At 37.4% G+C, this 1,085,569-nt stretch overlaps 4 protein-coding genes and 1 long non-coding RNA gene across 21 annotated transcripts; 2 read left to right on the top strand and 3 right to left on the bottom strand.

Annotated features, from left to right (window-relative positions):
• Nucleotides 1-112,723: 112,723 nt before the first annotated feature.
• LOC134416383 (uncharacterized) lies at nucleotides 112,724-165,153 on the bottom strand. 3 transcript variants are annotated; one of them, XR_010027256.1, is made up of 6 exons: nucleotides 165,032-165,153; nucleotides 139,675-139,725; nucleotides 120,216-120,274; nucleotides 116,196-117,040; nucleotides 115,237-115,389; nucleotides 112,724-114,503 (listed from the first exon to the last, which is right to left on the bottom strand). It is a non-coding gene; the product is annotated as an uncharacterized LOC134416383 (long non-coding RNA). The 3 variants fall into 3 exon arrangements; XR_010027255.1 differs by having other exon boundaries at nucleotides 117,001-117,040; XR_010027254.1 differs by having other exon boundaries at nucleotides 115,237-117,040.
• A 155-nt stretch (nucleotides 165,154-165,308) lies between these two features.
• ADGRB3 (adhesion G protein-coupled receptor B3) lies at nucleotides 165,309-610,728 on the top strand. Of its 12 annotated transcripts, none has more exons than XM_063152979.1 (33): nucleotides 165,309-165,549; nucleotides 168,273-169,041; nucleotides 344,719-344,829; nucleotides 347,097-347,126; nucleotides 350,037-350,198; nucleotides 357,309-357,473; nucleotides 360,366-360,530; nucleotides 361,398-361,562; nucleotides 368,134-368,235; nucleotides 368,799-368,905; nucleotides 383,670-383,864; nucleotides 389,263-389,331; nucleotides 393,770-393,878; nucleotides 421,372-421,518; nucleotides 422,242-422,317; nucleotides 431,117-431,219; nucleotides 437,117-437,160; nucleotides 514,682-514,808; nucleotides 516,431-516,534; nucleotides 519,229-519,331; nucleotides 568,071-568,221; nucleotides 568,740-568,809; nucleotides 573,578-573,644; nucleotides 575,764-575,849; nucleotides 579,354-579,452; nucleotides 579,764-579,935; nucleotides 586,162-586,257; nucleotides 587,579-587,618; nucleotides 590,169-590,812; nucleotides 590,971-591,084; nucleotides 600,046-600,081; nucleotides 607,886-607,990; nucleotides 609,909-610,728. In XM_063152979.1, the coding sequence occupies exons 2-33, from the start codon at nucleotides 168,288-168,290 to the stop codon at nucleotides 610,095-610,097; spliced, it is 4,707 nt and encodes a 1,568-aa protein (XP_063009049.1). In that variant the 5' UTR covers nucleotides 165,309-165,549; nucleotides 168,273-168,287; the 3' UTR covers nucleotides 610,098-610,728. The 12 variants fall into 12 exon arrangements, with proteins under 12 accessions (XP_063009049.1, XP_063009052.1, XP_063009053.1 ...); XM_063152980.1 differs by lacking the exon at nucleotides 165,309-165,549 and adding an exon at nucleotides 165,674-165,800; XM_063152981.1 differs by lacking the exon at nucleotides 165,309-165,549 and adding an exon at nucleotides 166,786-167,057.
• Nucleotides 610,729-698,578: 87,850 nt separating this feature from the next.
• LMBRD1 (LMBR1 domain containing 1) lies at nucleotides 698,579-765,794 on the bottom strand. 2 transcript variants are annotated; one of them, XM_063152976.1, is made up of 16 exons: nucleotides 765,688-765,794; nucleotides 765,051-765,227; nucleotides 756,947-757,007; nucleotides 752,423-752,520; nucleotides 751,392-751,459; nucleotides 746,863-746,951; nucleotides 742,259-742,332; nucleotides 726,087-726,212; nucleotides 723,551-723,703; nucleotides 719,028-719,092; nucleotides 718,159-718,261; nucleotides 717,047-717,151; nucleotides 716,464-716,613; nucleotides 711,313-711,388; nucleotides 700,702-700,793; nucleotides 698,579-700,541 (listed from the first exon to the last, which is right to left on the bottom strand). In XM_063152976.1, the coding sequence occupies exons 1-16, from the start codon at nucleotides 765,745-765,747 to the stop codon at nucleotides 700,422-700,424; spliced, it is 1,617 nt and encodes a 538-aa protein (XP_063009046.1). In that variant the 5' UTR covers nucleotides 765,748-765,794; the 3' UTR covers nucleotides 698,579-700,421. The 2 variants fall into 2 exon arrangements, with proteins under 2 accessions (XP_063009046.1, XP_063009047.1); XM_063152977.1 differs by having other exon boundaries at nucleotides 751,392-751,456.
• A 22,544-nt stretch (nucleotides 765,795-788,338) lies between these two features.
• On the top strand, nucleotides 788,339-970,198 carry COL19A1 (collagen type XIX alpha 1 chain). 3 transcript variants are annotated; one of them, XR_010027253.1, is made up of 51 exons: nucleotides 788,339-788,486; nucleotides 790,468-790,594; nucleotides 798,996-799,070; nucleotides 799,581-799,680; nucleotides 819,573-819,696; nucleotides 820,079-820,354; nucleotides 822,100-822,180; nucleotides 824,422-824,547; nucleotides 825,025-825,087; nucleotides 832,615-832,668; nucleotides 855,578-855,622; nucleotides 874,699-874,752; nucleotides 881,904-881,957; nucleotides 882,645-882,680; nucleotides 894,678-894,725; nucleotides 908,627-908,680; nucleotides 915,805-915,858; nucleotides 920,319-920,381; nucleotides 921,154-921,198; nucleotides 922,136-922,171; nucleotides 923,069-923,104; nucleotides 923,213-923,266; nucleotides 925,214-925,267; nucleotides 926,843-926,896; nucleotides 928,137-928,226; nucleotides 928,864-928,908; nucleotides 929,034-929,111; nucleotides 930,008-930,043; nucleotides 930,145-930,198; nucleotides 930,286-930,339; nucleotides 932,577-932,618; nucleotides 933,661-933,714; nucleotides 934,548-934,601; nucleotides 937,467-937,520; nucleotides 938,432-938,485; nucleotides 940,605-940,649; nucleotides 941,256-941,306; nucleotides 941,392-941,436; nucleotides 942,274-942,300; nucleotides 942,702-942,755; nucleotides 945,394-945,438; nucleotides 947,524-947,568; nucleotides 947,678-947,740; nucleotides 949,197-949,232; nucleotides 949,380-949,424; nucleotides 951,816-951,986; nucleotides 952,919-952,985; nucleotides 954,813-954,968; nucleotides 961,344-961,421; nucleotides 961,646-964,302; nucleotides 965,429-970,198. XR_010027253.1 is itself a non-coding variant. In XM_063152974.1 (50 exons), the coding sequence occupies exons 2-50, from the start codon at nucleotides 790,504-790,506 to the stop codon at nucleotides 961,780-961,782; spliced, it is 3,357 nt and encodes a 1,118-aa protein (XP_063009044.1). In that variant the 5' UTR covers nucleotides 788,339-788,486; nucleotides 790,468-790,503; the 3' UTR covers nucleotides 961,783-970,198. The 3 variants fall into 3 exon arrangements, 2 of the variants coding, with proteins under 2 accessions (XP_063009044.1, XP_063009045.1); XM_063152974.1 differs by having other exon boundaries at nucleotides 961,646-970,198; XM_063152975.1 differs by lacking the exon at nucleotides 788,339-788,486 and adding an exon at nucleotides 789,467-789,625 and having other exon boundaries at nucleotides 961,646-970,198.
• Nucleotides 970,199-971,300: 1,102 nt separating this feature from the next.
• On the bottom strand, nucleotides 971,301-1,033,702 carry COL9A1 (collagen type IX alpha 1 chain). Its single transcript, XM_063152973.1, has 38 exons — nucleotides 1,033,575-1,033,702; nucleotides 1,033,175-1,033,248; nucleotides 1,031,699-1,031,776; nucleotides 1,031,431-1,031,563; nucleotides 1,023,544-1,023,940; nucleotides 1,018,503-1,018,580; nucleotides 1,017,694-1,017,714; nucleotides 1,016,644-1,016,718; nucleotides 1,016,045-1,016,080; nucleotides 1,015,873-1,015,935; nucleotides 1,013,930-1,013,983; nucleotides 1,013,293-1,013,328; nucleotides 1,008,417-1,008,440; nucleotides 1,008,048-1,008,101; nucleotides 1,006,449-1,006,502; nucleotides 1,004,850-1,004,882; nucleotides 1,004,699-1,004,755; nucleotides 1,003,929-1,003,982; nucleotides 1,002,655-1,002,708; nucleotides 1,000,423-1,000,476; nucleotides 999,198-999,251; nucleotides 998,475-998,528; nucleotides 998,239-998,292; nucleotides 998,077-998,130; nucleotides 997,811-997,864; nucleotides 996,671-996,715; nucleotides 995,802-995,855; nucleotides 995,651-995,704; nucleotides 987,041-987,094; nucleotides 986,215-986,286; nucleotides 982,302-982,337; nucleotides 982,154-982,198; nucleotides 980,360-980,392; nucleotides 977,583-977,729; nucleotides 976,332-976,386; nucleotides 975,195-975,383; nucleotides 973,087-973,164; nucleotides 971,301-971,874 (listed from the first exon to the last, which is right to left on the bottom strand). Exons 1-38 carry the CDS (start codon nucleotides 1,033,586-1,033,588, stop codon nucleotides 971,690-971,692), a joined length of 2,760 nt encoding a protein of 919 aa, XP_063009043.1. The 5' UTR covers nucleotides 1,033,589-1,033,702; the 3' UTR covers nucleotides 971,301-971,689.
• Between the last annotated feature and the right edge of the window lie 51,867 nt (nucleotides 1,033,703-1,085,569).

Raw genomic sequence — 1,085,569 nt, 5'->3', positions numbered from 1 at the left:
AAGGCTACAATTTGACTTTACCTGGAGGGAGGGGTGCAGCACACCTGGAACCGACTGCTCCAGGGAAGGAAATACAGCCCCACTGCTTGCCATGGACTAATCCAGACTGCACTGGGAAAAGGTGAGGCTCTGGAACACTTTCATTATGTAGATGACATTATTGTATGAGGGAACAGAGCAGAGGAAGGAAATGCTTTTTTTGACATAAAACAGAAGATAATCCAGATCCTCCTGAAAGCTGTTCTGTCATTAAAAAAAAAAAAAAAAAAAAAAAAAAAAGGTTAAGGGATCTACCCAGAAAATTTAGGTTTTGGCAGCAAAATGAGCAAAATGACAAGGTGGATGTCATCAGATTCCAGTGGATGTGGTTAACAAAATAACAGCTATGTTCCCACCAACCGCAAGAAGGAAACACAAGCTTTCCTAGGTACCACGGGGTTTTGGACAATGTATATCCCAGAGAACAGACAGATTGTAAGCCTTCTCTACCTTATGAAACAGAAGAGAAATTATTTCAAGTGGAGTCCCAAAAAACAGCAAGCTTTTGAACAAATTAGGCAGGAGATTGACCATGAAGTAGCCCTTGGGAGAGTAAGAACATGATGTGATGGAAGGAACTCCACACCAGAGAAGGGGAGAAGGAGTTCTTTCCAAGGAAGGACCTCTAGCAAAAAGTACCCAGGGAGACTTGAGGACAGCCACGGGGGTAGTGGAGTTTGGGATACAAAGAATATGAGCCCTTTTAAACCCTACCTGAAAAAGAGTTCTTATCACTTTATGAAGGAATTTGAGCTGCTTCAGAAGTGATTTGCATGAAAGCAAAGCTTCTCCTAGCACTTCGACTGTCAGGGAAAAGTCCTTTATACACATCATGCCATCATGCCCTGTGGAGAGAGTGGATCCTTTTGATCACACAGTGAGCACAAATAGGGATTCCCAGTCATGCAGGGCTCTTGGAGATCATCACAAATTGACCTGGAGGTGAAAATTTTATACTGTCATCAGAAGAGAATGACAAGTGCTGAGGAGACCCCACCATACAATCAGATGCTTGAAAATGAAAAGCAACACACTCTCTTCACTGATGGTTCCTGTTATACAATTAGGGACAAATTGAGAACTAAAAACTACTTTATGGAGTCCTGCATGGCGAGTCTCAGAAGCTGTTGGGGTACAAGGTGGATCCAGTCAGGTCACAGAGCTGAAAGCTGTCCAGCTGGCTTTAGATATCGCCGAATGAGAGAAATGGCCACCACTCTACCTCTACCCTGACTCATGGATAGTAACAAATGCTTTCTGGATTTGGCTAGGCTGATGGAAAAAGGCCAGTTGGCAGCACAGAGGAAAAAGCCATCTGGGCTGTTGAACTGTGGCAAGACATCCCTTCCTGGATAGAGAAGTTGTCTTTGAAAGTACATCATGTAGATGCACATGTAGAGTGGCCAAGAGTTGGGCTCCTGGAGAGCATGCAACAATGGACAGGTGGATCAATCTGCCAAGATAAAAGTGGCTCAGGTGGATCTGGACTGGCAACACAAGGGTGATATTTCTGGCTCAGTGGGCCCATAATGTCTCAGGTCATCAGGAAAGAGATACAATATACAGATGGGCTCACGATTGAGGGATGGATTTGACCATGAATGCTATCTCCCAGATTATTAATAATTGTGAAACTTATGAAGTGATGAAGCATGTGGGTGAAGCCCCTTTGATATTGGGGACAATGGTCAAAACATAAATATGGGGAGACCTGCCAAATTGATTACATCACACTCCTGCAGTCACACTCCTCCATCACACTTCTGCAAGCCTGCCAAGGTTTATGTTATGTGCTGACAATTGTGGAGACAACTAAGGGATAGCTGGAGGCGTACCCTGTGCCTTACACCATACCTCTAACACCATCCTGAAACTTGAAAACAAATCCAGCACCCAAAAAAACCCCAAAGTCAGACAAAGGACTAATTTCAAAAACAAACTCATAGATATCTGGTCCACAGAGCACAGTATTGAGTGGGTGTTTCATATTCCCAGTCATACTCCCCAGGCACTGGGAAAGTAGAATGGAACTGTTAGAAAGCATATTGAAAGCAATGGATGGTGGGATCAGACATTGGGATCTACATTTAGTGAAGGCCGTCTGGTTAGTTAACCCTAGAGGCTCTACCAATCAAGCTGGACCTGGCCAATCAAAACCCCTCCGTACCATAGAAGGAGATAAAGGCCCTATGGTGAACATTAGAAGAGTGTTGGGATGACAGTTAACATTAGTCTTGGCTCAAGCAAGGGCAAACCCATCTATGGCACTGTTTATACTCAAGGACGGGGGTGCACTTGGTGGGTAATACAGAGGGACAGGGAAGCAGGATGTATAACTCACAGGCATTTGATCTTTGGTTGAGAACAGCCTGCAATGTTTGATTGCATATGTGATATCAGTTCTTAAATAACACTGCCGTTGTATGTCATCAATACCATGGACAATGAGTATGGATTGCTCCATGACACCAGTCATGGACTAAATGAATTCAACAAACATCTTGGGTGGATTGCCAGTGACTATTGAAACAATACCTGTGCTTGTGTATAATTATATGTCTCTGCATATATGTATATATATGTGTGTGTGTATAAAGTTGAAAGGTATAAGATCTGGGCCTGACTTTGGTGGTATAGAGAAAGGGGTGGATAATATCATGTGGAGTGGAGTTTCTAGCACTGTTTGGTTTCATACTACCCACATCATGGCAGAGGCATGGTTTAAGCAGGAAGAAGATGGAGCTGGAAGCAGAAGGGCCATGGTCTTTCAGGGCTCAAGGGGTGGGGTGTTCAGGTTCCATGGTCAAAGCTAGCCCCTCTCTGCCGCTGACAGTCCCCTTCCCATTCCTCTGAGCTGCAGCTTTCCAGCTTTCGTGCTAAAAGACAGCGCCGGCAAGCCCAAGACGCTGCTCTGAGGAAAAGGAAAAGAGAGTGGGTGAGGAGCAGAGCCCAGCTGAACCATGGGGACCCCAAGCTGCGGCAGTGGTGACCACAGCAGAGCTGCAGATGGTGACCAAGCTGCAGTGGAACCGTCAAGTGCTCCAGTCCCACTCATGTAAAGTCAGGCCAAGGAAAGGTTCCTCTGACCTGCTTCAGAGCCCTGTCAGGTCCCACCAAGTTTTGTCTTGTCCTTGTATTTCCATTGTGTTTGGGCTGGGGACTGGGGGAGGGAATTTAAACCATGACCCTCCCTGGCTTACTGCCTCTGCTTTCCTATATACAACATGGCTCAGCCAGAAGCCAGTGGCTATTTCACCTCTGTCTGGGAAAACAACACCTGAAGCTGTCTTTGGGAAATCTTTTCCTTTCTTGAGTGGCAAATACTCTTTTTTTGGGTAAAACACTCTCTTTCATTAATATTGCTGTGGTTTTTGTGATTTTTCCATAAATTGTGATTCCATCTTACACTCTCTCCTAGTGTTTCCTCCAGTATCAGAAAGGGTGGGGGGACATCTTGAGTGGGTTTAATTTTCCCCTGGATTTTAAACACACCATGTGTAAAAATGTGCATGATAGAAGAGAAAAATTGAGCAATACAGAAATTAAATTTGTGACTCCTACATGTTTTAATTTGCCCGTTAACTACTATGTATTTTTCTGCTCTGCAACTGATACTAACTTTTAGGAAAATCTATAAATCACGGTTTAACAGAATAAAGGAAAGTGCTGTCATCCCTTTTGTTGTTCTTTCTTTCCCTTAGTTCCTTCTGTGCTTCCTCTGCCTTTTGTATCAAGCTAAATTTTTTCTTCCCTTTCATTCATATCGCCCCATCAGGCTATCTCAGGCTGTCTGTAAGATGTGCTTAATTGTGTTTTTCTCCTCCTTCTTTTCCCATGAAGCCAGGCTTGACTTCTACTCCATTTCTTTTACATTAATAAGTTCACTGTGGTTTTAGGTCACGGTTCTAGTTTTGTGGCTAGTAGTTCCTAAATATTTTCTTGATAAAAGTGCTCCAAAAGATGGCTTTCTAAATACTTCTTCAGATAAAAACCATAAATGATATAAATAATTTTAATTGTATGACCAGGATTTGTACATATTATATCTGTGAGATTGTGCTCTCATGGATGCTGCTTGTCTTTTCCCTGTGGCTCTGAAATCTCTGAACAATATTGGTTCTTCCACAGGACTGATTGTCATCTGACAATATCTGATGTGTATCACTGACACTACTAGCATCTTCTTCCTTTGAATCTATTTAAATTGCAGCAGTGCAGATATTCATATATTTTCTAAGGAAATAGAAAATTGAAATAGAAAATTGACCAAAAAATATTAATTTACTGCTTTATTACAGTGAGAATACCTCAGCACCAGAAACTATTCCCACCTTCATTTCAAAGTTTAGTACAACACATGAGAATAACTCAAAATGGACACCTCCCTCACCTCCTCAGCTAAACATGTATTTTCAGCTGGTTAAATTTCATTTTCCTTAGCTTGTGGGGATATGCTGTATCAAGTTGTGTGCTGAGAAACCAATCAGAAGAGCAGGTGATGTAGCGCAACGGGAGAGCCACATGGGGTTACATGATAAGAGAGGTTTTTAAAAGACACATGGCAACCAAGTAATATGCCTTCTACAGGGATATTGTCAGCATAGACCTTTCCCTGAGAAGCACTGCCCCAGCTGTTGTGCAAAGCCCTGGATCCTTGTCTACCCCTTGACCCGTGTGCAAGGAGCAGCTGGTTACCACATTAACACACCACCAACTAACTGTCTGGCATGTGAAATCCTGAAAAAGGAGAAAGGCCAAGGTACAACACTAGAAATACATGAGGCAATTATGAGAAGGGGCTCAACACTGTGCATCTTACAATCAGTGCATGCAGTTTGACAGGTTTTGCATTTTTGCCAGTATCACAGCTCAGTGCTCATTTCTCTGAGCAGCTGCAAAATTTGGGAAGCTTCCAGCTCACAGGAAATTCTAGATTTTTTTCTTATTTGTTCATTTGGGCTGATTCAGAACAAAAACCCTTAAAAAAATTCTGGAAAGTGTAATGCTGCTTTTTAGCCAGCTCTGCTTTATGAACTACTACATGGCAGTATGGTACACCAATTACTGACACTCCGTTTGGCTTGAAAATGGAATCTAAGTGCTGATGGCTATAAATGTCACTTTTAGGAAACACTGCCCAAATAAACTTATCCACACATGAACTACCTAAGCTGTCCATTCAGTATTCATAAATTTTAATATTCACTTCCTAATTTTAAAAAAATTGTCAAGTACCAAAAAGGAAAAAAGAAAAAAAAAGAAAAAAATTTTCATCTTTGAAATAATGCTCCTAATCTCTTTTATGAAAGAGAGTAATCTACACTTGCAAATTCAGCTTTTCTGTAAATTGATTATATATTTTTAAGTAAAATAAAATATTTTATTTAGCATAGATTCATTCTTTAGCAATTTCATTCCGGTCATTGAGAAATCCAAAGCAGAAATGGAAAACTGTCACCTTACAATTTTTTAGGATTTTCACATTTATCTGCAACGTCATGCTTGAAGAGCTATGGAAGAGTAGAAATGCTTAACATTTCTCATATACAGGATAAATTCAGTGTGCTTCATCATAATTTTAAACCAGCTTAGTTTACTATCCTTCTGAAGAATCAGTCATGTTTGTAGCATCTATGTCATATATTAACATGAAACATCTCAAAACTCCCACATGTTTTAGCCCCAAATAACCACAACTACCGTGGCGCTTCTGTAAAACATTGCGACTGTCAAAGAGATCTTGACATGTTCACAAGAACTGAAGCAGTCAGTCATTTTCAATACAGCACAGATGAAGACAACTGAAACAACATTTCTGAAGGCATGTGCTGCAATGGGAAGCAGACTCACTGAGTGGCTGAGGTTGGAAAGCCTCTCTGGAGAGCATCTAATCCAGGCCTTTTGCTTAAGTGCGGTCAGGTACGGCAGGTTTCCCAGGATCACGTCTGGTTGGGTTTTGAGAACATACACAGATGGTGACCCCTCAGCCTTTTGGGAGAACCTGTTCCAGTGTTCAGCCACAGTTATGGAAAACTTTTTTCCTTATGTTTATTCAGAATTTCTATATTTCAGCTTGTAGCCACTGGACACCAATGAGGAGAGTTTATCTCTGTCTTCTTTATTCCTCCCATCAGCTATTTTTACAAATTTATCATTTTCCCCTGAACCCTCTTTTCTCCAGGATGAGTAGTCCCATCTCTACATTCCTATGTCAGGTACTCCAGCACTTCAATATTTTAGCATCAGTTTGCTGGATTTGTTGTACTCTCTTGTATTCTCATTTCATACGGGTGGATTCAGCACTCCAGATGTGTTTCACAAGTGCTGAGCAGAAGTAAAGAATCACCTCCTTCAATCTGCAGGCAACACTCTTATAAATGGGTGTCACAGTGGCAGATGTGTTTGGAAGCTTCTACTGCTTCCTTTGTTATAAAGCTGTCTCTATAGCAGAAGTTTTCAGCATCAACTTACATAAATTATTTTCATTAACTGTAAAAATAAAAAATCAATGCAGATGAAAAACAGGACCAAATGCATTGCAAATAAACCAAATAAACATTAAGCTTTTGGTTTCTGGGCTGAGACCTAGAAAATTCAGATCTCTATGCAAACCTTCCTAATCTCTGTACTCTGCCTACTTTATTTAAGCTTAAAAGTACCTTTGAGCTTGTTTAAGACTAGAAAATTTAAATTGAATCATTAAGGTAAAATTTCATTATTTCTTCTCATCAGCTGAAGCTGTTTCTTTCACAGTCCTTGAGGCATCTGAAATCTGCCCAGCAGTTCCCCTGTTCTACTGGATAATGACCTCAGAGTGTTCACATCACTAGAAAATAAAGAACCAAGTACCTGTGAGTCCCACTACAGCCATAATACAATGGCCACTTCTCACTTCTCACTCCTCAGTCCTGGTCCCAGTCCCAAGTGTGCACATGATCTCAGTAATCTCCTGACTTGCTGTGGCTAAATCCAACTGTTACATCACCAAACACATCCCAGGTGCAAGGAAACAGGGAAGCAGAGGTGAGATGTGAGTTTTCTTTTAAACTGCCACTCAGCCATCCCATTTTTAATTTGCTTGTGCTAGAACTGCTTACAGTGCTCACAGTGCTAGACACAGATTTGCAAAGCATTAAATAGCAAACAAGGGGTGGGATGCTGACCCTGCCTCAGTTGTTATAAATGTAAAGACCATTTCACTCTGTTATCAAATCAAGCAGTTTTGTTTAAGGTGATGAAAGTTTTACCTAATCTGCCTTCAAAAATATATTTTTTCCTCATAGAATAAAATCATAGAAATGTTAGGGTTGGAAGGGAGCTTAAAAATAATCTACTTCCAACTTCCTATGCCACTTTTCACCAGACCAGTTTGCTGAGTCCCACCCAATCCAGTCTTAAAAATTTCCAAGGATGGGGCGGCCTGTTCCAGTGCTCACCAACCTCACAGTAAAGAACTTATTCCTAATATTTAATCTAAACCTTCTGTCCTTAAACATAAAACTTGAATTGTTGTCTGAAGTCAGCTTTTTGATCTATAGCAGTTAAGGCAACAAATAAAAAATACTAAGAGTTTTAGGAGAAAGAAAAAAACCCAAAACATTAAGTTATACTACAATGGTTTAGGTCTTTTAATAGCAATATCTTGCATGTAGTCCTCTTCTTTCTATCCTAAAAGTAAACTCAAGAAAGTACAAAAAACCATTACACAGATGATCAACATCTTGATTAAGTTTTGATTAAATAAATTAGGATGCATAATTCTGTAAAAAAATATTGAAAGGTATTTACGAAAGGTAACCATGACATCATGGACACAACTAAAAAAACTGAATAGGGAGCAACCATTTATTCTCAAAGGATATCCTAAGGAAGGGGGACATTTTAAAAGAAAAAAAGAGATGCTTTATTCACACCTGATTGACAAAAATATCACCATAAAGAATAAAGGACAAAAATACATATATAACAATTACTTTATTGGAATTCCATGTAACAAAAAAAAAAAAAAAAACAAACAAAAAAAAAAAAATTGCATCAAAACATTAGCTCAGAAACTCCCTGATCTGTAAGTTGATGGGCTGTGTGAAATTATCAATGTTCCATTAATCTTTTCACAGATTTCAGGTATGCAAGCCACTGTCAGATGCAGGAATATTAGAATGTATCTGGTAGCTTCTTGAAATGTCATCTATTAAAAGGAGGGGACAAATGTTGTGGCTGGAACAAAGGTAATGAGATGAAAATATGTGATTTGTGTCCCCTTTGCTTGCGCTTTGCCAAACAGGCCTTGGAGAATGACTGTAAGAAAACACTTCTTCCATTTTTCTGGCACGTGTTACTATCAAACTCTGATCAAAATTGCAGAGGAATTGCAGAGCTTTGTGGAATACTTGATCAATAAAATACTCAAAGCTGCTGTTACCCAAGGATTTGTCTTCTAGTCTCCTATATTTTATTTCAATATTAACAGTGAAATAAATAACCATTTCTAAAGCATGGGCAATGCATTGGAAATGTCAGGAAAAATTTAAATGCAACCAACACTTTTTACTTTACCAAAGCCCAGAGATTTTAGGTTGATTATAACAATAAAAGCAGAAGTTGCACTCAAAAAAATAGAAATTTGGAAAGCAAATAGTGAAAATTTATCTGAGATCGTGGTTATTTTTCAAACTGACATGCAAAGATCTCTGAGGCTTTTCTCAGCTATGGAAGCCAAGAAACCAGCTGAAGAGTATTTCACTGTCACACTGCTGCCCTCAGAGCAGGTTATAGTTGAGATTTCACAGGTAAGCCAAAGGAGTAGCACTGCAGACTTAGCATATAAAAATGTCTGTGAGCCTACCTAAGCTCACTACTCCAAAACCTGCTAGAATAGATTGCCATGACACTCAATAAATGAAGATTTTTATTTTATATTATGAGAAAAATTGTCTTTTACGCACATTGTGATATGGGGAGGGGCTGTAAAGCAATTTACAATCCCTTCTAAACCTATTTTTCCATGAACTAGTCTTATCTGTGATTTGCTGGCATCCATGAGTAGACTTTTGTGAGACCCAGGCAAAGAAAAGGGAACTCATGCCCCATGTTGACAGCTTTTATCACCAGAAATACATTAGATATTAGTAATTTCTTTGAATGTCTAAGAAATTTTTGTAACATAAAAAGTACTGTGGAAACCAATTTCTCGGCTGAAGTTTGAAAAATTCATGCCATGACTGTAATATATTTTTTGTGTATCAGTGTGACTTGTGAAAAATGAAAAAGCCAAATCGCACTAATTATGTCCAATAAACTTGGACTATGAAATATATTGCTGAACATTCTTTTGATTTTTTCTGATTAATTACAGTGTTTTTCTTTCAGAACAATTACAAAATCTACAAATTGAAACAAAGCACACCATTATAAATCTTGATGATCAAGTCTGGATTAAATTTTTTACAGCAAAATGCTGAAATGGGCCTGTTTTTTTTGTTGGTTATGTTTCCCTAATGATGATGGAGATTTTTCTTTTCCCAATGTGTTTTTCACACAAAATCATAGGGATTTATAAAGGTCAGTTTTATGTAGTGCAAGGAAATAAAAAAATTTGATTTTGTTTAATTATGTTCCCATTGAATTCAGATTATGCTAAAACAGTTTCAATAAACTTTTCTGTTGTTTTCTGAAAACTGAATGTTAAAAAGGGAAGGAAAATAAGATCTTTTTATAACACCATAAAAAAAACATACTAGAGAAGAAAAATAACCAATAGCCAATATCATTGTCTGTTTTATAAATGATATAAAAAACATTAAAAGAAAAAAAACCCAGAAATTTCTCATTATAATGCAAAATTACTACTTTTTCAATGTTTTAAGGCAACAAAAGTAGGTTCAAAAATTTATTTTATGTAAGATTTTTCAGCAGTGTTATAAACACTCATTAAAATAAGACTTAGGTTGATAGTGGTTTATTTGATCAAATGACTTCCAAAGTCTGATTAGACATTTTGTGTAAATCAAGAAACAAGCAAAAATCCTGTTTTATTTTATAAATTTTACATTAATTGCTTTTCATTTCCTTTGAGAGTACTCCTTTGTTCCTACTCTGCAAGAATAAATATCCAATTTGCCTCTCTGTATTTTTATTATTTTGTGCAGCAGTACTGTTATCTCCCATTGTATACATAAAATAAATAGTCCATTTTTTGTGAGTTGTGGAGTAATAACATTAAAACATTATTTGTTTCTATTTCAAAATGCCATATAAGTACTTTCATGTGCTGGCTTAGGACAGCTTAAATTTGCTTTAGCACTAGGTCAGAATTTTTAAAATTTTCTTTCCTCAAAGTAGCTTTCCATAACCATATGGTTCTACAACTCAAAAGGCAATAAATTCAGTAAAGAGACAGAGGAAAAAAATCAGCTCTGAAACTGTGTTTTCGACATAATGAACTTAACTGGTGGAAGTTAATTGAAGCAGTATTTTTAATGTTTGGTAGAAGTATTTTCTTCTTTAGAATTTTGGTATTATTCTTTAGAGTTATTATTTCATTTTCTAGTATTTCAAAATCAGGGTGAACAAGCATTTTCACTAGGCATGATTTTACTTAGTGGGGAAAGCAGCCCCATTTGCCTTTAAATAGACATCTTGGCTCTATTGCATGTTTCTCTTAAAAAAAATTAAAATCCTAGAAATATTGATAAACCCTCTCAGCATTCACATTTTCAGTTCACCATAATTAAGTGTCCAAGTTCTCATTTTTCATTTGCTAAATAAAAGCATATTATATTTTTTCTTATTGTGCTTGCAGTAAAAAAATAATTGAACACCAGAGGGGCTTGCAGGTGCATATTATACATTTGACAAAGTTTAACTACACAGAAGAAGAAACCAGAAATTTTATTGATTCTCTATGGAATGGCAAGACTGTTACTTCACTTGAAGGTTTTGCTTTTCCACAAAAGAAATGCAACAAAGGAAATCCAACACATAATAAAAATATATATCAAAACAGTATATAATAAAAAATTAATCATAAACCATATGCCATCCTACTGCTTATAATGGAAAGAAACATGTTAGGTACTTTAAAAAAGACAATTAAAGAGAAATAAATCCACATGTGTGAAATTATTAATCCATTTTTCCCTACTGTATATCCTTTCTCTGCTTGAATTCGGGTTCAAAACCAAGAAGAGGCTCCCAAAGTATTCAGAAGTGTTTCTTTTCCTTTAATGAAGCAAACAGCAGAATTCATCAGAGCAGTGAATTTAATACCAACTTTAACATCTCTAGTGTATTTCCCAGAGATGCACTTTCTCATGGTAAAGGTTTCTCTAAGCTAAGGCACAGCGTCAGTGGAAAAAGAGGAGTAGCATGACTCTTATGTTGGAAGCCTAAGATACAAACACATGGGAGGCTGAGGATCAAGTTCTTATCCTGCTCAATTCAAAACAATTCAAAACCCCTCACATTCAAGGGGACAAGAGCACTCACCTCACACTGAAGGTCCTGTATTTGCCCTGAATACCAATATAAAATGGTACTTCACAAAGGCTTCTGTTTTCCTTCCAGCAGAGAACAAAAGCAAATGTCAGAATCTCAGAAGTCACCATGTAACAGAATAGTCACCGTGCCATCAGCTGCATAGGGAACAGATTTTCAAAGTCAAGAAGTGGGACACCTTATGCCGTCTCCTTTTATAGTCATGAAACTCTTATGTGCTTGGTCTTCTGCCTCTTTGAGTTGGTGTAGGAAATCTCCTTCACAGCAGTAAAGGCATCAAAGAAAGTCTCAGTTCTACTACTTTTCTCTTATGGCAATAGTCATTTATAAAAGCATAAAAAGTATTTTCATACTATAGCACAAGTAGCATCATCAAACCCAAGAGTTTAGGAAACCAGTTTGTAAGCTAAACTTTGTCCTCTGCCTGTTGCTCTGTCATGATTCCTGTGGAACAGAATTTCTTGTATCATTTTGTCATAGCACATTTTTCATAAGCCCCAAACACGATTTTAAACTTCATTATAGTTGAATTTCTGCATTATTTAAATTTTAATAAATGTAAGAAAGTCAAAATATGTTTAAGTTCAAAGTTGTAAATTTATGTGAATTTTCTTTTTTAAAGCCAAGAAATAACAAAATATAAAAAGAAAAAAGGCATTGAAATGCCACACACTAACTTGTTTTTAGAATTGGAGAACATACTGCAGTTCATGCTGGTATGTTTACAGACTTTTCTGTAAAACTCAGTGGCATCTGCCAAGTTCTTGTAAGGATTTTGAAATCTAAACTCAACAATTTCTTTATCTTTAATAACACCTTTTTTGCACAGAATCTATATATACCTCTATCATGTATACGTACAATTTCAAATACAAAGATCAGGTCAATTGCTCAAAACATGTTCTTTTTTTGCAAGATATTTTGAGAAAGTCCATCAGATCAGTTGCAAATGCAGTTACAAAGCAATGAGATCTTTATTTTGAGAGATTTTATAATATTTATGAGGGATTATATAATTTGAGAGAAAAAAAAATGTTTGAAAACTATGAATATTTTCCTGCCTATTATAGGAAAGTAATAAAAGTTAACTACATTTTAAAATAGTGTTTTGCAATTCAGAGTTCTCTTGGACAGTTTTGAATATGAGTTGATTTTTGCCTAAACTTTAATGAGGTGCATATGTAAAAGGCAACTTTATGGCCTTTTGCTTCTGTAACACCTAGCTTTAGTACTTCATTCTCATAATTGTTTATTAATATCACACTCATTTAACCTAAGTGCATATCTCATTGCTCATGCCATATGCACAGAAGTGAGATTAGGTTCTTTGAGTCACCATCCCTAGAGGTATAGACTTAGGGACATGGTCCTTAGGGACATGGTTTAGAGGTAGAGTTGGCAGTGTTAGTAGAATGATTGAACTTGACAATCTTAAGGGTCTTTTACAGCCTTAATGATTCTATAGTTCTATGATCCTGTGAGCAAACTCACCTCATATTAAGAAAGAAAGGGAATTACATAAATGTGAAGCCTTCAAACTTCTACAGTTATTGCCCAACTTATTTTAAAAATATAATAAATTTAATGAGTTTTCACACTTTCTGCAGAAGACCCAGAAAAGTCTAATGCTATGGCAACTAAATTGCTGTGTAAAACTTATTTTGATGCTGTTGATACTGCACATATTTATTCGTTATATTGAATTACTACATGAAGAGTTATACCATGCTGTAACTGTGTACATTTATAGTGAAGAAATCAAAACACTGATTATGTCTCATCCTCAAAACACTTCTTATGTCTGATTTTACTCATGGAAGGTAAAAAGATAACATCACCTTTATCTACAGTAGTTGAAGAAATCTTCTGAAGAAGAGTATTCTGACAAGTAGAAAAATTCTCTTGATTGTTAGAATTCTAAAACCTAATTGAAACAGAAGTTCAGATCGGGAGTTATTCTATACCAGCATCTGGAAATGCACTGACTTTTGTTTACCTGACTCTAAAGTCATAAAATACAGCTAAGTATCTAAGAATGGCAAAAGAATAAGAAAGAGATGGGTTAAAAAGAAACTTAGTAAAAGCAGCAAAATATAAGCTTTTACAGAATTCTGTCATGGAAAAGAAATGCACCTGAAAATCTCTGTCTTCTGCAGAAATTACAAGAATTTCTTAGAGAAGTGTAGAAATGGATATTATTGTATTTTAAGTTAGGTAGAGTATCATAGAAGAAACTGAGATATTTGATTTCAGAACCTTCAAAATAATAAAAAAATCTGTGAGGACTCAAATCTCATGACCAGATAAAAGGTGCATAGAGTGAGTGAATATTCATATATATTAAAATACTTGTAAAGATTCACATGTCTATCAGCTAAACATGTGCAAAGTAGGGGCATTATTTTGAACTCACTGGATCTATGACAACTTGCATCAGATGTTGTCTTTCCTTTATTTGATTGTTATTGTTTAGATTGAGAATTCTATTTTTTTCCAATGCAGAATAATGATTAATTAGAGCAGAGAACACATACCCATTCTTTTTCCTTAGTTTAGTACAGAATTTCCATCACTTTTGATTGATTAATGTTTGATAAATTAATCTCTTTAATATATAGGCAGATGGATGTGTGGATGGATGGGTAGATGTATATTTCTGTGTGCAGATGTGTGTATTTTCATGAAGTAAAACATAATACAAGTCTTGTAATAGAAGGGTTAACTTAATATATGTTACATGTGAAAGTTACATACAAAAGAGGATCTTATGCAAGAATTATATGCAACTCAATTAATGGGGCTCTGACGAAAAAATATAAATAGGTCCTTCTAAAATTTACCAGTCTCATTGTGTTATTTTTAGTGAAAAATTTAAAAAGTGTGATCATATTTGAAAACACACACTTAGCTTAGATTTTAAGTAGCATATGGAATTTTTGTGGATCTTTCTTGTACTTAATAAAAAGTAGTAATATTTTTTAAGAATAAATGAATCATAATAGTGAAAATGTCTTTATTGAAAATGTACTGGAATTCTATTCTTAGGGAGAATGCCAGTATTGGCTATTATGTATTTTTTTATAAACACGATCAATTAATTTTTTTATCAAGTCATATCTGAATTCAAAAACTACTCATGTCTGAAGAAATTACGGTAAATGGATCTTACCTTTCCCTTTTTATGTATGATGGATATAAAGTTCAGCATCATAGGTTTAAGAAGTTCATTTTAAGTCATGTACTTCATTAAAACTGTTAACCCGTTCAGGAATGAGTAATAGTTTAACTTCAGATTTTAGTAAACAAACATCAGACTACTTATGAGTTGGAATAAATTTTATAACTCTCTCATTTCTCTCTGCATAACATGTCCACATACAAGGTCTAAAGCTTTAAGACATAGTAAAAGAAAATAAGTGTATTTCTAAAGGGTTATGGACTTTTACTATATGTACTTCAGCTCCATATGTTTAGTTCAGCTAATAACTACTTATATGTTCTTTCTTTTTATTTATTTAAAATAGAATTAGCACAACTGCTAGGATAGTGGTATTCACTCTTCCTTTCACACTTTCACACTTGGTTTTCAACCCAATAGTGACAATCATTTGCTCAGCTGGTAATTTTTTAATGCTTATTAATTAGGGTTCCGAAGCATTTATCAATTTCTTATCTCAATTACTTACCTCAATCTCTTACCCACTCAAAGTCCTCCAAGCAGACAAAAAAAAAAAAAATAAAATAAAATTCACTGTTAGGGTGATCAGGCCTTTGAAATATGTTGCCCAAGGACATGGTGGAGTCCCCAACCCTGGAGGTGCTCAGGAGGTGCCCAGATCTGGTACTGGGTGATGTGGTTTAGTGGTTACAGTGCTGGGTGGACAGTCAGACTGGAGGATTTCAAAGGTCTCATTCAGCTTTGATGATTCTATGATCCTACAATTCTTTTATATGTTGCGGTGTGTTGTAATATCCTGTTTTAAACTTCCGTGTCTCTTCCCCAGGTGTGCCAATACCTCTCTTCCTCTTCCCTCCTCACCCTCTGCTGGGCTGTCAATCAGTTTTAACATTCCAGCAAGGCGTTGTGTGGTTCGTCACTTTCAAAGGATGCCCCTATGCCCAGGGGTCATTGGCCTGTCTGGGTGTCATCGTCCCCTGAGACCCTGCCCCTCCCACCTGGTTGGTGGCTCACCTGTCCCTTCCCTCCCCCTCCCCCGGGAGCTTAAAAGGTAATCAAGCCATGCGGTCGGGATTCTGTTGGAGCTGTTACCTGTGATTCAGACCTCTGTGACCATGGAATAAACTCTGGATATAAACTCTCCAGCAGAATCCATCTCCTTCCTCCTCACCATAGCCTGAAGCCTTCCCACCTGAGGTAAATGGAGTTCCTACCAAGCCTGGACTTGTTTCAGTGCCCAGCTGCAACCTCCAGCAAGCTAAAGGTGTCTCTGGGGTGATACCCCACAGCTGCCGCCTTTGGCCCAGCAGCAAGGGTCAGACTGGCCCAGGCACAATCTAACTGATAATATTTGGACCATATTCCAATATTTATATTTATCAAGTATTTATATGAAGAACTTATGATTTCTGATGGTGATGATGCAATGTTTTGTCAACACTCATATGTCTGTGGAGTTTGTACAACGATAAGCATTTTCGGTATTTTAACATTTTATCCCCCTCCTAAATACATATGTACAGTTTACACTCTACAGGTTAAATATGCTCCAGATCCCCTTTGACAGGCAATAGAACTTGGACCTAAAATGTATTGTCTTTTTATTATAACTGTATGAAGGATTTGGAATATTAGACATTTAGAAACTTTAGGCATTCCAGGATTTTAGGTGCAACATCTACATTTTATCACATCAAATTCAGGCATTTAGTCTAGATTAGTCACCCTCTCACCTCTAGGTAATGGGATTTCCATCTGCAGGTTAAGTATGTTTCACAAAACTTGGCATCCTTTGAGGTTGTTACTATTCAGACAATGAACCCTTAATAGTAAATAATGATATCACACCTGCTTAGCTATTTTGGAAAATTCATAGACAAATGCCATTAAAACAAAGAAAAAGACAGACATCATAATGAAACAAAAGTAAATATACTGTTGTCCATTTACATGGAGTATGTTGGATTCCTAGGGACTTTCCACAGGATTGTTTTCCATAAGTTCTAAATACAAATATCCCTGATACTTATCACTGTCTATGTCTAATCTAGAATTGAACTGCTCTTTAAAAAAGTAGCATTTAATAAATCCACATTTTCAAACAATAAGCTAAAATACTTGGTAAAATAGATAATTAGAAGCTGCATTCATGTCTGTGGTTAAGCTGGGTATGAAAGCATATTTTCCTAAAGTCACTAGCAATACCTATTTGTGTTAGTTTTGGCTGGGATAGAGTTATTTTCTTCAGAATGGGGCTGTGTTTTGGATTTGTGCTGGAAACAGTGTTAATAACAGGGATGTTTTAGTCATTGCTGAGCAGTGCTTGGACAGAGTCAAGGCCGTTTCTGCTCCTCTCGCCACACACCCATCAAGGAGGCAGGGGGTGCGCAAAAACGTGGGAGGGGACACAGCCAGGACAGGTGACCCCAAATACCAAAAGGACAACCCATATTGTATGGGGTCATGCTCAGCATATGAAGCTGAGGGAAGAAGAAGGAGACAGAATTGGAAGGTGTTTGTCTTCCCAAACCTTTGTTATATGTGAGGGAGCCCTGCTTTCCTGGGGATAGCTGAACACCTGTCTGCTGATAGGAAGTGGTGAATTAATTCCTTGTTTTGTTTTGTTTCCATGCAAAGGTTTTGCATTTAAACTATCAACCCATCGATTTTTCTCACTTTTCTCACTTCTCACCTTCTGATTTTCTCCCCCGTCCCAGTGGGGGGGATGAGTGGACAGTTTTGTGGGGCTTAGTTGCAGGCTGGGGTTAAACCACAACAATATATTGATTTGCATATCTTCCATTCTTCTTCCCAAGACTTCAAAATAATCAAAGCAGACTAAAACATTTTCTTATTTTTAGTCATTCAAGTACTTCAGAAGACAGAGTAGGGAGCGCTATGAGGATGAGGCAGGAGATAGGTGCATTACCTGTGAGTAAAGGAGGAAATTTCTGTGGAGCAGCAGAGCATAGGATCATTTGCTTGTTTATTTTTAACGTGTTAGAAGGTATTGGTTTCAAATTGACTAAATCTTTCTTTGTTCATGGATCATTGACTGGGTAGATTGTAACAGCTCCTTTGGAACCATTGTGGTACATCATTTCACTACAACCATTGAGAGTGTGTGTGCAGCCTCTCTGTTCCAACTCCACCAAAAATGTCATTGAAATCATTGCCTGTGCGCTGAGCATATTGTTTTTAAACTTTCATCTAATAGTTACTTATATTTTTAAGTATCATAAGCAGTTAGAACATGCTGTAAATGAACTGTTAAAAATGTATGTTCTGAAAACTAAAACAATGGTATAATTAAAAAAAAATCCCTCTACAAGTAAAAAAAAATCATGTAGAAACATTTTTAAAATCTTATTAAATAAAAAATAATAATTGAAAGCAAAATGTTACCAAAGTAGAAACACTGCCTCAGACTACAGAGTTTGCCAGGATTGGTGGGTACAGAGCTGGTTGTCGTTAGCATGCTGAGCACGCTGTAGCTCTGTAGTGTTTCCTAAACCTGCAAATAAAGTCATGATCAGATTCAACAGAGGAAGCTTAAAGTACATGAGAGAGAGGCCTTAGAGTTAATAAGCATTTGGGAAATGTTAAGAAAGGAACCAAACAGTATTTCAGGTAGAAATAATGCCCCACCTGAAAGCAGTGAAGGTTGTCCTGCAAAAAAGATATTTCAGTCTAAAATAGGGAAAAAATATGTGTAAATAATACTGCATGTAATGATCATTTCCAATTTCAGATTTTAGGTTTCTCTTTTAAAACATCTATTTCAGCAAAACTTTCTAAGGGAAACTGGTCTGAGTTATATCACAGTCTAGCAAACTTTCTGTTTTGTGAATATCATGGTTTCCAAAATCAATGTATTTTGGATTTTCCATGGATTCCAAAAATCAATTACAGTCCAGAATTTTAATTAATATTCTCAAGTGTCAGCATATATTATTTTATGGTCCTTTCATTATTATCGGGTTCAAATTCTTTCTCCCCTCATAATAAAACGGAGGTGAAGGAAAGAGCATTAAACAGCAGAAAATATATGGTAATTGTCCTCTCCTGCATGTGTTGATTCTTCATCTTCAAGTGGATTCTAACTAACAAATACATGCAGCACAAAAAGAGACTGTGAAATTATGTTTTATATTGCAAATGAATATTTTCTCACAATATATGACAGCAAGTAATGGAATCATAAAATCAATGGCTTGGGTTGGAAGGGACCTTAAAAGTCATATACTTCCAAACCCCTGCCATGGACAGGGACACTTTCCACTAGACCAGGTTACTCAGAGCTCCATCCAATCTGGCCTTAAGCACTTCCACAGAGGTATAAGACAGCCACATCTGGGAAACCTGTTCCAGCATCTCACCACCTTCACAGTAAAGAATTTCCTAATGTTTAGTCTAATCCTACTTTCTTTCTCTTTCCCCTTTTCTTATTATTACATGCTTTTGTAAAAAGTCCCTGTCCAGCTTTCTTGTCATCTCTGTTTAAGTACTGAAAAGCCTCAATTAGGTCACCCCAAAGTCTTTTCTTCTCCGGGCTGAATAACCCCATCTCTATCAGCCTTTCCTCACTCCAGCCCTCTTATCTTTGTTTCCCTGCTAAGGAGTTGCTCTAAAATGTCCATGTTCTTATATTGTGTGCGCCAGAAGTGGATGCAGTACTGCAGGTGGGGTCTCACCAGAGTGGAGTAGAGGGACAAAATCACCTCCCTCACCCTGCTGGCCTGATGCTTTTGATGCAGCCCAAGATGGATTTGGCTTTCTGAGCAACAAGTGCACATTGCTGCCTCATGTTGAGCTTCTCATGAACAAACATACCCAAGTCCTTCTCCTCAGAGCTTCTGCAAATTCATTCTCTACCCAGCCTGCAGCTGGTTTTGGAATTTCTCTAATCTACATGCACTTGATTTTGTTGAACTTCATGAAGTTCACACAAGCCTGTCTCTCTCAAGGCTGCCAAGAACCCTCTGGATGATATTCCTTTCCTCTGGAGCGTCAACCACACCACGCGGCTGGGCACAGTTGGCAATTACTCTCCCACCGTCCATGCCACCAACAAAGACAATAGAATCGTGTATTTTATACTGATTAGAAAAATCACATAACAGAATAAAAGCTGAGGCAAAAAACAGCAAGTCGTTAAAGTGTTGTATGACCTCTCTGCTTGCTCTCTTCCTCTTGAACTTCCAAGCCCTGCAGTCTTTCACTGAACAAAGGCAGCTCCATTGGACTCATATTCAAAAGGGTTAACAGTGTACAAAATGTTATGCTCCAAAAAAAACCCCAAAAACTAAAACTGCCAGGCTTTTACTTGTCTAGAATTTAGAACATCATAAATGCGGCTGCGTTTCTGAAGCTGTTACAGATAAAACTTCCAATATTCCTTTGAGACTATTGTATTATTTCTGCTAGGTCTTAGAGCAGAAGCCCAGAGTCATTCATCATCTCTGAATATGACATCTCTCTGACCAACAAGTCGCTTAACAAAATCTTCCAGCTGGTTACTAGCAGTATATGTAAAGAGAGCAGTAAATCCCAGGGGGAAACAGATCCTTTTCTCCCCCTTGTCTCTTGTCTAAGGAGCATAGATTGCCTGGAAAACAGTTTTCAGGCATCTTAATTGAATGTCAGATGAACTTCCTCTTTAATGAGAAGTAATATTACTGCCCAGGCAGCAGAAGTTAGTGCTCTGCTCCACGTCCCAAAATATTTCATTAATATTAACCAAGGTTTCCTACTCTCCCCAGGCACCAATGCTGTAGCAGAGAAGAAAGATGCAAATAACTCTCATAGTCACCCAACTAATCACTGGAATAACGAGTGCAGGAATAACGAGTCCAGAGAAGTGATGTTTGTCAGGTGAAGGAAATAGGTCTTTTCCACCTGGAAAAAAGGTTTTGCTACTGTAGTTACAGGTAAAATCCTTTTGTACAGTATTTTAGCTTTAAAAGTGTACTTTTCTATTATTGGCTTTTGCAATTTTAAAAATAAAAATAATTCCTAATAGTAAGACATTATTATTACAAATTTTGCATTAGAGGGTATTAAAAAAAAGAAATCCTTTGTCATGGCCTGCCAAAGTATTCTGTTCAATGATAGGTTATAAAAATTTCAAAATTAAATTTGATTGTAAATACAAATGCATATAAAGAAGACAGAAGTGCCTTCAAGTGTTTTGAAGGGCAGCTAAGCTCTCAAGGTTGGAAGAAGACCATAATTTTTAATGTAGCTGTGCAATTTGTTCAATATGAGGCTAAGACATCCTTAAGCTTGTAGAACCTAAGTACCAAACGACCATATCTGATTCATGCCATCTTTTGAATAGTTGCATTCTAACATTTGTGTGGAACACAAAGGAACATGGATAAAAATGAAAAGACCCAGCATGAGACCTGCCATGCATCTATCCATAGCATATCACTATGTAAAGTACATATTGTTTGTGTAGTGAATGTGTGCATACATTACCAAAATCTGAGTATAATACGAATATTTACTTAATTCTAGTCATAGAGAGCTTATTTTCTTTGGTATTGTTACCTAATAACTTACACTACTCCAGAAGCCTTCAAAAAGTTGTCCCATATGTAAGGATTTTACAAATTACTTTATTTTACCCAGTTTGCTTGCCTTGGAGAAAGGAAATGGTGACCCTGAACAGCAGCTGGCCTGATATAGAATATTTCCAAACATGGGGGCTTCTTAAGTCATTGTGAAGTTTGACAATACTTTATAAAGACTGGTAACAAGTTATAGACTCCTATCCATCCTCAAGGAGAATGTACTGGGTTTGCAAATAAGGAGAAAGGAAAGAATTTATTACCAAAATATTCTTCAAAGTGGATTAGCAGATATGTTTCATTTGCTGCCAGTTACTGTGGGCTGAGAGTATAAAGCTAAGAGATTCTTGGGTAGAGAAGGAACAGCAGGAGGCTCTGTCTATTTTGCATCTCATTCAGGAATGATTGTGTGTCTCCCACTGCTGTAACTGTTCCCCAATTTCCCTTTGACTCTCTGATTCCTTCTTCCTTCTGAATACCCCTGCAATTCCTTCTCTTTGTCATGTCCTAGGCATATTTTCATAATTGCATCTCCAATGGATTTCTAGAAGCTACCTGGCAGCAAGTCATGCTTGCACTATTAATTTCTTACCTCCTATAATCTTTGAGGTGCATGTCTGAAAACTTTCCTACTGGAATGTATATGATAAAATAATTTGTTGAAAGATAGACACACACATTAAAAAGGATAAATATATAAGAGTTTAAAGACACAATTTTTAGCTTAAAGATATATACATTAGTGGCGTGGTCACTGCAATGCTACTGTAATTCCTAAGCACTAGTATCTTCCTCAGCATCTGAATCACCAGCCTTGAGTCACATGCAGAGGCATGAAGTCCATAACAACTAGGAAAAAAACAATGCTGTGCTGGGAGTCAACAGCGAGGAGAAGTGTAAAGAACAACTAGGCTCCACTCTTCCCCCTGTGGTACTTCTTCCTCCCTCACCTTACATTTTGAACACAGAACCAAACAAACACATTGTCTGACTCATTCTTTTAAAGAGCCTCTCACCTGGGGAAGGGGCTGGAGTGTTGGGACACTGATTCTCTTCTCCACATAAAGCTACATACAAGGTTCGTTATGATACACACTGCTCAGGCCATGCTCTCTTCCTGCAAGGCAAAACAGCTCAGTTTTCAGCAGGCCCGAAAATATTCCCAATTCCTGAGTAGGCTGTTATTTAGAGATTTAGAGATTTATTTGTATATAAGATTTCAGCCATGAAAAATTTTTATTTTTTCCCCTTGCCCATTCAGTCAAATTATAGTTTGAATATCTCTTCTTCTCTGATTAAACTAGCATCCTTGTCCTGTTTCAACCCACAAAATCTTTGCTCTATTCTACGCATAAGATGAAACTATTTCTCCAACACCCTTAACAGCTTTTAATCTATTATTTATTATTAAACCGCATAATTGTATTATTTATAGCTTTCTTGTAAAGTGTCTTGGGATGCATTTTTATGAAGTGCTATTCAAAATAAAATTGTATTGCACTAAAGAACAGATCTCATTTATTTTTTAATAATTATTTGATCTTGCCTTGATTTACTGAGTCACTAAGGCATCTTATTCCAGGTGATTTAAGGGATGCTATGAAGTTAAAAGTCATATAAACTCACATCCTCAGCTAATGTAATAGGCAAAGTTCCAATGCAATCAATGGAGGTCTGCCAATTCCCACCAGTTCTGTCCTACCACAGTTTGTAAAAATCTCTTCTCGTCTGTGTTTTAAATGACATTCTAGATGCCAAATAATTTCTTTTAATCTACATTGCCTGTCACTGTATAGAGTTTATTTTTTCCATTTCATCTTACTTAGACAGGTAAATCAGACTCGTTTATTTCTAAAAGCCTTTCAGTTCTGCCTCTGCTATAATACTATAATTTTGAAAGGTTTTTCACTGCTAACTCTGCGGGGAAATGCAATAAAATTGAAGCTATATGCTTTGCAAATTTTATGGAAATGCTTTTGTCAAATCATTGTCACCAAGAACTTCCTTATTAATATAACATTATAGTGCTCTTTCTCAAACACTGTAAAAAGAATATAAAATAATATATACACATGAACACCTGAATTTTTAAGCGAATCAATGATTTTAGGTGCTTCCATTGTCAGACACACAACTAAGAAATCACAGGGACACCTGCATCATTAAGATTCTGAAAAGTCACATAAATCATGCAATCAAAGAGAGACTCAAAATATGACAAAAAAATACAGTAAGAAAACCCTGCTTCTCTATATGAAAAACAAAGTATGTGCTATTTTACATTTTGCCACCTAATCTGTTTTTACATTTTCTTATAAATATTGACAGGAAGTTGTTACTAGTAGACATGGAAAAGCTGAAATCCTAAAACTATCTAGTGATGTGAAATATAGTTTTGCATCCTGATAGTCTACATAACTTCTCCAGCAATGCTCTTCATATCTCCCATTTCAGTATTAAGCCTTTACCTTCAGTAGCATCCCTAATTTTAACTCTCTGACTGCCTAGTTATAATTTAAAATTATATTATTTTAATATGCAATTTACTTCAGGTACAGAATATGTGGTGGTTTGGCTCTGGATGCATACCAGGTGCTCACCAAAGTTGCTCTATCACTCTTTTCCTTAGCTCAACAGAGAAGAGAAAATATAGTGAAAGTGTCTTGAATAAAGAGAAGGAAAAAAGAGAGCACTCACCAATTCCTATTAAAAGTAAAAGAAAGTTAATGGGGAAATTTGGGGGAAATAATTTATTATCAAATCAGAGTAAGGCATGAAAAAAAAAATCAAATCTTAAACCACTTTTTCCCCATCTTGTGATACCACCTGTCCTGATTTACTCTCCCCCACTGCATCAGCACTGCAAGGACACAGTGTAGAAGCCCAGAAGATAAGGGGTTAATGTGTTTGTCTCAATACAATAGCCAGATGGCCATGGAGCCAACCAAGGTCTGTTGGTAAGAACACATTGTAGGAAAAAAATGGATGAGAGAGCCATATGGAGGTAGGGAAGCATTTTCCTGGGACAAATATCCTTGTTCTGGCTCCTGGAGATAAGCTAAAGCACAGGAATGAAGTTGACAAGCAGGCATGAATTTTCAAGCAAAGATTGACGCAGTAGGGGGAAAAAATCAAGAGCATAAAAGATCCCCAAAGCCCTTCAACCCATTTCCAGAAAGGTCTAGAATGAACTGGACATGATAAATAATTTGCATAGAAAATGAGAAAGTAAGCTTCAGGGTGGAGGAACTTATCTTTAAAAAAGTATCCTCACAAATCCTGGGCAGCCCCCCCCCAGGACCATGGGACACCCCATCAATTGGATCAATGCTGGAGCCAGAACTGATCTTCTTCTTTTTCTTTCCCTTCCCTTTCACTGTCCCACTCTTCAGTCTCTCTCTTCTCTTGCACCCTACTCCTTATTCAAAACCTAGCACCGTGTGTTTATGCTACAAGATAAGAAACTGGTTTACCAAGTTAACATTCCCTGCCAAGTGTATCATTTACTAATAAAATTTTGCAAGTTTTTGCAGACCTTCTGACTTTTATTTTTCCACTTCCTCCCACTGCTCCAGCATGGGTCTCTTCCACAGAGTGCTCTCCTTCAGGAACAGACTGTTCAGCATGGTTCCTCCATGGGATCACAAGTCCTGACCAGTGTGCTCTGGGACAGACTTCCCACAGGATCACAACCTCCTTGGGGTGTCCACCTGCTCTCCAGTGTGTGCTCCTCCATGGGCTGCCTCACTATGGCCTTCACCACGGCCTGCAGAGGAATCTCTGCTCTGGTGCCTGGACCATCTCCTGCCCCTCCTTCTTCACTGACCTTGGTGTCTACAGAGCAGTTTTTCTCATGTATTCTCACTCCTCACTTCCACTGCAGTTGCACAGGTTTCTTTTCCTGCTTCCTAAATATGTTATCCCAGAGGCACTACCACTGTCACTGGTGAGCTCAGCCTTTACTGGCAGTGGGTCCATCTAAAAGCCAGCTGACATTTGCTTCATCAGACACAGAGAAAGCCTCTAGCAGATTCTCACAGAAAACAGCCCTTTAACTCCTCCACTACCAAAATCTTGGTATGTAAAGGCAAATAAAAATTCTTTATTAGTTAAGTTGCTTCCTGGTTATCATTATTATTTTCAGACTTTTTACTATACAGAATTACCACAGCCAAATATAATGGAAGTTCATGTTTCAATTTAATATAAGGCAGGAAAGAAATGAAATTGTACCATGTGTCTTCAGACTAGCATTAATACAAAGGTCTAAAAGCTGCTTACTAAACTGAAGGCATATTGTTGCCTTAAATTTTGTGATGGTTTAGCCCCACAGTGAAACTGAGCTCCACACAGCTGGTTCTTATGTCCCTCTGGTGGGATGAGGGAGAGATCAGAAAGATAAATTGAGAAAACTGATGGGTGGAGATAAAGACAGTTTAACAGGTAAAGCTGAAGCAATGCACGCAGGCAAAACAGAGCAGGGAATTCAATCACCACTTCCATGAGCAGGGAGGCATTCAGACATCTCCAGGAAAACAGAGCTCCCCCACTCTCCTGGTTACAGAGCAAAGGCAGTGGAGATTTCAATGCTCTTTATTCCACTCATGTCATTGCTGAGTGCCTGGTGTCAGCACAAAATACTGGGACCAGAAACAGGGAGCTTGTCATTCTTGCCTAGGTCACTGCAGTGCAGTGGACTGCCCTCTCCAATCCCAGTGCACTTGGGCCCTTCTGCTGTCTGCTGGCTTCATTCCCTCTTTCTATTTTTCCTCCAGAGCACTGCTATGGAGTTATGGAGTTAAAGCAGACAGCTCCAAGTTGGCAGAGAGTTGGAGGTGTTATTTCAAGCAATCACAGAGGACTGAGCTCAGCCAGCAGCTGTAGAGCCCCTTAATTTGGATGAACTAGCCTATAGATTTTGTTTTGTCACAGATTTTCATTTGTTTTGGGCTGGAGGGGGTGTGGGGTGGAAAATGTTAATCCAAGGAAGTTTTCCCCACCATATTGCCCCTGTTTGGAGACCACACTGGGCGCTGTCTTGCTCTGTTCCCAGTGGTGAATGCCCTTTTGTGCATAGGACACCTTCTTCTTCTGTACTTTTTCCTATAGTTTGTGTACTTACTGCTGTCGTTATTGTGATTGTAGTAATTTTTTATTTTCAATTTATAATCTCTCCTTAATGTCCCTCCATTATCAGAAGGGTTGGGGTGGGGTGCAGAGTAGCATATTTGGAGTTTATTTCCTAGCTGGTTGTTAAAACCAGCACAAACACACATAATGGTGACTTTTGAAGACAAATGCCATCACTCTGCATGTCCTCCCTTTCCTTCTCCCTCCAGCTTTATGTGCTGAGCATGACCCCATGTTGTATGGGATGTCCCTTTGGTATTTGTGTTCAGCTGTCCTGGCTGTATCCCCTCCCAAGTCCTTGTGCACCCTCAGACTCCTCATTGATGACATGAGGAGCCAAAAAGGCATTGACATTGTGCTTGCAATAATGAAAATACTCCAGTGTTATCAACATTCTTTCCAGCACAAATGCAAAATTTAACCCTATTCTAGCTACTATGAAGAAAATGAACTCTATCCTAGTCAAAACCAGCAAAAATGGTTGTTATTTTTCCATAAAATTGTAAAAAAAAAAATGTTTTGATAATTTTAACAAATTAAATCCACGGTTTGATTTTTTTTTTAAATAAGAGTAATCATCAGTTGAAAATGCTATCAATACTGAATTCTTTACTTTACTGCTTTTGTGGGAATTATTAGTTGCTACTATTTTGACAAGCACTTTTAATTGGCTAATATAAAATGTAAAAGTGTGGTAAAAATTTCAGTAGATCATTTTTCAAGTAAGAAAACCAGCAAGACAACAGAAACAGGAATGAAGTCAGAAGCTCCTTTTGCTCTTAAAAATTCAGCAAGAAAGAAGTATTTTAACTTCTTCTACTTGTCTTTGTTTCAGTTGGAAGAGTTAATTTACCTTCTAATGGCTGGTAGAGTGCTGTGTTTTGAATTCAGTATGAGAATAATGTTGATAACACACTGATGTTTTGCCTTTTGCAGACTACTGCTTGCTATAAAGGAAGAACTTCTCAGTGTCTCATGTTCTGCCAGTGAAGTGCAGATGAAGCCAGTGTGGAGCACAGCCAGGACCTGCACAGGCCAAAGGGCTATTCCTTACCTCAGAACATCATGTTCAGTATATAAACTGGGGGGAGCTGGCCAGGAAAGGCCAATCACTCTTCAGGACAGGCTGGGCATTCCTCAGAGGGTGGTAAGAAATTCTATTGTGAAAAAATCGCTTGTTTTCCTTCAGGGTTTTTTTGTTGTTGTTGTTGTTGTTTTGTGGGTTTTGGTGGGTTTTTTTTGTTTTGTTTGTTTGTTTTGTTTGTTTGGGTTTTTGTTGTCGTGGGTTTTTTAACAGTTCTTAGCTAAGCACTAAGGTTTTACTTTTTTCCCATTCTTCTCCCAGTCCCACTAGGGCAGGGGAGTAAGCAAGTGACTGGTTGGTACTTAGTTGACTGATGGAGTTGAGCCATGAACATATTTACTTTATAGTATACTAGTGCATTTGAGAATGATATTAAATTTAAGATTGTGAGCAGTCCTAGGCATAAAGAAACTGGGTGAACCACTAACAGAGTGTATTTCAGAAACTAGCAGATATTAATGGCTGAGCTAGTCACCCTTACAGTAAAGGAAAAGAAATAGGTACTGCTGGCACGCACTTCAACTAATCAAAAGCAGAAGTCTGAAATGAATCTAAAATTTCCAGTCACTACAAAAGACAAGCTCAGCTGTTAGCATGCAAGATTCAGTTCAAGATGAAACCACTTATATTTAGGTTTCTATGTTTAATTGTCTAATGGCATATGAGATATCAAGGCTTACATCATAGACAATGGAGATCTAGTAAATGCAATTGATGGATCCAATTAATAATATGATATGCTAATTAATAATATGATGTTTGCTTTAGGATCTTTTTCATAGTGAGCCAAACTGCTCTCCACAGTCTATTGACTAAGCTTTTACTGTCTGGTATGAAAGCTTAGTTAACTAAGATATTACTACCCACTGCCACACGGGTAGTTACAAACTCAGTTCTTTATCTCAGATTGAATCTTGCACCTTGGCATAAGGTTCAGTTACCTGAAGATGGATGTTTCATGTCATTAAAGCACCCTCAAGCATACACATTGCTGCTGTTGCAGGGTTACAAGGTGTAACACAGGACTGTGTCCTTTGAGAGCAGCAGCTGGAAGCCAGGAAGATACCCAGTGGGATCTCAAATGACACTAGACGTTTGGGTTTAGGCAAACTCTTAACTATTTGAAAAATCTCTGTTTTATTTATATCCCTATATTGTTGGACAAGGACTTCTAAAATCAAATAGTATGATGAGAAATCTAAGTCTCAGCAGGTCTAGCCCAGGCTATGGGGCTATGGGAAGGGTTGAGGTACATGTCTTATATATATATATATAATAAATGGGGGGCTAAGCTTCTGCTGTCTGAGTACAAGAGACTGAAGAAAATGAGTAACTGTAAATAAAAGCTGTGTCAGTCAGCCACACACACAAAATCCAGCATATTAGGGAGTTTTTTTCCTCATGTATATCACAGCATATCATTTCCATATTTGAAATGGGTTTATATCTCGTCAACCAAGTCAAACATATTTCAGTTTTTCTGCCTCTAGAGATGAGGCTAATTATCATTTCTGCAGGGGCTCAATAATGGAAAATCAAATAAAACTTGCACTGCTAGTATATTTCAGAGCTTCATATATAAAATTCATAGTGGACTGGCACTGAGTCAATTGTTGGGCTGCATAAGTAGTGTCCAGTTACATTGGTGCCAGGCAGAAACCTTCTCTCTAGGGTCTGTATATCTGCCTTTTCCTAAAGTGCTGAAAAAAGATTAACAGATTCACAAGGATTTTAAGGGGTTACTGTACAGTAGCATAACTTTGAAAGTAATCTTAAAGCACATCTACATGTGTGTATATATATATAGATATAACATTGAAAAAGTTACTTAGATACTTAGAGCTAAGCATATTCTATGATGGCATCTAAAACTGTGAAACATAAGAATGAATGTCCTGATTATAAAGTTGTGAATCTGCAGAAAATATGGATGAGAAAGTGTGTTTCTTATCAAGTTTTGCCTCTACCTGTTCTGATTTCCACAAATAAAATAATTCTGTTTCAATGTTCTCGGAAAAAAAAAAAAAAAAAGATGTAAGATAAAGCCCTAGTAGACATGATTGCTAACTTTCAATCACATAACCGAGGAATCAATTACTATAAATATAGCGAGGTAAATTGAATTTGACAGACTTGTAGTGAGACTCATTTTGGTTTTTAGGTAACTGTCTCATGATGAGTTCTTTGCTACTGGGGAAGACTATAACTTGTACATGGACCAATCAAAAAATTAATTCAAGATTCAGTCACAAATTTGACTGGATCATAGAATCATAGAATACTTTGGGTTGGAAGGTATCTTTAAAGGTCATCTAGTCCATCAATACACTTTTAATTTTTCCCACTGAATGTGTTCCACTTTGCATGAAGTAATTAAATAATTTTTCAGCCACAGAAGGAAAGCAAGGGTGAATTATTTCTTATTTCTTTAGAACAGCCAGCTGGCAGACAGAGGCATGGGTCCCAGTCCCTGCCACAGGGACAGGCTAAGCAGTGGGAAGGCTGCTTTGTGGACAGAAAAGAGGCAAACACCCTGGTGCTCAGAATTTAACACCTACCTATCCAGTTTGGCAGCGTTTAGATCTAGAGAACATCTCAGTGATAATTATAAAGTTTTCCATTTTGGATTTAAAAGTTTAATCTGTATCACATAGGTCCATCTACCTCTCTTGCCCCTTTCCCCCCTCTGTCTGCCTAAACTATTTAAAAAGTAAAATTTCTCATTTAGCCAATCTTCATCACTTTGATAGATATTACCACTGTAGCTAATAACTGTAAGACTTCCACTTATCTCTGATAGAAGTCTAAGCACAAAGACATAAATTTTGGCCTAAAGTGACCCCAAGGATGTCTGTGGCTTGAAATCCTAAAACAATTTTGTAAAAAAATTAGTTTCTACCAATTCCTAACTAATCCTTGATTAAAGCAGAAGATATAAAGAGGTACAGGTGGAAGCAGCATTAACACAAAATTAGTTCAGTCCAATCAATTCCTTTGCTGCGCACATAAAATAAATCCATGGTGACAAGACACTTGTTAGATATCTCTGAAACTGACTAAAAATGTCAAGTAAACAAACAAAGCTATCTGTAAGGAGTAATTTAAAGTTTATTACTTAAAGCGAACAATGGAAGGAGCAAATGGCCATGGTCTGTATTCAGTGATATCAGAATAAAGCCAGAGTAGTTATGTCAACTTTACATACAACTCTACAACTCTGCTAAAACTCTATTGAACTAATAACTACACTCTTCATTTCTTTATTCCAGAAATTCAAGCAGTCCTTTAATGTATGCCACTTGGAGCACTGAAACTCTGACAGCCCCTCAGATGTCATTTCAGGAATACCTCTTTTCATCCTTGAAGACTGAACTACTTCCATAGCTCTGAGTCTGCCCATCCATGATCCAGAGATGGCATGATCTACACAAACTTCCATTGCATCCTATCTCTCACAGCCCCCTTTCAAAAAAGTGAAGCACCCATAGTCATGGTGGAGATAGGATGGATGACATTAAAGTATAGCTCCCAGTCCTGTAAGCAGGACATGATATTTTTTGCCCCTCCCAAAAAAATCACCACTGATGCCTTGTGGAGGCTGACCTAGAACAGAGACTAGACAGCATTAAACAATAAAGTAGGTTTTTATTAAGAGGCCTCAAATAGATCCTCCTTGGGCAACACAATCCAAAATGGCCACAAAATGGACGGTCTCAGACTTTTATAAGTTTTGGTCCATTAGCATATTGGAGCTAATTGTCCAATTACAGCTTTAGCCCATGAAGTCCCATCCTTCTTGTTTCCTGTCTTTGGTCCACCCTTGTTTATGCTCTTGGGCCTGAGATCTGGATCAGCTGTCCTTGGGTCCCCAGCTAGAGAAGGAATTGTTTTGTCTACCCATTCTGTGAAGAGAGCTTACTATCCCCTAATATGAAGCCTAGACTTACATGCTAAAGCAGAATAGAATCTGAAAAATAGAAGGGCTAAAACCTGAGGCATAATACTACAACGATTATTCCAGCTATTTTCCAAAGTTTTAATGAGAAGGGGGCATTGCCTTTCTCACTTACTTTCTTCAAAAAGGTATGTTTCCAAAGTCATCTGTACATCAAACAGCTGAGTGTGTAAAATATTATTTTACTTTAGAAGAAAATTGTTTATGAATCAAAAGAAAACTTGTTCAAATATTTCCCAGTCTTCACTGTAGATTTATTATCATCTGATAACAAAGGAAACAAAGCTAACTTAGACAAAATTTTAATTATAACAACATTGCAAAACCCCCCACATATTTCACAAATGGTGGTAATTGAAACAATGTTTACTTTGCTCTCACTGTAATTGCACTTCTAAATCCCAAGGAGCCACAGTCGTTCGGTTTGTGAAGATGTACTTTAATAGCAAGAGAATGTAATGTCAGAAAATAGAATAATAAATATGACTTTAGATGAAAAAGCCTTGCTTAGAGAGCTGCCCAATTGTAGGTTTAGCCTGAGTACTACCAAAAAAACTCTGCTGAAACTAACTGATTCCATCAACAGCTTATTTTAAGGACAAGTTATCTACTGTGATATGACAGTAGAGCGTATTCTTTACAATTTTGCCATAAAATATTTTGTTAGTAATATGTTTTACACAATTTTGTGCTCCTAAGAAACTCCAATTCCAACACCACTATTATTTTCAAGATATTCTAGATAAAGGTAATGCCATTTTCCAATGTGAGCTCAAGGATTTTTCTATTAAGATGTTAATAAAAATATATGTAGACAGTATTCATGATTACAAAAATTCATGCCCTATTTACAGAGGTTTTGAGAAGGGAGTATATAAGTACATAAGGTTCAAAATTCTGCGGAGTTTTGGCTCCTCGGTCCATTGTACATTTGGTGCTTTGGAATCCAATTGCTGCTTCAGACTGTAATTCAGCAAGACATGATGGAAACAGCTTTATACACAAAAGTTCATTGCAACTTTCTATACACTTAAGTATGTCTTAAAGGCTGAGATTTGAAAAATGAAGGAGCTGGATGTGGAATGGTCACTTTCAAAAACTGATGACTGTAATACTCAATGGAAAGCAGCTTTTTTAAGACCTCTCAATCATAATTACCCCAGGACTGTAGGCCTAGCCCTACTCTCAAGTGTCAAAATTTTATTGACATGTAATGGGAATCCAATCAGGTCCTAAATCTGCTGCTGAGGAGATTGGCTGTCCAAGAAACAGTTTTATGGAAAACAGAAAAGGGATTTTCAGAAAAGAGAAAAGGGATTTTCAGAGACCTAAAATGTTGCCTTTCAGCATGGCACATTTTTTACTGGTTTCTGAAGGGGACTGAATCTCCAGCAAATAAAATACATAATTCTTAAACAAGAGTGACAAATTCATGCATGGATGAAACTTAAAAGGGAGAGAACTATATCTCTTTGCTCAGTAGCTTAGTGACTGTCTCCCATATGGTTCTCTTTATGATCATTCCCTTTTTCTTCCTTTTCAGTTCAGCTAGAATATGAAATCTCAAACAAAAATCCTTCTGTTCAGATTTTTTAGATAATAATTTTCACCCCTCATTTTTTTTTTCCTTTTAACAAAAAATATTATATTACAGGCATTCTGGCTTCTGAAGAAGGCAAAATATCAGTGAACATATGTTACACAGTACATTTAACTCAGTGCTCCTTAAAATAAGCTGAAGTTTTTTGCTTTTTCTTTTGTATAATGCTTTCAAATATTCAGTGCTTCCAGATTTTTTATTTTATAAAAAACAAATTATTTACTTACCACATTATTCTTCCAATAGTGGTTTAATCTTTATATTTATAAGGAACCTTTGAGCAAAAAGGAAGTAAACATTAAAAGATGAAGGAGCTGGAATATCTTGTGTTTTCTTTGTTTTTCCTCACGACAAATTATAAAAGAGACGAGTGTTAACTGAAAGAATGCACATTCATTTGCTGATGTTCTACCAAAATAAGTAATTTATATTATAAATATACTTTAATTTTGAAATATTTATTAATTCATAACAGCTTAAATTTTTTCCCATTGCTGCTTAAGAAATATTAAAGTAGATGCTAAGTTTAAAGAAGAAGAAAGACCAGCCCAGCGTGGCACTAAACTGATATTTTTAGATGTTATTTTCCAGTAAAGAAACATTATTTCTTTATGAGATGCTAGTTTTACTGTTTTCCCTCTGTGTCCATTCTGTCTGTTGGGCAGATATGTGCACATATGTGCTCAAAGAGTTGGTTCATCAGGTCAAAGGTTCCAAATTTCCTAAATATATCAACAGGAGTTAGGAGTTAGGAGTGTAACACTTTTGTGTCAAGAGGTGAGGAAAATTCTATCAAAAATGTGAGGGAAGGAGGAGGGAGGACCTTATGGGAAGACCTTTAAGTACCTTTCAATAGTTAAAGTGGACCTACAAGGAAAATGGGGACAAATTTGCAATCAATTTTATTAATTAATTTCTTCCCCAGATCGAGCCTGTTTTGCCTGTGATGGTAACTGGTGAGTGATCTTTCCCTGTCCTTATGTCAGGCCATGGGCCTTTTGTTATATTTTTTCTCCCCTATCCAGCTGAGATGGGGAGTGATAAAGTGGTCTTGGTGGGTACCTGGCATCCAGCCAGGAGTAACCCACCACTTGATTGACTAATTCTAAGCCTTCATTAGTAGTGGTTGAAATTTGCATAAATTTGATTCCTTACGCTCAATGACAATACAATATTTCCTGAATACAAATTTCAAAAGATAGTATTTTTCACCACTAATGTATTGCCATTAAATTAAATCCATAATGAAATGGAATATGAGCTATGCTACCAAATCAAAGTGAAAAGGGCCCAGAAAACAAAAAGGGGATGAAGATGGAATACTGACAGGTTTGATAGCCTGAGTGATATATTTTACTCTGAAGTTACTCTTGCAATACAACCTGGAAGTAATTTAAAATTATTCTCAAAGTAAGAAGTGCATATAGTATAAATCAGTGCAAATTTTGTGGTTTCATTACATTGTTCCATACTTCAGGAACTGTACTAGTGAAATGAATGGAATTATTTGCCTAATCAAAATGTAGCTGTAGCTTAACTCATAATACATATTCCTCTGACAGTCTGAATTATTAAGCAGATTTTAAAAGACAAAAGAAAAAATACAACTATATACTCTATATATCAAATACACTGTTATCCGAGAAAGCATCACAAAGTACTTGGCAAAAGTTGCTCCTTTACCAAAAAACAGTCCAAGGGTTTATCAAAATACTAAGTATTAGTTCAGCAGTATTAATCTCATTACATTTCCCTTGACCTTGAGAGAAGTGTTTGAATTCTTGTCTAATAGGGTCATAATTCTGCACATATGTGCAACATTAAAAATTTAGATTACAAATATATGGTTGTGTTACGGACAAGGAGATAGTAAAAAATCTCAGAAAGTTCTGAGGTTTAGTTAAAAATGTTGAGCTTTGCAAACATTTTCCATTTTCAAACTTCCATTTGACATGCAACTGACACTTTACTCTCTACAACTATGTATAGGAAGAGTATTAGACTACAAGAGGACTATCAATAACTGATTTTTAGCCTCAAGATTCATCTTTCAAAATAATTTTCAGAGTTTAAATTGTTCATATAGGTGCAATAAAGATTGAAAGGTGCAAATTGCAAAGTATATATGAAAGTAAACATCTACTTCATTACAGAGACTGCTTCAAGCCCATATCTCTGCCATGTCAATGAGAAATATTGTGCTTTCCAAACCTGTATTGAGAAGCTGGATCAGTTGTGTAAGATGTGCTCACCACCACTGCAATGCTCCTGATTCTACCACACCCAAAAAACCTATCTGAGAAAGGAGAACACAAAGAGTATAGAATAAAACAGATTTAAAAATGTCCATTATGATGGTCACTGAAATCTGCTGTTGTTTAGAATGGTGTTGAGAGATTGTGATACTAAATATAGAGGCTGTTTTCACTCCTTCCCTAGCAACTTCCCCTGCTCATCCCTCTTCAGTAAAGGACTTATGAAATCAAGCAATAACAATACAGGGAGGGCTCCATAGGAATGCAACTGACTGTTGGCTGATAGAAAAATAAAGAAAAGCTTTTGCTCTTTCTGAAGTGTGAAGATGTTTACTCTAGAGTTTTGTTTGCTTAACCTGCTAAGTGACTCATTGCAGCAGAGTTGAGCCCTTCACCTTAAATCATCTGCAGTGTAATAGAGTGTAAGGATTAATAGCTGGGTGCTGTGATCAAAAGTGCTACTTTTCTCTATAGTGCCTGTATACCAAAAGTGTTTTACGAGAATAGGGTTTAAAATAGCTGAAATTTTCACGTCATAAAGTCTCTAAGTTTACGAAGTACCCTAAGCACATCAGATAAAGCATATTCAATTATTGTCTGAATAACAACTCTTGGCAAAAAATGAGGAAAGAATATAGAGGAAGGAAAGGTAAAACCATCATATAATCCTAATTTATATGTTCTAAACAACCAATCAAGAAATTTTCTTTTTTAAAGACTGTGTCTATTTACAAAAACAATAAATGTGTCTAACTGAAAGCTTGGATTTAAGTTTAATTTTTAATTTCTCTGTTCTTCACAGGAATTAAATACTTCATATGTGTATAATACATATGAAATCACATATGAATGTGTTACTTGGTATACTCACATGCATATTGCAGGGAAAAACTAATCTTCATATAATTTTATGGGAAGTCAGCAAAAAGTAGAGTTATTCATAATTTATGGGCACCTATCTAAGGATGATGTACTTCCTCATATTTACTTGAATATATGTGGACAGTAGGAAAAATATAAACAATAATAATTCCATTGAAACTACTAAATCATGTATGATTCAGAAAATCATCTGCTTGTCATGATGACCTGGCACGGAATATCACTATCAGGAACTGAACTGTCCTGAAGAAATATCCAAAATTTGTTTCCCTAGATATCTGAGACATCTGAAATTTCTATATCTGTTCCACAGAAAATTACCTTTGTTTTCATTATCTATTGTTGCCTAAAATAGATTAACAATTTAAAATGTTTTTTTTTTTTTTTTCTGATTATCTGATTTTAACTGATTGATACAAGTCTTTCTGCTGGAGGACATAAATTTGCTGAAGAGCCCCTGAAGAACTGAACAGATGAGCAATGAGAACAGATGTAATTAATAGACTCACAAAAAGGAAGATTGTAGTGTTGTATTAAGTTTTTAGAGACACAGAAACTTACAGGGATATACCTGTACAGTTGTAATTTGGAGTTCCTCTCTCACACCCAAAATTGATCAACTCCTGTTTTTCTCCAGGAGGGACTGACAATGTAATCTTGCCTGTATTATTGCAGGTTGACACACATTACTGATGACCTGTAGCTGCCCTGCTCTTAGGATACTACAAAACTGGCAGTTCTAACAGTCCAGGACTGTCTTGTCTGATATTTCAGGCTTAGTTGTCAAAGCACTGGCAGTGGCAGGGGTGGAGAGCCCGTGCTGGAGCAGTGGAAAAGCAAGAAGAAGTGATGGATAGGAGCTATTATGAGATCACCACAACCCACAGTGCAAACCCTTCAGTGCTGTGTGGTGGAGGGACAAGCCAGAAATGAACCTGGGAAGCGGGGAACAAGGAGCAGGTTTCGAGATTTTAACCTGTTCATATCTTATATCATCATTGATATGTAATTGAACAGGCAACAAATTAAATTAATTTGCCCAAGTCAAGTATGCTTTTCTCATGAGAGTAACTGGTAAATAATCCCTCTACCCCTTAGGTTGACCAAAAAACTTTCTTCCATCTCATTTTCTCCTCCTGGCCTGTTTGAGGAGGGGGAGTGAACAAGCAGCTGGGTGGGCATCTGACAGTCACAGTTAACACACCAAAACTGCACAGATACCAGAAGCTGTGAATGGCTGATACAGATGCCAAGTCAGCTGGGCAGGGCTATGGGAATCACAGTAACTTCCTGGAATTATGCTGTGATGACAGAGAGACATGAAAGACCCACAGAATGCCTAATGGGTAGTCGTGCTCCAAGGAAAATGCTATCATTTTCTGTGATGTGTGATTTCTCCACTTCGTTTGAAGATCCACTATCTAATTTATTGTTCTTGTCTCTTAGCACTGAAACCCTACAAACTCCCTAGAGAGTCATCTAGATACTTGATAAATTCATGCTAATATTAAACAAAATAATAATTAATTTTTTTCAAAAGACATCTATTATTTCTTGTTCTATCATCAATAATCATAAAGTATACTTAATTACTCTGACTTTTCCTTTACATTTCATTTAGTATTTCAAACCAAATGTTACTGCTGCCTCAGTTTCTTCTTTCTCTTGATGTCTTCATTTCATATATCTAATAATTTATATTCTTGTCCTCTAAAGTGTCTCCTATTAGTCCTTTTGTTTTTTAAGTCCACTGCCCAATCCTAGAGGCAGTATGCCAGCTGTCTTCCATGCCAAACAAAGCATCATAATTACCTTCTGTGTCTTACACGCATTATTCCGCTTAATAAAGCAGAAGTTGTAGGGAAAGGTAAGATGTTTTATTAGCCCCGTGAATGTAATTTAGATTATCACAGCTGCAATAATGTCATTATACATTTTTGTAATGCACTGCAGCATTTTCCTCTATAAAGGAATTATTCCTCATTTATTTGTGCAAATAATAAATAATGCTGCTAATTTACAGTAAGTTTGCAGTCCATTGAAACACACAGTTCTTTTCTGCCTTAACACCATCTGCCTAGTTAGTCCTCCCTTTTTATTTTACCATTGTATTGTGCATTTTTCCCTTTCATTGCTTTTTATGTCTTTGGCTTTTGTAAGTCTGTTTAGTCTTCCCCTCTGGCCCCTAGTTGTATTACTCTTTCATACTAATCCTTGCTTTCTCCTTATTTACGGATCATTAAGAGGTCCTAATGTACCATTTAGTTTCTCATTACCCTTCTTCCATGTCAACACACTTTTGTGAGTTTTCAAGTTTCTGAAACATTTTTATTTTATTAATCTGTAGTATTTCCTGATGTATTTCTTCTAGATCACTTCCAGGTAAGCTATCTTCAAATTATAGTCTAATGTGGTCTGCCTTTCATTTCAGCTAACTATTCTACTTTTGGAAGCAAAGGGATCTCATGTATAGTGGAAGAACTCATTGGGTAATGTTTTATTATTCAAATTGTCAAATTTAAGGAAGCCAGCATACGTCCTTGTGTTGTCTTTTACAGCTGATAAAGGGAGTTCAGTTAGCAAACTGCTTTCTGATTCATGTGTGCAGTACATAACCATAGTGAACTAATATGTGCTCAATTCCATTCCTTTTGGGCTATATTTCTTTCCTTACAAAGATCCATAAGAAGCAGTGTGACTGACATATTTTGTGAAAATCCATTCACCAGGATTTTTCTCCTGAGAAGGGGAGAAGCCTCAGAAAAGAAATGTAAACAATAACTATCTGATGGCTGTGGAATGTGGTCTGGAGACGGTTTAGCAACAGGTGCATCTTTGATTGGTCTCATGTGGATTGTTTTTACTTGATGACCAATCGTGGTCCAGCTGTGTCAGACTCTCTGGTCATCACAAGATTTTCTTATTCATTCTTTTCTAGCTTTCTGATGAAATTTTTTCTTCTATTCTTTTAGTCTAGTTTTAGTATATAATTTTCTTTTAATATAATATGTAACATAAAATATTAAATCAGCTTACTGAAACGTGGAGTCAAGATTCTCATCTCTTCCCTCAGCCTGGGGACCCTCAAACACCACCACAGATTCTGTACTTCGGAGCCTAAAGTGAAAAAAAAAAATAAAAACTAAAATAAAAAAAGGACCAATTGTAAACATTTTAGAATATCAACTCCAGCAAAGTTTTGTACCCAGAAGCATTTTGAGAATTTAGGAGGGAATTCAAAAGAAAGAAGGTAAAGCAAGCTTTAAATGAAGATTCAGATGGAACCTTGTCTATGCAACCATCATGCCTTCTTCCATGAAAGAAACAATATTGAGTGTCTACTGTTTGTATTGTATCCTAATCAAGATATTAATATCCCCTTATAGCCCTTTTATTCTACAATTCTATTTCCAGTTATTGTAACATAAATTATGGAAAAGGATATATTTTCTCAGAAGTCTGAATGGAGGTAGATTCTGCTGTGATTTTACTGTGGCCCCAAGATCCCACTAAAGATTTTCGGTAGTTTTCAAATGATCAGTGAAATTTTACAGAACTATTTTCAGAGATTCCTTCTGTATACACAGTCAAAGGCTTTATTTGACTTTAGTTATTCAAAGGCTAAAGGAAACTATCTGACTTTTTCATTGAATCCAGTATTTACAAAAGAGTCCTTCTGTGATGTCTTGCATTCACTTTCACTCATCCAGTCCCTGTTGGAATCTCCTTTGATATTTCTGTATCAGTTCCAAGTTAAAAACTCAGTGGGTCTGGCAAGCTTTCCAGGAACAGACAAGACATTGCAGACTTCATCAAAATTACAATATCTCTTTATTATTTACCAGCTTAGAAATAGACTCCTTTGTCTCCTAGAGATAGTTATGATCAATTTATTGATTGTTATTGGGAAGTTAATTTCCTCAATGAAGCATGAGTGATCCTAAGCATAAATTTACTTCTATTTTCAACCCCAGTGGGGAAAAACACTCCACCACAAGTCCACACAGTTATATTTCTCCTTCAATGTGCAGCATGGTGTCTCCAGGTTAAAGAACACAACAGTTCTGACAGTTACTGTGGATGTTTTACCAGACTTTAAATCTATTCAAAGCTGGGTGCAATTCTTGGGTGCAGATATTGTTTTGCATTGCAGATACTTTAAACATCCAGGTCTGCAACTTTAAGCTTTAGTGTTTTTGCTCTGGCAGCACTCTTGTTGGGCTCAGCTGTAAATGCACTTGGAGAAAATATATTTCCAAATTCTTTTGAATGGCTCATAATTGAGATGTCTACTTTTTTTTTCCTGTTGGAATAATTTGGCTTTAATTTTGTGGCAACCAATCTATTTTGATATTTACTCTATTTTAATACATCTTAAGAGTTTCTTATATCTGAAAGATAATTAGTGTTGTGCATTTGCAATTTTTTTTTAGAATATTCAGTCTGTTATGGATTTTTCCTAGTCTGATAACCGTTTCTCCTACTTGAAAATTCAGTTAGTTTCTTGTTTTTAAAATTGAGATTTTTCTTTAATAAAATTATTTTTTCAGAGATGTTTTCAATTGATTACTACATTTTCTGAATTAAAATAAACTTTATATTAGATAACACATAGTCCAAGTAATATACCTATGATAATTTAAAATTGAAATGCTGCTAAATAATGTATCTATATATTACTTTATATAAATATTGCGCATCATTTTCCAGAGAATGGAAGTGCAGCTCACCATTTCGCTGAGCTGTGACTAATCTGCTGCTCCATTCAAAATAACAGCTACTTGGATGTGAATATACTAAGTTTAAAGATATTTTTATTACCTTATTTAATCTAAGCAAGTATATCTTGGAGCATATTTTGAAGAAATACACTCTTTTTGAAGATATCTTAAATTTTTTTTGGTGTCTCAGCAGATGAAAGGTTTTTGTATGCGTCACTTTCATTGTTTTAAAAGAAAATATCTAATTTGGTGTTAAAACTCCCTAGTTTCTGGTGACTTAATTTTCAAAATTTTTTAATGTTTTTTTTATTTCTCTTCTAATATATGTATTGTGGTGAGCATCCAGTTTTCATTTTTAATTGATAAACTAAACCAAAAAACATTGGAATTTTCAGTCCCCTTTTTTTATACAAGGATAATATACAAGGAATCAAGGACATGTAACATATCAGGGGAGTTTTATTACATATATTTATATATTATATGTATTTTATTATATATTTACCACAGAAATCTATTTTCCTTTTTCTTTCCTTTTTTTCTTTTTTAAAATTTCAGTATGCAGAAAGCATGACTGATGAAGCCATCCACTAGCTAGGGTCTTTTCAATTTCAATTTTTTAAGAAACTTTCCATACTACAAAATTATCAAAATTATCATTATGCTAATTCAACATACCTCAGTGTCCTGACACACAATTAAGAGTGAAGTCCATCTTTTATGATTGTTTTGCTATTAGCTGATATTATTTTACTGAGGCCAGCAGAAGCATCACTATTCACTAGATTAAGATCAAACACTCATTTCATGTTTGAAGAACTAATTCTATAAAATAATTCCATATGCAGGTAGAGCTTCAATCCATTTTTTCTTTATTGGCTATCTTGCCCTTCTGCTCTTATTAAAGAGTGTTTTATACTTCTCTTGTGTTTTTTTTTATTTGTTTGTTTATTTGGTTCCAGTTTCTGAAGGCAGCTTTTGAACCTCTGGAATATTTATCTCCGTCCATCACTTTACTGCTCTTGGCTATTTTCTTCAAAATCTGGGAAACAGCACGTTAGGAGCCCTTAATGAGACAAACATTCTCTGCTGAAAATGCTGAACTATCGCACTCTCTGAAAGACTTAAAATTAATAAATTGCCTTGATAAAGGGTTAGGGAATATCTGTTGTCTGAATTTTACCTGACAAGGGACTGAACTTCAGTTCAAGGAATAACAAGGTAAACCTTAATTTTACCTTTTTCCAGGTTAGAGAACAATGGGAGCTGGGCATTTACCTGGCAGAAATTGTTTCCCCTCCTACCTGTCTGAGCTGCCTGGGGCACTTAGAGCAGAGATGAAAATAAAGTCAAACTGCCCTCATCTCTTCCTCTGAAAAGGGAGAGGATCCCCACCATCAGAGGAGCTGTAACTCAAAGCAGAGTCAATAGCAGGGGCTGTGCTGGGAGCACCAAGACACTTCAGCATCTCCTGCACGCATCCTCCATTCAAGGAGTGCTTTTTACACAATCACCTGGTAACACCTACAATCCTTCTCCAGGGATGTGTAAACACCACTGTAACACGGCTGTAAATTCAGAATGATGCCAGTGCAATGAGAATAATGATTTAATTTTCAAAGAATTTTTAATACTAGCATGATCTATCAAAATTTTATTAACCTTCATAAAAGTGGGGTTATGCTCAACTCTGCACCTTCAAATTTGCATAAAGAAAAAATGTTATATGGAAAGTTTGACATAAAGAAAAATGGACTTTTTATAAACAAAATATCTTAATTTTGAGTCACCATTTCTGTCATTAAAAAAATCAAAGTGAAGAAAATTCAAAAGTTTTACTTTTTCATAACATATTGGATTCTATACAATTTGGGATATATGAGAATTAACATATAAATATATCTAGTACTGCTAAGAAACAGATTTACAAACATAGCCACAGTGAGAAATAACACAATAAGAGTTAAATAGTAACTCTGACCCACTAAACTTAAACTGATCCATGGAGCAGAGATTTTTCTATTGAGGCTTATTCTTTAAAAGAGAAAAGAAAATTAAGATATTGCTAAAGTCCACTACAAATATTCAGTCACAGCTTTCTGTCTTACTTTAGAGATCTCATATTGCCTAAACCCAGAGACCTAATCCTTTTTCCAGATAATGGATTTTTAAAGGACTCTTCTCTATTACCTTACTTAGTTACAGAAAACAAATTCCAGTCTCCTATTCAATTGCCACAAAATCATACTGCCATATTTCACAAAAAAAAAAAAAATAAAATACACCAAAACAAAACCCATACAATCCACCCTGAAAATTTAACACAAATCATCCATAAAACACCCCAACATGGTTTTCTTCCACTGAACCCCTCAGACAGTAATGCCTGTATTTTATCTAAACATCAGAGGCCAAAGAGAGCAGGACCACCTATCATGCGCAGCTGAGCTTTGGTAGACTTACACACTTCTACCTTTGCAAGAGCATTTTTCAGTGAGAGGATGACTCCATGCTTTCTGTTTCTCCATTGGGACATCTGTTGGAAGTCAGATGTTAGAAGTTAGATCACTTAATTGATGACATAAATCTCTAGTCCGAGAGGCATTTTCATCACACAGCAAAATTTGCCTTCAAGTAAGTGAGAGAACAAGACATAGGAACTCTCACTCAACTGAGGTCAGGTTCGACACCGCTATTTCTTTCTCAGGCCTAAAGTATTTGTTGGAGTACAGAACTGTCCAAAAATAAGAAATGACCTTCAAATATCCAGTAACATTGTCTTTCCTGTCCAAAACTGGTATGCCCTAACCAGTAGTCTACAGATTTTTCTCTTCTGTTCTTTCTGTTTGTTCTCTGAAAAGATGTATTTGCATTTCTTGTGGCATATTGATAGAGCTTCACATTCAGTGGAAATAAATGGAGTTTATTCCACATTATATGCTTAAGAAAGACAGTAGTTAAGAAAGGGTACTTTGGTCATGAAATATATTATATATTTGTTGCTCTTCAGTAAGAGAAATGTTTGTCTACCAACTGCTAAGTAAAGGTTTTAGCAAGCAGATCATAATATAAAAATACATATTCATGCAGAAATTTTCTATTAATAAAAAATATAATAACACTGTACTAGCAAACCAAATTTTGTTAATAAATATGGGACAGATGGTTTAAAAGATTTTCCCAGTTAAGAATACTTTGCCCATTGATAACAGTGCTATGTGATGAATATGTGGCACACCTATTATGAGGGTGTATTAAAGATTTTTCAATTTACCCATAATAGGATCTTTCATGAGGAAGAAAAATGTATCTCAGGTGTAAACTAAGCAGCAGTGATAATCTTGGTGGAATGAAAGTGTCAGAGGACACAGGCACTTGAAACACTTCTCAAGTAACACTGGATCTCTTCTTCAGTAGTTGTACTGGAGAAAATAAATATACTGCAATGTAGTTGCAAGACTAGAATATGAATTAATACCATGACTCTTTGGCCATGCAGAGATGATCTGGGAGTACTGGGATTTCTGTGACATAAAAAGAGCTCTGGTAAAAACTAGAAAGCTGTGGGTCCTTAAAGCACTGAGGACAAATCTCAAACACCTATTGGACCATCCTATCACCTGCCCCACTTATCCCATCTTCCCTCAGTCATTGAAATTAAACTCACAATCATTCCTATACAGACTCATGCTCTCTTTGAATAGTAAAGGAAATGCAGAAAGAGAAGAGGACAATGAAATAAAAAATCAAAAATCAAATAGTCAAGACCTAGTAAACACAAACATGCATGAGCCTGGATACTACAGCCTCTGTGCTGCACTTGACGGATCTTCTGGGCAAAGCAGATTTTAAAATAGTTCCTTTAAATTTACCATCTCTTATTTATTACACATCTCCATGTGTACCCTGGTTTAAGGGCTGAACTCATGCATGGACCTGTACTGGCTCACCAGGCTGTGACCCTGCCAGCCTCAGGCAGCCCACCTTCCCTAGCAGGGACCACCTGGTCCCCAGCTGCTGCTCCAGAAGATCCCAGATTTGACACAGGTGTCCTGCCTGCCAATGACACCTGACTGCTTAAGGTGCCCTTAGGTACCTCAGACAGCATTTACTCATTTTCACTCAGAAGTGAAAATGTAAGCAAATGAGCCTTAAGAGACCTTTGGTGGGGAGACATATATTTTTGATCCCATTCTGATGATTCCAAGGAGGACTAGCCCAGTAAAAGTTAGGCCTAACAACAAACAGCAGTTGGTTTTCTATATCTGTAGTAATAAACACAACATTAGTAATTTATAAACTTAAATAGGATTATCAGCTTCGCCCTGGTAGGTATAAACCTCAAACATGTTTTAAACTACAGCTTAAATTATGCAAAAACATTTCCAGTGGAAATATTTTCTTCCTCCAAATCCCTTTGACTGACAATGTTTACCTCCAGCTTTCATATTATTCATCTGGAACATTCTGTAAGGGAAACTGAAATCTTTAGAAAATTGCAAAGAAGGACACTAAGTGGAAAGAGTTTTTAAAATTAGGACTTTGGACAACCATAGAAATAAAATAAGCCAATAAATGATGCTAACAAGTTATAGAAGGCATTTAATTATATGAGTTTGGTCTTGGTAAGGATAAACAATAACCGAGTCTGTGCATTCCTGTATGTACAACAGAAACCAACAGCAAGAGAAAAATGGATATTGGAAAGTAAATACCATATGCTTAATTTATTTTAGATTTATTTTTATATTTGTATGTGATATAGCTACAAAAATACATGTGAAGTGTATGATCAATTAGCATTAGTGTTTACCAGCATGTTTCCAGTCTTATACAAAATATAGTTTTCAGAACAGTATCACTTAATTGTCTTTCCAGAAGTACTTCAGTATATTTAAAGAAATACTAAAGTGTGGTAGCAAATCCTGTATCATACCATTTATATCCTGGCAATGTGGAAAAATATCAGTATTTTTCTTTAGAACTCTTGGTTTATCAAGGGTATATTAATTGCTCTTTTCAGAAAAAGGGAGCATTTGCATATCTATGGCAAGTTGTCAGTTTAAGACATATCAAGGGAAGCTATGTGAGTCACACCATGTCAGAGTACAAAGCACAAAGTAACTTTAAGCAAATGCTGCAACCTGACATTCTATGTCAGAAGCAGATACATCATTACCAAGGTAATCCAATCTATGACAACTTCATTATCTAAAATTTTCAGTGCTGAAAAGCCATGTTAGCTATGGTTTGCAAAGGCCTTTTCTAATCTGAAAACCTCTGCTTCATGAGGGCAATATTGTTAGTGATTTACATGCCATGCCCAGGGCTACCCTTGTATGGAAGGAGTAGAATTTTCTTTTCACAAATAAACTAGCTACAACAAGATAGTAAGATATAACATTGAGATATCATAAATTTATCATACATGGAAAATTTACAAGATCAACAATGCAACGGTGTGAAAGATTGATTTTTTTTTAAAATCAGAACACTTGTGCATAGTCAAATGTGCACAGTCTAGCATTAATAAGCCAAGAAAAGATTCACCCAGCCTTGTTTGGAACATTTAATTTGCCTGCTGATTTAGGAACCTACAACCTGTTTAAAGAGTCTCTAAGGCATCCAAAATTTGTCTAGAAATCTAAAATCTTAGTAACTTACTGTCTTTCTTAGGTGTCTAATTCAGCCACCTAGGCAGATGTTTAAGCCCTTCCTAACCTCTTGTAGTCATTGGTTGTCGAGGAATTCTTTCTAATAGCAAATTTACTAGACTTTACAAAGGTGAATTACTGTAGAATATAGGAACAATCTTAATCAAATACATGACATTTGTCACAATTCCAACAAAAATGCCTTTCTGTATAGCTTTGAAGACCTTCTTTTGGGACAGTGGGTGCGGAGTACACTGCAAATTTAATATTTGCAGTTAATGCATCTTGGTCAAATTTGAAGACAATTGTCCTCATAGAAAAATCTTGACTTGAGAGAGACAACAGTCTTCCTAACTTTGATTGTTTGCTTGCATGTGTTTAAATTGGTTCAACACATTATGTGGATTATATACTTATATATGTTATTTTGAGCATTTGAGTATAAATCGCTAGAAAATTTGTTTTGTGAGAGCACTACTGGTTGTGGAAAGACCTGTGTGAATCTAACAATATAAATCAATCCAAAAGACAGTACATGCACTTAAAGTGCACTTCTTAGAGAATTTCGACTCTATGAGCACAAAAAGTTTAGAAATTGTAGCATGAACAAACCATTGAAAGTTAAATTGTTACAGTGCAATGTTTCCCAAGTCTGCAGAGTTTAGCATTAGACAGAGAAATACAGCAAACAAGGTACTGCTCAGGAGACCAGCAGTTTCTGGTTTAACAACACTGGAATTTCTGGGAAAATGGAAAGACTCAGAAGAGCCTAAAGCAATCTTTTTTTTCTTCTTTTCTTTTTTTTTTTATTTTTTTTTTTAATTTTTTTTATTACAGATACATGGAGGTGCCAATTACAATGAATTTCTCTTGTTCATTATTTAGGCTATTGTCAGGTTCTTGATCCCCTTATTAGGACTACCAGTGCACACGGCTCATATCCCAGGGCAGACTGCTCTGTTGTATTCATACTCCTTTTTAACAGTTTAAAAATTAACTGTCTCTTTTATCTGGGTACGTTTGGTACACGCGCCTATATCCTGTACAAACTGGTTGTCCTGTTGAGTGATGCTTACTCCCACTGACGTCTGCTGTGATAAGATGGAATGAGTCACACTAGGTGTTCGTAAAGGTTAACAAGTAATATATTCAGAGCTGTAGATAAATCACGATGCCCTTCTATGCGGCAGATGCTACAGAGCAAATTGCTGAGAAATGCCTAAAAGTAGGTAAATAAATAGGTAGAATCAGTGGCTTCAAAATAAATTTAAAGGTGCACATTCAGAAAGCTGAGCATTATCCCTGCACGAAATAGTGACACTGAACGACCTCTGAATATTATTTCATTGTTAAGAATCTGGATACACCATAGATAAAAACACCTTTTTAGCATCTTGTCACTGTGTGCTGCCAGTGTTAAATGTGGTTCACATCCCGATTTTGCAGCTTTTACACCTGTCTGATCTGCACCCTCCCTAGAGGATTTTCTAGCCAAGACAAATCAGCATACCGGTTCTGCTCTAGCTGCCTGCCCCTCTGCTATGAGAGTCAAAGAGACAGTCAAAATACACTGGTGGGGTTTCTTTCTTTTTTTCCCTCCTTCCTCTCTTTCCTTCTATAACAAAGAAGCCAAGGAAACCATTGATCATCCCATGAAGGATTTGGTAACTCAGCACATGGTATCTGTCTTCTGAAACATTACTGCAGAAAGGTTTTGTCACAATTTTACTTAGGCCAATTTTCAGGAGGCGTGGAAATATATTGGTCTTGCTGCAGTCACTACAGATGACTGCACAGAATCCAAATAAAGATATTATCAAGCCAAATGCTAGTTCTTACTACTTTATTCTGTCAAAAAAAAAGTTTTCCTCTGGTTTCTTCAAGTATGTTGCCCAATTTCCTTCCTAAAAAAGTCATGTAGTTCTGCTACTACAGTAAAAGTTGATTTGTTCTGTCCTTGTGCTATCTGTATTCATTAATTAACTAGTAGCACTAACTCTCCTCCATCCTTCCTTTACATGGGAGTAGAAGATATATAGTCAAGGCTCTGGATTTTCTATGCTGTTGTAATGGCCCATAGAAAATCATTGCAAACTACTAGGCATCTGTTCTGCAAAGCAAGGTCATCAGTAAATTCTGATGGAGGAATATTTTACTCCATACTGGTATATGCTAATGCTAATATCCTCAATATCTAGTGATTTGTTATTTGCTGGGTCTAGAAAAGTCCCTGTACAGTCTATGCAAGTATTATATCATTCTATGGATGTACCTATCACTGAGACTCTCTAAAATTGTTTTTCAGAGGCAGCCATTTTCTCTAGTGACTGGACAGGGAGTCTGTCTGTTTAGCGAAGGTGCTATGAATCAGGATGCCAAGACAGCAATCCATTCATTAGACATTGTAGTATTTGCTTCAGGTGAAAACTCTACATTTCAAAATGCATGCAACTTATATTGAATATAAAAGCTTTTACCTATACAGTTATAATGTTGCTTATTGCAATATTTTATTGTCTAGGACTTCCATTCAACTTCTAAGTCCCAGGGTTCAAACATACCTAAAACTATTTTAATCTAAACAAACTGAAATATAGCAAAATATATGATTTTGAGGAAAATTTAAAAAAAAAAAAAAACAAGGGAAATATATAGAGAGGGAAAAGTTTCAATGATCTAGCTCCATCATCACCAGCTCATCACCTTCTGTCTTATGGCTGGTCTTGGTCATGGATTTCTCTGTACTTGTATTTCAAGACTCGATTCCCAATAAAAATCACTACCATTATTGCTAATTTTGACATCATTGCTCCTCTCTCTGCTTTCTTTTTTCTTCAGTTCCAAGGAGGTGGAGCAAAAGAATGCCTCACTGCTTTGCCTCTTAGGGACAGGTTCTAGGCAGACAAAAGTTAATCAAATATCATTTTTAATTGGCAACAGCTTCCTCTAATGGATAGTATCTATTAATGCACCTGGTATCTGTTAAAAAATATTCCATTTTTATATGAGCTTTTGGTAACACTATCTTTCCCTTTACATAAGACTCACAAATATTTTTAAATTTATCATATTATTATGTACCCATAATAATAATACAAAGAATTGAAATAAAATCCTTCAGAACTCCATATTCTGATATACCTGATGTACCTTGTGGCAAGGGAGACATTCATGTTACAATGATTTCCACCAGTATTCATAAAAATAAATGCAATCATTTTAAAATATGGTCTGCAGGCTTGACCTTCCTTTTAGTAAGGCAGTGACCATACTTCAATATCATTTAATTACTCCATTTTAAAACCTTTCTAAAAAGTATATTGTCTGCTTTGAGTAATGGCGTACAGGAGCAATCCACCTCAGCAGTTAAACATTTTAAGTGAAACAATCAATTTGAATGACAATCTGTTATTCATCCATAAAATGTATTAACTAATGAAAAATAGACGTTTCTCCACAATATTACAGTCACACATTTCAGTGAGAGACTTAAAACAACTGGGACTTCACAACCTTTTGATACAATTAGATATGTCTATGGCTAAATCAGCAGTAAAGTGTTTGAAGTCTATCAGGGTTGAGTGAAATAGCTACATAACTAGAAGCTATGAATAAAATGAAAGAAGACAAAGACTTAATCACTAGTCAATTCCTTTGTGGGTAGAGGGAAAAGAGCCTAGTTATTTGACAGCTTTTATTTATCCAAAGGCCAGAATTAAGAAATATAAAATTTACAGAAGCATTCTTTCTATAGATCAGGGAACCTGTTCCTTCATGTATTTATATCGCTAAGCAGCATTCATAAAGCATGGGCCATGATATTGAAAATGGAAAAGAAAAATATTTTGTGTAAAGGCAGATTCAGAGTCAATTTCCTGTTCCAGGAAACAATTTTACCATATTTGATTTAGAACTGGATAAACAAATTCCATCCCCACTGCAACAGGGAGTGCTACATCGCTACTTTAAGAAGGTTCTGATCAAAATAAAAATATCTGGATTTCATATCATTTTATGTAATAAAAAGCTTTCAGCCTCATGATGTTTTAAAACTGCTTTTTTAAGTCACTTTATAATTTTGCTTGTTATTCTGACAAAGAAAGAAAGAAAGAAAGAAAGAAAGAAAGAAAGAAAGAAAGAAAGAAAGAAAGAAAGAAAGAAAGAAAGAAAGAAAGAAAGAAAGAGAAAGAAAGAAAGAAAGAAAGAAAGAAAGAAAGAAAGAAAGAAAGAAAGAAAGAAAGAAAGAAAGAAAGAAAGAAAGAAAGAAAGAAAGAAAGAAAGAAAGAAAGAAAGAAAGAAAGAAAGAAAGAAAGAAAAAGAAAGAAAGAAAGAAATAGCATGAACTTGTATGAAATAGCATGTCAACATGCCTGTAAAAGCTTTTATGCATCCAACAGCTTTAGTAGCAATGCACTGATGGGCCATTACTCATCATAGGAAAAAAGCACCTGTGAAGACTGCTTCTCCTTTAGGCAAGGGAGCAGCAGCCAAGCAACAGGATGAGGCATGTGCTGCAGACTGGAAAATAATTTTTTCCCAGGTTCAGGCAGTGTGTAGCTCAGTGTGGGAGCCAAGGACTGGGAATTGACTTGAAAATCAACCACCTTGTGAAAGAACAAGAACTTGGACTTCGAAACAGCTAAGAGTGAGGAGATGCTTACTTGACCGAGGACCTGAAGTATTGTTGCCATCCCTTCTAATTACACAGGTAAACTCTGTGCAGTTGAGTACTAACAGCTAATGTTGAGTGTGCTTCCTGGGTAGTGATGGCTTTGAGTATGTAATGATAATGGCTAATAAAAAGAACAAAAGAAATGTGTTGTTAATTACTACTGGTCTAGAAAAGCTTTATTTTACCATTACAGTCATTATTTATAATGTTTTTTAAACATGCTCATTACAGCGAAATCTGATTCCTACCTCTTAATTTCTTTTTAGTGTACAGGTATGCATGTGTACACACACTTGTACACACAACCATATGGAACAAATGGTTTCATCCCTAAAACTAAGATGCATTGATAGGGAAATGAAGGAAAGCTGGTCCATGGTAATGAGGGAAAGTTCCTACATGATAACAAGTAAGCGAGCTCTAAGAAAACACTCTAGTTTGATGTATATGAAAGAAAAATTACTGTTATTCTCATGGTAACCTTTCATTTCAATAACACTTGGATCAGTCATGAAATCAGTTGTGCAAATCTTCTCCAGAACAAGAGTGTCCTAATTTCAAAGTATTTTGAAATGAGTTTCTTCTAAGCCAGGAATTTGTTAACATTTGAAGGGTATTGTGCACATGAACCATATCTGTCCATGAATTGTTATTGACAGCCTTCAGCTACTGAAAACCTGTGCATGTTCACTGATTTCAGAGCAGCTATGCCTGTTTACCATGGTTATGGATAGTGCCTAATGATTATTGGACTACACCTGGGCCAAGAATTTGGTAAGGAGCAAAGATAGGCCTGTAACATAAACGGTTCAACAAAATTAAAATGCTTAACTTTTGCACTGCACTTTCTAATGCATTTTGTCTGTTTTATGATTATAATTTCTAACTGACCATACCTAAACAGTTCTTCCTGATTCTCCTAATACTATCCTGAAACAATTTATGCTGAAGACCTTCAGATCAGAAATGGGTTTATTTTTGCAAGCAAAGAATTTAGCAAGTCACAAAATATAAAAATAATATCTAAGGTATAAATGATAGCAGACTTAAGATGTTCCCTTATTTAGTTTTTAATCAACATCAATTTTTTTATTAATTCTATATCTTCAACACCTTATATTTTTCTATAGTTAAACACTTCCAGCACTTCATAAAAAGATAAGCTATATTTTCTACTTCTCTCATATCCAGGGAATCAATTATTCTATCAAATAAAGATACCAAGTTATCTTGGTATTATCTGTCTTCTAAAAGATGGTTTTGATTTTTCATTAATTTCTATTTCTAGAATTAACACTTCCTAATTTATTCCATAGGTTTCTACACTCTGGAGTTTAAAACACAGGTTCCTCTTTCTCAGGGAAATGTTTTTCTTTCTATTAATTAAAGTACAATGTTTATTATTTTACAGCTATAATCCAAATTTGATAAATCAGTTACTCAACAAAATTTATAAGTGTGCTAGGTTTTCATTATTCTGCAGTGGCAATCAATAAATGTCTTGGTCAGAGCACATTAAATTCTGAGTTCTCTTTCCTCCTCAGATGTGGTAATTTCCATTTTTATTCTGACACTGCCATTAGCCATCCTGTCTCTGGCCCTGGATACACTTTGGTGTTACTGAAAGTGATGCCAAGTTTTAATAACTTTGATTATTTGAAACTTGAACGATTTTAATCTCCTTCCAAAATTCTTTTGGTCTCAGGCTTGTGTCTTACCATTTTATATCCATGTCTTAAAGAAATTAAACTCTAAGCAAAGACCAATATCTCTAAAGAGTAACTCACTCCTGCTAAGATAACCAGTGATATGCCTCTTGGAGGAACCTTCCTTTTTCTGTAAATTATTGGGAAAGCCTAGCTGCTGCTTAATTTAACTGTTAGTTGACATAAATTTATCCATAAGGATTGACAGTTGAATAAACAAGTAAAAACATGGAGAATAAGTGTTTACTTATAAATTCCTAGTTCTTCTTACTATAGTTGTAATCCCAGGTATCACGGACCCCATCCAGTTACCACTGGATTCAGTGACAAAATTTTTTAGTGAACTTCACTAGGTACAAAATTGGGATGGAAAATAGGCATAAATTTCCCAGTGTTTCAAGTAGATTGCTACACATTCGAGGATCAAAATAGCAGAAAAAATCCATTCAGAGTGGGAAATTATTCATCACTTGAAGTAATAATTCCCTGCTGAATTTCACATGGCTCTACATAGGTACTTAGAAGATTGAATCATACATTTTGAACAAAGAATATTAATTTCTCTTTTGTCATTCATATTTTATAGAATAGTTTTGTTGCTGACAGAAAAAGTGTTTGGGGAGTAGTATAGGAACAGTAAAAGGATTCAAAATTCTTAGCCATATGAATTGCATTTCTAGTGTACCCATCACTAAAAGCTGGCATTGAGAGTGGCACTAGGAAAATTTTACTTTTCACAGAAAATAGCGATTGCAATGCACAATTATAGAAGTATTTGACCAGAGGTTGAGATTGCTCATGCTATGGTTTGATTTGGTATTTGAATCTGAATCAGAAGGGTTCATACTTGAGGAAAAGAATAAATAGTATGGAAATTGTTAAATCTTTCCATCTAATATTTTGACCCAACATTGCAGAAGGAGGGAAATGTGATATGTTGTTCTGGTCAGCATATTGTGATTCTGTGAAAGAAGACTAATTTCCTCAAAAAGCAACCACCACTGTAGACCAAAAATTTGTTATTATGGGATCACTGTTATCTACTGGATAGATACATTATGGGTTCATTTGTATACATTCCACTTGGAGCAGTACGTGAGGAAAACAGTGATCACAATTTAAGCAGCTTACCATACCATCTTTTCAGCTGCTAAATTAGCACTTGCATAAGCCTCAGTTTTCAGCACAACTCTTTTAGCACAATTACAGTAGAGAGGTTGGGAATGAGAAGATCGGTAGAAGATGGCACAAAACAGGTCAGCAGGACTAAACCAACTCATTGCTATATTCCTTCTCATCTGCCCAGCTCTAAAGTGTGAAGCTCAAACAGATTTCCAGCTGGTGGAGAAAGAAGCTTCCCTTTAAGTGTTACATCTGTTAGATCCATGCCATCCGACTGTCAGAGGAGCAATACATTCATCCCATCCTCCCTTAAGGAAAAATGAGTGACACTGGAATAAAGAAATGCAAACAGGGCATTTGTTTCTACTGCTGTTACTTTTCAGCACTTTTACATGTATAGATAGGATTTGCCTCATTAACTAATGGTCTTTGTTTTCTCCATATTATTTTCAACTGTTTCTTGAAAATTAAATTGCTAGATTTCCTCAAAGGTTTGCACAAAATATTTACTGGAACATCTGGATCTAAGGTAACTACTGTTTGAAAACAACAATTAAGAATATTAACAGGCAGTGGCAAAAGTATTAAATTAACTAGAGGTTAATGTGTACCTGCCACTTCACGCACCATAAATATTCTTCTGTGTATGCTTTAATTGAAAAATTTATGAGAATTTAGGCTATGAAAATTGAAAAGCACAGTTAGATAAAAACTGCAGTTGGATAAATAGCTCAGTAGGAGCTCATCCTACAGTTAATGCTAAAAAAGTGAACATGAGGCATCAAAATATTGACTATAGCAAATAGATATTAAATTCCATTTTATTTTATTCTTGGCACTTATCTAGCAGCCTCCAAAGAAGTTATCTTGTTTGTGCTGATGTAAAACTATTCTGTAACAGTCATGACTATACAAACTGTAAGTGTAATCAAACTAAATAAAGAATAGCAATCAAAAAGAAAACATGAACAAAACCCCATAAAATTATAGAATTGTGTGTCGTAAAAAACACATGGTATATATGCAAGCAGTCACTGCAACAAGCAGCCTGTATCTAAGTCTATACACCTTTAGTTTATAACTATCCAAAAGGCAGTACAAGTAAGAATATTCTTTAAAAATTCTTAAGTAAACATATCACCTGAACAAAAGACCAACAGGATGAAATCAATTTTCTTTGGCTTCAGGAGAGTCAGATCTTCATTTAAGAGCAAATAAATTCAATCTATTTTTATTAATAATAATTTTCACACATTTCACATGTACTGAAGCAGACAGACTCAATGTTTTTCTTGTCACATGCCTAGTGACAGAAAAAACCTAGAGGAAACAAAGGAAAAAATAATCCTAGCTCAGATTATGACTATGTTTAAAGACTAGAAAGCATTCATAGTTTTCTGACAAATCTGTGCTAAATATTAGAGCATCTTTTGTCCTATGGAGTGTATTTCAGTTATTTATTTATTGCAGAAAATTTTGGTCCTTATATGATTTATTCAGATACCATGGAGATAAATAAATTCCAATTTCTATATAGTGTTCATAGTAGTTCTGCTGGAATCAGGCACTTTCCATGTTGTAACACCAGCATTGCAAACACCAGTCTTCAATGATAAACAAAAGGAAATTTTTTCAAATATCTATATACATACACATATATACATATATATGTATTTTAAAGTATACTGGTAGGCATAATATAAAGGACACATGCATATAGACACACACACTCAACTACCTTGGCACATTCTGCTGGCCAAAAATGACTTTTGCAAGCAAATTCTGGTAAATCCATGTTATGCAACTAATTGAGATAATCAAGGTACTCAACATCATAAAATCGTGCCTATTGCTTCCAGAAATGATTTTCTGATTTCATTAGCTTTTAGAATTAGTACTTATCTTTGACTTTAAATAGACTACAAGCTCTGTACTGTGCATATAAATGTTCAGTCTGTCTGTTTAATCATTCAGTTTCAGTATTTTGCATGATGCCATATGTTCCTGTGACTAAACAATCTGCAGTTTCTATTCTGCTGGCTTTTATTTTTGAGATCTCTGGGATTTAAAATTTCTCTACCAGAAGTGCCATACCCTCCATACTCTGATCTGCCTCTTAGCTTTACAATCAACAACCCATTTTATATTCCCTAAAAGAGAACATGGATGGTGTCATTTCTTCACATGATGATGTTAATTACTGTCACCCCATCACACTCCTTTTTCATAACAGAAACTGTAGGGACACATCAAATTAGCTTCTTCCTCATCTGTATGCCTATTCCAAAGCCAAGAAGCTTTATTTCTAAATTACCTCATCTTTGTATAAATATATTTAGAGTATTTCAAAGAGAATGATTGAAATTTAGAATGCCCTTCTTGTCCCCATAAAATTTACATCTATTTATCTCCTTCCTGGGTTTCATTTTTATCAAAATTATATGATGTGTTGCATTGACCCTGGGTGGATGCCAGGTGTCCACCAAAGTGGACACTCCTCTCCTCAGCTGGATGGGGGAGAGAATAATACAAGAGAAGGCTGATGATTCAAGACAAGGACAGAAGAGTCCACTCACCATGGACAACACAGACTCAGCTTGGGGAAATCAGTTTAAGTTATTGGTAATCCACTGAGAGGAGGGTAATGAAAAATAAAAACCAAATCGTAAAAAAACCTTCCCCTTCTTCCCAGGCTAAACCTCACTCCTGAATCCCCTTCAGCCAGCGGCTCAGCAGTACAGGGAATGGGAGCTCTGGTCAATTCATCACACATTGTCTCTGTTGCTCTTTCCTCTGCAGGGGGAGACTCCTCACACTCTTCCCCTGTCACAGGAGACAGTCTTGCATAAAATTCCCCAATATGAGTCCTTCCACAAGCTACAGTTCTCCATTAGGTGCTGCATGGGTCCCTCCCATGGACTGCATTCCCTCAGGAACAGAGTGCTCCAGCATGTGACCCTCACTGGGTCCAAACATCTCACCAACATCTCAGCAGGAGCTGCTCTCTCCTCAGGACCACAGGTTCTGCCAAGAACTTGCTCCAGTATGGGCTTCACATGGGGACAAAGTGTCCTTCAGGGATCCACGCTCTGGTGTGGAATCCTCCAGAGGCTGTAGAGAGATTGCTCCACCATGGACCTCCAGGGGCTGCAGGGGCACACCTGCCCCACCGTGCTCTTTACCACAGCCTGCAAGAGAATCTCTTCTCTTGCACCTGAAACTCTTCCCACTCATCCTTCACTGACCTTGGGGTCAGAGCTTTCTCTTGTATTCTCACTTCTCTCTTTGCCTGCAGCTGCCCAACTGGGTTTTGTTCCTCCTTCTTGACGATCCTATTCCAGAAGTGCTACCATCACCACTGATGGACTTAATATTGGCCAGCAGTGGGTCTGTCTTGGAGACAGCTGGCATTGGCTCTGTGACACATAGGGGAAACTTCTAGCAGCTTCTTACAGCAGCCACACCTATAGCCCACTCACTACCTGAACCCTGCCACATAAACCCAATCCTGTGATCACCTTAAGGAATTATAGTCACTCAACTGTAAACAGATTACAATCAAGCATTATCTTAGAAATATATGTGCCTAAAAATCATAGAAAACGCTAACATGAAACATGTACTACAGCAACAGAGACGGCAATTTTTCTTCATACTATTCCTGAAATGGGAAATAAGTGAAAGAAATTGGACACCACTGTCTTACTGCTGTTAAAGGCATCATTACTAATTCAGGGCATCCATAGGTTAATGACAGATTATAGAAGCTTTCACCTACTGCAGTCTTGATTCAGGCAGGAAATCAACCTGGCTACCAGAAATAGAGAGGCAGGGGAAGAGAAGAGTAAATAAGCAGCCAGCCTTGCACCATTTTAGTTAGCATGCCAGGAGCAAAACAAACTGAACCATGTTTTGTGCTATAATGCACAAAAGTAATAATTAAGGCAGAGACTGCTGCCAGTTGTGACTCCCACAGCAACTAGTATCTACACTTCTTGAAAGAAAAGGCATCTTAGTGATGAATTTGCTTGTCAAGGTGATAAGCTTATCTTCAGGATCATTCCACAGTGAAGTGGGGTGACAGCACACCAGAGTGGGTCCTGAAATTGGAAAGCCCCAGGAGAGTGCAGAGACCTCCCAGGAGCTGGTAGCTCACACAACAGATGCTGGATGGTGGCAGAGGCAGCTCCCTCCTGAGAGGTGTGAGGGCACATGTCTGTGAGCCTGACACACTCTCTACAGGGGTGTGCTGCTTGCTGTGTGCTCCTATCAGGGATGTCACCGAGAGAACACCAAGCCTTGTGCAGCTCACTACTCCCTGCTACTCTAGCTCTTTGTGGGCACCAGTGATAGGAGCAGCATGAAGAGGACCAAGAAGGATTAGGGAGTTCTTGGACAGGCAGTAAGGATCTCTGGAGGACAGGTTTGTTTTGGTTTGTTTTGTTTTCATAAATTCTACTGGTCAAAGGGAAGGAGTTTGAAAGAAGTTAGTCAAAGGCAGCATGGCCAACAGGGTTAGGGAGGTGATTCTGCTCCTCTATCCTGCTCTTGCAGGTATGGACCTGGAGTGAGTCTGCAGGTGAGCCACAAAGCTGATTAGAGGGCTGGAGCACCTTTAGAGAGTGACAAGGTTGTTCAGTCTAGAAAAGACCTTATTGCAGCCTTCCAGTACCGAAAGGATGACTACAGGAAAGATGAAGAGGGGACTTTTCATGAGGGCACGTGGTGACAAGACAAGGGGGAATGGTTTAAAACTGAAAGAGCTGGTTTAGGTTAGGTATTAGGGAAAAACTATTTACTCAGGGCATGGTGAGACACTGGCACAGGTTGCCCAGAGAAGCTGTGACTGTCCTACCCCAGCAGTATTTAACATCAGTTTGGGTGGGTCTTTGAGTAACCTGGTCTTGTGGATGGTGTCCCTGTCCGTGGCAGAGAGTTTGGAACTTTCATGTCACTTCCAACTCAAGCTAATCTATGATTTTATAATTCTGTGATTATTGAAAAGACTTCCAAAAATATTTCTTCCCTCATAGCTGGTCTTTTTATGATTTATAGTTTTATGCAGATAAAATTAGAGGCAGGTTTATGGGCCCTAAAAGGAAACAATTTCTTCATGTTCAAAAGTAGTTTACTCACCAAGGGCAAAATTTACACATTTTCTTTTATGATGGAAATCAAGAACACATTATACTGGCAGTTTCTAAGGCTCATTAGACCAACTAATCTGATGCTTTTCTAAATTAACACTGATTATTTCTTAATATCTTTTTCTAACTTTTTTAACAAACTTTTTTGGGTTTCATTGTTCTATGAAATCAGCTCCTGCTTTCATGTCAGTGCTTAATTCAGCAACAATGTTTTCTGAAGTGTATCTTTAGTCCCTGTGTCAGATTTAACAGCTTCACTTAGTGTTTTAGTTAACTTCCATGCTCAGCTACTTTGCCATTTATAGTTTCATCTGCTTCCATCTGCTCTGAACAAAGTTGCAGTAAATCTGGCCTCTTGCCTTTTCTGTCAATTTTTAAGTGGTAAAAAGTCTAGAGGGCAGGAGCCCCAGATTTGGAAGGCTTAGTGGAAATCCTTATTCCCTCACAGACCCATGTTATGCTGAATAAAACACAAACAGCCCATTAAGGGCTTAGGATCCTTAAGCTTTATTATATCTGGGGAGGACCTGAGGAAAGGAAGAAAAAAGAACTTGTAAAAGAAATTCTGTGAGACCAGAAAATTATTTTTTACCCATGATTATAGAATTATTCACTAATTTTAGGTACCTTAACCTTTCTCCAGTTGGCTTCAGTTACAGTAACAGGTGTTCCTCTCTTTGATTCATCACATACTAAAAGTTTGAACTGACAGTGCAACTAGCTTTTGATAAATTCAATTGAATTTTTCTGCAAATTGAAAATTAAAAAAAAAAGAAGAAAATATTTATTATTGATTCCTCTAAGAACATTTACAAAACACTCTTGTTTTGAGCTGACTTAGGGAGTTATGAAAGAAGATGAGAGCTCATTTAATTTAAATATGTATTTAATCAAGAATGGGAATCACTAAGATGAAAGAGAGAAAGGATAGAGGGATGAAAGAGAGAAACAATAGAGGGAAATGTTTGCCTTCGAGTGCTGAACTATTTTTAATTGAATGTTTGTATTAGTTCTCCTTCCTCCTATACTGCACTGAAGGGGAGTGATGAAGCAGCTGTGTGGTGCTTTGCTGTCTAACCACAGCAACATTAGGAAAAACAAAAACCAGCCACAGACTGAACAGATCTATTCTACAGAGTAAATACCAGAAAAGAGGCGATTAAAAAGTCACCTATGATGTCTTCTTGATGCAATATAGTTTGGGAGCAGGACACATAGAACAATAAAGTATTTGTCTTACTGATCATCAAGTGGCACAAGGTTAGGCAGCATGAATACTAACTTTGAAATAGTACTTTCATTTATTTGCAAGCTTCTAAATTTCCCCTCATCCAGTGGAGATCTGTTGCAAGCCAGAATTGGTTTTATATTAGAAAACTGGATGAGTCATTACAGTGATAACATGAGAAGCTGAACTATGCCTGGAAAGCATTACACAGTCTCTTTAAGGAGGCTGTTGAAACAGTTAACAAACAACATAACAATTTACCAGTATAAAAATCATAAAACATTGTCTAATAGAGGAACAGCTTCCACTGGGGAAAGTTGGCAAGAGGAACTGGATATAAGATGCTGTGATTCAAGTGAGCACCAGAAAATACTATTCTCCTGTTTCCAAAATTCCTTTGTGCATTGCACATGGAAAACTTAAAAAAATAGTTCCACATCCAAACCTTCTATTTTTGTCTCAAAATCACATATATAAGCTAGCCATACTTCACGTTGGGCTATGTCAGTCCTAGTGATGCACCTTTTCTTTTCCTTTTAATAATTCTAAGGAGAGAGAGCTTCTGTTCACCCTGATAGATCCCCAAGGGTGGACAATAAAAGCATTACATTTGTGGAGTATAAACCACATTCACTTCACAGTATACACATAATTATTCACTGAGCAGCTTTATTTTTCCACTTTTTAATTAATACCTTCCTTACACAGAAAACAGAGATAATTATACATGAGCTTTCCTGAAATAAGATCCCACTTAATATTAAGAAAAAGTAACATGAAATTACTAAGGGTGCAAGAGAGAAGAGAATGAAAAATGATACAAAAACCTCAATGAACAAAAAGCACAAATAAAAAATGTCACATGGAAATTACTTTCTGAAAAAATTATGCATGGGCATTGATATATGGGAAAATAGGCTTATGTATTGGGTTTGCAAGGGTTTGGTAGCAGGGGGACCTAAGGGGTGACATCTGTAAAAAGCTGCCAGAAGCTTCCTCCATGTCCAGCAGAGCCAATGCCAGCCAACTCCAGGACAGATGTGCTGCTGGCTAAGGCTGGGCCGATTAGAAATGGTGTTAACACCTCTGTAATAGAAAGAAAAAAGGTATTGCACAGATTTACTTACAGCCAAAGAAGTGTGGGGTGAAAATATGTCAAAGGAACAGCTTTTCAGACACCAAGGTCAGTGCAGAGGGAGGGGCAGGAGATGCTCCAGGCGCCAGAGCTGAGATTCCCCTGCAGCCCCTGGTGCAGCCCCTGGTGAGGCAGCTGTGCCCCTGCAGCCCATGGAGGCCATGGGGGTGCAGAGATCCACCTGCAGCCCTTGGAGGAGCCCCACACTGGGGCCGGTGGAGGCCTGGGAGGAGGCTGTGACCCCATGGGAGGCCTGTGCTGGAGCAGGCTCCTGGCTGGGACCTGTGGACACATGGAGAGAGGAGCCCATGCAGCAGCAGGTTTGCTGGTAGGACCTGTTACCCTGTGGGGAACTCACACTGGAGCAGGCTGTGCTTTCAGGGCTGCACCCCATGGAAGAGTGACCCCGACTGGAGCAGTTTGTGGAGAACTGTTGCCCATGGGGTGGACTCATGTAGTTGAGTCTGTTTTGTCCCTGACTATTCAGGGAGCAATTTCTGCCAACACAGAAAACTTTTGTTGTGTCTCCTCTCCTCTGCCTACTTGTGGAGAGGAGTGATAGAGCAGCTTTGGTGGGTGCGTGGCATTCAACCTGAGTCAACCCACTACTACTACTTAAAACCTCAAATACTAAATTCCTTATACACAGTTCTGGAGAAACTTGAAACAAATAGGAGAAAGCACTACAGACCACTAGAAAAAAAAATGTATATATACCTGAATTCTGCAGGAAAAACGTTTGAACTATTAGGCTTGGAATAGGTGGAGAAAGAATATTTCTCCCCATCCCTTTGGCAAGTGGAATATGCTTTTCTCTCTTATGCATCTGAAAGATGGAATTTGGGAGAATAAAACTGTTCATAACTGTGATTAAAAACTCTTGTTATATGCTGTGCTATAATGAAATAAAGCAAAGTGTGCAACTAAAACAGCATGTAACTCGTAGCACATTTCTTACACAGAGGCAAAAGAATGAAGGTTATAAAGGATTCTTTTTAACAGATGAATGGAATAATTTAAATGCTACGAACATTATTAAATACTGTTGACTGCTCCAATTTTTGAGGAGTCTTTTATACTGCAAGCTACAGAACACACCAAACCATGTTTGTGTTCCTTGCTTGTCCCATCTGGATCCCAGAGAAATCATTCAAAGAAGAAAAAAGGAAAATACATCTGTCTGGCCAAGAAATTGAATGCTCTGAACAGGGGACATTGTGCTTCTCAAAACTTAGAATTTTAATATTTCTAAAACTAGTGTACAGAAAAAATTCTGTGAAGTTTCAGGCTCCAGATATGTCTTCAGCCACACTGAATCAATCTTTGCTAGCACCACTTTAATGAATCCTAACTAAGCAATGCTCTGCGGCTTTGTTTCTCAGCTGAAGACACTGGTGCTTTGCTCACCTCATCTGTGTGAGGTTTCAATTGAGTACAGCACCCTGCAAACAAAACATTTGGATAAATCTTTGAGGAGACTAATTTTTTATGATGATTTTCTTTATAGACCTGTCATTTAGGATTTTTTCACAATCTTTCTCACAGATTGCAAAAGATAAGTAGAAGAAATCGGCTAAATGTTTATTCATAGAACTAGAGTGGGATTATTTTTATCTCAGCAGGCACATCATAAGCTCAGAAGAAAAGTATCTACTTTTAAATTGGATAGCACTGAGGAAATAAATTTCAGGGAGCGTGAAGATACCAAAGAACAAAGATTTTTTTCAAGGTTGATTTTTTTCTTTTTAAAAAGGAGTAACCTGTGGGAGAGAAAAATAAAAATCACAAAAGTAAACTTTATAAATAGTAGTTATACTGAGTCAATTTTTATAAGAAAAGGCATATATTTTTAGTAAAAAAAAAATAAAATTGAGGAAAAGAGTGGTAGCAAGTAAGGGCTCATGTCTGCATACACTAAGAGGTAAATTGGTTTACCTGTGGTAAGTATAGCCCTAAGAAGGAAACAAACACATGCAATCTTCAATTAGGATAACATTTTACATGTTTGCACATGTAGTGATGGCTACAGAGAAAAGAAGGTGGCATTATACTACAACTGTTCTGCTTTGACATCTAGCTGTAGCACTGGCTCCAGGCAGCTATTAGCCTTTATATGACCCAAGATTGACAGGTGTTTTCAGTCAGTGTTTATTCATTATTTTAAATTTGATAAATTTATATGTATCATTTGTTTCTTGCTGTTGAATATCCAACAGATCAAATTTAAGTCATAATTCTTAGCTGTAGCCATCCACAGAAATTAAATTCAAAAGAAAAATTAACATGGTGAGAACTAATTATCGCTTACAGTGATTTGAACATGACTGGATATTTTTCTTATTTTATTTGTTTGATTTTTCTGCTGGCATCACTAAATAAACTTTAGCCACAGCAAAAGACAAAGCTCATGATCCAAAAATAAATTTCACAAGCTCTGACATGCTTTTCAAAGTGAAATGTACACACCTGATGAAAAATATTCATACTGACAAGTGAATAGTTGACACTGAGGAAAATACATCCAGGTATCTTGAAGGATCATCATGAAGAAATGCACAAATTTGTTGTGACAGAAAAGAATGTCTCAAAATTGAACACTGAACAAATGGAAGAAGATTTAGTCTCCATTTTAGATACATGCAGATATAGCTAGGAGAAAAACTTGCCCAATATTTGCTGCCATGGGAGATGGCACAGTTTTAGCCAGTTGTGTTAGATGCTTTCAGTCAAAATGAAAAAGAAAATAGGGGAAAAGCAAAAAAATAAGACAAATTCAATGAAACAGTTCTACAGATAAAGCACAACAAAATCTCAGAGGAGGCAAGGTGGAAGATAATGTTTAAAAAGTAGAAAATTATTCAATATCATGTGGCAGAAAAGGAAGAAGTTCAGAGAAATAAAACAGTGGAACTGAAAAGGTGATATCAATGAGTAAGATACCAGGAGTGCACAAACAAGGTAAGTGGTTATGGGACAAAATTTATTCTGTGAGATCAGAAAAAATTATATACTCTTTCTTGAGATGTTAGAAATTATAAGAAACCTTTAAAAATGGTCAGAAAACAGCACTGTTGTAGTTTCAGGCTTTAAGTGATCAATCACCTGGACTTGGTGGCCTGGATTTACTGAAATTTCTTAGAAAGTGTTTTTCAGAAAAAGTTACATTGATATATTCAGGAAGGAGCTCTATAGTGGGGGATGATATTGCACTGGAAGTAAAATGTCAGAGAAAAATTTACTCAAATACCTTAAAAATTAAAGCAGAGAAATGGGAAATATGTGCTAGATAATGACCTAAACTCCAAGGGTGCACTGAAGCTACTCACTATTGTCTACAAGCCAGAGTAGTCTGTGCTTTTACAGACAGAGACAAGGTTAGTGCTGCTGGAGGAAAAAAAAAAAAAAGTAATGACAGTGAGTGGTAATAATGAATGAAGGAGTAGAAGAGATAGAGTTTGACACCATAAATATTATTTTGCAGTAATATTGGCTGTTAGAAACACTATTAGAAGGGAGAAGTGAATGCAACATGTTTTTTTCACAGACATGTCACTACAGTTATGACCTTCAAACTGTGTTGTTTGCCATTTGGCACAATTTCTCTAAAAATAATTTGAAGGATTTGCCATTGTTTAATTCAATATTTCCTCAATTTAGCAGCTCTTGTCTACAAAGTAATATTATTTTCTCATTATATGCACACAAGCACACATATAAAAGCAAACACACATACAGATGGCATGTAATTTTGTGATGTTCTTTGTATCATAACAGCCATTGTCAAAACTCTTCTTAACACAGGGTATTATAATTGCTTGATTATCCTGTTAAATTTTTGAAGATTTTTGACACTGTTTCATGAGTGTTCCAAGCTATTAACAATTTTTGTTTTCAGCACAAAAGAATCTTAATTCTACTTTCATGCTATTCATTCATCTGTACTGCTTGTAATAATTGTTAATTCTTTTTTGTATGACTAAAAATCAGAATGTATGACTAAAAAAAGATGAACAAGAGATAAATATATTGAAACAAGTATTCTGAGATAAATGTATAACCTGAGTCAATCACAAACATTTCTTCAGAGATTATAGTATTGAAACACAGTTTGTTGATTTCAACAGAAATGGAATTAGGGAAAGTTACATTGTAGAGTTCCAAAAAGAATTTCTGAACAAAAACAGATTAGGAGGGTTAAAGTAGCAAGTATCCTACTGCTCAGGATTCAGCAGTAGTCTGATGAAGTACAGGGGAACAAAACAACTAAATCCATTTTTGGCTTAATGTAAACAAGGAACATGAATTTGAACCTTTTCTATCCAAAATTATTATTCCAGGAATTGGATACTTTTTGTTATGATTAGGTTAATCCCATAGAAATAAACGCATTAAAATTAATTCAAGAAGGAAAAAACATATTTCATGCTAGGGCATACAAAATGTTTTGCACCATCTGTCAGATCCCACAGCTTGTTTACTACATTTTTGTGGTTGTTGTCTGAAGTCTACCTACCTTATTGGCTTTTTTATCTTGTCTGAAATGAAAGGTTTGTGGTCCATCTCCTACTTGTATTTTCTTGTTTACATTTGCTGTTTCCTGTATAAAGGAAAACGATCTGAAAAACCTTTTTTATTAGAAATTCAAATAAAATTAAACTCTGCTACCACATACCAAGCAAGGATCTTGGTAAGGACTCTAGGCTGTCATCCTGAGGTTCAAATTTCATAAGCTGTAATTCTTAGGAAACTCCTATTGGTCTTGTAATTTTCTTTGTTTCTCAAATGCTTATTTGCATGGATAAACATACAACCAGATGCTTAGTCCCTATCAAAAGATGAAAAGCCATCCATGCCTCCAAAATAATGTAAATTTATTATTATTTAGGATGTCCATTTTGTTTTTTTAATTTCACCAGAAGAACTAGGCATTAGAATTAAAATAATCTCCAATATGTCTCGGACATACTTTCAGAGGTATTCATTGTGAGGCAGAAAATAGAATCAGGGGGTTTGGTTCACAGAGTCTACACCTACACCAGCAGGGTGTGCAGCCTGCCAAAAATGACTTTGAATGTATTCAGGTTTGCACAGGCTTTGAAATTATGAATGTCCAAAGGTGTAAAGCGCATCATAATTTTTATGACACTAAAATCACTGATATTTCTAGTCATGACAGTATGTTAATACTTCTAAAAATCTTGAATTATGTTTGCTTTTCTTCTTTTTTTAAGGCTTCTCTTTAAATATGTAGGTATATGTTGTAGCACAAACATATAATCAAAAAGCATCTATAAATATATAACAATGATGAGAAATGCCTCACATGCTCTTTCTATTTAGTCTGCAGAAGAAAAGCTTTAAGATATGAATCTTGCTTTATGGAGGGGAACAGCTGCAGTGAAAGTTTTCCCTACAGATTGTACCACTTAACTAAAGAAATCACAGTAAAAGAAAAAGATGGAGTTAGTTATGCTGCATAGAAATAACATAAGAATAAAAAATCACAACACATACACAGACATGCATATTAAGTGTGGGGGACTCTCCATCTCTTTCTTTCTGTGGAATAATAGAATGGAAAAAACAATATTGGAGGAAACTGGTGTGATCTTTATTCCTTTTTGAGAATTTTTTTATTCAGCATAGCTCCAAAAACATTGGAAAAATGGATAAATCTGGAAACAGATGATATTTAAGGTCTAGCCTACACCATTCTGTGATTGGGCAAACTTAAATATTCCAGTATGCCATACCAACATGTCAGCTACATTTTTTCCAGTGGCTAACTGAATACATGAGGTACATGTAACTTTTCAAAGTACTGTGAACACATCTGGGTGTGATATGCTTTTGTTTGAACTGGGAATCATCAAATTTTGGTTATATTCCTAAGCCACTAGCATCCTGCCAGACCTAGGATAACTCTATTAACCTTTAATTGACTCTGTCACACAGTCTGAGATATCAGGACAATATATTTGGCTCTCTTTATAATGCACTTTGACAACAGTAAGAGAAAAAAAGCTGGGCAGGTGCAAGACTGTTCTGTGTCACAGAACTGTCATCAATGCAAACAGCTCCAGGGACACACAATGGAAGATACGTGACTGCTCTGTTTACTTCAGCTAAGCATTTTTCAAAACATTTGCCAATTTCTAATTATGTACTCTTATGAAATATGACTGAGAAGAAACTCATAGGGTTCTTCAGTCAAACCATTCTGCCCCAAGTCAGGATCAGCTGACATTTTAGCTTACAGCTCTCTGTCTTTTTTTTTCCCCAGTAGACACAGAGAATTTATTACCTTTCAATATTTTGGCAGAATGATCAAAAAAGGAGCCAGCACCAAACAACTTTTTTGTTAATGATATTTTTTGTAATTATTAAATTTTTTTTATTAAAAAAAGACAGGTCATTTTTCCTCTGTTTCTTGCATCAACTCTTTCATGTCCTGTGAACTTTAGAAAGATACATAAATAATGAACTAGTCCTCATATAGGTAAAATGATTTTTCCCATTGCTTAGAATTATTTTCAAACTTAATATTTTTTCTGTTAATAATAGGTAATATTACCATGAACTCATACAGTAAATGTAAATTAATTTCTTTAATTCATTCTTAATTAATTTCTTTATCTCCTTGTCTCTTCCTTTTTTTCTTTTTTCAATTTTGTATGTATTAGTTGGTTATGGAAACAAAAGCATTATATCTTGGCATATATTTTCAAGTACTTAGGTACATTGTAGTCTGGTGTGATTCCTTTTGAGTACCTAGATTTTAGACTGTCCTTTGTACAAAAACACAGCAGTATTTTCATGCATAGAATAGCAATGGTGTTTATTTAAGATTATCTAAGTGTTTCTAAACTCAGTGATTAATCATGCATTATTTCTTAAAAAGATTAATTTGTCCTTAACTTTCGTAATCTGATTTACTATTTATTCCACATCCTCTTCATCATCCTGATGCTGAATAGTTTTTCTGGAGAAAGGGGTGAAAATAAGAGTGAACAGTCACTTTAATACATACTCTGAATTTTTAAATTATTTATAGTAATACAAGAAGTGATATAACAAAATATTAAATTATAATGTCTAGGAACTGAAACTGTGATTCATCTTCAGAATTCAGATATGAAATCAATGATCTCAGAGGATTCCCTCTCTAACTGTTAGGTCCTTCTCACACTATAAATATTTCTGTTTCACATGCAGAAAAATTATGCAACAATTAACATTCCAAACAAGTATTACATCTAACCAAGTAAAGACAAGTTACAGGAAAGATTATTCTGTTCTTATAACTATGTATAACGCTAATTATGTGAAAGTGCAATGCAAAAAAAAAAAAAAAAAAACCAAAAAAACCAAAACTAAACCAACAACAAAAAGAAAAACAAACCCAAAACTTATCTAGACTGTATTATTTTTTCCACTTTAATTAGGAAAAAAACTCCATAATTCCATGACTGGCTACCACAGATAATGGCTTTTTCCTAAGCATTTTCAGGGGTTATTCTGATGTCTTCTCTTAATGTTGACTACTTAATGCATACTTTGCATGTACTAGCAAAAGACTGAATGACCTAATCAGAATTATTTCACTAGATTTCTTTCCATGGAGTTGGAAAATGTAGAATTTGGGCAAATTGTTATTACTATGAGCAGACTGTTAACTGGGTAAGTATTGTTTACATAAACAGAAATTTTACAACTGCCTGTTCAACGAGCTGAAAAGAAGCACTAAGCTATTGAAGAAAAGTTATGTGCTGACGTTAGTAGCTGCAGGAACTTGTTTTTGAAAGTTTCCCTCATAATACGTAACCTGAAAGACCTGAAGATCTAGGGATTGATTCTGCTGAAATCTGTTACAGCTCTAGCTGTGCAAAATTACTGAACACATACAAGAGTGCCACTAGCAATTTTTTTCTTCTTTCATCTCATTGCTGGTCAATTGTTCATACTCAGGAAGTACTGCAAGCATTTCGCTCTGTAATTTAGTTAGTATCTCCATCAAATATTCTAGACTTTGCTTGCAATCTGAGATTTCCTGTGAACACCTGCTCTTTACCCTTCAGGCCAAGCATTCACCAATGGGAGACGTGTCCTAAGACTGTTATGAACGATACAACCATGTCTCAGTTTCAAAATAAAACTGAACAATCCAGGCTGGTCATTCAGAAACTTTTTGTTCCAAGAAGTCACTCTGCTCTCTCCAGTCCAGTTGCAGTACAGTCTCCCGTGCCTGTTGCTGGCATCCAGACCCCTTCCCACAGGCACTCTTTTTAGCACTTTTTTAGCATCCCATAATATGTCCTATGCTCCAGCATTGATTCTCTGTGATGGGTGTCACATGTGGACTCATCACAATGAATCAATGCTGGAGCACCTTTTGGGCTGAGTGAGGTGACTGCCTAGGTATATAGAACACTTTATGGGATGCAAGGGAAGAGCATTTGCAGATTGCTCAAGACTCATAAGGGGATGTTTAGGGAAGAACCAAACAAAAGTGTTAAAGGGAATCCAGACGATCTGTGTAGGAACAAGACTGGGAAAGCATAAGGATATGGAGATAAAAAGGCTAGTTGCATGTAAAAAGCTTGCTGCTCAAAATAATTTGTCTGGCCATACCATGCATTTACTAAGCACAATTTTTAGCTATTTTTTTTTTTCTGTGGGAAAGTCTTCCTCTTCTGTATATCTGTCTGTGGAATGGGGTCTGAATACCAGAAATAGGTGTGGGACCACAGGTCAGTGGGTGCATTGGCCTGGGTGCCAAAAACTGGGCTGGAGAGACCAAACTGAGTGAAACCCAAGCACCAGTCCTGGTGTGGGGCTTGAGTCAGGGGCCCATGTGTCCACAGTTACCCTGGAGTTACCCTTGGTGCAGCAATGTGTGTTATCATCAGCAAAATTTCAGTCAGACCAGCCAGCCAGCAGGTGACTTCAGGGATCTGGAGGGAAGAGGTGTCTCCACAAGGGAGACTCCAGGAGAAAATGGGACTTTCCCAGGCTTTGGAAAAGCAGAGGAGTGACAGCAGTTTCTAGAGAGACTATAGGATCTGGAGTCTCTAAGGGCAAGACCTGCTGGTGCGTGTGTCTGTAAGTGTGAGAATCTGGGGAACTTGGCTGCAGGGTACCAGGAGAGTCTCAGCCAGCTCTGGGTGTTTGGGTGTGATCATGTGTGCATTGAGAGAGATGGTCTGCACCAGCAGACAAAGAGGGGCTGTAGTGTCAGGGGCTTGTTTGCCCAGGTGCTAGAAACCAGGGAGACTGGGATCCAGGCACAGCTACTGGAAAAACTGAGTGTCAGAGCCCAGCTTCTGAGGCAGGTCCATGTTACACATATGTAGATACATATTTCTATTCATGTGCATAAATATATTTTCACTGGCAAACCTCCACCCTCCTCAGCTAGAGAAGGGGGCAGCTGCTTCTGCTCTCTGTGTTTGGGGGAGTGCTCTGTGTGTCTGTGCTCTGTGTGGAAAACTGTGTCTGCTTTGTGTGTGTATGTGCCTGCTGGGGCCACAAGGTCAGTTTGCTGCTGGTTGCACCTATGGCATGGAGCTGTCACAGCCTCAGAAGCTTCTTGGTCTGCTGGACCCAGCATGATGTATTTTTCTGTAACAATAACCTTTTTCAAAACGAAAAATTTTTTGCCTATTCTCCATGATATCCTATTCACTGTGCTTTACCCAATGCTTCCTTGTTTTCTAGATCTCCAATCTGCATCTGGGACTGCTATAATTTAAAATTCCTCTCTTTGGCTGACACACATTTTGAAGGTGACCTACCCCAAGAGTACTCTACCTGTTGCCCCACTAATGAGTAAATAGGTTTAACACATTTTGCGCATCTACATTCTTGATTATATTTTGAATATGATGTTTGTTTTCTTTCACGACAGGATGATTTTACAGATTAAAGTTCAGTTTATGATCCACAATAATCCCTGGAAAGGCAGGAAATTAATTTCTTCACAACCATTTGTTTTTCTTCCCATTTACACTGTTAATTATATCTGTCTAAATGTAATTCCTTGCACTCATCTCAGTTAAACTGCATCTGGTTTTTTTCCAGACCATTTCTTCAATTTGTCAAGATCATTTTTGATTCTCACCCTATCTCCCAGTATGGCTACAGTCCCTCCCAGATATGTGTTGTCTGAAAATTTAATCATATGCTCTTGATTCCATCATCCTTGTTGTTAATGAAAAAAACGAATGAAGCTCCACTCTGTACATCTTTTCGTTCTGGCAGTGAACCACAAATAATTGTCTGGGCACAGTTTTCCAAACATTGTTTAAGGCTTCTGTAGAGGAGACAACAAAAATCTTTCTTTCCAGGGAAGAAAGGAAAGAAAGGAAAGGAAGGAAAGGAAAGGAAAGGAAAGGAAAGGAAAGGAAAGGAAAGGAAGGAAGGAAGGAAGGAAGGAAGGAAGGAAGGAAGGAAGGAAGGAAGGAAGGAAGGAAGGAAGGAAGGAAGGAAGGAAGGAAGGAAGGAAGGAAGGAAGGAAGGAAGGAAGGAAGGAAGGAAGGAAGGAAGGAAGTGTCGGAAGGAAGGAAGGAAGGAAGGAAGGAAGGAAGGAAGGAAGGAAGGAAGGAAGGAAGGAAGGAAGGAAGGAAGGAAGGAAGGAAGGAAGGAAGTGTCGGAAGGAAGTGTCGGAAGGAAGTGTCGGAAGGAAGTGTCGGAAGGAAGGAAGGAAGGAAGGAAGGAAGGAAGGAAGGAAGGAAGGAAGGAAGGAAGGAAGGAAGGAAGGAAGGAAGGAAGGAAGGAAGGAAGGAAGGAAGGAAGGAAGGAAGGAAGGAAGGAAGGAAGGAAGGAAGGAAGGAAGGAAGGAAGGAAGGAAGGAAGGAAGGAAGGGAGGAAGGAAGGGAGGGAGGGAGGGAGGGAGGGAGGGAGGGAGGGAGGGAGGGAGGGAGGGAGGGAGGGAGGGAAAGAAAGAAAGAAAGAAAGAAAGAAAGAAAGAAAGAAAGAAAGAAAGAAAGAAAGAAAGAAAGAAAGAAAGAAAGAAAGAAAGAAAGAAAGAAAGAAAGAAAGAAAGAAAGAAAGAAAGAAAGAAAGAAAGAAAGAAAGAAAGAAAGAAAGAAAGAAAGAAAGAAAGAAAGAAAGAAAGAAAGAAAAAGAAGTTATAACAGACAAAAGCATACTAAATTCCTAATTTCCTTGGGCCTCTGATCTTGTGATGTAAAAACATTAAGTGAGTTAGACCACTTTTCTTTTTCAAGCTCTGATTAATTCATCTGTCCATTATCTTTCAGAAGCTTGATGTACTTTATGAATTCTGAATTTTTTCTGTGCCAATATAAATCTCTATCTCTTTCCAATACACCCTTCTTCCCCACAAGTTCTATGACCACTACTGCACTGCCTTTCCTTGTACTTCAGGGCAGAATATATGTCTAATAGATATATATTGCTAAGTTTATAAGGGTATAATAGCATAACTTTTTATCTACATAGAAGCTTCCACAAGTTTTGAAGGTGTCTAAGCTCTTAATACAGAGAATATAAACTCCCCCCACTCCCAGTTAGATTAAATGACACATACAAGTGTCAAGTACCATTTGAGGTCATGCAGTATCTCCAAGACAGCCACTGGAGATGTAATACCAGATCAGTGCGAGCCCCATGTCCTCATTAGCTAGCCTGAAGACCATAGGTGGTACTAGAGGCTTAAATCTGAGCAAGAAAAATGCATTGTTTATTCCTCTGACCACAGTGGGAATATAGGATTAGCAATATCTGTTGATATTTGAGATGTTGCAAGGTATTCTTACTCTGATTCAAGTTCTTCAAGTTCCCTGTTTGGTGTGGGTACATGAGGGTATTTTAATCCAGTATCTGGCATACCTTTAAGCACCTAAATAACAAACCTGAATTTAAGGGTTCTAATTTCAATTTGATATGCATTCATAGATCCTTCTTGAGATGACAATTAATTGCCAGGAGATGTTTTAAAAATTGGGAGTTATATAAATCATCACTAGTATAAAATTCCTACTGATGCCTAGATTCAGTTCAAACATGTAGTCTTTGCTCAGACTAATTATCTACTGCCTCTAAGATACTTCTAGGTGTGCTGACTGACCTCCAGTTGTTTCTCCAGGAGGATTTGTGTCATAACTGCTATTTCTGTGAAGATATCGCAGATATCCTAAAGTTCATCAAAAAACATTACATTCCATATTGCAGTAATGGAACAGGTTTTCTTATTCTTCCTTCGCTGGCATTGACTACTCTAGTCAGTAGCTCAAGCTAATATTTTGGGGAAGACAGAAGGAAAAAAGATGCATTAAATATTCCATCCTCCTCGGTGTCATCTGTTTTCAATCCACCCTCCCCAGTGAACAGTAGACCAACAATTTCACACTAATCCCCCTGCAAAGTTCACTACCATTTTCAATGACTCATACTATTTGCATCTTGTTTTCTGTCTTAGCCTTTCCCACCCAAATCTTTTCATGCTTGTGTTACTTTCTTATAAACCTAATGGACATTCGCATCATGTTTCTATTTTCTATAATATTTCTGCTTAGGTTTGAGTTTAATGAAGAACTCAAGACAGTCAGATTGCTCTCCCACCTGTGCTTCTTGCCTTCTTCCATTTTGGGATAGCTAGTATTTGTGCACACATATTGTTCCTTAACTCTTTTTTTGTCCTTAAGAACTGAGTTATCAAGACAATTTGATTTAATGGTTTCTTTTATAGACTTGTAAAATGTGTCTTTTTCATTTTTTTTCTTTAAATTAGGTCAAACTAATTAGTTACAACTACTTTGAAGCAGTGTTAACAGTTTAATATATTACTTTAAATACTTCTCATTTACTTCATTCATTCAGTGGTGCAGATCTTGTCTGTACTAGAGTGAAAATTGAAATAGTCATCCAGAATTGTCTCTCTGGAAGGCACTACTCCCATATTCTATTCATGAAGTCTGAGGAAGAAAAGGCCTTTTCACATGCACAGAATTATAGAATAACAGAATCTTAGAATAACAGAACTGGTAAGGTTGGAAAATATCTCGAAGATCATCAAGTCCAACCATCAACCTGGCACCACCACCATGTTCACCTCCAGACCATGTCCTCAAGTACTATATCCTATGCTTTTTTGAGCATTCCAGGGATGGTGACTCTGCCTCAGTCCTGGGCAAAGGGAAGCAATGTTCATTATGTAGACATCAGTTAAGATGTTAAATACAAACTCTTCTAACAAGTAATACCCTCCAATGACTGAAAGCCAGAACTACTTCAGTAAAAAGGAAATAAATTTTGTATTGTCTGATTGATTCCATAACAACTCCAAGAGGGCCTCATCTGTTTCAGTGAAAAGATAGATATGAGGGTTGTTAAATGAAGTCATGCTGACCAACAGTTATGTCATCAAAACATTTTTTAAGTGCCTAAGGGGACCAGGCAGATAACAAACCATAACTGGCTTCATTGTCTGCAGTCCAAGACGACTTTATTTACCTAAATTCCTCAACAAAATGAATTATCTCTACATGTTTCTTTCTAGTCATATCTTCCTCTTTTAGGAAGTTAATCTGTCGTTCAATATGAGGTTAATATACCTAAACACCCCAGTTATGTTAACATCTACATGCACACTGTCTCCCAGCGCTTACCACAGCCAGCTGAGATACAGGGCTTAAATTATTCCCTAAAGGCAGGCCTCTCCTGTGCTTGGAGATACAGTGGGCTATGCTGCCAGGCATTCATGTGCCATGACAGTAAGATCTTTTGTCAATAACCTTTTGTAGGCATGTTTTCTAAACTGCCAACACACACAGACACTGGGATCCTTTTGGTCATCTCAAGTGGTAATATTTAGCCAGCTGAACTGAGGCCCTACTGGCTGTAACTTGGATAAGAATAGCTCAAGCAAGTATATGAAATAAATGCAATTTTGATGTCAAAAAAGAGCGTAACAATTTTTCCACAAGAGGGCTTTTTCCTATTTTTCTGCAAAACATAAACTAGTTTCAAGTTCAAGAGAAAACTGTTAAGTTTATTCTTTCTACACCACTTTTAGAATACCTTAGACTTGATATAAATTTGACTTGGAAGCCACAAGTTTACTTTTTATTTTTAAACTCTACTGCTTTCCAACACCTCTCAGCTCTCTTGCAACATTGATTTGTTCAATGTAGCCCTTTTTCATATACAATATTTTCTATTATCTTCTCTTAAAATGAACTACTAAATAACACAGCACCCTATAGTTTCCCATCAAGAAAGTCTTTCAGTGGCAATTGGTCAAGCTGAATTAAATGCATTTCTACACTCAGTGAATTACAAGTCTTTTGGGATTACATTTAAGAGGTTCTGTAATTTGGCAGTTATAGAAATGCATCAAGTAACTTTATTTGAACACAAATAATTCCAGTACTGGACAATAGAATACATTTTACCAGAGCTGCAAATATGCCCCCATGTATAACAAAATATCTTCTCAATGCATTGGGAGGAATGCGCATTTATTTTTCTGACTGTGTGTACATGTTTATATTTAGTAATTAGCCAGGAAATGTAAGAAACCATTAGTTCTTTTGCAAGGTTTGTTGTTTGGTTGCTCATACAATCCAAACACTTTTATTTCTCATTCTTGACACTGAAAAATCTCTGTTGGCTTTTCAGCCAGTATGTCATTTTTGCCTTTTGGGTTTCATGCTCAGAATGGTTTGCATAATATGAGATTATACACATTTTAAGTACCCTTCATCAAGTCATGTGCTACATATCCTTCCTGATATTTGTTCTTCCAGTTTTATGCTTCAGTACCATGATAACCCTTCACAACTTGTGTTGGTTTTTTCTGAGTATCTTCTGACAGTTCTACACTTCGACATGAAGCACATTCACTGACTTTTTCCTTTATAATTTTTGTTGTTTCATCATCTATTGCAGGAATGTTCCATCAATCCATTTCTATAAGAGAAACATCCAATTTTAAACTATGTGACCACTAGAAAATACTGAAATTTTGATGAATAGGCCTGGAAATCTGTAAACTAGTGAGCCTTACTGAAATGACCCACTTTAATTTGCTAACTATTCCTATTATTAATAGGAATCCATATGAATGTAGTCTAATTTAGTCTCTGGCTAAATTTGCAACTCCCCCATTCTTAAATTAATTTGGAAGATTTAAAATGCATCTTCATAGCAAAAATGCCTCCCAAATATATCTCATGAATACTTATTTTGAGTTTCAGTGCCAGGCCTGCAATAATCAAGGACATTTGATAGTGATGATGGATACTTTAAAACAATACATACTTATAAATAATTTAAATCTTATAAATAGATCAATTTGACTGGTTGATGAAGCCAAGATTCAAAAATTATCATTTGGAGAAAACTATTGTTTTCCTGACAAAGAGAAAAATAGATTTGTAATCTTAAACCCACAAGATCATATCTTCCCATTGTTCTCTGTTAAGACAGGACTTCAGCAACCTCTCCTCATCTCTCCCTCACCTGAGAGCCTTTCTCCATCATCACCTGCTCTCTCACATGCCAAAATATATCACATGCTCTCTCACAATTGCAATTCTCCCTTTTATCTGCTGCCTACACTTCCACCAGTGATAAACCTCACTCTCTCTGCTTTGCAGAGTTTACCTACCAGATTCTCTCCAGAGACACTTCAGGGGAAACACTAATCCCCGCTCTCTGAATAGTCCTGATACCTCACTGCAGCACACAGGCAAGGTGAAAGAAACTGGAAGGAAATTAAAAGCAGCTGAGGTACAATTCAGGGCCCCAAATACAAGCTTCAGTCTCTAGGACATGTTCATAAACCCTTATGAAGTCTGGGATATCTGCAAGGGATTCCTGCATAGGAAGTGTGACCTGCTGGAGAAATCTTCTGAGAAATGGAAGGCTAGAGGGAATTTTACATTGAAAAAAGCGCTCCTAAAAGTCTATATCTAAGCAATGAAATCTGCTTTCCAACATGTTTCTACCTAGGCATCAACTAATCTTGGCCAAGCATACCTAAATTTTTATCTACTTCCCTCTGGATATCCTCTGTGACTGCAGTTCTCTTCCAATCCTACTTGGCAATTGCTCACATTTTCAGTGGTAAGTAAAGCTTAGAAGAGGTTTTAACTTATTATTTTTCATTTTGTGGCCAGACAGAGCATTATAAGTAGATGAAACAAGTTGTGTAGAAAAGATAAGTAGGTGGCAAAACAATTAGCAATGTTAAGCAAAGAAATGGACACTTAAATTTGCCATTTATAGAAGCAGTATCAGATAATTGTGATCTCTTGACATTCCAACTTGCTACATTTAAAATATATATAGCTATATTATCCAAAATGTTACAAAATGCCTGATTTTGCTTGAAAATACAGGGAAGTTTCCATTCTCACAATCATTCAGAGTCTACCTGGACCTAGAGCAACTCAGTACAACAAAACATAGGGTAATTCTGGATAACGTGATTCAGTATCAGAACAACAGTACTTATGCTGAAGTTTCAGGCTAAGTAACCTAGTTCCTACTGACAGATGGATAATCTTTTTTTTTTTTTTTTTGTGTTAACCAATGAGTAATATGTAATCCCAGGGTGGAAATGCATCTATAACAGATACTGTAGTGGTACACTAGAAGTGGCAGAATGTGTTCTGTTTATGCTACTGGCCTAGATGTCTGAAATGCTTGATTTAATTTTTTACTGTAATAGTTGTGTGATTTCCAATAAGTTATTCACTGATTTTTCTGTCACTGCTCTTTATATAGAAAATGATGGAGTAGTTATTCATAGCTATAATTATCTCTAATTATAGAAAGTGCTTTTCTTCCTTACACCCTATAACAGTACTTTCTGTATTTCCTACAAATGTATGAAATCTCTGGACCAATACTGCTTCAGTGTTACCTAAGTACCACTCAGGGAAGAATGAGTGCAGTCGGAGGGGAATTTTGGTCAATCCATTAATGCTGCTCTCCAATGCTGCTTTTGTTCATGCTTTTCCCATTCTGCAGTGTGAGGTTCCACAGGCCACAGTTCTTTCAGCAGATACACCCATGCTGCAGTGTATGGTCATCCAGAGGCTGCAGAGTGGATATCTGCTATCCATGGTCTCGCCATGGCCTGCAGGGGAGTCTCTTCTCCCTCACCTGGGGCACCTCCTCCCCTCCTGCTTCCCTCCCCTCAGTGTACCCTCTGCTGTTTCCTTTTGTTCCCTCCTCCTTCCTCAGTGATGTTTCCTCATCTTTCCTCAATCCATTTTCCCCAAGGCACCACCGCCTTTGTGGCCAGACTCAATAGTGCCCTGCAGTGGGTGGCCTGGAGATGGAAATTGTCTGTGTTGGCAACTGCTGAAATAAATGTGGCCCATGTAGAGACCATGTTGGAGAGAGGGAAAAGCATGAAGGGAAGCAGTATTGGAGATGACCTGTTGTGGACTGCCCACAATCCTCTGTTCCCCCTCCCTCTCCACTGCTTTCAGTGGAAGGAAGTGGAAGAGTCGTCAATGAAGTAGTGAAGTTGAGCCAGGGAAAAAGTGTGCTGAGGGGAGAGTGGTTTAGACTTCTTTTCTTACCATCCAACTCTATTTTAATTGACAATAAATTAAATCAGTTTTCTCAAACTGAGTCTGTTTTGGCCCATGTTGGTACTTGATAAGTGATGTTCTGTCTTTATCTGAAGTCACAACATACTGCATCCTATTTTTTCTTACGTCTTCTGTCCTGTTGAGAACAGAAAATAAGAGTTGCTAGGTGGTGATGTGACAATCAGCCAAAGTCATATCACCACAAGAAAAAAATAAAATTTAAAAAAAATCTTTTATAGAAAAGTTCTAAGTATTAACAGCAACACATTTAACTTTTTTACACACATTTCCTTGAGTTTATCACTCCTGTTGTTTGGGGTTTTTTAAATTACTCTTACTTCTCTCTGGAGTGGTAATATTGATGTTTTCCATCTGTTGGGGTAGGGAACAATGAGTCATCAGTCCCTTGCCCTTCACCAAGGATGGCTATGATGTTTGTGGGGTTTTTTCCCTTTCCAGGCTCTAGCTCATTTGAATATTTGCTAATATGCTTTTACACCTTGGTTTTCCTTGATTGGTCAGCAAGCTCACATTATACTCAAATATGCTAGATAGGGTGCAAACTATTTCCTATTTGTTCTCTTCACTACTCCTCAGACTGTCTTTGTCTAGTTCCAGGTCTGAGCTTCTCTAACTGACTGCTGGTCTGTTGTTTATAAGGATGGGGTTATGACCAGTACCAAGCCTATGAACCACGTATTAACATCCCATGCTGGTACTCTCTTATGCTGCACCCTTTTTTTCCACATCTCTGGGTCTCTGCTCTTATATATGCATATATTTCTCCACACTACATTATCAAGTGACAGTCACAAATTTTTAAATTTATAAAGAATAACTGCTTGTTACTGTTATTTGTATAAAACAATGGTATATCACACAGAGATAAGCAAAAGTAACGCTGTTAGACATAGACTCCTGATAACAAAAGAAGTTGCTGCTACTGCAAAACCAGGTAAAATAAAAACTCCAGACAGGTCAAGATAAGTTCAGAGTGAGCCTCTCAAGCCTCAGTTCTGAGGTCCTCAAAGTCAGGACTAATCCTGTGGCTTAACTTTACTCACAATCTCTACCTTCTGTCCCCCCGCAGCGCAGGGAGATGGGGAACAGGGCTTGGGGTGGGTTCATCACAAGCCTCTGCTGCTTCTTCCTTTGCTGGGGGACAACTTACCACACTTTTCTCCTGCTCCAGTGCAAGGTCCCTTCTACAGGAGACAGCGTTCCACAGCTCCTGCAACACAACTCCTTCCCACAGGCTGCAGCTCTTCGCAGATTGCTCCAGCATGGGATGCCCTACTTCAGGAGCAGAATGCTCCAGCATGAGTCCCCAGTGGGGTCACAAATCCTGCCAGCAAACCTTCTCTACCATGGCCTTCTCCTGGGGTCACAGCCTCCTTCTGACATCCACCTGCTCTGGCCCTCCAGGTTGGTCTCGGCTCCACCATGGACCTCCATGGGCTTAAGGGGCACAGCTGCCTCACCAGGGGCTGCACTACTGGCTAAAGGGGAATCTCAGCTCTGGCACCTGGAGCACCTTTCCCCCTCCTTCTGCACTGACCTTGGGGTTTGCAGAGTTGTTGCTCTTGCATATTGTCACTCGTCTCCTTCGACTTCTGCTGGCGTGGCAGCAGGGGTTTTTCCCCTTCTTGACCACCTTATCCTGGAAATGCTGTCACCATCTCTGATGGGCTTGGCCTTGGCCAGCAGCAGATCCATCTAGGAGCTGGGTGGCATTGGCTCTTTTGGATATGGGGAAAGCTTCTAGCAGCTTCTCATAGAGCCACCCCTGTTGCCTTCTCTCTACCAAATTCATGTGAAAAGGGGCACAACAAATATATCAGAGCTGCACAACTGAAGCTGGTTTTGTCCTTATATCATTAGAATGATCTTTGTCAGATAATGGACATTTGTCACTTTGATATACGAGATGACTGATTAGTCCAAAAAGCCCATGAAACTATAAAAAGGAACATAATTATTTCCCAAAAAATAAACCCTTATTTTTGTTCCAGTGAAGCTTTATATAGGGTTGTTGGCTTTTGATTGATTGTTCAGGTATTTGTACAAACCAATAAAATGACTATGCTTTTTATCTCATTAATGAGAGAGGACACAAGTGGAGAAAATAAAGTTTTTATTACCAAATGAATAGCACAGCAGGGTATGACTTGATAAATAGAACATTTCATTTTACCTCATGGGCCTTACTATCACAGTCCACATCTCCTGAGTAATTTAATGAACACTGATGGTTGAACCAGTGCCAGTTTTAATACTCAACATTTTAATCAGCTAGGAAAATAAGTTATAACTGAGCAACACTTGAATAGCACTTCAGTGTGTAAAGGAATATGTTGCAGAGAATGATGCTTGTTAGTCTGGATGAATTAGAGAAATTGCTACCTCTGCTGGATGTAGCTAGTTGGACACTGGGGGCTGTTATTATTTCCCCTGCACCAGGCATTCAAATTTTGCTCTTTATGATCTAATCAGGTTTATTCTTCTGTTGACCTGGTCATCCTCCATCTGTATTATTTTCCCATTATTTTCTTACTAAGTGTTGACTTTATTGCAGCCATACAGTGTAGGTCTGGAATTGCAAGCATCACATTCCTAGGTGTATATATGTCCATTGGTGTGCATGTCTATTACCTGCAATAATTCAGGCTTGTAAGTGCCACAATGGCAGAAGAAAAAGCACACTCCAAGAATGCCTTCACAATAGGAGACCTTCTTCTGAAGAAATGGAGGTAGGTTGTTATGTTTGCCTCATCCTCTTAGTTTCCTCACAGTGTCCTCTATCCTTGCAGGGATAGGTTGAGGAAAGGTGATTTCATTTTTATCTGTTGAACATTTCCAGTTCCTGCTGTGAACCCAGCTGCTGGATGGAGGCACTATAGAGAAGGTGGGGCAGGGTGTGTGTGGCTGAGGCTGATAGACCTATTCCTAATTACAAGAAGTGGAAATAGCAGCAGAACTAAGATACTGAAAGTCAGTGGACTTCCAGAAAATTAGACAGTAGATTTTGGCATTCTGTTCTCATCCATTCATTCAGCCCAATAATGGAAATTGTCATCAGAGTGGCCTAGAGCCTGTTTAATTTGGCATAAGCATTTTATAAAAGACTGTCCTACTTTTCCTCCTTCTTGTTTTAGAGAATGATATGAAAGCAAAAAAAAAAAAAAAAGAAAAAAAAGAAAAAAAAATAATGAACAGTGAAATGTTCTTTTTCTCTTTCCAAGCAGGAAATGAACAGAATCCATTTACACAGCTATTTTCTACTTTATTTCTTAGTCACTGCAAAAAGAGGAGGAATGAGTATGAAAAGTGGAAAAGAGAGTTTTCATTCAAATTAAGTTAAAGGGATTATGGTAATTCTATCTATATTTGTACCAGGAAATTCATAGGTCCACATTTGCTATTTAACCTATAGCAGTTGGGATGAAGTTTTTCCTGATGGAAAGAATAAATGCTTTTCAGGTATTCATGTATTTGCTGTTAATTTTGAGACATCTCACATTTTAATCCTAAATATTTGCATTGGCCAAATATTCACTCAATAATTGTTGTGCTTTATTTCACAGCTACTTTTAATAATTATTTCTTATACACCGCAAAATTGTTGGAATGGCATGTTCGGACACCTTTCTGACACCTGTAATGCCATGTAACATGTAATTCCTTTGTAAAACACTATGCAACCTCACTAACTAATTCTAGACATGTATTAAAAGTTTAAAATGCATGCCATATTCACAATTAGGTGTTCCACAAACGCCTTTTTTGTGTAACATTGAAACTTCCACACCCTTAGTAATTGCACTGTACTATTGTGCTGGCATAATCCATTGTATATCTGTTCTGAATTTTCTCCTCCACTGCTTCCTCCTACCCTATTATTTGTCACTTTATTTAATTTCTATGTTTGATACAGTGTCTATTGTTCTAATGGAAGGTTTCTAATAGGCTTCAGTAAGTGTTGCATTGCACTTTGGGCCTTTGTGTCTGAACAAAAATACATATGACAAGTTCATCTGTAAATCAGTTACTTCAGAAAAAAATATTTTAAAACCTAAAATTAAAATACTTGTATTAGATGCATAAATGATCATTTACCCCTTATTCAGTTCCTAATATATTACTCAAAGTAAACAGTCAACTGTTTTGAGTGTTTGCCTTGTAAATTTCAATAAGAATTTAAATATTTTAATTTATTTATTTGTTTGTCAGCACTTTTAAGGATGTATTTAGTAGAAATTCTACTGTTAATTTAACTGTACTGAAATGCTTAACTTAAAAATCTGTCAATTTCTTCAAGATACTTCAAGAATTAAAGAGATGTTCTGCTGTTTAATACCCCAGAAACTATTAGCTCGTGTATATGATGTTATCCAATTGTTCCAGCTTTTCTTTTGAAAATCTCATGTTTAGCTAAAGTATAGGTCTTGAAAAATTCCATTTTGATAGACAGCCCACCATTTTGAAAAGTTCTCCATACTTTCAGTCTTTGTTAAAAAAATGCCTACATTCTTTAGGGGTTTTTTTATTTGTTTTTTATAAGTGAGCATTCCTAGATTGTTTTATGGCTTTCTCAAGGAAAAAAATACCATCTTTTTGCACCTACATCTACTTGTATCCTTGCAAAGATACTGACCATTGCAATTAACTTTGTCTTGGGTGGGCAACAAGAATGCATATGAGGAATATATTAAATACTCCAAAATAAGCTTCCTAATGAGCAAACACAGAAACAAAACCACACATGTGTTTGTCTTGTTCATCATTAACAGAATTCCTAAACTTTTTGCTAGTATCTGGTCATTTTTAAAATTTCATCAAGTCTGCTTAACCAAATTTATTTCCTTCAAAGCCCTATTGACTCAAATTAGCACAACCCAAATCCCAGTATACTTGGGTTTGTTGTTTTAAACTATTATCTAAAATATTGGGCTGTATTTCAGCTGATCACCTGGTTTGTCCTTTCTTGGTACTTACTCAAAGATTAGAAGCTTTCCAGTGCTGCAGATGCATTTTCTTACGATGTATTAAAAACTGATCTTGACAGACAGACATTTGTGTAAATTACCAGGACTTGTCAATGTGTAACTGCAATGCTTTTTCCCAAGGTAATAGTTTCCTTGAAAGTGCATCATTATGTCTTAGAAATTATGAGCAAGCAAACCAATAATATATAATTGCTTTCTTGTGATCCCCATTCTGCTTTAATTATATCACTGTTGCTGTATTTTTATATTTTATTGTAAACAATTTTTTTACTGGAAATAAATTTTGTTCAGTGAGTGTCTAACTTAAAGCTTAACTGAAGAACAAAAATTTTACCACAATAGAAATAATAAATAATTACAGAGCAGGCAAAAAAATAGAACTCAGTTTCAAAGAGGAGGTTCTTGCAATGTGACTTGTAGGTATCTATGTCCCTGAACTTTTAAATGCTTTTTGTGATGCTGTTCACATAGTCACTCAGACAGATATCTGGATATATTTGTTTTATTTCTAACACAGCTAATAAATTATTAGTTTATTAATTATAAGTTAATTATATTTAACAAATATTAAATAAATATGAAGCACTATATAAAATAATTTTCCAAATATATTCCAAAGAGATTCTGGTGTATTTCAGGAAATTATAGTTTCAAGGTAGAAAGTTTGGCATTACAAGGGTAGTAAGGTATCTCTGCAGTAGGTGTCTCCTGATTGTCTATCTAGTGTGATCACAAAACAAAAGATTGTGTACAAGAAATGTAGTCAGACAATCTGTTATTTCTGACCTAACACATTAATTTAGTAGTAACAAGGGAAGAAGGAAGGAAGCATTAATTTAGTAGTAACAAGGGAAGAAGGAAGGAAGGAAGGAAGGAAGAAAAAGAAAAGAAAGAAAGAAAGAAAGAAAGAAAGAAAGAAAGAAAGAAAGAAAGAAAGAAAGAAAGAAAGAAAGAAAGAAAGAAAGAAAGAAAGAAAGAAAGAAAGAAAGAAAGAAAGAAAGAAAGAAAGAAAGAAAGAAAGAAAGAAAGAAAGAAAGAAAGAAAGAAAGAAAGAAAGAAAGAAAGAAAGAAAGAAAGAAAGAGTTGACAGGGTAATCTTATTCAAAAGAAATTGCATGTTTTGTTCTAAAATTTTAGAAACCTGGCAGAGCAAAATGCAGGTAAATATAATTTTCTGAAGTGAAAAACATTGTGATAAGCACTGTAAGTGATTTATCTTGAGAGGGAAAGCATGGAAGACAAATCAACAGAGTATTGCAAAATTCCTTGCTGATTCTTTGTCTGATATAATTTGTAAGCTGTTTACTAAAATATTAAACCTTTTTATCTTGGAAGATTAAAGACAGCCAAATTAGATTCTGGCACATAGACTTGTAGAAGAATTAGATAGCTTTGTTATTGTAATGAGGTCAGAAATAATATTTCTTGGGTTTTGTGAATTGCTAATTTAATTCTTAAGAGCAATTTGCATTCAAGGACACTCTGTAGTTCCATTTTTAGTGAAAACAATCAATATTTTATTCTCTTTATTTAAAATACTGTTTGCAAAATATACAACTAGTTGGCTTGCAAACAACAACCCTCACTGGGGTTACCTATCAGCTGTCAGGCACGGGTGAGGAAAGTTGATCAGCAACCTGGAAACAAAACACCATAATGTTCCTGTGAGAACTTATCATTAAGCCTAATTTTGAAAGCTTTTTTGGCTATAAAACTGCTGGACAAGGAAAACACAAGCCTGTCATTGAAACATGGTATCTGCATTATTTCTTCTATAATATAAGCAGTGTTCACTTGGCTGTCAAGATTTTTAAATGAACATGCAGCCACTTGTCCCACCATAACTATAAACAGACATGAAATTGGGAAGGTTTTTTTCAAATTAACATGGAGATAAGAGATCTTTTCTTCAGATGTATTAAACTGGAAAATATATTGGCTGTCTTCTCCCAAAAACCTCAGAGCTAGCAACCATCATGAAAATATGACTTAAGATATTAGAAATATTAATCCAGAATGACAAAATGAATGCTACCTTTTGAACTAAAGTCTAAGTAAGTTATTCCAAACTGTGTTTAGTGGCCCAAAACACTTGAGTTAGACAACTGAATGAGACTCTTCAGATGCTAAATCCTCAAAAATTACTGAGAATAATCAATAAACAACCATTATTCTCTCTCTCTCAAAATTAACTGAAGTCAGTAAAGCCTAAATTGGGGGAAGACAATAGAAAATATGACACCAAAGATACAAAAATACTTAAGCAAGTAAGATTTGCTATATGGTAAGGGATGGAGTTTTAACTTATATGGGTATAGACCAGCTGGTGATCACATTTTTAAAAAAATAAAAGGTTACATGAAACATCAAATCCATTAATCACAAGTTAGAAAGTCACTTAAAGCTGCTTATTTTACTGGCAATACAGTCTTGCTCTCTAAATTACGTCTCCCAGGCATAGACCAAGCTGTGTAAATACCTCGCAAAAAGTGCTTAGCAGGCACTGGGGCATCTGAAACATTTCAGGTGTTTAGTTCCCAAAGGGGCTAGGCAGTGTAAATCAAGTTCTGCAGGAAGATCAGTGCTCTGCAGGGGTGGCAGCTGGGGGTCAGGCAGGATAAAGTTAGTGCTTAGACACCTCTTAGAAAACCTCTGTAGTTTTCTCTAGTATTTTGCTTGTTCCTATTTAAACACTTCAGATGATGGTTTCTCAGCTGGATTAACAGCTAATACAGAACTTCTGCGACTCAGTCTAATTTTACAATCTCTGTGGTTTTTTCTTTTCCTATATTCTTACATTTTACCATTTCAGAATAAGTTTTATCGAGTATAGGTGATATTTTTGCCTGACATCTGGGAGTAATGACGAGGAGGACTCCGTCTTATTAGAAGGCTAATTAATTACTTTATTATATTGTATTATTCCATATTATATTACATTACATCTAAACTGAATCTGCCAAGCATTCAATTGCAGAGAATTGCACAGCATCTCATGACTCTCAGCCCAACACACACACACCTGGATTCAATTGGTCAGTGAATCAAAACACTCACACCAGAATCCAATTACCAATTCCCTTCAGGTAAACAATCTTCCACAAAGCATTCCACTTGTGAACAACACAGGAGCAGTAAATGACATAGGAATTGTTTTTTCTTTCTCTGAGGTACAGGGAACATGAATCCCAGAAATATTCTTGGGAAGTTGTGGCTTGCTTTTCTCTGTGAAGAGAAATGCCGCTACAATCCTGTTGTCGGTCCTAGACTGGAATGGATTGAAAAGACTATAAGCAACTGAAAATACCTTTCATAACAGCTGAAGGAGCCAAAAAAACTCTGGAAAATATAGATACTCCTTTGCCACATAAACTTCTGCACTTTTTAGGGAGAATTTTTGCTTCCTGGTTTAAGCATATTTTCACATTGTTATGTGTGTCTGTGTCACTGCCTCATTCTAGTGAAATCTACTTCAACCTTTGCCGTCAGGCACACAGGTTATGACATTCACTTTGACCTCAGATTTTAGTTAGAGAACAGTGTACATAACCGGGTCAACTGGGATGCTTTTGGTGATTTCATCTTTTTTTCCTCAAAAGACTTTTGGTATGCTATAGCACAGCTCTTCTTTCTCTTATTTTGTTTTCTTCTGCTCTCCATGAAGTGAATTTCATTTAATTCAAAATTTTATGACACCTTAAGTTTTAGCTATCATATTTTCTAGGTTCTGTACTGCATTATTATGTAACTCTGAACTTCATATAAAGTGTTTGCGAGTTCTCTTCACAGTTTAGTTGGACAAAACAATCCCTTTCCAGCCTGAGAACCAACGACACCATTGAAGCTTCAGGCCCAAAAATTACAACAACAGCGAATTGAGCAGAGCAATCTGGGAGCATGGAACTTCGTAATCTGAAGCTGTAATTGGACAATTGACCCAAATATGTAAATAGACCAAAATGTATAACCTATAACTGTGCTTAAGTGCACAGTTTTTGCTTTCCTTTGCTTGTGACCAGTCGTCCATCCTGGGTCTATCTTGGGTAGAGCCTCGGCCAGGCTCTACCAGGTTGTGCTGCCCAAGGTGTATCATTTGAAGGCTTTTCAATACCTACTTTATTCCTTTAACTCTGTCCAGCCTCTGTTCCAGGAAGCCTCTTTAGGCACTAAAACAAGTTCTCACATAGGTAACCTAAGCAGCATGTGACATTTATCTAAATTATACATAATAATGCCTCATTTTTCATGTATTCTAGCTACTTTTCCCCCCCTAATGCTACTCCAGTAACTCTACATGTATTGTCTAATAAAATGTCTTTACTGGCCACCTTTAACTTGTAGGCTGTCTTTCTACAGATATAATAATTATATGGAGTTTGTGGTTTTTTTCTGAACCACAAATTGTACATGAGGAATAGAAGATACAGCTGTAAAGGAAAAACACCCCAACAAACAAAACATGGTCTGTGCTGGTTTTCTGCTCATTTTCTCTATATCAGACTGTAAGGTGCTGCATTCTGGATATGTGCTGGAAACCATGTTGATAACACAGAGATGTTTTATCTGCTGCTGAGCACTGATCTCGAAGCATCAAGGCCTTTTCTGCTTCTCACTGCACCCCACCAGTGAGGGGCTGGGGATTATATTCAGCTTATAAATGTGGAGTAAGAAAAGGAAGAGGGACACATTCAGAGTGATGGCAAATAACTGCACATGTATAATAAAATCCTGCTTTCCCAAAAAACGGCTGAACTCCTGCCTGCCAATGAGAAGTCTCAATGTAATTTCTTTTTTTGTTATGCTTAAGTGCAGTTTTTGCTTTCCTTCATCTTGATTCATGAGTTTTCTCACTTTTACCCCTCTGATTCCCTCCCCCATCACACTCTGTGGGAGTGAGGGAGTGGCCATGTGGGGCTTAATTGCCTTCCAAAGTTAATCCACAACACAATTTTAAGAAGATGGAGTGGGGTTCAAGCCATGTCAGAATTTTTGATTTCTCTGTCAAAGGCTTTTTACCAGGGTTTTACAGAGAGTGAGAATAGCGGGAAACAAACATTTTCAGAACAACTCTGTGGTGGATTTCCTTTTTTATGTCCGAGTGCCAGTGGGTGGGGGAAAAACACCTTAAAGGAGGGGAGAGATGCAGAAAAGTCTGCTCTTTTCTAGAATGGAAAAATAAACCTCCTTTACTTAATGTCTGAGAAAGTCCCGAAAACTTCTGAAGGAAAAATTAAATTATAGTTAATCTTCATTGCCCCTTTCACAGAAATACACCATGACTTTCCTCTAAAACGTTTTGTAGAAGCAGTATGAATAGCCTCACAAAGTAATCACAGTAATTTCCAGACTGTTGAATACAAGGCTTCAAGGACCAGTTCCTGGAACATAGGAAAAATGGCTTATACTCTACACTAGACCATGACTAAAGCACCTCCCTGCTCCCTGGGCAGCGTCTTCCACTGTTTCACAATAGAAATCTGTGGAAACATCTTTTCTAAAATCAAATCTAAACCTCCCCTGGTGCAACTTGAGGCCATTTCTTCTTCTCCTATCACTTTTTAATTGGAAGAAGAGATCCCCAGCTGTCTACAACATCCCTTCAGGTACTTGTAGAGAGCAATAAGAGCCCCTCTGACCCTCCTTGTCTGCAGGATAAATCCCAGTTCCCTCAGCCACACCCCACAAGACTTGTGCTCTGAACCCTTTCTCAGCTTTGTTACTCTTCTCTGGACTTGTTCCACCACCTCAACATCTTTCTGGCAGTGAGGGGCCCAGAACTGGACACAGGAGGTGTGACCTCACCAGTGCCAAGCACAGGGGTACAATCACTGCCCTGGGCCTGCTGGCCACACTAATTGCTGATAGAGGCCAGGATGCCATTGGCCTTCTTGATCACTTGGGCACTCTGCTTATGGTAATTTTTGTTCCTATGCTTTTTCAGTTCAAATTTCTTGAAACAGCATGAAAATTGTGTTACAGGCCACCAGAGCTATGCTGTTATAGCATAATAAAATGCACATGCTGGGTGCTCCAGCAAGTATTACAGGGGTACTATAGTAGCACTACCAAAGGAAGGAACAATGAAGCTAGCTCAGGCTAGGCTTGCTTTTCCTTTTACTTTTTTTCCCCTTTTATCTCTTTATTTTCTTTTCTTTTTTTTTTCTTTTTTTTTTTTTTTTTTTAAGGCCAAATACAGAAACATCACTAGTTCTTGTCTGTCAGAAAGCTAATTGTGATGATCTGTAGAACAGCTGGGAACAAGCTGACAATTAAGCAGGATGGACAGACAAGTGTTCAGTGCCTGAGTTTGCTGCCTGGTGAATGTAATTGTCACTGTAGACATCTACCATTTATCTCTAGATGATCTCTATCCAGCTCCACCTCTATCAAAATCAGCCATGTGGCACCTGCCACCTCAATGGAACACAGCTGGGGGGGTGGGGGTGCAGGCATAATTTTAATAGTACATTTTATCTATAAACACCATTTTCATAAAGTCTGAAACTACAAGAATGCTGCAATTTAGTCTCTACACACTGTACCTGTCATTCTTCAATAGATTTGTACCTATTAATGTAAGATGTGTCCAACTAATCATCTGGAACTGCTGGTGCCAAGGTGAACTTTGTTGCCATGTTATTTCTGAAATACAGAAACCTTTCCATACAGCCATCACTTAGCAACTTGCTTTGAAGTCCTTCCCCTTAACCCCGGGGGACAACATGGCTAGGAAATATTTTAGGAGTTTAATCTATTTTTCAGGTGGCTATCAGTGACCGCTTTAGATAGAAGAATGTTCCCAGGAAAGCTTTTTCATTCAAGAGCTCAACATTTTTTTTGTTCTTCCCTTAACAAAAAATGCACTCTTGCAAGCCGTAGGCTATGTTTATTTATGCTATAGCACCCCTGGGCAGCACAGCCAGTGTCACAAATCTATGTCACATGTGTAAGTGAACATGAGGATCTTCACTAACATTGCAACAAGAATTTTTCACTCGGAATGGCAAGCTTGTTTAAAATGTGTACTATGACTGCTTTTCACTGTTAGCTACTCATCTGTCATCAACTTCCACGCAAAAGGCTGGAGAATTGGAGAAACAGACTTAAGCAGATTTGATCACACAGACTTTTAATGAAAGCACATTCATCCGTAGGAAGCTTTAGCAGTAAGGATACACCTCAATTTTATTAAAGCAAAATTCAAATGCCTCTTTGTGATGGTGAAGATGTAATAAGCAAGGTTATATGAATTTTCCACATGCCAGAAGGACAAAACATATTTTCAAAAGTCAGTTAATAATTATTCAACAGTGATTTTTAAAGTGTTAAATTAAATAACCCTACAAATGTAGAGTTTCCTCAGGGAAGGTTTTCTCTACTTACTACAGAAATTTTGCTGTATATTGTTTGCACATGTGGGTATGATCACATGACTGAATGTGGTTGTATTTCCATGGCTTAACAAACTACTGCCTGAGACAGTTGACCACATTCTTCATCTTAATCAGCAGCAATTATAAGTCACATTTATTCACCTCCATTGTATTTCATTACATAGTGTAAGAGTAAAAGAAGTCTTGAGATTTTAAATGCATAGGCAATAAAATGAAGAAAAAGGAAAGACTTATCTTATGAAAGAGGTACAGCCATTTACTGGGCTAAGATGAATAACCAGCTTAAAAATCCACATTTTAAATCTAACAATAGTGTTTGCTTATTAAAACTGTTAAAAATATTTAATCAGCATGTCTTTCGAAAGCTTGGCGAATTAGTGTCTTCTATTATTAAGTAAGACTCATATGTGAAACTGAGTCTAAACTTTGAAAAGAATTTATTTTACTTCCATGAGTAGTACAAAATATTTTTAATGGGGTTATATACCTTCAAGGATATAGAAGAATTAGAGAATGGAAAAAAATAGTATGTGATTGTACTATTATTTTCTCCAAGTGAACAGAACAATATAAAGTAGTGTGTGATAACAAAGGGAAAAAAAGGCCTCTCATGCTTAAGCTTCAAAAGTACTCTGTGGTAACATACACAGAAACTATGAAAAAGCATAGATATGAAAGCATACCTTGACTACATGTTTAGGTGAAATCAGGGAAAACCTCTCCCTACCAGCTTCAAACATCGACTCAAAGAGATATGATTTTCTCCAGTAAGTGGCGAATAACTACCAGAATTTCAAAAGGCAATATCTAAGGCAAATATGTAGTTGTATATATTATTTATGAAAATATTTTGTCTGACATTTAGGGATCCGTTAGTACAACCATTGTAGAACACGGAAAGGAAGTAATTGCTTCTCCTGGAGATTTTTTTATCAGGAACGCTAAAACTTGAAACACAATTTCAAAGACCTTCACTTTGCAGAAAATATTCTCAACTATTTTAATGAAAAGGGCCTTAGCCATAAAGATTTTACAGCACTTACTGGCTTATTATGTCTGTGACTTGCATGGAAATCTTATATTTTATTTTTACTTTAAAATTGCCATTGATCAACAGTATTTTCAACATACTATGGCACACTCAATGAAAATTCAGGGACAAGAGGAAGGAGAGGCAATAGAGCATATGTATTCTGATGGAAAAGTTATCTGTGTAAAAGGAAGTTCTTATTAAACCAGGAGGCTAAGGCCTCACTGGACTTGCACTAGCTCTTTTAGCTTCTGACACACATTTTCAAATCGCATTCATTTCTCATCAAATGGTCTGACATGTAGGTTTCATTTTTGCATCAGTTGCATCAGAATGTCACCCTTGTTTTATTCTTTCACCACAGCTTTTTAAATTATTCTTTTAACATGGACTTTTTATTATAATTTTTTACACAGCTCTGAATTATCTTCCTTCTGTACCACTGTCTTGCCCTTTTTAAGGACATTTTTCTATACAGGGGTATCATATATACCTCGCTTAGTATTCATTCTCTTGAGGCACTTCACAATTTGGCTGCCTGAAATTCTGAAAGTTCCCCTGTGTCAAAAGTAAGTTTCAAAATATGCTTTGAGAGCAATTTCTATGCTATGTGTAGGATCTCCACTTTCTGTGGTGGTCCCTCTGCTGCCAGGTGCTGACTGCTTTTCAGGACTTCAGGAGAATTTGAAAAGTCAGCCCACATGACTTCATTTCTGTCACTTTGTGCTATAGTAGGGAGCTGAAAGTGGCAAAATAAAAGCAGTAATTTGTACTACAACTGGCAGCATCTAGATCACTGGGGCTTTGGCAGGACTTTTACCTTCTTATGAAGCTTATGAAATTCCTGTGGCAAGATTCATCATCAAAAGAGGTGAAAGGGAGATAGAGAGCATCTTGTCTGAGAATAAACAGCTTGAAGAACACTCAATGTAGTGGTAAATGCAACCTCTGGAGAAGAAGGATGGAATCTGGTGGCTTCTAGTACCAAAAGGAAGGCTCCTGTCCCATGTATGTGATTACAGAGGTTAGGTTCACACTCCTCACAGCTGAAGAGATGTCAGACGTGCCTGCAAGAACCTGGTTCACCCAACTCTGCATCATGCAAGACTACCAGAAGGTAATTGTGAGTCATTGTTACAGGTGAACTCCTGTTGCAGGGGAAAGAGACATGAAACTGTCAACCAAACCAACAATCTAGAGAGGTTTTCTTCCCACCAGGGCCCAGGATCCTGGATGTTTTGGGAGGACTATCAAAACTATCCCTCTGACTATCCCAGAAGTAATTCCCTGTCCAAGAACACCATATACTGGTGTGCTTCTAGACTAATGTGTGCAATTGTGGGGAACACATGTGATGAGTTAAAGACCTTTGCACAAATGCAGGACTTTGATCTTCTTGGGATTGGGGAAACATAGTGAGATAGCATCCCTGACTAGTGTTGCAATGGAGGGATACAGTCTCTTTATGAATGCAATGTCTGCTTCTCAGAGGGAAACTTTTATCACCCAGTTATCTGCTGGAGGGACAACACAGCTGGACATAAGCAGCCCAGGAGGTTTCTGAAATGCATCAATGATAACTTCCTCCTCCAAGCTGAGCCAACAAGGAGAGGTGGTCTCCTGGTTCTCATATTGCCAACGAGGAACTTGTTGGGGTGTGAAGATCAAAGGCAACCTGGCTCCAATGACCAGGATAAGGTTCCTCCAGGCACAGAGGACATGAAAAGCACAATCATAACCATCAACTTCAGGAGGGCAGATTTTGGCTTCTTCAGAGAACCAGCCAATCATGACCTTCAGGAGGGCAGATTTTGGCTTCTTCAGAGATCTGCTTGGCAGAGTCCTGTGGGCTAAGCCCCTGGAGGGAAGCAGGACTCAGGAGAGCTATCTAGGTTACTATTCAAGGGACACCTCATCCAACTCCAGTATTCTATTCTAAAAATAGAATAGGTCAGGTAAAAATGTCAGCATGCCAGTGTGGATGAAAAAAGGGACCATAGGAAAAGGCTGGAATGAGAAAGATGTCAATGAATACTTAAGCAAACTGAATATACCTAAGCACACCAGTCTTGATGGGATGCACCCACAAGTACTGAGGGAACTGGCAGATGTCATTGCAAGGCCTCTCTTTATAGTTTTTTATCAATTGTGGCAACTGGGAGTTTTACCTGGAGGAAAACAAATGCCACTCCTAACTTTAAGAAGGGCAAGGAGGCACAGGCAGCCACAAGTCTGTTTCACCTCAATCCTTGTGAAGATGATGGAACAGGTAGTCTGAAAACCATTTCCAGGTTCATTAAAAAGAAGAAAATCATCAGGAGTGTCAGGAGTATGCTAAGGGAAAATCATCCTGTATCAACTTGTTGAAATTCCACAATGAAATTACTTTGCTGGGAGAGTAGTGAGTGTCTGCCTGGACTTCAGGAAGACCTTTGACAAAATCTTTCATAAGATCCTTATATACAAGGTGTTGCTGTATGGACTGGATAAGCACACAGAGAGGTGAGTTAACTGCTTGAATGGCCAAGTTAGAGCATGGTGATTAGTGACAGAAAGTGTCCTGGGAGTCCAGTTAATATCAGTGTACCTCTGGGGTCAATACTGGCTCAATTTTTTTTTCAAAATCTTAACTATCTGGATGAGGGAGCAGAGTTTACCCTCAGCAATTCTGAGGATGACACAAAAATGGGAGGACTGGATGATATGCCAGAGAGTTCTGCTGCCATCCAGAGGTATCTCAACAGGTTGGAGAAATGAGCTGGTGGGAACCTCGTAGATTTTGACAAGAAAAAGCTCAAAATCCTGCACCCAGGGTTGAACAATTTCCTGCCACCCAGTTGGAATTTCAAGAAAAAGACCCAGGAATCCTGGGAGACACCAACTTGAATGTGAGCCAGCATTGTGCCCTTGCAGCAAAGAAGGTTATCCTAGTGTGCATCAGGCAAAGTATTGGCAGCAGGTACAGGGAGGTGATTCTTACACTCTGTCAATTGGTGAGGCCTCTCTTGGAATGCTGTGACCAGCTCCAGGCTCTTCAGTATGAGACCAAAAAAGGGCCCACAAGGATGACAAAGGCACTGAAGGCTCTCACACATGACAAAAGACTGAGAGATCTGGCACTGTTCAGCCTAGGGAGAGAAGGATCAGAGAGATCTTATCAATGTATATGAATGGCTAAAGTGAAGGCACAAAGGGGATGGAGCCAGGCTGTTTTCAGTGGTGCCCAGTGATAGGACAAGAGGCAATAGATGCCAAGTGGAATACAGAAGATAATGGCTGGACATCAGAGAATACTTTACCTCCATGAGGGTAGCAGAGAAATAGCACAGATTTCCCAGGGAGGCTCTGGAGATACTCAAAAGACATCTGGGCATGGCTCCAGGCAACTAGCTCTGGCCCCACCAGATCAGTCCGGGCAGCTGGACCAGATGGCTTCCAGAGGTACTTCCAACCCCAACCAATTTGTAATTCTGTGATAATTCCTTTCTCACTCATTCTGCCTATTTAAATAAGACTACTGTCTCAAACCTCAGAGACCCAAGCCTGGACGCAAACTTGGATCATGACAGCTGGTAGAATATCTGGTGGCTTTTCAAATAACTCTTTGTAGATGCTTCTTCACAGAAAAAAAAATCTAATTCACTGGACATCTATCATTTGGTAAGTTAAAGCAGCACATACTCTTCTTTATCAAGTACCTCACCAGGTCCTAACAATGGATAACCCTTTTGTCCACAAAGATGCTCTTGGCAGGACATATCTGTACCTCCATGCCAAGTACACAGTGATCTAGTGGCTCACCTGACCTTCTCCAGCCAGTCCCTCTTTAACCTATCAATCAAAAAAGTCAGATTGCTCCTAATGGGGACCTAGCCATTTCCTCTTAGCAAAATAATCCATCTTCTCTCATTTACTCAACTTAAAGCTTCACCATAAATCAGCACAATGCAGGCACCTGTTTTTCCTTTTTGTTATTTAAAGCAGATGTGTTTTTGCTATAATGACTTGCAAAACAGATTTTGTTGGCTTTTGTTTTTAATTTCAGTTCCATTCCTTGGTATTCCTGCTGGGTCATCCTTCATCCTGCAGGAGTTCTGAAAACAGTACAGCAAAAAGCTAGTATGTGCAGTCCCACAGGGCACAAGAGGTTTAAGAATTCCTGCTTCAACATAGGCAGCCAGTTTTATACTGGTAAAAACCCTTGAGATGGGTTTCTACTTTTGGAAGCATGAAGACATACTCAACAGTCACAATTTGGCTCCATCATTAAGAGAAAGAAATGTTTACAGCTGGCCATGGCAATGTATTACTGTCATTACATCTAACATTTCTAGTACCTCTCAGACTGTACCTTTCCTTGCAAATATTCTGGGACTTGAGCCTCACAACATCCTCATAAATCATGCAAATATCTCATTTGAAAAATGAACAACCTTAGGCACAAAGCTCTCAAATGATTTGCCCAAAGTTACACAACAAGTTAGTGTCAGAGAATAAAACCTAGGAATATTGATTCTCAATTCTGTATTCTAGCCACTAAACTCACTCTTTCATTTTGATGCACCCAAACTCAAACACACTAAGACTGTTGACCTGATTAAATTTGAAAACACTCATGGTAGATTTATCTTCTTCTTTATGCATAACTTTGTTCTTTCTGTGTGCATACAAAGCATTTCCTACCTTTCTGTTTATTAGCAATGCATTTATGTCCTTATATGCCAATTTTGCAGAACACTAATTTTACATTACAGTTGTTGCCAGTAGAGTCCTGTTGTGAAACACGTTCTATTAAGCATGAGAACAATAGTGTGTTCAATATTTTAAAGCAAATAAATTAGCCACAGATATAGTTTAGTTTCTGAGGGCCATTTGCTCACCACAAAGTTACCCCCATATTTAATGCTTCTATTGTTTGCTGTGGGAAGAACCATGCCACATATGTCTCAGCAGTAATAGCATTTCACTGTGTATATTCAGATAATTATTGTTTTGGAGGCATTTATTTGCTTACTAGACATTGAAAATTATGTTCTTTGTCTTCCAACAATAAAATAGCAGGCTTATTCTTACCAGTCAATTTTGATGCTTGAGCCAAGAGTTTTTTAGGATCAAAGTCACCAGAGACAACCTATCAGAGAACATTAGCAAAATCCAAGTTTATTGACATACCTAAATAGATAGACAGTATCACCATTTTTCTACTGAGTTGAAGTTTAGGAATAGTTTCAACAAGATTTTCTGGCTACCTTTTTTCCCTTGCTAAGCAGCTAATATACAAACTGACTGGTTCACAAAGTGCATGTCTGAGTTAGCAGTGATCTATTTTCTACAGTGTCTCACCACTAGAAACAGCTTGGTTTCACATCAGCTACAGCAGGAGGAATTGGCTGCTTGGAAAAGCAGTAGAGATTATAAAAGTAACTAAATCACAACTTTTTGGGTGATTTTCAAATCAGAGCATGAGTGGCTCAGTCCTGTGTATTTTCTAACTTCTCACAACAGCTGTGGCATAGTAATAAATTGAATGTGTCACTTTTTTCACATTAAAAAATCTTAAGAATTTGCTGGCTATAAAACAATACACTGTGAAAAAGACTAATAAGTGTGGCAAGTTTTGGGGTTTTTTTAAATTTTTTCATTATATTGCTTTTCACTTAGTTTCCATTTACTCTATTCCCGCATGGATAAAAGGGAATAAGAAAGTAACTATCTGCAAAATGAAATGTTTTTTTAGGCAGAAATAATAGTTTCTTTACATTCTTTTTACTGAGAATTTCTTGTAAATGCTAACTAGTTTGCTTTTTTTTTTTTTTTTTACCATAAACCAGAAGCACACATTACCAAATAACCTCCACAGTAATTTTAATTGTTTCCCTCCTTCTATCATCTACTTCTTTGTTTCCAGGCATTTGTGACTTATCACTCATGACCTCAGGAGACTATTGTTCTTTCTTAATTCCAAGAATACTTTTATCACAGAAAACATGCCGGTGAGCATGGTTCCTGTGTTTAGGAAACTGTGGTCTTTAAACTTTTAATTTACCACCAATTTCACAGCTAGACTATCTTGCTGCAAAGATTTTGCATTCCTCATCAGTAGAACTCAAGAAGGAAAATTCTTTTTTTTCTTTTTTTTTTTAAATATAACCTAGGATTAACTCTGATTTGGCAGGAGAAACAAGTTACATTTTCATTATTCCTACAGCTATGTGGGTAAAATGTTATCTTTCTGCCTTTCAGACAAGTAGCATGGTCATTGAGGAATTAAGGGACAAATCCTGAGAAAGTAGGTGTTAACAATCATGTATGCCAGCAGATGCCTTCTCTGTTTCATTAATGTTGCCACCTGCAGAAGAATTTCACCAAAGGGAACGTGGGGAATTTACACTGAGTGGTGCATAATTTAAGTTTGCCACTGCTTATTCCTCATGTGTGTAAGGTCAGCATATGAAGTCTTTGGATAAGGGATTGTGAGATGTGGACCACAGAAACCAGGACTATCATCTCTTAAGCACTATAGAAAGAGATTCACAGAAATTTTGCAAGATTGGTAAACCTTCAATTTTCTTTGTATTCTTATCCTAACATAGTTAAGGGAGAATCTGTAGTTTTGTTTAAGGTTGTTATTTTGTCCTTTGTTACTGTAAAATCATAATGCATCAAGTCAGAAATAAAATATGAAATGTTTTAAGTAAGGTATCATAATGCAAACTTCTATTATTTCCCAGTGCAGCATAAGCATGTATGTCTGTGTAGATTAAATTGTCTTGCATTTTCTCCTTTCTTTACAGGTTGTGGAGAAAGTTGAAACTTAAACCTCCGAAATAAAGGGAATAAAACCTGAAGGAAATCACAGAATCAGTTGGGTTGGAAGGGACCTCAGTGGATGGACAAACCTCCTTGCTCAAGCAAGGTCATCCTAGAGCACATGGCACAGGATGGCACATGGCACATGAGGAAGGAAACCCCATAACCTCTCTGGGCCATCTCTTTCAGTGCTCCATCACTCCCACAGTAAAAAAGCTCTTCCTCATATTTAGGTTGAGCTCCCTGTGCATCAACTTCTGCCCATTGCCTTTGGTTCTTTTGTTTGGCACCACCAAGAAGAGCCTGGAAATGTTCATAAGACACCTTCCCTTTAGATATTTATGCACTTTAATGAATTAACATGAATGGAGATAGCTGGAATATAAACAGCATGTTTTCTGCAAAACAGCCAGAAGAGATCATCCTTAGCCATGCCTACATCCTCTTGCTAAACCTCACTAAGACATGTCAGATTCTCTTGACCCAGGGTTAGTTGCCACCAAGTACTGGTGTTTGTAGTGTCCTCCCATAAATGTTTTAAGTCAGATGACAAACAGGCTTAAAGCTTCCAGGCTTATTTTTTGGTGTGGTCAGAGTAATCAATCACACTAGGCTTTTTTGACCATAAAAATTATAAGGCTTTGAACTCTTCCTTAACATTTCCCAGAGCAGCTCACTTCTTCATTTTTCTGGCATATCTCCACAGCAGAGGGAATGCTGAAATGTTATGATCTCCCAGAGGAATATCGTACTCTAATGATCAAAGAAGGAAAAAATCAGAGGAAAATTTAAGAAACCATATGAAGAATATGAAAATGAGTTAAGAAATATAAAGTATTTAAACAATTCCACTGCACTAGCACTCCTGTCATTTCTATTTTTTACTTTGTTGAAAAGCTATATTTCTATAATCTGCCACAGGGAGTCATTAGGATATCACCGGAAGATCTCTGCCTTCTCACTTCCTCTATGATACATGTAATGGCTTTCTCTCATTGTTCTTCTCTAAAGTTATCTCTACATGTTTGCTGACATATTCCACAGGGCAAATAACATATTTCCAAATAATACTGGCAAAACCAGTATCACAGGAAGAATGATGCTAATCAACATATAATCAACACATACTAAAGAAATTTAAAAGTTCCAGCTCAATTTATTTTCTTACTGAAGAAATCTCAAACATTAACACCACAGAAAAAAATGGCAAAGATTTAATTGTAGAATTGCTCATATATCTTATATAATTGCTCCTTTTATCTATGAAACATTCAAATAAGGCTCAAAGTCTAAATTTATTATATTTCTGACATTCTGTGAGACTAAAATGGACTGACTAAAGATTTTAAACTCCTAGGTAACTAAATATTAAAGTCCCATCTCATGATAACCAGAACAGTTATTTCAAGACTTGACAGAGGTACATATTTTGGACATTTTACAGACCCGGACAGTAGAAGACAATATATGTCATACAATGAATGTAAAATTAAAATAAGTATCCTAATATAGCATTAATATAATTTTTGTCTGAGGAATAATAAAGCCAGATATTTTCCCTGATAGCTTTCCACCTATCTGTTCCACTTCCCCATTTTTCTATTGGCAGTGCTACTCCTGCACACTGATGCCCTGATTCTCTCCTTAGCTGGTCAGAGGGTTAGACCTAATTTCTGATTCTGTCATCTGCCAGTTAGGTGCCAGCATACCACCCACGTTGGAATGGTGTCTGAACTCAAGCATGAGGCACCCAGACCTGTCTGATGGATGTTCTGTTGGAAGCTGTGTCCTTGGGCAGAATGGAAGGTCTCTGGAGCAGAGGGCACAGTGGAGGCATTCTACTCTCCCTGAGGAGCGGCAAAAGTTTTTCACAGTTTTCAAAAGCAAAATCAATCCTTTTTATGAAGGCAAATGCAGAGAAAACACATATGCCATTAAAATAATTTCGGTAGAAAACTCTTCATCTGTTTGCTATGAGGGATTTCCTAAGAGAAAACCTTCCACTTTTCTTTGTTATGACATTATTATAAGAATGTAGACTTTAAAAAGAAAAAACAACAAAACTTAAAAAATTTAGGGTTTATGATATTTTATTGGTGACGACAGCCTTATCAAGAAGATTTTGCATTAAAAAATAAATTATGGAGCTAGAGATCCTGCATGGAGAATTAAGCCTATTTGAAGCATTCTGGACAGTAGCCCTTTGAAAAACTCATCTTAAAAGGAGGCTGTTGCTAGGATACTATGGCTGCTGTCATCAGCGCAATGTGGTGGCATATATAGAATGTGGTGTGTTTTTATATATATATCTACATATATATATATAATTATTATTTTTTTAAATGAGAGATCCTGACCGATGAGCAGCATAGACTATAAGCAATATTTTCAAACCTTCCTGCTATATTAAAGACTGAATAGAACATTCAATTTCATGCTGAAAAGACAAAGTGGAGTTAGTCTTCAAAGTGAAGCCCATGAAAAAATGTCAGAAGAAAGTCACAATGCTTGTTAGCTGCTTGAATACAAGAACACAGACACATGACTCAGAAGTGAGCTGAGAACAGAAGCCAGAGAGAGTAAAGAAAATGACTGAATAGATGTTGCTGCTGAGGTGAGGGAAGTGTGTAGACATTTCATTCTGCTGGAATTAAAGACAACTAAAAACATAAGGAGCAAAAATGACCATAAATGGGTGCTGAAATAGTCTTCTAATTGGGAATGGCTAGTTAGCTGAAATGATCAAAACAAGAGGATCAAGGGAGTATATGGAAACTATACAGATCTGAAGTCATATTAGGTTTGTGGGCAAAATTGTGACTCTGTTAAGACAGCACATCTCCTCAACTACAAGAGGCCATTAGATCCTCTGCAATAGATTTTCATGTCAAAGAAATTGTCCCAGGCTCTCCAGGCTGTTCAGGTATGCATGCTGTCTATTTCAGTGCAGCTTTGCCTCTGAGAGTCCAGGCCTGCAGTCAGAGCAGAACAGTTCACAAAGAAAATCAGCTCGCATGACAAATTTTGTACTCTGCCTCAGGAAGAGTGCAAAGGTATTCTCTCCTAATTAAAATATGAATGCTGTCATCTGATAATTTTCCTTGTGAGAAATAACAAGCTCACTAATTAAATGTGCAATTTCTTGACATTTAAACAGGTCAGTTCTCTTTTCCATGCGTCTGATCATTTATTTGAGGTGCTACTTTCAGGCATGTTTATTATACTAACCAAAATTAATAACCAGCATAACAGACCCTTCTAAAACAGAAGGGTAAGTATTGTGGTTTTGTCCTTTTGCTCAACTGTAGTTACTTTAATATAGAAAATTTTTATAATTAAATAGAGAATAGAGATTTCATTTTTATTAAGTCCTCATCATCTTTCTGTGCTTCCTATGTATGTCTTCTGATGTCTGTCTTTCATAAGGTTATGTTTTTATTCAATTTGGTTTTAATGAATAAAATGTTATTGCATAAAGCTCAAAGAACATGGCAAGACAGACGAACTTTAATTTAGTGATATAATTTTTGAAAAAGATGTTATTGTAGATAGATTGCTAGTTTTGGTATGGATAGACTGGAAGAACTGTGGGCACAGACTTTTATTTTTAAAAGCTATGTGACTTCCACAACTGTAATGACTGAAAACATCTTGATTTTTAGTGCAATGGTGAGAATATGATAAATCATATTTTTAGTGTAGGTTTCAACAAGTCAGTCTAAAATTAAATTTTCTCTTTCACAGAAAATTCAAATTTTCTTGAAATTTCATTTAGTCTGAATGGGATTGAAGAGTTCAAGTTTTCAAATATTCTGCAAATCAAAATTTTAAAAGCATTCTGTTTTGAAGAAAGCAAACCCAGTCCCTGTGAATTTACCAAGCTATTAATCACAGAATCACAGCATAAGCTGATCTGGAAGACACCCACAAGGATCAAGTCCAACACCTGGCTCTGGACAGCACCATCCCCGAGTCACACCATGGGCCTGAGTGCATTGCCCAAACACTTCTGGAACCCAGGCAGATTTGATGCCATGGCTATATCCCTGTGGAGCCTGTTCCAGTGCCCAGCCACCCGCTGGGTGAAGATCCTTTTCCTAATATCCAACCTAAAACTCCCTGACACAACTTCAGGCCATTCCCTTGGATCCTGTCACTTGTCACCACAGAGTGATCACCACAGATCAGTGCCTGCCCCCGGTCTTCCCTTCACAAGGAAGTCATAACTGCAATGAGGTCTCCCCTCTGTCTTAATGAAAAATAAACTCCTTATTTCATAAAGTTATTAAGATGTATGAAGAAGTTGTATGAGTTATAGATTTAAATGTTTTGAAATAGGGAATGGTCTTTCTCACCAGATATCTAAAGACAATCTGGCATTTATTACCATCTGCTTTGTTCTTCAGCAGTATGAACTCATTTTATGTGATCCTTCTGATGAAAAACAAATGCATGTCCTTCATTGCTTTGACTTTCATGGCTTGGATTTTTTTATTTGTTTTTTAATTTTTTTTTCTTTCCATAAATGAGAAGTCTGCCAGGGGGTTGACCTGTTACCTTTATGCTGCAATTTATGAAGAGGTTACAGTAGTCAACTGTTTGTTACCCTGCTGCAGGGACATGGAGTAGGCAGCATATCTATTACGTAGCATTGCAGTTCTCAGACCAGGACAGTAATTGCAATTAGCGACTCTTTGAGTTCATATACCCAGTTATCAACTGAAGCAGTAAGAAACAGATATACTGCCTGCTTAGGACAGAGAGCTAGGGCAATAACCTCATACGCTGCAGCAGTGGGAAATGGCAAAACATGTCAGAGCTCTCAGAAATTATAATTTTCTGTGTGCAGCTAAGGTCGACAGTTGACTTTTGTATAATGAGGAATGAATTACTCAGAATAAAAGTAGTGCTTTATCTTGATTTTTGATCTTTCTTATTTTAATGCGCTATAAGAGACTGAATACTTTAGCATATGTGATATTTTATCTTTTTATCTTTTCTCTCTTAAACTATCCAAACCCTAGGTATTCTTCTTTAAACTATTAAATTTATCTTAAACTTTTAAGGGATGGAGAGGTCTTAATTGTATTGGTCCTTCTCCATAAATTGGTGACTCTCAGAAAGATTTAATAACGGCCTAAAGCAGATACTCAAACAGGGCAGGAGAAACCCAGCAGGTAAATAAGCACTGAATTGCACTTAAGTCTCTTTTCAACTAGGCTTCAGTAAGAATACTAGCAACTGAATTGACAAATTCAATTGCCAAAACTACACTTAGTGCCATTTGAGTTTTCCCAAATTGTCTACCTGCACACAGATGATATATATGACACATGACAGGGTAAGGATCTAATTTAGGTATCAATATTGAATTGAATCCTTCCCCTGTACTTCTGATGGCTGAAGTTAAATGTTACAAAAATCTATCTAAAAAAAATTAATACAGTTGACTACACACAGCTTCTAAAGCCAGCTGCTATTGCCATATCCTAGGGTCTCCAAGATATCTGCATTAGACTGCCAGGTATGCACCGCCCCTACTAAAGACCAACTCAAATTTTGGGCCAGTAGCTGAAAAGCTCAAAAAAAATCTTTTGGAAAGAAGTCTTAAACATAATTCTGAACCACCATAAACCCCTTCAGATGATGCTGTCTCTAAACTACCACATAAAAAAAATATAAATATTGGTATGAAAATGGTGTCTTTATTATGTTGCAATCATTGAAATTTTAAATTTACTCTACTTTGTTTCAATAAGATGTAAGCCTGGAAGAACTGCAAATTTGGGAAAGAATTGTTTCTTCTTAGATACCATTTGTAGTTTCAAATTTCCCTTTTTGACCAATATAATTTAGAATAAGGATTTATTGAAATCTCAGCATTGATAGATTGTAAGTTATGTTATACACTGAAAATCATGACAAGGTTTTGTGTTTCCTTACATGAAAATTCATCTCTTTCAAAATCCATAAAAGGCAAAATATGTTGCTAATCTGTATGTATCAATCCACTTTCCTTTATATCTAGAAAATCTTATTTTGTATAGGGTAAAAATAATGATTTCTATCTATCTCAGAGTTTTATTATTAATTCTAAATACTCATTCTAGTATTTAATTTAATTTTTTAATGATAAAGATTGCTATCTGAAACTTCTCATTCCTGAAGAAAAAATACCAGAAAAGGAAGAGACCAAGGACATGGCTGAAATACGTGGGTTATTATTAGCTAAGAAGACATGGGCTTAAAGGTGTTAATATGCTATGGAGTGCACAGGAGTTCATCCTTCCTGGACTCTGTTGGCCAGGCTGCTGCTATGGAGCACAGTCTGTTGACAGGTAATGAAGAGAAATGTGGTCTTTAAGATAACTGTGATTCAGCACACTGACTATTTGAAAAATAAATTGGATGCAGAACTGACATGATTGTAATATACATTGGTCATTTGTTGGAATATGCAAAGGAACTGTATTAAAACCTAAGATAAAAATAAGAATAGTGTCAAAATTAGAGATAGATTCTATATGCATAGAATCAAGGAATAGTTTGAATTGGAAGGAACCTTTTAAAGGTAATCAAGTCTTTTTTTATCACTAAGTTCCATTTTTAAATCTTTATTTGTAATTGTCAACTGTTTAAGATTGGAAACAATTAATTTTTTAGGATTAATTTTGAGCCAGGCAGTGGTAAGAAATAATTAGCTTTTGTGAAAATTAAAAATACACAAACTGCATAAACATGCCTCTCTAAGTGCATTGTTTTTACTTATAAGTTATGGTCTTTTTTCACCCTGTGACACTTCTTAATTTCTCTGCAGATCAGCCAGAGCATAGTAATAATGAAAGCACATTTCAGCCACAACAGTAACGCAAAACATTGCTGGCACCTCTGGACCATGCTACATTGCATGGAAGAGCACATTCAGAGATGCATGAAACAGACACACTGCACACAAATCCTTCTAGGAAGATAGCTCTAACTCTTCAGTGATGACGTGACATTCATCTGTGGCACCTCAAAAAAAGGGATTAAAATACCTCACTCCCCCAAAAAAACCAGCTACTGTCCCTGTTTATTTCTCATTGAATAAAACAGTGGAAAATTAACTGAAAGTAATTTAACAATGTGAAAAAAAATCACACTCCATTGAGCTACCAGACATCAGGTAATGCCAGACAGTGATTACTGGCCAATATCCCAATTTAAATGTCACACTCAGCAGAATGCTGATATACAAAAAATATAAGTTATTTACTCGTTGGGCTGTTTATGCACTAGAAAGGAGGACAGGAATTGAGCAATGTAAATGAAAGTGTACACAGCTGCAGTGATTCCCATTTCCCAGATGAAAAGAAGTCAGGCAGCGCTGTGCCAGGACTAGGATTCCAGAAACAGATATCTATTTTTTATGAGACTAAACCCCTTCTCCATTTACTCATTATTGTCAGTATTCAAACATTGCTGATACTCACACGCTCTGCTATACATTAAACAAGATCCTAGAGCAGAGTTTAGAAGGAGCATCCAACATACAAAAACCCACTCTATAGGTGGATAATTCCTGAGCTTTCCAGCTAGGCAGGGGGTTTCCTTCCCTCAAAGGAATGCATGGGTGCACAGCAGTGCCTCCAGTGGGCTGCAGAGCTCCCCTTAAGGCTAGCCTTGCTAAGGCTGCTGCTGCTGCTGCGCTGAGAAAAGAGGGAAGCATAACTCAGAGAGATTTTGCCTAGTTACAAAATTCCGTGGGCAATAGATCTCCACACACCCCACAGTCAGAGGTGCCCCTCTATGCAGCAGCTCTCTAAGTGTGTGTGCATGAACACATGGGTTTGTACAGGCTGGGAAACTGTTCAAAACTGTAAAACACCTTTATGAGGTCTGATGCAATATGCAGATTTGCCAATGGATAAAAGATTTAGAAATAAAACATGTTTGGCAAGTTCCAGTTCCTGCTTGCCAACTTGGAAAGGAGAGGAGTGATCTGGGTAAAGTAATTAAACATTTTTAGCCTTCCTTTTCCATGTTATTGTCTCCATTTTATTGCTCAGTGTTAAGCTAGCCTAAATATTGCTTCAAAGCACGAGCTCCGAGGTCCTCCCCTCCTTGCACTCACACGCAGGGTTCTCAGCCACAGTCTCTAGTCACCGCTTGTGAGTAATCACAGACTGGCACAACTACCACTAAACAACAGAGCACAAATCTGGTTAGCAGAAAAGACTGCGCTTTATAGCCTTTAGCTCAGCAATAAGATGTTTTTGAGATTTCTTCTTGTACAGTGCATTGTAATGGGTTGTGTGATTAACAAGCACCACTGCCAATGGAGTCAGACACCAGAGCAAAACATTTCCCTGCTCTTGCCAAGCAACAAATTTAGGGCCCAATTCAGCTTGAGTACAGCCAGTTTCCTTGCTACAGGAGCTGGCCATGATTTTTTACTGAAATAAGCCCTTTGCTTTTAGAATGCAGATGAGCATTCAAGACAACCTAATTAAAAACATCAATGATTTTTTTCCTTTGCTGTTTGCTTCTGCTTGACATGATTTAATGTCAGATAGCTCTAAGCATCACAGCTTTTCTAGATGTATGGCTGCAGCAAAGGATTCTTCATCCATCCCAGCCACAGTGTACCTTCTGTTAGATGACCTTTTTTTTTTCTTAAATTCTAGAAATGTAAATCACTTCTTCCAAGATGATGTTCCTTTCCTATTAAGTTACTACTTTTTCAAATATTCATGTTGGCTTCCCAGCATAATAATAAAATCACCTCTTAGCCTCTACAAAATATTTTTATAGTGAGTTTGTTAGGGCATCATTAGCCTGGCATGAAAATACTTTGCAAGCAAAATATGGATAACTCACAGGTATAAAGCAATTCTTTATTGGCCAGTACGCATAAAGCACACCTGGTATTTAGTGAACTGTGGGGTTCGGCAGGGGTGTGCTGACAGTCCAGTACAGCAGCTGGAAAGCCTTCACCAGGCAGGCAGGGGCTGCTGAGGAGTGAGGGGTTGGTGGCCATGGCTCCCAAGAGCCCCCCTGGGGGCAGAGCTGCTCCTCCCTCTTACTCCATCAACACTGATGGATCAGCCCCAGCCTGGCAGCTCCTGACTGTCCCTGACTACACCACCCTTCAGCTACCTTCATTTCTTTTCTAAGGTGTTAGCATTTCATGTTGATATTTTCTCTGCTGAGTCCTTGTTCTCCTAGCTATCACAGGTGAGCAGTCCTGCCACTCTCTGTAATTTTTTACTTTTCTTATCCCGGTACAGATGGTCTCACAGCTCTGGCTCAGCAGTCTGAGTCAAGGTTACACCTCTGGAATGTATCAAAGCTGGACTCCCTACTTGAGCAGCTAAAACCCCAGCAGTGGGGGGCTACAGAGAGAGGGCAACAGTGTGCCATGGCATCATATGTGATTCTTCCTTGGACACTGTTTTATTCCCTCACACCTCATTCCTGACTGCTTCCCTGATCCTTCCGACTCCAGTGCCTGTTTTTCTCCCCCAATATGGAATTCTGGAAGAACAACTATCATTACTAGCTTCCTTCAATTACTCTTTAGTTTTGTAACATTTACTTTCCAGAGTTGCCACCAGCTATTGTCTGTTGGCTGTCCAGTACCAATTTGCAATCTACTATTCATAGAAACAATGCTGGGCACAAGTTTCTCACTGTAGGGTTACAATACTCTTTCAGTAGGGAAAGGATATAATTCTGGACCTTTCCCCTATGAGTGAGCAGAAATTTAGCCAAGGAAATATGTTTTCTTCTCCTTTAATCCGCTTCACAGCAAAATTTAAGAGGAACACCCAGAAAACGAAACTAATAAAGGGCTTGGAACACAAGCCATATGAAGAGCGACTGAGGGAGCTGGGGTTGTTCAGCCTGGAGAAAAGGAGACTAAGGGGTGACCTCATCACTCTCTACAACTTCCTGAAGGGTGGCTGTAGTGAGCTGGGGGTCGGCCTCTTTCTCCGGGCGACAACGGATAGAACAAGAGGACACAGTCTCAAGTTGCGTCAAGGTAGATGTAAGTTAGAAGTAAGAAGAAAATACTTCACAGAAAGAGTGGTCAGAAACTGGAATCATTTACCCAGTGAGGTGGTGGAGGCATCATCCCTTGAAGAATTTAAAAAAAGACTGGATGTGGCACTTGCTGCCATGATCTAGTTGAATAGTTAGAACATCGGCTGGACTAGATGATCTTATAGGTCTCTTCCAGTCTTGAAATTCTGTGATTCTGTGATTCTGTGAAAAGTCACCACATGCTTGAGAATATGCCATCATATACTTTGTGAGCCCTGTAGCTGCTGCTGCCCTTTAGCCATTAAAACTGCAAACTGCAATGTTTCTAGATAGCCAGATCATGGTTATCACAGTACATAAATCCTGTGTGTCCAAACTGATCATGAAGTGCAGCAGTCATTTCTCTGGAGCTTTCTGAAACCTTCAGCAAGTCATCAAATTCCCCTTTCCTGGGCAGGGAAAAGAAAAAAAATCATTTAAATATTTACTTACATGATAAATGGGGATCTGTGCTTGAATCTAGTTGTAGGATAACTTCCAAACTGTGTTGTGGAGTCAGCCAAGATATAACATATATTCAGACAGGGTAAAATTGATCTGAAGTGGTTCACCGTGAATCCAGAAAATTGTGGCTCACTTCAGCATTTCAAACATAGAACTACATAGCCATGCTCATGTAGTTCTATTTTCATAGGAAAAATACAACTTCTATTCAGATGCTTAATTCGAGTCTAAAATTCTTTTGGACAGAAACTATATCAAAATCAATCAACTGATTTACTATTCTTCCTCAATTTCACAATATTGTCTCTGTGCAGTCTTTCACAGAATGCAAAAAGAGCAGAAAAGACATATACAATGGGAACATTAAACTGAATTTATGCCACAAATGAATGCATAGTGCATAAACATCAATCCTGATCTGACTGTTTTGCTCATCTAAGCAGAACAAAGCAGACAGTAACACCTTTCAGGAACAATATCCATCGAGTAATATAGCACACTGCTATCCCTGGGGTCTAATCTGAAGGTCATCTCCACCTGACTCAAGACACAAAATCCACATTTTTACATCTATTACTTTGGACCCATCCTACAGTGATCCACAATCTGCTTTTCAAAGTCCTTTTAGGACTGAGCCTTCTTCCTCAGTCCCCACTTGCTCTAATCACAAGTGAGAAGAAAGAAATAAAAGTTTGTAGAAGACTAGAAACGATGGACCAAGAAATTGCAGAATCACCACCACTGGATTTTCTGCAGCTAAGACTTTCAGTATATGGATGAATTTCATATACAGCAGGAGGGGCCAGTAGACACCAGTAGACACAGTGTGTTGCATTTGGACATTCCACATACTGCTGAATTTGGGGTACAGCCAGCTGTTGGGGACTACACTAAGGTAGGTTTTTTTACCCAAGATCAACAGTTACAAGCTTAAACATAAATTTATGATTAAACCTAACATTCAATATAGATGTAACTAGACCCACATAGATAAGTATAGTCTTGTATTAGAGAAGAATTTCTTCTTCTGCAGCATATTCATTTAAACAATCTACTATTTTCTCCCCAAACTACTTCTCAATTTTATCCAAATTTCCTGCATCATTTTAGGTGGAAGAAATAAGAAGTTATAACATTCTGGAGGACTGAATGCTGAAGGCTCTAACATTATGTTCTTTGTTTATTCTGTGAGAAGTGCATACCTTGAATAGTAGCAAATAGTTTCAGTTTCTTTTTCCAACTGAGGGAATCCAAAACCACAGCTCAACTAGTTATATAAATTCTCCAAATATCAACTAATTGCTCAGTCATTGATCAGTGCAGAAAGATGAACCACAAGTTCCTACCTCCTCATTAAGTGCACTCATAAGAAAACTATTTACCATTATATGGCTTCCTCAGGCATTGATTTTTGAAAAATACCTAAACATTTTTGAGAAATACAGTAAATATTACCCTACAGCCCAGAACTTTGAAAATTCATTTTGAGCTCCAAGTTGCATTAAATCATTAATTATTTCAGATATGCAGAGGAAGCAAGTTCTTGTTTGGAACTGCTCACTAAAAATTAAGAGATTGAAGAAGTAGTTTTGCATAATTTGGTTCTGCACATTATTTGTATGTAATAATTTCAGGATTAGTGCCAAATCTAGTAATATTTTCAAATACTGATTTCATCATTCCAAAACAAAACATTAAAAATATTCATACTTAATTTTGTTCTTAAATAAGAGTTTGGCATTTTATTGTTAGAATTCCAAGGGAAATAAGAGAATTATTGAGGTTTTTTATTCCATACATGCATGTATTCTAGGCTAATATAGACAATGAAATAAATCAAAATTTGAGCAGTACTGGTTTATTATTTCATTGCCGTGTGAAGAGCTGATGAAATTGAACTGTTGTGTACCATGACATTTTGCCTGCATAATGCAATAACCGCTTTATGGAAAATAAGTTGAGAATCTCATTACTTGACCAAGATTTATGATGGAACTTGTAAATGTATTTGCTTTCAATAAATCTGACAGAGATTGACCACCATCCTTGTTAACGTTTTGATAGACATCCTCTTTTAATGGCACCTAATTACAAAACAGCCAGAGCAATATGGTACTAAGATCAAAATTCAGTCTAGAAATAGTAATAACTGCCAGATTTAACTCATGCATTTCTTTTATGGAGATCAGAAATAGCCCTTCTCTTTTCTGACATGCATATTAGAGAAGCTACTCAAAAAAGATCTGAACATTTTCTGAGGAATTATAGAATCCATCTCATTGGTTTTTCTGAAGTATTCAGAAAAAGCAGTAGAAAGCATCTACTTCCATTATGACAGTGTGAAGAGCTCCCCTGCCTGTCTCCAGAGGAAATCATATGCTTCCTGTTACTGGATGATGCAGATTAGTCTGGTCTGCAAGTGAGCAATTCCTGGCACAGGCAAAAATAAGATCAGTTGATATATTACCTGTAACATAAGATATTGCATTCATTGTATATTCTGGGGATCAACCTCTTTTACTTCATTTCCTCAAAATCCTTTTTCTCATTTTGTTCCTAAGTATGAAGTTGTTGTTGGAGCATACCCTCATTTCTCTTTGTGGTTATTCTCTCTGTTACTGGGATTGCTGCACAAAGATCAAAGCCATGAAATTGCCTTAAGAATTTAACCTTTTTCCTAGAAAATTCTCAGCTCTATCAATACTGACGATGCAGACACGGACAAAATTCCAAACTAGTAAACCAGATAAAACACGTTGCATTATAAATTTATTTTGGCAAGTGCCCAACAAAGCAGTGTTAAGAGAAAGTTAAATAGATTTCAGCATTGTACAAAAGGTTTTTTAAAAAACAGCCTTTAAAATGCACTTCAGTGGCACATGTTTAAAATCCCTTATGCATCAGTTCACAGGGGAAACAGATCACTTCAGTAACTGACAAGTGTTTCTGCAAGGGGAAGTTTAATTCAGATGTTTCAATTTCAATATTCAAATGCTACAGTCATGTCTACCACGGCTCACATAGACCGAGTGATTCAGGAGTCACGCAGGTGAATGCAGAAGTAATACGAGAAGCTTAAAAAGGAAAAAAAAAGTAGAAACAAACACAGTCATTTTTGATTAAACAATTTATTATGAAATTTATTTTAAAAAAAGAAGCCTTGCATATCTTCAACTGTTTAGGAGCTGTTTTTACATTAGTCTGAAATTCGTCTATGCCATCAAGTTCTACTGGACTCTCTTATCTTTTCATCCTAGTTTAACTATCCTATCGTATGAACAGACATTTTTCTGCAAGTTTAAATCTTGTTTCATCAGGACAGATTCAGACTGGTAACTAAGCCATGATTAATCACGTTTCTAATTACATTGCATAGCCTAGTGCATAGATGAAGCTCAGTGTTTTGGGGACTTTGTTCTCATCCCTCATGAGTTACTTTTCTGTATCCTTCCTATTTTCCACAGTCTCAGCTTCAGAAAAAATAATCTTTATTATTTTGTGGTGGTTGACCTTGGCCAGTTGTCAGGCACCCACCAAGCCACTCTATCACATTTGCTCCTTAACAGGACAGAGATACAATGAAGAACACATGGACAGAGATAACAGAGATCATTTACCAATTGTCACAGGGAAAACAGACTGGACTTGGGAAAATAAATTTGAGTTATTACCAGGCAGAATAAAATAATAAGAAATAAGAACAAAATTTTTTAAAAAGCCCCATATTTCCCCCACCTTTCCCTTCTTCCTAGGCTCAGCTTCACTCTCATCTCTTTTAACTCCTGCACCTCAAGTGGTGCAGTGGGATGGGGAAAAGGGTCAATTGCAGTTGGTTCATAACACTCCATCTTTGCTGTTCCTTCCTCCTCACACTCTTCCTTTGCTCCATCACAAGGAATTTCCCATTGGAGACAGTTCTTCATGAACTTCTCCAACATTAGTCCTTCCCCCAGGCTAACTGGTCCGGCCTGGGTCCTGCAGTGGAGTGCTGTCCTTGGGCACAGGGTCACAGTCTGACAGCAGACTTTCTCCTGTCTGGTGTCCGCTCCACAGTCTGCAGTTCCTGGCAGGAGGTCAAGCATAGGCCCTTCATGACTCACAGCTGCTTTCAAGGGCTATTCACCTGATGTGGGGTTGTCTACAGGCAGCAGGTGGCTGTTTGCTCCACAGAGGATATCCATCGGATGCAAGGAAAAACCGGTCACTACACTCTCTCTGCAGGCTGTAGGAGAGGAGAAGCTCCAGTTGTATGCCTGGATTAACTCCTCCCCCTCTTTCTTCACTGACCTTGGGGCCTACAGAGTTGTTTCTCTTTCATATTCTCAATCCTCTATTCCAGCTTCTGATGGATGCATTTTTCTCTTTCTTAAATATGCTACCACAGAGATGCTCCTGCTGTTTCTGATGGGTTCAGCTTTACTTAGTGGTGGGTCTGTCTTGGAGCCAGCTGGATCTCTCTCTGATGTAAGGGCAGTCCCTGATGTCTCCCCACAAAGGCTGCTCACACAGCCCCCAGCTACCAAAACTTTGCCACACAGATCAAATTTGTTTTTTCAGTTTGTTCCACCCTACATAGTAAGGCTGTAGAATGAAAAATAGAAAATATTTAAAAAAAAAAACACAAACAAAAAGCTTCAGAAATGTCTAAAATGCACATATTCATTGATGGCAATACCAGACAGTGCTATTTTTTTAATGCAGTCTGACTACTACTTTCATCCTTTGCTGTGAATACTCACACCTAGTTCATTGCTTAAAATTGATCTGTTTGCAACTCAAACTTACCAGCTTCTTCATTAGTCACTGTACTTAACCATAATGAACTATTGACTGTGGCTTCTGGCAGCAACCAAAGTTTCAGATTCCTCTGCAAGTATGAGAAATACTTCCCATCTTGAGGGAGCTAAAGCTCTGCTGTAGCTGCCCTCCATACTGTAGACAAGATTCATCTCACTTAACTTCAGCTGACTAGTCTAGTCCTGGACAGAGACAGGAGATTTCAGGCAGGGCTTTATCTGTCTTAAATGCCATGGGCTTTAGATACCTCTCCTTATCTTATGAAATAGTCTAGGAGAATAAAATTCCTGAGATTAAATCCATATTGCAGATGGGGTAAAGAATTCCTCAGTGGTAAGTGAACACTAGCAAATCAGTGGTTCTTAAAACACATTAATTTAAATCTTGCAAAAAATAGAATATTAAAAATGTGTAGACTTTCATACATTATCATAATAGACTTCATGCCAATGTCCTATGGTGAAGGCAAAAATACTTTTAGCAAATAGGTATAATTTCCAAGTATCAGCCTACTTACAGTGTAAGAGGGCCACACAGTATTGCAGTAGATTGCACAGTATTGCAGTAGTATTGCTTGCTGTATGTATGCTTGCTCACATACAGCAATCATGCAGTCCGTGAAATACACAGGGACAGGACCGCCCAGAAACACCACTGGAGTTACTGTTGACTATAAAAAAAAAAAAATGGGCTTTTTCAGTCAACATTTTTACACCATAAACATTTAAACATAAACCAGTAGGACTGCAGGTCTGTAGGATGCTGGATGTCTGTTATGTGTTTTTTAGACGTGCTAGACCTAATGTCAGCATGAATCTACTGTGTGTTTGATCACTAAAACCCCTTAAGAGTATTAGGCATAATTCCACAATTCATCTAATCTGTGCTGGAGTTTAATGTAAAGCCTGTTATGTTCAAAACATCCATCTTTTTGCAGTGCTTAGCACACTAGGATGACTAATTTTAAAGTTAGCACTTCCATCTAACATGCAGTATAAGTAAGAAAGTTGAAATATGAAAGTGTACAGGTCATTTACAAAGTCTTTATACTAGAATATACTCACTGTACAAAAGACAGAAACCTACTTTCTGACACTTTGCCCTTATTATGTCCACAGACACTACAAAGATTTCCTTGGTATTCTGCTTTTCCTGCATTTAGATTAAAGTTTAAAACTAAAATCAACAAAAGTATTTAAATAGCTAAATGAGCAGAAGTTATGTGCTAAAAGGGTACTCATATTTAAACATCTCACAGATGAGACTATGCCCACAAATACAACAGAGAACAATTTCCCTGGCTCCCTGAAGCTTAGAGTTGCTTTCAAAAAATGCAATTTTTGTTCCTCCTTTCAGATAATCTATCTGCCTACTGAGAGGGGTATTAACTATCTCAAGACAGTCCCATTCTCCTTAGCCCTCATTATCATTTCCCATCTTCTTCTCTGTAGAATTTAACCAGCTAAAACAACTCACAGAACAAAATACTCTGGAGGCAAACTGCTTGTAATGCTTTTAATGGTCGCTCCCCGTGCTTGCCACTTTGCTGTGAGAGCCAGCATGGTAGGTGCTCCTGAAGCTGCCTGATGGGGCGTCTCTGCAGGACTTGAACTCTTCCAGTACAGAATCACATAAGACTCTCACAAGTCATTTATGAAAACAGTAGACAGTTCAAACATAGAGCATTCTCTTCTTTTCAAGAAAACAACAGAAAACTGAGGACTTTTTAGCCAAGGTACCGTCAGCACCCCATGAGAGGCTGTAACATTGGATTAGTCATCCAGACTGCAAGTATGGAAAGGTGTTCTTAAAAGTTCTAGCAAAAATAAGGGAAAATGAGCAGTGCACAAATGCTCTTCTGTCCATTTTTAATAGTTTTCGCAGAATCTTTTATTTTTTTCATTTATGTAAAAGGAATTTAAATGAACTTATTTTCATGCAGCTAATCTTCAGTTTAAAAAAAAGGTGATCATGAAAATTTTGAAAATGTTTTGTTTCAGAGTAAGTTAACACTGGAATTCCTCGGTCTATTTAAACTTGTCATCTTCAATTGTTCATAGTGACAGATTTCCTAATGCTCACCAGGCACTCACGCATTTTATGTTTGTTGGAGTGTGCATCTTGTAATGTTCACAGCTTCACTGTTTCAATCATTCCTATTTTTGCTACTGATTTGGAAAGACTCACAGTATGAGGGAGAACAACAGGAGTGAATTGGTGATGCTGATTTCATCCAAGCATTTTTTCAGGATTCATAAATATACAGAAAGCCTAATCTCACCATTTTCTTGGAAGAGATTTAATTTTCGTCATTCTCTTGTCTTGCAGAAGATTTTTTCATTATTGTAGAGCATTGATTCAAAAAAAAAAAAAAAAAAAGAAAAGCAAAAGAAGTAAAAATAATAAAACAGCCTCTAAGCTCTAGATAAGCATTTGCTCAAGCTGTTCAACTTTGTCTAAATAGTTCCATACCTATATTTTTGCAAAGACTTCAAAGACACACTTTGCCTCACCCATTCAGTGAATACATAATCCCTCCTAGGAAGCGAAACATTTCACCCAACAAAACACATGAGATTCCAAACAGCATGAGAACTAAATAACCATTCAGAGTGACTAACCCAAATTTCTAGTCCAGAGTTTTTCAGTCCTTTTCAGTTTGTTTACCTGGATAAATTTCCCAAAGGAGATGTGGATCCTCTCAGAAATGTCACATGTGTGTAGATTTCAGCAGCATATGGGAAGTTGAATTTTTATTTGCTGGGTTTTTTTTGCTGAAATCCACAGGGGTCTGCAGAGCAAAGGCTGAAAATCCCTGTTCTGGTCTAAATCAGGCATTGCAGAGATGTGAGTATGCACTTCACCATTTACACTCCAGGGCCTTCCTCATCAATTGTTCACACAGGAGATGGCTTATGAGGCCAAGATTTAAATCAAACATTGAATGGGCAGGGAGGAAACTGTGGTTTATGCATCAAACAGGAGGCAAGCTTCTTACACTTTTATTTTCCTTAAAAAATTCTAAAGGCTGTAATTTCATATGATCCATGATAGGAAAATTTTAACATGTTGATAGAATGTAGATTATTAAGATCTAGTTATGACCTTGTCACACAACCTGATTTGTTGAGGACTTAGAAACTCTGAGATCTCCAGGGACAAGAAATAAATGGGCCAAATTGTGTTCACAATGTAATTTAAAATATTTCTGGAATTTCTTAAAACTCTCCTCCATTAAAAAAAATAATTATTTCTTCTACTTACAGAATTTGGGGGAAAGGGAAGAAATACAGATTAGGTTAAGCACATACAAAAGTGATGGTAACTTCTGAAACTAAATAAATAAAGATATCCAAGCCTCATCAGTACATCCTGACTTTAAATTAAAACAGTCTGAGACTTTTTCACTTAAGATTCTTATACCCATCATTCTTTCAGCTGAAAGCATGCAGCTTCTTTCTTTAATGCATGTTATACATAGACATATGGGCCATATTTTGGAATGGAGCTATGAAGAAAATATTTTGCTGCTATTAACACGAATCTCAAAGGAGATTATAGTGCCAGCTGTGGCTGTATTACCTATCTATGGGGCTCTCTGAAGTCTTTATTTTTCACCATTGCACATTTGGTCTTTTCAGAACTCAGGTGAAATATAAGATTATAGAGCTGTCTAAAATCATGGAAGGTATTTTTATCTAAGTGCCTAATACAAGGCTAAGTTTCTTTCATACACATGGAACAGCACTAACATGGCTGTTGTACTAATTGTACATAGCTCAACAGAAATAAATCTGACCAAGCCCTCACATAGCTCAAACCCCCAAATATGCTCACAGTACCAGAACAATAAACCAACAAAAGGTTAATAAATAATGCTACTAATGTACAATGGAAGGTCAAATGATCATAATGCAATACCTGCCACATTCACAATTCATTGTAAATACCCACACTAAATAATTTTTAAATGAAAACCAATAGACTATGTTACCTTATTAAAGAAAGTTTAGTGAAAGGGCAAAAATATATCTTAAATTTAACTAGGGAATTTAAAAAGTAAGCTTAGTATTTCCAGGAAGCTCAAACAATATATTTTTCCCCCATATTCTTTTAGAGCATAAATCATTAGGAGAGTTAAATGTAAAACAGCCTTTAAGGGAGTAGGACTCAGTCAATGAGATAAAGAGGCAAGTAGCTTGTGAACAGGAGAGCAGTTAAAAGTAAAGATTCATCAGGGATCTTACCTAATGAAGACAGAAAAGACCTTGGAGTACCTGGAGTAGCTGCTATTTGAGGTTTTCAAGGACAGGCTAGTTAGTGTCAGCATTTGTCAACAATGATTGAGGTACAAATTATTCTCCTTTTTTCTGAAGCTTGCATTATAGTTTGTCTTTCACAGCCCCTCCCAGACCTCTTTTAGTAGGGATGCATGGATTTGGACTGGAAAATGACCTGAGAGCCTTCATAAAAAAATGCTGAAAACTGTGTTTTGTCTTCATCTCTTCCTACATAGAAGAAAGTATGGGAGCACTTGAGAGCTTGATTTGTCACCCACATTTCAGCAGATCTCAAGAGAAGACGTCAGGAAACCAACTGCAGTTCTTTGGTCCCAGACCACCACAAATGTACAAGATAGGACTGAGTTTCTAGATTCAAGTTATGTGTTAAGTCTTGAGAGAGTATGCAAAGGTAGCATCACAGGGTAGAAAGTCCCTCCTCTGGGGTGGTCCTTGCACAAGATATTGCCCCTGGCATTCTCTGTCCTTGGCAGAAGGAGGCAAGAGGTAGGAGAAGTAAGCTACATTACCCACTACTTGGATCTTTCCTATGAATGAGTACAAACTCTTTCTATTTCTTAATGTTTATTTTAATTTATATTTACTTCAGAATGAAGCCTTCATTTCTAGCCTCATTTTCCCCAGGTATATGGATATTTCTGAAGCTATATAAACAAGAATATATGGCGATTGAATACTCCTTTATAAAAACGCAGTGGTAGGATTGACAGAATATTTGTACTTTTCATGACTGATGTCAAAAATTGAAAAAATATTTTTCCCAGAAGGCCTATGTGGCTCCTGAAAAACCTGCCAGTTTTATGCTTTACATTTGAGGGGGGAGAAAGAGCAAGAAAGAAAGGGAGAAAGAAAGAGAGAAAGAGAGAAAAACAAGATGCAGGGGGAAATGCACTAGGTACCTTGTGACGCTGCAGTTAGCAGTTGCCTTTTCCCGAGCACTTCTCCTGCTGCTGTTTGAGAGGCAGAGGCTGCACTGGGTAACAAGTTACAGTGCACACAGTTACAGCAATGGCCATCAGTGTCAGGCGTTTGACGGTGACAGCCTCACGCATCCTTTCATGCCATCCTTGTTAGGAATAATCCGGCGGCACAGCACTGCATGGAGCAGCTTTGGGCATGGCAACAACACCATCATTTCATTTCTTTTTTCCTGTGTGTCAGGCTATTAAATGTCTACAGCTTCCCTGCAACTTACCTTCCAGTCCTCTGTAGCACTAGGTAAAGAGTTCTGCTGCCATTTAATTCTCAGAGTTGCTGTGGGCAGAAATTAAAGGACACAAATCATTCTCATTCTTGAGCTGCTAATTCAGTGCTGATACAATCCTAACGACAGGGTAAGTTCCCCTGTAGTTAGGACTCAGGAATTTTTACACTGTGCAAAATTAGTCTTTTCCTAATAACAGTGCTGAAAATTTGGGATGGGATTTGTTCATGCAGATGCAGCCACAGAGACCTTGCTTTTGTGCTTCATTTTTGCTATTTTCCTTAATTCAAAAATAATTCAGTCTAAATTGAACATAAATGTTTTATTCTTTGACTATGGAAACAATGAGATGACAATCCACGACTAATCACATTTTCAGTAACAATAACTGAAATGGTTTACTCAGCATGCATACATTTTAAAAGACAGTTTCGTAACTGCATTTTACTAGAGGGCAGTAAAACCTTCTGCTTCGCTGAGCAAATCCTGTGTCCAAATCTTCATTTACATCCCTGTGTGGGCTGTTACACTGCAAACTTGGATCTGAGTGCATTTTCCTCCCACCTTCTTCTTCTTCCAGCCATTAAAGTTCATTTGAAGAATAACACTAGATCAACATTAGGCTAGAAGCACTATTGCTACTTGTGGGCATCTTCTGTTTTCTTGCAGTCTTAGTTAATCTATGTACAGGAAGGCAATCTCTTTTTTAATTTGGTGGATTGTTTCTGGATTTTTTTGGTTCTGAGCATCTTTGCATTGAAACACTATTTCAAAAAAAGCACATTTTATTTATGAAAGCAAAAACATCTGTGACCCTGTTCTAAATATCATATATTATGGACAGGCATCAGGGGTTTTTTTGTGCACCACATGATGTAGTTAAAGAAATGGGGAAGCCCCTTTTCACACAGACATCTTACTTCTGTTTGCATTTTGCTTTTAAACTGCTGGGCAGTTGTATTCAAATACAGATTTTCCGATTAAGTGACTTGTGGATGAATGAGACATCCTCAGTTATGCATGACAATCTTCTATTGTTAGGGTATTTTTCCCATTACGCAATACCAGTGTTGAAATTCCAGTGTAGCTATATTAATTAGCAGAAAAACAAACCAGTTTTATTATCAAAAAGTATGTATTTTGGAAGCAGTTGGTTACTTAGCAACAGCTTCAGGTATTAAAACTTCTTTTACTAACAAGCAGGAAAAAACACAAAAAGATACTGCTTACTACAGTACATTAGATCAGCATGCTTTGTGTAAAGGATTTTAACAGTCAAGAGATGCGACTGTGTTTAAGATTCCTTTTTCCAGTCACTAGTTCATTGTCAGCAGCATCTACAGAGCAGCTTTATGTGCATTCAGAGACAGCCAGGAAATTAGTTCTGCATGACTGACTCAGCACTGTAGCACTGAGAACCACTCTCACCCATTTCCTTAAACAATTGTTTATTTCTTGGGTGATAACAATGTTAATTATCACATTTCTAGATGTAAAAGCTCAGATGTTTTATTTTTATTAAAGGTAAAAAAGTATTAGCACTACTAAAGTGAAGTCCTAGTTTATTTTTGGCATTACAAGACTTTTTTTGCAATTATTATTGAAAGTTCAGAATGATTCCTGGTAGCTTGTTTAGTATTTTCTTTGATGCTAAATGGAACTGAGAGGAAAAATGCCAGCAAACTAAAATGAAATGCAAGTAATACTGCCTTATCAAAGTGAGAAATCTAAAATCAAATAAAATCTTTGAATCAAAAAGAAGATCTATTAGACTTTTCATGACAGAAAAACAAGTCAGATCTTATTAAGACCTGTATGCACTGAGAATTCAGATGATTCAAGATAAAGCAAGGAGTTAGGGTTCAGATGATAGATATTCAGTTGTTTCTTTTTGAGTTGCCTTTTGCCCAAGCTGCTTGAGATTCCCCAGCGATGGGCATTTAGACATCTGCCCAAAGAAAAGCACTGACAGTCCCAAGCAGGAGTTTGGCAAATTTGAACAGGCCTGGGGAAGGCATTTTGCTGCCCTCCAAATGCAATATGAAGCAGTCTGGTCTCTGAAAAGAGAAAAAAGACAGTCTAGTCTCTGAAAAGAAAACACTGAGAACAGAGTGCATGCAGCATATTGCCTCTCTACCCAGAGGAATTTATGAAGACACATGATGTACTCAGCATTCATAGTATTGAAGCCTTCCCTGAAATTATGAACTATAACCTTGATTCTTGAGCACTATCAGGGCTCACACATTTTTTTCAAAACACATCCAGGAGAAACCTCTCATTTCCCACTACCAGGAAGTAGAGGCTTGCAAACTTTATGCAATTCCAGAGCTAAGTAGCAGCTGAGTGGTTTCTCAGCAACACCATTTTGGATTTAGGCAATACATTCTCTCTAAGGCCTGCTGAAAGGCTGTGAACCCTCTTATTGTATCCTAATATTTTCTGATTTCTTTCTAGTTATGAAGTTAATCTGAAAATACTGTCTGTCAGTGTTTAGTGTTGCTCCTGTCTTAAATTGGAGAGCTCTCCAACCAGAGGTTTGCTTTCTATTTTAAGTTTCCACAATGTGTTAGTGGATAGGGCTAAAGGACCACTAGAAGCAGCGTGTTTTCCAGTAAATCTCCCAATTGCTAACACAGTTTGGCTTCAGCCATATGTGGAATATTTTTCAATTTGTTTCTTGGCTAAAGCAAAAAGTCAGCTCTTATTTATGGATTTATCTATTCAGTTGGGTACATTTGTTTCCTGTAGCAACATGCACTGTTTATTATTAAAGAATGAAGGAATATTGCTTTCTGTTGTGATAATTTTGCATTTTCTTTGATGTCTGATAAGAGATTTTTTTCTTATTAACCTCTGGGACAACAAGACAATTTCATGCTGTCAGTAAAATACTGACAAGACTGGGCTCAGAGTTTCCTTTTTTTGTATCCTGTTTAAAAAAAAAGGCAAAATAAAACTCTGATCCATAAATATAGATTTCATGAAACATAGAAAACATTTCATATTGGTTATATGCAGGAAAGAAAGATAATGGCACATTAGTTTGTCTTTTTAATACATTTTCCTACTATATGTAGTAAGGAATTCCCAAGTGATGGAATAAGAGTGATATGTGAAGGATAAATAAATGTTGCAATGTAAGAAAAATGTGTTATGTGACAGGAGCAAAGATACCAGTTTGAAATTTATATCATTCTGTCCAATCCAAAACATCTCCTCTGAAATGTGTCTGCAATGTGCCTTTGCTCAGCAAGGAAGACTTGGCATTACAACCAAAGTGACCACCCTCACAGTTACTGCAGGTAGATGCACCTATCCAGGAACATGTCAATACAAAGCCAGATGGAGTAATAAAAACTCTGTCAGATCATCATATTAAACATTAAAGCTCAAACCTGTGGTCTGTGCATGGTTCATTAAGATCATGCACGTTATATAATTCCCCTGATGCTGACATCATTTGAAAGCTTAAAAATACCCAAAAAACCTGACAAAAATTACATCCTATTGTAAACAGTACTGCATACATCTAAGACCTCTCATTTCAATTTGGAAGAAAAATAGAAATTGTTCATGAGTTTTATCACAAATCAGTAAGACACCATATCTAAATAAATTAAATTCTTAACTAAGCATCCCAGTGTAAAATCAAATTAACAAGCCAGTAATGTGCTCTGAAGGAAGAAAGGTCAACAGTATCCTCAGCTGCATTAGGAAGAACACTGCCAGCACTCCTTTACCTCTGCTCAGCACCTCACTCACATCTGGAGTAATGGGTCCAGCTCTGGAATTCCCAGTACAACAATATGTACACATTAAAGAAAATGTATTGAAGGATCATGGAGCTGATCAAGGATTGGAACACCTGATGTATGAGTGGATACTCAAGGAGCTGGAACTGTTCAGCCTTCAGAAGAGAAGTATTAAGGGGGATCTCATTAAATAAATACCTGATTAGAAAGAAGTGAAGATGAGAGAACCAGAATCTTTTCCATAGTACCCAGTAACAGAACAAGGGGCACTGGGCACAAACTGAAAGACAAGAAATTAATCTTAATTTTATTTTTTTAGAAGTTGATTGGATTCTAGAATAGGTTTCCCAGAGAGGTTTTGGTGTCTTCATCCTTCAAGATATTCAGAAAATACTAACAGAACAATCTTGCTCTAGCTGACCCTGCTGTAATGGGAGTGGTTGCACTAGGTGATTGCACCTGTTATTTGATGAGCATGGTCACCTCACAAACAGGGACACAGACAAGACAGAGGTGTTTAATGCTTTCTTCCCTTCACTCTTCATCACCAGTGCTGGGTTATGGGGGTCCCAGAGACCTGAGCTGGGCGCCATGTCTGTGAGAATGAAAAAATCCCTGTCAATCCTGATTTCAAGAACTACTACCTTAGGTGCATTTCTCTGAGTCTCTGGGAGTTCAATGGAATTCATCTCAGAAGTCTCAAATCTCTGGCTTATGTCATCACAAGGCCTCTCAACAATTTTGGAACAGTTTTTGCAATCTGAAGAGGTCCTAGTTGAGAGAATGGCCTGATGTTGATTCATGGAAGGTTTAGGTTTAATGTCAGGAAAACATTCCACACCCAGAGGTTGGGCACTGAACAGGCTCCCCAGAGAAACAGTCATGGCACCAAATCTGCCTGTGTTCAAGAAACATTTAGGCAATAATTAGTCACATGGCGTGATTCTTGGGGCTGTCCTGTGCAGGACCAGGAGTTGGACTGCATGACCCTTGTGCATCCCTTCCAACCCAGGATATTCTATGATTCTATGAACTCCAGAAATGCTGCAGGGCTCATTGGAGACAGGCTGTTTGTCAGGGAGTGTTGCAATAAGACAAAGGATAATGGTTCTAAACCAAAACAGGGTAGATTCAGACTAGACAGAAGGAAGAATCTTTCTGATGAGGGTGGTGCAACACTGGAACAGGTTGATCAGAAGTGGTAGGTGCCCCATCACCAGGATATCCAAAGTTAGGTTTAAATGAGGATCTGGGAAACTTGGTGTAGTTGAAGATGTCTCTCCTAATTGCAAGAACATTGGACTGGATGGCCTTTAAAAGTTCTTTCCAAACCAAACTATTTTACGATTCTATGATTCTGTGAAAAGAGAACCTCAGTTTAGGGTTGTACCTAGAATTTATCATCAATTTAAAAGTGACTAACTGATACAAACACCCACACAAATGATATATCATGTGACTGATGTCACTGAAGCACTAATTTTACTAACCCAAGCAGATATTCTCCCATACAGGAATTACAGTCTGGCTGATATTTAAACCTTAGTATTCCTGCTTTAATTTATATTAACAGAATAATTAATATAATATTTTATATTATTTTATATTCACATAAATACAGAGTAATTATAATTTCTAGTTCTATTTAGTTCTGAACTGATGTTGTAAAGTTCAAGGTGATCCGACGTTGCATTTGTATATACTGTTATATAAAAGTGTAGTAATTTATAGCATTATTCTTAATGCTTAAAAGCATTATTTAAATATCAGTACTTACTTTGAAGTGTGCAGGGGATGCAAGTTGCCTCTTCCTATTCAGAAATAGAAAGTTTTCTAAAGACATAGAGAATAAAACCTCAGGCAGAGGAAGGTATCCCCTAAGGATGCTTGGCCTAGACGTGGTGAGCAAGAGAAGCCTTTCAGAAAGCAAGAAGAAAAGCAAGGAGCTTGACAAGTTAGCAGAATTCCACATTTTTATCCAGTTCATCCAGTTGTGCAGTAAGGGGTGAGACAGTGCAGTAACCTGATTCGAAGCCTCAGTCCAGACCATGATTCAATCTGGAAGTACAGAAGCCGATACATAAGTATATAGATATTTGACAGGATGAAAATTTATGAGAAGACACAAGTTACTCAAAGGCTAACACTCAGACCACTTATTTCTGGGGGTGCAGGGGTATAATTGACATCTAAGGATCCAAAACTCAGGCTTACCAGGTATCACAAGAACCAGCTATCACAAAAGCTACTGTGGAAGTCATCAGTCAAGCACAATAGTGGATCAAGTTGGAGGAAATAGGATTTGTAGAATCTCAGAGTGTGGCCCAGACGGTAAGCTGAATGAATTTGAGCCCAGGAAAAAAACCCAAGCAGCTTGACTACACTGCAAATAATGGTAGACAATGATCCTGAAATGTTTTTGAAACATAAAATGCTTTGGGTTGCAAGGGATCTCTCTAAGTCATTTTGCCTACAGGCTTCTTAAAGCAGGATCATGAACAAAGTTAGGTCAGGCAGTTCAGGACCCTGTTGAGTCAAGCTTTGAATATGTCCAAGGATGGAGTTCTACAGCCTCCCTGTGAAAACTGCTCTAATGCTTAATCACTCTCACTATGATTTTTGACTTTTTTTCTTTATGTATCCTGCTGGATGGTCTTTTGCTAAAATTTGTGTCTGTTGCCTCTTATTCTTTCACTGTGAATGGTTGTCAGAAGTCTGATTATGTCTTTTCTAAACCCCTTTAACTTTTAGTAGACTGCAATAATTTCCTTGATCTTTTCTTCTCTAACCTGAAAAACTCCTATTCAGTTTTCTTCACCTCCTGCATCATACGCTCCATTTCCTAATCATCTTCTTAACCAAATATTGGACTTTCTGAAGTTTGTCAATCTCCCTTTTGTATAGGAAGAAACAATACTGCACAGAATATCATATATATGCCCTAAGGTGTCAAAGAGAAAGGAATAATTGACTCGCTGACTCCACAGCTACTAACACACTATGCAGTTAGCTTTCATTGATGCAGATGTTTTGTCCACCAGGGCTGCACAATCCTTCTGTGCAGTGCATCTTCCTGGCTGGCAGGCTGTAATGTTCCATGAGTTTATTCCATCTCAGATATCAGGACTTTTTGTCTTTCCTGAATTACTGAGTTTCTGTTGGACTCTGTCTCTAGCATGTCAAGGTTTCTGTGAAAGGAAACTCTGCCATCCAGTGTATCAAGTAGTTCTCCCATTCTGAGATCTCACATCAACCTTGTGATCAAATATTCTGTCCCCTAAGCAGACTGGATTAAGATCTTAAGTAGCATGGACTTTAGTATTACCCAAGAATCATCATTCACAATTAGTTGCCAGTTAGGTTTCAAACCATGAACCTTAATGGAACAGCAAAGTTTTCATATTTATAATTTGCCCATCTAGTAAATATCTCCCCAGCTTGGATGCAATGATGCCATGGGCAACACTGCCAAAGTCTAGACACTACTAAAGCAAATGTCATCCACTGATCTCCCTAGTGCCAGCCATTTTCTCAGAGAGGGCACAATCATTGGCACAGGAGTGTGCCCTTACCTGACCAATGCTAATTGTTTCAAACCACCTTCTTGATCTTTATGTGTCTTCAACTGGCTTTCAAGAGAATTTTCTTAATAATGTCCCAGGGACTGAAGGTAAAAGAAGGTAGTAAGGACTTCAGAAACTCTTTTGTGTCCTTCATTAGTGAAAAATCACCCCATCCAACATGCCAAAATTGTTCCTTGGTTCTCCTTTTGTTTCTGATGCAGCTTTAAGAGCCTTTCATATTCTCCTTCATAACTTATTTTCCTTCCTACTTCCATTTGTAATTCCATCTGAAATTTTATATTTCAGTTCCATTTCAGCATGTTCAGAGCATCATTGTACATCCCTCCCTGGTACTCCAACCATACTTCCATTTTCCATATCTACTTCCAGCTCTTGTTACAGAGGCAAGTATATCCTGCAGTTGATGATAATCTTTCAGACTAGCCTTAGGACAGCAAGATCTCCAATTATGGATCTTCTTCGTAGTAATCATGAGAAGTATGATGTCTTGCCTATCTCTCACTGCACTTGTGATTCTAGGTTGCTTTTGTAACAGTAAGTCTCTGAAGAACTTTCAAACAAATGGAACAGAACATATAATTCTCTCTCAAAACACATTTACAGCTAGGCTAAAGAATCTAACTTTACCTGAAGTCACTGTAAAATTAAAAGAACAATCAGATCTTTCTCCTGGCAATTCTGACATAATATCCTTTTTAACTTTGTAACAGATGTGCTTTAAACATATCACAGGAAAAGAGAAACAAAATTTCCCAGAAGAAGTTTCATTTTCCTTCACCCTCACTGAGAAACAGCTGGAATGCAGATAATGTACACTTCTCTAGTTTTCTAAACACACTCATTATGGTTAATGACCTAGTCAGTACAATTTTTAACTTCATCTATACTTTACACATATCTAGCCATGTCTTCATTTTCTCATCATTTTCTAAAATATCTTCTGTCTCTTTCACTTGCAAAAAAATTCTTATCTGGTCAAAGAAATACCACTTTGGAAAAACAGTCCTGTTTAGCTCCATTCTGATAAAAATTATTTAAAGAAATAAGGATATTTCAATACAAGGAAGTTGAAACTTATATATACAAGACAATTCAAATCACCTGTTTTCTTCACATCATTACGTCTCACCTCGACACTGTTGTCAGAGAGCAATGATTCAAGGGATAAGGAACAGAATCATGAGATGCATATTGAAAAAGTGATGCTGGTCTAGACAAGAGGCAGAGACACCTTCAGGTTCATGACGTTTCCAACTTACAGATTTTTGAACAAACATGACCATTAATTCTATGGAATAAAGTTTTTCTGATTCCCTTCCAGCTCCTTTGAGACAATTTATAGCTGCAGGGAGTACAGAAGGAAAAATTCAGTGAACTGTCCAAATGCATAATTGAAACTGCATAACCATAAGATTTTGTACAGCACCACAATGGTGGTGAGATGTTTTACCCCTTGGCTCTTAAGTGCTTCACTGGCTTAGATTTTATAGAATGCAAATGTTGAAAAATGGTAAATAGAGGGAGTTGCAATTACTGTTATAGGAAGTTCAATGTTTTGACAAGGATCCAGAAGTGGCAAAATGGATGTATATATTAGCAAAACGAAGAAAGTACAGATTTAAATATCAGAAAGCTGGAAGTAATATAGAGGTCAAGAAAAGTCATTTAATCTTATACCCAGAAAGACACTATCCTGAAAGACCAAATAGGAAAGTGAGATGCAGTCAAACAATGAAAATGAATGAGGTACATTCCTGTGAAAATGGAAGAACAGACTAATTAGAATTGAGTGTAATGATGTTTGACTTCCATAGACCGGTTGTTCTCTGTCATAAACCAGCCAAGACTGAAATGAGCAAATAAAGACATTTTTCTATAGGAAGCATTGTGGGGTAGTGTAGATTATAAAATCTGAAAATTTCCATAAATTTAAATATAATAATATTAATAATAATTATAACAACAACAATAATAGAAAAAATAAAGTTGAAAATGAGATCTTGTAATCTTTTAAAAATACAAAAGCAGGTAAGATTAGCTTCAAATTTCAGCATTCTAATAAAATCAAGCATTCTGAATATTTATTCAACAAAACCATATGACTTATGAAAATTCAATAGTCACATTCAAAATAGTCCACAAGATCACCCCAAAGCTCATATGAAGATAAGGAATGTCATTATCTCTAATGATTCAATAAACTTGCTTGAAAAGGCCAGTTTAGCAGTTGGCTAATCTCAGCCAAAAAATTATGAAGGTTAAAATTGTTTTTTTCAGAAGAAATTTGAAGGAAGCTAATAGATAACTAGATATCTGTGATTCTTGTGACAAGCCAAAGTAAAAAAGTAAAAGTAGGTAGAGACCAGAGGATTAAGTATTGGATCCTTGTCTGTTATTCAAAAAGGAGACAATGATTCACTAAATAAGATTCAGGGACCAGATACCCTGGTCCCTGATAAGTGTCTGAAGGATTACAGAAGCAAGGAATGGTTTAGCAAAAGGAAAGCTGAGTAACAGGGAATGTTCATTAAAAGAAAGAATATAGACTATGAGATACTGATGAATTTTTGCACAAATTTATTGTCAGCTAAGCATTTTAACCATACACACCCCACACACTTTTCAATTATTTTACTCACACACCAAAATTGCCTTTTTATGATAATACTGATGGATTCCACAGGAGTATTGAATAAACTTAAATTGAATGTTTTCCCTTGGAAAAATAATTAAACTTCTTATTCATTTTAGAGCATAACATGGTGCATTTTAATTTGGAAAGAAAAAAGGATGACACCAAATTACACTAATAACCAAAGTAGTGTTAATAATTTTGAAATGAAAAAGATAAGAGTTCATTGATTGTGAGCAATTAGTCTATAACAGCAGGTTGCATGAGATTTCATTTCACTGAAGAATTTCTATTTTTTTTACTTCAAAGGATTTAGTTTTTATGTTTAAATGAATTAAAAAAGAATTCCGAGGTGCCATAACATGAACACACATAATGTTACAGTAAACCTTTGCCCTTTCCCCCATCTAGACTCCACTTCCTCCATGACCTTGACTGCAGACAGCATTTAGCTTGTATGGTTTCCAGGGAAACCAATTTATTCTTCCTGAAACACTTCACGCTCACTCACACCCAGGTATATTTTTGGATATATCTGAACTCCCAGATACACAAACCAAGAGTTGCCAAGATCACATGTGGACACCGACAGTGGGTGGTGGGTTGTGGTCTGACCTTGGATGGCTGCAGAGCTCCACCATCTTCTCTGTCAATCAGTCCCCTCCTCAGCAGAGGAGTGGGGAAGAAGTCAGATGGAAACCTCATGGGTTGAAACAAGGACAGGGGGATCACTCAGCAATTGCCATCACAGGCAAAACAGACTCAGCTTGGGAAAAACTAATTTAATTTCTTACTCATTACAAAAGGGTAGGATAGCAAGAAACGAAGACAAAAATGAAACCATTTTTCCGTCACCTCCTCCTTCTTATTCTCTAACTTCGGCATTTGCTCTGCTGTTTCTCACTTTTTCTGTTCCTTCCTCTTCCCTCCGTGAAGTTTTCATCTCTCCTGAACACCTTTCCCCCAAGGTGCCCCCACCTCAGCAGTGGGAGCTGGCTGGAATGAGCTATGTCCAGCACAGGGAAGCCCTGGCATCTCTTCACAGACACCCCACTGTCAGCACCAGGACACCTGTACCCTCTACACCTCCAGAATCAAGCCCAGCTGAAATGTACCTAGATTTTGCTCCAGGATTTCTGAGGTCCTAATGGAGAACAGGGGCTTCTCAGCCCTTCTCTGTCTGACAACAGTATGCTTTGTTTTTACACTCAGCATTTACACACAGGTAGTGCTCACACACTCCTCACCAGATGTTTCTGCAGCACAAGACAGATGTTGGATGGCTCTGGCTGAGGAGGAGCTCATTTCCTCCACAGCAGCTCTCACCCTGCTGTGCCTCGCACTGGCAGCCAGAAGGGTGTTGATAACACACCAGTGTTTTGGCCACTGCTGAGAAGTGCTCCCTCAGCATCAGCACTGTCCAACATTCCTCCCCTTCATCAGTGAGCTGGGGACAGGAAAGAGGTTGGGAAGGGATACAACTAAGAGAGTTGACCCCAATTGACTAAAGGGATATTCCATACCATAGGACATTGGTTTAGAAAGCTAAAGACAAGGAGGAGCAAGGGGAGCCATTCATTATTTATGATGTTTGCCCTCTGGAGTAACTGCTGCACATGCTGAAGTCCTGCTTCTCAGGAAGTGGTTAAACTTGGCTTGCTGATGGGAAGTAGAGAATAAAAGTTTGGGATTTTTTTTCCTCTGCCTGTGTATGTTAAACCTTTCACTTTAGTAAATTGCCTTGTCTCAAGCTATGAGCTGTTTTTCATGTTATTTTCTCTCCCCTGTCGAGCTGAGAAGGCAGGGTAAGAGAGTGGTTTGCTGGGCAGCTGTGTAGTGGGTTGGTGCTGGCTGAATGCCAGGCACCCAGCAAAACCTCTCTATCATTTCCCTTTACAACTGGACAAGGGAGAGAAAATATAATGAAAGGTTCACAAGTTGAGATAAGGGCCAGGAGAGATCACACACCAAATACTGTCACAGGCAAAACACACTCAATTCAGGAATATTAATTGAATTTATTACCAACAAAATCAGAGCATGACTGTTGTCATCTTATTTTGGCAGTTCCATACTGTTGCCTCCCATTGGCAAAAGTTCCACAACTTCTTGGTGTTTTCTTGTGGGCTACTCCTCCGAGCACTGACTCTTTCATCTTCACAAAGCAGCCAACTGACTCCAATTCCCTTCTCAACCAATCAACCCACTCTTTTATAGCACTCTTCTTCTCATTGGTTACAGCTGTGGCCTGTTAAACCCAGGCCTGTTCCTAATCTTTGATAATTAACCCAGCTGCAACTCCTTAAGGGTAAGATTACTTTCTACACTATCTTTATTTTCTTATGTTCTATCCCCCTACACATGACAATAAGAAGTAAAAGCAAATCTTAAAAACACTTTCCCCCATCCTTCTCTCCTTCCCAGCTCTGCCTTCTCCTTCCCAATGGTGCATGTAGACAGGGAAAGGGAGTTACAGTCAGTTCATCACACATTGTTCCTCCTATGATTCTGGGAAAGGAACAGTTCCCCTGCTCCACTGTGGGGTCCCTCCCACAGCAGACAGTCCTGCACAGACTCCTCAATCATGAGTCTATCCCACAGGCAACCATTCTCTAAGAACTGCTGTGATGTGGGTCACTCTTCCATGGGGTGAAGTCCTTCAGGCACAGCCTGGCCAGATTGGGTCCATGACAGGGCCACAAGTTCTACCAAGAAATCTGCTCCAGCGTGGGCTTCCCTGTCCACAGGTGCGTAGTCCCTGCCAGGAGCCTGCTCCAGCATGGTTTCCCATTTGGTTTGCAGGTGGATCTCTGCATCCCCTGTGAAACTCCATGGGCTGCAGGGACAAAGCTGCCTCACCACCATCTGCACCATGGGATGCAGGGCAATCTCAACTCTGGTACCTGCAGCACCTCCTGCCCCTCCTGCTCTGACCTTGGAGTCTGCAGAGCTGCTCCTCTCACATATTCTCATCCTGCTTTTTTTCTGGCCACAATTAAATCTGTGCAATAACTTTCATTTCCTTCTTAAACATACCATCATAGAGACATTACTATCATCCTAATTGGCTCAGCCTTGGCCAGAGCAGGATCTGTCCTGGACTTGGCTGAACCTGGCTCTGCTAGGCATGAAGAGAACTGTTTGGCAGCTTCTCACACGAGACACCTCTGCGGTCCCCAAACTTTGAAAACTTGCCCACACAAACCCTGTGCAACCCATCAAGGTCAACCTACAACCAATGCACCAGCAATGACTGTAAAGCTGCTTCGGTATTCTATTATTTTAATTATCCAGTCACTTTGTGAGATATTTTGACAAAATGTATTTGTTTTTCCTAAGGTTTCCTGCAGCACTACTATTAGCCTGTTCCCCTGTGGCATTCTGAGCTCTGCATACTGCTTTCTTTGGGTCCAGGACACATCAAGCTGCAGGAGCAGCAGAACTGATGTGCTTTCTTGCTATGTATGGTTTAATAGCTATGTTAGGAGGATGTAAGAAAATTCTGACAAAGACACAGAATATTTTCTGCTTCTAGATAATTAAGAAGGATTCATTCATGTTTACAGCAAGAACATGTCATTACTTCCTATATGCAAACTGGAACACTTGAAACATGAAAGCTGGACCAAGGAGCAGGATCCCATTGTCACAACCACCATATGTGGTCACTTAGCCTAGAGAGGCATTTATTTGATACCCACCTCTATAAAATTCCTCAAGATATTTTAATGCTTGAACATTTCAAATGCCTCTTCCTAATCCTTGATCCTTGCAGAGCTTGCAAATGTAAGAGAAATTTTGCTGTATTCTTCTGTGTGGCAAGACAACATCTAATAGTTTTTTGGTTCATCTCAGCAACATAAACCATGCTGCATTTTCACTACAAGTTGGACAGAAAAAAAGTCTTCCTTAACAGAAAAACATGCCTCTTTCCATATCTTCACCAATTGTAATGCTCTGTAGATACCTCATGCAGTTGAGTCTGGAGTCAAAGCACACACACATTGGACATAAAGATTTTACATGGAGGCAGTTAGGAGGAAGAAAAGAATAAAACACAGGTTACAGGTGAATTATAAGGTTTTAAGAGCTATATGCCTGAGCATAACAACACTGTGTCAATAGTGAGGAGAATTACAGATGTACTGCAGTGGCAGGGAAAGAAAATTAGCTTCCTCGGGATCTAATTTGGGTACACTTGTTTGTTGTACCAGAGCTGTGTTATAAATACATTCTGAAGAGTGCCAATCACTTGTAAAGCAATCTCAGAATGATATGCATTCAATTACAAAGCAATGTCCTGGTGTGAAATCTGGAAGACTTTAAGTAATTTTAAACTGGACTATATAAATACCTAGACAGCACTTTGTAGAAAGAATCATACCCTGAGAAAAGCTTTACCTTAATGACCTCCTAGATGTTCTGATTTTCTAATTAGTGTGGCAGTCATCTGATAAGTGTACATAACTAGAGGGCTGTAACAAATACATGTACTTTTCTTATTATATTTAGTAACAGCCTCTCAGACCTGCAAATATTCATTTACTTATTATTTTGTGCTTTTGAAATGTATGTCACAGTATTTCAAGGGATGCATTTACAAATTAAGGATCTACATCTAATCTACATTATTCTAGTGAGAATTTTTTTTTTATACTAACAGCAGCATTCAAACACTTATACAGCTATCACACTTTAACCAGTGATCATGGTCCCTAAACTTTTATAGTAAAACTGAGAAACACAGACTCATGGTTCAGGTAGTCCAAGTAATGGGGCTACCAAAAATTTGCTTCCTCCTTTTGCACAGCAACATGGCTGGCAGCGCCTTCAGACTTGCACATTTCTCTGTTGTTACAATGGCCACTGTTGGATGACAGCCCTCTGCTTTTACAAATAGTAAGCAGTGGTGCACAGTAGGAGTAGGTTGGTAAAGCTAAACACCTGGGGCTGTGGACCTGATATTGATGAAATACATGTTTCAGAGATGATTACTCTAAAAGCTGCTTTGGAACCATGAATCAGATACTTCTAAGCAGCCAGGATGCCTGAGATAGGCACACCAGGAGCCTAACCCAACACAGTCAGCTTAATTTCATCACTTCTGCACAGGGCACCTGCTCTGTGACACCAACACCTGCCTCTATGACACCAATGATATCACAGAATGGGAGCTACCTGCAAGACTGATCTCAAAAATACTTCTCCAATCTTAACTAAAATCCTGATTTGAACGTTTCCTGTCAGAGACTCCTCACACAATGTTCCAGGCTTCTTTTTGTTTTCTGTCACAATATAAAACATATAGTCACCACTGGCTTCTGTATTTAGTTTCTTGGAAACTTAACAATAGTTAAGGAACAGCAAGTTTCTTTGTACAAAAGAACATCCAAAATTACAAGAGCTTGCTAGAATGTAAAAACTCCTGAAAAAAAAAAAAAAGCAATATTAGACAAGGTCAGGTCCATGCATATCTAAGTTTAGCACAAAAAAATGACTCATGGCCCCTATGATGGCCCCTATGTCAAAATAATCCTCATTCTAACCTGCACTACAAATGCTACTGAAACTCAAAGACTGCAATAGTGTTAGCAACTGCTTGAGGGAAGCATTAACAAGTGGATTCTGCACCTAATACTCCTTCAAAGACCAGTTGTGAAGGAATTTTCTGTGAAATTGTGAAGTTGATCTGGAAGGGGCAAGGAGATGGGCCACATAACCTTAATAACATTTGAACTACAATGGAAATGAAAGGCAAAATTTGCCTCTGAAGTAATAAAACCTATGGAAAGTTACTTCAGTACGTCAAAGGCTAGATAATGAAAGCAAAGAAGACATCAAAAGAGGGGAGGTGGGTTGGTTTCTTCATTTGTTTACATTCTATGTAAACAGAAAAAAAGGATTTTTCACATTCATTCCACAAAAATGATCAGCTCATTGTCTGCATGTTTTTCAGATTTAATGTAAAAGCAACAGGTTTTCCTTGCCCAAATAAACAAATATAAAGAAATATATGTAAATTAAAAAGTGTCTTAAAATTCAAAGTATTAAGATACCTCTGACCTACTGGTATCCTGTACTTCTATACATGTGGATATACATAGCTATTAAAATACACAATCAAGTAGTACAGAATTATATAATATTTTGTTCCTGTATTAAAACTTAATGACTGCAAGATATGCCCATTCAAAAATGTTTTGGAGTTCAGAAGTTTTAAACCCATTCCACTACTCTCCAGACTCTCTCTGTTTCCTATGTAGTTCTAAGTCCAGTTCAGTTCAATTCAATACAGTTCAGTTCAGATCCATTCAAGGTTCTAAGTCAATACAGGAATGACTTAGGGGAAAAAGACCTTTCCTTGTCTTTGGTAAAGACCCTAGTAGACCTGTAATAAACACCTAATCCTCACCAGAGATGGTGTGAGATTGTGCCTTGCTTGAGAGATGCTGCATAATTCTGCTCTCCCATTAATCACAATCCTTATGCTTCCAATGTCACACAATAAAACACTTTACTGTAAATGAAAATCTCTAGTAGTTTTCCAGCATAGAATTTTTGTTTTCCATTATTAATTGTCCACTTCAAAGATAATTTTATAATTCTAAATATACCATTTACTCAGTAAATTGTAGGGGTTGCAATGTGCACATAAGTTCACACGCTTTTGGCTATTTATCTGGCTTAGCCATTTAGCTTAAGGGATATGGTAAACTTTGAAAAAGAGCTAGTTAGCAGTAGTTAAGAAGCTGTTCATATTTTGCTTGTGTGTATTCTATACAGAAAAAAATTGCCAAAAATGAATTATAATGTACAAGCATCTTTCTTTTTACATGTAGATGCAAGATTTCATTCTGAGTGGCACAATATTTTTAAATTGTTAACTATAATTCCTTTCCATTCTTATAGGATAATGAAGAGTAATAAAAAAGAGAGTTCTATGAAATATTTTAATTTATGCACATTTTAGAAAACAATTTGGTAAATGAGAAACAGCAAGGCATCTTTTTCAACATGTTTTCCAACAACTCCAGGGCAAGTCTGATGCTGTTCATCCTTAGCATTACAATTTAACACTTACTCTCTCCAACTTTCTCCTCATTTTACTGTTTTGTATATGTACGTAATTGAAGTAGGTCTTGCATTTCTTTCCCACTGATGTTATTAGTCATGGCAATGAACTTATCCATGACAATAACTCCACAACATTTTCAACCCTGTTACTATAATTCCAACGGCATCTGGGTGGAAATGAGCTAAAAATTACCACAGTTTTGGTTTTTTTTCATTTACAACCCTTATTAATGTTTATATGCATTTTTTAATAGGCGGTTTCTATGGTACCAAAAATATGCAAAGTGTTTCTTAGTCAAGTAACAATTGCTAATTAATCTCTCTATGATATATCATTGTACACATTAAAATAAGTTGGCAAAATAATGAAAGAATAGATATGAACACCGATGTACAACTCTAGTGTTTATATGAAATGCTTTTAAAATACATTTTTATGCTGTTTGACTACCTTTTAAAATAATCAAGAATTATTAAGATTTTTTATTAAAAAGAAAACCTCAAAGGCTTGGTTTTTATTTGAGTAAATGTTTAACATTATGGTTTTTCTTAATCAAACCAAACTTCTAATTATAATTCTGTAGATTAATGATAAAAGAGGACAACACAAACATAATACCATAACAAAATGAGTTATACAAACCGCAGTTCCTACCAGGTCATTTGAAAAATAGAATAGTTCTACAATTGCATTTGCAGCTTGTTCAAAATAGCATTAAAGGAGTGTTAAATTTTATTCTTTACATATGCTCTCTTTCACTGCAGATTTACAATATGGGGGTTGGAACTGCTGTGACTATTCCCACATCTTAGATTCATTAAAGACTTTATTGAAGAAAAAAACAGACACCACTGTGTAGACAGTTATTTAGTTTTTTTGTTTGTTTTCATCTTCCAAAGAAGAGGTGATTTTCCAATTATTACTACTAATGCCATATTATCCTGCATACCATTATTAATAGTATTTGGTCAAAGGTGTATGTCACAAGACATCATATTACACGTATTCACACATTACACTGGTTCAACTCACTTCAGAAATTATTTTTCAGTTTCAGCTCTTTTTAGAATGCATCATATATTTTTCAACAACTTAGTAAAATCTTCTGGATGCTATGATAAATGGATATCTGTAACAAGAGGTTAACAAATGTGAGGTCCTTTTCATAAATCTCCTGATTTCCATGACATGTAAAAACATGAAAAAATCAATGGGTCAGAGAAAAGGGTCCTTTTTGTGTCCATTTAGCCGAGACTGCCAATCACCAAAATTCTTTTCAGAGAACCAATGAACCTGCAAATCCTGTTTCTTTTAGAAAATCAGCAATCATCCTGGATATTTTTCTGTGTATAGTTTTCCTGCTTGGTGTAATATTGGACTAAAACTGCTTAAATGGTCACCTTCTTCTGCTGGTCCTTATCCAATGAAAGGAACAAGACTTTGGCTTCAGACAGGGGTGGACTTTGTTGAGTGCAGTAGTTTTAAAACCTCAGCTGAAATATACAGCTGCCTCACCATGGGCCGCACCAGGGGCTGCAGGGGAATCTCAGCTCTGGCACCTGGAGCATCTCCTGCCCCCTCTTCTGCACTGACCCTGGAGTCTGCAGAGCAGTTCCTCTCATGTATTCTCACTCCGCTCTCTGGCTGCAATTGCTCCCATGCAGTAATTTTTTTCCCCTGTCTTAAATACATTACCCCAGAAGCAGAAGTGCTACCACCTTTGCTGATGGGCTTGGCCTTGAACAGGGATGGGCTCATCTTGGATCTGGCTGACATTGGCTCTATCTGACACGGAGGAAACCTCTGGCAACAGCTTCTCACAGGAGCCACTCCTCCATCTTCCCACTACCAGAGCCTTGCCAACCCACTACATTATTTAAAGAAATCCTGGACTTCTATAAGGAAAGAATAATATAAACATGTAAATTAGGAAACAGTTCTTTTCACAGCATCCAGAAGAATTTGTAAAATTTGTTGCATGACAGAATAATCAGACATGGTGAACCAAAAGTTTCATCAACTGACCTTATCTGCATGCTATTTTTAAACAGTTTATTTTTCAGTATTCAAAAGTTCTAGTATTTGGTTTTACTTCCTTATAAGTCTATATAAAATGTTTGGCACTTCAGAGCAACAAGGGCACAAATCTACTATGATTTCTTTCAGGTAACAAATGCTTCACTACTCTCTTAATGTTTTGATTTAGAACTTGGGTTTCCATGTTATTTATTTATTTATTTATTACAAGAAAAACAATAAACACCTGAATATAAATGCCTTTTTTGACCAGGAAAAAGTTAATTTCTAATTTTCACAAAGCATCTCAAAGGAAAATTAAATTAGTACCATGTAAATAGGCATTATTCTTATATTTAGGACTAACATGAAATGGAGAATGTCTTACATTTGAACTGTTAGTTCTGATACCAGGTATCTTCAGACAGCTATGGATAGCCTGTGTAAACACAAAGAACAGTAGGATCAGTTTTGTTTCGGGTGAAGGAGTCTTACACAGTGACCTATCTGATAGAACTTATGTGTTCCTGAGGAGCTCCATAAAGCAGAATGTCAACAACTAAAGGTCTAGCTGCAGCCCTCTAATATGAACAGAAAGACAAATACATGCAAATAAATATTTTTCAAGTGAAAAAAGGGGCAAGAATATTATATTCTAGCATCAAGACTTATCAAAATGTTGTGATAGAAAAAGATAAAAAGATTCTACAAACATATCTTTGCCAGTAACTAGGAAAAAACTGCAAAGCTCATTTATTTTTCCCTAGATTAAGGAAACAGAGTACGTAAATACTGAGATCCAGGAATATAGCGTAATCTTGCATATCCTCAAGGTTTTCTGAAATTAAAAAAAAAAAAAAAAGACAAGTAATAAAGGCCAAAAGTAGAGGTATTACAGTCAGTTAAAATTACACTGCAATAGGAAAACCAGAATTTCCTCAAGTGGCACCAAGCCGACAGAAATAATAAAAACACTACCTTTATCAGCCATCTGATGCTTTCCTTTATAGAAAGAGATAAGGACAGGAGAGATGTTTGCTGCTTCCAATACTTCATTGATTTCAAGTCACAAACTATGCCTGTACCAGAGGTACAAGATGTTGTTGACCTCATCCTGCAACTGCAGCTTAAACTGGAGTCAAGCAATGGGTGTCTATGGACCTCTTTAATGCATTTCCACTGAAAGTATTTTTCCTTTCAAATAATAGAATGTATAGAGATATGAGCAACTTCACAAGAGCATTTTTCTCCCAGACATGCAGGCAAACAAAAAAATACCACTATCATCTGAACCATGCACATTTTCCTTTCTTTCTCCTAAAATTACAACCATTCATAATCACAGAGCTGGTAAGTTCAAAATATAAAAGAAATATTACATTATTTAAGCTATCTTTTTCCCAGTGATTTTTTCCTTTTTTTTTTTGTTTCAATGTTTCAAATATTTTTGCTCTAAAGTTTCAAGTCTAAGTGATGCTACCATAAGAAAACTATGTGTCTTTCAGTCTAGATATTCATTTTCCTGATTTCCCCCTTTCATATTTATTTACAATTTCTGTTGTTATTTTTTAAACCACTTTTTTTCTACGAATTTACAACTTACAGACAGATAAGTGCTATTTCTTCACAGCTGCCTTCAAAACAATCCTAAACCAAATTAGTCGCTTTCGTAACAACCTATTATTTGGTAAAGCTGTTAAGTAGCAATGAATGTAAAACTATACAAAGGACTACTTCAGAATCAAGGCATGACTGCTAAAAGGCATAATTTTCACTTTTCTTTGGTTACAAATCAAAACTTATTGTACCTCTCTGTAAAGACTGTGTGCTTTGTAGAAAATGGAGCCTTTATCAGTGCATTATGAATGAGATATGTAATGATTTTTCCATGAATCCAGAACCTTATTTTTCAAAAATCTTTGGGAAAAAAATTATGATTTTATTTGATCAGAACATAGCTTGTACATGAACTATTGATCCATTGCATTATTTCACGCTCTGCAAGGCAAGGGAGTCTCTTTATCATCTGCATTTGCCATGGTAAATTTCTTAAAAAGAACACACTTTGACAAAAGGTAAGGGAATCTCACATAAAATCATGTCCTTATGATATCATCTGAAAGAGGCAGATCTGGAACCAATTTATTGAGTGTAAATTACTGCCAATTTTGCTTTGAATAACAAAATGCTCCAGAGATTTCTGAGATATGTAGCTATTGGGAGCTGTCTGAGGATTTTTATACATGAGGATTTTTCTACATTTCTTTAACACATCTTTCAACTTAATCAGATACAAAACATGCACAACCTAGCATTCAGGGAAATTATGTGGATTTGTCACACTTCCTGAAGGACTTTGGGCTCCATGAACCAATGAATGGATCACACTGAACCATGAATGCAGTTTGTTCATTTGTAACAGAAAAAACATGGATATTTGCCACATAAATGTTCCAAAATCCCAGAACAACAAATAATTCCAACGGAAATTATTTTAAGTTATTCACTAAAATTTGTTAATATTCACTTTATTTTCCAGAACAGAGTAAGATAGCATGAGTTGTGTGTATATGAATAGGACTGTAACAGGCAGAACTGGTAAACTGTACTGGTGAATTATTATGCATTTCCTAATTGTAATTCAAAATCTCAGATGAAATATAAAGGCAAAAGCCTTGTGTGCTAAAATGCCTGGTAAAAAATACACTGATAAACCTCTTTCATCCCTGTAGTCCACACTTGGCATTGTTTATCACTGATTATAATTATAATCACAGGCTGGTAAAAAACAACTTAATTCAGCAGTGCACATCTTTTGAAAAAAAATATTCTGAATGTTTTTAAAATAGACTTTAATTGTGAGGATTTGTATGCACTGGTTTGAACAAACATAAGAGGCAAGGCAAGGAAATGGAAGAAACGGAGACATTTAGAACGAAAATAACAACAAAAAAGTACGCAAGATCAGCCATCAGATGCTGCAAATAAGTAAACCTTGCTAAATAATTATGTGAATCACTAATTTGTTGAAAAACGATAGCTCTTTTCAACTTGCTGGTGAATCCAACATCACCTCCCTTGGGCAGCCATCAGGTCTTAGCAGGTCAAGAGTACATCATGCAATAAATGAGAAACCAGACATAATTTTGTAAAGCATACCAAATCCACTTGCTTATTTTGTCAAAGTTAACAGTCCATGTATCAGGTTTGCACTAAGATGTTTTCAAGGGCTTATGTTAAAAGTTAACATGCAATACACTGAATTGTATCCAATGTATCCTATTCTAAAAACACAAGAGACTGAAATGACCGCAAATACTTAAAATTGTTGTTCCTGGTAACTAAAACAGAAGACCTAGTTTATTTAAGGAATTCTCCAGCCTACTGAAAATAAAATTATCTTGTTTGTTTTAACTTCTTCATTTCTATGTAAAAGTCCAACTATTGACTGGCTGTGGGCAGTGAACACTGTGGGCAGTGAACACTGAGCAGTATCAGGTGAGCAGACCAAGCTCTGTGACCATGCCCAAGAAACTGGAGCAGACCATGAGTAACCTCCTCAGAGATGAGCTGCTAAGAGGAAGGATTGTCAGAGCCCAGCTAAAATCAGAGCCCTAACAAAACAGACACAGGGAAATCCCAGCCACTGTAGAAATGGGGATGGGGAGGTGATGGGGTGGGAAGGATTAAATGAACTTGATTTTTCCAGAAATCATACATTTCAAAAAGTAGGGTGTTTTGTGAATTTGGGGTCAAGTCATGAAACCTGAAATATAGAAATGTGTTATTTATAAATCCTTATATTAATATCACAGGCATTTTATCATACTGGTTTGTTTCCTCATCTGGAACAATATTGAGTTCAGGAATTTGCATCATGCTGTCGCCAGTAGGAAAGAATAATTAAAACTACAGAACTGAAACCACATTGCTTCTGTAAATTTGTGTGGAGTTCAGAACTCAACAGGTGCCTGGATCCAGAAGCTCTGCCTCTTACATGAGCATGCCGTTTCTGGAAGAGTAAGAAATTCATTGCCTCCAGCTACCAATTACTTCAGCACTTCTAAGCCTCATGCCTCCCTCTTAGACAGGATTTTACTGATGTGAAAGCAGATGTCTTGGCTCTCAGCTCCTTCTAACTGCAATGGTAGCCAATTCCTGCTGCATTTGGAGCCACACCTGCCTTTTTTTTTTTAACTTCAAGCCCAGAAGATGAATCACAATTTGACTGAACCAGGCCAAAATTCCTATAAAATTACCCCTAAACAAATTATGGATCAGAGCTTTTTTTTTTTCCTTTTTACAAAGCAAAAATACCATGACACTATTCCTTCCTGAACTTATGAGACTGAAGTACAGAGGATGGGCTATGCAGTCTTAGATAATCTGTGGTTCATCTTAACTGTGTAAACAACATCATCCAGGTGGTAAGTAGGGGGCCTCACCCCTGCTCTTAAACCTTTGTGCAATCATAATGACAATGCAGCCATCAGGACACCGTAAAAACAGAGCTCAACTCTTCAAAAGTGGTTAGGCAACCCTAGTCCTGTCTCCTCTTTAAAGCAATTAAAATAAGAGCAAAGGAAAAAGGAAAGAGTTATTTTTACCAGAGAGCTGCAAATATTTTCTCATTCATGTACTTTACCTGTATATTTAATTTAAAAGCTATATATTTTTATCTGTGAGCTGGGCTGTGGGGGAAAATCAGGACTTAAAAGAGTCCCAGCTACTTAGAGATTCAGCAAACTCTTTGTGTGTTGATCACAACACTTGTGACAGTTTGGGGAGAGACTACAGATTTTTATTACAGCAGCTGAAGAGCAGTTAACCATTGATCCAACAGAAAGAAGGCTGCTGATTAGGGAACTGTTAAAACATTTGCTGACAGAATTTCTAAATTTTGTGGGAAGGACAAGGATGATTCTTTACTTTTCAAATTCTCACATATGCAGACATGATATAGCACATATAAATGAGAGTTGTTTTTTAAAGGCTGAATCACATCCTTAAAAAATCTACAAATCTGCTTATATATGTCATAAACACACACACCTGTGAAGTCTATGTTTCAGATCCATAGAAATTATATATGGATGGATGGATGGATGGATGGATGGATGGATGGATGGATAGATAGATAGATAGATAGATAGATAGATAGATAGATAGATAGATAGATAGATAGATAGAAAGAAAAACAGAGTGGAGAGAAGACCATGGAAAGAGAATTGATGAACTTTACACATGGTTTATCTTACCTCATTTCAACCATCTAAAACAAAGTAGTTCACCATAGGCTGCTCTTATGGTGAATGGCCAAAAAAAAAGAGGAGCCCAAGGAAGGGAGATATCCCATTCTAGGACTTGATGTAAGGGAGACAAGGTGAAAAAAAGGAATGTGGGTAGGTGACACCAGACACCCAATTTTGCCTGGAATCTTCCAGAGTGGTTCTCACCCTCTATTTTGCTAGCATCATTTATTAACTAGGTTTCATAGTCATGTTTTCTGAACAGACCAAATATTTACTGGTTTAATAAAATTTGCCTTGAAAGCTATTATCAGCCATGTATCAGGCTTTTACCTATGCAGCATCACATTGATATTTTTGCATGACATTCCCAAATGCTAAACCACTGAACAAGGCCTGTGCTACAATAATGGGTTAAGCTGCCATGCAAGAAGAAAAAGTGGTATTAGTTTCATGAAGCCTGCCTCAGCAGCTGCCTGTCTCACTGCACATACCTTCAGCCTCCCTGCTGGAATGTGCTGCTCCCAGAATGGATGGAGGCCTCCATCTTTCGGCTCCCGGAGCGTTCTCCCTTTATCTTCCTGTCAGCTTGTCTCCCTAAGCAGTTTGTAACAACTGACCTTCAATTTCCTAGAAATCCAAACATATAAGGGTATTTGCTAACTGTTGTATCGCTTTGAAGACTATCTCTGTCAAACCAAAGTTTGCACCTTGTCAAAACCAGAACCGCTGACACTCAGAAATTGCAATACTGTCCTTCACTTAATGTCTTGGGAATGCTGACAGGGATGGATTGTGCACTTTGCTTACTTATTTATTTATTTTTGCTTATTTTGCAGATAGCTTCCTATTAAGTTAATCAGCCTAATACTACAGGGACTGTTCATAATTCAGCACAGATATAGAGCAATGGGATTTCAGTGGCCAAGGCAAGAATAATATGAAATGTCAACAAAAATGCAATGTCCAAAAAATTTTGATCAGTATTTTAGATTAAACATTAATGCCTAGTAACTTCATATCTGTCATAACTTTCAGTGTACTTCTAAGTCTCTCATAAAAAGTGAGCTTATAAAAATCCCACTTAACCTCCTCAAAAATCCAATTTTGCAATTCTTTCATTATTATAGATGTTTATTAATAGGGTAACCTGATAGAAAAAATGCTGAGTGACTTCTACTGGTTCTTATCCCCTCAAGTACTACTAATCCCCTCAAATATTGCTATATTTTGTGTCCTACAAAAATCTCTTCTACATCTCACCAGGGGTCATAACAGAGATTCAAAATTATGCAAACTTATGTAGAAAATTAATCATCATCAGCATTTTGAACTGGCTTGTTAATTTAGGTTTTTATGGTAATTTAGCTGTGTATTAATTTTGTCATGCAATATTTTCATGGGCTTTTTTTAATAACCATGTACCAGATGGTGTTCCCTTAAAACTACCCATTTTAAACCACTTACATTTAATCTTTTCAAAGGTAAATTTAGTTATATCAAATTTTACCTTGAAAAATGTTTTGCAAAATATATTAAAGTAGTACAAATAGACAAATTAGCAAAAACACATCAGTGCGAGCTTCGTAAAAAAGCTGAGTGTTTGTGTACTTAAACTAAAACTTATCCTTTACACACAAGGCAGCAAAGGCTTTGATTCTTATTTGCTTTAACTGTATGCTGTAACTTTTCCTTATTCATGGATTTTCATACTGCATTTTATTTTTCAACTCACTCGTAGTTTTCATCTGTTTCAGATCAAATTGCATTCACCTAGTACAGAAGACAAGGACTAGCTGTTCCCTTATAACAGTTCCTTATGAAGGGCAACAAAAACAAAACAAAACAAATTTAAAAAAAACCCCAAAAAACACCAAAGCAAAAAATTACAAGCAAAAGTCAAGAGTATGATCTCAGAAAAAAAAACAGAAAACAACTCTGATAATGTTAATGTTATTCACAATGCTTTCATCCTGAAGGCACTCATATCTATGCTTAACTTTATGTACCGAATGAATAACTTTATTGAGTTGTGAAAAATTACTCCCATGAATAAAATTTAATGTGCATAAAGGTATAAGAGGTCAGGGTATTCATTTCCTTTCTATTACAAATAATTTTAATTTTCTTGAATGTCATCTATGAACACATCCCAGCTTTCCTGCATCCATTGTCACAGTTCTGTACTAAAAGCACCACAGGTTGTCATTGAAGAATAGAGTAAGAAAAAGGTTCTCTGTTCTCATTTTTATTATTGTTCTCTCCTTAGTTAACTTGGCAAAGTAATTTAACATCTTTGTGTCTATGGAATATAGTTACTGGAACATCATTTGAAACACTTCAAACCTATTGTTGAAAAAGGTATGCTTATTCAATGTAGTATCATAAATACATTACATGAGAGTGGAGTAAAATGGAAAAAAGGAAAGACTATTTAAAAATAAACAGATCCAATGAAAAGGGGGTGGTGGGGATAAAATAATGAAAGTTTGCTTCATTTTGCTTCATACACAGTGTCTGGACATTTTCTCCCTCATGAAATTAAACTTCAGTGATTTACTTTCACTCCCCATCCCTCATTCCTATGAAAGAGATAATCATAACACAAAATAAAACAGAGAACAAAGTGACACATACATTGGCAGTGGTAGAAATGTGTCAAATACTGGAAAAATAAGGAAAAAGAACATTTAATTCAAACTGAATGGCAGCCCTCTCAGAGAAAGAGGATGCATATATTCATTACTCAAGCAACCTTGTCCATTGTGTTTCATCCCTATCCCTGTATAATCACTGCTTAGAGGGTTTTATAGAGAACAGTACATTATCTGGGTTGTCTGTGACTATGTGATGGTATGCTTTAACCACTTCCAAAAATCAACCCCCTAAGATGTGTTCTATTCAGGCCTCCATGATCATACCAGATATCCCAAGCACATCCAGAGCTCAGAAAACAAGGAGTCTTCAGACATTGTATCTCTCCCATAAGCTCTTACAGCACACCTCAAAAAACCTGCTCTGGGATATATCTGAGAGATCTGCCCTGTATCACTGCATGGGAGATGCTGTTTAATTTTGTACCAGCATCTTTGACAGAGAGGAAGAAACCAGGGCTGCTGAGTTTTGCCTCTCCCTTCCCATTGTCTTCTAAAGGCCGGTTGGTGGTGATGTCTGAAACTAAAGACTTTCTTTATCTACAAACACTAGAAAGCTGCTCCATTTGCAGACACCCAGAGCCACATCACAGGCCAGGCAGAGGAAACAGTGATGAGGCAGAAAGTCCTTTTCTGGACTGGTCATGTGGATGAAGTGTGTGTCTATAAATGGTCCTAGATATGTAGGAAGCAGAAGATTTAAAGGAAGGCATTCCTTCATAGTGTCAGTTTAGGAGACAGTATTGTGTAATTTTTTTTTTTTTTTTTAAGGGAATTGAAATATAGTACAGTAAAATACCTTCACTGTGACTCATGGAGCTCATGGCCAGAGAACTGACAAAAGGCTACTGGGATCTAGTGTTCAGCCTCTCAGTGCCCTGTGGTTCTTCAAAGCAGCTGCTCAAGGCATCATGCAGAGGGCTCCACCAACTCATCCAGCTTCAGGTCTGGAGTAAGCACTGACTGCTAAGTCAAAAGGGAAGATGAAGATTGGAAGAAAGTCAACATAATCAAGGGACAGGTTTCTCGCTAGAAATCCCTTGAATTAATTTGTAGAACTGGTGTATCACCCTAAGCTTACAGAAAATCAACCAAAGGATGTCATAATTAATCTGCTCCTCAAGGGAATGCTGCAAACCAAGACAGGATTTGTCCATTCAGGTTTTTTACACAAAAAGAAATATTCACAGGGCTGCCTTAAACTTCCTTTAAGGAAAAAAAACAAGAAAAGAATAAAAGTCCTTCACCTGTGCTTAAGGTTCTTTTCCTGCATTTGTGGTTTTTACCTCACAGTGTGTCCTGTAGCCTGGTTCTTCACCCATTATAGAGCCAGGCCTCTCAAAAGCTGACTTTGACATTGTTCCAAGACAAATCTGTAAAAGTGCATATCGGGGATGCTTACCTGAGGCAGAATGCAATCCACATCGGCCTACTGACTAATCAATACAGGGTGTTGAAGACTAACTGTGATACTGTTCAGTCCAAAGACAATTCTTGTTAACTCCCATTCCTTAGAGTCATCTTACATGGAAGACACACAAAACTGAAAGTCAAGAATATTTCATATTTTTTTTTCCTCCATGCTGTAGAAACACAAATAATGGAAGCATTCAGGGTGGAAAAGTCAGGAACAAGAACCGGGCCATTGTCCTGGAGGATGGCCCAGTTGATTTGCTGAGTGGAAAGGGAAAGAGGGGCCAATAAATAAAGATCTTCTGAAAGATCCTCTTTTTCCTGTACATAGACACTACACAGGTGTCTTTGGCACTGCATTAGAAAATGCTAAAGAGAGGAACACTGTAATAAGACAGGGCATCTGCAGCTGCAGGGAATGCTTAAGAAGTCAAACATTGCTGTGATCAGAGTAGGGTAAATATTTAGTAGTTGCCAAGACTGCTAATCCAGTGCTTTCCAGATAACTGAATTGTACATAAGTATACGAAATTCTTTAAAAATGTTTGTGTGTTCATCAGTGCATTATAAACTGTTACTATAAAATACACTACAACAATTTCCTTTTCTTTTATTTCTGACTAAAGACACCTGTGCTGTTTAGCCTTGTATGTCTTCACTCCACTAACTCCTGGTCAACAATTTGTTCATCCATTGTTATAGCTAGTCAAGTAGAAACTGTCAAGTCAAACAGTGAAGGACAATAATTAGAATTTTGTGTCATGGGCTGAATGTGGAATGCTCTCAATGGCAAAGTGCTGCGGTAAGAAAAGTAATTCTGACACAATTACTTAGGTGAAATATTTCTGAACTACTCATTTCCGTTCTCATTTCAGGCAATCAAGTCCATTTCCCTCTCTACTTATTTCTCCATCGGATTTGTCAGGAAACATAAAAACTGCGTATGTTTCATAGTCATCTTCTTACTCCAAATTCTCAGATTTTACATTTATGTTCACCTTATTACTAACCAGCTGGAATAAAAAGCAAGTGAGCAAATGTTCAAAGTTAAAACACAGTAAGTTAAGATAAAAATGGGGAAAATGCTTCCTTAAAACAAAAAAGAAAGTTGTTCACTTGTTGGAATGACTCCATAGGAGACACACTAAGTTTATGACAGGACTGGAACATCATTCGTGTAAGGAAAGGCTGAGAGAGTTGGGGTTCAGCATGGAGAAGAAAAGGCTTTGGGGAGACCTTATTACAGCTTTTCTGTACCTTGAGGGGGCTTGAAAAAGAGGGAGAGTGACTTTCTATACGGCAGATAGTGACAATGGTTCTAAACTGTAAGAGGCAGGCTTAGATTAGATGTTAGGAAGAAATTCTTTACTCAGAGGGTGGTGAGGCACTGGAACTGGTTTACTAGAGAAGTTGTGCCCTCACTGTGACCAGCCATGCCCTTGCACCCATGGCTGGTCACAGTGAGGGACCTCAGAAAGCAGAGAGGGTGGAAGGGACCAGCAGTGAAAAAACTGTGTGGGTTGAGCAAGAAGAGCCCCGAAATCCTGCAGCTTTGTGGTGAGGAACAATGTCTGAGTGAGTCCTGTGGCAGCCACGTCTCCATTTCACTCCCTGCATCTCCATCCAGCCCAATTCCCGTCCCTGGAAGTGTTCAAGGCCAGGCTAAACAGGGTTCTGGTCTGGTGGAAAGTTCCCCTAATAGTAGAAGAATTAGAAATTTTATTGTTAAAAATGCATGTGATTAATAACTGAGCTTTACATTTTTTTTTTTTCATTTTGAGCCTATAGAAACAGTTCAGATTTCTTATATATTAAGCTTGCCTCTCTTCATCTTTCTTTGCACCAACTACAATTTTAAAGTTTTCTAATTAATATCCTGTGTCCAAAAATACAACAGGGAGAAAAATTCACATGAGCATTTTAAAAATATGTTTTCATAAGAGACATGGTTTCTATGTTAAAACCACTGAGGTAGCAGGACTTCACTGCAAAAGTTCAGCCTCATAATTAATGCCAGTTGGTAACTCACAAGACATGCCACTGACATCCTTATTTCTAAGTGCTCAGTAGCAGTTACTATATTAAAGTTAACTACTCAATGGCGTTTTCCATAATGAAGATCAGATTGAAGAAAATGTGCATATTCAGATCCATAAAGTTAATTAATCAATAAGCAATTTAGACAAGTACTCATTAATGTATCACAAACCAAACCTTTTAAACAACATAAAAAACCCAACCAAAAAAAAAAAAAAACCAGCAAAAAATGTATGGTGAAGTTTTATCAGTTACATTTATAGTGTGAAGATTATTACTAATTATTGAATACGTAGTTAGCGAGCCCGACCTTTGCAGACTGTGCCCCTTGTTCTGCTCTCAAGTGTAAATTTCCAACTGTGGCCACGTATGTGAGTGCAGAGCTTTATTATATCTCATATCTATATTTAAATTTCATTCTACCATAGTAAAAATCACTTCTACACCACTTCCTAAGTTTTAACAAGACATGTCCCTGGCCCCAAAGGGTTCATAGCTTTAAAGAAACTTGTTAAGACATGTTGGAAGACAATAACTCAAGAAAGGAGACAAAGGCAGAAGAGCACTGCATTAATGAAGACAAGCAGAAAGAAAAGAAGAACCCAGAATATCATCTCTGTTTTTAACAGACCAGCAGTCAAAAAAAAAAAAAAAAAAGACATTGACTCATGCAAGTCCTTCTACAGCAACAGTTGGTAGGGTAGGTCTCAGGAACTGGTATGTGAATTCCTGACTTTAAGTATACCACAATACTCCTGAATTCAGTAATTGTTGTGTTGCACTAAAAATTTACAAGCAGCACTGTAGTGGCAGATTGTTTTCAGATACGGAGGACCCCCTGTGGCTGACAGCAGCTAGGTGCAGGAAGGGGTTGGTGGTTTTCAGCCATGTACCACTGCCATGCTGGAGGAGAGGGGCTGCAAGCACTGCAGAGATGCTGCCTCAGCCTCAGCCTCAGCCTCAGCACTGCCCTGGGTCTCTGCCAGGCACAAAGCTGGCAAGCAGCCCCTGCCTGCACCTCTCTGCTTCCTGGGGCCAGGGGGAGTCAGAACACAGCCTGCTCTCACACATGCAGACATGCATCTTGCAGTAAGACATGAGAGTGTGATCCCACTGCTGCAGTGACGCCCTCGTCCAACTTGGTGTGGTCCCACTGGAAACACCAAGAGATACAGGGGGGAAAGTGAAGATGGAAACAGGGTCAGAAAAACTACACTGCTAGAAGGAAAAGACATGGAGACAGATGTGGGCATTCTTATGATTGCTTACTAGGACTTGGGAGGAAATGTCTTCACCCCCAGACTGAAAGGACTAGATCTTGCATCAGAGCCCTTCCTTGATGGGTTCAAAGGCACAACTTAAGTATGTCTTGTTACAAATAGCAAGTGCCTAGCAGAGAAATTTTATAAAAGGTATGACTTCCATTCAAATTAGACACAAAAACAGATTTAGGGAAGGGGATACCAAACAAAACTGGGAAGTCAAACAGAGAATTAACTTTACCAGCACATTATGAGAAATACCAGAAATAAGGTTTATCTCGCACAGCCTCCGAAATTTACATCAGAACAGGGAAAAGAATAACTATCAGTATGTGAATCAGCTATCTTACCTCTAAGATCCAGAGCAAGACTCAATAGAAAACATTATTAGAATCACCTGTTTCTATTTGTTGACCATACCAGGGGAAGGAGCAGCCCAGATAGACACATCTGCATTTCAGATGGCATCCATCCATCTGCATTTTAGCAGTCAGTCCAAAATTGGGTAGATGGATTCCAATGCATATCCCATTAATGGGACAGTTTTCTGAGGAATGGTGGGGAGAAAGAGACTGGGAAATACTTCCAGCTTGTAGGAACAGCCAAGGAAGGAATCTTGATCTTCACTGATAGGTGCTCTTGGTAACTTAAGAAAGCTGCTGTTTAAGGAAGCAGTATCCTTGAACTTTTATCTGTATTTCCAGTAGTTGAAACAATACTTTGGGAAATGAATTCAAAGAGCAATAATAGATTGTAAAATTAGAATATGGAAAAGAGTCTAACAATATAGATGCTTACAGGAAGCCAGTAGCACAGGCATAAGAGAAGCTGAAAAGAAATACTGAATACATAGAAGAGAAAAAAGATAGAAATAAATGGCTGAGAGAGAAAATGAGTGCAAGAAGTATATAAGAAAAAAGATTATGGAAGGCTGTGTAAATGAGATGAAGGTATTGCATTAAAATATACAAAGAGAGAAGAAGCAAGAGGAAGCATATAAAAGAAAGGAAGAAAAGAGATTAGAACAGCTTCTTGTCAGTATATTTGAATATAATGTTTTAGTAGTTTTATCATTAAGTATTTCTCAGTATCTTTTTCTCTCATATTAAAGATGAGTATAAAATAGAAATATATTCATATCTAAGCATTTCACAGAAAACAGGCTACTGGTTTTTTAAACCCTGTGTCATTTTTGAATATACAGCACAGTGTAGTGTTTGAAACTACAGCTATTTGTTGGTTTCCCTTCTGCAAGGTAACCTACTTATTTTTAAAAGCCTGGTATTTAATACACAAAATAACAGACAAAAATCTAATACTAATAAACAAAAATAAAGTTTATGAATAATCACATTATATAAATACCTTTACCAAGACCAAATATCTTTTGAAGCTGAGTTGCTCTTTGTGAAGGTGACACCCTCTAAAATTAATTAAATGTACAGTTAAGCCAGTTTTAAGGAACCTATACTGAGGCATCCATTCACGACTTGTTTCAAGCACACAAACGACTTTATCAATTATGACTCTCAGGACCAGAATCCATACTGATTAATTCTGCATAGATCTGCTGACTTCAGTGACACTACTTACATTTACTGTGATAACAGTCAGCAATGTTCAGCAAGAACAGAACAATAAATCATTCACCAGAAATTTTTGGTTATATCACTTCAATAAAAGGTCTAGGATTTACTGCTTAACATCAGTGAAATAACAGATTCAAGTGTGCATACAGGAAGGAAGAGAGAAAGGCAAAAGAGAGAAAGAAAGGGAGAAATAGAGGGGGAAAATATTTCAGTGCAATCAGACACTGTTGGCAGGAGAGGACAGAGAACATTGCCAGAATTTATGAAAGACAAAAACCTATGGCTCTTAGCAGGAGGTCTAGTACATTTGGAGTAGGTGCTCCATGCTGTGTTTGGGTTAATTCCTTTTATTTATTGTCCTTTTAGGATACGGTGGTAGATAGCTATATAAATTAGTACATCTCTGTCATTTCCTTTCACTCACTCACCCATAGTCAAAAACAACAAGAAAAACCCACCCTCTAAATACTCCCTCCTTGTGCCTGACAATTTGGGAACTACTTTTCTTGCAATCTCTCATATTTTGTATAGTGTTGTCAAAATGTGTCTCGTCAGAATGATGACAGCCACCTGTAGCTCCTCACAGTAATACTCCACATTTTCACAGAATATTTTGCCCTTCAGTAATATAAATGTGTTTCTCTCCTCTCACTCTTCAGTTCGAGCCCAGAGCACATATCAGGATCATGATTCCATTCTCACATATGTTTTACACTGATACAAGGCCATTGATATGAGCTGAGCTACTGCCAACACACAACCCTCTAACTCAGTAAACTTAGCTATTCCTCTAAAATTCCATGCTGGAAGACTAATTTAATGACCTGAAATACATATTCCAAAAAGCTGCACTTCTTAAAATTGGAATGATACATTCACATCTGTTTTCCTCAAGCAGTTGAGCTTCACAGCACCACCTTGCAGAAGTGTGGACCATGAACCCCTTATTGACAGTCATGTGAGAAATCCTTGCCATGTCAGTAAGCAGCATTTGTCATTCATGACTTTGGCTGTTACTGTCTGATGCTTCCTCTTTTTCAGATATTTTAATCATTTTTACAATATGACATCAAAAAATAAATACCGAGTGTTTCAGTACAAAAAAAAAGTCTGTCTGACATATACATAAACTTTTAAACAGACTGCTTCAATGAAATAATTTACTCTGGACACCCACCATGCAGCCAAGGAAATGAGTTTTCATGGAAATTATGAGAGGGCATATTTTTTTTCTTCTCCCAAGTACTCTCTTCCAAAATTATAAAGTATATCTTTTATTCCCAATTCTAAAGCATTTGTTTAGCTTAAGATAAGCCTTGCCCATTCAATCAAATTTTAGATACTAGATAATTTTAGAATAGGACACAACTTCTTCCTCCTTTAAGACGTGAGGAATTGCAGATAATGTGTTTACAAAACCAATGGTGTTTAGATGGAGAAAAAAGACCTTGAGAATTTCATCCCTGGGTCTCAGCTTGATCTGAATCTGGACTGGATCTCAAATTTTTAAATGTGAGCACTCACTTAAGGCAATTATGGGCACTCAGCCAATGTTTTAAAACTGAAATAGATGTCCTGACATTCTGAACAACAATGTTCAGTGCTTGCTTCCAAATTTCAACCATTCCAGGATCTCTGGAAAAAAACCCTCAGATTTTCACCCCTGAAAATTTACCTCTCCAGTAGCTACTAAAATATCCAAAAAGAGTGAAGATCAAAATGTACTGCCCTAAAGTTTTATTCAGCTCCACATTCCATTTCAGAAGTCATTATAAATGCTGAAGGAGGCTTAAGATTCCCCCCTAATACATTCCCAGCTTCTAATTATTTTCAGCACAGGGGAATTGCTGAAGTGGATCAGAATTGGCACGCTTATTGACAACCCCCACCATCACTGGATTTCTCTTTCATATGCTTGTCCAGTTTGTCCGAGTCCACAAAAATTTGTATTTTATTTATTTTTTTATTATCTACAACATCCTTTGGCAAGGAGTTTCAAGATCAGTTACTTGCTTCATGAGCAACTCTTCTGTTTTGAGCATGACTCCTTTCAGCTTTTTATGGTGCCTGCTGTTCTTTGGCTGGACAGTAAATTATCGATCCCCAGCCTATATTTCCTTGCCAATCTTGACTCTGTAATACCATAGTCTCATAACATGTCCCTTTCTCTTTCTCAGGGATTGAAGACCAATCCTTGAATGGTCTTTACATGGAAATACTGGGTATTCAAGAAAATATAATCTGTACAAACTCACCATATTAATTTATTTTTTTTCTAAAAATGTATGCATTTGGGTCAAACAAGTATGCAGGGGAAGACTGTGCTGAGACTTCAATTCCTGTTCTTTAGCATGGAATTTGGAAGCCTGAGCCAGGAGGCAGCTTTTTGTTACACTAAGTTTCTTGGGAAGAGCTATGTGCCTCAGAAAGATGTAATTCTTAGTGAGGGGCAACTTAAAGCTCCAGATAACTGCAGATACTGTTACAAAGGATGCACTTGAAACCTCCCAAAATCCATTATCAAACTATCACTTCTGGATGCTCAGGGATACAGAGTTCTGAATCCTCCCCTCAAATCAAGCTCACAGAAACTTTATTTTAAAGAAGCAGGCAGGCCATGCTTTGCCAGTAGCAGTAAAGCAGTGATGGAGCCACCATACCCTGTGCACTTCCCCTTACCAGAACTAAAGACATAAGAGAATAAAGAGCCACTTGGATCCTGATCCTAGTTTAGAAAATTCTTTCTGTGTTTCATGCTGAATAGACATTGTGAACTGTGTGTCCCTGAATGAGGTCTAAGTGGAATAACAAAAGCTGTTGTAGCCTTAAACAAATGTTGCTGTCCTTTTCTCTGGCTTAGAAAGTTATAACAAGGAAAAACCTCAGGTTTCAAACCCTCAAAAAATGGACTGGAACCCAAGACTTTCACTAAGAACTTATTTAATCAAGATTCTGCACAGGTATCTTGAACAACATCTTAAAACAGATGGACTTGGTAGAGGACAAGCAGCATAATTTGTGCATTTCTAGGCTAGTTCTGATTGGGGTAGAGCTAATTTTATTTCACAATATTAGTAAAGTGTTCAGCTGTGTTTTGGATTTGTGCTTTAAGCAGGATTGATAGTCCAGGGATGCTTTCATTATTGATGGGCAGCACTTGTACCCAGCCAAAGCCTTTTCTGCTCCTCACCCCATTCCATCAGAGAGGAGGCTGGGGGTGCTCAAGGAGCTGAGGGGACACTGCTAGGACAGCTGAGCCCAATGACCAAAGGGACATTCCATACCATATGGGGTCATGCTCAGTAAATAAAGCTGGGGGAAGTAGAAGAAAGGGGGAAACATATGAAGTGATGGCATTTGTCTTTCCAAGCAAACATCACACCTGATGGAGCCCTGCTTTGCTGGAGGCAGCAGAACAACTGCAAGCCCATGGCAAGTAGTGAATGAATTCCTGGGCTTGCTTTCCTTGCCTGTGCAGACTTTGCTTTATCTAGTGTTATCTCAACCCATGAGCTTTCTCACTTTTACTCTTTCATTTCTTTCCCCAACATGACTGAGGCAGGAGTGGGTGAGTGGTTACGGGGGGTTTAGCTGCCAGGTGTTAAACCACCACCATTTTAAACACAAAACTCTTACAGCAGAAAGCTAAACTCTAGACAGGTTTATCAGTCCTTCATTTTCACTAACGCAAGGAAAAACTCAACACAAGACATCATCTTTTAACACTGCCCTTAGTGATTAGTGGTGTTAATGACACACAAAGTACATAAAATTACTCTTCTCTAGCCTACATAAGCAAAATGAAGAGCATCAAAGACAGATTCAATATTAACTCTGAATTTCGTTCCTTTTAGTAGAACAAGCCAAAAGGACACAAGGTTTGTGTGGTTTTCTGTATTTATCACAGTTCAATTTGATTAATGACTAGGCAATATTTTAGAGTACATTAATAACATCAGAGATGAAAGTGCATTTTTAAAATATTTGTACTCCTCCCAGTATAAAGAGGATTTCAGTGCATTTAGATAATTAACATGGAAACTGTGGCCTTATTTTTATTTTGATCTTTGCATAAATATTCTCCAATTATTTTTTAAAGTTTATTATCTAGCCCACATGTAGGGACTGCAATGAGTTTTTCATAACTTTACTGGTGCAGCCTTAGAATTTCACCACCAGACTATGTGCATACATGAAATAGCAGCAGGTTTGTTATCAAGTGACAGCAATTATATATGTAAGACATAAAGTATTTAAAATATTGATTTAATAGATTCAAAGGCTAGAAGTTTTTTTTTTCCACACACCTAATAAACAGAGGCAAAGAACACCAAGTAATCTACAAATGTTACTAGTAATAAAAATACTTCTGAGTATCCACTTAAAATGCAACCAAAGAAGCACAAATCCAGGAAATGTGCCATAGAATGACATCTGGTAAAAAATAAAGAACTTCAAATATTTATGCAAAATTAAAAATTAAAAGCAAAATAAGTGAAATAGAAGGCTTTCCAATAGAAGGCTTTATGCTATAATTTTTTTAAAACCTACAATGCCTTGTAAACTGCCCCAGAATAACAGAATGGACCAGTTCTGTGAGGAATTTTGCTTTGTACTTAAAAGATTCTATAAATTCCAGTGTGAAAAAATCCTCTAAGGGAAGAGGGCTTGAGAATGGAAGCCCAGGGCACAAAAAGACACATGTCGAAAAATGCAAGTCAAAACTAAGATACTAAGGGTGCAGCACAGAAAAAGAAAAGCATGAATATGTAACAAAACAGGATAATAATAAATTTTATACAATCCAATTAGAAAAAAATCAGATATGTAAATGGCAAAGATTAAAATTATAGTTTCTCAGAAATATAGGGAATTGGTTCTTGAAACAGCACATAATTGAAAGAAAACTATTTTGAGAAATGAGTGTCACCTTGCATGACCTAAGACAGCCTTAAATCAATGAACTCAGTTTAATAAACTGGACACCATTATTAAAACAGAGTTTAGACATATTTTTAGACTTCAATTGCAATCAGCAGAAAGAAGTCAAGGATTAAGGATATCCAAACTAATATGTAAAGTGGTCTTAAAATAATGAGGTTAAACACATCTAACAAGATGTAAGATATATAAAAAATGTCACAGCACTAACCTTTGGACAAAGGCCTTCAATAAAATGCATGTTAGTCAAAATGTGGCATTTGTGTTCCTTCTAAAACCAAGAATACTTCCATTGATAAATGAACACATGGGGAAGGGGAGGAGATAAACAAGGAAAGTAAGTTGCAAACCAGTGGAGTGAAATGAAAGGATTTGAGATGCTACTTGAGCTAAGCAGGGAATTGTCACAATCTGAAATGGCAGCTTTCAGGAAATGAGGGAAATTATCACGGACTGTAATAGCAAAGAGGTAAAAAAGGGAAAAAATGGATAGCAAAGGTAACTTATATATGTTTTTATAAAAAGCACAAAGTTAAAATTATAAAAACAAATTAAAAGAGCCACCTAAAATATACCAAAAGCAAGAAACTTTTAAGAGTAACTATGTCTTCTGGGAACTTGAGAGAGTAAAGACAGCAATTAAGGAGAAGGACATTGCTAGGAGCACAGAAGATTTATTTGCATCAGTCTTCACAATAGAGGATGTTAGGGAGATATCTACTCTTGGGTAATAAAAATTAGGTACTATCAGATGAAGAGGTGCTGGAACAAATCAATCATTTGAAAAGCAGGAAGCCAACAAGACTGAAAATCCTGAACAAGTAGTTGAGCTATGCAATCTCTAATTGAAAAACAACTCCTTTACTGGAAGGTTAGAGAGTAGCAAATGTTTCACATGCATCATAAAAGGAGTTTTGAACGAATCAGGTAATCAAAGATTCATAAATTTTACATTCTGTACCTAACAAATTAAAAATAACAAAATAAAAGACTCACAAGACCATGAGATGATAGATCTGTGCAAAGGAAAATGATACCTCACTCATCTGCTAGAATGTTTACAACACATCAGTAAACTACTGAAGTGGTCAAAGGAGAACCAATAGACATCATTTATTTAAACTTGCTTGACAAAGTTTCTCACAGGAGACAGATAAAAAGAACAGACATGGACAGCAAACTGAAGACCTCTGTTCAGTGCAGCAGCTCTCAGAAGAAGCAAGATATTAAATGAATCAAGAAGAGATGATAAAGAAAAACAATGTTATAAAAATCAGAGCTGCAGCCTGATCTGAACTGTTGTGTGCAGTGCTGATTTCTACATCTTAGAAAGATATCAGAAAACTAGGAAGTGTTTAAGAGAAAAGGGACAAGAATTATCGAAGCAGGTTTTTGTGGAAACAGAGTGGAATATTTTTAAAAGATATTAAATAGAGGCATGGTAAAAATATTATACAACTGCTAGAAGTTAGCCAGAATCTCACTTCTCCCTGCGTTAATACAAGAATATGGTGACATATGAATATGTTGAAATCAATAAAAAGCTAGCAAATCTAACAGAACATCAGTTTTCACTTAGTATTTATGCTGTGAGACTCATCATTTCATAATGTTGAGATAGAAAAAAAATTTAAGATTGAAAACAATTAGGTGCTTATGTAGAAAATAAGAATGCATGGAGTTAAACAAGCTAAATGAGTATTGCAGGAGAACTTAGACTTCTTTGGACACTTAGAAAGAGCTCTGCATACTGGAGACTACGTAAGATTTTTTGAAGTCAGATTGTCAAAAATACTCGCATTCTGGGTTTTCTGCACCTTCCTCAGGAGCCTTCAAGAGCCACCATCTGTGGCAGGATTCTGTACAGGCCTTACATGTGATTCAGGCCCCTTCTGCCCATGCTCTTAGTGTCACCTATTGCATGAATTCAATATTAATTATTTATTAATCCAATAAATTCAATAACTGGCCCAGTTATTGAATTTATTGGATTGAATGACAATATCAAAATATTTAAAGCTAGTAGCACAATTTAGAATTACTTGTGGAAACCTTTGCTGAAGAAGCCATACAAAGAATGAAAACAAACAAGCAAGTAAACCACTGACTTTTTCAACTTGAAAATTGTCAACCAACCAATGGTTTGATTGAATTTGGAAGGTGACATTATTGACAAAAAAATCAACTTCCCAAAAGCAAATTAGTATTTTTGTCAAAATTTTTCAGTTTCAAAATAGAACATTTTATTCACCCATGCCTCCAGTTATGCCATATATTCTTGAGCACCATCTACTGGTGCTGCATTATTAATTAGCTATTTATGAATATATGAATCACTTCTCTAATAAAATTAATTAGAATCACATAATCTTTCCAAGTATATTTAAAATTGAGAAGGCAGAACATAGCCTATTTTTTTATTAAATTAATGTTTCCTCTTAATAGCAGAGAGAAAACTAATACTGGGGAAATTCACTTAGAATCTGAAATTAATAGAGAAATGCATTAAAATCTTAATGGTTTGTAACATCCTGGACCAGAAAACAAGTGCAAGTCCATGATTTTTTTTCCAATTGGCATTTGTTCTCAATCTGTTGGAACAACAGAATATTTTATTCTCTTCTTATTTAGGTATTTAGTGAATTTTATAATGCCTGCAATATAGCCAGCATCTTCCATTTTATTTCTTTTCTTCACACCAAATTACATAACATTTCTCTTGAAGTGGTCACACCAGCTTTGGATTTAACATTTTCCTGACTCAGAGCTGGGAAATACAGCTTGGTGTTCTGCAGAATAATATGTAATGCAGAGTAGAAAGTCTATTCTTGCCAAAGGGGATTTTGAAGGGCCTTGCACATCTACGAAAAGTGGGATGTGGGAAACAGACCAGGGGCACTTCTACATAAGCCAAGAGGCTCAGTGTAACTATCCCTCAACTCTTACCTCTAAATTCAGTCTGTAACAACAGTTTCCTTTCTTGTGTACACAGAAGGACATATCTAAGCATAACTCTGGAGTCAGTTCAACACGATGATTATGATAACAATAATAATAATGAACAAAGTCCTTCTTGAAAACAATTTTAAGGGTTTTTTTAAAAAAATGTGTGCCTTCAGTACTGGGGAGAGACTGTCTTATTTGCTCAAAGGAGCGACACTGCAGGCTGCAACAGTGACCTTTACCTGAAACGAGTCCCCCTAAGAGTGACTGGTGATTGAGTAAGAGAGCAGTCCATTCTCCAAAGCCACTTGCTTTAAACTGTGGTCTTCCTTTTTAAATTTGCACCAGAACTGTCAGTGGTAGTTCCAATTCCGACTGTGCTGAATTTTGTGCTATGTTCACTAAAATCTGGATTGAAATCATCTAGCTGCTGTCACCAAGAGAGTGAAGTTCCCAAAGTACTTCTGCAGATCTGGAGGAAAAATCCCAACTAAACAAGCCCTTTAATTTATTCCATCCAACATATTAAATTGGGTAAGCCTCATTTTTCTCATTAATACGGACATTACTTAAAAACATTACTTTCCTCCCTCTCTCCTAGTTTGGATCAAGCCCAACCTTGCTGAAACAATTGCATTGAGTCTAGAAAGCAGCACTATAAATTTAGCATTCACTATGTTGTGCCTGTCCCTACAACACTACTACTGAGCTACATAACACTTCTTTCAGTGCCTTGATACTTTCTTTGTAGTACAGATGGCACCACGTGCACCATGCAGGGCTGACAGCCCTCCCATGAAACACTGTGGGATTGCATTAATGCATTATTCCTAGGTTTTAACAGAGGCACTCAAACAAGATTGATCTACTCAATATTTCCAAATTATGTGCATAGGTTCACTTTGCATCTGCCCTTCAGGCTGTAGCTTAGGAATAAATGTACACACAAAAAAGGACCATTCCAAACACAAGTGATCTGCATGCCCAAATTAAACAAATGTATTGTCACATTTCTACCTATTTATATTCTGCAGACTTAAACATATCCTGACTCTCACTTCTAGACTATCAAAATAACACACATACATACAAAATAACATTTTTTCTTTTATCTCAAATGCTGCATGACACCTGGCAAACAATTTTTTTTTCTCAAATTGGCCTCAATTGCAGAAGAAAAACACCTGCAAGTGAATTGTAGATATCTGTGTACTCAGAAAAATGGTATAGCTTATTTTAGTTCCAGTCATTAAAACCTGAATTGTTCAAGTCTGATTGTACAAATCTAAAGAAATTTTCAGAGTGCTCTGTGCTGCTGTCCCATCCCACCCTGTCCCATCATTTCCCACTCCTCTGCCCCTCAGCTGCCATAGTTAATCTAAACATGACTTGTGCAACCTCCACCCTTTCCTTCATTTTGTGGACAAGAGGTTAAGGACTCATCCATCCCAGACTCCTCTCCAGCATTGCTATGTCTTCACAAAATTGAAAAGTTCAAGTTAATCGCTGGGTTGGAATACTTAGGAGATGTCTAAAGACAATTACTTATCATACCTTGTAGATTCATTATTTTTTAATTTCCACTCACAGTTAATGGAGCTACAACTTGCCAATGCCATAGAAAACAGGTAAGAGTTCATTCAAGTTGGTTTTTTTTGTGACTTACCTTACAGTTCTTCATTTAATGTAAAGGAGATGAAAAAAAATATCCAAATATTGCGTTGTATATACACCTTTGATTTGTTCTGCTCCTATCACTCTGCCAATGAACAGAAGTTCCCCTTAAGTACCTTAAGCGACATGATGATCACCCACAGATAGTATGGAATGTCACCAAATGTGAGAGAATTTGATTATCTCTAAGTCAGTAACAGTTCAGTTTTCATTGCATTGCATTTGCTGGGCACAGACCCTGAATATCTCTCACATTTTCCTGGCTTTGGGTAGGTACTTTTTGTTTTATTTTGACAAGAGGGATATAACATATTTATGAGTGTAAAATCTAGCAGGGATGTGGTTTACAGCTTATACCTATGGAAAATACAGTAAAAAGCTATAACCATGTTTTGGTTTACTTTGGTCGAAAGCGGTTTGTGACCAGCAATCCTCTGATCAGAATTTGTGCAGCATGTAATTGTAATCATAAAAGCTGTGTTTTACTGGAATGCAAACCTTGTAGGGGCTAGAGCAGGACTGTAGGGGAGGAAACCGCTTGCTTTAAGGACTGATTTGTTTGGATGTTGTCCAAAAATTTAAACTTTCATTTCATCGGGGTGGGAGGTCGTGTCCAAAACCACTCAACAATGATTCATATGAACTTTGAAGGCGTGGATGGGCTGCATTGCCCCACGAACTCAGCAGGGCCTTGTGCTCTCTGCAGAATGGCAGCAGTGGGAGCACACGACAGCCAGGCTGAGAGCTGCTGACTGACAGCAGCATTTATTAAAATGTCATCTCCTAATTTTCACGCTGGATATCTGTTGTCGTGCAGGCTGCCCTGATATCTCACGCCAGCGGGAAGAACCAGAGGACAACCCAACCCGACCTGGGGAGCAGGAGGGACACAGCGGGAGGGGACGGCAAAAAAAACACACCCGGATGCAGCAAAATTTAAAACTAAAACAAAAGAAAAAGGGGAGCGCCGTGCTTGTGGCAAAGCTTTCTTCATGAACCTCCCCCGTGTGACCCCGCCCGCCGCCGTCGGTGCCACTTCAGCCGCTGCCGCCTCGCAAACTCCGCTCTCCGCCGGGGCAGCGCCGCTCCCGCGCTGGGCACGGCGCCGGAGCCCGGCCGGCTCTCCATCCTTCCCGCGCGGGAGGGCGGCGGGCGGCAGCGACCGAGGGGATGCGGCTGCGAGCGGGCACGGCCGCATCTCTGGCGGGGAGCAAACGCGGCGTTAATCGCAGCCGCGCTGAGAAAATTGCTATTGTTTCTAGTCGGAGGCGGGCGGCACTTTGAGAGGGTTTATCCCGGGAGCCCCGTATCAGTTAATCTGCATCGCGGGGCCGAGCCGACAGCTCCCGGGGCTGCGGCGAGGGGGAGGTTGTGCTTTGGAAGGAAAAACAAGAGGAAGGAGATCAAGTGCGAGCTTCCCGCCCCGGCGTCCCCGTTTCCCTCGCTCCCCGCCCGCGGGTTTTTCTGACGCCGGGGCGCAGCGCTGGGAACGGCGGCCGGGGAGCCCTGCCGGGCGCGGCGAGCGGCGTTCCCGGGACGCGCCGAGCGCCCGTGACGCGCGCACCGCTCCGCGGGCCCGGCTGTCGGGGCCGGGGGGCGCCGCGGGCACGCGGACTCTCCCCCCCCCGCATTCCCTCGGCGGGCGGCCGGGGGCGCGCGGGGGCGGGCGCGCACGGGGCGCGCACACGCGCGCGCGCTCCCGGCGCGGCTCCCACGGAGGCGGGCGGGCTCGGCAGGCGCGGGCGCGCGCGCACGCGCGCACGGGCAGAGCCACACGCAGCGGCAGAGACGCGCTCCCGCCGCCGCCGCCGCCGCCGCCGTGCTCCCTGCGCGCCCGGCGCTCACACCGCTCCCCGACATCGGCAGCCGAGGACCCCCCGCCGCTGTCCGGCCATTAGTGCCCGGGGGGAGGAGGAGGAGGAGGAGGGAAGGAGGAATAAGTCTATTAGTAATAACAACAACAACAACAACAACAAAACCCACCAACAAATCCGCACTAGCGCCTTAGTCCTTCTCTCAGACCGTCGACTGCCTGGCGTCGCCGTGCATCGGGCTGCTGTGCTGAGACTTTGTTTCAAGTAAAAAAAAAAAAAAAAAAAAAACAACAACAAAAACCAAACAAAAAAAACCTTCGCTTGCTCAGCCACTTCCATTTTTTTCCCCTGCAGTCTCGCTGGTTTGAGGTGGTTGTGTTTTTTTTGGTTTTTCTTTTTTTTTTTTTTTTTTTCCTGTTTTCTTTCCCTTCATGTGGTTGGATTTGGTGGATCCGAAGCCAAAGCTGATTTTTTCCCTCGGTGGGGTGTGCGTGTGGTGTGCGGGGATTTTCTCGCTGCGTTTTTTATCTTCTGCTGCTTTTTTAAATCTTGGTTTTGAACCTGAGCCGGGGAAAATGGGAAACGGTGCTTCCGTCAGAAGGGGAATCTCTCCATCACTGTTGTTGGGACGTGTGCCTATGGTGCTAGTGTTTTAGAGAAATAGCCTGACAGCTTTCGGAGTGGAAGGTAAGGGTGCCCCGGGCATTTCCATTTCCCATTTCCAGGGATTACGACTGGAGAGCTTTTAGCTTGGGATTCCGGGGAGGAGGCGGCGGAGGAGGGGGACAGGCTGTTGCTGAAGGATAGAGAGAGAGACAGCACATACGAAATGATCTCCGCATTTACTTCAGCGCTGCAGTTTAAAAGTTAGAGAAGTCCGTTTTGCGACAGGTCTGCTTCCCTGAGAGTAATTTCCAGCGAGACCGAGAAAACCTGAGGTTTGTGCACGATTGGGGTAATTTGTATGGGGGGTGGGGGGAATTGTTAGGTTAATAGGAAGTTAAAATAAGAGAAGTCAGTGGGTCTTCTGTTGGGGGAAAAAAAAAATAAATGGAGTGATGGCGCCGTCTATGTTCGGCTAAACTACAGTGTCACCTAGAAAATCAGTTCGGGGAATATCCAAACTAAATGCCCGTTTCTTTTCAGCAGAAGAGAATTCTCCCCCTTCCCAAATAGGCGACCGTAAGCCTCTGTGGCCATTGTTTAACTCCTTCCTCCGTGGAAAAGAAAGATCTTTTTAATCTGGGTGTCTTAATCCTTGCAGCGAGCAGGTTCACTCTGCATCTAGCAATGCTGCAAACTAACTGAAGGCTGCCGGCACCCTGAGTTCGTGTGTGTGTGCTTGTGTGCGTGTGTAATGCACACAGGGAGACAGGGATTAAGACAGTGCTCTGTTTCAGTAGCCGTGCATGAACAAATGCACAACTAAAATGAGGGCTTTACATTTCTTCATAGAAAACAGCCTAGCACTGCAGAGGTCTTTATTTTTTCTAGTGCAGATATTACACAGGATGGAAAAAGTCAGAGGCTTTTTTCCTTTTCAAACAGAAAAGCAAATAAGCTCCCTTTCTACTTTCCAGATTATAAAATTAATCCTTTTTCATGGGTGGAATTCTTAATTTAGACACTTATTGTCACATTGGCTTTCAACGCCTACACCATCCTGAATAACACTGCGCAGAACTGCATTGCCTGCAAAGTGCTTCAGCAAAGGAGAAATTGTTTCCAGAATTCCCAATAAGTTTCTCTTTTTTAAGACCTTAAATGCTGTACCAGCCCTGTTTGGAGAAGGAGAACCATGTTATTCACTGAGACGGATGCTCAGAAAGGAGAAAATCTGACCATGTGGATAGACCCAGCAGCAGCCCTGCTTCTTTTTCTTTTTCTTTTTTTTTTTTTTTAAACCTCTGCTATAAAGAGGGTTAGAGTTGGTACTGCTTTTTGCCCATTTCAGGATTCAGAGTTTGCAATATAATCTAGGAGATAGGAAAATCTCTTCAAGGGAGCTTAATCCGGTGACTTGCTGTGTGTTACGCAATGGGAAACAGAAGATGCCTTGCTGTTTGGTGAGGAGATGAAAAGCCAGGCAAAGACACACATCAAAACTCAGTAACCGTGCCTGTGTGTGTGTGTGTGTGCCTCTGCTCACAGAGCAACAGTGGAAGAGACTGCAATCTAGAGAGTTTTGAAATTAGGTTGGTATCACTTCTTTCTGCTTGCTTTTAAGAGCAGAGAGTAAAAAACTACTCATTTGTAAGAGATAAGCAACTTTTCAAAGGTTAATGCTGAAAACCTTCAACCTGAAATTTTTTGATATCATTATGGAGATAAATGTAACTCAGGTTCACTCTATGAACCTAGGACACTGTTAAAAGAAACAGAGCATGTGGAGACTCTGAGAGTTGGCAGGTGCAGTAAACCAGCTTTATTTGGAGATACTAGCAGAGAAAATGTAATATTTTTTTTCCTTGTTCAAGCGCAGGGCTGCAAAATACAGGAGCTAATCAGACAGTACAAGTAATTCGTAATCAGAGGGCAAGTGCAGTCCAATAGGTGCAGAGATCCTGCTGTAGCATGGCCAGTTACATAGAGCTACTGATTGTAATACTAATACTGTGATCCATTTTGTATATCCTTAGAGGCTGAAGCACATTGAAATTATTATCTTAAAAAGCTGGCATTTAGTGATCGTGTCAGACCAGCAGTAGTTATATCCATCTGTCTTTGTTTCTTTCTTCAATACTGTCAAAATTTTATTAATGCATTCATCTCAGTATTTGCTGCCTTTTTAGAGACCTGGCAGCCACGGTGAAGACATGTAGGCATATGGGAGATAATGTTCTATCTGTAGCAAATAGTAATTTGAGCATTTTTAAATTATAGTTGTAATAATTCAGTTACTTCTCAGACTTAGGAGAAAAATAATATATAACAAATTCTACTGGCTTTCTTGTCCTATTCTGGTGAAATTCTGCATGTGGGTATCGTATATGCACGTACATAACTACAGCCGATTAATTATTTACTTTTTGGATAAATAAATAAATAAATTTCTCTTCTCTTGGTCTGTCAGGTAAGGCATCTGGATTTTTGCTTAAGTTGAGCAGTTCTAGTCCACGCCATGATGACTAAATCCTAGAGAGGAGAGGACATTCCTATTAATAATCTAATAGACGTTGAGTTTTAATTTGTCCGTGGCAGCCGTGTCTGCGGCGATGGCCGCGTGGTGGCGCTGTGCACACAGCAGCAACCCCGGCCCTTGCGTTATAAAATAAAAATTACCTGCCCTTCTTTCTGAAAGGGGCTCTAACTGCAAGCTTGAAAACAGCTGGCTCGAATATTGGAAGGAGTTTGGTTTTCTATGCGTGAAGAATTCTACTTGCATTTTTATTTCGTTTCATCTCCTGCAGGCCAAATGACATAGGATGAAGGCTGTTCGTAATTTGCTGATTTATATATTTTCCACCTATCTACTGGTTATGTTTGGATTTAATGCTGCCCAAGACTTCTGGTGTTCCACGTTGGTGAAGGGGGTCATTTATGGATCGTATTCTGTAAGTGAAATGTTTCCTAAAAACTTCACAAACTGCACTTGGACGCTGGAAAATCCAGATCCAACCAAATATAGTATTTACCTGAAATTTTCCAAAAAGGACTTCAGCTGCTCCAACTTTTCCCTCTTGGCTTATCAGTTTGATCATTTTTCTCATGAAAAAATAAAGGATCTTTTAAAAAATAACCATTCTATAATGCAGCTCTGCAACTCCAAGAATGCTTTTGTATTTCTGCAGTATGATAAGAATTTTATTCAGATACGTCGTGTCTATCCTATCAACTTCCCAGGATTACACAAAAAAGAAGAAGACCACAAATCCTTCTTTGAATTTTTGGTGTTGAACAAGGTGAGCCCGAGCCAGTTTGGGTGCCATGTGTTATGCACTTGGTTGGAGAGCTGCTTGAAATCTGAAAATGGGAGAACCGAGTCCTGTGGGATCATGTATACAAAATGCACCTGCCCTCAGCATTTGGGAGAGTGGGGAATAGACGACCAGTCCCTGGTGTTGCTCAATAACGTGGTGCTGCCCCTCAACGAGCAGACAGAAGGCTGCCTGACCCAGGAGCTGCAAACCACCCAGGTCTGCAATCTCACCAGGGAAGCCAAGCGGCCGCCAAAGGAAGGTAGGTGCTCCTTGGAGGGGGGGCTGAATGCCATGCCAGTGTGTAAGTCCTGCTGCCAGCTCTCCTTAATACTCACATTCCTTTCAGTTGCTCTCCACTCTGGCTCTCCTCTAGATGAGGTGAAAGGGCTGGAGAAGATGCACACTCCCTTAAAGGCAGGGAAGGCTGAATTTTCATTTCTAAACTGGCCTAACCTACAGCTTATAGTTCTGCTGAGCACCGTTGAAACTCCTCACAAGTAGGACCCATCTGTTCTAAGGCCTCACTTACAGTAATGCCCACAGGTGGTGAGCCAGAAATCACTCTCCCCCTCACCATCTCCTTACAGCAACCACCCAACTGCAAAACCTTGGCCTTCTTGATATGATCCCTCGACTTTGCAAGGAAAACATTTCCAAAGGCATGCAGGCAACCTGACCAAAAGACCAAGAAATTTACAATGTTCAGGACACCTGGTCCCTGGGCCAGACCTCAGCAACCTACAAATAAACCAAGAGCAAATGCAATTCCTAAGGGTGAAGCCTCTGCCTGAGATGCCTGGAGAGGCGAGGCACTGTGCAGGCAGGACATGCTGGTTTAACCTCCTGGGAGCTCTGGGAAGGGGCCAGAGCTGCTCCTGCACCCATTCCCCAGGCAGTCCCTGCTCCCGGAGATGGAGGCTCAGAATCTCATTGCAGTATTAGCGAGGAGGGGACTGATGTGTCATTCCCAGCAGCTGCTCCAGTTCCAGCAGCTGCTTCATGTCCCTGCTGGAAAAAGGGGAGGGGGCTGCTGCGGAAGGGTGGGAAGTCAGGGATCCAGCAGTTAGCACGGCAGCCTTCCACCTAGTCCCTCTGCTAGTCCCTCCTGTTTTAGCCTGAATTCTGGAGCGGTTGGGGCAGGAGGGTGATTTTTAGAAGGACTTTGAAGGGTTGTGAGGCAGGGAAAGCGTGGGTTGAACATAGATGGGGGCACTGGATGCAGGCTCTTGGCGAGGGGGTCCTTCAGAGCTGCCGTGCGGGAATGGGGGGAGGGTGAGGATAAATCATCGAGCCCGGGGTATTGCATTTTAATGCAGGAAATGTTCCCTCTCTCCTTGTTTTTTGCATAGCCACAAAGCTCTCAGTCTGTGGCGAGGCAGTGCCAAGCTCCCAGCCCCCCTAATAGAAGTTGCTTTGTGGAGGAATGTAACATTGACACGTTGTTAGGAGAGAATTTTCTTTAAGGGCAGCCAAGCCCCAGTGCTGTGGGAGAAGAAAAGCTGAACTTGCTCCAGCTGCGGCGGTGCCAGCGGCCAAGGGCAGGGCCGGGGGAGGGGAAGGCTGGCGAGCGGGACGCTTGGATCGTCCTGCGGCTCCGCGCTCGGCCGCCGGCCCGGACCAGAACGGTTCTGAGGGACGGGGGCGGCCCGGCTGCCGCAGAAAGCCCCTAGCGAGGCCCGTTCGGTGGCAGGGAGGGTGGCTCGCACCGTTCGGAGCGGAGCAGCGCCCGGCGGGCGGGGCAGCGGAAGGGACGGTGCCTCAGACGCTGCGCGGGTGCGGGGCGCTCGCACCGCCCGTCCGCGGGGGGAGGCGCCGCTTCCGCCCCCGGGCTCGGCCGCGCGAGTCACGGGAAGCGCGGGGGAGCGCGGCCCCGGAACGCGGAGAGCAGGAACAGCGCGGAGCGGAACGCGCGCAGGGAGCGCGGGGCCCTGCGGAGGGCGGGCGCGCATCGCTCGCATCCTCCCGCATCCCCCCGCATCCCCCCGCATGCCCCGGCCCGTCCTTCCTCCCTGCCTCCGGTTCCGTCCTCCGGCACCGGCTCCCTCGTGGGGCGGGGGGCCAGGCAGCGCGGGCACGTTGGGCTCTCACATCTTTCCCCAAAATACACCAAATTCCAAAGGGATAAGTGTATCTAGGCTAAAGCATCTGTTTCAGAAACGTGCTTAGTTGAAAGGACAGAGGAAGCTTAGGGCAAGCTTTTCTTTGGTTTTTTTCTTCCCTTAAATTTTGAAACGTGTTTCCAGCATATTCTGCTTCCAATTTCAGACATATTTTGATTCTTGTTCCTACTCTTGGGTTCTCCTGCATATGAGCTTGAGAAATGGAGGGTGGAAATTTCATTTGGTCGGTGGAAGGTTTGATTTGCTTGTTTATCACTTTATTTAGTGGGGCCAGTTTTGTACTGAGGAAGATTTTTACAATTTTAGAATTACTTCAGTTAATGCACTTCGAAAATTTTCATCAGATTTTTACTCAAAGTTATAATCAATTTGCAAATTAAGCCTAAGAGTACTTCTCAGTTAGCAGTAAGCTTTTTGTTTTCCACTCAGTGTCTAAAACATTTTTCCCTTTCCCAAAAGGCTAAAAATCTGCAAGGGAGGTGTGTTTGTCTTCTGTAGATACAGTTGCACTCATTAAGCACATCAGTCAGGTGTATCTCTTTGGAAAAAGCTGGTTCGTGGTTCAGATCAAGGCCTTATTGAGGAATCAAAACATAGAATGTTCTTGCTACAAACGGGATGCAGTTCATCACTTCTGTCAGCGAACATTAAGGCAAGAAATACAAATTTTGTTTTCACAGACAATCTAGTTGAAGTTAGATTGGCACAGGTGGCATAAATAAGGTAGACCAATAACTAAGAAATAGTTGTTACGGTTCGTAGTGGCAACTGAAAGTACAGTTTTGCTAGTGTAAGTTGAGTTTTAAGGGAAATGGAGTTTACTATGGAGAAAGTGCTCTAGATTTGGTAAGACTGTGTTTTATGAATTGGTGCATTATTTTGAGGTTTGGTACTGACATTGCCTAGAAATGACTTTTGGAAAGGAATTGCAAAGACCTGACAGCTTTCTAAGTATTATGCAAACCTTCCCATCCATCAGAATTGCTTTCATCAATCTTGATGTATGAAGTGTAAAATCATTTCCCAAAACTATTTTCAGTCACATTTTAGAACCCTTATGTAAATAGAGAGCATTTAGATTAAAGCCAACTGTTTCTGTTTTGAATCTCTGAAGACTTTAACAATTTGGAATATGATAACAGGCTTAGGAAAATGCATGAAAGTCGGTATTTTTCCTTTTTAAGAAGTGTTGCATTTTACAAAAGATGTGACAAGTATACAATGGATGATTGTGTTTCTAAATGTTCTGAAGTGTTGAACAATGAAAGGATCTAGGTCAAAAAAAGTAGAAGCTGTAACTATTGCTTTTAATAAAATGGTTTGGAAATATGTGGTTTATTCAGCATTTCTTCTGTAGGAAGATCATCTTTGGTGTCATTGATTAAGGCAATATTGAAAATCGCTACCATTTTACTTAGACGCAGTTTCCTTGTATCTAGATCCTATTCTGTGGCCTTGCATTTGCGATGCTTACCCGGGATCAAAGCACTGGCAAATAGATCTCAGTGAATACTTTGGCAGGATCCTAAATTTGAGGGCTGTGGGGAATTTGTCCTCTTGATCTTCAGTGCTGTGACTGAAGTACATCATGAGGTTTCTGTCAATAAGACGGGACTCAGTTCCAAGACTAGTAAACATGCAGTCAATCCAAGAGGGAATCCAAAAATTTTTTTTCTTATTGTGGCCATAATATTATTGTGGAGTTTTGTAATTAGTTACTTTGACAGATCTGATGGGTTCCTCCTAAAAGAACTGACCTGTTACTTACATCCAAGAGGAAAAAATAAGGGATGTTCACATTTATTAAATTTCATCATTTGAGGCTCCAGGCTTAATCTTGTATTTTGTGTTCACATGGCCTAAAATAATTTTACTAGGGACATTTTATTATGCTAGAAATGCAGCTTTGGTCTACTTCGTCAGAAATTCTAAGAGCTCACTGTGTACCAGCATCTCAGTATTCAGCAACTGATTTTTTTTCCCCCTGATTTCAAATCTGACAACACAGAGATGTTAATAGAGGATTTAGTGTAATAGATAGGTCTTTAAAATAACAGTTTATGTCACACTGTTGAATAATAGTAAGATGTAGGATGCACACAGTTTTATAGAACCTTCATGACATGTCTGCATTTATTTATGTGCTATTCCATGAATGCCCACTTCCTGTTGCACACATTTGAGATGAATTCACAATATTCATCACATACCCAGAGGTTACTAGCTCAATGAGTAGGCTGGACATCCCCAGTCAGGAAGTCATAGTCAGTAATAACATGTCATATCATGGCTCCATCACAGGATTAAAACTGTTAAATCAGTGAAGGATTTGTCTAGTAAGATCAAAAATTACAAAATGGAGTCTAACAACCATGTACTTTGACAGGAATGTTTAATATTTAGTGTGCAACAACTATTTGAGACTAAAGTAAAATTTAGAAAATCAAAAATAAATAGAACAGTTGTCCAAAATATTGAATGAGTACAAGTAACATACTTGAAAGAAGCTTAATAATTTTTAAATTCTTCTGCCTGCAGTGGCTCTTTTATTCATGAGTTCAAGGGGACAAAGGAGGATGAGGAAAAACACACTTTTGAATTTTGTGTGAAGAGTATTTTTCATTATATTTTACAAAATATTTTTAAAAAACTTTAAACTGAAATACTGAAATAAGTGGTTACCATGCAGGTTATGAGCAGTTTTAAGCAGTTTTGTTATTACACTGTAATGAGTTGTTTAATCTCAGTGAAAATCTAGACTATAAAGAAAATAATTTTCACTTTAAGTAATTTTTTTTACATAAATATTGTTCCTGCTAAAATGCTCATGGCCAAAATATTACTCGACATTAACAGAATCAGTTAAAGAGATCGTGTTTGTGACTATGGTTCCCCATGGAAGGAAATATTTTTAAATCTCATGTGGATTCTTATGTGCTACATAATATGCCCTATTTTGACTTTCTTTGCTAGAAGAAAATGATCACCTAAAACTTTGTCCTTTTAGTACATATTTGAGCCATTCTGAACCACTCATAATAGGGTGCTTTATCACAGTCATGTGAGTTTTATTTCAAATTCTTTTCTTGATGCAGTGCACTGTAGAAAAAGCAGTTATGATCAGCGCCTCCTTTAATAAGCCTTAGCTTTGTTTTAAATTATCATATGTGATTATCACTAATGACTCTATTTTAGTTTGTGCTGTATTGATTATTGCCACCTGATTTACTTCAGTAAACTGTGAAGATTTGTGTTTTGGCATGAAGTTTCGAAGTTTGTGTGCAAGAGTAATCAGCACTTCATGTATGTGTATGGAATTCGGTTGGATTTGGATCAATCCATGAGTGAATAGTCTGATGCTTTGAAAAAGGAAAATACCCAGGCCATTTCCTTTATGATACAAAAAAGCCTATATAAATGGCTTTGCTTCCAGTAATTTAAATACTTTATTAGTAAATGTACTTCTCTCTCTAGGTGGTAATTTCTTTGGTATCACAGATTCTGTCAGTATTTTGTTCAGCACTTCTCACACACTAATGTGATGGCATGTTATTTTTTGGGGAAAATCAGCCAGCTTCAGTCTAATGTTTGCCTTAGGAGGGATTACAGGTGCCTTGTATAGGATTTGAATAGCAGTTTTTCATCAACTCACTGCTTGTTTAAAACGTTCATGGCTTCAGTTGAATAGGATGTTATGACCCAAACCGGGATTTTAGTTTCTCAACCTGTCATTTTTCCTTGAATGAAACCTCTGTTTGTGTACAGTATTGCACTCAAACATTGTTAGACTTGCTCTCAACTGGGTATAAATGCTGCTACAAACTTCCGCTCTAAGAAATGCAGGATATAAACAGAAACCAGTGATAAAGAATGGGTAAGGTATAGAAACAAATTAAATGCTAAAAATGAAGTCAAAGCAAATATCCAAATTAGGAACGGAATTCAGACTGTCTTGCTGCTGCCTCCACTGAACAAGTGCTTGATAGTTCTGAGTCCTGTACCCTGAGGTATTTCACACCAGTCCTGCCTTTTTTGTTGGCCTTTCTGGTACCAGTAAAGTGTGCCTTTTGTCTTCAAATGCTCCCAATTACCCTTTATCTGGGTGGGAAAGGTCCACAATATGTGTACTGTATTTTGGACCTCGCCCTCTGATTTTCGTGTGCTTTTGACAAATGTGGAAGTGTTCCAGTATAGAGCAGCCATTAGCAGAAGTTGATGTAGAAGTAAGCGGAAGTTCTGCTTACTTAGTGGGATTTCAGTTGTTAAGACTTAGTGACATTACATGGAATTATATTATGACATAACACAGGTACTGGATTTTTTTATTATTATGTGGTGGTCAACACCTGCGTATTTCTTTTTTATGTGTTTATATAATACAGTGATTATATGATGTTTTACATTCAATCTGTTCTCCTGTGCTCTTTTTAAAGCAATTTATCCTCTTCTGTTCAAATCTGTCCATATTGCTGTTTTGTTTAGTTTTCTGCTTGCAAAAGCATGGCAAAATCTGCTTTGTCTGTGGGTATACACAGAGGAATTTTCAGAGGAGACTTTCTTTTTCTCTTCTTAGGGAATTAAATTTATGAAGTTTATTCAGTTGTGTTTTATCAAAGGATTCCAACTCAAAGTTGTTGTAGCTCTCAAATTGGAGTTTAGTTGTTCATTTATAAATATGCAGTAATTATAATATAACAAAGGTCACTGCAGAATTCCATTGAGCATTATTTGCATTCACTGTTAACAAGAAATATAAAATGCTCTTTAGGACAGAGAAAGTTGTATATTATATAAAATACAAATTTACAAATTATGCATCACTGATTTATGAATATTTCAGAGTTTCAGCCTTTCTGATGTTAGTTTAATCTCAAGAGGAAGACAGTCAAATTTTTCAAAGTCTTTCTCGGTTTTGTTAATCTTTTAGAGAAGGTATAAATAAAGTTTCTGTCAAATTACTGACACAATTTTCTGATGGACTAGCCACCATCAGAATTAATAAGAACAATCAATAATAACAAAGTACGAGATCCATGTTGTTACTTTGCCTGCAAAGGCCAAGTTGTTGTCCTTACTCAAGACAAATTCACCATTCCATCAATATAATTTGGTCTAAACATAGATTAGATTAGACCTGACGAAAAAGGTGTGAAAAAGTAATAAGGTGTTTCTACTAGCAAAAGAAAATAATTTCATAATTTTAATTTATAAATTCTTTTTTATAATTCCCTGTAGTTTTACTTTTGAAACCATCCTTGACATTTGGTGGAGCAAAGCAGACGTACTTTCAAGAAAACTCACTTATGTAGCTTCTTGTTGCATTTCTTTCAGTTGTAGCTGGTTTGTCTGTCTCTGTCTGCTTTATTTCAGTTTCTTTTTCATTTTTTGGAGGGGAAAAAAGCATATGATGCACTCAAATTAGTATTTCTTAGATGATGTTGAAATTGTGTGCAGCTGAAATTTGGATGCAAGCTATTGTCAGTAATTAAGTCCAAATTTTATTTATATCTCCTAGAAATGGCAGAAACCACAACAAAAAAATATAAAATTTGAACAGCATCCATTTTCTGGTAGCTTAGTAAAAAATTGGTGACAATGGGGTGAACGTGTCACCCACTTCTGGGCAATTTTTGCTAAATTGCTCTCTTTAATTCTTTGGGAGATGTGAAACATTTTGGGAGCTGACTGGTACCTGTTGTTCTTCATGTACTGCTAGCTCATTCATCAGTTATGTAGGCATAGACCTACATAATTATTATTATAATTATTATGTAGGGATGCACCTACATTCCTTATGTTAAATAGGAATTTGTTACCCATTGTCACTCTCTGAGGTATGCTATAACATGTTGCTTGTGAGAATCTGAGGCCCCATTGTGGCTTTACTGCTTTCCCTTCGCTGAGTTATGTCAGTGTACCAGCCAAGTAGAAAATTATTCACCTTAGGTTTTTTAGATGTATGATCTTGATGTTGGGCAAGTGTGCTGTAATGGCCCAGCTAAGCTTCCACTGGAACCTAAAAGTGGCACAAAAAAGAGATGGGGAGAAGCAGCGATGCTGGTTCAGCACAGTTTCAATTTGCTTAGGTAAAAAAAGTCTATCAAAAAGTGGTTGATACATGTTACCCTTGCCTGTTCTTTTGTACAGGTTGGCAGCCAATTACATAATACTGTGTTTCTAGGCAGTTGCACCATGTTTGATTACAGTATTACTGGCAGATCCTTCAAAATAGAGTCCAAGATACATGTTTATCCAGGGCTTCCCACTGACGATTAAAGAATGGTGCAGATCGCTGTGAAAGTGTGCACGGAGTGCTTGGGGATAAGTCAGCAAAGCCTTTGCAGCTCATTCCAGTAGTGCAGTTAGAAAGGGTTTAAATTACAGATTAGAAAATCAGAGAATCTAATTCATGCTGTTCTCTGATTATGAAAAACAATATCGCTTCGTGCAAGACTACTTTTTCCAGAAAAGCTTTTGGAAAATCTGAAGTCTGAGCATTTCATGTGAAATATTTCTTTGAATCCTAAATGGTTCTTTTTTTTTTTTTTTTTTTTTTTTTTTTTTTTTTTTTTTTTTGTAATAGTGTTTGCTTCTCTATCCTATTCTTTTCATTCCCTTCTGTACTGTACACATGGAAGATTTTAATTGTCTGCAGAGCTGGGCACTTCAGCTTGAACCATAACAGGTTGTGTTTTTATCCTTGGAAGTGTTTTGTTTGTTCTGTGGCGTTGGCCAATATCTGCAGTAACTGGCAAACATGCAGATGCTTGTACTGGTGTGTTTGAAGGTTGATAGATGTGCTTCACACTGACAAAGGAGAAGAGGGAAAACGTTCAGCACTGCAGGTGTAATGTGAGTACACAACCTTGTCCAGCTGTTCTGTCTGCATCAATTGTCTAGGAATTCACTAATAATACAGAGCATATCATAAAGTTTCACTCTCCTTGGAAGGGAGGGATGTGCCAAGGTTGGGATATTAGCCAATCCCAGCAACTGATAAGATTGTGAGAGTTATGTTTGGGGCCACAGGGCTTCAGTGGATTATGCTGTTATATAGTTTTATAAATGCAATAGATACTGGTTATACTCTTTGGAGCAGAATTATACTCAGAAAAGTTTGCTGATTATTGTCCTGGGAGAGTTAAATGTACCTAAAAATAATTGGAATCTGCTCTGGAAACCAGTGTTTCCTGCCTTGTAAATGAATTTTCAATTATGTATTCACTGAATCTTTAATATTTTCATGAAAGTTGGAACAGCTTCATAATTGGGAAAAATCAACAATATTCCTGTTCCTTGACCAGACAGAACCTTCTGAGAAGCAGAGCCAGATTGCTCCAAGTGCTGCAATTGTTCACAAGACATTCAGGCCTGGGTTGACAGTTCATATACAGACAGTTATAAAAGGACAGTGCCACTATAAAAATAGGATGCCATCTCTGGTTGTGCCTTGTGAAAAGGTTGGTCAAGTTGGTGTGATCCAAGACCACCTTTTGGAATCACTCTGCTCAGGAGTTTGCTGCTTGTCACTGTGAGGCAGCACCCAGACCCTTGTGTGCACCTTGCTGAGGCTGCCTCGAGGCTCTTAAACACCAGCAGGTGTGGGCTGCCCTGGGATGGACATTTTGGAGGTCCTCATTCTCAGTGTGGGTCTTGATGAGGCATATAAACTTACCTGATTTCTTTAGGAAATGCTTTTTGATGTTCCTTTACCGTGGTGTTGTTGTAATAGTACTGCCTTGCCTTCTGGTAATATTATGAAGTACGTCAAAGTTTTGCTTGGCAATCAGTGTCACACTGTTACTTAGTTTGTATAGATTGTGCCATTACTGCTAAACCTGAAAGTCTTTTTTTTTTCCCTCATAGTTTGATGAAAATCAAATCCATGTATTCCCTGAGTATTTTCTGGTGGTTGAAATGAATGTGTGAGTTTATTGGTTGCTTGTCAGATGAAACAGATGACGAGAATGAAAGGCTTTGACATTTATCTACTATTTCATGTTTTTAAGCTTTTGGATAATGTATTTTTGTCCATGTGAAATCTGAATTCTTGCAAAAAATAGGTTTTAGTCTGGTAACATTATATGTACGGTAGCTTTAAAATAACTGAATTTCTGGAATAAATAAGACATGACAGGGTATCCAAGCATGCCAGGATGTAGGATCTAAATATTTTGCAGACATTACTAAATTCCTGCTTTTGTGTTCACTTGTATATAAATAAACTCATTGAATCAACATCATTACTCATGTAAATGGTATTTAATTAAAAGCAGGTTTGCTGGTAAATGCTCTCAATTGGAGATGTGGGTTCCTGAAATATGTCTAATCAATATTAGAACAGGAAGCCATTATTTTATTCTTAAAAATATTTTCTCTAAATATTATTAGAAATTAATCCCATCAACAACAATAAATTGCAATCAAATGAAATCAATATCAATAAATATCAATAATAGCAATTAATTTACTATATGTAGACTGCCTTACATGAGTTCAATAAATATTCTTTGCTTTTGTTACCCTGGGACTCAGTTTTGTGTTGCTCCCAGATTTGCACAGCTTTAGATGATCATTAGTATATTATTATTCATTAGCTCTAGGATGCCCAAAGCCATCTTTTGCCTTTCACTGACCCTTCCAGACCTGCAGTGCCCCCCGTGTCTCCTGCTTGGACACCTCTGCTCCCCATTGTGCTCTTTGCCCGCGCTGTGCTCCTCCGCACTGCGCTGCTGCGCTGGGGTAAAACACAGATCCACTGTTTGCTGCTACCCTCTGGGAAAAGAATATGGTTCTACTAAGATGAGCAAAAGTTAAACAAATCAGGCAATAGCTGTCTGGTCATTAAACAAGCTGAACAAAGCTCCAAGAAGAACAAAACAAGTTCAGACAATACTTGACATGTCCTGAGGCCTTTTAATGGCAATTGCAGTGCTGGATGTATTGCCGTACAGGGCTAAACTAAAATAGATTTAGAATAATGAAGAATGGCAGTGGTTATCATCATTGTATTTTTTCCCTTTTATGTTGAATGTGTCCAGAAACTGCCATGGAATTTGTTGCAAAATTTTAGCATTCTTAAACTTGCATCATTTTTTTGCTAGATGAAAAGAAGGAAATAGTGTCACATTATTGATTTGTATTTGACAAATGGTATCACACTAGACACATCTGGATAAAAACAAGAATTTCTTTAGGAGCAGTTGGCTGATGTTTGGCTATGACTTACAACTGCTGTAGAAATAGATGCTTTTTACATCTTGTTTTTGCGTAAATTTGGGGTTGTATTTATCTCTAGAATACATGTCTAAACACAAAGTTGACAGTCATTTGAGATGACAGTCACTGTCAGGCAGTTCATCCTGATAAGAAGGCATTAAATTATGAAGTATTGGAAGATGATATTTATTACAATATGAAGTGTGGAAGAATATATGCCGGTAAAGGATGTTAGGATACATAGGAGAATTTATCAAAAAATACAACAGAAAGATCATCTTAACAAGAGAATTTGTAATTTTCTCAGATGCCATGAGGTGAGAACTCCAAAACAAGCATGCAAGGTGTTTTGGCTATCTGCAGAAACACTATATAGCAATTATTAGGTTTCAGAGATTACTAACTGCCATTTTCAAAAATCCTAACTGTGTATCTTGCAGTAATGCTGTGGCATCATTTCAAATGATTTTTTTACATATCTGAGGTTTATTTTCTATTCCATGTATACTTCAACCCCAGTATTTCACTTCAAATAGATGGATATAGAAAACCATAGAAAATAACTTTACATTAAAATAAATGTGGATATTTTTTAAGATCTGGTTGCTATTATTCTGGCTAGGACTGATATCAATAAATGGAAGTTATTTTGCTAGCAGAACATAATGTTGTGAATTGCAAAGCTCTGCTAACATAGGTCTTTGTTACATGTCTGAGACCAACCAAGGATTTAGAAGTCTTGTCCGATCTTTCATCAAAGCTCAGTTATCATTACAAATCCTGAGCTTATGTGTCATGACTGCTTACAGTCTTTGTGCATTTTAAAGGCAAATAATGAAAGGTGATAATTTTTTGGCAAATTAGGGAGAATCAGTGTTCTATTCTGAAGTCTATGCAGATATTTACACTGAGAAAATCAGATTTCAAATTAACTTAAAAGATAAAAATTTAGAAGGTATTTTTTGTTTTATGTGGATTAATTTGAAATGCATAAATAAATTAAAAAATGGTGAATAGACCGAGGGTAGACTGGAGATTTCTTTACGAAAAAATACTGGAGATGCGAAGTCTCTTCTGTTGAAAGACACTATTGCGATATGACACCAAGATTGTGGCTGGTATTGTGATACAGTCGGGAATTCTGCCATTTCAGGACAGGGATCCTTTTGGCATGCAGTTAAAAAGACTCCCGGTATTCTTCTTTGTTCCTTTGGCAGACACACATTGCTCATGGTAGCAGTGATGTGCTGGCGAAGACACAAAGTGCTGTGTTGATCAGAGAATACATTATGTGCATGCTAACTTGAAGGATGATCACACACTGTTCCTCTCATAAGACAGACCCTCAGGCCACAAAGTCCGTTTCAGCGTATTTGGTATTTGTAACTTGTAGTTCTCTGTTAGAAATTGTCACAGTGCCCCGATGGAGCTAAATAGTGAGCAGGCTTCTTGGTTTGCAGCTCCTAACATGAGGTTTATACCTACTTAAGCTTCCCTTGAAATTATACTCGCTCTAAGCATGGGTTTTGATTTTTTTCCCCTTTGGTCACCCTGTGCTTTTCCTTGTGTCTGGGTTGTTAGCTCTTTACATTACTCTTTCGGCTAAACCCTCAGATTTCCCAGAAGCTTGCACTTTCACAGAGCACCAGTCTTATTAGTGCTCTAAGCTTACAGTTTATCACATCTGGGGCATAAAACAGGTGAAGTAAACAAACTCAGAAGCTTCATACGAATTACAAATGAATGAACTCTGAAAACAAAACAAAAACCTGTCTTATTTCAGCTAGCCCGAGAAGTGCACAGGCTTGAACAAGGTAATAGAATCCCTGTATTCAATCCCCTGCTGTTTCCTCATTACTCCAGTCACACAGCCGGTTGAAGTCACTGAAGAGTCCAGTATTCCCAGCTCTAGTTTGCCCATCATTCCTCTGTGTTCTTGGCAAATCTGTTTCTTTTCTCCCATTGCCCTGTGCCATCTGCTTCCACCGGTTTTCTCCATTGGTTTTATGCACAAAAAAGCTTTCAGTCAGAAAAGGCAGGATATGCCTTCCAGCCCATGCCTCATTCATTTCTGCAGGGCCTGGTACTGCTCTAATGGTAGAGTGTAGTCAGGCAACCAAATTGCAGTGGGCTAAGCAGGGATGGGAATTAAATGTGTATGTGTCCCACAGCCTAGTGTTCCCTCGGTCAGGAATCACTTTAACCTCCAGTACATAGTGTGTTTCCTTTGAGTTGCTCCTGCTGACCCCATAAATCTTGCTTTCTTATGTCTTGCAGTGCTGTAGTTTCATAGGAATTCCAGAAGCTACTGACACCTTACATGAGTCCTTTGCCTACTAGTGAGAGCAGTATCCCAAAAAACCAAGGGCTTAAGTTTCCTCAGGCTAAGTACAACTACAAACATGCAACTCTTCCTCCCCAAGTGTTACTTCCTTTAAATAGCATGTTTATATGTGAAGGGATATTCCATATTTTTCTATGGCTGTGTATTTTTCTAAGAAAGAAAAAGTCTTTTGGACCAGCTCAATATTCTCTCAGATATACAGCATTGCCCAAGAGCATGTGGAGGTTGGTCTACAGCAGGTCATGTACCTTTTTCTGTCACACTGCACACTCATGTGTTCACCTAGGTCCCCAGCCAAGCTCACAGAGGGAACAGAGTTCAGTGTGCAGTCCTGAAAGCCTTTATTTAGGCCACTGGGAACAGGAATGTTCCCACATAGGCTCTTCAGGAACTAATTTCAGATCATCTGCACCACTTGCTTGAAATACAGCTTTCAATTCTGCTCAGCTCTCTTTTGGCAGGTATCTAGACCATGTGAAAATATTGTTAGTTGATCCATTTGCAGTAGCCTTGGGGATTTTAATGATGTTGCTTGTCAGGCCTTGCTTGTGTTAGTATTTAATGTCTTCTGTTGTCAGTAGGATTGAAGGGAAGAAGGTTAGTCATAGAGTCTCATGTTCTTTGGTTTTGGGTGCTTATCAGCTTAAGCACAAGAACTGCTAGGACGAGCCACACACTCTCTTAAAACTGAAATTCACAATGAAATTTCTAGATTTCTTATAGCAATCATTAATTTCTGTGTTGATATAGAAGCACAGTTACAAGTGAGTTAGTCGTTAGCATAAGCCAAAGGTGCAGGTGTTATTTAATCAAGGTTTTATTTTTCTCACTGCAGTTGTTTCACTATCACAAGTAATCACTACATTTTTAATAAATCTGTCATGGGTAAATGCACTGTAGTCTACTCAAAACTGACAATACCTTAATCTAAAGGACATAAGTCTCTGGAATCACATGAATTATAAACAACATGGAAATACATTCATTTATGGGTAAAAATGGGCAACAAATTATATGATTAAAAAAAATAGTTCAATATATGTTGTTCATTTTCTGTTTTAAAATATTTATAATAAAACTCACTACAAGTTCAGAGAAATTGAAATAATTGTCTACATAGAGACATCATTTACAATTTCATTTGGAGGGCCAAGGTGATGAGAGACCATTAAAACCAGTGCTTTTTTTCCTATAGAATAATATCTGTCATCCTTCAGGCCTATTGGGGGCAATAACCACAATAGAAATTCTTTAGATTGTCCCCTGGATTTTTATGGGATTGACTCTGTTTGGTTTGAGGATTATGGAATGTTAAATGCTGTTAGGAGAGAGTAATCCATGTGGGCTGGTTGTCACCTCTGCCAAGGAAACAGATGGACCGATGACCTTTTCAGGGCAATGTTACATCTATGTGCTTTTGACTGGCAGTGGTGCTAGGAGCCCTCTTGTGCTTGGAGCTGTCTTTACTCAGTTAATCTTCATTTTTATTGCTGAATAGCTGCTTGTTTTTTATTCAAGAAAATGCTCTAAATTACCCCTCCCTTTTTTTAGTCGCTCTGTCTCCAGCACATTGCCACACATAAAGTAATCTTGGTTCTCCCAGGTGAAGATTTAGTAGCACGAATCTTGAACTCTGGCCAGATATCATACATAAATGTCTTTGTCCACACAGGTAGCCCCTACAGCCTTTGAGTGCACATATCTATTTCCCAAGAAATTTCATTTCTGTGCACACCACTGATCAGTCATATGCTAAGCACAGCCACACAGAAAGAACTCAGTTGTATAGTTCTAACAATTATGTGTTTCATTAATGTACAAATCTACGGTAACCTGTAAAAAAATCAATGCCAACTCACTGAGAAATATGCACTTAAAATGTTTAAACATATTTTCCAGAAATTTACTTTTCCCTGAATTTACTGTCAGTCTTACTCCTTTATATGTGCATTAGACTGTTTCCTATATTTTTGCCTAAATTGTTGATACACAGCAATCAAAAGGTAATTTATGCCTCCACTAGTAAGTCTGAGAAGTTTATGAGAACAAGAAGATCATGGTATCTGAGGCTACCCTCAACCATTTCAGTGCTTATAACATAAATTTTAGAAGTGCTGGTGTTCTTTGCAGCAGTTCTATCTCTCCATTTAGAAAAACAAAATGTGTGCATACAGCTTTTCTTTTGGGGAGGGTTTTGCCTTCTTTTTCTTTTTCTTTTTCTTTTTCTTTTTCTTTTTCTTTTTCTTTTTCTTTTTCTTTTTCTTTTTCTTTTTCTTTTTCTTTTTCTTTTTCTTTTTCTTTTTCTTTTTCTTTTTCTTCTTTTTTTCTTTTTCCTGTTTTTCTTTATTTGGTTGAGGGGTTGGTTTTTGGGGGTTTCTGGGGGGGATTTGGTTTGGGGTTTTGGGGGAACCTTTTGGATCTTTTTGTTTGTTTTGTTTGATTGGTTTGTTTAGATTCTGCTCTGAATGGATATAGAGTTAAAATTGGGTAACCTCTGGAAAACATTGATAAGTCAGGTTGGAAGCTTGAATCATTTACAACATCAGCTGGGTGAGAATAGTTAGTTGTACATTTTTTATTGCAAGTGAGCATGTAGAACTGATAGCAATCCCTGGAAAATCTCTTCAGAATCCATATTCACAATTTTGTTATATTTTAGCATTCCCCTGGTGTGATGTGGTGCACAGAATTCAGGTATTGAGCACTCAAAGAAGACAAGAGTTCAAGTTTTCCAGGTTATGGCTGAGATTTTTTAATATATGAATGCATGTCAATATTTTGGGGTTCTTTCATGTTTGAGAGTAGTTCACTGTATTGATATTAACAGAGGAGATAATAAACTGAAGGAATCTTAAGGCTGGTACCTTAGGGCTAAAATTTTACTTGTTGACCTATTTTTTGAATAGATTAAAAAAATGCTTTTGAAATTATCTGAAATAGACTCATAGGTAAATTTAGGTTTGAAGGGTTCTGATGGCCATGTAGTTGAATCCCTTGCTCAGGGTGAAACTAATTGAGTTGTATATTTTGTTTCAGTCTTCTCCTTAGTTCATGGTGAGGTTGTTTTGATCCCTAATAGTTTGTATGTATGTCAGGATTAAGCAAATAACCAGACCCATGGTCAAATCTAGTATGTATGTTGTCAGTGACTTTTGTTATTTCTGTCAGTCACTGTAGTGGACCATGGGTTTTTTCAATTATTCTTTATCATGCTTCAGGTTGTAGTATTCTAACTATTAGAAAAATGGCCTAAACCACAATGACAGAGGGCAGAATGGCCAAAATAGTTAATTTGAAGAACAGCGAATAAAAAATTCTAGAGACATTTTTCCAAAAATAATTATGGCTATCCTTAATGTATAGATTTTTGAAACCATTTGCTATTTAGCAAGGCAGGTTCAGTGATGCCAAGAGGTTGCATTAAAAAAAAATAAATTAATAGTTTCTCTACAGTTTTTTACATCATTCTCACAAAGAGAGGCATGTTTGTGTGCCTTCCCTTTTGCTTGTGATATGTCACAGCTGTACTGTGCTGTTGGTAGCTTCTGGCACTGAAAGACAAGATAAGCAATCACTATTGAATAGTGTTCTGGAAAGGGGAAAGAGAAGAGGCAGCCAGACAAAAATATTCGAAGTTAAAGCTTGTAGGGCAAAGATAAGGCAGTATAAAAAGAGAAATGGATTAATGCTAGCCAAAGGGGTTAAGATAATAAGGATTTTCTAACAACATCATAGGGAAAAAACAAATGCCGAAAAGACTGAAAGGGATGATAATAATCTTGTTTAAAATATCTAGTTAAAAAGCTTTTTTTTTAGGAATGAGAAATTAAGGATTAAGATTCTAGAACAATTTAAAAGTAAGGAGGAATCCAAATCTGAATTTGCAGGAATACAGTGTTCCAGGGAATGTGTTTTATAGACTATTGAAGTAATAAATAACAAAGGATAGTAATTTAGTTAACTTCAGTGTTCTAAGAATCCAGTTTCTAGATTAGTAAAACTATTAAAAAACCCTGAAAGGATACCACTTTGGAAAAGTAACAAAATTTTATTAATTATAATGGCATTCTGTTTTTATTTAATTCTAATACTATAAACATTACACAGCTTTTGGGGAGGGGAGTTGTAAAATGGGTAAACTAATGTATTAAGTGAGAAGTTATGGATATTACTCCTATTTCTATAAAACTTAATTCATGTTGGTTTAGGTTTTAACACATTTAAAAGTGGATCGGGGTCTATATGAAAACTATAATATCAATGGTGTACTGAAATACACAAAAAGTAATATTTGAACTTATATCTTCTGTAGTGATTTAACAAAAAAAATAATGTAACTGATGAAACTTGGAATTTAGCAATATATTAGGAGGAAGTGCAAATAGGGTTGGGGACTGTGAGAAAAGAAGGCTTTATATCTGTTAGAAACATGAGGAGGACATATGATAATATAATTCACAATACTGTAAAATACTGTAGCACTCTGTCTTAGAAATAAATTCAGATAAAATGTGAAGGGAAAATCCTGAAAGCACTAGTAGTGAATGATACTTGGAGGCAATTACAGAGAGGAAGAGAGGTTAAGAGTGATTTGGAACTCATAACAGAGGGTCCCTATGTAAGCAAAGAGTGAAAAGGTCTAGCTAAATTTATTGTTGTTTGTGAACTGGATATATGTTTAAAAGTCTTTAATTTTTGTAGAATCACAGTATAATATAATATAATATAATATAATATAATATAATATAATATAATATAATATAATATAATATAATATAATATAATATAATATAATATAATATAATATAGTAAAGTTTCATTCAAAACTTCTCTATTTTCCCTAATCCTAGGCATTATTGCTACACATTTTTACTCAATAAATAAGTTTACCAATTTATCTCACTAAAAATATAGATGTATATAAATAAGTCTGAATATATATCTGAGAGGCTATAATATATATTATCTATATTATATATTCCATTCAAACCTCTATGATCAGCTGGTAAAGAATTACATTATTTCATAAATAAATATATTAATGAAAGGAAATTTCTCTCCTCTGAACATGAAGTAATTAAAATGGTGTAGGCACAGTAGGCTAATTTAATTGCTAAATTTATCTGTTATTTTTCATTATAGAATCATAGAATGGCTTGGGCTGAAAGAAACCTTAATGATCATCTGGTTCCATCCCTCCCACCATGGGCAGGGACACCTTACACTAGACCAGCTTGTTTAGGACCCCTGGACACTTCCCAGGATGAGCATCCACATATTCTCTAGAGAGCCTGTTCCAGTGCCTGAGTACCCTCTGAGGAAATGATTTCCTCCTAACATAAAATCTAAATCTCTTTCCTTCTAGTTCAAAGCCATTCCCACTTGTCCTGTTACTATCTGCTGGTGTAAAAAGTTGCTCTTCCCTTAAAGTACTGGAAGGCCAGCACGATTTGTGGAGTCTTTGTGGAGCCTTCTCCTACTGAGGCTGCACAACTTCAGCCTTCTCAGCCTGTCTCAGTCAGAGAGGTTCTCCATTGTTCTGATCATCTTCGTGGCCCTCCTGTGCACTTGCTCCGTGTCCCTCCTGTGCTGAGGGCCCCAGAGCTGGACACAGCGCTGCCTGTGACCTCTCATGAGAATGGAGTAGAGGGGCAGATTCACCTCTCTCAACCTGCTGGTCCCTCCTCGTTTGATGCAGCCCAGGATGCAGATAATGGCATCTTAATGACAGATAAGGATGAGCCGTGAGTGATGGAAGGACCAGTGGGCACGAATGACACAAACCTCAGTGTGGGTGGGAAGGCTTAATTACTCGTGGGATGGCAAATTGGACCAACCATCACCATTGCCCCAGGGTGAGCCTTTCTGTTCATTGAGTTATGTGAGTATTAAATTGTCATTTATTTCAAAATAGAAAATCAGCTCAAGAACTGTATATTTCAGTGCTTGCAGCAAGACTGAAATGAAGCCTATCTTGTGCATAAATGTTTTTCAGAGTCTCTGTTGTAAGGTGAACTCTATCCTAAATACCTCCAGAAAACATTCTGCGCCTGCAAAACAAACCTAGCCTTTCCAGGGATCACTGTTTTCTCATTTAAAAAGCAGCTTACATCAACCTGGAGGGATTCTTAAGGGGTCACACGATACTCAGAAATCCAGGGTATTTTTGCAGGACTTTCTTCTCTGCTATTAAGGTATAGGCAGTCTTTCAGTCAGCCTCCAGCACTTTTTCTTGTTTTTCTTCTCAATTTCTCATTGCAGGATTGATTCCTTGAAGACTAGAGCAGAATATACTCTGGGGAAAGCCTGCAATGATTTCCTGTGTCACCCCTAGATTGTCTTAGGGCTAAATACACCAAGCATGTCACACTAAAGCAAAGAATTAATTCACTGAGACCGAGATATTGGTAAAAAGGATTAGACAGATATAGGAATAAAAGAGAACATCCCCAGTTATACAAGAGAGAAGTTTAATTCGTTTCTTACGGCACAGAATAAATTACTTGTTAGATGTTTGGAAAAGACTTGTCTGCTTTGGATTTCTTCAACCATCATAAGACTTGCCTTAGATTTAAAGTGTCTTTAGCAGGTATATTCTTATATATTCCAAAACTCAATGCTAAAGAAAACTTAGGATTCTGGCATATGTCAGCTGAGTTGTACTGAAATCTGGAAATCTTGCTTTCTTAGTATATAGAAATTTCAAATTTCTAACACATTTAATTCCTTGGCAAGACACTTCTTGTAAGAGAATACTAAATTAGGTATATCCTTTTCAGGGTATATCCACATACATCCAACATGGTATTTCCTAGGCCCCTATGAACAGAGTTATAGTGAGGCAGTTTTTGAAGAGAGAAGAAATCTTTATTAGAAAAAGCATTACAATAGATTACAAATACGGTCATGTATTTGTTCACAAGAATCTGCCTTAAAAAGTATTCTTATTTTTTCCCACCAGGGAATATGAAATGCCCTTTATAAGGACACAGCGGCCTCTGAAATGAAAGGGATATAAAAGATGGAAGTACAAGTCCTGGAAACACTTTGATATTTTAAGAGCACAGAGAGCTGCTTTCTGTGGGAAATCTTAACTTTTCTGTTATTCTTGAAGTCATTCAAAAGACCTGCATATTTTTCAGTTCTTTTACACAAGAAATAAACAAACTCTACAGTTTTCTTTTAAAAAAAAGAAAACTGAAATGAAACAGAAACAACAAAACAAAATTTGAGTCTTTTGCACAGTAGTTTGCTGGGGAGACATAAAAATAAACTTTATGCCTGAAGGAATGTGTTAGACTTTGAAAAATGTCAAGAAAATTACTTTTTTTTCCTTTTTTCCCCCAACATGCTGTTCTCTATAGAAAAAACATGTAGAAAGTTCTTAATTTAAGAGAAAATAAATCTTTCTGAAGTATTTGCAATGGAAAAATGCCAGGTCTCATCTTTTTAGCAGATGTCATTGAAAAACCCTTTCCAAAATATACTTTATATTGAGTACCTCATTTACATCTGTAACTCACTAGACCAGCAGAGAAATACTTTAATAGCATTTTGTGTATATTCTTGGTTCTCACAAGACAAGTTACATTGCATAGGTTGCTCTTTGTTTATTCTTCAAGAACGAGGAAAATTTGAAACAAAAATCCATGGACTTTAATACAGAATATATATGCATATGTATAGAAAGAAAAAGAAATCCAGCATTATATTTGAGAAAAAGGAATAAAATAGTTCTTTTCCAGACTTAGATATCACTAAATAAGAGTTCATTTTTTTTTCCTGTTTATCATAGTGGTTGTTCATAAGAGGAATTCCACTTTTGCATTGTTGATCTATTCTCGAATAAAATCCTGCCTCAGTTTCTTGAGGTAAAAGTATCAGTTACATTTCTTCAATGATTTATCTGCAGTAAAATCCTGCCTTTCACTTTAGATCCCATCAGATTCATAAAGCCAACAGAGTAACAGACTTTCATACTTTAACAGGCTCAAGGCTTAATGTTTTATATATATATATATATATATATATATATATATAAATCTGAAAACATCAGTAGAGTTATTAATTTTTAACAGTTATTTCAGCATCTAGAATATAAACCTCCTCTAAAAGGTCTGATTTTAGTCTATACTACTCTTCATGATACTCAGTTCAAGAGAAGCAGGCTTTGAAACAGAGTTGAAATCTGACAATAGGTTTTATACAAGAAAATATAGATGGGCTTCATTGCCTTTTTTTTGAAGAACATATATTAAAAACACAGTGAATAAAATTAATCATCGGATTACACAAAAAATCTAAGCTTACATAATACTAAGTCTGCTAACATATTTTATTTTTGACTATAGTTTTTATTAAATCTGTTGTTAAATAAATATCCTGTGCCATCATTGCATTGATTCATAACCAATTTTTGGTAAAATTCTCAGATAATTTTTTTTTCTGAAAGATTTTGCAACCTCCAGAAGTATTATATAACCCTTTTTTGAATAAATCCCAATCCTGCTGTAAACTGCTTTTTACTCTTTTTCTTCCCCATGAAGATAATGATAGTGGGATTTGATGCAGTAATGTAAAAGTGAAATAATTTAACATCTTACAGATAATATTTATTGGCACAAATCAGGGAAAGCTTCTTAATGAATAAGTTATACAGGTAAGTTTCACCCTCCCATCTAAAGGCAAGCATTTGACCCAATCAGGATTTTATTAAATGCATCATTTTCTAAATACTGAATTGTTATTTCTATTATCATTTAGTCTTTGATTTGATCCATTTGCCAATCGATGATTGCTTACATAACTAACATATAATTTCTTCTGTTCCTTACTTGAAAGAATTTAAAAACTGTTAAAAAAATCAAATCATTTCATCAAATCATTTAAAACCCATATGTGAGAATGTGTGAATTGCAGTCTATGTGTAGAAGCGTATTTTCATTTCACAATCCAAATCTTCATTTTTGTGTTTGTACAACTTGTCTTTGAAAATCCTGAGACATGAGTTTTCACAGCTGTCATTCCATCTCTCTGACTCTGTCTTTTAAATAACCAGTGGTAGAAGAAAGTCTTCAGGTTACCCTTGAGTCTGGTAGAAGTAAATTGCAATATGCCTTACTTTCTTTGGTATCTCCAGTCCTTAGAGTGCTGGTAAAAGCAACACTGCTGTCTCTAATCTTGCTCCTATGAAACTCCCCTAATCATTCTATACAGAGTAATACTTGTCTGTCCCTCAAAGGTTCTAGACTTCTGGTAAGTTTGTTTCAGTTTTTTGCTCTTAAAACTATTTCCTTTTATAAACAGAGTTTATGTGAAGGGGAAATACAGTAACTCTTTACTCCAATAATTGTGAAACTTACTTACAGTAAAAAACATTTAGGGATGTGATTATGATCTTCCATATTACCTGGGAATACTACAGTCAAACATAGCAAGTTCTGTATTGCCTTCTATTATGGAAAATCTGTGGATGTTTAAGTCTATCCTGGCCTCATGTACAAGCTGGGAAAAAAAATTAGTTTTACTTTTGAGTTGGTTCCTTGTCTACACAATGCTCTGAATTCAGATTGTTTGCATTAGATTAAGTGACATTTCTCAGAAAGTTGAACTAATCAGTTCAAACTGACACAGTCAATCTACATTCAGTATAAGAGACTTACTCTGAAGTCTACAAACAGCATCTGAGAGATCTTGATTGTCCAGGATCTCTTAGATGCTGTTTGTAGACCTCAGAGTAAGGGTAGAAAATAAGAAGTGTATTACGATGCTTATATTCTGAATTCCTGTTTTGTTTTTTTTTTTGTTTTTTTTTTTTTTTTTTTTGTTTTTTTTAATGTGTTGGTTGATTTCCAAACAGAATATCCAGGCATGGTATGAGGTGAAATATTTTATCCCTCTATCCTACTTAATATTATATTTCATAGGGGTTGGAGGAGAGAGATGTTTATGGCCTCTCAGAACAAACTGCACTTATTTCCTTTAAATGGTCATGTTTGCAGTTGAGATGTACCAGCTATTGTTGTACATGGGTGAGGTCTCACTGCACCATAGAGCAATACACTTCATACTTCAGGCTAACTTTGAAGTGTGTCTGAAGTGTTTATGTTTTTGATAAAGATAGTGTATCTTTTATGTCCAAAATTTAGTACTGTGTGTTGTATAACCTGATGTGCTTTCACTACCTCAGTGAGTTGGTCTAAACTGAATTGTGCAAAGGAAGTTTGGAGGACCTTGGGAAGTCACTGTATCTTTCCTCTTTTCCCCCAAAAAATTCTGAACCTAATCTAAAATGTTCCTGAGAGATGTCCATCTAACCCATATTTTAGACACTCCCAGGAACTAAGACTTGTCAGCTACCACATACCTGTTTTACAAGCTGTTCTTAATAAAAGCTTTGGCTTGGTTTTGTTTTTTTATAAGATTTTTCTTATTAATCAGCTCTTCTGTTAATCATTGTGAATATAAAGAAAAAAATGACTTTCTTTTTCTTGGTAGGTTTCTTTTATGTAACTGAAGACTGTAAACACCCTAGATAGAACCTTGAAAAAATGTGTTTAAATAAATCCTTCCAACCATAACTCTTCCATTTTCTAGGCTAATTATCTCCAATCTCTTTGGCATTTCCATGCAGATCACTCGCTACAGCTTTGTAATTCCTGTTTTTCTCTTCTGGACTGCCTCCAAATAAACCACTTTCTGCAAGAGCAATTCTCAAAGCAAGATGCAGATCTTAACCCACCTGCTAGTTCAAACAGATCTCCTCATGTCTTTCAGATGACACAGATGACAAGTATTACATTAAGTTGAGAACTACTGCATATTGCTGGGTCTGGTTTAGTAAAAATTCCCAAGACCTCCAGATTTCCTCCTAAGAACTGCTGCCTCATAAGTTGTTCCTCCAGTGTCTTTGTAGGTCTTAAATAAAGAACACTGTAGTTGCTCTTATTTGTCCCAAGAAATTTGGGAATTCTCCTTGTTTCCTACCATCTGAGAGTTATTGCCTGTAATATTTACATGCAGTCCTTGTTATGTTATCCATGCAATACATGTTATCCATCTTATTAAAATATTAATAGAACCAGAGGCCAGATAGAACACTGCAGCATTCTGCTTAATAAAGCTTTCTGTTCTGGAAGTCATAAGTGATACCACTACTTCTAAGTACCTTTTCCATTATGTTTGCCATTTGTTTTAGCATGTTAGTTTTATCTGGACTCTTTTCTTTCTTCTGCTAACTTACAGAATTGTAGAATGGATTTGTTTGGAAGAAACCAGTAACTATCATGTAGTTCCAACCCTTGGGCAGAGACACATTCGAACAGACCAGTTTGCTCAAAACCACAACCAGCCTGGCCTTGAACAGTTGCAGGGATGTGGCATCCACAGCCTTTCGGGAAAACCTGTTCCAGTGTCTCACCACCCTCATAATAAAAAATTCCTTCATTATGTACAATCTGAATCTATTATTTCAACTTAGAATGTTGCATCTTGTCTGGTTACTACAAGCCCTGGTGAAAAATCCCTCAGTCTTTCCTATAAGCCCCTGCCTCTAAGGACTGAAAGGCCACAGTAAGATCTCCCCAGAGCCTTATCTTCTTTAGGCTGAACAACCTCACCTCCCACAGCCTTCCTTCCCAGGAGAGGTGTCCCAGCCCTCTGATCATCTTTATAACCTTCCTCTAAATGTGCTTTAACAGATCCATGTCTTTGATGTACTGGGGGCTCCACAGCTGAACACAGTACTCTGGGTGGGGTATTGTGAGAGCAGAGTAGAGGGAGAAATAGCCTCCCTCAGCCTGCTGGCCATGCATGAGTTTGTGCACCCTAGGCTATAATTGGTTTCCAAGATTGCAGGTGCCTACTGCTGTTTCATGTTTGATTTTTCATCCAACAGTATCAGCAAGTCATCCTGGGCAGGGCTGCTCTCAGTCCAGTCATCCCCCAGTCTGTAATGACGTTGAGTATTGCCTCGACCCAGGTCCAGGACTTGCACTTGGCCCTGTTAAATTTCACAAGGTTCACATGGGCCCACTCCTCAAGCCTGTCCAGATCCTCCAAGATTCCCATTAGTGAATCAATTGCACCCCTGAGACATCCACAAACTTGCCGAGAGTTGCAATTAGAGCCACAGGAAGTGTCGTTAATGAAGATACCACGCCTGGCACCCTTATGGGATGACACCACTTGTTATTGATCTCCATTTGGACATTGAGCCATGACTGCAAATACCAAATAGTTTTGAATTCCAAGTTGTTTTTTCTTACCTGGATTGAAGGTCACTGTTTAGGTTTTATTTTTTAATTTCTTTGTTACTGCAGATGTTGAAGACAACTTTGTTAATATGTAGACTCATAGACTGGTTTGGGTTGGAAGGGACCTTAAAGATAATCTAGTTCCAAACCCCTTCCATGGGCAGGGACACCTCCCACTAGAACAGCTTGCTTAGGGCCTTGGGCAACCTGGCCTTGAGCACTTGCAGGGATGGGGCATCCACAAATTCTCTGGGTAACTTCTTCTTCCAGTGCCTCACCACCCTCACAGTAAAGAATTTCTTCATAATAGCAACTCTAAACCTACTCAGTTCACAGCCATTGCACCTTGTCCTGTCACCCCCTACATGTTTGCTTGGGGTTTTTTTTACCCATTCCTAATTGTAGTCAAACACTTCGAAAGATGTCTAAATTCCTCATTCTTATTGTTAATGTTATCAAAGAAACAGTATGCAGAGCAGCATTTTATTTTTTTATTTTTTCTGAGATTAACAGTATGCAACTTAATAATGTAAATAAACTTTAAAAGAGGAGCAATATCCTTATTAGTTGTCTGTTTTCATGTAATGGGTATCTATTTCATAGGTAATAATTAAGAGGTGATTTATTTATTAACAGTTTTACAGCCCTGAATGTACTGCAATTTATGTTTTGCTGAAGCTTTTGAAGTTAATTCCCATTTTCTGTTAAGTAAATTACACCATAATTTAGAAGCTTTTAGTGCATAGGATGTTTGTTCACCCTCTGCACTAGAGTTTTGTTGCACCCCAGTTGCTCTCCCATGGGAGAAAAATACCGTTGTACTGTCAGAGAGCAGAAGCAACCCAATATAATTCCAGGCACATCCACATGAATGGATGAGGGGGAACCTGAGCTTCTCTAGTTGTACTCTGAACTCTCTGGATATGAGCCAACTCTATGATCCAAAATCAGTGTTCCCATATGAGTGAATTTCTGTGCCCTTTTGTAAAGCTCTTTTGCTGGAATGTGCCATTTTTCTGATGCAGCTGAATTACTTCTGGCCCAAAATGGGCTCATGGCTGACAGTGTGGAGTATGAATGGAGTTCTGTCTGCATCCATCCGTACAAACAAGACCTTAGGTAATGAACCACATACATCAAGTACCTAATTGGGAGCAGAGCAAATAATTTCCTGGACTGTAATGAGCACAAAGAAGTTAATTGATTCCTATGAACAAAAGTGAAACTTGAGAACAATGTGATGTTTTTCCATTTTCACTCAAAAAATACAATTTTGCTTATGTTTGTCAGAAAAAATTTTTTAGCAGGCTACATAGATATTCAGAATATAATCAAACATGATTTTTTGCTCCACTGATATTCCTGGGCATAGTTATTTATGATGAGGGTTTGACTGTGCTTTTTTATTCAAGTAAGCTGTTCAGGATTGATTTTTTTATACATATGAGCTAGAGGAGTGGAAGAAGGGGAAAATATTGGTATTTTTAAGTGCTCCTACTTGTGATACCAAATACAAAGCAATTTCTCTAACTTAAAGTTTTGATCATCACTGTACCTTGTTCTAGTGAGGATAGTTAACAATGCTGACAACTGAAATACCTATTGATCTCCATTTGGACATTGAGTCATGACTGCAAATACCAAATAGTTTTGAACTACAGTTTTGAACAAATAGTTTTGAGCTACTGTATTTAGCAACTTGCAGCACTCAGTCGTTTGAAGGCACTTTGGTATTTGTTTTGCCCTTATCTCCTAGAGTAGAGTACTGTCTTCAACTCTGAGGCCCCCAACATAAGGGCATGAACCTGTTGGAACAATTCCAGATGAGGACCATGGCAATGATCGGAGGGCTGGAACAGCTCTCCTATGAGGAAGGGCTGGGAGAGCTGGGACTGTTCAGCCTGGAGAAGAGAAGCCTTCAGGGAGACCCTAGAGCAGCCTCCCAGTACCTAAAGGGAGCCTACAAGTCAGATGGAGAGGGACTTTTTGGAAGGACATGTGATGATAGGACAAGGGGTAAGGGCTTTAAACTGAAAGAAGGTAGGTGAGATGAGATCTTAGGAAGAAATTCTTTACTCTGAGGGTGGTGAGACACTGTCATGGGTTTCCTAGAAAAGTTGTGGATGCCTCATCCCTGGGAGTGTTCAAGGCCAGGTTGGATGAGCCCTGAGCAGCCTGGTCTAGGGAAGATGTCCCTGCCCATGGCAGTGAGTGAAAAACCAGGAAATTGTGTTGTCAGTCTGATTGGTGGGGGTATCATTGGTGGGGACTGGATGGGATGGATGATGCAGTGTAACAATATTGAAGATTTGTTTCTTGAGACCAGCTGAGACCAGCTTTTGTTCCTGGTGCCCACCATGCCAGCAAAAACTCTTGAGGTTTTTTATTGGATGTGGGGAGCATAATAATGCTTAGTTTGCTGGCATATTAAATCTGATCTGTCTTTGGTATCTATTAGGCAATAAATAACTACTTCATACTTTCAGTCGGTATACATCCTCCTTGCCATGGTTAAAGATGTCTGACCAAGACAATCCAAACAGGAATTATGACACAATCTCAGGGAAAAAAAGCCCTAAAAGATTTAGTCAACAAAATAAAGGGAATGTAATGGCTTTCATCTCCTACCATGTATAAATGAGGTAACAAGTGCTTTTTTCCTTAGGCTTTATCTATGATTTTTAAATAACATAACTAGTTATTAAGGTTGCTGATATATTCTCTTTTCTTTATTAATTTCTAATTCTAAAACATAATATTTGCAGCATTATTTGTGGTATTTGTGGACCATTTCATGAATTTATAAAAAAGGACTGAAAACATCCCTCTTTCAGTAACTGAAATCTTTTCAGCCAACTTGAAGAAAATAATGCAATAGTTAAATTGTTAATGCTTTTTAGTTTATACACGAGGTTGAAGGTTTGATGGAAAGTGAATTATCAATTTATTAAACAAGAAAAATTCAGAAATAAACTTCAGATTTTAAAAGATTCATAAATTCAGTTTAGTTTTTTATATTAAATAAAATAAAACCACCACCAACAACAAAAGAACTCTGACACTCATACAAGAACTCATACACAGAAAAAAAACCTATGTAAAAAAATACAAAATTAGTGGAAGAAGTCAAAACAAGCTTTAGTGGCTTGTGCTTCATCAGGAGAGTCTGGCTCATCAGATGATCTGACAAGTATGTCAGCAGCTCACCAAAAATATCCATGTCACAAGTGGGTGGGGATAAGGTCATGACAAGACAGCAACTGATGGGTAAAATGACATTTAAGTTTAGTGGTACTGCTTTACACGTTATAAAAATCCATTTTAACCCTAAAATATTGTTTTGGTGCAATTTACCTTACGTGAGTGTCTGTTCAGTAGTTAGGAAACAAGCATTAATATAACTGCCACCTTTTCCAACCTGGTCTGCAAAATAAAAGAAAGGAAATTACTCCATTTCATTGCTTCTTCCAGTCTGTTTTTTTTTTTTTTTTTTTTTTTGTCTCTTTACTGGCTAATAACAATCTTAAATATCTTCTTAGTACCTGAATCCACATTCTTTCTCTTGTTTATATATTAAAAGACATTTTCAGTAAATTCTTTATATTACTAGAAGTATCAATAGCCCTATCATGAAATACACTTAGCCGTGTGTGTAAAAGTGAAGCCTCTTAATGTATTCAGCAGAGCTACTCTTCAATAGCTTGGTGACCAGAGCTGTGTCTTGGTGGAGCTTTTGGCCTTGTGTCACTGTCACTTCTGTCACCATCATGGCCCCTGATCCTTCAGCAGATTATCCCTTCTCCCCACTCCTGAATTTAATTTCTGAGAAACTTGGAGCACTTTAGAGGAAGGGCTGCTTAAAAGTTCTTTCATGTTTTCCTGGGATAAATATTAAAATTGGCAAGTTTCTGCTGACTGTACTGTGCAGGATGATCCAGACAGCTGAGTGGTCGCTTAAGGATCTGAATGACAACTGGGAACAGCTTAATGGATGTTGACATTATTGCTGCCATCTCTTTTTGCCACCTGCACTGCACAGATACTGGACTGCCTGTCAGTGAGCTGATGAACTGTCACAGCTTCCATCATGGCATTTTGTGCTGTGCCACTCCTGCAAACCAGAGGTTCAGGATGTGGCTGCTGAGCAGCACAGGGACCCCATGAAAGTGCGAGGTGAAACCTCAGCCATCACTGTGAGCTCAGCTGTCCCTGACTGCCACACAGTCCTCAGTCCTGGTCAGCAGAGAAAACAGTCATTCTGGACTAGAGAAAGGTATTTTGGAGGACAGATGAGTATTTCTGCCTTGCTTGTTCATCAGAGCAATAGAGACTAATGGGGTGACTTTCACAAGAGCCATTTTACCTCTTAAGCTTTTAAGATGTGCAAAATGGAAATCAGAAGTTAAACTAATGCCAGACTTTAATGTGCATTTAGAAACCTCATTTATAAATCTATAAATTATGAGAAAATAACAAAATGTATGCAGATTTTTGAGAACTGTGAATTATTTTATCTACTACATCTAATAATTTCTATAAATTGCCCTGTACTCAGAGTAAAGCATCTGCAGTTGGGGGGTTTTGGTACAATTTAATTTTCTTTAAAAGCACAAGATTCAATAGAAAAACTGCCCTGTCGGTAAATTTTACTTGAAAATCCTTTCAGGAGATGAGATTGTAGAGAAACTAAGCAAAACTAATGGAAGATTTGGGGATGGGTAAGAATGTTAGTTATGTGACCCAATGTGGTAAGGTATAATCATACAAAGAAAATGTTCAGTGATCAAATGTATTGTTCTGACTATTCAATCTGTTCTAAGATTACTTTAGGTGGTGTCAGTAATTTCCATTAATTGAAAAGACAGGCCAGTCTCACACAGTCTGAGCTTTAAACTAAGTATGATTTCTCAGGTACTGTAAAAATTTGGCAGGTTTTTTTTCTGTATTACTAAAGAAATAAGGCATAGCAGATATATAAAATATATCAGATGCTGAATTGCAGTAATTGTTAGTAGACACTGGGTTTTTAATAGTGTCCTCTTTACACAATAAAATGCAATTGTGTGAAAGACTTTAACCTTTTTTTGTACCGTTGTTTTCTTCCCTTTATCAGCTTTAGCCTACCCATAGGCTTTTCCAGGATAATTTTTAATCCTCTTTTTTCTCTTGTGGAAAAGCAGTGTAGAAGTTTATAATACTCTGGACTTAATTAGAAATCTGTGTTTAATTGTGGAACTTTTATTCCTATTAACAGTGACATAGTAGCAGAAGGTGGTATTTTAATATTAGTATTTCTGTAAAGGTTGAGTTGTAGATAGTCTTCTGAATTTTTGCAGAAGTGTAAATGGATGTATGAAAAAGACTTGAATCCATGCCAGAAATTGAGTGGCTTTTGTGATATTCCTGGCAATTCTTCCTAGTGTGTGGCTGCTAGGTTTGAAAAAGCTAAAGAGGAACAGGCATTAGTTGGATGATTTATATACTTTTAGATTTTATCACAACACCAGAAGCTTCTATCAAAGAAGTAAATACACAGAAGAAGCATGAGAGCAGGGAAAAAAAAGCAAACCAGAAGTGGTAACTTAGCATCAAGAGCTTACTGGCAATGCCTCCATTAACTGATGTTACCATTTCCTTGTAAGAGACATTGTTTGTAATCAGATTTACATCTTTTCACTGAGAGAAATCCCAACTAAAATGCTTTCATAACTAACATCCAAAATCCTAAGGGGAGTGAAATGTTTCCCTTACCTTTGATGGCAGTTGCACATTCTCCTGTCTCTCCAAAAGCATTGCCTAATTTATCATTTATTTCCTTTCCCTCTGAATTCTGCTTCCTGATTAAGTACAGTGTTTTATTTAGGAATGAGATTGAGCACATTCTTAGAAAACTGAGAAAATCAATTTGTGTTTAGAGTGATCTACAAGGTAATTACTGTGCCTAGAGCGAATCAGGATATACAGTAAATTTAATCTGAAAGTACCTTGTGTACCTATGCCATTATTAAATAAAAAAAGATTCTTGGTATTATGATATTAGTAATTGCTATTGAAGTCTCTAGTCCTAATTATCTGCTATCTTTACCATAAGTAACCTTTTAAAATAGTTGAATTTTTAAGGCTTTTCCTAAGAGCTGAGAGGAGAGGTATCTCTATACACAGGAGCAAACAAAAGATGGTTCCATTAAGGTAGCCAATGGGTCCACTTAAACGTGATTGCCATCTTGGCATTGTGAGGTTGGCTGTGTTGATGTTGGCTGTGTTGCTGCCTGGACTGTAAAATAAAATCAAAGAAACATTAAAAATATCTTCACCTTTAACTGTTACTGAACTTACATTACTTGTCTATATGTGCTAGATAAGAACTGTAGGATTTCAACTTTCCTGTTGTGAGGTGAGTGGCAAAGACAATGTAAGGCCAATCTATGAAAAAATAGGTACATAGAAAAGGAAGGGTAAAGAAGAATGAGTGAGCAGTGGGCTGTGCAGTGCTTTGAGATCATCAGCCTATTTGCTGGAGATCAGGAATAGATAAGGGATGAACGGTATGTAACTTTATGTGATGGGCTATCTCCAGGAGACTCCCCACATGTATTCCTCGGTGAGCATGGGAAGCTTACAGATAATGTAAAACAGACTGAAGGTGCATTATCAAAACTGAAAGTTTCTTCTTGTCTCCAACTTACCTTGTAAATCTCAGCTCAGTTGTTGAACCACTAAATGAAAAATAAAGACAAGACTCATTTATTGTAGAACTTGTCAGTATAGAACAAGAAAGATGAATAAAGAGCTACCTCTAGGCAGGAGAGAGAAAGAATACCTATACCAATTATTGTCATTTAGTGGCAAGGGCTCCCTGTGTGTCCAGCATGAGAAAATCAGAGTATCCTAATAGACACCACTTAGGATATTTTAACTTCTGGAATGCTGTTACCGTAAACTTCCTTTGACTGCATATATGGCTACAGCAACTAATTGTTTATGAACTGCAAACCCTGTGAGTGTAGGAACTTTGTCCTTCTGCCAGAGCTCAGGGGAAGATAAAGCAACACTGGGAGGTGGGTTACAAAAAGGTTTAGTGAAAGGTCAGTGAGAAAGTTTTGAAATAATTGCTGTTGAGAGAGGAAAGATAATGCTGATGTAAGAGTGATGATGAATCTGTGCTATAGATTTTTTCTTAATTTACCAAGGAGAAAATGGGGAATTAATGGCTTTGGGAAGCAAACATTCAATAATTACTTGAAATTTAAGAGTGTGTCTTCTAGTTTAAAGTGTAGACATATCCTCTGTAATACTAGATTTGGTTACAAATCTCTGTCTACCAGCTTGATGAATGGTTTGTGATTGGAGGCTTGAACTCTACTAGTGCAGCTATTAGATATATAACACGTTTTTTTCAGCCATTCAAGTGAAGCCATTATGTCAAATGTGCGGTTCCATTTTGGGTAGAGGTCATTCAATAACTTGTCTTAGGAAGAGAGAACCAAACTAGTTGAATAAGTACTTGGACAGTTAGTAGACACATGAATATGCACTTTGGGAGGAGTAATCTGAAGACTTGGAAAGTGGGCTCAGGGGACACCTTATTGCTCTCTACAACTACCTGGAAGGAGGTTGTAGCAAGATGGAGGTCAGTCTCTTCTCTCATATTACAAGTGATAGGACGAGAGGAAATGGTTTCAAGTTGAACCAGGGAAGGTGTAAATTAGATACTAGAAAAAAAAATTATTAATGGAAATGCCTGTAAAGCACTGGAACAGGCTACACAGGGGAGTGGTTCAGTCACATCCATGAAGGCATTTAGAAGACACGTGGATGTCGCATTTAGGGACGTGGTTTCATGATGGACTTTGCAATGCTGGCTTAATGGTTAAACTCAATGATCTTAGAGGTCTTTTTTAACTCAAATGATGCTATCATTGCATGCTGCTATGATTCTGTGTAATTCTGGTTTAGTTTGCTGCATTCTAATTCTGATCTGTATTTGCTCAGAACAGAAAAAATGCCCACCAAACCTGTAGCTTATAGTAAGAGTTACCACCACCAAAAAAAAAAAAAAAAAAGATGTTTCAGAGTTATGAAAAAAGTGAGATATAAGGCTTTATGCTGTAGTACTTTGGCTAACTGCTGGGTGAAGGGGACCAGGAAGATGTGAATATTGCGAGCTTCTCACATTTTGATTCTGAACGTTGGACTAAAGGGATACTTACACGTCACAGAAACTTTCTCCTACTGTCTGATACTTTATTCCAAGGAAACACCAAGCTGTTAGACATGCAGTGACCTGGTTATGGTCAGATCATCTGGCATTACTTTCAAAGTCATGATTATGCTTTTGCTGCTTTTCCCTTGATCCCTCCAGATCCTGAGAACAGTTTTACTAAGGCAAGCATGCCACTGTCCCTTCACAAAGGTAAGCAGACACAAAGATCTCACCTGCCACATTATTATCATCCTCTCTTTGTCAGTGCTCCAGAGGTGAACAGTGTGATGTGTTTTAAGCAGCTGAATGTGTCAAGTGCATGCAAGCTCCCAACATGTACGGCCTCATGTTCCTCTTTTGGGTCCTTTGCAGAGTCTCACCCCTTCCTATGAAACGATGATTTCACACTCCTGATGTGACAGACTGTGATGGTGTGAGGCTGCAGAGAGGGCGTTTGTTCCTTCTGTATTTGTTCCTCTCAAATTCTTTAAGTAGCTGAGAGTTAAATAGAGTATCAAACATTAGGAGATGTCACAGTGCCATGATAGTCTCCAGACAGCAGGGAAGATGAGGGAATATAAGGCAACATGCTTGTAATTCACAATAGAAGGTTGTTTCCTCTTTTGGTTGCCATCTTCAGGGGGAAAAAAAAAAAGATATGGGCTCTCTCTGGTTGACAGTTGCTGCTTGCTGACAGGCAGGGACAGAAACCTTCTCCTTCTGGAACAGAAAATGCTTTTGTAGACTCAAACACAGTTTGCATTCATTGATGTACTCTAAAATTTACAATATTCCCATTAGATGTACTCTTGTCCTTATATGTAGTGTTTCAGTAACAAATACATGTGAAATGGTTACACCTGAATTTATTTCTTTAAGAAAATTAGGTAAGTTTTTTTTTAAACTGATCAGCTTCTAGGCAAGGGTGTGATTAGGTGGTACTTCAAACCCATTTCAGTTTTCACATCACATCTTATATTTAATCATCAAATTTATACTGTACTCTCATTTTTTTTCTTCATCCAAAAGCTCCCATTATCTTCACCAGTTTAGGAATTTACAAAACCTCTTCCCCTAAGGAACATATTGTTGTGTTGTACTTTTTAATAAACCCTGCTTACAACAGGTTGGGGTTTTTTTTTTAAGGATAATTTTTTACATTTGCAAACCAATGTAAAGGACCTCCTCAACTAATAATTAAAATGATTATTTTGTTATGAAGTCATTAAGAATGTGTGCTCTCTAGGGGTATTCTAATTTTGTATGTGACAGATTTTTATGTTTATGTTTAAATTTCTTTTGATGGCATTCATTTCTTCTTAGCATTCTGTGTCTGTTTACTTTCCTAGTTTTCTAATAATTTCCATCTATATTTTTTTCAGTGTGGCCTACATATGTTTCTTTTTCTTGCTTTAATCTTTGTACTGTTTGATGAGTTGCAACATCTAACATTACATAAAGTTATATTATTAACATATGATAAAAGCTTGTGTGATGAAAGAATATCAGAGATTAATCCTTGATCTTCATGATTAAAAATAACTGGACTTATATGGATGATGAGATCTTAAACACTTGCCAATTATATACTGAGATAAATAATATCCTGTAAAACCTTTTTTCTTCTATTCATCTTAATAAAAGTTTTTTGACCTCTGAATTCTAATACTGTATGTCTCATGAAAAGTAGCTGAGCATATTAAATCTACAATAATAAATAGAATTTTTTATACAGATCATATTAATGGTGTCTTAGGATATGAAATAGATCCTGTGAATATCAAAAGATACAGTTTTGCAGAAGGCAATATCAAAATAATACATTAATATCAGTTCCTTAACAAAGAACTGTGGACCTAAACTCTTGATAACTGGTAAATTATTTTAAAAAATTGAAGTTACTGATGAAGTTTATACTCACATAGTGCCCAGTGACACTGTTGATCCTGTGCAAGGATCACTAATGTCAAATTTGCCATTTCCTCATCTTTATTCAAGCTGCAAATATTTCTGTCTTACTTCATGCATTTGAATGTTTGTGCAATGCATTTGTATTTTAACCATAAAGGTAAATATGAGTGCATACTGGGTTTCTGTTCACTTAGTAATTTATAAACAGCATTTTAGTTATCTATGGAATTTTAACTAATTTTAAAAACCTTCTTAACATCAGTTTTTAATTTGAAGGAAAAATCCTACTGTTCTCTTTAATATGTGACTAGATGGAGATGGATTAAAGGTACCCATACTAACTACACCTCTAATTAGCTAGGTTCACATGTCCCTCAGTGGCGCTGAGGCACCTCAGTGAGAACTGTGCTTTTGAGGTTTGCACTTATGAGCTATTGAAAGTTCTTCCCAGCTGTAGAAACATTATTTTCTTTTGGAAGGACTCCCATAAATCATCATGAGCTAAATTTACAGTGCTGCTGTATTGTGACACAAGAAGACATTTTGCATGGTAGAGTGTAACTTCCCTTGAAAGGGGGGGCATGTACCAGTGATCTCTAGCACGGCAGGCCAGTGGCTATCAGTGCAAGGGCATGGCAGGCTATTGTTCCACATTGCTTTATCTTTCCTGGTTTGTATTTTGCTCTTGAGTAGAGAACTTGGCAGCAATCCATATACTCCCTTGTGTTCTGGCTAGGACTGCTGCAATTCTGCACTGCATTTGCAGAGGCCTTAGAAGAAGAGGAAACTCCTTTATTCCCTTCCCACTTGAGATTGTTTGAGTGTTGGCTAGGTTCCAGATATACAGAATTAGTCGTGATTATTGTTTAACTAATGAAGTTGACCAGACACCATGTAACACTTCCTATGTATTTGTGGTTTGGTATAATGCTGGAAGACATCTTTACTGCAGTACAACATAAATGCTATGTCATTTTACTCAGATTCAAAGTACATATTTTCTTTAGCTGAGTGATCCTTTAAGATGAGGGCAAAGTTGGATTGGGACTATTAGACCTGAAAGAAGTAGTATCTGACTCCCGCCCAAAAGCACTACCCCACTGCACCATAGAAAACGGGCAGGGTGGGACACCTGCCACCTCCACACCACTGGAAAGCCTGGTTTTAATGAACTACAACTTACTGCAGAGTTTTTAGAACTGCATTCTGTATGTTTTGGTTTATAAGGACATTGAATTTATCAATGGAGGAAATCTGGCCAGATTAGGAAATTTGTCCTAAAAGGAATTTCTTCAGTGGCTCCTGTGCTCAAATCCATGGGTTTCTCAGTACCTTTCTGCTTTGTTGAGTGTAGGTGCATTTGGGGTATTAAAAACAATTAAATGCAGTGAACTGTTCATGATAGAGTCTATTAACTTTCCAAATAAAGATATATCCACTGAACGTAGAACAAAACTAATTTTTTCTTAGTGTGTCTGATTAGTTCTGTCTCTGATTTGCTCTGCTTTTGACTTTTGCTTTATGCTCCATGAAGGAGACAATCTGGCTGCTTTAATAGCTTTACTTTCTTTTAAAATTGTTTAATTTCAAGTGTAGCAGAGAGTATCAAAATATTTTAATTGACTCTATTTCAGCACTGTCCAACTATATTGTTCAGTGATTGAAAATAAAAGAAGAATTATTTTTCTGACCTTTTGAGAAGTGAAAATTAATGTTGTTGATCCTGGAAAAATGTGATAGCATTATGGCATGTTGCCTCTTGCTCTAAATATGCTCAAGCCTTCTGCTGTGCTTCAGATTTGATGGGAGGTTGTATACAACTGTGTGCATTCTGTCAGATAAGCAGCTTTGATGGGTGTGTATAATTGCATGGAAGTGGCTGCAGAGCTAATGACCAAGGAAGCCAAATGTAACTCAGAGACTTCTGAAACTCTGGCACTTCTCACATTCTATATGTTCTGTGTATGATACTTACAAAAATAGGATTGTTTAAAAAAAAACCCCACAAAATATTGCTTGCTTCTGTTGTTACTCTGTAATGCTTCAGATGCCTTAGTTTTCAAACATGCAACTGCAGACATCTCAGACGGACACATAAAAACCATTGTGAAGTTGTGTAATGTTTATAATACTGTATTTCACAGACTAAAAGTTGAATTGATGACCATTTTTAATACTGTAAGTAACTATTGTATAATTAATGATGAAACTGGGATATTCCATGATCATAAAATTTCAAACCTTTCATTTTATAAGCAATCAGTGTTGTCCATTTTTTACATTTTAGTTAAAATGTGGTGGCATTTTTCAGTTTATTTTGGTTGTGCATTTTAGTGTTAGTACTTCAGGCTGGGGAAAAAAAAATAGTAAATCTGTGGTACTGTTTTTCCTAAAATAGTGTATTTGTAGGATCTGCCCAGATGATTAGAATATCAGGCATCACCCCTACAAACAGACTTCAGAAAAAACAGACGAGGATAAAAAAAAAAAAAAGTTCCACAGAAATACCATGTACAATATATGATGTGTGTATAGATTTTGTAATTTTCCTGTGGCAGAAATATGATTCCAGCTATAACATGTAACAGATACTTTGTCTATCCTATTATAGGACCCCACACCACAGTACGACATGGCAATCCCATAAGTACTTGGAATAAAGGGTGTTACAGCTCAGGGACAACAAATCACTCATTAAAAACTGTAGGTAGAACAGACAATTATATCTAACTCTAGGGGCTCTTCCCAAGTTTTTGGTTTTTTTTTTGATTCTTTGGATTTTTTCGTGAAAGACATATCCAAATTACATATTCATTATATCTTAGCTTTTCACTGTGGGCACCTGTAGAGTAAGTGGTAAAAGTCTCCCACAGCATGTTCATTTTTAATGAGAACAAAGCACTTACACTGTGTATCACAATCAGATCACTTGTCATTCTGTAACAGGACAACTACCAGCCGAGCTGTTCTCACACAGTGCCTCTTTCCTTTGGGCTGAGTTAAGCTGTACAAATCACTCGTCAGGTTTTGGTTATGGCCTGTATACAAATTGTGATCTAGAAAACAGCCATATCATCTAGTTGGTGTTCATCTTCCCCACTATTTAAGGTTGTCTGAATAGAAATTAGGGTTCTTGTATCAGTTTTCAGGCAACAATTACTTTGGTTTCTCTTTCATGTATGGATTGTGATTGAGTGCTTATTATGACTGCAACAAGCTCCTACTTTTAATGCATGATCAGGAGTAGCCTTTCTCTCATCTAAATTGATATAGTTCTCTTGCTATAGTAGAACCAGATTATATAAGATGAAAAATCAAAATCTGAGGAGTTTTGTAAGATTGTGGAGTCACAAAAGGATGAGACACAGCTGTGTAGCACTGCAGCTCCTAACTTGTAACCTGCTGATATCTAAATCTATGCTACTGCAATACAAAGAATTCCTGTAGAATGGATCAGAGTTTGGTGTCTCAGAAAAGGGTTTAGAAAAAGCATCATGCTGAGCAGGGAGACTGAGTTAGCCAGTAGGAAATGCTGAACACAGAAATACATCTCAAATTAGATATCTCTTTGAGATTTAAGCACCTTACTCAGCACTACTGGGAAGCATTACCGTGCTCTGGGGATTTCAGTCCTGAGTTGTTTCCTGACCTAAGTGTTTCTCCAATATATTAAATACACAAATACATAAATAAATGGTCTTAATACTTTCTTCCTGGGAGCTTACCTCATGACTTCCCATTTCTCTTCAATAGTGTAATGTTTAGCTTGTTCCAGTGTCAAATTAAAAAACATGCTCCTATATTTGAGTAGGATGGCCTAACGATCAGGTATAGATACATCTGGGGTGGGGCTGAATTTTTTGTTCAGTCTCCCTTCTGATGAAGCTGTTGCAATTTACATAAAGGAATTAAAGATCTGTTGGTTCAAGAAAAAACTTCAGTAGTGTTACAGAAGATTTGCAATCTGAGAAGACCTTTCAGTCACCTGAAGGAACCAGAATTTCATTACTTTAGTTTTAAATATCTATGATGAAATTACTGTATTGTATAAGTAGTAGTGTAAATGCCAGTATTTTTCAATATATGCTTTTAGTCTTTATATAATAAAATCTGTAAATTACCTAGAGAAGAAAAAGTATCCCATAATGTTTCTAAACTCATTTTTTATTCCATTTTCTCTATTTTAATCATTGCAATAAGAATCTTTTTACTATAGACTTTGGACAAAACCCCCTCATCTCTTGCATCCCAAGTGTGGAGAACATCCTATTTTTTAATGTATTGTGCATCAGCAGTAGGTAATTAAAACTTCTTCCCTTATTTTCTTAGCATCACTTTGATTTACTCACAGAAAGAAGTTTACAAAATGACCAGAGGAAAGCTGTTTTCTGCTGAAGGCAATAGAATGAGAGTTAATAGATCTGTCACAGAAATCCTACGTAAAGACATATTGAATACTCTTTTCCCTTTTTCCTACTGACCGCTAAATTGGATGCTTGCTGAAAATCTGCAACAATAAATGCTTAGACAATTAAGGAGCTGCTGTCTTCTCAGGAGGGCACAGTGTCTAGGCAACTCATGCAAACAGATGAAAGAAAGAAAGAAAGAAAGAAAGAAAGAAAGAAAGAAAGAAAGAAAGAAAGAAAGAAAGAAAGAAAGAAAGAAAGAAAGAGAGAGAGAGAGAGAGAGAGAGAGAGAGAGAGAGAGAGAGAGAGAGAGAGAGAGAGAAGAAAGAAAGAAAGAAAGAAAGAAAGAAAGAAAGAAAGAAAGAAAGAAAGAAAGAAAGAAAGAAAGAAAGAAAGAAAGAAAGAAAGAAAGAAAGAAAGAAAGAAAGAAAGAAAGAAAGAAAGAAAGAAACCTTCTTTGTATCAAGGACTCTTTCTTATATGCCTTCTAACACACATTCCATTATGGATGTCCTTCTTTCAGAGTTTAGAAATACAAAAATTTGGAACGTTACTATTATGGAGATTATTCTACAAGAATAGTTCAGCCTTGATTTGCCTCAGTAATAAACCTTGATAGCGAACAGCACAGTGTTTTTGACATGAGAGCTGTGCTGCATCATTCTGCCACCTGGCTGGTGGTCATGGCTGTGCCAAGGTCGTTGATGTTTCGTGGTTTGGTTGAGCTGGTGTTTTTCTACTGCTTCTTTGAAGGAGAACTTAGAGCTCTTACTTTGCTATGGCAATTTTATCTGGAGGACCCATGATTTTCTCATTATATCTGAAGACATCATATAAGCAAGCCTAAAACCAAAATGAAGTTGTCACCTTGTTTAGCTTTAATTTCCTTTTTAATACTGGTAAAAATATAGTTCTAAAGATACAGGTTTTATGACAAATATAATTTAAAAGGGAAGATATTTTCAACCATTTAGGAGTGAGTAGACTAAACAAAATTGTTGCCATTTTCTGTGTCATTACTTTCTCACTTATCAAACGGGGCATAATACACTAATGCAGGAATCTTAAGGATCCTTAACCAGGCAAAATTCCATTAAATTTAGTGGAAGTACTTCTGTGTAGGAAGTGAGTGAATCTTTTAGGATATGACCTTAAAGCCAAAACCATGTGATGGACCTTAGATCACTACTCATAGAACAAAATTACAAGTGTTTTGAAAACAAGTGTTTTCAAAAATATCATTTTGCAAAACCTTTTTTGTTCCTTTTTGAGGACATATGATTTTCAGCAATTACCTGTACTGTTTAATTTTAAGGCTTTTTTTCTTTTAAACATGGTATCTATTATAGCCACGTAGAATGTGATTTTTAAAGAGAAAATATTCTTACTGTTACTCAATGTGTTACTCATGAAATAGCATATTTTTGTTTGTGTGGTTTACTCCTCCCATGATATTTGAGCAATGTAATAGATACAATCTTATGATATTTGAAAGATGATCCTTGAACTAGGTAGACCTAATCTCAGTAAGGGAAATTAAAGAAATGCTGGAGGAAAATATAGCAATTGGTAACTTCGTACATATTTTCTCAATAAAATTTGGTTAAACATATTTTAAGCAGATTGTATCTAATAGTTTTTTGCATTAAATTATGCTCAATGATTTACTTCCATATACCAAAAATGCACTAATTTTTAATGTGTTTGTATAATTTAAGATCTAAGATATATGTATTAAAATTAAGTATCAGTTTTTCATCAGTTTTATAGTTTAAGAAGCAGCCATTGACTGCAACTAATTATAATTCTATTATTAAGAATTTAGCTACAAATTATAATGAATTTTGGAAAAGCATTATATCTTTGTAAAAATATAATGTTGCTTATAAAATGTGTTTTAGCCTGTATTAGAGTAACAGTCAAAATTCAGCCAGCAAACAAGGTAATGTTTATAGTCCTCTCAAAGTAAGAAATGGTTTTTGTTGTCTTTTTAGTATAGAGAGTGTTTTTCCTTTGAAGAGTTAATCCTATTTCTTTAGTTTCATGAAACATCCCTGGATCAGTGTTCTGACAAAACAGCCATCCTACAACAAGAAAATAATTTCTTTCAAATAGCTTCTTTCCTTTGTGTCCTTGTCGATGTGTAGTCTTGGGAAAAAAATGTCTGCTGGGGTCACTGTTTCAAAGTATGGAAGATTCCTTTCAAAAGAAGTAATACAACTCTTCAATTACATTTTTCTATGTGTAGAGAAACTTCATTATGAAAGTGGTAGTCAGGTCAAACCTCTGCTGTCATCCTGTCAGTCATTAGGATATATTGTGCTTCCAAAACCAGCTACACTAAACCAGCTACTGAATCTTTACATAAGAGCAGACTATGGCAAATCAATGAAAATAATAAAATTAATTTTATTCAACCAAATTAACAGAAAGAAGACAATATATCTTAGATTATATTAACTTGTTTGGTATACGACTGCCATTTATTTTTGTTTGTCTGATTCATAAACTAGCAGAGGATTGATTCCATGTCATTAACATCTCACGTTCATTTGTTTTGGTTTATAGCAACTTCATAAATAAGAGTGTTTGTAAAAGATGCGCTTAAAAATTACTTCTTTTAATTAGCTTCTGATGGCTTGCACCCTGTTCAGTTTTTCATGGTATTCCCAGCTCAGGATTTAATTTGTAGAACAGATGGAATTAGTGACAAAAGTAACATTTTGAACATATTTCAATTTAATTTTGCTCGTCCCAGAAGTAAATTTTATTCCTATATATTTGTAAATTGGATTGCTCCCCCATTGCTTACCAAGAAAAGTCAGATGTTACTTTTATTTGAGCTGCCCTTTCTTGAGAGAAATGCAATACTGATAATTCAGTTAGGTTGCTTTTTCAGAAACCACAGTATAGCTCCTATGGGCTGCATTGGGGCCGTAGCTTAGAGGAAACGAGTATCCAATGAGATCCCTGCTTACATCTGCCTTTACTGAAACTCCAGCAGCAATAAATCCTGGCCCTCGCATGAAGCCTTCTGTTTGATCCTTAGCTGTTCGCTGGATTTGAAAACCTCTCATGTCTGTCCTTCCTCTTCTGGTGCAGACGGGGACTCTGAGGTAGCACCAAGTTAAGAATGTTCCTGAGAAATGTTAACCAGGTTTCTGTGGCATCCTGCCTCCTGCCAGCACTATGGCAAGAGCAACCTTCATGCATGATTTGTGGAGCTATGGCTCACTGGCTACAGAATGACCATTCCTGCCGTGAGGACTGGGAGGAGAGAGCAGCTGTTGCAAATCAGGCCTCCTGCATAGCTTTAAAACCCCAGCTGGAAGTTGCACTTGAGTTAATTTTTTTGAAAAAAAAGAGGGCAAATGTTATTCTTGGTCTCAGTCACAATAAGCAGGTTGAAAATTGTGATGTATCTCTTTTTCCTTTTTAACAGAGTTTTTACTTCTAACTGCCTATTGAAATTATGGCATAACACACACATACACATACCCAAAAAAAAGGTAGAAATTCTCCTTACCTTTTTATAACTCTTAGTTCCTGTTTCCAGATATTCTCTAGATGAAGGCAAAGATTGAATTATTTATGTTAAACAGAGGAGCTGCAGTCAGATTATCGATATTAATTTCTGCTTATGTAGTTGGAGTGATCCACGTAGTGATGTTTTTTCTTATGTCGCTGTCACTTATAGGATGGAAGCAATAAACAGGCGTGGCCAGCTTGTGAGAGCTGGCTTTTCAGCCCTGGTGGGAACATGGTAGCAAAGTATTCCAAATTATTCCTGGGGATGCAGGGAGGGAGGAAGAGAGAAGCAACACTGAGTGCAAATACAATGAAAATTCATAAAATCCTAGAATCATAGAATGGTTAGGGCTGGAAGTGACCTTAAAGATTATCTAGTTCCAAGATCCCTGCTATGGGGAGGAAAATCTCTCACTAGATTGACTTGCTCAAAGACCCATCCAAGCTGGCCTTGAATACTTCCAAGGATGGAGCATCCACAAATTATCTGAAAAACCTGTTCCAAAATCTCACCAACCCCCAAGTAAGCAATTTCTTCCTATTATCTAATCTAAACCTGCCCTCTTCAGTTTAGAACCCTTGCCCCTTTTCCTGTCACTATCTGCCCATATAAAAAGTTGCTCTCTCCTTATAAGCCCTCTTAAGGCACAGGAAAGCCATAATGAGGTCTCCCCAAAGCTTTCTCCACTCCAGGTTGAACAACCTCAGCTTTCTCAGCCTGTCCTTGCTCTCCTCTTTGAATATTCTTTGCACCTGCTCCTTTGGACCTGCTCCAACAGATCCACATCTTTCTTGTGCTGAGGACTTGGATGCAGCAGTCCAGGTGGGGTCAGGACACTCTGAGATGTCCTAATAAAAAAAAAGGAGGTGCTGTGCTGAGTTTTGGTCTGTGCATGCCTCTGCTGTCCCCCGATTGATCTGCAGGCGGTTTTAGCAGTGGCCACGATAACAGCGTGCCAAGTCCCTGACAGCTGCTGGCTGGTGGCTGCCAGTCTGAAACATCTCAGAGCCATGTGGCAGATTTCTGCAAGAAAAACAAAACAGAACAAAATCCCTAGCAGCAGAATTCTGCTTGCATTTGCATTTCTCGGTCTGAAGCACCGTTTTGACCACTGCTGATGTCACTGCAGCAACAGTCGCAGTTTCCATGGCAGTTAATATTACAGCTAATATTGTTAAAAATCTCATACAAAGGGAGAGACTTGAAAAAGGCTGTAATACATCTGCAGAATTTCCACTCGGTACATTTGATGGTTTTGCTTGTTTTCCTCAGGAAAAAAGAAGTGATTTGGTGCTTTGGGTGCTGCATAGCTACGTCTTTCAGAACTAGTGTGTGCTGAGACAAAAAAAAAGAAAAAAAATTGGAAAATGTTCATCAAATAATTAATTCTTTATAAGCTCAATATCTTTTCTTGGGCATCACATGTATGTGGAGACAAGAAATTATTGTCAGCCTAACTGCAAAGAGAACATTCACATTGAAATACCCCAAACTGGGATTTTATTCCCACTATTACCAAGTGGGGTCAGTACCCAAGTAACACAGTACAGCTCTACTAGGAATAATACTCTCAAAACTATTAGTTAATACAAGTTAGACGTGTAAATATCTACCGTTTCTCTGAGCTGCTGTGATGGTCCTTCTGGGCAACAAGGTCAGGAACACCAGTGCTGCTGGAGGGAGAGGCTGGGTGCCTTAGGGAGCTGGATCTTTCCCAAGAGGAGCTCTGAAGACCCTCACATTCCAGCCCTGCATCCACCTGTGGCTCTTCTTATGTTTTCCTGTCAGAGCCTGCAGACACAAAGGTCTGTTGCTTGTCAGGCAGTCAGTATATCACTATAATTATATATGGTAGTGTGGTAGAATTGGCAGCTTTTTCTCAGGTGAGGGATACTGCTGGACAGCTGTAAATCAAAACCATGGGATATTGGCAGCAAAGTAGAGAAATGAGTGCAACAACCCTTTGCAGTTTTGACATTTGACATTTTTGCCAGATTTACCCCAGTCTGATTCTGTTACTCTGGACAATTTAAGCTTCTATCTGTAGGTTATGGATATATCTGATCAATGGATCAGATTTGCCTTTGCTTGCTAAGCAAATAAATGGTATTCACATCATATGCTCTTTAACTTTAGGTATTCTTAATTGCTGTACTACAGGCACTTCTTTCTTGCTATATGACAGTGCAGGGAATTCAAATCCCTAATTTCTCTTAGTTCAGTCTGCAGTGAGCCAGGCAAATGCCCCTTTCTGTCCTCTTATGAGTGATTCATGCAGTTTGATAGTTTTTTGAGGTAATATGGCTAAAACCTTATCAGTTTTTTTAAAAGAGTTCACGAGAATTCTTTTCTTACACAATAATCCTTTAGAATTTTAAATCCTGATATTGCAGTCCAAAACAGTGTTATGGGCCTATGTATAGTTGAGCAACTTTAGAATGAATTGGAAAGTGCACAGATGAATAAAAGTTCATCTCCATAGAAGTTAACAAATTGGAATGAAATTACTTAAATGCTGGTTGCTTTTATTTCTTTATGAACCTGTAACTCAGAAATGGAATTAGCAGCCTGGGACAGAATATGGGTGCTTAGAATGTTTCAGTAGTTTGGAGTCTACCACAATAAAAGTAACTTACTAGGGTGACACATGAACTATTAAGTTGCTGTAGCCTATTTTTGGGGAAACAGCATAAGGACCTTAAAAAATTTTTAAAAGATTAATTAGTTAAAATGTGGAGAATTGTTCCTATGATTTCAGAATAAGAAGATATATGAAATTTTCTATAAGTAGTAGAAGAGGCCAATAAATGTCCAAAATATTCTTAAAAGAAATACTTGGTGAAACAAAGAGGAAAAACAAAACGAAAGATAAGAGAGGAAGATTGCTAAAAATAAAAGCTGGCCACTGTTTCTGACAACATGAAAAAGATAACACCTCTTGTAATGATGTCACCTTGGGGAAACAACGCATCAGTATGCAATGTCTAACAAACTGTGGGGGAGACATTCATCCAAGAGAAATGTCATGCCCAGAGGTGCTGCAATTCTGACAGGCTGAGAAAAACCTTGTAAGTCAGGCAGGAATGCTCACTGTTGTGGAGCAAGAAACTTTGTTGTTTCTTTTCTTTACATCTAATATTAAAAGTATTTAAATATTTACAATTATGTGCACTTTTATTACTAATTTTTATTTCCAATTATGGTTGGAAGCAAAGCTATGTTAATTGCTGAGATGTAGTTGTAGTGTCCTGGTAGATTACTGCTACTGATGAAGGTAAATGAGGTTTCGCTTCAAGCAGGCAGAGGAAAGGTGAGTCAACATTTTTTAGTCAGACCATGTGTCTGTACTGAAAATCACGCTACAAAGTTTTTAACATAAGCAGTGGGTCTGTACTTGTTTTGTTGTAACAACTACTTTCAGTTTTTCACAAAACAAACTTTTTTGACAGCTTTTTTTCTTATAAGAGTTTTGAAAAGGTCAAAGCTTTTTGACCTTTTCATAATGAAAGGCCTCACTTTTTTTCACCAACAAGTGACATTTTGAAAAATAAACTAATCCTAGTGAAACAATTGTTTTAAAGGTCATAACCAAATGACCTAGACCAAATTTAAAAAAATGTTTTCTGAAAATTCAAAATGTTTTCTCTTTTACATTCTGTTAAAAGATAGGAAATATATTTGAGATATTTGAACCATTCACAGGATGACAAGAGAATTCATTTTCTAGTTGCACTGTAGTATGTGGAAGATTCAGGTTTTAGACATGTTAAATATTTATTGTTTTTCCACCCAGGGAGACAGATTATATCAAGTTGCTCAGGGACTTTTACATCTGAGTTTTTAGCATCTCCAGAGGTATACCCCTGCCACACATCTGGATACAGTGTTTGCCCACACTCATGGTGAATTTGTACATGAAGTTAGAATTTGTCTGTGTTTTCTATGAAGTAGACCTGAGAGAACTGAAAGTTGCACAGCTTGGAGACGAGGAGACTCAGGGGAGATCTTATTGCAGCCTTCCAACATATAAAATTTCTTGTAAGAAAGATAGAGAAAATCTTGTTACCAAAGCCTGTAGAGGCAGGGCAAAGAACAATGGTTTTAAATTGAAAGAGGATAGATTTAGATTGGATAAAATGAAAAATAAATTGATGGTGAGAGTGGTGAGATGCTGGTTGCCAATGGAAATTTCCCAGAGAAATTACAGATTTCTTTGGGATAGGTTTCCTAGGGAAGTTGTGGATGCCCCATCCATGGAAGTGTTCGAGGCCACATTGGATGGGACTTTTGAATAACCTGATCTAATGAAAGATGCCCTTGACCGTGGTAGGGGATCTGAAGTAGATGATCTTTGAAGCTCCCTGCCAACCCAAACCATTGTGGAAATCTATGATTCTGTGTTGCAAACAGTGTCTGTTGTCTCTCACACTGCTGTCCACCTCTAAGTCTGTGTTTGGTGCTTCCCATAAACATTTTAAGATGGGACTCTGACCCACCCAAATGGGTGCTTGCCCTACTGTCAGTCCCAGAGATGCATCCAGCTGAACTTGCTGCTTATAACTGCAACCCTAGGAAGCCAGCATTCCAGCCAGTTTGTTTTAACCCCCTTATCTAGTCCTCATTTGAGTATTTAGCTGTAGTGATATTATAGGAGACTGTGTCAAAGGGTGTCTTGTTAATATTAAGTCATACTGCCACCCATGGATCACATGATACAGTCTGTGTCCAATGGCATGGTAGAATATTGCATTTCTTGCAGTAGTTTTGAAGGCACAAGGCCACACTGAAATACTTTGGTGAAAGGCAATTAACATTTCTCTCTGTAAACCTTTACAGCTTATTTCAACTCTCTAAAACATATTTGTAAATTAAATTCTTTTTAAATGAAACCACAAAGAAATAACCTTTTTATATTTAATTCTGATGCTTGAGAACAAGTGAGCATTGGAATTATAATGAAAGTTTGTAAATTTGTGATATGTGCATCAATTTTATAACTGAATTTTTGAAGGAGAACAAGATATGTTTCTACTGCACTATCATATTACCAGAACCGTACCAAGAGTTTCAGTGTGTAGAGCAGTTTAACTCCACATCTGTATGGTTTTTGTGTTAGACCCCATTAGTGTCAGTGTTAATCATGATCCCAAAAGGAAAGGGACTCAGTCTCTATAAGGTATTTCTGAGAACCCTACTTCTTGGAGCTAACAAAGTAAGGAAAAAGACAACAGAGAGCCTCACGGTCCTTCCCATGAGAGAGCTCCAAGGTGCAGTGTGTCACAGGATGCATTGCTGCTCAGGGCACAACACACAGAAGCTCACCAGCATTGTAGTCTCTATTCGTCTTCTGGCCTTTTCTTAGAGGAAAACTTTTCTGCTCACAGCTTCTGCCATGAAAAAACAGACTTTTGCACAAGTTCTTGCAGGTTCACTTTAAGGCAAAGACAAGGTCACACAAGTGATGCAATCAGCAGTACCAAGTGTGAGCTGCCTGCGGCCTCCTCTCTTATAATCAGCCCTCTAAGTTTATCCTGCAGCCAAGTGTTGTCACTATACTGCAAAGGTTCCATAGTGCAAGAGTGTCATACCTCCTTGAGGTTCCTCATAGGCAACTCCTCTAAGCACTGACTCTTCCTTCTTCTCACAGCAGCCAACTGACTCCAGTTCCCCTCAACCACCCAATCCACTCTTTTATAGCACTCTTCTTCTTATTGGTTACACCTGTGGCCTGTTTAAGTCAGGTCTGCTCCTAATCTTTAGTAATTAGCCCAGCTGCAACTCTTTAGAGGTCAGATTACTTTCTATACCACCTTTATTTTCTTATGTTCTATCCCCCTACAGCCAAGGAAAAGTAACATGAGACAGGCCTGAGTTCCTGCTGTCCACGCAGCAAAGCACTGGAAAGCACAGCCTGTAACATGGATCTCTGACTCCTCAGTGTATGGTAGTCTTCTGGGTAGCCTCACTTTATCTCTCATACCCCATTTTGTGTTCTTTGGGCAGTTTCCACCTGCTGCTGTGAAATAGGTGTCCTTCTTCCAAAAGCAGGAGAAGCATTAATTGCAGCTGAGGTACAGACAATTTATACTCTTTGGCCTTCTCCTTAGATAATGCTCTCATGTCATCTTAGATTTGTTTTGTCTTTATGTAAAATGGTAAATAAATACCCATTATCCAGAACAGGGTGGGTTTTGCCTGTATGGAGAAGGAATGAGCACCAAATGAACTGCTTTTGTCACTTTACTACCTATAGAGAGGAGTGCCAGTGCACTGGATGGCTCCTCCAAAGAACAATGTTGAAATGAGAAAAAAATAATTGGAAAAGTTCTGTCAGTTTCTAATCTGCAACACTGGGGTGCTTACCAAGATTTCCAATAAACAGAAACAGGTGAAATTCAATAAAGGAGACAAAGTGTGGGCTACATTTTTATTCTTCTTGCAGTATTTGCAGTAATCTGCTCCTGTCAGAGTACCCACGTAATTTACAGTATATGTGGGGAATAGAAGAAGGAATAGTTGGAATCAAGTTTAGAAGGTAGCAGGTTTATTTGTCTGTCTTCTCTTTTGCTCCTTGCAATACACTTTTTTTGCCCCCCAGTAATTAACTTCCGTGTGTATTTAATTTAATTCTTTCGGCATCAGCCTTTCTGGATTATTGTTTTTCCAATATTTATTCTCTGTATGATGGCAGTCCTGGCTTGTGCAATTATCCTTAAGGGCATTCCAGTTTTTCTTACTTTTTTTCTTAGTGCTTTACAGCCAAGTGCTACAAGTTTGATTAAAGTGGCAGTTTGCTCTGACTCATTTATGGCCTTTATGTGCCTTTTACTCCAAGTGCTACAGCTGAAAGCTTTTAGTGATGGCCAGAAAGTGGGGTGGGACTTCTCTATTTGTTTTGAAGTGTAAGGACTAAATTTAATCCTAATAAAACAAACAAATTTTAAGTGAGATTGATCAGTAAATACTGCATTATTTGCATCCAAATTAATGGATTTTTCATGTTCATGCCATTAGTTCCTAGTAAGAACACTGGAATGAACTGTGCTGCAAATGCAAAATTGCATAAAATATTTCATCTTCCATCCTTATGGATTTGATATCTTATAATGCCATAAATTCCTGTCAGAGTTACTTAAAAGGGAGAAATCCAGGACAGGATTAGGCTGTAGCAGTAGAATGCAGCTGCAGAAAGAGCAGCATGACGAAGGCCAGTCTGAGATTCAGCAGATCACAGACTCTCCTTAGCTGTTTTTGTTGACAGATATCCTGCATTGCTCACACTAGAGTGAAAGCTGGCCCTTTCCATACTGTAGCTCTGTAGACAGCAATCCCCCTCTGGAAAAAAAAAAAAAAAAGGTAAATTGTTAGTCTATCTCTGCAGTAGATCTGAATCAAGAACATTGTGCTCAAATTAAACAAAGTCTCTAATTCTCTTCTCATTTAAACAGTAGCAAATGAGAAATAATTCTGAAGGAACTAGAAATTTCTGTGAGACCAGGGAAGAATTTTAGCTGTTCAGCTTAGTAATAGATCTACATTAAAATCTTACCCTCATTGCACTGTGTACTTATTCTTGCTTGTTCAGCTCTCATATTTTATCAGGGCAAGTTTTTTTAATATATTTGTGAATCTCTGATTTTATCTTCCTTCTAAAAAGCCTTTCTATTGTGTAATAAATGCTGAGAATAGTCTGAAAAAAATGCTGCTTAGTTTGTGAAGGAACAAAATCACATCTGCATATTAAGTCCAGAGGCTTAAAGTAATGACTTGGCCTTTGGTGGACAAATGTTGAATGACTGAATCATTGCCCCTTAAGTTAAATAGAGAAATACTGCAGATGTAGCTTTTGCCAGTTATGGCTCTCAGATACTCCTTGGGACTCCTGTGCCTCCAAATGCAATTGTCAACTGACCCAGAAATATCATAGCTGTTTATATAATGAGGTGGTTCACTCATGATGGTATAACTGCCACCAAATACAATAGCAAACAAAACTATTTCATTTAGTTTGCAGTTTTTGCAAGGGATCATTTGAGCAGCATATAACAGTAGGGAGATTTTTACTTATCCAGAGATTTTTTCCATGACAGATCCTCTTAGAAAAGATGTATGAGCCAAGCAATATTTTGGACAGACCTCAAAGTAAATCTTTTTGGAGTGTACAACTTAGATGCCATGAAGTTCAAGGCCATTTTGTATAAGGCCTTGAGCAACCTGGTGTAGTGGGAGCTGTCCCTGCCCATTGCAGGGGAAATTTGGACTAGATGATTTTTAGGGTTCCACTCCAACCCTTAACATTCTACAATTCTATTTTTCTCTTAACTTTAAAGTCTTTTTGAAATCAGAGAGAAAAAACACATCTTCCATGACAAAAATACTGAAAATATCTTCTGACAGTTTTAAGCATTCAGTGGTATTCTGACCTTGGTTAAAAATCTGGGCAGAAGGTAATTAAAATAAAATTGAAAAGTTTGCTTTAAAAAAATGCTTCCAAAAGAATATTTCAGAATTTTTAATTTGTCTCTCTCTTTCTGGAAAAAAATTTAGTGACATTGCATTATTATTGTGCAGAGAATTACTTATTAACTAGGGTAATCCTGATTGCCTTATGAAGCAAAAACAGATAAAAATATTATAAAGACATAGGGAAAAAAAAAGTTGCTTCTTTATCTACCCACAATGGCAAATATAATTAATATAGAGGAGGGCATGAGATGATAAAAAGTTCAAGAAGTAATCATTCTAGAGTATGGCAAAGTTCATTTATGCTGAAGTGCTTTGTAATAAAATATAGAATATCAGTCTTAAAGGTGTAGGTGAAAAGAGACTTCCAGTTTTTGCTGAACATGAAATATGAGCTAGATACAATCTGTAACTTAAATTCATAACAAATATTCCAGTTTCTCCTACATCACCCAGGGAATGGTCTGTCATCAGAATTTATACATGTAATTATAAAAAAATATTATTGATCAGCTGTGCTCTCAAAACAGACAATACTGAGGAGGTATCTGTGTAAAGTGGACTTGCAAGGTAAACTAAATATATCAGAAATACAGAAGACTTTCATGCTCATAACACATTGAATAACTGGAGCTTATGGGATCAAGGAGGACCAGCAGTGGTAGTTGCAAATATTGATGTTTGAAAACTTTACTAAAGCTGATGACACGCCTTTGCATAATGACTGTGTTTTCTATCACTTCTATTTTGTATATTGTTCAGGCTCTCATGTTGCTTTTCATACCTAAACTAGGATGGTTTCTTTTCAAAGAGAGTTATAAGACATTGATGGCTTTAAAAGAATACAAAACCTGAAGTTTTAAGGAGAAAAAAATTGTGTGAAATATGCTATAAAACTGAAAGACTTTGAGAAATAGCAGGATTAATGAAGAGCCTAATTCTGATTTATGATGGGAGGATCTATCAAAATTAATAGCACTTTTATATTTGTTAGGGGATTCTCTGAGCTAAAGAGAATATGCTACATAATTACTCATGTGGATTTTTCAAAATGAAGATCAACAGGATAGCATTGGACTCTGTCTCCAGGCTCCGCTGGCTGTACCAGCTTCCCAAGGGCTATAATCTGAGTTTAGATGCATTACTCAAAACTAGACACTTCCATTTACATATCCTAATTTGAAGCTGAGTCCTACACAAAGTGCTGAGAAATTCTAACTCTCTTTCTTTTTTAAATATTGCAACACATTTACTGTTCCAATGAGGGATGCAGCCTTGCTGTTCTCCTTTGTGGTAGACTTAGATCAGACATGTTTTACAGTCACTTCTAAAGGAAAAAAATGCCTTCTGATGGATATGACGAAGGGATTTTTTTTCCCATTCCAATTTTTAGAGATTTTTTAGCAATGGATATGGATCGAGGTTTTCCTGTTATATTTTATTAGTTTTTTTGTCAAGTCTACTTTTGCCATTTTCAGCTGTCTAAAATTACTCAAACAGAATGGCCCCTTACACAAAGGAATTATTTCCTAGGGCTATGAATAGCAGGACACAGACCCTGAACAGGACTCTGAATTCAGGAGGATCTAGCACAAAGAAACTGCAAAAGTGGCATGTCTGTGACAATCCATTTTGCCAAGCACAATGTGGTGCAGTTAAACTCTACTGTTTTGTACTAAATGGAATCTTTTGAAGAAGCTTGTCTCCATTTCTGAGTATGAGGTGCAGTAATCTACAAACCAAGAATGAGTGTATCAGCCTGTGAAATATTATTGCTGGGTCAGGAAAATGAGGCAAAATTCAGTATAACAAGGTCCTTTTGCTCTGCATCTTGTCATCTTGTCGTCTCATCTTTGCTATGCTCAGGTGTTTTAAGAAGATGAAATATGTCCTAACAGTGGCATAGCTCTACGTATGTTTTGCATTTCAGCTCGTGGTATTTCATCATCTTTATTGATTCCTGCACTTATCCAACCCATCCTCCTAAGCCATGAGATACACTGATCTAAATGCAGACTTGAACTTTCACCAAGAAAAGGGATAACTCCACATTGTTAACATAGGAATTCAAGTGTTTTCTTCATAGAAGCTTACTGAGTTTTTGTACAAATTTTAGGGACATGTATTGTCCCCTAAGTATTTTAAAATCTTTTTTTATTTTTTGTTATGAGGATATTTTCATGTATGGCTTGGTTTCCTTATCTATAGTAAAAGCATGGTGAGAACTATGTTCAGTTTAATGATATTCAGCCAAACTGCAACAGACTTAATCAGGGGGTAGTGAGCATCAACTGTTTGAATTAATTAGAAAATAGGTATCTAACTGTTGATGCTGCCACGTTTGCTGCCTGAAGCACACTACCTGCACATTTACATGCTGCTGTTATCTCAGAAGTGGGAAGAAAAAGAGCATGCTGGTTTTACAATAATTAATCAAAATCTAGTAAGAAACACAGCGAATGTTGACTAACATCATGATGAGTAGCAATGGCCTGCTAAGTACCCCAAAACACTGTTAAAATCTCAAGACACGTTTTCTTAATAGAATACAGTGAAATAACATACAGGGAGAGAAACATTTTAAATTTTTAAATAGGAAAAAATTATTTGAAAACACTACAGCTTTACTACATTTGTAATTATGTTTGTCAAAGAAAGGAAAAATCTGTTGGAAGAGAACACTATATAGTGTATATAGCCTATCAAAGAAACCCCTCTGAGCCTGACTGAAGAAACTGCATTTCAGTGCCCCTCAGAATGCTGCCAAGGTCACCCAGTCATCCAGCCCTTCGCTTCTGTGCTGCAGCCATTCATGCAAATTAAAGCTGCCTGCAGGCCTGCTGCAACTTGCAATATGCACATAGCTCTTTGAAGAGTTCTGAATACGTGCAAGTAGATTATTTGGGTTAACTTTCTTTTCCAGTCCTTCTTTTATTTGTCAGTTTAGGATTCTTGTTACCTCTAGCCTTCTTCATCTCATACCATACATCCAATTTGCACATTTTACAAGAAAGAATGACTTTTTTTTGATGTAAAGTGAGATGTAGTCAAAGGGAAAAATTACATCAAGGGAGGAAGAAAGCCTGGAGAAAGCACTAGGATGTGGCTGCCACAAAAACCTAACATGAATTCTACTTTTTTTGCTTGAGCAGTTTCAGTGTTTGTTGTTGCTCTCATAATTTTGTTATCACTTCAAGCAGCAATGTAAGCAGCATTCTAAATTTCACTTGTTATGAGCTATGTTATAATTGTGTTGTTGCTCATTTGTGGCTGCATAGTGACTGAAACAGATGTGGCTCTTTGGGGTGAGCAGTGCTCAGGGGCTTATCTCTTTGCAATTGCTCAGGGCACTGATGAATTCAAAGGAGATAGCTCAATGTTATGACAAAAAAAACTTAAACAAGAGTGAGGACAAAGAAAAAAGAGTATAGCTCTGAGTGCTGAGGCTCTCCACTTGGTATAGACTTTTTACTCTTTTATCTTGTTGTGTATTTGTTTCATCATGTCCCTGTATAGCTTCACATGTGGCAGAAAGCATAGTAAGAGTTGCATTTCACAACAGAGCTGTCAGGCAGCAGAGCTCAGCCTTCTGTGTCATTTCATGGAAGTTTGGGAGCTGCTTGTGAATGCATTAAACAATTTCTACCTTTCAGAGAGGGCGTGGTAAACCTAAGGGCACTCTGTGCTTTTTTAGAGGTGAATGTACTTTCATTTTTGGCTGAATCATACAGCTATAAGGACTTGCAAAGCAAAAATCACTCCTTGTCATCACTGTTTTTTCCCTTTCTTGAAAAGCTAGAAAACTAAACTGTATGAATAAACGTACCAAATAATGGCCAAAACCAGATACAAACAGTTAAGAAAACAAACTCTTGGGTGGAGTTGCAGTTTAGACAACCTTTTAACTCTCTTGTGAGAGAAGAGGATTAATTTGTTTTGGGACATCTGCTTAGAGCTTACTCTGTAGCTCATCCGTCCAGATTTAGTATCTCAGGGCATCATAAGATGGAGTTCCCTTCAGTTTCTTGTTTGAGACCATGATAAAATCATTACTTAAAGCCCTGTTTCCTTCAGAGTTCTTTTCCTGCAGTGAGCTTCTCGTAGCTGATGCAAAGACATTTCTGAAAATATTATAAGTTGTTCCTATGGTACTTTGCCCAAGTAATTTCCAGTGATTCTTGGCATATCTTTATGTAAAGTGATCACTACTTACAAACATAGTCAAGAAAATGCCAGCATAACTTCACAATCTGAGCATAGATTCTGGGGTTTTCTGTCAGTGTTTTGGAAACAAGCTCTTTTGCCTTTGCCAAGCAAGCAGGCAGCCCCTAAAGCCTGGAAACATGTGACTGGTTCTCTGCCTGCTTCCCCTCTTGAAACTCAAAGTTTCATGTAGCCTCCTCACTTCACATTTTTCCAAAAATTAACTTGATTTCTGTCTGCTTGTAATACAACCTGTGGCTAATAATGAGACTGGAAGAGTATTGGGGTTTTTTTGGCTGTATTCCTGTCTTCCTTTTTAACCTCAGGCATTGTCAAACTCTAAATGAGTTGAAAAATTAGTTATAAAAAGCACAAAGTATTGATTAGGCAAAACTAGGTTTCTCAGACGATAACATTTATTTCATTTTCTTAAATTTGAGAAAAGTAATTTAAAATTTTCTTCAAGTCACAAAGGAACACAAATCTGTTGACCTGATATACATGAAATGTTTTACTTGAGATCAGTTGGTCCATTATTTAATTGTGTTTGAACAAGTATCTCATGAAAACTAGAGCTGGGATGCCTTCCATCCTAGGATTTTATCTGTCAAAATCCACCATAGTTTCTGAGCTGCTTGAATCACATCTGTGCATTTGTGGCAGGCTATGTCTGTGATGCATCACAACGACTGCACTTCTTTTCCAAATGCGCTAAGATCAGAGGCATAAATGGTTCTCTGACTGCTTCTGCATCATTGTTAGTAACTTGATGGTTCTTACTGTTTGTTGGAGGAAGTCTGAAGGCCATTAATGGCATGAAAGAGATCTGAGGGGTTTGAGAGTTTTGAGACTACACTAGGTAAAATGCAATATTTTGAATTTGGAAAAAAAATAATTCAAAATATCAAAGTGGGATACTTTGTAATACTTATACTGTCATTAAAAAATAGAAAGAAGTTTTAGATTAAACAAAATATCAGATAGCCAGGATTTCTTACAGGATGGAAGCTTTTAATCTTTGTAAATTCTAATTTCAGCTTAACTTGCTGATACTAAATTAATCCAATCTTGGGAATAATATTGAGCTACTAAGAACTTAATTATTGTGATTGGTGTAGGCTTTCTTGGTCAAATGGTGTTGTACAGAACATTTTAAATTCTTTCAGACAATACCTAAATCTGCTGAAGCTTACATTTGCTGTTGTTGATTGATGCCAAAAATACTGCAAATTGAAAAAGGAAGTTTGTTTGTTTTGGAGTGTTTTTTTCTTTTTGTTTTATTGATCTCCCTGTCTTGTTGAGAATGTTTAGCTGACCAAATGGAGCCAGTGTTCATCCGGGTCTCTAGTCCTACAAATGCAACAAACTGAGTCTGAATAGCTGGTGTCAACTGCATTACTGCTAGGCTGTATAAATAATGCAGAAGACACTGTTTTCTTTTAAAAAAACTATTATTTGACTGTTTGAATTCATGGCTTCAGCTTAAGAGAGACGTATGCAGTGAGGTGTGCACAGCCTTCACTTTAATCTCATTGCTTTTCAGTTTTTAGAGAAGGATGACACTACATGCTTCACTAATGCAAGATGGAGGGACAATTAATTGCTCTGGTCTTCTAAGCCATGTTAGGCTAAAAAACGCCACCAAATAGTTGTTCTTCACTAATGTAGTTCTAAGAGCAAGCTAATATAGACAGTCTGTTTAGAATAAATTTAACATCACATTTTTGTTTAAATGACAATTTTGTACTTTTAGGCCATAAATTTTATCTTTCAAATTTTGAAGCTTTCTTATAGAGTGGGTAAGATGTACCTGCTTTGTAGACAAGTACATCATTTGTTCTGCTACTTCAGCACACCTTGTAATTTAGCAATGTCCCCAAACGTATGTGTGCATCATCACTGATTCACAAAATTTAATGGGTCTTTCCTATAAAGGTACAAAACCCTTTTAGTTGTTTTTATTCTACAGTCATACTGCCGGATCAAGCACAATACACCCACAGCCTTTCTACAGAGTATTTGGCTTATCATGAAAGGCATAAAACCAAAAAAAACCAAACCAAGCCACCAAGCCAGAGCAGTGCAGTGAGGGGGAGTGCTGGAGCCGTCCGGAAGAGAACTCTGTCAAATGTGTGCTTCCCACTCTCAGTCTGCTGCACCCATTCTGCTCCTTGCTTTGGGAGAGAGGGGACAGCTGTGGCCAGGAGGAGGAATGGTAATGCAAAGGAAAACTATCTTAGTACAGTATGGTAGAAGAAGCAAATATAACTGTAATGCTTTATGTTAAATATTAGGCAGTGTACAAAATCAAATGGAAACAATAGACAGTACCTTTTTCCCATTTGGTAAATATCCGTACGTTCCTGCTCTGAGGATACTCTACTCCTGCATTAGTACATTTGTGACAGAGTTACCTAGTAGTGCTTTTCAGCTGTTCCCATGTTGCCTGGGGTACTAAATGAGTCCTGCAGGAGTTTTCTTCGCTGTTTCATTGAGTTTCCTTTGTGAGGGAAAACTGCCCATACTCCACAAGCAAAATACAATCTTTATAGCCATTCAGAAAGAAAAATAAGGCAAAAAAAAGAAGCTTGATATGTAGGAATTAAATTATGTAATCCATTTCTGCCCTCTAATTTGAAGCTTTTAGGAACAAAAAAAAATTTAAAAATTGCTCATATAGTTAGTGACAATCAACAGTTTCTGCAACAAAATGGTCATGCACTTCCAAACCTATGGGCTGATTATTGTAAGAGTGCCAATTAATGCTTTCAGATAAGAACCTTTTTATTTTCTGGCCGTATTTTTCTTGGTAGGAACCAGTAAATTAGCTAGAGAAAGAGCAGTGTGTGCAGGTAGCTGGTTCCCATCTTCCTTGGCTGCATGGCTGGATAAACACACACACATTTAGCAAATTGCAGTGCTGGAGCCATGAGGATCTAGGTACAGAAATGTGGGATGGTTTGTAGAAACAGGCTACGTCTTACTGTTCAAGGTGAGGGAACAAAGAGTCGGGGAAAGATGGAGATGAGCTTTCAGGCATACAGAGCCTGGAAGTGACGATCAGTCCTGTCAACCCAATTAGATTGACCAGAGAGGCAAGTTAGCATGCACTTATATGATCATTTTAGTGTAGATTGGAAGGACAATTGGAATAGGATCCCTAAATCGTCTCCACTTACAGTACTTAAGCTGTGGCAAGGAATGAGCTCAGAACTGATACCATGTAGTCCTGCAGACTAAAAGAAAACCAAAAGATGAACTGTAGGAACTTAGGGCCTTACATTTTCTGGACCATACTAAACGAATCTAAAGTAATCTTCAAAATGCATAAAGTGTAGACACTGAGTCCATTGCACCAATTATTTTGTTCAATAGATCAGATTCTACTAAACTTCTTTGCAAGAAAGATAGAAATTTACATTTAAGTAGCTTGTTCCCATCACCTATTTTAGTTTTAGGCTTGCAGCTTCTGCTTCCAGACACAGCTTCCATGCATGCAAATCTCCTAAATTTATGGAGAAAATAGTTTGAATAATAATAGTAATCGTCATCATCTGCCTATAAACTTTGTCTTGCATTTTTGATTGCTTAAAAAGCATTCTTAGAAATGCTACTGGAAAGCAGTTGTGGAGGGGTTAAACTTACACTAAAACATTGGCATTCTTCACTCTGTTCTGAGACATGCCAAGGTAAAGAAATGTGTGAATTATCTTTCACTAGTGTGAAACTAGCAAGAAAAAAGAAGACAATATGTTCAAGAAATCAGTTTCACAAGATTTGGAATCACAAGCTCTGAAAATCTTAACAGAAACCAAATGGTTTCTTTGTGGTGCTATTACAGTACAAGAATTTAGATTGCATGGTTATTATAATGTGTGTTTCTTCCTTAATATACTTGAATTTCTTTACAGTTTAACCTTCACATTGACTTTTGGGGATATTGAAACAATTATAGTTTTTCTATCATGTGCTTTATCTTAAGTTTTTGATATGCATTTGCAGCTGTAACAGTTTTTTCTTTTTTTCTCAGGGAAAGATAACGAAGGTTATAGCAGAACTGAAAAAAGGAACAGTTTTCATGAAGGACATATATTAGTGTGGACTAAGGGCATAATTGAAGTTGTTTTTGATGTAGTTGGAAACAGCTGAGTCTGAGGCTGCTGTACGCACATGAAAGCTCTGGTTCTTACAGTTGTGCTTACTGCAGCATTTTTCATTGCAGCCCTGAAGTACTGGCATATCTGAAGTACTGAGATGTCTGAATTTTGCAGCAGAGACAGAAACAGAATAAAAATTCAGTGGACATGGGATTCTGAGGTCATAGATCTCACTGTGCAAAAAAAAGGTGGACTGTAAGAGAAAGCCTGCATTTCCCTAAAGCTTGCCTTTGCTTCAGTATTAGTAATTGGAAATATTAATGGGAAATATTAAGATATTTTTAATGATCCTTGAAGTGTCCAAAGCAAGTATGAGGGAGTAGATACTATTGTGAATTGTTCTTGTCATTATACTATTCACAACAGTATCTGCTACACCAGTTTCTTTGTCATTCTAAGGAAACTGGTGTAGGGAACACCATTTGAAAAACCAATCTGAAAGAGGAACCTAATCTTAAATCAGTTTTAGCATACAAATACATAGAAAGGCAATAATGAAAATCCTGGAAGGATGAGTAACCAAGACTAGTCAGGCATTAGCTTCCCTCCCACTATGTACAAATGACAGGAATCCATGCTGGGAGAAGTTGTGTTTACTGAGACAGATGGCGTGCAAGTATGGAAAGTGCCTTGTTGCAGAGAGCTATGGTAGCATCAGGTGCAATTGAAACAAGTCAAGGAAGGATTTTGCCAAAATTTTATGTGGAAAAGATGTGGGATCAGAGAATGTCCTCAGTCCTAGAACATAAAATAGATTAAATACTCTAGACAAGAAAACATCTAGATATGACATCAAAGTCAGAGCAGAAGCAATAAGACTCCATCAGATCAATAAGGCAATCCAGTGTGAATCTTCGAGGATGAATTAGAACCAAGCACAGTTTTTTAAGAAACTCAATTAAATTTAAAAAAGGGTGAAAAAACCCCAATCAAACAAAGAAACAATAAAAGCTTTCTTCAAGTGAGTAGCAGCCAAGAAGTAATTAACAAATTCTAGAGAAATCTAAAGGGGAATGAATCCTAAAGAGCAGACTGAAGACAACTCATGAACTTCCATATGTAAAGTACAAGAAATCAGCTCTATACAACCAGAAATAAGAAGCCATTTTCAGAGTAAATGGCTCTGTCCTAGCAAAGCTGTGATTTGACCTCCATGAAAGACCATTACTGTAGAATCAGAAAATAATGTTACCCCATATTGACTAATCATTATGGTGGTTGTAAAACAACTGCACAGCAAATTATAGATCTAGAAACAACTGAAGGTACTGAAACGGATGTGGCTGTCAGTGTCTGCTTTATGTATTGATGATAATCTTGTGTGACCTTTCCAGAGAGAGAATATTTATATCCTGTGGAGTCATAAATCTGGCACCTGACATTTAGTTTTTGCACATAGAGCTGGATGAAATGTTCAGTACACTGATGTCTTTGCAATGCTGTTTTGTCACTACAGATGGCTCTGCACAAGCACAGAGGGAAAGAAAAATTCTGGTATCTTTATGAGGATATCAACATCCATCCAGGAGAGGTTCAGTGGGATGAAAACATTTTAACTACCATCCTTCGTGTACATGTCATAAGCTGTGACAGTGAGGCAGAAAACAGCCAAGGATGGTAATGCTTATAAAGAGGGAAGAACAAAGAACTAAAATCAGAGAACCTTTCTTCTTAAGATAGTAGGATTTGGTATCCTGTTTATCAGAATTTAAAAAGTGAAGTCTGGTTCTAGGGGGTTAGGGCAGATAAAATAATGCCTGCCTCCGAAGTGGAAGTGCAGAGCAACAGTATAGAGATATTGTGTCACCTGTCTAAATTTTGGCCTCATTTGTGGGCAGGAGAATGTAAATCAGTATCCATGCAAGAATATAAAATAACAGACCCCCAGCATGGAGCATTTGAAACAGTGAGATACGTGGGTGATCCCTTCATATTCCTGCTCTGAGCTCCTGGACAGGTGAAAAGATGGCAGGAAAGTTAAAAGAAGAGCCAGATGTTTGTGGGAGTGTACTTTTTAGCAGGAATCAAATCTTCTGTGGCTGTACCCAAATATAGAAAGAGCTTTTGGCTTAATCATTCAGGATGAAGTGGTACTACCAGCTTAGCAGTGGTTATCCTGCTGTTAAAATTGAACTCTCAAATTACAAATGTTCATTAGTGAGAACTATGGGCAAAGCCTTCAAACTGTTGACATAGTATGTTGCTGTATCTCAGTGTTGGGAGGTTTAGAATCAAAGAACCACAGAATTTCATGATAGCCTGTAGTCTTTATGATAGTTCCACAGCTTGAACACCCCTGGACAATGGTAAACTGCTGAAACGGTTACTGTGCATCATCCTGATTTAAGCAATTTTTCAGTTTTAAAAAATAAGCAATAAGAGCTCAAAATAGCTATTAAGTGACATGAGTGATTAGCACAGCAGGCATAAGTCATGTAGAGTAGAATATACAAAAACGTATTATATTTTTGGAACACAGAACTGTACCTCTGGGACGTCTTAATCAGGAGCTACTGCAAAAGCATTTATGTCCCATTGGGATTTGCAGTTTCTGTTAATAGATTCAAGAAGGTTACGATGAATGTGTGCAACAGCTTTTCATAGATTTAAAAAAATAAGAAGAAGAAGAAGAAGAAGAAGAAGAAGAAGAAGAAGAAGAAGAAGAAGAAAGCTTTATGGTAGTCAAGTTGGAGAAGGGAAAATCAGGAAAGGGAAAATATATTAGAGATTCAAAGGGATCTGCTACAGCTAAATGTTTTAGGAAACTGCACACCAGATCTAGGCAATAACCAATAGAAACACAGAAGTGATTGCAAGCAATCTACAGAGATTTGGTTTTATTAGGGTCAGAGGTGGTATTGGCATGTGAGGTGTAGACAAAAATAATCACTGCAAGTCCATTACCATATTGCTTCTCTCTTTATAGATTAATTTTGATGTAAATTCTTCAAGTTTGGAAGAGAATGAAATGTTAACAAATAGCAATGTTGCATGCAGTCAGAAACAGTACAGCAGAAATTCACCTAAAAGTAAACTGAAGCATTAAAAAACTTAATAAACATTATTTGGCTTGTATTTTTCTTTATTGGGTTGAAAATAGAACATGGGGAATGGATGCTAGTAAGGAAGTCAGATGAAAAAACCCTCAGGTTTCTGAAGTGAAAGTATTTGGAGAAAGGTCAAAAGTCAAAGTGTAGAGTACAGCAAGAACAAAAAGAATATAACAATTTAGATTCTTAGATTTTGATAACTTTGCCATATTTGGGGGGGGGGGGGGTAAGGTGGGGGAGGAAGTCTTGGGATCTTTTACTTATGACTGTTTCCTGAAGCTCAAGGAACAAAGCACTTGTGCTGTAGTCCTGAGTCATCTTAAACTCTTGTGTTGAGTATGTGATCATCTTACATGTGGTTAAAAAAAAAAACAACAAAAAAAATTAAATTTTTAAAGTCTCTAATGATCACATACAAATTGTCAACTTGCAAACTAGCAAGCATTTCAGGCTTTTTCAGGCAGCAGAAAGGCTTTAGGAAATGGTAGCAATCAGTTTCAGCATCTTAAGGTAATCCATCGGGAAATAACCAGTGTGTGCTGAGGTGTTCGTCACAGGTTACTTAATAATGACAAAATGCTGTCAGTCACATCAAAGAAAGAATTTACTTTCTTAGGGAGCATCTTATCCTGGGTTATCAATGTGGGTGTTTCAGGGCTATAATATAGTTATGCAGAAACAACTCCTTGGGCTTTGGGGGATTTTTAGATCTCAAATCATCATCATCATCCTAATAATTTTTTTTAAGTTTCCGGAGAACACTTTATAATTCAAAATCTATTACAGAGAATTTAGGAAGTATTATTTTTAAAAAAATTGTTGAACTACATAATCCAATAGATATCAATTAAGACATAAAATGCTAATGTTTGTACACAGCATTACTGAAGAAATGTTTTTTGCCATCTAGATAAATTACAACTGTACCAGAATATTTTTATTAATGTTCAAGAGAACTGAAAGCTTGCTGTGACAGACTTTTCTTCTTTCTTTGTCCTCAAATTAAATGAGCATTTACATTTTAAATCATGGCCTTATACAGTCTAAATGGGCAAATGCAGCAGAAGCACTCTTAATTAATGCCTGCATTTATTAGCAATTTTTGACTAAAACCCACTACAATTTGTAAAAATTATTATAAATCACTTGAGTGTATACTCTGCATTTGGCAGAATGCAAATGCACTTAACTTTCAGTGACCAATTTTTAAAAGAGTTTGTTCTACTTTAAAGCCCAATGTTATGGACATTTTCAACCTATTGCCTCATTAACTACATTCATATTAAAATACCACTCCATTTCAAATGAGAAGATAATTATAATACCTTGAAGCAAATGAGATGTTATTGCAATAATTAAATCTGAAATGAGATGCAGATAGTTTGGACCTGCTGCTTTGCTGGCTCTTTAGTATTGAATACTGCTTCCATTGGTCACACTGAATTACAATATTGCATACCAATAGAAATGTAATACCTGATAGATTAAAAGTGCTCTTGCAGGCTGACAGTTTATTGATGACTGGATACTTTGTTCACCATTTACAATAAATTACTTATTTTCCTGTGTAGCTTTTTCAGTTGTATACTCCCTTTCTGCATGGAAGAGGGAAAAGAAGAAGGATGCTGTAAAGTTCAACCTCATTCTTTAATTTCTTCAATCATGGTGATGACCCTTTGCCTTGAGTAGCTGAGACTGTAGAAAAAGTCAAGGAGAAAGTCACTTACTATAGAATGTTCCCACTGTACTGTCTCAAGACTGAACATACTAATCATGTCTAGCTGAGGAAGAAGTTTTTACTGCCCTTTTTTTCCCCAGCTCTTAGAGACAGCAATGTGGGGTTCGGAGTCAGGGCTGTCTCTATGGAAGAGCAGTAATCTAAAAATTTTAAATTGATCTCATAAACCATACATTTTTCAGTTAACTTTTTCCATATTCTGTCTGTGTACAGCTCCTGGTTTCAGGAGAGGAAGCAACAGAAGATATTTTGCAGTTGAACTTGAGGAAGGGAATTTATCTTTAGGAAATACTGCAGCCACTCTTTTTTACCCTTTTTCTTATACAGCATTCAGTTAAATTAAAATTTATGGACAGGTATGGTATGTTCTGTACATTAGTTGTTGATTGTAATTTTAATGCTACTGATCAGCATTAATGAAGACACTATCTAATTTAGCCATCTTATTTCACATGTATCCTCATAAAAGTAGTATTTGTAAATGAAAATCCTACAAGTTCTAATGCTAAGCACTGCAGTGGTTTGCAAGAGATAATCCTAACTTTATTTTTAAGACTGGTTTTTTAACTTGTACCACATATAAAGCAGACATAGAATAGAAAAAAACCAACAGTATTTAATATTTCTTGTTTTGTATATACCCCATTGCTGGATGTCTTTCAGCATTATCTTTTGATGCTGAGAGCATTATTGTTTACATAAAAGGTTAAAAAACAAACAAAAACCCCTGCAAAGAAAACCCCTGCAAAAATGACAAGGAGAGATTAAATGGACAATGCAGAAGGGGATTTTCAGCAACATGATTTCCATTTGGCAGAAGGCTGTTGCCTTAACAAAAGATGTGATTTTCCCCAGAGGCAGTTTGCCATCAAATCAATGTTTGTAAAAGTTTTATTCCATTTTATGAATCTCAATTCAGGGCAGAACTGTGAATATGCAGGCGGTAAAGAAACCACATGTGTTACATTTGTACTGCTTTAACTAATAGGCAATCTGGTAACTATCAAAGGAGAATTCATATCAGGTAGGCAAGTGCAGCATGTCTGAGTTCCCTGGTGGCACAGCATAAAATGGCGCATTGAGACATCACAGAGAATTAGCTTTCACGTTAGAAGCCAGTTGCTCTGGGTTTAAGGCTGTATCCAGGCAATCCAAACACCCCCTGCTCAGCAGTGCCTAACCTGGGTAGTGCTTAGAAGTCATTTTGTGCCTTTCTGCCTGGTGATGGAAATGCTCTGTGGTTGGTCTGCAGCAGTGCTCTGCTCCTGGTAAAACAAACACCAGCACCAGGCACAGCCACACATTCTCTTGCCACCCCAGGTTCACCAGCTCCAGGGGATGGGCAGAGGACAGCTCTTCTTCTCCTTGGCCTCCCAACATGATGGGACCCCTCTTAAAATTCACCTGCAACAGGTTTCATGTTGTAAGTAGATTCAGAAAGGAGAGTTAACTATGCCTGTGCTAAAGCAAAGGATAAAATGTACAGTGATTGAAGGACTCCAGGGCTGAAGAAACATCCCAGAAGAAATCTGGTCATGGCAGCGAGGAGCTGCTTGTGCTGTGATTTCCTCCCACCCTGGAGAGCAAGACTGATTTCCAGAGTGACTCCAGCATTACTGAAAGGAGGAGGACAGGAGAAAGCACAGGACTGTGTGCCTGGTGATTTAGGACGTGTTTGGAAATATCCACAGACCATTCTGTCTTCTGCTGCTTTTGATGTCTGCAAGTATTTGTTTAGGAAACCCCACTTTTATTTCTGTTTACATGTGGGTAATTGTAATTGTTCTGATCAAAGCCAAGTGCAGGCAGTGACATGTGCCAGTTACATGGGAATATGTGCTTAGATGGAATTTGTTATATTTTTGCAGTAATTTTACGCAGCATCTTCTGATTTCTTCAGGACCAATGGGACATATATGACAGATTATCACAATACTGCACAAGGCTACAGACTTTGTTTCCTTGTCTCCCTTTTTACTGCCACAAATCTCATATTCCTTTCACCATGATTCTACAGGTTTAACAAAAAACTCCAACAAAACAAAACCCCTAGACAAACAAACAAAACTTAAAAAAAAAAAAAAAAAAAAAGGAGAAAGAACAAAAGAAGGATTTGCTATGCCTAAAACCCTAGAATCCCTGGGCAGAAAGTCAGTGCAATGGATTTACTCCTACGCAGACAGAGACACCTTTTGTCAGCACTAGGTCAGGCACACACACAAGGAGGGATACAAGCAGGAGATCAAACACCTGTAGTCAGCACTTTTACTGGCTGGTGCGGGAGTCTTCTCCACAGTGTTTTTTTTAACAATAAACCCTTGTGAAGCTGTTAGCCCTCCCTTACCACTTGTGGAGATGCTCAGCAGGTGGCTCTGGAAGCTCAAACACACTTCACAGTTTCAGTGTCTGAGTGATTTTGCAATTTCAAACATGCAGGAACCTTTCATTAGATTTAACTGTGTTTTTAGAGACAGGGTCAGCATAAAGATTTCTTTCACTAACTGGAGAGCTTAATTGGATAATCCTTAAATGATGAAATGCGTAACAGACTGAAAGAGCTCCCTGAAGTCAGGTGTCATTATTTTATCCTGTGATATGGTGTGAGTGTTGATATTTCAGATTTTAGGGTGCAGGTAAAATTACAGGACTCTCCCAGGGAGCCTGTACTCCTTTATTTGCAGTATACAAATAACTTGCATTGATTGGAAAAGGGTGGTAGAAAACCTCTGCAGGTTTTCTTTTGATTCAGATATCTTTGAAACTGCTTCTTCTTGGACCTTAAAAATCTCAAGACATTGAACTTGGAGGCCTGACATCTTTTTGAACACAGACTGAAGTAAATGCATTTGCAGTCAAAAATCAAACTTCAGTTGCTTTTAGTATTTTTTATCTACATTATTTATAATAAAAAATTAATGTTTAAATTGTTTTATAATTTTAATCCTGCCTAAAGGAGAACATTTGAAAAATTATGTCTTCTGAGGTTATTTCTTAGAGCTGCTTCTGTGGCCCAGATATGCAGTGTCAGGTAGGAAGCATAAATGAATAAAATCGCACTTTCCTAAACTACAAAACTGATAATGAAATATTAAAAGCTCAAAGCACACAAAACATTTTTTTTTATAGTATACATTTCCTAATTTCAGTCTAGCATGCAGTAGGAAAATGAAGATCAGAACTGAGTTCCTAAAGGAGTTCTGGGTGTGATAATTGGTCTTTTAGTGAGAAATGGTTATGAGAATAACACATCTTGCATTTATTCTGATGTGCCACACATCATGAAAGTTTTGATAATTCATGTATCTATTTATGTTATTTCTTTAACTCACAGTTGCCTCATCTGCGCCATTCCAAAATTTATGTCTTAAACAGCTCATAAATTAGAATCAGAGAGAGCTTCCTCAGTGAAGAATCAAGTGTAAATGATTATTACTTTATAAAATAGGGTTTACATCTGTTATCACATGCCTGATACTCTCAGAAAGTAACCAGAAGGACCTCTGAATTGTAAACCAGCCTTTCCAGTTCCTCCTTCCTCCTCCTCTTAGTTCTGCCATTCTTATCTTATTCAGCAGTCAGAGAGATGCTACAATAAAACGAAATTTCAAAGCAAGTTACATTAGGACTGAAATGTACTAGTTATCCATGACAGGGACGGTGCTTGGACTGAGTTTGACATCCTAGATTGTATCCACGAAGTGGCATGAATGCTGTCACCCAGACTTTTCTACAGAAAATAATTGTCCCAGATCAGAATGTGCAAACAAGGAAGGATCTCTGTAGTGTGAGTGACAGCAGCATTAAATCCCCACTGCAGAAGTGTGAAGACTAACTTCACAGTGTGGAGACACCTAACAGAGACTTACTGAGTCATTTCATAGAGCTTCTGAGGCTCTGTAAGCATTTTATAAGCCAGTTAAATATTCACAATGTCAACTTTCATTTTAAATATTTTTAAAACTTTTGGAAATTAGTAACCATTTGCGTGTTGTGATTTTTAAATGAACAGAATTGTTTTACTTTGGGTTCTAAATGAAGCTTCATGGCTGCAAAAAAAGGTGGCAAAAATGTTACTTAGAATTTATTGTCACAGGATATCCCAGGAGGCAAGAAATAACCAAATTTTTGCTTACAAGTTTGAAATATTTTATATATCTTGTTAAGCATCTTTAACTTTTGAAAGCTATCCAGTATAAAACAGCTGTCCATAGTGTTTTTCATGGAGTTCTTTTGTTTGTTTGTTTGCTTGTTTTGTAATAGTTTTTTTCTCCCCTAAAATGAAAACAGTAATTCATATAAGGAAGTAATTTCTGTATATAGGGGAAAAAAAAACCAACAGCTGAAAAAGAAAATCTCTCTTCTTTTCAAATATCAAATGCCCGTTGGCCATTGGTAATTGATTACTTTATTCCAGTCTCAGTCCTTTCTACTCAAGTCTTCTTTCACCAGCTAGTTCATCAACTGGTTTTTACTGTCACCTTTTGTTCTTGTTGCAGACTGGTTTTTGCCGCTGAACCTCTTACTGTTCAGGATATAGCTGCTTGTTTGTTTGTTTGTTTTTAGTTCTGAGACCGATAAAAGCATATTAAGGTTAATGAATGCAAAAATTTTCCAGCAGTTTCCAGAGATGAGAATGTCAGAGGTTCAAATTGGGTAAGTTCCCTAGTAACAGAGACATAATAAACAACATTCAGAATAAAATGATCTGAGGTTGAAGTCAGTAATGATAAATTCATTGCAGTGCTTTAAAGTGTAATCTTCTCCTTTCCACTAACCTAGATTTCTTTCCTTTCTTCATCCTATTTCCAGTTATTTGTACTTCACTCTTCATTAGTAAATTGTGACAGTACCAGTTCTTATTGCTACCTTTGTATTAATGTGATTTGGAGCCATTGTCATTTCTCAACAGATTGCTCTGGAAGCTCATAATGTGAAGATACTGAAATCTTGATGGCCATAGCTGATTGCATGATTTGAATGCATCAGATTATAACAGCTCCCTGGCTGGCCTGTGATTCTGTGGCCTCTATATGCAGAAATACAGTAGCATTTTAAGTAATATAAATTATTAGGTTTTTTTCTGGAAGGGTCCACTGAAGCAGTGCTGTAGCAATGTGGTTTTGTGGAATATGTATTGATGAGTTTAGAAGTATTAGCCTCAGTGAAAAGCTTCATTTGAAAACAAAGCTTTCTTAATTGTCCTAGAAAAGGTATTCCATCTCTGTCTAGATATGTATGATGCCACTATCCCTACTTTCTATGTCCTAATATTTAATAATTAATACTGCTTAATTCTCAGAAATTTAGTTTTCTAATTAAAATTAGAGAGCAGTAAAATAACAGTACAGGAAGGCAGGAATCAGAGAGGCTGAGTTATATGCCTTAATGTATTTTTGTGTCCTGCTGGAAAAACTGCAGTGGTGTAAAACCTGTTCAACAATCTCAGAAGGATTTACATGATAAAACTACTGAGGGCTGCCTACCTACCAGGTTATCAGTACCACCACAGGGTGACAGATTTACCACTGGGGTACTTTTTCTTTCCTTGCGTTGTGCACCCTTTACTCACAGTTTGCAGTGTGCCATTCAGAGGTTAGTGTTCAGTGGTGCACCATCAGAGTCATCTGTGGGCCAAAGTCCTGAAATTTGGAAAGCCTTTTTATATTGATCTAAGCCTTTAACCTTATATATGGCTGCTGGAACAGGAATGAAAAATGCTAATGCTTGTGTTAGTATAATCCATGAAAACAGCATTTTCCTAAATGCATAGTCCATTACACTCCTGGCCAAGTTGGAAAAAGCAAGAATTAAGTGGGGCTTCAACTCCTGTGACATTCTCAAAGACCCCTTTCAAGACTAAAATGAAATTAAGCTTAAGATGTGCACAGTGAAGTGGCCATACTTTGCTATTTGAAAAGGAAAAATTTTGGTTTTACTTTGAGCAAACATTTCAGCATGGAAAAATAAAGCCTTGCTTTTACTGGCCTTATTTTTCTTTTGCCTCGCTGTCAGCAGCTGCACTGTACCTTTTGTTGTTTGTTTGTTTGGGTATAAATACACTGTGAAGACATATGCCTCAGAGTAAAGATCTGTCATTAATTGTCTAATTTCACTCATGTTTCTATATTAATCTCAGTTAAACAAATGATGCATGGAAGGATTTTCTTTCATTTTACTTACAGGCTGCTCCTGTTATGGATGATAGGAGGCACATTCCATTTTGTCTTCCTCTTGTCCAGGCTGACAGCATTCTCAATCTGACTTTCTAGCAAACATCTTTTTCTAGATACCTAGTAATTAATTTCACTACATACAGTTTCAATTTATTAGTGATGGAATGGATGAACACAGGAAATATTTTTGAAGAAGGAATTAGAGTTTTAATAGCTTAAACTAGGAAAGAAAAATGTAGTTATTGACATTTTTATTTTCTTAAAATGAAGATTAGAAAAGTCAGCTGGTTACGACAAAATCTGTCCTTCATCATTTGAGGCATTTTCAAGGTAGACTAATTCAGCTACCCCTGATCTACTGCCACTCAAGTATGACACCCTAACCTTGAGCTAGAAGAAATTTTAAGCATGAAAAAATTGTTGTACCATCTCAGAGTAGGGTAAAGAAATTGAATGGAATTCTGTATGAAAGGCTGTACATTGGTCCAGAACCAGGTCAATGCCAGATAGCTTTCCAGCCCTTTGTGGCTTGGGGGCACAGAAAAAGTACATCTGATTTTGAAAGGCTCTTGAATCCTCTGGCCTTGTATGAGCCAGTCTGGGTCTTTTACCACAGCTCAAGTAATTGTGAAATACCACCATTTGAAGTAACAAGAAAAACAAAATGTCTTACTGTGTTTTATCAATACAATTTAATGGATAAGATTGCTTTTGTCTGGTTGAGAGGCACACCTGAATAGACAGAGTTAGGTTTATTTGATTTAGCTTTTTTGTGTCATTTGTAGCAGTTTGACAGCAGTGTCAGTCCACGCTGACAAGCACATGGGGCTTCAAGAATACAAGAGTTGCAATAAAGACATCAGGAGTGCCTCAAAAATAAGTGTGACATTGCTAGTTGAGGCTGTCAAAAGAAAAGATCTAACTTGATAGTGTTTAGAAGCAATGATGTTTGATTTAAATTCTGAAGAATCTGGATTATGAGAATAAACAACAATAATGGCAGTGCAAATATATAGTAAATAATATTGAGCTATGATGTATATGAATTTGTAACTACATTATTTATATTTCACCAAATAAGTCCCTGGGAAACATTCAGGGTTATCCTAGATGGTGCTCAGGAGCCTGATCTGGTTGAAGATGTCCTTTACTAGAGGGGAGGTTGGACTAGTTGCCCTTTGAAGATCTCTTCCATTCCAAACTATTCTATGGTTCTATAATTCTATGTTATCTTTTTTGTTTTGTAAGAATCTTTTCAGTGGAAATAAAACAACTTAGTGAATTATAAGGGGAAGAGGTTTCATCATACAGACACAGTTTAGTTGCTTTTCCATGGTCATGTTAAGTGGTTGGCTCTAGGACTCATTCCCAAAATAATCATTAAGATGTAACCCACCACTAAGAGCTCTGAGTATTTATGCAGCATCATTGGTTTCTATCTCTGTATAATCTTTCAGTTAAAGGTCAGCTAGGTATGAACTGTAAAGTCTTTAAACTGTCCCTTTCCTCAAAATATTTCTTTTTCTTTTCCCATACTTGCAAAGAAGAAAAATATTTCGTAATTGTGTTAGTTAGTATTTATTATAGCTATAACCACAGTATTCTTGATGTCTTTCTAATAAATGGAAGATTTTTTCTTTCAATCACAAAAGAACAAGGATTATTTATGAAAGGCATTTTTTTTTAATACATGCAATTTAATCTGAATACAAATATGAAATTTTCTCAGATACTGTCTTCTATTTTCTGCACAATACTATGACTCAGGATTAAAATGATTTTAGTTTTTGAGATGCATTTCTGTGTATTGATATGTTTAGATTTCTGTAAGGGTAATCATTATTCTACTTCATAATGGCTGGTATTGGGATTACAACATAATTCTTTTTTTCCTTCTAAATTACTGACTCTTATAAACTTAATTTCATGGAAATACAGTTCTTTTCTGGGAATAAATTACAGGCATGAGTAGGTAGGTGAGTATTCCTCTCATTGGTAATGATTATAACTTTGTAGATTTTACTGGGTCTGGCTAGGACAGAGTTAATTTTCCTCATAGCAGGCCCATATTGCTGTAATTTGGATTTATGACTGAAACAGCATTGGTAGCATACCAGTGTTTTGGCTATTGCTGAGTAGTGCTTACCCAGCACCAAGGATTTTTCTTTCCCACTCCGTATCCCCAGCGACTTGGTTGGGGCGCACAGAAAGTTTGGAGGGGACATAGCCAGGAGAAAGGACCTGAACTGGCCAGTGGGATATTCCATCTTACATTCATCAAAAAAACAAACCACAACAACAACAAAAAAACTGAAGGGAGGGTTTTTTAAGGAAAACAGCCTTGCTCAGAGAGCTTCTGGTAATCAGTCTATTTGTGAGTGATGGTGAGTAGTTACCTTCGCAACATATCCTTTGTTTCCTTTCAGTTTTTCTTCCTTTTTATTTCTTCATCTATTAAACTATCTTGACATTGAATCTTTCTTTTGATCTTCAGATTTCTCTCCTGTCCCTCTGCAGTGGGGGTTGAGGGGGAGTGAAAAAGCAGATGTGTGGTTAATTTTAGTCTGCGTGTTCTATCATCATGTAAACAGAAAATACAGAAATGTACCAAAGATGTGAAGAGATTTCTAAGAAGTTGTTTACAAAAAAAAAACCAAACCCAAACCACAAAATAAACAAAATGCTCCAAACAAAATCCCCCACCCTCCCTCCTCATAAAGCATGGAATGATAAAGGGACTAGATTTTTCATAAATAATAATTTTCATCAGAGCATGGAAACTACTTGTCATCACAATTTCCAGAAACTATGATGGATGTTTGGACATATTAATGTGGGCTTTCTACAGCATGGCTACTTTTAAGTATTGGAAAGAATGTAAGAAAGAAAGCAAGTGAAAGCATTTTTGTTTTATATGGAATTTAAGGATGGAGAATAAGATTCATCTCCTCAGTTCAAGGATCTGACTTGATCCTCTGAACTCTGTTTATTGTCAATGTCTTACAGAAGAAAAGTAAATTTATAGAACCATACAACAACTGAGGTTGGAAAGGACATCAAAAGATCATCTGGTCCAACCTTTAGTTCTAAAGTGCCATTATTTCTGTAGTAAAGATGAATTGCATTTTGGAACAGCCTGATTTTCTTCCTTGGTTGAAAAGAAGGTCCAGGTTGGAGAGTTGCGATGAAAACCACTTATTCATGTGGTTTGGGTGAATGAAATACTCAGATTTATTTTGTGCCTTTGTGGGGTCATTGTTCTATAAATATTCTTTTTCTTAGCTACAAATAGTTTCTTCTTCTACCTGTTCCCACATTCCTGTTTTCTGAAATAGGCCTTCCTTTTTTATATCCAATACTTCCTTTTGGATTCCTAAATTTGTTTCAGCTAGAATTTACCAAATTCTCTCAATGTATTATTTAGGGAGAATATTTTTAGCCTACTAAAATGCTCAATACATTGTTAGTATTGAAAAATATATATTAAAAAGAAGATATAACTTTTATTATTCAAGAGCACATAAATATAATGATTAAAGCATGACTAACAAGCCAAGTGACATCATAATAATTATAAAGCAGGTTGCTATCTCGTTCAGAGTTCTTCAGGTGTGACTTGGTTAATTGGATGTATCACAACTACATTACTGGTAGTTCCCGTCAGCTGGACCAACAGAGGTGTAAAGGATGGTGTTACGGATAATATTTTCTGCTAGGATGTTTAAAGAATGAAGTGAATTTAATGGAAATAAAAGTATCTTAAAATAAAGAAAAGTTTAAGACATTGATAATAATATTTGAACTATGACACAGAATCTTCTTTTGAAACCAATTAAAGAGAAAAATAAATGTCCAATATAAAAGATAAGGGAATAAGGAATGTTTTTCAAATTACTGTCAGTCCAAATCGAATCAAGAGGCTAGAAAAGATAATTAGTCCAGAGCATAAGTTCAGATGTTTACTCTTGAAAATGCTTATAAACAGTAAGGAAATCAATCCATCTTAGCCTCTGATGTTAAAAATCTGTTGCTTCATTGTATTTTTCCTCAGATTAAGTTATGAGATTGATTTATAGAAACAACTTCAGAGCAATAACTACTCAGAGTTTTAGCTTAACTGCAAATGCCTCAAATTAAAAATACTATGTGACTGTTTATACTTTGACAAGCTCACATAAATAGCAATATTTCTTATATATTGGATTATTCATAACAGTACTTTGGTAAATCCCCTCCAAATTTAAAAGAAGTTGAGAGCTAAAAATAGAAGGTAAATTGTAGGCACAGGTTAGTGGTGATTGGGAGTGGGGCTGTGGCTGAGCCTCACCCCCAGTGGGCACAGCTGTGAGCAGCACTGACAGCAGTGAGCCAGGGAGTGCCCAGGGGCACTGACCAACACCAAAGGAACAGAGGGCACTCAGGTGCAATGCAGCAACATGAGGGGTGTAAAAGGTTGGGCTAAAGAACAGGAAGGGCAGATACTTGCAGCTTTCTGATGTGGCATGATGTGTCTCTGTGTGGACAGATACTTGAAGCCTCCTGATGAGGTATGGTGTTCCTCTGTATGGGTTAATGTTTAAAGCTTTCTGAAATGGTATAACACTATTCTGTGTATCACGACTCTCTTGCCAGTGCAATATGCTGAGACAAGAAGTATGTAAAGTAAAATTATTTTTAAAAAATTGCTTTAACAATTTACAGTGTTTAAAGAAAATTACACTAAAGACATAAAAAGTTGGAAAAAGGGAAGATTGTTATTATGTCTTTTTTCTTGTTTTCATGTTATCTTCTGACTTAAATTTTTTTTCTTGATACTGATTTTAGTTTAAATGGATGCTTAGTGTCCAATGGAAGAAGTAAAGCTGCTCTTCCACCAGAGAGTGTTTGACTCAACTGTGATATGATCACAGATTATGAACAGATCGTGACTGTGCAAAATTATCCCACATAGGCTACAGGAGTTACAATTTTTCATTAGACTTCTGTAGCTATCAGAGGTTCCCGTGCTATTTTTGCAGTATGATGGAGGGAGGCAAGTGCCTTTTCTTTTATATTGCATATATATTAATTTGGCACTTTGTGCAACTTAAAGATAAATGCTGGAGTGTGAGATGGTGCATTTGGCTTTGCTGTATCTGAAGACAGAAGTTCCCAAGGTCGGTAGATGCAGAGGACACTCTGCTAACCATTCATCATGCTGACTCCTTGCTCACCTTTGTAACACTTGTTGGAGCTCTTGTTTCACAAACTTTGAGGGACAGTTCCTTCCTGGGGCTGTTTCTACACCATCACGGGTAGCAGGGGCCATTCTCTGACACCAAGGCTGACTGGAAGGGCACTGCCCATGTTCATGTAAATCTCTTCTTCTGCAAAACTTATTGCAACAAGAATGCTTGTTCACTCAAGACAGGCTGTTCTTTGGCTTGAACCAAAACAGTACCAGGCTTGGTGCTGTCAGTAGGACAGCGTGGATGATCATGACAATATGGATAATCATGGAGATGCAGTTTTCTGGGTGGTACCTTTTTCTGATGGTTCTGTTTATGTCATTATTTCAGATTCTCTCTAGGAGTTCAAAGTAGCCCCAGTTCTTTACATAGCAGTGGCCACTCCTCTGCTGACTTGTGGCACTTATTTTTTATTGTAATTATCCTCTTTCAAATTAAGAGAAATCATTGCTACTGAAAGCATTAAACCCAACAAGTATCAAGTTCAAAGCATAGATTTTCTTCCTCCAACTGAATTAGGCTCAAGACTTATTTTTGTTGCCACAGCCTTATCCCGAATAATGGAAGTTATGAATATGGATTCATGTCAGTGTAAGCTATATCATGTCAACTAGATGAGCTTCTTCTTAAATCACAGAGAAAAAGTCATGGTCTTACCATGCATCATTAACCAGATTTGTAATTGTGGGTTGATGGTATGCTATGTTTTTAATTAGTTCAAATAGAAAATTACTTGTTTACATAGTTGCCCTTAGTACTATTATTTTCTTATACCACAAAATTTAAATTTTTCTCTTAAAAGAAAGCTTATAAATAATGAAAATAAATTCTATTTGCAGTGATAGGCTGAGTTCTTTGTTATGCTTTTCTAAACTTTTTTCTGCTTGGGACAATGATCTAAAACTCAGCTATTTGCTACCATACAGGTGTTAAATTAAATACTCAGTAAATGGTCTTACTCAGTCTTTCATGCTTTATTGGTACATCCTGACCATCAGGTGCAGAAAATAACTGCATTACTGTCCTTTTATATGGTGATAAGTACTGATGCTTGTATGGAGTTTTCTTCCTCAAAAAAGTGAAATTACTTATGAATGAAGGTCAGCAATTACTCCCTTTACTAATCTCCTTCTCCATGACCTGAACTCTAAACACTTCCCCCCTGCTCCTTTGACTTCGTAATCAGCTAAAGATATGATATTGCTCTCTAATCCTTTCTATTACCTTTGTCTCAATTCTTCCATCAAGTTCTCTTTGCACAGCATGTATTTTTTTTCATTGTCTGTAACACAGTCTGTAACTAGAATATTTGTTTTGGTATTTAAAAAAAATCTCTGATATTAATGTAAATATATGATCTTGAATTACAGTATCATCCCGCAGCTTGTATTGACATTAGCTGACTTGCAATCTACCAAAAAACTGCTGACAACTCCAGTATCCAAGATATCAGCCTATCTGGCCCATTTTCAGGGCTATGAGTTGTATGGGTCCTGAGATTTGATTGATACAGCCATTCCATGAAAAAAAAAAGCTTCTCCCAGGCCTGTTTATGTTCTGTGTTTAATGTTGCAAAATGTGTAACCTTCCCAAGAACAGAAGATGTAAACATTGTGTGCTCCCTTGATGATTACTCCTATCACTAGATTAAGATGCAGCCAGCTTGTGTTTTACCATGGGTTTGTGTTGGGTACTTAAGAAAACTTGAAGATGTCTGCCTAATCTGCAATTATAGACAGACCCCAGGGCATCTAGATCCATAATTCAGGCTTGGATCGGACAGATTTGGCTTCAGGAGGGTGGAAAGCCTCCTGTTGATTATTTGTATGCTTGAGTAATCCTGCCCCTCACTTCAGTGGGATGGGCTTACCTGTGGAGATTGATGAATAGCATCTAAATAAAATCTACAGTTGTAGTGCTTTTGGATTTGTTCTGATTGCCTAGATTTAGACCATTGAATGAGGTAAACAGAATACCTCTTTTTGGAACTTCAAGTCAGATAATAAAAGATATAGCTGGAATGCAGGCTAAATTAGAGACCACATAATTTTTTCAGGACTGTTTCAAAAGAAGAATGTAAGATTTGGTCCATAAGGTTGACCTTGCTATATTAAGACAGGCAAATGTTTGGATTCAAAAAAATTTAAATTATTGTAGTTTCATGTGAAATTAATAAGTAATTCAGTTTCTTTTGAATTTAAAATGGTAAGAAAAACAGTTCTTGCCTGACCAAGCATTTCTTCAAGTAATAATTTTAAAGGGAGTGTCTAGGTTACAATTCTGTTCAGCCCATATTGGTTTACCTTTAAATTACCCTGCAATTCAGCAGTTAAGGAAACTTTTAATAGCTGCAGTGGTGTGTGCTACAGTACTGCCTGACACCCTTGGTAGAAAAAGCTGAGTTAATGAGATCTCATGGAATAGAAATCATTTGCTTTGAGCTATTCTTTCCTTTTCCTTTGAAAAAACATACTGACAGTTTGACTCAATAGGTCAACTGGAAGTGGAACTAGCTTTTCACCAAAGATGTGAAAATCCCATAAGTATGGGGATGGATTGGACCTCAAACTTTGCCCGTAGTACCTTTGTCATACAGCTGAACGGGAAGAAAATCAGTACAAGTTGTGGTATAATGGCAATGGTTTATAAAGAACTTAAACTTTTTTTTTTTTAAGGGGGAAAAAGCTTTTTAGGCTAATTTGAGTGTATCTCAGTAAGTTGAGACCACTAGCTGAAAAAAAATTAATCAAAGCAGTGAGTCATGTGGAGCATTCCTTTTCTCTGACTCAGAGTCCTGGTCTCTCTGAGAATAAACACTATAGGTAGCAACTATAACTAGGCAAGGGATACATATTAAAGAGAATTGTCTAAAATATAGAGAGCAACCCATGGAATTGAATAAGAATTTAATGTGCTGTGTTTTTTGTGTTATTACTGTCTAAAACAAAAATATTTGCATTTTACACATCTGTTACCCTTCTTGTTTGCAGAATAAAAAAGCAGTGTGAACATGCAGGCTTGTCCTATGATTTACTACATATGGATCAGATTCCCAGATATTACTGGCACTATCAGTTTATTCATAAATTGCTCTCCTCTACAAGTTGTCAGAGCCATTTCTCATATTACAAGATTTCAAGTAAATTAGAATATTAGACATCTCAGTAACCAAGTAACTGTTTGTAAGCTTCAGCAACAACTATATATTGTCCAGTATTTTTCCAGTATAAAGATGTTTCCATGGACAATGAATGTGCTAGTTTTTTTTATTTGGTCAGGATGGGGAGGAGGAAAACTGCCTCTCTATTTAGGGAATCTTTATAGTAATATAGGAATGTGCTTCTCTGTTTTCTGTATTTAAAATGCAGATTATTGTAAAAATCATTTTCCAGGACCTGGACATGCTAAGTAAAAAGGCAAGCCTTTTCCTGGTTGTTTGGGAGGTTTTGTTGTTTGTTTGTTTTCTTTTCAGTCTGCTCTGTTGCTGTTGTTTTGTGTTTTGGTTTTGTAGGGTTTTTTTTAAATGCACTTTTATTGATTAATTTTCAGTGTTTTCTGTACTTGTCTCTCCTTCTTCCTATCTTTCTCCTTTTTAATAATGTTGTTGGCCTCCACGTTAATTCTGAAATTAGTGGGAACTCTTATTTTAAGAAGATTTTTCAATAGCAAAGTGTCTTTATATGGTTTCAATCACTGAACTATTCAGCTTTAGTAACAGGTCTATATGCTGTTTTCTTTAGGCACATGTTCTGCTTTTGCATTTCTAGTATTTTATTATCAGTATGAAATAAACCAATCCAAACCAAAGTCCAGAAGTTCTGAACTTCTGCATGAGGACTTGTTTAGAGTCTATGATTTTAGACCATGCTATCCAAAACCATTTGAAAATGACACATGAATAAACATGAATTGAAATCTTCCTTAAACATTTTAGATGTGAAAGTTTAGGAGCCTACTGGCAAAATTGGCAAGAAACTGAGCAGTGTACACACTGGGATGTGTGCACAGATGCCTTTCCAACCATCCCATTCCGTTCATCACTTTTGGAAACAGATCACTGGAATATTCAGCAGTGTGAAGTCTGACTCCAATCTGTTAAATAATAATGTTGTGATAGTACTGTGAAGACTGCAAACAGGGAAGTAAATTAAGTACCATTGGAAGTACGCACCTATCTATTCCACCCCTGGGATCAACATCAGCATTTATGTATCCTGGATATGCCATGACCTTTCTCAAAATCAACAGCCTTTCTTGTGGTTCAGAAATTATATGTTTGTGATTGTGACAGAGCAAAACAAAAACGGGCATGGCACTTTTTGAGTAATTCAGATTTACCAAAGAACACAAGTCTGGCCATAATCACAAATATGTAGCTAAACTCAGTACAGGATTGTATGGATCAAGATGAGAAAAATACCAAATGGAGAAAGTCAAGGCATAACATGCTGCAGAGAAAAATTAAAAAAAACAAACAAACAAACTTTTCAAAAGGTAAAATCATATTTTCTGATAGTGTGGAGGATAGAATCAGTGTTGCTGATTTTAGCATTGAATCACTAGCCTTCACTTCAATAATCTCCTGAGGACTCAGTGTCATGTCAAGAACACATTTGAATAACATTCAAAAACATTATATAATTCATGTCATCCTAAAACTGTGGAGAGAAGAATCTGCAAACAACAGCAATCATCTCAATGGGAGAAAAATTCCCTGAAGACACTGAGAGCTTAAAGAAGAAAGAAATTTAGGGTGGGAAGCAAGGTTGAAGCTGAAGCTCCACTAACAGAAGCAGACACTGAAGGACTGGCTATAAAGACACACCTTGGAAGCCATTGATGTCAAGCTATTTTCTTTTTATGCTTTCCCCTTGAAAATGCTTATCACCTGCCAACTACCTATTCATTCTGATGGAGAAGCTTGTTATCCCAAACCAACATCTCATTAGATATTCCACATTTTCTTCTCTTCTTCTGTATTTCTTTCATCTTCCTCTTTGAAGTCTTTCACAAGCAAGGAATTATTTTGGTCAAAAAGCACCTGTGAAGGTTGTCCAATGCACACACACACACTTCTGCTCCAATACTCCAACTTTAATTAAGTCTGTCTTCAAAAATGATCTCTGATGGATAGTCTACACCTAGTGACTGTAGCAATACCCTGAACCTTCCGGACTCATAGGAAATTGTGTTATTATGTTTAAAAGGTGAGTATCCACATGGCCATGTGCGCCTATGTTTCTTTTGCTTCTTATTTCATATATCAGTTACTACAAAATTTTCTCAAGTTGTTCAGAAAGAAATGTATTCAATAGAAGAAAGTTTGATTAGTCTAAATGAGAGATTTTACCACATATTTCAAAGCTTATAAAAATCTTAAAATATCAATATTTGCTGAAAGACTTGCAAAAAGCTGCAATGTCAATTATAACATTTAAATGCAATTTTTAAAAAATGGTAGCAATAGTCTTTTCATTTTCACATTTTTAATGCTGCTGTTGTACCCACATTTATGAAGAGCTGTAGTGTTGGGTTAGCTTTTTAGAATGAGCATGTGATATAGCTTGGAAGATTGTGCCTTTTCAATCCTATTCAGTTGTGATAGTCAAGGAAAGAAGTAGAATGACAGAAGTATCAGAATTCACTGTAGTAATCATTGCAAGAAGGTAACATAGTCTTTTGTAGATGTTTCTGTGTGCTTTACAGAAATAGTGTGTTTATGACTTCTCAAAATTCCTGCCAAGAACTATTTGAAATGTAATAAAGCATACAGGAGAGTCATGAGTAGTAAACACAACAGTGCTACATTAAACTGAGTGCTGGATCAGCCTGGTTTCTCTCAGTAGAATGATGTGCTTGCAGATCAAAAGTTAGTATACATATACAATATTCTTAATGACTGAAAACCCAAGATGTTCATCCACTGGTCAAGCTAGTGGTCAGTTCCAGGAGGAATTCCCTGAAAGTGATCAGCAACAGGAATGAGGGATAGACATCTACTTGTGTGGCTGCAGAAAAAGATTTTTGCACTTCCCATTCTTCTATCAAAAAAATCTGTATGCCATTCAGTCTATTGTATTTGTAAGTATTTAAAGCTAGTCTTGGTGTATATATGTTTCTTTTACAGAAAATAAATAGTGTTTTTGAAGATTTTGCCCCACATATTGTTACTCTCATTGAAAATGTTCTCTGTCCCTACCAGCACAGACCTGAGATGAGCAAAAGCCTTTCCAAAGGAGAGTTTGAAAAAGTTCATTGGCTTCCACCTTCACCCTAGGCAGGTCTGCATCTTCTGTCTTTAACAGAAGACATGAGTATTCAAAGGCAGGAAACTGAGTATTTAAAATATACTGGAAGAAGTGTTACTGACAGGAGTGAAAATATTTTTTATGTCACCAATGGTTTCTGCAAGTGACAAGGAATATAGTCAGTGAGAGAAGAGAGAAGGAGAGCAGTAACAATCTTGTGCATAACAGAAGGAAGGGCATGAAAGCCCTTCTGATAATCCCCTTCTGATAGTCCAAGTTCTACATTAATCTTCAGAATTGTGTGAGGAAAAAGGGATGTTTCTCGAACTGGGAAGTAGATAGATGTGGCTGGTTTAACTCTCTGGAAAACTGCAGGGTTGATGAAGGCAGGTAAGTGAATGAATAGTTCTGCCCAACAGCAGCTGTCTAGTGCACTGGTTTGCTTCTTACACTGATCACCTGATGCTGGATTTAGGCAAAAGGAGCACTTTACAATAGCTGCTGTGTTTTTTGTGTGTAATGAAGAGAATACTCCCTTTTCCCTGAACCATCACACAAAGTGAGAGCAAGAAAGGCTTATGCTATTTGAAGCCAGTTTTGGATGGGTCGTGGACTGATGACAGTCTTTAATGGAGAGGATTGATGATTTGCTCTGCACAAGTTATTGCTTGCTAACCCCTAGAATTAAGTTAATAAGGTTGTGAACTCAGCTAAACCACATCTGGATATGGTGCCTGTACTTTGTGTGTCAGGCTCAGTGATTAAGTTGCCTCTAGCATTTCATAGATTTGTAGAGCCTTTCATTTTCAGCTGTTCTGTTTCCCATCAGCTGCTACACAGTGATGGGTCTCAACATGAAACTTGCAATGTGCTGTCTAATTAATGAATGCATAATAACCATGTATTTATTACCATTATTTTTAAGTAAAAGATTAATGAGTGAAATTCAGTAGTGATGCAGAACCACAGTGCCAGGCCTCAGTCCCAGTAAGATCTATGGCATATGCAGAGTTTCAAGCATCTGTGCTTTTGGTCTGCAAATTTAGCTGTTAAAACACTTGGTTTTGCCTAGCATGATGATTATCCCCCCTAGTGAATGATAAGCCTTACATATTTATAAACTTTCTCCAATTTAAGATATGGAAAAATACTATGGAAAGAATTCAAGGATTCAGAAAAATACTGATTTAATTTGAGTTATATTTCATACTGGATTTCTACATGTCATACTAGATTTCTGCATTTAAAATGTTTTAATAATGTGTATTTTTACATGTATGTTTTCACTGTCTCGGACACTGTCATAGCTTTTTTGCTTCTGACTGCTGACAAAAGGAAATTAATCAAATATAATTTGTGTTAAAGGAAATTTCTACTTGTCCAACATATGCAAATGCAGCTTGCTTTAACATAGATGTTCACTCAATTATAGCTCTTCAGCTGCCTTCCTGTTCTAAAACATCATACATACAAGAACTCCTGTGTACTTGATGGAGCAATGTCAGAGCAAACAGGTGTGTAAGAAACTGAACTCTCCCCTGCAGACCTCCTACCCCAGCTCCAGAGAGCCACACCTTCTGCCAGTCCCCCAGGTCATGCACGGGGGACTGACACAAAGCTCCTGCAGTATATTCTGAATGCAGAATTGTAGGGCTCTTGCAAATCACCAAGGAAATCAAACCCCCAGAGGGAGGAAGTGGGATGAAGAGCATCCTCCTTGTAGCTCTGTCCCAGCAGAGCCAAAGGACATTGAGGGTTTGTGCCTCTCTGAGTTGGTTCCAGCACTGAGCGCTGCTTCAGCATCATCCTGTGCACTGCCAGTGAAAACTTCTGTGGGTCATTCCTGACACACTGCTGCAGTTCAGAATGAGATGCTGTTCTTTTTGTTCTGCTAATCCCAATGTACTAGTTAATAAATCTTGCCCACAATTATATTTATTTAAAGCCCTGCACAAATGAAAAAAAGCTTTTTTAACTTTTACTCCAGTGGCTTTCTTGCAAAATAACTACTTAAAACATTTTTTGTATGACATACAAAAGGTAATTACAGTTTGTACATGCATTTAGTAAAATTCATCCACATTAAAAAAAACTATTCAGGGGAAAAATGTGATTATCATGTCAATAAAAATAAGCAAATTCCGTTTTCCAATACGTATCATATCATGACTGTTGCTATTGTTGAACTAAATAAAAAGAAAATACATTAATTCACCTTTTCTCCTACTCCAGCTATCAGGTGACCAGCAATTTGGCCTGTTAAATTTTTTTGTAGTGCCATAACATATTATAGAAATCTCTGAAAGTTGATGTAGTGTATTGTGTCACTAGTTATAAAGAGTCCAAGACTTGTTACACCATCAAAGCTGAGGAGTAAGCCAAGACACCCATATTAAGCTGCTTTGGCTCTTTTATAAAGCTTCTTGTTTAACGTGAAAATCTCAAGGACATGCATCCCCAGGGGTGGTTGTCTTATGCTCCAGTAATGGAGATTAAATTTGTGGTAGTTAGCTAGCTAGCTCTTTTTCTAACAAGAAAACTAAAATTCATTAAAAACTAATTAGGAATGTATAGGAGGTTAATACTCCATGATAAGCCTTATTAATGTGAGATAAGTAATTCATAAAGTATCAAAGGACTGCAATGGACAGAATTAAGAAGAATTATACCACCAAAAACTACATTAAAGCAACATTAAGGGTCTTGTTTGAGCTTGAAAAACCCAGGAAATTCAGAGTGAAAGCTAAATCTCTGATGCCAGCTCACTTTTTTATGCTGGGGTAATGCCCATGATGGTCCTCCATTAAGAAGACTCAGAGTACATCATTAGGCATTCCTTTTCTACCACTGAAGCTTCAGTATTAATTACAAGAGAAATAAATCTTAAAGAATATAGATTATTGACCAAATGGTTTCACATTCATAGGATGCTTTACATGCAAATTATTGGCTAGATCTGAGAGGTGTTTCTTCAGATCATGCTCTTACAGCTGGTTTCCAAGTCACAGTGACTTGCAGTTTTAGCAGTCAAAAGAGCTATTGGGCTGTAATACTTGTTTTCTAAAGTGCAGTGTTTTGAATGTCACAAATTTCTAAATTAAAAAATTAACTATTTTGTTTTGGCTTTTTTTTTTTAATAAGCTCCTTTCAGTCTGACTTCACTGAATAATTTCAAGTGAACAATATTTCAAAAAATCGTACAATATTGTGTATATTAAATAATCTTCATTGTGGTGCTCCAGCCTCTACCTATATCCAGCCCTATTCCAATTTCATCACTGCAGCTGCAGTGAAGGCACACATGCTCATGTGCCCCCACCCCAAGCACTTCTGCCCCCTTTTAAATCACATTAAGTGCTGATGTAAGTGTCAGCTACAGTCCCATCCACTACAGCACTTAACTAGGAAATCTTGCACAAGGTTTCTTCAGCAATGTACAAATTATTGAAATGACATTTGGGTGAAGGATTAGAAACTGGCAGTTGTGGGATCCTGTGCTTAGGGAAACCTTGTAGAATGGGAGGAGAGTAAAGAAGAACAGGGGAAAGAAACTATGTGTGTAGGAAACCCTTACCATTCTAGTAGCAAATCTCAAAAAAGGAAAGTAGAAAAATCCCAATGATTTTTTGACCCAGCAAAAGGATTTTTAGATTGTAGACAGTCAAAAGAACTGCTTCCTCCTGCATGAGGATGGAAGTGCCAGGGAAAGCTGGCCTTCTATAGCCTATATCATGAGTAACATTTGAGGGGGTATTTCTCCCAGGCACCTGCCTCCATTAAAAATGAAGTGCAGGCAATAGATTTTTAATTGAAGTGAATTAGCATTTGTACATTTTGCTGCAAAAGTGAATTTTAAAGCTGATTTGAGTGATAAGAAAGTAAGATTTGACAACTTAAACACATTAAGCAATACTAATACCTTACATTTTTAAGTGCTTTTTATCCCAAAGGAGCTCTAAGTGCTTTATAAGCTATGTAGATGAATTACTTCATGCATCACTGAAATAAATGCAGCCACCTCTTTTTGCAGAAAATGGGACTGGCTGTACAGCACACAGCTTTATGATGCAGTATTGCTAAACAGGCAGAGAGGATACTGAGGATTGGAATTGTTTCAGCTCTCCTCTGTCTATCCAGGTGAGAACATCTCTCACGTGTCTGCTTTTGATTCACCTCCTGAATAATAAAGTTCAAGGCAGTTGTTAGGACACCAAAAATGATGGCTGGGCCAATAGATGAGTGCATGCCTTAGGAGGGTAATTCAAACCTGAGTTTCATGATGTCCCTAAGTCACAGCTGTCTGTGGAAGTGTGCTCTTTGTACCAGATAACATGCATGAAATTCTCTGAACTTGCTGGACTAAAGCCTCAGGTATGGACAGTTCTAACCTCTCTCAAGATTCTTGCACATCTAAAGATCCTTGAGGAAGTTGGGTAGCTGTTTTGATAGCAGATGAGATGAGGTTTATTGGGGAGATTTCTACTATTCCAATTCCTTATCTTTGTACTATAAAGCATTTTAGGTTTTCTTTATGTACATTGCTTAACTTTACCTGTATATATTTCATTATATTGACAATGAGCTGTGTGAAAAATAGAAAAAGTAGTTGTCTCAGACTTAAAAGTATGCAAATCAAAATCCCACTATTATTGGTTAAAATTAGCATATTTATAGCAATTCTAACATGAAAAAGTTATAAAATACTAAAGAAATAGGAATTCTTTTGCCACTGAATAGAAAAAAAATTGATTCAGTGAATTGAAAGCAGACAAGTGGATTTCTTTTTCAAAAGTATGTTGACAAACTATTATAGAATTTTTCTCTCTGTTATTGCAAAAATAGCAACATACAATATTATTTATATTGGTAATAATATATTCACCCCACCCTGCTACTTGCCTGATGTGAGCTGAAGTTCTCTCAGTGTTTAATAGAAATTCAGAAGGGATCTACATGTTCATTTTCCATAACTTTAGCAGAGTAAGGGCTATAGTATTTACTTGTTGCTCCTCCACAGAATCTAATAATTAGCTGCATAACTAGAATATGCTTTGGAGGGGAAAAAATAAAGCATACAAAAACCTAAACAAATATATCTTATTCATTTACTAATTTATTAATCCCTCAGGATATAAAATCCCACTTCATCACATGGTGAGGTGATAAACTACAACCCCTATTCCAGGTATTCTCCTAATTTCTAGAAAAAGTTTATCTCTCATGACCTTCAAAGGCCACAGAGACCTCTACTTTATCCTTTTATAGGGCATGATTGAGCAATCTTTTAGGTGACATTCCTCAATATTTTCATCTGAAGTCATTTTGTGACATTTCTCTAAACCCTGACTGATCTTTCAATATTTTTCAGCAGATCTGACCTCAAGAGTAGTGTTCAGTATACCAGATATGAGCTTCCTAACTATGCATGCAGTAGTCTCTTCTCTCTGTTTATTGCCTTAGCTCTTTCAGCCCCAGTTTCACACAAAGTGATGCATTTTACACAAACAGATAAGCACATAAAACATATTCACAAACTTCTGTTGGCAATAGTTGTTTTGCTCCTCTTTTGGATACTGCAAACAAAGGCAAGGAGCAAATCTCAGTTTTACAAACAAGGGAGCTTCATTAACAACCTGCCTAAACCTTTAGGTTCTCCTGCAGAACTTGGCTGACAGTTTTTCGGTGTGTGACAGAGCTCTCATGACATAAAGAGAGTATGTGCCCCTTTTTTCCACTGCATGTGTAGAGACTTGTCTTGAGGAATGCCTGAAGAACACAGCACTTTAAGAAGCCTTTTGAAACCTGTTAGATTGGTGTTCCTGGGATATGGAAGGGTTGTCTGTGGGGTATGGAAAGTCAGACCTCATTACAGAAAGCATCTCTCCAAAGAAGACTTCCAAATATATTTTTTTTTCAAGAAGCAACAAATAGTTAAAATAGCTGATCATGCTGAACAGTTCATCATCTGTATCCACTTAATATCAGAAGATTTGTAGGAAGAGGTGATCCTAAACTTGTAGCTTTGAGCAAAAAAAGCATGCTTGAATTTTTATTCTATCCTAAAAGGAATAGTTTATCCACATAAATCTTATCCACAACTTGTTTAAATTCCAGCTGGGTTTTTTTGGGTCTTTTTTTTTTTTTTGGTGGAATAGCCAAGTACAAAACCACCAACTATAGTTTGATTTTATTATTTTCATTAATTTCTACTAAAAAAAAGTACAGAAACTGGACAAAAAGAGAACACAACTGTCTATAGGAGCTAGGGTCAGCATAAGCTCCTTTGTTTGTGTTTTTTGTGCCATTTACAAGCAGACTTGTAAAATGTACTGTGGTACATCCTCTGGGCACAGCACTGCCCAGGTACGTGACAAACATACAAAGCAAAATACATTTAAAATGTGCTTCAAGTCCAAAATAGAGGGCTAGTTTGCAGAAATATAAAGAAGTCACAAAATAAAAAATATAAAGAATGCAAAATAAGCTGTGTTGGTAGGGACCCATCAGGATCACTGAGTTCAAGTCCTTTCTCTGCATCAGATGCTTAAGGATTCAGATAAACATGTTTGTGAGACATTTCTTCAGTGCAGAAATTCAGAATGTTCAAGGACATTTTTTAATCCTGTTGTGGTTGATCTTCATTTTCAAACGCTTCAATAACTTTGAAAACCAATTCCAGAATAAGTAAAGCTATTGTGTTAATAAAATAGAAAATTAGGAAGATTTCTGATCCAGACTCTACTAAGTACCCACTAGGCACATTCCAGTCACTGAAATGAAAGATTTTTAGAGAATAATATGAGAAGAATATTTCAAACAAAATTTAATCTCTCCCTTGGCTCACAGAAAGCAGACAAATCAATACTTTTCTGAAACTTAAGTAAGATATATGCCTCAAATTAGGTAGAATGACACACTGAGTCTTTGAAATTCTTTGAAGACAAAATAAGATGGAATAAATACACTTTCAGGGGAAAAAAAGCACAACTTAAATTCTTCCGTTTTTATTGTAGAAGTCTTTTCCAAAGTCACATTCTCGGGAAAAACTAAGCTGCCAAAAGAGTTATTGGCTAGATGAAGACTTTGAAATTAATTTTCTGTCATGACATTCACACAAAGTATTGTGTGGGGGTGAGTGGTTCTTACTGCAAAGGGTGTTGGCAGAGCCTTGACTGTCTCATTTAAGTGCCTCTGCATCAAGGACTTTTGGTAACCCTGTCATCAAGTTGCTTTCTGTCTTGTATGAAATATATCACCATTCAGTGCAACAACTCAAGTTCCAAGTCTAATGTGATTTCTTTGACATCTCTATAACTAAAATTCATTTGCTCAAAATTTGAACGACACTGCAGAATTCCATGAGTGAATATCTCTAGAAATTTTTATTGAGGGCTTTCTGGTATTCATTCTAAGCTGTAGTAAAGGTTCTTTCGTGCAAGGAGTGATATGCTTAGAAGTTAGGCCTCTGTCTTTTGAATGGAAATCAGTACTTATTAAGGAGGACTTAAAGTAGAAGTTGGATAAACTCAGCTTGAGAAGTTGACCTGTTAGGCAAAATATTTCAAATAAAATTATCTGTCATGAAGTAAGGCAGTCAAAACCCTGCATTTCTGGCAAAAGAGAAACTTCTCTTTTTTCCTGGTCTTTTCTCTACTCCTGACATGCACTTTCCATCTGCTCTGTAGCTCTTCAGGCTCCTCTGGAGCTAATTTTGTTCACTATTCTGGAAGAAAACTAAACTAGCAACAAAAGAATGAGAGTTTGCCTTGAATTCGGTGAGTTGAAGCAGCAAATTATGGACTTCAGTGAAAACCAAGGCAAGTGTGAGGGAGGGGGTCTGGCAGCATGGCCAGGAGCAGAGCAGGAATAGGGAGACAAGCTGGTGTGTGTTGGGAGCAGCCAGAGTGAGTCAGAGGGACACAGTGCTGTCTTTCACAGCTGGAGTTTCCCTGTCAGGGCTGCATCCCCTCCTTTTTGTCAAAACCTGCCCAGGGCTTCGTTACTCCATCAGTTTTATTTTTCCCTTGAAATAAAGCTAAAGAAGAGGATAGAGCAGCTGTGGTCTTGATTTAGTTGGGCAAGTGAACTCTTCAGCCAGGCACAGGAATACCCATTTGCACAACCTTGACAAGTTTTAGGGAACACATAGATTTCCAGGTTACAGTACTTTTTTTGTTTTGTTTTGTTAAATAATTTTCTTAAGCATTCTGCCTAAATTTAAATTTGGCTGCACCCGCTATTTGGGTCTTGCCCTTTGCTCTATTATAGCTCCCCTGAATTATAGTATAACAAAATGTAAATCCTGCAGAGGCCATTGCAAGATGATAGAACAGTTCCCAATGTTTAGAAGGCATCCCCTAGCCGAGAACATGGAATTTTGTGATAGCAGCTGACTGAGCAGTTTCTGCACCCTATCTGTTGGACAGCTGCTGGGTGACCTAGTCACTGATCAGTGTGAGCAGGATTGCCTTTAATTCTGAAATACTCAGTTGGATCTCTGGGTACAGGAACATACAGTTTTAGATGTATAAAGCTCAGCCTAGCATCTCCCACACTTTTAAACCCTTTCCTTAGAACTGCAGTGAAGTTCAGAGCCTTTTTAGTAATGCTTTATCATTAATTTGAGTATGGTGTAGAGCTTCTGAAATCATGACTGCTTTTGCTTGAGAAAAAAGCAGAAGAGGACACAGAGTAGCAGAAAACTCAGTGTGTCTCAGAGTAGTGCCTAGAGCAGCCCAGGAGGCAGCCAGACAGCCCTTGGAGGATCAGCACAGCCCTCCAGAGTGCCCTAGCTCAGTCTTTTCCCTGCAAGGTGAGATAAAAAGATACATTCTCCCTCTACACTGAGGAAAAAAAAAAGTACTTGCCTCTTATCTCTGAAGACACTTGCTGCATCAGATCCCTCAACCTGAGGCATAAGGGCAAATTACTGTTCTCTCCTAATGATCCAGTCTCCTCCAGCAGGAATCCCCGATCACCAGGCACCCCCTGTGCTCATCAGCCCGCCCTCCTGCCTGGGGCTCCCTCATTCTCCGTCCCAGCTGGGGACACTGCAATGGCCCCACACCCAAGTCAGGGCCTTCCCTCTGTCGGCCCCCCTGGAGGCTGTGTATTCATTTTAGTGCAAACTGGGGAGCAGGTGACACGAGGAAGGAGTGATTTAGCAGTCCAGGCAGAAATGCTGTTTGCAACAGGGTGCTGTCTTCACCATGGCCAAGGTAACAGCAAGTGGAACTAATGTGATTGTACAATCTAGTTTTGGTGCCAGTTCTGTTTTAAAAGCAAGCCTCAGTTAATCTTATATGCAGTTAAAGATGTGAGCATATGTTTATGCAGCTGACCTCCACATTTGTCACCTTCGGTACCTGGAACTACTCCTTGCCTAAGGTACTTTTCTCAAAGACAATTATCATATTTGGAGGACTTCAGGGATACACAGTGTTATTTATATTAGATTAGGGAGTAATTTGAATTAAGAATAATTGATGAAAAAAAGCAACAGAAAACCTGATTAAAAAATCACTAATAATCCACATGACTCATGGATTTGTAGACATTGTGTTTTTTTTAGTGTGGTATTAGAAAAACTGTATGGCAGGCTGGAAGACCCTTTTTGGGTCACTAGCTGTCTGATTTTTATAAATGTATGAATTTTGCACAGGATTCTGTTGCCTCAGCCTGATCATCTCCATATCCATTCACCCTCTCAGCTGAAAGGAGCTAACAAGTACCACTTGCAAGGGATTTGCATGTGATTTGTGCAAACCTGCTTCCTAGGGCCTGAGACCACAGTCAGAGTTCACAACTGAACTGCCTTCTAATAAGCAATTACTTCTGATTATTACTCACAAAACCATCTGTCCAGTCAAATCTGGGAAATCTGAGTGAAGTGTTAGTTTTTATTTTTTTTCAGACACAGAATGAGGCAAACTAATATCATTAAAGTGAAAAAGCTCATAATTCAGAAAAGCACACATGGAGAATGAAAACAAAGTAATAAGGGATTTCTGATGTAAGCCAAGGGGGAGGAGAGAGCAAGTTTCAATTCTTCCTTTCAGCTCTGCCAGTTTAACAAAGACCACTTTATCCATGATTGTGGGGACGGGGCTGAGCTGTAGTTGCTGATTTTTTCAACTAAGTCTGAAACTTGTGCCAACAAATGCTTCTTTTTTACAAGAAAAGTGGTTCCCAGTATTATATATGCATATTTGGAAGACTGCCAAAGCATTAGATGTCTATGAAGAGATAATAAAGAAAATGTCTGTATACAGCACCAACTGTAGATCTCTGTCCTTTCTTTAACTTTTGCATTGTTCTTAGGGAAGGGCAGAAGAGTAAGCTGCACTGTTCCCACTGCCAGTTAGCCACTTTCTCAGCAAGTGATTTTCTTGTTAAGACAAACTTGTGCACTCTTGTTTGCAGACAGCTAAACTTCAGACATGTAGGATGGTGCAAAAATTGAGAGATGGGATGAGAGGGAGAAAGGGAAAGATGGTGAATTTGGATCCTCTTCCAAATGGTGTTCATTATATAAAACAAGGACAAAAAGGAAGCTGAAAAATGCAGATTCATTTTTAGCAGACTCACTTGTTTGTTCTTTAACAAGGGACAGAGCTTCAGGCTTTTTCTTCTCCCTTCTCAGTAATTTTTATGCACATATAAACAGTTCTTGAGAAAATGCCTAAGTGCACTGTATTCCCACAGGTATCACTGGATCTTCAGATTTATGAATAATGTGATTAATAAATCACTCCACAAAGATAAGACCGTTTTTTCTTAGCAACACAAAAAATATTAAACTGAAAAGTAAATAAGGAAAGCAACATATTGTAGAATCATAGACTAGTTTTGGATGGAAGGGGCCTTTAAAAGTCAACTAGTCCCATTGCCCTGGCACAAGCAGGGATGTCATCAATCCAGTCAGTTGCTCAGAGCCCTGCCCAGCCTGACCTTGAATATTTCTGGGGATGGGGCATAATCCACCTCTCTGGGCAATCTGTTCCCATGTTTCATCATCCTCATTGTGAAGCATTTCTTCATACATCTAATCTCAATCTACTTTCTTCTGCTTTAAAGCCATTGCCCCTTTTCCTACTGTAACAGGCCCTGCTAAAACATTTATCCCCATCTGTCTTATCAATCTCCTTTAAGTACTGAAGGGCTGCATGATAGAAATAATATTGGTATGTAATTTTTTATGTTTCTTATTTTGGTCAAAATAGAACTTTGATTTCTAGTATATGTCTGCTTTTTAGGAAAAATTTTTAAATGTATGGCATTACTATAGTCTTTTGCACTCTGTGTTGGAATATAAAAAGTCAAATAAGATATCCTGACAAAGTTATTGCTTATTTGTTATACCCTGTATTTGTATTCAATTTGTCATCATATTGATACAGCTACACACACAATGAAGCATAACAAAAATATGTGAAACAAAAACTGTTCTTGAATTCAGTGACTCAGTGCCATTAATTTTGACATTAACACTGCACTGTTTTGACTTGTTTCCACAATTGCTTACATGTTTCTAAAGCTATAATTCAAGTTTTTCTGAAGAATAGATTTAACGTGTGAAAAAAATTACCACATGTAGCTGTAAAGCCTCCCACAAGGATTTTATATGATTATACAACTTTAGATGAGGAAGGAAGGGATTGGAAGACATGATCATAATCCTGTGTTGTTGTTAGGCAATTATATTGTATTTTTCATTTCTTTCTGTTACTTCTCTCTTTTTTTTTTTTTAATTAACATGGTGGTTCTAAGAATGAGGTGGTACCTTTATTTACCTACCTATACATTTTCCTTATCATGAAAATTAGGTCACTATGCTATAGTGAAATGCTATAGAAAAACTCTAGAAGCTGACTAAATGAGTATTCAGGCTTACAAAAAAAAAAAAACCTTTGAAGAGATATATAGTTTAAGTATTAATTAGCAAAATTAAAGCAAAATAAGTCCTCCAGCTCTGTGATGTGGAATGATAGAAAATAGAATTGTTGAGCACATCCAGTTGCTGTCTCTCTCATCAGCCATCTAAGAGAACAAGCTGTAACTTCTGATTAAGTAAAAAACAGAAAATGACCATCCCTAGGTAGAATATTTGATAAAATTTTTTAAGAATACTTATTTTTTTATTGCACAACACACACAAAAAAAAAAGAGATCAAGTCTTGTGACAAATCTGCATGAATGATTACTGAGATAATTCCTCAGCAAGATAAAATTGAAAATTTAAAAAAAAAATTCAAATTGGCACCCACAGTTATCAAGCATCCATCTTAGAATGAGCGAGGTCACTTCAGAAACAGAGAGTGTTTTATCCCAAGCTTCAGTTCTGTGTTACAACTGGGAAGAAAAGCAGTAAAGCAGTAAATCATACCCCTGGGAAAAAAAAGGGAAAGCTAGAATGTCAGGAGTGCAGTGTCAAGGGGAAAACAGCTGTTACTTAAAAGTGTTTTGTCTGCTTGTCTATTGCCTGAAATATTTTGTATTTCTTCCTCCTTTCTCCACCACATGTAAGGTATCACAGAAGGAAAATAAAGAGACACTGTAGATCTTTTCCTTCAAAGTCATAGAAGGCAAAGGTAAAGTTTTTCTTCTGATGATATAAGGCAAATGTAGTGTGTACAGGTGGACATACAGAAAAAATATGCTGCCTTTTAGCATGAAAATGTTGCAGATAGGACATCTGTCAAATATAGTAAACATGACACATTTTAAGTGCCTTCACAAGCAGATTCAGAGATCTCTAAAATGTTGATTATGCCTGTTTGAAGGTGGCATCCTTAGGTTCTGTCCTCCTCTTTATCTATCCTGCCATCAATCCTTGATTCTTACCCATTATTTCCTTTAAAATACAACAAAATAGAAATGTGTGACGCTGTAAATTGCAGCTTTCCCCACAGTGTCCCAGTTTTGGCTGGGACAGTGTTAACATTCTGTCCGGTAGCTGGTGCAGGGCTGTGGTTTGGCTGCAGTGACACTGATGTTGATAACAAGCTGATGTTTCAGTTGTTGCTAAGTCGTGCTTGCTCCAAGTCAAGGAGTTTTCATCCCCCATGCTCTGCCAGAGAGGCAGTGCTTGAGAGGCTGGGAGGGAGGTTGGACACGGCAGCCAAAGGGATATGGCACAGCTTGGAATGCCATGCCCAGTGTCCCAACTGGGGGAGCTGGATGGGGGCACTGGGCACGGCCTGGGAACGGGCTGGGCATCAGCCAGAGGGCAATGAGCAGTTGCTTTGTGCATCACTTGTCCTTCTTGGGTTTTATTTCTTTCTTTTTGTTCCTCCCCTTTTCACTATTGTTATACATTATTATTATTATTATCATCATTATTATTATAATTATTATCACTTATTTCAATTACTAAGCTGTTCTCATGTCAAACCATGTGTCTAGAAGGTTTTTCCAATTTTTATCCCCATCCCACTGCTGGGGGCAGGGGGTGAGCAAGCAGCTGCATGAGATGTAGTTGCCAGCTGGAGTTAAACCATAACACTTGATTATAAAAGAATACAAGAGGAAAAATTATTAGCAGAAGATTGAAAGCATAAGATTCTAGTGCATATATGTACACACATTTTCACACGTATATGTACACATATTTTAACAGCCTATTTATGAGTTATCCTGAATATTCATTTTCCAGAAGTTAAAATTCCCTTTAGATCTAGACGAAAAGGGTGCTGCAAACTGCTACCTGACCGAGACTCAGGCAATATGACTTTCTGAACTGTTTTATTCATGTCAAATACATGGGGAATCATTGATTTTATAGTTTTCATTCATCCTTTTTCCTTCCAGAAATGCAGATGTTTTCTATCACTAAAATCTATACATAAAATTATTTTCAATTTGTTTCAAAACCACCAGCATATAAGAAATGAATAATATGTTATTCTTCAAGAGCAGCACAATAGCTCTTGCTTCATACAAGAATTTAAAAATGTGAAAATAGGAACACACAAATTGCTTAAATCTAGACAGAAGGCTGGAAGTCAAGCTCTTAAGTTCTTGTAAAATTGGAAGATTGTACTTATTAGGTTCTTGAATTTTGAACTGATTGAAATATTCAGTGGTATGAGAAACAAGTTGGTTTCTGATTGCAGGACTTTTGCCTACAACTGCAAAAATCCTAAATTAGAGATATATATCACATGCATGGAATAGCATCTGCATCAAGCTTCAATTATGCAACCTAACTGGCCTTTTTCAGGACTTCTAGAAGTATTTATTTTGAAACAGTTTCTTGGACAGATTGATTAGAATCAAGAAAACCTCCATAAACTGCCAATTTCTAATATACTTCCTAGGAGTGTGCTACATTTCTGTATCTGAGCAATTAGGGGCTCTATTCACAATGATTGGACTTTTCAATCAGTCAGAGGAACTTCATAATACTGCTGTATTTGAATCTTATGGAGATATTCTGAATTGTAAACCACTAGAGATATCTAAATTTAGCCTGATGAATTCCATCCCAAGAGAATCAGTGCTATTACATAAACCCACAGGTTTGTTTCAGAGTGAATAGAAGAGGTAGGAACCTTAGGCTTTCAGTCAGAAATTCTGTTCAGTTTTCATATAAATTTATTTCTTTTGCTGAGTGTTTAGTGCTAGAGATTTTGGAACTGATCTATGTTACTTTTAATGCAAGCCCTTGACACCTGCTTGGGGTTATATGTCATTTAATGCCAGTTCCACACTGAAGCACAGTGAAAAAAGATAACAGGTAACACGTACAAATTTGTTGAAGATGTAGCTGACACCTTTAAGTTTGCACATTATCATTTAGTTCCTGAAGGGTGAAAGAAGATAGAACTTGCATTTAACGTTCTGTCTGAAGTGTATTCCTACCATGTAATGTATTTGGACATTTTGCTCAATAATTCTTAGAAACGTTGCAATTCACAACTAAATCCCAGTATCAGGTTTTGAAGATTGAATGGAGACTATAACAAAGGCTTAGCTTGCTCTATTGGGCGATCTTGCAATTTAAAAATATCCAAGCACAACGTGAAATACCTACCTTCATGTAGTAATAATGTAGATCTTGATGTGATCATCTCTAATGTATTTCATTATTTCACTAAACACTGTATCTTTCTCTCATTTCTTTTTTTTTAAATTCAGTTCAAACAATATATGTTGCTATGCAAAAATTTGGTGCTTTTTCATTTTTCTCCCCGTCTGCTAATCCTCTTGTTTTGAATGGGATAGTTTTCAATATTTATTTATGAGTAGAAATACTTGAGTTCTGAAGCTTTACATTGCTTTATTTTGGTAACTAGTTCTTTTTTGGTCTTTGTTGTTTATCAGTACAGTTTCTGAGGATGATAAGTAAATGCTAAGAGCTTTCAGCGGTGGCATTTTAATGGAGAAAACTCAGTGTAAAAGAGTACATTTAGTAAATATTTGTTCTTAAAAAAAAACCCAAAAACTCCTCTTTCAGTTATTAAAAATATTATGATTGAAACCCCATAGTTGTGCTCTTCCTCTGCACTAGTTGAGAGAAGGATCTAGTTTAGTTCAGATGCATGGACAAATAGATTCTCAAACAACACTGCAGCTCAGATTCAGCCCCGCTCTTCTTTCTCCCTCATGCATATTGCTCTTTAATTCAGTAAATAACTGAGTCTGATGGCTTTCTGTTGCTGTCTTATTCTTCAAACACAATAATCTATGTGTGCATATTACCTAGGATTAGAAAACTCTCCTGTCAATGCTAATGTAAGAAAGTGCAGTCTGTTTGCAGGTACCTTACAGTTTCAGGAGAGGTTTGGTCTGCCCTTACAGTACTCATGTCTCACTTCATTTCTAAGAAAAAAATAATTTTAAAACACATCATATGTTTATGTCAGGTAATAGCTACAGTTTTTATTACATGTATACCACTTCTCTTTTCATTTAAACCAAAAATTCTTTAGTGTCATTTAAAACTAATTTCCATTGGATTAAGACTTCTCCTGACAAGAATTGCACTCTTCGTGCAGATCCCTGCTCCTAATTTTGAGCATGGGAGCATTTGTTGGTCACCTCACCAATTTGGAGAATTATATCCCGCATTTCTGCCTTTGCAATCTGCAGTAGAAAGACAAAAGCAAATTGTTCCTGGCAGCTGTAGTTTCAGGAAACAGAGGTTTTTGTAAAGTTACATATTTATAATGGTGTGTCAGCTGGCCAGAGGGGCTATTAGTCATGTTTGTTTTTGTGGTCTGATCCTGCTGTCACAAAGAAGTACAGAAAAGCTCATATTGATTGAGAAGGAGTTAACTTGCTGCTATAATGACTCTGCTGACTAAATGGCTGCAGTTAAATTATCAGAAGTAATTGGAAAGAATAAGGAGGAAAAAACAGTGGGCAAACATGATCCAATGAGAGCTCTCCTACAAAGTGCAACTCAGAGTTTGTAAGTTACCCTCACTCATTGCCAGAGCTCTCAGAGGTACATTGATTTCCTCGTGAATTTCAATAGTTTCTAATCACAAAGAAATTATTCAGCTTGCCTCTAACATAAATATGTGGGAATAAGATTAAAGCACCATATATACTGATAAAATGAAGTGAAATTTTTAAATTGCTCTTGGACCTGTAAACTAATAAGATATAGTGACCCACTGAAGCAGCTTGTAGGAGAAAAAATCCTGCACAAAGTCAGCAAAAACCCCTTTCTTTGCTGAGATCATAGCTGTAGTGTGCTAAACCTGCTTTTTTTCAGCAGCACTGTCTTCTTTAAATGTGTGGTTTGGCAGTGTATTGTACAGAAGCTATGGAGTTAAATCACCTAGTTTACCAGCTGTGAAAATGTTTTACTGAAAGATTTGATTGTATTTGGACAGTTTATATTTAAGTGCTGAAAAATTATACATTTTTTTAAAAAGTATGATTGTGCACGTGCCTCAATACACTTCAAAACACAAGAATTACTAGAAGCCTTATGTGTTCAGGATAAATTAAATATATGGTTAGTGCAAATACCAAAGACAAATTAATTTTCATGAAATATCCAATTTTTTTTCCAATGCTTGCTACTTTGTGGTACTAAGGAAACTATAGCCATGGAACTGTTATGCCTATCATTAATACATACTGAAAAATTTCCACAATGAGCTGAATTTATGGCCAGAATATGGGTATAGCTGTGAAAATAATCACAGTATGATAATTTGAGACAAAATGAAAAAAAAAAAAAAAAAGGTGTTGCATAGGTAAAAAAATCCCCAAAACATGACCCTCAGGTGAAAGAAACCCTACTTTTCCCCTTCTGTATCCAAACCTTATAGGAAGATTGGGATTAATTGCCAAGATAATTTTTTTCTGAATACCAATGCACGTAAATGCTGTAGCACAGGACTGCAAAGAGAAGTTAAATCCATTTAAGGGTATGCAGCAAATGTGATTGCTGAAGGCCTGAACTTTGCACAGAGATCTTAGGTAGAAGCCCAAGGAGCACATGGCAGCTCGTCAGGAGTTGCAGTAGCTTTTAGTAAGACCCCAGTCTTTACAGAGGAGAAATGGGGGACAGAGGAGTGACAGATGAGCACTGGGGGTTGTATCTGCAGGACAGATCAAATGGTCCTTCAGTGAATTTAAGAGGGTGACATTTATGTAGGATCTTGGCTTTGAGGAGCATTTGGAAAAGGAAGAGGGGAAAACTCCATAAGTGATTTAGGTGCCCAAAGTAAGCACTGTAGTATCTCAGCTTGCCAGTAAGAAAGAATCTGTCCTCTATTCATACAGTAAATATCATCTGGGAAAAAATGTCCACAAAGGCCTTCTAAACACAGCAGTGCTTTCCAGATGCTGAGTTACAAGCTGAGATAACCCAAGAACTGCACAAGGAGTTTAAAGACGTGTGAAATACGTGCAACTTCATTAATGTTCATTAAGGTAGTAACACATGAGATAAGCTGCTGATGTTTATATAACACACACATCCTCTCAAAAGTTGTATCTTGTTCTTGCAGTATATGGTCTGGCAGCACCTTCTTTAAACAGTGTTTTAAGGGTTATATCTTTTACTTGGCACATAGAGAATGAAACACAAAAATTCCATTAACAATAATAGAAGCGGTGTGTCTAATTTCTCATTAACAGTTCTGATTAGTGTACACTCTTTAATGCTAAGGCATGGGTTTGGTGCAGCCTCCTCTTCTTTAATTACAAAATGCTCTCCAAACCTATAAAACCTTTATACCTATTAAGTGCTGTACTTCTTAAAATAATTCCCACATAGATTATGTAATTTAGAATTTTTTTTCCCTTGACTGGCATTAAATTATAGCTTTAGGTACTGCAAATGGATAATGTAAAGACTGATTTTGTAGGTGGCTGTGTACCAAAGCTTTGGTTACCTTTCTTACACCTTATGCACAAATTAATTTGCTTTGATCTGTTTTCTTCTAATTTTTTTCTAAACTTTTTTAATCATTTAAAATTCTGTTTCACATGACACACAGATTAACATCTTTGAAGTGCAATTGTAAACCTCAGTGTGTACAGAGAAGTGTACATGTATGATATCCCCTTGCCTTCAGCTACGTGTTTGAAAAATACTGATTTCATTTGGAAGAGGAAGGAGTACTTAGAGATCTAATACAGTCTCTCTTAGTCACCTGTTATTTATGAGAATGCTTTAGGCAAGTGTTTTCAGACATGCCTACCTAGAGCTAGTCATATTTTCTGTACGTAGGCAATTTGACAGCAGCTTTGCTTAGATAAGTGACTGCAGTCTTCATTGCATGTATTGCTTTAGATGCAGGGGAAAGTAATAATTGTTTTGTCAAAAATCTTCTCACATGGGCCTTAGCTTTCTGTGTTCCTTAGGGCCATTTATATGTTTAAATATTCCTAAAAACTTCACTTTGCTTGTTAAGTGAATTCCACGGATTATTAACAAGCATTTGCAATTGTAACTCCTATTTCATAACATTGACCTACCTTTTTACAGCTTAAAATTTTAATATAGATATGTGAAATAGTGATGATTATGAAATGGAGAACATCCAACTGAAAGTTAACCAGTCAATAAAAATATAAATGGTGGTACTGAGCTTTCCTAAGAGAAGGAGTACATAACACTGAATGTCTTATTTTTATAACATCCACCAATGTCTTTTCAGATAAAAGGCTGAGAAAGGAATTAATGTGTCAAAAGACTATGTTTTGCAGCCAATACAGCAACAAAAGCATTTCTTCCTGGGTCAACCTTAGCCTATCTAGTAGATAAAATTGCACTGACCTTTTATCTGTATTGACAAAGATTTCATTCAACAGAACTGATTTCTGACTTTTATACTTGAAAAAGTTGTATGCTTCAACACCTTGGCAATCAGACCTTTTCAGCCCAGACAAAATACACAGGCAACTGGGGAAGATGTTAGAAAATCTCTTTGAAGATCAACAAAGAAAGGCGCTTCAGACAGGCTTCTAAGGTTTTTATACTGCTGTGGTTTTATTCCAGTTGTTCTTCTCAACACTTATTTTTTTTTTCTTTTTTCAAAACTGGGAATAAATATAATAGGTTTATCAAGATTTGTGTACAACTTTGAAATCTGAAGTTGATCTGATTTTCTTTTTAGGGTCTGTATGGAAATAACTAAACATTTGTGTTTCTTATTCCTTAGATTTCTTTCTCAGGTTTTCAGATATTCTAGATGTATCAAAAGCATAATTAAATTGTGAACCAGAGAACAGCCAGATACTATCATCCATCAACTTGTCAGTGGCTACCAAGCAGAAGCATAATCTATTTTATGTGCTGCTAGCTTCTCTCTTGTCAGTCCAGCGCCCACATACCCTATATATTAATGAACCAGATAAAGCCCTTGATTTTATGATAGCACATAATCCTTTCTATATACTTTAAGAATACTTTTTTATACTATGTGGATTGTTTGGCTTCCAAGCAATATTTAGTAGGTGTCATCATATGTACTGGATTAATATCTAGGAAGCTCTATTTCTATTTCTGCCTTCATCTCTTATTCACATGAGTGCTTTAGATATAGAACTGAACTACTGAATATTTCAGCTTCCCATCTTTAAAAAATGAGAATAATTTTGGAACACATTTGCTAAAATAATTTAATGTCTGTGGATTTGATCTGCCATAGAAGTGCTGGATATTAAGCATGGTTTCACGTCATGAAAATGAGACTGGGGCAAGCATGTTCTAAGAATATTGTTTTGAGTAAAGTGCTGCAATGTAGACTCCTGAAATGCAGAAGTGGTTTTGGTCACTTAAGCAGAGTTTTTTCCTTAGTCTTTCCTATCTCAGTGAAACAGTAATTGCTGCTGAGTTACTGAAAATCTGTCAGTAAAAAAAAATCCAAGCTGTTCTCCTGATTCCCTTGTTTGAAATGTTGACCAATTAATTTGGAAAAAAAAGGTTTTTTTTTTACTATGTTAGTTATAATTGTCTCAAATGACTGTCAAATTCTGAGATTTGTCTGGGCTTAGATGATTTAATACTTATGTCCATAGTTACTGGTTGATGAAGAATACTCTCGGTTGTAACTTAACTTGATATATGCAATGGCAAATTGTGTTAAAAAACATTTTATTAAGCTATGACTTTAAAAAAGTCAGATCCTCAGCATGAGAATATTATGTAAATCAGGTCAATTTTTTCCAAGCAGTGAAAACTAATGTCAGAAAATACATATTTTAGCATAAATTATTTAGTGAAAAGTTCACTTCTTTTATAGTAGTGTGCCTGAAGCATTTGAATATGGGCATTTTGTCTGGTCATCATTAACACATGCCATAAGAGATTTCACTTCCTTCCAGACATTATCTTCAAGACTTTTGCCATTCAATATGGGGTTTTTTAGTAACACAACTTTTCTTCCATTATTCTCTCTGTCAATATTCATGTATTTTCTTGCAACTTATATCAACTAAATGTATTGACAATTATATTTTAAAGTGTTTTTAAATTGTTTAGAAATTGTAAAATTGTAAAGGCACTGTAAGTCTTTTCAGAAGAAGAGGAAGAGACAAAGCAAAGGATCACTGAAAGATTGCAGAGAAAAATATCTATTCTTTCCATTGTTTCTAACAAGAAACAGTCTTGCATATTCCAACTTCTTTATTTCCTAAAAAATGTGAAATTTAAAGCTAAATTTTTATTTTCTCTACATAAATGGAGAAAACTTACAAAAGTAAATTTTGAAACTCTAAACTGCATGCATACTTGTATCTGGGAAGTTATTTTTTAGTAACAGCTGAAGAATTCAATTGACAATTTCAGCTTTTCCAGCAAACTTTAAAAATAAAGCCCGGGGGAAAAAAAATCCTTAAATTCTTTAAAGTTTTGTACATTAGCAAGAAGAAAAATCCTCCCAAACAAAAAAGAATTAACAAATTAACATCATATATGCATAATATGAGGGCTGGAACACACCATGCAAAGTCATCTAGTCTACTTCTGTGCTCCAGGCTAGAGTGTGATAGAACACTTATTCTTGACACGAGTTTCCTGAACTTTTGCTTTATGACAACACCATCACCACCACAATCCCTTCTTAAGTGTTCATGGGCAATATATTTCCATCTACACAACACTAGTTTTTTTTTACTAGTTTTTGTTTGAATCTTTACCGCTGCTCAATTTCTTACTATTGTAGCTGTTCCTTCTTCTATCACCTCTGGACATAGAAAAAACACTTCTTTATTTTTGGAAAGAATTTTTTACATCCTTGAGCATTACAATCCTATCTTCCTCTTTCTGCAACTAAGCAAATTCAGATTTTTCAGACTTGGTTAGCAGATAAGACATTTGGTCTGATCATTCTTATTATTGTCCTTTATCTGGTATCTCTCTTTTTATTGAATTGCAGTGCCTAAAACTGTCCTGCATTTCAGGTCGTACCCATCTTGAGACTATCAACAAGATGAATTCATGTGGTGTGCAAGATGCATTCCTGTCTAACCAAACCAGTATGGTGTATGCATTCTTCACAAAAATGTGGTAATTTTTACCCAGGAGAAGACCTACTTAGCAATTTCTTTTATTGTGTCTTGTGATGACATAGTTGATTTTTCCATATAGACCATCTTGCATTTCTCTCTTTGGAATGCATTTCTCCCTTTTAGAAAATTCCTCAAACTTTCCAATATACTTTTCAGGTCTAATCCTGTCTTCCAGTGTATCTGAAATATCTGCGCACCTGGTTTCCATCTGTTGTCTTAACAAGAACTTTCAATTTCCCATCATAATTGTTGTTAATGATAATATTTTTAAAGGTTGACCCAAACTGACACCAGAGCATGTCAACAAGCCTATGATATATCCTTCCATATCCATAAAAGACTACTTATACTTAATGAATATACTCATCTATTCAGCTTTGTATCTACCCATACAGCTACCTTATTTTTTGTCTCTTTCCTATTAAACTTTCATTTATTCCTATTCTATATACATTTTTTCTTTTTAGCATCTGTTATTTCATTAAATCATTACCTTAATTATTATTCATTTGCATGCCAGCATCTAAAGCATCAGATTAATCACTGCTGTCTTCTTGATAAAGTCTCTGATTATGTTCCACTCTTTCTTGTTTCTGGGTCCATTTCCTAGCTCATGTACCTTTACTTTAAAGGCTGAGGGGGCAATACAGCACGTTGTAAGGGCAGTATGGAACTGCAGAATCACTGCCATAGAAGAGCTGTTTGGAAAGGACCCCCAAAGATCTCCCCGTGTAGCTGCTCCGAGCAGGAGCGTCCCTGCGCTGGGGCAGATGAGTCGCGGCTTTATCTGCCTAAGCCTTGGAAACCATTGAAGATGAAGGTTCCAGAGCCTTCCTGGGCTGTCTGTTTGTTCCACATGTTTGTATGTAGATGTGTGTTTGTGGGACTGTGGGTTACCTCCTGATGTCCAACCTGAGACTCCAATTTTTTGGCATTTTCCTCCGACATCAAAATGAGTTTGGCTTCAGCATCCTCCTTACTGTGTTTTGGAAAGTGACAGGTAACTGTCTCTGGAAGGGCTGGCATTTTTGCTAGCAGGAATGACACACTGAAATAAAAACAATCACATTTCTATATGCTGCAACTCAATTGTATTTTAAAACCCCCTAAATAGACATTTTATAGTTTAGATGTCCCTCCCTTTGTATAAACCCAAAATATTTGATAAACTAAAAAATATTTCTGTTCCTTTTGGGGCAAAGAGTTAATTAAAAGCTGGGCCAAAAAATAATGTGAAAAAATAATTGACTGGGAAAAATCTCTACCCTTCACTGAAAAATGATGCTTAAATTTTTGATTTTTTATTAAAAAGTTTCAAAGATTATGACTTTATTTTAAATTGAATTCTCTTTTGGATGTCAGAGTATGTTTTTTGAAGTAGGAGCAGATTAAATGTAATTTCATAAACATATATAAGACTCTGCCAATATATCTGTGGCTAAACCATAAAAAGATTGAAGTAAAAATAATGCAGTATTTAGATGTCTGAAATTCAAGTTTTTGCCATTGTGATAAAAAACCATAAAATACATTATGATAAATAGCACAGTGGATTTTATTTGGCTATAGTAGTAAAGTTTAAGAGTGTATATCTGCAAGCTAAAAATTAAAATATAAAAATAAAGCTAGTAGAATATTAATATTTATATTGAACTTAGTGGCAGAAAAAAATGCCCTGAGCAAATTTCCTGCTAAAACATTGATGTAGTAAAATACCTTCAAGGTAGGATCTCAGACAGTACTTTGAGTCCATGCTTAATGATATTAAATGTAAAAGAGTAAATTATGTACAAACCTATAAAAAGATAAAAATGTTGAAGTATATTGTAGCTCTCTGTGTGATGTAAATCAGGAGAAGAGTAGACATAATTCAGTTTAAAAAGAGTGAAGAAAAAGCAGAACAACTTTTTAAAGTAAGATAAATATTTTTGTTGGATTTTGCAGAAATTTTACTCTGTTTTTCAAATATAGTATGTAAAATAAAATAGTATTTCAAATTTTCACTTACCTTTGTGTTTCTCTGAATACTTTATATGCTGCCTACACACAAAAGGACCACTCCATTTAAGGATAAGCTGATGGTGAAGCAAAACATTTTTCAAGAACACACAGCTATGCTATGCAATGTGAGGTGTAAAATATTTAAATTATATTGTGAGAAAGAAGCTGATGATGGCTATTTTAACTTTGGAAAGCCACTCCTGGATCTTTGAACACATTAAAAATCATGTATAGCAAATGGAAAACCATTGTCAAAAATTACAGAGGAGCAGAAATTTGGTCTGAGCAGAAGGAGCTAAATGAATGAGGCATGGGTTCTAATGTCTGATGATAGAGTTTAGTTGAAGAGAAATTCGTAATAAATCACCCCTTCTTAGAGTGAGAGTAATTAATCATTGTAATGGTTTATTGAATAAAGTAGTAAATTCATCACTTGGAATCTTTACCAATAACACAATTTATTTCTAAAACTACCCACCAAGATGCTGAGCTTGATAGAATTTACTTATGTAGTAGAGTATTTCCCACCAGTAGAAAATTTATGAACTAGAAATTTGTTGTGTAAAAGGTGAGTCTAAATGACTCCAGGATATTTGCATTTTCATTCTGTTATTCCAAGTGGTTTCATCTGATATTAAGATAAAGGTAAAAAAGCTGAAGGGTGGCAGGGTTGGTGGTTATCACTTACTTGAGTCTTTTCTTGGAATTACACTTACTTATGAACACTCAAGTATTTTATTGTTTTATATGTTGCATGATTTATGTATTTTTCCATGATGATTACATTCATTGCTTACATTTTTATGAATGTTTATCCTGACAGTAAGTCATCTAACTGGTGTACCTCCACTTTCTGTGTCCATATGTTCTTTGTCCTTTTCTTGTGTTTCAGATCAATGATATCTCTGTCTTCCTGGCTAACTAAAATTTGTGCATGCTTTGGAGTACGATTCAATTCTTTCATGCCTTGTGAATTAGATAAATGTTTTTATGATTTTATTGGGTCATGGATAACACTATTTGCGTTCCATGAAGGATTCTGGCAAGTTTCTGTATGATTTAGAATGAAAATTTGAGATACTGATATTTTACCACATTTCATCCCAGATATTTTTTTTCAGCTTAGAGCTGTGACAAATTCTGCTATTTTTTTGTCATGGAAGTTCACATACACATTCACAGAGTGGCTGCTCATTTTCCTTGTCATGCAAATGCAAAATTTTATATTTTAACTCTGACAGATGTCGAAGATCACTTACTTCCTCAAGCTTGCAGCCTGAACAATTTAAGCCAAGCACACAAAGTGCAATGACAGATCCTATCAACCACTTGGTTGAAGCAGAGTTCTGCATGATCAGTCCTTGTGGGGACCCAAAAATATTTCATGGTAGAATTTCTTTTTCATGTAAAAAAATCTTGTCACATAGTCCTTTGCTATTCTTCTTTCCTCCTGTTTTTCTTTTGTTCTTCTGTTCTTCTGTTCTTTTTATTATCCACTGCCTTTTTTTTTCCTCCAGATTTCTCCTCTGCAGTGTACCCTGTCTTCAAATCATAAGATGAAGCTTTAGAGCCCTAAAAAATAGCACTTGAAAATAACCTGAGATTTTCTCAGACCCTAGTGGCCATTCAAACACGAAATAGTGCTGAGAGCCCCTGTCAGATGTGATCTTGGCTTTCTGATGAAACAAACAACTCTAATTTCCCTTTGACACCTCTGGGTCGGAAGGCCCTGGTCACAGAATGTCAGCAAATGGCACAGACAGTCCTCTGTAGCTGAAGAATTTTTCTATCTGAGCCATTGACAATCAATCAGGAGTAAAGGGACTCAGCTCAATTTCTCACATCTTCTAATGCAGGCTACTTCATTATCCAAATTAATCTTGTTCTCTAGCACAGGACAGATGTAGATATATAGATGGATCTACTACGGGAGAATATCAGTCTGGTGCAGAAAGGTGCCTGTTAGCCTCAGCAAGAGTCATACATTTGCTGGGCTAAATAAGCCGTGTTCTTTGCCTTATCTTCCCACACACTGCTCTCCCACCAACCTTAAGTTATTGGTATTCTCCACTAGAGAAATGTGGATTTTCTTCCCTTTACAAGGTTCTACATATCCCCCTGTCATGAGCTTGTAGTTATAATTTCTATCCTGAAGTGTAAAAAGGTACTGGTTTACTTGTTGTCCCAACAGCAACACATACTGGGGTTTTTTTCATCAAACTCATTCAGCTAAGATGGTTGTTCACATTCTCAAAGTGATTCTTGATGTCTGTATAACATCTATATGGGCTGAAGTCTGTAATGAAATGTACAGAGTAAGAAAATAATTTAGTTATCTCTTTGTATTTCCAGCTGTGGCTATGGCTTTCCTAAACATGTTTTGAAGACTGGTGTTTGTCTAGTAGATACCCAGAGCTCTCTCAGCCTTGAGTTGTGTCTGTTTATGGTACACAGAGCTCATGCAGCACTTGATACATTGATCCTGTAATTGTGACTTACATAAAGAATTAGAAGAAAGGAGTAATTATGGAGTGAGAAACGTCATAGTTACTGAACATATGGGAAGTACTGCTGGGAATTTCAAAGAGCTGTGGGATGGTGGTGGCCAAAAGACAGAAAAGGCATTGCATTCACTTGCTACCCTGCAAGATATGTTGTTCATGTGTTGATTAACTTTTCATGATCTTCCTCCCATTCTTGTAGAGTTCTGGTTAGAATTCCTCTCTAACATCCTGCTTTTGAGAAGAAACTGAAGTGGTATTGGCCCTCCTTTGCTTCAAGTGTCTGTATGCCTCCAGAGAGGGCCATAAGGGCTGGGACACATCTACCTGTCAATCCCACATCCCAATGAACTCTCGTGACTGGTTAATAATCTTGCTTTAGATTACATCAGTCCACAGTTTATTCTTTTCTGATGTATTTGTAAATGCTGGGTTGAAAATTCATACTGTGCTCTGAATTTGGAAAAAAAGACTGGCATTATTCTACATGAATACTGTGCACTTGGATTCTTCAGACCGCTTGCTAACAACAATGTATTAAATCCTGCTGTAATATTAAAAGTTTTAATATTAAGGCTGGATTCTGCAGTTCTGTCTAATATGTCTTCAGCAAGCAATCAGATGGTCATTGCAGGGTTGTAGGACCTGGCCTACACTTACAAAACATCTCTATCGAGCCATGATACTGTTAAGAGTTATTAGAAAATATTGCTAAGGATATTAATATCTAATTATACTAAACTGATTTGTAACTAACTCCACAGGAGCACAAGAATAATGCTTGCAGAATTAATTAGGACAACATTAAATAGAAGACATTTTTCTTTTCTATATGTTTGGTTTAAGAAAACAATGCAGTTATTTTGGAAGGTTTCACTGGTTTTATGTCTTTTTGAGCTTCACAGGCATGCAGGTTCCTATATAAGAAAGTATTTTCTTCTTTTAACCTACCCATTTTACTTATGCTCCAATTTGGAACCAAACAAGTATAAGGATTGCAAGTCAGGATTTATTCTTCACCTTAATTAAAGATTCTCCTAGTCCCTCAATAAATGTCCCTTATTTGTCCTATGTAAGATAATGACCATTTAGGACCTTGGCAGGCCTAAAGGGTTTTTTGAGCTGTTCTTTTGGGCTACTTAGCTTGATATAAATGCAGTTAGGCATGACCTCATTTACCTCTCATGGAAATAGATAATAGTGGCAAGATGTCAGTCCTTTATTTAGCTGTTTTAATGCCAAGTTTTACTTTTTTTTTTCCTCCTCACTGCTGACCTTCAGGATATTGCTGCAAAGCCCTACCTGTTTGCCAAGTTTTCCATAAGGGTTGAAGAAAGAACGTTTAAGAAAGGAGTGGGAAGGATCTCCACTCCTGTGGATTAGGAAGGGCTTAATTGTTGTTGTCTCACCTCCTCAGCTGCAGCTGGAGGGATCACAGCACACAGAAGAGGATAGGCATTTAAGAGGCACTTCAAGACACCGCTATGTTTTTTAAGTCCCTTATTAGCTTGTATCGTTTTTCTCAGGCCCCATGAATTTCAAGGGATGTGCACAGATGCCCTTGTTGTCTTCCAGGACCACCAATAAATTCTCACTTTAGGGTTGCTAAGTTGCAGCTGTACAGAGAAAATAGCTGTAGAACGTCCCAAGGTCTTTGCCCCATGATGAATTTACATACACTTAATTTTGTAAAATGTGTTTTAACACCTGTTCATTAACTCAAGTCATTTCAATACAGTCTTTCCTGTAAAAATTACTTATCTGTATTACTATAGTGCACAAAAGCCTAATCTTCTTCACATGTCCTCACTGGAATAAGTTGTTCTTCAAGTACTGAGTTAGGTGAAATCCTCACATGAAAGATTTCCCTCTCAAATAAACTACATTTGTATTTAAATGTGAAAACACTCTTCTGCTACCTAAGCCTGCGTCCTCTCTATGTTTCTTTGCTATCTGGCAGCAGACTTTTTGTTCACACTTCTGTGTTTGAGAGGTGCACAGATCAGATGTTTCCTTCGTCTCTGCTTTCTTTGATAGGAAAGAGAGGAGTTGTTTCCAGGCTCCACAGCTTTGCACTGAGATACAGCTGCCTCAAGCTAATTTTGGCTGCTTAGAAACGCTTTGTCCATTTTTTTCTAAAAGCTCCTGAGATTTAAACCTACTATCTCCATAGTCCCAGGCTGCTTGGCTCCCTTGCTTCTGTAGAAGAGGTAGCTGTTAAATCTGGTTTTAATGCAAATTGTCCAGCAAGAAGGAAGCCCAGAAAAAGTGGAGTAGACCAGATAAAGTGTGATTGTTGTGTCATGTCTTTTCATGAGCTTTTGAACATGTTTCTAGCCTGCTGGCTTCAGGTCTTCTTATGGAGAACTTAATCCTTGGTACTTTTAAGAAAATGTTTCTAGTGTACAACCATATTTCCTTTCTTTTCAAGGGTGCTTTCATTTCCAAGCAGATCTAGCCCCAGTTAGAAAATCACACAAACTGTCTCAAACAGAATGGTAGTAGCAGGTTGCAAAGTTGTTTACTGTTGGCAACTTTTAGCTTAACTTTCACCACAGATTTCAAATTTTGCCTCAAAAGAAAGGTGTAGCATTTGCCATTCACAGAAGTCAGATGTTCTGAAGTAGGTTTGGTATGAATATCCATAGTAGCCTGCAGCTGGGAGTTCTCAGAGTAGAGCTTTGTCCAGTTTACTAATGCAGTTTGCTGACTACATAAGCTGCAACAGCCTGAACCAGCTAATGTGGTACATTTGTATGTTCCCCAGAGCTAAAGTTTTTAGGTGCTAGATGTAACACCTAAAAAGAATAATTGCTTTCCATAATCGAATCCTCATTTATTCCTCCATCAGCAAAGTCACTGCTTGTGTGACATGGCATAGCACGATCTATTCATGAGGTTAGGAGTGTGCACGGATACAAATCTGTGCACATTACACACACATCTCTGTGTTAGAATACGTACACATTGATGAAGGTTCTCTCTATGCATGAAGGTAGGTGGGAGCACAGGAGGTACAGAAAAAGCCTTTCTCTTGCCCAGGAACTCCCCACTGTGCTGCCCATCTGCAGTACCTGACAACTGCATCACCTGCAGAGAGCACGTTTGCCTAGATTAGAGATGAGCACCTAGTCCAGGGAGAGGCCACAAAGATAACTTAGGGCCTGAAGTACATTGCCTGTGGGGGAAGGCTGAGACATCTGGAACTGTTCAGTCTGAAGACAAGAAGGCTCAGGGAGCACCTTACCAATTCATAAATATGTCTAAAAGGAGGGTGCAAAGAAGACAGAGCCATTTTTCAGTGGTGACTGGTGGCTGGACCAGAGATTCCCTGTGAAAATCAGGAAACACTTTTTCTCTGGGAGGGTGGCCCTGGCACACATTGTCCAGAGGCTGTGGATTCTCCCTCCTTGTGGGCCACCTGGAGATGGTCCTGGGGACCTGTTATATCTGTGAGGGTGGACTGGGCTGACCTCCAGGGGTCCTTTCCAACCTAAATCACATGTGATTTCTGTCATCTGGACTAAAGCTAAAGTTTAGCAGAGTAATTGTTAAATGGAAGGCTGATTCTTCAGGTAACATCTTTTGAGTTGAGCGCAACCATTCAATCTATGTCCTTTACATAGATTCTGTTTTATGTTTGTATATATTTTATTAATGTTTGTATATAGTTGCAGTGTCAGAACCCCAGTGGTGGTGGTACTATCTGAGGTAATTTTGACCAGTTCTAGTTCTGCAAGTGATCTCCCTTCTGATCAGAGCATAATAATTTAGAACAGACATTGTGTTGCATTGGGAAGACCTCTTTTGGTACTTAGGTTATCAAGCTGAATGTTGTTTCAAAGATAACTCTATTTTGCACTGCTCTTAGTGGTGCTGGCATGGGGAGTGTTTGGCCGCGAATTAATTTTTTTCTGGCTGGTCTGCTGTATGATATGCCCTTTTGTTTTTCTGGACTGCTTTCATCTTTTGCCCTTGCCAAAGTTTGTTACTTCTTTTGCTTACCTTCTCTAAGATAGTTGTGTTACTTGGAATCATTTTACCCTGCAAATCTAAAAATAGTTTGAAAAATGTTTGGAGGAGATTTGAGACCTGCAATGAGTAGCAAATTGCAGGATAGATGCTCTGTGGCCTATTTCCAGTTTAAAATGCTGTTGCACAGTTGCATAACTGGAGTGCTGAACTCAATTCTCTTGTCCAGTTGTTTCCTCTGAGGCCTATGCTGATGCACTGGTACAGGAAAAGAAACCTACACTTTTTTAATATCGTAGTAATTTTAATGACAAAAAAACAGGATTATGGTAAGAACTTTGAAATAAAGTTGTAATTAAATTCTAAGTATCATTCTTCACATTTCAGTCAATAAATTGTTTAAAAAATATAGAAACCATTTTATTATTGCAGCAGCTATGAAGTTTGACCAATTTTTCATCATCTTACAGTTGCCAGATTACAATGTGGTAGCTGAAATTAAACAGCTATAATTCATGGATAGTAGGATCAGATCTGAGTGAAATGTCACTGACATAGCATCCTGTAGTTACATGGAAGAAAAAAGTGTAAGCAAAATATTTGGAGTATGTATAATTAATTAAAAAACTGTATTTTTGCTCTCTGATAATTACCCCAATTTGAAAAGAAAACTCTTTAAGCCTCTGGCAGAAGTCCATTGCTGTTTTTCTTTCTTTTTCAATCCCTTTATTCTGTATGTTTTTATCACTTTCATATATTTTTGAATTACTCTTTATTTTCAGTAAATGTTTCCACACTTTCAACTAGGTTCTCTGTGGCTCCTCTTGTTCCCACTGCCTCTTGCCTTCCACTGTTACTGCTGCAGCCCATGCTTTGCAGGCAGCAGTCTGCATTGTTCAGGTTCTCTGCAGCACTTGTGCTCAATCTTTTTTTAATGAAACGACTTCTTCCAAAATGCCTTTTTTAAACAGAGATTCAAGTCATACTGGTAAAAGTGAAGCCAAGGGACATGGGGTCAAGAAAAGGGCTAATAGAGTTTTAAGTTATTTTCTGCAGTGTTAAGAGAAGGGTTGGTGCTTTAGAGCAGAGTATATAATCGCAGACATTTGCTTGTGGCTGCTGGAGATGTGAAAGTTAAAACAGAGGTTGACAGGAAAAGGGAAGTATGATGCTGCCTGCAGTCTGTAAGTGCAAGTATTTTTCTTCACAAAAGTTGGAGACACTACTCTAAAAGCTTATCTGATAATGGCTACTGTCAGCTGCAAACTATCCGTTTACAAGGACCTCTTATCTGGTCTAAGGTAATTCTTAACATTCAGGTTTCTGAGCACTTTGTGTTGCCATTTCTTAGGTGGAGAAGTATGAATTATCTGATTATGGAATTTAAAAAGTGACGGGACTGGGGAGGGAGAGAAGGCTAAAGGCTGAAACCAGATGAAGTAAATTATTATATACTATAAACCTAGTCAGATTTATTGAAGGCCCACTCAACAAAATGCCATTGCTAATCTGTATTAGAATTCCTGCTCTCTGAGGATGTAACTATTTCTCCAAACCTCTCATGCATTCTTTATTTCAAAAGCTTGATTCATTAAGTGATTTTCTAAATTTTGAAACTGCTGTTTATTTATCTCAGCCTGACCTGCCAGCAAATTGTGAGTTTCTTCTGTTTCCTTAACCTTTCTCTCATGGTCCTCCTGGAGCTGACATAGTAGCAGTCCCCTCAGGCTCCTGAATGAAATTGAAGCACCTTACCTCTAACTCAGGAAAAAATACCATTTTGGGGGAATTTTGATTGTTTGCTTAATTTTTACCTTAAAATAACAACACTTTTATATCTGTTGAGATTTTCTCAATAATTACAGAACAAAACAAAACACAGCAAACTAAAAAGCCCCCATTTTCTGATGCAGAAAGAAATTAGAGCAAATTTTAAGATCTACTTGGAGAAAAGAACTCAAATCAAATATATATTTTAGGTTGACAACAGAAAATATTTTTTCCTTGCCCTCTTTATTAGTTTATTATTTTATTGAGGAAAAGAACTGTTCTAAGAATAGTGGGCTGTTTAAGTACTTTCATTTCCTTGACTGTGCGTGTGCCAGTAAATGAGATGGACAAGAGAACACTCTGTGACTGGCTGGTAAAGCACAGCTTAAACCTCTACAGTTGGTTTTAACACCCAAAATGGAGCAGTCACATCTAAACTGCCTCTTGGAAAGGAACCTTATCCCAGGGTGACTCTCAAGCCTTGCTCTGGACTCTGGACTGAAGAGATCTTCCAGATGGCCCAGGCTACATCTGTGCTAGAGGTGTAGAAGCAGGGACAGCTCTGTTACAGAGTCTGAGCCCTGGCTGAATTACTGGTGTCGACGTGGATTCTATGGCACGCAGAACTTCTAGCAGGGACAACTGCAAATAACCATCTTCCCTTTTTTTCCCAGCACTTTGTTATCCTTCCAAACCAGTGCAGCAGTGATATGAAAGCAATTCCTTACAGTATTAGTTGTCTAAGTCCTGTTTCAGAACACTGTAATTATAAATTAACGTTATGGATGCCATAAAAAGACAATACATTTCATCTGCAAGGCTGTCCTGGTTCTCTTAAAAATGAATGTATCCATCACTGGTCTGACAGTACAAAGCTGTATCACAGCCCAAGTGATAACTTTTGCCAGTATCTTTTTGTGCATGTTTCTCAGGTATGGAATGCAAATGTGAAATCAGAGCTGTTTGTCTGGCTGGTATGCAGTACTGTCATGATCAAATTCCTACTGGGCTGCAGAGAAGTACTTGTACAGTGATATGCTTATTTTTTTCAATGCATTGATTTTCTGAGGTAAAAAGAAATTTCTTAGATCTTTGTCCTTATGTCTGAGGACCAAAAATAGTGCTTTATAGAATTGTTTGCTGAACAGAATGTATAATCTAGGCAGAAAATGTCTTACCTTGCTATTTTGAACCTTGATACACTTTTTCAAAACCATTAGATGGGTGAGAACTCATATACAGCTGTAACCAATTGCTTTAACCTCTGCTTTTCAGAGTGTGTATTCACCTAGAAATCCTAAATCATAAATAGAGGATGAGTGAGAACAAAATCAAAAAGCAGCTAATTTGTTGAAGGGAGGATGATTACTGTGTGAACAAAGGGTTGGAAGGAACCTTGGGACTGTCAGATTCAATTGCTATCTCCAAGCAAGGCCAGCTTCAAAGCTACATCAGGTTGTTCAGGGTCTTATCCTGTCAACTTTCCACACTCTTCAAGAACTGATGTTCCATAGCATCTCTGATCCATCTGTTTTAAGGCTCTCCAGATGTATGTCAGACCCTGGAATAACTCAGTTTTTCAAATACTAGTATAGATCTTTCTTTGTGCACCAAGGGAGGCAAATTCTGTCTCTAAATATCCTTTAATGGACTAAATAGGAGAATGAGGTACTCAGATATAAAAAATATTTGGTTGTGATGCACTTTGTTTTTAACTGAAAAAAAAAAAAAAATTTTCATAGTGAAAGAAATTTTCAGTTTGATATACTTAAAACATGGGGAATAATATTCATGCCTACGAACTAAGATGATTTGTTTATATTTATCTTTATTAGAATAAGGCAGGTAATTACTGCTATCAAAGAGAATATAATGTTAAATTTCTCTTTTGTAAAGTTTTTTTGAAGAGAATGTATAAAAAAAAAAACCTTCTTTTTTTCCTCCTTAATATGGTGTTAATATCAAATAGTAATAATGTAAAAAAACCAGCTATATTTTTATAAAGCATTCCACACTACCTTCTAGACTCAGGCAGTAAGGCCCTGCTAGCAGTTTCTATATAAACAGGCTGAAGAAAAATTATGAGAAGAGTTTTAGCCTGCTTCAATTTTCAGATACAATCAAAATTACATTGAACAATTTACCCCTGCAATAAAACTTTAGTAAAATTAAGGCATTAAAATTAAGTGTAACTGAGTATCTCTTTTCTTGATTTACACTTTATATGAAAATTCCTATGCCAGATATATTGTATTGTTAGCATCTTCCAATAGTTTATTGCATGTTGATTACATTCTAACACTTGGTATTTCTGTAGAATATTCAATGCTATTTTTATTGGTTTTGTGTCATTCATATATATATATATATATATGCATATATATATATTCATATATATGTCAATGTTACTGAAGGCGAGTTCAGAATGTCAAGAGGGGCTTTTGGGGTTTTTCTTCCCCTCCTTAGTGCAGAAAGTTTGCAAGTCCATTTGTGATCCTCTTTGCTTTCTGTGGGAAGTAACGTGCACAATTTTAGGCTGAACCTGCAGAAAGAATCTAAAAGGATTCATGCTGTCCTTCATATCTCTTTTGTATGATCAATTGTAATAAATGGTTGATGAAACTGATTTTCTTTAAAAAAAAAAAGAACCTCCTTACAAAATTGACCGTAAGTGACAGCTGAGGCAAAAATGTGTTGGAAGTAGTACTGTTCCATGTCTTTAATTAGAATGGAACACAAAAGTTCTATTATACTTTGTCCAAAGTATAAAAAAACACAGGCAAAAAATTTACTTTGCAGAAGGTCAAGAAATAAGGACTACAGTAAGTGCCAAGAAGCACACTGAAGAAATAGCTGTGTTTGAAAGCACTAAAATGCTGACCTTCAGAAAGAATAGTGGCAGATGATGCTTTTATTTAAAACAAAAGGCTTCATCTTTTTATGAATCCGATGCATTATCATAATCAGCATCAGTTAGCAGCCTTCACTGACAAATATTACTTTTGACATTTCTAGACTTAGCCTAGTTTCAACACATAAAGAAAAGACCTTGCCCTTCGCTGCCTTTGGAAGAACAAAATACCAAAGGAAAAGTATGTGTGATAAGTTATTCAATAAACAAATGGATTAACTTTGAATGTACTTCCTCTTAAAACAGGGTTTTTTTATCATTTGGTGTTATAACTGCTGCAGTTCTGTCCTGTGTTTGCCTGGGATAGAGTTAATTTCTTTTCAGGAGCTTGTACAGTGCTGTGTTTTGGATTCAGTATGAGCATAATGCTGATAACACTGATGTTTTGGTTGTTGCTAAGTAGTGTTTATCCTAAGTCAAGGACTTTTTTCCTGCCTCATGCTCTGGCAGTGAGGAGATGGAAAATAAAAAAGCCATCAGGGAGCAAAGCCAGGACAGGTGACCCAAACTGGCTAAAGAGATATTCTGCACCATAGAACATCATGCCCAGGATAAAAAAAGGGGGGAGTAGCACAGAAGGGAGGCTGATGGGGATGCAAGGACAGGGTCTGGCAACAGTCAGCAGCTGTTGAGCAATTGTGTTGTGCATCACTTTTTTTCCCCTTGATTTTGATCTTCTTTTCATTATCAATACTGTTATTTCCTGTTATTAGTTTTACCTTTGTTTCAATTATTTCACTGTTCTTATCCCACCTAAAAGTTTTACTTTTAATTCTTCTCCCCATTCCACAGGGATGGGGGAGGTAAGTGGACAGTTGTGGGGTTCTCAATTGCTGCTGGGCTTAAGTTGTGACAGTTTTTATCATTTGGTGTTGTAGGCACAGGAATCCACACCAATGTTCCATGCAAAGACCAGGCCTGTCTGTACAGGTCTGTAATCTGAGGTGACTCAGTTTAGCTAATGGGCTTTAGGATACAATTTTCTCTGCATTGCAGTTCAGGTCTGTGACTATTTGCCACATGCAAACTGCACCTGATCATTTTGATTTCTAAAATAGTACATGCTTAGTTCTTCAGAGTTTCTACCCTCCCTTGGTTTTATACAGGTCAAGGCAGGTGTCTCTCTCCTTTTAAGTCTGCCAGCTCCCAGTTTATAGTCCAGTCACACTTTTCCCCAATTGGATTACAGTGTTAAAATGTAAAAAGTGAAATGCCAAAGATAGAGTTCAGGTTGCTCTGCCCACTCAGACAAAAAGGTAATAATGAAAGCTGACAGATCTGTACCTTTCTTTTTTCATGTAAGCAGTAATTGAGTACCTCAGCTGATAAATTGAATAGAACTATGCTTCTCTGCCTCTCTTTGGCTATCCTCTTAATATGGGTAATTTGTACTACAAAAGATGGATACAGTCTGAGTATTGCAAAGTTATAACCATTTACTTATGACAAAGATGTCATAAATTCTTTCTTCTTCATCTGCTTGCTGCTACCTCTCCATTTCCAAAGCCATAAATGTGAGCAGAATTTTGTACCATATTGGTTCTTGCAATTCCATTATCAAATATGGTACAATGACCAGGTTGGGTTGTCAGAGGTGATTTTGCTGGATAGGGTAAGACAATATTAAAAGGAAAAAATTTTTGTCTTAAGGAGCTAGAAAATACCAAAAATACTTGTAACAACAGTTATAGGTTAATTAACAAAATTTTCTCTGATCTGAGAAAACACACTACATTTTCCTGACCAAATCCCACTAGTCTCCTGGTGTGGCATCAAAGAGATGTTGTGGGGAAGGATTTCATACTCACCATAGATATACAAATTCATTTATTTATCTGTTAACTTGTGTAGAACTTTTTCAGAACATCCTGGACTTTCAATGAGAAAGGAAAGGGAGAAATGTTCATTTTGGGGGAAATGTTCACTTTGGGGAAAATTTGTATTGGAAATTGAATACAGAACCTGTTAAATTCTAGCTAAGAAATCCCTGCAATGTGTCTTAACAGACTGTGGAAGCAAAGATATGTCTTTATCTTCTCTCATGGTACATACTTTTTCACAACGACACAACGAGCAGGACTCTTCACAGTGGTAAATTGCAACTTCAGTTCTCATTTCCTTTATATTTCACATGATGACATTACACAAAAAGAATTGTCAGGCCTGTGTAGAATATAGCATCACTCAAATATACACAGACTTCTCCAGACAGCATAAATTACAAATTAACCCCAGAGACACAGTCATGTCTTTCCCAATCTATTGCCTACTTCTAAAGGGAAAAAGAAAAGTGTAATTGGACAAAAGCTACTGTATAGATTTATCTCCCCAAAATAAGTTGATTGTAGCCTGTATCATTCTAGTGATGCAGGTTGTGGCATGGCTCCAGAAGGAACTGTACAAATGTGGAAGAGGAAACTTCAATCACTGGAGCACAAAGAGAAGATTGGGGCAGGATGTAATGCAAAAACATGAATATGAATGAAACATGAATGTTTGTCAAACTTCACTGCCAAGTCCAATATCTCTTTAAGCCATGCTCTCAGAGTCTTGCAACATTTAAGACTTCTCCAAATGCTCTTGGGCTTCAGGCATATTCCCTGTCACCTCAATATGGAAGCTTTTCTAATCTTGAAAAATGAGCTGGTCTGGGTTCAAGGCTGTCTGGGGGCTGGGTACAAACCTGATGGATAGGGGACCAATCTTTCTATCAAACTTTAAATGTCTGAAGACAGAACTACTTGTCTTTCCTGCACAAAGACACAAAAATTCCTTCCTCTTATTATTTTATCCCTCTAAATTCTGTTGCTAGATAAGAATGGTTTGAACTGAAATAGTGTAAAAGGGACCACCCCTGTGAGACAAAGTGACAAGAAGTGACATGGAACAGCTGGTCTAATAGACGTGTTAGGTGGATTTTGCACTGGAGAGGTAGCATAAAATCATCATTCATTTTCAAAGTGAGATATCTGAACTACCTTCTGAATGGCTTGCTGATAGCAGACTATTTCAGAGAGCACAAGCTCACAGAAAATAAATACAGCCAGGAAACCACATACGTTCTTTTTTCAGTTTCTCAGAACTTCTCTTTCAGAAAGATGCTGCTAGTCATTTCTGTTTATTGTTCTTCCTGTTTCTAGCTGTTCAGTTTGCCAGATGAACATAATTACTGACAGAAATTACAATAATTTAAAATTAAAATTGAATTACTCTTACCATCCCCTTTCCAAACTGTATCTGAAAGGATTTAGAAGGGTCCAGATTTCAGACCACTGTACCATTATCATAGAAAATCCCATATTCCTCCTTCTTCAACTTTTTCTTCCGTATTCCACCTTCCATACATAATAGTTTCCATTCATTGACAGGTAAATCTGTTTATTCCTAAATATGATTATACTGATTCACCATTAAGGAATAGGAAATTGTGCATTATGGGCAAACTCATTTCTAGTACCTGCCAAATGCACATCTTCCCTGAAAACAGCTGGCTTCTGCTAGGTGCAGGACTCCCTTACACTGGGAATCTGATGATGCCATATCTTATTATCATCTGAATATCTGGTCACAAAGGACGAGTAATAAATAATTTCCAGACAGAGTCTTGATCTCTATAGCCTTCTCTATGTAAAATGAATTTTGCATTTCCTGTATCTTAAGGATGATGGTATGGAATGAATACATTATGAAAAGGTGTTTGCATAGTTTTGGAATGTAAACTGATGTGGTGCATTCTTCCAGAATCTGACCTGACTAAACTGGCAGATTTCTCTGGTGGACATTTGTATCAATGATTCCTATAGTAAATAAGATGAAGCTCCATCAGCATACCCCTCCCTATGAACCAGGGACACAGCTGGCTACAGACATCTCATAGAGTACAGTGGCCACAATTTTAAAAAAGTAAATTAGATTATTAAAACAATTTATTTTCACATATCTGTAAAATAATGTATACCTGTGTTTTAAGGAAAGATGGCACAAATTAAACAAAATGGAGCAAATAAAAATTAAGGCCTGTAGTACCGTTCTTTTTTCTTTTACTGTCACTTACAATCTTTCCCTAAATGTAGACCATCTCCAGGTGCTGTCCAGTTAGGAAAATGTCCTCTTTTCTTCCATTTAATGTAGCATCAGAACAGTGAGTGAAATCATAGTAAATGACTACAAATACTATGAAATAGAAAACATGTTAAAACCAGTACTATTAGAAGCTGAGTTTGGCTGTACTGATGTGACTTTACATCAGCACCCTGTGAATAAGCATCCTGACTGCTGAAGGTTTCCTAATAGAAAAATTTTGATCCCTGGCACTTGTTCTAGTCTTTGGCACTCAGCTTAGCCCAACCATGATTGTAGTCAAGGTTAGATCTAAAAACTTCTGCTTTCAAAATTACTAACAAAGAACAGCTGTTTTACCAAGGTACTTGGCAGGTGACATCAGCAGTAAGAAAATGGTTACAAGATTGAGACATAAAACAGATGCCGTTGACCAAGCAGGTATTTTGTTGCATTTTACATTGGTTTAGGTGTTATATCTGGACTCACACTTTCTTTGCAACCTTGAATACATGTGCACAGATAGATATGTGAATGAGTATATGCAGCGAGGTGTATTTGGCCTTCAAGGGCAGAGAAGGTCAGAGTCCGGCTAGCTGAGGTTAAGGCCGACACCCAGCTGCATCCTGCCAGCACCCCTCGGCGTCGTAAGGCCTCGGGCTGTGCTGGCTGCGGACTGGATGGCTGCTAAACGACGAGAAGGAAGGAGCTGGACACTCTCTGGGGGCAAAATAGGTTTATTGGAAAGCCCACGATGTATCAGCGAATGACCCAGAACAAAAGGTGCCTCAGGGTTATAAAGGGAAGGGGTGGATCCGGCAGGCGTTTACAGAAGACCAATAGGAGGAGAAGAGGGGATGAGCTTAACACAAATGACATAGTGGAGAGCCCAATAGGTACCAGGTATGGGAGGGGCCCCGGGACCACAGCCAACCACAACCCCCAAAGTGGAGAAGCTTCTGGAATACTAGGTGGATTGGGGGGGTGATTGACTTGGCCCAGGGAGGAGGAAAAGCATACATATAAGGGAAAAAGGGGAGGAGGAATTATATAACCTAAAAGATTGACAGTATAACTGGCAGGGCTGTGGCGGGAAAACTGAGGAGGGCAGAACCATTTTACACAAAATGGGGGGGAGCAGATACATAAAATGGGGGAAGAATTAAATTAACTTAATGAACACACTACAACAAGTATATATCAAAAATATGTATTTTTAAATGTGGCCTAGATTTGCTGTGGGATGATTTTCATGCAAACAGAGTGCACAGTGTATGTGCAAGGTAATAGATACACAGTATTTGAGGAAGGTCTTCTGTTGCTGCATAGACAAATCTATAGGTGATTCTCATATGATCAAATTTGGTCTTATTATATACATTAATTTTATCCCAGTTTTCAATTTTTGAACACAGTTTGGGTGAATAATAAAGAGGTACATTTATTTATTTTTAATAAAATTCTCTTCAAGAATTGACATAGTAGGCAATGTGTTCAAGTATAGAGCCAATATGGAGGCACTCCTAAAGAAAGGTAAACAGTAGAACAGCAGGTCCGTTCTGTAGCATAATATGTAAAGGGTTACACTGATACTTTAAAGAGAGTGCTTCATGCTGAACTGCTACAAATCTGAGTCCTGAGAGCAAATGGAGATTTCCTTTTTTTTTTTTTTTTTTAAGAGGACATTAAAAGCCTCTTTTTTGCATTTTTATTCATTGTAGAATCTTCACTGTGTAGCTCTTAGGATGAAGAGGAAGACAAGGCATTCTTGCTCTATTTTCATTAGTAACAGAGTTATCTGCTTGTGACTGACTTCTGCCTATTCCTTCCTGGAGACTTACAAAATATTGTCATATTTTTCCTTTCCAGTGCTCAAATGAGATTCCCATGCTTCTGCTTTCCTGGGAATCCTTTCTGGGGTTATGCAGTTGGAAAAAGATTCTTGTTCTTAAAGCTGTTTCACGAGCCTGACAAGCCTCTAATACAATGGTTCCCATGGAAGTTCTTTAATACACAATATGGCCATGAGTTTCCCCTTTATTTCCATCAGGCTTGAGTATCAAGCCTTGTTATAGGCAGGGGGTGATGCCTGGACTTTCTACCCTGCAGTTTCCAAAGCGTTCGGGCTTGTAATTTTGGTTCTAGTAGCTTAAATGTCTTTCCATTGAAGTGGAACAGACGCTACTATAGACCATCACATAAAAAATTCTCAATCAAATTAATCTGAAGTGTTCCAACCTGAAAATTGGAAAAGCAGATATCTTGTCCCAGATCTGTCAGAAGGACTAAATGCAGGAGAAGAATGTCAGAACAGCCACTATTGCCAGATTCTGCTTCATGTTAGGATATAAACATTAGAAAGCTGTCATGCTCTAAGATGTCTTTAATCTTATTTTAATTACATGTCAAATTAAGGGGTTAGGAAGGTAAACCTTTCTATTTGGATTGTCTTTTTTCTTATTTTCTGAAAGTCATTTTTCTTGTCAGAAATTACTTATTCATGGGTCCAGGGCAAAGTAAACATAAATATTTGGGAGCCAAGACAATGAGTTAAAGATGCCCTATAATTAAATTTGTTTTATTAATGTTTCACTTATTTAAAAGTAATTAAATTCACAGAAGTAGTATCATTGTATTCTTAAAATAAATTATATACATGCTTGAAATAACAGTAGGGAAATCAATCTTCCACTTCAACTGCATCTCAACTTAGAAAACACAAAAGCATGGACCTGTGCCCCTGCACATTTGGCACTTGAGTGAGGTTGCTCACATATTTAAGTGCAAGGAGAGATATGGTGACAGGATTAAGGACTGTGAATTGGCCTTGACTGGGAGTTCAAGCTGACTGAAAACAATGACCTTTCAATAACAATAAAGATATATCTATTTGTATAGCTTTTTTAATATAGTGCATGTTGCATGTGTACAAAATAAGTATCCAGTAGATTCAATACAGAACTAAAACAACCTAACTACTGTCTTTTTGTTCTCTTTACCTATAGTTTATCGCAAGCATTAAAATTAAAATTCTGTTCTGAAAGTGGCTGAACCATTTCTGTTCCATTTTTTAGTTGTCAAAAGACAGTGAAACTTAGTGGTTAAAAATATTTACTAAATGTAAATATAGTTATCCTAAGGACATACCAGTATTCCAATAATTTGAGTGATGCTTTGATTGGACTTATTTCTACTGAGAATGATTAAATTCATAGAGGGAAGATATATTAAACATAAGTAGCCTTTAGCAAAACTAGAAAAGAGGTGATGACATCAGCTAGGTGAGTAGTTAATCTGAAAAAATATAGGATTGTAGACTTTAGATGGATTAGGGAAAAACATAGCAGGGAAAAATTTCAATTCCTAAGGCATAAAGTTATATAACCAATAAAATGTCTATTTTTGTAATCCTAGAAAAGGAATATGCACAGAAAGTGAGGTCGATCTGAAAACAATAGGTGTTTAGAATGTATCCTCATGATATAGTCTATTAATTTTGCCATAATCCTCTAATATTTTATGAGGATTTTCTCTCCTTCCTTAAAATGGAAAGATACTACAGTCTGAGAAGTCTTTAAACTTGTGATTACATGTCAAATTAGGGGCTGAGAAGGTAAGCCTTTCTACTTTGGATTGTCCCTTTTCTCCTTTTCTGAAATGAATTTTTCATATCAGAAATTATTCATTCATGTGTCCAGGGCAAAGTAAATGTAAATGCCTTGGAGATAAGACAATGAGTTAAATACTCCCCTCTAAAAATCACTCCATGTTATGAGAACTTATTGTAAAGTATGGTAATAACCTAACTTTCATGTGTGATGTTGAAAATATTATAGTGACACTACTATAGAATAAGAAATGTTTCTGTTTAGCTAAAGCATAATGCACATGCTCCTTAGCAGAAGAAAAAAAATCACAATAGACTTAAGCAGAAGCAGAAAGATTTGCACAGTTCACACATTCAATATATTTACTGTATAAATTACTTTTATTTTAACTGATTGTTTTCAGTTCTTAAACAATTGCTAGAGATAATCAACATGAGATGTTCTTTTGAAATATCAGGCAGAGCTAAAGTGTTTGGGTCTGGATTTACCTACACAGGAAATTGCCTCTATCCATTTTGAAGTGGAATTTGTCATTTATTTTTCGTCAAGGCCTTCTCATTTCTGTTTTGCTGATAGTATTTTTCTGGAAGGGCTAGGGAAGAGAAATAAATTAATGGTGCTAATTTGGTACTTAAATCCTACAGCAACTGTGGGATCAATGTAGTTGGTCTGATACAGCTGTGTACCAATGCTTTCTAATCCATTCAGTCATAGGCTGGGTTTATATTCTTTGTTTAACCATATAACCACTTTGTGATTAGGCTTTAAAGACAGTGCTATAGAAAATTATATAAATGAATTTCTTTTGTCTGAAAGTTACTTAATTGGTTGTGTTGCTTATCACTACCCATGTTTAAAATGTGATAATGAAGTCTGCAGCAAATCTGAAAGCATTCATATTTGTATGGTGTTTAGTGATCTTGGGCATTTAGTTTTGCTTAAGGGGTACCATTAGGGAGGGAATTTGTACTTTCTGTAGGCCTCTAACACTAAAGGTTAACAGTCCATATAACACAGGAACATATTTGATGTACTAGCACCAGAAGCACAAACACTGATTCTGACTTAGCAAATGAAAATTATCTCTGTATATAGGCTAGAATTATAGCCTTGCTACATGAAATAGGTAACTTATCTTAAATAATTTGCACAATCTTTAAAAGTAATATTGTAGTTTTGTTGGAAAAGCCACTCCCTGTTTGACACCATCCTTTGCATCACAATCTGCAATCTTGACATATGAGGCCATTCTCTCATCTGAAAGCAGTGATTGTTTAGAGACAAAAATTATTAGAAGAATAATTTTTTCAAAAGGAATTTCATCACTCTACACTATTACAAAATTCTGTATTATTTCCTATCTTCCAAATTTGATTTTTTTTGAATACCATTTTTTTCCAGAAGATAATTTTAAATAGAAACATATTAAGGTTATACATCTTTGAAGATATAAATAAAAACCTCTCTGAAATTGCAACTGAGAATAAAAGTTTATAATAAAAATCATTGTAAACAATCAGTAGATGCTTCTTGACAAAATTATTACGATACATGACTTCTCCTTAGTGCTGCATTTTTGAAATTAAAAGTAAGCACTTCATATATAGGAAGCACATTGGAGTTAAATACATTAACACAGAGAAATTTCTTCATTCACTTTTCTCTTTGGAAGAGTCAAGATTCAGCTGAATGAGTCACTTTCCATCTACAAATACAAGATATATCTTGTCTGTGTTATAATGCAGAGCAGATGCACAGCAACTGTCTAGACATCCCCCAGCCCATCAATAGGAGAATATTGAGAGCACCAGAGCCCAGGCCTCTGATTTGTCTCCCCAGTAAATGAGAAGGGAATCATTGAAACCTGTGGGGAATCTGAGAAGAAAATACTATGGATTTCTGTCTAACATTATTGATGAAAGTTAAATGTCTGCTCGGGACCGTAATCAAGCTCAGGAGGCGACAAAACATTTCTGTGAGCTGTTTAACTGGAGGTGAGGTGACAAGGAATCCTGTTGTGAAAACATGGGCTGTTCAGGGGTGCAGATTTGGCAAATGTCTGGTTCTTGAAAAAAGGAAAGAGGACTGGGAATCACAGATTGCTTTTAAAAATTAACCTTCTCTAGCAGGGGTGCCCTGTAATTGCATTTTTTTTCATCCACATATCATGCTTTAGCTGTAAAGGTTTTTAACTCAGGGATCAAGAAGCTCATCAAAATGAACTCTATCCATGGAAGTACAGATGAGTTTTTCAACTTCAGTAGTTTAAACAGCATTTCCAGCAGGCCCAGTGTTATACTAGTTTCTTTTTTCTCTTTTTAATAGCCATCTTTCAGTTTGAGTAGTTCAAGCCTCAACATCATAATTTTTTGGTCCTCAGGACTGACTGCCTTGTAGGAAAGATTGGAATTAAAGGCTCCTTTCTGACGTTTTAAGTTTTTTAAAATCTGATGGCTTACTTTCAGCCAGATGGGGCTGCTTCTCCTCCATGACTGAACCAGATGTTGATTTGCATCAAGTTTTTGGCAAAGGGTTCACATATTTTTTTTTACTGACTGATTAATTTGCATAGCAGGCTCATTAATAATGTATAGTCTCACTGCAGTGAATAACTGTGGCCATCTTTTCTTTATAATTAATTCATATAGCTCATCACTGCCCTAGATAAATGTACCAATACCTACAGGTAAACTAAGTATTAATGCTACTTGTGATCTTCTAAAATCAGACTATAAGTGCTTTGATCCGTTATTTTAATCCTCTATAAACTAAAATTCAGAGTTTCAGATTCAAAAGGAAAACATGCACCTGCATGAGATGTGTCCATCCCCAGGAACAGAGGAACCCAGGACTAGAATTCAGAAAGGGAGAAATCAGATGCACAGTGCAATTTTCAGTCTTAATTTTCTCATTTCTTGTGTTCTCCAAGACAAATATGGGATGGTATTTTTTCAGGGAAGTTCTGCAGAACTGAGACTGAACAATGGTGTTTACTAGACTGAAAATCCATTATGAGCCAGCTGGAGGAGCATGGACAGGCCACAGTTGCCCCCAGGCATTCACATCATCTGCTGGTCATCAAATATGAAATTGACTTCAGTGTTGTGCTTGGGAAGAGGCTCTGGAAAGCAGCAGATCTTGAAAGGTTCATTTACCTCAAGAATGGAGCTTATACATATATTTCAGTTTTGGAGAACACAAGTCTGCCTTGGAACCTTGCCAAAGGTATATATCATGTCAAAAACTGATTTTTTTAAAAGTATTCTTTTTAAACAACAGGGCTTTTCTTATTTGATGCAAGGCCAACATTGCATCATTTGTTGCAACATTGTCTTGTTATGCTTCACTTGGAAAGGAAACCGTTCCAGTTCTTTCTAGACTAAAGTTATTGGAATTATTGAAATAATATATTTATCTCCCTGATACTATCTGTGGATATATCCACATATTAGGGAAGACCTTTTTTTGCAGCCCCTGTAGTCCTGAGCTCTTGGTTATTCGGGTCAGGCAATGCTTGTCATTTTCTTCTAAGTTTGTTTCTCCCTTCCTGAGAGAGCCTGGGAGAGCAGGAGCATTGCTGTGTCCTGATGTCTTATCCCATCATTTAGTTGGAACGTGGCTAGCGAAGTCAACAGAGATATGAGAAGAGGGAAATATGCACAGGATCTGTCTGTCTGTAATCAATAGTCTCTCCTGTTGGATCAGCTGGAAACAGTAACTGGCCACAGTCTGGGGTTTGCAAAATGTCTTCCTGACCAGGTACTCCAAAATTGGAACTCTATGTATAGTATATGCTGCAGTGGCCATAAACTAGGAAAAAAAAATGCAGCATTACTCATCTAATAAACCTGACACACGACTCAGATGAAAGATATTGTCCATGAAACCCTCCTACTCTGTCAGTTTCACAGGATATTAAATAGATGAGTAAACTATGATTTTGCTTCCAGCATGTGTCAATGAGCTGCCCATGAGCTGGCCAGGTTGGTAATTGCTGCTACAATGGGAGGTAGTTTCCTGCCTTTCAGGGAATAACAAAGGTTGTTTTCTTCTTTCTGCAAACTGTTAAAATATTGCCTCTCACTAGCATAGAGTTCAGACTGAACTTTGCCTCTGACATGATTCCAGCAATGTCCTTTTAGTAAAGGGCTATAACTAGCAGCTTCTTTTCATTTGAGAAACTGGAAGCTCAGTTTTTAATTATATTAGTGCTTTATTGCTATTAAAATATTTGATCTCTTCAAATAAGTCAATCAGCCCTTTATATGAGTTTCTGTATCTAAAGACTGGAATGGTCACTTTACGGGAATGTTTAGGGATGGGATTAATTAGCCAACAAAATGAAATGTAAGCATGGATTCTCCTGTGCCCATCTCCAACAGTTTAATAATTCCTTCAGAGAAATAAAAATTGCATTATTCAAGTTGCAGGACAAATTTAGATTTGCAGATGTTCCCGTATTAGAGTTTAGTCAAGACTCCATGAATAACACTTCTATTCCTGTGAAAAATGCGTATGGAATTGTAATAAAGGACATTTTTTTTCCCATAACTTGGCTTCATTTCACATAACACATGCACATTTCACATATGATATACAATTCTAGTGTCTAGGTGTATTCTTAAATATGAATCCACAGATAAAAATATGAACACCTTTCTTTTTCTTCATATCTCAGCACTAAAGCTGCTTTGTTCATCACACACAATGAGAAAATGCAGATAAAAACAATTTATATAAAAATTTATTTAGATTACATAGGCTATGTCAGATAGAGATCTTCAACTGAGTCTTGTGTCTTCTAGATGTTTTTCTCTGAATTTACTGAAATTCAATGGTATAAAATAGAATGTCTGTAAAGGTTTTGGTTTAGCTTTTTTTGTTTCTTTGTTTTGTGGTTTTGGGGGGTTGTTGTGGTTTGTCTTTTTAGTTTTTTGTTGTTTTTTTTTTTTTTTTGCGGTGGGATGGGGAATGACTTGGGTGTGGCTTTTTTTTTTAAGTGAATTATTTGGTAAATTCACTGGTTTCATAACTATGTCTTCTAGTGGGAGCACTATAATTTTGCTTTTCAGATAGCCTTATGTTTCCAGCTCAGGGAGGTATTGCTAAATGCTAACTTTATAGTTAATAATGGATCTACTAGTTGCAATTTTTCTCCTTCTGTATAAAGTGTTTGAAAAATAGCTGGAATTGTAAACCAGCAGTGAAGAGGTCCTAATTGCCAGCTTTGTTGTTTAGGGCTTGGGTTTTTTTTGTTTTTTTTTTTTTTTTGTTTTTTTTTTTGTTTTTTTTTTTTTTTTAATAATGTCTTCTTTGTGCAACATGCACAGTAGTCATATTCATTTGAGAGACAAAAAAAATTTGATTCATTATGGTAGCCCTTCCTCTAAATTATTAACAAAAGAAAACATGAAAATACTTTATAAAGGTACTCTGTAAAAAGTTGCAAGTGATATTTGGATTATGTGGAAGGAAATATATACATATAAAATTACTTAGGTGAAGTGATGAAAATAGAATTAATTTCAGATCTGGTCCCTGTATATATTGTATCTCAAGTTTTGCTGTAGTTTGGGGTAATGTATTATGAGAGAAAAAAAATAATTTGTCATATGGTTCACAAAAGAATCACACAATACCTATCAGGAATTACTTTTCAATTGAGTTAAATAAATATACTTAAGCCTTCCTCATAACAGAGAGGTACTGATTTTTTTTTTTTTTTCTAATAAAATCTGAAATGCAGATATAATCCACTTGTGCTAGGGCCAGTGCCAAAAAAGGAACTGTGACATTTTTTTTTAAGTAGCCTGCTCTACTCATAATGGTCTCTGTGCATATTTCAGTAACAGATTAACTCTCCTCTCCCTTTTTTTTTTCATTTAAGACTTCTCTTGCCTGCAGCATTGCACACAGAAACGATACAAGTTGTCAAAAATTAGATAACCAATTTACTTGGAAAAAGAATTAATGCTTTTCTCATCTGACAGTAATTTTTTTGGAATTGTGTCTCAAGTGGAAAATGTTGGCTTTGAGTGCAGGATAATAACAGTTACTTCTTTAGACTCAACAGGCTGAAATGCCAGGACTGGGAAGCCATGTCCCCAAGTGTGACTGGAATATAAAGCGACAACCTTGGTGGGGTGTTTTGCTCTCACTGTTCAGTCCTGTGTGGGAAAGATTGAACAAAGTCATCAGGATTAAAATTTGTAGTGCATTAACAAAATGTAATTATGAAGAAACCTGTGTTTCCATAAATGTTTGCATGTTGCTTCATAGAACCTTGGACATACTCACTAGACTGTCACTAATATTTTGTGGTAGGTCTCCAATTTGCATGAAGACACTTCTTATTCATGAGTGAGTAGCTACTGGTAAGCTCTGTCGTGTAGCAGCCAGACTAATCTGTAATTGGTTTATTTTCTGTTGTCTGTTGTCCTGTGAATAGTGCAGCAGCAGTGAGCAGGGGCCAGGTTTTCTCTGCTGTAGTCTCCTCTGCTAGATAGATAATATTTAGGATGGAAATGTGCATTCAAATCATCATTTATTAAGCATTTTCATCTGCAAAAATGCTCTATGCATTTTTCAGTTTAGCCCTTAAAATCTCATTTTTCACTGGATTTTTCAATACCAAATGCTACTCCAGATTCTACTGTCACATCCTTTTTTATGAAGACTGGCAATATTTTTGGTACTACTTAGCAATGTTAAAGATGATTATATTTCAGAAGATGACAAAATTGAGAGTTTCATGTAGCAAAGAGAAAAAAGGAAGAACAGCAAATTTGTATTTATAACATCATCTGACTGTTTTTATGTAGGTAAAGGGTAACTCACATTCTAGGTAAACAACCTGGTCCTTCAGAGTGTCACTCTGAGTGTAATGCTGTTCTTCCAGCTTTGGCTGCTGATGGCTGTGCTCATCCTCAGCACGTTGGGGCAGCAAAGTCAGTGAGGTTGGGTGTCAGAGGAAACACTGAAGGACTTGTGGATTGAATTTGGAGAGCCAGCTTAGCATGTAAATAAGAGAATGGCAGGAAGCTTCTCTGGAAAATTATTGCAATTCTATTAAGTTATTACCTTAATATAGTCATTAAAACTGTGGCATAATCCATGTATCATCAAAAAGTTTAAGAAAACTCCTAGGGACTTTTAAAATGCTAAAATAGTTTGTAGTTTCATATAGGGATTATTTTGAAGTTCCTTAGAGCACTGTATAATCGCAAATCATATAAAATTAATTTTGGATAAAATGGTAATTAATCTGCAGCAGGTTCAATTTGATTTATGTAAGACTGAACTGGTGTCTTGTTTGGTTGCTTTTTTTTTCCTAATAGTTTATTTGAAAAATATATTGTTTATAGTCATCTGTAAACTACAGGTGATTCACAGAAAATATCCAACAGAAAAAAAAGGTATCCAAACAAATGAAGTTGGTATTTCTCTTTGTAGTCAATAGCTTATAGGTTAGAAAAATTATTCCTTCCATGCTAATGGTTTTAACACATCTTAGCTTTTACAGAATTACAGTAACAGAGTCGGAAAAGCTATGTGACACTGTAAATATTATTATTGTCTAATATGCTTTCAGTAAAACAGTGACATATACATCTATGTAAACATAATAATCTATAACATATGTCAGTTGTCTATGTGCTAGAATTTAGCATAGCACACTTAAGGCCTCCAGCAGACTTTATGGATGATATGTGGTTTGCTTTCCTCAACACAAAATGAATCACAAGGTGAATCAGACCCTAAAAGTGCATGTTTCTCTTCACTGGTTATAAAATTAGTCTAGCTGGGTAGCTCATTTATAAATATCGACTTTGTATAGGTAATCCACATTTAATCAGATGATTCCTACTCTTGTTTCAAGAGTAATAAAAAAGTAATATATTGTGCCAGTATATATATGTGAAAGTGTCAACACATTCAATTGGTTGATCAGACAGTTTTTCATCACTGGGATGTTTGCTCAGTAAATCACTTCAGATATTAAGTCTCAACTAAAAAAGAATCCAAATCCATGAGTTTAAGCAGTTTGGGATTTGGATGACTTGCTGCTATCCCTTTCTTGATTTGTTGTTTGTCACTGTTTCTTCTTGTTTCCTGGGAACCCTCAGGCACAGTAACTAACTTGTAATTTTTTAATGTTTTTATTTAAATGTAGCTAAGTAAAAAAAGATGAAGCATGCAGCCATGTCTCCAGTAGAGCTCACTATTTCTTAGAAACCTGTCTGCTTCATTAAAGTTGAGTTTCACCTTACAATGCTCAAATGCTTAAGGGTTTGTCATTGTATTTGCAGCAGCAGTGTATTATAATTGGAACTAATGAGCCAAACAAACTATTCTTAACTCTTCAAAATGACAGACTAAGAGATTTCTTTGGAAATTGGGCGGGGGGGGGGGGGTGGTAATTGTTAGTTTTCAGTCGTACCACATTGCATGTCAATGAAGAAAAAAATAATTCTGCAGTATATATGTGAAGGCATGATTTTTTTAAAGTGTGTTTAGCATCAAGGCAGGCTGTGATATAGACAGCATTGGAATGGAATACCTGTATAGGTCCTTGGAATGGACTGCACAGCAATGCAAATTATGATGAACTTCTCTAATATGGCATCTCAGCCTTCCCACTGAAAGACTATCATGTGAGAGAAAATAATAAACTTTGCCAATTGAAACATCAGACCTCTAAGGAGATTTGCTGTTTAAAACTGGTTTGTACTGACATGGTTATCAAGTGCCAGGGGGCAACATGGCCAATTCAGAAATATGTAGTTAGTTTCAGGCATGTTTCAATCCTAGCCTCTTTCACAAGTAATTGTGTGCTTGAGCACTGTAATAAAACTGGGGTTTCCTACTGCTGCCAGATATCACTGAAAGGGAGAAGGTGCCCTCTCACCAGATCCTTTAATTCCTCACCCTCTGTGCAGAACACGCTCAGTCCTTCTGTTAACTCCCCTGGGAACTGTGGATGGGAGCACAGCAGGAGGTGAAGGCACCAGGAAAATGAGGGCAGGAAGTGGGACTTTTTTGTAACTTTTAACCTATTTTTAATTACTGTCCAGATTGCTTTAAAGCTATGCCTTTTGTCTTGGAAGATAACAGACTCTTTTATTATAGGAAGCCATGGAGCCCATACTCACAGAATTAATATTTTCTTAATGATTATGGAACTATTTATTAAAACCAATATGTAACTGTAAAATTTTACAAACAAAGCTGAACGTAGATGATTTCAGTAGTGTATAGAGTGTTTTAGTGGTTACAGGCTACCTTGGGATACAGGAGAGCTTCACTTCCCTCATCTAAATATTTTGATATTTTACTGTTTTGCAAGATCTGGTTTTTAAGCCACTGTTTAAGAGTTATGGTCACACTTCATGTGTTCTGGACTCACAACTTACTATATGCAAAGTGGAATAGCCTCAGCAGTAATGGGATGATTCCTTTTTTTTCTCTCCCCAGCTCCCACCCTGACCACCCATTAATGTACAGCTATTGTGTAAAATGCTTTTATAGAAGGTAGCAGTTAAAATTCCCTCTGATAGGTGTAGGAAGGACAGCTTCTGTAACCTCTATTGTGACTGAGTGCTTTAACTCTTCAAATCCCACTCTGCATATCAGTTTCATTAGAAAAACAGAGTACAATAGGTCTGCTCTGGTAGAGTTTAAGTGATTGAGGCCTTTCTGCAAACATAGTAGAGAATAATCTATTTTGTGAAGCCTGATAGGACTTAGTCTAAGATCAGTGCTTCACTTTTTAGTAAATTACAAAGTAGAACTTCAGGTGCCATGAGAGCTTTGATTTGGGAAACAGAACTCTGCAGATTTCAGACATGAGTATGCAGCAGCAAATTAGATATTTCAGGCATCTCTGTTTTGTGTTTCAGTTCCTAAATCCTGGTTATGTCCCACTTTGGATGCCTATGCCCTTATTTCAATGTCATCTATAAAACCCAGATCTCAGAGGCATAGCTCTGTTAGAGCATTAGTCTCTCACTTGTTCAGTAGAAATTCGCCATCTATCTTTAAGTATCACAGTTCTAGGATGCTAAATCTTATTGAGAAGCTTAGGACTTAAATTCTTAAATACTCCCATGTTCCATAAAAAGAAAGTTTAATTGTGCAAGAAAGTTGGTGTAATTTTTCATTCTTAGATATCCCACTGGTTAACAGAATCAGACCATTTCAACTGAATTAGATATCCAGAGCCCCTGCTCAATGCCTACAAGGGAGAGGCACCTGGGGAAAGGTGTGTTTATGTTATGGTTTTGTCCTTCAGATTTCCAGTGCAGAAAAACCTAGCCTGGCTACTGAAACAGTCCACTGTACAGCATGTTGTGCAGACTAATGTACCTTGAGAATATAGGCTCCCTGCAGCAGGAAGCATTTAAAATGGACTTTGATATCTTCGCACAGGACTGTCAGCCTCTGCAGTAAAGCCAGATACTGACAATGGGCCTGATGAAACTCAACGTATTTCTGAGTAAGGAGCTGATTGAACCACTCTATAGAAAACACCATGAAAGGAAGTGGGGATAAACTCTGCCCTTTGAAGGTCAGAGTAAGGCATGTGACTCTGCTCAGGGCTTTTAGATTATGCATGAAAGCCAGCTCACATCTTTCCTGGGAAAGAGATAGTTCCTACCTGTTGTACCCAGTGGTAAAAGATAGCAGTTTTCAAATGGTTCACTGGTGTGATTTCTAACAGGTTTGCAGCCACCAGGCAGCTAAACTATTCAGTTCTGTGGGGGTCATCTTTTTTCAGTCCCTGTCATTTTTATTGCTGTTTCTTCTTGCACAATTAACTATTCATTGAAGTAAAACTTTGATCCTGATTTCCATCCCCCTAGCTGTGCAGTTTAACAGGTGGATTAGGGAGTCAGTCAGCAGCATGATATTAAAAGTTTTGCAGCAGGGAATGGGTTTCAGAAGGTTATCACTGCTTGCCTCTTTTACCCATGGTTTCTCACTAGGCGTTCCAAGTTACCCCCTTTCAGCTTTTATTGGCAACTCTTGCATGGCTGGGCTGCAGATAGGAGCAGTGGAGCCCTCCAAAACCTGGTGCTATTAACTCCTCTAATTTTAGCACTGATGTACTTTGCAATGCAGTCCCAAAAAGGTTACATCACGGTAAAGGAGGATAGGGAAGTGAAAAGGGGTGCAGAACAGGCCTGGGGGAATTCACAGAGGCAGTGGAGTCAAAACCCCTTAAACTGTATTAACCATGCAAATACAAAACATAATAATGTAGGATTAAATCAAGAGTGTCCCTGCTGCCTTGCATTTTGGCTGTATTGATGGTAAAAATATAGTGAGTCCATACTAAAATGTCACAATAGTTCAACTGCATCAGTAGAGTTAAAATAGTGGAAGGTTCCTGTGCACATCAGCCCTAAAAATGTGTAGTCTTGTTCATTTCCCATGGTCCTTACAGAACCATTGTCCATATTCCAAAACCCTTGCCCTAGGCAGTCCTGACAGACTGACCAGGAACTGAGTGCATATGGAAAATGAATTGACTTCATACTACAAGGAGTTGTTTCTCCAGGGTCAAGATTTGAAACACATTAGTGGAGAAGTGTATGTTCCCACTGTTCAGGCAGAATTTTTCTGGAGATGAATAAGAAGACTTAGCTGCCCAAGGCTGTTACTAAAGCAATTTTTTGTGAAATAAAAAGAAAAAAAAAATCTTGACACTGGGTCTTCTAACCTTAATGGTGTTCCCTTCCAGATATATTAAGTGATTTTCCTTTTTTTATTTTTTCAGTAGCTGAAAGCTTTATTGGTATGAGCATAAGCAATGAAATTGAAAGCTGGGCTTCCATGATAGGATTTTATTATAATATTTTGTTATTGCTCCCCAATGAGCATCTGTAAACACTGGATTCAGAAGTGTATATGTCTTGTCAATAAATCTTACAGATGTAGTGGATACAGTTCCTCTAAGAGGAATGTAAAGTTCTGCATGTTTGCAGGACTCATCATCTATTTAGTGCAGAAGGTAAACAACTATGTAGGTAGAAGTTCTGCAGAAAAATATCTTGGATTCAGAGTGGATGGCAAATTCTGTGTGACTCAATGTTATTAAGCTGCTGCAAACAAGGCAAATATCCTACTGGGATTTGTCAACAGGAATATAACCTGTAGGAGTAATTCTTCTATCCTGCTTAATGCAGAAGTAAGGTTTCAGCTCAAGTACTCCATCAAGCTTCAGGAAAGACATAAAGCAATTACAGAGTCCAGAGAAAAGCAATGAAACTGGCCATAGGTCTGGTAAATTATGGCTGCTGAGGAAGGCATTTGAGGTTGTTAAGCCTTGGGAAAAAAAGAGGAGAAGATATCATAGTAGTCTTTGAATAAGTAAATAGATGCTATGATGAGAAAAGAGATATATTGCTCTCAAATAACAGGCTTCAAGGGCAGCATGGGACACTGGGAAAACCATTCCAAAGCAAAGACTGATCGGGTTTTCAATGGAGTGCAGTGATGTAGAATTTCTGTTACTTGATGCTTTTAAGAAAAGGTTAGACAAATACCTGTCAGGAATTATTTAGGTCACTAGGATAGACAGAAAAATTACTTTTTCAGTTGCTTTTTATAACTGTGTTCTATTTTTCTCTAAGTAGATATGTGACTTCCATTTTTCACTTGATAGATTCTTTGGCTATACACATCAAGGAAAAAAATAAACTATTACAGTTCTTGCACCAGGAACAAACACATACATTTATGACTTATTGTATTAAATAACAAATGGAAATCTCACAATAACTGTCAGGTCTGTTGAATAGTTAATAAGGTGAGAAAAACCATACACAAATGATTCATTCTGTGTGCTGCAGAAGTCTGGGAAGCAGAGTGGGCTATTAGAATACCAAAAACATAAACTTAATTACTGGCATTTCATTAAATCTGAAAGAATATTTTTTATTGAATGTTTGATAAAATCAATTTTTGTAATAACGAAAAACTAAGAGGATAAGTAAAAGGAATCAAAGTCATTAAACATGATACAGTTAAAACTGAAAACTTCAAAAGGATCTTTATAATGAGAAAAGAACAATTATTTACCTCTTGTTAAAAAAATATTTGAAAAAACTTTACAGGATGGTAGTCCCTGGAGAAGTAAAAATTAAAATAAAAATAATAGGGGAATACAAAGCAAAAGTACTGAAATTGTCTGCAACATGAAGGTCAAGACCCAGTACTGTACAGTGCAGGAGACCGAGTGAATGTACTATTATGCATAGCAATGCATTTTAAGTATCATCAGCAGTGCGGGTAAGAGAAGAATAATATTTCATAATTTGTAGTCTTGAACTCTTCACTGAAATATCTGGGCATTTTGTTTGTTAGGGCTGAAACAATTAGGGTTTTTTATTTTAATCTTGGGAAAATAAATACAAGTCATCATTATGAAACTGAGCATCACCCTTGGGGTATAACCTTTGACAGTTTTATTTTATTTGGTCTCACATCACTTTGTACAAAAATAAAAATCTGAACGAGTCATAAAGGAAACACTAAAATATAAACAAAGATCTATTTCAGCTTTAATTTACTCAGATCTATGAGGCAGTGTTTATGAATTAGGGTTGAGAGAGAGCAGCCCATACCACCTAAGCAGCCTATTTCATGTGTGTTTTGAATAACAGAAGCAAGGAGGATGGATCCTCGTGACACGCCCCAAAAGAAGGCTGATTGTCAGACATCTGCCTGGGATAGTTGTTTTCTTGATCAGTGCCCAGCTGTCTCAAGACTTAATGAATGTTTCCAAGACACTTGATTCTTCTTATATAATATGTATATTTATATGTATAGAGAAATATTTATTTTTATAGCAGTGACCCAACTCCTCGGGCATGCCTAGAAGAGGGAAAATACTCATGTTTTAAACCCATTACATAAGCCTTTGCAGCTAACATAAATTTAAATAGCAAGTGATTTTAGAGTATGCAGTCAAAGTATTTAGAATACAGAAGCCAGTCACTGTGACTGTGTCTGTATTAGTAAACTCTGAGGATCAGGGTCTGCTCTGACCCTGAGGGAATGTGGCACGAGAGTTTTTATTCCTTGGCTGAGTGCTCTTCCCTTCCAAACCTGCACTGATGGAAAAAGCACTAGGAAATCCCGCTGAGCATCAAACAACCATTGAGACTGAGGAGCTTGTAGCCCTGTTCAGGTGTATGTGAGAGGGAGCCACAGGCCAAAGGGCAGTAGTAAAATATTCCAATTAGAGCAGCAGTAAACTACAGGCATTAGAGCAGTAAACTACATGCATATCAGCTCAGCTTCCCCACTGTCTGCCCCCTCTCCAGTGAAATTTTGGAGAACTGGATGTACCTGGTGGAGAAAATACAGCAAGCAGAGTTTGTGGAGGGAGGACGATAGATGTTTATGTGTTTGCTTAGATGTTTATGGTCTTCTCTTTCCCAGTACTTAGAAGGGTAATCAGCAATTTGTGTTGGTTAGCAATTTATTAACTGAAGTAAAATTCTGCAGCTGGTGCCTGGTTTCCCCTTGACACCCATGTTATTCTTTCAGCCCTGCCCAGGAGGGGCCTGGGATTGCACAATCAAACTCTGGTCAAGGACATGCCAAGCACTGCCTGGGCTACAGGACAGTTCTTGATCCCCTGCTTTGGCCCTTTCTGCTTGATTAGGGTAGCCTCCAATAAATCCTGCCAGCTGCAAGTTAATGCTGGTGTAGCATTAACTAGCACGTTTGTATCTTGGTAGTACCTTTATATCTGTAACAATTTTGCTGTCGTGGGGTAACTGTTTTCATCCCACTTGTTCCTTGCCTTAGTTGCTTTAGATGCAGATTTATCCAAAAAGACACCTGTAAGTGACAAGTGAGGCCACAGCCCTGTATCAGACCTAGTGAGCAATATGGCAGATTCAGCTTGTGTGGTCTGCAAATTCCCAGTTGTCAACAGGCAAAGGAAGAACTGTGGACTGAATTTTTCCCAGCTACAGGGAGCTCTAGAAGAAAAAGTCTGTTTCGCTCCTGACCCTTGAGGACATGAATAAGAGATGCATTTTCACCAACAATTTCATAACACCTTGTCCTTTTTCAGGGCAAGTAGTAGTTGCAACTCAGTGGAAATCTACTGTAGGGTTTTCTGTGAAACAAGAAATGGTTATGACACCCTAAGACCATAACAATGCAAACATTTCAGTCACTGTGATATTTTAGTAATCTTCAAGATAATTTATTAAGTAATCCCTATGGACAGTTCTTCTTTCTTTACTGCTAATATATTGCTGACTTATTTTTAAATTAAGAACTTCTGATGTTGCTTTCTATTTTGTATGCCTCCTTTCTTCCCACCACTTCCCAGTTTTTGAAACTTCTCAAAAAGTTTCTATGTTGCCTGCTTGACTGGACTTTATTTTTGTGCTTATCCTTCTTGTAACAGAATCAGCTAGTGTCTCCCTAACACCATTACAGGAAAAAATCTTCAATAAAGACAAAGTCTGAAAAATAGTCTAGTTTAAATTGTTAAATGCACCGTTGCCAGTTTCCTTTTCACTGTTGCCTTTTCCTGGCATTATGTTCATCTCTCCATTCATCTCCTGCATCTTAGAACCAGTACCTTCAGCAGGATGTCTGTGTAAAGGGTGTAACTTGTCATTTGCTGTGGGTTCCTGATCTATCCTCCTCCTACCAAAAAAAAAAAAAAAAAAAAAAATCTGCAGGAAAAAACTCAGCTTCAGGCAAGTCAAGAAGAGTGCAGACAGGGCAAGACCAAGGCCTTGTAAACTCAGCACAAAACTTATGGTCTCATACTAGTGATAGCAGTATGTGTTTCAGGAGTACAAGGTAACAGTGAAAGTATTCTCACCACAGGTGTCTGATTTTCTCTCAGGGAAAAACTATCAGAGACTGTGACAGCTTTCTTTTCTAATCTCAACAGCTCCGTTTCAACACATCCTTTGTACTGAATTTGTGTCTTCTGACATCTTTCTAGCTGTTATTCCTTAATTCATCCCCAGTTCTGTTCATTCTTTAACTTTTAAGAGAATCTCAAATAATAGTAATAATAATAATAGTTTATTATTATAATAATAGTAAGGTCTTCCTTACTAGCCATATGCACATGAAAATTGGAAGTTTGTCTCTTTCATTATTACTTTTAAACAATTTTTTCTTGCCGGCAACCATAAGAATGAGGTAAATAATTGAATATGAGTGTAAGGTAATATTTCTCACAAACATGCTAACATAAAGTGCTGCAGTTAGTAAATTAGATTTCTAAAATACTTGATTAGAACAAGGCACCTGAAATCCAGCTTTCATTTTTATGACTACAGATTTTATCTCAGAAATGGTATTAAAATTGTTATTGAGCAGTTATGCTCAGATAGCTCTGTCTGGTGGTCATATGGGCTTTCAAACTACAGAGTTTTTTTCCAACACCTCCATAAAATCTCGTAAGAGTTTTGGGAACAACGAACAGTATAAATTAACAAAACCTTTTGCACATACTAAGAACTACATTTAGTTCTGAATTTCCTTTCAGTATCCTTCATAAACATCAGCTGTCATCCTATTAGCACTTTGAAAGCTAACGAAGTGTTAAATTTACAGCAGTGGGCCGGATTCTGCAGTGAGGACACCACCAGAGCCTCCACACAGAAACCAAACCAATCCTTACCAGGCCTGCTGTCACTCAGACTGAAGCTGTGACACTGGAGCACTGGGATGCCCTAAAACTGAAGCGAGGCTAGGAAGAGAAATCTAGAAATCACTGGAGCATGATGACTTAGCTCGTATTAAAAAAAAATCCAGTTGTGATTTTTCTTAGGCCATAACCCTCTAATTGTGAAACAGCAGACAGGGTTGCGCTCTCCAACAGTTGCAGCCACGAGTGCTCTAAGAGCGGTGGGAGCGAGCGATGCCACCTTCCCCCAGGCGGGGCAGGCGGTCACTCTCAGCCGGGCCCTTGGGCAGGCGGCGGCCGTGCGCGATCCCCCGGCTCCGACTAGCGGCGGCCGGGCTGGGGCGAGCGCTGCGGGAACGGGGGCGCTGCGGGGATGGATGGGGGTGCTGCGGCGCGGGAACCATGCAGGGATGGACGGGAGCGCTGCGGGGATGGATGGGGCGCTGCGGTGCGGGAACCATGCAGGGATGGACGGGAGCGCTGCGGGGATGGATGGGGCGCTGCGGCGCGGGAGTGATGCGGGAAGAGGAGCGCTGCGGGGATGGACGGGAGCGCTGCAGGGATGGATGGGAGCGCTGCGGGGATGGATGGGGCGCTGCGGGGATGGACGGGAGCGCTGCGGGGATGGACAGGAGCGCTGCGGGGATGGATGGGGCGCTGCGGGGATGGACAGGAGCGCTGCGGGGATGGACAGGAGCGCTGCGGGGATGGATGGGGCGCTGCGGGGATGGACGGGAGCGCTGCGGGGATGGATGGGGCGCTGCGGGGATGGACGGGAGCGCTGCGGGGATGGATGGGGCGCTGCGGGGATGGACAGGAGCGCTGCGGGGATGGATGGGGCGCTGCGGGGATGGATGGGGCGCTGCGGGGATGGATGGGACGCTGCGGTGCGGGAGCGCTGCGGTTCCGCCCGCGGTCGCGGCTCCAGGTTTGCGGCAGAGCTGGTGACGGCTGCTTCCTAAGGAGCCGAGCCTTGTCTGTGCCCGAATCCTCCGTGGGCAGGTTGCGGTTTGTTTGGGGTTTTGTTTTTTTTTTTTTTCTTTTTGGTTTTCTTTTTTTTTTTTTTTTTTTTCTTTAATCGCTTTGAGTGGCTCGATAGATGGATGCCACAGAAGTGCTTTAGATCGTGTGCTAACCCCGATCATTTAGTTTGCATTATTTATTATTTCTTAGACTGATTCCTAAGCCATGTGGCACAGTTGCACTCTCTGGTGGGATGACCCAAGCTTCCCAAGTAGGCGACGGACCACTCTGTTTTTAATTGAACGGAATGTTCTTAATCAGTTAATGAGTTTATTGTGCAAATAATAAAAGAGCTCTTCAATATGCCAGCATACTAGTGCAAATACTCCTACATATACTAGTTTGCAGAGATTTTTTGTAACCATGAATATTCTATTGAAGAAAAGTTGTTTACTGAATATTCATGAAGAGCTGGAGGAAAAAGAGGTCATGAATATGGACAAGTCTAATTTGGCGGGGTTTCTTCCCAAAGAAATAGGGAAGCATTTAGTTTTGCTGTTGCCATGCAGCTCTATTTTATTCATTTATCATGACATTCACTTTTAATTCAGCAATGATAAAGTTTACTGGAAAGCTGAATCTTAGGTTTTACCATTTTTTAGTAAATTATCTGTGTTCCTCTATCTGGACTCAGCTGTTATATGCATAACACTATGATGTCTTTTCAGGGGAGCATGTACAATTGTCCATAGTTCCTTCAATCACTGAGATAGTTATTTAAATAAATAGTTTCTTAAAAGTGCATGTAATTCCTTTTTCTTTAAGCATATTCACTCTTCCTGTGAAAGATACAAGAAAAAAATTTGCTCAGAACTTTGTCTCTTTTTATTAAAAATCAGCTTTAATCAGGCTGGGAAAAAACCCCAAATCAACAACAAAAAACAACAACAACAACAAAAACCACTTTAGAATATTTACTTAGGGTTTTACTTTTCTGACAGTTAATGAAAATAAATTTTGCTTTTACCTTTACTTTCCAAAAAAATTCTTCTTTTTTCTTTCCTTTAAAAATTACAATACTTAGCATGCTTACAGACAACTGTGACGCATAGTACTTTGGAAAACTTGGAACAAATAAATATCCAACTGATTTAGAAACAGATTATAGTATGTAGAGATACAGTGATAGAAAGGAATGAATTAAAATTACTGTGTGCAGTAGTGAAAATTATCCCAGTCAACCTTGGGCATAACAGGATTTGAGTTTTTCAAATTCTTGAGTACAGATATTTCAAATAATAGGTCAAACATTTAAAACTATAAATGACATAATTATTTACATCACCAAGTCCTACTCACTTTCCATGGCTACTGGATGCCTATGTGTGATTTTTAAAATGTCTGCCTATCTGTTTAAATATTTTTAGCAATTAAGGTTGTAATTTGTGGATGTTGCTTCAGCTTCTCGCCATGTTGACTGATGTCTCAATGTGTATAATCCATGTCATACAATGTGTTCCTTGCTAGCTCCCATTAGGCAGAACAAATTTTTCTTTCTAACCAGGTTTTTGCTGGTACATGTTTCAGGAGAAAACAGAAAAGTGCACTGGGTCTGTTTCTCCACTGTTCTGCTCCTCGTATCCATTTCTCATGAACATGGCAAGGGAGTATGAATTGGCAATGAGCAGAGAATTCTTGCTTTGCATGCCTTCTGTGCTCACTCTGTCCAGGAGGAAATAGCTTAGAAAGTATTAAGCTGTTGAAAGATCAGCCCTGTGAGGCTCCACAGCTTCGAGGGACTGCTCCTGAATTACAGGCACAAACCACTAACATCACAGCGTCCACTGAAGAACATCTTTATGCATTGTATACCCACTTTATGACTCAGTTCCTGCACATTTTTCAAGGTGGCACGTAGTCTTTTTGTGACCATAAAATAGAAACAATTGAAGCCACAAGATGTATACCGACCTGCCAGTGGAGCTTGTTGTGGATGAATGAGTGTGCTGGAGAAGAAGCATATTAGGAAGAGAGCAGCTTTAGGAAGTTTGCAATTCTATTAGTCCAGAATCCTTTTTGTCAGAGGAATAAGTTATCTAGCTCCTGTTTTTAGTACATTTATATAAGAATGGAAAAGGGGAATATGAAAATTGTCTCAGAGGTTTTGGTTTTATTTTTATTTTTCTGGTGAAGACTAACTGTATCTTTACTTGTTGCTATAGTGTCTGCTACAGCTAGTTTCTAAATAAAAATTTACTTGATGGGTGCTGGTTTTATTTATATAATGGTGCTTTTGATCAAAGACATGAAAAGATAATACACATGATAATTTTGATTGGTGAAATATATGAGGCGCTTCCAAATGTTTTTCAAGCACTGTTTGAAAAAGAAAAAAGCCACAAACATATTAGCAGCACTAATTAGTAGTGGGGAGCCTTGGATTTTCCAGGGTGGAAAACATTTTTAACATTTATTCAGAAGCCTCAAAGCTCAATTTTAAGTGCTCAGCTCATGGTGATAGGAACTGAAGGGTGACAGTGACAAGGAGTAAACAATATTTACATAGCAAAAACCATTTGACAACTAATTTATAAATATTGCAAATGAGAGGGAAAGCTCATAGCATTTTTAAAGTAAGATCTCCTTCAGAATTTAGTTCTTATTTTTTTATCCTAGTGTTCTATGAAAACCATTTTATACCATACTTTCATATAAATATTATTTCGTATGAGCTTTATTTGAAAAGCAAACTTAGGTATCCAACTGTAAGGCAGATCCACATTTAGTAATTGCTAGTACCAAAAGTTGCTAAGGAAAAATGCATGTTCTACACCTGTGTACCAGCAGAGTTCCCACAGATTTTGATTAAAAATCCAGTGCTTTGGTACCAAATCTGCCTAAAAGATCTAAAGTGAAGACCAAAGAGGGCAACATTGCTATGTTCCAGCATTTACTTTGGCTGACTGCAGGCAAGATAACCCTGAAGTACAGGAGTTAGTTCTTGGTCATTCAAGTTACTATTAATTCAACACCTGTAAGAAGAAAGATCCTCTATGACTTTTTCAGAAGTAATTTAAATTCCCAGCTTTAGAGTTACAGAGATTTGCAGTTTGCACATTAAGAATTATTGTAGAACAACTATAAATCTAAATAACATAAACATTCCAATAGGTCACACTTGGTGCTGATCCAAAACACACTCAAGATACTATACAGAAGCTGTCTAGAATTCCCAGGTCTAACTAATCTAGCATACAAGATCATAATTCCAAATCAATAACTATTTATTATTAACACACCAAAAGCAGGCACTCAAAGGTAGCTTTGACAATAACTCCATAGCTGATAACAAATAAAATACCAGGGTTGCCTTTCTGAGCTAACAGGTCTGTTTGATGCCATCTCAGACAATAACCTGCTATGCTGGGTCACTGGTCTAAGTTTCACTGGCACCCTTAGGCTAGTGTGTACTCTAGTATTTACTCTGTTTCCAGAGTTGCTCCACTAAATCAGAATTACTCAGGCAGCTATAAAGTGAATCTTACATGTACATTGCTAATGATTAATTATTAATCAAGTGGTTTGTGGTGGTGCCTAGGGACAACTGAGATTCAAGCCCCATTATGTAAGGCACTGTGCTGTTATTCAAGAAGGCTGTAGATGGATTTTCCCTTTTAAAACCAGCTGTGCTTTTACCACATTCAGGCTGGTTCCACTTTTTACCCTTTTATGCATCCTTACAGGCTCAACACACTTGAACTTCTAAATTTGTTTTGTTTGGCTTCATCTACTTGTTCCCTGAAGCCCTGTTGGAAGGGGGAGAGGTGGTGTTGCAAGATGCAGCTTCATCCTACCTGAGAATTGTTAAAGTGCATAATTCTGATTCATTTGGAATTGGGTATTTTACTGTAGATCTAAGCAGCCAGCTTCTCCTCTGCTACTGAACTTTTTTCAACAATAAAAAGTTGTAAACTGAAGTCTGCTGGATTTGCTCCTTTGCAGTGCATGCCAGCAGCTGGTATTGTTGTCAGCAGGAGGGATGCTTCCACAAAGGATACCGTGCTCAATACATTTTTGGCAGAGTCAGGTAGCCATCGTGAGTCACTAAGGCACCTGCTGTAAATCAGTCTGCCATATTGGCATTCTCAATTGTGTATGAAATCCAGATTTCACTTTCTTATATTACTGGATTTTGGCAGGTACTCTATCAACAGGTGTGATTATCCATGATAGGGAGCATGCAGTGATGATGGGTAAAAGTTTGCACAAGTCCTTAAAAGGACTATTTTTGAAGAGGGTGAGAGATTTTATGGTTAGCAGTAGTTTCTTGTTAGAATCAGACTTCTTCCTTCTGCTCTTACCCTTCCCACTCAACCAGAATCTGAAAAATAAGATGAAAACTGCTGGAAGACTCTGATGTTATTTTCATGAAATACGATGGCAGCAGTTTCATAACAGAACAAGTGAAAAATAAAAGCCACATTCCAGCTGGCAGGAAGAAAAAAGGTGGATGAGAAGGGAGGGTGACTGGGCTTCATAAGGAAATATTAAATGAAGAGGGGAGAGGAGAATAAGAAATGAGTAATGTGTGAAATTTCAGAGGGAAGCTCAGAACCATAGAATATTGAGAAAAGACAGAGAAAGTTAAGGGAGGAATGGAGAGGTGAAACAGATAATGGTGAAAGGTTGTTTCCAGTGATAGCGTAATGAATTTAACAGAACCTCAGAAGATAAAGCAAAATTAAGTGTTCAGAAGTAGAAGATAATCAGCAAGTACACTTCACACACAGCTACTCAAAGTTCAGGAGAAAATGTAAAAGAGCAACAAAAACTTTTGGAAAATTATACCTAAATAGTGTTTGAATATCATCTATATGTAAAACAGTAATGGATATAGAAACTGGTTATATTTTGAGGCTCTGTCATAATTAGTAACTTATACTAACATAGCAGACAAGAGAAGCTCTTAAGTTCTTGTTCACCACTTTGGAAACGTTTTCTCTCTAAACAGATCATTCACTGGCATCTAAGCAGTCACCTTTCATTGCTTGGCACCTATATCCCCGGGGAAGGGTTTGATGAACTTGTAAACAAGCACTGTGCTTTGGAGCTGAGATGAGTATGAGGGTAGACAGCAGACATCACATATGTGCACTGGGCTGTGGGACTTCATAACAGAATTCCAGTCCAAAAACGTGAAGGACTGTTTGCAAGGTTGTGCCACTTGTACTTTTGCTTTCAACTGCATCAGCTTTGGAGAAAAATACCCTAACAAAATCAACCAGAAATTTACCCAATGAAGGAGGTCAGGGTCTGAACTCCTCAGAGAATGTTTTGATTCATGTCTATTATGTGAATCAGTAGGTAATCAAATGGGGAGAGGCAAAAGCTAGTCCACATGCTTCAGTGACTTCAGTTCCTGTTATTTGCATATTGCAGGTTTTTATGATGCCCATGCCAAGGTTTCTGGTTCTGAAACAGTATTGAAGTTAAATGAGATTAGACTTCTTTGTAATGTTTCCAGTGTTCTCATGATCAGCATAGCTTCCCTCATGGTTTCTTTTTCTTGCTTTAGGTTATGGTTGAATTAGTAAGATAAAAGACAGATGATAATTTTGAAAAGTTAATTGAAGTTTAATGAAGTTCAGAAGTTTCAAGTTAAACTGAAATTATATGCAGAATTTTCTGCTTGCTTTGTATTTTCTTATGAATTGCTTATCATTCAGGAATAGGTGACTACCTGAACAAGGTATTTGGGTAATGCCTATGGCAGATATAATAAGCAGAGAAACTTTTGACATTAGGAAATTACTGTTATGTTAGCCTTCCCTACTCTGTCATTCTCTAATTAGTTGCCAGGGACCAAGGTCTATGCCACACTATGATATTATGAGATTCTAGGATTATGAAGAAAGAACCTCTCTCCCCTCTCTCATTTCACAGTACTTAATCCTTAACTAAATTTCCATCTGCTACCAAATACTAAAAGTTATATTCCAAAAATGCAAACATCTACTTTCATGGTTAGAAGACCCAACTGAGTAAACCTTCATATTCTTATAAAGATTCCTTTAAATATATTATTTTGGAAGTTGTCCAAGGCCATGCAATAAGGTAACCAGCTCTAGCAGTCTTTGTGATACATTTAATGGTGAGATGTGAAATATTTAGGTAAATATATGGATTTTCTTCAGAATCGTAAATAAAAAGGAAACATCTTAAAGGAAAAAACACAGATTTTAGGATTTTACTAATAGCTTTCTTTGTTTGCATGCTTTCATAAAAACCTTACTCTTTAAAAACTTTCAAGTGAAATAAAGCGATGCTGTTTATGTTGTCAGTAACTTGTTCCAGTTTGGCTTCTTGCAACTCAAGAGGAATTCAAGTCATAGAGTTGCAGTGTTGTTCCCAGTACCAGTATCTGGTTGTAGAGTTTAATTTGGTTTATTAAAGTGCTACAGCTCGTCTCCACACTTACATCTTTGCAAAACTTCTCTGGAAATTTGAGCACCATTATATACTACTGGAGTAAGCTCCTCTGTCTTAACTGGAATGAAATCGAGTCACTTTTCTTAGAATTATGTGTGGTAGAAATCAGTGAGGCAACTGAAATATGTCCAAAGCCAATTCCCCAAATGATTCTTTCATCAAATTGCACAAGAAGCAGTTTCAACTAAAACACTTGAAAGCATTTTTTTTTCCTCCATGGACAACTTGGAAATTTGTTGCTGTCCATTATGACTTTGAATCAAGTCAGACTTTGAAATCTCCAGAGTAGTACTGTAAGATGAAAAGGTTTCATCTTACCAGAAACATTTCCTGGATCACTGAGCCATTGCCCTGTCTTCTGAGGCTGTACGTCTGTTAATCCTATGTGAAATAAAATTTCCATCCTTGACACAGCTCTGCCCAGCAGCAGATCTGGGTTCTGGCTCATTTCTAATAAAATGTGGTCAGGAATTTTGAAGAGTGGTTAATCTTTCAGGTCTCTGCTTGATACCAAAAAGGCTATAAACTAGGAAAAAAACGTAAAAAGAATGAGACAAAAGGTGAATAGGCTAGTATTGTAGTGAGTTATCACCTTTATGCTGTTAGTTTGGATGAGAGATTGGTGTTCTTCTGTTTCTGCTGCTGAGTGTACTCTGAATGGTAACGGGTCTGGTCCCTGAGGGACAGAGTAGAGCAGCTGAGACAACATTAAATCCAGCAGATGAAGGTACAGTAAATGCCACAGGCAGTGTTCAATTTTGTGTGTTAGCAGCAAGGGATAGACATTTAAGAAGTGGAGAAATGGCAACCTTGTGTGATGGGATGTGATGGGAAAACATTGCATTTGTCCTGAATTGGCCTCTTATGCAATTAACTATGCTTTCTGTTGTTTCTTCTTTGTGATGGAAATGGCTAATGAGAAGAAGAAAATTAATTGACAGTATAAATGTGTTCCCCACAAAACATAATTAGAAAGGTACCGTATGACACTTGAAAGAAGTGTGTGAAATACATCCACAGAAATCACAGAGAAGCTCATGGTTATTTCTAAGCAGCTAGAGGACATCCCTTCTAAGCCAGAAGAAGGGTTACAGAATAAGGCTACAAGATTCCTTATCAGTCTATCAGAGTATACTATCAAAACAATCCAGGTTTACAGAAAAAAAAAGTTTCTGGGATAATATCTCTAACTGCAGTGTAGCAGAGAACACTTACCTTTTAGTTTTGCTTTGTTTCTTCAATCCTCTATTAGCTGTAGGAACTTGAAACACCTCAAATCTCACAGTGGCTATCATGAGAAGGATCAAATCAGTACTTTTTCAATTGTACTTAGCCCAAAGAAGAGATTAAGCCTTCTTATTCCTTCCATTAAATTTGTCTACATGCAGCGCACACTCTGAAATCTGTGTTCTGTGATCTATGCTAATGGCTGTGCTGTGTGCAGAAGTGTCCAGATAATTCTTCTTGAACACCCCCAGTATCAGAATCAGTGGAGTAGCATTCATAAAGCACCCTAACTACTTATTCTTCCAGAGGCAGAATTTCTTTAATTAAATCTGGACCCTCCCTACTGTATGTGTGTGCAGCTGTGCTGTCGTGAGCCAGCTCACAGAGCTGGGCTGCTGTTAGACTGAGGATTTGTGTGGTGTAGAAATTCCTGTCCTGCACAGCATTATCAACTGATTGTTACTAAGAATCTTGAAAGAAATTCTGGCCAAATGTAAACAATGGGAGATATTGCCATTGACAATAATAATGACCATCATATATACCGAAAACTTTTTTCTTATCTAGAGCAATTGCTAAAAAATATGTTGTTCTAGGAAGCATCATGTAACATTAATTTCTCTGAAGAATGTTGTTAAAAACCTGCATTTTTTCCTCCTGGTTGCTAAAATCCGTTTTTCCTTTTTGGGTAAATCTGTCCAGACTATTGGAATCTGATAGCAGATTCCACTGATTCCACTTCCTGTGTCCAGATTTGTCCTGCGTCTACCACCCATCCCCTCTGGGGAGGGAAGCAGACATCCAGGCCAGAAGGAACTACAGAGGTTTTCTGTACTTCTCCTCTGACAGGAGCTGTCAGAAAGGCTGGAGTATTCCTCAGGTGTCCTGCCATGGCCACCTTATCATGAGTCATGTCAACAGCATTGTGGACTGGTCCCACCAACCACCTGCAAGGACAATGTCTAAACCTACTGGTTTCTTTGGGTGAGGAGTAGTAGCTTGGCTACTGCCCTAGCAGAGGAAGCTAGAACTGAAATAAAAATTAAATACAAATTCCTTGCTACATGAAGGACACCAGGGTATTCAGATACAGAATGGCAGTCCTGTAGAGGCTGCCATCACTGTAGTGATTTAACAAAGTTATAGATAAACCAAAATATTAACATTTCCTCCTAATGAACAAGGTTTTTCATAATTTCTCATTGAACTCTTTTGTTTTACGTTGGTTGGCTGCATGACGTATCTTTTTGGGGAGTTAACTATTGTTTTGATTTCAAAGTGTTTATTGGAAACTACTTGCTTAAATCAACAAGAAAATAAGGAAGCATAACCATCGAAATTTTATATCAGCCTTTCTTCACACAAAATTAAATTCAAATTTCATTTTAGACCACAGTTAAATAAATCTGGATACTCTTATTCCTAAACTCAGTTTTTACATATCAGAAATCTGTCAATGCAAGTAGTAAAAATGGACATATTTGACAAAGTCTTCAATACCAATGCAACTGGTCACAATTTATAAAAACCCAAACTCCTCAACAGCTTATTTTTCTTCCATCAGATTTTATTGCCTTGCACATAGTCGAGTGTCCCTATTTCCCCTTCTGTGAAATAGAAGGACACTGACATTATAGGGATTGGTCGGGACTGGGTACATACTTCTGTGAATATCAATTCTCTGGTCTAAAATGTATTCTCAGCAGTAGATGCATCAGGGATTTCTAGGGATGGTATTAAACTTCATTAGTTGGTGTAATAGGAGATATTTCCTCTCTCTGCAGGACTTGCTTTGCTTTCATTCTAAAATCAGGAGGGATACAATGGTACATGAACTTTGCACTCTCAGACTTCTCATCCATTCGTTTCCTCCAAACACAGAGCCTAGTTTTCTTCTTTCACACAAAATCTAGTGATTATACACCTAATATTTCTATAACTGTATACCCAAACTATTGCCAGGTAATCCTGCACACAGGAACAAACACGAATGCATTTTGTGTTATACAGGCCACAACTGCTGTGTTGCAGATTACTACCATGTTGCACATTCGGGAACCTTTTGCCAAATGCTCGTTTGTGCCGGTTCGGGTTGTTTTCTTTCTAGCTGTACTTGGGTTTAGCCTTTAGGTGGCAGCATTAGAGAACAGTTGTGGTTGTGGGCTGGCCACCATCTAGAATGCTATTCCTGGGCAAGAATTATAAATAGATAGGACCAGGCATGTAGGTGCTCTGCTCAATATGCAGTTCGCAGCAAAGACACAGCAAAGTTTATACAGAACCATTCAAAATGTTAAAAAATATGCTTGTACATGACCATTTCGTTCTCACACTTCTGCTCTAACTTATGTATTTTTTATAAAGAAGTGTTTTTCTACCAATGCATGTATATACATAGCTTTTGAAAATGCTTTGAATCAAAATGGAATTTTTTCTGATTTACTAAATATGAAATCCTTTATCCTATTCCTTCCTTCCTTCCTTCCTTCCTTCCTTCCTTCCTTCCTTCCTTCCTTCCTTCCTTCCTTCCTTCCTTCCTTCCTTCCTTCCTTCCTTCCTTCCTTCCTTCCTTCCTTCCTTCCTTCCTTCCTTCCTTCCGACACTTCCTTCCTTCCTTCCGACACTTCCTTCCGACACTTCCTTCCGACACTTCCTTCCGACACTTCCTTCCTTCCTTCCGCCACTTCCTTCCTTCCGCCACTTCCTTCCGCCACTTCCTTCCGCCACTTCCTTCCTTCCGACACTTCCTTCCGACACTTCCTTCCGACACTTCCTTCCTTCCGCCACTTCCTTCCTTTTTTTCTAAAAAACAATTATGATCTAAGAAAGAAATGAGAAATGAAGAGTCTTGAGTTTAGCCTGCCTTTTGGTTATCTTTCATCTCTTTAGGATGCCGAAATCTCACTTTCCTGAATATGGTGTGATCAAAAGGATATTTTTAAAACATACACAATACTTTTTCTCTATTTTAATTCACTGAAAACTAAATGAACAATGTGTATCTCATGTTGGGTAGTGTATTTCTTATATCTACAAGATTTATTTATAATTTCTCATATGCATTGCATGTCATGGAAATAGGTACTCAAAAAATCACATCCTTGGCTTTATGGAGATTGAAGTGTTTATGTGTGGTGGACAGGTATGGTGGGATAGGCAGAGTGGACACCGGTGCTGCTACATTTCCTTCGACAGATATAATCTCTAATAAGAGATTATAAAGAGATTATAAGAGATTATATTAAGAGAGAAATTTTGTGTCCCAACACTAGTAGAGAAAACTTCTGTTTCAGTATTTATACTTCTTCTTAATATCTACCCTAAATCTGACTTTTTCTAAACTTAAGTCCACTAAATTGCTTCTTGGTCACAACATAACCATGCAGTATTCAAATAAATCACATTTGCAAATAATTCTTCAAATGCTGAAAGTCAGAAACCTGACTATATAATTGTAACATAGTCTACATAGGCTTTAAGAAATTAATCAGCTATGTGCCTCTGTACTAGAATTTCCTGACTGAACTACACATGCAAAGGAAAAAAAAACCTAACAAGATTTTGAGGATCTGCCTCACAATGTGTAGAACATCACTGGTCAAATAGTATAACTTTTCTGAGGAGAGCTATATGTCTATTCCACATAGGAACAGGAGAAGCTGAGAACCAGCTCAATCAGTTAGCAAAAAAAAAAAAAAAAAAAAAGAAAGAAAAAGTCCACCTGGCAATTTTGAGATTGTATTGTTTCAATCTGTTCTGTTGATATACTTTGACACAAAAGAGAAAGGCTAAGAACAGACTTGGTTTGATCATAACCTTTGCCTAACTTATATTTTCTATCTTGGTGGCTTTGTTATGCAGGGTCGTGTTGAAAGGATCAGAAAACAAATTTTGTGACCATCACAAAATAATGATTAATACACTCAAAGCTTGTTTCCTTTTTCTTTCTCCTAACTTCCATTCCCCATTCTATATGGGAACCTGCTACTGAAACAAAAGGAGTGTTAAAGATAAGCATTCACCTTTGTATTCTTTTGAGAACCATATAAAAATGCTGCAGCAGTTTGATCACAAAAAAAAACATGAGGTTGCATGGAAAAAAAAAATCAGACATAGGCAGGTTTCCCACTAGTTATTGTATGTCTGCCTGTTACTGCTTTGCAAATCATAGAAATTTAAGTCTGTCATTTAGATGTCCACATCTAAATGTACTATTATAAAACATTAAAAAAAAAAAAAACAAACAAACAGATGCCTTGTTGGAATAAACAAGGACTGCATGCAGTGAGATAGGGAGACAGATCCCAGACTTGTCTTTGTGGGAATGCCACAAAAAATTCAGCATCAGCAGAAGGTGTGACCCTGAAATAAAGTACTTATTCTACTTTGTGGACAAGTCTTATTCAGAGTTAGAATGACTTTAATTCTTTTTAGCTTAATTTACCAAGTAAGCTAAAATGAATTAGGGCCATTTTAACTCTGAATGAATAATTTAGTCCACCAATTTAAGTGAAATGCTTTGGTAGTTATTCATGAGCTAACCCAAGCCTAGCAACTAGACTGTTTAATGGGCAGTGGCTTTAGGCAGCAAGAGACAGAGTGTACTTGTCCCTTTCATTTGCATTTGCATCCACAAAAAGCAATCTAAATGAAGGTGAAAGGTTATCTCTTCTGAATTATATTTTTCCCACTAGTGGTTAATATATGATATCACAGATATGTACTTAATTAACCAAGTCTAACATGCATTGAGAAACCTGCTATCCAAAAATGAATAATTTTTACAGGTTTAAGACCCAACATTTTATGCCATTAAATATAGTACTTCGCTTTCTCTCTCATTTCATACTCAGTATCAGCATATATCTTTACTACAAGAGAACACATAATGATATATTTAGAAAGCTGGGATGATAAGTCAGATGGACTTATGTGAAGGAGTAGTGAGACAAGGAAGATCAGAGCTGCCTACATAATGGAATGACAACATGGAACTTTTTTACCCATTTGGTCACACTGAGATGGACACAGAAGTATATTGATATGCATATTAGTTGTTTTTCACTTTAATTTAGATGATACTTGTTCTTAGAATGAGATTGACATTGATGACTTCACTGTCATGTAGAACATGCAGTGTCTTAACTGTCAGTTTTAAAGACAGGAATATCAGATAAAGACTGGAAGCTCTCCTATGAAGTAGTCAATGTTGCTAAAGAATGTAGTTGCAGTATTTGCATTTCTCTTGATGACTTACACATTTATAACACAGGCAGGTCTGGCATCACTGGAATTAATGTAGCCATGCTGACAACTGTAATACAGGGTCATTCATAATGGGTTAATGTCATTGTGTTTATTACTATATCTTAGTTTTTATCACTTTTATAGAAATTATCCTAGGATCTACTTGTGCAAAGCATTGAATTACTCAAAAGGCTTAAGGAATTTGTCCTGAAAATTTATGTGTTTATAGGCAAACATCTGCCAGGTCTGAAGCAATAGTTATGTAAATAAAGCTGTGACTCAGCTGCTGAAGTCTTAAATATGTTTCTACCGTGATTTCAGTGGAAGATACAGTAGCATGAAAGACATTTGCAGTTCATGAAGGAAAAATCACTCACATTTTTTCAAGGCAAGAGAATGTTCTGTGCTCATCACCTACACAGCTGCCATTCTGTTGCATTTGTTAATTTGACTATCAGCTCTGGCTCACATTGTGGCAAGTATATTTTGAATAGTCTTAAATAATTAATATACTTAATGATCTGTAACATCATGTTCTTAAAGTCAAGGTCCTGATCTGATATTCCTTTGGAAAAAGGAGTTTAATTATTCTGAATGTCATCTTAGGCATATTTCGCTGCAATACTACAATAAAATAGACTATGATCATGGAGGAACATATTGTGAAGAAGAAAAAAATAGATTAAATTTCTCAGAGATTTACTCTATTTTTACAAAACAGGAACAAAATACATGTACCTTGAAGTAATATGAATTGCTTCTATATGAACTGCTTCCCAAATATAAGCACACTGTGGTTTTGTGTGAGACATGAATGAGGAATATAGAGGGTCACAAAGAGACAACCTAAAGAAAACTCAAAAATATGTGTTGTCTTCGTAAACTCACAGTATTGCTCCCATTACATTGTTCCTTTTTCTTTTAGTCATCTCAGTACAATCATCTTGACTAAGGCAAGAGAAAAGAGAAGATGAAGAGTTACACAGTGTTTCATTCCAATCAATCATTTATCCACTTTGACTGGCTTATATGGGGAAAGGTCACTGAAAATTTAATATAAAAAGATTTGCATTTCTTTCAGCATTTCAAAATCATCCTCATTGACCACCTTTTTATATCTCCTTTTATACCTCCTTGTCTGCTTCATAAGAATTCCCTGTTCTCCACATGTGTCATCTCACTTTTTTTGCTCTACACCAATTGAGCAGGAAATATTTCAAAAATTCAATTCTTCACATCTGAGGTGTGCTTCTTTCTCATAGGCTTCTTATAACCATGTGTATGTGCTTCTGTATGTGTATAAATTTACCTACTGGGCAACTGAAAGGAAAGTTACAGCTCTAACTTTTCTCTGCTGACTGGTTCTCTATTTCTGGCTTTTTTTGTTTTCTGGCTACACTACTGTGTTACCATCACTCTTTAGCATATGAAGGATTTATCTTAATTGAATAGGCAGGACTGTTTAATAAACATTAAAATAAAATAAAATAAAATAAAATAAAATAAAATAAAATAAAATAAAATAAAATAAAATAAAATAAAATAAAATAAAATAAAATAAAATCTGGTTTCAAGAAAGAAAGAATCCGCTGAACATGTGCTGTAGATACAGGATGTATTCATATTAGTGGAAACCTAGGGCTCTTTAAAATGTATGGATATATGGCTTTTGAAAGCTTACAAGAAAACTTCCCATTGCTAAGATCTATGTATTGTGTGCTAAACACAAATGTGGAACTTTCCTTTGCTTTTCTGAGGCCTAATGAAGTTAGGTGGGCAAGTAACCATCAGCTCCTTCTCCTGGAAGGTAGCTGCAGGAAGCCTTTATGGAAGTGGAACTGACAGACCAATAATCAATTTTGCCTTAGTGTTTGATGGGGGTGTGTCCCAATTCCTTTTTATAGATTGCTAGATGAGAGACAACTATTCTTTTCAGATATAGCCTATGCATTCCAACTGGCTCATTTCTTGCACTTTGGCAGTCTTCTAACTGAAAAAAAATAGTTTATGCTGTTTAACACACTGTGCTAACTTAAATGTTTAGACTTTGCATAACCACTCCTACCTGATGTAATTTTGGTATTTTTCTTGTGAGTTTTTAAATACAGGATAATGCATAATTCCAAACTAATACTTTCTTCCAATCCTGACTTCTATCTTAGCAAGTGCACTTGTTTAAAAGGCCTCCAGTTAAAAACAAATGGTTCAAAGCAGAATACAGAATATGCTAATAATGAAATACTACAATGGCACTGATATTAGAGAAAATGTCTAAAAAGACCTAAAAAAAAGAGTTTTATGTGGCTCCTTTTTTCTTCAAACTTTTTATAGTTCGCCAACCAAGTTTCAATAACCCAATGTGTCTATCTGTACATGTTTCTGAAACACAATACATATTTCCAAAGAAAAATGGTAGAAATAACTTTTTTACTGTGGAGTTTTAAATATTATTTTCTTTCCAAGAATAGAGCTATTGCCATTTATGAAACAGAAAATGAGATGCAAAACTTTTACTTTTTCAGTTATAGATCTTCAGTTATTTAACATGTTGTTGATAAATAGATGCATTAAAATTAGATGCAGCAGGTCTTAAAGCAGCGTGATTAACATTGAGTTTCCGCTGTGTTCAGTGCCACGTCTGAGTCTTTTCAGTATTTCAGAAGGAGTAAATATACAGCCACAGCTGACCAAAACAAGTAATTCTAAAAATGGAACAGTCTTTTTGGATGACTTGAGTATCTTGGTGTACTTTTCTTTACTAATCTAATCTAGTCCCTTGCTTGTAAGTGTGTCTGAGAATTCAGAGAAATTAATAGGTTAATAGAGTGATTTAGGTTAATTAATGTGAACACAGTGTGATGCTGGTACATGAAGGGGCAGGAAGAGATTCTAGGTGTATAAACAGCAAGTTATGGGGCTGATAGAGTCTGAGCTGGAGGATGTGAAGTATTTTCATGGCCATAACTGGTTACAAGTAAAACTGTGTATGGCTCAGAGGCTCTTACTTATAATAGAAAACTGGCAACTGGAGTGGATGCAGAGAAAAGACTCTGAAATTAAGTGATCACAGAAAACTATAGCAGTAAAGAATGAAACAAATATCAATGGGAGGGAAAGTAAAACTGAGGAATTAAAATGTTAAAATAGAGTCTTCCATTTTCCAAAATTTAGGCTACACTGTCTGAGATGGCTGGCCAACAATTTTCCGATGAAACAATCACATGAGTACATGTGTTGAATTTATTAAAGGAAAGATTTGTAAATGACACTAACAAATCTCAAACACTACCGTTGGGATGATTGTCTTCTAAAAGTGAATAATAAAGACATAAGTAAAGAGGCTACATCTTGTTTTTAAGAAAAAAGCCCAAACAAAACACTATTTTTTAAAAAGTCTTTATTTGTCTTTCTTTTTCTGAGGTCCAGCTTCTCTGCCATGTGCTATATTTCTAAATTAATATTCCCTTGTGTTTGTTGACTTATAGCAAAGAGCACTGAACAGCTTTATGTTTTATCTTTTCTAATACCTAAGGGCCATGGCAGTGGCAGCTTTCTGCAGATGTGAGCATTACTGGAGGAGGGCTCTCTGTTGTCGGGGTGCAGGAGCTATCCAGGCTGCTTTGACAGCCACGCTGACTGCTGAGAGAAGAGAGGCCACTGCTCCCATTTTCATGATCAGATCTGCCTCCCTAACTTTGGTCATCATGGTCCAAATGAGATTGCTCTTATTCACAAGGGAGGCAGTGCTCTCCTTCCATGCTTGGTAATTTTGCTGTCTGTAGGTGAAGACAACTGCATTCACCAAACTCTCTGTGAGCAGGAGTACCAGCCCTTATTCATAGTTTGTGGACTCAGTGGTTGAAGATGAAAAGATCTTATTATGGTTCTACAGTGGCACACGCAGATCTCCAGAACCTTGCTGTGCCACAATTGATCAGACTTCGAATGAAATATCTACTGCTGGGTCTCTAACAAGCACCCCACAGGCCTCATCTGTCACTGGTTATTTATATCAAAGTGACCTTAGAATGATGTACAAGCAGAAGATGCTTAGGAAACATGATATTGATGATCAAGGAAAATGTCCTGCCAGGCTGTCAGTGGCCTCAGAACAAGCTTCTTGAGGGCAGCCTGGCACTCAGCCTTCGGTCTCAGCATGCAGAGCCCTGCGCTAAGTCCCCCGGCCCTGCAGGATCACAGGTCAGCTCCGTGCTGAAGTCACCAAAGGAAGCAGGAGCTGTGGAGACAAACCTGCACTATTCACACCTTCTGTTATAAAGCCATCCCAAAAACAGCATGCAGGGAGATCCCATTGAAAGGGTTATGAAGATGCAGAGCATCTGATTAGAAGCAAAAGCTTGAAGAGCTGAGTTGCTATTTTGCCATCAACCAGGTCAGAAGAAATATGCCATATTTGATTTGAAAGGCTTCATTCTTTAATTAACACATTGAATGATCAGGCTTTATAGGCTAATAGCTGAGGTTTCTTGTGGGATGAAAAATGTGTATATTTGTCTGCTTGCAGTTCATTGCATCAGTTTTGAACAGTAGCAGAATATTTATGAACTCCTACAAACCCTACAGTCAGCTGAAACTCCTTTTCCTAATGAGAACTGCAGCTGACAAGCAGCAGCCTCAGTAGCTTGAATATGATAAGAATTCACAGCCATGAAACAGAATGCCAGGTCTGAGGCTGAATAAGATGACAGATTTTAGGTACTCACTTGCCGTGTGGCTCCGTTTATAAATCCTTGGCACATGCAGGATTTACCAACAACTTCTCCATCAAGACATGACTATATGGAATAGGAACTGTGAAGAGATACATAGGTTTCAAATATTCTGAGCTGCTACTTCCTACTTGTTATAAATTTAGAATTGTTCATTTCTTAACAGCCTTAGGGGGTGGGATGAGCAGGTTTGAACCTGCTTATCATTAGGTTATTGTCTTTAACATTTTATTCCTCTGCGTGCTCAATGTAATTATGATTCTTGGATTACATCCCACATAATTCTTTCATTTCTTTTGTCACTAAGTAAAGTTGATATTATTTTTTATTATGAATAAATTAAGGAGGTAATATTTTATTTTTACTGTAAATCCTAGTGTGTTTCAATAGATGCAATATTTTTTTTCTAATTTGTATTTTTCGAAATCTATTCACTGAAGTAATTTCTGGAATAGCTGATTTTTTGCTTCATGACACAAATATATTTGAGGCTGAATCAAATGTGTAGCTGAGAAAGGGCTTTGATTTTAGTTACAATTAGAATTCAAATTGTAGCTATAATACAAATAACACAAATAAAGCTATTTCAACTTTTTCAAAATGCTCTTTTTCTTGCTTTCTCCTTTCTTCCCTTTTGTCTGAAACTCTTAGCTTAGTTTAGATAAACCAGTAATTCTGGCCTTGAAACAGTTTTTTCTTATGAAATAAAGTTCTTGATATGAAAAATATCACTTACTGTCCAGTGGAATTCCCTATTGATACAGTCTCTCTTGATTTAGATTTAATGTTTACCTATTCCTATACTGTATCATGTTAAAATGAATCAATATAATCACATGCAATTTTCTTGTGACATTTTTAAGAGGGGTTATTTAGTTTAGAGATAATAGTTAACAATGATGTAAATAAAATTAAATTAGTATATATATATGCACACTAAAGTTTTAGTTAAAAGCAGAGCAGTTAAAACCGGTACCATTCATCTTAAATACCTTGAGAATGCTCTAAATTAAGTTCATGAACAGCCAATGAAAACAGAAGCCCTGATGATTAAGTTACTCTGTCTTCCTCAACCCTGAAATCTTCCTGGGCTGAGCAGAGCCAGACTGACTCTGATCAGACATGCAAACATGTGTGATTTCTTTGCTTCTGGAGAGACATGCCTTTGGGTTTTTGGTTGGTTGGTTGGGGTTTTGGTTTTTTGGCTTGGGTTTTTTTTCCCTCCTTTTTTTTTCCCCTTTTCTTTTTCTTCATCCATTTTTCTGCTTGGCTGATTTTCTTCTTTAGATGTTGCTTAGTTAATCATAGGAATGCTACTTTTTCCTGATGTTCTGAAGCCTGCAGAAGTCTCCTTTCTGCTATACCAAATTCTGTATCCAACAAGGAGATTTCTATTTTAAAGATTTCCAAGACCTGTAAGAGTATCTATTCCTTGCAAAGGTAAGGAGAGAAACCAGAAAGAAGTCTGTGCCAACACTCTGCATCTTAAAAGAGTGGTATTTATGCAGACTCTTTACAAACTAGTCATAAACATTAATCAGGTCGTCAGTTTAAAAGTCTTTTAACTCAGAATTCCTAAGCTATGTTCTGATTACCAGGGTTAGGTAATTAAATAACCATGGAAATAATGCATCTCTCCAACTGTTAGTTTTATGTCTGGATCTACAGCTAGTTTTTGAAACTGGTGTGGAATTTAAAATTTGCTTCAACTATAAAAACCAGCTAAGGGATTTATCCTTCCTTACACAAAAAAAAAAGAGTTGTCTCTAGGGTCAGGTGGGGTTTTTTTAAGTTTTTTTTATGTACTTTGAATAGCATCTTCTTTTCAGACTAAAATTTGTGTACTTCTCTGTTGCTACAGGCATTTGTTCAGTAGAGCACCAATTCTCCAGTGGTCCTGTGTAATAATTTTACTCTGCACAAATGTTTTACTATTTTAAATAAATTCTTGCTCTTTTAGCAAGCTGCCCAGGACCTGCCATGGAAATGTTTAAAAGATGTAGTGGTTGATATTCCTAACTGCAGTTTAGTACATATCCAGCGAATACAACCATAACATTTCGAGTCAGTAACAGCGATGGGCCTTGGAACAGTAAGAGAACAGCAACAAGAAAAACATTGTCCCAACTGGCACTTTTTCTCCTGGGTTATTGCACTGTCTCATTTTTAATTCTGGGAATAATTTACTGTGATTACATTTTTAAAAACTGCTACTTAGAGGCAAATCCAAGCTGACCTCATCATGAATAAGGATTTAGTGAAATCACTCTTTAACTAGCTGCAATTGTTCCTGTAATCTAAAGCATTAAATAGCATGGATATGCAGAAGAATCCTCATGATCTAACAGAACATAGAGTTAGAAGCTAGAAAATCATTATTATGGGTCTAGCAGTCCTGTGTTCTGCTCAAAACCAGATAAATTAATCTGTCTGGAGCCAGTTCTGCTCACACAGCAGTTATATGCACATTTAATTCTGTTATTTCATTACTTTTGATTTACACTGGTGGAGGTCAAAGTATTGTAATTTGTAGGTAATGTTACTCTAATGCATTAAAACCACACAACATGAGGTAGAATAAAACAGACAAGTCTATTCTTTTGATAGTGGGAAATCACTGAAATGCAACATAAGGTGATCAAAATTATATATGTGCTAACTCGGATTACGAGTATAGGGGGCTGAATATTAGCAGTAATGACTTATTTTTGGACAAAATCTGTTACATAAAAAATGACTTCTTCATGTCTTTTGGGAACCTGTAATGATTTTTGAAAAGCATAAACTGCATGAAAGGACAAAATGGAAACATCTGTTCTATGGTCTAAATTCTATACATGTGCAGTCCTATGGCATCAAGCCCTTTTCCCAGAGGTAGACCTTGTGCACCCAGGCTATCCTTTGGAGATGTTTTACATATGTTAGCATGTGGGCATTTGTATAAGCACATCTTGCATCAATGGGTTCTGCTGTCATCCTGGGAAATAAACTTCCCTGACTGCCAATGTAAGTACCTTGAGTCCAGAGTCAGTTCTGGCACAGAGCACTCCAGTTCAGTCAGGCTTTGCAGACCTATTGCTGCATTGCTTTCAAACCTGCATTAAAACTAATGGCACGTTACTTTTATAACCTAGGATTCCTTAAACAGAGTGTGCTACTTACATATTAAACAAATAATGATTTTAAAAAACCAAAAATATTTTTTAATTTGCTGAAAATTGTTGTTAAAATCATAAGACTTTAGTCTTTAGAACTACTTTATTTAGTCTGAAATGTAAATGAATATCAAGTTGAAGTAGCATTTTAAATAAAAACAGATCAAGCTTAAATATATCTAGGAAAATATAAAAAATATTCCTCAAGATCAATACAAAATGAGCAGTCTGTACTTGGTCTAAAGCTAGGATTTTTTTTTCTGGTCTTCTTAGAACTGCTACCTTATGAGCTTCAGCATAAGTTTTTCAGCCTACTTAACTTGGTCTTGATGACATGCTCATGACTGAATGTTGTATAACTTCTGTGGTCAGGATAGTGGGTTGTTGTCTGATTTTTCTGAACTTATGATCTCCTCTGCCTTATTATTTTTTTGAAGTTTCCTGTTAATCAATTTAGTGAATATGAAATATATGTAATCTGTTCATTATGCTAGTAGTGTTGGAGCCATGGTCATCTAAGTACATACCTATATTTCTGCTGTTGGTCGGACAGTCAAAATAAGTCTCTAGTGAGCATAATTTAATTTATTAATTCAGAATTTTTTAATGTAATTATTCCACTCTACATGCCTACAGTAGACTTCTTTCAGGTAACTAAATAATTAGGATATTTTCAGAGAGCCAACACAAAAGAGGCAAAGGCCTATTTTGAGAGAAATTCAATTTTTTGTTTGAAAAAGCTTTGTATAAAAGCTATTTTATTGAGCTCTGCAGGGAACTCATTCTTTTCCAGCCCTTTCTAGGCAGCAGAGTAGAAGCATTTGGAGACATTTGTAGGCTATCTGTGGGCAGATGTGTAAGCAGCACTGTAGATTATTCAAAAAAAGGTTTCTAGTTAGGAGCAGTAGGATGAGATTCAAGTCTCCTAAAGACCATGATATACATTCCAGTTACAGGTCTCTAGCTGTTAAAGGAAAGTCTGTTTGCTCTAAGTAAAACATAATGAGTTGCAGACTTCTCCAAATTATATTAGGGTTTTTGTTTTTTTTTAATGTCCATAAGCAATAGGTCATTCTGAGAATGCATTTATGTAAGTTACAGAGATCCCAGGGTAATGAGTATTGCAAACTCTATAGTTCTAAGTCCAGAACAAAACACCTTCACTGAAAAAATCCCTTGCTTGCAATCTCCACACATTCATATATCTTAACTATTGGCATAATTTCTGCAAATGTTGGTCCATGGTGAGCTAAGACCGCTTTTAGGTAGCCACATTGTATGTTTTGCTGACAAGCTGAAATGAATTATGTAAGAGGTCTCCTTGGTAGCCATCATGGAATAGACACTTCTAAAAGATCCTTATTATTGAGATGCGTAGGAGAAGCTCTTTAGAGTACACTTCAGTTAATCATTGTGGAGGTCATAAGGTATGGATTGCTGCAGTAGTATCTGTAGGACATGCGTGAGAATTTTAAGTGATTCGAGTGTGTAGTATCACACCAGAGTGTAGGAATAATAGGAATACTAAAATCAATTATTTCGATGCTTATTGATGAAAGACAAGCATGCTCTTCCACCTCTGAGGATGTACCACTTCAGTAGCGTCATCCCCATGATCTCCCCTATGAGTATCAATGTTGTGTCAACTAGATTGTGTTTTCTATTGCTCTCTAATTCAATCAGTGAAGTGGCCTAGAAGGCACTTTGCTATGACAGAGTAGAAATCTCTGGCATGGCTGAAAAACAGCATTTAAAAAAGTTTTTTTAAAAATATGTATGTTGCAAAAACCAGCATTATATTGATGGGTCTCAGAGTAATCTATGTGCTTGGTAAACCTGTAGAGCATCATTATCATAGTCTCACTAATTCTAATGGATTCATCTGCTCAGTCCAGTAAAGTGCTGTTCCTGTGTTAAGAGCAGTACACTGTGATCAGATGGATTATGCCTATGAATACATCTGCTCCTAGGTCAAATCTTCTGCTCTTTGATTTTTTTATTATTTTATATTTTGACATAGAGTATTTATTCTGGTGTTAGGTAGGTGAGAAATCCTGCACTTCAGTTGTTCTTTAATGCAGGCTTCAGGGTGAACTTCTGTAAGAGGTGTTTGAGAAACTGTGCTTTGTTTAGCTCAGATCTGCAGCTGAACTGTTAGTTTGCTTTTATAGAAGCATTGCATGGGCAATACCTGTAAAATAAGCCATGATACTCTCTGACACTGGCCCATAGAGCTAGGAAAGAAGGACATGTTAGCAGATGCACTGAGATACTTTTTTCAAGTGTGGATTATGCAGTAAGAGTGAAGAAAAACATTGGGTTTTAGCCTCAGTGAGATATTTGACCCCTTAAAAGTATTAAACTAATTGCTGGGTCTGACTCTGAAATCAGAATTTCAGAGATATAGAAAAGTGCTTTTAGTAAATCCAGAGAAAGCCTCTAATTTATTTCTAAAAATCCCAAAATATCTAGGTCCAAGAGATTTTCTCTGATAGTTTTTGTTTAGATCTCTTGTGTGCTTTCCTACTTAAAATCCTGTGCATGTATTTCTGAAGGAAGGATTTAGATTTATTTTAAGATTTGGTTTGAGTTATTTATCACTGAAACAGGCTCTCTAGGGAAGTGATGGAGTCACCATCCCTGGAAGTGTTCAAAAAATGTGTGGATATGGGCACTCAAGAATATGGTTTAGAGGTGAACATCATAGTAGTGCTGGGATGATGGTTGGATTAGGTGATCTTAGAGGTATTTTGTGATCTTAACAATTCTGTGATTCTATGATTGTGAAAATTGTATCTGAGGTTTAAATTTGAATCACTGGGTTTCCTCTCATTTGTGTTGTCTTTTCCCATTAAGTTTATTCTATTGACTAGAGAAGAATTATTTATGACTCATATTTAAGACCACATGTGTCCCACAGCAGTTCAGAGAGAACTTATGGCACCATAAGACACCTTTTAAGAGGTTCCAGGTCTGTTTTGGAGACCACTGCAACAACCTTCCTATCAGGGCAGTGTGCCATACACAGATCTCCATGATGAGCTGGGTGGAATAATGTTTGAAACTGCACGTGTGTGTTAATTAACCTGCAAGTGACAGGTGGCAAGGGCACATGCCCTTGTGAACTGCTTGTATAAACCTCTTAACTCGGAGCAGTAGGTCTCTTGTTTTGTTAAACACCTTCTCAGCTTACAAACTTTAGTCTGCCTGGGTGGAATGAGGCCATTTTACAGCCAAGGCTTTTGTCCTTTACTTTTATTCTTCTTTTCTCTGAATAAAATTTAGCAGCCGCTCATGATGTCTGTATACAAAACAGCCAGCTTCGTGGTATCACAGGCGATAAAAATGTAATGTGCAAAATTCACATCCAGCAACACTTCTTCCATTTTTTATTATTTTCTCATAAAAACAATTTAGGAGACTTAAACAAGGACAAGAAAATGCTCTTTAAAAGGCATGCAATATCATTTAGCTTCACCTAGAAGCTTTACCATTCTAAAAAAGCTTCCATACTCAGTTTAACTGTTCTTAGTGATTACAGTTTGCAGTACCTGTTATTTAAAATATTGATTCTTGTTCCTTCCCTTCATGCAGCTTTAGAATCTTTCACAGAGTGTAAACTTCCCTGTCAAAAATTCATAGATAATTCATCTCCTATTTTAATGAGTGCTTCTGTCATTTAGAAAAGATTAGGCAACCATCTGCAGGAATGTCTGTGCTAAGTGGTTGCAGGGCAAGGAAATAGTCTACATGTCCTTGTGAGTCCTGCTTTCTACAGTTTACTTCTTTTTCAGTCTTTCTAGAACAGAAAATAAGAATTACTGAATTCAAGAATAGCTTAGGAAATTACAGTTTGTTCTCAGTCATCATCTCTTGACTTTTAATTGTACAGAACACTAAAGAGGCACATACTGGCCTTTGTGTAATAACCACGTACTTTGCTGCAGAAAACAGGGTGTTTATATAAAAATGGTGCCATTCTGAAATAACTCCTCCACTGGCTAACCATATCAGTAATTCAATTAATTCAGTATATGGCAAAAGAAAAATATTTAATGCAGAAGTAAAATAATATGAAATATAAAGAAGAAATGAAGATACTGAAGAATTGTTATTATACAATTATTCAAATTTTTAAAGGCTACACATGAATAAGTTATTATAGTAGAAACATTCAAATAATGAGAATACTACAAGAAAATGCATTAAAAATGTTTCATTTTAAAAAACAAAAATTTGTAAAGGTAAGCCCCTGTACTTTGCTTTTTTAATGTGTTATTGTATTCATTAATCTTTTGAGAAAACAGTATGGAACATGAGGGAATAACATACTGCTGAATTTACAGGAATTAAATGTTAAACTTGAAAATGTAAAGTGCTTTTATCAGTATTGTTAATTTTATTTGAATACAACCATTTTGGGATGGATTACTAGGGAAATATTTGAATGGGAAAAATGTGAACTACAGAGCATCTTCTGCCTACCTGGCCATGATAATTACAAATGTCAGTTTTGGTAGATATAAAAAGGGGTTAAGTTGCAGTTCGGGCTTCCATCCACCCCTCCTTTTCCTCTTTGCTTAGTTATAATTCTGCAAAGCCCATGTGAAAACACACTACCTGCTATGGTGACATTTTACATTAATTTTGAACAGGTATGAGTCACTTTATCAGATTTTTATGCTCAGTTTCTCCTGCCTAGGTGTATGGTGATGAGCAATTGGGGCCAGGAAGGCAAATAATAGATTTTGCACCGTTTCAACATTCTCTGCACATTGAAAGGGAAGAAATATTACATCTTTATGATATTCTTCACTGATCAAATCTGTAACCATAAGTAAACAGGTTCAGATCCCACTAAAGATAATGGCTGGCCAAGAGAGTCACTGCAGAGATCCACAGAGAGACAGCAGATTGCATTGTCATGAGAAAAACTTGCTCCTTGGGATTTGTGCTATCATTTATATTTTAATTCAGCAATACTTCATTTCTTATGTCATTAAAAATACCAGCAGTAGTATTAATCCAAAGTTATATCCTAGGAGTAAATGTGTCTCCCTAGAGATGAATATAAACTAATTACCTTTGTACAATATGTTGACTGTTTAGAATACATAATTGTTTTCCCTAATTTTTTGAGAGATGAAAGAATGCATACGTATATGTATTAGGATATCTCTGTCTGTGAAAGAAAAGAAATCTTGTATCTAATTTCTCACAAATATTTACCTGTCTTTTTTTCATAAAATACAATAATTTAGTACAATTTAAAAATATACTGTGTTAGTACAAATGCTCTTGCCTTTCATATTTCCATTAACATAAAATCCTTTCCATGTTTTCATGAGTACTAGCATATTTTTCTCACTGTCTTCATGAATACAGCTCAGTTCAGATCTTAATTCACTCTATTGAAAGAAATTATTCCATTCAGCTTGAAACTGATCAAAGCTCTTCTATGCTGTTTTGAAGAGCCAAAAGGGGACTTTTAATGGGACCAGGATCTACGTAGGAAGTAAGCAAAGGCTGTTTTAAGAACGTTTTCCACATTCACTTAGAAGAGGTTCCCATGGAAATGTAATTCAGCTAATAGTTACGTTACTCTTTTGGCAACTTGCCTGCCTCATGAGGAAATATCATTTTAAGGGGTTCCCATAGAAAGCTATAGCTTAAATCTGTACTGCAGAGTGATGGTATTCACTAATGCCCTGAAGCTCTGTGCCCTGCCAATGCAGCATTAGAGAACAAGTGCTTCCTTGTGGGGTCTGGGTACTCTGCTACAGTGAGAACGCTCCTCAGATTTCCTTCTGTCATAGGGCTTACTGTAAGAGGGAAAAAAAGGAGGGGGGGGGGAAGAAAAACCAGAAAAAAAAAAAAAAAAAAAAAAAAAAGCCCTGCAATTCGTGTTTTATTCATTTTGGGTTTTTTGTTGGGGTTTTAGTAATCTTCAGACCTACAAAAGAATAACTAAAAATAAGAAAACAAAAACTCCTCCATCCTTTCAATGTAGTGATATTTATTATGTATATATATGACAGATAATTTTATAATGAAAATGTAACAGAAAGTCACAGCTTCTTAAGTCAATGCAAAATTGTGCTTCTAAGTCAACACACATTCTGCCATCTAGTGACCAGAAGAAATTGTACTGACCAGTTGCTAATGTGATGAGAAACCCCAAGTACTGCTACTGCTGTGTATCTTTGTGGGAGAACCTCTGAAATGGGTTAAAAAAATGTGCAGAAAACTTTTTCATGCTCTGAGAAGTCAGATATTGATCAGATCTACTGATATTAGTTAATATTGCAGTCCAAAATTTGATTTAAACAAACTGATTCTTTATATATTTCCATAGTCTTCTTTCTTCCTTTCCCCCTCTCCTCCTCCCCCTTCACCTGGGACTTCTATCAGCATTTTGCATAATTTCTGGGAAAAATATTTGTGTGTTAGGATGCCATGCTACTGCATGTGAGACAGTTTGCATTATTGCACATTTTGACTGCAAGACCTATTCGTTCATTCAGCAGTCAAGAGTAAATGAAAACACTTGTTTGGCTAGTTACAGGTCAGGAGTGGGTAGGGTAGTATGAATCACACTGCTGGAGCATTGTGGGTGAAAGAAAATGACAGTCACTTTGGGGAGTTGACTGCCTCTTTTTGCTTTTAAGGTTTTGAAAAGCTTTCAGGAAACTGCTCTACTTGTTCTGTACAAGCTGATGACACTCAGCAGCTCTCAGAAGTTCCTTAGCATTGTGTGTGTCCTAAGGGGGTAACCCTAGAGGTCTCAGAACCACTTTTTTTTTTTTTTTTAGTTCATTTATGATGTCATCACCAACTTCTATGATGAAAAAGGCTTTTTATATTAATGCCAGTGTGTCCTGCACCATAAATAGCACAATTCATAGTAGATGGTACACCATAATACATTTGTCCTCTGAAGTTCCCATGAAATATGGTAAAAAATAGCCATAAAAGCCAGACCAACATGGTTTATAATGTCATCTGATTAACAGGACATATATGCAACAAATATATATGTTAAGAATATCATAAAATAGCCTTAAAATCTGTTTGATATTTACCTTAATTTCAAAGAATATCCACTTGTCAAAAAGCAAAGCCTTGGTGAGTAGAACCCTGCAAAGCTGGTATTTTTCTTTTGTATTTCTCAGTTGTCCTAGTTTGCATTTTTACACTGTTAACAGATTTTTTTCTTCTTTATTCCTACAGAGAGCACATGGCACCTCTCTCCTCTTCTAAAAATGCACACCTACACTGGCCGCAAGATTTTAGCTTCTCCTCTAAAAACTAAAAAGGTTACTCAATAGGAATAAAAATTCCCATAACATAACATAACATAACATAACATAACATAACATAACATAACATAACAATAAAGGTAAAGCCAATGGGACTAGTGATAAGAGCTGTAAATAATACCAAACTGTAAACTTTGGAATTGCAATTTTTTATTCTGTCCAAGAAGGCATGGAACTATAGTACATGCCTCAGCTTATATGTAAAATGAAATCATGGAATCAGATAATCATTTTGGATGGAAAAGCCCTCCAAGATCTTTAACCTTTGACCAAACACCACCATGCCAACTACACCATAGCACTAAGCGCCATATCCAGTCATTTTTGAACACTTACAGAGATGGAGACTCCACCACCTCCCTGGGCAGTCTGTTCCAATGTTTAACCAAGTGATACATCACATCCATATTAAAATGTATGCATCACTAAAATGCTATGAAGTATTGATCCATTATGAGCAGCTGAGGAGCAAAAACATAGGCATCCTATTGCAGTGATCCCTCGTGCTTCCACAGCCACCAAAGGGCCACTGACAGCAGAATAAATTCTTTTAATTCAGATAATGAAACCTGAGGTTTTCTACCACAAATGTTTGGAATGTGTTATGATTTATTATAAGTCTTGGTCTGGTAAAATGATTCAAGGGTCCCCATAATGCCATTTTTATTTACATTTTGAGATATTTATGGGTTTTTATCTTCATGCTGTGTAGATTATAGCATTAACAATGCAATAAAAAGGCTTAAAACCCTTGCATGTTTCCAGGCCTAACTTAGAGTCACACTGTCAATTTCTGAATTAGACCATGCACCTATTTGTTGCTGAAAGGATTTGCCTTCCCCCTGTATTTAATGAAACAATATGATTAATATCAATGTTAGAGATAAAAGAAGAGAAGAACTGTCCTGTTTCACTCAAATAAAATTTAGGACAGACATCACCAAAAAAATTATCTTCAGAACTAATGTCTAAAAACATACCTTCTTCTGGGTTAGAAAACTTATTTTCAGCAGCAAAAACTAGGTAAGAAGAGTGAGAATGATAAAAATTAATTTACTCAGAATGTCAATTCAAATATCCAATATTATATACAGATATCAGGTCTTGAATCTGGCTGACTTGACCTTGCAGGACACCTGTGTGCTGTAATATTGCCTACATTAGGATGGTTCTTACCACCTTTCCCACACAAACAGATCCTTGAAACTTCTGTGCCATTTAGTCATACTCTAGACTGACTTGGGTTAAAATGCTTTCCCAGCCCAGACAGCATTTAGATACTGCCTCTCTGAGAAGTATTGAGGGGAAAAAAAACAGCATAATGGGTTCACCTTCTGTGTTTATTACCTAGGATCTGAAAATGAAGGGAAGTTTCATTCTATTTAGTGTTTATTGCAAACTTAAACAATATATTATATTAAAAATGTTTCATAAAAATGCATTACTCTTAAGCTTCTTAGATTAAACAATTTTGAGATCATTGTTTCTACTTATACACAGAAAGTGGACATTTCTGATCCCATTGTAAAAATGCACTTGACCCTTTTTTTTCTCTCATGAGGCCTGAATTTTAATGAGGTCTCACCCATGCCAGTACATTGCATTTCCTGGTACTGCTTTTGTTGTCATGTGGCATTTGGTTAAATACTTCAGCTGAATATGAAAATAAGAGCATTGCATAAGTCTGGTTCCATTTTTTTGATAAAACTTATAAAAATATTTTTATCTGGGTAATGAAAAATTTATCTTTAATATATACTTGCTATATAAATGCTTAGTATATCAAAGGGAGATTAGCTGAAAAGTGCATCTCAAAGACCATCAGCAATAGCTGAAGTGAATTGAAAATATTTTGTTGCTTAAGTGGAAAAATGAAAAAAGCGAGGCATTATAATCATGCAGAGTGGTATTTGTAACTCCGTGGTTATGACTGGGGTTACATCAGGTATTATCCACAATGCAGAGAACTGATCTCCCAGACATCCCTTTGCCTCTCCAGCAGCAGTCTCTGTCCTGCAGGACACTGCATGTGCCCGCACCCAGCAGAGACGCTGCAGGACTGGGACCAGACCATCCACCACCTCCCTGTATGCCTCTGGAAAGCCTTCCTCTAGCAAAGGTCTCCCATCATTGCACTCTGTAACTAAAAAATTAGAGCTAAGTCTTCTGCAAGAATGGTGCCATACCCTCTAAATTGCCTGACAAGCAGAGATCATGCAGGCAGCAAACTCAGAGTAAACATGCCTTGCTGTGACAGCCTCTTCAGGCGAGAAGCTGTGTAGAGTCTCCTGCCATTGCCATGCTATTAATTACAGTTTAAATGTGTCATCTGTACTGCACCTTGTAAAAATTGTAAAAAATATTCTAATCACAGTTTGCATTAGAATATTAATTGTAATAAGAGATTTTCCACAGAATCAAAAGCTGTCTTAAATCAGAGAAGCTGGAGAAGATATGTATTTTGGAAAAAATTTATTCATAGAATTTTTAACACACATATGTATATATGCACATACATATATATATTATATATTTGCATGTGTGTATATACATATATCATTTAATTATCTTATATTTATTTCTGGGATGAATTAAAATGTTGAATGTTTAATCCTCAAAATATATTTTATTAATTATATTTTCAGATATTCTCTTTAGAATGTGAACTGCATTGCTGTTCTCAAATGAATAATTAAATTTATATTTTAAGTGGTGCCAGTAATGAATATTTACAAAAAGAAACGCTAATTTGGAGAAATACATGAATAGTTTACTAGAAAGGAAAAAAACCTCTTGCTTCTGATTGACCCCTTAAAAATAAGTTTACCTTTTATTGTTTCTTTAAATAGAAATTTTAATGTTTTAAATTATTTATCAAGACAATTTATTTGCAAATAATATTTATTAGGGATATTTACATATCATATAATGTTTTGTGGTTTTTGAGGCAGAAAGGTAAGTTTTATTATCTTCATGCCTTTACAAATTGGGGAGAATTTTGAATTTTGCATTTGCAAGGTAACCTTCCAGCAGAAAGGTATTTTTTAATGTTTGTGTTCCTTGTGTTTCAGACACCTTCTGCCTCATCAGAAACTTTATGTGATTGTAGTTGAAGTAGTTTCAATGCTAACCCACATTTCCCTGCACGTGCTTCTTGAATTAGAGTCCCAGGTTTTGGGGTGTTGTTTTACAGAATATTTAGCACTGAGCTGCAGACAGCTGTGTGTGCCTGGGAGGATCACAGGGAACTGTGCTGAACATACAGCAGTCCCCCTCTAAGTGCAAAAGACTTTCTGTATTTCATTACAGAAATGAAAAGTAGAGCTAAGGTAGAAGTCTAGGAGGCTTGCACAGGACAAGAGTGGGTAAATGACAGCATTAATAACAGGATAAGCAACTAAAGCACTCATCTCCCACACTCTGGGGCTTGATGTCACTGATTTTTCATGGGTTTTCCCTATTAAAATCCATGTGGAGAGTAAAATACTATAGTCTTTTAACTTAGAGGTTTCAGGAAGGAAGCAGATCACAAGCATTTGTTCTGCTGTATTCAACCTAAAAAATTAAACAGCTCATTGGCTAAATTATTATAATTTCCCACTGCCACCATTCCCAAAGATGACTTTTTATCTCTGTTGAAGGCTTCATCAGCCTGAAAGATGAGTGCAGAAATAGAAGTCCTCTGGAGGAGCAGCAGGCTCTGCCACAGAACAGCAATGTCTAACACTGTCACAGTCATTTTCTGGTGTGGTTTCCACGGATTTAAAATAAAGGAATAGAATGTCTGCATTTGAATAACTGGTTTTGTCCCATGTCATACAGCTGATTTATAGAATGTGTCACTACATTGAATGTTGGTTCATAAAATAAAATCATATTGGAAAATCTGCAGACATAAATTTAAGTATTTATTGAAAGCTGAGTGTAGCAAAGTTAAGTTGATGTTAACTGCCATGATCACTTGCCTGACTCTTGCCAGCAACTTCCAGGTATGTTTAGGAACATATTGCATGAGACAGTATGTGACTTTTGAGAAATGTCTACACACAAGCTTTCATAAACCTTTATTCTGTCTTTAGAATTTGGAATGATGGGAGATCATACAATTAAAAGTCAGCGACCTCGATCTGTTCATGAGAAAAGGGTCCCTCAGGAACAAGCTGATGCTGCTAAATTTATGGCACAAACTGGTAATACATCAGTTACATTTTTTCTATTTACTGTTGTTAATTTTAGCAAGACCACTGCATGTTTCCATAATCTTTTGCTGCATATTTGTCAGTTTTCTAAGCTGATACTTTTTTTGAGTCATTTATTTTTTTTTTTCACCAGTTAAAGTCCATAAATAAAGTAGCTAAGAGTTAGATAGATCATGCAAAAACATGCACTGTGAATGTGAATACTGAATCATTTAATGTAAGCATGAATTTCTTTAGTAGTAAAAGCAGTCTCACATGTACAAACACAGGACAGCTCACTGTGACATGGTAACTTTTTTTCAAAGATGTTAAGAACATGCTTCATAATTTCTTTATAAATAGAATGTCTAATTCCAGCTTTAGGCTTTTATCAAATTAATTAATTACTGGGGTGACTTTAATGTGCATGCGTTCAGCATTTGCTATCTTTGGCCCAGCACGATGCTCTGGTCTCTAGTTTCCAGATTCATAATTGCTAAATGAAATTGGCCGTAAGTAGATTTTAATTGAATGTGCAAATTATCTAACAGTTTTTCATCTAAAACATATTTTCTAATTTTGTTTGAGCAACTTCATCTTCTTTATCTAAAGATACCAAGATGATATTGGAAACCTGGAACTGAAGTAATTAAAAAAAAAATGCCTGATTAGCCTGTTTACCAACAGCTACCACAGATGTCTTTGGGGTGAATAATAAAATTTTAGTGGTGAGTTGAATTAAGCTCTCATACACCAAAACTACTGCCCATTTTGACTTCAGTAATGATCCATGTATCTGTTGGTAAAAGCTAACTCTTTATTGGCACCCTACACACTTCTTTCCAGTAAGTTACTGAGTTGACAATCTTGTGCCCCATAATTGTTGTATGGATTTGAATCAACTTCCTCTGTATCCCATAGTAACTAACCTAGAATATATGCCTGCATCAGTTGTACATAATGCTTCCAGTTTTTATGCACTTCAGTAAAAGAGCTATAATTGCTTCTAGATATGTTGCATGTTGACTTCCTTAGTGGTAGGGTGCTTTACTTAACAGATTTGCAGAAATCGGTATATTAAGCAACCTAAGTATAGCCAATCAGTGTAGATCTGTTTGATAACAAATTTAGAATAGGAAAAAGTCTGTTTCCCTCATATTAATCTATAGGATTGCTTTTATGGCTAACTCCCAGATACTACTGTAAGCAAATGCAGTGGAAGAAGGGAGCCTAGAGTTCTCTAGGTCTCCATGCAGTTTTTGTTTAGGAAAGTAGAACTTATCACTTACATACCTGGATCAGACATATAATGTTAGTTGCTTACTACATAGAATAACACCTTTGCTTTTATGCTGCTTCTTGAATTCATACAATTACTCAAAAAATAATAAAATTATCTGGGGTTTTTTCCCACATAAATCCTTAAAACTTTAATAATATCACACAAATCTTGTATTTGATAATTTTTAGTCATGCATTGCAGTGCATCTATTCTGGGTGTTAAGGGAGCTGCATTACAAGTGCAGCCCTTATACCATCACCTTCCAATACATTGTGTGTGTGGAGTGGGAGATGAGCGTTCAAAATTATACAGGATTGGTTTTCAAGGTCCTGTTCTGAAAGCATGTGAGATGTATGAGCATATAAATTTAGATGCCAGAGTTTGGGGAAATATATATTTTCCATGCTGCAGTTTAATACATTTTAAGTAATACTTGTGCTCTTTCTGGACATACTAATTTTCATATCTTCATTTTGTTTTTCCTTTGTAGTGATCATTGCATATTTTCTTCACCTGTAATGCATTCATTTTTCTTGCAATAAAATGATTGTGATATCTTCCTAAACTGATTCATAAGGTTTTTTTCCTAACATATCTATCTCATTAATTTATCCACTAAGAAATATTATTAGTTTTTGGTTATTGAGTTTATGGGGTTTTATATATTAAGCCTTGATATTTTATTTTGTGTAATAATAAAACAGATACAAAAGTGCAACAAAATATTTGTATGTTTTTAAAAGGCACTGAGATAGCAATAGAGAAATGTCCTGGAAAAGATTTATGAAAAGCATTCAAACCACTGTTTGAATTGTGGACTTAATCCACCAAATTTTGCTGGAAATTGAAGAGTTTTAAAATGTGGTATTAACATATGCATTTTTCTGGTTTTGGAGAGTATTATGAAGCAGTAAAAACATTTATTAAAAAATACTGTGTTAATAATTTCTTGTTCTATATTTGTCATTTTATGTGTTTGGACTGATCCTTCCCTTAGGTGTTATGGGATTTAGAGAGTATAATGCAGGTAAGTTTTACACAGATCAATGAGGCCTTCCATACAGTAAGTTATGTTTCCTCTTACATGTCAAGCATCAGGGGAGAATAAGAGTTTGGTAGCTTGCTAGGAAATAATTTGAGATTATAGATTTAATATGATTGATATAAAAATTTAAGAGTTCTCAAATAACAGAAAACAAGAAGGTAAATAAAAAGTAGCCTGTTCAAAATTCTAATTTCAGAAAAGAGTGGATAAGAGGAAAACAAACAATTGAAGATATATTTGCAGGTTATGTACTTAACCTGGATTTATTATAGAAAATATTAGAAAATATAGAAAGTAGTTTTATGTGCTGAAGTTAAAATGGTACATTAAAAATTATATATATTTAAAGATGTTTTCCTTCTTTCAAGTCTTTTAAAACAAGGAATAATCATCCTGAAAACAGTATAAAATACTCTTAAAAATTAAAAATTACCAAAACAAATCATAATGCATTGTATAAAAAGAAGCAAAGCAGCTGGTGAGATAAGTGTGCTCTTTATTTTGTTTTCATTTTGCTCTTTTTTGCACTGCATGTTAATATGGAGGATCTTCCTCCAGCAAATGTTTAAGCCTTCTTTACATGTGATGATGTATATTAAGAAATTATGCTTTTTGTGAATGAACAGTACATAAATTCTCAGGACTTCTAATAATTAATACCAATTTCAAAATTCACTCAATACATTCACACAACAGTCTGACTACAGCCTGATAATCATGTTGCTGCTATTTTCCATCATATTCCAAGGGTTTAGAGTAACATTTTTATCACTTTAATATATATTTTTTTATTTTTAATTTCCTTATTTTATTAGTTGTGTAATGCCAATATGTCTGTGTTGAATAATGGATTGTTTACACTGAGTATATATAACTCTTTTACATAATGAGGAATATCTCAAGAAATATAGTTTAGACTTTTTCTTCTGCTTGACCTTTTATCTAAACAATTTTAACAAAGGCAAAGTCAAACTTCAAACATGTAGGAAAAGACAAAAAGTATTGGCCTAGAAACCCACAGTAATACACGTCTTTCTACCATGCATATAGGGCTTATAGTACATATTTTATAATTGTTAATGTCCACATACATATTCAATATATTTAGCATGTTATGTCATCTAACCTGAACCTAAGCCATCTAGCTGCCTAATCAAAATGCTAAATTCATGTCACAAGAACTATTAAAACAATAATCAGTGATTTTTTTTTCATTTTTTTCACCTAACAAATAAAGAAAATAACTACAAAAATCACTGGTGAATTTTTGTGTGTAGAAAGCTCATAATTTTGTGGTTTTATGTAGAAATTTTTAGAATTGCATATAATTTTATTAAAAACAGAGGGATTTGTGTGCTAATTATAATGCATTCTGTCTTTTTACTGAATAAGAAGCACTTTTTTTTTTTTTTTAAAGAATTGAATAGCCTCAGAATTGAATCTTAGAAGTCTAGCAGAAACAATCATTTTGCAAAGTCTTCCTGCTTGACCTCTGGGGAAAAAAAAACAACCAAAAAAAGACAGCTTGGAGAGATTCACAGATTCTTGCTACAAAGCACAGTTTGAAGAAATAGCATGTCACTTAGTGCATTCTTGGAAGATAGCACCAGAATATTCCTGCTTTGCAGACAGTCCCTCGCCTGTGATCAGTATCAGAACTTTTGGAAGACTAGAAGTATACTGAGATAACTGAAATTTCAAGCAAGCCCCTCAAGTCTGCAGATTTTATCATGCCACTGATTTTAAAACAGAAAGTCCAATTTGTTTCAAAAAGGACTTACACTAAAAAATTAAGCATGCAGTAAGGATTTCAGCTGCCATTTTACATTACATTCTGAATTTTAACAGAAGAAGCTAAACATCAATGCACAATTATTTACTCAAATTGTTCAGTGAGGTATATTCACATTATTTTTGCTTTTGCTTTCTGAGAATACTCAAGGGATTTATTTTTCTGAACAGGAATTCCTTTGGGAAAGGAATTCCACAATTGTGTGTATAGCTGTTCATGCATTCTTTCAAAATTCAAGCATTCTTTCCAGAGCATCCATGGAAGAAAATGTTATGCATGACTTGTTTTCAAAAAATAAAAATATAATATTCTATCTCTCAGAATTTTTTAAAAACCTCTTTTCTAATATACAGTATTAATAAATCACATCTGATAATTTTGAACATAGTAGTATGTATTACTTTCCCTAATTAGGTCTGGTACACCCAAGAATTTAGCATATCTGTAGGTCAAAAGCAAGGAATAAATTTATGCAGTAAATTATCAAAGTTTCCATCTCGCATTTCAGGTTAAAGTTTAGTAAACAAAATATTTTCTTTGTCAGGGAACTTTATTCAAATTCTGTATTCAACTGTATTCAAATTCTATATGATTCTGCTGAAGAAAATGTAAGACATTAGGGACTGATTGTCTGAGTTTTTTTTCATTGGAACTCCCTTACTGGTAGGGCTCCTTAAACTGTTACTGAGCCTTAATTCTAGAGGGATAAGTATAAATATCAAAGACAAATCCTTTGCTATTATGTAAAAAGAGTTGTCTATGTTCTTACAGAATCCTGAGGGTAGTGTTGTTTCTGAAGTGTTGAAGGGCAGTAGTTCTCATAAAGTTGTAAATGATGCTAAGACATCAAAGTGTTTCCCTCTGACAGGCGTTTTGTGACTGCAGCATCTTAGGTGTCCTTGTTTTCTATTCATTGCACATTTTCACAGCTGCTTTACTCCATAAACCTTTAAATATTTATTTTGGTGTAGTACCTTTTTCTTTGATTTATAAGAGCTGACGATAATGAGCTTCAGCAAAAATAAAAGAAACCAAACCAAACAAGCTGTGTCATTAATACTTATGTCTATATTCATGTTTGTTTGTTGTCTTGAATACAGGTGAATCTGGTGTTGAAGAGTGGGCCCAGTGGAGTACGTGTTCAGTTACTTGTGGTCAAGGGTCGCAGGTGCGAACCAGAACTTGTGTATCACCTTACGGGACACACTGCAGCGGCCCTTTAAGAGAATCAAGGGTTTGCAATAACACTGCCCTCTGTCCAGGTAGTGTTAGCAGCCAATAAATAAATTGTGGATGTTTTTGAACTGTATAATGATAAGAATTTGAAACTTTTTTTTTTTTAATTATTATTAACATGGATTTCATAGGGGCCTTTCAATTAAAGCAGAGAACTGTAATTCTATTCACCTGTGATTTTTTTTTTTCATGTAGGTTATTATTTTTATTTTCAGAACAGTCAAGATATGGAACAAGAGCACCTTTTTTACTGACAGTTTCATATTTTTTTTCAAAAAGTCTATATTCTCTAATTTTCACTCAGAAAAGAGAAGGTAGCATGAGTACAAAGACAAACTAGGGAAGAAATCCAGATAATGAATACATTAAGGAGCACAGACTAATTAAGAGGGTGGGTTAACATATATTATTTGACACTGCAATTGTTTTCCCATTTAGAATACTCTCTTTCAGGCAATGGGCCAGACAGTGTTCTATGCACAGTTATGTCTTCATGGACTTCCCTTTACATTGTTCTGGCAAGAAAGGGCAACAGCTACCTATCAAAGGAAAAAAGATCAGACAACAGTAACTCTCTTACATCTGACACACAGAAAAGGTCATCAGTGTCTTGCATCACAGTTTTCCTACTCCTTTTGTCTGAGAGATCTAGACATCGTTGGAGTTCAGCAGTAGTTATACACTAAGGAGAAGAGACAGGCATATTCAAGTTAGTTGCTGAAAGGGCACATCTTTCTTTAGACTCTACCTGTGGATCTGTGATGGGAATCCATGATGGGAAGCAAGAGGGAAGGCATATGCCTCATGACTACATTATTTTTCCTCTGCTGTGACTGAAATGCAAAAAAAAAAAAAAAAAAGAAAAATACTATATACCATCCTTCAGATGGTATGTATAGTACAAATTCAGGACAAATTCCTCAGGTCTCTGGAACATTTGATCCCAAGAGGGTGGTGAGCTATCTTCAGCTTCTGGGGAAGCTCAGTACATTTTTGAAGTAAACTAAATTGTCATACACAGAGAACTCTTTGGACTGTATCTCAATGAGCAATAATATGTAGGATCCAACCCTCATGTTGTTACTGTGTATTTAAAAATAGCCCATGGGAAGTGCATGTGATCCCATCAGTTTCTGTATGAGCATTATAAGCATTTAGGGAGCCTCTGTAATGAAAATCAGCTTACAAGATTATCTCTAGATGATGCATGATGGTAACAAGAATTGCTCTCAACACCTAATGTTTCCTATCATGCTTAAGTTAATCAATTCACATGAAATTCTATAATATTTCAGAGTAGAAATGCCTAGTTAGAGCTGAATTTTAATGCTTTAGAAGTGGTAAAACTTTACACATGGAAGTGTTTCCATACAAAATGGCAGGAATTTCTAAAACATTTAGAGTAGCTTGGATTGTGCCAGAGGTGGGAAATACTGCAAAAGAACTCTCAAGTACCAAAAAAAAACCCAAAAAAAGTGAAAGAGGAGAACTGTAAAAGAAATGAACAAACATTGCAAAAAATCAAAAATAGATTTAAATATTCATTTGAAACTATGTGAAGAATGAACATGAAAACAGTCCACCTCTCACAATAAGTTCTGCCTGATTTTTTGCTAATTAATATTAACTAAGAGGATGGAAGAGGATTAAATAAACTAATTTTCAGAATTTTATCTTCATTCTGTCTAGAAAGGGATATTAAGTTTTTATACAAAAACAAACCAAAACAAAAAACAACAACAACAAAAAAATACAGGTAATGCAACAGCCAAGGTGATTACTTTGCTGTCAAATTTAAACTGGAAAAAAGTTAATTCTTAGATATGTTATGGACAAAGAAGCCTTTAACAATGCTCACCTCAAAACACTGCTCCATATTTCTCAGGGCACAAAGGAGCTGTTTCCTTATATCCTCACACTTCAGGATACAGCTTTTGTTTCCAGATACCCAGTAGCAAAGGCTACAAATTCTTAGTGTCTGCAATTCCAAGATATTTTCTTTTTCAGCTCACCACAGCTGATTTTGATAATCTCTATGTATGCTGAGGTACCTTTCCTAAATAATCAGTCTCCTGGATTTAATCTTGCATATTGTTCCATGCAGCTACAATACCTTATTAATTTATGTTTTTCTCTGTCTGACTACAGGGTCACTACCGTGTAGCAGTGTGCAAGATTAGCAATTTAGAAATATGCTTTTCCTAGGCCTTGCTTAATTAATTTTTCAAACATTCCTTTAATTATTATCCCAAATATCCTCTGTCCTCATTCTATTATGTATCCTGACTCAGAAAGTTGCAAAGTTCCTGATCCCTGGTCCATCCATTAAAAAAATATATACATAGTCTGTATACTAGTGTATTTAAAACAGATGTTTGACAAAATGATTAGTAAAAGGATGTGGGGCATTGTGAGAGCTGGAATGTTTCCTAATCAAAGAGTTGTCCCTTTAACTTAAAAACATGCAGAATGACCTACTGTACTTCATGCATCTATCCACAGGCTTCAAAGGAACCTGATAAACTTGCAAATACTAATGCAAAGCTTTCAGACTATTTTTTCTATTGCCTTTAGATATTCTTTATACACACTTTAACATATTTTATATGCTGTCCAAGATACTCACTGGGATGTTAGAGAACATATTTTTCTGTGATCTCAGTGTCCTGGAAAATTTGGAAAATGGGATTTACCAGCTTCATATATATGTATGTATTGGAATAGATATTTAAATTTCAAAATAGTATGATTGACAGTCCAAGCAAAATAATGAAAGAACCACTTTTTACATAATTTTGGGTTGTTTATATTTATTTCAGACCAATACTATTGTAAAGAAGTACAGCATAGTCGACAACAAAACGTAGATAATTTTTATTGTCACTGGTCCTTTTGCAGGTGGAGATACCTCATGATCCATTATTGCAGTGCTACTGTATTCATTTCAATTTTGTGAATTATTTCTAACACAGCTAAAACTTGAGGGGAAAGAGCATGGGATTTCCATGCTTGCAGATCATCTCAGCTTCTGTTTCTCCTTCTCCATTGCCTTGAACACCTTTTGCCACAAAATTTAGTTGTAGCCTAGAATTTCCAGGCTTATGGGTAAAGCAAGACATGGCAGGAGCAGCAATACACTAAGCCATTTCAAACATTTGTATTCTCAAATCCTATACTTTGGCTGGTGTTATTTGCTAAAGTAGTTTTACTTACCTCCCTTTTTTCTCTCCCTTATCTTATTGCAACAGGGCCTGACAAAAAACATAACTGCATCTTTCTTAGACATCCCCTTTAACTAGTGAAAGGCCATAATAAGGTCTCTATGGAGACCTCTTTTCCAGACTGAACAACCCAAACTGTTCTATCCTGTCTTCACAGGAGAGATGTTCCATCTCTCTGATCATCTGTTGCAGTGCTCTGGACCAGCTCCAACAGGTTCATTCTTTCTATGCTAAGGATCCAGAGCTGGAGGCAGCACTCCAGGTGGGGTCCCACCAGAGTGGAGTTGCAGGGCAGAACCTCCTCCCTCACCCTGCTGGCCATGATGCTTTTGATGCAGCTCAGGATGTGTTTGGCTTTCTGGGCAGCAAATGCACAGTGCTGGCTCATGCCCAACATCTCATTACAAACAGCCTGAAGTCCTTCCTTGCAGGGCTGCTCTCAATCCCATTATCTCCCATCCTGTTTTGAAACCAGGCTGCCCCCAAGCCATGTGCAGGACCTTGTTGAACCTAATAGCTTTTACATGGGCCTGCTTCTACAGCTTGTCCAGCTCCCTCTGGATGACATCCTGTCCCTCAGGTTTGTCAATCACACCACTCAGCTTGGTGTTGTCTGCAGACTTGCTGAGGGTGCGCTCAGTCCCGCTGTCTGTGTCAGTGATGGAGGCATCACACAGTACTGGACCTACCTGCACCATGGCAACGGCCATAGTTTTTTCAATATCTGTTCAATTTAAAGCTGAACAAATCAAAAGTGTTTAAACCCCAATAAAAATCTCACAAAATATGTTTGTAGGATGAAGGCCAGCATGGCCTAACGCCTCCTTCCACTTCACAGCAGTTGTGTGTTGTGAACACTGTGGGTGTTCACTTCAACATGATTAGGTTCACAGAGTGGCAGAGAGATGGGAAAGATGCTTTGCAGTAATCCAAACTTGTTGTGCTAGCAATGTTTTTGACAGAGAAGCTGGCAATAATCTGAATATTTTTGTCCCAAATAATGAATCTTGCATCTGAAATTGTGTTATAGAAAACAGTAACTCCTCTGCGGGCCAGCTCTCCATCTGGTGTAATTTGGCATAGCTCATCTGGCTATAATTCATCAGATGCTATAGGGGATTTTTTTGCATTTAGAAAATAGTGTTAAAGAAAGAAGGTGTAAATAAAATATCAGAAAGAAAAAATCAGGGGTAAGAAACTTTTAATTAAGATTTTCTTTTAAAGATAATCTGGATAATACTGGGCACTTCTGTAATGTGTTGTTTTAGTGTTATGCCTATTCCATCCTTGATTTTTTTATTGGACTACTAGTTTCAGATATAAAAGTCTACAAATGCAAGAAGGTGCTGTGAAATTTTCAATTAATGAGGTAAAATTTGTCATGGAAGATGATTTTTGGCACAGCTTAATTTAAACGACAAACAGATAGAGGCTGCTTTCAGTCCATCCAAAATGAAACATTTTGTTTTGGCTTGTGTTTAGTTCCAAAATCACATAGGAATTGTTCTGTATTGCTGCTAGCATGCAATCAACTCTTGCCTGAATAAATACACATCCTCTTGGTTAAAGACCTTTAAAGACAAAAATTCAGACAAAGACAACTAACTTAGAACATTTTGACAACATGGAATCAAAATTCCAAATTAAGCAATAGGCTTAAACTTGGATGTGCCCTGAAAAACCCCACTCTATGTCTTCATAGGGTCAAGACCTTTTCAATTTTTTTTTTTTCTAAAGAATAATCTTTTTAGAATTTGGAATAACTTTGTTTAGCTAATTTTTATACTTTTTAAAAATCTTGTTGCATCTGAACATTTTAATCAACCGTTGTGGTATCAGGAGATGAAATTATGTAATATTTTTATTACTGGTTATTGTTTGGAATCTGATCTGACAAACTGTTTTTCCATTAATTTTGCTGATATGATAAAAAATTTGGAATCTTAGAGATGTGTCTGGATTCGTAATCTAACACCTTGCCAATGAGAAAAAAAAATCAATTATATAGCTGAATAAAAACAGCTGTAGAAGTATAGTACCTGTTGAGAACAGCTAAAACTAAAAGAGTTATGGGCAGGTATAGTCATAAATTTACTATTTTTAGAAGTGCAAGACTTTCTGTTTTTGACAAAAATGTCAAAGTTAATCAAGGTTTCTAAACTAACTAGACTAAAATCTGTCACTTTAACATTAATTTGAACTGTTCCTGAGGGTTATTTTTTTTTAAATAATGCAGATGGATATGATATTTAGAGAAAGATAATAAGGACGTAGGATGTGGTCTTTTTGACCACTTTTACATGACCAAATGAAAACCTTTCATTGATTGAGCTGTTGTCCAGTGAGTTAAAATCTTCCCTGAATTAAGTTTGACATTTTCTGTCAGGTACAATTTCTCAGAAGTTAACTAACGAACTTTTTATCTCAACATAGTGTCTGAAATGACATTTTTTCTTACTTTAAATGAAAGACAATAGAACTTACCTACTTGCTGAATTCCCCTTGATCTTACTGATGAATTTGTGATAATGTGCCAGGGAGCTGAATGTCCTTCCACAGCCTTGCAATTGAATTTCACCTCAGGAAATGTTATTCTGATTCCTGCAAGAAAAGGATTGTATGTGTAGAAACTGGGCAGGGTATATGTGCCTTCAGGGCAAAGGAAACCTATATATGAGAAGTTCTTTCACAGTGATGAAAAAAAGTGAGGACAAAACAGAAAATCTATTTCTTCTGTAATGTTGTGAATCATTACTACTGATACACTCAGATGTTATACACAGTTTGCCCCTCCAGACACCCTTCAAACAGACAGGGCTTCAGAAACAGAATTATGTGGTACGGGGTGACATGTTCAGTCTGGATACTAAGTCTTTGGATTTCTCTTAAATGCTGAACATTATTGCAGTTCTCATCACTACATTCCTGTTCTGACATTGCCTAATTTAAATTTGTGCAACTGTTCTTATTAAAGCAGAAGAAAAATAACTAAAGTTTGCTTTGCGGTATTATTCAATTTATATTGAACTGTTTTACAAATGTACATGTAGAGAATTTTCTGACAATTTCACTGATTTTTTCTGTAAAGGGGTTGCATATAGTATGGAAGCTCACATGGATATTGTATATCAGTTTCTCCTATAGTAGAAAATGCTTGAAGTATAGAAAGATTCATCTTCTATGATTCCTTATATTAATATTATCAAATATTTGTATGTAAAAATAGTATTATAAGTTTGTAATTTATTGTGAACTCTGAAGGTATTTGCAGTTTGTTGAATGAATGTTTTTCCAAGAGTAAAGCATGTATTACAGTCTGTTAAATCAATGAATATGTTCATGTATGGAAATGGTATATAATTCTTTTACTTATGTGGTCTTGGAATTTTTGATGAAGATAATCAAGCCATCTGCCACCATATTTCCACCAGAATTTAAACAGTTGAAAAAACTTTAAGATTACTGCTCCAATTTGTGATATTGATATAGTAAGAAATTACTGCATTTATTTCTATAATTTCAAAAGAAAGCTTATTTTTGATTGGTTTTAGATTTTACAGTTGCCTTGATACAGAAGGTATATGCCAAATTTTCACAAAAGCATGCCTCCTGAAAAGGAAAGTCATCATGTGTAAAACAGTCAAAGAAGAGAAACTGTGATAGTGAGATTAGTTTAAAGATTAGAGAAAATGTTTCAAAGTATATTTTTAAATATACTTTAGAGAAAATATGATTAAATTAAAATCAACTAAGCTTTTAAAAGTATGTGTTTTCCTATGATAAAGCTTACCTATGAACCTGATGTCCTTAAAGGTGGCAGAATAACTCCTATTTAAAATGTTTATCTTGTTTATTTTGAAATCCTTTGTTACTTGTGTGTCTATTTCTGGTTAAAATCTGTATGGTTTGTTGCAGTACATGGCGTTTGGGAGGAATGGTCCCCTTGGAGTTTGTGTTCATTCACATGTGGTCGAGGCCAAAGAACTAGAACAAGGTCATGTATACCTCCCCAGTATGGGGGAAGATCATGTGATGGACCTGAAACACAGCACAAACCTTGCAATATTGCACTCTGCCCTGGTGAGCTCATACAGCAACTCTCTGCTTTGTTACAGTGCATTTAATGTGGGTTGTTTGTGGCTTCTTTTATAGCGCCTTGCACATAGGAAAGAAAACATTATCCAAAGTGACTATCTTGAGTAATATTGTTTGTTGGGAAGGATGGCTCTTACAATTGTTCATAATTCTGACTGCAATGGTTAAAGTATATAGTCAGGATGGTAACTGTTCAGGACAGATGCAAATAATATTTAGTTTCTTTGAGGTACTCTCTCTGTAGGGCACAGTATGTTGTGTAGGAAGTCTTGATTCAGGATGGGTCTCGGAGAACCAAAAGGCAAAATACTTCCTGACTGTGCCTGAAAGAGAGACATTTAGAGGTCCCATGGTTTGTGTCCCCCATATCTGTACAAATTATAGAATACAAAATACAGTTTAAAAGTTACAGTTTGCTTAGAGGTTCACTGTAATTATTTATTCATGATATGTCAAACATATTTGTGAAACCATAACCTTTAAATTGCTAATTTATCCAAAATGGATATTTTTACATGTGTACAGACAGAAAGGCTCACACAAGCTAGGGCAATATTGAATACCCATTATGTTCTTGTATTACATGTTTAGGTGCCTCATTTCTGGTAGTTATGTGTGAAACCAATGTCAAAAAATTACCACTAACCAAATAAACAATGCACAGGCTTCATGTTAAAATGTCCATCTACTAAAATTAAAGATTACTAAAAAAAAAAAGGTGTTCTTTCAAAATTGATTTTCAACTTTTTGTCTTTAGATTGTGATTAATTTAGACCAACTTTTTCAAAATGCATGTATACATCTAATGCATCCAGTTTGCTTCAATATTGAGAAGAAAAACAAAAGATACTTTGACCTAATCTGTCAAAAAAATTACTTGAGAACTCTGGATTTTGAAACATCATTTATATCTAAATGACTTTTAGAGACACTTCTATACTGTTACATTTAAAAGCAGCACTTTAAGTCTTTGCTCAATATTAAGATTTGCTGCAATTTGCATTTTCAATTTATTAAGGGAATCTTCATGTAGAATTCTCTATTTTTAAAGGGTGTTTCTGAAATAGAAAACTCACATGCTCTTTTCTCCTAAAGATAAAGAAGAGAGATGTATGAAATATATATGAGAAGCTGCAGAATGAGTTTTCTCCAAAGACAGTATAATAATTGATTTGATCTTTCCTATCCTAAATAATACTATATAGCAACGAATAAAACTGAAGAGGGTGCATTGAAATGTAATTTCCATAATGTTTTCCTCTTCACATAAACCTTTTATGATTAATGAGTGGAACTAGCATCCATGTTTGGAAAGATATCCATTTTCTTCTGAATAAATTATCAGGGCTCAGCTTCATAGCTTCAGAGGCATCTGCATTGAGAAGTGCTTCACAACCAGGCATTACACGGAATACTTAATACAGAACTTCAGAGAAAAGCCTTGGAAAATCTCTTCCTTTAATTCACTGGTGCTGAGATCCTGGGCCCAGGATATGGGTAGTATCTTTGAAATGTTCTGTTGTTTATGTCTGACATTAGCAAAATAGTTTGCCTCAATTATTTACTGAACAGTGACACACCCATACAGAACAGTATGTTTAATCACTAACTTTAAGATTCTTCTTTCTATTTTAGACATTAACACCATCAGTTTAGGGAGCTGCTATTCCAACTCCCCTTTAGAAGAATCCTGAAAACAGGGTTTGGCAAGTGCACCAAGTGAAATTCCTTGTTTGGAGTGGTGGTGCTTATATAGCACTAGCAGTTATAGAACCAGGTTTTCAAGGACGAGTATTAATCAAAATTATATTAGAACCTACATTTTGAGATTATATTTAACTACAGGGGTAATGAGGAACTGATGATTGCCACAATCTCTATGAATGCAGGATCCTGAATTAGCACAATTAGTCATAACACATTTCATAATGCTTGCCTGTTTTTAAACATACTGCCTAGTCCTATTATTATCGACCATATAACTTTTAACTTGTATGGAAGCATAATTGCTTTATGTTTTTTCATTACCTTGCTTTTTAATATTTTCATTTACCTCATGAAGCTTTCTGATATGCAAAATTATTAATAACAGTCATTAACCTTTACTCAGGAGAATATTCATCCAAGCTCAAGTGCATGGGCTAATACAAATTACTAAATACAGAGCCATTTCCACCATTTTCATTTTGTTTAGACATTTAACTTGTCCATTTCAGAAAGAAGATTATGCAATATGCAAACACAACAGCAAATCTGATAAGAAAGCAAGGAAGGCAGGCAGTTTCTGTCCTGCTACATTTTATCTCAAAAAAATGCTGAAGAACTGAGATAATTTCCCTCACAGGGAGGATGAATGATCAAAAATATATTCAGCATTGTGAATACAGAGAAGAGAGCCTGTATGTGAGGCAAAGGGGTAACTCCCGTTTTCCTTTTCCTGTTCAACTGAAGACATCTCGTTTCACTGTCAGCACCAATGTTATAATCTGACCTGTCTGAGCTATCACTGCAGTTCTTAGGAATCACTTCAGAGGGCTCAGGGTTTACTTACATGATACAAGAACGGCTCTCACTTTTGCCTAGAAAGACCAGTCTTTTTATAAGGTCTTGTTTTTAATAACACCTCTCAAAGAGTATGTGACCAAAATAATTATTTATCCTTTTTTACATCAGCGTGCAATTAGAGGAGATGGGACGCTCTTTACTTGAAGGAAAAGGAAAACAATTTTCTATTAGTTTAAAGCAGCTCATAACCTTGGTTTGTGTATTTGATTGCCATGAGAAGCCAGGCTGGGCCCAGCCCGAGGGGCTGCGGTCACCTGCGTGGCTCCGGCGGTAACTGTGCTGTGTCCATCTCTTTTGTGGCCGCGGCGGCAGTGGACGGACAGTGGCAGGAGTGGAGCTCGTGGAGCCAGTGCTCGGTGACCTGCTCCAATGGCACCCAGCAGCGAAGCAGGCAGTGCACGGCAGCGGCCCACGGCGGCTCCGAGTGCAGAGGGCCCTGGGCCGAGAGCCGGGAGTGCTACAACCCCGAGTGCACCGGTGAGTAGCGAGCGGCTGCGCCCGGCTGCGCTCCGTCCGCACTGCAGCGGGGCCTGCAGGGCGGGCGGGCCTGGCCTCAGCGGGCTGCGAGGGGCAGGGCAGCTGCTGGAACTAAAGTCACCGACTACAACACAAGAAGTTTCATGTCAACATAAGAGTAAGAACTTCTTTACACTGAGGGTGGCAGAGCACTGAAGAGGCTGCCCAGGGAGGCTGTGGAGTGTCCCTTTCTGGAGACATTTAAAACCCGCCTGGAGGTGTTCCTGTGCCACTCGCTCCAGGTGACCCTGCCTTGGCAGGGGTGGTGGACCACAAGATCTCCAGAGGTCCCTTCCAACCCTAGCAGTTCTGTGATTCTCTGAGTCCTGGGGCCTCATTCATATTTACTTGATAATGAAAATGCTGGAGAGTGTGCCCTGAAAGGCTGCATGAAGGCTGCACATCAACTTTTTGGTTTTATTGCTCTTTGAAGGACATTCAGCAGTTTTAGGCAGGTATTTTTGAAGCCTAAAGTACTTAAGTTTTTCATGAACCTAGAAAGTTAATATATATGAACTGATTCCCTTTTGGGCTGAGACTACTTCATGATCCTCTGACAGTGCAAAAGCAGCTTTTCAGGGTGTGTAGATTCTATATGGACTTACCTCTAAGCCTCATTTGCTCTGTGAGAACATGTAAAAATCAAGATCTTAAAATATCACATGCAAAAATGTTTTTACTTAGTTTCTTTTAAGGGTACTTACTTAGGCACATTTTAAATGTGTATTGTTACTGTACAACAGCACTGTACAAATCAATTTTAAAAAAGAGTAATTGTCCATTATGATTGTCGTCATATCACCACTGTAATTATATTTTTCCAAACAGCAAATGGCCAGTGGAACCAGTGGGGCCACTGGAGTGGCTGCTCCAAATCCTGTGACGGTGGCTGGGAGCGGAGGATAAGGATCTGTCAAGGTGCTGCTGTGACAGGGCAGCAGTGTGAAGGAACTGGAGAGGAAGTTAGACGCTGCAGTGAACAGAGGTGTCCTGGTGAGATGAAAATACAATTGCTGTTATTATTTACACTACAACAGGGCTTATTTTTATGGGCATCCTTAGGAAAGATGAGATCAATGTCTGTGGAGTAATAGCCATAAGTAGCTGTGTCTGGCCTTGCTTTAGACAAGTCACTGCTGGTTTTCTCATTAGATTTCTGTTTATGCAGCTAAGTGGAAATGAGCCCTATTAGACGTATGAACAATGCATCAAGTTTTGAGCAAAGCAAAGTGCCATAGTAAAAATAGTTATAAAAAATACTTGATTGCCAAGGAATGTCTATTATATTTGGAGCAGGAGCAATTTACTATAGAAAATCTGTTTGAACGCCCTGTATCTGAGAATACCAGGGCTGTTTTTATAATCTGGAATTCCTTCTATCCAGTATACAAGTGACATCTCTTAAACTTTTGGGGTAAGATCTAGTGCAGTAAAAATAAGAGATAAAGTGAGCCTTACCATAGTGTAGAGAGTGAATGAATGGATATGTGAGCCACGTTTTATAAAATAGGGAAAGTAATTGAAAGACACATCTTTCTATTATTAAGCATTAATATAATGCTTGAATATCACTTTTTTAATATAACACTTTGTATCACTCTTTACTTTGCCCTCCCAACAGATTTAAGTCTTTCCCACTAAAAGCCAATAAAAGCGTATTTTTTAGCTTCTTCAAAAATGATGAATAAAGAAGAATATCTGGTGAATCAGATAGTATTTATCATAAACACACATTGTTCTAAAGTAAAAGAATGTGTTGTTGGATAGGTGAAAGATAAAAAATAAGTAGTTAGTCAGGAGGGTAGGATGTTTTAGCCATCCACTTGGGAAATTATGCAATCTGAACTGCAAGCCAGGAAGCAGCAAAAAATCAATCTAGCAATCTGACTTCTGGACATTTTTGCTGGCTGTGTTCTCTGGTGGTCAGAGAAGGACTTAAATGGCAGGGATGCTTTGGGTCAGGAAATGAGATGTGAATTTTATGTTATCAAGCCCCTATTTTTCATAGGGGGCATATTGATCCCTTGACAGACATCAAGGAACAGTTTTCAAGGTACTTGCGGGAACAATTAGTCTCATTGCATTTGAAGAACAACAAAAAGACTATCTGTAGTTAGAAAGTTATAATACTATACTGTAGAAGTTAACTGAATTTAACTTGCTTTTTAAATTATTTCTTTAATTTTAATAAAAATTTCATCATTTGAAAAGCAGTACAAAATAGTATTTGTATTGGATTCCTAAGCAAACTAATTTCCATGGGTAATGCAGCCTTCCTCTATAAAGCACAACACTAATAGAAGATTAATATGAATCTTCTCAATAAGCAGTCAGATGAACTAGATGCTGCTTATAAAACCATTCTTGAAATAATTTGCATTTGTGTATTTAAAAGTAAAGCCATGCTGCTGCAGTCCAATTTTCAAAGGTTGCCACCTGCTGTTAATAAAATATTTTACAGATGTATTTACAAGTCAAATGCACACAGAGCTTTATTTGCCATTTGGTGAAGTTATTTATTTACTTGATTAATTTCATATTAGATTTAGTGTGCTTATAGAAACTCTAACCTGAAGCACCTTTTAACAAGCTATGCTTGTGCAGACTATTAGACATGAATTACAGATTTATTTGCCTCTAGACTGACATTTACTGAAGTCTCAGATTTAAATGTAGAGATAATTTAACAAAATTTTATAAAATTATATACAAATTACATTCTATAAACAAGTAAAATTGGAAAGTACTACACAGAGTTGTTCAAAGTATAAGAAAATTTCATTATTTGTATGCATTTCTTCCTAGCCCTGGAATAGCTAAGAAAAGCTATTTTTGTCTCACTAGTTTCTTGTTCTATGTAAGCCACTAAACAGTGTGAGAAAACTATAATGTTGATCCTTTTTCTTGTATTAGCATTGCTTTGAATAAAATAAGATCCTCAGGTGTGTAGAACCATGGAATATTTTTGTTAAGGGTATGAAGCTGCACTTGCTTGTATCACCCAGAGGTCTGTTGACTTACAAAAAGTTAAATTATAGCTGCTTTAAATTGTGCAAGCAAAAGGCTAATAAAGCCTTTTTCTGTTATAGTGACTGATGTTAATAAGATACTTTGCAAACAGAGTGCTTACTTGATAACTGAAAATCGTGGCTGGACAGTGTGTAGTTTGTGTTCTGCATTATCTGAGTATTATGTGAAAATTTTTCATAGTTTCTCTGTGCTTCCCTTCAAGGGGCTGGGGCATGAACTGAATTACTTTCAGCAGCATTAAGAGAGGCAGACTCAGGAGTGCTGTCTGTGAGTTGGGGGTGTGAAGTGACGCAGAGTCCCCAGGCAGGTGCAGAGGAGAGCTGCTTTATTGCAAATACCTGGCCTTTTTAAGCAATTAGCCAGTTATCAGCTACATAGATTAAAATCATAGCAAATGTAATTCAACCAACCTCCATACACCACGATGTGAGCACACCATGGTTACATAACTTGTTTTTCCACCTCTAAACCAGCTGAGTCACTTTCCCATCGTCCTTTTCTGCTTAGCCAAAGTAGCAGGCCTAAGCCATGATTTTACAAGGCCTTCACTTTGTAAAGTTTTACCCAAATGCAACAACTATCTGAAAACTGGTTTCTCAAAAAGCTTGGTTTCTGAACAAATTTTTTGCATCTTTCTTTGTGATTTGTTTATATATACAGCGATAAATTTTAAAACTGATGTTTTTTCCTTCCATTGTGGAATAATCTAGGAATTAAAAACAAAGATCTGAAGACATTTTGGGTTCAGTTATTGCTGCTTTGTTGCATCCCAAATGTCTTAAGTTAAACCTCACTCCTAGTAGGTCAGCAGTACTCTGCACTCAAAACATTTTTCCGTGAAGGATAACTTCAGAAAATTGGAAGCAAATTGGAGAAAGTAAAAAATGCTTTTATATTTGGTAAACAGCTAGTCACTCAGGAGTCACAGCAGAAAACTTACACGAGATGAATGAACACTATATCTGTCCTATAAGAATAATGGAGACAGCTAGATAACAAAAGAAAATGCATCTGATAAGGAGTTGCATGGCAAGATGATCAGAAACTTGTAGAAGATTGTATAAGATAAATAAGGCAATTTCCACCAAATGTGTCAGTAAAAATGTAGAGATGGGACTACCAAAACCAAAGTGCAGCACTATACAGGGTAGAAGACTCCTGTAAATTTATTTTTATAAAAATAGGACTATGTTCCTATGACAGCCAGAAGAATATATCATGTTTAAACAATACAGTATTGGTTTCCAGAAATACCTAATTTCCCAATATTTAAATGTATATTACCTCTGTAATTGTTTCCAATATTAATGTTTTACCTAGCTTTTACTCAAAAAAGCTTCTCAGCATTTATACTACTGAAAATATAAGCATATTTTCAGTAGTATAAAGCCTGATATGGGGGTACTTTAGACCAAAGTATAACTGAAAACAGTGCTAGACTATCTTGTTAGCTAACAGAAAGACAAGAGTGCACAACAACCAAAGATTGAGTGATCATTTCCCACCAATGATGGAAGTTTTTTTTCGCAGCAGTATTAAATAGATAAGACAGAATAGGAGAAGGGAGAAGATTCAAGTAATTCGAATGATACTCAGCTAAATAATAAAATAAAAGCTTTGGGAAGTTTTTTTGTCTCCGATTACAGCACTATTCTATAAGACATCCAAAAGCTTTTTTCCTGTTGCCTTTGTTTATGATAATTCTGCCTGGGGCATTGAATTAGGATTCAAGAGAGGAGCTGTAGTTCTACCATCATTCGAGCTGCTGTGTGCTGTAGGCTCACTTGTCTCACCCTTTTGTTACCCTCTGCCATATTTGTGATCTGCCTGTGTGGATGGTAGACTCTGTGAGACCCCATGTGTCTCTTGCTTTGTGTGCTGTACTGAGCTTCCACAGATCCCAGTTGGGTTGATTGCCTCTGGGAGATGCACGTCTTCTCTCCAGTAATGTCAGAAGAAGACTGTGCTTCTAAACCACTGACTTTGTTGAATATTTGTGCTTAGGTGGGATGAATTCAGGTCTATCTTTACAGGGGTGTAGCGTGGTACATTTGAGTGCATGCTCTGTGTGGGAAGATGCTGGTGATTCACATCAAGAGTGAAAGAGGACTGCCTTTTATTTCCCAATGATAGCAAATTTTACCTCAGTATTTGCTATTTGCTTCTAAATTCTGGTAGTTTTCTATGACTTTGTACAGCAAACTCATATTTACCTGTGGGTGTGTTATGAATTAATTGTGCCATAGTTACAGAAATACTTGAACTGGTTCTGAGGATCAACAAGAATTTTAAGTCAGATATAGTGTGCCTGTAATGCCTCCATGAGTGACATGGGTTGCAGCCTCACAGATGCTTTAATGTGGGCAAATGCCTGATGAGTAAGCTCTGCCAGATAGGTTTGAGCTTTGGGAAGAAGGAGTTTGTTTTTATCTGCAGCATTCCTTGATCCTTGGCCAAGAGTCAGCCAGAGACCAGGAAAAGGGCTTTGCCTGGACTAAGCAAAACTTCTTCCAAGTTCCATCTGCTTCCATACCTCTTTCCTGATGACTCAAGGTCTTGGGAGTGCCTTTTACTTCTGAACACAACACACAAGTGCACCGCTTATCTCCAGCCCTAGGTTGAAGTTTCAATATAATCTTGAGTTCTGAAAACTTTAATTCAAAAGCACACTAGTACCCTTCCAAATAGATGGGAAATCTCTGATACTACCTGAGGCTTGCTAATGTGAAAGAGAAAATATGGTGCATATAGATGTATTTATATATTTTTTTAAAAGCAAAAAATCTCACATGTAACATTCAGTATGTGGAGAGAAGAGTTTTAGTTCTGAGAATCAGCACCTAAAGTGCTGATTAGTGAACACAACACATTTGAAATGGCCACAGCTGCATAACAAATATAGTTCTCACAGAGCTATAAGCTCTGGCAAATTTATGTAATTTATAATATAACCTCCTTATTATGTTAATTTACGCTCCTCAAAACAGAACATTTCTTTTGTTTATAAGGTCATAATAGAATGATAATTGCTTTTGCTTATGTCACCAGATGGCTTATGTTTATCAAAATCTGTTTTTTCCCAGTGTATCACTGTCCTGATGCATTCACTCTGTGGGCATATCTGAAGCAGGGCTAGTATTCTAGATTATGGATTTCACTGACTTTCTTTGGGTTTTGCCATTAATGGATCTCTTGCATTTTGTGCAGCACCAACTGTCTTGATTTACGATTCAGGAATGCTGATGGTGAGGCAAATTTAGCAAGCAATTTTTCTGCCCAACTGTGATTCATATTAGTATTACTGAGCCATCTGCTAGGTATTCTTTGTCCTCTACAAAGAGAGGGTACAGCTTTGTGCAAAAGTCTACTCAGTTCCCTTGCTCACACTTCCGTCAGCAGAAGGGCAAAACAGGGAAGATGGACGATTTTATGGGGTAGATAATGGGATGGGCAAAATCTGTAGTCTGTTCCTGCCTCTGCGAGAGATTTCCCATGCAACCATGAGTGAATCATTGAATTGCTTTCTACCTTATCACACCATCTGCTAGAATGAATTTCCTTTCTCTTTTCTTTTTTCTTGTTTTGTAACCACTTTGCTGTACTACAGCAGGGTTACTTTTTTTTTTTCTGGAAATACATTTAATAATAAACAATTCCTGATTTTCTCCACTGAACTTGGAGTGACTTAGATTTCATTAACTAACATGTCAGTGATGTGAGTTGTGAGATGACTACAGCCAGATGTTTTCTGTGCTAATCTAATTTACTCAAAAATCATAAACTGGAATATACACTAACATATAAAGAGCAAGAGGAATCTGCTGTTGTGACCATGCGAAAATAAAACATGAAGCATTTGCTGAAGTTTATTTTTCCCCATGCAGTTCTGTTAGTACAAAATTGTGACAATATTTTTCCCTTTAAATGGTATTGCAATAACCAGTAAAAGGTTATTTTGCTTTATAGACATTCAGTCCCACATTATTGACTATACTTTCTTAATTACCAGCTTGTACTGAAACACATTTCAAAGAAATAGCCTGATTTTATAATATCCTTCAGAATACACAATTCTCATTTAGCACCTTCAGCACATTTAATGCTTCAACTGTCTTTTCAGAACTATTTCTTTCACATAAAGATTCAATTTTAGAAAAATATTTACAAATTTTAGTTTAAGATTAGCATTATAACTTATCACAGTTTAAGTCTCATCATCTTCTGTTGGCTTCTTAGTGCTATTGATCAAAATAGAGCAACAGGAAAGAGTCAAACCTGTTAACATTGTAACTATAACCTAAAAAGTGCTTGCTTGCTGGGGAGAATAAAGCCATGGGTTATATGAAGTAAATACTGTCACAAAAACAGATGCGTGAAATTTCAGGCTTCTCATTTTTTTACTTCAAACTTAAAACTAACCCAAGTTATGTTAACATAAACATCTCAGGAAAAAAGTAGGGTGAAATGGAACACTTATTTTGCTGATATAAAATATGTTAATGTTTCTATTTAAATTCTCATTTGCAAATGACAGCGCCTTATGAAATATGTCCTGAAGACTATTTGATGTCAATGGTGTGGAAAAGGACCCCAGCTGGGGACATGGCATTCAATCGATGTCCTCTCAATGCCACAGGTACAGTACTACTTTGAAATTTTATGGTGATAAAAAGGGGAGAAATACTTTGCTTTGTGTCTTAGATAAATTATTACTGGACTCATATAAATATGCATATATATGAATATATCTGTATAAACAACACACATTGACTTATGCATGTCCATGAAGACATACACATGTACATATGACGTCTCTTACAGCTTACATATATGCATGGGTCTGTGATGTATGTACTTTTATTTGTATATATACATATGTATACATGTACATGTGAACATTATAGCCACAAAGAAAAAGCTGACAAGAAATCAATTTGACTGGATGTATCAGGCAAAGTGATGAAAACGAGGGAGAACATAAAAATCTTTTTAATTAAGGAAACACTGCTGAAAAGCAATCAAGTAAACACTGAAATGTGTTTCAGGATCTTATACTACTCTCTATATACCGATGATCATTGCATGAAATTGTTTCTCTGTGTGCCTTTAAAATAGCATGGAATATAGATTAAATAAGGTTTATTCTTTCCAGTTGCTCTCTCTTATATAAATATTTTCTGTCTCTTTTGTGTCTTACAGGCACCACTAGCAGACGCTGCTCTCTCAGTGTTCATGGAGTGGCCTTTTGGGAACATCCAAGCTTTGCTAGATGCATATCAAACGAGTACAGACACTTGCAGCATTCAGTAGGTGCAAAGTCAGCTTTAGTACTTGCTCTGTTTATTCATTACTTATCATTGGCATAAAAAAGAAACTTACTTTTTTGCTCTCAGGTTTCTCTTAAGCAATACCAAGAGGAAAACAGATGTGAGAAAGAATAATTTATGTTAATGGATATTATTTTAATCTTGTATAATGCTGGTGTTTGTGAAATAAGCCTTGTCCTACTGTAGAAGTGGAAAAATGAATCAGATTCCCTTCTTTCATGTCTGCTGCATGAAATTTCTATAGGGGTCAGAGGCAAGACATATTTTAGTTTATTAGAAAATGAGATGTGAATAAATGAGATTTACTGGAAGAGCAACTTGCTGAGAATTCTGTAATACTGTGTATTCTTTAATTGCACAGTAGGAAGCCAGGAATGTTTCTTTTTGCTCTCAAATTTAGAACTTCACATTTGAATGTAACAATAGGAAATGATTATAGGGTAAATCTATCGCAGTGTCTTGGAAAAGGTAAAGTAACTCTAGATGAAGAAATACTATGTGAGTTTTTTTCAAAAAGCCTAAAAAAAAGTTTCTTTGCAAGCATAGGCGTTATACAGTTATGCACTGCCTAAACATGTTTATTTGGATAGATGTAATACATAATGTATATTGCTTTATAAATGTATTATCATCATTTATGTTAGGTATATTAGGTACCCTCTATGTCCCTAGATGAGGCGTTCAGCCAGGTTAATACTATAGTGGGAAATGAGCCTTTGAACATTCTCATGGACAATGGGTTTCCCTGCATGATGTATTCTACTGACATTCTTATTACTCTTCATCCTTTTCCAAAGGCCACTGCTCCTTTTATCATTCAGCAGCAGCACACTAATACAGCTCTGTGCCTCATAACTTCCCAACTTCTCAACCAAGTGCAACACCTCTGTAACATGTTTAAAATTCTTTAGTGGCTTGAAGAGCAGTAGCCTGACTGCCAGTTCTCAAATCTGGATTGCTACTTAGAGGAGATTTTGATTAATTCCTCTGAGTTTCATTTCTGTTTTGTTAGACCCAATTTATTTGAGGCCTGGGATTCAGTTTCAGAGTAGGCCAAAGCAAGAATTATTTTTAAGATAGGACAGAATAGATTGTCAAAGGAATTTTCCCCACTACACAGAAGCTTCTATTTTACACAACTGCCTGCATGTTTATTTCTCCCTTTAGTGTTCACACTCAAAAACCACGTTAAGTTGGTTGTAACATTTTTGCATTTAATAATTTCGGTATTTTATTCTGTTGCAACAATTTCATTTGTTAGGTCTATGCTAGTTTGCAGCTCAAACTATGCTAAATGCTGTTTCATGCTATTCAGTGGTTTGACTTACCTGGCTTTGGTAGGCACTGGTAATTTTCCAAGAACCGCAAGTCTGACTTGTTGGACAAAAGACATTTCTAACCTAGAGCAGATTTCTCTTTTTTTCTATATTTCCTTTTTTGAAATATTAATATAAATATATTACGCTGTGAAATATTCTTTCTGCCAAAGAATATTTAAAAATTGGTAATGCTTTTTTAAAATTGCAGAAGCACCTAAACATATCTTTTTCCTGCACAAATTTAAGTCTGGGTCATGTGCATACAAATTAAAGTGGACTTCTTTTACACTTGGGAACTGTTCACAAGGAAAATTGGTCTGTCTTACATCTTTCTGCTTCTCCAAGTGAACAACGCAGCATATTTAAAGAACCAGAGAAAATAGAGGTAAAGACCTATAAGGTCATTGCCCAGCAAATGTAGGCTTGTCCCCCCACGATACATATGTCAGTTCCATAAATCCCTGAAAATAGGGCTTTATAAGGAAGCTGCTGACAGACGGTGTTGCTATAATAAATATGTGTGCTTATGAAAGCATGTATGAGTTGTCTCAGTGTGCTTAACTTACCGATAAAGTTATTTTACCAATGCAGACCAGGAATAGAGTGGGGTATCACTCAGTTCTCTGAATATTTCCATAAAATCTGAGCTGAATCTCTATCACTTATTGTCTGAAATATATAAAAGAAAATCAGATGCACAGTCTTCAAAAAAATTATGTTCCTGAAGTTGATATAAAGCAGTTTTATATTTATATATATTTCAATATTATAAATATATAATACATTAAAGCATAGAAGACAAACAAGTCCCTGTCTTTATGCCCTCCAATCAAGCTGCTTATGATCTAGAACCAGAAATCACATAGTAGAATTCACATGATGCTGTACCTAAGAAAATATTATCTATAGAAAAGTGTTCAGTATGATGGGAGCCAGAGAAGATTTCCTTGGCCATAGACCCTGCTAACCTGGCTACACAGGTGCTGAACTGGAAGCTTATAGTTGTACTAGTAAATAAGCTTAAAAGCCATCCTTGTAGTCATCTGCCCAGTTTAACTGTGTTTGTGTTAGCATGCTCCCTGACCATTTCAGACCACACCAGTGGGCACTCTCCCAAAGAATGCCTGCCACCCTTTGGAGGATAGCATGGCAGAGAGGCCATTGTCAGCAGGCAATAAAAACATGATTTTCTGGGACAGAGGAGGGATAGAAAGTTTAAAGTGAGAAAACCACAATTCTTTGCTATATATAGTGTAGAGTTTTACCACATAACCACAGGTAATTGACTCCTGAAGACTGTTCCCTTACTGTATATAACTACTGTAGATTCACTGCCTCACGCACAAAGCTTCTTGTATTTTTACAGTTTTCTCTATTACTCACCCGGAATTGACATGGGACAAATTTCAACCCTTAGAGAAACTGAAACCCAATTTCAGTGCTGTGTGGTCTTCAGCTTGACTCAAGACTTGTACTGAGACCAACATGGTAGCTCTGTAAATCATGCCAGAATGGCACCATGTTTTAATCTTAAAATCCATTTGAAAGTCTGTTTGTAAAGATGGAGAATCATTAAAGCTAAAAATACACCCATAATATTAAAGATAATATACTTTGCTCGTAATCCCCAGCGCCATGAATAACAAGACTTTTTCCAGTCACTTACAGAATGTGTCAGGCAGAATTACTGCCTCTACTGCATGCCCTGGCACTTCAGATGTAGGTTATGGCACCTCAGAGGAAAACGGGGTTGAGTAACATTGTCTGGACTCGTGGACCACTTTTGGATACATATATCAATATTATGCTTAATATTCTATTGCAACAGTTTCAGAATAATTAACAGTCTTAAATTAATATATGTCCTCAATATATTTTTGAGATGAGTCTGTACTACATCTGCATTTCTTGTGGAGAACTGAGACCACTTTTAAGCAGGAAATTTATCTCAAGTCTTCTAATTATTGCCTTGCCACTCTTCCTTCTTAGTGTTCCTACATGTCCATGGGACAACTCAGGAAATTCCTGTCATAGTAAAAATATAGCAAACACAAAGCCTCCAAAGAGACTATGTACTTGAACATGATGAAATAGTAGAAGGGTATGGTTTGACTTGTGGAGATCAACACTCAGTTTATGTCTTTCAAGGGCACCGTGTCCTACACGATAGGAGTTTGAGGTAGAGCAGTTTAAGAGAATTATGAATGTCAGCTGTGTTACAAATGTACAGCCTGTACTTCTGTTAGTTTATTTTACCTTGTGCACTGTGGTACGGGTTCCTTTTAAAGCTAGGGATGATAATTAGATTTCTTTGAATAACAGAACCAATTAGTCATGAACAATTTATCCTACATTTGGTACAAATCAATGATCAAATGAATTCAACAAATACTGTTTGACCAGCTTTTACAGCTGCTTGACTAATAAGAAAATTTATTCACTGAACATATTAAGGGACAAAAATGCCCAAATCCATGAAATAATTAGAAAATTATTTGCTTAACTGTAATAATAATATGTAAAGAACCTAGTTAGGATTATTCTCTCTAAAGCACTATAAGTGGAAAATTCAGAGTGATAAATAGGTAGACTGCCTCCTGGACGTAGAGGATCAAGCAATAACTTGATGAGCAGAAAAAGAAACATCACAGATCATATACCAAATTTTTTTCTGGTTTTCTTGCATTGTCCTGATGTGTTTGCAGTGTCTGCAGCTTTGCATTAGTAAAACGTTCTTAGTCAAGCACGTTGTCTTGAGTCTGTTACCAATCATTGTAGCTGAGAAGAATGTTTTGCCCAATTATGTGCATGTTTTTAAATGTATTCTTGAGAAAGAGGGAATTATGACAAGAAGTCCAACTGTATTTTTTATTGTGGATGTAAATGAAGTAAAGTCATAAGGTTTAATAAACTCTAGTTGCAGAGGATATCCTTTCTTCACTTCCTTCTGGAAAGTTCTTAATCACATACTGATCACCAGCGTTTTGTTAATAGTGAAGAATTTCCTTCTTTCTTAAATTCCAGATTAAATTATCAGAATTTGGAGGATTTTTCCTTTCTGTAGGACAGACATAATTTGGGTTTTCAGACCATTTTACCAAATCAATTCCTTCTATAGCAGAATGTTATGGACTGTTATGTTCTGTTAATAGCAGAAGTTATGGACCTTGCTGAAGCCTATTTTCTCTTTCTACCCTTGGCCTATAGTTTCATTTTCTGAAAACTGAACTACTTCAGTCTAGCATATTTTAATCTCTTTAAAGTGTATCTGTTGCTGGCTTAATGGACTGTTATATGTAGAAAGGCAAATTAGATGATGATCTAATGACCCAAACTTAGTCTGTATAATATTACGAAGTATGTTCCTCATTGCTCATTATCTTCTTTTGATCTGGAAGCAGAAAATTATGTGCCTAATTATTTCACATAGAATTGTATACTTTACCCAATACTTGGCTAGTCTGGACTGATGTCTTCTGAGGTGTGGTTTGAGGTTCTTTTTACTTTATTTGGATAAATAGGGTAAAATCCTTCCTGAGACTTAGAAATTTTGTTTTTACTGTGGTTATGAAAGGCTGCATGACCAATAATAGAATCAGTGACTAGGACCCCACAGGCCTACTTCAGATGGTACCCAAGAGAAAAAAAATACCTAAATGCCTCAAATAAGAGTACTTTTTGCTTTCATACGCTCTAGAAGCCTACCAAATTTGGTATGGTGCAAGCAGTAATACTAAGAAGCAAGACCTCAGAATTAGGAATAGTCTACATTATCATTCTTCCAAGAAGCATAAATAAAGAATTCATGTGTTCTTAATACAGTGTGTGGGTAATAGCCACCGAAATTAGAGAAAAGCACAGCAAAATAAACAAAACGATACTAAACTAAACTAAATAAACAAGAATCCACTCAATTCATCCCCAACTGTCCAAAATCTAAAAACAGGAAAGAAAATACTTGAAGGAGGACTAATGAAAAAAATTAAAATGAGATTAAAATAGTTAGGTGTGGAAGAGCAATGAGATTTCACATTTTATGAGCTTTCTAGGAATTGAATACTTAAGCTTTTCTGACCATTTTTAATAAAAACCATTAATACATAAAATCTTACCATGGAGCTTTAGAAATTGATTTTGTGAAAATTGAGGAAATACTTGAATACACAGGTTATTTCTTTTTTCTCCTCTGTTATGCACTCAAACTAAGCAATAGGATTTATTGGATTACAAAACACAAAACAAAAAAAAAAGATAATTTTGTAAGGCATTGGCTTAAAAAAGTATTAGTAATGTATTATTCTCTTACCACACACTGAAATAGTCCTTCTGCCTAAAGTGATTTTTCCTCTACATGTCTTTTGCATGGTCTAGTTTGGAAGAGATTTGAACTGCACTCATAAATAATGATGAAGACTAAACCTGTTATCAAGAAACTTTGCTCCTGAAAGACATCTCCAACAGTATCAGAAAATCTCTACTAATACAGACCCTTTTATAAACCTGTGTAGCACAGTTTTCATGCCTAGATCATGAAATTCTGTATTTAGTTTCTGTGATAAAAATAAGGTAGTACTTTAATAGAATCATAGGATGGTTTCAGTTGAAAAGGATCTTAAAAAACATCTAGTTTCATTCCCCCTGCCATAGGCAAAGCGCATTTCAGAAGATCAGGTCCTTCAGAGCTCCATCCAACCTGGCCTTGAACACCTCCAGGGACAAGGGATCCACACCTTCTCCAGGCAACTTGTTCCAGTGCCTCACCACATTCACAGTAAAGGATTTCTCCCTAATATCTAATCTAAATCTACCCTTTGAAATGTTTGAAGTTGTTCCCACTTGTCCTGTCACTACATGTTCTTGTACAAAGGTACTGGAAGACTACTATAAGATCTTTCTAGAGCCTTCTCTCCAGCTGAATAATCCCAACTCTCTCAGCCATTCCTCATAGGACTGGTTCTCCACCTCTCTGATCATTTCTGTAGCCCTTCTCTGGACTAACTCCAACAGGTCTATGCCCTTCTTATGTTGGGGGTCCCAGAACACAGTGCCACTTTTGGTGATATAACACCTAATATAACATGCATTCATGCAAAATGGGCTGCTTTTTATCAGCAAGTCAAAAAAGTAAAATATCTCTTAACTTTTGGGAGTTAGGAAGTAAAAATCTACATATGAATTACCACATTGATGTCAAAATATTAGCACTTACAAAGGAGCATGGGAAGTTGTGCAGGTGAATCTTTACATACCAAACTAATAATATAGCCATAAAAATGCATTTCTGCTGCTTCTGCTCATACTATAATTTTGTTTCAACTTTTTCCACAGCAGTGTTATTCACAATTTTGCAAGTGCTTGGCTAAAATATAATTTGATAAAAAGAGCTTTGAGGTGAATGATGATTTGCTCAGCTGCAGCTCATTAGAGATGATTTTGTTTTTCCAAATTGTATTACAAGGGCAGCGTACCAGCCTGTCCATGTACTTCTCACTGAAATGACTGCTGTACTCTGAGGAATGAAAGGCTTCCTACTAAAAAATTTACAGCTCTTTTTTTTTTTGCTAGTTTAGTGCTTCATTTCTTTTTATATAGCCATGGAGCAAAGCAGCCAGGCTTAGTTTTATAGATTTGAATGCAGATGCCTCAAAAACAACATTTTTCTTCTTCCTCAGTCTATACTCATATTGTTATATGCCAGCTATTCCTCTTCACCTTCACAGATTTTCATAGGCAGGGGTGTCAGTATATGATCTGCTTTCCTTTCCGTGATTCCCTTGTAAGGTCAGAATTTGCAGCTGTTTTGTCATTTCTGTTATCTTGTCTGCAGGATGACAAACTTTTATCTCATCAGAGAGCAACTGATAAGAGATTGTGCAGGCAACACTTTTCTCCTGCCTCACTAACATTTTCCCGTTTTACACAGAAGAAGATTAAAACTTAAGGGAAAAAAAGCTAGTCACTGTTAACTTGATGGTGAGGGCACTCTACAGCTGCCTGGAAAGAGGTCTTTTCTCCTAGGCAACAGGAGTGACAGGATAAGAGGAAATGACCACAAGTTGCACCAGGGAAACTTCAGACTAGATATTAGGAAAAGTTTTTCCTGGGAAAGATTGGCAACCTCCAAACCCTGGAGGTATTTAAAATACATATACATGTTGCACTTGGTGACATGGTTTAGTACTGAAATAACAGTTGGACTCAATGATATCAAAGGTCCTTTCCAACCTAAATAATTCTAAATAATAAATAACTCTATGGTTCTGTGATCTTTTCAACATATACGTGCACCTCCGTCTTAGAGACACTATACAGTAGGAGAAAACATTTGTCTACTTTTCTGCACAAGCGCATCATAACTTAATTCAACTGCAGGAGTTCCTTTTCATCCTTTCTGCTTTTGAATATCTGATTTTTAATAGCCAACCAATCCCATTTCTTAAAAGAAAAGTCCCCACTATCATTTCAGGGTCCATAATATTTTTTTCCATATCTGGAACATACACATTTACCAAAGATTAATAAGTGTGTTAAATGAAATGTGCTCCTGTGTTTGCTGCTGCTGCTGCTGCTGCTGCTGCATCTTCTGCAGTAGTGAGCAACTGAGTGTTCCCTGATCACATTGATAATTCCAACCAACCAACCAACACTGCAACCACAGATGAACTTCACTAAGGTATGGCCAGAGGTAAAACAATAGAAAGCCATTTAAGAACTTGGTAAAGAAAGATTTCATCTAAATTTCCCTTTAAGTCTACCAGAACTGCTGGAACCTCCACACCAATTGAAGGTGGCACTGACTGTGAAATGACTGCAAGAGTTTGGCTTGGCAGCAGGAGACAAAGAAATGGTCACAGCATCTTGCACCTGCAATTATTCCCTTGCTTTTTGTTCACTACTTCATTTGCTGCATTTTCCCAATATGGTTTATTTAAGTACATGAGGGTGAAAGGATTCTTCTCTTGCCCATGACTTTATGCAGCATGCCCATGCAGAGATTAGGACTCCCAAGTAATGATAATTTCCTTGAAAAAAACTTTTTGGTTATTCTTGCAAATAAAAGTGAGTGTCATGGAAATGACTGTATGGAAGCAAAATGATATAAGTACAAAAATTGGTTAGAATCAAATAAGCATTTCAGTTTAAGCATTTATCAGAGCTTTATGGTTTAGAGACATATAGTTACAAGGATGATCATGTAGCATAAAAAAATGAAAGACAGCTCATTTGTAGTACATCCCTTTGTGACCTGTAGCTTCAGCCATTCAGTCACTATGGAGAACCAGGAGACTTTACCCCAAGCAATGTTATGTTTGTCATAAAATGAAAACAACCCTCTCAGAGTCGTCATTCTCTTTTTCCTCTCCACTCTTGCTCTTGTCAGGTTGCATTATACATAGATAACACAAATCTTGAAGACATGCCCTCTGGTTAAAAACAGAAACAACAGTAACAACAACAAGATCTCTCACACAACATGCCAACGTGAGCAGGATTTAATCACAGATAATTGGAACATTTAAGAGCAGTGCTTAATAAAATAATAATACAAGCCTTGGTCAACAAACATAAAAATGAGTATAAGAAAAGAAGTGATCTGTTCAATTATTATTCAGTCCTAATCCTGAGACTCATTCGTTATTCTACTGAGAGCAGTCTAATTTATACAAAATATCTATTAAAATGTTTTGTTGGATCCATGCACAAATCAAAATACTGAAAATGTGTAATTACTTTCTCTCTCTTACCTCTTTAGTGGTTATAGCTCAAGGATTAGAATTGACAATATTGATGATGATGAATATTAGGATGATGATGTTGATTAAAAAAAGGAATTATGTAATGGGCTAAAGTGGTAAAAAATCTTTTGAACAGCATAGTAGGAGTCTTCTTGTAAAAGAGAGCAGAGGAAAAAAGTTACAGAAAGAGTGAAGCATTTCTCTGAGCTGTTCACATTTTTCTGAAAACATTTTTGACCTCCACACATACTAGACTTTTTTTTTCAAAGATTCTTCTATAAACCTGATCACATACAGAAGAGCTCATGCAATTTCATCTGTGCAGATATTCAATTTGCCTGAGATTAATTTTTAAGACAGCAAAGGATTCTGTGTAAATAATCCACCTTCTTTTCTCTAAAACCAAATCCCTATTTTAGGGAACATTTTGCTTAAAAATGTTTGGAAGTATATGACAGTGGCATGACTGTTTCAATATAATGAAGTGATCCTAGGTTTTTTTTCCATGTATATACATTTTAAATAAGTTCCCTAAAGCATTAGGTTGTAGTGGTTTCAGCTGAGTGCACAGAGGCACAGATTGATGCACAGTTTCTGCAAAAACTTGGTTCAGAATATTGCACACCATGAGTGTATGAATGCAGGAAGGCTGAAGTTCAGTTTCAGGGCACCCCTTAAACTTTGACTTTTCTGGTTAGGATAAATTATAGGAGGCTTTAGTTTTAGAACATTTGCAGGGATGTTTTACAGAGTTACAGAACTGAAAGGAAATTCATGAGACCATCCAGCCCAAGCTTCTGTCCTATCAGAATCAGCTATACTTGTGTTATTCCAGCTTTTTTTCCTTGGCTTTTATCAAGGCCTCCAGTATGGAAATCTGCATAGTGTGTTCAGGTAAACTGTACATCATTTCCTTTGCAGTTGTAAAGTTTTCCTTAATTTATATCCTTAATCTTCCTTGACATAATGTACACAAATTACTTTTTCCCTTTACTGCTGCACACAAAGGGAATATATGATTGCCTTCTTCTTTGCAGAAAATGTTTATTTAATAGTGTGTTATTGTGACTGAAATTGAGACTGCTAACTAATTTCACTGATGAAAAAGTGGAAAATTACTTTGTATTGCTTGAGGCACTTCCTTCATAAAATACTGAATATATAGAAAACATCTCTTGCATGACATTCGGTTATAAATATTTGAATGCATACCTGAAGATGCATAGCTCTATCTTTAGACTTACTCTGTTTCTTTTAAAAGATGGATGAAATTGTATTCTCAAACACTGAAACAGCCTGAAAATAGACAAACAGATTGTAAATAATTTATTGTATTGAGGGAAAATAAAGTTCTGTGCCAAAGGAGTTAAAGGACTGTCTATTGACTAATGAAGATTTTGAAAATATGAACAACTTTCTTACAATGACATCACATTACAGGTGTGGTGTGAATATTCTTACCATTTCTATATCTAAAGAGCAGTATATTTTACAAAATATTAGTCTTGAGTTCTGAAGTTCAAAAGCAAAGTGGTTTGCAGATTATGAGCAATTTCAGGTTATATTTTTATTTCAAATGATCGTTTCTCACTTCTTTTTAGGGCTTACTAATTTGGGTTCTTATAGTTCCCCCTACCTTAAAATGTATCAATGACATCATCAGTAATACCTGGCCATGAATCCAACATCATCTTAAAAAATTATGAAAAATGGTTGATGGTGTAGTTACTCTTCAAATTAATAATTCTTTTCAGTCTTTTATACATTTCTTGAGGGTTCATTGTTTTCTGTCCTTTTAAACAACATCTAGCTGTTAAGTCCGCAGTAATTACTATGCAGTAATAAATTGTACTCCAATGCCAACAGCCTAGGAGATCTGACTTTGTAGAGAGGCATTTCTATTATATCATACTTTCTGCTAAATCGGGGCAAAAAGGCAGCTGGACCCTGAGTCAAAGTCCAGTTAAACATTTCAGTAATTTTTCAAGTATGCAGCCACACAGTGCAGGCTGATAGTGGCTGGGCTGACAACTGAAGTGTCAGCTTAACAGCTGCTTCATTTCACTATCTCTCAGCTCATAAACTTTATTTTTAATGAGCCTGCCTGTAGGACCACTAAAAAATGACCTTCACACAGGGCCTGGAGTGGTGACCAAAATAGATTTCTTGGGCAGTGCATAATATCACAGTGACCATAGCACAGAAAATAAACAGTATGGTGAGAAAGATGTTGTACTAACTACTGATGAGAATATTCTGTATTTTCATACAGAAAGATTATTGTGATAGCTGTGCAATATTTCACTGCCTTTGACTTATACTAATCTGAACATCTTCAGTGGCTTTAATGGTATTGTGTCAGTTTACATCAACTGATTGAATGGCCTGTGATTTTAAAGTTGTGTTTAGGAGTTGTAAGCTGTCTTACAACAAGAAAATACATTACATAACAAACAGATAATAAGGAGGCTGTTAATTTTTCCCTGCACATTGCTTGCTGGTCTTAGAAAAAAATTCTCTTAACTCTTAATTTTCACCACTTTTCTTAGCTAAACACATTACAACATTCTGTTCTGCTGTGCTGTTTGTAAGGGTATGCTGCTAGTGTAAGTTGAAGCAGTGTGGGTCTGCAGAGGTAGCTAGGGATTGGGGAAAAGGACTTCCATGTTGGAGTATGAGGGGATGAAAAGAAAGGTGCTCTTGGAGCTGTGTATGAGGAGTGTGTATGAGGGAGAAAGGATCCTTGAGCTGGGAAATCAAGCTTTCTGGGTATGTCATTTAGCAAAAAAAAGAGTTCCAGGCTAAGCTGTAGTTTTTAAGAGCCTGTAAATTCTGATATACTTGAAACAACTTCACCCTGGCTGCTTTTGAAGCAAGTGTAATAACTTAGTCCTGTGACATTGTGGGCACTTGCTAGACCTTTATCATTGGATCCAAAGAGCAACCAAAATGTCTTCCTGAAAGCACCAAAGGCCATACTACAGCTCCCGCTTCTGCTCCTCAAGATCTGCAAAAAACCCATAGCCTTACTTGTTTGAAAGTATTGAAACTTTTCAAAAGTAAGATAATTTCAATTTATTATTTGCATTCCAAAAGCAGCTGAGGCCAAGACTTCTGCAGGCTTTGTATGTCCCAAAACCATCAACAACTTAGCCCCTGGCATCTTTAAAATGCAAATTTAAAGTCCTGCAGGAGCAGGGAAAAACAAATGGGAGGTGAACATACAGATGAAGCAGAAGGAAATAAAATAATGCACCACAAATAACTTGCTGAATAGTTCAACAGTCTTCCTACCGGTGTTTATACAGATGTAACAGCACAGCAGTTTTTATGTGGACTGATCAATTGCTGTTATTACTGATACTAAAAGAACATCTTTTTTCTCTCTTAAACCATGCCTTAAAGTTGTGTGATGCCTTTCCCACAGTACATTCTGAGGCACACGTTAGATTTGGGAGTTCAGCTCTATGGACTGTCTTTTATGTCTTTTGGGCTTGACTAAAGGTACATTCAGTATTGTTAATCCTCAAAATCTGGAAATATGTTCTGGTGCAAGGAACAGGTGTATGAGTTACAGAAAAAGTTCTACTCTTCAGTGTTGCTGTGCTGGCTGATGCTCTTTTCACTTGCTACTGAGACACAATGTGTGAGCAGATGAGACAAATGGCAACATTTCACAAGAAAATTTTGTCAGCAAAAATGCACAAATCAAGTTCATGTTTGCTTTTACTTGTTCTCAAGAATGTAGTTCATAATTTTATATGTACGATATCAGATTCTTGAATTTACTGAAATTAATTTCCTTCCTAAATTCTCTCACCTTTTTATTCAGTATTATTTTCCTACACAATTATGTCCAAAATATTCTAAAAGGAATAGAAACTGCATGAAATTATTTCTCCAAGCAAGCTTCTTGCCTGATTACATATTGCAGGATTCTGAAGACTAAGGGAGGTATTTCTGCTGAAATATTTGTTTAAAAAATGCAACCAACCGAACAAACCAATCAGTTATCACTGATTTTTTTTCTAAATATTAATAATACTATTATATTTCTTTCTCTGTACTCATGCTATTGTATAGATTCACTCCCTGTCCATGATGCAGCAGGCAAGTATTCTCCCAGGTCTTCAGTATTTCTAGGATTTTTTCGAGGCACTGGTGGTCCATAAAAATCCTCAGCTGCTCTTAAAGATTATTTAAGAGCTTCCTCCATGGAGCAATCATGAGACAGCCACTTTGCCCAGCCCCAGCTGTGTGACATGTATCTAGTTTATCTGATGACTGGTTGAGAATGTAACCAAAATATGAACCAACAGCATGAAAAAAACCCCACCCTGCTTAGAATTAGTATGTCAGAGGATGATTGTGTTTTTTAAGTTGCTTTCATGGGAGTTGTTTTGAACCCTTTTGAACAGTTTTATTACATAGTGTTTCTCTATGCATTATTTTTTTATAATGAAGGCCTGCATATTGACACAAAGTGTCTGGGGAGATCTGGAAGTGGCAACAAGTATTTTTACATTTTTCCTTCTACATCACCACCCTGTTATCACAGAATCATCAAGGCTGGAAGAGACTTGCAATATCGTCTAGTTCAACTATATGTTGCATTAGTAATTTTTCCCTCTGTATGTCAGTAATAAGGAAAGTTAAAAAGCAATTGAAGATACATTTTTAAAGATCATGACAACATTTTTTTTTGCCAGTTTCACAGTATTTTCAGCCCTCCTGCTTAGAATAAGGTCTGTCTTGGCTAATTTTCTTTATCTAAAAACCTTCAAATTCAGGATATTTTATGATTCTATGATATTCTAGTTTTCAATTGAGAAGAACTTGTGCTTTTATGCTTAAAATATAAGGTATATTTAAAAATAGGTTGTTTAATCCATGTGCTCTTTCTTTTAGCCTTGTCTGGCCTTGTCCTGTCTTTGTGATACTCTATGCATCTTCCTGGGATGCTGAGTCAGCTTTTAGAATTAACCAGATCCACAAGTTCAGGTTCTAATCAGGAGGGTACTTCTAGCATATTTGTTTTGGATCACTAGTCCTGAACACATCTGCTGGGAGAGCTACTGCTAAAGTATGCTCTTTTGGCCGATACACAGGAGCTATTAATAAATAAACTTGCATTTCTTGGAAAAAGCAAACGGGATTGTTCCAAGTTAACACCTTTGTGCTACTGCTACAGAAGGGAGCACCATAACCAGCTGCCAACTAAACCACCTCTCTTGCACTGACTAGCCAAGCTGGGCTGGCAGAGGTGAAAGGTCTGCTCTCCTATAGTAAATCAGATTATAACAAGTACTGCCTTAGCATTTATTCCTTTCAGAGGTCTCAGTTGTTAAATGAGGGGCAGCTGTGGTTGTACAGGTGTTCCTCTGAGGAAGGGCAGTACCTTGCTGTGTCATAACGACAAATTAAAGCTGCAGTCCAGCCCATGGAGTTTCAAGAAGCAAATGTGTGAACCACAACAAATTCAGAAGCTTTTGGTATAAAATCAATGATGCTCTGATAAAAATAATATTTCTATCCCTGTAGACTACTACTTTGGCTTATCTTTAATGGGACTTTTTTTTTTAAACTGGTTTTAACATGTAATGTTTTGACTGTGTTTAGAATTTATCATACATTTTTCTCAGTAAAGTAGGTTCTGATAATAGGTTTTTTTTTTTTCTTTTGGTACAGATTAAAGAGCATCTTGCCAAGGGTCAGAGGATGTTGGCTGGTGATGGCATGTCCCAAGTAACCAAGACACTATTGGATTTAACGCAGAGGAAAAATTTTTATGCTGGGGACCTTCTAATTTCTGTGGAAATTCTCAGAAATGTTACAGACACATTTAAAAGAGCAAGTTATATCCCTGCATCTGATGGGGTGCAGGTAAGAGAAACATTGTAAAGGTAATGTTTCAGTTGATGGAGTTTATGTCTGTATATTGCAGTGTACTGCACGGCAACTGGTTTGCCCACAGAGGAAACAAAAGTCTTCCACATGATAGACATAAGCATTCTTCACATAAAACTAAGATCCAAGTGTAAAATTGGAAGAAGATTCAGCTACGTTTAATAAGACAAATATCCAAACCAATGCAGCAGGTGAAAAATGTAAATGCTTTATTTGTAGCATTTCAGGATCTTTGTCTATCAAGGTTTGGTTGACTGATAGGTGGTGTTGGTAATTTTTGGCACTATGCATTTTGCTAGTGTTCTTTGTCCCAGTTCATTTCAGTTCTAAACTAGTTCATTTCAGTTCAAAATCCAACCACATTGTTATGTAATTCTGGCATTGGTTCTTCATTTCAGATAAATGAAGCTTATTAAAAGTGCACAGAAATGATGGATAGGGCATTTTATATAAATTTTCTATTTTACATGTTAGATTAAGTCTTCTTGTGCAAGAGGACAAATAAAATGCTGTTAGATGTAAAACAAATATAATTATTTCTACATAATGGACTGGACAACTCTTACTTAGAACTTCTGGATAAAGATATTGGTTTCATCTTATATCTGAAAATTTTAGACAGTTTTCAAAGATTGTAGACTACTGACAAAGAATACTAAGAAGGCAGATGTGTATAATATTTATGAAAAAGAGAGATTAATGATCATTCATAAATTACAAATGAAGTTATTAATGCAGAAATTTCTGAGAAACATGGATTTTTCCATATGTAAACATATGTCATATTCTACCATACTCTGGAGTATTGTATTTATTTTTTATTTTCATTAGGACATACTTTCATACTTCCTAGCTCATCATCAAAGTGAGTTACAAAAAGGTAAAAATTAAAATTGCATGAAAAGTCTTCTTTATGTAGAAGCTCTGTGTGATGTTCTAATTCCATTCTGTATTTTAACTAGATAGAGTAGAATTTCTTATTTGATGTATTTTGGTTTTTAAGAAATTATCAGAAATGCATGTGTGAGGTTTAAAATCCCTAAAAGCCATAATTTATCACTTTGTGTGATGTTGGAAAAGTAGGTTATGATGAATTACGGACAACAGGCTTTTTTTAAGATCCATGCAAAAACAACACTTGAATTATGACTGAGAAAAAAAAAGTATATATGTCTGAATATATTTGTTTCTTATACACTCCATCCATCTAGATGGTCCTTCAAATGACTACAATATCTATTTTATATTCAGTATTAATATTCATGAATAGTGCAAGATTTGTAATTCAGAGACTCCATAACAAAATGAATGAACAGAAAAGTGAGATAAAATTTTAAAATTTCCAGCTAATTCTCAAAAATGAAGGTGCTTGCTGCCTGATGTGCTGCATTGAAAATGCCTCTTGTTTAGGCAGACATTTCCAAGAGCAAAATAAAGTTTTTAAGGTATGCATATTTAGTGCCAAGTTATTTATTACGACTCCTTTTATTTTGCATCTTTTAACTGTTTTTTGCAACAATATCTATGCATACTTGAACATACAATGTCAGGAACAAAAATAACCATTTATGACGCAGTTGAACAAGAAAGTGTCTTGCATCAGTGACTGAGAATATCAGTGCAGTAGCAGAAATTATTGCAAGACAAGTCATTCAATTCTTCTATAAGCAAGATGTTTCATGTAATATAGGAATTCTTTAAAATACCCTCTGCAGGTACACTGAGGCTATGAGATGGTCGCTGCACTTAGGTGAGAATGATTCTAGCAGGAAGAAAATACAAATTTTAAATAAGAAAATGAAAGCAATGTTTTGAAATATTATCCAGAACTGGTCTAAAAGTGCTTGAACTTCCTTCTAAGGACAGGATGGCAGGAAAGTAACTGCATTTCAGGACAGAACGGCAAAGCAAGTTCTACAATCCCCTGATGCATCAACCAACAGGAAAAAAGGTTTCTCTCCAAAGAAGTTAGAGCAGTCTAATCCCTTTTATATTAGCCATAGGGACTATTGCCGTGAGTCAGGGTTTAACAGGATTGTCCAATACTTTTTTCCTCCACCTTCCCCCTCCCACACACACATTCACTATGCTGAAGTCCAAAAGTGGAGGTGACTTAAGGCTATCCATTAATTCCTCCTAGGGAGGAATTCTCTAACTGTATAAAAGGATTTCTGACAGCTTTATGCCTGCAGAGAGGGTCAAAGAATTTGGACTGGAACAGAGAACTACATCCATTGTATTACAGTAGAAAAAATTGAAAGGAAGGAAATTAAATTAGGAAAATGTTGTTGTTCATTCCCAGCTCTAACTGGCATGACCATCAAAAATAAAAGGGCAAAAATAAAGGACTTCAAAATTTGGTTCTGGCTGTCCCAACATTTTCTATAGTGACTAGTTCAGTATTATGCAAGCCTGCCTATGAAAGAAAGAAACTTGATTCTACAGGGAGGTCCAGTGTTTACTGCAGTAATTCCCTCAGATCACATCCATAATGCTTCTAAAATTTAGCCTTCACACCTGTCAATCATTTTACTAAAGGACAATGCTGTTTCTTTCATGATTAATGCAATAAACCAGAGAGTAGTCAAAGTAGGACAAAGACTTTTTAACCCTTCTTCCCCTGATATGCATTTTTTAAATGCATCTCATATCTATTCATTATTGAAGCAGGAAATCCATTTGCTCATCTCCGTTTAATTCACAAAGCAGTGGCATTGCTTTGAAAAATCACTTGGACTGAAAAACCTGCACACATCTCACCCTCCAGTGCTACCATAAATATGGCACCAACCAAGATTAGAAATAGAGAAAAAAGATCCCAAGAAGAAATATATTTGTATTACTAATTTCATACACCTAATTTATACTTTTTTGGCAAGTACAAAAATATATATTAGGCAATTTATTGCTCATCTTTTTTTTTTGTTTGAGTCTAGCATTATTTATAAACTTTTCCACATATATTTCTGTCAATTATTGGTAATTTTAAAGCTTTCTGTAACTAAAATAAATATAAACATCAACTAATATATAATATTATTAGAAAAGCCATGTAGTATATCTGCAAGAAATATTTTAAACTCCTGAGTGCTCTTCATGCACTCGTTAGACAGAATGGATACTTTTGCAATTAAGGCTTAGACTGCAGGGGAATCAGTGTCTGCAATGTAAGGCAAAACTTCCTTCAGAAAAACTCTCTAGTATGATAAATTGTCCCACACTGAGCTCCATGCAGCTGCTGCTAGACTGCTACCAATGCCCTAATAAGTTAAACTTAAAATTTCCATCCACTGCATTTCTACAGCATTACACTGGAAGAGTTGAGAACTACCATGTTTGGAAAAGTGTTTTCTTTCAGGCAAAATCTTTCATAAGGCTGACTCTACCTAGTAGAAGTCTTCACCAAATTACAATCCCCCACAGTAGGTGTGATTGCAGTGCCATGAAACTGGCATGCTTTGACCAATACAATTTATTTTACTTGGGGGACCAGTGAAGATGTACATTTTTCATAGTTGAAGTTGAATTTACAGAATTGTGATTTGCCAACCTGGTTAAACAGGCAATTCCTTTGTCACAAATACCAAATGGAGCTCCTTGCATTGTGCTTTATTTTGTTATGGAATGTCTGAAAGGGATTAAATGTATTCCAGGTATATAAGCAGTATGTAACTATATCTATTCTTCTTATTCTTAACTTGACTGGAAATTCTTTAGTATTGCTGTAAATTGGATCAAATAATGAAAACATTTTTCTTTTATGTCCTACCATTAATTCCCATCTTGTCCAAATGCTCACTTAAATTTTCATAGGAGCTTGCTGAATCATTTTGTTTCTTTTCATGAAGTTTATGTGTTAGTGAAACTTGTGGATATTTTGCTAGTGACCTCTGTGAGAGAAGAGTTGTAGTGTCATTAATGAACAGGATTATTTTGTCCAAATTCAGCAAAATCACGGTCACCTCTAGAGTAAATTTGGTCAAGTTAAAGAAATTTTCATCCATGTGAATTTTATAGTTAGCATTGTTAACTTCCTAATGGTTAGGCAAAGATAGATCCTCTTGCTTGTCAGGTCTTTAGTATTGGGACCAGGTTAGACTGGTAAAATGTTATTATAAAAACTTTTTCACAAATTTTCTTCAATTTTGCATTCTAAAATGTTTTACTTATATAGTTGTGAGACACCTAAAATGTTGGTGATATCTCTCGTTTGAAATGTTTTTTCAAGCATACCCATCACAGACTAATGTTAGAAGTTTTTCCTTTCTGGTTTTAGTCATTGTGCAGTTGAATCCTTTGTAATTTCATTAATACTGAGTTAAAGTTGCTTCTTACTTAAACCTTATTTAGGTCCTGTTTATTCCCCAAAATGCGTAAAAAGTAAGTGCAGGTGAGGTAGTGACCAGTAATCTGAGTTCCAGCAAGGTCACATTGTTGGTATTCCAGGTAAAGTTTTTCGAAATTGTGGGGAACTTAATTGCACTCTTCAGTTAAGGTTACTGGAAACTACATGTATCTTTTATGAAGGAACAGAAAAATTATAATTGGCAGGCTGTAGACAAAATTGACATTCTGCACAAAATGTGATACAGAGATGAGAACAGACTGCACAAATTCTTAGCTTTTAGGGATGAAGAAGTTGGGAATACAAATTGCTAGAGAGAGCAGACAAAATTAGAAAGGAGATATCTCCACAAACATTTGGAGAAAAGTGATTTTTTTAAATGTATAATTTGTATCTAACTGTTCTGCATTTTTCCCCTTAAATGAATAGGAGAATCAGAAAAAGGAGTTAACAGCTTAAGGTCAAAGAAACAGAAACTGCTTATTCCTTTTAAGTTGAAATTCCTAAAAGGATAGAGACAAGTGTGACACATAGAAGTAAGAAGCATCTGATTTGAAACTGTATTGACCATTGAAATGTCATTGAAATGTCATTGAATGCCCTATATATGGTTATTAAGGATCATTTTCTCATTTTGAATAGAAACTAAAGGCTGGAGACTGGTGCTTCTTAAATGTACTTTGGTTTTTTGCAAAATCTATAGTTGTCTAGTTTCTGGAATGAGAGCAATTTGTGAATAGAATACCATCACATTTAAAAGTTTAGCAAGTTTAAAATGGTTCTTGTTTCATAAGAAGTGGTACTATGGAACATGATTATATACACAAGAATTAAAAATTTACCAAAAAATATGTGCCCTCTTATCAAATGTGTTATTTTGTCACATCATCTCTTCTACTGACAGAAAATAGGTTGCAAAACTCTATCTGTAATAGGGAAAGGAAAGCCTTCTTAATGTTAGATTAAGGATGTGGTCGTTCATATCTTTCAAATCATTTTACTTAGTCATTCATTTACTTGATTTTTCAGAACTTCTTTCAAATCATAAGTAATCTATTAGATGAAGAAAACAAAGAGAAGTGGGAAGATGCGCAACAGGTAAGATTTGACAAAATTTAATATATGTTTTCAGAAATCAGGCTAAAGATGCACCCTGCTGTAGTTGAAAGAAAATCCTAAGTGATAGAATATTTGGGGGGAAAATTGGTGCTTTTCAAAAAGGAGCAATTCAGGACCCACCAGCTAATTTCTTATATTGAAATTATATTTAGAATATAAGCTGCTTCTCTTGATAAAAATAGATTTTTATTAACATTCCATATGATTATTCACTATGTCTTTGCTTTGGACATTGTAATGAAGTACATACAAAAGCTGAAAAATGCTACTGAGGGCTAGCTGCAATGCTGCTTTTGTCAAACACAACACATCAGACCCCACCCAGAGACCTCATGCAACACCTCTAAACAACTTACAGAAATGCAAACAGGTGACCTGTCATATAAGGTTGTATTTAGAAGAAAAGTTGTCATCCTCAGGACTGAAAAGTTTCTGGTCTAGAAATTTTTATAAAATATGAAAGTCTAGCAAAAATCATGAATGTATGATAAAAGAGCTAAAATTCAAATAGCCCCCCCCACCCTTTTTTTTTTTCTTGCATACAAGAATTTCCTATATTTCCTGCATGGGAACTTCTTATACCAAGAAGTTACTGGACAATGTTAAGATTTGTGTTCTTGAACATGACCATAATACTGTCAGGTGTATTCAGGTACAAATAACACTGGCAATGGGGATGAACATAGTTATGTAAAGAGGAAAATTTGTGGGGATGCTCAAAGGCAGGGAAACATTTTTTATGGAGAAGGATTAAATAAAACAAGATACTTCAGAATGGAAGATTCAAGTGCACTTATTTGCAATAGGAGCTTTTAAAAGCAGGAGTGGTTTGGATGATGTGCTGCAGGAGTACTTAATCTACTCATTTGTGCTTCTTGTGAAATAACTAAAGGATGTCAAAATAGTGGCAGATTCAGAATGAATACAGGACATACTTATTCTGTAGAAGGCTACCTTGCAGGACTTCTTACAACTGAAAGGACACAAGTTAAAAAGGTAAATAGGCAAATTATTGAAGAAAAACCATAAGGCAGTCTTTTGGCAAAAAAAGCTGGGCAAGACTTTCCAAGCTAGTATCACAATATTCCTGTCCCCTTATACTCTTCCTTAGATATCAGCTTTTTGCTACTGTCAAAGGCATGAAAATACCTTACATAGATCTGTGCTCTACTCTTGTGTAGTCATTGTGACTGTATTCTATAGATACTTGAACTTTGTTCACTTTTTGTGTCATTCCTAATAAATCACAAGGTACTTAAAGATCATTGAAGCTATTTACCCTCAGTTCTGTAAGTTCACATTTATGATATCACTGAGAAAGGGAAGTTCAAGTTTGTTCACTACTAATTCAAACCTTGCAGTAGGCACATGACACTGCAGCTGACCCAGTACAATTCAGCTGGGAATCATATTTTTTCTTTTCCTGTTTTTCTGTTCCTCTGTAGAAGAGCCAGATACAAAAATAGACTAAGTGTGTCATTTTCTTTAGCAGTGATGGATGGAAGCAGCAAAATCACATACATGTGGGCGGTTTCCATAAACAACACCAAGATAAGGAGACCAATATTGAGCTATTATTTGAGCCCTACTAATAAGCAGACATGATACCACTCCTATGATATTGACCTTGTCGTCTACCTCCATCTTGCCTGCTTACCCATGCCATGTCAGCCATCTGACACTGGAGATTTGGGGATGACAGCGCTTAGGAGGAAATTCTGAGAATGTGGAGACAAAGAGGCAACAGTAAATCTCCAGTTCCCTCTTTTCACTGCTGCTTGTAGAAGGAGCAATGTTGAAAAACAGAGAGGGAACAAGTTGTTTCTACTTTTCCTCCTTCCCTCTGCCTGGTAAATCATTGTCTCACAGATCTAGATACAGCAGAAACCCAAATGAACCAAGATGAGCTGAATCCAGGATTATTGGGGCCATAGGTTCCTGGTTGCAAAGCTAGAGGCTTCACTAAATTTTAGACCACTGAGATATGAACCCCCCAATACCCCTAGTCTTATTGCTGTTCTTCTGCAGTTACATAAGCAGACTCAAAGTAACCTTGGAAGCAAATAGCTCTTCATAACAGCTTGGAGGAGTGAGCAGGCACTAATGAATGAAGGTGATTCTGTTTCTGATTCAGCCACTCAGCTTAATTTTCTGTAATAAAACATTGCAAACCTAGGTGCAGTCTGACCAACCTTTTTGCCAGCTTGCACAGTTTTCTTAAACTCCACAGCTACTGTTAGCATAGATCTCTTAGCCTGTTTTCTAGATTCTTTGCTGGAAAGAAAATCTTACTCACTGTCAGCAAATTGCTGACTTTCAATCAAGTATACAGCTGCAATGCCTCAACACATCTGTTTTTCTAGCTGAAATGCCAACAGTTAATAACCATTAATTACAGGTTATATACCATACAGATAAGGAGCACTCACTTTAATACTTGCCTTTTTTTAAGAGCTGATGTAAAGCACTGCTCACAAGCCATTTCAATCCACAATGTGTAAATCTATACTGGAGTTTCAAAACATGGGAGCTGTTCTGCATATTCTTCATCAAGATCTGCCAGCATCCTATTGATTAACCAGTACTTCGGTACTTCAGAAAAACCCGGAATACCTGCTCAACTGAGTGCTCAACAGTTAATTACTATACAATTTTATATGCAAGAACAAGGGTTTAAAAAATCTGACATTTTTCCTTAGTACATAATCTGTGAGTATGTGTTCTTTGCATGAGATGGATGCAAAACCCACACTTATGATCTCAGTAATTCATCCTTAAGAAGATGGACATTAAGTCTATCACCTGAAGCAGCATTTGCAACCTGTTAGCGTCATAATTATCACAACAAATTCTCTTTCAAAACAGTATTACTGCCCTACCTTTTATTAACAGATCCATGCAGGAAACAAAGCAAAAAATTCGCTATTCTGAACCTAATAACTGTGGACCTAGATAGAGCAAGATGAAGATGGAGAGCAGCATGCTGGAATTTATAGTCTCATTAGGGCTTTTTTAGAGTCTGCAGTCCCAGTAGTGGAAAGAATGGGTTGAATATTGCTTATAAAGTGAAATTTGAACATTTCACTGATATGAAGAAAAACCCACCATGAATAGGTCATCTGTTATTTTTTCCATTGCAAGACACTCTGCTACTGAAAATTGTCTTGTTCATAACAGGCAATAAAAACCAATTTTTTTTTTTTATGTGTGTGATATGAACAGAACTTTTAGTCTTATTAATAACTGTTATATCTCTAATGCTGTTTTGTTGATGAATTGTTATTGTATTATTGTTAAATATTAAAGAAAATGTTTAATATTTTAAAATGTTTTAAGCTTTAAAAATTATTAAACATTTTAAAAGCTTTCAGCTTTGCAAATAAATTTTATTTTTTGAAAATGTGGTTTTATAATTTTAAAAGCCAAATTGAGAGGCTACATTAGCAATGCTAAGGCTACTGCAATTTATTTTAGTTTACTCTGTACAGTTCTGGGCTCCTCAGTACAAGACACAAAGTAATGGCATGAGCCCAGAAAAATACCATGAAGTTGTTTAGGGGAGTAGAACATTAGGTATGCAAGGATTGGCTGAAATAGCTGATACTCTCTTGTTTGAAAACATGACAATATAAAAAGTTCCTGAAAGCGAAAAGAGTAAAGAAGACTGAGCCAAGTCTCAATGGTGTCCGTTGACAGAATAAAAAACAAGGCACAAAAACTAAAATACAGAAAATGCCATTCATGTATAAGAAAAGGTGGGAGTGGGAGTGATTGAATGCTAGAACATGTTGTGCAGATAAGCACTGGGGTCATCTTCCTGGAGACATTCAGAATCCAGCTGTGTGAGTTCCTGGGCAACTTGCTAGAGCTGATCTTGCTTTCCACAGAGGCTTGAGCTAGATGATTTCCACTGGCCCCTTCTAACCTCCAATATTCTATGATTCTACTACTCCATATCAGCAATGGAAATAATAGTACCAGTAAAAATTTAACTTACTTGCATGTTGACTAATGCAACAAAGGTTGTCATACTGGCAAGGCCACAGTAAGATTTGCATTACTGTTTGTATCAATAGTTCTGAAGTTACTGAAGATATCTTCAGAGGAAGGAAGAATATTTTAATTAGAGTTGTTCTGTAATATGAAATGCTTTAACCATTAATGAAAGTAATGGCCACTAAGTTTCTGAGAAGGGCAGTGACTTAGCGGAAACATTTTCCACAGTTCCAGTGCACAGTTGATTTCACGTAACTTTATGGGAAGTAGTGTCTGTTTATATGAGGATATAAACAGACTGTTATATCTGTGCAACTGTTACTTCTCAATTTGCTTTTGATGGCATTTAGATTTTATTTGAATTTGCAGCTGAGGACATTTTGTATTATAGTAAATGTCATGTCTGACCTTCCTTTGTTAGATCTATCCAGGTTCAGTGGAGTTAATGCAGGTGATTGAAGATTTTATACACATTGTTGGAATGGGAATGATGGACTTTCAGAATTCATACCTAATGACTGGAAATGTAGGTAAGAAATAGAAATTTCTTCTATCAAATTTATGACCTATTGAAAATCAGAAGTTCCAAGTATGTACTATAGAGTTGCTGCTTCTATCACATTCCAGATTATGTGTTGCTTGTTTATCCCCTCTCTGGTTTAGCACATGCAGAATGGCTTACATGTTGTATTTCTTCATAATTACATCTCAAAATCTAATGCAAAGTTTTAGAATCAAAATTAAGAAAATACTCAGAATACTCAGAATACTATGAGCTGTAGGTAGATTTTAGAGTGTTTCCAGGACATGTAGTGTTTCAAATGCTAATTTGTGAAATTGTGCTAATTGAGTTAAAATTCATATAGGTTATAGCGTGAGAAGTGTTTATTTTGTTGACATTGTCTTTTAATATTCCATTTTCCCCAAAAAACGTCTTTGCAAATGTTATGGTGTGATAATAATCAATATAGACAAACAATAATTTAAAAAACATACATTAGTTGCCAAAATAATTAAAGTATAGAATTTGTTATTATGTTAGTTTTTCTATGTGTAAAAGTTTCAAAATTTTATTTAGATTTATTTTTCAAACTTTGTTTTTGCCACTGGAGAGTTGCCAGGTTATAGTCATATAATAACAAACATCAAATATAAAAATACCTGGCAACTCAATTACATTTATTAGTACTTATAAATGAGCTGGAATGAAAGCATTTTTTTTTTTAATTAAACTTAAAAATCTGTTTGAAAAGCTATTCTCTAATCATTTTGTCTTTTTTTAGTAGCTTTTTTATTCAATTTACTTGCTGTAGCTGCATTTTTATAGTGCCAGGAAAGTATTAGCAAGTTGTATGTAAGGAATAAATCCAAAATATGTATTGTCTGATAGCAAAACTTCTGGTGTTAATAAATTTTTTCCGATTTTAAGTTAGCATCTTACTGCACATATATGCCAGCTTTTCAGCAAGTCATTAGAATGAGTAAGAAAATATGGTCATTTTGAAATTAGTTGGTGGAATAAAGCAGGGAAAATGTTGGATTGTCCCTATTGAATATTTACTTGCTGCTCTACAATAATAAATATTTATTATTGTTGTCCAGTTCATATTACAGAGTGACACTACTATAAGGCACAACCTTGTACTGGAGACATTTCAAAGAACTCCCCAAAAAGAACTCTGTCAGCCTTAAAATGTTTAAAACATTGCAGTAGGGTTTTAACCAGTGATTTATTATTTTTGTGGTACTACTGTTTGCACTTTAATACCACTTAAAGCTTCTTCCAGTTGTCAGTCCTTCATTGTGCTAGACCCTCCACAAATTTATAAAGGAAAGTATTTTTTCTGAAATGTTTGTTCTGTGAAAATTTTCTGACAAAATGAAAAGTTGAACTTATTTAAAGCACACAGTCCATGCTGCTTGGCACATTGTAGTACGTTCTAATCTGTTTGTCCTCTGAAAAATGTGAAAAAAATATCAAACAGGCAAATGCATTCAGATTAAGAAGGTGCATTCAAATAATCTATGTCTCTACATATTCATGGCTTCACATGGGAAACAGCAACAACATTCCAATTGGATCAGAAACTTTGCTGTGCACTGGCTGGTTTAGATAACTGCAGAATCTTTACAGTCTTTCTTTTGATTATCTTCCTCTTCCCACATATAAGGTATTTTTAGGCACTCAGGAGGTCTGTTCTTAACTATAAAACCATCAAAGGAATAGAAAAAAAACTGAGAAATGAGTGGTGAAAACTGGAAATGAATTTATAGGTTTAATCTGACTTCCTAGCTCTGTGCCTTGATGTATTGGCATGAGTTTATCCACCCCATGCTCGTTCAGCCATCAAAAAAGGACAGGATCACTGTGGTGCAAATCATTGATCAGAATACTTGAGCTCAGGTGACATGCTGAGATGGAGACAGAAGGCTGTTATCAGTAAGCAATAATTTCTTACTTTCACTAACAAGAAAGGAATGTATCTGGAATAATTCAGTTTTAGTGTAGTTGTCCTCAGGGCATTGGCATAACTCTCTGACTGCGTATGCGTGGGTTTTAGGAAATATTTATGTTGATCTCAACTGAAAAGAATAAACTATGCAGTTTTGGACTGGTCAGCAATAATTATTCTGTACCAACAAGAGTTTATAAATATGTGAAGTCTTATCTATAACAATTCTTTTAAGTTGACAGACACATTTAATTCAGGCAGCAGATATTGTGCATAAATGAGACCCAAATTGTAACTGTATTCATCTTTAAATAGAAAAATCCAATAGTTCATAGAATAAAATCATAGAACAGTTTGGGTTAGAAGATACATTTTCAACTCACTGGTTGCTCAGAGCCCTATGGCATGTAACTGTGAATGTTTCCACGGATGGGGTATGTTCTACTACCTCTTTGGAAAACCTGTTTCAGTGTTCACCCACCCTTATTGTAAAATATCTTTTCCTTATATCTAGTCTAAAATTTTCCTGTTTGATCAAAACCATCACTGCTTGTCCTATTTCAACAGCCCTCTAAAACTTTTTTTCATCTTTCTTATAAGGCCCCCTTTAGATAGTGAAAGGCTGCAATAAGATTTACCTGAAGCCCTCTCTTCTCCAGGCAGAAGAACTCCAACACTCTCAACCTGTCCTCATAACAACAGTGCTCCAGCCCCCTGATCATTTTTCTGACCTTCCTCTGGACCCACTCAAACAGATTCATGTCCTTCCTGTGCTGGGAACCCCAGAGCTGGCTGCAGCACTGCAGGTGGGGTCTCACCAGAGTTGAGGAGCAGGATCACGTCCCTTACCCTGCTTTTGATGCAGTTCAGGATACAACTGGCTTTCTGGGCTGCAAGCCCTCAGGTCTAGCTTTTGATCCCCCAGTATTCCCAATTCTTTCTCCTCAGGGCTGGCCTCAATCAGCCTGTGCTGATGCCAGGGGTTGGGTAGCAGCAAGCCAGGTGCAGCACCTTGCATTTGGACTAGTTGAACCTCTTGAGGTTCCCATGGGCCCAGTTCTTGAACTTTTCCAGATCCCATTATTCAGGTGTGTCAACCACACCACTCAGCTCGGTGCCTTCTACAGACTTGCTGGGAACACATTTGATACCTTTGTCATTGATGAAGATGTTAAACAGCACTTGTCACAGCACAAACTCCCGAGGGACACCACTTGTCAAGTGTCCATCAGGATACTGAGCCATGAACTGCTACCCTCTGGATGTGACCAACCAAATTCTAATCTATCAAAGAATCCCCCCATCAAATCCTTACCTCTACAATTTAGGGAGAAGGGTGTTGTTGGGACCATGTCAAAGGTTTTACACAAGTCCAGAGGGCATCTGTAGCTCTTGCCTTGTCCACTGATGCAGTCACTCCATCACAGAAGACTAAGTTGATTAGACAGACTTGCCCAAGGTGAAGCTGTGTTGCTGTCTTTAATCACCTCCCTGTCTTCCATTTGCCTTAGAATAGTTTCTATGAGATTTCCAGGCACAGGTGTGAGGCTCAAAGGGGTCCTGTTGAATCAATAGTTATTTACCATAAAATATTCCCTCAGCATCTTCATATGCTTTAAATGCTTTTTGCTGTGTTTTCATTTCCAAATCACTTTAAAGTTCAGAAAAATTACCCTAAATATGAACTAAATATGAGCTACATATGAACTGATGCTTCTTGTCAGAGGAAAAAAAATCCAGTTTAGTTGCAAATTTCACAGTAACACAGTGAGTTCTTGGTTTCTTCTACTAATTTCAGTTTATAAGTTCATTGCTAATTGAATGACATTTCTAATTGAATAGTAGTTGATGTAAAATTTGAGCGCCTAATTGTGTTTCACAGATACGCTAATCCCCTGAGATCTTCCACAGAGGGGATTTTATTTTCTCTTTCTTTCAAGGCACAGAAAGAAGTAGTTGTGGCTTAAAAAGTTACTAAACAGCCATGCTGTAATGAATTTCCATTGCACATTCTCAATTGATGACAAACGGGAAGTGATGAAAGGTACATTAACTATACACTAGGCTATCACAAGCCACATTATAATACATTTGAAAATAGCTAAGACCAAAAGTTGCCATGCCCCTGTTAAACTTTTCATTGTGATGGCCTTTAACACAAATTTTTCATTTCTTCAGAACAAAACATCAAAGACTGGTTTCAAATCCAGATAATCCAATATCTGTACTTTATTGGGGAAGCTCAGTCAATTCAAATGCATTTCCATTAAAGCAAGGCCCATCTACTATTAGCTTTCCTCTCAAGGATAGTGAATACACTACAAAAAACATAACAAATGTAAAAGCAACCATTTACTTTGTTTGTGCATGGTGGGGACAGAGGGTGTATGTTTTGTATATGGTATATCTTTGTATTATATGCACTTCTTTAAGGAATGATTAGGTGAAATAAAAGCCTCTGATGGGAGGTAGAAGCCTTCTTCCTCATCCTGCTCTTTTTCTTCTTCTTCCTCCACCTCCTCCTCCTCCAGACCAGCTGAGCAGGCACACAAAAATGATAGTGCGAACAAACAGAAGCTTTCACTATCCCTCAGTGTCCCTGAATTCACTGAAAGCACAGACCCACCTGCAAGGGTACAACATGCAGTGTGACAAAAGCTTTTAAACCATGTCACCATTCTCTGTTAACCAATAGCTTTCAATTTTGTCTGTTTTAAAGATAAATTCCTGATTTTAGATTAAAGAATTAACCTTGGCTTTTAATAGCCTTTTGAATTTTTCTCTGAACACTAAAGTCCTGAGCAGATCATCTCAGTTCTTTGGCTGATTTGAGTTCTCATCAAGGTGAACAATTAAAGAGTTTTGAAGATATGTTATAAAAGGTGGGTGAATTGCTATTAAGAACTATTCAACCTTTGACTTAAAAAGGAAATTTCTAACTGGAAGATTGGAGTGCTACAGGCATAGCTGTCTTTAAAGATAGAGGTGGAATGTGGAACTGGAAATAGAGAGCAATATTAGGGGTTATGTATTTCTATGGCAGATTCAGATTCTTTTGTAAGGATTTCTTTTTTAAGGGAAATTTTCCCGGTATTGTCAAATAGATTTCCTTAAGGGCAGCAGCTAAAAAAAAATAGTTAAAGAACATTCTGTTGTCAAAAAATCAAGCTTACAGCTCTAAGATGATATTAATGAAAATCGAAATAATCTTGAAGAGCAATATGTTGTCATGGGTGTTATTTAGAACTGAAAGGAAAAACAAATGAGAATTTTCAGCATGTGAAAAGCCACTTTCTGTTAATGTTCATTTTATGAATATGGATGTTTCAATGATCAGTAGTTTTATAAAATGTGCAGATATCACAAAGTTACTTAGAATACTCAAAGGTGGGAAAGATTGAAGATTTCCAGGACGTATAGCAAAATGAAAAGGAGAGGATATACACTGCCATATTAAATTTGGTTTTGACAGAGCATTTAAGAGGGAGTAGATCAAGTCATTCAGAGAAAATAACAGCATTAGTGTGCAAAACTAGCAGTCTAAAGAAAATACAGAAATTTTTTTTCAGTTTTCAGTAGCTATCACTTGCAACACTCTTTTAAATTGAGATTATATGTCTTGGATTCATTTTACTTACTTTAAGCATCACAAAAATTGCCAAAGTCATTCTAAGCTTCCTTTAAAATCAAGGGAGAGTGCTGCTCAGGAGAGCAATTCATATAATCTCAGACATCTAAAATGAAGGCATGGATTGCCTTGTGGAAGTTCTGCCACTGGCTGTAAAGGCAGCCTGGTACTAGCTCATGTTTCAATGATTCAGGTCATCTACAGCAAAGAAGAGTGGTTTTTTGTGAGTCAATAAAACCTGTGAACACAGAGAGGTTCAGAGCTGAATGATCAAAAAACCCAAATAAAATAATAAAAAATAAATAAAGTATAATAATTAAAAACCAGACTGAGAGTTGGACTGATTACAACAGATATTTGAGAACAGATTGTCAAAAGGAACTGCATGTACACAACTGAAAAGTGAATACAAAGCGAAACTAGGCTGACATCTCTGTTTAATCTTGCTCACAGGAAAAAATGAAGATTCCTAACTCTATTGTACCACATTTAATTCTGCATAAGCATGAAGTCAAAGTCCTACAAGGTACAAAATAGGAACAAGTAGATATGTTTCTACATGGTAGATGCAGCTAGCTATAATATTATATGAAAAAATGAAGAGGTGTAAACCATATTTCCATGCATAAATCAACTTTTAACAACCTGTTATCTCTCAGCTTAAAAATGGCTGCTGTGACACTGCTACTCCGATGAGTAATCTGATTTAGTATAGTAATTAACATTTCATTTAAAACTTGAAACTGAGCTGCTTACATAAGTTTTATAAACGTTGGCAGGAAACAGTCTGATTTCTGCCTTCACAGACAGTCTAGGATGCCATATGGCAAAAGATGTTTTGAAAGGGCCCATTGTCTCCTTTCTTTGCACACCTTATTGTTATACCTTCAATCTCCCATTTCTTGTTCATGTCCATGAAATTTTAGGAAAACACAAAAGAATCCTGCAGGCATATGGAGTGTATCTTAAAATTTTCCAGTCCTAGCTAGACACTTAGAAATGTGACCAAAAGGACCTTTCAGAAAATGTACTTACTCTGGCTATAAGACATGACCAATGGTACACATGCAGAGCTTTGGGAATGCTAGAAAATAAGCAAGCTGGATTGCTGTCGTTATTGTGGTTCATTCACCTTATCCCAGTCTATGGCTTTTACATCTTGTAATTTGTAAATCCTGTTTATACTTTCTAGATACTTGTTCACATTATATGCTTTGTTTCCTTATCTGAATGGCGTCTGCCTTAGTCTGCTTATCTTTTTTGTATTAGAGTTAGTGATGTGTGTCTTCAGTGCAGCACTCGAGATCCTCTGACTCATATATCACAAATGTCATGCTGGCCTAAAATATACCAAGAGACCGAATTTATTTAAAATTTGTAAAGGGTCTTTTTTCAAATATGTTAAATGAAACAGAAAAAAAGCCACAGATGATGTTACTTGTACAAATGTATAAACAAAATGTCTAAAATTTTTAGCAAGGAAACAAGTAGTTCAATAAATGTATACACAGATACTCAGAATTCATTTGTAATTAAATTACTTCTTGTTCTGAATCTGTGTAGTGTTAAAGTATAGTGTAGATTTTAAAGTGGGTATTTATAGCTAATAAAAGTTCAGCTGCTAGTATTTCAGCATTTTCTCTTAATAGAAAGAAGGGTGCACCTATCACACATATGAAAATTCAGATCCTGTAGAGTGGCCCCAAAATAGCCGTTCAGATTTCTCTCCTGTTTCCATCAAATTATTCCAGAGTACCCCATCTTTTCAGAAAGGAAAATTTCGCCTTTAAGCAACTGTGTGAATTGTACTTGCTCCTTTAAGAAGGCAAGCAGGAATCACTCCTTGTAGTGGTAGTGTGTCCTACTTCATATGTAAATATGTAAACATCATCAAGGAATCATCCAGGGAATAGGCCAGGTGAGAAAACAGTCTTCACAGGCAAAATTCATGCTTTTCTCCTTGTCCTGTGGAGCACAGTTGGTCACACTCTTGTTCTTGGATTGTAAAACATGGTGGTCAGACAAGTTCTAAGTTCTGTCTTCTGCCACATATTTTTTTCATTCATGACTTTGGCTTCTGGTTCTCATCCTGTTTGTTTCACACTCAGATGTAGGCCATCAGTCTTTCCTGCCCCAAACATCTATGCTGTTGATTGGGCAGATGCTCTACTTATGTGAAAGGGAACACCTATCACATTTTCTTTTCAGTTCTCCAAAAATCCTTCAAGTCCTAGGATTTACACACTGCCGGTATCACTCTCCTATTTCTGTATTCTTTACTTGCTCAAACCATATGTAACAATCCATAGCTAAAGGCTTCCAGAAGAGAAAAAAATAGATAAAAGAATAGGGAAACTACAGAGAAAGGTCAATTGCAAATTTTTATACTCTTAATACTTGTGCTCTATATATATTCATATAATTTCCTTTGCAGCAGTGTCAGCAATTCCTTGATCAGATCAGTATGTTGGCTTTCAGAAGATTCAAGCTTTCTCCACTGACTAAAGGGGAAAGACTTCATGCACACTTTGAAGGTCTCGCTCACTGCAGCATCTGACTTAATTCCTGAAGTAAATGCTCAAAAGCTCATATTTCTTTCTCAGTATAAAATAAGCTTATTAAATGATTCACGTTCCCTGAAAACTTGCTGTGAACAGAGCATAAAAGACTAGACTTTTTCACTCTTTTCTAAACCTACATACTCAATGATCCTGAGAAAATGCAACTCTGTTACTTAAGATTGAAAATTCCAAATATGAAGAAAACTACTATATGAATCTTTATCAGTCTTCACAAATTGGGATAAAAACCTAACTTGATTGCCTAGCTGTACTCTTAGTAACAGTCATAATTCTGTACTTAGTTTTGTGTATACAGTTTATTAAGTGACCTTAAAGATAAAGTTAAATAAATAAACCATTCAGAATTTTTAAATGGGTGCTATGGAAACTAGAATAATTGAAAGTGTTTCCCTTATCTACCTTATTTAAGTGGAATAAAGCATTCCAAACAAATGGAAGCTATGAAAAACACCAACAGACAGGATCTTGTCTCATTAACAAATGTCTCCAACTGAAAAAGAAAGTAGTATCTACAGCCCATTTGTGAAAATTCCTTTTTATAGTATCTATGTATCTCATACTGTTGTATCATTTCTAAATTTCTGCCTCTGCAAACTCCTTTCTGAATAATTCTGTTTCTTGAAATGAGCAATTAAAAACTGTTGTTTTCTAGAGAAATCAATTTGTATGACAGGCCATTTTTTAACTGGTGTATTTAGCTATTGACCTGAGAAATTAAATACCTGACCTTATTCACTCATTTGCCTCAGACAGGTGGACCTTTCGGTGACTTCCAACAATTTCCAGGTAGAATGAGGCTTAAGGGGATAGAAATGAAGCATCTGTGGTGGTAATTTTACATTAATGCAGTAATGGAATCAATGCACACCCCAGAGAATTTGTTTCACAGTAAGGTAGTGCCAAGTGGCAGCAATCATGTTCAGTGAGTGTAGTGTCAAGATTTTCAAACAATACAGTCCTTCCTTAAACAGGAGTACCACAGTCCAATTACAAGATGCAATTCTGCACGGACTGATGACTCATTCTGGGTTTTTTTGGCCCTGAAAGTGTTACCACAAGAGTGTCCAGCCATCATCTGGCAGTACATCAGCTAGAGATGGTGTGGCTAAGTACTGCAAATAGCAAAGTTCAGGCCCAGTTTTAATGATTTCTACAGCATTTTTTTTACTCACTCGCTACTGAAAATGGAAGAAGGAAAACTAAATAGAATTAAACTCCCCAAAATTATAATTCAGTTAAAATAGGAGTAAAGCCAGCTATTAGCTCTGCCTAAAACTAGCACTGTGGTGTCAGAAACAGGTCTATTGCCAAAAGCTCCGTTGTGAATATGGAGTTAACACGTTTTATACCAAGCTTATGATATGGCATACTGCCAAAGCTCTTTTTCATTTCCTGGCCTTTCAAGGGCAAGGAAAGGAAAAACAACAAAACCCACAAAACCCCAAACAAATAAAGAATAAAAGTGCAACACCCCCCTCCCCCCGAAAAATAAAAAAAAATTAACTCCCCACAATAGAAACAGCAACAACAATAAAAATATGAGGAGTCAAAAAAATCAACCAAACAATCAACCAACCAAGCAATAAAACAGAAAAAGGAGGGAAAAACTTCCATGTTAAATATTAGACAAATCAACTTGCTGTATTGAAAAAGTATTATTTCCGTGGTAATGACTGTAGATTTTAATTCCAAATAGTGGTAAAGATCCGTCTTTTTCAAACTGTGTAGCCTGAAGGTAGCATAACAATTGAGGTAATGAACTGGAGAGAAATATTTCATTTTTTGAGTCAGTTTCATGAGGGTGTCAGTGAACTAACAATATCAGATAAAAGTATTTTTATGGTAATAATTATTTTGGAAGTGAGACTGTCAGATATTGAGGTCAAGTTTCAAAGCCATGTAAACATATGCAGATGTAATTCTGCACAATTGTGTCTCTGTAAGTGTAATTTCTATATCTTTTTTCACTATGGAGAGTTGGAATTCAGTATATAGACCTAAGAGACTGCATATATCTCTGCTATTCTGTTAAGGTCAGACTGTATAATGCCAACAGAGCTAAGTGTCAGTAAAACCAGTTCAAAATATCCCAAAGGATCCGTGCACTGGGTGGGCTAAAAATCACCAACATTTCTAACACATATTCTGAAATTTCTAACACATATTTTGTGCCTTGTGATTTCTGTACCCATGAGTTCATCCGTTTCGCAGTGTAAGTTTTTCTTTCCCTTGGCTTCGGGTATGAGTTTTAGGACCTCATTTGTTGCTCTGTCTAAAGGTAGAGATAATGAATCTTTGATAAGATTTATGATAAAAAATCAGAGACTTGTTCTACTACAGATGAATATACATTTTATTTTTTTTTCCATGCTCTAAGCCCCATTACAGTGGGAAGGAGACAGAGAAAGAACTTTTCCTCACTCAAAATATGTGGTACAGCTCTGTGGCCTACAGTGATTGAATGGCACTTGATACATGCACAAATAGTTAAATCACCTGCAGTGGCACCAAATAGCTTGATGTTGTTTTTCTTGTGATTTTTTTTCTTTTTTTCTTTGAACAAACACTCTCTACAATCATGAAGACATGTAATCAGCCCTAGGCAGCATTATTCTGTAAATCTTCTATGCATATAGGTTGGGAAATTGTCTTCTAGAAAAGATATTTGATCTCATTGCTTGAAAGATTTTTCATATAATCTGTGGTTCAATGCTTATGGTGTTATTTAATGACTATTTTTTTGGTGGATTTTTTTTCTAACATATAAGATATGCTGCCTAGGTCACCAGTTACTTTAATTATTAGCAGGGTTAACTATATGCTGGTTTTTTGTAACACATTGCTAGTAAAATCATATGGCCTCATGCTGTCTGCTGTTACTCAGTAGTCAAGTATTTTGAAATGAGATGGATTTCAAGAACACCTATGGGAAAATAGTATATTGGTACAGCCACTTCTCTAGAAAATCCTGTCTGGGGTCCTGTTGTAGAGGAGCATAACCAGAATGTGAGCTGATATCAAAGGCAAGTACTTGGAAACCCATTCATATGTGTATGAATTGTGCCCCTTGGTGGAACTTATTTCCCCTATATTGGCACCAAAATCTTACCTCCAATAATACAGAGGAATGAAAAGAGACTGACCTGCCCGAAGGGAAGGAACTGTGGGACAGTCATCAGGATGATTGGATCTTCAGGGATTGGCAAGCAGGCAGGCTGCTGCATCTGCACACACAAGACTTCTCCTGTTTGTGAAAAAAACATTTATCAAAAATATAGCAAGCTTATCCCCTCCTTGCTCATTTTAACCTCAAGGGAATAGAATATGTTCGTAAAGATTAAAGGGAATGTCTCGTTTTGCCATTAGGTATCTTAGATTGTTCATTGCAGAAGCATGGAATGAATGTTTTTAATGCTCATTTAGCTTTGAAAATTGCATCACTATCTAGGCAATGAAAAATAATGGTCTCCATTCACAGTCAACAATGCACAAAGAAAAGTTAATTTCTGCAAAACGAATGTCATTTAGCATTGCCAAATTGAACTTATACCTGTTTCTTGGATGAATAGTTCCACTGCTGGAAGACATGGCTGGTGATTTTATACTGCATCATCTATTTTACATTTCTGGTTGTACTTAGAACTAATTTTCAGAAGTTAAAATTATACATACCCAAAACTCTTGTAAAGCTAAGTCATAGAGACTGCATGTCAACAGGGTAAGACATTCAAAAATGGGACAGCTTCTTCTAATTGGAAATGGTATTCAATAGAAAAGCTCAGAGGATTTTGAAGTGTTTATGTATGTACTGTTTTTAAGTTCATTTGACAAGATATTAGATGTAGTTTGCTGATTTTTTGTGTTGGTTCTTTGGGTATACTTAGAGAATGGATTTAAGAATTTTCTTTCAAAGATGGGAAAATGAGTAGGCAAGTAAATATGTAGGAATTTGGTAATTCTTGTTTCTTGTAGGCATTTGTTAGAATATTTTCTTCTGTTCATAATTTTGTTATTTTTTTAATTCCCTAACAGCATATTTACTCATGAGGTTTTTAATACATGGCTTGCCAGAGTCTCTGTCTAGAGAGCCACATACACATTTTCAATTGGTTTTTTCCCTATAGATACAGGTTTTATTGATATCACTAGCTGCTGTATCCAATTTTTTACCTGTCACTCAGCATTAATCTGCACTGTCAGTGGCTTTAGAAATGTTTCTAGTCTTTCCTAGCTATACCTGGTCATGAAATGAATTTGTTTAACATGAACCTTTTCTCTTCTTTTTTTTGGAGGGGTTGGTTGGTTGGTTTTTTTAAATTTTTTCTTTCATTTAGTGCTTCATGGAAATATAGCTAGACCTTCCACTGAAAAATCTTAAACAAAGTAATATTACCTCACAGCTGTGTTAGACAATTATTACAGGCTGTCTGACAAGCTAGAAATTGTTAAATTCGAACATCTTGGTGGCACAGAAAATTAGGACTTAATATTTATATTGTTGTCTTAATCTTTCATGTTGAAATAGTTTTCTTTAGTAGAAGTATGTAAATGGGAAGAATTTTCTTTCATTCAGATCCCTTATATAATATATTGAAGTTTGGACTAAAGGAAAAAATTATTCTGTTGTTGTTGGCTAGGATTTTCCCAGGAATGTAAGAAAACAAAGCCAAGTTACTAATCAAGTGAGGTTTCTTTGTTCTCAGTTTAATCATTTGCACCCATGTAAAATTGATCTGTTGCAGAAAGACCTAAAAAAAAAAAAAAAAGGCATAACATAAAAATTCCATAAAGATAACCTAAATGTAGTGTATCATTATTAAAAAGCCTAACAATTTGCTTCTTAAAACATACTTGCAAATTTTATTTGAAGGCTTCCATTCCACTCTTATCCTATCTTGTGTATAATTCCCAATATTTTATACCTTTCTTGAATAATAGAACTTGTTTATAACTATTAATGTACTTAAATGAACTGTTTCACTTTATTAATTTTACTTCTTTTGTCACCCTACTAATTTCTCATCAGCTCTATTTTTAATGTGTGTAGAACCATAGAAAGGTTGATGTTAGAAAAGACCTGTAAGATCAATGAGTCCAAACATTAACATAACATTACCATGTTCACCACTAAACTATGTCTCTAAGTGCTACATCTACACATCTTTAAATAACTCCAGGGATGGGGACTCCACCACTTCCCTGGGCAGAATGTTCCAGTGCTTAAGAAACCTTTCATTCAATTTTTTTTTCCTAACATCTAACCTAAACCTCCCATGGCATAACTTGAGGCCATCTCCTCTTGTCCGTCTACTTATTATTTAAGAGCTGATAATGAACCTTACCTGGCTACAGCCTCATTTCAGGCAGTTGTAAAGAGTGATAAGGTTCCCCCCAAGCCTCCTGTTCTCCAGGCTAAACATCCCCAGCTCCCTCAACACCCCTCATAAGCAGTGTCCTCCAGGCCCTTCACCAGCTCCATTATCCTTCTCTGGACTCACTCCAGCACCTCACTGTCCTTCTTGTGGTGAGGGGCCCAGAACTGAACGCAGCATTTGAGGGGCAGCCCCACCAGTGCCAAATACAGGGGGAAAATCCCTGCCCTGGCCCTGCTGGCTACACTGTGGCTGATACAGGCCAGGATGCCATTGGCCTGCTTGGCCATCTGGGCACACTCTGGTTCATGTTCAGCCACTGTTGCCCAGCACCCCAAGGTCATTTTCCACCAGTCAGGTTTTCAGCCACTCTGCCCCCAGCCTGTAGCACTACATGGGATTGTTGTGACCCAAGTATAGGACTTGGCACTTCATCTCATTGAACCTCTTACCATTTTAATCTGCCCATCAGTCCAGATTGTCCAGACTCCTCTGCAGAGCTTTCCTGCTCTCCAGCTTCCAGCAGTCACACCCAACTTGGTATCATGTGCAAAGTGGCTGAATGTACACTCCATTCCCTCACCCAGCTCATGGATAAAGACATTAAACAGGACTCGCCCCAGTGCTGAGCCCTGGGAAACTCCACTAGTGACTGGCTGCTGCCTGGATGGGACTTCATTCACAACCACTCACTGGGCCTGCCCAGCCAGACCCTTTTTAACCCAGTGAGAAGTGCCCCTGTCCCAGCCATGGGCTGCCAACTTCTCTAGGAGAGTGCCAAGAGTGACTGTGCCAAAGGCTTTAGTAAAGTCTAGACAGACAATGTCCACGGCCTTTCCCTAATCCACTAAGCAAGTCACCTGGTCATTGAAGGTAACCAGATCAGTCAAGCAGAACCTGTCTTTCCTCAACCCATTCTGGTTCAGCCTGATCCCCTTGTTGTCCAGCACACGCCGCATGTTGGCACTCAAAAGGATCTGTTCTGTCAAGACCTTGCCTGATGAGGAGGTCAGGGTGACAGACCTGTAGTTCTCTGGATCCTCTTTGCAATTCCTCTTGCAGATGTGACTGTTTGTGTAAGTTTGGGGGGGAAAGTTATTCTGTGTCCAATTAATTTCTTTTTCAAAGCACTGGAACCAGTATGTTGTCTCAGCACGCGCACTGAATGATGACTTTGACTACCTCTTGAAAATGGTTCATTGCAATGCAAATATTCCTTTGCAACAAACTTAATGTAACTGTAGAACAGAGATTTTTAAATCATAGAGATTTCATAATAGCCACAATTTACATCAAGATTGGTCCAGATTATGCTGACCACATCTATGCTTCTGGAAAAAGGGACTATTTTGAAATATTATCAAATAACTGAGCATCCTTACGCTGACCCCTAACTTTGTTCATTTTTTGTTCAGCTAGGAAATTTTATTATGAATTTTTGCCACCAGAGTGCAGTCATTTTAGTTTCCAATAAAGCACCATTTAGATGTTTTGGGATTAGAGACAGAAAAACCATTTAGTACATATAAAATATTCCATAAAAGCAAAAGCGCTGAAAAAACAACACAGAGCAAAGACAGGAAAATAACTAAAGGGGGAAAAAAGCAATTTTCTTTCCAGGATCCTGTAAAATACTATTTGTAACAATGGTATAATCAGGATATTGTGGGCAAGAAGGATCATATGTAAGTTACACGTTTTGATTGTCCAGTTCTCCAGGGTATGATTTGTAGTAGTAAAGCCATCTTGACTACAGAATATAATACAAATACTTTTGAAAGGCAAGAAATCTTTTGTTTTTTTCTGGCTATCTCCTAGATTTAGCTGTGGAGATAATTACAGCTACCCCAAGTAAGGCATGGCAGTAATAGCAGAACTGGACTGAGGTACAGAATACTTGACACTGAATAATTTTGCAAGACTGAGTATATAGATTATTTTTTAAAATAATTTGCAAACATTTTCACTAAATTTATAGCTTCTCTGGCATATAGATTCAGTCACTCTTTTTTAGTAATTTCAGGTCAAGGACTTTCCATTTTGTTGTATTGATGGGTTGCAAAAACTGTTGTTCAATGGAAAACAAAAAAAATTCCATCCCTGCTTCTTATTTCCAAATTTCATGTTCATGATATTGCTTTGAAAAAATCCATCATGATTTTTATGTAATAACATGCACAAACTCTTTCTTTTCACTTTAGCTCATAGGTATAATTGTGTTTTCTGGAATATTGCACAATGTAGAATCACATTTTAACTTTAAGGAGCTTCTACCTACAGGCAATATTTCCAGAAAATAAGGAATAGTCCACTGAAGCTATATAGTTCCAGTTTGGGGGGACCCCTATTCTGAATAAATATTTCATAAACATACTGCAATGAATGGCACAAGAAATTGAGGAAAGAGCAATAGCAATAAACCCCAGATTTGTATTGAAATAACTGTAACAGAAAATAGGTTGCAGGTAGGATATAGTGCCAAAGACAGAGTCCCATCAGGTGCTTGTGTGAGGAATGCAAGTGTTGTGTTGCCAGGCACAATTGTGGCTCCTTGTAACTGTATTTGTCATGCCTCAGGAAAACCTGAGACATTTTCTTAATCACAGTAATTTCTACACATTAACTGTCCCAAGTGGTGATTTTATACTGCATGTAAGAGCAAAACTGAAGGCACGCTAAGGGCATCTGAAAATTTGGTCTGAATCCAAATAGACATTTTTAATATGTAGAAGCCTCTCTACTGCAGGTATAATGCTATGTTTTATCTTGAGCTGATTGTTTTGACTATATTCTATGTTTAATTTTGGCACTGAGGTCAGTAATAATGTGCATTTTATGTACTCTTCAGTACAAGTAAGGGTTAATCCGTTATCCCTATATGCAGTTTAAGCTCATTATGCATCAAAATTCAGAGGATTTTTTAAAACCCTGAGAAGGCAACACAAGCAACCCTGATTAGGCATCTCTATCTTTCTCTGTCAACTGCACTCAAAATGAATGAAAATGTAAGACACCTGAATTCTGACAAAGGAAACAGGAATGGTGTAACATCTGACTTAGCTGACTAGTTGACTGTTTGTTTCCTTGATGCGTGGATGTTTTTTGATTCCTCCTCCCACAACTTTGATAAACAAGAAAAGCCTCTCATTTGGGGGGAGTGGGAGGGAAAAAGCGGGGGATGCTGGAGATGGGATGGCCAGAATTAGATAACAAGAGCTGAGCACAAGGTCCACATGCCATAGTGATTCATGTGATTGCGTTATAACAGCTCGTAATAACCAAGCTCTGTCATTCTTTATAGGCCCAATTTTCTAGTTAGATCTTTTTTTAAGCATCTCCTCATTGTGTGGTTGTTTTATTGAAATGACCATAATAACACAGATATTTCTCCCGAGTTATTAAAGTTAATTTAGAATGCAACAATGTGAACAAGTAAATCAAACTGAGTCTAATTAGTATTCCTTACTACTTAGATTGGATAGCATCTATATGTCCCAGTGAGGTACTGGGTTTTGTTCTGCCATGCATGATGTAAACAATCTAAATAAAGCATGTGTGCATTATCCTGAAAATTATATTTCACAGTGCCCCAGGACAACCTTTTACAATCCCTTGAGCAAATCTTAATCCAGTTTATATCCTCCATGGAGAATATTCAAGATGAATTAGACATGCCTCCAGAATACAAAGACCTAGTTATGAACTCCTGTGAGGTAGGTTAAAATCATGGCCTCAACATGAAACTGAGACACAGGAGATCTCTGTTTCTAACAGTTCTGTTTCATATTTTCTGTGCAACTCAAGCCTGTCTAGAAGGCATTTAGTGTTCCAGCATTTGCTTATTAGCTGCTGTGTTCAGGGAGAAGCAAGAGTAGGCTGCTCCGTGACAGAAAACAGGAGACATCAGCGTGTGCACACTGCAAAGGCAAGGTTCCACAGCATCCAAACAAGAAGAGCAGAGGTCTGTGATGGTAGCCAGACCCAGCTAATATTCCACATCAGCAGACAAGTCTGTAATGATCTGACATCAAGCCAAGCAATCAAATCAAAGCATCAGGGTCAGGATTAGTCCAGTGATCTTCAGGAAAGCCCATAGTGATAGGGTCGGTCCAAGGCCATGAAATCTTGATATGGCATCCACAGGTCAAGGTTCAGAAAAGCAAAATGCATAACACTGCACAGCCACAGCAGATTCAGCTTAAGTGCAGCTCCTGAGAGAAGGGGCTGTGGGGCTTCTCACAGCCTTTCCACTGCAGTCTGATCTAAGCCACAAAGTTGCATGCATTCACAGCTGATTTTGAGTACCTGCAGCTTAAACTGTAGAGGAGTGAGTGAGTGAGTGAGTGTGTGTGTGTGTGTGTGTGTGTGTTTAATGGGGATGCACTGATACTGACAGCTTGAGCATCATATTGAATGTCAAACTCAGAATGGTAGATGTCTACTAGAGAATTAGTCTGATCTTAGTCTGATGATGACCAGGAAATGCTAAGCTTGTGACAGGATTCTGTGTCCTAAATTACCAGTGTCAAGAATTTACTGAAGTACCAATTTGAGACATCACACAGTTATCTGGGGTTAATTAAAACAAACCTGCCTTCCTTCTGAACCCTTGATTTATATATTATGCCAGTGGTCAAATGAATATTCAAATGGGGAGTCGGTTTTCCTTTCCTCGTGGATAAGTTTTGATGATAATAGCCTTGAATCCTAATGGACATTCTCATCCAAGGTAAGGAAGATATGGTTTGTAATGCCTTCAGATGGTGGCCCCATGTTTAGAGGAGGACCCAATTGCGTGCAGATCTTTCTGCTTCAAGTGATCAAAACATAAACTCAGTATTCTAACAAGCAATGTTAGACCAGTAAGTCGTTCTCTGACTTGGCCAGGTTTTGAAATTGAAAGCAACTGCAGATGCATATAAAGAGGGAACTAATTTGGTTAGTAAACATACCTAAAGGCTTGAGATTTTGAAGGATCTTATCTGTCTAATTTCTCAACCTTCATGGAGCTGAAGTGTAAAGAAAGCTCCGTCATCTGCTTCTGGAAAGAAAAATGGAGAAACTTATACATTTCTGGTGGATTGCTGTGAAAACAGGAGCCAGCTGCAAGCATTTCCTCCATACCCACTGTTCTGCAGGATATGGCTTTTAATCGATCGTTCCTGTTCAGGATTCACTAGCTGCTTCCATACTAGCAATCTCTGTATTTCTATGCCAGAGTAATTTACAGTTCTCTCAGTTTTAATTTTGCTGTAGTGTTATCCTAAAGTTCTTCACCATGCCATTCTGTATGATTAAAAAAAAGCTGTTCAACAATGAAATATAGTAGAGATCTGGTTTTAGTTTCCTACAAAAAGCTGTGATTAAAAGCATATATTGATTCACATTATTTATTTTTTCCCTCTGTGTGACTTTCCTACATCAAATTTTCTGCCTCTATGCCTGTGAATTTGCTTCTTACATCATCTTTCAATATCCTGAATAACTTAGTTCACATCTTTATAGATTTCTGAATGATAGGTTTAGTTATCATTTCCCTAGAGGTATAGCCATCTCTTCTTTGCTTCATGCTTTTGGGAAGCAATCATTCTACTCTGCTCTACATCACCCCAAGCAATGCAATGTTCATAAAACATTTTTATCAATTCTCTGCTAATGCTTTTCATACCTGCTTGCCTCCTTACTGATCTCTTATCCTGTCAGGTTCTCCCCATCTTTCTTTCATGGTTTTTATTGGATAGCTAATGATGAGTAAGCTTGATAAATAAACAAGTAAATGATCGCTCAGTCTCAGCTTTTCTTCTTTCCCCCTTTTCTGCTTCATCATCATTTCCATCTTCTGAGCTTACTGCTTTAACATTGTCTTCACTCTCACTCTCTTTGTTCTTGCTATCAGCTAGAATCATCAGCACAGACACTTTACCAAGTCACCTTAGTGACTGAAAAATGTTTGGCTTCTGCGCCTTACCTGACCAGTCAATCAAATATTGTGTTGTAGGTGATCTTGCTCCCTCTATGGTTTTCTACTTTATGTCTGTAAATTGAAACTCATGCACTTAAATGCGAGTTCCTCTATCTCCTGCATCAGTCTCCGTCTTCTGTGTTGCTTTATACCAAGTCTTTCTTTTCCTTAGGAAAAATATTTTATTGCCAGGCAAGAGAGGCTGCCTGAGACCACAGTTTTAGTAGCATGAATGCACAGTAATACTAAGAGGAATGGAAACAAATAAAGCTCCTTCAGAAACAGAGTACCTTTGATGTGACTCTGGGTCTATTTGACTGCTCATATCTTCATCTTCTTCAAAGTAATGCCCAGAAGGTGGAGTTGTCTTCTAATTAGAGAAGTACAGCTTCCTACCTTATGTTTAAAATGTTTTTCTAGATTATCCCATCATTCAGGAAGTATTCAATATATCGCGAGAATACATTTTCTTCCATCTGCTAAAAAAACTGTTTACCTTTTCGTTAGTTCAGCTGGATTTTCTTCATACTTGTTATTCAGATTAGGAGACTGATTTTGCTCTTTACATTCCAGATGTGCTGGCTTCAAATAGACATATTAAACTTACAGGGTGCATTTCTAATTAGTAAATAGTAAAAAATGATTAAAATTTACAAAAATGCTGAGCTTCCACTTCTTCCACCCCCTGCCCCAGGGAACATGTAGAAATAGTACCTGGATCATATAGAAATTCTATGATGTGATAGCTATTTCCATTAATTAGCTTTCTCAGGGAATAAACTTTAATATTTTTCATAATTATTTTAAAGAAAGGTTAATATCTATAAATACAATGTTTAGATGTCTAATTATTTTTTTAACTTTTGATACTAGAACTTTATTCCCATACCTGAAACAAAGATATCATAATGAATGTGAAATCAGAAATCACTTGGTAGACTGAATATGCATATGTGATATTTCATGAGTCTATGAAATTTGTATATTCTTGAATTTTTCCTCAAATGCAGAATTTGGTCTTGAGCAACAAAAGTACACACAACCAAAAAAAAACCACTTGCCTGCTGCCTATGATTTTTTTCAATTATGTAAGTAGCAGAAAAAATCTGAGTTATTATTAAATGCATCCTGATCATTGCCTGAAACCATGCTGCTTTCTAAGTTGTCCTATATATCATACTGATCATATTATGGTAATGGATAATCTTTTCCCCACTGCACTATCTACAGAAAACAGAAGAGAAATATTCAGAGATCACTGTTAACTTAGCTTCTTGGTTAACCAAAGCATTATTCTTAACCTTCAAACATTGAGTCTATTTAAGGAAGAATTTGCTTGACAGCTAAGGAAGGATTCATGCAAAGTTCATCCTTGATCAGTGAAAATATCTAGAAGTGTCTATTTCTGCTTTTGCCTATACTGGTACTGTGTCTTGCTACCCAAAGCTTGAATAGTGAGACAGTAGCTGCCTTGGTCTGATGAGCCTCAGGAATTCAAGTGCACAGCAGGCTTCTAGGGATATCCCTGTCTTGTCTGCCCATGGAGCAGTAGGTTCTAATTTAAGAATTTATCACTGTTGTATGGATAGCTCTGAGAAGTAGAAGATCTGTTAAGTTATATTTTCTTAGGAGCCTTTTTCTGAACATAGTTTCATGTTGGCTCATTGTGAGATTTCATGAATATTATTTACAGAAGGAAAATTGCCATGTTGTTTTTCTCATGTTCATGTAAGAGGATGCCACTTCACCACAGTCCTTCTGTTATACATAAGCTTGTAGGTGGTAAGAAGTGAGTTTATCTTTGGAATGAGAGAAGGATTTTAATCAAGCCTGCTCACATGCAGAGCTCTGTAGCAAATCCGGAGATCCACAAATGACTCTCCTTTAAATAGGGGTTTCACCATTTGTGTTTGTTGCAAATTTTCTTTAAAATGATGGGATTTAAGTGGACAGAGAAAGTCTGTTATAAATATCTCTTATTCAATATGTCCATCTCACTCTTTGTTGATGATCTAGGCAAGACTTTGTTCCCCATGTATCCAACATGGGCTGACCAGTAAGATTCTTCATTCTATAAAAAAACAAAGGTTGTACATTTAGGGTCAAAATAACTGTTCTAGAATATATCTTTTTCTAGCTGATTCTTCTTAACAGAGATGTTTTGCAGAAATTCTCATTGTTCAGAATTTCAACACAAAAACCTTTCATATTCATTGTTAAAATTCTTTGTTCTTTTTATTCTTGTTAAAATTATCTGTGGCAATAGTAATAATATTTTACCCAGAAATATATTTAGCAGGAGCTGTACCAGAAGGGCAGTAAAACATTGTCTGTTTCAAAAATCAAAATGTGTGAAGTGATGAAGTTTACTAAATGCTGAATAATATATGCCTAGTATACCATCAATGAGCAAGGCAAAATAGGATAAGAAAATAGCAAATGAGACTGCTAATATACTCATTCTCTGTTGTCTGTAACTGAGATCCAGTCAAATTCTGTATTGTTAGTTATTGGAAATTACAGACCAACATGGTTACTGTGCTGTTAAATCACAACACACCCGGAATATTATTACTTTCAAGAAAGCAGAATCAGAACTGGTATTGCAGCTAAGGGGAGAGATCTGTAGCAACCTGTAGTTCAGGTCTACAGCCTCTGTTGTGAGGGGAAGAGGTGGAGCAGGTGCTGCACTCTTCTCTCTGGTGACCAGTGTCAGGAATCAAGGGAAAGGCTAAAGCTGTGTTGGTGGGGTTTAGGTTGGATATTAGGGAAATGTTATTCACTTGGAGTGTGGTTGGGCACTGGAAAAAGCATCACAGCACCAAGCTTGCCAGGGTTCAACAAACAATTGAACAACGCTCTCAGGCTCATGGCGTGACTCTTGGGCTCGATGTCCTGTGCATGTGGTAATTTTAAAACCTGAATCTCTATTGTAAGATCTGAAGTTGCATTTAGTACATGAGAAAACTTGTTTTTCTGTCATGCTTTTCGGTGAATCTGATTTTCTGTTCAAATTGATTAATATTATTCAAAGATCTAAATTTCAGAATTAGACTTGGTTGGGGTTTTTTTTGTTTTTTAGCAGCCCAGATCAATTAGAGAGCTACTAGAAATTGCATTAGGCAGCTTATAACTCACTCAGGGTTATAGGGATCAAGGCAATGCATTTCAGCTTTTCTAGGCCATGATCTACAAAAGCTACTCATACAGGAACTACACTATTTTTTTTTTCTCTCCAAGTTTTCTTTACACATGAATTAACCACTTTTGTGCTGTGCCAAATAATCTGCTTAAATATCATTAACATATTATTGTGTTTAACCAGGTCATTTTTATAGTGATGGAAAATTGTCTATTCCTATCAGCTTGGCATTAATCAGTTGCAACAATATTTTGTATTGGTTTTAGAATGATCGGTTAGTAGTTACCAATTCTGAAATTTTCAGTGCAGCAGTATCAAACAGATTGTCTGCAACTGCAACATGAAAATGAAATAAAGGAAAATAAATATTTATAAAGGATGTTAAGTATCAATCGATTACAGTTCAAAGCATCTCTAAATTGATTAGACTAGACTATTTACATGGATTCTTCTGAATCAATAATTACTATGGAATCATCAAATATGTTTGTATACTTATGTGTAATTGAGCTATTGTCTTGTACTTTATACCAAAGTGCATCAAAATATACTGAAAGAAGCCTTCTGTCTCAGGCTTCCTCCACCCAGAGCTCAACCTGCAGCTTGCACTGCAGATGTGCACAGTGAGCACCTGTACTAAATCACAGAATGATACAATTATAGAATATGCTGAGTTGGAACAGACCCATCATTAAGTTCAACTCCTGGCCCTGTGCACGACATCCCCAGGAATCACACCATAAGCCTGAGAGCTTTGTCCAAGTGCTTCTTGAACTCTGTCAGGCTTGGGGCTGTGACCACTTCCCTGGGGAGCCTGTTCCAGTGCCCAAATCCTCTGGGTAAAGACCCTTTTTCTGATATTCAACCTAAACCTCTCCTGACACAGCTTCAGGCCATTCCCTTGGATTCTGTCACTGTCACCAGAGTACAGAGATCAGTGCCTGCCCCTCCCCTTCCCCTCATGAGGATGCTGAAAACCGCAATGAGGTCTCCTATCAGTGTCCTCCAGGCTGAACAGACCGAGTTACCTCTGCCATTCCTCATACAGCATCCCCTCCTGACTCTTCAGCATCCTCCTCATCCTCCTGTGGGCACTCTCTGATAGCTTAATGTCTGTTCTATATTGTGGTGCCCAGAACAGCAGACATGACTTGTAGGAATTGCCGTAATACATAAATAAAAAGAGAATTGTCCATATTGGAAGAGTTTAATTTAACATGATACATAAAATATTTTCCTTAGCTTCTGCTTAGGTAATTTTAATTTTAGATGTCTTTTTTTTTTCTGTTTTTCATCTTTTTTTCCCACTTTACATTTTTTATTCTTATTAATATTCTCTTTGACTATTTTTCCAGTAGTATACAATTTGTGTGTTTGTATAAACAAGCAAAAATACTCATACCACAGTGCTTAAAGGTATCCTTGTTTGCCAAGTGTTCCATCTCAGATGATTTGGTATGGTAATTTGAAATAATAATTATTTAAAAAACCAAACCTGTGAGAAACCTTTATTTTTTTAAATGAGAAGACATAGTCCTTGTGTGGCAGTTGCAGAACTGAATCCTTTGAGTTCCAGAATTTGAAGCATTGTTTTCTAATACAAAACTAACATAAAAAGAACACAATAACGTGCAAAGTTCATGACGTCTTACTACCTGTGTGTAAGAACCTTGCATTTGAGTTTCTGACATACGAATGACCCAGCACACAAATTATATACATTCTCCTCTAAATGGCTTCTTGACTTTCAGTTCACAAGAAGTAATTATTTTATGCTGCAGATTAAAGCTGAGGTAGAGAGCCTCATTTCGCAATGGAAATGAGCCAAAGTTTCATTGAAACTAGTCATAGACTAGTATTTAATAAGAATATTAGCTTTCCTAAAATATAAAATACAGTTTAAAGTCATACTGAAGAGCTGAGAACTATTTCATGTATCCGTCTGTCAATTATTTCATGTATCCACTGTGTTGATAGACCTGAACTAGTTGCATCTAGTCAAATTCCATTAAATTATCTTACACCTTGGAGCATCAGAGCCACATTAGGCACATCCTCATAGAATTATTTGGCAAAGTATCTAAAGAAAGGCCTTTATAATCTGTGTAGATCTGTAAGAGGCAGACTTTGAGGGATGTGAAATATGCACTGCTGACTCATATTCCACTTTCCATCACCCAGGATGCCTAGGTACCTTTCCATGGCACTGCTTTCCAGCATCTCATTCCCAGTCTGTATGGAAATCCAGGGTTTGCCTCATCCCACGTGTTGAATCCAGCACTTTCCCATGCTGAACTTTAGATGGTTGGTGATTGCCCAGCCCTCTATTAGGGTCTCTCTGCAGGAGAGGTCTCCCTGCCTTTGAGGGAGCTTCGGCAGCTCCTACCAGTTTCTTACCATCTGTGGACTTGCTTCGTACCTATTCCAATCCTGCTACCGAGTAATTTCTGAAGTTGTTGATGAGAACAGAGCTGAGGATGAAGCCCTGTGAAACTCTCTAGTAACAGGTCACCATCAGCCTTTGTGCCTGACCTGTGAGCCAGTTGCTCACCCATCACATGATGTGTTTGTCCAGCTGAATGCTGGACATTCTGTCCAGAAGGATTCTGTAAAAGACAGTCTCAAAAGCCTTGACTGAAATCCAAGATCACATCTACTGGCTTCCTTTGATCAGCTAGGTAGATTACCTTGTCATAAAAGGAGATCAGGATTGATAAGCAAGACTTGTTTGATTATAAGTAAAAAAACTTTTCTGAACCATGAGTGGGAATATGTAGGATCATAGAAACATTTAAGTTGGAAAAGAGCTTCAAGATCATTGAGTTCAACTGTAAACCCAACACTCCCCAACAAACACATATATTTATATTTTTTCCATATAAGCTATAAGTCAAAGTTTTAGGTTTTATGCTTTGCTTTTGTTATTCATCACCTAAACAATAACAAATATTTTGGAATTTTTGGTTCTGAGTATTGTTTAGGTGCCATGATAAATGGCCCTATTTAAAATACAGAGAGAGACAGAGTACAGAAAGAACTATCCTAGGCCCTCACCATTTATCCAGTCCTAAAGTGGTTTTCTGTTTTGCAGAGTGAATTCCATTGAATAACATTGATTTCCTATTTCAATAAAGGGAACTGTCATCCCAAACGGGGATGAAATATTAAGACTCTACTATCTAATTAGATAGATAGCTAGATATGTAGAAGCACCAATAAATACTGTGCAAATAAAAAACCAGCCTAGTATTGTCTTATACAGGCTGTATTTAATTTTGAAAACTTAATAACTGTTAGTTTAATTTTATTTATGAGAAAAATAAAATTATTTTTAAATTTTAAGAGCTAATGGAAAAAATCTATTTTTACAATGTTAATACATTCTGTATAACCACTGATTGCATGTGAAAGCACCCAATCCATTTTATGCCCCAGTAATTCTGAAACACCTGAACTCTATTCCCTCCACACACCACCTGAAAATTCACAAGACTAAGCATCCCCCTTAGTTCTGGGAATGGATTTGGCAATTGCAGCCTGGAGGGGATTGTAACTGCCATTATAAAGCCCTGATAGTTTTATAATGGAAAGTTTGAACCAACCTGAAGTACCACCTCATTAATGCGATTCTGTATACATAACCAGTCTGAAAATAAGAGGTAGTTATTAAGGAATATATTTGTAGAGTTAATATTGTTAATTTTGTAATTTTACACTTCTATTGGATTTGAATCACAGTTTTCTTCCAAATAAAAAGTTCTGATGAGACACCTAATGCTTTTCTACTTTAATTTTGCTGTTCTGCTTGTTTTTACAGCTGTCCCCCACTGTATTTATGTTTTACCCCCTTGCAGAGTCCTTGCAGTGAAATCATTATGCAGATCAAAGTATAGTCCTGATATCCAAACTCTCTCACCTACATTAGCCTCTCCATAAATTGATTAGGAAGGGCATTGCGCAGGAAATGTCCATCAATGTGGCTTACATTAAGAATGGAGCTAGGCTCCAAATGTGGTGTTTGTCATCTCTCTGACTGTATGTAAACACTTGCAGCCCTGTCAATTCCTTTAAAGTAGTTTGAGTCTTACTAGACACTGACTGTGTTGCCATGGAGTTGTACTTAGATTTCACGGCAAAGCTGAAATAGATTTCCAGGCGATAGTTGAGTTAGAAAATAGGGGAAAAAACAGAATGAGTAAACCAAATTCCAAACTGACTATTATTAGATTTGACCTATTTCTTCTGTCTTGATATATCTGTTATAGACATAACACTGGTGTTGTTTGGGTATTAGGGTTTTTTAGGTGGAAAAATTATGAGCTCAGAATGGAGATTATTCTTTCAAGAAAAAAAAAGTAGGTGCTACACTGTTCTACTTTACTTTGTATGAAAACAACAAGGTCTTTTAATATGTTAATCTCCTTAATATATCTATCTTGAAATTATGCCTGTGTAGAGGATAAAAGTTCTTATAGTGCTTCATTAGCCTGTATCTAGAAGTTATGTTTCCCAAAGCAATTTTAAGCATCCTCTTACTTTTATTGTCACATTTGATCATTTTAGAATTTGCTTTGAAGACACAACAATGTCTTTATGTGTGAATTTCAGGGTATAAGCTGGTACATTCAATGATCCCTGTTAAGAAATTTAATCAGAATCTGACTGACAAATGCTACAATCAATACCACACAATTAATCCATAGTAGAACTGCATAATAAACAGAAGATTATGCTTTCTGAGTCAGTTATTGTCCTATGAATTCGTGTTTTACTTGAAATGTGTCATTAAAAGTTTTGTTATTGCTGTACTGTTGTCACTCTATGATGCTTTAACATAGGAAACACAATTTTAAATTTGTATGATTTTATGATTTCTCTTGCTAGTGGCTAGCATTCAGAAGCTTCCTGCTGCATCTGTTTTAACTGACATCAATTTCCCCATGAAAGGAAGAAAAGGAATGGTTGATTGGGCACGAAACTCAGAAGACAGGGTTGTCATTCCAAAAAATATCTTCACTCCTATGTCAACAGGTAAAAAGCATATCAGCATGTGAGTTTTCCATTAGCTTTAGCAAGGCAACTGTGACTCTGTCTCATGGGATCACTGTATAATATGGGAGTAGTTCTTTTATTCCTCTTCAAAAGAAATACAGTACTCATAAGTTTATCCTAGAGAGAAATGAATGGGCTTAATTTCAGCACCTTGAACAAAAAGTGCTGCATAAATCCTAGACATTATTTTCTACACCAAAGAAACAATGCTTTACTTAGTTATTGTGCACGAGATTTAATCTGTTTAATATGAGGTGAGCTGAAGTGCAGCTCTGCTGAATCCCCTGAAGCTGCTGTGTTCCAGCAGACACTCATTCCAACATAACTCTTACTAAAGGAAGTTCAGCAGGCAAATTAGCCTAACTTCAGGTACAATTCGTAAATATCATTGCAGTGCAGATCTCTGACATTAGAGAATTTACAGACATTCTTTGAGAATGTTTAATTATAAATGTAAATTAACTAGAATGGATGTCAGCATGCAATGATTGATTTTTTGAAAATGTGATTTTTGATGGTTTAAATCTTTTGATATGCTCCTGTGCTACATTTTTATGACAGACTTCTAGGAGATAATTCAAAATTATTATGGTTTATTTGAAATAAAACTTCTATTGCAAAACTAAATGTTATTCAGAGGTTTTCGTGCTGATGAAAGCTTGGGAAAGAAAGTATTAAAATGTTTTTCCTTACTCTTTTCAGAACTAGATGAATCAACTGTATTTGTACTTGGAGCCGTGCTATACAAAAATTTAGAACTCATTTTGCCTACTTTGAGGTAAGAAATTTCATAAATACAATATGAATTGAACTATTTCAGGATAATAAATCTACTATAGGTCAGAATAAAAGCAGTCAAGGCTATTTGCATATTAGTACTGCTGGATATTTTTTTCATTATATTTATAATGTTTATGCATGTATTAATCTTTTATTCATGCTTAGTTACTTATATGATACAAGTAGCCTTTTCATCAAATTGCCTTAATTTCTATTTTATGTAATCTATATTAAACTTAATTACAGAAATGTTTGATCAGAAGTATATGCATTGATGTAAATTAATGCTCAGGCCACTTGTGCTTCAATCTACTGTTTGTCCAGTTAGTCTTGTCATGACATTATAACTTGATATACTAAACTTGTCTGCTCTACTTCTACAGAAGTTTCTAGCAGTAGTTTTCCAAATATTTTTTCAGTGCAAATTGTATTCAGAATTGACAGCAGGGCTATAGAGAAGATCTGTTTTAGAAAAAAGACATGCATGTGTTGAACAGCTGGAGTATATCAGTTTTGTGGGCCATACAGATAAAGGAAGGCCTCTTGTTTCACTGTTTCCTTTCTGTACTCACCAAAAGACAATTTGGAAATAAATATTTCACCTCCTCTTTTCTAATTACCAGTTATGATAATTTCATGGTCCATTTATACTATATTATTTTATATGATCCTAGTCTTTTAATGCCCTTTTATAGTACAAGAAGCACATGCAGATTGTGTCCCAAAAGGTCCTAATTAATTCACAATAATTACAACAGGTAGTAATAAGGAAGACATCAGGACACTTTTCCCTACTCTGCTTAGTCCAAACGTCAAGATTTGAGACAAAGAATGGAAAAGCAAGAGGTTTTTGCCACAATCTATCTGAAAACACAAAGGGCTAATTCCTAAGTAAATTAAAAACTACTTCCTAGAAAAGTTTCAGCGTGCTGTGCAATGAGGAGCTGCAATTCAGGGACAAAAATGTCTCTGAGGTAGAGCACAATTTGAGCAGTGTTGTCCTGACAGAACACCTTGAAGCCTGAAAGTGCTGGCAAGGGCCATCTATGCTTAAGATATGATATAAATGACAGCTCATCCACTTCTGAAGTGTCACCAAGCACTTTCCATCTATTGTACCAGTTTCTCAAATTAGCCAGGAAGGAAGAGATGTTTGTAAAAGATTTTTTTTACCCCATACTCAAAGAACCATGACAACTGACTTATTGGATTATTTCTTTTTGGTAGACCCTAGGAAAAATCTGCCGGTCCTAGGAAAGCATCAATACGGCCATGTGCTTTTCAGATCTTTACATTGTAAACTGCAGTCTATGATCATGCCTTTTCAACTTTCACATGTCAATAGTTGTAATTTATAGAAAAAAAAGGTTTAAACTTTAAATTCTGAATATTTGTTTACATGAAAAGTCTTTCAGGGCTCTTATTTCATCCATTATGAAGGTGAAGTTGATATGCCTTACTGAATTTTTCCTAGAAACAAAACCATACCAAGTAGTGGGAACAAGGGCAGAACAGGGGCATAAAGTGTAGCAATGTAAACACTATGGATTATGGGTGCTTTTTTGTTCCCAAATTTTTTGCTTTTCTCTGTTCTGCTTTCAGCTGGTTACTTATTTACACTGCAAATTTAACCACTTCTCTGTACATTTTAGTTCACAGATAGGTTTTGTAACTTACTTTACCAAAATGGTCTAATAATCTATGGATATCTATTAACAAATGAAGTCTTTAGAAATTTAAAAACAAAGGTATCCTACTTTGCCTCTGAATTTGTTCAGTATTATTTGAATCTAATTCTCAGATGTGGAAAGGAAACTAGCACTATTACTTTCTCTTATGTATGTGAATGAGGAATCAAAGTAATTATTAATCTGTGATATAAAAATATAATAAATGCCCAGGTACCTCTTGTTTCTTCTTTGTTTGGAATATAGCACTTTGCATTTCCTTAATGAAATATATTTCTTATAATGAAGCTATACTGAAACTTTTAAGCTTACATCTCTTACCTCATCAGGAAGTGTATCATGCTGGATTTCTTTGCCCATGGCAGTCATTTTCAAAATATGATCTCATGGCCTTAAAATAGTACCTCAAAAAAGTCACAATTTCAAACTTTTTTCATAGAATTATAGTATTGAAAGGTTTGGGTTGCAAGGGGCCTCAAAAGATCATGTAATTCTCACTTCCTACTCTGGGCAGGGCCACTTTCCACTAGACCAGGCTGCTCACAGACACATCCAGCCTGACTCTGAACGCTTGTAATGACAGGACATCCACAGCTTCTTTAAGCAACCTATTCCAGTGTGTCAACACCCTTATAAAAAAAATTTTCTTCATTGTGTGTAATCTACATCTATCCCATTTCAGTTTAAAACCTTTGTGCCTTGCCCCTGTCACTACAGATATTGGTAAAAGTTCTCGGTCTTTATCTTAGCCCCCTTGAAGAATTGAAAGCCTGCAATAAGCTGTTCAATGGAGCCTTCTCCAGGATGAAAAACCTCAGCCCTCTGAATCTTCCCTTTGGAATAGGAGAGATATTCCAACCCTGTCGTCATTTTCATGTCCCTCCCCTGGACCTGCTCTAACACTTTCATGCATTTCTCGTGCTGGGAATTTCACAGATGGACAAAGCACTCTAAGTGGTGTCTCACAGGAGCAGAGTAGAGGCACACAATAGCCTCCCTCACCCTGCTGGCCATGCTTCTTTTGATGCAGCCCACATTGCCAGCTCATGTTCAATATTTCATCTACAAAATGCTCTGGTATGTCTTGACAGGCAGCTCGCAGTCCCTCTACCCTCTAGACTGTATTGATACCAGGGATTGCTTCAGCCCAGATGCAGGACCTTTCCATCAGTTTTGTTGAACTTCCTGAGTTTTGCATGGACCTGACTCTCAAGCCTGTGAAGCTCCCTCTTGATGGCATCACTTCCCTCCACACAGTGGATGTCAACCACACTGTGGTGCCATCTGAAAACTTGCTGAAGGTGCCCTCAATCCTTTTGTCAATGGAGATACTCAATACTCTTGAATGCATTTTAACACATTCAGATATTTTAATGTTCATTCATATAGAATGTCAGCAAAACCTTTGATACTGTCTCCCATGGCATTCTCCTGGAGAAGCTGGCAGCCCAAGGCTTGGACAGATACTCTTTTCACAGGGAAATAAACTAGCTTGGATGACCAGGCCCGGACTGGTGGGGAATGGTACTACCTCAAGTTAATGAACAGTATCTAGTGGGGCTCCCCAAGGCTCAGTATTGTGATCATCCCTGTTTAATGCCTTCATTGATCTGGATAAGGGGATCAAGTGCACCCTCAGTAAGTTCACAGATGATACTAAGTTGAATCATGATCTACTGGAGGACAGGAAAGCTCTGCAGAGGTAAATGGACAGGTGGGATCAATGGGCTGAGGCCAAATGTATGATGTTCAACAAGGCCAAGTGCTGGGTCCTGCACTTGGATCAGAACAACCTCATGCAGCACTACAGGCTGGGGCAGAGTGGCTGGAAACCTACCTGGTGGAAAAGGACCTTGAGATGTTGGTCAAGAGCAGGCTGAACATGAGCCATCAGTGTGCCCAGGTGGCCAAGAAGTCCAGTGACATCCTGGCCTCTATCAGCAATAGTCTGAGCAGCAGAACCAGGGCAGGGATTGTCTACTTGTACTCTGACTCGCTCCTTGATGAGGCCCCATCTCAAATCCTGTGTTCAGTTCTGGGCCCCTCACTACAAGAAGGACGCTGAGGTGCGAGTCCAGAGAAGGGCAATGGAGCTGGTGAAGGGTTTGAAGCACAATTCCTGTGAAGAGAGGCTGAGGGAGCCAGGTTTGTTTAGCCTGGAGAAAAGGAGGCTCAGGGGATCTCTTTTCATTCTCTACAACTTCCTGGAAGGAGTTTGTAGCCAGGTGGGAGCTCAGCTCTTCTCATAGGTTGTTAGCACCAGGACAAGAGGAAAAGGCCTCAAACTCTGCCATGGGAGGTTCAGGTTGAACATCAGGAAGAATTTCTTCACTGAAAGGGTGCTTAAGCACTGGAATAGGCTTCCCAGGAAGGTGTTGGAGTCCCTGGCCCTGGATGTATTCAAGAAATGACTGGATGTAGCACTTAGTGCTATGGTCTTGTTGACAAAGTGGTGACCAATCAAAGGTTGGATTTGATGATCATTGTTGTCTTTTCCAACCAAGTGATTACGTGATGCTGGTGATTAGATGATTCTGTAACTTGAAGTTGGGAAAAAAGCTGCAGCTGTGGTTAGTGCTGAATTTGTTGAGTTCTTACACTCCGTGAAAATTTGAACTGACGTGCAGGTTTTAAAGTTATGTTTATGATGGTCTGCTTTTTATTATTTTACACTTGCTTGGGTAAAGGAATGAAGATTTCTATATATCCCACTGCATTTGGAAAAGGTTTACTCTAGTTTGCTCACATTTTGCATTGAAAAAATATCATGCACAGGTTTATGTTAGCTACTCTTTGTACTAATCTTGCTTAACTGTAATAAATATTATTGTAATAACCATATTAGTGCTGAACACAATGGTATGCTTCACTGCATTATTGTTCTCTATGGAGCAAACACTGTAAGATGTAAAGGAATGTAATATCATTTGTTTTTTATATGATGCCTAGAAGTGCACAACACAGGAATTAAAAACATTCTGGATAAGTATCTTATGTGATGATTTTCTAAGTAAAATGACAGTTAAATATATAACAAGGGTGAGAATAAAGATGAAAAAAATTTAAACCAAGGTAAAATAAGTAAAATAATCTCATGATTGAGTTTGAAGGCCACATCATTTACACCTGATAACCTAAGGTGTTTTCTACCAGCTGCAGTTGGATATCTAGAAAGCTTTACCAGTTCCCATGTGATTTCAGTCCTGGCTTTACAGGAGTTAGGGTGGGAATAGAGAAAGTATTTGGTTGTACTTTCCAGTAGAATAAAGACAACATGCATTTCAATGCATTCCTTAATTTTATCACTCAGAGGTATGCAAACTTCTGCATCATCACAAGGAACTGCTTTTTAAAAATAAACAAACAAACAATTTTTTAAATGTCGGTATATTTTTAGGAAAAATCTTCCAAAGTACCTAACAAAATCCCAATCTGCTACATCACAGGTGTTCTGTGAGTAAAATGAGGATTTCATTATCTAGAGCAGCCTATACAATATATTTCACAAAATCCAAAATTAGCTGCATTATACCATATGTGATTGATTTTCCTTGGTTTTACTAGCATAGAGTCTACTGGAAATTACTAAACACAGTGTGAGATGGAACTTGCTACTGCATTAATATAGAAGTTTTTGGACTTGTGTTTAATCGTACGGGTACATGTACATTCAGAGAATTTTTCCATGAGTATTTAAATGAGAGTTTAGGGAAACAAAAAGAAAAGGTTCTTCCTTATAAAAATGGAAGAAGGGGGTTTTTTTCCGTGCACAAGTAAATAAACTTCATCTGATTCTATTTCCTAATGTATTTTGCTGGAGTGCACTGTTCTTGTAATGTCTTACGGATTTTTTCATAGCAGATTTTGAAATATCAAATATTTTCAGAACTCGAGACTGAGTATTATTTCCATAGCTCTTGCACCCCTGAGCACATTTATGTTATTGTTAAGTTCACAGAAAATTGATTCTCAGTACAATACTCATCTAAAAGATATTATCTATAATTTCTCTCTTGAGCACTCTGAAGAAATCATTGCATGTTGCCATAATATAAAATAGTTTTTAACTTTTCCTGTAAGAAATAAGAACAAATAAAGAATCAATGATTTTGCTGTATCAAGAGGCTTTTTTTCATCACTAAAACAGCCACCACAAATTTCTTGCTAAAATTTTTTTGACTGAAATGTTCTTTCCCCCCATTTGAAACATTGTTTCTAACCCTGAACTTCAGGGGCTGTACAACCAAAAAAGATCCTTAAATTTCTTTGGGTCAGCTTTCTTGGACTAAGGATGTACCTCAGACAGGCTTTTGTTGCATCACATTACAGATTTAGCATCCATAATTTTTCTGTAATGCATTCAACTTTTACACATTGATCTATAACTTCGATCATGCTGTCTTGGGATAACAACATGCCTTATTCATAAGTTCATTTATCCTAAGTAACAGATTCATTCTAAAAAGAGAAGAAGACATGAATTTCATGCCACATAGAATCAATATGATTTCTCTTATATAAAAGAATATGCTCAAACTGTATATACCCTGATAGGAAAACAGCCTAATTAAAAAAACTCTTTTATGAATATCATTATTAACTCACATCAGAAAAATGCTCTAGGACACCAGCTCTGAAAGCATTTCTTGAGCTTTTACTCCATCACTTTGCTATCTTGAATCTTCAAGGATTTGTTCAGGCACAGTTTCCAAGAAATTTAATATATTGTTTTTGAATAATTTATTTCAAAACTTAACCCTGATGAGTGTCTTTCTGGACTGTCAGCTGAGCACCATCCTGTAAAATTTCATTTCTCATTTACATCGAATTTTAGATTATTTTTGATGAAGGAGAAGGAGCTTAATGGTGGAGTCACTCTCCAGTATAAAAAATCTGTAATATAATGCACTTTCCCAAGTGTGAGATGGATCATCCCCATTCTATGTCATTCGCAACATTAGAGGGACTGAAGCTAAAATGTCCAAGGACATTTTGTAAAAGCTGATTACTTAAATTCCTGGATAAGTGTTCTCAAAACTAGGCTGTTTTATACAAAAAATATGTTCAACAGAGATAGCAGTGACACTGCACCAGTGGTTTTGAGATTTTCTTCAAATTTTTGAATTTTTTTTTACTACAAAGCTTTGAGATTTAATTTAGAGGCATCTTAATATGCTGGGTTTAGAATGTACTTTAGAATGTACTTGACAGACTGTATTCTTCCAGGGACTGTCCAAGCAGTTAAATATGAAATATGCAAGTAGGCATTCAGCCCAGACAGGGCAGCAATGAGGGATGCAGTTTTCATTTCACAGTGATGTAGGGACTTATATTTATTTTCTTGTGAAACAGTTTGCTAGGGGCTCTTGTGAATGTAAGGGGATTGGTAGAGTTTTAATGATACTGAGGTAAAATGAATATACTGAAGTTAAAAACCAGGTGCTTAGATGTGCCTTCAGATCTCACCCCAGAACTGTTAGAACTGTACCAAAAGAAGACGATAGACCAAGGAAAACATTTTAAATCACAAAGACTGACTGTAAAAAAGTACTGAAGTAGCAGTATTTACAATACATACATACAGTTTGCATGAATTTCCAAAATTGATGTAATCTCTGGATAAATAGTAAGTGCCATTTTCTCTTGTCATGATGTGTTAGAGAAATCACACATTAAAAATCACATACTAAAAAAAGTATTTTATTTATTTAGAGTTTTATTTACTTTGGGGGAAGTTGGTTCTATTTCAATAATTACAGATATTCAGCTACTATAACTCAACAGAATGCTCTGAAAATTAGCTAAACTTTACATTTTAACCTGATAGATACATTTTTGTCAATAGTGTGTGAGATTTAAAGTTTAACCGAAGTGAAGAAATAGGAATTAAGTAAAATAGAAAGTCAGCTCCATTATATTTACATTATGTGATTTGGCTGAGTAAAATTGGACTAGAACTCGTACCTTGCCCCAGAAGTACAATTTCATTCCTTGTGCTGAATGAAATGCCTGCTGAGCTAAGTTTCTATTACGGTAGCCATGGCAATTCCTGTTTCAATGATCCAGCAAAATGGAATTCTCTCCTAAATACAAACTCCCTAGAGAAAATAAGCAATTAAACAACAACAGAAGCAAAAGTATATTTATGCTATTAGAATTAGATCTAAACTGTTTTGTTTCTTCTTTAGTAACATCCTTTGATGACATTTCTGTGAGGTGTGGAAAGCAGCATTACACACAAAGTAAATACCATAATGATCACCAGAAACAGTCAGGCTGATAACTGATGGTCATTCTAGACCTGATGGGGTCATAAGAAGCAAGGATCTCAGACATGAACGTGTCAACATGTCTTTATGGCTGTATTAGCATAACCTTGGCATTACTAGGTCTGTCCTGAAAGGTTGCTAAGATACATAGCGTTCCACATTTTAGATGAAAAAATAAATTGATGATGCATTAGAAAAATTGACAGAAAGTTATTATTCTGCATAACCTGGAACAGTAACATAAGACCAAATCTAATCTCACATACGAGAAAAAATTAATTTGTTTTGGCGGGATTTCTGTCAGGGCACAATTGTGGTTTAAATTCTGAACAGTATTTAGCTGATGAAATTGCCCACTCAAATACCAAATACAATTTTTTAGAATTGGAAACAGGTATGTTTTTTTCATGAGCACAGAATCAACAGAACTGTACGGTCTCCCATTGCACTCATCCATCTTCACAGTCCTACTGTTAACGGTCAGAAAACACCCCAGCACAGCACCTGGGAAGAAAAATGACTGTCTTTTATAAAACACGTCTAGTATAGATGGGATGCACTCAAACATGCATAGAATTTTTGTGTTACCAATGCATTCTTCTAATCGATAAATAGTAATTTAAGGAATTGCAGTTCTGCATCATTGGTGCTTTTCAGTCTTCAATGTGTGGAGTACAGTTGGAAATAAATGTTTTCACCACTTTCAACAAATTATATTCTCCCTTAATATTTGTTAAGTAAAGTCACAGAAAATACCTGATGAAATCTTAAGATGTAGTATTTGAAGTGTCATTTAACCTTATGACCACTTAAATTTTCAATTTTTGCATTTTCTTACAGGAATTTTACAGTTGTTAATTCAAAAATCATTGTTGTTACTATACGACCTGAGCCTAAAACTACAGATTCTTTCCTGGAGATAGAGCTGGCCCACCTCTCTAATGTAAGTACAAGGATAGTTGATATGCTTTTACAAGAGTATTTGCCAGATCAAATGAGAGAAAAGTGATGTTTTAAATATCAGATAATAAAAAGCAGTTTAACTTCTAAAATTTAAGCCCAGGAATAATGTAGCCATCTTTGAAAGGAATGTGTACTTGTTTCATGCATCCATATAAACAAAACAAAATTAATTGCTGTTTTGTGAATGTTGAGGGTTTTTGTTAAACAGCAATTTCTAGTGAATAGTTTCCATTAAATGCATTCATGGTTACAATTGAAAATGTATTATTGAACTGGCTACTTAACCTTTTGCTCCCTGCATAGGTCACAGAGCTATAATTGTTCTTCAGGCACTTTATTCCTTTCTTTCATTATTTTACAGAAGCCAGTTTTTACTTAACCCATTATAGCATACTGAAAAAATGCTTGGGTTCCAATTTAGCTTACAGTCCTCATAAATGCCTGAGATTTTTTTGTGCAATCATTTAAATTCTACACTTTTCAGGCTTTAATCTCACATTAAAAAGGTTATAAATGTGAAAAAAAAAAAAGGCCTTTATTTCCAAATATATGAAAATATAAAGATTTTTTTTCTTTCTGTTTTTACCAGTCTCCCAGTGCTCACTGGGAGAATAAAATGCATCTTTTGTGGAAAAATTTTGTCATATACAATGCTGGGAAAATAATGTTAAATAGCAAGCATGGGGCTTATTTGTGTGAAGGCACAACATATAAACTCTGTTTATGCTTTAAGAGCTAGCATTAGCTTTGAATAAAGTCATAAAGAGTCAGTTAGAAGAGACAGTTACTCAAACTTTTGAAAATAGTATTGATATGCAAAAATCTTTAAAGCTGTAATTTTTAAGTTTAAAACTACTTACTTAAGTGGTTATATAGATAAAATTCACCTAGAGACATTCCAAATATTTCATTCAGTAGCAAAATTGAAGTAGTGAGTCTGGTCAAAAGCATGAAGAAAACTTTTTGAACTCTAGATCTTTCATTAACATTTTACTCAAGGTTAGAAAAAATTATTTTGCCATCAATGGTCATTCTGACCTGCCATTTAGTTCCCAGAAAAAAACCAATGCAAAGAGCATCTTAATGACAGTTTGGCAGAGAAAAAGGAACAGAAGAACATAAGCTGAGCTGACTCATTACCTTTCAACAACACTAAAAGTGTATTGATGAAGAATTGTGTCGATTTGGGATTTTATGGTTCTCTGTTTCAATTTATTTATAAGATGGTTTAGGACATGTAGATATAATTTTCTGTTTTGTTTTATTTTCCTTCAGACCTAGATTTCATTGTCTATATTAGGAGAAACATAATTTTAAGGAAACTTTTGTTTCTGTCTGATATTTTACTAAAGATATTACAAAATATTAGCGGAAGTGAACACAAATTAATCCTATACATCAGAGGAAAAACCAATCACCCTTGAAATAGACTACTTGTTTTGATTTTACTATGACCATTATTAAGAAGAATTTATGGTAATTTTCAATGCTAGATTTTATAATCAATTATTTTAACAATGATTGAGGGGCTATTACACAAATTGCAGAATATGACATTTATATTTTGAAACTGAAATCACTGCTTGCAAAAGTAACAGGTAAGGTGGCATGTGGGATAACAGGTAAGAAAAAACTTCTCATTATTTTGGTCACATGCAAGAAAAGAAGTTTTAAAATTATATAAGAAAATAATACTCATAAGCAATGTAAATAAAAAAAATAAAACTTATAAGCATTGAAAATATTTCTAGACCAAACACAAGCTAATAAAACAAGCACAACACAGGCAAGAAAAGTCTAATAAAAGGTTGAACTGCTCACCCTAGAAAGTGATATTCTGCAAAATTCTTAGAGAGCACTTTCTCTTTCAACTCTTTTTTATCAATCCCTTTGATCAATTTACAGAGCAAGTTTTTGCCAAGTTTGAAAAACTTGGAAATTAAACTTCATTGTTACAGAAGATCAGATTAGAGACACTGATTGTCACTTTGCTTTGGCAATCTTTCAGTAACAGAATATTAATTAATATTGTATGAGCTAGTGTCTTGCCAAAGCAAAATGATAATAACCTTTCCAATACATATCAGATAATTTCTCTTTTTTGGTTCAGTTTTTGTCTTATAATCCAGAGAAGCATCAAGTGCTTGGATCAAATTTTCATGCATGCTATATTTATGTAGGATCTCAATCCATATGAATATACAGGTTGGATTGACAGATACAATGACAATATATTGCTTCAGAAAATCTGTGAATACAAAATCAGTTATATAATTTTAATATCTTTAAACATTTTGTCACTTGTGTTCAAGACTTAGCCTTCATAATGAAACTTTCTTCAATAAATGGAACTAAAGAAATAAGGCTGAAGATGCACAGAAATAATAATTTTTAAATTTGACTATTCCTTTAGAATCCAATTCTTTGCTGTAATTTTTTCAGCTGAAAGTAAGGATTTATTCTATTATAATATATTTCCATAGAATGAGTTTCATGTACATACATCAAGATAAAACCATTGTTAAAATATCTTTAATATTGGAACATTATACATTATTGGCTCATAGATTAAACATTATGTCAGTTAAATAGATTAATTATTAAAGAGAAAATATGTTCTCTTTCATCTGATTTTTTTTAATGTCTCAGTATTATATTTGTTCTTTCCAAACCTTTGTTCTTACAAATGCTGTTCATTTATTCAGAACAGTTTGTTTGCAAATTAATTTAATGATGATATTTTAAGCATTTTGTAGAGCATGCCTACTAGTACATAGGAGTATATCCACACATTTGTTCTTTCACCTCCTTATCTATTGCCTAAATCAAGTAGATAAGATATTATGAAAAAATATTGGGCAAATGGATAATTTTAAAAGAGTTAATATGGTTAATTAAAATCAGGCTTAAAATACCAATTTATTCAAAATTTATAATAATGTCTGAATTTTTTATCTAGTTTATTAACAAAACTGGAGGATTATCTTTTGGAGGAAGTGCGAACCACAACTGCATGTGCTGTTTGAGATACATTGCATGGTATTTGGATTTGTAAATAAATACAAATATAAAAGAAAGCTGACCAGAGTTGAATGTGGGTTGCAATGCATTATTGCTCAGTTGGTCAGGGCATTGTGCTAATAACAAATATCACCAAGGTTGTGGCTTCAATCCCCATATGGCCATTCACTTAAGAGTTGGGCTTGATGATCCTTGTGGACTCCTTTCAATTCAGAATATTATGAGATCTGTGATTCAGAGAATGTGGTATTTGGTCTTATAAACTGTGAACATGTAGAGGAATAGTGGCCACATTTTACAGTAGATTGATTAAAGGGACACCAAAGCAATCTTTTAAAAATATGCATAACTCAAATGGAATCCTATTTATTCTAGAGAGAATATGAACTCTCACCTTCTCACCGCACAGAAGTTTACTCCAGGGCCACTGCAATAACAGGCCAGCAGTAGCATAGGACAGGAAACTTTCATTGTGACTGAGAGCCCTGGCTACAAAACACAGTTGGCACGGTGCTGGATCGCTGTCAGAGTTGCCAGTGACATCTCAAAAGTTCAGTTTTATATGCCTGACAGAGATACATACACATACACACTCACACACATTTTTGAGATATCCAGATAATGTACTGTAGTGTACAAATCAATGCTACAGCAGTTGGAAACACTAATGAACACAGCAGCTGCTTCCTTAGGTACAGCTGGGGAATTAGCTGGTAAGAGCACTGCCCTCACAGACAGCCATGGCTGATGGGGGCAGCCCTACAGCAGCAATGCCACATTGCCTAGAGGTACCTCAGAAGGGCTGTGAAAAAGGGAGCAACAGATTAAAGGCAAAGAAGCAAATACAGAAACAAACACTTCGTGGTCCCTGCGGTGCTTGAAGGGTGTTTCATCAAGTATCAAAAGAGGAAGAAGTCCTAAAAGGGTGCTATGCCCTTACAAGCTGCCACTTCTGGTGGAACAAACCCTCCCACAAGACCTTCTTGTGCAACAGGAGTAATATTTATCCTGCTTCCCATGTTTCTGCCTAATCTCTCATTAATGACTGCAGTGGCCAAACAAACTCTTTCTTTCCATTTGAATACATTTCAAAGAGAGTAAAGTGTGTGATCTGACAGCAATTTTATCGTGTTTCAGTTTTCTGCAAAGGTTTGTATTCCCCTCTATTTTGTAGATTTCTTTATAATGGACATTTTTTGCTGAAAGTGTTTTTGTATTCATTCTATTTGCATTGTGGGAATAGCCAGCATGAAGTGTATTATTTCCATTGCTGGGAAAGGCAAGTCTTAGATCTGAGAGATGCAGAGCCTTACTATGATGCAGCTGTAGAAGTATGTTTTAATATGCATATAGCTGTATCAGATTTTAAGTAAAACTTCTTTAGAGTTACGATACAAATTAAGAATCTTTATAAAATTACATTTTAAAGAAAATTTAATTCTGCTCTGATATTCTTTTGTTGCCAATTCTTACCCTTCTATCTCAGTCCATCAATGTACCTGAAAGCTCCTGGCACTTGATGCAGGACCTGCTCTCCAAATCTCAGTTGCCCTATTATCCACTGCTTTGTCCTGTGCCCTCTTCCCCTTCCTCTACTTTATATTGTAAATACTTCAGGGGATGGAGCATCCTTTATTTATGTTTGTACAGTGCTATGTAAATATAAAGTGCCATAAGTATATGTTGGTTTTAAATATTTATATTCTACTCATAAAATTCAATGCAGTCAGCAAAATACTGAAGTAGAGGTTCAAAAATTCCCTAAATGCCTTTCTCACAAGCACCTCCAAAAGGACCTTTTTTATCTTTGACAAAGAGGTAGATGGAATAATTTAAATATTTAACAGATTTTTACTTTACAGGTTGCCATACTTTTCTATAAATAAATCATTTTTGAGAATAAAATATTAAGGTGTGCTTTGTTTATATGAAAGTACCTTTATATCTACTACATCTACACTCATCACTAGTATTGACATCCACAAATAGTGAATTCCACCTTTTTCTAAATCACTTATGATTTTTTAAAAATATATTTTTATTCCAAATTTTATATAATTTTTTATGTAGTTCTGACTCCTGGGAACATCTGATGCTTATGGTGAACAGGAATATAGTGCTGCCATTTTGAGTACTTCTGAAGGAATTTTTGTTTTGTCTCTACACTTCCTAGGCAACAAAATAAAAATGAACAATTTTACAGATAATTTCCCAAAAAGTTCACCATTGTTCAGTGATTTGTAATAAAGTACTAGATTCCCATTCTGTTCTAAATCAAATCAGAAATTTTCCACAGACTTTGAAGAGATGGGAGCTGGTATTGTAAAGCTCAACCACAAACAAAAAAAACCCTATATTTTGAGAAAACCTCTGCTGATTGAGGACCTAATTGAGAAAACCTTTGGACACTGAATGTGGGCTCTGGGAATCTGAAATCGCAACCTCAGTACATTTTGCCCAACATATGCTTAAACTTTTTAAAACCATTACTGATTTTGACATCCTAGTTCCTAAGGGGTCTAAAGTACTTCCTCTAAAAATACCAGAAATGTTCAGTCAAATCTCCTAATAGATTAACTATTATCTCATATTTTACTTCCACTAGGATATACCAAATAAACAACTTTATGCTTTCCTTATCTAAGCAGAGAATGCACATATACTCTGCTCTGAGGTTCAAGTGCCTTCAAAATATTCTGTAAGAATTAACCTTAAGCTTTTGCCATTTCATTGGCATCAATTCATCAGAGTATGAGGATGATCCTGTAGGAGGAGAACCAAACAAATTTTTAGGTCAAGCATGACAAGTATTTTTTGCATACAGGTAACTAATAGATCTGTTTGTTTTCTTCTTAGGGCACATTGAATCCCTACTGTGTGCTGTGGGATGATTCAAGAATGTAAGTGACAGATTTTTGCTTCTATTGCTACAGCTCAAATATTACAAAGTACCTAACAATATTTAAATAGTTGGTCAGTAAACGGGTTGATACAAGGACAGAGAAAGTGAACCTTTGACAGAGTGGAAGTACTGAATTCTCCATTCACTTGGTTTCCTTTATGCAGTTATAAAAACTGAAATATTGCAATATATCACCAGAAAGAGACTATTCACATAGTAATTTTATTTTGCTTTCTCAAGGTTAAAATTAGAATGGCTAAGGACTGTAGTTCCTTCATGGTAGTTGCTGAGCAACAGGCAAGTGGGTAAACGATGAGACAAATAATTAAGAAAGACTCCCATTTCTGTTACTGCAGGGGGAAATACAATTTTCAAGTGTGATCCCCACAGCAATCTTCATTTTAGTAGGCTCAAATTTTCATTTAAGTTCATTAACTAATAGCTGTATACTAAGCAGTGAAATCTTACTATTAGTCTTCTACATTTTTTAGTCGATAAAATTGTTTCCCTTCTATAGCAAAAAATAAATATCTCTTTCCCTTCTGTAGCAAAAAATATAATGTTGCTCTAAGAAAGCAAATTGGTAAAATCCAGTTGTGGTTTAAAATTGATCCCAAGCTTGTGCAGTTGTAATTTGCTGCGTTAATCTTTCACAGTAAATTTCCCATTAAGGTCAAGATGAACTTTGCATCAATGCAGATTAGGTGTTTCAAGAAGGATCCCTATATGGTTGCCAGGTTATTGTTTTTTAAAGGTGATGTTGTACTTCTTATCCAGGTATATTTTATATGTCTTATAATACAGACTTGTCTACAGTGTTAGAATTGCATGATTTTTGTGATTTTGTGAGTGTTTTTATCCTTGAGCTTGGATTTACACCAGCACACCGAGGGCTGAGAAACAGCATTATAGTACAGAAATGTGAAACTTTGGACATGATACTAGAAATCTTTCCAAATACAAGTAGTACCATGGTCTGTGCCTCTACAAAGAATCATAATTTGCCAGTAACATCACAGTATTTAATTTCCATTAAATCTGTGGAATGAAGTACATACTTCCTATTATGCATTATTAGGAGCACATAAAATGCAAAAGATTTGGACCACATTCTTTGTTTTCTCTTCACAGTATTTTGCTTATACATGAGTGATACAGTGCTTTGTTTATAATTTTTTATATGGGTTACTTTCAGTACTGTGTATTTAGAGCACATGCTCTGATTTCACTGTTCCAGTCCAGAATGTCAAAGGCACATTTGAGTATAATTAGACTGCTAAAAAAACCTCCAACACCATGCTGCATATTTAACAATGTGATTAAAATATTTTATTCAGGTATTTGGGAGGAATGTGTGAAGTAGTTGCAAACAAATGCATTTTGTACTTGCCACTTGTTTTGCATTTCTCTTAGTATTTTTTATGGAGAAGTTCAGTGCTACATATATGTACTGCTTTCAATATGATTTGGAATCTAGATTGAAAAGTAAACTTGTGAAACATCTAAAATTCACATAAAGCTTACATAAAATAGTCTGAGGTTTTGAGGGAGAAACGTGTGCTTTTGTGTTCTGAAGGATATCTTTTCTAGGCATATTATTTAATATTAGATATTGAATATGTTAGAAAATATGAAGACTGGGGGAATTCTTGGAGACTTTTCCATTTTTTTAAAGTGATTTGAACCCTGAAATTTTCCCAATAAGATGTGATGCAGCAAGGTCTGCACGGACACCAGTGTCACTTCTTTTGAAAATGTATGTGTGATATTTTTTGAGAATGTGACATTAGCTCTTATCAGAATGTGCAAGAGCAAGAGCAAACTTCTACTTTTTTCGTCCATCCCTTTGGAGAATATCTCTTAGCTTATTCAAAATACATTTTCGTCATTTTTATTATTTTGTTTCCTTTTTCATTTGGACCATTTTATTTGTATTGTATTTGGTTAGGAATATTTCAGAATTTGTACTTTGACACTGTGAGTTTTTAAATTATGAAAGCTCTATAATGCTGAGTCAATTTCGATCACTTATAAATCTAAACAAATAAATATGTAGAGGACTATACAACTAGTTAGGTGCTCATGATTATGTTGGGTTTTTGGTGGCTTGGTTTTCTTTTATTTTTCTACTTTTTCTAAGCTTCAGGAATTAGTTGTCTTCACCAGCAGGCAACTGGATTTGATGGATTAATAGCCTAATTCACATTGCAAATCCTAGAGAGCTGTGATGTACTCTTGTCCTTCCAAACGGGATAATTTTTGCATAACCAGGACTTGGCAAGCGTTTTGGAATAAACCCAACAAAAAGTAGTCTACTTTAGCTGAGGGTGCTTAACTAATCAATAGTCTGTCATGAGTCAGGTATTTTAAATTAAGTGGTTTTCAGATGAAAACTGTATTTGCTTTTATCATTGGTATCCAGCCAGCAGCAACCTCTAATGGGTTTTTCCACCTTTTTAGCCACTTCTCCCACACCTTTATCTGCATTGGAAATTCACATTTGGTAAATGATACTCCTTCCACTGATCTTGTCAGTTTAATACTTCTCCAGCAGCAAGGAAGGCTTTATCTACCTGGATTTGGACATGATTTCAGGAGATTGAATAATGATTACAGTTCTCTAACTTCCATCCTTGAAGAAAGTTCTGGATCTCTGAGATGTTTAATCACACCAGATCATCAAACTTATTCTACTGCCATTGATGTCTGTGACAATTTTGTCATCCTTACTTCAGTAAAAGTATTTTTCATCTGTTCTTTCTATGAGATTTGGTGATTCTTCCCTCTGATTATGTTTTATAAGAATGCCCATTTATCAAGCTGGCAGCCTTGTGCCCCTTCTGTAGGCATCTAGTCAAATGTGTGTGCAACATCCAGACAATGGAACTAAAGAACAAAATAATATGTCATGTATTAAAATCAATGCAATAATGCAACATTTTATTTCAGTTTATTATCCCAAAATATAGGGCACATCTCTCTGTGGTGATTGAAACCAGGCTTTTTTATGATTTCTGGTGCTTCCTTTGATATTTCCAGCTTCCCTACACAAAGCTGGTAGCACCAGTTGTATGTAAGTGGTGATTTTTCCCCCTCAGAAATGAGTGATAACTTCACCTACTCATTTCAGAAAATGTATTCAGATGTTGCCTTCAGTAAAATCTCAGGATCCTGAATGCTTCTCCATCTAGTTCATAGGAAAATTCTTGGACTATTTTTACTTAACACTCTTAAGGAGAAACAATTAAGTTTCTTAAACCAATCAATCAAAAAAAAATCAGAAACAGTTGTGTCTTTTCTCTTTGCATTACCTAGCATGAGCAAACAATCCCCACTGTCAGGAACTGTTTGTGATCCATTAGTTCAAGAGTCTCAGTCCACAAAGAGAAGGGAAAGGAGTTGGTCAGGTACTAGCACGACAGAAGTGATTTTAAAGATTTTAAGTTGGAACAAAACTTGAAAGCTTTTCTTTGTCCTTCCCAGCTTTCTGGAGAGAAAAACAAGAAAGGATAGGGAAACAGCAAAAACAGCCTCAGCCTACAGTTGGGTCACCTGTCCTGGCTGTGTCTCCTCCCAGCCTCCCAAACACTCCCAGCCTCCTCACCAGCATGGCAGCACAAAAAGCAGAGAACGCCTTGGCTCTGTGTAAGCCCTGCTCAGCAGTAACAAAAACATCTCTATATTATCAAGCCCGTGTTCAGCACAAATCCAAAACATTACTCCATAGTAGCCACTGTGAAGACAATCAATTCTACTCCAGTCAAAAGAAGCACAATGGATCTCTAGCATCTTGAAAGTTTGGCCTGACAAAATCAGTTATTTGTCTTAGAGGACCCAGCCCCTGGAATCTTGAATCAGGTGCAGAATTCAAAACACAGTAGGAGGCTGGAAAGGTGCCACAGTTCTGAATGTGAGAAGTACCTCCCTCACATGCAACCCTCAGCTATCACCGCTGCAGTGAGGGCAGGGAAGGTGGGGTAGATGTGTTGGGCCACAGAGTGGAAGGAATATCTCACATGGCAGTTTCTAGAGTCACCAACTGAGCAGCAAAGTAGTGCAGCTGGTGTTTGTTCTTTTAGAAATGTGTTGGACATAATGTGGGCACACGTGCTCTCCACAGGACAGAGTCAGTTGTTGCTGATGTTCTCCACATCTGTATGCAGTGCAGCACAACGTCTCACAGCCCTGGGTAAGGAAAGGGCTTTAGTATTCTGAAGCTCTCTCTGCCAGTTGCTGCAGAAGGGTGTTATAGCAGTATGGCAGTGTTTTATTTGACCATATGTGCGCTCATAATAGCTTGTGCCTGCTGACTATACAGTTGGAAGAAGTACAATGTAATTAGCTGAAATTTTTAATATTTCAAGAATTTTGACCTGGTTCAGTTTCAGATTAGGACAAGCGGTACATCTGCTCTATTTTTTTTCCATATTGCTATGCAAGTTTCCATGGGCAGGGGCTTAGATTTTCTACCCTTAAGCTATATGAAAGTATGAATACCCATATATGCAAAATGACAAAATGCATACATTTATATAACTTTTTGATTACACTCTAGACATATTTTAGCATCCTCCATTAAAGAGGGTTAAAAAAAGTGTACAATTACTTTTTTTTTAATTATCCCCTACGGCTTTTAATTTTTTTTTCTCCCGTTGTCCCTGGATACCAGTCTGAAGAAATAGTCCAATAAATGAGAATCTACCAGCTAATTTTCTGCAACTCAGCTTTTCAATGTAAACTTGTATGCACACCAACAAAAAACTTATGCATTTTGTTGCCTGGTGGTAAAATTTACAGGGAACACCGATCTGCTATGTCTCTCTCCTCTCCACTTTGATTTTTAAAACTAGCACCATGGACCACTAAAGGTTTAGGCTTTTTTTTTTTTTTTTTTTTGTCCTAGCCTTTAAACCTTTGAAAATAGGTTTGGCAACTCTTAATAACTTTTTTCAAAATGTGTCAAACTAATCATCAAATCATTAGAATATCCTAAGTCAGAATTTTCTTCTGAAAATATTAATAGTAGCCTTTCCCCTCTCCTTACTTTATGTTAGTTCACAGTCATATTGCTTTTGTCCCCAGAAAGATATTGAGGAAGTTGAATGACAGTAAGTATAGTTTGGCAGTACATGCCAGATAAAGCTTTGATTCTTCCACTGACTGCAGTCAGTCTTGTTGGTCCAGCTTTACAGTGAAACTTTACTCCTGGCACATTTTTCAAGGCAGAAAATTCTCTTTCTATGTTAATTTCTATGCTTATGTTCATTAATGAAGTTGAAAGATAAATGCCTCCTGGAACTCCTGTTTTTATGAAGAACTTTCCATACTGGAACCTGTGTAACAGCACCCTACACATTTTATTCCTGAGAGTCCTGCATAAAGACTTGGAACACTTCACAGAATCATGTTCTATTTCATTAAAACAGTATGAGATGAAAAACCTGATCCAAACTCCTTTGCAGACAACCAAAAGGCTTTGACTGATTTGAATCAGATCAGATCAAGTGGAGAACCATGCAAGCCATGTAAGACCTAAATTTAAAAACTTTTAAATTCACAAACTGTTAAGATTATGCTGTAATGTAGAAAATTAATTCTGAAATATTGCACAATATAAATGGAGTTTCTTTATGTCGAAAAAGAGTCAGACCAAAATTTTCTTTGCTTAAGTCACACAAAATGAATCATTATATATGGGAGGAATTTATAATTTAGTACTTTTTTTATAACACTGCTCTTCACCAACACCTACACGGCCATGAACAGAGCTTACATGGTGTACTGACTTATAACAAAAAAAAAGAAATCAAATTAATTCCTGATAATAAGTTCACTTTTTAATTCTTACAGGGTGATTAATCAACTCCATTTGTTGAGAATTCAATTGCTATTTATTGCTGTTATGTAAATGTAGACTTTTCACAAACTAAAAATAGTGTTTTCTTGTAATATCAGGCAATTTAAATTCTGGACTGTAACTAAAAAGAACCAGTGATTGTATCTTCATAATCAAATTTAGAAATTATAATTGGACTTTTGACAGATTTTTAGTGCATAATGAGGACAAAAGATAATTGAGCAGTTTGAATACACTTCACTACAGGAAAAAATCAGTCATATTTTGGTTTTGTATCTAGGTTTTCAGAAAAATTCATGTATCTTACTAAGTCAAATAAAATGCAATTGTTTTTTTCTTAATGAAACTTCACCAAGAAATGCAGAAAACACGATCTGGAGATCCTCCATGATGCTGGCCTTGGGCTGACTTGTAGAAGGAAACAATGTGTACCAAATAGTACAGCTTTCAAAAGTACAAAATAGCAAATTGAAACTGCAAAAGTTTAGCAACCTTTCTCATTTATGTCATGTACCTCTTAAAAGTTTTTACACCTGCAAATTTAAATGCAATTTAACACAGAAGTTCATACCATTCTCCCTGGTTTACATGTAGGGGAAACCAGAGCATGATGAAAGCAAAGCTGTTCATCCAAGTTCACTGATGGTAGAGTTCCAAATTCCTGAGTCCTATGTGACAATGTTCCCCACCTCTTCTCAAAGCCAATATCATTCTCCTGCCATGAAGCAGATCTCTGAAGTTTGAATAGTTTTATAATGATATTGCTCTTTCTTCCCCCCCCCCCCCCCCCCCATTCATTCTGATGATCTCAGGACTGTCGTCTGTTTTGGAGAATTTAGCTCTGTTTAGGCTACAGAAGTAATGCAGAAGCACTAAAGGTCCTTGTATTATACCATCATTAAATAAAAATAAAACCTGCTTATGCCACCAAAGACGTTGAATAATCTGGGGAATATTTGCTTATCCATGTGAGAAGAACTGTGCCCCTATTCCTTTGAAAATAGGGGTACAGATCATGTGCATGAAATTGCTTGGAAGTAAATCATATTATTTGTTACTTTTAAATTTATTTGCAGTCAGTACAAAAAAAAAAAACCAACAAAACAGAATTACAGCTGGTATAAATATAGGTAGTCGTAGTAATATGATAAGGAAAATATAATACAATATCATGCAATGTGGTTTTTAACACTTGCAGAGTGTAAGTTTGCTTGTCTTTACTTGAAAATGTGTATATCTAATTCTCCTGAATTACTAAGTAATCCCTCTGGTAAATCAAACATCATGTAATTCATTGAGTCTGGTCTGTCTTACTACAAGTGTTTTTTGGCAAAATGACCTTAAATAAATATTTGAAATTATGTTTTAAAAATTCGTCTTAGAGGTCATCTTCCAACTCTATCAGTTGTTTTTGAATTGTCAACATTGAAATTTTATCTCTGCCTGATAAAACCATAAAAACTACATCAAAACCAAACACATGTCCAGTGTAAATCTGCCATATGTTACCAATCTCTATCACAAATATACACGTTCTAATGCTGTATCAGCATCTCACCGACCTCTCACATGTCTTTACACAAAATTAATCTTTTGCTGAATCTCTGAGCCAAAGTTGAGTAAAATGAGCAGATTGAGTTAAATCTCTTCCTGGAGCAGTCACTAGAGGGAAGCAAAGAACTTCACGTGCCTGTTCATGACGTCAATCAGTGTGTATGTCCTCCCTGACAAAATCTGGTCAGTATTCAATCTAAAAATTTTAAAAAGGCTTATTTGGTTAAAAAAAAAAATCTTTCAAAAACAAAAATTTCCTGTGGGTTATTCCCAGAAGCCGTTGTTGTTTAAAATATAGAGTTGTTTTTGAGAGTCATGTTTTCAGAATTTGAATCTTGACAAGAAATTCAGTGTAGAGTGGATAAAAAAGACAGGTTTAAGATTTTCAGGCTTTGAGGCATCCCGATATTCAGGAAAATATATTGAAATATTAGTAAATTAGTAGCTATGCACTTGCATCATGTTACAAAATCTAAGATAAAATACCCTGTTTTCTTGATGTCTTTTTGTTGATTCTCCCTTAGTTATCCATGCTTCCATTCCATTTTTTTTTCCCCTTTGGTAAAGCTCATCCTGTATAAGCAATTCTTTGGCATATACCAGATAAACAGATCAAAAGAACATCAAATCATTAAATAAAACTACTTCACCATGTACTCTGTCTCAGCACAGAGAATGCATAACATGTGTATATATCAACTCATATTTATCTTACAATTTATGACAGATTATACATGGAGGACGTTTACCATAAACTATATTTTTACTGTAGTTAATTCAATCCAGTTCTACTTAGTGAGAATGCAACTCAACTTACCATTCTCTCCCATAAGCTAGGCTGGTTTAATTCCTTTAAAACAGAAACATTTGAGGGCAATGTTGCATTTGATAAAGTGGCCTTTGATTAAAGGAATATATCTGATATGAATTGGATTAGCCATAAAACTGAAATTACTAGAAACAAGGATAAAAATAATGTTTCTGGGTTTATCAGTTTGAATTCTAAATTATTTAAAGATTGCAGGGACAATATTTGTACAACTTATCTATTTGAATAGAAGATCTTTTATTAAGCTTAAGCTATGCAGGGTGGCCAGACCTTAATGAGAATAATACAAATGTATATCAGGATTTAAGTGAGTTTAAATGGAAGGTAATATGCTAGATGAAGAGCTCCAAGCAAAGCAATTTCACAGAAAAACCAAAATTGTTGTGTTGAATAGCTGCTAGATTATGGCTAAATAGATTTTTAGCTGAAAGCATGGTGTAGTTGTGATGGTTTTTTAATGTTGTCATCATCTTCCCTGATAATGTTGAGTGAGAGAAATTTCCTGTATAGCTAGTTAATGAAATGTAATATACATATACATTCAAGTGCATGTGCTGGAAATAACATTCTGCAATCGTGCTATTATTCAAAGTAATGGAGTACATAATATAATTCTAAATTTCACAGGCTGTAGTTATAATTCTTGATGCTACATGTTATACTAATGATGCAATTTCCAGTGGTTATCTTTTCTGTTCCATCTACCCATAACTATGGAAGCAAAGCAAAATATCTCTGCATGTGACAAAAACATGAATCAAAATGTCATCAAGTGACTGTCAGTTCATGACTTAACATGAATATGATCCCGATGTCAAGTTTACTAATAGATCCTTAGATGGCTCAGGCTTAAAAATGGATTTGGAAAATAGAACTAGAATCACACTGCAGGTATTGACACAAATCCAGGAGTCATTCTATCAACATGAATGGCAATAATTAAGGGATTTCATGTACTGACATGTAGAGCAATAGAGAACTAGAAAAATAATATCACTTCTTATAATGAATCTGATATATTTGTATGCTTAGCCTGTAAAGCGTTCATTATTTTGACCAGACTTAAAACCAAATCCTTTAGGTTTATAGTTAGTCACAATTTCAATTTTGATTGAAATATAGAGCTATTAAATGTCTTTTTTAAATGTTGGTGTGTACTTCTTTGATACCTGCTCAGTTTTAATCTTTATTCACAAAAATAAGATATGATTTTAATACATCAAAATAGCTTAAAAGGTAAATATATAAAGTATAAGATAATAACACAAACAAAAATGCTTAAAACAAAAAAGAATTATTTCCTTTGCACAATTTCTGATTATATTTAGCCAATATAGTGCCTTGCAGCTAGTAGAGAAATTCTTAAAAGAGAGCAAGAGTCAGCAGCATTCAGGAAGCAATCTAATCTCTTTTTAAGCAGTTTGTACTCTAAAAGTTGTAGCATGCACAGGAGAAAGTTGATAGTATCTTTTTCTATGCACACCACATCTTCAGCCCATTCTTCCCCTCTCTCCCACTTTTTCTTGTAAATGGACAGCCAAACATCTGATGGTTTAGGTACACAATTGTGTGTGCTTACACACATACTTCTTCATTCTGTGTACATGCAGAGATTAAAATCTTTGAGGAATAAAGCATGTAAAAATATTTACCACTACCCCCACAAGAAGTACAATTAAAAATATTAAACATCCATTTCTTTATTTTATTATACAGCAAAGCATGCTCTGTATACTGCAGTGTGTATTTATCTGATGTCAGGTTCTACATGCTCTCAATGTAATTCATATTGGGGAACATATACTGATCTTAAATTAGATAGCAAACACCTCTTGTATATTGCCTCTGCTTTGTTGCAAATGCAAGAGAAAAGCAATACTAAATCTACAAACCACTTGTTTTTCTCTCTTTGTTTATCTATCTATCTATCTATCTATCTATCTATCTATCTATCTATCTATCTATCTATCTATCTATCTCTTTGTCTATCATGTGTCTATCATTAATCTTTCTTTACTTAATTTGCCTGTACTGTTGACTGTTAGAATATGTTTTATTTTTGTTTTTTCATCTGAAGCAGTCTAATCTGCTTTTTTTTTGTAACTGATTTACACAAGAAAAATGTCATTAGACACGGCATTCTTTTCCTCTGAGGTTCTTCTAGTAGATAGAAAAATTTTTATCACAGTCAAGGAAATACATGGATTTCTAAATATATTGAGTCAGTGTTTCAGCCAAAATTAGAAAACAAGGTGCTCTTAGGTCCACAACCCTGTGACCTAGCCATCAGAATTGCCTTTCTTTAGTCTAGAATATGTCTAGCACTTGTGAAAGGACCCATGTGATTCTCACCTTCCTGCAAAAATAGAAACATCTCTTGTGTGTCATTTTAAGGAGCTATGAAAGACTAGTGTGTAGATGCACAGCTATCTAAGAATGATGATAGAAGATGAAATCCCAGACAAAGACCATCTTAATCTCTGCAAAACATGGAAGTTGCTTTTTCAGACAATTGTGGGGAAGAGCCAGGGAGAACTGGGAGTGAGGTGAGAAGACATTTGCTGACACATTCTGCTGTGAAAGGAGTTTCTGTAGATGCTGGGCATTCTATTTTAGAGATACCCTTCTGTTACAACCTCTCCATGCCATAGCCAGCTCAAACTATTATCCAAATGTCATTTTATACCCTATACAACTAATGCTCCTTTTGGTTTGACTAGACCTTTACAGTTTACTTTGATTAATCCAATTGTTTCTGAGAAAATAAATATCACAAAACCAAGGAAAACCCAGGTCAATGTTCTGAGGAAGTGAATAATTTTTTTTGGTATTGTTTGTATTTGATTTTGAAGTGTAGGTCATCAGTGATCAACTTTAAAGCTGATGTTTTTAATAATTTCTCTTCTAGATTTTTTTTCTGTTTAGTTTTGTAGAAGAGAAGGTATTTTTTGACATGTTAATGTGTTTGAATAGGCCTTAAATTTAAGGGTTAATATTAAAGCCTCAATTTAGATACCCTAATACAAGCATGTAGAACAATTTCAGTATATATATTTCAATTTCAGAAGATAAGAGAAAATACACCTTCAAAGCAGGGGAAGGCACTGGAAGACATCTTTAGTAGTAGTTTAGTAGTACTTCTTTAGTAGGAAATTTAATCAATTACTAACAGCAGAATCAACAACATAATTGAGAAAACACTCAGATGTTTGCAGCTGCAAGTGCCACTGTCATGGGGTACCATATTCAGGTAAAGTGTCCTCAAGGCCCTATAGACTGTACTGGCAAGATGTCCTTTGACTAATGGAAACTTAAAAATTTTACATACCTATAGGTACTTATATTTAGAAGTTTCTATACCAGACTGAATTCTGCACTATATATAAATTTCTACCTCAGCATATGGATTTTTAAATTATGTCCTTGGGGTAAACACATACTTAACCAAGAGATATGGATAATCTTTTCTAAAATAACCATGGTCAAAGTCTTTGTGGAGTACTAAGGATTCTCACAGCTTTTTCTTTCCGGGAGACAGCCGTAACCATCAGACTACAAATAATGGTCTCATAAGCTGTATAAAAATAATAAGCATAATTTAAAATACAGTATATATGCTGTTGACATTGAACTCACAAAACTAGGTAGAAGAAAGAGGTTCAGAAATAAATTAACATGGTGTGCCATTAGTTTTGAGAGATACACATTTTCCAACTTTGTAAATTCATTGTTAAGGACATAGTGACAACCAGTAACTTAATGAAGGAAACGTCCTCCAAAGGCAACCTAGAAAATAGCTGTATCGTGTCAGAGGACAGGCAATACATTGGGTAAAGTTAATACTGGAAATATGAAATGAATTTGATAGGCATTTTTGAATAAAATAAAAGGAGAAATGAGTCCTCATAAGGAATAAGACATGCTCTGAAACATAATGTCTAATTTCTAACACATAGCTTGTAATGAGAATCAGGATGTAACAAATTTGCCTTCTCTCCACACTTGGGTAAGATACTAAAAAATGTATATTTGTGATCCTACAAGGTTGATTATATTCCCATAGCATTTTTGGGGCATTTTCTGCCCTGTTTACAAACCTATTTATGAAGTGAAAGAACTTTAGTGTATTATCAGCCTTCCATCATGTTATCACAGTTAACAAGCAGACATTACAATGAAGTTAAGTGGTATACAGTCAATCCATTATCATTATAACAGCTTTTAAGTAAAATGGTCTGATATTCACCATAATCTTGCATAACTTTTTGAATGCCACAATTGATAATGAACAAATTATTATATTACTGAAGTGAGAACAAGTCTAGGATTTCATATATGTGACAATACTTTGGTGGGGATTTTTTCTTTTTTTTTTTTTTTTTTTTTGTTTGCTTGTTTGTTTTTTTGAACTGCAACACAACATTTTGTGTGTTTTTAGGTAGTTTTTCAGATTTTTTTTTTTTTTAGATTTTAATTCCTGTCACAGTATACCATTAATGACTTTATACAGGCAAAGATTCACTGATTCACTCAGGCAAACATTTCTGGCTATATGGTTCCTCTGTTGTATTTTTTAAACAGTGAGATGGTCTGACTTTCGTGAAGCAGGAAACCTAGTCTGATTCTGCATTGTGACACAAATTAAGAATACAAATTTCCCATTACTTTTTTAATACCAGTTATAGCTCAATGGTTTTGATTGCCTCTCAGATCATTTCCTAGAGGCCAAAACCTGAGAAATAATCTTGTTAACCTTTCTTAATTAAAGCGTACTCTAAAACATAAAAGCTGTAGCTGAATGGCTGACATCACACTCCTCTTTCCCCTATCCACTGATATGGTGCTGTTATTTTGTCATGTGAATTGAAATCAATTTTATAAGACAGCACTCACACTTACAAGTAGAACCCATTTAGGTGCAAACATCCTGGTTGCAGGGATTACCTATGTCAGCAAACAGGACTACATAGCAAGAAAACTAATTAACAATGAAACATGACCAGATGCATTATAAAAAGCCTTTAATGAATTGTGTCTTATAAATATGACAAAACTGGTTTTCTCTACCATGCACTGAGTAATTGCTATCATATTTGGAATTTGCTTGCTCTCAGTTCTCACTTAAACTTCATATTTTAGTCTCTTCTTCAGTATGCTGTACAGGACATCAATTCTGATCATCATTAAATCACTTTTTTATTACATTTTATGCATTCTTTCCAGAAGGATGTGTAAAAATAATGAAATTTTAGTCTGAGGGATATTTTGCCCTTTACAATAATGTAATCAGTGAAACGTGTGGAAACTCCCAGGCAGTTACTTGAGTAGTAAAAGACAATGAATATCATAGGGATCATATTTCTTTCCAGAGGGAAAAAAGTTCTGGTTAACAAATAATTCAATATTTACTTATTTTTCTCTTGTGCATGCAATCAGGTAACTTAGAAATATCTATCTAAAGTTATTTTTACTTTAGCCTATGTGCTTTTTTTCCTCAATCTTCTGGAATTCTGACATATAAAGTCATCTTTTAGTCCTGCAGATAATGTTCCTTGTGTTTTCAACTTGCTCTCTAACTGGGTGAAAATGTTAAAACTTTTTACAAGTACTATGTCACTGACACTTGCATTTTTTTTCCATGAACTATGAGACGAGCAGATTGGCCTCTACTGCTAATTTTTAGTGAAAAAATGTAAACCAAAACCACAATATAGGAGAATGCTATATAACAGACATTCCAGTTAGTTATGTAAGTAGGTTCATTACCTTCAGTCTATGTGAGTTTAGTTTGATATCTGCACATTAAATGAGCTTGTCTGTCAAATTATTGGCACTGATTGTCTGCCTAAATTTAAGCTCCTGCTTTGTTGAACTGAGAGTTCTTTTATCATTTATCTGCTGAAAGAAAACTTCAATAGGTTGTTAAAGGCCACAGTACAACTGTAGCTAAATTTTAAAAGAAAGAAAATAGAACGTTTAATACGAAGTGTACTCCTGTGTTAAAAAGGATTTCTCAGGTAAGAACAGAGAACAGTGATGCCATCCAAAAGTTTAGTAGTTTAAGTAGACATGAGTAGACCCAGTTTATAAAGAGATAGATTAATTTTTGTTTTTATTATAACTGAGATATGCTTATACAGGAAAAAATAATTTGCAGTAGTCTTACTGACCATCTGACCATTGAAGTCTTCATCTTCTGTTTTAATTGTACACTTCCTTCCTCAATAAAACTCCAGGCAAGACATCTAGATGCCCTTGAACAAAATTCAAATTCATCAATACATACAGGAAAGAATTTAATACACTGTAACCTTTTGTCCAAATAAGGGCAAAAGAAATACTACACTTTTCTTGAAAGTGCAATCAGAATGGCATTATGAAGTGTCATATTTTCTCTCAGTGACTTTCATTTACCTTTGGATGGGTTTATGACTAAAAACAAACAAACAAACGACAAACAGCCAGTTTTCACTATAAAACCTCAGTCAGAGAGCTGAAAGTCCAGGGTGTCTTTTCTGCCAATCAATAATTCTTCCCATTGGAGTGAATTCACAGAATTGGTAAAGATGCACCAGAGCTGCACACCACAAGATGATTGCTCATGTTCTGAAGCTGCACATTTTCTTTAGTTCACTCTCCCCAGCTGTAAGAAGTCTCTGTTGGTAAAAGAGGTACTGCTGCTGCTTGGATGATACTGGTATGCTAGCCCTTGTCAGTGCCATTTAAAAAGGAAAATAATTTCCAAATGAAATTTACAAATGAAAAATCTTAAGCCCAGATGTGCTTGTTTAACTTCAACAGTGGTGAAACAGTAAGAATTCAGAGGTAGATATTGAACCCACGACTTCTGAGTCCATGTGAACTCTCAGGGGTTCTGTAGGGTCAAATGTACATAAGTCCCTGAAGCAGGATTCCCAAACTTCCCAGAGAAGAGACATCATCATTTGGTTAGTATAGTCTGCCTATTTGTCATTTTCTGGCCCTATGAATAATATGTTTATGTATTATATATATGCAGACTGCAGCGCAGTGCAACAGGTTGTAAAAAGAGGGATCTTCAATCCAGAATTTCCAGACCTGAGTTAAGATGCTTGTGAACTCCTGCTATCTGATGAAGACCTAATATTCAGGGCTCCCCTTTTTGAAGTAAAAGGTGTTTGGGACAACTGCTCGTATCTTTCTGGCAGCTTTATTTAAAAGGAAATGAGCCAGTTATCTGTATGATGCTGTTATCTGTGAATAGAAAGTGGTTTCAGGTATCAATCTCTGTAGGCATTAACTAAGTGGAATTCTTAACATTTCACTTGGCAGTTTTTCTATTGATTCATTTATCTGTGTTTTATTCAAAGCTGCTGAAAATTCTGTCCTCAAGCAGCTAACTCTACCTATTCACTATTAAAAGAAACTTAAACACCTAACTCTCAGGTTAGTAAATTTTATTTTCAGTGCCATGATTACCAAGTTATTTAAACACACGGCTCTTTAACGCCTACCCCACAGCAACAATTTCACTGGGCTAGAATCAGTCCACATCTGATGCAAACTGAGCATTTTCCTCCGAGGCATTTGGTGCCTTCTAAAAATTGGATTAAACTCAAAGAGATTCTGATGTTTTAGTTCATGTAAGAAATTATTTTCATATGTGACTTTCCGATTTCACAGTTTCTCTTGAGACTCACATCTCACCAAAGTATTAGATTAAGACTGACATATCCTTATCTGAAATCTACAATGTTCAAGATCATCTCTACGCTTGCACAATTGAAGTTGTCTTCAACGTGGGATTAGAAATTTTGGTATGCTTTGTTGCAAATTAAACTAGAAGTATTTAAGTCTTCCATCATATATCCTCAAACCTTCTGGATTCTCCCATATGTGTACAGAGAGATGCAAACTTCCAGAGGAAATTTTTTGGTGTATATATTCTGTTGCTTTCCTATTCTGTGTGGTTTTGAAAGTAAGGAGGAAAACCCTCCCTTTGGGAAGGGAAAATACTAAAACCAAGATGACTATAGTGGTGTCTAGTTTGGAAGATTTTTTTTCAGTTTTTAGCCTTAGTTGTGTGCATAAAAACAGCAACAAGTATATGTGACTAATGGCAACATTTCAATGTTGGACTTGTGATGAACTGCAAAATAGCACTTACCAAGAAGCATCCCACATTTTGCTATTTCTAGTTTCCTTGATTTTCCCATCCAGTGATCTGTAACATTGATCACAATATTTCGAGTATCACTACAGATGCCAGCTATCTCCCAAGACGTCTAGATGCAAAGGGAAAAATAATAATTATAAACTTTTTCTACACCTTGTCATTGCAGTCTACTGCAATGTGGAGTCGATAAATTCTACAGTACCTTCAGTTGCTGGTTTGGATACTGGTAGCTGCCTGGTTGTGATAGAAACAGCTCAGCACAGGCAGGAGAGTTTTCTCTGATTCTGTAAACCAAAGTTATTTTGGGAGCCATTTTTTCCTGAGAAAAATCACTGCTATAGTATGGCAAAGGAACACTCTTAGACTAAAATAAAAATAAATTTGCTTTTTGGGGCCATAGTAATTTCTTAACTATACCTGCTTATGGCATAAGATTAAGACTATGATATGTGAATAATATTACGTACACATTTCAAGAAATTGATTTCATTCACTATTTAACACTGAAAGAACAGCAACTTTTACCTTGCTAAGTACTGGTTAAATAACTTACTGTTTGCTTACGTGTGCACACACTTTGCACTCGTGTTGGATATTTGGTATCTGTCTGCTTGGGCTTTTTCTTTTGTTTTGGAGTGAAGTCTCCCAGTCAGAAAGTCAGTGGCCCTAGTTAGTGTTTAAATGCAGGAATGAGACTTGCCAAAGGAAGAATCTGACTGCAGATGCTGCATGTGGACAATGAAATTGCCTGCCTTCCTTTAGTCTTTGATCCAGAGCAGCAGAAATGGAAGCAGTTTATAGAAAGTTGATGTGAATTAGGACCCAAAAGTTAGAAATTTATCATACCATAAGATTTTTCTCTGTCCTCCGCATAAAATCCGTGGAAATGTTGAGCAAATATTTTACAGAGTATCAACAGTGACTTCACAGGGAAATTTGGAAGTTTAAAAAAAGTTACTTTAATATTGGAGTTTATTTCTATGTTCACATTGTGGGCATTCAAAAAAATCTCTGAAGTAACCCTTAGGTGGAATTGGACAGATGAGGTTTTATAGAGAGAGACTTTCAGGCAGGAAAACATTGAAAACTTCTTGAGTCAGCAGTTCTGTAAGAAGTAATCTGTTAAAAGTCCATTGCTAGTAATGAATATACTTTTGCTTTTCCTGATCAGCAAAAGTTCCTTTAAGCATTTTTTTCCTGATATTTCAATTCATGTTGCATTTCTTAAATCTTCCAGTATAATTTCAAAAAAAATATGTTATCGCTCTGCTATAAAATACATTCAGATCTCCTTATTTTTCTACATGCATATTTCAGCCTGCAATACTCCAACAATTTTTATAATTTAATTTCGCAGTTTGACTGAAATTCATAACCTATTAAAAAATGAAGCTAGACATATATAAAATGAGCATTGCCATAGGCCACTTATTTCCTCTATATTGTATATGAATAGACTAAATCTGGTTCATTCATTAGAAATATACAATGGTTGTGCCACCATATAGTCTAATAGATTATGAAAATTATAATTCTTATCTCTTTGCTCATACATTCAAGGAAAGATGAGAAAAATCCAAGCAAAGACTGACATTCAAATAGCTACATGTAATTTTCTTTTTCTGTGTAAAGTTCATATTTCTCACTTTCTTAACTTTTCTGTAGCAATTTTTTAACTTACATCTATATTCACTCACAGAATATGGATACTTATTTTATTCTCTGTCTTTTTTTTTTGTAATGCTGTGAGAATTCAAATAGTTGAACAATGTTTCTGATCTAGTTTAAGCATGTGTTAATGTAAACCAGACAGTGCTAAACATCAGTGCCCTGATGCTCAGAACAAATATTCTCTGGTTCCTATTATTAAAGAGTTATTTGAATTCTGCAGTGTTCCAGAAGCTACAATAAACTCTGTCCATTTATTATATGAGAAAAGTATATTATTCTTCTATCAAGTTTTCCTGTTGAAAAACAATATATTTAAGATTAATGTCACTTCCTCTGAAATATATAAATACCTAAAAAAATATACTCTTCCCTTTTTCAAGGCTACATCATGTCTTTTTATTATGGTCACCACAATGAAAACATTTGGCTAAAAGTTTCATATAGTTCTGAGTGATTCCAATAGCTGAATATATTCTCCAAACTATGACTTTTTGGGGTTGTCAATCATACTGCAATGTCTTTTCTTTTCCTACTATTATGCCATATGGAAACTTAGTATAGAAATTGAAAATGACCAGGCAAAATACTTCATCATGCTGGTGGGCTTGGAGTTTGTTATTGAGAGAGAGCATTGCAGGAAGAGAGCCAACTGCAGAAATGTCACTGTAACTTACAAGATGTTGAGTAGACCTATAACATAAAGTCAGAAAGTGCATAATTCCCAACTCTGAAGGGTAAAGTTAAATAAATAAATCTATTTCTATAAATGATGGAATTTCTAAGGTACCCAGTACATATTTTTGAGTCAAGGAATGTTCTCCATTTATTAATGCAGAAATTATTAAGTCAGATCTCTATGTAACCATAGTATCATTTTTCTCCTAATATTTTATTCCATTTCCACTCAGCCATACGCCCCAAATGCCAAACCCTCAGATATAAAGATGAGATGTAAATCTATTACATAACAGGAGGGTGAAAGAAATGGATGGAAGCCTTTAATGTGAGGTACTCTGAAAAATTTTCAGCTCTCCATGCTTCATAGACCATTATCTAGGCTGTTACTTCCAAAGTGAAAATTGTTAGCAGATAAACGCAAAGAAGTTGGATTACTCTAAAGTTTTCGTCTCCTCTTTTTTTTTTCTTATTAATTTTAGTTCTAAGTTTGTTTACAAAAGTACTAAAAGCACTTGACTTAGGAAATATTTATTTGAACATCAGTAAGTTGTGACTTCATCTACATTGTAGAAAGCCTGTACATTAAATGTGTTGGGAAAGTCAAATAATATCTCCATGTAGACCATCCCTTCTCCATTACGACCTAAGTGCATTTAAAGCAATTTCCAAACACACAGGCATTTTTTCTCTACCTAGCAGGCAAGTAAAGGCAGAATCCAAATTTGTTTGCTTGTATCATATGCTGTAACACTTTTAATTGAACAGCAGACCTTTATACTCCTGCCTCCTTCCCCCAAAACCTCTCGATGTGTACAAATCCACATGCAGTACATGAGTGAAAATTCATGACCCAAAGGCAATAATTCAAAATTTGTCTCTTCTAGCTCTTGTGAAAACATCCAGTATTGTGGCTATCTCCTCTGGTGGATGTTCTGTACTTACAATAGTGCCTCTGGCACAGAATTACTCAGTCAGTATTGTTCTTCATTTGTGCCACTTTCTTTTCACTTACCCTTTGAATTTTACAAGTACATACAATACCTTGTAATTAAATATACACCTATTCCAAAGTGAAGTCAAAGAAATTTTTTCACTGGGACAAATATTCAGCTTTCACTTTTTATTTTCTTCATATACTTTTATGGAAATATGCATACCACACCTTCAGGTGTTAGAACAGTCCTAAAATTAAATTATAACATGTATATTTCTGTTGCAAGGGTGCCAGTGAAATGAGTTTTTAATAATTTTGAATCTAGATGTTTTGAGTCTCTTTACTAGTGGACCTTCTCTGTGATAAATTATTTTTAAACTGTACAATATTTCTTCCTAAATTTAATTTCAAATGTAAGAAATTTCACCACACTTAAAACTTTATTTATTGTTTTAAATGTTTGCAGAGGATAAAACAACTTTTCACCTTATCCATGTTAAGGTGAAACTTCAAGATGGACTGATTTGGATTTTAAGGTAGCATAATCCATAATAGCATAATCCAGTTTACTTTCGGTTAACTATTCTTCAGAAATAATGATACATCTTTGAACCACCTAACATTTGTTTTACTGCAGTAAGTTGCTAACAAGTTTCCTTTGTACATGGTTCATTAATTCAATTTTTTTTCATCTTTGAAGAAATTAAACCCAGAAAAGAATTAACATGTACTACAGTTGTCTTTACAAAATAATGCAAGAGAGAGTGTAAATTCAAAGTACCACTGAGAGTCTAATTGCAGCACTGTCGTGGTGTTTGCTCACTGTGTGTCTAGCAGGATTGGACAGGGCTTCCTGGATCACTGCAAGCAGCTTTGGCAGGCAATCACATGGTAAGGTTTGGTTATAAAATCTCTATCACAAAACCTGTTGGACTGTGACTTGTCTATGTGCCAGTGTTACCCAGGTTAAACCAGTCTTTTCCATCATTATTCTTCTGGTGAATATACCTGCTGTTCTCAAATATCTCTCAGCCTTTCTTTTGCAAGATTTAACAAATTCTTTCAGAATAGATAGGGCAGAGAAAATCGAGTAACCCTTTCTGCACAGCACTTTCAATCTGAATTCATGTTCTTGAGCATGAGTGACAAAAGTAGGGCGCATGGATTCAATATTGCACTTTAATGATGTGGAGGAGGGCAAAGAATTAAGTGGTAATCTATCTGAGTCAAAATTGATTTGGAAAAAGCTGGTAAAGGATCTTCTAATGAAATAGAATTAGATATGCTTCTTAAATACAAATGTCAGATTTGACCTTTGATGAGGCTATTTTAAAGTTAGCAGGGAGATAAATATGACTTAGAACTGTACGGCACAAATGGTGGGACCTCATTACTTCAACACTTCAGAGCTTATAGAAAATTTTATATTCATGAACTAAACGTTGTATGTTGCCTTTTCAAAAGTTGATTTTGGCAAGTAATAAATACACTGATTGCAAAACAGCTACCTATGTGAAATAACCTTGGTTTTAGTGATCATACATTAACTTAAAATAAAGTAAACAGAGACACTATTTAATTCTTAAAGTTTCTCCAGTTGAAACTGAAGATATGGAAAATTTTTACCAGATCTAAAAGATGATTCACCTGTGCAGATTTAGGTGAAAAGTTTTCTCTGGGAGAAATCTTGCATGAGAAGCTCCTGGAACAGCTGTTTTACTTCTGCTGAGGGTACAAACACTGAAATGCAAAGAGTCAAGTATTAAAAGTATTGAAGTACCTCTTGTCCTTCCATTTTCCACAGGAATTAACTCTACAGAAGACTAATAAAATAGATAGGAAATACTACAAATATAAGTGATATGGCTTTATGCAGAAATTGCTCCTTTTTTATTTATTGACTAGTCTTCAGTAATAATGCTTGGCTTAATGAGTTTTAATAGATATGGAGAAGCATTCTCATCTGCTATAATAAAGTGTAACTTGAAATCTGCCAATTAACACCAGACCAAATCAGATGGGAGTGTGACCTGTAAACTCTGAGCTGAGTATGTCTGAAGTGTAATGTGTAATCAAATATGTGTGAACTTCAGCACTGTGTGGTTTCAGTATTCATTTGTCAGCTCATTAATTGTATATCATTAAGACAACATTCAAATGGGTATTATAGTGGTCATGGTATGCCTGGATATTAATACAAGAAAAGCAGGAGTTATAAAATTAGTGTTTTTCACAGGCATAAAAGTCACAGAAAATGATTTATCATTTTAACATTTTCCTTTCCAGTAGTTTAATCCACAGGGGATTAGGGACTCCAGAGTTCTCTTTAGATATAGAACGAAAGACACCCTCAACCAAATCAATCTGAAGGTGTATTTTAGCAGACCTTTTAACATGTCTTTGCTTCCTGTGACAAATGGACCCTTCAGATTGACCAAACTGACGTCAGGAAATGGTGGTTATACCGATTTCCTCTGTGCTCGAGCATGGACCTGGCTGTGCTTGGACGTGTCCCATCCCGAGCTGGTTGGGTCACGTCCTACACACTCGGCATGTCTGAGTGACCGGGTAATGAGAGTGGAGCGCCTGCAGATCAGCTCTGATGCTTCCACCACAAGAGGCTCTACCCAGAAACAGACTTATAAATGTTTTTAACACAGGAAAAACTTCAGGTGGGTCTGAGAATGTGACAAAAGGACACATATCCATAAAAATAATATTTTCGTGGTTTAGCCATTTCATTTTTCCCCAGCTCCTGCACGAGTCCGTCCGTCCGTGCTGGGTGATTCCTGCTGCTGTTGTGCACTCGTGCCTCTAGGTGGAACTGAAGGGATTGAGATTTGTTGTAGGACCTGCACAAACACACATCCCATGTTTCACAAGTATGATGATCGCTCCCTTGAAGAGTTTCTGCCTATACAGCAAAGTTATATTGTTGGAAGAGAAACAAAGCAGTAAATCAAACGGCTTGGCCTGAGTATAAAAGCAGGAATTCATTAAGCAATCATTGACTCATTTCTTCAGTAGTCATCAGTGGCAACTCCTCCTGAAAATTATGGCAGTTTTGTATCACTTCTTAGATCTTGTTTCTCTTGAACTGAAGTCCTATTAAATCCTCAACATGTATGCAATTTTTTAATATAATTAAATTAAATGGATGGATTTTTTTCCTACATAATTTCCATGATTTGGAGATACACTCTTAAATAAACTGCAGGAGAATGGCAATTAATTCTAAAGTATGTGGACTGAGACTGACCAAGACATTTTATCTTCCTCCACTTTTTTCACATTCAATGAGGATTTAAATTTCATTTAGAGAAACACTAGTGGGGTTTTTTTTAACATAAGCAAAGTAATAAACTATGTTCAAAATATTGGAGAGCTACTGAAGTAATTCTTATTATTGTTCCTCATTTCCTATTTAAAAATAAGGAGAGCTATGTCCAGATTTAGTGCATTATATTTTTCTTTCCAGTCACACTGAGAAAATGCGAAGGTATTTCTCTTTTGCCATCATCTGCTGGTCTTCTTGAGCAATCTAGTGAATTATTTAATATTTCTGCATAGTTGTCTACAAGAGAGATTTTTATGTTCTTTCTCTATTGCATAATTTGTTGTGAGAAAGTGACAGAAAGAAAGATGGCTTAACTTTGTCTACTTGATAGGATACATTTATATTCTACATTTTTCATGGAACTGAAATTCACTTCCTGGCAACTTTTTCTATCCTTTTTTGCTATCCACTTCCCACAATATCCAAGGAAACAAAATCTTGTGCAGAATTTTGTTTCTACAACATGACAAGAAGGATTATACAGGCTCATTTATAGTGTCTCCCTCAACTGTGGTAAAGACACTCAGGTTTATTCTGCTGCTTATACCCTGTGGTGCTTTACCAGTGGCACTTCTTTTATTTCTGATTGAGTGGGTCATGGAAAAAAAAAATCAACTGTTCCATCATGTGTCTGAGATTTTTCTTATAATATGTCAGGAGTGGGAGGTGGAGAATAGGAGTGGGAGTAGAAGGAAAAAGTCCCTAAGTTGTTGGGTTGGGTTTTTTTCTGAAACTAGGAGTGTTATTAACTACAGTGTGCTGAGATGAGGCCTTTACTGCTTCAGTTCACAGTTATGTGGCCTGTTTGCCTGCATGTCCTGGAGGTTCTCAGTTGTTAGGTAAAGCTTATCTGAATTACAATAGATTTAATTCTTTCTCCTTATTCATTAGCTCAGAAAAGTCAGTAATGATCAATCCTGGTGAGGTTTAAAACTCTGTTCTCCACTCCCAATTTCTCCAAAGGGAAGTGGCATTTCTTTTGCTCTTGTCACTGTTACTTTATTATGGGCATCTTTCCACTGCAATCAGAAGCTTGAAAGTGTGACATTGGCCACTCATAGCAAAAACAGCTTGCACTGAGAGACAGGAGCAAATACCTCACTTGCCTGTGGCCCTGGATAAATGAACAATAACCTGGCTGTGATAGCAGGTCGCAGTTTGAGGCGCTTAAAATGCCTGGGGTTATTCTTAAGCAGTTATACCATACTGGCAGTCATGTAATATTTGTAAGTTAGGGTGAGATAATGGCTGGCATAGGCTGCTATTTCATGGTTGCAAGGCAGACATATTCTGATAATTCTCACTGAATCATAGAATGGAACAATATCACATGCCAAGTTGGGAAGGGCCCACCAGGATCACTGAGTCCAACTCCTGGCCCTGCACAGGACACTTGAAGAATCACACCATGTGCCTGACGACATTGTCCAAATACTTCATGAGCTCTGCCGGGCTTGGTGCTGTGACCAGTTTCCTGGGGAGCCTCTTTCAGTGCCCAGCCACACTTTGGGTGAAGAACCTTTCCCTGATATCCAGCCTAAACCTCCCCTGACTCAGCTTCATGCCGTGTCCTCAGGTCCTGTCGCTGGTTGCGAGACTAACGAGATGGGCACCTGCCTCTTCTCTTCCTCTCACGGGGTGTTGAGGACTGCAATTGTAATCTTGTTTGGAAATTGTATTTCAAGCTGCAATTCTAATTTGGTTCTGCTTCTCTGATAAATGCTTGCTGTTCTGATGTTCCAGATCCTCTGTGTTTATAAATGCAATTCACAGCTCCATCCCAGTTAGTTACACCACTTAGCATTAAGACAACAGAACCAGAACACTGAAAAAATAGCTATTCTTTTCTCTCAGTTTCTATTTCCCTCTCTCTGCCACAATAACTGTGTGAGATTCCACAGACAGAAAAATACAAAATACATCTTCCATGCCACAAAAAGTAGATACATACTCATTGCAGTGATTCAGACAAGAGTCATCTTAGATTATTTGGGTTTCTTATATTAAGCTATTAAGCCTGAAGTCTTGAAAACTAGCATTTTTTTAAGTTCCCATGACTTTTCAGGAAATAATTCACTGTGTATTCATCAGCTGACTGCCAGCTTCCCTCCTGAGGATCCCTGGGATCATGACTACCCTCCCTGTCCAGAAAGCAATAAATACTCTGTGTGACCATTTAGAAGATGCTGTTGTGTATCTAGAAGGAAAACCAGGTAAATTAATTTAGGAATACCAGAGAAATCACAAAAAATACCCAAACCCTTTACATCCAGTAAAATGAAGGTACTTAAAAAGTCAGTCTGGAATTAGAAAAACAGTGTGTTTGTGTTATGTGTGAATATGTGGGTGTATTTCACCCTTTTGACTAAGATCCATAAAATGCACATATATTCAGGCTGCTTTAAAATGACTTTATTTTTTTTCTTGAATCCAAATATTAAAACCAACATAAATGATGCATTGCATTGACCTTCTCCTTATTATTTATTATGTTCTATTTATGTCAGGAACAGAAAAATAAGCATCATGTCCAAGGACATCATAATAATTATCTTTAAGAAATTTTCCAATGACTTCTTGCACTTATAAGTTTTTAATATTTTCCTTTCATCACTGAAGCCTAGTAAACTCATTATTTCTGCATCACCTAAACCATTCCTCAGCATATGAAATCACGAGGCAGACTTTGTCTTTTTCTATTGCTTCGCTTACCTTTCTGAGAAACTGATTTATTTCCAACAGCGTTAAAGTTTGCTCTCGCTGCTGCTGCCTCGTGTTTCAGACTCTCACCAGCCAGGTGAAAGTACAGGCAGGGTTCTGCTCACGGTGTCAAGGTGTAGGGCTGATAGGAGAGGCTGGTCACAGCCCTGCTGTGGTGTCACTGAAGCAGGGGCTGATGGCCCAGTGAGAGGATGTGGTCAGGTAGGGGGAGCCCCAGGAGTGTAGCAGGGCAGGGACATGATGTCCTGGTAGTGCCCTTGGGGCCCTGCTTTTTAGCACATCCTTTCCTCAGATATGGTTTCTTTCCAGCAAGGAGAGCAGTCAGTCCTTCAGAGATGGGAATTCATATCTCCACAAACTGCAATAGCTGGCAGGGACTCAGGAGAAAGGTTTTCTGACTTCCAAGTCAACCTCCAACTCCCTAGAAGTTCTCAGGTGCTTGTGTAGGGGCAGGAGGAAAAAGTTGCACAGGTAAGTACAGAAAGTATCCCAATGCGGGAAGGAATGAACACTGAGAATGTAAATCTAAGCATTATGGAGCACAGGTAGTCCCATAATTTTAAAGTTGATTGATTTTAAAATTAGCTTCTTGGTTCTCATGTAATACCAAGCTTTCATTTGTTTACAACTTTGTCTAAGTATGAATGGACTGGTTATTATGTATATGTCAGTTATTGCTCTCTGCCTAAAATGTAAAGGGGGTAAAATTTAAGCTAAATTATCAGTCATTTATTTGTGTAGAATTTACAGGAGGTTTTTTGGTTTTGTTTTTGTTTTTTTTTTTCCTGGTATCTAAACTTAGCTCATTGAAGAGATTTAGGTCTCACATGCTATGGCATAGGATATGAAGTGTCAAACACATGCATATAGGCACCTCAGTTGAAAACATTATACTGTATGAAGCCAAGATAAGAATTTGAGAAAGATAACAGAACACACGATGCTGAGTTTTATCAGTGTTTGATTGCTAAACTTCTTGAAGATCAACTCTGTCCTAAGCATTACTGGTATTCTTAAAATGACTTCTGAAAGCACCAAAATATTGGTGTGGAACTTGGCTGTAGAAAATCAACAGAGGAAAACTCCTGTGTCTCAATGCACAGGGAAAAAACAGCCAAGTTTCAAAGCCTGAGAGTGAAGAGGAAGATTTGGGGGTGTGTAAAGAAGGAATATTGGCATGATGTGTAGGAGAGAGAGAGATACTGGCAAGAGAAACAAAGTGGGCAGATTTGAAACAGTGGAGGGGGAGGGAGTAAAAGGCGTTTAAGGAAGGGAGACTGCAACAGAAGTGGGGACAAGAAGAAATGAAAAACAAGTGCACTGAAAATACACTGCAAAGTGAAAAGGCTCTGACTACTGGTGTTGAGTCCACTCAGAACTTTGAGAGGAAAAAAAAAATTCCTAAACTTCGCAAGATTGTCAGTAAGGGGATTTTAAACAGAGAGGTTGAGAACTCTTGCTTTTTTATCTTTTAAACCTAAGAACCTCCATAAAACCAAAAAATCCTAAGGTAAAAGAACTAGTATTCATGTGACCACTTGAGTTCTAGAGAGTTGGAAAATGACAGTATTGAGGCTGTGTAATCTTAATTCAGTCATTTTGTACTTTGGTGCAATTTGAAATTATATAATCTTGCACTTCTTGTTTGCTGTAAGACACCTGCTTCTCTCAGTACATACATATCCTCTGCAAATTGATAAGAAGTTTGTAACATCACTCCTTCCAGGAATAGGAGAGTCCATTTTTACTGGCACTATCCTTCAAAAAAGTCTGAAATCCTTATAGGCTCCATGAATTTACAGAGCTAGAAGTCCAATTAATGAGAGGGTTCAAAAGACTATAAATAGAAAACAAAGAAACCCAGAAGGCTCTGAGGAGGATGTAGAATGTAGTGTGCTGATTGCCAAAGGGAGCAGTAAGTGCTACCCAGGAGCTGGGTAATGGTTGTGGCCAGAAATACTTTCAATGGACAAAAAAGTGATCATAGAAAATATCACACAATTTCAGCAGAGAAAAGAATAGCTTCATATCTAAGAGAGTTGAAGGTTGCTATGGAAAACAGGATTCTTCTCCTCCCTCTGTCCTCCCTGTGCTGAGTCATTTCAATCAGAGCCTTCACAGGTGGTGCTGCTTGTATGGTCCTCAGCCACTGCTCCTTGTCACTCATCCTCTGGTCCAAATCTTTGAAATAATTGACTCTTTCTTGCCACTCGTGTTCCAAAAGTCATCCTATTAGTATGATTAATTATCATTATTAAGTATTTATTGAAGAATTTCATACAGACTAGTGTAGGCTCCATTGCATTAAGAATATAAAAAGTGATAAAATTATCTCTCTACCCTAGAGATTGTCACTATCTGAATACCTAAGACAGGCAGACCACAGGAGGTGAGACAACCAGGACAGTGTGGTGAAGAATAATTTGCTCAAGGTCACTCAGAAGACTTTTAATGACAGGTCTGGAATGAGATACTGTCAGAATCACAGGAGTTCTGAAGCTAGAAGTCTTTTGTTTAAAAAGATTGCTATGCATTTAAACAAAATGATCTGTAATGGAAGCCTGTCACCTGTGATGTGAGTAAAGTAATTTATTATGCAAGAACCATATAGATAATTTACAACAGTTCTTCTGTGCCTTTAATGTATAGTAACTGTAATCATGGAATTGCTTCTGAAATCTCTTTTATGCTTCTTGGCACTCCATATGGTAGTTGGATACTGCAGAAAAAAATATCCTCCAGGAATCATTCAGCCAGGCTTTAAGCCAGGCAATCTCCTCTAACAGTTTCAGAGCAAGTCATACTATAAAAATGTAAATGTGGCGGCAATACTTCTTCTTCACACCATTTTTCAAAAGGTAAATGTAAGTGTTGTTCAAACCACAGTGCAGCTTGAGAGCATTTGTGAAGGACATAAAAAATCTGAGTTGCTTTTCGTAGGTGGCTTTACACACCTGTTACTGTGAAGGCTCTCTGATTCAGACATTTATCATCAAACAACATCAGTAGAAAGACTTCCAGTAATTGCAGCTCTGCACTGGTTTCTTTCCTCTTTTTCTACTCCCCTTCTCTTTTATACATCTTTTGTTCCAGATACTCAGGCATTCCTCCTTCCTGGAGCATTTGGGTAAACATTACCCACCAAGAGGTGTGGTTTTCTCCTGTGTTCACTGGCATAAGTGAAGCAGTTTGCAACAAACAAGGAGCAGATGAGATCACTAAATACACTAGCAAACACAGAAAGATTAATGCTTAGTGCAATCCAGAAAAGGAGAAAAGAGGAAAAGGGGTATCCAAAGGAAGGCAAGAAAGAGAAATTGAGAATAGAAAAGAGAAGACAGACTGTTGAACAAGTGTAAATAGAAGGGGAGAAAAAGAGAGCAGAGTACCAGCCCTTCCCAAAACATTTAAGAAGAAAGGAGTCAACAGGGTATGAAGACTAACAGGACTGTTATCTCAGAAATTAGAAATGTGGAGAGGGAGCCTTTCAGGAAGAAGGTGGTAGAAGAAACTAAATTCTCTTTTTTCAAATATCCAGTTTATTATTTTGAATGAGTTTTGCCTGAGTAAAGTAAGTGCTTTTTTCTTTCCACAACACCCTGTCACCTAACTTAAAATGTAGTGGTATTACCTGGACAGGTCAAAGCTTAAAGTTTTTTTGCCTCTGCCCTGTGTTGTCCCTGATCTCATTCCTTCCTTGTCCCTCACCCTTCTTCTGGACTTATTTCTGAATTCCCCTTGGATGCTTACAAAAATTTTTATTGTGTATAACTGTGTGCCAAATGAAGATCTTTTTTTAACTTCTCATTCTGTATTTATCACTTCTTAATATAATTGATAAACATCTTTAAGAGAAATTGAAATAACCTTAAAATAAAGAATACAAAACAAATTACAATCCTAGTAATCAGCATACATGCATTTTAAATAACCTATTTTTTTCATTGTTGTTAAGCCATATAATTGGGTTTGATTTCCTCATAGAGGCATATACCAGTAATGCTATAACTTTCATATATGCTGCAATTAGTTTCAGCTACAATTCAAATTCAAGTTCAAATTCACAGAGCACAGAAAGAAATTAGTGTGAGAGAGGCAGGGAGCAGGTATCTATTTACGAGGTTTTTTAACAGCATGACCTCTGTTGAAACTAAAGGTTCTGAGGATCACAAGCTATTCCAGTGGTATGTCCCTGCTGCCCTGCTTAGTTTTTGTTCTGTAGCCAAGGAAGCTGCTCAGTAGTAAGACTTATTTAAGCAGACTTCTGCTCAGGATTTGCTAAACCATTTTTGGGGCACGTTATGTTTCAGCAGGCAGTACCCCTTGTAAGTTCCCAGCTGTTTCCAGGAGTGTTTCTCAAGCAGGTTTCCAGCCTGTGTCCCACATCCAAGGCCAGATATGGCCCTGCACACACCATTTGTGCACTGGCTAACTCTGCTCCTCATTGTGAAGACCACACAAATCCCAGAAATGATCTCTGGTGCAAGCAGTAGATTCCCGTTCTGGATCATCGAGGTGCCCAGGCACCGCGTTATGCAGAGACACCTCCACACCTGCACAGGTGCTGATTCAAGAACTTGTGTACTTTAACCAGGTGAGATGTGTGCCACCTTCACCACTGGAATTTTCTCAGAAATTGGATGTCCAGAATCTGTCCCAAAACTTTTTTCTTTAACTTCTAGCAACTTAAGGTAGCTATTTTTTCTTGCAGAGAGTACTAAATGTAGCTTAAGTCACTGTAAGAATGCACTTCTTGTACACTTCAGGTATTTTGAAAGCTGCAGAGCAGAGATTAATTGTTGGGAATGTTTTTTAATTGTTATGTGGTACAATGTCGGTTCATAGTTCAGTTTTTGTCTCCTTTAAAAAAGATCAGTTGCTTTTAAGCTGAACTATGTTATTTGCACTTTCATTCAGTAATTTGCTTTCCTAATTTATTTTGTACTTATATACATAAATTTCTTTGAAATTGTACCCTTTAGTGTGAAATACTGCCTTTGAAATGTACCTCACAATTTATATTTTTCTGAAATTTTCACCACAGAAGTCCAAAAAAACTGTTAGCACTGGAGCTTTTGCCCAGATTGAATGAAGTTATGTTTAGCTGTAAATTAAGAAGGGGAATTGTTGAGTATTAGAAATTTTACCTGGAAAAAAAAATTAGGTTTTTTTTAAATAACAAATAATTATGCCCATCTTTGGGCATAATTCTGCCTCATTGTTTTAAGCTTCTTTATGCTTTTGAAGAAGCATATTTTTCCCACATGCAGATATTGAAAATGTATATATTGAGAAGCACTTCTGTTAGTTACATCTATAGTAAAATGCACAGCAGTGAAAAAGAAGTAAAAGAAATTTGTAGAATAATATAGAGTTTCAGGTCTATTTCTAGCATGTCAACTTGTGTAGTCTTCAAGCTTCAGCCTGTCTAATCTGCAAGTTCAGTGACTTCTTGTGCTTAATAGAGGGTCTGCTAAATAGTCTTATAGTGAAAGTGGTTATTTTAAAATAAATTTCTAATGATCTCAAAATTTCTGCAGATTTTATTATCCTAAGCATTTATATTCTTGTTAAGTAAAAGGCATATGACAATTCCAAAAATAAACAGGACTCAGTAGAATTCAGTTAATTAATTATTGCACTGGGGAAAATATTCAGCTATAGTTCTGCTGTCATAGTCCTTAAGGCATGCTACAGGGGTTCTGTGTCACTACAATACCTTTAATGCTTTTTCCTTTTATGGCTGTAATTCCAGTGATATTCCCCTGAATCAAGTGAATCCTGGTGTAAGTGTAACGGACTTGTAATTTGGTTTCAAATAATATTTGGCCACTAATGAAAGTAACCAAAGCACATTTTATTCTTTAAGTATTCTAGCAAACATTTTTGGGAGCTCTTACAACTAGCTTTTAATTTTTATATCCAATCAAAACAGGTTTGATGGTAAGTGCATGTCTGAATGTTAAACAAAGAGTTTCTCTGCATAAGTAAAGTTGGGGCTGTTTTAAAATATTCTTTTATCCATAGTTATGTGGCTAGTTTTAAAAAGTCTGCAAATCCCTACCTGAGCTATATAACTACCTGGCTGGCTAGAAAAGTATTTTATATTAATCATAGCAATCATATACATTTATTCAATGGTTTGTACTTATGAGTTGCACAAAATCATGCCTCAAAGATGCTTGCAGGTACAAATTGGAAGTCAGTAGTAAAGGATTAGTAATAAATATTTTTCTAACATACATTGCAAAGTAACTTTCAAACTTTAAACATTTCATGAATGTGTTACAAGATAAAGGAAGCAACTACAGACATATTTGGAAGTGTGGTAAATATAAAAAGATGGAAGTAGCTGTTGTTGAAACAACTAATAGGGTATCAGACTTCAAAGATTAATTTATGTATGCTTCAGCAAGCCTGATTTTCTTTCAGAGTACCTGGTATGGAGCTAACAGTACTACATTCTTCTCTGATTTAAATTGTGCAAGTGCCTCCAATCAAGTGGGCATGCCATGCTTGCAATACACAAATCTCAAGCCCAACAGTTTTCAACTGTTTAGCTCTATTCTTCCACAAGGAAGAAAAAGAAAGGAAAAGGAAGGAAGAAAAAAAAAAAGGAAGAAAAAAAGGAAGAAAAAAAAATGGAAAACATATTTACACAATATGTTTTCAGTTAAGATGTGTGAGATGTCAGCCTGCAGATTATAGTGAATCAGCTGTGAGAGGACTGGGTTGACAGCATAGCATGTATATATCAACTGATTTCAAATTAAAAAGGGCAGAGATAACCAATTTCTCCTATTTGAGAAGTTTTCTAATTGCAATGTAGTCTAGATTTTGATAGCTGTTAATAGGCAGAAATAATAGTTATTAAGGAAGGGGTCAAGATATTACACAGAGAGCTGGTTCAATGTCAGTTCCAGTGAAAAGATTTGGAACAGTTTTGCACTGTCTACAGTCTAGCTAGGAACAACAGCATAAGACAGTAGAACTTACTAAGATTGTGAAATTTAATTACAAAAGGTGCAGCATAAAGAAGTCTTACTTTGTTTCTGTTGAATAAAAGAGTTTGGTTGCCTTACACTTACAGTCAGCTTGGGAAACAAGACCAGCTGCCGTTTACATCAGCAGGGCAGGGTTCAGTATCAAAAGCATTTTCTTCTAGCTCATCATTTTGATTTGTAGATCAAATCATACCTAATCATTAGATAGATATTCATTAGAGAACTGATCCAATAATGCCACAAATTGGGTGCTCTCACACCCTAAAAAAGTATTTGAGCCAGCTATTGATTCAAAATCACACTACCAAAATGTGTAATATAGTTAAATATAAATTTTAGAAACAATTGGCATATTCAAATCTTATTTATGCACGCACTAGATGGCTAAGTGGATAACGATGCACAAAATTAGATGGGAATATAAAATATCATCAAGTTTCAATTTACATTTGAATGATGTATACTTACATTTATATTGTATTCTTTTTAGCCTAGATAGTGAGTCAAATAACAGTGAATGAAAGTGATTAGCAGAGTGTTTTTAAACAAAAATATTGAGGGAGGAAAAGGCATTAGAAAGAAGACAAAATTAATAATACCTTAAAAAAACAAAAAGCATCTTTTTAAAAACCTCTTATCACAAAGTATATGCTGTGATTTATTATGCTAATAATCATGCTAATGCTGAAATTTATGTATATAATATTTTTATTTATAATGGGGACTAAATACTAGAAAAAGGAATAGCATTGTGTGCGCAAATAACACTTATGATTACAAATTACTACAGGAAGTTCATTAGCATTTGCGACTGAAAATTAAACCTTCATGAAATTAAATTCATAAAATCACAGAATCATGTTAGTTGAAAGAGACCTCAGTAGGTCATCTAGTTCTATCCCCAGCTCAAATGGGTGCACTCAAAGCAGGTTGCTCAGGTCCAGTCAAGTTCTGAGTAGTCACAAGGCTGGAACCTCTGCAGCCTTTTTCAGCAGCCTGCTCCAATGCTTGGTTGCCCTCATGTTCTGGAAGAGCCGTCAAATTTTAGATATTATGTGGCAAATAAGGCTGAAAATTGGCATGTTTATTCTCAAGGCAGTGTTGATATATTTGTAAACAGGACTCAGTACCCATGGATTGATGTTCTGTATATCACAGCTGACCCTGCATCCCACATATCTGTGGAAGAAGGACCTCTAAAAGTTCTGTTCATGAAGGTGTTAATGATGTACTCCAAGCACAGGCAGGAACATAGACCAAAAGAATAACTAACTTCAGTAAGCCTACAAATTTTCATTTCTAAAAACTTATAGATGAAGGAAAATGTATGGAATAGATTGAGAAAAATAAATGTACGTATTTCCTGAAAAGAAAAGATTGATACTGACAATTATGATGCCATAAATATTATCTGAGTGCCTCGTAAAGCAATGAAATAAATATTCCATCATTAATAGCTGGGGCAAGAGACCCATGAACAGTAGGCAGTGAGAAATTAGAATTCATCAGTCAAACATCATTTCTTATTTTGATGCAATTACAAAATTAATGGGCAATGGTAATGAAGTAGATCATATACATTTGGATTCTAGTGAGGCATTTGATATGGCATCTTCAGAATTTCCAGTTTTAAAATTTGATTCAGTACTGCTTTCAATAAGATCATAACCATGCGGGCTGTAAACTGCCTAAATGAGTACATAAACCAGAAATATTAAACAGCAGCATATTAGGAAAAGGAATCTAAAAGTTGGCATTTTTAGCCAGAGTTGGCAAGAGTTATATTTGTTTAATTTCTACATTAGTAGTCTGAAAGAAAAAGAGCAAACTAATGAAATCTGAAGATGATATTAAATTTGAAGGAGTGTGCAGATAATTAAAGAAAAAAGATTAATAGGAGCTTGAGAAATTATAGATTAAATAAAACTGGAAAATGCTATTCATCTTAGAAATATGAAAGCCTGTTCCCCTTGAGGTAGGATTCTGAAACACTGATATGTTGGAAGATATTGGTATTTATTAAAAAGAAGGTAAATTCAGAAAATCCCATGATGTACTACCATTGGTACCTATAACTGTGACTTTATGGGACAGTAACAATAGTTTCTCCAAATGTGCATGAAAACAAGCTCCAATTCAGATGGTGTAACTAGGCTGGAAGACTTATTGTTAAATGAGATGCATGCACAGGAAAGGGTAAATAAGGAAGTTAAGACAAATAAATTGTGAGCAGTGACTAAAACAGATCAGAGTTCAGCTGGTTCACTGAAGAGTCTTCCAGCTAAAAGATGATAGAACATACTTAGGACAAACTTACCACATTTTGTCTGTTTCCCAGTGATGAAAGCATCCTTTGAATGGATATTGCCTAGGATGTTTCATTATTGTAGGGACTGTTTTAATTGTTCTTAGAAAATATGGGATCTCAAAAAGGCAGATCTAACTATGAATCAAGTATGAATATTGTGCTTAAATAAATTTAAATATCTCCCATCAGCAAAGGGAGTAAAGTAAAAGAGGAATAGCAAGTGTGCTATGAAGTAATGCAAGAAATAATGAATAAATATTTTTAAAAAGACAAATGCAACATTACAGCAAACTGTAGTTCCTGCTGAGTCCCTAGAAAAGTTCTTTCTAAAATGTCACTTCAGAGTCTGTGTGTGTGCTCTTCTCTTTTCAAGATTCCTTAAATCTTGTTCCAGGCAGCCTGTTGTGTGAGCTTTCACACTTTCCGTCACATCTTTAAAAGATATAGCTATATTTTAAATGCTGCTGGACAAGAAGTGATCCTCCTTCTCTTCAGAGACTCTCTTGCCACTTTGATGGCTAAGACAAAGCATGCAGTTATATTTCTGCCAGCTGTTCTGCCCCATTCTCGAAGCATAGCTGCAAAAAAATAAAGATTAATCAAGTGATGAGCCTACTCTCATCTGTATTTTCTACAGAATTGTACTGTGTGACTGACTCAGAAGTATGCATTAAATTCAGCCAGCTACTTAGAATCACTCCTCTCCCCTGCAAGTACTACTAATAATCTGAAATTTACTCTATGGATAATACCAGAGGAAACTCTTGAAACATCTTCCATTCCCATTTCGGTATCTATTTCCACACTCAAAATCTTGTTGCAGGCAAAAGGGAACAAACATATGTAAAGCTAAGAGTTTCATTTAATTGAAATTTTTACAGGCATATCAAAAGACAAAAATCTGTCATTAGTTCAGCTACAATGCTACCAACAATGACAAACCAAATTAATGCAGAAAAACATCATTAGTAATACAGATAAAATTGTTATACAAAATTTCATACAATCTGCACCTTTTCTCTGTTACTGGATTCCCTGCCGACATTCCTGTGTCCTAAGCTGATGCTGTCTCTATTCCTCAAGCAGAACAGGGGGAGGGGTAACAGTGAGATATCAGCATTCTGAGGCATCAGCAGGAGAAGTGCAATGTTCAGGGTTGAAGCTGCTGCTTCCTTGGTGTTGAATATGCTTGGTGTTATTTTTATATGTGTTTTAACACAGTCTGCTCACATGCCCTTCCTTTTTTTGGTTCCCAATCAATCAGTTACCTCTGTAACCTCCACTGCTGGATTTACTTAATTACAAAGCCACTAGCATGTAGTGACCACTAATGGACTGTGATTTGTTGTGTTTGTGTTTTATGGCTGTAGTAACTGCATTTTGTTTCTTGGGAACTCTGATACTAACTAGTGTCTCCACACTCCCAAAGTGCATTTTATTCTGCAATTAGAATGTTCAGTTCACACACAAAATAATTACTTGCATTTACTGTAAACTAAGCAAAAGCAAATTTAGGCTGCTATAAAACTGCTTTCACAACTGAAACAAACCAGTACAGGGAGACCTGTCCTGAGTCCTCATACTGTGAAGTTAACACAAACCTTGTGGCCTTAAATAATAATGGCATATTGACTGAAAAAATAGCATCACCACAAAACTTTGCCTGCCATACTTGAGTCGAAGGTACCACGTCTAGAGTCACCAGGTAGATACTGCTTGTCTGCTTTGCCTGACACAATAAATGACAGGACTTCTTGGAGAGCTTTCTTAACTTTGTATAAGATGTGGTAACTGATATTATGCTGTCACTAAGTTCCATAAATGTATCTGCTGCATATATATAAAAAAACCTGATGCTTTATAAAAGTGCTTTATAAAATCCACATCGTAAAGACCAGTAAGCTGTCACTTTATTAAGGAAAAAAACAGTAAAGGCAAAAGAAAAATTGAGACATTACTGGCCTGTAAGTGTAGAGATGTTTCTATCCATCTTATTCAGTCAGTTTAATGGTACTATCTAAAAGGAAAACAACTTTCATGAACTCTGAAAACAACCATGTTTTCTCCTCTGACACTCCTTAAATATCATTTATGATCTGGTGCTTCACAGGACTTGACTCTTCACTGCTTTTTTTGAATCACATGCACTATCTAGTGGACATTTGGATTCTTAAAATACAAATTGTGAATTGCAAAAATGAAAGAGGAAGCTAAGTGGCTGCATATACTATCTCATTGTTGTCCATCATATATCTCTAAAATTTTTTATATTAGCCTTATTTTAACTGCTAGATACACTAGCCTATTTTCACTGCTAGATTGGTCAAAAGGAGTAATTCAAGAACATATACTATTTCTGAGGGGTTTTTATTTAATATTGGAGTTCATATTCATCTTTCTTGTTTCTCTTGTAATTATTGTAGTATAGTTGCAAGTGGCAATAGCTAGGAATTCAATGTATGAGTACAAAAGACTATTGCCATCTTTTCACAAGACTGTGGCTTTAGGATCAGAAACAGATATGGTTCCATGTAAATTTTAAATAAAGAAAAAAACTCTAGTTTTAATTTTCAGCTACAAAAGCCCAATGATCTTTTCAAAAGTAAACATTTTCCTTGACACTTTTATATGAATGAAGGAAGCCCATTGGTGAAAATTATTGAAATTGAGGGATTGTAACCAAAAATACAAGGAGAAAAGAAGACAAATGTCTGAATATCTTCTTGTAGTGAAGAAGCCCTAAAAATATTAATTTCTTCCTAATATACCCTTTCTTCCTCAAAGTCAGTCACACTGTGTCTAGCAGCCCTCTTTTCTGGCTATAAGTGGTAGAGTTGCCTGGCAAGTTTACTTAGAGCCTTTGTGGTTGTACTCAGTCAGAATCCATTGGATCTGAATCAGTCCTTTAATTAATACACTCAGCATAAATTGAATGCATATATTGCCTCTTGCTTACAACATTCTTGGGAGTATTCTCCTTGGAGAATGTTGTAAAATTTTGGAAAATTATTTTTCTTGCTTTTTCTACATGCTTAATGCTATCAAATAACGGAGTGTAATAATGAGGTCTCCAAATAGAGCACTGGACTTTTTGAACATCTCAATATGATTAAAAGAAGTAGATATATTGCTTATAAAAAAGGAAAATCTTGCATACGGAGAGGGAAAAAATTAATTTGTTTATTTTAAATCCATATCAGTGTAAGAAAATCACAGAATAATTTTTCTCTGTTTCAAGAGATAGTCTTCCCAAAAAAAAAAAATTTACTTGGTCATGAAGCATTTTTGGTGCTGCTGAAGATAAATTTAATGCCTTTCTTCCCAAAACTGTTTGAAGACATTATTTTCTCCCATTTGCTTCTGACCACTGTTCTGAAAATATTTTGAAAGAGATGGAGAACACACAAACACCTTCAGAATGCATTTGTTGCTTTCATTGATATGAAGAGTGGAACATTTTTTAGGTAAACAGCAGCTGGTGTAATGCACACAAACAAGTTTGAGTTTTTACTTACGACTGACTTCTGTACTAAATGAAAATGTGCTGGAGCAGCCAAAGCATTTAGGCATCATCTTCCTGTAGTAACTGTGGTGTGTAGGACATTGGAAATAAAAAAGAGTAAAAATTAAGACCCAAAAGTAAAATGCTACCCAAATGTGAACAGGTGAGATTCCCTCTGTAAAAAGACTTTAAATATTCCCAATTTCCTTTACAGGCCATAGGAAACCATGGCACATGTAGACAATCATCCACATTTGCTGTATGAAGATACAGAAACTGGGAAGACATTTAGATTAAAACCAACTAAAAGGCATGGACTCTTCCCTAAATCTGAATAGGTTAGGTGACTTGCACTACAAATTCAAACATTATAGGAAAGTTTAAAATGTATGAAAACTTGTTAGATATAGAACAGCATATATTTAATAATGATGCATACCTGAAAAGTGAAGGTAAAGTTGTCTAGAAAAAAAAAGAATAGCAGTGAAGAACAAAAAAAAAAAAAATTAAAATGAAAAATATTAAATTAAAAAGGTAGCAAAACACCAGTGGTATCAGTATTTTTTTTTAATGTTGGGAGCCTAAGCAGTTAGATGCAAGAATTGAATTGCAACTTTCTTTATAATAAATATGTAAGTAATTTTATGATAATGTTAATGTAATAGTGGGGTTCCCTATTACCTTAAAGTATAACATAGGATGGGTTAAGTTTGATTCAAAGTTTGTAGCATAGGTCTCTATGAAATGAGCTTTAATGCCTGAACATTAAGAATATGCCATTAAGGATGTTGTCAATTAACCAAACGAGATGGTGGCAGTGGCTGTGGAGCACTGTGAATAACTAGAAATACTGCAAAGGCAGAAAACACAATAATGGAAGATGAGTAGGCACTTAATGAAATTATCAGATAAGAGGTTTAAAATAAACAAAGCACTTTTTCACTTAGTATGTAATTAAATTGTGGAGCTGAATGTGCTGGATGTTCTAGAAGCCAAAAATTGAAATTAATTCCAAAACCTCCTAGGCATGTTCACTGATGTCAGGTCTGTAAATGCTATTAACTTCAGTGGATTCAAAAGGAACCTCCAGGTCAGGAAGCCCCCAAGTCCCTGACATCTCAAAGGATGTCCAGAGACATATCACCATAGGCTTGCTTTGTTTCTGTCTTCCACAACAGAAAGGATGCTGAGCTAAATTAGACCTTTTTCTGCTCTACTGTGTAGAGTCATGTTCTTACAAGTGTTGTAAAAGACTCATTTCAGAGTGACTCCTGTCTACAGTATTTGATAATTTTTATTTTACTTAAAAATTACTTTTTCTTGATAACAAACAAATAAACAGTCTCTAGTAGGGGGTTCCCACTATGGTAATAGTGACTTTTACTTGATCCTAATGACATGAAAGCATTTTTTAAAAGCTGACACTGATAATTTAATTGTTGAGTGCAATGATAGTTTTAATTTGGATGGAGGGAAGCTACTCTTCAATATTTTAACTATTTACCCTTGTCTGTACAACCAATATAGCAATGCCTGTTACATCCTTGGTGATAGTGAAGCAGGTTTTGTTGTTAGGGGTCCTCCATAGTTTTTCCAGACTTAAAAAAATAGTGAGGCAAGGGTTGTGCCCCATTATTATCCATTCTTCCAACAAGGAAATAACTATCAAGCATAAAAAATACTTTCTTAACCCACATGAACTATTTATGCTAATTGTACCTTCAGAGTTCAGTTCACCGCTATGCTCTGGCTGTGTTGCATTGTCTCAGCAATGGAGAACATCTGTAAGCCCAGCTGCATTGTACAGTCAGATCTGTGCAAAGCAGGTGGAGTGAATCTCATGTGGTTTGCCTGAGTAGCAACCATTTGCATTTTTAAAATGCTGAAGAGCAACTTCAGCTTTTCGAGTGTAGATACTGTGTTTGGCTCCAAACCACTGCAGTACTGAAGTACACTTATTTCCATGTCACATCCAGGCAAAGTTGTTGCCCTTATGCTCAGGGATGCATGGAAACCACTCTGGTTTTTAAAGATATCCAATGACCTCAAGAAGAGATTGCTCTGAATTTTATCTCCTGAAAACATGTAACAGCAACTGGCCTCCTGCTATCCAGTACTATGCATTTCAGGAAGTGACACATCTTGGAGTTGCCTCCACAATGGAGAGCATGGTATGAAGTAGCCTAGGAAATGCCAACTAGCTCCTCTGCTTCTGAGTGTAGTTGTTATTGAGGGAAAGTAATAACTCTCAGGCACGATGACATGGCCAAGTAAGACATTCTGCTGTTAAATTTGTCAGCATAGTTACACTAAATGCACACATCACTGGAGTTACCTCAACTGTAAATGGGTTTTTTTGCCAGACAATATGGTGAATTCCATTTAAATCATGTTAAACTTAGCTGATGCTGGTTTAAATTGTCCCAAAGTTATTGAAGGATAACCGAAAATCAAGACAAATCCTGCTGAATTCTGTCAATCTTAAAAATACATCTCCTAGTAAAAATTTGTCAAAGTATCAATTTAGGAATGGATCCAGCATTTACATAAATATTTTTGATAACTAGATTATTACAAAAAATGAGAGGTTAACAAATATAACCATTTGTTGCTGCAGAACTGTTTATAGTGTATTCCAGCAAAAAGAATTTTCCTTGGTGTTCAAAGTACAAGGGGCAGGTAGAATGCTTACAGCACTTGTATTGTTGTGTTCTCCCTCAAACCCCATGTAGGTTTCAAACTAAGTTAGAAATCAGTAGCTCTTGTAGAAGGAGATGACAAAGATCTTCCAGCTGCATAGGAGCAGGAAAATTGTTTCAGACTCATAATTTCTGTTAACTGATTCTTATGTGGCCCTGAATAAGGACCTCAGAGAGACCAAATGTTTCATTCAAGTCACAGTGTGGTTATCATAGTAAATTAAGTGTGGTCTCAAAGGTAAGAAAGCTACAGTAAACATATTTTGAGCACAGAAAAAAAAAGTCTGAATGCAAGAAAATTTGCATAAAGGGCAGTAGCAGTGTCTATAATTAAAGATAGGTTATGCTTATAAAAAGCTGTCTTCCTGTTACAAAACAATGGATCACAGAAGGCCAAAATACAGCTTGTGTGAATTTATCAGTACAAGTTTGTATCTTTAGATATGGATATCTTTAAACTGTGCTCTTTCCCTGTTGACAAAAAGTGAAAAAGTGAAACTCTTGTTGCTTTTATATGAAGGGACCCTTTGTGTCCTCTGTAGAGTGTACATCACTGGCAGAAAGTTGTATTCTGCTGCACTGAATTTGAATTCTGCAGACTCACAGAGCTGAAAGAGCCATTTTTTCAGTGGATGAAATTGCAGCTAGTCATGGTGAAATGATACCCAATTACAACTTACTGATAAACACATCTTAATGTTCCATAGATGTACCACAAAATTATTGTATATCAATGCTGTTTTAGTTAGAGGTGTTGAACTACAATGTCAAGCTACCAGGCCATGATTATTTAGTTATATTGTTTCACTCTGTTTCATACTATCTTTCTAGTGGAGGTAAAAGGCTCACAAGTCTCACCATGTTTTAAAACAACAACAACAACAAAAGTCTGCAAATGGAGTACCATGAAGGGAAACAAGCTGCTGGGAAGTAACAAGCACCTTTGGATTTAAGATAACCACACTTTGTGGGTGATTTAACCCAGCAATCTGCCTTCCAAAAGCTCTACATCACAATTACACAGTGGGGAATTGAGTTGGGACCATGATTATGTCTTGAGGATGGAGAAAGGGAAGAGAGCTAGTTATGTAAATGGTAAGGGCAAAAAGATGTGTTTGAAACTATAAACAACTCTCACTGAACTGAATTAATGAAAGTGAGAAGATGATCTCAGTGTCAGTATTGGTACAGCCCTGTTTCGTACCTATAATTAGAGATTCACAGGAGAATAGATTATAAACCTCCCTCCTTTAACATGGGAAATTACCTACCTCCTAACTTCTAGGCAAAAGTGCTGGTGAAACATGCCTCTTCTGTTACTTTGGCTGCTGATGTCTTTGCTTCAGCCTGAGGCACTCAGAGGTTTTACACCAAAATTCTCTTTCAGAACAGTAGGACACTCTGTTGAGAAGCAGGGCATTCAGATTCCTCCAGAAATACAGAGGAATGGGACCCAAGGCTTTCTGTACCCTATGGCAGTGTTTTATCCAGAGAATAGGAAAAAAGAGAACTACATCTCTCCCAACTACAATTTTTTGTGAATTTTCTCTGCACTGCTTCTTCTTGACACATCTGCCCAGCAAATTCAACCTGCATTTGCAAATAGTTTCAGGATATTTTCACAGGCACTTCAACATAAAAAGAAAGAAAAAAAGTTTATATTAATCTAAGTTCATATCTCCAAGCATCATTAATCACAACCTATCTCTCTAATTGTTTCACAAAACTCTGCAGCTAGTACAGTAGTGGCCATATGAGAAAAGTCTACTTCAAGTTAATTGAGTGTTTGCATAGCATTTGGTGTTCTAAGACTTTTACTTTATTAGGTATAATTTTGTCCAGCTCACTATTAGGAAAGAATACTTTAGGTAGAGATGATCCAGGAAACCTCAATATAGTTAATAGAAAAGATGTAAGGACTAATGCTAAAAGGTGGTGAACAGCATGTGAACTTTTCATTTTTTTCCAAACACTCTCAGTTTGCTATATTTTTATTTTGATCACCTGTTTCTGTTCCTCACTTACAGCTCTGTTTTATATAAATCACTGTGCATCTTTAATGGGAACCTAGTTTACATTGAAGAGAGATTGTATATTATAATTCTACAGAATCTGTGCTTAAGAGCAGTTTTAATTTTCATTTGTTATATTACTTTGAAATCACTTCTATTTCCCCATAAACATACCTTGTGACCATTTCTTTCCTTCTGCTAGTGCTGAGCTTGTCCAATGACTCCATCACCTCTAAGCTATTGATTTGTCTGACATCTGACTCAACCTGCTTGCCATTGTCTGGAGTGCTCCAAAGATAGATCAAAGAGATTCATTACCTTCTGCTCTGACACAAAATGTCTAGAAGAATAACACTTTTCCTCAATCAACAAACAATTCTTGGAGATTTTTTTAAATAATATTTTTTAATTAAAAGAAATTTATTCATTTAAGTAGCAAAATGGTGGCAAAATACATACAAAAGATGATTTATGTAAAGAGAATTCTCTTTCATTAGGCCATAGTTCAATAGGATCTCCTGTGTACTTCTCTAGCTAGGTTTGATACTTAAAATGAAGTTGAGTCACCTTTAAACAAAAGCTAACTGGAGTTATAATGAAAAAAACAGGAAAACACATATACATATATATATAAGTATGTATATATAAATCAAATAATTTATTTTAAAAATTAACTCTTATTTTTATGAGTCCTGAACTGTTCATACTTCAGCATAGGTTTTCATTATACCGACATGTATAAATGGGTGGGTGTTTACAGACACACAAATGGAAAAGTTGCTGCTGGCTGCTGTTCAATCTTGTTCAGCTCTTCTTGCCTTGTATTACGATACATCTGTAAGTTCAATTTACAACAATTTTGAGATAGGCAGAATTTGTGTTTGCATTTCAGAGGTTTAAGTCAAAAGAATTCTTGAAAATCCATATTGTATATCTGCACTAAAAATGAGGAAAATAAATTATTCTTAGTTTATTCCTTCAGAATTTTGTTTAGGAAATTCTAGACAAATGGCTAGAAACACAAAAATAGTAATCAGCACCTCCAACACAGTGAAGTACAAGTTTCAGGTTACTCAAAAGCCAACAGAAATGGAGTTTGTGAAGAACATCTGAGTATATAATTCGTTGTAGGGCTAATCTGGTGGTCAAAGATCTGATTGTGGTATACAGATCTTACTATCACTGACTTCAGAGAGGTCAGGCCTGTGTTTTGTCTTTGTAGTCAAACTCTCTGTACTTTTAAAATTAATTGAAATTATACATAACTTTGACAAAACAGTACCTACATCTTTAACTACTTCTGTTGTACTGTTATTATTCTATTAGTACTGGATTTGTAATACATGTTGTGCTTCTTAGAAAGTTCTTAAGCACACAGAAATAGCATGCATTATAAAGAAAGCAAGGGTGGTTTTGTATGTGAGCTAAGGGGAAACAACTCAGGAGGAAAAGGTGAGTTGTCAGTATTTAGGTCAGTAGAAATAAAAGCGCAACTCACGGTGGCAGACAGGACAAAAGGAACAGAGGGGGTGGGTGAGGCTGGAACTCAGAGAAAGACAATGGGCTGGACTGGCTCCAGGCACAGCATGGAGAACAACAAACATAATGCTGACAAGATACACTGTAATGTGTGCTAGAGGCAAGGCTGAGAACCTGTCTCTGTGGGAGAAGTGTCTTATGCTGTAATTAACTGGAAAGTATTCAGGAAAAGAAAATATTCAAACAAAGTGTGAACTTCTGTGGAAAACAGACTCTGCTGGCTAAACACCCAAATTAACATGTTGTAAGCAAAGTTAAAACTGTATCAATTGAATTACTTTAAGACATTGAACCATTGATAGTGGTTTTTTTCTCTTACACGGTAAGATTTTGGAAGCAGAACTGTTTTCCTTGTTCAAGCACCAAGAGTTTCTTTGGTAATATATTCAAGAGACGCTCCAAGTATGTACTTTTATTCTTTGTATAGGTTGTACAAAGGGTCACAGACAGAAGGCATAGCTTTGAAATTAGGGTGACTCAAAGTACATGGAGAAACATTTCCAGATTGGTGGGGTAGAAGTGAAGGCTTCAGCACCTACTTAGAGATATGTTGAAAGGACTGGCCTGGAAAAGAACTGTTTATCAAATGAATGGCAGAGGGAGAGAAAAACAAGTTTAGAGTTAGCCATTGTTGGTAGAAACTGGAATTAGAAAGTTTCAGTTAGAAAGCAGAATTAGGAAAAGGAAGAAAAACAGAACACAGTTTTAAACTTTGGCCTAATCTTAAGCCTTTGCCATTTTGAAAGTGTAACATATACATAAGGGAAATCTAATGGATTTTTTTTAAATGTAACTTTGATAGTGAACTATACAGTTTCTCAAAAGTGAAAAGTTCATTGTGCCTATCAGGTTCTTCATTAATATACTCCAGTGCTTTTCTGAATCTGTTTTCTCCAGCAACGTGAAAACTGAAACCAACATTACCATTCCAGTTTTGGTCTTTCTCTTTGGTGTTCTTGAGTATCTCAGGAATTCACTACTGAATGCAGTGAATACTTGTTGATGGTGTTTTATTCCCGTCTCTGCTTCCTCTGAAGCTTGTTCTTTTGCAGGTGATACGGATAGATTGCACTGCTAGCAGAGTTGCCAAGCAGAGAGGTCAGTTGGCTGGGAACACACTTTAGATTCCCAGTAATACTTAATGATGCTGGGAAAATGCCTTTTCTGTACCAAAGCTTTATCACCTCTGACATAAAAATAATGTAGAATTCACTTGCAAAATTATTTTCAGATACACAGTTGTACAACTCTCTAGTTTTGCCTCATTTTTAGTGACTTTGATGATGTGTTCACTCATTTTAACAGAAACTTATTTAATTAGTTACAAACTAACTCCACTTAGTGGTCAGTTTCTTCTGGTCAATTTTGTTCTCTGGCCTACTTTACCTGCTTTGTACCTGTTATTTTTTCCAAATATTTCTCTCACAATCATTAAAGGAAAAAGAAACTTAGTTGAAAAAGTTGCAAAGTCAGTGTGACCTGAATGAATGTGATATTCAGAGCTACTCATATGCAGATATGGCAGAAAAGAGGAGAGCTTTCAAAATTTTCATAATTGATGGGGCAAAGAAAGCAGGAACTCCAAAGAAACTGCCTAAAGAACAGTTAGCTGCAGAGGCTCAAAAGAGATGAAAAAGATGTAGGTATTGACCTTCTTTTTGAGATCCTCGAGAAAGATCAATAATATTGAGATCACACACAGTGGAAGGAAAAATCCTCAGAAGGATATAATCAGAATCACATGATAGATCTTAAAGAACCTGTAAAATAAATGTTCCGAGCAGAGTGAAAACTGAAATTGAAGTTAAAAAATCATCAAGGAATCTGTGATGTAAAACCTAGTCAGGAAACAGCGAGGATGATCATTGGGCTTGCATAAGAAGATATTAGAGGTTATGAGGTCAAATATGTGTGGTTTCCAAAACTAGGGAAATAGTGACAGTTTAACACAGAGAGAAAAGCATCAAGTGGAGGATAAAAAAGTAGGCTGATCTGCTGATTTTATATATAATACAAGTGATGATAAATGAGCACACCTATAAATAATGAAAACTAAGCTATCAGCTGTATTCACAGATACCCATGTGGTTTTTGTGTCCATCTGTCCATCTGTCCATGTTTACTCACTCCTTTATATTATGGATGTTGCTTATCTCAAACAGCTTCACTATATTTTGGTTTTGGCAAGAAGAAACTATTAGATTTGCTTTTTTTTAAAGATTGAAAGTCTTCCATAAAAAAGTGGAGCACTTCAGTGCCTCAGGATGGCTCTACACCATACTCACTGATTTGAAATTATTGCAGCAGTTCACTTTTTGTAATACATGTCTTTCTTTTAAATGGTAGGGATTCTCAGCTTGCAAATGAGAAAATAATTTAAAATTATTGGTGTGCTTCATATTTTTAGGAGACCTTCATTCTTCCAAATTAGAATTCCGATTTGTGAAGTGCTCCAATAACTTTAAATTGCTGGGTACTCTAGATCCAAATCCTAAACTTTCCAAATTGAAGACCTTTAAAACTGCTGAAATAATTCTGAATTAAATTACAAATACATGACTAGAATTACAATTTAGTTTCATTTTAAATCGTTAATTTAAAAAATCCTGAACTGAACCAGCTACATAAATATAAACTCATATGTTCCGTTTCTGATGCTCTTGAATTTTTCACAGTCATGTTAAAACCTTTCTTTTTAATTATCGTGAATGTCAAAGTATTTTTGGGGAAAGCTGAGTTCTTTAGTATCTTTTTGAAAGTGACATTTTCTTCATTTTCTATCACAAAATATGTACAGACCTCAGACTACTTGCGAATCCTTAAGTTTTTCTATATATGGCCCACAAAAACTCGTCTGTAGTTACTATTGACAGAACCATGCGATGATCTCCTGTGGTAGGCTGGGAAAGCCAGAGTCAGGAGCTGATCAGCATTTAGAGAACCAGGTCTTTCCTCAGTTCTTTCTTTTATCTTGCACGACAGCAGGAATGTATATTGAAGCTTTTCTTCTAAGGCTTTACAATGCAAGATTTAGTCATGTATATGCATGATTTTTGCTGTCTATCCACAACCTATCCTGAATTATGAAGGATTACTTCATAGTGCACCAGTGTTTATAAATAAAACAAAGTCAGAGAAAACAGTTTCTCCACTATTCAGATACAGTCTGCTGGATGCTCAGCCCTTTTATGCATATTTTTTGTGTAAAACCATTGAGCCAGAATTTTCCGGACATTTGCAAAGTAGAGTGTGGAGCAGCATTCCATGCAAACACAAAAATTTATGCATAGCACTTTTATAATTTCATTTAAACCATCTGAATGCTCAGAAATGTGAGGGAACAAGAGTGAAATCTGAATGCACACTTTGTTGAATTGATGTGTTGGCATTTGAGTTTGCCATAAACACACATGACACTCCCCATAAATGTGTCAAATTGCCCAAAATTTCACTCAACTACAAGCATATTACAATTGTCACAGAAAAATGTAAACAAGTATGTGACCTTCTTTATATTTAAAATAAAAAAACAATGTATTCCTCCTTAGCTTGCTAAAGAGGTAGAAGGGACCTCAACACTTGACATTGATTTTTTAAAGAAGGGCCACATTTACTGGTACATTCTGTCTTACAGTGCTCCATTGATGCCAATCACCTTAATCAGCTGAATAAACTCAGTTCATGCCTGCTGTGCATATCTGAAGAAGTACAAACAAGCAAAGCAAAGCACACCAGTGAAACTGGCTCAATATATTACAAATAATATTGAAAAGGCATTAGGTTTAACGACTAAGCAACTAGAATCAAAATTGAGGAGATGCAGGTCTCCTGATATTGAGTTTTATTTGACCCGGCCTAAAACTGAATTTCTATGTCTTCTATTAACCAGAAGTAGTTGGAAGAGTGATTCTTCATTCTTGTTAAAGCTTTTTTTTACATTCATATATACTTTCCATTATCTTTAAAAGAATATGTTAACATAAACACCAAAGTTCAGACTTTTTATCTGAATAAGGGACACAAATGTTGTGAAATATTTGCATCTTAGAGATTGGGGTACAGCCCCTTTCTAAGCTGTCTGCCCTCCCTTTCAAGCCTAAATTCCATGTAGCTCTGAACTGCCTGAGGCTGATTTAAGACTGTGGACGACAAAGATTGGTGTAAAGATATTTGTTGCAATGCCAAAGATGGTGCAGCCTCCAGTGACGAATAAATTCCAAGAATATCCATGCATATGAATTTTTGTACAGTTTTCATGGTAAGTTTATGGTCTAGGTTGACTACATGGGATGAATACTTTTGCATGTATGCAGTGGCCAGTGACATTTCTTCACACCAAAGGTGCCTCCAAAATGCTCACAGTTTAACCTGGAAGTGGAGATGGCTCTCTTTTTGCATGACATCTGTAAGCAGATAAAATTAATTAGTTCCCAACTTTCTTTGTTCCTCTTCTGTTTTCTGGAGAGTCTAGCTTCAGTCAGTAACCACATCACTCACTTTGTCTGCTGGCTTTAACCCGAAGTCTTGCAGTTAAGGATCACATTATAGCTGTGGATTTGACCCAGAGAATCTTCCTCATGAGATCCTGAACCCATTGCCATTGTTAGCACCTGGAAAAGAAGGGCAGTGCAGTGATGTATTGTTTTAAACTCTCCCACTCCACTGACCTGCCTGTAGGAGTTCCCAGCCCAGCTGCAAGTTGGCTCTCTGCCACCATCAGCTCTGTTTGAACAGGAAAGCCTGCTTTTAACACAGAGAAAATCAATGCAGTGGGCAATGGGATGTGAGAAATTACATGCAAGCAGTATAGTTATTTTAGGATTTTTTTCCTTATGTTTTCCAGCCATTTTTCCCTATACCCAGTTACAGAGAAGCACTAAGAAAAGGAACAAAATTAATTAGATGAGCAGCAGGAGAAACAACTACTCACAATAAAAATATTTGCTCATGAGACATGTTGACAGAAGTTTTCATTTTGGAATATTGGTTAAATTTATTTTTCTATACAAATTTATAGACTTTAAGGAAAATCAGTAACATCATAACTAGAGAATTTTGGGGCAATTTTTGTAAATATTCATGAATTTTGGGTCTTAAATACCCTTGGTAAATTTTCAGGTCTTAAATACCCATGCTTCAGAAAAAGAAGAAAATAATTCCTCTGTCATTCTGACAAAGAGGAAATCACTTAATATCACCGAAAAATTTCTTGTCTAGAAATCCTCAGGGGGAACCTTACATATTTAGCAAGCTTTATGTGAGAATGACAAAAATTTGTTACATGAAAAATACATGTTGCATTTATTCGTAGCAGACCATCTGAACATACTGTTCTTATTCTGACATGTGAGATGAGAACCTATAATCAGCTGACGTCCTTTCATCAAGAGATAAGAGATTACTTTTATGGACTTGTTTGGGGGCTTTTTAGAAATTTATTTCACATGTAAAGAGATAGAAAGCTGGAGATGAAGACTGTATAAATTTTATGCAAACTTTCAGTCTGCCTTGAATTCCAGACCCTATTGAAAGAAACATCGATTTTCAAATTTGAGATTAAATTCCTCAGATTTTGGCTGGTTCAATTCTTTTAACTATGAATTAATTGAAAAAGTAGTCTCTGCTTTTTGTTAAAACTAAGTGACTATTTGTTGAGTAAGCAAAACTCAAAAGTTCTGCCTTGTGTTTTATATTCAGATAAAACACAAAACCAGAAAACATTAACCTGGCTTCAGATTTTTACTGCAACCTCTTCAAGAGCTCTGCTAGAAACTATATTTTGGAGACACTCTTTGATATATGTCCACTGGAATTGCATTTGAGTTTGATGCCATCTACTAATATTAATCTAATTGTTGTGTAAAAATTATTTTAAGAACACTGAAGCTCTCCAAATAAGTTCTAAAACACATGATCCAAAATCTATCTATAATTACATAAAATTAAAAGACACTCTGAAAATTGTGGCAAAATAGTTCTTGAATTCTGTTTCAGTTTCTTCAGTTAAAAATTGCCAGTGGCTATTGTGATTACTGTTATTGGGTGTGTACCATGTTGGTTTGGAACTCTAGTGCTACACACTTGCCACAACTCTGTGATGTATAAAAAGATACTTATGGGTTTAGTGCTATGAGATCTGATTCTTGGTCCTCACTGTTGCAGAATTCCTTATAGTGAGCCCATAATGACAGATTTAGAAAAGAATGAGGATTTAAAATGGTGTCTACTCCCCTTAGGTATCATATATTTCTGAGGCATTAAATTGAACAAAATTTCTAAATGTCCAAACCTTGTAATCAGCTTGGCATGCAGACAACACAGATGAGAAGGAATATTAAGGGCTAATTTTATAACATCAATCTGTCTGTCATCAGCATACAAATGAAATTTAGGCCAACATTAACAGATCAGATTGTTAAAGAGAACGAGGTACAGATTAAAAATCAGGAGCTTGAGGAGAGAAACCTGTGTGACACCTGCAGAGAAATTTTTGTGGAACTGATCAAGCCACAGGAGGTAAGACAGTCTAATTTGTATAAAATTAAGTAGAACCAAGAAACAACACTTCAAAGCACCTCTTAAAAAGAACTGAATATCTACTTCTGTCAATGACAGCTATTAAAGGTTGGAGGCTAACTAGGAAAAATTCTGCTTAGATTCTCAAAGAACTGCTGGTGACTGTAATGATGAAAGCTAGGTAATGTATTGTGATCTGAAGCCAAACTAATCCTAAAAGAACAAGTGCCTATCCGAAGGCAAATAGAACAACTATCAGTTCAAGAGAATTAGTAGGAAAAAATAAGATTCTCGAATAAATAATCTAATTATAAGAGAAAAGTTAAAATTACTTTTAGGGTCCTTTACAAATTTTTGAAGTGACTAACATGAGTATGAATAAGGTTTCCTGAAGCAAAGTTAGGATATTAACAGATCACATAGAATCATAGAATCATTTAGATTGCAAAGGACCTCAAAGATCATTGGGTCCATGTACCAGTGGCAAATCCAACATTAAACCATGTCCCTAAGTGCCACATCTATACATCTTTAAATATGTCAGGGATACTGACTTAACCACTTCCCTTGGTAGCCCATGCCAATGCCTGGCAATCCTCTCTGTGAAGAAATTTTTCCTAGTATCCAATCTAAACCTCTCCTAATGCAATTTGAGCCCATCTCCTCTGGCCCTGTCACTTGTTACTTGGGGAAAGAGATGGGATCTCACCACACTATACCCTCCTTTCAGGCAGTTGTAAACAATGAGGACAGTCACTCCCTAGTCCTGCTGGCCTCATGTCTTCTGGTCTATTAAATTGATAACTGTTTCTCTGAGAACGTTTGACAGTGAATATTTCCTTGGGTTTGAAACACTTTTTGGTTTAACCATCAGCTTGAGTACAAGGTATAAGGGAAACCATGAAGAGTAATTAGGACATGATCATCTGCTATTTTGAAGAAATAAAGTACCAAATCCTAGCCAGAAAAATAGAGAGCATCTGAGAGCATGTTACTACTTTGTTACTAAAAAATCAAAGCAATTTGTCACAGGTGCTAGAAAGCACTCCCAGGTTACCTTCAAGTTTTTCCAACAGTAGCAGAGGAATCAATCAATCCATGTTAGTGTATGTCCAAAAGTGAAAGTATTTTCCCATGCTGTAATTAGTATAATGCCTGATAAATATCCAGTGGTTACACATTGATAATAGATAACAAAGAGCTGATCACTGAACCCTGGAATGCCTCAAGTCTGACTCCACATGGATGATTAAAAGTTGTGTGTAGGGTGTTAAATCCATTAGAAGCATTCAAGTGTAATACAAGTAATTACCAGACATGTTTCAGGAGTAGAAAACAAAATTTCACGGTGTGTAATATCAAATGTTGCAGTAAACTTACAGAGAAAGGAAAGAAAAGGAAAACCCTTGGCACAGTTTGTCAGCAGACCATTTTTCATTTTTTATCTGCTAGGAGGAACTTCAAGGCAGACTTGAAATATTCTTCACCAGCTTTGTTCCAATTGAGCAAAACCAGAACAAGTGCCTCATGCATGAGAATTTAGGCAAAAGTTAGAGAAATTGAAATTAATTTGTCAAACAAACAAGCAAAAGAAACCACACAAAAAATTCCTACACCGAACCCAAAAACAACAGGAGGAAACAAAACAAAAAACCAGGACCAAACCCAAATCAACAGAGAAGGGGCAAAACTGTCATCTCATAATGTGATTCATAATAAGCAGTGCAGGGTCAGAGAGATGACTGCATCAGACGGTATGGAATACTGAAAAAGGGTACCTGGAATATTTTTCTTTTCAGTACTGGGTACATAAGTAGAAAGAGACATGGAGAATCAGACATCTCAATGAAGCTTAATTCAATACTTTACAGTTGTAGACAACATTACATGTTTATGGAAAATTGTCTAGGTGCTTTCATCAAGGAGGATCAATGAGGCACGCATCTATTATAATATGGATTTTTATGATGGCCTTTTATATGATGAACTTGGTGATGGCCTTTAAAAGTATTTGCTTTTGAAGCTATAATTCTACCCTTATTTTCCTTCTGAATGCCTGGAGCTTCCTTCTCAAAGAAAAGTTTCAACCACAACCACATTTACTGTTGTTGAAGTTGAATAATTCTGGAAAAAATTGCTTAATAGGAGTAGAGGGATGAAATTAGATAAATTCTGTTTCTGTAGCTAAATTGATTTCCAAGAAAACATAATGAAGGGAAAATTCTGCATTCTGGGCACGTTTGCATCATGTTCCCATCCTGGATATCTTCTGTATCAGCAATTCCGACATAGCCTGAAAGCAGGTCACAGTCCAAGACTGTTTCACCTTTCAAGAATGGGACATACCTGCGTTTCTACAGACAGTCGTAATCTACTTTAGTTACTGGTTCCATAATTCTTGTGTTCTGTCTGTGGTTCATTTCAGCCTGAAATGTCCCTGGGGCTCTACTTGCAGCCCTGTGCTGCAAGGCTCACCATCCTGGAGGGTGAGATACGGGTAACTCTGTCCCCTCAGAGAACAAAAATATGAGAAATTTCTCTCCACTTCATAATACACATAGATGTTTTTAAACTTTTTTTTCCCTTGTACTAATGCCAGTGCAAATATTTCAGGGCACATCCCTCACACACAACAAAATTATGACTCTCTGTGCCTGATTTTCCCCCTGTGCTAAGGGCATCAGCACAAAATAAATACACAGTGCCTACCCAGTAGTCCTGGATCATCCAGGGCCCATCCAAACCTAAAAGCCTTAGGTCTGTCACAGCAAACTGAGGTTGCTAGGCATTCTCCAATCATTCTCAAATGGCTAAGTCAGAGATGCCTAGTATCTACACACGGCATCCCACCACGTTTTAGAAGGGAGAAAAGAGAATTTTTCCAATGTTCATCTCACCGCCATTAAGAAAGTAGTTCTTTTCTATTAATGCTGAAGCTATCTGTGGTATTCATCGTATATGGGATCATGATAGAGCTCTGTGTTTATGGACCTGCCTTAAACCAGAGTTCAGGATGGATACATAGAATATGAGTGATAAAGAAAATTCTTCTTAAATGAAGAAAAATTTATTTGTACTTACTAGTACAAATAAAACTTTTTCAATTTTGCTAGGGTCAGCTTACAGGATAAGATGCATTGGGAAATTATCATAGTGCTGTTAGCATGCAAACCTGTAAGGATTTTTTTTTTTGTTAAATAGCCTTGAGTGACAGCACCCTATCCTGCTGCCTGGCCAAGATTTCAAAGAAAGCATGGAAGAATCAAACAAAACTCAAATGTTTCCTGTGATATAGGAAAAAAAAAAAAAAAAGCTGTGATTAGTGTAATTAATTAATGGACATTTGTAATCTATTCTTGCAATACCATAGAAAAAGACATCTCAAGGTCCTTCCCTGTTCAATGTATTGTATTAATTTGCATAACATTGCTCATTGTGCTGGATAATACAGTTTTTCCTAAAGCTGGTTAATAAGGATCCCAGCTTCTTCAGAAAGGTGATGAAGATTTTTTATAGCCCTCAATGGATTAAGACAAAAAATGAGAAAAAAATTCTTATCCTTATTATACATGCCCCTTGTCTACATGTACTTGGAATATGGTACAGCACGTTGACCTCAGAGATCATCAGGAGTGGGTCCTGATGGAAGGTGGAGCTGACAGCAAAACCACTGATGAGAGGTGCAGGTTCAGCCATAGCCCACTGATCACCAGACAGCTTGCAGTGATGTGACAGGTCTGACATCAAGCTGGGAAGTCAAGTCAGCAAGGCAAGGTCAGGACTGGCATGGTGCAAGGCCAAGAACATCATAACAACAGCACAGCACAGACATGAGCCATGGGCAGGGACCTGGGTTTCAGCACAGCCCCTGGGACAGTAGCTGAAGCATTCCTGGTCCTGCTTTTCACACCTTCTGTCTTATGGCAGAGGTGTTTTCGCAGCAGTCAAAAAGACACGCAGCTCTGGCAGAACAGAAGTGACCTTGAGCACAGGAAGCCAGGCCTCTGGGAAGTGTTGGGAGGAAAAACGTCACAGAGGAGGTTTGTAGAAAAACAAAGTTATAAATTCACCAGAATAATCAAAGCCTGTTGGAAAAATTAGGGCTCTGACACCTGTTAAGAAGATAGAGCTTTTATAAAAGTGCCCTTTCTAATTGCCAGTCACTTTAGTTTTGATTTTTTAATTGTTTATATGTACTATACTACAATATTAGCATATATCTTCTTTGGTCCTCAAAGTTTCTATTTAACTCAACAGGAGTTGCTTGCAGAGGTCAGTAATTGGAAAAAAAAAAATTTTTTCCAGAATTATAAAATGTTCAATATAGAGCCTTATCTACCTTCCCAGAGGTGATATGTCTTGTCAACTTTAAATAACTTCACAGAGAACATTGTACCTCACAGGAGGTCATTGTCTAAGAAAATTAGGCTTTTGGTCACTGACTACTTCATGATTCAGTTTCACAGACTGAGTTTCTCTTTGTGGCAGAAAGAACTTTCTAATACTGTTTGATATTAGTCCATTTTTCAAATCTCATTGTCTTTCAATATGATGAATACAATGCGTAACAAGGGAACTTTTCCACAGAAAATCAATTTTCTGCAATATTATTTTGTTCCTGTATAGAACAATAAAAACTTTAAAAAATACTTCTTATTATCATTGAATTGACTATGGTAAGCTTTATAGCTTGGATTTCTCAGTGTGCCAACTAATTAGCTTCACAAATTGCTAAAAAATTCAGCTGTTTCCAATTGATTGTAAGAATGTATAAAATAGTTTCTGCATCATCTGAAAATGAAATATGACCTTTTAAATGTTTAAACTTTACTTCCCTTTTTTGTGAGTCATGATACTCAGGTTTATGTTCCATATTATATTCCTGTTGAAGCACCGTTCACACCCTTAACATAAGCTCGATGCTTAAAAACACGTTCAATTTGATTGTAAAATATGTATTCAGATTATAATAAGTGTTTCATATAAGCACAGAGATTAAGTCTCTTAACTGGCAAATGGGGAGCCTGTCCACCCCAGAGATTAGGCTGTATCACTTTTTCTGTTCTGAGCCAGAATACCACAGTAATTGCAATTCCTAAATGAGGCAGTTTAAATACACCCCTGAGTCAATTACACAAAGCCAACACTTCAAAGTCAGAGCAAGTGGCTGTAGAAATGTTTCCTTCCTCCTCTCCCCAGCCCACACACACACAGAAGCCCATATATGACCTTGAACACACACAAACCTGCTCCAAAGCCATCAGAGCCAGCTGAAACTCTTCTGCTTACTTCAGCTGGTTTTGGATCTTACATTTGCATTTGTAAAACAGCTCAGCTCAGTTCTGAAATCTAATAGGTCACATCTGTGCAAATTCTGAGACAAGCATACAACAATTAAAAAAAGAAGTCATACAGCTTTCTAAGCCTCGAGGATAGACTGCCAAGTTTTACCTTGTCCAGTTCCCAAGTTTATGCTCAATTGTACCAGCTACAGCACAGTCCTGTTACAGTCATTGGTAGTGGAAGGCACTTCAGCATTTTCAGGACTGCAGCTCCCTTTAGAAGAAATCATAGTGAAGGAGGTTGCTCAAGAAATCATGTACCTTTGCCTCTGATCCATTCCCAGTTGAATGTCTTGTAGGCTTCAAAATTTGAGATTATGGCAATTCCACAGCTCCCCAAGGCAGTATGATCAAGGCTTCGTTGTGTCTACAGCTGAGAAGTTTTCCTTAGGAACTCCTGTCTGAGCAGCTTTTTCCAGTCTCTGGCAGAAAAGAGCAGGAAAGTACTTTCTCTTCCTGGCAACCTCTTATACATGAGAAAACTTGTCATGTTTCCTCTCAGGTTTTCTTTTTTCTCAATTGAATATCCCAGTTGTTAACAGTTTTTCTCATAGTCATGTTTTCTGGATCATTTATCTTCTTTGTTACTCTCTTCTGTGTTCTCTCCAATTTTTTTGCCTTTTCATCAAGCATTGTGTCTTGAACATTGCCCTGATGCTTGGTTTCGGTAGAGGATTAAACTATCAAAATATTCTCTATACATATATATGTTTCTACTTTCATTGGACTTGCAAAGGAAGGGGAATATTTCATGTCTCACATTTCTTGGGACACTAAGCAGAATAGAAGATAGTAAGATCAAACATCAGATCACAATTTTTGTCAACAATATATAGCCAAATGCCAGCTATTGATGTAGGTCTACTTGGGCATCATAAGATTCCAGTAATCCAGTTCATGCTGCTGTTGCTTATCTTTCAAGAGTTAATTTCTTCTGCATATCCTCCAGATATTTTGCATATTCCTATCTGTTGGATTTTGCACATCTTTCAGTCAGATGAGTTTGAAATCTGTGTAATTAGCTATTTTTCGTGTTAGTCTTGAACTAAAATACGTACTACCTTGTGACACAGAAGAGAAGGTGGGAAGAAATAGATCTTTTCTTAGCTCTAAATTTTTAAAATATGTTACAGGAAATTAATGCAAAAATGATGTGGCTTTCATATGTTGCAGAGTTGACTCATAAGCTGAAGAAAAGTGGTTGAATAATATGATCAAACAATATTTTGGTGACCTGTTAATCTAATGAGATTCAAAAGAGGAACTGCAGAGATAAAAGATTAGCTGGAAAGAGAAGCAATTGGGGTTGATAGTGAATACAAAATGAAATACAGTATGTTGCTGTAACTTCATAGCTTGAGTCATAAATATACACACATTCTTTTTGTGTGTGCGAGAGCTTTCCCCACAATTCCCTTGGGAGTTAGTGAAGAATTTGCTTTTCCAAAATAAAGCTTTGGTATTTTTATATACTGTCTTTTCTTTCATGGAGCAACCTCCTTTCATTTACTCAAAAGAAAAAACGAACAGTTAAAATGATTATTCTAGTTCTCTGTGTATAAGGCATGTTGTGTATTTATGAAAGGACCCAAAGGTAAAAGAAAACATGTTGGAGTCACACAATAGCTGGAGGCCTCTTCCTTTCATTAATATGATGGCTTGTCACAGAAAGCAGTGCTTACATTACATGCATTTATGGCTGTGTTTGATAAGTTGCCTCACAGACACAGAAGCAACATATCCAGAAAGACCTTCACAAAACCTTAATGTGACCTTTTCAGGTTCTGGCAGCAATTTCACAGGAAATCTCTGAACATGAGTACAGATAAGGAAACAGACTGTGTGCTGACTACACTAGGACATACATAAATTCTTATATAAATTCTGTGAAACAATACTCAGAATTAGCAAACAAACAGGTTGCTGCTGCCGTTTGCATTTCAGATTTCAAAAACGCCATTTCATTGTATTCATGGTAGCATTAGAACCAGATTTTTCATAGACTTAAATATGTTAAGATGGGACTATCTACATGTATAACATTGCATAGACAACTGTGTGAATGCTTAGAGTCTCAGTTATATGAACAGTGATGTTTCCTGTATATCAAGGTTTCCCTTCTCAATTCAAAGGAACAAAAATACTATGTAACCAATTTAATTTCAAAGGAAAAACAAGATTTAATGGCAGACTAGTTTTGAAATCTAATGGTGCAGCTTGATTTTTAGTCTTTACATTTACTCTAAAGTAATTTTTACAAAGCTGATTAAAAGACTACATCTTTTAAGGTTAATTTTTAAATCAGAAATTAAGTGTTTTGAGAAAAATACTGTTCTTACAACACATGTTTTCCATGATTTGACAGAACATCCATTCATATAATTTTGCTATTTTTTCTAATTAACTTCTAATGCTGTTAAAAGCATAAATTGGTGTTAACCAATAATTTTTTGGTATTCATTTGTCAAAAACTCTTAAATATTTATTCCTCATATCCAAGACCGTTTTCCCTCATGCTCTTGTCCCATTCTTCACTTTTATAATCACATTTACTAAAGGCTTGAGCAAAACCTTTATTAACATCATGCAGGTAGTGCTGGATTGGTCCTTTATCATGAAGCAGTTCACATACATCACTGTTAAATGAGGACAAGATATTTGAAAACGTGTTAATTTGCTGGGGGAGGTACATAAACATGCTGAACACAGAAATCACAAAGATGTTTTAGGAAAGTTTACAGAACTTTTAATTAAAGTGCCATCTGCTATGTACAGACATAAGAGAATTTCTTGGACAGAATATGCACAGAGGCATTATGCAATAAGCTCTGCTTCTTCCTGACAACCATCACAAGTAATGCAGTGTTTCTTTTCCTCAGAGCTGCCCCAGGCCATGGTCTTTCTCAAGTTGCATTGCCATCCTTGTATCCCTAGCTGTACTCTGTCAATAAGGGCTCCCTTTCCAGCCCCAGTTCTCACTTAACACTGTGAGAGCATAAGGGCAGCTACGTCAATAATACTTTTTCCTCAGATGTAAGCATTCATTTTTTTAATAGGTACTTCCGTGGAACTGTCTCTTCTCAAACCATTTTGTGTCAGCAGTGAAACTTTACACGAGTTTCACATGATTTCACTCATAGAAAAACTACAGTATCCAGGTAGAAAGTAGAGCAGCATGATCTCTCTTGCCATCTACTGAGTTTTGCCAGGACGTGTACCAGTGTTTCTCCCAGTAAATGTACATTTCCCAATAACATTGAACAGTAATGACTGACAATTAAGTGAGACAATGTTAACATGAACTTTGCTTAACAAAGAAACATTTTCTGCAACTACTATGAAATATTTAATTGCCTATTGATATTGCCAATAAATTAATAAGGTGGGGTGTCTTTTCCTGGATGTTCAGCACAAGTCGTGCTAACAATCTTGTATAGGTACTCTGGACTTCAAGTGACTTCTCTTAGGAACTGAAGCATTTGAGAAACATCAAGAAAAATAATTCTAGATCATGGAAATGACAAGGTTGGAATGTATTATAAGTCATTTTTCATTTAGAAATTGGTGAGGAGGGGCTGATGAGGTAGAATTGTATTACATGTACGGAGGGGCCTTTAGAGCATGTTTTGATAGGCGTGTTTCAATGATTTTCATTATTATTTGCAATCAAGTTGGAATTGATTGCTAATTCTGCAAATTGTTGCAAAAAGCTATTAAATTAACATAAATCTGTTTACAGTATTTGCTCCACTCTGGGTTTAATCATGAAAAATAATTTATATTATTAATAGAAATTATAGTAATACTGTAAAGATCATTTACTTGAATTTACATTTTTTTAAAGGTCATGAGGATTAAAGTTCAAGAATTATCTGCTCTGATTATCAAGTACAGCAGCGAAGTATTTTGCTGTCTAGAATATGTGACCACTGATCCTTACTTTTGAATTTTAATTCATTGATGTTTTGTGATTCTAAGATGGAAATACCTGTGATTTCACGTGGAACTTGAGCATATTAATACCTTTGACTATATGAGGAAATCTGCTGAAATCACTGGCATATGAAGTTATAGACAAATTTTATGCTGATCCATGGTCTCAGAGAAGTACAGCATTTTTGAATTTGATTTCCTACACTAAAAATCTGAATTTTACTCACAGAAAGTTATTCCAGAGTTAAAATTATGAAATGAAAAACAGCCCAGACTTTGAAGGCAGTAATTTCAGTAAAAGTGGAATTAATTCTGTTTAAAATCCATTCATTTTGATTTTTTTATAGTCAACTGATTTAAAAACTGGAAATTTGTGAAACATAGAAAAACGGAACTGTCAAATATTTGACATTTTAAAGTGATTGAATTAACATTTTTCTGAAGATTTTTTTTTAAAATCTCATCAAGAAGTAGTAGTACTAGTATTCTTATAATTCTTCCACAGAAATCTACAGGAAATTACAGTTTGCATTGTACTACATATTAGTATTAATTAAGATACCATTGAAAGTGAAGGATGGTTTAATTCAACTAATGTTGCAATCATTTTAATTGGTTTTAAAATTAGATGGCCTGAAAGATAAAAAGATATTAGACATTAAAACACAAGAAAAGTTATAGCTGAGGTCATTGTTTCTGTATTTCTGACCTTGAATGAGTGTTTCATTCCTCTATTTTCCCAAAAGTGCTAGCAGTTTTGCATATTTGTTTCTAGCATATAACCTTTAGAATGAGTTACTCTTTAAAGCATTTACTAGTGCTATTTTCATATGCACCCACCTGTAAAACTAGATATTTTACTCATTGAAAGCATAGGGAAAGAAGGAGCAATAAAAATTTTCTGAGGTAAGTTAAAAGTGGTTTTGTGTTCCTATAAAATAACTCCTCTGTACATTTTCTTTAAAATGTCATGACTTCAAAGTTTGATAGCTGACAGGACTGAAGGGTTAGAAGCAAGGTCTGTGAGTCCAATTGCAAAGCTGAGGATTTTTCCCTTTACAAGTTATTGCCTCTAGCCCTGCAGGACTAGTAGGTATTGGACTTATAAGCAGTGACATTTTTAAATACAGAGTAGATGCTACTGGCTTGGGATTAAAACTTGACCATTCTAAGGGTCAGGAGGCATAATTTTATAGAGAAAAAGGCAATGCTGTGAAGAAAAGTAGCAAATATTTTTGTAAGTTCTTAACAGTTAAGCTCGTGCACAGAATAAAAAGTGTGAAGCCATCGATAGTGTAAATCTAAAAGTAGACCTTATGAAATATATTGAAATCACACAAGATACAATAACAAATATCCCTACTTCAACATCTGTTAAGTAATTCTTAAGTAATTCTTAATAAATCTATTAAGAAATGTATTTGTGTATACACACACACAACACACACACATATATATATATATATACAAATACATATCTTAATAGAATAATACATTTCAGGATGTGAATGTACTTGTAAAATCCCAAGTCTACACTATAAATTTAAGGACATAAGATATTCTCTCTCATATGAGATAAAATATTAATTCAAAGCAATAAAGATTAAATTCTGTTCAGTGTCCACTTATGTGGTGCCAAGAAATTAAATTTGTAAGTTTAGAATGTCGTAGCACCTCACTTTATACTGAGATACAGCTAAGATACTGCTGTCTCAGCACTATGTTTTGGGTTTAATATGCCTATAGAATTATAGAATTAGTAAGATTGGAAAAGACCTCTAAAATCATCTGTTCAATTATCAAGCCATCACATTATCAAGCCAAATCCACCAGTATACCATGTCCCTAAATGCCACGTCTACAAGTCTTCTAAGTAACTCCAGGAAGGGTGAGTCCATCACTTCATTGGCATCCTATTGCATTGCTTGACTAGCCTAATCTTTCCTAATGTCAAATCTGAACCTTCCCTGGTGCAACTTTACACCATTCCCTCTTGTCCTGTCACTTGTTACTGGGGAAAAGAAACTGACTCCTGCTTTTCTACATCCTCTTTCAGGGGGTTGTAGAGACCAGCTCCTTTTTCCAAGCTAAACAACAACAGCTTCCTCAACCACTCCTCACAGCACTTGTGCTCCAAACTCTTCACCAGCTCTGTTGCCCTTCTCTGGACTCACTCCATCACCTCAATGTGCTTCTGGTAGTGAGGGGCCCAGAACTGGGTGTAGGATTTGATGTCTGGCCTCACCAGTGCCAAGCACAGAGGGACAATCACTTCTCCGGCCCTGCTGGCCACACTGTTGCTGATACAGGCCAGGATGCCATTGGCCTTCTTGGCCATCTAGGCATTCTGCTGGCTCATGTTCAGCTGCTGTCAAGCAGCAGCCCCAGATCTTTTCTGCTAAGCAGCTTTCCAGACACGCTACCCCAAGCTTGTAGCACCCGAAGCTTTGTTGTAACTGAAGTGCAGGACTTGGAACTTTGCCTTGTTGAACCTCATGCTGTCATTCTCAGCCCATAGATTCAGTCTGTCAAGATCTCTCTGTACAGCCTTCCTACCCTCCAGCAGATCAACACTCCCACCCAAATTAGTGTCATCTGTGAACTAATTGAGTGCAATTCCCTCATCCAGAACATTGATAAAGACTTTAAACAGGATCAGCCCCAATACTGAGAACTGAGAAACTCCACTAGTGATCCTCTGCAGACAGGATTTGATTCCATTGACCGCCACTCTCTGGCCCAGACATCCAGTTTTTATGTGATGAACAGTCCATACATCCAAGCCTTAAGTAGTTAATTTCTTGAAGACAATCCAGTGGGAGACATTGCCAAAGGCTTTGCTAATGTCTGGGAAAACTGCATCTGTAGCCTTTCCCTTATCCACTAGGCAGGTCACAGGTTGGTTAGGCAGGACCTGACCTTCCTAAACCCACGTTGGCTGGCCCTCATCCCCTGGTTGCCCTGTACCTGCTGTGTGATGGCCCTCAGGATTATCTGCTCCATGACCTTCCCCAGCATCAAGGCCACGCTAACAGGCCTGTGGATCTCTGTACCCTCCTTCTGGTCCACCTTGTAGCTGGAAGTCACATTTGCCAACTTCCAGTCAGTTGACACTGCCCTGGTTAGCCAGCAGTGCTGGTAAGTAATTGGTGATAAAATGTTGGTATAAATTGGTGATAAATATATTGGTGAACACTTTCAGTGCTCTCTCAGTTCCCTTTAGTAGATTCTGTCTGTTGCTGATGTGGTTTTTTTTGTTGTCATTTACAACATTAGCCAGATTAAGTTCTACTTGGGCTTTGGCCCTTCTAATTTTCTCTTTATATAACCTTATGGCATCCTTGTCTTCCTGAGTTGCCCACCCCTTCTTTCAAAGGTGATATACTCCTTTTCTTTTACCCTGAGTTCCAGCCAAAGCTCTCTGTTCAAACAGAGCAGCCTTTTCCTCCAGTTTGTCTTTTGGCATATGGTAATGGCCTGCTCCTTCATCTTTAAGTTTTCCTTCTTGAGGAATGTCTGGTCTTCCTGGACTCCTTTTCCCTTCAGGACTTCGGTGACACTTTTTTTTCCAAGCTAGATGAACCATTGTCCTTGCTGTTGTTCAGGTCTGCTTGCAGAGCCTCACACTATTAGGCCAGGGCACCTGAAAAGTCAGGGAAAATGCGCCTGCTGTTCTAGACATTAAGTAACTGTGTTCTGCCAGGGTGAAGGTGGGCAGGGAATCCTCCCTATTGTGCATCCTCTCTGCCTGTCAGGCCTGTCACAGGCAAAGTAGGGTGAAATTCCAGTGGTGTCTCTCTCTCTGTCATGCTCTGTCAGTAATCTAAGGAGTTCCTCTACCTGGGTGCACCTCCCCAGGGGAATGCTCACTCCTTCCTTCTGCAGAGCACACCCTGCAGCTGCCTTCTGAGTGTCAGCATGTTCCCTGGAGCACTGTGGGCAGCTGCATCAGTCCCATGCTGGGTGCAGAGCTTAGAGAGGCTGTAGCTTTCTGCCAGGTGGATGCCACTGCTTCCTGGTTGAGCTTGCAGGGTTTTTGTGCTCTTCCTGCTTACCCTGCACCAATTGCCATGCCATGCCCTGACTGGTAGTGCTCCCTGAGGGATTCTTTTTTTTCAGGGGGGGAGAATTGTTCACTGTTGCTTCTGGGCCTGCCCAGGTCTTGTCAGCCACTACCACACAAGCTGCAGACTTCTGTCAGCTCTCTTATCTTCCCTGATATTCCCCTGGTTTGGGAAACCCCATTGTACACTGTGCAAGAGAACGCCACTGCCATTTGTGCCAGCAGTGGATATGCTCCCTCAACGACATACATGCAATGTGAAACAGGCAGCAAACTGAAATGCAATTCATTTGAAAGCAAATCCTTTAAATCAGGAATAATAATTTAAGCATAAGCTGGGCTGAACAGGCAAAAGATTAGTCTGGCCCCAGCATCCTGCCTGCTACAGAGACTGTTAACAAATGCCTAGAAGAGTACTTAATAGCAAGGTACTTATTTAGTAGCTATTCCCCTGGTATGCATCCTAAATTCTGACACATTTGGGATGTACAGTCAGGTTTTTTATCTTTGTGTGCTGTAGCCTTAAAAGATTTTTTTTGTCTGTGGGTTTATCTAATTGCTCTTTCAGTCCGCATAATCTTCTGTCATTTATAAGCTCCTGTGGTGACAACTTCCATCATTTAACTATGCCCTGTGAGAAAAAAAAGTGCCTCCTATTGTTTGTTTAAATATACAACTTAATAACTTCATTTAATGCCTTTAGATCATATATTACAAGGAATAACATTCATTTCTGGTTTTTTTACCATGGCACTCTTACAAATATTATCAGAGCTCCCTCAACCACCTCCTACCCAGGCTGGAGGGACTTACCTTATAGAAGCTGTCCCATGTTCTCCAGAGATCCCTTTAGTCCCACTAGATCTGTTAGAGTTAGGAAGAGATCAGAACTGCATACTGCATTCACAATGTGGGCATACTGCAGACTTTTTTAGAGTGGCGTAGTCATATTTTCTGTTTTGCTATTTCCAAACCCCTGCTGAAAATGAATATAACTGAAGAACACATCATACACTTGACATGCTCCAGCATCTTTGAATTAAAATATACACATGAGTTTTCTCCAATGCATAGTCAATAGAAAGATGTTTGCTTATATGTAATTTTAGATATAATTTAGCTGTCTGAGAGATCAAAATATAGTGCCAGGTTCTGATGTGAGTTATACTGAGGATATTCCATTGAAGTTGACAGGTCCAATCAATATACAGCATGCACAGAGATGAGGTGGATTCATGACATTTCCTGAATACTACATGCACAGACAATAATTGCAACTGCTCTCATTATGTAATTTCTAGGCAATATATTCTAGTTAATACGTTTCATGTACTATGTAGTCTGTGTGGAATTCAGATCAAGTAGTGTAATCCAAATTAATTGTACTCTTTTTCATTGCACTTTTAAAACATCAAGTAGTGTGAGAACATAACAGAATGTAAATTACTTTGAAATGTAAAAAGGCTCTCTAGCAGTTTCTCTTTACAATATTATGTCTGACTGGAGGGAGAGGCATTTCAGATTTGGAGTTTTCAACTAAAGCATGCCACATCTGTGTGACATACCACAGACAGACAGACATGATGATATATGCCTTTCATGCCAATGAGAACAAAAAACTGCAACATTAACTGAATAATTTTATTGTATATGTATTAGATACATGTATTTTCAATATCTTAAGTGATACAGTGTGATAAATATAAAAAGTGCTGCAAGCATCTCTATCTTGTGTGAAAATAGAAGGAAATAAGTATAGCATTGTATTTGATTGTATTTATTTTGAATGTATATTGAACCTTCATATTGAACCTTCATATTTTGGTTTTGGCCTTCAGTCCTCAAGCTGATCTCTGCTTTATGTTGAGATTTAGTATGACACTGTCTGTTTCAATGTTGATGTTGTGGTGTGTTTTGTTAGTTTATTTTGATTGCTCCCCCATTTTCTGTATTATTCCCCCATCTTGCATAATGGTTCTGCCCTCACCAGTTTTTCCCGCTGTCATAAGCGTACTAACACTGATTATTGTAGGACACTTTTTTCAGTCCTTTTCTATCATATCTGAAGGCTGAAGATCATACCAACTTTGTCAGTGGATAGAAGATAACCCCATTGTTAGAAGTCTTGTACCTGTGGAGTATTGGTGCTACTTCCCATCAGGAAGACACACAAAAACAAAAAATTTCTGAGGAGATGCAAGTGGATAGGCTAGTAATCTTTACTCATTTGTTCAGGCACTTTCTTGGCACCTACTTAAGGCACATACTCCCCAACACCTCCTCTCTTCCCTTTTTTTAGACTGTGAAAAAAAATCACTTGTCCAATCTCTTAAACAATTTATTCAGTTTTTAATGCCAGCAGTCACATTTGTGTAAAGATTCTAGCTGGCATGTGACTAGTTGAAATGCATTTATTTACCAGAGGAGTAAGAGGACTTAAATTCAGTGCAGTAAATTTTTCTGTGATTTCCAGATATATTATTATTACAAATGCAAATTATCTGTTGCATTGTGAATGCATCAAACATATTATACATGTGCAGATTAAATTTGAAACATATCCACAGAATCCACCTGTGGGCCTTGAGGACCACAGTGGCCTCCTCTGCAACATGTGCCCTTTTACTATTGAGTGGCCGCAATCCCTAGTACATAAAGCTTGCTGTTCAGCCGTGGCACAGTGCAGAGCATCACTCTTTCCAGAGCGTCTGTTTTCATGTTTTGTGCAGTGTGATGCACGTATCCTTCTTCCATGCACTCCTAGCCAAAACCTCAGTGAAACACTTAGGGTATTATCTCCAGAGATTAGCATCATCAGCTGGCTTTCTTTTTAGGCAATGCTACCATTACACAGGTGTGAGGAGGTATTAAAAACATTGGTTAGCTGTAATTTACCTTTCTGGGCAGTTGGTTTGTACATACTAACACTCAGGAAGATTCAGATGAGCAGTACCTCACATGGCTGGGGTCCAAAGAGGGTACTTTGAGTTTGGAAGCTAAGCAGACACATTAATAAGTCCCAAGGTAATAAACATAACCAAAAGACGAGAACATCAGTGCTAAGACTAACTTAGGCTAAAAAATTCACTAAGGAGGTGTCTCTTGCATTTTCTTTTTCTTTTGACGAGAGAACCTCCATTTCCTAAATCTGTACTTGACTTTGTTTAACCACAGTGATTTTCCCACGCCTTAAAACTGAAATTGTAAAGACAAAAAAGACACATTACTTTATAATGATATAGAAGTTAGCTTTGTGAATAAGGGGGTTTTCAATATACATCTTACATCTACCAGCTTAGCAACATCTGGATTATTTACTTTCAGTTTTTAACCAGATCATAAAATCTCTGAAAAAGCTTTGTGTTTAGCTGTGTTGCATTTAATTTGCTCATAGCTGGGCATATACAAAGTCAGCACATCTCAACTGCTCACTCAAATTTGTTGCATTGCCCCATTTTAATTGTTTGAGTTATTATATGAGATGCAGAGATACCCACTACTCAATCCTTAATGGGCTTTGCCAGCCCTCCTCTCCAGCCATTGTACAACTCTGGAGGATCTTAAATCCGGAGGATATTTTGTGGTTTATATTAAGCTGTTTTGGCCATCAAGTCTTTCTTCTAAAATTATCAGAAGAACCTTAGCATCAACTTTCATCAACGTACTTAAACAGGTTATCTCTCTGTCAGTCTTGACTGTGGCCTTTATTAACAGTGAATTGACTGATGCTTAAAACATGGACAGCACATGTATGAAGCCCTGTACTGTAAGCTTTTTGTCTGGTAGTTCAGTGGTTAGAAAGCTCACCCAAGATAGGAGAGACCCAAGGTGGGGGTCTCATCATTGCAAGATTCAAGGCCATTTTGAGAGGAGTGAATCTCTGTGCTGCAAGAATGAAATTTCCATGCTATAAGAATGAAATCGTTAGGCTGTAGGACATTTTGGAGTAAGGAGGCTTGTCTAATTCCCTCTATTCACCAGTAATCTTATTCTTTCCTATTATAACTAAATGTTGACTATCTGAAAGGGAAAGAACTGCTCTGTTTTACATTCTGTAATTAAGGTTTTTGCAGAAGAGAAAATACCTAACCAAAATGTGAAGCATCAATCCTTACAACCCCTTGTCACTGGCTTATTACTACGTGTCTGATCTCAGTCAAGAGCCAACAGCAATTTATGCCTTTTTCCTACTGAGATATTTGTATCGAATGTGTTTTTAACGTGCAGCCTGATAACCAGTGAAAGATTTGGTGCAGATTCAGCCAGGATGCATGCTGACTCACCAAAAAGACAATAGGGTGATAAGGATTACTCTTATTGAAGCAGTTGTTAATTGGCCAGTCAGGTACAAAAGATAACATCTGTTCTAAAAAAGAGACATATCTAAGGAAGAATAAAAAAGAATACTCATTTTAATTAAAAGGGGTGGTCAGATAATCTCCCAAATAAGAAAGAAATCAATGCATTTGAAGAAAAACAGATTAGATCTGTTTAGGCTTCCGGGAAGGACTTACAAAAAAGGATTGGTTATAAAAAGCAAGTGTCTTACACAAGAAAAAGGACATAACCTGAGGCCTGACATATAGAGAAGATAGAACTCTTTGTAAACTGAATTTTTAAGAAATCTTGCAGACTAACTGCTGGATAAAAGGGGAGACATAATCTCCATGTCAGTAGAGCAAATGTCAGTTTTATTTTATTTCTTTCTTTTTTTTTTTTTGTTACAAACATTTGTAACTGTGTCCTATTTTTTTATTGGTTGTTTGTTTTATCTCAATCTGGCATGAGTTAAGTTGGTTTTCAAAGTGTAAGGAGACAGAAAAAAGTCTTCTTTCTTTAAAATTTTATACTAGGGCAATAATTTATCTCCAATTGCCATAGCCCACGGCATGTTCTTCAAAGAACCCATGGATAACAGTTGTTGGATATGCAGTAGGATTGTGTAAGAGCAGCAGGTGGTATCACAAGATACAGGGGAGGAGATGCTGACAACTATGAGTGTTCTTAGTCATACAGCTAAGATATGAAGGAACAAATATGAAATCTGAGGATCTTCAGAGAACATGGAATACTGAAATTTGAATGCTTAATCTGCGGATTAAGTAACATTGAATGTGGCAGGAACTGGAATGAAGATGCCAAACCCTGTCTTCTTACACTGTGGCCACAAAGTCCATGCTTTGTTTTAGCTTCTGGCCCAATGCATAATCCCACTTCAACAAGAAGGTGTGAAAGTACTCTTACTCCAGAATATGCTGTAGTTTGGGGTTAGGTCATTTCTGCAAATCCTTATCCTTTGAACACCCCTCAGAAACAGCATGAAATTGAACTCTCATATTCTCAGAACCATTGAGCTGCAAGATAAGAGGGAGACTGTCTGAGGTGAACCTAACTCGAATTTTTGAAAGGTGGTGTGTAAACATCTAGCACCCAAGAAGAGCTTGGCTCTCACATGCATCACCACAGCGATGAGCATCATTGCAGTGTCTGACCACTTAACATGTTTGCTTCTGCCATTCTTATTATGTGTCTTTTTTCCTACATTATGGTCAGTATCTCTGAAGTCTGATCCAAAGGATGCTTTGAGGAGGTTGAACATGTAATGGTTTTAGATTTGTCTGCCCATATAATGTAGGATAGCATAGGATGTTGTAACAGCAACACTAATGGAAGCCCAATCTCTTCTCTTTCCCTCAGTTGTTTCACACCTGTTCCTCTCCCTGCTCGTCATGCTGGTCTTGAAACTTGAAGTAATGATACTGTGCTTTATTGCTTGTCTTTTGGAAGGAACATTAAAAATAGATACCAAGTTTTGACATTCTTAATTTCCAGGATAAACTTCTGAGCAGCAAACCTTTCCCAGCCTCTGGCCATAGACAATTTACAAGGTTCCTTTTTGCTAGGAGTCCATGTGAATAATAGTAGAGTATGAAAGATTTTTTAGGTTGATCAATTGGAAAGCACCATATGACAATTTTTCCTTAGTTTACCATAAAGCTATATACATATCTGTAGGTTCAACAAAAGAACATGAAAGATTTTACTGGTTTTGTAAGGAGTGTGTTGCATAAGAGTGTAGAAACTGGGAGGAAAATAAACCCTTTTAGTTTCCAGGTAGTCCTCAGAGATCATAGGGGCTCAGTACAGCTGGGCTTAATTTCTGATTATAACCAATTCAGTTCTCTGAGTCTGATTGAATTCAATGAGATCTCAAGTGTGCCAGTATTGTGGATATCATTCTCAACTGCAGATTCATCAACTTTGTGGTTTACCCGTTCAACACTATAAATCTGGTCCAGGTCAATAAGAACTTCCATGAACACATATTCACAAATAATGTGGTTTACTTGTAAAACACTAAGTCTGATCATGAAGTTTAATAGGAACTTTCATGAACACAGATTCACAAATAGTATGGTTTGCCAATTTGACACAATAAGTCTGTTTTAGTTTGATTAGAACTCTGCTTCACATAGTTTCTAAGAACTCAACAAGAGTTCCTAGACAAGATAGGAAGAGACAAGATAACCTGGGCTGGAAGTAGGGCCTCTTGTCTGCACCAGTAATTCTGGGGGTTCATGAGGAAGAAGACATAGTTCTCAAAAATTCTAAATAGACACCAACATCCTTGGGCATTGTGTACACAGTACTTCAATTGTACTTTCTCTGAGACCATCTGCAGAGTCAGAGAGAGATAAAGCTATGGAAAGTGATTGGTTTCCTTCCAAATTTTTGATGCAACAATACTCATCTTAGGAAAATCTTAGGAGATTTTCTCTATAATTTTGAGAAGAGGGGGAAATGGTCTTGTTCAAATGCAATCCACTAGGCTTGTTAGGACGCAGAAATAGAGCTGAACGACGGTTGTTTATCCAATATTCAAAAACATGAATGAATCCCATAAATCAAATAATGATAAATCTGTGTAGTAGCAGTAGTACAGAGGACCACTAGTCAAGAACTATGCAGTAGGAGGCAGGAAACTTCTAGTATTTGTTTCATCCTGGTTTTGTCATTTAACTTATTTAAAAATTCTTTTCATTTTACACATTGATACACTTGCAGTATGCTATTAGAAGGGCAACTATTGATTACAGCACACTTCAAACATACTGTGTGCTAGATCACGCCCTAAACTGCATGGACAGGGAAATAGAGGAATTAATAAGATATTACCACAAGCATTAATACTCACTTCCATAATTCTCCTTTTGATGAATCATTTATTTATTGCAGCCAAACAGATAACCAAGGCAATTTTTGATCCTTCCCATGGAACTTTCTTTAAGTTGTTCATTATTAGAAAGTTAATCTAACAACATATGCTTATAACTACAGTGTCTCTGTTACAAATCCTACTTTTTACAGTTTAATATCTCTAGTTTAAATCATATTAAAATAAAACTTGGTTTTCAGCCCAGATGCATGTTTGTTTTAAAAAACAATTATTTATATAGGATTTACTTTTAATATAAAGAGCAGCGAGAAAATTAAATTTTCAAAGATTTCTGTTTTCTTTGACAAAAAAGATGTTCACAAGAATGTCTTTGAGGAAAATTAAACAATTCAATGTCTGAATTGGAAAAGTGGCCTTAGTCTTTGGGAAAATGAACTCCCTATAGCATTCTGGTTGGAAATCCAATTGCAAGATATTCATCTCCCAGTTTGTTTTTCTGATACCACACAAACGCAGATGTCCTTTTTGGGACTGTTGCAGTATTTTAGACATGTAGTCTTAAGGCAGTTGTTTTTTTCAGTTTTATTTCCACGATTTCATGGTTTTTGGTTTGTTATTTTGTTGGTTTTTTTGTTTTTGTTTTTTTTTTTTTTTAGTTCTGTGAGGGGAAAGAAAGCCTTAAGTCATAATGACCTAATATTAATCATATTAACAATTTCAGGGTAAACAATACTTTTTAAAATTGCACTTTTATGGCTGACATTATTAAGGAAAGTGTGTTCATATCCACATATTCTTTGTCTTATTTTTTTATCTTTTTCCTTTATATTACTTTTTTACTTTAGGAAAGACTGTGGCAATAAACCAGGTGTTGCCATATAGTGCTGGTAGGAATAGGACTGATCACAGGAGAAATCGTGCATGCTAGGAGTTAGGTCATGTCTCAGATGCATAAACATGCACAAGTGAAAGGCATGTCCTGCCATTGAGCCTCCTCTATGGCTTCTCTGGGATTTTAGATCCAGGTGTAAAGAAGCAAGCAGGTGTGGGAAGGACTTCATCTTCACTAATGTGCCAGCTAGAACATCTGAACAGGCACAGTGATATTTATAACCTGCTATTCATAAGGGCCACAAGCTTTTTTGTTGCCTTTTGCTGGCTAAAAAATTCTGATGTTTGCATTTTCCATGTGCTTCTTATCATTATATATCATTCTTTACTGAGAATGAAGTTGGAATACCAAACTCTGTCCCAAAGGAAAACAGCATCTAGTTGAACAGAAAAATAAAATTATAGAAATGTACACACACAAGAATTAAGAAGAATTAAAATCATCTCAGCATAAATAATATTATAATTTCTTTAATTCTGTGTAGTTTACTTTCTACAAAGCTGTAATTAAATACTTAAATAACAGCTTCTTTCTGCTAAGTAATACAACAAAAAGCTTTCCTAATTTAACCAGTTACCAATTAGTAAAGAAATTACTAGAGTAATTTCACTATCATAGATGTACAGCAAGATGTTAACTCTTTGTTTATGATTATCAAAACCCAGGCAACTACTGGGATCACTAGTTGCTAGTCTGGGGAAAATTGTTTGCTTAGGTGTTGTTAGCTCCTTTGTCTCACAGAATCTCCATAAAAAAAGTTAAAATCTTTCATTTGAAAAATATTTCTTCAAAATACACTAATAAAGTAGACAGTGTATGGTATGAGATGAAGTCCTTTATTAAGTGAGTGTGTCTGATAACAAAGTCAAAACTGATTTTTTATATATCAGGAAGTTAAAGTAAACAAACCAATGCAATTAGTAAAGACGTATATTATTAATTGTATTAAAAAAGAGTAAGTTGTTAATAACTATGTCATGAGACCAAGACAAATACTACAAAATAAAGGAAGCAGCTTCTAGAATATAAAATGTGGCCTGATTGTCATTGTCAGATAAGCAATTGTGTCATCAGTGAAATTTTTGTTTTAGAAAGAGGGTTCTGTCTTAAAATGACATTTCCCTTTTGATATCTGAGATAGCAATATCGGGTTTTTTCAGTACTGAGCATAGTTATGCAATATTGTATAATACATTATGTGAGTAAGACTCACTTTTTTTCCCTTCCATATAATACACCTTTAAAATAATTTTCTGTATATCATTTGGCCATCGTTTTTGTTGCATAGAACTAGGAAGTTCACCTTAAACTCTGAAAAGGTACTGAAAAGACACTCCCATATTCCACTAGCTGCAAGACTCCTTGGAGAAGGGCACACTTAAAGATAAGCATTGGAGCTGAGGGTGTTCTTGGTCCATATGCCAGATTAGCCAGAAATCCTTAGGCTCAAATTACATCCTATATAGAATTTTCTCCCCTATTTCCCCGATTCCTCTGCTTTATTTCGCTGCCTCAACTGCAGGATGACACAAGATCTGCAATGGTGAATCTATGCTTCTTGGGAATTCCTTTGCTTCTATCATGGAACTGCTGCCAGGTTGATTAAATCATCTGTAACTCAGTAGAGGAGTACAAAAATTGCCAATAATGGGCATGAACCTACATCTATATTTGCTAGATATTTTCAATTCAATAATTTCCCTAGATATAAATAGAACATGTGTTAATAGTACCTGTCACTCCTTTATAGCTTTCTGCATAACAAGAAAGATCCACAGGAATAATAGGTGCCCTTTTGCATATTCATGTGATAACCCTAAATGTTAGACACATAGTCAAAGAAAGTCACACTGAAAAGCAATGAAGCTTCTAAGTGTGAGATAGATTCTGGTTAGATTCTGGATAGATTCTTCAACCAGAAGAGTTGCATTGCAAGAGGGACAGATCATAGATGGAGTGCTTCATAAAAAATGTTGCATTGAGATGTACTAAATGCAATATATCCATTTTTATTCCATATTTCCATTCTTTATTTACTTATACCTAAAACCAGATCATTACTTTATGTCAACAAGTCAAAATTACCAGCATCTCTAAGGGAATTAGTAATCATGCTTTTGCTGTTCTGCTGGCGTAAGCCTCATGCAACAAATTGCAGTTATGCTTTTCTTCTGGTCCTTCTCATTGCTCAGTCTCTTTCATGGGCTTAGTATAACATTCTGTGCAGCTTCTATTAGCTGTAATTTCAACGGACTACAAACATATTTATTAATGAGGCTTTTTTTTTTTCCTTTTTAGCTGCACTGATTAGAAGAGAGAAAAGGAACTTATTTAATGAATTTTGATCTGGAAAATATAAAAACATAATGCTGTTAAGTAAGAAATTGAAGTTTATCACTGAAAAACATGAACAATAAAATGCAAAAAGTGTTCATATTAGACTGATTTGGCTCCTAACATGATGTCTTATTTTGGAGTCCAATTAGACTCCTTTGTTCATTTCAGACTTCTTTTGGAAATTCTACAAAATTTTCAGTAGTATTGAAAAATTTTTGCAAAATACATATTGAATTGTGGTTCAGTTACTCTATGACTGGAAATTTCTATTTGTGCAAGGGACTTGAAGAACTGAATGAACCTGTGTAAATCTATCTGCTGGTCTGCCCATGATTTATAGTACTTTCAATATAATTATAATTTTAAAAGATGCTTTGTTTTAAACGAAACTGGTGTCTGTGATTTTATAATTTGAACTTCTTTAACTCTTGTGCATTGGACACCTTTTGCAAGGATTTAGTGCTAACTGGATGTATTGTGCATCCAATGCTTTTCAGCATAGGATGAGTTCAGTTTATTAAATCTTATTCTCAGGATGAATAATACCACCCTTTTGTTTTTAAATATGTCAATTTCTCTTAAGCTATCAATCCTTAGTATTTAATCAGAAAAGATAAACGCATTTCATTTGGCCTTAACTGTGTGCCACAATAAGAGAAAAGACAAGAAAGCTAATAAAATAAATTGTTTAAGTTATCCAGAAGATAAAGTTTTTGAGTTTAAAATATGTAACTCTATTTTTCAAAGTGGATGTTGATTTAGGCTGTGGCTCTCTGAAAAACACAATTTGCAAGGGAAAGCTAATAAACTGCTTTAGTGGCTTGAAGAATTGGTGATTTTCTCTCAATTGTTTCCCTCAGTCACTGCTTGTTTTGTTTATTACAGGATTCTGTTTTGAAGACAATAGTGTGTAAGGGTTACATCTGGTGTGTTCAAAAACTAGTGGCACAAAATGCTGAGATGGCCTGGGGTGAACTGCACTCTGAGAGCAGGCTTTGGGATAACAAATTGCCTTTGCATGAGGGCCCTGGCCTATAGAATGACTTACAGAGGTGTGTTGTCAAGGCAGAAGAGGTGAAACAAGGGTGGTCACGGGGACTGGAAATTTTTATTCCCCCTCCTGCTTTCTTCGACCTTCATTTTTCTTTTTTTTTAAGTCATTTAGTGACCTGAGGTGAAATGGACAGGAATTGACAGCACACATGCTGTTGCTGGCAGCAGAGTCACTGCAGTTGCTCCTTGGACATGAAAGAAAGGGAAAAAAAGATGAAAGAAACCCAGTTGTTCTCTAAATATAACACATGTAAAGATAATATGTTTGCTTCAGTTGAAACCAACCCCTTTTTCCTGTAGAAAATATTTCCCCCTCCCCACTGCAGTTCAGGAAACAGGAGAGATGATTTTCTGTCTCTCCCTCTCCTTCTCCTTGCTTGCACAAAGAAAACGTGGGTTGATACCATTTTTATTGTTCTGCTGGGGTGGGTTTCAGACCTCACATTAGCATATTGAATGTCTAATTGAATTCGGGGGCTGTGTTAATCATCGTGTTTTGTTTAGGGGTGGTTGGTGAAAGGTGCCACCAAACGAGTGCTTTGGCTTGGGGTTAGCTTGGTGCTGCCGCCCCAAGAAAAAGACTCGAGAAGGGGGAGGGAGCCGGGGAAAGGCGAGTTGGCTGAGTGATGTCTGGAGGGCGAACTCGTGTGTCTCTTTGGTGATGTGTGCTGCTGTACTGAAATCCACCCCTCTGCTGGAGCTAAGGCAAGAGTTGGAGGCATCTGATGCTGCCGTTTCCAGGGTGAAATTTCTAAGGCTGCTAGCTAAAAACAACAACCAAAAAAAAAAAAAATCCCAAATCCTCAGCAAAAATAGCAGTCAGAACAGAAGATCCGGCATCTCCCGGTCCAACTGGCATAACCCAGGCAGACGTTTGAGAACCACATGCTTTTAACCTAGCCACACACACGAAAGAGGGGGGGGGGGGACGGGGAGTGGAGAAAGAAAGGGACCAAAAAAGACACCGCAACTACAGAACATCACATTTCTCACAAAAGGCCAGAAACAGAGCCGGTAGGAAAAGGAGAGAAAAAAAAAAAAAAAAAAAAAAAAAAAAAACAACAAAAAAGCAGAGAGAGAGGGAGAGAGAGAGAGAAACAAAGCCTCCCCCTCTTCCCCCGATGAGTTTTTCGCAGTGCTGTGGTGAGGCTCGGAGGTGGCTGGCAGCGCAGGGGGCGGCTGCTGCCGCGGCTGGCGGGGCTCGGCGCAGCAGCGGCCGCGCGCTCAGCACCGCCGCCCGGACAGCTCCGCGCCCGCGCCCGCCCTGCCCCACAACAAGTCCCCGCCGCCGCCGCCAACTCCGCGGCGCGCTCCGCCCGTCCCGCGGCTTTGTCTCCTCACGGCACCGGCCGACAGGCGTAATCACCCCCGTGTCCCCCACCCCCTCCTCTCTCTCTCCTTTGCAGGAACGACTCTTTGGGAACCTGGTCCACCCAGGGATGTAAAACTGTGCTTACCGATGCATCCCATACGAAATGCTTATGTGATCGTCTCTCTACCTTCGCCATTTTGGCTCAGCAACCTAGAGAAATAGTAAGTAACAAAGAGGGGGGGAAAAAAATCCAGTTTTAATGGAAAAGGGAATGCGGGGGGGACTGCGGGGGGAGGGGGGAGCTGGTCCAGCTTTCCTCTCAGGTATATTGCAGACGTTGCATTGAGGAATTGTTTAATATTGCAGGTAGTCAAATGTTAGTCTCCTGGTGTCTTCAGTGTCTCAGATAAATGAATTCCAGATTCTGTGATACAACTAAATCCTAGGGAAATTTGCATGCTCTCGAACTCTATAAATTTTTTAGAGAAAGCCTTGTAATTGTGGTGCAAATGTGTAGAAAACTTTTGTATTGAACGATTAAGGGAACGTACAGGTCTCTATTATTGCTCTTGGTAGGAAAACCCTAGATACTGTAGTTAAACAGATTGCAGATCTGCATTGGACGTTTTCAGCACAGATTTTCTATGTAGTCTGTTGATATGATGTATCAAAAATAATCAAGTTTTCACGAGAAAGAGGGGACATTAAGTGTATGAGCAGACACTCCCAATATTATTGAATGTAAAAATAGCTGAAAAGCAAATATTTGTGAAGTTATCTTGCTAAAGCATGATTTCATTTTCCTGGTTTTGGAAACATATGAACAGACTCTTTTTAATAGCAAAGTAAATCCATTTGGAAAAAAAGTGATTGAAATAAAATACTACTTTCTGCCTGAGATATGGCCTAAAAGTACATCTGTCTTATATTCTATTGGGGTGGCAAAAGATATCTTGGTAAATGTAATTTACAATACGTCCCTGAAGCTTAAAAAGCGTTTAAGTAAACCAGGCATGATATCCTTTAGAACTTTTAGATCTAATTTTTTTTCCATATTTATTAGTAAAACCCATGTCTATTTCAGAATATGAGCACATATATATAGAGAGGAAAAAACTGACCTGATACCTGAGGATAATAGCTTGCCTTAAAGCAGGGAAAGCTAGTTTGCTTTCAAGGTCATTAATTTATTTTAATTTTTTATTAACACACAGAGTAAAAATGAAATAATTCTGAATTTGAAGCTTTTTTTTTATGTAGGCTGATTATACTGTTGCCATAGATATCCTGTCATTCCTTCTAGGCCCAAGGAAATTAAGTATGTGAGAACAGTGGATTGAAGTCAAAGTTATTAAAAGTCAGAAAGTTTGGTCATTCTGCAACAAACATGAATCAAATTATGGGACAAATTACTGGATGGTCTTCAATATATTAGAGTGAAACCAAGCTGGATGTTTAATGCACAATTATAAATATTGCTACTTCTGAAGAGAAGTATATCTTTTAATTGATGTTAACTGGAGAGTCATTTAAACTTGTGCTAACATCATAGTCTCCTGTTACACTGTAATATTACTAGTTTATTTTTCAAAGCATCATGCAGGTATTACAAGACATTTGAAAGCTCAGAGGCCTCTGAGGAATGTATTAAGCAGATCTCAGAGTTATGTAGGGATCAGTTTTGGAGTTAAGTTGATTTCTCCCTCATAACTAATATTACCGAAACAATCTGCGGTAGTTTGTCTGCTTTTAATTTTGCTCTTTTTGCTTTTTTTTTCATTTGACTTGTTGGTTTAAGTGCTGAGGATGTTTTTTCTTCATGGTTGCCTGTTGTAACTTACAGATCATGGAATCATCTGGTACACCCTCAGTGACCTTAATAGTAGGCAGTGGTCTTTCCTGCTTGGCCTTGATCACTCTAGCAGTTGTCTATGCAGCATTATGGAGGTATGTAATGGGTTGAGAAAGCTAAATGCAAATACACTGTTATATTTATTGGAATTGCAGTTTAAAAAGAGCATTAGAGCCATGTTTGGAAAGTAAGGAAAATATAGTGCATGCTTGGATGCATTTTTTGATGAGATTGATCAGTTTTACGGGTTTGGCCTGCTAATGATGGTAGAGCCCACTCTTCTCTTTCCCCACTTCAGTGGGAATGGGATTCCTCTTTTGGTGGGGTATTCATAATGCTAAATGCAGGATTCTTATATATTATATATTTCATGTTAGGCTTCTGGCCTATACCTTTAGCTGCTTTTCCCCCATTTACATTTTAAAATAAAACTTATAAATAAAATAATATTGCAGTGGCACATTTAGGGAGATTCAGTCAGCTGATTTTGAGTTTGTTCACATCAGTAATCCGTTTGAATAAAGACCATAAATTAAATAGTCTTAAATAGTGTGATGGTACACCCCAGTGATAGATTTTCTTTCAGTCCTGAGTATGCAATATTAGAATACTATATTGAACTTAAAAGTGCAATAAATACACATCGACTAAATTAATCTGAGAAGTAATGAGAAATAGCATAATGTCTTAGTGCAGAAAAATAAGATAAAAAGTCATGCAAAGTAATAAATGTTTTTAAAAAGTGAACATGGATTCTTATTTCACTTTTTTCAATAATTAAAGTAAAATAGATTCTTATGAAAGTAATAAGGGGATGAAACAATAAATTCTAGAGTAATCTAAAACCAACCAATAGAATTTTGTTTTTAGAAGCAGCTTGATAATTTTACCCCCATTTCTCTATCACTCTTATGTACCACAGAGACTCAGGATTAGAAATATATATATAATTATTAAGAATATCCAGTTACATAAGTTATCATAAAAGACTATAAAAATTATCAATTCTTGTCTGTCAAAACTAAGAATGAGAGTATTTCAGGATATAACTCCCATCTAAAGAATTATAGTGTTATTTTTGCACTCCCCACTATATTTAGCACTTGGATAGAAATACTGTCATGCTCAGTGTAACTGGTCTACTCCATTATTTAAATTAGATACAAGGAAGAAATTCTTTACTGTGAGGGTGAGGCACTGGAACAGGTTGTCCATAGAAGTTGTGGATGCCCCACCCCTGGAAGTGTTGAAAGCCAGTTTGGATGGGGGTTTGAGCAACCTAGTCCTGTGGAATGTGTCCTTGCCCATAGCAGGGGGTTGTAACTGGGTGATTTTAAGTTCTCTTCCAACCCAAGCAATTCTATGATTCTATGATTCTGTGAATTTCTAAGTGGAGATAAAATGTTATGTGTTATGGCTTAAGTCAATGCTGTGAGCTCCTGTTGCACTCTATTTACTCGACCACTAAGGTCCTTTGTAATCCATGGGCACTCAGTGCTGGGAATTGGCCCAGGTGAACCAATAGTTAACAAGTTAGAAAGTAGCAGTGGGCTTTCTGTGTGAGCAAAGGCACACAGGACTTCTTGTATTTGTTTGCAAATACATAGAACCAGAATGTTGCTATATTTTAAGGACGAACATGGATTGTTGTATTTGGGTTGTTCTGTCTAACTGGAAAGGCGTAATGCTACATCTCTTGATATGCAAGCAAGAAGGACTATAATTAATTTCATGACCAAAGCTCAGCATTTCTTGTGGGTTCAACAGCCTTTTTTATTACTTCCTCAGAGTTAGCTATGGGTGTAGATCCCAGGAGGAGACAGCAATATTAACTAACTCCAGTGAGAAGCATATAGTAGTGGTCATAGCATATATAAAGATCTGGCGTGGTCTTCAGAGGAACTGACCACCCTTAACTTTCGTTTTTTTTTAGTAGTCAGCATTTACTGTTAACAGCTCTAAAAATCAGGTCAGAAAGGCACTTCAGTTGTAACCATAATCATTCTCTTTTTGTCCTGTAGCATATAGAAAGGCTGTATACAGAAAAATGAGAACACTTGCATCTTGAAATCAAATATGTGATAAGACTTTTTGACTTTTTCATCCCAAACATATTTGTAAAATGAATATGATAAGTTTGCAAGGGTGACTGTGATGTTCACTGCTATAATTTAATCTTTCTGTACACATTTGGGTATTTTTGGCATTCAGTCTTATGAGTACAGTACTATTACAGTACTATTGGAACATCAAGATTAATGTTATCCTTGTCCCAATAACATGTTTCAAAATTCACTGCCACAGTATCATCCACCAACCTGCATCTTATTTATACATCATGGATCAAATCTTCTGTTTATATTAATCACCATATTTTTGCTGAAGTTAGTAATTATGAGTGGTCTGTGCCAGCTGTGGATATTCCCAGGGACAAGCAGAGAGCAGAAGAAGTTCCTGACATGAATGCATGTAAGCCCATTATTGTCAGTATGGTGTTAGAAACATGTTGCCAGCAGTTTTCAAACGAATCATTGGTAGATTATTTTTAAAATACATCAAGATTCTAAGAGGAAATTGTGCAATATCTATCAAGATATTGTAGTTTTCATGTTTGCATTGTTATAACTCTCTAATACTCTTTCTGAGCACATGTAAGGGAACACCTCTCAGAGTATCTGCAATATTTAATGCAAGAACTAAATCAAACCTTTGTGTGACTCAGTAGTTGTTTTCCTTTTATAAAATTTGTACCCCTCTCTTTTTTTCTCTTTTTTTTTTTTTTATAACAGGTACATCAGATCTGAGAGGTCCATAATTCTAATCAATTTCTGCCTGTCGATTATCTCATCAAATATCCTTATCCTGGTTGGACAAACTCAGACACATAACAAGGTATGAGATGGATTGTATTAAATTTTCCCTTAAAGATTAATATAATTTTTTTACTTGTTTTTAGCTTAAAATAATTACATCAATTTAGTCCTATACTCATAGGACTTGGTGGTTTTGGTAATATATTAAGAGACAAGGGAAAATATTTACCATCTTGCATAGTCTTTATTTCCCTTCCAAAAATCCCTTTTGGTATTGTTCCCTCTAGATAAGCTGTGTTCACTGTGGTAGACTTGTGTGTTTTATAACTAAATTTCAAAGCAAAAAAGTTCAAAGGCTCAACATCAAAAGCACAAATTCTGGTTCATTATAATAGTTGTAATAGGATTGTGCTACAGTGTTTTTGTCTTTTTATTAACACACTGGTACTCGAAAGGCTAGTAGAAATTGCTTAGAAGTTGGAGTACGATTCTTGAAAATGTGCAGAAACAGACATCATAATGAGCCATAGAACAGTTAGATCTCTGACTGATGTAGCTATAAGAAAGTAATAACCCTACATACCTCACTTAGTGATGTATTGCTGATTAATAATAATCTGTTCTCTGAACATCATTGGCATTTGTGCCTCTCCTGTAGAACAGCAGGATTGTCAATGTTTTGAGGAATCACTCAGTGCCTGGTGCTGCTAGGCAGCTTTCACAAGTGTCAATGAGTGGTTGCTTGAAATCAACCATAACTACAGGATTGCTTGGAATAGAAAATAGGATGTAGTTGGTTAACTGGGCAATGTGTGATAGAATGCTGTGAAGTTTTGGAGTAAGCAAGTGCTTGTAAAGTAGTTTTTTTCCTACCATGTTAAACTATGTAATGCAGTGCTCATCTTAATTTTTCTGATATCAAATGAAAAAATGTTCGTCATCTGCTGTAGGAACTGATATTTCTACAACACACCTGCAATTAATCATTACTTCTTCTCAAATAAGTGCTTAGCAGTTTAGCTGCCAGAATTCTCATAAATTCAATGCAAGTCACATAGTTGTACTTTGTAAAACATATCCAAACCAAGCACAGTCATTTCCAGCACATATGGTAACAAAATTATTGAAGTCAAGATATTTATATGCTTTTAAAATTTTGAAAGTGTGTAGAGGTAAAAATAAGGAAAGTATGGATTTCCAGAAGAAAGCCATGTAACTCTCACAGATTTTATTCAGGGAGGGAAAAGCAATGTACTAACAACTTCAGTATAACAGAGTACAGAATTAATCCTACCTGGAATTTCATACATAGTCATATATACTATTTTGTTAAGCATTTCAAGAATAGATATGGTTCAGTAGATGCAAGTTCCTGTGTACATCGCCACAGTGGAATCAGAGTTTGAGGGCATCAGAACAACTATGTTGGCTAACACATTTCCTAGATATGCTGGCAGCCTTTCTCTGATACTTGACTCAGGGAGCTCTGAGCTGAAACATGCTCTTAATCCAGTTCCTTTCTATTAGTCTTAATCTCTTTGAGCTCCCTCACTTCTGCTTCCTGAACTTCTCAAAAGACAGATATTACACTGAGATATTTCTGAGACCAACAGTTCCAAAAATGCAGATTTCATAGGAAATAATTGACAGAAAAAGCACATCACTAGGTTTATACTTTTAATATGCAGTCTTAAAAATTACTGTAAAATAACAATTCTTGCAACACTTGTCTTTTTTTTTAAGCCCATATCTTGCTTTTGATATATCTACCAACCAGGAATTTATAGCCAGGGAGCACCTCAAAAGGATCAAAGGCAAAATACATCTGTTATATCTAGCAAGACGTCCCTTATTACAAACCAAAACTATTTTTATCAAAATGTTGACTGATACATGAATATATTGCAGCTCTAAGAGGCTGGCCTATGAATGCACCATCAATAAAAATGGCCAGCTAACACCACTGTTTAGTGAAGATTCACTCAAATAAAAGCAATCATATCTGTGTATGACTTCACTGTGTTTGTAAGTAGGGATGTGTATAGGCATCAGGTGTATTTGAATTCAAGTTCTGATTTTTTTCATTTTCAAGATAATATATGATCCCAAGAAGTGTGGTTTTTAGTCTATACATCTAGATTGCGGTACTGGCAACTGTAGGAAAAATTATGTTTTCATTTTCTGAGCTGGAAAATTAAAGTTGTACATGAAAACTTTAGAAAGAGAATCAGGTCCTGACCTGTGATTTAAGATTAAAAATATCTTAGATTTGTTTCTGAGATTTTAGTATTTACTGGAAGTGAAACTGTTTGAGGTTTTTAGTGTTTGAAAATTTTGGTAGAAATCTTGGGAATATTTTATTAAGACAATATAATATCCAAGTCAGCAAAAATTGTTTGATGAATAAATGCTGAAGTAGTATTTTATGGCAAGAGGAGCTCTTCTTTTTTTTCTTAATGTATTGGAGAACATTTGAGAAACATAATATGCCAAGTCTGAATTTGTTTACTGTGTTCCATTGTCATTCTTCCGGTTACACTATTCTTACCTTATTGGGGTAGCTAGTTAACATCCACATGATGATGTTAATATTCACAGTGCTGAAGCGTATCCCATTTCTCTGTTCTTTAGTTTTGCTCTGAATTGAAATTGTCTGTATTTCTATATTTGTGTATATTTGCTTTTTGAGTAGGTCCTCATAAATGTCATCAAAGCTGAATTCCAGTTTAAAGTTGAACAGTATGTAAATTTAGCATACTAAAGGTATATTATTGCAAACAGCATATTGTTGATTTGTTTGCAGTTTGTGGTTTCCTTTATCTGTATTAAACACTTCACAAACTACTTTTATTAACTTTAGTGCTATTCAATCTCCAAAAAATTTCTGCAGCTTGTTTTAATTACACCCATTGACATCTACGACATAGAGGAAAACACTGAGTGTCTTGGTCTAGATAAGCACAGGTTTTTTTGTTATTTTCTTTCTGGTTTTAAAAATATCATAGATATTCTATAATGTTAGGTTTATCTCTGCTTTTTGAAAGCTGAGTATATCATCAATGTTTTTGCAAAAGCTTCTTTTAATGAATACTGAGTAAGTTTGAAAATTGCTTTCCTTTGGTTCAACTAAGTTCTGTCCTTTTTTCAGTAAAATAGATTGCCTCCCATGGTCAGAAACTGACAAAATATTTACTGAGGACATGTAGAAGGGATTTATATTTTTTCAGGCTCCAAAAGATTTTCCATTTCACATATTACCTGTTTAAAAGTGATGGTTTTTGTCCATTTTAAGTAATCTGAGGATAGCAACAGTAGAACAGAGGTCTAGGTCATGGATCATTTCAGCTCATTTTAGAGTAGTTCATGAGGGAAGTCATGGAGGGGAGTTGGGTTTCCCTTGTAAGGTTTGGACTGAGATAGCAGAACGCCTTTTGTCAACAGAAAAGCTTTGCCCCTTTGTTCCTTCTTAGCAAAACATGTTCTGCATTTTGTTGAAGGACACAGCTGAGAAATGTTCTGATTTTTTCATTGTTTCCCTAAACCTTGGAAAACACAGAACTTTATTCAAAGCTTTCTTAATGTTTCAGACTGTGTAAAAGATTTCTGTTCTGTCAGATCCTGTTTTGAAATACAGGTCACTGAAGGCTGAAATTACAAAAATATTATGAAATTAATTATGTGTCTTGTTTAAGTATAGTTGGTGTTATACTGTGCATGAGAAGCATATTAATTTACTTTAGAACTTCTTTCTGTCTCGTTTTCTTTCCACTCTTAAATGTTAGTCACATAATCATATTTAAAGTTGACAATATGCAATTGCTACACTTTAACAGCTGAATTTAGTTTTAACTCTGAAATTAAGTGTCCTGAATTAAGGAAGGGTAAAACTTCTAATGTATAACCTAATTGCTAAAATATCTGTTATTTCACGAAACCTGAGGGATGTCCCTAGCATCTACATAAGCATTACTTTATAGATTACACTTACTTCAAATAAAAATATTTACTTTGAAGAGACTGACAGGTATTTTTAGGAAATATCTATCAATGATTTGTAGCTTTCACTATATCATAACTCTTGCTATCTTATGTTTCCTAATGTTCTTCTTGCCATCTAGAAAAATGGCTATATTTCTTCTATATGTGGGCCTTTAACATTTAAGCTGTAAACTTTTACTAGGCTTCTGATCTCATTTAATGAATAGATTCCCTACCCCCATAAGTTATTGATTAGTATTATGTGGATTTTTTTTCATAAATTCTCTTTCCTTTTGTATACATTCAGAGAATATCTTGGTTTGTTCACAGTTTTGCCTAAACAAAAACACATTTGCTTTTTGATATAAACAATTCCTGTGTATTTATTTTTCCTGTGAAGTAAACAAAGCTAAATACGTTTTGAAAAAAAAACAATAGAATTCCTTATACATATGAGGAAAAGTTAACTATTTTCTATATAATCTGATACTAGCTATAATTAAGGGCTCATTGCTGATATTTGGGTCACTTGTGAAAAAGTGTCATATTTTAAAATATTTTTAAAGCATGCTTTAATAATGCTGTATGACTCAGTGCATTTTTAGCCATAGTGAGATTTCTGTGTATCTACTATGGAAAGAGCAGGGAAGATGTTAATGCAAGATTTAGTAACCCTGATATTCTGTGTCATTCATGTTTAATTGCAAAATCCAGTTTATTATGCTTACTGTTGTATTTTGAAGTTCATGTCTTAGACCATAGCTTAAAGGATATGAAAAAGGCCTGTCCTGATCACCGTAACATAAACTGTCAGTAGCCTGACATTGTAAACAAGCAAAACCCCATGAAAATGTGTAGATAATAAGATTAGAATGTTCACTAAATACACTGACTGGACAAAAATAACCCACTTTTAGTATTTTTTTAATAGAGGTGTTATGTTGAAAGAAACAAGTAGAAGTGGAAAGAAGCTGAGAAGCCAAACATCCCATTCCCATAGCACTCAGAAGTAGCCGACTGCAAAACTGGAGCTCCCTCAGGTTTTGAGAGACGGTGGGTGGTGGGATCCCCTGAGAAACCTGCAAATGTTCAGGTGATACTAATGCTGCCTTTAACCACGTGCCTCTTGCCCCATATCTGCCACTGACTTACAGATGCAGGCATCGTGGCAATATATCTCCTAGGAAACAGCGGGGGAGACCTCAGAGCAGATGGAATGAACAGAGAAATGATGCTAACACAGCATTAAGGTTGTTTTAGAAAATCAATGAGGAAGTAGGGAATTCAGTATGTCAAGCAGTAGCACTCCATATTTCAAGTCTTTCTGTAGAACTTCAAGGGAATACCCTCCATTTAAGAAGCTGAAGCCTGGGAAAATATATCCTTCCATTTTTGCCAGTATCTGACTTCCAAATTAACACCTACTCTGCTGATTGTCTTTTTTTTTTTTTGTGCATGTAACAGCTTTTTGAACGGCTGACCCAGAGGGTCTCTGGTATGGGTCATCCATCCCAGACACACAGCAGTGAATAGGTCAGGAGTCAGAGTGCACTGCACCACACACATCTGTCTGCCATGTTTCAGTTTTGAAACTCTGAAACAACAAAAGGGAGAAAAGCCAATTTAGCTGAATAACTATTACAGGAGTAGGTCTGTTTAAGCAATGCTGTTTTACCATGCCAAATTCTGACAAAACCTGTTAACATCAGCTGAATTAACTACCTGCTTTTAGATTCTCAAGAGAACCTCTGGGAGCAGATCTTTCTTACCCAAGATCACTAAACATTGTCATTCATGTTACTGTTACCTGCCTTGGAGGGGAAGGTAACATTCTTCTCAAAAATGCCTGTCAGACTCTTTCTCAAAATACACCCACTTTATCATTCACTTTGCTATATCTAAACAAAACAGACATTTTGATTGTAAGCAGGTTACAGAGAAGAAATTGGTTAGATTTTAGGTGCATGTGTTCTCTGTCTCCTATCCCCAGAACCTTTTAAAAAGCTTTTAGAACTACTTTAGAATCCCAAAACTGTTAAGGTTGGAAAATGTATCCAACTTCTTTCTCAAGGCAGGGTCAGCTGTTAGGTCAGAACAGTTTGCTCAGGACTTTTTATAATGGTAAAGCCTTGAAAATCTCCAGGCATGGAAACATCACATCTTCCTTGGCAAGCTTGATCCACAGCTTGACTGTCCTCACAGTCAAAATGTATTTCCATATACCTGGGATGCATCTCCTCTTGTTTCTTTATGCCCATTGTCATCCCACTACACATCACTGTGAAGAACCTGACTTCATCTTGTCAGTGACCTATCTGTAGGCACTGACAGTTTGCTCTGAGATGCTGCTACCTCAGACTTTCCTGAGGTAACTCTCTGCTGTCCTACTCTTCCCAGAATTGTGTGTTTTTTCCTCCTTGATCTTCACAACCTGTTTAGAGTAGTTTTTTCTGTTTCAGAATTCACCCCCACAGCTCTAAGAAAAATAGCTCATTCTCTAACAAACACCTTTCTGAATTATTTCAGACGATCTGTTGATGACTCAAGCAGCTATTTTTGTGCTTCATACCTTTTTCACACCTCTCTTTTGCCTATTTTTTGAATTTCAAGAGAAATAGAGAGGTAGTTCAATGGGAAATAGAACAATCTACAAACAGTTAAATGTTCATGTCTTTCACTTACATGATCTTACTTTTAAGAAAGAGGAAGCAATAGACAATTCTGAGCAACAGTAAAAATTATTTTAATAATGTAGTTACCATGGCAATTAACATCACAAGACTAAAGGGTTTAATTAAGTATGATAACAATAGCAACATCAAAACCAAGTTACTTGGTTATTTTCATTGTAATACAAAAGTTGAACTTCCAATGAATTTTCATATGTGAATTACCCTTTCCGAGAATCTAGGCATAGAAAGTCTTTGTCACATAAACCTAAACAGATACAGAAACACAGTAAGATTTATTTTTTTAATAGATACCTGATAAAATAATACATCAAAAATCACAGCTCTGAGATAAATGCAACATAAATCTTCTGCCCTAAAATAGTAATTATTACATCATCACTCCTTCTGTGTAACAGAATGAAACAACAGAAAACAGTCAGTTTTAAAGGTCTATTATTTAACAAATAATAGTGTAAATAGTGCAAAAGATTGTCCACCTATTGTACTGATTTTTATTTATACATCACTACAACTCCCTGTTGGGTCTGCATATTTTTAGGAACATATGGTATGCTTTAACCTTGACATGTACTATGAAGTTCATTTGTACAGTTTTGCTTTTATTTTCTTAGGTCACAGTTTTTAGGCCCTATATCTTGCAATCACAGCAGTGAGAGCATTTTAACTGAAAATGACTATTGGATTGATCTGATTCTCTGACTGGTCTGATTAGAGTTTCATTCTCATTTCCACTTTCTATCTTTTCTTTAAGGTGATGTTAAGTGAAATTTCATGGGAAGTGGGACAAGAGTATGCAAATCTCTGTTCCAGACTGAGGTTTACAATAAGATGGAAAGACAAGGATGGTCACGTGAATTCTGACCTTTCCTGCTTTTGCTTTCTGAGAAAGAGATGATGGTCACTGTGTGCCCAAGTCAATGGAGTCAGCATTCAGCAAGTGTGATCTGAGCATATTTATGACGTGAGAAATACCAGTGCTGGTAGACTCTCTGAATTACAGTAGGGTTTTGTCATGAGAGGGATGCTCAGCTTGTCAAATAAAGGGACACTCTTAGGTAAGAGTGACCCGAAATTATGTACCCAAAATAAAGTACCTAGAGATCCTCTTGATACTAATGTGAAAGGCATGTAATGCTTCTAATTTTGGACTGCTGCTGAAACATGACCTTTTTATACTTGTTTTCGTGGACATACATGCTTATTTTGTTGAATCTCAGTGAGTCATACCATAGACATTAAGCCCGGTACTGACAAATTTGACAGTAAATGTGCTCTGGTATTTTTTCTCTTCTAATGGTTTTGTCAAAATTCATATCAAATTGACATTTTGGATGAATAAGTAGGTATTTTGTGGAATTTAATAGAAAGTTATGCTCAGAATAATTGATGAAAGGAAACTGCAAAGGTAAATCTACAAAACATGCATTTGGCTATAATCATGGACATTTTTAATGAATGTAATTGTAAGATTTCCAGAACCCTGCAGGGAAGTGTACATGTTTGTAACAAAAAGGCCTCAAGCTGTTAAAGCTGATAGAAGTCCTGTAATGTCAAGAAAGTTCAGTATGCAGTAGACTTCTGGGTTTAAAAACAGGATGGAAAACATGTTAGTATCTTTCTCTCCTGAAGAAAATGGAAATATATCTGGCACAAGGACTCCAGCAGTTGGAAGGAAGTATGAATAAGTTTGGCACAAAATGTTGTTCCATTAGTAAGTGATTACATTTCTGTCTCTAATTAGTGGCGTGGCATATAATTTGTGCTCTGTGCTTTCCATTTAATGAAAAATTGCATTTGCAACCTATCACATATTTGCTAAATAATTCCTTTAAGCTAGAAATCTAAATGGATGTATTTTTCTTTAAATACCACTTAAAGTTAGGTGAAAGATTAGAAAGAGAATGGCTGCCTTAACAAGCTTAGCTGAGCCATATAGGACAATAAAACCTCATGTGTCAGAATGTACAGCTATTGAAACTTGGGATTTAAAAAGATGGGATTAATTGTAAAGCTGTTGTTATTTGCAATGTTTAGATATTACACTTCTTATATTTAAGAAGGCTTTTAAGTCTCTGTCTTTTTCTGTATATCCTCTTATGTCAAATCAATCAGAATTCATGCTTGAGTATTAGCAATTTAATTATTGCTATAAAACCTTAATTTTGACACTGCTTATCTTTTAAAGTAAATACAGAATAGTAATAATATTTTACTGAACTGGATGATCCGACAAGGCATAGCAGTTGTACTACAGTGGAAGAAAAATGGTTTTGCTAGGAATAATTGTTAGACCTCGGTATCAAGTCAGCATTAATGATGGACAAGAACAGTTGTTAGACTCAGTTTCTCTCTTGTAGTTATTCAGAAACTGCAGCTGATAAAAATCACTGCAGAAACAAATATGTAAGACTTAAACCTGATCAATTGTTTGCTTTCATTCACTTCTAAAGGATTCTTCCTTTGGGAAAGAGGATTCAGCAATAATACCTAACACTAGTAAAAACATATTCTAGAGAGTTTTTTAAACATTAATGAGAAGACTAAGTCATAGTCCATGAATACCTAAAGAATGTATCTGTCCTTGTTAAATATTAGGCATTAAACAATCAAACATATCTTTTTAACTGTAGGAAATTTCCTGCTGATTGCAAATAGGAACTGTTCAAAACTTCAAGTTGTGGCATTAATCTCAGTGCACACATTTTTCCAGTAGCAAATGCAAAGCCTGGAATGAATCAGAACTAAGCCAAATTGTGTTGCCTTGCAGTTGCCATGGCTAGGAGCATGCACACAAGTTACTGATACAGCTCATATGACACGCGTTATGCCATGATGACTTCATTATGTGCTGGAGCCTCTGGAGATCTCAGTTCATTGAAATTTCAATATTTTAGTGGGTAGGTATGATGAGCAAAGCAGAGCCAAAGAAACAAATCCGGATTTTATTTGTTGGCAAAGGAACACTACAGATTTGCCATTCAAAGTATGTATATGCTACACTCAGTGCAACTGGACCTTGGTATCTGTCAGTGACACTCTCCCAGTGTTAAATAATAACTCAGATGGGCTTTTCTAATCTCAGCTCATGGTCCTTCTGTTTTCTATATTTAAACCTGTCATCTTATGTCATCTGGAAGAACTGGTTTAGGGCACTTGGATTCAGTTGTCTCCCTTAGAAACTGATGGGCAGAAATCTGCTAGTGCGCTGCAAAAGCTTAAACTTCTGGAAGGAATTTGTCTAAATGGTGTTGAAAACTAGGGAATAAGGAATGGATGATAACGAATGCACAAACAGGTAGCCCTCCAGTGCATCCCTAGCTTCCTTCTTCTCCAAACTTCTTGTTAGGCTCATATGTATGATTGTCCCCTGTGGCAGTCTGGTTCTCTCACCATGATCTGCAAGAGGCTTCTGTTTCCTGTAGCTTTTAAAATATGAGAATAGATCTATAATAAAACATTAGCCAGAGTGCTCTAAACCTGTATGTATCCGTTGGTTTAGAGATGCTGCTTCATGTTCAGAGGATTTTAGTTGTTGGCTCTGCAGGCAGAGTTATCTGATCTGTGCAGGTCGCAGAGCATCAGTAAGGGAATTCCCTGCAGAGGAGCAGAGGGAAAACAAATAAACTTTCCAGAGGTAATTTGGTTATATCATGTCATCCAGAGTGTGATGGACATGGATATAGCCTGCAAGACTTTGCACTGCTAAAAATGTTATCTAAAATGTAACATTTTATACTTGCTAATTTTAATTGCCAAGATGGATCTGAGAGACATAAAGCATTAATTATTAATTATTGTTTTTGTTGATAAAAATAAACCTATCATTAAGGCTCTGAGAGTTTTTCCAACATCAACAAATTTTCCATTTGATTTATTAATGGATATAAATATTTTTCTTTTATTTTTCCCTCTGGTCAGAACCTCAACTTATTTCATACTTGTCCCTCCCATAGGAAAAAGCTTGAGTAAATGTATCAGCCTTGCAGTCTTTTCTCAATGTCAGCACATTGAGATCTGCCACGTCTCCTTTAGAAACAGAGGACCTGTTCAGCTATACTAAGACTGTTTTCTCTCCATTAATGAGGAATTTGACTACAGAAATGTTGATTGGTACACAGAAGCAGTGGATGTTATGAAGAAGGCTAGATGTGAAACTCTGACAGATAAAATTGAGCAAAAAAGATGCTCCATTTTCACCCAGCAGTGAGGGTAGGGTCACCTACAGGGAAGAGCTGTACCAGAAGCAGTAGTGCTGTGAAGGGGACAAACTTTGCTCTTATTGATTACAGTCACACATGAGTGGAACCAAAGAATTTTTTTTTTTTTTTTTTTTTTTTTTTTTTGCATAAGCAGAGGCTTCCAACTGGCCTGGAAGTGTCACCTAATGAGCACTCCACATGTAGAGCAGATTAGAGTGGTTAAATATTTAGTCCTCAAAAGCTGATTTACCAGTGACACACATAACAGAGAAGAAAGGTCACAACTTCTACTCTATGAACTTATGCGTGCAAATAATGGTATTGTGATAAAAGCCAACATTTTCTAATTCAGGGGCTTCTACGCAGGCCTTTTCCACTTTCAAATAAAGACAGCTTACAGGATACCATCTTTACCTACTGATCATGTAGGATTTTTCAGCATTTCAATTTCACTATTGAACAATTTTGTGATGACAGTAAAGCACAGGAACTTGTAGGAAAGAGAGGCAGCATCCAGCTATGGTACTCAAATCTCTAATGGCTCTGGCCAGCTGGGCATTTCTTACAGAGGAGCCCACCATGTTCATGGACTGTTGTGGGGTTTGTCTGTTGCTCCAGCCTGGAATCTGACAGAAAACACCTCTTTAGGGATTTACAAGTGTAAAGTTAGGAATGACACATGTGTGGTCACATGGAGTTGAGTGCATTTCTTACTTTCCCTAAGATACTCCTTGCTCTTAGATGTTTTCTGATTTTAGTGCATTCCACATGGATAGCTCTGTGCCAGATAAAAATTCATCTTCTCCCGCTGAGGCACTTTTGGTTTTTTCTGCAGATTTTTAGTACATATTGTTTTAGATGAGAACTGTTTGCATCCCATATACATGAAATTTTTAATGCAAGACTCAGTGAGACATAGAGCCAGGGGTTAATCATGTGGTTAGCCATGCGGTTAATGACTTAAAATAAATGAATAGATTATATTTCCTTTAAAAGGCTACTAATTCATTCTTTAATAAGATATAATTTGTATGTAATAAAATGCCTGGGCTCAGTCAATGCTGCTTAGGAACAATTCAAAGTCACACACACTCAGAACAACACAGAAGCATTGACTTTCCATCTGAAGCTGTATGGTAAAGATCTATGTTTCTTTGAGCTTTATGGGACATGTTGCATTTTGCTTAATATTTTTATGGTTATTTACGTTTCAGAATAACAGAATCTAAATTGGAACAGAGCTCAAAGCATTTCAGAAAAAGAATGTTTATATATGCTAATGACTTCCAATTAGGAAGAAAAATACTAGAAACTAAGATAATGTGTTACTAGCAATACAGTTACTGTGTCTTTAGTTGTATGCAGCGCCTTCCAGGCCATAGAGAGTTTGACTGGAGAAGAGCTGACCAACATGCTCAGTAGACAAGACAGCCACCCATTCCTCTCCTCTTGAGCACCAAGGAAAAATCCTTCTTGTGAAAACAGAACTGTGGTACTTCCAGCTCTGGAGAGAAGGGAGTCACAGTAAAATTATTTTATTTCCTAGTTAGTTTCCTAATGTGAAAAATGTAGGTAACTGGTGCTACATTGACAATTGGACTTGATCATCTCAGAGGTCCAAGTCTACCAATTCTATGATTTTATGATTATTGGGCAGGAGTAAGTGTGTAATGTCTTTCACTAGCTGTTGGAGAGGAGAAAGAATTTTTCAGCTGGACTGTCTTGTTAGGAGCCAAGCACCACTTTGCATTGCTCCTGCTCTGGAGCATGGTCCTGATTTTAAAGGTTGCATTTTCCATTCTTATTAACTTCTTTTAAGGAGTGTTCATAGTGACTGGAGATTTCTCTTTCAGACCTGCATGTGGAAAAAATAATCTTTTTTCGAATTAAAGACTAAGAAAGAAAAAATATTGTTGCATAGTCTCTGATTTCATCAGTTGTGGTTTCTTCTTCTTTTCTTCCCTTCAGTTCTTTTATATTCTTTCTTCATTAATTGCTTGCCTTGCTTTTATGATTTGTGATCTTATGCTTTTGGTCTGGCTTTTCTCATCTGTTCTGTTGTTTCATGCCAGTTCTTTGTCATCCAACATTATGATCAAAGCTGATATTTGGGAATTCATGGAGTTCTACACAGGGCTTCTCCATTTCCAAATAGAAAGACAGCTTAAAGTGTACCAGCTTTGCCTTCTGATCATATAGGTTTTCTTCAGTATTTGTATTTCACTGGAGAAATTTTTTCTGATGGTAGAAAGGAACTGAAACTCATAAGAAAGAGAAGTAGCATCCAGCTACAGTATTCAAGTCAACTGGGCATGTTTTGTTTCCAGATCATTTCTTATAGAGGAGCTCATCACATTCCTGGACTGTTGGAGGCTCTAGCCTGGACAATGACAGAAGCAACTTCCTTAAGGATTTACATATTAGAAGAAGGAAAGTTCCTTCTCTGTTCTATTTCCACCCCCTTTTTCTGCCTCTCTTTAATTTTCTAAGTTAAGAGCCAGAGATCTTCCTACTCACTTTGTCCCTCTACATTTCTTGTCCAATTTTTCACTTGACTGTCAATCTTCTCAACAGATAATCTCTTTAGAGTAATGGCTGTCCTCTTCTGTTATTGCCTTCAAATTATCAAATTCCCTTTCTCAGTGAGGATAAGTTGAACATTTCAAGCTTGGTTATAAAAACTGAAAGCAGTAGCTCTGCCTCATAGATAGAAAAATGAGAAATAAAGGATGGTTATGAGATGTGGTAGCTCAGTAAGACTCTTATGATGTGCCAGTGGGACATACATTGTGTACAAGGAGTTAGTTCTCCATTGCAGTGCTTCTCACAAGAAATGCTTTGTTCTTATTTCTGTTACTGAGATATAGTTTAAAAGGCTGTGGGGCGCAGAGATTATAGCACTATTTATATTTAATATAGAATTGTAGTGTGCAATGATGTCGTATATTTTTTTGTCATAGATTTTGCAAATTTGGAATGAATTAAGGAGGCTTCCACTCAAAATTAACTAGCCCTGGCTAGGGGTTATGTCCTAAGCTAGACAGCAATCTAATGCATCACTGACACTCCTGCAGCCCCATGGCACAGAGTAGGACTGAGAAACGGCCTCATGCACAGGTACAAAATAGCCTAATGATGTAAGAGCATGTTCTGAAGTCCCTTCAGGAAAATATCCATTCTGGCATGTGACTGTCCTGTTCCTGTGTGGCTTTATGCTATTATGGGAAATCACACTATATAGCATTTATTTCTTTAGGAAGCTGACCATCACTATCTCCCTTGCTGTACATGTGTCTTCAAGTACTCTGTTATATTCTAAAGTAGGCCAGGTATTCTTCCCTTAATTTGTGGCCAATACTACCTTCTAAAAATAAAATCTACTTTTACAAAATTGTGGGGGTTTTTTTAACCTGTTAACAGAATGAAACTTTTTAAAGAGACAAAACTTAACTCAGTGAATAAAGAAAGAGATTGTTTATTAAACACCCACTTTCCAGGCTGATCTTAGGCCTTTTTTTATCTCTGTGTTATCAGAGATTGAGAACATTAGATTGATGCTCAGAACATGATGTCATTTCCATGTTTGTCTGTCTACCTTTTAAAATCAATGTTAAACTATGGGCTGGTTCAAGAATATTGAACAGAATTGGATGTTAACTTATACCTGCAGCCAGTAAAGCCTTGAAAAATGTGAAAAGTGTAACAGCAGAACTACTTGAAGACCATCACAATCAGCACACATCAGTATGAATCACTAGGTAAAGTGAAAAATGGTGAAAATCAGTCCTGAAGTATTATTCAACTCCTTTGCATTCCTTTCAAAATGTAAACAGGCCATAAAGCCTCTGCTGCCTAGTTAAGCAGTTAGTTTACAATTGCTATTGCTTTTTTTCAAGAGTTCAGCACAAAGTAGCTTGAATACACTGGCAAATATATCCTTCTTCATTTCTTCTAGCTCCTTGTCAAGGAGTAATAGAATAGGTGCTGTTTCCTTAGTTTCTCTAATTCTAAATATGGGATTTCTTCCCTCCCAGGTCTCATTTAGGGGCAGATTTTCCATACAGTGCTTTCTAAGTTGCACAATACCCCCAGATTATAATGGGGGCTGTGTAGCATGAAATCCTGCAGAGCTTTAAAATTTAACTTAAAAAGCCTGCAGTGCTTTGGAAATAATGGCTATTTATTTAGAAATATGTTGGAGAAAGAGTGGCAAAAGGCCCAGGATTTTCACAAATATTGCTGGGACAGGATTAAGGCATTCCAGACAGGACCCATTCAAGGAACACCATTTTGCATTGACTATGGCTGCCAAAATAACAGGATACCATACATTTGCTATACTTTTGCAAACTTTTACAAAAGAGGTCATAAAAACCTAACAGTGGCAGATCCAACACAGAAGCAAAATTTATATTTCCATTGTATTAACTTGCTTTCCTGTGGGATGCTCTTCTTTGCAATGCATATAGCAATCCTTTTTGGTTTTTAATTGTTTTTAAGCCATCTTTTCTAATGGGACAGTTTTCTGTATCCTGAGTTATAGTGGATTTGAAATTAAAAGATCTAACCATTTGTACAAAGTTATAGTAAGCAGGATGTTGAATCAACAGAATGTGATAGTCAATAGCATCTACAGCTGAATCAGACCATAATTCTTCAGTGAATACCTGCTCTACCAAAGCTCTGGGACCTGTGCAAAAATTCCATTCAAGACAGGTCATTTGTTGTAATGATTGTGGCAAGGTTAAAAAAGCTAAAGTAACCATTATCACACTGCTATGTGAACCAAGTGGTTTTTAAGTCATTGTTCCTCAGTAATTCACAGTCTACATACTTAACACCGTTATGAAAATTCCAGTAATTCACAGTCCACATATTTAAAACCCTTTTGAAAATTTTGCACGTTTCTTTCAAAAGGGTAAATATTTCGTATTTCTATTATTCTTTTTTTAAAAAAAATTAAAATATTGTATCCTTGTTTTAGATTCTTAGGGATTGTGCAGTGAATCTCTTGAAAATACAGAATTCTAGAGCAGTTTGGAATAAATTCTAAAAAACAAAAACTCCATTAAATCCTATGGAATTTTCTTTGTGAATGTATATGTGTGTACATTCTTTGTGAATGTACATGTGTGCCTGTGTACACTGATATGTGTAGGATTTTCCAAATACAAATCTGTCATATAATATTTTTTAAATACACAACTTTGTTTAGTTATGATGGGATGTATATGAGAGTAGAATACAATTCATTAGTAACTAGATCAAACAGGCACAGAACCCTGAAGTCAAAATGCAGCATTGATGCATTTCCGATATGAGCGAGTTATGTAAACAAAGATAATGTGCCAGATACATATAACCAATTCACAAAAATGTCTGAACACAGACATATGGGGAATCTAGTATTCCATCAAAAGGTAATATGCTTTATTTTTTTCCTTTGTTTGGAGATATGTTTGAAAATAATGAAAATGGCAATTTTCTTTTGAAATCAAAGTAAAAAAATTTGTTTAATATTGCAATATTGTAATGCATATGAGTTCTTAATATTATTTATATATCTCTTCAGTCTCATATGAGATTAGTATCAACCAAATAGAAGAATTCAAATAATAAGCCTTAATTAGTTCAGAAATATTTTAGAGTTTAAAATAATGTTTAGACTTTTAAAGAGGGTGACAGTGGCAGGTGAAGTTTTTACTCAAACAGCACACTTGATATCTTTCTACATATTTGACACCTGGTTCTATACATCATGTGTTTTCCTGTATCATTTGTCTCACATTCATGAAATTTTAGTTTTTGTTAGAAGTATCAGCAATTTTTATGGCTATAAGAAACTGTGAACATGTTACAGATGTGTGGGCAAGCAGCTTGAATTGATCTTATTTTGCACAGTGATGCAGCTGCTTTTCAGTGATCTGAGAATCGAGTCATGTCTTATGTTAAATAGTCATGATGTTATATCCAGATGAATTTATTACTCTTTATATTAATTTTTTCTGTGAGCAATCACAATACTGACAAGGCTGCCATATTCACATTTTTAAGCAGCTAGTGGGGCTAATTTGCCTAAAGGCTCCCAGGGGACAGTGGGTGTTCCAATCCTTTCACAAAAAGAAATTACAAGCTGGGCTCTCTTAAGTGACTGTGCCACTTTCTTTATGCTTCTAGATTCCTCCATCTCAGCAGGAGAAGCATGAGTATAGATTTGCAATCTACTATTGAACTGATTTCAGTTTGCAGCTTTTCTATTACTGCTCTTACCATGTATGAGCACCAGTTCTTGTAACATGGAGGACTTTAGCCTGGTTTTCATTACCTTATCTGTCTTTAGGGTAGAAAGAATTGATTTATTTATTAATCTAACTAGAGAATTTAGTATGGTGTTTATCATTTAACTTGGGTTTTCTTAATAAGAGAGTATTCATAACTTACTCATTTCTTGTAAATACTGATATTCAAGCACACTAGTCATGAAATCCACTTACATTGTGGCAGCTTAACTTATAGTAGCAAAAGATACCACAGATGCAACGACAGGGAGCTTTAAAATTGTTTGTATTTTAAGTATTAGGCACATTCCACAGGGCACATCCCCAATGATATGTGTGAAATATCACTCGAACTTTTGTAGTCTAGACTAAATGAAGTTAGTGAGAACTCTGTGCCAGCTCTAATAGCTTCATGACTTTGTCCTTTCTGGAAGGACTGAAACACTTGAGGTTACTGCACTGTATTTGAAAATTAAGTCCAGACACTTTTAATTTTTTTTTTTAAAGAATATTTTTTTTTATATCTTATGATTTCCAGGTTCTGTGTCAGACTTGCTTCAAAATGTTCTCCTCTATGGATTTGAACTGCTCAGCATTTTGCTTGCCTCCAAACCCATGTATGATACCGAAATCAGATATTTCCCCAAGCGCCAGCTCTGAAGGGCTCAACCTCCCAACAAAAAAAAAAAAAAATGGAAAAAACACCACTGCTTTTTTTTTCTCCCTTGAAGCTATGCTCTTGCTAAATGGATAAATTCAAATTTTCCCACTGTCAAGTTTTGTACTACAGGTATTCATGTTAAAATATACTGCTTTTCTGAAACCAGTGGAAGGTAAAACTCAGGGCTCATTTATACAAAGCAGCATCTGTGGAATTCAAATGCTAACTTGAGATAATTTAAATTTTTAAAACTGTTTTTCTCTTCTGATCTTGTGTGAAACCAAACTGCCTGTCAGTAACACCTTCTTAAACGAGGATTATAACACACCAAGCATTTATTCATGGAAGTGTCGATATTAATTATCTTTCCATAACAGGAATGTGCTGTTGGTTGCCTGTAATAGGATTTAATCATATTTAGAGAGTTTTCAGTCTTGCCTAAATACACATCAGCTGCACTCCTTCAGCAGCAGTTATTAGGGTGGTCCTTGGTCAAGGATTTGTACACAACCCCACTGGTCCCAGTGATGGAGTGCTGCATCCAGGGCTGCCTTGGGACTGGTGCACAGCTCTGCTCCCTGGCACGTGGAGGAACTATGGAGGAATCCCGTTTTTCACACCAGCTGCTCTGTGTGCTCATCAGTGTTATTTTATAACACTGCTTTCTGTACACACTTTGTGACAAAATATGACCGTTAAAATGGTATATTTAACATACATGATGGATTTGTTTAGATTCTTAATCTCAGTGTCAAGTTTCATTTAAATGAAAAAGAAATCAAGGTGATAAAGCTGTTGACATTCACATTCTTTCTAAATTTTTACCATTTCTGTCTTTCTCTTGTGATGATATACACTGAGATAAAGAAATATACTTTTAAAATTTGAACTTTCACAGTTTTGGTTCAAGCCAGAGCTTTTATAGATTTCCAATGGCATAAATAGTTAAGAAGTATCATTTAATTCGCAGAAAGATAAATCTTGGATACAGACTATACAATTAAGCAAATGAAAGCTGTTAGCCTTATTTAGCCTTATTTTCATATATTACATAGCATTAAAGGCAACATTTTTTTCATTTTTGTACAGTCTCACACCCATTCTGGAGTTGCAGGCAAGATTATAGCAGATTTTGAAAATTTTGTAAGGGATTTATTACATTTAATGAGCATGCAATATATGGTTCCTCAGCCTTGGCTGACATTTTGAAATTGGGCTTCCAGCAGTGAAATCTTGTCAGGGATGGGTTTTAGATTACTCAAGCTTTCAGGATTAGAGCTTTTTGTACATAATGTCAAGTACAATTGTTCTGTTTAATGCTAAATGAGCGTACCATTGTTAATGCAGTAGCAGCACATAGAATAGACTCTAGAGAGTCTAAGGTTTTGCTGACTCTGAACTTTATTATGAACCTTACTCACAGTTTTGTTCTTGAGTGTGTGAAGACATTGGGGAAAGATCCCTGTAGAGATTTTAAAGGCATATTTTAAACTGGTTTTGTGTACATTACATTCGAACAAGTTATCTGAGTTATCAAAAACCCAAAATTTTATTTTTATTCAGATTTCTGCCAGATTGTTTCCCATGTATAAATATCCCCTTTATATAGTAGAAATATAGTTGTACCTAAGTGAACTCAAACTATTATATTCTTAAAAAAAAATATGACTTCTTAGTAGTTCTGTCTTGTATAAGAAGTTAAAATTATGACCAACCTGAAAAATAACTATATTTTAGAGCAACAGACAAACAGACAATAAAATGTCATATGCATTATGTTTTCTCATGTTTTGCACATTAATTTGTACTGAGTTAATTTAAAGACTGTCTAAAATCCCATATCTTTTGTATCCATAAGTGTTTGAGCCAGCTATGTTATTTCAGGCCCAGATCTGCAGCAAGAATTTAGGTGTTAATTCAGTAATATAGAAGTTCTTAGTCAGAAAAGCCATAGAAGCTAATGCCATCTGTGCCCTTACATAAGATGGCAAGGCTCCTCTGCTCAAAGTGTATAAATTGTTGGGAGTCCTGAAAGAGTGTGTGCACAGATATCAGTGTGCTGAGTCAGCAATGTCTAAACTGGAAAATGAGGAAGCATTGGGGAGAGGTTTGCAGGTCACCACTGCAAGCTTAGCACTTCTACTTGCTCTGAAATCACAGAGAGCCCTTTCCAAGTTCAGGTCAGCCCTCCCACTTTGTGGGGGGAGCAAGACACATGTTTCTTTCTGTCCCTGGCTCTCATCTTGCCTTGTCATGACTGTGTTCAAGTCCTTGGTTCTAATTAGACAAAACATGATTTTTCAACCTAACCATTCATCTTTAATTTAATTGGTAATTCCACCAATAATTTATTATCTTTCTTTTTCCATTGATTAGTTCCTCAGTACAGTAGAAAATAATTGATGGTTTAAGTATTTTGATACTATTTAATGTTTCTTATTTTGAAGGTAAATATCCTCAGAATCTATCACTGGGAGACTGTTATCCTGTGATAACACTTTAATCCAATGAAATCTTTAAATTGCCTTGACTCTTTCTGTTTGATCTCACCAACTACTAAACACTTTAAATATCTTTTTTCTGCTTTTTGCACCTTTTGGTGACAACATATTTTCAGCAATACACATCTAATTTTGTGTGTTTGATCACTGTTCTTTAAAATGGAGCATTTTTTGTGCTGTGAGTGCCTCATGAGGCAAGACCACAAGGCACTGAGCCAAGTAGATTATTGGAATTAGCAGGCTAAATTCCATTGACTTTGCCAGCATTGGGCTAATTTCCCTAGTGTCAAACTTGGGTTATATCATTTCATCTGACAAAGAACATCCCATCGACATACTTTGCTTTTGATTTAACAATTTTAGGTTAGTAACTAAATGTGGCTGTTCATGCTGGGGTTTTTGTTTGTTTTTTGGATTTTTTTTCTGAAAAGGTACAGTTCTCTATCATCAGAGTTAAAATGGCCAGAAGGCTGTGTCTAGCACTCCTCATAATTTGAATATGATCTTCTCAGCCCAGTGTGGTATTATTTCAGTAGCATAAGACCAATCTCAAAGCCAAGATTATAGAAATAAGAAAAAGGGGACATTTTTCTCCATTCCCCCTTTCTCCTGTCCTGTAGTGACCAGGGCTCCAGGTGGGACCATAGCAGCTCTGTTTCTGACACACCAATTCAAAGAATGTTCCAACAGCCATTGGACCAAACTCATTACAGGGAAAAGACCAGCACCAAACTCATTACAGGGAAAAGACTTCTGTGTGTGTGCACCTGTTGCATCTGTTCCTGAATTGTGCTCTATGCACTGTCACCACACATGAAGACCCATCCTGGAACATCTGAGATTTACTGACTGCAGGCATAATAAAGTAAAGGCTGCTAAATATGCACAGAAGTCTAGTGACCAGTGGAATTAAATCACAGTGCTAGAGTTTCCACTTATGTGGAATAAGCTCACTCCACTATCAAAACAGATACATAGGCTGAGGCCAGAATGGTCTGTGGTTCTTAAAGCAAGACAGAGTCCTGAAACAGAGAGAAGACATGCACTAGTTTTCCACCTTTTGTGAAAGAATGTGGGGAAATGTTTACAAAGTGTCTAATTTCATAAGGATTAGAGAGCATGCATTGTCAGGGTACTGGTCACTAGACTTCTGTGAATATTTAGTAGCCTTTATTTTATTAGGCGTGTAATTAGTAAATCTCAGATGTTCCAGGATGGGCCTTCCTGTATCAGCCATAAGATTAAACCACTGGTCTTATTTTGAAAATATAGTTGCAAGCAGAGCAGCAGAAGTGTGCAGGTACAAACAGCATGCAATTAATTAATGTGTAGGACCATTCTTGTCTCTTATTTTAAGTGTGAATTTTGAACAAATGATAGTACATTTTATGGTTCTTATTGACTTTTTGTTTCCTCAGTATTGAGGAAACTGCAGAGTTAAAGCCTTAGAGAAGGCAACTAACCAATTTGGAAAATAAAACTTAAAGTCTTAAAAAAATTAAAATATATATATATTAAAGGCTGTGATAATTTTTGAACAGAAGGTCTTTAAGGTCTCAACACAGGCTTTTCTGGATCAGAATTCATCCCATTACTGGAAATTTGTATTAGTACAAAATTAATCAGAAATGAACAATGAACTCCAGCTCATTCCATCTCCCTTTCTTTGGCTGCATTCTCAGATATCTGAAGAAAAATGTTTTTCCTACCTCCTTTGGAGAGAGCTAACAAGTTCCCTGCCAAGGTGAGCTAGCAAGGCTTGGTTAGTATCTCTGATAGTCTTCCAGGAGTCATAGCAGAATGAAACAGTCACCCTCTTGCAATTAACAAGAAAAGTTGCAATTAACAAGAAAAGTTGCACTAAAAATTTGTTTTAATTCATTAAAGTTCATGGGAGAATAATAAAACTAGAAAACCATCTTTTAAGTAGCACAGTATTATATCTCCTGTTTTATATTTCTACATTGATTTCAAGTTTTCCTGCACACTCAGTTGATCAGTGAAAGTATCAATCATGGAGTTGTTTGAGGTTTCCAATATCCTTTCCAGGTATAAAAATAATGAAGATTAAAACATTCTGACATTTAAAGGGGGGAACTCTGAAAGGATCTGTTTCTCAAAATCAAAAATATTCAGTTACTGCCAGAATATTTTCCATAAATGTCAAGTTTATTCTAAAATATCTTGAAGACAAGTCTGAGCATAAACTACTGAAATTTTAAGACGAATATTGCTTTACTGCAAATCTTCACAGGTGCTTATGACTAAATCAGATCGATGGCAACATATTCCTTTCAGGACAGTCTCCAGTATCTTCTACACATCTTTAAAGCTTTACTGAGTCTCCAGCAATTGATTAAGCTTCCACTCCTCCATTTATTTGCATTCATCCCTTCTAGCATATAGGCTAACACAATAACGGAGAGAAGTTATTAATTTTAACCTGACTAACTTAAAAAAATGGAAGACCTGAACATAGCAAAGTCACAGCCACATACCATAATATTTCAGAATGGACTTGTGCAATGACAGTTGTCATTATCCACCTCTGTATAGGCAGAAAGATTTCTCAGTTTGTCTAATTCAGCATTACAATGGCAGGAGATACCTTTCTTTTCCATCCTATCAAACACAATTAGAACATGATGCAAATAGTGTGACTTTAGTACATTGCTAGTTTCTCTCACTCAGCTTTTTTCCCCACCTTCATCCTTTGTCAAGTCAAACAGGAAACTCATTTAGTGTCCTGCCCTGATGAGAAGAGACACCATACAAAGCCTTGTGGAAACACCTATTTAGTGCTTTACAGATTTATTGCTAGTATATATGCTGCTACTCTGCTGCAATAAAGTACCTTTTCATGTTTCACTCCAAAAATACCCATTTTTAGTCTTCCCCACTGAGAAAAGATCCAGGTGTGAAATATTCCCTGAAGACACCTAGCTGCAGGCTGAGGATAAAGCCACAATGCTTGGCAAAGGAAGTGCAGTTTGTCCGAGAGCCTGCCCCGCAGAGCCTCCTGGGAAGAGGGACCCTCCTAATAAAATCCCCTATTCTAGTACTGGAGTACCTAGGAAAGCTGGCTTTCTAAAGCTGCTGGCTAAGTCTGCTGGTACATGAAGTTTGGAAACTTCTCCCTGTTATGCCTGAATTGTTAGTGGTGTCTTGTTTTAAGGGGAGAATGCATAGCAAGCTATTGGTACTCTATCAGCCACACTCCATTAAACTCCATCAACTGCTGGCAAATTTTTTTACAGCCACTCTCAATTTTCTCTTTGATCGACTGGCAAACAAGACTTATTGCAACAGAAGTATATTGAGGCTTGCAGAGTAAACTGCATAGCAAATCTCTCTGAACAAACACCAGGCACTGACAATTTCTTGAAGCCTTAAGGTTATTTTTTCTTCAAAATTAATTTATTATACATTATATAGCTTAATTATGAGATCCCACTATCACCTTGGCTGTGTTTTTTTCATATACCAAACTCATCCTTTCCAAAGTAGAGGATAACAGTTTATTTTCACACACTTACAGACTAATGAGAGCAACTCAGAGAGAAACATCTGCCAATACTGGAAATATTGTGTTCTCTCTCATACCTACAGCTCCCTCTTATAACAGTCTTTGTCCTTATCTTGACAATATTGTACAAGCTTTTCCATTTCAAGAATCAGACTTGCAGTTTTCTCTCTGCTTTCCCACACGTGCTGTGCAAGTAATGTTCTTTTGTATCTCTGTCATTACAAAAATTCGCATCACTCACATAAGTAACATAAAAGTAAAAACTTGTACACTCTTTTAAAAATTAAGATGTAAAAAGATCAGATTTCATCTGGTGACAGAAAGGTAAGCTTCATATCTCAGTACTTATAAAATCTGAAGAGTGAATGTGAATTTTCTCAGAGGGAGAGAGGCAGCAGAATTTTTGTTCTTTACACTTACAAAAGACATAATCAGTTAATATTGTAAGGACTTGATCATAGCTGCCCCTGAAGTTCTGTAATAATAATGTCTGTTGATGTCTTAGAGTCATCAGTTGAATGGTGGGACTAACTGAAGGACCTTACAGCACAAAACCCAAAATCTAACATGTGAAATATTATTTATCCTTCTTGTACAGGTCCAAACACTATTCCCCCACCTTCTTTATAGAAGGTAAAACAAGAGGTTTCTGCCTGTTCACATATGCTTGGCTGAGTTGCTGTGCAGAGATATGATGCATTGATTTTCTTACAGAATATGATTTACATCATTTCCTGAAGACCTCATTACAAAATGTTGTAAGACTGTTGTATTAAAACCCCCAACTGATCAATAAGGAAACTTATTTTTTTGAACATTTTAAAGAAATAAGCCATATTCGTATTACATTTTTAAGATCAAGAAGGTCTTGAAGTATTTAATTAAAATTCCATATCACTAAAGAGTTCGACAAGGAGAGCTTATGGAAAAACCATTAAAATCTGATTCTCATATTTGTACAGATTTGTCAATTAAACTGCACAAATAGAGTAAGAAGCAACTTAACCTCAAAACTGTCTAATTAATTGATTAAACAAAAGTCCATTTATATCTGTGAAGTTTTCTACTATTTTATGCAAGTTCTCTAACTGTGAAGCAAGGTCAGGGCTCCATAAAGCTTTCTTGCTGGTTTTGATCCATGTAAGCACATCACATTTAAGCCACAAAAGGCAAGCCAGACAACCACAACCAGATGAACAGAAGTGTCCTAAATTCCTACCTAAGCAGCAAAATTATCATAATAATTGAAAGATGTTTAATATGCCACGATCCCAGAATGACAGAATCACAGAATACACTGAGTTGGAAGGGACCCACAAAGATCATTGACTCCAGCTTCTGGCCTTGCACATGGCCACCCCCAGGCATCACACCACGTCCAACAGGGATGGCCCTCCTGCCTGCCAGGGCACTGCTGACTCATGTTCAATTTTCCATGCCCGAGACCATTGTCCAAATGCATCTTGAGCTCTGTCAGGCTGGTGCTCCCTGAGGAGCCTGTTCAGTGCCCAACCACTCTCTGGGTAAAGAACTTTTCTTTAAAATCCAACATAAGCCTCTTCTGATAAAACTTCAGGCCATTCCCTTGGGTCCGGTTGCTGGTCACCAGAGAGAAGAGATCAGTGCCTGCCCCTCCTCTTCCCCTCACAAGGAAGCTGTAACTGCAGTGAGGTCTCCTCTCAGTCTCCTCTTCTCCAGGCTGAACAGACCCAGTGCCCTCAGTCACTCCTCATGTAGCCTCCTCATGGCCCTTCATCATCTTCATTGACCTCCTTTGGACACTCTCTGATAGTTTAATGTCTTTCTTACATTGTGGTGCCCAGAGCTGCCCCCAGCACTGGAGGTGAGGCTGCCCCAGAGCAGAGCAGAGCAGGACAATCCCCTCCCTTGCCCAGCTGGTGATGCTGGGCCTGATGCCCCCAGGACAGGGTTGGCTCTCCTGGCTGCCAGGGCACTGCTGGCTCATGTTCAACTTGCCATTGATCAGGACTCCCAGGTCTCTTTTGGTGGCACTTCTTTCCAGCGTCTCATTTCCCAGTCTGTCTGTACATCCAGGGTTGCCCCAGCCTGGGTGCAGAATCTGGTACTTTCCCTTGTTGAATTTCATATGGCTGCTGAGTGCCCAGCCCTCTGATTTGTCAAGGGAGTGGACAGATCTATTTAGTGAGACTGCAGGAGACACTCAAACATTTCAAATGAAAGTGGAGAAGATGATGTAAAGTGGGTGGACCATTAATAGAGAATGAGTACCACCCATTGACTACCTGCAGTGGCACCCAGTGCAATGGTGTGTTGTCCATCATTCATGAAATGTGGTTTCTGGAGAAAATGCAATAACACACAGAGAATGAGTAGGAGCTAGCAGCAGAATTTGCAAACCTTAGGCTTATTGGGTCAGAATTCTGGAATGACAGGGTATTGTCCTTCTTTAATGATTACAAGACTTAATTGATTATGGTCACATCAATATGATAAAATACAAGGGTTTTTGTATAGGACATAAAATTGCAAATCCATCTTTCCAGAATGAAGCTTTAGATAATTATACTTTTTTTTTTTTTTCTGTGTCCTTCTCTGATTAAGAATCTGAGATTTCCATAGGGAATACTAAGGGTGTTTTGTTGGGGTTTTTTAATGACAGAGAAGTATGCCAGGGGCAAATGAGGCTAAAAGGACAATAGAAGAGAGAAGGAGAATGTCAGTACTGAACAGTCTGTTCAGAGGAGATTGATAGTTGTAACAGAAATTAAGGAAAGGATATAACAACAATGGTTAAATAAAACTTAAAAAGATTAAAGGAAAAATCATTTTTAAAAGAGCAAAAAAACCCCATTGGTTCAATTAAAAAGTTAATGTTGATGTAAAAGGCACATAGAATTATATTAGTGCTTTAAATTGTTGTTAAACCTCTGGGAATATACAACTAATATCAAAATTGTGCAAAGCCAGACATCAATTTTTATTGTCTTCAAGGCAAGCCTGTAGTTTTCTTTATGCAGTGGAGAATAGAGAATATAAAATTCTAGACATAAGAGATACAAATATGAAGTGAAGCAGCAGTGAAACTCTGTTTGCATACAATAGCCCTTAACAATAATAGCCAAGTGACTTTGACCAGTGTACTTGTTAGTGTTGAGTAAACTATCTTGCCCCTTGTTTGTAATAAATAGGATGCTTTCTGTTGCTGTACAGCAAACTTTTGCATCAACAGAGAACAATACAATTTGAAATGTGAAGTCGCTAGACCAGCAAAACCAACTAATGTAGAAGAGGAAGAAACAATGTTCCTCATTTTCTTCTGGAACAGCCATCTGACACAACCATCATCCATCCATCAGTACCAGAAATGAGTTTGTAGCAAACACAAAGTAACATCCCCACCCTTACACACACATACTCTCTGGAAAGAAGGGGATTTACTTGTGTAATACAGGGGGGGGGTTCCAAAGGGAAGACCAAATTATTGTGGGTGCTTAGGCATCTAGAGGTGCATCAATGAAAAGTTCAGCCTATAGATGCAGATTTGGTCTTCTCATCTCCACTTTGACTTGCTTACTCTCTCATTTGTTGTGAGCTGCTACTGGCCATCCATTAGAAATATAGAGAACAATTTTCAAACAAGGAGAACACTGCAGAATTTAAGACCATTTTATACACAACACTTTACATAAGGCTTTAACAGCAGTTCTTCAGATTTCTGTTCGGCACCATATTATCCATTATTTTGCATTTAAAATTACTAGTGTTGAACATACAAACAATATTTATTATATTGTCACCTGTACAAAAAATATTTATCTTTTAATGTTGATGCTTCTGTTATTTTCTGTGGAATGGAAATGTACACACTTGACTATAAGCTTTTTCCTATTAGATGAACTAAATTTTTCCTGCTTTCCTTAATTTTTTTGTTTCATCTACAATGACTAAAAAGAATAATTTATCCCTAATATTTTAATAGGAAAGGTGAAAGTGCTTTTGCACAATATTCCTGTTTAATTGTTCTGCACTAGTACAGTAATACATCTTGAATAGTATCAGCAGTTAAGAAGGGCAATAAACTGAAAGAATCCAGACTGTGAGGTTTCCTATATTCCAAATCCCTATTTAATTCTGTAGTAATATTTAATTCTGTAATAATCTCACACAAGAGTGCAGGGATGAAAGAAAGGTCCTGTTTAAAAAATGGGGATCTGCCACATGCATTGCAGACATCCAAAATGTTTTAGCTGAAAGTGCTACTCTATGAAAAATTGGAGTTATTTAGAAGAATTAAATAGAAGGCTTGACTGTTTACTTCCAAAGACTCCACATAACCATTTATTGTTGCTCAAATTGGGTCTAAGTGCCACAAAATGAGAACAGTATTCCTGCTTCTAAGTCATATTAGCAAAAGTTAAGAAATACATATAGGTATATAAATACAGAGGCATCTAGTGCTTATTCATCAAGAGAAAGGATAAGTACAAAGATGTGCAATGGCCAGAGAAGTTCAAGTAGTAGAAACTTTGAAATTAATACAGCTGTAGTTGATCTATACATGGGTAATACAAAGTCAAGGTCAGGGAAGAAGTACAAATATTACTATTGATGAATCTGGAAAAACTGAAAAAAAATGTAAGTCTTTTACTAGAAAAACTATCTGTTTTAACTAGTATGTGAGTGAAATATAAATTATTTCCTGACAGCATGTATCTAGAAGGGGACAAAGCAAGCTATCTGTTTTTATAACATTTTCCATGAAGATACTAGTGATAATTAATGAAAGCATTAGTTTGGTTTTTGTCTTAAAATTCTGTAAAATCCTCTGACTTAAAGAAAAGTATGTAGTTCTCATAATTCATTGTCTGGGAGTTTCACATTCATCACTGTATCTGTTCTTACAGTACTTTTGGAGGGAAATATATTTTTCTCACTTTGGAAATGCAGGGGAAGAGAGGGGCTATCACTAATATTTCATATAATAAGTACCCAGGCATGCTGGAGCAAAAAGAAATGATAGAAAACTTTCTGAAAATTTTGGCTTCTAAATTAAGCCTTGAGGCAGTAGAAGAAGCATTAATCAAATGGTTTCACAAAGATAAAAGATCCATGTTTTGTTACAAGGGTTTCAGAGACTTTGGCTTTGTCTGTATATCTGCAATCAATTAAATGAGCCAGGAACTCTTCTCTGGCTCTTGCCATAAAAGCTCTTGCATTCCAGAAGAGGCAAGTTGTATCCATTGCAGCCTTTTGGCCTGTGCAGTCCAGTGGAGTGTGATGAGTATCACACGAGTGGTATTGCTTGTCAGAGACCATGGCAAAGATCATGCCAGCATTCCAGCAGTGTGGATAATCACCTGCCAGGTACTGGAACCCATAGCCTATCCCTCCTTAGCTGGTTAGTCTAGTCATGGTCTGCATTTTGGAAATATTGATTGACTTGATTTGTGTGCATGTGATGAAGTCTTGAAACTGTAATCAAGTTGGTATATCTAGCAAAGTCACTGCTACAGGAATTTTCCTATGTTCTTTGTAGGAAAAACAAACCAAAACAAACAAAACCCCAAACAAAAAAAAAAGTCCAAATGTAAAGTCTAAAATAACAGCACTAAAACGTCTCCATGCCCCTTGCCAGAGAGTATTCTAGAATCTGACAAGGAATATTTTTTTGTTTGCTTATTTCCATCACCTTGTTCTCCTAGTGTCTGAACTCAATCAAAACAAGCTGCTATATAGGTTATTGTTCTAAGTGTGCTGACCCTGCTTGATCCATATGTCTCTCAAATTTTGGAAGAGATCTCTCCCTGAAGTACAATATGGATTAGATAGTGCTGCCTCCTCAATATTTGGCCATCAGTTGTGTGCAATCAATTCAATCTTTCCAAAACAATAGTAAGTTTGTTAAATGCTGACTTCACTAATACTTCTCTCTTTGGCAGAATTTGGCAGGTTTCTCGCAAGTCTAGTCCATTAGTTATTCATCTCTTAATTTGCTGAAATTAACTGTCAGATACTGGGATTGTTTCCAAGAGAAGGTCAATGTAGACCTGAAAATCTTTCTTTAAAGCCTTTTCTCCTTGTGTTGGTAGCTGCTTAATTTAAGCAGTGGATAGTGGCCACTGTCATAAATGTCTTTGCCTTTGCACTCAGTGCTATAAAAATCAGTCAGAATATCTTGAAGTCTGGTGTAGAATGTGATGCAAAGATTTTGAACCAGAGAATTCCACTGAGCCTTCAAATTTTTTTTTCATTATAATGTGATAGGGGAAAAAAAAAGACTACTAATATCTCCATTTCCACCTCCATCAGTCCTTTTCTGTAAGGACTTTTCACATGGCCATAACTCTTCATTGGTCTTCTTCCAACTACTTTGTCTATGTGTTTGTCTATGGCATGCTGATTACAAGATGCTGTAACCAACATTGGTCTTGTTATGGAAAATCTCTGTAAAAAATATAGTCTCAGAATGGTTCCCTTCATCTTTTTCTGTAATTTTTTTAAGTTATGTGTGAGACTCTATAAATGTAAGAATTAAAAATAGTTTTTAAAAATCATTTATTCATCATAGCCAGGTACTGTCTTGTATTAGAAGCACCCTTGATAGGAAAGGCTTTTCTAAAATTTTCTGAATTTCCTATTTATTTATGTCACACTTATGAATTTCCCAATTCATATTTCAGTCAGAGAGATACCCATTTTTTGGACCTCAAATCTGTATTTACTAATGTACCATATTTTTTAACATCTCTGCTGTAAGTGCACATATTCTGGCCATATATTTGGATATTGAGAACTATAGATGGAGCCATGTCTGAACCACAACCAGTTCTGCTTACAGAGAATGGGCAAGCACTGCAATTAGACAGTCTGATTGATGGCTCTAGAGGTGCTCAGGTGGTGAAGGTCCATGACCAACAGCCATTAGATACACAGCTTCCTGATAAGGGCTTTCCTGCAGGTGTACAGCAATTCTTTAGCTGGGTGGATTTGCCAGGAACCTACAATAACATCTGACTGTGAGAACACTTTGGTCGTTGACATTCAATTTAATGCCCTGTGAGCTACAGACAGCAAATGGTTTTGTCTGTGTGTCCTTATAAATGCACAACTTCCCTGATGGGCTTTGGTTAATTCTTCACAGTTGTGACTTTCTCTTTTCCTCAATATTGCCTGATAAAATCCCTCTTTTGCTGCTAACACGTAAACTATGTTGCTATTTTTTAAGGCTTCGTGAGACCTCACTTTTCCTGGTGTGAGATCTGGGTCTAAATAAAGCTGTGCTGGCAAACTAGCATCTCTGATGCTATCAGCTATCTTGTCTTTTATTAGTGTCTGCTTTTAACATTCTGTTTTTGCAGGGTTCAGCAAGACTGAACTGCAGCAGCTAAAACCTGTTTCTTTTTCCCCCCTCTCTTACTCCTGGAACCCTCCAATAGATTTCAATAGATTTGGCATTATCAAATCTTTTTTTTTGGTTTTTTTTGGGTTTTTTTTGCCTGGCCTATTCATATGAAAAGTTCCTTGTATTTTGTTGTATCCTTTTCTTCCATTCACCCTCTGGGAAGGGGCATATAGGGACTTCAGCAATGTCACCTGTGTCATGAATCAGAATGTTTGCCTGATGTTGCCAGTTATGTTACAAGCCCCTGATGCTGCTGATGTCTCCAGACAGAGCAAGGCCCTTGCAGTAGCCTTTCTCACTCAAACATTTGTAATCTTGGCTTCATTACTGCAAGGAAATGGAGTTCAGTTTCTTTCAGAAGTTTCCTCTTTTTCCTTAATTCACACTTGCACTGCTATTGCAAGGTTTCTTTTTCTGTATTCCTCCTTTGGACAGCAAGCTTCTCTCCACTTCTTGCATCACTGTAGGTGGCCACATATAACAAAGACACCTTAATATTTGAGCTTCAGCCAAAAAAAATCTCTAATGTGGACATTCTTTCTGCTTACTGTCTTCATCCTTCTGCAGGTTGGAGTCCTCTCCTCTAAAAAATTGCACAGACCACTGCCCAGCCCCTTGTTTCATGTGCAGATATAAAGGCACAACTCCTTTCTAGTGGTCAAACGGAAATTTTCCAACACCAGAAATAACAGTCAAAACAAATCTCTTGTGCAGACAGCATGGGCAACAGCTGTGGATCAGGGTGAGCTTTGCCCTCAAACCCATCTGCACCTGGCAGGAGCTCTAACTCAGGCCCAGCTGTGAGGGTCAGGTGAGCCTTGCAAACCTCCCTTCACCAGACTTCAACCCCACAGGCAAAGGGGGTGAAATATCTGCCAGTATTGTGGCTTTGGAATTTCCTATGGTGAACAATCCCCTTGCCAGCACAAAAAGGCACAGAGAGAGCAAAGATCTGGCCCATTCAATTTCAGTTGCCCTAGGAAGATTACTTCTTTGAAATTTATGACCGTGTTTTGGCAGATATAATTCCATTAATTCTAGTGGCTTTGTTAACACATCATAGCACATTTCTCAGATCCTTCACCTCTGGAAAAAGTGATGTATAAATATGCCTGTCATATCAATTTCAAAACAGACTAGAAAATGGGGTTACAACAAGGTGAAACAGTCCAATGGCTGGGATAAACCAAACAAGTGCAAGGCTTGCTTGGTCCTGTTTAATGGGGTTAAGCCACAAGAGGATGGGAAGCAGTGCAGCTACTATTCTCAGTTGTGCCTTTTTATTAGAAACATATACACTCCATTTATTTTTATTTTTGTAATAATTTCTTTCTGAAAATATCTGTTTCAGTACCCAAAGCATTCCTTTCCTAAAAACTTGTTTTACAAATTAAATACAAAGAAATATATATTTTTAAGTAGAAAAATGTGTCAAGAAGTGTGTCTATCACATTCAAGAAAGACCAGGCAATGATTCTTGTATCAAAACTGAGTGTGAAACTCAATATTTCTGTTAACAGAAAAATTAATGTTCTTATCATCACTTTGTTCTTTTGCTAAAAATAAACAAAAACAAAACCAAAACACAAAAAAAAAAAAATCAAACCCAAAGGGAAAAATAAAACAAAGGAGAAAAAAAAGCACCCAAAGAAACTCAATCCTCCAAATACCTTTGACTGGCTACAAGTATGCAATAAGACTATGAGAGAAATAAATATCACCAGCCCTCAATTTCAAGAATGCTACTTATATTTTCAACTCACAAAAGTAAACCAAACCCCAAAATATAAGCATATACAGATTTTCATTTTAAAAGAAGAGAATTTATAGAATTTTCAGGAAGCTCCTATAAAACAAAACAGCTATAAAAAGCCAAATTTCTTGGCCTGTCTTCCATTACTAGGCTTTGAATCAAGTAATTAAACCCAGTATTTCAGATATCCATGCAGATTCAAAATAACCTGGTAGATCCTTCATTGACTTCTTACTTTGTCTTTTTATGACTCTGGGCATCTTCCTGAGACTGTCTACTTCAGTCAGATAGAATAGCAGAAGGCAAAAAGGCAATATAAACAATACATGAAGCTATTTTTGTGGTGTCTGAATCGGTCTCTATGGCAACATTTTTTAACCTATTTAGATTTTTTTTTAATCTCTGTTTCTCTCTTTGCCTTCTTGCATTATTCTGTTGAGTGACAAATACTGATAGAAAGATAAACACAATGTCCACATACAAACACCTATTGAGTTTGGAAGAATAGACACTTGTTTGCTTTGTATTTGACCTTTTGCTTAAACAGATATTTCAAAGATCTCACTAAAGTTCTTTCCTGTTCTTTGAGAAAAGAATTACTTGGAAAAAAGAAAAATGCATTCAACTTGCAATGCAATTATTCCGAACATGCATAGATGTAAACATTGTTGAGTTTGTGTTTGAAGAGGGTGGTGTGTGTGTCATCATCACTGTTTTTTAGTTGAGGCAGACAAATACAGGCAGGAAAATAAAATAGTTTTCCCAGGTCATCCAACCAGCTAGCAGTTTCACTTACTGTAGTAGCAGATTTACACATTCTCAGTACATTAACAAGTGGTTTCTGATATTACACTTTGTACCTAAACTCTCCTTATTTGGCAGGTTTATGTATCTGGCTCGCTGTATTCTTGCCTGTCCCTTCTGCTGTTGTATGAAAAATGCCCACAAACAAGCAGGAAATAGGACTATACCCCAAGAACTGCCAAAATTACTGCCTCAAACAGCTGGTAAATTCACAGAGAAAAAGATATCTTTATGAAAGTGGAGGAAATTTGTTTTTGAAAAAATCCTATTTAGCTGTAATAAACCAAAGTTTCATGTAAGAATAGTAGGTCTGAAATGTGTGGGTTTTATTGGGGGAAGAAAAGCTTAAACTGAAGAGGGCTGTCTGTAATAATGTGAGGATGATAGTCCTGTGCAGCATTGGAGTGAAAGTGGCTGGTGCTGGTCTGGGCTACCTGCACAAGAGTTTTACTGAGGATCTGGACCTTGGTGAAGCAGACAGCAGAGGAGTGCTTCTTTTCACTGTGTAGATGAAAGGAATTTTCTTCACACTTGAAGAATTCTTATCCCTCATGAAGTGACCTGATTTTTAAAATTGTCTGGTATAATTTTGCTACTTGCCAGCTTTAGAACATAAGAACAGCAGTACCAGCTCAGCTTGGTGATCTGCCTTCTGCACTGTGCTGTCTACATTAACCTTACATGCAGGAAAGACTACAGAAACAGAGCATGAATGATCCTGTCTCTGATATCACTTCATGACTTTTTGCATTCAGCAATTTAAAGATTTTCTGAGCCAGGACTCCATCCAAAGCATCCATCAGTTAGGCTATTCTCTAATCCACTTCAAACTCATTTATCGCTTTGGCTACCTTCAAATCCTGAAGCAGCGATTCCACATTTCAATTTTTGTTGTGTATCAATGACTTAAAAATCAAATAATAAGTTGAGCATCCTAGTTCTAACACTTAAAATTTTATTTGAATGCAAATTACATCATTTGTATCCTGAGCAGAGTTGTTTGTCTTTACAGTCACTCACAATAACTGGAAGTAAATTTTAAAAAGCACCACAGATGAGACTGATTCATGTGTATCCAACACTCAGACAAAATTGCAGATGATCGGCTGCATCCTGTTGGCTGTTATGTTTCATGCAAAACCCAGAGTGCTGTGATACAAGCCAAAGTGTCATCATTTCAGCTTCATCAGAATGTGCTTATATTTTTGAGCACCAGCAATTTTCTCACAAATACTATAAACTCTGCAATTTATTTAATTGAAAATTTAATATTAGATAGTGTTTGATTTAGAATAAGAAACTCTAAGAGGAAGTTTTGGAATGTATTGGGGTAGTTTACTGAGATCAAGTGAGTAATTAAAATGGGTGTTCTCACCAGAAAAGTTTTGGTTTTTTTTTTAAAGAGAGTGTCAATATATCAACCAGTATTTTCGTACCACATATAGACAGCAAGCTGTCTTAAAACTGGCCAACTAAATGTAGAATAAAAGAGTAAAAAAATAGTTTAAAAAATATTTTAATTGCTAAAATTAGCAAAGTTATTTACAGGAGAGGGGGAAAAGAAAGCCGCTAAATAGCCACTTCATCTGGATGAAGTTTATTCAACAGTAGTTCTACACTAATTAGTAGCAAGCACTTACCATAAAGCCATCGCAGCATTGCCACCTTCAAGGGCTGAAAACAATTTATGTTTAGAAACTATATTGCTAGCATGAATGAGAAGGTAATATTAATGAAGGAAAGAGTGAGGAAATAGCAGCACAATTAAAGCTGACTAGAACTAAAATCAATGACAAGAGGCAGCCAGACACACATGAGTAATTTATTAAGCAGTGATAGATTTGGGTAAGTAACACTGCAAAATCAGTCCTTCTTCAGATATGTGGGCCGAAGACAAATTGGCAGTTTTGTGAACTGAGAAATTGTGTTTGCCCTTTGACGAATATGTAAAACTGGACTTCAAGAAATGAACTTGCCCTTGCCCTTTTCCTACCTGACTTTCACTGATGTATTTGTGTCAAAAGCAAAATTATATACCCTGGGGTGAAGACAGTGCTGGAATTAAACTTCTGTCCAGGCATTGCCCTGGGTGATTATGTTATTGGCAATCATGTTTATCGGGTGTCCTGGAGTGCTGGGTCCTGCACCAGCCCAGGGAGAGCACCTCTCTCACAGGGCCTCCTCTCTCAGGGAGACTGCAGCCTGACTTGGGCACAGAGCACACACAGTTCACAACACTGAGGGGAAAGAAATAAAGGTGTAGGCTTGTGCAAGTCCATCCTCTCTAGTAAAATATATGTTCATTCACACAGATCTCATATACTGTTAGAGACCACAAATCAGCTTCTTATAAAATATTAATATCTTCTGTGTGTATGTGTTTAAGTGGCCACTGTTCTGCTGAATGGAGCAGCATCTAGCCATTAAATAGCTCAAATAACTATGGGAATCTCAGGCCAGCTTCTTTCATGTGATACAAGAATAAAATACCTTTTAAATAAATTTTCTTAATGGGGAATTTGTATACTGCCTGCTTCCTCTTGTCACTGCTTAGATGTCCACTGCTCAGAAATTTATATTGGATTTAATTTATATTAAATTGATCCTGTAGACTTTCTGGTTTCTTCCTGCTTCCTGAAATATGGAGACACTGTAAGTCTTTTATTGCTGTAGGCATCTTTAATGGCAAGCTCTTCAAATTCCTTGGAAAGCATTATCTAAGAGCACAGATAATGCCCTCCTGAAGAAAGCTATCATGTTGCTAGGCACTAGTTGCTGAAATCTCTATCCACTCTCTCCACAAAATTTTTCCTTCCTCATTTGGAAACCTCTTTTGTTCCCAGCAGGAAGCTCATGTTCTTAGACTCCCTGGGAGTTAAACACAAGTGAACCAGTAAATACGAGGCCTTGCAGAGAGCTTTGGGTCCTCACAAGGCTCCTTACAGTGACTTCCATGGGGAGAATGTACTTAGAACATATAGGAGGAAGAGCCTTCTTCCTACTGGTATCTTCCCAGTGCTATCCTAAAAGTAATGATGTCCCAGATTCCTCCTCCAGATTGTGCTGACATATTACCTTACATCATAAGTATGGACTAACTCAGCTGAACCTTTTCTGTGGCTCTGTGAGAAGAAGCAGAGGGAAGTGGAACACAGGCATGAAACCAGAGCCAATAAAAAGACTGCTATTTCCCTTTTTCAAGAAACCTGGCTTGAAGTAATATGATAGAGGAGCTTTTATTAGTTACAACTTCTGCTGCATATGAGTGTTCTACAAAACCATTTCATCCTTTGTTCCTTTAAAACAACCAGGTTGTTATAGTGATCTTCTTTAATAATCACAACATCACAAATATTTTAAGTCATGCTAAAGGAATCAGTGAAAGCTTCCTCCTTGCTTTTTCATAAATATTAAACCTTTTTATCCTACTGGTTTAACATAGCAGATAAAGAGAATTGAATGAATGTGATACCACACAATTTCCTCCTTTCTGGAAGACAATGCTAAGGTATTAACAGCATAAATGGTTTCACCTTTTATAAGAAAAAAAATTCTTGACATTTTTCTTTCTTGTGCAAGCAATGAATAGAAGCTAATGTCAAAATATTAGCTGACTTTTTAACCTATTGTCCTTCCCATTCTCAATCAAACTTCCATATACGTGTGTGGTCACAGTCTCTTCTCTCTGGTTGTGGATACTGTTGCTTTTATCTTTCAACTTCCATGAATTATCTAATTTGATTCCAGTAGCCATGGTAAAAAATGACAAGAAACTGCCTCCTTTGATTATCTCAGTGTGCATAGGCATCCATAGCTCTACAATCTTCCATCGATGTGAAAATCGCTGATTTCATTAATATCATTAGAAACACATAATTACTCAATGTTTTCCCTCTTCTGTATTTAGAGGGACTCTAAATTTATAACCTATTTGTAGCTATGTTTTGTATTTAATAAAGCCCTCTATTAGAAATTAGAAATCCAGATGCAATTTAATCGTGAGGATGAGGCAGCTTCATTGCCATTATGTGTATCTCTGCATAAACAAAAAATGGATGGGCTCTGAAACAACCCATGGCTAATGCATTAAAGGCATTAGAAATTAATATAATTACCATAAGAGGAATTAATGTGATTCATGATGCTATGGTATAATAAGATTGTATTGACACTGTCAGTTCCCCAAAGTGGAGATTCTGTTCTTTCCCCTCACTCTGCTTTCACTCTCACATACACAGGTTGACAAGATCTGATACAGAGCTGCAAAGCAGCCTCCTCTGTCTTCTGTCTGCTGAAAATATTGTTTTGCAATGCATTATCCATCCAAAGGTCACTCTACTTCCACTTGCTTTTCTAGGGTGATAATGTGCTGTGATTTTAAATCTACAGAGAAAGAATATATATTTCTGAAAAAAAAATTAAATTTGGGGTTTCAATTAAAAGAAACAATAGAAATTGTTGAACTGGGATATGGGGATATATGGGATATATATATGTATCCCATAAACAACTTTCAGAAACATTTACATTATTTTTTAAGTGCCTGTTTGTATGTGTATGTCTACACATCCTATGAACAGATCCAAAAGCATCTGTTGCCCTTTGTTGATAAGCATGTGTGGGGACACATGCACACACACTGCATTTGGGCTCTTTTTTAGGTTTCTGTAGTTGGTTTGGCTGAGATGGAGCTAATTTTCCTCACAGAATCCTGTAGGGTATTGTGGTTTGGATTTTTGAATAAGAAGAGTGTTGCTAACACACTGATGTTTTAGCTGTTGCTGAGCAGTGATTACACAGCATCAAGACCTTCACTGTTTCTCAGCTGCCCTGGCAGTGAGTTGGCTGGACAAGAATTTGAAGGGAGGGAACAGAGGCAGGACATCTGACCCCAAATGACCAAGGGTTATCCCATACTGTAAGACAACACGCTCAGCAATACAACCAGCACTGGTCTTTTAAAGGTGCCTGTTGCTTGGAGACTGGCTGGGCAACAGTCTGCAGGTGGGAGGTGGTGAGTGACTGCTTTCACATCACTTGGTGCAGGCTTTTTTCCCCTTCACTTATTAAACCATCTTTATCTCGACCCACAGGTTTTTCTCACTTCTGCTGTTCTGATTCTCTTCCCCATGTTGCTGGGGGAGTGATCAAGTGACTGGGTAGGTGCTTAGCTGCTGGCCCAGGTCAGCCCACCACATTTGCTCCAGCCCACTTCATGTTTTGCTGGGTAAGAGAACAAAGTCAAAATGTTCTACATGCCTCTGTAGGCGGGCATGACCCCAAGCATTGGCATGAAGTCATCCATACTCTGGAATAATTAGCATGCCTCCTGGCATGATTTTGTCCCACACTAGCTCACATTATCCCCAAGCTCGGGATAGCTGGAACTGGCAAGAGACCAGTTTGGATGTGGCCACCTTATTTTGGAGTAGAAAGAAATTTACTTACATAGACATTTTCTGTACCATTCCAGCTGGCTGCAGGATGAGTGAATGCTTTCTTATCCATTTTGTTAGCAAGTACAAATAGATGTAACCATAGCATATCTTTTTAAAAATTGCCTTATCTGTTATTTTTGACAAATAAACAGAAGTTTTGTGGTGTGAGAAGACTTTGGATTGCCTCAATAATGTAGATACTATCTCCCTTTCCTGAATTCTTTCAATTTTGGACTTATACTACTTCTTTCAAAATGACCATTTCTTACTGTGTCCAAACTGCTAATCCCAAAAGACATTGTCCTTGGAGGAAAACTGAGCATGCTTGAAATTGAGGATGCTCTTAGGGGCAAAATCATCCTTTTCATTTTATTATTCTTAGATAAAGACTTTTAAGACATATGTACACACTATGATTAAAAAAAAAAAACAACAAAGCAAGCAAAACAGAAAAAGAATGAAGGTAGGTGACATATGGCACTGTTGTAATAGCATTGCAAAGCTATCACTTCAATGGTTTCAGTCAATCATGTAAAGGGCTGAAACTCTTACAGATATGCAGAGAAGGGATCTTTGCTGACACCAGTATCCCAGACAGGAAGATGGACTGTTTTCATGTGGCGGGATTATAATCATCACAGTCAGACTAACTGAAAGGCAACTGCAGGCTTTGTTGTTGAACTTCTCATTCTAGGCATCATTTTGATTGCTGAGGAAACTCCCTAAAATTACAGCAATTTTATTGTTAGCAAATACCATCAAAATCTAAAATAGAGTGAACAGATGATCTGATTTAAGAGTAGAGATACTCAAGTGATAACAACATTTTCTTAGAGGAAAAAATTCTTTTACAAGAATGTGTTGCACTGGGGGGCAACACAAGGCAGTATTTTCTGCCTACCTAATGGCAGCTTTTTCTGGTAATTTGTTTCACCAGGACATCAGTTTGCACTGGCTGCGTTTGGATCCTCATGTAAGATTTAGAAGTCCTACATATCAATATCCATTCCACTACCTTATGTTACACCATCTTTTCAAGGAAGCTCCTTCAATTCCTTGCCTTTGTCTGTGCCTGGACACCTCCTCCTCTTTTTCTCAGAGCTCCATAGGGAGATCCCTCTCAACTGTGCCCTGAACCACTCTCTTCTTTGCTCACATTGCTGACTCAGGTGTAACCCTTGTGCTTAGCTCAGCCACCTCTTCATTTCCAATCCTGGCTCATTGCTCCTAGCTACTCACACAGCCCCCATCATGAACTTTTAAATAAATTAAAGTTGGGACCTTTGGAACATGGGTTGCTCATCACACTAATTGACTAATGGCTCTTGTATTCTCCATTCTCCAAACAGATATAGCCATATAGCTAAAACAAACAAATATTTCTTATAACTCTACCCAAAGCAACCCAAAGAGAGATTTGAAAAGCTGAATATCTTTACCTAGTAAGCTGAAATGATTTTACAGCACATCATATGTTACAGAGAAACAGCTTTTTCTTCACTGTTAACATAGTTGTCTCATTATTCTCTTCAAATCTGCCAAGAGCATTTCTCTTCATTTAAGAGAGCACACTACACATTCCATATTTTAAAATTAAAGCAATATGGAATTTTCAGAGCCTAAAAACAGTTCCTGAGAAAGAACTGTCCTGAAAACCAAAGTGTAATACCATCAGTGAAGCATTTTTATTACTGATCCATAATCTATACATTAATTTGCATAGATCCCAAGTAAGTAGAAGTCTTTCTGACAGCCCAGTAGAAGCATTCTGACAGCCAGCATGCATTCTCTTTTCTCCTCTGAGTCACTAGTTCCCTGGTTGCAGAGACTTTTCAGGCCAAACTGTGCATGCATCCATATGAATCCAGTCCCTTCTGTTCACACTTCACCTCCAGTTCTGCTTCTCTATTGCTGTTACCCACAATGATATACGAGAACTTAATTTTTCAATCGTTTTCAGAGACCAGGTTGCTTTTTCTTGCCCATCAATTCAAAAAACAAATCTATATTTTATCCACAAATCTACATTATATCCTTCTTTAAATAATAATTCTTTGAGACTTTCTAATGCAAAACCTCACAAAGCTATTTTTATAGAGCAATTCTTCAAGATAGCATCAATATCAATTCAATTTTTTAATTCTAATTCCTCAATAGCTCAGTAATGAAGAAGTTGTTTCAAGAAAGCATACCAGTGACTTCCACTTTTTTACCTAAACTGAGCATCATCACTGGCAAGGGTCTTCTCTGGTACAGGGAAGCATCATTATTACAGCACTGTGATAGCAATTTGAGACTAATTAGACAGGAAGGAATTGGAAAAAAATTGTATAAATTTATTTTATGCTTTGGAGTTTTAAAGGGCTTCTTATTTTCTTTTATTCTGCCTGTAAACCTCTTGTTCTGAGCTTTACAAACTTCTAAACACACTTATTTGAGGTCACAGTTAAAATACTAAGTTTTTTTGTCCTGACAGAGCTGACGTTTACCTTGTTTAAAGTGTTTAACATAAAAGTCAACACAATACATTCATGATGTGAAGTAGGCCATATTCACTTACCAGAAAAAATGCTCATCCAATACTTTGTAAACATTTAAAGCACTTAAGATAAGAAGTGAGATCACAAGCTTCTGCTCATGCACATTTCATCCCTTATTCTATAGGTGTAACACCCATTATAAAACCCAGTTAAATTGATGGGAGTCTTTCCACTGACTGCGAACAAGTAGAGGATCCTATTCCTTCATTCCCTGCCTGCCCAGGAAAATACACATCTTCACAGCACAAAGGCAGAAGGAGAGGAGATTCTGTTGCCAGGTTTTGTAATCGAAGAAATTAAATTGCCTCTGAGTAACCTGTTCTGTGATACTGCTTGTGCAGAACTCATTTGCTTAAATATAACCTGGCAATAACAATCCAAACCAGGCAGAGGACTAAAATGAGTACGAGTGTAAGGAAATTGTGTGAGAATTGTCTTCCACCTGGCTTTCAATTTTCCGTAGGCATGTCACCAAGAAAGCAATTCTAAGTTAAACAATACAAGCCTGAGCTTTGTACTGACAATCTCCAGAGAATGCTGCAAACAACATGGAATGAATTTTACTGTCTTGGATATTAGTCATAGCTCAGCATAATATGAATTATCCAGCTGGATATCTTGTCTCTGTCCCTCCTAGTCACCAAAATGTGACACAAATATTTCTATAGCCCCAAGGCAAATTAGCACAAGAGAGCTTCCCTCCCTGAGACCTGAGCCCCCCAGGGCAGGAGGACATTGAGGGCAAGCTGACCATCAGGAAGGGTTCCTGGCCCAGGCTCTCCTTCTGTCTCTGTGTGGGCCTGGGCTGGGAGAACAATTTTTGGCCCAGGTCAAAACTATGCCAAGGAATTTACTAACAATTTATGCACATGCCAGTGCATAAAGGATACCTTTGCAGTCACTAGTGTAGACACTCTGCCACATGATAGACTGAGAAAGGTTTGCACATGCAGCTAGAAACTTTATTGAATTCTTTTTTACCCCAAAAGCCAGGAGACTGTCTCTTCATATCCAGTTGATAGAATTATTTTGTACTATATGTATTATAAGATCTGGAGAATAGTGGCTAGCAGAGGAATTATTTTGAATAAAACCCAGCAGTTCTCCATAGGCATAACTGATACTGCAGTACAACTATGCTGTAAAAAATTTAAATGCAGAGGTTGTTGATACGAGTAGTAGAGGTGACAGCTATCAAGGGAGAACTTTGAAGAAAAGTAACTCCAAAGGGCAGAAGTTAAAAAGAAAGCTCCATAGACTTAGTGGATCACATATAAACAGCATTTCTATTGAACTCTGCACCAGGGAAAAATAGGAAACATTCTGACTAGTAAGTGTGAAAAGAGATTGTAAATGCTTTACTCATAGAGGGGTGATTTTTTAGAAATATCTTCAAGGTAAATCTTGATAAAAGAGGAACAGGAACTGAATTTGTTAGTAAAATCTGAAGAAACTTTAGGAGAAAATAGTAAGAAGAATATAAAAAGTGCATGTGCAAAGCACAAATGCAGAGAAAAATTACAATTTGACATGTAAGTTTACTTCCAGATAGACTTATCCTGTTGCAGAAGGATCACTGTGGTTATGCTGTCAGATAAAAGGACAGATTACAGAAGAGAAGAAAAACCTTAAATTGAAGTAGCTGAACAAACTATATTGCACCCTAAGACTGGGCCCATGAAATGGTCCCAAAGTTTAGCAACTATTTTGATAATTTGCATGTGATAACAAAAAGAAAAGAAAAATAAAATTTCATCTTGAAAAAATTTGCTGTGAGATTGCCATGCTGTTGATAAAGATGGGAGCATAATTGTAAACAAAATTAAAGGAACTGCAGAAAGAGCTGGGTCATTTACAGCCATCTTGTATGCTATTTATCAGAACCTAGAAAGACATCTTGCTTGTTGTGGGTAAACAAAATGATTGAGTAGAAGGACAAAAAATTGAGTGTCCTTAGTTATCACTCATTATCTTTGTAAGGCAGATCACCTAATTGCTCAAAGATTACTGCTGCTGCATAGCAAAAACAGCTTGCTTTAAAAATCCAAGTAAAGGCTCCCATTCGTGTTGTCTTGTACTGCATATAGAATCCTTCTGTATAATAATTAACTGTATATCTCGTCACAGAAATTCAAGTAAATTAATAATTACTCTGGGCTATCATGTCAGATATCAGAACAAAATGTAGTGAAGTTAAACCACTTGAGTCTTCAACTGCTAAGGACACCAGAAATGACTTTTAGAAGATCCCTAAGTTTTCCTTTGTGTTAATTAAAATAAACACTTTCATAGATGTTGGTTGAAAACACAAATAACATTATTTCAGAACAATTATTTCTACTATATTGCTGTTTACAATATCAGTATATCTGATTTCCTGAGTTCTTTGCTAGAACGAGCGGTGTTAGCAGCACAGTCTGTCAAAAGAAAGGAACATGGGGTTTTTAAAGGGTATCTTCAAAGCTTTGTGATGTCAACAACATTAATGATCCTGGAAGAGAAACTGTAAAGACTTCAGCTATGTTTTCTCAGACATTTAAGGTCCTAAGAGTTTCAAATATGTTTACAACTGAAGAAACAGCCTCTTTAGCCATATTTTTTCTCATTGCAAACATGTCTCTCTTCCAGAAAACCACTCCTGAAAAGAAAGTTCTTACTTCTTTGTCCCACAGTCTCTGAAAGTCTATTTTAACACATCACTTTACTCTATAAATCAGTATTTATTCTATCATTCAATATTATCTGACCAATATACTGTATCCCTGTATTCTGGAAGTCTGCTACTCCTGAGACAAAGACACTGCATTAACCAAGTCAGTTTAAAAATACGTGATAATAAAAAAATAAAATTCGGAATAATAAGCGGTATCTTATTTTATGAATTTACATTTTTGATTTAAAAAGGGGAAAGATGCATTGTTTGAGAGTAGATGGCTTAAGAGTGACTAAAAGAAAATAGAATGTACAAATTTTGTTATAGAATTACTTTTCTGCTTTTTACTGTGTCCTTTGCATTATCTTTGGGGTTTTTGCTCTTTGTTTCATTTACTCATTATTCTGGTCTTTAGGTGCTCTTTGTGAACTCAGTGTATGATCAGAACATCATAAGAATAACACCCATTTAATTTATCTCCTTAGGCTTATCTCTGCAGAGAGAAGTCAAAGGCAAAATTCCAATCTCTAAGAAATTTTATTTTTTAAATGCTTTTCTATTTCTGCTTCATTGTAATCTACAATTTCTGCTTCATTAAATAATCTGAGTGAATTTTAGCCCTGTTCATTTTGCTGCCACCAATACAGATTTCATTTTTCATTTTCATCTTCAAATAGCTTTGATTTTTATACTGTTTATCAAAATCCAAAGAGAGTCAACAAGTTTGTTGAAGGGAAAACAACTGGTTTCAGGGCCAGAAAATAAATCAGGTGTTCTTACTTAACCCTCTTTGCCTTTGTGTGAAAAATCTAGCAGAAGACACTGCTATTAAAAAAAAAAAACCCAAACAAACACATATTTTTCTATTAAAAAAATACCATTGTTCTTTAAAAAAAATCCAAAAGACAGCAGCCAAATGCTCAAAGAATGTTCAGAAATTCTTATTTTGAGGTTGCATTTGTGACCTACTTTGCAGGTCATAAAAATTGATGTATTCTCAACTTCACTTGTAATTATTATATAAAAATATTAATGATTAGAAAATGTAGCTTTGAATTTCCTTGTTTTTTAGATTTCTCAGCTGTGCTTCAGTACACACATTTGAAGTAGGTGTCTTACAAGTATGAGAGAAGGAAATAATTTGATGCCTGATGTGTGTTCTTGCTTCATTAGTAAAAAGGGATGAATGGTCTTACTTAGGTATTCCAGGTAGCTTAACACCTGAGACTCAATTGAAGTTCATGAAACCATGCATTCTGAGGACAGAAAAGCTCCTTCCCCTCTCTTATAAGTAAATATGGGGAGCCAAGAACAAAAGCTATGGGAGGGAGGGGAGGTTAGAGTAAAAGTTTACTTAATTTCAGAAGCGTGAAGAAATAGTGAATAAATTAAATTTAAATTAATTTTGTTGCAGGTTGACAGGTCCTCAGCACAGGTAATTAATTCAGTGAGTTTCAATAAACTAGAATTAGAAGCAAATGAGAAACATCTCCTCCTAAAGTGATGGGGAAGATGTGTACCATTATCTCTTTGTGCGGGCAGGCTGACACACTGCAGCTTTCTGTGGTGCTGAGCCACAAGGTTTGAGTGATGCTGCTGCATGTGCAGGAAGGTGAGGGGAGGTGGTGGTCCCTGGCCAAGGGAGAAGAGGAGAGAGAGGAGCAATTGGCAGTAGTTCATAACTTGGTGAGAAAGAAAAATGCTAATGTACATTTCTAAAATCAGACATATTCAATGGCTCATTTAATAACAACCTTCAGTTAAAATGGATTTTTATTTCTATTTGGAAATTGACTTCCCAGATGCATTGCTTTTCCAGACAGAACAGCATTGTTTCCTTTTTTATTTATCAAAGGGGAAGGATAAGGGAGTACATAAAAGCCAGATTTCCAGTGGGGTGTAGGATGGCTGTGCTGAGCCCATGGCCGTGCCTGGGAGGGGGCAGTTTTGTGTGCCAGGACTGCTCCTCTTGCAGGGAGGGAAGCTGAGTTCTCTGCAAGCTCTGCCTGCACATGAACCTGCCATCACAACCCCACAGCGGTTGTTTGCGGATGTTTGCAGGCTGATTTGCATTTTTCTGATGGCATGTGATGCAAATACACTGTTGTATCAGTGGTACAGACTTACCATTGTTGCTCATTAAAGACCTGTCTGCTGCTCACAAGAATTAGATATAATCAGCAGTCATATATTGCAGCTAGAGCACAGATCACTTCTCATAAAACTTACTTCTGTCTTCTCATTTTCTGCTCAACATTATCATTAACATTTTCATCACAGCTCTTTCTTCCACAGTAGCCATGTCCACATTTGTCTCAGATTATTGTCATCTTCTCTTTTGTTCAAAATAGAGGATAAATTATTAATTAAATCCTACAGTGGGCACTCAAGTCAACCATAAGAGTTAGCAGTGTTTTCACCAAAAAAATCAGGATTATTTGTACTTACATTATTTATAAGGGAAATAGTATATTCACCTTTTCTTTTTTCAGGATGTGTTTTTACCTATGCAGTTCCTCCATAAAAGATTCTGTACTGTTCCTCAAAAGTAATTTTGTTGTCAAATTCTTGCTCTGACAGAACTCTAGCTTTTGCAAGAACATTGAGAGGAAAGCAAATTAAAATTGCATAATAGGAATTAATAACATATGAACGAGCTAGTTAAAGAGAGGACGTTTATGAATTTTCTATTGTATTTATTGTGTGTTTCAATGCAGAACTTTCATTTTAAATAAGTGGGGTTTGGGGTATTTTTTTTCATACACAGGAAACACTGCTATTAGTCAGACTTCAACTGGATAGATTTTATGAATCCATATACCCTAGGGAAATCTAAACATTAGAATTAATGGCAAAGCCTTGGATGGAATACGTACTGCCTTTTCAGGATCTGTTGTTTTTTTCCAGTTTACATTACTTGGTTTGTTTTTGGTTTCTGTTATTGACAACAGTTCTCTTGCATATCATTTACAGAACCCCTTTCCTCTAGATTTAAATAGATAATTTGGTACTGGGTTTGAAGACAAGGTGTTTGTCGCATCTGTAAATTCAAAGCAAGAGAGCATTACATTTTGACTCCTCAAGTGCATAAATTTTTGAAAGTTCAGATGTCAGCTAATGCTAATGTCAGCTGATATCAGCTATTTGTTTAAGATAACTGTTGGAATTACCCAGCACAACTGATTTCAAATAAGAATCTGGGAAAATTAACACCACAGAAAATACAACTCAAAACATATTGGGAAGTAATTGAGAACATAAAAAGAACTGAAAAGCATGGATGGTGTAATACATGGGTGTCATAAATGTCGTATCCTTCCTATCAGCCTTGAATCAGCAGTATGTGCAAGCACCTATATGTAAGTAGGAATGTGCATATTCTCTCCCTAAATAATTTGCTCAACTGGGATTTTAGTAAAAGCTCTTGACTAGCCTTAATACAAGGCTAAGCATAAGGTAGCTATAGATGTGCATGATGCATAAAGAAATAATCATAAAGTAATATCTTTCATTTTTTCCATGAATTTAACTCATTGATGTTGGGGGTGTGAACTGTTCTTCCTTTTAATCTTAACATAATGTTGACACTTTAATTTGTGCTAAGGATAAATTGTGCTAGTGATATTCTCAACATTACTGGTGTGGTCTTGGTTCTGGGGTACTATGCAGACTGCATTTTATAGCCTGCTGCTGGCATTTTAAGCAGCACATTGGAGCACACATCATTTATGCCAAGAAGCTCATTTACGCAGGCTACAATGTCAAGTTTAATTAAGGGCTACAGTGACAAAAGAAAGCCAATAGCATGTGCTCAAAATACTTTTCAGATGACAAATGACTGATATCCATAAAAACAATATCCAGGGCAATTGTTAGGGTTATGATACTTAAACTTGCCTAAAATATCTAAAGTTAATGTTCTATAAAATTTAAATTTGAAAAATAAAAAAATGAACTTTAAATTTTATAATTAGGGTCTTTCTTCATAGAGGTAAATAAAATGTAACTGGTAATTAGGAGCATTTATATCCCTGCATTTTCTCTGTTCAGCTCTATGTGATTTTATAATCAGTAATTTTGTAACTGGCTTACCAGAATGGCTTTTTGATGGTCCCTGGTCAAAGTAAATGTGTAGAGAAAAATCTGCTGGCATTACTTATTTTGTGTTTTTGTCCCTACTCAGAACACTCAGTGTTTAAGAAAACAAGTCAAAACCTCCTCTGCCTAATCCCCATCAACATTTCTCTCTCTTTCTCTTGCTCTTTGTGGCCACCACATCATAAAGGGAGAAAAGGGAGAGTTGATGCTAAGGATAAAGGTCAAGATGATAGAATGTGACAACTCTTTGAATTGAAAACAGAAATGACTGTCCCTAAGTATTCAGCATGAGCTTCTCTTTGCTCCCTGCAGGGCATCTGCACCACAACCACCGCATTTTTACACTTCTTCTTCTTAGCTTCATTCTGTTGGGTTTTGACAGAAGCGTGGCAGTCATATATGGCTGTTACTGGAAAAATTAGGACGCGACTCATAAGGAAGCGTTTCCTGTGCCTTGGATGGGGTAAGTCAGTAAAATTAATTTCCTAAGAATCATTGGAATGAAATATTTAATGCAGTGGCAATGTTAATAATATAATCATTTTCTTCAGTAAAAGTAAAAAATAGTAGACAGCATGTTTCTAAAAGGAAAACTAGCTTAGAAGCTTTTCCACTCTATGTCAAGCTTTAACAAAATTTTAGAAGATTTTCAGCAAGGTAGTGTAATATCAAGAAATCCAAATAAAACAAGAAAGAAACATTCTCTGAATATTCATGAAACCCCTTTCAAGCTAAGACCTGTCAAATGTATCAGTAATTTAGCTACATCAAAGCAGTACACCGTGGGCAGAAAACAGTGTCCTCCTCCCTGCCAGTGCTTTAGAAAAACAAACCCTACAACAGCAATGTGCTTCATTAAATAATTCATTCCCTGTAAAATGGCCCATTTCGCATTAGCTTGCCCTGTCATTTTTTGTCCAGGCAGAACAGCAATATTTTACTCAGCATCTGCTGATTATTATTGTTTTGGTTTTTTTTCAGGACTGCCAGCATTAGTGGTTGCAATATCAATAGGCTTTACCAAGACAAAAGGATATGGAACAGCTCACTAGTAAGTCAATCTGAAATGATAAACGATGTTTTTATTGACCAAGATTGTCATACCCATCAGGAACTGCATAGCACACTCTGCAGCTATCCATTCACACCTGGAATTGCCCTGAGAATCACTGAGTGATCCATATAAGAACAAAGAGAAAACAGCATGTCAGTCTTGGACTGAGCTCAGCAAAGCACCAGGAATCCCATATTTCATTTGAGATTTTGAAATAGCAAGCTTTTAAGAAGCACCGAGCATTGGGTCCACATAAACAGCTAACATTTTTATATAGATTTACAAAAGAGAATCTTAAGTGTTCTGGGTAACCTCTGCCAACCTTTAAACATATCCAAAACTGTACTGGTAAGAGCCTCTTTGGCAGTCAGGTTTCTGCACACCAAGCAGGTACCTCAGGTTTAATGCCCCTGAGCAGCTTGGAGCCAAAGCCCTTCAAACATCTCAAAGCAGTTCTCCCATCCATCCCCTCTCTTCTGGACACCCTGATCCAGCCCATTTCCTGGACTGGGCTGTATTTAGGAGACAGAAAAGAGGAAATGTGTGTGCTTCATTTACATTCAACTAATTGAGCACCAGTTTAGCCACCTGGCTGGTTCCAGTGTGTATTTAGCACCTTGGAAAACTGACTCCTCAGAGAGGCTGCCCTTCAATTTTCTGATGAAGAAGGAGCTGAGCCTTCGTCCTGCCAGTGGAGCACTCCAACCACCATTATGTATGCAAAGGTGTGCTTCCTTTGGTCAGCCTGTTTGGAGCTCTCCTCACGTTGCCTAAGAAATTGAGTATGCATCTGGACAGAAAGAGGAAATATGACTCTGTAGACTGGTAATGAGGGCATTCATCAGCAATGTGGATGAGTTAGGTCAAGTCTTCACTTCAATGAATATTTAATTATTCTCTTTAGCATCATCACTGAGATCAGGATTCCCCCTCCCTTCCCTGTATGTCTCATCATCTTGGCACTCCAGCTCTGGGTGGGTAAGAATACAAAACAAACCTCCTCCTGAGTTCTGGCTCCAACCACTAAGCTCCGTAGTTATAAACTGTGACAACGTGCATCTTGAGTTTTTCAATGAGGAATGTCTTATGTAACTGAAATGCTTAATTACACTTAGAGCTGGCAAGTGCAAACAGTGGTCTTAGTCCCCTTTTGAGTGTTATATTGAGAACCTACTCCTCTGAATTCTTTTTTCATCTTGCTGGCTTTTTTTATTATTTTTTTATTATGAACCTCAACTGGAAAACCATTTAGGCTGTGAGAATTGCAAATCACTAAATAAGGATGTCCAGACCCCCACTGGGGATGTAGCTCTGTCCTTTGCAGGATTAATCCTATTACATTTTCTCTACTGAAATCATTCATGTGTGAGTACTTGCTTTAGTTAACATTTCTTCCTGCTTCCTTCCTGGGCTGAATGCATTTTTAAAAGAGGATATTCTGAAATATTCAGACAAAGCAACAAATCATTCATTAAGAGCAACCTGGAAAGTAAAAAGGAGCAGGTCTCTGTACATGTAACAGCTCTTCTCCCAGGATCCAAATGCAGCTGGCATGGTACTATGGGAGAAAAGATCAAATGAAGGTGTACAAGGGACAAATAGAACCATAATTCAGCTCTCTCATCTTATTTGCAAATATATTTTCTTGGCATTTGACATCAGAGTTACATAAGGAAAACAGTGAAGTCAAGAAATGGAGATTCCTCCTCCATCACCAGCTGATGTGCTGTCCCACTCCAGAAGGCAGCAAAGAATTTTGTCTCATGACAGCTGTTGGGCAGTGTAAAAGTAGAGTTCCTGTCCTGCTCCTCCTACCATAACTAAAGCACTTGTGTAAGTTTTTTAATTGCTTACACTATATTTTGCCTAATTGGTTGCAGTCAGTTACACACATGCTGCTATCAGAAACACACCCTGTTGCAAACTATTCATGCCCTTCAAGATGCTCATTTTTAGAACATTAAAAGTGAAAATTAAGGAATTTATTCTGATTCCATAGCCCCACACATGAAGAGATTCATGGAAAAGGAGAAGGTTCAAGAATCTTTGCAGCACGTCTCATTTCGCTATGGTGTATGTATGATGAGAGTGCTCAAATTGTTCACACTGGAGCCATTTCTGTGATCATCAGTCTCTGATTTCTGTCTTTTTTTCTGAGTCCTAATTATTAGACAGTTATATTTATGTATTTTTTATACTCCATAAGAAAAATATTTCACCCAGACACTTGTAGGGATAGAGATACAGGGATAGAGATAGAGGCTGAAGAGATTTCCTAAAAATAATTTAAAAACCCACAGAGACAAGCTTGTAGATATTTCAGGTTATCTGGAAAAGAGTAGTGTGTCTGAAAGCTTAATAGCTTTTTCCAGCCTTTAATCTACTAAATATTGTTGCTATCTCTTTTCAGACACTCACAGCTAGGAAGGCATCACTACTAAAACTTACAGTTAATAAACCTGTGTGAACTGTTCATGTTAACATACAGTGGAGATAAATTCCAGGAATTTATTGTAGCAGCAAAAATTAAAATTCTGTCATAGTCATACTCTTGCCATGCTCTCTTAAAAGAAGGAACCAATCTCTTGGAGAGTATCAAATATCTCACAAGATGTACAGGACACAGGAGCAAGTGTACAGATGCTTCATCTCTCAGCAGAATTTTATGATCATGTAACATGGTCCCATAAAGCCACCAGTGGCTGCTCTTAACACTAATCAATTTATATGGCTTTCTGCTATGTGCACATCAGGGAGAAAGAAGAGAACATGAGAACAAAATAAAAACAACTATAAAACACAGGGGGGAAAACTATCAGAGCAAAGAAAGAGGAGAAGGAAAACTGGTAAAAAATCAACAGGAATTGCCTCGTGGTGTAGGAAGGCCCCTGAAAATCCATCTGCAGTCAGTCCTCAACAGAAGAAGATGGAGGAAAATTTAATTTCAGTCATCACCTAGGAAATGTTGAATATATTGCAATAATGATGTCACACACTGGTGAAAATCCAGACTGTTGAAAATTCAGATCGTGTAAAAATGAGGTTAAGTGAAAAAAAGGACAACCTCTACATTTTTTTCCAGCTCTGCCTCTAAGCGGAAATCACTTTTGAACAGCCATTTTACTTAATAACATGGAAAAGAGAGGGAAACATTTTTCCTTTATGTCTAAGTGTTTTGTGATAGAAACTTTTTTTTTTTTTTTTTTATTTAGGACCCTTTTTTCAACACAGGTAACTGAAGTTATTTTCAAACTACAATTCATCAACAACTGTTTTTATGAACTGCTGCTTCTGTCTCCCATTAACATGAAAATTTTAATTACAAGTCCTGATTACTCTAAGTGGTCATCTTCACTAAGTTTGAAAGTTCATACTGGTAAGGAAGTGCTCTATGAATGTGCACTTCCCCCTCTCAGAAGTCTGTGTTCCCAGACTGACAATAATAACCTAGCTTTTGAAAAAATAGTAGGAAAAACTGCAGAAAAATTTGAAAGCATTTTTTCTTTGACATTGCAAAAATAAATTGAACATTAGTGTTGTAGGTGGTTTTTGAAGTAGGATGTAAAATAGCTTGGCATGTACTACCTTTTTAACTGTGAAGCAGATAGGAACTATTTGCATCCTTTTATCATTCCAGAATTTAGCACACTGGTGCTGTTGCATTCATGTGACAGTTTTCACATGGCTTCATTGCAACGGGAAATGCTTTTGTTCCTTGCAGTGAGAATACCAGCCCTAAGAGACCATTAATAGTATGGTGTGTCTGCATTTATTTTACTTGGTTTTGGAAAGTACAAAAGCACTAATGGAAAATAAAGGAGATATGCATGATTCTGATGTGAATGTTTCTGGATATGACATCCAAGTAAATTATTTGAATGTATATGCTAGAGTTTCCTCATATGTAGGTGTGATCATGCATTCAAATAAACATGCTCTTCTTTGAATGTGTAATCACTGGAAAAATAGCACAGCTGCATTTACTTCAGTGTGTGTAGCTCCTGTTCTTTTGCAGATTTGAAAAGCTTTACATCATAGTATATCAAATATTTAGAATTTGATTCTGTAAGTGCTCTGTGTTTGGAAATCTGATGGTTTTTAGTGAAAACTCTGATGCAGAATGACAAACTCTTTGAGATTAGGAGGTCTCCAGAAAATACAGTTTTCAGATGCTTTAAAATATACATTTAAATTGTTTGCAAAATATTAGAAGGAATACAGAACAGATCATATATCATAAATGATTTTTCTCTAATGGACATATTATCTTTAAGGTGTAGTTCTAATAGCAATTATTAAATGACAGGATATGTAGAAACCTGGTTTTTTCTGAAGTTCCATATTACAGGTGCTTGACCATTTCACCACTTTTAAGTATAGAAATATCAGATATGGTAAACTAGAAATGTTTCTAGATGCCTATTTAGCAAGGCCTGTTCAGTTAACTTATCATACATGATTAGAGGAGATTCGATAAATTTTTGCAAACTCACTTTCTATTTTGGTTTTAAACATTTTGGCCATTTCAGTTTATATATAACTCATGTTAAAGATTTTGAAATGTTAACCACTGATAATGGAAATATCTTTCACTTCTGTCTTTCACTATCTCTACTTCTTCATATCAACAAAACAGTTCTTTTTTGTGTGTGCATATGAATCTCATACGTCAGAAAAATATGCTGCATTAATTATTAATGCTCTCTTGACAGTGTGTTACGCTTATTTTTAATTTGTGTTAGTTCTTCTCTAATGTTTTTTCCAGCTGCTGGCTGTCTCTGGAAGGAGGGCTGCTTTATGCTTTCGTTGGACCTGCAGCTGCTGTTGTCTTGGTAAACATTAATCTAATTCCCACTATCTTTGTATGAAATGATAGAAAGTGCTATGTCCATTATAAAGCTTAGATATACATCAGCTATGCATTTTGCTGTAAATACGGAGATCATTGCTGTCTGTTTAACATACCTTCAGTACTTTGAATGCATGATTCATTTGATTATATCACTTCTTTATACCAATTATCTCTCCATGTTTACACAGTAAGCTGTGAAAGAGTAATGTACTGATTAGTGGCACAGAAAACTTGTTACAGGCATCACTGAGTTATTATCAGCAGCATCTACGCAATTGTCACTGCCTTGTGAAAGTCAGTGACAGTCTTGATAGAGTGCTGCTTGGCAGTGGATTGCTGTGCCAGCAAAAGCAACAGAAGGAGTGGAACCTGCCAGCAAGTTCCCCATGGCTACTGTTTTTGAAGGCAAAGAAAAAATTTTCATAGCTGGGAAATGTACTCCTCTGTGTATTGATCTTCCACATCTCTGGACATGCATTCAGGTGTAGGATTCATTTCTGCCTAATTGCAGCTATCTGCAATGTAGATTTCTGCATCTAAGTCAGTTATCTCAGCCATATTTCATTGTCAGTGAAGAAAAATACATACTTTTAGAGATCAAATCATCAGAAGTATTTCAGCTGTCTACTTCAGGGTAAGATGAATTACATCCTACCTGTGCCATTGGCTATCAGACATCTGCTCTGCAGTCTGTATGGAGTTTTTACAACAATTTATTTAGCATTTTTCCCTTACAGATTTTGAATCTCATCCTCTTCCCTCTCCAGAAATTTTATACTGTGATAACTCTATCAGCACTGGTTATTTCTGATTTTCTCTTGTAAAAGAGAATCAGTCTTATTAGTCACCAAAGATAAAGCTATTCATCTACGTGAATTTTCCTGAAATGGATGTTTACTACTCCCATGGAGTTTGTCTCATCATTGCCTGGAGTCAAGCCAGGATCCTTTTGTACAACTCACAGTCCCTGTCATGGTAGAGGAGCCAAGGATGTTTACAAAAAGCCAGTTATAATTTTCACATGGAAGTAACTGTATGTTCTCTGTTTAATTGGCAAGTCTTTGTTCGGAGATGTTGGAAGTTCACAGTCGCAGTTTGCCCTACCATTAGCTGGTAGCTGTGCAAAGGAGCTGTTCCATGCAGCCACTTAAGCCCAAGTGTTTGAAGCCAAAGAATTATATAACACCAGCTGAAAAATGTTAATGCTGAAAATAAAGTTGAAAAAGAATTGGCAGGGCAGACTAGCAACAATTAGGTATTTTGGCACAGGTTTTGAAAAACCAGTTTGACAGGAAGAAAGGATTTTCCTTCTTTAATAAATTTTAAAAAAGGAACATTAATAGATTCAAAAATTGGTATTACCTATTTGTAGGGCCATGCAGAGACAGGTTAATAGAGTTCAGTTCAATAATACAAATGGATAATAACAGTCATTAAGTTGTCCATTAAATGCCATTAATATGTCCATGAAGTGCCAAAGTCCGACAGCTGAAGCATTTAAGTCTTTTTTAGGTTAGATCTTCAATCCATGTTTGTGATCATAACACCATTTACTTTAGTGGGGCTAAAAAGACATCCCAGGAATTTATCTGGTCCACAAAAATAGTAAATTGCAGCCAAACTGGCATTTTGGTGAATGACATAGACAGTGATTTAGGTGCAGGAAGATATGGAAAACCACAGGCAGGTTCTGCATAAGTGGGAATACCCACATGGACCATAAATGTTTAAAAAGGAACTATGCTGTTCCCTGTGCAGGGAACTCAAAGTGCAGTAGTTTTCCTGGAATAGGATATATATTGGTGCAATTAAAACTGATAAAACATTAAAGTTATATTACTCAAGCTTCTGGCCATCAGACATGTACACATATACAGTTTGATACCAAGCATAATTCAAGGTCCCAAAACGAGCCTGTTGCAGTGTGTGTGATTATGTCACCTTTTTGTCACAACCTTTTGATGTGTTCAGGGACATTGCTAAAGGAATGCTCAGAAATGTAAGAGGAGGCATTTTGCTGGCCTGTAATACAATAGAGCCAGGATACAATATTTTATTTTAGGCACTGAAAGATCAACTGTTTGTTTTCTGTTTGACAGGTCAACATGGTGATTGGCATTTTGGTATTTAATAAACTTGTTTCCAGAGATGGAATCCTAGATAAAAAACTCAAACACAGAGCGGGGTAAGCAACAGCTGGGTTATTTTAAAGCATATTAAAATTTTATGACCAGTTTTCAATTACAGATATTCAACACAAATTCTTTTGATTGTGCTATGAACTTTTATATCAGTGTAACAGTGTTTCTAACAGGTTCCAATAATCTCAAAAGCTGCTGTTGCATTATCCTGAGGGAATGCAACTCAAAAAGCTAAACAAAACAAAACACAGGTACAACAGTATTAAGTTAATAAGAATGAGGATTTACAAATCTGAGCAGAGGTTTCACAAGATGGTTACATTTGTAAAGCTGTCGTAGTTAGGATAACAGTTTTGTGAACTGTGTGTACTGAAGGAACTGATTACTTTTGTCTAGCTGTCAAATTTAATTACTATGGCAATAAATGTTATTCATTTGTTTTAATAGTTATAAAATGTATTTTACAGCAATATACCTCTTACATAGGTCAATGTTATTCTGCCATTTTGACTACATTAAGAATTTGCCTTTGTTGTTGCATCTACATAACATCTACATAACATCTACATAGGTGTATTTTCTAAATTAGTGTAAAAGAACATCATAGTAAAAAGTTCACATAGTTAGAGTTAAAAAAGAAAAAAAAAGATAAATGTGTCTTATTGATTACTTACTTGTATTTACACAAAAATTCTTTATTATCAAGAGAAGAAAAGATTATGACAGTGGTGGTATCAGAAACTGTTCTAGAGTGGGTGACAATGAAGTACTGCAGCAGCAAACCTATATTCATTGCATATTGGAGAAAAATATTTCACAACTGCATCATCACCTTCCCAATGCTTATGAAAGTGTATTTAAACTCTGAATAATGATTTTTTACAGTTGTATTTTCTAGTATTGTGTTTTGGGCCTGGTTGTAGTTTAACTCCATCAATATCTGAGTTTTTAACAATGATAAATGATGGTATTTTCATTTTTATGTATATTACTGCTATGGGCAAAGCTGTTGCAGATTCACTTTTACTTATTTTAAAATTACATTATTACATGTAACTAACAGTAGCATTCGTAATAAGTTTGATGAGAACACTTATAATAAATACTTTAGCTGGTGTCATTTGCATTTCATGTTAATGCAATCAAGTATTTCTGGTTATCAGTTCTTCCACCATCATTTTGACAAACATGTACCAAACCCTGTATTTTTATTTCTTCTGTTTTCACCTGTTTTCATTAGAAAGTAATAATTTCATAACCTTACTTTTGTCTACATTGCTCCATCAGCATTCTGAACTCTGTAATAACACTAGTGAAATCTAGATTATTATAAAACTACCCAAATTATTTCAAAAGTAGCAATGACTTAGTAATCACCAATTCAAATTCACATATGCTCTTATTTCAGTGATATATGGAGCTGGAACAGCCACAGGTTGGGCTTTGTAAGTTTTGTAGGGATATTCAAACTTAGATTTAAGTGCTTTTGGTTTGTTTTTTTTTTCCTCAAGCTACTCAGTTGTAGGCTATAGAAATCTATTTGCTTATACTTTATTTTCTTGATGAAACAAATAGCTTTTTTTTGAATTGTGCAAATTAGTAAAGAAATATTTTATTTTAAAATAAACTATCTTTAAAATAAATGGATAAAGAATCATAGATTGTTCTATTAGAAATAACCCAGCTATTTTGGGAAAGGATGTAGATACCCTGATGAGAAACAATCTTAATTTGTGTGATATTATGAGATGGTGGCTTAGCAACAGCATTCCTTGATACTACTTGGCAGATGACATCTCTTGAGTCATTCTTTAGGGCATAAAAACTGGTTCATCATTTAATCCCCTCTAGAAAAGTGATTGTCACTCATTCCTCAAGTATCTTTTGCCAGCCATTCTCAGGAAGGCAACTTCATTCTTCCTGGCAAACACTGAACTTATATTTGTCAGAAGTTTAGTCAAAAGTTCAGTCCTAGGATTTAAAACAAGTGAATGGGGCAAAATATACTAACTCCAAATACTTATATCACCTTAATAAGCATATGGAGAATCAACAATTGGAAGAAAATATGTTGATGGATCTCAATCACAACCTCAATCCTTTTCCTGCTAAAAGACGAAGCATATACAAATACCCAGGCTGAACATTTACATTTGGTTTATACACACATTAAGTTCCATTATTATTTTCAAGATCCAGAGCAGTTTTGTAGAGGTAAAGAGAATAATCCAGTCTAATAATGCGGAAGCACTGCAAGGCAAAGACAGAAAGTACTTTCACAAGCTTAGTTCATACTTACCCAAGGCATTTTTCTAGTTCATTCTTTAATCTATATTTTTAATTGATACCAACTGATGTGGATTCACTGAGTTATTTTCTCACCCCAAAATCATCTTATAAAAGGTCTTGGTTCTTACTGTTTTCTTACAGAAGAAACTGCCTTTTTATGTGAAATATACTTTGCAATTTTAGTAGAAAATCTTCATTTAGTTTTTCAAAGTGGAAAATACTGGAGTTCAATGTTGTTTTGGACAGTATGTTAAAAGTCTTGTGAGTGCTGGATTTGGCAACAGCAAAGAGTTCAGTTGGTTGAAATATCTGGGAAAAAAAACCCCCAAAATATTACTTATCTTCACCATGCTGACCACTTTCCAGCTGGAAATAAGTAAAACATCCTTCCTGTCAGCTATGTCACATCTTATTCAGCTGTGGTTACTCCCATTTCTGATAGCAGAAAGAGAAGGAATAGGAAAAATATTTATTAAGTTGATTTGAGAAGCTGATTGCATGCTGTATGGAAAACTTAAATTCCAGGTTTTGTCCTTTAACTCTTCTGACAGGTGCAGAGGTACAATTGTCGATACAAAATGCTTTGAGTTTAATGCTTGTGTACTGTGTTGTATTAAAAGGCAAAACAGGTCACCCTTTTTTGGTACCAACTGATACTTATTTCATCAGATTCCATATGTTTCAAGCCCTGTATTCAGACCTTCACATGACATGAATAAATCTATTCCAGATATTAATGGGCCATGCAGGTCACTAATAAAAATCTGTCTATACAGTATGGACATACTGATTTGAAGCTTGAATAAATTTTGCAGGTTTCTTTCCCTATTAATGTTCTGTAATGGTCCATAGTTCACACTTCTCTTTTAAGTGACCTGTGCTCTTTCTCAAGCATGTTTGGATGCAACAGTTTTTCATCAGGTCTGAATAGAGGGATTTCACTTTTTGTGTCTATATTAGCACGTGCTTATGTTTACTTCAGTGTACTGAGCAGTTTTTGATCACATTTGGGGCCTTTTTTAGATTAAGTGGAAGAAATAGAGTTTGCATGTAATTAAGCCCCATAACATTAACATGTGAAGCTAACAGTAATGTAAAGTACGAAATACAGTTTTGCAACAATATAGAGCATTCATATTGAATAAGTCTACTTACTTTTTCTGCATGACGTCATATTTAAAAGCTAAATTTCAGTAGCAACGTTTTTTGGTGACAATTCAATATTTTGTTCTTTTTGTGGGTGTTCTGTTTGTTTGCAGTCAGATGAGTGAGCCTCATAGCGGTTTGACGCTCAAATGTGCCAAGTGTGGAGTAGTTTCAACAACAGCTTTGTCAGCCACCACCGCCAGTAATGCCATGTTAGTCCTGATCATTTACATCTTCTTGTTACAAATCTTATACGGTGCATGTGAGACAATAGTTTGATTATGACAACTGTGTTTGCTAACACTGAATAAAGTGCTAAGCACACTTAAATACTTTTTTAAAAATTGCAAATGAGTTTATTAAATGAATACAGGATATTCTTTAGAATGTAAAGTACAACTGTTACATTCTTGTCTATGATTTTCAAGTTAAATTGATAAAGTGACATCCTCAAATACGTTTTATTTAATGGTGAGCTTTTAATATTTTTTTTCAATATGCTGCTTTCTCTTTTTTTTAATAGGGCATCCCTTTGGAGCTCCTGTGTGGTGTTGCCACTTCTAGCACTGACTTGGATGTCTGCAGTTCTGGCCATGACAGACAAAAGATCAATATTATTTCAGATACTTTTTGCAGTATTTGATTCATTACAAGGCTTTGTTATTGTCATGGTCCATTGTATTCTCCGAAGGGAGGTGAGAAATGGCTTCCCAGTTTTCCAAAGGGCTGTGCTCCTGTTAATCTCTCAACTGCTCTTTAATGTTATATACAGCTTGCTCTGCAGAAATATATTTCATAGAAAGAGAAAAATAATTTATGGTGACATGTATAGGAACAAGTGAAATAAAGAAAGAACTAAAGGAGAAGAGAGGGGAGAGATAAGTTAATTCCAAGTGCAAAATATCAGTATAAAACTTTACCAACTTAATTCAAGGTGTCTTTTAATCAGTCCCAGGTACAGTTGATTTCTAAGTGTTAGTCTTTCCCAACGAGTACAGGAAAAGATGAACATGAATGCCCTTCTGAAGTCCTATCAAAAGCTATAGATTTTTCACTCTCTAAACCAGGACCAAACACAACATTTTTTCAGCTTATACTGTCCCTGAAAGAGGGCACAAGGAGATGATGTGTTATGTTGGTGAAGATCTACCCTTTCAGATCTACAAACTCAGGTACATACTAAAGTAATGGAGACAGCGAGGATGAAGACAGATGAGTGCTGTGAGAACAGCAAGGACTAGCAGTACCCTGGCCTGCCCTTCACAGCTCAGTGCCACCTGCCACAGGATTCATCACCACTGAAATCTGATGGCAAAGCTCCTACACAGGTGCTCTTTAATCTGGCTCTAGTGACAGCTTCTCTAACCTGCCTAACCTGCTAACTAACCCCACATTTTATTGGGATGGGTTTGAGAGCCATGGCATAAAGCTTTGTTAGCAGGTCTGTGGTAATGGGGCTCTCCATCAAAAATGAGCAGGTGGAGCTGGACTGGAGAGTAGTTCCTGGTCCATGGGTATACCTATGTGCTATTCGTTTATCAGCTTCAGGGTATTTACCACACTTGTAAACCAGATTATAATGTCCAGCATATTTCCCTGGGATGGGCAAGAGTTATTTGAAAACCTCAGGACTAAAACATAACTAAGGAAGATGTTTCAAGACAGGTTTGTTCTCAATGCTGAGTGAGGAATCTCACAAAGGGGTGTCCCTTTTCACCACTGACACCCTTTAAACACTGAATTTCAGTATATTAATGAAAAATAATTATGAGTGACGTAATTTATTCAATTCTTTCAGCATTGTGCCACTTTGCATGAGATTTATATCACTGTCCTTCACAGTATGCATATGTGATTATCTTATCAAATAATGAAGTTTTCAATGTTTAAAGAAAAAAATCAGTGTCTTGCAAAAATTAGCACCTTACATTGTGCTGAATCTTTCTCACTTTAATCACTCTGTTAAGAGTGATGAAATTTTGTATTTTTTGGTTTATCAGCTCTCATATTGGGAGGGGCTTGCCTCATTTAATACCTTTTCTTTTTTTCTTCCTTTGACTTTTGTTTAGGATAAAAATATTTGTAGAATAAGAGATAATACTCAAGAAAAATCTATTTTATGTAGAACTGCCTTGCAATCCCCTTATTTTCTTCAGTAATTTCTTTTCCAATATGATTTGCATCTAAGAGGGTAGTCTCATTTGTAAATCTGAAAGCACTCATTTCAAATATTCTTTTGGTATAATGGTAAGACACTGCATCTATTTTTAGTAGAAGAGAGTGGTTTCATACTGGTTTTTCTCTCTCTGAAATTTTTATATCCACTGGGATTTATTAATTAGCCTAGAAAGGACATACAATGTCCCAATGACTGTCCTATGGAATAATTTTTATTTTAAAATATATACTTTTTGCTCAAGGTTGCATGTGAAAAATTCAAAACTAAGGCATTATGAACAACATTATCTTTCACAGTCATAGAATATTGTCAGTAAGAAGAGATCCATAAGGATCATTGAGTCTCTGCTCCTCACTAGACTACCTAAAACTAAACTATATGTCTAAGAGTTGTCCAGACACTCCTTGAACTCTGACCATGGCTTGGAGCCATGACCAAGAAGCTTTTTTGGAAAAAAATGTATTTTGACTGTTGATGAAAGATTAATATCAACAGATATCTACCAAAAATTCCCTAAGCTTTGAATTAAAGATGGATTTCCTAGTCTAATGGCAGCTCTTTGCTGCAAATGCTTCATTCCCAGGCAATACTTCAATAATGTTGAACATCTCATAGAAACATTCTTGTCTGACTATATTCACAGGTAGGACTGTGGTGATTGAGGTGGAATTAGTCTTTTCGATATGTAAACTCAATTTTCAAATTCGTAGGATACCTTGACTGGAACCACTTTTAGCTCACTGTTTCTAATGTAAGCAATATGCAAAAATATCAACTTATAAGTATGATTCTTTTATAGGAAAAGAGGAATCTTTTCTTTAGATTTATGTGTAGGAAATCAGCTAGTTATGGTTTATTTTGTTCACTGCTCGTTTAGCAAATCACACACACACACACACACACACACATATATATATGTATATATGCAAAGAATCCTTACTCTATTTAACAACTAACAGAAGTTGCTCCAGCAAGGCAGTCTTAGCAGTTACACATTGTGGTTCTAACATGGAAATGCTAGAAGAAAGGCATTTTATAAAGCAGCTAAATAATCTATTTACAGGGTATTTTTAAAAAATTGCCTCATGAGAAGACTTGCCAGTGAGGCTCAGAAAGCACCAAGGTTTGATAAGGTTCTGCCTTGTCAAAATGGAGGAGACATTTCGTCTTCAGCCATGACAACTTAGGCAGAAGTAAATGTACAGAGACAACTTATTCACTAATCAGCAGATTATCAGCAGCCAAAATTATGATAGTGGTGTTGGGGGAAGACAAAGAAGCCTAGGTATATTGCTGATTGAACTCTATTTGACAGAACACATTAAATTTTCTTTAGTCCTCCAGATTTAAATTGCAAACTGGTCAATACACTTGAGGAATTAATTAAGGAGATATTTTTCATATGGGAAAAAAAAATTCATAGAAATTTCTTCAAGAAGCATGAAGAAGTTCAAGTTGATGCTCTTGAATCAATATTAATTTCAAACTTGTTTGGTTCAGTTTGTAGCAGCAAAGTCAGGTGTCTACTACACAGAGAGAGATGTAAGTCCAGTAAGTTATGTTTCAGTCTGATTCTGGAGTCTGGCTTTCCAGCTCCAGAGACCCTCAGGTGAGTACAGGCCAAGAGAGTGGCCATCATGCAGAGTGGGCAGTGCCATCTTTGCACTGCACATGGTGCCTCCCAGCTGAAAGAATAGTCTGGTACTTCTGGTTGTCTGCAACAGCATTTAGCTCTGCCAGTGCCTGTCAAGGAAATCCTGCCAGAATATTTGTCACTCTTGATGACAGCTAGAAAGCTATCTCAGTTATAGCCTATAAGATTGATCTAATATTTATAGCATGCCAGCACAGGCAAAACAATAATTCTGACTGTCAGGGGGAAAAAAATTTGGGGAGGAATATATCTCCATAAAATTCAAGCAAAGAGGACAGCCCTGCTTTACTATGCCTTTATTGTCATTACATCACAAAAAGAGACAGACTTCTACAATTATATATAAAAGCCCCTTTTTATTCTCTTAGTTGTATTGACATAAAGATAAATGATGGAAATATTTGTTACTTTCTCTAACACACTGTATTGAACTCCTTTTGTGACAGATGCTGGGTTAGGAAGCCAGGGATTTTTACAAACTGAGATGTACAAAGAAGAGAACTAAGTGATGTGTCATCTATTTCTCTCCACCATCAATTCAGTGTCTTTTGGAAAGACATTAAATCTTTCTATACTTACATTTCCTAACTTCAAGAAAGAATATTATACTTTTTAAGCATAAGACCTTTAATAGACTATTTGGAAATTTTGGAAGAAAAATGCAAAGTAGTTAGATATTATTGCTTCGTTTTGCCTTCTTATCCCAGAGAGCCTAGAGCTGTTCTTTTATTTTTCCTCACCTTCCTGTTTCAACACCTAACTGGGCATTGGAAGATGGTGATGGATGTGTAACAGAACAATACCAGGGGTCAGCATTGAGGCTTATCTATCTCAGGAAAACAGTTTGCCTGATCTGCCTGAACACAAGATGCTTTAAAGCTGATTTGAATCGCACTTACTAACTTATGTTAATGCTGGTGATGGGAGGAACCCACATGTAATTTTTTCTTTAGCTGTGCTCTGCAGTGTAGAGAGCATTTGGATTAAATTCATCGTTGGCGTCTAGAGCCCACATTTCAGAATTGCAGGAGAAAAATAAAAAGTACATGAGTAGGGCAAGGGTAAGTTATAAAAGCTTGGAGCTGGTTACTGTTGCTAAGGAAACTACTTCCCTGGTATCCGCACGTTCATCACATCTGTCTCTCCTTCTCTGCCTGGCTCTAAGAAAATCTTGTAACTTGATGTTAAAAGGCAGGGGAGAAAACAAGATTATGTTTCAAAGTAAAATGTAAAGACAGCACAATCTTTACATACTCAAACAACAATTTTGAACAAGCAGTTTAGAAGAGCAAGTTGATATTTAGAAAGTTCAACCATTTTGATTCTGACTTGGGTGAGGACATCTAAAAATTGAAACATATGTCAGTATCCTGGATAATGCTACATTTTACATTCTGTTAACATGTTCAGATCATATGTTGCTTGCACTTCAGAAGCACTGCAAGAAACATGCACATTCAAGAGGATCCTAAAATCAAGATTCACTGCTTTAATGTAGAAGGCACTGAAAATATGATGTGAGATTCTTGAGATTTCTAGACGTTAGAACTGGGGAACGTCCATGAACAGAGTCCCAAAGATTAGGAGGCCCACTGTAGGAGGCCCAGAGTGGAGTGAGTATGTTCTGAAGTAACTATGCTTTGGAGTCAAGCATCATGTGCCTGGAGGTGAGATTCAGCACAGCTGGGGATGCTCTGAAGAAAGCATTTTTTATTATATTTTGTGTCAAATCACTGTGCCAGTGCTTATCCAAGAGTATAAAACTCTGAAGTGTGACCTAACTTTAGCATTGATAAAGTGAGAGAAGACTAGGACTAAATTTGCAGCAACTGGGAGATGTCAAATCAAATTAAAATCAAAAGCATGGAAAACCAAAGCAAGTGTAGTGACGTAAAATCACAATCTGAGTTTCAATACAGCACACTTTAAATTACAATGTGTGGTAAGTCTTGGTGTTTTGAAATCAATCCAAACCTTCCCACCTTGCTTCATTCTTCCTTCTGCCCTATTTTTGCTCCCTCCACCTGTAGCAGTCACTTACCAAGACTGCAAAGCACTCCTATTCATTTAAGGGTTGAGCTCTTAATGAAATGTTTGCTATTTGGAATGTTTTTAATTTCATTTTTGCTTTTGTGATAGCTTCTCAACAACTCACATTAGAATATGATACATTTAAAGGGGACTGCCTCTCACCAGCAACAATTGATGAATTATCCTCTTTTGCTGTTCACAAAATGTCCACACGTAGAAGACAATTTTATCCCTTTTAATTATTCTGAATAAGACATCAAGTAATTTTTACAGATAATAAATGGAATGTAGTTTTTTATAGGCATTTCATTCATAGTACTTTTTATATTTGAACAAGAAATTGGATCACCCAACCAAGTTGTTTCCCAAGTCACATCTTGCTTTTGTACTTTCAAAAAATCTGTCTATGTGTAAAAAGTCCACTTTTCTTCGTGTGCTCACATTGAAGATACTTCTCTCGTCTGGAGAATTTTACTCTTAGAAGATGCATTAGATTCCCTGTACATGGAGCTAAAGATTATTATTGGAATCAGTATTGTCTTTCAAATAGACTTATTCTTTAAAGTACAATTAGGAGATTACAATACTTGTTAAGAACTGATTTCAATAACTGTTTGGTTACAGTAACTGTAAAAAACTGTCTTTCAAGAATAATACATTTATCAAGAAGAAGATACACTTTATCTTGCAATATTAACAGTTAACAGTACGTCTATTAATCTTGTTATCAGACATCTACCAAAGTGAATAAGACAAGGCCAAATACTATCACAAAGACAAATGTGGCTTAAATACCATATAATCACTGTCTAGTAGCTAATTCTGGCCATACATAAAACTAATTCTGTGGTCTCTGTGTGAGAGACTGACAAATTTATAGCAGCCAAAAAGTATAACAAATGTATGAAAGACAGAAATAGCCATTTATGTTTATTGCCTCTGATTTATGAAGTGGGCTAAAGAAAAGTCATGCATCATATTCCATATGATTTAATTTAATCTCTACTAGGAGTCTACAATGTTTCACAAGAATCAGTATAAGATATTTTTTTCACAGGTTCAAGATGCATTCAGATGTCGGCTAAGAAATTGCCAGGATCCAATCAATGCAGATTCTTCAAGCTCTTTTCCTAATGGACATGCTCAAATCATGGTTAGCTTTTATTTTCTTCTTTGACTATGAATTTAGTATTCCTAACAGAAAGAAAAACTTATTGTGTTGTACGTGACAAGTTTGTATAGCTGAAATACTAACACCTAAGCAAAAGACTGTTGAGGTTATTATCTGCTTGCTTAAATATCTTAGCTAGTTTTAAATTATTGGTGTGTTTATTTAGTGGAGCACAGTGAGTTGGTATCTTCCACCATTGTTCTGTAGGAACAAAGAATCTTAAATTAGACAATAAAAAAGAATTTAATAATATATTGTGACTTTTAGAGTACCGATGCATTTCCCTTCATGAGGTCTTGAAAAATGTTCTCAAACAAGATAAGGAGAAAGTGCTAGACATTCTACAGGGGGAACCTATTTAGTGTGTTAAATTAAGAGACAGTGAATTTTGCTAATATTATTAGGTAATGTATTAATACAACATAGGGGTCTCTTCACTTTGAACACCAGTTTGTCATTGACTATAATGGAGTCAGAATCAGGCCCTAAAGACATGCAAGGCTCAGCAAGAATGCAAGGTACAGCAAGCAGATGCCCTTCAAAATGATGAATCAAAAAAAAGAATTTAATGTTTGGACTTCACAAGCAAGAAAGAGATCAGTTTTACTGAACATTTAGCATGGAATAAACTTCTTGTGAAAATAAAAAGTCAATAAATTCTCTAACAGAATAGTTTTGTTTAACTAGGAAAAGTGTGCTTTGATTTTGAACTGTTAAAATTCTTCCTTATTCTCACAATTAATTTTTGAATAATGAAATAAATAATAGTTGTTTTCAGGGAGTACAAAAATTTTATTTGACTACATTAATAAAAAGAAATGACAGAATTTTTTATAACATAAGCACTTCATTTACACAAATTAATGACGTTTCAAACAGGACTATTTGAATTCACAGTAATTTTTATTGCAGGCTATTTTTCATACTTTTTTTCATTACATTACCATGAAAATCTTCCTTAAAGAAGATCTTTTGGTGAGATGTAGAAGTTATTCTTCCATATACCTTAAAAACTATACACTGTATCATTTTATTAAAATTATGTACTCTACTTCCACCTATTTTATTTTATGTTTTCTGGTCAGGCAGTATACTTTGAAAACCACCCAGTTGTACTTTAGGAAATTTATAAAGCTCTGCTGTTGTAAAACAGTACACTTCACCTTCTCAGCAACGAGAAACAATTTTTAACAGACTATGACCCTGTAAGTAGGACATTTTGGAAGTGCTAGTTGGCAAAAAGGTATTGTGGTTTATTTTTGAATTATTAATGGCTGTTCTGTTTCACTGTTTCTTGTTACAGACTGATTTTGAGAAGGATGTAGACATTGCTTGTCGGTCAGGTAAGACCATTGAGATAGTATTTAGCCAACAAATAGTCTTGTACAAGTTCCTTGTGAAGTGAAAACCAGAAAAATATTGGGGTTTAGCTGTTTGTAGGAAATATTTATTAACTTAAACAAAATAAAATGTGGAAAATTATGTCACTTTGTGAATACATTATTTAATTGTGTTACTAGGGCCATTAACTAGAATGGAGCATTTAGAAAGTAGTCAAAGCTGTGACTGTCTATTAGAAAGCAAATAGTTGTGGAAAGAAGATAATTCTTAATGCATTAAGCTTTCCTTTCCTGGTACACAAGCAAATGTGAAAACATCATTTTAGTTCAACAACAAAAAAATAGTGTATCTTGACAGCTGTGTATATGAAGGATGCATCAATTTGCATTCATTTTAAAATGGGTATATTTTTTAGGACTCTAAGTGAAATCAACAATAGTTTAAGCAAATTAAATTTTATTCCACTTTAATGAGAAAAGTTGCAGGTTTTAAAAATATATTTCAGTAGTGTGATCTTTAATCAGTTGGCTATATTTGTTTCCGTATATTAAAGACAACAAAATTTCACCTATTTATTTACCAACCTTGTTTAAATAGTGCAGTATAAAATTAATTACTATTTAAACTCTACAGAAATATTTAAATCTAGGAGATATTTCCAAATGACAGTTTTTCCTAGGGAAACAGTCTTGCCTAAACACCCTCAGTTTTCAATAAAGGGAGAGTGTGTCCTCTCTGTGGGGTGAGTCAGAGCAGAAGCCTGATTTAGCTCTTCTGCATCAGCCACCTAAAGGACACTCGTTCTTCATTGGCTAAATGCAGAGCCAAGAAAGCTGATCTCATTAAGGTGAAGTTTGAGTTTCCAGTCACTCACCTTTAAAAAAGTGCCAGTTGAGTTTCTTGCCATATAGACTTAGTTCTTCCCTACAGATCAGTTTTAATATGCACATGTATTTTGAAGGAATCAGGGTAGTGCATTGTAGCACAAATGCCTGTTTGTCACCATCCAATGCAGACAAAAATCCAGCATAGATCCATGTAGTTCCCACTTCTGTGATAACATAGCTCTGCAGTACAGAGGGCCTTGCCAGAGGTGTCCTGCAGGAGATTGACTCTGAATGCTGTCTTGAACAGGCTTTTCTTGATAAGCATTTGAACTCACTTTCTGATAATGGAAAAATTGAAGGATAGATCACTGTTTGAAGTGTCTGAACAAGTGTCACTGGAAACAATGAAGCAGACACTGAATTCAGGTATACGTGCACCGTTGTTTAGAAGAAAATCATTATTTTTCTAATGGGAAAAAATGAGAGTTAGTTTAGTGTGAGGAAGGAAAGTCAGATGTCTTATGAGCTGCTTGCTATGGAAAAGGCAGTGAACTGACAGGCGGGTACTGGGGGATCTGGGTCATCAGAGCCCTTGGGCAACCAGAATCTATGCAAATGTAAAACCTAGATACTTGAGTCTGTCTTTCTGTCTCAGCCCATGAGCTGGGTTTTGTTGTATAAAATAGCACTGGTGTGAATGAAAATATTTTCAACCAGGACCAGAAAATCCCTGTAGGCAGCTGGAATAAGTCCAGCAATTGGTTACTTTAATTGTTTTCTACCCTTTTTCTTTCATTACAGGTTTTGGATTATAGATGTACTTTTTTTATTTTCTTCTTCTTCTTTTTTTTTTGTTTGTTTGTTTTTTGAAAGATGAATAATTATGACTGAATAGCTGCTTTGCTTTTGAAGCCATTCTTCAATGCTTCTGGAAATTTTGAATTTTATAACAGGATTAGTAACTTTTACATGTAAACCTCAACCCCAAAAAAATCATTGAATGTTGCTACAAGTTTGACCAGGAAGGTCTAGGCCTAGAACAGAAGTGGATTATGACTCTGCTGTAAAACATTTTTATATTCTTTATAACCTTTCCAGATACAGTAAAATATTCTTTCTGATACCAATGGAATTTTTTCCCAATGTGGTATTTCTTTTGTCACTTTTATTTAAAACATATTTTAACAGAGAAGAGTTTTTAAAAGTCAGTGAAAAGGAACATTTTGGAGTTTAGGAACACATGCTCATAGTTATAGTCTTATGGTCGGTCATTACAATGGATTGACAAAATGATTCTGCCTTACAATCTGTTTGACATTTTCCAGAAGGTTATGTGGAGTTAATAATGGCAGTAGGGATGTCATACTGTATTTTTTTGGAAAACTCTTAATGAGTTCCACATGGCAGGCTTGTGCTTAAGCTGTAACTCACCTAAAATCTATAGAAGTCAGTAGGAACAAATGAAGTGGTTTTGATTCATATAAATGACTGAAGTTAGTCAGAGATCAGCGTCAGTTATACACAGCAAATTAAGAGAAGAAAAAACCCAAAACCACAGAAAAGCTTTTCCAAACACAATCTTTATAACATGAAAGCTAATAAGTGGATAGAAAATATTTTAGAAGATACACTGGTAAAGAAGCACTGCTAGATAAAGCCACAAGTAAGAGCAGTGTTAGGTTGATATGGTTTCATGCTGTAAGAATCCTCTTCTCTGGCCCACAGTTCTGCATAAAGACATTGGACCTTGCAGAGCAGCCACTATAACAGGAACACTTTCTAGAATTTCACTAAATGATGAAGAGGAGGAAAAGGGACCAAACCCAGAAGGAATGAGCTATTCAACCTTGCCTGGAAACATCATCTCCAAAGTCATCATCCAGCAACCAACAGGTCTCCACATGCCTATGAGTATGAGTGAACTGGCCAATCAGTGCTTGAAAAAAGACAACAGCGAGCTGAGGAGGACTGTGTATTTATGCACTGACGACAATTTGAGAGGTGCAGATATGGACATAGTCCATCCTCAGGAGCGGATGATAGAGAGCGACTACATAGTCATGCCCCGGGGCTCAGTAAATACCCAGCCATCCCTGAAAGATGAAAGCAAAATGAATATAGGCATGGATACCTTGCCTCATGAAAGGCTGCTGCACTACAAAGTTAATCCTGAGTTCAATATGAATCCCTCTGTAATGGACCAATTTAATATCAATTTAGACCAGCATCTTCCCACCCAAGAACATATGCAGAGTTTGCCGTTTGAGCCCCGCACGGCAGTGAAGAATTTCATTGCTTCAGAGCTGGATGACAATGCAGGATTATCAAGAAGTGAAACTGGATCCACAATATCAATGAGCTCTTTAGAGGTCAGTGGTGCATAAACAAATTGCATGCTCTGTTTTTCTAATTTTATGGTAAGACAATAAATTGTGTCTTGTGTCTGAGGGGTGAAGCAAATGTTTTAATTCAGTATAAATTATTGTTTGGGATCATACACTGCTGTTCATATTTCTCTTATTATCAGAAGTGTTTATACCTAGAAAACAAGACTAAAGTTTCAGAGCCAGTCTGTATGAAAAAATATAGTTCTGGAGATTTAACATTCCACACGACTGCCGAGGATTTCGTGACCTACCAGGTAAAGTCCACTGGAAAATTCTGTGTTGCTATGAGAAGAAAAACTATTCCTGCAAGATACAAGTGCTAATCATTGGCCCTACCTGCAAGCACATGCAGCTGAAATTATTTGCCATTTTATTGCTGACAATCATATCTGTCTCAGATATGATAGGTCTGATTATGCTCTCATTGGTGTAAATCTTGGATTCTTCCATCCAATAGTTCACCATTTACTGATTTAGTTTTGTTTGCATGTGCATGCAGGCATTGGTACAACTGATGTGTGCAGTAGGTACAAGTGGGCTTCGTGTGGAGTATCATAGATTCCAGTCAGATTGCAAAAGTGAACTGAAAAGCCTTTAAAAGGCTTTCAGTTATTACTACAATCTGTCTGTGGGATTTAAGCATTTTCAAACTGAAAGCTGTTGAAATAAATGGTTAAGACCTAAGCATCAAATACTGCCATTCTTATTAAGCCTTTACATGTGAAAGCCAGGAGCGAGCTGGAGTTTATTTCATACTTGGACCTCCTTAAGAACTGGGAATACATTTCACCAGCACGTCAAATGTTGTGAACATGGCATTTTGTGGGACAGAGAAAGACAAATGAGAAAGTCATGGTACTCACTCATTCTCTGAAAGAAGTCACGCATGGAAAAAATTTCTACTTTATTGTGCGAACTTGAAGCCATTAGCTATTACTCCACAGTGTTTAGACCTGTCTGGGTAGGGAAGTAGAGACTGAGCCTTATTTTTCAATTTTTAGATGCAACTGCAGCTGATACTTCATAAATGGTGGCTACTTATAGATGTTTCTTTTAAAATGGAATTGAAGTTTGATGAAAATGAAGTTTTATGAAGAGTTTGGGCGGAAGATCAGAATTTAGATTATTTTTAAGAGCTTTCTTTACAGGCTTTGAAAGTAAAATGTTTTCTGTGCTGTTTATATTGTGTGTGTACTACAATCAGTTTTTACAAGAGTTGATTTAACTTTAAAATTAATAGAAAATGAAGTGTGCGGATCTTCAAAGAATCAAAAATTATCCATGTTTTGGTTGTTGTTAAAGTGAATATGTATAATCTTGAACGAATTTTCAAAATTATTTCTAGAAGATAGTTTAAGTCCTTGCCCTTTCAGTGCTCAGACAGACAAGCTCTTTCAGAGCAAGTCTGCATTGTTAAAGAAATGACTGCCCTCAGTTCAGGTATATTAGTTAATAGATCTTGGGTGATGCACAGGAGTTCTCAAATTTAATGCAACCCCAGAAGCAGAATAGATAAGGTCAACTTCCAGCAGTATCCTCTCCCAGCTATCTACAATTCCATCTTTAAGATCATTTTTTGTCAGATATGGAGGCTTAAATCCAGACCAGTTAATATTAGACATATGGATATGTGAGGAAGATTCATAATTCTTTGAGAAGATGGACATATTTGCCACCAAACTTCCACTCTAAATAAATTTCTGGTGATGCCTCTTTTCTTCCATTGGTGAGAAAGTTCATCTAGGACCTTAAAAAAAAAAAAAAAAAAAGGAGCAGATCTTAGTTAAGTTGTAAAAATTGTGACAATAGTTACTTCAGCATACACAAAATTGTAGTTCCTGACACCGCTTTGGAATATAGGCCTGAAAATTGATAAATATAATGTACTGCTCCTTTAAAGTTATTTTTCTAACTGTATTTGTATCATATTTTAACTTTCTAAGATGGGATGTACACACAGAGTCTCAGTCACCATTCTGTATATCATTTTTACACTCAGGAGGGACTAATAACTATGTAGTAGAAAATGCAGTAAAATATTACAAGATAGTAAATATGTAACTCCTCCTAACTTGGGAAGTATACTAGGTTTAGAAGGCTGTATTTTGGTCCAGAATGCCAGTTATGTTTGTATACCTCATGAAACCCAGCAAAATCCCATGTATTAGGAAAAAAGCACAGATATTGTGGCAGGTCAGAAATGAAAGAAACTGTTTTAGCTTTTGTGTCTGCCTTTGTGATTCCCGACATTGCTGGACGAGGATGTGCTGCACTGAACTGAAGATAGGAGCATGAAAGAAAATTGTATGTAGAAGAAAATCAGTCTCAAACAGATTCTGATAAGCAGATCCAGCCAGATAAAGAATGTGATTGTGTTTTTACTATGCAGGTGTGTAAGAAGCAAGGGTTGAGGCAAAGCCCAAAATGTTATTGGCTGGAAGTGACCCACTGGATTAACTTTTGTGGCAGCCTTAAACAAAGTAAAAGTGAGGGGGCAAGGAATTTGGTTTTTGGAAGATTGCAAGACTTTTCAAAAGACAGGGCTTTGTCAGACATTATGGAGCAGCAAAACCTGCAGCAGGACATTCAAGATCACCCTGCCCACCTCTTTCCTGACAGAGCATGACTGGACCAGCTCTAAAGGAGAAGATCCAGAGCAGCAGAAAGCTTCCCCCTCCTATCAGCTTGTAGCAGGAACACAGCTACAATATCAGCACAAAAAACTTATATCCTGACTTCTAACCCTGAAGGGAGGATCCACCAACCCTTCCATTAAATATCTAAATGTAGACATTCCCCTTCTGAAATGGAAAAAGTGCTCTTCACATTTGGCTCCCCTATAGAGTCAATTGAGACAATTTTTAGGCCACTTTTAGACATCTGCTCCAGGATGAAGTAAATTACATACCTCAGTGCATGTCTCTTTTCAGATTCCATAGAGAAATCCAGAATGAGTAGTTCAAACACAAGCACCAAAAATGTTGATGCCCTAAATTTAGTCAGATGCATCCTACTGTTTGTCACAAACTTTCTTCTAAAACTTTTTTATCTATTTTTTTTTTTCTGAAGGAAATGCTTAGATGTGAACGATTAAATGCTTTACTATGTCTGGAGGAATTTTAGTTTGCAAAAGATAGCTTGAGAATGCCATAGTATTTACATACAAGTATTGCCCAGATAATTATAAATTTAAGGATGTGCAGATTTGCAATGTGCAAATCGCTAATTTTTATTTTATTTGGTATGCACCCAACAGTACTTACGTGATTACAGGCACAGACAGGCATATTAGCACAACACAGAGTTTCTGAGGAGGACTAATCAAACATCTGGTTAATCTCCTGAACATTCCTTATATGCATGGATTAAAACTGGCTTTGCTACCTTGGCATCAAAGTGGCTTGTAGTATGCTCCTTCAGTTCAAAGTGTTTTGATTTTAATGAAGAGAACACTCAATACAGTCTTTTGGAATGGTTTTTGTTTTGAAAATGTACACTGAGTGTTGTGCTCATTAAAATGAAATTACTTTGAAGTGAAGTATTGCATTCCCAGACACTTAGATGCAGAGGAAAGTAAATATAGAGGAAGAAGCTGATCTGGGAAACATATCTCCAGGAAAAGTAATTAATCTCTTTTTATTGGGCAAAAAAATGGATGAAGAAGTAGATACCTGTGAAGAGACTTGCATTGTTAGCTTTGTGGAAGAATGAACGGTTCTTTGAAGGGAACTGTGGTTAGTGTAGTGTGAGCAGAAATGGAAAAGAGCTGAAAGAAGACAAAGCCTGTAAAATACTATAAAATTAAAAGCATGCAAATACAGGCAATAGAAACATTTATTAAGGGGGGGTTGGGTGAGGAAATGTCATGTACTTTACAAGAATGGGAAGGGAAGGAAAGGACTTCACAAATTATTTGTCACATAAAGAACTGGAATTCTCTTTCCAGACTCTTATCTTCTTTGTTTTTCTGTCTCAGATTCTGCTGTGAGATTTTTATGTGTATTAAGTTGAATGTGTGACCAAAATAATCCTTCTGTGTTCATTTATGAGAGCTCTTAATACATTCAGTCAACTCTGTAGGTCCTTGGCCAAATCACTGACAGAGGACATAAGGAAGAAAATACTGCTACAACTGAGAAAATAAAGGTGTATGTTTAAGATAGTGAAATGCAAAGAAAAATTAAAGCTAGGTAAAGAGCAGAAAAAATTTTAAAAAAAGGTGGGAAATATGGCAGAAATGGAGAAAAAAAAAATTAAGGTATTAGGAAGAATGAGATAAAAACAGCAGGGAAGGAACAAAATCTAAAATAATAGTAATAAAATCCCCAAACCAGGAAAAGAAGGAAAAAAATACAAAGTTAAAATAGTCAATTTCATCAATAAAGTACCAGAGCATCAGGCAGGGAAATAAAGCAAAATGTTGTGATTTTGATTTATGACATGAGAAGTAAAAAAAAAGAGAGAACAAAAATATAGAGATGAGCACCACAGGAATTTCTTCTTTATCATGTTTCCACATTGCATATATTTTCAGGCATTCTGTATCTCAGATTTCTATCCCCCCCATTCCTCATTTCATTCTTCAATAAGCTGTGGAGACAGCTCTTGCCAATTTTGTGACTCTCAGTAAAATGAAGTCTAGCCTGTAACAACCCTCCCTTTCTTTCACTTGAGTGAGTAGGTCCCAGAGTCCTCTGACTTCAGAAATTGATGCAGGTTATTTTCAGGGTATCTTACAGAAGTGGGGGTAGAATCCGGCAGAGTTTGTTGTAGTAACTGAAGATGTGAAGAATTGAAATTTTAATCAGTCTTCTAAAATGCAGCATATATTGCAGACTTTATTTTATCATTGTCTATTTAACAAGTGCTACATTTTCCCTCAAAGCATTCAGAAACACAAAGCAAGTGGTCTTAGCTGATTGAGTAAATAAACATGCAGGCTGCCCTATAAAAACAGGGAGCAGCAGGACACAATAATTTGTCAGAATACTTTTAAAGTGAGATCTTTGAATTTATGTTTATGCTGAGTATTGGCATACTAAATTTGCTAGTGTGTTTAAAGACTTAAAATTGCCACATTAAATTCTCTTTTTCATGAAAATTTGCTGCCTTTATGTCTAGCTCATGTTATGAGCTAGTAGCCAACAATCCTCTATTAAAAATCTAGAGTGTTTTTCAGTTATATATACACAAAAGGCATTTAAAATCAAAACCATCTTTATATGTTCCACCTTTATATCTCTTGAGGGCCAAATCAGATTTTTCTTTACTTTTGTTCTGGGAAAAAATCCTCCTCAGGGTAAGATCTTGTGTGTCAAATCTTATCTCAGAGCAAATTATAAACTGCTGATAATAAGACTTTATATTAATGGAAGCATGGTTATAGCCCTCTCTATAATATGGTATCTCTGGTTTCAATTATGCTTTACACAATGAAATATATCTTTAGGAGTATCTGATGTAATTAATCAGATAGTGGTGTAATGCAGAGTGGAATAAGAAGGAAAACAGGCATTTGTCATTTTACAGACATGGAGAGGGATTTCATTAGTCTTTTAGTAGGAGCAGCTCTTTCCTGGTGCCAGCGGATTAGTGTGTGCTGGTGTATGGAAATTATTCTTCGAAATTCTATTTTTGTCCCTCAGCAGAGTTTAAAGTTGTTCTGGAATTACACAGAGAAGCTATACATGATTAGCACAAAGTAAAATTGAAATAAAATAAATTACTACCACAAATCTTTTTACACAGAGTTTTATTTTGGCTCTGGCATGAAGGGTACGGGGTTTTTTTCTACATAAAATGGGTTTTATCAATTAAGGTTAAAGAGCCATAGAAATCAGAGATGGAAAAATTCTTGTCAGGTTATCATTTCTATCAGTGCAAGAACATCTACAATATATTTCTCTAAAACTTAGTCAAACTTCACTTTCAAGACTAGAGTGAAGGACTTCCACTGTTACCCTTAGTAATTATTAATTTTAATTAATTATTAATTAATTAATTCCCTTAATAGTTTCCATGCAAAACTAATTGCATGGATCTTCAGGTTTTATACACTCCCTTTATTACTGACCCTTGCAGTTCTCCAGCATTTGGGGCTCTTCAGCTTGGAGAACAGATGAGTGAGGAGCGAATAGGAAACTATTATTCATGTCTTATAATATCAAAAAGAGGAACATCAATAAAATGTCAAAGAGATAAACAATCTAATTTCCTTTGTCATATTTTACATATTTAAACTGTGGAATTCACTACTTCAGCACATTTTAGATTTCAGAATAAGCTCCTCCCAAGGAAATTCTGAAACTACTGAAGACTTAATGGAAGGTATTGTGGTAGAAATGTGATTTTATACTTGCCCTTCTCTATATCATTCCTGAAATGTCAAAGCAGGACATGGTCAAATACAAAATACTAAATGAGGCAAACCACAGATAATATCCTTTACAGGTTTTTGTTATTTGTATTCTTTTAACATTAATACTCGAGTGAATCTCCAACCGATCCTAGGGAAAAACCCACCAACTTCCAGTGTAATTTTTGTGTTGCTAAAATAATTCTCAGTTTTGCAGGTGCCTAAAGGGAACAGCTTTTTGGAAAGAAACATATTGATGTGACCAGTTCAGCAGCTCATTTGACACAAGGAAATTTCCCCCCTTATTCCACTCATTTGCCTTTTGTCAGTTTAATGTAGAATGAGCTAGATGGTTGATTTCTGAAAGCATTTAGGTATGTGTGGAAAGCTCCATTTTCATCAGCCAAAAGAGACATAACAAACTTCATATAAGAGGAAAAGAATATATGCAGTCACAATTAATGCAACTATTTTCATGGCTATTATATATCATACAGAAACTAGAACAATTGAGTAAAATTTCAACTTCCAATTGAGACTAAGTGGAAACTCCTTCATCCTTGTAAGTTTCCTAATGACTTCATGCTTCCCCCTCTCAAAAAATAACACTGCTGTCATTTCAAGACAATGACGTAGCACCCAGGAGGACCTGATCGTGTACCTAGTGCTGTCAGTGACAATATTGCAAATAACTTTCCATGGTTCAGGATCACATTCATAATCAGCATCCTTTGGTTTTCAAACCTTGCAGAACTTTTCTGCTCCTGTGGCAATTACACACATTTTATGTTTTATGCTCGTGCAGCGCTTGTACTGTATTTCATTGTATGCAGCCACGCAAAAAATATGAAACACAAGCTCAGAACAGATGTTCCTTACTATATAAGTTTAAAATGAATGCTTTTGTGATAGGTTCTTGTTGAGCCCTGGAAAAATCCTCACTGAGAAAAACCTGTGCTATATGACCTGTTTAGTTATAACTAGTGTGAACTACCAGCTGCATTGCAATACTCGCCTCTCTCTGACAGTAGCACAACTGAATATTTTGCAACCTGTTAGTTATATATTTTCACCATGTAAACAGTGATAGAGCTGTCTGGGTGCAAAACCTAATAATCCAGCTATGCCAGGAATATTTTCACTGGAGTCAAGCGCACAAAGCAATATACAAAAGTTTCAATTTTACAAATCACAGTACCTAGCCAACTGAACTTTTTTTTCCTAAATTTGCTATATTTTTACTTAGGATTCATTGGTATCAGGTTTATTACTGAACTCTAACTTAAAAATAGCTTTTTAAAATATGTTTCAAAGTTACTTCTGTAAATATCACTGCATTATCTGTTGTACATGTTTCTTATTTTGTAGCCATTGGTCCTTTTCAATGGTAGATGTGGTCTAATTGTACATTAAAAGTAGATCATTCCTCATCACAAATGCATAGATTCTCTTTAAATTAGGCCTTGATGATTAAAGATAGCTTCTCCAAAGCTTGTTTTGTTGGTGGTTTTAACTTAGACTGTTCTTTTATAGAGCCTCAGAACCCTTTAGGCATCAGAGTGTCTACAGTTTTGCAGAAATATTCCTTATATTATTGTGGAATGGAGCATTAAAATTTCACTACAAAACCAGAAAATATGTCACAAAGTGGTATAATCAAGGGCTCAGAGACCAAATATCTTCCACTTTTTACAGCCGGAAGACTTGTAAAATCATTCCTTTCAATTTCAGGAGAACAAAGCAGCTTACTAAAACCTGCAGGTTTGTTAATCCAGATAAAATCAAAATCAGGAAGATTCTTCCTCTTGACTTAGTGAGTTTGATTCTTCTTCACTGAAGAAATTAAATGCAGTGTGAAAAGGTTCCTTCACTGTGACTTAAAGCCATCATACCCTCTCATAAAAATTAGGATTAAGCTTCAAAGCAAATCTTTTTGGGTTTGGGAGTACTTTTTTCTTCTTTAACCCTCCTTCCTGAAGACAAATGTATCTTTTTTCTCATTCCCAATTTTTTTGCATTCTTTTCAGCTCTCACAACCTAGCTTCTTCTTTCTACATCTCTTTAATCTATTGCAAGCCATTTAATTTCCAACTTTAAAAGAAAAAAATTATTTTTATCCCTTCTCTATAATATTTCTGCTTCTTTTTGATATAATTTGACTTTGTAATTGATTTCTTTTTGGATCTAAAAAATTCTGTGCTAAATTATTTGTAACATGTCTAAGCAATCATATTCTGTTGCATTTTATACAAGTGATTACTTCACTAGTAAATCATTCTTGCTTTATATCAGATGCTTTGAATCAGATTTGTCATAAGTTTAAAACAAAGTCATTGCTTTCTCCATTCAGATTGCCATTGCAAACAAACAAGCTGAAGCTGTGGCTTCGGCTTGGTTTTGCTGTCATTTATTCCATTAAAATCAATGGAGTTGTACCAATGTAAGCCTGATGTAGGAACGAATCAATTTCTGTAAACCTATAAAAAGTCTAAATCATAGATATGTATAGCTACCTGTGTAAAAATGTATAAATATGATGATAATTTTCAAATATCACAGAAAATATAGAAATATTTTATACACCAACAGGTTCAATTGCATGCAAATAACATGCACATTATGCATCCCACTGAAATGCATTCTGGTTTATTTCAGAGAAAATATGATGATACTGGTCTAATAAACTATGCAAAGTCACACATTACTCTTAAATTATCAAGATTAAAATCTCTATCTTCTTACAAAATAACTAATACATACCTAATAGGAAAAAAAGAATGTTATTTAGACTCATTAATATGATTTGAATAGTCCCCTTGTTAATAAAACCTCTTTTTTCTTTTTTTTTACTGCTTAATAGAGAAGAAAATCACGTTATTCGGACCTTGACTTTGAAGTAAGTTTTACTGAATTATTCCTGAATATTAAAAGTATTTTCCTAAAAGTAAATGTGAAGTGTTCATTTTAGCAGATTTTAGCCTTCTGGCCTAGTAAATGTGATAGGGTTGTTCAATTAGTACTGTACAGAACATGATGAACAATTCATTAAAACTACTTTGGTGCAACTTGTTTGCAAAATATTCTGAGATCAGACTGTCATATTGCAATATTAACCATCATGATTTCAGTTTTTAAATTCTTTGCCTTTTCATTTTCATCTGGGTTTGGTTTTTTTGATATTTTTTTTCTCTTTTTTTTGGCTGGCTATCTACTTACTGGAGCAGTGTGACACTCTTATAGGACAGGCTAAATCACAGCAGAAGTTTGCTTTGCTCAAGAGATTTTCAATAATTTCTTTTCTCTTTCTTCAATACTACTTTACTGAAATATGACTTTCTCATCCAAGTAGTGATTATGGATGTGTCAAATTTTGAATGACATAGTGCTGCAGGTGTCAAAGCTTATGGATCACATGCTATATAAAAAATTAAGTTCATGTAAGGTTCTTTAGGTTGGATATGCATAATTTCTGACTTAGATCCTGTCAAGTGAGAAGGTTTAGTTGTGTTCATTAATGACCATTTTGTTCTCAGTCAATACAATTAAGTCTCTTAGAGATTTGTTTGAAGTTTTTCTCTCTCATTTCTACCAGAAGGAATACAGCAGTTAGTTTTCAAGGGGCTGTTCATAATTTGAGGTTTTCACATAGGTTGTCTATTCATGCATAGAGGTAGTTTGATATAATACATTTTGTGTGTCTCCAAAGAAACTGAACAATTATATTTGCATAGAACCTACAGATTGTGGGCTAAAATTTGAAAGCCTGTGATCAGCTCATATCAACCATAGCTCAAAAACTCCCCTGTTTGCAAGTACCCTAAATATGCTTTAGGATAAATGCATAGAAAGGAAGAAGAAATACATGAAACAATAACAAAATTCTGATGAGCAAGCAACTCTAAATTCAGTCAGAAGTTTTATAACTGTAGTGATACAAAGAATTCTAAGTTTTAGTGGTTTTGTCATTGAAAAGTAGAAATATTACAATGAGAGCGTTCTCTGTGGCAACAGTTACTAAAACATTCTTCCTGTCACTCAGGAACATAATCCAACACCAAATAAACACCCACAATGCCTACACATTTCTCTCAAGAAACAGGATTCCTCATTACACAATTTCTCTTGCCTCCATGGTTTCACAGACTCACAGAATGGGTCATTTTGGAAGCAACCACAGAATGGGTCATGTGGTCCAACCTCACTGCTCAGGCAGGGTCATCCTAGAGCACATGGCACAGGATTGTGTCCAGATGATTATTGAATAGCTCGTGTGGGGGAGACTCCACATCTCTGGGCAGTCTGTGGCAGTGCAAAGTCACATGTACAACAAAGAAATTCTTCCTCATATTCAGGAACTTCCTGTGCATCAGTTTCTGCCCTTTACCTCTTGACCTGTTGCTTGGCACCGCTGGGACAAGCCTGGAAACCTCAACCACTTTTTAGATACTGATGGACAGTGATAAGGTCCACTCTCAGTTGTCTGTTTTCAAGGCTGATAAGGCCCAATTTCCTCAATCTTTTCTCAAAAGGTAGATGCTTCAATCCCTTAATCATCTTTGTTGCCCTCCCCTGGAGTTGCTCCAGGAGCTCCATGTCCCTCTTCTACTGAGGAGCCCAGAACTGGACTCAGAACTCCAAATGTGGCCTCAGCAGGGCTGAGTAGAGGGGCAGGATCACATCCCTAGACCTGCTGGCAATGCTCTCCTAATGCACCCCAGACACCATTGGCCTTCTTGGCCACAAGGGCACTGCTGGCTCATGGAGAGCTTGTTGTCCATGGTTCTTCTTCCATGTTGTCCGTGTACACCCAGGTTCTTCTCTGCAGAGCTGCTTTCCAGCAGGTCAGCACCCAGCCGTTCCTGGTGCAGGGGATTATTCTTCTCCAGGTGCAGGATCCTGCACTTTCCTCTGTTGAGTTTCAGACAGTTCTCTGCTCACCCCTCCAACGTGTCCTGGTCCTTCTGAAGGGCTGCACAGCCCTCTGGGGCACAAGCCATTTCTCCCAGCTGTGTGTTGTTGTTTATTTACACCTTTTTCTTAACTTGTTTGCAGTATTGCTGTTCCATGGCCTGGCATTTTTAGGATTACTGTTAAAATGCAGGAAAATACTTTTTTGTAAAAGGAAAGGATGGGGCCACTGGGAGTGAGTGATGAGGAACTGAGAGCATCAGCAATACTGTGCCAGTTGCTACTGTGTTTTACAAGTATTGATGCAGACTAACCCCATCTCACCCCCCAGCTTTATGATTTTTCTGATTAAGTCTGTGGACTTTTCTGTATCCTTACACATAGCACGACTGTCTAAGGTAAAATAAAATTTAAAAGCCAAAAAATGTTGAAATAATGTGGTGTGGCCAAAATGCTGCTCTTTGGATCCCCCAAAGCAGCTTGACTGCAAAATGGAATACAGTCTAGAGGTAAGATCAAGCCAAAGGGATTGAACATTCTACTTAAATGTTTAACACTTTCTCTGCTTTGTCTGTGACCAGTGCCAGCTGGCACTCTCTGAGACAATGCCCTTCCATATTTCTGGGGATTCCAAATCATAAAATGACATGGGTGTGGTTCTAAAGATAACAAACGTTAAGTATGCAGTGTGGACAAGGGTGGGACAAGTTTGGCTACTTCTGTCCTTTTCCTTTTAACACTCCCTCTGCAGTCTCTACACCCTTAACCTTTCACATGTGTCTCTATACACATTCTATACACAAATACTCCAGCTATGTCAATCTTAACAAATCAGACATTTCAGGGAATATTCCTGGGTGCCAAAAATGCCAGCTTTTAAATGGATTAGTTTTTAGAAAGACTGTCGCTATTTTCATCTAGACCACCCTTGTCTCTCCAAGAAACTCTTGAGTGTCATTAAGGAACTCAGTTCAATCTGGGTACCATTCACAACAGACAATTTGCTTTTAGACTAAGAGAATTTAATAGAGTTTAGTATTCATGGAGACCATTCCTTGTTAGATGTTGCCAGAGAATAGTTTTGGACATGTTTGACTTATTACTATATACTTACTCATGATTTCATATTTAAAATAAAAAAGAAAATAAGATTATTCTAGTGGCTTCCAATGGAACATTCACCTTCATATAAATAATTTGAAACAAAAACAATAAAAATACATTTAAAAATACATGAGAAAGTCCATTTTTCTCCAAGACCCACAGAAGAACACAAAGCCACCTGTTATGCAATATGAACACGACAAGACTAAGAACAGGGCTTAGTCTATACATAATAGTTTCTGCTACATAATATACTGTCCACAGTTACAATTTGTAAAACACTGACTAATCTAGTTGAACTTTGAAGTTTGCTAAATGAACAGTCAACATAAAATAACTTGCAGTCTGGTGTCCAAAACATGAGCAAAATTATTGGTCTGGACATTTTGGATCCTCTCTGCCACAGGCTGTGCTAACCCCAGCTAAGTGCCCTCCAACTCCTGTCATTTTTTCTCTACAGCTGGACAGGTAGCTTTTTCATTAACTCTCAGCACTAACAGTTAGCTGTCAGATCAAATAAAATTCATTGTAATTATGTTGAACAGAAATACAGATGCTGTAGAAATTCCCTGGAGGGCTTTATAATAGGTGAACTCTGGCAGTTACAAAAACATACAGGAGAGCTAAACAGTACTATTGGCATGCATTTTAGGATTCAAGATCACAATTACCTTTACATTCTATGAGAGACTCTGACTTTTGGATTTCCCCAGTCACCCCTCTCTCTCATTTTTATCAGCCATTCATTGGATTATTCTGTTAACAACATTTATGCCAAATAATTCAGAAAATGCCTTGTTACCTTGATTGCCAGGAGTCAAGGCATCTCTAGCTCTGAGGGAGAACAAGGATACACAGAACAAGTGTGAATACTAGACTGTCTTCTTTCCTTTCCACAGATCAGTAGACTTGCACCAACAATAATGTTAAATTGATCACTGCTTGCTGGAGCTGCATTCTTTCAGAACTTCATCTGCCATAGCTATTTATTATAATGCTACTATAACTCACAAAAACTTAAAATCGTTCTCTTACTAACCTGAAGACATCTCTTTAAGGCAAAGGTAAAAAATAAATATGCCTGCAGGTAAAAATTATTTCCTGCTCCCAAGTTCAGCAACTGATCGTACCTAAAACATCTTGAAACAGCAGCATGTTTCCATTAGAGGTCTGGGAAGGCATTCCCCCACCTGTTCTTTCTACTTAGCTGCTTTGTAAAAGATTTGAGAGACCATTTTTAACTGCAACAATGTAGAAAATCTCCAAGGCAAATTAAATTACCATGGTATTGGTGATGATATGATGATGATGATATTGGTATTTATGAGATTGACCACAAATCATAGGATCTGTGACTAGCTTAGGTTGAAAGGGGCCTTAAACATCATCTCGAGCCAAGCCTGAGCCGCTGGCAGGAACACCTTCCACTGGACCAGGCTGAGCCTCATCCAACCCAGCCTTTAACACTTGCAGTAATGGGGGATCCACAACTTCTCTGGCTACCTGTTCCAGTGTCCCATCACCTTCATCATAAAAGTCTTTTTTCTATATCTAATCTATGCCTACCCTCTTTCAGCTTAAAGCCATCACCACTTACCCTGTCTCTATATGTTCTTGTAAAAAGTCCTTCTCCAGCTTTCTTGCAGGCCCCCCTCAGGTACTGCAAGGCTGCTGTACAATCTCTCCAAAGCCTTCTCATCTCTGTTAGAGATGAACAGCCCGATTCTCTCAGTCTGACTTCATAGGAGAGATCCTCCAGCCCTCTGATCATCTTTGTCACCCTCCATTACACTCACTCCAACATGAACCTTTTGTTGGGAACCCCAGAATACAATACTGCAGGTGGGGTGTCATTAAATATGCATGAGTATATTTGTCTTCAGTTAGAGTTCAGCTAAAGCCCTATCAAAAATAAAAAGGGAGCTGGTTACAGAGTTATGTTCTAAGTTCTCCCTATCTTGCTGACAGCCATCCACACTCTGAATCCTTTTCTGTGAGTAGGTGATCATCAGAGCAAGGCATAGACTCTTCAAAACACACACTCTATCTGACTGAAGAGTAGAAATGTGGAAGGGGTGTCAGTGCAGCTTGACCCCCTTTAGGGTGTGGGGCACAGGATTTATGGAACCTTCAGGAGACACCACAAGAGGATGTGTGTCTGCAGCCTGGTGGCTGACTCTGGTGCTTCTGGCAGGCATGCAGCATCAATGGGCATCTGTGCAGCTGCACCTAAAGAAAAAAGGGCGGCGCAAGTTCATTTTCCATCCTTTTCAGATCCTGATGCTAGTCATCCTAGTATTAGTAGTCAAGACCTCCAGCTTTGTATTGTTAAAACTTAGTATTTCTAAGGTTAATAACCTGGTGTTGTCCACATTGCTCATTTAATAGAGAAAACAAGAATAACATGGTACAAATACTTTGTAGGTTGTTTTCTCATAAAAGAGAAAGAGTTACCCAACCAAGCATATTTTCTAGAAAGGAGATAAGATGGTGCTTTCTAACCAAAAATTTTTTAAAAGTCTAGAAATTGAGACTTAAAGTTGGAAATTTAAGTTGCTGCACCTTCAGTTCAGATTGTTCTTTATAAGCAATAGGGAGGGAGTGGGTGTCAGTGGGTAGGAATTATGGAATGGAAGCCAGGAAAACACAAAGTAACCAAAAGATCCTTGGGTACATGTTCATACCAGTCATGCTTCTATAAAGAATAAAATGTAAAGATTTTTTTTTCTGGCAGAGTTCCCAGTGCAAGTATTTTATTTCTCCTCCCACCTGCTTCTCCTCAGGAATAATGTAATGAACTGAGTAAGACATTTGCATTATTCATGTTTGCTATTTAATGACATCTTGGGTCCATGATTAAGGAAAAGATACCAGAAAGTAGCTTTCTGTATATTCCCAGCTTTCTACTAAAAAGTTTCCAAATGGAGATACTTGTTTCACAGCCTTATGTTATTTCCTGCTTTTAGAGCTAGTGTTTTAACCCACCAAAACTGTTTTATTCACTTGACCATGTCTCCTTCTTTAAACCAATGATAATATTTGAGGTAGAACCCTTTTTTTTAAATTTTATGTATATGAAAATTGCTAAATGCGCTTGTCTACCATAGCGGCAATATCTGAAAAGAATCCCTAGGAAGTCACTTATGTAAAACTCCCCTCATAAATTTTGTTAGCTATGTCTAGTTAAATTACCTTTTGCAAGGAGTTTGTTACCAAATACTGCAAAAGGTTTTCCCTTATTCACCCCACAACTCAAGTTAATAGGTCTTTAATTGCTGATGTCTCATGTCTCTTTGTGAGACATATTGCCAAACTCCTTTCCTCAGAAGTGAACAACTTCTCAAGCTACTGTGTGGCTGTATTAAAGTTAATAAAGATATTAGAGCATAGCAGTAGAAATTCCTGGCCAAAAGAGCAGACACATTTCAGGAAATCTCTAAAGACATAATGCAAATGAAGGGCAATGTTGGCATTGATAAAGGAATATTGAGAGTCAGCTGTTGCCACTCCATTTTAAAAGGTGGAGTGGCTTGGCAGGGGTGTTACTTGGTGGAAAAGGTCACACTCAAGCACCACATACATAAGTTTTCAGGGTTTCACTCACAACTCCAGGGAAAATCAGGCTTGACACAAAGTCAGGACTTGCACAAAGGCCTGTGTCCTGCACCTGGTCTGTCAGCACTCCTGGCTGCCGCCCTGGCTGTAATTCAAGTCCAAGCAGTTGCAGAGCTTAAGAAAAGCAAAGCCAAGCCCATCCACTGTTGGGCTGAGGTGAAGCATCCTCAGAGCCTCCCATCCCCAGACCACTGAACCATGAGACTGGTCAAACAGCAAGCAGCCTTCAGCTTGGCTCCAGAGGCTGCTCTGAATCCACTGCTGAGCATGAATTCCCTTTGAAAACAGCTCTGATGAGCATGGCTCACAATCTAGCCTTGAAAACAGGCTTCACTCTCCAAGTAGCTGCCCAGGCAGGAACATGGCTGAGGCCTGTGCACTGAGGTGTGCATTGTGGGGGCTCTTTGGGGTCACCCCTCTTCCACAGGAATGCCAGTATTCGAATGCAATAATTTATTTTGTCCACGAAATAAGAAAGCAAGTAAAATTGAAAAAATATGCCTACTTTTCTTAATATGAATGCGATTTCAACTGCATTTTATGATGATTTGAATGACAAGATGTCTAATTAAAAAGACATAACATTTGGGGGGTTTCCGTTTTGAGCCAAGATTTGAGTTCAGCATTCTCATAAAAATTATTCCAACAGGGGCCATTTAAAAGTGCTGTTGATTTCCTATAGAAATTAAAATTTAAGCATCTATGCTGAAAATAGAAGTTCTAGAAAATATTCTTGATATTTGAGAAAAATATTCTTCTGAGAAATTGCCATTACTTTCAAGAAACTTCCAACCTGGCATTAATGGCCTCTAATTTCAACAACTTAATAAACATAGGGTTAAAACAGTCTCTTGTACACAGGAGGAGCATTAAACACAGCAGAGAGAATGGCCAGGGCAATTCACTTCCATTGGTCAAATCTATAGGGAAAAGATGACCCTGCCAAATTCAATTTACTTTATTATGTTGGAAAAAGTAGTGCTTCTCTTAAAAAAAAAAAACAATACAAAGAAACACAAAACAAAACAACCAGATTCAATTATATATATAAGCAAGTATATTCCATTTTGCAGAAGGTCATGCATACAAGAAAGAGGCATATGGAATTGTTTCAAGAGTTAAATCAGAAATTTCAGACTCTGGACAGATTTCGGGATGTACCAAAATCAGGCAGTATGGTAAGTGTCCTTCTATTATATTTAAAATATGGTGGATCCTAAACAACAGTGAAACAAGAGCCTTTTGAGTCCAGTGCATTTCCCAAGAAGACCTCACCTTTAAGTACCTCAGAAATGAGGACCAGAGCTATTTTCAGTAATCCAGCCTATGACAAGACTCGTTGCATTCTACAATTAGACCACAACCAACTCACTAACGTCATTATAGATGACAAGTAATTGAGCTGCAGGGAGTGCATTTCAAATCTGTATGTGCCTGCTGTGTCTAAGGGCCTTTTTACAGAGAAAGCAGCTCACTGATATAATTTGACCAATAAGGCTTTTCCTGTAGCTAGGCAAGGGGATAATAAATTAGATACTACAAACAAGTCCAGATGGGTTTACCTGTACGTGCAATTGTCCAGAAAGCACACAAGATCTCTGTAATGCCATGTCTTTTCCAAAGCAGATTTATAAATATTTACCATGGGAAAAGCAAAAATTAAATCATCCTGAGTTGAGGCTGCTATCATCATAATTCAAATTTATACACACACACTCATACACACATGCATAACACTCTGACTACACCTGATAATGAGAGCAAGGAAGTGGTTGATTCTACCTAATTAAAACAGCTCATTTAGTCTGACATATTTTTATCAGTAATATTTTGATTAGTAATAATTTTTATATAATTTTATAATGTGAAACTTGCATATTAAATGGAACTGAGCTAGAATCATTGTATTCTATAACTTTTTCAGAAGAGCTGCTTTCAGACATGAAGAAGAGGTATTAAGCAGATGTGAGGCCAATGGATTTACATCTTTTACATCATCTTAATCCAGCAGAAATTTAGCCCTGATTCTTTGATGAACCTTTATCTGTGATATGTGTTATTTTGTATCAAGTTCTCACTCACTCCTCCTTTTGAGATCTGCTGACATATAATGTTTTCATTTGTCTCCCTACTTGAGATTTGCTATTCACATAAAGCTTGAATTAATTCAAAATCTCAAAGGGAATCTCAGTGGAAGAGTTGTGTTTACTCTGTTTCACATTGGTGCTGTGCTTTTGAAAAGTCTGCTAATAAAAGCTGCCTAGAGGAATGGTCTGTTTGTGAGACAGTCAGAGAGTGATCCAGGTACCTAAATATAGGCATCTCAGGCTATTTTAGACAGAGGTCTTGGTTTACATCACAGTACAGGCAGCAATGATACAGGCCTCAAAGGAGACCTGCAACTCTTGTGAAAGATAGTTGGAGATCAAGCAGAAAGTTCAAAGGCATCTTAGATGGTGCAAAAATACTGGATTTTAGCAACTAAATCCCACCCATCACATTACTGCAGAAATCTCTAATTAAATTGGTCCATCAAGTCTTTTACCTTCTAAAAGGTAGCATTAAAAAAAAATTAAAAATCATTCAGTAGAAAATAACCACCTTTCAGTCTGTTAATCCTAATATACATGAGCTCATCCACCTGCAAGGCAAGGTGGCTCTCACAGCATTTTCAAGGTTTCTGTCATTTTGCCATGCACCTGCCACAATTTAAAATCCAGCTGGCAGTCTCTGTTTCAATCCACTCCATATTTCAAGCCACAAACTCTTCTCTGTTACCTTCCTTTCTCTTCTCCCTCTTTGCTCCCACTCTTAGAAAGATGTCTATTGGTACTGGATCTCTCAGCCCATTCCTCTCACATTGGTTCTTGTGAAAGAAAGGGCTTAGCTGGCAGCTCAGGTGAGGAGCCTGCCAAAGTGCTGATGGTTCACAGAGAAAGTCGCAGCGGTGCCGAGCACCCGCCAGCCTGGCTCCCTGCAAAGCCATTTCCCCTCTCCAGCTTCTGTGTCTCATGAGAGCACGTCAGCAATCAGCCTTATAAATGGAAACTGCATTATTTCATCCTTGATTTTAATTCTTCTTTCTTTGGTCTTCAGGAGAACTCAGGACCCAGCAAGGCTCCATGGGACAGTTTCAAAACCACAGGTGACTACCAACACTATACAACGATAAATGTATTAGACACAGAGGCAAAAGATGCTTTAGAACTCAGACCAGCAGAATGGGAGAAGTGTCTGAACTTGCCTTTAGACGTGCAAGAAGGTGACTTTCAAACAGAAGTTTAACAAAAGCAAACTGAACGAAACAGAAACAAAGTAAAAATAATTCATTGCACTGACAGTAAAAAGACTTTGGGAATCCTGACGATCCTGACACTCCTGTCTGAACATTGCAACTCCTTTATGTCAGGCTCTTCCTGTGCCAAATGTCAGTGGTTTTTTTCGTACAGTTTATTCCCACTAGTGCGGCTAGTGGAGAACCAGGTGTACAATTCTTACCATCGTGTGTTGTAAGTACCCGTGGAATGGATTTGTAAGGTAATCTTTATAGATAAACCTCAAGCAACGATTCATGTTGTAACAGCTTCATCTGGTTTAGTTTTCAAAAAACTTCACCATGAAGCACAATGTATATATTTATGCAGTTTTTAAAGTTTATAACAGTCTGTTTGGCCATTACTACACTTTTTACTTTATAATATAAAAGCAAAGTTTTTGTCATTAAATGAATGTCTGTTGAGCTACATTCTTCATTGCTTTAAATGCAATAAAGTAATAATCTCACTTTTATATGAATAATATATTTCACATCTTTATTATTGCAGTTTTCTCTGGAAAGCTCAGAATAGCTTTCTCTGCTGCAGCTGTGTATAAAATATTTAAAATGTTGTATGGTGTAAATAAACCTTTGTCTACATATCAGTTTCCTAGTGCACTTTGTTCCATATTGTTTCTCCTAAATTTGAATATTTATACGATTTTCTATAAAACACAAGTATTGAATATGTATTTTCAGTTTTAATAGCATGTTGTATGTAGCTTCTGCAAAAAGTTTCTAAATCATATTAGTAGGCTTGTAGCCATTCTGCATTTTCTTAGGGGGTTTTTTCCAACAATGTACCATATAAATTGGACTTGTCTGAATACTATTACAATTTTTCTGCTTTATTAGAATTTTTGTCTACTTGTAGAAAGACAAATAATTGAAAATAAGTTAAGTTTCAATGCACAGCACCCAAAAAAACTACTGACTTAGAATCTTGTGCATGCTCTTCTTGCTGTATAACAAAAAATGGTCTCAATATAAAAAAGTTCCTAAGTATTTTAGATTAAAAAAAAAAAAAACAAACAAACCAATGAACCAAACCCCAAAAAATTAGTCAGTTTCATCATAAATCACAAGCAGAATATGGTTATTCTTTGTATTGAAAATACAGTTAAATTATTAGGAATAGGAAGATTAAATCTCCTTTTCCATGCATAGAATCAAAACTAGATCTTCAAAAATCTCACCTACAACATAGCTCTGGGGTACAGAGATGGAAGGATATCTCAAATCTTCAGATGTCAGAGTTCTAGAAAAAAGTTTTAAAAACTATTTTGGTTCCTGCTCTATGAAAGTGAATATGCTGCAGCCTACTAGCTGGAGAGATCTTAGAGAGGAAGAAAACATGACCACCAATCTGCTTAGGAAAAGAAAAGATAAGAATAGAGGCGTGTCAGTGAGAACTTAACCCAGAGAGTTGGAAGAGGAAGATCAGCATCCATCTGTTAAGAAAAAAGTACTTAGGATCAACCTTAGGACCAATCTTCAGAAACTGTTTCAGTTTGACAATTTTTTCTTCAGGTCATAAGGTATTTTTAAGCCACAAAAGGGAGCCTGACTTGGCCTGCTTTGAGTAAGCACGTCATGCTGAATGAAGACTTTTCTAATCTAATGCCTGAGGGTCTAAATCTTTAAACAAGTAAGAAATAACTAGCCACCAGCCTGGTGCCAGGTCCAGTAACTGGCTTAGGTGCCTGGAGGTTAGATGATGTAGTACTATCACCCTGAGTAAGTTTGCAGACGACAATAAATTGGGCAGGAGTGTTGATCTGATGGAGGGGAGGAGGGCTCTGCAGAGGGATCTGGACAGGCTGGATCTATGGGCAGAGGCCAACGCTGTGAGGTTCAACAAGGCCAAGTGCCAAGTCCTGCCCTTGGGTCACAACAGCCCCATGCTGTGCTACAGGCTGGGGGCAGAGTGGTTGGAAAACTGCCCAGCAGAACTTGAGGGACTTGAGGGTGCTGGTGGCATCAGCTGGACACGAGCCAGGGTGTGCCCAATGGCCAAGAATGCCAATGGCATCCTGGCCTGTGTCAGCAAGTGTGGCCAGCAGGACCAGGGCTGTGATTGTCCCCCTGTACTCAGCACTGGTGAGGCCACACCTGGAGTGCTGTGTCCAGTTCTCTGCCCCTCAATTTGGGAAGGATGTTGAGGTGCTGGAATATGTCCAGAGAAGGGTCTAGAGAGTGAGTCCCATGAGGGGCAGCTGAGGGAGCTGAGGTTGTTTAGCCTGGAGAAAATGAGGCTCTAGGGAAATCTTATCCCTCTCTACAACTCGCTGAAAGGAGGCTGTAGGCAGATGGGGTCGGTCTCTTCTCCCAGGCAACCAGTGACAGGATGAGGAAGTGGCCTCCTTTGCATCAGGGGAGGTTTGGGTTGAACATCAAGAAGAATTTCTTCACAGAAAGGGTAGTTAAGCATTGGACTGAGCTGCCCATGGATGTGGTGGAGTCTCCATCTCTGGAGTGTTCAAGGAGCAGCTAGACGTGTCATTTAGGGCTGTGGTTTAGTTGACAAAGTGGTGTTCAGTCAAGGTTGGACTTGATGATCTTGGAGGTCTTTTCCAACCTTTATGTTGCTATGGTTCTGTCATTCTACACTGTGATACATCAGTCAAATAGAACTGGCTGTTTTTCAAGAGGCTGATGCAGAAGGAGGCAGATGGCAATGCTGGCTATGCAGCCTCCTAACTTTTCAGATCAGCACCAAAAACCTCTCACTACATACAACAGAAACTGCACATTTTTTAAGGATTTCATTCCATATGGTAAGAAGTCTCAGAGCATGTTATACAAATTTATGATTTTTGAGCCCAAATGAGGAAGCTTAGACCCCTGAATCCAGATATAAGCCTTAGCATCCTCCCTGACTGATCTAAACATAATACAAATCTTGAACACCTTGGTATTTCAATAACTGTAATGCAGAAATTATTTGTATAAGCTTTATATCATCTAATGATAGTTTAGTTGCAACTGTAGAAAGCTTAGGGTAGGCTGCAAACTTACCCAGGAAACGTGATAAATCAGTTTACACTCAATACACTGCTGACCCAGTTGTGCTGTTATTAATAACCCAGTGGATTCAGGTTTAGCATTAGCCTGGGTGTTTGTGTATCACACGGCAGTCACAGATGTGACTTTCAGTGAGCAGCAACATGCAGTGTGCTTTCAGTGAGCAGCAACATTCAGTGCCTCTTTATTTAGCGTTGGTGCTGCTCTGAGCAGAAAATGCTAGGCATTTTTATTTTCTTACGTATTTCATATTTAGAAAATAAAATTATGCTGAAACCCAGTATATTTACCTACTGATTTGACTGCTTCCTCTTAAAACAGAGTTTGTTTCCCATAAGCAAGATGCCACTCATACTTGCAGTTTCTGCTCAATGTCTCTGAAATGATTCATGTCAGACTGAGCCCAGCAGGAGAGTACAAACTTTTATGCACTGCCTTTAATGCAGATAAAGCACTGAGCAGATGTTTGGCATTTTAATATATGCAAATAAGAATTAAGTCAGGACTCCCTAAATCATGCTAGACACAGACATGACAGGGGCCCTGCATCTGCCTGCCAGCTCGTGCCATTCTGCATGGCCTGGCTGCCTCACACAAAATACATATTCCTTAGATGTATATACAAGAGACAAAAATCTTTTTTATTAAAGGCTTCGTTTTCTCAACAGTTTAAATACACATTAACGGTTGTATAGAACCCTATGCAGTTTCTCTGTCTCCTTCTTACATGCATATTCAGGGAAAGATTTTTTTTTTTTTTCCCCCTGGCAAGTTAATGCTAAAGAAAATATGGTCTGGACTTTTCAGTGTAGGGAAGCCGTGCATACAGGAAATCTAGCCAAGCTGCCAAAGATCACTCAGACAAGAGTTCAAGATGTCAAGGATTTCAGATCCAAGGCAGTGTAAAGGAGTTTTGTGTTTCTACCAAAATTATTTGCTACATAGGCCTTTGCCAAAGTGATGCTATTTACCCCAGAAACTTGGAGGTAAACTACGAATTAGTCACTATTAAACTTCAGCTCACGCTCTAGAATACCTCTTGAAGATAAGAAGAGAGGAAAGTGTAAGTGATGCTACAAGGGATGAGAGGTGGGATAACAGTGCTGCCGTTCTGATGCATCTTTGGAGTACCAGTGGTTTAATGTTGGCATATATCTAATGCTAATGACTGTTCATGATGAAGATTTGGGACAAAAGACAAAAAGGGCTAGAGGTCTTTTCCATTTAATCAACTACTGAGTCTGAGTTCTTCTCCAGCAGTGTATCAGTGCTCCTGGAAGTGTTGTCCTGACACTCCTCCTTTGAGATTGTCATTCATTTCCATGACAATGAGACATAAATCATCCAATATTGTTTTACACAGGATTAAACTGGGATGATCTCTTTTAAAAACAAACATAAACAAACAATTAAGCAAAAACATATCCAAGCCCCAAGCTGCATGAGGAGAAATGCTCTCTGGTGCTTTGGCTTGTCTCTGTTTCCCATAGTTGCCAGACCAGGTTTAACAAAGTCCTCCTTCCCCCTTGGAAGGGGAAGCATCCTTCCCCCCTGGAAGGATCCATCACAGAATCAGGAGAATGCCTTCCATTGGGCTCTGTGAGGGGATATGGGAATCTCTGTTGGCAATGAGCACATGGAGACGTGCTCTGATAGCAGTCTCAGTTCCTCGGGTGTTAGCTCGAGGCTGTGCTGCATCTCTGGATAAGGCACCAGAAGCAATTTTTGGGAGCAAACTTTATTTCCCTCTCTCAGAAAAGGGCCATAGGGCTCACTTGTGCAATCCAACCCCTTCTCATGTGCTGAGGGAGGAATCCAGCTGAGAGGTACCCAGCTGAAGATGTGCTTGGGGAGCTGTGGTTCATCTCTAGCCTGCTCTCAAACAGTGCAATGCTGTAAGCTTTTCTGCTTACTCTTTTAGAAACATCTTTCTTTGCAAGGAAAGCACAAATGGCCTCACTAAGAGAAATTCAATTACAGATAAGATAGGCATGGCTATCCAACCCTAGCACTCCCACTGAAGTGTTTTGTCCATTAATTACAATTGTAGGATAAAGTAAGAGTCATTTATCTGGTTTTGACAAAATTGCCTCTTAAGCTGCATTGGACCATCCTGTGGCACTGAGTTACTCCAATTAACTATGCTGCAGTACTGATCCTCTTGTTTGTTCTTCACTGGTGTCATTTTATACCTCATTACTTCTAAAGAACAGTTAATAACTAACCAATTCAACTTCCTCCCTCAACTATATAAGTTACTGCTGTTGGCCCCACAGTAGCCTCTTTTTTCAGGATTACAAACCCCTGCTCAGTTAGTTCCCATGTACAAATCCTTCTCTGATTTCAACAATCCCTGTGTCCTTTCCAGCTTTTTCAAGTCTGCTAAAGTTCCTAAATGAGTTCAGTAAATCCATTAGAGTATTCTCTCAGTAAAACTCATTAGAGTATTCTGTTTGTTTCATGTAGAAAAAGGAAAAACTCAACAAGGAACCTTCTAAAATTCCTTTTTATTCAGTAGGAGAATACAAAAATTCAGAAATACTTAAACTTTCACTTTTCTATCTAACCCTTTAATGGAAAATGCACCATCTCTTTGAGCAAGAAATGGGTATCAGCAGCTTCTTTTAAGTAATTCTCTTGATGAGTACACAGAAATATTTTTTCTGCTGCTCCTTCTCCCTGGTGACATGAAGGCTGACTTTCTTTCCTAAGTTGCACTGTTGCACCAAGACTCACAGAGATTTCTAGAACCCACTGACTAGATAAATGTCCAGAAGTGAGCAAGGACTGTGTGAATCCCTTCAGATGGAGTAATAGCTGTTTGCCACACCCTGGAAGTGTGCTGAATTCTCAGCTTTTATTTCAATTTTGGTGAACCTCCTTGCTCTAGCTGTGTGTTCAGAGTGATGCCCATCACTTCCTGACTCTTCCTGAAAATGGGCAGAAGAATGGGCATCTAAGACAGGGAAGGTCTTGGGATCTGCTGCTCGTGTCTGCTCATCCCTGTGACTTAAGGTCCTCAACAGAGGTGGGATTGAAGGAACAGCTCTGGTCTCAGTGCTTGTTTTCTTGGTGATTACCTTGGGCAGCTATTGGGAAGCCCAGATGGAGATGTTTACTTTGTATACACTGTATAAGCAGATAATGTGCCTTGTCCAACACATGGAGGCAAAAATAGAGAACAGGCACCTAAACCTTACATGATGCAATGCTGACCATCAAAAAATCCAAGTCTTTTTGTGGAGCAAATCCTTAAGAATTGAAATACTTTAAAAATCTGGTTCTCAGAATCCAGTTTTAAGAACAGCAAAAAAATAGTGTTTATTCCTATTATCAGTTGAATGATTTATTGAATTATGTCCCTAAATTATCGATTCAGGAAATTACAAAACGTGATGCCTGAAGGACCTCACAGTATTAAAAACAAACAAACAAACAAGCTGGATTTGATTAGTATGTATGTATGTAGATGTTCAGCTTCTTATTTGGTGTCTCCTTGGACTCAACCACTTTCTTTCATGCTCTTTTCAAGAGCTATATATTAGAAAAATATTTTCAGAGCTGTTTTCAGCAATTAGGTTCCTAAATCAAGCAAGAGTTATATATGGTCTGTAAAGACAGATAGGTAGACTCCTTTCTATCTAATTTAGAATTCTAACCAAAACATTGTCCTATCAATATTTCAGGCACAGAACTCTGCAGGGCAATCTAACTCTGCCTATTGTAGCTATCCAGGTTATTTTTGCAACCTACAGAAAAAGAGAAGCACTTCTGAAGCCCAGCTAGACCCAGCCAGTTCTCTAAGTATAGATTGATTGCACAAAGAATTTAAAAGCCTCATGAGGGCAATAAAATTCTTCTAAATTAAGCATCAGATTTAGTAGGATTTAGACATCAACTTGTGAGCTAAAGTCTAAACTCCCATTATAATCACTGAAGAACAGGTCAATACAGCCAATGGAGTCTGAAAGGCAATTCAGCTTTACCAGAAGGATGCAGTTAGTATGAGATGAATCACATTTTGTGAAACATTTACATGGGGATTGCACACTGACACGAAAACTTCACCCCACATCTAGAATGATACTAGTTCTTACATGGGAATCCTACTCCAGGGAAGGAGTTTGTCAGATGCTCCAGGATATCCTGCTTCCAGATATTAATTAAGGAAGGCCTGGGATTATGGGTGCCATGTTGGATTTCCCAACTTCCTATGAATGTCAGAGCTGCCCCCACTATCACACAGTGCCACTATTTAATCAGACTCTACCCTGCCTGCCCCTCTTTTGAACATTCACTTTCTCGATAATTTTATTGTTACGCCTCTAAATCCTGTATGTGGATTATCCAAATTCTCGTCCTCCTGAGAGGCAAAGGACCCCAGCCCAGGACAATTAAGGCTGACAAGTATCAGTAGACTGTGAAGAAGCAAATTCTGGATGATTCATTATGGGTCAGGCAGGCATGACAGAGTTATGGAGCCAGGAAAATTACAGTGTTATGCTTTGAGCTGATGTTAGATTTCAGCCACAAGTGGTGTGCTAGAATATGAATGCTTGCCTGGCACTGCAGTCTTGATTTTTCACTCTGTGAGAATCTCCTAAAAATTGGACAATAGTCACGCTACCTTTTTTTTGGACTCCAGCCCTCCAATGCTCTTATTTCTGTTTACACAGAGGCCAGACTGGAGGAGATGACAAGTAGGTTTCACAGGGATACTGTGTGATGCCTTCCTGAAACTCAAAATGTGGAGGTTCAAACCTTTCTCAGATGAGTGGGATGGGGAAGCTTTACAGCTTCCTTGTACTGTCTTCTGACCAGCAAATAATTATGCAAAGAAGGAAAGCCAATCCCCCCCTCAGAGCAGATAAAGCCACTAGCAGTTAGTGGGTAGACCCAGGCCATGCCATCTGAGGAAAAAAATTACACACTGTAATTGACACAAAAACATAGGGATGGTTTCTCAGTGGCTCCCTAACCAATTAGTTTAAAACCAACCAGTTCTCAAGGGAGATTATACAGAAGTAGAAAGGAAAATCTCTTACACTATAAAAAACCCTCCAATTATCATTGCATGAGAAAGGAGGGAATAATGTTTTGTATTACAGTCCAACCCTAATCTGTTACACAAATGGCGGCTTTCAGGTTTTACATGGAAAATATATTTTTAAAAATTAATTATCTCTCAACTAAGAAAATAAGAGAATATTATAAACTTTTAAAACATGCTTAATTCTTGGTCTGAAATAACTGTCCATAATTTCATCATACATAATTAAAAAAAAAAAAAGGTTCCAAATCATCTGTCTCAGATCCATGTTATAACATGATGGTTATCTTTTGGGGGCTGTGCTGATTTTGCCCGGGGTAGAGTTAACTTTCTTCACAGTGGCTGGCATGAGGCTGTGTTTTGGATTTGTGCTGAACACAGGGTTGATTAATTATAGAGATGTTTCTGTTATGCTGAGCAGGGCTCACACAGAGCCAAGGCCTCTCTGCTTTTTGTACCACCAGCCTGGTGAGGAAGCTGGGGCTGCATGGGAGGTTGGGAGGAGACACAGCCTGGACAGATGACCCAAACTGACCTAAGGGACATTCCAGACCATGGGACATCATGCTCAGTGAGTGCAGTGGGTGGGAGAAGGAGGAAGGTTGGAGTGAGCGTGTTTGTTTTCCCAAGTCACTGTCACTTGTGATGGGGCTCTGCTCTCCTGGAGATGGCTGAACACCTGCCTGCCCGTGGGCAGCAGTGAATTAATTCCTGGTTTTGCTTCAGTCATGTGCATGGCTTTTAAATTGTCTTTATCTCAACCCATGATTTTTGTAGCTTTACCCTTCCAGCTCCCTCCTGGATCCTTCTGGTGGAGGAGAAAGTGAGCAGCTGTGCAGTGCTGGTGTTAAACCACAACAGGGACTATTATCCAGGCAATCAAAAGGTATTACCACATGTACATATATTCAAAGTGAAGAGACTACTTTGACCTGAAATTTTCATTTTTTTGAAAAAGCTCATTACAAAGATGCGTATTAAATTAAAAGAAGATTTTAAGTAATTTTTTTTATTTACTTTACAATGGTCACCTAACACCCTGTGTTCCTCTAAAACTGTGATGGCAGTAAAGAAATTAATTAATTTTGGTAATGGAAGTAAAGATCATTCTTTTCACAGCAATTAATAATTGCATAGCAAGAGGTCCCCTATTTTAATAAAGAACCCTCTTTGAGGATGACAGCCTTCAAAGTATGCATCACAACTTCTTAAGAACTCAATGCAAAAAGTCTCCAAAAGTTAGAAAAAAAACAGTTTAAAAAAAGTTAGGAAAAGCAAATATCCCTTTTTCATGTTGTTTGGAATGAGATCCCAGGACAAGATCCAGGTTTTGCATCTAAATAGGAGGTTAAAACCTCTGCTAGACAACCATTTCTTCCTTTTTCAGTACACCTAAAATCACAAAGCACTGGAGAACTTTGAAAACTTCGATGATCTGAAGACACCAGAGTTTACAATAGGTATGGAAATCAATAGCACATTTTGATTGGGTTATTAGCTCCTAAGTACTTGACTACAAAACTCTGGGTTCTCAGGTAATTTTTTATGTTTTTACCATTTCGAAATTTTGTGTTCAGAACATTTTCTTCCAGTCTTGGCCAGCTGTGTGGCATTGTATTAGTAAGCAAGGACATAAGCAGATAACATTTTGGAGAGGGGTGATTTTGTAAAGCTAGTGCTTAGACAATTTTTTTTTTTTGAAGATATGCTGTCTGATTTTGAATATTTTGTGATAAAAGGCATCAACTAAAGGTTTATTACTGAAAAAAAAAAATAGCCCAGGAACCTGGTGTACCTGTCTTCTGAACAGTGCTTTGGCCCATCCCTCCCATGTCTCTGCGTGGCAGCCCAGCCTGGACACACCAGCTCCTTGCCCTGGTTTGATGCCAGCCTGATAAGAATGCATTACCTTGCACATTTGGCAAATTGGACAGGCCTCAAAAGAGACCCTTGCAGTGCTGCACTTACAGTGTGCCTCCAAACCCACAAACTCTCTGAGTTCAACAATTTTTTTACCCACCTGGCTTCTCATCCATTTACTGCCATCCTCTTGGCATCTTGACTTTGGTACAATTACAGAATCACAGAATGTCCTGGTCTGGAAGGCACCATAAGATCATCTAGTTACAACACCCCTGCCTTGGCAGGGTCACCTTCCACTGGACCAGATTGCTCAAATCTAATCACTACCAAAAATAAGACAAAAACAATCAGCTCCTACAGCTGTCACATCTTCAAACCATTTCACTTCTGCAAGGCTGGATCTCCTGAAACAATATTTGGAATTTAACAGGCTGCAACTTACACATTGCTTGAAAACCCACTGAACAGGTAAAAATTTTGAGCAAGCAAGATTATTTGAGGAAATCTGTCTAATTGCAAGTATGTATTTCAGATAATTAAACAGTTGCTGCCATATCAGCTGTTCTATCAGGAAATGCTTGTCAGCTTTGAGTCCACATTCAACTTTATCACACAGGCCAAAGACAACAGGATGTATTTATCTCTCTTTAATCACTGTATTTTGACTACTTGTGACCTGTACTGTGACTTAGATATTGATTCTAGTCTTTTATAGGGTAAATATTGATACAGTTATAACTTTTATCACATTTCCAGATTTTCCACTCAAGACAGATGATGGAGTTTAACATTCATTACACTGTTGACCAAGAAAGATATTTTTTTATATTTTTGAAAGTGAATACTAATAAATTCTCCATTCTTCCAAAATATCTTTCAAAATTCGCTAACGACTTATTAAAAGAAAATGATAAAAAACCCTGTATGAATAATATTTTAGGATAGTAATATATCCATTTTCAAAAATGTGTGATGAATATTTTTGAATCTTATTTTTACACAGTAACTATGTTATACCACATTGTTATTTGCAGTTAGATTGCTGTGGGAAATGCCAAGGCTGGGCAGGGAAAGTTTCTGCTCCAAGTCCCCAGAGCTTGCTCCAGGACGGAGCAGGTGTGCCTTCAGGTGATGCTCTGTCCACCAAACCCCTGCAGGTCTGAGGCACAGGAACGTGCTGGCTGCTCTGCCACCCTCTCCCTCGTCTGACAGCATGGGACAGCACACTGGGTGGGTTTGTACCCCAGCAGGCTGCCAGGCCCGGGCAGGAAGGAGGTGTCACACAGAAGGGACGGCCCAGCAGCCACAGACCTGTCAGGCACCAGGGGGTTGCTTGTGCAGTTTTCCAGAAACTGATTCTTTCTCCCAGCTCCTGAGAAGCTGCACACTGCCACCCTCCCAGACTGAAACTCCACTAGGAATACAGGCAGACGTGTGCCCAGGAGGGGCTTGTCAACATGTCCACAGCTCCACCTGTGCTGAAGCTCTGTCACCACCAGATTGAAATTCCTGCCCTTAGTGTGGGGACAGGCCTAAATCCATCTCCTTCCTCTGCTGGCCCGTGAAGAAGTGAGGCAATTAGCAACACTTAGATGAGAGAAGAGAAAAAAATCCCAGCACCAGCCTATCCCACCCTTGTGCACTCCCATTCTTCTGTCCCTGAGGGGAGATGGCTGCTGCACTCCAGCATGAAGATCCTGTTGGTGCTAGTCCTTATTACAAAGCAGGAGAGAAGTGAAGGCTCTAATCCTCCATCCTTCTCTCAGGCCTAAAACTGCTGAAGGGTTCCCATTACCCCCTGCCTGGCACCATTTGGGATGTGCAGAAGCAAATTGATGGTTCTACCTCTGCCACTGACCTTCCTGCCATTCCTTCTTGACAGCAGTACTGATTGTCTGGATGTAAGAAGGATGGGAAAACAAAGTGAACTGTCTCAGACATTTAGTGGAAAAAAGGAGTCAAATATCCCATCCTTCTTCTTAAAGAATTAAGAATGATGGAATCACTAAGAGCTTTTTTGTGGACTCTTATTTTCTGGCCTGCTGCCTGAAGAAAAGTATTGAAAAGATTAAGGGGTCTACAAGAGAAAAAGGAGAGTCTAAAATAGATTGAAGACAGGAACACTTAAGTAAGGCTGTTTAAATGGCATTTTTATCTCAAGAGCCTCTTCAAAAAAACCTTTAGCAACTCATCAAAGGAATTTCACAATGATCAGAAACCAAATTATTACAATTCACTGATTTCCTGGTTCAAGAAGTGACTATTGCAAAGTTTACTAGCATTTCAAAGGGATGCCTCATCTCAGCAGCTGTTTTTTGTGTCCCAGATGTCTATTTGCCCTCTCTCTGAACTGACACACAGTGGTGTGCTAGTTAGCTCCACTTCTACTTCAAAGCTCATGAAATCACCCCACAGTTCTCCCCAGGATGTGAATGTTTGTGAAACACCAGTCAGCAGCCCTGACTGCAACCAGCAGCACCTATTTTGAAGCCAGTAGGCTTTTTAGCTTCATGGTACACATCCACAACATCAGAGTCAAAAATGAAAACTGAATTAACCTGCATGAGAAAGAGAAGCCAGAGAGTTCTTCTTGCCAGGGAATGCTTCAGCTTTATTGCAGCCTTGCTGTCATCTGTGTCACCATGGATGGGCACAAACAAGAAAAATGTATGCCCTACTGCCTGAGGCGTTCTGGACAGGCAGGAAGGAGGGTGAGGAATTTGTTTTGGTGACAGCTGGAGGGGCCCAGAGGGCTGTCAGCTCTAATACAGTCACATTGAGGATTAATTCCCACATGCAAGATGCAGGTAGAAGCATCAAAATTTGGAACCCATTTAATCAGGGGAGCAGCAGTGTCTGCTCTGGTCAGCAGGGGAGGTGTAATTTGCTGTGGTATTCTCTGAAATACACAGGTTCAGGGTTTTCCCTTCAGCAGAGTATTCTTGTAGATGCATAAGCTGACTGTTTCAAATTCCTGAGTATGGGAAAATTCTTCTCTTTTACAGAAGAACCATAATAATTTTGCTTCAAAAAAAGAGAAAGATTGCAAATTCAATTACTTGAACTGCAGGTAGATCACCTTACCAAAAGAGATAAACAAATTAGGACAGGTTTTTTTCTTCATAATAGAGCTGTCTTTTATTCATATAAGTGTAAGCAAAGCAAGAAAAGTCTAGTTAGCTCTTTTCCCATGTAGAGTAAACAGAGATTTGCACATTTGATGTGTATATAAAGTGATTAATTTTGTTCTATCAATCTCTATGTATAGTACTCTCATATAAATCAGGAAAATATATCTATACATTTGTTTTCTTTTTCCTGTTTTAAGGAAGACTCTGGCAAGGACAACCCATTGGCAAGAGGCAGAAGTTGAACTCCAGCTGTCATTACTGATGTCCCAAATACCATCTGAAACTTTCCAGAAACATTGAGAATTTCAGTTTTGTTTGGAACTTTTCTAAAAGCTTCCCTTTCAGGCAACATTAAAAAAATCATTATATTACCTGCAGTTAGGGTTCTGAAAATTTTAACAACTAGTCATTAGATTTTCATAATTGCAGCGTTTCCTAGATACATTATGTCACAGATACACAGCTGTGTAATCCTTTATTGTATGCATTCAGTCTGTCCTTAAAATCCACAAGTGGAAAAATAGCACCTCCTGCCTAGCAAAGCTATTATTTTAAGTGCCAAGCATTAGGCTTTTTGAGACAAGTGAACCTGTAGTAAGTAAAAACAATTTTATGTGGAGAGTGTGATCCTGAACACAGTCACTCAGACCTCAGCTGGTTAGATTTTCAATATCAGAGAAAAGGCAGACAAAACCCAGCTTTCTGCCTGAACTCCACATTTGAGACATCTTTCCTTGAGTGAAAGTTGCTATATGGCAGATTTGGATGGTTTTAGCTCAAGCTGAGGTTCTCCTGGATCAGTGCATGTGTAATCTGAAAAGTTGGGAACCAGGGATGGGCTCCTCTTGTTCTGCAGAGGAATCATGGAATAGAAGTTAACCCTACAAGCCTCCAGTGCACTGATACTGCAGATCTGAGATGTTCTGAGGAGGGGAAGGTGTCACTAGGATCCTCTTCCTTGCTTCAGACTAATTTTGGCAGATTGTTTAATTTCCTAGGGTAAGTCTGACCAACTTGAAACCATGCCATCCTAACAGATTGGTACAAGCACGAGGACAGGAGACAATGTACAATAGGTGCATGAAATGTGCCAGGCTATGAAATTATTTTCTGCCTAAAGATTCCATACTTCTTACAGATAGGGCAGGGGCTCAGGAATTGCAGTAAACTAAAAAAAATTAAAGTAAAAAATTAAAAATAGAATGAAACAAAATTAGCTTCCACAGCTGCTGGAGGCTTTCCCTGACCTTTACAGGTATTTCTGACCATATTTCTTTGCAGAAAGATGTTAAGGAAGATACTAAAATGTGCTTTCCTACCTCTTCCATATCTCACAACAATTTCATTATTTTCTTCATTGATCCATATCCTCACTAATAAAGAAGAGATGCTGGTTTTCAATGGCCAAGAAATGCCTCACTTTTCATCTACAAAATCAAAATTCAACTTTGTCCTGACTAACTGAGTTGGTCTTTTGAAAGAAATTCATTAGTGCATGACCAATGGAATTAAAAAAAGAAAAGCATCTGTGCAGGAACAATTTTTCTCCACAAATAACTCCAGAAAGTCAGATTCCTGTACACTGACATCAGGGCTCTTCATTTGGGTCTTCACCAAATCAAGTTATAAAAAAGACCATGAGGCATCCCACCACCAGCTACTCCCAGACTGCTGCAAGCAAAGCTGTGAACACCAGGCGAGACACAATCCTCACTGTTGCCATGCAAGATCCCACTTCTGAAATTCTCCTGCATTTTTCTTTGCCATGCTAGTAAATCATCAGGTGTTTTTAGCAATAAACACATCTACTCTGCCTTTAAAAATCAAAGTTCTGCACTCCAGCAGTAAATTTCACTTAAATATATGCAAAATAAAATATTTACTTTCAACATCATTCTCAAAAGGTATTTTTGATTTGCCTGCTTGGCGGTGGATGTTGTCATGGTTTTTTCAATGGAAGTGGATGTAGGTAAAATTGAAGACTTTAAGAAATCTGAATCATATAATGAAAAGCAATTTACCATTCTGCCTGGAGAGAGAGGTTTTCAATCTGTGTGTCCTTCCTGCAATGACTTATGGATTAGAAGCACAGAGGTTCTTTAAAAAGAGAAAAATGAAAAAAACCCCAGCTAAGTGAGGATGAATATAATAAGATGCAGGCTCAGAATAGCACATACAGATAAGAAAACAAATGAGTGGTTCTGTGAGGAGACTCAACAGAAAATAAAAAGAGAGTGGTCCTGGGCCAGGCACTCTGCAAGATAAAGTGATAAAAGTTACAGTAGAGGAGCTCCACAACAGAGCAAGAGGTGAACACAAAAATAATAGAGAGGTGAGGTGGAAGTACAGATATTGTCAGTCACAGATAGAGCTGAAAAGGACTAGGATGCAGCATAAGTGACAATGCTTGGTTCCACTGGGTGCTGTTGCAACTCATATCTGAAATCCCCATGACATGTATTTCTCCACATCTTAAAATTATTAAAAGCAGATGATACTCCAAGAAAACCATGTATTTTTAGAAAATATTTCATTAAAAGAAAAATAAATAAAATAAAACGTTATATATATGTATTACATAAATCCCCAAACCTGCTATGAAATTGCACGACTGCTAATTGGGAAAGAGACAACCTGATGTTTGCACTGAGGGATCCACAGCCTGTAGCTCAAAATCTCAGGGTGCAGAGGAACTCTCTGGTGATTCAGCATTCAATTGCTATAAATGTATGAGCTGCCCACAGCTGAGCACGTACAGAAATGTCCTCCTACTTCTAATGCTACACTGGGCACTTACCTTAAGTGTGCTACAAGTGCACTTACCTTGCCTTATATTACAAGTGCACTTATCTTACCTTATATTAAGCTAATATTAAAAGTGTACCCACACTGACCATGCTTACTGCATCCTAAGGGCCTGCTGTTTTATTTGAGTTCATACTATATTCAGTTGTTCCCTGCATAAAAACTTTCAAATGGGCAATTGAAGACCTTGGTTTCTGAAATCTCTGCAGGCTTATCTGCTCGCTCCTGCTAACTGTGAGTGCACTCTTGAGCAACAAGTAGTCATGTCCTTTTCAATATCCAGCCCTCATCTCAGGTGATGCTCAGGCACAAGTCACCTGAAATAGCAGCAGCTTGTCCCCCAGGGCTCAATAAAGTAACTCACATTCTGCTGGGCTGATCCAGAAATTTCTTGCTGCCATACAAATAAGGCAACTGGAAGCCAAACAGGGAGCAAAAAAAGCTCAGTGAGATTTTGCAAACACGTGGAAAGTCACTTCCTTCAGCCTCTCACACCAAAGCAGTCCTGTTTGCTGAGGGCTGCTCTTGACCTGCCTCCCAAACTCACAGCCGTAGGAATATATTGCCATGAGGCCACAGAAACACTGGTCTAATTCAAAACTTTTCAGAAGTAAGTCTGTAGTAGCCATGAGGATGAAGATAATGAAAGATAAGAATGGTTATGAACATAAAAAAAGTCATTAACAACCTTGAGGAACATTTCCATCACCCTCTGGAGCTCAGGGCTGTGAATAACCTGTGTGGAGCGTGCAATTAATTGCAGGTATAGGGGGAATGACTGGCCTGACATTTGTTATGCAGCATCCCTCTTGAACCAGAGGCCACCAAAATGAGGCACTTGAAACTTTGCACAACACAGCACAATTCAATACAATTTAATAGTTAGCCCCTTTCAGCAAAACAGCTGCCTGAGCTCCCTTAGAGCTAACACTCATGACACATGAATTCTTGTTAAATTGACTTATTTTGGATGACCCCAACTATCTTCCAATACCAGACGTTTAGAAGGCTTAGCCTGATGTTCTCCCATCTAAATAATATTTTTCAGTGCCATTTTTTTCCAGCCTGCAGAAAAAGACACTTTTTGGTAAGCTTAAAGCAAGACAATACTGCTTAACAATCTGCTGGGGCTGGTTTGTTTAACAGCACTCATTTTAGATGGATGTGCTGAATCTACACACAATTTGTGAGTGATGTGATTTCTGACAGCTATGACTATTAGTGTCCTTGAATGATTTAGGAACACAAGTCAGGGTAACAGGTTGATATTACTGAATACAGTGTTTTAAAAATGTGGCTTGCTGCTGAGACATGCACATGAAGGAAGTAATCTACATGGAATTAAGGAAAAGAAACACCAACCCTTTGTTTATGTACACAGAACAGAGAAAAGGACATCATTTCAAATTACTTTATTTTCAACAAATTTTCCACTTTCCACAAGAGAAAGAAGACTGGCTCCTTGAGTACAGATCCATCATTTAATCATATTCCAAATCTGTTTCCCATGTGCTTGCTTTTACTCTTATGAGTGTAGAAACTTAGAAGAGTGTATTTTGAAAACCTTTGCAAAGGTGAGGTCAGAGGGGGCACTGAGGTGAAAAGATGCTCTCCCACGATAGCAGAGTTCACATTGCAGGTTACATTTGCAGGAGCATGGCTTGTAAGGGAAACTCTATTCCATCTCCTCAGCAGTGGTGAAACGCATCTGAAGTAGTTTCTAGAGCCTAGTTTTGGTCACCCACAGTTCTAGAGGGACGTGGAGAAAGCAGAGAGGGTTTCTAAGACATTCAGAAAGCCTCCAAAACATTCAGAGCTCTGGGGCATATGATCTACCTCTATGGAAGAAGATGACCTCCAGAAATCCTATCCTACCAACATTCCCTTCAATCTCATAGAACTATAATCCATGACACTTCTGAATTGCAAGAGATTCTTGAGGAAATTGGGCAGTGTAGGACAGGGAGGATAATAGATAAACAAGGGCTTATAAAGATGAGAGTGTAACAAATGTTAAATAGAACCAAAACCCCTTTGAAAAGCATTTGGGATTAAAGCTTTAACCCCTAGGTGTTTAAAAAATGGTAAGAAATTCTATAAAGTCAAAAGTCAAGCATATTATATGAGCAAGAAAAGTGCAAAGGTGTCATCAAAAAGCTGGAAATCATCTCAGGAAAAATCAAAATGTACTCCAAGAGACTTAAGGAGAGAGAGAAGTTCATTACAAAGAGGTAGAAAAAATAACACAGCTGTGTTCTGTAAATATGAAAGTTAATGAGCAGTTGAAGCTGGAAATGGAAAGAAGCAGTAATAGAAAGAGCGACTTCTTCACAATGTTCATCTTTGCATTTCTTTGTAATGGAATCCTTGACCAAAATTCAAATAGGTAATGAAAGTGCTCTTTGTTTAACCCAGAAGTAGATAGGCACCTAAAAACAAATATAATTGCAAGTTTGGCTTTAAAATTAGTGTTCAGAAAGATATTGCACAAATGGCCAGAGGCACATCTACTTTCACCCAGAAGGGTTTGATTTAACATTTTGACTAAAATGTCAGAAGCTTCAAATCTGTGTGAAACAAAGGAGCAAGGGTTGATGAGATACCACACCTGAACAAAGGGCTATGATTTCCACTACATTCCCCTGAGTTTTTAAGTCTTCTTAGAAGTGATAGAAGACAACAGTAATTCATGAAGGGAGATAAGTCATACTACAGAATGATTTGCGGCAGTAAGTTAGCTAAAAACTTCTAAATACATTTATAAGAGACATGAGCCTTTGACAACACCTGGTTCCTTAACTATTTTGGCAACACATGTATTTTACAAAATTTAAGGAGGCAAGACAATCCATAGATTTCCATTTCCAATTTATATCTGAGGCCAGTAACATTCAGAAAATCCCTCAATTTTTCCCAAATCAGAGAATTTTTATAGATCTAACATAATTTAAAAAATATTTTACTTTTTCATTTTCTACTGAATTGTGGCTAAAAAATTTTAGTAGTACATCTTCAACACGACTGTAGTAATTTATTTAAACTGATGGAAAAAATAATTCAAAGTATACAAAGTTCAATGAACATGAAGTTTCTCACTAATTTATCTGTAAATAAAAAGTTAGTTACTTTGCTTTGGGCAAAAAGAGTATCTTCAACAATATTAACAATGATATTTTACAAGCCAGAAATTATATAGTTTCACTGTCTGTTTCACCTGTCATAAAATCATCACTGTATGAAAGAAATCTACATTTTTGGTAATGCAAGTGCTTGGTTTTACCTCAATATCTTTTTCATATGTCAACACCCAAAATCTTCTCAGAAGACTCCCAAAACCTCTACAGTCCATTTCTATTATTTTTAATCAATTGTGACCCAGCCTAAGATTGCAAATGAGCCATTCAACTGCTTTTTTTTTTTTTTTTTTTTGAAAATACAACAGAATTGGAACATCCAGTTAGAATGACTGGTTTGATTCTCATTTCCATTCCCCATCAAGATGTGAAACCATTAGATAATGACCTCACCAGAATAAATTTAGAAACAGGTATTGAAAATTTACCTTCTAACAACTTAACTGAATGTTATGCTAGGCTTATTTAGTTATCTCCAAAGGCTTATTTAGTTATTCTGTCACAATGAGAAGACCAACTAGATTTCTTCAAAAACAAGACCATTGTCAAATTTAGTTGGGAGCACAGACAACTACTGACTCCTTAAGTAGACCCTGAGCTGGCAAAGTAATAAGAGAAATATCACCATTAGTTGCAAACTCTTGCATTTCAGGTGACATGAATTACCTTTGAAAACGTTATCTAATGCCATCTAATGTTGAATCTACTGAAATAAGTTCAATTTGTTTGTTGCAGAATGGAATGCAGCTCTTTTATGTACCCTGGACCTTTTCAGGATTTCTAGGAAGATGTGCAGAGATATTGCAATGGAACAAATGCTATGCTAAACCGTTCGTTAAACTCTCACGGCAGAAGAAACTAGTACCTGAGTCTACTTTTTAAAAACAGCAATTAAATGAGCTCAGGCAGTACTAGTTTTCAAACAGTAAGACAGAAACCTCTATGTATCTGCTATGTACTCAGGTAAATATGAATAGATGTGAATCATCATAATGCAGTTTTGTTTGCAGCTGTTTTCCATGCTATCATGTCCCAGGAAGATTATTTCCACACAAAAATATTTAGTCTCAGTATGCTTTTTCTCATCAAATTAAATCAAGTATTGGGAAATGGTGAATATCTGATCCACTCTACTAAGGCACAAGTCAGTTGTGAACTATTAGCCAGATAATCACTTTTTCAGGAAATTTTATGTAAAATAGCACACTTTTAAAACTGTTTGTGAATATGAAGAAGGTGTAGCACTCCATGCCACTGAATGATAGGGGAAGTTTGGGAAAGTAGTTATGAGTATTGTTAATACTGGGCAAGAAAAACTGGCAGTCAAGGCTCACTAAAATGACTGTCTGGAGGAGCTAATGGTCTGAGGCAGTGTTCACTGCTCAGACAGTCATTAAGGATAAGAATCTACCTGACCTGGAGGTCATTACTGCTTACATTAATTACTGCAATGATGAATACTCCATGCGACTCTTCCACATCTCCCTAAAGTCATTTCTGCATCAAAACCTCCCTCAGGTTTCAGATCTATGGTGACATCTGGCAGCCAGGACCAGCATGTATAAACACATTTATTTGAATGAAGATAAAACACCAAATGTTTGAACTGATCAGAGCCACCAACTAGCTGGCAGACTCAGCCTGTAATTTTGCAATGACCCTAAGCATCCCTTTCCACAGTCACTTATTATTAGCTATAAATCTCCCATACTTAGACTGTTCAAGAATTACTGTGTGTGCATAAGCCTTTGTACTTGCCCAGCCTAAACAGCTTTTTAACCAGAGATCTGCTGGGAGCTACATTAGGGTGAAAAGACTTGGTGCTTATTTGAAATGAAGCACATCAGGAATAATTTGAATTACTATTGCTTATCTGACAGTAGAAGCTGTGAATAAACTTGCAAGTCATGCATCTACAATACCTGTACCCCATGTGAGGTCCCTGCTCTGAAAAGAAATTTGAGTTCTCATAAATATACAAGCAAAGGATGGCAATAAAAAAAAAAGTCAGCATTTACAAATTTGACCTAAAGACGTGCTCAATGCAAGGTCTAAGGTAAGAGAGACCTGAAACCCATGTAACCGCCAATAGCTCTGGATGCTATTGGACTCGGAGCAGAATAACATCACTCAAAACCTTCTTATAAAACACCATGGTCATGGTCAGGAAACTTTCTGATTTGCATTGTATTTTGAGTTGTTTCCAGTGTTGCTCCTCAGGTGAAAGTTCATGTCCTGGGTTCAGGTCCATGTCCTTACTCACTTGTGAGCACCAATTACTTGCTCAGTGCCACTGGCTGAGGTCAGAGGGGCTACTCCAGTGAGCAGCTGCTCCCCAGGACACAGCAGGGTTGGCAGCCTGGCCAGGAGGGTGAGTATCTCTGCCCTTTGCAACAGCTCACTCCTCTTTCACAATGCAGAGCATGGCAGTGCTACCACATAAAAATAAGGTCTGCTTTCCTTCAGATTAGTTAAAGCCATTTGTGGTTTTGGATTCTGACACACCAGAACTAAAGAGTATAAAGATAACCATTATCAATACATTAATTTTGAGAGTTTCCATTTGTCTGCTTCCAAGACTGCAGCTGTCAATGCAAACAAGGTCTCTTTATTGGATATAATAGATCAAGTGGACAGTTTCTGCAAGAAAATACATGTAAGAATGTGAAAGCCTCTTCAAAGGATCATTAATAAAAGGATGAATATTCTTTCAATATATCTGTGCTTTTACAGTAGTCTTATGCACTGCTTGCTGCATGTGGCCCAATGCAAAAATTGAAATGCAAGGCCTGTCTGTTCTTGACATGTTGTATTATAAATTATTATAAAGATCTCCAGTGCTGCTGGTAACAGTGTGAGCTGCTTTCCTGAGGTATTACTGTAGACTTTCAAAATGCTACATGACTTAAGGGTTTGACTTTTTATGGCCATGGTGACTTTTACAGGAATATAACAAAGTGTTTTACTAGTGTACTTTTGAATGTTTAGTAATTCAAGAGCAACAATTTGCAGTGGCTTTCTGTATAGCTCTAGCAAACAACTGAGGTTTTAAAAGACACAGAGGGGAAGAGTATGTGATAAAAAACATAAAAGGAATTGTCTCTCTGCATCAGTAGTAATCTACTAATGCTAATACATCTAATACTTTGCAGGAAGATGGCCTAATTGGTCTGTTAATATTTTTTGCCTGATTTCATGCAATAAAAAGCAACACTGTCTAGTCAGTAATTTTTCATGCTTTGCCCAGAAAAAAAAAAAAATGGCTTTAATAAAGAACACCTTCAACTCCTTGAAGACCTCCAGACCTGTCATTCTTAGACAATGTGGGAAGATGAAGACTTTTTTATTGACCTTTCTGCTTTAAAATATCAATGCAAATGACAGTGTGCCTTTACATTTTAAATGAAGGAGGAACTAGGATACACTTAAGAAATATATGCTCCTAAATCTAAATACTGGACTACTCCTTAAATAATTTTTTGTGGATGTAAGAAACTCATGTCAGATAACCAATATATAGATTTAGTACACAGTGCTTTTTTTTTTTAAGGTAGAAAATTAAGATATACTAATATAAGCCTCTAGCAGGTAAATCCAAGTGTAAGAATAGAGGCTTTCAGGCGCAGAAAGAAGAAATTAGACAAAGAAAGGTGAAACCAAATGACAGAGCAATGTATCTAAAACTGCACATTGGTTCTAGGGACTTGAAAGAATGTCATGTCAGATAGTATCAGATGTCAGGCAAAATGCCTGGAGGATGAGAATAAAATAGTCAGGGTCAGACAAGCAAAGATTATCCCTATCATGTCATGTACAAGCAGTAGGAGAACCCGAGCCTGGCTAGAAAGCAAAGGGTGAGCTGGAGCAGGGACTACATGTGTTAACCTGACAGTTCTTAAGGCTTTGTGCTAGATGCCTGGGTGAGAGGCATAACATCGAAGGGAAAAACAAAAGGCTGCCTAGAAAGAAATTTCTGAAAGACAAGCTGCAGGAAAAAAATCTTAAGATCTTCAGATAAGGTTAAAGAACAAATATAAGTGTGTTTCAGAGCTTAGTCACATAGTTCTGTCTCAAACTCAGCAACACAATTGAGACAAATCCAATAAGAATTCATTTTATTTTGTTCCACAAAGTTATTTGAAATGTCACACATCTTGGAGAACTAGTTGGCTTGCAATAAGAAAAACTTGATTTGCTATAACCTTTCAAAACACTAACTAGAAAAGACAGCTAGAAAAACATTCTAGGTGACTTGACCCATCTATTAATGCTTGTCTTATTCTGGAGTTACATGAGTTCAACAAGACCTGTAAGAATAACATATTAATATGCATATTATTTTCAAATCTTTTACATCTTATTCAAGATCTAAGAGCTTTAGACTTTATCACTATAAGCATTTCACATCATTTTTAAATAAAATTATTTTAAAATAATATAAGCTAACTGCAGGCATTTGTTCTTTAATTTTGCCCTCCATGTTGTTTACAAAATATAGAGGTTATGCAAAATGGATTCTGGTATGTTTAGAGGGATTTTGCAGGTAAATGTTATTTCACAGTTATGGTATGTTGTATATTTTTCTTCATTTTTGTAATATGTTTCCATGTCATTCTTTTGAGTAATAGGTGTGCCTGGGCTTAACAGTTGTGGTTTCTGGACTGTGGGTCAGGCAAAATGTTCTAAGACGAGAAGGTTCAGTCTTGCTTGTCAGTACCTGAGTAAGAACCTCAAGAACATCTTTAAGTCAGGAAATCTCAGGAAAACAAGGGCTTGCAAAAGTAGTGAAAGCCAGCAGGATGGTAAGAAAGGCGCATCTCAGTGTTCAGAAGGATGTTTAGAATTTGAAACAAAACCCTTCTAACTCAGCTGTACAATTCTAGGTTAATCTGCATACTTGCATTGTCTCACAGTAGTTCAGTCAACAAAGATACTTTATACAGGCAAACTCAGGACCAGCTGGAACCCACTTCCTACTATTTGATATCAAAAGAAACAATGATTTTTCTAATAAGTCTGAGAGAAGCATTAAACAGTATGGACAACTCTTATCCTTTCATACACCACCACTCTTCCAGTAGAGCTGCTCTCTCGTTTTCCACTTCCTTCCCCTTATGACACCACTTTCAGCATAGCTACTCATGCCATTCATTATATATCAAGAGCTTCTCTGTTTTCTCCTACATTTCATGCCACCCCATCTCTCAACTCTTAATAAAGCTTATAGTAAGGAGGGTGAGAGCAGTAAGAGCAGAGCTCTTCTCTCACTAGTCAGGAAGGTATGGCAGATGGTGCACTAATGTGTTAATTAAATGGCTGCTTTGTCTGTGATTCTCCTGTTGCTCACCTCCTGGTGTTAAGCGCTAAAAAATAATGGAAGGGGTTAATGAGACAGAAACTTATCCAGGTGGTCAAAACTTCACTGCAGGTCCTGGGCACTAGGTGCCATCTCAGCAGTCACCAGCAAAAGGGATGAGAGCAGTGCCACCATTGCATGCCACCAGCGCTACAGAGCATGGCAGCCAGCTGCAGGACTCGTGTCCCTGCAAATGTACACAGCTGAGGGACACAGTGTCAGCAGATGAGGAAAAGGCAGAGGCACTTAACGCCTTCTTTGTCTCAGTCCTTAAGACCAAAACCAGTTACCCTCAGGATATTCAGCTCCCAGAGCTGGAAGTTTGTGACTGGGAGATGAGTGAAGGCACCATAATCCAGGAGAAAATGCCAACTGGACACCCACATGTCTACAGGTCCAGATGGGATTCACCTGAGAGTAATGAGCGAGCTGGCAAAAAAGCCAAGCCACTTTCAAGCATTTAGCAGCAGTCCTGGTTCATCAGAGAAATCCCAGTAATCTGGAAATTAGCAAATGCAACACCATCTACAAGAAAGGCTGGAAATACCATCCAGAGTACTGTCAGCCTGAGCTCAGTACCACAGAAGGCCATAGTGCAGATCATCCTGAGTGCCATCACAGCACGTGCAGGACAACTGTTGTTGTCATATTGTTGTTATATTTCTAGAGTCCCATACCTTCTGGGTGGTTTTCTCACAAGCAGCTCTTCACAGCAGTGTTGTTCCTGCTTCTTCGTCAGGGCTCCTCCAAGGCTCTCCCTGGCTGCCCCACCCCCTTTTATCCCAGTTATCTTCACTGGCCACAGCTGCCACCCAATTAAGGAAATCACAGCTGCAGCCCATTTAGAACAACCAGGACTGGGGCAAGGCCACTTATACAATACATATATTTTACTATGGCTCAAAGGCCACCTATACAATACATACTAAGATTCAATAGCCACCTATATTTCCCCCTTTTCTTTTAACAATCATACAACTATAATACATATAACCCACCATGACTCAAAGGCCATGTACCTCCACAGCTCCTTGACTCAAAGGCCATATTTCTCACAGCTCCTGGCTGTCCTATCTTCCACAGCTCTTCAGGCTGCATATCTCCATCACGTCGGGGTCACCCATTGTTGTATTCATATTGTTGTTATCATATATCTAGAGTCCCATACCTTCTCTCAGCTCTCCACAGCTCTCAGGCTGCCACAGACAACCAGGGGATCATGCCCAGCCTCTCACTTCAAAAAGGACACTGAGGTACTGGAGCAAACCCAGAGAAAGCAACAAAGCTGGTGGAGGGTCTGCAGCGCAAGTCCATGAGAAGCACCTGAGAGGGCCAGGGGTGTTTAACCTGGAGAAGAGAAAGCTTGGGGGGAACTTCACTCCTTTCTACAACAACCTGTGGTGAGGTGGGGATCTGTCTCTTCCACCATGTCTCAAGTGAAAAGATGAGAAAAAATGGCCTAAAGTTGTGCCAGGGGAGGTTCAGATCTGATCCTAGAAAAAAAGAATTTTCACTGAAAGAGTGATGTGGCATTGGAATAAGTTGCAAAGGGAAGTAATGGAATCATTGCCTCAGGAAGTGTTCAAGAGGTGTCTGTATGTGGCACTTGGAGATAGGGCTTAGGAGTGATTATGGCAGTGCTGGGTTGGTGGTTGGACTGGATGGTATTGAAGGTCTCTTTCAGCCTTGATGATTTCTGTGCTTCTGTGGTTCTATTATGTTGAAGGAGAAATATTGCCAAGCTGGTAAAGCCAAACACACCCAAGGGGAGAAGTTATAGTAGTGCTACAGCTTAAAGAAGAGGGACAAACCCAGTATTCTACAAAGTAGTTGTCCCCACTGCTTCCTACCTTTTCCTAGAGTGAGAAAAACCTGCCCAAGATTAATTGCTCACACACCTGGCTCTTTGCTATCTACCACAGATTTAACACATTCTCTTTTCAGAGACAGCAGTTACCACAGGTAGCCTCAGCTTCCACCTTTCCAAGCAGAAATACTTGTACCTCCAGGTGTAAATGTCTGTCATTTACACCAAACAATAGGGAAACAGAAAAGATAATTTTATCTTCTTTACTGTGTCCTCACTAAAACCTTACACTGTCATGTAGGAGTCCTGTGATGGGCATTCTGTCATCAGTTTATGCCAATAAATGTGATGCAAAGCTGTTATTCTATTTTCTCAGACCTTACTTCAATCCCATTTTTCTTTCACAAAGGAGAACCCACTCCTTTTCCAATACTGTGATGCCTACAAAAATTCAAAGTATCCTCTGGTACCCTGACAGTCCCGTTTTTCCTTCTGATCAATGTAATTTTCCTGCTTTTGTATTTATACCCATCTGCTTCCTATTTCCTCATGCTCATGCTGCATAAAGGCTGGACAAGGGATTATTTCTTTGTTCTACATTTAAACAGCGCACGGAGTTGAGGTAGATCCTCTGGTTAATGATCACAGCTCCTAGAGGCAATGGCAATATAAATAAATTAAACTATGTTAAAAACCTTAGTCATTTCATTCTAGAGATTGAACAATATCCAAAGATCATACACCACCTCTGTTTAGTTTCTGGGGATATTTACAGGGATAAAGATGCAGAATGTTAAAAGACTATGTGCAAACCAACAAATGTCCAGACTGGAAAATTACTTGCAAGCATAGTTAAGTGAATTCTGGTGGATTCAATAAGAATCCAATACTTGGGAGGTTATCAATCATTGTAAACCATTCCAAACAAACCTTTATACGTATCCTTGCTCCACAAACAATGTCCTGATCTTGATTTAAATTTATATCCGCACATTTTTTGTTTCATATGCAGTTACACTACAGCCAGTAAGTGATAGTCTACCTGAGAGTCAGTAGGAAGCAAGCCAAGGCTACTCTGAAGAAGCTGATGGATGTCTGGGTAATTTTGAAAATACCTCTAATATCATATCTATCTTTTTTGGCTCCTAAATTCCTTAGAAAATATTACGAATAATTATCTTGGTTGGCTTTGAGAAAATTAATCAGTATTTGTATTTAGAATGAATTTTTAAAGACATTAGGGTACAGAAAGGGCAGGTTATAATGGATAAATCCAATATTAAGAAACTGGAGAGGATCCAGTACAGAGCTACTGAGATAGTCAAAGGTTGAGAGTACATGGCTGCAAGGGCATCTGGAAGGAGTTGGGCTCATTTAATGCAACAGAAAAGTGGGTAAGAGGGGATTTAACTACCTGCCTTTGACTACATTAAACAATTACAAAAGTTCTGGAGCTAAAGTGATATAAAGTTCAGCAACCACCACAAGTTGTGGTTTAGGAAATTCAAATTAAATAATAGATGGGGGGGGAAATCATGAGAAGGTCAATTCAGTGTTGACGACTGTTTTCTGGAGAGGCTATGGACTCTGTGCTTGCAGGTTTTCAGGACTGAGTTAGATAAATCTATGGAAAACCTGTTCTGTTTCAGGTAGGTGAAAAAAATCAAGGTTTTCAGAGGTCATTTCCAAACAATATTTCTATGGTTCTGCAATACTGTGATGCAATTTTTTTACAGCATCAAGACAGTGGACATTTTAGAAATGTCAATGTCTTTAAAAAGCATCGCTTTTTGTTCCTTAGTTGATCATCTGTAAAGTGAATACCATACCTCCCTATTTTCCAAAGGGAATAGTTAGGGGAAGGCCCCAAGGGAACTATCAGGATGAATGAATTATGTCTGTGAAGCTGCCATCTCCTACAGTTAAGAATGCCAGAGTAAATGAAAAAAAAAATCTAAATAAAAATATGTGACGAAAGCCTGTGCTGGTCTAAACTGCTGTAACTCTAGTGACTGAGACAATATTACACTAATTTACTCCAGCTGAGCTGCCCATGCTGCAATAAACAGCCCCATGTTGTTTATTCAGCCAAATGAGAATCTGTTAAGTTGAATGCTGCTCAGTATGAATTATTAAAGTCAGGAAGTTTTGCATGCAAAATATATGCTGTCTGAAAAATAATGTTTGCCTCAATTTTGGATCACCATTGGGGAAATGTTGGAGAATTTTGAAGGACTCCAGGAGAAAAATGTTTAAAGGACTATTCTTACTGAAGGCTACTTATGCTAACAGGCTGCTAAGGACTGAATGCTTTTCAGGAGGAGAGACCATTTCTCACATTCTGTTAGAAGTACAGTAAAAATTAGTACCTGAAAATTCTAAGCTGTTATATTCCTTCAAAACCATTTATATTTCAAAACTGCAATTTCTTATGCAAATCTGAAGGACAAATAAAGGACCCTCATTGTACTTAATTGGTCTCTGTGTTCATCAGACAAAAAAACCTTGCACAGTCAAGCAAGGCACCATAAATTGAAACAGTTTTCAAACACACTTTCCTGGAGATGGAAAAAAAGTTCATAAAAAGGTCAAGACTGCAGTCATCAAAGTAGTGGAATCAGTGCTTGAGGAGAGAACTACCATTTGCAGGGAATGGAAGTGTGCCAGATAAGAAGCTGCTGCCCAGACTTCTTCAACCCTTCCATAAGAAGAGGGCTAATTTCTTAAAGAGCCATTAGAGAATTATGCTGTCTCCTCGAAAATGGGGCATCACTCAAGAAATCACTTACAAGGAAAGAGGAAACCTTTTCTGAGAAGCCAGGTCAACTTCACAGATAGTCTGGTAGAGAGAGTGAATGTGATAAGCACTGTAAAAGGGCTCAGATTAAATTAAGTAACTCTTTATTTCTATAGAAAGCCAGCTGAGCTTTGAAGAAAGGGCAGGTGATTAATTTAATAGGGTAATAGATACTGCTAGGACTGGTCAGTAATTAATTAAATTGGAGACCAGTGTGCAGGTAAAAGAGTGAGCAAAGTCCAATAGGTTTAAGAGTACGTACCAGTGAATTAGCCACTGGCAGCTGGAACAGACATCCATACTGTCACAGAAAAGCCCCATTTGCTAGATGATCTTTGAATGCTGGTACAGCCCATGAAACAGGAGGTGACAATACTTCTATCCATAGGTAAATGTCATCTGGAACCTCCTGAGGAAAAATAGTAGAAATAAAGACTCTTCTTTAACCTGGCAGCCAGTCACTACTGGTGTCCCCCAGGGATTAGTGATGTTCCCAGTCCTGTTTAAAGTCTTTATGGCTTATCTGGGTGAGGGGAGTTAGTCAACCATTAGCAAATTTGCAGATTACAACAAGCTGGGGAAGAGTGATCCTCTGCTGGAGGGTAGGAGGGCTCTGCAGAGGGACCAGGAAAGGCTGGATCAATAGGCTCAATCCAAGGATATGAGGTTTAACAAGACAAAGTTTTGGGTCCTGCACTTTGGCCACGACCATGCCCTGAAGCACTACAGGCTGGGAACAAGGTAGCTGGACAAGAGGCAGGCAAAATGAGACCTGGGAGTGGTGATTGGCAGCAGCTGAACATGAGCCAGGGTGTGCCTGGGAGGCCAAGCAGGCCAATGGCATCCTGGCCTGTGCCAGCAATGGTGTGGCCAGCAGGAACAGGGCAGGGATCCTTCCCAGCGCTGGTGAGGCTGTACCTTGAGTGCAGTGTTCAGCTCTCTGCCCCTCAATCTATAAAGGATGTTGAGGTGCTGGAATGTGTCCAGAGAAAGGCAACAAGGCTGGTGAGTGGTCTAGAGAAGGTAAGTCTTGTGAGGAGCAGCTGAGGGAGCTGGGGTGTTTAGCCTGGAGAAAGGAGGTTCAGGGGAGACCTTATCCCTCTCCACAGCTCCCTGACTGCAGGCTGTAGCCAGGTGAGGGTTGGTCTCTTCTCCCATGCAGCCAGTGACAGGATAAGAGGACACAGTCTTAAACTGCACCAGGGGAGGTTTAGGTTGGACATAAGGAAGAAATTCTTCACGGAACACGTGACTGGGCATTGGAATGATCTGCCCAGGGAAAAGGTGAACTCACCATCCCTGGAGAGGTTTAAAGATAGATTGGATGTAGCACTCAGTGCCACAGTCTAATTGACAAGCTGATGTTCAGCCGTAGGTAAGATTTGATCTCAAATGTCTTCTCCAACCTAGCTGATTCTGTGATTCTGTGAATAATAATAAAATATGTTTATAGCATAAGGAATACAGAATAATAGTAAAACTAACAAAGAAAAAAGAATAAACAAATAAAAACCTCTGTGTTAGCTATAATTCTTCATAGCAAACTGTCTAAGGCAAGACAGCCTGACTCTTTGCAGCCACACAACACTGTCCTCTTAGCGCCCCAGCAACAAGGAGGAAAAAAAAGAGGGGAGCACAAGCAGAGCATGGCTGTGCTGCTGAATTGACAAGCCCACACTGAGAGCTTCCCCCAGAATGCTGTGAATGCTTCTACAGGGACAGCTACAACCACCCTCACATCCACATTTCCCTTGAAAGTCTGTGCTCATACCAAGCCACAGCTACTTTGGTTTACTGTCCAGTGATCACTCCTGCATCCAGCTGGGCTTGCTACTTCCAGCTGATGTCTGACCCAGCTGACCACCACACTGACTACAGCAGTGTCTACCACACCCTTATGAATATACTCAGTGTAACTCTGATTGTTCCTTCTTCCTTTAATATAAAACCTCTTCCTCTGTTTGAGTTTTCATATTTTTCCCCACAAAACCTAACAAAATTACATTCTCAGATGGTTTCCATGATGGTCAGCAAAAAACCTGATGTACCTGGACTGTAATAGAAGCTGTTTACTGGGAGATATCATGATTAAAAAAACAAGAGTATCTACTGTGTGTACTGAGTGAGGAAAATGTCCTGGGAAAAACAGTATTGGGTTTTATGTTGAAGGCTATCTTAATGTATATCTATCAAAGGTATTGTGGTATTTCCAGATTTTTGAAAGGTTGATTTTGCAGCCTTGAAAATACTCTTCTAACATATTTTTTTATCTTTCCTTATGAAGCCTTTTCTGTCATATAAGTCAAGAGGAAAGCTGTTATGTAAAGCAAAAAACACTTGCAGCCTGAAGTGGACAACTGATTTCAGTAGCCAGTTAGCATAATTTCAGATTTTGTCTGCACTAGTAAATAGAATAGACATCTATCCTAGGAGTTCTTCATCCATACTTCATACCCATAAATTGTTAGAACTGCCCCTGGTATAGTTTCTTTTGGGCCAGGTAGCCTTGCCACCAGCTGATTCAACAATACAGGAGAAGCCAATTATCTCCCCTTCACAAGCAGGTTCCACCTGAAGTAACATTTTCCTTCACATTTCTCCTTCTTACTTCAGGTCCACTAGGTTTCCCAAACCAGTTTCCCAGCTCAGCCTCAATTTTCACTGTTACCTCCAAACTCACTCCCCAGCTTTCCCTAGTGTCAGTGTCCCAGCTGGTGACAGCTGACACAATGCCAGGCTGGAGGGGCTTCTCATTGTGTTGAGTGCTGCAAGTGCAGGGTGAAAACTCTTAAAGCCCAGTCAGGAATTCTGCCCACAGCTGACAATGTAGCCTTCATCATAAGCCAGCCCACAGGATTTTCATATACCAGCTACCAGCTCTGTGACCAGCTCCTTTGGAAACTGCACCAAGTGTTATCTGCCACATAAAACTCGGAATAAAGAAACATTAACAAACCTGGGCATTTTCAGTTCTTGGTATCACTAGTTTTCAAATGAAAACAGGGAAAATTCCAGACTACATAGCAAAGTTTTCATTCAGGTCCACTGTCATATTGAAACTGTCCTCCTCATTTTCACTGAAGAGACTTTCATTAGCAAATTAACAGCTAGAGGGGTGAAGGGTGCACAGAGCTGTACTTTCTCTGCTCGCATGTGCTCCCGTGAAACTGTTATGATAGTTGTACACAGGCTAATGAAAATGTGATCCAGTATAATCTGAAAGTAACGTAAAAATAAAAGAGCAATCAATTGGGTCTCTGTATTTAACCCAAAGTGGAAAAGAGAGAAGGGTCCCTATTGACTGCTTTCACACTGTATCAAAGAATTTTTATGAGGTTTTTTGATAAATGTTATTTAATTTATGAAAGCTTAGAAAGCTTAGGAAATTGATAGACGTAAAAGAAGAGTTTTTTTTTAATGAGAAATTCAGTTTAACCATTTTGAGCAATTGGGATACCACTGTCATTTCTTGGACAGACGAATTCCTTTCAGTTGGGTTTTCAGGTTATCAGAAGCTCTGGTAATAGATACAACATTTCTCTGAGTGCAGAAGGCAGTAGAGAAACATCTCTATCTACTCCTGCAGGAGACTGATACTACAAGGAGAGGTTGAGTGTCACAGTGGGGACAAAATGGAATGACTACATAAAACTGTGTATCTAGAAATGTAATTTCCAATAAAGACGAGGGTTATGTGGAGTGCTGTCTTCATCTCAGGGGGATTCATAGGAATAAGTAAGATACCAGCATTGTAAATGCCTCTTTTGACAATTGCAATAGCTACTGTGGCTCTGGCAGTAACTCACATGAAGTTTTTAAGTTAAAAGTCACTTTTATTGGTTGAGGGAGTGCAGGCCAAAAAAGCTGTATTTTCTTTCTCTTCAGAAAGCACTGAGGGATCTTTAAATTTCCACTTGAATAACCAGCAGAAATGGGCACAAGCCTGGTTTTGACTTTTTTTCTCATGGTTTTTTTAAGTAGGTCCTTTTCTCATATGTCTTTTGAAAACTGTTATCTGAAGCATGTCCTGATAACACAGTTGATGCCAATTATGCACTCTCTGCCCTCTCCTCAGCAATTCTGTTCATTTACTCATTTGTTCTGAGGTGGCTAATGCATTGTGCCCTTAACGCCTCAGAGACACAGCAGAGGCCTGCACACTGCTGAGTATTAAATTCCACTCTATTCAAGACCTCCTCCTTCAGCTGAGGCACCATCTGGGCCACCCACCATATCTGGATTTAAGAGCTCCCTCAAGACCAAGAACAGAACATTTCTAACAAGGAGGTGACAGCTGAGTTTAAAAAAACCAACAACTTAATAAAATAAAAATAAAAAAACAACAAAACACCTACACAAATTCTTTCATTTATCTTAAAGACTTGTGAGAAACAAACAGTGTATGCAACAGGCAGAGATAACAATTCTTGGCACTGACACAGCCCAAAGAGGTAGAGAGTGTCAGACCAACACATGTAGCAACCCTAGGCTGCAGCAGATTTAGACTGGCATTTGAAGAGAAGGGCACACACAGTATTTGGCACTTAAACTGGCATAGCAAGGGGGAAAGAAAATAGAGGACCAGAAACAGGAAGGACATTCTATTCCCTCATCTCTTCAAATCTGACCAGAAAGGCAGTAAACTCTGAATTAACCATTTTAGCTAGCATGAGATGACAGCTGCCAGCCCTTAAAAACTGGTAACTGCTAGGTAAAATGACCATAGACATCATGCCACACAAGCTGTTTTTGAGTAAGAGAACAGAAGTTATCCCACAGTACCTCATCAATCTCAGTGACACCAGCAGTGAAATCAGCCCCAGAAGCAGCCTACACAAGCAGGAGCCAGCCAGGCTTGACACAGCCCAGCTGCCTGCAAGCAGTAACCAATGGTTCCACAGAAGTGCCCATTCCCTTCTTGCTATCCCAGAATTTAACACCAGCCTCCAGTGCACAGGGTGACAAAAGTAATGTTGGTCAAGGTTGAAGCTTCTACTCCCTTGATTTCTCTGAAGAGGGAGACAGGAAACACAGACTTCCAGATTGCCAGATTTTGGAAGTGGTTTTGTTGAGAAAAATATACATGTCATGTACTTTCTCTGGAAAACTGGCAGCATTAAAATGGTTGATATAAAGGTGATTCCTTGTTCCTGACAGATTTTGTTCAAAGCAACCTCAAAACTTTATCCACTGAACAGATGAGTTACTGATTTCACCTGTACCTGAGTAAGGGTACCAATCAGTTGGTCTTTACAGACTGGCAGGAGCTGTTTTAGGCTATGTCAATTGAGCACAGCAGTGAAGTCTGTCTCTGCAGGAGCTGGTATGCATCCATGCCAGTGTCAGCACCTCTGCTGGTGTCCTGAAGTCTGTCATCCTGGACATAATGCCCTATTTCTACTTTCCACCCCTCTCCTAGCTGCTTGGGTGCCAGCTGGGGAACCACAGCACTGGGTTCTGCTGTGCAATGCTGACATAGCCTTGGAGACTGAGCTGAGAACAAGAAGGGCAAGCAGGGATCAGGATACTGAGCTTGACTTAGCATTAGGAGAACTCTCTAGGCCCAACACTGATAACCTGCATTACTGAGTAAAGAGAGCTCTGTATCTATGAGAAATTCCTGAATACTGATGTTAAATACACTGTATTACCACAGGTGACATGCAGTAAAAAACATAGGATGGTTTTAGAAGGCCTGCTGACCTCAGCCCATAAAGTTTCAGCCACCCAGGCACAGCTGAAAGCTTTAATCACACACAGAAACATCATGACTAAAGCCTACCAGGAGAGAATACTCAGAGGAGGAAATAAATGGGCTATGACATTCAAGTATTGTACCAAACATGCCACAGAAGAGAAAGGAAACTCAGTTAGGGTCCCACTGTTAAACAGATCTAAGTTTGATTAACCAGCATAGCAATTGGTAAGATTATCTTCTCTTCCTGTTTCTCAAGACTGCTTGCATTTTCACTTCATGGAGTGTGGAAAGCATTCAATAATATCTGTTCATATTTCAAAAAATTCTTTAGAAAGCATTGCTAAGCCCCATATTTACTGAGAAAACTAATGGAACATGGCATTGACTTAGAGGTGTTTAGTGGCTTTGACTGGAAAGTCCCTTTTTTTTCACTTTCACATATTTATGCAGTAGCTGACAACACATGAATGTAAAGATGTTTAGTATTCTCTCTCATAGAGAAAAAATATGTAAATTTATATCAGTAAATAAATAATCAATCATGTCAAAATACTAAATATCAGTTTTTGAAACTACAAAAAATGTGATTTAAAATGTCTCTCCCTTGTAGTACAAAATGAATTGCTATAATTAATCATCTGAAATCAAATACATAATTTGTACACTTCTTCAAGTCATACAACCCATCATATAGTTTTTTTTTATTGTTTCCCGAAAGATTATTAGTGCATTTTGAATAGCTACAGTGCTTTTGTTAGAGTTGCCACATTGTGTTATATTATATTCCAATAAATTTGTACTCCTGAGATGATAATCTTTCAGGGGAAAAGAGAGCAGCCATGTGTTGTGTTGTGTTCTTGCACATCCAAAGCTATCAGCGCAGGCACAGCAGCTTACATCCTGTGGTGTAAATCTGGCACCACCATTAAAGTACACACAGTTATGAATTGGCATTAGAGTAAGCAGAATTTGGGCACAATGCATATTCATTTTTATTAAAACTCTAAAACATTTTAAAAGCCCTCAGGTAACAAGTACTGAAAGAAATGCAAAGCATATTAACAGTTATCGATGTGCACACTTTCACACATAGAAAGCCTGAGTACAAACTGCAAAAGGACTATAGAAAGGGAATACTGGATCCTGTGAGAAACATAGCACAAGCCAGTTCAAATGCTCCAACATACACCTGGCTCAGCTCAGACACCCTCTGTGGCTGTATACATCTAAACTGGAGCTGAAAATCTGGTAGTCATCTATCAATTTAAAGCACGTGATGCCTGACTTGTGATCTCAAAGGTGCACACACTGGCAATGACTGATATGGCCTCTGTTTTTATGTTTATTCAAACAGTATGAATATTCAAGCACATCGAATTTACAGAGCACAGAGGAACAATCCCCACACCTGCTATGCCCTTGCCATTGTAAGCAGTGGAGCTGGGATACCTAAAGCACAGCCAGCTCATGGCTCCCAGCTCCCTCTCCAGTCCACACAAGTGTGTGAGTGAGCAAGTGCACGGATCACTGCACTTTGGGTTGTGAAAATACCCAAATCTTCCTATTCATGTCCCTTCACACTTACCACAGGGAATTATTTCCTGTAATTGTTTAGAGATGAACATTAATCATATTTTCTAGCCAGAGCAATTGCTTGAATGGAGTCCTAGTAATTTTTTTTACTCTATCTTGCTTTTCCCCCTCACTTTTTTTCCTTACATTCTACTGTTTCTTTTCTTTTCTTGTATCCCACTATGCCTCTCATCATGAAGTTCATTCCACCCTCTCCTATTAGTAATTTTGGGGGATTGTAATCCTTTTTTTTCCCAGCTGCTTCCCAGAGCTGCCAGCTAGGGTGGCTCCATCACTCACTTGCAGATCCCTTGTAATTACCGTGCCTGAGTGGGTCGCTGCTGGTGAGAGAGAGACGGTGAATCTTGTTTCTTGAATCAGAAGGCTGATTTATTAAGATATCATATATAATACATTATTACTATACTAGATAGAATATAGAGTGAGGTTTGCAGAGCAGCTAGGCTAAGCTAGGAATAGATAGAAAGAATCTATAACAAAGTTGTGTTCAAGGACTCAGTCCCCTGGCTTGCACTGGTGATTGGCCCTTAATTATAAACATAGAACATGAACCAATCACCAATCAAAATAGGTGCCCCTGTTGCATTCCCCAGCAGCTGATAGTAATTGTTTACCTTCTCTTCGGAGGCCTCTGGCCTCCAGAAGACACAGAAATCCGAAAGAAAGGATTTCTGTGAAGAAATGTCTGCGACACCTTGTCAATTCCAATGGGCTCCAGCAGTCCCTTCAGCTTCATGTGTCATGCTGCTAAGCAACATGCCTATTGGTAGAGCTTTTTATTATTGTTATTATTGTTGTTGCTGTTATTAGGAGAGGTAAAGTGTTTGTTATATCGCAACCATTTTAAACACACTTTCATTGCATAATTCACTTCAGTTCAAAATACAGGAAAATGCTGCTCAGGGGAGTGAAGGAGCAAAGCAGATGAATTCTGCTGTGGTACAGAGATAACGTGAAGTTTGTCTGCATGGGTACTGCTATACAAAAAAAGAAAAAAGATAGGTGTAACAACACAGCCTTATGTTTTGTCACTTGGAAAGCCCTGCAAAAAGAACCTCACCCTGATACTCTCATCACATTCTTTGCCAAGTGACTGGAGGGGGACAGATTGACATTAGCTTTAGAAGCTAAGGAAACAGTGGGAATATTAATGTTCTAATTAAAAGAAAGGAATCTTGCATACCCAGTGAAGCTTCTCTGTAGACCAGATCCTTGAAAGGAAGTTGCAACAGATGGGTACTAAAGAGATTTCTTTACTATTATTATTATTATTATTATTATTATTATTATTATTATTATTATTATTATTATTATTATTATTATTATTATTACATTTCCTAATATGATTAGAGCAAAGCAGTTAACTCCATTTCAAAAAAGGTTATTTTACTATAAGTAGTTATTTCTATTTATAGGGAAAGCAGTTATTTAGATTTATAGGGAAAGGCTAACAAGACAAAGACTTGTGAACCTGATTTTTAATCTGATCCATCAGAGGCTTTCTGTGTAACATTAGGTAAGTGTTTCATGCTCTTTTCTTGATTCTCCTCATCTAAACTTTAGGTGTTTCCTTCCTAGTTCTTAGGATTCACCACAGGAGAATCAACTAGCATTTCCAAAAGTATAGAGTTCTTTCAGTGGGAAGTGCTACATAAATATAAATTGATATTTTAAAGGAACAGTAGTTCCTACAGAAATATTTTCTGACTCATACATGGTGCTTTTGCTCTCCACTTGAAAGATTATTTTTAGACTGTTTCAGCCCTCCCCCAGGTGTACAACTGAAAGAATCCAAGTATGTACATGGCTTTTATGTTTATGAGAAATTCTTGTTTGAAAGGTACAAAGATGGAAGCAATCTAACCACAGAGGGGATCCAAAGTCCATGTTAAAGAGGCATGAAGCCAGTGATTATGCCTAACAGACAATGCTGCTCCTAATCTCCACACAGTAGTTTTCCCCATGTTTGTATAATTATCCCTTTTAATCCAGACATTTAGACACTTGCTTCATTCAAATGTAAGGTCTTAGGCATCTCTAAGGGACTGTTTCTCTGCTTAGATTTAAGCATGTAAGGAGCAAGGATGAAGAAGATTACAGTCTGTCAAACAGGATTTATTTCTTCTATGAGAAAAATACATTTCAAGAAATATTAAAGGAATTCCCTTGCTGTCAAGAAGTTAAAGGATCAGAAAAAAAGAACAATGGCAAGTGATGCAGAAAATGTTTATATTCTGGGCTTCACTCCTCCCAAAATTAGTTTGTTGAGGCTTAATGAAATTAAATTTAACAACCAGCAGGAAACTAAGCCAAAAAAAGAGGTTCAATGTTTAGTAAATAAATTTATTCAATTCAGTAGGGTCTTATGATACTCACCAAAAGCACTAGGGAAAAGGAATTAGGACAAACCACTTTCATCCCTTTGGATTTAAGAACATTATCAGAAGTCTACCTAGTTTTAACCACAGAAGTCCCAAAGGACTAGAAATAGGAAACTTTGAAAATGGGAAGGTGTGGGGTATATGGGCAGAGGGGTTAAGGGGTTAAGATCCAGAGAATTACAGAGCACTTGACTTCAATTCCCAGAAAGATTCTGGAACAAACTCTTAACCAATCAATCCAAAAGCAGCAGTAGACAGTAAGATGATAAAAGACAGCTCACTTGAGTGTGTTAAGAACTGATGATGTCAAACCTACCTAATGTCCTTGTCTGCCAATATAATTGGCATAATGGATTAAAGGGAAGCACTAGATGTAATGTATCTTGCTTTAGCAAGGACTTAGCAACTGTCTGGAGACACATTGTTCTGGAAAGGCTGAAGAAGTATGACCTGGATCGATTGTTCTCACACCATAAACACAAACAGCAGGGCTGCATGAGCCACTTCCAGGCCGCGCTCAGCAGCAGCTGCTGGGGCACCAAAGGCAGGAGGCCTCTCGGGAGAAGAATCCTGGGCAAGATTTTTCAGAAAATATGACAATGACACCTAGTTTACTTCAGTGGCAACATACATAAACTTTTATCTAGTGGTTCAGAGACGTTGATTAATAAATAAAAGTCAATGTACCAGTGGAAACAATTTTCCTCTCCTTTCCCCAGCTTCAGCCCAAACTGCCCCTCACTTCAGCAGCTCTCCTTCATCCTTACTCATCCCAGCTCCCACATTTTCAGTATGCTCGCACTCTGGCCCTCCTAAGCCCTTGGTTGAGGGGATGGATGGAGCAGGAGTTTGGAGTCTGGATGTGATGGCTCTCTCTGCCCCTCCTTTCTTCTTAGTCATTTTCTCCTGACTGCCCCTCTACTCATCCATGACTGGACCCTCAGGAGTTTCCCTGCTCTGGCATGGGCCACCCATGGCCACAGTCCCTCAGAGGCACCCTAGCTCGGTCACCGAGCACTCCTTTCCGTGAGGGAATCTCCAGCTGTGTCCCCATCTGCGCCTCTCCTCCTGCGGCTCCCAGATGTGTCCTCATGTAACTCCTCAGGTGAGCTCACAGGTATCTCTTGCCTCTGTCGGCTCCCAGCCTTTCTTGGTCACCTCCAAGGATCATGCTGCTCCAACTGGCTGCAGTTTTGGGGTGCTGTGTGGTGTTTCAAGCTGCGGCCAAGCCATACGGAACTACCCATGACCTCCCCAGGCACACACTCCACCAGCTATGCTGAATGCAACCTCTAATAGGAAAATTAATATTCAAGAAAAACCATCATGTCACAAGAAAAAAAGAAATGGGCTTCAGGAGACATCATGGGCTGTGAATTGACATAAAGACAGGAAAAGGGTCCCCTGTGTGGGCCCCCTGAGCTTGCTCTAAACATAGAAATCAAGTGGTTCCCAGACAAAATTGCATAGGATTTCAGTTCTGAAGCACTGAGGACTGAAAATGAGGTTAAGGGTGGTTAAGAGCAATAGAGCAAAGTTCCTTTAATAATCTGGAATTTATAATTTTTCTCTTTTTTGAAGTTTTGTGAAACATTCTACTGCTACAGTCCAGACTCTGAATTCTTTCTTCAAACATTGCAGATATTTGGCATGACGTTTTTTATTAGTCAGTCTTTATATACTGAGCAGAACAACCACTTGAAACTGGCATAGCATAGCTTATTTTTTGAAAAAAAAATCTGCTAATAAGGCCCATATACATTCTTTAAAAGAAAATTAATCCTTTATAATAGCAAAAGTCTATATAATTAGGAGAAATGGAATCCAATTAGGTGGGAAAAAATCAAGGTACCAGCAAATATCTCTGACACTGACATCTATTTGGCTGGGAAATGACATCCAAAGGAAAATGTGTGCACTCCATCTTTATTCACTCTGAATTTAAATGACCAGAACCTGAACGACTGTTCAATATAAAACAACCCTGCACAGAGTGTGAGTTGCAGTCTTACTTCATCTAACCTGTGTTTGTATATCATATTTCTTGAATTCAGAAAAGAGAGGGTATCACATAAAATATAAAAGTCATTATTTATATTCTCAATATAGATTAGACTTCAGTCAGAAAGAAATAGTTATAGCTATCTACAGTGATTTAGGGCCTTTTTTGTATTGATTTATTGATGGCTACTCAAGATTTCAACTGCATTAAAAGATGCAAATTTTCACCCAAGATTGCAGTTATTGCTTTCAAATCACCAGATATGTTCCATCAATGTTTGTGGATATTGCCTTCATAAAAATAAAAAAAAAATCACAATGTAGGCATTGAATCAAAAGCTACACTAGCTAATACCTTCCTTATGGCATACACTGAAATGATCATTTGTTGTTTCTATAAATTAAAGCTGTGTCAGTCAATCATTTTTTTAAAATTACTGCCTCCAACCTGCTGGCAATTCTTTAGAAATGGGTGGTTTCAGCCACTCTCAAGGGACAATCTGTGCTCTCTATCTCACCAATTTATTCTCACCCACAGCCAATGAGGCAAATGATTTTCCTGCTGGGTTAATGACCTCTGATTGTGCTGTTCCTACAGTCCCACTAGCCTGGCCTCACAATAGGCTGTGGTCTGATGCAGACGCTGTCAAGATAAGGAATCCAGATTAGATTCAGCATTTGTTTTGACAAACAAAACCCAAGGATATTTAAAAGTGGAATAAAAAGAACAAACATACCGCTCATAAAGTGTTGTTGAATAACAGAGGGTAATTTTTAAATTATATGAATAGACAATATGGTCTTCGAGGGTCAATTCCTTCATCTGTAGCTTCGTAGGGGGGAAGGGAAGGGAAGGGAAGGGAAGGGAAGGGAAGGGAAGGGAAGGGAAGGGAAGGGAAGGGAAGGGAAGGGAAGGGAAGGGAAGGGAAGGGAAGGGAAGGGAAGGGAAGGGAAGGGAAGGGAAGGGAAGGGAAGGGAAGGGAAGGGAAGGGAAGGGAAGGGAAGGGAAGGGAAGGGAAGGGAAGGGAAGGGAAGGGAAGGGAAGGGAAGGGAATCTATATAATGAATCAATTAGTCTGGTAAAATAGAATACTAACCATCAGAGTTTACAGCCATTTTATATTTCCCATAGCCTCATCTGAGCAGAGCAAGGACATTTTGGTTGAAAGATCACGGAGAAAAACAAAGTTATTTGAAAGACATTACCAGCAGTAAAATCCCTTCTTGGTCTGAAAATGAGGATTTATTTCCACTAAGAATACCCTTAATTTTAGCTAAAGATCATTGTGCAGAATCTGGGGCAAATGTAACATACCTCTGTAAGAAAGACCTTGAAATCTAAAGACACATATATAAGTTAACAGGCTGCAGTTAGAAATCTGTTATAATTAAGAGCTGGTTGAGGAACACAGCTCATGTTTATAGGCTGAGACTTATCTTGAAACACCTTGGAAAATATGCCATATGCATCAAATGGCAGTGGAAATAATGGTATGTTTACTTACAAAAAGTCCCTGATTCTGAGGAACTTATTGGGCACTTTAGAAAAAGAGAACAGAACGTTTCTATATAACCACAGTAAATTATCATCTTTATTGTTCCACCAGCATTTTTCCCTCCTTTACCTGGTCTTATTCCACACTGTGCATTAATTAATCACCATTATACAAAACTTAAATCACATTGCAGAGTACTTAGGATTCAGCCCATTGGTTAGTAATTAACCTACCTTGCCTTTAGCCATAAACTTTTACATCTCAGCCCTGCTTTTGATATATGAATCAACAAGTCTGAAAGTCTTAAACTCTCTTCAGATTAATAGCTGACCAACTATAAGATAGATTTTTCCATTTAAAGACAACTTTTCCTCTTTGAAACTTACTGCTCTCTCAAAGGTAGGTTAATGTGACACATAACTATGACTTAAGGTACCATGAAATTTAAGATTTCACACACGAATGACAGTGATAGGATTCCTATTGATTTGCCACCACTTGCAAGTTGGTATGTTTGGTATATTCCTGCCAGGAAAGCTCTGCAGGTCTCCACTTATCTGTTAGGGTAGCTCAAGGCAACCATCTGCATCTCCTATTTGCCTCTGTGGGTACAACTTCTCAGTGTAAGAAAGAGCAGGGCACCAACCATGTGCATGACATCCTTTCATGGCAATGGGACTCATGTTCTCACTCATGTCTCAGCCATCCCCCTGCACTCTGAGCACCCCTGGGAGCACCTCTGGTCCTTTCAGGGTGTTGGTATTACTGAGACCAAGTAAGGTTCAGTTCGGATCACTTCCATTCTGCCTTGCCTCAAATCTGGTAACTGCGTTTGCACCATTCCTCCTTCCACTTCCTACCTGGCTCTTGCCTCTTATTTCCATTCCAGAAACCTCTCACTTCTGGTTGCACAAGAAGAAGTTCTTCCTTGCTTCCTTCTTCTCACCATGGGGCTGACCTTCCCTAGGAGAGGCTGAGCCATTTTTGCTGTTGAATTTTACTGACTCTGTATACTGGGCAGTGTGCAAGCAGCACCTGACTGATTTTCACAAGGCAGTGTTGATGGAAGCAGAGCTGCATATGGAATTACTGGCAGCTGATTTCAGGAATAATCAAACCTGTTTATGCAGTAGGGGACAGAACTGGAATGAAAATTATATTTTTTCTGGGCCACTTGGTTTTTTTTGTCCCCTCCCTTTGTTGCAAAATAGGATTCTGGTCTTCGGAAGCACTGGCTAAACAAAACAAGGTGAGGAGGAAAAGAGAGGGAAGGAGAGAGGAAGAGAGGGAGAGGGAAAAGGAGAGACAGAGAGAAAGGATTAGGGGAAAAAAGTGGAACTTCAGCTCAAAACATTAGGTAGATGTCACAGTAGCAATCCCTAAGAAAAGGAAAATCAAAGTATAATCACCAATCTTGTCATTATATTTCTGAAACAAGAAAGTTTGGGGACCTATGTGGATCTGGATGAAACGCCCCTCTCTTTCTTTATTAGTCAAACTTCAGAAAGAGATTTGTGGCCCATTTAAATTACTTAAATTTCAATTGCATTTAATTCCCAGTTGATTACAAGCAATTGATTTGGTTTCATCATAAGGAAATTACTAAGATTAATTGGGAAAAAAAAAAGAATATGGAAAGACTTCTTGGCTCCTGCACAAAAACTGAGGGGAAATAAGGACATTACAGCCTGTAAACAGTTACTATCTTATCAGTTATTATCTTTCTCCTAAAGTAAAATATTTTAGGAAAAAAAATAACTGCTTGCATAACTAGGGATATTTCCACAAAATCAGAATGACCTTAAAACAAGATCATGCCCAAGATTATTTATTTAACTATGTCCCTTTAAAAGAAAAAATTTCATGCTATGAAATAGGAGCTCATTAGATCATTGCTTAAATCAGCTCTTTTGGACTCTTTATTGATATTTTTTTTTACCTCCCACAGCATCATTAACAGACTGAAAAGGTTCTTGCTTATTTTTCTTATTCCTTGTGGAATACATAGATTTCAGATCATTTTTATCCTTATTTTCTATGCTGGAATTAATATTTTTTTTTCACACACTTGAAAAGCTAGAAAAATGCACCATCTCAGATTTCATTTAAAATAATTACCTTCAGTATGATTAATAAAAGAGTGCATTACTGACATGTGGAGGTGGTTTTATTTATTTGATATTCTTTGTCTGACCAGCAGTAGCATAATAGCAGGAATATTAAAAAGCAACAGGGAACTGACATCATCCTACTTTCACAGGACAATATTCTTATGGAAAAAGAGGAAAGTTTCCCTGAAGGGAAAGCATGTTCTTGGCAAGGCCTTGAGCTGTGACTCAGGGTATCAAAAGTCATTTTCCCATTCTACCACAGATTTCCTCCGTTATCTTGCACAAGACTGCTTAAGCTGAGCAGAAGTTAAAAATATCTTCCTTCCTTTGACTGCTGTCATTACTATTTATCACATGCTCCTCAAGGGAAAAACTATTTCAATTTCCCCTCTCTGCGCGTGTCTCTGCATGGAGGGGCTGAGCTGCTGGGAAGCACACACAGCTTGTAGAGCTCCCTCTGCCCATCACAGGGGGAACACAACATCCAGAATGCTCTCTACAGTGGCTTATGGTAGATTTTGGAGCTGAGTCCATACAGATTCCTGACTGTAGGAGCACTTAACCAGCAAACTGATGACACTTAACAGAGAAGTTATTGGTTTCTATATTGTGACACGTCAGTCTAATATATATTTCCAAAATACTAATTGGAAAAAACACCAATGATTAGTTATTAGGAAACTATGCCTAATTATATAAAGATTTAGAGTTAGGTATGCCTACATATATGCTTCTCAAATTTAGGCTTATTATTGCTGTTAATTTCACAAGCTGAAATGAATGATTTCTTGCTTTAATAGTTAAGCTTAAATTCAGAATTTTCCAATTTGAGTTAAAGAATACAAACACACACAGTTAAACAAGTAGTTAGAAATACTACTTTTGCTTGGACTTCTTACGGTGCCCACTAAAGGACCTGTCTTTCCAAACATACGGAATTTCACTGGACACAGGATATTCTAAATCTGAAACTGAAAAATAAGCTTAGGAAAAATAAAAGCCGATCTTAAAAGCCTTTATTTTTCTTGGTAAAGGTTAATGCCTGTTCTACTCTCTGTACCGTAACAGTACATGAACCAAAAAGGCAAAGTGTGATTAGACATCAGACTAGAACACCTATCTTTACACGTGTACACAGCTCTCTACAAGTACACAAGGTGTCCAAGTTCCTACTATGGCCAAGGAAGATCTATCCAGTAGAGTCAGTGGTGACTCAGGATTAGCTCAAATCACTTAGACATCTGAACTTGGTTAGATAAATTGCATTTTAAACTTTGTTAGCTGTACTGATTTGATTTCCAATAATCTGGGCAGAATCCTGCCTTTTTTATCTCCAGTTGACTACTCACACAGAGTGTGCGTTCTGTTAGAGAAAACTGATATCTTGCAATCACCTGGAAACCACCAAACAGTTTTGGTAGCCTTGTAATAAGCAGCACTGCAAGGCTCTGCTTCATGGGTGAGCTGCACCTGTCATAGCTGTTTATGTTTTTGAGAAAGTTAAACTTGTAGTTACAGCTCCAGAGCTAAGGAAGCCTTGAAATGGTTGATTTAATTGTTGATGGCTCAGGGGCAAGTTCTACACACAGAAAACAGAATAGTGCCCATAAAATCCTATCCTGGGTGCTGCAAAATGATTATCCAAGAGAAAATAAGGATTCAGTATTGCAGCCACAATCAAACATGCAACATCAAATCACAAGTCTTGTCCAAAAGGTGTCAGAAGTATCATCTCAGCCTCTCCTCCCTGACTGATGCTTTATCCGAGCCGCTAGCATGAGCACAGTATGGTCCCTGCCTGGCTGGCTGCCAAAAGTGCCTCCATCATCCCTGGACAATGGCCTCAGCATTTATTCTCTTAGGTTGGCGTGGTGATAGAAAGCTGAGTGTCAGCAGAACATCAAAATCACTGCAGTTTTTTCCATTGTTACCTGTTCTTGTGGCCCAACAGGGAGATGGGATGTTCAGCACACAGCTTGGTAGAAATGGGTAAATTATAAATAAAACTGCTGGGGACATTAATAAACTGTGCTGTGAGAAAAGCCTCACCAGCCATGTAAAATGACTTTAATATTGTCAGTAATAAACTGTCCATGCACTCTGCAACTCCCACATAAAATATCCCCAGCCAACCTCACAACGTAAGTTGAAATTCTTCAAGGATGTAGGAAATTGAGAGGTACTTCTCATTCTGGTGTGAGTTTTGCCACTGTTTTTTCATAAGAAAAGATCATGAAGGCCCAATAATCAGGTGGACATGAAGGAAAGCCCTGATTATCAAGTTTAAGGATTAAAGAGCCGAGAAGACAAATCTAATAATTGTTTCTTACAACTCGATGTTTTCCTTGGCATGCTTACAGAATTGCTGTGGTCTCCTACTGAAGATTCAAAGCTTGAGCACTTCCCATCTGTTGCTGATAGCTGGGGTCCCAACTGTTCACATTTTCAGGAGTGTGCCAAAGCACTGAGTCACTCCTTTATTATCTCTAGCATACTGTTTTCAAAAGTGTTTAGGACACTCAGTCTCACAAAGTCATTGCTGAGGCAAATTTTTGATAGTGGTGAAGATTTTAAAAAGAAACTTTGTGGAGGGGGTTTTGTGGTTATTTACCTTTGTAGGAAGAGATAGGGCTATGTGTAAGTCATGTTCATAAAAGTTATGTTTCCGTTATTTACAATTAATTTATTTAATCTTGCCAAGCAACTAGTCATAAACTTACCTTCTCATTTTATTCATTTGTCCTCAGGCAATGGTCTTTTAGGACTATCATGGAATATTATGAATTGTAATTTATATTAATTATATGTTTATGATGCCAACAACTGTTCATTCTTCAGTACATTACTCAGCCTCTTACAGCATTTTTTTGGGTCTGTTTATTATAGTACTCCTTAAAGTCTACTTTCTTGCAAACTGGCACTTAGTAATAGTAACTTAACACCTAAAGTGTACCTGCAAGATCAAATATGTAATACAGAGAAATATAATCCAAGGAAAAGTATAAATATTTTTAATATTCAATATTTTAATATTCAATATCACCCATATTATTATACTTCATTAATACAATAATATGCATCAAAGTCAGTTATATATGATGGGATAAAACTGGAATCATTTTTCAGGAAATCTTTCTTCATTTTAAAGGAGATTGGAATCTATTCCCTTGTAATCCAGGTCAGGCTAACACTGCTCAATGCATAGACATAAAAAAACATTTAACTTGCTTTCATCTGTGAAGAGTGAGGCAAAGATCCCTGCACCAAGGAAGAAAAAGGCTGTCATCCTATATGGTACAATTGAAATATAATATGGACATCCAACCAAGATCTGAAGATAGAATAAACCATCTGACACTCGATCTAAATCAACAGGCAGTCTCAGCCTGGATGTCCATTCTGCATAAAAAGAGATACAGGGTTTCTAGATCGCAGCCGGCTCTTGCAGTGCCAGTTTGGATTTGCCTTTACTGCACTTCGCAAGGTTACTCTATACATATAAACTTGAATAGTGGGGTTGAAATACCTGATTTTGAGAATATTTATGTCTCATTACCATAGTATGGTATTTCAATCTTTAATTAAGCAAATACATTTGTGCCTTTTTGAAACTGAAGAACTGAGACAGTAGTACAGAAGATCTGAAGTTATTGCATAACTTGAGCTATTGGTCTATCACCATATAACTCATTCTCCTTACCATATATCTTTGCAAGAAGAATTCAATTTTACATGAAAATGTGAAGCATTCTAGGTAGTCTGGTAAAGGCTATCAGAAATTATTTATTTTGACTGTGAAGTTTTTCCAATCATTACAGTCAAAGGAACTGTTTCATCCATGTAACATGGTCCTCAGACCTTGAAATACTTACAAATCTATTATTTTATGAGACTAACGCATTATAGCCAAAAATGTTATCAGAAATATGGCATTATGCACATCTGTGGGATTGGTCACAAACCCTTCAAGCAATCCTACTCTCCTCTAAAATATTCTATTGGCAATCAAGACTGGTGCCAAAAGCTTTGTGTCACAGGCCCACCTCAGTCCTTTGTCCCAGTGTGCCACATGTCCTTGTTTGACAAGGTATCTGTCTAAAATGATATGATTGTGGCCTTCCTGTCTCCCATTTGCATCAAGACACATCTAGCCCATACAATCCACAAGAACTCATGTGACAGAAAAAAGAAAAAACCACAAACCAATGCTGAAAACATACGGGACTAGAATGGTAAAAATGTAACAATGTGGTGAGCAAAGACACAGTAGGCATGTGCTGTAAAGCAGTTACTGGCGCATCATGAGATGAACAGCTTATGGAGCAGGAAAGATTTCAAAATTAACACCTCTCCAACCCCTCAAGTGTAGGACTTGGGAGGTCAAAGGCTGCTACCATATGTTGCAGGGAAAATAATAATTTAACTTCTTGACATTACCATATTTATTTTGCATCTCTACCCCATCAACTAAAGTTGAGTGAAAACTACTGATGAGGCTGCACAAATAGAGCATTAACCTGAATAACACACGATAATTTTGGTACTATCTGCCACTTCCCAATGCAAAAAACGTTTGGTCTATATTACCTTAGTTACTTTCATTGACTTAGTTTTCTAAATAAAATAGTAAAGAATACCCTTCTGCAGGTTCTTCTTTGTTTCTCAGCAGTGATGACAAAATGATTTTTGCTTTTATATTTCCTTCACACATATTCGTAGCTCTGTAGACTACTGCTGTATAGTTATATAGCTACTAGCCAACTCCAGTACTTTTCCTACCCTGACAGGCAGAAAAACCCAAAACACATTCCAAAAGCTCCTCTCCTATCTTACCTCCTCTGGGAACCAAGGTAAAAACCAGCTTCTTGAGATATTTTTTCATAAACAAAGAACAACTAATACAGCTAGTAGCAAGAAAGGGGGAGTTCCAGAAGACGTGGAGCCAAGGAGAGGGTTTACCTCATTACTTGTGCTTCTAATTGGGAATTCTTGTCAATTATGCTAATTTGCTACACTCATAAAACTGTACTCACCCTATGTGGGGCAGGCACTTTTCCATATCTGGCCCCGGAAGCCTCCAATTAATGAACAGATTTTATATTATCTCCTATACTAATATTGTCTCAGAAGTGTGTTGTTTTATTTCTAGGTCATTATGGTCTTTAAGGCCTATTTCTATGCATGATTCAAAATCACGTGGCAGGAAATTTTGCCTGGACCTTGCACTAAAATGCTGTTGGTCTTGACTCTTTGACCAAATAGGGACAGAGCCTAAATCAGGATGAGATGCCTTCCCAAGCAAAGAGAGGGAGCAGGGGAATGAGGAAACAGGGAAGTCTGCCACCCATAAATGAGAGAGAAGGGCTCCCAACCAGCAGGAATGGGAGTCTCTGTTCTATAGCACAGGGGGCCACCACCCTGCATTCTAGGTAATCAGGTGCTTTCAATTGCCCATAATCCATCAAGACCTTCAGCTGGTCTGTGAACATAGCGCCATCAGATTCAGAGACAAGGCAATTCATCCAGCTAAGGATCTGGCTTAAATTCAACCAAAAGGGGGTTTTAAACATGTCCTCTGATGATATAACTGAATAGCACATTACTAGAAGAGCCAATTCCTTTGCTCTAAATTGAAATTGTGGTTCTGCATAGGGAAGAGAGAACATTGCCTTTGCTCCAGGACAAATGCAGACCTGAATGCAGCATTCTAATTCTAACTTGTTTCTTACAAATTTCTGGGTTTGGAGGTCATGTCTAATTGCCAGCCTCATGTGCATGTAAGGGAGAGGTATTTTAGCTATAATTAGTATAAATAATTATGGGTACACAAAAAGGCAAAACACAAAAATGTCTCATAAGAAAACATTCTTTGTGCCATGTGTTTCTGTGTACCAAATTGATTTTCAGTCCACACAACCTCTTTCATTTTTCCAATTATGAACCTCAGCCTAATTTGGAGCAAACATAAACAGCAGGTGAAAATGCAAAAAGGGCACTTGCTTCTGACAAACATTGTGAATCTCCCTTTTATTTTTAATACTGAACCATAATCTGCACAGATGATAAGGTAATTAAAGCATAATGGATGTAGGATAAATTATAATGACTTATATCGCTTAGGATAAAGATGCTTCAGAGTAATGTATTAATGCCTGAGAACAGAAAATAGTCATTATGCATTACCAGGCCGCCGACAGATGGCTACAAATTATAAACTGTTAAAGAATTTTTAAACTGAATCAGACATAGTGATCTTCATAAAAGAACCAAAAAGAAAACTTTTTATCATAAATAAAACAAAGGCAAACTTGTGACCTAAGCTGCAAGATGGGATTGTCTTGGTGTGGGGAAAAATTCATCTTCTATCAAAACACTGAATATCTTCCTAAATATGATCCTCAGTACACTCAAGAATATATCAGTTGCTTTATGTTAACCCCTGTCATGGTGGCCATTAAATTTCAAATGAGTTTGAAACAGCCATCCATATCTTAAACTCCACAATGACTCAGAACCAACAGCCTGAGACAAACCAACAGTGCACGAGACAAAGCATGGGGACAGTGCATGTGTGTCATGCTGGCTCTGCTGCTGCTGTCTAAGCCCTTGTGCAGACTGAGAGGTGCCCACATTCAACTCTGAAGCCATCCTCTGAGTGGAGGCTTGTAGAACAAGCACAGAAGACTTCAGTTTAGCAAACCTAATGGTGGAATAAAGGCTTGGGAAGTGGACAAGGGAGTTAATGCATCTGTTCGATCTTACTCATTTAAAAATTGTGGCTAAATGAAGAGCTCCACAAAATGGTTTCAGATATGCATAATTGAGCCTAATAAATGTTTCAGTGTTTTATTAGTAATTCTTTGAGTAGATCTCCACTGAAATGTAATATTACAGTCTTCAATCTTGTCTAGTAAAATTTAGCTGACAATTCTATTTCATTTTTTCCTTTGGCACCTTGTTTAGATTTCCATCTTAAGTACGACTTTAGGATGCACTTTGGCAGAAATCTTCTTCGCACAGAACATCCCATTAAAAAATTAATACCTTGCAGGCTCGGCTAATCAAACCTGGAAGAATTTACATTAGTGTTTTAAAACCAGAGTTCATGGTTCATTAAAAACCAGCTTCACCGAGCTTAAAAGAGAGGTGAAGGCAAATGGGTGCAAGGGAGATTGAGCTATTGCTTTTATTTCTTCTCTACTCCTGTAGAATCGGATTCATTTACACTGCAACCTATAAACCTGACCTTTTTAATTTGGCCTACAACAAAGTTATCTCAGCTGGTGTATACGTTCCCATGCTAAAGGAGAATTCAAGAGACTCAAGGGCTTTTCTTTAAATTAATGCTATTCTGCTTTGATTGTGTCATGCCATTCTGCTAGACTCTGAACAAGTAAATTTTAAAACTAGTGCAAGCCATGATCCAATATAAAAAATTATATAAAATAAGGTTGTAATATACCTAGCCTAAGAGATACAGATCATATACTAGAGAATATTATGAAGATATAAATTCCCCCACTTAAACTTTAGCAGATCATTTCAGAATTTGGCTCATAAGTCCAGAAATATCACTCCTAATGTACAGATCTATGATACTACTTTCACCACTGTAGATTATCATGTTTCTTCCATGTATTTCTAACTCACCACATGAAACTCCATTCTACATATGTTAAAGCTGAAATAACTACTCTTTGCAAGCATCCTGTTGACATCAATAAAAGGCTCAGCTAAACTACCTCGAGATTGCCTCTGAAAACAAAATCAGCACAAACCACAACTATGTAGGACTCTAATTTACCTTTGTCAGTGGAGTTATCTACTACACAATCCTTGTCCATCCTGCAAGAATTCCACCCCTTTAGGCAGCCTTCAATTTCCTAAACAAGAAGTATGGTTGGATCAAGTCCCCTGTACACTGTTCAGCCCTCAGAGCTGCCTCCACATTCAATCTGCCACCACCACCCTGTAGCTGCTTTGGCTATACAGATTTACTTACAAGACCTGGGATGCTCCTAGATTAGGAGGAGACTCTCCCTCTGCTGTGTTCCAGCTAGAATGGGGTTAGACAGGGCTCACACAACATCAATTACACCAGATGGATTTGTCACTGACAGTGCAGAATAAAGTCATTGCAAGCACTGCAGGAATCAAGAACCTAATTTACTGCTCAGTGTCTAGATCTGACTCCCTATTTTACCTTAACATGTTCTAGCAGAAAGAATTCACAACAATCAGGAGCACTAATGATAGAAGAACTCTTAAAAACCACTTCATTTTGCATAGTTTTTCATTTTAATTTGTCTACCTAATGTGTTAATATAAGAATTATATGATTAATTATGGAAATTGTCTTCACCAAGCGGGTGTCAACACATTAATTTGTTGCCATGTCAATATTCCCTTTGCAATTTCCCCATATGCAAACAATTTTTGCAAAATCAAACACAAATATATTGGTTTTATTTGTCTTTAACTAAAGTTGCCAGCTTATTCTAGAAGACAAGGTGACTTATGTTTCAGCATACTTAGTATGCAACTCACATCAGGTGTGGTTCTCAGGTCTACATTTTTTCTGGCTGCATTTCTGTAAAGTTAAGACTTGAGTTTCTCATTAAAGCTCCCTGACTCAATTGGGCAAAGTGTGATATAGACCCTTTGCCAGATGAACCTTTTATTCTTTTGGTAACCAGCATGAACAAAAACTACTTTATTATTCCAAAGGCAAAATAACTGTCTTACAAAACTTTCTAAACCTTATCTAACTTTACTTCAAATGGGATTTTTGCCATCTGTGGCTAGAGAAGGGGTTCCCTCTCCAGTGAAAACTGCCTCCTTTAATGCTCCAGCAGCTTTGATCCTCTTTCTTTCCATAAAAGAAGTGCCAATGGTTTGTGCTGCCATCCAGAAGGACCCAAACAGGCAGGAGAAATGGGCTAACAGCTCACCACATGAAGAGCAAAGGGAGTTACAAAATCCTCCAGCTTGGAAGAAACAATCCCTGGTACCACCATCAGGAAAACCACCTTGCAGGAAAGGCTCTGGAGGGCGTGGTGGACACCTCGCTGAGCACAGGCCCGCAATGCACCCTTGTGGCAAAGAAGGCTGGTGGCATCTGAGAGACATCAGGAGGAGTGCTACCAGCAGGTCCTTGGAGGCGATCCTTCCACTCCACCCAGCACAGGGGATGCAAGACCTGAGACACTGTGTGCAGGTGTGGGCTGCCCTTCACGTGGGAGATACAATGGAAAGTCTAGCAAAGGTTTGTAAAGATGATGAAGGGACTGGAGCATGTCCTCTGTGAGGAAGAGCAGGGAGCTGTGCATGTTCAGCCCGGAGAAGAGGAGCCTCAGCAGGGAATCTCATCAGTGAATATGAATGTCTGAAGGGAGAGTGTACAGAAGATGAGCCAGGCTCTTTTCTGTGATGCTCAGAGACAGGACCAGAGGCAATAGGCACAAACTGAAACACAGGAGGTACTATCGGGACATAAGGAAAAAATTCTCCTGTGAGAGTGACCAAGCAGGCTGCCCAATGAGGTTGGGGCATCTCCTCCTACTTGGACATGTTCAAAAGTTGTCTGCATACAGTTCTGGGCAAGCAGCTGTAGGGGAAGTTGCTTGAGCAGAGATGTTGGACCAGATGACCTCCAGAGGTCCCTTCCTACCTCAGCCATCCTATGATTCTGTGAAAAAAGTCTCAGTGACCTCTTCCCTCGCTGCTCAGAATTCAAACTGGATTTCCACATGCAGTCATGACAAACTGATGGAGAGGTAAGATTAACAGAGCTTTTGCAGGACATCAAGTTCTGACTCCAGCTACTAAAGGTAAGAAAGAATTATTAAAGAAGGTATGAAATTAAACTGTGTGGGAAATTAGTCTTGGCTAAGCCAAACCTCCACCCAGCTTCTCACCCTCCTGCTTCCCTTCCAGTCAGCAGAACAGAGGAGAAAATAAGGACATTAAAACAACACCCTTCGCCTGGCCCCTTGCCCCCCATTCCCAGGCTGACTCCACATCTACAGTTACCTCCTTCCCTCTCAAATTTTACACCTTTCCTTTATCCTGAACCACACAGGAGAACAGGGAATGATGTTTGGGGTCAGACCCTAACATCTCCTCTTAGCTACTCCTTCCTTGTCTCTCTTTTCTCTGCTCCAGTTAGAGCTTTGCATGGCTTGCAGCTGATTTAGGTCATATCCCCCTGCTTTGGCAAAGGGCTGCAGCCTGGATAATGCTCTGCCATGAAGAACCTTCTCTTCCTCCTCCTTTCCCTGGGGCACTTTTTGCCCTTTCTTAGATATGTTTTCCTCAAGGCATCAACACCTCAGCTGCAGGCTTAGCTGTGCCCAGAAGCTCCAGTCTTTCCTCACAGGGGCCCCGACACAGCCCCTACTGCTGGCAGTCTGGCCTCATTTACATAATTTTAGATTTTACCCCTTTTGACCTCCAACTTTTCAATTATTTTTTTCAGAATAATTACTCCTAAAATGTGGCACACTGTTGAATCCAGACATCAAGGTTTGTAGTTGTCTGGTTCTTTTGTTTCTTCTTTCTTTAAGAATAGTTCAAAAGCACAAAAGATAGAGTTATGGAATAGCTGTAAGCAACTAGGGACAGAAATAGCATTTACAAGGGGACAGTCTTACAGAGCTCAGACATCTGTCATGGTACTATCTTAAGAAGCTGGGACAGACCGTCAGTGTGTAAGCCCAGAGCATCAGCGCTGTGAACAGAACACAGCAGAATGCTTTGGGTGGGAAGGGACCTCACAGACTGTCTGATCCCAACCCTCTACCATGGGCAGGGACACCTTCCACTACACTGGGTTGCTCAAAGCCCCATCCAACCTGGCCTTGAAGACTTTCAGGGATGAGGCATCCACAACTTCTTCTCTGTTCTAGTGCTCCACCCTACTCCCAGTAAAGAATTTCTTCCTAATATCTCACCTAAACCTACCCTTATTATTAGAATACTGTTCTAAGTTTACTTACTCTTCTAAGTTCTAAGTTTTAAGTGAGTCAGAAACAATCCTTTGCAGAAAAACAACCCATTAGAAATGGATGTTATTTAACTGTATAACGCAGGGGGAGAAAGGAAGGTTCTCTGTTGCAGGAAGAGATTAATCCTTTAGAAATTGACAGCTCTAATTACTAGTTTCACTTCATAGTTGTCTTGCAAAATTCAATAGAACTATTTGCACAGGAAAATGAGAAAGTTTTGTTATTAAATCTCATTTGATTTATTCAGGTTTCACTCTTTTTTTTTTATATATCCATCAGTGTATTTTTTTTCACCCAAAATGCAGAATTCCAGGGCTCAGAACATTCTACCAGTTACCGCAGTGATTGATCTGCAATAGCAAGATTAACAATGAAGAGAAATCAGTAAATTAAATCATCTCTTTTCAGCTTAATCCCTATTTATTTGGTCACATAAAACTGTTGATTGAAGATGTACTCTATTACTTTATGAACTTAATATCAATGTAGACCAAGAAAAATGGATGGAGGTGTTTTTACACACCATAGATAGATAGATAGATAGATAGATAGATAGATAGATAGATAGATAGATAGATAGATAGATAGATATCCCTATGACTGATTTCCATTGGTTCAGGTTTGTGATTTCTGATGTTTATTACATATTTCAAATAAGCATACAAAAAATAAAGACCTTTTTTTGTGTCTATAGGTCTCTCTATTAATTTCATGGTGAATGTTCTATAAACATATTATCCACCCAGCTGCAGAGGTCAAAGCTAGAACTTCTCCCACACAGAGGGAGCTGTGCAAACCAGGTAGGATACACACTGTGCCACACTTGGAGGCACAAGGATTCGAGTACTTATGTCAGTGACAGAACTTCTAGGGCAGAGAATTGAATTCCTTTTCTCAGCCCCTAAAGTCCAGCAGTGAGACATTCTCCAACAAGGTGGGACTGAGAAGAGATGGAATTGAAATCCTTTTCCTTGAGAAAGTAGAACCAAGTCTTCTGCATCCTGGATGAGTGCCTTACATGCAACATGGAATACATGAAGGAGGAAACCTAGCTAGGTCTTTCTCTGCCATGAAGCAGAAAAATCTTTAAATTGTTTGATTTTCATTATTTGGAAGTAGTTAATTAGGCTTCTCTCTTCAGAACATGGTTTCCAAGTCAGTGAAGTTCCCAGGAGATGCAATTTAAGATACATAGAGTTAGACTGAAAATCTTGAAGATAGAAGAAAATACACCCTCTATATGGAAATAAAAGTTTTTCCTTAGGCCAGAAGGTGCAAACAAGGAGATAATTTTGAACGTTAATATGGTATAAAGGACTGTGTCAATCCTATTGCAGAAAATAGATAGAAGGATAAGATCAGGTGATCACATTTGTTGTCAGGACCATCTGATAGCGTCCCTGGAGCCACCCTAGGGCAGACCCTCAGGGGCAGCCCTGGCCAGTGCTTCTCATCAGGCCCAGTGCTCTCAGCAGCACCTTGGTATCTCGCTTTCCTGCACTGTGACAGCACAGCTCAAAGATAACCATGGCCTTTCCCTCGTGTGACCTGCTGCAAGCACAGGTGAGGCTTCGAAGCTCTGCAGCTATTTCAGTGCCCTCCTGCCCAGCCTGACTCCCTGTGAGCACCCAGCTGTCAAATGAAAACTTCCTGATGAGTTCTGGATTCCACTGAAGTTTTTCCTAGAGGAAGGACACTATCACATACCTGTGATTAAAACTTTCATTTTGAGGTGAGAGGCACTGAACTGTTCATGTTAGAAACATGATCTTTAGTTTTTATGGCTATCACTTGTCATATATTTTGAGCTACCTAAGCAGTGCTTGTGCTTTTCAAGCCAGTCTTGACAGCATTTAAATCAGACAATGAAATAAACATTGCTGTTGCCAAACAAGAGACTGGCCAGAAGTATAAGCTTAGATCAGCAAAACTTGAATTAATCACAAATCTGTGGCTCACTTCCAAGTCTACTAGTAAAAAGCTAACTAGTGAATAACTTAAAGAGAAATGAGGAGAACCTGATCAGTGTTGCAGGTTTAAGCCCTGGCTGGGGGCAGGGACTGCTGCCTCCCCAGCCCCAGCCCTGGCGATGGCCCTGCTGGGGAGGAGGTGACACACACAGCCCCTGTCCCCAGCCACTGCCTGACAAACCACAGCCACTTGTGTGTGCTGGGGGCACTGCCAGGCTGCAGCTGGCGGCTCAGGAGAAGGAAACCACTGAGGAGAAGAAAGCCCCACCATGGCCATCACTCTCCTCCTGCTGAGGACAGCAGGATGCTGGCACTTTGTCACAACACGTTCTGCCCCTCTGCTCCAGGAGGCAGGAAGCTGTCAGCCTGCATTGGCCAAGCTGCATTGGAAGGATAAGCATGATACTCAAGCAAAAAGATCTACGTTTCAAGCATTCCTTATGTAAGTGTGTTAGAAAAACTTTTTTTTCAACTTTTTCAATGAATGTGGACAATGAGTGTTGGTATTCTGCAGCTGGACTAATAGCACATGCTTGGTGTATTTTGGTTAAACTTTAAAAGTATTCACCAGCATCACAATAAATTTTAAGTTCCATATACATATATATGCATGTATAATGTCTTCCCTTTTGGCAAAAAAGAAAATAAATTTGAGTGCATCATCTGCTGCTTCTTGCTTGGGGGAGTTTTCTGTAGCTTTTTGGCCTTTCTAAGGGATCTTATTTCATCTTCCTGACTACTTCTGTGAAAAACACCTCCATGAGGGCAGTGGTCTATTACAGGGACCAGACACAAAGACCTGAGTCTAAATAAATTACCTATAACTACTTGGGAAGGGTCCAAAAGAAGCAGGAATTGGACTGAGATCATGTCTGCATTCAACATAAATTCACCCTAACTGTCAGAGTAGTACTTCTCCATAGCACTTTTCATCCCTGGGGTTTCCAAGGCACTTTACTTATGAAATCTGTGTGTTAATTATTCATTAAATCCTGGATTCATTTTCTTGATCTTTGATACACAGTATTTGTTCTACAGGGTACCCAGTCTGGGTACAGAAATTGTTAATTACACTGTAAGTGAATCATAAGGCAGAACATAGTTATCAGGCTGAATGTATTTTCCAGCTTAAAAACATCACCTTCAGCAACATAATGCCTGTGAAATTGTCCCATATATCAATTTGTTAAGAAAAAACTGTGTCCTAATGAATCACTGGGACTTCTTACAGTACATTGTACTTGATAGCCATAAAGCTCTTAAGGGCTGTGACCTACCAGTAAAACCCCACAATGAAAATAATATTTCCCTTAGATAAATTCATAATGAAACTCTTCTATTTTGACATTTTGAAGTAATTTTGATACCTGGAATTGGGAACTAACTGAAACTTTCTCAGAGGCTACAAATTTCCATTACAGAGACAAATTTTCAAGAACAGTAATGAATCCTTGGCATTTAGTACAACTGCATTTCAGTATGATTGGACATGCTCTGGAAGAAGAAAAGTATCATTTTCTGCTCCTCAGCTGGAAGAAAAATGACAAAGGAGAAAGCTGCAGAAGAAGCCCACAATGCCAGCTTTGTCAGGGAAAATTTACATCTCTACAGAAAATTTACATCTTTTCCTTTTAAAGGAAAAGGTTTTCTGCATTCTTCCATTTCTGACTTTCATGTCTGAGTTGGCAATTTGCCTGAAGGACTGATCCTCTGACAGAATTATTGTCAGGGAGGTCAGCTGTAAATTTCAATCAGTCAGTACAGGGCATGAGGAAAACATTGTCAGGAGTATTTTTCTGCAACTTGGCATCAGATATAAACACTGAATGTATGGCTCTAAGCATAAATCTTCAAATAATAATTTACCCTGAAAATCAATAATTTTTAATTCTAACCACAGTCTGCTAATTATGTACAAAATCTCCACTGATAGAGCTGCTTTTCTGGGCTGTGGAGAAAACTTTGGCTACATTTACTGGAGCAAATGAACATCCCAGAAAAGAGAAAGCAAACATTATTTTATTACAGATATTAAAGGCCAGGAATTATTGGGATAATCACTTGCTAAACAGTAAATTAAGAGGAACCATGATTATAGACATAAGAATTATATTGGACATCCATATAATTTATATCTAAAATAAGACTAAATTACAACGTTTGTATCCAATTTTTTGTGTTGACAGTACATAGATTTTAATCATGGGGTTTTATCTTAGATTTGTTACTGTCTGACGATACTAGAACATTACTACCAATTTAAATTAAGTTTTAAAAGAAATGCCAGGGGAAAAAAAAACAAAACAAAACAGACCAACCAAACCAAACAAAAAACCAAAACAACAATAACAACAAACAAACAAAAACCAAACAAATATAATCAAACAAAACAAAAAAACAAACCAAAACAAAAATCAACAAACACACTTTATATTCCTGACCCTTCTGCTTACAGGGAGAAGCTTGAAAATGGGCCACAAAGGCAGAAGTGTCAAAAGGATATTGTCAGAGAGCATGTATTCTGACACATCTAAATGTATCATCATAAGTTACTCAATACCAACCTCATGTCATAATTTTCTGAGTCCCGACAGGGTATTAAACAGGTGAGTCCTATTCTGCTTTCTGCAAGTTTTCAGTGCCAAACACTGTGAGTGCTGGCTGAGCTGGGACCTTGGTTCAACTGTGTAGTGTCATCTCTACGTGCCTTTGAGAAGACACAGCCTCAAACAGGAGAATTGGAATTGACAATTCTGGTTTAAGCTGGGTGAGAAATTGTTACCAAACTTCCTAGCAGAGGCCCCCGTTGCAGGCAGCAGTATATTCCTCTGACCCCTGTAACCCTGAGGTACAGCCATCATCTTTTAGCTGCTTATGCACATTCTCACTCAAAGACTGGAAGGACAGCAGCCAAAAGCAGCTCAGGCAGAAAGGCAAAGGCAGTGCATGTAAATCCTCACAGGTTCAAACACAGCCCTCCCAGGGCAAGGGAGCTCAGAATCAGGTTCACACAAGGTCTGGATGTCAGTGTTTGAAAGAAGTTCTCAGGGTGTTCATGTGGGTCCCCATGGTACTGTACAGTGAACTTCAGTCCTGCTCTGCTGACATAAACTCAAGTCTTCTGTTAGCAGGATAAGCAAAGTGTTTTCACTTCTACTTACCACTTAAGACAAAAATAACTTCTGCGGTTCATTCTGTCCTCTGGCTACAAAAGTCTTGTCTTACTTGGTGCTTTGAGGATTCAGAAAACACAAACTGAAACAGAAGGACTGTTGCTATTGCAATAAAAGAACTTTTACATCCTCTGCTGTTTTCTAAGAAATAATCAGTTATTACTGGATGTGTACAAGAGCTAGGACACAAGCTCCAAGCCTAAGTTTCTCTATACCAACAAAAAATGTGCAGACAGGATGGGAAAAAGGAGATACTTTCTTAAAGGATCATCTTCCTCCTTCAGGGCTGGGGACATAGAGGGGACTTTGCAGAATTGGGCAGGGTCTTCAACAGGCCAAAGACTTGAAATGAAATTATGCCCTTTCTTCTACTGTGCGCCTCCTGGAGACACAAAACCTTATTAGGACACAATTAAAGTATAACTATTAGTAGTAAAAATTCATCTAGAGAAGGGAAAAAATATTTTACTAAGTCTGCCAACAATATATTTCTATGGAGAGCATTCACAGTAGGGTCCTCATGTTGGTTCTCCCAGCCCGTCCTGCCCTACACTCCCAGCGTGTTCTCTGAGTGCTTGGCTCAAGCTGTTCAGGAGAAAGACACAGATTATTTCTTCCCTCCTTAGGATTCCCATTTTTAACAGGCTGCAGCAGCAAAATACCTTTTTCTTCTCCAGTACATCAAGGTAGGGGAGGGCTGTTGTTGTTTTTATTTGTTTATTTCTCTTTTTTTTTCCTTAAGAAAAATAAAAATTAGTTTTTGCAATTACCAGGAAACACAAAGGGGAAGAGCTGGTACTTCTCACACCAGTGGGGAGACAGAGAGGTCCCAAATAATTAGTCTCATGCTGGATCCCAGCCTCAGGACAGCTTTTAAGTGGAACAGGGGTCCACTTTTTACAGCAGGGTGCCATGGATTGCTAGTGACAATATTGCTATATGCAGTACTTGAATTAAACAAATTAAACTGTTTCACCCTTTTGTGTGACTAAGTTCATGAAAAATCACTGAAAAAGCCATCACAAAGCAGGCAAATTTTTCTGAAGAATGCTTTCCCTGTGCTTGCAAGGTGAAAGCAAGCGTGGTAGCAAAATAATAGTTGTATTATTTTCTTATTGTTAAGGGGCTCAATCATTAAAGTTGTTCTAATAAAGTTCACTTCAAACATCTGATTAGAGTCCTAATAAATCCGTTAAGGGACTAATTTATCACAGTGCCATTTTTCCACTTAGCCAAGGGGCAACAGAAGACAAAAACATTTCAGTGAATAACAGGAAAAACCTGCAGCACTGACTCCTTTTTGTTTCCTTTGCATCACTATAAAGATGACTTCATGTATTTTAATTTTAAACAATTGTTTTCTCTTCGTCTTACCTTAAATGCTAAGTGATTGTGACAAGGTTAAATCCTAGAGGACAATGTGAGGTTTTGCTGTTAAACTTCTACCACAGTATTCAGGCAGTCAGGGGTGCACAGGCTGTGATTTACTCTTAAAGGGACACCTGAAAATGGTTAGTTCTAATCAAATATGGCTTGGAGAAAGGAATCACGCCTCCTGTGTTCATTCCTCCTTTAACAGTAAGCAAACAAATCAGACAGAAACAGAGATTTGGCAGGATATATCTCCATTGAAAAGTAGCTCTGTGCAACAGGATGGATTTGTAACAGTTCAAATGTGTAAAATTTTAATTATTTGGCACTAAGAACATACTTGTTTCCAGTACCAGAATTTTGAAGATTTTGATTTAGTCTGCTTCTGATGTGGTCAACAGAGTGAACACTTCCTCATGGCTGAGGCACAGCTTGGATTCCATTTCTGTTAACACAGGCCAAAACTTCTCCACAGTGCAACTCCAAGCCTGGTAGGTAGGAACTTAACACATTTGGATTCACTTCCAAAGTCTGTTCTTTGTTTTGAAGTCAAACATTAATATAGTTGCTGCCTTTGAGTCTCTTAACTAAGAGGTTCTGGCATGCATGGGAATTTCTTGGCCATCTCCATGGCATGGCCAAAGCTACTTTCCCTTTGCAATCTAGTCTTCCTACTGTGGTAGAATTGAGGGTTATTAAAAACTCATGCTTGCAGAGATTACAGGTGGGTGGGTTTCTGCATCTGTGCAACACATTATGTTCCTGAAAGAGAGAATTTACAGTCAAGTCTACAGGATTGCAATGCACAGGTATGAAAAAATAGCTGCATCCAGGGTTCTGGAAATCTAGGATGTTATTTAGACACTGAAATAAATAAATTGAATATTTAAATGTCCGGTGTTAATACCATTTTGGCAAAAGTATAAGTTGTGAAGCAGATATAGCTGAGAAGATTAGTCATTGCAAAGTTTAAAGAAGCAATTAGACTGTAAACACAATTTCAATGATTTTTTTAAATATAAGAAAACATAAAGACAAAAAAAAAATTTAGAAATTAGGTGAAATGTTACAAAGTTGGAAAAATAGTGTCATATGTAGTGTTTCTACACTATATGTTCTGAAAAAAATAAAGGACAGTAGGTATTTTTAAATACTACCTTAAGAAGAACTTTCAACCTGCCTTTTTTTTTTTTTAATTTCTAAGATAATAGGGAAAAAATAATCACAAAAAAATATAAAAGGCTGTCCTCACCCAGGGATTTAAGAATAAGGTATCTCTTTATTGGACCAAAGTGTGGACCAAAGTAAAAAAACAGATCAGGGTCCATTTCTACCTGAAATACTTTTTTTCTGCACCGAAGGCCTCAGCGTTCAGTGACAGGTTATTTAAATCACAAAAATTCAATTAAATATTTTTACTTCTACAATTTTACATTGCTTGTCATTTCCTATTTCTGTCCACACCACTCACCTCCTACATGCTGCACATCTTGCTTTTGAATCCTCCTGAAACGTTCCAATTAATTTATTCATTGTTGGTAGTACTGTATATATCTTCAAGTTTAAAATGCATGAAGACTCAAAATTTAATTTGAATATGCCTTAATCTTGTCATCTTTGGATCTTATAATCAAGCTGCAGAGTAAGGATTTAATCAAATCATCTGTAGCTTCATTAGAGAAGTAGTCTTGACTGCAGGAGTATTGTCTTACAGAGAATATTACTTTAATCTGAGAGAAGACTCCTACACTTATGTCCATCAGTAATGCCCGTTCTTCCTTTCTCTTCACCCTAATACTGTCACAAAAGTCATGGTGTCTCTGAGAACCTCTTTTCATGCACAGTTGCTACAGAAGTTGGGTTATATAGCACAGGATTTGTAGCAGAAATGTGCAATCAGTTTGGCTTCCCGGACATGCCTGCAAAGATAAAGAATATAAATCCAAGGTCACCACATTTGAGTTTCAAGCACTTTTATGTACTTCATCCATTTCTTTTTACCCATGAGAAACTGTGATGTTTGGGCTACAGACCGTCAAGAATAAAAAGAGGAAACATCCCTAGGAAATAATCTGATCCTTGAAGCAGAAGACAGATAAGACAACCCCTCAAGTTTTCTTCCAGCATACATCCTGTGGTCATGCATTCAGTTTTGCACTGAATACTCAGCTCTGGAAAAATTGCCATTATTGTGATTTTATCAATACATGTCCATGGGAAGTTTAATTATTAGTCAATTATGATATTATGATTCAGTAATCAACAACTTGTGTCCTTAGCAGTTGGAGAGGGATGGGTCAGAATTTCTTTTGTTCTTTAGAATGTATTTGAAAGAGGAAGCCAAAATCACAACATTTTCTTATATTGCCTATTTTGGCACTTTTTTTAGAGATATATTGCCTAGGTCAATAGCTTAAAAAGAGGCTACTTACAAATACAAAAAAAGATACATCTGCAAATATTTCTTCTTGACCTCAATGATAAAGTTGGAATTTATGAACATTTTATACATCAAGATTTTGTTCATGTAAAGGCTTAAGAAAAGTCTCGAAGCTTACATTTGCTCATCAAAGAATACAAGGGGAAAAGAACAAGGCTATATTAAAAAAATCTTATCACCATGGTAACTAAACACAAGCTAATTTTGTAACCAAATTTAACTGTGAGGACAGAATAGATCATTACCTCTATATCATTTAATCAGAGATTAAGAAAACCCCTAATAAATGATTTCTCAATAAACAAAAATTACCTGAATACAGAAATCTTAAAAAATTCATGAAAAGACAGTTTCAGGCACGTTTATATGATATCATCAAACAAGTTTTCAGACAAGTCCCTTTGTTTTAAAACTTTTAGAGGTTATTGGCAAAGAAGAAAACATATTTACTTAATGTTTACTTTGCTTTCAAAGAAGAGTATAATGTCTAAAGGCTAACTACCTGTGCTATTGAAAATATTCCCCCAAAGTTTTTTGGACAGGATCAAAATTGTACCCAGTGTTCTGCACTGAGAAAGAAGTAGGAGATGTGTTTGATGGGCAGAAGTGCACAATGAGTGATGAGCTGCTCACCTTACCCACGCACCACCTACCCGAACTCCAAACGTAGGAGTATTTACAGGGGACATGAATCTTTTAAAATGCCACAGAGGTCAAACACCTCAGATCAGCAAAGGGACAAAATAGATCCATCAGACTAATTACTATCAGCAGGCAAGAAAGAAATATCAGATTAATTTCTTTGTCCATTTAGGATTTGACCTTTCATCTGAAGCTACCAACAAAGGTTTCCATCTAATGGCAATTTTGGTGGCACTTTTTGTGACGTGCCCATCCATCTACAGCCTCCTACCACTTGCATCTTCCCAATAACTGAATACCCACTTCATTATTAGGACCTGGATTGTACTGAGGAACACATTTTTATTAGTTAACACCTATGCAGCCCTCACAGAAAGCCTGGACTTCTCTAGTTCACTATAATATATTGCCTGCTGTCCTGTACTTTATGGAGCAAAATATTAATGTGCAGTATAACAAGTTCCCCACCGAAATAACTTAGTTTAGTGATCATCACTTCAGAGCACACTGCAAATGTCCCTATTCCTTTTTGAAGATTTAATCTGCTATTTAATATGCAGAGTCTCTTTACAGTTCTGGTATGGACAAAGCTATTCTAAATGAGAACGGGGAGTTTTGTGAGGTTTTTTGTTTGTTTTGTTTTGTTTGTGGGGTTTCTGTCTGTTATTATATTGTTTTTAATAATTATTCTGGTTTTAATATTATAATATTATATTAATTTATATAATTATATAAATATACATTATATATAATTTATAATATGTATAATTTATATACCTATATAAAATATATTATTATATTAAAAATATTATGGTTTTAATAATTTTTTGTATGGTCCCATCAGGCCTGATAGAACAGAAATAAGTTACATATCTTACATTATAACAATTATACATCACCTTCAACTCCCGATAAAAGCCCATAAAAACATTTCTCAATAGCACTGTCAGCAAGTTTTCTTTCAATACTTCCTAACAACCAGCTAATTATACACTATGTCAGATGCTGGACATTTTTTTCCCTCAGGCTCATTGTAGGATTGCCTTAATTTAAACTTCATGTTACGTCTTATGTGGTCAGATACTTACCAATGAATATTTCAGTATTTTACATTAAGTATTCATTGGAGCAGGCAATCAAATGATGCTGTTTTGCTTCCCTAGCAGGTAGCCTAACTACTGGCCTGGACAGCCCCAGCCTTTCCTGCTTTCTGTCTTTCACTTAATGAATTTTTAAGTAGTGTGTACAAAGTGGATTTATTACAAGACAATAAAACTTAAGGACTGGTAGAAAAACTTCACAGTCCCTGATTCTAAAATCAATGGTCTCTAAAAGAAGAAGGGGGTTGGGGAGATATACACTTAATCTCGTTAAATGACATCTGAACGTGTATTGGGACATCTGTGTTCCAAAAGCAAATGTCTGTCTTGTCAATTCTGCTAGTACTGTTATATGATAGAAACGAAGTGACTTGAAGGTACCAGAGTTTAGGCAATGATGAGTCAAATTTAGTTGCAGAGTTAGGTTCAGTGGCTGCAAGCCTAATGGATATTCTGTGAACATTAGTGGGAGCTAAGTGCTACACTGAAGCACTTGGAGGAGCACGCAAGTACATCATTTTTGATGTATCCACAACTGGGTATCCAGACTCCACAGGATTTATCTGATTGCTACAGAGACAGCAAATAGTTTTCTGTTTCTTAAACAACCTCAGCATGAAAGTCATCCTTAGAAGCTCTGGGGAATTAATTTTCCACATTTCACTCATTCTTTCATGGGTGGTTTCCAACTCTAGATGAAGTACAAGTGAGTAAGAACTAAGGAAACATACAGAGCTCTTGAATGAAAAGGAATTTTCTCTGGGTTTAATTATTTCTAATTTTGATGACAAAAATAACGTCAAGTGAAGCATGTTAAGAATTCAAAACCATTTACCGAGAAAGTGCTGTCATAATTCAAATCCATGCAGTCCATGAAACAATGCCAGCATCATCTCACTTTACAATAGCAAGCCATTTTAGCTCAGCATTTCAGAGGTTCTATTACAATCTCCAAGAAGAAATGAACATCTTGAAGCAAATTTCATTAAGATTTTGCTCTGAAAAGAGGCAAAATGAAATAAAGTTCTGAGAAGACATGCTCATTGAGGTATCAGTGACATTAAGAAAAGGAAGATTTGAATTGGTTCTCTCACTGCAGTCTCACCTCAGTGGATAAGGGTACAATGACACAGGCAGGATAGGAAACACTCCAATTTTCCTTACTGCACAACTGAAACATGGGGCTGGGAGAGAGAGACTACCCTGAATCAAACCCACCCTGCATATTATAAGGGACTGTATGATAAGAAGACAGTAGGTTGAGTAAACAAGGTTGGTTTTACAAACAGAAGAGGAAACACCCATGGATTCACCACACAAATCTACTAACACAGCACTCAGTAACTGATAGTTATTCCAAAAGCCTACTTGGTTGTCTAACTACCATAAGGATAACAAATATGGAGAGCTAAAACTTCATGGACAGATGATTCTGGAAAAGCCTTCACATATTTGAAACAAGAGATCTGCAAGAAGTCAGTTCAGCCTTACCCTATTTATTGCCAAGAGGCAAGCCTCTTAAGTGGAAGACAATGAACACCTCATTCTCTATCTCTGCACAAAGCCAGACACCCAGGAAGCATCTTTGCATCAACAGAAAGATAGCACTAATGAAAGAGGTAAAAGATTACTAATGAAAGAGGTAAAAGAGCTCAAATAGAGTGCACTCACAGAGTAAACAAGTTCAATAAAAAATTGACCTTATCCTGATTGAACAGAGAAAGCAAGGAAATGCATCCCAAATGCAGATATATGGCATTTAATGCCATTTATCTTTAAGAGGACAAGGGGGAAAAAAGACAACATGGCACACCATTTCTCCCTAGAAATCAAAAGAACTGGATCTGGAAAGGAAGCTGGAGGTCTAAGCAAGTGTAAGGGAATTGAAGAGAGATGGCCATCAGGCAAGTTCAGTTCTCAACTGCTGTATGAAAAGGATGAAATGGTGTCTCTCCAGCTCAGGGCAGGCATGCCTGGAACACCTGACTAGCCTGGCTGAAACAAACAGCACCCAAAAAGAGAAGTGATAAGGAAGAAGTCTTGCAGAAAAGAACTTGACACTGCATGCTCTATTCTTTATTTTCTTGTATGCAGAGGTGTAGTAAACCCCTCAGGTTTAGCCAGGGCCCCTTGGAGAATAGAATGCTGACACAGCAGCAAAGAAGTTTCCTGTCTCCAGGGACATCCGCCTTGTACCCTATCCCTATAGCCATGTAAGGCAATATCTCGTTAACCCTACTGTTGGTCGCTTATGGTGACTTTAACACCTTTGCCATTGGTCAGGATTGGATCTGGGCCAAGGGTATAAAAGTAGCATACTGTACCCCTACTAACTCGGAAGAAGAAAAGCTGATACACTTCACGGAACCCCTACAATAAAGCCATACTCGTGGAACAGCCGGCGTCTTCTCCTTCTCCTCTCTCTACCATCTGCTGGAGCCTTAGGCCAAGGGAAAAAGCTACCTAGCAAGCAAAGCTGAAATCACAAGAGCTGCCTAATCACTAAGAGCTGAATATTCCCTGCTTGCTAGAGGGCTGTCCCGCGGCCTTGGTCTGAGAGCGGAGCTGGCCTCTGGCACTCAGTCCCCCTGGGAGCTGAGCTCTGGAGCTGTAATAGCTTACATAGGATAAGACCAAGTAAGGCTCATTTACAGAGGCAGACTCACCCTGTGAGAAACCTGACAAAATACAAAGGGCAACCTCTCCATGCTCAGGTAAAAGTAAAACATTTACGATGCCATGAGTTCCTCTATTTCTGGCAGTCAATACGTTCTCCTGGATCAATATCAGACTTCTATTGCACATTGTGAGTAGTCCCAAGAATATGGCTCTTCTTTCAGAACACCATACATTTTCATTTTAAAAATGCCACTTGTGGGTTATACCTGCTGTTTTAGCCTGAAAACATTAATGGATTCATAAAGCTAATACTGCTGTTAATCTAGCCCTACAAACTATTTAAAAAATGGTACAGCCATCTTCTAAAATGTTCATCCAAGTAATGGCTTTATTTATTGCTGTTGGTTAAGTTCTACAGTTCCTAAATTATTAGGTCCTACAGTTCTAAATTATTCCTTTGTCTAAATCACAGCCTAAAAGCCATTTTAATTTTCTCACTTAAGTTTTAGGTGACCTTTCTCATTCCCTTTCCTACTCAGATATGTGGTCTAATAGAGCATCCAAAAAAGTAAGCAAACAGCCCTCACAGAAAAAAGTATTTAACACAGCTTTTTTTTATATTTCAGTACAGATAGGAAAAATTTCTATTTTACTTTTCAAAAAATATACTTAGCTGAAAGGAATTTTCTTTCTGGCACCTTCCTTATCTGCACTATCCAGGTATTCCTAAAAGCTTACACACATGCAGACAAGCAAAGAATTCTTTTTCTTTTGTATGTCAGTAAACAAAACGTTAAGACAGAAAGGGGAGATGAAGAAAGACTTATGACATGAGATAATAGGATGTGCAAACACTTCACATCTTTCTGCTTTTGTATCTGTGAATAGGAATTACTCCTACAAGTGCTGCAGTTAATGCTAGACTCTAAGCTGATGAGCTTAGGGGACAAAGAGGAAGCATTCCAAGGTTGATAGCTTACAGTGATGGCATTACCTTTCTTCCTCAAGATAACTCCAGTTGTGTGCCAGGGCTTGAATCTTCCCTGTAATTACTTCCTGACCCAGTGAACAAACACATTGGTCACACATCCAAGTCTTTCATGCTGTGATTTACTCTTCTTTGCAGCACTGTGCTGGGCCATTAGACAAATCATCCATAGCACTTTCTAAGACCATGAGTCAATGAGTTGGATTGCTGCCAATTCACAAAAGTCCTGCTAAAACTAGCTGTTAAAAGTTACGCAGCAGAGGTCCCCAATTTCTAAAATTATCAGGACCAGAATTTAAAGGTTCCACATAATTTGCAATGGCCTTTGGTACCTTTTTGGAAAGGAACAAAAAAAATTACACTTTAAATAACCCCTATAAGAAATCTTTGCTACATATAAGGTATCTCCCTTTTCATGGGCCCCCCTGGCAGCCAGGAGGGCCAACCCTGTCCTGGGGGCATCAGGCCCAGCATCACCAGCTGGGCAAGGGAGGGGATTGTCCTGCTCTGCTCTGCTCTGGGGCAGCCTCACCTCCAGTGCTGGGGGCAGCTCTGGGCACCACAATGTAAGAAAGACATTAAACTATCAGAGAGTGTCCAAGGAGGGCAACAAAGATGGGGAAGGGCCTTGAGGGGAAGCTGTGTGAGGAGTGGCTGAGGGCACTGGGTCTGTTCAGCCTGGAGGAGACTGAGGGGAGACCTCACTGCAGTGACAGCTTCCTTGGGAGGGGACAAGAAAGGGCAGGCACTGATCTCTGCTCTGTGTGACAGTGACAGGACCCAAGGGAATGGCCTGAAGCTGTGTCAGGGGAGGTTTAGGTTGAATATCAAGATAAGGTTCTTCACCCAGGGAGTGGGCACTGAACAGTCTCCCCAGGGAAGTGGTCCCAGCCCCGAGCCTGACAGAGTTCAAGGGTTTGGACAATGCACTCAGGCACGGGGTGTGGCTCTTGGGAATGGTCCTGTGCAGGGCCAGAAGCTGGAGTCAATAATCCTTGTGGGTGCCTTCCAACTCAGCATATTCTGTGATTCATGACAAAAGTTACCATTTTTACTTGCAAACAAGACCATCTGCAACTCTAGATATAGCTAATCTTCACTTTTTTTGGCCTGTTTCATTGCCATTGGGGCAGAGAAGGAGACATGCCTGCATAAACTACTAAGGCTATAAAAGGAAATCGTGGTTCATTTACTGTGGCTTGATCCTTGCAAGTGCTCAAATAGTCTTTTGAAAAGAGAACTGATGAATTTATTATATACATACCACTTATTGCAATAAAAAAAAAAAAATTCCAGGCCTCCTAAAGTCTCATGTGGCATTCAGTAAAAAGAAGGATTAATTCTCCAAAGTCAATACTATTCTTAACATTCAGAAGTTCTGCTGCAATGATGGAGATACAAAGTGTGGCTGTAGGCACAAAGAGCAAAACCTGTGATAGAAAAGCAAAGCTGGGCTATTCTTTTTTTTAATCTAGGCAGTAATTTAGACTGAAATGATATTCTCAATAGAATTTAAATCAGTATTCATGTGAAGTTCTTCAGCACGACTATAGTGCTCTCACACATGGTTTCTAAGGAGCTGTTACAAATAGATTTTTGCAAGGTGCCACATTTTTGTATCACTTCTTCTGAATACCTTAAATACCCAACTGTGTCATTAATAGCTCAGTGTAAAGCCTAGGATAATCTTTAACAATGAACGATATAAAGATGGGAAGAAAAAAGCATTTACATAACAAATTTGTCATGAGCAAATATATGGGGACTTCTGCTTAATTTCTGCTTGAAAATACAATTCCCCACAGTGTGAGACTGAGCAATATTGGAGCAGAAACCATCTGTCTGTGCTACAAGAATCCCAAGAGATGTAGATCATGATTGAACTCCATTATTGCTGACATTTAACAAAGCCATTAAAAGAGAGTGTTCTCATTCCTACCACTTACAGTCAACTATTGAGTAAATCTAGTTAAGGTGAAGAGGACAAATTTGAAAGGAGATGAGGGCAGGAAGGTTCTAAGGGCATTTGGGCCAACATGAAGCATGTGTAATGGCTAAGAGAAACATGAATGCATATATATGCCTGCATGTATGTGTAGATGCTACTATAGGCACACACAAGCATAATGGCACTTGTCATGATCCCTCCACAGCAAGCCATGGGTTCCTCACTCATTCCATCAAGGTCAGCAAGGGAAGATTGACTTTGAGTGTGAAGATATTAGCACTTGAGGAGACTGTGCATCTCAAGTAGATGGCAAAACCTGAGACTGAACAGATGATGAATCAAGCTGAAAGTGAGAACTGACACAGAATGTGAGCAGACAAAAGAAGGGAATTTTCAAGAGCCTTACTGCAATGTAGAAAAGGGTGATACATTAAGAAAAGTAATTTCCAGCTTGTGCCCACTCTCTGCTTTTGCCACTGGGCACCACTGGAAAGAGCCTCCCTTTGTCCTCTTTTGCAACCTTCCTTCAGGTATTTCTATACATTGATGAGATCCTCCTGAGCCTTCTCTTCTCCCAGCTCTGTCAGTCCTTTCTCATATGAAAAACATCCTTATCTTACACATTTCTGTGGGCTTTCAGCCATGTGGCCACTTCAGTCATTAGTGTTTCACTTTTCCTGTACTCTTTTGCAAATACTGGGAATTTTGTCTCTATCTTTTTGAAAACTGAAGCTTTTCAGCCGGTGAAATTGCTACGCTATTTTCCTGTTAGATGATCAAGGAAAATTATCTTCATTACAGATGTTCTGATGATTCCTGGTCTTGTGATGTACAACATCCCTTCCCAAACAGATTTGAAATTCGCTAGAGAATACAATTATTCCACACTCTTCATACTTCAAAGCCACGTCCAAAGCCCAGGGTATACATAGGAGCTCAAGCACATTCGATTTCCTGATTCTATGAGGAGGAGCTGGGGTTTACTTTTGCATCTAGAAACTAGAGCAGAAACAGCTGCTGGGAGTTGCATTTCCTTTGCAGCACATTTCTGCACAAACTCTGTGTAGAATAATGCTGGATGACATTTTAAGATCAATGTGAATCTTTGAATCAGAGCAGTGCCTTCAGGAAAAGAACTGACACTCAGGAGACACAAAAGCCAGGCTTATTTTCTCTTTTCATAGTGATAATTTTGTATTGTCATTATACTTCTTAGGAGAAATGAAGCTGGCCTGTTTTCCTGACCCTTCAGACAATATTTTCTGGAGTCAAAACATTAGCTCACTTCCTCTTCAAATAAAATGGGATTACAAAAAGAAATGAAAGGTTTTTAGAATTATAAAATAGTCTTCTGCTACTCATGAATTCCTACAGTAACAGGAACTGAGCGCATTTGACATCTTTTCAGTATAATGTATTTCACTTGAGAGCAAGAATTTTAGTTATAACATCCCTTGAAACAAAGCAATTAATACTAGTCTTCAGAGTGAATCTTCATAAGGCAATGAGGAAAACTTAATGAGAATTTTATTAGTCATCCTGCACAAATACTTCAAATGGCTCAAGGAAGAGAAATTATGAAGAAGGTGCTCTGTATATGCCATGGCTTTGAAAGGAATAGTGGATCTTCATTTGCACTGATAAAATTCCATACAAATAGAAGAAATTATGACAAGTACTGTTTTTCACCCCTCATCACTTTAGCAGCTCAAAACAGAGTTAAATTGCTCTGCAGCACTGAGCAGCACTTGAGACACAGGAATGGTCAGGCTGCTAGCAAAACAGGCTTCATTTTGTCTGGTGCTTAATTTCTGCATTGTTGGTCCTGACCCTTCAGTAAATGATGCTCTGAAATTGTGCTGGGAGCTGCATCAAAAGGATGCGGCCGCTCATCTGTTTCTTCACAAACTAGTAAAGTCCTTGATGGTGCATTCCAGAGAATGAAGTCATTATATCCAAGCATTCCATCACCCAGTACTCAGTGTGGGTTTATACAGGCTTGAATTACACACTTTAGACCCCTGCAAAGTGAATAGGGGCAGGAAGGTAGGAGTGGAACACACAGCTGGCTTGCTTTCTAATTAGGATCAAGGCAGGTATCCATAAGTAGTGACAAAGTCAGTCATATACAACATAGCATGTCTTCCTGAAATTTCAGGGTGCCTGTGGGAAACAGTTCCAGAACCTGACACACTTTAGGACATATAAAAAGATTTTAGCCACAGCAACCTAGGGCAAAAGAAAAAGTATTTGTGTCAGCATCATAAGGAAATAAATTAATTCAGGCAGGACACAGCAGACATGGTGTCAGTTCTTTCCTCAGACTTCTCCCACTTCCTCAGCAGTTCTCTAAGCCCAGCATCACTGTGTGACTGTGGAAGGGTAAAGGGAGAAGCACTTTTTGTCCATCCTGTTAGCAGTAAGACACCGTGCAGAAAGTTACAATACAGAAAGGTAAAAAAAACCAAAACAGCTAAAGGGCTCCTGTAAGCCTCACAAATTCTTGGAGCCTGACCCCAGAGAAGCTGAGAACAGTTCAAACACCAACTGTCTCACCCCACATGTGAAATGGCCAAGCAATGCTTTACTGCCAGCACAAGTTTTATCACACTGCCATTGCACAGGACCTTCTGTTGACAGCCAGGTAAATATGCTTGCACCAACACCAGCCCCTTTAAGTCTTTCATAGGTATCAGACCTCTCAGAAATGAACATGTCACTTTTATCATTAATTTCAGAAATAAATGACGCAAATAGTCTACTGTTCCAATTAGGACCTGAAGTACATGATCATCTGCATTTGTGACTTGGAGCCAGATCACTGCCCCGTGCTGTGGCTGTGCTGTGCCATACTTGCAGAGCACCAAGGCTACCTCTGCTCCTCATGCTGCTCCCCACTCAGCAGGCTGGGGGTGAGCCAGGAATCTGGGAGGAGACAGGACAGCTGACCCCAACTGACCAAAGGGATATTCCATATGGTATGACATTGGGATTAACCCAAAAACTTGGGAAAGAGGATGAGGTAGTAGCAATCAGGACACTCCTGGTTATGGCTTTTGTCTTTCTAAGTAACCATTACACATGATGGAGCTGTGCTGTCTGGGAAGCACCTGAACATCTGCCTGCTGAGAGGAAGCAGTTAATAAATTCCTTATTTTGCTTTGCTTGGGTACACAGATTGTTTCACTTATTAAACTGTTTTTATTTCAAGCCACAAGTTCTCCTGGTTTTGCTCTTCTCTCCTCCATCCTGCTGTGGGGGAGAGGGGAAGAAAGTGGGCAGGCAGCTGGGTGGGAGCTCAGCTGCTGGCCCTGCTCAGCCCACTGAGGCCAGAAGGATGGCATTTTATCAGTGGCCATGGACACTACTGAAACAGGAGTGTGTACAGCTCTCCTTCAATAGCTACTGGCTTTGATACAGTTGAGTAACTTCAGAGAGCAGAGGCTGAAACGCTGGCTGAGACTGCCACCAGCCTGAAAGACAGAGCACACAGCTGGGATAGCTGAGGACAAGGCTACAGTGAAAGCAAGACCAAAGGAAAGCCAAACCCAAATCTTCCAGGTAAGGTCTTCACCTACAGTCATACCCAATCGATATCAGCATGCATCTCCCTCCAGTTACTATCACTCATGTCTAAGAAGTAGATGAATCTGTCTAGGCTGCAAACCAATTAAATATCAAACAGCTACATTGGATTGGCATTGTGTCCAAACCAATAAAACTAGAGGACATGAAGGGAAGGAAAAGAAAAATCAAAAACCTGAGCCCTCCATGATGATATAGGGACTACTTTAGAGCACCAAACCATGAAGACCAGACAAGTCAAGGTTTTGGGTTTTTTTTAATACCTATTGAAAAATTCTGAAGTGCTCAACATAGTGATACTCCAGTAACTAGATCTCCATTGTGGAAACAAGTACAATACAATACAGATTCTTCATCAGTGTCTTAGAATAAAAAAATAGTGGACTACCTCTTCCAAGCTGGAGAAAAATATTTTCCTATAATTTATTCATATAAATTAGAAAAGTTAGTGGAAAAGATAACAGTAAGAGGCAAATCTTGTACGCAACTGGCTGTGGAATGATACTAATGCATCTTTAGTTAGGCAACAAAGGAAGAGCAGAGATTTTAAGAACATAGCTTTCAAGACAAATTTGCTGGCTAGGATAGCTAGGACACAAGGATAGGGTGGGGCGGAGGGAGATTTTTCCAATTACGACAGAATGATAGTAAAAACACAGGTAGAAAAAAATTACTTTTTAGCAGACAAAGGACAAGAATTCATGAGCTGTTCAGCAGCCTGAAACTTGAAAAAAATCAGTACATGAAATAAAAATAGGTTCAAATTACCAAATGTAGAAGACTCAAATGAGAAAGTCTAGGATAAAGTGAGAGACATGTTGTTTCTTGATAATTATCATAAAAAAAAATTCAGTACATCAGAGTCACAAGAGGAAGCACAAAGAAAGGGAAAAGAGAAAGAAGGCAAGAATTCTGTGTGGAAAAGAAGAAAGGCAACACACAACTGAATCAGTGGATATTGAAATGTTTTAGAAAGTATCAGACATTATTATCATCATCTCTTTCAAAATTCTGGCCTAGAAAAGCGTTTGGTGTGACCCACACTACAACTCTCACTGTGTTCTTTACCTTTCTTCTGCATTAGAACTGATGAAATTCAGGGGCCTGAAGAGAAGAAAGTCCAGAAAAGATGGAAAGTGTCATTATCTGCCTTTCACTAGGGTACAACAGGGTCAAATCCCCCCCTAAAATATCTTGAAGTCAATTTCAAAGAAAAGACTGGAACATATAATCAAACCTATATTCAAGCAATGCACAGAAGTGAAGATGAATATTTAACCTGTCAAGAGTAAGTCATTGAATCAGTTGCATTTTCTTCCACAGCATTTTTCTGTACTTTTCTTGTACACTTGGTTGTGTGGATAACATCATCTTGGTATCTTAACTGAATAGCACTTACTATCAGTGTTGTAATGTAAAAACACGAACACAGCGTTAATTAACAGGGGGCTGGGGAGGGAGGGGGATGGTACACCTCTTAAGTGTTGCACATTTTCACATTTTGACTTGCTCTACATTATTTGCTTAACTTTCAGAAATTCTGTCACAAAACAGCCTGTTTCCATGAGTGATTTTTTTGTCACTGAAATTGATTTACAGCTTTCGAAAGATTTAGTTTTGCCCCAATTTATCTTGGCAGTCACCAGCAGTGGATATTCAGCCTTGCTTTTCCTTCTTAAAGAGAAATCAGTGGAAGTCACAGTTGCAATCTTTTCTTCATTTGCTCCTTGACAATATTTGAAAAAAAGATAAATTTCTTTTTGAATAAACCAGTAAAATGAGGCGTTAATGTCAAATGGGCCACTTCTTTTTATAGTGTGAATTCAACCTCTGAAAGATGCACAACTTATACACCTATAAATGCTTTAAATCCCCATGAAAATACCCCTGTGCCATAAATTATAGCCCAACACTCCTATCTCCTTTTGTCGTGGTTTGTCACTGGCCCAGCACCAGGCACCCCCGAGAGTCGCTTGCTCACCCTCCCCTGCCACAGCTGGGCAACAGAGGGAAAGGAAAAGAGAAAAGTTAACAAAGGCTTATCTCACTTCATGAGTGAGATAAGGACCATGAGAAAAATTTCAAGGGGAAAACAGGTTCAGCTTAAGTTGCCAAGTGAAATTTATTACTAACAGAATCAGAGGAAGATAGGAAGTAAAATAAGCTCTTATAACACCTTTTTCCCCCCCAGCCCCTCTCTCCTTCCCACCGACATTGCAGGAAGACACCATTGGGTGTTTGGTCAGTTCATCACTGAAATTTTCTTCTGCTGCTCTGGGAGAGCAGTCCTTCCCCTGTGAGGCCGTGGTGTCTCTCCCATGAGAGGCAGTTCTCAGTGAACTCCTCCAGTGTGGGTCCAACCTCACGAGCAGCAGCCAGACCTCACCTTCTGTAAAAGTGAGTCCCTCCCATGGGCACACAGTCCTCGCAAACCTGCTGTGACCTGGGTCTCTCTTCCACAGGGTGCAGTCCTCCAAGGACAGGCTGCTCCGGCCTGGAACAAGGGCCCTCTCTCTCCACTGGGTCTCCCACTGGATCAGAGCCTCCTCCAGGCCTCCACCCGCTCCGGCATGGGCACCTTCCCTGTGGGCTGCAGGTGGGTCTCTGCATCCCCCATGGATCCCCACGGGCTGCAGGGGCACAGCTGCCTCAGCAAGGTCTCACCATGGCCTGCAGAGGAACCTTGGCTCTGGAGCCTGGAGCACCTCCTGCCCCTCCTTCTGCACTGACCTTGGTGTTGCCATGTTGTTTGCCTCACATGTTCTCACCTCCTCCTCTTCTCTGACTAGAAGCAAAACCTATGACTTTTGTTTTGATTTTCTTCTTAAATATGTCATCACAGAGCCATTACCAACCTCTCTCATTGGCCCAGCTTTGGCCAGCAGCATGTCCATCCTCAGAGCCATCAGGGATTGGCTCTGCCTGACATGGTGGGAAGCTTCCAGCAGCTTCCCACAGGAGCCATCTTCGTTGCCCCCCTGCTACCAAAAACCAGGCCATGCCAAACTAATACACCTTTATACTATCACCTGTAAGGAGTAACAGAGACTACCAGAAAATTTTGAACAGCAGGTTAGAAGCATTGTTCACAAAGAAGAGACCTTCACAGACATGTTAGTTAGAGATACAGGCTCTAATGTGTGCTGGGCAGCATGTTTGCAAGCCTGTCTTTAACAGCATGAGCATTTGGAAGCATAATACAGGATTTTGCAGTGCCTTGAGACCCCCACCTTCGTTCTAAAACAAGCATAAGAACAGGTTAGACACAGGTCATCCATGACTTTCCTAAACAACATGTTCCAAAAGTTCACAGTTCTTGCTATTAGAACAGTTATTCTAGAAGTTCATCTGGCCTGTGGCTCCAAATCATGTCTTGACACCTAATCACTCCTGTTACCATCACACGAATTTTATCTGATTTGCTCTCAAGCTTCTTAAAGGCCGTACCCAGAGCAGCAGGATGTATTCCTCCTGGTCAAGTCTTAACATTTTTAAGTGGAAAAATTATTTCACAGATCTTGAAGGTCAGCTACCCATTTATGTGTTCCCATAAATTTACTGAGGGCTGTAAAAACCTGTAGCCTCAAACTGTACTTGTTCATCTTGTAATGCACAGTAATTTTCAGAGAAATTTCTAAGCTAGACCCAGTAGCCATTTGTTCTTTATTTTGGCTTTGTCTGGTCACATCAACCATTCTTTTAATTTTTCAGAACACCTAAAAATTCATTCTTTTATTCTACAGCGCTTGTATTCCTCCTAAAACTTAAAATATTTGCAGGCTTATTAAATCTATTCTACATTTCATCATCCTGGTCCAATCATATTGTTACTATAGTATAACACTGAATACAAGGAAGACAAAAATACCCAACCTAACACATTTTTCTGGGTTTATTAACGATCAGTTAACACCTTTTGAGTGCAGTTCTCCAATCACTTCCACATTTAGGCTCCAGGAGGTTTCCCAAGATTGCTTATCAAAATACTATCAGGACTGTCAAAATGCCCTTCCCTGTCCACAGTGCCCATACCTTTCTCAGGGTGGGAAACTGATTTCACTAAATCTATGGCAACTATGACTTATCTGCTGGGAAGCTTACAGGTACCTACCAACTATTCAACCATTTTTTTCTTGGAAGCTGATGGAGTTGGCTTTTTCTGAATACTACTTTCAGCTCTACAAGTGAAAGAAACACTCACCTTGCCCTTTTTTTCAGTCTTGAAAAAAATCATCATCACTGACATACCCAAAAGAACTGAAAGAGTATGATACTTCATCAGCCTTTTTTTGGGCAGGATGGGGAGGTGGGACAGGTTTTGGGCAGGCAGCAGCAGAAGAATCTGGTCAATTTTAGGACAAAGTTCAACAGGCTTAACCCAACTGGTAGTATCTTACTGAAGTTCCTTTTTAGTATGTCTATCTTAATACAAAGCTAAATTTTACCTTTTCATCACTGGATTAAATCTCCAGCTCACAGGAGTCTGCTAACTGACCCTTTCACTGAAGACTGGCTCAAGAAAAATTTAGTAAATCCTCTGATGGCCTTAGGCAATGCATGTTGAGATTCCTGAGTCACCAGAGATTCTAGAGGAGTCCTTCCCTGTTTTCTGATGTTCACAGGATTCTTTTTTATTGTAAATAAAGCCCTTCTCTTTTAGTTTTGTCTCAAAGATGAGTCTAAGCTCCCCCTTTAGGCATGTAATTGAGCCTGACTTGCTCCATAAGGAGTTCTGAGCCCACCTGCTCAAGCAGTGCAAACACACTCACATTCCAAGGAACTGGCAGGCATGACAAGTCAGTCAGTTCACCTATCTCATCAGTTCCTTGTGGACCCTCAAGGACCAAATGTGCACTGCAGTACTTCAGCTCAAAAAACCCTTTGTGGTGACCTGTCAAAAAAACCTGGCTTCTCTCTCTGCAGGTGACAGCTGTTCCCTAGTCCATGCAAGTCTGTTGTTCTCTGGATACCTGAACAACATGGAAGGGATCTGGGCATAGCCAAGGCATTGCAGAGATCTGCTGCATCTTCAGCTGACAAATGTCATGTTATCAACTTGCCATTCAGACCATCTTTATTTCAACTCACGGTATAGCAAAACATTCCAGAAAGATTTTTAAAAAAGGCCAAAAGGACACCATATATTAGCAGTATATAAATACAAATTATGTAAAATGACAAAATGATGACAGGCAGAGGTAGACAAAGAGAAGGGGCAAGAAAAGGAGCCCTTGGCAACCTAGGGCATAGATATCCCTTAGCTAACCAAGTGACCTCCAGCATGGCTAAGACAGCATCACATCCACCTTAATATCCAAGTCTGCTGTTCTGACACAGATATTTCTCTTTTTCTGGTAAAGCACCTTAGTTCTTACAGTTGTCTTTCTGGAGTCTTACACAGCTGGAAAATCTTCTTTCAAGAGCCTTACAATGTGATCACTTGCTGGCTGACCTGAGGTCAGTCACTATCCTTCCCCAGTTCATCACCCCACTCCACTCATGCTTAGTGCTCCCTCCTTTCTGCTCCCTAGCTGCTGTTTATTTTTGCTATTACAGTAGCAGACTGAGTGAGATCTCAAACAGATTAAGCAAGCACTACATGCTGCAGGAATATGCAGAGACAGTCCCTTTTGGCAGCAAGCTACTAAAGCAGTTCAGCATGACTCAATTTCATACTCATCCTATTGTTTCCTTACCTAAGGGACAATGTATGATTACTCTTAAGACAAACAGGCACTGTTTCACTCCTGAATATATACTTTTGTATTTCACTAGTTAAAAAATTGAGAGTGAGAACTCCCCTGTTTTTTATAACTGCCATTTCTGAGAATTCTGTATAAATACAACATAACTGACTAAGCTTTATATTCTACATCAAACTACACATTTTATTAATATTACAGAAGTGTCCACATTATGAAAATTATGCTTCACATTCCTATCTCTGGGACAAGATGAGACATAATGGAAGTTATTTCAATACTTTGGCACAACCATTCCCACCCTAGGAACTTTTTAAAATTAAACTTCATTGCTGTGGAAGAGCATTTTTCATAACTAAGAACTAACCACATGAACACATAATACGCAAACAATATGACTCATTACTTGCTCTTGGAAGATAATAACTCTACAGCAAAAAACTAGAAGTGCTTTAAGGATAGTTAAAAACTGGCTATGGCTTGCTGGAGCTGGGCAGATTGAGAGAGAATCTGACAAACTCCCGAGTGGAGCACATTAGAGAGTTTTATTTTTTCCTTCATATTGATGACTGCTACTGTAGGTGCCTACAGAGCAGGATCCTCTTCAGCACAGCAGGAATGAGAGCAGCCAGCTGAATGCATTTTAGTATGGAGAACAGCTCTCATCCATGCAATTTAACACTCAAGGCCAACATGTAAAGTTTTATAACTGCAATGTTATAAAACTCACATAGGAGCACTACAGATTTAGGAGTACTGGCATATTTCAAAAAATAATGATGCTGTATGAGCTGTGATGAAATGTAAGGGAAATTAAAAAAGTACATCTGTCAACTAGCAGCATAATCTTTGCAGTTAAAGAGCTCAGGATCTGCAAAAGACTCATAAGGAATGGTTTTGGAAAGAGTCCAAACAATACACAGAGAGCAACAATGGGGCACAAGGTACAACCAGATCATATAGTTTATTTTATCCATGAGAAGATCATGACTTAGGAGAATTCAACTACACAACCAGATTATTTAAGTGGAGCTCCAACACTACTTGAGGATAAATTTCGCAGTGTTATTACATAAAATGAGTGGATTTCTCAAGGCACTTAAAGATCATTTGCCCACAGGATTGGATTAGAGTCCTGAAAAAGCATTTTAAAATATAGGCTGATAAACAAATGGAATATGTTGTTGGAGAACAGTGAGTTAAGTCCTATATTTAATTTAAATGGAATAGGTAAGTCTAAATAAAACCTGTCAGAAACACATGGAATAAGATTAAATGTAACACTACCAGGAGTAATACACTACATTTTTTTGAGATGAGCTCTTCAATTCAAAACATCCCCATCGTATGAGACAACTCAGAGTTGCTGCTACAAAGATTTTTTCAGGCACTGGCCTAAAACAGGACACCAATATGAAAACATTTCTATTTCAGTACATTCCTTAAGACAGAAATTCACATGCATGAAGAGCAGCCCTTCTCCACATTATTCATCCAGCCCAATGATAGATTTGCCAAATCTGAATGACGTAATTATCACCATGTCTTTGGCATGGGACCTGGGAGCCTTACTGGGAACTGTGAACACACATCCAGCAAGCCTGTCAAAACAGGGCCTGTTCACACATTGCTAAGAGGATGAGACAGAACCATCCTCACATGATTTCTACCGTGGCACCGGAAATCTGTGGAAGCAGTTTAAAGGCATTAAAACAGCTCCTTGCTCCACCGTAGGAGGATGCCAGCTTGTCAGGATGCTGATCTTGAGCTTTTCCAAAAACAAAAAATAGACATGCTTCACCTCCAGAAGACAGGACTCCTGTTGGTAGGATGTGGATTTCTACTGTTACCACTTGGAACTGGCACCATTTGTCTGCTCAGCAAGCCTTGCACATCAATGCTGGCTCCACACACCTCACGTGGTAGTACTGGTCCCACAGCATGAAAAACCTTTTGTTCAGCAGGACAAGATAGCTGGATGAGCAATGAATGTACTTTTAGGTTGAACTATGCCACAATACAGCTTTTTTCAAGCCTGGAGGACCAATCTAGCTATTCTTGGAATGCCTCCAAGACCAGAAAAACTCTAATTTGCTGCCAGCCAGATGCACCACTCTCTGGTCAAACCACCACCACCACCCTTGCCTTGTGGACACGCCACAAAGCAATAAGTCACAGAAGCTGCTGTTTCTACTCTCCTTTTTGATGTCAAGAGATGTTTAGAAGTCTGTAATACATCCAATTGAACAGCATGGACAAAGTTCTCCCTCAGAGCACAGTGATGAGGATTCTTTTGCAGGTGTGAAAACAAGTTTGCTTCACCCAAAGTGTGGACAGTGTAATGATGTAGCAGTACTGAGTAGGTATTGCAGCCAGCCTGCACAAAATAGTCAGATGTCAGATAATACGATATCTGCAGAGAAGGACATCTCTGAATATACAAGGGACCTTAACTAGAGATTATCTAGAAAGTTTGGTAACCCAAACCATGAACTAAGCTTTAAAAATACCTAGAATAAATTTGTTCAAATTAAATGGCTCAGTTTTCAGATAGGACTTGCTCAGACTAAATTCTGCCCACATGTTTTAATCTACCTTTGCTATGAATGTGAAAGAACTAAAGTGGAAGGTCTAATCATCCAGGATCAACACCCACTCAGCTGCTACCAAATGTTCCTCTTTGCCACATTCCAAAAGAGGTGATACAGCTCTTGAGATCTAACTCATCAAGAATATGATTCTATGACTCCATGAAGAGAATCACAGAACGGTTTGGATCAGAAGGGAACTGAAAGGTCATCTAGTCTAACCTCCTTTGCAATGAGCAGGGACAACTTCAACCAGATCGCCTGCCCAGTGATGGACTGGAGAAATCTGATTCTCTGTCAGCAATGAAAGCCTTCTTGTAAACCAAAATTTAGAAATGCACAGATCAGGTTGAGGTCCTGCACACGTGTAACAGCAAGCTCCTTTCTCAGCACTCAGCTTTGCTTTACACCACCCTGCAGCATAAAGACTCTCCACAATGCAAATCAGCCTGGAGTGAAGCAGCACTGAGCTGTTAGATAGCAGACTGTCTGAAGTGTGGATTTCTGGGGTGCAAGCTTTAAATGCTGTGGATCTAGCACGTGCAAGAGTCTTTTCTCTCAACCTTTGTCTTTTCTATGAACAATTGCTTCCTAGAGCTGTCAGTCCCTTCCAGAATACTGTCAGGTACCATTTGGACAAGCTGTGAAGCAGAACAGCACAGGAGTAAGAGACAGACATTAAAAAGTCTCCACAAAAAACCCCATTCTCTATTATTAAGTCCCTTAACTTTATGCTCAAAGATAGTTCAGGAACGATTACAATTGATCTATAATCAATTCTGACAGTACCTTCTGCTGCCTCTCAGAACCAGGGACAAGACCAGGTAAGTCTGAAACCTATTCTGCAGTGATTGAATTAGTCAAATATTACCTTTTCAGGAATGTAGTTTCAAATACCTAAAACTGATAGCATTTTAAACTCCATTCATTAAAACTATGTTTTCAATATATTTAATTACTTTATGAACAGACAGGAAAACAGTTGGGTTTATATTTTCCCTAAGTTCTACAAGCACAAAGCAGCATGTTCCAAATCCCCTTGATGTTTTCAGTAGGAGCTGCCCTCAACATTTTTGAAAATCATACCCTAGAATATTCTGATATTAGTCTCTACACAACTAAAAAGGCATTATCTTTCTACACAAGGAAATTAATAAAAATATTATTACTTTGATACAAATTTCTGAAAAAGTAGTGTCTCATAGCTGGGAAAATGAGGAATCCTCTAGAGTTCATATTTTCTAGTTATGATTTCTTTTTTCTCCATGCAAAGATACATCCATTGTTAAGAAATTAACTTCTAAGTTTAAAAAAAGCTGTTCTAGATTCAGGACTTTGCACCACTTTTTTTTCAATAAACAGAAGTTTTCTTCCTTAGTCCATTCCAAAAGAACACTCCATGCAAATCAGATATACTTGCCAACAGCATCTTACCATTTTAATTTGGAAAGATTGTAAAGGTACCATACAATAAGGATGTAGATTTGCGCTTTCTAATTTAAAAGTTTAAAGAAGACTAAGTAAAACTCAGAGAATTCAAAAACATGTAGATGTGATGCTTAGGGCTATGGTTTACTGGTGGACTTGGCAGCATTAGATTTACTGTTGGACCTGATATGGTATCTTTAACTTATATACTAAGTGTCAGAATCAAATATATTTATGTCCCAGGACACTCCTTCAAAAGCCTAATATAGTGATAAGTCCATAGGCTGTAAGTTTGGGAAGGGGCTTATATGTGTGAGAAATGTCCTAGTCATTCACATCAAGTCCTTGCTGTCCTGAAGTACTGAAGTACTCTTGGCTGAAGAAATACTTTCCACAAGTGGTAATGTCATGATTAATGTTTAGGCAGCGTAGCAGAAGCAGAGGTATTAATCTGTATTTTACTTCCTTGCAGGAAGTTCCACACATTCTAGTGAAAAGCACCATATCCAGACTGGAATTTCAGTAGGAACTACACACTTGTTCAGCTTCACATTTACTTTGAATGTCCCACAATCTCCATTTTTATGCAAGACTTGGATTCTCATAATAAGGATTTTGAAATTGTCCTGCAAAAATGCTCAAAAAAAATTTAGCTGTTTTATTTCATAGGCAACCTACAATATTTTCTTTATGAAAAAACACAGATGTTTATAACATACAAAATAAGGACTCAACATCAATACAGAAGGATCACAAAACTTACATCTGTGGCTTACCACTATTACCAGTCCTCTACAAACCCAAATTTTTCTGTCTGACCTCCTGAATACACCACATTTCTAGAGGTAAATCTGGAAGACAGCTGTAAATACAGCTTGTTAAACGTGCTTAAACTGTCTGTTTATTTAAAAGAAATAACCCTCTTTATAGCTATAAATTTGACACAAGTGCTATCACTCATGCAACCTCTCTGAATAGAAGGAAGTTAAAAATAGCCCAGCTTCCAGATAATTCTTGTAATAACCACATCTCACTGAAGCTGAAGAATTTCTGATCCATTTAATTATCCAGAATTGGCAAGTGTCTTAATTTAGAAGCAGAATTTGGTTTAGAGTATTAATAGAAAATTGTATCTTGCCACAATCAAAACAAGGCTTTTATTTCTTTTGGTAAGTACATACAAAATACACATTTGCAGGAGAAGAGATAGTAATTCTCAATTTTATTTCTTTGCTTTATCTGCAAGAAAAGTGACCTTGCAGAAGGTTAAAAGAGAACAGATCTACACAAATGGAAGAAGTACTTTCAATATGAACTATAATCTTTGCCCTGAGATTCTGAAAAATGTTACAGCTTGAGTATTTCAAATTATTTTGATAATTTTAGAAAGTGATATATATTTTTTCTTTTGCTTTATCACTGAAGCAAGGCTTTATTTTCCTGCCTGTGCCCAGAACTGTGTCAGTGCAGTCATAAGGGATGAATGAGTATCTGCTTAGTTATTGAAAAAGAAGTTACCTGGTACACCTCACCAGTTACCTTAAACACTTCAACCTTAAACACTTCAACAAACACGTCATTCCTCTGCTATGCCTAACAGCACTTTGCATTATTTTAGGACAAACCACATAATAGTTTCTACAGGGGGGCAATGCTTTTCAAAACTCTGTTGTAGGCCAACTCAAACTGTCGAACTAACTTGTGTTGACAAAGCCAAATAACAGCTGACAATCCAAGAAATACAGTTTCTAAGCAGTAGAAGACATCTCAACAAAACTGCATAGTTATGTCTACACTGATTATTCAGAAGCAAATCATAAGCATTGAAAAGGTTCATTAGCTTTCAGCTTAAATAGTCAAATTTTCTGAGCATGCAATTACCATCCTTTGCAGCGTGGCTCTTGTACAGGTACACTCTACCCAGAAGTACATTAAAATATTCAGTGCAAAAATCTCATGCCTACTCTGCAATCATTTTTCCTGAAATTAAAGCAGAAAATACAAAAAAGTTAGCAGGTATTTCTTTTCATCTTTACCAGGAAAGGCTTTTCACTTATTTCTGACAATCAGCAGGAAATCTGCAGCACACTCTCAGCTTCAGATATGAAACAAGCAAACAATTACAGGCTTTATCATACTTATGACCTGGAACTCTGAATAAACTAGCAATCACTGCAGTCCAAATAGCAAAATGAGAAACTATTTGGCACATGTTGTTGAATTCTATCCAACATACTCTGAGTAATCTTGCTTTATTTGACATGTCCGCAAGATTTAAGGCTATCTAGTTTCTAAATGGTCATGAACCTCCAACATGGTAGAATCTAACTAGAGAAGTGCAACAACAAAGGTAACTTAAGGCAGGTCTGACAACAGCACTACAGAAGTTTTGAAACCTCACATTTCAGAGATGGATTTGAAATATCACTCATTTAAAGAAAGTAGTGAAAAATTTCTGATGTCTTTTAGTGACTTTAGTTCAGAAAACAGATCTCAGAAGACTCAGTTGAAGATATTAAATGTTTGCTTGCAAGGTAGAACACTATTGTAACATGACTGCAAAGTTCAAATTTGCTCCTAAAACTGCAGAAAACTGGATTATCATTTCATATTTAACAGCTAAATGAGTAGATGTGCTGCTATAGTAGCACTTTGTGGATGAAAAGTAATGAATTGTTCTAACTGCAAGTATTAAAGACCACACAAGAGACAACTAGAATGAAAACATACTGAAGTTCTGTTTCTTGGAAGTATTGATCAAAGCCAAGTATTTTAGGTCACAGCTGTCTTAAACTTCACTGCTAGGTTTCTTGACTGGGTGATAATGGATGTAGAAAAACAGAGTTCACTCAGTAAAATTCAAAAACACCTCTAGTTCATTTTAAAGGCACAGCACAGCTAAAACGTCAAGTTTCCATCACATGAAGTATTTAGAGATGAGTTCTTGAGTGGATATTCATTAAAATTACATTAGTGCATGGAAAATCTTTTGAAACCTTGTCAGTCAAATGGTTCATTGAACTCCTGAAAAATTTTAGTGAGGAAGTGGCAGGTGACGAATAATTCTGATTATGAATGCTGGCAGTTATTTACTGCTTCTATGACTGAGGGTGACAGCAGATGTCTGAAGTAACTTTTGAACTCTCCTAGAGAAGCCTGCTTCTTGATAGCTGCAATTAACAATGGGCTGCTTATAAATCTGATTAATATCTGGATAAAAAGATCTGGTACTTACTCAGTCCTCCAATTAAAAAGACAGTCACCATTTCAAAGGCAGATGACTGTATTACTGCATATAGATTATTTAGACAGGAAACAGAACTGGAGACTGGGGAGAAATTGCAGGAAATTAAGGAAATGCTAGAAACATAAGTGACCTATAACAAAATGTACCTAGGCAGTGGCCAGGCATCTTGGTCAGTGATTCCCTAGGCCTGCACATAGCAGGAAGCAGCTGCATGGCACAAAACCAACACCTTCCCAACAATCTTCCCCAAATGAGCAGTGATCTCCCCAGGGCAAAGTTAGGGCAGAATGGATATAATTCTGCAAAGCTGTGTTTCGAACAAACCTGTAAGTAGGAAGTGACAATTTTTGGTTAAAATGGAAGATGGCAAATTAATAAAACCCAGAAAGAAAGGAGGACATCTGAGCATTTAACTTTATTTAAATTGTCTCATGTAAGCTTTCCACTAGGGCATCTACAAATAAGTATACTCCAGGTTCTTGCTATGCTCTTGATGCAGCTTCCAGACAGTCACATCACATTCTATCTTCTGTTTGAATTACTTGAACTCCTTATAACTAATTCCTTGCAAGCTTTTCCAGTTGTCATGTTTAAATAATATTCAGCTAATTCTAGTCAGACAGCTCAGACTGCCTAGTCAAATTTCAGTACCTACTCTCAGTGTTTGAATACATTTCTGTCCTTTCAAATGTCACATAGATAGCAAGCAGACTGATTGACATCAGTTGAGCAGACCTGACTATGTATTTTCAGCTTATGAGCCACCTGCAACACCAGGAGATGGACTCCAGATCCATGTGGGTCCCTTCCAACTCAGCTTATTCTGTGTGTGATTCTTCCACATTGCCACATCAACATTTATATTACTGGAGCAGTTGGCACACAAGGCTTGTTAAAAGATATCAGGTTTTGTTGTTCCTATAGTTCAAACATCGGTTCCTTGTGTTCCTGCACGACCTACAAAACTCACCCAAAATCTTCTCCAATAGTGAAACTGAATTAGAATTCAGAAGTTCCTGAGAGCCTGCTGTTCTGAAATACTGCAGAAATAGGCAGATTGTTCTTGAGATAACTTTAGTGTTTGCAAACATGAAAGCAGGACATAATATTGATAACTACCCTACATTCTAATAACTATTTAACAATTAGTCTTACAAAAAAGACTAATAACCTTTCCATGTACTTGCATAGACTGTAATGTCCCTCAGGTAGCATTAGAAGCTTAAAAGCCTGTCCTTGTAAACATTTTCTCTTTCAGAGTCCGTCACAGGATATATGAAGATTTTTTTCATCCTTAGAAATATAGCTCAGTAACTATATAGCTAAAATAGGATTAATTTACAAAGACAACACGAATGACAAAAATATTTCTGAACTGTGTTTATATAAACATATTGGTTTGTAAACAAATTGACAACACTTACTTTAAATATTGAAAGAACTTCAAACTAGACCATTTGCATTAAAGAGAAAAATAAGTTAAAAATTAATCACATCTTAATTATTCCATTGGTTATGACTAGATCAGGCACCTGGAAGTTTCAGAACTTAACCATACTAAAACAGTGCATCAGTGCTGAATATTGTATTTTACACTATGATTTCCTTTGAGAGAGCAAAAGCCACCTCATAGTTACCAGCGGATTTCCATGGTAACTCAGTGGAAATCACAGTATGAAAATTACTTATTTTTCACAGATTGGAAACTCACCATTTAAACAATATTTTTGGCATACTTTAATGGAAAGTCTCTTGTTAGCTCTAGTTTTATACAGAAGTTACAGCAAAACTAATGCAGAAGTTAAGTCCTTCTGAAAATGTAAACTTCATCCAAATCTTTCCTGCACTATTTGCACTGTTTTGCAGGATTTTAGTTGTATTTATGAATAAAAAAGTCCTACAAGTTAAGCATGAAAGTATTTAAGAAAACCTAAGTGAACAGAAAAGCATTGTGAATTATGAAATAGTTACAACAGTTCATCAAATTATACATCAGAAGGTTACATATATGTTTAATCATAAAACAATATTTTCTATATATTACTCAAAGTCAGCTTCAACATTTGTTCTCATTTAACAGTGATACTCAAAGTGATATTCAGGTTTTTTATCCCTTTAAGTGAGTACACTCATTTCATTTATTTTTACAGGTGCAAAGATGCTTATCTGGATACAAGTTCCACATGGGCATGACTCTCAACGTAATTTTACATTTTTTCATCTTGAAGGTAAAAGGCTGTCAATGGTAATAAACAGACAGTTCATCATCACTCATATCTGAATCATCATCATCTACTTCACCTTCAATGACTGATTTCTTGCCTTTGCAGCATGAAACAATTAATCCAATTAAAAAGACCTGCAAATTGAAAATAAAAAGTGTTACTGTTATTGAGTTCAGGAACATATAAATGCAATATAAGTAAAACAAATTGTAGTGTGGTGATGCAAATGATGCAATGGCAATTACTGTAAATTACCCAACTCGATTCAGAGGTCTCCAAATTCCAAGTACTTACTGCAATGAATGCCCAGTTCCCAAAGTAATAGGCTGCACTGAAGAACCAAAATTTATGAAGGAAGAGGTACGTCCGAGTGACAATACACTGATCTAAATTGAAAGGATATAGTACTGATTAACACAGAACAACAAAACCATCTTAATAACATAGAGTAATATTTTAGCAACATTTAGCTATATTTAACTCTGCAGAACAATTACACTCTATTACATCTAATTCACTCTCCTACCAAGGAGGAGGAGCATTTACCACCAAGAATGTACACAAAAAGGACACTTGTTACAGGATAGTGACCATGACAGGTTACACAAAGCTACAAGTTACATAGGTAACCCTATTACTACTCAGGACAATTTCCCATGCAGATGTGTCAATTATTAATTAGAATTGGTCCAAAAGGGAACTCACTTTCCATTTTATATAAACCACAGCCATACAAAGCAGGTTCTGGATTAAAACACACATTTTAGGACTTTGAAAAACTGTGCTGCTACCAGGATTACATAAGCTTTGTAAAAAATCAAATATCAATTAATTACATGTACACAAAGAAACTCCCAACATGTACTGGGCCTTTTGCAACCCAGATAACAGAAGTCTTATTTGTACACAAGACCTGATTGTACTGGTTAAACCTTACTTCTCTAACAACAAGAATATTAAAGTAGGATTTTCTGATGCAGGTGTATTGTCCTTCATTTCTAACCGGGAGGTTTTAAAATTAAGAATCAAATTTGCAAGGAATTTTCAAGACGCAGATAGAGAGAGTAAAGGCTTGTACAGGACACTGAACCTGTGGCATTCAAGGGGTCATGCTAGAGGATGGCCAGCAGCACATACAAGCCAGTTCAGTCATCTCTCAAATGCAAGGAAGGGCATGCACTGAGTTCAGGCTAAGCTAAAATATCAATTCCTGGTTGGTCATCTTGTTTTTTTATATTATGCTTACTATGCTTCAAACACCACCTAAAGGTCATCTCAGAGCAGGAACTGGTGTGCAAACACGTTGAACACCAGAGAAAGTAAGCAACCCAGAAACTGCCTGTTTGTCCCTGAGTTCAGACCCCAAGTTGGGAAATATTCCCCAGGAGCAGCTGAAGTAAAGATTTCCTGCCTTCTAAAGCTCTGAGTGATACACTACTTTTATAATTACACAGCTCACTTCCCACAGCCATCTAAGGAAGAAATGCCAGTGAAGTGAAGATACTTCAGAATTAAAGATAATATTGTCAATACCATCTGCAGCTCTCCAGCTGGTTACTTGAATTAAAAAACAACTAAAAGATCTTCAGATGGCACTTCATAATAATTGGATTAAATAGATTATGATAAATATTTTGGAATAGTTTGACCTTGTGAGAATATTTCTGTGCAACACTACAGGAGACGATAACTAAATTTTAGCTATTGTTTCTGAACAATTGTTACTTAATAGGCTGACATGACATTTTTCATTAACTGATTCCTCCATATGACTCAATGTAGAATAAGTTATAATGAACAGCCTAAATTAAGATAGCTACTTACTATCCAGAATGATCAATGTGAGTATTAGATGTCTCTTGATCATGTGGAACAAAAGTACACATGGAAAGCTACCAAGCCTCCAACAGATACTGTATTTTTTTTTTTTTTCATTTTTAAAATGTCACCATTTAAAAAATACAGTATCTTCCATGTACATATGTAGTGCTGATCAAGGAACAAAGCTAAACAGCCAGGATTCAAGACAAAAGAATTTTAAAATGAAGAATGACAACTACAAATAGTCATTACTAGAAGAGTCAACTATTTTTTTGTTTTGAGTCCACTGATAAAGTTTTTCATTACGGTAAGAAATAGTTATATTTAATGTGCTATTTTCAAATTAAGGCTTCTTTCAGGAAGTGAATTAGCTAGCTTATGATGAATTACAATGATAATTCTGTTCAAAGCCAAATATTAAAGTCTAAAACATGATTGTGTGCACAGAAAACTCAAATTGTGAGAACTTACTGCTGAGGTCAGTGTTTTATACATCTCAAAACACAGTAAGCTTTCACAAAAGTATGTAGAAGGAAATGGTTTCTTAGGGAAGAGTGAAAAATTGTTGTGAACAATGTAATTTATAAACATTGGCATTATTTGAAAGTCAATACTGTACACTTGTTTTACTTGTTTATTAATCAACTAGACAATGAAACAGATTATACCCTCTGTAAATCCATAGATCAAACTGGGGAGAAATAAAGAGCAGAGGTCCAACATACTAGATGGTCAGATTTAGGAAAGGGCTGTTTTCAAGCCCCTTGAAGCAGGTGTGTCTTACTGCTGCCTTTGCTGTCTAGTAGAGACTTAAAGTATTAAATGAGATTCCTCCTAGAGCTGCATAACAGTACAACAGATGACAGAACTGCACCAAGAAATAGTAGGAGAGGCAATCAGCGTAGGCAAACATTGAAGCAGGCAGTCCCTCAGAAATTCAAAGCTGGATGGATGTGAGCAACCTGCACTCCTTGCCCCTTGCTGGGAGGCTGGACCAGACGACCTCTTAGGTGATCCTGTGTGTTACTCAAAGTCATCACATGAAGGCAGATATTGAGACAACACAAATCTAAATAACAATGGTATTTTTGGATGGAGAACCCCAGAGTGAGAACGTTATCCAAAGACAGATGAAGTCCATGTCCCCAGATTCAAGCAGAACTTAGTTTTACTTAAAATACACTCAAAACTACTTCCAAAGGACAAGCTGCATCCTTACTGTGCTTGAACATCTAAGCACTGCAAAATTTCAGACCCTAGAAGCATTGAAGGCATAGCTTCAGGTATCCAAGAATACTTATTTCATACAGCCTTGCTTCCAAAAAATCCAAACCTTCCTGTCAATAAATCAAGCTTTTTGCAAATCATAGCAAAAAGGAGCTGCTCTTTGAAGGTTCTAGGTATGGCTTTGTATCACAGATGAAATTGCTGAGACAAAGCAAGCTTCAGGAGTCTCTACAGGAGGATACTAACAGGTATATTAAAAATTTCCCCAATTTGTACTTATCATCTCACAACCTAACCTCTTGATTAATATTCATAGTGTTCAGGTCACTCCAGTAATTCAAAAGTGCACAGAAATTTATGGTAAACACTATTCACATATCACTTCTTCATTTCTCTGGAAATAGATTCATGGAATGACAGCAACAGCTCTCCCAGTCACAAATACAGGATTTTTTTTCTTTTCTTGTTGGCTAAACACCAAAAAATTATTACTACATTCTTAATTGCCCCTTTGTCATTAGTTTCTACAAGTGTTTTTTTTAATATACTATTTGAGCATATCCCCACTTATTCCATATTCTTCTCTGCTGTGATATATATGCCCACACACATATACACACAGAATTAATAGTAGCCTCATTCAGTGGCTGAGCCTGTCTTTGCACTTGGCAATCCAGCCCCTCCACTGTTGCTACTTCTCCGGTTTCACAAGCTAAAATTAATCACATAAACAAAGCTTTTATAACTTTTGGGTTGTGGCATCCTATACCAGTTATCTTTCTCTCAGCTAACTTCTCCCAAAAACTGTTTAAATTTCAATTCATTGCTCATTCAGCTTTCACAATAATGCCAGTATTAAACAGCTTCAGCACCACTTGCTTCAAGGTTAACTTTGCAATAAAATTACACCTTTGATCCCTTATCAGACTGAAAAGCATATTGGAACACATACTACTCACATATAGCAGGGATTTGAAAATATTTCCCAACTGGTTGTAAGTAGCTACAATAACTCCCCACTTAGAGATGTGAATCACTAAGCTTCCAACACTTCAAGCTGACAGCACTTTGAAGTACTACAGAGCACAACAGAAGCATGAGTATCAAATCACTCAGATGTTAAACAACAGTTTGCAGCTATCTAAAACCTTCTAAAATCTAGGTCTAACATACAAGCAAAAAAAGCTGCCTCCTGTTTCATCCCAGTTGTCTGGCTTTGGTGCAGCTTTTTCTTGCTCAGCTGGAAGTGGTAGTGAGATGGCACCTAAATGAGACCTGTAGAGACCAAAAGTCTAGCCAGATAAGCCTAGTCCAAAAAGCTCTTATTCGACAGAAGCTGCTCAGTAGGTCTGGAATCAAATCCTGACAAAGGAAAGTATTTAGCAGGCTAAGGAGGAGCCAGAAACCTGGAAACCAGGAACTAATAAGGAGCAGGAAAAAGCTATTTGGGACAAATTATTTAGAGAGCAAACTGTGTTTTTTCAGTGCTTCAAGCTACAGGTAAATTGTGTATGGTACTTCTCATGGTCTATCTGCAAATCAATCACAACCTCATATAAAACTAGACAGACAGAAAAAATGATGTAATCAATGTGAATCAGTCTGGTTTTATAACAAATAGATCTGATTTTGTAACAAAAGTTACAAGTCTAGATAACCAATAGCTATTTGGAGTTATTTTACAGTAAATGAACAACTGCAGCAGTCACAAAATTTCTTAATGATAATTACACATTATAAATATTTACATTAAATGGCTCAAGAATTTTTAAGTCACATCAGTGCTATGGCAGGGCTTTATAGCATAAGGAGGCTTCCAGTAGGATCCTCCAAAATTCTGTGCTGAAAAAAGAAAAAAGTCACTAATCAAAGTAACTTAATGCTAAATAATAAAAATAATATCCTATTGAATGATCTGAGTGTCACATTTTTTCCCCAACAGTCAAATTTAAATGAAGTGACATGCAGGAACAGGATTTGCATTTATGTATGAATGAAGGATTTAGCTGTAGTAAGAAGGTTCTGCATCTTATGACCAAGCAGAAACAAACTTGATCCAAACATAGCAAGAGTTTTCACTACTTCCCCCTATACATTCAGAGAGTCTGTCAGTCCTTTTTTGGCTGTTTTTGATTTGGAGTTCATCCTAGCACAGTTATGGCATTATAATGTTAAATTTCATCCAGCTATAAGGTTTCTATTTCACTTTGGTTACAGAGGATCTGTGAGGGTGCTAAGATTTGCATGTATTAACAGACTAGGTGAAAAACATTTAATGAGATTTGAAGAGCTAAACCTGTTAATCTCATTTTGCATAAGTTTAAAAGATGACTTGATTTTAATGTTTATTAAGTACCCTCAAGTGAGGAAAATACTAATGCTACAAGTCCATGCATAAAGTGAAAAGGTACAGCATTTGCCAAAAGCTAAATCTGAAGTCACTTTAATTCCAAAGAGAAAATACCCAGTTTCTACAGGGAAGCAATAAACCATTGGATCAGCCTGCTGATGGAAAGAGTATTCTCAGTGCTTTTGTTGAAAGTAGAGATCCTTTGAAACATTGTGTACAGCTGAGGTTAATTACAAGCACTGGCCACATGGGTTTTAACACAAGCCATAATTGTTACTTCACACCTATGAGCTGCCACCTTAAACTTCAAGTTCTTCAAGAGGCATTTTCTGAGTCTCCCTTGAAAACCTTATTTTAAAGTAACTAGAGGCAAACAACTCTTATTATAAAGATGTAGCCAGTGATAAACATCAAAGCCAATACTCTAGGGATGAACACAGATGGAAAACTCTACAAAGGAAGCAGCAATCAGCCTAACCTACTTAAGTTCATTCTTCCCAAAACCTCCTCCTTTAGGAAAAATAATTGTTGGAATTGACATATCTAGACCTCCATGTCAGTGAACAACGTACTGCAAAAAGATATTTATAGCAGTCTTAGCTGTTCATATTGTTTACAGGTGCCAAAAAGGGCTTTCTGTGTTTAGATATGCAACACTGTGCTTATCTATATGGAGTTCTTATGGTTATAGAGGACTTAAAGTGTTAGGTTTAAGTAAAGATTCAGGGTAAAGTACTAGGGAAGTCATTCACAAAGCAACAGGAAAATCTAAAGTAATCACTAAAATCCTTACTTTATGTTAAGCATTCCGTAACTTTTCAAATTAATTAATTTAGAACGACAGTTTGGAAGTGATAACCTATAGTCATACAACTCTTCATACAAAATTACTAATACAATAGTAATAGAGGCTTCTTAGAAACTTGTTTGTGGTTTCCCTCTGCACATCTGCATTTCTCTAGAAGATAAACAGAATATGCCCCTGTTTTGCCATTTGTATTTGGGCCTCCTTTCCAGCTTGAGTAATGTCCATATCCAATCTTTATTCAGGCAAAAATAAAAGCCTGAGGTCCTGAACACTTTGACTTCTACCTAATAAGTGTGTCTTAAAAGGTAACACAGATCAAGTAATTTCAAAGCCTAAGAAATGAGATTTTTTTTTCTCTCACTTCACATGTAGCTCCAAATCAGCTCAGGTCTGTGAAAAAGGCCAAGCAGATAGACTGCACCCAGCATCTAACAGGCCTTGGGCAGGGCTCATTGCCTCAATGAAAGAAGAGAATCCAAGGGGGATTCAGAGCAAGTTATGCATTTCAAGTGAGTGATGCTTAAAAACTAGATCTTTTAATCTAGAAAGAGGAAGATAGTGTTTGTCAGATCTCATAGTTCAGGCCTCCAGCTGAGTCATTGCTCATTTACATTAAATCCCATTAACCTGTTAAGGCAAACCTATACCAAGTTTTCAACACATTAATCCTGCTGCCAAGAGGTTTAATCAAATAATTGAACTTCTTTGCTTTACCTTATATTCAAGTGAATTGTGGACCCAGCATTTCAGCTGTCATTAGCTTTGAGAACAGTCATCAAATGATATTTTTGCCCAACTGTATTGAACATGGAAAACTAGAGCTTGTTTTGCCTGTAACAAATATAACTTAGAACAAAAATAATTTGCTGCCCCCGAAAAACTACTTAAAGAGCCTTTTAAGTTAACCAAAACACAAACTTTTTGTGCAAGATGATTAACTAAAAAAAGGTACTTGACTTAAAAGATGTACCCTGCTCTATTATTTTTTGTCTTTATTCTGTTTCATGTAGTTACATTATTATGGCCCTTATCTGAGTATAAAACAGATTTACCTCCTGCATATCAGGAGTAAATAGAGACAAGCTTTGCTGAATGAAAGCAGATAACAATGCTACAACATATATATAACTGTAAATACTCAAGAATGTGTTTTCTGTAAGATTGCATTTTAACTGCCTTGTGTTTCTCCAGGAAGTGAAATTGTCCTTTGGACCAAGCAAAACATTTGTTTGAAACAAATCTACAGGAAACACTGCCCAATACAGCCTGAAGTATTAGCTGTTACAACTTGATCAGGTCTCTTCTACCATCTCAGAAAAAAACCAATAATTTACTTAGTAACAGTAAGTAGAGATCATATCTCCAACATCCGAGCATTCAGTAAGACAGCAGATTGCTTTCAGCTTATCTATCAGCACGGCCATTAAAATGTCATTGCTTGCTTTATGTTTAAGGAAAAACACCTGTTAGAATTAAATCTGTTTAAGTGGAACAAAATTAATTGAGGAGACAAATCAACGTTTGCATGTAGTTATAGTTCACTGGTTTACACAAAACCCTAGTACCAAAGAAGGCAATTCAAACTGAAAGTACTTGACCAACCTTTCTTTATCTTAAAGTTATTGGCATATATTTTTGCCTACATCTAATATCCCTAAAAATAAGAGAAATTGTATTTAAAGTTTAGTTCCTACCTTTGAAATAAATCTGCCTTGTCAAGATGCTCTGTCTGATCACAGAAAAGAGTAGCATCAACTTTTCATTAGTTTTGTTAGCAGCTATTAAAAATTGCAGGTATTCCAAGGTAAGGATTACATCTCCAGTTTCTAAAACTGACTCGATTAAACAATCATTGAAGTGTTTTCATTGATGCACCTTTTTCTAAAGAGTTGATTGTTACAAAATAAACTTTTCTTTCAGTTATAAAAATACATGAATGGCCTGAATGTATTAACTGCAGTTAACACAACTCTACTTAAGCCTTTTGATCACATTGATATTCACATTTAAAAAAAACCACCCATTTTCTACTTTTACCAGCTCAGCACAGAACAGCATATCAACATGTTCAGCTCTCTTCTATTAAGAAAGGAGACCATGACTCAGAGATAGCCACTGCAACAACATGATGACAAACCAAAGCCATCATTTACACAAACCAACTTCTGTTCAGTACATCAGCAGACTAGTTTTAAGCATCAGCATATTGTTTCCATTGATGAAAGTAAACTAAGAAAGAAAATCATGTAAAGTATTACAAATATTCAAAAAAATTCAAGTATGGGTGGAATTGAGCAAGTTTATTTAAATCTAACCCCAGTTTCTATAATTAAGCAAAGTCTGAAGAAATCAGACTATTTTAATTTCTCTCACAAAGGTCAAGACTAACAAGCTTATCAACATCAGTGAGTATATTCTGCTTTCAGCAGATACTGGCCAAGTCAAGAAGCTGCTTACAAGAAACAAACATCTGTACAATTTGGACAAAAGTGATCTCATTTTGAAAGGCAACAAATTTGTTCTTCTAAATTTTGCCAGAGTTTCCCTATTTAATCACAAAAACAGGACAGCTTAAACATTAATTGAACAATTATATTTGTCAAAATATCTAAATACTTGAAACTGCATTACGTCTAAGAACAGCCATCAAAAAAAATGAATTAATGTTTTAATTAAGGGAAAAAAACAGGGGAAAACATCACCCTTGGGAAATGCTATGAACCACCAGGAACATGACTAACATATATATAAATTCGAAGATACACACAATAAATTTGAAGATTAATACAAGGGAATGCCTTGCAGAGGAGACCTGGCTTGACAGACTCAGAACAAAGAACTAATGGTCCAGTTACCTCTTCTAGAACAAAAATAAATTAAGTTCCATACTTTCCAATAACAAAAGTCAAGAAAAACTGAGTGGGTATTAAGAACTCCAAGAAGCAGTCAAAAAATCAGGTGTTACAGAATACTGATAATAAGAGGAGAAGACAGTGCTATGGCACCTATTTACAATCAAACGGAGACGGGGCAGATCTGGACCAGTGACATGAGCCATTTATTCAGCACATCAGTCTCAGTACATTGTTAGGACAATGGAGACCGGATGTTAACAGCTCGCTGATCCACAGGAAATGCCAAGGGGGTGTTACATTACAGCATAGCATAAAACCATCTCGGCCTAGATTTCAGCTAATCACATATAGAGCAAAACACATTGACCAGAATTCTATCCAATCATATGAAACACACATAATGGTAGTTAAAACAAAGACTTGTTCGTAAGAGACAAGGCACAGAGATCCATTCATACTAACCTTCTAAAGATATACATTAAATAACCTTGTTGCAATCAATAAGGCCAGTTCTACAGAGGTCTATTGTGCTATTTGTCACGTCCACTCTACTGCTTAGAAAACTTTTCGCTGTATTTGCAATGTTAACAAAACTTCCGCCTGAGGCCTGCCCTTTTTAATCATTCTCTCAAAACCCTCTAACTTTATGAATCCCAGGACAGCTATTTATCTTTTCTATTAAATAACCAACACTGTAAAGCATTTTCAGCTTTACATACAGATGACTTTCAGCTCCTCTGTATGAACAGCAATTGTATTATGAGTGCATAATACAATTGCTGTTCATACAGAGGAGCTGAAAGTTGGCCAGAGTAAGAACAATTGAAGGCTTGGGTTCAAAAAAGTCTGGACCATTCTGAAGGGTACAAATCTTATGCTGAGATCAGTGTTAGCAATCAACATGTTTGTGACCTTAAAGAGTACTATCAGTATTGCAACACCTTCTGCAATTCAAGCTGTGAAAAAAACGTATATATGCAGAAGGAAAGGAAGTGTAAAGGAACACTGCAAAAAACAAAACCAGCATGACTTCAATTAGCTTGGTTTTTTAATAAAACCAGGCTAGAAGTCATTCACAACCTTACTCAAGTTCCACAGAGGAATAAGCACTAAATAAAATGTTACTAGTCTCAAAAAATAAAAATCAGCCACTAAGGTCTGCATAGATAGAAAGTCAAGGAACACTCCAGCACTATCCAGCTGCTTGCTAGTCATTACTTAACTCCAGAACAACCATAATACATCTTCTGCCCAAGTAACAGTCAAAAAGGGGGCATTTAGTAATACAGCTGAGAAAATTTATCATTCCCTATTATCCCCAGCATACCTCTAAGAGAAATAGAGAAAAATATCTAAGATTTCTAATTCTACTGCTATTGTTGCTCATGGAAGAGCCCACATTTACATCTCATTAAAAATTATGTAGTTCTCTTATCTGTAAGTTTCCACTGAGAATCTCAAGTTCCACTGAGAAGCTCAGACCTTTGTTTTCCTGAGTACCTTGAGAGACCAAATAGAATACTTGTCTGCATGTTTGTATGATAAACAGACTCAGTGAAGTGCACTTTCAATGCTAAGCTATTCACCAGCTGGGATTTATTTTTAAGATCTTCTACATACACATTAAAGCAAATGTGAGATTTTAAATTTAACTGGAATGCTTTGTTACCCATAGTTTCTACTAAAAATAGTCATTCCTTCAAATGAATAAAGTAAGCTTTAACTTAACTATACATCAAAGCTTCATGTTAGGCAAATGAAAGCCATCGAGACAGATTAAGCTGCTTATTACAGCTGAGCATGTACCTATCACAATAGAAATAAAAGCAACTAATTTATCTTACCTTCAGGTGCATCTGCATCACAGTCTTTAGACACAAGTGTCACATTCCTTGGCTGACCATCAATTGTCTTATTACTCTGCATTGTAAATATGGAAAATTAGTACATTAGTCTTCACGAAGTGGTCTTCCATAGACAATGATAATGCAGAAACCAAATATATTTTCCAGTGAATTAATTTAAAAAACCCTTAAGTCTTGTAGACTAATCAAAAGTATTATTTTTGAACAGCATAAGCACAGTAAGCTGTGAGCAGTAAAACAAGAACATTTTTAAGTATGACTTCATTAACAAAACAATAGCTTGTGTTCTTTTTGAAGACTTGTAAAAAATATACTGGAGGTCTGAAAAGAAACCTTTTAACTGTGCATAAAATTAATCTGAAAATCAACTTTGGTGATGAAGACATCACAGAATTGTTAGAAATGATAGTGATAATGAATACAGTTTACTTCTGGTCTAAAAGGCAGATGGTAACATGCAACATACCTGGACTGCCAGAGTGGAAGAAGAAAAATTATGCTTGAGTGAACTATTGAAAACCCAAATGTACCTGCTTAAATGTCCCAAATCTTTGGAAAACTGACCCTTTCAGGGAACATGAACTCTGTGTTCCACATTTTTGAACAATCAGTGAATAATTTTGGCAGAGTGCAGTGTAAATCCTTTGCTCTACAATGATTTTTTTATACCTTGATTCACTTTAAAGGGTCATATACCTACTTGTACTTCCTTGCACCCTCATGATTTCCCAAACAGAAAATCCTCTAAAGAAATCAGTAAGAGTCAACACCTTTTCTTCAGACTGAAAGAAGTTCCTTAAAACATATCAGCAATCAGTACAAGCGGGCACATAAAACTAACCTCTAACTTCTCTGAGAAAGTCTATCAATATTAAGCAAATTCAGCTTTCACTTTGAACAGTCAAGAGAAACAACTCTGTGTCTGTACAAAAAAGTAGCAATTTGTACATGCAGCTAATTTTGTTTCATGCAAGGCCATGAAAGTGGGGAGACTGCCATAAAAAATGGATCTAAAATGAATGACTCAGTCACAGGGATCGGGAACACAAGAGAACGTGTAGACAAACAACAGGGTAAGAACAGAACACATGAAATTTCCATCATTCAGTGTGCATTTAGCAGTTTCCCATCTCCAGAATGTATTCCAGCTGACTGTCACTATTCCAGCTTACACTGCTGTCACAGCCAGCACTTCTTTCAGAAGAACAGTATCATATCTTGTAAAATTCCATGGACACACCAAAAGCACAAAACAACCACAACATAGCCATTTCAAAGTTTTGCCTTCCTTATCATTCACTGTACCATATTAACAGAACTTTAAATACAACAATAGCTAGACCTATGGGCTTTTTTAGACAACATCTATGCCTTTTTTCAGGTCTTATATCACTATTGTCCATGAACACTCCTATAATTTCAGACATTTTTAGTATAAGTATTGCCAGAGGAAAACTTTAGTGGTCAGTTATCCCATCTACTCCAAAGCAGAAAGCAGGATGCATCAAGGCCAAGCATGAGACAAAAACTAAGGACAATAACTCAGTATGTGCTTCAAGGGCTGACACATTTTGGACACCTCAGAAAATAGCAAGCTATTATATAAAGGGTTTGGATACAGCCTGTTACACCTACATGATTAGTTTCTGCTTATGTTAAGAACTTGAAAAGATCTGTTTCCACACTTAGCCATCCAAGGCATGATACTTCTGGATTCCTGCTGCTGACAATGGAGAGACTGAGTCCTGCAATTTAGCTCCACTCCTCCAAATTATCTATGTGATGACTGAAGAAAGAAAGTGATCATTGCTATTCTGGTCTCCAGTCTGGAAAAGTATCCACGTTGCTTATGGCAAGTACTGGCTTTTTAATTCCTGTCTGGATCAATCAAGTCTTAAAGGTCCACTGGCTACAAATATCAGCAAGCAGTGGTCTGTCTTTCAGACAAAGGCAAGTAACCCTTGGCCTTATTGAATAGAAACAGGAATAATACCTCAAGTATTTCTTGCTAGAAAGCTAAGGAGGTAACCTAGAAGTGGATACAATTCTTTCTTTGTGAAAGGTTATAAAGAGTCATTGCTGATTAACAGTTACGACAAATTGCTTCAAGAGGTGAAACTAAGCTATTCTTGGTGTCTGAAGAGCTATGAAAGTTGAACAAATTCCTGCAGAGGGATTCAGTTGGTATGGGCACAACATCCAGAAGAAATTTTCAAAAGTTTCCTACAGACACCAGAGCTGAAGACACTTTTGATGAATTGGGGTCACATGCTTTGAACACACCAGTGCTCAGAGTTAATAAAGCAAGTAGCCCAGGTCTATTTAATGTTAATTGCCTCACAAAAGCTCCACTTCCACATATATATATATATATTTTTTTTTTTTTTTTCAGTTAAAAGGAAAGTTACCAGCACTTCCAAATTAAAAAATTAAAAGTTTTTGCCAAGAGTAACAGTCTCCAAAGGAAACAGTCCAAGATTCAAACAGGAACCTAACCTATCCCATGCATTACTATGGATTGTGATAACAACCTAGCTTTACACATCACTAGATTTGGAATTACTGTAGAGCAAAGCAGAGGGGGGAAGTGCTCCTTTCACACAGTCTATGAGCCACCAGACTGTCATACACATGTTTGTCAGCCCATCCATCCACTAAGCTTTCCTGGAATAATGCTCATTTATTGCTTGGTTCTTACACACTGTTGGTTACCAGTGGTGAATTCTAAAGGATGAAATGTAGTGTGAGAGCACAATGAAAACCTGGACTGTCAAAGTGAGCTGGTGCATAGGGTTCTCTGGTTATCATCAGGAAGCCTGCTGTGCCTAGTTCACATGCCCTGCTTCTGGTTGTGTTCCTGGACATTCCTAAATCCATAATCACCAATTCAATAACTCAAGAACCTCTTCATTACTACCTCCACAGAAAAATACCTTGCTTCTTTTCATTCCCAGACTCCATCTCTCCCCAGTTCAAAATCTCACAATTTAACATCCAAGTTTCCAAGGTAGTCAGACACAGAAAATGTTTCTGATACATTCTGAAATACTCTTGGAGAGGATGTTTTCAGAAAACCTTGTATCTATCTGGTATGCCAGAGAAGCCCAGTTGTAATTTACCAGCACATTCTTTATGTCTCATGTTATTTTAACAATAAAACCAGTTTCTACTCAAATTAGATTATGTACTTAAAACACAGCTCTTTGAAATGAGACATAACCTGAATACTCAGGATGGCTACCTTGACCAGAACATTTTGTAATCCTTTAAACAGAAAGTTACAGCTCTTCTCAACCATTGCAGCTAATCCTTCTTGCAGTGCTGATCAGGATTATATTGCAATAGCTGCAAGAATGACAAGAGCCTTTCTACTGATGTGCTCTATTCTCTTGACCTTTTTTCCTCAGAAATTATGTATTTTTCTTCAGATACCTCTTGTCATAAACAGCTAACATGCAAGTGTTTAAATCTCAATCCTTCTGCCTCCTGTAATATACATACATTTTATTTTATTCATAAAGCAAAACAAACTGCTAGCTACAGCCTTTATTATTTTCTCTTCAAATCTTCCATGCTATCTACAAACTTTATGATAAAGCTCTGTGTAAACACACCTAAACTGACTTTCATCTTAGTTTCATGCTACTACTACCCTAATTTAGACAAGTTGAGCCAATACACACCTAAGCATGTTTATTTTGTGTTAGGTATATTTAGCATAAAATCTAATAAAATGAATTATGTTTCCTGAACACCAGGTATTCACATTTGCTACAGTGATTCTATTACTGTGCTTGGATTGGTATCAGGATGACCAATTGCCCATTACCAGAGAATTCAAATGTAAAGACAGCAGTGAGTAGCATTTACTGAGACCTCCACTTCCTGCAGTGACAATCCTACCACACCAACACATTAAGTTGAGCAAGTTCCTCTTCTCTAGCCTATTTAACACTGTTCCAATTTCAATTTCTCTTGTAATCCTTTTGCCCCAAGAATTCTGTATCCACTGTTTAAACTAAGAGAATTGATAGTAATAAAGTACAAAAACTACTAATTTGTGGCAGCTGAAGGATGTCAGCAGGCGCTTGGTGTGTAAAGCAGGTCTGTTCTCCTCCCACAGGAACACCCTCCCAGAGAATTACAGAGATATTCCAAAAGCTCAAAGCAGCTTCCAATCACTTCAATCTCATTTAAATCTTTTCTTTTGACCACTCCAGCTCAACTGTTTTGTCTTTGTGACACTTAAACATCAAACAGCACACCAAGGGATCTTGACTTCATTGTGTCTGAATAAGCAACCAGTTCATAACCTGGTTATTTGTCTACATTGGCAATATCAGATCTAATGAACTCTACCCCTGTAAGATACCAGACCTTAATAAACAGCCATCCATGAAACCTCTCAAGATGCTTCTGATATGCATCTTTGAACTTCCCCATAAATATGCAGGCCGCCACTCAAACTAAGATGTAATACAATAATTTAATTCTTCAGGTACAGAAGATGAAATACTTAAATCAAAACCTTGAAATACACAAAAGTACAATAACTAAGTCAGATTTAAATTTTAATTGCTTAATTCTGTAGAATTTTTTACAGTGCAAGAACTGCTTGGAGTTTCATTAAGGTGGACAGTCCAAAGTGCCTGAAATGTGATGAATGTGCACACACTTAGCTCCACTCAGTTTATTATTTTCTACTGTACCAATTCTATTCTACTGTCATGATAAAAAAATCATCAACCGTGGAACAGTATTGATTTCATTCTGTACACAGCTTTACACATTCAAAACAATCATCCCTGCAGTCACTCAGCAACCTAAGCAGACCAGCACAAGATCTAGTGGAAGCTATCAACTGTCTTATCAGAAGGAGTAAAACAAACCTCTGTTTCACACTAAGTCTTGAGATGACTAAGTCATAATTTCTTGGGAAATTAAGCTGTGTCATATATAGTGCAATCAGTTTCTGGCTTGTGTATTACCAAGAGCCCTTCTAGTATTTAAGAAAATGCCTACCAAAATCTCTTTGAAAATTGAAAATGCATCTGACTTTCAGAGTTTCTGTAAACAGTACATGCTTAATACACAAAATAAAAGTTAAACAAAAAAAAAAAGGCATCTCACCTGTACCAGGTATTTCTGGCTTCCATACATTACATACTGTGGGGCAAGACTGTAAATCATGTAACTTGTATGAAGAACTATCAACAGAAGTATCATACAGAGAAACAAGAGTGCTTGAGGTCGAGTTTTTCCTCGTCTGATTTTATAAAGCTAAAATCAGAAAAACAAATGTTAATACAATGAAATAGCTTTTTTTTCGGAAGGCATTCAGAAAGCTCTTTAGTTCAAATAAGTTTTAAATCTACTGCCAGAAGTGGGAGGTTGCTAAAATTATCTTCTGGCAACTTAATTCCAGTGGTTCAAAGCACGTTTTCAGGTGTATTTACCTAAATTGCAAAGTACAGCTACTCAACCAAATTAAGTTCTATTTGTATTAATGGCCCAGAAGTCTGATAACTTGGTAAAATGAAACACTTTCCAAAAGCAGTGCAAATGGTACAACAGGCTTTTAACACTCATTAGACATACAGACAATGCTATTGGAAACACCCCATATTCATGAAGCAATACAAAAATCTTAAATATATTCAAGAGCACATATTTTTTAAATATCTGAGTATTAGAAACAAACTCTTTAATTTACCCTTGTCCAGAAGAACCATATTCCCATATTTCGAATCCCTGCCATTGAAGTGAAGATAAAGTACATAACAATGGTTGTGATAAGAATATAATCAAGTGGAAAAACCTAAAAGAAGAACACAAGCAGTTAAAAAGGAAAAAAGCTCTTCTCCCACTCAAAACTAGTAGCTTCTACTTCTATAGCTTATATCTGAGGTTGTCAGAGTCCTATTTTACATAGCTGACTCCAAATATAGCTAACACAGCTTGCTGCTAATAGAGCTTAGACAATTAATCTGGAAAAGCATTAAGCATTTTTATTAATTTAAGACATGCCTTAATTTTGAAGTGTTATGCATTTTTAGACCAAGAAATACTTAATTATTTTAAATACGCCCACAGAATGACACATCCACAGTGGCAACAATTATTTTAGGACGGCATATTTGTGACTATTTTTCTGATCATATTTGCATACAAAACTTATATTTACATTAATAAAAGCTTGACATAATATTGCTGCTAAACACACTTTTCTCAGTGAACTACAAGGTTAGATGTTCAACAGTTTTAAAACCTATGAGGAAGCAATGCATTGTGCTGACCCATTACACCAACAATACAGGAATACCTCAACTGGAGGGGGAATAAAGCACTAGCTTAATACCAAAGCTTTTCTTTTCTCAGTTTACTCGTGACAAACTCAAATTTGTACTTGTTGCCACCCAACTCTACTAAAGTTAGCTGCTGCATGGTTTTACATTGGGTTTGCTTCCAAGACTAATGCCTCACTATAATATAACCAATGTTGCATTTTTTTCAGTGTGCAATATATTAAAAAGGGAAAAGTAGCATTTACTTGACTAAAAAGGCCTAAGTGATAGCAGTTGTCATTCTCTGTTGCCACTGTAGTCTCATCACATTGATATCAGTTTCAAACACCACCTTCCTTGCCCAAACTAGATTTCACTCACCCAAGATTTTCATATCAGTAGATAGTAACTAATAACAAGTTACCTTGCTTTTACTGAACACACATTTAGACAATATTGTTTTAATGAATTACTTGGGGAGAAGTTTAAACGGAAATGGAAGAGCATCCCTACATACGTACATCACCACTTCTTTACTTACCCTTTGAAGAACTGGTAACAGCATATTCAATGGATTGGTCAGATTGGTTCCTAGAATTATAAATCCTGAGTCGAAGCCAGCTGAATGCAGAGCTTTGTCCAAACTGCAGTAATTAGAAAAACTGGTTAAGTACCGTGGCTCTCAGAGCTTTGTCTTTAGTTTTGCAAGGGCAACTCAAAAGAAAAAAAAAAAAAAACCAAAAACAAAACAACAAACTGAACTAATCCCAGAGATGACAGCTGTCTAAAACCTATACAGACACATGCTTTGCTTTACCACACTCACGGCACTTGTTCTGTGAAAGATACATTGATTTCTGCATCTCCTCAGCATTTCTGCTTTTCACTGGTTTGGGTCATAAAGCATATTTTCCCAGTCTAACAGATCAAAAATGCCAATATTTGAGACCTTTGGTTAGTGTCAATCCACACTGACATCTACCAGATTTGCAGCTGGGTATGTTGCTTTTGACACTATAAAACTATTTCTGTGTGTAATGCACATCAAAATGGATTAAACATGTAATTTACTGCAAGATTTTAAGCACCTGTTAACTAGTCAAAGTAACTGCAATAAGACTCATACAAGGAAGCAGAATACTTCTGTCATCTGAATTCAAACTTCCTGAACATATATACTTAATTTCTCTGCTGAACCAGAACTGTTCCCCACCTAAAAAAATGTTTTCTTCAGTTTGCTTTGGTACATTTTGCTCCATTTCAATATAAACTATTATAATGAGAAGTGCAACTCTATTTTCAGAAATGTAATATTGAAAAGAAGGGGGTTGAGGCAACCATCCAAATTTTTCTATTGGAGTAGAAACTAGGTAATTTAAATGGTCAAGGAAAATGCTGAAATGCACTTACTTTGACAAGAACAGGGAGACAGTGAAGAGCAAGGCCACAATGATGAAGAAGACTCCCCACACAATCTACAAGTAAAAAATTTAGAACAATTTAACTGAAAGTGTCGGCAGTTGATGCAAGAAGTGAACACTTGCCTTTGTTTCAATAACAAACTAATGATCTTGGAGCACTTCATAGCTTAAATACACTTGAAACAGTAACTTTTTGGTAAATACTTGAGAGAAGTGCTCACAAAACTTTTACCATGTTAAACACAGTTTGTCAAGTACTGATAACACATGCTCTAGCGTAATACAAAAATCTACCCAAATGTCAAAAGTGACATTAAGAGAAGAGATGACACATTACATTTAACAAAAATAGCATTTAGTAGAATTCACAACCTGTATTCTCTTTATTATCTGGAAAGCCTTGACCACCCCATGCGTGCCCACCTTCCAACAGGAGGCAACCTGTGCACAGCTTACAAGGAACATCTCACCCTTCCTGAGTAACAGCTCCCTTCTGTAGCACTATTCTGAAATGCACAATGACCAAGACACTTGGGAGTGATGAAAAAACTCAACCAATCCCAAATGCCAGGTCTTCATTAAAACAGAGAAGTGTTTTTGTTATGCCTAACAAATACAGCACTCCCCCCAAGAATCGATTCTCCAAGCCATCTCAACCAGAACACCACCGACTGTGTTTCCTGGATTAGCAGCTAGTTCAGGAAACTATTCTCCCTCCTGACAGGTTTTCTTCCTCACAATCTTCTCCCCTGAGTTTAGGGGATGATACACAGAAGAGAGCCCAGATAGGAAACTCATTCAGTTACAGTTCCAACAGTTTCACCGTATTTTCCTAGAAACCCTAGTCATGGAATACAATCAGGTAAGTGCACTGAACTTCCCAAAACAACATTTTCAGATTGCTAGACCTGAGACCTCAACAAAGTCATTTCAAAATTCTAAATGCAGGTGCACAATGCACGGTCTTCCACGTGAATGAGGGAGTTTCACAGTTTTATTAGCCTCAAAACTTGGCACACAACCATCATGAAAAGGTTAACAACTTTATTACTGCTGCTCATTAAAGACTCTCAGAGATACAATACTATTATTGTTCATTAAATTCTGAAGATAAACTTCCATCTGCAAACTCTAACACAATATTAGAACATCACTTACAGAACCCCTCAAATTATGTAGGTCTTATTAGATATAGATTTAGAGATCAATATCTAGGTAAGTATGAAGTTTTGCATTTCCACATAATTAAATGTGCTAAGATTTTACCTCTCCACAGCAAATCCTACTAGGTATTAGCTGTATGGGAAACAGATATTGAAAACCAATAGAGACCAAGAGTCTGAATCTCATAATTCTTCACTACCTTCTGCCAGCTATGCCCACTAGACAGGTATTTGTATCGCCTCTGGAATATGCCTGTCTTATGAAGTGACATCTAACATTAAGAAATCCACAGACAGTTGGTACTTATTTAAAAAGCCTCAAAAATAACTTCCAAAATTTGTTAATATTCATCCTGTAGACAGACACCAAGCTCAGCAAAAGAGGTGCTGCTCCAGAGAATGGAGCAAGACATTTCTACTCCAGCCTGTTGATAGGACTATGCAGGAGCAAATAACCACACTTGGCCCATGGAGAGCCCCAGATCAGAACAAGAGGATATTTTCTAAAGGAAGCTGCAGGCTACAGAGATCCCACACGTGCTTCTGAGAGGAACTACAGTTCATGGAGTCCACTCACACTGGAATAGAAACAAAATGTGAAGAGGAAGCAAAGGCAGAGTAGAGTTTTATGGACTGATGGCAACTCCCTATTTCCCCTCTGTGCCACTCCAGAGTCAGGACAAAAGGAGTTGAGTCTTGGAAAGAGTGGGCATCTCTGCTCATGGAGATCTCAAAACAGAGCACTTGACTTCCTTATATTACCTTAGGCATTTCCAGTTTGCTCCAAACAGCTGTGAATTACACCATGAAAATACAGATGCAATACTGCAAACATTATTTTTGAGCAGACTTCCATGTTTCATATCCTATAGTTTTGTTCACATATTGAGCAAACATATCTATGTGCTCTGGAGGTTGTTTTCCCTAAAAACAATTTTAAAACTCCTGTAGAATACAACATTTCTCTTGTTGCTGAGACTATCAGATGAAAGTGTAATAATCCATAAAAAAGGAAATGTGACATTTTGTAGAAAGAAATTAGACTGATTTAACATTACTCAACCACCTCATGTTGGCCAATACTCAATTCCCTGGATCTTAAGATGTGAAGCTTTTGACTGAATTGAAAAACTAACAGCTTCATCTTTGAGTAAGCTTTGAGTAAAATAATCCTCAAAAGAGGCTTTCTACTTAAAGAAAAAGTTTTGCCTTTAACAACAAATCACATGCTCATAGATATTTAGCAGTAGTAAAACAATTAAAGCAAGAACACTTGAGGACACGATACAAAGACATATGATAACAGAAGTTTGAATGTAGACACTATGCTAACGCTGTAAAAGACCTTGAAGATTAAATGCAATTCCTGAACATGTTATTCTGTTTTGTCAGTCCCAATAAGAGCCAGTCATAAATTGACCATCCCAAATATAAAGCAGAAAAAGGATTCTCCATCTAGTACTTGCTTCACAGGAAACAGAATTTTTCTTGAAGTCTGAGAAGCAGTCACATAATTGAACAGTAATATCCAAAGTGAAGGCACTGAAGGTAAAAATGTTGTAGAACAGTAAGCAAAGCTCCAAGATACTTTCTACACTTCTACATTGAACAGAAGTACTACATATGGATATCAAACAGATTTCCACCTTTTCTTAAAGCCCAACTGAACAATTCAAAAGTTATATATCTGCAAAGACATCCCAAAGGCTCTTCAAGCAACACTAAAACAGCTCTTAAAGAGTTAACATGCAATTAAGTGATGGACATTACCACCTTCACAGGACAGCTCTAGTCAAAGTAAACAAGTTCTTGACATGCTTCATAACACAACCATAGTCTAAGAAAAATCTGTCAGGAAAAATTATCCACCTGCAACTCTGCTTTAGTCTGTGATTCATGAGTCAACAACTCACAGTGACTGTCACAGTTACTAAGTGAACACAAAGCTTTCAAACCATGAAAACAAGGAGACACTGGAATACCATCCAGACTGTAGGTGATAAGCTGTAACTAATGTTATTGTATGCTTTCCTGTGAGAACACAATGAAATGTTCAAGTCCCAGAGACAAAATATATGGCCAACATATTTCTCAAATTTGAGCTTTATGTGAAAAGTTGTAGAAGCTTAATACCTTATACACAAGCTGTATTAAGTATTTTTAAATCAAAAGGAAATCTCCAAACTGTTAAGATGAATAGTTAGGGATATTTGTCCTTTCAATGAAAGACTCAGTCTATATTTGTAATGTATCATAGCGAGATAACTCCACTAAGAATTGCACACTGAAAGCTTTTGTTCAGTGGCAATTTCAGCCCAGCACTCAGCATTAACAGCAGCAATGACAGAAGAAATGGTTTACCCACCCCCCTCCCAGCTTTCCCAAAAGCAGCCTACAGTTGAAAGTAATGCTGAAATTTCTTCCTACATCTAGCTGGCAAGAAATACTTTATATGGGAATACTGTTCATAAAGATACTAGTCTTCAAAACCAGGTATCTACTGAAAATCAAAGTCCTAAGATCAAAGAGAGCAAGATAAAAGCTTTACCCCAGTAACCATCTCCTTTGCATCAGTTAAGTATCACGACATTACATTCTGCTCAGGTAGCTTGCTATTTATCAAGTAATTCCTTGGCAAGATGCTTGTTCCAAATGCATATATTATCAAAGTGGCTCTCATTTCTGCTGGATACATGTAATTTAGATTAACCTAAACTAACTGACAGCCATAGAATTCTTCCTTCTTCCCATTTTCATATTTTTGATTAAAAAAGTAAGACATTCAGATTTTCTATGGCAGAAGCACCAAAGTAAATCAGCTAGGATTTGTTAATTTTTAATCTTAATCAGAGCTGAGACAAAGTAGAAGGTTTTCCAACAGCTCAGCGTTCACTATTGTTGTAATAGGACACAAAATAAAACAAGACACATGCTGGAACATCTAAGGTAAAAAGAAGGGCAGTTTATTTTCGAACTCCAATATTGATAAACTTTCAAAAGTGACAGTGGATTGGAGGATGAAATTGCCACCTCTCCAATGACACTGGTCAAACAAACAGTTCGTCAACTTTCTCCTATTCAAGAAAAGAATGCAAAACCAATCATTATTTACATGAAAGTGTGTGAGAACTCCATTGCAAAAAATGTAAACATCAGAGGGCTTTGAAGAACTTAGAAGAACAGGGCAACACACTATAGGGCTACCATTGTATAGTACTGGAGTAAATTTTAAAAAATAAAGTGCAGTTGATATTCAGGGTGGTAATTCATAAACTTCACCTGTGATTTATGTGGGAAAAAGGAAGTTGGAAGTTATTTCAATTTAAGTACCTAAAGTGAGAAGTTTTACCTTTAGAGGTCGAATAGCTTCACAAGCTTTTGTCCACCAGCTTTTCTCAATAGATTCCAGATGCCTCTCTCTCCTTCGAAGTGTCCTTAACCTCTCTTCCAGTTGCTGCAATGTCCGTCTATCCCTCGATGACAGAGGACGTCCATCTCTGCACTGGTAACAAAAGAGTGCAAAAGATCAAGAGCCACCAAGGCAAGAAAATAGACTTGACAGCTACTTAAATTATTTACAACAACTCTTAAAGAATTACTAGTATATAATTCATGCATGTATAATTTCTATGACTATCAAGAGCATGAAGCACAAAAGTCACAAGCTGCAACAGAGGAATTCCTATTAGGTGGCAGAAACTACTTTTCATAATAAAAGTTTTCAAAAACTTTAACAAGGTGGAGAGTCTCCATTGTCAGAAATAGTTTAAAAGCACAGTCATTATCTAAATAACCTGATATAGCCTGAAAGAGATGCATATTTTGTGTGGAGGATTGAACAGGGGGATTTTCAGGTCACTTCCCATTAAATTCCACAATTAAGCCCATATATCCAACTCAGCAGTTCTTATTTTCTTTCCAATACTCCACTTGATACTCAGTTATGTTTCTTGAGCGAGAAACATAGGTCAGATAAGAGGAAGCATCACCCCAAGAATTAGGTGAATGTACCAGATAGTTTGTTTGATTATTATGTTTAGGAAAGTACTTTAATTTTGAGCCTTTACACTGAACAGGAACCCTTACACTGCTGCGAAGTGAGTAGCACAGCCTCACATCTCAGTTATTTAGTATAAGCAAAAGCAACAAAATGGGCATTAGGGAGCTGAACCAAAATTGTTTCTAACATTGATGCTTGTGTATTACAAACTCATACTTGGGAAAAAAAATTCTTTTATAGTAGGAAGTGCACTAAAATGATATTTTCAAGTCGTGAAATTCCTTATTAATTTTCTTCTTATTTTAAAGGATCATTCCTACAAATAATCTAACAGTTTGTAACACTGAAGAAAAAAAATGAAATAAATTCTTCAAAAAGATCATGACCACATCATAGCTGTACATAATATTTAAATTGGAGATTACAATGTACTTTTAACAGGAACACAATACTATACCCTGTATGGCCCCTCTGTGACTTAAAAAGGACTTTCTGACAACAGTTCAAGCTCCCAATCTACAAGTTCAAGCTTCAATTACTTAAGACTAATGAAATAAACCTACCAGATGCACTAACAATACAAGAACATACTACATATTGAATCTCAGTAGCATACCTTCATACTTCTAGTTTTTACTGTATAGTAGTCTCAGTAACACTTTATTCACAACTTAATGCATACATAACTCAAGATAAGATTTCCATTACAGAATGCAGAAGAATCCTGACAAGAATGCATAAACCAAGAAAAATTACTTTGCACTAAAGGTCATGTTACAATACAGACAAACTAAGAACTTCCGAGTTTTTGAACCTGAAGTTTTGCCAGACCAAACAGTAAGACCAGTTGCATGCCAATTATGATAATCAACAAGGTCTTGTATAACAAGTAATGATCCATTTGTCACAGCTTTCTCATATTGATTCCAGTAAGGGATGCCTTTGTGCTGTAGTGCTTTGTGCAAAACCAAAACACGATCATTTGAACAGACAAAGTGTCTAGAACACTGAAGATGCCCACACTGTAGAGGTAAGCCAAGTATCCAGGGAAGACTGTTGGAACTGCTTCAACATCTCTAAGGTCTACTATCACAGAGCATATAACAGCACAGATGGACTGCCAGGAGGGAAGGGAGGCACCTCAATGTCACTTTTCTCAATCAAGGCTGCAAAAACACTGGTCAATCTGAAATGGGTTGAAAAAAGAGGTGGGAGATTCTTCCCTATCATCTTTTACGTAAAGAAATCTTACCCTCCTTTGGCTTGCACTCAGATTGTTAAAAGTGTCTTGCTTATATGAGGCACAGCATTCCCATTAGCTGCAAAACCATTATGGGTTTACAAATGGTGTTCACATCCTAGGGATATTTAGGACTCAGAACAGCTTTCCATCTGTATGCTTTTCCTAAAGAAATTATTTATAACAGCAAGGTACATTAACTGGGAAGCAAGAATATCTGGACCTGTTATTTATTCATAAAGATGATTAATAGTTTGATGAATCTAAATCATGACAGCTCTTTGTAGCAAGTATCCAGTGTTAACTGTACTGCATTGAGTAAATCAACAAACTGGATGCTGTTTCTGGTAGCAGACTAAGCGAGGTTAATATCTACAAAGCATCTCTTCCATCCAAGCAGGCCTGGAGAAGCTTGAGTTTAATTTGTTAACACTTATTAGCTAGACAGAAATAACTACTGCTGCCGGACTGACATAAAGAATGTAATCCCTGCTACACAAGCGACCACACTGTTTCAAAGTAACTCAAATAACTGCAAGCTATTAACTTCTGACTTGCTATTCTTTCTGGAACAGACTCTACAGCATGCCCATAGTTAGCAAGGAAAAAAAATCATTAAGAAAGTGAGAACAATGAAGATCTTACCTTTGATTTAATCCTCAATAAATGTTGTTCCACTTCTTCAATATCTTCAGTGTTCTCCAAACGTTCATAAGATGCACTGGTAGTTCCTTTAATCAAGTTCAGAGGCAAAGCTGACATACCATAAGCCTTAAATAAAAAAGAAACACACAAACTCAAATTTTCTGCCATATATTTTCATCTGATAAGGCTGATCAATGTTGTACAGCTATGAGGCAGCACAAATGGGTGTTCTTTTCATCCCATCTCTTACAAAAGCATCCAATTTCCTTCCTCTTTTGCGCAAAACATAAACATGCCATGCAAATTCCAGCATCCCACATCATTCCAGTGGTACTTAAGTGTCTCATGACTGCTCAGACATCTATTAAGATTTCATATAAGCACAGTACATTGATAATTTATTAAACTAGCCCTTGTTTTTTGTAAATCACATAGCTTCCAGAAATCTTAACCTTCCCACTTTAGATCAAAATCAACATTTTGTGCAGTACAGAAACTTCTAGAAAATGAACATTAGTAGTTTTAGAAGCAAAACATAAACAATTTCTTTGCAGCCAGGAGTGTTCAAGTTGCTTTTGAATAAAATTGAGTTGAAAGTACTGAATTTACTAAAACCAAAATTCTGCAGTAAAAAGGCAGTAAAAACTATGTGAACATCTGAACTCAGCTATATTCCAAGACTGCTCAGACAACCATTCATAAATTTCCTCAGAATTTACTCCTCATTATAAATTCTATGTCATTCAATGTGTTTTGCCAGCTTCTACATCAACAGTACACCCAGATTTTTCCAATGCAAAGTCCTTAAGCTTTCCACTAACAAAAAGAAACATATTTGAGGCAAGGTAAACAAGAAAATGGCACTACTTTCTCTGTTACCCTACGATTCTTACAGATCAAGGCCAAGATCAGAAGTTACTCCAGGCAGTTTAGAGACATTAGCCATAAGCTTGTAATTTGTTTATTGTGGATGATATGTTGCTCTTAGTGCAGAGCTCAGCAGGAAGGTTCTTCCCTCCCTCAGCAATTAACACACACAATTTTACTAGAGTCTTTGATATCTGAACACTTGCTAACTTCAGAGAATTGTTTAGGTTGAAAAAGACCTCTAAGATTATCCAGTTCAACCAGTAAACCAACACTGTAAAGTCCACCACTAAACCATGTCTCTAAGTGTCATAGGTCTACAAGTCTTTTCAATATTTCTGGAAGTTTGAAGAGCAGTTTTCTAGATATTCACAGAAATACCACTTCCTCCTTCAAGCACAGCTTTACATTTTCTACTGAGAACAGATCTAACACAAATGCTAGTGTGTTAAAAATGTCACCATACATGCTGTCACATCATGAGTTTTCTGTACACAAGACATGATTTGACCTGCTTAGAAACCTACTTTGACATACTAAAGTCTCATACTGGGCCCAGAGCAAGGCACTGCCCATTTCTGATTGTATCTTTGAATATGCCATAACTTAGCCTGGGCTTGACAACTGTCTGTGTGCCAGCTCTCCCTTTAGACCATCTCCTCTGAAAGTATTTAAGTATATAAGCTGTTTTGCCACCCACATGAGGCTGCAGATATTGTCTACCTAGACTTCAGCAAAGCCTTCAACACCATATCCCACAGCACTCTGTTGGAAAAGCCAGCAGCCCACAGCTTGGACAGGAGCACTCTGCTGAGTTAAGAACTGGCTGGATGGCCAGGCCCAGAGAGCAGTGGTGAATGGTGCTGCATCCAGCTGGCAGCCATGGTGACCCCCCAGGAATTTGTGTTGTCCCCAGTTCTGTTTAATGTCTTTACTAATGATCTGGGTGAGGGGAGTTAGTCAACCATTAGCAAATTTGCAAGTGACAAGCTGGGGGAGAGTATTCATCTTCTGAAGGGTAGGAGAGCTCTGCAGAGGGACCTGGAAAGGCTGGATCAATGGGCTCAATCCAATGACAGGAGGTTTAACAACACCAGGTTCCAGGTCCTGCACTTTGGCCACAACAAACCCCTGCAGTGCTACTGGCTGGGGGAGTGATTTGACAGTGGCCAGGCAGAAAGGGACATGGAGATACTGATGGACAGCCAGCTGAACATGAGCCAGGGTGTGCCCAGGTGGCCGAGCAGGCCAATGGCATCCTGGCCTGTGTCACAAGAGTGTGGCCAGCAGGGCCAGGGCTGTGATTGTACCCCTGTACTCAGCAGTGGTGAGGCTGCACCTCCAGTGCTGTAATCCAGTTCTGGGCACCCAATTTAGGAAGGCTGCTGAGATGCTGAAATGTGTCAGGGAAGGGCAACAAAGCTGTTGAAGGGTCTGGAACATACATCCTATAAGGAGCATCTGAGGGAGCTGGGGCTGTTCAGCCTAGAGAGAAGGAGATTCAGGGGAGACCTTATCCCTCTCTACAACTCCCTGAAAGGAGGCTGTAGCCAGGTGAGGATCACCTCTCTTCTCCCTGACCAGTGTCAGGCCAAGAGGATACCACACTAAGGAAGGTTTAGGACATAAGGAAGAAGTTCTTCACAGGAAGGGTGATTGGGCATTGGAATGGGCTGTCCAGGGAGGTGGAGTGACTGTACCCTGGAGGTGTTCAAGAAAGGACTCGATGTGGCGCTTGGCACTATGGTCTAGTTGACATGGTGGTATTAGGTCATGGGTTGGACTTGATCTCAAAGGTCTTTTCCAACCTAGCTGATTCTGTAAAAAGCCCTCTCCTACAATTCTCTTCTCTAGACCAAACAAATTCCTTCAGTTTTCATTTATGGGTTGCTCTCTACAACTTTGTAATCATGTCCATAAGTGTTCATTGGGGCCTCTGTTTCATAATCTAGGGGACCAAAACCAGACAATTTTCAGATGTGGCTTTGGAAGTGACAAGTACAATGACAATGTCTACTCTCTTGCTGAGGCAAGCTCTGGACACTGTTTGTATTTCTGCTGCAAGGCACACTGCAGGATCATGCTCACCTTGCTGCCCACTAGGCCTTCCAGGTCATTTCCAGCAGAACTATCTCCCAGCTGATCAGACCCAAGCACTAACTGCTGCTTGTAATAAACCCCCTTAAGATCTGCTAAACCTGATGTCATTCTTGTTGGCCCAATTCTCTTATCAGTCAACATCTCTATGGTGGCTCTTTGTTCTATCTACTTCTCCAAGTCTGACATATTTCTCAAACTATATGATTACTCAACCCCATCACCCAGATCATTTGTGAGGACTCAACAGTATTGGGCCCATACTGACCCCAAGGAGCTCACTCAGGTCACTAGCAGTGTAACTACAGAATTCAGGGGACATGTGAACACTGTCAACTAAAAGGCAAGTCACAATTTACCTGAGGTCCCTCTCTGGAACACAAAACACTTCTAGCCAGTGCCAGTATGCAGAAACATGTAAGACATCACTATGAAAATGTGCCTGAACAATTTTACAAACCTGAGCTTAGAAGTAATTAGATATCAACATCTGAGGTTTCCACCTGTTTTTCAAACAACTAACATATCAATTAACATAGCAAGTATTCACTCTATGAAATAGTTAAAAAATAAAATCCAGGGCTTTAAAGCTTAGTTTAAGTTTCTACAAGGAAAAATACAACTCTCAAAGTGATGCATTGTTTTTGCTAATGTGAACTACATACTTGAACATCAAGTGTGCTCCAGTGATAAAGGCTGTCTAAGGTCCTTCCCTGAATACAGAAGATGCTAATAGTAACATGATTATGCAAGTAAGGCTCCCATCGTCAGTGTGGGAAAAGAACACATTGGTCCTTCAAGATAACAATATATAGAATGAAGGACAGAAAAATGAGTAATCCCATGTGATGTGTCACAGGTCTGAACAGAAGCTGTATTAGCTCATTTTCAGGGCTGCATTTCCCTTCAGGCTGATAAAGAAGTTCAAAGTTGCCCTGGCCAAAGTTTTAATCCCTTGGGTTAGTACAAGTGTCAAATTATTCAAGGGCTATTATGTTAGGCATCTGCAACTTAACCAGCAAACAATGTATTGAGGATAGCCAAGGAAAACAAACCAGAGATGCACACTCCAGCCAAGAGAGGTCTTAGTCCTGAAACAAACTGTGGGTTCAAAGTTTGAAATATGAATCAAAATATATCAAAATGAGCATAAAACAAATAATTAATTCTTGACATATTTATACCACTGAAACAACAGATTCCAGGACTTATTCTCAGACAATTTTTTGGTCTAGAATTGTTAAATCAAAGGAGAGACACTACCAAAGAATAAGTAACCAGACATCCAAATGTACAGTCATTTACAGCATACATGTAGTTTTGTAACACAGGCTCTTAAAAATGAACTGAGTCTGGTACCAAACACCAAGTGTTCAAGCAGGTATCTGATAACACATGTTGCAAGGATTCATCTCTAAGGCCTAAGGCTCTATCTCTGCTCTTGCTTGAATGCCAGATCAGCTTCATTGAAACCACATTTTTGAGTAGAAAAATAATTATAGTTAAACCAATTTATTTTAGAGACATCTCCTGTCTCTCAAATTACCACAAGTGCTCAATGTAAGAGACCACCACTATCATTTAGCTTAAGGGCTGGAAAGCCAAATCCTTAGAGCTCACTACCTATTAACTACAAGTTAGAAGCATCATCCATGAGAAGTTGTCTTGTTCTCACTTGAGTTTTTGTCCACAGGCACCTCTGGATAGATGAGGTTTTTACTTATAGACCTTTTGAAGCATAAGGCCTTCTATGCTAAAGGATAAGAAGAAAAACACAACAACATACTGCAACAGAAAACCCAGCTTCTCAACCCTATGAGAACAGTCTAAACAAAGCTTTTGAGATTCCTGTCTTATTTGTTACTCATGGAAGTGGTAGTTCAGTCAGACAGTAATCTGAAAATAAATCCATCTACAGGAAGAGCCTGTCACTCCCATGAATGCCACAAATAGATCAGTACCTTCATGCAGTATCAGATGGCACTGAAGAGCAGCAAGAAGCGTGCTCTACCTGTTCTCTGAACATGCCACTGACACCAAATAAAATCTATGCTCCAGACAGAGTATTCAATACCTTATGAGAAACCACATAAGCATTGTGTCTAATTTGCTTTATCGTCACTTTTCCCAGGTCCCTTTCCTTCTCATCCTGCAGCAGATTCAGCCACTCTCGTGTCATTCACAGTTGGGATTTAGAAGGAAGAGTTACTGTTCTGATTCTTAGTCTCTTGCAGACTCAGCACATTGCAACACTTGAGACTTGTCACACTCACATAACCCATGGGCAGATAAGGGAAGTCTTTCTTATTAGCTGCCTGCCATGCTGATAATAGTCACTCAGAAACAGAAAACAGAACATAAGTGAGGTTGCAAGAAGTTGCAAAATCATGTTTTACTGACATTGTTGCATCAAGCAACTACTTCAGGGATAAACTCTTGAGTACTAAAAAGATCCAGAAAGGTTTTCCACTGGAAACTATAACCTCTAGTGTAAGATTTCAAAATTGCACAAACTATGAAAGAATATCACTTAAAGGGTATGTTAAGGTGGGAACACCTAATTATCAGCCACATCAGCCATAAGCACATAGATCAGTTGAGAGAAAGACAGCAAACCACATTAAAATTAATATACTAAATCACTTTAAAATAGAGTTAAATGACTTAAAGCTGAACACCTACCACAAAAAAGCCTGAAGCCATCAGGGATTATAATTTAACTGGAAGTTGATTATGTTTCATTTTCTAATCTGTTATTTTCAGCTAGTAAGATATGGTCAAATGATTAACCTGTGGCCCAAACAGAATAATCACTCCTTGTTAGAGATCAAGCAGAACAAGTAAATATTTTCTCATCAGCTTGGTGCACAACCAGAACTAAAAATAAAGATAGCTTAACAGCTCTCTCGTTAAAGATATTTAAGAAATAAACTTGTGATTTCAGTAAATTATTGAAAAATGCTTGTGTAGCATATCAGAAAGACTTCCTACTACATTTATTATTAGGAAGTCTATATATCATGCAAGTGGCTTTAAAGTGGTTATTACTAAGGTTTTTAAAAGATGTCTATCTAATCTTGGGCAAGAGGTGCAGAAATAAATATTGACAAACATTTCTTGCACAGCAGTGCCCTCTAGCGAAGTCACATAAAGCCAAATTAAAAAGAGAATTCTTATAATCACCGTGTAAAAGACAACAGAAATGTTCTCAGCTTTAGACACAAATATTCATATTCCTATTATCTTACAACAGCTTATTTCAATACTTCACCTCGAAGTGTGACCATGAAAGACAAAATGTTCAGTTCTTCCAACTGGACTGACAAAAATGCATCTATTCAAGTTAGAACCAGCTAAACTATTTTAATATATGCAGGACTTAGAAAATACAGTCAAATATGAGCTAATTTTCTTTAATACAAATGCCCCAGTTAAAAACCCCCTCCATTTAAATAGTTATTTTGGTATAGAATATGCTTTTATATACTAGTAGCCTAATCAGCTTTTTATTTCAATTATGCTAGCCACAAGGGAAGTCACAGGATACCTTTTACCCTTCACAACAACTGACACAGTTCAGTTGCTTATACTGAACAGTTTCCTATGGACACAAGGCATTCTTGCCAGCACTGCTTCTGACTGAGCACACTGCTCAGTCCAATTAAACAGCCTCAAGGGAGGTGCACTTTCAGGTGTCACACCAACCCAAGCAACACTGAGTTTGTGAAAGAGAAACTGGGACTCCACTTTGATTGAAACTGAACCTTCTCAGTGCAGCTTGACTGCACAGCTCTTCTGAAAAGTTATCTGACCTTGCAAGGATTCATCACCTGCTTTCTTCTAAAGCCACCTGTCCCATCTCTGACTACCAACTCATACTACCATTCAAAAATAAAAATTGGAATTTAACAACCTTACTTCCAGAACATCATTAAGCATGGCAAATAATAACAACAGTTTATATATCTTCCCTTAAATTACAAGGGCTAAAGGAGAAAGCCTATTAAATGCATCTGAAGATGGCAAGCTCTCTCATGGACAGTTGGCTATTTGCTTCCTCTAAAAATTTCATGCCATGCATCTTCAAAAGTCATTCAACATGTTATCTGATAAAAATTCAGTTTTTCATAAGAAGTTCTAGCATCCAGCCTTCAGTTGCTATGAGAGCACATAACTTTTGAATAACATTGTTGTAAAAAACATCTCAAAGGGTGGAACAGATTGACCAAACAGGTTCACTACGGCAATTCTTGCATGATCCGCAGTACTCAACATGAATCTTGCACTGAGCACATTTCTCTATTCTTCATCCCGACCGTATCCTGCTATACACTCACCTTCATTTCTCATAGTAGTGTTTTCTCTCCACTATACAGACTCATTATTTGCCAGTGTTCAAGTGGACAAAAAGTGCTGTCAAAGTTTCTAGGATACAGAAGCCAAATACAACAGCCTCTACGTTACAGCTGTTCTACCACACACTGTCAACTTGTGCTTGCTGGACAAAACATCCGTGAAAGAGTTAATTCTGCTTCAGTTACAATACTGATCAGAATTATTTTGCCTAGCAGTCACCTTCTATACTGCCCCATCAGGCTTAGAAAAGCATTAACAACCAAAAGATTAACCTACTTTCCAATTCTAAAATTTTCAAGTACAAAACAATTTACCCACCAGTTTCATATCTACAGTTCTCCAACACTGCAGTAGGAATCAGGCTGTTAAAACAACCATCAAACTGGTTTGTTATTTTGGTTATTTACTACTCCACAGAGAAGTGAACATAATGAAATAATTACATTTCTATTTCACAATTGGCATTGAAGTTATTAAATAGTAATGACGATGAATTGATGAATCTCAATTTCTCAATAGCTGTTTGACATCTGCTTAAAAGATCACTCATGAATGAGTGCTTTGAAGGTTAGGCAGATTCTAAAAGTTTTTAAGCTCTTTGATTGTTAATAACATCAACTGCAGAAAAGTAAATCATAATCCAGACAAAAATTAGGTGTGAAAAGGTCATCATATTTGTGAGTAGACAAGCTAAGCTTTCAAATATTTCTTCTTTCAGGATGGAGAAAAAAATGAGCACTTTATAGTTCCATAAGAAATCAAATAATGCTTATTAAATGTTTGGAAAAATTACAAAGCCAATTATAATCATCCTTAAAGGACATGCTAAGTGAGATGCACAAGATCACTCAAAAATTAATCTGCCTACTGTTGTATGAGCAACTCATTATTCTGTCTCAAATTCAAATAGCTACCTGGAGCTGACAACAACTATTGTTTTAATACCTAAGGCCATGTAGAACCATCTCAATGAAAAACACATTAATGAAAGAAGAGATGCAAACTACATCATCTGTGAAACTGTTTCAAATTCTCCCCCCACCAAAACCAGCATAGCACTGCAGGCCTAATTTATCATTTTCTTGTTACTATTCCATATTTATAGACATAGAAAGCTGTCAGTATAAATCATCAAGGTCACGGACTTGCAGAGCCCTCTTGAAGATCACCTATTCACATGTCTTACAAAACAATTTTAAGTATCAAGCATTGTACATCAGTACTATACATTACATAATACCAAAAAAAGTAGACTAGGTGATAAAGCTTGAAAACAGATAAGCAACCACCAATTAAGGATTGTGTTTAGAATTAAGACATATTAAGACATAGATCTAAATAATGTTGTTCATTTAAACATTGCAAGTACTTGAGAAAATGAAATATGTTTATGCTCTTGCCAGTAATATTAATGTACAAAGTGAACATTTGTAGACTTCATCTACATTATTCACCTATGCTATTTTGCTTTTTTTCCCTTAACAAGTTAAAAATTTAGCATACACAAGCTGCATCTTTTTTGTCCCTTCCTGATCTTCCAAACAGTCAATTAAAATCAAGGAAAGATTATTCTTTGGTATATTCAGCAGGGAAACCCAACATGAAGTTTTAGTATTATATTCTAAAAAGACATACTAAAAAGTATCAGTCCAAAGTCAGTCAAAAGAAACAACCGCAGCTTTTATATTTTTACATCCATTCACAGAAGGAAGCAACTTTGATTTTCATCCAACCAAGCTGTAAAGTTACAAAATTAAGGAAAAAGAAATTTGTATTACTTGGATTAAGAACAGGTATTAAAAGTTTGGTTATTCCCCTATTCTGAATTGGCAGTCTCCCTTTCACTTACCCAATGAGCTTCTGAAAATTGCCTCCTATCAAAGTACTTCAAAGCTATTACTATATTCTGACAGAATCTTACACAAACTAGCAGTTATTAACACATAACTACTTATTTGCTCACATGGTGTAGTTTTACAACAAAGTGCTCAGCATACTAGTTGTACTGAGGTGAATAAATCATAGTAAGAATCTCTAATAAATCTTTCATTTTTTCCACAAATTAACAGCTGTGATGGAATAAATAGCTGTCCAACATGAGCTAAATGAGGTTCTAACAGCAAAACCAGTATTGTAGAAAAAATTAATCCAATAAAGAACCAATCTTGTCAATCATTGTCACCTCAACCCTTTCATAGGCAAGACCCAAGATTAAAGCGAAGACACCTCACACCATGAGGTACAATGTGACCCATTGGTACCACTGTAAACCCTGCAGATCCACACAGCAGAATGCCTGAGGTTTGGATGGACTCTGGAGGTGATCCAGTCCAACACCTCTGCCCAAGCAGGGTCCCCTAGAGCTGCTTGTCCAGGACCATGTACATATGGCTCCTGAGTATCTGCAAGGAGGAGACTCCACAATCTCTCTAAGCAATCTGTGCCAGTGGTCAGACACTTGCAGAATGTTTCAGCTTGTGCCTCCTGCTCTGGTCCCATCCCTAGGTACCAGCGAACACAGCCCAGCTCCATACTCTCCATACTGCTCCTTCAGATGCTTGCACATGTTGATAAGACTTCCCCTAAGTCATCTTTCTGTCTTGGCTGACAGTCCTGGCTCCCAGTCCTCCTTCATAAGAAGAAAGTTCCTTGATTACCTTTGCAGGCCTCCACCAGTTTCCCTTCTACAGCTCCATCTCTCTCATACTGAGAAGACAAGAACTCCAGATGTGGTCTCACCAATGCTGAAGCATAAAGGCAGAGTCACCAACAACCTGCTGGCAATACTCCTCCTAGTGCACTTCAGGATACCACAGGCCCTCTCCCAGCAAGAGTACACTCCTGGCTCATGGTTAACTTGGCATCCACCAGAACTCCCAAGTCTCAGAGCTGCTTTTCTCCTGAGTGGTTCCCCTGGATATGCACACATTCATTCCTCCTCAGCTTTGCATGTTCCCTTGTTGGATTTGATTATGTTCCTGTCAGCCCATTTCTCCAGCCTAGCAAGGTCCTTCTGGACAGCTCCAATATCAACTGCAGAGGGTATTCTCCCAGTTCTGTGTGAAGTTTGCTGAGGGTTCTCCCCCATCATCCTGATCATTAATGAAAATACTGAACAGGACTGGAACCAGTATCAATCCCTGGCATACACCACAAGTCACTGCCCTCCAACTAGACCTCATGCCACTGATCAGCATCCAGGGGGCCTACATATTCAGCCATTTTCAATTCACTTTACTATCTACTCATCCAGCCCATATTTCATCAGCTTCTCTATGAGGATCTTTTGGGAGAGGCTCAATGTGAGCTAGACGTACATTTTCCAAACATGGCAAAGCCATATGACCAACAAGAGATGCTGTTTGCCTGTTACAACAGTACAGTAGCATGGGAAGAGCTGAAGGCTGACATGGGAATTATTACTCTGAAAACAGCTTAACTCAAAAGTGTTCTTCAGAATAAAACTTCTGAAGCTTCAGAATTAAGTGCTATGCAGATCTGCCCATAAACTGGCCTCCAGAATTCTGAATTATGTTTAAAAACTGTACTAAAGCAATATTAATAAGGTCTGGAGACAGCACTCATTTAAACTGTTACACACAGTTAGAAAGAAGTCATGCTGTTGAAAAACCTTCTGGCTGACCACACATCTAATAAATTTTTGGTTTCTTTGGTCCTAAGCTATATGCCTGCTACAGTCAAAGCTTTTGGGAAATTTAGACAATTCAGTTCTGTGCCCACATCTTGAAAAAAGTAAGTACCTTAGGAAAAATAACTGTTCAGTGGAATGACCATAATAAAAAAAAAATACCCAAAAACAAAAAACCCAAAACTAAAAAAGTGAACGTTTCAAGTTAAGTGGAAGTTTTTAGGGCAAATGTAAGGAAGGAATTTGAGAATTTACTGCTATGGACTTTTTAATAAGGTGAGACACTGTTGCCACATTCTGCAGGACTGTCCCAAATATCACCACATGGAAAAGTAAACAGAACAAACAAATTTATGTTCCATTTAAAGTGTGAAGTCAAAATCCTCTAAATACTCCTTAATTATCTTCCTTGCAGCTCATTTTCTCATTTGAATGACATGGTATTAAGAAATACCATAAAGCATTTACTTTGCTCTGGATTCCTTGAGATATTTCCTAGCAAGCATGAAACTTGAATTAAAATCTAATTCCTGTAATAATTATTGCTTTTTAGTAGGTACCGAATACATACACAACCTTCTGTGTTAATTCATCAATTAAAAGTAGTTGTGAATTTTCTCACTGACCTTTTTTTGGAAAAGCAACTTTTGCACTAACTTCTTAAGCCAGTAATTTCCATGCTATTACCCCTCCCCAGTGATTTACCTTAAGGGATGAGATGCTTTCAGGATCAGTACTAATTACCAATAGCTCCAAAATCTTTTAACTAGTATTTTACAGAAATTGAGGAGATCAGGAACTTCTCATACCAAAGAAATTTGATTTCTTGGGCAATTTCAGTTTTTACAGTGTACTTCATCCTACCCCATTCAGATGCTGGGGAAAAGCTCACAACTCAAAAGCAGAACTCTGCATTTTCCCCTCAAACTGCAAGAACAGCTCTTCTCTGTATGTAGATCAAATTTACTGTGATTTTGATGTTTGAAGCCAAAGAAAATGGAAGCCAGCAATCTAATATAATGACAATCCCATTGAACTGTAGTATTACCTATGTATGTATCATAGCCAGTAACACAAGTGCTCATTACCTGCAAATCCAGTCCAGCACGATGCTTCAGTTTGTATTGTCCCTCAACTGTCACCTTCACCCCCAAATCCCAACACACCAAATGCTACAACACAATATGATCTGATAAGAATTCTGCTCTTCATTGCATTAACAGCTCACCATGTACTTCAGAGCAATGTAACAAACCAATCAGGGCCTTGAGAGGCCCCAAACACTGGACTGATGGCTAAAAAATAGGTTTTAACTACATTAGTCCTTGGGGTAAATTTGTTAGTTCCATAATTGAAACTGCAGCCATTTACAGTCTCAGTAACACCACCCTGCTGTATCCCTTCTCCTGTGGAAGCAGGAGGATCTGCTTTCATAAAGGAAGCCTGGGCACATACACATGCTGAAGTGAGCTTTTGCTCTCTATTTCTACTCGAATTCAAAGCTACCTGCTGACAGTGCCAAAGCCTTTTCCCCACAACTTCTCACATTATTGTATATTACCACAACACAAATTCAATTTTAGAGCAGCCATAATCTAATTCTTCATGCTGAAGGCCACATAAAGCAGTACTGTTAACATATATTTAACTAATTTCAGAATGGATAAATTGCACTGCCAGAGACTTTAATAAAATCACTTGATTCATCTCTTTCATGGTTTCTTCCATAAATAACATTTTAAGATGAAATCAGTCAACTGCAGTCACAGCACTCCTATTTATTTTTAGTGTTTTCTGTTAAAGTAGGCATTCAATGTAAGGCCATTTTTAATTAGGTATGAAGGGATTTGCTAACATATTACAATACAACCTTTATTAGGCAAGCATTTAGCATTAAGATTTTTTTCTTTACTGTGAATGAGTACATAGAAGACCAGATATATCTGTTCCTAATTTCCCTTTAAGAATGGAATAGCAAACTCTGGCACTGAAACAGGTTGAGGATATGCAGAAGTCAGGGGAAAATAAAAAAATTTCAGTTACATCTATACCACAAATCCTGAACTCTTCACTGTGCAAACCACAGATCTGAGATCACCTCTGTCCAGAGACACAGGAACTCAGACCATACAGGGTGTCCCTATCCTTTTTTCCATCATCTACTAAGCATTTGTGGAAAATTTTGAAATAGATGTCTTAATTCTTGTGTTCACACCTACATAACAATGTTCTCTTTCTGTGCTTAAAAACAACAACTAACACCAATGATCAAAGAGTGGTTTGATGACTAAGCACAAAGATCTCCCACCTTTGGAAACTGGCATAAACAATTTGATAGGCAGCAGAAGGCTACCTGAAAAACAAAGACTTGTCTGTGCACTCATGTCTGTCTCACCTAGAGGTGATTTTTTCATACAAGGCTAATATAGCAAAAAAAAAAAAAACCACCCCACAACACAAAGACATGGGAAAATACCAAGAGAAAAGAGTCACTCCTTCCAGAATTGTGTTCTGCTCTGAAGTAGAGCAAGTGGAGTAATCCAAACTGGCAAAGACAGACTACACTCTGAGCCAACCACTCCCTGAAGTTCAGGCAAGTAGAACAGCCCAGAAATTTTTCATTACTAAAGCAATTTCTGCATTATGTCATGCCACAGGGATAAGTCCAGCCCATGCTGCTGCAGGTGAAAATAGCTTAAATATGGAAGCCTGATCATCACTGCAGGTGGGAAAGGTGTCATGAAAGCTCTAAAGCTTTCATAAAAAAAAAGAAAACACTGTTCCAGGTAGGAAAACAGACCTCCTAATAGGTGTTTTTCACTGTCTGTGACACATTTGTACTTCAGTCCACCCATATATCAAAGCCAGCTCACTGCTAAGATTCTACAACTGCCTGCAAACAATGAAAAAAAACTCACATCAGACATACACAACAACCCACTCCTGTGTGAGCTCATGCCCAAAACTTCTGTAAAATAACTCCTCCATTTCTCCCACTCTCCCTTAACACCTACTGTAAAACAGAACAGAGAGTTACAGAAGAATGAAATACAACAGTTAAAAATAAAGGAAATCAATTTCACACTCCAGGTATTTGCATAAACAGCTCAGCTGAAGTTTACAAAGCAACAAATTAGCACAAAAGTCTTAGTAATTAAGATATTCAGATAAGAGTTCTCATGCCTGATGTTTCACCTCATTTATCACTCAGTATTTATAGAAGTTGTAAATACATTGACACTAAAGCAACAGTATTGAAGATTTAGGTATTGTCTTCATCTGAGAAAACAGACAATACAGAACACTGGAATTACTGAACATGGATTTCCAGGTTCCACATATTTCCAGGTTCAGCTAGTGTTGAAGACAGAAGCATACTGTGATACTCAGCTGAATGGTGCCTACAACCAGTATGGGTTCAAAAATAAGCAGGCAATAACACTGGAAGTAGGAAATATTAGCAGTAAATTGAAAAAAATTCCAAGAATCACATAATCATTAACGTTGGAAAAGACCTCCAAGATCATCAAGCCCAACTTTTGATGGAACGCCACCATGCCCACTAAACCATATTACAAAGTGACACATCTGCTAAGGTTTTTGTTGTACATTGCTTACACTTCAGTCAGGAATAAAGTGGCTTTATTTTCACAATCTCACATTTTAGATGTTTGCAAACAGTTATAAAAACCATACTTGGTTGTTTGAACAAAACACTGGTATCATTCTCTCAGCTAAGGTGTTTTTTCTTTTGTTAGTATCATAGCTAAAATAATACAGTATGTGCTCTTCAGCAATTCAAACAAGAAATGGATCTGATCTTCATAATTAAGGGAAACTAATTAAAATCTGGCACATTATTACAGGCTAAGTGGAGGTCTAGATCTTTTTTGACCATTACATGATCCAGATGTCAGCAAGCTAGCTTGAAAAATTTGATGACCCATGTCACTTTAAGAAAAGGCTGAAAGTAATAAAATTTATCATCTTGATCAGGTTAAAGGACTTCACCAATGTGGCTGAGAGCAATTCAGCTCACCTAAAATACCCACTAGTTCATCCACCCAGTTGCTCTCCTACCTACTGCACAGACCCTGATGGCCACTAAGCTGTCAGGGTTCTGACACATCTGTGAACCTGTACTGAACTGCCCTCCATAATTCTGCTGTAACTTACACCAGCTGGAGAGACAAAATCATTAGCTCCACTTGTTACTCATTTAACATTCTAAAGGTAGTATTTCATAAGCACTTACCCCCTTCTCTCTTTCTTAAATCCTTTTTCAAGTTTTATAGATTTATAGTTTGCCTGAAACAGACACCTTCTTGGGTACCAATGCTTCAAAATAATTTACAGCACAAGCTATGGCTACAAAGGCACTTAAAATTCACTAGCAAGCCTAGATAGGAACAACTATGTTAGAGCCAGCTTCCAATGGAAGAAAACATTATACTAGCAAGGACATGAATCTGAAGATAAAAACCTGTCAGAAAAACAGTAATTTCTGAGAAACTTTAAAGCTTTGTCTGTTATCAGCCACTTAAGCTTTTAAGTTGCATCTTTGTTGCAAAATTTTACCTTGACAACAAATTAAAACATGTAGCATTACAAACATGCTGATTATTCACTGAGTGAAGAAATAGAATAAATTGGAAAAGCAAATGACCACATAGGCATTAAATGTTGGCCAACGTCAGCAAGTCAAAACAGTTCCTTTTCTTTCTATGTGAAAGCAAGTGTCAAGCAGTTAAACTAACATAACCTTAATCATACCATTTACAACTGGCTACAGAATGAAACCTTCCAAATCCCTCTCATAAGGAACTGCAGTACCTTAGCTCCATATCAACTCTAGGTTATGCCACAGTTCAATGAATAAAAAAAGTGCAACATTTAATTCCTAATGTCAGAGTGGAGAAATAAAATAAAGTCAGTGACTGTGTTACAAGTCACAAGTGATGTGACATCCCCTTCCATGAACACATCAGAATTAAGTCTGATCTCTGCTCACTACCAAAACAGCAGTCCTTAAATTTGCAGCAAAAAATTTAGAACTTAGAATGACTACTACAAACCATGAAAATCCAGACCTAAAGACACTGCTGAATCTTTCCAGTATGACAAGTTTTCCACACAGGTAGAGACTGTGATAACCACAAGTATCATGAAGGTAAAAATCTGAAAATGCTGCATAACAACTTACTGTGTAAGTGATAGCTGCCAACATTCCAATCACAGTCAAGGAGCTAATGGAAAATGAAAGTGCAGTCAAGCCATCTGCAAAAAAAAAAAAAAAAAACTTGTTGAAAATACAGTAGATGTGTAAGAACAGTTCTTCCTAAATTAGTTTCCAGAACAGATTCAAGCTCATGAGAAAGATGAAAACATAGAAGTTGTAACTCAGATGAAAAACTTACCTAAAAGAGCTTTTTGACCAGAACAGATCTTTATATGAAATTGCAGGATCCAGGAGACACTCTTGTCATTTTCACAAGCTCACAGAAGTTACATTGACCCAATTGGTTGAAAAGACACTAATGAACTTGCTCCTGTAAGTTTCTAATACCCCTTTCAAGATCTATTTCTGGCCTCCCAGGGTGCTGTGGTAACTTGCAAAACTTTCATGTGCATTCTGGATAGTTCATCTTAGTTTTGTTTGCTACCATCTGATTCCTCCTGCTAATAGCATTATCCAGAATCAGACAAGCATGGATCCTCTAACCAACCAAAAAAGCCTCAGCTTCACTCAATGTATATACAGACCAACAAACTGGACAAAGCTCAGAGGACTGTAGAGTTAATGTAGCCTCATAACTCTAGTAATTTTGAGAGATAGTAAAAAAGTGACCAAATAAAAAGGCATTTAACTCACTACAATCTTGTGCATAATTCTCCAGAACAGGTCTGTCCCTGACCTCACCACACAAGACATCACAAGTGGCTTTGGTCACTTAGTAACATTGAAACTTATAGTAAATTACAGAAATTGACCTTCAGCAAACAATTTCATGTTTATGCTCAGTCATAACCAAAGTTTACTGTTTTCCCCCATGCCCTCCCCTCTACTTAATTAAAAAATTTACAGTAACTTTTATTTCTACTCACAGATATACTAGCCTGGTTCCATTCATTGGCTACTTTCCATTCTTATTTACTGAACACAGCACTAAGCAGTTGCCAACTGAGAAATCATAACCTTACTCTATGGGAAACTGCACCCCTCTTCTGACCAACCCTACAGACCTCCTTCCAAAACCACCAAAAACTAATAGAATAGCACAACCAAATCCAACTTCACTGCTCAAATCTCTCCTTTACTGTTTTTGCTAGATAACATCAAACAACTTCCCCAGAGTTAAAAGCAACGTGTTCCTGTATTTCAAACACTATAGCTATGTTCAAAACTTATTAAAAACCCCAAAAACCTACCAAAAAAACACCTAGCACTATTTTTCCTTCAGTAGCTGTGAAAATCTGAGTTGTTTTTGAAGTTTAGGGGGCAAAAAATACCCCTCAAGTGGCCCCTATTTGTAACATATCACACAATGTATTTACACACAGTATTCGATGATCCTCCTGTATTTGAAGTATTTGAAACCAACATTTAATATCCACTTTAGAAGTCTGAACTGTGCTCAATGCAACATTAAGAAACTAACTGGCTGAGAAATTGTAATTGTATACCAGCAGTATATTATCAGGCTTTGCCTCAGTGGATGAGTCTGCATCTCTTTCATAACCACACAACCAACTACCAAATGCTGACTGGATGTTTGTTCTATGTCTCAAGATCTTTGTGTTTCTTGGGCCACTACAGACAGACAAAGGAAAGGGGTAAATTAATATAAAAACAGGACAACAGGCACAAGTAACGACAACAGACAAGCATTTTGTCCTTATTTCTCCAGCACCTGGAACACAAAAGAACCCTTTTCAGAGAGTTGCTGTCTGTGGAGCAGCTCAATGAAAACACAAGGGATCCCTGCATGGGGGTCTTGGGACACAGCAAGCTGAAGGTCAGCCAGCAGCATGCCATGCCAGCATGGAAGTCCCACAGCATCCCAGACTGCATCAACAGCAGCATGTCCATCTATTAAAGGAAGGGACCATACAGTACAACCAGTTCTGAGGCCCCTGCTGCAGGTTAAGACTGATAAATGCGAGCAAGCTAAGGGAAGAATTACAGTGGTTAGAAGCTGGAGCACATGCTGTGCAGAGCAGCTGAGGGAGTCAGGCTTGTTTGGCCTGGAACAGAGACAGGTTTGGAAACCCCCAATACAGCCTGTCTGCTTAGCAAACAGGGGGAGCCCAGGTTCTTCAGTGGTGCACAGCTGTCAAGTGTGAGACAGCTGGGTGACAGCAAGTATATCCACAACAGGTGAGAGATTTTTCCAGAATGAGTTCAGTCTACAAACTTGGGGGGTTTTGAAGAGCTAGGTGATGAAGCCCTGAGCAATCCAGTCTGATCTTACAACTTCCTTCTTGGTGCAGATTTGAATAGATAACCTGAGGTCTATTCAATCTGAATTATCCTATGAAATTACAAATCACAAGAGAATGCTGATAGAAAACAAAATCAGACTTTCACATCCCAACGCAGCATCTTAGTCAGTTTACTTTCCTAGAAATAAACATAGGCTATACTGTATTTCATTGTGGGATCTCAGCACCTCAGGACTGAGGTGCAGAGAGACCGAGACCACCCTTGGGGGGCTCGGGAGTCCTGGAGTGTTGCCAGAAGTGTCTGGTGGCAGGACTTTGATCCTACACAGGAGATGACATCTGTATGAGGACTGGGAGGATTTCACTGGGGTGAATGGTGAAGGGATAAGTTAGTTAGAGTATAAAACACAGGATTTAGGATTTCTGTACAGGGGGGTCTAGAGAAGTAAGATGGAGGAATTGGGGCGTGTCCTGTCCTTCTTCTTCTTCTTCTTGGCCTCCATCTTCTGTGGTGATGGTGGCACTTTGGGATTGGTCTTTACTAAAAGTGCACCGATTAATAAGAGTAGAAGGTATTGGAGAAAAATTATAAATATTGTACACGTAACTTTGGGTATAAAGATAAGTGACCGCCCCAGGGGCTGCGGGAGTGTGCCCATGGCTGACTTGCTGTGCAGACCTCTGTCGGGCTGAAAGAAAATCTTTTAGATAAACAATTAATAAACACTGAGACCGAAACAAGATCAGAAGTCTCTCCTCGTCCTTTGAAGCACGGGCTGCCCAAGGCCACCCTGGGCCTTTCCAGGCCACCTAAACAGCCGAGAAACCGACATTTCATAGCAAAAGCAGCCAAATACTTTGTTAGTCATATCAAGGTCACCTGGAAACATTAGCTTACATCTCAGCTCAACCATTATCACAACCTGTACAAACACTTTAAGCAGCATTTTATCCTGAGCTGTTATAATCTTTGCAAAGCAAGAGGAACATCAACAAGCAGACAGCCAAAACATTCAATAAGCTATGGATGTGTCCCCCCCATCTCCTACGCTTACAAGCACAGATTACAGCACAGAACATATTATGATTAAAGACCCTGCAAGGACATTACAGCAAACGAGGGCCTTGAGTATTCAAGTGGCAAGAGGAAGAAGAGGCAAAATAAAGGCTTGTTGCTGAGCGGGGCAGGGGACCTGGTGAGACAGGACTTCTCAATGACAAGTCTGAGCTACTGAATGCTTTCTTTACCTCAGTCTTTTACTAGAAAGACTAGACTTCAGGAAATCCAGGCCAGGGAGCAGAGTGAGAAAAACTGGAAGAATATTTACCCTTGGTGGAAGAGGATCAGGTTGGAGAATACTTAAACAAACTGTACATATAAAGTTGATGGGCCCTGTCAGTGTTTGGTATATGTCATTGCAGGGAACTTTACTCAGTACAGAATTCCTAGACTAATGCAGAATATGACTTGATGAAGGCTTCTATGATTATAGCCTAAAACATTCACACAGACACCAATACTATGATTCATATCAAGAATGAAACACAAAGTAATGGAGCACTTATGCACTGGGATGAATGTCTGTTAAACAACTTTTAGTTACCCTTTCTTGAATGTATTTGAAAAGTGATATCAAGTCTGTTTTAGCTCACCTATAAAACACTTCCCTCACACCTTTACCCTGAAAACATACCCTGACTAAGCACATGAACTACACCACAAGTGTTAAACACTATTCCATGGAGTTTGGTCCTCTCAACAGCTCTTTACAGCCCTACTGTAAAGTATAACAACTGCTAACAACAATTTTAGAAGAGGTCAGTACTGTAAGAGCAAAGGGAAGAAGCTGTAACACCCACAAGACTTTCCCGTCCAAATAGACAGAACAACTCATCTCATTTTTACAGTGAACAGCAGCACTGCATTTCATTGGGTAAATGAATGAAGGCCATCACAACCCAATGGTCTTCACAACCATCACACACTCATCATACCCTCAGAGTCAGTGAACTTCAGCATCCAAGCAGCATTTAAGAGCTAAGTGCAGTCTATGGAAGCAAGCACCCTCTCTCCCCACCATAAATATCAGTGGACACAACACTGGAGTCCTTGCTGTCAAATGGGGACTTGTATTCAAAGAACAGAGACAAAATGCTGGCAGTGTCTGCTTTCACAATAGTCCTAATTTTTGTTTTTCTCTGAACAGGAAGTCTTATTGTAAAGACTTACTGTAGGTAAGCAGCCAGAGAAAAATTAGAAAATTGCCACCAAGGAAGTTAATTATCTCGTTCAGTCAATGAACAAGTGGCAGAGGTTAGTAGAGTAGCAACTCATGCAAAGCTCAGAACAAATCTCAAACTTACGACTACTTCCAAATTCTTCAAACAGGAGCTTCACTTTCTCCCACTCTGTGGAATTCTTCTTGTTGGGAATATCCAAAGGAACAAAAGCACTGTAATACAGAAAAAAATCTTATCCTAGTTATTGAAAAATAGGAAGAATTCCATTTCTAAATTAAGAAAATAGAAACCCATTCATTCCTGAAGAAAAGGCAGTGATCCATTTTATTCACATTCTCCTCTGTATTTAGATCAGCAGAGTACATGCATATGTGTGTACAGTCAGGTCTGAGGTCAATGATCAAGTGATTTTCTATTTACCCATCCTGAAAGAGGTAAGGACTCCACACTCAAGTAAAATTAAAAGACATATTAATGTGATTTACTATCCTGATTTGACTCATATGCAGAGGAGAAAATCAACTTTAAGCATCAATTGAGACAAATTCTCATATAAATATACACTTCTGAAAGCCAAATTAAAATAATGAATGATTCTTTAAACAAGCATTGAAATATAAAGGGACATGTATATCATCCATTATTACAATTAAACACATCTGCTCCATTCCATTCTTTGTTCTGTACTTGGCCCAGAGAACTGAGCTGCAGGGAACTTCACTAAGTTGTTTTGTACTTCCAATAAGCCCACTAGGAAAGAATGCTCAGAGTTCAATGTCAGGTAAAACAGTGCCCTGGCTGAAAGCTTCCTGTTGTCAGGCTCACCATCTAAAGTCAACTAATAAGAATAACTCTTCAGCACCTGTACAGACAAAACAGCTGAGTTTGTAATAGCTGCAAAAACAGTGCCTCCATACCAAAAAAAACACTGAGACTGTAGCTTTGAGACATGAAATAGAATGTCTACAAGTCACAGGGAAGACAGATTTAGAGGGAAACACTTTAGGCAAAGAATGAAAGAACTCACACCTAAGTCCATCAAGAATGTTCATAAGTATCATTTGGACTTGGGTGAGAAATTGCTATTATTTGTACGACATGTTTAGACCCCACCTTGAAGTCCCAAACAAATACATATATTCCAGGAGCAGTCTCAAAGTACAAAACATGCTTTTGCTTCCAAGGCTGGGGCTAAACCAACTGTGTGCACATATAATCAACACATCAAAACCAAACTGATACTTGGCTAAAAAAAAAGTTCACATTTTAAAAATCAAGATTTTAATTTCTAAAGAAAGCTTCTTGGCTGCACAAGAGGCAGATTGAGGGCTAGCATTTGCTTAAGTTGACACATGCTTGTTGACTTAGAATTTAGCTCTTCTATCTGCCTCTTGTAGTAATGCTTTCTGTACAACAGCATCCAGACAAAATGAAGACAGGTATTAAAACCAAGTTAGGCAACATTTCTACTTATAAATAATAAAAATAAATAACTGGAGGTTTATTTGGTAAAAATGGTTAAAAGAGACCAAGAACATAGCTCAAGTCCTTTTTATTTTAACATGACTATGGATTTGCTATTTGTGGACCACATGCAGGAAACAAGCAAGATGGAAGAACATTTTAGGATATTTATAACCTGCGTGCCTTTTTTTTTTTCCCACTGAGAACAACAGGATTCCTTTTTTTTTTTGGTTGAACCAGCATGTCAAAGGACACTAATCAGAGCAGGGGCTACTGAATACATTATACTCTTAAATCAGTACTCAGATAAACCTTGACTGAAGGAGATGGACATCTGACTCTGCTCCTGCTCAAGTTCCATGCACCAAAGGCCCCAGAAAGGAACACAGGAGTTATAAATTTAGGTAATGCAAGCAAACAAAACAGCTCAGCTGTGGTGTCTGATACTTGGAGTTTTGGACACAAATCAAATTATTAACTGTGGTAACTTTAAGAAAAGAAGCAAATTGCTACGCTGTTCAAAACACATCCTGGGTAAATTATGATTAAAATCTAGATCAATATCTAGGCTGCAGAACAAGGAAAGTAAATGCAAGACAAGCAGTTTGAAAGTATTCACTCTTGGCAGGGCTAATACACAAGCGTAGATGGATAAAGTTGATTCTTAAATCAGAGTGCCATTAACTGTCATCCTTAGAAAATTATTTTTCAACACACCAGATTTAGACTCATTTCCTTAAGTGTATTCTGCTGTCATATAATTTGCATAACTATTTATAGGATAATTAGATATATTCATAGCTTTTTAAGAGCTAATGGTTATAAAAAAAATCTAAGGTAACCAGTTTAACTCTAAACACTGACAGCCAGAGAAGCATGCATTTTGGAACCAAATGTTCATCAGTCTCAAAAACAGCCTTTTTTTTCATACTAGACTGCTTCAGGGTTCCTTAATGTAAATTGCAGTATCATGGGCTTGTCAAGCCCCTTGACAAGCACATGACATTTAGAGACAGTAGAGGAAAAGTGCCTAACTTACGGGAAGGGAAAGTCATGATAAGTAAAAACTAGTTCTGAGCATCCCAGTACAAATTTGCCCTATACTTTGTTTTTCATGGTACTCTGTATCAGGTTTTTTGTGTGCAGAGGATTTAACTATTTCAGACATGCACATTTTTGCCAGACAACTGTTTTGTAACAGACAAGTAAAGTAAGTAGTACAAACACTGCTCCTGATAACAATGTGGACAACAACATCCTGCTCACTGAGCTGTGTTATCAAGTCAGAAAAACCTCCAATACTATGTGGCACTAAACACATTTGTTTCCCAAAAAAGTCACAATGATCTCTAGTGGAGCAAGGGCAACATCCCAGTAAGAAAAAGACACTCAAACTTTGAGCTTAATATAGCTTTTATAATTAATTTCAGGACAGCCAACCAGGGAAGAGGCAAAAAATTCCTTATGTAGACCTTAAACTATTTATTGACCTTTTTTAATCATACAGATTACTTCCTAAACCAATCAGAATGGAGGTTGTCTGGCCATGAGACACCAGCCATGTAAGCACAGGAAAAAGACTATTTGTTAGGCACCCAGCAGGAAATATTCCTAACCCCCTCAGTCTCAACTTGTGTGCAGCAGCACTCTAGTTCATTAAGCCTAGACACCTAGAGTCAAACCCAGGACATAAAATTCCAGCCTATTTTAACATTACTCTGATCCTAACCACCAGTGAGAGAATCCCCCACTATTGCAAGACTAATCTTCACTACAGTCAAACCACTCAGATGGAAGCTTCAGCTCCAACATGTTTATCTCTTTCTGGTCACATTGGAACTCTGTGGCCACTTCCTTGCTATGAAAACAGCTGACTAAGACAGGTAACTTCTTCAGGAAAAACATATACATAAACACTGAGACATATGCTACTTAATCTAGAATAAAACTATACTGGAAACAGAGTTCACATTTTTCTTCAGCACAGACACCTCAGTTGCCTCCTAAAACAGAGCCTTTTCCCCTTGAAGGGAGTCTTGCACCTTCTCTTAAAAGGGAAATACAAGAATTACCTTCTATCTTACTGGGAGGGAGGGAGAAACATGCCTTTAGTTACTGAGGATTCAGCTGACACCTACTAGAGACACTACCACAATTTCTAAACTGGATGTGTAACACAATACATCTATCTATACCTATGATGTGAGCTAACTGTCAGAAACTGCTTTTGCCAGAAATTTTAGCAATATTTCTAGACAATGATTAAGGTAATAAACTCCTGCAATCTCTTATAAGAGCAAATACCTTACTTTCACTTAAAAGGACAAGAGACTTGATAAAAACATACCTTTAATTTTTATCAAAACTAAAACAATATTCCAGTAAGATGGTGTACAACTGGAAGCATTAATTTCACTCTAGTTTCTACTTCACACTCCAGTACTCTGATATGGATCATTTTAGCATACATTTTGCAATTTTTACCAATTTTATTGCTGAGGTCAAAATGCTAAAAAGCTTATGACACAGCAGGCATGAGAAAGATTCAGTATTGGTGTGCACATGTCATGCTTAATGGTGATCAGAAATCAATTTTCTGCTACTACTTGGAGTTTCAGAGCAACAGCACTTGCTGCAAACAGGTTACTCACTTCAGTAACATTTGCCTTCTAAACAAAGGCCAGCAAAAGCTTTATCATACAAGGCACAATTAAGTCCAGTATAACCTCATACTAACATTCTTCAGACAACATTTCTATTTAGCAAAGTATAAGCACATAACATCTAATCATTTTCCTAAGAAACTGTTTTGCAATGTCCATTTCAGAAAAATCACTTGAGAAAAGCAAAAAGCTATTTGATGAACATAGATTAGGACAAATTTTTTACTCCTGTTGTACCCTGAAGCATTAATGCAGTTGTGTCAAAGCCACCATGTCCTTGATACCAATTTGCACTGCACGTTCAATCAGCTTGGAAGCACAAGCACCCCCATAATTAAGAAAACCATTTTATCTTCCAGTTAAACTCTTATTTTTCAGGTACATAATTCTCAGGATACTTAAGCTCTATTAGTGATTAAGCTGATGTTGATTATACAGATTGAGTGTATCATAATTTACCTCTTAGAAGCACAGAACTCTGATAAACAAATCTTGCATAGAACAGTGCTCAATACAAATACTTACCCAATTAACAGAAGAACTGCACAAACTGTGATGAATCCCAGAGTGTATTTGAGTGCAGTTTTAACCTGCTAAATATTAAAGAGAAACTTAATACATTGACATAAAATGAATATTAAGGGATTTGTGCAAACTATGAAGTATTATACTTAGCCTAACAGGTATTCTACAAAAAACCTCCATAAAGAGCATGAGTAATTTTATACATAACTCATAAGCATACATTCTTGAAACATCTCATAGCTTGAGAACTGTGAAAAATGACACAGAATTCTGCTTCCACCATAAGCTATGCATCCCAGCAGTTGTGGATGGAAGCCTGGATATATTCACTGCAAATACACTAAAAGAAAATATATACTCCTAATACTCTATATTGTGGCTATTATTAGAAGTCTTCTTATGTTAAGGTTACAACTAAACAGAAGGGATAACAATCATGATTAACTGATCAGAAGATTATTTAGAAAAGTATTTTCATTTGAAACATAGTACCTTACTGGCATGCAGTTACTGTATTCCCTGGCAGGTCTCAAACCAGAGCATTACAAAAGTAAACATCTTAGCTTCAGGTAAATTACTACCGCCTACTTCAAGGAAAAAAAACACTACAGTAGAAAGACAAAATTTGAGTACCTATTCCAGAATCAGAACCACCTTCTTATTCTCTGCTTTAAAAGCTGTCACTATATATGGTTTCTATTCTATGGAGTCTCACATAAGTTTTAAATTCCTGTGCATGACATTCTCCTCAAAAGAATTTTTAGAAACTTTACAGACTTCATGAAAATACAGACATTAATTACTTATCTCACTAAAGTTTCATTTCATGTGAGACCACAGTGCTTAGACTAGACAATGCCAGACTATGTCTTACTAAGAACTGCTCCAGGATGTTTATGGAACTATAGTAATAGACTTAAATAGCACAATGTTAATACCATTTGTAAATTAAAAAATCATTGTTGCTTTCCTGTTTTGGCAATATTAATTTGCCTTTTCATTGCTAGGTGCATTTACTAGAGTAAACTTACTGAGCATGTGTTGCCATCATCTTCTTCCTTCTCCTCATAGTAGAAATAGACAAAGGGAATCCACAGAAAGACACAGAACAGAATGATCGAGTACAGAGCTAGGAGGAAGAATTAAATTAAGAGACAGTTACATTGGCACTTCATTTACCACACAGTAATTCAAAGGAAAGAGTAAAACATTCATTTCCTCTCATCCTAGCTCCTAATTTCAAGCATTGAAAAGTCAAAGTCACTAGCCAGCATACAAGCTATTACCGTTTTGTGAACTCCAAAGAACTTTAAAGCGAACCCTTTCAGACTAAGGATTTCAGATCTATCTTCAATTCAGTAATAACAAAAGACTAGAAGTAATCAACTGCATGCAAGTGATATACAATACTAGCACATTAGCTTAAAGCATAGTGAATAAAAGCAAGCTAAGCCACCCAATTATTGCTCAAAAAAATGTATATCAAATGAAATTAATTTAAAGGTATTTTGATCATTGGACTCTGTACCAGATTCTCCTATTAACATAAGTACATCATGGATGAAAGACAAGGCTGTTACTGACCTCAATTAACAACACAAAACAAGCTATAGCAGTGTAGTATCATCACTTCATGCTCCCTTTTTAAGAGGACTAATTGGAGATTGCAACAGATATTTAACTGTGTAGCCACTAAACCAACCAGTCCTTCTGTCATGTCACTTTGATGCTCAGGTGATCGTAAGAAAGTGAAAGGTTTAACACACGTCTTTACTGTCAGGTTTTGAAGACATTAAGACAGCTGGTCAAAATCAATTAGATTGATTAGCCAGTGGCTAAAAGACCAACTTCAAGCAGACAACTTGAAGTTTAAATCTTCAGCTGTCTGTATTATAAGCTGAACATGCTTTAGAACATGATTATTTAGGAAAACTTTTTAATACTCTACATTATCTTATACTATGAACATTGCAGAAGTCCATGAGGAAACTAAAAACTGTGAAAGCAGTATGTTACAGTATTTGCACCCTACAAGGAAAGTATCCTAGAATAATTTACTAAGACTTCAAAACGTCAGAACTGCTACACAACCAAGACTGCTTGTGCCAGCACATAATTGCATCTTTGAAGGAATAAATAAAAGTACTCAGGATCACACAAGTCCTGTAATGTTTGTCTATTTTTCATCTTTGCCCCATTTTGCATGACTAACACCTTTCCACATATACATAAGAATGTAATTAACACCTTTCCATGAATACATTCATTCCCAACTTAAGTTTGTAACCTCTTATCTTGGCTGGTGCACTCCTCACAGTGCCCACATGCCCCAAAGAAATCTATCTTAGCCTTTTTTCCTGAAGCTGGTATAGAAGCCAAATAAGTTTCAACACCTAGAATCTAAATATGAATCTCTAATTATATCTAAATAGAACTCATTCTTTGGAAAAATATTTCAAAGTGTTAAAGGTACCTACTGCTTGGTGTATTTAGTATGGCAATGCAAGAAGAGAAACAAGTTCTCAGTTCATGAACTCTCACATTTGCCAAGAGCAAATTCAGTGCTATATAACACCTTGAAAACTCCAACCTGAAAAAGAAGCCTTCCTAGGCATTCTACAGCAGCAGTCATACTACTTCAATATTGTGAATAAGTGTGACTTTCCATTTACGTTCTAGCACATTGCTCTCAGAAACATTACCCTATTTAGGAAAGTGTTTCTGTAGATCAACTCCACAGTATTTGTCAAGCACAGCTACAGATCTCTCAGAGTATTGAGAATGGCTTCTCCTAGAACCAGACCACAAAAATATGAAGTCATATTTGATTTGCACTTAGTTCCCAGAAGCCCAAATTCTTGTGTCAATGACTTACCAAACACTTGCAGTAAGCAGAAAAAAACTCTATGTAAAAATCATCCAAGTAATACCACTTGCCCTTTTGGACAAATTCTTACTCAAATTTTAACCCAGGAACCATCAGACTTTTGCTGACTCAAAAAGGAAATGGAAAATCTCAATTTTAGCATACACCTCAAAGCACACAGGAAGACATCCCATAAAATTTAGTGGACAGTCCTTGTCACGCTGTAGCTGCGATTCATCAAAACATATAGGTCAAGATCTTGGTCTATCTCACAAGCAGATGAGAATCCACCAATAATATCCATACACAAAATTTCATCAAAGGACACTGGACATTGAGGTGACTCCAACAGGTAGTATTTACTCACTACACAACACATCTCCAGGTCACTGTCAGTTGTTTCAACTTCATTCTTTGCGATACAAAGCCAACTGTGTTGGACAGTTTTCAATTACAACGCTTTCTGCAAGAGAGTTTTCCTTCCACACAAACTGACATGCTTTTTTAGAGCATTTGCCAACCATTGATCACTAAAGTACTGTGAGGCATGTTCTATTACATTTGGGGTTAGAAATAGTAACACACTAAGCCACTATGGCTTCAAAGCAATTATTAGACTGATTTCCTAAGAAAAGCTTTTAGGCTGCTGAAATCCCACTTCAAGACACAGCTATTTCAAGCTTCACTCTGAGAGGTACCTCACTTATCATTCTACAAATACAAACTCATTCTACTTTTGTATCAGTCTAGTCAAGAAACCAGGTGGGAATGAGAAACAGAACACTTTTCATGGGGGCCAACACCTACTCAAAAAACCAAAAAAGCTTTTCTATGTTTAGTTACAGCTTTATCAGTAAAAAGCGATGCAAGTAGCAAAGTAATGACTAATATTCTAAAACATCAGTTAAATCCCAGTCTCCACATTCTTGCTACAATTACAAGTGACTTGGATTGAAAGACAATGACCTAAGCCCACTAATTATTAATACCATAAATTGTCAATACAACTACACAAGTCAAGTACGATATATATAGTTATTCTCCATTTTCAGGAGACACAAGAAAATACTGGTATTCATGTTCTAAGTACAAAAGAGTACTTCACTTCTGCTCATCCTGTCTGTTAAAAAAATCAAAAACAAAAACACTACCAAATACTTTCCTAGGAAGACAGCAAAAAAAAAAGTGGAATAGTATTCCAATGGAAGAGTTGCTTAACTTTCTCCTTCTCAGCTGTTATGGCACTATGCCGGGCAACAGCAGCAGGGCACTAGATGTAGGAGAGGCATTGTGTTTTTATATATGATTTTTGGAGACCTCTGAAAAACAAGTTACTATTATTGTTCACTTCAACACAGCTCTAGTTATAAAACCAGTTTTGAAAAAGTATCTACTCAAATTAAGATAGCAAGAGAAAAAAATTTTAAAGCCATGTTTAAATCTCTACCACCATCTGGAGGATACGCTATGAAATAAGACATTTTCCTATAGTATTTCAAGTAGATCTGTCCAGAAAGGCCAAAAACAAAAGCAGTTTTCCCAATTTAAGTTTTTATCTTTTCTAAAAATTAGTTCAAGATTTATCAAAACATTCAGCTAGCCCAAAACACCTTACAGAAGTTCATCAATCAATCGGTCTCACAAGTCTACAGCAAACAGACCACAGAAGAGCTTGAAGATTATTCCACCATTTGAGTTGTGAAATATTTCATCTATTAAACAAGACTTTGGTAAACTACAAAGAAAAGAAATCAAATACATATCAATTCCACTATTATAAAGTGAAGAATCTCTGTGTTAAAAGTTGTTTTGTGAAAACAGAAGTCTTCTTACTCCTTTTGACTTTATTCATTTTTATGCTGAGTGAAGTCAATTCTAGTTTGTTACTATCACTGGTAGGCAATAATTAATCTAATTTAATGAACTAAGTCCACTATTTTAAATCATCTCCTGAACTAAAAAATATTTTCAAAAGAACACGATAATCTAAAAGAAAAAACTTCACGTCTTTGGAAATGTGATCAAAAGCAGGCAACCACCTCAGAGCTTGCACCATTAACTGAAACAAGCATTTTACTCAAACTGTGCTGAGCACATTTCTACACGCACTACATATATCCAGTAGTAGTAAAACTTCTCATAAGTTTCATAAGGACTGCTAAAAAACTGATATAAGACTATGCAGAGCTTCGGTGAACAGTTATTTTATTTCAGTCATTTTTTAAAATATCAGTTCTATTTAGGATTAGCACTTTCAAATTAACTCCTTTATGTTCCTCCACAGTAACTACTACTTGGAACACAGTAGTTGCTGAATCTGAACACTTAAAAGTGTTGCACGCACGGTTGCATGAACTTTATACATGGTAGATGAGTTTCACACTGCTGCATATGTTAAATGCCATAAAAGCTACAGCAAAACCATGTGTTCCCCTTAAAGGACCACTAAATACACACACAGGAAACATGCGAACCACAGATGACACAATAGCAACCATTAGCCTTTTCATGAACTGGCTTCAGTATATTTGCAGTTTTAGGGGGCTTTTGAAGATAAAAAATATTCTCTGAAGAGCACTGAGTATAAGACTCGTGTTTAACCAAAAGGGATAACCCTATACGACCTCTAAAAACTTCAATACTTCACTTGAAGGTCCTATTACTTGAAAAAAAAAGCTAAAATACTTACTGTAATATCCATAAAGTACAGTGTCTTCAATTTGCCTTGAAACATTAGCATCAGCCCAGACCTAGCAATAAAGGATAGAAGCATTTGTTAGCAAATGTAATAAAAGAAGACTACATGAGAATCAACCACTAAACAAAAATATAGAATTCCATGCTAGAGTGCTAGCATCAGGGAAAACCACTGGGCAAACAGGAATAAGCATAGGACAGTTTCACAAAAGGAGGGTTATAGACTCAAAGGATTAAGCAGTTTTGGCAGCTCCCACAGATGTTCTGCTAATTTCCACAGTATCTTTATAAGAGTCTGGGAAGATAATCATAGAATGATCTGGGTTGAAAGGGACCAAACATCATCTAGTCCATCCATCCTGCCATGAGAGGAACACCAGGTTGCTCAAAGCCCCATTCAACCTGACCTTGGAATGCTTCTGGTGATGGACATCCCCAACTCCTCTGGGAACGCTGTTCCAGAGAACCATCAACCTCACCATACATTTCTTCTTTATAGCTGAATCCACACCCTCAGTTTAAAGCTGTTACATTTTCTTCTGTGTCCACAGGCCCTGGTCAAAACTGTTTCTACATCTTTCTTATAAGCTCTCTCTATATTGAAAGGCTGCAACAACAGCCTGACAGAACCTTCTCCTCTCCACACTGAACAACCCCAACTCTTTCAGACTGTTTTCACAGGAGAGGTGTTCCACAACTCTGACCATTTTTGTGGCCTTGTTTTAATAGATTTCTTGTTAAAACAAGGCCACAAAAATGGGCCACACAGTTGGACAAAGTACACAATGCACACAATATCTCCATTATAGAATAACTTTGTTTAAAATTTGCATACACAGATGCAACAATACTTAGACATTAGAATACAAAAGAAGTTTTTATTATGCTCAGTTATATATAATTCATTAACTTTTACTTTTGTTAGTTATTACATCAGTTTAAGCTATCATCTCCGTTTTCAGAAGTACAAGACTTCACTTTTTTTGTTTCACAAAGACTTGAATTACATGAATATTCAACTTAGCAATATCTAATTTCACAAGTCAAATTTCAAGAGCACTTATATCCCTTATTTCAACAAGAGCAAAAGTAACTGCACTACTCAGTCCCAGGGAATTGTGAGGAGAACAGAAACAAAGGAAGTGAAAATACAACTCTTAACTATGTTGGAAACTGCAGTCAGCCAGATGGATGAAATCAAGTTCTTGTGCCCACTCCCTCTCCTCCAAGAGAGAAACTATTGGTTTAAGGAAGCTAAATATTTTATGACAACCATTGACAGAAACTCAGGGGTTGAAAAAAATGGTCCAATGCTGCCCATACAGGTTAAACATATTTCAGAATTGTTTTAGTTTTGTGGGATCCAATCTACATGTGGTCAAGAGCAAGAAAGTAGTTATCCACAAGCACAATTCTTTAAAAGCTAGAGAACACACCAACATAACTGAATTGGTGACAAAAAAAATCCAGTACTGCCAAAGCCTGCATACAGAAGTGAAAAAGAGCTTTCTTCAAACCAGTAAGGTCAATCCCTTTCAGTTGTAAAGACATTAACAGGGAGACATGAAAATGCAAATGAGCACACTACTTAAACATTGCTCCCCTAAGACAAAGACACTTTGGCATTTGGTTTTTCAGTTCCCTCAGAACTGCATAAAGTCATCTGGAATGTGGGCTTGATGACATACCATGAACACTTTTTCAAATCTCTCAGAAAATCAGCACCAGCTTCCTTTTTCTTACTATACTAAGACTTCCAGTAGATCAGTTTACATTAAGCTTTTAAAATTCACTGTATGAACTGTATTAGATTATCATCCAGCTGGAATTTGAGCAGAAAAATACATATTCATTTTGACATCTAAGCAGCAAAAAAAGGGATGAAAAATATTACAGCAGAAGGGGCAAAAGCAACACCTGAAGTATCTGTCAGGTACACAATAAGCTCAGTCTTTGAAGACTGCCAGGCTCACACCCAACAGCATTTTAAAGAAGAAATTTCTATGCATTTGTATTAAAATATACCACAAAAGAATCTGAATACAATAAGAACAGATACAGAACATTTAAATTGCCTCATGTTATATATTAAGAAAATGCTTACTTTAATCAAGGCTAAGGGAAAATCAAGACTGAACTGGACTGTTTGCATTACTTGATTCCAAGTAGCTATTAGAAAAAAGGTCTCTCCTATGAGCAATGGAGACATTTAAAACCACAAAAGCCAAGAACAAGCAAGAAAAGCAACAGTGAGACCCAAAGCTTGAGAGGTTAAGAGACACAGCCATTGTACAGAAGTGGCAGCTAGTAAGGAAATACAAAATGGCTTAGCTGCCCAAGAACTGCTTCTCCTTCAGCTACAGAGAAGCATTTTTAACACAATACAGATGAAGAACTTTAAACATTGCAATTGCTTTTCATTTTGTTTTCCAAATTAAGTTGCACACAGGACCAGAGTAGTATACTAGGAAACATACCCTACACCATAGTAAAATAGTGAGCTGCTATATTACACCAAACAAACCCAAATTGCAAATGTGTGCATTTCACCATTACTTACCTGTGCCTCAGAATACAAACTTTGCATTACCCTGCACAAGAAGAATACATAATGCAAGCCAACTTAATGGTATATCATAATTATTATGTTAGCTTTCAGTCAGCTGCCAAAGCCCAAATTTAAACAAACCACAAAGCAAAATGCTTAATTCTAACAGGCAGATTATCCATATGCACACACCATCAGCAGCTCAAAGGCAGTAACCAGTCCATCTGAGCTGTTTCAAAGGCTACTGACAGTAGCACTGTCTTGTCAAAAGCAAGCACTGCTACCTAATGAGTATCAGAGCTCCAACAGCCTTAACATCTCTGGCGACACACTAAGCTGCTAGGTATAGCAATTAACTCAACTAGCATATCCAGGACTCAGCTGAGAACTCATCTGAGCAGCCTCCTAGATCTAGTCTTTTTCTTTTCCATTCGTTACAACCCAAGCTTACAGTATATACAGTGAATGGCTTAGAAGCATAATAGATTAGGGAGCTGAAAATCCATACTGCCTTCAACAAACAGTTTAAGGTGGTCAAAATGGGACCACAAATTCTCTAAGGACCTGCAGAACTCAGGCAATCCACACTGTTGTGCTGTACCTCACTTTGTTCCATGCAGTCCAGCAAACACATATCACCTTTAAAACACCTGTACCAATGCATTGTACTGAGAGACAAGGGAACCTACAAATTGCAATGATATGTGCAATGAGCATAATGACCCATATTAAACTATTATGCTTAAGTATTTTGTAATGTAGGTCATGTTAAAAACTAGTGTAAAAAGTACATATGCTCATAACATGTTGCTACGTAAGTAAAGATATAAAAAAAGCAGCTTAAGACACTAAGTTTACCTAAATGCTAAAGCCAAAGCAAAGCTCCCTTAGAAGATTAATTTTATAATTATATTAATGGAAAATTAGTTACAAAGAACACTTGCTCCTGTGTTAATCATTGAGCAGAGTCTTTCTCCCAGCAACTCTGTTCAGGTAGTGACTCATGTTAACATATTTTAACAGAACAGTACTATTTGAACTCTACAGATAACTTCCACAGATAAAAACCATTGCAAGTTAATCTGACTTTCCACCGTTTTTGGTGAGGAACAGCCATGAATTTGATTCTTTTGTCCCCATTAATTTTGACATTTTTACTGTCACTGCTGCACCCTGTAAGACTTTCATAAGTACCCCAGGGAAGCTAGCTCCCAATCTCTGCAAATGTCCCTTAACAGAGCTTAAAGTTATGCAACATGACAGGTCTCAGTATTTGTGATGTTTCATCAAATGCAGATGAAGCACTCATTCTTCTGATTAGCCTCTCCCAAAGCTTAGGCAACAAAAGGAAGATGCAGTATGAAAGACTGGAGACTGAGTCACAGCATGGTTAGATATGATTTCATACCCAGATCTCAGATTTTCCAGCCTGTTACCTCGAAAATGGGACAGTGCCAGGATTTTGACTGCCAGATGGAAAGCAGCATCCAGAAACATGCACATCTCAGCCTCATCTGCCTAGCAACAAAATTCTGGCCAAGTATTATTGCTTCATAAGCAGTAATTGTTACTCGGGAAGGAGGCATGGTCTCAGTCAATAATAACTTCTCAGTTAGCATCTTTCTAAAAATAAAAACCCTGGACATTTCTAGTGGTTTTGTATTCTGAGCATCTACATAATGAGTTGTTCCCCTCTCACCCTAGTAAGATGCAAAAAACCTTAAATGGTCTACACAAAGTACCTCCCATCAAGCAGATGCTACTCTTTGAATCATTAAGAGGACCACTGGCTTTTAACATCTCACACAGACACCCAGGGCTTGTGACATATTCAGTCTTAATCAGACTGACAGAAGCCACTGGCTTTTAACTTCATGCACTAGCAAGAATTCATACATTTCAAAAAGGAAATGAAAGGTTTCATTACCTTCTCTGCCTTCTGCAAGAACAGTGGGAAAAGAGACAGAAAAGGAAGCATCCTTGTTTCAAGCAGTCTTCCTGCTGCAAGACAGCATCAGCTATGCTTTAAATATTTATGAGACTTGTAGGTCAGACCCAGAGAACTTGGGTTCCAGCAAAAATATTATGTTTTTAAGCTATAGCAAGCTTTTCTGTTCCTGTGTGCTTGTTGTAAGCCCAACAAGTTTTCAGATCAAACAGATCAGATGAAACTGGATGCATTTGAAATCCTTTGAAACAATCCAAAGCACTGACAGTGCTCACAGTCAAAACCTTTGAGCTGAAATGCTGCTGCTGAGCATTATCAGGACTTCACTTGCAAGGTAATACTCAAGTTTTCATCAGTATTAAACCAAAATCCTCCTTTCCTACTTAACAGTACTAGGAATCAAAGTAATCCTACCCTCCAGAAAGGTGTTACAGTGAATTCTACTGTGTATCTACTGTGTAACTACTGTGCAAAACTTGCCAGTACCAAACCCGCTCAATTCACACAGTATAAAAACTTTAAAATAATATTTGTTAAGTGTCAAAACGTGGTGAGATACACCATTATGTGCTAAATACTACAGGCCAATTTCACCATAAACCATTATTTGTAGTAATTGAAAGATGTATAAACATTATCTTAACAGTCCTGTTGAAATGAACAAAACCTCAAGTTAACAAAGGCTGACCAAGGCACACCAAGGAAGACACTTCAGAACACATGATGGAAAAGGGCTACACAACACTTTAAAGAGAATTCCTCCAGAAAGCAGCATAATATTCATAAATTTCAGAAAAAGATACTCTGCTTGGGTATTACAGTTCAGCCAATCTTTGTGGCCAGGACATACCACCTTCCCTTGTCACAGGACACACACACAATTCCCAATGAGAACTTTGAACCTTCAAAGCCTTCAACTTAACCTCTGCTGTTAGTGTAATGTGATTCTCCCTAGGTTTACAAGCTTATTCATCTTGTAAACCTTCAGCTATATCCACAAGTTGACAGTAGGGTCAGATACATCAAAAGTGAACTGGAAGTCCACATATAGTACCTCTTTCAAGTTGAGCACCCTTGTTTCTCATGACTCTCACCACTGATACCAGGAATTACAGCTGGGACTTAGAGGAAAAGCATACACACAGAAGAATTTTTTACTTAGAATCTGGCTAACTGCCACTACTCTTTTGGCATCAGCTCTGAAATCATCCTCTTGGAGTTTTTTGATGAACTACTAATTTATCTACAGAGAATATTATCCACATCTGCTACCTGGATCTCCCTCAAAAAGTCACTGAGCATATTAAAGACTTAACTCACTCTGCCCATCCAAAGCAATGAAGGTTTCTTGCCAGAGCCATAGCCCTTCAGACCCCAGCATCATTTATAGGGTCTTGGAAGTGTTGGATTTGAAAGAATGGTCCAGAGAAAGGCCAGTAATCTTCAGGAAATATTCCAAACACAATTCAGTCTATCCCACTTGCAAAGCAATGGCAGGAAAGAAGCACATGTTACTGAGGGCCATTTAAAAGCTTTAACAATTCATGAAGACCACAGAATCATAGAAATACTGAATTGGAAGGGACCATCAGGATCCATCAGAATCACCACTCCCAGTCCTGTGCAGGACACCATGTGCCTCATTTTAAGATGTTGTCAGCCTCCTACATCATTACCCCTTGAACTGGAATTACCAAATCAATAAAGCTGTGTTTACCTACGGGTTTGTAGGTTCTGACTGATTTCAGATTCACTCCACTTAGAAGGCCACATTAATATTTCTATACCATAATTTCAACACCTGTGTTTGGATGAAATGCAGTAACGTCAGTAGATCTCATGTTATTTCTGCAAAGCTAGAAACTCAATTCAGCTGAGACTTAAAAGACATAGAAGAATGCTTCTTTAAGGCAGTATGGAGCAATTGTATTTTAACAAGCCATAAGAAGTACCTACCAACATTAGGAACTAAGCAGAACAAAGAAGCCTCAAAAGCACAGGCAAAAAAGTACTTTACAAAAAAAGTGTTCACCACAAGCATGAATGCTTGCTCTCAGTAGAATTTTTAAATAGCACCTATCCACCTCACCATATCCCAACATGTGTCCATTAACAAGGAATTCTAGCCCACAAAAAACAGTATTATAAGTAGTTTTCCTTAAGTAACTGTATTTCCTTAAGTAAAAATTTGTAGTGACTGCATGATCACCTTTGATGACCTGTTCTCACAGGTTTGTTTCTAATCAAGCAAAGTACACATTAGCAAAATGTGTCCTTTGCAGCACAGAATTCTGCTTAGTCCCCATTAGATGTGTATTTTTCAGCTGGACCTAGTTGCACCATGGTTATTTCTCTAGATAGTCAAGCTCAATGTATTTAAGACTACTGTTTTCATTGAATTGCTACAACCCTGACATGTGAAACATCTCTTCCATCATCTAGAATGTCTTTAATTCCAAACAAGCAAGGCCTGAAAACACTAACTTTTCTGAATATCATTGAGTAACAACTTAATTTATTCTGTATTCACCATGAGCAATAAAGATGACAAAAAACACATGACAGCTCAATTCTAAAAGCTTCTCATAACTTGCACCATACCAAAATCACTGTATGAGCTTCAAGCTAGTTTTGAAGCATTACACAGATCGGGCAAGCCCTATATGTTCCTTTGCAAGTAAGGCTGGAAAGCAGTACAATCTGGTGAGCAGGCATTTACCTTGCTCCCACTCTATCACTTGTTTCAGGATCATAACTTTTACAAGAGACCCAGTTAAGCTCCAAACCCAAGTAAGTTATTATTGAAGTTAGCTACATGCTCCAGTTCAACCTCTTGTTACTCACAATGTGCTCACAAAGACACTGGGTCAGTATCTTCAAGAACTCTGCTTGAAAATTCAAGCAATACTTGAAGCATTGGGAAGATCTGTTACAGAAATACTTAGAGCAGATGACAGCAAGTACTCATATCATTAGGAACTCATTTTGCACAGCAACCCACTACAGTTTATAAATGCAGGAGTTCAGTTAAGGCTTTATCAGCCAAGAAGAGATACTACAGCATTCCCCTCTGCCAAGGGTTCCTGCAGCTTTCAAAATGCTTAATTCAAGCTTTACATTGCAGGTAGATTACCACAGTAAATCTTTATAAATCTTTAAATGTTCCAGCACTAAATTTTTTTGCTGACTAAAAAGACAATTAAAACAATGCTAAGTTACAAAGGGGCTATACAGTCTATTTTTGACCAAAAGTGCAACAAGTTTTATTCTACAATGCCCCATCATGAGGCACTAAAAAGCAACCCTTAAGCAATTTGTTTATATTTTCCGGACAGTACATTCACTCTAATGCACAACAGAAGGAACAAGCACTTGGAAATGAGCAGAATATCTGAGAAAGCACAGATGTCTAAATCGAAATCCAGTTCAAATACCAGATATGAGTGTTTAATCACAGTACTAGTACCCAGCTTTGAGAAAAGTCAAGTCACTAAAACAGGTATTAGCACTGATTCCAAACACTTTCACAGCCCAGGAGCATCCTTTTGCAACACAAGTGCTTGTTTTGAAGAGGCAATTAACATTTTTTAAAGTCCATACCTTAAATGTACCATTTTGGTTTTTCATATATGAGACCAAAAATATGTCCACTGGCAGGAGTGCAGATGTGATAAGAGCAACGGCCAAGGCAAAAATTGCTGTTATGGTAGAAACCACTTCGCTTTCCCGCCGACTCTGATACTTGCGCACATAAACCCAGCAGAAAATTAAAATCGCCTGAAACACACGGGAAGAACACTTATAAGTTGTATAATAACAATGTCCGCAAGTAGGTACTGATGTTAGACCCTGTACGGATGCCTGGCATAGCATCAGCACACTTTTACCTGAACACTCAGCACCCGGGTTATACTGACCACACAAAAGTCACTGTTCCTTAAGAGCAGCTTGAGCAACGCCACCAGCGCTCACCCACGGAACCCGCGACAACACAAACAGCGCTTGCTCGCCGGGCGGAGGGGCAAGGCAGCCCCCGCTCCAGCTCCGGGCTCTGCCCTGCGGCACCACCGCCGAGGCACCCGCGGGGGAGCACTCGCGGCCGGGGCAGCCCCAGGGGCACGGGAGAGGAGACCAAGCACTAGAACAGCGAGCGGCCGAAGAGGGAGCAGCAGCCGGCCCAGGGAAGGGGAGGGGATGTGTGAGGGGGCCGCGGCAGGGCGGGAGAGCCGCCTCTCACCAGCAGCGCCAGGCCGAAGAGGCACCATCCCGTCAGCAGGTCAGACGCCGCCGCCGCCATCTTCACTTCCGTCAGCGGCAGCGCGGCCGCCCCGCCGAGGCGGCGCTTAAAGCGGGGCGGGCTCGCGTCACCGCGGCAACCGCCCCACGCCGCGTGACGTCACGCGCCCCCGCCCGCCCCGCCCGCGCTGCTGACGGGAGAGCGGCGCTGCTCCGAGGGCTGAAGTGACCGGAGCCGCGAGTTCCACGGCCCCGTCCCGTGGCAGAGCGCTGCCGTCGCGGGGCAGGAAGGGGAAAGCGGGGTGATGAAGAGCTGTCCTCACCTCTTGCTCCCGAGAAGGGTTTCCTGTCCTTCCCTCCTGGGGCCGGGAGTCTGACAGGGCAACGCTCGGTCCGAGCGGACTCTTGCCTGAGGGACGGCGGGAGGGTAGGAAGGGGTTTGAGGAAAGGTAAAAGGTGCGCTAGGAGGTATCAAGCACTTTCAATCCTTTTGGTTTTGCTTCTTGCTGTAAAAGTATCTAAACCATCTCCCTGCGTGCCCTGCCGCGCCCGTGTGCGGGCGGTGGCGGCGGGTCGGGGCCGCTCCGTCGGGGCAGTGCCGGGAGGGTGTGCGGGAGCCCCGCACCTCGGTGCCCCTGGCCCGGGCTCTGTTTAACCGCGATAGTGCCAAACTGCGGGCTCGATCCCGGGCTGGTGGGAAGCCTCGCTTCGGGACGCCGTGCCCGCTGTGAGGGCAGCCGTGGGCCGGGAGGGGTGCGGGGTTAGGAGGTGCCTTGCGGAGCTCTCGTTCCCGAGAGTGTGGATTTGGTGGCACGGGGAGTGGGAGACCCTCATGTGCAAGGTGCTGCCGTGTGTCTTAGTCGCTACTTTGCTCTAAGTGCTGCACGCATAGAATCATGGAATCATCAGGTTGGAAGAGATCTTTCAAACTCGTCCAGTCCGACCGTCCGCACGGCACTTGCCACCGTAGCCCCTAAACCACGAAACCGCATCACCCAGCACCAGACCCGGACACCTCTTGTTGCACTTCAGGGATTGGGAGTCCACCACCTCCCTGGGCCACCTATTCCAATGCCTGACCGCCCTAACAGTGATTTTTTCCCCAATATCTAATGTGAACCTTCCCTTTCTCAGCTTAAGGCTGTGAGGTTGGGTTCAAAGGGCTCTGTCTGTCTGCAGGAGGGCCCAGGGATAGCCCGGAGCCCCGTCGGGAGCGTGGGCTGCTGTCCTGGGTGTCTGCAGGGTGCACAGGCAGCTCAGGGGTGGAAATGTTTAAGAGCCTTGCTCGTTCCTCAGCCTTGGTACAAGGGGCTCGGAGACATAAGCAGGCAGGCAGGGGTGGCCACATTCATGTCCTGAAACAATAGATACGTTTTCTGTGTTTCCATTTGCTGTGAGAACAAATTTACTCGTGCCAAGTAAGAGGGGTTTGTTTTGTTTGTAGCCTTGAGAGAAGAGACTGATTTGAGCAGGGAGAGCTCAGCCTGGGAGGGATGAACTTTCAGGTGCTGTGAGGCCAGTGGGGTGATGGGAGCTCCTGGTATCAACAGTGTTCATTTACCAAGTGTGAGGTCAGGTAAATGGAAGGACTTCTTGTGGGCTCATAACCTTGAGAAATCTGTTGATGAAAGGGCTGTGAGAGCCTTATCCAGACTGGTTTTTGACCCTGCTAAGATTTAATTGATATGGGGGACCATTTATGTGGGACAATAGTGTGTAGTGGTGCCTGTGAGCTATATCCAGGGTATCTGAGGTGTGTGCTCAGGTGGACCAGTTCTCGCGTGGTGGAGCAGCTTTGTTACAAAGTGGCTGATAAGTTTGCTGGGTTGACAGCGTTGTGACAGCGCTCACAGGCTATGTGTGGGGTGGTTTGGACCGCAGGAGTTGGGATAGGCTTGCAGCTTTGCAAGAAAGGGTCCTGCGCTTGGGAGGACAGGAGAACTGGAAGCTGTGCCCCAGAGCACAGATGCGTGCTGTAATTCTCAGTTTGTCGTCAGGGCAGTGTGGAATGCGTGCCATGCATATGGCAGCATTCATTAAACCAGCGATAATGGAGCTGAGGAGGGTTCTGGAGAGCTTGCAAACCTTGCAGGGAGGTACCTGCAGGGGCTGTGCTGACTCATGGAAGGAAATGTTGCGGGCAGGGGCAAATACCTGTGCCAAAAGCTCCTGTGAGGACAGTGCAGGTGGGAGCACGGTGAGGTGAATATTCGCAAGGTGCTTGGATGGTTGGTTAAGGGTGCAGTTTTTAGGTGAGCTTGTAGCATTGCAATGAAGGGTCTGCTGGTGGAGAAGTATTTTTTGGGAGGCTCGTTCTGGAGGGGCAGGTGTTTGTGCTGTGTCTTGTAAGGTGTGAGGCAGGGCAGTAAGCAGGTGGCTGTGCAGTGGCTGTGCAGCTCATGAACTGAATGGATAGTTCATGACAATCCAGGTGACCTTGTAGTCAGATAAGAAAAGCAGCAGATACTATATAACTATAATTAGTTACAGGTCAGTAAGCATATTGTGTATGTCCTTTTGGTTGTTGGAGATTTAGGGGTTTTTCTTTGTATATTTTACTATTAATGTGTGTGTATTATCTCCACCACAGAAAATATTTCCCTGGATGTCATTACTATTAAATATGTATGTTGTAATTCAAAATTGCCTAAGAACCCATGAAGAATTAAAGCCCTCAAAGAACTACATTAAAAATAAACTACTCCCAAGAGGGAAGGGAAGTAATTTGCCCTTGGAGTATATAAAGGTTTTATGTTTTGTACAGCACACCTTTACCAATAAAATATTGATATACCAAACATCAGGGACCTGTAACTGTTTAAGAATTAAGGCTGCTGTTAAAATAATAATAAAAAAAAGAAATGCTATAGCTCTATGCTAGCAGAGTTCTTTTTGTTTTGAATCAAAAGGTAACATGAATATTTAACTTGCTATAGTAAATAAGCCTTAAGTGTACTTCAACAGGATCAAAAAATCTTTTTTCATTCTAAACAGCTGAGTTCATATAGTTTAACAAGGACTAAAAAAAAATTAAAAATCAACCATGCAGAATTATAGCGTTTCCACTAACAGAAAATCCAATGTTTGAGTCTTTGGCTAAAATCTTCCCATATTTTATTCCCATACTGCAGCACCTTGCAGTAAATGGTAATATTAAATTCCCATCATTCTGTCAAATCTATTATTTTTTGGTAAATATGGTTGATAACCTAGGTTTAATTGGATAGTGGGCAAGGTTTTCAAGGTTTCAGTAAAAAATGCCATGTCCCTGTGTGTTAAATGGTTAGTGGTAATTCATAGTTTAAAGGAAGAACTCCAGTTTTTGTTGGAATGGAAGTAATGCTTTTAAGTACAGGAAGTGAAGAAGTGTACAGGCAAAATGGAAATTTTTCTTATGTTACCACTACGGTATCTGAATACGTTTGTGTTTTTCAATACCATGTCACCACTAGCATTCTGAATGTTTTTTTCTTATTCCATAAAGTTCAGGATTTATAAATTAAAATTATTTTATCCCTTATTTTAATAAAATTAGAAAATCTTTATCTCAGGAGTTATCTACAAATAAAATTTAGAGGATCAATTTACTTTGTTCCCCAGTTTAATGGCAAAGCTTGTGGGGTTTTTTTTTAAATGTTCACATAATGACCTTTGTCTATACCCATTGTACGAACAAAAGTCCTAGAAACATAAGTCTTAAAAATGGTATTCAGTTGGTGTGTTCACTCTAGTGAGGAGGTGGAAATTTCATCCATTGTCGCTGTTCCTGAGGAACCTAAGACTAGCATTTTTCATGCCTGTATTCACACAGCTCTTTATGTAAGAGGGTGTTCATGGATAAATTGGAGATCAGATTCCTGAGTACTCACATTGTCTATTGGCAGCACTACACTTGAGGGTAAATTGGCTAGATGTTTCTTGGCATATCAGGGCTGTGTTTGTGTTTCTCAGTCACTGTAGACAGCTTCTAGGATGGCTGGATGTAGTGTCCCAAACCTACCTGCATTTTACTCAACTGCAGTGTTATGGCATGGGGTGAAAATGAGCAAGGGCAGAACAAAATTATATAAGGCAGTGGGTCAGTAAGACTAATCAATGTGAGACCATGGGTCAAGAAATAAGAAATGAGGCAACTGCTCACCATCACAGAAGAAATATTTCCACTCTCTACAAATGGAAGAGGAGGTGAGAAGAACAAATGTACTTTTTTCTGCAGAAGCTTAGTGCTTGAGAGAAGGTAGATGGTTGTGATATGAGCCAGCCAGTGAAGCAGCATCATTAATACCAAAGTTATTGATCACCTACAAGCTGAAAGCCAGTGTGGTGCCACATTGAGTGCCTGGGATCCTCACGATCAGCAGTGCTACTGTTGGCTGCAGTGCTGCGTTTCCAACAGCCAGGTTAAGCTCACATGGCTTGTAGTAAAACCTCAGTAGCAGCCCCTGTTGTGCTGTTCTCTCCTACACTTCAGTAGTGGATGTGCCTCTGTTTCTGCCTACACACAGAAATTTGTCTTGTGCTCTTTCACGCTTCTTTGCTCCTGCTAATGTAAGCTTTTCGTCAGGATGCCATCATGTGCAGCAAGATCAGTGAATGCTCTAAAGAGTGATGGTGGATAGAAGTACTCGTGTAGGGAATCATGTATGGAGTCAAGAGTGAGAAGAGTACAAAAAATTATTTCTGTAAACGTTTTCTGGGCATGTTTGTAGCAGGGGTTGATAACTGCAAGCTAATAATTAATTATCTCTTTAAAAATGTTCACTGTATGTAAAAAATGGGGAGGATTTTAGTGAGTCATTGAGATAATGTGTGAATGAAAATAGAATAAGTCTGAAGAGAATGCTGTTACTGTGTTCCTCAACAAAACCTTATAGGCATTGTGGTGGTAGTAGCCATAGTATGAAAAAATAAAGAATTATATCAGTGGACTTCCCTAAATACCATTCTCCTTTCTCACACAGTATGGTTGCACAATGCCAAAAAAAAGATTACAATTTTGTGTTATAATGAAAGCACATAGTTTTAAAAGAAACTTTAATTATATTGCTTTCAAAATAAAATCTTTGTCTAAAAAGAACTGTTATAGTAATTCTTATGTATATTGGAAATAAATTCAAACTAGAGAAAATGTCTTAGGTGCTACTTAATAACTTGTGGAATGTACTTTTACTAAAGTATTCATGTGGTAAAAAGACAGAGAAAGAAGATGATTGGTATTATAGAAGTTAAAGTATATGAAACAAGACACCATCTTCACTTGGACCAGGACAAGGGATTAGAATCATGCTTGAACTGGATAGTGTACATACCAACAGGGAGCAGGTGCTGCTTCTCACTTGCCTGAGCTGCTCGTGTCACCACTTGATAATCCCCCAAGTTTCAAGGGGGCTGGAAGTGTGTGGGCTAATAGCAATGCCATAATTTAAAATTCTCTTATTAACTCTACTTGTTTTATTTTTTTCTCTCATGTTAAAAGATAAGATAGTGAAACTGGGTTTAACAATATTTCACAAAATATGTCATGATCTTATACTTGAAGGTGTAATTATTCTTTATGTTATGTGGCTGAATCCAGTAAAACCTGATGGCACAGAACACGTTGGACCTGGTGCTCTCCAAGTACACACAATTAACCATTGGGAACAATAACAACTTTCTTTCAAGTGCTTCAACTTCTATGAATAAAATTGACTATAACTTCTTGAAATGTCTTTTGTTTGATGTGATGCTGTAATTCATTTACTACTACTGCAGATCAAGCTAGATTTCAGATTTCTGGTGTGTCACGCATCTCTCTTCCATCACTGTACTTCAGTGCTTACTTAGTCTTATTTAACCAGTAGCACACCTTTAGGTTTCTTCATAAATGCCAGTAAAAGTTATTTTTCACTCTGTGAGTATGATTTTCTGCTGTACCCACAAACTTGGATGTTATTTATTGCTAGTTTAATACAGAAAGAACAACGTGATGCCACCTTCACATCTTTGCTGCTTGTATTTCCTTATCCTAAATTGTTCCTTGTTTCAAGATCCTCAGTCATACCTGTTTTCAGAGTGCTTGGATTTAGTGCAGTCTATCATTCTTTTTCACTAAGAGAAACCTCATTTTCTCTTTAAACCTTTTTCAATATCAGTATTTTATAGTGATGTATCAGTGACTCAACATTTCATGAACATTTCAGTTTGACTTTATTTTGGTTTAAATCAACTCAATTCTTATTTTGGGTAAGAAGAGGGAGGAAAAGAGTTTTCAAAAGAAATAATGATGTAATGATGAGGAAAAGAGATGGTTCCATTGGTTTGGGAATAAGGTTTTCTCAATATTTAGTAGAATTGAGGGAAAAAATGCATGTAGTGGGTAAGTATACAGCGGTGTTCTCCCCAGCATACACATCAGCACTGGACATTGGTTTTGGGTAGCCCAAATCAAAGGTTGAGTCACCATTTTCAGAGCCTAAAGGCAGGCTGTCTGTGCCATCAGTTCACTTTTTGTGTCTATTTGGCATGGCCTTCTCAACAACAGTTTTATAATAAAGTCAATGAAATAACTTATATAAATAATTTCTATAACTTTGTATAATCAATATATATATTAGTTGAAGTACTTAAAATGGCAAAGTCCAGTCCCCAAAACATGTGACTTTCTAACATGTAAAGAAAATCTGGCATAGTTTGAGACTAGTAAACTCTTAATGAAAGCACAGAACTGTCACAAGGTGGAGAGGAATAGCTAATCTGCTATTAGCTATCTGCTAAGATGTGTGTGTATTTTCTTGCTTTGGTATTATTGAAGAAGGGTAAAAGAGTTTTTTCTTTAAGTTTTTATTTATTTTGGAACAGAGGTCATCCTTCTAAAGGTCACAACATGCAAATAAAAATAAGAAGTTCAGCCAGAAATTTAGAATTAATCTATGGAAGAATTTAGAGTGGTTTTCTTTTAATGAATTACCGACAACTGCATGGTAATGTTTATGGAGGTTCTTTTTTATTCTTGGTTCCTTAGTTTGTTTACTGGAACAAAACCAGAATTTTAAAATAGGATTCTGAAGGCAGAAGAGGTGATTAATTTCTCCAGGACATAGAGAGTGTAGGTAATTTTCTTTAAGAAGGTCTGTAAAAACAATTGAAGCCTTCAAAGCTCATTTTTTTTCTCAATAATTAAAAGCTTTTCTGAATGTAAATTATAGTTCTTCATGAGGTGTTAAGAACAAAAGTAATGTGAACTTCCACTACAGAAGTGTGTGAACATTCTCACAACAAAAATGAGTGTGAATGTTGTTTTCCCATTAAACTTTCAGCCTGCAGTTTTCAGAGGAAAAAAGAGAATACCACAGAAGAGAATACCACAGTATTTTTATCATGGCACTAATCAAACAATGAACTGACTCCTTCATCATATTAGAACATCCAAAGTACTGTTTTCTGCTTGTTTGTCTGAAATTATTAAAGATACTGCTAGTCTTTCACACATGGGAAAATTACAACCAAGGCATAAACTTGGAAGGAAAATATCTGGAGATCTTCCCAGGATACACCAAAGAAACAAGATAGAAGGTAAGCAAAACAATGCATTAAATTCTGAGCCCCTGAATTTAATGGAAAAGCTGCCACTAAGTTTAGCTAAGTATTGATAGTACTGGGAAGGGCACAGTGTAATTGTCAGTATGCTCCATGGACAGTGAGCTGCTTTGGTATCAGTGTCAAAAAGTTACCCAGAATTTTTGATAGTACAGGGGATGACAAGTGTGAGCAAAGTGAGGAGTACGTTCTTGTGTACAGAAAACAGTAAGTAATTTGGAATCACCATCTTGGAAAAGATGCTGCTCAAGGAGAAGTGATAGCATTTTTAAGGTTCTGACTGGCACAAGGAACAAAGAATAGAGAACAATTAGCCATACTCATATCAAAAGAAAATGGGCACAAAATAAATCAACAAGCAGCAGACTTAAGAAGAGAGTGCTTCATGAGATTTAAACCAAAAGATACTCTTAACATAGGATGATTTGAATGCCAAGTATGCATATGTTAAAATTTAATAGAGAAATTCATGGATGAGAGATCTGTCAAGCAGTGTTAAGCTCTAGCACAGAGAAGCAGCCTCCAGCTCAGAAGTCCCCTAAGCAGGGGAGTGCCAGAACGGACAGGATTTGCAAGGGGAGATTGTTAAGCTTTCCCTGTGTTCCAAAGGGTTTGCTGTTGGCACTAAAAGTCAATATAAGAAGCTGTACAGTTTTTCAGTCATTTCACTTGCTATCTCTGAGATAGTTCAGCTCAGCATGCCTGTTCTAGGACATCAACAAAGGCTGGGGTTTGTCACTTTGATGGAGTTAGATGGTAATCTTCATGATAAAGGTGAATTTCTTCTGGCTCAGAAGACTGATTCAAAGCCTTCTACATTATTTAAACCCAACATATGGACTGCATAAAGAATCCTGGGCATCAAGGGCTGTCTAGCAGCATAGAAGAGGTTATTTTTATAATGAACAGTACAAACAGGTGAGCCTCCTCTCTCAAAATAGGCCTCAAGCCCATATCCAGGAGCACAAGAAGTTGCCTGTTATTTCAAAACAGGGGAAGAAACAGGCTTAATGCTTCCATGTGTAAAGAGACAGTTGATGAATCTAATTTTCTCAGTTCAAGAAACAGACAGATAAACTGGAGTGGGTTCAGGGGAGGGTCACCAGGGTGTTGGACTGTGTAGTACTTGTTTTGTGTGGAGAGGGGAGGAAGCTGGGCTTGTTCAGCCCACAGAAGAGATGGCTGTGGGACCTGAACAGCAGGCTGGCAGGGAGGCTGGCCAGGCAGTGCAGTCAGCGGGGCACAGTAGGAGAAGTGGCAGTGGACATACATTAAAATATGAGGATCTGACTGAATATGTAGGGAAAAAATGTAAGGATAATTAACCTTAAGGATTTGCAACATCTATTCTAGAAGGTTTATAAAATTTGACTGATAAAACCTTGAGCAATCTGGTCTGGATTCATTGTGACCCTGTTTTGGGTGTGAAGTTGGACAAGCAGTGTGCTGAGAGTCTTTTCCAACCTGAACATTTCAGTGATTAATGCCACTGACACATCAACTGTATTTAGATAGAAGATAATATTTTGGAGAATACAAAGAAAATCATTATTCTCAGTACTTGCACCAGGAATTGGATAGTAGGGCAGTAGTACAAAGCAATATCCTAGAGAGGAAGAAAGGCATGGGATTATAGCTACTGACTGAAGATTTATCATTTAAACCTTTTTGATCAGTAGTGGCATAGCAGTAGTTACCTCTGTAGTTTTGACTTCACAAAAGAGCAAATAATTCTACTTTCTGCCATTTCTGTCCTATCTGAAATGTATGCTCCATAATGATGTGGATCATTATCTGTTAGTTTTCAGTGAATATGGATGCAAACACACATACTCTGTATATGCCTGTAACCTGAGGCAAAAACTTTAAGCAGATGAGTCAAAATAGCTGATTCTGGCACTGGAACAGGTTTCCTAGAGAAGTTGTGGATGCCACAATGTTGGCAGTGTTCAAGACCAGGCTGGATGGAGCTTTGAGCAGCCTGGTCTAGTGCAAGGTGTCCCTGTCCATGGCAGGATGATGGGAGCTAGATGACCTTTAATGTCCCTTCACACCCAAACCATTCTATGATTATAAACTAGCTTTGCAGAGACAGGCATGTGTATGTACATAGTGAGGAGCAATCTCAGAGTCTTGATTCAATATTGAAAGTTCTGGCTTGTATAATATTTATTCTACAAGACCCAAAGGAATGCTGGGGCTTCAAGCTACCACTAAGGCTTAATCTTCCCTGTACCCGGTAAGGGAAACAGCAGAGATGGATGCATGTTATAGCAATATTTCTTCTTCTATGTTTTTGGCAAGGATTTAGTTTAAGGAACTCTTCCTGTTTCATTATTTCCTACAGGCGAACTGCTTTCCTCTCTGGGTTGCAGTTGAATAATCATAGAAGGATGTAAGGGAAACAGATGATATTAACAGAGGAAGAGTGATATCGAAACTCACATTTTTTTTAGTCGGTGATTCAAATAAATATTTTTAATCAATTTACAGCCAGGAACCGCGGCGGTTCCAGGCGAGGATCCCGTTTGGGCGGCAGAAGCCCCGCGGGGCCGGCCGGGGCATCTCCGCTCTCGGCCAGCAGAGGGCGCGCGCGGCGCAGCTCCAGAGCCGCCTCGGGCACAGCCGCATCTCCCAAACATCGCTCGCACAAAGTCCGCATTCCCGCCCAAATCTTAGCACAGCAAGAGCTTCGGGACTTGGTGTGTAATATGCGAATTATTTATCTTTTTAAAGCTAAGTGTGTGTCAGTTTTAAATCAAGTTTTTCAAAACTAAAATGGATTGTTCGAAATCTTGCTTTTTTTTTGTCAAGCTCTGTCACTATTGATGGCACCATTGCTTTCTAAAGCATTCAAGCCTATGATTCAGTGCCATCATAAAAATATCCAGTTCTGTAGATATGCACAGCTAGAACTTACCTAAACTCTGCTATTTCTTCACTATATATTCAAGAAAGAATTCTTTTCTATCAATGTATGACTAACTTACCTAAAACATTTTTCCAATACTGGCAACCACAGCATTTTCATTCTGAACTCTGATGAACTTGGTAATTCAAGAACAGATAGAAAGTCATAATAAATATCATCCTGTTAATCTTTTCACCTTAATCTTCAAGCCTCTGTTGGTCTTTTATTTGAGCAACCTGATCTAGTGCAAGGTGTCCCTGTCCATGACGGACAAGGTGTCCCTTGTTACCTGACAGACACACTAACAGGAGTTTGTACAATCCTGTATCTCTTCTACGTATTGACAGACCCCAGTGACTGTTCTCCTTCCCTTATTTCAGCAACTATCAACTATTCTGCTTTGTCACAGAGCACTCAGTTCATTTGCTGGATTTTGTCCCCATTTTTTGGCACAAAAACAAAGTTATATGGATAGTATTTTTCAGTGCAAAATACTAGAAATGTACATATTTTTTTGTAAAATGACACATGGCAAGTTTTCACTTAAATTATTATGTGCTTGTATTTGTTTTGTGCATATATTTGTTTTGATGTTAAAAACCTTTCCGCTTCTATTTTTCACTGGGTTATTATTTGCTTTCTTATAGTCAACAAATTAAACAAGTCTACCAGAAATTTTGTCTATTTAAGGTACATGTTTGCTACAATGTCTCCAAAGTTTTAGCCAGAGGAAAGACCAGTGCCCAAAAGAACCACGTGCACAGGCTGTACTTTCTGTAGAAACCGAGGACATCAAAATACCCCACAAAACTTGTTTTTAGTCACTCCAAGAAGACAAACCCTGGTGGGAATCTGGTATGAAGAAGAGTTGAAAATAAACCCAGATGTGTTGGTAGCCAAATTTTTTGACCCCCATTTTGTTGCTAACATTTTCCTGCTTTTTCCATGTTGGCTGCATAAGAGATTTAGAGCAGGTACAGTCTGCAAGAAAGACACAGTTTGCTTTCTGTGTCAGCAAACTTGCTATTCCAGGAGGGTATTTTTTTTGGCATGGGACTGATCTTTGATTAGCACAGAAAAGTCTTCAGGACACCTAATAGCAGCCTACACACAGGGCAAGGTCACTGAGAAAAATGAAGCTGAGAGGTTTGAAAGTACATGACAGGAGGATGCCAGCTGGGCACAAGTGGAAACAAGAGAGGTTCCAAGTGGATGTGAAGAGAAATTTCTTCACCGTGAGGACAGTGAGACAGAGGCTCAGGATGTCTGCAGAGATGAAGCCTTCCCCCTTGGAGGCTTTCAAGCCCTGACTTGCTTCACTACCTGCTGCTGATTACTATTTTTGTAGCACTTCACACCAGTACTCTTACACTGGTAACGTCATTCTGCTGTAGAAATTGCTTAAATTTCGCCCTGCCTTACCTGGTGTAATCAGTTAATTTCCAGTTTCTTTGTTACATTCAGTGTCAGTTCAACTTTGCCATGTTTGTGCACAGTCTCCATTGTGTAAACTCCATAATGTTACAATATAAATGTCATTCAGCAGGTATGTAAGATTTGCCCTGTTTTCTACAATGACAACAACATAACTTATACTTGTTGGTCTTTCATAAATTAGTTCATTTGTATTTTTGTGCTCTTTTAAGTTCAGAGTGTGTGTGATATTTTCTAGCATTCTACTTGTTGATTTTCCAATGTGTAAGTATTTGTATTATGACTTTTAATATATTCACCATCATCTTTGCTCATGTGTGGTTTCATGTTGATGACCTTTGAAGTTCTAGCCATTGCAGATGTTATCAGGTTTTATTCCATTTGGGTTTTACTTGTGTTGACTTTTGGTATCATTCAAAAAATAATACACTACACCAGTTGAAAACATGAGCACTTTCTAAAACACACCTGGCATCCAAAGGATAGCTTTCTAAATTAATCATTCATTTTGGTTGTTACTATCTACTTTCTCCTCAACAACAGGGTTCTCTAGCAATATCTATATTGGTTTTTGAGAGAATTCATATGCCTGCCACTGAAATTGGACTGGTTTTATAAGCAAAGCAGGTCTGCAAGCAAGGTCTCAATGCACATTTTTGTATGAGGGAAAGCAGCTCTGAATGATAGTAGTATACTATCCTACTTGATAGTAGTGAGTAATCAAATATTTTTGAAAAACAAGCAGTTACAAGTTAGATCAGGCATTGCTAAGCAATTTCAAAATTTGTTTCAATCCTACTTTTCCTATTCCAATTTTCCAGTTGTCAGAAAAATAATGTTCTCACATGTACTTAGAACATTCCCTTAAAATTTGGAGATTGCTCAGCTGGCTTGCTGCAAAACTATCGCATTACTGAGAGATAAACATCATTAAATTGAGTGCAAGGCTTTGCTTTCCTCGGCTAGAAAACATTGTGAACAGCTTGCTGTGGACACGAAAATGATTGAGTAGGAAATAATGGTACATCCATTATTGTTGGGCCATTAAGATTGCCGAGGAAAAAGGTAATACAGTGAAATCAAATATCGGATTTTATTTGTGAGAGCAAATACTGCAGGGGTAACCTTACTGAGCAGCATACAGCATCTTGGAAAGTTGAAACTTTTTAAGAGAGGTAATAATAGCTTCACACACACTGGGATGGTTTTAAAAAAGTTGGGATCTAGCAGTAAGAAATGCTAAGTAGCAGTAACGTAGCTGTGTTGCTGCTTTATATGGTATTGATTGTGTGGCTCTGCCATTGTGTTAGCTTCCACTGTCCAAGCATTCTTCTTGCTAATTGATGTCAATAAGCAGGAATGGTTCCAGAAAAAGACTCAAACCAACCAAACAAAAAACCTACCTACCACAAAACCACAGTGCTTTGTAGCAAAAACCAGATGAAATAAAACAAAAGCTCCTCAGTCCATCTTTGTTATTCAGAAAGAGTTGAATGGCCTAAATTTGTACGTAGAAAAAAGACTTCTGATGCCATAACACTATTTAACAGATAAAGGCTTATCATAATCCAAGCAAGCAGCCTCTTTCTGGTATATTTATTTCTTAATTGTGCTCTCTCTGAGGATGACAGCAAGCACTGGTCATACTTTGTGCTTAGAGTGAGATCCTGGTTTCACTGAGGTCTCCAACACTCCTAACTCACAGCAACAGCTGCTGAGGGGAGGTCACAGAAAGCAGGTGTGACATTCTGGCCCAAACTAAGTTTATGCCAGAGAATACTCTAACTTTGTGAATTCAAAATTTCACTTTAAGTAAAAAATCTACCAAACTTCCATGCTCGGCAGAAAAACAGAGGTGTTTTACTTGCACTGACTTTTTAGCTCTCTTTTTCTCATTTTTTCCAGTGAGATCCTGGAGTGGAGCTATATAGCACTGGCATCCTGCAAGCAGCACAGGAGAGAAAAAACATGTGCTAAATAAGCAAATCTCACAGCAGAAGGCTAGGTCATTAATGGAACTGGGGTCATTCCTGTGGGAGAAAGTTTATTTCAGGAAAAACAGTAAGAAAAGGAATTACAAAAATTTATTTCTACATGAGGATTTTTTAATATGTTTAAAAATGTTTCTGTTTTTAAATGAACCATGCTAAGATTTCTTTTTAAGTGTTATTTAAGCAGAAATTAAGTTAATGAAGCTATTTTCAGGAGGGTTTCTCATTGTGTTATTCTAATAGTGAAGGGTATTTTTTCTATTTTCATTTTTTCCTGACTTGTGGCGTTCTTGGTCTTAATCCTGATAAGTTTATATAGGTGAGCAGTGTTAGCCTCCCATGTGCTAAATGTCATCCTGCCTCCTGCCCCTTTTCCTTCTATGGTTTTCCTTGCCTTGTCTCTCCAGTCTAGAGACAGCTGTCATCATGCAGGAAGGCAGAGGACTGGGGAGTTTGATGGGACAATTTTTGAACTCAAAGTGATGGCAATGACATAGACTGAGAAGTATTTAAGACTTCTGAATTAACTTTTGACACGAGAAATTATAGTAAGGTAGGGATCTGAGAAGTTATGATTACCTCTCAGTACTGCCTGGATCTAAAATGCAAGTAGAGAATGCTCTTTTACAAATTTTAATGTTCATCTTGAATAAATCACAGGAGTGGAAGTCCTCCACTGAAAATACTACTTAAATTTTTATCATCTCCTACATAACAAAGTTAGATTATATTTAAAAAGGATATGCACACCTTTGCTATAGGCCAAGGTGAGTTTGTGTTAATGAAACTCTTGAGGAGACCTGGTCCAAAAGTAAATGGAAGGTCTTTATGTAGATGTAACTGAAAATTCTTATTCAACCATGTCTTCTGCAGGCAATGCTTGTGGAATATTCCTTTAAGTCCTCTGAACATAGAATTTGACTCATTTATTAATATCAGTCCAATTTACATTGTGAACAATTTACATAATTGTAAAATGTGTTGCAGTAGTGTAGCTCATTTTTGTAGTTAACTTTCAGCCATAAAAGGAGTATAAATATTTCTAAGTACATAAGACTACCTTATCCAAAGATATCTAAAAGCTGTGCTGGTCATAAAAGTCCACAGATTCTATAAAACCTTTAATCACACCCAGATTCAGTTCAGAAACTGAGGTGTCATGTTGAATTTAAGAACACTCTCACTCTAAAATCAAGAGACAGAACAGTTAACCCCAAATCTGTATTTTCCAAGGGAAATTACACCTTTAGACATCTCAGTTGCCTCACATGACTTGCATTCAGGTTTCAGCCCACTTGCTGTTTGCTTACATGTGTAGACAGAAGCACAGCTCCCTTCTATAATTCCTTTGGCCTGAACTAACAATACTTAAATCTGGATTTAAACTTGTGATTAAACTACTTTTGCGTTATTAACTCAGTGGTCTTGACACCGCAGGAACACAGAAAATCAAATGAAAGTGTGTGTAATCCTGTGTCTTGCTGTAATTCAGAAGTGTGCTTGGACATAGACCGCTTCTTTCTTTGTGCACTGGTAACCCTTCTCCAGAGGTTTGCTGGGATGTGCCCTAAGCAGACATGGGACACACTCAGATTCCCACTGATTTATGCAGTAAAGCTCAGTATGAGGGAGGACTCTGAAGGAGGCTTGCCAGATTTGTCATTTGGAACCAGGCTAGTCTAATTTGGCAGTCAAACCCAGGTTCTGATTGCAAGAAGTAATTCTGTGGGAATGATAAACCCTGTGTAACAGCAAATGTGTGCCTCATTTTTGGTCATGTATTCTCCTTACAGGCCTTCTGTGGTTAGAAGTTTTTTTGGTTTTGTTTATTTGATTTGGTTTGGGGTTTTTTTCCCACTCCTGCCCAACAGGCTTAGTGTATTCTGTTTTAACCTTTTTTTTTTTTTTCTAATTTTATTCTCCAGGCATCAAATCATCCATTGAAGTAAACTTTAAAGTTCCCTAAAGACCAGTGAAATATCTGTAACATATTAACACTTCCTTAAAGAAGTAACCTCTATTCTAAGTCCTAGGAAATGGAGCAATATTCAAAGAGGAGAGATAGGCTCAATGTCACTGATGAATCTTTGAGCAACTCAGTCCTAGAACAGTTTTCAAGTTCTTATTTTTAAACAAATTTGACCTTTTATTTTTAACACATGAACTTCTTCACACATAGGTTTGAAAGCATGTCAAGCTATGATTGTTCATGCTAAAAAAATTGGACAAACACAATTTTATTACAAAAAAGTTGTTTCTTTGTTGAAAGTATCTCCCCTTGTAGAAGCCCAGAAGATAAAGAGCTGATGTGTATGTCTCATGCACTGATGGGGTGGAGCCAATCAAGGATTGTTGAAAATAATGCACTGTGAGAAAGAACAAGATGTGCCTGGAGAAAAGGGGGAAACATATGGACATGAGGCAGCACTTTCCTGGGGAAAATGTCCTTGTTTGGACTCCTGGAGATACATGCAATGCAGCACAGCACTGGAAGGAGGTGGAGAAACTGGCATGGACTGTAAGGGAGGATCAAAACCACCCAGGATCCCTGAAGCCCTCTAACCCATTTCCAGAAAAGTCAAGAAGAATGAATTGTACATGCTAACTGATTTACTAGAGAGAAAGAAACTTAACTCTAGGGCTAAAAGGGCAACAAAAAAGCATCTCCATGAACTCTTGGAGCATCAGCTGGATCAACACTGGAGTCAGGACTGCCCTCCCTTCCTCTCCTTCCTCTCCTTCCTTCCTCTCCTTCCTTTCCTTCCTTCCTTCCTCTTCATCATGTGCTTACCCTAGGAGGTCAGGATGTGAAAATGTTTGTCATGTAAAAATATAACCTCACTAAACAGTTGCAGGATGCCAGTCTAAGCTGTTTGAACATAGCTTGTTCCAGCATTAATAATTGGTTCCAACACAATTATTCGATGCCTAATTGGCAAGATTAAGTACACAGTTTACTAACAGGATTTATCTGGGTTCCACTTACCAGGAAAGGGAAGAAACCAAAGCAGTTTGTAGCAACTCCAGGCTTCATCAAAATGGCATTTTCATGCTAAATCACTTGGCCTTGTTCCAAAATTAAATTTCTCCATTGTGTACAAACCAGTTTTGACATGCCAAAAATAAACAATGTAGAGATTGAGGCAAATGGTACTCTTGATACATTACATGGCTACATTTATTTTAAGAACCTTCCATTTATTTAAACAGTGGCCTTTCTAGGAGGTAGCACTGGAATTTTCATTCCTAGTAAACAGGAAAATTTATGTGAATCGCAGTGCATAAACACACAAGTAGTTGTGCAAACGTGGCCTAATAGGTTCTCCCTTTGGACTGTCATCTTCTGTTAGTGCTGAAATCATCAGCTCCCAAAAATACATAAATACACAGGGTGATACAGGACATTGATTGCAATATGTATAGGTCAGTAGGCTGGTTTAGAGGGCATCTAACAGCCAGATCTTTTTTTCTCTTTTTGCATATACTTCAGTCTTCTAGCTGCAGTCTTTTAGACACTATTGAATTCATGGTTCTCTTACATCAGAGACCATTACAAGATAGCTCCAGGCTTACACATCAAGCTTACATAAATCTACAAAACTACTTTCTTAAAAGTATAATGGTTAAACCCTGAGACTATTACTTCAAGATGAGAGGCAAATAAAGTGTATGAATGCAGAGATACAGATTAAATATGCACTTATTATGAATTTTTAGATTATCGTGCCTATTTATTCAGCAATAAATGTATATAAAATACTTGTCATTTTAATATTTCATTTTTATGTTACTTGGCAGCACTGAAATAGCATAATAGTAAATAGCTCTGCATGAACTCCAAATCCTGGATGGGTGAATATAATTGTAGCTACCGTGTGTTGATAAAACTGATGGTCACTGTATATCAGTTAGTACAGCATATGCAAATTTAAAGGAGTTACTTTCTGAAGATTTGAAACTCTTTATAACTGGACCTAAAAAGTGGGTTATTTATCATAGAAGTATTCCATTTTTAAATACTATTTGGGCAAATTTGCTGGCTAGAAAGGATACAACAGTAGGAGACACCGGCTAATACTGAGACTTGAGAACTCTTACATATATTTGTTACAATTTAAAATCTCTGCTTCATCTTGCTGAAGTTGAAAGAAAACAGGCATAGAGTATTCTCTGAGCTGAAATAATTCTGCCCATTAAACCTGAAGGTTTTATACAGCCTAATCTATTTGTAGGATTTTTAATTTTGCTGATATCTTTTTTTTTTGCTCTTCAACTTCCTTTTCCTAATATTTGCACTGTATAAATTAACAAATTTCAATTTTATATTAAATTAACACATTTTACTGATTTATAGTTGCTTTCAGACTGTGTGTAGGATTTTACCATATTCATATAGAAATATTGGGCAAATTGCTACACTTCCCAGCAAAGCTGTCTAAAACCTGGCTATTACCTTTTCATTATGTATAATGACTTTTAAAAACAAATGGATACTTCAATCTAAAACAAGCCAGAAGATGTGCTTTCACTTGTTTTAGAAAATTGCCTTTCAGCTCTTCTTTTCCATAATCAGCTGTTTGACCACTTATTTTTTCCTTGTGCAATACAAAAGCCACCATAATGCATGTATTTTCTGCTTTACATGTAGGAGGGCACATTCCATATGAAGGCAAGAAGAGGAAGAAGAACTGTGATGAACTTTAATTTTTTTTGTGTATCTTTGGTTCATGAAACAATAGAACTTGTTGCAAGTTGTTTAGGGTATGGCTATATGTATATATATATATCCATAGGAAGAAAAGGGAAAGTGCGCCTTTCACTAGATAAGGAACATTTTATTGCTATTAATCTTAGCATTGTTTCTCTAAGCCTGGACTGATGTTTTACTGAATTCTACAAATCCAGAAGTATTTCAGGTTTGAATACCTTAGCTTTTGAATTTTTGAACTAAAACTTTAAAGAGTAGTATATACTACATTTCTCAGTATATACTGAGAAATGTAATTTTTTTGAATAATAATGAATGCTGTTCAAAGCATATGATACAGCTACACAGCTTTTGGCATGTTTGTGACTGGTAAATATAAGCAATATATCACAACATTGCTTTATTTACTTTGAAATGTGTATATTTTGAATTAAAATGCCACTATTAAAAATACACATTAGAACCAGATAACATGAAACATTGTGAATGATTATATTTTTGAGATTGGGTTTATCAGTAGCATTGGAATCCAAGATAAAGAATGTACCTTTTTTTCTTTCTTTCTTTTTTTTTTTTTTTTTTTGGTTGCTGTACCATTATATTTACTACCAATTGGTTATTTTAGGACACATTGTAAAGTGTCAAAGAGTAGCGAAAAGGCCTGAGCTAAGACAACAAATACCACAAAACTATAATGGTAAGTATTCTGTCTGTATTTTTTTTGAGTTATTTTGGCCCCTCTACTGAAAATCTGAGACCTGCTTAAGTATGCAGTAGAAGAAGTAGCAGTTGGGTTTTTTCCTTTTTGTCTCCAATAGCAGAAACGAAGTGACATCCAGCTTTTCTGTTGGCTTTGCTGCTTAGGAGCGCTTAGTATGTGTGCACATGCATATAAATAATTCCCTTTTCATGTAGTTTTTGCCAAAGTGCCCTCATTTGAGTGACATTTTTGCTCCATTTACATCAATGTTAAAATTTCCATTAACTTCCCCAGGGCTGGGATTCCACCTGTTTCGTCTAAGTTCACCATAGTTCAGTCTCATGTATTTAAAAGCATTTATATTTTAATTGCTTCAGTGGAATGCAGTTGTCGTGACCGGGAAATCTTGCAGAGGGCAGAAAGGATCATCTGGCAAGGAACAACGCCACATAAGGGCTTACTCAACAGAACAGAAACACTGAGCACTACATTCAGCGAGAAATTGCGTGGTAAGGGGCATTTCAAATTAATCTCCTTTTACAAAACTTTTTTCAAGTAGGATAGTGCTGCCTTTAAAGACTTTTGTCCAAGTTTACAGCTTCATTCCTGCATGTGTGTTGTTGTAAGCAACAGTTTAAAACGTGGGTCTAACGAGATGGAGACAAATCTGTTACCACGCAGAGAGCGAATTATGCAACTTGGCTGGTTTGGATAACTAATCATGACAAGAAAAGAAACAAAGGGTGAAAGTGAGTGTTAGCAATAAAGAAAAGTTTTATATAAAAAAGTCAGTGCTTTAGCCCACTGATTCTCTCACCTTTTCCCTCTGCATCTTGCCTGCAACTGTAGTTGTAGTAAAAGCTGTTCAGTGGAGCAGTTTTGCCTTGGCACAGGAGATGGAATGTTCTCTGCATGTCTGTGCTAAGTATGGCTTCAAACCTAAATTTCTCTACTTTCTGCTTCTTGGTGTATTTTCCTTGACTCTTTCCTGGATCCAGGTCTAATTCTGCCTTCTGTGTGCTTTAGCTAAACTCTGAGATAGCTGGAAAAATATGTTGCTGCAAAGACAAGATGGGATATCATCCTTTGGCTGCTGCTGCTTCAGCTTATCAGTTTTTCCAGTACTTCCTGGATTTAAAGAAGATAAGACAATGTATTGATATTTTCTCTGGAGTGCATCAGTAACTGCAGGTGAGGAAGTGTTTGGGATTTCTAAGTTGTTATTGGGAACAACAGATACGTCACCAGTTGTGGCTTTCCTTCCTATATTATGGGAGACACAGAGAAACCAGGTTTTGGAGGTCGTGACAGAGGTTTTTAAACATTAAGGTTTTTCTTTTCCCCAATTTTCATGTCACAAGTCATTCAAACTGTTTTTAATAATGTCAACAGTGCTGTCCATAAATACATATGGCAGTCCCTAACGTGGTGCTCCTCAACTAGTGTAAATCCCTGTAATTCCTTTGATTTATGCAAACTGGAATAATCCTGTTTAGTTGAAGATGTGGCCCAGAGTACAGGAAGTGTATGTATTAGCCAGAGAAGGTTGTAGCAGTTTCTAATTCTTCTACTTATTGCTTTCATGCAGATGTAAAGTATTTTTTTAAGTTTACATGGTCCAAATGAGGTATTTAGTTTTCTATTTGTAGTGTCAGTATTTTGCAAGGGAAGCAACATCCTTGCTTTACAGGAAATGAAGATCATATTTGGGTCTGGACCTTGAAGCATTACTGAAATTTTAAGAAGAAATATTTCTTTAAAGGATAAACTGATTGTATGTGCCAACTCTTATGCAATTAAAATGCTTAGCAACTTCAGAGCTTTATAGTCATGTAAAGTAGATGAATCCAGGTATTTAGGACATGTAGAAAGAAGTAAAAAAATTAGAATCTTGTAGCTTGAAAGAGCAATGAGTAATGCAGTTCTTCTCAAATTAAAAAAAAAAAAAAAAGATTAAGCCTTTTATTATGGGCAGGCTTTTTACAAAGGGTGTTTCAACTGAGGATCTCACAACTCCGAAACACAGAATTAGAGCTTAACATTGAGGCCTTTATCAAATGAACAGTCTGAAGGAGAAGAAGAATGCTCCGATGGTTTGTCAGCTGCAGGATTGGGCTCTTGCACCTCACCCTGAGAGGTAAGACAGCTTTACTTTCTGTAATTTTCAGAATGAGCAAGCAAGAAGTGTGACTTGCCTAAAGTTACACCACAAGCCTGTGGCAAGCCGTGGAATAAAACACCCCAGCAGATGTGTACGTAAGCTGCAATTTCATCTTTCTCTCGTGATTCTAAGTTGGGAAGAACAACAACTGTTTTGAAATTCAAACCAGGAAGATAATCATGTCTTTCCATGTGATTTGTTGGTTATACTGGCTAGTTATCTTGATTGAAATGAGGAAACACTGAGGAAACAAAATCTGCTGAGTGGGTGGGAGGATTTGGGGTATGGGAGCTGGGGGTAGAAGAAAGTTTACCCTATATATTTTCTGATCTGAAGACCAACTGGCTAAATTGATGTTAAGCTGATAAATTTTCATATGACCACCTTCCTTTTTTTCTCCCGTCAGAATAATTCAACTAGAAAAAGGTAAAATATGTCTTGGATATAAATAAATAAATAAATAAATAGATAAAATACTGAGGCCCTACTCTCTGTCTTCTATATATCTGTTTCTAGTTGTTTTACTTCTCTTTGTCCTTCTATCTGGTTCACATCTTTAAAGTGCAATTCAGAAAACTGCCACAAGCACACTTGGAGAACCTGACAAAAGTGCAGTTTGGCAAATTCAGCTAAGAGCCAGTGGCAGTGCTCAGTCTCACCATGCCATCACTGACAGATGATATTAACTTGTAAGATGCAAGTTAAAATGCAAGAACATTTGGGTTTGTAAATGATAGATTTAAAAAGACAGAACAAATTTCTGTAATTCACTGTGCATTGCAGCATCAGTGCCATAAATAGGCGTACTCTCTTGGTTGCTTGCATGGCTGATTTTTAAATTTATGGTGAAGTATATAAAAGTATCTAAAATTAATGTATGCTTACACTTAAAAGATAAAAGCTAGTTTCTGCCAGTATAATAATGTACATAATTGGTTCTTCACAGCTAGAAACCAGATACTCTTTCATTCATGCATTCATACCACGGCTGTCTAATTTATGGAACTGCTGAGAGGGTGCTTTTAGAGAGGTAGGGGGAAGGAGAAAAAAACTCCAAACATTTCTTACATTGTTACCTGACTTGGGATGCGCACATATAATTATGTAAAATCTGTGTCTGGGTGGCTGTTTGTTCTTTCTTGCAGAGTATTCTGTGCTCACTGAGTGGGAGGGTCACACTGTGAGACTAATAAGGACAGAGCTGCATCCCCCTCTACCACTCTTTGGAGACTCACTCTAGCAACTCCTCGGCACTACAGCAGCTCTGTACAGGCATTTTCAGTGCTTCTGGGGGACACACCAATAAAGAAATTAAAGGTAAGCCACTCACTATGTGTAGTCAACTATCTAGACATCTTTCATGTGCACACTCACACACGTACACTATTCCTGGCTTGTTTTGAGGTTTTTTTGTTCAAGGGTTTTTGGTTTTGATTTCCAAAACTGTCATTTAAGTTTATCATTGCTAATATTAACTATGTCTTATATAAACATGATGTATACGGTAAGTTTTTAATGTACTGTAATCAGCCTGTGCCATAGTATTCTGCTTATGATTGTGTAAATACCTTGCATATGCTAGTGGGTGACAATAGGTGTACGCTAAGATATGCAAATAAAAACAGCCCTGCTAAATGAGCAGTAATTTACAAAACTGATTAAACTGTTGCGAATTGCCACTGCGCTGATTGTGCATATATTTACGTTTAAAAGCCTACCTTGTAGCCAGCACGCGTGCCGGTGGCCTGCCCGCAGCGTGAGGGAGCGCGCGGGTGAGCGAGCGGGCTCGGGCGGGCAGTGCCCGGCGGGGAGGGGGCACCGCGCCGCCCGCGGCTCTGGGGCACAGCCCGGCCCAGGCCCGGCCCCGTGGGGCCGATGCCGCCCCGGCCGGGGCAGCCCTCACCTGCTGGCCCGGGCAGGTGCCGCCGCCGCCCCGGGGCTGCCCCGCTCGCAGGCGCCGCCGGCCGGGCGGGCTCCGGCCCCGCTCCGCCCCGGGGCTGCGGAGGAAGCGGCGGCGGCCGCCTGCCCTCCCTCGCTGCCCGGGTGCCGGCGGCCGGGCCGGGGCCGGGGCCAGGGGACGGGGCGGGCGGCGGAGGGAGCCCGGGGCCGGGGGCCGGAGAGCGGCTCCGGCAGCGGGGCGCGGGCGCTGCCCGGCCGGGAGAGCTGCCCGCTCGCCTTCCCGCCCGGGGGCTGAGCCCTCCCTCCGGCAAGCGCGGCTCGATCCGAGGGACACGGCGCTGCCGGCTGGAGTCCGCGCTGCCGGGGGCTCGCGTGGTGCACGGGCGCCCCGGGGGTGCGAGGGAGCGGAGCCTCCCGGAGCTGCCGGCGGAGAGGACCCGAGCCCGGAGGTGCGGCGGCAGCGAGGGGGTGGCGGTGCTGGTGATCAGAGCCCTTCAGAAAAGCAGAGCTCCGGAGAGGCAGCTCTGCTGAGTTCCCGATGCCTACTTGTAAAGCAGGTGCAGGAAATTAAATGATAATTCATTTGAACATGCATTCGCTTTGCTGCTGGTGGGAAGGCTAGAAAAGTTAATCATGATGTAGTTGCTGTCAGTATATGACAGAATAGCTTTCATGATAAATAAGGTGCCTTGCGAAAATAATTATAACAATTGCATCTTAGGTATGTGATTTCCTTTTCTTACAGAAGATGTGATTAGAAAAATATTAGATATTTTCTGTGTTTCATTAAATTCATGTGTATTTATATGTTGCAGTTGGCTTAGAAAGAAGCTTTTGTCCTCTAATGACAGTACCAGTTTGTGTTGTTGAAGCCTGTACTTTTGTGAGATTTAAACTAGAAATTCAGTATAGGCTGCTCTCGGCACTTTGTAAGGTGGAGAAATACTGCATTTTGGTTTCTTTTGTGGTTAAACAATTGCATGTTGCCTTTGTTCCATTTGAGGACTACCTTAGCAGTCACTGTAAGTGTTGTGACACCAAACAGTTTAACTAATATTTTGAATATTGAAAAATAATTTGCTGAGAAATATAAAAGAAAATTAGTAATTACTAATGAAATGAACATTCAGTGCCTTTACAATTAATATATCCAAGTTAGTATTTCTAAGGTGTTACTTCTGTGTTCATTAATAAAGAACTAAAAAGGAGTGTATTTATCATTTATTTCCAAACTGGCATAAACCTTTTTTGTAGCTCCTTAAACAGATAAATTATACACTTGTATATGACTAGCAATTTCCTCTTCACAGTTTAGAAGTTCTTGTTTGCAGCATTCTGACAAGGTGAGGTGAGAAGAATAAGACGAGATTGTTCTGAATATGCTTATTTTTTGTTTCAGATTTGTAGCTGTTTGTTCACATGTGTCCAGGGAGAGATGAAGTACATTGGATCCTGCGTAGTTTGGCTTTGTATGGCAGTCTTCCTCCTTCCTGTTTCTACTTCTCTGGCTGTCAGTGACCACACAGGTACTTCCATTTTTCTTGTCCATCAGAGGCGTAAATCTCAGTACTGAAAAATTTTTAGCAAATAACAAGAGGACATAGAAAATAAGCAATATGAACAAATAAAATTATACAAGGTTGTTTTAATCTCTTTTCTGAAATGAACTGAATTTGAAGCAGTTCCAGAGCAGCCTTTTTGCTTCCTGTGCTTGGAAGATTCATGTTTTTTGTAATTGTAGTTCCTAGGAGTTTCATTTTGTACTTTTCTTTTCCTACCATACAAAACAAGATTATAAATCAGAGTTTGCAAAACTTTTGTGAACAAAATCATGTGGCTTTATTAGTGCAGACCAGTTATCACATTAACCTAAACAGTCTAATGCTCATGTTAACTGCGCCTCTACTTAATCCCTAAACTTGGTCATATATTTCACACAGAATGAAAAAAACCTTTTTTTCCTAAGAAGATGGGGGAAAGAAGTAAAAAGATATTGTTTAACTTAAAAGCTGTTTCCCATCTTCTGCAAATTTTCTCATATTTCTCTGTTTTCCTCTTTCTTTTACTTTCCACATTTTATCTAGTGTTCTCACTTAAACTCTACATTGCCTCTCCAGAATGTGGCAAATTCTGTCTTAAAGACACATCATATGTGCTTGTCAAATATGGAACATTAGTTTTATAGAATTACTCAGCCTCAGCAAGTACTTCAACTTATTATAATTTTCTACAATTATTAGCAAGGAGAACATGTTTATTGCCATTTAAATTGACTTGGGCTTTTTCTCAAAAATAAAATTAACTCTTAGTAACGTTGCTCCTTTCCAGAAATCTTATGAAAGATAATAGAAACTGTACACACAACAACAACTTTGAATTTCAATAACTCATTTATAACTCAGGCCCAAGAAATTTAAAAGTCCATGACTAGGAAAATAATCCTTTTACTACCCTTGGAAAATATAAACAGTAATAATGAATAAATAATAAGTGTAATGTGTGGGCTCTGAGGTAATAATAATGCATTGTGAAGAGCCAGAATTTAAGTCAAAGTCTTTTTCCCCTTGTATTTTTAGGGCAGTGAGGCTAAGTGCTCTGCTGATGAATTATTCTTAACCCCTCTGAGAGAGCAAGCCTACATCATAGCTGTGAAATCATTCTGTCTGAAAGAAGATAAATAGGTTTTACTCTGTTATTGCTAGGTAGTGGGTTGCAGAAGGGAAGTTTTTAAAGTGCTAAAATGGTGCGGTATAGAAGGTTCCCAAGCGATATAGACTGAAAACTGTTAACACAAAATTCCAGAAAGCATTGTCTCTTTTCTTTTATATTTTTTTTCCTAATGAAATGATGCCTTAGTAAAAGTTGGGCCAGCCACAGAAGATGTGGCAGGTACACTGAACTGTGAATAAACAGTGTATCTGAACTGAGGAGTACATTCTGTTAGAAGTTTGTAGCTAAGCAGCCCATGGTGAAGTTGCAGTTTTCCTTAGCCTGATTGCCACAAATAGATCAAATGTGGGTCCAATTGAACTGTGAGGAAGAAAAGGAGAGGTTGAACCTCTCCTGTGAATAACTCAGGGTGTGCAATTGAAAGAGGCTTCTTTGGTTTGTGGAGGTACAGGCAGATGGTGAGGAATAACAAGCTGATAACTGCCAGCTTGAGCGGCTCTGCCAACAGCAGGTGTGTGAGTTAAGCCCAGAGATAAACTCCAGTTGATAAGAGGAAAGAGACTTTAGTAGAGTTTGCATTGAAAAAAGAAATGTGAGTTATAGACCAGAAAGCAGGAGTTGGGAATGGACCCAGAAGTGGAGCAGCGGTAAAAGTGGTACAGATCCTTCTGCCAACCTTTTGTTACTCCCCTCTGTTCAGCTGAACTGAGTCCTCTGTGTGGCAAAGTTGTCTTGCTCCAGTTTTATAATTTGTATGCAAGTGAATGTGTTACAGATTTGAAATCTGCTTTCTTCATGGAGAGAGTAATATCTAAAAGTTTGGGGGTTTTTTTCCTGTCTTGTATTCAGTTATTCTTTCTTGGGCCTTTGTTCCCTCCCATGTACAAGTTCTGTTTAAATCAGCATCTGTCCTTCAATATCTGCCTAGACAATCTTTTTGGTTTTCTTCCTTCAACAACATATGCATAGCATTTATTTCTCTGGGCTAAAATGGAAACTTTTCCAGCAAAGCTCATTTAGGTAGAATCTGAAATTATTATATTTACATCTTGATATTTCTCACCCAATCTACTTGAATCTAAAGGAATGGCTTCAAATACATGGAAAAGTGCAGACTAGAATTAATTTGAGGGTGGTGAGAGAAGGAAGTGGGTTAGGGGAAGGAGTGATTTGAGCTTTCTGAGCAGACATGCTGAATATACTTTGACTTACTCATTGGACCAATATTGTAATGAATAAATACCAGAATTGAAAAAAGAGTCAGAGGCTGAGAGAGTATGCTGGATCTTCTTGGAGCAGTCCTCCTTAGGCTCTGAGGGTGCCAGTAAGCATTAGATTCACATAGAAGATTTCTTTCAGTGGTCATGTTTTGATATGCTTCGTGTTCATTAGAAGGAAGCACTCGCTTCCCATGATGGGGTATAGCAAATCTGAGGGGAGAGAGTTCAGGAGTTTTCCAGAGGCATATTTTTGATCTGACTGCAAGCATACTTTCTTCATGTTGTCAACTTATTATTATTGGGAATACTTGGGGTTTGAGTGTGGACGTTAGCTCTTTCTGTAGTGACATGTGAAGTTCTAACTTGATCATTCCTGACAGTTTTATATTAAGAATACTACTATTCTGTCTCATTCCCAGATCATTGCTTCTTTTTCAACTTTCTTTTACAATTAGAGTTTTTTAAAGTCACTTGCTGATCCATGAAAAATGTAGTATAAACAGAGTCCTGAGACTAATAGGCATGGTGAATTTTCCTTGTCTTTTGACATGGAACGTGCTATGAAAAGTATTGACTGTGGATCATGATTTTAGATAGGCGCTTTAGCCCAAATACAGTGAGTGATTTCAAGTATGTAAATCAGTCCAACTTTTTGCTTTTAATGTTTTAGTACAGCTAGATACTTCTCCAAATCAATATAATGACCCTACAGTATCTCTCATGTTCAATGTCTTCATTTTCCTGATATTCCCATCTGACCTGGCCTTGAATGTTTCCAGGGATGGGCCATCTACCACATCTCTGGGCAACCTATTCCAGTGTTTCACCACCATTATTGTCAAGTCTAGTCTAAATCTAACTTCTTTTATTTATAACCATTAGGCCTTGTCCTGTCACAACAGGTCCCGATGACAAGTCTGTACCCATCTTTCTTACAGGCCCACTGGCTAGAAGGATGTAGTGAGGTCCCCCTGGAGCCTTCTCTTCTCCAGGCTGAAAACCTTCGTTCTCAGGAGAGATGCCCCAGCTCTCTGATTGTTTTTGTGGCCTTCCTTTGCACCTGTTCCAGCAGGTCCACGTCTTTCTTGTGCTGGGGCCCTGGAGTTGGATGCAGTAGCCAGGGTGGGGGACTTTTCATGAGAGATGATGGGCAGAATCACTTCTCTTGGTCTGTTAGCCATGCTTCTTTAGATGTAGCCCAGGGTATGATTGGCTTTCTGGGATGTGAGCACACATTGTCAGCTCATCTCCAGCTTTTCATCCATCAGTATTCTCAAAGCCTTCTTGTCAGGGCTGCTCGCAATTCCTTCAACCCTCAGTCTGTTTTGATACTGAGTATTTCCCAGGTGCAGCATCTCATGAGGTTGTTGAACCTCACAAGATTCCTATGAGCCCAATTCTCAAACTTGTCCAGGTCCCTCTGGATGACATCCTGTCCTTCAGGTGTGTCAACTGCACCACTCAGCTTGGTGTCATCTGCAAATATGCTGAGGGTGCACTCAATCCCTTCATCTATGTCATTAATTAATTAAATAACATTGATCCCAAACGGGACACCACTTGCCACTGTTTTCCATCTGGAGATTGAGGAGTTGACCACTCCACTCTAGATGTGACTGTCCAAACAATTAATCATTCTCTGAGCAGTCCACACAGCAAATCCCAACCTTTACAATTCAGAGATATTGTGGGGACCATGTCAAAGGCCTTGCAGAAATCCAGATGACATGCATAGCTCTTCCCTTGTCCACTGATGCAGTCACTCCATTGTGCAAGGCCACTGAGTTAGTCATGCAAGACTTGCCCTTGGTGAAGTGGTGCTGGTTGTCTCAATGAAGTTGAGAGGTGTGTTGAATGTGTTCAAGTTGAGAAGTTGAAGTTGAGTAGTGCTGGTTGTCTCAAATAATATGAAGACCTGCTTTTCACTACTTACTTCATTACTTCACTGCTACTTTCACTACTTTCTCTCTTCTTCATGGGAGAATATAGTTCCCCAGGGGCCTAGTGTGAATATCCTAATCCTTGAACTCTGTTTCTTGGATTTCTTATTTCTGCCTGCCAATGCTGTTACGTTACTTCATAACCATCTAAATAGTCACCAGACTTGAAATTGACTTCTTTACTGTATCAAGTTCCCTTCGTTCTTCCCACCCTTGTCTTAATTAACATATACGTTTTAATGTAATATAATCTTCTTTACAGAGTAAAATAACAGAATACAAAAAAATCACATGCCTGTATACTTGAGGCTAGAGATATGTAAGAAATCTGAATTCTTGACCTTGAAAGCAAGCCAGCTGGATCTGCTTATTTTCATTATGAATATGTTTGAGGTGGGCTTACTGGATATCATTGCTGATATTTGCAAGTGTGTGGCTAGCTCTGAAGAGGTTGCCTGTATCTGTGTGTTTATGAAGCCTGATCCATGTATGGGAAGTATGAGAAAAATCTTAGGTAATATGGGTTTCTGCCTGAAGCTTGAGTCGACACAGGACGTGGATATACATTAGGTTGGGCTTTGGTGTTTGGCCACTTTCATTGGTGTGGTCGTGGTTACTGATGGAAGCTTCAGTGCGTTTGCAATGTGCATGTCAGTGGTGGTAGACGGCAGCTAAAAACTTCACCTGAATGTGAAGTTTGGTTATAAAGTAGCAGATGGGTACTTGTGATGTGAATCTAGCCATTACAGGTTATACTGATCTGGAGAAGCCAAGACTGCCCGTTGGAAGTTTCAGTTCCCACTCAGGAAGTGCACACAAGAGATATCTATCTGTAAGAGGGAGACTGAGGCACACACCACAGTCTCTTTTGTCCTTGTTTGCATGGAATGGAAAGCTGAGCATGGTGCCTAGATGGAAGTTGCAGTGTGCTTCAACAGGTGTCCTGATCATTCCAGGAATTTGGAAAGCGCCATTGCACATTGCAACAGATATATCTACATGCAATGCCTTTTTTTTTTTTTTTTTAATTATGCTATTAGAAAAAAACCCCAAAAAATTCTTATTAATCTTAGTAATGAGGGAGATGACAATGATCTGTGATGTACCTGCTTGGTCTGAATAAATCAATATTTTCAAGATTATTGTATTGATTTTATATTAATAAGCTCATAGCTGGAACTCATTGATTTATGAAGATCCAGGCCAACTTTTTTTTATGGATAGGTAAAGATATCATTAATTTAAAGATACGTTAACTTGACCTATGATATCACTGGTTTAATATGAATTTTTTATTTCAGTCTACGCAGATGCAGTTTTATCATGTGCAGGGCAATCTAGTGCATAAATGTAAGCTTATTCTTCTTACTATTTCATGAATTTTATAATAATGTATTTTAATAGGCCAGGTAGATTCATGATTTCCCACTGGATTAAGAGCAAGTGTTTATCTTGTTCTTTTTCTTTCCTGAATGTCTTCATGTAGACCTTGTCGTTCAGCTGCCCACATGTTGAATGGGCAAACTGCCTGTTTTGTCTCAGGCTAAAGAAAATTTAAGGATCTTCTAGCAGTTAAAAAATCGTGGAAGAGGTTAACTATACAGGCTGTAACTGCAGAAAGAGTTTTCATCACTCTGTAGTAATGAAAGTTGTCAGTCATGGTATGGAGAGAGTTTGGTCTTGTTATTTGAGAGTTTTCCCTTAGCTCTCTGGTAGAAGGAATAGCACTGAACTAAAGGAGTGCAATAGAAGATTCGTGTAACTCTTTCAGTTCTTTTGGGGATGTGGAATACAAATAAATAACTAACACTTAAATGGCCTGTCTATGCTGTGACTCTTGTGCCACTGATAAAAATAGGTCCACGGTCCAGTCTGTGGCATGTGAGGAATCATCGCTATCATCTGGATAGCACAAAAATTAAGGCTTGAGTCTTTATTTGGAAGAAAGTGGCTGTGGGGAATAGGCTCAAACTTTCTAGTCTTTCACTGCTCAACGCTCATGTAAGTTAATGCTGGGGAAAAAAAAAAAGCACACTTGTGTCCCAAGTTCTCAAAAGCTTACATCAGTTTAGGATAAAATCAGCAATAAATACTCTTTGTCTGCTCTTAAAAGTACTGCCAAGAATTTAACCAAAAAGAGAATCTACCTTGAAATTTATTGAATATTTTTGAAAAAGGCCCTTAGGAAACCTGCTGATTTAGGAAAAAACATCTGTCCATGTATGTCTGACATTCTTTTGTGACTTCAGCCATAAATGGCTTCCTTTATGTCAGCTTATTTCTTAGAGCTATAGTTATGTAAATGTACCCTAACAGCATTCATTGGTTTAGAGTGGCTGTGTATAGAATTCTATAGTTCAATGATCTGTATTTGATTGAAGCTTGAGGTTTGTAAACTAAAGGGTATCTAAGGTGAACCTGTTTCTGTGCCATGTGTGTATACATCAACTGGTGTATTGAAATTGCTATGTTACTGTGTAATTCCAGCAAATGCTTTTCTCACTGTATAAAACTTCCTGCTAACCAAGAATGATGAAAGATTTCACTTCAGAGTTTTCAACATGAATATTCTTTACAGTTCAGTGTCTTTTCTGGGGAATGGGACTTTACAGAGTTTTTCATGCATATATTTCATCTCTTTTATCATGAAACTCTGTCTGTACAGGGAAAAACATGCATATCCATGTATTTATGGATCTGTATTAGGGAAAGAAAAAATTTATTCTCTGAGAGCCTTAGAAGTAAATTAATTTATCTGTGATGTTCCTTGTAGTAGTCAATTGTTAGTTGTAACTGTAATTTTACATGTGAAGTGCATGGAACTTAATGAATTTTACAAAAAAAAAAAAAGTGTTTCATCCAGTCTGTTCTTTATATAGTTGACATAGCTTTCATTACGCATATTATCAGGGCGTGTCTTTATGTCTGTATTATATGATATATTGTCACTTTTACTAGTTATTTCCAACTAGCCATTCTTAATTGAGATCAAATTCTGAAATATATTTAATAGCATTTAAGAGTTTTGAAGGAAAATATGCTGTCTACATAACTACATAATGAATGACAAATTTCACATGCTTTAAGATTACAAATTTAGCTATTTTTAATACCATTGTTTGGTCTGGATGCTCTCATGAAACATTCAAATATAGATAATTTCCAGGTTAATGGTAGGACATTCCTTACTTTTTTAATTGAACTAATGGTATAGAAGGTGCCTTGACCTTCACTGCTCAGCAGCTTCAGATACACCTTGGACATCTTTTCTGTTGCATCAGCTCACAAAGCTCTGTGCTTGATAAGTTGACAGGCCAAATAGCGCAACTTGTCGTCTTTGATTTACTAGGGTTTTTTTTTAAGAATTTAGCAGGGCTATTTGCAAAACTCGTTAAATAGCAAGCCTTATTTCAGACTCCTGCACAAAAGTGACATTTTCCTGTATTTCCTTCTTAAAAGTGGACATCCTTGTATATCTATTAAAAAAAAAGAGCATAAATGACTTAATGCAAGTAAGAAGTAATAATAATTAATATTGCATATTAATAATACAGTGTCTTATCTAAGGATTCAGTTAGATTTAACCTCAGTTTACCATGTTCCAAATTTTAGAACATTCTGTTTGCTTACCAAAATACTTTGGTCCAGACTACTCCCCTACTTAATTTTTGTGCTTTTTTTTCCCCCAAATACAATATTGTTTCATATTCATGAATGGGGGCAAATATTTTCTAGTAACACAGTGAGAAATACAAAAAAGAACTTGGAACAGATAATACTGTTTTCTAGAGTGTTATAAATGGAAACAGCATGGTAAGAATTTAATGGTTTTCTTCTGGCTATTGTTTATATGAACTTTAACCACAGGCAGCTGAATTAAAATGTGATAAAAATTCTATCTGCTTATATTATTGGAAGTGTAGTATAAAATTTGCTTTTGATTAGATTTTGTAATTTGTTTTATTGCTGCTTTTCATATCCTAAAGCGACAAAAAGAAACATTCCTGTCAATATTACTATAACTACCATGATAGTTTGTTCAATTCTGTTAGTTTGATACCATTTTACTGTAGATACTAAACTGTGTTCTCTTGAAGGTGCTGTGTGTCCTTTAATGAAAACTGTTTCCCGTCATCTCAAGCAAATCAACAGAGACAGTCGTGGTGTATCAGGTAAATGACCAAGCTAATATGGATATCTGTATTAATTAGCTGCTAATGTTTGCTGGATGTAATTATAGTCTGACTGAAGCTGGCTTTAAAATTGAAAGGTTAGGACAGAATGCCATCCCCAAGCACCAAAAGCTGCTGCTCCTCCCAGGAAGGTGGCAGCATCCCAGAACTTTTATCCCCAAAAATATTGGTTCAAGTTTGGCAGCCACGCTAATTTCCATGTTTTTTTTCCAATCATCCTGCATTCTTATCAATTCAGATGATAAAAGAACTAGAAAATTCATTTTTCAGGTTTTAAAGTCATCTACCCAAGTGAATTTTGCATGAATAGTTCTAATAAAATAAATATTGAAAGTTTTTCTGACTTCAAGTTCTACTTTTCTAAATATCTTGTCAGTCTATATTTCTAGAAATGCTGATATGATTGTATTCAAGTATGCTAAAAATTATTTTTTACTTACAGTATTTAAATTCCATTATAATTGTATTGTTTTGTGTTCTATTTTACAGGGTTTGATCTGGCAGAAAGCTTTTCTTTAAGGCAAACATCTTGTGGTGGGGAAAAGATCTGTTTTAAACTGGGAAGTGCACCTCTCATTAGAGATACAAGGTAAGACACTATTTTCATGCTTAGCTTTTAAAAGATAGAGCTCAGCCTCAAAGCTACTAATTAACTGGTTCACTGAAAATGCATCCAAAGAATGCCACAGAAAGCAGTATGGCTGTTTTTAAGCTTTTTTTCAGTTTTTTTCTGTAGGAAGCATTTTGATTTTGGTGTGCTATCCTTCTGGAATCTGGGAGTACATAGGTAGTAAGTTAATTGTAAATAGCACTTACTCAAATCATTATTCTAATACTGAAAAGTCCACTGTTAATACATTAATATTTATAAAACAAAGGAAACCCATAACTTTCATGGTATGACAGGAAGTATTATACTAATCTCCTCTCAGTGAAGTTGTCTGTCCTCTCTCACTACTGCTGGCAAGATTAAAAAGAGAGAGAGTATCACCATTTCCTTGAATGCAATTTTTTTTTTTCCCTGGTATTCACATTTTGCCTTTGAGCAGCAACAGAATAGTGGGCATTAGGTGTAGAGGAGAAAGTAGGCAAAATCCTATTCTGGCACAGGATGGGATGAAAAGCAGAGACTGCTCGAAAAATCAAAAGGAGAGTGAAAGAGAGCAGGGCACAATTGGATTGGATGGCCTTCAGTTTGCACAGGGACAAGGAAATGTCAAGAAGCAGTTAGGAATGTAGTTTCAAGTTCCCTGAGCTCAGTGGAGAGAGAGGATCATCTCAGAGCTTCTTGGTTGAGATGTGCTCTGAGTCATGGGACTGTGGTTTCTGTACAGCGTGTTCCTGCGATGACGAGGGAAGCAACTGTAATCCCATGTCTTCAGGTTGGGTATTTTCTGTTGCAAGAGGTCTGGCTCCAGCTTGCTTGGTAAAAAACGCACCTGGCCCTTGGACTTCCCCTTTGCTTGGATCCTGGGCATAGCACAGAGGGACTGTGAGCAGCGTGAGGCCAGGGGGAAGGAAGAAGAGCAGAGTTGGAGGCAACCAGACACAAAACAAATGATCTTTGTGGGAGGAGTGTGACTACGGAAAGAATTTATCTAGTAATTTAGAACGTTTACGTTCTCTAAGTTTTTCTGATATATTAGATACTGTAAGTGCAAATTTTTGTGCTTGTGTAATTGTGCAAAATTTAACTAATCACTATCTCTTTTTTAAAATACATTGGATGCTATGGAAGGAAAATTGACTGGACAAAATTACTTGAGACAAAGAGTGCTCTTCTTTTATTAGGACCTTTCCAATATCATCCAGATTGTCTTTAGAAGAGTAACAGGACATAGTAGGTACCACCCATAAATGTTTTTACTAAAAATTATTTTGAGAGATTTTTAGTAAGAAAACTTTCCTTTAAAAAAATATTAATTTTTCCTTTTTTTTACAAGCCTTTTTATCCAATTTATGGGAATTTTAGGGAAACATTAAACTACAGAAACGTAGAAAATGGAAGCAATAGCAAAAAATGTGGAGCAATTTTCCTTTAGGAATAAGAAGCTAAGTAGGGCTCAGAAATGCATCTTGTGAGCCGACTTTATTTTGAAACACTGAGAAAATTAGTGCCAAAAATGGAACAGAGAGGAGATAGAAATTGCAAAAGGGTTAATTATTTAAAATTCATATTACTTTGAGGTAAATTTCTTGATTCAAAGTATTGATTTCTAAGAATTTCTGAGTGGTTTCAGAAGTGGTCTGAGAGGTCATGTTGAGGTTAAAAAACATAAAGCTTTTTTTCTTAGCTTTATTTAGTGGGCCTGAATACTACTGTCTTTTTTTCTTCTTCTTTTGAAAACAGTTTATTAATGAAGGCAATGAAAATGGGGAATTCACACCATGGCTGATAGCTCTGACCTAGCAAAGCCCTAACTACCAGCTATTGCAAGGAAAGTCACAATGGTTGTTTTGTTTGGCTTATTTTTTTTTTTACTATATATTTTTTCCTATATTTTATGTCATCATAAAGGAGATGATGACATAAAATATAGGAAAAAAATTATAGTAAAGGAGAGAAAGGAGAGAAAAATGGCTATCTGGTTTTTCCCCATTTTCAGTGTAACTTGGGCAGGGGCTAAAGAATTTCAGTTAGGGGTAAACCTGGGAGGGAGGTGGCTTGGTTCTCATGGTCTCTTGGTTCTCACACTCCTCACTGTCCCTATTTTTTTATTCTGTGTATCCCCATTAAAGTAAAATGAAAGAGAAAATCTTTCTAGTTTTCCCTAGAAATATGCATCTCTAATGGATGAAAAATTTAGCTGGATGAAGCAACTGAGATGATGATTAATAAAATGCATATCAGTGCTAATATATGAATAAAATTAGGCAGAAAAATGAATATAGTTAGGCAGAAAATTAATACTGTGTTATTGATGATAATGAGGTAAGAGATAAGATTTTCAGTCAGCTTGCTGTGTAAGTAAGTAGTACCTCATACATATACCTTCCTGAACAATGAAAGGGTTAAAATGGTTTTCAATAACATGCAAGCACTGCAGAATTTCTAAAATTAAATCCTTGTTATTCATGGCAATAATCTTGCTCATCCTTTATTAACCTTTCTTCACACAAATGCATGTCATTAAAAGATGAATTCTGTTCTTAATTATTTCAGTTTGTTGAATATAAAATGTTTTTCTGGTATTGAGAGAATACTTCGGACAAATAGTTTTTTAAAATTTTGTTTTAAGTGTGTTGCTTTTTAAACTTTTCTGAACTTTTAGGATGATTCTTTAAAATAAGGGCAGATGGCAGATGGCAAAGTTGAGTTTTGGGTTTTTGCATGGTAGGGTTACAATAAAGGATAGTCAGAAACTTGGGTATCTGTCATCATAACCTTATAATTTACTATCTCAGTTACCCATGTACAAGATCTTTTAATTAATTCTTTTTATTTAAACCTACTTCTCTTACATTATGTCGGGTTGCGTGGTTCCAGACCCCTTGTGTTATTAGACGGCTTTAGGGATCATTCTGCCTCAGAAAATATTTCAGCAGACGTGGTGTGCAATAAGCAGCAGAACAGTGTTTGTTATCCATCCTGCAGGAAATTGAGAGTATCTGATTAAGCTGACTAGCAAGTATCAAGTAACTTGGCACATCTCCTCTTGCATTTCATTCATTCAGTTGTAGTGTGGGTAATAGAAAGCTATGCTGTGCCATTTTTCTTCTCTGATGCCATTTTGGTTTTTTTCAATGAACCTGGAGTAGTGTTTCACCTATTTATATGTTGTAAATAATTTACAATGCACTGTCAGCTTGGTAAATTGATTATGTTTATTTATGTTGGACTTCAGCTGTAGGTCTTTCTCTTTTTTTGTGGCACAGTTCTGTATATATTTTGTCTTGTAATAGCAGATGGATAGCTCTTATGCTTTATGTAAATGACTGTAAAATATTAATGGAATGCCAGTAATACTTTTCTTATTAAAACTTTGAATTGCTTATTGAAGTTCTCAGTGAACTTTAACAGAACTTATTCCTGAGAAAAGCAGTGTAACAGAGCTTTTGAGTCATAAACTTGTAGTAAAGTACTGTTAGGCAGACAATCTAATTATATAGTCATAATCCCACCACAGAATCATAGAAAAATAGTAACTATATAAAGGTTTAGTTTTATCTCAACAAATACGTCATAGAGTCATATTTCTTTTCCAGACTTTAACATGTTCTGCCCATGTAGTGTATCCCAGTGTGGCACAGAGTTTGCTGATAAAGGAGAACAGGGCTCTGTGCTGGTAGCATTCCTTTAGACCTGCCAGCAGTATTCAGTACTTCTGGACATGAAACCTTTTAGGCTAATCTTTGTTCTTCAGTTGCCTTAAATAGCTCTATGATAAATTAATTTCACTGTCTTTCTCCAAAGATGTATCAGACATGAGTTGCTCCTCATTCGCAATTTTCTAGGGTGCTGCTGGGCCATGTTTTTTTCCTTCTCTTAAAGCACCAATAAAGGAGATAATAAGCTGGTTTCGGCTGAGTTTCAGAATGTTTTTGAAATGGATGTTTATGATTAGCAAATCTTCATGGCACAGTCACAGTTTTCTTATTTTGTAGTTTGTTTGGCTTGACAAACCATATTAATTTGCTGAGGAGATTATCATAGCTGGCTGTTAAATGATCTGGGTTACAGCAGTTGGGATTACTCTCACGACTCTTTTAGGAATTCTTCCCCTTTCTTTGTAAGATACTACAAAGCAGCTTGGATTTTGACTGTATTTGGACTATGAGCTCCACCAGCAAAGTTGTTACTCACTGCTGCCAGAAGAGCTGTGGCTTGGGCCATATTTCAGAGAAAGTGTTTCACCTCCTTGGGATGTCTTGTTTCTGGAGGAAGAAATACTGTTCCCACTTGCCTCAGTAAATTCCAGGCAGGAGGATTCTTTCTGCTAAGAACAGAAATTGGTGATGAATAATATTTATGTGGGGTTTTCTGATTGTTTTTAGTGCTAAGCTTTTTAATTGCAAAAAAATGTGGAGGGAATTCCATTTTCCTAGAGCACAGCTGGCATCAGGTGCGGAGGTTTCTGTGCTCACTGTTAGAAGCCTTTTCACAGACAGCGATTTGCTTTCCCAAAGCCACATATCTCTATGTGAATTTGCAACCACTTTCTTTTGCTGTCTGTTCTCTGGCTGTATCTACTGAGACCACTCTCTTCACCAAACTAAAAAATATTGGCTTCCTTTCATAAACTTCAGCTCTCCATGAAGATCCTCATGGGCATGACTTTTTATTATTTTTGTACATGGCATTTGTTTCGAACATCAGAGTTAGTTTCAACAGTCTTCTTGAAAAACATTTTAAGACACATTTTAGGAAGTTTAATGCATTTTTCTTATAAATTATATAGAATAGATACACATGATAATCACTGATTTCCAAAACAATTAATTGAAGACTTTTAAAGTGTGACTGAAAATGGCAATGAGGTATTACCCCTCAGCAGCTACAATTATTCAAACCAGCTTTTATCTGTGCTCACACAAAATCCTGCTGACCTTTGGTCTATTAAAATATTAGATGGTTATACAAGAAAACACCTCTCCTTTACTATATCACACATTTATCTGAGGTCATTTGAGCAGTTGGAGCCAACAATGCTAAGACTGAAATGTCTGGTATTTTAGTTGCAGGGTATTTTCAAGAAAAAGGCCTTGCCTTTGGAATTTGCTTCCTGAGTGTGGGAGCCTGAATGTAGTACAATTTCTGATGTTTCTTCAGGTCTTTTAAAGCAGTGTATCAGAAACTGTAGTGATTCAAAATTTCTTTTATCCTGAAATCGTATATTTTGTGTTTATTTCCAGAAACTTCAACACTTACTCTATTTCAGAAATTAAAAAGAAGGAAAATACAGTGATTACTGTTGAAAGATCAAATTGGTGTTGTACCCACCTTGTAAATACCAATTATTTAATTTCACAGCTAAGGAGAAAAATGGGGCTTCTTACCATGTAAAATGACAGACCAATACTTCTTTTAAAGAATAATCACCTGTCAATGTCTTTCTGCATTTGGGGCCTTGTTTCTACCTGAAAATGTACAAGAAACATGGAAATTTTTATAAAATTCAACATTCAGGTATCAATGGATTTTGATGTCCATATTTGTTTGAATCATCCTACAATATAACATGTAATTTACTATGCAGAAAGAATTGGGAAAACAAAGACAGAGGTGGCAGAGGGGAAGAGTACATTTAAAAATGTATAGCACTTACATTAAAAGCACACTGTGAGGGAACAGAGAGTTAGAAAATATTTTTAAATCAAGCTACTGACTGTAACAAATTAGAATTCTTTGATCTGTAGTGTGTTCCCCTGAGAGTGGAACACTTAGTGGAGCAGAGTCACACCAGCTGAACTGGTAAAACATTGTTATATGAAGCAGTGTTCATCCTTTTATTTCCTAGTGATGATGTTTTTGCTGTAAAGCACTTGCAAATAAAGGGAAGAGGCTTTTGTGAGGTGTGTGCTTTAAGGGCACTGCTCCACAGCCAGAGTGGGCAGGAGACAAGCAGTGTTTGTGTGGAATCCCATGAGCCTCATGGCAGGCCATAAACAAAACCAAATAAACAAAGCCAGAAATATTATTTGGAAGAGAATAAAATTAGGAGCTTGCTTTCACAGCATCCATCTCCATCTCTCAGCCTCATCTCACTTCCTCCACATCAGCATCAGCCTCTCTGTTCAGCGAGGCTGGCGGCTGATCCCTGTGGCTGTGCCATCTGAGCAGCCACAGTGGGGAGGGAGCAGGAGAGGCTGCCCCCAGCCCCAGCAGCACTGCCTTTAGCTTAAACAAACCCTGAAACTCTACCTTGAGTTTTTAATGGTTTAACCTGCCCTGTGGAAAACAATCCCAGTGTTCCGATTGAAACAGCGACATCTGCAATTTCACTTTTGCTATGTATTCCTGTAGGGAATTCCTTTCTATTTTCATCTGAAATGGATGCCAAAACTATGTTTCAGTTTTCTAAAACATAGATTTTCATAGATACTGCAATTGCAAGACAAAGTTGTTGTGTTATTTGATTTCTAGATTCAGCAGGAGAAATTAATCTAGATGCCTTTCAATGACCCTTGTTCAAAAACTTGGACACAAATTCTGAAGAAGGTGTTTCAATTTACCAGTACATTAACTGAAGGAGCCTTAAGTGATTCCAGAGTGTGGGGAACTTTCAGAAAAGTTTACATGCCTCTTACTCCCTGCCAAACATGCTGATTTTTAAGATCTTTGCTGTGTTTTCTTGGTTTGTCTTGGCCACCTTTTTTGAAGAAAAATCTGTTAAAAATGAGTACAAGGAGGATGCAGATCTAAGTCTTTAATAAGGTCTGCGTTTGATAGTCTTAGAACAAAAGCATGGTTGCAAGATCAGTGCAGATAAAGTTTCTTGGAAAACCAGAATAGCTGTGGGTATCTGCAGCCATGCAATAAGCAACCACACAGAATTCAATGATATGTACTGGGCATAATGCACACAGCTGAGGATGCACTGTAGCCCCGTTATGTTGTATATAGAGACTGAATGATCATTTATCAGTTTTGCTGATTGAGCTGAGAGGATTCAAGTGTCTTTATAAAATGCATATAATTTTTCTAGCTGAAGCAATGGTGCCACATGCTTCAGAAGTAATTTATCAGCAGGCGGAGGGAAAAAAAACCAAAACAACAAACAACCCTGTAATAAATCAGATCTTTCTTTTCCTGGCTTTTATGATTTAACGCTGTGTAATCTAGTTGGCTTTAGCTATGCTGTCAGGCATTTCTCCTCTTAACTAAAGTTCCACCTAGAAAAATACGTTTGTGCTGCTATATCTGTGTTTATACCGGGGCTTTTTGTTTAAACATGTCATAGAGATATCATACCCTTCCCCCATCTTGCCTCTGAGTTTTTAGGTTTTATATCTAAAAATAGTTCATGGTCTGTCTCACAGTGAAACTGCCTGGTGTTTTTTTCATTACCCTGATTTTCATTTATTTTCATTTGGCTCTGAAAGATTTTTGGCCTCTAGCATTTCTATGTGGTTTGCTCTTTGCAGTTTTTATCATCATTCTATGAAGTATTTTTTTTGTTTATGGAGATAAATTAAAAATTTTTTAAAAATACGTCTTGGATTTTGAATGGACAGTACAGTCCATGTTCTGGGTTTTTCACTTAGAGGTCTGGGTATCAATTTGAGTTCAATCCTAAGCATTGAGAGTTTGCTGATTGCAGTCTTGCCTGTCTCAAGTGAATATTTGTCATGCCGCAAACTCATTTCAAAACTTGGAATGATTTAATAAACTTCAACTTGAGAAACAATCTGTAATCTATAGAAACAAGATGTACAGTTATTGGTATATTAACAGAACCACATGCAAGAGATCATGTTATTTTTGGATTTAGTCAGTGTGACTAGTTCCAGTATCTCAAAATTCTATTAAAAAAATAAATCATAAAAATACTCTGGGGTTGGGCATGACAGTTTAGGCTTTGAATAACTTATTGATTATTGTTCCTAATATGGCATTGTGCTTCTAATTTTCATAGGAAAATTCATGTATCTTTCATTTTAGGGATTAGACTACTAATTATTGATACACCTATATTAAAAATGTTAATGTTGAAGCTCTTGATCAACTTCAATTTCCCTCTTTTACTCAGTTTTCTTTGTGAACTCTGCTGAGAGTTCTGCTTAGATTAGATGTGCGGAATTTTTTTTTCACTGAAAGTTTTGTAAAGGGTTGAAACAGACTGCCCAGGATGTGGTGAAGTCCCTATCCTTGGAAGTGTACAAAGGCAAATGGCTATGGCACTTGAGAACATGATTTATTGTGGACATGGTGGTGGTGCTGGGTTGGACTTGATGAGCTTGGAGGTCTTTTCCAGCCTTAACAATTCTTTGAGTCTATGATTCTGTGAGAGTTTGGTAAGAAATTTGTGTGTTCATAATCTATGGTGAGCAGTACTGATTTACTCAAATACTTTTGAATGCATATCCCAAAAATATTAATTGGTTAAAGCACGTGAGGTTTGCTTTTCACCACTCCTGAGAAGTAACAACACAAATAACATTATTGAGGGGCCATGACTCTACACACCTTTTTTTCCTGTTACTGGACCTGTCTATTACAGGAGCAGTTCAGAATGCTAGGTGACTGCCAGTTTAAATTAATCTATGAAATAAACAAAAAGTATAGTAGTATTCACCAGGAGTGTATACAATAACGAGAACTGATTGCCAAGGCTTGCAGGGAAGAAGTGCCATTCCAATTCTTGCTCTGTGGGGGATGCACTTTGAAGTGCAGCATGCGCAATTGCAGCGTGAAATTACTGCTCTTGCTCAGGATCGGCATCTAGCAGTGACTTGTACAGAATTAGTAGATAATGCTAACTCATTTTATGGGTAAAAGTGGTATTTGAAAACAGGAAGATTTGGGATGTGAGTCTTCTATTGCAGTAGTTTGTTTGACTTTTTAAAATATCTCCTGTGAGAATAAGTTGCTGAGAATTAGAATGTTTAGCATATGGCATTATATTCTAATATGAACTGTGAACAATATATGATAAGGACAGTAACTAATAAGATAATCATGGATAGAGGCACTGGAAGAAAATGTATTAGAAAAGGACTAAATATAAAATGTAAGTTCTAGCAGTACTTTAGTAATGAAGCTGTATATGATGATTTGAATGTCTGAAAAGGAAATGCCATCAGATATCTGTTAAGTCAAAAAGGAGTAAAACTTTGAAATAATTTCTTTTTTTAATAGTCTAGTTTTCTTTCCAGAGAACTTCTTTTAAATTTAGATAGTGATAAATAATTGCATTACTGTTAGTATGTGGAGATACGCTATGCTACCAGGAAATTACATAAGCTTAAGATTGGTTAATTGTGAAAGTCTTAGGAGGACTGAAAAAACACTTCGTGATTCAAGATAGCTGAAATGGTTTCATGGAAAGGAAAGTCATGACTCATTAACCAATTAGAGTTCTTGAAAGATCAAAGAATTATAACATACCCTTGCTTCTTTTTTTCTCCCTAAAAATAAGTTAGAAATACTCATATGAATTCATATTATGCCTAAGAATATATTTCTTCCAACACCCTAACTTTTTTAATCACAATTAAGTTTAAGTGTCATCTCTTCAAAAAGCTTGTGCTGATTTTGTTCTACCACACAAGTGAGTGTTTACTCCTACCCAGCTAGCTCCAGGTGATCCTGTGAGAGCAGGGGCCTTGGAACAGATGATCTCCAGAAGTTCCTTCCAACCTCAGCCATTCTGGGGTTCTGTGATTGTATTATAAACTATTCTGTAAATAGGTTCTTTTCCATAGGAATGTATTTTTCCATAGTATTGGGTATGTAATGTCATTGTCAACCATGTAAATTATAGGGTAAGAGTGAATTCATCAAAATGCAGGTTTTGTAATGGGGTAATGAGAGAACCAAATACTTCCTTTTTAAAACTTGCAAAATATTTTTTTCATCTCATTGCATGCTTAAATGTTACAAATTTATTTAATGAAAAATATTGGTGATAATAGCAATATTTTCTTTACTGTTATAACTTTTTTTACTTTTTTGTCTACTAGTCTGATATAGTGTTAGAATTTTCATCAGCAGTACAGACTCTAATCTCAGTCTTACTGTTGAAAGAGATGATAATGGCTCATTCTGTTTCTGTTATTTTGCATGAAAACTACATGGATGATTTAACCTCAAGTTGCTGTAGCTGATGCATTGGTTTAATGCACAGTTCTTTTCTGCTGTGGAGCAGTGAGCTTTCCTCACTGTTTTGAGGAAAGTTTGTGAATTCCTACTATATTAAGCTTCCTTGCTTGGATATAAGACATCTAGCCTAATTCCCCAGTCTGAGAAGGGCTCCTGGTCATATTCAGTGTTCTTTCAAGTTTGATGTGAAGCTTAGAATTCACCTAAATAAAATGTTTCGTGACTTATCTGTATCACTACTTGAGGTATCCTCTCAACACCTCTGTCTTGAGTCAGATGCAAGGCCCCAGCTCTCTTTATAAGCTTTGATTTTTGTTTCTCTCCTAGCGCTTTAAAGGGAATACCTGGACACTCCCCAGCTGGATCTGACAGTAACAGGGTTAGCAAATGCCCATCACTGGGGATGGTCTTTGGTCCATCCTGTTAAAAATAGTTATGACTCAGCAGATAGCAATGTGGGTATTTTTAAACTGCGTTTATTTTTAACCCCATTTAATCTGTAACTTAAAAATAATCTCATTATTAGAGAAATTGTGAGAGTTGCAGGCTAAGCTGTACATACTCTTTGTTTTTTGGGATTTTTTTGTTTTGTTTTGTTTTTTAAACTGGAATTAATTATACAGTCTAAGTCCTGAGACTTAATAAAAATAATTTCCAGTTTCTGAAAATGCTAGTAAGTCTTCTGATGTGGTTTTTGATCATTTCTTTTCCATATTCGTTCACTAAAAATTTGTGAATGTTCACAGTTTTTATATACTGTAAAAGAGCGCCTTATTTATCTAATTATCCTTTTAAGTGTAAGCAGAACACCAGGCTTAAATATGCATAGACTAGTCATGCTGTGTGTAGGGGGTGTTAAAGCAAAAGCATGTTCTCTCTGTAGCTTCACTCTTGCAGCTGACAGCTACTTTTTCGGGTCTGACCCTGCTATCTGGTGTCATTAACCTTCTTTCTTACTCAGATCAGATCTCTTCTGTTGGTAACTCAATCTTCACTACTTACACCTTCTTTTTTGGGGAGATCAACTGGAACCAAGGCAGGTAGATATACCAATTTGTATCAGAGTTGTAGGCTCTAGTGCCTTTGGTCTTGCCTGTGCTGTTTTTCTCATGCACTACTTAGCACAGCTTGCTTGCAACTTTAGCCAGGAATGAGTTTGTTTATTTATAGGCAGTCCTGCATGCTGAAGAGGAGGAGCCTAGTTATCCAGACAATTATTTGGGGTTAGCAAAAAAAGCACCTCGTAGTTTGGTGCAGCTGCACTCCAGACAGCAGTCCTGGCTCTCCCTTTCCACTGCCAGCCATGCTGTTAGCACTGTGAGTGCTCAGCATTTTCATATGAGGGACTCTGGCCTGTGAGATGGTTTGCCCTTTATCATCAGCCAGGGTTGTCTAGGACTTGGCAGAATGAACCCGGGAAGGAAAGGGAGAGCCTGTTCCAAGTGTAATCAGCAGTTCACTTCGCTAGTACTTGTTCCATTGGTTCATTGTAAAAAGCTACCCGAAGTTTGGGATGGGGATGAGGGGAGACTAAACAGGAAGAAATTGAGTGTTCTATGGAAATAATGTTTCTAGGTTGGGTAGCATGATGTCATGCAGAAACACACAAGGTGCCTTCCAAAACCCCAGCGTGAGAAGTAAAAGGGTGTGAGTCTCTCAGCATGGAGCTCTGCTGAAGCTGAGTCACCCTCCTCTGTACCCAACTAAAGAGACCATTGTGCAATCAGTTAGTGTCTCTAGGTATCTGGACCAGTGGGTGCTTAGATTTCTTCCTCCTACAGGGAAGGTTGAATGGATATATAAGCTAAGTAATTCCTGATGTCACCCCTCCTTTCCATAATATGACGTGCGTTTTATCTCGGTGTTCATGGCCTCCAGTAGACAAATTGTCTATTGTAGTTTGAATTTTCTTCACTTTTCCAGGCAACAGCAACCACTTAAATGCACAAATATTGAATACTGTACAGTAGCTCTTGCTTCCTACTATAGGATAGGAAGCATATAAAAATGCATGCAGAGCAATTTTCTCTGTCAGTTGCCTGCCATAGGTTACCATAATTTTTTTCATTAACATCATCAGAAGGTTTCTTGATCAGCTGAATAATTTCATTCCACTGTAGATAATCATATTTAGCATAAGAACTTAATATCTCATTGACTTCAGAGTCTGACAAATAACAGGCTACTCTAATAACTAGACCTGTTGTGTTTGTTCCATTTCTGGTAACTAACCAGAAGGACCATGTGAGTTAGAAAACAGCTCCTAAAATGTCAAAATAAATGTAGGGGTGGATGTTGAAAGAAATATCCAGAGTTCCTCTGAAACTATTTAAGTTCTTGTCCTCTTCTCCTGATGGTTGCCATCCACAGTTTGATTTAGGATATTTAGGACAGAAAAGTAACATTTTTGCATAATCTCTAAAGGCCAAAAATATTGATGTGAGTCTTGAATGAGCTGAAGACAATTTAAATCTCTGCCATTCTCTTAAGCACATCTTACTTTTAAATTTTTAACAAAGACTATCTTTGGAGACAGTCACAAACCCACTGAAGAAAAGGACACATCATCACACTTGTCTGGATTCTGCCATAATCTCCAAAGAGGAAAATTTAGTTTGGTTTTTTTGTGTGTGTTCCTTGTGAGGAATGTCAGACCCTAAGAAAATTTTTCTATAGGGTCAATCAATTTACTAGTGTGGTTCTGAGTGAGGAAAAGCACTGAAGCTTTCTGGGATGTTCATGCTGAACAACAAAACCAGGTTTTCATGAGTGCAGGCTGGTCCCTACAGGGAATTACAGAAGTAGAAACCTATTACGAAACTGGGGATGGGATGCACGTGTGTGAAGTTCTACACGTCACTACTAAAGGGAAAGCAGAGTGAGGACTTCCTATGTCTAGGAGGACCATAGTTCTCAATGGGAAATGATTGGAGTTCAAAACAGGTGATTTTCTCTTGGTTATTTTTATATTTCCAGTGTAGATGGATCTTGTGTTCAGAGTGTTTCTTTTGATTAGATGACCAGAGAACAAACAAATTGAGAGATGGGGAACAAAGAAAGAAAGACATGGGTCTCTAGTTTTTTCACACAGGGGAAAACATCTCCTCTCCACCCTGAATCATGGAATTGAACAACACTTTCTGATATCCCTCTGCCCCATGCTGCTCAAACCAGCAAGTGTGTAACTTCATCAGAAGTGCTGAAAGCTGCCTTTCACAACATAAAACTCCAAAATTCTTTGTTGACTTGAAATTTCTAAAAACTTCATCAAAATTCAGCAAAATTCTACTTAAGGAAAAAGAGAAGAAAAAATGTTGTCTTTTCAATATCTGTTATTATATATTACTGCTTTTAATTGTCTTGTTCTTATTACTGCTGATTTTTTTTCCAGAAAACTTAAAATACACAGAAAAAGGCTAAAATTGGAAAGCAGACAGTTAGTCTGACATCTTTAAAATCAGAGGAAGACTGGCCTTTGACTTCTTTAGGGCCAGGAGCTTACCAATAATTCCTGTAAATAAGGGTTCAGAATAATGCTGGAAATCCTAGGGTAAAAGCACAGGCATAACCATTTTGGTATTTCTGTGACTCTTTAAAACCAATGTTTTTTCAAATGCTCTTTAAAATTTTGATATCAATACCATTTACTTTCACTCCAAAAAATTCCTGAACAACTTCTACATTAAGAGTCAGCTAATCTATACCTGTTCTGTAAATGAAAGCAGAGACGTGCTGAAGTATATGAAATATTAGGTAAATCCCTCTTCTCCGTGTTAAAATAAAACAGCAGCTTTGCTTTCAGCAGTACATTTCATGAGTGGGTCGAGCTCTCCCTAAGTAATTAATAACTCTTAAGCTGTCTGAATAGTTTCCCTTGAGTTGCATCATATAATGTGTCATATGAAAACAACTTGAGGCCTAATGTAACATGAAACTATATAGTGCATCTTAAAGTGATTTGAGGAAGATGGATGGGAAGGAAATTATTTCTTATTCTGACAGAAAAGACAGCTGTTCTTAGCTTTTATTTGAAAAGAATTTGAAATACATTTTCTAGGATGGGTTTGGTAAATTGTTCTTGTTAGTTGATTCTTGTTCTCCTTTTGTACCAATCAAGTTAGGTAAAAAACTGAGAATCAAAAATATAGCAATTTGTTGTAGAAATATTAATAATAATGTGGAGACTTTTGTATTTGGTCCCCCTGAGCTTTACTTTTTTATTCATAACAGGTCTGAGTTTAAGCCCTGTGCAAACATTAAAAAGTTAACACTTCAGTGTCTCCATCAATGAAATATGAAATAAATCCTTACCCAATACAGGAAAGTTTTTTAAATCAACTCCTTGAGCTCTGGTCACCAAATTATTGTAACATTGTCATGTTACAAGTGACATATACCAGGTAATGGTATATGTCAGCTGGAAAAGATATGTCTTGCCATAAACTCAAAACATCTCTCACTTCACTCTCAGGAAATGCAAGTTGGCTCATCTTTCTCTTCTTGGAAGATATACAGCAAGCTGGAGGCTTCATTGATACTTGTAAATACGGAAGTTTGTCATATACTGTAGTGTATTCTCATTCGATATGGAACAATTGGAGTTCATAAGATTCAAAAATAGATGCTGCTTTTCCATTAGTGCTTTTTTTAAAAATAAAAACAAAAGGTAAATAAAAGATTGCCTTACTAAATTTGATATGGGTAACTCAATGCTGTATTACAAAGATAGAACTAAAACTGTTTATAGCACAGTGAATACACAGTTAATTCATTCATAATTACTTCTTTTAGTATGCTAGCACTAGGAATTCCAGCTGGTATCTGCACTTCAGAACTTTTGAGGAAACAAATTAATAAATAAAATATTTTGCCAAAAATCATTCTATACTTAACCTTTATAAACAGTGGAAGGTATGAACAAATGCAGTGGTAATGTTCACGCAGCATTCCTTTAACTGTTCTTCTGGTAACCTCATAATGTACAGTCATAGTATACAGCTGCTTTTAGGAAAAAATATGGCTACATTTGATGCAGTATAAAGGAGGAGAATGCAGCAAAAGCCTTTGCAATTCTGTGCATACATGTGCTTTGATAGAGTGGCACACAGTTGTTGCAAGAACATGTGTGTTTTTTACCATTCTGGCTGCATCTGCCTCGTGTTTCAACCTGTGAAACATTAAGAAAGACCTGAATGTATGGATTTGTAACATATCTATGTACAATCTAAAACCTTGTATTGTTGGGAATGTTTGTGCTGGCTATTGATGTTCTTCTCAACTTTACCAGCTGAGGCTTCTGTAATTTGCAGTACATCTCAGTCCAGCAGCCCAGGGTGGTGTAAATTCAAACCTCTGTATTCAGTTCATGTGCTTCAATTCCTGCTATTGTTTTCAGTAGTTTCCACCAAGGGTGTGCTTTGCTTTGAGAAAACAGTGCTCCATTCATCAACTTGAATTTTTTATTATATATTACTGATAATATGGACAGAGGGAGAGAATCAAACTACTGAAATTCCACCTAAAGTATAATTTAATCAGACTCTGGGCGCCTGAGTCTGAGAATAATTCAAATTGCCCACTCTCAAGCACCACCCAAGCCCTAGTGGCACCTAAAATGAATAATTTTGGATAACTGATTTCCCCTGGCGTCTGGGCATAAATTCCAGGCATGCTTAGAAGCACCATGGCTTAAGCAGACAGGCATGTAACTCCCACCCAAGTTCCATTGTGACTCAAAGATGTGTGCAGAGGTGCCAGAACATTGCCCATGTCCCTAGAGGAGCCTAAGCCATTGACTGTTCTTCAATCACACATAGTAAGCTTGGACAGCATTGAATTCAACACAAACCACAGCAGACATGAGTGTTTGAGTGCAGAAGAAGAAGAGGGAACCTTTTTAATATACTTAAAAGTTTGAGCAGTTATCTAGGAAGGATGTCTTGTTTGGTAAGGAAATTAAACAAAAATAGGAGAACTTAATTGTTGTCCCACTGAAAAGGATATTTGCTTTTCATGGAGACCTCAATTTTTTGCTCCCAAGTCTGATGATGTAATTTTGTTCAGATACTGTTGTCCAAAAAGGCATCTGGTTGAGAGATCAGATGTCAAGGATATCCTCATCTGCTTGTCTGTGTTAATTTCTAAGTTCTTTTGTCTTGTCTTTACAGATAAATTTGCACACTTAACAGTTGCTACCCATATTTCTGTAACATTATAACTCGCTTAAAACCTGTCATCTCTCTTACTGCTTTTGGTGTAGACACCATGATTTACTACCCTTAGTTCATGTTCTCTGTTTGTACTGTGTGTACATCTGTAGACTTTGAGGTGAGCTTGGTGTAGGTTTCCTTCACCCTTTTTGTCTCTCCTTTTCTTATTGTTTTTATACTGTCCCATGTGGAAAGGTTAAATACTCTGTGTTGGAGTACTTTTTGAGTTGTGGATATTGGGTTGTGGGATTTTTGGGTTGAGGAACAACTTGCTTTTGAATTTTTTTATTAATGTTTGATGCCATTCCTTTATTGTTTTCACCCTGTACAAAATACCTCATAAATTTTCTCAGGTTTTAAATGTTTGTAGACGTAAGCAGGTGAAACAATATACTAAACATTCAAACTTTGAATTTCAAATTCAGTATTCCATGAAATTTTGGTTTGGCTTTTCTCATGTTCGAACATGAGGTTTTATGTTCATTTTTCTGTTTGTTCTTTTATTTTTCTCATCAAATATCATTATATTTATTCTTTAAAACATGTACATACTTTGCCCAATTTTGAGGATTTTTAACTGATTTTACAGAGTAGAAGATGCCATGGTAATAATACTTAAATATCACAAAGTATCTTGTTAATCATCTGTACCTAAGTCACTTCAGTGCTCAATGCATGCTTTTATATTCTGCTACAGTCACTTGAAGCCAATTAGGGAGGAAGAGCGTCGGGGAAATTGTGTATGGTAGCAGACAGCCAGACAGCAAACAGGTTTTCTGCATATTTCATCCCATTATTTTGTTCCTTTTCATGCTCACCATCTAGCTAGAAGGGTTGACTGTGAAGTGTATTCTTTAAAGCATCTGTTAATGATTTTTTGGTCACCAAGGAGTCTTCATATAGGCACCAATGATAACTCTTCTCCAAATAAAGATACTGCTTCTGTTAAGTTAAATCTCTGGTATATGGTGGTTGTATATTAAATTTGTGCTGTTTGTTGGCCAGATAGCGGAACGAGTTTCCCAAAGAGTTTTGGAATATTTTCCATTCTAGATACTTCCAAAACTCAGCAGGACTGTACTTACAGTAACCTGATATAATTTTCAGATTGTCCCTCCTTTAAGCCCCGGGTTAAATCCATTGACCTCCAGAAGTACTTTCCTACCTAAGTTATGTTGTGAAGCTAACTGAATTTATCGTTGGTCCAAATCTGCTTAAAATCTTGCCTCTTTAGTTGACTTCACTGAAATTGTTCATGTCCTTAGGAATTAATTTGATGTTGTCTGCTTTTCTCACTTCTCTCAATACAGTTTTCTTTGTCAGCTCAAAGGTAAGGGAAGTTTAGAGTGAGCTCCTGCTGGTTTTTGTAACACTGGCCCATACCTTAGCTCTTCTTTTGTTTCCTGACTCGTTTGGTAAACAGTTAAGGAAGGTAAATTTATATCACGTGTACTCACACAACCAAACTTATTTGAGAAAATTCTGAAAGAAACGCCATTTTAGAAGACTTAATACTGTCATACATCTAGATGGCTGTGAAAGCGTTAGGAAGGCATGCAGTGAAAAGCAGTGGAGTGGAGGGTGGGTGTGGGAGTGCAGAAAATAGTGCCACCTTGCCCAAAGACTGCTTCTCCTTGTCTTCCAGACCTACGGTAACAAAAACGGTTCCCCTCTTTTCATTTGATGAAGAGTTCTGATCATTTCTTTTCCACAGCTGTCTGTCCTTTGTCCATAAATGTGAATTCCCCAGTGTCCCCAATATGGGACTTAGCTGGGAAAGTTAATTGATTTTGGAGAGCTAATCAGATGCTCCCATCCACATCAGATGCCAGATATCCTGTCTAGCTTACAGCTGTAAACCTGAGATACCATCTCCTTAGCCTGCCTGGGGTGCAGGAAATCATAGGGCTGATCCCATGTCCAGATAGTTTATTGTTCTGCAGTCACACACTCATGCCTGGTGAAGGTATTTTTTTTATAAATCATGAAACATGTTCTTTATGCTATATTTGAAATACAAACTATGAAATCTAGGTCTAAGTACCGCCAAGCCTATTCTCTTTTGCCTTGCCTCTTGACATTCCAACGTCTATAGCTGTATAACAGCATATGGGTCCACTAACAATGTGGGACAGCAGCCAGTTTGGTCCGAGGATAAAACAGGAATCAGCTGTGGGAAATAAGCCAAAGAAGTGTGATTCCCACATGAGAAACTTAAATAGGTGCTAGTCCTTAAAGAAGCTCTTTGGCAGGATTTACAGCAGGCTTCTCTGCACAGGAGGCATTTTTCCTGAGCTCCTAAGTACAACAATGTCTAGAAGGGTTGTGGGGCTATTGTTTCATCAGCTGCAGTGCTTTGCTCTTTCTTTGCCCCCACCTTTATTGTTTATTTTGTTTTGTTTTTAAGAAAAGCTTTATAGCACATTGCTCTATAATTGTAATCCTGTCAGTATTTTTTTAGAATTAAACCATTTGCTTCATGTGATTGTGGGAAATAAAATGGAGGAAATTTTTCTGCTGCGTAGGGGGGTCCACAGCTTTCCTGAACTCTGATCAGGAAATGCTTTTTGCACCATGGCTAGCTGATTGCAAAGAGCAATGTGAACGCTTTTGCTACTCCTGTGCTGTGTACAGATCTGTGGTTTTAATTTTCTTACCTCTGTCTTAAAAAAGAAATAATTTGAAATGCAGAAGCTTCAAATTAAATAAGTTGATTGTACCATCCTAATTTATTTAGCAGAGGATTAGTGTATATTTAATGCTTACCAAAGTCTGCAGAGTTGAGGTACAGAATTCATTTTTTGTGAAATGCAGACTTTTCAAAGAGTTCATGGAAGTGGTCTTGAGGTGCATTCTGTGATATAGGTCAGACTTTTTTGAGACATTGATGCATCTTAGGCGAGAAAGTAATAACAAAATCAAACAACACTAAATAATTTGTTCTAAAACACATTCCTTATTTGTTTTCAAGCTTGCTAAAAGTCCAACTGTTCTGATGCTCAAGATGTCCGAGTCATTGCCCATGGAGGTCACTGGATCAAATCCCTGCTCAAAGCAGGACCAACTTGAAAGTTAGAGCAGGTTATTATGAGCCCTGTCCAGCTCTGTTTTAAAAGTCTCCAAGGATGGGGATTATTCCACAAATCCTCTACAAAACTTATTTAAGTATCCCAAGCAATAAATTGGAAAAAGAAGTATTTTAAAATACTTTCATATGGAATATTCACTTTGCATCATTTCTTTTTAGACTCCTATTTATATTAATCAGAGATGCTAAAAAATTTAGAACGAAAATGAATTTAAAAACTTTCAGTCATTTATTCTTATAAAAAGACTCAATTGTACTTTTGAGAAGAAACACTTCTGAATGCTGAGGCCTGTGAATTTATATGAGTGGGAGCAAGTGTTTGGCTTCTTGTTTTTGCCAGGTATTATTTCTGTTCATTCCTTTTAAGCAGTGCTTGTTTGTATAAGAATAACAAGAGATCTTTTTCCTCCCTCCTGTTCCAGGCAAGTATTTCCAAATGGGCTTCCTGAAGAATACTCTCTGGTTGCTACGTTCCGTGTACGGCGAAATACCAAGAAAGAGCGTTGGTATATATGGCAAGTTTTAAATCAGTATGACACACCTGAGGTTAGAGTCATCTTTGATTTATTCCTTCAAAAAGTTTCTTTTTTCCCACACGTAATATGGCACACGTAATAATGGATGATTCATTAATGGATTTAGCTAAAGTTTATGTGAAATAGACAGACTGCTCTGAAATAATTGCTAATTTGTGGCAGGAATGACAGAAATTTAGCAAAATCTATTCAGTTTAGACTGCAAAATAAAATAAATGCGTGTTTTGATTTATAGCTGATATGTATTTACCAAGTTATGTCAAAGAATGCTTCATAACATAATTCTTGCCCAGTATATGTAGTTGAAATATTTTTGTTATATATGGTTTATATATGTGCTTCTTTATTATAACTTTTAAATAACCACTTATCTTATTTTGTCTTGCTTTCAGATCTCTGTCCTCCTGGATGGTACAAAAAAGGTGGTGGAGTATATGACCAAATCCTCTCAGGGAAATATACTGCACTACACTTTTAAGAGTCGAGAAATTTATCCATTGTTTGATCGGCAGTGGCATAAGCTTGGTATTAGCGTGCAGTCAGGGATCATTTCCCTCTATTTGGATTGTAATTTAATTGAGAGAAAGCAGACTGATGAAAAATTCACCATTGACTTGCAGGGAAGGACACTGATTGCTTCTCGTGCTGCGGATGATAAGCCTGTAGATGTGAGTAGTGTGAAAGGACAAACACTTAACTTGAAGTAATGTTTCAGCCACGCTTTTACTAACACAGTTGTATAGAATCACACAGATAAAATGTTCAAACCCAGTCATTATTTTTGAGTGTGTATTCTTAATTTGAAGTCCTTAAGTGTTTTTCTCTAAATATTATTCAATTATGTAGCATCTGCTAAGACAAAGCTGTTGCCAAAGTAACTGCATAGAACTCAGTCCTGGTTTAAGGAGTCTGTTTTTCTATATTTAATTTGGAGATAGAGCCACCGAATTACCACAGATATAGTGTTTCTGTGTTTAAAGGTAACTTGCAGTCCTAATTATTTTCTTTCATTTTTAGTAAGATTTATTTATAGGTTTGTATCAGTCGTCTGTTGCACTTTGTCTGTCTTTGATAAAGGGGAGACACAAAATTATTAAGGATTACCTCTGTATTGAGGTCTTCTGGAGTAATTCAGCTATTTAGAAATAGGGGCACATTGTTCATAGTTGTCTCTCCCTTATCCAAAAGAGAGGGATTAGGAAGTGGCCGGAGGTGTGTTTCCTGCAGCCTTTGGTGCAAGAATTACTCAAGGAAACCCCATGATATTCTGGGGTATTTTTTGTCCTGGGAATGCTCTCTTCTATTTCCTCATGCCGGGAGGAAAGTAATTTGAAAGCACAGCAAGTAATTTGAAATCTTCAGGAAATATCAGTTTAAGTACAGTGACATGCAGCTACCAGGTTTAAAGCATCTGCCTTGGGGTTTATAGTGACCATCAGAAAGCTTCAGCGATGTTATGTACTCTGTAGGGCTCCAGAGGAAAATAGCACATTTTAACTGCAAGCTAACATTGCAGGAGGAGTCATTCTTGTGGGGCACTAAGCTCTTTGGCCAGGACTCAGATCTCTTATTTCATGGAGCCAAGCTCATGCTTTGTTTTATTTTCTCAGACTTGAGTTCAACATTATTTGAAATGTGTGCTCTGTGACCTCATTTCCAAATAGCATGCAGCAGAAAAAGCAGGTTTTTTTCTGCTGGTTGCATGGTATGAGCTGGATAATTCTGAGTGGAAGTTTTGAATTGGGATTTCCACATTTGCAGGAAAACATTGTGGGCTTAAAGCTGATGAAGGCAGCAGAGCAGATCCTATATCAATGGTCACTTTTCTCAATACCAAGTGCAAGAGGGAGATTAAAGGATATAAAACTGATGCAAAAAGAGGAATATTATGACAAGAATATCTAGTTAGAATTTTACTTGTTTCTCGTCTTTCTAATACACCCAAAGTCTCTGAAACAAAAGCTGTACATAAAGAATTTGTGATTTTTGCTCTTCAGGTGATTTAGTGGCAATGTCCAGGAAAAGGTCTGTCCAAAGCAATGGATGCATGTGACAGAGAGTTTATCAAACCTTTATTTTAGTTTCCTGCAGAGGAAAATTAACTTTACTGAAAAGGTTATAGAGGATGTCTACAAGGCTAAAATTCTTGTGTAATATAGCAAACCAATACAGATGGATGCAACGTAAATGAAAATAAATGAAATCTAAAATGTGATTTACATCAAAGTAATAGACTGCATAATTTGTTCCTTAAATGAGGAGCTGTGTAATTGTTTTGGATTTGTCTTTCTCTAGCATTTCAGAAATATGCAGTGTTTCAAAGAGAAAGTTTACTACCTCAAGATAAGAAAAAGCATGCCATGACACATATTTTTTTACACCTCACATTAATCTCTTTTGTATTCCTTAATAGATTGAACTTCACCACATAGCAGTTTATTGTAATTCACAACTTGCAGTAGAAGATACATGTTGTGAAATATCTGCAGACTTGGTAAGTTATCTGTTAAAATTCAAATGTTAATACAAAAGAAATTGCATTATTGTTTCCTGCTAAAGAACTGTAAAAATTTTTCAACACAGGTGATAATTTAATTACCTCCTAAAAATGAATTCCATATCTGGAGTCATGGTACATAGTTTTTTGCTGCCTAAATAAATGGTACAATGGAACATCAACAAAAGGCACCTGCTAGTGCCTTTTAAATGCATTCCTTAACATTGATTAACTTCTAATTAGTAACTGAAGAAGCCTCACAGGGTAGGAAACAAGTCACTGTGATGGCTTGAGAATGGTTTCCAACAACAGAGGCCATTTCAGTAACAGTTGCATCTTGTGAAGCTTTACAGATAAAATAAGCAAAGCCCATGAAAGAGTCTGCATGACAGTGGAAGAGAAGGAAAATAGGGTGGTGTTGAATTTTCTTTACTTTAATATACTGAAATGGAGGAATGGGTCTTTAATAACTGGAAAGTTGTAGTGGTAGGTTGATGGTTGGACTTCATCCTTCAGGTCTCTTCCAACTTTGATGATTCTATGAAATACTTTCTTCTTTAGAATGCACATGCTGAAGTGTATATATTGTTTAACATGAGGGAAAACATTGATTTAGTTTAAAGGGTTCACTTTTCCCTCTTGTTTTGATAGACAAGAATCAGTGTAAACTGGAAGACAGTAGAACCATAACTTGAAGTTGTAGATGTAATTGTTTTGCTCAGTCTAGCCCATAAAATACAAACAAACAAAAAACCCAAACCAAAACAAAAAAAAAGCCAAAACAGAACACACCCCCGACCCCCCCCCCCCCAAAAAAAAAAAAAAAAAACACATAAAAACCCCAACCAGACTATAAATAGCCTCAGAAAGACATTGTGTTAAATTATTGGCCTGCTAGTCATAAGTAGTCCGTAAGATCAGGCTCCTCTGAGGCAGTGGACAGTGCCATCACCACCAAGGTATAGACAGCAAGAAAAACCCTGAGCATGTAGGAGGACTGATTGGTTACATCCACAAAGAGATAGGGGAAGGTGTACCTGGATGGGAGAGAGAAATCTGCCCAAGAACAGAAGAGTACAAGACTTCTTGGTGCTCAGAAGCATGAAAGAAGCATGGTCTAATTTCAGGGGGCAAATTTCAATTTTAAACAATGACTAATAGTTCAAATATATTTCTAAATATAGCCTTGATGGAAATGCAGACTTTCTCTTGAATGTATAAGCTTATGAAAAAGTGGAATTAATTACATTCCTGTATGTTCTCCTTAATGCTTGGAAATACAATTTATTGAGCAGTTATGACACAATAGCAAAAAAAGCAAGAACAAAACAAACCCTAATTATATATGAAGACAAAAAGCTCAACATTAGGCTTTATCAATAACACATAAATATTCACTCCTCTATGCAGCTAAAAGCACCATCATTTTCATTTGTACATCTTATAGTCTCATATGTATGTTTAAGATGTAAGAAAAGGTGGACTACTTGTTAATGACTTTCATATTAAAACTAGCATTACATTTTCTGACTTATTTTTTTCACAACTTCCTTACCCAATATAACAGCCACATTTTCAGTAATTTAAGGGAAGGAATTTATACTTGGATATAAATTTCTATGCTAAGCAGTAAATCCTGTGGGAATTTCTCTGACAGAAGGCTTGGAAAAAACTTCATTACATCTTAATGAGACCTACCGAAGTTTAGCAGGTTCTGTTGACTTGTCCTGAAGTATCTCTTCAGGTTGGCTCAGGAGTCACAGACAGGTAAATCTTGGCTTCAGGGCTTTTTTGTTTGTTTCCAAACTATCTATACAAGAAGTATTTTACTACAAGGAAATAAAAAAGTCTTCCTTTGCACTCTTATATTTTGCACTTAGGGGCAGGGCAGAGGACAGGATGAGACTGTGCAGTACTATCTTTTTTATTTCTCCTCATGGATATTTTCTGTTTCACTACTTCTGATTTTGGGAGACTTTATTCCTCTTTATTCTTCTGTCTTTTGGAAGAAAGAAATGGGACCGTCATATCAGTTTTAACTGGCATCAATTTTAGAACAGAAGGATCTAAATATCTAGAATTGGTTTTTTACAGATTTTTTCTCTCTTTGTAAGTTGTTTTCACTTTTCATGTATGGTTTGTACAGGAGTATTAAAACAGAAGATAGAACAGAAGGTTGGATAGTATTTACCTGTTAACCAAAGTGGACCAAAAACCAAAAAATCTTTTTTTTTTCAGTGCTCACATGAGGAGAGGTTACTGGCTACGACTTTATCACCAGTGACTGCTCATGCCAGCAAAATATACACACTTCCAGGGATGCAGCAAGAATCTACACAGAGATGCTACTGCTTTCCAAATAAAGTATAAAGTTTTCCTGTTGCTTTTTAATGCATCATGCTGTTTAATCCTGTTGGATATAAAAACAGTTGGGCTTGGTTTTCTTTGCAGTCATGAAAAAATCTTACTGATTTGTAGTATTGTAACGTATTTACATTGTATTTCCCAGTTAAGAACCAGTACATTTTGAATTTAGTTAAATCCAAAAAGTAAAGTAAAATTAGAGATGTCAGTAAGGTTTAATTGTTTGAATATACACCCAAAAAAGTACCATGGTAAAACTGAGAATTATATTTAGGCATTATATTTAGTGTAAATGTTTTCACTTGAGAATGAATTATATTCTACACAATGTTTGTTTTCTTTTAATACTTCTCCTGGGTGTTGCACTATATTTATTGAGTCATTTGCTTTGTTAGGCATTTGTGACAAAGACAGGAAACCTAACCAAATATATTTTGGATCTGCTTTGTTGACTTTTTTTATTTCTTTTAAAATCAGGGAGAAGCAGGATTACCAGGAGTAGCTGGTTTGCCAGGCCACAAAGGAGAGAAAGGTGAAAAGGTAAAATATCACTCGAATTCTCTTTTTCAAGCCTTGTCATTGCCTTATCTTTCTGAAGTAGGAATTACATGGATTCTGCTATTCCATGAAGGAATCTGCCTGAACACAGGGTGGATCCTTTATCAGTCAGTGTCTGGCTGTGTGTGTGAGCTCCCTGCTAGGCATTTTACAGCTGCCCCACTTTGGGGTCACCCCATCACTCTGTGGAGCACACTTTACCTGCCTGGGAAGCACATGCCTCCCCAGCCCTGTCACCATGCCCTGTACAGAAGGCATGTATATATTCTGACAAGAATTGTTCCATCTCCTGTGTGTACATCACTGCTGATGGACAGAATCCCATGTGGAGGAATCATCCTTGCAATCATCAGTAGGAGGATATGAAATATGACCTCCATATATTCTTTGACAATGCTCGTACCTGAAGCTGTTTATTGTGAAGAGAGAAGAATCTGACATTGGCAAGTCTCTAGGACAGGCCAGTTGGTCCTTTCCTTGGCCTTTTCTGAATTTTCCTGTAATGCTTACCATGATATTCTTATGCTATGTAGCTTGAAATTTCCTAATAGTATGGGTCAACATATCAAATATTTTCCTTTCACATTCCATTCCTTAAATTTTGTTGGAGGATGCTGAATTAAGACACAGCTGGGAATGTGTTTTCCATGTGCTACTAGAGGGGGCAAAATGAATAAACTATTGTAAATATGCCACAAAGACAGTGAGATAGGAAATGAGGTCAGGGAATGCAGTTTGTATGAGAGCAAGATGCCTAGACTGTCCTAATCCAGAGGTTAGATGGAGGTATCCTAACCCAACATCCTACCTTGCAGCACACCATTTAATATGTGATCTGAAATAGTTTGTGAAGACAGACAATGCTGTTCCTATAGCTGTAGTGTCTGGCTGAAAAGGGTCCAGTCCTGAGAAGGCTTATCTACACAGCTGGTTGAAATTAAGAACATTTCTTGACAGTATAATTCTCCCCACCATAACTCCTCCCCTCCAGTATATATTTCACTTTTTGACACAAGCTGTATTTTTAGGTGAAAAAAAAAGTTCAGTCACATTAGTTTCTATTGTCAGCTGAACCTAGAGGGACTGCTGTCAGTTTTCAGACCTAATCATGAAGTTTTGATCTGGAGTGTATTAAACAATTGTCAGTTCTTAGTTTTAGCTTATGCTGCCAGCACAGGGAGGTTCCTAGCATTTGTTTGGGGAACAGTTCTTCTGCTCCTGACCTGATTCATTTAGACCATTATTGTTACTAAGCTGGGAAAGCAGACTTCACAAGTCTGATTTTTTTAACATTTAATCTCCCAGTGAATTAGCAGTATTTACCATGCTAAGCATACTACCTCTAAACAAAACATGTAAGGTTCTGTTCTCCCACTTGTTTTTCAAAAAGAGCTTCATTGCATGGATTCTCTGTGCATGGAACTGTCTGAGAGTCAATGAACCCCATTGCACCCAGAAGTTTAACCTAAAGAAAGTATATTGACATTTATGAATGTCCTTTCACAAAATTGAATGAATCAGCAGGTTAAAGTCAGGGGTAGAACACCAAACAGGTAGAAAGCTACTTAATTTGAACTTTTCTTACAATTGACCAGTCCTTGTTACTTCCTGGCTTTACAGTGGGTGGGGTTTTTTTCTTTTTTGGGGGGATGGGGAAGGGGGTTGGATGGAGGGCACAGTATGACTGTATGACTGTGACCAGGATTGGCCCACTGACCTTTGGGAGCAAACAAATCTTGTGTTAAATAGTGCCTGCCATGATGGAGCTGAAAGCAACATTCTCTGAGATTTTAATACCATTTTTCTCACTGACTCTGCATTTACGCAAGTTTTCAGTAAGACTCATTCTCAATGACGGCCTTGTTACATCAATAATTAGACCTGAAGAGGCAGAAAGGCTTCAGAACATTCCAGTCATGTAGGATACATGACTTATTGTCAGATTATGTAAAGGAAACTAACAGACTCTGGCTGAGTGTCTTGTAATGTAATATACACAAAATATGCAGCTTCTTGATAACTTTGCTGGCCAGTTACAAAAAACAGGTCTTCTCTGAGTTCTGTGGTTCCTAAGCACATGTTCCCCCTTTGCTTGTGTTCAGCTTCTCATTTTATTGTTTCTTTTGTTTCTAAATCCTCTTACTATAGGCATCCAACTAACTGTATTTAAATGTCTGTGCCGTTGCAGCATCCAAGTGAAAATGTTAATTTTTTATGTCTTTTTTTGTTGCTATGGGATTGAAAAGGAAGTCTCTACTGACACAGATTGATATTAGGCTACATTCAAGCCCCTCAAATTGCCCTTCTCTTCAGTCTAAAATCACTGTTCCCTAAGGTCAGACTATTCAGGAACATCTAAGCTATCAGTAGTGTAAAGTATGTAATTTATAAGCCATTTTAGGCATTTTGAATGTAATTATTAGCCTGTATCCACTCCATTCCTGTACTCTTGGCTCATCTTAGTACCTCTGAACAGGTCTGAGCCAAAATTCAAAGTATGTTGCAGGCCCAAAGGACTGGAGTGCCATATTTTCACTGGAACAAGCATTCATGCAAATATTGATATATCCCTGGCAAGCTGTGCATCTGAATGCACAGGAGCATCACTGATCAAAATTATGCCATTTCTGTGAATGACCTTTCTGTTTGTATACCTGGCCTCCCATTATGACTTCATGAGGACAATTCTTCACTCAAAACTTTTATCTCCTATATTTTGGGCATGGAATAGTTGATTTGCTCTGCAGGATATTTTTACTGGGAGATCAGCTTCTGCAGCAAGGGACCAACTGGTTTTTAATTTCTCAGTAATTAAGACTGGAAAAATTGCCTGTAACAACTTTTTTTGCTGCTTACTAAGTGGACAGTTTGGACTGTCCCTAAATAATATGCTGTATATTCTCATGGCAGCTTGATTCTTAGCACAGTGTATCTCACAAGTTGCAAGTGGACACAAATCAGGTGGAAGTCCTCTGTGATTTTAACACAATTTGATATCTGCTATGGAGTTGGGTTTTTTTCTTCTGCTGATCTGAGTGAGATATTTAATGTGGTTTTTATTTGGTTGCAATTTGTACTACTTTAGCCTCGTATTTAGCTACTCAGTATCTTACAAACATATTTGTTGTTAGCAAATGTCTTTTAATAATGTTGTAAAGGTTCTGTTTTGTCCTCAGTATGTAGAAATTCTTCAGAAAGACAGAATATGTGTGACCATAATTGGAATGATTGCATATATATTGAATATATTAACTGATTTTCTCTCTCAAGGAGGCTAAAAAAAAGTTTTCTACTTTTATTTCTTTTAAGCAGACTAAGTGCCCATGGAATATTTTAAATTGAAATCTAAACAGAATTAAATATTTTGAGATAATGTCAAGCCAATGTTTTCTGTGTTAATACGTCATTAGTTAATGCTGTAAGTGAAGTAGGGACCAAAAAGCCAGAGGCAGATTGCTTTCAAATATTAAAATGCCTGTTGATGTACAGCATGGAGAAATTTTTTGCTATTCAACTTCATTACTTTAAATTTTACTTAAGGAAAAAGACATTTAAAAGGCTATTTTGGGATTGGTAGAGATAGGTATATGCAATGTATTATTGCACTAGGAAAATATTTGTAATAGAATGACATGAAAAAAGGATCTCCTGGAGAACAAATGAAATGTCTGACCTGTTCTTTCTCTCCATTTTCCTTGCTAGTCTTTCTTTCCTCTACTCTGACTTTCCTCTTAAAATCCAGTCAACTTGATTCCACCTAAAGCATATCTATTGTACTATGCAGCCTTGAGAATGGCTCCTTTCTGGCCCGGTCTTTTTTGCTGAGGTTATTGATAGGGACCTAGAAGCTGGAATTCAAGAAAAAGAAGAAAATTGAGCAAAATATGGCTGGCTTTCAGTTATGACAAAGTCAGGAATTGCCAGTACACTTAGAATAAAATCTTGCAATAAGCAGAATGAAACACCATGCTTACCAACCTAAGAATTTATGGATTGTCCCACTTATGTTTTACCATCTAATTGTCCAAGTTATCAAACTAAAAAGGGAAAATATCATTAGCAAGGCAACCATTTTTTCTTATTAAAAGTTCTGAAATGTGACTTACTGTCTTTATTACTATGTTTGCCGTTCCAGTACTCATCTCAGCCCTGAGTTTAAGTCTTTCTGAGGAGTGGAGATGGTGGCAGCAAGTCCTTGTGGCAGTGTTCACAGGGGTCTCAGGTTGAGGGAAGAGATGAGGATCTGACTCCATGTTTCAGAAGGCTTGATTTATTATTTTATATTTTACATTAAAACTATACTAAAAGAATAGAAGAAAGGATTTCATCAGAAGGCTAGCTAAGCTAAGAATAGAATAAGAAAGAATGGTAACAAAGGTTTATGGCTTGGCTCTCTGTCCGAGCCAGCTGGGCTGTGATTGGCCATTAATTTTTTAATTGTAAACATCCAAGATGGGCCAATCACAGATGCACCTGTTGCATTCCACAGCAGCAGATAATCAATGTTTACATTTTGTTCCTGGGGCCTCTTGGCTTCTCAGGAGGAAAAATCCTAAGGAAAGGATTTTCCATAAAAGATGTCTGCGACAGTCCTCGCCAGTCTGAGGTGCTCAGGGTGTGGGAGAATGTCACACTTCCCCAGTGGGGCCATTCCAGAGCTGAAGCAGGAGCAGGGGAGCCAGCAGTCACTGTCACTGGTGCAGGAGTTAAACCAGTGACACCCAGCTCAGGCCTTGGTGAGCTGAGCTCCTGCTCTGATGGGACAGAACACAGCTGGGGGCTTCTGCTGGGAATAACAGGAATGATACTTCCTTATCTGTATACTCCCTGCTGCTCCCACAGTACCAGGGAAACCCTGGAGTGATGCTGCCTTTGGGATGGGTTTTCTTTCTCCTAACATATTCTCTGAATGTGAATTCTTTTTTTTTTCCTTCTTGCTAATAGACACTTTTTTGTTTTCTGGGGGTTTTTGGGGTTTTTTTTTTTGTGGTTTTTTTTTTTTTAAACCTGGACATTTCTGCTGATGTTGTGTCCTGGTTTTAGTTGGGACAGAGTTCATTTTAATCCCAGTAGCCAGTATGAGGATGTGTTTCGGATTAGTGCTGGAAACAGGGTTGATAACACAGGGATATTTTCATTATTGCCAAGCAGCGCTTGCACAGCGTCAAAGCCTTTTCTGCCCCCTACCCCACCCCACCAGTGAGGAGGCTGGGGGTGCACAAGGAGCTGGGAGAGGACACAGCCAGGACAGTGACACCAACTACCAAAGGGATATTCCATGCCTTACACATGGTGCCATGATCAGTATATAAAGCAGTGGGAAGGAGGAGGAAGCGGGGGGACGTGGAGTGACACCATTTCTTCCCGAGTCACCACTATATATGATGGAGCTCTGCTTTCCTGGGGATGGCTGAACACCTGCCCTCCCACGAGAAGCTCAGTTAAAAAGGATTTTCATTGTCACCCTTTGTAAATACTGACAGTAGATTTACAGCTCATGGTTCTACCTTTGGCTGTTACACTATGTGTACCTCATAACCTATAAATGCCAGTCTTGTACTACTGCTGTTCACCACCTTACAAAGCTGTTTCCCAGCAACTTATCTTTCACTTTTGTGAAGGACCATAAGGCCTGCAGAAGGAAAAGAAAATACCATTAAGAAAAAGACAAAAATATTAAAGATGCATTTCCTATATTTCTGGTTTTAGTCTGTGGTACTGTTACTATGAATACTGTTAGATACCTATAGTATCTGATATTTATATTCATAAAGGCATGAAAAACTACCACCTTTCCACCTGTGGTTATTAAAATCACAACTAGAAGGTAGAAGCATAACTTGCAGATCTAATTTGCAGTGGAAAATAATTGTCTTCAAGACGGGGAGTCTGTCTGCAGTTAGTGGAACAGTAGTGTAAACATACCTTGGTTAATTGGTGAGTAAGTCACACAGGCTAAAGGTTTCCTGGCATGTAGCAGGCTGTGTAATTTTAGACTACTCAGTGTATAAAAATACACCACTGAAGGTAACAAAGTGGTACTGGTCTATTGAAATACTGGCAAGTGGCAGAAGGGAACAGAGGATGCATAGATAAGAGAATGACTCTGTGGGTGATTAGATAAGGTAACCTTTATCTCTCACAGTGCCAGTGGATTCATGCTATTCATGCATACAGGATTTTGGTCTATTTTTGAGACAGAGCTGTTTAATATCTTTATCCATGGTCTGGGTGAGGGCATACAGTGCATACTCAGTAAGAACAAGTCCTGTGAGGAGTGACTGAGGGAGCTGAGGGTATTTTGGCTGGAGAAAAGAAGTCTCAGGGGTGACCTTACTGTTCTTTACCAGTGGCTGAAAGGAGGTTGTAGGCAGGTGGGAGTCAGGCAGGCAGCAAATGACAGGACAAGAAGAAATGGCCTCAAGCTGTGCGACAGAATGTTCAAGTTGGACATCAGGAAGAATTTCTTTGTTGAAAAGCTGCTCAGTCCTTGCAATGAGTTGCCCAGGGAAGTGGTGGAGTCACTCTCCCTGGAGGCATTCAGGAAACAACTGGACATGGCACTCAGTGCTATGGTCCAGTTGGCATGGTGGTGTTCAGTCAAAGGTTGGGCTTGATGATCTTGAAGGAGTTTTTTAACCTTTATGATTCTGATACAACTCTTGTTGTGTACTTCTGACCAATCTTACTGCTCCTTTCTCAACTTCAGAAAGATTAATAATCTCAGACCAGAGTTATAATGTTATTCTTGCTGGAGAATGTTCTTTTCTTGATAGAAGTAGACACCTAATGTTTTGTTTTGTTTTTAAAAGAATACTACATGGTTTCAGTGCTTTTGTTGTATTCCTCTGGCATCCAAATAATTTTTATTTTAATTTTTTCAAACCTTATACTTTACATTATTTGGCAACATTTCTGGGTTTGATGTTTTCTTATGTAATTTTTAAGACTTATGGTCCAATTTATGGTCCAATCCCTGCTGGGATCTTCCATAACTCTCTCGACCAATCAGGAGAGTTTTGGAAGAGAGTCAGTTTTTCTCTCAAAACAGATTTTCTAATAGATTGCTTATGATATGGGGTTTGGTTTCTCTAAAGGGAGAAAAGGGAGGGAGAGAGAAATTTTAATAATGCCTTTCAAAAATATTGAGGGCGCATGACTTTGTACAAATCTGTATTACACGTTGAGCTTTCTCAGTGTAGAACTGAAAATGGACCCTCTCGGTTTCTGTCTTCTGTTGCAATGAATTCCTTTAAAATTAGTTGCTTTTATGGAACTGTGGGCATGCAAGCATTTGTATGATGAAGGACTTAGTTGATGTTATAGGTGTTCAAAATGCATTTATTTTGCTGATTTTAGTATGATACGTAAGGCATCCTCCTCCACAGTAGCTGCATTACTAAAAAAATCAGATAGAAGATGCTTTTCTATTGAGTCTGATATGACCTGAGTAGTTGTTGTTAATGTCAGAAGTCTGTGGAGTTTCTAATTGATCAATTTGTGTTGTAGGGAGAGATGGGTGTGAAAGGACCAGACGGTGTTGCAGGTCTGCCTGGTGAAAAGGTAAGTTCCTGTTTGTTGAGTTGTGATTTAACTCATGAGAAGTGTTCATTGTGTCAGTGGCTTCTCTGTAATTGTTTACAGAAATGGGAGGATAGAACAATTCTGTTAGAACATTAATGTCTTACCTGCACTGCCATGTTTTTGTAGCACACGGAAAAAGCTGTTCAGATCTGCTGATATGTGTGTTTTGTGGGTTTTTTCCCAAGAAGTGGGGTTATATACAGAGCTAAAGGAAGCTTCTTGTTCCACCTGCTCAGTTTGTGGTCTGCAAGCTTAGATAAGAGCTCTTGTGCGCTCAGCAGTCTGCTTGGTGGAGCTTGAGATAAACACCACTGACTTCTTAATCAAAGGTTTGGAATAGCCGTGGCTAAGAGGGCATGCCAGCCTACTGTGTATTCAAGGATAAGTTTCACTTCATTTCAGAATGTTAGCATGCAAAGACAGTTGTATGCACTTATTGGGTTCGGTGCTACTTACCTGTATTAGAGGAAGTCTATAAGTCTAATATCTGGAATCTTCAGTACAGAGACAACCCTCATAACACTGAGGAAACAGCTTGCTGCTGTCAGGCTTAAAACCTGCGGGTTTACAGGACATAAAATCATGAAATTGTCTTTTATTTTTACTTATTATTTCTGTCTCAAATTGTGATTTTTTAAAAATGGGAGGTAGATGTATATGAGCAAAGTTAAGAGTAAAAATCAAAGTATTTGTTGCTGACGTTAAGTTATATTGGTAGAAAAACGGAGAACAGGCTGCAAAGATGTTCAAAGGAATTTGCAACATTGAAGAACTGAATTGCCAAGTGGTATGTAAGACTCAGAGGAAGCAATAGACAAGTGATGCAGATGAAGAGGAAAACAAAGGAAGCATTATGCATTTCATGCCAGACTGGACTAGCTATTACTGCTCAGGAGGCAATCTTGGAATTACAGATCAAGGAAAACATGGACTCGCTGTTTAGCACTAGTCAAATTACTAGGAAGAGAATAGGGAACAAAGCAAAAGAGTTTTAATGTCACCATTTTTAATGAATCTGTCTGCAACTTGAATGATGTATACAGTTCTGGTTCTCACACCTCCATGTGAATCTAATAATACCAGAAAAGATTCAGAGGTGTCAAGAGTGATCAAGAGCACCAGACTTCTAATTAAAGTCTGACAATGTGGACTTCAATCTGGAAAAGGCACAATTAAGAAAGAACGTGTCATGTTCTGTTCTCTGTACAGTGCTGAATGGAGCAGAAGAGATTAGTAGGGATTGATTTATTTATTTTATTCTTCATTGTGCGAATATTAGAGCATCAAACCTATCTGATAGGAGGTTCAAAAAGGATAAAAAGAAAAGATAGACTCTTTCTTCCTGCTACAGTAGTACAGTTTGAACACTACACAGAACTTGGAAAGTCTGAAAATGTATTAGAAGATCAGTGGAGTAAAATTCAATTGAGTGTGTCAGTCTGCTTGTACTTCAAGAGGCTGGAATCTGGGAAAGCCATGGGAGGAGTCTTTGTGGCTGCCCTCTTATATTTTTCTGTAGACATATGTTGTTGCCATAATTGTAGTCCTGTAATTGACTGGAGGAACCTTTGTTTTGATCCAGATAGACAGTGTTTTACTTTACTGTGCTCCTAAATGTGAATTAATGGAAAGAGTTATTGTAAAGCATTGTAGATTGAGATTGATCTAGAATGAAGCTGTGTTTTCCCTTGGCTCTTTCCATAGCTCCTACTCTGATGTTATCTTGCTATAAACTTACCAGGCTAGGTTACTTTTCCAGTCCAAGTTATTATTATTGCAGTTTCCATGGTTAATATTGTTTGGGTTTTTTTGCTAAGCGCCTTGCAAATTCATTGTCAGGCCAAATCCCAAAGCTCCTGTTAGTTTACATGAAGCTCAACAGTCAGATCTTATTTAATATCCAGACATTGTACTTTTTCTGAACATTATAATTCTTTTAATTCAGCCTATATAAAATACAAATTACAAATGAACTGTGAATTAAAAATGAACTACCATGAAATACAAAACTGTCAAAGCTTAAAACTTCTAAAAAAAAGAAAGCCAAGTATTTTGTACATGCATAGCTAGATGAAGAAAGTGAGATCCAGCTATCCAGCTTCTACTAGCTGGAATGGTCATGTCTGTGTGGAGTAGTGCAGGGCTGTGTGTGTTAGCTCCTTCCTGGAGCTGGAATGAATATTTTCCTTGTGCTGTGGAAGGTGCTAAAGTGTTCTCACCCAGATGATGCATCAAGAACTATATACATTTGTAGACTCTTTTATTTTTTGTGCTCCCCTAAGTGTAGTATTCCAGATGCTAACATTGTACACAGAGTTAAAGACAATGAAGTGAAGGAGCAGCACCAAACCTGAGGTGAAGAAGCATTTGGACAAAACACCCTCAGGCACATTATGGGATTCTTGAGGTGTTCTGTGCAGGGCCAGGAACTGGACTTAAACATTCTGATGACTCCCTTGCAACTCAACATACTCTATGATAAAAATACCCCAAGCACTGTTGTTTGCAAAGGCATCTCCAACCTTTCAGGCTGTTGAAGTGCAGACTGTGCAGTGCTGGGAAAGCGTTCTGAGGAGCTACTGCTGTTTGTATATCTTCTTAAATCTGTCAGCATGCATTAAGTATTGCTGGAGATGTTAAATTGCTTAGTATGGATTTTCTTATGTTTTTGCACTGTGTGTTTCTGAGCATTGTGCAGATGTGCTCCTGAGTCACTAGCTAGAAACAGGAAGAAGGAAAAAAAACTATACTCTTTTTAAAAATTTAACTGAAAATTGAGGCTTCAAAGAACAGGAGTGCTCTTGATAGTACTCCCAAAACCTATCCACTGCAATACTCCTTTGCTTATACTTCATTCCCTGGGAAAAGGTTCAGAGAATAAATAAGCAATAGATTTTACTCATGTTGCTATGCACAAGCAACAATATCAATTTATTTGACCTACTTTAGATGTTTACCTTAGAATGAAATAAACTTGGCCGTTGAAAATTCTGTTTCTTTAGATTTATTATCTCAAACATGCCTGATATAGTGAAAAACCAAACTTAGAATAATACTATCAATGGGCTTTATTTCTTGAGAGAATCTTAACAGGATAATCTCCCAGAACAGTGCTGGATGCTCATATACTTAATTTTCAAGATGTAGGTAAATGGTGAGGCATCTGTGAGTCTTCATAAACGCCCTTGACTTTCAGGCATCTTAAGTGTGAAAACTGTTCAGTCTGTCTTCAAATGTGACACTTTGCCTTCTGTCACTTTCAAGACATACTGTCACTGACAAGATAATTTCCCATTCGCTAAATGCTGCAGTGGTTTTGCCACAGTTTGCTGGCTAATGGGTGCACAAGTGAGTGGTGTAGACTTCTAGGAGGCTCTTGCCTTTTAAGAGGTTGGATCTGCTGAAGGCTAATACAGAGAACAGAGTTTAAGGCTTGATAACTCCATGGTAACATAAGAATAACCTTAACACTCTAAAGAAAGCAGAGGAATGTTCTGGCCATAATTCACCATTTTTTTTTTATTTTTCTGATGCAGTTCTTGTAAGCTGCCAAAGTAAAAAATGAGATTTTCATTGACTGGTGGCACACCACAAGATGCCTGTTGTCTCATCTGCCTTTGGGTTAAAAGAAGTCAGTGTCATGGTGCTTATGACTAATCTGGAGAGTCAAGAATCTAACACAGATCCTGTGGAGCCCTACCTCAGGCCCCCAAAGTCACAAAACAGTAGATAGCACCATTACATATGTGACTGTCTATTTGATGTCCACCTATCTAGTTCCTTCTCCCCATCCTTTTTCAGGAAAATGTCTGAAGAGATTTTTCTTTTAAATAGTAAAACCTGCTTAGGGCAACAGGGCAAACTCTTGAGATTATCAGAGGAGATAGTTCTGAGGTACTTGTTTATAATTCTGAAATAAGAGTGTAGGAGGCTTCCCTTGGAGGGAAATTTGCTTCCATTGTGGACTATCAGAAGAGATGGAATACAGTGACATGATCCCTTTCTTGCAATGGGGACTGATTTGTAGCTCAGCCTTCTAGGCACACTTCTTCAATGTATCTGTCAAACCATGATACAAGAACAACTGGAAGTTGTGGTTAATCAGAATCCCTACATGTGTGAGACCTTAGGCTCTGTCCTTCTGGCAATGTTCAGCAAAGGCTGTGTGTACAGAAGAAATGTGTTGAAGGAAGCACTGTTAGCCTACTTTTTGGTGATTAGCAAGTGAAACTGCCTCTGGATACACTTCTGAAGTCATTTAATGTAACTGGATTATAGCCAGAGTGCTGGTTATGGCATGACAAATTAAATCTGTCCCTGAAGTGGAGGTTTGAGGTGACTGGACTGCTTTAAGATATAATATGAAAGTCACCTATCTGCTCTAGAAATCAAGCAATCCTGATCTAGCAGTTAGATTCATTATGGCAACAAAAATTGATTGCTCAGCCATTAAGAATGGGCTTCACCTCTCACTGCTGTGTACAGGGTCACATCACTGGCATAACCTGAGAAACGTCAATGTATTGCTGTAAAATATTTCCGTTTTAAAAACTTTAATTATTTTCCTAGTGTTCCTGTACTACTGAAATGGAGAGAAAACATTCCTGTTGTGTGGCCCACAGGCTTCTCCCTAACTGAAGTCATAACATCATCTTATTTCCATACAGGTCAAATGCAGGTCCTTTCCACAGCACCCGCTGCGGGATTGTTACAGACCTCCATGATGTGTTTTGTGTTGTGGCTCTGCACAAAGCATGTCATGGGATGGATCCTTCCACTACTTACAGGGGGCTTATAAAAGAGAGAGAGCTACCTTTTACAAGGGCAGATAATGATAGGACAAGGGGGGATGGTTTTAAACTGAAATATGAGAGCTCTAGATAAAATGTCAGGAAGAAATTCTTTGCTCAGAGGGTGGTGAGGCACTGGAACAGGTTGCCCAGAGAAGTTGTAAATGCCCCATTCCTGGAAGTGTTTAAGGTCAGGTTGCATGGGGTCCTGAGCAACCTGGTCTAATGGGTGGCATCCCTGCCCATGGCAGTGGGGTAGGAACTAGATGATTTTCAAGATCTGTTTCAACCCAAGCCTTTCTATGATTCTGTGATCCTCCCTATATGGGGTATTTACAGGCTTTCCGAACAGTTTGACAGCACTTTGAACCATGATTAGAAGATCAAGTCCTCAAGCCTTAAAAATGTGTTGGACATTTTCTGAGGATAAGGGGGGGAAAAAATTCCACCAACCACCTATCTCAGTGTTCTCACTTACAGGGAGCTCATTTTTTTACTTTCCTTCATAGCTTTTTGTAAACTTGAAACAAGCTGGGTTTAATTTTCCTGTGTATAGGTGAGACTTTCCTTCTTCCTGCACTTCTTGTGTCACTGATCCAAATAAGTTAAATCCTTTCCTTCTCTTTGCTTCTAGCTCTATAATGCCATGGCAATGAAGCTTGAAACTGAAAGTTTATTTGAGTTCTGGATGCTAAGTGATGGAGTCCTGTTTGGGTTAGAGGTTTTAGCTTTTGCTGGTCTGTGATGCCTTGACAGTCATGGTGCATTTCTCAAGCATTTTGGCATATACATTTTAGAGGGTAGACCATCTCTGCATGCTTGAGAAGTTTAGCAGGAGTTCACGACTCTGAGATAAGCAGCCACCTGGGGCAGGAATTTTGATACAAAGTATTAAGGCTCTTGGTGAGTTGGACCTCATGGTTCCCTTCAGTTACCAGAGAGGACATTGTAGTGAGTGTTGGTTTCTTCTCCCATGACAAAGTTACAGGATAAGAGGAAATGGCCTCAAGTCATGCCAGGGGATGTTTAGATTTCATATTAGGAAAAACTTCTTCACCAAAGGGGTGATCAGGCTTTGGAATGGGCTGTCTATGGAAGAGGTCTGAGTCAACATCTCTATAAACGTTCCAAAAATGTGGCATTTTGTGACATGGTTCACTGGTGGAGAGGTCAGTGTTAGGTTAATGGTTGGACTTAATCCTAGAGCTCTTCTCCAACCTTAAGGATTCTGTGGCTTGTGTGTGTTATGGGTCCTGCTAGCCGGAAATGCCTTTTGCTTCTGAGAATGGGCTGCTGGCAGTAAGGCTCAAAGGACTCAATGGTTTTCCCATTTTTCTATTATGAAAATATTTTTTCTTCTTTATCAATGACTACATTCTGAAAAATAAAATTGATGTAGGCAGTAAGATAATTCAGAAAATTCACATTTACTGAACTAAACTGGACTTGTCCATTTCCCTTTATCCAAACCTCTGTAGTAAGTCCTTCCTCATGATACAATGATAGAATTAATACACCACAAACTCCAGTTTGTGAAATACTTGTGACAACATTCACTTTGAATATTTGACTTTCAAATGGCTTAACTTTACTGTTTTAACTTTTTGCATTGATTTTTTGCAATCTAGATTATGAACACTATTCCTAAAATATTAAATACATTGAATAAGCTTTTTAGAATAGCTGGTCTTGCATATAAGCGTGAAGCAAAGAGATATTCAATGCTGTGCATTTGCTACTACACTCCATAGATCCTTCTGCAGTACATTAATAAAACAGTTTAGACTAAAAAGAGAAAGACATACTTATGTAAATCAAAAAGTGTTTATTTCTACACAGATTTATATTCAGAATATTTACCAAATTAAACTGGGTTTGTCCAATCCCCTTTATCCAAACCTCTACAGTAATTGCTTTCTAATGATCCATAGTATAAAATTCACAGTATAGGAGTCATAGTGACAGAGATCATGTAAAATCACATTTAAAATATGATGGAGATCAAAGTCAGACCAGAGGAAAAAACAAGAATACATTTCAAGAGCTCTACCGACTCTAGGAGTGCTATTTGTAGTTTGGATATTGAAAATGAGATTTACATGAAATGAGTTTTACGTGAAACCGTTCAGCAGGTATTTGTAAAAGGATTAGCCCTTTGTTTTCAAGCACATGTATGTGTGACGATTAACCAACAAAATGTACATGAACTCACATATTTTGTGAGCTAGAAGATAATAGTTGTGGTATAAATAATGCTGCTTGTAGTCTTGTTTTTCTTAATTTAACTGTGTCCTCTGGTACTTCAGTTTTCTCAAGTCTGATATCACTGTGCTGTCTTCAATTTTAGCTGACTTGGAAACCAGACTGTTGATTTCAGTTTTGATAAATTTGAATATCCTTTTGGAGTAGGGTTCTCTTTATATTTGGAACAGGTAAGGAAATAATTAGAAAAAGGCTACTTGAAATGTGATATAGATACTGTTTGTGGTATGAATGCTATCAAGACAGCTTCCTGAAACATCCACTGCCTGGTGGGAAGAGTTCTCCTTTCCCTTAGTGTACCTGAGAAAATGAGTTTGAAAATGATTGCATTATAAGATTTTTCTTTTCTTAATATAAAACGTGACTTAGAAATGTCCAGTGCTTTGTTTTCTAATATTATTTGATTTAAATACATGAACTTAAAATTTTGAAAAAAAAAAAAACCCAACGTTATATGCTAGTGTAGCATGTGACTTCAAATTGCTTTCAGAAATGTTTTTAATACCCATCTCCATACTGAGTTACCTCAGGGTCAGGGTTTCAGGGCCAGCTGTGTCATGAAATCCACAGCTGAAAACTTGTTTTAAATGTACATCCAAATCAAAACCTCATAATGAACATCTTTGTGACCATTGTTCTGCTTTGCCCATTGCTCCAGCTAGACCATGCAAACTCTAAAATTTTCCAGGGCATATTTGACTTTGCAGAAGAGCCATGGATATTTGGCCTGTTGTGTCAGTTCAGCGTATGCTTTTGGAGCATTAATCACTCATGCAAGTGTACAAATCTGAGGAGACATTGGTGTTGAGTTTTCAGTAATGCAGTCTTTTCCTTGCAGCTGTCTTGAAAGATCTCTGGGCATATTGCCTTCCACATTTCATGTCCTGTACAGATTCTTGACAGGCATCAGGATATTACCAAAGTAGCTCATCAGCATCTTTGAGAAAACTTCCAAAATGCGGGTGGAGCACTGGATAGGTAATGCTTAAAGCCATCTTACTCAGTTTATCTGTCTTTATTCAGTGCCATCCAATTTATGAGCTCCCATCACTGCTAATCAGTTATATTTCAATATTCTTAGATCATATATGGACATAAATTGTGTTAGTTATTCAACTTTTGAAAGATCTTTGTGCTGCTTTGCTCTGGAGTTTCTAAAAGAAACACAATAACATAACCAGTAACATAGGAAAAATATTTGATATCAGAAATCTTTTCAAAGAGAGTTGTGAGCTGTAAGAATGTGATACAATTGGAAACTTTATTACCACTGTGTTTAAAGCCTTGAGTTTGAGAAATGCTGGTGATGGTAAATCGGGCAGTTGGATGCCATCTATAGCAGCAACAAATTTTCTACAAGGTTTGTATTCTTTTTGTGTTTTCAGTGATATCTTAGTGTGACATTAATATACATCTGATTTTAAGAGATAGACACATGTGAAAATAGTAGGTCTCAATAGATTTGTGATACATAGATATGCTTAAAAATAAAATAAATTATCTTACTTGGAAAATAGACTTTAGGTCATTATGCTTTCCAAAACTTGTTTCATTGCTTCAGCATGTATGGTTCTTGCCTTCTTGCTCTCTCCTTAGCATTACAAGAAAGTGTTTTGAATAGCCTTTGATCATAAATTTGATTCCAGAGAGCTGTCTGCTGTGCTGACTTATTTTTGCCTTATTAGGTGATTTTTGCAGTTCACAACTCCAGGAACTGTCGGGCTCCTTGGTTTTTCAATTCCTGAAGCTAAACGACAGCAGTTCAGTTCAGTTCTCCAGAGAAAGCTCTGTGGAATCAAATTACCTGGCATGCAGTGACACTGCTTGGGCATTATTTCCATATTGCAGGGAAAGGTGCTGGTGACTGCTGTAGGTGTTGATGAGCAAAGACTTCATTTTTTAATTAAGGAATCATTGCTTTTTGAGGGAAAGGAAATATGCTTCAGTCCCATCTGAGGAAAGTTACAGCATTGTCTTCTGTGCTCTTATGGGTTCCCTCAAAAACAGATTAGTATGTCTCAGTAGAGCAGAAGTACAAATGTGATTTTGGAGCCAGACATTACTTGTATTGCTTGGCATCAAAGCCGTGCTCTCCTGCAGGCGGGTGGCAGTGGTGAGATAAGAGTGGGAGGAATATGTACCCTCTGGGATTTGCACTGCAGCTGCCATAGTCAGCAGAGCCTGGCTGCTCCTGGGCCTGGAGCGCAGCAGCCGCCTTTGTGATGTGATGTGAGGTGTGGCCAAAGCCACCAAAGGTCACCATTCATTTTCCAGGGGTCTGGGATGCAGGGAGCAAAGCAGAGCGTGGCATGGTGCCATGCAGGGCTGGCCTTTGTTAGCCCCTTATGTAACGTGGAAGTAAAACATAATGCAGTTGTTAAATAATGCAGTCATTAAATGCAGCCCTTTGTCCCTTAATCAGAGTCATGAATACTCTAGCTGTGAGTCTGCTTGGCTCTGGGGATCTTAACTGTGTTTGAAAAGCTTCAGTCAGGACCTTACAGAGCTTGAAAGGGCAGGGGAGGCTTGAAGATCCTTCTTCAATTGTTCATAAATTGTATTTGTTGGATTCTTTCTGGAAGGTTTCTGTGGCACATAGATTTTAATCTTCTCTGATTTTCCCCTTCTTTTTTGAGGGCTAGAGACTGTAGGTTTATGAAACTGATATTCTGAACTTTCCATATCTCATCAGAATGCAGAGCTTTAAGTACCCATTATTGCACTGTAAAAGTTGGCAGCAGTGTGTTGCAGGAAATGGGCTAATTGGGGAGGAAGGAACTTTCTCACTGTACTGCCACATTGTACATCTTGTCTCACACATTTTACTTCGTTTTCTTTGTCTTCTTTTAAGGCACTAGGTATTGAACTTCACACAATACTAGATCTTTTGATCTGATGAATCATTAATCTATATTAGGATAATTATGGATAACTTGTGTTATTGTGCTTCATTTAAATTATATATAAGAGTATTTTCTGCCTGGTTAATAACTGCTACTATGAGCAGCACATTAGATTTTTTAAAAGAACTCTTTGTTTCATAAAGTAAAAAATTTATACACAGTACAAATTATATGGAGGTTGTAGATAATACTGTTGGCTGCTGTGACTTGTGGCCTGTTAACTCTCCTTTGCCCTTTTTCTAGTGGGCGAGTTATATTATTAAAATTTAAATAAATGCAGCTCATATGTACATTTTTAATGTCAATGAATATATTTCTTGCCCCCAAACACACTAAAATTGTAGCACAGTTTTTATATTCTAAATTCAATGTAAATTGCTTTTTTAAATTCACAGATACCAAATTGTTGGAAAGAAAAATTCCATTTTAATAGTATAGTAAAATCATTCACAGGTATTGCAAACCAGAATGTATTTTTATTTTTTTAGTTCTCACTGCTAGCCCATATTTATAAACACCTAAGATCCATACTGCATGTTTCAAGCCTGAACCGATTAAATTAATGTGACACGCTGAGGCTGGGCCAAGTCTTGTCTAATCAGCAGTCAGCACTGTTTCTCTGGCATGAGGCTCCCAAAAATAGTAACACAAGAAGTCAAACAAGTAAGTGGAAGGGGACTAAAAGAAAAAGTGCTGCTAATTCCACTGTTGACTTTTTGTCTAATGGATTCTTGTTCCCAGGCCACACTAAGTAAAGCAACTGGCACGGAGTGTGTTCCTGCAGATGTCTCAGCAGTGAGACACGTGGCCCAGCTGGGTGACAGGTGTTTGATTTGTGTTTAACAAGTACCTCACACAAGACAGATTTTTTTTTTACAGAGACTGAGAAGCTAGTCAACTAATGCTTTTTCTTCAGAATCACCACCCCTTTCACTATGCTCCTGTTCTTTTGTGAATGACAGTTCTTCTGATTGTCCCACACACATGAAAATAACATCATGTTACTTTGAAATAAGACTCTAAACAGGAAAAATTAATTCATAATTAACTTTGTTTTATACTTGTAACCTGTTAGGTATACACAAGGAAGATGCACAGCAATTATTTGTAGCTATTGACAATGATATCTCAAGAAATAATTATTTAGCTGTCCACCTCACAGAATGAAAAGTCACTTTAAAAGTATGAATGGAAGGAGATTGCCATTATTTAGCTGTCCACCTCACAGAATGAAAAGTCACTTTAAAAGTATGAATGGAAGGAGATTGCCAGGCTTCTTGGCTGTGGCCGTATACTCTGTGTTAGTGTGTCTTCCTGTAACATGACAAGGTTTTGGGACTTTCTCAGACAGAGTAGCACAAACCTGGAGTAAAATAAATTCCCTGTCCAGGGAAGCATACAGTATTGATAGAGGTGCACCCAAGGCCACAATAGAAGAGCAAAGGTAGGAAACTATTTAACAGGTGGGAATTGTGTACAATGTAGACAATGCTATTCCTTAATGAATTTTTGAAGCTTTGCTGTAAGCTGCATTACAGCACATGGCATAAATGGAGAGAGATTGTCTCGGTGGCAGTCTCGGGGGTGGGAAGGGATTGGTTTTGTTTTAATGAGAAGAAGGCATTTGTTAGTCAGTGCCATGATAGCAGCTCTGCTAGCCAAGGCAGCAATTAAAACAGAAGAGTAGCAGGATGATTTTGCCAATCACCTTTGATTAATGGGAACCTAAGCAGGTAGGATACGTAATGTAAGAGCAGCTGTAGCCAGTTTGTCTTCCCCACCCCATTTCTCCATACTTTGGTCTGAACATTTTTGTCTTCTGGTATCAAATCCATGAGTTGGAAAGAGGTAAGACTTCAGGATCTATTAAGAAAAATGCATGACTCTCTGTGGTGACAGGGTTATACTGCCAGTGTTGTCAGATGGCCAGGAGAAATGCCACCCTCTAGAATACACTGTTCTGGCAGAACTTCTGCCGAACCACAGAATGAGAAAGGAATGCAGCTGCAGAAATGGGTGTCAGAGTAGTGTTGATTCTCTAAGTAAACATTAGGCTTTAATGGAGAATGGTTAAAAACTCACGCAAAAATTTGTGTCCCTCAGATAGCGGACAAGTTGCTTTCAGTCAGGCATCCCAGATGTGGTATGCAGAGTAGGGAAATAAACCTCAAAGAGGTTAAGAAAAGGCCTGAAAGGGAAAATTACAACCCTACTAGGCTGAGATGTCATCATTACCCCCAGAAGTGCTCAGAATTTATGGAAATGGAGACTTACCTTTAGGGAGCAGCTCCAGGGCTCCTGTGCTGACAGTAAATCTGCTGATTCCGGGGTTAGTCTTAATATACCCGGTTAGTCTTAATAATATAGCAATTGCCTATTATTATATAGGTTGGTATATCCTCCTAATCTGTCTCCAAAAGTCTGTCTTTTGACAGTAAATGTCAAAATCACTGTTTTGGAAGTGAGGAGAGACATTTCTTGGAAAAGCCTTAAAAATCTATGTGGAAGTGGAGACATGAAAACTGTACCTTGTTTTATTTATCAGTGGTTCAAAAGAGGTTTGCAGCTACAAACACACTGACAAAATGGCATTTCAGGAAAAATAATGATAGGAATTATTTCTTAGACTAGAAATTTCAGTCTGTCTGCAGTTCTATTTATCTCTGGTTCAGCCTAAATAATTGCTTTTTCTACTGTTTTTTTTTTTGCATTTCATGTCTGTGTGGTTAAACATTGAAGTTAATATTTAATGGTCTGTGGGTCTGAATTTTTTTAGTTAAACTTGCATTTGTACCAGCTGACAATCTGCCTCCTGCCTCCTTCAGATTATGGAACTGGATACTGATGAAGATGATGTTGATGATAGTTCTCTTATAAAGAATAGCTTCTGAGATGAAAGAGATTGACCAATGCTGTTTACATTCCTATAAACCTGAGGGTCCAACTATTATGTTCAGAATAATAGTCATATTACATTATTTTTGAAAGTCCTCAGCAATATGTTCATATTGAATAATGCTTTTTAACATACATTTAGTATTATTACATTTCAAATATTATTTGAGCAAGACCAATTAGAATACTTTCCAGCTGTGTTGAAACTTTAATAGGATTTGGATTGCTTTAATGTTATGTTATGGTTGGATTAGCAGTAAATTAATAGATGGTGTGTAGGTCAGGCAATTTTCCTTTTGACAGAGCTGCTGTAAGGGGAAAAAACATAGTTGCAATAAACTATCAGTTGCCCTTGACTAAAAGATAGCTTCAAACTTTTTTCAATGGTATTACTTCACATAATGGAAATATTCAACTGGCTAGACTCAATTTTTAAACTGTTCATCTATAGGAACTTCTAAGTCTTAGAGAATTTTTTCAGCCAGAATCCTATTTGCATATTCTCACTACTCTACAGGAAATGTTCTTGTGAAATTTATTTGCATTTTTTTAATGTTCTGTGTATGATGTTGTAGATCAAATTAACTGGATTGTTATCCAGCCCATGTTTAATTTGTGTCTGCACTGTATTTTTAAGTTGTCCCCTCTTCAAGGACATGCAATAGCAGTGAATACCACTTGTAATTGGCAAAGGCAGAAAGAAGACCTACTGATAGCAGAGGCTCTGCTTCTGCTGATACTTTTTTGATGGCACAGAAACCACTCCTTGACATATGTCCCAAAGACTTCAGTCTGTTAATTACCAAAGAAAAAAGGAAAAAAAAATAAAAAAGGAAAAAGGCAGTATACCTGGCTGTAGTTGTGCATGTCAATTAATGGTGTGATCCTTTCATCTTTGGTTTTTCAGAGCAATTTCTCTGACTTCTTCTTTTGGGTGGAAATAGTTTTTGAGGAAAAATATAGGAACAAACTTTTGACTTATGTACTTTATGTATGAAAATATGTTTTATGTATTTGAGTATAGGTATGCTTTATGTATTTGAATATAGATATTGCGTGATTTGCATGGTTTTTGAGACATGCTCATAGCAAAAAAAGGAAACAATGCCAACTAAGGAGAGTGCAGTCTGGAGTAAGAAGCCCTGTGGCAATGTTCTCTGATGCTCTGAGCTGCCTACAACTGCTGATTCTTTAGTCTGAATATAAAGCATCAAAATCTAGATTTTCAAGTGTCATTTAATTCGGAGTATATTAACATCCAATTGCCTGAATGAATAGGCAAGTCAGTCTTGTCCGAAAGATGGGTAACATCTTTGTGAGTGATGTGAATGAGGAATTTGTGCCTTCTGAACTCAGTCTGTGTTATAATATGCAAATAAGACAGTAGGGTAATTGCCATTTGCCTTTCTCTTGGGCAGTTACTTAACATGAGCCCTCTGACCTGCCCTGACCCCCATGGCCCAACCACGGTGTATGTGCTCCACTGTGGAAGCAGGACAGAGCAAAGGAAATGAACTATTTACCTGTCACAAGCCCTTCTTCATCAGGTTATTTTAAGGAAGGATCTTATTCTTGCTCACACGGATCAAGTTTGCAACAAGGATAGCAGTGAGCAAGAACTCAGGAAGTGCTGGTAGCTCAGCAGTAACCAAGGGGGATTGAAAGGCTTGGTAGATGCAGTGAAGCCAAAATGTCATAATGTTCAGCAGAAACTTTTTGACATGAGTAATCCAGGAAATTCATGGAGCAAGTTTAAATAAATATATTTTGAATACATTTTTACATAGCTAATATTCTACCTGGTGATCCAGACCATTAACAAGAGCCTGTTTAAATAAACAAGGAAATATTCCAGTAGGCTAAGAAAGGTGTCATATAATGGACTGTAATTTGTTCAAGGCAAAGCTCTGCCCCTGCTGGTGGCTCTGCACTGGCTGGGTACGTGCTCCACAGGGGAGGATGCTGCTCAAGCCCACTGACAGTAAACTGTTGAACATTCCGCTCCATTTCTGCAATGCTAAAAATAGTTGTCCTCATTTTAAAACACCAGGCTATTAGATTATTCCAAGGGTCTGGCATACTTAGACTAATGGAAGGCACATATCCATAAATTATCAAAACACTACTTAGTGTTTGACTGTGCTGATTTTGCTTCTATTAAGATGAGTTCCCTTGCTAGTAACCCTGGAGTGTCAAGGCTATTTAGTAAATCAAGCTACTGGCAGTGCCCCAGTAAATTTAAAAATAAAAATGTGTGGTTTTCATATTGAGAATGGAGAAACATCTGACAGCTTCTTGGTGGCTTTTTTTTCTGGGTTTCTTTTTTGTTTGTTTTTAATTTCATAGAACCATGTCTGAAAAATACTTAAAGTATTTTACAGTAATTGTTTCTCTTTCCCAGCCTTGAAAAGAATCTCATGAAGTTCCAGTATGTTTGCCATTATAAATCTTGTTAGTGCCTAAAATAGTCCAAATAGCAAAACGCATTCCAAGTGATTGATAAAAGTTTCTTTCAACACTTGTTCTTTTTTTGGTTTCTTTTTTTTTTTTTGTGTGTGTGTGTGTGTGTTTAGGTAATGTGATTCCTAATTAATTTTTTGCTCCAATATTATTTCACAGTGCAGATAACACTCCTGATAAAGTTCATATACCTGTATGTTAAGATAGCCTCTGCTTTTATTGTTTTCAATGTTTTAGTGTGGAAATTCTTTATTTGGGAGGGAGAAATAGCTAAATGTGGAAATCAAGGTATAAAAACTGATGTAAATCTATTCTAAGAATATTGTTATGTACACACATACAAAGTAACAAAGCATTTTACTCTGCCTTCAGAATTCTTCTCTAATTTTATAAGTTGTTGCAGTGCAATTATAAACTGAAAAACTCAATAAATTATATTAAGGACTATGTATATAAATACATTACACATTTCCAAAACAGTTAAAGCAATTACAACCTCAATCATTTTAGATTTAATAAGAACCAATACTGATGGTATTGATGTAAAAGTGATTTTTGCATGAAGAAATAATAATCTGTAGAGCACTGATTAAACAATGCAAGACAAAAGATCTATGGCTTCTTTTCATTAAAAAATCTGTGATTGTGTTTTGGGGGTGTTCTTCTAGTTTACAGTGATCTAGTATAGCAGGGAAGGTGAAATTTTATTATCTGGTAGCAGACTATGAAGAATTTTTCACAATCCATTTTGTAAATCTAGAGAAAATGAAGTGCTAACGATTACTTGTAATGATTAATTAGATTTTTTTCCCCTCTACTTTTTCCCATGTATTGTTATAGACAGGAGCTGGAAAGAAAAAGTTGGAAATTGTGCCATAAGTGGAGTTACAAAAATGCCATTTTAGCAAGCTATTTTAAGATTTATTTTAATTGTTGTATGTCATGAGGGCTTTGTATTTATTTGCTTAATTATTTGCATCATTCCAATGAATGCTCGTTCTTTTATTGGCTCTTTCTGTTTTTAAGAGAGCTTGGAGTTTTTCCTTTGTCTTTGTTCTTTTTGTGTCTCTGAGTCATTTGTCTCCTGCTTGGCTTGGAATCAAGCAAGTGAACTTTCAAAACTTTCTTTTGTTGGTGAATTTTGGCGTGAACAGAAAACTCAACTGGGTGGTGTACAAGTTACTAGGGCCAACTGCTGTCAAGGACATCAGATCCATGAATGGAATGGATAAAGGATTTCATTTTAGATTCTTTTAATAAGACTTCTAAGTTCCTATTAGAAGCCATATGAGCAGAAATGAATTCTACCAGAATTCAGTTCAGTAACTATAGTTTAATTATGACAAAAAATTTAATGTATTCATGGTGGTGTATTTCATGAATCTGTAAATGGAGGGTGATTCTTTGCTTTGAGTGGCAGAGCCAGGTTCTCACTAAGTCTGTAATTATTTAATACGCTTTGCTAAGAAGGAATGGAAAAGGAAATTACTGCAATTTTTTATGTTTTAATTCGAAATGAAATATCACTAGGCTTTTAAGTATAGCTTTTCCTTGTAAAGCTATATATTAAAAGCAGAATTGAATTGTCTAGCTCTCAACTCAAAGTTCGTGATTTAAGGTTTGCTTTTCTTCAAGTACTCCTTATTCAAATATTGAGGAGGAAGTTTACTGTGTTGCTCAGTTTGAACAGTAACCTTTTAAAAATATTTTTGGTTAACTAGCTGTATGATTTTACTTATGCTCAGTTTCTGTATGTAACTTTTAAGCATCTTGTTTCCCTGAATGGAATTTGCAAGTTCAAGTCAGATCCTTAATTTTCATGGGCAGTGTAAGGAGAAAGTAATTTGGGAGCCAGGGGTCACAGTCAACTGTACAGATGACACTTTACTCTTTTTTTAAAACATGGGTTAGAGGACACAGTAAATTAACAGCCTGTATAGAACATTCACTTGGGAAGTAGGGCAAGCCTGCCTGGTTGCAGAGGATCAAGATTTGCCTTTCTCCCTGCTGTGTAAGTTGGGCGCTTGGAGATGAAGGATAGCTCTGGGATGGCCCTTTGAGCAGAGCCTGGAAACCAGCAGCAGCAGCCTGCCTTGTGCATGCAGCTCCTTGTTGGACCTAATGGTCTAAGGGTAGATCCCTGTGTGCTCTAGTGCCTAATAGGTACTCGGGAGACAGAGGAAGCCTTTGCATGCTACTTGGGTAGCATGCAATTGCCTTTTGGACTGTGTTCTTCAGAACAGGGCCTGAAATGAAGTTTGAGAAAGCTTTCCATGTGATCAAAGTTCTCTAAATTCTGTTGTCTAGTTGTCTGAAGCAACCTACAGCTGTATCTGCTACAGAATTAGATAACCTGTAATTGTTAATGGCCTATTATTTTAAAAGTGAAAAACATATTAACCAAATACAAGATAGGAGAAAAATATAACTCTTGAAATTAATTCAGCTATTCCATAGAAAAGGAATGAGAGGCAATACATGTCCAGATGCCCTTTTCTCTTAATTTAGCTCAGTCATGAGACAGGTCTGTAAAATGATGTCTGTGTACAGTTTGTTTCAGGGGGAAACTGCCTTAGTATGTGCTCCTGGCAAACCCAGTATTACTGGCTCCAAGGTAGAAGAGAAACCAAACAAATACCCAAACAAATAAAAAAAGTTTCCTTCTAACCATTTGCAGTCTCAACATCCTTTTTGCCAGCTGTCCAGTATCTACATAAATGGTACTTGAATTACATATCCAGTTTCTCAGTTATATAATGGGACAGAGGAACTTTACTATTTACTTCTCTTTCAAAAGAGAAAGGACATGTGGTGCTGTGGTACAAACCTGCCCAGCAATATTATTTTGCATTAATTCCAGTTGCTCAATTCTTCAAACTGTACAGGGCTTTTCTTCCACTCTTCCATTTTGCTCCTTTCCAGAAGTGGAATATTGTAGGAAGGCTAGAACCTGCAAAAAGAGACATGTTTATTATAGATCTTGCAGTAATAATTGTTAAAATTGCCTCTTTTCACGGTCGGATTTTTTGTTGGTTGCAGGTGCTTTTAATTGCAAATATTTGGAATTAAATCTTAATGGCTGTCCAGCTAATTCCTTTTAGAAAATTGTAGGGGAAATAGTTCTGCTGCTTCAACAAGTTAAGAGACCACACAAAAAAAATCCCCATTATTTTGTTGTTATTAAAATTTTGAGAAAATCTTCTGCAACATGACCTTGATGCAATTTGTGTATCTTTAGGGCAGACACTTCCTGTAATATAGCACAAGGGGAAGGAAGGAAGGAAGGAACTTATTTTCTGCAGATGAGGTAGCCAGCATTTTGTTCAGCAACAAGATTACCACAGTCTATCCATTTCTACACTCAAAGCCAGGATCCCACTGGCTTGTACTGCAGGCATATTTAAAACACTGAAAATGAGATCAGCAATCCTTCAGTGATATCAGGACAAGCAATCAATGATTGTCCATGAAAGATCTGTGTAAAATGTTTTGCTTAACTTAATATGAGAATCTGGCCACACAAAGGAGAATTTAAGTCAGCCATATATGTGCTACTTCTTAAATTTCACTTTTTTATTTGTATTCTTTGAATTAAGTTACTAGTGGCTAATACTGTTATATTTTTTATACTGTCAAGTGGAAATTTCCTAAACTTCTTTACCTACATTTTGCTGTCTATATTTCTTATTTTCTCTAATTTGGATTTTTTTTTAAATTCACGTACGTGCAGAAAAATCTGAGCTATTTATGAAACATAAGGCATTGTTGATCACTAATATTGCTATAGGCAAGAACTGACTTGTTGAACAGCAACATTGCTGAAAATTATGGGGATGTAGACGTGAGACTGAATTATGAGCTAACAGTGCTCCCCTACTTATATAGTCCCTATATTGGATTATATAATTAAAATTGCACCTAGCAGATCAGGGGGAGATATTTTCACTTCTTTACTTTGTGGTGCTGCACCTGGTATGCTGTGTAATGTTTGGGGGAGTCCCCCACCCTCACTTCCATAAGAGATGTGGAGAAACCAGAGAGGGTCCAGCAGGGAATTAGTTTATGTTCAGGGGCCTAGAAAACAAGACATCTGAGGAAAGTATCAAGGAGAAAAATTTTTTGAGTCTGGCAAAGAGGAAGCCAAGGAATGATAGAAACTGTCCTGCAAATCTGCAGAGTCCAGCTGGTTAATCTTCAAGGACAGCTTCCTAAAACCCCAAGAGCACTCCCTGTTGTTATGCAGGGAGTTGAGTGAGTATGGCAGAAGGCCAGCATGGCTGAACAAGATGCTTCTGGCTGACCTCAGACAGAAAAGAAAGTAAGCAGTGGCAGCACGGGTGAGCTACCCAGTAGGAACATAGAGACACTGCCAGAGCATGTGGTGATGGAGTTAGGAAACCAGAAACTCCTCTGGAATTGAAACTAGTAAGAGAGTTTTAAGAGCTTCTGTTAACTGCATCCACAGCAAAAACAAAGCTGAAGAAAAGGTTGACCTGCTGCTTAGTTGGTGGGGGATGTGGAAAAGGCTGAGACTACCCAATTATTCTTCACCTTGTTTTTTTCCCTAATAAGTTTTGCCCTCAGGCCTCCCAGTTTATTTATGCATGTTAGGAGAGAATGTGATGATGAACCTCTGGCCACAGAAAAAGTGTTAAGGAGCACTTAAGCCACTGGGATGCTTACACAATGCCAAACGTTATGCATCCAGAGGTGCTGGGGCAGCTGCCTGATGTGACTGCAGGGTTGCCCTCTGTCATTATCAAAAACTTATAATTACTAGGGAAGGTCATTGATGACTGGAAACAAGTAAATATCATGCCCATCTTCAAGGATCCATTGAACTGCAGGCCAGTCACCCCCATCTCTGTCCCTGGAAAAATGATGTAGCAAATCCTGGAAAGCATGTCTGAACAGAGGAAGGACTAGAAGGTCAGGACTAGTGTGAACAGCCAGCATGGATTTACCAAGGATAAATCACACTGACCAACCTGATTGCCTACTCTGATAAAATGGCTGTCAGTGTGGATTAGGGGAGAGCAGTGGGTGTTGTATCCCTTGATTCCAGCCAGGCTTTTGGCCTAGTCTTGAGACACATAATTACACTAGAATCTGTGGGGTTCTGATTGAATAAATGAACAACAGAGTGGGTGGAAGATTGGGGTCAAAGGTGGAATGATGCTATGCAGTCTGACTGCTCCCTAATAACAAGTGTCATACCCATGAGGCAATACTGGATGTTATTTAATGTCCGTATTAATAACATGCATGATAGGGTTCTCAGAAAGTTTATGGATGTTATCAAATGCAGGGAAGTAGTCTCAGTGTGCTGGAAGGTAGGGAAGGAACAATATTGAGAAATGAGCTATCACAGAACTCTTAAAGTTAAGCATAGAAAAACATGTGGGCCTGCCTCTGAGAAGGAATACCCTTATGCCACAGTAGAGGCCAGGTGCCAAATTTCTAGAAAGCAGCTCCACAGAAAGGGAGTTGGGAGTTCTGCTGGACACCCTTTGTTTGCACAAGGCCAGAGGCATCTTGGGCTGCCTTAGCAGGGGCATGTCCAGCAGACCAGGAAGAGTGATTGGTGAGTGCTTGTGCTGCCACATCTGGAGCTCTGCATCCACTCTGGAGCTCCCTGGAGAGGGTAAAGAGCAGCTCCTTGGGATGAGCCCACAGAGGCCCACCGAGATCACCAGGGCTTGAAGCCCATGATGTAAGGGGGGAGGCTGAGGGAGCCGGGCTTGTTCAGCCTTAAGGTGAGATGATTTGGAAAGTGAGGGGTGGTGGGTGGTGTGCAGACTCTTGGCTGTCTGTAAATTCTGGGTGGGTGTGGAAAAGCAAGAGTCGACTCCTATCAGAGGTGAGCAATGAAAGGATGAGAGGCAATGAATACAAGCTAAAATTAGAGAAATTTTGACTCGATCTCATATAATGAATTTGGGATTGAGTAAAAACACAAATGGGAAAGCTAAATGAAGAAAACACTTCCACAAATTTTTTAGTGTTTGTGTTGTGTGTCCAGCATTTGGGGAGGAATGGGAATCATAGAACAACGCAGGTTGGAAGGGGCTTCAAAAGAATATCTGACATGACTTTTCACAAAAAAAAAGGAAACTAGACGAACTGAAGTCATATACATTTGTAAATTATTTCAGGAATTAGCTTCTCATTTTTAGGTGAGGACATGCAGAAGTTTATTTCACTAGATACCATTTTGTATGCTTGTCCATGGGCTCACTTCTAAAATTGAGCTGTTGATTGTATAAGCCACCCCCTCCAAAAGAAAAAAGTAAAAGGCAGCCACTGTAGGAAGTGATGAAAACTCCAGAACTATTTGGTAATTTATATGTCTGTACACCTCCAAATCTTTGAATTCAATTCCCAGATGTGTAGTATATGATCAGTACATGATATGTTACTTGAAAGATTTGACAAAATGCTGCTACAAATTTTGCGAGTTATAGCCAGCTGTTCTAGTTAACCTCACTTAAACCTTAAACTTCTATTTAAGGAAATTACACTCTCTGAAGGGTGAAAGATGTTTAGACATTGCTCTAATTTTTTTAAAGGAATTTTAAAAACACCATAAGCTTTCCTTTGGATATTTTCCACTCTTTTTGTCTACAGATGTATAAATAACGTGTGTTGCACTGAGGCCATGAGACTGAATTCTAGAGGCTGGAAATGACATGCAAACTATCTCCTGCTAGATGATTTGAGGGAGAAAGAAAAAGTTTTCATTTTCTTAATTAGGTCGTTTTTGTGCTGTCTGTATATGATTTTGCCCATCTGTCTTCTGTATGTCTCACAAAACATGCAAGTATACATTAATAAAAACCTAGAGCCGGTGTTATTTTTGTATAATATAGACAGACTGCAGATTGCATTTGATGAAGATGTTAACATAGTAACATTGTGCACTGTGATCCTTTTCTGAGCTTAAAGTTAGGAAATTAGAGCTGGAAAGACCATTATAATAGGCCTTTTTATTGAAATACCATCAAACAAAGAATTCAATCTGCTAAAATTACCTGAGGTTGAGTTAATAGTTTAAAACTCACCCCTTCTGTGTTTTCTCTTTCTTTGTTTTGGTTTGTTTTTAATACTTGGGTAATTTCATACGCTTTTCAAAGTGAAAGAAATTAGTTTTCTTTTCATAAATCATATCTGTATATTTTGTCAGTTTATCTGGGTAGGAGACCTTCACAGTCGACTAGTTATATTCAAAAATTAAAATGAAGGTATTAATAGGAATAAATGTATTAAAATTGGTTCTACAGACAAATAGAAGTACTTTAATAAGCAGGTCTAGAGTCAATAAATAGTTGAGAATTTTTAAATCTGAGTAAATCCCTTTGGATTAATGGAAAAATAAATGACTCCTATTAACTGACAAAACTATGGAAAGCCATATCATTTTTTTGTAGACATTTCATACCTTTTGAATGAGAGACCATCAGGATCCAAATTACTTCATTTTTGTCTCATAAAACTTCACTGCAGTAAAATTATTTTAAAGAATACAATTACTTGAACAATATTTGTTTGAGATTTGTATTTTATCCTTTTGTGTTCCAGGGTGAACGTGGCTTTCCAGGTAGTAAAGGTGAAGAAGGTGAAAAGGTAAATTATTCTGTCCGTGTAATTTATTGGTTTAACAATATGATATATGGCCAACCAAGTAGAGCTTTGTTCTGGCTGTCTACCTTAACCCTTTAATTCATAAAATTCTTACATTTTTGACATGTAAATGCTGAAGAAAGAAGTTCTTTATGTATTTGCTGAGTGTCATCAGGGCTTCATTTAGATGGGTTTTTTTTCTCTAAGAAAAAGATTTTGGAGGAACAAACAGAGCCTCTGCAGTGGCAGGAAATAGTTCAATAGCCTGTACTAAAATGGGAGCTAAACTGGCCTTGTGGAAGGCTGTCTTGGCTGATAGAATGCCAGTGTTGGGTGGTATCAGATGATGCAACCCAATCTTCTCATGTTATCTCTGACAGGTAAGTCTTCCTAGGTCATCAATCAAAGGCAAAAAGTGTGTTAGGTACAAATGGAAGGAAGAGCCAGACACCAGCTTGTCTAATAGGAATTAAAGTAACAGTGGTGATACTTTGTGGTTGTAACTTCAGTTCTTAACCATGTTCATGCCTAGTTACTGGTTTCTCACTAGTTTTGTCTGGTCTGGATTAGGCAACCTGAAATAAGAATCTTTTCTTGAAAAAAGCAGTTTCTCTGTGCTTCAGCCCACTGTCTAAAAAGGGTGCAGAAAAGCATTTCTGCTGAATTTATATATTATAAAGATGAAGAATGACAGAAGCTGCTATTCTGGCAATATTCAGACTGATGAAAACAGAGAGTAGGCGGCAGCTTCTGAATTTAAAAAAGTGTAATATATTTGTGAGTTAGGCTGCTTTGGACATGGATATATTCACTCACCCACCATACCTCTTCAGAAGTGTCAGACAGCTTTCCAGTGTTCATATTTTAAAGAAAGCATCCTATGGATTAACAGAATTGAAGCAGATTTAAAACGTGGGGTTTTTTTAAGAGGTAGTATCCCAGTAGTCAAGAAGGAAGAAGTATCAGAAGTAAAAACCAGCATCCATAACAACTAACATTTATAATGTGGGGATTCAGCCTCTGAAAAAACCCACTTGTTAAGGTTGAGTGTTTCTGACTCCAATGACAGATCTTATTTCCTTGGTAGTATCATCATTCATCAGTTCTGAAGGGTTTGTGGATTTTTTTTTTAATTTTTTTCCCCTCCCCATAATTGCTCTGCAGCTGTGCTGTGCTCTCCTTGAGTTTTATGAATAAATTGTTTTTGAGCACAGGCACATGGTTCCAGCTGTTGCTGCCACTCTCTTTGCTTGATTTCCCTTATTTTAAAGGAGAGATAAAATGACCCAACCACTGGTAGTTGCATTTTTCTTATGTGGAAACTAAACCAGTATGCTTAGACCATTTTGTTTCTTTCTGTCTCATAAACTCAGATGATAATTAAAAGGTCCCATTTAAAAATACTCCCAGTGTTTATTATTATGTTTACTGTTATTTCTTATTAATGCTGCATTCAACTGCCCTTCAAATTAAAGGAAATATAAGAGTGGAAGGTTCTTTGTTTACCAGTCATCACTCAAAATTAATTTGGGCTATCTCATCAGAAGGTACACATGATATTTGTGTTGGAAGCATGTGTTTTAAGGCTATGGGAAGTAGGTCTTCAGCAGTTATTCAGTTCAGCTTTAATTCAAATAATTTTTTAAGAATAACAATGTAGAGTTTCAGCTACTAAACTCCAGTATAAAAAAAATTTTCAACACGTTTGCATTTTTACATAGCAGCACAAAATGAAATAGCTATATTACTTTGTGTGTAACAAACATGATTACAAAGCCTGAAATGGAAAATTTTCCTATTACCCAAAATTTTACCTAGTATTGCATATTAAGGAACAAAATTTTTGCGCACACTATTTTGTATATCACCGAGGGTGGGGCACAGCTACCTCAGCCTGGGGTATTTGCCATTCCAGACTCCCTGCAGAGGTACATGGAAAAGAACCATCCTCTCTCTACTTTTGGTTCAGTGACCCCATAATTTCTTAGGATTGAATACTTGAAACCAAGCCAGCCTTATACCTTGTTTTATCAAATGAAAATAGTTGGGTTTTTGTATTAGGTTCTGCTTTGGCAGAGCAAGCCTTGGGGACACCAGAGAGACAGAGACAGCTGAGGTGACAGTGCATGATCCTTTGTACATTACAGTTATGGGAAGCATCCATAATGTAAATTATTGAGGGAGATTTCTTTATGCTGTTTAAGGGTTTCTCTGCCACACTTGGTTCTTCTTGAGGAATCCAAAAGTCTTGTTCTGCTTTTGGTCATGGCTGAACTTGGTTCTCTCTTACAAAAGCCAATAGTGGTTCAAGAAGTGCAGGTGTTATGTTGCAAGTTTTCTCTCCAAGGGAAATATGCTCTCACTGTGAATTTATTTTAGTTCTCCTTTGTATTCTGTTTTCTTTTTGTTACATAGATAATGACACTCTTATGTGATAGTCTTATAACTGCAACAAAAACATTGGTTTGCCCTTTTATAGCATGACTGAAAACGTATATGCTGAGAGCAGTTTTAATTGGTTTGCTGCCAAGTAGGCAAACTCTATCATGGGGATCTGTTCTCCTTCTAATACTGCTTAGAATTTTAATTTTACAGTATGGGATAGAAAATATGACTATTACATTTCATGATGATAGGAATCAGAAGGTACTGATATTAACTAGAACAAAGTTTTAAAATACAGAATGTTCTTGGTAAATCAGAGATGTAGCCTGAAAATAAAAATGAAATTGCAACTGAAAGACTAAGATGTTCCAAAGTGAAGTATTGTCCACAACACTAATTAAAAAGTCCTATTAAAAAGTGCTATTTGGTGTTGATATGGCATGAATTGGAAGGCAAGCACTGGGAATGACTGGTGTTCAGGAATACAGAACCTTTGAGGAAGGACTGCATGATTTACTCTTAGTGTAGAGTCAGCTGAAAATATGTGAACAGCCTTCAAATACATTACATCGCTGCAAAGGAGGAAGGAAATGGTCTGTTTGTGTGTCTGTAGTGCATGCAGGGCAGTGGGCTGGAAATGCAGCAAGGAAGATGCTGTGTAGCCATTAGGAAAGGGGTTTCAATTTTAACACTGTTGTTTATTACAGAAGTAATTTCCTCTTCCAGTGGTATGCACTTTTTATCCTGGTAACACAAAAGGGAATAAATTAAAGACTTGCTTCATGAAAACACACGAGAAGAGATTATATGAAGTGACTTTGTCATTTTCTGTTATTAGCATCAAAATTATGTAAGGTATCCGTTACATTTATTTCTAATTCAATAAGCATAGAGAATATCAAGACCATTTCTTTTTGAACATACATACTTGTTTGGTTTTATTGTCCAGTTAATAGTTTTCTGTGATAGGACCGTAAAGCTCTGGAACAAGTTGCCCAAGGTGGTTTTCCAGCAGCAACTTTTCCTTGAGGCTTTCAAGGCAAGCCCTGAGCAATCTGGCCTGATAAATAGGTTTGGGTCTGGATTTCAACCTCTGCAGGTTTCAGGATCTCAGACCTATCTTGAAATTGCACAGGATGAAATCTTATTTATTATAACTTATTTTGATATTAGAAATATGTGCATCACTTGGGGGTTGGAACCGGCCCAGTGCCTGTTAGCTAGATGGGAAAAAGTCCTTTGAGGCCATCGAGTCCAACCTATGTCCTAGCGCTACCTTATTAACTGGACCATGGCAGTAAGTACCACATCCAGTCCTTTTTTAAACATTTCCAGGACAGTGACTCCACCACCTTTCTAGAGAGCCCATTCCAATGTCCAGTCACTCCTTCTGTGAAGAACTTGTCTAATGTCCACCCTAAATACCCAAATTAGAGAAATAACCTCTAAGATACCTTTTTCCTATTTTTAAATCTGTAATTAATTCTCTTTCCTCCTGGTTATTGCTTCCTTTGGTCATTCCGGTTAGTACTCTTTAACCAGGTCCCCCACTTTTTCTGTCATCTTGTGTACATTTTTGGTTAGAATATGTATTTTCATTAGTACACTTCACAGATATGCTTATTTCTGTAAATGAGCTAGAACCCTGAGAGTTCAATTTTCTGGGACACATGAAACGTGAACTCCATATAGATTTCAGTAGCATTTAGCATTCAGTATATGTGGAACAAATCTGAATTTTATTTGAAAAAGTGGTGATAGAAAAGCCAAAACATTTACATGTGGATTAAGCTGAGCAAACATGACTTGTGTGTCACTAATAGGTACTGGTCATTTCACAGAGCTGGGAGTCATTTCAGAGAGCAAGGCTAAATTCTTTGCCTTGTTTAACTATTTCAAAACGCTAGTATAAAATCCCTTTTTGTGTTTTAAGTCGGAGAGGCAAAGTGTGCTGTTATATAATGAAATCACAGGATTCGCTGATATCTCAGAAGACTTGGAAGATTTTTTCCTTCATTAAACATATCCCCTTTTTTCTCACTCTTGAGGATTTCAAAACTGAATGTCATCGGACATGAGCTATGATGCAGTTTGTGTGCTGTGATATGCACTTGTAAGCACTTGATCTCTGGTAAAGTTATTATTTTACTATAATTCTGTGTTTAATACTTCTCAGTAAAGTGATATTAATTAAAGAGTTATATGTATTTGAATAAGGGAAACTTTGAGAATGAAACTATAAATATAGTTGTTTATTATTTCCAGAGTTCCATCCTTTTTACATTACATATTGCATGTCTTAATTGTGCTTTAGCCTGTGTATACATATGAGAAGAGAGGAGGAGTCTGGGGCTTGTCCAGCCTAAATGTCGAGAAAAATTTCTTCTGCCCAATTTTCTTCTAAACGCAGGATGTTCTTTGTATATATTTACTATTTTCCGAAGTACAATTTGAATTATCCCAGGAAATAGGGCTTCATCTATTTCCTTTAGAAGACAATTCCTAATAGATCTTAGTGTCAAGAAGATTTCCCGGAGGTTCAACATTTTCTACTTCATTCTGTCACATCTAATAAAATACTCCTCTGTCTACCTTCAATCCCTCCAGAACATAGAGGGCTATAAACTTCCAGGTTGTCCCCAGGTGTAGTCTTTTGTTTCAGTCTTCAATATGCTTTTCTTAAATAAGCATAAGGAAATGAAGAAAGAGTCACCTTTCCTAGGTCTAGCATGGTGGTTTGAAGCTAGCCATTATTTTTCTAGTATTCTAATGTCTGTAACATAAATTTCAGTGATAAAACCAGACGGCTCAAGTACTGGGGAAGCTTCCAATTTACTTGAAAAATAGAAGCTATTTTGCATAGATGGAAGACAAAGGTCTATGATTAAAAATGCTAAAAAATACAATTAAGCAGTTAGTAACACTGTGTATTAGTAGAGTGCTTCTATTTATGAGCTGTAGTTTCTGCTAGAAATGCTTCAGTCTGAGCAAAAGGTTAGAAGAGTAAATTCCATAAACTGCAAATCTTGGTGTAACCATGGACTACCCGGTCTTAATGTCCTTGGAGTAATGGAAGAATGTGCAATTTACATTATAGACTTAGGGTCCTGTTCCCTGGTTTGTTTGGAGATGAGTGGAGTTTGTGCCATTGTGCTTAAAATTTGTCTCTTACCTGTGCTAACCATCAGTGCAGATGCTTTATTGGGGCAGGGAGAAGAATATTTGAAATCCTTGAAATCCTGTTTCATGCAGGTAAGAGTGAGTGCTACACCAGCTGAATATAAATGTGAAAAAATACTTGTCTTCATACTTGTCTCCTAATGCTGTAAAGAGAAGTATACAAGATTTTCTCATCTTGTAACAATTTAGTTACCTCTTTGCACTTTCTTTTATTTCTCTCCCTGAAATAAATGCAAGCTCATTGGCATCCTGGTAAGCTAAACATCACCAGGGCTTATCAAGTAGCTCTGTGGTATTCAGCATGATATGGCCATCTTCCTGTTGTTTAATGCTCTTGCCCTTTGAAATGGGCTTAATCAAAAGTGTCTGCTGGAAATTGTCCCTAGCTTTTGAACTCTGCCTGGGAATTATATCAGGAAATGCTAATTGGACTCATTGAAATGTCTGCAAAAAACCTTCACAGCTGGGGTCTATCAATTAAATGATATAGATGACCAAGTTCCAGGTCCCAAGATCTATCACTGTTTAATTTACTTACACATGCCCATTTGGTCAGATTAAAGGTTCATCAGGCTCAGCATCCTGTTCTAATGATAACCTGAAGTGGTGCCCTGGGGACAAGAGTAAGGACCAAGTAAGCAAGTACAGTACTCTTCCAGCCTTCAATTATTTGAGACTGCATCTCAGCAGATGTGTTTTCAGTGAATTTAGTAGTTTTCAATGGACTTTTCTCCCACTAGAAAGAACAATTTTCTCCTGGATTCATGTAAACTTTAAACATCTGCAATGTCCTGTGGTGAGGAATTACACTGTTTATCTTTGTGTTTGAAGAAACACTTCGTTTTGTTTATTTGAAACCGGCTTCCTCTTAATTTGATTTGGTGTCCTCTACTTTCAGAAGGTTCCTGTTCTCCTTTTCAGTATCAATTGAGAATCAATAAGCTTCTGTTACACATTCCTGATCTGTCTCTTTCAAATTGAAGAATAGCAATTAGTGTCTCCCATAGTGTCTATGAAATATGTGCTCTGTTGGATCATCCTTACCATATATCCTTGCTTCTGGATGTTACTGAGTTCTGCTCCAGTGTGTAAAGGTGGAAAAGACAAGAACTTCAGTCTATGTAATATCACAGTGAAATTCTTTGGTTTATCCTCTGTGCCTTCTTGTCTCCTCACAGGGACTTTTCTATGCTCTCTTTAGCTTTGAGTGGGGTCTCAAGATCTCATTCTTGATCCTTTTGAACTGGTCAATAACAGTCACTCCATTTAGTAAGTTGTGTTTGCATTCACAGGTGTTACGGCTACATAGAGGATATAAGGATTTTACAATCTTCATCATTTGATGTATATCTACACTGAACTTCATATGTTCTTTTGCCATGTCATTTCATTTTATAATGACTGTATTGAGTTTGTCATAGTTCATCCTCATCTGTTTTATCCTTTATAATTAGGTGTTTTGACTAGATTATTGTGTACTTCAAAATTGTTTTGTGTGACGGTGTTCACAGGGGTCTCAGGTTGAGGGAAAAGAAGGCTTGATTTATTATTTTATGATATATATTACATTAAAACTATACTAAAAGAATAGAAGAAAAGATTTCATCAGAAGGCTAGCTAAGAATTGAATAAGAAAGAATGATAACAAAAGCTTGTGTTTTGGACTCTCTGTCTGAGCCAGCTGGGCTGTGATTGGGCATTAATGAGAAACAACCAATATGGGCCAATCACAGATGCACCTGTTGCATTCCACAGCAGCAGATAATCAATGTTTACATTTTGTTCCTGAGGCCTCTCAGCTTCTCAGGAGGAAAAATCCTAAGGAAAGGATTTTTCATAAAAGATGTCTGCAACAGTTTTGAGTGTAAACACTCCAAGTCTTGCTGAGAACAAGATTAGCGGAATATTGATTTTTATAATACATAAATGTGTGTGTGGACTCTCACCCTCTTTCTGCCTTGGACTAGAAACATCCAAATTTGACAGGTATGGAGGGCTTTTGGCATTAGAAAGGTATCTTTATCTTGAGCTCTGAAAATGGTGATTTGCACATATTGAGTACAATTTTTCAAAAGTGACTTGAGCCTGACAGAATCCCTGTGGGTCCATTCCAACTCAGCGTATTCTGTGGTTCTGTACTTTACTTTGGTCCACAAAGCTCTCCGAATTTCAGTTTCACCCAGTTTCTCCCACAGTGTAGGAAGCTTCTTGCTCGGTAGGCCCAGATGTGATCTCTGGGCAAGACAGCTCACGCAGTGCTCTGCACAAACAGCCGTGCCTGTTCTGATGAGCTATCTGGGGTATCAGAAGCCCTGCGGCTTCCTTAGGGGGAATTCTGTTGAGATATGAGGTTTAACAGTGTGAGCAGAGTGCTGAGTCCTTTGAATGTACTGCTTCCAGTACATTCTGTGCCTTCTGTGCCACTTTTGGAGATTTCTGTGAAGACATATCCAGAGATGGAAGACTGGATGTTATTACAGCTGTAATGCCTAGAGAAAGCACTTGCTAGTTTGGAAACAAACCTGTAAGCTTTTTGACTGGTAGCTAATAAATGGTAATTAATTTCAAATTAATGTAAAAATTTTAACCTGTAACACATGGTGCACATTTAGCACATTTAGCAACTGAGAACTGTTTCAGCAGATTATTCTTTATGACAAAGACTGTACTGACGGGTATCTAATGAGAAGAAAAAATAGGATAATTTAATAAAGAGTATTGATGCTGCAATATTTGAAAATAACATTTAGCATAAATTGCACACATGCTTATGGAGCCTTGCAGTTCCTATAGTTTAGCCTCATACTTTGAGATCTCTTTTAAAATTCTTTTATTTAATATTTATAAAATAGGCATGAATGCAAGGATGAAAATTTGTAGATGAAATCACAGAATCTTGGAATGGTTTGATTTGGAAGGAACCTTAAATCATATTTAGTTCCAATCTTCCTGCTATAGGCAAGGACACCTATAGATTGTAGGTTGCTCAAAGCCCATTCAAACTGGTCTTGAACACTTGTAAGGACTGGGCAAATTCTCTGGGCAGCCTGTTCCAGTCCCTCACTACCCTGACAGCAAACAATTTCTTTCTTTTATGTCATCTTAATCTATGCATTTTTTCTTAAGCAAGTTTAAGTCAATGGACTCTGTATGTGAGCTTTTGCAACTTTGAGTGAGAGTTGTTTTCAATGAGGAAAAGGATTAGAACTCATGAACAATGTGATGAAAGAAGAAAAAACAAAATGGTCATAAACATTGGTCACTGTAGAAGAGGAGATGACAGCCCTGTTTTCATTAATATGCTAAAAATAGAACTCAGTGTGTGCATATGAGCAGGGGAATCTTTCTACAACCTGCAAAGACAGGTGTGGATGTTACTATTGAAAAGCCAGCAATATACATAGTAAAGTATATTTAAGTTCCAAAGCACTTTTTTTCCCTCCACTTAGCAGTAGTTGATGTTTATTAACGTAGTACTGTCAGTGATAAAAGTGATCTTCCTCCCAGTCTCCTCCTTTCCAGTTGCTTCTTGCTATCCCCAGTATCCCTGTGCACTGCTATTGCAACTGTTTGTGTGATTCCTAGTAAAAGAAACAAGTCAGGGAACTGTTTAGACCAAGAAAGTGCCTCTGTTTACTGGGTTTATATCCCAGCACATTCTGTTTCTCCAGACTGGTATGTGGCTATTCTTCAGCAACCAATGTAATTCAGAAGAATAGGCATATTTAAGTGACTAAAAGGTGCTGCAGACCTATATGGATGACTTTTGAGGTTGGAGAACAATATGATTCTTTTTGGATGAAGCTACTCTGAAAGATGTGTGTTGGGAATAAGCCTAAGGTTCTGCAATTTCTAATGGCTCTTGAATTCACACTTGAGCTACTTCAGTGTGGGTTTGGAATGAGTCCAACACAATACAGTGTTAACATCTAGTAGTCTGTGCCATTTTCTCCATAAATCATGTCTTTTGTGCCACACTCTATGCTCATCTGGACATAAATAAAAAATACTTTGAGGAAGACCTGACATAACACAGCATGGAAGTCAAGGGTAAAAAGGTTGTTATAGAGGATCTGCACAAAAGTTCAAGAATGGTAAATTGTACAGAAGGATGTGCTAATGTAGCTAACCCAGTCAGCAGCTTTATGATGCTACTTTTTACAGTATGCACATTTGTCATCTAGTGTGTTTTTAAATTTCAGTTTGAGAAGCCAAAGAAGCTGGATTAGAAGAGCAGCTAATTTGCAACACCTGCTGAGAGTTTCTGTGACAGTAGGTGAAAAGTAGGTGAAGACTGAGTTGTCTTAGATGTCTACAGAAACATATCACAGAGAAAGAAAAAGGCTTTATCCTGGTAGCATTTTATGTACCTATTGAAGCCTAGCACTAAGTTAAACTCCTCTTGTTGGTAGCTGGCTGTAGATACAGTTCAGATTTTCCAGGATGGCCTTTCTAAAGATAACTCCTCCCATTCAGCAGCAGAATATTGTCCCACCTATTTATTCTAGACCCATTGGTTTTCCACCCTTCAGTGCACAGTGGTTCAGCTGGAAGAGAAATGAAATTGTTCTCTGATGGTACCCATAGAACCTATATAGACTGCTTGTATGGACAGTTGCCAGGAAGGTGGGAGCTGTTTATTTTGATCCTCTCAAAAGGGGAGAAAACTTCTATTAAATCTCTATTTACTAAGTTTTGTGCAAAAGGCAGAAATCTCCTACTTTTCTAATTACATTTTGAACTGACCTTAGTGAAGTCTGACTGAGCAAGGTGGGTGTATTTTGAACAGATCAAGTCTCCACCTCAGATAAATACCCATTAGGAGACTGAACATGCCACATCTTTAAACTCTACCAGGGTTTGTGAGAGCTTTATTGAAACACCAGTTTCCTGGATACAAAGGATGGGTTTCTGTGACATTAATAAACTACTTATTGTAGTCTAAGAAAATAGAGAAAACTGATACTGCTGTGTGTGTAGGCCTGATGAACATGGTTAATAGTCACAGCTACAGAAAAGGCTTTTATTATGGTTATCATGTCACAGAAATCAAGCTAGAGGTGCAGCCTTTGGCAGGAAAGACGTAGCAGTCCATCATCTTGTGCAAACACTTGATGTGGCTTTAACCATCTGCAGAACATCTTTTGGAGTATAAATAACAATAGCAATCCCCTGCCAAAGCCATGAAAGCATGTGTGTCTAAAAAATACTACATTCTGTGAAAGCAATACTATTTGTCAACTGATGTCAAGAACAGATTGGCTTTCGGTTGCCTTAGGAGACAAGCCCTGAAAAGAAACTAGTTTATTCCTCCTACGGAAAAATCTTCATTCAACACTAACACCAACCCGCTATAAACAGAAACCTCCCCACTAAAAGGCAGATAGAATTTTAAACAATTGTAGCTGCAAGTCAAATCCATTTCTAGTATTTACTTAAGAAATGGAAAAATAATCTGCTCGTTATTGAGACAGTTTTTTCTTTTGAGGTTTTAATCTATTGATAGATATACAAGATACTAAAGGTTAAAATTAATGGGAAGATCCGTGAGGGGAAGCAGAGCCAAATTCAGCTATTAGTTGTGTTCTGGAGCGATGTAAGAACAAAACTCTGTAATAACTCAGGGATTTGAGCAAGCTGAGACATGTATTATGAATCCCCTGTGTTATGCAATGTACAAAGACAGAGTGGACCATTTATTTAATACAAGGGTTATTATAACTAAAATATAAGAATTAAGACAGAAGATGGACACCTGCAGAGACACCAGACCTGACTGGCTAATTAAAAAATTGATAATACAAAAAATGATGCTACATCTATTGTGCAGATATTATGTTCATAAAACTAGAGGAAAATTGAGTTGAAGGGAGCAGTTACTGTATGAAAATAAATGGTATGACCTTATGTAAGCCCTGCAATGCCCAACTGTGCACTGAATTCTACACTTAAATGTCCTGGTATTTAAGTGTGTGTGCATGAGAACCGTCAAAGGAGAAGATAAATGATGACTGGAGTTTTAACTATGACAATCCTAATGGGTAGGTGAGAGCGGGATGAGGGAGTATTTGTGAAAATAGCCTGGATCAAAGTGGAAGCTGTGTAGAGGGATGAAAAACATTTTGTCTGTGGTCTGGATGTGGATTGTATCTGAGAGACCCACTTCAAGATAATTCCAGTTCTTTCTGACCAAGAGAATTAGTGTTTTTCACAGTGACAAAAAGAGGAAGCTTCCTCAAGTAAAAAATGTTGAAAGAAATATTTAAAACAATTCAAACATAGATTAGATATGAGGCACTGGAAAGTTAAGACGTGCTCTTGGCGAGTAGTCAAGTCTGGATGTAACTGATGACTCACAGAAATGATTGTTGATTTTATATTTGCAGATGAGATTAGCCAGAGACACTGTAGAAGGAGAGGAAGACTGGACCATGAGTGTTCCCTTTATGGCCTCTGCATGGAAAGATACATGTATGAGTTGTCTGACTGAATTCAGGAGTCTTTATAGTTTAGAAAGGCTTTTGCTTTTGGGTTATGAGGAAAGGTGTAGCACAATAAATTATATGTAGTACACCAATTTTTAAACTGGAATGGTATTCGGTGTGTCAAATTTATTGCAGAGCTCAGCGAGATGGAGTGAGTAAAGAATAGAATATTCATTAATATTCAGAATGATGGATTTTGAGTTTTAAAATATATTCTGGGTTTTTCTGAGGAGTTAGACTACTGTTTGCACCCGCTAAAGTTTTTGCACGGAAGTACAAAGTATGGTTTGAAAATTAAGATCACCATGAAAAAGCTTTGTGACTCTTCCTTATAAACACATTTTGCTTGACTGATGATACTTTCTGAAAAGAGTATTAATATATTCAAGTGAATGTTAAGAATACTTATTATCTAGGAGATTGAAACTCTGCTTTCAGATGCTTTCATGCTTTAGGTTGTACTATTTTTCTTATTTCTATGAATAAAGCTTTAATATTGGGTTAAGAATTTTTCTATCAAGTTAGGGCTGGGAATAGATGATCAAATAATTACCATAAAGAATGGAGTTTTGGTTGTTGATTTTATTAGAATTTTTCTCCTTGACATTGAAAGGTTTAAAGGAAAAGAAAAAAGAAATTGAAATGGTCATGACAGCATGAGCTGTGGCAGGATAGCATGCAAAGGAAAGTTTGCAAAATAAAAAATCTAAATTTCATGTGGCAGAAAGAAAAGCCAGTGTGAGCATCTTAAGCATGATTAGGTCATTAATTATTTATGTTGGGACATTTATTATTGAAAAAAACTAAATATGTGATTGTGATTAGATTTGCATACATTGTAGCAAGCAAGAGTTAGCCAGAATCTCAGTATTTTTTTTCTTATGCTGGCTGGTATCTATTACCCAGAAGGATGAAGTTGTGTCTTTATGTTTCTTTTACCTTACCAAATCTCTTAGATGAAAAGGTGTTCTGTGTATCTTATCTTTTCCACTTGCCACAGTACATTTGAATCCCTTTTAGTATTCATTTCGTTAGTGATCTTCAATGGCTCTGGTCAGCACTAGGGAATGTTAGGCAATCTCTTAGATTTTCCCAGGAGAGAGTTACACTGAAGATAATAACCAAGATGAGATTTAGTAAGGAACACATTGAGAGATCATAGGAATCTTCACCTGTCTTTTTAATAAGGCATTGCTGGTAGCCTTGCTGTGGCATTTTCTAGTTGTGAAATAATAAAATTGGACATTACTTAAGGCTTGGTTCTCAAGCATAGTTCTGTAGCCTATGTTATAAGAGTTTTCAATAGGACTGTGACTGAGGACACTTAATTGCCTGTCAGGGTGCCATGGAATTAATAGACTGTTTTAGAAATCAGTGTTTGTGGATGCTGCCATGGGAGAGTTGAACTTTCATAAGGAATGTGTGAGAAAGAATGTATACCTAAACTACTTGAATGAATGTGCATGCAGTCCTTCAATCCAAAGAGATTGCTAGCTCTTCAGAATATTTTTATCAGTGTACTCCTGTTTTTGCCAGTGTTATTTGGTTTAATTTTAATTGCTGTTCTGTGTCTCTGAACTCAATCAGTCATTGTGCTTGGCAGTAATGGCGCATGGACAGAGCAAACATCTCGATCATATTGTTATTTTGTATATTGTGACATTTGTATTAATGTTTGTCTGTCTTTCAACATCTTTATGATAAAAGGAGACATTGTTAAATGAGAGAGCTTTGACTCCTTAAGACAGGTACCTGCAAACACTGTAATCTTCACTCAGCAAGGTCATCATCCTAAGAAAAGCCAAAACTATTTCAGCATGTGACTTTGACACATTTTTAAGAGAGAGCAATCATAGCAGAACCCTGGAGCAGTGGGGATGAGTGGGGAGGAAATGTTATCCTGAAATAGTGTTCAGGGCTGTATCTGCCTCACCTACAGGAAGATGCACATACAATGCATGGAGAATCATCAAGACTGCTTAGAGCATTCTCAAGCAAAATCTACAGTTTAGGCAAATTCATTCTAATCTTAGGTCATTACAGTACTTCTCTGCCTTTTTAACACAAATTCCACCCCCCGCACCCCATTTGAAATGAAATCTATTATTTGTATTATCAGTATAGAAACCTTGATGTACCACTTAGAACATTTTTTTCCCATACTTGAGATCCATCAGCATGTCCTATGTTCATTCTTACCTCCTAACTATTTTTCACATTTTCTGTCATTCTAGCTTGGAGAAGAGCAGAAAAATATGATGCCCTGAACTAGGTGTTATTTTTCACTTTTCTCACCAGTGGCAAGTAAGCCAGAATAGCTGGGGTTTTTTCAGCTTACATTCTACAAATGGAGAATGGAGTTTAGCCTTTTAAAAATGTCTTTATGTTACAGATTTCCATGTATTATGTGATCCACGACAATATCCAGATACTTTTCTGCAGTAGTGCTCCAAGGGTTATTCTTGTTCTCTGTGCATTGGATATCTCCATTGGAGAGCACTACACTGAAACTTCTACTTAGGGTTTGAGTTGGGGTTTTTTGGGTTGGTTTTTTCTTTGTTTGCTGTTCTAACTGATCCAAATAATTTTGCATTTTAAGGTTTTACTACAAAGAATAAAAATGGATGGCTACCTTATTCCTGCTGACAGAATGAGGCAGTTCATTGTGCAGCTTTGGAGCCTTGGGCTGGCCTGAATTCAGATTGTTCTGTGCCTAAGGTTTTGCCTTTAGTTGAGGTGGTTATTTGCCTTTATATGGCCTCTCTGGTTAGAAGTGCTTAGAGCTTGTTAAGGAATGTGACGTGTGACAACAAGCAGTAATTAACCATTGTGAATATTGTCAGTATTGCTCAGTCTATGTAAAAAAGCAGGATGGAAAGATCTTTTTCCTGACATGGTATCCAGTATGTTCAGGCACAACACTTATTTAGGACTCTGGTACAAGACAGCAAAGGCAGAGTTTGGAATCAGCAGATTTTTGGTCATTGTTTCTTGATAAGTGTGTCTACTGAGCTGTCTGATCTCTATGAAGTTTGGGATCACCTGATTTATTGCTTTGTCTGAGTATCCTAAATATATGGGCTTGGGAAAACACGGGCTTCAAGGTGACATCCTTCCTGATCATCTCTGTTGATTTTTGTTTTCTATAATAGAAGTGTATTTCTGCAATGTATTATGCTGTCCCCTTCTGATCCTGCTTAGGAAATACTCTTATGTACTACAGGGTTACAGTCTGTTTGGAAATGAGCTTCATGTGTCACTCTTCTATTTCCTTGCATAGTACCTCCCAGACTAAACTGAGTCAAAAATCATTAGTTTGCCTTGCTTTCCACTCCTTTTAAATGGTATAGTCTCTCAGCATTCCTGAGGTGCTTCACCCTGTGTATTGCCCCTTTCCTACAGCATACCACCCCATATTCTGTGAAGATTTACACATCAGGCAGTAAGATTATTATTGGGGTGGAGCTCTTCATAACCCTAGCTCTTCAGACATCTGTCAGAAAATCAGAAAGAAACAAAGGCTGGGTTTGTTATAACTGAAGGTGTAGATTCTTTTTCATTCATAACTTACTCAAGAAAAATCAATAAGCATTATTATGAGCTGAGATCAGTTTAAAAGAAGCTATGGAAAAGTGGTCACAAGAAAATAAAATTCATGTAGAACATTCTGCTGAGACAGATCTGTAACATAACAGGAAAAAAAGTATTACAAAATGACAAATCATAACTGTGTTAAAGATATGTAGGTAAAATCATGGAGTTTCAGAGGCTAAAAATTATAAGGTGTCCACACTGACTTTGTGGTATTATATAGCTTGTGTACTTTGGAGAGTAATTCAGCAAGTGTTAGTTAACAATGGCACTTTAAAATTCTTCCAAAAACTGATACCAGGAATTGCTTATTTATATAATTAACAGTGCACTGTTGCAGAAAAATGTTTATCTTTTTAGTTCAATTTTTACGTCTTAATGTATTTTATTTCCAAATATATTTCTTTGCCATTCTAACACGGGGGAAATAGTGTGCAAGGAAAATGGGGCAATCTTAAAGTGGACAAGTGAGTTGGAGGCTGGTACTCTCATTTTGCAGAGGCTGTGGATGTACCCCTGGCCCTAATTAAAGAATGCTATCACTGAATTCAGTGCATCCACCATTACACAAAGCAGAGTGAATCCCTCCCAGCAGTTGTTCTGGAGCAACCCCATCAGCTTGTTCCATCGGGGTAATGGAATGCAGAATTCACCCGAAGAAAAACAAATAATTCAGTGTTACACTGGGTTAGTTTTAGTTAACTAATAAAAAAGATTTGATGCTTTCATAGTTTTGTCATCCTGTTTTTGCAATAAATAGTCTTTAATTGTCTCATCTGAATGTAGTAGAAGCAGGCAGGAGCACTTCATATAAAGTGACATTAACACATTTTTCTCTCTTTTTGGTAATCTGTAAGATACATTGCCACAAAGCCATAATGTTGATTATTAACAGCCTCCTCTACACTGCAGAGTGGCTTCAGCAACTCTGCAAATTGGCTAGATTTGAAGCTGGTAATTATGCAGTATAGTGTGCTTCATAAAGGCAGAAATGAATATGACTTGGCTCAGATCTTGTGAGAATAAATTGTAGAAATTGGACCTGTGTTTGGCTTGCATTCTGGCTTCACAGAGAACCTGGACATTCCATATGATAGGCTTGGCAAGTACAAATTGTGTACTCCATTAAAAAATTGGTATGTTCATGTGAAGTTGCATACCTGGCAGAAAGCCAGAGGCTCTGCAGAGGTCCAAGGCTCATTAACAGGGGGTGCTTTTTATCATTTTGTCAAAGAAACTGAGAAACATCTTAAGCCCAAATATTGTGTAAACCATAAGGAATGGGGGGTTTCTTTCTTCCCTGCACTCACCAGCCACACTTGTGTGTCTAGAGCTGCCTGGTGGCATTTTGAAGTCACTGTCTGCCTGCTGGAGAGGAAAAGGCACGTTCACCAACACGTACTGCTCATCTCACAGCCAGGCAAATGATAACTGAGGCTGAGGAAACAGGCATCTTTTAGCTAGGCTCTCTGTTTAGCTTTTTATGGCAATGAAGATGTTGCATAAAAAATTATGACAAGAAACTTTCACCTTAGGTTTCCACCTATGCATCAAGGCATTTACAGGATGCTACTACTTCTGAAGCAAATCTGTACATATTTGCATCATTCCTCTTAAAGTGAAAGCAGATATACAAGCCATAGAATAAAAAACTAGCTCCATAAATTTATAAGTCTTCTAAAAATACATTCACATAAGGACATATTATGTCAAATATGTGAGTGTACCTTTATAACTGTTGCAAGATTGCAGCAGTGTAACTGATTCTAGTTGAAATACCCTGAAAGCAGTATTAAGTGTTCAGTATGTCACGGTGATGAAAAGTAAAATGTCACTTTTGCAGTTCTAAAAGTTTAAGTGAGCTATTTAAAAAGAACGGTACGCCTGGGATTTCAACTGGGTTTTTTTTCAAACTGACAGTGAAAGAAAATTACTCTCTCAAACAGTGTCTTAATCCATAGAACAAAGAGGACTCTATAGTTTAAACATACTAAAATAATAAGTGTTAAATTCCTATAACTGTTTGGTGTCACTTGAACTTTGCAGTAAATGCACAGATTTATGTGGTGGAGTTTTTTTTTTGACCAGTAAGAAAGGGAATACTTGAGGGAAAACCTTAACTGTATGATTCAAACTATCGTGTAGCATTAAGTTTCTTATCAACAAGATGTATTAAAATGGAAAAAATGAATCAGCAAAGCCATCTTGGGAGTGGGATTATTAAATTCACAGTTTGCTGCTGCTAATTTGTTAGTAGGCTTCAGTTGTTCAACAAAGTTCATACACTCATTTTGCAAAACTGATTATTAGATGAAAAGCCCTCTGTCATTGCCATGGGAGAAATAGCTCTGCATCAGGGCTGTGCCACAAATGCAGTTAGCTGAATGATCTCAGCTCAATGCCATTTACCCAACAGAGTTAGGAAGACGATGCTGATATAATGAATAGGTTCTGCTCAGACAAATGTAGTCCCCTGGAGATAATGGAAATTTGGTGAAGAGCTCTTTGTTTTCTTTGGTTTATGTGAAGAGTTTAGACTCTAATTAAGTCAGTCCTTGCACTTCCATCAGAATTATGTTACTTTATGGTTACTTATTTTGATTTGACAAGCTTCATTTTAGGGTCAGAGATTCAATTGTAGAGCTCTTCAAGCTTGTTGCTTCTGGGAGGTATTTTCTCTTAAATTATCCTTCTTTAGCAGGTGTATTTTATTCACTTTGATAAAATATGTCTTAACTAGGATAGTTTGGCTGTTAGAGTTAATATGGAACTGAATTCTTTCATGTATTCTAAAAAGATTATTGTGTTTTGTAGGCAGTGTTTCATGAGCAAACTCAGGAACCAGCTATAGTCAATTCTGAAGGAACCTTCCCACCATTTTTTTTTCTTTTGATTAATCATGTTGTTCATATTCATACTTGTAAGAAAATTTTCAGAACAAAAGTTTTGTCCATTTTTCATATGCAAATAGTGAACCATATACCAGATGGGTCAAAGACAAATAATAATATTGAGGACTTTGTAAATAAACACTTACTTTAAGCATCTGATAAGAAAACTGCATCTCAGAATGAAAAAAATAATGCAATATTAAGATTATGATTTTCAAAAACTAAACTGTTTCCTTGTGTAAATTTTTGTTTCACCACCATCTTTTTGAAAAACAACAAGAAACAACAAGACACTGTGGTGAGTCTTTATGGATGTTCAATGACACGATGAAGTACAGAGAACTGTACCTATCAGAGTGCTAGGCATTTTTTAGGGACATTTATTTGGAAAGAATTTCTTTTGGAATGTGAGGAATAGATTTACTTGTGCGTCCAGAAATATACATGTAGAACAGACCAGAATGGTAAAATATTTTTGCTTTTAAAAGTGTTGTGGGTTATTATGTGCCATGAGTATATATAATAAAATAAATATTAATTCTTTTAGGGTGAAAAAGGAGATAAAGGAGAACCAGGACCAGAAGGCCTTCCTGGAGCAGAGGTAAATGGAACAATAGTGAAACAGTCAAATCACAAACTTCTGGATGGGTGGGTAAGAAATGCAATTCAGACTTTATATAGGTAGAATGATGGATTTAGAAATTGGGTATTCCTGTTGATGAAGTTTGCTTTATACCCTCTTCCTGTCCTTCTCCCTCTTGGCCTTGATGGGGGTTACCCTGGCTTTCGGTTTTAATGCTGGATGATATTGGCTCTACAGGTGCAAAGCATTGCTGTTGAAGGCAGAGAGCATCTCCCAGATGGGGAATGACTGAAATTAGGAGTAGAATCCAGATACAGGAGTTGGAAAAAACATTCAGTAATACTTTTTTAAGCAACTTTTCCAAAGGAATTAAAGGGTCAGCATTTAACACAAAAATACTATGGCAGTCTAGCTGGAGGTACTGAAAATGCAATAACACAGGCTGTGAAATTATGACACTCTTTACATCACCTGACTTTCCATGCACACTGTAACCATAAAAATATTTTTCCTGTTTTAGGTAATTATAATTTAATCCTGGGTAAATCAGGCTATTTTTAAGTGGATGTCCTTCATGTGACAACATGCACTGTGTACTAAGCTGAAACTACATTTAGGTATTTGTAGAGGTATTCTCTTGTAGCCTGTCTGTCTGTAAAGGTGAACCATATCCTTCTCTCATACATACATATATGCTGACAGCATGGAAAAAACACATCTGTGTTTCTTTCCATAGCTCTGGTGACATTTCTGTGTTGGTCTTACATGATCTTCTTTACTACATGAGATCTTGTTCCATCAACCTTTTAGGAAGAGTAAGGTATACCAAGGACCTAATTAACTCTAGGGCATATTTAACATAGTGGCACTATGAAAGTGAAAAATACTGAACATTCATATTTTTGAATATTTACTGAACTGTTGCAATGTGTCAGTAAATGGTAGATTATTATTATGGAAACTGTCATTAAAACATTAAAACTGAAGTAAAACTGCATATGGCAGTATAACATTGTATTGTTTGAAACCACACATAATTCTCTTTTAGTAATGCTTACATAAGATGCTTTGAATTCAGTTATCACTCTACATAGAGATATCAGTCTTTAAATTTACAGGTCTATATATCATTGACTCTTACTTTCTAAGTGTCTCTCTAACTTGCTCTGCAAGCAGAAATGTAGCATCTGATATTTCTGCAATAATCAAGTTAATCTACTTACATTGGTATAATCTGCAGTGCTGTATAAAAGCAGCCTGAAAACACTTAAAGCTAGAGGCACTGCCTTCTGGCAGGTATTGTCTCTGCCTGGGGGAGTGAGGGTTTCCGTCCTCTAAAGAACTTGAAGATAATGACTGAACATTTTTTCTTGAACAAATGGTAGAAACATATTTGAATGTATTTTAATCAAAATCAGAAAAGTAGGTGTCACAGAAAACTTTTGCTTGCTGTTGCTAAGTTGTATTTTCTTAGCTGTACAGAAAGTTCTTGCTAGAAAGAAGTAGCATGACAGAGGGGAAGCCAGACCTGGTTTGGAGTCTAGGCTGTAGTGATGAAATACCTAGAAAGTTTTAATTTCCTCTTCTCTCACTCATGCTAACTGGCTCAGTTAATCTCATTGAGAACCAGGTTTTGAGGCGGGAACTGTGAATATATCTGAATGTTCTGCACATCTCCCAGTTTATCTCTCCAGTAATCTGAGCCAAGTTCTACAATGCTGTGTCCCAGCCTGGGACATTATTCAAAATCCATCTGACAACATGAATACTTGCTATAAATACTACGACTGTGGTTGCCATTGTTTTTAGTTTCCTAAGGAGTAGCTATAAATAACTTAATATATTACTAATAGAGTTCCTGTAGCACATGTCCATGTCTCTAAGCAGGTATTGAATAGTATCTCTTTCATCCTTGAGACTCTTTTAGCCACTTGACATTAAACTCAGGTGACACATTGCTGCCACTAAAATCCTGTAATTTTTTTAAGATGTTGTTTCCCTTCACCATTCTTGTGGATATTTTGTTTTACAGTTGGGTGTGTGACTTGTCTGCTTTTATAACTGAGGAATTATGAGCTGTCTGGTCGAGTTGACAAGGTGGTTATCAGTGAAAGGTTGGACTTGATGATCTTGGAAGTCTTTTCAAACCTTAATGATTCTGTGATTTGGTAATAATGCTGTCCACTGTAACAAATGAAGCTTCATAGAGACACTATCTGGAAAAATATTTTAAAAACACACATAGCCTGTGTGGAATGAGGACAAATTTGCAATATAGGTATCCATGAATCTATCTGTGGAATATGTTCTCTGTTATATCCATATGTCTGCCTGTTGATCTGAAGTGAAAAGAAGATCTTTATCACAGAAACTTTTAGACATTTTTGAGTCATGTTGTTTCCTTGATCACTGGTGCAGGTAGGAATGAATGTCATGGGATACTGCCAATTACTATTTTCTGACATAAATTAAACCCTTCAGCAAAAGTAAGTCAAAACAGCAAGTTTTATCATATCTGTCAGCATGTGTCATGCATAGCTGGTAGAGGAATAGTGTCTTTCTTGTAAGTGGGGAAAAAAAAGTTAAATCTAAAATTAAAATCTAGTATATATATTAAAGCAAGTGTTTAACTGATTATTTTTATGTCTCTTGCTGGGGGAGGTAATACCATAAGTGACTTCTCTAAAACTTTCCTACATAAAATTTAATTCTTTACATACCTGATGTCAAAAGATGAAGCTCTTAAGTTCAATAAGCAACAAAAGAATCCCAGGTTTTCAATGGAAATATGGAAAACATAATAGACCTTTTTAATTTTTATGCTTGTGGGAAAAGGTAATCAGAAGTATGATAATTTTTAGAGGGATCCTGCATCTTGTTGTAATAGCAATAGTTGTTTACCTTCACACCCTCAGGACCTGTCTGTTTAATCTTGAACTCTCTTAGTATTAGCATTGCAAGGAAATACCTGAATAGGAAGAGAATTATCCTATTGTTTAAAAATGCGAAGTTGGTTATGATTTTTGTTTATATCTAGAGTCTGAGAATTCTGCTAGGAACAAAAGTATTAGAAGATAGTAGATTTAATTTAGGGTCCAGTGAATTCTAGTAATATATCACTTTGAAGTTTTGGAATTCCATTAATGAGAAGAGAGCAGTGTCAGTATTTTAAATACCTGAGACATAAACTGAAAAAAAGTATATTGTTCGGAGCTATGAAAACACTTTGCTAAATTAGGAAAGTTATCCCAGCATATCCAGGTTGGCATTGTGCACCTGACTTTGAAGATGTTGTTAACTTAGATTTTAAGGCTGGTCTGTGCATGAAATGTATTTCTGCTCTTAGAGTATTCCCAAGCTCTGTTACTCAGTAGAGATAACTGATCTGATCTGTAATAATGGGGTTCGCATTGTTGTTAAATTGTTGGGTTGTGTACTCTATTTCCAGTACATTACATAATATGTATTGTTCTAGGAGATTTCCCCCTGATGTAACATTGAACCAGATTATTCTAATGAAGGCCACGGGATTGCAAATAACAAATTATGTTTTCCCCAAAAGGTATCTTATAGAGTTGAAAACCTGTTCTCCTGAATATATGATTGCAGTCTGACTGCATTTTCCATTGCCACATGTGTGCAGCACAGTTTGTGCTGTACAAATACGTGCAATTCCAATAGGCAACATTTGGCTCCTGCGAGGAGCTGCTGGAGTCCTCTGGTTGGGGTCCAGCTGATCTTTGCAATTTTTCATTGAGAAAAGTACCTGGTGTCAGCTGGTGATACATTTAACCTGTTTTATCAGTTTTTCATTCATTCCACCAGAAGAAGTACCATTGTCATCCTCTCCAAACAAAAACACTGCCTCTAATTTAATCTTTCCCTTATTGACCCCAACTTACACCCTTACAGATATTTGTGATATACTTGTCCCAGTAATTTCTCTGTTGGTTGGAAATTGCATTACATTTATCAGTCTTATTTTTTATATGTATTTAGAACATTTCTCATTTTTGCTATTTCCAGTATTGATATCTTGTTAGCTTTGAATTGGCCTTGTATATACATATTCTAATGCTTGCTTTACATTTTGGTTTCCTCCTTCATAAAGGAGCCATAATGTAAATTTATCATGACCTGTAAAAAGACCAAGCTGTAGTCCTTTCAGAGGATAAAATGTTTCAGCTGAAGACTGTTCATGAACTCATAAATGTATATTCTTATATCGGTCCCACAAAGCTAGAATTAGACTGGGATAGAATTCAATACCCAATTAATTAACTCTCTGTTATAGAAGGAATTTTTAATCTGTTCCTAAATGTCTGGCAAATCTGGTAACCCCCTTAGATCACTAGAAATTTGTTTGTTTTTAAAACTGAACTTGTTCTCCTAAAATATTGCAGAAAATGAGCTTTTCTAACTTAAGGGGTCAATAGACCCCTTAGATCAATAGAAATTTGTTTGTTTTTAAAACTGATCTTGTTCTCCTAAAACATTGCAGAAAATGAGCTTTTCTAACTTAAGGCTTGATCTAAAATCATCCAAATTGTATCTGTTTAGATAACCACATTCATTTTACTGAAGCATCCTGTTCTGGCCTCTGCCAGGGACAGGATACCCTACTGTACTGTGTTAAAGGGGGTGCAGATTTGACTTTGCACAGGAATCCTTTCTTCTTATGGCATTTCAGAGACAGTGAGCCAGCAGCTAAACCTCTCAGCAGCTTCAAAAGGGTGACTGAAGGGAAGAATAGGCATGGTGCATTCCCAGATGTGTTTTTTTGCAAGCATTCACTGTGTCTGGAACTTACTAAGTCTATAATATTTTTAAATGCATATATAATGTCTAGGCAAAGCAGAAATACTTATAATGGGCCTATAACACTGGGTCCTTTAAAATCCTCCTTCAAACACTGTAAGGTTTCCTGTAAAGCATGTAGTTTCCCCTTGTCCTTTTTATTTGAGGTCAATTGTATTTGTTTGAGGTCATCATCTCTGCACTAGCTGCCGGACTGCACACCTCACTAAGGTGCCCTTGCAGATACACTGCCAAAAGCTTTAAACACAGCAATTAGGAAAAAATAAGGTTCGTAGTTTGAAAGTGCATGGCTCAGGCTCAGCATCTTTCATCTGCAGTTGCATTTTCTATTCAGTAGAGACACACAGATATATGTCACCATCTGTGAGTTGCAGATTTTTTTTAGCCTTATCTTTTATCTTCTGTAAACATAGAGCCTAAGAGCTAATTCCTAAACTCATAACTATTGTTCCATGGCAGATTTGCTAGTATTGATTTTGAACCAAATCCATACAGTTTGCATACCTGAAAAATCCCTTAAATGGCTTTAAATATATGGATTGGTTGTGTTTTATGCATTCTTTCAGAAGGAGGTTGAAAGTAAAATGTAGCAAATGGAGACAATATTAAAGCTATGTCATAAATATGCAGATTGTAAAAAGAAAGCAATTTTTTGGCTTGGCTTTTGAATCCATCTGCCTATTACATTTTTTAAGTTCAAACAGCAAAACTACTTCTGATTTAACTATTACATATTTGGCAAGCTTAATAAAGAACAAATCAAAGCTAAATCAGGGGTATTTACAACAACCACAAATTTAATCCAAAGTGGGTACTTAAATGCTCATATAGTTCTAAATGATGTTCCTTCCAGATGGTGAATTAATGTAATTTTAGCAGGAAGTGAAGTTGCACAAATACGCAGTATTTAGAACACTCATTGATTTCATGTTTCTGTACCCACCAAGGCACAGATGTTAGTTACCATTTTCGTGCCAGTTGTCTCTATATTCCTAATAATTGCAAACTGAGGAAGAGAGTTTGCAAGGACAAAAAGGGAGCTGGGAAGAACTTTAGTTTGTAAACCCTAATTCAGATGTAAATGACTTTTTTCTACCCTTGACCTATTTAACCTCCAGAATAATAAATATGGTGGTCTACTTGTGGAGCATCTTATTATAATTTGGTCTTGTATTGCCTCTATTGTTGCCATTTCATTTCTAAGTAAAATCTTTGAACTTGTAGAGGTGTCTCTGACTTTCAATATACAGTCTCTCATGCCACTAAAGCAGTGGTCAGAGGGAAGGCACAAGACAAATCTCTTAGCTTAAATAAAAATGAATTCCTGATAGCGTGGTACAGCATGATAATTAAGTTCATTCATTGTTGTAGAATAGCTTGAATTTGCTGGGCCTATTTTGAAATCCCTCATTTTCCCATTTGTTCTGCAGCAAGGAGAAGACAATAAAGATTGTGTGCTGGGTACTAAAGATATTTTGTGGGGATTTTTTGGGTGCTTCTGGTGAGAACTTCTTAGTTGAAGAGTTGTATAGGAGATATTGTAGAGGGTAGATTCAGACTAGGCGTAAGTAGGAAACAGTTTACAGTGAAAATGGTGAACACTGGAAAAGGTTTCTCAGAGAGGCTGTAGATCCCTGGAAACATTAATGAGTGGGTTGGATAGGACTCTGAGCAGCCTGATCCAGTTGCCAATGTCCCTGTTTGAGGAGTCCCTCCCAACCCAAACCACTCTGATCCTGGGAGTGTGAAATGGCTCTGTATGCAAGGTGTAAGGCTGGGCAGTACTAATTGCTTGTCTCTTGAAGGCAGAACTGAAAAAGGAGATATGAAGGAAATCAATCATTTCTCTAATTGCCTTTGTGAACACTGGTGAAAATGAGAGTGTTGGAAGATGTGCAGCAGCTCTGAGCTGTACTTTCCTGGAGCTCATCAGTTCAGCACTGCTACTTAAAACATAAAATCTGCAGGTCTCTGTCCACCTCTGCCTCTTTCCCAATTTTAGCAGAGTTCAAGTGAATGTACTAGCACCTTCTCTGATATTCTATTTTATCATTTTTGGCCATGCAAGACTGCAAAACAACTTTGCATTTCCTCTCACTACTTACCAAAATGGGGCCCAATAAAGTAGAATGGCTCTGTGTGTTTAATTATGTATTGAAGACACATGTGGTCTCTGATAGATATGTGTCTGTTGACAAAATAATGAAGATAAAGAATTTCGAGATAGCATTAATAATGTGATAGAATTCTAAGGCCTATTTGTTTAGTGTATATTACTTCACAGTGCTACAGGATTTCATCCCAGAATTTTTCACAGATGACAACAAACATGCATTTCTCGTTTTGCCCAGGGACTGAAAGGTGACCCTGGTAGTCCTGGTGTGGCTGGTCCCAAAGGAGAAAAGGTACATTTTTAAATCTATTAAGTTGTATGTTTATGTGAGTGTGCATGATATTCTTCAGTTTTGCTCATGTTGCCATTACTATGTGTGGCAAACACCCAGTGCTGCCATTTGTGCAACTTAAGGGTTAAAGAATATGAGTACAGGCTAACTGTACATGCAAAAGATGAGTACCCTTTATCACAATGAATTTTAAAAGGAGGTCTGACCAAGAGCCTAAATTTGGTGTTCTGAATTGCTCTCTGGCTGCACTAATTTGCTCCCATGAACTAAACCTGATGGTCTCAGATGTGATTTGTACCTCAGTGACCTAATTCTGTGAATATTCACACAGTCAGATTTCTTTACATATGTGAGCTGTCACACTGGCTTCAGCAGCCACCTTGTACATGTAAGCTGCAGCTTGTAACTTGACATATGGAAATGTGTTTTGAAGGATTGCTTTTTTTAAGCTGTGATTCATTTATGCAGAGGCCTGGCACATTTTTCCCTTTAACCTGTGGTGAACTGTGTATATGTCTGCCATTACTGGAGAAGAATATCTCTTTGCTCACATATTTTCATAATCAACATGTTTAATGATTGTACTGAAATAATTTCTGCAGTGCTGCATATTCTCTAAGAGGTCTAGAGATTAAATATGTATAACTAAAGAGATTGTTGATTTACTTCCTCTGCTGTTTTAACCAGGGAGATGCAGGACCTCCAGGACCAGCTGCCTTGAGTGTGAGTACATGTAGAGTACAGCCAAAAGAAAATCCCTAAGAAATGCTGCATGTTTTTCACTAATTTGCAATGTGAATACTCCCCTTAATAAGTCTAAAAGTCCCTTTCATCAGAGTGCCTCTGCATTTTCTGTACGACTTGTGTAGGTAATTCTGTAAATATAAATAAAAATAAGCAGGTTTAAAACATCTTGTTTCCTCCCAAATGCTAACAAGGATATTATCTTGTTTATTCCATGTATAAATAGTATAGACTTGTTCTAGTGAAGGAGTTCCCTTGTTATTTTAAGGAAAGCATTTTTCAGTAGAAGGTTGCAAAAATGATCAATGCTTTTAGGGTATTGTATTCTGGCTAGACACTGCTGTATGGATGGTGGAAAATGTTCTTTATTTCCTTGCAATCCAGGCCTCAAGCATGTACAAAGCCTGAAGAAAAGTGTCCCCAAAACTCTGCAGGGTGTGTCTTGTTTACTTCATAAAAGTAATAAATTCTGTCTGAATTCTATGAATTCTAGTGGTTTTGCTCATGAGCTGAAATGAAAAGCCCTTCCCTTCTGAACAGTCTATTTGGGCAAAACCAATTCCAAATGGTGCAAAAGAGTATGGCAAAAATGTAAAAAGGAAAAAGATGAGAAAAGGTTCCAAATTCCCAGGCTGTAGTTTCACAACATGAGTAGCTCTTCTCCCAGACTCAGTGTTATGAGCCACATCTATACTGTTCATATTACCCATGTAATCCTAAATAAACTTCAAAAGAACTGTCATTTATAGTGTAAATAGTTTATACATGGTCTTTTCCCTCTCTTAATTTCCAACACTGCAGCAGCAGGATCTCCATTAGAGCTTACAAACATGGAAGGATATAACAGAGACCCATATGATAAAAATAAATTCTACTCTTTAGGTGTCAAAATTAAGTTGCTGTGTTTTAGACTTCTTGTTTTTTGGATTATGAATTATAATATCCCGTATCTCTATTTCCTGGGAAGAAGTTAGTGTTTTGTCCCAAGATCAGTGACTCTTTGCTGCAGTTCATATCTTACTGGAGGCAAACAGGTCCATTTATGTCCTTTAGTTCTTGAATATACAAACTGTGTGTTGGAAGAGTTCATATATTATTAAAATGTTATTGGTAACCTGAAATTTTACTGTAGTAGATGCATTGGAGTTTGTCTTGCTTTAGATAGATTCTTGCAGGCCTTGAAGGGATCATAAGAATGGGAATCAGACACATCTGAAGATAAGACAGGGAAAAAACCTGGGGATATCTATTTTGTGTGTGCTCTAACACCACAGAAGAGTCTTTTTGAGTTTTTTTTTATGTAAGTGATTGAAAAATTAGTACATCTGTTCTGATAGAAGTACCTGGATATGTTAAATCTCTTTTTTTTTTTTTTTTTTGTGTTCATTGTCTTAAATTGCAGTTGTGGTCACTTAGCTTTCCTAAGAATCATACTCAGAGGTCAGTAGTATGATACCAAGAATCAGAGAATATGCTGAGTTAGAAAGGACACACAAGTTGGAAGGTATCATCAAGTCCAACTCCCTGCCCTGCACAGACCCATCCCCAAGAGTCACACCACACACCCAAGAGCATTATCCAAATGCTTCTGGAAATTCATCAGGCTGGTGCTGTCACCATGTCCTTTGGGAGCCTGTTCCAGTGTCCAACCACCCTCTGGGTGAAGAACCTTTTCCTGATACCCAAACTCAACTTCCCTTGACACAGTTTCATTCCCTTGGTCCTGTCACTGTCACACAGAGCAGAGATCAGTGCCTGCCCTTTCTTGTCCCCTCCCAAGGAAGCTGTCACTGCAGTGAGGTCTCCCCTCAGTCTCCTCCAGGCTGAACACACCCAGTGCCCTCAGCTGCTCTTCCGTGGGAGGCCCTTCTTTCTCCCTGTGGCCCCCATTTGGACACTTTCTAGGAACTTTATATCTTTCTTATATTGTGGTGTCCAAAACTGCCCACAATATACAAGGTGAGGCTGTTCCAGTGCAGAGCAGAGCAGGACAATCCCCTCCCTTGCCCAGCTGGCCATGCTGTGCCCAATGCCCCCCAGAACAGTTTTATCCCTCCTGGCTGCCGGGGCACACTGCTTTCAGGGGACTGGACTTGCTCCTTCTATACCTGAAGTGATCCAATTTCATAAAATGGATGTCAAAGAATTGCATTTCTTTGATTACAAAATGCTTTGCAAATGCTTCAGTTCATTGATTCCACCACAGCAAGGTGTCTTTGTGTTGGTACATTTACTGATGGTCGCCTTTACACTTCTAAAAAGAAAAGATTTAAATTTTAGGAAAGCAGACATAGTCTTCAGAGGGATGTTACTAAGTGATGTAGACAAGAGTGAGTGTGAATGGGTTTAGCAGTTTGAAGACAGATTACAGCAGAGTGGGAATGCACAGCCCAGCAGGAAGGCTTTCTCTCTTGGCCACTGTAAATCGTTGTGTGTTTCTCTTGGCAAGAGCTAAAAGAATATTAATTACATGAGTGATGGTGGCTAAGGGAAAATTCAGTTTTCAGAGTGGTTTTATTTGTGTGGCTTCTGTGTGGCTGTGATTCTTTCGATATATAATCATGAAAGGAAGATGTCATATCTTGCTGTGAATAAATAGTAAGTCAGATAATATCACCGTTCATATGTCACTTAATGAGAACTTACTGTGTCAGAACCATTCATGCTGTTATAGCCAAAATATGATGTAAGTGTTTCAATTATGAGTCCTGTTGAAGTTTTAACATGTTCCATTCATTTGGGATGAAGGCATAATGTCATAAATTTATCCCCTGCTTCCAGTAATTTGTATTTTTTTCTAATGTGAAAATTATTTATTTTTATCTGAAAGATAAATTAATTATGCTGGGGGGCAGGGAGAGAAGAGAAGTGAAAATGATGACACACTGTTAGAACTAAGTCCTAAGTATGACTCTTGGGCAGGGAGGAAGGGAACATTAAAAGGGACCAGCTTTTGCTCAAACTAGACAACTGGGCCTGGGTCATCGACCTTCTGCCCCAGTGCCACTGCACACAGAGACAGGTGGTAAATGATGGCATCATGCAGAGCTCTACTGCCCTGTGCAGCCTTTCCATTCCTGTGTATTTCCATAGAAATCATACATCAGTGGAGCAAGCTGTATGAGGTCTACCATATATTCTTATTTCAGTATAAAGTAGACCATCAGTAGTGTTGTTCAGGGTCAGAATGTTCTTCCCATACACAGACCTGTTCCATGCTTCTATCCTTAGCACAGGGAGTGTGAAAGTAACAAAAAAGTGCAGCAGCTGGTTGGTCCAGGGAGAGTTGCCTGTAGGTAATCTATACAAGTATGTAACAGCATGCAGTAGAAATTCGTGGGTTTGTTGGGTTTTTTTTTCTGTCTGTGCTACTGGCACCTGCAAAAGTCTAAAAGATGTCAGTGACTCTGTGTCTAAAAGTGTTTGTGCGACCCTGATGAGTAGAAGTCCCACATAGCTCAGAAGCATGAGCAACATAGGAACATGAGAAAATAGAGAAGAGAATGAAGGGATTGGTACCTTGAGGGCAAAAATATATTTTACGTGTTCAACTGACAGATATAGCCATTATAGTTTGGAATGAGGGAAACTTCAAGGCAGTATGTATGGCAGAATTCATAAATACCCAACAGCTGTAGCAACCTATTACATAGATGAGCATATGCCAAACTGCAAAATAGGCAAAACAATACCACTGCTTTTTAAGATGCAAAAATTATTTTATGAGTTTGAAATTGAAATTTCATAGCTCAGAAAGTGCATCTGAAAAATAAAGTAGAGCTCTGGATCTTCCTGTTTGATGTGAGTTAACAGAAATTTCACACTTTAATCCCAACAACATTAACGTTTAACAAAACTTCTCACTTGTAGCAATAGGACAGAATTCAGAAAGAGATGGGATTAGAATTCCATGTCTTTCCGTGCATTTATTTAAAGTCGATACATAATCTTAATACAATTTCATCAATCATGCATGAAGAATTAGAGAAAAGAAAGAGCATTGTGATGTAAAATATGCTAATCTGTAAGAAGAAATATGTGCTGAATTTTATAGGATTTCCATAGAACCCTGTTGAAATCAGCAATTTCAATAGTTCTAAGTACATTTGTTTGACTGGGGCATTATTCATTTTTTGTAAATTTGACATATATATGTGAATATTTGAGCCCTTTTATTAAGGGCGTAAAGTTTTCCTGCGTTTCTATGAGTCAGTTAACACTCCCCAAGTCCAGATATATGTATGTATTTTTTTCCTCATTTATGGTGGTATTTTTATGGGAGTAGTCCAAAATCATGATTGATTCTCAGCCTTTTTTATGCTGTGTCTAATTTCTCTGGTATGCTCTGAATTGGTCTGTAAGTAGTAGATTTCTCTTTCCTTTAGTACTTTTCAGGTGTCTTGTGAATAAATGCTGTGATTGAATTTTGAACTTTTCTCCTCTATTACGTCAACTTTATGAAGCAATATGGGGGATGTTTAAAGCTTAAGTTCCCTGATAAATTGCACTGTAGCTGGTGAACCTTCAATGAGTAAAAAGGAGGGATTGTACTGCTCTGTAGCGTAGTTTTGCCTAGATGTGGGAGTCAGAGGCAGAAGCTGGGGGCTGTGCTCTGCAGGGTCACAGCTGGCTCCGCAGCTTGCCTGCTCTGGTATCCCAGCTTAAGCCTGTGCGTGCCGTGTCACAAGAGTGACAGGTGAGGGAAGGTAGCACAGCCATCCCTTGTAAAATATACGAGAACTATTCCCCTCGACACTCGATACGCTGCCTTTAGTTCCTGGGGAAAATGAGCGTCCGTCCGTACGTTCCTGCGAACCTATCCCTTTCAGGAGTTATAAAATAGTCACCCAGATGGCACCAAGTGTTTACTCAGAAGCCAAGGCTTAAGTCGGTCACAGACAGAAGTCCTCAGGACTTGCTTACTAAACAGATATTTGGAATGTTGGCTCCTGGCTCTGGTTAAAGCGATCCCAAGGAAGCTGGTGCACAAGTGCCGTGTGGAGGCGGCTGTGGGAGGAAGCTGCAGATTCAGGTCTGGGCAAGCTCCACTGTAACTTTTGGCTCTCCCCTTTCTAAACAAACATCAGCTACAGATTGCACAGCTTTCTCCTCAGTTATTCATGTGAAGTTAAAGAATTGGATATGCGCTTTCCAGTAGTAAGCAGTCAAATAATATTACCTTCACTTTCTTTCCATGTAATGATGTGAAGGAAAGTAATCCTATTTAACTAAAGAAAGTATAGACTGCAAATTACATTTTCAGTCTAAATCTCTTCTTTTCATACATTTACTTTAAGAAAAATCTGAAGTTTATCTGTCTGAGCTTTTTAAATGAGGTGTATTAATTTCCTGAAAATACTAAACTGTTTAGTTGTTTTTCATTAAATACAGTGCTCATTTAACTTCCACAGTATAACTTAGAAATATCCTCTTCTTCAAAAAGCACTTTTTAATTATGGGAGCAGGTGCTATTAAGATTACCCATTTGCTGAAATAGAAGATTATTTATTAGTTACAGTGAGGTTTTGATCTTCTTTATGCAGTAATACTGATAGTGAAGATTGAAGCCTTAACCTTACAGTAAATTTGTTTTTCAAAAATTCTTACTCTGATAGATTGGCATGAATGTGATTTCTATGTCCTTCATTAGAATAATGATATGAAAATTGTCCCATATGCGGTAGACATCAATGTAATGAATAATTTTGATTTACTCTTCAGGATTTTAGTTATACTTTTTTTTTTGCTTAGCAAATAAACCTATGTTGATAAAAGTACTCAGTTCATGAATGTAAACTTCGGTGAAATTACCCTTTCAATTTCACTTTCAAATTATTGTCTCTGAAGGAAAGTATATTTTAAGGTTAATTAACAGAGAGAGCTAAAGAAATGGCCAAATCCAAAGAATAATGATGTCGGTGAGGAACATATTTTCTGTTCACTCCAGTAAAAAAAGGTGAAGAAATGTAGCTTATCATGTTTTCTGGCAGACTGAAATACTTCTGCTAAATGCTGTCTCCTTTTCTGTAGACGTAAATGGATTGAAAGCAGTTTAGAAAGAAAAGTGGTGTAACAGCAGAACAGTATGGTCACTGCAGTAAATTTAAGGGGCCCAGCAGGTGTAGAAATTTTTCCACTTGCTGTCTCAAGGTACTTCAGTAAGGATGCGACTGAGATCAGGTCATGTTTGGAAATGCTTAAGATAGAGGTAGTTTAATTTCCCTCATAAATGGTAATACAACAGGAAATTAGTCATCCTCTGATTTTCCTGTGCCGTTTTCCCCATTGTAACAGATTTGTAACAGTGAGGTGTGTCTGCAAGCTCTGTGGGCTTCCGTGTGGGTGGTGGTGGACAATCTTTTGGGCAAGAGGAGGAAACTATGGTAATTGAATTTTAAGGTCTCTCACTTCCTCATCCTCCTGTTTGGGGTTCAAGATAGGGCTGCATCACTATTGCAGCAAGCAAACTGCCTTGAGGATAGCAGAGAAACCAACACTTTGACCATCTTGACTGGAGGAAAGTTATTCATATTTGAGTTCCTTTGCTTGCTGAGTGTGATTGTCTGTTTTTAGCTGAGAGGAAGCCATTCATTTACTCTCAATATGTAAAGGCCAAAGAGAAAAATAATCTCAAAATAGGGTAGAAGTATCACAGTGACCTGCACAGTAGAACTTGTTCTCTACAAACATCTCCAGACTAAGTGGATGCCTTTAAGACCTATTGAACTGCATCTTGTTGCATCCTGTGTGGGATGCTGTGCCACTCTTACATCAGTGCAGCCACAGCAGTACCACACACCCCACAAGCAGTATTTGGGTGGCTGGAAAGTGCTCTTCAAGTCAGTCATGCTTCAGTTCTTCACTGTGATCACCCATTGTGGTATGTCAGGAGTTTGGAAATCTGTGGTCACTTTTTACCTGAATGCTGATTACCAAGATTCCGTGCTGCTCTACTTGGGGAGTTTACAGAGGGATCATTGAAAATTTAGTTCAACAATGTGACAGCTTTTCTTAATCCTGAACAAGGACTGTGTTTAAAAGAACTACATCAATTGCTTGCAATGGGAACTGCCACCAGTTTGCTTTTAAAAATGTTTCAGCAGTGATGCTGTATCAGTGGAACTACACCTTTCTATTTATCATCATAACGTTTTGAAATTGCATGGCAAAATCATATCTATTATAGCTGGGTCTTTCTGAAGTAGCAAGTGTTATCAGTATAAAAGCTTGCATATTCAAATTATTAAAAAATTATCTATTTTTACATTATCACAAGGCATTTCTGCATGCCTAATTTAAACTTTGTCTCTGTCTTTGTTTGACTTATCTCACTAAACTACATATATTTGCTCCCCATCTAATAGCATTTATTCTGTAAAAACTGAGGTCATGTGTTTGCTGGAATTCATAGTGAGGAAACACTGGATGAAAGTAGCTTGTGTATAGAACACACAAACCAGTCAATAAATGAAATAAATTTTGTGCCTTAATTAGACCTGCATTATTATTGCTAACTTTTGTATTATATTTAATATATGTTGAAAAGGAAACTTATTCCAGCTCAGAATGTATTCCAGCAACACTACCTACAAGTACATAAGGCAGCTGTCTACCCTTCTGCTTCAAAAACTATCAGCTATGTTTTGAAGCAACTTACAAGATCCCAAAAATATGTGTAATTGTTTAATATTTTGCTCTCTTGGCATCAACCATAATCTTCTGGGAGAAGTAGCATGAATAACAGCTTTAAGTAACCTCACTATTTTTTTTAACATTCTTTGTTTCACCATGGAGTCACAATAAAAACTTGGCTTTTTTGAGAATATGTTCTTAGGCACTTTCTCTGAGTTATTACATTTATGAACAGTGCCTCCACCATGTCTCTGCAGATGCTTGTTTTGATGTATCAGGTATTTAAAAATGCTTTTTTACCTGCAGAGTCACATGACAGGATTTTAGCCCTTCTACAGTAAGTGGCAGAGCTGTTCACTGATTTTTCTGTAACTTCCTAACATATTTTTCTTCTACTGTCTCAAGTTAAATAATTTTATTAGTTTTTATCACCTGATACTTTCAAAAAATATTAGCTGTTAAAGTACTAAAATGGTATATCCTACAGATATTTTCAATACAAATTCTTTTAAAAACTCACTATTGCAGCATTTTTTAAACCTGTTGTTTTTTCCTAGTTTCCATCAACTTACACTAAGTTTTGATGATATTTCCTTTAAATATCTGCCCACGTGTTCTTCACAGTGTGGTTGCTTTTTCAATTCTCTGCGCTAACCAGCATATTTTCCCTTGTCATAAATACTTCCCTTTATGGTTTACCTCTTATAAAAAGATTCACAAGTTTCTGCTCTTCATTTCCAAGATTTTGTACAACCCTCTTGTGCCTAACAGTAATCATGTATCATCTCTCTTCACAGCCACCCTGACTCATTGTGGCAGATTTTCTAAGTTTCAGTTGCACTTAAGAGCATCTCCATTTTACTGGTTTTAATTTTCCCCAAGCTACATGGTAATGTTGTAGAGGTTTCCACTTCATGTTCCTCAAGCTCCTTCAGGTATGTTACTCCAAGGGGCTTGCTTGTCCATGGCAGGAGCAGGCTTTATAGACTGTATATGTTATATTAATCCACTGCTCCACAAGGTGGGTAGAAGGCTGGCACCTTTCAGCCTCAAAGGTGGCCTGGCAGAGTCAGGAAAAGCCCATGTGTGTTAGGTGACCTCGAAGGATGCAGCATATCTTCCTGCCAGCCTGATGTCACACCAATAGGCTGGTTTTATACCTCACAGTGCCTTGTGCTGTTCCTAGGCATTGTTCTGCTCATCACCATAGCCATGCTCTTGCCAGGTCAAAGGTATCAAAGTGACAGTGACACACAGTGAATGACTTTAATTGCCTTGCAATACCTGAAGGGTATAAGAAAGGTGGGAGCAGACTTTAGCTGAGCCTGTTGAAATAGGATAAGGGATAAAACTGAAGGAGGTATTAAACTGAAGGAGGGTAAATTTAGATTAGATACAAGAATGAGGTTTTTTGACAATGAGGTTGATGAAACACTGGAACAGTTTGCCCATAGAGTTGGTGGATTCTCCATCCCTGAAAACATTCAAGTCCAGGTTGGTTAGGACTCTCAGAAATTTGGTCTGGTTGAAGATGTCCCTGCTCATTGCAGGAGGCTTGGACTAGATGACCTTTAAAGGTCCCTTCCAACCCAAACCATTCTGTGGTTCTATGATCTTAATTGCTTTGGCTGTTGCTTACTGGAGACTTTATACTTGAGGAATAGATTGCCTTCTGACATAAATGTGGATATACTGTTTAGAACACAATCCTCAGTATATCCCATATACCATAGATTGGATGGATGATAGATAGCTATAGATACGTATATTCAGTGTATATTCTATCCCTTTACCTGTGGTGGTGGGCTCCTCTGACCAACTGTGCTATCCATGGCTGGTGGCAGTCAAATCTGATCTTTGATCTTCAAAGGAAGATCTCCAGAAATTAAATAGGAATGCAACCTAAGTAGATAGTTTAGTCTGCCTTCCTACAAACATATACTTCTCTTCATTGCCAAGTCCTGTAGGAGTTCAATGGTAGATCTTTTATTCATCCCTTTAGAGAGAATTCACTGTAGAAGGTATTTTTTTTCATTTCTCCTGCAGGTTTCCTCTGCAGTTTTTTTCCATGATCTCTTTCAGTGAATGTTGAGCAGGGATAGCACTGCTAAGTCATTACTTTGGCCAAGTTACTATAGTTTTAGAGCTAGTTAACATGGTTAACATGGCCCATGTTGTCCTATCAATTTTTAAACGGAAGATCCCACTGAGGTTGGTGTGAACTTTTACCTCAGTTTCAATATCAGGATGTGGCTCCTTGTACAGGGGAGTCCTCCCTGCCTAGTTACCAATTGTACACAGCTCTCCTCCCTTTCCTTGAAGATAAATCTCCTTATCTGGTTCCTTTTTCTTGACAATAATATTGTAGAGAGAAGAAAAAGAATAAAAGTACTCCTTGGATAAAAATGTTGGCTATTAATTATCACTATTGTGCAGTTGCATTCTTGTGTAATTCTTGTCCCCTTGGAGCCTTATTGTACAGATCTGTGAGGCTAAGAATTTCCTCCCCATAAAACGGACATTACAGGTTTTCATCTCATTCCCCTGCATAAAGTTGTCACTAAAGTGAAAAATTAACAAAACAAAATTCCACCTCTTCCTGAATTCTCAGAATTTCTTCACAGACTTAGAATACTTCTAATCATTAGACAGAACACTGCAAGTTCCACACTACCTAGATGAGAAAGTAAAGAAGCTTTACAGAGGTCACGTTGACATGCTCCTTTATGGGTTTGTGAATGTATAAGCTACATAACTTGCACTGTAATTAACTTACCATGATATTAATTGTTGGACACACGTTCTCATGCATATTTTAGTTCCATAAACTTATGGTGAAAGATGGACATGGTGTGCATCAGTTTTGTAAAAGACCCTGCACCTTATCCTGTTTACATTATAAACTGAAATGATAAGAGAAATATCCTGTAGTGAAATACTGTCTAAGATATATTTTTAGCTTCAATGTTTGGAAGCAGAGAAATGGTAGAAATGGAAAAGCTCTTGAAGTGACCACTTCATTTTAAAATTGAAGTCAGACTACATTCTAATCAATTTAAAACATTACTTGAAAATGTATGAGCTAGTAGCTTTGGAATGCCTATTTACTTTCTCAAGTTTATTTTGGGAATTAGAGATCATAAACGAACTTCTTAAATTCCTTTCTAGAAATCTGGGTACTTAAAAAAATTATGATAGTGAAGGCACCTCAATTCACCCTTATTGGGTCACTAAATGTGTGTCACTGATTCTAAGTAAGTTGTTTGAATTTGACCAAAGATATAAATCATGCTGAAGCAACACATGAGTCTGAGTAATTTTAAAGATTTTAAAATATTAGTATTTAAAATTCTTAAATAAACAAAACATAAGTTCTTCAATTGCGTGACATCTATAAGAATATAACATGCAAGGTTTTTGTTTTTTAATTATACAATGCAGAACTGTTACATATTCTTTGCTGATTACATTTAAAATTATTTCACATTTCTTGTTGCTATAATGGAAATTGGATTGCTTCCTCAATGTAATTTTTTAAATTGTTTTCCAAGGTGACTCATGAAGAAAAGGGAGAGTGGGGGGAAATGACTGTTCTAAGTTGTTCTGAGATGTTATTTGAAGGCTTTATGATTACATTGTACAGTAATCAGATATAAAATTAAATCCCCAAAGCATCAGGACTGCTCTGTGATTTGGTGTCTGGCTGAAAAAGGCAGATCCTTGCATTGAGTTCAGAAGGAATCTCACGAGTCAAGGATATATTCAAAACACTCAAAGCTCCAGCGCCTGTTCAGGAGAGAGAGAGAGAGGAAAAAAAAGAGATCCTGAAGTGTTTTGAAAAGCCAAGCCAGAGTTGCAGAGGAAGCAGCACAGGGCTGGTTCTTAGGATGCAGTGAGCATAAGGCCTTCCGCTATATTTAGTTCCCTCTCCCTGCCTTCCCCTCCCCCTTCAGTGCCTATATTTGAATTTCTGTTGTAGAGTAAGTTGTCTTTCATTTAAAATAACTTTTTTGGTCAATTTTTATGGCATCCTAACTTAACAAGATAAGTCACTTTTCAAGTAATATTGTAGTTAAATACAACTATGCTTAATTAGTGCCGAGTTACCTCTTCTTTTCCAAAGGATACCGCCTTTATATGATGGCATGTGATTAATAATTATTGTTTGTGCTTTTTCTTGCACCTTAATATAACAGTAAAGGAATTGTTAGGAAAAGGCAATTCTTATTATTAGAAATAAATGCCTTGTCTTGCCTTCTGGATCTTTGGTCTAGTCTTACTTCTGTAGAAAAGAGGATGAGAATAGCACTGAATGTTATAATTGTTTAATGTTTGTATTTTCAGGGTTTGCTGGAGGGTCCCCAAGGTCCACCTGGCAAAGAAGGTCAGAGGGTGAGTAAACTTGGTGAACAACTGGTCAGTGTGCTAACAGCTTGATGTGTGACTTCTGCCTAGCACTAATAAAAAATGGTGAGGTAGCAGCTGAGTATGAAGCATGCTGACAACAAACTGAGCCTTGACACTTGAGGTTTCTCTTCAGTTGAAGGAGATATAACAATTTCAACTATCTAAAGTGTTTTAATGACTGGCAGAACAGATGTGTTGTATTGTGTTTTGTGCAGTATGTTTCTGCTGTAATTTTAACTGAAGTAATATTAAAACTTCAGTTTTCCCTTTTTAGTAGGGGTGAACTATACTTTGCAACATCTAAGATATATAAAGATGAATTTAGGGTCATTATCTAAGATATTAGTAGAAACCAGTAATACTGACCCAGGTCTTTTAATGCCATTATACAAGTGTCAGCACCCAACATATGTGTACAAATGACACAGTAAAGGGGACTGGAGGGGGAAGTGCAGAATATGCCAAATACATTAAGTAAACCTTTGGTTTTGTATAATTTTAATATGATTAAGTAATGAACTGACTGGTTTCTCCATGTTGTTTTTATTTTCCCTGACTTACTGAATTTGATAATTCATTAGAGCAGATAACAAATAGTTATGATTGTGGTATCACAAGAATTAATTCACTGTTGTAAATTTATAATCTAGTATGTTCCTAAAAGTTTGGAAAAGTATTAAGACTCAAGCATTTCAATATTTTTACAAATTAAGTGTGTGGCTAGTTTGCAGTTCTGAAGTTGGGTCTCAATAATTCTTGGTTTATTTAGGCATCTTGATATTCAATATCACAGTTAAAATATCTGAAGTAAAAAGATTAAGTGTTTCTCATCATTGATCTTAGTAAACTACAGTGAATTTTTAAAGGCTAATTGAATGATTCCAATAATAGTAATAAAACGAACAGAAGACTAGCCCTTGAACAAAATGAGTAATGGCATGTAGACCTCAAAGTTATGTTTTATGTTGGTTGTAAAGTTTTAAAAATAGTACTAAATTCCATTTAAGCTGAACATGAAGACATGAAAGCTGAGTTTATGTATGTTTCTCACTAAGGATTGAGAATCTGATCAGAAAAACTCAGTGTAGTAATGCAGAATTCAAAGTTGTGTGATGACAATGTTATTAAAGCACACTTACTAGCATATTGACGTCCTTATTAAGAATTTTATAATTACTATTACTATCACAGTTAAGCAATTAAATATATAGGATACTGTGAAAAAATAGTTGTATCCTGTTTTAGTATATTTTAGAGTTGTTCTGTAGAGTATTGAATCTGCAAAAAGACTGATTCTTCTTTAGGAACTGTTATAAAGATTCTTGTGTTTTAGAATCTTCACTCTTGGAACTTCATTTTTTATGCAAAAGTTCAGAGTTAACACACTGTGTTATATTTAATGGTGGATAAATTGATTTGGAAATACTTTTAATTTTTGTTTTCATTTTGCAGTAGGAATTAGTGGGTTGATACTTTCATCATGGACATTTTCCTACTCACACATAAAATTGAGCTGCTGTCACACTCCAGCCCCTATAAAAATGGGAGCACTGATGTTTTTGTAATCTCACCATGCACACAGCTGCCATGAGCCAAACAATGGGAACAGCAGACTGGGGAGTCTCAGCATCTGTCTTTATCTTTCTAGCAGTGAGATGCTCACAACAATTCTCCTTCTGCTGGCCACTCCCGCCCCAGCATTAACAGTGTTGGCAGGCGTAATCCAACTCCCATGTGCTCTTGCATTTCCAATACATTTAATTACACAATAACATACCATTTGTAACAAGATCTCTGCTCTGTTTAATGACAAACAGGACAGTGCACATCTAATGGCTATTAAATGCTCCTTTTTATTCAATTATAGATGTCATGTTCCTCTGTTCTGCTTTCAGCAGATCCTTCAAATCTTTCACATTATATGAAGTTATTGCTTTTCTCATGGGCTGTCTTTTGAAGATTAAAGCATATTATTGAGTGTGTAACGACCTAATATTTTTTTCTCCAGCAAATTATTCAGACCTAAAACAATATTGTGTCCATTCTGAAGACTGGAACTGTAACATATTAGGGGGAAAAAAGCCATTCCAGAAACACTTGAAAGTATCTATTCACTTTGAGAACATGAACTTTTATTTTAAGTTGCCATTCATATGGTACTTGCTATATTCAAAATTTAATCTACCTGCATCTGGAGCATTTTTAAATGCTCCTTTGAAAATTGGTCTTAGATGAATAAGAATTTGAGAGGACAATCATATAGTGTATAACTTACAGACCTCAGAATACACGTTGAAGCAAGGAGAATTAACAGTGTTAATGGCTATATTGAAGAAACATATAGAAGGCTCAGGTTAGAGCTAGTGACAGGTAAATGGCAATAGAAAATGAGTGGAAAAGCAAGGAAAACAGCATGCATTTTCATTTTCAGAGTGTTTTAAGTGAGGTTTTATTATATCAACAGAGATCAGGGTTTAATATTAGAGCTACTAAGAAATACCAAAGGTGTCCTGTCCCAGAGTGGGCACCCATCTCCCTGCATTCACTAAAGAGGGAACTAGGAAAATTGTGCCCCTAGTGAGAGGAATAAGTCTGAACAGTAGTATTTCTTTCACCTCACAGGAATAATCGGCACAAAAAATCACATCATAAAAATAGATATAGTAATTATTATAGAAATAGAGTAAATGTTGCTATTATTCTAATAAACATAAAGATAACCGTAGTTTTTGAGCTCAAACTTATGTCAACCTTAAAATGCTTGTTTACATGTACTTCAAATAGGCTTAGAAATGCAAATTTACATCATTACTTAATTAGATTAGTGGTGTATTTATTTCAAGTGTAAAGGGGGATCAATACATTTTTTCAGATAAGGTGGTAACAGATTTTTCTGATAGATGCACTTTAGACCAGAGTTACTGGTGTCATTGAGCCCATGCATAATTATTAAAACACTGAATATGTCACTTTGTGTGTCTTTGATATATTATACTGTATAAATAATATAGTAATATAGTATATTACTACTGTATGGTCATACTGGGTTATCATCTTACTCCCACATCAAAGAGCAGTTTAGGTTCTTACTTGTCTAGATGATGGTCAGCAATGGAAATTGATGACAGAAGTGTGTGAAATATCTTCTATCTTGGTCTCGCTGGATCCTTTCCAGATCTCCTAAAGAATAAAAAGGTTTGCAGAAAGCAGTACACTAGTGTGATATGTTTACAGAAATGTAGTATGGGGAGATAATTTAGAAGCCCTGAAAATTCTAGTTTTGTACAGCATTAAAGGGCCTTGTATCAGGATGACCAGGTTCTATTTTTTAGCTTTATTTAACAGAAAATTGCAGATTTACTACAGGGTTTCAAGTAATGAAGTAATGGAGAACAATGAATGTGATGATAAATAAAATTTGGATTCATAATCATATTACTTCTCTTATAATATTCTAGTACCAAAATGCATAAATATTTATTTTCTGAATAAACAACTGGATTAATAGTCTAGCATTTATCACGAGTATTGGTTGTGTCTCTAAGAGTAGACTCATCAGTTCCCATTCTTTCCTCACTTGTTGTGACACCTTTCCCTCTCATCCCCATTATCTCCTCTCATTGTGGCTGGCTTATGCAGGAGAGCAGCCTTTGTGAGCAATGGGTACAAATAATGACCTTCAGACTTACATATCTTGTTTTCTTTACACAGCACTAAAAAGGGAGGAACAGAGTTTTGAGATGAAGTGAAGGTTTTCAATTTTGCATGGTTTACTACCGAGCTTCTTATACACAAAAGAAACTTCCTAGAATTTTCATTAGCTCTACAAAAAATATTAAAATATATTCAATGATTCATCACATATTTTCCATCCTTAATTAGACTGTTACTCTGAAAGCAAAAGTAATTGTCATGGAAGAAGACATCATAACCTGGTTATATCACAACCTGGCCAAATTCAAAGAGCACACAGTGAACTTATTTCTGATTCTTCGATCAACCTGAGACTTATATAATACTCATTTAAAGGGCTGTAATAATGTCATCAGTGAATGTAGTTAAATTTTGTGTGAGCATGTAGAGACTTGTGTTTCTCCTTTTGCCAAGATACCCCTGACACTTACCATTCACATTTGTTATCAATGTTGTGTTTTCCTGTGAGCTCAAGGAGTCCTCAAATGTTTGCTCTTCTTAAAAAGGTCTGGTGTTTCCTCTTGTTCTACAAGTAGTGACTTTGAATAACATTTTTTAGGGTTTTTGATCCTAAATGAAGTGGTTTGTGTTAGACATGAGACCTTATTCAGCAGGAGTTTTGGGTTTTAGTTCTGGTCACTGAAAGAAAAGGGCCAGTAGAAACAGCTACTCATTCCTGCATGAGGAACACTAGACTGCTCTGTGGGCAGGCATTGCATTCATACATCATTTTTCAGTGTCCATCACATTGGCTTCAGGCATGTTACTGCTGCAGCAACCTGATACTATTATACAACTGCTCAGAATGACATCAGGAGCTTCAGAAGGTAATTACACATTGCTCAGAAAAGTCCCTTGTCCAGCATTACCAACCCACAAACAATACTGAGATTGGCTACTAACTTAGCATTGCATGGAATTTAATCACAGTGGACTACCACACCATCTTCCTGGATTCCTGTGTTGTGCAGAGCTATTACTTTCCTCAGTCATCTTGCACTTTCTAGGTAAGCTCATCTTTTGCAGAAGTCCAGTTTTCACTTCAAAGTATATCAACAACAGACTCTTTGCAAATCTCCTTGAATTCTGTCTTCCAGTGCTTCTTGTCAATCACACATTTCAAAATATGCATTTTATTTTACACTTAGCATGTATCTAATCTTCCATTAGCCTCTAGCAACTGGGTTTTTAAATGTCTTCTTTATATTGAAGAGGTATTTAGAGTTTTTCTCCACAATCAAATCACTATTCCATTAATTTCTGAAAAAATTCCACTGGGGCCTTCAGTTCCCATGCGAAGAATTTTCTGAAGTCTTCAAATAATTTTGCTGTGTTGCTGTGTATTCTTAAAAATTTCTACTACCTATAGTTTACAGGCCACATGAAGCTTTCCAGACTCTGGCTTTATTATGTTAAATGCAAAGAATTTTATATTTCCAAAATAATATTCCAAATGTTTTGAGAAGTAATGCTTCATTTCAGTTGGATATCTTTGTAGAAGGGATTTTCCCTGAACTTGGTGCATTTTTTATAAATACCATTTTTTTCTGACAGTTACTCCGTTTTAAAAATATAATACCTCAGGGAATTCCAAGAATTTTCTTAATGTGAAGGATCAAGTCAATTTTATTAGATAGCTATACTGTGAAATCTAGACAGGATGATTTTGCATTCTCAGCTGGCCTCTAGAAGAGCCAGGCCCAGCACACAGCTGAAACACACAGCAGTTTGTGCAGCAGTTTCTGCTTCTTTACAATCCTCTTGCTGCCTTCTTGAGCTCCTGTGGCTGCATTTCTCTTCACAGAAAAAAGCAAGGCACAACTTCCCAAGGATATTCTGAGATCCACATTCTCTGAACCTCAGAGAAAGAAAAAACAATTCTTATCTCATTTACTGCTCCTGTATTCTAGAACAAGTGGAATGCATTGTGGAAGATTGTTTACCTGAAGGGAATTGGTAATTGGATTCTGGTGTGTTTTGATTCCTTGACCAATTGAATCCACGTGTGTGTCAGGACTGTGGGTGACCAGTCACAAGATTCTGTGCAGTTGAGTGGAGTTGAGGTTTGTGCAGATTCAGTGTAATACAGTGTAATATAGTATCGAATAATATAGTATAATGAAGTAATTAATTAACTTTCTGATATCCATGGAGTCAGATGCATAATTTCTCCCCAGATATCGGGGATGCCCTGCTTTACTATAAGCTTCTAGGCATTTTTTCTGGGATTTGGGCACTTTTGGGAAGCCACTGAGGATGCCTGATGCTTCCAGGTGAGGCTCAGGTAAGGGTGGCTCTGGCAGCTTCTGACAAGCTCTGTCCTTGAGCAGCAGTGCCACAGCAGGGAGGTCAGGCCCCTGCTGGCCGGTGCCAGGATGAGGCCTTTGTAGGAGCAGTTTCTGCAGCCATGGCAGAGGCAGCCAGGAGATGCAGCAGGGGGCTCAGCAGTTCATGCAGGAGGGCACAAAGAGGCCAGCAAACCCTCTCTGTCCAGCATGCACACCTTTAGGGATGGTGCTCACAAGGCACAGGACCCAAGCGCTATGGAAGGAGCAGTGACAGCTGTTTGCTGCCAGAGTTTCATACCCAGATGGAGGACACAGCTGTCTGTCCATAGGTCTCACGCAATACAATCCTCTCTTGGTTATTTTGAATGGTCATGGTGACTGGGAGAGGCTCCTGAAGACTGGAAAAGAGTAAATAGCACTTCTGTCTTCACAAAGGAAGGTGCAAGGAACTACAGGCAAATAGGCTTCAATCCCTGGCAATGCGAAAGAAGAAATCTTCCTGAAAACCTTTTCCAAATATATGGAGGACAAGAAGGTGATTGGGATAGTCTACATGGATTTATGAAAGGAAAATTTTGCTTGATGAAATACTTGCTTTTTATGACGTGGCTAACTAGGTGGATGAGATGTGAGCAGTGAATGCCAACCTCAGCTTTAGCAAAGCCTTTGACATTATCTCCCATTATCTTCATAGCCAAGCTGACAAAGTACAGGTTAGATGGGTGGATGGTGAGGTGGATTGAAAATCATCTGAAAAACAAGGTCCAGAAGTTTTTCATTAGGGGCACAATGTCCACTTGGAGATGAGTGTACCCCACTAACGGGGCTGCTCCTAGAGCCAGTAGTGTCCAGTGACCTCATTAACAGCCTGGACAATGGGGCAGAAGAAATCAAGAGCAAATCAAGTTCAACAAGAGCTAATGCAAAATTCAGCATCTTGGGAGGAATAACCCCAGATATGAGCATACACTGAAAACAAACTGTCTGGAGGAAAGCTTTGTGTAGAAGAACTCTTTGGACAATAAGCAGACCATGAGCCAGCAGCACATCCTTGTGGCATAAAACAGGCCAACAATATCTTGGCCTGCATTTGAAAGAGCACTGCCAACAGGTCAGGGGAAATATCCTTCCCCTTTGCTCGGCTCTGGTGAGACCACCTCAAGGAAGACACAGATTTCCTCAGGGGTGTCAAGGTGCAACTGGAGAAACTTCTGTGGAAGGAGAGACTGAGAGCTGGGACTCTTCAGCCTGGAGGAGGCTCAGTGGGAATCTAATCAGTGTGTAAATGTCTGATGTGAGGGAATAAAGGAGAAAAACACATTCTCCTCAGTAATAGCTGGTGACAGGACAAGAGGCAAGGGGTAAGAAATATTTAAAAAAGAAAAAAAAACCAAAACCCAGAAAATTCTATCTCAACACAAGAAAGAATGTGAAGTTCATCAAATACTGATGCAGGCTGCCCAGAGAGGTTGTGGAGTCTCCATCTGTGGAGATACTCAAAAGCTGAGTAGACACAGTCCTGGAAAATTGATCCTGCTTGGGACAGGGATTATACTGAGTGATCTCGAGACTTTCCTCCAACCCAGACAATTCAGTGGTTTTTATGTGACTAGCTCTAGTTTATTCTCAGCATAGCTACAAACAACTTCATTCTTATGGATTAATGCAAATTTTTTAAAGTCTTTTATATGTATTTAAGCATTTCTCCATCATGGTGGTTTCCTTGGTTCCAGTGGTGAATTGGGTTAAAGCATTTAAAAATATTGTGCAATATCACAGCCATATCCTTGACTTTAAATTCCTTGGGATTGGTGTCCTTGAGTTGCAGGTGTCCTGAAGTAAATATTTTTGAAAGAACTTCCTTATTTCCAATAGTTGTGTTTATAATACCAAAGACTTCACTTAAGAGGAAGTTATTTTAGCATTATCTTAGTAATAAATTAAATACCTCATAAAACTAAGAATCTGTTGTCATATCTAGTATTTTAACATTGATTTTACTAAAATTACATATTTGGAGGGACTCTGTGGAATTACAATATTTGTCTTATGTTAATAATCAACTTATTCTCTGAGATTACAAGTTTTTCTAATCAAGCATGAACAAAGTTAGTTTGACAGAGTGGAAAATCTTCATAAATAAATGAATGGAGAGCTGTTAGATTTTCTTAACAGAATTATTTAGAGTGGCATCAAAATTAATTTAAATTCAGATTGCATTTATCTGATTTTATAGAACATTAATATTTCTTTGACATAATTTCTTTTCTAGTTCAGTGAATAAATGTTGTACTTAACCAATTATAAAACAAACCTTACAGAACAATGATAATGTCTGCATTGCAGGTCAGCCTCCTGGCACAATGCAAAACATTTTCTTCACAGCTAAAGCTCTGGAGTTTTGGAATCTCTTTTCATCTTCTCAGTCCCTGACTTTGATGTAAGTTGTTTTTAAACAGGCAAAGCTCCAATCTGATTTCATCTTTAAGTCAGAGTTCTGTATGTTCCTTCACTCTGGCATTTAACAGTCCAAAAATGCTTAATGTAAAACAGTTTTTCTCCCAGAATGTCTCCACATTGAAATACATATCCAGTAAATTAGGATACAGCTTAAAAATATTTATTTTTCCCACTTTGGCATTTAAAAATGGAATGAAACAGTTGTGATTTAGAAAGCTGAAAATAGATTTTTCAATTGGAAAAATTCTTTTTTTTCCATTGTCAATTGCCACTGTAGAAATTAAAACCTAACTTTTAATGGAATGGCAGAAATGGTGTAACTTCTAAGAGGTTCTTTTAGAATTTCAGACTCTCTTCCAAATACTGTATTTTTAATATTTCTTTTAATGTCTATTGGCAAAAGGTGTAGAAATATGAGAGAATAAGAAATTATATCTAATAATGAAAATTAAGGTATAAACTATGTAAGTATAGTTGAAAATTATTTCTTTCTGGTTTTGAAATGAAATTGAATTTTTATGGATACACTTGAAAAATTGTGATGGATTTCATCTAGTGATTTTTTGGCAAAAGAGGTCAGGGCATTTGACTTCTTGGCATTGCTGTGCCTGTTTAGGGACTTAGTTTTGTTAGTTAAACTCATTTCAATTTTATGTAGCCTGGCTAAGCATTCCCTTTAAGCATTTTAATAATGTCACAATGAAGAAAGTAGAGATTTTGTAAATCATTCCAAAAATGAATTTGGAAACCCAAGACTGAGTTCAGGAAGGCTTCTGCATCAGTGAGGAGCTCCCTACTGACTTTTCTCCCAAAGAAGGGATTGGGCTCTGTGTGCTCTATTCTTCTGTGAGCCACATTTCTGTGAAAGGTTCTAGTGGGGTATGGTGAACAGTCTTGCACTTGAGTTCTGTAAATGTTTTAATTTCTTGCCTTCTGGCCTTATTTCCTGTGATTTTTGTTCAGGTTTAGCATCTCATGCAGAGGTTAATTTGTAATATGCCGGTTGCCATCATACGTCCTCAAGGCCAAAGTTAATAGGATTGAAGAAGGGATTGTACAGTCAAATCCTAACAGTGTATTGCTGAAGTTAACGAGGTTTCATTGTCTGCAACATGGATTTTCAATTTAGGCGAGAGACTATCCCAATTCTTGCTGTAATCTGAGATAATGTGGGCACTGGAACTGGCACTTGGCATCTGTAGGTCAGGCACTGTGAGACAGGGGTCTTTAACTCCACACTCACCTCCTGTTTTGGTTATATCTGTGCCTTTTTAAGGCTGGTTTTGAGGATTAACCAAGAGAATCATAGTGTAGCTTGGCAAAAAAATTACATAAACCTCATTAATTTTGCATAACTACAGTAGTTAAGACTTTAAAACCCAGATTTTTCCTTTCCCTAGAACTATTTCTTGTTTTGAAATGCGATGATGTGTTTCAAGAACCACTAATTAGCACTTCCCCTTGAAAATTCACATGGGTTTATTCTAAGAACTTTTACCTTCATACTAAAGTGTAGAGTCTTTAAATTATTAACTCCATAAATCATGTCAGTGTTCCTACATAACTGCTTGATTTTATCCTTAAATAATCCACAGTTTATTTTTAAACACTAGGATTAGAGATCTTACTCCTCTAAAGTTAGAGAGATGTGAGTAGACGGATATGGCATGGTACAGCAGGGGGTTACAATACAGATTTTGAATTCTTGTTTGAATTCTTTCACTGTGTGCTGGACCTGCAGCAGTGCCCAGGGGCAGCAGTCAGAACCAGAGCACAAATCCTATGGGAGGATGGCCAGAGCTCTCTTCTGAACAGCTTTCCATCTCATGTCAGGCAAAGCTCATCAAGTCATTTCAATTCACAGAAGGGGTGAAGGAAAAGAGAAGTAAAGAATGCAGCTGACCACATACTTCAGCTAGGCACTCAGCTGGTTTTCCTGAAGCATATAATCTCTCATTTACTTTATTTTTAGTATTTTATCTTTTTTTGCCCCTAACCAAGCAGTTATTATTTGAATGATTTGTCATTTGAATGATCCAGCTGAAGTCTGTCCTTTGGGAAAGAGGAAAGTAGCCTGCTGTACAAATTAGTTGGGGCAGGAGTCAAGGGAGCAGCATACAATAGCAGGAACATTTAGAAAACTTCTTATCACTTTGATTGGCAGCAAAGATATATGCAGCACAAAGGAAATAGCCAGCAACTCTTTTGGTTTCCTTCAGGTATTCTAAGTAGGATTAGACAACTTGTTGACAACACATATCGTTTTTAAGTGAATGTAGGTGGTAATGCATTTTTTATTTAGTTAAAGGAACAATATGATGCCTAGGACATTTATTTATAATTTGAATAGTTTTAGAACCTCAATATTTGCTCAGTGATCTAAGCTAAATGAAGGTAACAGCCGTCCTGTGTGGGCTGTCAGCCCTCTGCACAGTGGCAATAAATACAGCTCTCATGGGGCTAGCAAGACCCACAGCTGAGCAGGAGATGGGAACTGTGGCTCTCTGCTAAGCCCACTCTATAAACCAGAGAGGGCACTGAGATGTTTTTCACTTCTTTCTTGCCAAAAGGATGACTCAAAATCAAAATGTAAATATTTATTCATGGTCTGGCTCATGGCCTGCCCAAGGCAGCATCATAATGGGCTCGTCAAAAACATTGTTCTAATTGTTTTAATTACCCTAAACAAAAACATAAACCAATATTTTCTACTTACACTCTTACTATAGTAAAATATATATATATATATTTCCCCTGCTGATGCTGAGAAGTCATAGAGAAGCAGGAGTGCTGACAAGTAGGGGGAGTTTTGGGTATTCCTGACATTGAAGTCTCTGTATCTGAATGACATTGCTGAAAGGTAGTGGCCTTTCATACATTTCTGTATTAAATTTAAAATACCAGACAGGTTACAAAGGTGCTTGGAGGCAAAAAAAAAGGACTTTTATTACTCTATAAAAAGCTTATGCCTCATACTGATCTGTGTGGTTGTTTTACATGCAACATTGTATAATGGCTAATAATATAATGATGGGATAAAAAGTGGGACAGATGTTTCCTCTGTGTTTCACTGGGTATGTGTTTTAGTAACTAATAAATGGTGAAAAACAACTATCCCCTTTTTTTTATAACTGGGTTGGTTTTTTTTTCAGAAAATTAATCAAGTTTTGTCTTTGTTATGTCATAAATCATATTTTAGTCCATCTTGTAAACAGAGATAAAATTGCCTTCCCAACATATTCCCTGTTTTCCTGTGTAATTAACACCTCGTTCACAGTTGTGTCTGCCAGTCAAAGCCCTGTCTTCTTCATCCTGACACTTCCTTGATACTTTGTTTAGACTGCTGTGACTTTAAGTGTCATCCTCAGGATACTTTAGATAAGTTCAAACAGGAAAAGGAAGGTGCTTCAAGAAGTCAACACTGTAGATCATTATAACTCGGAGGGACTATTTTAAAAGTATGGAGTAATTTATCTTTGTTTATTACATTATTACCTCTCAGTCTGTTTTTCCTTCTTTCTAAGGGAAGTTTATTGTTGTTTTTTTTTTTTTTTTCAAGTCAGGAAATATCAGTTTCCACCTGTATTTCCGGAGTAGAGATGAGTCCAAGAGTACGGATGTAGCTCTGCAGCCTCCTGTGCTTGTGCATGTGTGCCCTGGCAGGCCAGGCAAGCTCCTCAGCTGCTGGGTGAGCAGCATCAGTGAGCTGACCAAAGCCAAAACCTGCCCCACCTGCAGTTCTCCTGCTCCACCAAAGCCAAAACCTGCTGGCTGAGCTGCCAGCCTAGCTGGTCCTGGGATTGCAGGGTCAGTGTTGCCAGCACAGCAGAGGATGTGCTGTGGGTGGGTAGTGAGGGCCAGCAGAGCCTTGAGCCCAGCCTAGGCACCTAGGACTGTATTCTGGCTCTAAAAATTTACCCTTAGCTGCCCCAGTTAGAGCTCTGCATGTGCAAGTACTGGTGGGATTAAACAGCTCAGCACATGACACATGTCTCAGCTAGTTAAGACCCAGGAATTTGGCACTCCAAAAATGCTGAGGTGGTTTTGTTTCACTCTGACTGGCTGAGGATGATGATAAAACCATGGTGGCAGTGTACATGTTGTGTGGCACAGCCCAATGGCTGAAACACATCCACACAGTCTTGGTTCTGTTTCTTCTTCTGCTTGAAGGGCTTGAGATACCTACCACTGCCAGGAGAGTTCCTGGCTTCTGGGCAAGAGGTTGCCCTGGAGAGCTGCAGGGTGGGAGGGAGAGGGATTTTCCACCCTTGCTGACATCCCCTCGACACAGATCAAGACTAATGAAATGCACAGCATGAGAGTGCTTTCCTACAGATCAAGGCTCTCACCTGGAAATAGCAAAACTGGATTTCTTTCTCTTCCTGAGAATACTGCTGCAGCCTATGTGACCCTGTTATTTAAGAAACTACAGAAGCAGACTTAGTAGTAAGGAGCAGAGATTACTGAAATATGCCTATGTGTTAATTGTGAACCATCAGTCAGAATTTTATTTTTTTCACTTTTTAAGCCAAGTTTTCACCAGGACACTCCCCCTAATGCTTAACATTAATTTACGTTTTCCAAATGCAAGGGAAAAGTTTACTCTTAATGGATATAACATTTTTTTTCTTTGCCATTTGCATTTGGATATTAATTGTTCTCAGCTGTTGTTTCTAAAAAATGTGCATCAGATTTCAGCTTGGCAATAAAGATGTTAATTCCTGCAAATTACTTCCATTTTTATGTTGATCTTCCTATAAAAAAGCATATGTGAAAACAGTTGTTCAAGCAAACTCTGTACTAAAAAATTGTAATAGTTACATATGCATGTGTTTTTTAGGAACTGAGTGCAAAGTCTCCCTTAAGTAGACTTTTATGAACTTTATGTTTTAATGCAAATGATTTTGCTTGTGCATTATATATACACAGATGGTAGTAATTGCACAAAGAAGGTGAGTTGTGTTTGCAAATAAATCTCTGGCTTTTGTGCTCATTATCACATCCCAGAGAAGAAGGTATGTGTGTTTGTTAATTGGGTTATGTAGCACATATGTACTGACTGTGCTGCAGCACAGTTTTACATCCCAAGCTCCAGTGTATTCATACAAATGTGATTTCTTTATGCCTCATCAAGGTACTTTGTTAATAACCCTATCAATGCACTCATATTTGAGACAAAGCTTTAAAATGTGACATTGTTACTGGGATGGAGATACAAATATAGTTTGTTATAACTATTAAAAACAATCCTAGAAATACTCATATTAGTATTGCAGTGACTGATAGAGAGTATTCATTTTGGATGGATTTTGTTGTTGTTATTGTTTTTGGGGGTTTTTTTTTGGTTAATATATAAGGCAACAAATCTTTTCTTAAAATTCTTATTTCAAATCAGTCCCTACCCACAGCATTTATAAATGTCTGCTGTAATTTTTTTGTTTCCAGGGCAGACGAGGCAAACCAGGCCTTCCAGGAAAACCAGGGCCACCAGGACCTCCTGTGAGTAACTAATGAGGGGAATGGGAAATTTTCACTTTGTCCTTGGACTTTGTTAACTCTTTTATAGCAGGTTACTGGATCATAATTATAGTTTAAAATAATTGATCTGTGTTTACTCTGCTGTATCAAACACCTACTACTGGTAGCCTATTGTTGCAGCATTAATAAAAGCACTGGGTCCACAAGTAGGAGGGACTACACAGGAGGGAAAGAACAAGATGGAAACTTCAGCAGAGAAAGCAGAAATTGGCATTTCAAAGAAAGACTGGCCATGTATGCTAGCTGTGAATACTGTGCTTTCATTCCCTTTGCAAAATGCATGATGCTCTGTAAAAGGGATAATTTCTGTCTCAGAGGGGTAATTTGAAAGATGAAGGACTGTGTGAAGCATGTGCCAACTGTCTGAATGATGGGGAGGATTATACCCAGCACTGGAATGAGCACTCAGCTGTAGTTCAAATGAGTTGACTGAAGAATTAAAAAGATTAGGAAATACATGACTTTATGAAAGGATTTGTAATATGGAGAACTAAAGGGTTTAGCTCAGATCTAAGAGGTTTGGGATTTTCTTTTTCTTCTCTATTTTTTTTTTGAAAGAGAAAGGATTTAAAATTCAAGTCAGGCATGAATGTATACTAGTCTTCAATGAAAGCAGCCCTTTTTGTTAGGGGAAGACTTGATCATATTTGTAAAATTCTCTGTACATTGTATTGTAAAAATGCTGTCATGCACAAATGCAAAACAGCTATTTGTCGATTAAGTAAACTTCTGCTGCTTTACATTCTTAATATAAAACAAAAAACATTATAATTCCTTCTTTTACTTACCTGGATAAAGGCTAGTGGTTTATGTATCTAAACATTTGATTCAAATGTTTCAACCTGGTCTTATATGCAGAGCAGAGAATAATGCACTGCTGCATGGGATACAATGACTAAAATGAAACAGATGTCGTCTACCCTCATCCAAAACAAAAACTGCATACATTTCATAAATAATTTTTTCTTGCAAAATGTGTTCAGAAAGAGGTGTTTATGATGGAATTCACTTATCCTGCATAAAACCAGTTAAAAATCCCTCCCTTTCACTCTTTCCCCCGGCATACAGTCATATTGAAGCCTTGCTTGTTTGAATCCTTTGCACAGTGCTAATGCTGAAATGGTATTGCAGATTGCAGGAGGCCAAACAGAGGGAAGGACTGATGCAGAATCTTTCTTAATACAAGTGCCAAATATAACCTTTAAAAGATAAAAAAGCAAACCACAGCAGAGGTCAATGTTAGACCTAATCTACTTAGCATTTTGTGAGCTAGTGAAAAGCTGTTTCTGCGTTACAGATTTCTGCCATCCTAGATTTGCTGGCAGGTCAGGCTTGTGAAGATGTATGATCCTTGACAGATATACCAGAAATCTTGAGAGGAAGCTAAATTGCACTTCTATTACTGAGATGTAGCTCAGATTTTCTTACAGCAAGTGGAAAGCTCAACTTTGTGAGCATGGGAACATCACTACAGGGAGCTCTGTGTTGGGTACTGTAGCCTAGGACTACATACAGAGAAGCATTCCTTAAACAGCCATGGCCTAAATATTGGTTTGAAGTATTTGTTTCTGGTATAACTCCCTTGATGCACTCCTTGCTTTGAATACAGCCATACCACCATCTTGTGTTCCTCTTCCAAGGCTGGGAAGATAACACATAGAAAAGGCATACTCTAAAAGCAGTAATGCCTGCTAACATGCATTGGCAGGATCCCCATACTTCAAGTGCCACAGCTTGTATGCACCAAAAAAACTTCAACAGGATCCATCATTCCCCCTCTCTTTCTCAAGGCTCAAACTATATTCAGTTTTGCTGTGCTTCCAGGTGCCCTTCTCTCCCAATAGTAAGCAGATTCTCCATGCACATGGATGCATGGTTAGCCCTTTCTTTGGCTTTCCCAAAGTGCAACAGAGCACTCACACCTGCGGGGTGCTTGCTGTCATAACTTTGGCCTACACAGCACAGAGTGCTTAAAAGATTGGCTGAATATGTAAAAATTAGAAAAAGGAGATTCAGTCATTAATTGTTAGGGTAGCTACAGCATGAAGTGTGTGTTTGAAATTAATAAGTTTACCTAAATTATCAGTTTATGCCATGGTGTTAAGTATTTCATGTATATATTAGAACAGTCAAAAAAAACCCACAAAAATTGTGATAAGAAAATACAATACTCAGGGTATTTATTATAAAGGACAGTCCTAATAACAATGTGCACATACAGGGATTTGTGGGAAAAGATTGTGGTAAAATTAAAGAAAACTGGAAAGCTGCAAAAATTGCAGTCAGCATACATGCTGAGCTTTCATGTGACAGGAGTGTAAAAGCACCTGCTAACAGTCAAAAATCTACTTGTAGCATGGCAGCATTTTAGACTTTTCTAACCTTCTGCCAATATGTCATCTTTTTTTCTTTTTTTTCCCTAGCCTAATTTCTGGGGACTTTTTTCAGTAAAATTAATGCTTGGTGTAAGTTTCCAATCTCTTAACATCATCTGCATAGCTTTGGTTAAAAACTATCACTGTCAGAAACATAGATTGATTGGCATCTAGTAATGAAACTGTTCAGTTAAAGTGGGACTTCCTATGAAATTTCTTCCAGATATAATTTCTTTTGTGTAATTTTTTCCTTATCCTTTCTTTTATGTTATTTTTTTTCTCTTTGGAACAAGTCCTGTGCCCATAAAAAGGCAAGGAGTCAATAAGGAATTTTATTGATCAGCTATAAAAAATATTTTTGTAAACTTATGGAATATATTCCTCCTTTGTATTAGTTTAAAGTCTATTACATATTATAGACTTCTAAGGTGTTCTTTGATTACCTACTGGTTCAGAATTGGTAGTATGCATCCTTGATGTCTGCTGTTGGTTTTGATTACTGTCCTGTTATTTCAGTACAGGAGGGCCCAGATGTGAGCTCACAGCGTCTCAATCCAGCAGGTAGCAATTTGTGCTGAATACAAGAATCCAAGTGGAGCAGCAGCTCCCTCTAGTGCTTTTTGACCTTTTCTCCACTTTAAAGGCTCCTGGATAGCAGGGAAAATCTTCTGTTAAACACACTATTCACTTTGCCCTCACAAGCATTCTGAAAATTGTGATTGTAAAATCAATATCTCTGTACCCTTCAAATGTATTTTATGTATTTGCCTACTTCCATTTTTCTTCTAAAGTCTTCTGAAAGAGAGACTGTCACATGCTGTTACCCTGCTCAGCATGGCTCTCCACTGAAATTGAAATGCTGATTTTACGAAACAAAAAGAATTACTATGATAATAGGATGCTTTAAGGTTGTAAGAACAGCATTTTGATCTAAGTGCAGAACTGAGCTGGTTGCTTTCTTCTTCCATAGCTGCTAACTAAAATTCCATAGGATTCAGCAACACAGGATGGGGTCCCTGATATCTGTCACTGTTGAGGTTGGGGGTTTATTGATTATTTATTTTTGCCTTGACATGAATCATCAGGTATAGCTATTTACATAGATGGGCTAGAGAACAGACAATAGGAGTTTTACTCATTTATCTATTGAGAGTTAACTTTATCTTTCCTATCCTAATTTTCTCTGTCTCTACCAGAACTGTTATGACTGGAGTAATTCCATTTCTTAATAAGCTTCCATTTTAGTGGATTAACTTGTTTTTAAAATCAAGAGTGATAAGCTAGAGTTGTGCTACAGACTTGCACCAGTATAAAAAAAATTATTTGAGATGAGTCTGACTTCTGCCCAATTATTCTTTAGCAGAAGTGAAATGTTATCAGTGCTGGCTTGTAAAGGTTAGAAACATGAGGGCTGCCTGTTCTGGGCAAACACAATCTTGTCCAGTGTTGCTACCTGTGGCAGAGGTGGGAAAGCAACCTAGGTTGTGTTAAATCACTGGCTAGGAAACTGTAATTACAATTATTCATTCCCTTAAACTGATACTTCCAAAGCTAAGCTATTGTTTTCAACCAATAGATATAATTGATTCATTTCACATTGCTATAACTTTTGAAGCTCATCATTCAGGTTATCATTTACCTTTGCAAGAGGCTGAACTTCATATTTTTTATCAATATGTTTGCTTGTAAGTTGAGCTTTGTGTTACTCCCTAAAGTTTTAAATTAAAACAGGGTTTAATTTTTGTCTGCATTGCATGCGATGCAGTAGAGAGTTCACTTGAACTTCTCCATTTAATTACATGCACTTTTGTTGTTGTGATTCAATACATATGTCAGTGCCCCCAAACTAGTTATCTTAAGTAGCCAGCAGTTCACCTTGGAAATTTCATTTCCTCTGCCTCAGGAAATACTGTCATTCCTCTACCAATATTTTGGGACTGAGTGAATGTTATCACTTAATTAAAATAAAGAAGAAATCAAAGCAATGATAAGTGAAAATTGTCAGTAGCATTTCTGCTTCTCCTGGACTTTCAGCTGCTTCTTAGAAGAATATTGGAAACACTTCCATTTTAGTATGGGAAAGGCTGGCAAAGGTTGGTCATATTGCTTGTTTCTATGCATAAAGTTTTTTTATCCATATCAAAATGTAATTTCGTTCTTATGTCCTATTGTGAGAGACATCATGTTTTCATCATTCTTTCCATTTGCTCTTTGGAATAGTTATGCAATATTGTACATCTGCCCTGATGAGTTTCATAAGGTTTTGCATTAAAATAAACAGAAAAACTGGGTCTTATTTTAATGGGCAGACACCAAAGTGAAATACAGGGATAAAGTAACTGCACTGAGTCACTTGCAGACTGTGTTCTCTGAAATGGCCTATTTTTGAGATGCAACCAATGCAATTTACTTGTTACCCATTTTATGCATGGACTGTGAGATTGGGTAGATTTTTTCAACAGTCTCATCTTTACAGAAATGCAGCTGAACTATAAAAGTTAAGGGAGGAAAATATGTTGTAAACCCCAGTAATTTCACAGTTTGGAGCTATTTCCCTTTAAGCACCTGTGTTTCTATTCCTGCCTTGTCTGTAGAAATAACATCTGAAACCTGTTTACAATTTTGGGAAACAATCAGGACACATTTTCAGTTCTTTTCTTATTCATACAACTCTACTCTGTGTGCTTCACTTTTCTCAATTACACAACTTGATATTAGAAAAAAAGGAAATCCTGCTCAAGTGAGCTTCAAAGTGGCAGATGTGCAAAATTCTCATCCAAAAGCTAGAAACTTCTGGTAGAATAATTCTTCAACTGTTGTTAATTTCATTGCTTCTCCACGTTCAAACCAATGCTGCTGGGGTTTTTTAGTCTGTAGATACTTCAGAGTAGACTGTGCAACTATATTAGTGTAGTGAAACTGTGGAAGAAAAGAGACTGGGATTTGGTAAAAAGTCTTGAATAAAAATATCTTCTGTTGTTGTACACTTGTTTTACTAGTTTTTTATTATAGAAAAAATCTAGAAATGTAAAATTATTAAATTTATATCAATTTTTGGAAAACAGAAATACTAAACTGGTAATGCAAAGGCTGTGGCATAGTCAAGAATGCAACCCAAATGCCTGAAGTTCTCCTTGACTGTCTTAGTCATGAGACAATCTGGGAATTTTTGAGGATATGCTTGTTTTTCATAACTGTGCCAATGTACTTTTCGTCCTGTCAAAAATTATTTATTTATGTACAAATAATATCTGAGAGTTTGGGGTTGATGGCAGCATTCATTTCTTCCTGGGTTGTGTGGCTGCAGCAGTTTGAGTTGTGGAAAACTGTAAAAGAAGCATGATACATGATGTCAAATGCACAGGGAGAGTAAGTTCTTATTTTTGACTCTTTGCAGGATTTCAGATTTCTCCAGGAATCCTGGGTTAAAGGATTCAGTACAGCAGGTTTACAGTGTTGATGTTGAGATGTCTAGGCAGTGTCATTATGCTTCAGTCCCAGTTCTGAATTGCCAGCTTTATTATGGATAGCAAAGTAAAAATTCTGTCCTTAGCATCAGAAATCAGAGTGGAGTGAGATCTTAGTGAAGACATCACGACCAAATTGATCTTAATTTTACCATAAATTTGAAGTGACAATTCACTTCAAACTAACAGAAAGACACTTTTGTCTCTTCCAGTTTAGGGAAGAAAGAGGGAATGAAACACCTGAGATGTTTCAAGTGGCCTCCAAGTTTTCCTAGTACCCACACTAAAACAAAAGCTGCAGAGGATAAATTGTAATTATAAAAAGCCCCAGAGGAGGAGAGTTGCTTTTGCACCCTGTCTGTTTTACATCCAGGTCAATCAGGCTAAATTACTTACTTGATATTTTGTAATGTTATAAATGCAGTCAAATGTTTCTTACAGCCATCATGAGTGGTTGTTGTTCGTATTGCTTTATGTGAAAGCTTCAACTCAAAGAGAGTAGCTACACTAACTTGTAAATTTAATTGAGGCCTAAGAACTGATGGTACTTTCTGTGTTCTGCTCCATCTATCAAACTTAAAAATCTCATTGAGGGCATGCTTTTTGGCAGAATATGCCTAAAAATGGGCAGGTTTAATGTCCAAAAATGGTTTTTCCTGAGCACATTTTTCAGTGTTTCTGTACTAAATGTTAATTTGATCAGGAAGTTCCTTTTACAGTGTTTAATTTCTTGATGAAACATGTGTTTAAGTAAAAATTTGCAATGCTAATAAAACTAGAGACTTAATATTCTGGAGAATTCTCACTTTCCTCAATTTAACTTGCTGTACTCCCAGGTTAAACTCCTAGCTGTTCACTCACACTAGGAGCTGCTTTACATCAAAACTTGTGCTTCGAGTTAGTGGAGAAGAGCTTTAAAATGCTGCAGAACAAGAATATTGTTCATACCAGAAGGAACTTGTATTAAAATTTATATGGATTTAATTGCTGCCAGGTCTGACTGACCAGTTCACTTGAAAATAAGTTGCTGGTTTTCAAAATTCAGAGATTTAAAAACTAACTTTCTTCTTCCTCTCTCAGAAAAAAGAAATAATGAAGTTACAGAAGATAATTTACTGTACACCCCCCCAAAAAAAAACCCAACAACTTTTACATCTCCACTGCTTTTTAAAAAAAGATATGCAAATAAACATAAAATTTGTTAAATTAAAATGACCTTCTGATGCATATTTTTTCCATATAGGGCCCATCTGGACTAAAAGGAATCCTGGATTCATTGAACAAGCATTATAATGAGGTATGGAGATTTGATTTGGTGTCTGTGTGGGTTTATGACTAAGTAGTATCTAAGGGAGAAATGATGAAAGTTTTGGTTCCTCATTCCAAACCACTTTCCAAACCTAATTTCAAATTAATTCAAAAGGTAGTTTCTTTCCGGTTCCCTTTCTGCATCCCTCTACAAGTTTCAGTCCACACTCCAGTCACATTCCTGCCTTGTCATCTATCCTGCTGCCATGTGTCTTGCCTCCCATCCATCTTCTGATTACTTGGTTTTGACTGGTGAAAGTCAGAAAGGAAATGTGGGGACCACCTGGCTGTTAGTGTGAAGCACCAGCTCCCCATTTCTAAACTTATTTGCTTTAAACTGAATTTGACATTTCTTTCTTGACCAACTCTACCATGATTCTAAGAGTAAAATAGAAAGACAAGGAGGCATAATTTAAAAAATACCTGCCAGTAGTCCATGAGAATTGTCCTTATGTTTGTATTACAGACTAATAAAAATATTGTGTCAATTATAAAACCACCTGCAGCAAAAAGAAATTAAAAGACTAAAAATGTTAAAATTGCATAGGATTGTGTTCACCTTGACAAAGCTTTTACATTCTTATTTCAGGTATTTCAAGTCATTTAAGCTGTGGTAGTGTCTGCCATTGTATGAGAATGGATAAGTTTGCTTAATTGATTTGGGAGTATGCAACCTCTCTGATCAGAAAACCATTTTGTTCAAAAATTCAAGATGCACTATTCCAGCATTATTTCCCCAGTACAGTGGTTAATGTGTGTATCACAACTTAAGTCAAGCAGGTCAAGCCTGGAGGGGATTAATTTATTTTAATATTAGAATGCATTAACTATACATGAATAGAATGCACATGTATTCAGGGTATTTTTCTTATTTAGCATTCCCAGATGAGTGCTAAAATCTTTCCTTGAACAGGGATTCTGGAGTAAGTTCATGTCAAACATACCTTTCCAGCTGCTTTTATCACTGAAGTGATTTCTTTGATATTAATTATGATATTTAATCCATCCCAAATCAGTATATCACCTTAGAAGCATGTATTAGGAGTTAAGCATAGAGCATTTTTTATGCCTAGAGACTTAGTTTCTGTATTGGTCTCCTGTTTCATGTACATGCATTGAAGTTTTACATATTTTGGCTTTCACGTTTGGTTTCCTTACCAGATTCTTTTTCCTGCCAAAAAGCTTTCACTGATACCAGCAATGTTTTCTCTATTGATACCATATTTTTTGTAACTCATTCCCCACCTCTGCCTTATCAATCTCTTTAATCGTGATAGTCTCTTTAAGGTTACTTCTGCAAGAGGAAATATAAACAGTGATGATCTCCAGGAAATGACACACCTCTGTCTCCAAAAGTTGTGTTTCTTATAACTATAATGCTCTAAGTAATCTTAAGGTGGATAATATTTCCTAACTAACAATCTTCTGGAAAAAATGTAGACCAGATGGTATGTGTCTATAAATTAATTATCTTTTAAAGCCTGGATAACTTATCAACTTTCTTCTTACTTCAGCTGTCTAGTTTGAAGACTTTAATGACTCTGTCTTAAGCAATTAACTGTTCAACAAGGAAATGCTGTTTGATTCCAGATGAAAGAGGAGTTGATTTTCTGATTCAAGTAGAAGGTTCTAAATATGCAAACTTCTAGTTAAAGTTGACTCTTAGAGTCTAAAACAGACTCTTAAGTCTACAACAACAAACCTATTAATTCCTATACATTTTAGGATGGGATTGAGATATTCCCACCAAGGACAAGACAAAGAGGTCTTCAAAGAAAAAACAGCTTCTCTGCTTTCCTATTGATGCACTTAGGCAGATGTATGCACCAGTAACTTGTTTTTTCTCCATGCTGTTACATATTGTGACAGAAACATATTTTGTCCACAGCACCTTGGAGACATCAAGCAGTCTTTCACATTCCAGTATTGAATTTGCAGTGTGCCTCAGTTATCATTAGTGAAATGATATTTGAGTGATACTCTGAGGTTTTTGAGGTTCCCTACAGCACAGAGAATGGTGGTGTCATCTTCCATCATTTTATCCAAGTTTTCAAGGATGTCACAAGGTATTCTTTCGGTTGGGTGATTAAAGTGTTCAGGTATTGACCACATTTTAGTTGTTAGAAGTATTTTCACACCTTTCTTTTTTTTATCCTAAGAATATTAGTATGGCTTCTTTGTGTTAGTATTTCTAGGAACCATGAGAAACTGATACCAAGAAATGTGTTGGCTCTTAAGGCCCATCATAATTAACAATGGTTTTTTCTGGTTTTCTAATTTCTCTGTTTATTATCCGATTGTTTGCAAATTTTCTAATTGCTGTATGGCAATTTCTGATTGCTGTAATAAGTATTGGTAATTGCACAATGTATTTAAATAATTTATTGCAAGCAGGATTTTTCTGGGTCAGCATCAATCACTTTATCAGAGTGATTTTTAAGGAGGCTGGAGTGCAAGCCTTTGGAAGCATAATTTACTTGATCCATGTATACAGTGAAAGAGCACTATAAATACAACTGCTGATTGCAGCAGCAAATTGTGCTGAACAGCAAACCAAGATCAGCAGTCTTCCCTTAATGAAGGTGAGAGGAACCTGCTGAGGATAAGTAGTAGCATTGATCCATAATGGGGTGGGAGACAGTGCTGGAGCATTGCTGCCCTCATTCTTCCTGCGTGCCTGTCTTTACAGGTGACTGTTTTTATATTCCTTCTTGTTAAGTCTTTTGGATTTTCAGCATGAATCAGATGCTTCACATGTGTTCAATAAACGCATTTTGTTCTCTTCTTTTTGCCAAGAAACTAGTTCTGCCCTGTATGTAACATTCCTTCAGAGATGGATACACAATGCCTCATGATTTGCACTTTTATACTCTAAGACCTTGCTATTCTTTGCTTGGGTCTTCAAGGCTTCTGTTTGTCATCCTTCATACTTACCAGTTTTCCATATGTAGATATAAGGTTGTTTAGCTGAACTGGCTTCTAAATATCTTTGGAAAGGGCATGTAAATCAGTTTCATCAACAATGTTCTCCAACACATAAAAATAGAAAATTAAATCAAAACACAAAGAAATGGAAACTATAACATAATCTGGTCAGGAAATGTTTTGGATCACTATAATTTGTAGTAGTTTTAGACTATTATGGGATAATTCAGCATTAACTTTCTAAGATTTTTTTTGCTTTGGTGTATTTTACCAACATTTGGTTTTAAAGAGCAAATTACCTATAAAAATGCAAAAAATATAAGGGTAATTGTTTGGTCTAAAAGCCTTTTCCCTTTTTTTCCCCTTCATATATACAAAAAAAAGAAACCACAACTGAGTATAAATCATAATTTTTAGCGTACTCACAGTAACAGACACCTGGATTCTCAGCCCAGTGGTGGTCAACTACTTCTCATCAGTACTCAGGTATCTGGGTTTCTGCATCTTGTTCTGAAGGTGATTTTGATAATTAGTATACTCACAGTGTTACAAACCCTAAACACCAAGGGGAATCCATCAGGAAATTAGCATTTCTAAAATAATTATTGATTTTTTTCAATTTATATTCAGTTACCATGTTCTGAAAATATTAACACAGTGTAAATTGCACATTTATTCATTGTGATATTTTCCCATTTTAGAACTATGGAAGCTGGGATATGACAAGGGGAGTTGGCTTACTCAGGGTTCCTGCTCACCCCAGTGGCATGTGTTCTAGGATTGGGATTCCCTGCTCTTGACAGGAGCTCATTTTTCAGGGTTATTGGGTTTTGGTTTTTTTTCCATTGTCATTGCAAAGAAACATGCTCCCCTTAGGATGTCTGACTTTGTGAAAAGGAAACCATTTGCTTTGTGTTTTATTGTGTCTTTACTTTGTACAGAAGAGTAAATAAATGCAGTGCAATAACAGCTGAGCAAGTATAGAACCTGAACCTTCTGGTCCTTAAGTCTGTCTTCCTTGAGAAGCAATGTGAGGAGCCTGTTCCCTGTCCTTTGTCTTTCTACTGGAGTAGACTTAAATTAGATCTACGTTTTTTTTACATTTCATGGTACTCAAAAGTAAAAAGCTTTAGGTTCTTTTTCATATAATTTGGGGGTTTTCTTCTTTTCTAACATGCTTGAGAAATGCTTTGTAACAATGACCATAAAAATATGTTATACATGTTGAACTTTAAAAAAAAATCATAGATTTGCATAGCAATAGGTAACATAGACATTTGTCTTTTATGCTTTTGTTCATTTTCTGCTAGTGTGGCAGGAATGTGAATGCGTGATAAAGGATGTGGTCTGCAACACATTACCTACTTGTACTGCATGGGCATTTATTATTATTCCCTTTCTAGTGGTAAATTAGGACTTCTGAATTTACAGCTGGTTAATTACAATAGATTGTTATGGTAAACAAGTTGTTACTGGAACTAAATGGTGGCATTTTCTAATATTTGTGGTAATATTTCTTTCCAGAGTGACACAAGACTACTGGGAATACTTGGGACCCCTGGACTTAAAGGCCAGAAAGGAGACATTGTAAGCATTTGGGATGAATTTGGAGAAGTTTCAAAGGGCCTACCCAACCTGTCCCTGCCACCCTCAACACAGTGCATTTTATTTGATTTATCCCAATGGGCTTTGAAGGAATAGATTTTTGAGATGACTGGCACTTTGATTGTGTAGACCAATATTCAACTCATCGTGTTATCCTGCAGAGGCAGCATGTGATCCTTTCTCCTTTAGTATAAATAGAAAGGGGAAATGCTGAAGGAATTATGTATGGTTTCTATAATGCCATCTGAGAAGTCAAATGAGCTGCCCTGCCAGTTATGTTGGAAAGACTCTGAAAAAGTTGAAATTCAGAAAATATTTTGGATAGTAAATAATGAATATTTAAAGCAGTTTCTCTGTAGCGATGAGGCTTTCTATATCAAAAATACTCACAGACAGCCTCTAAAAATTACATGGAAATCTAATTCTGAATGCATACTTTATTGTTTATAGGTATCTGTCCTGTATAAAGAGCTCACTGATATTTTAACAATTGCATGCCTTTCAGACTTTTAAGAGAAGAGACAAGTGCTCTGGATATGTGACACAATTGACAACACTTTATTGAGAAGCCTGCAGATCTTCTATAGAAAACAGCCATTTAAATTCATTTGCAGATGTTTAAGTTTGATTTCCATTGTAATAATCGTTAAGATTTTGTAGCCCACACAGAAAAAAGTACATTTAAAGAAGAGGAGGGGGTTATTTACATTTGCCAGAATACAAAGATTTTAAATATAATTAATTTTATTAAAAGGGTCAACAAGGAGAATTGGGAATGACTGGTGCAAAAGGAGAAAAGGTGAGTTAATTCCTTACTTCTGTGCTCATGTGCTAGAAGTTGATGCAATGTACTGATTTTGAATGAAATCTTGTAAAATATACCGGAGATCAAGGGAAAATATGTGGGTATGGGAAAAGTTGTCCATCTCTAAATGTCCTTAGACTTTATTCAAGCCCCTTATTGGAGGGTATTTACATAGGCAAGTAAATTTCCCTGTTTTACCAGCTCACCAAACGTTTAGCTTTAATAGCATTCAGACTGTTACTTAATACCTATTTAAAATTATTTTTATATATGTTTATGATCAGAGGCTGCCTAATTAATTAGGTGACAGTCATACTTTTTCAAGTTATGATCTTCAATATCTATATGAAAAAACAAGAAGCTTTAAATTATTAAAATTTGCACATTAACATTCTTATTTAGTATATTTTAGTTTAAGCATAAATTTTACAGTATGATTCAGATGGTATTACTTGGGAACAGAATTGTATTTTACTTTTCTGGGAACATGTGCTGTACATAGTTCTACTGATTAATAGTTGTTTTCCCATTCAGCTGTGAGGCTTCTTGATTTCTTTGGTCATACCTATATATTCCTATATAATTTTCATGCAGGCAGAAACAGTATTTTTACTCCATTGATACAACAGATTTATGATTCTGTGTGTTATAAAGCACCTGTGCTTGAGAATTTTTTAGATTTGGATGCATGATTACTCTCTTTAGTTCATGTTCTTGACCCTCCCTTGAGCTCCTGCTTAAAGGGATCATGAATGTCATGGTCTTGGCATTAAATCAACATCATCTCTCAAGCAAACTTTCTAATACATATATTTGTATTTTAGACAGTTTTAAAATAGCCACATTTTCCAAGACTCTTCAGCAAAACTAGACATATGTGCTATTTACCATTTTAAATAAATCTGTTAACCTCTTTTCTACTTTTCCTTAGGGAGAGCCTTCTGAAAAAGGGGACAAAGGAGACCCAGTAAGTATAACATGTTTTGAATATTCACTGCTGTGAATAATACACAGTTGAGATTACTGTCACACCATATTCATTCTGTAATTCTTTTCTTTGTAGACATCCACTAGATGCAGGGATTATGTGGAATAGCATATGTATTGTCTCCTTCTTACATGTCCATCAAGGTCTCCCAGGTTATAAATAAAAAACAGAGGTGCCCTGATTTTCAACATTTCTGTTGCTGGTACTGTCCATGAACTGAGTTTAGAGCACATGCTTTTTTTTTTTATTCCCTGAAGGTTCTTTCTTTCAGCTTTTCCAGAAAGTTTTATGTGGCCTGAACTGTGCTGTTTTGATGCCACTAGTGTGGCAATTAACATCAGGCTGTTCTCATACAGCTGTTTAATGTGTGCATAACTTTTTTCTTATTTTGAGACAAATTTTCAGAACACTCATTCTGTAAGACTCTCTTTACCTATGTTCCATGTTTGGAATTAGTTTTTTGTCCTCTCTTACAATATTTGATCAAAACTAGTTGTGCTTTTAAATATAAAACTCAAGGTTACTGAGATTTTTTATTAACATATTATAATAATCAGAATAAGTCCTACTGTAATAATATGTGGGCTTGGAGGTGAATATTGGTTACCAGAAGAGATGTAGTGGTGATGAATAGACTGGAAATGCTGCTAAGGAAATGTAGTGTTTTCAAACATTTTTTCTTTAAAACATTGGGAAAACTTGCAGAAGAAATTAGGTTGCTATGTCTTTCAGAGTTTGCAAAAGGCATCAGAAATTTATATTTTCTCAATATTTAAGTCTGCAAACTGCATAACAATATTTTAAGGTAGCAAATTAAGCTCTTATTTGATCCTACTTTAATTTCTAACTTCTTATAGTTGCATTTACTATTTTCAGGGAGAGACTGGAATGGAGGGATCAAAAGGAAATAAGGTATTTTTGGACTTGTACATACTGTATACATTGCCAGTATACTTAGCTGATACTGGGAGACATAGCAGTAAACTTGGATTTCTTTGTTTTCTCAAACAAAATCATTAGGGTGAAATGGGAGATCCTGGACCACCTGGTCTTATTGGAAATCCAGGATCAAAGGTAAGTGAAAGTTATTTCATCCAATAACAATTGCATTCTATGCCGTTAGATAACAGGACTCTGAAGCTATCAACTCTTTGTCTAGTATTAATGGGCAAAGAATGCAAATAATTTATATCAAAAGTTTGTGCTTGGATCATGACTATTTTACATAAAATTTACGTTATACATTAAGTTCTTGTTGCTCTCAGCGTCACACAGAAAGGAATATTCAAGCAACACTCAGGTGTTATTTTGTCACTTGAGAATATGAGCACCCATTTTGTAATTAGAAATCCTCTGGTAGCTGGGTGAATTCTCTTTATGCTTAGTGAGGCAAGGAGCAATCATGCCAGTACTCGAGCAGCTCCTTTGTTTAGTCCTGTGAGGCAGCAGGTAATGTTACAGCAGTCATGGCCTGGCTTTGAGTCTGTCCTCACAGGCAAACCTCAGGAAGTGTGGCCTGCATGAGTGGACAGCGAGGTGGATTCAGAACTGAACAGCAAATACCAGAGGCTCATAATCATGGCACAGGGTCTGGCTGGAGGCCTGTCCCTGGTGGTGTCCCCCAGGGTTCAGTACTGGGCCCAGTCTTGTTTAGTTGGTTCATCAAGGATTTGGATGAAGGAACAGAGGCATCCTCAGCAAGTTCCCTACAACACAAAATCTGGGAGGAGAGGCCAATACCCCAGAGGGCTGTGCAGCCCTTCAGAGGGACCATGACAGGTCTGAGAGATGGGCAGAGAACTGTCTGAAACTCAACAGAGGAAAGTGTAGGGTCCTGTACCTGGGGAGGAATACCCATAGGGGACAACTTGCTGGAGAGCAGCTCTTTGGAGAAGGACCTGCAGACCCTGGTGGACAACACCATGAGCCAGCAGTGTTCTTGTGGACAAGAAGGCCAGTGGTGTCCTGGGGTGCATTAGGGTGCATGGTCAGCAGGGTGAGGCAGGTGATCTTGCCCTTCTGTTCAGCCCTGGTGAGGCACATCTGGAGTGCTGTGTCCAGTTCTGGGCTCCTCAGAACAAAAGGGACATGGAGTTCTTGGAGCAGATCCAGTGGAGAGCAAAGATGATTAAGGGATTGGAGCATCTCCCTTACATGGAAAGACTGAGGGAGCTGGACTTGTTCAGCCTTGAGAAAAGAAGTACACCTCATCACTGTTTATAAGTGGTGATGAGGTGATGAGGTTTCCAGGCTCTTACCAGTGGTGCCAAGCAATAGAACAAGAGGCAATGGGCAGAAACTGATGCACAGGAAATTCCACCTGAACATGAGGAAGAACTTCTTTACTCTGTGAGTGACTGAGCAATGGAACAAATTGCGCAGGGAGGTTGTGGAGTCTCCCTCATTGAAAGAAACTGCAGTGTGCTCTAGAATGACCCTGCTTGAGCAGGAAGGTTGAACCAGACAACCCACTGTGGTTGCTTCCAACTTCACCCATTCTACAATTGTGTGATTCCGTGAAAAAAGTAACTGAAGCACAAACGTTCTTGAGAATCTCTCATGATGCCTTGAATTGTATGAAACACAGATAGAATTAGAAATATTAAATCTAACTGCCACCCAACAGTATTCATGTTGGATAGTATTTTAATTTTTAGATCATGAAAAGAAGACCCAGTGAGAATGGATGTGGCTATAGAAGCCTCAAAATTGTTGTCGTAAAAATGATTCTTAAAATCTTGATCTTTTCTTTTTTTATGTCTTTCCCTTTAGGTATTCCCTTTGTATTTACTTGTATTTGCTTTATATGCATACTTTGGATTTTGCACGTATCTGTCCACAAGACTTACAGAACTAAATGTTAGAGTAAGGGAGAATGAGCAAACTCTCTATTTCTTACTCCATGTGGAAGACAATTCTAAATGCCTGATGTTTTAATATATTCACATATAAGAATGCTTTACACCATATTGCAGTAGTTGATTGACTTTTACCTCAGGTGTGTATTATATCGTTTCACAGGGACTGCAAGGCCCTCCAGGACCTGTTGGACCCAGGGGACTGCCAGGAGAAGCTGTATGTATTGTGCCGTTTCTCCAGCTGTAGCTGGGGTGTGTGCACAATGAAGCCGTGCCACAGAAGTCACCATAGCTGCTCTTTTGTGGGTGGTGCTGCAGCTATCAGAGGCTGAAGCACAGTAGGATGGGATGCCTCCCTCAACAGGCCATTATCTTGAGTTTCAGTAAACCATCTATATCGTGCTTCTTACACTGCTTGATAGCCTGGAGTGGATCTGGATGTTTGGGTTACTTTTTACATTAAATTACATTGTCCAAGAGTCATCTAGAAGATAAGGATTACTTCTTTCTTTCCTAAGAAACCACTTGAGCTTGGCCCAACTAAAAAAAAATTTGGGAAATCCTTAGAAAAGAAGAGAGAGGAGAGGCTGTATGTATTTTATACCAATATCAAAAATGGATAGGGTAGGCCATGATCAGTAAGCATAAATTTTCATTTCCATAATGATTTTGTGTTGGTATAAGCAGAATATTCTTCATTAGGGTACTTTCTTTCTTATGCTTCTAGTTTGGATGCCTGGGTGAAACGAGTAGCTGTCTGTACTAAGTACAGAATGCAGCAGAGAAAGCAAACACAGCTGCTGAACATTCACTACTGGCATGAAAATGTTGTCATCTGTCATATGTCAGTGTACACAAAACTGTGTTTTACACTGAGAAGAAAAATTAAAACAATATGTGTTTCCTTGTCTTTTTCTTAGAGAGTTCATTTTCCAGTCCAGCTTAAGTTTCATACTAAGATTTTACTGTTCAGTTTGGGCAATTTTATCCTTTACTGTAAAAATTACTGGTATTCTTAACAAAATGCTTGACTAAATAGTTGGTTGAATAACATTGAACGGTCATGGAAAAAAATTTCTGTATTTGTTGCAGTATTGTGAAAGAACTCAATTAAGCCTTACTTGTTATTTAATAGTTTCTATTTAGATTTTAATCTTTTTCATTTATCTTCATTTCTCTGCATTTATAAAAATCCTTCATGAAAAGGAAAAGGGAAAATACTGAAGTTAAAATCAAAATGTGAAAGATGAGAAGATTTAGACAAAATAAAGGCTGGAACATACTTTATTTAGTGAAAATGTTTGACTGTCCATTACATATCTAAAACATTTAAAAGGAATTGTTGGATTAACTAATGTGAAGTATTAGAAATTAATTGAGGCTTTTAAGATACCAGTTTGAATAATTAACTAGTACGGGAAATCATGCAGCCCTCCGTGGGCAAAAGAGATGAGACACTTACTTAAAATTCAAGTTTTTATGTGTTTCTTGAAAAAACAGTTGATTTTCAAGACTTGGAATTACTTTGAAATAGAAGAAATAAACTGTTTTGTCTCTGCAATTCTCCCCAGTAGGGTCCAGAAAATAATCTTGATTATTACATTTTAACTTAAAGAAAAATGATTTATATATTTAATTATGGAGGCATTAATTAACTTATAGTCTTTAACATTTGGAGTCATTACTAATGCACAGTAAATATTCCAGTGTAAACTGTTTTTCATCTGTGCTTTTATATAACCATTAAGGGAATAGCTATAAAAATGTACAGTTATATTTTTATTGATTCCAGGGCTTACCAGGAGATCCTGGGGTACCAGGAAACCCAGGAATTAAAGGAGACAAGGTATGTTTTAAGTGTTTTCCATTAAGCTTGATATGTTAAAGCATTTTAAATTTTCACTTTGAGAGAAACCTTCCATTCTTCTGTAGTGCATCTGTGTGGCTGCTGTGTGAAGTGATTTTAAAATGTACCAGCAGCAACCCCCTGTGTCTTGGAGAAGAAATATCTCTGCACTTGGAGATGGTTCAGGCCAGTTTGGCAACCTAGTTGCTCTTTAGATGAATAATTCAAGTAATATTTCAAAGAGATTGGACTGTGCCCTTAGATCTGGGCTGTGCAGAAATGTCATTTCAGGTCCTGACTACAGAACAACCTTTGCAGGGTAGTGTCCTACCCAGACTAATGTGCAAAATCCCACTTCACAGTCAGACATATTCATCTTGGCAGAGCTCTAGGGCAGCTACACTGGCTCACATGTAAGCTAAGGCTGGATCTCCTTAGGACATTGTATTTTGCTGTGTAGAAATCCCTTAGTTAGAATTCATCTCCATCAGCAAGGACTAAAAACTATGTGTGTGTATATACTAAATGTAAAGAAGGAGAAAAAATGAGGATATACAGGTGTGCTCTGAGCTATGGGATGTGTTGTGGTATTTATACATCATGGGGTAGCAGGGAAACCAATAAACTGTAGTCTGAAGTGAGCTGAAAGAAAGGCAAAAGAAATAACTGGAACAAGGACAAAAATATACTCATTTTGCAAAATGGGACATGGTGGTTCAGAAAAAATCAGAAAGGATGTTGCAGGAGGCCTGCAGGGGACAAGAGGCCAGCAAAACAAAAGGCTCGATTTTACTGCATAAACAGCAGAGTTTAGCCATGGGGAACAAGAGACATTGCTTGTATTGAAATAAGAGCAGAGGTGTAAAGAGGAATACACTCAAGACCCCAGGTTTAGCACTAGTGGTTGATAGCTGGGAGAGACAGCTGTTGTTTCAGCTGTTATTATGAATTAGTTGGCAGAGTTTAATGACAACCTGCATATTAGGAGCCTGGGGAACAAGAAATGTAGATCAGATGCATTGCAAGCATGGAAAACCAAGAGAATGCTGGTTATTGTTGATGGTTCTATGACCCATGTCTCCAATTCTGTAACTTTTTGAAGGAAAATATGAGGGTATTTTTTCTTCTCTATATCTTTTCAAAGTACTGGCACTTTCTATGATAAACTTGATAATATTTAGAGATTTTTCATAGGGAAAAATCCTCACATTTCTGTTAGTGATTCAAATTTATATTGTAGGGTGACCCTGGTGGGATTATGGGACCACCTGGACATCCAGGTCCAAAAGGTGATATGGGGCCTCCTGGACCAAGTCTGCCTGGAACACCAGTAAGTCCATAATCTGAAAAGTCTCTCCTGACTTTATTTTCTGCAGGGGCAACTGGGAAAGAATTCTCACTGTGCAATGAAAGAAATCACAGAATGGTTTGTGTTAGAAAATACTTTAAAGTTCATCTAGTTCCAACCCCCTTCCATAGGCAGGGCACATCTCTCCCTAGAGCAGGCTGTCCAAAGCCCCATCCAACCTGGCTTTGAACACTTCCAGGGATGAGAAATCACAACTTCTCTCAGCAACCTGTTCCAGTGCCTCCACCCTCATAGTAAAGAATTTCTTCCTAGTAACTAGTCTAAACTTAGTCACTTCCAGTTAAAATCCACAAAGCAAGTATTTTTTAATTGTAATTTCAAAATCAAAATATATTTTACAGTGGTATTATAAGTGCACTAAAATATAGAAATAGTGTAAGTCTATTAGTCTGTTAGTGTGGTCTAGAGATAGTGTATCACAAATGATCCTAGCGACACTGGCACTAACAAGGAAGATATGTAAATTTGTCACAGTTTATTTCTAAGGGCTTGCTAATTTTGGCCATTAAATTTATTTAGTCTCTTGGATTTCAAAACATAATTTGTTTTTTTTTGTCTTGGTTTTTTCCTGTTTTGTTTTGTTTTGGGTTTCTTTTAGGGTCCCACTGGTGTTCCTGGAAACCCAGGTCCAAGGGGTCCAAAGGTATGCCAAATACATTATTTCTGTTTCTAAAAATATTTTAAAATTTTATTTTATTTTATAAAAAGATAATATGATAGTTTGCATTTTCAGAGCTTTTGTGATGGAAAGCCTTGTACCTTTCGCAGGGAGAAAGAGGACTACCTGGTGTACAGGGAGCACCTGGGGAGATGGGGCCCCCTGGAATAGGCATTCAGGGATCACCAGTAAGTAAACCAGAATTTGGGCTTCTTGCTGTTCATCACTGAGCAACTGCAATGGGCAAACAGAGCACAATAAAAAGCCATGAACTCCCTTCTGGCCTGACTCCCAGCTCTCAGTTTGCTTCAAGGGTTGCTCTGCAGTTTAAGTTCAAACATGCAGCAACTTGACACAAACATCTGAGGCATTCATAGTAAATCATTTGTACTGCAATAACTGTTTCAGTTATTCTGCTTGTTTCCCAGGTTTCTTTCTTTTTAATGCCTTTAAATAAAGCCACCTGCAGTGCCTTCAGAGTTTGCAGTAAAAAGAATTGCTGATGTTGATGGTGTACCTGGTAGGAGGTACATGTTATTGCAGGAGTTTTACTCCAGTGAAACAATCTCTGCCTCTCACTGAGGCAATCTCTCTTCAGTCAACCAATGTGTATCACCTGATACAATTCAGTTTATGGACAGTGCTCTGGTATAAAGGGAAAAAAATTGTGAAAGGTGACTAGGCATTCACCCTGAATGTCTTAATCTAAAATAATAATACTTAAAGATAATATTTTCAGTCACAATATTTTCTAATCTGAATTTTTAAAATTACCCATTTATATGTAAATTATCTGTTTCTATTCAACTGCTCATTAGCTTTTTTAATGAATCTTCTTGCTAAATACCAAGTTTCACTACAGATCATTAATTTTTGGAAATGCTTGCCCTAAAAAATGGGCATTTGCAAAGTCTTGAGGTCTCTAACTTTGGCAAAATTACATGTGGATCTAAAGCCAAATCTTAAAGTAAGCCTTTCTCAAAGTGAGAACTGCACAAACATCCCACATTCAGCATTTTTAGGTGAAGTTCATCTCCCTTATCCCAGAAAGTGTAACTACTGATTATTTGGAGTTTTCTTACAGGGTCCTATAGGTCCAACTGGATCAGCAGGTGTGCAGGTAGGGTATAAGTTTTCTCTTTGATACAAAAACAGTACTTCAGTTTAAGAGTTTTGCAGGAAAAGTATTCTTATATCCTAAATGACCTTTCATGCTCTTAGGGCCCTAGGGGACCTCCAGGATTGCCAGGAGCTCCAGGTACCCCTGGTATTAATGTAAGTGACAGTTTTATATATATACAAGAAAAAGTAATGTGTGCCTCATCAAGGATTTAGGCCCTCAAGTTTTCCATTTGTTTCTAGGGCACTCCAGGAAGAGATGGAAAGCCAGGACTACCAGGCCCTCCAGGTGATCCTGTACGTATACAGGGAAAGCTTTTGCATTTGCTTTGGTGCAAATATATTAAATTTTTATGAGTTGAGATAGCACAGCAAGCCTAGAAGAACCAGTGATATGAAGATAAAGTAGAAATACTTACTTGGGAAAGACAGAAAACAGCCATGTTATGTACTTGGGCTCAGTAAAACCAAGACTGTCATCATGATGTTTCCTTAAGCTTAGAATTAATTACCATGTAGTTAATGCTTATCAAAAATCATGGAGCTGAGTGTCACTTAGCAGATTATTCTCAATCTTGAAAAGAGAGGTCTCCCCCATTCTCAGTTCTTGTCAGTGATTTCATTTCATTTGGGTAAGTAGATAAAATTCTGAATTTGGAGTGGAAAAGATTGCTTGCTTTTTGAAGATGTAATCAAAATTCAGAGGCTGTCTGAAGTCAATAAGATTTAACTCAAGAGAGATGAGGATAAAGTGCTTAATAATGAAAGCCAAAATCCATAAGTAGAATAAGTCTGGAATGCACAGCACATTGTAAACTAAATGTAAGTAAAATGTTTGATGCTGCTATTAAACAGACAGGTCTAAATGGTAAAACTCACAAACAGGACAATTATTGCCTTTTGCTCTCTTGAAATACTCTTCTCTTTGGAAAAAAACATTTTTTCCAGGGAGATGTAGCAAGCAGGAGTGAATCTGGAGAATTAAGACCATTTTAACACTCCCAAAATCCCAGCATAATTCATACACTTATTCAGAGAACAACACACAGATGTGTGGCTCTGGAGAGTGTGTTTGCAGCCAGGCTGGACGTGCCTTACACCCAGAGCAGGGGAGCTGTGTGGCACAAATGCACTTGGCTTGGCCTCGTACATGTGTGCCCTTTTCAGCTGGGGTGAGGACCCTCCCACACTCAGGGTTTGGGGTCTGTGCCAGACATTGATAGAGCAGCTAAAATAACATTAGAAAAGGGGAGAGGCTGGGGAAATTACACTTCTAGTCCACTAGGAAGACCAACAGGTGATATGGTAATAGCCTGCCTAGCTGAAAAAGGTCCTGAGGAGAAGGGTGAAAAGTCAGGCTATGTAGGTTTTTGCTTTCAAGTCTTGTCAAATGGTTTTTAAGAGCAGCTGATCCTGTACAGTTTACCTCTGTGCAGAGGATGGACTCACACCTTACATAACAATGTCCTCAACTTGTGCTAGGTGGTGTTGTCTCACCCTAACAAACATCTTGGCATGCTTTCAAGAGTGGTTATGCCACCCTACAGACAGCGTGCTGATTATATTTCTGGTTAATTATATTCAGCAGTGCATCTCTTGAGCTGATCTTTGACACTCATTGCTTTTAACTGGCAGTCTTTGGAATATGCTAAAGAAAGTGCTTATATTTTATTTTTATTCTTTAAGATTGAAAGAATTGAAACATGCTAAACAAAATAAGTTAGCTTGTTTTGAATGTGTCTAATTTTATCGTATGCCCAGGATAGATATGATTTTAGATTTAGGAATTGTCAGAAAAAAGAGAATTATTAATTGGAGACTATGTGAATGAAGCTGATGACAACCATGGCAATGAGTTTTTAACAGGGAGTCTTTAAAGATAAATTTAATGGCAGGTCTTGGAAATCTGGGATCTGTTTCAGTACAGTATAGATCCACTGACTGATATTTAAATGGCTCAGCTTTAGTATTGGTAGCAATTTAGCAGTGGCACCAAGGAGTTACACACTAATTATTAATGCTTAGATGCAGGGAAAATATTACATATGTTGCTTTTGTTGCTGTAGCTGGATTATTTCCAGTATCTGAGCTAATTTATTGAAGTTAGCTTTGGCATCTCCAGAATTTGTACTACTGATGACAGTAGAGTCAAAGCCTAGGAGAAAGGAGGAGGAAAGCAGTTGAAGATAATCAGGTGAGAGTACAAGGCATTCCAGTAACATTGAGCTGTTGCTGATGTGCTACAAAAACAATATTAGTATATTCAGGAGTTAGGCTGTTGTCATGGTTTGAGACATTTCATTGCATTTACAGTTAAGAATTACAATCAGTAAGTTGGGTAGACTGTGATATTTACTGTATCTGAAAACCTGTTTTTTCTTTTGACTTTTCATTAAAAAGTAGATTAAACCAACATATATATATATATAAAATCAGCTCTATGTGTAATGATACAAAGTTTAGAAGCAATGAAACACATCAGAATCAATAGTGCTTTGTAAAACATTAACTGCAGATGCCTTTTTTAATTTCAGGTTGCACTTCCACTTGTGGGAGACATGGGTGCTGTACTGAAGGTAAATTTTTCAGAGATGAAATGTCTTTTTTTGCTATAAACATGCTTTTTAAACAAACGTGAACTTGAGAGCTTCTGTAGGTTCAGTTCTGACTTACAGGGCTAGCCTAAAATAGCATTGTGATATTTTTTAAAATTTTTTGTTTTCTTTTTAAAAATACTTCAGAAATGAATTTTATAGAAATTTTGCAAAATAGTGTTAGAACAGCAAGGGCCTATTCAGCATATCCAGCCCAAAGTATGAATTGCTACAAATATACTTTGTTCTTCACTTTAGTTTGTAGCATTAATTTCAGTAATATACAAATGGGAAAAATAGTCTAGAATTTCTAAGATATTATTTTGAAAATAATGAAATTTGGAGTGTTCTGCAATATTTCAAAATGAAAACTGTGCTCAGGAGAATTTCAATATGAAAAGCTCACATCATTTCTTCTTTCCTTTATTAATACATCTACTTAGGGTTTATTGACTTTCTCGTTTCCAAATCTGATTTATTTTAAGTCTTTCCTTTTGATTGTAATTGTGCTGCCTTTCTGCTGTACATGCATTTCTTGTCAGAGCTCTCTCTCTTGCTGCTTCTTTAAGCTTCATTCTTCATTTCTCAGGGTTTTGGGTTAGCACTTCTGTATACTGCAATTTAGCTGGCAAATGCTTCTCTCAGCAATGCAGGGGTCATTTACTTTTAAATAACTACAGATTTGAAGCTGGAGAAAGTAACAAGTAGCCTTCATCTCTAACTAATCCTTGAAAGGAAGATGCTCAAAGCTAAACACAGGTGTGTCTGGGGCTATCCAAAGTAAAGCTAAAAATGTGTTAGTGTGGTTTGAGTAGAGTGTGAGAGATGGGGAGGAAAACAAGGAGTTCTCCCCGAGCAAGTAAATGGTTTAGAAGAGAGCAAGGACTGAAGAGAAGCTTTGGTTAAAAACAGAGGCTTGGTCAGAAGGACAGGAAGGAAGCAGTATGCATGGATCAGTCTGCATGGATCAGATCTATGTCATAAAAACATTTATTTGTCACTTCATCTTCTGTCTGCTCCACAGGGTGATCCTGGCACAAGAGGTCCTCCAGGCATTCCTGGCAGAGAAGGACCAAAAGTAAGTTTTGAAGAGTGTATTTTTCATTGGTTTGGCTCTTGTTAAAAGCAAAAAGACAGATTCTTACCTTTGTGAGACTTGACTTTTTTGTCTCACCCGTATCCCTGTGGCATTGGGCAACCTAAAAGTTCAAATGATTTTTATGTTTCAGGCCTCTTCATGTGTCAGTTTGCCTTTTGTCTAAGTTGAGTGAGCAAAATAGCCTGAGTTGAGTCCCAGGCCCAGACAGCTTTTCTGTGTCATGCCTCCATTAAAGCTGGCTCAGATCTGAGTGCCCAGCAGTGCTTTGCTATCTCTGGACTCATTTTGGGTGAGAATCCTGCAGTGAAGAGGCAAACTTCCCCTGTTTCCCTCGTGTGCAACACAGCTGGGCCACCCTGTGCCCTTTCCCCTGTTCCCCTGGGAGCAGCACAGCCATTTCCCTGGCCTTGAAGGGTCACTGGCATCAATCAAAATCCTGCTTCTCTGGAATCAGATAAAAAGCCACATGGTTTGAGATATAGATAGTTCCTGTCATCGAGACTAATTCCATGGAAGTGAACTTTCTCCATTTCAGCAAGCACTCAAGCTCTTTGGTGCTTGGTGACTCAAAAGACTCTAAGGTCTTTTGAGTATTTTGCCTCCTAGGAACAAACCACTCATTTCTTTTCACCTTGTGGGGAGGTTTATTTGGAAGTTTTCAGATGGTTTTGATCCTTTTCTTTATGTTTTATGTACTATGGCTGTAAGGGCGTCCTGCTAGCATTTATTGAGTGTATATAAAATGCCCTACAGAGCATGAAATTCATTGTTCTCTAATAGAAAATATTTGTTTGAATGTTATGTTTTCATAGGGAAGCAAAGGTGAACGTGGATTTCCTGGACTTGTGGGGGAAAAGGGCGATGAGGTAAAATTACTTCATTTCTACATTCTTATCTGAACCTGAGTAAAGACCTAGACTGAAAATTAAATGCACAGAATGTTAGCAATAAATAGGCTAATGCCAAATATTTTCAGAAAATACTTCATGTCTATAACGTATTTGCTTTCATTTTGGTAGTTCCCCTTTAGAATTCACTTTTGAAAACTTCCCATTAAGCAAATAATCTGATGTGAACAGTAATAGCAGCAACTACTATTAAGTGAAAACTGAAAAATATTTTAATAGGCTGAATTTAAAGTATTTACAATATTTTTCATCTTATATTACATTCTTAGAGTTATTTTTATGTCTTTATGGAGAAGGAAAAAAAGCCAAATGACTTGTGGTGCCAAATCCAAAATAGCTGCTATAGCTTTCATTTTCAATTGAAATATTTGCAGTTAACATTTGAACAACACTATCAGTGCAAAAGAAGAAAAAAAAAAGAGAAGTCACCACAGCAGAAGCCATTAAGGAAATTAATCTGGATAAATAAATGAATTTCTTAGTGGCCTTAGCCAACTGAGGAGTTAAAATAAGTAAGCCATTAAAAAGTGTGTGGTGAGCACTTTGAAACTCCAGACTACTTAACTGGGATTAAACATGTCTATTTTAATTTAGGAGTGCTGGTTACAAGACACAGCACCTAGAAAATACAAAAGGAATTTAGAGTGTATTGATTGAGGGGTTTGTAATTCTTTATAAGCATTTCACATTTCTTCAGCGCTAAGACCATGATATCTTAAGAATTTTTAAAGAGTAGTAGAATAAGAAAATATTTTCCCAAAAAAATGTGTTTATCAGTATTCTTGGCTTACAAAAGTACACAGTTGTATGTGGAAAAAAAAGATGCAGCTCCTGCTACTGTTTTGCCCCATAATTTAGCATGTTGTCAGCCTAAAGTATCATGCTTATTTTTTTCTTTGGTTTTATATGATGCACATAGAGCTCATTACATATATATTTTACATATATATTTGGTTTTAGGTGACGATATATAGACCTCACACCTTATATGCCCCCTGAGGTGGAATTCAGAACATATTCCCTAAAAGGATGGGGCAGCCAAAAGCAAATTTCATTCATAATTTTACTTAAAAAATAAATGGGAGGGTAACACATACTTTGTGTGCCATATGGGATACCTTTAGCAGTCAGCCCTAGGAGGAATGAGGCATTAGCAAAACAATTTTGACAATTCAAATACTATTAAACAGATGAGACATAAATAAGATATTGCAGGGAATTAAGAAGTTATAAGGCAACATCAACTTTATGTCTGGCAGATTTTTTCAAAGGAGTCTAGAGCAAATTCATTGTATATTTTTCATTAATGCTGTGTTAATAAGTTCATCATTCATATGTTTCTTCACCTTTTAAGAGCTGGTGAGCTCTGATATTTTCAATGTTTTGCAGCAACTTTTGGATATGACGTGAGGGTGAAAGTGAAACTTCTTTTCAGAAACATGTATGAAAACATTTTAAAAGTAACTTCTTTTTACAAATTTCAATATTTTTATTTTGATCATTTATTGGAATGGGAAGAAATGGGAAGAAAGAGAGAGAGGCCTACCTGAAGCCCTTTGAAATATGCTCATTAACTTCCATAGGCTTTCCTATCACCCTTTAATCTTTGGTGAACTTATCTTCATTTTCAAAGCACTTCTTTTTTCCAGGAGAGGTTTTTTTAATATCAATAGTAAGAATTACAGAAGATGTTCCTTTGGTTTCATATTAATTTTTCATCTAAATGTACCATCAGACTAAAGGAGTTCAAAAGGAGCAGAGAGCACATTAGCTTTTACCTTGCCACTCTCTGAAAAGCTGCAGAAGTGGATCAATGTTCTCTGTGTGTAGGAGCAAGAAAGAAAAATCAATATCTCTCCATCTCTACATTTTTGCTGATTTATTTCTCGCCAAATTTCTTCCCTCAGTCTCCCCCTCAGAGCACCAATTTCAGGGTTCCTGACCACTGTGGCTTTCTAGGCTGCCTCCTTCGCCATTCCTTCTTAAACACTGCATTTCAAATGAGAAATGCACTTTTTCTGGGGGGATTTTTCTTGTCAGAGGATGGACAGATGAAATCAATCACTGCTTGAAAGAATCCATTTCTCTTTGTGGATTATAGGGAGAACCAAGAGTGTTAGCTCTCATTAGTACATCACTTTCACGTGTCTAAAATCACACCTGAGCCTGGTGTGGCAGAGGAAAGACACTCAGTGCCACACAGGCTTGTCTCAAATCCCACCTCCATCCACTGCAGTGAGTTGCACAGCTGTTATGTTTAGTAAGTGGATACTAGAGTCCATTGATTTTCAGACAATCAAATAGAATACAAGCAGGAAAGGAGATCATTAAATACTATGTAAAATGTCATGTTCAATTACCAAAAAGCCAAACCAAAAATGAGGTAGAAAGTACCATTTCATTTCGATAGCATCAGGTAATAGTGACAAGCCTGCTTAAGTGTCTTCTCACCAGAAAATAAAAGGCACCTTTTAATAAAAGAAAATAGAATATTAATCTCTAAGGAAAAGCTTGACATCTGTTCTTATCTGCACAACTAAGGACAAAACTATTTACAAAATATAGGCTAAAAATGTGAAAGTTTGAAGGACAAGTGGTGTTTATCACTCAAGAAAGAAGTTGCCTCTAACCTGGTTCAATGATAACCTGATTCTCTTCCCCACCTGGTGGGGTGGTTATTTTATAGACATTACTAAAAATAAGGCCTACATTTTAGAAGAAAATACACTGTAACGCAGGCATGGTACTGCTGGACATGCTGAATATAAGTATTTTTGAAGTATAAGTGGAGAGGAACTAGACATGTGCTCTTTTAATCTCCAGGGTCTCCAAGGTGCTCCTGGACTGCCAGGTGTGTCAGGACCCAGTGGCCCATCCGTAAGTGTGTAGTATCACCTGTGATCTCATTTGTTTCTGTAGGGCTTGCTATAACTGCCTAGATCTAGTCCTTTCTTTTCTCTTTTAGGAGATTAATAATAAAATCTAACGCTAGTGAAGTAAACTACACTGCTGTTGATGTTACTGAAAATACCATAATTGTCTGGACTCAGAGTTTATGGAACTTAAATAGATTTGAAGTTTTGACATTACTAGAGAATCTGTGAAGTTACATGATTTATGATGTGCAAACATGCAGTTAAATGTGTATTTTTACCCAAGTTAGGGTCATGTTAGTAATAAAACCTAAAAATAATTCCAGCTACTCATTCTGAAAAAAAACTTAGTGCAAAAGCAAAGTAATTATTTGGTTTCACAATTCAAAACCAAAGAATGAGAAAAAGCTGACAATATTTAAAGACACTGAAATATGTCATTAAAATTGTTGGAATTAATGGGAGAGGTCCTCTTTGAAATGTTTTCAAATGTTCTTTTCTACATATGGGAATGACATTAGTTAGTATGATCATTATTCATTCCTAGGCTTCATGACAATACTAATACTTCTTTCAAAAATTGTAGCACATTTAAGAAGTTTAATGTGGAATACATAAATTGGCATTTAGCAGTAAAATGTGATTCTCAGCTGGATCAAGATGTGCCAGTTAGGGTCACCACATTTAATTTGCCAGGGTGAAAATGCAATGGTCAAGACGTGTTTTACCCTTCAAAGGACTTATCAGGAGGACACAGCTGTTGTATCAAAGAGAAGAGAAATATTTAAACCTGAAGGAGAAGTACAATTAGGTTTAAACTGCCTCCAAAAAGCATGTTTTAAAAACTTAGTGCCACTGCAAAAATATTGTGTGTCGTTGTTTCCTAACTTATACAAACAATTCTGTGTTGTGCAGGGAGTCCCAGGAAGACCTGGACATCCCGGTCCAGCTGGAGCAAAAGGAGAAAAGGTATTCCTTCTTTTTAACCTTGGTACAGGTCTGTGAAGGTTTTGCAATCCCATTACACTGTGTTTTGGGGGTCTTTTAAACAAGTATAAGAATGTAACAAAAATGTTTCAAATTTCAAATTTTTATTCGTGTTTCACTACAACTTTCCCTAAGCAGGGCTGTGTATATGGGCTTATACTTTAAAGTACGGTCCTTGTGTATTTTATTTGCAGAGAATTTTCTTTAGGCATAACACAATATATAAGGTTTAGGAAAGTGAAAATATATTTCTGACATACAATATGACTAGTGACTTCTTGCTGTACTTCTTATTCTTTTATGAATATTATATTCAAAAGCAGTTGTACAAGAACTGAAAGTTATTGGGTGTTACTTATTCTGAAAAATTATGTGAGCTGACATTATACTTATATTACACTCTTTTATATATGCATATAATATGTATATATATGTGTGTGTGTATATATATATATACATACACACATATATATAAAGAACTGCTTTTTTCAAAATTTTTTATGTTCTTTTATCAGAAACTTGATATTATGAGGTCAAATTCAATTTCATGATTACTTCAAATCAGAGCAATACTGCAGAGCCAAACTTCGCTGCAAAATCTTTTCTGGGTCAAGTTCTACATTTTGTGTAGGAATACAGCTTTTCTTTCAGTAGTACTCTGGGCTTTTCCAGGCATAGCACTGCCACATCCACATGTGGGATTCTAATTCCCCACAAAACTTTGGTATGACCAAGAAAGAAAACTGTTTTGTAAAGCTCTGAAATTATTTCAGTATAAAATTTGAATGAGAGTTGTCTCCTTGCAGATCACGGTAACAGAAATTTACCCCACTTCTTTTCTTTTTATCTAACTGAATGCAAAACACATATCTTTGATAGCTCCTTGTTCACAACTCACAGGTGGGAGTGAGAAGCCCCTGCTCTACAGCTCGTGTCTCATCATTCTAAAAGTGGAAAAAGTGACATGGCTGAAGAGTAATGAAGTAAACTGAAATAAAGCCCCAGTAAATTTCTCCTCTGTCCTTCATCTGGGACACACTTGAGAATTGATCACATAATGTGCTTTCTGAAGTAATAGGATTTTAATTCCCCATGAAGTTCTTCAAACCACTCTTGGGAGGCTGACAATTTCTAACAATTAATAGGGCCATTTGTAAATGATCCTAGTATAAATGTTCAGTAAGAATTATATTTTTCTGCTGAGCTAATTATTGGCATTGAGCACTTAGCTTGATTTTTGCCACTTCAGTAATTTTAAATTTGTGACCTAAGTGTATCACTGACATACATTAAATAAGATCCAACAAAGCCAGTGAAAAATTCTGACAGACTTGTTCCGAGTTGTACAGTGTATTTATCTGAATTTTGGTGATGATATTTTGAAAAGTTTGTTTGGAAAATTTTATGTTGAAAACTTTGCAGTTCTACTATCCACAGACCCCATGATTCTGCTGGGTAAAAATCTCAGCAGCTATGCCCTGTATAATATAAGCAATTCAGTACACAATAGCAGAACAGGCTAGAGATACAGGTAACAATGGGTGAATATTTTACAGTAAAAACCAAAAAAATATTCATTATATCTCTTAGTAAGGAAGATTATTTTAAAAAAATCTTAATTTATATTCAATATGTTTCTACGTAAACTGAATTTCTGAAACTGTAGCTCTTCTTTATTTACATATGAATGATCAGCTGAGGACTGGCTTTTGCAAAATAATAAAGAAAGCATAAAATTCATGTTAACTTTTATCTGCCAGTTGTTTAGAAATTCATATTAACAACTCTTTTTTTTTCCTTCTTCTCTCTCCTGGTACACATGAAATGATTCCCAACCCAGGTTACCACTGTTATTTTGCCATAAGGAAGTTACTACACATAAAGCAGCAAGTAACTAACAAAATAAAAACTAGTAAAAAGTAATGATTCATGCCTTCCCTAAAGCTAAAACAGGAACACTGCAGGAGAATTTTTTCTTGATATTACCTGCTCTTATTGACTGTATCTCTTGTTTGTTGTCATTGTGGTCATCATGGCTTGAGTGTGGAATAGATGTGGCCAGTTACAGTAAATGAGTTACATCAATCTCTTGCTGTACTAGGGTAGTGAAGGTTCTCCTGGGAAACCTGGACCACCTGGGCCTCCGGTGAGACATTTTGTTTTATATCTTGAATTTATATTAGGAACAATGTGTGGGTAAAATGTAATGCAATATAAAGAACTGAGTGTTGGTCTAATAAAAATTAATATTGCAGGAAGGTAACAGTGTCTTTTTTCGAAAGGTTTCCAACTCCATTTTTTTCCTCTCAATTCATCACTGAGTAAGTTCAGATCACTAAAGCCCTCTAAGAAACCTGTTCAAATTACTTAACCAGTCAAATATTATTAGAGTAAAATTGACAGCTTGGATCTCTGAGATCAGAGAGCCCAGGCAACCTAGGGAAAGTCTGTGGAGCTCACTGGACTCTAAGTTAAGTGGAATAGTGCCTAACACAAAATTTATTATGGAGAATTATAATAATAAAAATCAAAATATGATGCACACTGATTTACAGGTTTCTTGGTTTATAATTTTTAAAAAAGCCCCAAGTTGTGGTGGTGTGTATCTTATGTTCTTCTGGTATGTGGAATCTTTGGCAGATTGAGAACAAAAAGGATACCACAGGTTTGCTGAACTACAGGACTTGAACAGGGCAATAGTTCTGCCTTTATAATTCATAAGTGACACTTACTTGGTTTTTATGCTTTAAAGGGTATGCCTTACAATGAAAGAAATGGAATGAGCAGCTTATATAAACTGCAGGTATTTCTCTTTAATGTTAATTGCTTTTTTTTTTCAATCCCCACCCAATTTTAGCCCAACTCAACTTTTAAACTTGCTGTTACAGGGAGGAGTGAGTGTCGCGAGTTATCCGGGTCCACCAGGACCTCCAGTAAGTGCTAACAGAAATCTCATTTCTAGCAGCTAAGGGCATAGAAACAGAGGAGGGTTAGTTGCATGGAATTGCATTTTATTTGTGAAAGATTTCATTAACAAGGATTGGTATGTAGCATACATACTGTGATTTTATGTTTGCCAAGCATTTTAGCCCATTTTGGAGAGTGGTTTATTTTGAATAAATCATTTCATCCTAGCAAGTAAAGGCTGCAGAAATGGTACATGATTTGGTATTGGAGCCTTTATTGAAAGTATTCTTATACTAAAAATGTGTAATTTTGTATTTATAGTTCATGGAGGCATAGTTCTGTAGTGAAATTTGGTGCCAGAAATGAGAAGATCAGGAATTCTGATCTGAGTTCTGCCACCGATTCACTACATGTTGCTACAGTGCAGGAAAATGTGTAAAACTTATAATTAGATTGTGGAAGTAATACAGGGCTGGTGTCTTTCACACTGCATGCAGTACCTTGCAGCTGGACAGTGTTGCTTTGGTTCCATGGATCTAAAGATGCTGTGCACTTATTTACATTCTCCTCCTTTTTAGCACCACAGGCAAGTTCTGTTTAGAGATGATTGTCTCTTTGGTAACCACAGTTATGGGCTGGCACCAAGCAACAGAGCCGTCTTTGTCTGTATGCTGGAACAGCAAAACAAACCCAAAATATTACTAAGATTTTGTACTAAATTAATCAGCTGGGACTGGGATGAATAATGATTCTAAAGGCACTGCATTAGCAAACTATACTCTAATGCAGTCATTTAAAAAAACCATCTTATAATGGAACTGCTCTTCTTTAAATGTAGCTTGTTTTTTTGGGTTTTTTTGCAGGGTCCAAAAGGGGATCCTGGAACAGCGGTATGTATGTATGTATTTTTTGGTTTTGATAGAGAATTCTCCAAGTAGTTTGACACATGATACTTCTGAAAGACAATAAGAAATCCAAACCAAAACCTCTCAGCAGTGACAGCCAAACATGGAGTTGTAAGACAGTTTTCTAAAACAGTTTAATAATTTGTTTTCAAAAAAATTCACAAAACTTCTTTTTTTGTTTCACCATAACGCCTGGACTCTGGGAAAAGCTTAATTTGTAAATCAGTAAACGAGGCATAACAAAATCTGTTTACCTAATAACTGGTTAGCTGTTACAGTAATCTCAAGTTAAATAATCTGCTGTTGCTTGCTCTTCAACATTTCCCATGTTGAGTAAAGAAATTCTAACGTATGCAATCTTTTAATTTAAAAACATTAAAAAACAGGGAGACCCAGGACCAATGGGATTACCAGGATTGGAAGGACTCCCAGGGGAAAAGGTAGGACTCCTCAAAAAAAGGCATGATTTCTTAGTCGCCACTATCTGCAGCTAAATGTTTTCTGAAGCCTTGTTTGGTTTATGTTTCATGTGTAAGTTCATGTTTCTATGAGAAAAATCTTTGCATACTTATTTGTATTTTCTGGTTTTTTGCTTTAAACAAGCAAAAAACATGCTTTGCATAGGTGTAAATAATATACTCACCGAACATAAAATTTCATTTTCTGCAAATGGAAAATTGTGTGTAGGAGGCCTTGTAAAATGCTTGGTAGAATACTACTATAATTGAGGGTAATATTGTTAATATTTTCCTGTGTATGGCTCTTGTTCCCCCTTGAACATCAACTTTTGTTTACAGTCCGTCTGCTTTGTTCTCAGCCTTTTACTTTCTAATTGTGGAGACTGATTAGGAATGTAAAGAAAAGCTTTTATAAAAGGCTAAAATAGTCAAGATGAAAAAGTATTCATTTCTAAATATAGCAAAGTATAAAACATTTAGCAGAGAAATAAAAAAAATCTGTAAATATGTTTTCTGTCAGCAAAACCAGTTTGATTTTCCCCATATCTTCTAATTTAGGAAGAAGAAAGAGTAAATTTTTTTGCAAATGAAATGTTTTTTAGCTTTTTTGAATTGTGCTATTAAATGACTTCATGCAAAAGTACTTTACTGAAACTTATTTTTCATCACAAAGAAATGTAAATTTAAAGTTTCCCTCTCAAAATCACTGTGCATTCCTCCCACTTGCTCAGTCAGTGACAAGATCTAAGATCTTGTGAAAGATTTAAATAATGACAAGATCTAAGATCTGTACTAGATGCTTAAATTACATGAGATGGTTCTTGCTCTGGAATTCTACGATTTCCAAGCAATTAAAGACTAGTCTGGTTGCAAAATGAACAAACACAGGGAGACATTACAGGTCTAACTGAGACAAAGTGGGGACAGGAATTAAATAAAGGGAATAAGCAATGGATCAGATCATATAAACCAGCTGAGTGAGTGTTTGGCCCTCTCCCAAAGTAGAAATATTGTTTCCTTAACTAAATTTGGTCAGAATTTCATAGTTGTGGTGCAAATAAGTGAAAATAGAAATGCCTAACAGAATCTCAGAGCCTGACAATCCCAGCAGTATAGTGCATGCTGGGTTTTAATTTAGAGCCATGATGCTCCTCTGTGTAGCAGAATGCCATCTTCTACAGGCAACATTGGCTGTAATTTCATGGTGATTTCATGAACTGCTCATGTCCTCTGGATAAAATGTCCCCTACCTCAGGCTTGCTGACAGTGGCTGGTGCAGCTGTGCTTAAAGCCAGACTGCTGAAAGGACCAGAATAACCCTGAAAAGAAAGAAAGAAAAAAATATTGCAAGGGAAGTGTTAGGCGTTTCTAGTTTCATATCATAGCCCATCTATAGGGAGAATACCACAAGTCCTGGGTGTGGAGTAAGCACTGGGGCAGAGTGCAGGGCTCCAGGGAGCGTGTCCTGCCCGCTGCAGGCACTCAGTGCTCCCCAGCTGCTGTCCCAGAGGTGGATGCTGTGCTCCTCACTGGGTCGCTGCTGCCAGGGCAGGACAGGCTGAGCTGTGTCCTCGGAGCTGCTTCCTCCCAGCTCCAGTCAGACATGTAACTCATGTAACTTGTCACCTGCCACACTGTGTGTAAGGGAGCTCAGTGTTTCTAATCAACAGCCATATCACTGTGCACCTCAACAGAATGATGAGGATGAGACAAACCATCATTGCTTATAAGAATAAAAACCAGAAATCCCAAAACTTCCTGGGGCTCTTAAGCAGAACACAATGTGGCTGTAGCTATGTTTACTGAGCTTTAGTGCATCTGCTCCAGGTAACATAAACCCATCTCAGAAAAATACTGTTCTGTTAGTATGGTTTCAACAGTGCCAGGGGTTTTCTGACATAAATTCAGAAAAGAGGAGCCTGAGTTTTTCACATTTGCAACCAATGTTACAGTAACAGGGCACAGTGTTGCAGACCAACAATTCAGCAGTGGGGAAACACCTCTGGGTAGAGTTTTACCACTTGCTGAGCTCTGTCTGTCTGCTTTGGATTACAGTCCTGTCAAGAAAGATGAATTTGTCCCTGTAGCTCATCAGTTCCAGCCAAAACCACAGCACTGTCCTAGCTTAAAGCACAGATGGAGGTGGCTGTGTGCTGTAAGGAGAACCCTTGCCCTGAAAGGGCCGTGGCACAAGCAGACGACATTGGCTTGTAGTGAAGGGATAACTGGGCAGCAGGAAAGCAAAAACTTCTTTGGAAGGTATATTTTAAATATGGGTATGTTGATAGGAAAGTGAATTACCCTGTGTAAATTTTGGTCATTGCCATGACCACAAATTATAATTATTTGGAGAACTCCAGATAAGTCAAGGACTTTCCATCCCTTTTCAAGGGAGGTCTCGTGCAGAAACAAAGGGAAACATTATATGAGAGAACCTAAACAGAGGATTTTGGTTACTTGCTCAAGTCTGTATAATGAGCCAGTGGCACAGATAAATATTAGCATTTAACCTAGCTCTTGTCCTCATTTTCATTTCACTTCCTTGGGTTTTAATGGGGATCCACCAAGAAACTTCTGGTTTGATTGTTATAGTTTAAACATAAATTTATCTTTTCTTTAGGGTGACCGTGGACCAGCTGGAGCACCAGGAGTGTCAGGGACACCGGTATGTATATTCTTTAAAGAAAACTCTGGTTTTAGAAGCTGAAAAAACAGGTCAAGCAAGGTGCTGAGCTGTAGTCTCAGTCACTGTGGGACACCAGTGCTTGGTTTGTGCTTTATGTGTAGGTATGATTATGGGTTTTCCCTAAAGAAATTAGAGTTTTAATAGCAGCAAGGGTTCATATTATTATTAAAATGACAGAGTGAAGTGGATACATGATAAAGCTGGAATTCAAAGCTGCATATGCTTAGTTAAGAAACGTGAGATTCTTCCCATTGCCTCTGTTTAATATAGATAAAGACATTTTTTGTGTTCCTGGGCATGCACAAATTTCTGAGCATCTTTCTATCACAAAGGAAAATCATGAACATTATTTATTGCAGCCCACAGGGATCTGCATATCAAGTCAATCAAACATTTGCTCTAGGAGAATGCTTTGTCAGCTAATTACATATGATATTCAGAGAAGTTTCTGAAAGTCATAGAGGAACTTTGTTGTAGGTGAAAGTAAAATAACTAATAATAAATTGAAATTATAATTATTCATTTGTGTTCCTAAAGGAAATGAAGATATTGGATTTCATTTACTGTTTAATAAAAAAGTTTATCCATATTTCAGGAGGCAATACAGAGTTATTTATATGCAAATAGATTTATTATTAAATTTTGGCAGCTACCAATACATTCAGGAGCTGTTTAAATTATAAATATGTGTTTCATGAAATAAAGAGAAGTATGTGTCTACACACTCCCATTTCCATTAGCAACTGATTTAGTCTATTTACTGTGAGTTCCAAGCGAACATCATCTTAAATAGCCTAATTTCATTGAGTTTTCCTAAAAGAATTGCACATTTAAGGGGGAAAGTATTTCTCTGAGCTTTATAGCAGATGTAAGAATTTCAAAGCTTGTTGTTCTGAAAGAGATTTTGCACTGTTAATAATGACACTGCACAGTTGTGCATTTCCTATGAATTTCCCACTGTTATGAATTTCCCAAGTTATTGGATGTTCTCTATTCAAGTTGGATAAGAAATATTTAATGAGTCCCCTTCTTCAGGGATGAAGCTGCATTCTGTTGACTATATTTAGTTCTAATAGAATCCAGTGGAATAAAATATTTTCCCCTGAAATAAATTGGATTTTTTCACAATTATGTTAAGGAGTTTTAATCAACAAACTAGTAGATATGAGAGACAAATTTTTTTCAGTAGTCTAGGAGGATTTTGAGACATATCCACATATCTTGCTGGAAAAGAATTTGTCTTCTATACCTGTCATCATTCCCTAGATTGAGTAGTGAACCCTTTTCCCCACCTGAGAATGGAAACCTCTTATTTTCACTTTGTTTTTTGCTGAGATTGCTGAGATTGTCGGGGCAGCTTGGACTGAGATCCTGCAAGCATTGCCCCCAGTGCCCATTTCAGCACAAACCCTCAGTGCTGCTGTTCCCAGAGTTGTCCCTGGTGCTGATGGGTTTGGTCTCTCACTTGTACAAAGTCACCTGAGGATTTGCTCTAAGTACACTTTCATAAAATGTAGGTTCAAGTTGTTAAAAGAAGGGCATCCTAAAGGGACACTTAAAATCAACATTTAAATGATGTCATAAGAGAGGATTGTGAATTCTGGCAGGTGAACATGAAATGACAATAGAAATGGCCAAAAAAAGAAGAAAAAAGGTGTTAAGTGAGTAATAAAGTCATATACAAAAAAAAAAAAAAAAAAAAAAATCAGGACTAGAAATTACCTGAAGGAAAAAACCTTGATTTTACAGACACACTAAAAAACCTTGATCTGACTATGACTTCTCAAGATGAAAATCATGGTGTTGTAAAAAAAATTTCATAAAAGCATCTTAGTATTCAAGAAGGATAAGCAAAACCAAGTGACTAAGTAACATTTAAAACAAGAGCCTGTTCATAAAATATGACAAAAATCTGGTGAAATATTTCTTTTTCCTTTCTTAAAGCATTAATGAGCAATACCATGAATATTTCTCCCATATATATATACTCTCTTATTTTTGATAAAGAGGTACATTTCATTTGGCTTCCTAATAATATGAATGTGTAATATTCTCTTTTTGCAGGGAAAGCCGGGATCTCCTGGGTCCCCAGGCTTGCCAGGAGAACCTGTAAGTACAGATTTGAGTTCTGGATTCTTACAATAGCAAACAAATATTTCAGACACCTAATGCAAGGTTTTTCATGCAGTGTTTTCATGTGTGTTTTCTTCTTCCTTAGGGTGAAAGAGGACCTATAGGAGATATAGGCTTCCCTGGTCCAGAAGGGCCACAAGGAAAACCAGTAAGGAATTTTATACTGAATTTATAACTTGCTACAAAAAGAGGTGGTTTAGTTTATCAGAAGTTACAAAAGAAAGGACATTGCATCTTGCTTTGTGTTAGAGTAGGTAACATGTGAAGAACACACAGAGCTGCACTGCTCAATATTAACCATCTAAGAAAGAATTATTCCTGGTATTGTGGTGTTTTAATAGTTAATCTTACTAAGATGTTGCCTTTAAAGGTCTTATGAAGGTCATTTGGATCTTGCTGACATAAAGTTTCCTCTTGTACTTTTTCCAGGGGGAGAATGAGAACCCAGACAGTCAGTAAAGGATGGGGTGACAGAACAGGTTCTCAGTTTCAGTTTAGACAGAGAAGCGTGGGCTGAATAAACTCTGAGACTCTTCTGTATACAGGTGATGCAGCACAGCAGCTGAGGCATTTACTGTTCACTTAGGAGATGTCTAATCTGCTCCCTTTATGTAATAAACGTGTGACAGCAGTGTAGCCAGCCCTGTCTGAGCTGGTTGAACAAACCTAGTTTATATTCCAGAAGGGGTTCAGCCAGGGTAGTGCAGGACTCATTATCTCCCCTGAACCTTGGTGTTTTGGGGATGAGCATGAGCAGCAGAGCTTTGCAGCTTGTCAGCACATCTCCACTTTACACTTCTGCCTGGAAAGTGGACACAGTTTCTGTAGTTACAGCAGCAAATTAGCCCAAGGTGCCTAATCTGTGCCAAACTCCACTTTGCAGTATATGAGGAGAAAGAAATATTCCTGCTGTCTCTGCTCATACAAGTCATCCTTTCTCACTCACAGCTGTGAGTTTGCTACATGTGCAGACCCATAAATATCCTACTAAATTAAACACTGCCAGAGCCTTTATCTTGCAATTATCTGGCATTGTACAATTGTTAATATACTCTCTGACATTATTTTGGCCCATACCACCCAGGACTCTCACATCATGCCACATTCCAGTCTGGAGGATAATGTGGGCCTGGAACAGTCTCCAGCAGTTGCTATGAGTGCAGCCACCTTCTCTGGGGAAGGAAATGGCTTTAACCCATGAGACCAAAACTGTGCTATGCTGCAAGTCCTGACAACCAAAGAATGGATCTGGATTTGTAATAGTAAGGCATAATCTCTGCAAGAGCAGAAGGGTAATTCAGCACCAGGGCTAATATCTAGAATAAAAGAACTCTCTCCCAGGGTTGTATTATGGCTAGCTGCTACTGAAAAAGTGCATGTGCATATACAAATATTCCAAATTTGCAAAGTTTCCCTATAATTTGTCATTTAAAATTGGATGATCATTAGATTTGGTGCACATCTTGATGCTCTTTGTATTTCTATATTGTAGCCACACAAACTGCTTCTTCTGCAGCTTCAGAGCATTTACTAATATGGCACAAACCACTGAGCTTTACCCTTTATACTTTAAAAATACATAAACATATTAATTTTTTTCCTAGGGAATCAATGGAAAAGATGGATTGCCAGGTCCTCCGGTAAGAAAACATGCTTTTATTCATTTTATTCCTCACAGAAACCACAGCTGTTAATCTTAGGCAGTTGCTTTCCATTTTGCTAACACATGAATACACAACAAAGCCTTTAACTGATAAGTTTACCTTTTTTCAAAAACCACATTTCAGGGTGCTGTGGGGAGACCAGGAGACAGAGGACCCAAAGGAGAACGTGTAAGTCCCTATTATGATAACTTTTCTCTTTTCACTGAGCATATAAACATCTCATCAGCACCTATCTTATAGGCAAAATCAAGAAATTAATTCTCTGGGAACTTCAAGCAGTCACCTAAAAATCTAAGAGGTTTAGGTCCTAGACACCACTTCAAGGAATTAGAGTTGATTTGGCTTCTGCATTTAGAGTAAAAACACATTTTACAGACCTTCTAACACAGTTGGCCTGGACGCTGTAAATTGATCAATAGGCTGAAAATGGAAAGCAGATAATCCAGTTATGCTGTTGTCAGATTTTACAAAAGCCATGAACTTGCCCTGTTGTCCTCCTTTCTATGTCACAGACACAAATCATGTTTTATGTAAAACAAGCTTGTCACACTTAGGCAGCAGGAATGCCAGTGCAATACCTGACTGCTTCCCAAACTCTTCAGACAGTTCTGATTGTGGGAACAAGGCCATGGTGGGCAGGAATGATTATGGGAGGTGAGAGATGAGTTTATATATACATACATACATTATATATATATATATATATATATATATATGAAAGACAGTCTTCTTATAACATTCCTAAAGTCCTGATGTCCTAATCACATGGCTGCCACATTTATTTGATGACTCAGAGAAGCGTCTCCCTGTTTAATCTGGAAAAGGAAATGCTGCTTTATGACACTGAAGAGACATGAGGGTTTAACAATTACTACAATTATCCCTTAAAAAATTAACTGTTTGCAAGGTTCTGGTTTTGCCTTTAAGGACACAGGCCTGCATTTGTGATAGAGATTGCAATGAGTGCAGAAAATATAGTCAAGGTTTTCTTGCAGCCATTATTATTATTAGTGCTGTACAGCATGCTCCTTCAGTTTGAGACCAGCTGTTGTAGTTACAGAAAAGAGAAGCATCAAAATTGGAAGGACAGAATATAACTCCTGAATTTTTCTTTTCTGATATAAGAATGTCCTTATAGGATTCATTTTAAGAAGGAATAAGCCACCTGGGCTGAAATAGTTTTATAGATCCTTTGAGTGACTAAACACTACTGTTATAACTACTTTATAAACTGAGTGACAAACTAGATTGAAAACATGTTTTATACCAACCTGTTTTCTAGAGATTTCAACAGATACAGGTGCTAGTGGCTTGCTTGTTTTTGCTGCTATCTCCAGACCTTGATCACAGATTGTGAACCTGCTGGAGGAGAGCAGGTACAAACACAGGAAAAACAGCAGTTCCTTCTGCACAGAATTTGGTACAAGATAAAATACAAGAGATAGGAGAATGCTAGAAAGGAGAAAGGCTGAATAAAGCAGCACCTTAGGCAGAGATCACAAAACTCAAATGTCCTGAATTTTGTACAATTCATGGTGGAAAGTTTAAAGAGGAATCTGGAGGAATATATGACCTATTTTATGAATTTTTACAAGGACCTTTTTCAAAACATGAAGAAAACACTGGAGGCAGTTAAAAAATGCTTGTAATATTTGATTTGCCTCCTACACACTGGCAGCCTGTAAAACATGGATTATTTATAAGAAAAGGATCAGCTTCACACTGGCACAGTACCATGATTCTAGAGAAACTTGCCTTTTTCTTTATCTCTGGTAGAAGAGCTATCTGTAGCTACTCTGCAGGGTTATAAACCTGAGAACTTATCTATCACAGAACCACAGAAAGGCGTGGGCTGGAAGGTATCTCTAAAGATCATCAAGTTCCAGCCACCTTGCCATGGACCTTTCACTAGACCAGGTTGCTCTAAGCCCCATCCAACCTGGCCTTAATATATTTCCTTGCTTCTCTGGACAACTTGTTCCAGTGCCTCAGCATCTCACAGTAAAGAATTTCTTCCTAATATCTCATCTAAACTAACTCTCTTTCAGTGTGAAGCCATTACCCCTTGTCCTGTCACTAAATGTCCTTCTTAAAAATTCCTCTCCAGCTTCCTCCTAGTATCTTTGAGTACTGGAAATAACTTGGATTAAGTATAATTTTGTGTAAATGAAGACATAAAATAGTAGACTTCTAAGGAAAGTTACAGGAGATGTCCTGGTGTCTTTTGCTTGTGTGAATCTGAGCACCTGAATTATACCTATGACATAATTGACATTCCTAGATCTATATAAGGGCTAAAACCTTTCTATGCTCAAGTTCTGTCCTTGAAAAGTGGGCTACAGAGTCAAGCTATTCTTTTTTGTAGTCGACTTCAACATCAAAAGTGCAAGAAAACAAAATATATTTTCAGAGACAAGATTCAGCCTGAAAAATCATCTTCCCTGCATGACTCAGTCTGTTTTTGAACAGGCAAGAATTTTCTCTTTAGCATTCTCAAGTGACTGTTCAGGTTTGTTCCATGATGTGCAATGGTTTGCTTTCTGCTTTTATTTGACACAGGGAGATCAGGGTATTCCAGGGGACAGAGGTCCCCAGGGGGAACGAGGGAAGCCTGGCCCATCAGGAGAAAAGGGGGATGTGGGTCCTGTTGGCCCTCCAGGAGACAGAGGCTATCCAGGATCACCAGGTCATCAAGGTCCCCCAGGCTCACCAGGACCCCCAGGGTTTCCAGTAAGTTAATATAAGTTTATCTTGGTTGTTTGTGTATTCAGACAAGTTATGAAGGTAACATGAGCTGAGCAGTGGAAATTCAACTGAGAAATAGCACAGTATTAGAAAAAGTAAGGATTTCTCTCAGATCATTTCAGTGTTCATTTAAGGTGAAAAAATATACCCGCATGATCAGGCAGTTATTTTTAATTATTTTTTAAAACATCTGCTATGGATAAGCTTTAATTATTTATTTCTTTAGTTCCTGCATACCAATATGGCTACTCAGTACTGTTAATTTTCACATTTTCCATAAGATTAAGAGCTGCAGTCTGAGCCTTTGCAACCGGGAAAGAAAAGGAGGTAGCCAAAATTGATTCTCGATAGAAGACAAATCAGCATTTAGAAAGACAATAAAATTCTGCTTGCCAATTGTAGATAACTTGATTTTTCTGCATGAGCACACAGGCACACACATCCATACTATGGGTTCTTTTTAACCTCAATCATGTAAGGTAAAGCTCTAAAACACTTTTCCAGTGAAGTTACTGGGACCATGGTTCTGTTCTGGTCAGCGGTGCATCAGAGCAAGTAGTCCCCAGGGCAGGTGAGAAGTTGGAACATGCCATGCAAAAGTAAAGCAGATTTTTGTTCCTGATCATCCTTACTGTCTTGTGCAGGATAACTTCCATACTCATCACATCCTGGTCATCTTGGCAGCTGGGAGTGCTTCTCCCACTTCATGCCACTAGTATCTTTACAATATTATAATGTATTTGCAGTAAAGTGGCCTTTGCAGTAAAATAAATAACAAAAATAAATTAAAACACTTATCTGTTGGTGAAAGGTTTATATTGGTAATGCTAATTTGAGCATTTCTTATTTTTGTAGCATCATAAGTTGTCCTCTGCATATTCTTTCTGATACATATCACCTTTCTTTTTCCTCATCAGGCTGATGCAATTTCACTTGAAGAAATAAAGAAATATATCAAACAAGAGGTTCTTAAGGTATTTGAAGGTAAGAATAGGAAATATTATACAACTAAATCTGAAATTCTGCTCTAAATTTCTTTACATGTCATCTAACTTACATTGGACTTAGCAGGTACTTTGTTGCTGTAGCTGTGTTTAGCAAGTCTACCTTACATGATTCTGTTCAAGCAATGAGAGGTTAGAGTATCTGTTAAACAGAGTATTTCCTATGTAAAAGATCAGCACTGAAGATTAGTCTTCTCCAAATCATAATAGCAAACAGAAGTGTCATTGTAGGTACATATATGTATCATGTATCACTGCAGATACTGTTTATCTACTACATACCATTAAGGTGTTGAAATGTTACTAAAGCAGAGACCACAGATGTACCTAATTATTTTGCCCACTTAGTGGCAGACTGTCTACATAAGAGAAAGGTTCAACAGCCTTCAGTCACATAGGTCTAAGCTGCTCTGCAGTTTTCTCAACAAATATCCCTGCTGAGTTCCAGAGCTCCCTGCCAGACCACCATCATCTGGCACAGTTTTAGGCAAGTACCAGATTCAGCCAAGGCCTTTGTATTATGTAAGATTTCTTAGATGAGTCCTTACTCTGAAAAGGGAATATTTTTCTTCCCCAGCATTCCTTTAGTCATGGTAGAAAAGCTGTGACTCCGGTTTCTGAAACAAGCTTCTTCATGAACACCCCTTAACAGCAGCTTCTCTTCCATAGCAAAATGCATTTCTTATGTCCTCAATATGCTTTGTTATTCTGTTATTAATATTTGTGGGCAAATCTATCTTTTAGAGATAAAAGAAATTATATAAAGCTTGAGACTTCTTAACCTGTTCAGGCAGTTTTTCGCTTTGTAACAAGGCTATCACTTTGTGCATTATCACCTTTCACCAGGGTGCTACCCCTCAGAGTTCAACCTATAATGTATTTCAAGAGCAATTTGTTGAGTGAAGTCACTTCCTTTTCCCATTCAGATAGAATGGTAACAAATATTTAGTCTATTCATAGAAAGAAGGCATTATAAGGTGCCCTGCCTAGAGGGAATAAAGTAGTTTTGTCTTTATAGCTATTCCCTTTTCTACACCTCACTACTGTTCCCACAGATCTTCCAGTTTTGGCATTGTTTCATTTTGTTTACTTTCTATCACCTTCCTTCTTTTTTGTTTGATGCCCACTCTTCTCTAATTTTATTCTTAAATCTTAAAACTCTACCACTGTAAATACCCACTAAATTGTGGCATGCTTAGGGCTTTAATCTGGTGTAAATGAGACAGAGCCAAGGTTAGTACCTATGTTACCTACCTCTAAGGAACAGTAAAATATTACCAAGGACACTTAATCTCACCAGCATGAAAATTTCTATTCTGAAATATCTGCAGTTAGCAATTTTTGCTGAGTGCTTTCAGGTTTTTTACAACAGTTTTCAGGTTCCAGCACATTCCAAGAACTGTTCACAGGATTTAATCTCTACTTTGCAGCTTAATATGAGTTACAAAAATAGAAGGTAGCCCTCCATCAGTGTGTTAAGTACTAATTATTCTGTCTATGTGTTTTAAGTGCTTCCATGAACAGGAGTCAGAAATAATTTGAAATATTGGAATATGTTAGTAATGGAGAGTAGTAACAGAAAAATTTATACAAATTAATTCTGATTATTTCAAAGGGTAAAGACTCAGACATGAATCTGAGTTAGAACTGAAGGTCTCAGTGCTTATTGGAGCATTTAATACCTTGACTTTAAGAAGAATTAAACACCCTACTTACAGAAAGTTTAGCTGGGGCTTTGGGATTTTTTTTCCCCTTTTTTGCTAGCAGACTTCTTACCAACTTTTTCCTGTGTCTTTGATTAATGAAGAAAGGATGGGTCAGTTTGTATCCCAGCTGAAGCTGCCTGCTGCAATGCTTGCCTCCCAAGCTCATGGAAAACCAGGGCCCCCAGGAAAAGATGGATCACCAGGGCCACCAGGAAAGGATGGTTTGCCAGGGCCACCAGGAGAACGTGGAATTCAAGGTAGGCTTTCCAAAAAATGTTCCTTTTAGCTGTATCTTGAAATCCTTATACACTTGCTAATGTTTATTAAATAAGCCAGGACTAGCTATCTAGCTTTCTAATGATTAACTTTTAAACTTATGTACTTATGTTTTTCCAGACCACATCTAAATATTAACCCATAGTAAATGTGTGGATTTTACTGATTAAAAACTCCTAATCAGTGCATTTTATTCTAATCAGTTATAAATTTAATTATTGACAGATATCTAAATCTGACAGAACTACTGTAGCAGGTTTTTTTTCCTACAAAATACTTGAATAAGTAAGAAAAACAATGCCAACACTCTTGCTATTTAGAGTCAGCTTCATATTTAGAGGCCATCTTTTTTAAGAAAAAAATCTTTCTGTCTCCTGGTCCAACTGCTCTCAGCTCATATCCTGAGAAAATACAGGGCATGAAAAACTGAAGAAGCAGTGAAAACTGAAATATTACTAAATTGGTTTTTCTTATGGTGTAGGAACCTATTTTCATAAAAGAAGAAATCAGAGTAATCAGTTTTTCACTAACTTAAGGCATCAACTGTACCCCAAACAGTAATTTGTGCATTGCAATGCACTTGGACAGTATCGGACTCTCATTTCTGTGAGCTACTTTTACTGCAAAAGTGTCATTTAGTGCAAAATTAGCTCTGAGGGATCCAGGATCATTGTAGTTGTGCTCTACTGTAGAGCCAGCCTTTCAGAGATTAAAAGAAAGACGAGAAGAGACTAGAAAGAAAAAAGAATTTATAGATGAATAATATTTTGTGGGTGGGTAACATGTCATTTGCAGTTTATCTGTAGGTAGTTCTTTATTATCTTTTGTTAGTTTGGTCTGCTCTGGAGTCAGAGCAAGTCAGACTGGAATGAAGAACATGCCAGCAAAGCTGAAGATGTGTGGATCCTAAAGCTATCAGAAGAATAAGGACTTACTAACACTGATAAGCGCAAACCACTGACAGAAGCTTGAAAATGTGATGAGCTCAGAATGAGAAGAACAAGAATAAAGCATCAAGGAAAACAATAAAAGGCTTAGAATCTTACAACACTGACTTCATCGTTACCTAAATATTCAGATCACTGCAAACAGTCACCTTCAATGTCAGTGCCAGATTGTTCAATAATGATGGATGTACTGGATAGTCTCAAACACTTCTGGGAAGAGAAACGCTGCACTAGGTTTCATTTCCAGCTAGTGAGCATCGAGACTAAAAGATGATAGCTATGCTTGAAAAAAAACAAACAAAAAAAAAGCTGCTTTTCCATATCTTATAGTTAAGTAAAATAGTGCCCCATGTACACAGGATTTCCATTTATTTTACCAATATGCTCAATACTTGTTTTTAATTAGTAAAAGGTAAGCTAAGTGTAAAGCCTTTAATTCTCTGATACATAAAAGATACAAAAATTTACACTTCCAAGGAAAGAAAACCAGAAGTTTACCTTGCCTCTTTTTTATACTGTGAATAAGAGACTGTCCTGTCAGAGGTACACACTTACACACACCCTTCAAACCTTCCTCAGTTGTGCTTGTGCATGTTAATAGCTTTGTGCCAAGAGTAAAAAGAAATTCAAGTCTCTGAGCAGATTGAAAAGTATCTTTTTATATTCCAGCTTGTCTTCAGCCATAAAATACATAGCAAACAAGACTTCTTGGTGAAGCACATTACGTGCATGTGTGGCTGGGTCCTTTAAGGTAGCATGCTGTGTGCACAAGTCCTGATACAGGCTTGGAATTGACTGATAGACACTTCTTATTCTATTTCTCACTTGGGGGTAGCCCAGACTGCCAACTCCAGGGATTTGCTGTGGGCAGTAATACGTGGCAGAGGGAGTCACTTGTCCCCCACAGGCAGTGAGAAGTGGATGCTTGTGGCAAGCAATTAACAGGACCTCTGTGATATGTCCTGTTTGTGATGCTGCATGCAGAGCCTGCTAGAGCCAGCCAGATGCTGCTGGGTGTCTGGAGAGGTGTTTAACTTCATCTGAGGATTCACAGGGGTCCCTCCATACACCTTGAGTGTGGTGTTGGTTCCCCTGGAAACTGGTCAGGAATTATTTGGGCAGATTCCAACAGAATCTCCTTCTGCACAGCAAGCTAATAGGTAGTGGGTTAGTCTCAGAAGCAAAAAAGAAAGATACTGACTTTTGGACTTATAGGCATGGTTTTCAAAAAGTGTATTTGAGGAATTGCTAGACTCTTATGCAGAGATTCATTCCCTTCTAAGGAAGTCCAGAATTTTTACCTGCTGGCCTTCAGCAAGGTTGTTCATGGTGTTCCTCACAACCTTCCCAGTGGTTCAGGTAGATATAATTTATAGGATGGTCTCATTAGAAATATAGCATGCAAGCAAAATAGAATTGCAACTGAAATTGTGAAACACATAATTGGTATTCAAATAGCCAATGGAAGATTTTTTATAGACATATATGTATATATTCATTTCAAAAACTATGCACCTGCAAGCTGATGCTCTGAGGAAGGGCTAATGGTAAAAAGTACAGCATGTCCTTAAGGGAGAACAGAGGGACTTTACTCTGCATGAGTTTTAAGGTATGTTTATACCTTAAAACCTCCTACAGAATTAGAAAGTTTATTTCAAGTCTTTACAAACAAGATATATCAATGTCATCCATCTGTAAACAGACAGTCAGCTTGTCATGTGTAAGAGGATCTAGCTCAATTAACTCCATTGACTTAATTGGATTTTTAAAATTGTAATAGTAAGGGAATTTTGGTCCATTAGATGAACTGCACCTTGTGATAACTTAACAATCCAGAGATTACTTATGTTAATATGACTTGATTTCTTTTTTCAATAGAGAAAAGATTCTATCCTAGTTAAAATTCACTCTTTCTGTCAAATTGAGGAAAATATTTTTTATTTGTCCTCATAACTTATGGTAGCCTCAAGGAATCAAAAAAAATAGCTCAGCTCAGAAAATAAAAATACCATGCAATGAATAGTGAAAGCTCCTTATCTTTATTGGTAATCTCTGTTGTAAAGTTTATGTCTCTTATGACAATTACTTATTTGTATGGTGGAAGCCTGTAGAAACCTTGGCTGACATCAGGAGCCCATTGTAGTGAATGTTGTCTATAGACAATCATTCTTCTGAAATGGCTGCACTGGTTTCAAGATACCTCCTGCAAATTGTTCTCTGCTGTGGAGGTTAAAGTTAACCTGTTTTACTTTGATTTGAAACCCAGCTGCTCCCTCAGCTAGACAGCTGTAACATACAGAAGGAAGTCAGAACATGTACTGGGGGCTGGATGAGGGGGCTTCATCTTGGCACCCTCTCTGTTGCTTTGCAGTTTTTTTAAGGACACAGAGTATTTGCACAGTCAAGCACAGTGGGTACTTTGGTCTCATTGTTCCCTGTGGGGGCAATCTCTTTGCCTTGTATTTATATTAAAGAACCTCAGATTTCTCAGATACTTGACATGTTAGTTTCAGGTGCTGCATTGTCCATGCTGATGGAAGAGGGTCTCCATGATGTGGGTGCAATAGTTTCTGGAGCAGTTTAAATACCTTTCACGTCTGAGTTCATGGACATGAACTTCTGTCATTTCCATGTAGAGCCGAGGGTGTAGCAGTAGTGACACTTCTGATTGTGCTGTTTGTGGCAAGCACCAAACTGAGAGCGGAATTCCAGCTGTGACTCCTCATCTATGAGCAAAAGCTTATCTGTATGAACACAAACTTGCTATATACTGCTACCAAGTGTTTACTATACTGCCCACGTTGGGTATGTGTTTGTAACATTTGGGGTTACAGAAATCACAACAAAACTTCTAGGACCAGAGTGAAAGGTTCTGCTAAAACAGTTACTTTTTTAATTAAGCAGGTGCCTCTTACTGAAATTTTAATTCTACCAGAAAAAGTAGATAGCATCTTATATGTGCCTTTACATTAAAAACGATAAATCTGTTTGGTGTGTATGGTAATATTTTCCTTTGACTGTGTATGAGTTTGTCAGTCTAAGCTCAGAAAGAAGGTAATATTATCCTCTAGAGGTGTAATCATGGCCTTGCTTCTGAGCAAAATATACCTCATTAAAAATCAAATATTTTTCTGCCAGAATTACACCTTACATTGTTCACATTGTTTACATATAAGTCTGTTTATTAAAATTCTTGCGTTCTATCAAATAAAGCCTTATTGTTAGACAAGGTATTTGGGAATTTTTGTATTAAACTTCAGTGCTAGCAGAACTTACCTGCCACCATGTAAAAACTACACCCTTGCATGTGTATTTGGATACAGTCAATAAGGGTTTATCACTAAACCATGCTGCTCTTTGTCCTATTGTAGCGGCTTTTTTCCTTATTTTCTTGTGTTCCAGTGATGTTTACAGAATCATTCAGTCTATCTCAGTTGTTTTCAATTATGGTGTGTCAAAGACCTGCAGTAATGTTTATCATGGAGATTGTAAATGTGATGTATAGTACCTTTGATTTCTCTCTCTTCTCCATAACTAAAGAAATGCAAAACAAATCATTAGTGGCAGAAGTCCATTGTAAAATTAGAGTTAACTGGGTTTGTAGTGGGAAATGCATTGTAACTGTTGAATGTAAATTAAAAAACATTGAGAAATATAAAATAAATAGGGCATGTAATGGATTCTGTAGTTGTATTATTGAGCTTTGCAAAAAGCAGCAATACTAGAAGTTGCACAAGATTTTTCAGAACAAACCAACTCGGTGTAGTTATAAATATTACTGTGGTCATTGGAGAGTAAATCCAAGATTCAAAATCCAATACAAATACCTCCATATTCCTTTTTCTTAGTCTTTATAGCTTGTGTGTGTGTATGCCTTGTACAATTCTGCTTAACATAACTCAGTGACCAGAATGCATGGTTAATTTGAATTTGGGTTTCTGTGAGATTTTAAACTGTTGATTTCCTTTAGTTGTGTTATGTATAGCAACCTGCATGCATTTTATAACATTCTTGCCTCACTGTAATTTCCTTGTTGTGGTGCTGAGAGGAGTAAGATGATTGATGCTCTGTTTTGAAAGCTGGAATGATTGCAACAGATAGCAGACTTTCTACTGAAGTGTATAATGAGCTTGTGTGTAACAGAAAGCTTGAATGCTCTGTGTACCATTCCTACTGCATTGTGTCTGTTGTAGCAGCCCTGAATTGGTACCCACAGCCCTCAAAGTAATTTCCTTCTGGAATATCCTGTAAGGTAGCCGTGTTGCATAGACCACACCACACTGGAAAGAGAGCCTTTGCCATCCATCTGTCAGTGCCAGTTAATCTTCATGGGACATCAGGTGGATTGGCATGGCTGTGCTCTTCTCTTTTAATTCAAACTAAGTAATAGTTCTTCACAAGAGGAGGAACTCAATAGTTTATTGTATGGCATAGGTGATGCTAAAAATATACTGGTCCTTGAAGCAGGAAGATTTTCATTCCAAATGTGACCAGAAATCAGCAAATTAATCCTAAACTTTTGTCACCTTACATGCCAGCATCTGAAGTGCTGGGTACAGAAGTGTTTCCTTGTAAGCCCTTTTGAAGTAAGGGTTTGTGGCAGGTGTCTCCTCTAAAAATGCCTTAATCCTTTCTCCTGCATAATAAAGGTACATTCTTAACTTAAAATAATCGGGAAAATATTTTACTGTGGCAATAAGTCCTCTGCTCTAAAGATTCCAACTAATAAAACTTTTAAAAACGGTTCAAGGAAAAAGAAGCAGAGATTGGGCATGGGTTGCAGCACCTGAAAAGGTGGAAGCCTTTAGATAAATTCAAAACTATGGCCTGTGAAGGAAAAGGACTCAAGTACTCAAAATATGATTACTAACCACATCTTGTTAATGACATGCAGCTACTTGGGTCAAAGTAAACCTCAAACCCAAAATCTGCACAAGGTCCAGAGATGATTCATTCCATGTGAGGAGAGCTGGGCAACACTGGCCAGGGAGTGGGACTTCTCTCACATACAGGAGAATGTCTAATCATAAAACTACCACTTTACAAAAAGTCCAAAAAGTGCAAGTGTAAGGATTTATGCAGAACAGAGAGAGTAAAATCTGCATTTGGCTCTTTATTAGAGGAATTTCAGGTAACTTAAAATCTTGGGGAAGGGTCAAGCTAGTGAACAAAGCAAGAGCCCTTTGACAGATGATGTAACAGTTAGAGCTAGAAATGCTCATATTTTCCAGAAGGAACTTATAAACTTAAGAGTGGTTTCGAAAAAAAAAAAAGAATTCTGAAGAAGAGAACTGAGCATGTGCTTTCTCAATTATATTTGTCTTGGTAATTTCATGTCAACAAGATATACAGAAAATTCCTACCTAAAATAAGAGGGTGCTCTTATCTTCATATCTTTATTCTGTGTAGGTTATAGAGGACAGAAAGGGGAAAGAGGCGAGCCTGGAATTGGACTGCCTGGTAACCCTGGACCGCCTGGCCCTGCAGGTACAAGTCTCCAGATCTATTTCTGCTATTGTTATTTATGAACTAACAGGCCTTTCTCCTGGTTTTGCACTCCTGCTTTTCCTCCCGAGCCAGATCGCAGCGTGAGGCCAGCCCCACCTGCCTCCTTGCGGATGTGCTGGAGTGCACCTGATGTCGGTGATGGAAAGCAGGGCACTGCTCGTGCTCTGGTGAGGACCCTGCTAATTGTAGCTTTGTTTTGCCAGCTGCAGGCCTGCCAGGCCCACCAGGAGCATCGGGCTCCCCGGGACCGCAGGGGCCGCCTGGAGCCAGCGGGAGGTGCAACCCAGCGGATTGCTACTACCATGTGTCACAGACTCGCTCACGCACCAGCAGGAAATGAAATCCCTTCCCCTGACACTTGGGTTCACGGTCACTTTTCACTCTTTCCAATAAGTTTATTTAATTTTTTGAAATATTTGGTGCATTATTTTTTTTCTCTCGACACTGCATGGTATATAGATAATTTGTAAGGCACAAAATTGAGCCTTTTTCTATGTTATTTGCAGTGTCATAATGATGACATGATGTCATGTATTTTCCAGAGTGCATTCCATGTGTTGTTTCTCTTATTTATTTTGCTTAGAACAGAAAATAGGCCCAAATAATTTTCATAAACTTCTTTCTTCAAACAAAAAATATTTTATTATAACTAAAGACATTATGTATGCCTCCATATGTAAGCTGGCTTTATTTTTCTTGCTGGTGGTGAATTTTCAATGGAAAAAATAGATTTCTGAAGTCACAAAGAGTACTCGTTCATGGCGAACGCAGGACCTGAGCTGGAGCACTGGGAACTCTGTTCAGACTCAACATTCATGTTCCCCAAGGAGGCTCCAACACACCTTCTGAAAAGGATCTGCCTTGCTCCAGGAATGCTGCCCACCATTACAGGCACATCCAAGATGGCAAAGAAGGAAACAAAGATGTGTTTGTGGTCTCCTTATCCCATCCAACAGGGAGCTTCAGGCTGACTGGAAGATAACCGGCTGTAGCTCCAGAAGTGTCTCTCCTGACTGGAATCAGTCCCAGCTGGGGGCTTGTGTGTTCCTTCAGTCGTGGTTACACACACCCCAGATATTAAATGCAAGAGGCTGCTGACAGTGCTCTGGACTGAGAGCTGGCACACCTTCTAACCATTAGGTGGACTGAGTAAGGCTACTAAGGTCTGGAATCAAGCTACTCTGCTATTAAGTCTGCTACAGCAAAGGTGACCCCTTGCTTTAGAGCAGAGGCTGGTGAGTGCATATTCCAAGAATGGAACTTCACAAGCCTCTAATCTTGGTGATGGCACTGTTTTCTTCTTCCTCCTGCAATAGTCACATGCAGAAATCAGCTTGAGATGAACATGGAATCTGTACAGTGCACAATTCACAGATCCTATTTACTGGTGACAGAAAATTTTTTGAGTTCAAGAGAAATTCGGAAAAAAATACAAAACTCTCCTAGAAGGTGTACTGCTGAGAGCAACAGCATCCAGTTTTCAGTCATTTAGTAAAGGCTGCAGGAACAGAAAATGTCAATGACGAACAAAGCAGAACAATGTGTAAATCATGTAGAGTTCAAATATTTGAGCAAAAGAAAATCTGAAGAAAATTGATCACACAGATGATCCTGAAAAGGAGTGAGTAGGGGTGGCCAAAATTTCACTTCTGGTTATTAGGAAACAGATGACCCTAAGTTAGTCCTGTGGAATTTTGTACAGGGCAATAGAAAGCGAAGGTGCTGCTTAGAGAACACAAACATCTATAACCCACAACTGCAAAATGCTCCTGTAGTACAAAGCCATACTGAGGGATTTTATCCCATTGTTTGGAAGGCAGTCACTCTCCCACATTAGGCAGGGAAGTAGTTTTGATAACTGTGCTTGAGCAGTACTGAGCTACCAGGGAAGTATTGTCAAATTGGAAGTCCTGGCTTCCAGAGAAGCTGTTGTGATACATGAATCTGGCTGAATTCTGGGTTTTGCTCAAAAGCAGTTAAGGAATGACTGGTGGGATTCTCTAGCAAGAGCTGCACATTGGCATTTGTTCTAAATAGTTCCTAGCACTTGCGTCCAGAGCAGAGGAGCAAGATGAGAGCAAGAAGTGACAGAATTAACTCAGGCAGCAGCTGGGGCACTCAGGACACTTTCTGAAAGGGAAAGCACAGATCCCTGACATGTTCATCAGTTAGGTGTTTGGAGGAGAGAAGGTGCTTGCTACAAAAGGACGTTAAAGGAAACACAGGGATGGAAGGCTGAGAGTAAACACCTGGGACAGGAGAGGGCAGCAGGAATGAGGATGGCAGAAAACCTGTGGCACACCATGAAAGTATTTCCTGAAGGAGCTGCACTACACCCTGCAGCTGGGGACACCTTGGGGAGTCAGGGTGCTTTATCTTTCCTTATGAGAATGGGGTCTAAAGCCCACAGGCAAACCCAGTCCTTACACCTCCTGTTCTTCTTAGCCCTCACTCCTCAGGGTGTCTGTCCTATGGCTGTCCCTTTTCCAGGCCAGCACAGCCCCTGCTCTGTGGGCAGCACTGTCCTGCTGGGGTGAAGGTGCATTTGGGACATGTGGTCCTGCCTGAGCTCAGCTCAACACAAGCTGCTCCCGCTGCAGAACTGCTGTGCCCATGGAGCATGTTCTGGTTTGCCCTGTGGAACTGATCACCCTTCCAGTCCTGGTCCTCAGAGCTCTGGGGCTGTGGGAGGGCTGGGAATGGTGAGGCAGCTTGAGACAGGGCACTGAGGCACCGAGTGCTGCCATGGCCCAACCAGAGAGCACAGCCTGGCCCCAGCACATCCCAGTGTCTAAACATGGACACCAGAGGAGCAGCCGCACATACTGGTGTCCATTCTCTGAAAGGAACTGCTGGTCAGGTATCTTGCATAAACATTTTCTGTTTCTTTTTGGTTTTGGGTTTTTTTGGGTTTTTGGGGGTTTTTTTTGTTACTTCTCTAGTAATTCCAATATATGTATAATCTAAACATTTTTTACTTCAGAAGGTAATTTTGAACTTCATTTTCTGTGATAATATTGAAAAGGGTGCTGTCTTGAGTTAGTACTTGAGTGACTTAGAGGTTCCCAAGCAGCCCCATCCTGGAAGGCTGTACATAGACCATTGCACCACTTTGGTGGTATCTGTATATTTTGGGGCTTTTAGCTTGCTGAAACCCAGCATCTGTTATCTGCCAGATGCAATTGCTGTATTTTAATTTACTTGAACTTATTGGGAAGCAGAACACTTTTTATATTTGAAGAAGTTTTATTTTTTCATCTATGTTTCCTACAGATGCCTTTTTCTTTTTATAGGCTTAAAGAGAAAGGTCTTTCTAAAATGTATTTGAATGCTTTCAGTTGATTTGCAGGTAACTTTGGTAATTATCTTGTTGCATTATTTTTATTTTGCTAAAAGCCCACTTTAATTTTCTCATGTGAGAAAACGGGTAATTTTTTATATGGGCTATCTCAGTACCTATTTTAAGATGCCACTTTCTTCACTAGGGTAGAGCAGAGCTAATCCCAGCTTAACTTTATTTCACACTGGCTTGCTCCTAATTCACATTTTTAGAATTGAAAGTGGAAAGTAGCTGGAAACATGTGTCTGCATGCTTTTCAGGTTTGGCCCCTGAAATTTCTTTGCAGTTTCAGACTGATGTTGTCTTAGTTTTTGGGCAGGAGGCCAGGGAGGGAAGAGGGGATGCTAATCTCTTTTGCAATTTGCTTATCAGTTTTATATCTGTTTTGAGCAGTTCATGCTGCAGTAAGCACTGCAAGGAAATAAACACGAGGGATTATTTTTTTCCAGTAGCATAAGGCCTTTTATTCTGCTTTGGGTTTGTTTACATGCAACAAGACTCAGAAGTGAAATAACTTTGACAATTTTTTTTTAAACCTTTTTTAAAAGCTCTTTAAGCTTTATCCTAGTTCAGGGTCAGACTTTTACATTTTATGTCAAGTTGCTTTATCACCTATTAAGCACATGTTGGGATTTTCTTTAAATAGCAACGTACAGAACTACTCAGTTTGCCTAGAGAGAGTGCAGAAACTTCCTCAGAGGGAAGCTTTCCCGAGGCTGCAGCAGATCTCCTGCTGTCCACATGGTGGAGTGCAAAACATCCTTTCAGTACATGGATTACAGCCCAGGCATAACTGGCCCAGCAGAACAAGAGCTGACCCAGCCATGTGTATTCTCACAGCACAACAGTCTGTGTTTCTGATTTTGTTCTTGAGAGTTACTTTTTTCTATTTTCTTTCTTCAAATCTCTTTCGTTTGCATGGTGGTATTTGCAGAAATACTGCCTTTCTTGGATAATTATTGTAAGATAATATTGCTAAGATTTTGTGTTTATTATTATATTTTGTTTTATGTATGTTATAAAAAAATGTGTTGTGGTGACATCTCATTTTCAGGCATCATTCATGTCCCCTGCAATGATGTTTGTCCCCAGGGGAGGAGGGACTCACCTATGGTTAGTAAAAGCTTCAGCAGCATCCCAGGTACAATTGGGCAGCAGTGCAGCCTGGCAATGTTTTGAGAACCAATTTTCTTACCTTAAGCTGGATCTGGTTTCAATGTTAAAAGAGCACGGTGATACAGAAACAGGATTGATTATCTACATTTTATACATATCTACTACATTTTATGATTGTGGGTTATGACAGATGTTAGTTATGCATAACTTTGTTAAATAAGTGGGGGTTTTAATTAATGGATAATCACACAAAGTATTTTGGATCTTCTTTTTTGCAAGGGTGAAATGTTATTTTTCATTTCTATGTGCACTCAATTTTTTTCTTTTTTTTTTTTTTTTCTGAAATGTTTATCTCGTAAACATTTTGTAAAATCTTGTAAAAACCCCACTGGCTAAATTAGCATTTTATAAACTTGTTTCTCCACACAGACTACATAAAATCAGTTCTTAATCTTACATTTTACCAATGCAGTAGTAATGCTGCTTCAATGTGAAATGTTAGAACAAGAAAAGTAACTGAGAAATCAAAACATTGCTGATTTGGGGTGTGTTCATATTGAGTTTTTCATAGATTCCGGATGTACCAAGTCATGCAAATTTTTCCTGAAACCTGATATGTCCACTACAATTTGATTGTACTGGATGGATGTTTAAATCACCTCCATACACATAGGTGGGTGTAAGCCATGGAGAACAAGTTTAAACCTGACTTTGTCATGGTTGGTATTTAAGTGGAAAATTCAAGCTTCAGGATACTGTAAGAAAATGTGGTTTTCAAATATTAATTGCTAACAAATATTACAGATTCTAGACCAAAATAAGGTTGTAGCTAAAAAGATTGGAGTCTACATGTCTTTTAGCAGTTTTCTTTTAGTCTGCTATTCTATAAACATGAATGCATTTAATTGCTTACTGCAGTTTTAATGATATTCTGTCTCCAGTCAGAATGTTTGAAGGATTCTCAATGACATACCTTGGTGTTTTGTATTCTTTCATTTCTGAATTGTATGCAGCTGTCACTGAATGAATCACAGAACATGATGACTGGTTGCTTTCTTCCTTCCTTATATTTTTGGTTTGCAGCATTTAAGGTTCAGTTCAATGGAAATGTATTAAGTGGATGAAAAATAACTTTTTGCATTATTGTGTGGCCATGTACATCTGAAACAGGATGGATGGAAATGGAAATATTTTGTATACTTTCTGTTTGTGGCTCTGTCAAAAATGTCAGCCTTTCATTCTGTGTCAAATCACGAGAGGGAGGATGCAGCTGCAGACAGGAGACAGGAGAGGCACAAAGCCACTGCAGTGAGCTCTGGGGAGACGTCAGGGTGGGTTGGCTGAATTTGGGGGTTGGATTTTAACCCCAGCTGAAGTCAGGCTTGTGCTTCCTAAACCTGGAGCTCTACAATCTGGATTAAAAAACAAACAAACAAAGCCAACCAAATGCAAAACCTTGGTCTTAATATGTATATAATTTATGGAAATTAATGCATTCTCTGAATGCAGATAAACTTACCGCCCAAGTAGGAGATAATCACTTTTATTCAAGAAACTGTTTCCCTGAACTTTAGGAACTGTAGGAATTTTCATTTTTCTCTTCCTCTCTAACTCTCCCAGGAGGAAAAAGGCTGATGGCATTCTAAAGGACTCTAGGTAATAATTTTGCCACTTACTTGATTTTCTTCCAGTTTCATAGTGACTCCAGAAATTTTGTTTTGTTCATTGTCTGAAGCTGTCAGGTTTACTCATGCTTTTGAATGCACAGAGAGCAGGCAAAAGAGAACAGGAGTAACAAAAAATTGAAGGGAGGGAATAAAACTGAAGCTGTAGCAAATCCCACAGGAGGAACCTGCCCTACAAAATATAGATATTTTTTCTCTACCTGTGGCCCGTGAGCAGAGGAGACGCAGCAACTGCATTTTTTAAGTATAAAGGAAGCAGAGGTTACATGGCCAAAAAATAATACAGTGATGAGCAGGTCAAGCAAACACATTTCACACAATTATCTAAGCAATTTATCAACATTTGCAAAAATGCAGCCTTTGTATGTAAAGCACAACTTCTGTGTTTTGCCAGGATGAATTAACACTGCTGTCTCTGAAACAAAAAATGTTTCTTGGGAAACTTGGTTTCTTTTTCCTTCTGTCCTTCAAGTAACCTTCAAAATACCATCTGCTGACACTTTTCATATTTGAAGGAAAACAAATTTTGTTGTAGATCTTTGCTTGGCTCTGGATGAGCTCAGATCATGACGAAGTATTCAAGGACACAAAATGTAGTGTAATCCTCCTTAGCCTTGGTTTCATACATAATTTAGGAGCTCCAAATAGTGCTCTAGAGCTTCTTTGGCTACAGAGACTTTGGCCTTTGTGAAACATTCAAGATTTTTTGGCAGCTGTTCATACTAACTTGCTTGAACCCAGTGATGGCTGAGGCAAAAAACATATATAAACTCTTATATTAATTATATGTGTACATAATATATAGCTGTGTAATACATCTATCTCCTAGCTCAATATTTGGCAGCAGTGTTATGAATTCTTGCTAATAGAGTGATGGTGAACGGTGTAAATCCAGCTGGCCTCTGGTCACTAGTGAGGTTCCCCAAGGCTCAGAATTGGGGTTGGTCCTGTTCAGTGTCTTTATCAGTGACCTGAATGAGGGGATTGAGGGCACCCTCAGTCAATTGCAGACAACACCAAGCTGGGTGAGAGTGTTCATCTGCTGGAGGATAGGAAGGCTCTGTAAACTGGGGAGTCTGGATGGATGGATGGATGGATGGATGGATGGATGGATGGATGGATGGATGGATGGATGGATGGATGGATGGATGCTGAGAATTGTCCCAACCCATCACCAGTCCCAGGCGCAGGACCTTGGCCTTGCTGAAGCTCATGAGGTTCCCATGAACTCGCTTCTCGAGCCTCTGTCCCATCCCTTCCCCCAGCACGTTGATCCCACCACACAGCTTGGTGTCGTTGGCAAACTTGCTGAGGATGCACCTGATCCCGTGGTCCATGGCACCAGCAAAGACTAAACAGTCCCAATATGGACCCTTGAGGAACTGGCCTCCACTTGGATATTGAGTCAGTGACCTCAACTCTTTTAGTGTGGCCACCAGGTCTGTCTGTCAAATCCACATCTCTCCAGTTTACAGGCAAGGATGTGTAGGACAGTGTCAAATTCTTTGTCCAGATAGATGATGTCATTCCCTCTTCCTTCCTCCATCACCACTACAACCCTGCCAGAAGGCCTCCAAATTTGTTGGCAGTGCCAGGTTAAGAGTCAGACTCAATGATCTTGAAGTTCTTGTCCAACCAAAAAAAGTCTATAAACTGGTTCTCATTATGATTTTCTCTGGGTTCCTGCCTATACTGAAGTAACTGAGGAGTTAAAATATATATTTATCACCCTGCAATTAAACCTCCAGAACTAGAGGTGATGACAGAGATCATGGTGAGTAAAAGATTTTCACTAGTCTTCTGCTCAATAAATCTCACAGAATTTTATGATGCTGAACCTGAAGGAGATGAGAACAAGATTTACTTGGGATTTCACCAAGATTTCAGGAGCATCTAGTTAAAATTGTTGGCACACTGACAGTGGCTTGTGAAACCTCTCAGTCTCTTTGCACTGTATCTTCTAACTTTATTCAAAATCTTTTTTCTGTATCACCATAGTCAATACATCTTTATTTTAAATTCATAATCCTGTCTTTATTTTCCAAATCTTTATTTTACTTGAATGTGCTGTTACTAAAAATCCAATCTCTGGTATGTTCCAGTGTACAGTCTACCATTTGTCAAGTACCTCTTTTCCATTCTTGTGTAAGATTTGGAATTGAGAATTAAATTAAGCTATGCATCCCATAAGGAATTACAATGGGCCTGAGAAGTTTTTCTTCTGTTCTTTAAGTTAAAACTTGTGAGTCAGCTCGAAGGCAGAAAATCTGTCACAATCTTAAAATGTCCACTTATAGAGATTCTGCATTGAATTGACTCTCAATGTTGGAATTTGTTTGATTGTAATAATTCTTATTTGAATTTTGCATATGCATATTTTTGCTCCTACATGAATTTCCTTCTATTGTAGAATTTTATGCATTTTTCAGACTATATTTTCTAAAGCACTTCACAGTTATATTTAAATGTGTGGGGGGGTTTGCTTCTTTTGATTCATATGTTTATGCATTACATACAGAAAACAATATTTTCATTCTGTTATCAGGTGAGATTTTTTTCCTTTTCAGCAGTTTTACACACTTTATAGTCAAAATAAAAGTTTGCTGGTGAAACTACAGGTTTTTTTACTAGTGTTTTATTTGTTCCACTACCTAAGGAGTACTTTTGAGGACTCTGCTCCAAGTCATTAGAAACCGACCTAATTCAAAAACTTTTGAAAACCCCTTTATGTGTTCCCAAGCCGCTCACCTTGTGTGGCATCTTCTGAATTTGTTCACAAATGAAATTCTTTGCACTTGCCAATTTTGGTGACTTTGGTTTGAGGTAGGTTTAACTACTATTTTTTTCAAGAACTCCTTTTGAAGCAAACATTATACTTGTACTTTTCCCTTTAGTGTTATCTTACATGTTACGTGCAAAACGAAATTCTCCATGGATCTTGTTATTTCTCTCTGTTGTCACATGGCATCAAGTGTTTGCAGCATGAGCACACAGTTAAGGGCTAGGAGAAAAATCAGTGCTTAAAACAAATGTGCCAAAGCTTGTATAGGAAAATTTGGACAGCCAATAATGAGAAGAAAAGAAATATCATAGGGTGGTTTCATCATTGTCTTGAAGAGAGAATAAAGTTCAGAGAGGTAAAGTCAAACCAAAAATAATTTAATTTGTAAAGAGAGGAACAGAATACCCACATTGCACATTTTCCTCTAAATCTGAGTATATTAAAAAAGACAACTTGGGCCACCTAATGGCTGCCTTCTGCTGTTCTGGCCATCAATACTGAATGCAACCATATATTTAAAAAAATTATTAATTTGGGGACTTTTAATCTTTTATAGGAAAACTACATATTTATAGGACTTAAAATTCTGCTGCCAGTAGCTACTAGCCTTTTATTTTAATGTGACATATAACAAGGCAAGCTGCAATGGGCTTCATATGGAATTAAAAATGCAACACAAATTGAAGTAAAAAAATGAAGTGGTTATTCCACATGAGTTATTCATGGTGAGCCTGTGATTTTACCTTTAGAGATACTGGCAGCATAAACAGTGCCAGGGGTGGCAGGTTTTCATAGGAACCTCCCACCTGGGTTTCTGTGATTGAATTGAAGAGCTGAAGGAGGTTTAGCATATTTCATGCAAGACACGTGTGAAGTGACTGTGCATGAAGAGTATGTGCTAGAATTTAGAAGTATGAAAGAATAGATACAGCTGCAGTAAATAAAACTATCCTTTTTTATTTGATGACTGAAGACATTATTTCACTGTACATCATACAGGGACATAGGGATTAAGTAGGGGAGGAGGAAAAATCACAGAAAATCTTTCTTAAACAAAATCAAAAATAAAAATAGACAAGTACCTTTTATTTCCCCCCAAAAGGAGAAGGCAGAAGGCAGCACCTGTGTATTTCTGAAAGCACCATTGTTCCAGCTTGTATTGCTAAGCACTCCTTTTGGAAGAATGTACAACCACTGTGTTAGAAACACCTTACTGAAACCTTGGTTGAAAGGTTTGTACATGTCTGCATTTCTCCTTCGTTCGTGATTTCGTCCTCAGCTGTCCGTGCGGGATGTGAACCGATGGCGACACACGGTGGCACTCTCAGGGCCCTTTCACGTTCTTCCCTGCTCTCTGTCCCGCCTGCATCCTGCAGGAGGCTGGCTCGCAGTACCCAGGAGGGCCAGGAGGGCCCGGGGGCCCGGGGACCCCCGGCTGCCCGGCCACCCCAGGGGGACCTCGGTCACCGTCACGGCCCTCCTGCCCGTAGCTGGCTTTGCCTGGTTCACCTGCGAAAGTGGATGCAGGGCTAAACTTTGGCAGCGTAGGACTTGCATAGCATAATTAGCACCCTGCCCTTAAAAGCTGGATGAAGATGGTTTTTCACTGCTCTCAGGGGATTCCCAAGAGGGGTGCCAGCTTACAGGGACAATTTTCCTCTACCTGACACCCAATCTGTGATTACACAGCTACAGCAATGAAATTTCAGTCCCAGTGCTCTCCAGGGGTACTAGTGCAGGTCTGCTGCTGTACAAAGCTCTGCAGGGTGCTCTACTCAGCCAACCCTGCTGCCAAGACCTAGGGCAGGGTAGATGCTACTTGCTAACACAGAATTTCATTAGCTCTCTGGAAAAAGAAATACCAATTTTTTTTTTCCACTCAGATGGTTGGGGAAATATATGTAAAGATTTGAACTGCTGAGCACTGAAGTAGTTTTTCCTTCTAAATCTTCAAAGAAGAAAGGAAAAACAGTGATTTCAAGAAGCCTCTTCCAATGATAAATTTCTACAGAAAACACCTCTGAGTTACACAGACATCCGTGGGATCAGTAAATACTCAACTATTTTTTTTTTCCTTTTTCACAAGAGAACAAATATGACTAGTTTGTCTTGCTAGATAAACACAGAAATTTACTGTAGAAACACTGGTGCAAATAACATATTTATGTTCATTCGCTGGCCACTAGAGGCCAGCTGTGCTTCAGCCATCAGCAGGAATCTCTCCTGGAGCCATGTTATATAACACTGCAATTAATTACCTCAGAAATAAAATAATCTCCTAAATTATGACTGAAAATTTTAAAGACTGCTGTGCCTGCCTGCCAGTGAGATAATCTGGTGGTTATGACCTTTTTTGTTTATTTTCATATATAATTATATGTGTACATAATATATAAAAGATACATTAAAAGATGTGTAGGTTTTTTAAATGCTTTCTTTACAATTTTTCTAATCTTTCATTACATTTTTTCTAATCTTTCTTTACATTTTTCAGTGATTATTCTAATCACTGAAATAAATGAGGAGGTGGCTTTTTGTTTTTTAGTTTTTAAGCCTGATTTCTGACTGAATCACCACCTATGAAGTAAAAATTACAAAGAACTGTAATTTCAGAGTTTATTGCTTAATGAACTCATTTTATCTTTTCAAGGCAGCTTGAAGTATCAGTTCTGAGCAAATTTTTACTATTTATCTTCTCTATCTTCACCCTCTTATATTTACCTGGAAGACCTCTTGGTCCAGGATAACCTTTCAGTCCTCTGCCTGGAAATCCTCTTTCTCCTCTTTCTCCTGGTTCACCTAAAGCAAATTCATGACACATTAGTTACAGTCTGCCTGGAGTATCATTTTTGTAAATCCTCTTTCAGAAGTGAACCGTTAATAAGCAGAGAATTCAGCTGGCTGTATGTTTTCTTAGCATCTTTCAATGATGTCCTGGCATGTATCTGTGTAAAATGTTTAGGATTTGATTAGGTTTTTTCACCCATTTGAGTCACACTGAGAAGGAGACAGGTTGGGCGCGAAAGAAACCACCTAGAGCTGGGACAGTAAGTACCACATGAAATATGTCACAGCCCATATGACAGAAATAAACCAAAGTCCCAGGATTTCAGGATATTTGGGATCCAGACTGACACTACTGGCTTCTGCAAAACTGTACAAGCTCAGTTAAGAAGTAAAAATTCTCAAGTGTTGATCCTCGAGACAGCCAGTGCAGAGGAGACAAAAGGTGGCTACAGAGACGACAGTATTCTGTTGATATTCACATAAGGCATAGCTTTACCTTCACAAAATAATTTCTTTTCTCATATAATAATGTCATGGAGACTTTCCTTCAGTAGACACCCAGAGTTTCTTCAAGCCCATATCTTGCTCCAAACCTGAATCATCTTAGTAAGAGGAAGCGTTTTTTGTTGCTTAGGTTGTAAAGTTCAAATTCTGTTCACTGTTATCTATGAATCTATCAGAACCAGGAACTCAAAGTGAGGCACAGAGAGTTTTCAGCTTGGCTGCCATGTACCATCATTATAGCTCTTGCACATGACAGCATTCACCACTTCCCTTGTATCTGTAATGGTATTCCAAGGTTTACTCTAAGGTAACTCAGAATTTGATGACAGCTATGAGAGCTTTTTGTTAGATATGATAAGTATTTTGCTTGTTTTGGGGAGAGTTTAATGCTCTATTTATTTTTCTTTTAATATTATTACAGTGTAGCCTGCTGTGTGTTGAATCAAATTTTGCATATCCCATACATCACCTTTGTATTTCTTATTTTTGTTTCTTCTGCAGATGACATTACATTGAATTGAGACAGCAACAAAGCTCCAGAAATGATGCTGTTAAGTTTTGCTTTGTTTGTATTCTGTTCCTTCTCTCAAAGATTTTACAAACTTCACTTTCAAATAAACCTTGAATCAAAAGCAAACACCCTACTCCAGCAACAGCCCAGCTTTTTGCAGAAAGACAATTTTAAATAAGTCCTTTTTGGAAAACAAATCAAAACCACTGCTGAATAGAAACTAATACATACATGGTCGCCATAAGACTTTGCAGAAAATTCTACCCTGTAATTCTCTGGAGGAGAATAGAACCTCTCAGTCATGAACAAAAGAGATTTACCTAGATCAAAGATTTTGTATAAAATGTAAGTCAATTTTATTATGGATTTGTCCTTTCCAAAGAATCAATACACTCTGGCACCTGGTGAAATGATGTTAAATGGTTCAAGTATTATATGCAAATAAAAAGTAGATTAGTATCAGTTCTTTGCAATGTGATAAACTGGGTGTTCTTAGAAAAGTAGACTGGATTTTAGTGAAGTAATCTGACTGCTTACATCAGCTCTTGGGACCATGAATCTTGGAGAAGTTAGGTCAACAGCCAGGCTGAGTGGGGCAAAGAGAACCAGTGCTGGAATCACATGTGGTGTTTGTCATCAATGACGTGTACAATGTGAGAAGGGACAGGCGTCTGCCCTGAACTAGAAGGAAGCAGCTGAGTCCTAATATTGATTCTCACTCTCATGGACTTCTGAGGTTTTGTGGGTTTTTAGGTGCTGAAAAGCAGATTTCTAAACAAGTCTTGCTGAAGGCAATGAGCCCTTTAATCACTGTGGTAACTGACACACCAATAACCAATAGCTTACATTCCTAACTCAGGATCCTGTTTGGAGCTCCAATGTGTACAGCATACATCCACAACCTGTAAACCAAGGAAGGGGGCAACAACAGCAGCAAGACCAAAACAAACAAAAAAAAAACCAAATAACCACCAAAAACCAAAACTAATGCAGTCGCCAAGTGAAAGCCAGCTGGAGAATTTCTTACCTTTAGGACCTTTACGACCAATGTCACCAGGGGGACCTTTCAGGCCAGGCAGGCCACGGGGGCCAAGCTGGCCTGGGAAACCATTTTCACCAGCAGGGCCTGGAGCACCTGGAGGCCCTGGTCGGCCAGGAAGACCTGGAGCACCAAATTCTGGCCTCCTAAGGCTGGCTGCCAGCTGAGCCAATTGTTCTGCAATGAGCAGGAGGACAGAGTTATGGAGTAAGTGAACAAGAATGAAGAGATTCCCATGATCACTGAAGAAAATGTATGTTCACTGCTACAGGAATTGACAGATTACACTATAGCACCTTCCTTTTTTTACTTTGATATTTACAAAGTTCATTACATATAAGGTATTCTCTTATTATAGAATAAGATATTCATCCTATTTATAGAGGGTCTTTTTTAAATACCCTGCTGAGCATTATCAAGAACAGTGACAACTACTGAAAATTTTTAAAACATGAGCAGCAATTTCATTCAGTAAACTCTTAACATTACAGAGGCATAATAACCCAAAAGACATCTTCAATAGCAAGTAGTGAAAAATTTCTTCTGTGTTTATAGTGCAGCATAAATTTCTCATCTCAGTAATATCCATGCACCCAAACATATTAGAAAAGCTTTAAACTTCTGTGTGTGTCAAGAACTCAGCAAATTAGGATTAATTTAGAGTATCTCTGCATTGCTTTAATTTTAAAGTATGTTATCTCCAGAAACCTCTCTTTGCACTCCTCTTCACCTATTTTGCACAGTTTGTTTGCTGAAATCTAATAGCAAATACAAAAGGCTAAAGATCTTTCAGTGAAGCTTGTACTTTTATGTATGTAAACACAGCAAGTGATTTGAATACAAAATGTATTTATTTCACACAGCTACACTGGACTATGGCCTGCTTAAAACAGCAGTAGTGTGCAATCAACAGGCATTTTAATGAGGCTACAAAATATATATAAAGAAGGAACTTCCTCCTACTGCATCCACATTCACGTGTGGAAAAGTTTTCCACCATGTCCCCTGCTGAGGCCATGCAATTTGCTCTGGGTAAGCATGGAGAAAATCTTGGTTGCCTCCACAGAAACAGGTGATCCCAATTTAAATGCACAAGAAACATCAAATAGTTTTTAGCCTATTTACCTTGCATGACTCTCATGCAAACCTGCTTTATATGCTGATCACTTGGTTCTTTTCCCTAGGATTAAAAAAAAAGAGGATTTTAATCAAACAGTTGTTGTCAAACTTACATTTTATGAGTGTGCCTGATTCAAAAAAATGCTGTCAATAAACAGTTGTCACACTTTAACCCCAGCTGCCAAACACCACACAGCTGCTCACACCCACAGTCAACACCCGTGGAACAGGGGAAGAAAAAGAAGATTAATAAAAGGAAAGAAAGAAGAAGAGGAAAGGGTAGGAAAAAGGGGAAGATGAAGAAGAATAATAAAATAAAATACAAAAGAGACAATGATAGTGCAAGTGGTACAAATGAAAGCAGTTGCTCACCACTCCCACAAGTTTTCCCTGGTTATGTCGCCAAGTGTGATGCTACATGGTATGGGATATCCCTTTGGCCAATTATAGTCAGCTCTCCCAGCTGTGCCCCCTCCCAGTTTTTTGTGCACCTTCAACCCATTCCCTGATGGTGCAGTGTAAGGAGCAGGAGAGGCTTTGATTCTATGCAGTGTTCATGAGTAACTGAAACATCACAGAATGGCTTGGGTTGAAAGGGACCTTTGAAACCATCTAGTTCCAACCCTCCTTCTCAGGTCCCCCTTTTAACCTGGCCTTGAACTCTTCAGGGACAGAGCATCCACAACTTCTCTGGGTGACCTATTAGTACCTCTCCATTCTTGCAGTGAAAAATTTCTTCCTAGTATCTAATCTAAAACCATGCTCTTTCACTTTGAAACAATTACCCTTTTTCTTGCTCCCATCAGCATGCTACAAAAATTGTTTTCAGCACAAATCCAAAATATAACTCCATGCAAGCCACTATGAAGAAATTTAACTGTATTCCAACTAAAAACAATCCATGAGTCACTAAAAGGTGTTCCAGTTCCTGCAAGTGCAACTATTTCAGCTGATGTCAACTTAACTAGTAAGGTAAAGTCTGAGTGATGCTCCTTTGAATCAAACACAGTTTGGTTTCACGCACACTACAGGGGTGAGGTGGGCATAAAAAACAGAGCTGAACTGTAAGCTGGGGCCCTAAGGATGTAGCTGTTCAACCCAGGACTGCTCTGGTGTACACCTGTGTCTGATGAGGGGCACGCTGTACTTCAGCCTGCTGTGGCACTTCAGTTTGGCACACGCACATGCAAAACAAGGAGCGGTGTGAGTGACAGATTAAGGTTCAGAAGATACCAATTTCATGAAAACAGTACTTACAGCTGGACCTTCACTGCCAGGCAGGCCTGGGGCACCCTGCTCACCCTGCAAGCCTCGTGGTCCAGGTGAGCCACGTGGCCCTTCCATGCCAGGCAGCCCCCGACTCCCCTCAGGCCCACGGGAACCGGGGTCTCCAGGATTACCAACCTGACAAAGAAAGAGAGGAATTTCAATAGAATGCTGTACTAGTGATAGACTCATTCTCACATATCAAAATGGTGACAGGAGCTATTCACAAATGCAAAGAAATGACTGCTGAAATGCAGCTGTTCAACAGAACTTCTTTTTAAAGTAAGCAACTAGTGTCAGTAGTTGCATGATTTTTAAGATGTTCTGTACTCTTACAGGGAAGAAGTGGGAAAATAATCTATTCTGTCAAAACAGGTAAATCAGATAGTAACATAGGTAAATCAAATAGTGACATGCTCAAGATGGCTCTCTGCCCTTGTATATGTCAACATGGAACATTTCTAGACATTAAGTGCTGCTTAAGATATGAAAATTCCAGGTCCCTTCTTGCTCCAAATGCCTTTCACGTCCTTCTCTAGAGAGTACCACGGTGTGAGCCTCTACTGTGTAGCCCAAGGCTGTTTGGGAACACACATTTTTGCTTTGTTTACTCTGCCAGAGCTAGTTCTAGTGCCTGCACTGGAATTTGCTGGCAGAGGGGAAGGAACATCCTCCTACCAACTGACATTGACAAACTGCCTGAACAGATGCAGTGCTGCCTTATTTCACTCAGGGAAGGGGTAGAAAGCTATTCCTGACCCTGGGGAATGAAAGGATTGATGTGACTATGTCAACATATCCACTTCAGTACACTGAAAAAACAAAGCTATTGCTTCTGCTCCAGTAATTTTACTAAGAGTTATTAAATACCATGCAGAGGGTGACCTATTCCAGCTGGCACCTCTGAATTACTGTATTGGGTTTGAGCAGCAATGTTCTTATAGCAGGGGGCCTACAGGTGTGGCTTCTCTAAGAAGCTGCCAAAACCTTCCCCCATGTTCAGCAGAGCCAACATGAGCCAGCTCTGAAACAGACCTACTGGCCAATGCCAAGCCAAGCAGTGATGTTAATAAAGCCTCTGGGACAACATATTTAAAGAAGAAAAAATTATTGCCCAGAAATAATTACAGCTAGGGCAGAGCAGGGTGAGAATATGTGAAATTAACAGCTCTGAAGACACCAAGGTCAGTGCAGAAGGAGGGGACAGAGGTGCTCCCCTTTTGTTTTACTTCCCATTTCCTGCTCTGACTCTGATTGGTAATAAATCAGTTAATTTCCCCAGGTCTGTTTTGGCCATGACTGTAACAGGTCAGGGATCTCTCCCTGGCCCCTTATCTGGGCCCATGAGCTCTTTTTGTATTTTCTCTTCCTTGGCCAGTTTTAAGGAAGGGAGTGGCAGTATGGTTTTGTTGCACACCTGATGTCCAGTCAAGGTCAAACCACCACAGTTGCTTTCAGTACAAGTTAATTTACTCCTAATAACCAATAGTAATAATAACAATGAAAAATATGACAGAAAAGAAGAAAAAAAATTCCACCTAAAAAGCCCAAAACTAGCAGGAAAAAAAAAACCTACATACTCACAACTTCCCAAATCTACTGGGGGAAAAAAAGAGAGAGTAACATCCTCTGAAAGAGTTGCTAAACAACAAATTACTCAGCTGTGGTATATCAGTTAAATCCACAATGCGGGACCATTTTGGTTCCAGCTGTGCTGCATCCCAGACAGCCGATGGCTGCCCCTATCAAAGAGCATGCTTTGATAGATACATTAAGGAGACAGAATAATTGCTTTTATGGACTACACAACTGGGAAGCCATCATTCCTTTCTTCCCAGCCTGGTGAGTTATCAGGTTCCCAGACAGATTACTCATTCTTGTGAGGGTGCTCACTGAGATACAAGCACTCTAGGCTCTCATCAAGACAAGAGGATTTGAAAAATATAAGTGGATAAAATTGTGGATTTCTCTTCTAATCTATCTCTTCCTCATGTCCTTCTTTTAGGATCTTCATCAGCAGTAAATACTCTTTAGCTTGCATTTGCTTAGCCCAAAAGTTACCCAGAACACTAATAACACAAGCACAGGATTTTTTGTTATGCTCAGACTCAGTTCCCCATAGGGAGAACTGTTGGTATTTTAAAATCACAGCTCATACTGTCAGATGCTGTAACAATCCAACTCTTCGGTGATCCTGAAATATAAGAATGAATTCAGCTCTCTGGTTATTTTTTATGTGACATACAAATCCCACTCACCTTCCACATCAAAGTCATCATTTTGCAGTAAAATAAAACAAAGCAAATAAAAATAAGATAAAAACACAATAAAAATAAAATAAGGGCAGCTGGGCCATAAATACTTCTAGGGTCACAGACATCACAATACTGCTGCCAGCTTTTTAACAGTGGCACACAGCCACTGCACTGAGCCTCCTTTCTATCCAACACCTACTGTACAAAGGGTGCCTTCATCTTCTTGAAAAAAGGATTTGTTGGCCAGAAAACTGCTGCTGAATGATGCTTCTCTTTTATGGAGTTAGAATCCAGGAAACTAATTCCTTTTAAAAGCTAATTCATTTTAATATTAACTGTATTCAAAATTTGAACAGAAGAAAATCTGCTAAAACACATTCCATTTAACTGGAATAATAATAAAATAAAGAGGTCAGCTTGTTACTTGCATTTTTCTTTCCTTAAATGAGAAAACCATCTATATGATCTACTAGATCTCTACATTTCTGTAGCAATGCTATTCATTGTACTTACAGCTCCCTTTGCTCCTGGTAATCCCATGTCACCCTAAAAAGAAGACAAACTATATTAGAAGAGAGTCTCCTTACCACAGACATTACAAAAGCAGTAAATGTGACACAATGTTTTTTCAATAAAAAAGAAGTTTCATATATTGAATTGATTTATGCAAAATTGCCCCACAAATAATTACAATTCCTTTGAGAATAAAACCTTTATTTTGAGTGGGTTTCATACAATTCCTTTCTCAAAAACTTTTCTGTAAGGTTCAAATGAGAAAGCATGTTTGTTATAATTGGTTTTGTATTGCTTCTCTTGGAATTAGACATGTGGCTCTAACCTCTCAAACACACAAGACAATCTTAGATTTATTGGAAACCATTAGAAGTAGCATTTTTTAACCAGGATTTTCTAGTTTCTACAAAGCGACGGAACTATGGATATTGGGACTGTGTAGTGCTGAAAAAATTGCAACAGAAACTACCTAAAGTTCTGTGAATAAGCCAAACCCCTACAAGTTCCTATTTCCAGCAATCTTTCTCCTGGCCTCAATGATACAAAAATCCCTTGATCAGCTGACTGAGAATAGCAATCCCACTATTCACTAATTTTTAGGTTTTCCTCTCAACTTGAAAAAAAAAAACTTTCAAAATATTTTAATTACCTGGGAAATAGATTAGCATAACACTGCAGAAACTTTGAGTAATTTCTGTACACTGTACTTTCCCAGTTCCTAAATGCCATTGGTGAAATAACTGGTTTCCAGTCAAGGGCCTATTTGTTAATAAATGTGAAATAATTTAAATAGAAATAATTTTTATCAATTTAGAACCAGACTAGCTGGCTGCACACTTAAACAATCTATACTATTTCTTCCAGGGAATCTGTACAGTGATCGTAATGCTGACTAAGGCTTTCAAAATTGCAGCCTGTGGGAAAAACACATTCATTTCCAGCATATAACCTGGCTGCCATTCTTTGAATAGGGAGCAGTTTATGTCCCTTGGAAAGATTAGGTCTGGCTTTGCTGGTTGAGGCCCCATGGGAGCCACTGGACCAGAAGGTTTCTCTTTTGGCAGAGAAACAAACCCACTTTACCCAAGAGGACTTGACCCAGACATTACTCATGTCAATTCACAACATGCCATACTCCTGCAGCAGATTAGATAGATAGATAGATAGATAGATAGATAGATAGATAGATAGATAGATAGATGGATAGATAGATGGATAGATAGATAGATGCAATATTACAGTGCCACAGCCTCTTCCCAGTCCATTTTTCCTCTAACAGCTTGTTGCAAATCATATTTCCAAAGATAAAGACAATACAAAATACTACCTTTAAGTGTGATTAATTAAGGATATTCATTAACTCTCCTCCTGTTTCATCTGAATTAAACTACTTGCTCATCCTCACTGCCTCAAACATCAAGAATTTATGTGCCTGTGTATGCATGTATATATATTTATATATAAACACTCTTATACATATATATATATATATATATATATTTATATGTGTGTATATACAAACAAACACAGACACATCCTATTTCTTCAAGGCAGTCTGTACTACACTGTACACCTAACAGAACCTGTATATTTCAGTGTTTTCCAAATAGCAGGAAAAGAGTAATCAGGCAAATAGAACTGCTGTGCTCTGCAAGGGCCAGTTGGTATAAAACTGAAATGTGCCTTTCAGTGATGCAAACATAAAGCTTGAAGCACTCCAACAATATTTTGTATTTTTAATTTGAAATAAAAACATAGTATTATATCAAGTAAAGGAAAAAAAAAGTGCCTTACTAAGTCACCCTTTTCTCCTCCATCTCCTTCTGCTCCAGGTACACCCTATATCAAAGAAAGACAGACTGTCAAGACTTCAGATTAAGTTAACATTAATTAACATTTGGTACTGTGATTTTGAAGTCCCATGATCTTTAACATGACTTACCTGTTCACCCTTAGGTCCTGGTTCACCCACGGAACCCTAAAACATTAAAGATTAAAAATAAAAAGAGAAGAAGTCTTCAGAATTTTAAAGTTCAGATTCTAAAAGCACACTAAATGTTATTTGAGCCTAAATTTCATATTCATGCAAGAGACTTTTAAAGTTGCAAATTTTTAAGAATTACAATGAAAGCACTTAAATCTTACGATGTAATTTATGTGACAGAGTGAAGGCAAGTACTAGTATGGAACATATAATCCACTACCACACTGTACAGTACAGATTCTGACTGTCCAATGGTACATCTCCCCTTTACAGGACAAATGCTCTTGCAGCTGCTACAGATCTGCTCTGAGAATTGCTTAGAAGCTACAAGTAAATAAATCCAGTAAGTGCATCACTTTTTCTAGCACCATTATATATTCCATATTGCTGTAGGCTATACTAGCCCTGCTAATGTGAGAAAAGCAGAGACATCCACAAGTACAGCCACAATCTCGTCCTGCATGCTGTTTAATTCTCAATGTCTTTTAGCAAACCTGTGTCTAAAATTTTGATCATTGTAGTCAAAGCTGAAGGGTTTGTATCTTAAAGGTAATATTCATTTTTAAAAAGAAATTTGATTATATTTCATCTTAGAATCCTCTAACTAAACATACCCATGTGGACAGGCAGGAAACAAAGAGAAATAAATTAATGACCCAATTAATTTCAAACATATGCATTTTTTATCTAGAGCAAAACTACTACTTTTTTGAACAGTATATCATTTAGGAAAATCTTTTTCTATTTGTATTCTGTTAGAAAACCAGTCATACCATCCTTTTAATATTCTTTCCAGTCTGTGCATGTTTAAGGATATGCATTACAAATGAACTATAACTGTGTCCGATAATCCTGTTTATTGTAAAACAGACAGAGATGCAGCAGTTTCTCTCCCATGTCAGAGATCCATTTAATTCACATAAGATATAGGCATACAGACTGGTACAGCTTTCACAGCTTTTACAGAATTTAATGAATTCTGACACATTCTCATGTTCTTGAGGATGAAGAGCTAATACTAAATTATCCACAAAGCTAAGCAGTATAAATGACAGAACTATTTAACATTCCAACTTTGTCAAACAACACTGAAACTATTTTGTCTGAAGTGTTCTCAACATCTCAAGCCTTGTAAAGGTTTCCCAATTACATGAAAAAGACATTGATTTCCAACCTAACATTATCTTGGGGGTTCTTTTTCTCCCCTTACTCTTCCTTATAGCAATAAAACTGCCAATAGATAAAGCTGACATAGAAGAATCTATTGCTTTTGTGAGCCTGTCCTACAGTGTTTGTATATGCAAATATAAAAATCACAACTGAAACTACTGGAATCAATTCTACACTGACTCCAAATGGAGGAGGAGGCAATGGAGGAAATAAGGCAAGATGTTAAACTATGAAAATACTCACTTTTATTGACATAATGCCTATCTATTTTGCAAAAATCCCTCTCAAATAATACACAAAAACTCTTTGGAAAACTGCCTGACAGCATGATCCAAAACTGTACCAGGGGCTGCTTTAACTACTTAGCAGCACAAAGGATCATGTTGCAGTGCCAAGGTCTGGCACTTAGCTTGGTGCTGTTTAACTGACTAAAATAGACAGAACCCAAGTGTATGAAACCAATCCAAAATACATGAATCAGAAGCAGCCTAAGTGGTGAATGCTGGGTCTGGTTCAGGCTCCAAAAGAGGCAAAAGCCTAGGCCGTGACCTCATTTCCCAACCTGATAACCCACCCAGGCACAGGGTGACATGGTGAGGATTGGTCCATGTGGGCTTGGAACACCAACCCTGCTGTTAGCATGTGATATTACCCTTGTAATATTCAATCATTATTACATCCATTGAATTTTGTCAGCTCTTACATATTACTTCAGTAAAAAAAATTCTGGTGCTATCTTTGGTGGTGATTTATTCCTCAAGTGTAATAAATCCTGCACGTAGACAAGATGTCAACAGATAGTACACAATAGTTAACAGCTTTGGGATCAAGAATGACTACTGATACATTAAATTCATGAATTCTACAGGCTTCTGGCTGCTATTTAAATCAACTCTTACCATGCATATATAGCTATGTAACAGAACTTTATAGGATTCCTGTGTACAAAACCATGAAGTTTTGAAATCAGAAAGTGAAGAAAGGTTACTTCAGCCTAGAACTTACTCCTAGAAGGGGCTGACCCAAAGGCTGGGGTTAACAGGCTACAGAGATGCCTATTTCCAACCTGACAAGGTTGTTTGTGTAAGACTGATGCAGTTGCAAAAGCTGAAGGGAAGAGGAAGGATAGAGTGGCACAATGCTCTCCAGGCTTGTGACAGAAGAGATCCTGCAAGTCAGTGCTGCTGGCAAGGCTGCAGCCATGCTAAATATGTTCCAGAAAATTCACTACAACCTCCATGCAAATGGAAAATAGAATATGAATCAAGGATACAAGCAGAGAGCTAAAAAGCAATTATAGGATGAAATAATTCCTAGCACTTTGGACTTTAAGGTATTTGCACAGAGCATTAAATTGACCTCAGGTTTTTTAAAAAGTTCCAGGCATAAGTTACTGTCATCTGCCAGTTAGATACTCAGAAACCTCCTGGCTGTAGCCTGGATCTCTCTAGGTCTGTTTACAGTATCAACATTCTAATTTTTATCCTAGAGATCCAGATGCTTTATATGGCAAATGAGGAAAATCAAACACCTTTGGAGGGAGGTTGTCAGCACTGCAACAAATATTAGGGATTTTCCTTCTACCTTTGCCTCCTCAGTAACTTCAATCTCCCTCTGGAGAAGTCTCAAATATGAATCATTACCAATCTAATAAAAAGAGACTGCTTTATGTCAATACTTACATTTGACTAGAAACATCTCCTCATCTCAGCATTAAAAGAAAACCAAACAAACATGAAAAAAATACCTCACCAACATCAAAGACTTAGAAGATTATTTTTAAGTACCTGTATAGCTTTTTTTTAAAAAGCTGCCAAAAACAACAGCAAACCCTATCCAGAAACTCTATGATGTACACTGGGAGCATACCAAGGGCAGGATTCCTCTGTTCAGACATTTTACAGCAGTTATACCCACATCTGACTAGCAGTCCAATAGTGCCCTGGTTGTCAGGAGGATGTAAGAGGCACTGCACAAGTGTAATTCATTTGATACTCATGTAGACATGCCTCGAGTAAGGCACAGTAGAGAATATTTTTATATCAAAGATGTCAGAAGATAGGCAAGTGAATTCCATCCTTTGCAGTCTCCTATAGCCAAGAGAAGATAAGCATCTCTGGCTTTATGCACTGTCTTCACTAACATATATTGAGCAAAGCAAGATATATTCTGCAGTTATTGGGCCCTGGGGCTCAATCCTTCCTTCTCAACAAAATACTTGAAGAAGTATTTATATCGTGTAATTCTGCATGTAGGCATAGGTGTCTCAATAGTTGCATTAGCATGTGCATTTCCACAGGAGGCCCCAAGACATGTAACAGGCATGGCTACTACTGTAGGTGAGAGCTGAAGCTGCAAAGCTCTATAGTGACCACAGATCCTGACAGACCACTTCATATCTGGCTGTGTTAATGATTTGCAGTACAATTTAAGTCTTTAAATTATTCAAATTTTAAAAATCAAAATAATTTATATATCACTAATCTTATTTCAGTCCCCTAAGTGGCACTGTCAAGACTTTTCCTTCACACATTTATGAGCTACAAGCAGTTAATGGGCACAGAGAGCACCACTTCAAGCAGTTAAATATCTACATACAAAACAAGAAAACAGATATTAATTCATGGAAAAACTGAAAACAGTGCTCAACTTGTTGTGTTTACTCCTGACACCAAGCTGCATGCACAAGTGCATTTCTTACCCGGTCACCTTTACCACCAGGAAGGCCTGGAGGACCAGGCAGTCCAGGAAGTCCAATACTACCCTGGGGACCCTGTGAAAATAAGCCAAGGATGTAAACTTAGCCAATCTTGTTTAGAATTAACAACTAAGGGTCATACCCTGAAGCAGATAGGGCAGAACCTTATTCCCAGAACAGACTTAGCTTGATGAAAGAGGATTATCTGATGCAAATTGGGCTGATCCAAAGTACGGCACTTTAAACAGAATCTTACTATGAATTTATTGCTGACAATCCCAACAGAAATGACTTACAGAGTTTTCTACCCTCCAGTCCCTCAAAGACAGACTGGTTCTCTTAAAAATCCTTCCCAAGATCTTGCACTCTGCGATTTGCACATTCCTCTGCAACAGTAGGCTCTTTCAGCCAAGACCTCCCCAGCTATGCTTCTGACTGATTCTGTGTAAACACTGCTGGAGCTCTGGTAAAAGGTGCCATTCATAATGTGCTCCGTTCATTAGTTTCACGTAGCTGCTAGCAGAAAGGCAGTCTCTCACTGCTCCTGCTCCCAGGAGCCCACACAGCAGTGTGCCGCTCAGCTTTGCATGTCATAGGATTTATGGGCTTATCAAGTAGAAGAAAAAAGTCACACACATCTCCATGCAATTTAAAACAGCATTTTCTAATATTAGCACAGTCACAGAGGACTGAAAAAGAAACTGAACCACCACTCATTTCAATGTTATTTTCGGTTCCCTGCATGGATAAATGGGTAAGTGTAGTTCAGATGATACTATAGCTCCTTAAAAGTAAACATGAATACTGAATATAGAAATAAACTGCTTACCAACTTCCCTGGTAAACCTGGAGGACCTGCAGGACCTGTCTCCCCTCTGCTACCCTGGAAGCAAAAACAGAGGGACAATATTATTTCCTGGAATTCTTCTTGTGATCTGGGAATAAAGTATAATTTTTTTTTCCTTAATATTAAGTGATTTACACTACTTAGCTGTTGGGTTTAATTGAGATTTCTTTTTCATAGTGCAAAAATACCATAGGTATTAAAACCAGTGAAACTTTCTGAGTAAACATTTTTATTTAACCATGGCATATAACCTTTATTTGGCATTAAATGATTCAAGTAAATAATTTTGCTGAGTGATTAAGCAAAATGAAGTTCACTTCATGGAATCACACCTGAGAGTTACCTGTCACAAACACAATCACTTCACTATGACAACTCTGGCAGGCATGTATAACTTTAGGCTTTTGCTTAGTTTCATCGCCTGAGCTCCTACGCGACTACATATTTAAAGCACCTGATCCCTAATACACAAATGTGAAAAGTGAATACAGAAGTAATGCTTAACAAACTCATTCAGGTTTAAAAAAAGTCTAGAGTGTTACAGGGAGAGGTAATTTTTAAAATTCACTATTTATAATAGTGATAAGCATAAATATGTGCTTTACTGCATCTTTATATCTGCACTTCAGACATGTTTATCCATTCAGATCATCATATCCACATTAGTGCTACAACTCTATTTCTTAAGGCAGCCACTGGAATACACACTCTGGGTAAATCTGACATTGAGCCAAACTTGCAAAGATTTTAAATAATTTTCAAACTAAAGTACCTTTCTCAAAAGATTTTGCCTCTTATGATTAATCTTTTCAGAACAACTCTATAAGTTTTATAGCTTTACTCTCACATGTGCAGACATATCCCTGGACAGATAAATTCAAACAATCTCCCAACACAAGCTTAGGTCTCACTTATGAAACTCTTCTTAAATTCACAGTGTGACTATGTAAGTGCTATTTGCAATAAAAGAAAGATACATTTAAGATCACAAAATGTCAAGAATTTATGTTATTAGTTATTCAACTTAATAAAATATTATACAATGACATAGACAATTTTAGATTAAATCAAAACTTAGCATTCTAGGGCTGCATGCAATGGATAGTTTTAAATACAGGGGATTTTTTCCTAACAAGGACAATACTGTGAAATGTTGTGGCATACTAAATAAAACGAGATGGCAGACATGGCCTTTTACATTAGGTCATAAATGCAATGACAACTTCTCACACAAGCTTAGGAAAGCTAATTCTACAATTCAAGAAATAATTAGGTACCCTGGAGAGATCACAGAACCAAACATAAACAGACTTTTCAATTCATTTCCTTCAAAATATCCTATGGTGTTAAAATACCTATTACTTTAAAGCACTTTGCATAATTTCTAGAAGCTTTTTTATGTTAAAAAAAAGAAAGAAAGGAAAAATGTCTCCTAACTCACCTTCATCTTACAACCCAGAAAATGCATTACAATTTTATTTAATCACAAAATTCTGAACTACATCTCTGACCTGAAATGCTGCTATATTTCTGATGCAGAAAGGTGAAGACTAAAATTATGTTCAACATTAGAAACTTGTTTCTCATATCATTCTCATGAAACCCATAACATTCATTCATTACCCATAACAGTCATTGCTATGCAGAGATGAAACAAAAGCAGCCTAATCCTTAGAGAGTTAAAATCTTATAATAAACCTCTTAAGCGTATCAAAAGTCCTGCTGTTCACACAAAATTCAAGAAAAAACCTTTCATTTTATTTCAAATGAGGAAAAAATCTTTTGTCAAATGTCTGCCACAGGCATTTTGTCAAACAAAATGCTTTTCCAAGGAGGCAAAGAAGGAGGTTAGTTTACAGAAGACCAGAATACAAATGCATAGATAGTATTTCCTTGTAAACACCGACATAATGTCTGTAAGGACTGATTATTTCAAACTATGGGCCACCACTGCAAGATCTGCAGCAGTGTTTTAGCAAGTAAGAGAGTAACTGGAACCCAAAGAATGAGGAATCCTATCCCTGGCATAACTAGAAAGACTCTAATGCTTCCTCCAAGTTATATCAGACTGAAATGGCCCTAGGATAGGTTATACAAGTAAGGTCCTTGCTCGTAGTTTTGAAGGAAAAAAAAGGCATCTTGAAATGTCTTCACGTAAACATTTAAAATGCAATGTAAGTCACGTCTTAGAAGCACCTAACTTTCCCCAACGCCTATAGGAGGGTTTCTGAAACAGATGGTTCAGGTGTTGACATCTGGTTTTGGCCAGATGAAATGTTCCTCTGTGCTGTAAGTCACTATGGACAGGAATTAGAGCAGAAGGCAGTCTGGCCATGTCCTCAGCCCACCTTTCCTATACAGCAGCCCTCTGTGTAACAGTACATAGCATCAGGCCACCCACAAACCAACAGGCATGCTGCGCTCGATTTAACAAAAAGACTGCCAGAATCTGTATGGTTTCATGCACTTTTGACACACTTCAGAATCTGTGCTTTTCCTAGAGGTGAAATGCTTAAGGAGGGAAAGAAGCCACTCTAGTTCAGAGTGAGCTGAGACAGACAGACTTGCATCCATGCTGGTGAACATTCCATGCCTCTAGGGAAAGGCACATGCAAAATGGTAAGTGTGAAATGGTGGCACAGCACTGCAATCTGAACACCACCAAGATGCAGCCCTTCCACCGCTCCTGTGCTAGATTTTGTGGTTAGCACAAAATTTACCATCCCTTGTTTCAAGGCATGACAGCTGAACCACTCAATATGTTTAAAGATTTGATGCCTTTCTCACAGATCTGTTATATTCAGCCTTTTAATGTAACATACATAAGAAGACCTTACAGTATTTACAGCTGATCTTCCTTTAAGTTGTCTGGGATGGTTTTCATCCTCACTGAAATTTTGAAGACTTGATCCTTTTGTAGAATTCTCACAAACAGTTACAGAATGCATTTGCATGCTAAGAGAGTTTCAGTGTCTTATTGATTTCCTGTTCATCAATTAAGTGGAACAATAATAAGAATGAGAGTACATTCCAGGTAATTTGCATCTCACTTGGTTAGCCAGATAACTGAAACACTAAGTAGAATCAAATGAGAGGTAATCCACAGCACATACTGTAATAACCCTTTACTTAAGAGTTTTTCCTTTAAAAATGTGTCATTAATTTTAAGTAATTTATTACATATTATTAAATATATGTCATTGGACATATATTTAATAATATGTAGGCCAAGCAAATTAAATCTGCGCAGAATAAAGAATAATAAAGTACATTTTGGATTTTTTAAACTTCATATTCAAAGTTTTTTGCAAAATGTAACCCATTTATCAACTATATACTTATGAGACTTAAACTCACCAAAAGATCTCAGAGGAAATACTCATTTAAGTTCAAGGATTTATCCACAGAAGCATCAACAGGACTCTGACCCTCAATACAGTATTGAAAAGCATCCAAGTATGAAAACTAACGTTTGATAGAAGAGTAAACATACAAGTAACTTTCTCTGAGACTTTACTTAAATATAACTTTGCCATAATTAAATTGTACTGCTCAGGATAATGGTAAGAGCTAGATGTAGCATGAAATGTTCTCTCCTCTTAACAAAGCCATGCTTAGGGCAGAAGCAGCAACTCACTAGCCATCCTTTCCTTCATAAGTGATACTGTGGCCAAGTGTAGAGGGCAAAGACCTTTCATTCTGACTGTGTCTGCAGTGTTAGCTGAAGTCCCGGACAGCTTTAGTACACTAGCTCCACAACAAATCCATTTTTTTACCCAGGTTACTGTCTACACTGCTGAGGAGAAGCCAACACTGTGATATCCGCTGACATCCAGAGGTCTACCATGCCCAAAACTCAAAGAAAATTGTTGGTGGAGGTGGAGGGGTAAACAAAGAGGTATCAGACAAGAACCTGGCCATGCCGTTTAGGAAGACAGGGGTGGATACCAGGAGAGCTGTACAGGGAGCTTATGAAGTTTGACTGGGATATGTAATCTGCAAGCACGACAGAAAAAAATGCTACCCTGTACAGACCATGCTGCAGAATTGGGCAGGGGCAAAAAGTTTTGTCACATTCATCTAGAGACTTAGGTTTACTGGATAACAAGTACCTGCCAAGATGGAAACGTGCTCTGCCCTTCTGACTCTGCTATAAACACTCTAATGTTAACTAACTCCTTTAGCTCTACCTTGAATGTAAACTATGATACCACTTTTGGAACATGTCTGAAATTATGTATAAAAAACATGTCCACTAATACCTAAACAGGGCATATAAACTGAGACAAGAACATTTCATCCTACCATGAAGAGTTCCAGAAAGTGACACGTTATTTCCCTTGCAGTCATGTAAAAGGAATATGACAGAAAATCGACATTTTAGTTACTATAACTAAACTATAACTAAATAGGGTAACCAAAGTTACATTTCAGCATAGGCAGGACAGAAATACCTTTAAAGAGCAGAAAGTTATTTAGCTGAAAGCAACTTAAGAGCATTCTCCTATAACTTTGGGTTGTGTGACATTTGAGTAGTAAATCCAAGGTACTCTCCAGGTTTTCTCTTTATAGTGACACAACCTCCAGAGAGGAAGCCAGTCCAGCTGACCTGGAAGTCTCTCAGAGGGGCTATGGTATCAAATCTTGGGATACTGGATACTCAGCCTATGTTGGTAATGCTGGGAAAACATACATGATTTCCTAATTACAAAGCAACATGTATGAATGCTGGCCTGCATATACATGAAGTTTGCTCAGATTGCTAGACACGTATTGAACTTTAAGTGATTACTTCAATATTACAAGCTCTCTGCAAAACCACAGGGTGCAATACAGGCTCTCAAAATGTTAGCAATTCATAGGTTAAATAATTGAAGAAAAGCAAGGGATGAAAAAGCAGAGGCAGGGGTCAGTATTTTCTGGAGAAACTAAATTAGATTACTAAATCTCAGCAAATATGAAAGAAAATAGTTAAGCAGCTTAGGGAGCATGACTAAATTCCACTGATTAGACATGACACTCCCACATTTGAGAATTCCTTCCCTTGGCCCACCTGCCATGATGACTGACTTAGAAAGGTTTAAATCACAAATGAGTTTGGTAATTACTTGGATTGGTTAGAACAATGTGAAGCAAACATAAGGTTAACCAAGAGTGGAGAGGAGAATATATTTCATTTAGAAATAAAATGCAAAATTTCCACGTTGCTCCAGTTGTTTTTCTAATTAACTGAATGCATGAATAGCAAAAGGGGTTTTTTTTCCCCTACCCACTTAAATGCAAGTTGAAGTTTTTTGAAGGAAAAGCAACAATAGACTAAAATGATACTTTTTAAAGCAAGTTTCCCCTAGAGATCTATGTCAGTTTTTAACTAGAGCTAGTAATCTTGTTTTCAAGTATTTAGTATTTCAAATATTTAGTATCTGCCCTGTGAAACTGTGAAAGTTTACAGATTCATAGAAGGCCAAATTTTGAATCTTCTGTTTAGTAACAATATCTTCCAACTACATTCCAACAGCTGTTTAAAAATACAATACACTGAAATAACATGGTTTATGACAGATTATTTGGCAAGTTATTTGGCAAACAGTACAAAAGTATTATTTGTCCCACAGAGCCACTGATGACAATGCTCCCTTGTGTAACCTTTCAAAAAACACTTATGATAGAGCTCTCCTGTGTAACCTTTCAAAAAACTAGTTGAAGTAAAAAATTTCTCTCAAAAAATGTCTTTTGCGAGTAGAAAAAGCTGAAAAGCCCCATGATTTTTAAGTATAACACAAAGGTGGGCATGTAGGTTTCCCCTAATGCAAATAGCAGTCTGCTGGCCATTTTAGCAGAGTCAGCTTTGTTATGCTCCCACAGATCTTGCCCCGGCGTCTTTTTCTCTGGAGTTCTGGCCCTTCTGGAGCTGCCAGCCATGATGTCTCACACAGTTGCAATGCAAAGAACAGGGGTAAGTGAAATAGGGGAGGGAAGAGGATTTCATGTGGCTGTTGCTGTGCAACCAACATACTAGGGGACTACAATTCCCCATATCCTGCAAAATATCAAGGTCTTTTCTTTCTCCAAGGAACAAGCCCAACCCTTCCTGACTTCTACCTGAGTCTTCTATAGCAAAAATAAAATGAAGCAAAGGGAGAGAGGAAAAAGGAAAGAACTGCAGATAATTATAAAGTGGATAATTCAAAATAAGAAGAACTAGGCCAAGAAAAATACCTGAAGAGTAACCATAAATTCCTCAGGCTTTGAAAGCATTTGGTTGTGCAACTTTGGTCTAAAACAAGCAAGTGTTAAAACTGTGAAAAAAATTCAAATTAGGAAAGCAATGAAAAAAATTATATATGAAAAATTCTCTTTAGAACAATTGCAATTGAATTATAATTGCTTTTTCTCAACTTATTGCCAAATTGTCTCATTTTAGAAGTTTGAAAATCATGCCACGTAGAATTATTTAACCAGCAGATTTATTTTTTTTCCCTAAAAATAGAAGGGCAGAATCTTAAAAGATGAAGTTCAAATGTATCTGCTACATGTACATGCAGCAGAAGAAAGAGAAAACCTTCTTTATTCTACCCTGGAAATAAATATTGACTCAGATTAGACCAAAGCTCTCTGAAGTTCAGTAGTTCAACACTATGTCCTTCCTAAACAAAAAAACCCTTTGTGTGTAGGTAAAGTGTTCCTAAAAAAACTAAAATTAAATTAGAGAGTTACTCCAGTCATATGCTGCCTGTAGTCTAAAGCTGCCTCTGATGAGAGTCAACATAGTTATTATCCAAGACTTCATAGCTTTAAGAACTACAGATGAGAAGCAGCTTACTATTTGATGGAACACATACAAGCTTACTTCATCATCAATAATTTACTTCCTTTCTCCAAGTTGTATTGACCAAAAGCTGTCTTTCTATGCTTTGGTTCTAATCTTTACATGTTTTCCAAAATGAGTGCACTTTGTAAACACAGGGAAAATAAAGGCAAGGAATCCAGATATCTTGTTGGTCTCTAGAGTGATAAAAAGAAAAATCACTGTATTTAATGTGCTTTAAGTATTTCTGTTCATCTACAGGGTTACTAATAATTAACCTTGTGTGTCAACCCCTGTTCTACGGACTGCTGGTTTTGTAAATTCATGTTCACATTGAAAGGATTAAAAGAATAGTTCAGCAGATTACAGTGCATTATCAGAGTGGGCAATTACTTTGGTCTGATTCAATTATAATTCTTGTTCCTGTCACAAGTGTACAGTATCAGCCTAAGAACAGGGTTGAAAACCTTTTCAAGTGTACCCAACACTTTTAAATATAAAGAATAAAAATTAAGACAAAAACAAAAACTTGTTTGCAAGTTGAGTGTTTGGTAGGCTGAAGGTGTATTCCATCCTAGTAAATCCCCTTATAATCCCCTTTCTGTATCATCCTTAGGCAGCTGTGGACACATCATCAATGCAAAAAATGTCCAAAAGAAATGTGATCTCATTAATACATATAGCACCTGAGAGCATAAACCACAGGGAAAAAAAAAAAAAAAAAAAAAAAAAAGCAGAAGAGAATGGAATCTGTTACACTTGGGTGACTGCTGGTGCATGTTTAGGAGCTAGTTCAGAAAAGATATTCCTGACCCTTACAAATATATCACAGACAGTACCTCACTAAACCTTGAATGAGAATAACTCTACAACTGCATAAGCAAAACTTGTGCCATTGTATTATAGCAGAAGATCAGGAAATTCCAGGAAATCATCCCCTGGGTATCAGGGGCAAGAGGGAAGCCTGGAAAAGCAATTGCTTACAGAGCCTGAAGCCTGGTTAATGTCATCAGAGTGAATATTTGTGCATGAAAATTTCCTTCAAATCACTGATCCTCTCATCCCTCTCCACCCAGAAGGATTAACAGCAAAGGGAAATTAGATCAGCCTTATGCAGCTTCAAACTATGTCAGATCCCCTCTAGAGAGAATCAGAAAGCAGTACCCAACACTCTCCAGTATCCAGTTGTTCTTGGTCCTCAAAACTGAGCCTTAACAAATACCATCAGTTCATTTTTCTTAGCAGATTTATTTCCTGCAGCAAGCTACCTGCCCAGCAGCAATTTCTCCAGTCTTCCAAATCTTTCTAGTGTCAAGGAAAATCTCCAGGGAAAGAAATTACAACAGCAGTGTTTCCAATGAAAGATAAATGTTATTCTTCACACCACTATATCAATGTTAATAATGCCAACCAGACTGTTGCAGTGGAAGAACAGGCGTTTTTTTCCAGTTTTTAATAAGTGTGTCACAAAACACACTTATTCCCTCTCTTTTGGCTTTTACTCAGAACATTTAAAGACAAGAAGAATATAAACTAAGGTTAAATTTTAAACTTGTTACCAAAACCAAAAACAACCACAAGACATTACTGGATATATATAGGGCTGTATTTCTCTGTGTGGCAATGCACATTCCCTTGGTAAAGAAGGTAAAGAACTGGTATTTACCTCAAAATTAGAACTTCAGATAAATAATAATTTTACCTTGTGGCTATAGCTTCAGCAAGCCTATCTTGAGACATTGCAATTTTATACATGCTCAATTAGAAATTTTTTCCATACTTACCGGTGGTCCCCGGGGTCCTGTTGGACCTGCTTCTCCCTCTGGGCCCTGCTGACCCTGTTTTGGGGAACAAATTTGAAATGCAACAAATTGGAAAAGTGATTTTTTTTTTACACATTTTTCTAGATCTTTTGTATAAGACTAATGGTTTTACCTGTTTACCAGGATTTCCCATTAACCCTGGCACCCCAGGAGGACCTTTATTACCCTGTTGGGCAGAAGATGAAAAATATTAGCAGAGCAAATTGTTTGCATTTCTATTTTGAAATCAAAAATTAAAATAAGCAAAGCCGTAAGGTCTAAACACAATTAGCCTGTGTTAATGTTATAACTTCTGCCTTATTTTTTGTGTTCTTTTAACTTTGACCAAAACTTCCTAATTTTTCAAAAGACAAATTCCAGTTCCTTTGCTGTTTATGTGCTGACAAATCCCAAATAGATTTGATTGCTGCTTTCAAATCACAGAAGGCAATATCACTCCATGTAATTTCAGACAAAAATCATGTCTCAGTCTAGTTTTCTTTTTCAATCACTTACAGCTAAACTCAAGCATCATTGTCTGAAACATTCCTCCGTCTCAATCCTACAACAATTTTTTAAACTAAATTGGAATTGATGCTGCAAGTTGGTGCCACCTAAATAGAGATAACAACCCCTGTGATTGAATCAGCTTAGGGTGGCTATGAATGAGCCATCTTATTACAAGATGGTTCATTTCAAGATGCAGTGAGGTAGGCACATGAAAATCTTTCTCTAGCAATGATCTCCACAAATTTAAAAGGAAATGGCCTTCTTAGGGTATTACTTAATGCCTAGAATAATGAAAACCACATAATGTAGCACAAGAATCATGAAAATGTACAGGCAAAAATTGAATAAAAACTGTATTTAATTCCTTCAGCCTAAGGTCTGTCTCTTAACATGAGAAGGTTATTACAATTTCATTGAATATTTTAGAACTTTAGATACTTTAGCAGTTTATTTGTGCTTTAGATAAGAAAGACAATACCCAAGATGTTTTACCTTTGGGCCAGGAATGCCTTTCATACCTGGAGAGCCTGGGAAACCCTGAAAGAAAAAATATGTACATTTATTTGTTGTTAAGGTGATTGGAAATGGTATTTAAAAAAAAATTCTCATGCTTGAGTATTTCTAATCCTTTTATTTGATATTAAAACACTTATTCAATAAGGGACCAAGCTTGTATTCTTTCTGTTTACAAAGTAACAGATAAGAAGTATTATTCTTTCTTCATACATTGCAAAAGTAGCATGGATAGGCAAGGAGTTGTGACTTTTTCTGTCTTAGACTAGAAATACATGCTTGTCCCAGTGTGCTGAGACTGGAGATGCAGAGTTTTACAGATACCTTTGGACATTTTTCATTCACTCCTCACTGCTCTGCAACAGCTCATAGCAAGTATGCTTTTACTAAATTGTCTTCCAGGCTTAGGATTTCACTTAGTATTACAAATTTATGTCCAGTTCTGTCTTAAAACATCTCCATCACTATTCCTCACAGGAATTACTCCTATAGCAAAGTGTTTTAAAGAGGTTTCTATTTAGCTTTTGACAACTGGTACAGTTTTCAGACTTAGTTACTGCACGAGGATTATCTTCTGCAAGAGCCATAAAGCACCAGTGATTCCCTGTAAGTTCCCCACAGGGAATTCACTGGAGACCTCCAAGCCACCCACAGAAAGAAGCACGAGTGTGATGCATTCCAGATGTTCTGAGCCAGCAGAATATCAAAGGATGATTGTTCATGGAAGGTATGTCAGACTTGCAGCTCAGCTTTTCCTGCCCAGTTTGGGAATAGCTGGGCCCCAGCCAATATTAAGAGACCAGCCCTAATTATGGGGTCACAACATAGGATCCAGGGGGTCTCAGGTAGGAGAAACACAAGAAGAGTCACATCCTGACCACAAGTGTATTGTGAGGCCAAGCTCCCCACAATGGCATCCTAAGGAGATTTAGACTGTTGTGCAAAGGTTTTGCATACACACAGCAGAATTTCCCCTTGCATTACACACACTGTCCCCTGAGCCTTTTGCTTAGATTTTCACTAGAATTACTCCAACATCAGAATCAAATCAACCAATGCGCAGCCTTTCTATGATTTGAACTGAGCCTACCTTTCAAAGGTAAAATACTCAATACTTACTGGCAATCCCTGGAGCCCTGCATCACCTGGAGCTCCAGGTTTTCCTGGTTCACCCTGTAAAACATTTTAAGTTGCAATTTATGCAAATGAAACATGATGAAAATTTTATTTCTGGAACACAGAGTTGACATACTTTTGGATCTGTAGTACAGAAATGTTAATTCAATTACCCTAATAATGTGCATAAATCCATGAGCAGCAGCCACAAATTAATGAACAAATCTAGGGCATCACCAAAGCTCATAAACATGTCAATTGTGTCTTACTTTAGCTCCAGGCATGCCAGGGATCCCTTCACGGCCATCAACTCCTGGTAAACCCTGGAAAAAAGAAAAAAAAAATTATTGTAATATTGAAAAGATTTTGCCTAAGTCCTAACATGAAAAATAGCATTGAATGAAGCAAATAAATAAATTAAATATACATACAGGCTCTCCTTTAGGCCCGGGGAGGCCATTTATTCCTCTTGTACCTTGAGGACCCTAAGAATAATAACAATATTTAAAAATTAAGCTGAAGACAATGAAAGGGCAGCTGAAAAGAATGTCAATACCTACTCATTCAGATACACATTACTTGGAGAGTATCAGTTATGCAATGTTTATATGCTATTAAGTAATTAATGTTTGCAAGTCAGCAAGAGTCAAAATTTGTCTGTGCTCACCCTTTCTCCCTTCGGACCTGCCTCTCCTAGTGGACCTCTCTGTCCTTGATCTCCCTACAGAAAAAAAAAAATTACAAATAAAATCAGAATAAACTTCCTTGTATTTTTTAACTAAAACTCTCAGAAAACAAATAAATATAATTCACATTTGGTGAAAGTACACAACTCAAAGTCACACTATATTTAAAAATGCTGGTTTTTAAAACTGCAGTTGACAGATATATTTTAAAAAACACAGCTCAAGCCATCATCACCTGAGCATTCAGGAGTGTCAAAGCAAACTATGTTGCACTTTTTAACACGGAGTTACAAGCACAGATTCCAGCTATGGAAGCAGAGAGCAAGGAAGAATTTAAGAAAAAAAAATCAACTAACCAACCAAGTACCCCAAACAAATAAAACACACACACACTAAAAACCTCCAACAAAAAATTGCCCAAATCACCCTGTATGAGTTTTATTCTGGTTTGATACCTGAAAAATTCCAAGCCACCCTAATGCACAGCAGGAAGAAGAAACCATAACATACTAAGAAGTTAAAATGGGTTCATCTACCTCAAATTCTTTGGGAACATTAAGACATTACTGACTTGATATCACTGTAATATCATTTATTCACCTGTGGGGAATCAACAGAATTGGATTAATCAGAGGCTTCTTTGATTCACAGCTGCAAAGCTGCACTAACTGGGAAGTGCTGGGAGAACACCACACTCTACTTACAGGTGCACCAGGAAGACCTTGGGGACCAGGATCACCATCAAGACCACGAGCTCCCTACCAAACAAATAGATAACATTCAGATAATTCTCTAAAAATCTAGGAAGGAGGTAGACCTTTACATGCTACTTCAAAAAATCTCTGTGTTTTCTTTAAATATACTATATCCTTCACCACATAATAGAATAACACCAAAATATGCAGGGAAATCATCAAGTGCACTGCTGCTATTTTTATTGCATATGTTTCAAGGAAACAATGCAATCAATACCCTGTAAATAAAGGTAAATGGAGAGAAAAAAATGTTTTAAAAAAGATTTAGAGAGAACATGGAACTCATTAGTCATACAGATGTAGTAAATGTTTAAAGTAGACAAAACATTACAGAAAATATAGGCAAATAACTGCAAAGAATTAGAACACACAAAGGCCAGAAGAGTGAAGTACAAGATAGTAATAGTTTAGCCAACACATCCAAGATGTTAGGAAGGATCAATCATGGGAAGATTCATAATCAGGAGAAATTTGATGTTGCCTCTAAGGACAGATGATCACAAGATTTACATGATTTGACTTCTGGAGAAGGAGACAATGGCAGGATTGCGGTGTTCTACTCCTTCCAGAAATTTTTATTATATAGCTTTAACAAGATCATGAGAATAGAAATGTAGCACCCAGGTTTGAAGTAACAGACAGAAACACTTAGACAAACAAAAGGAAAATTGTCCAGCAAAGTAAGAACCCAATAAATATTAATCCCACTGGCAGCAATTTAAGACACAGGGATGTCAAAGAAAGAATGGGAAAAAGAACAAACTCTCAATGAAAAATCCTGACAAAAACTCAGATGATGATGGAAGAAAAAGGCTTTAGTAAGATTCAAATCACAGGGGGACTACTTAATAAATTTTAGCTTTAATTAAAATGTGTGATGGTTTATAATTGTTATAACTTGCTATCTTGCTAACTACAGACTTGCATACGTGCAAAACTACCATAAAATGCAAGCAGTGGGGGCAAGGAGTAAAGACTACAGTCTTTCATCAATCAGAAAGACTGAGCTACCTTTCTTCCTAACAAGAAGTGCAGTAGCTATGGAAATACAGCTGGCAGAAGAAAGAAAATACAAGCGAAGCTTACAAAGCTTAAATAAGCTTTTAAAACACTCAGAGGTGTACATTTTTTTTTAAATATAGGCAATTTTATAGAAAGAAAAGTTAATACTCACTTTGGTACCTTTAGGTCCCATTATACCAGTTATACCTCTGATACCTAGAATGCCCTGAAATAGAAAAGTATATTCAAATTATGCTTAATTCTTCTCATCAGAACTGTCCTAGTTTTCAGACAGAAGACTCAAGAGTTCTACACTCTTTCTTTACAATGATTTTAACTATTTTCTTAGTATTAAAGGAGAACTGTAACTACTGCTGTATTAGAATTCTTAACTTATATGGTAATTTGATATTTTACTAATTTTGAATTTTAAAAAGAGTAACAGAACTATCAGGCTGTATTATAAAACTACAAATACACCACAAGGACAGAAAAAAACCACTAATTTTTCTTCTTGGTTACCTCAGAGTTGAAGCATTCTCACCTGCAGCTTGTGTGAAAGGAACATGGCCAAATTTGCAAAAGTGCTAAGTTGTCCTAAGTGGGGGATTGGACAGATGAAGGAGATTTTACAGAGCCCCGGGGGCAGATAAAAAAGAGCAAGGCTTTTCAGAGTACAAGTGCTAAGTTTATATGTTCACTAAGACGCTAAATTGAGTAGACATCCTAATGCAGCAGGATGTATCATAACTATCATCACAGCTGTCATCACTTTCTCTCTATCCCTTTCCTTCAAAAAGAGTCTTGTGGGAAATTTGGCTTCACTATCTTCCTCTTCCCAAGAGACTGACACTGCCTGAGATGTCTCCTCCCTGCAGAGACCAAACCCCCAGGCATAACATGCTTGTCCTGCAGCTGCATTACTGAAACAGCTACAGGCCATTCCCCACAGCTTGGGCAAACCCAGTCCTTGAGCAGGTTCTACATTGGCAGCCTCTACTTGCTCCTCACAAAGCTGGCTGGAATCTTGCACAGATCACTTGAAGCCTTGTCAGTCCAAAAGGTGGGAAAAATCCTGGTAATGCAACAAGCACTACAGCAGCCCCACAAGGGAGATGAACACAGCTTACTCCTGCTCCTCAGATCACAGATGGAAGTAAGCACACTGTGGTATCCAATACTTTCTATCAAAAACAACACCTCTCCCAGGGGGGGCTGTCTTATGCAGACCATGTCAGTAGAATACACTGGTTGGATTGCAGGTGGAGACTGGATACTCAACCCCTTTCATTCATTTATGTAAGGAGCATATAAGGAGATACAGCAGAGTCTACAGACTCTCCATCTGTGCCTCTAAAGCATTCTCTGTCCTTTTTCACATGGATTATCCATCTGATATCACTTTCTGCATATTATGAATCATAAATTTTAATAAAAATTAGTAAAATTAATTGATCCCCACAGTCCTTTCAGACAGCAGAAGCTGCCTCTTACCCAAGCACTTTGTCTGCATCAGGGCCTCAGGGATACCTTTTCAGGATCAATCATCAGAAGGAATGGACTCTTTGCTTTATTTAGTCTGTTCTTTACCTTTTTCTAGTGATAATCCAGAGGTTTATGTTGTCATATGTTTATGTTCATAGAGAATTTTGTAATTTAGCATTTAGATGTCATGTGCATTAAGGTAAGTTCCTGTATAGCATCAAATCAGGACAGCAATGGCATTAAATAAATACTTTAACACCTAAGAAAAAAGCATGAGACCCCATCAGAAAATAAACCATAGAAATTAAAGGTGTTATGCCTGTTTCTCCTCTTTAGAATGACCCCTTTATTCTGTTCCCTTGTCCTTTCCAGTCACAGTAACCCTAAGAGCTCTTCATAGGGAACAAGCTGAAGAGCTATGTGTCATAATGAAGCACAGTTATTCAGGACAATAAAATAACTAGATACGATTGAAGGATACTTCCTGTGCAAAAGGCAAAAAACATCAGGGAGAAAAAACCCCTGTTCTTCAGTGGTCACAACTTCATCCTCAAATCTTAGCTAAGTCTGAATTTCAGAGCTGATTGTGTTTCAAACACAATGAAGTCAGAGTTGTCAAAATTGTGAAAAAGAAGGTGAAAAAATGCAACTATTTTCACAATCTAAGCAGAACAGAAAATTGAGGACATGAAATAGTTTTTAAAGATAGCCTTTCCATAGAACTATATGGAGCTTTGTGCCAAGCAATAATGTAGATTTGGAGGGACTTAAATAATTCTACTTTGATTCATAGACAATAATGCAGAATAAAGAGAAAGGTGTATGGAAGTTTTGTAATATTTATTTTCTGACAATAATAAGAAAAAAATATATGTTATTAGGAAGAAAATTAGTAAGATTTTAAAAGGAAATACTTTACTGGAGGGCCTTGAGCTCCCACTTCACCACTGGGTCCTTGGTCCCCTTCTTCACCCTGGGAAAACAAAAGGAATGAATCTGTAGCCAATCCATACCATGCATATTGCTCTGTCATGGTATGAGGTGTATGTCCTACTTAATGTTTCCTGTCACCATGTCCCACTTGAAAGAAATCCAAATGAAGTCATACCACTTCCTCAGAAAGATACTCATTCAGGTTCACATTCCATTTAATTATGAGTCAAAAGGGTGATTTTAAAGAAACCTCAGTACAAAGAATAATGATATTTTACCCTTAATCTGTCATTCCATTTTTCTTGGCATTAATGCCTTTAGGACTTCGTCAGGAACTGCAGTAACGGGACAAGAAGTAAAGGGTACAAACTGCAAGAGGGGAAATCTAGGTTATATGGTAGGAAGAAATTCTTTACTGTGAGGGTAGTGAGACACTGGGACAGGTTGCCCAGGGAGGTTGTGGATGCCCCAACCCTGGCAGTGCTCAAGGCCAGGCTGGGTAAGGCCTTGAGAAACCTGCTCTAGTGAGAGGTGTCCCTGCACATGGCAGAGGGGTTGGAACGAGATGATCTTTAAGGTCTATTCCAACCTCTTAATATTCTGGGATTCTACGAATTCTTGTTCTTCCAGACTAAAAGTGCAAAAAGTTTTCTCTAATGGTTTGCCCTGCAACATTGAAGCATGGACAGAGGCAGGGCAAATCTGAAAATTTCTTGTAAATATTTCAATATTAAAGAGGTTTAATAAAAAGTTTAATTCAAATGAAACACCTTGAGAGAGTTAACATTTCAGTTTTCAAGATGAATCAGATTTGGCCTCTCTTTATGAACTTACACTATGTCCTTTCCCTCTCAAATGTATTTTTCCATCTTATTCATTTAAGTACTCTTAATATCTGTGCTGCAGCTAACTTGGTAAATAAAGGGAATTATCCTGCATTTAAATGTTTGAAAGTTTTTCAATTAATAAACTTAGCTTTAATTTTCTCCATAAGTTCTACTATAATTAAACTGAACAATCAAAATAAAAAGCAAGAGGAGTATGACTTGTGCATCATAATAAATAGATTGTACAGGTGAATAAAGAATAGAGAAGTGCCTTTGGTTACTCTGGAGCACCATGATATGTAGTATCACTTCATGCATTCTGTTAAAACAATTAATACTTCTAACAGAATATAATACTGTTTTTGAAGATGAGGCAAAATTACTGTAAGTTTGCTAAAAACAACCGCAGTTTTTTCCTCTTTTTTTATTTTACCTTATAACCTTGTTTTCCTGGTTCACCAGACTCTCCTTTTGAACCTTTTTGCCCCTAAAATAAACACAAAAAATGAAAATAAATTAATAAATAGAGACTATTCAAAATTAAAATACAGTTTTCCCAAGCAGACATAGACTGCTGAGAGCTGTCTTGCTGTTCCCTCTCAAGCCCCATTCACTCCTCCTTCCTCACCTGTCTAGGAAACACTACTTATCAAGTTCCATGCTCAAAATCTCTGCTTCTGGATCTAACAAGGCTGCATTTCTTGGCAGGTTAGTATTACTTCTTATGTTATCCCACAAAAATTTCCTGAGGCCAACAGTATTTCTGGAAACCAGCAAAGAATATCTTTTAAAAAAATCTTAGCTAAAATGAGACTCAAAACATGCTAATTTCAATTCAGGATGTTACAGGTCTCCCAGGAAGAGAAAAAGAAGTCAAAAAGATCAAGGATTTGGGGAAGTATTTAGAGTTTCTGGAGTCAGACCACAAATTATCCAGGAAGTGAATGAAGCAATCCTTCTCACACTTTAATCCTCTCAGGACCACACATAAATTTTACAGTTAAGGTTACAGGAGTAGCAAGAGATTTCAACAAGAAGATGTTGTTTTGGCAGTCAAGAGCTGAATAACCATAAGCAACCACAGTGATGCAATCTTTTTTGAAATTAACAGGGAAATGTCCTTTTTCAAGTCAGTAATTACCCTCCCTAGTGCCTTGAGACAGCACCTCTGGAAGGAATGCTGGAACAAACAAGCTCTCTTACCTTCATACCCATTAAGCCAGCATGTCCTGGACGGCCAGGAGGACAAGCACTGGGACACTGGAAAAGCATTCACATAGTTATTACCATATAGCTGAAATAAGACTGTCTGAGATTACTTAAAAAGAAATAAAAACATGGACAATTATCTTACCAACAGGTCACCATCTTGCAGGCCAATCGTTCCCTAAATTAAATTAAATTTATCAAAGTCAGCAATACAGAAATAGCAAGACATGAGTCATTAGGCAACACAGTGATTAGACAAAACTACTATCCAAAATGGAATCAGAAATACAATCAATCAACGCATCTCTCACATGGAAAGCACCTTAACCTTATTATAGGACTGCAGGTCCCATCCTTTATCTTAGAACAGCTTTTCAAAACAACCCAAAATATTTCTCTAGCTTTTTAAACTACATCAAATATACCTTCTGTTAAATATAGAACAAATATATCCAAACCCCATTAGTTTCCTAGAGAAACCAAGGCAATTTCTACAATAAGAATAACTTTGTGCCATTCACCAAAAGATTCAGGTCTTTACAGAGAAAATTATTTTTACAGGGAAAACAATTTTCCCAAAAGTATTGGTAGATGACAGTTGCAATAAACTAGACGTCAGTGTACAATGAGGTTGACTCAGTGGGGGAAAGGCCTTTTCTCATATTAAATCAAATACTTGATGGAAGCTAACAGGAGGTTTATGAGGCACAACAGGGAGAAAGATTATTTCACAGCAGCAGCTGTATTCTCTGAAGAACTGTGGGAGGGAGCACACTGTTTCAGAGAAAAGCACAGGAGAGTTTAAGGAATAAGCTCCTAAAGAATGGTCTTCTATGCACAAGGATTTTTGAAAAGCCAAGAGTATTTGGGTGGCAATGTTATCAACTGGAGTGGGACTGTGGCACTCCAGAAACCTAAAACAGACAAAACTTAAAGGAATAGAAGCACTATACACCACTGACTACTCTTCTCCAATTTACCATTCACGTTTTTTGAAATGCTGCCTCCAATTCTCTGGCAACTGACATTAAAACAAGAAACATAGCATAAATAAAGCATATGTATTTAGGATCTGTCCCAAAAGTGGGGAGAGAAGGTTCCCAGCAGAGGAAGACATCAGCACAACACCTTTCCCGGTGGTTTGCATTTCCCAGCCCCCAGACTGAGATGTGTCTGCCAAACTCTCAATTTTATTTCTCTGGGCAGGTAAATTGCCACAAGATAAAGGCATAACACACATCCCTCCTCCCCAGAGGTTAAATACAGATAGCTGTTCCTCTGGAGAGGCAAAGCACCGCTATAAAGCTTTCTTTTATTCCCTGCAAGCAGATCTGATTGCAAGAAAGATATTAGAACTCAACCCACCTGCAAGCGTGTATTTCTGTCTCACGAGCCAAATATTTTTTTCTTCTCCTAACAGAGAAAAGCCTGCCTCTGCTGAGGTAATACCAGTGAGGCCCAACAAAGACTACATTTACAGTATTATGATTCACAGGGGAATTTAAAACCCGTGAATTTGCAGTTTACAGAAATAGGAAGACATCCTGACAGAAGCTACAAAATTTGCATTTCAAACTGCCTTTGTTTTACAATAAAAAGTGGAAACTTGCTTTCTAAGTGGAAGATCAAAACCTTTCTGATATCCTAAAATCAGTATTCAGCTGTAGAACTTGGGGAGAAGATTTGTTCAAGCAGCAACAACACAAAATTCAGATGTAAGCACATATTAAACATATTCACTTACAGGAGGACCTGGAGGTCCTGGTAGTCCTGGTGGCCCTCTTTTTCCTGGATCTCCCTTAAAAAGGGTAAAATATTTTAGTTGATTGACAGTAATAATAACAAACAGCAGTCACAAAATCAGAGCGCACAACAACAGTGAGAAATTAAGTGGCTACAGAAGGACAGACTGGGTAGGCAGTTAAAACATCAACTCAACACAACTCCCAGAACAGAATGGAAAAACTATTTTTTCCAGTAGAACGGCAGCCATGTTGTGAAATAGGAGTCACAAGAAAAGCAAAACATTTTCACCTGCTTTAGAAAACTGAAACACCTGACCACAGGACTATCTATGCACTCCTCCTCTATAACTGCTATTAAGTTATAAACAAAAAGGATTATAGTAGCTGGCAAAAGGAGAGAGAGGAGAAAATCCACTTTTTCAGAGCACAAGAGGAATTTACCAAGTTAGAATTTTTTCCTGTTTGTGAAATTTTGATGCTGAGTGCTCTTATAAGTAAAGCAAATGTGGAACCTCTACAAATTATTTTTTGAAGGTTTTTAATTAAAATAGATCTAATAATTGGGCAGAGAACATATTTTAACTTAATATTATCATTTCAATATTAATTTTACATTTCACTAAGTCATAAATGCAATAAACAAGATTAATATAGAAAAGGTATTAAATCTCAAAACATGAGAACTATGGAGCCATTCCTTTCCATGCAATGCATAATTATATCATGGGATTCATCATTACAATGTATTATGGAGGCTTGGGATATAAATGGATTCAGATGCTGACTGCATTAATGGAGAATAGGCTCACATGCAGCTTTTGAAAAGGCATCACAGATGCAATTTCTGATTCAGGCAGTCTCTGAACTACCAACTGACTGAGAGAATGTGTGACAGTATGACAGAAAAATGCCATTTTATATATAGCCTGTCCACTTCCTTTGGTATCCATTCTTGCCCTTCCTACAGACAAGACAGTGAGCTAGATCTTCTGAAGCAATTTTGCAGTTTTTAATATTCTTTTTTAAATTCATTTATATAATTGCATTTAAAAGTAGGTTTTATTAAATAAAATTGTAATGCTATTTCAGATTTCAAGTAGAAAAGTACCAATTGGTTCCAGCTTCCATTTCAGTTAAGTGTGGTGTCAAAACAGGAGACTGGTGAAACTGAGTGCACAGTTCAGCAGTAAGGTCAATAGATGGAGCCACACTTAAAGTGAGACAGAGAAGAAACGCTGAACTGCCATGTGCACTGGTGCGCAAATGAAAATCAGTAGTTTGAGTAGTTAAGGTTTACATTTCCTGTACTTCTGTCAGGTTTGCTTTTTTATTTCAGCTTTCCTTGAATAAGAGAAGTAGAGTATGGGACACTCTGAAATATTTAATTCTAATCTGACAGGTGGCCCTGACTTTGACATGTTGTTCTTATTTCTGATGAGCTTCAAACATAATCCTTCTTCTACCATTGATCACTGCAGAGAAAAAAAAATTGGAAATGCTGTGATAGCCCAAATACTATTTAGATGGCCCGTTTTTTCTTTAAGTACCTTCTATTAATGGAATAAACCTGCATTTTCAGCAAACACAGCAGTACTTACAGGTGGACCAGCAAGACCTACTTCCCCGGGAAGTCCTGCTGCACCAGCTGGACCCTGCAACAACCAAGGTAAATATTATTTCTATACCATATAACATCAATGTAACAAACATCCAAGGACTGGAAACATGGAATTCTCACAAACAACAAACCATGCCTTCAGACACCAATATTCTTGCCCCATATACCACAGACCTACACAACACTTCAGGGGTAGCGGAAGAAAACATACATAATAGCCATAGAACATCAGGATTAAACCCATCTCTTTTTTCACTGAATTACTTTTAATTGCAGTATAATAGCTTTATTAAATATTCAAACAGATTCATTGAACAGTATATTTATGAATTGTAAAACTGATACTTACAGGTGGCCCAAGAAGCCCCTTGCCCTGTGAAATATGGAAAAAAGAGATCAGAAATATGGGGAGGATTCCAAACTTAGTAAAGCTCTTTTCCAAGACCAGAGTCTTTCAGATTAAAAAAGGTGTAAAAAAGCCCCCGTTTGTTTCTGCAAAATTGTTTTGAAAACTTGTTTAACTACTGTTAAAAATCAATTTTATTATTAGGTAGTCGGTATCAGCAGAGAATATTAAATTACTGGTTAACTTGCCTTGCAGTACCATTACACATATTTATAAACATATATACATCTACAAGGGAATGAAGACATTAAAGGCTTTGTGTTTAGCTAATTATAAGGTACCACGATAAATATATCTATGCTATAATAATTTCCTTCTAAAGGTACATCTGAATTTATAATAAAAGTGAACTTTTTCCCCACATGCTTCCCTGAGGCCTAAATCCATTGAACTTATGGGTTTTGGTTATGAGAAAGAACACCAAACTTCTCCTGTTTATATTTTCCATCAGTGTTGTTCTGAATCATTTTAACAAGAAATGCCCAAGATATAATTGTGTTTCTGCCTATTTGGATGACATACTCCCTCTAAGATAACAGATCCCTTGGTCTTGCATTACTAAAGCAAATGGAAAATTTTATGGAGAACAGTGTTGGTGATATATATGAAACACTAAAATGCAAAATCCCAAATATACTTAAATATTCAGGAGATTTGATGTAGTAAGGCAACTGGGCTGAATGTCAATACAGGGTTGTATTTGTAATCCTGTTTAGAAAAGTCAGTATAACACGGAGAAAATTTCAAGCATTCATCAGAATCATTCTATTTTAACTATTTAATACACAGCAGAAAATAAGCTTGCATAACCTACATAATGCCTTGCTACAATTCATCACATATATATCTATATTTGACTGTACAAATCAAACTTTCACTGCATCACATATTCAATATTATAATATCCCCTGTGTCTGAAAGAAGGAAACCACCTGCTTGCAGGTCGCATTGGAGTAGCCCTTGCTAACACACCCCCTATCAAAGGCAGGGAAGGTCAATGACACCTACACCTACAGCTACTGTGACCAGCCCGCACAGGGGCCCAGGAGAAGGCTCTCCCCTCCTCTGACCACTCCACTGCATCTCCTCACCTTCCTAGCAAAATGCAGGGACTCTGGCCAGCAACCCAGAGTCTGCGATCCCCTGTCTCAGAGGCACCTAGCCTGTAGTCTGGTAAGAACCCTTGCTATCCACCACAAAGAGCCAAGTGTTTGCAAGTGTATCCTGTGCTGGACAACTGTGTTTTAATAGACCTTAAAATATTTTCAAATTCTCTGTCACTAAATACACACAGTCCTCCCCATATGCCACATCAAATATCAGCTCATAGAAAAGTTGGAGGGGACTAAAAGAGAGAATGGACTGAAGAGTGCAATAGATGCACTTAATGTAGCAGCCCCAGCTCCATTTACCAGACAGGTCAGAGACACCAGCATATTTAAATTACTTGAATAAAAAATTTACTTGAATTAATCACAAGAATTCTAAGAACTTTTTAACCTTGTCATTTAAAAGATTATCTGCCAAAGAGATGAGACAAAGAGAAAAAATTAAAACAAAATTATGAAGCAGGAAAAAATGTAAAAAATGGGGATGATAACTGAAGATTGCCAGGGTACATTCTGGGGAAGAAGAGGTGACAGAAGCAGAGAAGCAAATGCTGTATATAAAACTTTATGTCCTTAATATTCATTCTTGAAGATACCCAGAAGTCCTAACTTGGCTGATAAATATCACTAGAGGAGCATGAAAAACAGTGATAATAATTTAAAACTAATTAGCCTTGTACCCAAGGCTTCTGATTTTCTGTTTGTACTGAGCATTTTAACAACTTAGTTTTTGTGAAAAATGAAGTCTTTGCATAACTATCTAGGGACTACTCCACTTGCAAAAAGCCACTGACAGTATTCAAAGCAGTGCATAATTACACCAAAGCACTCCATTAATCATGTAGGCAGTATGCAGATTCATAATTGTGCTCACTATGTTTCTGGTAAATGAGGTTTCATGGATCAAACCAAAGAAGTGCAAAGGTTAAACATCCCCATTACTTCACATTTGCAGAAAGAGCTTCTCCAAAAGTCTCTGAATCTGAAAATTAGAACCATTGCACTCTGGCACTACCATTTCTACTTGGGTTTGTTGGGGGTTTTTTTCTGTTTTGTTTTTACAGTAGGTGGGTTCTGTTGGGATTCTATAGTGGGGTCTTTTGTTTGTTTAGGTAACAGGGTTGTGGGGATTGTTGTTGTTGCTGGTTTGTTTTTTTTTTTTTGTTTTCGTGGATTTTGTTAGTAGGTACAATCTCACCAAAGGTCAAATGACCAGTACTGGTCATTTTGAGAATCTTCCAGTAGCTGCATGACTTCTTCAGTAGCATACAGCCATTCATCAGAAGGAAAACTGCATTTATGCAGGCTTCCCTAGGAGATTTATTTTGAGTATTAATCTCTCTATATGGACTCAGCATGTATGGGTTAACATCAATGAAGCTACAAAATCAATCACTAGGCTTCTTCCTAACATGTGAGGTCTAAGGATAAATCTTAATAAGTACGAGGGAAATTACATGAGTTGACTAAGCATATCCATCTTTTCTCTTTTTAAAATAAATTGGAATTCTCCTTTCCTCATTATAAATATTCCTGTGGATTCACCTGAAAATACAAGCTTCAGTTGCTTATTAAGCAGAAGCAGAACAACTCCAAAGGCATTCCCTACTGAGGTTCACTGAAGCGTTATCACTTTAGGATTGAAAGTCTCAGGGCAAACAAAATCACTCAGCTTTGAACAATGCTCCAAAATCTTATCAGATTTATTGCTTTTACAGTTTCAAAACATGGTGACAAAAGTCCTGCTGCTCTGAAAAGAATCAGCATTCTACCTTGACAAGTTGGACCGGTTTCCTGCCTTCCCAAATTAACATTTCTACCTCCGAATTGAGATTAACCCTCTTTGTATATGTTTTATGCACCCACTTATTCTGGAGGGTTTTAAATTACTTATTCTTGCATTATTCTGCAAATGGTGAGCTAAAACCACGTATGTTTCCCCCAGCTCAGTTTTTCTTTTGGTTGACAGGCTAAAATGCCACAGTACTTTAACCAAGTATTTCAGTAAATCAGTTTTATTTTCCCATTTTTTCCTATCATAGAAGCACAGAATGGCTTGGTTTGGAAGGGAGATTAAAGATCACCTAGCTGATATTGCCATGAGCAGGGATACCTTCCATTAGACCAGGGTGCTCAGAGCCCCATACAACTTGGCCTTAACACTTCCAAGGATGGGCAACCAAATCTTCTCTGGGCAACGTGTTCCAGCACCTCACCACCCCCACAGCAAAGAATTTCTTCCTAATATCTAATCTAAACCTACTCTCTTTCAGCTTGAAGCCATTCCCCCTTGTCCTGCCACCACATGCCCTTGTAAAAAGTTCCTCTCCAGCTCTCTGGTAGGGTCCCTTCAGGTACTGGAAGGCTGCAATTAGGTCAGCCTCAAACCATGTCTTTTCCAGGCTGAACAATCACAATTTTCTCAGCCTTTCCTCATAGGATAGGTGGTCCATCCCTCTGATCATTTTTTCCCCACGTGATCTGAGCAAACACACCTGACAGAGTTTAACTACCTCTTCTTTTCAACTAGATTGTATCAAGTAATATACATTGCCTACAACCCAGAAATTACTTCCCCATCTAGTTGGCATAAAAAAACCAACAAAACAAAACAAAAAACCCTCTCTAACAGAAAAATCTAGGGGTTTCAGTCTACCTAGAACCTACCTCATTTTCTGCCAATCGTTCTGCCATTTTCTGTGACTAAATTCAGCTCATATATTGAGCCTGCAGACCAGCCAGCCATTATATTAACTATTTACCAAATTTTCAGGTAAGAATGAGCATTCATGAAAAATAAAGTGTCCACAAAGTGATTCATCTTGAGTTTGAACAGGTCTATAATGTCACATCTTCAAGAAAAACTTTATAATTTTCTCTCTGGCCAACTATCAAAATAATTGTCAAATATAAATCTAATGAAAGTTAATAGGAAAAGGTCAAAAATACAAATACACAAGGAGTGTTATACTAGAATACCATACGTCTTCTATTTAATTTAAATAATTTCTCTAAATTAAATCTAATTTTTAATTAACTTTTAATTATATGCTGTCTTATTATAATTTATTCTAGCCATCTTGTTATTTACTCATCTTCCTTGAGGTTTCTCCTAAGCTAAATTCCTACATGCCAACCATCATTCACTTTTTCTACCAGCAAAATTCCTAAAACTTACAATTATTTTCAGCCCCTAAAAATGGATGTCAGATCCATCTGCATGCTAACTGGAACAGTACTCTTTGCATGTCCTTTCTCATATTTTGGCCTGTTTTCATACAGAACTGCAAAACAGTACAAGGAGTCTCACAGAATTTACACTTCAGTGATGCCATTTAAACACATGGCAAGAAGTTGAAAACAGGAATAGCTGTGACTCCCTTATGCAAATGAAATTTGGGCTCTCTGGTCTCCATAGCATTTTCACAAAGAGATGGAAAAGAATGGTAAAAGTCCAAAATTTGGGAATACTTCGCACATGCTCCTTTCTTTTCTACAGCATTCAAACCAAATATAACCTTTCAGTAATGTTTGCACACTTAGATATAAAGACAAAACTGTTTCTTAAAGTACTACTTTTGTAACTTCTGAGTTTTTTGAAACCTCAGAAATAGTTTTGAGCTTTTCTTCACTACATTTAATGGTAAGAAGCCTTCATAATAATACTTAAGATGCAAATATCCTCTTTGAACACTAAATGCATTACTTACTGGAAGTCCACGAGCACCTGGCAGTCCTGGCTCCCCCTTTAAAAGAACAAAAAAGAGTTTTTAAGAGGCATTAGCATCAAGTTTTTTAAGCAATATACAGGAAAATGTTCTCTCGCCTTTTGAAGGGCATCATTTAGTGGACAAAGTCTGCAAGTATTATTAATTTCATTAATGCTATGCTGGTTTCAGTAAGACTTGATAGAAAGGAAAGACTCTCTCAGTATTAAAAAGAAACAGCCTCTGGCCTTTTATTCCCCCACCCCCCAAAACTCAAGCACGCTTCTTACTCTGATTTCTGATTTATATTTCATTTGTTTAACTGATGATGAAGTCAGGTTTCACTGTGCTGATTCCTACTGCATACTACAATGGCACAATTGTAATACAAGATGGAAAGGGCCTCAACTTTACTGAAGATGCTCAACCTTAATGTCAACAATGTAACACCAGCCAGCATTCCTTACTGCTGGCTGTGGCAATGGAACCTCCTTTGTGCTGTGTGGAAAGGGCCCAGTACATGTGTATTCTAAGCTATGTTAGGATTGTAAGAAAGGCATCTTATCAGTCACATAGAGAAAAACAAAAATGCTGCTTTAAAAAAAAAAATCCATCGTTTCATGCATAATTTTGTTCCTACCTTCTGTCCTTTTGGTCCTGGGGCTCCACGTGAGCCATCAGGTCCTGTGAATCCCTTTGGAAGTAAGTTATCTAATGTTAATTCAAGGGTTATGTGTTTTTCTTAATCACAACAAAAAACATTATACAACATAGAAAAATGAGGCTATTAAGTGAAATTAGTAACTGCAGGAGCCTTGCAATCCAAATATTTATTTACATGTACAGATAGAACTGCACAAGTTTAAAGTGCTAGCTTCTAGTGACAAACATCAGTGCCTGTGATATGTATCTTCAAGAATCACTCCATTAAATCACAGTTAAATAAAGCATGTGATCTCACATGATCTTGTTTCCTCCTAATGGGAGATTGATGAATTTATTTCACGGCTAAGGTTAAAAGCAAAAACTTTCAATGTTGTGTGTTTCAAATAAAAGTTTCATTGACAACAACAACACAAAACAAAACCCCAGAAAGCCACCAGGCTGAATTTAAATTTACCCTTTGAATTTGTCTATCTGGCTAAAATTAAAAACTAACTATGATACTATAACCAGGAATTCATTTGGAGTTCTTATTTTTCCTTTTGTTTCCAATTTTATAGTCAGCTTATATGACTTAGAAATTTCCTGACATCCAGGAGAGCTTTTCTTGTAAATTTATCTATTATTTTTATTTTTTTGGTACACTTCCACTTTTTTGGTACATTTCCAGCAATTCAGTGTTCACACAATTCTTCCAACAATTTGATTTTGAAAGCCTACATGATCATTACAAGCAATTACTGTACAGTACCTTTTTACAGTCTATTAAACCTGACACTGAAATAATTTTTGAAATAAATGAGATTTTAAAAGTCAAAACTGCCTCACCAATTAAACACAGAAGGCATTATAAATCATAAACACCAATTAAAGGTTGAATAGACAGTGGAAGTACAGAAGGGTCTCTTTTTTCTTCAAGTGAAAAGAAGGTTCAATATTTCAAAAACTGTACTCTGGTATTAAATTTTCACTCATCCACTAATATGAGGGAATATACAAGTGTGAACAGATACCAGAAGCTGAGCTGAGTTTAGTGCATTCTGTTTCATGTGATTGTGTTTGCATTAATTTTGGCTAGGAAAATAAAACTATGCCTTAAGTGAAAATTGTAAGAGGCAATGCCTTTTAAAAGATGTGCTTATAGGGTTTTGACATGTACAAATGGGTTGTGGGCCTGTATTTTTTCAAGAAGATGTGAAGTGGTGTGAGATTTCACTCACAAAGCCCATTTCCTCTTACAGATATGAAATTTGAACAGTTTAGTTAAACACTCTTCCAGCTCTATGTCCACTAATTCTCTTCCCAAAGCAAATTAAATATTAACATTTAACAGCACTGCAACCTTAAATAGATACTAGGCTTTTTCATTTATATAATTTGCAATACCCTCTCACATGCTGGTTTATGGTATATAATATTTATTTATGGTATTTTAAATTTTTAAAGTTTTAAAAGTTTTTGTAAATTAAACATAAGCTTGCCTCCCTCCTGGCATAACATCTAAGTTCTAATGCAAAAATCTTGCTTCATAACAAGAAGTGCTTTTTAACAGTTCTCTCAAGAGAGAGAAATATGAAGCTTCCAAAAAATGTTTGAAGGCATTTTTATAGCCACAAATTTATTCAAGAGGTATGACCTAATAGGTCATCAACACTAGATGACGTTGAAACTTTTCTCTATTATTTTCCACAGGATGGGAAGATGCAGCAGCAGACTTTCCTCATGCCCTTGCTGCTCTGCCCTTCGATCATAGGTGGCTTCCAGAGGCCACAGCACTATCAACTCATCCCTGAGATCACTGCCCAGTGCCCTTTCCAGGGCAGGTGGCATCACCGACAGCCCCGTCTTTATTTATTTTTTTTTTTCTTGAAGAAAACAAACAAACAAACACAGAAATTCTAGAAAATCAAATGTACTCACATCAGCTCCCGGCTCTCCTGGCAACCCAGGGGATCCTGGTTTGCCTGCATCCCCATCTGGACCCTTCAGGATTTAAATGGACAGTTAAACATGTTTCATAGAGAGAAGTAGAAACAAAACTCAGAATTTCTTCTCTAGCAGAAGCAAATGAAAAGTAGCTGCAATCACTTACCGGTGGACCAGGGGGGCCCTTTGGGCCTCTCTCCCCCTACCAAGATATGAAAAGGAAGGTATTAGTCAGAACTGCAATAACCTTTTACAGTCTTTCATGAAAATCACTGATTTACAGATTACCAGAAAAAATCCTGAACTGACTCTTATTGTAGAAAATAAATATTAAATCCATATCATTTCTATTACAGACTAACAGAAATCATCAGAGAAACTTCTGACAGGAATCAAGGGAACACATGTAGTAGCTCCTATCAGGAATAATGCCACAAATCCTTATCAGAATTTCGTATGAGTGGGCATCACTACGTAATCTCTTTTGAGATTAGATTTATAAAACCCTTTCACCCCATTAATGGCAGATAATCCCAGCATATGATGCTGATTACACAAAATAAATAATACTGAGTTTTCTATACCAAAGATAATCTGAAAATCTGCTTCCTCCACTCACTCCAGCCCACTACAGAGCATGAGACCCATCAATTTTTCTTGTATCTACAGCCAAATTCAAACTCCTGAAGATCAAAGGCTGGCAGATAACGCAGAGCCAGCTCAGAGCATTTCCTGTTTCCTAGGCAGGGCATGGGAAACACTTACATCAATGCCATCAATACCGGGAACTCCTGGCGGCCCTGGTGGACCTGGGGGGCCTGGTGGACCTGGGGGGCCTCTCTGACAAGGAGTAAAAGAAAGGAGCAATTAGAGCCTGGCAAGCCATGGAGCCGTTCTGGGGGGAACACAGCTAGAGGCTATGGGTTAGTCAGGAGGTCACAGCTGTGACAAGGACCTGCATCCTCACCCCATGTATATCACTGGCCCTGTATCCTACTTTGACTATCACTATCAGGACTGGCAACACTGCCCTCACCAAAGGAATGGGGAAGGTGTTAAACCCTCCTCCCTGGGCCCAGCCACTCTCCTGTGCCCACAACGCTGCCAGGGCCAGGTGGACTCCACTCCCCACAAAGCAGGATGACAGCATGGCAGAAATAAAAGTGATCTTTGCGGATCGAACACCAAAATGCACTACACTAATTACTTTCTTTCAACACAAAGGAGACAGTTTTCCTGAGAGCTCATACTAGCAAGGAAAATTTAAATCACCCGTGCTTCACTGACAGCCTCAGCGGTTTCCTCTGGTTCCTCGGGATTACATTAACATCTACAGAGGTGCTTTCTCAAAGCGCCGGGCTCCCGGGGGCAGGCAGCAGGCGCCGCCAGCCTCTGGAAACTCAGGGAAAGGCAGTTCCACATCTCCGTGCCTATAATGGGGGGCTCTGTTCTCCCTGCAGTCAGCTCTGCCCGCGGCCCCACAACGGGGCTCTGTGAGCAGGAGGCTGCTCCGGGCCCTGAGCCTGGACCCCTGGTCCCCACAGCGCTGCTGCTCTGGACACTTTTCCTCCACATACCAGAGTTCCCAGAAATATTCCGTCTAGCGGCAGTGGCATGTGGAGCTCAGCCCCGCCGGTGCCACCTGCCCTGTAATCGCCAGGTAGGGCACAGGCGGTGTCACTGCCCTGCCTCGGCCGTGTCATCCGCAGCTGCTGGGGGGACACGGCACGAACACCCTCCGGGGGTCGGCAGGGATGCCTTCGGTCCCTCCCTCTGCACCGGCACCCCGAGCTCCGTCCGCTCCCTCGCACTTACCTCGATTCCCGTCTGGGTTACCTGCGAGGGAGGAAAAATAAAAAACAACAAAGCAGAGTCAAAGTCAGAACAAACTTACTTGAGCCAGGCCGAGGCAAAGCGCCTGCAGGAAGAGCCCCAGGGGCAGCAGGCGCCGGGCCATGGATGGAGGGAGCAGCCTGCGGCTGCCGGGGCGGGCGGGCAAGGTGAGCGCGGCCGGAGCCCCTCCCGGCTGCGGCCCGGCCCGGGGCAGGGTGGCGGGGATTGGAGGAGGGCTGGCGGCCGGGCAGGCGAGCACGGAGCGCCAGCAGCTCCTTAACCCTTTGCCCTGCGGCTGCCAGGTCGGACACGGAGCCCGCGGTGCCCCTGGGCCTCCCGCCGCCAGGCCCCGGTGCGGCGGCGAAGCCGGGGGCGGCCGCGACAGCCCCTGAGGGCAGGGCAGGCACAGCGCCCGCAGGGAGCAGGCGGGCAGCCGCCAGAGGAGAGGCAGAAACAGAGTCACTGAAGGGTTAAAATGAGGCAGCGGCTGCTGCTGCCGCTCTGGGGCGTTGGATTGCTAAAAGCACCGAACACCGGGCAGGTATGGTAAAAAAGAGCATCGGTGGCCAGGAGGGGGGAGAGATAATGAGACTCCCGTGGGCTGCAGCGGCGGGCAGGGCGGGACAGGACAGCACAGGACAGGGCAGGACAGCACAGCACGGCACAGCACAGGACAGCACAGCACGGCACAGCATGGCACAGCACAGCGCGGGAGAGGACAGCACGGCACGGCACGGCACAGCACAGCGCAGGAGAGGACAGGACAGCACGGCACGGCGCAGGTGTCTCACCCGAGCGGGCAGCTCGCCGCAGCCTTCGCGCTGGGGGCGCAGGGGGTCGCAGTGGATCACCATCCACTGGATCTCGAACTGGCAAAGGAGAAAAGATCATGTTAATTCGGGTCAGGGGTCACGCTGACCGAGCGTCTAAGAGGTGGAATACTGGCACACCAGGCAGAGGATTAAACGCTAGGTATTTCATGTCAATAGCTACAGGTGGAGCAGGGCTTTGCCCTGCATTCCCCCATCCCTAACTGTGGAGGTATGTTAAAGAGGGGGCATAAACCGGCTGAGGTGCTGCCACTCCTGAAATCCTCTTTATCACATCTCTACTGTTCTGTTTGTTTGCAGCCATCACGGTTTCCAGAGTGCTGAGATTGGAACACAACAGAAGGAATACCCTTGTTTCTTTTACCTGTTAACTGACACCATCATTTGTGAGCCAATTCTTTCCCTCCTTTATCCACTTCTCATTTTTAAACCATCATAATAATAGCCAATTGAGTGCCATAATACACATATAAAAGAACTAATACTAATTTAATACTACAAGGCAGCCATACAACAGCAACAGCCCAAACAGGAGTAAGTTGTAAACAGTATCCTCACACTAAATCCAAAACACAGCTCTGTACCACCTATGAAAAGAAGAAAGCTAACTCTGTCTGCCTTGAGGCTGTGTAAAACAAATGTTGATAGGAAACATCTCTAACTTTAAAAAAAATTTAAAATAAAACTCTTATGGTGGCAACGTAGTAAAATATGTGACTGGCTTCCCATTGATTAAGGAGAGGTGAGAGAAGGGCAAATATGTTCCAGCATTGCTATCAAGACATCTTTTCCTTTGCCAGTATTTCACAATGATCTTGTTGATTAAGTTAAGATGATTTAAAGAATGCCATTATTTTGAAGATGTCTCATGTAGGTATTATGCTGTTTTCAATATACAGTGTTATTAAGGAGTAAGTGCAGTCATAAAGTTTTCAGAAATGAACCTCAGAAAATTTAGGGGTAATCATAAAGCAAAGATATTAAAATGTAACCTTTTAAACCCAAAGATGGTGTGCTAGTTTTGCCTGAGGTAGAGTTTATTTTCCCCACAGTAACTGGTATGGAGCTGTGTTTTGGATTTGTGCTGGGAGCAGAGTTGATAGCACAGGGGTGATTTTGTTATTGCTGAGCAGTGCTTGGATGGAGTCAAGGCCTTTTCTGCCCCTGACCCCACCCCATCAGTGAGGAAGCTGGGGGTGCACAAGGACTTGGGAGAGGACATGGCCAGGATGGCTGATCCCACTGACTAAAGGGATATCCCAGACCCCAACAACATTCTCAGAATATAAAGCTGGGAGAAGAAGGAAAGGGCAGGGGGAGTTTGAAGTGATGCTCTTGGTCTTCCCAAGTCACTGCTACACGTGATGGAGCCTTGCTTTCCTGGAGATGGCTGAACACCCGCCTGCCATTGGGAAGTGGTGAATTAATTCCTTGTTTTGCTTTGTCTATGTGCATGGCTTGAGCTTTACCTATAAAAATGTCTTTATCTCAATCCACAAGTTTCCTTACTTTTACTTTTACAATTCCCATCCCACCGTGGGATAGAGTGAGCAAGTGGCCCTGTGGGGCTTAGTTGCTATCTAGATGTAACTACAAGGAATGTTTAAAGCCCATAGATCAGTATTCCTGACACACATTTGGCAGGATTCCTACAGAATTTCTGTTTCATCTTTATTTCTTAGTCAGCACAGATATGATTAACTGTGTCTGACTGTTCACTGTTTTGTCATCTTAAGTTCTACAGAAATTCCTGCAAATTCCCACCACCTTGGCATATCTCAATATCAACCTCGTAATTCAGTTGTCTTATCAGTATTGATCAGCTGATCAGTTGAGAGAGGTGAAGTTTAGGTAAAATGCAAATGAGACCTACATATGTAGGGTAGTATTTTCAGTATAAAATCAATCACAGGAATGCATTTATCAGCACCATAGTGGCTATTGCTGGCTTGGTGGTGATCCATGGGAAGTCACCCCTCCTGGGGAAGCACAACTGAGCTAAGCAATTTTCCATCTGGAGATTATCTACAATAACTTGTCAAGGACATCTACGTTTCTCCTAAGAGAGGTCTGCTGTCAGCTGTTTGTACATTTAAGTGACCAAGAATAAACTACATACATTTAATTGCAACTCATTCCAGAGCTATTTTAAACATGTTTTATCCATTTTTCACCATCTCTGAAACAGGCTTTTAGAGCTTCTTTCTCCTTGCACCTTTTTCTAAAACCTTTGAACATTACAGCCAATTCCGGTGTTATTTGGCTTTCCATAGCTAGAGTTCAGACTTCTGGATGTGAAATTTCACAGGGTGAAAAAAAAACAAGATGTGACTTTTTACAGCATACAGACACAATCTGTTCTGTGGTGTAAATTAATCCCTGTTAAACAAATATTGACAAGCAGTTCCCTCTTAGATGCTACAAGTCATGTAGCTTCCCTGAGCTAGTTAGCAGCATGAAATGTCAACTAAATAATGACCAAGAGTCACTTCTAGCAAAGTGTTTGGTATCTATTATGAAAAAACATGGTAATGCCTCTGAAGTCACAGTAATTAAGGCAATTATGTAATCTCACAGAAGTTATAATTTGAGCAGTAAGAAATTAATTCCCTTGCCTTCCTATTATGGATATGTAATTTAGAAAGTAAATTCCTTTTCAGTTTTGAAATTATGCTAAATCTCATATTGCTTAGAGTTTATAATGTATTATATTAATTACTTTTCAATAAAAAGACAAAACTTTTTGATACTTTTGTCTAAAAAATAAAAGATAAAATGCAGCTGTGAATCTGTGTAAAAATTTGTCCTCCATAAAGCATTCCAGAAATCCTGGAATAAATCTTTGTAAGGGCTGAAAGGCAAGATGGAGTTTCTAATGGAGCTGTATCTATTATTCTCCTAGGCACTCATTGTAATAACAAGCAATAAAGAACCCCTTTTAAAATTATATGTGTTACAGTGCACCTCTGAGAAGTTGACCTATTCTGCAAGATAAATAGGGCCCTCACCAGAATGCTGCAAAAAAGAATGGGAAACACATAATTTATGTCCTTTTAAAATTCTACCACTGGAAGTAATATACTTTAACAATGCCTGGGAGTAAATTAAAAGCTGTGCCTAGGGCATATAAAATAACCAAGTCTTTTGAGATATTTAAACTTACAGTCAAGCAAGTTAAAGACTAGAATAGCCCCAAACATAGATTTATTTACTCAATTTAAAGAGAAAAAAAGTACACAGGCTAAAACGGAAATTTCTGCAATATAAATAGACATTTTAAAATTACTAGTCCATCTGACTGTGTAATTCCTTTATCATCATCTCAGAGGTTATGGGGTTCCTAAATCTACATTATTGTAATATCAGGTTGAAACACTACCATTGCCTTTTTGGGCTTCCCAGCACAGGCCATGCAATTCAGTCAAGTGAGTCCTAAGTCAACTCTGTCTAAAATAAAGTGTAATTTTAGGCATCCAAACTCAGCTTAAGAATATGGTGTCCTGCTTACTTTCTGTCTTCCCTGATAATTTTTTACAGTGTTTCATTATCCTTTTTGTCCAGAAGTGTGCATCATATTCCTGTTTAAAAGCCTAACTCATGCAAAGATTTTACTTTTTTTCATAAAATATACTTCATATGACCAAATCTTCCCAGAAACACGCTAAAGTTATAAACAAATATTTTGCATTATAAATGGTGAATTATAGAAATTCCTTAATTCCATTTTGTCCTTTCATCCTTAAAGGAGGTTGTCCTATAATTAATGTAGCCCCACACTGGTGCCTGAATATGTAGAGTCTTAAACACAGGCCAGGCAGAACTTAATGCCAGACAGTTTTCCCTACCAAATGCCTGGAGAGCCCTGGGTGATCAATGCTGCTCAGTTGTATACCTGGGTGAAAAGAGAAAGTCTCTGCAAAACACAGGCTGGAGAGGAAAGTGGATAAGATTCCAAGAAGATTTCTCTTCTGCTTTTCCTCACTTCTTCAATCCTGGCCAAAGGTCAGTCAGAGCACCAACAGAAGGCCAAGATGGCCTTGATATCACATCTTTCTCCTCACTTGTCAGCTGCCATTTGGAATCACTACTTCAAGAGGCAAAGGAACCCTCCTTGTTTCTAAAGGGATGACTCTGTGTGTAATTGGAGGGCACAGTTTGCTCTAGCACTGTGTACCAGGTGCTGTAAAATTATTGCACTAATACCAATAGATTTCTCTGCATTTAATCTACTTTTCCAAAGAGGAAAACAATATTGGCATTTCATCCTACTAGCATGCATAGAATATATGTAATGTGTAATATTTTCATCATCCCACCTATCCATGCATCCATCAGTATTGCTCAGAGCAGTTAGCAAAGCTAAGATACATATGCTAATTTGTAATATGCTAATTGCCACATTATCAGCTCCAGCTGATTATTTTAATGACATTTTCAAAGACTAACTCTTGTTTTCAACAGAATTAGTGACTTTTCAGCTATTGAAATTTCCTCTTCCACATCTACAACAGCATGTTAGATTGATCTCTTCAGACACATGGGGCAGCTTTCTGCTGGCATTCTCATGTAAAACTCATTTCAATCCAGGGCAATACTGCAACTAAACATACAGAGGTGATGAAATATGAGATGCTTCTTTTGTTGCAATGTTTTCCCTTTCAGTTTTACACAACAATGGTTAACCCATGTCCACGGGATTTTTTGCAAACAGTGTGAGATACAGTTTAAAATTATGTCTCACTTCACTCTTTTACTTCAAAGTTGTAACAAGTACAGGGATGTCTAGGAATTTTCATTTCTGAAATCTAGGCATAACCTGGGTCATCTCTTAACTTACAAGGTATAAGTGCAAAATTTAAAAAAAAAAGTTAATACTTACCTGTCAATGAGTTATTTTCTGCCATTTCTGCTTTCAGAAATAACTTAAACATGCATTCCACAAAACAAAACCCCATATTTAATGTAAAACACTTTTTGAAGAAATAAAAATTTTGAAACTTACCGGAACTGAAATTTGAGGATTATTTTTAAGTTTTCCAAGCACGGCAAAGCCATCAGTGTTGATTTTCCCTTTTGGTTTTATGTTTAAGGACTCTATTTTAATACAGTCAATAAAAAGTGTGACACTGTTTGCTTCCACAATTATCATAAGCTTGTGCCATTGGGAGTCAAACAAGAAAGGCAAATGTAAAAATGATGCTGTTTGGTGTCTTCCATCTGCTCCTTTATAAGAAAACTCAACACTTTTCATTTGACCATTGAGATTCACTCCAACTTGTTCTTTTCCTGAAGAATCCTGAATTTGCCAAACAGTCCAGTATTTCTGAAGTGTGGCCCCAGTCATCCGAAAAGTAGTTAGAAAGGAATATTCATCAGGCAATCCGTTGGAATATATGGCACTGTGTAGGATTAAAATACAGTACATTTGTTCTGTATTTGTTCTGAAAAGCTCCACATATCACCATAGACTAATGAGAAACCATTACTCAGTGGAACCATATCTCAACTATTCTTGTATCAGTGCACTCCTGCATGCTGAGTCCCAAAAGAAGGTGTTACTAATGGCAAAAGAACTGGTTCAGAAGTGTGGGTTCTTCCAATGTTTCACAATTTTTATGATAAACCTTTGTAAGAATAATGGATGGAGCAACAACTAACTCCTACTTTAGAGATAGAAAGTATATCCTACAATTATCCTGTTTCCCACTGTTAGACTTACAAAGTCGGTCAACAGTTTAGGACTTTGCAATGACCAGGGAGAAAGTGCAGATCTGATTTGATTTTGAAGGCATAAGAATGTCTTTTGGAAATGCATTTTCTTGTTCTCCCTGCCAATAATCCTTTTGTTAAGGTATAAGCTATCACTTCAACAGAAATCATTGACAAATATGTGGTGAGAACCCTCACTCAAAGTGTACTATGTCCTGTGACATTAAACCACAAGACTACAAGTAGCAGGGAACAGATTTGCCACATATAAAATATCCCATATTTTAGCAACTCCTATAAGGTGAGCTTTGGAAACACAGGTAGCACTGGCTGTGTCACTGTGCAAAACAGTCAAGTCCTTTTTTATTTCAAATGTATCACAGTACAATATTTAAGAAATTGGACTTTCCATATTTATTCTATGGATCATAAAACTCTAGTGTCATATCCAGTCAACATCAATACATTACTTGCCATCTACCCACATTTAAGGATAAGTTTAAATAAATTTCTTGAGCATGAAGACATGCCGAGCTATTTTGTCCCAGCTTTCATTAGGATAACTTCTCAAACAAGTAGACATCTTGAAAAAAGATGATTTTTGAGTGGCAGACCAATCCTATCTCAGCAGCTATTTATATAGCATTAGTGAATCTCAGAATCTAGGCTATGGGGGGGAAAAAAGCAAAAAAACTGTCAGCTCTTATTCTGTATGCTTGATGACTACTGATTTAGAAAGAGAGTACTTCCAGAAGCAATCTCCCTAGTTTGCAGTGTCCCAAGCTGCAGTGCGGCTGTGCTCCAGCAGGCAGCGGCACAGCCTCAGCAGATTTCAGGGAGGATGCAGCAAGCCTGGCCGCAGCAGCAGCTTCGGCTTACAAATAAGGTACCCGCAGTGCTGGTGTCTCTCCTTTTCCCCAGGAGCCTTTGCACACACCTGAGAGCTGGGGTATAAGGCAGGGAAATGTTTAGCTCATTATAAAAGGTGTGGAGACATACGAAGCTGGAAGAGGGGGCTCCTTACCAGTACCTTAATCTGTCTGTGCTTTGCTCTGAATTGTGTCTCTTGACTGAGGATGAAGTCCTGCCCCACCTGGTTTTGTTAGATAGGATTTTATCTAACTCATTGTTTTCTGTCATCATTTATTTTCAGTTTTTATCCTGCCCTCTCAGATGCAAATGTCACCTTGTGGATATTGTAGCTTGCCTTCAGTTCTGAGCCCTTTGCAGTGTTTACTGTGCCCTATTCCTCTTTGTCTAATGTTTCTGGCCTACGCAATAAGCATATATATTCTTTTCTTCTCCAGGAAGATAGTTCTTCTCCCTATTCAGACATACCTTCACTCTTACTAAGCTTCTGATCCAGTTCAGCATGTGTCCTTCCTCTATAAAGTCTCTTTTAAAAATCTCCTCTACTGCTAAAACTTTAGCTCAGCTGGGTCATTTATCTCTTCAGATGCTGAATCTCATTTGTTCTTGCAGAAGAGCTGGTTTTTCTACTACCACACTGAAAGTGGTATTGTTAGGTAATTTTTAAATAGCCTCCTTGTGACATTCAAATTTCCCTGTTAAGTTCAGTAGCACCAGGGTGTCTGATACACTGAGCCTAAAAGAAGCAGTACTAATCCCAGATCCTCTGTGAAGAGGTTTTCAGCATCTCTCTGCACTGCTAAGTTTTGTTGTCATGGCAATACTCGTTAAACTATCACACACATTCTCATTCGACCTCAGCTGACACAACTCTACTGCCAAAAAAACAAAACAAGAAAAGAAACAAAAACCCCTAGTACATGTACAAATTTTTTGATTAGAAGGTTGTTTATGCCAGATTGACAAATGAATTCTTTGCGCTGTATTTAGCTATAGACTTAGTATTTTTCAAGACATTACATGGGTTCTCCTTTTATAAGACATTAAAATAGGAAAGAAATATGTTCAGTTTTTCAGAAGATATGCAAAGAAGAGAAATAATGTAAGAGCTTCTGACATTGGTAAGATAAAATCAGATTATAAGAAACATATATCAAGCCCTAAAGATAAATATTCAGAGCACAAACATGGAAAAGTATTCCCATTTTAAAAAAGACTAAAAACCAATCAGAAGAACTGCTGCCTTTAGACTAAAGACTCAGTATGAGTAACATGATTCAACACAGTGAAGCATGACCCATCACCAGAAAGGTACTCTGCAGGGGACTGTTACTGTGTAAGATTTATACCTATAATTCTACAAGAAAATCAGAGACATATGCTCATCTCAGCTACTCCAACAGTAATGATCCTATAGTGGTTTAATTGTATTTCAGAACACATTTCTTTCCAAAGCCTGTAATCCTTATATAGGCAAAACCCTTCCAATATCAGCAACTTAAAATGCTAAATATTTGGAAACCATGGCAAATTTAGTATAATATTTAAGTAAACAATTGTAGAGAAGCTATTCCTCCATCTTACTGCCAAGTGAAGAGTGGTGGATGCTGTAACTTTATTGAACAGCTGAAAGCTGTATAAGCACTCAAATTCTTTCTGGAAATGGTTTTTAACACAGATGTTTCAATTCCACTGATTAATGGAAGAGAACCAATGAATTTTAAACACAGATTCAGGTAAATGAGCAAAGAAAGAATTTATATGGAAACATATTTAAAGGCTAAAGTCCAGATTTATTCCTGATCTATTTCCTATCCACTTAAAATTGTTCAGGATATGAGCCATCAGATCTTTTTCTTTAATTTAATTTTTTTCTTCAGTTTGTAAGAAAGCATTCCAGTCCTGCTTTTCTTGTATACTCATACTATTATTAACTACTTCAGTTGTTTTATGAATACAAGATTAAGTCAATTGTTTTTATCGGATATTCGACTATTTGCCTAATTTTTAAAGTATTGGAGGGTGGGAAGTTTGAAACATTTGTAGTTCATCTAGGGGAACTTCTGAAGCACTACTATTTCTTTTAAATATTTTTAAATAAATACCTAACATTTTCACTAATCCTATATTATGAATACTTAACAAGAAGATTTCTTTGAGATTTCAAAGCTAAGTCCTACCCAGGCTTCAATACAACCAAAGTAAGTCATCTGACAATGGTGAGGAAAGACCTGACCCATCCCAGGGAGCCCAAGATTCACCAAGAGCAGAAGACTTATGTTAGAAGCTCAACTATATACCTATTTAAGTTCTACAGAGTAACTGTTTATTTTATTAGATTTGGGGGGTTTTGAGTTAATTTCTTAGGTGGACTCCATTGCTCACTGACTTAACTTAGTCTTTGCTAAATAAAGATTTTAGAAATGTTAGCACAACCCACTGGAGGTGGCTGTGGAAATTGCTGTGGCCATTCTCATGATAATGCAGTATCATGTGCCCAGGGTGGAGGGTTCTTTTGGTCAATCTGGAGACACTCATGCTGCCTCTCCTGGAGCTGCCTGGACTCACAGCTGACCTGGCACACCCTGCCTGGCAGCAACTGAACAAGCAATAACAATAAAACTTAGCTCAGCACTTTTAAAAGCATCTGTCCTAAGTCATTAACCAGAAGCCATTTGTTAGGACTCATTACCCTCAGCTGATCTTTATTATTCAGAAACAGCCACTTCCGAGCTAATTAATTCTCTTATGACCTAATTAGCTTCCTAGCTGCATTTGTCTTTTCTATTTCAGCATCCTCATCAATATCTGAGTGGGATAGCATACTCATAATGTGAAAGGAAAAGCACCTGAAGAGCTTTGGTGGCTGAACGTAAAAAAACCCAGATCTTTGAGCACATGCACTTGAGGAGTGCTGCTTCACAGAAAAGCAATATTCCCAAAGGGGGGGAAAAGCACCAGAAAATAGGCCTTTGAAATTCTCTGGATATTTCCAGTATACTGATAAAACTTGATAAACTTCCTCCCTATTTTGTTTGGGGTTTTTTTGTGTGTGTGTTATGACAGTTGCATTCATGAAGTCAAAGGTTTAGGATTTCATCCAATGCACAATGATAATTTTTCCCACATATAAAAAAAGTGTCATGAACATATTTCTTTGTGTCAATATATATATTTTTTAAAGATTTCCATTAAAAATAACCAATTATTATCCAAATCAACAGGATTAATTTTGTACTTACTAACTGGTGGGCGCCTAAACACATACACAGATTAAATTGAAAAATGATGGGTTCACCACATCCAGTGAAAACAGCTATATGCCATGGCAGATCCACACCAAGTTATTACACCATGCCATTACATGGAGAACACTGGATTGAACCTTCAGCAGATTTTCCTCTAGAAGAAGCACTGGCCAATGGAAATTTATTTGGATGATGGGAGAAGCTAAGTTATGACTTGTGTGCAATCCTTTTGGTTCATTTTGGGATATACTTCTGGGTAAGCACACAAAGCAGCAAAAAGACCAAGCTACAACTCGGTAGCATTTTAAGGAAGTTCTGTGAGTTTTTCAAGGCATAAGCTATTGCTACATCAGAGACTGAATGCTGAGCCATGCCCATCCAATTGAACTCTCACTGCCATACCATATAGCCACTCTAAAATGGGCTCTTCTGCCCTAGTATTAATCATCATGTGTTAGCGTAAAAAATTATTTCCCTGTTGCCAACGTGTTTGATGAGGGTCCCACCCCATTGCTCCCATGGCACTTGGGCTATATCAGCCAGCCAGCTCGGGAAAGCCAGGCTGTCCATTTTTCCCAAACTCATTCTATTTTTCCTTGCCCCGCCTCTGGATGCAGCAGGGGCGCTCAGGCCGGAGGGTGAGCCCGGTGTGTGAGCCCGGCCCGCGGCGGCGCCGCTTCAGCACCGCGGGCAGGGACAGCTCCGGGAGCCGGGGCGGGCCGGGTAGCTCAGCTCAGCTCTGCCATGCCCAGCTCTGCCCTGCCCTGTCCTGCCATGCCCTGCCCTGCCCAGCTCTGCCCTGCCCTGCCTTTCTCTGCCCTGCCCTGCCCCGCCCTGCCCAGCTCTGCCCTGCCCTGTCCTGCCATGCCCTGCCCTGCCCGGCCATGCCCTGCCCTGTCCTGTCCTTCTCTGCCCTGCCCTGTCCTGTCCTTCTCTGCCCTGCCCTGCCCTGCCCAGCTCTGCCCTGCCCCGCCCTGCCTTTCTCTGCCCTGCCCAGCTCTGCCCTGCCCTGCCCAGCTCTGCCCCGCCCTGCCCAGCTCTGCCCTGCCCTGCCCAGCTCTGCCCTGCCCTGCCCTGTCCTTCTCTGCCCTGCCCTGCCCAGCTCTGCCCTGCCCCGCCCTGCCCTGCCCTGCCCTGCCCTGTCCTGTCCTTCTCTGCCCTGCCCCGCCCTGCCCTGTCCTGCCCAGCTCTGCCCTGCCATGCCCCGCCCTGCCCTGCCCTTCTCTGCCCTGCCATGCCCTGCCCAGCTCTGCCCCACCCTGCCCAGCTCTGCCCAGCTCTGCCCTGTCCTGCCCAGCCCAGCCCTGCCCTTCTCTGCCCTGCCCTGCCCTGCCTTTCTCTGCCCTGCCTTTCTCTGCCCTGCCTTTCTCTGCCCTGCCCTGCCCTGCCCTGTCCTTCTCTGCCCTGCCCTGCCCTGCCCTGCCCTGCCCTGCCCTGTCCTGCCCAGCTCTGCCCTGCCCTGCCCTGCCCTGCCCTGCCCTGTCCTGCCCTGCCCTGCCCTGCCCTGCCCTGCCCTGCCCTGTCCTGCCCAGCTCTGCCCTGCCCTGCCCTGCCCTGCCCTGTCCTTCTCTGCCCTGCCCTGCCCTGCCCTGCCCTGCCCTGTCCTTCTCTGCCCTGCCCTGCCCTGCCCTGCCCTGTCCTGCCCTCCTCTTTCTGCCCACTGAGGGGGCCACGCTGTAAAATAACTCTGGAGCAGAGCAGTGAGCTCTGCCCCGGGACAGAGGAGCAGCTCACTGAGGAACTGGAGCACAGTCAGGGCTCAAACCTCCAATTAATTTCCTGGGCCAATGACCCCAATGGCAGGAGTCAGCTCAGATGCTGGAGTAACACAGTTGACATAGGTTTGTTCAGGGGTAACTTGTGTATATCAAGCACATATTTCACTAGAACCATCTATAGCAAAAAGCCTAAATGTTGGAATCCAGGATATTCCTCTGGCTGCCCTGGAGGACTTGAGACTCTGGCATGGGGCTCAGAAACCATGGCACGGAGTCAAAAACTCCTGTGCCTTTGATTCTAGCCCATGGAAAGTGAAAATATTGCTGCTTTCATCTGAGAATCTCCCATTTTTAGTGATGATCCCATTTGCTGTCTGTGTTTGGATTCACATTCATGCACCAGCAGTCCTGATTTGTGTTTCAGAGTGAAAGTAGCCACGAGCCCAAGGTAACCAAACACTTAAGCTCTAAAGTAGCTTAATCTGGTGGCAATGAAGGTAGGAGCCAGGGAGGATTGCAGCTAGAAAAGTTGTTAGTGATAGGTGGAGTAAGACAGAAACACTTCACAATCCAATTATTCCAAGCTGCAACAGTAGTCCAGTTAATGGTCTTGCCACTTAATTGCTGAATTGAGGCATTCTTAATTACATAAGGTGCTGGAACAGAATCCAGACTTGCCTAAATTTGGCAAAGACATCTCTATCCTGCTGTACTGTCTCTATTCCTTCACCAGCAGCAAGTCTGGCCTGTAAAGCACTAACACAATTAGATCCTTAAATCCTGACTTCTATCACAAATTCACTGTAACATGCTAAATAATAATTTTCAACTTTTATAGATTAAGTGACCACCTAACCCTAACCCTAACCCTAACCTGTTACCTAAAAGAAGCACACAATGAAAAACCCCCTCACCTCAGAATCAGTGAGTTCTTATCCTACCTCATCTCTGCAATCCTGAAAAATCCTGAGAAATGCTGAGAAATCCCTTTGTGTCAATATTTTAAGAAATCTTTTTCTCTCTCCTCCTGTTACATTTTTTTGCCTCCCTATTTAAAATCATCAGCAACTTCTGACATTGCTTTCTAGAGCTGATCATTGCTGATCCCTTAGCATCAGCAAATCTTGAGGCACTCTGAGCAATATCAGTGGTTAGAGGGAAATCCCTGAAATTGCTGCTACAGAATCAGTCTGATCTGGTGGTAGCAATGAAAAAAAAATTCAATTCCTCTTTCCTCTTCTGAAAACTTTTTTAATTAGGTGATCTAACCGGTGGGAGATCTACCACTTAAAAGATAAGATTGCAAAATATCTATATTTTAAAGCCAAACAAGGAAGGCATTACCTGGTTGGTATCCTGAAGTCTACATTGGGTCCCAATTTATAAGCTACTTGTAGAGAAGTGGATCCCACTACTCTCTCGATAATCCCTTGAGAAGCAGCTTTTTCTATTTGAAACTGAGAAATCAGGTCAAAGCCTGTAAGAAAAAAATATACATATCCATAATGTAACTTTCATTTTATTTCAGAATTGTGCTGTCACAGAGATGACTATAACCTGATTTTTTTTTTTAACAGCAGCTTTTTCCTGAAGAAGTCAGGGTGCTACTTGCCTGGTAGGTCATCTTGGCCAATCCTGATTGTTGGGCAGATATCAATTCTGTGACTGGCACCCAGAATAGCTGGTAGTCCTGCAAAAAATGGTGAATTTACTAACCATGCACCTGCACATTGCCACAGATCACCTTATAAAATCAATGGAAGCAACTGTAAGATTATTATTAATTAAACAGAGCTATAAATAGAGCTAATAATTAGAGGTATATAATAATTTAAACTGTACTCAGTAAAGTAAGAGGTATAAGAAAATAATAATCTTTTTCTAGAGAGCTCCAAATTAAAAACAGGAACTTGATATGGTATTTGATCTTTTTTCAAGTCTTTAAATGAGAGTGTTATAATAATTCTTCTCTAGCAGAGCTGTTGAGAAATAGTAATAGTGTAAGAAGGACTGCTGTGTAAGGAGGTTTTGGGTTGTAACTTTTTGTGGTTCAAGCAAACTTAAAAAAAAAAAGGCCAGTTACCTAAATCAACAGTCTCTCTACTCTCAAGGAAACTTAAACAAACCTCATGCCAACTAAAGAAGTTGTTGTGAATCAGCTGGCATCTTTTCCATCCTCTCTGGTATTCCAAGCTTTCCCACTTTCCTCTGTGGCAGATTTGATCAGAAAATGAACATTCATGAAATGAACATTCATGAAATGTAATGTGGTGGCAAGAAGACCTTATAGACCTTTTTGTTTACCAAAATGAGAATGTAGAAGAAATTTGTTTGATGAAACTAAATCTAAAAATCCTATTTTTCAGAATATTATATATCAAAAAACCTTGTCATGGCCATAAGACCTACAAGATACCCAGAATTAAAGAAGGAAAAACAAGCATTTATTTGAAGAGTTTAAGAGCCATGTACAAGTCTAGTACCAAGTCAATCTGGAAAATGTTAGCAGAGTGTGGGTAGGGAAAAATGAAGAGTGGAAGCTGGAAGGAGAAGCATTTCTAACCTACAGAGAGCCTCTTGTGTGCTGCAAAGGCTCAACCCTAAATGTGGGTTTCCTTCTGACAACATAGGCTTAAAGAGTCATTCAGGTTGACACATTGCACCTTAGAAAAGACTTCATTCTATATTCTTTGATGAGACACATGGCTGACATCCAGCCATTTACATTTTATGCCCAGCAAATAAAGTAGGACCAGTTTATTGCCACATGTAGCAGAATATCTAACTAGAAGCACTGAAAGACAGGGAAGGTTTGTGTCCTGTATTTGCCATCTACATCCAGATTTTAATTCTTACCTTAAAAATACATCTAGTAGCAAATTTAAAGCAACACACACAGCTCTTGCTTTTTTCCTGGTTTTCATATATATCCTTCTACCCATTCATGCATATATAAATGCACATAGACAGCTCTCACTTTGTGTGATGGCTAGTTACAGAGGATTTTAGTTTTGAATAAACACAGAATAATTCTTTTGACATTCAAAATTACACAAAGATAAAATGTAGATAAAATCTGTCTCCTTACTTGATTGGTGCTGGATGGTGGCTGAGATGAAAGACCATAGAAAACTACACAGGTAAAAGAAAGCTGTAATTTTCCTGTAAACAGAAAGAAAACTCCAGCATGAATCTATGGTTTCTGACAGGTTCTGTTATTAAATTTCTCCCCCAAGCCATGCATATTAAACATATAAAATACCACCTAAGGATAAAATACCACCTAAGGATCTGCTAACAGATTTGACAAGACAATTTCTTTGGCAAGATAATTTCTTTACATGACAACATTTTATTTTTGCCTTATAATAAAATATGTCAAGAAAGCTCTTTCTGTTGTAGTCCACTCGTATAATGCTGGCAAGGACAGCTTTCACTGTTCTAATCTCTTATTTACAGATGTCTCCAAATCCCACTTGTTCTCTTACCAGTGGCTTTTCATCTTCACTGCTGGATTTCTTCACTTCTCTCATGTGAATTCGCAGGGTAAATCGTCACAGTGCCTGCTTCCCTCTCATTAGTCCAACGGGGGAGTGCAGCACAGGGTGCAGACAGCAGCTCCTGCCCCACCAGGACCCTGCAGAGAGGGAGGTGCAGGCTGCTGGGCTGGTTTTAATCTCTCCAAGGGAAGGAGGTGGAGGCTGGACAGACATGTGGGTCCTGGTGGGCTCTGAGGGCGGACCTCTGGAGCCAGCTGAATATAAAGAAGCCAAGAGACAGACAAATTAAAGTCTGCTTCTTTCAGCAGCACAAGGGCAGGGAGATACAGAAAATGTGAGTTCACTTACAGTTCGGAAAATGTGAGTCTCTGAATGATGGGATCTGCTGTCCAGCCAGGCAGGGGAAAGAATTATATGTAACAGGAGGTGTGAGGAAGCTGGTGGCCCTGATAGGGTGTTAAGACTAAAATTTCTGAGAAGAAGAAAATCCCTGCCCTATAAAGAAGGTATTTCCATTTCTCACTGTTTTACTCATCAGGAGAAACCTGTCTGGTGAGGTCCCAGTTGGTTTTTCTGAATAAAACAGATTATGTAAAAGGGTTTTCATTGCTCAGATTCTAACCTCCAAGGCATACACATAGGTACTATTATTAAGCAGCCTCCTGTTCTGTTGCCATTGATAAAGCACTCCCTTTCCAAAGAGACTATTGCATATGCTTGGACACACAAAGACATTTACTCGTATTTGTTCTCCCAGATACAAAAAGAGAGAGAGAAACTGAAATCTGTATGCATGCAAAGATCAAGGAAATTATAATAAAAAGCCAGAAGGTCCTCACAGGAACCACAGTCATGTATGTATGGAAAAGTACGATAGGTTGTTCTTATACATCACATTTGTAAGGTTTCATCTTCTCTAGACTACTGATATTGTGGTTAATAACAGCCTAAATTTCCAGATCTTTCAAAGTGTGGAATATAGGAAATGCAATAACCTCTGCTGTCTGATAAGTGTCTGGATAAATAACTGGGTAGTGAACTATCCCCTCCATCCCAATTTGCTGTAAATCACATTCCCAGTATTGGTAATTTCAATGTTAATGTGGTTTACAATTTTAAATCTATTTTTAGAAAGGGTGAGGCTGGATCACACACATGAACAGTTTGCCATGAATGTCTGATTTTGATGCCTAAGGCAGTGAAGCTTTAGTGATACCATTTTTTCACCCTTCAAGGGAAAGATACACCCAGGGACCCTTGTGGTCCAGCACAATTGTGAACATTGCATATCAGCACCAGGGTTGTCACATGAAACCTCTGTCAATTCAAAAACAAAAAATGTGAAATATCAATTTGATCTCACAAGAAGTTTCCCCAAATCACCACACACCCAAGTGCCTGATTTCCCTTGCAGATATTTCCATTGTGGCATCCAATGGTACCCATAGGGCCTGAAAGGAGTCCATAGGGAGCTGGAGGAAGGACAGTTCATGGATGTCACTTGAAGGTGTAACAAAGGGGAACCTGGCATGTGAAGGAATGACAGAGAGCACCCAGGACTTAAAAAGAACACCAGAAACTCTGTGAAGGAATGGAAAAGAGTCAGGTGCCAAACCATCTCTTTTGCTGTCTATAAGCTGTGCCATTTCCTTTGCCTTTGAGACTGCTTAGGATTGCCAATTTATTTGAGGTGGTATTAAGGAAGAAAAAGCCATTTCAGTAGTTAGATATGGAACTAATTAGTAGCACGTTACAGGAAGTTAGCAATGTTTTTTGGTAAGTGGTGTGAAGATGTCTGCCATCCATTGTGTCTGGGGTAATTCACACACCCATCATTCCTCTCCTAGAGGGGGAGTCTCATTCAGAGAAATTCAGAGAACATATACTCTGTTTCTGGGCAATCTATAATCTAATTTTACTTGCATTTCATTGCAACAATTCTCAAGGGTGGAACTTCTTTTATGTCTGGAGCATTTTTCCAATACAGGATCTTCAGAAAACATTTTTACTGAAATAAAACATGGGAGATAGTACATAACTAAAGCTGGGAAAATACATTTACTATTCTGTTTGTGGGAAAAAGAAAATTTCTTTAGAAGACTGAGAGCCTCTCTTTGCCCTCTGTGCATTTTGATGTCTTGCTCTTGAAGGAAAGCTCACAGTCTGTGATGAAATTCCTGATTAGATGCTCTACTAATAATTATCACATCACCTTGAAAGAGCCAGAAAAATACTAATTGACAGACTAGTGGCAGCAAATTTAATAGCCCCATGACCTAGCCAATATTATTCCCATTTCAAAAAAATGTAAAGTGGGATAGATGGAGTATGTATCTCACATATCTTGCTGTCACAGAGACAGTCCCCAACCAACTAACACTCATGTTTAGCTGATCTATTTCGATGTCACTTGATAGTTTTCTCTTCTTATGAATTGGGCCAGTACAGTTATTTTCAGAAAACCTCAGTGTGCAGTTATTGCTGTTTAGCCACTTGCTCAGGGATTCATCATCTAAACACTAACTGCTCATCTCTTGTACATGGATGAATTAAACAGTGGTGACTTCGCTCAAATACTGACTCCTGAAAATAAGCTATGTAGGAAGGTCATCACCTCACCAGCATGTGGAGAATTTCTTACACACCTGACTTCACATTCCATTCCTCAAATATCTGATTCCATATTCATTCCATACTCCTGTTCTTCTGTGTGGCTTGAGTTGGAGAACAGGTATTCACACAGCTGTCTCTGAGAATGTGGCTGGAGAGAAATAGCAAATGGGTAGACCCAGTTTCTCTTGCAGATACAAAGCTTGCTCTCTGTGACGAAAAGGTTTGCAGCAAGGTGGCTGCAGTTGGACTTTCAGAAGCTGCAATCCAGCTAAAAACAAAAAAGGCATGATTTAGAGAAGACCACGTGGCAAATAAGAAGGTTTCTCAGTTGAAGGTTGGATTTACAGCAATTTAGGATGACTAAATTAAGGGGTAAATCCTTTCCTGATGTGTATTTTCTGTCTGGGCTTGAAGCAGCTCAATGTCACTGGCTTACACTTTTGAGCAGGACTTTTAGAAGGACCTAGGCCAGTTTGTTCTTCCCCTGAGGTATCTGTGACACATATGCAGGTACTGCGGTCTCAAGAACAAGCTTTGGAACTGGAGGAAGTCTAGTTTGTGCCCCTGTTTAAAAGGAGCCTCTGCCTGTGTGAGTGATCCCATAAAGGACCAAGTGGTTCATGCTTCCAGCCCTTGGTGGCTCCTCGAGAGCAGAGGAGAGGAATTACTTCTTATTTGTTGCCTATCTCCTGGAGACAGACACTCCTCTCTCATGTGCTCTTCTCTAAATTGTGCCTTCAGTCTTTTCATGTGACTTTAGCCTCTTATGGCCGCATTCTCTGTTCAGTTTACAATTTAAAAAATCCACTTTATACATTCCAACCTTCGTAGGGGTCACTGCTCTCTGTGAAGTTTACCAGACCCCAGGATAAGCACATAGCACACTCCTAACATGAGTAGGTTTGTTGTCATGTTGTGTTTGGCTCTCTCAGTTTGAGAGTGGGTGGCTGTAAATGATGGCATTTCTGAAACACCTACTCTTTATTAATCATGCTAAGAGTTAAGGTAACTTGGACCTGGGACTGATCTAATTGACATCAGGGGCAAAACTTGCACTGACTTAAGCGCCTTTTAATTAAACCAACAAAAAATAATTAAACCAGCTTCCTCAAGTGTAGAGTAATTGAATTGACAGCAAAACTATAATCCTTGTCAGGTTCCAACACATCATTGGAATTTAACAAATAATCTATTATCCAATAAATTCTTACCTTCATCATAAAAATGTACTTTTCTGTCCAGAATTTTGTGAATTTTGGCATGGGAAGAAAAACAGCTTTTCTTTCCAAGCTGTCAGATGCTGTTTTGCATAAAGACCAAACAGCTTCTTTCTAGTAGAGGTCACTCAAAGAAACCTGGGAATTCTTGGGGCCAGATTCTCATCTCCTCGGCACAATCCTCTTTACAGGTGAACCTCACTGTAAGGTGTAATTGTACTGGCCCTGCAGCCAATTTGTGAACACCTAGGCTGTCCAATGTAGAGTACAAAATTCAACAAATCCCTCAGGAGTGTTCTTGGAGCACAAATAGAGATGGTCTCTGTATGAAGCCAGACAAACTTCCACCTTAGCTCTATGTCCCCTTGCCATAATAATTCTTTCTGTGGATGAGGCTTGCAGTTCCCATTACCTTTGGATCAAAGTCTATATTGTGGCATCATTCCTATTTTTATTTCTTTCTAGGTCAGAAGATTTGTATGTTGTCTCCAGGGGTGTCAGACAGCAATTTTCCCCAAATGTTACAGTCAGTGTTTCAGATTATCCTAAATACAGGAGAATTTATTTTCTAGTGGAACAGCAAAGAAAGAGAAAAGTTAAACGGATTTCAAGTGTAACTATGCTAATATTGCCATAAACATTGTTATGTTTCAGCTGAGATTATTACTCTAACCTCACTTACGCATCTACTGATCACATGCATTCTCAAAAATTATAATGAAATCAGAAATTGGCTCTGCTGTTATTTATTCATTTGTTGAGTATAAAATGTAGTGAAATTTTCTCATTTATAATAGGAAATACTACTACCAAGAGCTAGATCCAAATTTCATGAAACTAAAAACAAAACAAAAAGCCACCCCAAATTTGGAAGTATTTTCAGTCAGAGTTTAATGAGTCTTGATAATATTCTTCTATATTGTTCTCTCTTCTAATACCCCTAAATATATTAAGATTCTTTTCTAGCCAAAATTACATTAATTGAACTTTTTGTAATTGTTGACATGATGGTACTTAGTTCTGTTGACATTTATCTCTAAATACTGCAGCAAGGATAATTTCTTTCATTGTCATCAAATACCCTTTGAAAGAGATCATGATACCAGTAAGAAAATATCTGAAATGGGATCAGGTTTTTCCTCTCTTACACCAGCACATGAACATCATTACATCAGCTCATAGGTAAAAATACTCATAAAAATAAAATTATTGTTTGATTACTTGAGGCAGAAACCAGGCTTTCTCCCTACCTCTCTGCCTGCCTCCCCTGGCCAGACTCAGCATCCTGCCTCCTGTCCTCAGCCCAGTTGAGCTCCAGCTGCCTGGACCCAAAGATAGGACAGGTTCCCCCCCACTATCCATCAGGATCTCTCAGAATGAAAGACCCTGACAGGGTGGGAAAAAAAAGAAATATGCATATATGGCTACTTGCTTACGCAAAATAGCAAATTCTATGGCACAAGTTCTGATTTTTATGGCCTAAGGGGGGAAGAAAAGCTATTTTACACTGTCGATGACCATGAGGATTCTGTAAGAATTTTTTCTAAAATGGCAAAGTCCTCGGATTTTCCCAAAGTAATTTCAGGATTTTCACAGATCAGGACATCACTGTATAGTTTCATGCTTATTTAAGGACTACCTGAACAGCTCTGGGATGGGGACAGTAGGGTGCTCTGTTCATTTTGAAATGAAAGATGTGATTCAACAAAGTGTGGTGTTAACACCACAGAAAACTGGCACACACAGACCTCTATATAGAATTGATGACATTTAGAATATATATTTTCATCTTCAAGACATGTTCTGTATCAAAAGAACTGTTCCAAATTTTAAAAATGGTTATTTTCTCTCTTACAAGAAACATAAAGGACATAAATATATAACAATAACACAATAATTAAATAATTGAAGTATAATATTCAAAGCTTGTAAGTATTTAAATCTATATAATTAAGGTTTGCAATTTCATTGCACTGATTTTGTACTTCCAGTTACACCTGGTTATTGACTTCAACAGAGCTACTGAGTTGCAAAAATCTTCTGGACAGGAATTCATTGAGAAAAAACTAAGAACCAGAAATTTTTTTTAACATTATTCCTTTTGTTTTCTCCCAGTGAACCCAACATTATGCCACAATGGGAACAGTGTGCTGCCAAAATGAAAACCACAAAGAAGAAATCAAAGGGCAAATTTCATGATAATTTTCAAAGCAGAGGGAAGCTTATTAGTGAAGTCCCACAGAGACTTGTACAAAAGCTTGTGCCATTCAAAATATTCATAAATGTGATCTGGAAGGCAGGTATATAATGGAGAGGTTACATCTGCAGATAAAGGAAGTTACCTGAGCAATAAAAATGAACATTTGAAATTTACCCAAGCAATAAAAATTGAGCTGGCAGTGTGCCCTTGTGTCCAGGCTGGCCAAGTACCCTGGGGTGCATCAGGAGAGTGTGGCCAACAGGTCCAGGGAGGTGATTGTCCCCCTCTGCTCTGCCCTAGTGAGGCCACAGCTGGAGTATTGTGCCCAATTCTGGTCTCCACTGTTCAAGAAAAACAAGGAGCTACTGGAAAAGATCCACTGGAGAGCCCTAAATGCAATGGGGGGTCTGGAGCATCTCTCTTATGAGAAGAGACTGCTGGAGCTGGACCTGCTTAGTCTAGAGGCAAGAGTGAGAGAGGATTTTATTGATACATAGACACAGCTCAAATGCAGGTGCCAAGGTGTTGGTTCCAGACTCTTTTCAATGGTGCCCAGTTACAGGAGGAGAAACAGTGGCCATAAACCAAAACACAAGAAGATCCACCTCAACATGAGGAAGAACTTCTTTACCTTGAGGGTGGCACAACACTGAGCAAACTGTCCAGGGAGGCTGTGGAGTGTCCCTCTCTGGAGATATTCAAAACCCACCTGGAGGCACTCCTGTGTCACCTGCTCTAGGTGACCCTGCCTTGGCAGGAGTGTTGGACCAGATGATCTCCAGAGATCCCTTCCAACCCTAGCAGTTCTGTGATTCAGTAGTTCTGTGATTCAGTGTAAGCTGATGGTATAAATTGTTGGAAGTTCTCAAAATACCTTGTAAGCTTTTCACAAAATAGCAGGTCAAATCCCATATAAATAATTAAGAAATAATGGTGAACAAGTAATCCTAAATTTATGGTGGTTTCTACTGTTGTAGAAAGTTATGTGTCAGCTGTGAGAGGCAGAGCTATGAAAGCATACCTTAGTGCTCAGCAAGGGGCAAAAAACACACTGTATGTTAGGAGAAATTAGGGAAACAATAGTGAACAAAGCAGAAACCATCAAACTGCTGTGGTGTAAAGCATGGTCAGCAGGGATGATCAAAGGTTCAAACTGGTTTTAGTAGGGAGAAAATTAAATGGATGAGGATTCTTCAAGCCTAAAATCTAAGATCTAATGAAGTCTAAGCACTATGGTAAAGTGAGTAAAGGACAGTTGTCACTCTGTTGCAGAACAAGGACTAAGTTTACAAAGAGAGATGGAAGCCAGAATTTTTAAAACAAGCAACAAACAGCACTTCCCCATACCACTCATAGGTGAGGGGTGAGATTTTTTCCCACTACTTTTAGTATTCACCATTGAAAATGCTAAAATTTTTATGGGACCAAAAAGAGATACTGGCTGGGAAAACACATGGGAGAAATGTTCCTGTGTACTTGTGCTACATTTACCTGCTTCTCTAGGCATCCACTGTTACCTTGACCAGAGAAATTATACTGGACCAGATGGACCTTTGATCTGACATGATACAGCTGCTCCTCTCCGTTAATACTTAAACAATTTGGAATGCTGAAAATTCAAAAGGGAAAGACTGCCCTTTTAACACCAGAACACATTTCAGAGGACTTAGACATAGTAGTACACTTAAAAAAAAAAAAAAGCCAAGCAAGGTCTGAGAAGGAAAGGAATATTTTACTTATGTTTCCTAATATTTTCAGAGTACAAGATACTGGGATGGAAGTTTTGTTCTTGTATCCAGAGAGGATTCTCAAAGATCACCTCACAGACTGGATGTTAGAAAAGAACCCCAAAATGTAGAAGCGTAGAAGGAATGATCCAGGGATACCACCTGGTCCAGCCTCCTCCCAATGCAGAATCACACTCAGAGCCAGAGCAGGTTGCTCAGGGCCTTAGCAGGCTGGGACCAGAATATCTCCAAGGCCAGAGACTCCAGAACTTCTCACGATGACTGCACTCTTTGTTCAAGCAGATTTCCACTTCTACATCTGAAGAGCACCTTGGAACCTCCATCTGCCTCATTCCTCCTTCTCTTGCCCTTGAGAATAAATGTGAGAAGGAGTTTCACTACCACAAACAAGTGATTTGATAGTTTTTTTCCATCTAGTTTGTGTGGTTGTAAGTAGGCATTTTCTGCTGCAAGAGTGTGAGGAATCTTGTGCTCACTTTAAGAGAAATGTTTAAGAGACATGCAAGACCACATGAATTCAGAAAAAAAAAACCCCAACATTTTACAGTGATATCTGGAAGATATTTCTTCTGGAAAATACATGAGAATCTTTTCTTAAAAACCAAAAACAAAACCAAAAAAAGAGTCTGAGCAGAAAAGTGTTTACCATCTCTTCATCTTGATTCATGTCTTAATGGTTGACTTTAAAAAAGATCAGCAAATCTTTTACTGCAACTCACTGAAGGAGGAAGGTGGCCTGCCTATAAATAAATACATGTTGATTATGTAGTGGTATAAACTTCTCTGTCTCCCATGTTACTGATGCAATTCTCTGAACTGCATCTCATACATGATTAGATATTTCCTGTTGTCATGTGTAAATTAGTCACTCACTCCTGCAAATGTCACAGAACTTGTTTTGTTTCTTTCCTATTTATTTTGTTATGTTCTATAGCTGGATTGCACAAAACAACTGTTGTTACTACCTTTTTTAATTCAGATTTTTTTTGCCACCAGTGGGCTCCATGTACAACAAAGCTTAATAAGTCTGATTATCCAAAGATGCTATACTTTCTGTGTGTCTTTTGGTTAAATTTCTGTATGTAAGGTTGAAGTAAATATTTTTAACAGTAAAACTTCATGTGAAGTACCTCAAGATTCCTTACCTTTTCTTACAGTTGAGATGGTACGGTGTTCTTATGCCTTCCTCAACTAAGTATCAATCTAAAACAAGCCCTCCAGCAAAGGTATTAGGAAGATGAACATTGAAATCTAGCTGCTATTATGGTTTACAAATCGAGATTCAGGAGCCTTGCCACAAAAACCAAGTAGGAATGTCTCCTGTGTACAGGATTCTCATCTCCATCCAAAGGAACTATGCACACACACACAAAAAAAAAAAAAGGGAATAAAAATAACCTCACTACAATGTTCTGAACCATCAAACATATTTCTTCACAAAACTTGAGATCTTGCTTGGATTATGCAGACTGTGTTGCATGCTGCAGCCACTCTAGAAAGCAGCCACTTGCTGCAATGATTTACAGCACACTTTAAATATTTGAAAGGGAAGATGCATGTTCAAGGGGGATTAGCCATGGGAGAGGACTTCTGCCTCTTCTAGGTCAGCGCTCAGCTTACTCAGAACCAAATAAAAGTTGTTAGCATCTCCTGTCTACTAGGCCATGTGAAATGAATTAATGATCCCAGGCCAATCCTTGGCAGACAAAAACCCCACTGCAAAATCACTCTCCCTTCTGAAAGCTTTGTAAGAAAAACAAGAACTAATTGGACACAGAAAATTAACTACCTTGTCTCTTCTAACCAAAGTCTTTCCAGGCTAAGAATAAAACCAGGGAGTGGGAAAGAGTGAGCAAGTAGCTGCTTGCCTGGAATTAACAGTTTTGAAGATAATCAGATGATTTCCAGGAGTGCAGTATCTCTCAAGGCCTTGTGAATCCATCTGGAAAACACAGGTACATGTGAGCAGCACTCTATTGGGTACTATACTCTATTTGAGACAGAGGGTTATGTTTAAATTGTTAAGAATATTTAAATTTGTGTGATCATTTTAGGTCTGAGTTCTCTTGAGCCAAATCTTAGAATAATGAAGGTACTGGACAGAAGAGCACAAACATCCTGCTTGTGGTGAGTTTGCCAAAGGTGTGACAGAGACATACACTAGTTCAGCTTCACAGGGGTTTCTGCAGTTCCTCCAGTCCCTCCCCAGCCCAGAGGAGGGCTGATCTCAGGTGCTGAAGACCTGTCAAGTTCTGTTATTTCCAAGAATGGACAACTTGTTCCACCATTCAATTACTGTCTCACGTGGATACTTCATAAATATGCTTACTTCCAGCATTGCAGCTGAACTACTTAGCAGTCCTGGAGCACAGAACTACCAGCAAACTGCTCGACACAGTCAGCATATAAATATGGGAGAGAGCCTTTTCCACATTCGCTGTCAGTCAGGCTGTCTCCTGTAGCTCTAGGACATTTCTCAGAGTATTGCAGATGCTTTGATGTAATTGAGAATAATGCTCTAGGGCACTGAACACAATTTTCAAGGTAATGCAGCTCAAATTTGACACACAGTGTCCTCTGGTTCTGTGAAATTGCAATAGGTTTTTTCAGGAAATTTCCTATTTTCTAGTTATCTGTGTCTTTAAGCCTCCTCCATAATCTCATTTAATGCCGCCTGTGGAAAACTTTTTTAGGATGAGTTCAGGTCTATATTGGAAAAGCCTTTCCTGGCATAATAATGACAGAGTGTGGGATTTCTTGTGACATTTTTATACTGGAAAAGTTTTAGTGTGTATATATAGATATACACACACCATTATACCAGATAAATGGGCTTTCATCAGAACTGGCATAAGTGAGTCCAAGAAAAGCAGAGCTTCATTGCAAGGAAGCTATCCAAACTGAGAATTTTTTTTCCAGTGTGAAGAGGGCGCAAATAACCTGCCTGTGGCAACCCAATTTGTGAACTGATTTATCTGTCCAACAGATGGAGTTTTACAATCACCAATGCTCAGATTCTCACACCATGCTATTCATTCATTATAAATTAAATTAGTTCTAGCCACATATTAGTACTGCTTGATATTGATAATTCCAGATGGATATATTCAGACATGAATTAATTATTGGCCATTTTCATCATTATGAGTATTTAGGTTGTTAAAACACACTAAGTCAGTTTCTATCTTTAGTTATACTGCTGAGGTATTCAAGAAATGTGATTTTTTAAATTTTTGCTTTCAAGTACTCTAATATTACCTACACCTTGCTCAAAGACAGTTTTGCTGCAAAAATATCAGAACAATTAATTCTGTCAAACACTAGTAAGCTATACATTCTTATGTTAACTATTACACATCCGATGTAGATGACCTTCCATTATTTTCTGCACTCACTGCATATTTGGAAGGAATAATAAAAGCATGTCAATGATTGCCCACCCTTTAATTACAAAAAAAATATTTAGTTAATTTTGCCATAGTGATCCCATATTTTCTATAAGCTGACATCTCTTATTGGCTTAATACTGTGGATTTTGAAGAATTTCCATTTGCTTTGCAACACAGTAATAGCCTTATCACAAGTGAAAAACTCTGAAAAACAAATGCAAGTGCAACAGCCAGGAGAGTGATCATGGACTGACCTGGGATAGCTGGATAAAGAGCTGCGGGCTGATGGCCATTCCCAGCCTTACCAACAGAACAAGATCCATTCCTTTGGAATTTAGTTCCAAATTCTCATGGTTAAGCCATGATCCTTTATTTGTCTTCTGCCCTGATGAATCTTGAATCTCTCTCTGCATACAGTGAGCCAGGAGCACACATGGAATGGCTGGACTTCAATGACTCCCTATAGATGGAAGAAGAAATTGAAGTTTGATCCCATACATGCTGGACATCTGGGCAGACTTGAGGGCTATTGCTTACAAAATAGGTGTGGTGGTAAAATCACCTGTAACTACACCAATTGTTGATTTGAAAAGGCTGGAACTGATTATTCTTCCCAAGATGAGGTGTGGAGGCCTGGTCACCAGGGTGGACTCCATGTCTTGGATGTCGAAGGTAGAGAGGAAATTTCCTCAGGTCTTGAGGCAGATACTTGAGCTGTAGGTGAGGATTTTAAGCATATTCCTGTCGGTTCCCCACAGGCATTAAGCCATGTCTATTTCTCTTTATGCTCACTGACTAATTCTACAACCTGGATCCTTTTTGAGGAGGAGAGCTATAAAATTAGGATTTTGAGTATGCATGCAGTTAAATCTCTTGCTTTCTGTATTCTTTTTAAAAAAACTTGCTGGGCATTTCAGTTGTTACATAATCTTAACATTTACCCTAGGAATTTCCTGGGAGCATTATCTAATGCTACTTTTTGTACAAATGCTTCAAACCAGTATGAAAAAAAGGAAACACACTGAAATGGGCTTGATGGAACACATTAGTTGTGCAAGAGTCTCCAGACTTTCCCAATGCCCTCTGCTGAGTTAATCCTAAAAATTTATTCTACCAGCTATCATAAACTGGTAAAAAAGCTAAAGAAAAGAACGATTTGACTGGCATCACCCATTACTGGCCACATCTTTCTGTTTTGCAACCAGGGTTGAGACACTGCAGCTTTAGCAGATTTTTTCTTTGCTGGGGGTTTTTCTCTTAGGTATATTGCACTGGATGGAAGCCAAAGGTAGAAGTGTCTGTAAATTACCACGTGTTCCAGAGCAGTAATAATCTCAGAGTGCCCTTGACATTCAGAAATAGAAAGATATTACTTGGATAGAAATGTGCATCTCACAGCAAAGAGGCCAAGAAAATGCTGTAAATGCTGCAGGTGTAAGGAAATGAGTGAGTACATACCATGCTGTATGAGCATTCAAATTCTATGGTCTGACATGTTCTTAAAAGTGGTAAAAAAGAGATGGAGTTAGGTTTTCTTCACTGAATTGTAACTGCATTTATTGATACTTATAAAATCTCTCAAAAATAAATTTCAGGGATGTTGAATTCATCATTACTTACTCAGTGAAATAGTGTGTTGATAACTGAGGGCGGCCCAGCATTCTGAAATGCAGATCTATACCATTTTTCTTGCTGGGTAAATATGGAGTATTACACTGTGAATAAATACACACTCAGGACTAGTGTGTATATACATACAATGCAAGTTTTCTCCAGTAGTTCCTGAAAGTCACTTTTCTACCATTCTGAAATGTATTTGAGGCCTGAACAAAGTGCATACCTGGCACGTAGGGTTGGACCAGAGTTTATGTTCACAGTGCACATTGTAGGCACATAATGTAAATCCCCCAAGCACTGGTACATCTCCATCTTTTACCTTTTGGATGTAACCATCCAAAGACATTGAACAGTTGTGCAAGATCAGTGGACGTTGTTCCTTACCTCATTACCAGCCACCTTAAAACAGGTGTCCCAAAGAACACACACCACATTACATGATTCAGCTGAGATTTCCATTTCTCTGGACATCTGGAAATGAAGTGAAATGATAATGATAAGTGCTAAATGTTGGATTGTGACCTTTGCTTGCAGCTCTCAGCCCAGAACACCAAATGCAGGTGAAGGGGCTACAGTCTCCAGAGAGAGCAGATTCCTTTAGGGCATCTGCCCATCTCTGTACCTGCAGCAATGAGAAATGTATTATCTTCTCTTATCCTTTAAACACTCAGGGCTAGAACAAATTTTATACTTATTGTTCAAACTGCTTTGTAGAAACCATAAAAAATGCAACTCCTATTCCAAAAGGCTAAGATTAAAATGGAAGAAAATATTGGTGGTGATGAGTATTTAATGAGTTGCAACTTTATGTAGCTGCTTTGGAGAGGGTAGATACTCGATACAGTTTAGGGAACAGGACCTTGGAAGGAGTCTGCCTGGAGCAAGGACTGACAATCCCCTGGAGGTCCCCCAGGACAGGCCTGGCACCGCTGGGGCTTTGCTGAGGAAGGGCCTGATGGCCCCAAGGGTCTGACATGGACTCCTGAGCCAGGGCAGGGGGGAGGGAAGCCAGGCTGGGACAGTATCAGAAGAGAAGTAACTCCCAGGATGAGGGAAGTGATTCTTCCCCTCTCCTTCACTCTGGTGAGACCTCACCTGCAGGGTTGCATCCGCTCTGTGGCCCCAACATAAGAGGAATGCGGACCTGTGTGCAGGATGTGAAAAGCCCAGAGCAGGACCCTGAGGATGATCAGAGAGCTGGAGTACTCACCTGTGAAGACGAACTGAGATAGCTGGGGCTGTTGGGCCTGAAGAAGAGAAGGGTCCAGGGACACCTTAGAGCCACCTTCCAGCAAGGGGATGGATGGGGCTTTGAGCAGCCTGGGCTACTGGAAGGTGTCCCTGCCTATGGCAGACAGTTGGAACTAGCTGGCCTTTAAGGTCCCATGATGATGATGATGATGATGATGATGATGATGAAGTATGGCCCCCACTAGAGGCCTCTGATTTTTAGGTGATACATCCAGAGTCACCAGATCTCCCTGAAAAAACCTTAATGCCAAACCCTGCAAAACAATTTTAACATGCAAAGGAAGATACTGTGTCCACAGGGAATAGCTTGTCTGAGAGTGACATTGGCTGCAGTTATGCCTAGTGATTTAATAATTGCTACATCATGAGAGTATGCAGTCTTTTTACTATTTAAAGCCCAGAAAATGAGAAGTTTGAACATGTAGTTCAATAATAGTTATGGAAAGTCACTCCAAAACGGGCTAGTGTTCTGGAAGCAAAACATGAATCTTCAGGATCTGAGATGGATGGTGATGGGTGGGGTAATTCCTGGTATCAAAAAGATTAGGAGATGGAAAATGCAAAATCACAAAAGTAGAGAGATCAGGAGATGGTAGATTTAAGAGCAACCTTTTTTTGCCTTTTCTAAAGAAAAATCCTAGACTTTTGTCAGGGCACAAATATGAGAGAAGTAAAGGAGAGGGAAAGTTTAATGATTCCTAGGATGCGATTCATGTTAGTGAACAGAGCCTTGGAAAAAGGGTATTTTCACTCTGTGTGAAACCTTGAGTCTAAGAAGTTTGTGTGCTACCCAGACTGCGATGGAAACTACCCCTCTATACATTCTAAGATCACTGTCTTAGAAGAGCATCTACACTAATGTAACTGTGCACTAACGTCCATGAGCTGCCTACAAAGCAATGGGAACAAAAATCAAGCTCAGAGGGATGCTAAGAAAGATTGAAAGAATAGCTGGGGATGGAAGAGGAGACCCAGGTGAACAGCCTGGGAAACATACAAAGACAGAAAATCAAGAAACAAAAATCCATCCAGAATTTACAAGTCAACAAATATGAAAGGAAGACAACATAAAGCACTTGAAACAGCCAGGAAGATGGGTGTTCAGATTTGCACTGTTTCTGCTTCAGTTGTTCTGTGAAGAAATACCAGTGTTTGGCAAAACCAAGCATGTTTATGACATTTAACAGATTTATACATTTCCAAGCATGCAATTAGACATTTCACTACTGCTCTCTTTTATTCTCTTCCCCAGTTAGTCCCCATGATTTCCATAGAAATCAATGGAAGTATCTCAATTTTTAGAGATGTAGACAAGACTAGGATCTTGCCCAGGAGCATTTATTTCAAAATAGCTGATTGACACATTGATATGAAAGCCCCCTGAATAAGTAATGGATTCTTTCATGTGCCTGCTTGGTCTGTGTGTGTTCTGCCTGCTGCTTGCACAGCAGATGCTGTAAGAGCTGCTGGAGGGAAGACAGAGAGAGCAGACATGTAGGTTAAACATAAGCAGTGATGCTAACAGGGTTTGGGCAGCACCAATTCAGTGAGCCCATTAGCTGTGAAAGGCACTCTGGTGTGAGACAAGCTTATGTCTGACCAAATTTTTTTCTCACTGAACACAGAGATATTTTAGAATTTTTTATATTGTTCCCATGGAAACTTTCCCTATGTCACTCACATTTTTCTTGCTGCAGGTCACATCCTATTTCATCTTCAGTTATCATTATTATTACTATTATTATTAATGTAGATGGCAATTGCTTTATGACTGCCTTGCAGATTGCATACTCCTATAGTCACCCTTTAAGATAAAGATATAATTGTCATAATTGCTAGGATTCAGCTGTCATTCACTTCCTGTATACAATGGGGCAAGGAAAAGATCCTCATGGGCTTTGTTTGCCAAAGCAGCCTGTTTCAAGTACAATGGTCCAAAATAGCATCGGATGTGGTTTGCATAGGATACTCCTATTCCAATGTCTGTAATGTCCTGATCCTCTATACAACTTGTGAAAGGTCATTAATTATACTCAGATGGGCCTATTATAGGGTAAAATCCACAAGTCATTTTGCTGCTTAGTGTTGTAAAAACCTGTATTTGTGGGAAAAAACAGGCCAGTTGTGCTTTTCTTCATTTTGACTAGCAATATTCTAGCTGTAAACATTTTCAGAGAGATGCTGAAGTGCTCCCATTAGGTTCTTCTTTTTTCCCTTTATTAATTCCAGAAGATTTTTGCCTGTTGATGCCAGTGACTGTAGCCCATGATAAAGCAATTATGGATCTTAAATGAGTAAAGAAACATATTGTAATTATTTTTGTGTATGTGTACATATGTATGTTTTCGAATAGATGCAGTTCTGCAATTGCTTGCCTAGAAAATAGTTTAGTAAAATATCCCTCAGAGAGGAAAATTATATTAATCTGTTGATGAAAATCAGTTTAGATCTGGCCAAGTTACAGCTTGTTGGAAATAACTTCTTTCTAAAAAAACAATCTTTTTCTTTAGAATGAGTACTTAAAATTGAAAAATAATGCACAAGTGCACACGTAAGAGAGTCACCTATTTTTTCCAATAGCAGCTGTTTCTCTAACAACTCACTGTAATACACAGCTTTTTGCTGCAGGCCTTCCCAGTTCTTCCTAATAAACAGCACCCTGTGTTTCTGTATACCAAATATGTAATATGACAGGAAAAAATTGTATGCATTTATATTCAAATATAGAAACAGCATGTCAGAGTGTGAATGCGCAATCCTAATGGATCAGACTGAGATTTGGTCAGGACTGATGCCCTGTTTCCTCCAGTTTCTACAGAGGGATTTACCCTGGCTCCTTTGTAACTTTAGGTGGATAGAAAACTCTGCTTATTGACAATGTACTATTGTCAGTCGTCTGCTACAATTCCTTATCACCCACAACAGAGCATGAGACACTGACAGGCAAGGAATAAGGAGTAAGGCAGCAACTCCCACAAAGCTGCTTTTCCTGTGCTGAGCTGGAAAGGGGGGAATTAAATAGCAAATTATCTTCTTGTTCTTTCACTATCTTGCAGCAAGAGTAGTCCTGACACATCTCCCTTTTACATGTGCTTTTAAGATATTTTTTATCATGTATCCTTGTCTTCTTGCTAAAATATGCAGTGCCAGTATTTTCAGCCTCTCTTCAGTGCAGAGATATTGCTTCACTTTTGTCATTTTTCTCATTCTTACATAAGGTACAGACTCTCTGAGTTAGGTTGATCTGCATCATACAGAATATGCATGTCAAACTGCAACACTCATTTGGCTAATAGCTGCCTTTTCTTCTTATTTGAATATTTTTCCTCCTGCATCTTAACATGGCTTTTTTTCTCCGGGCTTGGATGCTTGTGAGTATCATACAACTCTTGCTACAATTTGCTCTTTTCACACAGGATATGAGAACTCTTTTTCTGGGTTTGTAGGAAACAGGAGGCAAGTCTGGGAGTGAGAGCACTTTTCAACCTGCAGCCACAGAAAACATCCATATTGACAATTACCACTTAATTCTAGCGGCTTCATTGTCAGATGTATTTTTTTTCTAGCATTCACTGAATGTATTTTTGTAACAATACAGAAGTTATCAGAGTGGAAGAAAAAATATTTTTGAGAGAGCTCCACTTTTTGGAATTCATGCTTTATTGAAATTATCAAAATTAGAACATCAGAATGGGACACATCTCTCCTCCCAGCATTTCATGTATGCATTCTTCTTCTAGGTATCTTCAATCAACTAAATGATTTAGTGAAAGAGCATATTCATTATCCTATGCTCTTTTTGAAATGGTAATAAATTAAAACAACATTTTTTAAAAATCCAGCTCAGACAGAAAGCAGGCAATAACACATCACTGACTGTACATTCTATTCTCCTAAAGCAATGACTAGACAAGACACACCTTTGTTAGATCTCTTTCTGACTGTAGTAGAATTAAGAATATACCTTTTTTATACCTCCTGGTTCAGAGAAGCACCCAAAGAGTATCTCTGATTTCCCCATAATATAATGTCCACAAAACATGAAACCATGTCCTACATTAGGATGCACAACTCATCATGCAAGATAGGACAGAGATATATAATTACAAACTGTTCTAATTGATAAATATATTGTCCCCACTGTGCTACCTTTAAATACTCCTCTTTATTGGGACTTAAGACAGGATCAGACACAGATCCAACAAGTTAATTTTAGTGTTACTGCAATTGCCACAGACCCCACAGTATTGTAAGAGGAATTTATTTAAACAAATGTTTACTCTAACGAAAGACCCAGGGAACACAAATCTATGCTTTCTTGGAGGTCTCTCTATGGAATAAGTGAACCTATAGAGTGTCCAGGAAAGGAAAATATATTCAGAAATAAACTGGGATTCTTTTAAGAGCAATTCACTTAATGAAAACAAGAAGGTTCCTGAGCCATTTAATTTCCATTAACTCTAATTAATCAGAATGGATTTTTCATCATTCCCTAACATATTTCAAAGTTAGTTTTTCCTTTTAAATGTATTTTAAAATCCAATCTATTTATCTTAGATGCCCAGATCCTGCCAGCTCTCTGTATTCACTCCAGATCTACCGTGGCTCTCTCCATTGACATATCCCATACTTTGGGTTTAGATTGTAACATCCTCCACTAAATTTCACAAAAACAATTTGTACAGACTTGCATGGCCCAGGGCCCTTATCATCTATGCATGACCATCTAAGCTAATTTTAACTTGCACAGTTTCTGCAAACCCTTAGTTGCCATGGAAACCCCTGCACCTCCGTGTGCACATATAAAACTTCCACAAAGAAATCCACACGGGGAAATAGTGCCTGGTTTTGGGTTAAATGCTAGTTAGAGATTGAGAATATTACAGATCTCTAAATCACCAGTATCTATGCATTTCAGAAAATGATGAGGTTTCACCCATCACATATTGGGTGAAATGGTGCTGTGTGAATGTCCTGCAAATTAAAAAGAAAGCCATTTTTCTGCTATTGTCAGCCTGGATAACAGAATAAAAGATTTGTAAAATTTCTCTTAAAAAATGACCACTTCTTGTAAAAGTCGTCTTGTCCACCATTATCATGCTAAGGATAAGCATTAAACAGAATAATGTTGCTTTCACTTGGCTGTGTAAGAAGTGACTTTTCCGAGGCAAACAGGCAGCTGGAATTTTGAAATTATGTCTTAATAATAAACGCTTCAATAAACATTTTCATACTGATCTGAACAAAAATCATCTGCTGAAATAAAAATGCAAATAGAACCACAAAAAAGCATTACTCAGTGGCCATAAATATGTGTTGTTTCTGGTGGCTTTTTTAGCAAGGCCAGACTAGAGATAAGCAGCAGAGACATACCCGTGAAAAAGGGGAGAGAGGAGGAATGTGAGCCAAAAAATGTAGGTAGCACTCTTCCAGATGTAGATTATCATGGGGGGACCATTTTAGTGTGTTTTTATTCTTTCTGTATTGATCGTATCAAATGGTTAGGTCTGTGTTTTTCCTGCCTTCACTTTATATTGGAATATATTAAAACATATATTCTGGAATATTATAAGCCGAAAAAAATTACTTAACCAATGTAAAGGTCACAAAGACTGTCCCTTATGTTCCCACTGCACTGGTTATAGATAATGTTGCTTAAACTGTTTTACCTTTTACCACCCCTCTGGACTTGGCCAATGTTGCAGTTCATTAAATCTAGATTAAAATTGATGCATGCCTGACTTCTGTCCCTGGTATTTTCTGGCCGTTTCAGAGAATTCATTTAACCCTTCTCTCTTTTATTTCTACATTTATGCATGGGAGACCACATAACCTATTTCCAAAGGCTACTTTTGGTATAAAGTAATTGTAAAGCATTGCAAGCAGATAAAACAATGTCTACTAAGCATTATTGCAATGAATGGTTATGAATATTATGGCTAAATCAAAAAATGAATTAGTGTTTTTCTTTGTTTTTTATGGTTTTGATCCCAGCTTACATTACTTTGTAATTACTTTGTATCATATGAATCAGAATGATTGTAAATCTTTTTTATGTAAAATAAATAAATATCTGTGGTGCAGAACTCACTGGAGTCCATTAAGAAATAACACAAGAGATAATCCTCTATCAATTTCAGAAGATTATCTCTTCCTGATAACATACTTCTTTATTGATTTCCTGCTTACTGAACTCCCCAGGGTCTTTGCATAAGAGATGCTTACCAGCTTTTAACTAATGGCATTACAACATCACTTCCACCTTCCCTTCCAACAATAAAATGTAACAAAACAAATCATCTGTGAGAGAACATCTGCTGCAGAATATGGGACTGCTCTGTTCACCTTTGTGTTAATGGACAGAGGTCATTAAAAATGGATAACTAAAGCCTTTAGCACTTTTAATATATATCCAACCTGATTTTAAAATGAGCTCACTGTTCTGAAAGTATTTGGTAACCTGCATATGGGATGGATTTATACAGCTGTTTTTCAGTCCATAGGCTGACGGCGACATCAAATGCAGTAAAAACAGAGCACACCTCAATATCATCATCTCTTTCTTATAATTGAAACTTTAATTCCATTCTCAACCCCCAAACAGAGACGTAAGAAGAGCATTATGAGATGCTAAACATATCATGTGTCCTTTTAGAAGTAAGACTTGATTAAAAGTCCTTATTCAGGTCAGTTGCTCTCTTAGCCATAATGCTACAAATTCAATCGTCTAGCTGAAAATGCACTATGCATAATAAATGTATAAGCTTTATGAAGTTCTTTTTAGAAAAGAAATGTGACTAACATGCAGAGGCCTGAATCCTGACTTGACAAGGGTCACACTTGATTTCTTTGCTATTAACTTTCCAGTGAAGGAGGGTGACTCACTAAGTCCTTTGACAAAAGCAGCAATGTATAGCACAGTCCCAAAAACTCCATCCAAAACCATGAAGAGATGTTCCAAGTAATAACAAACCATAACAGTATAATTATATGACATGGAGATGTATTTCATTTTGGTTTTACAGGTGAAAAAACTTCGGGAAACAAGTGTATCAAAGATCAGGCAGTGCAACAGCAGCAACAAAACTAATACAGGAGCCCACAGTCCTGAAGACTGCAGTTCAGAGAAATGAAATTTTGTATTTGCATCATGCCCATGTAAGATGTGAAGTTGACTTGCTGAACAATGCTAAGAAGATGCAATTTACTACATTTTTGAAACAAAGTGTTAGGGCATTTGGCCTTTGTGCTGAAGAGACTGACTTCCTGAATAGTTTGTAAGATTTTTAAAGTGATAAAACACCAAAGGATTTGTCAGATGATATCCTAGTAGCTCATGGACATAAAACTCTTTTCAAGGGGTGTGAACTTCAGTTTTGTCTTTTCTCATGTGTCTGTGCCTCAACCTGCATCTGGATTCATGATGCAAAAGAAAAATAACAGGTGAGGAAAAGTTCTCCCATAAATTCTTGTTTGATACAAAGAGATTAAGTGGAAAAAGAAAGCACATGCAGTATTTCCTTTATGATGGCTATTTTGTTAACTTTCCTAGTCTTTTTCTCAATGGTTTCATCATTTTTTCTCTGTGGGTCTTGGAATTTTGTGGGGGGGGGGCGGATTTGGGAACTTTGTTTGTTTGTTTTTTTGTTTGTGTGGTGTGCTGTTTTGTTTTGTTTTGTTTTGCTTTGTTTTGTTTTGCTTTGTTTTGTTTTGTTTAGTTAAATGTAGCTGCTGTATTGGACAGGTTTTGCTGAACTGGGACCAAAGTGAATCCATTTGCAGGACTTAATCTTTATTTCCTTATCCTCTGACAAACAATTATACTGCTGCCAATGTCAATTTGAATGTTAGCCTATGTTTTTGCTCTCAATGCCACTTAGATTCAGGTATTTTTTCACTGTCTAGGGAGACAATATTGAGCCCTCAAACACCTGAGTGATTCTCTGACCCAGAAACAGTTATGTGCCAAATAGTATTTAATAACTGCTACCACAGAATCACAGAGCATCACAGAGCATCTAAACCTCAGCATTTCAGCCTGCAGCTCTTGGGATGTTCATTCCAAGCAAAGGGGGGAAAGTTGGGCTGGTGGCTCCAGGGCAGGCAGGGTGTGAAGGAGGGTAAGGCTGCACGATCAGAGCATGCCAGAGGACAAGCAGCTTCTCACACACCCCAAATGCAGCAACTTCCACACAACCCTTCACTCTACACCAGTAAACTTCTTCTTGCCACTTTAGCCCCAAGAGCTCTTGGATGTGCTTTGCACACCAGTAATTACAAGGGGTTTTGAGACTCTGCACCCAGTCTAGATTGTAGATGTTTTTCTCCACAGCCCTCTCTGTTAAGTCATTAATCATTATGACATTCTTACCCTCTCTCATTCTTCCATTGTTCTTTCCTTTTATCCTTCTTCATGCAAGGATAAAACTTTCTAATTTTCGTATTAAATCTTCTTTATTCACATCCAGATACCAACATTCATTTTTTGCAAATGGTTTTCTCATCTTCTCTCCATCATGCCTAATTAAGACTTCAGGTCCCAGAAGCAGAAATTGCTCATGGGTGTCCAAAACCTAACTGGGAGGAATCAGCACTGCTCTAAAACTGCTGCTAAAAGGACATTTGTAACAGTGATGCTCAGAGATTGTAATTGAGTAAATTTGTTGGGGATTTGCAAACATATTACTGAAAAAAAACCCAAGGCGAGAGTGGCAAAACTTAAGACTTATAACAAGTTGCTGAATGATACACTGACACATTACAACATGCAAAGAAAGAAAAATTTGAAATATTGAACAAACAAGTAAAAATATGACAGATTTCAGTGCTGAGGTGTTCAGTTAAAACACATACTGATCTTTCTCCTTAAAAATTTTGGTAATCTTGTAATAAAACCTACCTCAAGCAAAACTCGGCCTACAAAATGTTTGTCTCTGAGAAGCAAAACCACTCCTGTCAAGTAGAGTAAGGCTGATAAAGTTCAGCTGTGGCTTCTCACAGTGAACAGATGCTGTGGACTGAGACATGAGACAGCAGATTAGATGGATGAAGCAAACACTTTGATTGTTATTGTATGCACAAGGTTTGCCAAAAGACCAGGGCAGCTCCTTTGTAGCAGCTCACAGTTCCTGTAGCCTGTGTACCTGTTAATGAGAAACACTGAGGCGGTAAGAGTAGTCTGTTGCTTCTACAGAAATTATTTCAAACATTTACTGATGGTTCACTTACATCAAAAGCAAGTAAATGGCATACAGAAGAACAGTGAATTATGTCCTCGGAAACTACCTGGGTTTAGATTATCTTTAAACACAGGAATTTGTTCATGTCCTATTGTCTTGTACTGCAAACTACATTCTCAGCAGCTGTGATGTGTCACAGCCTCCCCTGATCATAGATGCTTAAAGAGAAATAGATGTCTCTCAATTCACATTTTAACTTTACATTTTTTTCTCTATCTCTTCTACCCAGTCTTACTGCACAGCCTCACTGCCTTGTCCTCATGATTGCCACCTTCCTCCTGTCATGGATTTTGGCCTTCCTGCAGCCTCAATATTGGACTGACCTGAAAGTCTGGGGACAGCTGGGTGTAGGCAGGAGCAGGCAGTCCCACCCAGCAGGCACACAGCTCTGGGAGAGGAGGAATGTGCTGCATGGCCATGGGCTTCTACTGCAAAAAAGGCAGTGTCCCCAGACCAGGGAAATTCAACCACGTACAATACAGAGAGCAGCCTCCTTCACATCAGACACTGGGAATGACATTCAATATTTTTGATTTTTACTGTTTACATTTTAATTTATGCTGGCTGTTAACTATAAAGCTTTACAGATACTTTATTCACATTTTCCTTAAACCACATCAGTTCAACTATCCTCAGCATTACTTCTTTGTTACCTTCCTCTCCTCTGGCCTATTTACTCTTTTTTTTCCCTCTATATTTATCTCTCTGTCCATTAATTTTGTTTTTAAAAAGTCAGCCTCAGGAACCGAAACATCCTTTCATTTACTTCATGGAAAAGGAATTTAAAATTTTGGAATAGCAGGGTATTTTCAGAGAGTTCCTCTGCTTGTAGGATTTATTCTTTCCTCAAATGGTTTCTCTCTCTCTTGACTATTTTGTTTGCAAAAACTTAAGAAAATAGGAGTTTTTCCTAAGGTGTTTTGCATGATGATGGCATTTGGTGATAAAGGCCATTCAGAGTGGCCTATAATGCACTGCAATGTGCTCTTCCTGTTGTTGTTTTTCAACAGTGCAATCCTTAGAATATGAAGATTACATTAGAGATAAATAAAGGTATGTCATAGGCACCACTCCAGTTAAAAGGTGATGAAGGTGTGAATAGAGTCCAGCTCATTGCTTACCAGAGTGGGATAGAAACTTTTAGGCACCTGATGATCATGGGATGTATTACTCATAAATACATGGTATGGTATAAAGTAATTGTTTAACGTGTGCTGATGGTTGATGCCTTTCATAAAGTGTGATCAAGTAATTTAGAGGAGGAAAGCAGATGTTGAAAAGGGCAAAGAAAATGTGGATACTGACACTGAGCACCTGAACATTTTGTGTTAATTGGTGAAGGTAGAATTTCCAGCAGGTTTCATTAGCAGTGCTGCTCCAAGCATCATTGATGTTTTCCTTTTTATTTCAGTTTCCATGCAGCTTAGAAAGAAAGAATTCTCCATCAATAGCAGCAAATTAAATAAAACAATAAGAGTGGATAAGATCTTTCCTTATGTGAACAGATGACCATCAAATGCTTTAGTGGAAGGGCATCTGATATAAGAATTCTGAATCTGTCCAATTCCTCCAGGGCTGAGCTTGGTGTTGCAAAACAGCCACTTTTTCTCTTCCATCTCCTGCACACTGCCTCACAGATAACACAGCAGCCACACTCCTGGTGGATTTCAAATTGCTTATTGGGTGCAGATTTATAAGATGAAAAGCAAGAAAAAAAAAGCACAGTTACCACAGGCTGCAGAATGTGCAGCACAGCTGTAGGTGGGCATTTTAAGGGAAACCATGGAGTAAAAGCCAGCTGCTGCAGGGTGCAGATGGCAAAGCCCAAGCCAGAGTCCAGGTTGCCTTTGTGGCAGCTGTCACACAATACTCTGCAGCTGCTTCCTACTCCAGCTTCTCAGATTACCACTGAATGCATAGCCCAGCTGATAAATATCTTTAGAGGAAAATTAATTATCTGTTTACAAGATAAGACATGCTTGCCAAGTTTGTATTCGGTAAATTATGAAGTCTGTTTTGTCATACTCTGGTTTTGTGGTTACAAAGTAAGTTTTAGTAGCTAAAGAAGTGTTGCAAAACAGTGTCATTAGGCAATCCTGAATTCAGAGTGTACAAATACAGACCAATTCCTTTTTAGTTTTAGGTAAGTACATAAAGTGAAGGAATACCATTAGCTGCAGTTTTCATGCTGTTGCAGATGTCATAAGTTCATGGGAAAAATGGGTCACTACTTGTACCATGTCAAGAAAACATGGCAAATAAGGGGTTCAGACAGTGCTCACTTGGTTTATGGAATCATTTCATGCTCAGATCTGCTATGGAGCCAGAAATCCTGGCCTGTACTGATTGCCTGGCTGGTAGAGCACACAGCCCCAGCACTCTGAGCTGGGATACTCTAACATATTGATGCTCCTTTCAGTACAGGAGCAGCATGTTTTCCCCTCATCTCTTCTTTTGTGCCTGCAGCTTTTGGCCAGGTCATTTTGGGGATCAGGGAGTTAGGAGGTATACCTCAAGGTGCTGGGTTTTCAGTTTGTTCACAACAGGGACTTTATTTGGGAATTCCATTGCTCTCTTCTAGATCTCAGGAAAAACGAGGTTTTCCATGAGTGGAAGAATGGGTGAGAAGAGGGAAGATGTGGTGAATAAAGAGATGTCATTCTGACATGGAGGTGACCCATGAGGATCAGATGTGGGTGGAGTTCACGAGGCTGAAAACATCCCCAAGTTCCCCAGGACAGACAGAACCCTGACTTGCTCTTAGAGTTTCAGTTTATCCCAGGCCTGGGACCATTCAGTTTCCAGTGCTGTAACAGTCCTTTGGATAAAATCCTGGTTTTACTGAAACCTGCTAACTCCCCCAGTCCTCAGCAGGACTAGAGTTTTAACCTTTATTGTTTTTTCTCCTAAATACATATATGTGCGCATACAAAAGAAAGAAATGAGAGATATTGCTGTTCTATGACCATCAAGTCACTGAACATAAATACAATGAATTTGCTTTCCTTTACTCAAACCAAGAACTGAGGCCAAGTGTTCTTTTTATGTAAACTGAATACTGTGACTTTCAGAAAAAAATAAGAATGTGGCATTTTTTAATCAATTGGTATTTCATTTTTGAAAAATATATGGTACAATCAAAGTTCTTTATTCAGAGTTACTTACAGTTACTTCTTTCTGAATGTCAGTATTTGTGTCCCAGCTGAGGTAGAGAACCACAGAAGCAAATACAAAATATAATATGAACAATACATTTGCTGTGCTAGCAATCTTTCAGAGTGAGTAGATGCATAAAAGTGTTTGGAGAAGGATCTCACCACTATATATTGTATATATTCACTAATTATAAATGTCTATTACCAGATTCCTAAGAATCCATCTGAGATTCACCCCCCCACACACTTTTTTCCTACCTCTTCCAGTGTTCTTTGTATTTTACCTGAATGCGAAGGTGAATACATTACCATTTTCACAGATGACAACAGTGAAATATATTTGCTATTCCTCATCTTTTTTCCATAGTCTGCCCCCTTAATTAACCAGATGAATTACACTTAGTTCAAAAATTCTAAAAAGCCCTGATGGTTAGCTTTATTTTCCAAAGTATGAAGCCAAGTTTGTTGTGAAAAATAAATTATGGATCTCTGAAAGTAATTTCTTCCCATTTTAAAATAAATATTGAATTAATTTTAAAACCTTGAATATTAAATTATTCTTTAAAATTAAGAAATAGGTTGTATTTTAGTAGTCCTGATTCTAACTTCTGATTTCCTTCAATTTATTTTAAATCTTATAAAATACATAATTTTTTTCAAAGTCAAACCCTTCATTTACATAGTAAGGAAATAGTGTATCAATATTATAAATTCCATACACTGTATCCTTCTGAAGGCAATATGTCTTTGCAGTGCTGGTTTCACTATGCACACACTTTAATGCCAGAAAATATTAACATGATAATAGCTGCAAGTATGCAATAAAATTTAGGTTATAAAATATGAGTATGTATTACTAAAAAATTAACAAAAAGTCTTATACACATATTCCTTGTAAGAAATTAAACAATATGATGTAACCCTGCAGGTTATTGGGAGACTGAATTTAATGTCTTTGCTGTCTCAAATAGATCTTGATACCTGTTTAATCCAGTCTGCCTTTCAGACATTTCTAGGGATACTTAAAATCTCTGCACATATATAATGCTTTCTGGGTGAAAATGAAACCATTACCACGCTGAGTTTTCAAAACTACTGAAGTTTTAGACATTCATGTGGCCTGCAGTACTTTGAGGAAAAGTCACATTAGTTGTGAAAAGCTCAAGAGGTTTTTTGTGAACACTGAAATACACAAAATGTACATATCTGTAATACTCAAAGCATGGAAGTACAAGGAAGATAGACTAGAGTCCATATGCTAGTTCCTCTTTGTTTATATTGCATATAATTGTATTTGTTAGTATTTAGTTATTTGATTATTTGTTAGTAGTTGCTTGTATTTGTTAGTAGCACTGCACTCAATCTATAAAATCTTAAAATTAATGTCATGAGACAGCACAGCTTTATCCTGTGTTGTAACCACACACACAGGTGCACTCTGGGCCTCCTAATATCTTCATTTATTGGAGGCATAAAGGAGCTGACCTTTTAAATTCACAATGTAAAAAGATCTTCAGAGTATGTCAGAAATTCTGATTATGTTTTTCTGAAAAACACCCATCAAACCTTAGAATGTGACATATATTGCTCTTATAATGTATTCTTTCCATATTACCGTAATCATAGTTCTGCTATTAAATTTTTTTTCCTTTAAGTACAATTCTTTTTAAAAAACATACCTGAGGGAGTTTTAGGTTCAAATCTCCTTTTTACTACTGTTTTTGCACAGTGTAATATTCATACATACAGGATCTGTCCTGAAGATTGCCAACCAGTCGACTCTTGCTGGATCTTCTTTTTACCTTCTAATTCAGTCACACTCTAAAGCTTTCTTTATTATACCAATATTTGACATGCACAACTCATGGCACTGATATTTTCCTCCTTTCCTTTAAGATGGGATATCATATGATACTGTTGCTATACCATAGTGGTCATCCATTAGGGCTGTGCTCCTCTTTCCTTTGGTAGAACATTTCTCCCTGTTTCTAGAACTGAGATTTGGTTGGCACTCCAGATCCTACATAATATTTTCCAGGAATGTTTAGAACATTATGCAACTGGTCAGGGAAAATTCATGCCAAGCACTGCCATGCATGCTAATTTCTGTCAAACACAACCTTTTATCTGTCAGCTCATTGCAAGCCCTGAGAAGTCACTAAAAAGAAGGAGCCCCTGTTGGCTGGAGACTTGAACTTTGGGGCCTGTGCAAAGTGTGAAGGAACATATTTGTTTTCATACTGAGATGGATGCTCATGTAAATCACAAAGCAAACAGGGAAAGACTGAAAAATGGCTGGTTTATTGGAACAGACTTGGAGTCATTTCCTGCTATTACCAAACTTGTTCTCTGTGAAGCTTGTATTTATAATCTTGATGCTGGCACTCAAAGCAGGCTGTTAAGAGGTTTGAAAGTTCTGTTGTCATGTTTGCTCATATTCCATAATATGTTTTGGATGGATGATTCCCACAGGTTTAATCCATTTTTCTCACTCAAAGAAAGGGTGGGATTACCTGCTTGAGCCAAAAAGGATACTCAGCACAGAGATGTTAGAAAACAAATTATTATTGTGCTGATGATCCTGTTACTGCTGTAATGAAGCTGGCATTACAGTTTTTACCTGAGCCAAGAAGTTGAAATCATTTTCCATAAACTGAGATGAGAAAGTTCACAACACATTTATGTTCCAAAAAAGAGATTTTTTTCCCCCCAAGTTTGCTTGTTAAGTGTCTAATTTCTAAGTTTACCCATAATAATGAGACATTGATTAATCTCAGTAATAAATTCTGAGACAGTGGGTCTGGGAGATAAGTTTCTTGAAATTGCTGACCAAATTATTACAGAATTTGTAGTTGAAATTTTGAGCATGCCTTATGCAGAGGACAATTACCATTTTATTTGGCAGTGTATTGAAATAAAACTGCTACATAGAGAAACTTGTCTTCTCATTTAAATAATTACAGACCTACCTTTTTATTTTTTTAGTGAACCTGATGGCAACAATGCACACTGTCAGTAACACAAGGTTATCTTTCTGCGTAAAGTGATTGGCTGCATTTTAATCAAGAAATTAAAAGAGTTCGAAGGAAATCTGACAAAAAGTTGTGGAAAAGTCACAAAAGTAATTAGACTCAAGAAAATACTTCCATGTGAATAAAAATTGAAAAGTTTGAGTTCTAATGGACATGAATAAGAAGAGACATGAAGTAGACTGTTAAGGATAGGATATTTGCCAACTGCAAGCTGTGGGGATTCTCCCACCCTCCCTAATCTTGAAGATCTTTGTTAGACCCCAGAAACTGGAAAAAATATTCAGTCAGTTGCCTAACTCTGCTGTGCCACTCCAAAATTTGCCTGAGTCTTTTTAACTTAAAATGCATACACAGTCTGTACCTTTTACCCCACATAATCTGGAAGCACCTTTTTATCCCTTCATAAACACTTTCCATGCTTTAAAAGTTCACAGCTATAGCTAGGGAGAACCACTGAGACCCCTCAGAAGTGTTTGGCAGAGCCTGCAGTTTACATCTAACCTGCCTGAGAAGTGACCACGGCCTTGTAAAAGCTGCTCTCCCCTCCTTCTCCTTTGACTGCACATGAAGGTGATGACATTGAGAAAACAGGAGCAGGAAAGGGAGAAGTGAGTCTCAGCTTACCCAGTGTGGAAGGAGCCCAAGGATCTTTCTTCCTGACACATTGGCATGGGCACTGCTCCCTCTGCCAGGGAAAATCCCCCATTTTAGTCTCCAGTTGCTGCAGAGTTAGTGGCACAGGGCCTGTAGGTATGTGGGTAAGCACATTGACCTTTTTATAGGATTTCATGGTGGATATGGAAAGGGATGACTGATGATGGATGCACCTGAGCTAAGGGTTTCTGCACCACATTTTTCAAGTCTCTTGCTCTCCTTAAGAGACAATATGGATATAACTATTTTCTATTTTTTACTGTTAATATAATACTTGCATGCAGTCAGTTGTTATTTTCTGAACTTGCACAAGTCTTCTTTCACTTGGAATATATGAATGACCTTTGAGGATATATATGCTGTATGAAAAACTGAGGCACTAACACTAGAACACTCTTTTAATGTACTATAGAAGTCAAAAAATAAGCTTTGTTACCCCAAGAGAAAAGACCTTTCTGGCCTGAACTGTTACTGTAGAAACGTCTCAATGTGAATGTTCCACTTCAATCATCATATTGGTGCAAACAAAGTACAGAAACCTTTTTATATTAGCATTTTTCTTATTTCTTTAAAATACTATGTTCTGTGCAAGACAGTGTTTAAGAAAATACAGCACAGAAAAGCAGGTGTGGAAAGGTATGTGTATGAAGGAGGTGAACACAGCTCCTCATCCCTACACCACCAGCATTTTTAGTTCTTCCACAATGTCCACACTTCCTCTGTCTCCATCAGGCTACCCAGGAATACCAGGCCGCCTCACATCATGGACAAATGCATGCACACAAATAGGTGTGGCTGCATGGGTGAGCAGGAAGCAACCAGGATGAAGTAGGACAGTTGTGTTGATAGCAATAGCAGGTTTGTGTGGCTGAAATCAGGCACATTTAGAAATCTAGGACAACAAGAAACAATGGCTCATGAAAGCCATAGGTAAGAACAGGCAGCTCATCTATTAAGTCATGATTCATTCATGTGACACAGCCCCATATCAGAACTCAGAGTAATTACTGTTGAGTCATGCAGACAAGGAGACCAGCTTGGAGCTGGCACAGGCATTGCCAAGAAGTGATACAGCAGCAATCACCTGGGTGGGGAGAAGGGAGGTGCCGCTTCAAAATCCTGGGCAAGGCCAAAGGCCACAAAATGAGATCAAACTACCTATGTGTATTTTAAAAGAAAACATTTTAAATTCTGTCTGGATTAAAGAAAACCTCAAAAATATTACAGGCTACCTGCTTTTTGCTGTGCAGCCTGATAGATTAGCTTAATTTGGAATAAGCTGTCCTGCCACGTCTCTCTCTGATACTTGCTTCCAGCTAAAGAAGGAACATGTACTGTAGGAATAAGCAGAAGCAGAAGTGAGAAGGTGAGATAGTTTCATGTAAAGTTTGGCCTTTCTCTGGCTCTGGAGAGGCCCTGTCAGTTCTGGGCATGATGATATTCATGCAGAAACCTATCTGCTCACATTGTCTTGCTCTGCTTTGCATGGTAACTTTGCAAAACTATGAGAAGATGATTTATGCATGACGTACAAGAGGGCTGGCTATGAGTCACAGTCAAAATGCACAAGTTCATTCAATGGAATCTTCCACACTACACCAGTTATTATTCACTGCCCTGGTTGAAAATTGCCCCCCTGCTTTGCACAGCAAACAAATAAAGCACAGAGGTAACTAAGCTGCCTAAGTTAGCTGGGAATGCAGCCACGTGTCTTTGGGAGGCTTGTCCTGACACAGAGAGGGATGAAGTGAAGCTGCTTTGGGGAGCTGGTAGCCCTCAGGAGAGTGCAGGATGTCAAAGTGCTCTGTCAGCACTGATGAATTGAGTGTTTCCAGGCGTGCCCTGCGCAGCAGAGGCTCAAAGCTGATGCAGCCACAAGGCAGGGGAACCTCATTCCCAGGCTGGAGGGGCTGCCCTTCCTCCTCAGCCTGTTGCTGCTCCTGTGTGCCAGGATGGAGTCTGCCACTGTAGACCAGATTTTTGTGGATTTTCAGCATCTGTTCCTTTCTCTATCAGGAGTGAGACATTCCTGTTGGCTATTCAAACCAAGACTGACAGGCAGCCAGGTTCCTCCTACGTATATTTATTGTGAGGGCTCCTCATTTTCCTCTTTAAAATGCTTGGAATTCATAGAAATGCATATACCTTAACACAATCATTTAAGTAAAAAAATTTAATACTCACTAAATATATAACACATTGGGAATAGAAAAGTTTTAGTAAGATTTTTGTCTTGTTAGTACCTTAATGATTAAATACATTTTTGGGGTAATAGGTTTCCATTATTGTGCTGAAAGAAAAATTAAAATTTTCAGTCCTTAGCTAAAATAATACTGGTATTGTTATTTTGCAAGTAACTCTGGCCTCACAATCCTTGCTTAGGGAGTACTGATTCAAGATTTTGAGAATCTGGAAATGAAAAAAATGCAAAATAAAATCATTCATTAAGAAGGCCTTGTGATTAGCTTTCCTTACCCCTCCGTAGAAAGCTTATGCTGCTGCTGGTGGCTTTGCAAATGAGTTTGTTCTTGGAGGAGCCTAAAAAATCTTGATCTCAAATGGAGACAAGGAGTTAAAAGCTGTAAAGCTGAGGGTAGGACAGAAATCCATTTATTGGCTACTCTAGACTTCTAATCTATTTTTCCCTTAATAAATAGAAAAGTCTAATTTGAACATATCAGAAATACCTGAAAATATGGTAGAAGGACTGTGGAAAGATAGATTATCTTTGCCATATTACAGACAATTGATGCAGTATATTACCTGTATATTGCTTTTCATCTGTGCATATTATCTATGAAAGTGGTAGCTAAGAGAAGTTATGAGGATAAATTTTTCAATAAACCCTCTCCATTTAAACTGTATTCAAACCAGTAACTTTTTATATTTTCAGTATTTGAAATGTGTTTCAAATAAACCCAAATAACATTGCTCATGAAAATCTTTCATCTCACTAAATTAATGAAGAGTTTCTGACTTTTAAGTAGATATTCAAGAATGCATTCTCTTGTTTTCATAATCTTTTTTCTTTTGGAAAAGTGGGTGTCATGTGAGTCATTTCTTTTTGAGTTGCATAAGCCAAAGACTTGCGTATGACAGCTGGCCAAATTTACTTCCCAATTAATATAAATAACACAAATAGCTCCTTTCCTTAGTTAAAAAAACCACCTTGCTACACAGTACACAATATGCACTCAGATAATAAGGGCACCAAAAATTGCTACCTAGAGTGAGTTAAGATATACAGCATTTCACATGTAATCTGAAAAGAGAAATACTATCTCAAACATTGAAATAAACAAGGTTTTCATCCAAGAAAGAGATGACAAATTATACAAACAACCTTGGCAGAAAATTTGGAGTGGTCAATGCTTGTTTCAAGATGAAAGCCATCAAAATGTTACCAACAGGAAGAAAGTTTCCAGTAAGAAGAAATTTCAACAACCTTTTAAAAAATGGAAAATTCTTGCAATGGAAGAATCATGGTCCTGAGAGCTGCCCACCTCCCTTGATGCCCCTGCCCAGCACCCCCTATCACCCCCGGGAGCCCCCATTCCCCATGCAGTGATGTTGTGGCAGGGCTGCTCTCCAGCCCCCCAGTCCTGCCATGGGCCCTGCTGAGCTGGGTCCTGTTGTATTCTTGTTGTATTCGTACTTCTCAAGTCCATTACTGTACCAAGCTGTTCTTCTCAGCAGCACAGCCCCTCATGATTACTCAGGAGCTCCCCATGGGCTCTCAACCCACCCCCTATTTATTCCAGGTACAGTCTTGAGCCACAGCTGCTGCCAACTAAGGACTTTGCAGCTGTAGCTCGTTTGGAGTAACTCGGACCACACACAGATCTTACAGGGACTCTCTCCATAAGGACCCACTTATTTAATACATAGATCTTAGAGGGACTCTCTCCATAGGGTCCCCCACCCTGCCCTGGCCAAGCCCATCCCCACGGAGGTGCCCGGGGCTGGGGCTGCCTCACTCCCCGCTGCTCCTGGCTGGGCGCTGGGGTGGCCCTGGCTGCCAGACCCTGCCCTGCCAGGCCCCTGGGCACTGCCTGCCACTCCATCCCCAGAGAGCTGCCCCAGCTGCTGGGATAGCATGGCAGCACCACAGGGCTGCTTTCAGTCCTGCAAAAACATACACCTACATTCCTCAGCCAGATTTCTTTACAGTGCCTTTGTTTTTTTTTTTTAATCAACTAATTTATGTTTAAAACACAAACACATTAGAAAGCCTGCCTTTCTGAGGTAAAGAGCACATACATGCCAGTGCTGGAAAGGCAGAGATTTCCCATCCTTTTTCTCAATCAGAGAGCAGCTGTCAGATTTTTGAGCAGCATCTCAACTGCTGTCAGATTTTGTGGACAATTTCCTGACTATTCCCAATATCAGGCACCTTCACAATCTGTGGTTATTAATGTATTTTTAACTTCCAACAGAAAACTTCCAGTAGGTATGTCAAATGAATCCCAATGTTCAAGGCTTGCCTAGTGCTTTTAACAGATTAGAAAGAACTACAGGAAAAAGCTGAAGCAAGTAAAAACTGCAAAACAGAACAACACCTGGTGCCCCAGAAGCAGCCTTGGGAGTGGAAGGAAGCCCTCCCACATCTGCTGTCCGTGCTCTGGCCAGTGTTGCACAGCACATCTTCATCCCATAGGTTAACATTTGACTCCAGCTCAACCTCTTGTCAGTGAGGTTCCCTTCTGCACACCTCTTTTCCACCCAGTCAGTGTCCCAGTTGCAAGACTGTGCAATATTTTCACATCCTGGGTGCAAGACACTGCATTTATTTTTGGTGAGCTCCATGAGGTTTCTCTTTGTGACGAACATTCCTTTTCAAGGCAACCCTGTACTCCAGCACACAGACTGTTCCTCCCACTTTGGTGCTGTCTGCCAACTTGTTGAGGGTGTGTTCCACCCTATCATCCCAGTCATCAATAGATGTCAAAGTAGAACAATTTTGACCCCAGTATCAGTCCCTGGGAAACACCATTAATAACTAGACACCACCTTGACTACAAACACCATGAGCTCATTTCTGCACCCATGTTACAGTCCACCTGTCTGGAAGAAACCTCCTCAGTTTGTCTGTTAAGATGTTATCAGAGAATGTAGCAAAAATCTTGCTCAAGTCAAGGTCGATTACAATCTCCTACTCTCCAATTGTTAACAAGGCCAGCCATTTCATCACAGATGATACTCCTGAGTGTCCTGTAGCTGTCCTGTAGGCAGAGCTTCCTTTGTGCACTTCTGAAAGTGCCTTTTCCTTGTCACTGGGAAACTCCCCTAATCATCACTGTTTTCAAAGCTGATGGAGCCTGGTTCTCCAACACAGCTGGCCAGTTCCCTCAGCATGAGATCTGCACCTCTGGATATCTTTACATCCAAAGTGCTTTAGCAGGCCATATTTAGATCCTCTTTCAGTATGATAGTGTGCCTCTCCCTCATACTCAGTCAGTCAGCAGAAACCCAGAGATATCTGGAGAAATACCTTAGTAAAGACTGAGGTGAAGAAGGTTCTTATCTGTGATTTTCATGTTCTTTTTCAACCACCACATTCAACAGTCAGTCTTGCTGACAAGATGCCTACAGAAAATGTTTTTTTACATTTCTCACCAGTTTTAAATCCAGCTGAGCTTTGGCTTTTCCCTGCATGCCTGGGCAATGCCTCTGCACTCCTCCCATGTAACCTGGCCCCACTACCACCTTGTGTACACTTTAGCCTTAGTGATGTGCCCTGCTTTCAACCAAGCTGGCTCCCAGTCATGCTGGCTAAATTCCCTGCTTAAATATATTCAGGAGTTTTGGACAAAAACAAACTATTAACTTATTATATACAAGCCTTTTGTTTATAAAACATATAGATATTAGCAGCAGCTATTTGGAATAGCTTTGATGTGCACAAGCCAAGAATGTATCTTCTTTGTCTTCCAGATTCATCAATAACAATAATTCTAAAAAAACCTGAAAATTCCTATCTAAAAATTTTCCTCTTCCTAGATTTCTCATATTTATTTCTTACTGCCAAGTATCTAAGAGTCTTTTCTACTTCCTTTGTGTATAGATGTATAGATAAAGTAACATGCCATCAGCTTGTGTAAGTAAAATACAGTAAATCATCCAGCAAGTAACACACCTCCACAATAGTCATCTCAACTATTTTACTGGCTATTAGAAATTCAAATTGCTTAATTGTTTTATCTTCATCAGTCATCTATTTAATTTTACTTTTGTAAGTCTTTTATTCTAATACATCTTGTATTCTAATACACCTAATGTGTTTTTATATACCTAATATGTTCTAATGCACCATAGTACAGATACAAGAGTTGTGCTCATAAAAGCTATTGAGTCACTGATTGGTAGAATCATGCACACTTTCGTGCTTCACTACAACATCATAAGTCAAACACAAATGACATCCCCCCATTTACTGCTTTGACTGCCATGTAAAATGAAAAAATCATGAAGAAACTTACCCCAAAAAAAAAATTCCAAAGCATTTTCCTACAAGGATTGGAAAAATCCATAGAAACCAAATCAAATGAGTCATGAGATCGTACATAATTATCTTTCAGCTTTTTTATTGTCTGTATTTATGGCATGAAGGTTTTTCCCCCTATGAACTGTAAATCTCTAACCATGCATTCTGCCTTCCATCACCTCCTCACATCTCACAGACCGAACAGGAGGAGGATGTGTCCCTGTGAAAGCTACACAGGTAGCATTAAAGTAAGGAAAGCAATTGGGAGGATTAATTTTTCATAAGTGATGTGTGGTGACTCAGTGCTTCTGTTTGGAACTACTCCACCTTTGAGATGGGAGCATGACAGCGAAACTGTCTCTCCCATCCAAGTGCCCATGGCCAGACTTGCATTCTGCTTTTGGCTCTGCGGTGTCACATTGACCCCAACCCCAACAGCCCTAGAGATGTAAAGGAAGCGTTTCAGCCTGACCACCCCACTCCCACGACTGACAGCAATTTATGAATGTGTCAGATGTAATTTCTTTAAAAGATACATAGAATAAGTGGGTTGCAAAATGTTACAAAATGCAGATACTTTCACAATGTAAGCTGTAGCTGCGAGTCAAGTCTGTACCTGAGCTAAAAGACACACGGATGCAGCAGTCCAGGATCCAGTCTCCTCAGTCCCCTGGGCTTGTGTCAAGGCAGGGTCACTGCCAGTCAGCCTGGAGATGCCTCACTGGGACTCCCATTGCAGGCCTTGAGGCATAAATGTAAACTGTTTAGTAAATTGGTAAATCCAGTCTTTCACCCCTGGATGTGCTTTCATAAAGATCATAAAGATGTATAAAACACAGAGGTAGAACTGGATTATCATCAGATGCATTAATGGCTGAGTCTTTGAAATGAAAATCTCAAAAAAGAAAGAAGAAAATGTATATGTTTGTCAGCTGCAGTGGGTATCTGAGACTGACCAACAAGGACAAGATTTTTCCCACGTACTCTTGAAAAATGTATGGAGCAATTATTTCTGGAGTGTTAGGTACATATTGTATTTATGATTATTGAGGCTACTGAAACTGTAAGGTATGTTCCTCACATCTTCTTCTACTTTCTCACACTGATGCATCCCAGATCTCATCACTCACTACACACAGAGCTGGGGGACACCAGCCCAAGCTGTGGATTTTCCTGGAGGAGCCAAGGACATGGAGGCTCAATGCTAGCACTATTTTATAGAAATCATGATCCTAAATAATGCCAAAGTCCACATATGCTTTAGGGATCACAGGGTGGACTCATGTTATGAAACTCAGGACAAATGTTCATGTATATATGGTCCAGCAGGAATGTGGATTCCCTGAAAATGCGTGAAGTAGAAGTAAGGTGAATTTCTAGTCTCCTTGTCGTCTTTGCAGGATTCATACTCCACTTCTTCTTCCAGGTATTGAAGTGGGAGCCCCATATCCATAACTTCCCAGGGTTGGATCAGCAGAGCTTATGCTGGTTGCTCACTGGAGGTTGACAATGGGACATTGGCACCACATGCCTGGTGCAGATGAGAAGCAGATGCCAGGATGTCACACAAAGCCCAGGTGCCTGGACCCTCAACCTGCACCAGCACATGTTGGGTATTTGGTTCTCTCCTGCTACTCCTTGGTTCCTAAAACCCTCATCTGTTTTTCACCTTGGATTCAGTGTGCTTCACATTGCTCAGAAAGCCAGACATTTCCAGGGAAGGCTGATCCTGCTGTGCCTGTGCAGGACCAAGAACATGCATGAACAGTACAGCTGCTGATCCCAGGAAGTGCCAGAGTGATGATGTGCTCAGTTAGCTCATCCTGCTGAAAGACTGAGGATGGTGTGGAGCATCTTGGCTGGGATGGTGCTGTGCCCTATGGCAGGAGAGCCAAGGGCCAAGTTTACCTTGCAGACTGACTTGCACCCTGACTGAATGCCCCCAGAGACATAATCTTGATACTCATCAATTATTTATCAGGAAACAAATTTATAAGTTATTCCACAAAATTGCACTCTTCACTACAAAAATCAGTTATTAAACAAAACAAGAAAGTAAGAATAACCCCAGATCTCTGGCTATTGTTGTTAGGGTGCTGCATAGAGCACTTAAAAGTCTGCTGTAGTTTTGGCTCTGGCCATTCACTAACACTGTTGAGGTACAGAGGAGGTAGCTGCCAGTCTGAATCCGATGCTGAGTGTGACTAACAGTATTTTCTATAATTCAGATTTTTAAGCAAGTTATGGACCCAAAACCTGCTCAAAGTCAATTGAAAGGTTTCCTTGTTAGGATTTTAATTTGCTTTGTTTGGAGAACTAAAATCAAGATGTAGCTAATCTCCACCAATGCTTTTATTTGTCCTAAAGTCTTTGGGCATGTCTATTTTTACCAGAACAATTCTTGGGGCACCTAGAATTGTTATTTTTTGTGGACTAAAGTGGGCTTCTCATTACCTAAAACTGTTTGTTTTAGTTAATTGTTGTTGTTGTAAAAGAGTGCTGCTAGTAGTTTTTCCATCCAAGTCCCAGTCCAGTGTGCAGGTACAGAAGATGTTTACTGGAATCATGTATTTATCTTACACCAAATGTTATTAAAAGTTGCACTATAAAGAGTTTTTCTGTGGCTCTGAGCTCTGATTTCTCAGACATCAGTAGTTTTCTTGTCCAGACTATGTTTTTTTAATATTAGAAAAATGTGCTTTTGTCATGTCCTTAGTCTTGATTTTCTTGCATAATTTGGCTTCCAGAGAACAACTGGCAACCAGAAAGCAATGTTTCAAGTATATAGATTTCTCATAAAATGATGTTCTTTCTTCATTGCTTCTTTCTCTTTTACATCCTTCAGATTCATTATTTTCCCCTTTTCTTTATTTTCCTTTAAATACATTTTCCTGAAAACATGGCAGTACTGCCAAGAGAATCTTTGCTTTTCTTGACATTGCATTTTGCCTCTTATTTTAGCTATTCTCATAAAAAAGAGAGAATATTTGTGCTGAAGAGCAGAGACCAACAGAAACATGAATATCAAAACGGGGAATAGAAATATCACCAGAAATCAAATCTTCCTTTAAATGCTCTTGGTATGAGGAACAACACACTGAATGAGGAGAAAAATTCCTATTGTCTAACCATGTATGCAGGCAGAGAAGGTTAAAATTAGATGGGCTGTTTGCTACTTGTCACACGCTGGTTCAGATTGCATCGGCAGCTCCATGCATGCTATGCTATAAAAAGATTAGTCAAAGCCAACGAAAGGAAAACATTGAAATTGTAACACACTGGAAAGGAAAAAGAAAAATAACTGTGTACCATTAACAGTCCAAATATTTACCCTCAAGCATTTTTTTTAAATCGCTTTATTGGTGTTTTGCCCGCTTTAAAACAATTATGAAGTTACAGTATTTAATTATAGGCCAAAAGAAAAAAAGAAAATAAAATATATTACAGTACAATATATTGTACAATGTATTGAATAATTACAGTACAATGCTTCCACAGAAAGGATAAATAGTTAAAATTAGCATGTGTGATGATCCATGTGATCATCCAAACCTATGTTTGAATCACTGATTCTAGTAAAAGAGCAAGACAAACCACAGTGACACATGGCTACCTTAAACAGACACAGCAAATCTCTCACAGCACCTGTAGTTTATAACTCAGAGAACTGGGAGAGACTGGGGCAGAATCTTAACCTGACAGAATTCCAACTGCTTGATAAGGTTCATTCAGTTAGAAAATAATTCCAAATATTAGGGAGAATATTTCCCATTCCCATTCTATATGTAAAAAATAAAGCAAACAAAAAAGTGTTTTCTGATCATAGCTTTATCTAATTTTCTATCTTCACTGAATTAAAAAGTCTAGCATTACATTGTGAATCTTGCAATACATGGATTTTATTAACATTTGATTAACACATCAAAAAATGAAGAGTAACTTCTTTGATTATTGGATGATATTTCAGAAATCAAGTCTTAAATTATCTGTGATAGTTACCTATAAGATTTTTAAAATTATTAATTTTCACTTCTGCAGGAAAAATGGTGGGTCAAATGTTTTTATGAAAAGTTTTTGCCAAAAGAGATGAGTGTTTTTTTGATGGAAAAAACCCCTAGTAGTTAATTCAGAAATACAGAATCATTTTGCATAAGCATTTTTAAATTATTTAATATCTTGCTAACTCTTAATTTTCAAAACCCTTCTTTCTTTAAGAATGTTTTCTGTATTTTTCTTTCCACAAAGATAAATCAGTTATTTTTAAAAACTATCTTACTACTTTTAATAATAAGTTACAAGTAAACTTTATTTATGCATTTAATTCTGGCTTTTTCTAGTAGGTGGAAATAGCCAAATATTTCTATGTAAAGTTCACATTTAATCAAAATCTATAGCCAAAAGAAAGGTCCACTGTACTTAGTGTAGTGAAAATTCAATTTCAAAATTGAATCAGCTCATATTTCAGTAAGTGAGCATAAATAAATTAGTTTCATGTCAAAACAAAACAAAAATAATAAAGCAGGCTGGGAATTCATTACTGGCTGCACCAAATCCCCTTGCAAAGAGTTTTCCATGAATAAAAGTTGTAGGTCTTGTCTGAACAGTTAGAAACTTTAAGGACAAGACAGAAAAGGAGTCACAGTGAGAAGAAGAAATTGTAAAAGGTCAGATCAGTATTGTTTTGAATAAAAAGAGTTTAATGAATTTGCATAATTTGACAGAAGAGACATGTTTTTTTTTCTACAAAGTTCAGACAGTGCAGGGAAATGGTAGAGTATATTACAGATTGTTCCCACTACCCTTTTTGGATGCTATGAAGCCAAATCCTTACTCATGGGGACTCTTTGGAGGAGGAAGGTGGGGTCTAAAGATGAATAATATCTAACATAGGCTTCAAAGTGAACTCCTTACCTGCTGAGTGGTTACTACTACTTAAATGGACAATGAAAATAGCCTGAAAATATACTCTAAGTCATAAATACATACAGCATTTCTAAAATCTGAAAGTAATAAACTGTTAAAGGGATTAGAATAATAAACAGAGGAATAGTTACTCTGTTTACAAGGGTACAGTGTACTCTTTCTAAAACGTCCTGCCTTGAATAGCAAACACTTTCAGAAGCTTCAAAAATATCTAAATAAGAGATGGGAAATCTCCAAGATTTAGAAAGGGGAAATGGTAAGAAATTACTTAAATAGTTATTGACCAACAAACTGATAACACAGTCTTCAAATGCATATATCAGGTTCCCTATTTACAATTCCATTACATAATTTAATCAACATATCTTAAAATATGTGCATGGTCAAGATTAGCAGATGGCCATCTTTCTCTGCTCAGAAATATCTCCAAAAGCTGGTCTCTGAATAGCAGTTGGCAGGAAAAATATGCAGATGGCTGAAGTAACTTTAATATACATCCATTACTGATACTGAATTAAATAGGTAATTACACATCATAAGCACTGATGATTAATTACAAACAACAGACATAAAATATATATGTTTCATATGTTAGTTCTTCAAGTGGACTGCTGGGCATTGAATGAAAATATTAAAAGCCAAAATAGATATGCTGCTGGCCAAAACAAAACCTAGGAAAAAATCCATAACTAGTCAATACAACAGATATCTCTTGCACTGTAGCCTGAAGGTCAGTCATCTGTGACTCTGATGGCATGTCAAGAAGAGTGATTTGCTTCAGCTGAAAAGAAGTCTGACCATAATTGAAATATAACCAGTCTGCATTAAATTTAGATCCCCTTTTTCCCTCAGAAAACCAGGAGACAATCTGTATTGTGTACCCACAGGCATAATAAAGAACACAAAAATTGAGCATGAATTAGAGAGCTGAAATAGCTTTAGGCTACCTATGGTTGGACTACAAAGATATAGCAGTGGTTCCTAAAACCATTCAAAACAGTCATGGACATTATCAAATTACAAGTTGCATTCTGGACTGGTGTATCATCTATAGCACTGCAGAACAAATAGATGTCTATCCTTTACCTTGGCCTACTGGCCTCCACACCAATGCTACTCAATGCCAACATCACACACGGCTTTTGGGTCCTCTGAATCCTCCTTCAGGCTGCTATTAGTGGTGCCAGAGTTTGTGTGTCCCTTTAATGTAATGGAATTCTTCCCCAAAATTGCTGAATCTACCCATAGATCAAACACAGCACCAGCATCGAGATGATGCTTCTGCTAAAATAATTTCCTGTTTTGATGAGAGACTCTTACTGTATTACCTACGTCCTTACTGAAATACATGTTAATAGAGAACAAGGGAAAGCATGGGGATAAAAAACAATGTCTTTCACTCAACTCTTATTAGAGGAAGTTTCAAAAGAATTTGCCATGTTTCCTTTTTCAGTGAAGATGCTCCCCTTTCCTTTTAACAAGCAAACATCAATTATGCTCATCAAAAAAGGATCTAATGTGTCTGCACCACCTTGGTTATTGCATCAGTTTGTCTGTGGTGTAGTAATTACTGTAGCATCTGAGCACAGCATCAGCAATGACAGCTTTACCCTAGTGTGATGAACAGCACATTGATCCCTCACATGAACCTCAGCCCAAGTCCATTTCAAATGTTTGCTCACATCTTCCTGGTCACCAGCCTCAATTATTAATTATATTTTCGTGACCTCCTGCAGGCACTGAATATTTTTCAACAAATAACCCTATCCATAGGATTCCCGAGTCTGAGTTTGAGATTCTTTTTTCAGTTAAAACTCTGAAAAGGTAGAGGAGTGGATTAAGATAGTACACACAGGAGCTGCCAGAAGGAAAAGACAGCTGGGTACAAAGAGCCATGGTACTTACCTGTCTACTGACAATATGTTTTTCCTGTGGGAAAAATCAAGTTTCAGTAATTGTAACACCATCAAACTGTTCTAAAGAGTATTAAAGACGAAGACTACGCCCTGCTTCAGGTTTAATCATGTTTTGGTTTTGTTTAATTGTAGTTTCTGGGCATACCTATTTTGAAATGATGTTTTTAAAGTATTTGGAAAACAGAGAAATATCTTCACTTTCTCAACTTACCATGTTTCACAGCCTTTTTATTTCTATTATTGCTTTCCATTCCCCATCAGTCCACTCAGAATAAAATTTCCTTGGGAAACTTCACTTGTGAAACATCAGGAAGATTGAATGTACCCAGCTACTCAATAGAGTAAGATTAAACCATCTCCACTAAGCTGATACAACTCCAGTTGAGAAGGTCATAATTTTAAAACCAGGTGTCTCATTGAACAATTTTACTCTAAAATGCTGGATTGATGAGTTTGATATATGATTTCAGTGACTAACTGGACCCATGACTTATACCAATATTGCATAAGAGTACTTGTACATGAATGGCAGATTTTTCTGATGTACTTTTGTAGTGTTCCAATTCAACTGCCAGATGATAGTAAAATAAAACTGAGGGTATGGAGAGAAGAAACTGAAATGGGTATTTAAATCCCTTGGACTGTATTATCATTCTGACATTTTAAGACAATGTATAATTGTGAAATTTTAATTTCATGAATGTTACAAGAGTTTTGCAATTTAATTTAATCTTTACAAGGCATGTTACCAAATATATTTAGTTGTCAGTGATTTATATTATGTGACTTCTCTATATAAAGAAGAGATATAGATTTTGTTTATGAACCTGAAACAAAACTTCCTGTATTTATCTTGAGAACAAAATACACTTGAGGCTATTTAGCATCTATCATTTTTTAAAATGGCTCATTATATTATGTCTTTTGTATTATACCTTTACATAATTTTGCCTCTGAAATTTATAATACATACAAATTTCCATTAAAAATTTTATTAAAAAGATAGGATAATCTTTGTGATGGATAGCCAGTTTCACTAAAAAGTATTAATGATTTGCTGCAGAAACAAAGAGCAGTGATCAAGTGTTAATTTAAAAAATATTAATTAATCATTAGGAGTTAGCCTTAGCTGTGCAGAATTTTGAGGCAAGAACTCCATTTGGGAAGTGCATTGATTTAATTGCACTTTTTATACTCTTAGGCAAAATGTCAAAGGTATGTTCTGAATTGTATATTGTCTGATGGCTTGATTACTTGCTTGTTAATAATTGTATCACTCATCTGGAAATACTCTTCTGACATTTAGCTTTACTCTGTTTGCTTTTTAAAGTGAGACATGATTCAGCTGAGTCAAGGAAAAGAACATGAAGTAGGAAGCATATGAAATTAATTATTTACTGTGTAAATGTACATTTACATTTGACAGTGTCAGATCAGATCAGCTGGGGTTTTGAAACTCCTACTAGCTATGGATGTGGATGATGCCCTTTTTGGATTCATCTGCCTTCTGCCTGCCCTCTGCACTTGCTCCCACAGTTGCTGATCTACCAAGAGATCTCCTCACATTTGGAAGTTCCAGCTCAGCACTAATGGTTTGGATAGCCAGGCTAACAGTTTTGTCACTGTTATATTTTCTGGAAAAATCCCCTTGCCCAGGATTCTTCTCCTGGGAAGCTGAGAAAGCCTCAGAGAAAAAGGAAAACAACATTATCTCATTTGCTTCTCCTGTGTTTTGCTGCTTTGGAATATGGTTGGAGATTGTTTATGCAACATGTGAATTGTTTTTACTTATTGACTAATGATGGCCAAGCTGTGTCAGACACTGGAGAGAGAGTCACGAGTTTTTCTTTAGGATCTTTTAGCCTTCTGTCTGTATCCTTTCTCTATTCTTTAGTATGGTTTAGTTTAGTATTTAATTATTATTTAATTAATTGTATTGAATCATTATTTAATTAAATTATAATTTAATATCATATAGATCATAAAATAATAGATTAGCCTTCTAAGAACATGGAGTCAGATTTATCATTCCTTCCAATTATGGGGGACCCAGAAAATGCCACACAGTTTTTAGGTCACTGCACTGTCCAGATCAATAAAAAGATGCAGTGCTAATAACATATTACAGAAGCTAAGACATGCCACTGCAGATGAGAAGTCCTCGTGGGAGCTATTGCTGCAAAGCATGGCAATGCCTTACACAGAGGCTTTGGAAATGATGCATACTCACAGCTAAACTTTTATGTAGTCTTCAGGATTTAGTGTGGGCAGGTCATAATCTGGCTGAATTGCGCCTTTCAGTGATGATGTTCCCATCCAGACATAAAATGCTTTGGTCATACAAACCCTGACAATGTTGTGCAAGATCTAGGTGGGAGCTAGCTCTCAATAGAAGAGCAGAGCACAAATCCTAACATGCTCTGAGCTCTGCACTGATGGCTAACCATGCTGGATCTAAGCTAGTATCTACTTTGACCTGTCTAGGCTTGTTCAGCAAACAAGAAAACTGGCCTGCAGGCCTGCTGACAGTGCAAAGGAAATTTCAAAAATGGATTTGGTTGCAACAAATACTTTGTTTGGGGTAATATCTTCAACATAATAACCAGTCTGGAGAAGACAAGGTTCTAGGAGATCATATAGAAGCCTTCTAGTATCTAAAGAGAGCATAAAAGAGAGCTAGAAAGGGACTTTGCACAAGGACGTGTAATGGTAAGACAAGGTGGAATTACTTTAAATTGAAAGACAGTAGGTTTAAATTAGATATTAGGGGGAAATTCTTTACTGCAAGGGTGGTGAGGCACTGGAACATGTTGCCCAGAGAAGTTGTTGATGCTCCTCCCTGGAAGTGTTCACAGCCAGGTCGAATGGGGCTTTGAGCAACCTGGTCCAGTGGAAGGTATCCCTGCCCATGGTAGGGGGCTTAGAAGTTGATGATCTTTAAGGTCCTTTCCAACCCAAAAAATTCTATGCTTCTATAATAAGGTAGTTTTATTTTGTATTACAGAGTGGACTTTCAGTAGTTATTATTGGGCATGGATAGACCATTTTCCAAAACAATTTCCTATCAGGTTACAAACACACTGCATTCTATTAATTTCACTGTTTAGTGGTTAAGAATAGCAAATAGTTTCTATTTCCAAGGCAATTAGGGGGGGAAAGTGATTGTAACATCATATTTCCTGTCACAGCTACTTGTTCCTGCATGGATGGACATGATAGAGGAGAAACATTACACTCATGTCCTTAAAAATATTATGTCTAATATATTATGTCGCAAATTATAAAAATTAATAAATTGTCTCAAGTAAGTGAATTGAGACTCTTCCAGCTCTTTAAGTCATACCTCACTTCCCACAATATCTCAGTGGATCAGGGATTCAAGTTTCACTGTGGTGCACGCCATCCAAGTCCAAGCAGAGAGTTTGGAACTGCCCCTGCAGAGCTCCTCATTACAGCACCATGCCTCAAGATCTGAGAGGTGCAGAACTAATGAGCTGTTTTCCAGTAATGTTTAGACACATCAGAGCAAATGATTGCAATTTAAATATTTCCTATTGTTATACTGAACAGTATGTAAAGCAGACAACAGATGTGCTGATTCTCCTCCTCCAGCAAGCTGAATTAACATTCATCCATCTCCCGTTGCAAGAGACTGGTGCTGCATTACCGCAGCCTACTCAGATAATTTAAATGCTGTCAGAACCAAGATAAGATAAGAAAATGGGCAGAGTCATGTTTCCAGTTGCTGCTTTGCAAATCAGGAAGAAGAATCTCTCATTCAAAAGGAAAAAAATAGAAAAAAAAAACCCCAAAGTAAAAAACAGCAAAGCAATTAAAATGCAAAGGGATAGCTAGAACAGGAACTGGTGCATCCCAGAATTAGTGTGTCTATCTGAGTTCAAATGTCAAGTTTGCTACTTGAATGGTGTCTTAAAGGTGCTGTATACCACCTAGTAATTTCTGTACTGCTTTCTCCTGCCACCTTCTACCAAGAGCATGTGTCAGAAAATTAGGCACAAGGTTTTATTGAGATAAATACAGGACAATGTATATTAGACCGATGAAAGACATAATTTAATATATTGTTCCATCTTTTCATCTACACTCAATGCACCAAAGTTATTGTTAAAGAACTTGAAATAAACTTATCCAACATGAATAAAATTTGCTGCCAGTACTGTGATGCTTGAGGATTTTAAAATATATTTTAGTTGCTGAAAATGTATGCGCTTTTTGAATGCATAAAATAAATTTTTCCTGTTAATGGATGTTAACCTCCATAGCAGGAATAATTAAAAATACACTGTGATCATGATCCATGAGACAACAAATACAACAACTAAAATAACCCATGAAAAGTGAGAAATTAAGTGGATATGTTAATTTCTGTATGTTTTATATATGAGTTTAATGTACTGTCCTCCTGTATATCTTTAACATACCCTGTATTTGTAATAATGTAAAACTTTCAGAAGATCTTTATGTGTATTTAAAGCAAAAGATATTACTAGAAATGGCATCCTATAAAATATAGAGCCATAGAGTCACAGAATCACATTAGGTTGGAAGAACTTTAAATATTGTCTAGTTCCAACCCCTTGCCTTTCATGATCATTGTAATCAAGTGGTTTGGGCTGGAAGGGACATTTACTTTCTTCTAGTTCCAACTCCCTGCTGAGGACAGGGAAATCTTCCACTAGATCAGGTTGCTCAAAACTCCATCCTACCTGGCCTTGAAGACTTCCAGGGTTGAAGCATCCACAAATGACTGCTGGTTCTTAAGCATGCTAAGAAAAATGTAATTTATAATGGAAAAACCTGTAATTCCCAACAGTTTGTATTTATTATTAGGAGTTGCCAAATGGGAAGTCCAGAAGAGGCAAGGCTGTCTCAGCCCCACATCCATGGGGGACTGCCAACAGTGGCACTGAGCATATACACCCATATGCTGCTAGGTGTGCATGCACATTTAAATGTAAAAACCAGGCATCAGAGGTGAAGAATTACATAACTGGTACTTGTGTGTGTATTTCACTGACTTGGGTTCACTATGCGAAATGCCAAGGTGCTCTAGCTGGCACTAAAGCCATTTTCACTCTCATCTCTTCTGGTACCTTTTCTGATCCTTTTCTCCTGTCTTACCTGGTGGTTTCACTCATGAAGTCATGACAATGTCAACTTCTACTCGCAGTAGAGTAGGCTGCTTGTGGCTTTTGTGTTACAGATGAAAGCTGGAAGAAGTGACTTCTTAAGATTCCAAACCTGGGGGGAAAGGTTAATATAGCAATAGATTATTTTGGTAAAGCCTCAGCATTTTTTAAAGCTCAGTAATGGTAATTTGGAAAACATGTATTTAAGGAAGAAAACAAAGGGTTTCTGCTTTCCTTCCTCACAATTTCCATATATAACAGGCAGTAAAGAGGCTGAGGTATAGCATATATGAGATATATTTTTCATAGGCATGGAAGAAACCATAGCACTTCGGAGCAGATATCAGAAAATTAATTGAACTGGTGACAGAGGCAGGAGAGAGGGAACACCTTACAGAAGAATTAAATCTCTGCTAATGATTGCAGGCCATATATATTTGGGTGTCCGTTCTCCTTTGGTTTGTAAACATTATGTTCTTGGTCACCTCACTCCAAAGTGAAGAGGACCTTACACAGTAGGACACAGAGAGGGCATCAGCTCTGAAGAGAAAGTAACTGACAATCTTCTCCCATTCCCTCCCTCTCCTTCCCTCCTTTCTCCCTTTCTTCCTCAGAAGACATTTTCATGCTGTCTGAGTGAGGTTCTGATAACAGGCCTCCGCCTCAGAACTTCAATGATAATGCATGCTAAAAGTTTTTTAATACTAATTGCACATTATTTAAGGCATAGAGGTCTGATCCACTGCAGAAGCATCACATCATTAATGTAAGTGCAGTGATTGATAGCTGCACTCTGTATCTGCATTTGGCTGTAACAAGCAGTTCAGCTAAGAGAATGCCTGTTCTCTAACCCTTGGTGTCATCACTCACTGCTCTGTGGAATGCTCTCAGCCAATGTATAGTGAACATTAAAATATGAAACAGTCTAACACTTAGAAACATTCCCTAGCACAACTCAAGCTGACGTGGCAGAGAAGGCACACAGAAGGTCTGTACTCTTTCCTATTTCACTAATTTCTTTCAGAAATAACACAGTGAAAATGGGATACAAGCAGCAGTGGGGTCATGAAATTTCTGCCATGCTGAGATTTCGGGGGGGGGTTTAAACATTGTGTCATCACTGCTCAGAACTGTGCTGCTTTTGCTCTGGAACTTGGCAAAACAGAATGAAATTAATTGGCCAAGAATTGAGTGTTGGCAATTCAACCGTTGGCCCAGCAGTCACAGATGTTTTCAAGGCAGCTCATGTTGGGCTGTTCACCAGCACAGTAAAAACTAGAAATATTCCCCAAACAGTTGTCTTTAATTGGGTTTAAATGGATGGGTTCTGGACTGAATGCGTACGTATCACCAGATATTAAACTAGCAAGCACAATAATAGAAAACCCTTCGGAAACTTGGGGGCTACTGTTCTGTGTGAAGGAATTAATGGAATACATGATGCCTTCAATAGCCAGAGATCTGTTATTAGGTTCATGCCAATACTTTGTTCTCTGCAGCATCATAAATGATGTGTCATGCCAACCCTGCTTTTAGGCAACCCAAAGAACCATCTGCTGCCCTGATTGCAGAAGCCTGGTCCTGACATGTGCCAGCAGGACAAGTGGCAGCATAATGGTGCTCAGAGTACCGTGCTGGAATGTGATCCTGGACAACTGACAACAAACTGGGTCTGTTTGCTTTCTTGTTTGGATACTGAGCATGATTTCCCCTTAACAATATCTTTGTGAACAAAGAAAAAGCTTTGCAGCCACCGAATACTTAAATCTGTCAAAGGTGTATTGTCTGTCTCAGCAAAGATGATAAGGAACACCTGTATTTTAATTCCCCATCTTATCAGTAACATGTTGAAACACATTCAATGATCTTAAAGTTCACTGGTGCACTTGCCTTGTATTTAAATACAGCATTTTTGCAGGCATCCAATGTGAGTGAAATAGCTGTCTGACTGTGGTGAAAAATGAAAACGTTGCATATAACTTTGTCGCATCCTGATTTTACATTACTTTGACCTTATTCTTAGAAGAATATCACTAGCATTGAAGGAATAAATCCTGTTGTACATGAACCTTATGGGGGGAAATAGAGTTTTGTAAAGTATAATGTAATTCCCTGCTTGCAGTACACAGCCATAACTGAGAAGTAATGACTTTTATCTAAAAAAGGAATTCATTGTGCTAGCTGAATCTCTGAGACAGTCAACTTCTGCATATAGTAAAATTCTGGAATTGAATTGTTTTCCACTGGAAAGAAACTGGAAAGGTGATTATTAATTATCTGTACATTATCTTTCAAAAATATATACGAATGTAAGGACAGGGTCCCAGCAGGAAGCGCAGTGTTTTAAATCCTTTTCAATAGGCTAAAAATTCATAAATGTGATGAATTTTTGTGATGTTCAGACATAAGCATGGAGAAAAAATCTTCCTGAAGAAAGGAAGCCATCCACATGTGCAAGCAAAACGTTCCCATCTCTTGTAATATATTGCATTCAACCACTGTCTGCTGCTACGCTGAAAGGCTGAAAGGTTTTCCCATCACTACAAGCAGAATAATAGCATGAGCAAGGAATAAAGGCTGACCAGAATTGGCCTGTAGCATGGGAAAAATATCCTCTGAGCACTGCTGCAGAAGTAAGGAATTGTATGACAAAACCCACCCAGAAATTTTGCATTCTTTGTGCAAAAGAAATACAGGCAAACCAATCATACCCCATACTAATGATCACTTTCCTCTTCTCTCTCAAACTCAGTTTCATCCTTCCTTGTCCAAAGTGAGGAATAGGTAATTTGAACTAAGAATGGCCCCCTCAGCCAGTATGGGGGGTTGCATGAAGGGGACTGGCACGTGATGTGCCTTTGCACACAGGCCAGTTTTGAACATGTGCCCATCGTTATGTGAGGCTCTTGCTCACAGTGCAGTACAGCCTGTGGCCTGAGCCCCATTGCCAAGGCTCTATGGGTTTCCAAAGGCAGATCTATTGGCAGCAGGTGACACATTCATGTTGACTCAGAGCACAGTGCATTAGTCCCATCAATACTAGCTCACAGCTCTCTGCACCACACAGCAGCAAGCGGTACCACTGTACCTTTGATTGTGTCATACTTTGCATCCTCTTTACCCAATTCTTGCACTCATATCTAGCTATCTCAACACTATGATAAGCTCCTCAGTGTGTAGACTGAATACTGGACAATTCAGTGTTGTGCTTTGAAGAATTAAAACGTTTTCTTTCTTGCTGTTGTCCAAAGTTGTATCTCAGGGTCATTTTGCAGCTCAGTAGTTGCATGGTATTGTCCTGGCTCCCCACACCAGTGCATGGGATGGATATACAACAACTTGTGTAAAAAATCATTTTGATCTGACTTTAACAACAGTTAATTTGATTTAGCAGT

The sequence above is a fragment of the Melospiza melodia genome, chromosome 3 (assembly GCF_035770615.1).
Source record: "Melospiza melodia melodia isolate bMelMel2 chromosome 3, bMelMel2.pri, whole genome shotgun sequence".
Lineage (NCBI taxonomy): Eukaryota > Metazoa > Chordata > Aves > Passeriformes > Passerellidae > Melospiza > Melospiza melodia.
This window is presented reverse-complemented; position numbering and strand designations above follow the sequence as displayed.

Excerpts from the sequence above, each read along its gene's own strand:
- ADGRB3 (XM_063152979.1), top strand. The coding sequence starts at position 168,288 with ATGAAGGCTGTTCGTAATTTGCTGATTTATATATTTTCCACCTATCTA. Across the intron at positions 360,531-361,397 it reads CTACAACCCCGAGTGCACCG|CAAATGGCCAGTGGAACCAG; the intron begins GTGAGTAGCGAG and ends TTTTCCAAACAG. Across the intron at positions 368,906-383,669 it reads ACAGACACTTGCAGCATTCA|ATTAAAGAGCATCTTGCCAA; the intron begins GTAGGTGCAAAG and ends CTTTTGGTACAG.
- LMBRD1 (XM_063152976.1), bottom strand. The coding sequence starts at position 765,747 with ATGGCGGCGGCGGCGTCTGACCTGCTGACGGGATGGTGCCTCTTCGGC. Across the intron at positions 751,460-752,422 it reads ATGATGGCAACACATGCTCA|CAGGTTAAAACTGCACTCAA; the intron begins GTAAGTTTACTC and ends TTTAATATTTAG. Across the intron at positions 700,794-711,312 it reads TGATGCAGATGCACCTGAAG|ATCAGTGTATTGTCACTCGG; the intron begins GTAAGATAAATT and ends CTTTCAATTTAG.
- COL19A1 (XM_063152974.1), top strand. The coding sequence starts at position 790,504 with ATGAAGTACATTGGATCCTGCGTAGTTTGGCTTTGTATGGCAGTCTTC. Across the intron at positions 925,268-926,842 it reads GGGGACTGCCAGGAGAAGCT|GGCTTACCAGGAGATCCTGG; the intron begins GTATGTATTGTG and ends TATTGATTCCAG. Across the intron at positions 934,602-937,466 it reads TGGGGGAAAAGGGCGATGAG|GGTCTCCAAGGTGCTCCTGG; the intron begins GTAAAATTACTT and ends TTTAATCTCCAG.
- COL9A1 (XM_063152973.1), bottom strand. Across the intron at positions 1,016,719-1,017,693 it reads TAACCCAGACGGGAATCGAG|AGAGGCCCCCCAGGTCCACC; the intron begins GTAAGTGCGAGG and ends ACTCCTTGTCAG. Across the intron at positions 998,293-998,474 it reads CAGGTCCGAAGGGAGAAAGG|GGTCCTCAAGGTACAAGAGG; the intron begins GTGAGCACAGAC and ends TATTATTCTTAG.